Raw genomic sequence first — 1,093,952 nt, 5'->3', positions numbered from 1 at the left:
TTTATAACGTTATACGATACATGGTAGTACTATATAACGTTATACGTCATAACGTAATACTATATAACGTTATACGTTATAACGTAATACTATATAACGTTATACGTTATAACGTAATACTATATAACGTTATACGTTATATGGTAATACCATATAACGTTATACGTTATATGGTAATACTATATAACGTTATACGTTATATGGTAATACTATATAAAGTTATACGTTATAACGTAATACTATATAACGTTATACGTTATAACTTAATACTATATAACGTTATACGTTTTATGGTAATACTATATAACGTTATACGTCATAACGTAATACTATATAACGATATACATTATAACGTAATACTATATAACGTTATACGTTATAACGTAATACTATATAACGTTATACGTTATAACTTAATACTATATAACGTTATACGTTATATGGTAATACTATATAACGTTATACGTCATAACGTTATACTATATAACGTTATACGTTATATGGTAATACTATATAACGTTATACGTTATATGGTAACACTATATAACGTTATACGTTATAACGTAATACTATATAACGTTATACGTTATATGGTAATACTATATAACGTTATACGTCATAACGTAATACTATATAACGTTATACATTATAACGTAATACTATATAACGTTATACGTTATAACGTAATACTATATAACGTTATACGTTATAACGTAATACTATGTAACGTTATACATTATATGGTAATACTATATAACGTTATACGTCATAACGTAATACTATATAGCGTTATACGTTATAACGTAATACTATATAACGTTATACGTTATAACGTAATACTATATGACGTTATACGTTATAACGTAATACTATATAACGTTATACGTTATAACGTAACACCATATAACGTTATACGTTATAACTTAATACTTTATAACGTTATACGTTACATGGTAGTACTATATAACGTTATACGTCATAACGTAATACTATATAGCGTTATACGTTATAACGTAATACTATATAACGTTATACGTTATAACGTAATACTATATAACGTTATACGTTATAACGTAATACTATATAACGTTATACGTTATATGGTAATACTATATAGAGTTTTACGTCATAACGTAATACTATATAACGTTATACGTTATAACGTAATACTATGTAACGTTATCCGTTATAACGTAATACTATATAACGTTATACGTCATAACGTAATACTATATAATGTCATACGTTATAACGTAATACTATATAACGTTATACGTTATAACTTAATACTATATAACGTTATACGTTATATGGTAATACTATATAACGTTATACACCATAACGTGATACTATATAACGTTATACGTTATAACGTAATACTATATAACGTTATACGTCATAACGTAATACTATATAACGTTATACGTTATAACGTAATACTATATAGCGTTATACGTTATAACGTAATACTATATAACGTTATACGTTATATGGTAATACTATATAACGTTATACGTCATAACGTTATACTATATAACGTTACACGTTATATGGTAATACTATATAACGTTATATGTTATAACGTAATACTATGTAACGTTATACATTATATGGTAATACTATATAACGTTATACGTTATAACGTAATACTATGTAACGTTGTACGTTCTAAAATAATACTATATAACGTTATACGTTATATCGTAATACTATATAACGTTATATGTTATAACGTAATACTATGTAACGTTATACATTATATGGTAATACTATATAACGTTATACGTTATAACGTAATACTATGTAACGTTATCCGTTATATGGTAATACCATATAACGTTATACGTTATAACGTAATACTATATAATGTTATACGTTATATGGTAATACTATATAACGTTATACGTTATAACGTAATACTATATAACGTTATACGTTATAACGTAATACTCTATAACGTTATACGTTATAACGTAATACTATATAACGCTATACGTTATAACGTAATACTATATAACGTTATACGTCATAACGTTATACTATATAACGTTATACGTTATATGGTAGTACTATATAACGTTATACGTTATATGGTAACACTATATAACGTTATACGTTATAACGTAATACTATATAACGTTATACGTTATATGGTAATACTATATAACGTTATACGTCATAACGTAATACTATATAACGTTATACGTTATAACGTAATACTATATAACGTTATACGTTATAACGTAATACTATGTAACGTTATACATTATATGGTAATACTATATAACGTTATACGTCATAACGTAATACTATATAGCGTTATACGTTATAACGTAATACTATATAACGTTATACGTTATAACGTAATACTATATGACGTTATACGATATAACGTAATACTATATAACGTTATACGTTATAACGTAGCACCATATAACGTTATACGTTATAACTTAATACTTTATAACGTTATACGTTACATGGTAGTACTATATAACGTTATACGTCATAACGTAATACTATATAGCGTTATACGTTATAACGTAATACTATATAACGTTATACGTTATATGGTAATACTATATAACGTTATACGTCATAACGTTATACTATATAACGTTATACGTTATATGGTAATACTATATAACGTTATACGTTATATGGTAATACTATATAACGTTGTACGTTCTAAAGTAATACTATATAACGTTACACGTTATATGGTAATACTATATAACGTTACACGTTATATGGTAATACTATATAACGTTATATGTTATAACGTAATACTATGTAACGTTATACATTATATGGTAATACTATATAACGTTATACGTTATAACGTAATACTATGTAACGTTGTACGTTCTAAAATAATACTATATAACGTTATACGTTATATCGTAATACTATATAACGTTATATGTTATAACGTAATACTATGTAACGTTATACATTATATGGTAATACTATATAACGTTATACGTTATAACGTAATACTATGTAACGTTATCCGTTATATGGTAATACCATATAACGTTATACGTTATAACGTAATACTATATAATGTTATACGTTATATGGTAATACTATATAACGTTATACGTTATAACGTAATACTATATAACGTTATACGTTATAACGTAATACTATATAACGTTATACGTTATAACGTAATACTATATAACGTTATACGTTATATGGTAATACTATATAGAGTTTTACGTCATAACGTAATACTATATAACGTTATACATTATAACGTAATACTATATAACGTTATACGTTATAACGTAATACTATATAACGTTATACGTTATAGCGTAATACTATATAACGTTGTACGTTCTAAAGTAATACTATATAACGTTATACGTTATATGGTAATACTATATAACGTTATATGTTATAACGTAATACTATGTAACGTTATACATTATATGGTAATACTATATAACGTTATACGATATAACGTAATACTATGTAACGTTATCCGTTATAACGTAATACTATATAACGTTATACGTCATAACGTAATACTATATAATGTCATACGTTATAACGTAATACTATATAACGTTATACGTTATAACTTAATACTATATAACGTTATACGTTATATGGTAATACTATATAACGTTATACACCATAACGTGATACTATATAACGTTATACGTTATAACGTAATACTATATAACGTTATACGTCATAACGTAATACTATATAACGTTATACGTTATAACGTAATACTATATAACGTTATACGTTATAACGTAATACTATATAACGTTATACGTTATAACGTAATACTATATAACGTTATACGTTATAATTTAATACTTTATAACGTTATACGTTACATGGTAATACTAAATAACGTTATACGTCATAACGTAATACTATATAGCGTTATACGTTATAACGTAATACTATATAACGTTATACATTATAACGTAATACTATATAACGTTATACGTTATAACGTAATACTATATAACGTTATACGTTATAACGTAATACTATATAACGTTGTACGTTCTAAAGTAATACTATATAACGTTATACGTTATATGGTAATACTATATAACGTTATACGTCATAACGTAATACTATATAACGTTATACATTATAACGTTATACATTATAACGTAATACTATATAACGTTATACGTTATAACGTAATACTATATAACGTTATACGTTATAACTTAATACTATATAACGTTATACGTTATATGGTAATACTATATAACGTTATACGTCATAACGTTATACTAATTAACGTCATACGTTATATGGTATTACCATATAACGTTATACGTTATATGGTAACACTATATAACGTTATACGTTATATGGTAATACTATATAACGTTATACGTCATAACGTAATACTATATAACGTTATACGTTATAACGTAATACTATATAACGTTATACGTTATAACATAACACTATATAACGTTATACGTTATATGGTAATACTATATAACGTTATACGTCATAACGTTATACTATATAACGTTATACGTTATATGGTAATACTATATAACGTTATACGTTATATGGTAATACTATATAACGTTGTACGTTCTAAAGTAATACTATATAACGTTACACGTTATATGGTAATACTATATAACGTTATATGTTATAACGTAATACTATGTAACGTTATACATTATATGGTAATACTATATAACGTTATACGTTATAACGTAATTCTATGTAACGTTGTACGTTCTAAAATAATACTATATAACGTTATACGTTATATGGTAATACTATATAACGTTATATGTTATAACGTAATACTATGTAACGTTATACATTATATGGTAATACTATATAACGTTATACGTTATAACGTAATACTATGTAACGTTATCCGTTATATGGTGATACCATATAACGTTATACGTTATAACGTAATACTATATAATGTTATACGTTATATGGTAATACTATATAACGTTATACGTTATAACGTAATACTATATAACGTTATACGTTATAACGTAATACTATATAACGTTATACGTTATAACGTAATACTATATAACGTTATACGTTATAACGTAATACTATATAACGTTATACGTTATATGGTAATACTATATAGAGTTTTACGTCATAACGTAATACTATATAACGTTATACATTATAACGTAATACTATATAACGTTATACGTTATAACGTAATACTATATAACGTTATACGTTATAACGTAATACTATATAACGTTGTACGTTCTAAAGTAATACTATATAACGTTATACGTTATATGGTAATACTATATAACGTTATATGTTATAACGTAATACTATGTAACGTTATACATTATATGGTAATACTATATAACGTTATACGTCATAACGTAATACTATATAGCGTTATACGTTATAACGTAATACTATATAACGTTATACGTTATAACGTAATACTATATGACGTTATACGTTATACCGTAATACTATATAACGTTATACGTTATAACGTAACACCATATAACGTTATACGTTATAACTTAATACTTTATAACGTTATACGTTACATGGTAGTACTATATAACGTTATACGTCATAACGTAATACTATATAGCGTTATACGTTATAACGTAATACTATATAACGTTATACGTTATATGGTAATACCATATAACGTTATACGTTATATGGTAATACTATATAACGTTATACGTTATATGGTAATACTATATAAAGTTATACGTTATAACGTAATACTATATAACGTTATACGTTATAACTTAATACTATATAACGTTATACGTTATATGGTAATACTATATAACGTTATACGTCATAACGTAATACTATATAACGTTATACATTATAACGTAATACTATATAACGTTATACGTTATAACGTAATACTATATAACGTTATACGTTATAACTTAATACTATATAACGTTATACGTTATATGGTAATACTATATAACGTTATACGTCATAACGTTATACTATATAACGTTATACGTTATATGGTAATACTATATAACGTTATACGTTATATGGTAACACTATATAACGTTATACGTTATAACGTAATACTATATAACGTTATACGTTATATGGTAATACTATATAACGTTATACGTCATAACGTAATACTATATAACGTTATACATTATAACGTAATACTATATAACGTTATACGTTATAACGTAATACTATATAACGTTATACGTTATAACGTAATACTATATAACGTTATACGTTATAACTTAATACTTTATAACGTTATACGTTACATGGTAATACTAAATAACGTTATACGTCCTAACGTAATACTATATAGCGTTATACGTTATAACGTAATACTATATAACGTTATACGTTAAAACGTAATACTATATAACGTTATACGTTATAACGTAATACTATATAACGTTGTACGTTCTAAAGTAATACTATATAACGTTATCCGTTATATGGTAATACCATATAACGTTATACGTTATAACGTAATACTATATAATGTTATACGTTATATGGTAATACTATATAACGTTATACGTTATAACGTAATACTATATAACGTTATACGTTATAACGTAATACTATATAACGTTATACGTTATAACGTAATACTATATAACGTTATACGTTATATGGTAATACTATATAGAGTTTTACGTCATAACGTAATACTATATAACGTTATACATTATAACGTAATACTATATAACGTTATACGTTATAACGTAATACTATATAACGTTATACGTTATAACGTAATACTATATAACGTTGTACGTTCTAATGTAATACTATATAACGTTATACGTTATATGGTAATACTTTATAACGTTATATGTTATAACGTAATACTATGTAACGTTATACATTATATGGTAATACTATATAACGTTATACGTTATAACGTAATACTATGTAACGTTATCCGTTATAACGTAATACTATATAACGTTATACGTCATAACGTAATACTATATAATGTCATACGTTATAACGTAATACTATATAACGTTATACGTTATAACTTAATACTATATAACGTTATACGTTATATGGTAATACTATATAACGTTATACATCATAACGTGATACTATATAACGTTATACGTTATAACGTAATACTATATAACGTTATACGTCATAACGTAATACTATATAACGTTATACGTTATATGGTAATACTATATAAAGTTATACGTTATAACGTAATACTATATAACGTTATACGTTATAACTTAATACTATATAACGTTATACGTTATATGGTAATACTATATAACGTTATACGTCATAACGTAATACTATATAACGTTATACATTATAACGTAATACTATATAACGTTATACGTTATAACGTAATACTATATAACGTTATACGTTATAACTTAATACTATATAACGTTATACGTTATATGGTAATACTATATAACGTTATACGTCATAACGTTATACTATATAACGTTATACGTTATATGGTAATACTATATAACGTTATACGTTATATGGTAACACTATATAACGTTATACGTTATATGGTAATACTATATAACGTTATACGTCATAACGTAATACTATATAACGTTATACGTTATAACGTAATACTATATAACGTTATACGTCATAACGTAATACTATATAACGTTATACGTTATAACGTAGTACTATATAACGTTATACGTTATATGGTAATACCATATAACGTTACACGTTATAACGTAATACTATATAACGTTATACATTATAACGTAATACTATATAACGTTATACGTTATAACTTAATACTATATAACGTTATACGTTATAACGTAATACTATATAACGTTATACGTTATAACATAACACTATATAACGTTATACGTTATATGGTAATACTATATAACGTTATACGTCATAACGTTATACTATATAACGTTATACGTTATATGGTAATACTATATAACGTTATATGTTATAACGTAATACTATGTAACGTTATACATTATATGGTAATACTATATAACGTTATACGTTATAACGTAATACTATGTAACGTTGTACGTTCTAAAATAATACTATATAACGTTATACGTTATATGGTAATACTATATAATGTTATATGTTATAACGTAATACTTTATAACGTTATACGTTACATGGTAATACTAAATAACGTTATACGTCATAAGGTAATACTATATAGCGTTATACGTTATAACGTAATACTTTATAACGTTATACGTTATAACGTAATACTTTATAACGTTATACGTTACATGGTAATACTAAATAACGTTATACGTCATAACGTAATACTATATAGCGTTATACGTTATAACGTAATACTATATAACGTTATACGTTATAACGTAATACTATATGACGTTATACGTTATAACGTAATACTATATAACGTTATACGTTATAACGTAACACCATATAACGTTATACGTTATAACTTAATACTTTATAACGTTATACGTTACATGGTAGTACTATATAACGTTATACGTCATAACGTAATACTATATAGCGTTATACGTTATAACGTAATACTATATAACATTATACGTTATAACGTAATACTATATAACGTTATACGTTATAACGTAATACTATATAACGTTATACGTTATATGGTAATACCATATAACGGTATACGTTATATGGTAATACTATATAACGTTATACGTTATATGGTAATACTATATAACGTTATACGTCATAACGTTATACTATATAACGTTATACGTTATATGGTAATACTATATAACGTTATACGTTATATGGTAACACTATATAACGTTATACGTTATATGGTAATACTATATAACGTTATACGTCATAACGTAATACTATATAACGTTATACGTTATAACGTAATACTATATAACGTTATACGTCATAACGTAATACTATATAACGTTATACGTTATAACGTAATACAATATAACGTTATACGTTATATGGTAATACCATATAACGTTATACGTTATAACGTAATACTATATATCGTTATACATTATAACGTAATACTATATAACGTTATACGTTATAACTTAATACTATATAACGTTATACGTTATAACGTAATACTATATAACGTTATACGTTATAACATAACACTATATATCGTTATACGTTATATGGTAATACTATATAACGTTATACGTCATAACGTTATACTATATAACGTTGTACGTTCTAAAGTAATACTATATAACGTTATACGTTATATGGTAATACTATATAACGTTATATGTTATAACGTAATACTATGTAACGTTATACATTATATGGTAATACTATATAACGTTATACGTTATAACGTAATACTATGTAACGTTATCCGTTATAACGTAATACTATATAACGTTATACGTCATAACGTAATACTATATAATGTCATACGTTATAACGTAATACTATATAACGTTATACGTTATAACTTAATACTATATAACGTTATACGTTATATGGTAATACTATATAACGTTATACATCATAACGTGATACTATATAACGTTATACGTTATATGGTAATACTATATAACGTTATACGTTATAACGTAATACTATATAACGTTATACGTTATAACGTAATACTATATAACGTTATACGTTATAACGTAATACTATATAACGTTATACGTTATAACGTAATACTATATAACGTTATACGTTATAACGTAATACTATATAACGTTATACGTTATATGGTAATACTATATAGAGTTTTACGTCATAACGTAATACTATATAACGTTATACATTATAACGTAATACTATATAACGTTATACGTTATAACGTAATACTATATAACGTTATACGTTATAACGTAATACTATATAACGTTGTACGTTCTAAAGTAATACTATATAACGTTATACGTTATATGGTAATACTATATAACGTTATATGTTATAACGTAATACTATGTAACGTTATACATTATATGGTAATACTATATAACGTTATACGTTATAACGTAATACTATGTAACGTTATCCGTTATAACGTAATACTATATAACGTTATACGTCATAACGTAATACTATATAATGTCATACGTTATAACGTAATACTATATAACGTTATACGTTATAACTTAATACTATATAACGTTATACGTTATATGGTAATACTATATAACGTTATACATCATAACGTGATACTATATAACGTTATACGTTATAACGTAATACTATATAACGTTATACGTCATAACGTAATACTATATAACGTTATACGTTATATGGTAATACTATATAAAGTTATACGTTATAACGTAATACTATATAACGTTATACGTTATAACTTAATACTATATAACGTTATACGTTATATGGTAATACTATATAACGTTATACGTCATAACGTAATACTATATAACGTTATACATTATAACGTAATACTATATAACGTTATACGTTATAACGTAATACTATATAACGTTATACGTTATAACTTAATACTATATAACGTTATACGTTATATGGTAATACTATATAACGTTATACGTCATAACGTTATACTATATAACGTTATACGTTATATGGTAATACTATATAACGTTATACGTTATATGGTAACACTATATAACGTTATACGTTATATGGTAATACTATATAACGTTATACGTCATAACGTAATACTATATAACGTTATACGTTATAACGTAATACTATATAACGTTATACGTCATAACGTAATACTATATAACGTTATACGTTATAACGTAGTACTATATAACGTTATACGTTATATGGTAATACCATATAACGTTATACGTTATAACGTAATACTATATAACGTTATACATTATAACGTAATACTATATAACGTTATACGTTATAACTTAATACTATATAACGTTATACGTTATAACGTAATACTATATAACGTTATACGTTATAACATAACACTATATAACGTTATACGTTATATGGTAATACTATATAACGTTATACGTCATAACGTTATACTATATAACGTTATACGATATATGGTAATACTATATAACGTTATATGTTATAACGTAATACTATGTAACGTTATACATTATATGGTAATACTATATAACGTTATACGTTATAACGTAATACTATGTAACGTTGTACGTTCTAAAATAATACTATATAACGTTATACGTTATATGGTAATACTATATAATGTTATATGTTATAACGTAATACTTTATAACGTTATACGTTACATGGTAATACTAAATAACGTTATACGTCATAAGGTAATACTATATAGCGTTATACGTTATAACGTAATACTTTATAACGTTATACGTTACATGGTAATACTAAATAACGTTATACGTCATAACGTAATACTATATAGCGTTATACGTTATAACGTAATACTATATAACGTTATACGTTATAACGTAATACTATATGACGTTATACGTTATAACGTAATACTATATAACGTTATACGTTATAACGTAACACCATATAACGTTATACGTTATAACTTAATACTTTATAACGTTATACGTTACATGGTAGTACTATATAACGTTATACGTCATAACGTAATACTATATAGCGTTATACGTTATAACGTAATACTATATAACGTTATACGTTATAACGTAATACTATATAACGTTATACGTTATAACGTAATACTATATAACGTTATACGTTATATGGTAATACCATATAACGGTATACGTTATATGGTAATACTATATAACGTTATACGTTATATGGTAATACTATATAACGTTATACGTCATAACGTTATACTATATAACGTTATACGTTATATGGTAATACTATATAACGTTATACGTTATATGGTAACACTATATAACGTTATACGTTATATGGTAATACTATATAACGTTATACGTCATAACGTAATACTATATAACGTTATACGTTATAACGTAATACTATATAACGTTATACGTCATAACGTAATACTATATAACGTTATACGTTATAACGTAATACTATATAACGTTATACGTTATATGGTAATACCATATAACGTTATACGTTATAACGTAATACTATATATCGTTATACATTATAACGTAATACTATATAACGTTATACGTTATAACTTAATACTATATAACGTTATACGTTATAACGTAATACTATATAACGTTATACGTTATAACATAACACTATATATCGTTATACGTTATATGGTAATACTATATAACGTTATACGTCATAACGTTATACTATATAACGTTATACGTTATATGGTAATACTATATAACGTTATACGTTATAACGTAATACTATATAACGTTATACGTTATAACGTAATACTATATAACGTTATACGTTATAACGTAATACTATGTAACGTTGTACGTTCTAAAATAATACTATATAACGTTATACGTTATATGGTAATACTATATAACGTTATATGTTATAACGTAATACTATGTAACGTTATACATTATATGGTAGTACTATATAACGTTATACGTTATAACGTAATACTATGTAACGTTATCCGTTATATGGTGATACCATATAACGTTATACGTTATAACGTAATACTATATAATGTTATACGTTATATGGTAATACTATATAACGTTATACGTTATAACGTAATACTATATAACGTTATACGTTATAACGTAATACTATATAACGTTATACGTTATAACGTAATACTATATAACGTTATACGTTATATGGTAATACTATATAGAGTTTTACGTCATAACGTAATACTATATAACGTTATACATTATAACGTAATACTATATAACGTTATACGTTATAACGTAATACTATATAACGTTATACGTTATAACGTAATACTATATAACGTTGTACGTTCTAAAGTAATACTATATAACGTTATACGTTATATGGTAATACTATATAACGTTATATGTTATAATGTAATACTATGTAACGTTATACATTATATGGTAATACTATATAACGTTATACGTCATAACGTAATACTATATAACGTTATACGTTATATGGTAATACTATATAAAGTTATACGTTATAACGTAATACTATATAACGTTATACGTTATAACTTAATACTATATAACGTTATACGTTATATGGTAATACTATATATCGTTATACGTCATAACGTAATACTATATAACGTTATACATTATAACGTAATACTATATAACGTTATACGTTATAACGTAATACTATATAACGTTATACGTTATAACTTAATACTATATAACGTTATACGTTACATGGTAATACTAAATAACGTTATACGTCATAACGTAATACTATATAACGTCATACATTATAACGTAATACTATATAACGTTGTACGTTCTAAAGTAATACTATATAACGTTATACGTTATATGGTAATACTATATAAAGTTATATGTTATAACGTAATACTATGTAACGTTATACATTATATGGTAATACTATATAACGTTATACGTTATAACGTAATACTATCTAACGTTATCCGTTATAACGTAATACTATATAACGTTATACGTTATAACGTAATACTATCTAACGTTATCCGTTATAACGTAATACTATATAACGTTATACGTCATAACGTAATACTATATAATGTCATACGTTATAACGTAATACTATATAACGTTATACGTTATAACTTAATACTATATAACGTTATACGTTATATGGTAATACTATATAACGTTATACATCATAACGTGATACTATATAACGTTATACGTTATAACGTAATACTATATAACGTTATACGTCATTACGTAATACTATATAACGTTATACGTTATAACGTAATACTATATAACGTTTTACGTTATATCGTAATACTATATAACGTTATACGTTATAACGTAATACTATATAACGTTATACGTTATAACGTAGTACTATATAACGTTATACGTTATAACGAAATACTATATAACGTTATACGTTACAACGTAATAATATAGAACGTTATACGTCATAGCGTAATACTATATAACGTTATGCGTTATGACGTAATACAGTATAACGTCGTACGTTCTATCGTAATACTATATATAACGTTATACGTCATAACGTAATACTATATAACGTTATACGTTATGACGTAATACTATATAACGTTATACGTTATGACGTAATACTATATAACGGTATACGATATAACGCAATACTATATAACGTTATACGTTATGACGTAATACTATATTTCGTTATACGTTATAACGTAATACTATATAACGTTATACGTTATATGGTAATACTATATAACGTTATACGTTATAACGTAATACCATATAACGTTATACATTATATGGTAATACTATATAACGTTATACGTTATAACGCAATACTATATAACGTTATACGTTATAACGCAATACTATATAACGTTATACGTTATAACGTAATACTATATAACGTTATACGTTATAACGTAATACTATATAACGTTATACGTTATAACGTAATACTATATAACGTTATACGTTATAACGTAATACTATATAACGTTATACGTTATAACGTAATACTATATAACGTTATACGTTATAACGTAATACTATATAACGTTATACGTTATATGGTAATACTATATAACGTTATACGTTATAACGTAATACTATATAACGTTATACGTTATAACGTAATACTATATAACGTTATACGTTATAACGTAATACTATATGACGTTATACGTTATATGGTAATACTATACAACGTCGTACGTTCTAACGTAATACTAAATGACGTTATACGTTATATGGTAATACTGTAATCTCATACGTTATAACGTAATACTATATAACGTTATACGTTATAACGTAATACTATATAACGTTATACGTTATATGGTAATACTATATAACGTTATACGTTATAACGTAATACTATATAACGTTATACATTATAACGTAATACTATATAACGTTATACGTTATATGGTAATACCATATAACGTTATACGTTATAACGTAATACTATATAACGTTATACGTTATATGGTAATACTATATAACGTTATACGTTATATGGTAATACTATATAACGTTATACGTTATAACGTAATACTATATAACGTTATACATTATAACGTAATACTATATAACGTTATACGTTATATGGTAATACCATATAACGTTATACGTTATAACGTAATACTATATAACGTTGTACGTTCTAAAGTAATACTATATAACGTTACACGTTATATGGTAATACTATATAACGTTATATGTTATAACGTAATACTATGTAACGTTATACATTATATGGTAATACTATATAACGTTATACGTTATAACGTAATACTATGTAACGTTGTACGTTCTAAAATAATACTATATAACGTTATACGTTATATGGTAATACTATATAACGTTATATGTTATAACGTAATACTATGTAACGTTATACATTATATGGTAATACTATATAACGTTATACGTTATAACGTAATACTATGTAACGTTATCCGTTATATGGTAATACCATATAACGTTATCCGTTATATGGTAATACCATATAACGTTATACGTTATAACGTAATACTATATAACGTTATACATTATAACGTAATACTATATAACGTTATACGTTATATGGTAATACCATATAACGTTATACGTTATAACGTAATACTATATAATGTTATACGTTATATGGTAATACTATATAACGTTATACGTTATAACGTAATACTATATAACGTTATACGTTATAACGTAATACTATATAACGTTATACGTTATAACGTAGTACTATATAACGTTATACATTATAACGTAATACTATATAACGTTATACGTTATATGGTAATAACATATAACGTTATACGTTTTAACGTAATACTATATAACGTTATACGTTATATGGTAATACTATATAACGTTATACGTTATAACGTAATACTATATAACGTTATACATTATAACGTAATACTATATAACGTTATACGTTATATGGTAATACCATATAACGTTATACGTTATAACGTAATACTATATAATGTTATACGTTATAACGCAATACTATATAACGTTATACGTTGTAACGTAATACTATATAACGTTATACGTTATAACGTAATACTATATAACGTTATACGTTATATGGTAATACTATATAGAGTTTTACGTCATAACGTAATACTATATAACGTTATACATTATAACGTAATACTATATAACGTTATACGTTAAAACGTAATACTATATAACGTTATACGTTATAACGTAATACTATATAACGTTGTACGTTCTAAGGTAATACTATATAACGTTATACGTTATATGGTAATACTATATAACGTTATATGTTATAACGTAATACTATGTAACGTTATACATTATATGGTAATACTATATAACGTTATACGTTATAACGTAATACTATCTAACGTTATCCGTTATAACGTAATACTATATAACGTTATACGTTATAACGTAATACTATCTAACGTTATCCGTTATAACGTAATACTATATAACGTTATACGTCATAACGTAATACTATATAATGTCATACGTTATAACGTAATACTATATAACGTTATACGTTATAACTTAATACTATATAACGTTATACGTTATATGGTAATACTATATAACGTTATACATCATAACGTGATACTATATAACGTTATACGTTATAACGTAATACTATATAACGTTATACGTCATTACGTAATACTATATAACGTTATACGTTATAACGTAATACTATATAGCGTTATACGTTATAACGTAATACTATATAACGTTATACGTTATAACGTAATACTATATAACGTTATACGTTATATGGTAATACTATATAACGTTATACGTTATAACGTAACACTATATAACGTTATACGTTATAACGTAATACTATATAACGTTATACGTTATAACGTAATACTATATAACGTTATATGTTATATGGTAATACTATATAACGTTATACTTTATAACGTAATACTATATGACGTTATTCGTTATATGGTAATACTATAGAACGTTATACGTTATAACGTAATACTATGTAACGTTATACATCATAACGTGATACTATATAACGTTATACCTTATAACGTAATACTATATAACGTTATACGTTATAACGTAATACTATATGACGTTATACGTTATATGGTAATACTGTAATCTCATACGTTATAACGTAATACTATATAACGTTATACGTTATAACGTAATACTATATAACGTTATACGTTATATGGTAATACTATATAACGTTATACGTTATAACGTAATACTATATAACGTTATACCTTATAACGTAATACTATATAACGTTATACGTTATAACGTAATACTATATAACGTTATACGTTATAACGTAATACTATATAACGTTATACGTTATATGGTAAAACTATATAACGTTATACGATATAACGTAATACTATATAACGTTATACGTTATAACGTAACACTATATAACGTTATACGTTATAACGTAATACTATATAACGTTATACGTTATAACGTAATACTATATAACGTTATACGTTATATGGTAATACTATATAACGTTATACATCATAACGTGATACTATATAACGTTATACGATATAACGTAATACTATATTTCGTTATACGATATAACGTAATACTATATAACGTTATACGTTATAACGTAATACTATATAACGTTATACGTTATAACGTAGTACTATATAACGTTATACGTTGTAACGTAATACTATATAACGTTATACGTTGTAACGTAATACTATATAACATTATACGTTATAACGTAATACTATATAACGTTATACGATATAACGTAATACTATATAACGTTATACGTTATAACGTAATGCTATATAACGTTATACGTTATAACGCAATACTATATAACGTTATACGTTATAACGTAATACTATATAACGTTATACGTTATAACGTAATACTACATAACGTTATACGTTATAACGTAATACTACATAACGTAATACGTTATAACGTAATACTATATAACGTTATACGTTATAACGTAATACAATATAACGTTATACGTTATAACGTAATACTATATAACGTTATACGTTATAACGTAATACTATATAACGTTATGCGTTATATGGTAATACTATATAACGTTATACGTTATAACGTAATACTATATAACGTTATACGTTATAAGGTAATACTATATAACGTTATACGTTATAACGTAATACTATATAACGTTATACATTATAACGTAATACTATATAACGTTATACGTTATATGGTAATACCATATAACGTTATACGTTATAACGTAATACTATATAATGTTATACGTTATATGGTAATACTATATAACGTTATACGTTATAACGCAATACTATATAACGTTATACGTTGTAACGTAATACTATATAACGTTATACGTTATAACGTAATACTATATAACGTTATACGTTATATGGTAATACTATATAGAGTTTTACGTCATAACGTAATACTATATAACGTTATACATTATAACGTAATACTATATAACGTTATACGTTAAAACGTAATACTATATAACGTTATACGTTATAACGTAATACTATATAACGTTGTACGTTCTAAGGTAATACTATATAACGTTATACGTTATATGGTAATACTATATAACGTTATATGTTATAACGTAATACTATGTAACGTTATACATTATATGGTAATACTATATAACGTTATACGTTATAACGTAATACTATATAACGTTATACGTTATAACGTAATACTATATAACGTTATACGTTATAACGTAATACTATCTAACGTTATCCGTTATAACGTAATACTATATAACGTTATACGTTATAACGTAATACTATCTAACGTTATCCGTTATAACGTAATACTATATAACGTTATACGTCATAACGTAATACTATATAATGTCATACGTTATAACGTAATACTATATAACGTTATACGTTATAACGTAATAATATAGAACGTTATACGTCATAACGTAATACTATATAACGTTATGCGTTATGACGTAATACAGTATAACGTCGTACGTTCTATCGTAATACTATATATAACGTTATACGTCATAACGTAATACTATATAACGTTATACGTTATGACCTAATACTATATAACGTTATACGTTGTAACGTAATACTATATAACGTTATACGTTATAACGTAATACTATATAACGTTATACGTTATGACGTAATACTATATTTCGTTATACGTTATAACGTAATACTATATAACGTTATACGTTATATGGTAATACTATATAACGTTATACGTTATAACGTAATACTATATAACGTTATACGTTATAACGTAATACTATATAACGTTATACGTTATATGGTAATACTATATAACGTTATACGATATAACGTAATACTATATAACGTTATACGTTATAACGTAACACTATATAACGTTATACGTTATAACGTAATACTATATAACGTTATACGTTATAACGTAATACTATATAACGTTATACGTTATATGGTAATACTATATAACGTTATACGTTATAACGTAATACTATATAACGTTATACGTTATAACGTAATACTATATAACGTTATACGTTATGACGTAATACTATATTTCGTTATACGTTATAACGTAATACTATATAACGTTATACGTTATATGGTAATACTATATAACGTTATACGTTATAACGTAATACTATATGACGTTATACGTTATATGGTAATACTATACAACGTCGTACGTTCTAACGTAATACTATATGACGTTATACGTCATAACGTAATACTATATAATGTTATACGTTATAACGTAATACTATTTAACGTTATACGTTATAACGTAGTACTATATAACGTTATACGTTATAACGTAATACTATATAACGTTATACGTTGTAACGTAATACTATATAACATTATACGTTATAACGTAATACTATATAACGTTATACGATATAACGTAATACTATATAACGTTATACGTTATAACGTAATGCTATATAACGTTATACGTTATAACGTACTACTATATAACGTTATACGTTATAACGCAATACTATATAACGTTATACGTTATAACGCAATACTATATGACGTTATACGTTATAACGTAATACTATATAACGTTATACGTTATAACGTAATACTATATAACGTTATACGTTATAACGTAATACTATATAACGTTATACGTTATAACGTAATACTATATAACGTTATACGTTATAACGTAATACTATATAACGTTATACGTTATAACGTAATACTATATAACGTTATACGTTATATGGTAATACTATATAACGTTATACGTTATAACGTAATACTATATAACGTTATACGTTATAACGTAATACTATATAACGTTATACGTTATAACGTAATACTATATGACGTTATACGTTATATGGTAATACTATACAACGTCGTACGTTCTAACGTAATACTATATGACGTTATACGTTATATGGTAGTACTGTAATCTCATACGTTATAACGTAATACTATATAACGTTATACGTTATAACGTAATATTATATAACGTTATACGTTATATGGTAATACTATATAACGTTATACGTTATAACGTAATACTATATAACGTTATGCGTTATAACGTAATACTATATAACGTTATACGTTATAACGTAATACTATATAACGTTATACGTTATAACGTAATACTATATAACGTTATACGTTATATGGTAATACTATATAACGTTATACGATATAACGTAATACTATATAACGTTATACATTATAACGTAACACTATATAACGTTATACGTTATAACGTAATACTATATAACGTTATACGTTATAACGTAATACTATATAACGTTATATGTTATATGGTAATACTATATAACGTTATACTTTATAACGTAATACTATATGACGTTATTCGTTATATGGTAATACTATAGAACGTTATACGTTATAACGTAATACTATGTAACGTTTTCCGTTATAACGTAATACTATATAACGTTATACGTCATAACGTAATACTATATAATGTTATACGTTATAACGTAATACTATATAACGTTATACGTTATAACGTAATACTATATAACGTTATACGTTATATGGTAATACTATATAACGTTATACATCATAACGTGATACTATATAACGTTATACGATATAACGTAATACTATATTTCGTTATACGATATAACGTAATACTATATAACGTTATACGTTATAACGTAATACTATATAACGTTATACGTTCTAACGTAATACTATATAACGTTATACGTTATAACGTAATACTATATAACGTTATACGTTATAACGTAATACTATATAACGTTATGCGTTATAACGTAATACTATATAACGTTATGCGTTATATGGTAATACTATATAACGTTATACGTTATAACGTAATACTATATAACGTTATACGTTATATGGTAATACTATATAACGTTATACGTTATAACGTCATACTATATAACGTTATACGTTATAGCGTCATACTATATAACGTTATACGTTATAACGTAGTACTATATAACGTTATACGTTGTATGGTAATACCATATAACGTCGTACGTTCTAACGTAATACTATATAACGTTATACGTTATATGCTAATACTACATGACGTTATTCGTTATATGGTAATACTATAGAACGTTATACTTCATAACGTAATACTATATAACGTTATACGTTATAACGTAATACAGTATAACGTCGTACGTTCTAACGTAATACTATATAACGTTATACGATATAACGTAATACTATATAACGTTATACGTTATATGGTAATACTATATAACGTTATACGTTATAACGTAATACTATACTTCGTTATACGTTATAACGTAGTACTATATAACGTTATACGTTATAACGTAGTACTATATAACGTTATACGTTGTATGGTAATACCATATAACGTCGTACGTTCTAACGTAATACTATATAACGTTATACGTTATATGCTAATACTATATGACGTTATTCGTTATATGGTAATACTATATAACGTTATACGTTATAACGTAATACTATATAACGTTATATGTTATATGGTAATACTATATAACGTTATACTTTATAACGTAATACTATATGACGTTATACGTTATATGGTAATACTATATAACGTTATACGTTATAACGTAATACTATATGACGTTATACGTTATATGGTAATACTATACAACGTCGTACGTTCTAACGTAATACTATATGACGTTATACGTCATAACGTAATACTATATAATGTTATACGTTATAACGTAATACTATTTAACGTTATACGTTATAACGTAGTACTATATAACGTTATACGTTATAACGTAATACTATATAACGTTATACGTTGTAACGTAATACTATATAACATTATACGTTATAACGTAATACTATATAACGTTATACGTTATAACGTAATACTATATAACGTTATACGTTATAACGTAATACTATATAACGTTATACGTTATATGGTAATACTATATAACGTTATACGATATAACGTAATACTATATAACGTTATACATTATAACGTAACACTATATAACGTTATACGTTATAACGTAATACTATATAACGTTATACGTTATAACGTAATACTATATAACGTTATATGTTATATGGTAATACTATATAACGTTATACTTTATAACGTAATACTATATGACGTTATTCGTTATATGGTAGTACTATAGAACGTTATACGTTATAACGTAATACTATGTAACGTTATCCGTTATAACGTAATACTATATAACGTTATACGTCATAACGTAATACTATATAATGTTATACGTTATAACGTAATACTATATAACGTTATACGTTATAACGTAATACTATATAACGTTATACGTTATATGGTAATACTATATAACGTTATACATCATAACGTGATACTATATAACGTTATACGATATAACGTAATACTATATTTCGTTATACGATATAACGTAATACTATATAACGTTATACGTTATAACGTAATACTATATAACGTTATACGTTATAACGCAATACTATATAACGTTATACGTTATAACGCAATACTATATAACGTTATACGATATAACGTAATACTATATAACGTTATACGTTATAACGTAATACTATATAACGTTATACGTTATAACGTAATACTATATAACGTTATACGTTATAACGTAATACTATATAACGTTATACGTTATAACGTAATACTATATAACGTTATACGTTATAACGTAATACTATATAACGTTATACGTTATAACGTAATACTATATAACGTTATACGTTATATGGTAATACTATATAACGTTATACGTTATAACGTAATACTATATAACGTTATACGTTATAACGTAATACTATATAACGTTATACGTTATAACGTAATACTATATGACGTTATACGTTATATGTAATACTATACAACGTCGTACGTTCTAACGTAATACTATATGACGTTATACGTTATATGGTAGTACTGTAATCTCATACGTTATAACGTAATACTATATAACGTTATACGTTATAACGTAATACTATATAACGTTATACGTTATAACGTAATACTATATAACGTTATACGTTATAACGTAATACTATATAACGTTATACGTTATATGGTAATACTATATAACGTTATACGATATAACGTAATACTATATAACGTTATACATTATAACGTAACACTATATAACGTTATACGTTATAACGTAATACTATATAACGTTATACGTTATAACGTAATACTATATAACGTTATATGTTATATGGTAATACTATATAACGTTATACTTTATAACGTAATACTATATGACGTTATTCGTTATATGGTAATACTATAGAACGTTATACGTTATAACGTAATACTATGTAACGTTATCCGTTATAACGTAATACTATATAACGTTATACGTCATAACGTAATACTATATAATGTTATACGTTATAACGTAATACTATATAACGTTATACGTTATAACGTAATACTATATAACGTTATACGTTATATGGTAATACTATATAACGTTATACATCATAACGTGATACTATATAACGTTATACGATATAACGTAATACTATATTTCGTTATACGATATAACGTAATACTATATAACGTTATACGTTATAACGTAATACTATATAACGTTATACGTTATAACGTAGTACTATATAACGTTATACGTTGTAACGTAATACTCTATAACATTATACGTTATAACGTAATACTATATAACGTTATACGTTATAACGTAATACTATATAACGTTATACGTTATAACGTAATACTATATAACGTTATACGTTATAACGTAATACTATATAACGTTATACGTTATAACGTAATACTATATAACGTTATACGTTATAACGTAATACTATATAACGTTATACGTTATAACGTAATACTATATAACGTTATACGTTATAACGTAATACTATATAACGTTATGCGTTATAACGTAATACTATATAACGTTATGCGTTATATGGTAATACTATATAACGTTATACGTTATAACGTAATACTATATAACGTTATACGTTATATGGTAATACTATATAACGTTATACGTTATAACGTCATACTATATAACGTTATACGTTATAGCGTCATACTATATAACGTTATACGTTATAACGTAGTACTATATAACGTTATACGTTGTATGGTAATACCATATAACGTCGTACGTTCTAACGTAATACTATATAACGTTATACGTTATATGCTAATACTACATGACGTTATTCGTTATATGGTAATACTATAGAACGTTATACTTCATAACGTAATACTATATAACGTTATACGTTATAACGTAATACAGTATAACGTCGTACGTTCTAACGTAATACTATATAACGTTATACGATATAACGTAATACTATATAACGTTATACGTTATATGGTAATACTATATAACGTTATACGTTATAACGTAATACTATACTTCGTTATACGTTATAACGTAGTACTATATAACGTTATACGTTATAACGTAGTACTATATAACGTTATACGTTGTATGGTAATACCATATAACGTCGTACGTTCTAACGTAATACTATATAACGTTATACGTTATATGCTAATACTATATGACGTTATTCGTTATATGGTAATACTATATAACGTTATACGTTATAACGTAATACTATATAACGTTATATGTTATATGGTAATACTATATAACGTTATACTTTATAACGTAATACTATATGACGTTATTCGTTATATGGTAATACTATAGAACGTTATACGTTATAACGTAATACTATATAACGTTATACGTTATATGGTAATACTATATAACGTTATCCGTTATAACGTAATACTATATAACGTTATACGTCATAACGTAATACTATATAATGTTATACGTTATAACGTAATACTATATAACGTTATACGTTATAACGTAGTACTATATAACGTTATACGTTATAACGTAATACTATATAACGTTATACGATATAACGTAATACTATATAACGTTATACGTTATAACGTAATGCTATATAACGTTATACGTTATAACGTAATACTATATAACGTTATACGTTATAACGTAATACTATATAACGTTATACGATATAACGTAATACTATATAACGTTATACGTTATAACGTAATGCTATATAACGTTATACGTTATAACGTAATACTATATAACGTTATACGTTATAACGTAATACTATATAACGTTATACGTTATATGGTAATACTATATAACGTTATACGTTATAACGTAATACTATATAACGTTATACGTTATAACGTAATACTATATAACGTTATACGTTATAACGTAATACTATATGACGTTATACGTTATATGGTAATACTATACAACGTCGTACGTTCTAACGTAATACTATATGACGTTATACGTTATATGGTAGTACTGTAATCTCATACGTTATAACGTAATACTATATAACGTTATACGTTATAACGTAATACTATATAACGTTATACGTTATATGGTAATACTATATAACGTTATACGTTATAACGTAATACTATATAACGTTATACGTTATAACGTAATACTATATAACGTTATACGTTATAACGTAATACTATATAACGTTATACGTTATAACGTAATACTATATAACGTTATACGTTATATGGTAATACTATATAACGTTATACGATATAACGTAATACTATATAACGTTATACATTATAACGTAACACTATATAACGTTATACGTTATAACGTAATACTATATAACGTTATACGTTATAACGTAATACTATATAACGTTATATGTTATATGGTAATACTATATAACGTTATACTTTATAACGTAATACTATATGACGTTATTCGTTATATGGTAATACTATAGAACGTTATACGTTATAACGTAATACTATGTAACGTTATCCGTTATAACGTAATACTATATAACGTTATACGTCATAACGTAATACTATATAATGTTATACGTTATAACGTAATACTATATAACGTTATACGTTATAACGTAATACTATATAACGTTATACGTTATATGGTTATACTATATAACGTTATACATCATAACGTGATACTATATAACGTTATACGATATAACGTAATACTATATTTCGTTATACGATATAACGTAATACTATATAACGTTATACGTTATAACGTAATACTATATAACGTTATACGTTATAACGTAGTACTATATAACGTTATACGTTGTAACGTAATACTATATAACGTTATACGTTGTAACGTAATACTATATAACATTATACGTTATAACGTAATACTATATAACGTTATACGTTATATGGTAATACTATATAACGTTATACGTTATAACGAAATACTATATAACGTTATACGTTATATGGTAATACTATATAACGTTATACGTTATAACGTAATACTATATAACGTTATGCGTTATATGGTAATACTATATAACGTTATACGTTATAACGTAATACTATATAACGTCATACGTTATATGGTAATACTATATAACGTTATACGTTATAACGTCATACTATGTAACGTTATACGTTGTATGGTAATACCATATAACGTCGTACGTTCTAACGTAATACTATATAACGTTATACGTTATATGCTAATACTATATGACGTTATTCGTTATATGGTAATACTATAGAACGTTATACTTCATAACGTAATACTATATAACGTTATACGTTATAACGTAATACAGTATAACGTCGTACGTTCTAACGTAATACTATATAACGTTATACGATATAACGTAATACTATATAACGTTATACGTTATATGGTAATACTATATAACGTTATACGTTATAACGTAATACTATATAACGTTATACGTTATAACGTAATACTATACTTCGTTATACGTTATAACGTATTACTATATAACGTTATACGTTATAACGTAGTACTATATAACGTTATACGTTGTATGGTAATACCATATAACGTCGTACGTTCTAACGTAATACTATATAACGTTATACGTTATATGCTAATACTATATGACGTTATTCGTTATATGGTAATACTATATAACGTTATACGTTATAACGTAATACTATATATCGTTATACGTTATATGGTAATACCATATAACGTTATACGTTATAACGTAATACTATGTAATGTTAGACGTTATAGGGTAATACCATATAACGTTATACGTTATAACGTAATACTATATAACGTTATACGTTCTATCGTAATACTATATATAACGTTATACGTCATAACGTAATACTATATAACGTTATACGTTATAACGTAGTACTATATAACGTTATACGTTGTAACGTAATACTATATAACGTTATACGTTGTAACGTAATACTATATAACATTATACGTTATAACGTAATACTATATAACGTTATACGATATAACGTAATACTATATAACGTTATACGTTATAACGTAATGCTATATAACGTTATACGTTATAACGTAATACTACATAACGTTATACGTTAAAACGTAATACTATATAACGTTATACGTTATAACGTAATACTATATAACGTTATACGTTATAACGTAATACTATATAACGTTATACGTTATAACGTAATACTATATAACGTTATACGTTATAACGTAATACTATATAACGTTATACGTTATAACGTAATACTATATAACGTTATACGTTATAACGTAATACTATATAACGTTATACGTTATAACGTAATACTATATAACGTTATGCGTTATATGTTAATACTACATAACGTTATACGTTATAACGTAATACTATATAACGTTATACGTTATATGGTAATACTATATAACGTTATACGTTATAACGTAATACTATATAACGTTATACGTTATAACGTAATACTATATAACGTTATACGTTATATGGTAATACTATATAACGTTATACGTTATAACGAAATACTATATAACGTTATACGTTATATGGTAATACTATATAACGTTATACGTTATAACGTAATACTATATAACGTTATGCGTTATATGGTAATACTATATAACGTTATACGTTATAACGTAATACTATATAACGTTATACGTTATATGGTAATACTATATAACGTTATACGTTATAACGTAATACTATATAACGTTATACGTTATAACGTAATACTATATAACGTTATGCGTTATATGGTAATACTATATAACGTTATACGTTATAACGAAATACTATATAACGTTATACGTTATATGGTAATACTATATAACGTTATACGTTATAACGTAATACTATATAACGTTATGCGTTATATGGTAATACTATATAACGTTATACGTTATAACGTAATACTATATAACGTCATACGTTATATGGTAATACTATATAACGTTATACGTTATAACGTCATACTATGTAACGTTATACGTTGTATGGTAATACCATATAACGTCGTACGTTCTAACGTAATACTATATAACGTTATACGTTATATGCTAATACTATATGACGTTATTCGTTATATGGTAATACTATAGAACGTTATACTTCATAACGTAATACTATATAACGTTATACGTTATAACGTAATACAGTATAACGTCGTACGTTCTAACGTAATACTATATAACGTTATACGATATAACGTAATACTATATAACGTTATACGTTATATGGTAATACTATATAACGTTATACGTTATAACGTAATACTATACTTCGTTATACGTTATAACGTAGTACTATATAACGTTATACGTTATAACGTAGTACTATATAACGTCATACGTTGTATGGTAATACCATATAACGTCGTACGTTCTAGCGTAATACTATATAACGTTATACGTTATATGCTAATACTATATGACGTTATTCGTTATATGGTAATACTATATAACGTTATACGTTATAACGTAATACTATATGACGTTATTCGTTATATGGTAATACTATATAACGTTATACGTTATAACGTAATACTATATATCGTTATACGTTATATGGTAATACCATATAACGTTATACGTTATAACGTAGTACTATATAACGTTATACGTTGTAACGTAATACTATATAACGTTATACGTTGTAACGTAATACTATATAACATTATACGTTATAACGTAATACTATATAACGTTATACGTTATAACGTAATGCTATATAACGTTATACGTTATAACGTAATGCTATATAACGTTATACGTTATAACGTAATGCTATATAACGTTATACGTTATAACGCAATACTATATAACGTTATACGTTATATGGTAATACTATATAACGTTATACGTTGTAACGTAATACTATATAACATTATACGTTATAACGTAATACTATATAACGTTATACGATATAACGTAATACTATATAACGTTATACGTTATAACGTAATGCTATATAACGTTATACGTTATAACGCAATACTATATAACGTTATACGTTATAACGTAATACTATATAACGTTATACGTTATAACGTAATACTACATAACGTTATACGTTATAACGTAATACTATATAACGTTATACGTTATAACGTAATACTATATAACGTTATACGTTATAACGTAATACTATATAACGTTATACGTTATAACGTAATACTATATAACGTTATACGTTATAACGTAATACTATATAACGTTATGCGTTATATGGTAATACTATATAACGTTATACGTTATAACGTAATACTATATAACGTTATACGTTATATGGTAATACTATATAACGTTATACGTTATAACGTAATACTATATAACGTTATACGTTATAACGTAATACTATATAACGTTATACGTTATATGGTAATACTATATAACGTTATACGTTATAACGAAATACTATATAACGTTATACGTTATATGGTAATACTATATAACGTTATACGTTATAACGTAATACTATATAACGTTATGCGTTATATGGTAATACTATATAACGTTATACGTTATAACGTAATACTATATAACGTTATGCGTTATATGGTAATACTATATAACGTTATACGTTATAACGTAATACTATATAACGTTATACGTTATATGGTAATACTATATAACGTTATACGTTATATGGTAATACTATATAACGTTATACGTTATAACGTAATACTATATAACGTTATGCGTTATATGGTAATACTATATAACGTTATACGTTATAACGTCATACTATGTAACGTCATACGTTATATGGTAATACTATATAACGTTATACGTTATAACGTCATACTATGTAACGTTATGCGTTGTATGGTAATACCATATAACGTCGTACGTTCTAACGTAATACTATATAACGTTATGCGTTATATGGTAATACTATATAACGTTATACGTTATAACGCAATACTATATAACGTTATACGTTATAACGTAATACTATATAACGTTATACGTTATAACGTAATACTACATAACGTTATACGTTATAACGTAATACTATATAACGTTATACGTTATAACGTAATACTATATAACGTTATACGTTATAACGTAATACTATATAACGTTATACGTTATATGGTAATACTATATAACGTTATACGTTATAACGAAATACTATATAACGTTATACGTTATATGGTAATACTATATAACGTTATACGTTATAACGTAATACTATATAACGTCATACGTTATATGGTAATACTATATAACGTTATACGATATAACGTAATACTATATAACGTTATACGTTATATGGTAATACTATATAACGTTATACGTTATAACGTAATACTATACTTCGTTATACGTTATAACGTAGTACTATATAACGTTATACGTTATAACGTAGTACTATATAACGTTATACGTTGTATGGTAATACCATATAACGTCGTACGTTCTAACGTAATACTATATAACGTTATACGATATAACGTAATACTATATAACGTTATACGTTATAACGTAATACTATACTTCGTTATACGTTATAACGTAGTACTATATAACGTTATACGTTATAACGTAGTACTATATAACGTTATACGTTGTATGGTAATACCATATAACGTCGTACGTTCTAACGTAATACTATATAACGTTATACGTTATATGCTAATACTATATGACGTTATTCGTTATATGGTAATACTATATAACGTTATACGTTATAACGTAATACTATATAACGTTATACGTTATAACGCAATACTATATAACGTTATACGTTATAACGTAATACTATATAACGTTATACGTTATAACGTAATACTACATAACGTTATACGTTATAACGTAATACTATATAACGTTATACGTTATAACGTAATACTATATAACGTTATACGTTATAACGTAATACTATATAACGTTATACGTTATATGGTAATACTATATAACGTTATACGTTATAACGAAATACTATATAACGTTATACGTTATATGGTAATACTATATAACGTTATACGTTATAACGTAATACTATATAACGTCATACGTTATATGGTAATACTATATAACGTTATACGATATAACGTAATACTATATAACGTTATACGTTATATGGTAATACTATATAACGTTATACGTTATAACGTAATACTATACTTCGTTATACGTTATAACGTAGTACTATATAACGTTATACGTTATAACGTAGTACTATATAACGTTATACGTTGTATGGTAATACCATATAACGTCGTACGTTCTAACGTAATACTATATAACGTTATACGATATAACGTAATACTATATAACGTTATACGTTATAACGTAATACTATACTTCGTTATACGTTATAACGTAGTACTATATAACGTTATACGTTATAACGTAGTACTATATAACGTTATACGTTGTATGGTAATACCATATAACGTCGTACGTTCTAACGTAATACTATATAACGTTATACGTTATATGCTAATACTATATGACGTTATTCGTTATATGGTAATACTATATAACGTTATACGTTATAACGTAATACTATATAACGTTATACGTTATATGGTAATACTATATAACGTTATACGTTATAACGTAATACTATACTTCGTTATACGTTATAACGTAATACTATATAACGTTATACGTTATATGGTAATACCATATAACGTTATACGTTATAACGTAATACTATATGATGTTATACGTTATAACGTAATACTATATAACGTTATACGTTATTACGTAGTACTATATAACGTTATACGTTATATGGTAATACTATATAACGTCGTACGTTCTAACTTAATACTATATAACGTTATACGTTATAAGGTAATACTATATAACGTTATACGTTATAACGTAATACTATATAACGTTATGCGTTATATGGTAATACTATATAACGTTATACGTTATAACGTAATACTATATAACGTTATACGTTATATGGTAATACTATATAACGTTATACGTTATAACGTAATACTATACTTCGTTATACGTTATAACGTAGTACTATATAACGTTATACGTTATAACGTAGTACTATATAACGTCATACGTTTAATGGTAATACCATATAACGTCGTACGTTCTAACGTAATACTATATAACGTTATACGTTATATGCTAATACTATATGACGTTATTCGTTATATGGTAATACTATAGAACGTTATACTTCATAACGTAATACTATATAACGTTATACGTTATAACGTAATACAGTATAACGTCGTACGTTCTAACGTAATACTATATAACGTTATACGTTATATGCTAATACTATATGACGTTATTCGTTATATGGTAATACTATATAACGTTATACGTTATAACGTAATACTATATATCGTTATACGTTATATGGTAATACCATATAACGTTATACGTTATAACGTAATACTATATAATGTTATACGTTATATGGTAATACTATATAACGTTATACGTTATAACGTAATACTATATAACGTTATACGTTATAACGTAATACTATATAACGTTATACGTTATATGGTAATACTATATAGAGTTTTACGTCATAACGTAATACTATATAACGTTATACATTATAACGTAATACTATATAACGTTATACGTTATAACGTAATGCTATATAACGTTATACGTTATAACGTAATACTATATAACGTTATACGTTATAACGTAGTACTATATAACGTTATACGTTATAACGTAGTACTATATAACGTTATACGTTATAACGAAATACTATATAACGTTATACGTTATAACGTAATAATATAGAACGTTATACGTCATAACGTAATACTATATAACGTTATGCGTTATGACGTAATACAGTATAACGTCGTACGTTCTATCGTAATACTATATATAACGTTATACGTCATAACGTAATACTATATAATGTTATACGTTATATGGTAGTACTATATAACGTTATACGTTATAACGTAATACTATATAACGTTATATGTTATAACGTAATACTATATAACGTTATACATCATAACGTGATACTATATAACGTTATACGTTATAACGTAATGCTATATAACGTTATACGTCATAACGTAATACTATATAACGTTATACGTTATAACGTAATACTATATAACGTTATACGTTATAACGTAATACTATATAACGTTATACGTTATAACGTAGTACTATATAACGTTATACGTTATAACGTAGTACTATATAACGTTATACGTTATAACGAAATACTATATAACGTTATACGTTATAACGTAATAATATAGAACGTTATACGTCATAACGTAATACTATATAACGTTATGCGTTATGACGTAATACAGTATAACGTCGTACGTTCTATCGTAATACTATATATAACGTTATACGTCATAACGTAATACTATATAACGTTATACGTTATGACGTAATACTATATAACGTTATACGTTATAATGTAATACTATATAACGTTATACGATATAACGTAATACTATATAACGTTATACGTTATATGGTAATACTATATAACGTTATACGTTATAACGTCATACTATATAACGTTATACGTTATAACGTAGTACTATATAACGTTATACGTTATAACGTAGTACTATATAACGTTATGCGTTATATGGTAATACTATATAACGTTATACGTTATAACGTAATACTATATAACGTTATACGTTATAACGTAATACTATATAACGTTATACGTTATAACGTAATACTATATAACGTTATACGTTATATGGTTATACTATATAACGTTATACATCATAACGTGATACTATATAACGTTATACGATATAACGTAATACTATATTTCGTTATACGATATAACGTAATACTATATAACGTTATACGTTATAACGTAATACTATATAACGTTATACGTTATAACGTAGTACTATATAACGTTATACGTTGTAACGTAATACTATATAACGTTATACGTTGTAACGTAATACTATATAACATTATACGTTATAACGTAATACTATATAACGTTATACGTTATATGGTAATACTATATAACGTTATACGTTATAACGAAATACTATATAACGTTATACGTTATATGGTAATACTATATAACGTTATACGTTATAACGTAATACTATATAACGTTATGCGTTATATGGTAATACTATATAACGTTATACGTTATAACGTAATACTATATAACGTCATACGTTATATGGTAATACTATATAACGTTATACGTTATAACGTCATACTATGTAACGTTATACGTTGTATGGTAATACCATATAACGTCGTACGTTCTAACGTAATACTATATAACGTTATACGTTATATGCTAATACTATATGACGTTATTCGTTATATGGTAATACTATAGAACGTTATACTTCATAACGTAATACTATATAACGTTATACGTTATAACGTAATACAGTATAACGTCGTACGTTCTAACGTAATACTATATAACGTTATACGATATAACGTAATACTATATAACGTTATACGTTATATGGTAATACTATATAACGTTATACGTTATAACGTAATACTATATAACGTTATACGTTATAACGTAATACTATACTTCGTTATACGTTATAACGTATTACTATATAACGTTATACGTTATAACGTAGTACTATATAACGTTATACGTTGTATGGTAATACCATATAACGTCGTACGTTCTAACGTAATACTATATAACGTTATACGTTATATGCTAATACTATATGACGTTATTCGTTATATGGTAATACTATATAACGTTATACGTTATAACGTAATACTATATATCGTTATACGTTATATGGTAATACCATATAACGTTATACGTTATAACGTAATACTATGTAATGTTATACGTTATAGGGTAATACCATATAACGTTATACGTTATAACGTAATACTATATAACGTTATACGTTCTATCGTAATACTATATATAACGTTATACGTCATAACGTAATACTATATAACGTTATACGTTATAACGTAGTACTATATAACGTTATACGTTGTAACGTAATACTATATAACGTTATACGTTGTAACGTAATACTATATAACATTATACGTTATAACGTAATACTATATAACGTTATACGATATAACGTAATACTATATAACGTTATACGTTATAACGTAATGCTATATAACGTTATACGTTATAACGTAATACTACATAACGTTATACGTTAAAACGTAATACTATATAACGTTATACGTTATAACGTAATACTATATAACGTTATACGTTATAACGTAATACTATATAACGTTATACGTTATAACGTAATACTATATAACGTTATACGTTATAACGTAATACTATATAACGTTATACGTTATAACGTAATACTATATAACGTTATACGTTATAACGTAATACTATATAACGTTATACGTTATAACGTAATACTATATAACGTTATGCGTTATATGTTAATACTACATAACGTTATACGTTATAACGTAATACTATATAACGTTATACGTTATATGGTAATACTATATAACGTTATACGTTATAACGTAATACTATATAACGTTATACGTTATAACGTAATACTATATAACGTTATACGTTATATGGTAATACTATATAACGTTATACGTTATAACGAAATACTATATAACGTTATACGTTATATGGTAATACTATATAACGTTATACGTTATAACGTAATACTATATAACGTTATGCGTTATATGGTAATACTATATAACGTTATACGTTATAACGTAATACTATATAACGTTATACGTTATATGGTAATACTATATAACGTTATACGTTATAACGTAATACTATATAACGTTATACGTAATAACGTAATACTATATAACGTTATGCGTTATATGGTAATACTATATAACGCTATACGTTATAACGAAATACTATATAACGTTATACGTTATATGGTAATACTATATAACGTTATACGTTATAACGTAATACTATATAACGTTATGCGTTATATGGTAATACTATATAACGTTATACGTTATAACGTAATACTATATAACGTCATACGTTATATGGTAATACTATATAACGTTATACGTTATAACGTCATACTATGTAACGTTATACGTTGTATGGTAATACCATATAACGTCGTACGTTCTAACGTAATACTATATAACGTTATACGTTATATGCTAATACTATATGACGTTATTCGTTATATGGTAATACTATAGAACGTTATACTTCATAACGTAATACTATATAACGTTATACGTTATAACGTAATACAGTATAACGTCGTACGTTCTAACGTAATACTATATAACGTTATACGATATAACGTAATACTATATAACGTTATACGTTATATGGTAATACTATATAACGTTATACGTTATAACGTAATACTATACTTCGTTATACGTTATAACGTAGTACTATATAACGTTATACGTTATAACGTAGTACTATATAACGTCATACGTTGTATGGTAATACCATATAACGTCGTACGTTCTAGCGTAATACTATATAACGTTATACGTTATATGCTAATACTATATGACGTTATTCGTTATATGGTAATACTATATAACGTTATACGTTATAACGTAATACTATATGACGTTATTCGTTATATGGTAATACTATATAACGTTATACGTTATAACGTAATACTATATATCGTTATACGTTATATGGTAATACCATATAACGTTATACGTTATAACGTAGTACTATATAACGTTATACGTTGTAACGTAATACTATATAACGTTATACGTTGTAACGTAATACTATATAACATTATACGTTATAACGTAATACTATATAACGTTATACGTTATAACGTAATGCTATATAACGTTATACGTTATAACGTAATGCTATATAACGTTATACGTTATAACGTAATGCTATATAACGTTATACGTTATAACGCAATACTATATAACGTTATACGTTATATGGTAATACTATATAACGTTATACGTTGTAACGTAATACTATATAACATTATACGTTATAACGTAATACTATATAACGTTATACGATATAACGTAATACTATATAACGTTATACGTTATAACGTAATGCTATATAACGTTATACGTTATAACGCAATACTATATAACGTTATACGTTATAACGTAATACTATATAACGTTATACGTTATAACGTAATACTATATAACGTTATACGTTATAACGTAATACTATATAACGTTATACGTTATAACGTAATACTATATAACGTTATACGTTATAACGTAATACTATATAACGTTATGCGTTATATGGTAATACTATATAACGTTATACGTTATAACGTAATACTATATAACGTTATACGTTATATGGTAATACTATATAACGTTATACGTTATAACGTAATACTATATAACGTTATACGTTATAACGTAATACTATATAACGTTATACGTTATATGGTAATACTATATAACGTTATACGTTATAACGAAATACTATATAACGTTATACGTTATATGGTAATACTATATAACGTTATACGTTATAACGTAATACTATATAACGTTATGCGTTATATGGTAATACTATATAACGTTATACGTTATAACGTAATACTATATAACGTTATACGTTATATGGTAATACTATATAACGTTATACGTTATATGGTAATACTATATAACGTTATACGTTATAACGTAATACTATATAACGTTATGCGTTATATGGTAATACTATATAACGTTATACGTTATAACGTAATACTATATAACGTCATACGTTATATGGTAATACTATATAACGTTATACGTTATAACGTCATACTATGTAACGTTATACGTTGTATGGTAATACCATATAACGTCGTACGTTCTAACGTAATACTATATAACGTTATGCGTTATATGGTAATACTATATAACGTTATACGTTATAACGCAATACTATATAACGTTATACGTTATAACGTAATACTATATAACGTTATACGTTATAACGTAATACTACATAACGTTATACGTTATAACGTAATACTATATAACGTTATACGTTATAACGTAATACTATATAACGTTATACGTTATAACGTAATACTATATAACGTCATACGTTATATGGTAATACTATATAACGTTATACGATATAACGTAATACTATATAACGTTATACGTTATATGGTAATACTATATAACGTTATACGTTATAACGTAATACTATACTTCGTTATACGTTATAACGTAGTACTATATAACGTTATACGTTATAACGTAGTACTATATAACGTTATACGTTGTATGGTAATACCATATAACGTCGTACGTTCTAACGTAATACTATATAACGTTATACGATATAACGTAATACTATATAACGTTATACGTTATAACGTAATACTATACTTCGTTATACGTTATAACGTAGTACTATATAACGTTATACGTTATAACGTAGTACTATATAACGTTATACGTTATAACGTAGTACTATATAACGTTATACGTTGTATGGTAATACCATATAACGTCGTACGTTCTAACGTAATACTATATAACGTTATACGTTATATGCTAATACTATATGACGTTATTCGTTATATGGTAATACTATATAACGTTATACGTTATAACGTAATACTATATAACGTTATACGTTATATGGTAATACTATATAACGTTATACGTTATAACGTAATACTATACTTCGTTATACGTTATAACGTAATACTATATAACGTTATACGTTATATGGTAATACCATATAACGTTATACGTTATAACGTAATACTATATGATGTTATACGTTATAACGTAATACTATATAACGTTATACGTTATTACGTAGTACTATATAACGTTATACGTTATATGGTAATACTATATAACGTCGTACGTTCTAACTTAATACTATATAACGTTATACGTTATAAGGTAATACTATATAACGTTATACGTTATAACGTAATACTATATAACGTTATGCGTTATATGGTATTACTATATAACGTTATACGTTATAACGTAATACTATATAACGTTATACGTTATATGGTAATACTATATAACGTTATACGTTATAACGTAATACTATACTTCGTTATACGTTATAACGTAGTACTATATAACGTTATACGTTATAACGTAGTACTATATAACGTCATACGTTGTATGGTAATACCATATAACGTCGTACGTTCTAACGTAATACTATATAACGTTATACGTTATATGCTAATACTATATGACGTTATTCGTTATATGGTAATACTATAGAACGTTATACTTCATAACGTAATACTATATAACGTTATACGTTATAACGTAATACAGTATAACGTCGTACGTTCTAACGTAATACTATATAACGTTATACGTTATATGCTAATACTATATGACGTTATTCGTTATATGGTAATACTATATAACGTTATACGTTATAACGTAATACTATATATCGTTATACGTTATATGGTAATACCATATAACGTTATACGTTATAACGTAATACTATATAATGTTATACGTTATATGGTAATACTATATAACGTTATACGTTATAACGTAATACTATATAACGTTATACGTTATAACGTAATACTATATAACGTTATACGTTATATGGTAATACTATATAGAGTTTTACGTCATAACGTAATACTATATAACGTTATACATTATAACGTAATACTATATAACGTTATACGTTATAACGTAATGCTATATAACGTTATACGTTATAACGTAATACTATATAACGTTATACGTTATAACGTAGTACTATATAACGTTATACGTTATAACGTAGTACTATATAACGTTATACGTTATAACGAAATACTATATAACGTTATACGTTATAACGTAATAATATAGAACGTTATACGTCATAACGTAATACTATATAACGTTATGCGTTATGACGTAATACAGTATAACGTCGTACGTTCTATCGTAATACTATATATAACGTTATACGTCATAACGTAATACTATATAATGTTATACGTTATATGGTAATACTATATAACGTTATACGTTATAACGTAATACTATATAACGTTATATGTTATAACGTAATACTATATAACGTTATACATCATAACGTGATACTATATAACGTTATACGTTATAACGTAATGCTATATAACGTTATACGTCATAACGTAATACTATATAACGTTATACGTTATAACGTAATACTATATAACGTTATACGTTATAACGTAATACTATATAACGTTATACGTTATAACGTAGTACTATATAACGTTATACGTTATAACGTAGTACTATATAACGTTATACGTTATAACGAAATACTATATAACGTTATACGTTATAACGTAATAATATAGAACGTTATACGTCATAACGTAATACTATATAACGTTATGCGTTATGACGTAATACAGTATAACGTCGTACGTTCTATCGTAATACTATATATAACGTTATACGTCATAACGTAATACTATATAACGTTATACGTTATGACGTAATACTATATAACGTTATACGTTATAATGTAATACTATATAACGTTATACGATATAACGTAATACTATATAACGTTATACGATATAACGTAATACTATATAACGTTATACGTTATAACGTAATACTATATAACGTTATACGTTATATGGTAATACTATATAACGTCGTACGTTATAACGTAGTACTATATAACGTTATACGTTATATGGTAATACTATATAACGTCGTACGTTCTAACTTAATACTATATAACGTTATACGTTATATGGTAATACTATATAACGTCGTACGTTCTAACTTAATACTATATAACGTTATACGTTATATGGTAATACTATATAACGTTATACGTTATAACGTAATACTATATAACGTTATACGATATAACGTAATACTATATAACGTTATACGTTATAACGTAATACTATATAACTTTATACGTTATATGGTAATACAATATAACGTCGTACGTTATAACGTAGTACTATATAACGTTATACGTTATATGGTAATACTATATAACGTCGTACGTTCTAACTTAATACTATATAACGTTATACGTTATATGGTAATACTATATAACGTTATACGTTATAACGTAATACTATATAACGTTATGCGTTATATGGTAATACTATATAACGTTATACGTTATAACGTAATACTATATAACGTTATACGTTATATGGTAATACTATATAACGTTATACGTTATAACGTCATACTATATAACGTTATACGTTATAACGTAGTACTATATAACGTTATGCGTTATATGGTAATACTATATAACGTTATACGTTATAACGTAATACTATATAACGTTATACGTTATAACGTCATACTATATAACGTTATACGTTATAACGTAGTACTATATAACGTTATACTTCATAACGTAATACTATATAACGTTATACGTTATAACGTAATACAGTATAACGTCGTACGTTCTAACGTAATACTATATAACGTTATACGATATAACGTAATACTATATAACGTTATACGTTATTACGTAATTCTATATAACGTTATACGTTATATGGTAATACTATATAACGTTTTACGTTATAACGTAATACTATATAACGTTTTACGTTATAACGTAATACTATATTTCGTTATACGTTATAACGTAATACTATATAACGTTACACGTTATATGGTAATACTATATAACGTCATAAGTTATAACGTAATACTATATAACGTTATACGTTATCACGTAATACTATATAACGTTATACGATATAACGTAATACTATATAACGTTATACGTCATATGGTAATACTATATAACGTTATACGTTATAACGTAATACTATATAACGTTATACGTCATAACGTAATACTATATAACGTTATACGTTATATGGTAATACTATATAACGTTATACGTTATATGGTAATACTATATAACGTTATACGTCATAACGTAATACTATATAACGTTATACGTTATAACGTAATGCTATATAACGTTATACGTTATATGGTAACACTATATAACGTTTTACGTTATAACGTAATACTATATTTCGTTATACGTTATAACGTAATACTATATAACGTTATACGTTATAACTTAATACTATATAACGTTATACGTTATATGGTAATACTATATAACGTTATACGTTATATGGTAATACTATATAGCGTTATACGTCATAACGTAATACTATATAACGTTATACGTTATAACGTAATGCTATATAACGTTATACGTTATATGGTAACACTATATAACGTTTTACGTTATAACGTAACACTATATTTTGTTATACGTTATAACGTAATACTATATAACGTTATACGTTATATGGTAATACTATATAACGTAATACGTCATAACGTAATACTATATAACGTTATACGTTATAACGTAATATTATATAATATTATACGTTATAACGTAATACTATATACCGTTATACGATATAACGTAATACTATATAATGTTATACGTTATATGGTAATACTATATAACGTTATACGTTATAACGTAATACAGTATAACGTCGTACGTTCTAACGTAATACTATATAACGTTATACGTTATAAGGTAATACTATATAACGTTATACGTTATAACTTAATACTATATAACGTTATACGTTATATGGTAATACTATATAACGTTATACGTTATATGGTAATACTATATAACGTTATAGGTTATAACGTAATACTATATTTCGTTATACGTTATATGGTAATACTTTATAACGTTATACGTCATAACGTAATACTATATATCGTTATACGTTATAACGTAATACTATATAATGTTATACGTTATAACGTAATACTATATAACGTTATACGTTATAACGTAATACAGTATAACGTCGTACGTTATAACGTAATACTATATAACGTTATACGATATAACGTAATACTATATAACGTTATACGTTATAACGTAATACTATATGCCGTTATACGTTATAACGTAATACTATATAACGTTATACGTTATAACTTAATACTATATAACGTTATACGTTATTACGTAATTCTATATAACGTTATACGTTATATGGTAATACTATGTAACGTTTTACGTTATAACGTAATACTATATAACGTTTTACGTTATAACGTAATACTATATTTCGTTATACGTTATAACGTAATACTATATAACGTTGCACGTTATATGGTAATACTATATAACGTTATACGTCATAACGTAATACTATATAACGTTATAAGTTATAACGTAATACTATATAACGTTATACGTTATCACGTAATACTATATAACGTTATACGATATAACGTAATACTATATAACGTTATACGTTATATGGTAATACTATATAACGTTATACGTTATAACGTAATACTATATGACGTTATTCGTTATATGGTAATACTATATAACGTTATACGTTATAACTTAATATTATATAACGTTATACGTTATATGGTAATACTATATAACGTTATACGTTATATGGTAATACTATATAGCGTTATACGTCATAACGTAATACTATATAACGTTATACGTTATATCGTAATGCTATATAACGTTATACGTTATATGGTAACACTATATCACGTTTTACGTTATAACGTAATACTATATTTCGTTATACGATATAACGTAATACTATATAACGTTATACGTTATATGGTAATACTATATAACGTTATACGTTATAACGTAATACAGTATAACGTCGTACGTTCTAACGTAATAGTATATAACGATATACGTTTAACGTAATAATATATAACGTTATACGTTATATGGTAATACTATATAACGTTACACGTTATAACGTAATACTATATGACGTTATTCGTTATATGGTAATACTATATAACGTTGTACGTTATAAGGTAATACTATATTTCGTTATACGTTATAACGTAATACTATATAACGTTATACGTTATATGGTAATACTATATAACGTTACACGTTATAACGTAATACTATATAACGTTATACGTTATACGGTAATACTATATAACGTTACACGTTGTAACGTAATACTATATAACGTTATACGTTATATGGTAATACTATATAACGTTACACGTTATAACGTAATACTATATATCGTTATACGTTATAACGTAATACTACATAACGTTATACGTTATATGGTAATACTATATAACGTTATACGTTATAACGTAATACTATATGACGTTATTCGTTATATGGTAATACTATATAACGTTGTACGTTATAAGGTAATACTATATTTCGTTATACGTTATAACGTAACACTATATAACGTTATACGTTATATGGTAATACTATATAACGTTATACGTTATAACGTAATACTATATAACGTTATACGATATAACGTAATACTATATAACGTTATACGTTATATGGTAATACTATATAACGTTATACGTTATAACGTAATACTATATGACGTCATTCGTTATAAGGTAATACTTTATAACGTTATACGTCATAACGTAATACTATATAACGTTATACGTTATAACGTAATGCTATATAACGTTATACGTTATATGGTAACACTATATAACGTTTTACGTTATAACGTAATACTATATTTCGTTATACGTTATAACGTAATACTATATAACGTTATACGTTATAACGTAATACTATATAATGTTATACGTTATAACGTAATACTATATAATATTATACGTTATAACGTAATACTATATACCGTTATACGATATAACGTAATACTATATAACGTTATACGTTATATGGTAATACTATATAACGTTATACGTCATAACGTAATACTATATAACGTTATACGTTATAACGTAATGCTATATAACGTTATACGTTATATGGTAACACTATATAACGTTTTACGTTATAACGTAATACTATATTTCGTTATACGTTTTAACGTAATACAGTATAACGTCGTACGTTCTAACGTAATACTATATAACGATATACGTTTAACGTAATACGATATAACGTTATACCTTATATGGTAATACTATATAACGTTATACGTCATAACGTAATACTATATAACGTTATACGTTATAACGTAATACTATATAATGTTATACGTTATAACGTAATACTATATAATATTATACGTTATAACGTAATACTATATACCGTTATACGATATAACGTAATACTATATAACGTTATACGTTATATGGTAATACTATATAACGTTATACGTTATAACGTAATACTATATGACGTCATTCGTTATATGGTAATACTATATAACGTTATACGTTATAACTTAATACTATATAACGTTATACGTTATATGGTAATACTATATAACGTTATACGTCATAACGTAATACTATATAACGTAATACGTTATAACGTAATACTATATAACGTTATACGATATAACGTAGTACTATATAACGTTATACGTTATATGGTAATACTATATAACGTTATACGGCATAACGTAATACTATATAACGTTATACGTTATAACGTAATACTATATAATATTATACGTTATAACGTAATACTATATACCGTTATACGATATAACGTAATACTATATAACGTTATACGTTATGTGGTAATACTATATAACGTTATACGTCATAACGTAATACTATATAACGTTATACGTTATAACGTAATGCTATATAACGTTATACGTTATATGGTAACACTATATAACGTTTTACGTTATAACGTAATACTATATTTCGTTGTACGTTATAACGTAATACTATATAACGTTATACGTTTTAACTTAATACAGTATAACGTCGTACGTTCTAACGTAATACTATATAACGATATACGTTTAACGTAATACGATATAACGTTATACCTTATATGGTAATACTATATAACGTTATACGTCATAACGTAATACTATATAACGTTATACGTTATAACGTAATACTATATAATGTTATACGTCATAACGTAATACTATATAACGTTATACGTTATAACGTAATGCTATATAACGTTATACGTTATAAGGTAATACTATATAATATTATACGTTATAACGTAATACTATATAACGTTATACGATATAACGTAATACTATATAACGTTATACGTTATAACGTAATACTATATGACGTTATACGTTATAACTTAATACTATATAACGTTATACGTTATATGGTAATACTATATAACGTTATACGTTATATGGTAATACTATATAACGTTATACGTCGTAACGTAATACTAAATAACGTTATACGTTACAACGTAATACTATAAAATGTTATACGTTATAACGTAATACTATATAATACTATACGTTATATCGTAATACTATATACCGTTATACGATATAACGTAATACTATATAACGTTATACGTTATATGGTAATACTATATAACGTTATACGTTATAACGTAATACTATATGACGTTATTCGTTATATGGTAATACTATATAACGTTATACGTTATAACTTAATACTATATAACGTTATACGTTATATGGTAATACTATATAACGTTATACGTTATATGGTAATACTATATAGCGTTATACGTCATAACGTAATACTATATAACGTTATACGTTATAACGTAATACAGTATAACGTCGTACGTTCTAACGTAATACTATATAACGATATACGTTTAACGTAATACTATATAACGTTATACGTTATATGGTAATACTATATAACGTTACACGTTATAACGTAATACTATATAACGTTATACGTTATATGGTAATACTATATAACGTTACACGTTATAACGTAATACTATATATCGTTATACGTTATAACGTAATACTATATAACGTTATACGTTATATGGTAATACTATATAACGTTATACGATATAACGTAATACTATATGACGTTATACGTTATATGGTAATACTATATAACGTTATACGTCATAGCGTAATACTAAATAACGTTATACGTCATAACGTAATACTATATAACGTTATACGTTATAACGTAATACTATATAATATTATACGTTATAACGTAATACTATATAACGTTATACGTTATATGGTAATACTATATAATGTTATACGTTATAACGTAATACTATATAACGATATACGTTTAACGTAATACGATATAACGTTATACCTTATATGGTAATACTATATAACGTTATACGTCATAACGTAATACTATATGACGTCATTCGTTATATGGTAATACTATATAACGTTATACGTTATAACTTGGTACTATATAACGTTATACGTTCTATGGTAATACTATATAACGTTATACGTTCTATGGTAATACTATATAACGTTATACGTCATAACGTAATACTATATAACGTTATACGATATAACGTAGTACTATATAACGTTATACGTTATATGGTAATACTATATAACGTTATACGTCATAACGTAATACTATATAACGTTATACGTTATAACGTAATGCTATATAACGTTATACGTTATATGGTAACACTATATAACGTTTTACGTTATAACGTAATACTATATTTCGTTATACGTTATAACGTAATACTATATAACGTTATACGATTTAACGTAATACAGTATAACGTCGTACGTTCTAACGTAATACTATATAACGATATACGTTTAACGTAATACGATATAACGTTATACTTTATATGGTAATACTATATAACGTTATACGTCATAACGTAATACGATATAACGTTATACGTTATAAGGTAATACTATATAACGTTATACGTTATAACGTAATACGATATAACGTTATACGTTATATGGTAATACTATATAACGTTATACGTTATTACGTAATACTATATGACGTTATTCGTTATATGGTAATACTATATAACGTTATACGTCATAACGTAATACTATATAACGTTATACGTTATAACGTAATACTATATGACGTTATTCGTTATATGGTAATACTATATAACGTTATACGTTATAACTTAATACTATATAACGTTATACGATATAACGTAATACGATATAACGTTATACGTTTTAACGTAATACAGTATAACGTCGTACGTTCTAACGTAATACTATATAACGATATACGTTTAACGTAATACGATATAACGTTATACCTTATATGGTAATAGTATATAACGTTATACGTTATAACGTAACACAGTATAACGTCGTACGTTCTAACGTAATACTATATAACGTTATACGTTATAACGTAATACTATATGACGTTATACGTTATATGGTAATACTATATAACGTTATACGTCATAGCGTAATACTATATAACGTTATACGTCATAACGTAATACTATATAACGTTATACGTTTTAACGTAATACAGTATAACGTCGTACGTTCTAACGTAATACTATATAACGATATACGTTTAACGTAATACGATATAACGTTATACCTTATATGGTAATAGTATATAACGTTATACGTTATAACGTAACACAGTATAACGTCGTACGTTCTAACGTTATACTATATAACGTTATACGTTATAACGTAATGCTATATAACGTTATACGTTATATGGTAATACTATATAACGTTATACGTTTAACGTAATACGATATAACGTTATACCTTATATGGTAATAGTATATAACGTTATACGTTATAACGTAACACAGTATAACGTCGTACGTTCTAACGTAATACTATATAACGTTATACGTTATAACGTAATACGATATAACGTTATACGTTATAACGTAATGCTATATAACGTTATACGTTATATGGTAACACTATATAACGTAATACGTTATAACGTAATACTATATAACGTTATACGGTATAACGTAGTACTATATAACGTTATACGTTATATGGTAATACTATATAACGTTATACGTTATAACGTAATACTATATGACGTCATTCGTTATATAGTAATACTATATAACGTTATACGTTATAACTTAATGCTATATAACGTTATACGTTATATGGTAATACTATATAACGTTATACGTCATAACGTAATACTATATAACGTTATACGTTATAACGTAATGCTATATAACGTTATACGTTATATGGTAACACTATATAACGTAATACGTTATAACGTAATACTATATAACGTTATACGATATAACGTAGTACTATATAACGTTATACGTTATATGGTAATACTATATAACGTTATACGTCATAACGTAATACTATATAACGTTATACGTTATAACGTAATGCTATATAACGTTATACGTTATATGGTAACACTATATAACGTTTTACGTTATAACGTAATACTATATTTCGTTATACGTTATAACGTAATACTATATGACGTCATTCGTTATATGGTAATACTATATAACGCTATACGGTATAACTTAATACTATATAACGTTATACGTTATATGGTAATACTATATAACGTTATACGTTATATGGTAATACTATATAACGTTATACGTCATAACGTAATACTATATAACGTTATACGTTATAACGTAATGCTATATAACGTTATACGTTATAAGGTAATACTATATAATATTATACGTTATAACGTAATACTATATAACGTTATACGATATAACGTAATACTATATAACGTTATACGTTATAACGTAATACTATATGACGTTATACGTTATAACTTAATACTATATAACGTTATACGTTATATGGTAATACTATATAACGTTATACGTTATATGGTAATACTATATAACGTTATACGTCGTAACGTAATACTATATAACGTTATACGTTACAACGTAATACTATAAAATGTTATACGTTATAACGTAATACTATATAATACTATACGTTATATCGTAATACTATATACCGTTATACGATATAACGTAATACTATATAACGTTATACGTTATATGGTAATACTATATAACGTTATACGTTATAACGTAATACTATATGACGTTATTCGTTATATGGTAATACTATATAACGTTATACGTTATAACTTAATACTATATAACGTTATACGTTATATGGTAATACTATATAACGTTATACGTTATATGGTAATACTATATAGCGTTATACGTCATAACGTAATACTATATAACGTTATACGTTATAACGTAATACAGTATAACGTCGTACGTTCTAACGTAATACTATATAACGATATACGTTTAACGTAATACTATATAACGTTATACGTTATATGGTAATACTATATAACGTTACACGTTATAACGTAATACTATATAACGTTATACGTTATATGGTAATACTATATAACGTTACACGTTATAACGTAATACTATATATCGTTATACGTTATAACGTAATACTATATAACGTTATACGTTATATGGTAATACTATATAACGTTATACGATATAACGTAATACTATATAACGTATACGTTATACGGTAATACTATACCACGTTATACGTTATAACGTAATACTATATAACGTTATACGTTATCACGTAATACTATATAACGTTATACGATATAACGTAATACTATATAACGTTATACGTTATATGGTAATACTATATAACGTTATACGTTATAACGTAATACTATATGACGTTATACGTTATATGGTAATACTATATAACGTTATACGTCATAGCGTAATACTAAATAACGTTATACGTCATAACGTAATACTATATAACGTTATACGTTATAACGTAATACTATATAATATTATACGTTATAACGTAATACTATATAACGTTATACGTTATATGGTAATACTATATAATGTTATACGTTATAACGTAATACTATATAACGATATACGTTTAACGTAATACGATATAACGTTATACCTTATATGGTAATACTATATAACGTTATACGTCATAACGTAATACTATATGACGTCATTCGTTATATGGTAATACTATATAACGTTATACGTCATAACGTAATACTATATAACGTTATACGTTATAACGTAATGCTATATAACGTTATACGTTATATGGTAACACTATATAACGTTTTACGTTATAACGTAATACTATATTTCGTTATACGTTATAACGTAATACTATATAACGTTATACGATTTAACGTAATACAGTATAACGTCGTACGTTCTAACGTAATACTATATAACGATATACGTTTAACGTAATACGATATAACGTTATACTTTATATGGTAATACTATATAACGTTATACGTCATAACGTAATACGATATAACGTTATACGTTATAAGGTAATACTATATAACGTTATACGTTATAACGTAATACGATATAACGTTATACGTTATATGGTAATACTATATAACGTTATACGTTATTACGTAATACTATATGACGTTATTCGTTATATGGTAATACTATATAACGTTATACGTCATAACGTAATACTATATAACGTTATACGTTATAACGTAATACTATATGACGTTATTCGTTATATGGTAATACTATATAACGTTATACGTTATAACTTAATACTATATAACGTTATACGATATAACGTAATACGATATAACGTTATACGTTTTAACGTAATACAGTATAACGTCGTACGTTCTAACGTAATACTATATAACGATATACGTTTAACGTAATACGATATAACGTTATACCTTATATGGTAATAGTATATAACGTTATACGTTATAACGTAACACAGTATAACGTCGTACGTTCTAACGTAATACTATATAACGTTATACGTTATAACGTAATACTATATGACGTTATACGTTATATGGTAATACTATATAACGTTATACGTCATAGCGTAATACTATATAACGTTATACGTCATAACGTAATACTATATAACGTTATACGTTTTAACGTAATACAGTATAACGTCGTACGTTCTAACGTAATACTATATAACGATATACGTTTAACGTAATACGATATAACGTTATACCTTATATGGTAATAGTATATAACGTTATACGTTATAACGTAACACAGTATAACGTCGTACGTTCTAACGTTATACTATATAACGTTATACGTTATAACGTAATGCTATATAACGTAATACGTTATATGGTAATACTATATAACGTTATACGTTTAACGTAATACGATATAACGTTATACCTTATATGGTAATAGTATATAACGTTATACGTTATAACGTAACACAGTATAACGTCGTACGTTCTAACGTAATACTATATAACGTTATACGTTATAACGTAATACGATATAACGTTATACGTTATAACGTAATGCTATATAACGTTATACGTTATATGGTAACACTATATAACGTAATACGTTATAACGTAATACTATATAACGTTATACGGTATTACGTAGTACTATATAACGTTATACGTTATATGGTAATACTATATAACGTTATACGTTATAACGTAATACTATATGACGTCATTCGTTATATAGTAATACTATATAACGTTATACGTTATAACTTAATGCTATATAACGTTATACGTTATATGGTAATACTATATAACGTTATACGTCATAACGTAATACTATATAACGTTATACGTTATAACGTAATGCTATATAACGTTATACGTTATATGGTAACACTATATAACGTAATACGTTATAACGTAATACTATATAACGTTATACGATATAACGTAGTACTATATAACGTTATACGTTATATGGTAATACTATATAACGTTATACGTCATAACGTAATACTACATAACGTTATACGTTATAACGTAATGCTATATAACGTTATACGTTATATGGTAACACTATATAACGTTTTACGTTATAACGTAATACTATATTTCGTTATACGTTATAACGTAATACTATATAACGTTATACGTTTTAACGTAATACAGTATAACGTCGTACGTTCTAACGTAATACTATATAACGATATACGTTTAACGTAATACGATATAACGTTATACCTTATATGGTAATACTATATAACGTTATACGTCATAACGTAATACGATATAACGTTATACGTTATAAGGTAATACTATATAACGTTATACGTTATAACGTAATACGATATAACGTTATACGTTATATGGTAATAGTATATAACGTTATACGTTATAACATAACACAGTATAACGTCGTACGTTCTAACGTAATACTATATAACGTTATACGTTATAACGTAATGCTATATAACGTTATACGTTATATGGTAATACTATATAACGTTATACGTTTAACGTAATACGATATAACGTTATACCTTATATGGTAATAGTATATAACGTCATACGTTATAACGTAACACAGTATAACGTCGTACGTTCTAACGTAATACTATATAACGTTATACGTTATAACGTAATACGATAAAACGTTATACGTTATAACGTAATGCTATATAACGTTATACGTTATATGGTAACACTATATAACGTAATACGTTATAACGTAATACTATATAACGTTATACGATATAACGTAGTACTATATAACGTTATACGTTATATGGTAATACTATATAACGTTATACGTTATAACGTAATACTATATGACGTCATTCGTTATATGGTAATACTATATAACGTTATACGTTATAACATAATACTATATAACGTTATACGTTATATGGTAATACTATATAACGTTATACGTCATAACGTAATACTATATAACGTTATACGTTATAACGTAGTGCTATATAACGTTCTACGTTATATGGTAACACTATATAACGTAATACGTTATAACGTAATACTATATAACGTTATACGATATAACGTAGTACTATATAACGTTATACGTTATATGGTAATACTATATAACGTTATACGTCATAACGTAATACTATATAACGTTATACGTTATAACGTAATGCTATATAACGTTATACGTTATATGGTAACACTATATAACGTTTTACGTTATAACGTAATACTATATTTCGTTATACGTTATAACGTAATACTATATAACGTTATACGTTTTAACGTAATACAGTATAACGTCGTACGTTCTAACGTAATACTATATAACGATATACGTTTAACGTAATACGATATAACGTTATACCTTATATGGTAATACTATATAACGTTATACGTCATAACGTAATACGATATAACGTTATACGTTATAAGGTAATACTATATAACGTTATACGTTATAACGTAATACGATATAACGTTATACGTTATATGGTAATACTATATAACGTTATACGTTATAACGTAATACTATATGACGTTATTCGTTATATGGTAATACTATATAACGTTATACGTTATAACGTAATACTATATGACGTCATTCGTTATATGGTAATACTATATAACGCTATACGGTATAACTTAATACTATATAACGTTATACGTTATATGGTAATACTATATAACGTTATACGTTATATGGTAATACTATATAACGTTATACGTCATAACGTAATACTATATAACGTTATACGTTATAACGTAATGCTATATAACGTTATAAGTTATATGGTAACACTATATAACGTTTTACGTTATAACGTAATACTATATTTCGTTATACGTTGTAACGTAATACTATATAACGTTATACGTTATATGGTAATACTATACCACGTTATACGTTATAACGTAATACTATATGACGTTATTCGTTATATGGTAATACTATATAACGTTATACGTTATAACTTAATACTATATAACGTTATACGTTATAACTTAATACTATATAACGTTATACGTTATATGGTAATACTATATAACGTTATACGCTATATGGTAATACTATATAACGTTATACGTTATATGGTAATGCTATATAACGTTATACGTTATATGGTAATACTATATAGCGTTATACGTCATAACGTAATACTATATAACGTTATACGTTATAACGTAACACAGTATAACGTCGTACGTTCTAACGTAATACTATATGACGTTATTCGTTATATGGTAATACTATATAACGTTATACGTTATAACTTAATACTATATAACGTTATACGTTATATGGTAATGCTATATAACGTTATACGTTATATGGTAATACTATATAGCGTTATACGTCATAACGTAATACTATATAACGTTATACGTTATAACGTAATACAGTATAACGTCGTACGTTCTAACGTAATACTATATAACGATATACGTTATAACTTAATACTATATAACGTTATACGTTATATGGTAATACTATATAACGTTATACGTTATATGGTAATACTATATAACGTTATACGTCATAACGTAATACTATATAACGTTATACGTTACAACGTAATACTATAAAATGTTATACGTTATAACGTAATACTATATAATACTATACGTTATATCGTAATACTATATACCGTTATACGATATAACGTAATACTATATAACGTTATACGTTATATGGTAGTACTATATAACGTTATACGTTATAACGTAATACCATATGACGTTATTCGTTATATGGTAATACTATATAACGTTATACGTTATAACGTAATACTATATAACGTTATACGATATAACGTAATACTATATAGCGTTATACGTTATAACGTAATACTATATGACGTTATACGTTATAACTTAATACTATATAACGTTATACGTTATATGGTAATACTATATAACGTTACACGTTATAACGTAATACTATATATCGTTATACGTTATAACGTAATACTATATAACGTTATACGTTATATGGTAATACTATATAACGTTATACGTTATATGGTAATACTATATAACGTTATACGTTATAACGTAATACTATATGACGTTATTCGTTATATGGTAATACTATATAACGTTGTACGTTATAAGGTAATACTATATTTCGTTAAACGTTATAACGTAATACTATGTAACGTTATACGTTATATGGTAATACTATATAACGTTATACGTTATAACGTAATACTATATAACGGAATACGTCATAACGTAATACTATATAACGTTATACGTTATATGGTAATACTATATAACGTTATACGATATAACGTAATACTATATAACGTATACGTTATACGGTAATACTATACCACGTTATACGTTATAACGTAATACTATATAACGTTATACGTTATCACGTAATACTATATAACGTTATACGATATAACGTAATACTATATAACGTTATACGTTATAACGTAATACTATATGACGTCATTCGTTATATGGTAATACTATATAACGCTATACGGTATAACTTAATACTATATAACGTTATACGTTATATGGTAATACTATATAACGTTATACGTTATATGGTAATACTATATAACGTTATACGTCATAACGTAATACTATATAACGTTATACGTTATAACGTAATGCTATATAACGTTATACGTTATAAGGTAATACTATATAATATTATACGTTATAACGTAATACTATATAACGTTATACGATATAACGTAATACTATATAACGTTATACGTTATAACGTAATACTATATGACGTTATACGTTATAACTTAATACTATATAACGTTATACGTTACAACGTAATACTATAAAATGTTATACGTTATAACGTAATACTATATAATACTATACGTTATATCGTAATACTATATACCGTTATACGATATAACGTAATACTATATAACGTTATACGTTATATGGTAATACTATATAACGTTATACGTTATATGGTAATACTATATAACGTTATACGTTATAACGTAATACTATATGACGTTATTCGTTATATGGTAATACTATATAACGTTGTACGTTATAAGGTAATACTATATTTCGTTATACGTTATAACGTAATACTATGTAACGTTATACGTCGTAACGTAATACTATATAACGTTATACGTTACAACGTAATACTATAAAATGTTATACGTTATAACGTAATACTATATAATACTATACGTTATATCGTAATACTATATACCGTTATACGATATAACGTAATACTATATAACGTTATACGTTATATGGTAATACTATATAACGTTATACGTTATAACGTAATACTATATGACGTTATTCGTTATATGGTAATACTATATAACGTTATACGTTATAACTTAATACTATATAACGTTATACGTTATATGGTAATACTATATAACGTTATACGTTATATGGTAATACTATATAGCGTTATACGTCATAACGTAATACTATATAACGTTATACGTTATAACGTAATACAGTATAACGTCGTACGTTCTAACGTAATACTATATAACGATATACGTTTAACGTAATACTATATAACGTTATACGTTATATGGTAATACTATATAACGTTACACGTTATAACGTAATACTATATAACGTTATACGTTATATGGTAATACTATATAACGTTACACGTTATAACGTAATACTATATATCGTTATACGTTATAACGTAATACTATATAACGTTATACGTTATATGGTAATACTATATAACGTTATACGATATAACGTAATACTATATAACGTATACGTTATACGGTAATACTATACCACGTTATACGTTATAACGTAATACTATATAACGTTATACGTTATCACGTAATACTATATAACGTTATACGATATAACGTAATACTATATAACGTTATACGTTATATGGTAATACTATATAACGTTATACGTTATAACGTAATACTATATGACGTTATACGTTATATGGTAATACTATATAACGTTATACGTCATAGCGTAATACTAAATAACGTTATACGTCATAACGTAATACTATATAACGTTATACGTTATAACGTAATACTATATAATATTATACGTTATAACGTAATACTATATAACGTTATACGTTATATGGTAATACTATATAATGTTATACGTTATAACGTAATACTATATAACGATATACGTTTAACGTAATACGATATAACGTTATACCTTATATGGTAATACTATATAACGTTATACGTCATAACGTAATACTATATGACGTCATTCGTTATATGGTAATACTATATAACGTTATACGTTATAACTTGATACTATATAACGTTATACGTTCTATGGTAATACTATATAACGTTATACGTCATAACGTAATACTATATAACGTTATACGATATAACGTAGTACTATATAACGTTATACGTTATATGGTAATACTATATAACGTTATACGTCATAACGTAATACTATATAACGTTATACGTTATAACGTAATGCTATATAACGTTATACGTTATATGGTAACACTATATAACGTTTTACGTTATAACGTAATACTATATTTCGTTATACGTTATAACGTAATACTATATAACGTTATACGATTTAACGTAATACAGTATAACGTCGTACGTTCTAACGTAATACTATATAACGATATACGTTTAACGTAATACGATATAACGTTATACCTTATATGGTAATACTATATAACGTTATACGTCATAACGTAATACGATATAACGTTATACGTTATAAGGTAATACTATATAACGTTATACGTTATAACGTAATACGATATAACGTTATACGTTATATGGTAATACTATATAACGTTATACGTTATTACGTAATACTATATGACGTTATTCGTTATATGGTAATACTATATAACGTTATACGTCATAACGTAATACTATATAACGTTATACGTTATAACGTAATACTATATGACGTTATTCGTTATATGGTAATACTATATAACGTTATATGTTATAACTTAATACTATATAACGTTATACGATATAACGTAATACGATATAACGTTATACGTTTTAACGTAATACAGTATAACGTCGTACGTTCTAACGTAATACTATATAACGATATACGTTTAACGTAATACGATATAACGTTATACCTTATATGGTAATAGTATATAACGTTATACGTTATAACGTAACACAGTATAACGTCGTACGTTCTAACGTAATACTATATAACGTTATACGTTATAACGTAATACTATATGACGTTATACGTTATATGGTAATACTATATAACGTTATACGTCATAGCGTAATACCATATAACGTTATACGTCATAACGTAATACTATATAACGTTATACGTTTTAACGTAATACAGTATAACGTCGTACGTTCTAACGTAATACTATATAACGATATACGTTTAACGTAATACGATATAACGTTATACCTTATATGGTAATAGTATATAACGTTATACGTTATAACGTAACACAGTATAACGTCGTACGTTCTAACGTTATACTATATAACGTTATACGTTATAACGTAATGCTATATAACGTTATACGTTATATGGTAATACTATATAACGTTATACGTTTAACGTAATACGATATAACGTTATACCTTATATGGTAATAGTATATAACGTTATACGTTATAACGTAACACAGTATAACGTCGTACGTTCTAACGTAATACTATATAACGTTATACGTTATAACGTAATACGATATAACGTTATACGTTATAACGTAATGCTATATAACGTTATACGTTATATGGTAACACTATATAACGTAATACGTTATAACGTAATACTATATAACGTTATACGGTATAACGTAGTACTATATAACGTTATACGTTATATGGTAATACTATATAACGTTATACGTTATAACGTAATACTATATGACGTCATTCGTTATATAGTAATACTATATAACGTTATACGTTATAACTTAATGCTATATAACGTTATACGTTATATGGTAATACTATATAACGTTATACGTCATAACGTAATACTATATAACGTTATACGTTATAACGTAATGCTATATAACGTTATACGTTATATGGTAACACTATATAACGTAATACGTTATAACGTAATACTATATAACGTTATACGATATAACGTAGTACTATATAACGTTATACGTTATATGGTAATACTATATAACGTTATACGTCATAACGTAATACTATATAACGTTATACGTTATAACGTAATGCTATATAACGTTATACGTTATATGGTAACACTATATAACGTTTTACGTTATAACGTAATACTATATTTCGTTATACGTTATAACGTAATACTATATAACGTTATACGTTTTAACGTAATACAGTATAACGTCGTACGTTCTAACGCAATACTATATAACGATATACGTTTAACGAAATACGATATAACGTTATACCTTATATGGTAATACTATATAACGTTATACGTCATAACGTAATACGATATAACGTTATACGTTATAAGGTAACACTATATAACGTTATACGTTATAACGTAATACGATATAACGTTATACGTTATATGGTAATAGTATATAACGTTATACGTTATAACGTAACACAGTATAACGTCGTACGTTCTAACGTAATACTATATAACGTTATACGTTATAACGTAATGCTATATAACGTTATACGTTATATGGTAATACTATATAACGTTATACGTTTAACGTAATACGATATAACGTTATACCTTATATGGTAATAGTATATAACGTTATACGTTATAACGTAACACAGTATAACGTCGTACGTTCTAACGTAATACTATATAACGTTATACGTTATAACGTAATACGATATAACGTTATACGTTATAACGTAATGCTATATAACGTTATACGTTATATGGTAACACTATATAACGTAATACGTTATAACGTTATACGATATAACGTAGTACTATATAACGTTATACGTTATATGGTAATACTATATAACGTTATACGTTATAACGTAATACTATATGACGTCATTCGTTATATGGTAATACTATATAACGTTATACGTTATAACTTAATACTATATAACGTTATACGTTATATGGTAATACTATATAACGTTATACGTCATAACGTAATACTATATAACGTTATACGTTATAACGTAATGCTATATAACGTTCTACGTTATATGGTAACACTATATAACGTAATACGTTATAACGTAATACTATATAACGTTATACGATATAACGTAGTACTATATAACGTTATACGTTATATGGTAACACTATATAACGTTTTACGTTATAACGTAATACTATATTTCGTTATACGTTATAACGTAATACTATATAACGTTATACGTTTTAACGTAATACAGTATAACGTCGTACGTTCTAACGTAATACTATATAACGATATACGTTTAACGTAATACGATATAACGTTATACCTTATATGGTAATACTATATAACGTTATACGTCATAACGTAATACGATATAACGTTATACGTTATAAGGTAATACTATAACGTTATACGTTATAACGTAACACGATATAACGTTATACGTTATATGGTAATACTATATAACGTTATACGTTATAACGTAATACTATATGACGTTATTCGTTATATGGTAATACTATATAACGTTATACGTCATAACGTAATACTATATAACGTTATACGTTATAACGTAATACTATATGACGTTATTCGTTATATGGTAATACTATATAACGTTATACGTTATAACGTAATACTATATGACGTTATTCGTTATATGGTAATACTATATAACGTTATACGTTATAACTTAATACTATATAACGTTATACGATATAACGTGATACGATATAACGTTATACGTTTTAACGTAATACAGTATAACGTCGTACGTTCTAACGTAATACTATATAGCGATATACGTTTAACGTAATACGATATAACGTTATACCTTATATGGTAATAGTATATAACGTTATACGTTATAACGTAACACAGTATAACGTCGTACGTTCTAACGTAATACTATATAACGTTATACGTTATAACGTAATGCTATATAACGTTATACGTTATATGGTAATACTATATAACGTTATACGTTTAACGTAATACGATATAACGTTATACCTTATATGGTAATAGTATATAACGTTATACGTTATAACGTAACACAGTATAACGTCGTACGTTCTAACGTAATACGATATAACGTTATACGTTATAACGTAATGCTATATAACGTTATACGTTATATGGTAACACTATATAACGTAATACGTTATAACGTAATACTATATAACGTTATACGATATAACGTAGTACTATATAACGTTATACGTTATATGGTAATACTATATAACGTTATACGTTATAACGTAATACTATATGACGTCATTCGTTATATGGTAATACTATATAACGTTATACGTTATAACTTAATACTATATAACGTTATACGATATAACGTAATACTATATAACGTTATACGTTATAACGTAATACTATATGACGTTATACGTTATATGGTAATACTATACAACGTTATACGTCATAGCGTAATACTATATAACGTTATACGTCATAACGTAATACTATATAACGTTATACGTTTTAACGTAATACAGTATAACGTCGTACGTTCTAACGTAATACTATATAACGATATACGTTTAACGTAATACGATATAACGTTATACCTCATATGGTAATAGTATATAACGTTATACGTTATAACGTAACACAGTATAACGTCGTACGTTCTAACGTAATACTATATAACGTTATACGTTATAACGTAATGCTATATAACGTTATACGTTATATGGTAATACTATATAACGTTATACGTTTAACGTAATACGATATAACGTTATACCTTATATGGTAATAGTATATAACGTTATACGTTATAACGTAACACAGTATAACGTCGTACGTTCTAACGTAATACTATATAACGTTATACGTTATAACGTAATACGATATAACGTTATACGTTATAACGTAATGCTATATAACGTTATACGTTATATGGTAACACTATATAACGTAATACGTTATAACGTAATACTATATAACGTTATACGGTATAACGTAGTACTATATAACGTTATACGTTATATGGTAATACTATATAACGTTATACGTCATAACGTAATACTATATAACGTTATACGTTATAACGTAATGCTATATAACGTTATACGTTATATGGTAACACTATATAACGTTTTACGTTATAACGTAATACTATATTTCGTTATACGTTATAACGTAATACTATATAACATTATACGTTTTAACGTAATACAGTATAACGTCGTACGTTCTAACGTAATACTATATAACGATATACGTTTAACGAAATACGATATAACGTTATACCTTATATGGTAATACTATATAACGTTATACGTCATAACGTAATACGATATAACGTTATACGTTATAAGGTAACACTATATAACGTTATACGTTATAACGTAATACGATATAACGTTATACGTTATATGGTAATAGTATATAACGTTATACGTTATAACGTAACACAGTATAACGTCGTACGTTCTAACGTAATACTATATAACGTTATACGTTATAACGTAATGCTATATAACGTTATACGTTATATGGTAATACTATATAACGTTATACGTTTAACGTAATACGATATAACGTTATACCTTATATGGTAATAGTATATAACGTTATACGTTATAACGTAACACAGTATAACGTCGTACGTTCTAACGTAATACTATATAACGTTATACGTTATAACGTAATACGATATAACGTTATACGTTATAACGTAATGCTATATAACGTTATACGTTATATGGTAACACTATATAACGTAATACGTTATAACGTAATACTATATAACGTTATACGGTATAACGTAGTACTATATAACGTTATACGTTATATGGTAATACTATATAACGTTATACGTTATAACGTAATACTATATGACGTCATTCGTTATATAGTAATACTATATAACGTTATACGTTATAACTTAATGCTATATAACGTTATACGTTATATGGTAATACTATATAACGTTATACGTCATAACGTAATACTATATAACGTTATACGTTATAACGTAATGCTATATAACGTTATACGTTATATGGTAACACTATATAACGTAATACGTTATAACGTAATACTATATAACGTTATACGATATAACGTAGTACTATATAACGTTATACGTTATATGGTAATACTATATAACGTTATACGTCATAACGTAATACTATATAACGTTATACGTTATAACGTAATGCTATATAACGTTATACGTTATATGGTAACACTATATAACGTTTTACGTTATAACGTAATACTATATTTCGTTATACGTTATAACGTAATACTATATAACGTTATACGTTTTAACGTAATACAGTATAACGTCGTACGTTCTAACGTAATACTATATAACGATATACGTTTAACGAAATACGATATAACGTTATACCTTATATGGTAATACTATATAACGTTATACGTCATAACGTAATACGATATAACGTTATACGTTATAAGGTAACACTATATAACGTTATACGTTATAACGTAATACGATATAACGTTATACGTTATATGGTAATAGTATATAACGTTATACGTTATAACGTAACGCAGTATAACGTCGTACGTTCTAACGTAATACTATATAACGTTATACGTTATAACGTAATGCTATATAACGTTATACGTTATATGGTAATACTATATAACGTTATACGTTTAACGTAATACGATATAACGTTATACCATATATGGTAATAGTATATAACGTTATACGTTATAACGTAACACAGTATAACGTCGTACGTTCTAACGTAATACTATATAACGTTATACGTTATAACGTAATACGATATAACGTTATACGTTATAACGTAATGCTATATAACGTTATACGTTATATGGTAACACTATATAACGTAATACGTTATAACGTTATACGATATAACGTAGTACTATATAACGTTATACGTTATATGGTAATACTATATAACGTTATACGTTATAACGTAATACTATATGACGTCATTCGTTATATGGTAATACTATATAACGTTATACGTTATAACTTAATACTATATAACGTTATACGTTATATGGTAATACTATATAACGTTATACGTCATAACGTAATACTATATAACGTTATACGTTATAACGTAATGCTATATAACGTTCTACGTTATATGGTAACACTATATAACGTAATACGTTATAACGTAATACTATATAACGTTATACGATATAACGTAGTACTATATAACGTTATACGTTATATGGTAATACTATATAACGTTATACGTCATAACGTAATACTATATAACGTTATACGTTATAACGTAATGCTATATAACGTTATACGTTATATGGTAACACTATATAACGTTTTACGTTATAACGTAATACTATATTTCGTTATACGTTATAACGTAATACTATATAACGTTATACGTTTTAACGTAATACAGTATAACGTCGTACGTTCTAACGTAATACTATATAACGATATACGTTTAACGTAATACGATATAACGTTATACCTTATATGGTAATACTATATAACGTTATACGTCATAACGTAATACGATATAACGTTATACGTTATAAGGTAATACTATAACGTTATACGTTATAACGTAATACGATATAACGTTATACGTTATATGGTAATACTATATAACGTTATACGTTATAACGTAATACTATATGACGTTATTCGTTATATGGTAATACTATATAACGTTATACGTCATAACGTAATACTATATAACGTTATACGTTATAACGTAATACTATATGACGTTATTCGTTATATGGTAATACTATATAACGTTATACGTCATAACGTAATACTATATAACGTTATACGTTATATGGTAACACTATATAACGTAATACGTTATAACGTAATACTATATAACGTTATACGATATAACGTAGTACTATATAACGTTATACGTTATATGGTAATACTATATAACATTATACGTTATAACGTAATACTATATGACGTCATTCGTTATATGGTAATACGATATAACGTTATACGTTATAACTTAATACTATATAACGTTATACGTTATATGGTAATACTATATAACGTTATACGTTATATGGTAATACTATATAACGTTATACGTCATAACGTAATACTATATAACGTTATACGTTATAACGTAATGCTATATAACGTTATACGTTATATGGTAACACTATATAACGTAATAAGTTATAACGTAATACTATATAACGTTATACGATATAACGTAGTACTATATAACGTTATACGTTATATGGTAATACTATATAACGTTATACGTCATAACGTAATACTATATAACGTTATACGTTATAACGTAATGCTATATAACGTTATACGTTATATGGTAACACTATATAACGTTTTACGTTATAACGTAATACTATATTTCGTTATACGTTATAACGTAATACTATATAACGTTATACGTTTTAACGTAATACAGTATAACGTCGTACGTTCTAACGTAATACTATATAACGATATACGTTTAACGTAATACGATATAACGTTATACCTTATATGGTAATACTATATAACGTTATACGTCATAACGTAATACGATATAACGTTATACGTTATAAGGTAATACTATATAACGTTATACGTTATAACGTAATACGATATAACGTTATACGTTATATGGTAATAGTATATAACGTTATACGTTATATGGTAATAGTATATAACGTTATACGTTATAACGTAACACAGTATAACGTCGTACGTTCTAACGTAATACTATATAACGTTATACGTTATAACGTAATGCTATATAACGTTATACGTTATATGGTAACACTATATAACGTTTTACGTAATAACGTAATACTATATTTCGTTATACGTTATAACGTAATACTATATAACGTTATACGTTTTAACGTAATACAGTATAACGTCGTACGTTCTAACGTAATACTATATAACGATATACGTCATAACGTAATACTATATGACGTCATTCGTTATATGGTAATACTATATAACGTTATACGTTATAACTTGATACTATATAACGTTATACGTTCTATGGTAATACTATAAAACGTTATACGTCATAACGTAATACTATATAACGTTATACGATATAACGTAGTACTATATAACGTTATACGTTATATGGTAATACTATATAACGTTATACGTCATAACGTAATACTATATAACGTTATACGTTATAACGTAATGCTATATAACGTTATACGTTATATGGTAACACTATATAACGTTTTACGTTATAACGTAATACTATATTTCGTTATACGTTATAACGTAATACTATATAACGTTATACGTTTTAACGTAATACAGTATAACGTCGTACGTTCTAACGTAATACTATATAACGATATACGTTTAACGAAATACGATATAACGTTATACCTTATATGGTAATACTATATAACGTTATACGTCATAACGTAATACGATATAACGTTATACGTTATAAGGTAATACTATATAACGTTATACGTTATAACGTAATACGATATAACGTTATACGTTATATGGTAATACTATATAACGTTATACGTTATTACGTAATACTATATGACGTTATTCGTTATATGGTAATACTATATAACGTTATACGTCATAACGTAATACTATATAACGTTATACGTTATAACGTAATACTATATGACGTTATTCGTTATATGGTAATACTATATAACGTTATACGTTATAACTTAATACTATATAACGTTATACGATATAACGTAATACGATATAACGTTATACGTTTTAACGTAATACAGTATAACGTCGTACGTTCTAACGTAATACTATATAACGATATACGTTTAACGTAATACGATATAACGTTATACCTTATATGGTAATAGTATATAACGTTATACGTTATAACGTAACACAGTATAACGTCGTACGTTCTAACGTAATACTATATAACGTTATACGTTATAACGTAATACTATATGACGTTATACGTTATATGGTAATACTATACAACGTTATACGTCATAGCGTAATACTATATAACGTTATACGTCATAACGTAATACTATATAACGTTATACGTTTTAACGTAATACAGTATAACGTCGTACGTTCTAACGTAATACTATATAACGATATACGTTTAACGAAATACGATATAACGTTATACCTTATATGGTAATACTATATAACGTTATACGTCATAACGTAATACGATATAACGTTATACGTTATAAGGTAATACTATATAACGTTATACGTTATTACGTAATACTATATGACGTTATTCGTTATATGGTAATACTATATAACGTTATACGTCATAACGTAATACTATATAACGTTATACGTTATAACGTAATACTATATGACGTTATTCGTTATATGGTAATACTATATAACGTTATACGTTATAACTTAATACTATATAACGTTATACGATATAACGTAATACGATATAACGTTATACGTTTTAACGTAATACAGTATAACGTCGTACGTTCTAACGTAATACTATATAACGATATACGTTTTAACGTAATACAGTATAACGTCGTACGTTCTAACGTAATACTATATAACGATATACGTTTAACGTAATACGATATAACGTTATACCTTATATGGTAATAGTATATAACGTTATACGTTATAACGTAACACAGTATAACGTCGTACGTTCTAACGTAATACTATATAACGTTATACGTCATAACGTAATACTATATAACGTTATACGTTATAACGTAATGCTATATAACGTTCTACGTTATATGGTAACACTATATAACGTAATACGTTATAACGTAATACTATATAACGTTATACGATATAACGTAGTACTATATAACGTTATACGTTATATGGTAATACTATATAACGTTATACGTCATAACGTAATACTATATAACGTTATACGTTATAACGTAATGCTATATAACGTTATACGTTATATGGTAACACTATATAACGTTTTACGTTATAACGTAATACTATATTTCGTTATACGTTATAACGTAATACTATATAACGTTATACGTTTTAACGTAATACAGTATAACGTCGTACGTTCTAACGTAATACTATATAACGATATACGTTTAACGAAATACGATATAACGTTATACCTTATATGGTAATACTATATAACGTTATACGTCATAACGTAATACGATATAACGTTATACGTTATAAGGTAACACTATATAACGTTATACGTTATATGGTAATACTATATAACGTTATACGTTTAACGTAATACGATATAACGTTATACCTTATATGGTAATAGTATATAACGTTATACGTTATAACGTAACACAGTATAACGTCGTACGTTCTAACGTAATACTATATAACGTTATACGTTATAACGTAATACGATATAACGTTATACGTTATAACGTAATGCTATATAACGTTATACGTTATATGGTAACACTATATAACGTAATACGTTATAACGTTATACGATATAACGTAGTACTATATAACGTTATACGTTATATGGTAATACTATATAACGTTATACGTTATAACGTAATACTATATGACGTCATTCGTTATATGGTAATACTATATAACGTTATACGTTATAACTTAATACTATATAACGTTATACGTTATATGGTAATACTATATAACGTTATACGTCATAACGTAATACTATATAACGTTATACGTTATAACGTAATGCTATATAACGTTCTACGTTATATGGTAACACTATATAACGTAATACGTTATAACGTAATACTATATAACGTTATACGATATAACGTAGTACTATATAACGTTATACGTTATATGGTAATACTATATAACGTTATACGTCATAACGTAATACTATATAACGTTATACGTTATAACGTAATGCTATATAACGTTATACGTTATATGGTAACACTATATAACGTTTTACGTTATAACGTAATACTATATTTCGTTATACGTTATAACGTAATACTATATAACGTTATACGTTTTAACGTAATACAGTATAACGTCGTACGTTCTAACGTAATACTATATAACGATATACGTTTAACGTAATACGATATAACGTTATACCTTATATGGTAATACTATATAACGTTATACGTCATAACGTAATACGATATAACGTTATACGTTATAAGGTAATACTATAACGTTATACGTTATAACGTAATACGATATAACGTTATACGTTATATGGTAATACTATATAACGTTATACGTTATAACGTAATACTATATGACGTTATTCGTTATATGGTAATACTATATAACGTTATACGTCATAACGTAATACTACATAACGTTATACGTTATAACGTAATACTATATGACGTTATTCGTTATATGGTAATACTATATAACGTTATACGTTATAACTTAATACTATATAACGTTATACGATATAACGTGATACGATATAACGTTATACGTTTTAACGTAATACAGTATAACGTCGTACGTTCTAACGTAATACTATATAGCGATATACGTTTAACGTAATACGATATAACGTTATACCTTATATGGTAATAGTATATAACGTTATACGTTATAACGTAACATAGTATAACGTCGTACGTTATAACGTAATACTATATAACGTTATACGTTATAACGTAATACTATATGACGTTATACGTTATATGGTAATACTATATAACGTTATACGTCATAGCGTAATACTATATAACGTTACACGTCATAACGTAATACTATATAACGTTATACGTTTTAACGTAATACAGTATAACGTCGTACGTTCTAACGTAATACTATATAACGATATACGTTTAACGTAATACGATATAACGTTATACCTTATATGGTAATAGTATATAACGTTATACGTTATAACGTAACACAGTATAACGTCGTACGTTCTAACGTAATACTATATAACGTTATACGTTATAACGTAATGCTATATAACGTTATACGTTATATGGTAATACTATATAACGTTATACGTTTAACGTAATACGATATAACGTTATACCTTATATGGTAATAGTATATAACGTTATACGTTATAACGTAACACAGTATAACGTCGTACGTTCTAACGTAATACGATATAACGTTATACGTTATAACGTAATGCTATATAACGTTATACGTTATATGGTAACACTATATAACGTAATACGTTATAACGTAATACTATATAACGTTATACGATATAACGTAGTACTATATAACGTTATACGTTATATGGTAATACTATATAACGTTATACGTTATAACGTAATACTATATGACGTCATTCGTTATATGGTAATACTATATAACGTTATACGTTATAACTTAATACTATATAACGTTATACGTTATATGGTAATACTATATAACGTTATACGTCATAACGTAATACTATATAACGTTATACGTTATAACGTAATGCTATATAACGTTATACGTTATATGGTAACACTATATAACGTAATAAGTTATAACGTAATACTATATAACGTTATACGATATAACGTAGTACTATATAACGTTATACGTTATATGGTAATACTATATAACGTTATACGTCATAACGTAATACTATATAACGTTATACGTTATAACGTAATGCTATATAACGTTATACGTTATATGGTAACACTATATAACGTTTTACGTTATAACGTAATACTATATTTCGTTATACGTTATAACGTAATACTATATAACGTTATACGTTTTAACGTAATACAGTATAACGTCGTACGTTCTAACGTAATACTATATAACGATATACGTTTAACGTAATACGATATAACGTTATACCTTATATGGTAATACTATATAACGTTATACGTCATAACGTAATACGATATAACGTTATACGTTATAAGGTAATACTATATAACGTTATACGTTATAACGTAATACGATATAACGTTATACGTTATATGGTAATAGTATATAACGTTATACGTTATATGGTAATAGTATATAACGTTATACGTTATAACGTAACACAGTATAACGTCGTACGTTCTAACGTAATACTATATAACGTTATACGTTATAACGTAATGCTATATAACGTTATACGTTATATGGTAACACTATATAACGTTTTACGTTATAACGTAATACTATATTTCGTTATACGTTATAACGTAATACTATATAACGTTATACGTTTTAACGTAATACAGTATAACGTCGTACGTTCTAACGTAATACTATATAACGATATACGTTTAACGTAATACGATATAACGTTATACCTTATATGGTAATACTATATAACGTTATACGTCATAACGTAATACGATATAACGTTATACGTTATAAGGTAATACTATATAACGTTATACGTTATAACGTAATACGATATAACGTTATACGTTATATGGTAATACTATATAACGTTATACGTTATAACGTAATACTATATGACGTTATTCGTTATATGGTAATACTATATAACGTTATACGTCATAACGTAATACTATATATCGTTATACGTTATAACGTAATACTATATGACGTTATTCGTTATATGGTAATACTATATAACGTTATACGTTATAACTTAATACTATATAACGTTATACGATATAACGTAATACGATATAACGTTATACGTTTTAACGTAATACAGTATAACGTCGTACGTTCTAACGTAATACTATATAACGATATACGTTTAACGTAATACGATATAACGTTATACCTTATATGGTAATAGTATATAACGTTATACGTTATAACGTAACACAGTATAACGTCGTACGTTCTAACGTAATACTATATAACGTTATACGTTATAACGTAATACTATATGACGTTATACGTTATATGGTAATACTATATAACGTTATACGTCATAGCGTAATACTATATAACGTTATACGTCATAACGTAATACTATATAACGTTATACGTTTTAACGTAATACAGTATAACGTCGTACGTTCTAACGTAATACGATATAACGTTATACCTTATATGGTAATAGTATATAACGTTATATGTTATAACGTAACACAGTATAACGTCGTACGTTCTAACGTAATACTATATAACGTTATACGTAATAACGTAATGCTATATAACGTTATACGTTATATGGTAATACTATATAACGTTATACGTTTAACGTAATACGATATAACGTTATACCTTATATGGTAATAGTATATAACGTTATACGTTATAACGTAACACAGTATAACGTCGTACGTTCTAACGTAATACTATATAACGTTATACGTTATAACGAAATACGATATAACGTTATTCGTTATATGGTAATACTATATAACGTTATACGTTATAACGTAATACGATATAACGTTATACGTTATAACGTAATACTATATAATGTTATACGTTATAACGTAACACAGTATAACGTCGTACGTTCTAACGTAATACTATATAACGTTATACGTTATAACGTAATGCTATATAACGTTATACGTTATATGGTAACACTATATAACGTTTTACGTTATAACGTAATACTATATTTCGTTATACTTTATAACGTAATACAGTATAACGTCGTACGTTCTAACGTAATACTATATAACGATATACGTTTAACGTAATACTATATAACGTTTTACGTTATAACGTAATACTATATTTCGTTATACGTTATAACGTAATACTATATAACGTTACACGTTATATGGTAATACTATATAACGTTATACGTGATAACGTAATACTATATAACGTTATACGTTATAACGTAATACTATATAATGTTATACGTTATAACGTAATACTATATAATATCATACGTTATAACGTAATACTATATACCGTTATACGATATAACGTAATACTATATAACGTTTTACGTTATATGGTAATACTATATAACGTTATACGTTGTAACGTAATACTATATGACGTTATTCATTATATTGTAATACTATACAACGTTATACGTTATAACTTAATACTATATAACGTTATACGTTATATGGTAACACTATATAACGTTTTACGTTATAACGTAATACTATACTTCGTTATACTTTATAACGTAATACTATATAACGTTAAACTTTATATGGTAATACTACATAACGTTATACGTTATAACGTAATACTATATGACGTTATTCGTTATAACGTAATACTATATAAAGTTATACGTCATAACGTAATACTATATAACGTTATACGCTATAACGTAAAACTATATAACGTTATACATTATAACGTAATGCTATATAACGTTATACGTTATATGGTGATACTATATAACGTTATACGTTATAACGTAATACTATATTTCGTTATACGTTATATGGTAATACTATATAACGTTATACGTCATAACGTAATACTATATATCGTTATACGTTATAACGTAATACTATATAATGTTATACGTTATAACGTAATACTATATCATATTATACGTTATAACGTAATACTATATAACGTTATACGATATAACGTAATACTATATAACGTTATACGTTATAACGTAATACTATATGACGTTATACGTTATAACTTAATACTATATAACGTTATACGTTATATGGTAATACTATATAACGTTATACGTTATATGGTAATACTATATAACGTTATACGTCATAACGTAATACTATATAACGTTATACGTTATAACGTAATACTATAAAATGTTATACGTTATAACGTAATACTATATAATATTATACGTTATAACGTAATACTATATACCGTTATACGATATAACGTAATACTATATAACGTTATACGTTATATGGTAGTACTATATAACGTTATACGTTATAACGTAATACTATATAATATCATACGTTATAACGTAATACTATATACCGTTATACGATATAACGTAATACTATATAACGTTTTACGTTATATGGTAATACTATATAACGTTATACGTTGTAACGTAATACTATATGACGTTATTCATTATATGGTAATACTATACAAGGTTATACGTTATAACTTAATACTATATAACGTTATACGTTATAACGTAATACTATATAACGTTATACGTTATATGGTAATACTATATAACGTTATACGTTATATGGTATTACTATATAACGTTATACGTCATAACGTAATACTATATAACGTTATACGTTATAACGTAATACTATAAAATGTTATACGTTATAACGTAATACTATATAATATTATACGTTATAACGTAATACTATATACCGTTATACGATATAACGTAATACTATATAACGTTATACGTTATATGGTAGTACTATATAACGTTATACGTTATAACGTAATACCATATGACGTTATTCGTTATATGGTAATACTATATAACGTTATACGTTATAACGTAATACTATATGACGTTATTCGTTATATGGTAATACTATATAACGTTATACGTTATAACTTAATACTATATAACGTTATACGTTATAACTTAATACTATATAACGTTATACGTTATAACGTAATACTATATAACGTTATACGTTATCACGTAATACTATATAACGTTATACGATATAACGTAATACTATATAACGTTATACGTTATATGGTAATACTATATAACGTTATACGTTATAACGTAATACTATATGACGTTATTCGTTATATGGTAATACTATATAACGTTATACGTCATAACGTAATACTATATAACGTTATACGTTATAACTTAATACTATATAACGTTATACGATATAACGTAATACGATATAACGTTATACCTTATATGGTAATAGTATATAACGTTATACGTTATAACGTAACACAGTATAACGTCGTACGTTCTAACGTAATACTATATAACGTTATACGTTATAACGTAATACTATATGACGTTATACGTTATATGGTAATACTATATAACGTTATACGTCATAGCGTAATACTATATAACGTTATACGTCATAACGTAATACTATATAACGTTATACGTTTTAACGTAATACAGTATAACGTCGTACGTTCTAACGTAATACTATATAACGTTATACGTCATAACGTAATGCTATATAACGTTATACGTTATATGGTAACACTATATAACGTTTTACGTTATAACGTAATACTATATTTCGTTATACGTTATAACGTAATACAGTATAACGTCGTACGTTCTAACGTAATACTATATAACGATATACGTTTAACGTAATACTATATAACGTTTTACGTTATAACGTAATACTATATTTCGTTATACGTTATAACGTAATACTATATAACGTTACACGTTATATGGTAATACTATATAACGTTATACGTCATAACGTAATACTATATAACGTTATACGTTATAATGTAATACTATATAACGTTATACGTTATCACGTAATACTATATAACGTTATACGATATAACGTAATAATATATAACGTTATACGTTATATGGTAATACTATATAACGTTATACGTCATAACGTAATACTATATAACGTTATACGATATAACGTAATACGATATAACGTTATACCTTATATGGTAATAGTATATAACGTTATACGTTATAACGTAACACAGTATAACGTCGTACGTTCTAACGTAATACTATATAACGTTATACGTTATAACGTAATACTATATGACGTTATACGTTATATGGTAATACTATATAACGTTATACGTCATAGCGTAATACTATATAACGTTATACGTCATAACGTAATACTATATAACGTTATACGTTTTAACGTAATACAGTATAACGTCGTACGTTCTAACGTAATACTATATAACGTTATACGTCATAACGTAATGCTATATAACGTTATACGTTATATGGTAACACTATATAATGTTTTACGTTATAACGTAATACTATATTTCGTTATACGTTATAACGTAATACAGTATAACGTCGTACGTTCTAACGTAATACTATATAACGATATACGTTTAACGTAATACTATATAACGTTTTACGTTATAACGTAATACTATATTTCGTTATACGTTATAACGTAATACTATATAACGTTACACGTTATATGGTAATACTATATAACGTTATACGTCATAACGTAATACTATATAACGTTATACGTTATAATGTAATACTATATAACGTTATACGTTATCACGTAATACTATATAACGTTATACGATATAACGTAATAATATATAACGTTATACGTTATATGGTAATACTATATAACGTTATACGTCATAACGTAATACTATATAACGTTATACGTTATAACGTAATACTATATAATGTTATACGTTATAACGTAATACTATATAATATCATACGTTATAACGTAATACCATATACCGTTATACGATATAACGTAATACTATATAACGTTTTACGTTATATGGTAATACTATATAACGTTATACGTTGTAACGTAATACTATATGACGTTATTCGTTATATGGTAATACTATACAACGTTATACGTTATAACTTAATACTATATAACGTTATACGTTATATGGTAACACTATATAACGTTTTACGTTATAACGTACTACTATATTTCGTTATACTTTATAACGTAATAATATATAACGTTATACGTTATATGGTAATACTATATAACGTTATACGTCATAACGTAATACTATATAACGTTATACGTTATAACGTAATGCTATATAACGTTATACGTTATATGGTAATACTATATAACGCTACACGTTATAACGTAATACTATAAAACGTTATACGATATAACGTAATACTATATAACGTTAAACTTTATATGGTAATACTACATAACGTTATACGTTATAACGTAATACTATATGACGTTATTCGTTATAACGTAATACTATATAAAGTTATACGTCATAACGTAATACTATATAACGTTATACGCTATAACGTAATACTATATAACGTTATACGTTATAACGTAATGCTATATAACGTTATACGTTATATGGTGATACTATATAACGTTATACGTTATAACGTAATACTATATTTCGTTATACGTTATATGGTAATACTATATAACGTTATACGTCATAACGTAATACTATATATCGTTATACGTTATAACGTAATACTATATAATGTTATACGTTATAACGTAATACCATATAATATTATACGTTATAACGTAATACTATATAACGTTATACGATATAACGTAATACTATATAACGTTATACGTTATAACGTAATACTATATGACGTTATACGTTATAACTTAATACTATATAACGTTATACGTTATATGGTAATACTATATAACGTTATACGTTATATGGTAATACTATATAACGTTATACGTCATAACGTAATACTATATAACGTTATACGTTATAACGTAATACTATAAAATGTTATACGTTATAACGTAATACTATATAATATTATACGTTATAACGTAATACTATATACCGTTATACGATATAACGTAATACTATATAACGTTATACGTTATATGGTAGTACTATATAACGTTATACGTTATAACGTAATACCATATGACGTTATTCGTTATATGGTAATACTATATAACGTTATACGTTATAACGTAATACTATATGACGTTATTCGTTATATGGTAATACTATATAACGTTATACGATATAACGTAATACTATATAACGTTATACGTTATATGGTAATACTATATAACGTTATACGTTATAACGTAATACTATATGACGTTATTCGTTATATGGTAATACTATATAACGTTATACGTCATAACGTAATACTATATAACGTTATACGTTATAACGTAATACTATATGACGTTATTCGTTATATGGTAATAGTATATAACGTTATACGTTATAACTTAATACTATATAACGTTATACGATATAACGTAATACGATATACCGTTATACCTTATATGGTAATAGTATATAACGTTATAAGTTATAACGTAACACAGTATAACGTCGTACGTTCTAACGTAATACTATATAACGTTATACGTTATAACGTAATACTATATGACGTTATACGTTATATGGTAATACTATATAACGTTATACGTCATAGCGTAATACTATATAACGTTATACGTCATAACGTAATACTATATAACGTTATACGTTTTAACGTAATACAGTATAACGTCGTACGTTCTAACGTAATACCATATAACGTTATACGTCATGACGTAATACGATATAACGTTATACGTTATAAGGTAATACTATATAACGTTATACGTTATAACGTAATACGATATAACGATATACGTTATATGGTAATACTATATAACGTTATACGTTATAACGTAACACAGTATAACGTCGTAAGTTCTAACGTAATACTATATAACGTTATACGTTATAACGTAATGCTATATAACGTTATACGTTATATGGTAACACTATATAACGTTTTACGTTATAACGTAATACTATATTTCGTTATACGTTATAACGTAATACTATATAACGTTATACGTTATACCATAATACTATATTTCGTTATACTTTATAACGTAATACTATATGACGTTATTCGTTATATGGTAATACTATATAACGTTATACGTTATAACTTAATACTATATAACGTTATACGTTATATGGTAATACTATATAACGTTATACGTTATAACGTAATACAGTATAACGTCGTACGTTCTAACGTAATACTATATAACGATATACGTTTAACGTAATACTATATAACGTTATACGTTATATGGTAATACTATATAACGTTACACGTTATAACGTAATACTATATAACGTTATACGTTATATGGTAATACTATATAACGTTACACGTTATAACGTAATACTATATAACGTTATACGTTATAACGTAATACTATATTACGTTATACGTTATCACGTAATACTATATAACGTTATACGTCATAGCGTAATACTATATAACGTTATACGTCATAACGTAATACTATATAACGTTATACGTTATAACGTAATACAGTATAACGTCGTACGTTCTAACGTAATACTATATAACGTTTTACGTTATAACGTAATACTATATTTCGTTATACGTTATAACGTAATACTATATAACGTTACACGTTTAACGTAATACGATATAACGTTATACCTTATATGGTAATACTATATAACGTTATACGTCATAACGTAATACGATATAACGTTATACGTTATAAGGTAATACTATATAACGTTATACGTTATAACGTAATACGATATAACGTTATACGTTATATGGTAATACTATATAACGTTATACGTTATAACGTAATACTATATGACGTTATTCGTTATATGGTAATACTATATAACGTTATACGTCATAACGTAATACTATATATCGTTATACGTTATAACGTAATACTATATGACGTTATTCGTTATATGGTAATACTATATAACGTTATACGTTATAACTTAATACTATATAACGTTATACGATATAACGTAATACGATATAACGTTATACGTTTTAACGTAATACAGTATAACGTCGTACGTTCTAACGTAATACTATATAACGATATACGTTTAACGTAATACGATATAACGTTATACCTTATATGGTAATAGTATATAACGTTATACGTTATAACGTAACACAGTATAACGTCGTACGTTCTAACGTAATACTATATAACGTTATACGTTATAACTTAATACTATATAACGTTATACGTTATAACGTAATACTATATAACGTTATACGTTATCACGTAATACTATATAACGTTATACGTTATAACGTAATGCTATATAACGTTATACGTTATATGGTGATACTATATAACGTTATACGTTATAACGTAATACTATATTTCGTTATACGTTATATGGTAATACTATATAACGTTATACGTCATAACGTAATACTATATATCGTTATACGTTATAACGTAATACTATATAATGTTATACGTTATAACGTAATACTATATAATATTATACGTTATAACGTAATACTATATAACGTTATACGATATAACGTAATACTATATAACGTTATACGTTATAACGTAATACTATATGACGTTATACGTTATAACTTAATACTATATAACGTTATACGTTATATGGTAATACTATATAACGTTATACGTTATATGGTAATACTATATAACGTTATACGTCATAACGTAATACTATATAACGTTATACGTTATAACGTAATACTATAAAATGTTATACGTTATAACGTAATACTATATAATATTATACGTTATAACGTAATACTATATACCGTTATACGATATAACGTAATACTATATAACGTTATACTTTATATGGTAGTACTATATAACGTTATACGTCATAACGTAATACTATATAACGTTATACGTTATAACGTAATACTATATGACGTTATTCGTTATATGGTAATAGTATATAACGTTATACGTTATAACTTAATACTATATAACGTTATACGATATATGGTAGTACTATATAACGTTATACGTTATAACGTAATACCATATGACGTTATTCGTTATATGGTAATACTATATAACGTTATACGTTATAACGTAATACTATATGACGTTATTCGTTATATGGCATTACTATATAACGTTATACGTTATAACTTAATACTATATAACGTTATACGTTATAACTTAATACTATATAACGTTATACGTTATAACGTAATACTATATAACGTTATACGTTATCACGTAATACTATATAACGTTATACGATATAACGTAATACTATATAACGTTATACGTTATATGGTAATACTATATAACGTTATACGTTATAACGTAATACTATATGACGTTATTCGTTATATGGTAATACTATATAACGTTATACGTCATAACGTAATACTATATAACGTTATACGTTATAACGTAATACTATATGACGTTATTCGTTATATGGTAATAGTATATAACGTTATACGTTATAACTTAATACTATATAACGTTATACGATATAACGTAATACGATATAACGTTATACCTTATATGGTAATAGTATATAACGTTATACGTTATAACGTAACACAGTATAACGTCGTACGTTCTAACGTAATACTATATAACGTTATACGTTATAACGTAATACTATATGACGTTATACGTTATATGGTAATACTATATAACGTTATACGTCATAGCGTAATACTATATAACGTTATACTTTATAACGTAATAATATATAACGTTATACGTTATATGGTAATACTATATAACGTTATACGTCATAACGTAATACTATATAAAGTTATACGTTATAACGTAATGCTATATAACGTTATACGTTATATGGTAATACTATATAACGCTACACGTTATAACGTAATACTATATAACGTTATACGATATAACGTAATACTATATAACGTTAAACTTTATATGGTAATACTACATAACGTTATACGTTATAACGTAATACTATATAATATTATACGTTATAACGTAATACTATATAACGTTATACGATATAACGTAATACTATATAACGTTATACGTTATAACGTAATACTATATGACGTTATACGTTATAACTTAATACTATATAACGTTATACGTTATATGGTAATACTATATAACGTTATACGTTATATGGTAATACTATATAACGTTATACGTCATAACGTAATACTATATAACGTTATACGTTATAACGTAATACTATAAAATGTTATACGTTATAACGTAATACTATATAATATTATACGTTATAACGTAATACTATATACCGTTATACGATATAACGTAATACTATATAACGTTATACGTTATATGGTAGTACTATATAACGTTATACGTCATAACGTAATACTATATAACGTTATACGTTATAACGTAATACTATATGACGTTATTCGTTATATGGTAATAGTATATAACGTTATACGTTATAACTTAATACTATATAACGTTATACGATATATGGTAGTACTATATAACGTTATACGTTATAACGTAATACCATATGACGTTATTCGTTATATGGTAATACTATATAACGTTATACGTTATAACGTAATACTATATGACGTTATTCGTTATATGGTAATACTATATAACGTTATACGTTATAACTTAATACTATATAACGTTATACGTTATAACTTAATACTATATAACGTTATACGTTATAACGTAATACTATATAACGTTATACGTTATCACGTAATACTATATAACGTTATACGATATAACGTAATACTATATAACGTTATACGTTATATGGTAATACTATATAACGTTATACGTTATAACGTAATACTATATGACGTTATTCGTTATATGGTAATACTATATAACGTTATACGTCATAACGTAATACTATATAACGTTATACGTTATAACGTAATACTATATGACGTTATTCGTTATATGGTAATAGTATATAACGTTATACGTTATAACTTAATACTATATAACGTTATACGATATAACGTAATACGATATAACGTTATACCTTATATGGTAATAGTATATAACGTTATACGTTATAACGTAACACAGTATAACGTCGTACGTTCTAACGTAATACTATATAACGTTATACGTTATAACGTAATACTATATGACGTTATACGTTATATGGTAATACTATATAACGTTATACGTCATAGCGTAATACTATATAACGTTATACGTCATAACGTAATACGATATAACGTTATACGTTATAAGGTAATACTATATAACGTTATACGTTATAACGTAATACGATATAACGTTATACGTTATATGGTAATACTATATAACGTTATACGTTATATGGTAACACTATATAACGTTATACGTTATAACGTAATACGATATAACGTTATACGTTATATGGTAATACTATATAACGTTATACGTTATAACGTAACACAGTATAACGTCGTACGTTCTAACGTAATACCATATAACGTTATACGTCATGACGTAATACGATATAACGTTATACGTTATAAGGTAATACTATATAACGTTATACGTTATAACGTAATACTATATATCGTTATACGTTATAACGTAATACTATATAATGTTATACGTTATAACGTAATACCATATAATATTATACGTTATAACGTAATACTATATAACGTTATACGATATAACGTAATACTATATAACGTTATACGTTATAACGTAATACTATATGACGTTATACGTTATAACTTAATACTATATAACGTTATACGTCATAACGTAATACTATATAACGTTATACGCTATAACGTAATACTATATAACGTTATACGTTATAACGTAATGCTATATAACGTTATACGTTATATGGTGATACTATATAACGTTATACGTTATAACGTAATACTATATTTCGTTATACGTTATATGGTAATACTATATAACGTTATACGTCATAACGTAATACTATATATCGTTATACGTTATAACGTAATACTATATAATGTTATACGTTATAACGTAATACCATATAATATTATACGTTATAACGTAATACTATATAACGTTATACGATATAACGTAATACTATATAACGTTATACGTTATAACGTAATACTATATGACGTTATACGTTATAACTTAATACTATATAACGTTATACGTTATATGGTAATACTATATAACGTTATACGTTATATGGTAATACTATATAACGTTATACGTCATAACGTAATACTATATAACGTTATACGTTATAACGTAATACTATAAAATGTTATACGTTATAACGTAATACTATATAATATTATACGTTATAACGTAATACTATATACCGTTATACGATATAACGTAATACTATATAACGTTATACGTTATATGGTAGTACTATATAACGTTATACGTTATAACGTAATACCATATGACGTTATTCGTTATATGGTAATACTATATAACGTTATACGTTATAACGTAATACTATATGACGTTATTCGTTATATGGTAATACTATATAACGTTATACGATATAACGTAATACTATATAACGTTATACGTTATATGGTAATACTATATAACGTTATACGTTATAACGTAATACTATATGACGTTATTCGTTATATGGTAATACTATATAACGTTATACGTCATAACGTAATACTATATAACGTTATACGTTATAACGTAATACTATATGACGTTATTCGTTATATGGTAATAGTATATAACGTTATACGTTATAACTTAATACTATATAACGTTATACGATATAACGTAATACGATATACCGTTATACCTTATATGGTAATAGTATATAACGTTATAAGTTATAACGTAACACAGTATAACGTCGTACGTTCTAACGTAATACTATATAACGTTATACGTTATAACGTAATACTATATGACGTTATACGTTATATGGTAATACTATATAACGTTATACGTCATAGCGTAATACTATATAACGTTATACGTCATAACGTAATACTATATAACGTTATACGTTTTAACGTAATACAGTATAACGTCGTACGTTCTAACGTAATACCATATAACGTTATACGTCATGACGTAATACGATATAACGTTATACGTTATAAGGTAATACTATATAACGTTATACGTTATAACGTAATACGATATAACGATATACGTTATATGGTAATACTATATAACGTTATACGTTATAACGTAACACAGTATAACGTCGTAAGTTCTAACGTAATACTATATAACGTTATACGTTATAACGTAATGCTATATAACGTTATACGTTATATGGTAACACTATATAACGTTTTACGTTATAACGTAATACTATATTTCGTTATACGTTATAACGTAATACTATATAACGTTATACGTTATACCATAATACTATATTTCGTTATACTTTATAACGTAATACTATATGACGTTATTCGTTATATGGTAATACTATATAACGTTATACGTTATAACTTAATACTATATAACGTTATACGTTATATGGTAATACTATATAACGTTATACGTTATAACGTAATACAGTATAACGTCGTACGTTCTAACGTAATACTATATAACGATATACGTTTAACGTAATACTATATAACGTTATACGTTATATGGTAATACTATATAACGTTACACGTTATAACGTAATACTATATAACGTTATACGTTATATGGTAATACTATATAACGTTACACGTTATAACGTAATACTATATAACGTTATACGTTATAACGTAATACTATATTACGTTATACGTTATCACGTAATACTATATAACGTTATACGTCATAGCGTAATACTATATAACGTTATACGTCATAACGTAATACTATATAACGTTATACGTTATAACGTAATACAGTATAACGTCGTACGTTCTAACGTAATACTATATAACGTTTTACGTTATAACGTAATACTATATTTCGTTATACGTTATAACGTAATACTATATAACGTTACACGTTTAACGTAATACGATATAACGTTATACCTTATATGGTAATACTATATAACGTTATACGTCATAACGTAATACGATATAACGTTATACGTTATAAGGTAATACTATATAACGTTATACGTTATAACGTAATACGATATAACGTTATACGTTATATGGTAATACTATATAACGTTATACGTTATAACGTAATACTATATGACGTTATTCGTTATATGGTAATACTATATAACGTTATACGTCATAACGTAATACTATATATCGTTATACGTTATAACGTAATACTATATGACGTTATTCGTTATATGGTAATACTATATAACGTTATACGTTATAACTTAATACTATATAACGTTATACGATATAACGTAATACGATATAACGTTATACGTTTTAACGTAATACAGTATAACGTCGTACGTTCTAACGTAATACTATATAACGATATACGTTTAACGTAATACGATATAACGTTATACCTTATATGGTAATAGTATATAACGTTATACGTTATAACGTAACACAGTATAACGTCGTACGTTCTAACGTAATACTATATAACGTTATACGTTATAACTTAATACTATATAACGTTATACGTTATAACGTAATACTATATAACGTTATACGTTATCACGTAATACTATATAACGTTATACGTTATAACGTAATGCTATATAACGTTATACGTTATATGGTGATACTATATAACGTTATACGTTATAACGTAATACTATATTTCGTTATACGTTATATGGTAATACTATATAACGTTATACGTCATAACGTAATACTATATATCGTTATACGTTATAACGTAATACTATATAATGTTATACGTTATAACGTAATACTATATAATATTATACGTTATAACGTAATACTATATAACGTTATACGATATAACGTAATACTATATAACGTTATACGTTATAACGTAATACTATATGACGTTATACGTTATAACTTAATACTATATAACGTTATACGTTATATGGTAATACTATATAACGTTATACGTTATATGGTAATACTATATAACGTTATACGTCATAACGTAATACTATATAACGTTATACGTTATAACGTAATACTATAAAATGTTATACGTTATAACGTAATACTATATAATATTATACGTTATAACGTAATACTATATACCGTTATACGATATAACGTAATACTATATAACGTTATACGTTATATGGTAGTACTATATAACGTTATACGTCATAACGTAATACTATATAACGTTATACGTTATAACGTAATACTATATGACGTTATTCGTTATATGGTAATAGTATATAACGTTATACGTTATAACTTAATACTATATAACGTTATACGATATATGGTAGTACTATATAACGTTATACGTTATAACGTAATACCATATGACGTTATTCGTTATATGGTAATACTATATAACGTTATACGTTATAACGTAATACTATATGACGTTATTCGTTATATGGTAATACTATATAACGTTATACGTTATAACTTAATACTATATAACGTTATACGTTATAACTTAATACTATATAACGTTATACGTTATAACGTAATACTATATAACGTTATACGTTATCACGTAATACTATATAACGTTATACGATATAACGTAATACTATATAACGTTATACGTTATATGGTAATACTATATAACGTTATACGTTATAACGTAATACTATATGACGTTATTCGTTATATGGTAATACTATATAACGTTATACGTCATAACGTAATACTATATAACGTTATACGTTATAACGTAATACTATATGACGTTATTCGTTATATGGTAATAGTATATAACGTTATACGTTATAACTTAATACTATATAACGTTATACGATATAACGTAATACGATATAACGTTATACCTTATATGGTAATAGTATATAACGTTATACGTTATAACGTAACACAGTATAACGTCGTACGTTCTAACGTAATACTATATAACGTTATACGTTATAACGTAATACTATATGACGTTATACGTTATATGGTAATACTATATAACGTTATACGTCATAGCGTAATACTATATAACGTTATACTTTATAACGTAATAATATATAACGTTATACGTTATATGGTAATACTATATAACGTTATACGTCATAACGTAATACTATATAAAGTTATACGTTATAACGTAATGCTATATAACGTTATACGTTATATGGTAATACTATATAACGCTACACGTTATAACGTAATACTATATAACGTTATACGATATAACGTAATACTATATAACGTTAAACTTTATATGGTAATACTACATAACGTTATACGTTATAACGTAATACTATATAATATTATACGTTATAACGTAATACTATATAACGTTATACGATATAACGTAATACTATATAACGTTATACGTTATAACGTAATACTATATGACGTTATACGTTATAACTTAATACTATATAACGTTATACGTTATATGGTAATACTATATAACGTTATACGTTATATGGTAATACTATATAACGTTATACGTCATAACGTAATACTATATAACGTTATACGTTATAACGTAATACTATAAAATGTTATACGTTATAACGTAATACTATATAATATTATACGTTATAACGTAATACTATATACCGTTATACGATATAACGTAATACTATATAACGTTATACGTTATATGGTAGTACTATATAACGTTATACGTCATAACGTAATACTATATAACGTTATACGTTATAACGTAATACTATATGACGTTATTCGTTATATGGTAATAGTATATAACGTTATACGTTATAACTTAATACTATATAACGTTATACGATATATGGTAGTACTATATAACGTTATACGTTATAACGTAATACCATATGACGTTATTCGTTATATGGTAATACTATATAACGTTATACGTTATAACGTAATACTATATGACGTTATTCGTTATATGGTAATACTATATAACGTTATACGTTATAACTTAATACTATATAACGTTATACGTTATAACTTAATACTATATAACGTTATACGTTATAACGTAATACTATATAACGTTATACGTTATCACGTAATACTATATAACGTTATACGATATAACGTAATACTATATAACGTTATACGTTATATGGTAATACTATATAACGTTATACGTTATAACGTAATACTATATGACGTTATTCGTTATATGGTAATACTATATAACGTTATACGTCATAACGTAATACTATATAACGTTATACGTTATAACGTAATACTATATGACGTTATTCGTTATATGGTAATAGTATATAACGTTATACGTTATAACTTAATACTATATAACGTTATACGATATAACGTAATACGATATAACGTTATACCTTATATGGTAATAGTATATAACGTTATACGTTATAACGTAACACAGTATAACGTCGTACGTTCTAACGTAATACTATATAACGTTATACGTTATAACGTAATACTATATGACGTTATACGTTATATGGTAATACTATATAACGTTATACGTCATAGCGTAATACTATATAACGTTATACGTCATAACGTAATACGATATAACGTTATACGTTATAAGGTAATACTATATAACGTTATACGTTATAACGTAATACGATATAACGTTATACGTTATATGGTAATACTATATAACGTTATACGTTATATGGTAACACTATATAACGTTATACGTTATAACGTAATACGATATAACGTTATACGTTATATGGTAATACTATATAACGTTATACGTTATAACGTAACACAGTATAACGTCGTACGTTCTAACGTAATACCATATAACGTTATACGTCATGACGTAATACGATATAACGTTATACGTTATAAGGTAATACTATATAACGTTATACGTTATAACGTAATACGATATAACGTTATACGTTATATGGTAATACTATATAACGTTATACGTTATAACGTAACACAGTATAACGTCGTACGTTCTAACGTAATACTATATAACGTTATACGTTATAACGTAATGCTATATAACGTTATACGTTATATGGTAACACTATATAACGTTATACGTTATAACGTAATACGATATAACGTTATACGTTATATGGTAATACTATATAACGTTATACGTTTAACGTAATACGATATAACGTTATACGTTATATGGTAATACTATATAACGTTTTACGTTATAACGTAATACTATATTTCGTTATACGTTATAACGTAATACAGTATAACGTCGTACGTTCTAACGTAATACTATATAACGATATACGTTTAACGTAATACTATATAACGTTTTACGTTATAACGTAATACTATATTTCGTTATACGTTATAACGTAATACTATATAACGTTACACGTTATATGGTAATACTATATAACGTTATACGTCATAACGTAATACTATATAACGTTATACGTTATAACGTAATACTATATAATGTTATACGTTATAACGTAATACTATATAATATCATACGTTATAACGTAATACTATATACCGTTATACGATATAACGTAATACTATATAACGTTTTACGTTATATGGTAATACTATATAACGTTATACGTTGTAACGTAATACTATATGACGTTATTCGTTATATGGTAATACTATGCAAATTTATACGTTATAACTTAATACTATATAACGTTATACGTTATATGGTAACACTATATAACGTTTTACGTTATGACGTAATACTATACTTCGTTATACTTTATAACGTAATAATATATAACGTTATACGTTATATGGTAATACTATATAACGTTATACGTCATAACGTAATACTATATAAAGTTATACGTTATAACGTAATGCTATATAACGTTATACGTTATATGGTAATACGATATAACGCTACACGTTATAACGTAATACTATATAACGTTATACGATATAACGTAATACTATATAACGTTTTACGTTATATGGTAATACTATATAACGTTATACGTTGTAACGTAATACTATATGACGTTATTCGTTATATGGTAATACTATGCAACGTTATACGTTATAACTTAATACTATATAACGTTATACGTTATATGGTAATACTATATAACGTTATACGTCATAGCGTAATACTATATAACGTTATACTTTATAACGTAATAATATATAACGTTATACGTTATATGGTAATACTATATAACGTTATACGTCATAACGTAATACTATATAAAGTTATACGTTATAACGTAATGCTATATAACGTTATACGTTATATGGTAATACTATATAACGCTACACGTTATAACGTAATACTATATAACGTTATACGATATAACGTAATACTATATAACGTTAAACTTTATATGGTAATACTACATAACGTTATACGTTATAACGTAATACTATATAATATTATACGTTATAACGTAATACTATATAACGTTATACGATATAACGTAATACTATATAACGTTATACGTTATAACGTAATACTATATGACGTTATACGTTATAACTTAATACTATATGACGTTATACGTTATAACTTAATACTATATAACGTTATACGTTATATGGTAATACTATATAACGTTATACGTTATATGGTAATACTATATAACGTTATACGTCATAACGTAATACTATATAACGTTATACGTTATAACGTAATACTATAAAATGTTATACGTTATAACGTAATACTATATAATATTATACGTTATAACGTAATACTATATACCGTTATACGATATAACGTAATACTATATAACGTTATACGTTATATGGTAGTACTATATAACGTTATACGTCATAACGTAATACTATATAACGTTATACGTTATAACGTAATACTATATGACGTTATTCGTTATATGGTAATAGTATATAACGTTATACGTTATAACTTAATACTATATAACGTTATACGATATATGGTAGTACTATATAACGTTATACGTTATAACGTAATACCATATGACGTTATTCGTTATATGGTAATACTATATAACGTTATACGTTATAACGTAATACTATATGACGTTATTCGTTATATGGTAATACTATATAACGTTATACGTTATAACTTAATACTATATAACGTTATACGTTATAACTTAATACTATATAACGTTATACGTTATAACGTAATACTATATAACGTTATACGTTATCACGTAATACTATATAACGTTATACGATATAACGTAATACTATATAACGTTATACGTTATATGGTAATACTATATAACGTTATACGTTATAACGTAATACTATATGACGTTATTCGTTATATGGTAATACTATATAACGTTATACGTCATAACGTAATACTATATAACGTTATACGTTATAACGTAATACTATATGACGTTATTCGTTATATGGTAATAGTATATAACGTTATACGTTATAACTTAATACTATATAACGTTATACGATATAACGTAATACGATATAACGTTATACCTTATATGGTAATAGTATATAACGTTATACGTTATAACGTAACACAGTATAACGTCGTACGTTCTAACGTAATACTATATAACGTTATACGTTATAACGTAATACTATATGACGTTATACGTTATATGGTAATACTATATAACGTTATACGTCATAGCGTAATACTATATAACGTTATACGTCATAACGTAATACGATATAACGTTATACGTTATAAGGTAATACTATATAACGTTATACGTTATAACGTAATACGATATAACGTTATACGTTATATGGTAATACTATATAACGTTATACGTTATATGGTAACACTATATAACGTTATACGTTATAACGTAATACGATATAACGTTATACGTTATATGGTAATACTATATAACGTTATACGTTATAACGTAACACAGTATAACGTCGTACGTTCTAACGTAATACCATATAACGTTATACGTCATGACGTAATACGATATAACGTTATACGTTATAAGGTAATACTATATAACGTTATACGTTATAACGTAATACGATATAACGTTATACGTTATATGGTAATACTATATAACGTTATACGTTATAACGTAACACAGTATAACGTCGTACGTTCTAACGTAATATTATATAACGTTATACGTTATAACGTAATGCTATATAACGTTATACGTTATATGGTAACACTATATAACGTTATACGTTATAACGTAATACGATATAACGTTATACGTTATATGGTAATACTATATAACGTTATACGTTTAACGTAATACGATATAACGTTATACGTTATATGGTAATACTATATAACGTTTTACGTTATAACGTAATACTATATTTCGTTATACGTTATAACGTAATACAGTATAACGTCGTACGTTCTAACGTAATACTATATAACGATATACGTTTAACGTAATACTATATAACGTTTTACGTTATAACGTAATACTATATTTCGTTATACGTTATAACGTAATACTATATAACGTTACACGTTATATGGTAATACTATATAACGTTATACGTCATAACGTAATACTATATAACGTTATACGTTATAACGTAATACTATATAATGTTATACGTTATAACGTAATACTATATAATATCATACGTTATAACGTAATACTATATACCGTTATACGATATAACGTAATACTATATAACGTTTTACGTTATATGGTAATACTATATAACGTTATACGTTGTAACGTAATACTATATGACGTTATTCGTTATATGGTAATACTATGCAACGTTATACGTTATAACTTAATACTATATAACGTTATACGTTATATGGTAACACTATATAACGTTTTACGTTATAACGTAATACTATACTTCGTTATACTTTATAACGTAATAATATATAACGTTATACGTTATATGGTAATACTATATAACGTTATACGTCATAACGTAATACTATATAAAGTTATACGTTATAACGTAATGCTATATAACGTTATACGTTATATGGTAATACGATATAACGCTACACGTTATAACGTAATACTATATAACGTTATACGATATAACGTAATACTATATAACGTTAAACTTTATATGGTAATACTACATAACGTTATACGTTATAACGTAATACTATATGACGTTATTCGTTATAACGTAATACTATATAAAGTTATACGTCATAACGTAATACTATATAACGTTATACGCTATAACGTAATACTATATAACGTTATACATTATAACGTAATGCTATATAACGTTATACGTTATATGGTGATACTATATAACGTTATACGTTATAACGTAAGACTATATAACGTTATACGTTATAACGTAATACTATATAATATTATACGTTATAACGTAATACTATATACCGTTATACGATATAACGTAATACTATATAACGTTATACGTTATATGGTAGTACTATATAACGTTATACGTTATAACGTAATACCATATGACGTTATTCGTTATATGGTAATACTATATAACGTTATACGTTATAACGTAATACTATATGATGTTATTCGTTATATGGTAATACTATATAACGTTATACGTTATAACTTAATACTATATAACGTTATACGTTATAACTTAATACTATATAACGTTATACGTTATAACGTAATACTATATAACGTTATACGTTATCACGTAATACTATATAACGTTATACGATATAACGTAATACTATATAACGTTATACGTTATATGGTAATACTATATAACGTTATACGTTATAACGTAATACTATATGACGTTATTCGTTATATGGTAATACTATATAACGTTATACGTCATAACGTAATACTATATAACGTTATACGTTATAACGTAATACTATATGACGTTATTCGTTATATGGTAATACTATATAACGTTATACGTTATAACTTAATACTATATAACGTTATACGTCATAACGTAATATTATATAACGTTATACGTTATAACGTAATACAGTATAACGTCGTACGTTCTAACGTAATACTATATACCGTTATACGATATAACGTAATACTATATAACGTTATACGTTATATGGTAGTACTATATAACGTTATACGTTATAACGTAATACAGTATAACGTCGTACGTTCTAACGTAATACTATATAACGTTTTACGTTATAACGTAATACTATATTTCGTTATACGTTATAACGTAATACTATATAACGTTATACGCTATAACGTAATACTATATAACGTTATACGTCATAGCGTAATACTATATAACGTTATACGTCATAACGTAATACTATATAACGTTATACGTTATAACGTAATACAGTATAACGTCGTACGTTCTAACGTAATACTATATAACGTTTTACGTTATAACGTAATACTATATTTCGTTATACGTTATAACGTAATACTATATAACGTTACACGTTTAACGTAATACGATATAACGTTATACGTTTTAACGTAATACAGTATAACGTCGTACGTTCTAACGTAATACTATATAACGATATACGTTTAACGTAATACGATATAACGTTATACCTTATATGGTAATAGTATATAACGTTATACGTTATAACGTAACACAGTATAACGTCGTACGTTCTAACGTAATACTATATAACGTTATACGTTATAACGTAATACTATATGACGTTATACGTTATATGGTAATACTATATAACGTTATACGTCATAGCGTAATACTATATAACGTTATACGTCATAACGTAATACTATATAACGTTATACGTTTTAACGTAACACAGTATAACGTCGTACGTTCTAACGTAATACTATATAACGTTATACGTCATAACGTAATGCTATATAACGTTATACGTTATATGGTAACACTATATAACGTTTTACGTTATAACGTAATACTATATTTCGTTATACGTTATAACGTAATACAGTATAACGTCGTACGTTCTAACGTAATACTATATAACGATATACGTTTAACGTAATACTATATAACGTTTTACGTTATAACGTAATACTATATTTCGTTATACGTTATAACGTAATACTATATAACGTTACACGTTATATGGTAATACTATATAACGTTATACGTCATAACGTAATACTATATAACGTTATACGTTATAACGTAATACTATATAACGTTATACGTTATCACGTAATACTATATAACGTTATACGATATAACGTAATACTATATAACGTTATACGTTATATGGTAATACTATATAACGTTATACGTCATAACGTAATACTATATAACGTTATACGTCATAGCGTAATACTATATAACGTTATACGTCATAACGTAATACTATATAACGTTATACGTTTTAACGTAATACAGTATAACGTCGTACGTTCTAACGTAATACTATATAACGATATACGTTTAACGTAATACGATATAACGTTATACCTTATATGGTAATAGTATATAACGTTATACGTTATAACGTAACACAGTATAACGTCGTACGTTCTAACGTAATACTATATAACGTTATACGTTATAACGTAATGCTATATAACGTTATACGTTATATGGTAATACTATATAACGTTATACGTTTAACGTAATACGATATAACGTTATACCTTATATGGTAATAGTATATAACGTTATACGATATAACGTAACACAGTATAACGTCGTACGTTCTAACGTAATACTATATAACGTTATACGTTATAACGTAATACGATATAACGTTATACGTTATATGGTAATACTATATAACGTTTTACGTTATAACGTAATACTATATTTCGTTATACGTTATAACGTAATACAGTATAACGTCGTACGTTCTAACGTAATACTATATAACGATATACGTTTAACGTAATACTATATAACGTTTTACGTTATATGGTAATACTATATAACGTTATACGTTGTAACGTAATACTATATGACGTTATTCGTTATATGGTAATACTATACAACGTTATACGTTATAACTTAATACTATATAACGTTATACGTTATATGGTAACACTATATAACGTTTTACGTTATAACGTAATACTATACTTCGTTATACTTTATAACGTAATAATATATAACGTTATACGTTATATGGTAATACTATATAACGTTATACGTTATCACGTAATACTATATAACGTTATACGATATAACGTAATACTATATAACGTTATACGTTATATGGTAATACTATATAACGTTATACGTTATAACGTAATACTATATGACGTTATTCGTTATATGGTAATACTATATAACGTTATACGTCATAACGTAATACTATATAACGTTATACGTTATAACGTAATACTATATGACGTTATTCGTTATATGGTAATACTATATAACGTTATACGTCATAGCGTAATACTATATAACGTTATACGATATAACGTAATACGATATAACGTTATACCTTATATGGTAATAGTATATAACGTTATACGTTATAACGTAATACGATATAACGTTATACCTTATATGGTAATAGTATATAACGTTATACGTTATAACGTAACACAGTATAACGTCGTACGTTCTAACGTAATACTATATAACGTTATACGTTATAACGTAATACTATATGACGTTATACGTTATATGGTAATACTATATAACGTTATACGTCATAGCGTAATACTATATAACGTTATACGTCATAACGTAATACTATATAACGTTATACGTTTTAACGTAATACAGTATAACGTCGTACGTTCTAACGTAATACCATATAACGTTATACGTCATAACGTAATACGATATAACGTTATACGTTATAACGTAATACTATATAACGTTATACGATATAACGTAATACTATATAACGTTAAACTTTATATGGTAATACTACATAACGTTATACGTTATAACGTAATACTATATGACGTTATTCGTTATAACGTAATACTATATAAAGTTATACGTCATAACGTAATACTATATAACGTTATACGCTATAACGTAATACTATATAACGTTATACGTTATAACGTAATGCTATATAACGTCATACGTTATATGGTGATACTATATAACGTTATACGTTATAACGTAATACTATATTTCGTTATACGTTATATGGTAATACTATATAACGTTATACGTCATAACGTAATACTATATATCGTTATACGTTATAACGTAATACTATATAATGTTATACGTTATAACGTAATACTATATAATATTATACCTTATAACGTAATACTATATAACGTTATACGATATAACGTAATACTATATAACGTTATACGTTATAACGTAATACTATATGACGTTATACGTTATAACTTAATACTATATAACGTTATACGTTATATGGTAATACTATATAACGTTATACGTTATATGGTAATACTATATAACGTTATACGTCATAACGTAATACTATATAACGTTATACGTTATAACGTAATACTATAAAATGTTATACGTTATAACGTAATACTATATAATATTATACGTTATAACGTAATACTATATACCGTTATACGATATAACGTAATACTATATAACGTTATACGTTATATGGTAGTACTATATAACGTTATACGTTATAACGTAATACCATATGACGTTATTCGTTATATGGTAATACTATATAACGTTATACGTTATAACGTAATACTATATGACGTTATTCGTTATATGGTAATACTATATAACGTTATACGTTATAACTTAATACTATATAACGTTATACGTTATAACTTAATACTATATAACGTTATACGTTATAACGTAATACTATATAACGTTATACGTTATCACGTAATACTATATAACGTTATACGATATAACGTAATACTATATAACGTTATACGTTATATGGTAATACTATATAACGTTATACGTTATAACGTAATACTATATGACGTTATTCGTTATATGGTAATACTATATAACGTTATACGTCATAACGTAATACTATATAACGTTATACGTTATAACGTAATACTATATGACGTTATTCGTTATATGGTAATACTATATAACGTTATACGTCATAGCGTAATACTATATAACGTTATACGATATAACGTAATACGATATAACGTTATACCTTATATGGTAATAGTATATAACGTTATACGTTATAACGTAACACAGTATAACGTCGTACGTTCTAACGTAATACTATATAACGTTATACGTTATAACGTAATACTATATGACGTTATACGTTATATGGTAATACTATATAACGTTATACGTCATAGCGTAATACTATATAACGTTATACGTCATAACGTAATACTATATAACGTTATACGTTTTAACGTAATACAGTATAACGTCGTACGTTCTAACGTAATACCATATAACGTTATACGTCATAACGTAATACGATATAACGTTATACGTTATAAGGTAATACTATATAACGTTATACGTTATAACGTAATACGATATAACGTTATACGTTATATGGTAATACTATATAACGTTATACGTTATAACGTAACACAGTATAACGTCGTACGTTCTAACGTAATACTATATAACGTTATACGTTATAACGTAATGCTATATAACGTTATACGTTATATGGTAACACTATATAACGTTTTACGTTATAACGTAATACTATATTTCGTTATACGTTATAACGTAATACTATATAACGTTATACGTTATACCATAATACTATATTTCGTTATACTTTATAACGTAATACTATATGACGTTATTCGTTATATGGTAATACTATACAACGTTATACGTTATAACTTAATACTATATAACGTTATACGTTATATGGTAACACTATATAACGTTTTACGTTATAACGTAATACTATATTTCGTTATTCTTTATAACGTAATAATATATAACGTTATACGTTATATGGTAATACTATATAACGTTATACGTCATAACGTAATACTATATAACGTTATACGTTATAACGTAATGCTATATAACGTTATACGTTATATGGTAATACTATATAACGCTACACGTTATAACGTAATACTATATAACGTTATACGATATAACGTAATACTATATAACGTTAAACTTTATATGGTAATACTACATAACGTTATACGTTATAACGTAATACTATATGACGTTATTCGTTATAACGTAATACTATATAAAGTTATACGTCATAACGTAATACTATATAACGTTATACGCTATAACGTAATACTATATAACGTTATACGTTATAACGTAATGCTATATAACGTCATACGTTATATGGTGATACTATATAACGTTATACGTTATAACGTAATACTATATTTCGTTATACGTTATATGGTAATACTATATAACGTTATACGTCATAACGTAATACTATATATCGTTATACGTTATAACGTAATACTATATAATGTTATACGTTATAACGTAATACTATATAATATTATACCTTATAACGTAATACTATATAACGTTATACGATATAACGTAATACTATATAACGTTATACGTTATAACGTAATACTATATGACGTTATACGTTATAACTTAATACTATATAACGTTATACGTTATATGGTAATACTATATAACGTTATACGTTATATGGTAATACTATATAACGTTATACGTCATAACGTAATACTATATAACGTTATACGTTATAACGTAATACTATAAAATGTTATACGTTATAACGTAATACTATATAATATTATACGTTATAACGTAATACTATATACCGTTATACGATATAACGTAATACTATATAACGTTATACGTTATATGGTAGTACTATATAACGTTATACGTTATAACGTAATACCATATGACGTTATTCGTTATATGGTAATACTATATAACGTTATACGTTATAACGTAATACTATATGACGTTATTCGTTATATGGTAATACTATATAACGTTATACGTTATAACTTAATACTATATAACGTTATACGTTATAACTTAATACTATATAACGTTATACGTTATAACGTAATACTATATAACGTTATACGTTATCACGTAATACTATATAACGTTATACGATATAACGTAATACTATATAACGTTATACGTTATAACGTAATACTATATGACGTTATACGTTATAACTTAATACTATATAACGTTATACGTTATATGGTAATACTATATAACGTTATACGTCATAACGTAATACTATATAACGTTATACGTTATAACGTAATACTATAAAATGTTATACGTTATAACGTAATACTATATAATATTATACGTTATAACGTAATACTATATACCGTTATACGATATAACGTAATACTATATAACGTTATACGTTATATGGTAGTACTATATAACGTTATACGTTATAACGTAATACCATATGACGTTATTCGTTATATGGTAATACTATATAACGTTATACGTTATAACGTAATACTATATGACGTTATTCGTTATATGGTAATACTATATAACGTTATACGTTATAACTTAATACTATATAACGTTATACGTTATAACTTAATACTATATAACGTTATACGTTATAACGTAATACTATATAACGTTATACGTTATCACGTAATACTATATAACGTTATACGATATAACGTAATACTATATAACGTTATACGTTATATGGTAATACTATATAACGTTATACGTTATAACGTAATACTATATGACGTTATTCGTTATATGGTAATACTATATAACGTTATACGTCATAACGTAATACTATATAACGTTATACGTTATAACGTAATACTATATGACGTTATTCGTTATATGGTAATACTATATAACGTTATACGTCATAGCGTAATACTATATAACGTTATACGATATAACGTAATACGATATAACGTTATACCTTATATGGTAATAGTATATAACGTTATACGTTATAACGTAACACAGTATAACGTCGTACGTTCTAACGTAATACTATATAACGTTATACGTTATAACGTAATACTATATGACGTTATACGTTATATGGTAATACTATATAACGTTATACGTCATAGCGTAATACTATATAACGTTATACGTCATAACGTAATACTATATAACGTTATACGTTTTAACGTAATACAGTATAACGTCGTACGTTCTAACGTAATACCATATAACGTTATACGTCATAACGTAATACGATATAACGTTATACGTTATAAGGTAATACTATATAACGTTATACGTTATAACGTAATACGATATAACGTTATACGTTATATGGTAATACTATATAACGTTATACGTTATAACGTAACACAGTATAACGTCGTACGTTCTAACGTAATACTATATAACGTTATACGTTATAACGTAATGCTATATAACGTTATACGTTATATGGTAACACTATATAACGTTTTACGTTATAACGTAATACTATATTTCGTTATACGTTATAACGTAATACTATATAACGTTATACGTTATACCATAATACTATATTTCGTTATACTTTATAACGTAATACTATATGACGTTATTCGTTATATGGTAATACTATATAACGTTATACGTTATAACTTAATACTATATAACGTTATACGTTATAACTTAATACTATATAACGTTATACGTTATAACGTAATACTATATAACGTTATACGATATAACGTAATACTATATAACGTTAAACTTTATATGGTAATACTACATAACGTTATACGTTATAACGTAATACTATATGACGTTATTCGTTATAACGTAATACTATATAAAGTTATACGTCATAACGTAATACTATATAACGTTATACGTCATAACGTAATACTATATAACGTTATACGTTATAACGTAATACTATATGACGTTATTCGTTATATGGTAATACTATATAACGTTATACGTTATAACTTAATACTATATAACGTTATACGTCATAACGTAATACTATATAACGTTATACGTTATAACGTAATACAGTATAACGTCGTACGTTCTAACGTAATACTATATACCGTTATACGATATAACGTAATACTATATAACGTTATACGTTATATGGTAGTACTATATAACGTTATACGTTATAACGTAATACCATATGACGTTATTCGTTATATGGTAATACTATATAACGTTATACGTTATAACGTAATACTATATGATGTTATTCGTTATATGGTAATACTATATAACGCTATACGTTATAACTTAATACTATATAACGTTATACGTTATAACTTAATACTATATAACGTTATACGTTTTAACGTAATACAGTATAACGTCGTACGTTCTAACGTAATACCATATAACGTTATACGTCATAACGTAATACGATATAACGTTATACGTTATAAGGTAATACTATATAACGTTATACGTTATAACGTAATACGATATAACGTTATACGTTATATGGTAATACTATATAACGTTATACGTTATAACGTAACACAGTATAACGTCGTACGTTCTAACGTAATACTATATAACGTTATACGTCATAACGTAATGCTATATAACGTTATACGTTATATGGTAACACTATATAACGTTTTACGTTATAACGTAATACTATATTTCGTTATACGTTATAACGTAATACAGTATAACGTCGTACGTTCTAACGTAATACTATATAACGATATACGTTTAACGTAATACTATATAACGTTTTACGTTATAACGTAATACTATATTTCGTTATACGTTATAACGTAATACTATATAACGTTACACGTTATATGGTAATACTATATAACGTTATACGTCATAACGTAATACTATATAACGTTATACGTTATAACGTAATACTATATAACGTTATACGTTATCACGTAATACTATATAACGTTATACGATATAACGTAATACTATATAACGTTATACGTTATATGGTAATACTATATAACGTTATACGTCATAACGTAATACTATATAACGTTATACGTTATAACGTAATACTATATACCGTTATACGATATAACGTAATACTATATAACGTTTTACGTTATATGGTAATACTATATAACGTTATACGTTGTAACGTAATACTATATGACGTTATTCGTTATATGGTAATACTATACAACGTTATACGTTATAACTTAATACTATATAACGTTATACGTTATATGGTAACACTATATAACGTTTTACGTTATAACGTAATACTATATTTCGTTATTCTTTATAACGTAATAATATATAACGTTATACGTTATATGGTAATACTATATAACGTTATACGTCATAACGTAATACTATATAACGTTATACGTTATAACGTAATGCTATATAACGTTATACGTTATATGGTAATACTATATAACGCTACACGTTATAACGTAATACTATATAACGTTATACGATATAACGTAATACTATATAACGTTAAACTTTATATGGTAATACTACATAACGTTATACGTTATAACGTAATACTATATGACGTTATTCGTTATAACGTAATACTATATAAAGTTATACGTCATAACGTAATACTATATAACGTTATACGCTATAACGTAATACTATATAACGTTATACGTTATAACGTAATGCTATATAACGTCATACGTTATATGGTGATACTATATAACGTTATACGTTATAACGTAATACTATATTTCGTTATACGTTATATGGTAATACTATATAACGTTATACGTCATAACGTAATACTATATATCGTTATACGTTATAACGTAATACTATATAATGTTATACGTTATAACGTAATACTATATAATATTATACCTTATAACGTAATACTATATAACGTTATACGATATAACGTAATACTATATAACGTTATACGTTATAACGTAATACTATATGACGTTATACGTTATAACTTAATACTATATAACGTTATACGTTATATGGTAATACTATATAACGTTATACGTTATATGGTAATACTATATAACGTTATACGTCATAACGTAATACTATATAACGTTATACGTTATAACGTAATACTATAAAATGTTATACGTTATAACGTAATACTATATAATATTATACGTTATAACGTAATACTATATACCGTTATACGATATAACGTAATACTATATAACGTTATACGTTATATGGTAGTACTATATAACGTTATACGTTATAACGTAATACCATATGACGTTATTCGTTATATGGTAATACTATATAACGTTATACGTTATAACGTAATACTATATGACGTTATTCGTTATATGGTAATACTATATAACGTTATACGTTATAACTTAATACTATATAACGTTATACGTTATAACTTAATACTATATAACGTTATACGTTATAACGTAATACTATATAACGTTATACGTTATCACGTAATACTATATAACGTTATACGATATAACGTAATACTATATAACGTTATACGTTATATGGTAATACTATATAACGTTATACGTTATAACGTAATACTATATGACGTTATTCGTTATATGGTAATACTATATAACGTTATACGTCATAACGTAATACTATATAACGTTATACGTTATAACGTAATACTATATGACGTTATTCGTTATATGGTAATACTATATAACGTTATACGTCATAGCGTAATACTATATAACGTTATACGATATAACGTAATACGATATAACGTTATACCTTATATGGTAATAGTATATAACGTTATACGTTATAACGTAACACAGTATAACGTCGTACGTTCTAACGTAATACTATATAACGTTATACGTTATAACGTAATACTATATGACGTTATACGTTATATGGTAATACTATATAACGTTATACGTCATAGCGTAATACTATATAACGTTATACGTCATAACGTAATACTATATAACGTTATACGTTTTAACGTAATACAGTATAACGTCGTACGTTCTAACGTAATACCATATAACGTTATACGTCATAACGTAATACGATATAACGTTATACGTTATAAGGTAATACTATATAACGTTATACGTTATAACGTAATACGATTTAACGTTATACGTTATATGGTAATACTATATAACGTTATACGTTATAACGTAACACAGTATAACGTCGTACGTTCTAACGTAATACTATATAACGTTATACGTTATAACGTAATGCTATATAACGTTATACGTTATATGGTAACACTATATAACGTTTTACGTTATAACGTAATACTATATTTCGTTATACGTTATAACGTAATACTATATAACGTTATACGTTATACCATAATACTATATTTCGTTATACTTTATAACGTAATACTATATGACGTTATTCGTTATATGGTAATACTATATAACGTTATACGTTATAACTTAATACTATATAACGTTATACGTTATATGGTAATACTATATAACGTTATACGTTATAACGTAATACAGTATAACGTCGTACGTTCTAACGTAATACTATATAACGATATACGTTTAACGTAATACTATATAACGTTATACGTTATATGGTAATACTATATAACGTTACACGTTATAACGTAATAATATATAACGTTATACGTTATATGGTAATACTATATAACGTTACACGTTATAACGTAATACTATATAACGTTATACGTTATAACGTAATACTATATTACGTTATACGTTATCACGTAATACTATATAACGTTATACGTCATAGCGTAATACTATATAACGTTATACGTCATAACGTAATACTATATAACGTTATACGCTTTAACGTAATACAGTATAACGTCGTACGTTCTAACGTAATACTATATAACGTTTTACGTTATAACGTAATACTATATTTCGTTATACGTTATAACGTAATACTATATAACGTTACACGTTATATGGTAATACTATATAACGTTATACGTCATAACGTAATACTATATAACGTTATACGTTATAACGTAATACTATATAACGTTATACGTTATCACGTAATACTATATAACGTTATACGATATAACGTAATACTATATAACGTTATACGTTTTATGGTAATACTATATAACGTTATACGTCATAACGTAATACTATATAACGTTATACGTTATAACGTAATACTATATGACGTTATTCGTTATATGGTAATACTATACAACGTTATACGTTATAACTTAATACTATATAACGTTATACGTTATATGGTAACACTATATAACGTTTTACGTTATAACGTAATACTATATTTCGTTATACTTTATAACGTAATAATATATAACGTTATACGTTATATGGTAATACTATATAACGTTATACGTCATAACGTAATACTATATAACGTTATACGTTATAACGTAATGCTATATAACGTTATACGTTATATGGTAATACTATATAACGTTACACGTTACAACGTAATACTATATAACGTTATACGTTATAATGTAATGCTATATAACGTTATACGTTATATGGTGATACTATATAACGTTATACGTTATAACGTAATACTATATTTCGTTATACGTTATATGGTAATACTATATAACGTTATACGTTATCACGTAATACTATATAACGTTATACGATATAACGTAATACTATATAACGTTATACGTTATATGGTAATACTATATAACGTTATACGTCATAACGTAATACTATATAACGTTATACGTTATAACGTAATACTATATAACGTTATACGTCATAACGTAATACTATATAACGTTATACGTTATAACGTAATACAGTATAACGTCGTACGTTCTAACGTAATACTATATAACGATATACGTTTAACGTAATACTATATAACGTTATACGTTATATGGTAATACTATATAACGTTACACGTTATAACGTAATACTATATAACGTTATACGTTATATGGTAATACTATATAACGTTACACGTTATAACGTAATACTATATAACGTTATACGTTATAACGTAATACTATATTACGTTATACGTTATCACGTAATACTATATAACGTTATACGTCATAGCGTAATACTATATAACGTTATACGTCATAACGTAATACTATATGACGTTATTCGTTATATGGTAATACTATATAACGTTATACGTCATAGCGTAATACTATATAACGTTATACGATATAACGTAATACGATATAACGTTATACCTTATATGGTAATAGTATATAACGTTATACGTTATAACGTAACACAGTATAACGTCGTACGTTCTAACGTAATACTATATAACGTTATACGTTATAACGTAATACTATATGACGTTATACGTTATATGGTAATACTATATAACGTTATACGTCATAGCGTAATACTATATAACGTTATACGTCATAACGTAATACTATATAACGTTATACGTTTTAACGTAATACAGTATAACGTCGTACGTTCTAACGTAATACCATATAACGTTATACGTCATAACGTAATACGATATAACGTTATACGTTATAAGGTAATACTATATAACGTTATACGTTATAACGTAATACGATATAACGTTATACGTTATATGGTAATACTATATAACGTTATACGTTATAACGTAACACAGTATAACGTCGTACGTTCTAACGTAATACTATATAACGTTATACGTTATAACGTAATGCTATATAACGTTATACGTTATATGGTAACACTATATAACGTTTTACGTTATAACGTAATACTATATTTCGTTATACGTTATAACGTAATACTATATAACGTTATACGTTATACCATAATACTATATTTCGTTATACTTTATAACGTAATACTATATGACGTTATTCGTTATATGGTAATACTATATAACGTTATACGTTATAACTTAATACTATATAACGTTATACGTTATATGGTAATACTATATAACGTTATACGTTATAACGTAATACAGTATAACGTCGTACGTTCTAACGTAATACTATATAACGATATACGTTTAACGTAATACTATATAACGTTATACGTTATATGGTAATACTATATAACGTTACACGTTATAACGTAATAATATATAACGTTATACGTTATATGGTAATACTATATAACGTTACACGTTATAACGTAATACTATATAACGTTATACGTTATAACGTAATACTATATTACGTTATACGTTATCACGTAATACTATATAACGTTATACGTCATAGCGTAATACTATATAACGTTATACGTCATAACGTAATACTATATAACGTTATACGCTTTAACGTAATACAGTATAACGTCGTACGTTCTAACGTAATACTATATAACGTTTTACGTTATAACGTAATACTATATTTCGTTATACGTTATAACGTAATACTATATAACGTTACACGTTATATGGTAATACTATATAACGTTATACGTCATAACGTAATACTATATAACGTTATACGTTATAACGTAATACTATATAACGTTATACGTTATCACGTAATACTATATAACGTTATACGATATAACGTAATACTATATAACGTTATACGTTTTATGGTAATACTATATAACGTTATACGTCATAACGTAATACTATATAACGTTATACGTTATAACGTAATACTATATGACGTTATTCGTTATATGGTAATACTATACAACGTTATACGTTATAACTTAATACTATATAACGTTATACGTTATATGGTAACACTATATAACGTTTTACGTTATAACGTAATACTATATTTCGTTATACTTTATAACGTAATAATATATAACGTTATACGTTATATGGTAATACTATATAACGTTATACGTCATAACGTAATACTATATAACGTTATACGTTATAACGTAATGCTATATAACGTTATACGTTATATGGTAATACTATATAACGTTACACGTTACAACGTAATACTATATAACGTTATACGTTATAATGTAATGCTATATAACGTTATACGTTATATGGTGATACTATATAACGTTATACGTTATAACGTAATACTATATTTCGTTATACGTTATATGGTAATACTATATAACGTTATACGTTATCACGTAATACTATATAACGTTATACGATATAACGTAATACTATATAACGTTATACGTTATATGGTAATACTATATAACGTTATACGTCATAACGTAATACTATATAACGTTATACGTTATAACGTAATACTATATAACGTTATACGTCATAACGTAATACTATATAACGTTATACGTTATAACGTAATACAGTATAACGTCGTACGTTCTAACGTAATACTATATAACGATATACGTTTAACGTAATACTATATAACGTTATACGTTATATGGTAATACTATATAACGTTACACGTTATAACGTAATACTATATAACGTTATACGTTATATGGTAATACTATATAACGTTACACGTTATAACGTAATACTATATAACGTTATACGTTATAACGTAATACTATATTACGTTATACGTTATCACGTAATTATTATATAACGTTATACGTCATAGCGTAATACTATATAACGTTATACGTCATAACGTAATACTATATAACGTTATACGTTATAACGTAATACAGTATAACGTCGTACGTTCTAACGTAATACTATATAACGTTTTACGTTATAACGTAATACTATATTTCGTTATACGTTATAACGTAATACTATATAACGTTACACGTTTAACGTAATACGATATAACGTTATACGTTTTAACGTAATACAGTATAACGTGGTACGTTCTAACGTAATACTATATAACGATATACGTTTAACGTAATACGATATAACGTTATACCTTATATGGTAATAGTATATAACGTTATACGTTATAACGTAACACAGTATAACGTCGTACGTTCTAACGTAATACTATATAACGTTATACGTTATAACGTAATACTATATGACGTTATACGTTATATGGTAATACTATATAACGTTATACGTCATAGCGTAATACTATATAACGTTATAGGTCATAACGTAATACTATATAACGTTATACGTTTTAACGTAATACAGTATAACGTCGTACGTTCTAACGTAATACTATATAACGATATACGTTTAACGTAATACGATATAACGTTATACCTTATATGGTAATAGTATATAACGTTATACGTTATAACGTAACACAGTATAACGTCGTACGTTCTAACGTAATACTATATAACGTTATACGTTATAACGTAATGCTATATAACGTTATACGTTATATGGTAATACTATATAACGTTATACGTTATCACGTAATACTATATAACGTTATACGTCATAGCGTAATACTATATAACGTTATACGTCATAACGTAATACTATATAACGTTATACGTTATAACGTAATACAGTATAACGTCGTACGTTCTAACGTAATACTATATAACGTTTTACGTTATAACGTAATACTATATTTCGTTATACGTTATAACGTAATACTATATAACGTTACACGTTATATGGTAATACTATATAACGTTATACGTCATAACGTAATACTATATAACGTTATACGTTATAACGTAATACTATATAATGTTATACGTTATTACGTAATACTATATAATATCATACGTTATAACGTAATACTATATACCGTTATACGATATAACGTAATACTATATAACGTTTTACGTTATATGGTAATACTATATAACGTTATACGTTGTAACGTAATACTATATGACGTTATTCGTTATATGGTAATACTATACAACGTTATACGTTATAACTTAATACTATATAACGTTATACGTTATATGGTAACACTATATAACGTTTTACGTTATAACGTAATACTATACTTCGTTATACTTTATAACGTAATAATATATAACGTTATACGTTATATGGTAATACTATATAACGTTATACGTCATAACGTAATACTATATAAAGTTATACGTTATAACGTAATGCTATATAACGTTATACGTTATATGGTAATACTATATAACGCTACACGTTATAACGTAATACTATATAACGTTATACGATATAACGTAATACTATATAACGTTAAACTTTATATGGTAATACTACATAACGTTATACGTTATAACGTAATACTATATGACGTTATTCGTTATAACGTAATACTATATAAAGTTATACGTCATAACGTAATACTATATAACGTTATACGCTATAACGTAATACTATATAACGTTATACATTATAACGTAATGCTATATAACGTTATACGTTATATGGTGATACTATATAACGTTATACGTTATAACGTAATACTATATAACGTTATACGTTATAACGTAATACTATATAATATTATACGTTATAACGTAATACTATATACCGTTATACGATATAACGTAATACTATATAACGTTATACGTTATATGGTAGTACTATATAACGTTATACGTTATAACGTAATACCATATGACGTTATTCGTTATATGGTAATACTATATAACGTTATACGTTATAACGTAATACTATATGATGTTATTCGTTATATGGTAATACTATATAACGTTATACGTTATAACTTAATACTATATAACGTTATACGTTATAACTTAATACTATATAACGTTATACGTTATAACGTAATACTATATAACGTTATACGTTATCACGTAATACTATATAACGTTATACGATATAACGTAATACTATATAACGTTATACGTTATATGGTAATACTATATAACGTTATACGTTATAACGTAATACTATATGACGTTATTCGTTATATGGTAATACTATATAACGTTATACGTCATAACGTAATACTATATAACGTTATACGTTATAACGTAATACTATATGACGTTATTCGTTATATGGTAATACTATATAACGTTATACGTTATAACTTAATACTATATAACGTTATACGTCATAACGTAATACTATATAACGTTATACGTTTTAACGTAATACAGTATAACGTCGTACGTTCTAACGTAATACCATATAACGTTATACGTCATAACGTAATACGATATAACGTTATACGTTATAAGGTAATACTATATAACGTTATACGTTATAACGTAATACGATATAACGTTATACGTTATATGGTAATACTATATAACGTTATACGTTATAACGTAACACAGTATAACGTCGTACGTTCTAACGTAATACTATATAACGTTATACGTCATAACGTAATGCTATATAACGTTATACGTTATATGGTAACACTATATAACGTTTTACGTTATAACGTAATACTATATTTCGTTATACGTTATAACGTAATACAGTATAACGTCGTACGTTCTAACGTAATACTATATAACGATATACGTTTAACGTAATACTATATAACGTTTTACGTTATAACGTAATACTATATTTCGTTATACGTTATAACGTAATACTATATAACGTTACACGTTATATGGTAATACTATATAACGTTATACGTCATAACGTAATACTATATAACGTTATACGTTATAACGTAATACTATATAACGTTATACGTTATCACGTAATACTATATAACGTTATACGATATAACGTAATACTATATAACGTTATACGTTATATGGTAATACTATATAACGTTATACGTCATAACGTAATACTATATTTCGTTACTCTTTATAACGTAATAATATATAACGTTATACGTTATATGGTAATACTATATAACGTTATACGTCATAACGTAATACTATATAACGTTATACGATATAACGTAATACTATATAACGTTAAACTTTATATGGTAATACTACATAACGTTATACGTTATAACGTAATACTATATGACGTTATTCGTTATAACGTAATACTATATAAAGTTATACGTCATAACGTAATACTATATAACGTTATACGCTATAACGTAATACTATATTTCGTTATACGTTATATGGTAATACTATATAACGTTATACGTCATAACGTAATACTATATATCGTTATACGTTATAATGTAATACTATATAATGTTATACGTTATAACGTAATACTATATAATATTATACCTTATAACGTAATACTATATAACGTTATACGATATAACGTAATACTATATAACGTTATACGTTATAACGTAATACTATATGACATTATACGTTATAACTTAATACTATATAACGTTATACGTTATATGGTAATACTATATAACGTTATACGTTATATGGTAATACTATATAACGTTATACGTCATAACGTAATACTATATAACGTTATACGTTATAACGTAATACTATAAAATGTTATACGTTATAACGTAATACTATATAATATTATACGTTATAACGTAATACTATATACCGTTATACGATATAACGTAATACTATATAACGTTATACGTTATATGGTAGTACTATATAACGTTATACGTTATAACGTAATACCATATGACGTTATTCGTTATATGGTAATACTATATAACGTTATACGTTATAACGTAATACTATATGACGTTATTCGTTATATGGTAATACTATATAACGTTATACGTTATAACTTAATACTATATAACGTTATACGTTATAACTTAATACTATATAACGTTATACGTTATAACGTAATACTATATAACGTTATACGTTATCACGTAATACTATATAACGTTATACGATATAACGTAATACTATATAACGTTATACGTTATATGGTAATACTATATAACGTTATACGTTATAACGTAATACTATATGACGTTATTCGTTATATGGTAATACTATATAACGTTATACGTCATAACGTAATACTATATAACGTTATACGTTATAACGTAATACTATATGACGTTATTCGTTATATGGTAATACTATATAACGTTATACGTTATAACTTAATACTATATAACGTTATACGATATAACGTAATACGATATAACGTTATACCTTATATGGTAATAGTATATAACGTTATACGTTATAACGTAACACAGTATAACGTCGTACGTTCTAACGTAATACAATATAACGTTATACGTTATAACGTAATACTATATGACGTTATACGTTATATGGTAATACTATATAACGTTATACGTCATAGCGTAATACTATATAACGTTATACGTCATAACGTAATACTATATAACGTTATACGTTTTAACGTAATACAGTATAACGTCGTACGTTCTAACGTAATACCATATAACGTTATACGTCATAACGTAATACGATATAACGTTATACGTTATAAGGTAATACTATATAACGTTATACGTTATAACGTAATACGATATAACGTTATACGTTATATGGTAATACTATATAACGTTATACGTTATAACGTAACACAGTATAACGTCGTACGTTCTAACGTAATACTATATAACGTTATACGTTATAACGTAATGCTATATAACGTTATACGTTATATGGTAACACTATATAACGTTTTACGTTATAACGTAATACTATATTTCGTTATACGTTATAACGTAATACTATATAACGTTACACGTTATATGGTAATACTATATAACGTTATACGTCATAACGTAATACTATATAACGTTATACGTTATAACGTAATACTATATAACGTTATACGTTATAACGTAATACTATAAAATGTTATACGTTATAACGTAATACTATATAATATTATACGTTATAACGTAATACTATATACCGTTATACGATATAACGTAATACTATATAACGTTATACGTTATATGGTAGTACTATATAACGTTATACGTTATAACGTAATACCATATGACGTTATTCGTTATATGGTAATACTATATAACGTTATACGTTATAACGTAATACTATATGACGTTATTCGTTATATGGTAATACTATATAACGTTATACGTTATAACTTAATACTATATGACGTTATTCGTTATAACGTAATACTATATAAAGTTATACGTCATAACGTAATACTATATAACGTTATACGCTATAACGTAATACTATATTTCGTTATACGTTATATGGTAATACTATATAACGTTATACGTCATAACGTAATACTATATATCGTTATACGTTATAATGTAATACTATATAATGTTATACGTTATAACGTAATACTATATAATATTATACATTATAACGTAATACTATATAACGTTATACGATATAACGTAATACTATATAACGTTATACGTTATAACGTAATACTATATGACATTATACGTTATAACTTAATACTATATAACGTTATACGTTATATGGTAATACTATATAACGTTATACGTTATATGGTAATACTATATAACGTTATACGTCATAACGTAATACTATATAACGTTATACGTTATAACGTAATACTATAAAATGTTATACGTTATAACGTAATACTATATAATATTATACGTTATATCGTAATACTATATACCGTTATACGATATAACGTAATACTATATAACGTTATACGTTATATGGTAGTACTATATAACGTTATACGTTATAACGTAATACCATATGACGTTATTCGTTATATGGTAATACTATATAACGTTATACGTTATAACGTAATACTATATGACGTAATCGTTATATGGTAATACTATATAACGTTATACGTTATAACTTAATACTATATAACGTTATACGTTATAACTTAATACTATATAACGTTATACGTTATAACGTAATACTATATAACGTTATACGTTATCACGTAATACTATATAACGTTATACGATATAACGTAATACTATATAACGTTATACGTTATATGGTAATACTATATAACGTTATACGTTATAACGTAATACTATATGACGTTATTCGTTATATGGTAATACTATATAACGTTATACGTCATAACGTAATACTATATAACGTTATACGTTATAACGTAATACTATATGACGTTATTCGTTATATGGTAATACTATATAACGTTATACGTTATAACTTAATACTATATAACGTTATACGATATAACGTAATACGATATAACGTTATACCTTATATGGTAATAGTATATAACGTTATACGTTATAACGTAACACAGTATAACGTCGTACGTTCTAACGTAATACAATATAACGTTATACGTTATAACGTAATACTATATGACGTTATACGTTATATGGTAATACTATATAACGTTATACGTCATAGCGTAATACTATATAACGTTATACGTCATAACGTAATACTATATAACGTTATACGTTTTAACGTAATACAGTATAACGTCGTACGTTCTAACGTAATACCATATAACGTTATACGTCATAACGTAATACGATATAACGTTATACGTTATAAGGTAATACTATATAACGTTATACGTTATAACGTAATACGATATAACGTTATACGTTATATGGTAATACTATATAACGTTATACGTTATAACGTAACACAGTATAACGTCGTACGTTCTAACGTAATACTATATAACGTTATACGTTATAACGTAATGCTATATAACGTTATACGTTATATGGTAACACTATATAACGTTTTACGTTATAACGTAATACTATATTTCGTTATACGTTATAACGTAATACTATATAACGTTACACGTTATATGGTAATACTATATAACGTTATACGTCATAACGTAATACTATATAACGTTATACGTTATAACGTAATACTATATAACGTTATACGTTATCACGTAATACTATATAACGTTATACGATATAACGTAATACTATATAACGTTATACGTTATATGGTAATACTATATAACGTTATACGTCATAACGTAATACTATATAACGTTATACGTTATAACGTAATACTATATGACGTTATTCGTTATATGGTAATACTATACAACGTTATACGTTATAACTTAATACTATATAACGTTATACGTTATATGGTAACACTATATAACGTTTTACGTTATAACGTAATACTATATTTCGTTATACTTTATAACGTAATAATATATAACGTTATACGTTATATGGTAATACTATATAACGTTATACGTCATAACGTAATACTATATAACGTTATACGTTATAACGTAATGCTATATAACGTTATACGTTTTATGGTAATACTATATAACGTTACACGTTACAACGTAATACTATATAACGTTATACGATATAACGTAATACTATATAACGTTAAACGTTATATGGTAATACTATATAACGTTATACGTTATAAGGTAATACTATAAAATGTTATACGTTATAACGTAATACTATATAATATTATACGTTATAACGTAATACTATATACCGTTATACGATATAACGTAATACTATATAACGTTATACGTCATAACGTAATACTATATATCGTTATACGTTATAACGTAATACTATATAATGTTATACGTTATAACGTAATACTATATAATATTATACGTTATAACGTAATACTATATAACGTTATACGATATAACGTAATACTATATAACGTTATACGTTATAACGTAATACTATATGACGTTATACGCTATAACTTAATACTATATAACGTTATACGTTATATGGTAATACTATATAACGTTATACGTTATAAGGTAATACTATAAAATGTTATACGTTATAACGTAATACTATATAATATTATACGTTATAACGTAATACTATATACCGTTATACGATATAACGTAATACTATATAACGTTATACGTTATATGGTAGTACTATATAACGTTATACGTTATAACGTAATACCATATGACGTTATTCGTTATATGGTAATACTATATAACGTTATACGTTATAACGTAATACTATATAACGTTATACGTTATATGGTAATACTATATAACGTTACACGTTATAACGTAATACTATATAACGTTATACGTTATATGGTAATACTATATAACGTTACACGTTATAACGTAATACTATATATCGTCATACGTTATAAGGTAATACAGTATAACGTCGTACGTTCTAACGTAATACTATATAACGATATACGTTTAACGTAATACTATATAACGTCATACGTTATATGGTAATGCTATATAACGTTATACGTCATAACGTAATGCTATATAACGTTATACGTTATATGGTAACACTATATAACGTTTTACGTTATAACGTAATACTATATTTCGTTATACGTTATAACGTAATACAGTATAACGTCGTACGTTCTAACGTAATACTATATAACGATATACGTTTAACGTAATACTATATAACGTTTTACGTTATAACGTAATACTATATTTCGTTATACGTTATAACGTAATACTATATAACGTTACACGTTATATGGTAATACTATATAACGTTATACGTCATAACGTAATACTATATAACGTTATACGTTATAACGTAATACTATATAACGTTATACGTTATCACGTAATACTATATAACGTTATACGATATAACGTAATACTATATAACGTTATACGTTATATGGTAATACTATATAACGTTATACGTCATAACGTAATACTATATAACGTTATACGTTATAACGTAATACTATATACCGTTATACGATATAACGTAATACTATATAACGTTTTACGTTATATGGTAATACTATATAACGTTATACGTTGTAACGTAATACTATATGACGTTATTCGTTATATGGTAATACTATACAACGTTATACGTTATAACTTAATACTATATAACGTTATACGTTATATGGTAACACTATATAACGTTTTACGTTATAACGTAATACTATATTTCGTTACTCTTTATAACGTAATAATATATAACGTTATACGTTATATGGTAATACTATATAACGTTATACGTCATAACGTAATACTATATAACGTTATACGTTATAACGTAATGCTATATAACGTTATACGTTATATGGTAATACTATATAACGCTACACGTTATAACGTAATACTATATAACGTTATACGATATAACGTAATACTATATAACGTTAAACTTTATATGGTAATACTACATAACGTTATACGTTATAACGTAATACTATATGACGTTATTCGTTATAACGTAATACTATATAAAGTTATACGTCATAACGTAATACTATATAACGTTATACGCTATAACGTAATACTATATAACGTTATACGTTATAACGTAATGCTATATAACGTTATACGTTATATGGTGATACTATATAACGTTATACGTTATAACGTAATACTATATTTCGTTATACGTTATATGGTAATACTATATAACGTTATACGTCATAACGTAATACTATATATCGTTATACGTTATAACGTAATACTATATAATGTTATACGTTATAACGTAATACTATATAATATTATACCTTATAACGTAATACTATATAACGTTATACGATATAACGTAATACTATATAACGTTATACGTTATAACGTAATACTATATGACGTTATACGTTATAACTTAATACTATATAACGTTATACGTTATATGGTAATACTATATAACGTTATACGTTATATGGTAATACTATATAACGTTATACGTCATAACGTAATACTATATAACGTTATACGTTATAACGTAATACTATATAATATTATACGTTATAACGTAATACTATATACCGTTATACGATATAACGTAATACTATATAACGTTATACGTTATATGGTAGTACTATATAACGTTATACGTTATAACGTAATACCATATGACGTTATTCGTTATATGGTAATACTATATAACGTTATACGTTATAACGTAATACTATATGACGTTATTCGTTATATGGTAATACTATATAACGTTATACGTTATAGCTTAATACTATATAACGTTATACGTTATAACTTAATACTATATAACGTTATACGTTATAACGTAATACTATATAACGTTATACGTTATCACGTAATACTATATAACGTTATACGATATAACGTAATACTATATAACGTTATACGTTATATGGTAATACCATATAACGTTATACGTTATAACGTAATACTATATGACGTTTTTCGTTATATGGTAATACTATATAACGTTATACGTCATAACGTAATACTATATAACGTTATACGTTATAACGTAATACTATATGACGTTATTCGTTATATGGTAATACTATATAACGTTATACGTTATAACTTAATACTATATAACGTTATACGATATAACGTAATACGATATAACGTTATACCTTATATGGTAATAGTATATAACGTTATACGTTATAACGTAACACAGTATAACGTCGTACGTTCTAACGTAATACTATATAACGTTATACGTTATAACGTAATACTATATGACGTTATACGTTATATGGTAATACTATATAACGTTATACGTCATAGCGTAATACTATATAACGTTATACGTCATAACGTAATACTATATAACGTTATACGTTTTAACGTAATACAGTATAACGTCGTACGTTCTAACGTAATACCATATAACGTTATACGTCATAACGTAATACGATATAACGTTATACGTTATAAGGTAATACTATATAACGTTATACGTTATAACGTAATACGATATAACGTTATACGTTATATGGTAATACTATATAACGTTATACGTTATAACGTAACACAGTATAACGTCGTACGTTCTAACGTAATACTATATAACGTTATACGTTATAACGTAATGCTATATAACGTTACACGTTATATGGTAACACTATATAACGTTTTACGTTATAACGTAATACTATATTTCGTTATACGTTATAACGTAATACTATATAACGTTATACGTTATACCATAATACTATATTTCGTTATACTTTATAACGTAATACTATATGACGTTATTCGTTATATGGTAATACTATATAACGTTATACGTTATAACTTAATACTATATAACGTTATACGTTATATGGTAATACTATATAACGTTATACGTTATAACGTAATACAGTATAACGTCGTACGTTCTAACGTAATACTATATAACGATATACGTTTAACGTAATACTATATAACGTTATACGTTATATGGTAATACTATATAACGTTACACGTTATAACGTAATACTATATAACGTTATACGTTATATGGTAATACTATATAACGTTACACGTTATAACGTAATACTATATAACGTTATACGTTATAACGTAATACTATATTACGTTATACGTTATCACGTAATACTATATAACGTTATACGTCATAGCGTAATACTATATAACGTTATACGTCATAACGTAATACTATATAACGTTATACGTTATAACGTAATACAGTATAACGTCGTACGTTCTAACGTAATACTATATAACGTTTTACGTTATAACGTAATACTATATTTCGTTATACGTTATAACGTAATACTATATAACGTTACACGTTATATGGTAATACTATATAACGTTATACGTCATAACGTAATACTATATAACGTTATACGTTATAACGTAATACTATATAACGTTATACGTTATCACGTAATACTATATAACGTTATACGATATAACGTAATACTATATAACGTTATACGTTATATGGTAATACTATATAACGTTATACGTCATAACGTAATACTATATAACGTTATACGTTATAACGTAATACTATATGACGTTATTCGTTATATGGTAATACTATACAACGTTATACGTTATAACTTAATACTATATAACGTTATACGTTATATGGTAACACTATATAACGTTTTACGTTATAACGTAATACTATATTTCGTTATACTTTATAACGTAATAATATATAACGTTATACGTTATATGGTAATACTATATAACGTTATACGTCATAACGTAATACTATATAACGTTATACGTTATAACGTAATACTATATAACGTTATACGTTATATGGTAATACTATATAACGTTACACGTTACAACGTAATACTATATAACGTTATACGATATAACGTAATACTATATAACGTTAAACGTTATATGGTAATACTACATAGCGTTATACGTTATAACGTAATACTATATGAAGTTATTCGTTATAACGTAATACTATATAAAGTTATACGTCATAACGTAATACTATATAACGTTATACGCTATAACGTAATACTATATAACGTTATACGTTATAATGTAATGCTATATAACGTTATACGTTATATGGTGACACTATATAACGTTATACGTTATAACGTAATACTATATAACGTTATACGTTATCACGTAATACTATATAACGTTATACGATATAACGTAATACTATATAACGTTATACGTTATATGGTAATACCATATAACGTTATACGTTATAACGTAATACTATATGACGTTACACGTTATATGGTAATACTATATAACGTTATACGTCATAACGTAATACTATATAACGTTATACGTTATAACGTAATACTATATAACGTTATACGTTATAGCTTAATACTATATAACGTTATACGTTATATGGTAATACTATATAACGTTACACGTTATAACGTAATACTATATAACGTTATACGTTATATGGTAATACTATATAACGTTACACGTTATAACGTAATACTATATAACGTTATACGTTATAACGTAATACTATATTACGTTATACGTTATCACGTAATACTATATAACGTTATACGTCATAGCGTAATACTATATAACGTTATACGTCATAACGTAATACTATATAACGTTATACGTTATAACGTAATACAGTATAACGTCGTACGTTCTAACGTAATACTATATAACGTTTTACGTTATAACGTAATACTATATTTCGTTATACGTTATAACGTAATACTATATAACGTTACACGTTATATGGTAATACTATATAACGTTATACGTCATAACGTAATACTATATAACGTTATACGTTATAACGTAATACTATATAACGTTATACGTTATAGCTTAATACTATATAACGTTATACGTTATAACTTAATACTATATAACGTTATACGTTATAACGTAATACTATATAACGTTATACGTTATCACGTAATACTATATAACGTTATACGATATAACGTAATACTATATAACGTTATACGTTATATGGTAATACCATATAACGTTATACGTTATAACGTAATACTATATGACGTTTTTCGTTATATGGTAATACTATATAACGTTATACGTCATAACGTAATACTATATAACGTTATACGTTATAACGTAATACTATATGACGTTATTCGTTATATGGTAATACTATATAACGTTATACGTTATAACTTAATACTATATAACGTTATACGATATAACGTAATACGATATAACGTTATACCTTATATGGTAATAGTATATAACGTTATACGTTATAACGTAACACAGTATAACGTCGTACGTTCTAACGTAATACTATATAACGTTATACGTTATAACGTAATACTATATGACGTTATACGTTATATGGTAATACTATATAACGTTATACGTCATAGCGTAATACTATATAACGTTATACGTCATAACGTAATACTATATAACGTTATACGTTTTAACGTAATACAGTATAACGTCGTACGTTCTAACGTAATACCATATAACGTTATACGTCATAACGTAATACGATATAACGTTATACGTTATAAGGTAATACTATATAACGTTATACGTTATAACGTAATACGATATAACGTTATACGTTATATGGTAATACTATATAACGTTATACGTTATAACGTAACACAGTATAACGTCGTACGTTCTAACGTAATACTATATAACGTTATACGTTATAACGTAATGCTATATAACGTTACACGTTATATGGTAACACTATATAACGTTTTACGTTATAACGTAATACTATATTTCGTTATACATTATAACGTAATACTATATAACGTTATACGTTATACCATAATACTATATTTCGTTATACTTTATAACGTAATACTATATGACGTTATTCGTTATATGGTAATACTATATAACGTTATACGTTATAACTTAATACTATATAACGTTATACGTTATATGGTAATACTATATAACGTTATACGTTATAACGTAATACAGTATAACGTCGTACGTTCTAACGTAATACTATATAACGATATACGTTTAACGTAATACTATATAACGTTATACGTTATATGGTAATACTATATAACGTTACACGTTATAACGTAATACTATATAACGTTATACGTTATATGGTAATACTATATAACGTTACACGTTATAACGTAATACTATATAACGTTATACGTTATAACGTAATACTATATTACGTTATACGTTATCACGTAATACTATATAACGTTATACGTCATAGCGTAATACTATATAACGTTATACGTCATAACGTAATACTATATAACGTTATACGTTATAACGTAATACAGTATAACGTCGTACGTTCTAACGTAATACTATATAACGTTTTACGTTATAACGTAATACTATATTTCGTTATACGTTATAACGTAATACTATATAACGTTACACGTTATATGGTAATACTATATAACGTTATACGTCATAACGTAATACTATATAACGTTATACGTTATAACGTAATACTATATAACGTTATACGTTATCACGTAATACTATATAACGTTATACGATATAACGTAATACTATATAACGTTATACGTTATATGGTAATACTATATAACGTTATACGTCATAACGTAATACTATATAACGTTATACGTCATAACGTAATACTATATAACGTTATACGTTATAACGTAATACTATATGACGTTATTCGTTATATGGTAATACTATACAACGTTATACGTTATAACTTAATACTATATAACGTTATACGTTATATGGTAACACTATATAACGTTTTACGTTATAACGTAATACTATATTTCGTTATACTTTATAACGTAATAATATATAACGTTATACGTTATATGGTAATACTATATAACGTTATACGTCATAACGTAATACTATATAACGTTATACGTTATAACGTAATACTATATAACGTTATACGTTATATGGTAATACTATATAACGTTACACGTTACAACGTAATACTATATAACGTTATACGATATAACGTAATACTATATAACGTTAAACGTTATATGGTAATACTACATAGCGTTATACGTTATAACGTAATACTATGTGAAGTTATTCGTTATAACGTAATACTATATAAAGTTATACGTCATAACGTAATACTATATAACGTTATACGCTATAACGTAATACTATATAACGTTATACGTTATAATGTAATGCTATATAACGTTATACGTTATATGGTGATACTATATAACGTTATACGTTATAACGTAATACTATATTTCGTTATACGTTATATGGTAATACTATATAACGTTATACGTCATAACGTAATACTATATATCGTTATACGTTATAACGTAATACTATATAATGTTATACGTTATAACGTAATACTATATAATATTATACGTTATAACGTAATACTATATAACGTTATACGATATAACGTAATACTATATAACGTTATACGTTATAACGTAATACTATATGACGTTATACGTTATAACTTAATACTATATAACGTTATACGTTATATGGTAATACTATACAACGTTATACGTTATAAGGTAATACTATAAAATGTTATACGTTATAACGTAATACTATATAATATTATACGTTATAACGTAATACTATATACCGTTATACGATATAACGTAATACTATATAACGTTATACGTTATATGGTAGTACTATATAACGTTATACGTTATAACGTAATACCATATGACGTTATTCGTTATATGGTAATACTATATAACGTTATACGTTATGACGTAATACTATATAACGTTATACGTTATATGGTAATACTATATAACGTTACACGTTATAACGTAATACTATATAACGTTATACGTTATATGGTAATACTATATAACGTTACACGTTATAACGTAATACTATATATCGTCATACGTTATAAGGTAATACAGTATAACGTCGTACGTTCTAACGTAATACTATATAACGATATACGTTTAACGTAATACTATATAACGTCATACGTTATATGGTAATACTATATAACGTTATACGTTATAAGGTAATACTATATGACGTTATTCGTTATATGGTAATACTATATAACGTTGTACGTTATAAGGTAATACTATATTTCGTTATACGTTATAACGTAATACTATGTAACGTTATACGTTATATGGTAATACTATATAACGTTATACGTTATAACGTAATACTATATAACGTTATACGATATAACGTAATACTATATAACGTTATACGTTATATGGTAATACTATATAACGTTATACGTTATAACGTAATACTATATGACGTCATTCGTTATATGGTAATACTATATAACGCTATACGTTATAACTTAATACTATATAACGTTATACGTTATATGGTAATACTATAGAACGTTATACGTTATATGGTAATACTATAAAACGTTATACGTCATAACGTAATACTATATAACGTTATACGTTATAACGTAATGCTATATAACGTTATACGTTATATGGTAACACTATATAACGTTTTACGTTATAACGTAATACTATATTTCGTTATACGTTGTAACGTAATACTATATAACGTTATACGTTATATGGTAATACTATATAACGTTATACGTCATAACATAATACTATATAACGTTATACGTTATAACGTAACACAGTATAACGTCGTACGTTCTAACGTAATACTATATGACGTTATACGTTATATGGTAATACTATATAACGTTATACGTCATAGCGCAATACTATATAACGGTATACGTCATAACGTAATACTATAATGTTATACGTTATATGGTAATACTATATAACGTTATACGATATAACGTAATACTATATAACGTTATACGTTATATGGTAATACTATACCACGTTATACGTTATAACGTAATACTATATAACGTTATACGTTATCACGTAATACTATATAACGTTATACGATATAACGTAATACTATATAACGTTATACGTTATATGGTAATACTATATAACGTTGTACGTTATAAGGTAATACTATATTTCGTTATACGTTGTAACGTAATACTATATAACGTTATACGTCATAGCGTAATACTATATAACGTTATACGTCATAACGTAATACTATATAACGTTATACGTTATAACGTAACACAGTATAACGTCGTACGTTCTAACGTAATACTATATGACGTTATACGTTATATGGTAATACTATATAACGTTATACGTCATAGCGTAATACTATATAACGGTATACGTCATAACGTAATACTATATAACGTTATACGTTATATGGTAATACTATATAACGTTATACGATATAACGTAATACTATATAACGTTATACGTTATATGGTAATACTATACCACGTTATACGTTATAACGTAATACTATATAACGTTATACGTTATCACGTAATACTATATAACGTTATACGATATAACGTAATACTATATAACGTTATACGTTATATGGTAATACTATATAACGTTATACGTTATAACGTAATACTATATGGCGTTATACGTTTTAACGTAATACAGTATAACGTCGTACGTTCTAACGTAATACTATACAACGATATACGTTTAACGTAATACGATATAACGTTATACCTTATATGATAATAGTATATAACGTTATACGTCATAACGTAATACTGTATAACGTTATACGTTATAACGTAATGCTATATAACGTTATACGTTATATGGTAACACTATATAACGTTTTACGTTATAACGTAATACTATATTTCGTTATACGTTGTAACGTAATACTATATAACGTTATACGTTATATGGTAATACTATATAACGTTATACGTCATAACATAATACTATATAACGTTATACGTTATAACGTAACACAGTATAACGTCGTACGTTCTAACGTAATACTATATGACGTTATACGTTATATGGTAATACTATATAACGTTATACGTCATAGCGTAATACTATATAACGGTATACGTCATAACGTAATACTATAATGTTATACGTTATATGGTAATACTATATAACGTTATACGATATAACGTAATACTATATAACGTTATACGTTATATGGTAATACTATACCACGTTATACGTTATAACGTAATACTATATAACGTTATACGTTATCACGTAATACTATATAACGTTATACGATATAACGTAATACTATATAACGTTATACGTTATATGGTAATACTATATAACGTTATACGTTATAACGTAATACTATATGGCGTTATACGTTTTAACGTAATACAGTATAACGTCGTACGTTCTAACGTAATACTATATAACGATATACGTTTAACGTAATACGATATAACGTTATACCTTATATGATAATAGTATATAACGTTATACGTCATAACGTAATACTATATAACGTTATACGTTATAACGTAATGCTATATAACGTTATACGTTATATGGTAACACTATATAACGTTTTACGTTATAACGTAATACTATATTTCGTTATACGTTGTAACGTAATACTATATAACGTTATACGTTATATGGTAATACTATATAACGTTATACGTCATAACATAATACTATATAACGTTATACGTTATAACGTAACACAGTATAACGTCGTACGTTCTAACGTAATACTATATGACGTTATACGTTATATGGTAATACTATATAACGTTATACGTCATAGCGTAATACTATATAACGGTATACGTCATAACGTAATACTATAATGTTATACGTTATATGGTAATACTATATAACGTTATAAGATATAACGTAATACTATATAACGTTATACGTTATATGGTAATACTATACCACGTTATACGTTATAACGTAATACTATATAACGTTATACGTTATCACGTAATACTATATAACGTTATACGATATAACGTAATACTATATAACGTTATACGTTATATGGTAATACTATATAACGTTATACGTTATAACGTAATACTATATGGCGTTATACGTTTTAACGTAATACAGTATAACGTCGTACGTTCTAACGTAATACTATATAACGATATACGTTTAACGTAATACGATATAACGTTATACCTTATATGATAATAGTATATAACGTTATACGTCATAACGTAATACTATATAACGTTATACGTTATAACGTAATGCTATATAACGTTATACGTTATATGGTAACACTATATAACGTTTTACGTTATAACGTAATACTATATTTCGTTATACGTTGTAACGTAATACTATATAACGTTATACGTTATATGGTAATACTATATAACGTTATACGTCATAACATAATACTATATAACGTTATACGTTATAACGTAACACAGTATAACGTCGTACGTTCTAACGTAATACTATATGACGTTATACGTTATATGGTAATACTATATAACGTTATACGTCATAGCGTAATACTATATAACGGTATACGTCATAACGTAATACTATAATGTTATACGTTATATGGTAATACTATATAACGTTATACGATATAACGTAATACTATATAACGTTATACGTTATATGGTAATACTATATAACGTTATACGTTATAACGTAATGCTATATAACGTTATACGTTATATGGTAACACTATATAACGTTTTACGTTATAACGTAATACTATATTTCGTTATACGTTGTAACGTAATACTATATAACGTTATACGTTATATGGTAATACTATATAACGTTATACGTCATAACATAATACTATATAACGTTATACGTTATAACGTAACACAGTATAACGTCGTACGTTCTAACGTAATACTATATGACGTTATACGTTATATGGTAATACTATATAACGTTATACGTCATAGCGTAATACTATATAACGGTATACGTCATAACGTAATACTATAATGTTATACGTTATATGGTAATACTATATAACGTTATAAGATATAACGTAATACTATATAACGTTATACGTTATATGGTAATACTATACCACGTTATACGTTATAACGTAATACTATATAACGTTATACGTTATCACGTAATACTATATAACGTTATACGATATAACGTAATACTATATAACGTTATACGTTATATGGTAATACTATATAACGTTATACGTTATAACGTAATACTATATGGCGTTATACGTTTTAACGTAATACAGTATAACGTCGTACGTTCTAACGTAATACTATATAACGATATACGTTTAACGTAATACGATATAACGTTATACCTTATATGATAATAGTATATAACGTTATACGTCATAACGTAATACTATATAACGTTATACGTTATAACGTAATGCTATATAACGTTATACGTTATATGGTAACACTATATAACGTTTTACGTTATAACGTAATACTATATTTCGTTATACGTTGTAACGTAATACTATATAACGTTATACGTTATATGGTAATACTATATAACGTTATACGTCATAACATAATACTATATAACGTTATACGTTATAACGTAACACAGTATAACGTCGTACGTTCTAACGTAATACTATATGACGTTATACGTTATATGGTAATACTATATAACGTTATACGTCATAGCGTAATACTATATAACGGTATACGTCATAACGTAATACTATAATGTTATACGTTATATGGTAATACTATATAACGTTATACGATATAACGTAATACTATATAACGTTATACGTTATATGGTAATACTATACCACGTTATACGTTATAACGTAATACTATATAACGTTATACGTTATCACGTAATACTATATAACGTTATACGATATAACGTAATACTATATAACGTTATACGTTATATGGTAATACTATATAACGTTATACGTTATAACGTAATACTATATGACGTTATACGTTATATGGTAATACTATATAACGTTATACGTCATAGCGTAATACTATATAACGTTATACGTCATAACGTAATACTATATAACGTTATACGTTATAACGTAACACAGTATAACGTCGTACGTTCTAACGTAATACTATATGACGTTATACGTTATATGGTAATACTATATAACGTTATACGTCATAGCGCAATACTATATAACGGTATACGTCATAACGTAATACTATATAACGTTATACGTTATATGGTACTACTATATAACGTTATACGATATAACGTAATACTATATAACGTTATACGTTATATGGTAATACTATACCACGTTATACGATATAACGTAATACTATATAACGTTATACGTTATCACGTAATACTACATAACGTTATACGATATAACGTAATACTATATAACGTTATACGTTATATGGTAATACTATATAACGTTATACGTTATAACGTAATACTATATGACGTTATACGTTTTAACGTAATACAGTATAACGTCGTACGTTCTAACGTAATACTATATAACGATATACGTTTAACGTAATACGATATAACGTTATACCTTATATGGTAATAGTTTATAACGTTATACGTTATAACGTAACACAGTATAACGTCGTACGTTCTAACGTAATACTATATAACGATATACGTTATAACGTAATGCTATATGACGTTATACGTTATATGGTAATACTATATAACGTTATACGTCATAGCGTAATACTATATAACGTTATACGTCATAACGTAATTCTATATAACGTTATACGTTTTAACGTAATACAGTATAACGTCGTACGTTCTAACGTAATACTATATAACGATATACGTTTAACGTAATACGATATAACGTTATACCTTATATGGTAATAGTATATAACGTTATACGTTATAACGTAACACAGTATAACGTCGTACGTTCTAACGTAATACTATATAACGTTATACGTTATATGGTAATACTATACCACGTTATACGTTATAACGTAATACTATATAACGTTATACGTTATCACGTAATACTATATAACGTTATACGATATAACGTAATACGATATAACGTTATACGTTATATGGTAATACTATATAACGTTATACGTTATAACGTAACACAGTATAACGTCGTACGTTCTAACGTAATACTATATAACGTTATACGTTATAAGGTAATACTATATAACGTCATACGTTATAACGTAATACTATATAACGTTATACGTTATAACTTAATACTATATAACGTTATACGTTATATGGTAATACTATATAACGTTATACGTTATATGGTAATACTATATAACGTTATACGTTATAACGTAATACTATATTTCGTTATACGTTATATGGTAATAATATATAACGTTATACGTCATAACGTAATACTATATATCGTTATACGTTATAACGTAATACTATATAATGTTATACGTTATAACGTAATACTATATAATATTATACGTTATAACGTAATACTATATAATATTATACGTTATAACGTAATACTATATAACGTTATACGATATAACGTAATACTATATAACGTTATACGTTATAAGGTAATACTATATAACATTATACGTTATAACGTAATACTATATAACATTATACGTTATAACGTAATACTATATAATATTATACGTTATAGCGTAATACTATATAACGTTATACGATATAACGTAATACTATATAACGTTATACGTTATAGCGTAATACTATATAACGTTATACGTTATAACGTAATACTATATGACGTTATACGTTATAACGTAATACTATATAACATTATACGTTATAACGTAATACTATATAACATTATACGTTATAACGTAATACTATATAATATTATACGTTATAGCGTAATACTATATAACGTTATACGATATAACGTAATACTATATAACGTTATACGTTATAACGTAATACTATATGACGTTATACGTTATAACGTAATACTATATAACATTATACGTTATAACTTAATACTATATAACGTTATACGTTAAATGGTAATACTATATTTCGTTATACGTTATATGGTAATACTATATTTCGTTATACGTTATATGGTAATACTATATAACATTATACGTTATAACGTAATACTATATAACATTATACGTTATAACGTAATACTATATAATATTATACGTTATAGCGTAATACTATATAACGTTATACGATATAACGTAATACTATATAACGTTATACGTTATAACGTAATACTATATGACGTTATACGTTATAACGTAATACTATATAACATTATACGTTATAACTTAATACTATATAACGTTATACGTTAAATGGTAATACTATATAACGTTATACGTCATAACGTATTACTATATAACGTTATACGTTATTACGTAATGCTATATAACGTTATACGTTGTATGGTAATACTATATAACGTTTTACGTTATAACGTAATACTATATAACGTTTTACGTTATAACGTAATACTATATTTCGTTATACGTTATAACGTAATACTATATAACGTTACACGTTATATGGTAATACTATATAACGTTATACGTCATAACGTAATACTATATAACGTTATACGTTATAACGTAATACTATATAACGTTATACATTATCACGTAATACTATAAAACGTTATACGATATAACGTAATACTATACAACGTTATACGTTATATGGTAATATTATATAACGTTATACGTTATATGGTAATACTATATAACGTTATACGTTATATGGTAACACTATATAACGTTTTACGTTATAACGTAATACTATATTTCGTTATACGTTATAACGTAATGCTATATAACGTTGTACGTTATATGGTAATACTATATAACGTTTTACGTTATAACGTAATACTATATTTCGTTATATGTTATAGCGTAATACTATATAACGTTATACGTTATATGGTAATACTATATAACGTTATACGTTATATGGTAATATTATATAACGTTATACGTTATATGGTAATACTATATAACGTTATACGTTATATGGTAACACTATATAACGTTTTACGTTATAACGTAATACTATATAACGTTATACGTTATAACTTAATACTATATAACGTTATACGTTATATGGTAATACTATAAAGCGTTATACGTTATAACGTAATACAGTATAACGTCGTACGTTCTAACGTAATACTATATAACGATATACGTTTAACGTAATACTATATAACGTTATACGTTATATGGTAATACTATATAACGTTACACGTTATAACGTAATACTATATAACGTTATACGTTATATGGTAATACTATATAACGTTACACGTTATAACGTAATACTATATAACGTTACACGTTATATGGTAATACTATATAACGTTATACGTCATAACGTAATACTATATAACGTTATACGTTATAACGTAATACTATATAACGTTATACGTTATCACGTAATACTATATAACGTTATACGATATAACGTAATACTATATAACGTTATACGTTATATGGTAATACTATATAACGTTATACGTTATAACTTAATACTATATAACGTTGTACGTTATAACGTAATACTATATAACGTTATACGTTATAACGTAATACTATATAACGTTATACGTTATAACTTAATACTATATTTCGTTATACGTTATAACGTAATACTATATAACGTTATACGTTATATGGTAATACTATATAACGTTACACGTTATAACGTAATACTATATAACGTTATACGTTATATGGTAATACTATATAACGTTACACGTTATAACGTAATACTATATAACGTTACACGTTATATGGTAATACTATATAACGTTATACGTCATAACGTAATACTATATAACGTTATACGTTATAACGTAATACTATATAACGTTATACGTTATCACGTAATACTATATTTCGTTATACGTTATAACGTAATACTATATAACGTTACACGATATATGGTAATACTATATAACGTTATACGTCATAACGTAATACTATATAACGTTATACGTTATAACGTAATGCTATATAACGTTATACGTTATATGGTATTACTATATAACGTTTTACGTTATAACGTAATACTATATTTCGTTATACGTTATAACGTAATACTATATAACGTTACACGATATATGGTAATACTATATAACGTTATACGTCATAACGTAATACTATATAACGTTATAAGTTATAACGTAATACTATATAACGTTATACGTTATAACTTAATACTATACAACGTTATACGTTATATGGTAATACTATATAACGTTATACGTTATAACTTAATGCTATATAACGTTATACGTTATATGGTAATACTATATAACGTTATACGTTATATGGTAATACTATATAACGTTATACGTCATAACGTAATACTATATAACGTTATACGTTATAACGTAATGCTATATAACGTTATACGTTATATGGTAACACGATATAACGTTTTACGTTATAACGTAATACTATATAACGTTATACGTTATATGGTAATACTACATAACGTTATACGTTGTATGTTAATACTATATAACGTTATACGTCATAACGTAATACTATATAACGTTATACGTTATAACGTAATACTATATAATGTTATACGTTATAACGTAATACTATATAATATTATACGTTATAACGTAATACTATATACCGTTATACGATATAACGTAATACTATATAAAGTTACACGATATATGGTAATACTATATAACGTTATACGTCATAACGTAATACTATATAACGTTATACGTTATAACGTAATGCTATATAACGTTATACGTTATATGGTATTACTATATAACGTTTTACGTTATAACGTAATACTATATTTCGTTATACGTTATAACGTAATACTATATAACGTTACACGATATATGGTAATACTATATAACGTTATACGTTATAACGTAATACTATATAACGTTATACGTTATCACGTAATACTATAAAACGTTATACGATATAACGTAATACTATACAACGTTATACGTTATATGGTAATATTATATAACGTTATACGTTATATGGTAATACTATATAACGTTATACGTTATATGGTAACACTATATAACGTTTTACGTTATAACGTAATACTATATTTCGTTATACGTTATAACGTAATGCTATATAACGTTGTACGTTATATGGTAATACTATATAACGTTTTACGTTATAACGTAATACTATATTTCGTTATATGTTATAGCGTAATACTATATAACGTTATACGTTATATGGTAATACTATATAACGTTATACGTTATATGGTAATATTATATAACGTTATACGTTATATGGTAATACTATATAACGTTATACGTTATATGGTAACACTATATAACGTTTTACGTTATAACGTAATACTATATTTCGTTATACGTTATAACGTAATACTATATAACGTTATACGTTATATGGTAATACTATATAACGTTATACGTTATAACTTAATACTATATAACGTTGTACGTTATAACGTAATACTATATTACGTTATACGTTATAACGTAATACTATATAACGTTATACGTTATAACTTAATACTATATAACGTTGTACGTTATAACGTAATACTACATTACGTTATACGTTATAACGTAATACTATATAACGTTATACGATATAACGTAATACTATATAACGTTATACGTTATATGGTAATACTATATAACGTTATACGTTATAACGTAATACTATATAGTGTTGTACGTTATAACGTAATACTATATAATATTATACGTTATAACGTAATACTATATACCGTTATACGATATAACGTAATACTATATAACGTTATACGTTATATGGTAATACTATATAACGTTATACGTTATAACGTAATACTATATAACGTTACACGATATATGGTAATACTATATAACGTTATACGTCATAACGTAATACTATATAACGTTATAAGTTATAACGTAATACTATATAACGTTATACGTTATAACTTAATGCTATATAACGTTATAAGTTATCACGTAATACTATATAACGTTATACGATATAACGTAATACTATACAACGTTATACGTTATATGGTAATACTATATAACGTTATACGTTATAACTTAATGCTATATAACGTTATACGTTATAACGTAATACTATATTTCGTTATACGTTATATGGTAATAATATATAACGTTATACGTCATAACGTAATACTATATATCGTTATACGTTATAACGTAATACTATATAATGTTATACGTTATAACGTAATACTATATAATATTATACGTTATAACGTAATACTATATAATATTATACGTTATAACGTAATACTATATAACGTTATACGATATAACGTAATACTATATAACGTTATACGTTATAAGGTAATACTATATAACATTATACGTTATAACGTAATACTATATAACATTATACGTTATAACGTAATACTATATAATATTATACGTTATAGCGTAATACTATATAACGTTATACGATATAACGTAATACTATATAACGTTATACGTTATAGCGTAATACTATATAACGTTATACGTTATAACGTAATACTATATGACGTTATACGTTATAACGTAATACTATATAACATTATACGTTATAACGTAATACTATATAACATTATACGTTATAACGTAATACTATATAATATTATACGTTATAGCGTAATACTATATAACGTTATACGATATAACGTAATACTATATAACGTTATACGTTATAACGTAATACTATATGACGTTATACGTTATAACGTAATACTATATAACATTATACGTTATAACTTAATACTATATAACGTTATACGTTAAATGGTAATACTATATTTCGTTATACGTTATATGGTAATACTATATTTCGTTATACGTTATATGGTAATACTATATAACATTATACGTTATAACGTAATACTATATAACATTATACGTTATAACGTAATACTATATAATATTATACGTTATAGCGTAATACTATATAACGTTATACGATATAACGTAATACTATATAACGTTATACGTTATAACGTAATACTATATGACGTTATACGTTATAACGTAATACTATATAACATTATACGTTATAACTTAATACTATATAACGTTATACGTTAAATGGTAATACTATATAACGTTATACGTCATAACGTATTACTATATAACGTTATACGTTATTACGTAATGCTATATAACGTTATACGTTGTATGGTAATACTATATAACGTTTTACGTTATAACGTAATACTATATAACGTTTTACGTTATAACGTAATACTATATTTCGTTATACGTTATAACGTAATACTATATAACGTTACACGTTATATGGTAATACTATATAACGTTATACGTCATAACGTAATACTATATAACGTTATACGTTATAACGTAATACTATATAACGTTATACATTATCACGTAATACTATAAAACGTTATACGATATAACGTAATACTATACAACGTTATACGTTATATGGTAATATTATATAACGTTATACGTTATATGGTAATACTATATAACGTTATACGTTATATGGTAACACTATATAACGTTTTACGTTATAACGTAATACTATATTTCGTTATACGTTATAACGTAATGCTATATAACGTTGTACGTTATATGGTAATACTATATAACGTTTTACGTTATAACGTAATACTATATTTCGTTATATGTTATAGCGTAATACTATATAACGTTATACGTTATATGGTAATACTATATAACGTTATACGTTATATGGTAATATTATATAACGTTATACGTTATATGGTAATACTATATAACGTTATACGTTATATGGTAACACTATATAACGTTTTACGTTATAACGTAATACTATATAACGTTATACGTTATAACTTAATACTATATAACGTTATACGTTATATGGTAATACTATAAAGCGTTATACGTTATAACGTAATACAGTATAACGTCGTACGTTCTAACGTAATACTATATAACGATATACGTTTAACGTAATACTATATAACGTTATACGTTATATGGTAATACTATATAACGTTACACGTTATAACGTAATACTATATAACGTTATACGTTATATGGTAATACTATATAACGTTACACGTTATAACGTAATACTATATAACGTTACACGTTATATGGTAATACTATATAACGTTATACGTCATAACGTAATACTATATAACGTTATACGTTATAACGTAATACTATATAACGTTATACGTTATCACGTAATACTATATAACGTTATACGATATAACGTAATACTATATAACGTTATACGTTATATGGTAATACTATATAACGTTATACGTTATAACTTAATACTATATAACGTTGTACGTTATAACGTAATACTATATAACGTTATACGTTATAACGTAATACTATATAACGTTATACGTTATAACTTAATACTATATTTCGTTATACGTTATAACGTAATACTATATAACGTTATACGTTATATGGTAATACTATATAACGTTACACGTTATAACGTAATACTATATAACGTTATACGTTATATGGTAATACTATATAACGTTACACGTTATAACGTAATACTATATAACGTTACACGTTATATGGTAATACTATATAACGTTATACGTCATAACGTAATACTATATAACGTTATACGTTATAACGTAATACTATATAACGTTATACGTTATCACGTAATACTATATTTCGTTATACGTTATAACGTAATACTATATAACGTTACACGATATATGGTAATACTATATAACGTTATACGTCATAACGTAATACTATATAACGTTATACGTTATAACGTAATGCTATATAACGTTATACGTTATATGGTATTACTATATAACGTTTTACGTTATAACGTAATACTATATTTCGTTATACGTTATAACGTAATACTATATAACGTTACACGATATATGGTAATACTATATAACGTTATACGTCATAACGTAATACTATATAACGTTATAAGTTATAACGTAATACTATATAACGTTATACGTTATAACTTAATACTATACAACGTTATACGTTATATGGTAATACTATATAACGTTATACGTTATAACTTAATGCTATATAACGTTATACGTTATATGGTAATACTATATAACGTTATACGTTATATGGTAATACTATATAACGTTATACGTCATAACGTAATACTATATAACGTTATACGTTATAACGTAATGCTATATAACGTTATACGTTATATGGTAACACGATATAACGTTTTACGTTATAACGTAATACTATATAACGTTATACGTTATATGGTAATACTACATAACGTTATACGTTGTATGTTAATACTATATAACGTTATACGTCATAACGTAATACTATATAACGTTATACGTTATAACGTAATACTATATAATGTTATACGTTATAACGTAATACTATATAATATTATACGTTATAACGTAATACTATATACCGTTATACGATATAACGTAATACTATATAAAGTTACACGATATATGGTAATACTATATAACGTTATACGTCATAACGTAATACTATATAACGTTATACGTTATAACGTAATGCTATATAACGTTATACGTTATATGGTATTACTATATAACGTTTTACGTTATAACGTAATACTATATTTCGTTATACGTTATAACGTAATACTATATAACGTTACACGATATATGGTAATACTATATAACGTTATACGTTATAACGTAATACTATATAACGTTATACGTTATCACGTAATACTATAAAACGTTATACGATATAACGTAATACTATACAACGTTATACGTTATATGGTAATATTATATAACGTTATACGTTATATGGTAATACTATATAACGTTATACGTTATATGGTAACACTATATAACGTTTTACGTTATAACGTAATACTATATTTCGTTATACGTTATAACGTAATGCTATATAACGTTGTACGTTATATGGTAATACTATATAACGTTTTACGTTATAACGTAATACTATATTTCGTTATATGTTATAGCGTAATACTATATAACGTTATACGTTATATGGTAATACTATATAACGTTATACGTTATATGGTAATATTATATAACGTTATACGTTATATGGTAATACTATATAACGTTATACGTTATATGGTAACACTATATAACGTTTTACGTTATAACGTAATACTATATTTCGTTATACGTTATAACGTAATACTATATAACGTTATACGTTATATGGTAATACTATATAACGTTATACGTTATAACTTAATACTATATAACGTTGTACGTTATAACGTAATACTATATTACGTTATACGTTATAACGTAATACTATATAACGTTATACGTTATAACTTAATACTATATAACGTTGTACGTTATAACGTAATACTACATTACGTTATACGTTATAACGTAATACTATATAACGTTATACGATATAACGTAATACTATATAACGTTATACGTTATATGGTAATACTATATAACGTTATACGTTATAACGTAATACTATATAGTGTTGTACGTTATAACGTAATACTATATAATATTATACGTTATAACGTAATACTATATACCGTTATACGATATAACGTAATACTATATAACGTTATACGTTATATGGTAATACTATATAACGTTATACGTTATAACGTAATACTATATAACGTTACACGATATATGGTAATACTATATAACGTTATACGTCATAACGTAATACTATATAACGTTATAAGTTATAACGTAATACTATATAACGTTATACGTTATAACTTAATGCTATATAACGTTATAAGTTATCACGTAATACTATATAACGTTATACGATATAACGTAATACTATACAACGTTATACGTTATATGGTAATACTATATAACGTTATACGTTATAACTTAATGCTATATAACGTTATACGTTATATGGTAATACTATATAACGTTATACGTTATATGGTAATACTATATAACGTTATACGTCATAACGTAATACTATATAACGTTATACGTTATAACGTAATGCTATATAACGTTATACGTTATATGGTAACACTATATAACGTTTTACGTTATAACGTAATACTATATAACGTTATACGTTATATGGTAATACTACATAACGTTATACGTTGTATGTTAATACTATATAACGTTATACGTCATAACGTAATACTATATAACGTTATACGTTATAACGTAATACTATATAATGTTATACGTTATAACGTAATACTATATAACGTTATACGTTATATGGTAATACTATATAACGTTATACGTCATAACGTAATACTATATAACGTTATACGTTATAACGTAATGCTATATAACGTTATACGTTATATGGTATTACTATATAACGTTATACGTCATAACGTAATACTATATAACGTTATACGTTATATGGTAATATTATATAACGTTATACGTTATATGGTAATACTATATAACGTTATACGTTATATGGTAATACTATATAACGTTATACGTCATAACGTAATACTATATAACGTTATACGTTATAACGTAATGCTATATAACGTTATACGTTATATGGTATTACTATATAACGTTTTACGTTATAACGTAATACTATATTTCGTTATACGTTATAACGTAATACTATATAACGTTACACGATATATGGTAATACTATATAACGTTATACGTCATAACGTAATACTATATAACGTTATAAGTTATAACGTAATACTATATAACGTTATACGTTATAACTTAATGCTATATAACGTTATAAGTTATCACGTAATACTATATAACGTTATACGATATAACGTAATACTATACAACGTTATACGTTATATGGTAATACTATATAACGTTATACGTTATAACTTAATGCTATATAACGTTATACGTTATATGGTAATACTATATAACGTTATACGTTATATGGTAATACTATATAACGTTATACGTCATAACGTAATACTATATAACGTTATACGTTATAACGTAATGCTATATAACGTTATACGTTATATGGTAACACTATATAACGTTTTACGTTATAACGTAATACTATATAACGTTATACGTTATATGGTAATACTACATAACGTTATACGTTGTATGTTAATACTATATAACGTTATACGTCATAACGTAATACTATATAACGTTATACGTTATAACGTAATACTATATAATGTTATACGTTATAACGTAATACTATATAATATTATACGTTATAACGTAATACTATATACCGTTATACGATATAACGTAATACTATATAACGTTACACGATATATGGTAATACTATATAACGTTATACGTCATAACGTAATACTATATAACGTTATACGTTATAACGTAATGCTATATAACGTTATACGTTATATGGTATTACTATATAACGTTTTACGTTATAACGTAATACTATATTTCGTTATACGTTATAACGTAATACTATATAACGTTACACGATATATGGTAATACTATATAACGTTATACGTTATAACGTAATACTATATAACGTTATACGTTATCACGTAATACTATAAAACGTTATACGATATAACGTAATACTATACAACGTTATACGTTATATGGTAATACTATATAACGTTATACGTTATAACGTAATGCTATATAACGTTTTACGTTATAACGTAATACTATATTTCGTTATACGTTATAACGTAATACTATATAACGTTATACGTTATATGGTAATACTATATAACGTTATACGTTATAACTTAATACTATATAACGTTGTACGTTATAACGTAATACTATATTACGTTATACGTTATAACGTAATACTATATAACGTTATACGTTATAACATAATACTATATAACGTTGTACGTTATAACGTAATACTACATTACGTTATACGTTATAACGTAATACTATATAACGTTATACGATATAACGTAATACTATATAACGTTATACGTTATATGGTAATACTATATAACGTTACACGTTATAACGTAATACTATATTTCGTTATACGTTATAACGTAATACTATATAACGTTATACGTTATATGGTATTACTATATAACGTTATACGTTATATGGTATTACTATATAACGTTATACGTTATATGGTAATACTATATAACGTTATACGTTATATGGTAATACTATATAACGTTATACGTCATAACGTAATGCTATATAACGTTATACGTTATATGGTAACACTATATAACGTTTTACATTATAACGTAATACTATATTTCGTTATACGTTATAACGTAATACTATATAACGTTATACGTTATATGGTAATACTATATAACGTTATACGTCATAACGTAATACTATATAACGTTATACGTTATAACGTAATACTATATAGTGTTGTACGTTATAACGTAATACTATATAATATTATACGTTATAACGTAATACTATATACCGTTATACGATATAACGTAATACTATATAACGTTATACGTTATATGGTAATACTATATAACGTTATACGTTATAACGTAATACTATATAACGTTACACGATATATGGTAATACTATATAACGTTATACGTCATAACGTAATACTATATAACGTTATAAGTTATAACGTAATACTATATAACGTTATACGTTATAACTTAATGCTATATAACGTTATAAGTTATCACGTAATACTATATAACGTTATACGATATAACGTAATACTATACAACGTTATACGTTATATGGTAATACTATATAACGTTATACGTTATAACTTAATGCTATATAACGTTATACGTTATATGGTAATACTATATAACGTTATACGTTATATGGTAATACTATATAACGTTATACGTCATAACGTAATACTATATAACGTTATACGTTATAACGTAATGCTATATAACGTTATACGTTATATGGTAACACTATATAACGTTTTACGTTATAACGTAATACTATATAACGTTATACGTTATATGGTAATACTACATAACGTTATACGTTGTATGTTAATACTATATAACGTTATACGTCATAACGTAATACTATATAACGTTATACGTTATAACGTAATACTATATAATGTTATACGTTATAACGTAATACTATATAATGTTATACGTTATAACGTAATACTATATAATATTATACGTTATAACGTAATACTATATACCGTTATACGATATAACGTAATACTATATAACGTTACACGATATATGGTAATACTATATAACGTTATACGTCATAACGTAATACTATATAACGTTATACGTTATAACGTAATGCTATATAACGTTATACGTTATATGGTATTACTATATAACGTTTTACGTTATAACGTAATACTATATTTCGTTATACGTTATAACGTAATACTATATAACGTTACACGATATATGGTAATACTATATAACGTTATACGTTATAACGTAATACTATATAACGTTATACGTTATCACGTAATACTATAAAACGTTATACGATATAACGTAATACTATACAACGTTATACGTTATATGGTAATACTATATAACGTTATACGTTATAACGTAATGCTATATAACGTTGTACGTTATATGGTAATACTATATAACGTTTTACGTTATAACGTAATACTATATTTCGTTATATGTTATAGCGTAATACTATATAACGTTATACGTTATATGGTAATACTATATAACGTTATACGTTATATGGTAATATTATATAACGTTATACGTTATATGGTAATACTATATAACGTTATACGTTATATGGTAACACTATATAACGTTTTACGTTATAACGTAATACTATATTTCGTTATACGTTATAACGTAATACTATATAACGTTATACGTTATATGGTAATACTATATAACGTTATACGTTATAACTTAATACTATATAACGTTGTACGTTATAACGTAATACTATATTACGTTATACGTTATAACGTAATACTATATAACGTTATACGTTATAACATAATACTATATAACGTTGTACGTTATAACGTAATACTACATTACGTTATACGTTATAACGTAATACTATATAACGTTATACGATATAACGTAATACTATATAACGTTATACGTTATATGGTAATACTATATAACGTTACACGTTATAACGTAATACTATATTTCGTTATACGTTATAACGTAATACTATATAACGTTATACGTTATATGGTATTACTATATAACGTTATACGTTATATGGTATTACTATATAACGTTATACGTTATATGGTAATACTATATAACGTTATACGTTATATGGTAATACTATATAACGTTATACGTCATAACGTAATGCTATATAACGTTATACGTTATATGGTAACACTATATAACGTTTTACATTATAACGTAATACTATATTTCGTTATACGTTATAACGTAATACTATATAACGTTATACGTTATATGGTAATACTATATAACGTTATACGTCATAACGTAATACTATATAACGTTATACGTTATAACGTAATACTATATAGTGTTGTACGTTATAACGTAATACTATATAATATTATACGTTATAACGTAATACTATATACCGTTATACGATATAACGTAATACTATATAACGTTATACGTTATATGGTAATACTATATAACGTTATACGTTATAACGTAATACTATATAACGTTACACGATATATGGTAATACTATATAACGTTATACGTCATAACGTAATACTATATAACGTTATAAGTTATAACGTAATACTATATAACGTTATACGTTATAACTTAATGCTATATAACGTTATAAGTTATCACGTAATACTATATAACGTTATACGATATAACGTAATACTATACAACGTTATACGTTATATGGTAATACTATATAACGTTATACGTTATAACTTAATGCTATATAACGTTATACGTTATATGGTAATACTATATAACGTTATACGTTATATGGTAATACTATATAACGTTATACGTCATAACGTAATACTATATAACGTTATACGTTATAACGTAATGCTATATAACGTTATACGTTATATGGTAACACTATATAACGTTTTACGTTATAACGTAATACTATATAACGTTATACGTTATATGGTAATACTACATAACGTTATACGTTGTATGTTAATACTATATAACGTTATACGTCATAACGTAATACTATATAACGTTATACGTTATAACGTAATACTATATAATGTTATACGTTATAACGTAATACTATATAATATTATACGTTATAACGTAATACTATATACCGTTATACGATATAACGTAATACTATATAACGTTACACGATATATGGTAATACTATATAACGTTATACGTCATAACGTAATACTATATAACGTTATACGTTATAACGTAATGCTATATAACGTTATACGTTATATGGTATTACTATATAACGTTTTACGTTATAACGTAATACTATATTTCGTTATACGTTATAACGTAATACTATATAACGTTACACGATATATGGTAATACTATATAACGTTATACGTTATAACGTAATACTATATAACGTTATACGTTATCACGTAATACTATAAAACGTTATACGATATAACGTAATACTATACAACGTTATACGTTATATGGTAATACTATATAACGTTATACGTTATAACGTAATGCTATATAACGTTGTACGTTATATGGTAATACTATATAACGTTTTACGTTATAACGTAATACTATATTTCGTTATATGTTATAGCGTAATACTATATAACGTTATACGTTATATGGTAATATTATATAACGTTATACGTTATATGGTAATACTATATAACGTTATACGTTATATGGTAACACTATATAACGTTTTACGTTATAACGTAATACTATATTTCGTTATACGTTATAACGTAATACTATATAACGTTATACGTTATATGGTAATACTATATAACGTTATACGTTATAACTTAATACTATATAACGTTGTACGTTATAACGTAATACTATATTACGTTATACGTTATAACGTAATACTATATAACGTTATACGTTATAACTTAATACTATATAACGTTGTACGTTATAACGTAATACTACATTACGTTATACGTTATAACGTAATACTATATAACGTTATACGATATAACGTAATACTATATAACGTTATACGTTATATGGTAATACTATATAACGTTACACGTTATAACGTAATACTATATTTCGTTATACGTTATAACGTAATACTATATAACGTTTTACGTTATATGGTATTACTATATAACGTTATACGTTATATGGTATTACTATATAACGTTATACGTTATATGGTAATACTATATAACGTTATACGTTATATGGTAATACTATGTAACGTTATACGTCATAACGTAATACTATATAACGTTATACGTTATAACGTAATGCTATATAACGTTATACGTTATATGGTAACACTATATAACGTTTTACATTATAACGTAATACTATATTTCGTTATACGTTATAACGTAATACTATATAACGTTATACGTTATATGGTAATACTATATAACGTTATACGTCATAACGTAATACTATATAACGTTATACGTTATAACGTAATACTATATAGTGTTGTACGTTATAACGTAATACTATATAATATTATACGTTATAACGTAATACTATATACCGTTATACGATATAACGTAATACTATATAACGTTATACGTTATATGGTAATACTATATAACGTTATACGTTATAACGTAATACTATATTTCGTTATACGTTATAACGTAATACTATATAACGTTATACGTCATAACGTAATACTATATAACGTTATACGTTATATGGTATTACTATATAACGTTTTACGTTATAACGTAATGCTATATAACGTTATACGATGTAACGTAATACTATATAACGTTATACGTTATAACGTAATACTATATCACGTTATACGTTATAACGTAATACTATATTACGTTATACGTTATAACGTAATACGACATAACGTTATACGATATAACGTAATACTATATAACGTTATACGTTATAACTTAATACTATATAACGTTGTACGTTATAACGTAATACTATATTACGTTATACGTTATAACGTAATACTATATAACGTTATACGATATAACGTAATACTATATAACGTTATACGTTATACGGTAACACTACATAACGTTATACGTTATATGGTAATACTATATAACGATATACGTTATAACGTAATACTATATAACGTTATACGTTATATGGTAATACTATATAACGTTATACGTTATAACGTAATACTATATAACGTTATACGTTATATGGTAATACTATATAACGTTATACGTTATAACGTAATACTATATAACGTTATACGTTATATGGTATTACTATATAACGTTTTACGTTATAACGTAATACTATATTTCGTTATACGTTATAACGTAATACTATATAACGTTACACGATATATGGTAATACTATATAACGTTATACGTTATAACGTAATACTATATAACGTTGTACGATATAACGTAATACTATATAACGTTATACGTTATATGGTAATACTATATAACGTTATACGTTATAACGTAATACTATGTCACGTTATACGTTATAACGTAATACTATATAACGTTATACGTTATAACGTAATACTATATAATGTTATACGTTATAACGTAATACTATATAACGTTATACGATATAACGTAATACTATATAACGTTATGCGTTATATGGTAATACTATATAACGTTACACGTTATAACGTAATACTATATTTCGTTATACGTTATAACGTAATACTATATAACGTTATACGTTATATGGTAATACTATATAACGTTATACGTTATATGGTAATACTATATAACGTTATACGTCATAACGTAATACTATATAACGTTATACGTTATAACGTAATGCTATATAACGTTATACGTTATATGGTAACACTATATAACGTTTTACGTTATAACGTAACACTACATATCGTTATGCGTTATAACGTAATACTATATAACGTTATACGTTATATGGTAATACTATATAACGTTATACGTCATAACGTAATACTATATAACGTTATACGTTATAACGTAATACTATATAATGTTATACGTTATAACGTAATACTATATAATATTATACGTTATAACGTAATACTATATACCGTTATACGATATAACGTAATACTATATAACGTTACACGATATATGGTAATACTATATAACGTTATACGTCATAACGTAATACTATATAACGTTATACGTTATAACGTAATGCTATATAACGTTATACGTTATATGGTATTACTATATAACGTTTTACGTTATAACGTAATACTATATTTCGTTATACGTTATAACGTAACACTATATAACGTTACAGGATATATGGTAATACTATATAACGTTATACGTCATAACGTAATACTATATAACGTTATAAGTTATAACGTAATACTATATAATGTTATACGTTATAACGTAATACTATATAATATTATACGTTATAACGTAATACTATATAACGTTATACGATATAACGTAATACTATATAACGTTATACGTTATATGGTAATACTATATAACGTTGTACGTTATAACGTAATACTATATTTCGTTATACGTTATAACGTAATACTATATAACGTTATACGTTATATGGTAATACTATATAACGTTATACGTTATAACGTAATACTATATAACGTTATACGTTATCACGTAATACTATAAAACGTTATACGATATAACGTAATACTATACAACGTTATACGTTATATGGTAATACTATATAACGTTATACGTTATATGGTATTACTATATAACGTTATACGTTATATGGTAATACTATATAACGTTATACGTCATAACGTAATACTATATTACGTTATACGTTATAACGTAATACTATATAACGTTATACGGTATAACGTAATACTATATAACGTTATACGTTATAACTTAATACTATATAACGTTATACGTTATATGGTAATACTATATAACGTTATACGTTATATGGTAACACTATATAACGTTTTACGTTATAACGTAATACTATATTTCGTTATACGTTATAACGTAATACTATATAACGTTATACGTTATATGGTAATACTATATAACGTTATACGTTATAACTTAATACTATATAACGTTGTACGTTATAACGTAATACTATATTACGTTATACGTTATAACGTAATACTATATAACGTTATACGATATAACGTAATACTATATAACGTTATACGTTATATGGTAATACTATATAACGTTATACGTCATAACGTAATACTATATAACGTTATACGTTATAACGTAATACTATATAGTGTTATACGTTATAACGTAATACTATATAATATTATACGTTATAACGTAATACTATATACCGTTATACGATATAACGTAATACTATATAACGTTATACGTTATATGGTAATACTATATAACGTTATACGTTATAACGTAATACTATATCACGTTATACGTTATAACGTAATACTATATAACGTTATACGTTATAACGTAATACTATATAATGTTATACGTTATAACGTAATACTATATAACGTTATACGATATAACGTAATACTATATAACGTTATACGTTATAACGTAATACTATATCACGTTATACGTTATAAGGTAATACTATATTACGTTATACGTTATAACGTAATACTACATAACGTTATACGATATAACGTAATACTACATAAGGTTATACGTTATAATTTAATACTATATAACGTTGTACGTTATAACTTAATACTATATAACGTTGTACGTTATAACGTAATACTATATTACGTTATACGTTATAACGTAATACTATATAACGTTATACGATATAACGTAATACTATATAACGTTATACGTTATATGGTAATACTACATAACGTTATACGTTATATGGTAATACTATATAACGTTATACGTTATAACGTAATACTATATAACGTTATACGTTATATGGTAATACTATATAACGTTATACGTTATAACGTAATACTATATAACGTTATACGTTATATGGTAATACTATATAACGTTATACGTTATAACGTAATACTATATAACGTTATACGTTATATGGTAATACTATATAACGTTATACGTTATAACGTAATACTATATAACGTTATACGTTATAACGTAATACTATATAACGTTATACGTTATATGGTATTACTATATAACGTTTTACGTTATAACGTAATACTATATTTCGTTATACGTTATAACGTAATACTATATAACGTTACACGATATATGGTAATACTATATAACGTTATACGTTATAACGTAATACTATATAACGTTGTACGATATAACGTAATACTATATAACGTTATACGTTATATGGTAATACTATATAACGTTATACGTTATAACGTAATACTATATTTCGTTATACGTTATCACGTAATACTATATAACGTTATACGTTATATGGTAATACTATATAACGTTATACGTTATAACGTAATATTATATAACGTTATACGTTATCACGTAATACTATATAACGTTATACGATATAACGTAATACTATATAACGTTATACGTTATATGGTAATACTATATAACGTTATACGTTATAACGTAATACTATATGACGTTATACGTTATATGGTAATACTATATAACGTTATACGTTATATGGTAATACTATATAACGTTTTACGTTATAACGTAATACTATATTACGTTATACGTTATAACGTAATACTATATAACGTTACACGTTATATGGTAATACTATATAACGTTACACGTTATAACGTAATACTATATTTCGTTATACGTTATATGGTAATACTATATAACGTTATACGTTATAACGTAATACTATATTTCGTTATACGTTATAACGTAATACTATATAACGTTATACGTCATAACGTAATACTATATAACGTTATACGTTATATGGTATTACTATATAACGTTTTACGTTATAACGTAATACTATATTTCGTTATACGTTATAACGTAATACTATATAACGTTACACGATATATGGTAATACTATATAACGTTATACGTCATAACGTAATACTATATAACGTTATAAGTTATAACGTAATACTATATAATGTTATACGTTATAACGTAATACTATATAATATTATACGTTATAACGTAATACTATATCACGTTATACGTTATAACGTAATACTATATTACGTTATACGTTATAACGTAATACTATATAATGTTATACGTTATAACGTAATACTATATAACGTTATACGATATAACGTAATACTATATAACGTTATACGTTATAACGTAATACTATATCACGTTATACGTTATAAGGTAATACTATATTACGTTATACGTTATAACGTAATACTACATAACGTTATACGATATAACGTAATACTACATAAGGTTATACGTTATATTTTAATACTATATAACGTTGTACGTTATAACTTAATACTATATAACGTTGTACGTTATAACGTAATACTATATTACGTTATACGTTATAACGTAATACTATATAACGTTATACGATATAACGTAATACTATATAACGTTATACGTTATATGGTAATACTACATAACGTTATACGTTATATGGTAATACTATATAACGTTATACGTTATAACGTAATACTATATAACGTTATACGTTATATGGTAATACTATATAACGTTATACGTTATAACGTAATACTATATAACGTTATACGTTATATGGTAATACTATATAACGTTATACGTTATAACGTAATACTATATAACGTTATACGTTATATGGTAATACTATATAACGTTATACGTTATAACGTAATACTATATAACGTTATACGTTATAACGTAATACTATATAACGTTATACGTTATATGGTATTACTATATAACGTTTTACGTTATAACGTAATACTATATTTCGTTATACGTTATAACGTAATACTATATAACGTTACACGATATATGGTAATACTATATAACGTTATACGTTATAACGTAATACTATATAGCGTTGTACGATATAACGTAATACTATATAACGTTATACGTTATATGGTAATACTATATAACGTTATACGTTATAACGTAATACTATATCACGTTATACGTTATAACGTAATACTATATAACGTTATACGTTATAACGTAATACTATATAATGTTATACGTTATAACGTAATACTATATAACGTTATACGATATAACGTAATACTATATAACGTTATGCGTTATATGGTAATACTATATAACGTTACACGTTATAACGTAATTCTATATAACGTTATACGTTATAACGTAATACTATATGACGTTACACGATATATGGTAATACTATATAACGTTATACGTTATAACGTAATACTATATAACGTTGTACGATATAACGTAATACTATATAACGTTATACGTTATATGGTAATACTATATAACGTTATACGTTATAACGTAATACTATATAACGTTATACGTTATAACTTAATACTATATAACGTTATACGTTATATGGTAATACTATATAACGTTATACGTCATAACGTAATACTGTATAACGTTATACGTTATATAGTATTACCATATAACGTATAACGTTATATAGTAATACCATATAACGTTTTACGTTATAACGTAATACTATATTACGTTATACGTTATAACGTAATACTATATAACGTTACACGTTATATGGTAATACTATATAACGTTATACGTTATAACGTAATACTATATAACGTTGTACGATATAACGTAATACTATATAACGTTATACGTTATATGGTAATACTATATAACGTTATACGTTATAACGTAATACTATATCACGTTATACGTTATAACGTAATACTATATAACGTTATACGTTATAACGTAATACTATATAATGTTATACGTTATAACGTAATACTATATAACGTTATACGATATAACGTAATACTATATAACGTTATACGTTATATGGTAATACTATATAACGTTATACGTTATAACGTAATACTATATTTCGTTATACGTTATCACGTAATACTATATAACGTTATACGTTATATGGTAATACTATATAACGTTATACGTTATAACGTAATACTATATAACGTTATACGTTATCACGTAATACTATATAACGTTATACGATATAACGTAATACTATATAACGTTATACGTTATATGGTAATACTATATAACGTTATACGTTATAACGTAATACTATATGACGTTATACGTTATATGGTAATACTATATAACGTTATACGTTATATGGTAATACTATATAACGTTTTACGTTATAACGTAATACTATATTACGTTATACGTTATAACGTAATACTATATAACGTTACACGTTATATGGTAATACTATATAACGTTATACGTCATGACGTAATACTATATAAAGTTATACGTTATAACGTAATACTATATAACGTTACACGTTATATGGTAATACTATATAACGTTATACGTCATAACGTAATACTATATAACGTTATACGTTATAACGTAATACTATATAATGTTATACGTTATAACGTAAAACTATATTTCGTTATACGTTATAACGTAATACTATATAACGTTATACGATATAACGTAATACTATATAACGTTAAACGTTATATGGTAATACTATATAACGTTATACGTTATAACGTAATACTATATGACGTTATTCGTTATAACGTAATACTATACAACGTTATACGTATTAACGTAATACTATATAACGTTATACGTTATATGGTATTACTATATAACGTCATACGTTATAACGTAATACTATATAACGTTATACGTTATAACTTAATACTATATAACGTTATACGTTATATGGTAATACTATATAACGTTATACGTTATATGGTAATACTATATAACGTTATACGTTATAACGTAATACTATATTTCGTTATACGTTATACCGTAATACTATATGACGTTATACGTTATAACGTAATACTATATAACGTTATACGTTATAACGTAATACTATATAATGTTATACGTTATGACGTAATACTATATTTCGTTATACGTTATAACGTAATACTATATTTCGTTATACATTATAACGTAATACTATATAACGTTATACGTTATATGGTAATACTATATAACGTTATACGTCATAACGTAATACTATATAACGTTATACGTTATAACGTAATACTATATAACGTTATACGATATAACGTAATACTATATAACGTTAATCGTTATATGGTAATACTATATAACGTTATACGTTATAACGTAATACTATATGACGTTATTCGTTATAACGTAATACTATACAACGTTATACGTATTAACGTAATACTATATAACGTTATACGTTATATGGTATTACTATATAACGTTATACGTTATATGGCAATACTATATAACGTTTTACGTTATAACGTAATACTATATTACGTTATACGTTATAACGTAATACTATATAACGTTACACGTTATATGGTAATACTATATAACGTTATACGTCATGACGTAATACTATATAAAGTTATACGTTATAACGTAATACTATATAACGTTACACGTTATATGGTAATACTATATAACGTTATACGTCATAACGTAATACTATATAACGTTATACGTTATAACGTAATACTATATAATGTTATACGTTATAACGTAATACTATATTTCGTTATACGTTATAACGTAATACTATATTTCGTTATACATTATAACGTAATACTATATAACGTTATACGTTATATGGTAATACTATATAACGTTATACGTCATAACGTAATACTATATAACGTTATACGTTATATGGTAATACTATATAACGTTATACGTTATATGGTAATACTATATAACGTTATACGTTATAACGTAATACTATATTTCGTTATACGTTATACCGTAATACTATATGACGTTATACGTTATAACGTAATACTATATAACGTTATACGTTATAACTTAATACTATATAACGTTATACGTTATATGGTAATACTATATAACGTTATACGTCATAACGTAATACTGTATAACGTTATACGTTATAACGTAATGCTATATAACGTTATACGTTATATGGTAATACTATATGACGTTTTACGTTATAACGTAATACTATATAACGTTTTACGTTATAACGTAATACTATATTTCGTTATACGTTATAACGTAATACTATATAACGTTATACGTTATAACGTAATACTATATAATGTTATACGTTATAACGTAATACTATATTTCGTTATACGTTATAACGTAATACTATATTTCGTTATACATTATAACGTAATACTATATAACGTTATACGTTATATGGTAATACTATATAACGTTATACGTCATAACGTAATACTATATAACGTTATACGTTATAACGTAATACTATATAGTGTTATACGTTATATCGTAATACCATATAATATTATACGTTATAACGTAATACTATATACCGTTATACGATATAACGTAATACTATATAACGTTATTCGTTATATGATAATACTATATAACGTTATACGTTATAACGTAATACTATATAACGTTATACGTCATAACGTAATACTATATAACGTTATACGTTATATGGTAATACTATATAACGTTATATGTTATAACGTAACACAGTATAACGTCGTACGTTCTAACGTAATACTATATAACGTTATACGTTATAACTTAATACTATATAACGTTATACGTTATATGGTAATACCATATAACGTTATACGTCATAACGTAATACTGTATAACGTTATACGTTATAACGTAATGCTATATAACGTTATACGTTATATGGTAATACTATATAACGTTTTACGTTATAACGTAATACTATATAACGTTTTACGTTATAACGTAATACTATATTACGTTATACGTTATATGGTAATACTATATAACGTTATACGTTATAACGTAATACTATATAACGTTATACGTTATCACGTAATACTATATAACGTTATACGATATAACGTAATACTATATAACGTTAAACGTTATATGGTAATACTATATAACGTTATACGTTATAACGTAATACTATATGACGTTATACGATATAACGTAATACTATATAACGTTAAACGTTATATGGTAATACTATATAACGTTATACGTTATAACGTAATACTATATGACGTTATTCGTTATAACGTAATACTATACAACGTTATACGTATTAACGTACTGCTATATAATGTTATACGTTATATGGTATTACTATATATCGCTATACGTCATAACGTAATGCTATATAACGTTATACGTTATAACGTAATACTATATGACGTTATACGTTATAACGTAATTCTATATAACGTTATACGTTATAACTTAATACTATATAACGTTATACGTTATATGGTAATACTATATAACGTTATACGTTATATGGTAATATTATATAACGTTATACGTTATATGGTAATACTATATAACGTTATACGTCATAACGTAATACTATATAATATTATACGTTATAACGTAATACTATATACCGTTATACGATATAACGTAATACTATATAACGTTATACGTTATATGGTAATACTATATAACGTTATACGTTATATGGTAATACTATAGAACGTTATACGTCATAACGTAATACTATATAACGTTATACGTCATAACGTAATACTATATAACGTTATACGTTTTAACGTATTACTATATAATCTTATACGTTATAACGTAATACTATGTCACGTTATACGATATAACGTAATACTATATAACGTTATACGTTATATGGTAATACTATATAACGTTATACGTTATAACGTAATACTATATAACGTTATACGTTATAACGTAATGCTATATAACGTTTTACGTTATAACGTAATACTATATTACGTTATACGTTATATGGTAATACTATATAACGTTATACGTTATAACGTAATACTATATAACGTTATACGTTATAACGTAATACTATATAACGTTACACGTTATATGGTAATACTATATAACGTTATACGTCATGACGTAATACTATATAAAGTTATACGTTATAACGTAATACTATATAACGTTATACGATATAACGTAATACTATATAACGTTATACGTTATATGGTAATACTATATAACGTTATACGTTATAACGTAATACTATATAACGTTTTACGTTATAACGTAATACTATATTACGTTATACGTTATATGGTAATACTATATAACGTTATACGTTATAACGTAATACTATATAACGTTATACGTTATCACGTAATACTATATAACGTTATACGATATAACGTAATACTATATAACGTTAAACGTTATATGGTAATACTATATAACGTTATACGTTATAACGTAATACTATATGACGTTATACGATATAACGTAATACTATATAACGTTAAACGTTATATGGTAATACTATATAACGTTATACGTTATAACGTAATACTATATGACGTTATTCGTTATAACGTAATACTATACAACGTTATACGTATTAACGTACTGCTATATAATGTTATACGTTATATGGTATTACTATATATCGTTATACGTCATAACGTAATGCTATATAACGTTATACGTTATAACGTAATACTATATGACGTTATACGTTATAACGTAATTCTATATAACGTTATACGTTATAACTTAATACTATATAACGTTATACGTTATATGGTAATACTATATAACGTTATACGTTATATGGTAATATTATATAACGTTATACGTTATATGGTAATACTATATAACGTTATACGTCATAACGTAATACTATATAATATTATACGTTATAACGTAATACTATATACCGTTATACGATATAACGTAATACTATATAACGTTATACGTTATATGGTAATACTATATAACGTTATACGTTATATGGTAATACTATAGAACGTTATACGTCATAACGTAATACTATATAACGTTATACGTTTTAACGTATTACTATATAATCTTATACGTTATAACGTAATACTATGTCACGTTATACGATATAACGTAATACTATATAACGTTATACGTTATATGGTAATACTATATAACGTTATACGTTATAACGTAATACTATATAACGTTATACGTTATAACGTAATGCTATATAACGTTATACGTTATATGGTAATACTATATAACGTTTTACGTTATAACGTAATACTATATTTCGTTATACGTTATAACGTAATACTATATAATATTATACATTATAACGTAATACTATATACCGTTATACGTTATATGGTAATACTATATAACGTTTTACGTTATAACGTAATACTATATTACGTTATACGTTATAACGTAATACTATATAACGTTACACGTTATATGGTAATACTATATAACGTTATACGTCATGACGTAATACTATATAAAGTTATACGTTATAACGTAATACTATATAACGTTATACGATATAACGTAATACTATATAACGTTATACGTTATATGGTAATACTATATAACGTTATACGTTATAACGTAATACTATATGACGTTATACGTTATATGGTAATACTATATAACGTTATACGTTATATGGTAATACTATATAACGTTTTACGTTATAACGTAATACTATATTACGTTATACGTTATAACGTAATACTATATAACGTTACACGTTATATGGTAATACTATATAACGTTATACGTCATGACGTAATACTATATGACGTTATTCGTTATAACGTAATACTATACAACGTTATACGTATTAACGTAATACTATATAACGTTATACGTTATATGGTATTACTATATAACGTCATACGTTATAACGTAATACTATATAACGTTATACGTTATAACTTAATACTATATAACGTTATACGTTATATGGTAATACTATATAACGTTATACGTTATATGGTAATACTATATAACGTTATACGTTATAACGTAATACTATATTTCGTTATACGTTATACCGTAATACTATATGACGTTATACGTTATAACGTAATACTATATAACGTTATACGTTATAACTTAATACTATATAACGTTATACGTTATATGGTAATACTATATAACGTTATACGTCATAACGTAATACTGTATAACGTTATACGTTATAACGTAATGCTATATAACGTTATACGTTATATGGTAATACTATATAACGTTTTATGTTATAACGTAATACTATATAACGTTTTACATTATAACGTAATACTATATTTCGTTATACGTTATAACGTAATACTATATAACGTTACACGTTATATGGTAATACTATATAACGTTATACGTCATAACGTAATACTATATAACGTTATACGTTATAACGTAATACTATATAACGTTATACGCTATATGGTAATACTATATAACGTTATACGTTATAACGTAATACTATATAACGTTATACGTTATCACGTAATACTATATAACGTTATACGATATAACGTAATACTATATAACGTTATACGATATAACGTAATACTATATTTCGTTATACGTTATAACGTAATACTATATAACGTTACACGTTATATGGTAATACTATATAACGTTATACGTCATAACGTAATACTATATAACGTTATACGTTATAACGTAATACTATATAACGTTATACGTTATATGGTAATACTATATAACGTTATACGTTATAACGTAATACTATATAACGTTATACGTTATCACGTAATACTATATAACGTTATACGATATAACGTAATACTATATAACGTTATACGTTATAACGTAATACTATATGACGTTATTCGTTATAACGTAATACTATACAACGTTATACGTATTAACGTAATACTATATAACGTTATACGTTATATGGTATTACTATATAACGTTATACGTTATATGGTAATACTATATAACGTTTTACGTTATAACGTAATACTATATTACGTTATACGTTATAACGTAATACTATATAACGTTACACGTTATATGGTAATACTATATAACGTTATACGTTATAACGTAATACTATATAACGTTATACGTTATCACGTAATACTATATAACGTTATACGATATAACGTAATACTATATAACGTTATACGTTATATGGTAATACTATATAACGTTATACGTTATAACGTAATACTATATGACGTTATACGTTATATGGTAATACTATATAACGTTATACGTTATATGGTAATACTATATAACGTTTTACGTTATAACGTAATACTATATTACGTTATACGTTATAACGTAATACTATATAACGTTACACGTTATATGGTAATACTATATAACGTTATACGTCATGACGTAATACTATATAAAGTTATACGTTATAACGTAATACTATATAACGTTACACGTTATATGGTAATACTATATAACGTTATACGTCATAACGTAATACTATATAACGTTATACGTTATAACGTAATACTATATAATGTTATACGTTATAACGTAAAACTATATTTCGTTATACGTTATAACGTAATACTATATAACGTTATACGATATAACGTAATACTATATAACGTTAAACGTTATATGGTAATACTATATAACGTTATACGTTATAACGTAATACTATATGACGTTATTCGTTATAACGTAATACTATACAACGTTATACGTATTAACGTAATACTATATAACGTTATACGTTATATGGTATTACTATATAACGTCATACGTTATAACGTAATACTATATAACGTTATACGTTATAACTTAATACTATATAACGTTATACGTTATATGGTAATACTATATAACGTTATACGTTATATGGTAATACTATATAACGTTATACGTTATAACGTAATACTATATTTCGTTATACGTTATACCGTAATACTATATGACGTTATACGTTATAACGTAATACTATATAACGTTATACGTTATAACGTAATACTATATAATGTTATACGTTATAACGTAATACTATATTTCGTTATACGTTATAACGTAATACTATATTTCGTTATACATTATAACGTAATACTATATAACGTTATACGTTATATGGTAATACTATATAACGTTATACGTCATAACGTAATACTATATAACGTTATACGTTATAACGTAATACTATATAACGTTATACGATATAACGTAATACTATATAACGTTAATCGTTATATGGTAATACTATATAACGTTATACGTTATAACGTAATACTATATGACGTTATTCGTTATAACGTAATACTATACAACGTTATACGTATTAACGTAATACTATATAACGTTATACGTTATATGGTATTACTATATAACGTTATACGTTATATGGCAATACTATATAACGTTTTACGTTATAACGTAATACTATATTACGTTATACGTTATAACGTAATACTATATAACGTTACACGTTATATGGTAATACTATATAACGTTATACGTCATGACGTAATACTATATAAAGTTATACGTTATAACGTAATACTATATAACGTTACACGTTATATGGTAATACTATATAACGTTATACGTCATAACGTAATACTATATAACGTTATACGTTATAACGTAATACTATATAATGTTATACGTTATAACGTAATACTATATTTCGTTATACGTTATAACGTAATACTATATTTCGTTATACATTATAACGTAATACTATATAACGTTATACGTTATATGGTAATACTATATAACGTTATACGTCATAACGTAATACTATATAACGTTATACGTTATATGGTAATACTATATAACGTTATACGTTATATGGTAATACTATATAACGTTATACGTTATAACGTAATACTATATTTCGTTATACGTTATACCGTAATACTATATGACGTTATACGTTATAACGTAATACTATATAACGTTATACGTTATAACTTAATACTATATAACGTTATACGTTATATGGTAATACTATATAACGTTATACGTCATAACGTAATACTGTATAACGTTATACGTTATAACGTAATGCTATATAACGTTATACGTTATATGGTAATACTATATGACGTTTTACGTTATAACGTAATACTATATAACGTTTTACGTTATAACGTAATACTATATTTCGTTATACGTTATAACGTAATACTATATAACGTTATACGTTATAACGTAATACTATATAATGTTATACGTTATAACGTAATACTATATTTCGTTATACGTTATAACGTAATACTATATTTCGTTATACATTATAACGTAATACTATATAACGTTATACGTTATATGGTAATACTATATAACGTTATACGTCATAACGTAATACTATATAACGTTATACGTTATAACGTAATACTATATAGTGTTATACGTTATATCGTAATACCATATAATATTATACGTTATAACGTAATACTATATACCGTTATACGATATAACGTAATACTATATAACGTTATTCGTTATATGATAATACTATATAACGTTATACGTTATAACGTAATACTATATAACGTTATACGTCATAACGTAATACTATATAACGTTATACGTTATATGGTAATACTATATAACGTTATATGTTATAACGTAACACAGTATAACGTCGTACGTTCTAACGTAATACTATATAACGTTATACGTTATAACTTAATACTATATAACGTTATACGTTATATGGTAATACCATATAACGTTATACGTCATAACGTAATACTGTATAACGTTATACGTTATAACGTAATGCTATATAACGTTATACGTTATATGGTAATACTATATAACGTTTTACGTTATAACGTAATACTATATAACGTTTTACGTTATAACGTAATACTATATTACGTTATACGTTATATGGTAATACTATATAACGTTATACGTTATAACGTAATACTATATAACGTTATACGTTATCACGTAATACTATATAACGTTATACGATATAACGTAATACTATATAACGTTAAACGTTATATGGTAATACTATATAACGTTATACGTTATAACGTAATACTATATGACGTTATACGATATAACGTAATACTATATAACGTTAAACGTTATATGGTAATACTATATAACGTTATACGTTATAACGTAATACTATATGACGTTATTCGTTATAACGTAATACTATACAACGTTATACGTATTAACGTACTGCTATATAATGTTATACGTTATATGGTATTACTATATATCGTTATACGTCATAACGTAATGCTATATAACGTTATACGTTATAACGTAATACTATATGACGTTATACGTTATAACGTAATTCTATATAACGTTATACGTTATAACTTAATACTATATAACGTTATACGTTATATGGTAATACTATATAACGTTATACGTTATATGGTAATATTATATAACGTTATACGTTATATGGTAATACTATATAACGTTATACGTCATAACGTAATACTATATAATATTATACGTTATAACGTAATACTATATACCGTTATACGATATAACGTAATACTATATAACGTTATACGTTATATGGTAATACTATATAACGTTATACGTTATATGGTAATACTATAGAACGTTATACGTCATAACGTAATACTATATAACGTTATACGTCATAACGTAATACTATATAACGTTATACGTTTTAACGTATTACTATATAATCTTATACGTTATAACGTAATACTATGTCACGTTATACGATATAACGTAATACTATATAACGTTATACGTTATATGGTAATACTATATAACGTTATACGTTATAACGTAATACTATATAACGTTATACGTTATAACGTAATGCTATATAACGTTTTACGTTATAACGTAATACTATATTACGTTATACGTTATATGGTAATACTATATAACGTTATACGTTATAACGTAATACTATATAACGTTATACGTTATAACGTAATACTATATAACGTTACACGTTATATGGTAATACTATATAACGTTATACGTCATGACGTAATACTATATAAAGTTATACGTTATAACGTAATACTATATAACGTTATACGATATAACGTAATACTATATAACGTTATACGTTATATGGTAATACTATATAACGTTATACGTTATAACGTAATACTATATAACGTTTTACGTTATAACGTAATACTATATTACGTTATACGTTATATGGTAATACTATATAACGTTATACGTTATAACGTAATACTATATAACGTTATACGTTATCACGTAATACTATATAACGTTATACGATATAACGTAATACTATATAACGTTAAACGTTATATGGTAATACTATATAACGTTATACGTTATAACGTAATACTATATGACGTTATACGATATAACGTAATACTATATAACGTTAAACGTTATATGGTAATACTATATAACGTTATACGTTATAACGTAATACTATATGACGTTATTCGTTATAACGTAATACTATACAACGTTATACGTATTAACGTACTGCTATATAATGTTATACGTTATATGGTATTACTATATATCGTTATACGTCATAACGTAATGCTATATAACGTTATACGTTATAACGTAATACTATATGACGTTATACGTTATAACGTAATTCTATATAACGTTATACGTTATAACTTAATACTATATAACGTTATACGTTATATGGTAATACTATATAACGTTATACGTTATATGGTAATATTATATAACGTTATACGTTATATGGTAATACTATATAACGTTATACGTCATAACGTAATACTATATAATATTATACGTTATAACGTAATACTATATACCGTTATACGATATAACGTAATACTATATAACGTTATACGTTATATGGTAATACTATATAACGTTATACGTTATATGGTAATACTATAGAACGTTATACGTCATAACGTAATACTATATAACGTTATACGTCATAACGTAATACTATATAACGTTATACGTTTTAACGTATTACTATATAATCTTATACGTTATAACGTAATACTATGTCACGTTATACGATATAACGTAATACTATATAACGTTATACGTTATATGGTAATACTATATAACGTTATACGTTATAACGTAATACTATATAACGTTATACGTTATAACGTAATGCTATATAACGTTATACGTTATATGGTAATACTATATAACGTTTTACGTTATAACGTAATACTATATTTCGTTATACGTTATAACGTAATACTATATAATATTATACATTATAACGTAATACTATATACCGTTATACGTTATATGGTAATACTATATAACGTTTTACGTTATAACGTAATACTATATTACGTTATACGTTATAACGTAATACTATATAACGTTACACGTTATATGGTAATACTATATAACGTTATACGTCATAACGTAATACTATATAACGTTATACGTTATAACGTAATACTATATAACGTTATACGTTATAACGTAATACTATATGACGTTATACGTTATATGGTAATACTATATAACGTTATACGTTATATGGTAATACTATATAACGTTTTACGTTATAACGTAATACTATATTACGTTATACGTTATAACGTAATACTATATAACGTTACACGTTATATGGTAATACTATATAACGTTATACGTCATGACGTAATACTATATGACGTTATTCGTTATAACGTAATACTATACAACGTTATACGTATTAACGTAATACTATATAACGTTATACGTTATATGGTATTACTATATAACGTCATACGTTATAACGTAATACTATATAACGTTATACGTTATAACTTAATACTATATAACGTTATACGTTATATGGTAATACTATATAACGTTATACGTTATATGGTAATACTATATAACGTTATACGTTATAACGTAATACTATATTTCGTTATACGTTATACCGTAATACTATATGACGTTATACGTTATAACGTAATACTATATAACGTTATACGTTATAACTTAATACTATATAACGTTATACGTTATATGGTAATACTATATAACGTTATACGTCATAACGTAATACTGTATAACGTTATACGTTATAACGTAATGCTATATAACGTTATACGTTATATGGTAATACTATATAACGTTTTATGTTATAACGTAATACTATATAACGTTTTACATTATAACGTAATACTATATTTCGTTATACGTTATAACGTAATACTATATAACGTTACACGTTATATGGTAATACTATATAACGTTATACGTCATAACGTAATACTATATAACGTTATACGTTATAACGTAATACTATATAACGTTATACGCTATATGGTAATACTATATAACGTTATACGTTATAACGTAATACTATATAACGTTATACGTTATCACGTAATACTATATAACGTTATACGATATAACGTAATACTATATAACGTTATACGATATAACGTAATACTATATTTCGTTATACGTTATAACGTAATACTATATAACGTTACACGTTATATGGTAATACTATATAACGTTATACGTCATAACGTAATACTATATAACGTTATACGTTATAACGTAATACTATATAACGTTATACGTTATATGGTAATACTATATAACGTTATACGTTATAACGTAATACTATATAACGTTATACGTTATCACGTAATACTATATAACGTTATACGATATAACGTAATACTATATAACGTTATACGTTATAACGTAATACTATATGACGTTATTCGTTATAACGTAATACTATACAACGTTATACGTATTAACGTAATACTATATAACGTTATACGTTATATGGTATTACTATATAACGTTATACGTTATATGGTAATACTATATGACGTTTTACGTTATAACGTAATACTATATAACGTTTTACGTTATAACGTAATACTATATTTCGTTATACGTTATAACGTAATACTATATAACGTTATACGTTATAACGTAATACTATATAATGTTATACGTTATAACGTAATACTATATTTCGTTATACGTTATAACGTAATACTATATTTCGTTATACATTATAACGTAATACTATATAACGTTATACGTTATATGGTAATACTATATAACGTTATACGTCATAACGTAATACTATATAACGTTATACGTTATAACGTAATACTATATAGTGTTATACGTTATATCGTAATACCATATAATATTATACGTTATAACGTAATACTATATACCGTTATACGATATAACGTAATACTATATAACGTTATTCGTTATATGATAATACTATATAACGTTATACGTTATAACGTAATACTATATAACGTTATACGTCATAACGTAATACTATATAACGTTATACGTTATATGGTAATACTATATAACGTTATATGTTATAACGTAACACAGTATAACGTCGTACGTTCTAACGTAATACTATATAACGTTATACGTTATAACTTAATACTATATAACGTTATACGTTATATGGTAATACCATATAACGTTATACGTCATAACGTAATACTGTATAACGTTATACGTTATAACGTAATGCTATATAACGTTATACGTTATATGGTAATACTATATAACGTTTTACGTTATAACGTAATACTATATAACGTTTTACGTTATAACGTAATACTATATTACGTTATACGTTATATGGTAATACTATATAACGTTATACGTTATAACGTAATACTATATAACGTTATACGTTATCACGTAATACTATATAACGTTATACGATATAACGTAATACTATATAACGTTAAACGTTATATGGTAATACTATATAACGTTATACGTTATAACGTAATACTATATGACGTTATACGATATAACGTAATACTATATAACGTTAAACGTTATATGGTAATACTATATAACGTTATACGTTATAACGTAATACTATATGACGTTATTCGTTATAACGTAATACTATACAACGTTATACGTATTAACGTACTGCTATATAATGTTATACGTTATATGGTATTACTATATATCGTTATACGTCATAACGTAATGCTATATAACGTTATACGTTATAACGTAATACTATATGACGTTATACGTTATAACGTAATTCTATATAACGTTATACGTTATAACTTAATACTATATAACGTTATACGTTATATGGTAATACTATATAACGTTATACGTTATATGGTAATATTATATAACGTTATACGTTATATGGTAATACTATATAACGTTATACGTCATAACGTAATACTATATAATATTATACGTTATAACGTAATACTATATACCGTTATACGATATAACGTAATACTATATAACGTTATACGTTATATGGTAATACTATATAACGTTATACGTTATATGGTAATACTATAGAACGTTATACGTCATAACGTAATACTATATAACGTTATACGTCATAACGTAATACTATATAACGTTATACGTTTTAACGTATTACTATATAATCTTATACGTTATAACGTAATACTATGTCACGTTATACGATATAACGTAATACTATATAACGTTATACGTTATATGGTAATACTATATAACGTTATACGTTATAACGTAATACTATATAACGTTATACGTTATAACGTAATGCTATATAACGTTTTACGTTATAACGTAATACTATATTACGTTATACGTTATATGGTAATACTATATAACGTTATACGTTATAACGTAATACTATATAACGTTATACGTTATAACGTAATACTATATAACGTTACACGTTATATGGTAATACTATATAACGTTATACGTCATGACGTAATACTATATAAAGTTATACGTTATAACGTAATACTATATAACGTTATACGATATAACGTAATACTATATAACGTTATACGTTATATGGTAATACTATATAACGTTATACGTTATAACGTAATACTATATAACGTTTTACGTTATAACGTAATACTATATTACGTTATACGTTATATGGTAATACTATATAACGTTATACGTTATAACGTAATACTATATAACGTTATACGTTATCACGTAATACTATATAACGTTATACGATATAACGTAATACTATATAACGTTAAACGTTATATGGTAATACTATATAACGTTATACGTTATAACGTAATACTATATGACGTTATACGATATAACGTAATACTATATAACGTTAAACGTTATATGGTAATACTATATAACGTTATACGTTATAACGTAATACTATATGACGTTATTCGTTATAACGTAATACTATACAACGTTATACGTATTAACGTACTGCTATATAATGTTATACGTTATATGGTATTACTATATATCGTTATACGTCATAACGTAATGCTATATAACGTTATACGTTATAACGTAATACTATATGACGTTATACGTTATAACGTAATTCTATATAACGTTATACGTTATAACTTAATACTATATAACGTTATACGTTATATGGTAATACTATATAACGTTATACGTTATATGGTAATATTATATAACGTTATACGTTATATGGTAATACTATATAACGTTATACGTCATAACGTAATACTATATAATATTATACGTTATAACGTAATACTATATACCGTTATACGATATAACGTAATACTATATAACGTTATACGTTATATGGTAATACTATATAACGTTATACGTTATATGGTAATACTATAGAACGTTATACGTCATAACGTAATACTATATAACGTTATACGTCATAACGTAATACTATATAACGTTATACGTTTTAACGTATTACTATATAATCTTATACGTTATAACGTAATACTATGTCACGTTATACGATATAACGTAATACTATATAACGTTATACGTTATATGGTAATACTATATAACGTTATACGTTATAACGTAATACTATATAACGTTATACGTTATAACGTAATGCTATATAACGTTATACGTTATATGGTAATACTATATAACGTTTTACGTTATAACGTAATACTATATTTCGTTATACGTTATAACGTAATACTATATAATATTATACATTATAACGTAATACTATATACCGTTATACGTTATATGGTAATACTATATAACGTTTTACGTTATAACGTAATACTATATTACGTTATACGTTATAACGTAATACTATATAACGTTACACGTTATATGGTAATACTATATAACGTTATACGTCATGACGTAATACTATATAAAGTTATACGTTATAACGTAATACTATATAACGTTATACGATATAACGTAATACTATATAACGTTATACGTTATATGGTAATACTATATAACGTTATACGTTATAACGTAATACTATATGACGTTATACGTTATATGGTAATACTATATAACGTTATACGTTATATGGTAATACTATATAACGTTTTACGTTATAACGTAATACTATATTACGTTATACGTTATAACGTAATACTATATAACGTTACACGTTATATGGTAATACTATATAACGTTATACGTCATGACGTAATACTATATGACGTTATTCGTTATAACGTAATACTATACAACGTTATACGTATTAACGTAATACTATATAACGTTATACGTTATATGGTATTACTATATAACGTCATACGTTATAACGTAATACTATATAACGTTATACGTTATAACTTAATACTATATAACGTTATACGTTATATGGTAATACTATATAACGTTATACGTTATATGGTAATACTATATAACGTTATACGTTATAACGTAATACTATATTTCGTTATACGTTATACCGTAATACTATATGACGTTATACGTTATAACGTAATACTATATAACGTTATACGTTATAACTTAATACTATATAACGTTATACGTTATATGGTAATACTATATAACGTTATACGTCATAACGTAATACTGTATAACGTTATACGTTATAACGTAATGCTATATAACGTTATACGTTATATGGTAATACTATATAACGTTTTATGTTATAACGTAATACTATATAACGTTTTACATTATAACGTAATACTATATTTCGTTATACGTTATAACGTAATACTATATAACGTTACACGTTATATGGTAATACTATATAACGTTATACGTCATAACGTAATACTATATAACGTTATACGTTATAACGTAATACTATATAACGTTATACGCTATATGGTAATACTATATAACGTTATACGTTATAACGTAATACTATATAACGTTATACGTTATCACGTAATACTATATAACGTTATACGATATAACGTAATACTATATAACGTTATACGATATAACGTAATACTATATTTCGTTATACGTTATAACGTAATACTATATAACGTTACACGTTATATGGTAATACTATATAACGTTATACGTCATAACGTAATACTATATAACGTTATACGTTATAACGTAATACTATATAACGTTATACGTTATATGGTAATACTATATAACGTTATACGTTATAACGTAATACTATATAACGTTATACGTTATCACGTAATACTATATAACGTTATACGATATAACGTAATACTATATAACGTTATACGTTATAACGTAATACTATATGACGTTATTCGTTATAACGTAATACTATACAACGTTATACGTATTAACGTAATACTATATAACGTTATACGTTATATGGTATTACTATATAACGTTATACGTTATATGGTAATACTATATAACGTTTTACGTTATAACGTAATACTATATTACGTTATACGTTATAACGTAATACTATATAACGTTACACGTTATATGGTAATACTATATAACGTTATACGTTATAACGTAATACTATATAACGTTGTACGATATAACGTAATACTATATAACGTTATACGTTATATGGTAATACTATATAACGTTATACGTTATAACGTAATACTATATCACGTTATACGTTATAACGTAATACTATATAACGTTATACGTTATAACGTAATACTATATAATGTTATACGTTATAACGTAATACTATATAACGTTATACGATATAACGTAATACTATATAACGTTATACGTTATATGGTAATACTATATAACGTTATACGTTATAACGTAATACTATATTTCGTTATACGTTATCACGTAATACTATATAACGTTATACGTTATATGGTAATACTATATAACGTTATACGTTATATGGTAATACTATATAACGTTATACGTTATAACGTAATACTATATTTCCTTATACGTTATACCGTAATACTATATGACGTTATACGTTATAACGTAATACTATATAACGTTATACGTTATAACTTAATACTATATAACGTTATACGTTATATGGTAATACTATATAACGTTATACGTCATAACGTAATACTGTATAACGTTATACGTTATATAGTAGTGCTATATAACGTTATACGTTATATGGTAATACTATATAACGTTTTACGTTATAACGTAATACTATATAACGTTTTACGTTATAACGTAATACTATATTTCGTTATACGTTATAACGTAATACTATATAACGTTACACGTTATATGGTAATACTATATAACGTTATACGTCATAACGTAATACTATATAACGTTATACGTTATAACGTAATACTATATAACGTTATACGTTATATGGTAATACTATATAACGTTATACGTTATAACGTAATACTATACAACGTTATACGTATTAACGTAATACTATATAATGTTATACGTTATAACGTAATACTATATAACGTTATACGTTATAGCGTAATACTATATAACGTTATACGTTATAACGTAATACTATATAACGTTATACGTTATAACGTAGTACTATATAACGTTATACGTTATATGGTAATACTATAAAGCGTTATACGTTATAACGTAATACTATATGATGTTATACGTTATATGGTAATACTATATAACGTTATACGTCATAGCGTAACACTATATAACGTTATACGTTATAACGTAATACTATATAACGTTATACGTTATAACGTAATACTATATAACGTTATACGTTATAACGTAATACTATATAACGTTATACGTTATAACGTAATACTATATAACGTTATACGTTATATGGTAATACTCTATAACGTTATACGTCATAACGTAATACTATATAACGTTATACGTTATAACGTAACACAGTATAACGTCGTACGTTCTAACGTAATACTATATAACGTTATACGTTTATCGTAATACGATATAACGTTATATGTTTAACGTAATACGATATAACGTTATACGTTATATGGTAATACTATATAACGTTATACGTTATAACGTAACACAGTATAACGTCGTACGTTCTATCGTAATACTATATAACGTTATACGTTGTAACGTAATACTATATAACGTTATACGTTATAACTAAATACTATATAACGTTATACGTTATATGGTAATACTATATAACGTTATACGTTATATGGTAATATTATATAACGTTATACGTTATATGGTAATACTATAGAACGTTATACGTCATAACGTAATACTATATAACGTTATACGTTATAACGTAATACTATATAATGTTATACGTTATAACGTAATACTATATAATATTATACGTTATAACGTAATACTATGTCACGTTATACGTTATAACGTAAAACTATATAACGTTATACGTTAGATGGTAATACTATATAACGTTATACGTTATAAGGTAATACTATATGACGTTATTCGTTATATGGTAATACTATATAACGTAATACGTTATAACGTAATACTATATAACGTTATACGTCATAACGTAATACTATATAACGTTATACGTCATAACGTAATACTATATAACGTTACACGTTATATGGTAATACTATATAACGTTATACGTTATAACGTAATACGATATAACGTTATACGTTATATGGTAATACTATATAACGTTATACGTTATAACGTAACACAGTATAACGTCGTACGTTCTAACGTAATACTATATAACGTTATACGTTATAAGGTAATACTATATAACTTTATACGTTATAACGTAATACTATATAACGTTATACGTTATAACTTAATACTATATAACGTTATACGTTATATGGTAATACTATATAACGTTATACGTTATAACGTAACACAGTATAACGTCGTACGTTCTAACGTAATACTATATAACGTTATACGTTATAACGTAATACTATATCACGTTATACGTTATAACGTAATACTATATAACGTTATACGTTATAACGTAATACTATATAATGTTATACGTTATAACGTAATACTATATAACGTTATACGATATAACGTAATACTATATAACGTTATACGTTATATGGTAATACTATATAACGTTATACGTTATAACGTAATACTATATTTCGTTATACGTTATCACGTAATACTATATAACGTTATACGTTATATGGTAATACTATATAACGTTATACGTTATATGGTAATACTATATAACGTTATACGTTATAACGTAATACTATATTTCCTTATACGTTATACCGTAATACTATATGACGTTATACGTTATAACGTAATACTATATAACGTTATACGTTATAACTTAATACTATATAACGTTATACGTTATATGGTAATACTATATAACGTTATACGTCATAACGTAATACTGTATAACGTTATACGTTATATAGTAGTGCTATATAACGTTATACGTTATATGGTAATACTATATAACGTTTTACGTTATAACGTAATACTATATAACGTTTTACGTTATAACGTAATACTATATTTCGTTATACGTTATAACGTAATACTATATAACGTTACACGTTATATGGTAATACTATATAACGTTATACGTCATAACGTAATACTATATAACGTTATACGTTATAACGTAATACTATATAACGTTATACGTTATATGGTAATACTATATAACGTTATACGTTATAACGTAATACTATACAACGTTATACGTATTAACGTAATACTATATAATGTTATACGTTATAACGTAATACTATATAACGTTATACGTTATAGCGTAATACTATATAACGTTATACGTTATAACGTAATACTATATAACGTTATACGTTATAACGTAGTACTATATAACGTTATACGTTATATGGTAATACTATAAAGCGTTATACGTTATAACGTAATACTATATGATGTTATACGTTATATGGTAATACTATATAACGTTATACGTCATAGCGTAACACTATATAACGTTATACGTTATAACGTAATACTATATAACGTTATACGTTATAACGTAATACTATATAACGTTATACGTTATAACGTAATACTATATAACGTTATACGTTATAACGTAATACTATATAACGTTATACGTTATATGGTAATACTCTATAACGTTATACGTCATAACGTAATACTATATAACGTTATACGTTATAACGTAACACAGTATAACGTCGTACGTTCTAACGTAATACTATATAACGTTATACGTTTATCGTAATACGATATAACGTTATATGTTTAACGTAATACGATATAACGTTATACGTTATATGGTAATACTATATAACGTTATACGTTATAACGTAACACAGTATAACGTCGTACGTTCTATCGTAATACTATATAACGTTATACGTTGTAACGTAATACTATATAACGTTATACGTTATAACTAAATACTATATAACGTTATACGTTATATGGTAATACTATATAACGTTATACGTTATATGGTAATATTATATAACGTTATACGTTATATGGTAATACTATAGAACGTTATACGTCATAACGTAATACTATATAACGTTATACGTTATAACGTAATACTATATAATGTTATACGTTATAACGTAATACTATATAATATTATACGTTATAACGTAATACTATGTCACGTTATACGTTATAACGTAAAACTATATAACGTTATACGTTAGATGGTAATACTATATAACGTTATACGTTATAAGGTAATACTATATGACGTTATTCGTTATATGGTAATACTATATAACGTAATACGTTATAACGTAATACTATATAACGTTATACGTCATAACGTAATACTATATAACGTTATACGTCATAACGTAATACTATATAACGTTACACGTTATATGGTAATACTATATAACGTTATACGTTATAACGTAATACGATATAACGTTATACGTTATATGGTAATACTATATAACGTTATACGTTATAACGTAACACAGTATAACGTCGTACGTTCTAACGTAATACTATATAACGTTATACGTTATAAGGTAATACTATATAACTTTATACGTTATAACGTAATACTATATAACGTTATACGTTATAACTTAATACTATATAACGTTATACGTTATATGGTAATACTATATAACGTTATACGTTATAACGTAACACAGTATAACGTCGTACGTTCTAACGTAATACTATATAACGTTATACGTTATAACGTAATACTATATAACGTTATACGTTATAACTTAATACTATATAACGTTATACGTTATATGGTAATACTATATAACGTTATACGTTATATGGTAATATTATATAACGTTATACGTTATATGGTAATACTATAGAACGTTATACGTCATAACGTAATACTATATAACGTTATACGTTATAACGTAATACTATATAATGTTATACGTTATAACGTAATACTATATAATATTATACGTTATAACGTAATACTATGTAACGTTATACGTTATAACGTAAAACTATATAACGTTATACGTTAGATGGTAGCCACGGTCACGGGATGGATGTTTTATCTAACGGAGGTCTGGAGTAATTCTATAGCTCTCCTTAAAAGAAATATCTCTGGCGACACGTGACAGTAAACATTCCAACGGTCTCTGTCCCGTGGCCACACGCAGTTCCTATTCTTCGAGAAAGATGATTGCCAGATGTCGATGTCTCTCCACAGTACGTGATCAGCTAGCCCGAGGGCCGTTATAAATACTAATATCTAGTTACCTAAAGTCCTTCGAACAGATAAACAGTCTTTGTCCCAACTACGGGAAGATAGGGGAGATCTATTTCTTTCAACGAACGGCGTCTCCCACTAGCAACTTTCCCTCGAGGGCGGCTAGCATCTTTTTCTAACCACCGATATGGAGATTGACCAATTAGCAGCAACGCCAATTTCCCTCACCTTCTAAACGAAGGCTATCCTCGACGAATCCAAGAATCTCGTGTCCTTAGACACACCCCATCATAGTTTTCCTCTGCAGCATAATCGCGAAGGAAAGTCATTCTCTCTGGTGGAGTCGTATTAGCGAGTTACGTAACGTCTGCACGCTCGGTGGATATTCCACGTTTTAACAAAGAGTCCGACTTAGATTTTGTGAGCATGTTCATCCACCATCCCGTCGACCGCGGATTCGTTATTGAGCCTAGGATCATTGTCATTAGTTTCTCGAGTATCTAATTACCACGGTTCCTTGTCCAATCCTATAATAATCGTATCTGCACTAGTCAATGTCTTCTCTATTGCTTATCGACAATGCGTAAACCAAACGACGATTCGTTTCACGCCCCTAATCCTTATTACAATGTAAACCCGACATCAGAAGTGGGATCAGTGCCGGTTATAACAGTGCAAGAGCTTACGACCATCGTGCGCGAGTTAATTCTGTTGCTAGTGCAAAAATCGAGTGTGGAACCTAACAATTTTTCGCCGCCGCGTTTTAACCCTGAAACCGCGGGCTTCGACTCCGCTGCATGATGCGCAGCTGTTAATTTGATTATGGAGGAAAATCCTTACAATGCAGTGCCCTGAATATAATTTCAATAACGAACGTCGAATCGACCTCTACGTAGTGGAAGCACCAACTGGTGGATCAAGTCATCCGGGTGAGTCGTTTCCATTTTACCTCGATTTTGGAGCCGAGTGCTCACTAATTAAAGAATCCGTAGTCTTGAGATTTTCTGGCAAAAGAACGATTGATACAGTAGTAATGCGAGGAATAAGAAATGTTTGTTCTAAACGCACATCTCAAATCTTGTCCGTTGCAGGTGTTAGTGGTTAGAGACAAATTTTTCATGTCCTCGCTTATAGTTATTTAAAAATATGATATCGCGATTGCTCGTTAAATTTCAAGCCAAGGTTTTGACGCAATATTACACAAACTAGTCTCGCTATGTGTAAAACAAAAATAATTAATGCCTGTAATAAAACCGCTGAAAACGAGATCGATGTTAATGAAGTTGACAATGAGGTACATGGTAGCGATAAAATTCGATTAATCTTTCTTTTCGAAAAATCAAAGATTCATTCGTTACGGGTTTCCTACGTACTCGCGTAAATACAGGCCAGTTAGAAATACAATTAATTGATCCTAACATCACCGTACAAAAAAAGTCCTTATAGATTCCGCGAGGAAGAGCGCAGAATAGTACGTGAGAGAATAAGCGAATTAATTGGAGCCAAATATCATAAGGCCTAGTAATTCACCGTTCGCGAGGCCTATGCTACACGTGAAGACGAACGATGGTTCAGATAGATGATTAGTAGATTTTCAAGAACTAAATAAAAATACGGTCGCGGATCGGTATCCTTTACCCCTTATTGCAGATCAAGTCGCGAGATTGCAAATGCGAGATATTTTACTAGTCTGACATGGCCAGCGGATTTCGCCAAATCCCTATTCATCCTAATTCTAGAAAATATACAGCAATGGACGATTTGGACAATAAGTTGTTGTTTTCTTCAAATTCTTTTGTGCCTTTGTTCTGTCCACACGACGTCCTTTTATTTTCATAATCGTTTTTCCGAACGGCGATATTGCGCTGACTCCGTTGAAACAAGGATTTTTGCATTTTTAGACAACCCTAATAATTTTGCAACTAATACTTTTCTAAATATTCTAATTTCTTCCTTGCTGCAATTTTAAAACCATCAAAGCGTTTACCACAGAAGTACCCAGAAGTAGTCGTACCAAGTCTTCGGTACCATTTGATCCCTTTTCTAAGAAGGCATAAGAAACCATTTGGTCAGAATAATTTATACCGCACTTTTCTTCATTGTATTCGACAACAGCTGTTGGTTTTCATGTTGCGAGCGAACGAAATGAGATCGTGCTTGAGATTCCTTTGGAAACACGTATGGCAGCCAACGTGCCATTCGTACATTGTTGTTTATTTGGATGATGTTCTAATTGTTGCCTACTCCATAGATCGAGTTCTAAAAAGACCATACACCGTATTAAATACCCTCGTAAATGCCAGATTTTCATCTAATTCTTCTAAATGCTCTTTCCTAAACATATCGGTACTCTATTTGGAACATGTAATTCATAACGGAGAAGTCCGCCCCAACCCGGGTGGAATGCAAACCTTGAGTTCTTTACCTGAACCAACGACCGTCACACAGCATAGACAGTTCATAGGTTTAGTTTCTTACTTCCGAAAATTCGTCTCTAAATCTTCACAGGTAATGAAACCTCTATGCACACTTACTTTCGGTAACAAAAACATAACTTGGACAGATAAACACGAAAAGAGGAGGCAAAAGGCAACTTCCATCCGGACTGATGCTTTGGCGTTAACGATATTTGACCCTGATTATCCGATAGGATTACATACTGACACTAGTTTGGATGTATATGGGGTTACTTTAACGCATAAGGTTGAAGCTAAAAACAGGGTAGTGAAATATTACAGAAAAGGAACTAACCTTGCGGAATCTAGGTATCATTCATATGGACTAGAGACGTTAGCAGTCGTTATACGCTGTTAAACATTTTCGCCACTATTTACATGATCGAGAATTTCTTGTCGTTACTGATTGTAATTCCTTAAAGTCATCTCTAGAAATGGTGTGAAATTAAATGACAGTGTTTACAGGTGGTGGGCTTGCTTACAAACTTTTACTTTTGACATTATGTATCAAGAAGGTAAACGAGAGGCTCACGTAGATTTCTTCTCGCGGAACCCCGTAGACTTAGATCACCGTACGATCAACAAAGTCGTAGAGAAGGAAATCAATCCGACCGAAATCTCCGAAGATTGGCTATTAGCGGGACAACGTTGCGACTCCCAAATTTCTGAGATCGTCAATAAATTGCAAAACGAGGAGCTCACGGAAAATATAGCGAATATGTATGAATTACGGTCCGGTAATTCCTTCATCGTAAGATACAGAGAAAAGGCAGACCTCTCCGCTTGCCCATTGTCCCAAGAGGTTTTAGGTGGTCCGTTATTAACCATGTGCACCAGTCCATTATGCACTTAGGTTGGGATAAAACGCTTGAGAAACTGTGCGAGTATTACTGGTTCGAAGGAATGACGAAAATATGTTCGTAAATTCGTAGAGAACCGTCATGCTTGTCAAGTTTCGAAGGCAAGTTCAGGTAAAATACAAGCTGAATTACGTCCTATACCTAAGACCAGCATACCCTAGCATACAGTTCACGTGGACATAGCGGGCAAACTAAGCGGTGAAAGTGATTCGAAAGAATATGTCATTGTTTAGGTCGACGTTTTTACTAAATTCGTATATCTGCATCATACTCGTAAAATAGATTCCCTTAGTATCGTTAAAACACTTAAGTATGCTATATTTTTATTCGGGAGTCCTCGCTGGATAATAGCAGACCGAGGAAGATGTTTTACAGGCAAAGAATTTCAAGACTTTGTAGAGATAAACATATTAAACTCCACTTAATGGCAACCGGTGCTAGCAGGGCCAACGGACAGGTAAAGCGTATTATGGGTACGCTAAAAAAATACGTTCACAACAATAGAAACGACCGGGCGGTCCTGGCAAGACGCGATCGGGGAAACACAACTAGCTTTAAATTCTACCCCCAACCGCGTGACTAAGTCGAGCCCATTGGAACTACTAATCGGTAAAACAGCGAGACCCTACGGCTTGTCCGTACCCGACAACATCGAAGAAAGAGAATTAGACATCTCCCATGTAAGACAACAGGCGATAAAGAATATAGAAGCAAGTGCCAAATACGATAAGGATAGGTTCGACAAAAACAAAGCTCAAGTAGTTAGGTTTAACCTTGGTGATTTTGTATTACGCAAAAACGAGGAAAGAAACCAAACGAAGCTAGATCCGAAATTCAGGGGTCCATTCAGGATAGCAGAGATTTTGGAAGGAGATAGGTACACCTTAGAAACTTTAGACGGTAAAAGATCATATAAGGACAGACATGACAGACTGAGAAAAACGCCAGACAGCAGCGTTCCTGCTGAGTTAGACGTCTACGATGATGACAACGACGGTGATAATAACGATGCAAGTTCACGGACCTCAGAGGATCATTAATACCACGTTGCGGCTGTGCATCCAGTGTGGTGCTCTGCGCCTTCGTAATATGCCCAGTGGGACATTCTGCGCCTTTGTAATACGTCCAGTGGGACATTCTGCGCCTTTGTAATACGTCCAGTGGGACATTCTGCGCCTTTGTAATACGTCCAGTGGGACATTCTGCGCCTTTGTAATACGTCCAGTGGGACATTCTGCGCCTTCGTAATACGTCCAGTGGGACACTCTGCGCCTTCGTAATACGTCCAGTGGGACACTCTGCGCCTTCGTAATACGTCCAGTGGGACACTCTGCGCCTTCGTAATACGCCCAACGTAGTAACACGATCCAACAATCTGAGATTCACCCGTGTACGAAATCGAAAATGATCTGTCGTGTCGTTATGGTCTGACTGATAACTCACGGAATGCAACTAGCACTTTGGATACAAATTATAACGCCACTAATTTTAGTTCTTTTTCATTTCCCTGCTTGTCAAACCTCTGAACAGAATCTCGTTATCGAAATGAACCCTCGACTTATTAGGAACATTTAATTGAATGGTAAATAATATCAGTTACGTCGAGTCTAATGTAAAAAAAAAAAAAAAAAAAAAAAAAAAAAAATTTTTGCAATATTTTAGTTACACACGAGGACGTGTGATAGTCAGGATGGCCGTGTCGGAGATGAAAGGACATCGGAGTCCTCCCTTTGGAACCCCGGGAAAATCCCTTAACACCGTAGTCTAGATTCTATCATAGGCGTAATTAAACAATTGTCGTCTTTCGATCCGATTGTATTTGTTCAAGATTTGTGATAATGAGCTTGGGCTCGAGGCGATAGCCAGTCGCCGAACGTAGCCGCGGTCAAGGGATGAACGTTTTGCCTAACAAAGGTATGAAGTAATTCTATAGCTCTCCTTAAAAGAAATATCTCTGGCGACACATGACAGTAAACATTCCAACGGTCTCTGTCCCGTGGCCACACGCAGTTCCTATTCTTCGAGAAAGATGATTGCCAGATGTCGATGTCTCTCCACAGTACGTGATCAGCTAGCCCGAGGGCCGTTATAAACACTAATATCTAGTTACCTAAAGTCCTTCGAACAGATAAACAGTCTTTGTCCCAACTACGGGAAGATAGGGGAGATCTATTTCTTTCAACGAACGGCGTCTCCCACTAGCAACTTTCCCTCGAGGGCGGCTAGCATCTTTTTCTAACCACCGATATGGAGATTGACCAATTAGCAGCAACGCCAATTTCCCTCACCTTCTAAACGAAGGCTATCCTCGACGAATCCAAGAATCTCGTGTCCTTAGACACACCCCATCATAGTTTTCCTCTGCAGCATAATCGCGAAGGAAAGTCATTCTCTCTGGTGGAGTCGTATTAGCGAGTTACGTAACGTCTGCACGCTCGGTGGATATTCCACGTTTTAACAAAGAGTCCGACTTAGATTTTGTGAGCATGTTCATCCACCATCCCGTCGACCGCGGATTCGTTATTGAGCCTAGGATCATTGTCATTAGTTTCTCGAGTATCTAATTACCACGGTTCCTTGTCCAATCCTATAATAATCGTATCTGCACTAGTCAATGTCTTCTCTATTGCTTATCGACAATGCGTAAACCAAACGACGATTCGTTTCACGCCCCTAATCCTTATTACAATGTAAACCCGACATATATATATATATATATATATATATATATATATATATATATATATATATGTCGGGGAGGCGTTGCGGATAGGATTGTGGATGTTTGGTGAGTCTTCATTGAAATTAGCCATCGTTGCGATATAATTTATTTTATTAACTGCCTAACAACGGCGTTTGGAATTTTCTCGATGCTTCCAACGAGTCTGCCTAACAACGGCGTTTGGAACCTTCTCGATGCTTCCAAACGGGTATAGAAAAACAAATGCAATTGTACAGTGAGAAAAATCTCGACGAGGCTGGCATTCGTCTTGCTACTGCTTTGGAGAGTGACACGTCGTGTTTCTGTGCTTAAGATCAGTGTACGCTTAGTAAGGAGTCATCCCGTTGATCGTGGATTCGTTTGAACTCAAAATTATTGTTTATAACGATTATTAACTTATTGTTTGTAAATCATATTATTCATTGAACTTACTATCCGTTAAACGTATTATTCATTAGATTTATTATATGTTAGACTTATTAATCGTTCAACTTATTATTCACTAACTTTATTATTTGTTAAACTTATTATTCGTTCAATTTATTTTCCACTAACTTTATTATTTGTTAAGCTATTATTCACTAGACTTATTATTTGTTAATCTTTGTAGTAGACTTGTGTATACGTGTAAATATAATCTCGGTTGTGTTAAACAATGGATAACTCACGTGAAGAGTTGTTACGCGCCCAAAATTCCAACCATACCCCGACATATATATAGTGTCCGACAAATGCAGTCGGGGGTTTTGGGCATTTCGTAAACGCAACACTACTTAACAAAACGCGATCATTCATTATCGCAACGCTAATTCTTATAGTGAATTTAATGCAAATTACTATTTACTATATGAAAAATCTACTTTAAATATTCTGATATTCCTACTTGCAATACTATAAAATTAATTGAAAACTAACATTATTATATTCTAATTTTAAACAATAGAAAACAGAATAAATTCTGATACGTATAATTCTATGAGAAATTCTAAAAATTTATAATAAAATTTGCAAAAGATAATCGCGATATCGTAATTCGCAACTCTAAAACAAACGCGATTATCATTTTATCGCAACTCTAATTCAAACCGTAATCATTTTCCCGCTACGCTAATAAGAAGCCGCGATGTCATCTCGCAACTCTAATACAACCCGTGATTAATTTATCGCAACACTAATAAGAAAAATCGCGAGTGGGGGGGGGGCTGACATATCGCAGTGCAACCATTTAGGAGGTTGCCGATGAACGATCACACTTGTACAGCTTTTGTAGCTGTACGTGTGATCCAGGAACAGTGTCCGACAAATGCAGCCGGAGGGCTTGGGCATTTTGTAAGCGCAACTCTACTCAACAAAACGCGATCATTCATTATCGCAACGCTAAAAGGAAAAATATGTAGAACTCGAGATGGAACAATATAGCAACGCTAACTCTCATAATGAATTTAATGCAAATTACTATTTACTATATGAAAAAGCTACTTTAAATATTCTGATATTGCAACTTGCAATACTATAAAATTAATTCAAAACCAACATTTTTATAATCTAATTTTAAGCAATAGAAAATAGGATAAATTCTAAAAATTTATAATAAAATTTGCAAAAGACAATCGCGATATCGTAATTCGCAACTCCAAAGCAAACGCGATTATCATTTTATCGCAACTCTAATTCAAACCGTAATCATTTTCTCGCTACACTAATGAAAAGCCGCGATGTTGTTTCGCAACTCTAATACAACCCGTGATTAATTTGTCGCAACACTAATAAGAAAAATCGCGATTTGCCCAATGGGACGATGGACCGATATATACATCGGCCAAAAAAGCAAACTACTACTACTACTACTACTACTACTACAAATACTAAAATCGAGCATAGTGACAAAGTAGTAACAATAATGACTTCCCATGCTCTGGATGACCCAGAGGATGGGTAGCCATTAGTAGTTGCCCTCTTGAGTGGCAGTTTGCCGGGCCTCTTCGGCTTATAGCCTCTTCTTTCTTCGGGCGCAATGCCCGCTGAAACTTAAATCTAAGCTCGAGACTTCTAAATCGCAAACAAAAGAAAAACTTGAAAATAAAAATATAAACCGCGGAAGCTGATCGAAGTGCACATGGACTGGCCAACGATCACTGCTGTGATCGTTGCTCACTCGCATATGCGTGCTCGAGCAATAAACGTTCGTTTCGAGCCCATTCGCGACCGCGACCGCGAAATTCGAAAAATCGAAAGGCAAAACCAGAGACGAGTGCATGCTCTACTCGTGCCAGTTTCACCGTCGCTTTTTCAAATTAGATTTCCAGAAACAGGTTGGTCACACGAAAATGCGCCTACCCGACCAGAGACTGTGCCAACCTGCCCGGCCCTACCTACTTATAATTAACAGACATACCAGAAAGTATACTACCTGTCCTACCTAGCGCTATATTTGAAAATGGCAAAACAGGCACACCAACACATTCGCTCCACGGTTCTCACACAAACGCTCGGGCGCAAAGGTCCTACACTAGAGAGGACGTCCCGGGACGCCTCCGACACCCGAGCTTAACACACATCATGCACACACTAAGGTACGTACCTTTCTCCTGAAATCGACTGACGAAGGCTAATGACCATTGCGTAAAACGCGATAAAACACGTCTGAGGAAATGATATTGTTAAAATAAATGTAAGTAAACTTGGAATTATAATTGTAATTTACGGCAATATTACATGCGTGGTTGCACTTAATCGCGTGAATGATATTATCACAAATTGAGATTGTATCGAGACCTAAATTGAATCGATATATTTCTCGACATTTTTAATATTTGAAGTTTTAACGAATGAGAGAAAGCGACGCAATTCCACGGCCTAACAACACACACACATAATGTGGAAAATACGTCGTGCACGATACACTAACACATCGTCAATCGCTGATCAATTATTACATTACTTAATTCTAGATCATCGTGTCCAATGTCTCTCTCCCATTCAAGTAGCACCTGGGCACGTGAATGAGATCCTGACAATGGGCACGGAAAGGGTTAAACCTGAAAATCCTGATCTAAAAAGATGATTAGTTTGTGTAATTTTTATTTAACGGACTAACGTTCTTTGATTTTATATTTTACTACTTTGTATCTGATTAAATCAACTTTATTAATTTAATAGTAACTAAGTAACTCTACTTTATTAATTTAATAAATTAGAACAAAACTTTAATATTGCAAAAAGGTAGCGTTAATTGAAAAAGACTGAGACTCGATCAAATGGAATAATTGACTCTAAATATTATTAAGAAAGAAATAATCTCAGGCGATCTCTTTATCAAAGCATATACTCGAAAGTGCAGAAGCAGTGTTCAAAATTATTGCTTTGATTCAAAAATCTGCCTGTCGCGAAATGTCTTCTTGCACGTAAAATTTCACACATTCTTGTACGGAAAGAAATGAATTTTAACCCATATTTTAAATTCTAGCCAATGTGAAATAAACGAACGTGACTTGATATTGTCACGATTAATTCATTGCTTAAGATCAAGTATATTTATATCAAACAGGTATATTCGTGTAGATATTTGCCATTTGCAAATATTCATACGGAATATTAACATGCATATTTATAAATAACACGAATATATTCTCAAGTGTATATATTTAAACTAATTATTAAAAGACTAATTATTATAATCGCGCTGTGCAAGAAGACCTATCCTAAACTAATAAATTTAAAGAAAGAATGTTACTACTCACGGGTATAAAAAATACCCGCGGTCACTATGCTCGCAAAAAATTCTACGTAATACAACCAGTCACCCGTGCCGATTCGGACCTTTCGTCCTACGACATGATTGGGTGACCGGAGGAACAGAAATGTACGCGACTCACCGTTCGAAGCGAAGAAACAGAGGACGTACCATGGATGCTGCGCCATCCCAGCGAATATCATCAGGGAGACTAACATCAGTCAGGAACCGTTGAAAGGCCAATGGTGGAAATGGAGGTTGCGAAAAATCTGTTACAAACAAAACACGATGAGTGATTGCTGACTATTAGAAAAGTTGGAGATAGTGAAAAATGAAAGTGTTACGTCGCCTAAAACATCTGCGCTGCAGCTCTCGCGACCGGGCAGCCGATGGCCTGCGTAACGTCATTTCGACCCTCAATAAACCTGAGGACCAACCATAACTTTCTCTTTCATTGTGTACACATGTATCTTCATTCAATCCGTCGTCCTGAAAGCTTTCTTAAGGCTAAAAATATTTGCGACGCACATCTGGTTTTTAGAGAGGTCCTTGGGTTTATTAAGCGCAATTAAAAACACGGAGAAAGCGGGTACGCGCCCATTAGGAAAAATCGAACATCTGTCTAATAGAACAGGCTGGGTTTTCCCATGCACAAGGTCACTCACGAACCACGTTGGTCGGAGGCTTCCTACTCATCACTTCTCCTACGACCATAGGAGAGTCAAGTCGAAGACTTCTCCTACGACTCTAGGAGGGTCAAGTCAACTTATTTCGTCAACATCGCTAGGTCAAGTCAACTTACTTCTTCTACATACTACAACGTCGAAGTCTAGCATCAAAATCTAGTGTCTATCAAGTATCCTCTAGTGCTACGTCCACTAATATACGAAATTCGACTATACGAGCCTTGCTCTACTATTCATATCTATCTCATATTCGTGCGACAAGGTGTTATCGACGATTTGTATCTACTCAACAGTGTAGTCTAAGTGTTGGAAATATATATTTTATAATTCTGTGAATCACAGTGTTATATAAACTTAATCACCCCTATTATCTTAACGGAAATCAGGGGATCGATCAACTTGTGGTGTCGATTAGTATAATCGTAACGGGAATTTACGACTCCCGTTGACGTCTCTCCTCGCGATTGCGTCTCCCCGCGATTGGTCGAATTAACAGAAAGTTTATTAACTTTAGTAACTTTAGTAATGATAAAGATTGAAATTCTAATAAACTTTGATAAGAGTAAAAACTTAAACTCTAATATGAAAGTTTAAAATCTAAAAATTAAGAATCTAATGATTTCTAAAATATGTTAGTCATTTGTTTCATAATTCGGTATTAAGACTTTAATACATATTTTATTTCAATGAAAGAATAACCTCAGAAAATGCTAACCTCATAAATTTTCAATCGAATTGCGTTTCTTAATTGATAGTGATCAAAGAAAAATATACAGAATAGACATAATTGAAGTACGATATGTAAAGTTACTTACATTTTTGGATTTTGAGTCACCATTGGAGCATTCCCAAAGAAGACAAAGAAGTTGAAGCTGTGATACATCTATAACAAGACATAAAATATCACTAATATCGTTAATACATTATAACAAACATGGAACTTTAGATAATGGAACAATAAGATAATACGTTAAAAATTCATTTGAAATAAGAGAATAATTTCATACATCGGAATCTTTCAAAAGAATCAATGGACTCACGTGACGCACTCTTGTGCACAAAATAACTGCAAGATTCAGTGAAAGAGAAAAATAGATTTTTATATCTCGTTCCAAATCAGATAAGTATCATTGTACAGAATGGGCTCAGAATGGATTCGACATATCCCACGGTGTCCCACGGTGTCCAACGGTGTCCAACGGTGTCCAACGGTGTCCAACGGTGTCCAACGGTGCAGTCCAGTCTAGATCATCCAAAATTCTTTTAGAGGCTTTTGGTGATCCAAACTGGACTGTTGCGTAGTTCTTAGCTTCGTTCTTAATCAACTGATTAATTTTTGAAAAACGATGCCAATTACCAGGTCTCACCACGAGGAGGTGACTACGCACGAGACCCGCCCATGGGTTATTTAACACTACACATCGATCTCGACATTCAACCTATTGGCAGAATGTCGAGTTTTGACTCTACTTGATCATGGGCCTGCGTAAAGGGATAGTCATTTCGTAGCCTAACCGCGAAACACCTATCTCCTACGCAGCAGTTACAAGAATCTTTACAAACGTAGAACAAAGCATACGTAACGCAACATCTATCTCCCACACAACGCAACATTCATCTCCCACACAACGATTACATCGATTAGTACAAACATCGTACAATAATTCGCAACCCTATCGGCAACATTCCGTATCAAAGACACATTTGTCGAACTTGGAACGAAAGAAAAAAGATGGGGCTACTATGGAAAAGGAGCCCCAACAAGCAGACGATGAAAGAAAAACCGCGGCGCGCCCGGAACAAAAGAAATCACGATCTCTCGAAAGAACTAGCAAACCTACGCGACGTACTCCCGTGTACCAGATAACCCTAAGGTTCGGCGGAAAGCCCAAGCATTGACCTTCGCTCGATTCCTGTCACGTCGTCTGGATCTTATCACGGTCGATGGCACCGACCGATGATACTAGTGACCTAGCAAACAGGCCTGCAATTTAACACACTCCAACTGACGAAGTGAGAACCCGGGGAGGGACCGCTGAACAGGATTACGAAGGCATTACCCCAACTGAACAGTGGGGTCCCCCCGCCCGCGAGTTTTTCACTTAAACAGGATTAGGAGGACGTGAAATGCAGGTCTCTGCCCGAGTACCGAAGTACCAATCGGACAGTATTGCGGATCGCAGGTATCACCAGTGCGATGACAACTCCCGTGATTCGAGGCAAACGACGGGCAGTTGTCGAGTAGTTACTAACCACAGAGGTGTGCTTGGGGCGACTTACGAATCCAAAGAGTTGTCCAGTGCACGTTGACCCGCACGTACCCGCACGTACGCGCGAGCGAGTACGTCACGCTACGGTTTGAAAGAACTGAGCGGCCGTGAACCGATATATCGTGGGAACAATTTTTCCAGTGTGGTAAGCGAGGGAATCAAGAGAGACGAGATCTTTATTTTTCGTTCCAAGATAGATAAGTATTTTTGTACAGAATGAGCTTACAATGCACATAACATAGGTATCTATCTTATGATTAATTAAGGCTAAAACGCTCGCATCCCACGGTGTCCTGCGATGTCCCACGATGTCCCACGGTGCCCCCGCGGGGGGTATTAGTCCAGTCTAGATCACCAAAACTATTTTGGATGATCAAGACCAGACTATATTCAAGTAGTTTTTAGCTTGATATCGTTTCCAAATAATAATACTAATATTCAAAATAGTACTTGGTGTATTATTATTTGGAAAACGATACCAATTACCGGGACCCACCACGAGGAGGTAACTACGCTCGGGTCCCATTTACATAAAGAGTTTCTAAGCATTGGAAGCAGAGATGTAAAATTATTTTATAATAAAGAAGTGGCGTGTATTGAAATTTATTAATTAGAATAGCTGTAGTACGTGGATCCGCATAATCATACTTGAATATTGAATTTATCATCGAAGAAACGAAACTATGCGAGGTACCAATTGTAGCACGTATGGACAAATGATAAGATGTCGTTGCCTTCGGTTAAATTGCACTTGCTTCCTTGATTCCATGAATATGGTGCTGTGTCCTTGGTTTTGAGCAGAAATGGAAAATTACATTAAATTAAAATTACACTCTGTGTTACCACAGGTTTTATACGAAATAATGAAATGAGAGATTAATTACTGTATTTATAATTAAAAAATAATGCTATATAGAAATAAAATAGCACTTCAAAGACTTGATGGATTCCGTTAATAAAATAAAACAAAATAAATCATTAATTCACTCACTACGAATTGATAGTATTGATTTAAATCAATGGATGTGGAGTTACAAATTAAAGGCTTAAATGTTATAAATTAATAGTTTAAATGTTATTAATTAATGGCTTAAATGTTATAAATTAATGGCTCAAATGTTATAAATTAATAGCTTAAGTGTTGTAAATTAATGGTTTAGACGTTATGAATTACTAGTTACAATGTTGTTATTGTTTTTTTTTTTTTATTTACCTTATATTTAAATTCTTCTTCGATGTTTACTCTCCGGAATTTCAGGCACAAAAGAGCTCGCGCGCGACTTCCGTGTTCCTTATATAACTTGACAAGGCGTCGGTTTGTTAATCAAACGGTAACGATTTTTTGACATAGCAGGAGACGCTTTTTCCATTATAACAAAATCAAATCGAACGATTTCTTAATTTTTATCGTAAATTGGCGCCTTCAACGATTTAATACGATATCCATTTTTATCATTTTAATAGTTCCTACAAACTAAGACTAAATTCACACCTCCTTGATACTAGTTTTCGACTACCAATTAGTTTGAACAAAAAGGGAAAAGAGCCTAAGGGCAATTGAAGTTAATTCATTCATTTATTTCAGCTGGCTGTCGTACATTGTATTCCGCAAACAGGGATCCGTAACCTATATTTGCACATATACATTCTTGTATGAGGATTACTTATTCACAAGGTAGATTTCACTTTCACTATTTTAATCATTCATTGAATTAACACATTTTATATTCAAACAATAATCGGAGCACACATAATAATTTTCCTTTTTTTTTCTTTTTAGGTTTCCGCTATCTATATTATTCGACGAACAGTGTTACACTTCCTTCTGATTTAACCACAATATTGTTATAACATTTAGTAATATTGTATTTTGCATTGAAACAATTGAAGTTAATTCATTCATTTATTTCAACTGGCTGTCGTACATTGTATTCCGCAAACAGGGATCCATAATCTATATTTGCACATATTTCTTGTATGAGGATTACTTGTTCACAAGGTAACTTTCACTTTCACTATTTTAATTATTCATTGAATTAACACGTTTTATATTCAAACAATAATCGGAGCACACGTAATAATTTTTTATTTTCCTTTTTAGGTTTCCACTATCTGTATTATTCGACGAACAGTGTCACACTTCCTTTTCTTCATTTTAGTTTTTATTTTGCGCCAAGACGCAAGTTTACTGACACCGATCCAGTTATCCAATTGCTTGCCAATAGCATTCAAAATACAAATTTTTGAAAATGCCGTAGCTATATTAACCCAAAAATATTTTAGATATAGTATAGTGTGATACCATCTATATTTTCCAAGAGGAATCATAAGATTAGTACTCATGTTATCTACGTCAAATGCTAGATGTAACAACCAATGAAGTATTTTTAATCCAATTATAATCCAATGGCTAGCGTACTTATTCGAGTTTTTATATATATCTTCGACTGGTGATTCCCTATTTTCTCCCTTTTTATTTCTTTGAGCACGTTGAACTTGCGTTTTTTCGGCTTGAAAATGTTTAGAATCCTTTTCCTTAGTTATCCATTCTTCTTTATTTACTTTATTCACAACACGTTGATTTTTCTCTACCTTTTCAGGATAAATAGTTTCACTGGAAGTGCTTATTATAATTAAATTATTATTTATTTGTACGGAACGTTTAGGAATATTTTCGGTAGATTTAGAATTATTCTTTGAATTTTTATTACAAACCTTTCTGCTTATAGATTCTGTTTCGGATATAGGGATAGGTATACTTTTATTCTCTGTAGCCTGATCTTCCTTGCAATTTAATGACTTGGCTTTGAGTCCGATTAAGTTATTTTCTAATGGTTTTATAAAAGTTTTTGAGTGAGATACACTCACTATCTCTTTTCCTATTATGTTTGAAACATTCACGAAATTCGTGGAGCCTTGCTTTTGTATCTTTGCCAAGTCGAACATGGAGAGGCACTTCGCACTTCCCAGCGGGTCCAATATCTCCGTGATATTAGGCAGTGGATAATCGTTGCCTATCGTCTCGTCGTTCAGTTTCCTAGTTTCTGCTTCTTCTGAAAGTCCTTTGGCATTAGTATTGTTTATCTTGTTTGGGAACTCGGAAAATTTCTCACTGATGATCCTGTCTGTGGTGTCGTGCGTCCTGTTACTATTTAAAGTGACGTTATCCCTTATCACAGCAACGGAATGGTGTTTGCGTTGAAAAGTTGATTGATTCAAATGATCGTCATCCCTCTTTTGATTTAGATCTCTATCGAGGTATTTACTTATGCATTTTTCTTCCCAGATTATTGCTCTTGCTCCTTTCCTGGCATCTTCCTCTATTCCCAGATTGTTTAGATATTTCCGCGACGGCGGTACAAATCTCCAGTCCTGGTGGTTGTTTCCGATGTAGTTACTATTGTATGGGGAATGAGCGTTGTTTCGGTTATAATTATTCGGAGGTGTCGGACGCTGGTATCGTATTCTATTGTTTGCTTGTTTTAATTCTCGCGTTGCTTTCACTGCTTGGCGGTACGCGTCATCCAAGGATTGGTATCCTGCTATCTTTACTCGCAAATACACCTCGTTTGGGAGCCCCTTAACGAAAGCTTCCCTCGTGTCTCGATCTATCCTATCTTGAAATACGGTGCCGTACTCGTATCTTTCCCCGTTCATTATCGCCAGTCTAAGATCTCTGACGCGATCTATGTAGTCCAAAATATCTTTTCTCGGTCGTTGGAATACTGTAGCTAATTCCCCTTTATATTCATTAACCGTTTTACCCGAACCGAACATATCTTTTAATTTATTCCCGAAATCGTTTAAACTTATCAGTTCTGTGTCTTCTACGGCGAGAAATAGTTAGTGAAATAGTTAGTAGTTTAATAGTCGTAGCGTTGTTCTTTATGGCTGATTTCATTAAATTCCTAATATTCCTGTTATAATGCTGTATTATATTGCATTAGCTATTATTCATTTCTTGTTATAATGTTCCCTTTGTTTTATTACCATCTTATTAATTATTTATTTCTTCGTTGAAAATACAATTTATTTTGTAACGCATGCACGTGTTGATTATCCAAAATGGCCGCTTGCCTATATCTTCAGTAGGAATATGGTGTTAATTTAATGTCAACAGTAACGTGTCGTCGAAATAACTAATTGTTCGTTAATCATTGTGATTTTATTTACTGGATGCCGAATTGAAGGGGAATAATATTGTTTTGTGTTTATAATAAGGTGCGCCTCGCAGCACATGCGCGAACGATGTTTTGTGTTCGGGGGGAATTTTCAAATGGCTGTTCGTGTGTATCTTTAGTGAAGGTAACGTGTTATGCAGCGTTTTACCAAAATAATTATTTACTTGTGTTAGATTTTATTTAATGAGGTGTGAATAATATTGTTTTATGTTCGTTGTAATGTGTGTATATGTACTGTGTGCGTAAAGATACGTAAAGAAACACCGCATCTGTCGTTCGCTCACTTCACTCATTCGTAAAATCCTAGTCCAACTCAATACCAGTCCCCCGCGTGAACGAAGAAAACGAGTAAGGAACTTTTAAGAAAAAAGTTTTTTAGTCAAAAATTAAACCCCCTTCGCTCGCATGTGGAATTAGTATTGGGTTGGATTGGATTTTCACAAGCGAGTGAACAACGCGTGCAATGTTTTCTTTAAAATAAAAACTCTCACGTGTATGTATTTATGTGTAGACAGAATGCGATGTATATAGTAGTAATATATTTTTGTTAATAACCATTTCAAGAATAACGAGCTGCGACTAAAACCTTTTGGATGTTACTCACGAAAGCGTTCTTGACAACATATGACCAGATCATTGGGTTTTGGTCCCCTTTTGTCAACATTTACCTTAAAAAATTGTGGTATGTTTAATTCGCTATTAAAATAGTGTAACCAGCAAATGCACTAAAAGATAAAAGCCCAAGGCATTACAAATAATAGAGAGTTTTTCAGAGTTCAATATAAGAGTGATACAAAACTATTACAAACTATTGAAAAATCTAAATTAAATCAAAACTCACCAAATCACCATGGAAGGCTTCCAGATTCATCGTCAATTATCACCAACGTCCATCTAAATTTCATAGTGGCTCCTTCTAATGCCTGGAAGTTTCTCTCGTCATAATTTGTACAAGAAATTTTTTTTTCTATTTATTTATTTAAATTTTACAATTTGTCCAATAGGACATTTAGTAAAATGTTATATCTTGGTGTTGTAATAATATAACATGTGGGTGGTTACCCCCAGCGGGGTACCATCTTCGTGTTTGTTAGGTTATGTCCTTTGTGAGATCTGTTGGGTGTTTCCTTTTTAGTCTTCTTTCTATGTTTGATGTGTTGATCGTTTCCGCTGCCAGCCGGTTCGGGTGCGTTGCTATTCTTTCTCTGTACCTTCTTGCGTATCTGCTAATCTCCTCCTTGACCGTTGGTATTCCAAGGTCTTTCCGTATATCTTCGTTTCTGACGTACCATTTTTTTTTTATTTTATTTTATTTATTAAAATTTACAATCAATTCTCGCATTGAGAATTTTCAGTAATTTTTCTGGCGTGGCGCAGTGACATGGCTAATTATTTATAATAGTTAATACTTATTATAGATAAGTATAATTTATAGGTAATTGTTATAAGTAGGTAAATATTACTTAATAGATAAAAAAATATTATTTAGTATAAGTATCTAATTAAATCTAGTGTTTAGGTCTAGCGAGTAGTGTCTCTTCAGCCTGCGGATCTGGTCCGTCGTATCAAGTAGTTCCGTAATTAGGGGGTTTCGGTGTTTGTTGACTCTTTTGCTATATCTGTCGCTATATTTTGCTATTTCCTCTTTGACTGTGGGTATCTGGAGGTCGCGATGTATTGTTTCGTTGGTAACATACCAAGGTGCATCTATTAGGGATCTTAGCGTTTTCGATTGAAAGCGTTGAAGTATTTCAATGTTAGAGTTACTTGCTGTTCCCCATAGTTGGATTCCGTAGGTCCAGACAGGTTTTATTACGGTCTTGTAGAGGGTAATTTTATTCTGTATGTTTAGTTTGGAGTGTCTGCCCGTGGGTCAATAGAATTTTTTTAGTTTGTTCTTCAGTTGCTTCGTTTTGTCTGTGATGTGGTTTCGCCATGTTAGTCTCCTGTCCAGGGTCATGCCCAGGTATCTGACTCAGTTCTTGCTAGGAATTGTTGTATTGTTGATGGTGACCTGGGGGCAGGTTTGTTTCCGGAACATGAAGGCTACATGTGAGGATTTTTTTTTTCATTAATTTGGAAGCCCCATTTATGAAACCACTTTTCCATAGTGTTACGTCGGGCGACACTCTACCTAACCAGGCCACACACCGCGGACAAGATGGTAACCAGATGTCCACTCGCCCTTACTGCGTACCCTCAATATTCTCAAGTACCCTCCATAAATCTCAGCAATTTCCTAGTCGAGGTCCTTCGAACCGAATTTCTCTGCATTGTTTCCTAAACTTTATTGTCCACCACGGGTTGACACGGGAAAGTTGCCTTTTCTCATGTATGCGGCCTCCCACTAGCGACTTTATCTCGAGGGCGGTTAGCATCCTTCCTCACCCACCACCATAGCAAATAACCAATTAACAACGAAGCCTATTTCCCTTACTCTCTTAGCCAAAATCGTCACCAACAAATCCGATGGTCCCGTGCGCTAGACACACCCATCCTTAGCTTTCCTCCGCCACAGCATCATCACCGAACTTCACTGATCTTCCATCTTTCAAGCAGTCAACATTCTTTGACCGGGTTTACACCCGTAGATCAGTCACTTACTTATCTTACACATACGCACCAGCGTAACTATCTTCTTCACAAAATTGTTGAAATAAACTGTGATTTCTAACTTATTATATCAGTGTCATATTCAGTTAAACCACCTCTATTATCCTAATCGAAATAGGGGATCGATCATTTCGTGGCGTCGATTATCTAATCGTGACGGGAACTTACGACTCCCGTTGGCGTGCTCCTCGCGATCGCGTCTCTCCGCGAGTGATCGAACACATAGAGTCGAGGCATCGCTGGAGATTGGATGAGGCAATTGGATGAGGAGAACAGCAGGGGTCCAAGGACACTACCTTGGGGTATGCCAGGTTCTATTGGAAATGTTGAGGAAGTGGCGTCTAAGCATTTGACCATGAATTGTCTATTGGTTAGGTAGGACTTTAGGATGGAGTAGTAGGTGTGTGGTAGGATTTTTTTGAGTTTGTATAGCAGCCCTTCATGCCATACTTTGTCGAATGCCTGTTGAATGTCTAGGAATACCGCTGAGCAATATTTTTTCTTTTCAAGGGTTTGGCGTATCATATGGGTTATTCGATGGATTTGTTCTACTGTTGAATGTTGTTTGCGAAAGCCGAATTGATGATCTGGGAGTGTTTTCAGATTCTCTAGGAGTGGAAGGAGTCGATTCGCTAGCATCTTCTCGAATAGTTTAGACAGTGTCGGTGAGAGACTGATTGGGAGATAGGAGCTAGTTTCATATATCGGTTTTCCGGGTTTAGGGATGAGGGTAATCATTGAGATTTTCCAGGCCTTAGGAAAGTATTCTAGGCGAAGAATACCGTTAAAAATCGAGGTGATGAGTGCAATCCCTTTAATGGGAAGTTCCTTGATTGCTTTATTGCCTATTAGGTCGTGCCCTACTGTGAAGGGTAGAAGCTGTAAGTGAAGGGTTCAATAGGAGGAGACATTTGGAAGGGAGAGTGCAGGTATTCTATAGGGCTATGCGCCCATCCACCTTGCGGACGGCGGATTGGAGGGATTATTTGCGGGGGGCGCGTGAGTTTCCTGGAGGCCTTCCATAGTGAGTAGTTGGAATCAGCTGTGGGGGACACAGCTAGTTGCGTTGTTTAGTTTGCGTTTGTCATCCGGTGTTCTATGGGTTTGCCATACTCTTCTTAGTCTACATTTTTCTGCTATTTTTTTTAGTATGTAATGGGGATATTCGTGTTTACTGGTGGAAGTCTTAGTAGGTGTGGAGGAGCGGATAACGTTTATTATGCTCATGTTTAAGTAATTCGTGGCTGCTTCGATATCTTCATTAGTTTTTAGTGCAGTTAGGGCTGAAGTTGAGTGGTTAAAGACTTCTCTAAAGAGCTGCCAGTTGGTGAGTTGGTTATGAATAAAGCCATTAGGTGTATTCTCGATAATTGTTGTACTGACTGTTGCTATCACGGGGGAATGATCAGAAGAGAGATCAGCCGAGGAGTTGATTTGGACGTATCTTGGCGAGATATTTTTAGTTACGAAGAAGTCAAGTAGGTCGGGTATTTTGTTAGTGTCAGTGGGCCAGTATGTGGGTTCGTATGTGGTGAGGTAACTGAGATTGTTGGTTATTATGCTGTTTAAGAGATTTTTGCCTGTGACCAGTCTGCTGCCCCATTGGGTATGTTTGGCGTTATAGTCTCCTCCAGCTATGAATCTATTGCCCAGGGTGCCAAGGAAGTTATCAAAGTCTTCTTTCGCGATGGAGTGTCTGGGAGGGCAGTATACTGCTGAAGTGGTGATTGTTCCCTGGCAGTCTTCTATTGCTACGTTTGTTGCTTGGAGGTAGTCTTCCTGAAATGATGGAAGTTCGTAGTGCTTAATGCTGGATTTGATTATGATTCCGGTGCCGCCGTGGGCCTTTCCATTGGGATGTTGGGTATGGTAGAAATTATAACCATATATTTTTAGGTAGTTTTTGTCGGTGAAGTGAGACATTCCAGAGAGCTATGCGTCTTGTTTTTATTTTTATTTATATTTTTTATTATTAATACGGGGCGTATTAGTTTATCCATGATGAGTGTTAATAGTGATAGCAAATTATTTATTTGCTCCTATTGTTTTTCTATTAGCTTTTCAAGTCTAGAGACGTTGTCTGTGTTTTGTGAATTGGGGACACTATTTTGAGAATTTTCCCTGTGGCTATTCGGGTTATTTTGGATTCCTTGTACTGCTTGGGCATAGGAGGTTGAAGTAGTGGTGAATTTAGGAGGACTGGCTATTTGATTGGTTAAAGAGCTTGAAGTAGTAGTGAATTTAGGAGGACTGGGTATTTGGTTGGTTATCTCTTTTGCTCTGAGTTTTGAGTACTTATTTGTGTACAGGGTTTTGTAGACTGGGCAGCCTTTGTAGTTAGCAGGATGGTCACCTTGACAGTGGATGCACTTCGCTGGGGTTTCCGGTGATTCAGCGCACTGGTCAGTGGGATGTGTACCTGCACATTTAACACAGCGGAAGGTATGGTTGCAGTATTTCTACGTGTGACCGTACCTTTGGCACCTTTTACACTGCACTATCTCTTTTTTAACAAGCGGTGGTTCGAAATTTACTATAGAATTCATTAACTGGCTGATTTGGTATATTTCCTTGTTATTCGACTTTTGTTTTAAGTCGATAAAGAATAGGGATAACGGGTCTTTCGAGATTCTATGCCTTATGTTACTGACGTTGATTACTTCGTGGCCGTGTTTTAATAGTTCGGATTTGAGTTCATCCACGTCCGCTGAGTGGCGGATGTTGCGTAGAACCACTTGGAAAGGTCTTTCTTGTTTGAGTTGATAATGTATGAAAGTTGGCGTTCATGGTCTTGAGCAGTTTGGTGAGCCTTCTGTATGCGTCAGGATTTGTCGGCAGGATTTTCACTTGATTATTTTTGATTTTAAGGTTATAGTCCTCTTTAGAGATATCTCTCTCTCTATGGACTTAATCATCGTTTGTATGTCGATGCCATCGTCAACAAATAGTGGTGGGGGAGGGGAATTTCTTTGGGTGTATTGGTTTGTTGGCGGATCAGCGATTTCCATGGAGTCGTTTGCGGTTTCCAATATGGTGTACCTGTTGTAGGTGTTGATTGTTGGCTGTTCAAACTGAGTGGCGTTTATGTTTGTTTTTGGTGCTTCTAATTTCCTTTTCTTTAGGTTTTTAGCGCCATTGGTACGGGGGGATCTGTTGCACTTTTGCCACGGAGGAGGTAGCGCGGAGCAATTATGGGTTTGCTCAGGAGAGCCTGGTCGTGAATCCTGGGCCATCATCGAACTAGTTAATTCAAATTGAATAACTAGTCGAGAGGCTATGGGGCTAGTATTCGGGTAGAGGTTCGAAGTGTGGGATTTTTCCTCTAAAGGATAGGGAACACTTGGCTGTGTTCACTTTCGACGAATGGGCGACACGTGTTGTTTTACGAACTTCTCAGAGCACTAGACACACGTCTGCACGCTTCGGCACTCAACAGCAAACTGCCGATTTGGACATTTGGTAGAATTTTTTTTACTGACGTACCATGGTGCGTTTACTATTGTTCTGAGGATTTTAGCTTGTATTATCTCTATTTTGCTTATATGGCTCATTGCTGCTGTTCCCCATTTGTACAAGAAATGACCAAGATATTAAAAGAAATATATAAAAAGAAGAAATTATATAAAAATCAAACGCTAATCAAAGTGAAATTTCGTCTTGAATGTCCATTATATGACCTATCAGTCAATCAAAAAGACGATAAAAAAATCAAAATAATAAATTATAATAAATTATTGAATAAGAACGTACGTTGATTAAACGAAGTTGACAGTAACGTAGGTTTAAGCGGTAAAAGAATGGCTACAAAAAACATCATAGTACGTAATAGAAAGATGGAAACCCGTCTGAGAGTGACACTAAACACATCTAATCGCTCCGATTCTCGACACAAGAATAACACCCCACGTCGCGGCTTGCCTACCACATTACGGTCAGTAAGGAGTGAGCAGAAGGAAGGACCTCGGTAAGTCGAGCGTGCAAAAAAAGTCATCAAATTCTTGGAAAGAATATGATTGTAGTAGTAAGCATATCATTGAGTAAACAACCAATTCGTCGAATTGGAACATGAAGATGCTCGTAGAAAATAAACACTTAGAAGCTAATATGATTTGAACGAATAATATTTATGGATTTGAGACGTGTCATAATTTTTACGTAATCATAATTTTATTTCATTAGATAAAATTGATTAATAGATAGAAAGCAAATAAGTGATAATTTTTAGTTCGACATAAATTCATGTTTTATAATCAGAAGAAATGGGGGGGGGGCGGAGCGAAGAAATGAGGGGGATGAGTGAGAAGTGGGTAGAGGAAAGGGCAAAGGTTATGAAAGGGATACGATGTCATAAATAAAGGGATCTTCACAATCAATCAACGATCTGTACAAAAATATACACGATTACTAATTATATCAAACTCAAATTCTACCTGTGTCAAAAGTTATGGTGCAAACTATTGATGATTTTAACAGTTCAGTAGGAGACCAATGAAACACGAACAAAACGAGTTAAAGAAATTATTTAATTTTGATATAACATTATCTGATGAATTATTAAATAAACGTGTATTAGTTAAACGAACCTGGTTTATGAAAGATGAAGGATTACTACTTTGTGGAGATCATGCACTTCAAACGCGATAACACGTGTAAACGTCATACTTTTCAACACTAAAATGATGCTTCGTTCCGTCCCGCCAAATGTTCACCTAGCTGACTGCTCATTGGCTGAGGCGACGCGGTTTCTTTCCGATTGGAGCCGGCGCGAAAAATTGAAATATTACACTCTAAAAACATTTCCTTAGTGAACAATCTATGACAGTTGTAGGCTAAATATGTATAAGAAATTTTAAATGTTTTGCTTTTTGCTTAACAAAAGGGTCGTGCACTGAACGAACAACTCCTAGAGAAAGGAAAGAAAAGAGAAAGCTAAAAAAAAGAATGAAAGAAAGGAAAAACAAATGAAAGAAAATAAAAAAAGGATTATCTAAAGTATAAAAAGAAATATGATGACAAGAAGGGGAAGGAAGAAGAAAAGTCAAAAGAAGTGATGAGAGAAAGAAAACGAAAAGCAGACAAAATAAAGAGAGACAGACAGATCATACAACCATCTAGAGGTGAATAGGTGAAACTAATTCAATAGTAACTGTATGTTACAAACTCGAGTTCGATTTTCATCGATTTCAGCAATACATTCGATATAGGCCGCTTAAAGTTAGAAGTTCGTTACATTTGGCTCCTTAATCCTTATACAAGGTTAAAGACAAGCGGATCACAAACATTAAACATGGTCTGACTTTAAAGGGAAACACTGCGTCACATACTCGTTACCATTCGTGCAGGCAGAATAATGTTCTACGAAAGATAGAGAAGGCACTATTATAAAATACTAGCAGAAAATACTATTATAGGATAAGACTATAAAATATACTATTATAAGATACTATTCTTCGACAATAGTGCCACGCAATTTGAAGCCGCGGTGGCTGTGATAGAAGTAAGTCATCTAGAATTCCCATTTTAAGTCGGGAGCGTAAAGACATCCTGACTATCATATTTTCGAGCAAATAGATATTCGCGAAATAATAATTTTGTTCCCGCCCATCAAAATACACTGTCCGACGATTTATCACGTTTCGCGGAAAGTCGTCCTTCACCAGTTATGAATAGTAGTGTCTGGAAGTGTGAACTATCTCGAATTATACAAGATTTTCTTGTTGATTCGTACGATACATTTCTGTATTAATTATTAGATTCTCTACTTCCGTTCCACAAAACCATTGTTGCATTTTCTCGTTTGATTTACCCTAAATCAACTCAACTCGGTAAAACTATTAGACCGGCGATTGTTGCTGTCTTTACCGTATTGGATACACCGCCGGAAAATTTAGGTCTTTGATCTTTTTAAGAAACGCGTTCATTTTCTAGCCGTTCTAACATTAATGAAAAAAGAAAAAAATGAAAAGATAGAATTGAGCTTATTAGAGCTTACAAAGGTAAAAGAGAACATGAAAGGAAAACAGTTACAGACGTATGTTACATTCATTTATTATTCATTTATTGATATTAGAGAGCATAATGAAATAAATAGTACAAGAGCTTCTCTTATGATAATATAAATTACCTAACATAATTATATTTATTTTATTGTTTCATATTCCTAAAATTCATCTGAAGTTCAAAACGTCGGTTTGTTCGTACACCCTTCAAAACAGCTCTGCTTTGCTCTTTGTTTCTACAATAAAAAAAAAAGTTTAAGAAATACTGGTATACTATTTTCTAATTTATAATTTTCGTAATTTTAATAACTTTACCTTGTTACTCGTAAAGTATTATTTCTCATGATACAATCGGTAGCTTCCAATTTTCTTATTTTTAATTCAAATCGATTGTAAGAGTTTTTATTTAATGTATTAGATAACTGATTTTCACCCCGTGAGTTAGTCTTTTCATTTCTTCTGGCTAAAAGATAATATTCGCATATTTAAAGGTACATATTTGATATGCATTATAAAGCTTATTTATGAATATGGATATATTACTCAGTTCAGTATATCTGTCTATTACTCGTTTCTTTGCATCAATAATAGACTCTGCTTTGGCGAATATTTTCTTATGGATTTTAGCGAAATTTGGAACTTTCTTCGTTGTAGCAGGCTTTGAATCTACAATAAATACAAATATTTATATTGCTTTGTTTTAGGTTTCAGTTGGTTTATAACTTTGCATAACAATAATGAAATATCTTAAATAAAGAATGTTCTTTATAAAATATTTTCAACGGCAATTGACAGATTACCTGGAATTTGATTGCGGGATGGTGTTGTTACTACAATTTCGGGGATGGAATTTGATTTTTTACTAAAATCTCTAGTCAGCGACTTCATAATATTCTTTTTTGAACTGTTTTTAGATGAATTATTCTTAACATTATTAAGTTTTTTCTGTTTATTGTGATCTGCTAAAGACGAATTATATTTATAATCCAACGAACAGTTTACAAAACATACTTTGGCATCCGTTTTCCGTATCTTTTGATCAAAATTTTCATACTCAGTTCTTTGTTTTTTGTATAGTTTTTTCCGTAAATTTGGAGTCTTAGGTTCAATAAGTTCATAGGTATCATCTTTTTTCTTTACTTCCCCTTGTTTTTCTTCTGTTGTTGATGCAATACTTTTTTGAACGTTTAATGTACTGCATTGTTCGTATAATTCGTAAGTTGTGTCCTCATTATATGATATCTGTTTTGTATTACGTTTATTATTCGTTCTATTAAATATTCCTTCCTCCTTTGGTGTAGAAGACGTAAAGGGTTCCACAAATGCTGTACTTACATTATCAAATGTTCTAATCATTTTATTATGCGGAGATGTTTCGAGAAAATGCGTTTGCGACTTATATGGTACATTTATTTGTTTAAGTTTATCATGACTTATAGTCTGAGAATGATTAAATATGGCATCAAATATCTTCTGCGAAATATTTATATTACTATTGCTAAATTGATCATTTATATGTATGCTTATCCTAGGTAGCGATGAAGATGATGTAACTTTAATAATGTCAGAAAGTCTTTTCAGTAATACTATAGGTTTCTTCAATTTAAATGCATTTTTTCTTAACATTTTGCTCATAAGTATATTTGTACTGTTTTCTAGTTGTGAACTCCTTTTGCTACTAGTGCAATGCAAATCTATAATAGTAGGAATCTTTGATTTTAGTAATATTGGATTTCTAGATTTTAAGCATAATTTTGGAGATTTTAATCCCATCTTTGATTTTGAAACTCTTTTTAATATTGGACTTTTAGATTTTGAGCATAATTTTGGAGATTTTAATCCCATCTTTGATTTTGAAACTCTTTTTAAGGTATACCTCATATCAAACGAGGATATATTATTATGATTTAATAAGCTGCAATTTTCTCTTACAGTATTATCAGATGTGTGTAACTTTGATTGTAATTTCTTACTGTAAAGTAATAATGATACTTTATTATTTTCCTTTGATTTTGTTCAAGTATTTTCTCTGGCAGTCAACTTACTTGGTGGTTTCAATACTTATATTCTGATATTTTTAATACTGCTGTTCTTCTGATTCATTAAATTTTGCAAAAGAGTATATCGATAAAAATGTTAGGGCTCATAAAGAATTTACAAACCTTAAAAATGTTTATAATAGAAATATATAATAATTCTATAACATATGAGTTGTCCTTAGTATCACCTTATCACTGGCTTGATAATTTTATTCTTTTAAAACTTCTTTTTCTATATGAATCGATACAAGAACAATCCATTAATTCATTAAACTCTTCTGCTACCTCTTTTTGTTATCTGTAATAATATTTAAACAAGATATGTTACCACATAACAACTTATCAAACTTCTTTTATTTATTTATAACAGTTTTCAACTCTATAGATCAATGTTTATCATACAATATATAATTTGCATCATAATTGCTATGTTTTGTCTTGTTTTTCTACAAAATCTCTTTTATATCTAATCAACAGTAGTCCTTGTTATTGTTCTTATGTTGTATTGAACATGAATTGATAAACAACTGTACATTGTGTTCTACAAATACATTAATCACTGGACTAATGTTGAATTTACAGTAACAATATAATGATACAAAATAAGACAAATAAAATTAGGACAAAATCATCATATCGTGCACATGTAATATTTGAATAATACAAAATCATTTGATATTCAAGCATACGTTATCAACAGGCATTTTATTTTAAATGTAGTAAGAATGATAATAAGCAACTGATTATCTTCAATATTGTCAATTTTTAATACAGAAATATTAAAAATTAGAAATAAAATAAGGAAAGGAACCTTTAGCAGTGAGATTACAATTTAGTTAGATGCACATAGATCTGTAGGATTTTCAAACTTAATTTTTTTATAACATACAATACCTTACATTTTCAGTTAATTTTTGCATATAAAATCACTGTTTTGATATCCCTCGAAAAAAGTAATCAATGTTATTTAATCCAAACAAAAAGAATTCGTTATATTTTGAACGGTATGCTGTTTATACCTTGTGGCTCCTAGTAGCGCCAATTTTAAGAACTTTATGTACCTTGTGGCTCCTCGTAGCGCTGATTTTAAGAACTTTATGTACCTTGTGGCTCCCCGTAACATTAATTTTAGCGCGATAAATATGAATCATATAACAACGTAGGGGAGAAAATAAGGAAAAGAATTTTGATTTTAATAACAAAATTGGTTAATTATCATTGATAACTATCTATAATCATTCACCAATTTACATATTTCATATGTGTATAAACATTGCTTTACCATATGATGAACACTAGTTAAATCCATTTTTTAACGTTAGTTATTAATAACCTCTTCATTTGGATATTAGATGAACAATACTTTGTCATTTAAAACTGAGTACATATATATGTGTGGAATAACGAAGATTAGATTTAGAACTATCACTGCGCTTGAAAGGACCAGACTTTTCCCAATTAATTAACATAAAACTTTATAATTTTCAAGTTTAATCCGTTTACTACTAAGCTGAAGCCTGTTATCCAATTGATTATCCAATTAAAATGTTGAAAAGTCTAAATTGTAATTTATTGAAGTTTTGTGTTTATTAACTAATTATGAGCTTATTGTCCTCTCGTTTCGTATCACTCTTATATCACTTTTTGAAAGATTATTATTTCTAATAATTTGGAATGGGTTTCATCAGACAGATTCTTCAGTTATCACGATTCTTGCGTCATATTATTTTCATTATATTTATCATTAAATTTCATCATATTATATTATTAAATTTATCTTCCACTGGCGATATTCGCGAAACTCGTGGAAGAATAAGTCCTATAAAGTCTTATACAATATATCATATAACAGAGAGGGATTCTCTCTCTAATGATAATAAGTGGAGAATTCCAGTACCGTTATCTTTCACTCAACTCTAAATGTTCTTGAGGGATCAGTCCAGGACGGCCTTGCTTGCGATCAAGTCGAAAACGTCTACATTGTATATACATAAATATTCGACCAACTGCATACTATTGATGTATGAAAATTAATTCTTTTTCAATTTCCAAACAATCACTTGTGTTTCTTTTTTGCCGTTATTAGAATATAACTTTTTATCTTTTCAACAAATTTTTTCTCTGTTCTATCGTTCTAATTGTTTTTTCCCCATTTTCAATCTTGTCTTTCTAGTTTCGGCTCTTTAATCTGTCAATTGTTACTTAACGAAATTAATAATTTCCGCGTCATTTGACATCGATCATCGGACGAAATCTAGCAAACGCCAGCAGAATGCCGAAGGACGAAGGTATAGTTGTTACATTATTCTGTTTCATAATAATTAGAGTTCGTGGCTCTAAATGTACAAGTATACGCACAGTGGCACAGTTTTGATTTAGATACACGTGAAATAGAGACTTCTGACATTAATTTAACGAACGTTATTATACACACAGGTTGCAAGAGTTGCGACGGTCCTGGCTATAGGTCACCTAGTGCAGCGATGCTCGAAGGACCACATGAGAAATTGATATACGTCACCTGTGTTCATACGGATCAAAATAAATCCGATGTCCTGTGCACCGTTGACGTAGATCCGGATAGTCCCGATTATTGTAAGGTACAATGAGCGTTACATAGAATTTAGTTATACAATTACACTACTTATAATAGCTTAATACAGTAGTCCCGCGAATATACTACCACTCATAAATATGCAAATATTTTAATCGATTTGTAAAAACGCTATTTAAATTTTATTAAGTATTCGATGAATGAAAAGAAACAACTTACTAGCTTTTTATAGAATCATCAATATAAATTTTCATCATAACTATAAATTTATGATCTATTAAAATACACAACAATAAAGTATTTTACTATTTATTACATGTACTACTATATACATTCGCTATTTAAATATCATTGTTTGGATATGGGAATTAAAAAAGCTGAAAATCAAGAGTTGCAAGTAGTTATTTGACTATAACAAAAAAAAAAAGAAATCTGAAAAATTACAGTTTGCAACTGCGAAGAAACGAATTGTAATAATTTTTCAAATATATTCATGTCACGAGATCATAAAGCCAAAGTGGTATCTTATCGAAAGTTACTTCTATTGCAATAACCTTTTAAAATGAAGTATTTACATATGATATGATATGAGTGAGATAGGTACGAGTATGATACGAGGTACGTAATCTTTCGTGTTTGAAAACTCCAATCTTCCCAATTTATTTTTAGAATTTTACTATTTTTTACTTCAGGTTTTTAGCTGTATATTTCTAAATGCAAAAGTATTAAAAGGTCCTTTGTTGTATTAGAAGGATTGAGCGCTTTTTATTTGAAATTGGAATAGGTAAAATAGTCATAATACGAATGATACGAACGATGATATGATTTTACAGTCATTCTATGCGCGTCAAATCTTGTTCACCCAAAATATTCATATTTCATAGATCGTTCACAAATTGCGAATGCCCTATATTGGCGACGAATTGCATCATTCCGGATGGAATATCTGTAGCAGTTGCCACGGTGTACCACGAAAACGGGACACCTTGGTACTTCCTTGTCTGGTGTCTGATCGCGCCTACTTTATCGATACAACCAATGAACGGGCTCCAACAATCAAAAAGGTTTGACTACTTTCTATGTTTATATAGGTATATGTACATATATTATTGTACGTATAAGTATATAATTAACCGAAAATTCCATTTACATACATTAGACTGCAAATCGTTACAAATTTAGTTGGAAATTTTCTAAAGAAGATGACATTATGAATAAAACGAGAATCAAAAAAATAGCGCATAAAATCGCGTTAGAAGCTTGATTTCTTGAGAAAATCAAGTTTGGAAACTTGACGTTCTTTTAATACAGGGCTGAATTATTTTAAGTTATAATACTTTCAAAGTAAATATGTGATATAATGATACGTATTGTTTGTATTCTTCTTGACTAGGTACTGAGTCCAACGGAGGTACACAAATACGGAGTATCGACATTGCACACAAGTCACTGTTCGCCAACCGGAGAAATTTTAATTTCTACGCTAGGCAAATCGAATGGAGACGCTACTGGTGACTTTCTCTGTATCGATTCCGAAACGCTCGAAGTGAAAGCCACATGGACCATGGGAGAAAAAAAAGCAGCGTTCGGTTACGATTTTTGGTATCAACCGTATCACGATACACTTGTTGCAAGTGAATGGAGCGTGCCTAGAATTTTTAAAAAAGGCTTTTCTCCGGATAACAGCTCGAATCCTGGTTAGCTACTGTATTTTACACTTTTTTTTTCTTCTTCTTATGTCTTTTTTTTTTTTTTTTCTTTTGACGTGGAGGAAATCCGCACGGACACCAGGTCGCTTCTGGGGAAAAGCGGCGTGGTAGTGCCGGACTCCAACCGACTAAAACCTCCACGATGACCGTCCCGGCTGCGATCGAGAGGGGCCCGGGAACCGGTGTAAGCGATACACCGGGCCCCCCCTCCGCGCTCAATACGTCACATAATGGAGCGGTGTGCGGCCACGTCACACCGCGCCTCGTCGCCGGGGCCGCCGTGCCAGGCAGTCCGGTTCCCCTACCAGGCTGCTCTGCGGCCCCGGGGGCGCTGAGCTGCCAGCGCCTAAGTTTGTACCCCGCCGGGGGACGCGGCGGACCTAGTGCTTCTCACCGAAGCGCGTCCATAACCCCTGCCGCGCCCTCGCCGGTCGGTCCTCTCAGGGTGAGAGTACCGAACCCTCACCCTCTCCGCAGCCTCTTTTCGAAGCATGACTTGTTCACAGAAGGAGGTCACGGCCCTCCTCCTTCTCTCGCTTGTCAACAATGCCTCGAAGATCACCGGAGGCGAAAGATCCCCTCCGATTTCCACGATGAGGTCGTGGCGCGGCCGCGCCCACGCCGGACAGTATTCCAGCGTGTGCTGCGCCGAATCCACGCTCGCATCGCAGTGGTGGCAGCGAGCGGTCGCCTCCTTCCCGATTCGGTGCAGATACTCACCGAAGCAACCGTGTCCGGTGAGCACCTGCGTCACCCTGTAGGTCAGGGGAGGCCCACCGCCGTCCAACCAAACGTCCCAGTTTGGAAGGACGGCCCCGAGGACCCTTATCCCCGGCGCACCCGCTCTCGTGTCGAGGCTGGCGCGCCATCTGTCGAGCAAAGCTCGCCGAGCCCGAACCCTGACGTCGGCGCCCACCGGGCCCGCCCCGTCCGACAGACCCCGAGTGTGGAGATAAATCTCACGGCACCTCAGGGCCTGCAATTCGAACGGGGGAAACCCGGCGAGCACCGCCGCTGCCGCCGCCGAAATGGTGCGGAAGCCCCTCACTACCCTGATGGCCACCGTCCTGTGCAGCCTCTTGACCGCTAGGAGACTGCGACGATTGGTCATCAGGTCCTCCGCCCAGACCGGAGCCCCGTAGAGGAGCCTTGATCGCACCACGCCGGCGTACAGCCGGCGCACTCCGACGTCGGGCCCGCCCAGCCGAGGCAGCAGACGTCCTAAGGCGTTCGCCGTCGTCTCAACAGACGGCGTCAGGCGCTCAAAGTGAACGCCGAAGGTCCAGTAGCTGTCGAGGGTCAGACCCAGATACTTTATGCTGGTTCCGACCCCGATCTCAGTCCCTTCCAACCTCAGGCGGTAACCCGCTGGGGGCGTCCCGTGATCGGCCTTGCGGCAAAACCACATTGCCTCGGACTTCTCAGGGGACACCCTCAGTCCCAATCGCTTGATTTCGGCGACCACGCAGGCCATCGCCAGCTCTACCAGGCGGACGGTTCTACCCCATGCCGTGCCCCAGACCAGCACCAACGTGTCGTCGGCGTAGCACGCCAGCGCCGAATTCGGAGGCATCGGCGTCCGAAGCACCGCGTCGTACGCGATGTTCCACAGCAACGGGCCCAACACCGAACCTTGCGGGACCCCGCGATGTACAGCCCTCCCGGTCACCCCCCCGCCCCGGACGGTGTAGACGATACTCCGGTCCCGGAGGAAAGCCCGGACCACATCCCGCAGATACGCGGGTACCCGATGAAATTCGAGGGCCCGGCATATTCTGTCCCACGGGATGCTGTTGAAGGCGTTGACCACGTCCAGCGATACGGCCAACGCCACGTAACCACGCCGTTCGGCCCCCTCGACAAGGGAGCGAACACGGGCGACAGCGTCGGTCGTAGACCGCCCCCTCCGGATTTTTTTATGTCTAACAGTATTTTAAGTCATATTATGTATCTACTACTTCCTCATTGTTATAGTATAATCTAAAAGTAATTTTAATTGAAATCTCGTCTTTCCTTGACATTGAAATCTTTCCTTTTTATAGCGTTTTATGGCAGAAGCTTGAATTTCTATTCGTGGAACGAAAGAAAGTTAAAGCAAGTTTTGAATTTGGGCGATGATGGCATCGCGCCACTTGAAATACGATTTCTTCATGACCCAAAAGCTAACGAGGGACTCGTCGGATGTGCGGTTTCTTCAAATGTACATAAGTTTTACAAAACGCCGAACGGCGAATGGGCTGCAAAAAAAATTATTCAAGTTCCTCCGAAAAAAGTGGAAGGATGGACTTTTCCAGAGATGGAAGGTACGCTTAAGTCAACTAGCAGGAGACTCACCTTTAAAGTACAGAATTATTCGTAATATATCGTTCTAATTTATTGTTTTCATATATAGGAATGATAACGGACATTTTGATCAGTCTCGACGACAAGTATCTCTACCTATCGAATTGGTTTCATGGGGATGTTAGACAATATGATATTTCTGACATGGATAATCCGAAGTTAACCGGACAAATATTTCTTGGAGGCTCAATTTTAAGTGATTCGAAAGTTCGTGTAATTGAAGACGAGGAATTAAGTAGCCAACCGAATCCAGTTCATGTCAAAGGCCGGAGACTCGACGGATCACCGCAGATGCTTCAATTAAGTCTCGATGGGACACGTCTATATGTGACTACTTCTATTTTCAAACCATGGGACCAACAATTTTATCCTGAACATGTCAAGTATGTGCATACTTTCCTTAAGTTCCTTCAATCGTTTCTAATTAATTGTATACAAAATATGATATGAAATATAACATACAATATATATATAAAATTTTTCTATTGTAAGTTGAAATACTTTTATGAGTTACCGTATATCTTGCATACATACGTTTATACGATTCTAGAAATGGTTCGACCATGGTCAAGCTAGATGTTGATGTTCAAAATGGAGGCTTGAAACTCGATGAACAATTTTTGGTGGACTTTGGCACAGACAAAAATGACATTTTACTTGCACACGAAATGCGGTTTGAGTCTTATTATATTATTTGACGTTTCCTATTTTTTAATGTAATTTCAAAATAATAATTATAATTTCCGTTTCCAGCTATCCAGGAGGTGACTGTACATCAGATATATGGCTGGCGGAAGATTAATCTACTGGTCCATCGACAATATATATTTTCATTTTAATAAACAATATTTTAGATGCTTAGCAAAGTATCAGTGGTACATGTAATCTTCTAATACACTGAAATACTTTACAAACGTCAAATATGATCGCTTTTTGCGCTGCGTTTTATCTCAATCATGTTTTGTAATCAAATGTTATATAAATATTAACTCTTCTAAGAGTGAATATTTTTTTTAGCCTGTCAGAAAAATTGTTCTTTTTACTAATTATTAATATTAGAAATATATTTTATTGGATAATTTATAGATGATAAAGAAAATTATATAATCCACTAAAATTTTATACTAAAAATAAATACTGTATTTATTTGAACGAAACTTAAGTTAATGTCTGATTCTTACTATATACACGAAAAATTATAGATGGTGCAGAAAGTTATGGATAAAGAAAACAAAGTACATCCATAAATTATGAAATATACTTACGTACGTTGATTTGCTTAAAAGAAAAATAAAGAAATAAGTATCTTGCGACGCAATCCAACGAATGATCGAATTGAATTTGTCTAATAATATTAAACTCTTTTTTACCCCATCAATGAGGATACTTTTTATTTGTAAAAAATATAATAATATAATGCTGACGCTGCTGGCAGTAGCGATATTTTCAACGATGGTAGTGGTGCTGACAACGACGAGAAACGGTACAATAACAGTAACGATTATACAACAATGATGTTTCATGTAATCGCACAGTATGGTAATTAGTATTTATCTTAAATATAATGATAAAGGCGATAAATTAATGCAACAATAACGCGTATAATATGTATATATGTATGTGTGTATGTGTATATAATGACGAAAGTGTGGTAACATCAACAAATACGATCCACGTTTTTTAAAACGATAAACATCATAATAACAGTATAAAAAGAACGTTACAAAAATCGATTGCAACTTATATTCCGATGAATTTGCTTCGAAATTGGCAATGGAATGGTGTACTTTAATCTAAATAGGATAGAGGAGGAGGAGAATGGGTGAATTTCGATTGTCTCGAAGAATTCGGTGCTCTTTGTGTGTCATCGTTATCGTTCAAGTCGACTATGATCATATATGCGTAAAACTGAACAATTGATTCACAGCAGTTCAGTAGCGTAATCAACTTGATCGATTTATATTCAATTTAACCGAAAAGACAAGCAGAGCTCGATAAATATAATACGCGTCGTTTCCCGTTTGTCTTGTTACATGTTCCATGATGTTCATAAACAGCATTGGTAATTGTACAGAATAGAGTACAACTCATTAATTTCAATGATCTTGAGATATGTGTATTGTCGAAGACAATATTTTGAATAATATCTCACCACAACATTTAATCGCTCTATATTTAGCGATAAATTATAATAGTGAAATTATTCAAAATGTTAACCTAACCATATGTTAACCATATTTCAAAATCATTACAGTCCGTGAGATGTAGCATATTCTATATATATAATTACCACATCATTTCCGACAACGTACGTACATGTGAGCACGTACTCGCTTGCTACAGATGTAACGCGTATGCTACTTCACACCCTTGACACAGTGAAGTATCGTTAACCTTGTATCGGTATTCCGCTAATATTCTAAGTTGTTACGATATTAAATGTGATCTAATTAGAGAATTCGAACTATATACAAAAGAACGTAAGTTCTCGTCGATTAATATAATAGCAATTTTATCGATGTTTGGTTTAAGAGTTATTCACTCGAGGTGCGCTCATATGCTAAAAACTTTCTAACTTCGATATATACAATTTTTTATTTGGCATATCCTCGAGGAATAACACGCGTGCGCATCATTTTAAATAGACTTATAACGCACACGTGCAAACATTCGCAGGCACTCTTATTAATATGTATAACGCGAATACATTGTGCAAAAATTACAAGAATATAATCGTAAACTGAACACGAATTAAATCGTCGATGAAGCTGCTTTGTCGAACCTACTTACATATACATGGGTATATTACGTATGCGTAATATGTGTGACCGCAAAAAAAGATCACGTTTCCAATACTTATTTCCTTCCTTTGGTACTTTATGATGATACTACATGTGGGGAAAAAACGCATTTTGGGATTGAAATTATTTTTTCATTCTCTTCCCTCCCTATCTCGCCTTCTCCCTATACACATGTGGATACGCGCACGCGCTACTAAGCAGGTGCAGAGTAAATCATATAAATTGTAAGGAACGAATATCTGTTAAAACGATACAATAATAACCATTCAAAATGCTGTTCATTAACTAACAAATTGTTTTCGATTTGAATGATTTAAAAGATATTCGCTTGCAACAATTATGCGTGCACTGTGGATGAATGGAAATGGAACACTAGCAGAAATTTGCTTCATCTACTGTATTTTATATACAGTATATATACAGTATTTTATATACAGTATATATACTGTATTTACTATATACTGTATTTACGAATATACTATATTTTATATATTTTTGCACTTTATATGAATTCTGCGTACTTTCTACCGTTTAAATTTTCCATAAACCCATAAAAATTTAGAGTCTACCTACAGTCGTATTCAAATTCACTCTGTAGATTTGCAGAAAGAGGCGCGCGCGCGCATACACGCACGTTATACATATAGGTATAGATGTGTGTATACCTAAAATGTTTACCTATCTTATTTACCTATTTAATCAGTCATCCGCCTAATTTGCCATTATTCCTTGCTTCTTGTTCATTGGCATGAATAAAACGAGTGGAGCGATATAATTTCTGTTACAGATTTACGCTCGACGACACGAGTACGAACATTGTTCACTGATAGTGTACTCGCATCGAGATATTGTACAGAAAACAATTAACCCAACATGGAAGAAGAAACGAAAAGAAGAAATTGCGGGTCTGCACTCGTACGTTTACGTTCGCGTTTGTAATTACATTTACGTAATTGTTCGTGTTCGTGTCCGTGACGGTGTCAATAAGGTACATGAATGTCCCTAGAAGTAGCTCGTTGCCGACAAATTTTGCAAACAGTGACCAAGCAAATGAGACCGAGAAGAATGGCAAGAGCAGCGCCTAGACCAGCTCCAGCCCATCCAGCAGAGCCAACGACGCTGGCCAAGCCACCGACACCGTTTCCAGATCCGGCCATGCTACCACGTTCCCCGACAACATCAGTGCCACAAGTTTCGATGGATTCGTCGTTCGGTTCCTCGATTATTCCCAGCAAACCGGTACCGTTGTGCGTTGTTTTGAAGATCGACCGAGGTTCTGGCATAGGGCAATTAACAACACCGTTACAAACAAGTCGCGCGGGGATACAACCAGCGTCGCCCGGACATTGAAATCCACAATACTCCTCGAGCTTCTGCGTATTCAAAGCGCCCGAAGCATCGCGTGGCAAGTGATACAACTCCGTCCAAGCGATTTTAAACGCGGCTCTTGCCGGTGCCATCGAACCAGTGAATTGAACGATCACCGTCGGCCACTCGAATTCTTCTTGCTGTTGATCCGTTGGCAGTGAGGATTGCGACGGCGGCGGCGGCGATACCGGTTGCTGTAAGTGCGTTTGAGTTTGAATAGAATCTACGTTGAAATGTCCAGATTCGTGATCCCCGGACGTACGAATATTTGGGACGATCTGCGCTGCCGATATGATCGGCATTTCTCGTACGTAACTGACATTTTCACCGCATATGCCGAAATGCGGTTCGGCAGATCCGGGCAAGAATATCTCGAGTTTTCCATCCTCGCAGGATCTCGAGGCAAATTTGATCTTGTCGAAATGTAACCAAACGTCTCTGTCTCGATTCACTCGTAGTTCCCAGATACATTTGATCTGTCGAGGCGGCGCAACGTATCCGAGTGCTTCGTAATGAGGGAATTCAATTTCGCCGTCGGTCGTAGCTGGTAAAATCGCTGGGCCACATAATGGACTATGAGCGAACTCGTACCTTGCCTCGAACAACGGTGAGGATTGTTTAAAATAGTTCGCTGCAGCGTGTGCACCATCTACTAGAAGCTTTAACTCAAGTTTTTCCCCTCGTGAGATCACGCGAAGCACCGGTTGCCCGTCGCTGTTTGGTCCATTGGTTATCGTCGATCGACAAATACAATGACCCCTACCGATACTGCTATTTTGTAATTGACGCGATGCGTGCTGCTGATGTTGCTGTTGCTGATATTGTTGATGCTGCTGCTGTTGCGAATACTGGTCATTGTTAACATCTGTGATAGGCGGTTCTCTAACGATCAATCGATCGACTCGACTATCCCAACAGTTACCGCATTGCGCATACGGATGCACCTTGAAAGAGACCGATTCCACGATAAGAATCACTCGTGCGTATAATCGTTTGTCCGTGACGAAGGTATACGTGCAGGAAAGATCCGCCGGTGGATCACCTGGTCGCTTGTAAACCAGGGTATTTAATGGCGATCGAAATTTGCCAGATCGTTCTTTCCAGGAGGCGAACGTTTCGTCGCATTCGGTTCCAGGTACAGGCACGCCGAACCTCGTCGCATTGAAGAAATCATAATGCGCCCAATAATACAACGAACTGCCGGAGTAGCTTCCTGTTTTGCTCTCGAATTTAACGAACAGAGCGTTCGAGCTCGAAACGAAATCGTGCTTCTCCATTGGCTTGCTAAACGTGTCGCAGAAAGTTTTGATAATTTTCGCATCGTCCGGCCAATCGGCATCGTATAGTGTTAAACTTTCACCGCAGTCACCATCGTACGGTTGTATCGGTGACTCGATCCGGTTAACTCGAAAACTAGGGAAATAGAGTCTCGCGATCTCGCCAGCTCGACCTTTCAAAAGATAGGTACAGCTGGTATACGGTGGATACCAGTGCGCGACGGAGAGAAATATTCCTTCGTTACCGCTATGCAAAGATTCGCTATTTAACAACCAATCGCAGCTACCGTTTCGAACGCCAGCGGTCTCTACGTGACCCGGCCAATTACCAACGTTAAAATGAAAACCGGTATTTAACAGAGGTCCCGCTGGTGACGAGACAAATTCCACATAGAGATCCTCGCTGGTACCGATTATGCTATACGGGAATTTTCCCATACCACAAAACGTACCGATCGCCGGGCTATTTTCATCTTTGCCATCGTAAACTCGTATGTAGTCGTACGGACAATGCTCCGAGCCAGAGCTTATCGGTCTCATAGGGCAAGTCATTATATTCTCGCATCTTTGCCCGTCGATATTGAACTCCTCGTTCTCAATGTAGAGCTTTATAAAAGGCAGCCGTGTATTCAGTCGGTACTTACAATGTAACGCGCGCGGATAAATGCCTGGATAAGCAGGGCTCTGTACGTAACACGTTTGTAGCCTGCAATCCTTGAAAACTCGTTCGCAATAGCTACCGGGCACAATTTCGCCTCTTCGATTTGGGTAGAGTTCAGGATGTTGGCCGTATCTCAAGTATACCTCGAACTGTTGTTCCGCGCGGGAGTCGAAGCTGAAGTACGTTTGATCCGTAAAGTTATCCGCGTGGAATATCACACGGACGAAACTTGTCTCGGAAATAAATGTTTGCGGTTGCTCCGACTCACCGCAATAAACCCCAGGATCTTTCCGATTGCTCACTTCTGTTTTCGTGTTTCCATCTACGATCTGCGAATTCCACCATTTACGTTAGTTAAATCGTATTTACCCTTCTCTTCTGTTGGCTCATTTGGCCTATAACATTTGATCGTAAAATTTCATTCGACTCGTCAACGCGGCTTTGTTACTATGATACAAGAAAATTGATTCCAATAATTTGTAACTCGTGATTGCACAATTTCACTAACGATATTAGTTAAATCGTACGAAAGAGCCGAAAGCATAGTATAATAAAATAAACATACCTGTAAATAACCGCCAGAGCAGGTGGTGGCATTTTCTAATACGCCAACTTTAAACTTCTTGAAACGAACTCGCAGGATCCAATCTCGTGGAGTTCCACGAAACGATCGAAAACGATACCAGCAAGATAGTGGTTTTCCCCAATTTGCGGAAGTCACAGCCGGACTCGATACATCCTCGTATAAATCCACTGTCTTGTTGCAATGATCTCGATCCGCTAAGAGGTGAAGCGGTAGTGGAACGACAAAGACAGGAAAGGAGAAGGAAAGGAAAAGAAGAAGACGAAGAAAAAAATAAAGAAAAACGGTTAGACATATCTATTTTCATTCTTCTTTAAATCTTAATATTCAACGTCTTAAAATTTGGCCTTGTATTTACATAGAATAATCAAACTGATCATATGATATGAGACGCTATTAAATTTATATAATTGCAGTTCCTATAATTTTTCGTTCATATCATAAGAGTTCACATCCATATAAATGGATTCGATCAACAGGAATTGAACGTTGAATTGGACATTAACTAAAATTTCGTCCATATAGATGGAATTTTACTTTATATATATCTTTGGATCTTCAAATTTCCGATAAATGCATACACAAACGTCTGCAGTCTACAAGTAACAAAAGAACGTATTACCTCTGCGGATAGCAGCTGGACTGGGGGTGGCAAAAACGAACAGGAAAAGAGCGAAGAATCCCCAGCCCCAAGTGCCCGACACCACCGGTATAAGCATTCCAAGTTAGGCACGCCGTTCCACGATCTCCTTATACTGTCAATCTAATTTCAGGTTTTCGCTTCCTAGCATCGCTTGTCCTCTTTTATTTGACAATATCTACAAATTCAAATGTATATACATGAGCACATCCTACAGCGTATTCCGTGGCGAGTATACCTTTTTATCTTCTTTCACAAGAAAGATCTAAGATTTGTTTGTAATCTATATTTTAACGTCTCTATCCAATACTATAGACTAAGTAATTAAATTAATTATTTATACATTATAAAAGAATCAATTATTTTACAAAGACCACAGGTATAAAAAGTGTTAAAATTAATAAGATTAAGATACCATCGAAATTTTATTTGACAATATAAATTTTGTTCTACGTTTGTGAATTTTCGCGAATCGATCTATAGCACGGTCTTCGCTTAATTCTACATCACAATGTATATCTAACAACGTAAGCCCAATGAATCAATCTATCCACTACTATAGTTGACTCAAACCACGTATCGAGTCTACTTTTTAAAGTAGAAAACGATCTCTCTATACTTGTAGCACTTAAAGGTAGTGTAATTAGAATTCTCAGAAGAACATGTAAAGTAGGATACATACGACAGTCACAGAGTTCGAACGATTTAATTGCTCTATATGAAGAATCCAGTCTTTCTCTGTCCTATTTTACATTCCACAACTCCAACTCAGAGATAATGATCTTCTCTAGCGTATCGATAAGTTTCTTTAAAAAAGTGGAATATTTTTCAACAACTTTCCAAACTGCTTCTTTTAACAAGGTATTATCTTTCAAAGTTGTTGAATTGGGAAATAGAATTGATAAATAATAGAAATCTATACTTTCTTCGGAAAATCGATATTTCGAATCTTTAGTTACACTTTCTCTTATTGAGATGTAAATAAATTGAGTATAATACGCAACAGAATCGTTGAAAGGATAGTTTTATCACAATTCTTCTACGATACCACAAGCTTTCTCGTAAATACTGGAAAACGTTTCCACACACATGTCACGTTTTGTTTTTAAAAGTTTAAAAGTATCCCCAAGTATATTCTGTGTTGATTTAACCCCTTAACCTACAATTACGGGTATAGCCCGTAGTACGATGATCGGGCCAAACGTAAATATTACGGGCATAGCCCGTAGTAAATTATCGAACCAAACGTAAATCGGCCCAAAATTCTCGAACATAAATCGTAGGTTAAGGGGTTAATATCAATGCGAAGCTATCGAGAAAAACATCTTCATTGGACCGTAGAACTTGACAAATCGAGAAGGCAAACAATTGTGACTAAAAATTCACTACCACAAAGTGTTCCACCTCAGTGTTCTAACTTCCGCAGCTTTCTGAATATCTTTACGTGACAATATATAATCCAGCGATTCAACAATTTTTGAAAGTAGCCCTCCAAATTGAAAAATTCCGTCATGTCGTTCAATCCATCGAGTTTCACAAAGTCCGGAAAGTTGATGTTCCATTACATTCTTAAGCGTGTAAATGCGTTTAGACGAAGCGGCAAAACATGTTAAGGTTTCCTTTATCGTACCTACTGCATTTCTAATCGTATTGACAACGATTTGGATATTGATAAATTAAGAATGTGACTGTAAATGTTTTTGTTCTTAAATTAAATCATACGCTGTAGTTCCTACGTAATTTCCGATATCAAGAGCAACAGCATTATTACTCTTTTCATCTGGATTAAACGATGAACAATGTTTAAATCTTTTGGCCTAATTCGTCGCAAACATTAACATTTAAGTTTGTCTGCATATCGGACGTATTTGCTGTTGGTGATTGTGAAATCATCTTCGACATTGGGCAAAAGAAAACTTAAATAGTATTCTTTTCGTTTCTTGCTAATATTTAAACTATTTTTAATTTTCTTATCGAACTTTTCTTTTCAATACTTGTAGAATAATTTTTGTATACAATAATATTAAGTGAGAAAGGAGAGATCTCTTGAATTTTAGCAAAAAATACCGTTGTTTCTTTAGTCCATAGATCAATGGTTTATATTCAATAATAAAAAGGAAAAAGTTATACTTTTTTTGCATCTTAATTCATTCTCATAGGAGGAAATCTATATTTAAAATTAATTCTTTTAATTTTTCTGCTAATTAATCTTTTTAGCGAAATGACAATATAAATTAAGGAGAAAGATCCATCTCTCAATAAATTATTCCTAGCACTTTTTCTTGAAAACAATTCTCATATCAATTTTCATCAACATCAATATAATTGCGAAATTATACAAAGCCATTTATTTAGAAACATATGTACGTTCAAAACTATAAAAGAAAAATATAAAAGATTTTCGCGTGAAAATTTTCTGTTCAAGTTATTTGTCACGTATTTCTATATGTATATACACATTTTTATAAATTCTATAAAATAAAAGATAAATGATTTCGAAAATAACAATTACATGTATAATAAAAATATAAATATAATTATGCTCTGTCGCTAGCTTTTTTAGAATACAAATTTTACAATGCTCATTAATACGAATAGTAAATTATAAGTAGAGAAATATCTGAGTTGCCATTACGTTCTGGAACTGTAATTTATAAGGATAACAGATTAACTGCTAGCTTTTTTAGAATACAAATTTTACAATGCTCATTAATACGAATAGTAAATTATAAGTAGAGAAATATCTGAGTTGCCATTACGTTCTGGAACTGTAATTTATAAGGATAACAGATGAATAAAATAAAAAATATACATACTATTCTTTCTTGTATCTATTCGCTACGCGGCTAAACGTACGGTATCTCAGACTGCTTCGGCTAACAACTGCGAATCTGATCGACTGATCGACATACATTTGTTTCATCAGGGGACAGGAGACCGGTCCTGACGCGACCCCAATGTACACTTGTCATTTCCTCGTACGATTCGTAGTAAAGTTTCTTCTGTGAGATATTTAGAAACATTTTCAAGTGATATTCTGCAAACGTTCTAAAAACGTCCATGCACTAACAAGCACGCTCGCTAAGCATACAAATCGTAAACAATAATATATGTATATATACATTCACAACACATTAAGTATATACCTAACACTTTTCAGAATGTGATACAATATTTTTATATTTTAATACTCTTAGGGAGAATAGGCGGTCGCTCCTATCGTCCCCCTCTGAATCTACCACTAAATGTATTACGATATCTTTTAAGATATATACTGCAAGTGAAAACAACATAACGCGATCTAAATGAAACTGAAAAAAGCTTATCGGTAAAAATACAGTTAAGAAAAATGCGAAACAAATTCTTACTTGGTACCTTTGTTTCTTCATCTTAACACCTACATCGCGAATATAATCTGCAGGCTATGGTCAAAGATTCTTAACAAAAATTCATTTACTCGTTATATGGATTAAGCAAGCCCGGAAATTGCTCGTTCCGTCGTTTGCTCGTTCACTCCAAAACGGGGCTATAATTGATTCAATCCGTGTTAACTCTCCTCTTGTTGACAGTTCAGGACCGAGCAAATTACGTATATTCTCCGACTCCCCCTTTTCTGTACGCACAACTACGTAACTTTCACTCTCAGCTTCATTTTCCTCCTATTTGTTTCTTCCGTTTCGTCCAAGTCGCCGCGCTGATTTCAAAGCTTTTCCGAAATAACGAAACTGCTACACATCGATATAATACAGGCATAAATCACTGTCAAAAGAACAGAAAAAGAGCACGACAAAGTCATAAATAATAAGATAGTAGACAAGATTTAAATGTATAAATTATACGAAAAAAACTCGCGCAAATATGAGACAAAAATATGGTGATAATATAATGAAAATAACTTCCGTTTTAATAACTTTAACTTGCCGTATGAATTACCACTCACTGTATATTTCAGTCTCGATATCGCATCGCCTGTTTAACGCCCGCAACATAATACGAACACGTGGCTCTTGAAGTCATACTACACTTTTTCTTACATGAATGAACAAAAAAAGAAAGGAATTACTTACTTAGCTGAGGTATCTTCAAAACGAGGTCGACGTTATATTTGTCACAATAAAGAGTACTTTTACTACCTGTAGAACGCGAGAATGTGGCACATGTTTAGAATAATAAGACGTAATCGAAGATTTTCGTGTGTTCATAAATAAATCGGTCTTTTATAACTTACTTTAAAAATATAACGAAATTTTGTTGTCTCATATACAATTTCAAAATACAGACTTATATACAGCTAGATATAGAATTTTCGTTGATGAAGTTGCGAAAACGCCACCAACGAGTATCAACGCAATTTTGACAATATTTATCAGTTATACGGAAATAGTCGATACCGATATCATAAAATAATCATATATATATATGATTATATTATATGATTATATATATATATATTGTTCAAGATGAATCACTTTTCAAAAGTTCCTCTCACACAATCATACTGATAAACCGAATACGCGGCAAATACTGCGCGAGCGCAGACAAGGTTTTCACGAGGTAATGGATACCAGGACACTGCATTATCGAAAGATCATTAGCAGAAGCTGATCTTTTCCCTCTAGATATCTCTCTCTCCTTCTCTCTCTTATTCTTCAACCACCGATTATTATATTCTTTCGCATTTTCCCTTTATATTCCTGCTGTTGTTCTGTCTTTATTAGCACATGTTCGATTAAACTCGTAGCTTGATCAATTATTGCCATGTTACACACGTATGAACGCGATCGTGAGTATATCAAAAGGAAACAACAAAAGAACAATTGTCCAAAATAAATTCCCACGAATATGTATACTTGTTACGATTATATAGGAACACAGAGGGAGAACGACAGGGCAGAACTTGCAGTTGGAATGAGGGTCAAACATATAGCGACAAAAGTGACATGAAAAGTAAAAATCAACGCAAGATATGAGAAAACAAGTGAAAGGTAAGAAAAAAAAAGAACAGAAAGAAGATTAAGTAGATGCAGAAACAGCAGGAACAGAAGCTTCCGAGAAAATCAAAATATGAACGACTATTAAACGAAAGGGTAAATCGAATCGCTACTGTACCAATTAAGATATCGAGGTTCCATCAATAGTTGACTCAAAAATTTGGAACGTTGACTGGATGAGGCTTGTTGGCTTCTTGGTTGACTAGCTGACTGGCTGACTAGCTGACTAGCTGTCTGGATAGATGGCTAGATGGCTGGATACCTAGCTGGCTGGCTGGCTGGCTGGCTGGCTGGCTGGCTGGCTGGCTCGCTCGCTGGCTGGCTGGCTGGCTTAACGTCCGATGAGAGATTCGGGTCGAACGTCGCGCAAACTCTCTACACCCTCTTTCTTCTTCGCTTTCCCTCTTGCCCTCTCTCACTTCCCTTTTCTTCCTTCTCGTTTCCTTTCTCTATTTCCCTTTCTCCTATAATCCCTTTTTCCATATATACTTGCTTTTTACAAGTACCCTTTACTTCCCATCATATCTCTCGCAAAGATGTACCTTAACTCATTATAGCGAGCCTGTCTTATTTCTCTTATTACGTTCACTTCTTCCACATTGTATAATAAAGGTGGAAATAAGAGTGTATGAAAATATTTATTTTAATCCTCGTGAAATGGACGTTATTATTCATACCATGCTCCAAGTTTTTCTTCTTTCTTTTACTTATGGTTAGTAGAATTCATTTTTGACTCTCTGTTTTTCAAACTTTATCCGACAACAGCATTCGTAAATAATAAATGATTAAATGAATTTTAGAAAGCAAGAGAGTCGAGAGACCGAGTAAGAAGATGTCAGCAATTAAGGACAATATCTGTGGATAATTGTTACGGGTTACAAAAAATACCTAGAAAAGAAGAAAGAAAGAGAAACAAATATGCATATCCGAAGTCGAAATCGTAAAACAAAAAATGCGGAATTTTTTATACAGAATAAACGTTTTCGATTATTAGTATAACTTTGATGATCCGAATTTAAGGGTAGGAAAGTTATTTTTTGATAGAAAACAGAAACATCTTGTTTCCCTTAAGTTTGATGAAAAGATAAAAAGAGAAATAGAAAACTAATCGATTCAGAGGATCGATTCGTTGGATAGATTATAATTGATATTTCAAGTTATTCAAATAACCGATGCATCGTTCTACCTCGCTTCTGCTCTTCTCGTGAAACGATACCGATATCTCGTTGATATATTACTTGCTCGATGAAAAACAGAATAACATTTATTTAGTTTGATTTTGCAATACAATAATTATCGACAGTGAAAAACTGAATACAACTCTTTCGTTTTGCTATGTCAATCCAAATGTGCAACCGAAATGCGTTCCTGTCAAGTTTGAAAATCGAAAAAAAAATTGAAAAGTCCTGATAGAATTACTCCAGTTTGAGCTAATCGTTACATAATTTTGAATTTTACACTTGATCGTCATTTTAAATTATCATTTCATCTTATTGTTCATCTATCTCGTACCACGAGAGCAAGCAGACATTTCTCGATTTTGTTCAACACAGAGAGAAACAGTTCGAAGCAATGAATGTTCGTTTAAGAGTTTATTTACAAGTGGCAACAAAAATACTATCACCTCTTCCTGTATGATTATAGTATGTTAATATCTTCGTTAGATAAACAGGCACGTCAGAAAGAAATTTCGATCGACGTATTCAGCATAAGATTATTGCTTGTTCTTTTTCTTTTCTCTTCGTTCTTTCATTTCTTTCTTTTTAAATAGAAACTTTGTAAAATCATACGCAGAACTACAATCTAAAGTTTGTCTCTACGATTCGCGAGCATTTTCACTGAACGCGAATTGCGTCATAATCAATTTCATTGATCGATTCATACAACGTGAACAATCAATCGACGAGATCGAAGAATCGGAAAGAACCAGTGAATATTCCTCTTTTTTAGCCAATAGTAACCGAATATTAAACAAAAACAACGTGTACCAGATCAACGTGGTTCATGAGGGGAAAACTTTATAATTCAAACTCATATGAGCTTATTTACGATTGAAAATATGTATAATTTTCAACAAATTTCTCAAACAAGTTCATTTACCAGTATTGGCATCGTCCTAGAACAGGTGACCTTTTCTTTTGCAAAGCACTAAGGCGAACAACGTGAGCTGTTTTAACATAATATTTCCTTCTATTGAGATTCAACATCTTTCGAATATACTACGATATAACTTCACCCAAGATGTTTCTTATATATAATACTCTTCCACGAGTGTTACAAATATTTATTCCCTCTTATAAATACATCAAAGCTCCCGTCGCCTCCTTGTACCTGTATGTCATCAAAGAAAAACATAAAAAATTTACTCAACGAAACACGTGTATGTGCATACTGATGATCATGACGACTGAATAACCCTGGTACTACGTCAGCAGTTGATTCAAGTTCAAAAGTTGGAGAAAAGAAAAGATACAACATCAAAACTAGTTTTCAGAATGTGAGACGAGGGAATAACTTTGTCTGCTCTCGCTTTTCTTACGAATATTCCACTTGTTGCGTAAAACAGTAAACTGTATCGAGTATTTATCATACACAGAAAATAAAGTAACCACTATGTGGTCAAATGAGAAACAGTACAGAACTGAGTGTGTACATGTACGTATTTGTCGGCGCGCGCGCATCAAAGATGAAAATGTATGGAGAGATTTAAACGTGGTATGGATATGGGCATCGATTCGAAATTCTGAACATTAAGCGTGCACGTGTTTACGGACGCACACACGAACAAGTGTGAGGTACACGCGCGTGCAGATATATTTGACAATGAGCGAGTAGCGCGATGTAACAAAAAATGTCCTACGTAACGATAGTCTAGGACAACGATGGTTCAGTGGTCGTCCATATCATGAACACGTTGACGTTTCGTCGATGGAGGTTGGTGTTCAGGTGGTTCAGGACTTTCGACAATGGCGAGCGGGGCTGGTGATCCGGGAGAACTATCCGATTCCTCGTGTGAACGCTTCGCAACTCCGACGCCTGCGTCGGGACCAATAAAGCTTCCACTGAATGTGATGGTACAAAATGACAATCAATTTCAATGAATCGATAGAAGAATACAGCAAGGAAAATATTGAGTACGGACGTACCTATAATTATACGTGGTCTGTACAATAACAGGAGCTGGACTATATTGACCAGCTGGGGAAAGAGAATGCTCTTCTGTAGTATTTCCAGATACGACGTACTTATCTAAAAAAATATCGTATATATTTAAGATGATAGATACTTTTATGATTGATGACGACGGTAAGATATAAACATAAAGCCGTGGACATACAGAAAGTGGAAAGCGGTAAGCAGCAACATCAACATTTGGAGTATTGATGTTGCCTATACCATCACTTATTTTACCGCTTTCTGTATGTCCACGGCCTAAGAAACAACCGGTAAGGGAGCGAATACAACTTGTAGTATCTGAAAAGAGTTTTTTCTCTAAAATAAGAAACATAAAAAGAGCCATAATAAAAACACTATTACCTTCTCTGGTTGTATCACCACTAACACCGTTCGTGACAACAGTAATCTGTTGCATTAGGCGACCTTTGTGAGACGATTGACTCGAGGATGCATAAGGATGACCAGGTGATCCTGGTGCGGACTGACTAGTCAACTGACCAGCCGGAGAAGATACAGTGCTATCTGGATACGATTCTGGTCCTGGCGAAACTTCTCTGCTAAGACATTCTGGTGTCATCAAACCGCTAATTCCAACGTGAGACGGAGAAGCAGGCGCACTTCTATATGATTTGAAATGTTATAAGCATTAGATTAGGATTTTTAATAATTGGTATATATGGAACTGGAAAATAAAGATACTTATAAAATTTATCTACCTGGATGAAAGTCCAAAAGGAGCTCGAAAACATGGAACTCCACGTTGCCTTCTTTGTCTAAATGCTTGTTCTATAAGTTTTGCTTCCGATTGAGGATCTATTCGCCAAAAAGATCCTTTACCTGGTTCTTCTTGGCTCCTTGGTACTTTGATAAAATAACGATTCAACGAAAGATTATGCCTTATTGAATTTTGCCATCCCTTATCTGCAGTTCTATAATATGGGTAATTCTTGGTAATGTAAGAATAAATGCCAGATAATGTAAGCTGTTTATCTGCAGCAGATGCTATTGCCTGAACGATTAATTGCGCGTATGAGTATGGAGGTTTAGAATCATCTTTTGGAGGACTACAATTCGCTGTTGTACCGGGACTTATTTGTCTATTAGAACTTTGTCCACCCTCGTGTCTCTCCATATTAGAATTTTGTGAGTCATTTGCAACAGCAGCTGCATACACAGCCACCATCTGTAGATCTGCTGATATGTTTCTCCTTCCTTGTCCTGCACGTGGACTTGCAGGACATGAATTAGCAGCACTGATTGTTCCAGTAGGAGAAGGGAATGGGCTACTATAGCCTGCATCCGGAATATTAATACGTAAAGGTGGTAATGGTGCTCTATGTTTTGGAGGAGAGCGTACACATACATTACTTTCTTCTTGTTCATCTACTAACGATTGAAATACAAGTCTTATATTTGTACTTGGAAATCTCAATGTACATCTGAAACAGAAGAAACATGCGATTGATCAAAGAGAATAAAGGAAGAAACAAATGAAGTATCTGAGAGAAAGTGCAAAGAACAAGTAAAGCTCTTAAATAAATTCTCTGCTTAAAATTGTTTGCATGGAATATCACAAGACAATTTTTTATTGTTATCACGTATGAAACTATGAGATATAATTTGAAAAAGACAACATCGCCAAATGATGAGGCTATCATAAGTCATGACTGAAAAGAGACTGTATAAAAACCGTATAACAAGTTTGCCAGTGGCATGCGAGAAACGTGCAAGAAAGGTTAAGTCGGCTCGATAAAGCTCCGAAAGATATCTTACGTCTTTGGTAATCGGAACTCAGCCGCACTCTTTCGTTGGAAAATTCCATCAACAAAAACACCATTTTTACCATTGCAAACCATAAAAAAATACGGGTGATCATAGTAGATTTCAAGGTGTCGTCGTGAGATAAAGCTGGAGTGGCCCATGTTGACGTCGACCTCACCCTTGCTGCTGTTACGTCCGATAGTGATACTATGCTGTCTAACCATGTATTCAAACTCGCGACCCTCTAACCGTGCAATCGGTGCACCTTTTGCTTCCGGGTTCCACTGCATCTTCGTCGGGCTGGCCGGTGCCGACTTCAGTGCCAGAAGGGCCCACGCGTCGCTCTCCTGAGTACGGGAGTACGTAGTAGACATAGCACCGAGTAAGCGAACCCTCCTTTGGGATAGAATGAGAGAGGGAGAAAAAGGAGAAGTAGACAGATATAGATAGATAGTCAGATAGATAGATAAATAAACGAATAGATAATTAATCAGATAACTAGATACATAGATGCGGATAGAGAGCGATAAGTTACCGCCAGAGGAGGAAACAATCCTAAAATTACCTTGTATATGCACACCTTGCAAACTATAGGACCGAGGATTAGGAAAATAAACGGATTGATTAGAAGATTACACCAATTAATATCGACGATAACGCGAGGAACCACGTGAAATAGCATATGAAATTCAATTTATTGAAATAATCAGTTGCCGTACAAATTCGACAAGCAGCCAATCGAACAATCAATCGATTAATCGACTGATTAACTGATCGTCTGACAAATTGATTCGATTGATCGATCGGCCGGTCGACTAATCGACCGGCCGATTGATTTTAACGTAACGGTGCAACTGAGCAAACTAATTGAATATCTAATGATTAATGATTAATCGGATTATTAAACAAATATGTATGATAATTATAAAAAACGTAAGAATCGATATATGAACTATTCATTATAATTTCTTATGGAAAAGATAGCATCCATACACAGATGAAATGAATGGATAGAAATATACATACATATGTATGCGGTAGTATACGAAACGAAATTTGTACAATCAACTTATATATATATATATATATAGCTGATATCACACTATTGTTTTTTCTGATTGATCCGTAAAACGATATTTAGTATTAAAAATAAAAATTTTTCTACATTTCCTAGAAATTAATTGATACATATTTGTTTACTATATATCCTCTATGTTCTTTTTATTTAACTTCTCATATTTTTTTCTAGTTCTTTTCTGCTGGTTCACATCGTAAAATCTATTCAAACTAAATATAAGCGTAACTTTTCTTCTAAAAATATTGTATTTTCTGCTTATTCTCAATTCGAAAGATAGGGTCTAAATACCACGTGATGTAACGCGCGTTGTATTCTTCGATTTGAAAATGAAGTAACGTTAGGATATCAAATAAAGCAGTCTTTAATATGGTTGTTGAGGTTAATGACGTATAATTCGAATTTGTCGATTTACTTTGATAGAAATTAGTAACATCTACAAACATTGTTATAGTAGGGTCAAAACATCAATTATGATACAAATGACGTTTTGATGTTAATTTGAATTTAGCTAATGTGCATGTATTGGAAAATATGTTAAATACAACGTATCCGTATGTGCTTATTTGTACTTGTATAACAATAACTAAGAATGAACAAGCAAAAAAACACAATATATGTGAAAAACTATGAATGAGTATTATCGTTGTATTATATCAAACGATTCTCTTTGTTAACCAACAGTGATACAATTATTTGTCTGTGTTATACAATCTGGACGTGCAGTCATGAACGTTCAAGAATACGTTTGTGCCAATGACAAAATCAGTGACCGTTATAACGACGATGTTTATGGTCTCGTAACTCAATTGAGCAGGAACATATTACAGGCATATCGATCCTCCCACCGCAATGTACAGTTTACTTATGATCATGATATCAAAATAATTAAACACCTTCGAATCAAAGCTTTTGAAATATTACTGAAAAAATGTGATCGTTTGATCTCTAGCCAAGGTGATGTTAATACCTGATTATGCTAGATGTGTTTCATATATTTATTTAACTTTCAATTCAGCCTTTCTTCTTCACAGATTATGAAGCACTTCAAAAAGTAGATCCACTTTTAGAACTACAAAAGCATGCTTTTGCATTGAAATTGAAATTAAACCATTCATACAATGCTAATATGTTAGAACATTTGTTGGAAAATCTTGAAGAATTCCCATGCAGTGAACTACCAGTATTTTCTATTTTGCAGCTACTAATGCAATTAAAAAATTGTAACATTAATCCTGAGCCATTAACGGTAGGATTTAAACTTTTGTATTTACAAAGAAGATGGATTTTTAGAATTTCATAAATGTATTAATGCATTTTATTACAATCTGTAGAATATATTTTATTTCGACAAAGCAAATCCTGCTTTTCCTAAAATCACATACAATAATAATAAAATACCGCCATTCCAAATATACCCAATGGAATGTTTCATATCATCGGATAAATTTGAAGCAACACTCGAAAGATATCCAGTTAAAAGAATTGCACCTACAAATATTATGAATGAATTCAATTTTTTGGATAATTCAATAAAGTCCAAAGCCATAGTTGGGGTTGAATCCATTGAGTAAATTATATAAATAATATTTTATCCTTATTTTCAAGTAATCTTGTTGTGTATATATATATATATATATATATATGTGTGTGTGTGTGTGTGTTTTTCAGCATGTCTACTGCATGTGATTTTATGTCCAATCATATATTTGATAAAATATCATCACATATGCTTTTATGCCCAAACCAACAGTATACAATAAATTCAGAGCTTAATATACATATTTTACAAAATAATATGGTAAGATATAGATTTAAACTTTGTATTGAATATATGTTACGCAACAATTTGAGTTAAATATGAATTTTTAGATAAATGATGAATCTGTTTAAAATTTTTCTTCGGATAATTTATTTTGTAGATTGGAAGCAAGTGCAAAAATATATGCAGCTTTCCTTTGGAAAAAGGAGACACAACAAATTATTTGTATCTCCCTTTTATGCAGACAAATACAGATGAAAACGAAAGTATTATAGATACATGGAAAGTTTTAGATCAAAGTGTTAGCAATGAATCAAATAGTACTATGAACATTTGGAGTCATATATGGAATCAAATCAATGTTATTAATACTCTACCAACTGTAAATCATCAAACATGGGAATGCTTTGGAGAAATACAATCTATTAAAGAATTGATGTTTATAACAGATACTCCAATTGCAGCAATACATCTAGAAAAAGTTAAGCAAATGAATGATTTATTTATAATCTCGGAAGAAGTAAGTAAATGTTATTGAATGTAATATAAATTATTTTCAGTATATAAATCCAAATATTCATTTTCTCTTCAATAATTATTTCTTAAGTAAAATATATATTTAAGCATTTTGTTACTAATCATGTATTTCATTATTTACATGTACTTATTTTTTCAATGTAGTTAATGAATTCTTCGCTTCTTTTGGAACAAGTGTCAACCAAAGAATTTATATGTGATGTAAAATCAATGTTGCTGGGAATAGAATCAAATTCCTTCGAGTATAGATGTGCTGTATGTGTTTTTATTAATTTTAATGTGAAGCAACAAAAAATCTTTAAAAAAATTCGTTTTTTAAATTATTTATAAACAATTTTTTAGACAGGATTTATCTTACGAAGAAACATTAGTGTATATGGTATGAGTCCAGAATCAATAAAGAAGATTTGTCAGGAAGCTATTAATTGGGGTAATTGTTTTAAATTCTTGTGGAATCTAATTACGCACAAATCACAAGGTAACAAATTACCACAAGAAGGACTAATATTTAAGGTTTGTAACAAAATTGGATAAAAAATTTAAAAAACAAATAGACTGTTACATTTATACTATTATTATTTTATAGGCTCTATGTACAAATATCAAAGAATTATTGCTTTACTATCAAGCAGCACTAATAAGAATTTTTACACATGAAAAAGAATCAGAGGGAGTATTAAAAATATTTCAAAAAGTACGTTCTGTGGCTAAATTAATCACTAAAGTTGCTAAAGTTTGTGAACCTTACAAAGAAAATCAGTACATGTCCCGAGAAGGAAGTAGCATTCTTACTAGAATTTATAATGAAGCAATTAAAGTGACAGATGCCAAAATTGCTTTGGTATTTTATTCATTATTAAAATCTTGCTGTGAAGTTTATTTTCGGTACGTATTATAGAATGTAATAAAAATGGTGTATCCGCGACACCAGGTGTTTTTCTATCGTCTTTATTTCCATTTATCTGTATATTTTACTTCATTATGTAATCCGTTTACTTTCGAACATGGAATGTTGGATGGTATAATTAAATTGATTGCAACAGATTTTTACAGAAATGGATATTTGAAGGTATATGCGACGATATATATGGAGAATTTATGATAAAAACGCGTCCACAATATTTACGTAATAGAAGTCACAAATTTTGGACGAAAAGTTTTAGCATTTGCAATGATGAGGTGCCAGGTTTTTTGAATGATCTAGCTGAATCAATACTTCAATGTGGCAAAACAGTAAGACTTCTAAGAACTTGCGACTCCAAAGTAAGCATACTTGATATATCATATTGTAGTTAATTCTACTACAGACAGCATATTGTACTGATCTCTGTATCATGAGAATTTAGAATCCAGTATGCCGTGTCTGTGTAACTGAGCAACCAGAAATAAAAGTTTGCTTAAGCATAATGTCGTTACACGAGCAATCATCAAGATATCGAGAATATGAAAAGAAAGGTCAAGCTGCACTTGGTTCGATACTCTCTCTTTCCACGGCTATCTTAAACCAGAAGCAGTTAGAAAAAGAAATGTCAAAAATAACTATACTTTCAGAACGTGATACATTATTGAAACTTCGTGGTAAGTGTACTTTTATTAGTAACTAAATTTACCTATAAGTAGACGCATTGTTACTACGAACGTTAGTTGTTACAAAATTATTAGAAGACAAGGAAGAACCAGGGGACACAGTAACCACAGTAGCACGAGTAAAACAAAATATTTTAACAAGTCCACAAGAACAAGTATTTACAAATAACTTACAATCAAATAAGGCTGAAGAAATTGAGTTATCAAACAAGATACAATTAGAAATCGAACATGATAAAGAAGAAAGTAGAATAAAGGAAACATCAAAATCCTTAGAACGGTATTAAAAATTAATAATTTGCTATATTATTAATATTCAAATCAAATTAAAAGTATAACATTATAATTTTAAACACTTACAGGACAATTGTTTGGAATTATTATGAAGGTTTAGCTAATGATATTAATAAACGATGTATTCGTTCACAATGGCGGAAGAAAAGAATGAAATTGTATAATGAAAGAGTGGATACATTAAGTAGAGCAAACCAAGAATCAAGGAACGAGTTTTTAAAAAAAAATGAAGGACATAATTGTGCAATAACTTCAGATTTTTTTTTAATTGAAACTCCAATCTCACTTGAAGATGAAAATAAGAATTATACGAATACATCTTATCAAACATCAAATGTAATGTCAATACCGTCTACTCAAATTAATCAAGATTCAAGGCAAAGTTCTTCACTTGAAAATTACGCACATAAGAGAATAATAACCAACAATAATGAGAAACACGAATTTCATAATTTCGAACATTTAGAAAGATTAAATACGAATCCGACCTCAAAAGTTTCGTCAAATAAAAATACAACAAATAAGCAAATGAATGAGATTTTAGAATGCCTATTAGTTCATCGCACACAGTCATCAGTAACAGAAAGACCCACTCTTTTAAACGTTATGAAAATCGATAATATTACAGAATCTCAAATTGACGGCGTATGCATGCGACCATTAGATTATAATATGACGCCAAATAACAACGAACTTGATATACGTCAAATCGAATTTACCTCTGTTACGCATGAAACAAATGAAACGGGTACTCCTCGTTGCTCTCAAATTATAGCCATCACAAACAAAGAAAATGACTTAGAAACACCGATGTCATGTACAACGGATAATTTTACTACTTCATCAGTACAGAGCCCCATTTCAACATATAATTTAGAAGACTCATCTCCTTCGGAAATTTCATCTACAATAATATCATCGAGTTCGACTCAGTTAATTACGAAATCATCTCTTGCCATGAAAGGAGATTCAACATTTTCAGATTTATTTGAATTGGCTCGTGATGAAAAAAGTAATAACGCATCGTCAGTAATAGCTCCTTTGAGTATTACCGATGTCGAGATAATTGATCATATTTCTCTTCAGGCCTATTTAGAAAAGTCGATTCGTATTCCTCTCAACGTACAGAGCCGTCTCGTTAACAATGCTATTATCAAATACTTTTTGGAAGAAAACAGCTTGCTCTCACATTTGCATAGTTTACGTAGTTATTTCTTTTTGCTAAATGGGGAATTTGCAAAGAGCTTAACAGATTCCCTGTATTCTCGTTTATATGAAATCTCAATACCTATCGAACTATTTAATTCCGCTACATTGACTAATCTTCTAGAACGAGCACTCGTTAATTCGTTTAACAATGTTTATATTAATTCGGAACTTCTCAATCTCTCAGCAACGGACACACCAGCTCAATTACACGTAAATTTTTTATCTTACGCTGTCCTTCTTGTTATAAAATTATACTTTTTGGATACATATCGCGAAGTTTCATTTTCTTCAACGAAATCAATACATCTTACTTATGATGAAATCTTTACAGATATCAGATCCAGCTGCATTGGATTGTCTTACTCTCAACTATAAGATAAATTGGCCACTTAATATTATACTTGATGAGACAGTCATGCAACAATACAGTAAAGTATTTAAATTTCTAATAACAAGCGGTCGAGTTTCATGGGTGTTGCAAGAGGACTTTAATATTATGAAAAGAGAACGAAAAGCAATTACATCAGAACAGTATCATAAGGTATCATTACATCTTATGATTTTTTTTTTATAAGTTCTAATGCAATTATTAATTTTAATTTGTTTTAGCTGCAGTTATATAGGCATTCAATGACACAATTTATGAATGCGTTGCATAATTATCTAACGTGTAGCGTGTTACACGCAAGTTGGGCTGAATTTGAAAAAGATCTGGAACATTCTTTAACTGTAGATCAAATTTATATGGCACATGTAAATTATATAAAACGCATATTATCAAGGTATTTTCTTTGAATTAAAGCGAAAAATATATACAAATGTAAAATGTATTAATTATTTTTAATGATAATTCTTTCCAGATGTATGCTGAATAGTCGCGGAGAAAAAGTACGCGTATGTTTAACCAATATATTTAAAGTCATTTTGAAATTTCATAACAGAATAAGATCTCAAAACTGGGTAATGAAATCTACAGGATACGTACATCCTAATTTTAAAAAACTGGAACAAATGTATCAAGCATTCTTTGAGTTACGAGCATATATGTCGCACGTTGCGTTTAAGTTAGCCACTAGCGGGTACCAACCGCATTTAATGCATTTTCTAAATGCTCTTAATATAAATCCACTGTATGATTTAACCGCTAAAGGTTGTCGTAACACTATAGGCTCTGCAGAGCCTTAATATAATACTACACAGCTTCTTTCCTTTCATTTCAAATTTAAGAATTTACTATGCCAATATCCTCACTGCTGTAATCTTTACATTTTTTGTTCTTCTCAAAGTTATTGTACATACAAATAATTAACAACAAACAAAAGATTTTTCACAAGTTTTTGAAATATATTCATAAAAGATTAATGATTGCTTTTGTTATCAGAATTGGAAAGAGTAAGGGATAAATCATATAAAACAGCATTTTCGATAAAAATTATTACACAGCCGCAATCAATGGTTTTTAGTAAGTACTTTAACACAACGTGAACATAGATCATCTTTCTGACTTTCAGGATATCTCCTACAACGTTCGCACAACTTCTCCTGAATGTCGTATAGTTGGATTTGTGTTTCATTGATAGTATGATTTTCAATTAATGTAACCGACGACAGTTGTAATATTTCACATAATTCAGACATTGATGGTTTTTGCTGGTCGTGAAGAAGCTACGTAAATAGAGAAAGTATAAGTCAGTGCACACATTCATATAATATCAAGTGTTCACTCAATAATATACAAAACATAACTTTAGTTTCTTTTGTATAAATAATACTCACAGAAAGCAAAACAAAATCATCTTTTGTAGCTTCTATAACGCCATATAATTTCCATGTAGTTTTATCAGCGACTTTTAAAACATTATTTCTCAATCGAATTGCCGTATCTATGTATTGTGCGATTTTTGAATCATTCCATGACTCTGATATTTTATATTGCGTACAGTGCAATGGTATCGACGCTGTACATTATAATTAAGTTTAATTAATAAAAAAGTGTCTTGAAATCTCATATTTCTCATAGAAAAGGGCTATAACATACCGATATTTTCGGGATGATATAGCCATGCTTCTTCTGCTAGATGAGGTAGAATTGGTGCAATGGATCTGATAAGAACATTCAGAATTTCTTTTATAACTTGCACAGCTGCAGTGCGCATCGAAGATGTTACCTCGTCACAATAAAGTCTATCTTTTATTATAGTACAGTAAAGACCTGATACATCATTTGTTATAAAATGCATAGTCGTTTTACCCGCATGATGATACTCATAGTTGTTATAATGTTGCTGCATCTAATGACATATTAGTTTGTAATATAATAATACAGTAATATATTTAATTTCCTAATTGAAGAATAAGATCAAATTACCTGTTTATTATACGAATATAATAAATACAACATGTATTTATCAATAATTCGATATTCAGGTTTGCAATTTATACCCGGATGATGATGTAAAGTACCCAGAAGGAAGCGCAGTATTAAACGAAGTTTGTTAACGCATGTTTTACATTCATCGAGTAAATTTTTTGAAACCGGCACTTTTGTATGTTGGAAACTGTGGTTAGCTACCCACCATCTAGATGAAATGAAATTATTAATATGTTACCATTATACTATAAAATTAAATTTTAATACCTTAAAACATCGACACCATATGCTGGATTTTTCTTCAAATTAGATCCACCTAGCAAAATTTCTTCTGGATTTATTACATTTCCTATTGATTTTGACATTTTTAAGCCTTTTTCATCGACAGCAAATCCATGTACAAATAAATCACTAAACAATAAAAAAATGCGTTTACATTGATACAGCCATTTTTTAAACATTTTCGTTTTATTTACCTATAAGGTGGACATCCCTGTAAAGCTACAGATGTTATTAGGGATGATTGGAACCAACCATTGAATTGATCATATCCTTCTAAATAAAGATTTGCTTTTTTGTCTGGTAAAACCATTGACCATGAAATTCCGCTATCGAACCAAATGTCCATGATATCCTAAGAAGGATTTATGTTAATGAATGATATATTGAAACTTGACTTTCTTCAATCTTGAAAATTTAATGAAATTTACATTTCCTTTTACTATATCGTTCGGATCAATATTCAATTTTTTAATTATGTCTAATCCTATTAAATCTCTTACAGAATATTCCCACCAGCAATCAGGACCATATCGATCTATCGAATCGCATAAACGTTCAACCAATTCTCTAAAATGGAGGAATATAAAGAACAATAAGTAAAAGTGTATACTGTAAAGCCAGTATACTATAAATAACTATATACATATATGTGTACTTACTTATTCGTAAATGCTAAGCCTGTTGTTTTGCTATATATTACAGGTATGGGTGTTCCCCAAGAACGCTGTCGCGAAATACACCAATACGGTCGATTCCTTATTCCAGCAAGTAAAGCATTCATAAAAGATGTACGATTATGTTTAGGATATACATTCACATTCGCAAAGTTCTCCTTATGAAAATAATAAAGAAAACATACTCCTTGTTTTTGCGAAATTTTGTAATAATTTATCATAGAAAAATGTCACAAAATGCTGACTTACAATAATTTTTTCCCTGATAGAATTTATGTTAATGAACCATTGATGACTAGCACGAATAAGAACTGGTTGTTTTGTTCGCCAATCATACGGATAACTGTGTGTTAATGTTTCCACATGCAATATATCTCGAGCCAGGAGATTCATCACTTTATCAACTCCCTCTGTTAATACTTCTAATCCATAAAATTCTGGCCCAGCCTCTTCAGTGTACAGACCTTTAGAGTCTACCATGGATAACTATAGCATACCCCACGGCATTATTAAATATTGATATTATATTTAGAATAATATCTAACATTGATATTATACTAATATTATTCGTTACAAATAAGAAAAAATTAGCTTACAATGGGAATTTTATTTTTGAGTGCAACTAGAAAATCTTCTGGACCATGTGCAGGAGCAGTATGAACTAAACCTGTTCCCGCATTTGTCGTAACGTGACTTGCAGCTAATAAAGGGCATTTTTGTTTAGTGAAGGGATGAAAGTACGTGCTGCCCTCCAATTCTTTGCCTAATAAAACATATATTATCTACTTATCTCTCTAACTCATCTATGTTAAATTTGAAATAAAAAACTTTTCGAATTTACCTTCCAAGGATACTATTGGTTTTAAAGGACCAATCTTTGATTCAGTAGCTCCTAATAGTTCTTTAGCAACAATATATAAGTCTTTTTTATCATCTTCAGCAAGACAATATGTAACATCTGAAGAGAAAGATATAGCTTGGTTAGCCACTAAACTCCATGATGTAGTGGTCCATATTAATGCATATACAGTACGATTTTTAAATGATTTTAACCTTTCTGGAATATCATTAATGCGTAGACGAACAGTCACAGCTTTACTTTGATGCTGTTGATTGTATTCTAATTCAGATTCAGCTAATGCTGTTCTATAATATAAGATATAAAGAGAAAACTGTAAATTTCTAAAAAACTGAAATTAAGTTATTCAGTCTTGAATATTTTACCTTGAAGAAGGAGACCAATAAACTGGCATGAAATCTCTAAATATAATATCTTTCTCATACAATTTTATAAATTGATGAAGTTCATTTTTCATATATGATGAGTGATTGGTAAAATAACATTCAGATTCACTCCAATTGGCTGTCACACCCCATGACTGAAAAGCTTGTTTCTGTCTAGCAATAGCTTCTTCAGCATAATTACGGGCTGAATGTACATAAAAAAAGAAAAAAGTAATAATACAATAAATAGAAAGATTTAATGTTAAATATTGATTATATATCATATCATATGAACTAATAATGAAAGAAATTTATGATCTAAAAACCTATAAATTACACCTTTTTTCCTGATCTCTAAAGGATCATTTTCACTTTCATAACCTTTAATAGCCTTTAACTCAATTGGTAATCCATGACAATCCCAACCGGGTACATAATGAATTCGATTTCCATTCATAATCTTATGTCTTAATGTTACATCCTTTAAAATCTGCAAGAAACCATTAAAACAGCTAGAGAAATGCATAATCTAGAAAAGAAATTATTGCAAAAACACAAAACCTTATTGATAACATGTCCCATATGAGGAATTCCATTTGCATAAGGAGGCCCATCGTGTAAAACAAAATCTGGCCCTGAAAGATTTTTCTTTTGCCACTCGTACAATTCAGAAAAACCACACTTCTATAATGATATAATTAGAAGAATAAATATTTAAATAAACAATAGAATACTTAAGAATATAATGACTTACTTCAGTTAAGCGTTTATCTGCCTCTATTCGTGCTTTCCCATTAAGTTGTACAGGAAATTCGGTTCGCGGAAGCAGAACAGTCTCTGTATATTTTTGTTGCCCTTTTGATGTAATTTTGGTATTTTTCTTAACACTACCGGCTACTTCGTCATTTGTTTTCCTTAGAACTTGATTTGTAACTAATGTTCGGTTAATAAGTAATCTATACATATTTACTGAATTTTATTTTGCAGATACAATCATATATTTCGTTAGATAAATACTGCTTTTCTTGAACATTCAAATCAGATCACTAACTTTCGATGTACATTATTATAAACATTTTTACTTGTAAAGACATGATTTTTCTGATAAAAAATAGGCGAGACACGTAATATTAAACTGAATACCATTTAATTATTCTTATTATTATTACATACCCGGTATCGCCAACATACATAAGGAACGGAATGTATTCTCAGTTATTAAGATTAATACCTGCTCTATTATTTTTCCTTAAGTACTAAAATGACTTTTATTTTATTATTTTTGTTTCTACGTGATTAGAATTTAATATTCGCTAAAAGTAAAGTTTCGGAGAAATTTTCGAAAGAGAAAGTAATATTTTCAAGTGTAGAACGCAAGGGATTTAAGTGTAACATAGGTAGGTTAGTTCGTTCTGGTTTGTCCCCGGCCGATCCAATTTCAATCTTGTGTTTGGTTATTATTAATGGAATATGGCTACGGTTTTCGAAAGTTCGTTCTTATCGAATAGAGCACATCGTGTTGAGGAACGATATGAAGAATCGGCAAACACTTTTGGCAAATGTGACTGCACTAGCTATAGCTATCTTGCATTGAGCGTTATTCTGTTTATGATTGGGACAGCTATTACTATTTTTTCTTTGGACGATATCGTAGGCGGACACATATTTTTTAAACTTGGTCACATGTGGCTTATTGGTCCAATATTCATTTGTTCTGGACTAATGGTAGCTGTCAAATGTATGCTTTACCTGCGACGAAAGTCCGTTATACAGATGATATTTCATCAACGACAATTGTTCAGAGTAAGTAACTGTTCTTTTCCAATTTTGTTGATATTTGAATAGTTTTTGATTAATTAATTTCATACGTCCTTGATTTTTATAACATTCACATAAATTATACGTTATATATTATTAGCTATGTCATAAAGCAATTATTAGAAAAGTACCGATTCTCGAAAAGTATATATTGTGTATGTTTGCACGTTTTGCACAATTTTCGATGTGTGATCAAATAAAGATCATCCGAATATTAAAGTATATACAAAATAGTAAATACATTTGGATTACAAACATAGTTAAGATATACAATCGGTGACAAAAATAAATGGATAAGTAGTGGAGATGGGCACCAATGAAGTTTCGTTAGATACGGTTTCTTTACACGAAAATGTAAATATTAATTTCAATTATTCAATAAATAATGTATATACGTTAAGGATATATAATGAATAAAACTTAAATATATAACACTTATACATTCAATTAAACTTCATTGATACCTATACTTCCATTACCTACCAAATTATTTTTATTTTCAAATGTATTAAATTCAATGAAAATAAACAAATTTATTGGTGAATAGTTCAAAATGATTTAATCGTTGAATATAGCATTTACAGGAATTGAGCGGTGCTCGTGGTATCGAACGTATTGACATACAAACTCCAGGTCCACCCTCTTACGAAGCAATCGCTCAAGAAATTTGCAATGAATTACCTCCGCCTTCTTATGCAGAGGCGGTAGCGCTTGTACGCAAAACTATCGAGAGCAGTAAGAATCTTTCGTTCTCTTATAAAAGTTTACTATTAACACTATAACGTTTGTCTTTCTTTTACACTTTAGATACCAAATCAAATAGTGCAAGTGTTTCTTGCGATAGCATCGCTATTGACCAAAACGTCAGGTGTAAACCTTGAAACGATATCTTTTTTCGATTGAAAGACGGTCGCAACAAAAACTGTAAATTATACTTTTGAATTATGAACTATTGTTCATTTTTATTACATACGTTTATTACATTGAACGTACTTTTTTTTTATTACAAAAGAAATATTATCACACGTTCTACCCGTTAAGGGTTAAAGGGGAAAGAAGGGTGTACTCGATACTCATTGTCTGTTATTTTATCAGAATGTCGGTATTAGCAAAATATCGGATAGCTGTTTGATGAATAAAATGCAATTCGCACAATAATCCAATTGATAAGAGAATATTTCTATAAGTGAAATATTCGAATCATTATATGTAGAAATTTAATTCAATGAGGTCACTATATATACGTTTCTTTTTTTTTTTTGATTATATAAATCTTTTGCAAACATAATACAAATTATATATATAAATTTTTACACTATCTTTTATGTATAATATAACGAATTTTACAAATTGAGAAGAAGTTACAATAGCGTGATAGATATTATTTGTTAAACATATTCATACAATGTTAAAAATATGATGAATAACATGGTCAATAAGTATTATTGAAACCTATAATGGACAATAATAAAATATTGCCGTAATTTGGGGAAGTTGTTTTATCTTACAAATTATTTATTTGAACTTGATACTCGCAGGAAACGAAGAAAAAACTGGCGTATTTTTGTGTATTGAACGGTTATAATAAATAACGAAAACGAGAAGAAGATATAGAATTTTACTGTTATTAACATTTGTAAGAGCTATTTGAATGTACATTTACGATGTATTACTTAATGAAAAAGCGAATAAAAAAAAGATGTTTTATACTTCGTATAATGTTTATTTTACGATCTAGTACACGCGTTAAAAACAGATCGAAAGGAGCTCGTTAAATGCTTTCTTTAGGTCGCACATTCAAACTGTATAATTGTTTATGTGTAGTAGTTTCGTACAAATAATTTTTATAAAGGATTTAGTAAAGAAGAAATTTGAAGAAAATGAGAGTATAGTGTAAAGAGAGGAGGGAAAAAGAGGCAGAGAATAAGGGAGAAAGAGAAAGAAGAAATTCATCTTTCAGGATTGAGCTACGGCCAACATTTCTTCTTGGTGAATAAGATGAGTTGTGTGATTGACAAGACTCATTAATTTTGATAAAGATGCAGCCCAGGCATCCAAAAGAGCAGCTGGTTCTTGGGTTCCTGTGAAACGAACTACACCGGCTGGTCGATCTGTACGAGCATTTATCACGCCAGTTTCTACTAAACTGCATAGACATGCTTCAGTTTCTTCAACTGGTAAATCCAATAATTCTGCCATGCGAGTTAGTGTAATTTTTGTGTAATATTTTGCCATAATCCTAATGTTCTAAAAGTTAAAGGAGATAGAATAAATATTCAATGCAAATACGTCAATATGAAATGAAACGATTCTGAGATTTCAAACTCACATGTTCAACGACGCGATTTCGGAGATCAGCCCATCGCTTACGACCTTCTTCAGTCCAAGTACTAAAAACTTCCGTAGCTTTAAGGTCTTTTTCATAAATTTCACACAGTCCTGACCATTTTATTAGTTCTGGATTTACAAAAAGACGTAACAGTTCTCTAAAAAAAAATTAAGCAAATAAAAACGGACTGTCAGTATAGAAAATAGAAGGTTCTATGCACATATTTAAATATTTTTGTCAAAAGTAAACAAGTAATACTTGTATGTTGGTATTTCATCTAGAAGCTTGTCATTAAGCAACCTATGGGTCAAATCAGCTTGTTCTGGTTCATGTGGTGCAAGTACAAGATAAAGAACAGCACGTGAAAGAGCAGCATGTCTTTTTTCAGGATCATCTCTAACAGCTGGAGTTTCCAACACTGCTCGATTATGTCTACATAATTCTAAATGCCAGCCTTCATGCCGGGCCAATTCCATCATTAGACTGAAATAAACAAAATTTTTTCAGCAATAAGTTTCAGTTTCATACTCGTTTAGAGTTTAATAATAGTATACTTACTCATAATATTTCAATTTGAGAGTCTGAGTTTCTTCATCATTTTCATCACTAAAGAATTTAACATTAATTTTCTTTGCTATTATTTGTGTACGCATAAAATCTTTTTTTGCTAAACATAATCGCATTTGCTCTAGGATAAGAGATGCTTTCTCCAAACGTGACATGGTACCATATGTTTCAACCTAGAACAGGTGGTATAGTATAATACTATTATGTTTCAATGTTTAATTGCCTAATATGTTTCTGAGAAATTGATACCTGTAATTCCAGCATAACAGCTGCTGCACCTGAGATATCTCCATCCTCTTCTTTGATTTTTGCCAAGCGATGGGTAAGCCTTGCTCTTTCAACTTCTACGTATATCTTCAACAACAGAATTACATTGATTTTTCAGAATGTTTAAAAATACAACTTGAAACAATCACAGGGCTCAAATCCTTTACCTTTCCTTCAGTTACAGTGCGCAATGTTTCTATTAACTTTATTTTGGTCTCTTTATCAGGCATTTTATCTACGTAGGTGCAACATTCCTGAACCATTTTTGTAACAGCTCGTTTTAACTGAGAACGTCTTTTGGACAACAACACTATATGTTCATTTAGAACAGCCCAGTTCTTTGCTTCTAAACAAATTTGAACAATAGCCACAAGGATCCGTGATGTAGATGTCATATCTGCACTCTAAAAAATAACATTATTTTCATTATTTGCATACTATAATCAAACATGATTATATAGTTACATATAGTAATATTTTAAAAGCTTAACTGTTCGTGTTAATTTTTCTAATGCTAATAATTGATCCAAAGCATCATGTAGCTTTCCTTCATGTGCTAGTTTTTTACATTCTGGAATTTTTATATCGCAGTTGCTGCTATAATCCACCTCCATTTTCACAATTTTATCACAATTCAAATCTCTCGACCTTTAATCAAAGAGGATCATCAATTAAATAATTTAACATTAGAAGTATAAATATATTAGATATGTAAAAATATTAATCTTACCTTGATTAAAATATCAATTAAAACTTAGGTTAGGAAAACTTCTATTCCAACAAAACCGACACGGTTAATTTTAGCAAATAATCGCTCTTTATTTAAAGTTTTATATATTTTCTTTTTATTTATCTCTCTTTATCCAAATATACTAAAGGGGTATCTTTACATATAATTTTATATGTATAATTCACATAAATCTAATATTTCTCCTATCCCACATGACTCAAAACTGATTGTCATCCACCATTTGTAAAATAGCACTAACAAATGTTAAACTTAAACGAACTCGAACTCATAGGTATATTGCTATAGGGAACTGCTGCTTTAGTCCAAAATAATGATTTCACACTGCTAGTAATTATGGCGCCACGTGTATGGGAAGTCATTCACTCTTTTTCATTTACTGTGAAAATATATTTTTTTCCACAGTAATTATATAGGAAAAATAAAATGATAGCAAGAGTAGTTTAGTATTGATATTATACTTTATTAGGACTAGAAAATAAAATAATTTCTCTAAGCATCAATGTAAATCGCAATTACTTATCATGAGATTCGAATTTCCCTAGATGCAGTACAAATATGACAACATTCAATTTTTGATACCAGCATATTAGCAAATATTAGTGTTCTAATTTGCTGAAATTATTAAGAAAAGACAATACTAAGAAACGATACGTTTGCCTTAATATATTTGTCTTATACACATATTTATTTTGATAAAGAATTAATATATCATGGATCTGAGTCCCTGTGTGGCATACCAAAGTGAATATTTATAAAATCCAATAAAAATTAAGTCTGTGAAACATGTTTTGTGCATGAAAATTATTCATTTCACTGAAATAATTTAAGATAACGTTAAGACATTTACTTTTTACTCAATTGAAGATTGGCTTTATGTAATTTATCTTTTATGGCAATTTTATACTTTATTTCAATCTTGCATAGTTTGGTTAAGTCCCAATGACACAATCTTTCTTTTTTGACAAACGTTTAAAATTGTAATCGAACATACACAATGTCCGAGAAAGAAGGAAATGATGTGACTATAACTGAAAAATCTGAGGAAATGGGAGAAACTTTAACAAATGAAGATACACCTGCTAGTCTTGAAACAATACCTTCGGAAACACCATTAGTACGAAATGGAGTTCAAGTTGCTTCAAAGGATAGAGCAAAAAGTAAAAGACTTGCTATTTGCAGAGGAGATATAATATTAAATTTAAACTTAACAAGCTCAGAGTCAGTGCAAAATAATTATCTTATTGGTATTTGACCAATTTTTCAGTTGATATTTTGTTGAAAGCAACTGGGAACGCACCGATAATGAAACAAAAGAAATGGTCTGTCAGTCAAGATTATTGCATTGGTCGAATTTCCGATTTTATCAGAAGATACCTTAAATTAGATTCAAATGAAAAACTGGTAAGTGTTAAGTAAGGGTTATATCTATTCTAGAATTTGTAATGTTTTTACATATATAAATACATTTTTTTCTTTGCTAGTTTCTTTATGTAAATCAAACATTTGCACCTGCACCAGATCAGGTAGTAAAAAACTTGTATGATTGTTATGGTGCAGATGGAAAATTAATACTTCACTATTGTAAAAGCCAAGCTTGGGGTTAAGTGCTGTTTCGAAATACAATAATTTTATGAATTATCACATAAATATATTACAATCATTTTAATACTTCCATCATCATTTACTTTCTTAGGTATTATATATAAACTCTATTCAATAAGTATTCAATGAGTATTTCAAATTTAATCATGGATAATATAATAGATTTCATGGAATGTCAGAAAATAAGGTGAAGATACTGTAAAATATTGATTATAACTGTTACTATAATTATAGAAAATGATCTATTTTTGTTATTTGCTTCCTAATCCTTTTTGTTTCCTCTTCTTTGTTGAAAAATAATTATACAAAAAAGAAGTAAATATGTTAAATAAGGAATAGATGATTTATTCTTAAAAAAGAACATTTATAAAAAAAATTGTTCTTTCTCTCTATCACCATTTGTATGCATTGAATTGTTTTGTACTAACAGGTATTATGTAAAATACGATTTGGTTTATGGTAGTATAGAACAATTCAATGATATTGTTCACACAAAGAAGTGAAATATCTCGCTTTAAAAATAAGATATAATCGAATCTTTTACGTGATTATGTGAATCTTTCTGTGTGGAATCATAGTCATCGAATCTATCGACAATTAATTTTGATTTATTGTGAGATATTCGAATAATTGGTGAATGTGTATTGCAGTTTATGTAGTGCATTATTTACAATTTTCACACATGTCATCCGTTTTCGATGGGCAAGGTACTGATGTTGGTTCTAGCGTGTGCTGTTTGGTATCGTCTTTAATCGGTGTAATCGATGTTTCCGAAAAGGGGTATTCCCAAAGCATTATAGCACCGTCTGCACTTGCCGTAACAATAAATTTATTGTTTGGAGCAAAGACACAACGAGTAACGGTAGCAGCGTGTGCAAGACCCAAACGAATAGTACTAGCGGTACGATATTCCCATAGTTTTACAATAGAATCTTCTGATCCAGTGAGAAAATATTGTCCGTCATGACTAATACTTATAGTATTTAAGGTCCCCGCCATCGAACCTTCAATTTCCCGAACCAATGAACCATCCAATGTTTCCCAATAAGCTATTTTGCGATCTGTACCACATGTTAAAATTTGAATGCCGGTAGGAACAAAACATGTTGCCATATACATTGTGCTTCCACTCAGCATAAACTTTCTCGTGAAATTTCTAAAGAAAAAATGAGTAAAATCGCGTATTGTATAATAGTTATAAGAGTTATCATAATTTGAATTCTTTGTTAATGTTGAAGTCTTTTGTGTACAGAGTGTATAAAAAGTGTAAAATCTATTGTAGTGTGATTCTACACTCCAGGATCGGCGAAGATTTGTAAAAAAAGTTCGTGCAAAATTGACCTTAAGCATGATTTTTAAGGTCAACATTTTTTTGGTTACACAATGGTATTCCACCTCACCATAGCTGATCGGTATACCAATTTTTAAACAAAATCTTTTGAACAAGACGGATAGGACATAGACCTGTTCTTCACATACGGCCTCCTTGTTCGTAAGATTTGACGGCAACGGATCTTTTTCTTTTAACGGATTATGTCCGTTACAACTTACGTAAACAACTACAACATCCGATTCAATGTGGTTTTTGCCATACAGAATCAATACATAATCGTGGGGAGGAACTGACGGAGATATGGAAATGCAAGTTCGGGGCTATTTAAATAGACAGTAAGAGAAAAAGAAATAAAGGAAGATATAGAATATATAATGGTGAATCTAGAGCATCTACGTGTAACAATAGGTGCTATTTTTTGGTGGTATATCACTGTAGTATGTAAGCACATTATGAATAAAGCTGGTTTAAGAATTTTAAAACTTTAACATTTTTTTCCGGGAGAAGAAGTCATTTGCGACCCATGGTTCCTTTGAAATTTTTGTTGTTTGCGATGAATAGAATGTGCTACAATAAAAAAGGCTTTGACCTTGACAATCATACTCAGTCAATTTTGCATGAACCTTTTTTTACAGATCTATACCAATCCAGAGGTGTACAATCACGCTACGGTGATTTTTACATTTACTTTTTATACACTCTGTACATTAGTTCACAATCTTTTGATTAAATTGTACCAAGTACCCAAATATGCATGATAGTTTAGGTTTATAATTTTTATGGTTGCCGGATTATTACCTTAAATCCCATAATATACATGTACCATCTGTGCTAGAACTGATCAAACTCTTGTTATCAGGTGAAACGTGTAATGACGTTATTGGACCTCTGTGTTCTTTTAGGACTTGCAATAAATGTCGTAATTCAGATTTTGCATTCCATATTCGCACCTAAATGAAGGTGTACGTTTCAATAAACCGAAATTGAAACATTGCTCCAACAAAGAACAACAATGAGCATTCTAATTCGAAAATTTAAGGGGCTATAAAGTTTGTATACCTGTCCATCACAACCACCGCTAATCAGTTTATCGTCATCTTTGGTAATAGTGATTGTTGACACAGATTTTGTGTGAGCGCAATTAATTTCGAATAGTAGTTTTCCGCCATTCAAAGCAAATCCTCTTATCGTACCATCGTTCCAAGCTTCCTCCAATAGATTAATGCAAATTAAATTATGCACGATACGTGGCAACGTACAGTAATGAACAAAAATATTGGCAGAGATCGAATTTTCCTGTGAAATCTTATGAAATCTGAATTTTAATTACCTACTGTATAATCGATACAACAGTCGTTCTAGAACTGTTTTAGAAATAAATAACAACATTTTGCAAATAAATAAAAAGCGATATAACGAATCGTAACCGAAACAGAAATTTTAATTCCTTATAAGAATTATGCTGCTTCTCATATTTTACAAAAAAGTTGAGTAAAGAAAAGTATTTTGTACAAATTCATCTAGAAGTTCACGAAATGAGTTTGTCCGCGTCAATACTTTTGTTCGTCACTGTATGCTATTAACTTACCCGATATTATAGAATCACCATTACTATTGAAACATATACTGGAACAAGTAAAATTTGACACGGTGATTCGGAGTAATTCTTTTTGGGTGGCCAACTTCCATATTCGTATGTCATTTTTACTAGCGGTTGCAAATATCTCTGAACTATTGCTACAAAAATAATAGGATTTTTATGCACTTTGTTTCCTCTTTGTATTTTTTATAAAATACAGATGAGATGATTTAAAACCAAAGAGATGGTTCACTATGGCATTAAAAAATAAGGTCCAAATAATGTAAATAATCCCAAGTTGTATAAAAGTATCGTTTACAGGCTATAAAAATTAACTGCTAAGGGAACTATATAAGTAAATTGAAGGCAAATGGACGCAAGCGATTTTTTCTGCGATATAACTGTAGTATAAATTTAACCTACTGTTAGTGACAAGACACTGTTGTTGTGTGTGCATTATTAGACTTTATTTTTAACTCGTAAAATGTTATAGATTGTTTATCTTCTGCTGTAATGGATCATTGTTGAATATGACAGGTTGTAAAGATAAGCCTAATGCAAATCTAAAACTATCTCAGTTATTTATATCTGCAATAAACACATTTTCTAGCATTAGCACGTTTTTAGAATATGTTGCTTCGCATTTTACGTTGCTTTTTTCTCAGAACGTTGCTTATGAAAAAGTTGTTGATGCTAAAATGGTGTAAGTTGTTTCTCCAAATCTCGATACTCAAACTAAAAGATGAAACTCATTAAAAATTTGTGTATGTGTCAAACAAAGAATGTGATTTAATTTTTATAGGCACCTCACCTGCAACTTTTTAATATTTCTGAATTTTAAATATAATTTACTCGACATAAGGAAAGTATCAGTTACATCCCTGCGGTTTTAAGTACCTCAAATAAAAGTAGTTTGTTAAATGTGGAAACAAATGATTTACCTTGGAAATGTTAAATCATATATCGAACTGGTGTGACAAGTGACGATTAAACGCATCTGAAAGCTTGATAATTCGATCTCATAAATCTCACATAAGGCGGTTCCTACTAATATCATATTGTTTTGATAGCGGATCATGGACGTTACCATGGCACACACATTCGTTGTGCGATACTATGCAACAAAGAAAATTATTTTTTTAAATATTGTTATTTGTTGTGCTCTGTTGTGGTTTCTTGATATAGAGAATTCATATTAGATATTGCGTATGACGTAGACACAATGGTAATGAATGCATTAAGAATAAAATACAATAATATACATGCAGTAGCGGATGTGGAATGATTGAAACGAATATAACCAATAAATAGAATTTAAATATTGAAGTTGCCTTCTTATTGCCGTAAAGCCTTAAATTTTTATTTTACATATGGTACATACATATACACAAGAAAATATAATATACATGTTTGTGAGAAATGTATGTATACTCACTGCTACTATAGCGGGTATGGTTAGTGACTTGTTCGTTTTATTTGCATTAAGTTTTGAGTCTTTCCTTATTTCAATTAATTCGACTGTTCCATCGCCAGTACCTACGATTAACTTGTCCTTCTTTAAAAGCAACAAATTTTTCACACCACCTGGATATACTTTTATGTGAAGTCCATTTGCGTTCCTCATGCGTGCTCCCTTGTTCGTTGGTATCTTCGAGTAACATCCTATCATTATGGGATATTTAGTCCCTTCCTCGGATTCTTCTATGTTTAGCCTATTCGAAAGAAACAAAACTTTTCAATTATTTTATGGGCAAAGGTAAAGAAAGGCAATTAATCATTCTCTAGTTAAAACTTAACACGCCTCTCAGGTGCAAAAGGTTAAAATTATTATCATCGATATCATCAAACGAGTAACCTTGCTTTTATGATATCGCCAGATGTTGTTCCGCAATAAACATTTTCATCGTTCTCATCTATAACTGCACAATTAATCGAACGTTTGATCTTTCCAACTTTTATATCTGTCCCATATAACTTTTGATCCTTTGAGTTGATACGCCATAATTTAAGATTCCTGTCGCCGCCAGTGATAAAACTTGTTTTACAAATGTTAGTTCGTGCAATTATTATAATATTTCCACATGTTTCGTTTCCAGCAGAAGTACCTGTACAATGTGTAACAGTATAATATGAGTACCACTCACAAAACTGACAGACATAAATTATCTCATTAAAGACGTAAGTGCGTTAACGCTTTTTTTCAGTTAATTTAGATACTTCAATTCTGTTTGCAACATTACAGTTATGAAGGATTTTTTCAAAATTTGCTTCATATTTTATTTATCACTATTTCTTCACCTAGAATTATGCTATGAAGCTTAAAGAAATTGGAGTATTTATAAGCATAGTAATGAAAATTATTTTTTTTTATAATTGTAAAAATATTTTTTGTGGCTTTGATTTATGTAATGAACTTTTATACCAATATATTTGTAGTATCTTATTGCTAAGTATCTATTATTCAAATGTATTTTTTACCTTGAGGAAGTAATATAGATATGTACTTTAGTTACGTTTTACGATAATGTTGTATTTATATAACTTTTATCTATTTCTTTGCTGTTTAATCTTTGATGCGTTAAAATACATATATACATATGTAGAAACAGAGGGAGAGAGAGAGAGAGAGAGAGGGAGAGAGGGAGATATCTACCACAAAGAGGAGTTCCATTTTCAATATCCCATATTATGATACGACCATCATCTCTGCCTCCGAGACTAATAAGATACTGTCCATTTTCCGTGAAACACACGTCTTCGACTCTAACTTTGTGCATTTCATAGTTAGATTTCATTTTACGATTTCTATAATCCCATATTATAACCATTGCCTTGAATAAAGTATTCGATCTCTCTTAGTTAATTTTGAAGTTAATGAAATTGATACATTGTAAATTTTTATACTTCTATGGAAAATATAAAGATGTAAAAATAGTATACATATATATAATATGCAAAGTACATAAACTATTACATATATTTCTATCTAGATTTATTATATTTAAAGAAATATATGAATATAAAAAGATACTAATTTACATAAATATCCGCAGTCTGGAAATTAACTATCCAATCCATTTTAAATGAATCTACCTTAAAACCATGATGGTTTATTTGGCCGGAAGCTATCAGATCGCCTGAAGATGAAATACATAAAGCGGAAACGAAATTCTTATGTCCAGTAAGAAAGAATTGTTCACCCGTTTTTACATGTTTGATAGTAATTTTGTTACCCATTGGATACACAAGGTGTTCTCCATCAGGATGTAATCGTAAACCGTTTCTTATTATACCTACAAATAAATATGATATTCAGACTATGTAATCACTGTAATTTTTATGGTAAATGAAAGAATAATATTCGTGATATATTACCAAACACAAACTCTAAACCTTCATACACGATAAATGACACAAAAATATCATAGCAAATAGCAGAAGCAAGCTTAAAACATATACATATACCTATTTCTTTTATATGCATATATACACGTATAAAGTTTTTGGATTACATGACACTGTGACAAATGTGACAATCAGTCAATTTTATTACATATATTGTGTATATGAGTGTATGCGGGTGTGTTTACACATATGCTGTACATACATATATACTATGTGATTATGATAAAGTTCTTTTTATATTGGAAATTTAATGAATTCTCATTATTGCGAAATGATTGTAATTACTAACCGTCAAATGCTATTATTCCGAATATTTCAAGTTCTTTTAGGGACATAATGAAAGATAATATTATAATAACTCGAGTCGACTTTTATTATAATCAACTGATAGCTTGTAATACACGAACTCTTCCTAACAGCATAAGAATTGCGTCGCCATGGCAATCACAACAGGTGTAAGTAATAACGAATATCGAAATAGTTATCGATGAACATAGCTAATACGTACTATACATATAATTACAGTTTATAGTAAAAGAAATAAGACGTAAGAGGTAAAATTAAAAAAAAGATAGATAGAAATTTAAGAAAAAACACGTTTAAAAAGTAGTGAATAAAATTTTCAGTTTTTGATTTTTCATCGCCGTTGTTGTCTTCATGATTGCTTTTTATAATTTGATGATGAATGAAATAATATAATAATAATAATAATAATGAATAATATTAATGAAAATAACAAAAGTTGGTAATATCGAGAACTAGCATGGAAAAATATCGATAATAGAATCACAGATGGACTACTGAACAGACGTGACATCTTACGGCTTGCGGAACTTTGCGTCAGATGTTTTGAAATATATACTAGTCGTTCAAAATTTGAAACAAATCTGAAAATGTACATATTCTCTGCAAACATATATTTAGTAAAAAACTATTACAGTCAGTCAGACCATCTTTTAGAATAATATGTAAAATACTATTTTGTCTTTATTGGTAATAAAATATCGTTTCTGAAGGTAGTATTGTACACTCAATACATCCTTATTTGCCCGTCATTATTATAAGTAGTTTCGTAATTTCTTGGTATTTGATTTTTTCCTTCTTGAAGAAACGTAGTGATGAAATTGCAGTTAATGGTAAGAATATTCCAGAATTATTGCGATATTTATACGATAATGATCCGTGAATTAGAAATATTACCATAGAAGTAAAAATATATAAAACAATTGTTTTTAAAGTATAATACGTTGATTCTGTCATCTATTCCTGCTGAAAGACTCTTTATTTGGTTGGTTTTTTGGTTTTTTTTTTGGTTTTTTTTTAAAGAAAATAAATTTAGTTTGCAAATACTACAGAAATGAAACATTTGATATTACACTGAATTGTAATAATAAAAAATAAACTGCAAAGGGATTGAATTCGATTCACAGGAATAAAAATAAAAATGTATCATAATAATCATACCATTAACAATTTCGAAGATGAAATTATTTATTGGAAAAAAGATCACCCTCTTCGGTACGGCGCTCATCCGCCGCGTAATGGTACTTGACGTAAATATTTTTATTAGTTGCCTCGTATATTTATTATTGACGTTCGTCGATAGACGACCGTGGGGATGTATGTATTCGGTGGTTATCGAGCATAGACAGCGCTCGTACCGAAAAGGTTAAGAACATAGTAATAACATCTACATACTATATACTACATATTATATACTATATACATAATTTCTCATACATAGATTCTCATAGAATCAACGGTTCATTCAAGAAGGAAATATATATCATAGTATTTTATTTATAATAATAATTTGTCATTCTATAATTACATTAGATTTAGACCTATACTAATTGAATCTTATTTATACTGAATCGATGAAATCTCATATGACGTAAAAATAGATTCAAAATCATAAGATACAAAAATGCATATGCAGATTCACAGTACTGATACGACTTGCATACATATTCATGTACTTCGTCTGTACAGGATATCATAGATTATGATGTAAAGAAGGCATAGATCGCAGCACTTATGATGTGTTTATGTGGGCCGCGGTGGATTTTAACGTAACGTATCTTGTTTGAAAATAAAAATTCTCGTATTTTATACAATTATGGATTTACTACCGTAAGCATCATTTTATATTATTTTACTCTCTACTTATAATAATAATTGACGATATTGTTACGATAATCTATATCACTTAATTCTCAGTATAAAGATCAAATATGCAGTATAACCTAAATTAGCTATATGTTCGTCTGTTTAGAGAGCACGATTCAATGTTTTGGAAAATTGGTAGATTAAAGACGTTCGAAGATTGGCCTTTTCAGTCCTCTGATAATTCATGTAATCCTGAGAAAATGGCTGCTGCTGGTTTTTTTGCTGTAGGTGGTAAGGAAGAACCTGACTTGGTCGAATGTTTTATTTGCTCCAAACAACTTGATGGCTGGGATCCTGATGATGATCCATGGTATGTATTGGAATGATTTTATTAATTTAGTATTAATGCCAACTATGTAACTTAATTCCAATTACTTTCAGGAACGAGCATGTAAAACATCATTCAGAATGCTTCTTTATCAGTTTGGGAAAACCTGATGAGACTTCATGGACTGTGTATGAGTTATTTGATTTGTTCAAAAAATATACAGTAAAAGAATGCGTAAGTATTACTTTATGAAATGAATTAATTACTTATAGATATAGTGGAGAATATAGAGGATCTATGTATATAAATTTTATAGACACGTGAGTTGGACAAAGCTATAGCTAAGGTAAAAGAAGAAAGTATTCGGCTAGTACATGAAATACCTCACATTTATAAGGGATTAAGAAAGAACTCTAAATATCAGAGTTAAGATTTTGGTAAAGTAATCCAAGACTGGTTATGTGCATAGTTCTATTTATACAACTATGACTTAATTTTTTTATTCTCTAATAAAATTTGTCACTGAGAAAATAATACTATATCTTCCTTTTGGTGAGATTGTTTACTCCTGTTCCTTTCTTTCTTATTCTCTTGTATGTTTTTGTTTTCTGTTGTAAATTAAATAGTATACATAATACTGTGTATACTCAAGAAAGAAGGAGATAATTCATTTGATAATGATCTAAGATTAGCAAAAGCAATAAAACTGAAGTGTAAAAGACATTGGGAACTTATCTCGTTAAAGCAATTTACAATGTCCATTCTTGTCAAACTTGTATAATTTTATCAGTGACATCTTAATTCCAATTTATTATCTAATTTTTATACAAAATATTGATGTTAAAAAGATAGACAACAACTGTTTAGTATACATATACGGATATTACGATATCGTAATCTCGTCTTTAAATTTAAGTAGTTCTGCCGATGATCCGGTAATACGTCAAGAAAATTTTACGGTTTAGTTACTCGCTTATTAATTAAATTAAAATTAAACCTTTAATTTGTTCGGATTATGGATTCTGTTCAGAAAACTGGAATCTGTTTCAAGGAATTTTAATAAATAGGATAAATCAATCATGTTGTACAAAAAAGTTGTAAAGTAAGTACCTCATCCAATACATATACATCCAATTTTTCAAATGAAAATACGTATTATTAAGTTATAACCGCAAACGAAAGATGTTTTCTGTCTTCTTCTGTTCTACTTTTTCTCTCTTCTTCTGTTTTACTTTTCCTCTCTTCTTCCCTCCTACCCTTATGCTTATAAGTGTGTTTCCTCCTTAATCGAAAGAATGCAATCAATCTATGTACTGGCTAATGCCTCTTACCTTCAACGTTCTTTCGACGAATCAAAGCACTTAATGTGGTTGATATTAAACAAGTAAAGAATATCAAAAATGGGTACATAATACGTTGCGTGTTATCATCCCCCCCCTAACATTAGACATACCTTCGTGTCAACTTTTACTAATACGCTTAGCGTCTTATCCACGTTTCCTTTCCCTTTTTGCGTTTAGTGAGGAGCACGTGTACGAGTATAAAATGAATTCGCACAGAGAGCATTGATTCAGTCAATCGTAACATGTAGTCGGGGTACGCACATATACCTCTTACCGTCTCTGTTCATAAACTTTCGTGATTTTCGTTGGCTAGATTTATCCTTTCGCTGCGCCGAGTATATAGACTAAAATAAGAACGCGATCGTATGTATTTTATTCGCCTTCGAATCGTTCATACAATTTATGTTCGATTTTCAAGCGTGTAATTTTTTATGTGTTTCTCATTCCAATCATAATCAATCGTCACAGAATATATTTTCGTTCGCACGATGCTGTCCACCTGCAAAATATGTTGTAAGTACCACCTGCATTTTGTAAATATGATATTATTTAATTTTCTACAAATCCGATCTCTCGTTGCTAGTAAGACGACCAAGTTTTTGTAGAAAAAATTAAACGCACCGAGTACCACATTGTTATTTAAATGGTACAATAATTCATTATTATTATTTCCCGTGTAATAAATTCATCTATTCGATAATTATTCGTTTCGTGAGATAGAATAAGAATTGAGATAGATTAAGAATGAGATAGAAGGAAAATAATCTTATGTGGGTAAATCAATTACATATGCGATAAAAGTTACGTAAATGATTTGTTGAAAAAAAAAAGTAATATTAATATTTCATGGTATCGTGGTAATAAATTTCTTCCTTAGCTTTGTAGCTTGACAATTAACGATCAACGAAATGTACATAAGCGATGTAGAGTTACCTATCATTACATACCTATCGATGCAGATTTCTTACATTTATGGTAGTTATTGCTTAATCAAATAATTTTTTACGCAGAAAAATGTCAACGTTGTTTAGAAAAACATTGTGAGAAGTTCCGTGATCTGTAGTGTTAGATGAGTGATGAAATCAGTAATAATAGTCTGTCGTTATCTTAGGTAATCTGTAACTAGGTGATGTATTTGAATTTTTATCGAGAATTCTTTGAATTCTTTTGCGCATGGTACAAAAAAGCATTTAAAAAAAACGATTGCTTTGCCTTCAAAAGAAGAACGAAGCAAAGTAACATAACGTGTAAAGTGAAGAGCGGAAAAGAACTAAAAAAATTCATGAATAAAGTTTTTGAATGTGACGTAAAAATAAATGTGAAAAATACGAAAAATACCGTGTTCCGATTAAAGGGAGATTTTATATAACATTGACTGGTTTTATGTAGAACGGCAGCTGAAGAAGGTTGACCGAAGTAAGGAAAATAACTAATTCCGCATATAAGACGGAATTATAGCAATTAAGATCATTTGTATCTACGAAATAAGCCGACAATCGCTTTCTCGTTATCTTTACGGCGAATCAGCGATTCTGTCTGCCGATATGATCATTATTGGTAGTTTTTGGCCTCTTATGTTTGGATTTTCCTTATATCGTGTCAGATAAGATAAACTCGTTGATGCTGCGTCTGGTGATATTTAAACAAAAACCCAAGTGACAAAAATTTATGCGATCGTTTGATTGTATCATGGATCAATAATGAGTGATCATTAATGATTTAGGAGACACGTATCGCATATATATTCTTTCAATTTTATTTTTTTTTCTATTTTTGTCAATTGTACATAATTCGTCATCATCTAAAAAAATGTGATTTTTCCTTTTGATTCAATACATATAGTTACTTGATGTGAAACTGAAAGCTATAAATAGAAAAATTTACGATATGAAGATGTCAATGATGCTTGAATAATGGTAGATACCAGAAAATAAGGAAAAATTCGTCTAACATCCTGATATTGTGACACAGAATACAATTTATTGTATACGTATACAAATATAGATATTCATACTATCCTCTTTAATTTAAAATGTTCTATTTACCATTTCGAGATTGAAGGGAACTGTAGTGTTATATATTATTTTCTTTGCATCGGTTTTGTTTCTCTTCTTAAAATATTTAGTCATTATTTCGTTACAGTCTGTATAATATAACTTTATTTAGAAGGTAAAAAAAATACGGGGACTTCAGATATTTCAACACATCTTGGAAAATGAAAAAATGTTAGACAGAACATTATAAGTAAGGAAAACGATATAGATAAAGTCTACGTAACTATACAAGTAGCACTCTTCTCATGGGTTTCGATATATTGCTGCAATATACAAATATTCTTTATCATCATCTTGTCGCCCAACTTTTTATTAATCTTTTGGTTAGAGTTCTAATCTGACCGTTGATAGAATTTATCCGCCTATTATTTCCTGGTTATGTTTCACTTCTTTTTTTCCTTCTCGACACTTACATTTTGATACATGATATGCTAATAACAGATGACCGCGAATGGAATTTCAATTCCTCTATTTGTAAAACATGTCGTCCGTAATTTTAGTCCTTTCAGATCATAATTACATAATTAAAAACAGATCACGAATTATCGTTACCGGAATCGCTAAATATCGGAGTATGACCTTTTGTTTCAAGGATATGTTCGTTTTCGAATTTCTCTCTCTCTCGCTCGCTCTTTCCTCTTCTTCCATTCCTCTCTTCTACTCCTTGTTGGTTCAACGTTTGCCGTTTACCTTTTCAATAAGCACAACTCGAAATCGAAATTATGCGCTATGCCGAAGTCAGTGATACGTGCAAGGAATCTGACCTTTACCTAGATAAGTTTGTACGGTTCGTTAGACAGCTGCCAATAGGGGAAAGGCTCCGCTACTAATCGTCATTCCTTCCGCGCTGTTAACCTCGGGCTTTCTTCTTTGCGACATGACAGCGTGAGTTTATTTATCGACGCTATTACCAATAAGAGATATGTTTACATGCACACAGGTGGAAGAATACCGCAACGATGGATATTCGCAATAATGGGTTTTTTGGCGCTCTTTAACGCTTACGCGATGAGAGTCTGCTTGTCGATTACGATTACCGAAATGGTAATTCCGATGCATGAGAATACGACACACTTCTATGACAATACTTGCCCGGTCAGGAATGAGAGTGGGAAAGGGGGTAACAATGGCACGCAATCGTACGCAAAACGGTATGAGTGGAGTGAGACGATGCAGGTAAAAACACACACGCGCATACGTGCATATGTACACTGCCTGTCATACGTATAAGTAGACAGACACCTGTTGATATTTAATACAAATTGAATGCTTTTCACTGCTTTTAGTTTCTAATTATATTACTTTTTTTCAATCGCATTCAACTGCCAAGGTAGTACTTCTACTACTACTTCTTTGATAAAAACAATGCACATGTTATTCTCACTTTTGTTAGAGGTTCCAGTACTCTAAGCTTATTAGCAAGGTGTTTTTTGAGACAATCATTGTGGTATGCGCGTCTAAATTATGTTATTTTAAATCTGTTATTTCATTTGCATCAGATGTGCCTTATAACGTAAAATATTAAGTAAATTAAGATATTCTGGAGCTTTCCAATAAATTAAACAAATACTTTAGATTTCTAATACTTACGGCAGGCAGTGTATATGTGTATGTATATATATATATATATATATAAATGATATATACTTACGATATCGAAAAAAAAATATTGTAATAATTACGAATTGTACCTTACAGTACATATGTATTCCTATATGAACTTGTAATACACGTTTTTAATCTTTCTCGTTCAGGGTATTATCTTGTCGTCGTTTTACGTGGGCTATGTGATAACACATCTACCTGGAGGGATGTTGTCTGAAAAATTTGGTGGGAAATATTCCCTCGGTTTGGGTATATTGGCGACCGGCGTTTTCACGCTCATTACACCGCTCGTCGTAGAATATGGAGAAGCAATAGGTCTAATCATCGTACGCGTGTTAATGGGCCTTTGCGAAGGGACAACATTTCCGGCGTTAAACGCAATGCTCGCTCAATGGACACCACCAGAGGAAAGGTCCATGATCGGTTCGTTGGTATTCGCCGGTGCTCAACTCGGCACGGTATTTGCCAACTCCTTGTCCGGTCTCATTATTCATTACTCAGCGATAGGATGGCCGGCTGTGTTTTACGTATTCGGTAGTGTCGGAATTCTTTGGTTTTTGATATGGCTGGTAACGTGCTTCAATAATCCAGACACGCATCCATTTATATCCGAAAGAGAACGAAATTTTCTACAAGAAAGGATGCACGCGCATACGCATAAAAAACCACCTTCGGTTCCATGGAGACACCTTCTTAAATCTGTACCGCTTTGGGCACTAATAGCGGCACAAGTTGGTCATGATTGGGGCTTTTTCACCTTGGTCAATGACCTTCCGAAATATATGAGCAGCGTACTCAAGTATTCGATCAAAGACAATGGATTACTCTCCGCATTACCCTATTTAACTATGTGGATTTGTAGTGTAGTGACATCTTGTTTGGCCGACTGGATGATCACGAAAGGCCTAATGTCACGTACTAATGTACGTAAATTGGGTACTACCATTGCCTCGCTCGGACCAGGAGCATTCATCATAGGTGCATCTTATGCCGAATGTGACAGAACAACTGTTGTTATTATGTTTACCGTTGGCACGACATTAATGGGTATGTATACATATATACAATACGTTGGATAACAACAAAAACGGCTCTTATCAACATTTTTAATTTTTTAAATGATAACATGTTCTAGTAATCAGAATTGAAACTCTCAATATTGTGCAATCGATATTACGGAAATCGAGTTTAAAAACATAATTTGTTCACGATTAGTCTAATTAATCTATGATTAACTAGAAATATGCGTAGAATAATTGAGCCGTTCAGAAACCACATTGATCAATTTTATAAATTGAAAAGTACGGAAAAGTAGTGATTTTATAAATACTGCTTTTTAAATTTACCTCAAAACTTATTATTATTTATGTTATCTTTCAAAATTTGTTTCTTGAGAATTGAATATTAATCGCGTGTTTATGTAGTGAAATTAAGAGATTAGATACTAACAGATGAAATTAATCAGTTTGGTTCTCAAGAAGTTCAATCATACAATACTGTAATATGATGAATATTTCGTTAATAAAAATTCAAATGTATCAAACAGGAATTTAAAATGTTAGAGTCCGCCTTTTTTAGAAAAAGATAAACATAGAAAATGGTCGTTTTTGTTGTGAGCTCTTCAATTTCTCTCTTTCGATTTAATTTGGAAATTTCTATTCCCATTTGATTATAAACTCTATTTCTTTCTTTTTCTTACTCTAGGTACATTTTATCCAGGAATGAAGGTGAATGCTCTAGATCTCAGTCCAAACTATTCTGGCACCTTAATGGCTCTAGTGAACGGAATAGGCGCTTTTACCGGTATTTTGACACCGTATATCGTTAGTGAATTAACTCCGAATCAGACACTTGCCCAATGGAGACTCGTATTTTGGATTGTTTTTGTTGTTTTCATCTTGACTAATCTGATTTTTGTACTGTATGCAAACGGAGAAGTTCAGTACTGGAACGATCCTGAATTTATCAGAAGGGAAAGAGAAGAGAGACGGATGAAAATTGCAAACGAAAAAGGAGAAGTTGGTAAAACTAAAGAGCGATTGAAAATATTTTCGACTTAATGTAATTCGCGTAAAAATCAACACACGTCGATTTTTACAGCTTGAATAGAATATGCATGAGATACATATTAGATACATGCAGATAAGTTTTGTGCATTGTATACATAAGTGATTCGTTAAACTTAAACCATAAAACATGTATCCGTGTCGTTTATATTCATGACTATCTACCTTATTATACTCGCTAGATTTTCTATTAATTTAAAAAAAGTCATTCCGTCTACTCGTTTATGGAATGTATTAGACCTCTAAGTGTAATATAGTTCGTTTCTTTCTATAAACCGATATTTCTTATTAATGTTTTAGGAATGGAAATATTCTTTTCTTAAACAAAATATCTTCCTTAATTATATTTTCTTTTATCACGCTTTATCAGATTATGCAATATTGAGTATAATTTATAACAAAGGGATATTATAAACAGAAAAAGAACAAGAGAAAATATGGTGAGGGAACGAAATTTTGTACAGCCTTAATAGTATTTCAAATTTTTCGATAGTTAATATCTTTCCTTTCTGTTCTTCTGTCTAGTCCTAGTTCGAAACGAATGATAAGTCGAACAACTGTGTAGATACATTTACATCGAACACACGTTAACGAGCGAGAATGAAAGACACATCTGGCTATTATGTTACATTGACGTGTTCTCGCGACTAACGAGATTCAGCGTACCTGAAAAATATTTTGTAACTACGTGTGTTAAAGTAAGTGTGTACATCGTTAAATATTGTTTCTGAAATAAATGAGAAGATGATGAAAAACTATTTTCATACATATAGATACATATAGATATATATATGATTGTCTAAAATAAAACGTGTGCGTATACACTTACACATATATGAATGACAACATATATATTATGAATAGGAGTATAAAACATATGACATGTACGGCAAATATTGGCATAAACTTCTACATTTGTCTCTTTATTGCGACGTGAAAAAATAAATGTATTTTTTGATTGTTATTATTTACTATTCATAATTATGATTCGAAAAATTCTATCACAAATCGCGCATCCCTCATTTGCTGCAACGATGATATGACATAACTTAAAACTAAGATTTACCGTTTTATATAAGCAAGTAGTAATAGCAGGTAGTAATATTCTATCACATATTACACACCACTCGTTTAGTACAGCAATGATACGACGTAACTCAAAAATGAGATTGAACGTTTTATGTAATCAAGAATCTTTCTTTCCATACCAATAAACTAGTAATATTTTATCATATCAGACATTTACTACAGCAATGATACACCACAACTAACAATAAGTAATAAAGTTGAACACTTTCGTAAACAAAAGCCGTTCTTTTTATACCATTGAGGTAATATTTTTTATATCGAAAACAAATTTTGTCCTGTTTTTCTTTTTATAGCAAATGAGCAAATATCACATAAACAGTTGACAAATTTTGTACATATTTAGGTATACTATATATGAACCGTTTATTTTGAAAGTGATGTAAGTTCATTTTGGTAAAAAAATGAGATATCACATAATTTGTGATTAATTTAGTTTAAACTTTTTATTTACAACTAGTTTATATTTAATATCTTAAAAAATGTCAATGCTTTCAAATGCAAATGCGTTCAATTTAAAATTGGCCAATGAAAGAAATTGCATAGCGATTAATTATGAAAGTGGTGTAAGTCCAATTTCCATAGACATAGGTGACGGGGCAGTACGAAAAAAGAATTTTTTGTACGCACCACAGGATTATTATGATGTTATAGAACAATGTAGACAAAATAAAAGATTTATTTTACATGAAATGAAACGAGAATTTCATTTCAACAAAAAATCTACAAAACGCAATTCAAAAACGAGTAAGAAAAAATACTAACGAAAAAAAGATAAACTGACTGAAAATATGTTGGATGAGGTTTTGCAAAAATGCACCGTATACTGTTTTATATAAAACATCGATGGAGGACACAGACTTTAAGACATTAGATTTATCACCTACATGTCAGGGAAGACCGCTAAAATTTGAAAGAACCGCCCTGACGCCTTTGTATAACGATGCCAGACCTATTACATACGAAAAATATAAGGATATGGAGCAGTTATTACCTTATATACCTCCTGTGCATCATGAATATTTCGAAACACTACAATATAAAAAACATAAATAAATAATATCAATATTTTATGTTAAGTTTAACAATATATAAATATAATTAACGTTCAAAATAAAAAATATTACTCCTATTTTATTTCTTGTTATTATTTATGAACAAAATAGGATTAATACAAAATATATTTTAAGTCATATTTAATTTTTCACAATTGAAATTAAATGATTTTTACAATTGACTAATTATGAAAATGGTGTAAGTCCATTTACAGCCTGTAAATAAATATTATTTTAGTTAAATTCGCCTAAAAGAAATTTATATAATCAAATTACATATCGATAAATTAGTAAAAACATTACCAGACTTGACATAATTAATCTATATTTTTGAATTGACTAATATGCTAACCTCTAATTTTCTCGAAACAACCAAAAAATGGACTGCACCACTTTCAAAATAAACGATCCATATTTAACACGATGAATTCTTTCTGTCTTTTTTTATTTTCCTCTTTTTTTACAAATATTCTTTACTAGTATCGCATTATTTACAAATATTTTCAATTTTTTGCACTGCTTAGTGAGTTAGTTGACCTTTTTTAAAAAATCTACTGATAATTGCAGTGTCGTTACTTGAGCGCATTTCTGAAAAGGTACATTCATCTCTTCGCTAATGAAGTACATATATACATCATGTTGATAAAATAACATAAAACCACAACTCATTGATTCTCTAATTCGAAGGTAAGGTCCAAGCAACTGGTATTTCTAGTTTTTTCTTCTCGTGTTTTCTTCGTTGACCACGACATCTTACTCTATTCGGACTCCAATCTATATTATCTTGGACTTTCCAAGGACTTGACGTTATCATGTAATCTATTGGTCGCGTATTTTGTATCTGTAAAGATTCTGTTTCACAAGTATTTGCGAATATGTAATCAGCGTGGTAATATCCCCTTAATGTTGGCTCTTCACGGAAAGCTTGCATAGCACACCATACGTGCGAAAGTAAAGTGGGAAATCTAGAGAGCCAATAATCTGTAAACTTGTCGGGGATATACCCAAGGCTTTCTTGGGCTTGCGGACTCAATTCTCTATAGTGATGTTTCTACAACAAATCATTGGAACCATGAACGAAAAATAAAATTCAAACGTCATTCTCTCAATCTTTACAATTTATGTTTGTATTCGAACCTTGTTTCGTAATGCCCTTAATAAATCTCGAACACTTTCGCCACGATAACTTCTATACTTTCGTAGATCAGTTGCAACTTCTATGTCAATAATTAATCTCCAATCTCCTTGTAACACTCGCGTGCTATTAGATTCCAGTGCAATTAAGGCCGGACTGTCGATCTGCTCTTTTTCCACTCGATCGCTCACATCCTAATTTACAAATTAAAAGGAATTGGAAAGGATGAATTTCATCCTTGATAATAGTTAATAGGAAATAGCTAAAATAATCTAAATACAAGAAGGTATGAAATAATATAAATAGAGCACCTGAAAAAATGCAAGAATTGTAGCAGGTTCCCAAAATATTGGATGATCATGGACCGCCATTACAGGTGGTCTTTCCGATGGATTACTTGCGATCATTGCTTTTATAAGCACTAACGCCAACTCTTTGTCATTCTGGGAAATTCCATCATGAAGTGCCATTAAATCACTTTCTCCGCCTATGATATATCGAATTTGTTCATTGTCAGAAATAGAAATCGGAAAAGAAAAGAGAAAGAATGAAGATGCAGTTTTATCCGCACTCAATAAAATAAACAAAAGTTGGAAATGAGCGAAGTACTATGTATATTCTTACAAAGAATATTAGCTTGCCGCCGTAATGGATCTCCAAATGGATGCTTTCCATCAGAAAGAACATAATAAAACACACAGCCAAGAGAAAAGATATCTACGGCGCAAGTAGTTCTGTTCCCGTTTAACATTTCTGGTGCAATCCAACCATCGGTTCCTGTTACACCTGATCTACGCGAAAAAGACACGCGACCCAATTGAAGTTTCTTACATAAACCAAAATCCGATATCATAGCTCTTACTTCTCCGCGTGGTCCTGGGACCGATAATAACACATTGTGAGGTTTGATGTCTCTGTGTACTGTCGTTCAAAAGGAAACACAAAAAGTTGTTAAAAAGACAATATTGATATAGATATATTTATTGTTTTAACGATCACAGGGAAACCTAAAACTTACCTATGTCAAGAAGATGGAGATGGGCTAATCCTGACGTAGCCTGTCGCAGAATGCTTTTCGCGGATATTTTTCGTTTATCGTACTTTCCCGCCACATAATCTTGCAAAGTCGCTTCAGCTAATTCTAATGCAATATATCTGAACATCCTATCTTGCTCAGTGCAAAAGTATCGCACAACATTTGCATGCGCATCCGATTCTCTGAGAAGTGTTACTTCCCGGTCGGCAAATGTAAAGCAATCTGGTAACAAACGCTTTACAGCTACAGAGCGTCCATCGAAACTACCTCTGAAAATATGTATAAAATTCCAATGTCATATATTTTGTATGTCTTAATTAAAACAGTGAGAAAGCATACTATCTTTCTTCTATATTACCTATATACAAAAGTTCCCTCGCACCCCTTGCCTAAAACTTGTCCAGTATCGAAAGTTATCTTGCCAACTTTGACTACTCCCTCACCTATATCCTCAGGAACTACGAGTGTGTTTAATCGCATTCCATAATAATCATTGGTACTACTATTTTCCCGAGAACCCTGTGATAAAAAATTGTCGATCGTTTAGAAATTCCAATGACGTAAACTAGCTGCTTTTTAGAGATATAGATAGAACTAATACACTAATAGCAAAGGAAAACTAAATATAATGAAAAACAAATGTACATCAATGCAAAGAAAAAACATACCTGAGAAAGTTGTTGAAACTCCTTAAATTGTGCGTTAAAGTACCAGAACATTGCTAGTATACATCCCAGCAATACGACTAACGTTAATTTTAATCCTTTATTTTCTTGCTGACTGAGCCAATTCTTGCCCATTATATAAGTATTCTGCATCAACTCACGCCACGATCCATTATTTCCATTGTTGTTAAATTTATCATCATTTTGTAAACTGAACAATGATTGTTTTGTAGAATTGAAATATTGCAAAGGTAATGTTTCGATGACAGGATCAGACCGACCAGTAATTTGAAGTGGTTGTTGATCCTGCAATTTATATTCAGCTGGTATTTCGTAGTGACCTGTTCTCCAAATAAGTTCACAAAATTCAGTTAGTAAATAATATTAGTATTAATTAACGTAATCAATTATTTTTAATCATTACCATTACCTAGTGTTATGACTGCCTGATATCCAGTCTGAGCAATAAAGTTAGTATTGTCAAAATATGAATCAGACAGAGAAACATTTCCGTTGTCGTTTTTTGTTAATTGTGGAACTGATAACGGACCTTCAAGTAGCAACTGACCAATATTACTTGATATTGTGGCTGTTGTTGAATCTACAAGAGATGGCAAGGCATACAGTCCATGTCTATGTTGGCCAATATATAATGTTGGACTGTGAAAAGAGAACAGGTATTGTGAATTAATTTCACATAAAACAATAACGATGAATACTTGAATCAAGCAATTTACAAAAATATCAATTACTAACAATAATTGAATGTCGCTCGGTTTGCTTGCAAAACGTTTTAGAAGAAGATTCAAAGTTTGATCTGCAACACTAGTAAAAGGAACTGTTAACAAGCCATCTTCCCTTACGATGTACACTGCTATCACTGGACTCTGTACATCCAGCTCCCACAGAATTATTCCTAATCTTCTATCTACAGTAACAATCCGTCCGGTCGAACTCGTCGCGAAATGAACCAGATCTATAAAATAAAATTGCTATTGCGTTCATGGTAATATATTATATAACAAAGCAATATGTAAAAGTTATATATTGGTCGAACCATAATTTTCTATTCCTTCGGGTTCCATTTTTGTAGCAGTATAATCATAAAACGTAACATTCCACTTTCGATTCTTTTGCTTGCTATCCACCATCATGATATTATATTCTGTACGTCCCATAAATACAACGTTCTGCATTTCTAGAGGACAAGTATTTTTAACTTCATCAAATCCTAGTAGTTGCTTCCTTTCACCAGTTCTAGGATCAATGCCAAACCAAGTATCAATCTTTCTACCAGTATATAATATTCCATCGCTGCTACGACAAGGACTATTAGTCACAAGTTGTGGAATGGTGAATGGCAGCTTTTTTAGAGCTTCAGTTTCTGCTCCAAATATATACAAAGAACCATCCTTTGGATCTGGTAAAAACATAGGCCTGAAACAAGCACAGAACTTAATAATAATTGAGTTATGACTACAACAATATTTTCATAAAATAAATTCTAATATACTCACATGGAAGTCCTGCCAAGATCAACTGGTACCTTGACAATTGGTTCTGCAACAAATGCTTAAAAATGGTTATACTAGTTTGGTAAAACCTAGATCCTATGAATTATACCTATTAACAATACCATCGCTTTGTCGCCAGAGCACATTCCCAGAGCGTTGTTTTATACCAACCAAGGAACCATCTAATGTAGAAAATATTAAGAGAGGATCATCTTGCTCTGGTATTAATTCCGTATCCTTCTTTTGTTTATACTACAAAAAGTTCATCTTAAATTTATAGAGGAAACTTTTTAATTATGTACATTAGAAGAACCAAAAAAATCAACATACTTCTCCCTCAGAGGTCTTAAAATAATCCGATTTCTGTGATCTTTCAGTTTGACCACAGACATTCTCAATGAAATGTCCAATGGTCAAAAAGATTAGTACAAGCCCAAATCGCATGATTTGTATTTTATGTAATTAGTTGTTTATATGTTAACCCAAATAAATAGGTGTTTTAAAAGCAATAAACTATATCTATAAAATGGTAAGATATTCTAATTTTACATCCCTCTCTATAACAAACGACGACTTTTTTCGTCATCTCGTCCAAGTGTTTTCGTAATTTTCGAAAATCTCTCCTAAATAGCCATCGTCAAATGTTATTGTTACAAAATACTTTGTCTTCCTTTTGCTTCATATATGCTTAATATTACATACATATTGAGTATCGTGATATAAATTTAATGATTTTTTAAAAAACCGATAGAAGTTTGTTTTCACAGTTAACATTGCTATTCGCGTAGGTACTACTAAGTACGTATACGTTGAAAGATAATCATAAACTAAAATCTCACATGGTATATATTTTAACAAAAATAAAATGCATAATTTTTGTTATACACAGCTTGTTTGCTTTCAAAACTGATGTATTATAGATAGAATTAAATAATTTAATGACTCATCACGATTAATAGGGAATTTTAAGAGTAAGAAGAAAACGTATAATATTAAAATATTTGAGACGCAGCAGATAACTCAGTGATATCGCGCATACATCCAAAGTATACATGATAACGTCATGGACACGTGGCTCATGTGCATCGCGTATGCCAAAGTATTGTATTGTCAATACAATGCACTAATTGTAAGTATGTTTAATAATAAGCACGAAACATTAGTAATTTGTAATTGACTCTCTATTGCATAATCTTAACGCTCGACTCCATAACTCAACTGTCTTAATTTTTTATTAATTTTGACATTTATAGTATATACTGTAAATATTGTATGTAAACGTAGCAAAGCGTATATGGTAGAAATATAGATTTAATAAAATGAGACAAGTAGTAAATATCAGTGGAAAAAATATGAATAATTTTGGACAAAGTATTAACTTTAAGGCAGTGCGTACAAAGTAAAATTTATATACATTTGAGATATTATTATTAAACATTGAAGTTAGTGTGAATACAGTACCTATATGTGCATATATGTACATATATATATATATATATATATATATATATATATATATATATATAAGTACACATATTTGGATCACACGAATCCAAAAGTTGGGTGTTGAAAATAAACGCGCAAATGTTTCTCTGATTATGTTTATCATAAGAAAAGATTAAAGTGATAGTAAGAGATTAATAAGAAATGATAATATGATTATCGTTCTAAGCAATAACGTAGTCGACATTCGTGATGATGTACGTTAAAGGATGTTTATGAATCGGCTGATTATCGAACCAATTCGCTTCGACCATGAGTGCTAAACACAGTCCGAGAAAAATAACACTGGCAATGATAAAAGGTGAGATTAATTTAGATAGATAGGTAAAATCCGATAAATAAGTATCTATTTTACAGAGTTAACGTAATAGCGATATGACAAAAGGTACTTGATCGATCGTTTGTTTCTCTTTCGGCAAGGTAAACCTATTGCAACTTCAGTTCCTGTAATTCATTACCATGCTAGTGACGATGAATTGGAAGAAATATATCCTAGCACAGATGAAGAGAAGCGATTAACACCTGAATGCGAAAAGATCTCGTCCAAAGTAACTTCTACTCCATCGAGATGCATTCACGAGTCGGATATTTCCGAAAACAACTCGGAAACCCGCTCTGTCAGTGCGGAAAATATTTTGCTAGAAGGTACGCCGCCATCCCTGGATCCATGGAAAGTATTCTCCGATATTAAAGGAAAAATAACCAAGACGTTCGAGGAAAAACTGTCTGAAATAAAAAGTGACAAACGGAAACGACGTCATTCCAAAGCAGAAAGCTCAAGTGTCAGTGATTTAGAGGATCAAGGGTGTGTTACACCTAGCGATGAAAAGGTGGATGATATTCGTAAAAGAGGCAATGCAGCCAGATACGTAGGTTTCTCTGGAGTAAAAACTGGTTTAAAAGACAAAAGTTTACAGGATGAGTGTGTTGAGAGTGGCATTGAAGCTTCTGAATTTCCACAAAACATCAGCGAAGATGTTCCTTCCTCTTCAATAAATGATTCATCAAATTCAGAGCCACCTAGTAGTAACAATAATTATAACATTTTCCCACAACAGACCTATACAAGCTCAGTAACATTTTCAAAGAAAATAGATTTCAAAACTGTGTTTTTACAATTGATTAAACAATTAATTTGCCAAGCAACATATAAATCTATTGCTGTTCTCATTGCTATTTCCTGCATTTATTACGTTATTCCATTAGCAGAGTATTTACTGGGATTTATGATGGGTGTTTTTGTAACTGTTACCTTCTATGACATAGTAACAAAACTGAGGAAGATTTTAACCACTTTGCCAGATGAAGAATGCCTTTCTAGTCAGCCAATACATGTTTTAGAGATTCCAGCTGTAGAGGAACATGCTGTGGTTGAAAGATATCAAGGTTGGTTAAATGAATTGCCTTATAATTATGAACCGAATAATTATCACGTGGCACGCACAAAGTCTGTTTTCTTCAGAATGGAGGAAAATATTTTGCGTATTCTGGAAACCAGGATAAAAGTTCCAAAGAAAGCTGTCTGGGATGAGCCTAAACATAAATTAAAATTCGTTAAAAAGAGAGCTTATAATTTAACTGGAGCAAAGATAGAACTTCTTCCCCACGGGCTTGCCAGAAGAAGAAGATGGAGTAAAAAATATCCAATTTGTATAGCCCTTGAAAAGGAAGCATTAATTTGTAATGTAATTTTGAAAAGTACAACCAATGATGAATATTCGATAAATAGTTATCACAAAATGGACCTAAAAGAAAAAGTCAAATGTAAATTTGATAAGAAGTATACAAAAAAATTAGATGGAGAAACACAAGATGAGAATGAAATTTTGTTTGTCAATATGGAGAATGAGGAACCAATAGTAAAACAAGAATTTTGTGAGTTTGTGGAAGTAGAAGATACCGATGAAGACGACGATGACAATAAAAATTATAATTACGATTCAGTTAGTGATTATCTCGACAACGAATACGAAGAATGTTTTGTAGAGAATGAAGAAACAGAAATTTATATGGAAGAGAAGTTGAAAAAGAAGGATGAAGACTACAAGGAACAACAGAAAGAGGAGGATAAAATAAGAAGAGACTTGAAAAAGAGTTACACTAGTACTAATAGAAAAAGAAAGAAACAAAGAGATATATCAAGCGAGATAAAAACTTGTAAGAAATCAATCGTAAAAACATGGAATGAAAAAGAAGAAGAGTGGGAAGAGGAAAAGCAGAATAGAAAAGAAGAACAACTGAAGAGCACACAAAGAAAGGAAATGAGGCAGAATGAGATGAAAGAAGAAGATGATGAAGAGGAGGAAGAGGAAGAGGAAGAGGAAGGGAAGAAAATAACTGTAAAAGTAGGAGGAGAAAGAGATAATGAAAAGAAAGTAAAGAATGGACGGAAAGAAGGACAAGATTTAGAAAAATTAGAAGAAGAAAAAGCACAGATGGTAATTGATGACTATGGTAGTTATTATCATAATAAAGTACACAAGAAAAGAAATAAGAAAAAAGAGGAGGAAGAGGAGGAGGAGGATGAGGAGGAGGAGGAAGAGGAGGAGGAGGAGGAGGAAGAGGAAGAAGAGGAGGAGGAAGATGAAGAGGAGGAAGAGGGGAGGGATGGGAAGGGGGATGAGGGAGGAGAACACCATAATAATGGTGAACGAAAAAATAAATTAAAAATATTTATTTTTGCCAGAACTGATCGTGAAAAAGAAGATTGGTACAGACGTTTAATTTTAGCTGCATCTCGATCCGTTAAAAAAAATGATTCATTACTGTTTGCGATTGATACGTCGTCCACTATACCTAATACTCAATCAACGCAACATAAAATCAACGCAGAATCAAAAAGCTCTGTTTCAGCTAGTAATTCACATGAAACCATACCTGAGCTTAATTATAACGCTTATATGGCAAAATACTTGGATAGTAGTTGTTCGCCCATGTCAGAAGGTGCAATTTCCACATCTGTTGAAAACTCACTTTGGATTAATTGTCTAATAGCTCGTATACTTTTCGACGTACGCAAGTGTCCTGAAACTATACATCTTATACGGGATAAAATACAACGCAAGTTATCCAACATAAAACTACCATATTTTATGGAGTGCCTTTTGGTTTCAGAGGTAGCAATAGGTCAAGGATCTCCTGTTATTCACAATGTAACAAAACCAGTAATTAACGAAAGAGGTCTCTGGCTTAATTTAGATATAACATATAAAGGATCCTTGACTATGACTGTTGAAACAAAATTGAATTTAATGAAATTGACAAGAACTGGATCAGTTCCTGATGATACGATTATTTCAACAAAAAAATCAAACGAAGTGATAACTAGATCACCAATTTTCGATAGTGATGTAGAAGATACGCCAGAAACGTCTACAGAAGACGATTGTGATAATTCTAGAACGCAATCGTACAATATGTCCAAAGAAACAACGTAAGTTATAATAGTAATATCATTTTATCATTCATTTCCTTCTACGTCGATATCTTAATCTATCTGGTTTTTCTTTTCTCTCTTTCTTTTTTCGTTTGTTTTTTGCAGATCTACACAATCATCTGGAAGAAAATTTCTTAGTATGGTGGATAAAATAGCTGCAAATAAATATTTTCAACATGTAAATATGTTTTATTACATTTTCTAAAAATTTATTTAGTAACATTCAGATCAATACCTATTAATATTTGCTTTTTCATGTGTTCCAATTATCAGGCCACCGAACTGTCCTATGTTCGAAGGGCTATGGAAGGTGTTTCGAATACGGAGATTCGGTTGATGGTAACCGTTTCAAGTATTGAAGGTTGTCTATCATTAAACATTCCACCAGCACCGTCCGATCGTTTATGGTACGGTTTTAAGCCTGTACCAAAAGTGAGTCTTACCGTAAAACCCGCGGTTGGTGAGAGAACAGTTAATATCGTTTACATAACAAAATGGATAGAAACTAAGTTACTCAGGGAATTTGAAAAACTGGTTGTTTTGCCAAATATGGACGATCTCATTTTACCATTATGTCCTAATTATCCTTATACAACAATACGGTAATCGCATAATAAATGAAAAATTCTGATTGTCGTATCGTATTGTACATAATCCATTGATAAATGAACTACCGTGTAGTATATCCATATCTGATTCATAATTGCAATGTATATTCGACCGGCAAATGACAAATATATTATCGTTGCAAAATTTCGCGTGTATACGCTTCTCAATAGTATTGCTGTTGCAATATATTCTTCTTATGTGTGCATTATAACTTACAAACAAACTTGACGACAAAAGAATTACAATGAAATAGAAAAGAGATGATGAAACGCTTGTAATTATTCCAAAGCAACGAATACGAATTAAGAACAAATTGAATGAAGAATTAAGAACAGACTAATAACAATTAAAGTTGTATTAAATACGTCCTAGTAAATGGTGATCAATTTTTATTCCTCAAGCATTGTTTCTTGCACACCATATGAAAATATTGATTTGTAATTTTTTAATTTTACATAACTTTTCAATATGTCAATTTTTGATCGTTTCTTTGGGACCATGTATCGTGTATTCCTTCGCTTTGGCAATGTGTAAAACTTACATCGTGTAAAACAAAAAGGGCTTAATACGTATTATTTGTGATAATAATAATAATAATATTAATAACAACAGTGTCTCAACGACATCAATGATTATTTTTGCATCAATGGTATCAATGATTGAGAAGTAATATAACTCAATATAAATCTAACGATAGAGTAATTTGTTTATTATTTATAAACATTACTATAATATAGGATTGTAAATTGATCACTTCACAGTCAGAGTTGCGAAATATGAAATAAACTGAACGCCCATATTTATTAGTTTCGAACATAGCATAATAATTGTAAATTATTTCTACACTGCGACTGATATTTCGTGTGTGTACATATCACAATATGACTGTTAAATTAACGTTTCAATGTGTAATGCAAGTGAACTCATATAGATTGAAATTTTAATCTTGTATAAATATATGAAACAAATAAGAATTAGAAGTGTATTCATAATCGTTTAAATTTCTAAATTGACGATTGGCGATTGATTAGTTTAAAACTCTAAACACATGTTCAAATAATTGCTACTGCTCGGTTAAAATTCGGGGTGCATAATCATAACAGAGATAGATGGAAATTGTTAGTTATATTGCTAAAAAGTCATGTATTTCTCACGATAAAATTTCCACAAAACAATATCACAGTTTAGAGATCGATATTCATACAACGCAGAATAGGAAAATAAATTATTTACAGGCGATTTTTGGAACTTGGGTGTGCTAACTTTGAAGAACACACGGTGCAGTTTCCAATTCGCGGACTGTCTTTGCCCAAGTTTCTATTCTCGGTGCACAGACAAGAACAAGATCACCGAGTCTTCGTTTAGCCATTATCACAAATTCTCCTTGGCCATGACGTGCATCACAGGCAGTTGGCACCCTTACACGAACATTTTTACGGTCATGGGAATCGGTAGGATCTGCATCGTTGTTACTCTGTTTCGAAATGCATCAAAATGAACGTTAATTTACAAACATGTCTATGTATACAATTGTGAACAGATATAGCAAAAGAGACAAGGAAAAGCTGTTACCTCATTCTCTTCGATCCGACGTAAAATTTTTGTTACTCTAAGGACGAGTTCGGCAGCTTCTAAATTTGGTCGTCTCTGGACAGCACTTACGGTACCTCTGGCTATGAAATCGCTTTGACAATACGCCTTAGCTAGTTCATCCATAGTACACGGTCTACAGTCTTCCTCCTCATCATTAAATCGTTGCGATACTCCTTGTCGAATGTCGACATACCGTACTTCTAAATCGTATTGTAATCTCGCATTGTGAAGTTCACCAGACGTAAATTCTTCCGCTTCTATGTAAAGTGCTGCGGGTTGTTTTTTCGCATGAAAACATCTATGTGAAGCTATATCTTTGCCGTCCCTCGGCGAGTATATTGACCGAAGTTTGCCATGAGTTTCCAGATATACTCGTACTGGACCTGAAATCTTGGTACAAGTACGGAAACCGGATAACTGAAACGGGTCATCGTTGTTGTTCCAATAGCTGTCGTTTTTCTTATTGACGTTGCCTTTTCCGTGATTCATTCCGTAATTAGCTTTCGATACGAATCCAGCTAAAACAGGGGGCGAGAGAACAACTCGTAAAGCTCCTCGTGGATACCGCCAAAGTACCGTTCCTCTGGAACATCGCAAATATACTGGTCGAACACCTCGGCCTCCACCTCCGCTGCAACGTAATCAGGCAGAGAAAGAAATTATTTACGTCCTGATTAAATATACATTACTTATTTCTATCTTCTTATATGTATATGATTACAATCATATTATATTTTGGTATATTATACATATTCCAGAGATGAAAGATACTCAGACAATTTCCCTGTATCTTTATATCATCTTGATTTTTTCTTTTTTAAATCTCCAGTTGAAATGGAATTATAACAGCAGAAACGGTTCTTTCGTTTTTTAGGATGATAATGGTTATTATCGACAACTGCACTTGGCCACGTAATCATTCTTCCTTTTTAGCTTATTGTACATTTCTTTCTACTTGTGCATATATACATACATACGTGCATACGTAGAGATACATAAATACATGCACGCAGGCCACTCATTCTCCCTTATAAAGGAGAAAGAGATGATAAATCGAATGCTCTAGTCCAGTCCATGCGATCTTTCTTAGGTTTGCTTGTGTTTGTTCGTTGGACGAGGAAAACCGGTTTCACCGTAAGTCGGGCGACTGGTTTCGCGCTTAATAAAAGTTTATATATATGTATATGTACATATATATACATATATGTTTATTAGATACATACATGGTTTCGTTACCCGTTATCAAGAGGAATTTAAAAAGATATACACGTATGCATAAGCACCTAAATGTAAACGTGGGGATAAAATTGATGAAATTTTTGCGTAACAGATTCACTTGGAGGGAAAATGATAATTGCGCGGGTTTCCGAGTAAATCATTGGAAAGAAATGCGGATAAAAAGACAAGCTTACAAATATTTCATAATATTTCAAACTGAATATGTAAATTTTTTATGGACCGATCGAAATCGAGAATATAACAAGAATAAAGAATACTAACCTTCCAATCCAATCACATTGGTCGGCAGCCTGAAGGGCAACATGTTCATAGGAAGGGGCCGATGACACGATGCTAATGAGTAGCAGTAAAGATAGTAAAAGCACCGAACAGGCCATAAATGTGAGCGGTCTCATTTTTCGTGATTCCGTATCGTCTCGACTAAATTTCAATTAGAATTTGCATTTCTGCAAAAGGAAATCTTCCCAATCCGATGTTTCTTAAATTCCAGATTCGATTTAACTCGTAGTAGTAACAGTGGTAGTATACGTTTTCAACATCGTTGGTTATGATTTTTTACAATTTTACAGGGAAAATATCCATGTATATATGCACGTTTTCCTTACACATATGTATATACACTAGTATAAAGAAAATCGGTACTGTGTTAGCAAAAAAATTGTACACGAATGCGTGTACAGGTATTCGACAGTAAAGTTCTTCTTTCTTCAAAATATTGATATTTCACTCTCCTAATATAATTTCGTCGCTGTTACAAGAAAGCACGATACTTGATTTCAGATTAACCATCATTGTTAGAAATGCGAATGGCATAACGATGTAGTAATAGTCTAGCGTTAAAGAATTCAAAGACAAAATAAATCACGAATGTCCTTAGATTGCGCTCACTAGTGTAAACTACTTGCTCTGGTTTCTACACTGCGTATTCTTCGTCGAACGATCGTGTAATGGTGTACGCACGAGGAACACGACGGAGGAAATTCGAAGGATCATGCTTGTTACCATTGAATGCGTTGAAAGTAGAAAGGTTTAATCACAAGGCGATGTTATAGTACGGTGAAGTTAAACCACACGCAAATCTCGATCGGTTTGATCAGCTACGCGTGCCACACCGTTTACACAACTTGTGCACAACTATTTCGAACTATATCGTTTGGTTGCGCGCTCGCTTGCTCGCGTGCACGCACGCTCACTCACTTTCTCTCTAGCCTGACGTTCTTTACCATGCTCGTTAGAGTCCACTTCGACTCGAGTCGACTCGTTTTACCTCGACTCGCTTCGTCTGTTGACTCTCACCCTTCTCTCCTCTCTCTGGTTGGTTCTTCGAGTGGCTTTGTCATGTTTCTGTTCTCGTCTCGTCTCGTTTTCGTTTCCTTTCGTTTCTATACTTTTTCGACGTGATACAAGAACATATCGTTGATCGTATTTATTACCAAAAGAAATTCATTTTTTTCTACGCATATAAATAAAATTTGCATCGTAATAATACAGTAGCTCACAAAAATATTTGAACATTTACTGTAGAAAACTTTTATGATATGACTATTACTATATTTACATCGGACATTGGAATCAACGTGAAAATACATATAGAAATTGTAAGACATTTACTACAAACATCTTAAACATATAAAGATGGTTCCGCTGAATATCGAGGTTTATTAATATAATGAATATTTGATTGTTTAAACATCTTTGTGACCTTTAAGAAACGTATATTTGCTCTAAACATTTTGTAGTTTGTATACACATTTTTAGATTTGTTTCAAATTTTATCAGTATATAATCATGAGATCGAGTTTCAATACATTACTAATGAAATTTCAAAATGTTTTGTATAATACACATACTATATATAAAAAATTTCTATTAATTAATATATCATAAAAATTTTCCATGATAAGTGTTTGAACATTTTCGTGAACCACTGTATATATTTAATAATAAATAGACATAAAATATATACGCTTTGTGATAAAGTATACAATATGCAAAGGAATTATAAGCTATTCTGCTTCACGCCTATGTACGTCGACTGGTTTCGGTCGCCATATGCAACAATTCATTTTTCATGCTGTTCGATCTGGAAAAGAATACGAACATTCCCATTCTTTTTTGATTTATAAATATTCAAGCGCAATTTGTAAATCCATCTTAGATAATGCAACGAAAGGTTATCTCTTACGCTTCCGTACAAAAAGTTTGCCGATCTACATATCCTCGGACAAGCTGATCTGGACATGGATCGTAAGAACGCACGCCCATCGTTTTCATAGCAGTTTTAAAACCATCCAAAGGTAAAAATTCAGAATCATGGAAGAGAATATTTTCGAATATCGCATTAAGATGCCTGAATAAATGGAATAAGAATGAAATATGCACACATATATTTTCAAACGTGACAGTGGCCACAGTAACGTAACATACCTTTCTGTCCAAAGTAATCGTGGCTCTTTGAGCCCCGATCTAAATAATATAAAATCATCGAGCAATTCATACAAGTATTGGATAGGATCTGCTGGTTGATGAATGATCACATGAGAGAGCAGGAAATGGAATATATTGAAAATATTTCTTTCATTCAAGTAATCTTGTTCCTTACATATCGTATGCATCACGTTACTCTATAAAGTTGATTGCGATTCAAGGAATTGAACAAGTATAATAACCTGGCTAGAAATGTGGTGTATCATATGATATATGTAGCATAACAATGTAAACGAATTTACTTACTTCTTTGATAGACTGACATCGTCCAGATGCTTGCAAAGGGAAAACGTGTGACAATTTTTTATTTTGTTTAACATCATATTGAGAGCATTTTATATCTTCACTCATGTTTCTGTCACTAAAAAATTTCAGTTATTACTAGAAAATAAATGTCAGATACGTAACTAGATTTCATACGACCGTATAGTATATGTTGTCAAAATTTTATTACGACGATTAAAACATGTGAAATCTAACATGAAAGATTCGATATTTTCTTTTGAGAGAATGTGTGTGAGTGTGTGTTACCTAACTGTCCCAATCAACTGTTTATTCTCTCAAATGAGAATTTGTAAAATTGACGTACAAATATTATGTATAAGGAAATGGAATTCTTTCTTTTATTTGTAATTATAAGATCTGTGATGAGTTGATGACTCATTAGATGTTTCCTGTTCTACTATACATCATATTCCTAATTTCACAGAGATTGCTTTAATTCTAACCACTATTAATTTCGCAATGTTATTCTATGATATGTCGGTAATGTAACATGTGACATTAAAATGATAAGGAGATATGTGTGCTAAAAACATAGACGAAATCATCGTTACCGCCTGACAAGAAATTTACCCTGTGTCAATATAACAGGTTTCTGTGAAAGAACGAACGAATGGAAATGTAGATGAAATAGCTTGTCATAGTAAAATGATAGGTGAAGTAAATTTCAATTAATTATAATGGAATAACTTTAAATTGACTAAGCCACTTCTTTAATATTGAATACAATTAATATAGAAATATTTCTATTATCTAGTAACTTCTTTTGCATTATGATTATAACAGTAAAATGCGGAGAAAGTACAAGAGCAAAAGATCTGAATAATTTTGTAAAATATATAGAAACTGACACAAACTTGAGAAACGTTATAGAAGTAAACATAAAAATAAATACTAGTATTACGGATAAAATTTATTGAGCAGTCTAATAGTCTAAAAACTTCTTACATCTTAGTAGTGTAAAATTATTGTTCTGTTATTATTTTCACGATTTTGTGAATTTAAAGATTAATTTTATAATTTCTTTCTTTTTCTCTCGTTTCTCTCTCTCACTCTCTGCCTTTTCCTTTTTCTTCCATCTTAGATTTCGTTAAAATCTATGTGTGATACATTCGATTTCGATTGCAGAGGAATGTAGAACGGTAGAATGATGGAATTCGTTCGGCGTTACGTTCGATCAGGGTAGGGCTAGAAAACGTACTGAGAACGTGTGCGGTCGAGAATAATTTCACAGGAGTAAATGTTCAGAGGAAAAAAGAGAAATGAGCAAGTTGATGATGCTGCGTAATTCCTATAATTTCCACAGGGCTTTGTTTTGACAAAATAACAAGTGGGGGTGGGTGTCGGTTTTCACACCCGTGGCTCGGCGGGACCTCTTTCGGGAATGTAAAAAAAGGGCAGAACACGAAACCGGTTCCGATGGATCTTTGTTATAGGTGCCTGCCCTCGCGCCTCACCTTCATCCATCGCATCTCTGAATAAGGACTAACTAAGTGTATCAGGACCGTAACTAGTATACAACATACCCTTATCTTATCGCTGTGAGCTCTGAAATCAAATAAGTTCCATTCGCAATAGTTATGTTCTACTTTCTACTTCGAATACTGTATCTTCTCTCACAATTTCTTGACTAAGCAACATACAATAACTCGCGAATTCATAGAAATCGTTTATAAATATATTATGTGTATGAAACATTTAAAAATATCATTATAATGATATCAATGAGGTGCGACCATCATAATCGTAATGGTAAAATTTCAAACAAATCTGAAAATGAAGTTTTAAAATGTTTTATGTAATACACACGATATGTACGTAAAAATCTTCCGTGGAAAATGTTCAAATAGCAAGCAGCTACGTATGACCTTCTTGTGGGAATTCGTAACAAAAATTTTATTAAAATGCGATTTATACAAGAGACAGATCAAACATTATTAGCGTGAACTCTGTTGAAAGCAAATTGAACATCAACATTATGACAAGTAGCTAGTTCCAATCGTAACTTTCATCAGTGACCAGCTATTTCCGTAAAAAATTAATAAAATATTGTTTGATAGGTTGCAAAAAATTTTCCTAAATTTACATATAAGAAACTTTTACAAAATTTAATAACAGTAATTAGGCACTGATAGTTAATATACATACAACACCGTCATGGTGTCACCAATGGTCATAGCATCAAGTACGACATTTGATGGTGAGTTACTGTTCCGAAGGCGTTATAATTTCACGTGGAACATGCCTACGAGAAAGAGACGAAAAAGAGAGAGGAGACAGAAATTAATCGACAAGTTTTAAAACATACTTTGTTAAAAAGTATTTTTGAGAAAATAAAACGCGCACACACGTGTGCGAGACGGAAAAAGGTAGTAAGTAGTGAAATAAGAAAGAAAGAGAAAAAGAGTGCTTGTTTGCCTTTCGAATTCTGTTGTCAAGTTGTCGTCGGCAAGCTTACTTTGATCGAGCACTAGATGCCCTGGTACACACCTGACTTTTAGCGATAACACTTTGCTCTAAAGATATCGTTATCCCTAATGGGCACACGAGACTCGTTCGAAGAACGGAAAGCTGTTATCGGGGCAGGTAGTTCGATTTAACGCGTTTAATTGAACAAATTCATTCTCAAGAGGGTAAATCCCCAAGTAATTATAATCTCAAAGTGAGTAATCAGATCAGATCTTTTTATATCGAACATAAATCAAACATCGTTAAATAACATCATTTAGCAAAGTTTATCGTCGATCGAATCGTAACGTATTCTTTCCAATTTGTTGATATTTATCATTACGCTGTGTTCTTTTTATGTAAGTTTACATTTTTACAGATACAATTAAAGAAATAGAACTTAAATAGAAATTCGTCTTATCTATTAAAAATTACAACGAATTTTCGCTTTGATTAAGTTTCGCATAGATACATAAAAATCCACTTATTACTATGAAGAGAACAACTGTCGGTAATATAGTGTAAGTACTATGTATTACTTAAGTCCATATGTGTGTATATGAAGAGAGATGCGTTGTCGGGTCGAAAGATTCAACGAGTCGGTAAATTAATAAATTGATGAATGAAGTGGATACTTTCTGGCTCGGTATAGACAGTATTTCACGATATATGATATTACGATGTCTATGCAGCCTTTTTATCTTATCCCTATATGTAGTTCTTCTTGAGTAAGCACATTTATGGTGCTTTGATCAAACGTCCTCGGTTCGTTGCGCTCGCACGCGATAATATTGCTCGTAACGTGTACCTCTTATTACACGTACAATATCCTCATATTACTACGTTCACGTTTCTCTATCGTCTCTACGCATATGTATATCACCACGATGTTATTAATCTTATCTTCGAATCCATTTGCTTTCGTAGTCGTTACTCTTATTGTTTCGTTCGTTTACGATTTTTACATTCACCTTTTCCTCGCTGGGTTACATCTCAGTGAAACATAAAAGATTATCAGATTTTAAACTATTTTGTAATTTTTTATTTTTCCCTGGTTGGTATTTGAGAATCATTAACATTGAGGTGAATGAAAAAACGAATGAATAAAATAGTATCGGTCGATAATTTTTGTCATTTACTTGTGTTTGAACAGTAATATTTGATAAATATCATTGAGCAAAGAGAATGGTCATAACAATGAACATAGTCTTTCGAAATTCCACAACTTTCAGAAAGTTATTTTTCTCAAATTCAAATATCATTCTCAATGGAAACGTATTACCCATTCACTTGTTAGTTAACTCGATATCCATCCTGAAGAAATAAAAATAGTATACGTATGCGATGTTAAAGATTAAAGGTTGAAAGCTCAGCGTGATGCGCACCCCCATGGTGCGTTCCATTTTGTCCAATCGGCTCGATTATCAAAACGGCGCCGCATAAGTGCGAATGCACCACTTTCAAAACTGTCGGCAAAATATGTATCGCCCTTCTCTCTGATTCCTCTCATTTCGTACGCGTTTTATCATTTTATCTCGTATATCGATGCAGATATATCGATACGTGCTTATGTCAGGATGTACACGACGTAAAGGAATCGGGTTTTCGAAATAAAAGATTTCTTTGTGGACTATATGTATATATTGTATATGTATCACTATAAAATATCGAAATAAAAAAATAGAAAAAATATCAAATACTATCGAAAGAAAAAGAAGCGAATGAGAAACTTAGAGTGTCTTAGAATAAAGTTTAACTAATCGTAATTTTATATTCTGCTGTAGAGCTACATAATATATAGTTGTATAAAATCTCTGTATTCTGGTACGGTTAGTCTGTTAGTCGACAATAAATATGTATGCGGATGGAATGAAAAGATTCAATAAAGCTAAGTTCCAGCTTTGTCTAGGTCCATGCGTCAGTCGCGAGAACCTTCGCACCTTTTTAAAAAAACCATTCTCTCTTGTATTTCCTTATGAGTTTTCTGACTTAGTTCCCTAAAGCATCGGTACTAGGAACATGTAGTCAACGAAGAGGAAAAGAAGAGAGAATAAGAAACATCTCAGAAACCGCATTCGTCGCGGCACGATGGCGCCCTATGGGCGCCGTCGCACACTCCCTACTATATAGCTACGATGACAGACCAGGTACGTAGCTTTAAATGTGAAATCTTTACAGATAAGATGCAAAGGATCTACAATGGCGTTTTAGCGATTTCAAGAATTTAATCGCGTATAAGATGTTAAACAAATTAAGTATGTAATCCACATGTGAATAATGCAGTACAAAAACAAATAAGCTGAGAAACTAAGGAACTAAACGAAACATCTTGTTCGAAAAATCTCTCTCGGATAAAATTTTAATTTCATTTCAAATGATCATTTTAAGTGGACAATTTGATGAATTAGATAATGATTTAAACACGAATATATATCACGAAAACTGAGAATGCTACAAAGATGTATCTGTGCGTAAATGCGATTAAAAAAATAAGAAGTTGACAATATTGAAATTTATAGAAATTTTTATAGACCAATTTTGTTTGAAATTTCATATTTATTTGAAATACCGTTCGATTAGAAAAAATTCGAAATAGTTTGTCCGGGTACCACGAATTAAAGATACACTGCTGATACGTGAATATATCTTTATTTCTCTCTTTTAGATAATCTCAAGCAGTTGTCTTTGTTTAACAGCCGACGTGCTACAAAACCAGCTCTCCAATAAGCTGTCAGTACTTTCCGTAGAAGAACGGAAAGAGCCGAACCTGATCAGCCTGCGCTCTGCGGCCGACGCGTCTCGCCCTACGTCACAGTGAAGTATGTGCTCTCGGATGTAGAAAATGGCTGCGCTCTTCGCCACCCCAGGTCGGCGCGGATGTAAATACGGCCTGTGGATCAGTTTAGGAGTGTTTATCGCGAAATTTGTTTGTGGTGAGTATATTCGTGATCTGTTTTACAATTGTACGTACGAGATGTATTTTATGTAAAGTGGTAAGTGCAACAGTGTACAATGTACCAAAGAATCGATCGGATGCGGATTCTCGACGTGAGAACGATTAATGTATGCTGTTAACCATTGTTCGCCTTTTGCTACACGAATGAACGTTCTGCCGTTCCTGTTTCTATCTTTCTCTCTCTCTCTCTCTCTCTCCCTCCCTCCCCCCCCCCCTCCTTCCCTCCCTCCCACTATGCTATTCTGCTCCCCATCGCCGCTATTTCTCTTTCTCTCTCAATCTTACTCGCTCTCGTTTTGATTAATGATGCTGCAGCACTACTTTTTCCTTCAACATATTGACAACAAACACATGCCTGGTCTTCTAATGTTTTGCGAAAGCGAAAGATCAAAATACGATAAGATTTTAGGGCAATCTTCTTTTTTAACGCGATTTAGAGAATTTCCTTAAGCCTTAAGTGATAATGGTACCGAATAGCGGATTCGATGGTGTTTCCGCAACACTTATTACGATTCCTTTCGGACATCTATATGTGTATCAGTTTTATCGGTACTATTTACAAACTTCAATTTTTCGTAAACAAACGTGAGTTTCGATGTTCGTGAGTGCGCAGACTGTGATTCACTACGCGACGAGTGTATTTTTGCAAAAGGAATTCTTATACCAAAGTAGCGCACGTTCTTTCTTACCCTTGACTCGGAGATGAGAGAAGGAGGAGAAGAAAAGCGAGCGACGAGCAAGAAAGAGGAGGTTCGGCGTTAAGGTTAGGTACTGAAATACCAACAACAGTGTTTCGTTGCTGTTATACACTCTAAAGTTCCCCTCGACTGTGCCTCGACCTTTTCCTACTTTTCTTTCCTTTTTTTCACGTGACTCGCGCCATATTCGAGTGGTCTCATTGGTTTCACGTGTGACTATCCTGTATTTCTGTCTAGTTGTTTGTTTGTCCCCGTAGCTTCAGTTCAGATTAATTTTAGGCGTCGCCGAAATTGCTTTCTCGAGAGAACGACTGACTTCTTAATCTCCAAATTCATTGCTTTCCTCGAACGGATTTTGACAGGTTGGATGTAGGCTTGTGTTGCGTTGTTGCGTTATATTCAGGTTTCACGATCCACACCACTATCTCTAAACACTGTTCAAATTCCATTCCTTTTCCTTACTCTTTACTCATCTCATGCAGTACCATCGTGCTCGTATCAACAATGTCAGATTCGGTAATTATAGTTTAGTAACTTCTCCCAATTTTCACTATTTCATGCCAGTTCCTTTTTTACTTAAAATTATCATCATGAAACGAACAGATTTATCGGAGGAACTTGAGAAATTAATGTACTTTTTATTATTTTATAAAAAAATATCATATTTAGAATTTTTAATTTAATTTATTTAATGTTCAAAATTTAATAAAAAGGATAGGTTGTTTCGTAAAAGGGGACTGAAATTAAATAATCAGAATTAGGAAAAATCACTGAACTGCGCAATTACTTTAGATTTTCGTATCATTGTGTCTACGGAAAAACTATTGTAATATGTATTATATGTACATATATAATAAAGATGTAGAACAGTTCGCATCTCGTTAAACACGATATTCATCGCGCGGCAGATACACTGCGCCATCATGATGTCTGAACTCTGCACATATCAATTGAAACCGTATTATTACATATCATATACATTTTCCTAATTAACAACGAGAATATATATTCGTAATTAAGACATGTAAAAAGTTTTATATACATACGTTATACATCGTTTGTTAATACGCTCTTCTATAGAAGATATAAAAACCGACAAAACCTTGTCGCTTGATACATATATATATTTAATACGATATCTTATTAGTTAATATGTAGCTTAAGATTTAATCTGGGTTTGCACTTTTACTTGCGCCCTTCAATTTTCGTTTTGTACTCTTCAATGCTATAAATGCTACCGGCTTATGTTAAGGTTGCTGTCAAGCAATTTCTAATACGCTTTAACTCTTTGATCTTCGGTAAATGTTAGTCGCACCAAAATAAAATGGCGCAATTCTAGCGAAGAGACCTGAATACCGGTTAAATTGTTGATACTTGATTGGAGTTGAAGATTACAGGGAAATCTTAATATCTGTTTTACATCAATATTATTTTTTGTCACGCGCAGAAGCTAAGATCGTATATGGTTAAAATGCATCGTATTGTTAGTTTTCTCGCTATTCTATATGTACTAATTATTTTGCGAAAGCCGTACAAAAGAATATCTATGTATGGAAACTTATCGAAACTTATTCGTTTGAGCACCTAGGAAGCTATCTGATTCAATTCAACTTAATTTAATTCAACTTTTCGTTCTCCTTTTCTGGATTATATCGAATCTCTCATTGAACAATTCCTATCTTCGAAAAATACATATCAGTTATTGACCATTATGAGACTTTCCTTTGACATTTGCGAAATAAATGAAGGATAAGGAGGTAAAAACAAGGAATGTCTTTTTTTTCATGATTTACCATTTTATAACACATTTTTGTGATAACTAAGACTCTGGAACTATTAAATCATAATGATTATAATATTCAAAATATCTCTATAAGATAGTGTTAAAGATTTAGTACACTAATTAAAAATGAGGAATGTCCACTCTGTACTGGAACGAAATACAGATAAGAATAATTAATATTTTATTAATCATTCTTTTTTGTGATGTCTAAGCAAGATATAAACTTCATTTTGCGAACAATACAGTTAAATTCATTAGATGTTATTTCTTTTCTAGTGGTCTAAAATATTAAAACTTAATTTTCCTAATAAAGCTATTTTGTGACGTTTCTTGTTTTTCTCCTTACTCTTCAAATAAGGATAAAAGAAACACGTGACCGAAACCGCACTAAACATGTTTTACCTCTCTTGGAAATTGTTGGACAATCGTGCATCAGTGATTTCCTTGTACGGTGCGATCGGCACATACGGCATTATTATGCCGCAGGCTAAAAAACTGGTCGGTTATGAACACATGCTTTCAGCAAAATACAATTTAAATTTGAATTATGGATTATTAACAACACATTTCAAACCTGAGAAATTATCCAATTCTTTTTATTTTTTTCTCCTTTTTTATTTTTTGAAATTATTATCACGAAGGAAAAGCTTACATTTAACAAAAATATTAACGCTCGTTATCTTTAACATATACCGTTACCGCATAATTAACTTAAAATGTTACATTATTTTGCAATTTTCTAGTTTACGTATAATTCGTTATTTTTATAAAAATAAATAAGAATTCCGACAGAAGCCGGAAAGGGGAAGAATCAAAGGGATGGAACAAGAGCAGCACACATTCAGAAGATTAATCCTTCATCTAAATATTTGAAGATATAAATAGAGCGGTCACCGTAAAATAGACAAAAGAGTAATTCTGCGACAGAAGATAAGCGATTTACCCGATCCTTCTCATTCTTTTCGACTCTCCTTCTATTTCTTGTAGATATAATTCCTTTTTGTCGGAACTCATGGTCATTTAGATCATACAGACGTCATTTGTTGTTATTTCAAACGTTAATAATGGAATAACGATTCTTAGCGACCATTTTTGTTAATTTCGTTCATTTTTACTATAATATTTATACATAGAATAATTAAAGAATTGAAGTAAAGATTTCAAATAAAAAAGAAAAATACATTCTCGTTAATTTTGCATGTTACGATCATAGTTCTAAAAGCTACAATAGATTATTCTAGTATTCCACATAAATTTACATTATTTACTATTCCAATTCCACGATTGTGTTAATTTCAGCATTAGGAATTACATGTTATTGTGAAGGGCACTGTCCAGATGATCGAGAAAATGGAACTTGCGAGGGAAGACCTGGTGGTCATTGTTTCAGTGCAGTAGAAGAAGTTTGGGATGCAGAATCAGGAGAATATGTGCCTGAATGGTCATTTGGCTGTCTACCACCAGATGAACAAGGTTTCATGCAATGTAAAGGATACCTTGTGCCACACTTACAAGGAAAAAGCATAATATGCTGTAACAAGAGTGCACTATGTAACAAAGATTTATATCCTGATTATAAACCCCGAACTACCACAGTACCTAATCCAATGGCCATAGCATCGACTGCGCCACTTATAATATTGACTAGCATTTTGTCTATATGCTTAATAGTAATTTCAATAGCTATGGTGATCATATATCACAGATACAGAAGAAAAGAAAGGGGCCCTTGCCTAGTGCCTTCTCAGGGAACGCTTAAAGACTTTATCGATCAGAGTAGTGGCTCTGGATCAGGATTACCTCTTTTAGTACAACGAACTATTGCCAAGCAATTAGCCCTGTCTCAGTGTGTTGGGAAGGGACGTTATGGTGAAGTATGGCTTGCGAGATGGAGAGGAGAAAAAGTGGCAGTGAAAGTATTTTTTACATTGGAAGAAGCATCTTGGTTTCGGGAAACTGAGATTTATCAAACAGTGTTAATGAGACATGATAATATTTTGGGTTTTATTGCTGCTGATATCAAAGGCACAGGATCCTGGACACAAATGTTATTAATTACAGATTATCATGAAAGAGGCTCGTTATATGACTATCTCCAAACTACTGTTCTAGATCACCCTAGCCTTTTAGCAATATGTCTTTCAATTGCTTCTGGAATTGCTCATCTTCATACAGAGATCTTTGGCACACGTGGAAAGCCTGCTATAGCTCATAGAGATATCAAAAGTAGAAACATTTTAGTGAAAAAGAATGGTGAATGTGCAATTGCTGACTTTGGTTTGGCAGTAAGATATATAAGGTAAATAATAAATATTGTAATTTGGAAATGTATTATCGTTATCGTGATGATTGCGCAAAACATGCGTGTGCATGTTTGTAGATATCCATATGTATGTATGAAAGAATGAAATAATCATTGTAAGACTTGATTTAGTATTTGCACTATATACACAAAGTTATAGGAGTGTAATGTTTTATTTACAGTGAAAGTGGAGAAATTGATATTGCACCTAATACACGAGTGGGTACTCGTCGATATATGGCTCCAGAAGTTTTGGATGAAACCTTAAACACATCTTCCTTTGACGCTTTCAAAATGGCAGATATGTATTCTGTTGGTCTTGTGCTTTGGGAAGCTTGCAGAAGATGCATTACAGGTAGCAAAAGCTCTATGGTGGAACCATATGCTTTACCATACCATGATGTTGTTCCAAGTGATCCAGACTTCGAAGATATGCGACTAGCAGTTTGCGTAAAACGATTACGTCCAATAATACCAGCGCGGTGGGAAAATGATTCAGTAAGAATAGAATTAATCATATTTTTACATAATAACATCTTAGTAAAACGTTTTTTATATTAAAAAATGTTTTTGCCTTTTGTTACAGATTCTGTTTGCGCTAAGTAAGCTGATAGCCGAATGTTGGCACGCAAATCCAGCCGTTCGTTTAACAGCGCTACGTGTGAAAAAGACAATATCAAAACTACATATTGATAATGCTATTAAAATCGTATAGCGTTCGACGATATTCGTCGGATGTGTTCTATCTTATCGCTAGTAGCCGAAAAATAATTTCTTCCCTTGTAAATAACCCGGTGTACATAGATTTATTGACAGACTGCAAGCCTGAAGACTGAATATTAAGATTTAAAAATACATGAAAATGTATGAATGTGCGAATTTGTATGATCAAATGAATGATCAATTGTGAGTTAAGAAGAAAGAAATTATGAATGAACGTTGTATATGTGTATATCTTTTGTTTTTATGTGAAAGGCGACAAAACATGATACTATCCATGTTTTAACGCGCCTCACTGTGTTGAAATTTATTGAATATGTATTCAACAATGCCTACTACTTAGAAAGAATAATTTTTTTTCCAGCCAAAAAAAAAAAAAACAAGCGCGCATGAACGCTATAAACAGAAACATTTCAAATATATTTAATAGCAAAAATCTATAGAGAAGTGAAAACACCGTTTTGATGATAGCATTTAAATTTATCGTATCTATTCAATGTTACGAATTTATACGTATTAAAATCCCACCTTTAACAGAATCGTGGTAATCTATAATATTCATATGCCTTTGATATGATTGTCATTGAAAAGTGCAATACTACAATGAGTGTACAATTTTATTCAGAAAATGAGATATCTTGCAGGATACATGAAATTTTAAGTCGTTTATAGATATAAAGACGATCTTTATATTAAGAACGTATGAAGTACGTAGCGATTGTAAAATATAAATATTTGAAATATTCTTATATGTCAGAATACCTCAGGATACGAGGTAAATTTTAAATATTCAGTTTCCATACATTTTTTTAATACGCTTATTATTGACTTCTAAGATAGGAAAATTATTTTTTATTAATATGGTTTTCCGTTGTGTTGATTTTGACATTAAATACTGTGTCTCTTTATATGATATTGTATTATCTACATTGTAGTATATAATTTATATTTTTAAGTTAACAAATGTCATATTATTTCGTTTAATTCGTCAATTGTTAAATTTCAAAGCTACGTTTTGGCAATGCAATTTTATTCGTCAAAGTATTTTGTAAGATTTAACATTATTTTGATAGAAATATAGATATATCGATTTGTTCTACAATATTGTTTAGCGGATCGGTAAAATTTACAAGAATTAGAAATTATAAAAATTTTCATCGACAATTCTTAAAAAATTGTCTTTTTAATATTATGTATCCAAATTTTAACTAATTACAGATTGTCGTCACATACAACAAATTACGTGCTCGAAGTCAATCTTTGGTGAGTTCGTAAATTTTCTATGAAAATGGATTGTATCTATGTTAAAGTTATAGCTAATAGTAGGTTGATTGCAAATAATTAAAGTTATATTTTTCACAAGTATTAAATTTAATACTATTCTTTTCCGTACATGTGCAACATTTTTAATACGATTACATAGAATGTTGCAAGTGAGTATTTATATAATTAAGTAACGTTTATGCGCTACAAGGGAATTTTCTTTTCTATAAGTTTTGCTGTAAATATACGAAACAAAAAAATATTGGTCATCAAAATAGAAACAATTTTATAGATAGAAAATCAATACCTACACATTTAGTGTGGTATGATTATATTATGAAGTTATACAGAATTAAATATTGTTACTAGTATGATGGAATAAAAATAATAGAAACCATTTTAACTATCAAATTAACTTTTAGAAGCTTTAAACACAGGCAAAGTAAGAAAAATCTGCATTGTTATAAATAAATTACGGATTTTAAGCATTTATAGGAAATTTAAAAGCGCAAAAATTCCACAGAATGCGTATAATATGAAAAAGTAAATAAACTACCCAAGGTATAGTGCTTTCTATAATATTTGGTAGGTAAGGCAATCTTTCTACGAAAATTTTATATTTTACTAATTTGCATAAAACTCCGCAGTCTAGTTCTAAATTATATAGTTTTATCTTTTACTCTAGTTGTATAAAGCATTTAGATTAAAAATGTAATTCTTTACAATATCTACGAAAAAAATGATCAGGTGATTAAATTAAAATATGTAGCATATTAGTGACATCAAACGCGTATAGACATACCAATAATTTTGAATAGGCATTTGGTTTTTTAATAGAAAATTTTGTTTTCAACAGTTGGCAACTCTGAGTTTTATCTTGAAAGAGACGCCGCGCAGCTTTCCACTTCCCACTCTATTTCGATCCGCCATTTTTTACGTAGGAAAGCGTGTGGTTTGCCGTTGTGTTTTATCGGATTGTTTTACGGAAATACTGACTTGGTAAGTGTTTTAATACCTTCCCCATATTTCATATGTAATTTATTATAAGATTAAAATAACATATAGATATAAATTTATAGTTACGTAGTTGCAACATTGAGATTATGTAGTTATGGTTCGTAGCGTCGACATGAAGATACATGAAGCACGCCATTTCACGTTTATTCAGTTCCCTAATATCATAGTATTTTATATAAATAATTCTCTTTTGTTATTAAAACGTAAAAACTAATTTATATCTAATAGCATGCGATATAGTTATCGTCGAATTGTTTTTGTATATCATGCACAAATAAACTGATGCCAGTTGAACTCCTGATACATACGGTTTGTCGCATGTTGCTCGTTCAGTAAATTTTAATTTTGTTACCCTATAGTAATTTTCTACATAGTACTTGTATATCATATATTTTAGAATCATACAATGAGATATGGATTTTGTATAGATTTAATCTTAAAATTCATCACACGTAAGGATCATACGTAGTTTGAATTGTAGAAATAGTATATATTATCGTACAGAATTGTATGCAAGCATTAATAACATTCGTATATAGCAGTATTAGCAAAATAGTACAAAGCTCTATAATCGTCTTTAATAGTGTAATAATTTATATAATGATTATTATTCATTTACATCTAAATTGTTTACTAAGCTTTTAATAGAACAAGAAGAAATTAAAAAAATAATTTTTAATGTAACTTTTAATGTAATTAAATATGTATAACAAGTAAAACGATTTTAACGTGTGTTGAACGCAGCCTCAATACAGCTTGAATAGTCCTTAATACATGCTTTAATGTTCCAATATTGCATGTGAACAAGCATATATTATATTCCATATATTATGCTCAAAGAATGGAAATTTAACCTATCCCATTCCAAGAGCGATAAAACGTAAGATTAACATTGGTAAGAAGGAAAATAAGTGTAGCGTAGAAATAGTTCCCGCGTTAACTTATTTCTAGTGAACGAAATATAGTTGAAGGTATGTTCGTGATAGGTTTTTGGACACCTCATTCTCACGGTCTGCTGTACTGCAGTTTTCCGATAGGGGTCACTGCTTCAACATCTCGCGCACTAGCGGACGCGGCAAGTGAGACGCCATTGTTAGATTGCGTTCTCGTGTATAAAGTCGTGTGCCTATTATCAGCGTTGGTTAAATCATTCGTTGAAAATAATACACAGTATTCTTCGGTGAGTGTGAGAAAGCGTATGGTGTTTGAACGTAAATTTATACATGATAATTAGAGGGTGATCGTTACCACAGACATTTCCTAGATTTGGTGCGCCATTTCGACAAGGTCGGTACGCTGTCTGTACTACGTATTTTATAACGCACTACTTGTTCGCGGCTTGTGTACCTTTTCATTGCCCTATCGAAGTAAAAATTGAAAAAATTATATTACTCTATATTTAGAAATTACCAAACTGATTGTATCTGCTAATATTCGTATGCGCAAGTGAAATATCTTGGCAAAATTGATGACCTTCGAAATTCGAAATGTTAGATCGTTAGCAAAATGGTGGAAAAAGTGCACTAGAGGGGGAATCTAAACAATCGCGTCACCATTGAATATCATTAATCAATTTTTTGATGCTATGTTTCTTTGTACAAAGTGAAAGCTTGTAAATATTACATTTCAATATACAATGTAATATGTATGAGTCATATTACAGCAAGTTAATTATTCGTTGAAAATACGTGGGATAGAGTAATGTTGACTGGCGTGTGTTGGTTTAATTATGTTAGCAACAAATGCAAATGCAAAAAGTCGTAAATATTCTAAATATACTAGATAGTTTTCTAGTGTTGTTGCTACATAGTATTTATTTTGTATATACTGTATGTTTGGAAAAATTGTACAAGTCAGTAACGACTAATATTTGAAATATTTTTTTTCTTTTGAAATTAGGTTCTACAACGAGCCGAAAATGCCGGGTTTTAGTAGCGTTGGCACATTTAAAATTTTTATCGGTAATTTAGCCGACAAAACATCAAATGCCGATATTAAACCATTGTTTGAAAAATATGGAAAGGTTGTAGAATGTGATGTGGTCAAAAATTACGGATTTGTGGTAAGTTTCCTTTATTCTATGTAACGTATCCGTATCGTAACGTATTGATCTATCGTTTCCTCTTTCCTTACTTTACACGTATAACTCTGTTGGATAGTTGCATCTTGGCCCAAATTCGACGAGCCTTTAATACATTCATACAACAAATATGTTATAATATATTTTTTAACAGCATATGGAGAATGAAGAAGCAGGGAGAAATGCGATACAAAATTTGAATGGACATATAGTTCATGGACAGCCGATCAAATGTGAGGCTGCAAAGAGTCGTAAGGGACCTAATACTCCTACAACCAAAATATTTGTTGGCAATCTCACAGATAATACGAAAGCGCCTCAAGTGCGCGAGTTGTTTGCCAAGTATGGTACCGTTGTAGAATGCGATATCGTGAGAAATTACGGATTCGTCCATCTAGAAGCAACAGGTGATGTCAACGATGCCATCAAGGAACTCAATGGACAAATGGTGGATGGTCAGCCGATGAAGGTTCAAATTTCTACAAGCAGAGTACGACAAAGGCCAGGAATGGGGGATCCTGAACAGTGCTATCGATGCGGTCGCGGCGGCCATTGGTCCAAGGAATGCCCAAAAGGAGGAATGGGAGGAGGACCGGATAGAAACGGATACAGAGACCGAATGTTTGGACGCGACCCGTATCCTCCACCGCCGCCACCACCGTTCCTTCGGGATCGGTTAATGGGTGGTGGCCGCTTTGGAGTAAGTAGTTCTCTTTTTCTTATTTTAGTAACTGTTGAGAATAGAAGTATTTAGTAGGGGGAAGGAAAAAAAACAAAAAGAACAGAAATTTGTTATATAGTTGTGATCGTCCGTAACAATATGTTTCTTTATCTGTGTTGCAGGATTACGAAAGCTACTATGACAGGAGAGGCTTCGAGGACACCAGGGATCTCTACGAGAGGCGGTTTACGGGTATGACAGGGCCCTGTGACATGGGAAGTTCCATGTGCGGGCTTGACTTTCCACCAATGACAATGCCACCTCTACCCCCAAGACGAGACCCAATGCCTCCTATGCCTCCTCTAGGTATGGGATCCATGCGCGACACTGGCTTCTCCCGTGGTAACGAGTATGGCATGTTCAGCCGCCGATCACCCCCTCCAAGTGGCAACAATGGCCGGTTCAGGTGAGTAGAGCCAATTTATTGACTGCCCATTCGTCCGACTTAACATTGTGAACGTTCCAGGCTGGATTGACAGCTCATGCGAATTGGGATTCGGTTATTCGTCGACAAATAAGAGTACTTGCTTTACCGTGTATTTTATTCTTTTCTCTTGTGTATTCTCGATCTCACACATATTTTTCAAATCTCTCTCTCGGGTATATATTATTTTGTGGAAAAATGGCCATTTTTAAATTGCATCGGGCAAATTCAGGTTATTCTTTTGTTCGCGATAAAAAATTTCGAAGCTGCCGTTTCACATTTGATCATTGTTATACAATTTTCGTTAATTTCACATTATTACATCTGTTTCGTTTGTTTCAATTTTTTTTTAAATAAAATCACATGATATGTGTGTACGTATACACGCGAGCGTATATATTCATGATTATGCGTATACGTATACGGTAACGTATAGTCGTATCGTGTATATTACACGTATACTTTTTATTTGTTGCATTACATAGTTGAAACAGCAATCGATATTTTTCCAATCCATGTAGATTGTCGACCCGATGCCCACATGAGTGCAGAGTCTGTGTAATAAAATGCTAATGTGTATCATGACGCTTGGACGTTTCTGTACATTCTAAATTTCAGTGCACCTCAGGCTGCGTACCATCTTTGTCCATGAATGCGGGCAACCCTAGAGAGACAGTCCCGGGCCAGCGTTCAAGTCGTGCAAGAGTAAGTCTTTGACCACTTTTGTTAGCGAGTAGTCATACCTCGTTCTTGTCGCTGGCGCGTTGTACTTCATCAGCTTCTATTTTCCTCGGTGCCAACAAAATCCGAGTCTCGACTGATCGTACCTTGAACATGTCGACTGCTCTTCTAGGGATGTCCCTGTTCATAGACTCTCTTGATCCATGGCGTTAACTGCGAGATTGGCCTGTATGTCTCTCATAAATCCTTTGTGTTTCAAGCGCTCCTTATTACGTACATCACTCAACCGGGAGTGGCGCGGAGGCCTGGGATGAAGAAACGTTCCTAAGGAATGCGAACTAGATTTCTTGATCGCACTACCGCGAGCCAGGATGCGATCCTACAATTCTAACAAACTCTCATACGCTGTAGATAGAAAAGAAAAGAAAAGAAAAAAAAGGGCTGGCGCGATTTTCAGGAACGACGCCTATCGATTGTCTTTGAAATGTCTCGTAAGTAGAAACCAGCTCTCCAGACGCATTGGACAGTAAGTTTGTTTGTATGTCGGCGTTTCTAATAGTTGTTAAGGCCAGTTTCATAGATACGCTTCGGAAACATTCTATTAAACGCGCATCAGTTTCAATGTAGTCTTGGTTCAAAGTAATTTCATCAAATTTTTCAATCGTAATTTTTCGATAGCCAACGGAAGGTAAATCGTAAAGTGTGCATCGCGGAGAAAAAAATTACGAAGAGCGTCATAGATAGTTTCGAGTTGTATGTTAGAAGGGGGAAAAGCAAGTTATGATGCACACGTCGTGTATTTCAATAGATATTTCTGTTTCCAAGTAATCGGGGGAAAGTGTGTAATTCTTTAATTTCTAAGTAATTCGTTTTTACGTTTATTAAAACGAAAAATTTATTTTCTTACGTTATCGACTCTATGATTATATACGTATGATCGTTTTCTTTCAGTTTTTTTTCTTTTTTCTTTTCTCTCTGATTTCAGTTTCATGCGAAGCTTTATCGATCTTAATTTTAGTAAAATTACGTTGTTGCAACGTAAGGATAAAAATTGTATTAATTGATTTATAAAATTGCACTTCGAATTGATTGAAAATGTTAAGTTATCCGTGGAAGTTTCATGAAACCGGCCCCGTGTATTACAATATCGAAGCGAAAAGATATGCAAAGAATTATGAAAACGCGCGTGTACACATTGACACGAGTACATACCTATTCCGCATACGTGCATATGCACACATATACACTTGAACAAATACACAAATTTATGCAGAGAGAGAGAGAGAGAGAGAGCGCACGCGAGGAAAAGAGAGAGAGGGCGAGAAAAAGAGAGATAGATGGATAGGGGGAAGAATTTGCTTCAAAATTACGATCCATAAGTTCTTGAAGCTGACTTCTACTCACGAGGTTCAAAGCTTTTCATGTATGTAAATCCATTCGTAAACTTTCAAATAGAAAACAGAGTTGATTGAATTTCTCAATCTTTCTGAATACTTTGAATTTGTTGTTGCATGTAACCTTATTATCCTACATGATCCCAGCCTGGGCTGCAAATGGCTCGTTACGTTCTGATTATATAAACTGATTTATAATTTGAAAGTCGCATGGGTTAAAAATCCAGTCTAACGCTGCCTGCCTTATATGACTGGCCAAAAAAAAGAAGAGAGAGAGAAAAAGAAAGATCCCATGTTCTTATCATTGCGAATCTTGAATTACGCGTCCATTTATTAATTTGTTTTCCTTCTAGTAAATGTACCTCGTATGAAATAAAGCGGATAGAAATACTTGGTTACTGCTTGCATTCAGATATTTTGGATATAATTTAAGTACGCGTAGCTTAACACATATACAAAACTACACATACACGAACAACATGTATAAGAGAAATAAGTCCGAGTCGAATTTACTATTAGTTTGATTTTGAAGCGATAATAGATTCGTTGTCTTGGGTAGATATCTGGTTAGCATGCGAATGCGCGCCACCTTGTGCAGGTTCAAGTTTTAATCCATATGTACATACGTTTGCACAAGCATTCTTCCGAATAATTACGATTCATTCGGGCAATATATATTCGTCAGTTGATGTTCAAATGTGCATCTGGTTGGATAGGTAGTTAACCGTGGATAAATAGCATCTTCCGTAATTGTACACGAGCATATTTCATGTACGTATTCGTCTGTTTCATAAATACGTTCTTCTCTTCCCTTCTTCAGTGATTGTGCTCGTCGTCATATTTGGTCGATGGTAGCGTCTTCCTTTATTTTGTACATTGTCTAAACGTAAAACTGCCTATGAAAATAGTTTCTTGCCGAACCATTTCCGACCTTTTTTTTTTAACTACTTTTAACAGTCATATTAGGCAGCACGCGACAATTTTTCTTGCATTATCCATTATACAGGGACTAATTCACAAAGTTAAGCCTTGGACAAGGGAGCAAGTATGGTGTATATATTGATCTTTGATCAATCGTAGTTTCGATTATTTATTATACCGCTGTTATAGTAGAGGCATGTACGAGGACTTCAGCCGAGATTCATTTGAAGAGCGTAGGTAAGTAGACGTGTCAATTCGGGTTAAAAATTGATTCACACTGAATTTGTGTGTCGAAATGTGTCCAAATATTCGATTGTCAATTGAATTAATTATGCTCTCTTCTTTGTATGCCACGATGCGCCAAATTGCCTTTTCTTCTTTTATATTCTCTTATTATTCTCGGTTATTGAGAAAGTATTTACTGACAAAATTACAGTTAGTACTAGATTGAGATTAAAGCTTGCTGACACGTGGAAATGTAGAAAACTTTAATTGTAGTGAAAATTCGCTGCAATTACAGTCATACAGCATTACGATCTATTTAATTTACCTTTATCCGCCTGTTTATCTACTGTTTTAACCGGATAAATTGGAACAACAAGAGAACATTGATGAAAAAAGAAGGAAGAAGGGCGATGTGTGGATTTTGCAAAGAAGAGAAAACCGGAGAGTGCTGGTAGAATGTATATATATAACTTGAAAGTTTTAGTAATTTTTGTTGGCATAAAAAGTACACATGATACTAATACACGTTGCCGAAAATAATTAGCGAGAATAACGAGGAAAAAACGTACTCATTACGGTGTTTCCACCAAATTTCTCCCATGAGTAACTATCTTTCCCCCCGTACCTTAAAAAAAATTATATATATATACGGTATATAAATCGTTCTCTCTGTCGGTACGTAGATAGTACGATTTTTCTTTTTTCATATGATATAATACGACGTACCACCCTTGTCTACTTACCTATCCGCCCTTTCTGTATCTCACAAGTTGTTCCTCTCTTAGCTCGTGTGGTTTTTTCCCGATTTCTTTTTTATCGATCTCGTATAACTGACGTAGATTCATTTTGGTTACCAGACCGGGATTACGAGGGCCATCGCCGTCGCGCCGGTTCGCACCATACTAAATCGTCGCGTCGGGCTCGGATCGGTCTCTGTCGGTCTGTCTGTCTCTGTGTGTCGGGTCTGTGTCTGTCGCTAGCAGGAAGCCTCGGGACCGAGATACTCTTGGCCGTCTATGTCTGTCGATCTGCACGCGCGAAGATCTACCATTCGCCCGCTCTATCCGGAAAACATGTACTCTCCTCGTGATGCGCTATTTAGACGAGAATCCCCGCCCATCCTCCTAAAAATAAAAAGAAAGAAGACAAAAAGCAAAAAAATATGATACGGACGATTTAAACAAGCAACAAACAGAATGATAAAGTATTTTATTGAATTTACAGGTTTTTTTTCTATGCCGTCGCCTTTATACCTCCTTTCATCATTATTTTTCTTTTTCTCTGCCACTTCTCCTCCAATTTTCCTTAAAAAAAAAAAAAGAAAAAAATTCCCTTGCACACATTTTATATACATGCATACGTGCGCGCGCGCGAGTGTGTGCGTGCGTGTATATGTGTAAGCGCACACGCATCTCGTCGTGACGTTCGCCCGCTTTCCTTCCGTAAACCTCCCTCATCGGACCTATATGAAGTTTTTTCACGCGTGTCTCGATTCAGTAATATCGAGAATTTTCTCTTTTAATGTAAGAAAAATATATATTTGTCGTAGCATCCTCCTACCGAGACAATCTTTCAACGCGACTCAATTCGTTTTCCTGAATTATATTCAGTTCTTTATCAAAATGCGAGTATTACTAATATTATCGCAAATGCTTAAAAACAATTCCGTATCTTCATGGTCGTGAAAACTGGTGTAATATGTCGAACGCTGTTGGTAGGACGATGCTATTAACCCTATACATACATAGATGCATACGTGTGTATATGTATAAACATGTATGTGTATGTATACATACACGCATGTGTATATGTATATATGTATGTATGTATCTCGCGTCGTGTTCGATGCTGTTTCTGTGACGATGACGCGCACGTAACGTGTATTCTTGTTTCTCGATCGTACGAAACTTCCACGCGCTTCTAAAGCAAAAAGAACTTAATCGCGGCCGCTAATGTGGTAAACGGAGGAAAGCAAGAGTTCTTTCAGTAATACATTGAGTATCGAGATTTGATAGCAAGAATATCGATCGATTTGAAGTTTAATCATAGTATAGAGAGCGCATTAAGCAGAATTGAAAAGTATGAAATTAATAGTCGCAAATATAACATAGAATATACGTCGGGTCCCTTTTTGTAACGTAATTTAGATGGGCGTTTTTTGACAACGTGTCGTAATCACAAAATCGGAGCATCGTTCAAACGTTTATTCGACAATATCTAATTGTTCACTTCTCCCCCATTTCTTTTTCTGTCTTTTCTTATGTTTATATATGTATATATATTTTTATATACTTATATATATAAGAAATGGAGAGAAAAGTGGTCCTGCGTTTAATCGGCATCATGCGCGATATTCCTTTATCGTCGCGCCTCGGATAAAATCTCAGTTTGTTCAAGCAAAAACCGAGTTTCGTGATGCGTGTAAAAAATGTGTTGTAAATGACAAAGAACGGTTGTTCGATATTATGCGATGATAATTTTTGCCGTCTAGCGTATGAAGTAACACCCGAAGATGGCGACGATGTGCGTGCGTGTGTTTTACCGATATCGTCTAAATATTCTTCCGCCGTATAATCATAATGCTTTTCGATACGAGATAATAGGGATACTGTCGTATTTATGTGTAACTTTACTTTCAACGAGAGAAGTGCGTGCGGGTTCGACTGTTCGAATCGGTTCCCGATTACCAAACAATAAAAGTCTTAAAAGATACAATTTCAGAGACCCAGTAGGTTCAAGATGCGCCGATTCTGTATGGGAATCTAAATCTCGGTCGTGCGAATATTATATCGTTAATCTGTAGTAACGTAATATCGTTTTATTAACATATTAGAATTAATTATCGTGAATAATTACCGAAGATTAATACGGCAATTGCAGTTGTGCTCCGTTTAGCTTATAAATGCATACTTACATACACACTAACAACACACGTACATACGCGCGGGTGCGTCCATGATACACCCCTTCATACATACATATACACACAACACACACACACACACAGATATACCAATAACCACCGTTTTTTCGTTTTGAACAGCGTATACACATTAATGACGTGTGTAATATTTCTCTCCCCCTGTTTTTCCTCTGTTCCTTATTTCTTTGATGATACGACCTGTTTTCAAAGGTAATTAGATTAATGATAATCATACTAATAATGGTTTAAAGAAAGGAATGTAATAACAATGTACTTGTGAAGATTCACAAAAAAGGCGTTTCGTGTTCTTTAATCATCATTTGCACCGTTTTTCGTCACTCAAGGTAATGACCACCCTTCCTCCCTTATAACCAGAGCCTTTACTATACCGTCCAGTCCCTATCACCTCCGTAAGGTTTATTATCTAAGAAGACACACGCCCCATATAATCGTTAGTTAAACGGATGTACGCGCTTTTTACTGGCTTCCTGCGTGTCGTGCGTTATAAACGTGCCGTGATCATGAGATACACGATATTGGCGATTCCTGAATAATCGAATATGCGTGTCGTCGACCTCATTTTCGTCGTCGCACCCTCTTTATTAAGTAAATCGGCCAACATACACGTACAGTGTCTCCGCGTAGTTACGCTCCTTATATTCCCTATTTTTTCTTTCGTGATCGCGTAAGAGAAAGATTTAGATTAGTTTTCCCCTTAGAAATCGGTACATTTATATGTTTTTACATGTCTAAGAGAGACACCTAAAATTACATATTTATACAGAATACTGGTATGTAACGTTATAGGCAGAAGGTATTATGGGTAACTAATTTCTTAATAACCATGCTCATTATTCTATTGTATATACAATAGCGTTATTTCTGTATGCGATTCCTTCGCATCTTTCATTATTTCTTTCGTTATTTATTTGGATACAAGTGAACGATCGCTCTCACAAATCGTGAAATAGCAATAAACGTAGTTGAAATATACGCTGAACGATGGTATCAATTTCGTACACACACATACACATGTATATCCATTTTTCGCTGCACAAATGTTAGTATGTATTTTTTTTTCATTATTTTACACATTCTTTTCATTTTTTGGATATCCTGCTGAAAATATTGCAATTTTTACACACCGAACCTTTCCCCTTTTTTATTACTTAACGATTGTGAAAAAGTTGTTGGACTGAGCTTCTAGTAAGCAATCGTAATAATAGTTTCGGTCAGCTTAACGATAGGGCTCGCAATTTACATGTAGAGAAATACTTAAGCATGATCCAAATACCATTTGTAAATAAAATATGAGGAAATTCTATACTATTAAAGATCATATGTATCGTTAAACATGCGTTCTTAGACATGAAACGAATCTTTAGGAAAAATTTTATTAAAAAAGATAGGCAGGCGTATGATACTATTCTACATACGTCTCAGTTAATGTTACGTAATTAAAACATGCGACAGCGACGTTCGACGCGATTAGCATACGCGAGTAAGTCATGGAGCGAGCCAAAAAGAAAAAGCGAAATTTATCGACTGATACGTATAGATACGTATGTACTTATGTTGTGCCATCGTGTTCGGAACTTGAATATGGAAAGCACAATTTCGTCCCATGTTTGACGGCAATTCGATCGATCAAGTCGTCGAAGATTACATTCTACCGGAGTTATCACGTCGATCGGGAACGTCTGCGGTGACCTATGCACGTTATTTCGTAGTCTTACGAACATATCCGCCGTTGAAGCCGTTGCAACCGTTCAAGTTGAAATTCGTCGGGTTGCCGAGATGTGCACAAACTCTCATAAAAAGGTCGACGGTATGAGAATTCCCGAGCCAAGTAGCTATCGGAAATACATACGTACGAGTCCCTCCACGAACTAATGCAAGTATATCAGTCACTCTATGGTAGACGACGCGTGACGCGCGAATTTTGAAAAGTGAAAGATAAAGCAAAAAAAGATATCCACGTATTAAAGGAAAAAAAGCTGTATCTGAAAACGGAAAGTAAGGCGCAATAGAGATATATTACCGGCTGTATAGAAACCGGGACAACGATATACATTTAACATGCGTATGTGAGGACGGAAGTAAAATAGCCAAAAAACCGGGACGTGTTATTCTTCACATGCGCGACAAAAATTATACGTGTCTCGTACCGGGTCGTCGGTTATCAATTATCAAAAAAGTGATAGAGACGCGCCGCAGAGAAATGTAAAAAGACATTATGCATATTGTAATGTGATGTATGATATAGGACACGATAGAGCCCCTGCCTCAAGCGCTTTTGGACATACTTGGAAGGAGCTGGGCTTTGATGATGTCGATTACGAAAGGAAAAAGAAAAAGAAAAAAGATAAATAGAAAAAGTAAAGGAGGGAAAAAGAAAACAATAAGAGAGAGTTAGAGTGAGATAGAGAGAGAAATTAGCACAACAACGTATCCTATGAGGTGAGATGTAATTGTCGACCAGGACAACTTTCTGTACTTCATTGACAGAGGCACGCCATGACTGACAAAAGTGGTGGTGAATGATGATGGTGGATATGGGCACCGCAGATCCCACTTTGGACAAATATGTTGGGTGTAAACCGCAATGTACCAAGGCAAGTTTACTCTGTATCATTCTGATCCGCGTGAAAATGCAAGTAAAACAAAAAAAAACAACCACACGTGTTTTCTTCTCTGAAAATATTAAAAATTCGTACATTTCTTTGTCTGCTGAACTTTTTGAGAGTCATGTTTTCTTTCTTAGGAGATGCAGCAGTGTATGCGCATGTTCATTAAAAACTACGATACGAAGAATATGCGAATATAGGTGTCCAGGCTCTAAGGTAACATCGGATATGGTGATACTGCAAATTTGTTCATCCCCAACACTCTTCTCTATGTTATGTTAACATTGGATTTCTTAATATTTTTCTCGAATGTATGGAAGCACAAGAAGAAGGTATCGTAAGGAAAGTAGAATCTCTATTCCTGCACCTTAATGTTCCTTTTTACGTAACAGAAAATTTTTAATGATCGTAACAGTTAGCGTTTGTAACTGTTTAAATGCGCTGTTTTATTACCATGATTTTTTGCTTATCTTCAGTATGATACGACATAAATTGTTCGAATCTTTATTCTTCTTTATCCTCTTCCCTTTTTTTAATCAAATGTGTTAAAAATGTGAATATATGTATATATCAATACATTTAATAATTAGTGAAAATCAGTTGTACATTAATTATAAAGGCATACGATACCTTACCTGATGCAGGATACTACTATGCATTGTTTTATTTGATCAAAGTTTATATATATCACGGTCTTAGTTTATATTGAAATTTGGTGGTAAGTACAATAACGCTAAGTTTAATAAATAATGCGTACATGAAATATACTATCAGGATATAAAATGAAACAAAAAATTATTCTCTTTCTGAATTTAATAAAGTATAATACATGCGTATTAGTTGAGCAGTTAAGAAAGAGATAGTATATGTGATCTGTATATAAATAATTCTATTAAATTGTTTTCTTAAATGCTAATTACGTTTTGAACATAAAAATATAAATATTAATATGATAAACTTGTAACATGTAAATATTATATATAATATATACCTTTTTTTTTTTAAAGATATTGCATACATTAAAGATAACAGTTACTTCAAATTTTTTTCCCCTATGAATTGCCCAACATAATAAACTAACAAGTAATAATATATTATATGCGCCGATGGAAAACTAATAATATGTTGCATTAAGCAAGTGTTATGTAAGTTTATTCAAGTGATAATAATAGCGTATCATATTTGTATATCTTTAATAATAATGTATTACAACATTTGCGAAAAGAATTATGGTACAGTTGATATTAGTAATATAAAAATATTAGTATCATATATAAATTTTCATCAGTCACTATTCAGTGCAATAAAAATGTTGAGGTAACGTATAAAATGACAGCAATAAAGATAACATTTTAATACAAATAGAGTTAAAAGTGCACGTGATTTCGTTGGACTTTGCAACAGCAAGTGACGAGTAGCTCCGCCACGAATTAGTGGCGTATCGTCGATATTCATGTATGGTAAATTGTTACTTTAAGTACCAAAAATCTTAACAAATGGCGGTGCACTTACGGTATGATAATTTAATATTGTATATATATATATATCTTTTATTCTATTATTTATCATTATCACACTTTAATCTAGCTTAGGGTTGAGGTTATGTTCAAATATTAATAGAAGGTTAGGTTTTACACGCCATTGTATCATGTGCTTGCATGATTGTGATTCATTGAAGATGAAACTTGAAACTATTCGAATTTTTTTTTATAAATACGTATAAAACAGTTTGTATTGTTTTTTTTCTAACATTGTGTGCGTGCGCGTGCGCGCGCGCGCGCGCGCGTGTGTAAAATTTATGTCCTAAATTTGTAACAGGAATATCGTAAAAAATATATTCAGGTTATAATTTGTTGATGCTGTCTTTTTTTTGGAATGTATAAATCCTTATTGGAAGAGAGAGGAAGAGAGAGGAGATATATGTATAATATATTAATTTATTTCGAGCGTAAAATATTTATAATAAATCTCACTGAGAAATGGGTTTATACATGCAATTGAGATAATTTCAAAATATTTCAGGGAGGGCCTCCTATTAGGCGTGGGTAATCCTCTTCTTGATATTTCAGCGACTGTAGATAGGAATTTTTTAGAAAAATATGATTTAAAATCGAACGATGCAATTCTTGCTGAAGAAAAACACAAGCCAATGTATGATGAATTAGTTGAATTGTATAATGCAAATTTTATCGCCGGTGGTTCTGTACAAAATACTATGCGGGTAGCACAAGTAAACTCTTTATATTATTTGATGTATTATATTACATTAAAGGAAATATCAGACATTGACTATCCCATAGTGGTTCCTGGAGAAACCACGAGTTGCAACTTACATGGGTTGCGTTGGAATAGATAAGTATTCCAAAATTCTGGAGGATAAAGCACGTGCAGATGGCTTAAATGTTTGTTATCAATATACAAAGAAAGAACCTACTGGTACCTGTGCTGTTCTTATTACTGGTAATGAACGTTCCTTATGTGCTAATTTGGCTGCAGCCACTTGTTTTTCACCTTCACATATAGAAGAATCTGAAAATAAAAAAATTATAGAAGTGGCAGAATACATTTATATTTCTGTATGTATCAACCTAAATCTATTTAATTTGATTTGGTTAAATTTGAACCTAATATAAAGTATTACACATTAAATTTTAGGGCTTTTTCTTAACTGTAAGCCCAGAAACAATCCTGATGATTGCACAACATGCTTTAGAAAAAAATAAAATGTTCATAATGAATCTGAGTGCACCATTTTTATGCGAATATTATAAAAAACCAATGTTGGAGGCTCTTCCTTATGTAGATATTTTATTTGGTAATGAGGCAGAAGCTGATACATTTGCAAAAGCAAATGATTTTAAAACTACGGATAGGAAAGAAATTGCATTGAAATTGTCACAAATGGAAAAACTGAATAAGAAAAGACAAAGAATTGTTATAATAACACAAGGTCCCGATAATATATTAGTAGTTAAAGATAACACTATAATTGAGATTCCTGCTACAAAACTTCCGAATGATAAGGTTGTGGATACTAATGGAGCTGGTGATGCATTTGTAGGAGGTATAGATTCCTGGTTCTCTAACTGAAAATTAATAACCTGATTAAAAGAACATATAATGTCATTGTTTCAGGTTTTTTGGCTCAACTTGTGCAAGGTAAAAGCATAGAAGTTTGTATAAAATGTGGAATTTGGGCTGCAACTCAAATTGTACAAAGATCTGGATGTACTTACGAGGGAAAACCTGATTTTACTCCTTAATCACACTTAAGTCAGTTAGTAATTGTAAATTCTGTACTTAATAAATGATTTAACAACTTTTTACCTCAATTTCTAGAATCACAGAACAATTTTGTACCTACTTACATTTAAATATATTATTTTTGTATAGCTGCACATTATATTACTTAAAAAAATATTGCATTAGCATATAATAATAAAAATGGTAAGGATCGCAGAAATATTATATAGTAGAATAAAATATATATCATTAATTACTATGCATATACATGAAAAATTTTAGTAGTATTAACTGTGTAGTATATTAATTGAGGAAAGGTAGTAATGTAAACGGACATAATACTAACTAAATGATGTTATTTGCTTATATTTTTAATAATACTAGTATTATTTAAACGAATATCATTTTATTTTTTTAAATTATGTAATACGAACCTTTACATTATTTTATACAAAGATTACAGTATTATTACACTGCGTGTTGATTATATCGTTGTCTTAATTGATACAAGTTCGTACAACATGAAAAGTAGTTGATGTATAATCACCTACGTGCAATAATCTTTTCGCTGATATTGCCAGATGTGAGCGCAGTTGTTGGAATAGTTAAAAAAGCTGCAGAACTTCGCAACACGCTTGCGTCGGTTCATAACACATATATAAGTACATATGTGTAAGGACTTATGAAGCTAGATGAAGATGTAACCATAAATGCACATATATATGCATAAGATATGATTCGTGCAAAAATCAATCGCTTCTTTAAAAAATTATGTGACGTGTATTCTAGACATACAATTAGAGAAACAAAATGGTACATTAGTTAATACCAAAATCATACAAATCTTAAGATATTTTATTCCAATTAGGTGTTTCTTTAAATTTTCCATAACACGTAATACATATTTGAGGTAGGTAAAACGTGAACTAATTACATATATTATTATTTGTTCTATATATAAATTAAAGGGATATTTTAAATAATCAATTCTAGCGAAAGAAAATAAATCACGTTTACGTATTAATGATACAAAGGAAGAAAGAAATAGAAAGAAATATATAAGAAGAGTAACTGTAGCCTAAAAAGCGTGTCGCTAATATCTCCAGGTAGATGGCCCAGAAGGGGGCAGGTACGATCCTGGAAGCTCGTTGACAAAGCTTCTGTACAGCGTCATGTAGCAGACGCGCGCGAGTGGTGTTGAGGAACTGATTGGGAATGGTCAAACTGAGCGCAAAGCAAGCGACGGCCATAGTGAAGGTAGGATATGGAATAGTAGTAGGGAGAAAGAGATAGAATGATATCATACAGATGTATAAATATCTATTTGGTGTAGATATTAGGCTATTTTGAATATTCCGTCATTTTTCATCATACTTTATACACCATGTATTCCCGCGCTTGAAAAGCTTTTATTCGAGATGTAGATCCCATGGGACACGATGTAGATATACAAAAGTGATGCGCATGTGTGCGCGCGCGGTAGAAAACGGACGAAAAGCGACGCACGTGTGACCGGTAATGAGAGTGTCGAGTCAAAGTGGACGGTTTGATTGGTCGAGGAAAACGTGTGCCGCTACAACTGTTTCGTGATTCCGCCGTAACAGTGAGCGCGGTGTGCGCAGTGCGCTCCCCACCGCGTGCGCGCAGTGTGTAACCCCCGCGACCGCCATCTTTGTCAAGTGGGTAACCTTTGTTGATTTGTGTGAAATGTGACGCCGTTGTCGCGAGATAATTGGTGATCGTGATTAAATATCCTGTGTTACGGTATCTAGTGATTCTTGTGTATTTCACGCTGGATTTATACATGGGATTACCTTGATCAGGTAAAAACAATTAGTCTCTCGTTAAATCTCGCAAGAGAACCACGCGAATCATCACCAGACGCATACGGGCCAGCGGGTCGGGCTGCCAGCTTGTGAAAGAGTGAGAGGGAGAGAGAGTGAGTGTGCAATAGAGTGCAAAAGAGAGAGGGAGATAATCTTCTATACGCAGTGTTTCTCCTCGCTTCTTCTTAACATTTTTTCTTATTATGCTCGAACAAGCGGATAACCAAATGCCATCCATTTGCCAGACGTTTATTCAGGAATCTATACAGTACGACGTTGTGGTTGAAACATCGTTCTTAGGCGCGAAAAATTGTGCGAAACAGTCGAGAGTTGGCCGTGCCTACCCAAGATGGCTGCCCGTCGGGTTTCGAGAAACTTGTGTCCTCGCTGTCTACTTGGACACGTAATTCAATCGTTTCACATTTTTCACCCGCCTATCGCGCACCAAGTATTTCACTCAAAATGATGAAAAACTCGGTGTCGTAGTATCATCTAAAGTAGTTAACAGGCGATAGTTGGTAGCGTTTAGCGGTGGTTTCGTGGGCGACGGCCGTCGCGATTACATTCGCTAGCCATACACAGTGTCTTTCTTACGAGGGATGTGACTTGTAACGAATCGTAACGGTTATTCCTGCTTGAGAAACACCAGACGAGTTTCCCGGTTGGCGTGGAAGTATGTGTTTCCGAGTTGAAATTATAAATTGGCTATCATTGAGATTAAAATGGCTACCGACGGTAACCAGTTGGTGATTATTAGCAAATATATCTTTCGGTCCGAATCATTTTCTCTCCATTCTCTTCACTATTCTTTTTCGGAATTGAAAACTCGTTTGAATCGAGCCACGCTCTTTATTCTTATTTTATTTTTCAAGCGTGTGGCATTGAGTAAAGATCTGTTCACGGATGTGTGAGTATTTTTTGTTGAAACAAATACTTAAATGGAAGCGTCTTTGTAGAAAGGAGAATCATCTGTAAAAGCGGGTAACGAGGAGTAAGAAACGCCAAGCCGGCAGTAGTTGAAATCATTCGGTAACCGTCCGTTTTCTCAGTGGCAGCTGCTCTCTCTGTTGCCATCCTCTCTTTTACCTCTCCGTCGGGTGAGAAAGGCCCCAACAAACACAGTCAGCCGGCCTGACTACTGGCCTCCCTTCTTCCTCGTTACTGTCGTGTGCTTAAACGGACGAACGATAAATAAATTAGCTAACAAACGTATTCGTTTACTCGATATTTCGTTTTGGCAATAACAGAACGAGTCAGAAACAACTACATACACCTGTAGAAACGAGCAAGTATAGAACATTGGAGTGTTCTCGGAAAGAGATTTATGCGTATAATATATATACATTGGTTGATTTTCGACGGAAAATTCTGAATGTGTAGTGCGTTCATTCGCTTGCCATTCTCTCTCTTCACTCCCTCCTTTCTTCTCTCCCTCCATATGTTCGTTTTCCTATACACTCCTGTTCTTCGTAATTGTTGCAAACATGCCGATAACTGTCGAATTAATGAAATCGAGTCAAGGCTAATATTTATAATTTAAGCCCTTGAAAAGGCTAAGCTTTCTGTCGATCACTGTTTTGTCATTCACACTCGTTCCCAACTAGTTTTAGTTTCAACGTGTGCGAGACAATTACATATATCGCGAAGCTTCATTCAGTGACACGTACGTCAAACAAAGATTAGTCATATAATAGGATTGCGTTTCTCAGTGATTCACGGACAAAGAATGTTAGGTTTATTTAATTTATTGGTCGACACGAATACCTTTCGCCGTTGACGACCATTGTTTGCCTAATTAACGAATAATAATCATGAAAAAAGACTAATAGTCGAGAAATTAGAATGAAATCGATCAAACGAATCCTACGATACCTTAGCAAATATATCGTCATATTTCATCACCCTTTCAAATTATTTTATATCACTTAACCATTATTAAACGTTTGAAAATTCTCTTTTCTGTATATTTTTCACGTGTAGTACGCTTGATCAGAATTATTATTATCAGAACTTTTCGAATTAGAATATTAAATTTTCTCTTAGAATATTTCCCTTTTCTTTGGAAGAGTATCAATGTTGATAAATAGAAAATTTTATCGGTTGAAGAGTTTAATACTTCGATAGTTTCTTTCTAGATCAGCTCTGGGAAATCTGAATTTACATACAATAGTTTACAAAAGTCTTTGAACACTTCTAGAATTTTTTTGATGAATTTATTATGTGTTGTATGAAATGTAAAACATTTGAAATTTCATTGACATTGTTATGAGAGAATGGATCATCATGATTATATTACTAAAACTTCAAACAAATCTGAAAATGTACATAACAGCTACAAGATTATTTAGTGCAAATATATATATATATGTATTTCGAAGAGTAACGAAAGTATTTAAACATTTAATTCGTTATATTAATAAGCTTCAATATATTGGGTTGATAACTAAGTGATTGCGGATTTTGTTATTAGGTGGTATTGACAAAATGCGCAATCAGTTGCCAACCCAATACAGTGGCGCCATTTTTATTACTTATTATTTGTTTTAGTTTTGTAAGTATTATTATATGTCTATGTTATGTTTACTGAATAGATGTTACCCGAGAATATTTTGTAACTTCTATATACATTTTCAGATTGATTTTAACTATAACTAATATGATCATGACCAGTGTAGTTTCATTGCAGTGTTAATACAATTTCAAAATGTTTTATTCGCCAAACAGGATATGTATGTATATACATGAAAGTTTTCTGTGGTTATTGCCCAAATAGTTTCATGAGCCAATGTATATCCATATATGCATAATTGACTTTATAAATCACGTGTATCTATGTAGTTGTTCAAAATTACGCAATATCAGTACGACCTACAGTCATTTAAAATATTTCTCTCCCTTCCACGTGTACATATACGTACACCTTGTGTTGAGTTTGCTTACGTCGAGGAGAAAGTTTGCCGCTTAGAAGAAAATCGGTCAATCGTTCGTAACGAGATGAAAAATTGAACAGTTTCGGATAGTTTCGAATGATTCTAAACGATTTTTAAATGATGATACGATAGATTCGATATATCGGGTTTAGAATGTAGCAGTAAAAAAATGTAGCATATTTTTTTTTAACTGTTGTTTTATTTCGAGATGATTAGTTCTGTAAAAGAGTACATATGGTTTATATGTGTTTTGTTATGTAACGCTCAAAGAATTCTCACGAATTTATTGAATGAAAACGAAAAACGAGCGGGAAAGATGTATTCGTTCGGACAGCTTGCAACGATTCAAATTCTAGCTAGTTGATACGCATACATATTATCATAGTATATAACCGAATGTCACACAGTTTACCTAATTAATATGGTGCAGAAAACACGTCATGCGTTATGAGTATATTTCGAATATTTATGCATTTGTGGGAAAATTTAAGGGCGCGAAAAATGTATATAATATGTAAAATATTCATTAATTGTGGATATTTATATACATTCATATTTTTATGCGAATAAAAGAGTAGGACCTAGGCGAACATTTGTTTTGTCTATTAAATATTGTAACGAGTATTATACTTTGGATGCTTTATGTACTTTTGTATCTTTAAATTTTTCATACATGCATAGAAATCCGCATTGTTATATATGTATTGCTATATCGATAGTAATCAAAATTATAAAAAATAGTAATATACAGTAAGTGAGTAATAGATAGTGAGTTTGTTATTACTGTTTGTTTACTTAATATACTCACACTTGAATGATACTAATAGATAGTAATTTTGCTATTATTACCTATCTACTTAGCGTACTTGGTAGTAATTTTACATATTACTATATGTGCAAATAGTGCAAATAGTGAATGTAATTTATTTCAAATTAACAAGATTCTAAATGAAAAACATCTGCTGTAACCTATTTTAAATTCATAACAAGATAGCTCTAACTATTAAAATTATGCCTAAACTTCGTTTTAGAGTAGCCTAATTATGTATTTCCCTATCTTTCGATAGAATTCAAGTAGTACAATTTAAAAATGCCAGTATTAAGTTTTAGAAAATCACGTGACCGAAAGCTAGAATAGGCTGTCTGTGAACGAAGTCAATATAATGATGATTTCCTAAACTTAAAACAGATTAGAGACTTTAAACAGATTAGTGCTAAAACGAAGTTTAACCAAAATTAATATCAGTAATGTAGTATCATAGTAGCAAGTTGAAATGAGGAAACAAAAAAGAGAGGAAAACGAGAAAGGCTTATCGATTGATTGGCATATTATGGGTTTTAGGACCAGCATAAGGAGCGTGTGATCTTGACGGATGGAAATGTGAAGCCGCAGTAGCCTGTAGAAAATTCGTGCGAGGCAGAGTCAGGCGCAGAATGTGAGTGAGTCGTAAGGACTGGTTGTAAAAACCGACCCGGAGGCGGTCGAGCATTGTTAATTGGGTGTATATAACCTGGCCTGGTACGTGATCGTCGCCGCCGGTGTCGCCGCCGCCGTTTTCGTCGGCAGACGGCCGACGGAGACGAGAAATGGACGAGCCCGAGTCCGCTGACACATGGTCGGCCTGGTTCCTGGACGCGATCCGAAAAATCCGCAGCCAGAAACAGAGGCCGAGTGTCGAGCGGATATGTCATGCTATTCGTCAACACCATAATTATCACGAGGAGGAAATTGCTGAACATCTGGAGGTTGCTGTGAAGCGCGGCGATGTGCTCAAGATCTTTAATAAAGGACAATCCTCGTACAAAGATCCTGGTGGCTTACAATCGAAACCGCTCAAAGTTGGCAAAGCTTCCGATCTGAGCAAGGTACTGGGTAAGGCTGTTAGAGAATTGGGCGAAAGGGAGGGCTCAAGCCTGAAGAATATCGAGAGATATATCAGACAGAGTCACACGGTCGAAGAAGAAGCGGAGGGCGACTTGAGAACAGCTCTTAGACTGTCTGCTAAAAGGGCAGTCGATCGAGGACTTGTGATCCAGGATGGTAGGCTCTTCCGACAACCGGACAGACCACCTTATCTCAAGAAACATGCGGATACTTCTCATATTACCCAGCCGGAGCCCCCTGTAGCTAAGGTGAGTCATTTTTTTCATTGTTCGTTATTAGAGTACGTATGTTTATGTATTTATGGGAAAGCTAATAAAAGCATAGAAATGTACAGAATACCAAACTTTTCAAATATCCTCGCAGATAAAAAGTGCTGACAGTGCTACAATTGTTTTATTGCAATCAAGAAATAGTTGGAAATATCTCAACTTCAAACTTAAAGTATATTTTTTATCTAGTCAAGACGTGATTAAGTAAACACAGACATTTATGAAAATTCATACTTTTATAACACAGCCAAAAGTGGAAGTTAGACAAATTTGCTCCACTTACTAAATATTAAATAATTTAGATATTTGTTTTATGTACTACTTTTATATTTTGTTAAATATTTTATATATTTCTGTATGTTATATGCATTCGGAACATTTTTGTATCTTTACATTTCCCAGAAGTGCATAAATGTGTCCTTAATTTATTAATAAGTGTGAAAATAAAGATTTGGAAGAATTAAGGATATTTCAAACCGAGTAAATAAAGAAGTTTCAAGTTACTTGAATTAATCTGATGGAGGTTTTAGAGTACATAAAGTATTATACGCGTATGCAACATACTGATTTGTACCTACCGCACTTGTAACTGAATTCGTTCAACTTGCGCGCTCTTCCGTACATCCGTTCATTTACGTTATTATCGTATTCTGGTAGAAATATTTTATTACCAGTGTCGAGTTCAAACAATGTTCACCAAAGTTGATTAGACTTTTCCATCAGCTTGTCTTTGCTTGTGTTCAGAAGTCTGTTCAGAAAGTGTAGTTTCATAGAGCCGTGTTAAACGTGGGTATTCGCTTGCTATTCACTTCCATGCAGTGGATAATATAATTCACAACATGCGATCATATGTGAACTGGCAGCCGTAGTGTCAACGTAAACCTATCGTTAGTATTCCTACTATATAGCGAGACATGCGTCATGCATTGTTTTAGTGTAAAAAGTAAAATAAAGCAAATAAAATTATTTCGCGCGAACAATTGAAAAATATGCATTCTCAGTTGAATTATATTTTTGGAATACTATATGCTTTGTAGAATTATATTTTGTTATTTCCCTTTTTAGCTAGGAATAATTTGGAATTACTGTTTTTGTAAATATAAAAGAAGCGATTAATTCTGTCTTTCTCTCCTTGTTCCGATTTGAATATAGTTACCATACGAAGAATTATTACGTTCTCTTCAACACGTGACATATTTGTAGCTAATGCAAAGCGTTTTCTACGATTAAACCAATCCGCACATGTAGGGTTCCTATACGCATCTATGAAACGACGCTTTAATTTAATTTCATGGTACATACAATCGTAAAACCGCATAAAGAACAATCTAGAAATCTGTCAATGTACCCATCATCCATTAATTCGTATTAAACGCTAGATTAGATTTCGTTGATGTAGTTGGAAAGTTGCGATTCTCTGGCGGAGTCATCTTCGAAAAATCCAAGTTGAGCGAATATTGAATTTGAATTTTCCCGCCGCAATTCCTTGGAAAAATATCAACAACTTCGTAACATATCGCTTCGTTTGTTTCACGATACTTGTTAGTCGATACACAATAAAAATTCAGGTTGAAAGGGGCTTTTTTAAGAAAGAGAATACGCTAAGAGCACCATTTTCAAGAAAAACGTCATGTATTAGTAATAATATCCTAAATAATAAAGCATGTAGAAGACACAGGAATATAATGAGAAAATACTGGGACGTTTTGTATGACAATACATCAAGAAGAGTATGTTATGCATGATCGCATACGGTTCGTGGCTCACTCAGTTCAGGAGTCAACAAGGGAAATATTACGCTCTCGTTACGGTCCCTCGTGTTCGTAGCTGGGGAGTCACGGCGTGTGCCCACGCCTCAAGATGGTTAGTCGCGGCCTCACGCTAGAGGGGAACTTGAACAGAGGGGCGAGACTCAGGACGATATGCTATCGCGGTCAACTTCCGGTGACTCGTTTGTGTATATCGCCTCTCTTATTGATCCTCCGTGCACACGTCCCTCTCTTTCTCTCTCTCTTTCTCATTCACCCCTCTCCTTCCCCTCCTCTATTGCATTCATTTCTCCTCCCTGTTCTCCTACCGACCGCGTTTTATGCGTGTCAGGCCGCAGAGAGCACGGAAAGTTATCCAACGATCACGCCGGCGCGATCCTGACAATCCCTTCCTCCCCGTCGGTTGCTCACTGCCCTTTTATTCCTTGTTCTTCCTTCTCGAATTCTCAAGTGGTTCTTGGTTTCGCTGCCAAGTGTCACTATTTAGTTATTCAGTCCAATGCTGTTCACGGTTGCAACCCTTCATACACCTTTAGTCCTCGTGTATTACATGCCATTGCTATGGGAGAAATAAAATTGAGAAAGAAAGGGCAATATAATATAACTTATTGGTAAATTCAAATATGAAATTTCTTGTATAAAATTCTTCAACTTCACACAGATGATGCTTTTTAGCTTTTATAAACTCGATGTTTATTTATTGATCGATAATGGAACGGTAATACCTAATTAGTTCCTATGAGCTTTTGTACTAGTATTTCATATCGAATTGTTCAGTAAGTTGGCCGGTATGCTCAGTAATTTATGCTCGGAAACAGAACTTCTTAAGACTCCCTAATGTGCTTGATACACAGACACAGGTGCACGCGCGTTTCAGAACAAGAGTAGAAAGGGGAGAATCATTAGTTCTAGATACAGTGGCTCATGAAAGTGTTTGGATACTTATCCAATGAAACTTTTGAAATACAAAAATGTTTGGCTTTCGTACTTTTTAAGGGGGTATTCTGATCTAGAAATTTGAAAAAAATCGAAAATTTTTTTTTTTTTCATATTTCCAAAGTTTAGACATTCAAGAATATGCCCTTAAAAGGATTTTTCAAAATTTCAATTATTTTATGAGTTACAGCCATTTTTGTGACGCAGCATCTGCTCTGGTCCGACCGGGACCAATGTGCAATAAACGGTAAACGCTGCCCGAGTACCTACGTCTCAAAACTTTAAACGCGTTTTTCTCGAAACTACTTTTTTCGAGTTGGCGTGCACGATATCTCAAGTTCTAATGAGCCGATTTATTTTAAATTTGGTCTGAATATTCCTTATATACTCCTCTATCGTCCGAATCACGCTCAGCTCAAAATCTTTAATATTACTATTTTTTAAACGTTCGGAATTGTCAAAAAAACGTGCGAAATAAGAAATTTTTTTTCAAACGGCCGCCATTTTGTGAAAAAATGTTGTATTGACTTTTCCAAATTTCAGACGATAGCGGCATCCATACTAATTAAGAATCCGTTCGCATTTTTTTGTTTCGGATGACCAGAAGGGTTGATATCATGCACGCCACGACACCCCATTTTTTTGGCAGCACCCACTTTGTCAGTTCATAACTCTTTAAATATTGAGTTTGTTTTTTCAGTGAATTTTTTACGTAATCTCGAAATATCAATAAACAAATGCTAAAAAGAAGGACAGCAAAAATATTTTTTGTTTCGCTTGTACAGAGCTTCAAAAATCGCCCGAAATTCATGCCTCTAGACCAGAATACCCCCTTAAGTTTCGCGTTACCTGATCTGATAAATGTTTCGATGGCTAGCTGCTTTTAAGATGAATATTTCAGGTCAGTAGGTCGATTCCTTATCTGCATAAAAATTATTTGTTATACTTTATCTTTTATTATTATTCGAAGTAATCAAATATTTTCGGCCAATAAATTATTTGGAAATTATCTATTTCTCAAACAAAATTTTGGTATTCTTTTGGAAAACAATTTTATTTTAAAGCAAATTTATTTGTTATTTTATTGGAAGTAATTATTTGATTTTTTAATTCATTATTTTCATTCCAAATAAAATGTATCCAATGATTTGTTAAAAGTTATATTAATTTTCTTTTCAATTGCAACGAGAACAAGATTCAAACATAAAAAATTCCAGAAATATAGCAGGATTAATTTCAGAAAATTTGTAAATATAAAAGGTATTCGAGAAACATTCGTCGTATATATGTATCTATGTATGGCTATTAATTGTAGTTTTCGTGGGTATAAAAATCTGTCGATGCATCGACGGAGGATATGTCAAGAAGCCAAGAAGTGCAAGCTTTAGTAATGGATCGTTCAATCCCATAACTATTAGTTATAGCTGGTTCTCTGGTCGCGCAACAGGTCGTTGTTTCGAGACGCGGATCCTGATCACGCGTGTCCTGTATGTGGAAAGTATTCTTTGTGTACTGTACTGCTTCGAACCAAACAAAAATGTCAACTAGTTAGAAATGAAAGATACTAAATACAATGAAATGACAGATTTTAGGTTTCCTTTCTCTTTTGATTGCTAAGAATATACAGGAAATCTTTATAAAATTAATATATTATACTTCTATCGAAATCGAAACATGATTATACATGTACACTTTTTTATTTTTTTATATACTTTTATATACTTTCTTATTTTCATTCCTTTAATTATAATCATTTATACACTGTATATTTAAGTATGAATTACATAAGGGTTGGTTACTTTGGCGTTAATTATTTGATTACGAGTGAATAACTCAGTTATTACTATTTCATTATCATTCGTATATAAAATATTGCTCGTCATAATATTAAAATATTAAATATATTAAAATGTGTATCTCGATAATTATATCTTTGATTTTCACGAAACTCCGTCAACTTCTCAGCATTTAGCTAAACCTAATAACTTCCATTTATGTTGTATTAAAATCACCCTGTTTATAATATTCCCTTTATAACATAATCGTAAAGTGCGTATATTCATATATTATTTGATTTTGTCACAGCTGCCAGCTCCACTACCAATTTGCAAAGAATGCCTTGGTGCGACAATAGCTGGGAACAACAACAACACAAAACGGAATATTACTGAGAAATTAAGCAGGTGTAGCGTGTGTGGTGCAGCTTTGCATAATTCTTGCGCACCACCAGAACTCTCAATCCTTGTCGATAGGGGTATAACGTGGTCTTGTGACGACTGTTCTCCAACGTGTGCTGGGTGCCAGTTGGAAAGGGAATCGCAGAATTACCTGGTAAAATGCGCTGGTTGCGTTAAGTGTTATCATCCTGCCTGTTTGGATCCAGCGCTTGACAAAAAGAACAAAACACCGTGGAGGTGTCGACATTGTCAAACAGCACATACACCAATATCGAAGGATGATAGTAAAAGGAACAAAACACAGGATGCAGCTAGTTCTCTCGAAGGCACGCCGACTAGCGCGAGGAAGAGACCTAGCAAGTTACGTGAAAGTAGAAAGTAAGCGAAAATTTGATGTAAACGAACTTTAGGATTAATGTTAGTTCTCATTTGTGATGACTTGTCGAGTATGTTTGATATGTGCGATACAATTTTAATAGATAATATACGAAACATCAAAGGAAAATATAAACTAAGCTAGCGGTTCTTAATCTTCTGTTTACCACGAACCTCCATTAAATAATTTTTTCTTATCGCGGACCACCAAGCTTAACTCAAAATCTAAATCAGCAATGTGCCAAGTATGTATAATTAAACCATTCATCAACAATCTTTTTGGAGAGAAACGGTTCATTATAAGTAAATAAATACACATACTAAATATTTTTTATTCAAATAATACGACAATAACTTGCGTGTGGGAGCACTTCGCAGGTTAAGGACCGCTGAAGTAAGTTGAACTACATTTCTCTTGAATGTGGGTTTGGGCGCATTATATGCATTATGCATATAATATAGCATTGTGTTAGATAATATGATATAAATATCACACGGAAAAAACATAGTTGCTTTTTTATTTATACTAATTAATATAAACTATTGTTTTTCTCAACATCTACTACTGTATAGGGTTACCTGACATAAGATCAGGGTTTAAAATTAGAATAAAAAGTTAAAACTGAGGGAAAGGGACGACGAGTTATCGATGCGTATGATTTGACCAGATAATATCTGTTTCAGATCGGCAGTATCCAGAAAGAGTTTGGCGATATCGACTCCAGTGAAGAAAAGCGGCGCAGGAGTGGCACAGGTGGACAGCAGCTCGGACGGTAATGCGGGTGTTGTCTCCCCTCGTCAACCACCTTTGATTTCCTCTCCCTTACCACAACCCCCCACCCCACTCGCAGGCCAGGGTAGGCTACTAGAAGAGAAAAACGATCGGATTTCCAAAGAAAAGCAGAAGTTTTTTAGGCTGAGTGCGTTTAATGCGGACCATAATAAGTTGAAGCGGGTGGGGGGCGGTGAGAAATCGAAATGTTCGCAGGACGTTAGTCCTAGGTTAACTCGGGGTAACGCGAACCAGAAACAACAAACCATGCCCGGTAAAAAGGTAGTACCGCCAATGTCTAGCAGTAGCAGCAGCAGCGGCGCGAGCGATAGCGATTCTTCTGACGATTCCAGTGATTCGACTGATGATGATGATGAAGACGACGCGGAAGAGCAGGGAGCTGAAGGGAATGGGCAGGGGGGAGAAGAAGAGGAAGAGGTAGATGGTAATAGCTCTAGCGCGTGCAGCAATACGTCCACTTCGGATGAGGACGACGACGACGATGACGAAGAGGAGGAGGATGACGACGGCGACGATGGTCACGAAAAACGTCGTGCTGTCGTCGTCGGCAGTGGCGATAGTGGTGGTGGTGGTGGTGTTGCCGGTAGCGGTGCCGGTAACTCTACTAAACTAAGAGGTCCGTTCTCTTGTGATCTAAACGAGGACAAACCTTGGGGTTTCGCCGCGGCCGCGGCTAAACTCAATATGGAATCGCCTTTTTTTAGTAACATTACCAATACCTTTGGTGCGCCGTTACCTAAGCTCAATGTAAGCAGTACACCGACATTCGGTTTACATATACAACCAGCCGTTAATACGTTCGACGGGAAGAAGAAACAGAAGAACGATCGGAACGGTGCTGGTATAGCGAGCAGCTTTGCCAATACGGATAACACCAATAAGGTTAAACCTGGTAGTGGTCAATTGAAAGGCCTTTTCGATGGATTGAGTCACTTTTTTTCAGTACCTACCAGCAGCAGAGTAAGATCTAGCGCGTTGACGCCTAATTACGCGCCTGATAGGAGAAAGCGGCCTAACATGGACGACAGTGATAACAAAGCGAGCAAAGTTATGAGAGGGATGCAGAGTAATAAACGTGAAAACGCGTCGTCCGGTCTAGGCAAATCGAAAGAAAAAAAGAAAATGGAGGCAGACAACGATGTAGCGAAAGTACCTCGCCCTGGAATTTTTACACCTTCCGACGAAACGTTATTTAGTTCCCTTAACGAAAAGCTACCAAAAATGACACCGTCAAATTTAGTTAAAACTGCGGTTAATAGTAAAAGGCACGAGCACGAAAGGAGAAAACTGATGAAAGATGATGCGCCGTTAGTGAAGTGTGCAGCGGGCGCGTCGTCACCGTCGTTGCCATTGCCGTTATTATCATCGTTATCGTCGTTGTCATCGTCGTCGTCGTCGTCGTCGTCGTCGTCGTCATCGTCATCTTCGTCGTCGTCGTCGTCGTCGTCGTCGTCGTCATCGTCGTCGTCGTCGTCGTCGTCGTCGTCATCGTCATCCTCATCATCATCGACGACGGCGGCGGCGTCGTCGTCGTTTCCGTTACCGTTACCGTTATCGTCACCCTTATCGTTACCGTTACCGTTGCCATCATCATCATCATCACCGTCTTCGTTACCGGTGTCGTCGCTGTCGTCACCGTCATCGACGTCAATGCCGACATCGACTCTTAGGCCCGATCAGTCCTCGCGAAAGAAAAACATACTCGTGGAAGGGAGCCAAACACGCCACCCTGTGCCCGCTGTTTCGAAGTCCGGCCTGAGTTCTGATTCCGTGAAATCAAATCCCAGCCTAAAGTCCAATCCACGAGCCTGTACTAGCGCCACCACCACCAACACCACCACGACACCCCGCGCGACACCCTGCTCCACCAGGAAGGGTAAGAATCTACCCCACCCGTTCACGAGTCCTAACCTCGATGATGCACCCAAGTCGCAAAGAAGAATTCCCTCTAATCTAATCCTCGCTCACCACCACGTGGATGTGTTGGCGGTGTGGTGTGGTATGATGTATGTGTTCATGTACGTCTGACGTAATCTGTTTCAAGATAACATGATTGTTCTCCACTAACGGCCAACAACTTATTTTTCGTCGTTGAATTTATGAAACTTCACCGATAATTATGATAGGATGATCGAGAATTAAACATTTATCTGTATGTAATAAGAACAATCAGGTTCCTTGATAGGACGTGTTTATTGCTTATTATGTGGTGTGAAACTTATGGAAATCCGAGTTTTCTACTTGCAGAAACATCTGTCATATAGAATGCGAACGAATGCATTCATTTTTCTTTCATCGTTTTCAGATCAAATTTGTAAGCTATATGGATGATATTTCCATTCGTTTTGCACTACGGAAGACTCTTACATGGTTATTGCATGTTACTAATAACGTTATTTGGCTCTGGCATACACTCTTTTTTTCCATATATCATATAGTTATCAAATACATAATTAATGCACGTAGTTCGTAAATAAACGCACTCGACTATGGGACTGTTCACGTGATAATTTCGCTGCTGCACAATTTTTTTCGTTTAACTTCTCACTACTTCTAACTTGATCAATTCTTTACAGTTGTACAGTCGGCGATACTTGTACAAAGATTTTGCCAGATATATAAAATAGAGTATAAACATTTCCTATTCGTCGCCGTTTTTTTATTAAATTGCCATTATTGTTTTACAAAGGACAAGTATTGAAATATTGAATTATTCTATTGAGGAATTTAGAATAGTTGACCTGTGATTACTTCAAATATGAAATAAGTACGAAGCTTCAACGGATATCGGAAAAGTTTTTCTAATCCTTCGGGATTTTATATCGGGATTCTATATACCATCAAAGATTGACGAAAGAAAAAGGAAAAGGAGAAAGTATTAGGGAAGAAAAGATAAAATGACCAATACCGATCAGTTTACAGTTTTACAGGACGAAGAAGTACGACGCTAGGTGGCATATCTCAAACAGTTGCCTGGTATTAATAATATCGGAGTCTACCTGCTGCTGCTGACATTTAGCAGGCTTTATTGTCGTAACTCGCCGTCTTCCACCATAAAGAGAAATATAAAAAATGTATACGTTTTACGAGTAAAGTAAAAAAAGCAAAAGAAAGAAAAGACAGAAAAGCTAAAACGAGAAGTAAAAAGAGAAACGGAAAGAAAGGAACGAGAGGAAAACAATCCGCTTTTGCCATTGAAGAGCCAACTTGATACTCTGCCAACACATCCCACGAAAACCACCTACCCCATAGCTTTGCTTTGGATACTACTCACAATATTAACAGCTAATTAATTGTTGTCGCACTCGATATTACCGAAGATTGTCAATGCACAAGTTAATATTTATGCTTTGCGACTACAATATCCGCTTCTCTAGTGGACAGATTCTTTTTGTTCCTCTTCTTTTCTTTTTTCACGCATCGAATAGAATTATATTTTCATTTCAATTGCATTCTTTAATACCATACACTTCCATATCAATAAATTATCATAATATTCCCGTGGAGTTTTTTGTTTGTCTATTCGCCTTTTTTCAAAAAGTTTTTCACTGTTGGTACCGTATCAAAGCCCTAGTATATGTCGTTTGTGGTACAACGAAAGATTTGTCTGCATTGCAAGTTACCCTTCAGGATTAGTGTTTCTTTTGTGGTAAACAAGTAAGAGAAATCGGACAAATCGACATGGATTCAAATTCAATGGATTAATTGTTACAGCGGATTATAAAGGAATTTCTTTTTCTTGTTCTGTTCACTGCAAAACAGAAAAAAATAAAAGTAGCGAATAAGCACATAAGAACATAAAGAAAACCAATTTGTTATATTTGTTTACAGAGGAACCTGTTCTACCTCAGACCTTGCCACCTGGTGTCACGCAAAAGGATGTTGACCTATTTAAGGAAGCACGGGACAGAGCGGCTCGCTTAACCGCCGTGAATGGTGATGGCGAGGAAGCCGTGACTGTGAATCCAGGGAATAGTTCAGCAAGTACAAGTACAGGAAGTGGTATTAGGAATCCCGCGGCCATAGTTTTCGGTCGATACGAAGTAGAAACGTGGTATTCCAGTCCGTTTCCCCAGGAGTACGCAAGACTACCAAAATTATTCTTCTGTGAATTTTGTTTAAAGTATACGAAAAGTCGGGCTGTACTTGATAGACACATGGACAAATGTCAATGGAGGCACCCTCCGGCTACCGAGATCTATAGGTGTAACGGCTTGTCTGTCTTCGAGGTACGGTTCGCGAACAAAACTTTTTCTTTTCTCTTTAAGCCTTTGACAGTGCAATAAAATAAAGTTCAGAGAAATTACGGAATGATTTGTCTCTGTGAAAGGATTAATACACAGATAATACTCTATATGATATATCTCATAGACTCCAGATGTTCATGCATTTTTGGGAAATTTAAGATTGCAAAAATCTATAGAACACATATAATATGTGAAAATGTAGAGTACTTATTATAATACTTAGTAGATGAAAGAAATTTTTATTTAGATTTTATTAATTAATTACTCATTTAATTATGTTCATAAAAATATAAAATTACTTAAATATCCGCAATCTACTCATAAATCAGACAATAAGAATTTTGATTCTTATGTTTCAGATCGATGGTAACGTGAACAAGATATACTGTCAAAATTTGTGTCTGCTAGCGAAATTGTTCTTGGACCATAAAACGCTCTACTACGACGTAGAACCATTTTTATTTTATGCGGTAACTAAAAACGACAAGTATGGTTGTCATTTGATTGGTTATTTCAGCAAAGAGAAACATTGTCCCGCGCAGAGATATAATGTATCGTGTATCATGACTTTGCCGCAATATCAAAGACAAGGATTTGGTAGGTTCTTGATCGAATTTAGTTATCTTCTGTCCAAAGTGGAGGGCATTCCCGGTACACCAGAGAAACCTCTTTCTGATCTCGGCCGGGTGTCGTACCACTCGTTCTGGAAAAGCGTTGTACTCGAATATCTTGACGCTCATAGAGATTCTACGGATATCAAGTTGGGAGATATAACGAAAGAAACTGGCGTGTCAGCTCATGATATCGCAACTGCTATGCAATTGCTGGGATTTATTAGATCGGTTCATTTGCCCGGTGAAGGGAATTCTAAAGTGGCCGTGGTAGTTGATTGGGCTAAAGTGGACGCTCATATGGCAAAGATACGAAAAAGTTCTCGTATCAAGTTAGATCCTGATTGTCTCAGATGGATACCATTGCTTACGCAGATTCCTAATCCATATCAAAGTCCGGAAGAAAGTGGCGACACTAGCTCCGAATCTTCTCCCGTAGTGGAACCGAAACATGTACCGGCGATTGTTGAAAAAATTCAAAAGGTTAAGATCAAAAAGAAACCAAGGGGTAGAAGGTTGGGACAAAGAAGATCTTCACCATTCAAACAGAAGGCTGCCCAAAAGTCATCCTTGCAGAAGGATTCTATTTCCAAAGACACGAAAGAGTTGAGGGAGACAAAAGCAATAAAAGAGAAGGAAGCAAAGGAGACAAATGAAGCGAAGGACACGAAAGAAACGTTAGAGAAAAGGAGTCGAAACGTGGTTGCTGCGTCGGCAGAAAATGCTAAAGAATCGATGGAAGTAGAACCGAAAAGCGTCACGACAACGTCGAGGAATTCTCGTGCGGTGACTGCTTCAAAAAACGCGAATTCTACAAATCCAACGACTTCATCTACGTCAACGACGACGACGACGACGACGTCAACTACCACGGTAACAACCACCACAACGACAATGTCTAGACGAAGAATTAGAACACCGAAGACACCTGTAACTGGTGTCGTCTCGGTAGCGATTACGACGACAACGTCGTCATCATCGACGACTCCTCTGCGAAAACGAAAACATTCCGAAAAGACTGAAGCAGAAGAAAAGGAGGAAAGGTCCGAGGTTAGTTCCAGAAAAAGAACTCGGGAATCTCTACGCGAGAAAGAGAAGGATAAGGAACGAGAAAGAGAAAAAGAGAAACCTAAAGAACGTGATAAGCCGAAAGAAAGGGACAATTATTCGAAAGATAAGGATAAAGACAATATAAACGAAGTGGAGAAGTCATCTTCTAAAGCGATAGAATCGTCTCCGTCGTCGGTAGTGCAGAAACCTACGAAGAAGCAATGCAAGGTAGATGATATCTTGTTAAAAGTGACCAGTCGACAAACAAAGCACTTGCAAACGAAACAAGGGAAAGAAAAGAAAAATTTGGAGCAGAACCAATGCAACGGAAAAGAAGAGGCGAAGGATGTTAAAACCTTGCCGGTATCGAGACGAGGAAGAGCAAAAGCCGAGAAGGAAGCTTTAAAGATGCCACAATTGAAACCTGAAACTCCTACGAAGGATCGACCCGAAACTCCTGTGATACTCCCTCCATCATTATCTCCGTTGCCGTGCTCTGAAGAGACTGGCTCTTTTATAACTAGTCAGCAACAGTCGTGTTCGGTTACAGAGCAACTACTGGCTACACCTGCCGGGAAAGAAGCTAATAACGCGGCAGAAACGACTAAGAGCAACGAGAGCACTATGGAAGACGTTGATAATGCCAATGGTAGTAATGCTGGCGATATCTGTGGATCAACCGTTCTTCCAGAAGCAGAAGCGACTATATCTGCTAGCCCAGGAGAGTATGAGGGAGGAGACGAGGATGAGGGCGAAGAAGAAGTACCTGCACCGAAGTCGAAACCTGTGACGCATATAAAAAGCGATTCAAACGAACGAACTGAGAAGGCAGAAGGGAATGAACCAGAAAAGAAACTCGAAGATGATTCCTCCGTTTCCTTTTTGCAAAATCCGATATCGGAATCGAAATCGCGTATCCTGCAAGAAGATACACAAAGATCGGAATGTGAAGCTGAGGGAGATTTGGATAAGGGCGAGGCTGAAGGAGAGGACGAAAGCGGTCACGAACGCCAAGATGATGGCGAAACATTAGTGGAAACAGGGGAGGGGAAAGAGGAAGAAAATAAAATTATGAAGGGTGAATCCGACAAAGCTTCGGAGACTGAGAAAGCAATTTGTAGTTTGGAAACGTCTAAATTGGTACCTGACCTTCTTTCGCCTAAGGAAGAAGAAATCGAGAAATTGAAAGCTGTTAATCAAGATGTAGGTAGCTGTAGAGAAAGTGATGGAATTTCCGATCGATTAATGTTAAAGAGTTCGAAAGAGGAGTTGACGAGGCCAAAGATAGAAACTTCTCCCGCAACGCCCACGGAGAGAAAGGAATCATCCTCTGCTGTTTCGAATATCGCGTCGCCTGAAACAGGGCCGCTCACGCCACAAGAGAAAGTTTTGCCCGTTATCGAGCAGCAAGAAACCACTATTCATCTTCAAACACACTCTGAAGAATTGAAACAAAATTCGCCCGAGAGTGGCAAGACAACGCCTCATTTGGACAATCCTGGTTCGGTGAAACGAACACCCCCTTCGCAACCAGATTTGCCGTCTATGGGAGTTTACACTCCTGATTCGACCACAAATTCGGTGCATTCGTTGCATTACGGTCAATGTGATTTGGATGTTAGCCAGTTAGGACTGGAGTCCCCCACGTCCATTGCTAGCGATCTCGCGTCACAGAATAGCGTAGAAAGACCACCAAGTGCATTACCATCGATGCCACCGTCTGTTTCCGTTCCAATTTCGGTATCCATGCAAATAACTACGCCGGTTACGTCTGCCGCCGTAAATATCTCGCCGCAAGTACAGTACGCCGATTGTTCGATGCCCCAGCATACTCCATCGACGCACGTTAATATCCATCCGATGCACCAGCCACATACACCGCAGCCTCTTCAGCAGCCACGTACACCTCAGTCGCACACACCTCAAAGTATACAAACGCAAAGTCCTCAGCCTCTTCCACAGAGCCATACGCCGCAACCGTTACCTCAGTCTCACACACCACAGCCTCTTCCTCAATCTCATACGCCGCAAAGTATTCCGACGCAGAGTCCTCAGCCAATGCGGCAGAGTCATACGCCGCAACCTTTGCCACCGTCTCACACGCCTCAACCGATGCAGTTGTCTCTGGCCCAACAAACGCAGAATCAAAGCATGACGCATGGTCAATCTCAACAACAGTCTCAACAGCAGTCTGCGCATCAACAGCAACAACAGCAGCAATCGCAGACACAATCTCATAGTAACAAAAGAGCCAGTGGTTCGCAAACGACCCATAGGTCGAGATCGACACAGCAAAGTAGCAGATCGCATCGAACCACGCCTCCTACGTCGCATGCTCAAGCCTCATCTCAAGGACACACGACCTCTCACACGAGTCATACGAGTTCCCACACAAGCCATACGACGATAGCGCATACGACGCACGTACCACCGCAGTATCAGCAGTCTTCGTCGATGAGCGTACCACCCGTTCCTCATCCGCATTCCCACACACACGCTGCTCATTCGCACAATATGGCCGTTATCTCGCAAGGGAACTATATGGCTGTCGCTTCGCAGACCTTCCCAACTCAGAACACGTACGTGATTCAACATCGAAGCAGCAGATCCGGTGCACCCACACCATGCACCACAGCGACGAATTTTTACATTCAGACGAGCGCTATGCCGCCGCATTCGCACACACCGGCACCCTCTTTGTCAGCTTCTGGAAATCACCAAACCACGAATTCGTGCAGTCTAGCAAAATTGCAACAACTAACGAATGGGTTGGAGATGATACCTCCAACGCCTCCACCAGCGATGAATTTAACGCCACCACCTCCTATACCGCACACTATGACACCGCCGCAAACATCGAGGCAATTACCGACGCCGCCTCAAGTACCCCTTGGTTACGCGAAAAATTATTATAACGTCAATACGGTTCCGCCTTCTACTCCCGGACCACCCAGTAGATCGACCTCGAGGTCATCAGCGAATGCAAACATGGCGTCTCTGACTCAGCCGTATCCAAGCGAAAGCTTATATCGCCAGACTCTCGATCCTGGAAGTACCTGTCCTCAAATGCAGAGCGCCGCCAGTCGGGTCAGTCCCAACGTGGCGATAAACACGAATCTCATGGCCCAGTATGGTTATCGAGTGGCACAACCTGCTACCGGCTACATGAATCAAGCGGCTCAACTGGGTGGCTTCATGAATCAAGCTAGCCAGTTACCTGTCGGAGTCGTTAATGTACCTGCACCGTATCCTCAGGATCCTCACCAACAAAATCCAGCAGCGGTGTATACGACGTACCACGGTTACATAAATGGCGGTCTTATGCAGCCTCTGAATAGTTCGATGAGGCCACGTTAGCCCCACTCATCTAAGCGCACATTCTCTCACTTACAATAACACGAGGCCGCAAAAGAATGGACTAACAATGATTGCTTCATTTTGGACAAGTTAATGCTCTCTTCTATACGAACTCTGACAACTTTAAAAAACATGTTACCTATCGAGAGACTTTTTGCCTCCTTGCATTCGCTTCCACAGTCACCCTCTGGACGTGCATACTGTTTTTTTTTTTACCTTTCTCCCACCAATATTTTGTTATTTTTTAACGTACGACCACTGACGTATGATTTTTCTTTTATGTTGTGACTATTTCACTTTTTAATACACGTTTTAGCATTTTTGCTCCTTCTTCTTCTACTGTTACTGTTAACACGTAGTCGCGTGCACGCGCTTATATAAAATCCACCAGTCGTCAAACGCTATAAAGAAAAGAATTGTAAATTCAAGACCCACAAATATTAAAGAGTTAACGGAAGCGCTTGCATCGTAAAGATTAAAGAGCTCGTATTAAACGGATTCTTAACTTGTTTTGGAATGCATAAATGAATAAAACCGAGTGTGAATATGCGAATGCGCGCGCGCGGTAAAGGACGGAACATATGTGTATGTACGAATTATAATCATAGTATGGAATAGTACACTACGAAACTTGGATTCGTGTCTTGTGCATTTAAATGCGATTAACTATTCTACCTTGAATGTGATCTGTTGATCAGTGAATATACATATATATACACGTATATACATATATATGTGTGTGTGCACGCGCGCGCGTATCATTTAGGCAAACATGCATGTATGTATATACTGTTTATGGCTCAGTCCACAATCGACAAAACGAATACACCTATTTTTAGTAGGGCATTCCCATCCGAAATTGCAACGGTGTTACGTTTTGTGTATAAATAGTGTATATATATATATATTATACATATATACATATATGTGTGTATATATATGTACTACACATAATATTTGCAAAGAATATTCTGTTTGATATTATCAATTGTTAAACGTTGTTATTTACTTTTTCTTCGAGGCACGCTGTACTTTACTGTATCATAAAAATAATTGTACTACTATTATAATAATTATAATTGTATTATTGCAAATTTATTATTATGATCGCCAACTCGTTCATTACCATTGATCGGTAATCTTCCTTTATCGTCAATGTGAACATAGTGTTTCTCATTAATGATTCTTTATAAGATATCATTCTTGCCGTCGTCAATTGTCTTCGTCGTTGTTATATTTCTTACTACTATTGCTGCTATGATTACTATTATTACAGTTATTACCATTGTCATCGTCATTCTCGTCATTATCGTTATGGTCATGGTTATAATGTCATGATTATGCTCGTCACCATTGTCATCGTTATCATTATTATTATTATTATTATTGTTATCATTATAATTGCTATTCTGCCATTGTCACCATCATCATCATCATCATCATCATCATCATCATCATCATTATCATCATCATCATCATCATTATCATCATCATCATTATCATCATCATCATCATCATCATCATCATCATCATCATCATCATCATCATCATCATCATCACCATCATCATCAACAACAATAACAACAATAACAAGAACAACGTCATCGTCATTTTCATCCCACATCAATACGAATATCATTTTATTCAAACCCGTATGCTCCTTAATTACGTGCACAGATGCAGGAAGAAATACGCGCAAGCGTGCGCGCATACACACACACGTATATTCATTCTTTATTCTCTACTGTATGTAATATTTTTATTTTCTATTATTGAACGAGAGGGCACATACTAGTTTCGGAAAGAATGATACATGCGTAAAAATGCTCTTCCACGGAGCGTCGCAAAAATTATGCTGAAATTATTTTTTGTATCAAATTATAAGAAGAGGCGAGATGTTAATTCGTTCGACCTCTGTATGGGAAATGTAAAATGGTGCTCGTTCATGTACGTTCAATTGTAATTTCCCTCTTATCCACGACGCTTCGGGGAATGGTCGCGAACAAATAATATATTTATAGTATATTACGAATTTAATTTTTTCAGACGAGACTATAAGAGCGAGAGGCAAGGAAATTTGCCTAGTTTTTAGCATAATTCTTGAACGATAAAAAAGATCATTGATAGTGTATAAATACATCAATATTTATTGTACATAGAGTTAAAAAAAAACTACTAACAAATAAAAAGGAATCAAAAATAAAGGCTTCACGATGATATTTTGTACGAATAAAAAACTTGTAAGAACTTGTGTAGAAAGCGCGTGCTTAACTCAGCACTCAGGAAGACGAACTTCGCACTTATATAATTTCGTTTTTATCTTATAACGTTTCATCAACGTGTGTGTTCTATCTTCCTTTCCTTCTTCTAAACAAAAATATATAGTAATTTATCAGGCTATGGATGATAAATCAATCGATATGTAGAGATATACATACTTATAAAGTTTTAAGATTACCTTAACTTTCGTTTCCTTCTTTGCTCTTCTCGTCTTTTTTTCTCGGCGTTTGCCAACTGTACGTATTTCTTTCTCTGTTCCGGAGTCATTTGTGTCCATAATTTTCCAGCTGCACGAGCAATCACGGTTACGTGTTCCTTTGGCTTTTTACTCCGTAACCGTAGAAAGAAGATGATAAAAGGATTAGTCGCACGACATTTTATTATCTCTTTTCCACTGGTTCGGGATTCGGAACCATTTACAAATTTTTTAGTTTTTCGTGGACGATCACCTACGCTACCCAAAGGTAAAACATATAAAGTACGTTTTTATGTATTATCTTTCATAATTGAACAAACCCATGTTGGAAAGAACATCCTTACCTACCACGAATTTGAATAATATGAATTTAAATGAATCGGAAATAAACGCGAGAACAGAATGTGTCGAAAATTGTCTTACCTGTCACCACTTTCTCGTTTTCGCCCTTTTCTTTTCGATGAATGCGCGGACCCGGTGTTTCCCATTGTCTTCGCAACTCTGTCACAATTGTTTAATAAATTCTTGTCGTAGGCCGCATTACTCGACAATTTTTTCCAAAAACTTCTCATAAAAAGTGAAGTTGAAGTGACATTGTCAACTTGAAGCGTACTTTCCCTTGTTTCGGTGGGAAAACAAATGAGCAAAAAAAATTTGTATTTTTGAATTATCTTTTTGTATGGTTACTTCACGGGATATTAATTAAAAGCGCGAAAAACAAGGAGATACCAGTTAGATAGACAGAGAAAAGAAAAGTAGATTGAATAATAATCAGAAAACCAACTTATATTTCTATGTGTATCATTAAGTATATACAATATACGTATATACATATTCGTTTAAAAATATTAATACAATTCTCGATAAAATAATATTTTATAAAAAAAAAAAATAATATTTGTCATGTACGCAATGTAATGGTAAATACAAAACGTATTTATTTACTAGAAATTCACAAATGAGGTATGAGGGTAATTGGCATCTTACAAATGTTAAGTATTCTATACAATTATTTCTACAATTCTCCACCAGCTTGAGCAGCTTTTTTCGGTTTCTTATTCCATTTATCTCCACAGTAGCAAGCATTCTTCTGCGCATCCATGTAACTCTTGCATCCCAAAGCAGTTGTACCGGTAAAAAGCATTTTCGCAGCAGCTTTGCACGTATTTATTATCGCAGCCGATTGATATCCATCGCAATATTTGTACAGACATCTCTTGAATTCTAAATCACATTTCTCCTTATCCAAATTACAAGTGTCATAACAAATGTCATGCGCATCACAACATTTCGTCATTTCCGTAAGAGGTAGGTACTCCTGGTTTATCTAAAATTATTAAGTCGATTAAGATTTCTTTATATATTTTGCATATATAAAAGCATGTATTTTAGAAAATTTGCCTACTTCAATTCCTAAAGAACCACATCCGTTACTTTGAGGTTTATGATTCCAATCTGGTTTCGGTGTAACCCCTGAAATCGTCACAAACTATTTGCTTTACAATCTTTTTAAGCAATAACCAATTAAATTTAGCTACTGTTCGTCCGTGAGAAGAAGGCTAGGTAAAGGAATGTGGGTCTTATTGGTTATCTCTGATAATACCAATAAAATCGTACAGATAAGCACATATATTGGCCAAAAATGTTGCATATCAAATAAGATTATATAGCAACACGTGATTGTAGTGAAGGAGAGAAATAGTCCCTTGCATCTATATTGTCCATTAATCATCTTCTCATGTGTACAGTATATCGCATTAGGTAGTTTTTGGTATAGTTAAATTCCCTTTAATGAGATATGATCGTGAATATATCTCAATACAAATTTGTTGAGGTTGTTTGTAATCAAATTATATAATGTATCAAGATGGATACAAAAATTATATATACATACATATAATACATACAGGATATTATGACGTGTTATCATCGTGTCATAGTTTGACCATTGATATCGTATTTTGAGATCGACTGTTAGCAATTGAGTGTAGAGCGTAAAATGTAAAATTTTAATGTTGGGGACTGAGTTAAAAAGTATAATGAACGAATGATAGGTTAAACATGTACCTCCTGGGCATTGAAAGATACAGTTTTCTTCCACCGCTGCATCGAACACTTCGTGTATATCCTTAATTTTCCTAGCTACGGTAATTGCATTTTCAAATAAATCTTGAAATACCGATTCTGCTGCTAACACAGCATCCTTTAAATTTGATAATAAACCAGCACCGTAGCCTGACCACGCGTAAGCCAGAAAAGTCAAAACGTAAACTAGAACTTTCCGATATTGAGAAAAATCCATTTTTGTATAATCCTAACGCACTTACTGATACACTGTTCCACTCGTTTGTCAGGATATTTTTAGGTAAATTGACTCACATAAAGGTATACTCGATCGCGGACACGTGGTGACAAACGATGAAATAGTTCTCACAATATATGTACTTTCATCTTGTAATGTATATATGTACTTACTACTCTGTTCAATAAGTTCCAGGACTGTTTCGTTTACAAAAAACAGTCAAATGCTACAATGCTAGATATGTCTTTTCGTCCTATTCAGCTACTACTCCTTTTTATAACATAATATGTGTTACCAGCTTCATATTGGTCAAATTTAAATAGTTTGCATACAGCAGTTTCTATTAAATGAGATTTGAGCTCGCTCAAATTTGAAATTTATTGAGTAACACCTGAATCATTGAATTGAGTAACACCATGAATAATGACAATACACCGGGTGATCTACACCTCAAATTTCTATGTTCGCAACATTTTGGCTAAAAATTCAACAAATCTCATTCTGCATACACGGTACTCACGACCAGGATCCCTGCCATATTTCTCAATTTTCCCGATTTAAAACAACGTTACGGAGACGTCGATTTTAATTTATTGAAGTGATAAAACAAAATTTGCAGGAAGAGTTAAATAACATCACGGAAATTGAGTTTTTAGAATGTTTTGGAACATGAAGAAAACGTCGGGAAAAATATATTGTAAGCAATAGGAGTTACTCTGAAGATGACAAAGTAGAATTGATGAATAAACAAGTAGCGTGTGTTTTATCTGGCTTGAGCTAGAATTTTTTGAACAAAGTAGTACATACATGCATATGCTCATTTCAATGAAAATTATAAATGATTTTTTATGTAAGTAAGAAGTGACCATGTATTTTTTAAATTTGATTGATGGCAATTACTTCCAATTACTATTATTGTAGAAATAGAAGGATAATTATAACATTCTTTGCCATGTAAATAATAGTCTTTATTAATTCGAAAAGAAAAATCAACAGTACAGAATTTAAAAAGCAGAATCATAAATATTTCAGGTAATGTAGAATTGGATAGTGTGAGCTAATATATTAAAACATTTTTTGTAATTCTCCATTCTCATACAATTTTTTTACATCTGTTCCACCACCCAAGCACACTCCATTCACAAACACCCTGGGTACTGTTCTAGCTCCAGTCATTTCTCCCAATATAGATTGGATTTCATCTCCATCGTCTCTTTCATTCAATTCAATAGCCAGGTATTTTTTATTCATTTTATCAAAGACCTAGAATAAAGTCACATTAATTGAAGTTAGAATAAAAATAAGAAAATTATTTGCTTAATACCTGTTTAGCCATTTTGCAATATGGACAAGTGGTCTTAGAAAAAATCACAATGCTGTGAGATCCAATGAATTCATGAACTTGATCTTTCGTTGTAGGCATAGCGACTTCCTCTGCTCTGGAAATTGATAGATCCATCATATTAAATTGGTAAAATCGTTATTATAATAATATAACAGTACACTTTGTCTTGTATTCTAACTTCTATTTTGATTACTTATTATACAGAAATTAAATTTATCTCCATGTCATTTTGCTACATTTCTATCAAATTAAAAATCTGCGAATTTTACTACCTGTCTCATAATTTTTTTCGCCGACTATGTAAGTTGTGTTCATTTTAAGAATTATATTTAACATGTCACTAATAAAACCTAAAGAAATTTTATACATGTTCATTTCCAATTTTTAGTTTAAGATGAAATATGCATTTGATAGGTGTGAGAAAAATGATTCACTCTCTCCAGTGCGAAGTTTTCTTTTTTAGCTCATTATTTTGTTACTTAAACAAAATACTGTCACTGAAGAAATCGATTTGTTCCAAAAGAGATCAATTATTTAAATACAAAGTTTACAATTTCTGATACTTACATTTCTTGATTCTACATTAGCTTGTTAAAGAATGATACTATCATAAATTTGATACATGCATACGCATATATTGCAATTTAAAAAATATTGGTGTCGACTTTTCTATTTTAATGTAAAAGGTTTGATATATATATGTGTGTGCATGTATGCATTATATATATATATTTTTTTATTTTTTTAGTGGCTAACAATACTTACAATTATTCTGTAAAACTCGTCTAATGTTCGAACTCGTTGTACATATGGTGAATGATGATATATCTTATCCTATACTTATACTTTATATCTTATGCTATACTTATACTTTATCTTGCATTAAGATAATTATCTTATGTAATTTAATATCTATTTGTTTTTACTACTACTTGATGATATTAAAAATTTATATCCTTTTTTATTCTTCTTCGCTGATTTATATATTTTATAAAAATTTTGTTAATGATGTTTATGAACTGACATTAATAAAATAATTTCCAAACGGGAGCATGGGACTAATTTTTAGAAAGCTGTGAAATTAAAGTACTGTATTTGAAAATTAAGGGTTCCATGAAAATTAGCAAGCAGAATTTAAGTGTCTAAAAAAGTATTAGATAATTTATATTAATATGATTACAAGCATCGATGATTTTTAATTTATTTACTAGGTGGTGTATAGATGGCGCAAATGCGAGTTGTAATGGCACAGTTTTGAACGCCTCTTCAAATTGACAACTCGACGACTATCGTGTTGAGTGTTCCCTTGACACTTGACGTTACAGATTATTGAGTATTTTCTAAGGTTTCTCCGGAGTAAAGATGGTGTAAAGGACAAGTGTTGTAAAAAAGATGGGCAGAATCGTAGAAATGGCCTATCCGGGAGGTGGCTTATACGTTGTCGAGGGTGAGCTCTGCCTCCTGGTAACGGCTATGAGACGAAGCGCTCGATGGTCCTCTCACTCTCATCAGGTTAGAACGATCTTTGTTATCCTAATTCTTTTTATGGGAAAACATATGTTCCATTTCGTACAGTTATAATCTTATGTCTATCAATTGAATTATTAATTATATTTACATATACGTGTGTCATTGTCACGTGGATATATTTTAACCATTATCAAGGCAAACAGGTTGTAGTAAATAGAATAGTAGCAACATATAGTAACGGATCTTAATATATTATAATGTAATTGTTTGAATTGAAATTGTTATACATTTTTGAATTTTAATCTGCATTTTGTGTGGTTATTTTCAAGGATGATGATCAGGATACTCTTATAAAAGGATTATATAGTTTAAAAGAAGCACTAAATGAGGCAAAAGATTTATCTTATTTGGAACCAGGTGTGTTCCTGGCACCATTTCTGGAAATTATAAGATCAGAAGAAACAACTGGACCTGTTACAAGCCTTGCTTTGTCTGCTGTTAATAAAATCATATCTTATGGACTCATAAGTATATATCCCTTATTTTATTCATTAAAGATATTTTCAAAAACATTAGAATATTATTGTTTTCACAGATTCTGATCATCCTGCAATAGCACAATGTGTAGAATCAATTGCAGATGCTGTTACGCATGCAAGATTTGTTGGGACTGATGCATCAGGAGATGGAGTTGTTTTAATGAGAATACTCCAGGTCTTGAGAGCTCTTATGCTATCACCAGCTGGAGATTATCTTTCGAATGAAAGCATTTGTGAAATTATGCTCAGTTGTTTTAGAATATGTTTTGAATCACGCCTAAGTGGTAAGGATTCTCAACATATTAAAATTTTTCCTTAATTTCAACAATGTTTCTTTGGTTACAGAATTATTAAGGAAAGCAGCTGAACATTGTTTGAGAGACATGGTGCAACACCTTTTCACTCGACTACCCCAATTTGTAGATGATACTAGAGTCTTGAATATGAAAGTAAGTTAATAAATACGTCAGTGAAATATAATATTTTGATATGTTATGTGTATCTTTTCAGAAAATGAGAACAAATAATATGGAAAATAGTCGTAGTAAAAATAGAAGAAATAAAAGTCATTCAAAGCAGAAAGCAAGGCAAAATACAGATAGTGCAGGGGATATTGAAAGTCAACATATTGATATTCCAAGTCCAACTGATAGAGTTAGACCAGGTTGTTTGACAACACCGGTTACTTCGGCAGGAAATATCGTTGATATGCAAGGTTCTTTGGATCAAGGTAGTGCTGAAAAAGCCGAAGAAGAAAAGAATGAAAACAAGGATCATAATAAAAAGGATTTAAATAATATAAATAATACCACCAAGCAGGAAGATGGATCGGATGCAAAAAGGGTGAAAGAAGATTTAAAGGATATCAAAGAATGTAAAGAAAATATTAACGAAATAGAGGATAAAACAAACATTGTAAATGATAAAGAACAAGTTTTACAGAAAGTAGATAAAAGCATGGAAAATGCAGAAATAGATGAACACAATCAAACTAAAAAAGTAAATTTATTAAAGGAAGGAAATCAAGGTACTTATATTAATTTTTTTTAATTGCAGTTTTAATTATCACTTTTTTGGTTTTGCAGAAAATCTAAAAAAATCAGTTGACGACGAGAAAAATGTGGAATTAATAAAATCTCCGACAGGAAGTGTAGAGGATTTATTGGTAGATGAAAATTTAAGTAGTGCGAACAAAGTATCTAAAGTCAAAGAATCTGAACAAGTCGAAGAATATATAAATGCGCAAGGAGTTCGTTTTATGCCACATCAACAATTAGCACCGTATGGTGCTCTATGTGTCCGTGAATTATTTAGGTTTCTTGTGTCTTTGTGTAGTCCCCTTGATAAACAAAATAGCGAAGTTATGACACATCTCGGGCTCACTTTACTACAAGTAGTCTTAGAAACAGCTGCCGATTATCTTTCCAATTTTCAGTCATTATTGGTGCTTGTGAAAGATGATCTTTGTAGAAATCTTATCTTGGTAATGATGATGCAGTAATCATTCGTATTTATTTTTGTTAATTTTACTTGGAAATAGGAATATAAAAAGCCGTATAATAATTATAATTGTATTTACCAGCTTCTTGGCACAGATCGATTGTCGATCCTTGCAGTGAATTTGCAAGTATCATTCTTGTTATTTGAATCGCAAAGGGAACATTTGAAATTTCAAATGGAGCATTATATAAGCAAATTGATGGAAATAATAAGTTCAGATTCGAATAGGATATCATATGAACAACGTGAACTAGCTCTCGGTATGGATATTATATATTATTAGTTATAGTTTGTGGAAGTTTACCTGCAATTATGTAATGGAAATTCAACTTTCCTTAATTTTAGAGGCCATTGTACAATTATGGAGAATACCCGGTTTACCAGCAGAATTGTACTTAAACTACGATTGCGGATTATATTCTACTAATTTATATGAAGAATTAATGAAACTTTTGTCAAAGGTATACAATATATTGATTCCAATATGCGAAACAGATATAGATGTTTATTAAATATATCTTTTTTATTAAAAATTGCACTCGATATATTTTGTTATTAGAATGCTTCAGCACTAATAGGTAATATGCAGAATATGCAATTCGTTTCCTTGGATGCCATATTTACATTGATCTCTGGAATGGAAATCAGATGTAAAGGCTACAAAGAATTATGTAAACCGTCTCGGCATAGTGCATCACCAAATCTTCCAACACGAGAGGAACTGCTGGCTATAAAGGCAAATAAGCGGGTTTGTATTTAGTTAATTACGTTTTAAAATAAACCTTGTATTTTTTGTTGTCTTTTTCTCCATTTCGTTCCGTTCTTATTTCATCTTTTTCTATTTCTTTTTTTCTATTGTTAAGAAAAATTTTAAAAGTATGTATTCTTACCATACAGTGGTTGGTACACGGTACGGAAAAATTTAATGAAAATCCGCGAGAGGGAATCGCTAAACTTACAGAACATGGTCTTCTGGGTGGAAGTCCAGGTAATCCTGACCCAGAGAAAGTAGCCAAATTCTTGAAGGAGAACCCTGGGCTTGACAAAAAAGCTATTGGAGAATATATTAGTAAAAAAGAAAATAAAAGCGTTTTAAATTGTTTCGTTCATAATTTTGATTTGAAGGATATGCGAATCGATCAAGCTCTACGACTTTATCTGGAGTCTTTCAGACTTCCTGGCGAAGCTCCACTTATTTCTTTGTTGCTTGAAAAATTTGCAGAACATTGGCATGTAAGTTTGGTATTCCACATATTACGTATATAATGTAGTATAATGAGTTAAAATATAAAGAATCTTCTGTTTGATCTCTAGGACAGTAATGGAAGGCCGTTTGCATCAGCAGATGCTGCATTTACTTTAGCGTATGCTGTAATTATGTTAAACGTTGATCAACATAATTACAATGTAAAGCGACAAAACAATCCTATGACTGTTGACGAATTTAAAAGAAATTTAAAAAAGGTGAACGGCGGTGCTGATTTCGATCAAGGGATGCTTGATGAGATATATGCTTCTATAAAGTAAAATTACTTTTCTTTATGCTCTTTAACAATAATTATTATGGTATTTAGTGTTTATGAATTGTTTGTTAATTATACATCTTTTGTTAGGGGTGAAGAAATCGTGATGCCTGCTGAACAGACTGGGTTGGTCAAAGATAATTACTTGTGGAAAGTTCTATTACGTAGAGGCGTCGGTCTTGAAAGTTTCTACTTAAGGATTGGGAATTGTGGTGAATTTGTGGATAAGGAATTAGCTGAAGAAGCATGGGCTCCTATTATAAGTGCGCTTTGCAGAGCGTATGACAAAGCGCCCGATAGATCGTTACAACGTCGAGTCGCTGAAGCTTTCTACCTGTTTGTTTCATATATCGATTAAATTAAATTAAATTAAACTGAGATTAAAATATCGTAATAAAAAATAGGAATATATTGGCAATAACGATAAAAACGCATGTTTTTATTTATGTTGCAGTTGCGCTTCAATTAGTGCTCATTATGGGATGACCAGTGATTTGGATACTCTTATAGTAAGTTTATGCAAGTTTACGGGTCTGGCGACTGGTGGTGAGCCCGATCAAGTAGTTTTACAACTGGGTGGAAGTAGCAGGTGTCAATTAGCTGCACGTACACTGTTCAAAATTACTCATGTACACGGGGATGCAATAAGAGCGTCGTGGAAAAATATCATCGATTGTCTGCAATCGTTATACAAGGCAAGACTATTGCCAAAGAGTCTGACTGAAGGAGAAGATTTTATCGATCCATCCGGGAAGATATCGTTACTTCGAGAACCTATTACACCTAAACCAGCTCCGGTGGATCAGGGAATATTATCTAGTTTATATTCCTATATAGCAATGGATACCTCACGCATGTCTCATCCAGCGGAAACGACTGCAAGAAAAAGAGCTGCAGAATTTATTGGGACTTGTTATCTTAAACAAATTATCGAGGAAAGCAAATTCTTGCAAGTCGAATCGCTTCGGTCTCTTGTCGGTGCTTTGGTATTGCCAAATTCTCACGATGAAGATGTATCTGTATTTTTGCTGGAATTATTGTTGGAAGTAACTATTCAAAATCGTGATAGAGTAGCGTGCATTTGGCCAGTAGTTCAAGGTTATCTAGATGGACTATTAACAACAGCTGCACGTGAAAATCACCCATACCTTTTGGAACGAGTGGCTGTTGGAATGTTGAGATTAGCGATTAGGTTACTACGAGGAGAAGAATACGCGTGCACCGTTCTGCCTCCTTTGTTACCCTTGGCTCATTTGCCTTCTTCTACGAGTACACCACTCGCGAGACAGATCGCGTACGGTTTGTTCGAGTTGCTTAAAACTGGCGCTGCTAATATTCACAGTACAGAAGATTGGAAAGTAGTGTTCAATTTATTGGAGTGTGCAGGTGCCGGAGCGTTGCTGCCAAAACAATCGAACACCGTACTGGATGAAGCAACCAATTCTAGAACATCGATATTGGATCCTAGACCGATTAGTCCTGTGCCTGAATGGGTACTAGTGTCTCCAACAGGGACGGAAGCACCGTTGCCTGTTGCTGCCGATACGATAGTCTTGGACCGCGATTTACAACCTCACGACCCTGCTGCGTTTGTTAAATGCTGTGAAAGTTTAACGTTTCTAGTCAGAGACGTGGCTCATGTAACTCCATTTAACTTCGAATTGTGTATTCGTTGCGTGAGGACATTCGCCGAAGCAGTCCTTCAGTGTTCGGGAAAAAGGAACAAAGTACTCAGTCCAATTGATGAACCTGTTGCTGCAGCTACCGCTGCTACCTATCAACAGAGTCCTATACAATTGCTGGATCTGATGCACACGCTTCATACCAGGATCGCCCAAGTATTTCGATGGTGGGCAGAAGAAGGGAATGGTACAGAAAATGTTTCATTATGGTTACACGTGTGGAGGCCTTTGTTGCAAGGAATCGCGAGGTTGTGTTGCGATGCTCGCAGACAGGTACGCACGGCAGCTATAACATATCTTCAAAGTACCCTGCTTGCTCACGACTTAGCACAATTATCAGCGGTGGAGTGGTCTCAGTGCTTGGAACAGGTTCTGTTTCCTCTACTGGCTCAGTTACTTGGACCAATAGCATCGAATGATCCTATCGGTGTAGAGGAGACAAGAGTGAGAGCAGCCATGTTATTATCAAAAGTGTTCCTTCATCATTTGAATCCGTTGTTAACCCTTCCTGGATTTTTACCACTCTGGCTTACCGTGTTAAGTTTACTCCGTGCTTATATGCATGCCGATAATAGCGAGCTTCTTTTCGAAGCCATACCGGAATCGTTGAAGAATATGTTACTGGTCATGTCTTCCGCTAATGTATTGGCTCCAACATCGAATCTGTGGACTCCAACTTGGAGGACGATTGATGTATTTTTACCTAATTTGAAGGCAGAATTATTCCCAGAACCACCGGTTATCCCGGTTGTACCATCCTCGTCTGAATTGCTTCAGACACAACAAACTTCACCAGTAATCAGTTTGATCGAGCAACAACAACCATGTTTTCCCGGGTCCATAGCACCACCTCAACCGAAATCCATCGAATCAGCCGATGATACACATCATAATCGACCCTCATCAATCGTTATCGATTCCGAAGATATGTCAGCAATAGTGGCATCGACGATACCAAAAGTATCGAATGAAGAGAATTCTGAATGTTTATCAAAGTCGATTATTTGTGGAAATAAGGATTTAGAGAAGGTTACAACAGTAAATGTGAAGAACGAATACGAAGAACGGAGACAGCAGCTGCAATACCAGCAAGCATTATTACATTCGCAATCTGAACAACATTTACCATATAATCAAGAAATAAAACACGCTGGAGCACTAAATTCTTCTCTCCGTACAGATACATCTCAGGTAAAATCTATTACGTCCTACCTTTCCTTTTTTCTCTCCTTTTATCTTGTTCACAAATCGTTTGCCACGGTATTTGAAATAATTCTGGTAACTTAAGAAAGAAATGTTTCCAACAAAAGTTTATTGGTAATAATGATACTTTAACATTTTTTTTGCGTCAGTATATTCTTCATTTGATATCAGTGAATTTTTGAAACGTGTGGACGTCTGAAACATTTTCCTCTTAATTGATCAGAAAATGGCTACAGTTATACTTAGCAAATGTAACCGAGTATTTTCTTTACAGACGATGACTGTAGATTCCGCAGCAACAACAATGTTCAATTCTGCAGCATACTTTACTGAAGATCCGGCAGCGGATCGATTATTTGCCGTGACTAATCCTTGACCACTGTATATTTATTATGTATATTGTATCATTGCTATTCCAGAAGAGAAATTTTTGGGCGAAATTTTAGCGAAAGGGAGATTAGTACACGTTGCAGTAGATGAACCTTTGGTTTCTTGTATATTTTACATTACGATATATTAATAATAATATATAATGATGCATTTGATATTATTATTAATATATACGTATACATAAACATTGTATACATTATACGTATATATACATAAATAATAATAATATGTGTGATGCGATATCGTATTTCGTGAAATTTCGTTATCTTCATAATCATCTTTATGAACGTTTAGTTCTTTTAACCGATGTATCATTATGTATTGATATACCGGAATACGACGCGAATTACGATATCGTGAATAATATTATTATAAACTGTTTCTAGGCGAACGAGTGGTGGTAAATCAGTTAAAATTCTTACAACTGTACGAAAATAATTACAAATTAATCTACTGCTTGTATCTTGATACCTGGAGGGCTGAGAATCATAGAGGTTTAGATCAATCCACTGCTTTATCCATAGCGTTCTGTGTTTATTATCATAACAATTTCATTACATTTTTCTAATCAAAGTATATTATATTTTAATTAAAATTATTAAAATAAATATTGAAACGTACCCTAACAAAAAAGATTTTTTCTTGAATCTTTTACGATAATTGATGAGATGATACCTTCAAGAGTTTCGATACTTGGCTAAATCCAAATTCCCGAAATCTTGACCTACACTGATATGGTTTTCAGCCCGTCATGTATGCATCGATACGTACAGTTTGCAAGACGAGGATTCATCCTTCTTGATTTACATCTTTTTTTCATTCCTTTACATTTTATGTATGTACATATGAATATGTAAAATCTGAGATATCTGGGGTCAAGGATCGAACCAATTTCGCGTGTCACTATCTGACACGACTGTGATTTCCGTGGTTCGATTACGAATAATCACTTTGTACATACTCGTTATATCTTGATTATGATATATGAATTTCTGTAAGCTTTGTAACATGTTTGAGACACAGTTACAAGAAATATTTTACGAGGTAAACTTATACCGCTATCCCAACGCTTGACTCAAGTAGACAATGTAATTGAGAAACGCGTTAAATAATATTCGAAGCAGCCGTGCTGCTTGACTTTTTAAATATAGGAGAAACCTATATATCCATGTTTCTTATTTCGCAGACTTATAATACGTGTATGTACGCGCACGTTCAGCGTCGAGACAGATTTAGAAACAGTTTCGTAAACGAGGTATAAATCAACATTTTCCTTGGATTTTCTTCCCTTTATCCTTTCAATTTCTTCGACATTAGTGTAGCACACACATGTTTATATGTAGGTCTTTTACTTGAACGTACGCGTTGATGACGCATGTATGCGAGTAAATTATTGTATAATTCTGAACGTGAAGCAGCTATAATTAGTTGGAGACACAATCGTACTAGATTCTAGATTCTAGAATATTCGTAACTGTGGTTGATTTCGGTCCTTTGTTCGCGGATGCCTGTTCACTTTACGTTTTTTTATTCTGCACAAGCAACCTAGATATTCAACTTATTTTTAAATATTTGCCCATTTTTCACATGTCTATGTCTCTCTGTTGTACATGATTGTATAGAAAAATACAAGATCAAAGACATTTTAATGCTTTCATGTTTTTAGTATCATTTATCGTGGCGATGCAATGGTACATAGCTTAGGTTTATTATTTTTCATTAAAAGAGAATTTCGTATAAAATTAGTATTTGGTGTACAGCAGACGTTCGATGTACCAAATGTGGAGATATAGAACGATTATAAAATTAGTGGAAGGCTAAAATTTATACATGGGAATTACACCGCGTAGATCGTGTAAAAAGTCGGATGCAAGTCGTAAGATCGACTAACGATTAAAATTTACAATTTTCGTCGACCGCATAGGTAATTAGAGATAAATAGTCATATTTTTACGCAATTGGTCCGAAATTTGTTAAAATTGTTTAGTCCCAAAGCATTATCGTTAGACTGCGGATATTTATACAAACTTATATTTCTATGAATATAATCAACAAGATGAAATTTAAGTAGAAAATTGTATTACCTACTAGATACTATAGAAAGTATTTTGGATACTTTATATATTTTTGCATATTATACTCATTTCGTGCATTCTTGCGCCTTCGAATTTCTCATAAATGTATAAAAATCCTCAATCTAATTATCACCATAATGTTGTTCTTGGTTTGCTACTGGTCCCTTCGGCAATAGTATCCGAGTGTTTTACATTTCTGACAAAGGTGTTGCGGATGAACTTTACTCTGGTCGGATACGTCCAATCCGTCTGGCTTCTCTAATGGTCTCTGGAAACACGGAAAACGTAATGAGATTACGAAACGTAATTGTGTTGGTGCATAATGAATATATGACGTAGCGCTCAGTGAACGCTTGGTTATTCGATTTACTTGCCAGTTTGGCAGAAGACAGTTTTAGTACGAACTTAATGCATATTACCAGTCGAAACTACATTTATATTTTAACGCTATTGCGTCGTTAGAGTCAACGCATACGGAATTTGTCGGAAAAGAAATGTTACGTTGGCTTCAAAGCAAGTTTTCCCTTGGCGACCGTTCGCAATCTTGAAACTCTATTGCTAGCTTTTGTTTACTTGCACTTACACTTGTTTGCCGAGTATTTATTTTCTCGTTTAAATAGAATCTCGATAAATATGCGTTTACGTTCAGGTCACGGGACACTTTGATAGAATGAATGATTTAGAAAATGATCATCTATTTATTTTCGAGATTTTTTCCACTTCCGATATTAGATACAATAAGCTACAAAAGTTTTATGAATATAATTCTATACATTATACAAAACATTTAGAAATTTCGTTAGCACTTAAAAAAATCGCCAACAGCGTTTTTAAAAATATTTTTATGAGTTTCTTAGTATGCCTTTTCGAATCATATCAAAGAATAGCTACGATTCTGTCCTCAATCGAATAGTTTATTACAAGTGTATTTAAATAAGTGTTCAATGATTTATAATCGGTAGTATACATTCTCACCTGTTTATGAGGATAAACGTTTATATGACATTTGATGCACTCTTGGCCCATATTAGCCCAACTGTTTCCCGACATCCATTTACGCTTGCATTTGGGACATTTGTACTCTCCAAAGCATCGTTTCTTTCCTTGGTACGGTGTCAAACCCTCGCCTTTTGGACGTGCCTGGAATGGGTATTCATTTCGAAGATGATTATTCTATGCTTAGTTATCGATAGTTATCGGGATAGTTGACGGGAGCAAGTGAAACGAAGTGATTCGAGTAATTCATTTTTTGAACGTTTGACTCACGTATAGTAGAACTCTATTTGTTCGAATCCATCTGATAGTCAGATCATATAAGCAAGGTGTTTCAAAATATTCAGGCAAATATTCAGAAGCATTTAATACTCATCAAAACACACAAAAGAATCTTGATAAACATGAGTTCAAATATCATTAGCTTCAGAGTTATAAGACGGAGTTCTCAATTATAAGCCTGTAACAACATAAGAGATTTTATCGCGTAAAGAGGATTTTCCAAACTGTAGCGTAGGCACACAGCCAGTAATATGTTGACAGTGTCATGTACCAACGATTAAGAGATTGAAATAGTGAAATGTAATTTTGGAAATAGTGGAGAATCGAAATCAATTCGTAAAATTAGCTTAGAAGAAAGAGGTGTGCAAAAGGTTGAGGAGAATCTCGTCACAACTTTGCTTACTACTCTTTTATAGGATCACCAAATTAATTGGGCACTAATTAATATTTCGTTCAAATAAAACGTGTTAATAGGTGCAAGCATGAGAAAGTCAGCCTCAAAAGGTTGGAAATACTATATGACACGTTTCATGAAATATTCATGACGGCGTTGTTACTCGGATCTATCCAAGAACATTATATATCTATGCATAGCCAATGAAGTTACGTTGATACGTTTTGATTGTTACGAAGACCACATCTCGTTTTTGATTGAGAAATACGCACATACGAACACACACGAATACACACATACACACACCTGCGGACAGTCTTTGATGTAATGACCTTTCTTGAAGCATAGGTGACAGAGGTAACTAGGTGGTGGCCTCTTGGTTGGTTTTCTATCTAGTAGCCCCATTTCTCTGAAACGATCCGCAAGCTCGCCGATATTATCCGCAAAGTTGCTTCCTACCGCGCAACAAGGATCAAGTGCGCTACGATGCGTATGAGTTTGCGACGTCGCCGTTGAAAAACCACTCCATATCGTCGGGAAAAGTTTGCTCTGGAGTCACAATCGGTCATCGTTCTATCAATTGTCATTAAAAGGTTATTTTGCCAAAGTCAATTTCACGAAGGTGTAAAAGTATTCTGAATTTATAGGGGCTTAGTGAATTATATTTATCGGACGTGAATTTATAGTTTGAAACTATAGTACATGATCGATGTTTCAGTTGTTTTATTATAAAAAGGTAGATTATATTAAGGAATAAGAAACGCGTTAACGTAACATTTCGTTTATGAAAGGTTTCTATAAGTGTTTAAATATTTTCGTGGACCATCGTATCAATGGAAAGGCATTTGATCTTTTTTTTTATCAAAAACAAATGTTCAGTCGGCAAGAGAGAAACACAGAGACAAAAAGAGAGAAATTGTAAAACCTGATCTCGTGTTTGAGCAGAATTCTGATCGGCGATTGCCAGGTACACCCAATTGAGCAAATGGGGCGAGTAGTGTGGTTGGTGGATCGGCTTCTGACCTTGGCTACCGGCAGCGTTCATAGGTCCAAGGCCAAGCTGAGGCGATTCCTGTGGCTGCAAATGTTGAATCGCCGGCGTTGGATGGCAAGCGGCCATGCTTAGGAATTTACCGTTGTTCTACGAGATTCTCGATTCGAATTATCACCTTTTCGAGCATGTTCGAGGAATGTCTAAACGACATTTTCCCAATGCAACGATACTGTTCATTCTTACCGATGCATCTTCGTATCGAACGTCTTCACAAACCACCGACTCGAAGAACTTTTGATACACCACTGGCAACCCTGTGCTGACTATTTCGTTTAAAAATACGAATTCGACGTTTCGTTACATTCTCAGCAGCCAGTTGTTCCTCGAGATTAATTTTACATCAGACACTGAAATCTGCATGTTCTGTCAACGAGTAGTATGTTAGCGAGTAATACTTTTTTTTAGACGATGTCGTAGCGATGCACGTTAGAATTAAATATCAAATATCAACAACTCTGAAGTCTCTCACTTTCGATATATTTTTTCCATTTTCACGAAATACGTCGCGTTATATTGCGTCATACATGTTGGCGAGGAGAGTTCCCATTTAGCCTGATATAGATCGGAGTAACGAGTTTTGCTAAATCATTCAGGCTAAACGAACGCAAATAATTTCACCCAGTTTTGCCTTACGCTCTTGTATAATTTCGCTCTCGTGTAAGTTCATTCTCTCGTCTTATACCTACATGTGTAAGTAGGTATCATGCGGGCGATTTACCTAATATTACGTGTTTTAACGTACGAGGTAAATTATTCTTTTGTTTTCACTAACTCGTGTTCCTTTTTATCCTTGATTTTGGCTTTACTCTCGTTTTGTACAATTACTCTCGATTAAGTTGCAGGGTTTTTCGATTACCTTTCATTAACGAGCATTTATCTCACTACCTGTGCTTCGACATTCGTTGTCGTTACTCGCTGTCGATAGTGGCGATGGTAGATGCCGATGGTGTATACCGATGGTGGATGCCGATGGTGGATGCCGATGGTGGATGCCGATGGTGGATGCCGATGGTTGACGGTGATGGTTGACGGTGATGTTGATGACGCTACTCCTTTCCTATGTTTCTTTTTCTATCTCAATCGATTAGCCGGAAATTATTGAATTTTTGCGGATGTTAAGTCGAGGATAAATGAGACCGCGGTGAGTATTGAAAAAGCTACTTCTAGGAGGCGATTTCACGAAAAGCGTACTTCCGCAGTCGGCGACTATGTTCGTCCACGGAGGGTCTGCCTCTAGTCTGAACATCGACAATGTTCCGCGAGCAGTGTATACGTAAAAACGCATACACATGGATCTAACCAGCATTAAAGAGACCCCCGCCATGTGGTGCAGCTATTTCAGTGCTGGCTATCTATCTAGCAGCTTGCCACCACGAGTACGAGTATTTCTCGGACTTTGCCTCGAAGATCTTTACTTAGCAAAGATTCCCGATTCCAGCGTGTCGCTTGCAACCAGTCCGATGGCGAGCAAGTCGAAACTCGTTGGTGTTTTTAAACACCGATTAAAAGTTGATTTCTCCACTTTGACCGCTCATATACTTTTCTCGTAATTGCGAATATCTTGCAAAAAAATGGAAATTGGATAAATAGGACGTTTTTTTATCGAACTAGGATTTGGATTACGCTCGCGTGTAAGTAAGTACAGCTTAGAAGTATTCGAACACTTTAGCCGATTCGTAGATTAACGAGAAACTAATAACTAAAATCAATACTTATCATCTCTTTTTAGAATTAAGAAATAGTTAATTTCAGTTATTTGCTTGCTTTGTATCGAAATTCAATATGTGATCCATAAATGTATCTATTTGTTTGTGGTATTTATTAATACTTCTTAAATATAATTTCATTATTATTTTAGATGAAACTTCCTTATCCGATCCTTATCGTATCTTAGAGAGTGAAAGTAATGAGTCATTGCGAAATGTTTTTTTAAAAATTTCATTGACTGTTTCATAACTGTTGAATTTTATAAACGGTTGTATTTCAACGCGTATCTATTAGTTTTCCAATAATCAATTTTATCGTTTTAAGTATCATTTAAGTATCCGGATACTTTTGAACGGCAGTGTGCCTATGTACTTTATGTTAGACGATTGAAGTATCTCAGAGTCGTTTTAATGTCGAACCATGTATTTGATATTTTGTACGTACTATTCTGAACATACTGCTCTGAATGTCAAATTTTAACGAGGGTTAATTTCCATATAACGCGTCTGTCTTTATAGGGTTACCTGTGTTAGTAGAATATTTGGGTCAAGCTAAGCAATTTGCCTCATAATTAATCAAATTTGATCATGTACTATTTTTGTGCACTTTACGTTTAAGAATATTTGAGATTATTTGACTCTTCGCGTCGTTAGTAGTGTGATAAACAGTGAGATATGTATATCGTGTACATTGACAGCTCGACGATCATAGTTTCTTACGAGGATATAACTTGTATTCGTCCAAAAACTAAGATGTGTAAATAACCAATGTAAATATTCTCAACGCTATAATTATCATAATTCAGCGTGCTGCAGCGCGTGTATATTACTTTATTTTTGAAGTTACTTTGTTATTTATTTTATTACCTTCTATGCATACCTCCTTGTTACAGGAAACCTGTTATATACCTTACGTATAAATCTTTTCTTTATTATATAAATCTGTTTAAGCAAAATGGAGAAATACGAAATGTTAGAAATCGTAGGAGAAGGCAGCTACGGTGTAGTGATGAAATGCAGACATCGTGAAAGTGGGCAGTTCGTCGCCATTAAGAGATTTTTGGAAACCGAGGAGGACCATCAAGTGCGAGAAATGGCATTTCGTGAAATCAGAATGTTGAAAGTACGTGGTGCATCGAGCGTATAGTTGTATTTGAAGAGATATAATGAGGCTGTATAGTATTAATTAATGATATCGATTGACGTCCAAGTCTAAGATTGTATGTATGAACTGTATATACGCACAACTTTTAAAATAATATCTTTGGATTCTACTTGTCAAACACTATCATAAATCATACCTTATTATTAGTTTTGTGAGTTTGGAAATTGGACTTGGTTGCATTGGTTACAATATATACATATAAATTATGTATATAGCATACAAAAAAATGATAAGTTCGACGTGTATTGAAAAGAAATTCACACAATAGGAATTTGAGACTGATCAACAGTCGACATCGAATTAAATTTCTTTCCGTTAGAGTCAGTAGGAACGAGAATGAGAATGGCGCATGTATTTGCAGCAATTGTGTCACGATAATCTAGTAAATATGATCGAAGTGTTCCGCCAAAGGAAACGATTCTATCTCGTCTTCGAGTATTTGGATCACACCTTGTTGGATGAGCTGGAACGTATCGGAAACGGTCTAGGCTGGGAAGTGTCCAGGCGACATGTTTATCAAATCCTTCGCGGTTTGAGCTTCTGTCATAGCAGAAATGTAAGTGGACGAGAAAGATTGTTGCTATCGCTTAGTTTCGATTTAGTTGATAAGATATTTTTGTAGCACGTGGAATATATATATCTAATGATCTTTTTTTAACTTTATCTTATTCCGTATAAATGCTCTAATACATACTTATCTCTTAGGTGGTAATTCAACTAAATCGAAATTAAAGGATTCTTAATTCGAACACTGATTCTTGTTAGGTAATGCATCGTGATATCAAGCCTGAAAATATTCTCGTATCTCCGAACGGAGTGATCAAACTCTGTGATTTCGGGTTTGCACGTTTCACAAATGGTGTCAACGAGTCCTGCACGGATTACGTAGCAACAAGGTGGTATCGAGCACCGGAGCTTCTTGTTGGTGATGCACGATATGGCAAAGCGGTTGATGTTTGGGCGGTAGGTTGCCTTTACGCGGAGCTGGTTACGGGAGATGCTCTCTTTCCTGGCGAAAGCGACGTAGATCAGCTCTATCGAATAACCAAAGTTTTGGGTAAGTTTTTACCGTCGATGATAACTTTCATAGATATCCATTCGTATTACCAGTTGGCGAAGTAATTACAATGAAATTTTTAGGAAGACTATGTACGAAGCATCAAACGATGATCAGTCCTGGCAGATCTAGTCAAATGTTGCGACACGCAAGTGCGGACGAGCTGGTAGGACCAACTCATTCGAGTGTCGTTTCGATTCGTAAATTATTTCCCACTTGGAACTCAATGACGGTCGACTTCTTATCTCAATGTCTTCGCATGGATCCCGAAACAAGAGCCACGTCTGTAGCGCTCTTGCAACACCCGCTCTTCACGCAAAGTAACTTCGTCGACGAATTCCTCGAACAACTGAGAAATATTATCGCTGACGAAGCTGCTATGAATCCTCTGACGACTAAGAAATTAGAGAAAAGAAGGTCGACTATGTTTAATCTGACATCGAGAAATGTTTTGCATAGGTATAGTTTATTACATGTATTTTATTTTTCTACTGTTATGTGAAATAATTAAATGTTTGGCAAATTAGTTATTTGGAGAAAATTTATTCCTCAAATAAGAATCTGAAATTTATTTACAAATTATCTTATTTTGAAACAAATTAGTTTGCTAGTTTATTTGGAGTAATTATTTGAACTTTTTACGCATTATTTTCGTCTCAAATAAAAAGTGTCTGACCCTGGTATGCAGTTAATATTTCTCCGTTCTTTGAGTTAGGTTTTTTGAAATATTTTACTTTCAGAGCAAAAGTAACCAACATTCAACGAACTGACTAATTCGCTGCCTAGGATATTTGTGAACACAAGATATTCGATGACTGATTTTTTTTAATTTTCCGAGTTTAATTTAGGAAAAATTAATTCCTCTATTTTTGTATGATTAAGCCACATTCAGCTAGCTGAATCATTGTTTTTACAAGCATCGAATATTTTATTTGATAACAATAAAAGGAAGAGCCTTTTCCTTTTCCTTTTTTTTTATTCCCTTTTTCAGTTTTCCTTTTTCCCCTTACTTTCTCCCTTTTCTTTCCTTGTATCTTTTCTTTTGTCCTATTTTAAAAGAACCTATTCTTTTTTCCTGTAGATGGCACATGGAAGTCGTTTCGCAAGATACAAAGTCGAACGGTAGAACTGCAACTGAAACGATCGAAACGACACAATTACACCAAACGCCATTGCTATTGCACGTAGATCACTTACAAAAAGTTCGTCACTTTGATCCTATTTCCGTCTTACCAAATGCAACCTACGTTCGCAAGCTAAATGGATTCGTCTCTACAAACGAGTACACCCATACTTTACCTTCTCCCGATTTCAAACAATTTTGTAGTTATACTAGTATCAACAATAAGGGGGAAAATAGTCGTCAAAGAAAAACAAGGTATTAAGTAAATACGTGTCTGTAAGTTGTTCGGTTTCATCATTTTATTAATAATAAAAAAGCATCTATTCGACGATTTACTTAATTATCTTATTAATTAATAATCACACGAAGTTGCGTGATAAGTTCGTTTGCCTTTAAGAAAAATCTCAGAAAATACGAGTATAAAGTATTTTTTATTTTTCCCACGAACAATTGTCAAGAATTAGTCACGCTTCGCAAACGAAATTAATTTCCCATAAATAACTGTCATTTTCCACAAAACGAGATTCGCCTACCACAGAATGATTCCACAGATCTACAAAAAAATGGTCACGACGAACAAAATTCCTTACCATGACATTTGTTTCCCACAAAGCCCACAAAAAGCCCACAAATATTGAAGATCAATATGTCACGCAATTAATAGTATTAGTCGAAATTAATTAATATTAATCAATTCGGATTAGGAATTACGAAAATCATATTAGTAGAACTTTCAGACTTTTGTAATTTATACATTATAAAAAGATTTTAATAAACGTGCGATTAAAGTTAATCAAGTGTTTAATCATTTAACCGCTTGTCCAGCGGTCCTAGAATGATTAATCTCATTCCTTTAACGATAAGCATGGCTATCCTTGTAAAGTGTTTCCCTTTTTCTCTTTCTTTAACACCGCCCGTATTGTTCATCTTTGTCGCACAGTACTGGCTTTCCGCTGAACACAAGATATAAATTTGTCTTTGTTGCACAACATAGCACATTTTGTCTACGGACGAGTCATATACTGCCATTTACCATGTAGCGAAGAAACGGAAACTTCAAGTGTTTTTGTATAGATGGCAGCACATCCGTAGGCAGGAAAAGCAATTGTGTGCGACAAGGAGCGATGTTAGAAAGAGAGGGCTATATTGTGTAACAAGAACAGACGTATGAACTATATAGGACAAGGAGGGATAGAGAAATTACCTGTCTTTCGTTAGCTTTTTCAAACTTTTTCAAACTTCCGCTCAGCTTCCAAAAACATTCCTTCCGCTTAAAATTTCTTGCGGGAAAACTAAGACATAAGGGTCCCTCACTGCTATGATGTGTGAAACTGTAGAAAAGCTACCTATCCTCTGATTTCAATGATTTTTGGATATGTTGTGAAATTTATTATTTTAGCTGACATTTTTCCACATATGTAAGTGCTGGACACGCTTAGTTTCTAAAATATTTGCGGAGAACTACCGTTACCACTACTGTAAATTCTGCCTGCAGTCTGTGTAAATTGTGGAAGCGCATATGTCAGTATTGATTACCGGCCACTTATCTTCTGTTTATAAACGAGGATTTGACGACCTTAAAGGTCCCGTGCACAACGTGCGTATCTAAGATTGTAAAATATACCTGTTATAGCTCAATTAAACACAATTATTATAAATATATTGGGTTTGAGTTTGGAGTTGTTCTCTCAATCCGTAATGTTTCCATAAAATAATATCAATTATTCATTCTCCTACTACTTTTATAATTAATTTGTTATAAATTTATGCAAGCATTGCCAGCTTCCTGGGGCGGCCGGATTGAAAAATCTAACATAAACCTAAGCCCAATATATTAATGCTATGCACTTTTAATTGAATTATAAGTTGTGACAAACGCTTCTTACAGCTTCGCATATGCAGATTATGCCCGAGGTCTTTAAGCTCGCCTGACTCTCGTTTATAAGCAGAAAATAAGGGGCCAGCGGTCGGTAGCCAATACTGACGCATACCACAGATGCACAACTATAGGTAAAATTAACTGTGAAGTGAAATTAAGTGGCGAGTCCACCACTTATATGTATAGGAAAAAATTATTCAGAATATTGATTTCTATAATATATACAAAATCAATATCGGAGGATAGTTAGCTGTTCTACAGTTTCACTGCTGGAAGATAAGCTGGAAGACTGCGATTTTTCCTTTCTGAGAAAAGCGCCACTTTTGACTCCACCATAGTGTTAGTGACATCACAGCGTAATATTAATGTGCAATTACCAAAAGTACCAAAGATATTTAACCTAAGTTAAGATATATCTATAGTCTCGTGTGAAGATTTGAATATTAAGAACCAATATCAACGAAACTGAATGCGTGTGACAAGGATAGAAGAATTTATATATATATAAATTTCACGTGTAAAATAAAAGTACAGTGTAATTCAAGTATCAAAGGTAACCCATATGTTGGAAATTCACTCCCTTCCTTACCTACGCATGATAAAAGTGAGCGTCGCTTCCGTCTAGATTCCCATATTCCCATCAATTGAACAAATTTTCATTAGCAAAAGAAACTAATTAAAAGGATCAATTTGCCAACTTTTGTGATTGCGTCTACATAATTAGGCTTTCAGTTTTCTTTTTTACTTTTCTTTCAACCTACGAAATGCCTGTATAGAGATTTACGAATTCTATTCAATAGATCGATGCATTAGCTGGAGTAATATTAAATTTCTCGCAAACTATGTTCGAAACTTGGATCAGAATTTGTGCATGGACATATTTAAAAGTATGAACTTTGAAATATGCACGTAGAATGCAAATCAATAGCACGAAAGATTAGAAAATTCATTATACAAACCTACTAGCTAGATCGGAGTGTTCACTCGAGTAATATTTGACTTTTACTTGAACAATTACTTCGATCGATCGTTTAAAAGGATTAACTAATTAAATTTATAGCAAGCAGCATTATTCTATTTATTTATCGAAAAATTGAATTCCGCAGATCCTTTGCACCATATACAGAACTAATCAGACAAGAGATTTATTATATTAATGATGCATGATCCTTATCATTGAATAAACCGTAAATCAATATTATCGAGTGTTTTCAAATGAAAAGTAATTGTCGAATCATTGATTCTACAATTAAAGTCTTAATACATGAAATCTTTAACGCTATCTGTTGAGATAACTGTGTCCGTCTTTCTCAGATTGATCTTATCTGACTTTCTATTATTTCTGGTAACGGTTTCATATTTCCAAACATTTTTCCAATCTAGAAGCCTTGTTAAATGCAACGAACAATATATTTCGTATCACGTAAATGAATCTTGATTGGTTTGCGTAGATACGATGCGATATATAAAAGAGAAGTGACGAGTAGTTTCAATCGAAAGCAGTCATCATGCGTATCTTCTTTATAATCGCGACAATTTTTGTCGCGGCTGTCCTAGCCGTCGGCGAAGAAGTTCTTCCTCCCTTGAATGGGTACGTTTTACTTTTATACGTATATGTATATGTGTATTTTTTCTTTTCTACTTTTATTCGATGATTATTAACGATAATACGTTATTTATGCGATCGTTCATGCAAAAATGTAAGAACGCGAGGAAGTTTTATCGTTTAAGTGCTCTTAAAATTTCATAGGCTTCAAACGGACGATTTATGAAACAATTGATTTCGATGTGCATTCTCGATCAGACTTTCTTGTTAAGACAACGTCTTTCTTTACTTAGAATCTTGGTAGAAAGAGCTTTATACTTAAGTATAAGAGAAACAGATTACTTCGAGAGAAAAGATTCGAATATCTAAATTTCTAATTTAATCTAATCTTTAATACTACTCGGATATCTCGTTTTCGCTAAAAAATTATAAATCAAACGTAAAAACTATACCTTTAAAAAATTAATAGGATGCAGGCGCTCTCTATTTCCTACGAGACAGCCGAACAACTCTCGTTGCTGAAAAATTACGTGGACACACCTGGATTCGATTTTCTAAGAAGCAGTCATGACCTCGTGGACGTTTTTGTGACGGCGGACAAAATCGAAGAGTTCAAAAATCTCCTTAAGCAACATCGTATGAATTATACGGTTCTGATCGACGATGTTCAACGACTGGTCATGCAAGAATACATTGCGCAAGGAATGGAGCGTAAATTAAAGGCACTGACCAAGAACTATGCTGCTTCCGGGAATTTATCTTTTACTTACTATCCTAACTATAAAGAAGTACGTAAGCTCAAAAAATCCACAACGTTACAGATTATAAATATAATTAGATCATAGTTGAAAAAAATATCTTTGCTAATCGAGGTTTAGGAGCTATCAAAATTTGATCTTATTTTTTAATGGAATACATATTATTGAAATTATTTGGAAGAAGGGACGGGCCATGCAACGATAATAAAATAATAATTGTTTAAACTATTCACAGGTAAACGAATATCTAAACTATCTAACGAACACTTACGGCGATGTAGCCTCCTTAATTACCGTAGGTAATTCTTACGAAGGGAGATCGATGAAAGTTTTAAAGTTGTCGACGGGTGGGCAGAGTAAACCGGCTATTTTCATTGATGGCGGAATTCATGCTAGGGAATGGATCGCTCCAGCAACAGTTCTTTACATGGTAGATCTACTATTGACAAGTCACAAAAATCTTTTGACGAATATCGACTGGTACGTTCTACCAGTTTTGAATCCGGATGGCTACGAATTTACGCACAGCAAATCCTCGGTAAGGACATTTCATTGATAACAAGAATTATCCATCCTATCAAACCATTCGAAGAACTTTTAACCGGTACATATTTTACAAAATGTACTTTAGAACCGATTGTGGAGGAAAACAAGATCGAACACGGGATTGACTTGCAAGGGTGTCGATGGGAACCGAAATTACGACATGGAATGGATGGGTAAGTTTCCATTTTTTACTTACAATACAATGTATCTAAGGCAGACGTCTTACGAAATCTTGTGCTCGATGAAGAAACAAATTATTAATAATTAGATTTAATTATTAGCAATTAATCGTCGTGTCGATCGATTAAAAATCTGTCTAAATGTTTGCACGTTCCTCTTTCATCAAATGATAATTCCAATAAATGAGGCTAATTAATATTTCAGTGATAGTGATATTGTAGCGCGTGTAAACGACCAGAATATAGATAGCGTATTATCAATATCGATTCAAACATCGTCCGATTGATCGAAAAAAAGTCCCAATAAGAAAATTATAATATTTACTGCAAAAGAGAAAAGGAGAAATATTTGCTAGAAAACTTTCTATACCTGTGCAAATTCAATCGAGATTCATACGGCCACGACTTTAATATTAAGTTGTCCGAAAAGTGTCTTTCTTTTAGACACACGTCTTTTACAACGATGTATCTTTGCACAAACATGAAACCTAATCTGTCGAACGTTATGATCTTTATTTTGATAGAACAAAATGGATCATACGTAATTCGATAAAATATTATAAAACAGAAAATGTTGTGCATCTATCATTTTCTTATAAAATGAAAGAAACTTTTCGGACGACCTAATAAATACGATTCGTTATGCAAACATGTTTGCAATAGGATCAGAATGTTTTATCGCAGTATTTCGAAATGGTAATAGATACTATATCGCAAATTAATTAGCGAAATCTTGTTTGGATGACGGTATAAACAATTTCTAGCTGGCAAATAACTTCACAAGAATGGGGCCATGCAATTGTTAGCTAATACGTTTCTCTCTTTATCTTTCTCATATATGTATATGCCTCCTACTACGAGACTATGTACTGACGACGAGTACTATGTACTGTGTCACGGTTAACTCAACTATTGCTCTCTCTAACTTTTCTTTGGAGTGCAATTATCTGTCGTTCTCCAGACAAGTTACGATCGGGCGTGATAAAAACTTGCTCGTTATGTCTCTACTTCTTTTCGTTTGATAAGCTGACTTTTGACGGAGTGTATGAGCTATTCGGTGACGTAATTCGGACGTCGATCGTGGATTTCTTTGCGCTCACAATGTCACCTCCTCATTCACGCTCTATCGAAATATTCGATATTCGGAATATCAATCTTATGTGACATTTAGGAAAAGAAGCGGTTTAATAGCTATAAACGTTTTCATCAATTTGAGATGCTGATTCACTCTCGAAATTTTGACTCTAACGATTATTCGAATTTATATTGATCGAGGAAGCGAATTTTAATTGCATCGAGGAAATACTTGTATCGAGAGTTGGGGTAAATTAGAAATTCTTTGTTTCTTCACTTACCACTTATACGGGGAAGTATAGGAAAAAGTATGGAAATTGTATTTAATTTATCCAACGGCATACGTTCGAACGAAATGCGACGTGTATAAAATTTATTCATTTACGCCATTTCTATGATTTAGGTTCACCTTGATATTCCGCATTAACTTTACCGAAAACATTTCTGCCTGTTAATTGAAATAATTTGCAGCATCAAGATTATTTCGAGAGTCATTTCCAGCTTTAATTTTTCTCATTTACTAAATTCCTATCAAATAAAAATAGCACGAGATAAAGGTGATAGCGGAGCAGCAAGTCTCTAAATTCAGATACCTCTAATTTGTCCTACTATTTGAAAGTTGCTTGTTACGAAAAATTCGTGGCACCATTTTTTCGTATTAAAGATCTCGCGAGGAAATTCGACGTGTGTTCTAAACATTTTCGTTAGATTACTTTCAATGCGCTGATAATTGTTTGATTGGAAGATTGTTCATTTTTCACTTGATGCAATTTTAGTTTCCCTTATTATACAAAGTGAAGCACATTTCTGTCAAAAATAATATTTTTTAATTATTAAAGAGACGATAGCTACACAAGGGGAATTATCGTTTGTATTTTGTTATTTTTATTAATTAAAATATAATTATTTGTTTGTAGCAACTGGTGCATCCAACAACCCATGCAGTGATACTTACGCTGGGCCTAGACCATTCTCCGAGCCGGAAAATCAACACTTGAGGGATTTTATTTTGGCACGAAAAGGACAGATCAAGGCCTACCTTACGTTCCATTCCTACGGCCAGGTAACTGATCAAATTTTAATTAAATAGGATCAAGGAATTCTGATTTAATTTTTTGAACATTCCAAACAAATTGAAAAGCGGCATATTTTCATTCCGCTTGCTGGTCACGTATTCGTATACCGTAAACTTTTACTAATCGAAAAATTACTTTCATCATATAAATACAGCGGAATAGTTGCACATTCGAAATTTTATGGACATGTAAATGTGATTTAGAATACTTAAAAATTTAGTGGAATCGGCGCGTTATTTTCTATTAGTAAGCGAATTATCAAACCAACGCTGTACGTAATAAAATATTGGAAATATAACTTTTACAGTACATCTTATACCCTTGGGGCTGGACGTCTAAGGTACCTTCTAACGAACCAGAACTGGTTAGTAAATTTTTCTAACAGGTGTTAATCGCATCTACGAAGTTCTAGATGTTTTGTTATTAAGAATATCTTTATTTTGATTTTTCCAGCGTAAGCTTGCCATCCAGTGTGCAACAGCTATCGCCAAATCTCGTAAAACTCAATACACTTATGGAACTTCTGCCAATCATCTGTGTAAGCAAGTCTTTCGAACTGATCTTACTTGCAAGATAAAAATCGAAATCTATAATCTTCCATAAAATTTTTGTTACAAATAGCACGTCAAGTCAAGTAGCTACTATCTACTCTTCTTATCTGTATTATCGTTGCTTATATAATTTATTTATTTTATACTTTTCTTTCAAAATTATTAGATCCAGCTGCTGGAGGCAGCGATGATTGGGCTATGGGCAAAGCAGGTATCAGCTTGTCATACACTTACGAATTACCCGGTGGAAATTATGGATTCCTGTTGCCAGCATCAGAAATCAAACCTGTTGGTATCGAGACATTCGAGGCTATCAAAGTGATTCATCAATATGTCACGAAGAAATACGTTTCGCATTAGCAAACGCGTAATACCGTAGATCATCACGCTTGTTGTATACAATACAAAGTGTTCTTTACTCTGTTGCATCAACTCTCTATAAGGAAAATAACTGAGAACCTCGAAATAAATTAAACCAAATAAATTAAATCAAATTGCTTTTGTATTGTTCGTCCTTGTTTTGTCAATTGTTTCGAACCATTTTAATACATTGGTAAATAAGTTGATTAAATAAATCAAGTAAATAAATAAATTAGTTAAATGTATTAATAAAGTAAATAAATCAAATGAATTAAAATAGTTGATCTGACTTAATCACGGTGCATGAGAGATCAATTTTTACTAAAATTTTCTTTAAAAAACTAGTAGTTTTCAGAGATCATCTAAACAAGGAAAGTACAGAGCGTAGCCAGCGTTTTCATAATAATTAATCATTAAGGTCCCCTTGTAGTTTCTCGTTGACACAAAAACACGACTGATCTCTGATTGCGTTAAAAGTCCATGAGAAAGAACGGTCGAGACGAAAGGGGACGCGGTATGTTTACGTTTACGTTTAAAGATGAAAAGAACACCGGCAAAAACAGGCATGCATTCACGTGACTGCCTTTTCATCCGTGAAACGAAATAGCTATTGTTCGCTGTGGTATACAACCCTTTTCTACGACGACCACTTTTAGTTTTTCTTGCGTTTTTAGGTAGCTATTGCGCGAAAGCGAGAGTACCCGGGGAAACGGAAATGGTAGGAGAAACTCAAGGATTTGGTCTGGCTGAAGTGGAACACTTAGCACGTAGAGCCGGCCGAGTATCGTGCCCAAGCTCCTTTTCGCTTATTCCTGCCCTTCCTAGCCGTGCTTCGCGTTCGGTCTAATTGGAGAAACAACAGACTCATTATCCGTCGACTGGAGCACAGACGAGAGCTCATTTCGTCTCAGAGGGACTGAGGACACTGAGTCGTAAAATTTTTGTATAACGAGCCACTTCGCTGGTCGCGTACATCGGGCCAGGGCGTTTGTTTCTTCGAATCGGTCACAGAGGCGACAGAGACTGGTCCGTCCGCCTTTGACGATGCTAGAAAGAACATCAACTTATCTTTCACTTGAGGCCGTAATTGGCACGGTTAAGTCGGACACTGTTTCGTAGAGGTCATTTACTTTTTCTTATTTCTTGATTGAAGCACGGTTTTTACTTCTTAACGCAAGTGGAATGTAGAAGATTGTCGTTAAGTACCAATGATCGTCGCAGCCTGTGTCTGATAATTTAAAGCAAAAATCGAATGCACAACCTAAAAGTATTTCGATGATCTCGTGATTTTATTTGATTTTTTCAGTTCATACAGAAAGAGTAAAAAAATCATCATTTTAATAAATCACCGAGCCCAGTAAAAGACAACGTATTTTATTCAGATGATAATGATCCATAAAACATTGTTCATATATATATATATAATATATATATATATGTATTTTTATAGGACTATGAACAAATAACCCTTGTTTCTAAGATCTAGTCGTAACTTAACATAGATAAATGTATCCTTCGTGTTTTTTTATTTCTTTGCGAAGAAAGAACGCAGGAAGAAAAGCGGCAGAAGTTTCGAGTTCTCTTTTGAGGACATTTCGATCGACGTGATTTTTTTGATCTTCTTTTTTCATCGGTTGATGACGATTCTTTCTCTCTCTCTCTCTCTCTTTCTCTCATTCTCTCCCTTTCTCTCTTTTTCTCTCTTGTAGCCATAATTTTATTTTTACAGGTATACTCGCTGCATACAGATAAACTATATAAACCACTCTTTAGTAAATGATTAAGGTAGCTTAATCTACACATCGCTAAGGGTACGGCAACGCATTTTCTCGTGAAGTAAGAATCCAGCTTGTTATTTTATCACGATCAGCGCTTTCTTCGTGGCTCCAATGAGAAATGCTTGCAATATACGATCTGATATGATTCAAATTCGTTGAACTACGGGAGTTTGGTCTCTTATACATATTACTGGAAAATAACTATCGAAGAATTTATAGAAGAAAATTGCTGGGTGGACTTTCTCAATACTTAACGCAACCTTCTCTGCTTAAGAAAATCACAAAACAATGATGGGAGAAAGTTCCAAATTGTTCAACTGTCGTTTCGCCCCCCCCTTTTTTTTAAATCGTCGACGATGCAAACGGAACAGTAATATCTGAAGTTGGTTTATTTATCTGAACCTAGAAGTGTGACGATGAAATGGAAGAACTCTTGTCAACAACCGTATAGGGTGAAGAGACGTACGATTTGATCGATTAAAATTTTCCAATAGTATAGTTTGCGATTTCCTCGTATTCAACGAATCTTTTTCTTAAACTAGACTGTCGCTTTGACACGAGACGTTTCAGAATTTCAATGATCAAATAAACACCGAAAGAAAATATATATAATAAGATTACACCCGTTATGTTGAAAATTTCATTTCTCATGTCGAGGAAGAGACCATTAATTTGATTGCAATCCTCTAGGGCTGTCGAAGTTATCCGCAACTTTCTTCTTGATTATGTTTGCTCAATTACAGAATCACGGAAAAATCTCGTCATTCCTGTCTGATGCAAACAATCGCGCTCTAAAGCCTTATCACTGCTCGGATATTCCAAATATATGCAAATATGTGTACATGATTAAATAATAACAATAATAGTAATAATAATAACAACAACAACAACAACAACAATAATAATAATAATAATAATAATAATAATAATAGTAATAGTAATAATAATGATAAAGATAATGATGATGATGATGATGAAGATGAAGATGATGATGATGATGATGATAATAATAATAATAGTAATAAGGTGTAGAAATGTTACAAATACATATAGTTAATGTTACCTACATCGTATCAATAATTGATATGTAAATATTCTTTGATTATTGATACGGTGCATGTAATGATTCCGATGTGATTTATCATACTTATACCCCATCAGGCTATTTCATTTCGTCTCTATTAAGATAATTACATTACAATATTACAATAATAGATACACGTAATAAATTACGTAAATAATATATATACGCCTACGATAATAAATATTATGCTTAGCGAAATTAGCATAGGCAAAATCCGCGTATTCTTATAAAATATAAAACGTTTAATCTTTACAAGCAAAGTCCTTTAGTACCTTGGAACCACAAAACTTCTAGTGCGACAACTTTGCCGAAAAAATTTCCATAAAAATTTTGATATTTATATTTTCATAAATCCGTTGCGATTCCATTCTTATTGGAACATCAATCAATGTCATTTAGAATTCTTCACAGATTGTTGTTTCAAGGTACACGAATATCGGTCATGCCTTATACGTATTTATTTTCGTTTTGGTAGATGCATTATGTTATAAACCAAAATTCATACATTTCCTTACAGATCCTTTATACATATATGTATACGAGAGAGAAATAGAAATCTGCACAATCTGTCGTACGGATATTCGCAGCCCTAGTCTTTTCTCTCTAATTAAACATCGATCGTTGTGAATCGAGTCGAAGCGTTTTTCGAGGAATAATCATCATTAACGCTTATCATTTCGGCATGTCCAGGATTAGCTGGATATTTAGAGTGATAGAATTTTACGATGTTCAACGATAATGACACCTATAAAGTTAACTCCATCTCCTTGCACGTACGTCATTCATCTTCGACCACTGATCCTTTTTTTCAGTAAAGTGGAAACATTTTATCGATAGTAAAATAAGCTTGTACGACTTTCAAGACTGAAAAGTGTTACACTTATGATTTTTTCTTTGCTGTTAACTATTATATACGTACAATAAAAGGAAGAATCTGTAACTCTAGAATCGATACATGTGATTGCGAGTAACTACAGTCGCAAGAAGACTCATATCATATTCGTAAATTAATTCACAGGGTTGTAGAAAATATACTTAAATATTTAAAAATTGTTCTTTTACGATCACGTAACGGAAAGAGATGCCAAATAATGATTCGATATCTTTATATTCGTATATAGATTTTAATTATAAATAATAGTACACGAAGAACGATAAAATTCTCAAGAAACATACTTGCGAGTTGCGAGTTGCAATCACGAGCACGATATGTCGGATAACATCAAAGATGACCGTATCCAATTCCAAGTTCATGACGCTATTATCTTTTGTACGTCGCGTTTTTCACGACGAAGCCAGTTATTACCAGTAACCGTAAGTAGATTTTCGTTTTCTAATCGATTATACTAAATTGGACGATGCTTGCCTCTGTTCGTTTTCGCTGGAGGAAAAGAAACAGCATTCACACACGTTCTCATCAAAAATACACGTTTGATATGCTAACCGTATTTTTTTCCTCGCGATTAATAAACCCACAATTTGTTCTCTTGTGTGTACTTTTTTCTCTCGCTTTCTCTCTCTCTCCCTCTCTCTCTCTCTCTCTCTCTCTCACACACACACACACACATACTGTCAATTCTATAAAATCAACTTCACATGGCGGATCTTATCTACCGTGGAAATTATAATAGAATTTCTTGTTTTCTATCTTTTTCTTTTCTTTGTTTCTTCTTTCTTTCTTTTACGATCACTCATTGTCACCCATCTATTACCAACCGGATCGAAAAATGTCTTAATCATTATGCATCGTGGCGGTCAGCTCGACGCTAAATCAGCATCAGATTTAGGCTAAATTTATATCAATGCGATCGAAACTGCCCGCGGAGTCAAGAACGTTTCCGGCGATTTAAAACGTTCCGAGGTTCGTTCGAATCTTTCCCCTAATTAATCCTAGGAAACGTAACTGCTACCGTCTTTACGCTAACTTAAGGTTAACACGAATATTTACAACGTCCTAAACGGTAATTAAGCGTTGACGATTAACATGCCCGGCCGAGAACTAATCGACTTTTTATTATCGAGCTACGAGATATACGAAAAACAGTTCAATTTATTTACAAATCGTATTTGTAGATCGGAGATCGCACAGCTGTCTTTCCTCAAAGTATAAAAGGCGTTATCTCAATAATCGATATACAAGAGGCAAACATTATTCTTCTAAATTTAAATGCGTTAAAATTGTTCACTTTATCCAATTGTGGAATGGAAACTCTAGCTAAGCTTTTAAACTAATTGGAAATTAAATGGATTTCGTCCTTATACTACGAAGATACGTAATTCTATATTTCTGCTTTTCAATACATGCATAAATCACTGCATGGAATTAAAGTGCCCATGGGAAGTAATTAAAAAATTAAATGGATGATTGAATTTATCAATAAATATTTCCTCCTTCATAATCTTAACTGTGTCGTATGAGTCTGTATTTATTGGGCGTGATATATTTTTAAAGGTCTCTACAGGAGCAACCGTATTACTCGATTGGAGTTAATCTTGGATTCAGCACGGTGCAATTTAAAGAGTAAAATCCAGACGTAGCTTTCTTCGGAGAATTAAAAAGGAATGCGATTAATTAACTAATTCTCTCAGAGAGCAACGGACGTTCTCGTTACTGTGCGATCTACGCCGGTGCCGGGACTCCGGAAGACTACTTGTAATTTTCATAAAACGCTACCACAAACGGACGGCCTGGTTTTCACCTATTCTCAACGACGCTAGAAAAAGAATCCATTAACGTTGCACCCTACTTAGGAATCCTCCGTGGCGTTTACTCAAAAAATCTTTGCACGTCTCGCGAGACAGATAGCAAGCTGGACAAATCTTAACGAATCTTCTGAAACACGTTTCATGCAACGTTATCCCTACCATACGCGGCCATCATTTTTACGATAAAATCGATAAGAGAGTTAGTACGTCACAGATAACGAATAATACCGTGACTAGAAGAAATTTTCCGAATGTTCGATCGTCAAGTGTAATTTTCATCGAATAGAATTCTCATACTATGTGTTTCACGAATGTTATCGAGTTCGAGTTTGGCTGTAATATTTTATACGCGTCGCGAAAATACGTGTGTAAAGAGCGAAATTTTTAAGGGAAAAGAAGAAAAAGGAGAGAAGAAAGAACGAATAAAGAGATCGACGCTTTATCGATCCATTCTTGAAGACTAGATTTCATAGAGAAGGGAGCACAGGAGAAAAAAGAAAGAGGATTAATCGATGAGATGGACGTAAATGGAAGCGAAACGGTTTAAATCTTTCTCGTTCGTCGAATCCTCGGGGCGATTCGAAATCCATCGATACTAAATTCGCCAAAATAGGTCCCAGATCTGGCATGAGACGACCCTGAATTATTTGTTAGGCATTTAGCTATATACAGAGGGGTGTGTTATCCTTAAAGGAGATCGATATGTCTCATTGGTGGCGTTGGTACAGGAGTCCCTGGACAGGGAAAACCGTGTTGCAATGTCTAATTCTTTTTTCGACTTATTCCTTCGCGGACAAGGATCCATTAGTCAACGCCATGACTGGGCCAGAACTTCCCCTCGAGTTCGTGTCAGAGTTGAGTTCCAAGGACGAGTCCTGCAACGTACAAGGCAAGAGTAACTGTAGTAATAAAGGATACGGTATATTATGAAAATGATTAAAAGTTGTTGGTTCGTAATATGTTTCACGAAAAAGCTAGATAAAACACAAAGCTTGGTGACATGAATTACGTATTAGAGGAACGAATGGAAAGGGTTAAAATTTCTAGAAATATTTGATGAGGAAATTAATTAGGAAGAAATACCTGTATATATCTTAATTTTATATTGATAGTAAGTAAATAATCGCACAACAGTTTTATTTTGAATAAAGAATGCAAAATATTTTCCATCAATTTAATATCGAACTTTGAAATCAGATTAAGAATCAGAAAAGAAAAATTTACTTGGCTGGAACGCGTTAATAGTTAACCGTGAAAGCAATCGTATATCTCAGTGATGCGTGAAGTCGCGGGGAAATCGCAATGAATTTTTCCAAGCGTGTATTACGACGTTGCTGTAAGTGCATCGCGGAGATCTTCGAGCTTGATCGCGAAAGCTATAACACGTTTACGTGCGGTGATTACGCGGATACGACGGTTTCGCAAGACCATTTGCCAATGATTGTCTCGGTGAATGCGAAACCGAAATGGCACAACCGGATACAGAAGCATTCGGTCCCGTTCTGATTTATTGTGGAAAGGAAGCTTTCCTCTCGCGTTACCACGCGCGTGTTGATGTCTTTATGACGATACCGCGATGATACTTGTCATCGAACGGTCGTTACTGCCTGTCATTGTACGGATTCAGATCCATCATTGCGAAAAAGACACTAGGTGGCGAAGAATGACACCGTTTTAATGTTACAACAATTTATTTCGTTCTGAAATCGGAATAATGTCCTGTCAAATTTAATTTGAATAGAACTCTGTTACCTTGTTTTTTCTGCAAAAAGATAAGGAGCTTTGCGATGGAAATTGTATTTTGAATTACAAGATTAAAAAATCAAATTTGTAGCGAGTAAATCTTGATTTTGATTTCAATTTTCTCTAATGGCAGAGTTGAAATAAAAATTAGCAGATCTAAATATCTTCTTTTGATTATTTGATATCGTTAAATCTCAAAGAGAACGAGTTATTATAAAAGGCCGACTGAAACCAATAATATGATATAAAAATGAATGAGTTTGTATTCGATTCAATTATGCACGATTCATACTGTGCTTTGCATGTAAAATTAATAAATGTGACTCAATGAAATAAAGGAATTCAATTGGAATTTAATTTATCCATTTTGGAGCACCTGAATATTATATCTACCAATACAAATGTCGACAATAAACGCTTTGCAAATCAAACTAACATTTCTCTGAAATTCTATTACTTTATATTTGCTTTGCCTTTTGAAGTAGCATGTGATAGAATATTATTTCGATTCCAAAGTAAAATAAATTTTTTAAATATTCCAGCTATGCTAAAGTATGCTGACAAATATGTCCGTAGTTCTCTCTGATTAACGCATTACAAGTCTTACAATTAGGAAAAGACACGTATAATGTTAAAAATTTATTGCCAATTGATGCGAATTCCACGATATGCATATCTCAACATTTATACTAACACCAACGCTAACAAAATCCAATGAATTGATATTTCTAATAGTTAAGGAATCGCGTATCTGTGTGATCCAAACGAATTAAATAAAATTTAAGGAGGAGAAAAATCGAGCAGCACTTACAATGCTGAGGGCATGCATGATACAAGCTTGTGTGGTATTTTCAACGTGAATCAGCTCGTCACATTCTTCATGGTCCAGTCCATTTACATCAGATCGTATCTTAATCGGTGACAAAGCTGCTTCATTGTCCGTTGACTTGCCGCTGTCAGGGGACGGCAATAATTCGTGTCCATCCAGATCTTCTTCCTCTGCGCGTTCTTCACAATCCGATGCTTTGGTTTCCTGTTACAACCATTATAAAATGAAACGACTTTTTATATCATTCTAGATATCTTTTTCAAACGTCAAACGAAAGAATATAAAGCGAAAATAGTTGGGATAAAGATACATATATGTACGAAATAATACGCGAACAAAATTACACAAAAGATATTATATTTAAAAATATCCTTAGAATCGGAAATATGCGATCAATTGAGTGCTCTAGCTCGACCTGCTTCACTCCTCTTTCGTGCTGAGATAGTAATACGACAGGCGATAGCCCTTGCTTGATGCGTATTATACTACTATACTAGTGATAGGATCTACATACCTTTATTCGGTTGGCTGACCAAAGCGCATCTATTCTACTTTGTAAGTTTTTTATTTAATCCTCTCTTATCTGCTATATACTACATTTATTATTATATCGCATGCATCTATTATTAATAGAGTATTGTTTACTACAATGTACTAGAAAATTATTATATATGTACATAATTAATCCTTTTAATGGTTATTTTTATTACAAGAATTAGTATATATTAATTCAATGTGCTACATAAATTCAGAGCGCTCTATTTTAATGTCTTTGACGATGTCACAGAGATTGATCTCGATTGACATTGACTGTATGATTAAACGGAAAAATCATATTACACCACAGGAATGTCGAATAATTAGGGAGCGGGATCACTCTAACAAACGTTTCTAGCACGCAGCGTTAAAGTGCTCCGATTGTTACTATATTAATAATTATTCGCAACTATTCGTACATACTTGCACATCAATTATCTTCAACTATTTTAACAATTCTGGGAAAATCATTTCTGAACAGTTACTCTGAACAAAATAATCATTCGAAAATCCTCTAAACCTTCGAACAGTATATATCACACTAAAGAAAAAAAGTGGAAGAAATAAAACAATTTTAAGTAATAACGAGAACAAAAGTTTTCCTATTGCCAAGAAAGTAGAAAATCACACGCTCGATACAATTAATAAGAGCGACGATAGCAAGAGTGAAAATAATAAGGAGGCTCTCGAGCGCTGAAATCCGAAACAAAAGTTCCAATTGCTTGATAGCTCGATCCGTATACTTCGTCCGTGCTCTGGAGTTGACATATCGACAGAGAAACATATGATGAAGTAATATTTTTCCAAGTCGTTCGTTGTTCCCTACAGCGACAGGATTTCGTTCTTTTGTTACAGAGTTTCATTCCGTCCGTTCATAGCCTTGTCTTAAGCACTGAGAGCTTGCCTCCTGACGATATTACGATTTGCCGCGTTTCCTTCCTTTTCAGCAGAGAACTTATATTCTTTAAATTGACTGCCACTGTTATTATTGCTTCCTGTTGGACGTATTTGAGTTCTGGTTTTACATAGCTCGTAGGAATTTCACCAGCGATACTGTGTCTTTTTCCTCTGTCTAATACAAATCGATGCAACGTCTTTGAAATATCAGCAAAAAGATATTGTGGTTAATTTCGACAGGAAATGCTGGCAATTGCAATAGAGATTTTATTTTTATTTCGAAAGCTTCTTTTATCGAATCCGGCAGAAATTTTCAATCGAACAAAATCCATTATTCCTACCATCATTTTTCTTCACGTTCAGTCGATTGAGCAACACTAAATGAATTCCTTTCGAGAAAGCGAGAAACTCCTTTCAATTGTTCCTTCCAATATCGTATTTACAGTGAGACTTTCGGAGCGGATCCATAAATTCTCGCACGATTTTTAACTTTAAGTATTAAAATAGAGAAAAAGCTAGGGATTAATATGGAATTCCCGCAATTTCAGGAATAAAGAATGAAAATTCAGCTGACGGGATGGACGTTCGCGATTATGATGGTAACTAGGTCAGAAATACTTCCAGAATTAAAGCTACGTGAATAGTCGGTGTCGTATTTTCTTTTCAGTTCCTTCTCATCCAAGCCTGCTCATTCTGATAAGATTGCGCAGTCATCGTTCGCTACTTCACATTTCAGGATGCAACAAAAATAACGGAACGGAAAATCCATCAGAACGAAATTACTTTTCCGTTAGGGAATTTAATTTCCACGTTACATATAAAATATCAGTTAATAGTTGTGCAAGTTTTAGTTTTCATTGCTGTTCTTCAAATATCGCTGTCGAATGATGCGTTTTTTTTTTATTATTCTCGTTATTGAAAACGAAGAGGAAATTTTTACTAGTGCATTTCGCAATTTCGCAATTGCTTTGCCTTTGGGCACTTTTATTTTGATAATATATAATATGTTCAATATTTATTGTATCGGATGCAAGAAAACTAAATTTATCTCAATTTTCATATATACTGTTATATTTCCAAGTCGTTAAGTTCAACTTTTTTTTGACAGAACGAAATGAAATAGAACGAACACGTTTGTTCTGTTCTTGATGAAACAATATCTTTGCAATATGTCGGAAACTCACTTGAAAATCTTGCGGTGACGGCGATGATTCCTTCTGATGTTGGTTTGGACTTTGCGGAGGGCTGGGAGCAGATCTGGGACTCTGGGGTCGAGTTCCCAGCTCGTAAATGTTGATCATGTGAGCTGCCTGAGCGTGAACCATCAATTCCCATGCTGAAGGGAATGATACCTTGCAGAGAACGCAGAGCAGAGCTGTTGTAGAATCTCCTTGGAACATAAACATAAATGCATTGTGTGTGCGTGTGTGTGCGCGTGTTTGGTAATAACTTAAATATATTCTGTTTGCCAAAGCCACGGTAGTTACTAACAATCTGTGGTTTTATTATCTGAGTAAATATTAGCTTGAATTCTGATCAATTTCTTTGAAATTTGAACACAACATACAAATTAATTTGGTAATTGTAATTGTAAGAGAATCTGCACTAAAATTACTATAGGATTTTACTGGAAATTTATTAAAAGTTTTTATACGTTTATTTTAACCTTATCCTTATTACTAGACTGCAAAGAGTTAATATTTTCGCCCTAATTCTAACTTCATTTCCCCCCCAAAAAAACATGTGATTAACCGCTCCACATAGGTATGTCGTATTAGAACACGAATTCGTAATAATACGATGAAAATTCCACTTAGAAGGCAATAATTCAGTTCTTTTAAGTCATAATAATATTAAATAAATATTAAGTTTAATATTAGACAACAATACTAAACTCGGTAAATTCTAAACTCAGTTTTTTTCAGTTTACAAACCAGTGCAACAGCAACAATACTTCCTAGGCTTTCTCGTTCCAATTCTTCTATCCTAAACAAATCGTGGACCATTGTACCGACGCAGCTGCGTTTTCCTCGGTAAAATGCCAAAGTACAATTCCGCTCGCGAGAAGAAAATCGAAGAGACACGAGGAAAGAGGAACCGCTCTCAGGATCTGGTTCGAATTTCATTTTTACAACCGCGCCATTCGAAGTGCGATAAGGATAACAGAGAGAAAAGAGGTGGCAACGAGACGAGGATAAGTATTTCGAAACCGGCTGCGCCCTCGAATTTCGATGAAAGCTGGATCTTTATTGAAAAATTTCTTAAAGGCGGAAACGTAGCTGTGGAATTCGTACAATCCCGTTTGGTAAAGCGCAACTTGATCGCGCACTAACAGACGCGAACGTTTTCGTTCACCCACTACAGAGTACAGAGGAAGCGGAAGGTTCGCCGGGCAAACTTTTCTTTCGAGTAGGTACGTACTTGGGGCTGTTCCATTGAAGGTGTGACATTTACATGTGAACCGTAGTTTGCAGTAATTCCGCTTGTGCTCGAGCAACTCGCCTAGGTCTGTAAACATCTCTCTACAGTTGCCACAGATCAGGATATCCGGGTTGCCTGTAACATAGAAATCACAAACTGATTTCCTTTGATTTCATTTTAGTTTAATCGCACTTTAATTCGTCCCTTTCCTTTTTTTTTTATATATCGATTCCGCGAGAATGGTATATTCAGACGAACCTTGTTTCTGGAATAATTGTTCGCAATCACTTTGAAGTTGGATTAATTTAACTTTTTGAAAGGAAATATGAAAATATATCTTTTCTGTTCGTTTCATTAAGAAAGATAATGGAATGCAATTCCTTTCTTCCTTTGCTGTTTGGCAGTAAAATTGTGGATAGTTGATGCGATTACTGGCGTAAAAGTAAAACTTGCTAAGCACGTTTGAAACTTGAATTAGATTTGGAATATAATTTTCCCGAAGAAGCCCTATTACCCGGAATAAGGGAATGAATAATGGAATGGTAACATTTTTCAAATATCACATCGTACATAGCTTAACGTCCGAGAGTCAGAAGCGTCAAAATCAGAAGTGGTATATTTTTAATTTATAAGATAGTTGCTGTACTAAATTTTTATATGAATTACTGTAAGCTGCACTTAAGCGCAGAAGTAGTACCAATATTTTATGTTGAAATAAGAACTATTTATTAAAGAGCATTAAATATCACGAATAACCAGGTACTATATAAAATGCACAGAACAAACCTGATTAAAATCCTAGCCGTTTAACATTTATTAAAATAACTTTCATCGGAAGGAAGAGCACGCGAATATAATGAAATTTTCATTCCTATGGGATAAATAACTTGTGGAACATTAGCTGTGTGTATATAATTATTCAACTACGAAAACATCCTCTTTTCATGCTTACGACCGATAATTCGAAATTTTCTAAATAAAAACGTAAATGGAAGCTCATTTTCCAACATCACTATCTCGTTTCATGACGAATAATAACGTTCCCCACCGCACCATTTTTCTCCGTTCACTATATTTAACCGATCATCTTCACGCAAGCTTGCTCGTAATTTCCGCGTAATTAAAGTACGTACCGCACAGAGACAAGTGTCGACGACACGCTTCCCTCACGCTAAGCTGTTGCCTAATACGGGAAACGCACGATCAACTTACGAACGAATTAACAAACTGTACTTTCGCGTGGTTTCGAACGACTACTCCTCGAACCATAACATGCTCGAGATGCTCCAATTCCAACCTGTTTCTAGCCAAAACATTCCTTGTTTTTCCTTTCTTTTTCTCCGTTTCCAACTTTGATTACTGTTTCGTTTATATGTCGGAATGTAGAGCGGTGATACTTACTGTAGACTTTCAATTGGTTCAAATCCGGAACGGTGGCCGTGTTCGCAGCTGGTTGCTGTTTCTGTTGTTTGGGATGTTGCGATCGAGCCGGTGGCATCAGACGTGGTCTTTTCAATGGTGGTGCCAAACGGGGTGGAAAAGCAGTCGACGCATAGTAACTGAAAATAAACTTGGATACTGAGTGTCACAAAACATCCCGCTGCTAGGAACGATGAATAATTGTTTCGAAGGCAACGTCATTGCGTGAATATTTAACGGCGGCCCCGGTGGTGTCGGCAAACGACTCATTTTGCGGCGGTTTTTGACGAGTTGGTTTATAGAATAACATTTGCAGTACACGTATTTTAGTAAATGGTAAGGCCGGCGTAGTTTCTCAATCATGTTATAAAAAACGATACGTTTAAACGATGTTCTTATAAATAAAATCTTTGGTATCTTATATGACTGATGAAAAGAGAATTCGGGTGAAACGAAAAGAAATCGACGATGTCACCGAGGTATTAGGGAATAAAAATCGAAGAAGAGGGGAAAAGTCGAAGATTTAGAAACTTTTGCTGATGATTTGGGACGCGAAAATATTGTAAAAGGGATAGAGAAAATAGAAACTCGGTAGATTTCAGAGATGATATATTAAGTAGTACAGAGGACACGAAGAGAGCCATACCTTGAAATGTACACTTAATATATTTCAAATATTGTGATATTTATATACAAATTTTAAATAAAAGACAAGTTAGAAATGAGTTCCATTTGTCTAAAAATAATTTTGTCCCTGCTGCAATATCACGAGCCAAGGTCAGAAATATTCAATTACAACGGTTTATAGCTCGTCTAAATCGTGCGTCCTTTCATTTTTACGAGGAGCACCGTGCACGAAAGGTTTGAGAACGGGTTTCCAGAAGAACGTACAAATTGTACATTTAATCAACTCATTTAGACGCAATAGCACGGCGGAACGTGTTTGCACGCGAGTTGCCTGGGTTTCCCTCTCTTGGACGCCGGTGTCGTTTCGATTAAAAGGCTCGAGCGAACGGTTCGCGTCGAATTTCTAATAAAACGCCGGGCGAACTTGTCTTCGAGACGCTAATTTGCCGAAATTCCATCTACTTCCAGGTTGCTCACAACCGTCGACTATATACACTCCGATAAACACATACACAACTACCGACACCTTCGATAACGATTCAAAACGCGTCCGTCTGCACGTCCACCTAACTGAATTTAATCGGATGTGTTTAGACTTTTGATAAAATCGATGCGACATTGTCGCCGTGCGACAAGCCACTTCAGAAACGGAGAACAGTGCTTGTACGGAGAGTTTTCGCCGCTTTGAGCCAAGTGGAAGGAGGTAGGGAAAGAGGGAAGGAGGAAAAGAAAAAGAGAGGGAGAAAGGGAGAAAGAGAAAAAGAAAGAAAGAAAGGAAGAAAGTCAGGGTGGAAACAAGAGGAGCAGAAAAGAGGAATCGCAACCCCTCGCCGTCGTATTTATCCGGCTATGTATTTCCTCTGTCTGTCCTTGCTGCTTTCGCCTCGCGAAACCTTCGTTGAAATAAAACTTCCTCTTCTTTTCTCCCTCCTTCTTTAGTCTTTTTCAACCTTGTGTAGTCTCCTCTCTCCTTCTGATTCTTTCCTATCTTTTTTTTCTAGTTTCACCTTCCTTTTTCTCGTTCCCTTAGTTCGTTTTCCTTTTTTTTGTTTCTTGAGAAACGGTTGCAGGGCTTCTTCTTTCCTGCTTAACGCGTATTCGTCCCATCTGCTTGTTTACGTCTCGCCATTTTATTCCGTTTTGTCGTTGTACCAGAATGGAATTCGTTTTTGAAGACTAGAGAATCTTTTGATAACGTTTAGTTAGAACAATAAGATAATTTAATTGGCGAGAATTGTTTTTCATTGTCACGCATTTCGGAAGTATCTTCTTCCCGTTATCTTGGTTTGAAATGCTGATTAAAAAACTTTCCGCTTAACTAATGACGTTATTATTAACTTCGGCATTCTTTTGTTCGCCACCCGCTTTTGTCGTTGTTCTTTGTTTGCCGCGAAGTTGCCAGCGTATAGTTTTCATTCCTTTCCTTTCCACAGCCTTTTGCTCTTTTCATTTATTTAACTTCATGTACAAGAGTTTGCAGATTTCCACGATTCCCTTTTCCCGTTCCTTTGTGCCGCTATAAATTTCTATTTCATCGGTCCGTGCACAACTGCCTAAAGCGTGGCCCACTGTTTCGTATAAAATATCGCGTATTGAATTTATTTCCCACTCTTTTAATTTATAAAACAATATCGAGCTAGGAAGCTGTAAAATACTTTTACGATAAATATTACATCAAATACCGTTCTTTCAATATTTATATCGTGCAATGAATAACAATTTCCATGCGACATTCCAAAAAGCCATACGTAATCATGAAACTAACAGTAATTTCCGTCCAACCAGTGACGATAGAAGATTGCGAAACCTGACAGACAGTTCCTTAAATTTCGTACCGAGACCGACCATCCGTTTACTCGATCCCCCTTATTACTCAAACTGTCCGCCATATTAAATCATCCCCCTGATTTCTCTGTTCCCATTTTCATACGTTTTACCAGTCATTATTTTTCGTTCTCCTCGCGTCATTTTCTTCCCTGACATACGTTCCTTTCTCCGTTAAAATCTTCCGTAGATCCGTGCCCAGTTCCCTTTTTCCTCCTCCATCGTGTTCCATCCCCCTTGGCAATAGCGTGACACAAGAGACATCCACGAATTCGTGCCTTCGTGGCGTTGTTAAAAGTTCTCCACGCCGACAGAGTTTCACTCTGTTTCACTTTGAAACTTTCGGATAATAAGCGCGAAACTGGCGCGAAAGAGAGGCGTAGAGAGAGAGAGAGAAGGAGGGCCAGAATGAGAGAGATAGACGAGGAGGACGTAGAGGAGTGAACGGCGGAGCGGAAGGGCTACGTTAAGGGCGGGCGTGCAACAGGGAGGCAGTATCATCTACACCGGCACTTCCTGTCGTCTCGACTATTTTAATTTTTTTTCAAGCCACCGTCCAATTATTGGCGACCGCAAAAGTCGTCCTTTGTCGAGTCGCGACCGCCTTTTGAAGTGGCCCCTTATTTCTTCCTTTCTCCTTCCTAATGTCTGCGACGACTGATAAGGAGAGGCGGAGACGGAAGAGGATGGAACAACAGGCCGCTACTGTTTCGTTGCGCGTCGCATCCCTGCGGAGAGGAGTAACGATCGTCCCTTAGTTTCGGAAGTTCGATGATTACGCGCCGTCTTCTCTAAATCCTTCGGCTGGTAGCGCGGTAATATAACCGGTGATAAACACATCCGTGACGGAACTTTACTCGGTACTTCCTCTGCCGCTTAAAGGTTGTCCACGAGTACTTTTAACTAACGAATCGAATTTTCAACGAAACGTTAGATACAAGCCGCAATCTGTTAAAATTTAGATAAGGTTATTACGGCTAAGTAATTCGATTAAGTACATCTTTCACGACCTTGACGCACGTTCCAAGATATAAGAATTTCAAAAGAATCTTTCTCGATTACATTTACCAGAGTTCATCATTTTACCGCGGAGGATGGGGTAAAAATCAACCGGAAAGTTGCACGTTATATTTTCGATCTAATTTCCAACAAGTCGTGTACCTTTCGGAATCGCGTTTAATTTAACAGAGAACGAACGATTCAATTTAAATCTTACCCGGGCATCGTCCTTTTACTGGGATCAGGAATCTTTTCCCATGGTGGATGAGGAAAAAAAACCGAAGCTACGAGATAAACCTCTATTCGTTTAAATATAAGCCCAGCGCGAGACAGCCGTGGGACAAGGGGCGATGGAATAAATCGACAGATTTTCATCAAGAAGTAACCCTTAGACAGCAACCTCCTCGTGCGGCCAAGGAGATTCGACCAACGAGGTCTGTGATTGGCATCCCTGACAATTATTTGTTTTCCACAAATCACCGGGGAACGTCGTTTTCCCTTCTCCGGGGCTTTTCACTCTTTTTGTTACTCTCGTTTCCTGCACTTTGAGGTGCGCATTTAGTTTGTTTGTGACATTTCCGCGACGTTGTGAAATAGAATTGCAAAAGCTTTCTAAAAATGTAGGATACGGTATCATCATTTGAAATAAGACGAGAAGTTAACGAGCTAGATAAGATAAAAAGTTAATTTGAATCGAGTCCACTCGACTTAACTTGTACATCATACCCAAGATAAACTTGTGAATAATAGACAAGCTTTGAAGCTTTTGAAATAGCGTAAAAACAGGTCGTTGTATAGAAATAAGGCTTCGTTTTATAAAAAAGATCTTACTAAACAGTTAAATTATCAAAATTTTTTTCACATAGCGATATCGTTATCGACGAGTTTACTAATGTGGACGTATACTAATTGATTGATGCACTAATCGATAGTACGAGGAAGGAATTCATATTAAGAAAAGATAAATGGAGGGTAAATCCGTGGATAGCAGTGGCGATTATTTCCTCTCGACGAATCACACGAAACATTACGAAGCCGTGTAAGCAAGGGGTTTCCGTCCCTCCTATTTTTTCCCTAGCCATATACTTTCAGGATCAGCAGGAACCTGGCTGCGACGTTTCGAGTTATATCGCCGCCAACAATGAGTCATTGTCAGAATTTCTGAAATAGAACGCAAGCCACCCTTGTCAACTTTATTTCGAGCAATTTGAGCAAGTTCCGCCGCCAGCTAGCAAAGATTAAAAAGGTTTGTTAAAAGGTGCCTTAATGGACGCTTTATGACCATTTAAGACTGGAATATATCGAACGTGGTAAAAGGACTCGTAGTTGAATGTAAATTCTTTTAAAAAACTTTCCTATTATGTTCCGATGAAATTGAAAAAGAGAAAAGATCATTCATTGTTTCACGCCGATTCTTTTTTAACATAATTACTTTCACGTAGAAAGATTAAACGATTTATAAACTAAGCTATTTAATTATACTTTATATGAGATATGATGGAAATTTAATTATCTCCACGTTTAAATTTATCTTTACGCTTATCCTTAAACAAAATTAAATTAAATTCTAGAACAAATATAACGTGAGTTATAAGAGCGTAAGTTATTTTATAAAATATTCGTAATTTCGTATTTTTATCAGGTTTTTTCAATTTCATATCAATTTTCAGGTATCCTTTATCGTAATATTATAAGCCTATTAGTGTTCCACCCGCGACGCTTAACCTGCACGTGTGACAGCTTGCTCGGCTGAATGAATTTTAATGAAATCCGGTATTAGAGGGTTTGGGTTAGTATTTATCCGACAAATTCAAGTTCCGTTCACGTTGTTCAATCTCTACACATACGTGTCCAGGCTCGGGTTGAACAAAGAATCGATTCCAGTCCATACTCACTTACATTTTACTCAAATTATCAAATAAAATGTTTTACAAATAGAAAGTAGAATTTTAAAAATTATATGGAGGACCTAGGACCTTTTACTTTTCTTTCTCCGCTTTGAGATTATAAAGAAATTGTAATCTTTGCTTCTAAAAGCAATATTTAAAACATTTTGTCGCAAAGGATTTTACATCGTTAAGATAATATTAAAACACTTCTTTCTGACATCTAAAAATATAATAACTGTGTATCATCAATGAAAAATATTTTTTCAGATAGCGACAGTAAAAAGTTTCGTGGAAAATTCATATGTATAATAATTTTATTTAAATTGAAAGTTTCGAGGCACGCGTTTAAGTTTAATTTAATAGATTAAATGTTTATTAAAAACGAATTCGTTAATACAAATCTAAAGTCGATGAACTAAAACATACGAAAATTTCATTATTTATAATCCTCTTTTCGTGCAACTGCGTCAACTAGATCGCTTTATCGTTGTCCCAGGGACACAATCTTTTTGTTTTATTTTGCTTTCTTCCCGTACCATGACAGTAGAGAAACTGCTACAATGTGTATGCGACAAAACCTGCCGTCTATATATTTTACTATCACAAATATTACCACTTGGACGGTTCGTGGTCCAGAACGCACCCCCATGCCTATAAATAATATTTCTGTCGGAGCTCTCAGCGGCGTTTTCCCGCAATTATTGCGTTTCTCATAACTGATGTCATAATTCTATCCGGTAACAGGGCCATTCGTAACTTCTGTCAGTCCAGTTCATTTTAATGTTTCCTTTTTTCACTTGTATACCCTATATTTTGCTTTTTCCAGTCTTATGAGTCTCTGTTAAAAATAAAACAAAAATAAGAAAGGAATTAAAAGGACAGAACCTTGATCTTATATCTCAAACGTTGGCTGAAAAATAATGTCTATGATTCAAAATTATACTTGAATTTCTTATGTTCATTACGTCGAAACACCTATTTATATTCATGGTCCTTTGTTTTCCTCTCCACTGTAAAAGATGGTCATAATTTTTACTTCACGAGAGTTTAAGGTGCACTGCAAGGGGCGTATTAGTTACGTGTATTAAAGCTGCTCTTTTAGCACCATTTTTTTTAATGCTACAACCTTTCAGAAGCAACAGAATTTGCATAACAAAGATGAACAAGTTGCTCGGAGTTACGGAAATTTCATTGTTCTGTTTGTCTGCAAGTAAATCGTATATTATCATCAAAAAGGACATTCGCTATAACTACGGCACGATAACAAAGACTATTTGAAGAGAATGTTTGTACTTACGAGTACACTTTTACATATATATACCTAATATAAATAGAATGTTATTTTGTCGCAATAATACATGATCCATTTAAAAAGATCTCTGTCTGATCGGGTTAAGAAGATAGAAGTACGATGACGTTATACCATTGATCCTTATTGCAATCGTAACCTACATACGTCAGTTCTAAATATCGAATGAGAAACCTTTGGTTAGTGAGAAGGATTATCTTTCGAAGTCCTCATAAAGATTTGATTTTGCTACCTGACATTCACGAGACAGTGGATCTAATAAAATTACTCAATCGATATCAGTAAACCTATAGCATGTTTCCTGTTTATACTTTCTAATATGTAGAAATAAACATTCGAATAAACCATGCACGATAAAAGGAAAAAATTTCTTTTCCTCTTCATGTGTCATTTTATAAAAAACATTCTTATCACGGCGGCAGCTTATCTTGCATAATGTTCAAATTATCACAGTTTCATGAGTATTTATCGTAACGTTAGTGGTACATTAAATATGCATTTGCGCATATATATGCTAATTAGTAAAAAAAGAATAGAATAGAGTTTTAGGGAATTTGCTAAGATTCCACGTGCTGGGCAAAGAATCAGGGGAAATTGCCGCGAGCATTGTGTATGCTCTCTTTTCCCATCTCATTTCCTTTCACGAGGAAACTTTTCACCAGCGTATGATAGTTTTGGGCCTGCCTCGGATTTCTACGAGCAATTAAAGAGTCCTCAGGAAGTTTCACCACCGAAACGATGAAAGGAATTATCGTGGAATCTCGCAGCTACTCTTTCCCTCCTTCTTATATCTCGTTTTCAGAATCGAGATTTCTTATTTGATTACTTGAGTAGGATTGCTAGCAAATCCTTGGATTATCTGTCCACGTGTGCGGGCCGATCTTGCAGAATTTTTGTTAGAATTTTAGAAAAACTACAAAAGAAGTGAAAAGGAGAAGGATAAAGAATCAAACAATTAATAAAGTTACGTGTTAAATGTTATTAGAACGTAATATGTACTATGTTTGAATACCAACTTCACACGGAATCGAAATTTATTTCTTCAAGAGCGGAGATTTTCTTTGTTCGACGTCAACGAAAATCAAATTACGTGTCGCCTGCGAAAGGATTTTTATCCCTTAGCCTTCTTCTAGATCAAAGGATAAGTTACGAGTATTGTATAAATTGTAAATTCCATTCACCATTTCATCATATTATTGTGTTTTACTCAGGAAATTTTCGTCTTTTCTGGTATATATCATTCGGATGATATTGTTAAAATTACGCTTTTAAATAAACTAAACAAAATATATATTTTCTTTACACCAATGAAAGCAAACATGATCCATTAGAAAGCTAAAAAAGATCTCTTAGATTATTCTTAATCCTAATAAAATAATTCATAACAATTCTAGACATATACCTAATGAATGTTTTATACACACTAAATATATTATGACATTTCTGACGAGCCCCCATCCTCTCACATCTCACTCGTATCTAAAAATACACTATTATTTCTGAAACTGCAATGGGTAACTGCAGAAAGGTCAATCATTGACATTTTTCCTTTTATTTAAGCACACGCTATAAACGATACTGTATTACCAAACCGATCTTAAGTATTCACATATATTTACATAATATTGCATGATTGTAATTCAACTGTAGTTTATCCATCCTTAAATATTACCTTCTACAAATCGTCGTCCTAGTTCTTAACTGTTCTAACTCCGTTTTTCAAAAAAATTTAATTAACCAATTCACATATATTTCATTGTTATGAAAAATACAAATTCATGTTTCTACTTAGAAAGTAACGAATATTCATTTCTTTAAGTCCTAACTACACACAACAACATTAAACTTCATGAACTTTAAACTCAGTTTTCTGAGTTTACAAATTAGTGGAGATAGAACATTTAGGAACTAGAGCGACGAAATATCTAATAAAATAAAACTTGCATCAAACGCAAAAATTAGTAACATATTTGCAATTCTAAGTAATTATATAGTTCACAGAATTGTTAATTAATAAAAATTGCACAACTGTACGATAATTAGTATCGTGAATGCGCATCCTGTCAAAGGGTCGAAATTCCACGTCCAAAGGCTCGGCGCGACAAAGAAACCGAGTTATCGGCGAAGAACGACGAGCTTTTTGTTAGGCGGCTTGTATGTATGTACGCTGGTCGCTACAAATTAGACGATAGGCGTGCAACGTAACACCAAGTAGTTTGAAACTGGCTGTTAAACCAATGCAAATTACTGCAAGACAATCCCCGGTGTTGCGGGTGGAGGCGAAAGAGGCGTGGACCAGGCGAGAGTTCGTCCTTTCTAATTACGTATCGCAACCCCCGAGAAAGAGGATGGAAAAGCTTAACCAACTTTTCACGAATTAGTACTGCCCTGACTGTGCCCTGCGAATTTCACGTTTCGTAACGGTGTTAATCTCTAACCAATTTCGTAATTTTCGCCTGTGTCCTTTCAATGAATGCTTCTAGATTTGCGGTTTTGTTGGCAAAAATTCATCACCCCTTTAATCTTTTAAAGTACAAACCGCTCTGAAAATATTTTATTCGACAGATTTTGTGGAAAAAAGGTACAGGTTCATTTTCGTGGTACAGGCAACCACAGTTCTCTTAAGTCAAAGATTTTTGTCAGTTGTATCAATATCTTTTGAAACGTCTCATTTTGTTAAGGGATGGTTAATGTTGAAATAAAGGATAGCTTGGTTAAAAAGGACGTAAGATGAGATATTAATTTACGGGAAAATCGTAAGGATCATCGATAACGTTAAACGTGGTAATTAAATATGACGGGGAATTTTGTTAACAACGTTTCATGTATGACCTGCAATTTTACTACAAATTGGATATAATGTAGGTGTAATACCCTGGTGTATACGCAAGAAAGGATATCGAGTTAATCAGGAATATTCATTCCTCCGGGTATCGTTTCACAGCTACGATTAACCTCTATTTCGTACTCGTGCAACACAGAGATTTATATCACAAGCTTATTGTCCGCAATTTCGCTCTTTACGGTGTACGATATCGTCAGTAATTTAATTATGTAATTCATAATTATTGTCATAATGGACTTAAAAATCTGCACTAATAAAAACGAATCGATACGACGAGAATAAAATCGAGTTGATATCCACAATGTAAAGATAATGGAAATAGATATAGAAACCCATATGATGGTCATAAGAAATTTATGGGCAGATTAAAACACAATTTTCACAATTTCTTTAAATGCCACGTTCGCACCTATGTATACTAATTTACATATACGTCCTCTGGAATGAGAAAGAAAACTAATTTTACCGGAACGCTAGGATCTGAATACTACTAGAATTTTAAGGAATTTTATTAGACATATGCAAACTTAATTTCTGCAAATACGCTTCAACTATTTTCTAATTAAACTTAACAGCTATTTCTGTTCCGCTACATAACAGAAAATCGTTGTATTATATAATTTACGAATGAACATGGATTTGTTAATAGAACCGTAATAAAATGAATGAAATAAAATCATACATCGCATTATTCTTATTAAATACCTATCCATAAAGAGACATCAAAGTTACGCATATATGATATGTTTTTAGCGAGATATGAGTATCTCGAAAGATACTAGTTCCTCAAGATGGAACCCTCCTAAAAGGGTAAGTGGAAAAGGAGGAGATAAATCAGAGTACGAAACATGAAACGACATCAGGGCAAGTGTGCATCTAAGATCTCTATCGCGTATTAACGACGTTCAATTAAGTAAATGGTCCTCTTGTGAATTTTCTCTACCTCGAACCCGGAAGATTAATTACAAATTGAATTGGCTATAGGTATAACGGTGTAACGACTGGCTGCGTTAGGGTGTGCACACATACGCCGAAGGGTGTCAGGTTAATTAGGGACATTCGTCCCTCAAGACATCGCTTTGTGACTAGAAGGCTTAACTGGACACGATGCATCGTGACACCTAACAGCACCCTGGCCTATAAGCTTGATCCCCATCGACATACATTAAGTGCACGGATTTCAGATGTCTATCTGACCTGTGTCAAATTAAGTGTTACCTGCCAGAAACGTCAAATTTAATCGATGCGAGAACGACACTGGTTTCCTGTATCAACCGTGACACGAAGGCAGCTATTAAAACGTAATGCGGAATACCTTCTTCTTATTCAATTATCCTATTATTTTTTTATTCCGTTCTAATTATTGCGTTCGATAGATCAAGGAAATGGTAAACGATATTTTTATAAATTTTATTTTATTTGCGATTTTTTCCTGTTAGTAGAAATTTCTATTTTTGGGTAATTGTAATACAGAGGTATTCCATGGGAAAATTATTTTCCTTTTCATCTGGAGTTAATGATCAGTAAGTTCACTTTGGCGTGAATTCAATCTGTTCAAAGGATTATAACAACCTCTTTTAAGATAAAGAATTCGACACAAAGCAATACAGAGGAGGCAAAGAATTTCGCAACCATAAACAACGCTTTATCTTCGCCTGCAATGGAATAACCAGAAAAATTCGACTAAAAGAAGGGCAAGGCGAAACGCACGGCGATAATTTCCCATTCGAATATTCAGCGCCATTCTCAGCACATAATTTCTAGATGTAATAGTTTTCCGTAAAATGGCTTGAACCGTAAAGCAAAAACGTAGACTCTTAATTCCATTATAAAACTACTACAGACCGGCAATATTTTAAAATGAGATCGAACATATCTGCAGTTAGCTTCCATAAACGGGTGATAAATAAAAATTATTTAATGGAATTGAATACATTGTTCAATTTTGCACAAACCAATATATATAATCCAAAAGATGTACAGTTAATTAAGCAATGTGGCACAATCACTGAATAATAAATGTCTTTGATACAAATTAAACATGATACTAGGAGGATTGGAGGAAAATGATAAGTGTTATATGTATAGGGGGCGAATGAAAGCGTAGAGAGAGAAGGATGAACGAAGAAGGCTTGGAGGGTGAGAGGTAAACATGGGAAATAAGAGAAAAATGTATTTCTGGAAGTTCGTCCTAACAGACGAGGACTATGTATAATAAATACAATAATAAATAAATTAATATGATAGTCCAATTAAAAATTAATAATAGTCTAACCTGCAAATAGTAAAGATCTCGCTTTTTATGATGCTTTTGTTCTCAAGTAAAGATGCTTTGGGTTTTAAGTTAATACGTCAATTAGTCCTTAAGACGTAGAAGTTTAAAGGATACGTATAAAAACATCATAACAGTTACTAAACTTCTATCATTGTGTCCCATTCTTTTTCTAAATACGCTAATCAATAATTATACTAATTATTTATAGAAATTTATCGACGATCAATTTTATTATGCCTGTGTTAGTTTGTAAAAAGTTTTGCTGGCTGTTTAATAATATTAAAGAACTCTTCTACAGGCTTTTACTCGTATAATTCAACGATTGCAATTGGTTGCGAACTGCTAACAATAAATTGAACGTACGACTTTCATGAATATAACTTCAACAATATGCGTTCGCAAAGAACGAACTTTATCGTTGAAAAGAAACAACCTAGCTCGGTAGCTCGATTACATTGGAATGGTTTAATAAATAAAACAAGTCGCTTTGAATATTGGTTCGTCCTTTTTTTATTCCTTCCTGTATATGCAGGTACCGTTTTCCTTTTATAACGATCGACGAAAATAAAATGTGCACAAAATTTATACATACGGCTTTGAACTTTACGATCGGATCACGGTTCCTCTCAATCTGTAATCATTAAATTGGTCAGAAATTCCTACACTGTTTTTAATAGCGCTTTTAACGTTGCTTTCAGCCAGAACTTTTACCGCCGCGCAGATCCTCCATAGTAGTTTTAAACTGAAATGACCATTTTTGTACGCACTAATACATATGAAAAGGTCGGCTTTGTGAGTGACGCACTTGTGAACGCTTAATTTTACGAAGTCGAAATACGGCAATTTCGCTCGGGATTTGAAAAGCATTGTGAGTTATACACTGAGTAAATTCGGCAATATTATTCATTCAGTCGCTCATTTGATTTAAAACCGTTTTGATGAAAGGTAATGTCTTAATGAGCTCTTTTCCGAGAAAAATGATTCCAATTCTATGTATTTTTGCACATTTTTCGTCAATTTCGTCATCCATGGGTAAACTAAGACGTAACCAATAACAATTAGAAAATATCAATTAAAACCATGTAACTAGGATTGTAATCGTGAAACTTACGGGAGAAACTGGAACAACGGGAAGAGCAACTAAACACCCAAGTGATTTCCAAATACAATTTCCCGACCACGGATCGTAACGGTAGCAAGACGGAACCGAGAACAGGATCAAATTGATGACAAGCAAGAAAGTTAATCGAAAGCAGATTTTCAAGGTGTTCCTATCCCGATGAGCTGGTTTTACTCGTGTGTTATTCAGATGGGGAAACCCGTGGCAGTTCATATAAAACGCGCTGCAACGAGTTTCGCTGAAAAAGTTGTCCGGAAATTGGCCGCAGATACACGGTTGGCCAGGAAAAAACAGCCGGGTGCAAAAGTGAACTGGGAAAAATAGGCGGAGTGGGAGGACGAAACAAAATGCAACAACGAAAAGCAGGATCGAAAAAAAAGGCAGAAAGGAAAAATATCAAAAGCAATCAATTCCTTTTTAGTCGACGAACAATGTTGCCCGCGGCTTGTACTGCGTGTCGCTTGTGGCGATTCGGGATGCCTCGTGTGAGTTACACGGGTGTGTGTTTTCTATGGCGGCGCACGTTGCATATTTAAAGCAGGGCGCAAGGATGGAATATAAAGTCTGTCCGAAAACACCGCTCTCTCGACCATCCAAAAAGAAACGAGAGCTCGCGGGGCTCATACACCGTTGCGTCAGAAGAATTAATAAAGCAACGAAAAGCAACGTCACGTGGTTTATCGTTGTTGGTTTGGTTGAAAGAAAAGGGCGCCTGGACCGTGCATGTTTCTCTAGCCCACGGTTATAATTCCGTTCCACGCGGCTGCCCCGGCAACGGCCTCACCTGAGCTTATGATTTTTATTCGGGCCGGCGCGGCGCGTCGTATTCCGCTTTTGCACCCGTGCGCGGCCGTGTCGCTCTTTCTCCAGGCCGGTCACGAACTGTCTCTGAATCGTAACAATTAAAGCAAAAGGACCGGGGTGCCGGTTGCGCGGTCACCGCGCCCGTTTTCCAACCTCTCCCGCTCGACTCGCGACCTCTTTGCCCCTGCTCTCTCTCTCCTCTTCCTCCACTCTTTTTCTCTATCTGTCTCGATCTCTCTTTCCCCTCTATTCGACCGTGGTGAAAGAACGCGATGAATCGTGGCTGCGTTATTGGATGAAAATTACGCGTGAACGGAGCAGAATTATTCGTTTGTCTAGACTGGAAGCTTGCCATTGATTCTTTGTAAGATTAGAATAAAAGGAGTAAAGACAGAAGAATGAAACGAGAGAATAAAAAGAAGAAAGCTTGGAACAGATCCGAATGCATATAGAACTTACAAAGCATTTTATATAGGTATGGTCAAGCATATTTTAGGAAAAATAAGATTAAAGGGTGGTAAATATCTCTCGCTATCGTTTAATTAATTCTCCGCTTGCCATAAAAATTTTTTGTTCAACTATCTAACGATAAAATCGATACGGCCAGAAACCACAGGATTTATCGCGCGATAAATACTCTCCGATGTGTTTTCCTTCTTAACCTGCCTTAGCGCGAACATCACAAGCGGATCCTAAATTACACAGAAATTCAATTGGACGCTAGGTTGCGAACAAATAGGACAAAAATGCCGTTTCAGCCGACTTCCTGCGTGTTGTTACTTGAAATATATACCAGAAGGGCATAGCAAGCACCGTGGTCGGACTCTAATAATTATTATCTACGGTCACGTGAGTATAATAACGTTAGCATGCACCGTGCTTTGATAATCGCACGTGCATTGCCTCTTTAACTTCTCTCCATTCAATCAAGCCCGGTCCTTGTTCGCTCCTTGAGCGACCGAGCAAGCGATTAATTGGAGAAATACCTCGACGGTGGAGAGGGAGAAAAAAAAAGAATGATTGCGTTTACTCAGCGAGTAATTAAGTGTTAATGTATCCTGTTGTCGACGGTGTTTGCTTGCCGACTAATTAGTTTTGCACGCTTCGTTTGCCCCTATACAACAAGGTGGATTCGTGATTTGTTGCGAAGCTCGCTTTCAATATACGATAAGCATTAAAAATCCTGTAGCCAAAAAATTTCAAGTTTAACTGAAAGAATCCTTTACATCGCGTACTCTGACGCAACATCAGCGTCTTGATTTTGTGATGTTTTATTTAACCGAGTTACGTTTCTCGTCTTGGCTTGAAAAACTGCTTTGGCTAGGCGAGACGTTTCGCGGATCGGGAAAATAGCTTTTACTCGCGCAGGAAGTACATACGTCTTAGGAAAGTCGCAGTATTTCGATATTAGAAAGTAATGCTTCTTAGTGTTTTTAAGAATTCCAGCAGAGGGTTTTAAATGGGTGGATAGACCGAAAAGTTCCTTTGACGACTATATACAAGATCTTATCGCAGTTAAATTTTCTGCCGAGTTCATTCGAGTGAGATTTTCTTCCTCAATTATACGGTTAAACCCTTTGGTATTGTCCTTTTCTTGTTACAAGAAAGAAAAAATTATGAAGAAGGGAAATAAATAAAGAAGAAGGGAGAAGAAAACGAATACGCATATGCGGGTTGAATTAAATGGTGCAGGCATAGATATTTTAATTTATACCTATGAATAAAATTCTCTCGTCATTCGGGATTTCAAGGGTTAACGTCCTTCAAACTGGATTTTTCGCTGACGATCGAATTAAATCGGCGTGCCAATTAATTTTGAAAGAATATTGATCACGGTACCCGTGATCTGTTACGTGAATCGTGGAAACAAATTCGTTTTCGCACAAAAATATTCGCTATGAATTAAAAGGTTGCGTTTCTTTTGCGTGGCAATTGTTAAAAGAAAGGAATAAAAATGAAAAAGAATAAATGAATTATAAAAAAACATTGATTATCACCTTCGAAAATTTGAAACGAAATGACAGAACCGAATTCGAATTCTGGCGAGTTTAATCGATGCCAGGAGGTAATAAATGCATTCATGCATCAACGCGAAACGATACGCAAAAATAAATTAATAAACTTCAATATTGTTGCTGATATTCCTCTTGCGTATCGTGTATGCGAGGCAGAAGTAAAACATTCGGGAAACGGGCCGAGATAATAATTATGATTTACGGTCTGGTAGTTATAATTCCAGCATCGACGGCAAATTATATGCCTGCTTTTCAAAATTGCGCGTACACTCGGTGACGGCGCTCTTCATGCACGTGGGCAATGTTGTTCCTACACAAGAACATCAGCTTGGCTTAATCTTCCACCTATAGCCAGCACGATTAGCCGATGGAAAAATCACTTGCAAATAAATTTAATTTATTTATGAGCAAGTATACTCGATTTGTTGGATACGTGTTTTTGGATCAGGTTTGATTAATAGCGATCCGTAAAGTCGTTCCTAGGTATTTGAATTAAACAACAGAAAGATTTCATTTTACATACCCGTCTACCGCACACCACCGTATTTGTAAAACTATGCGAACAGTAATTCAGCGAAATTGTGCATCTCCAATGCAATTCGCACTCACCTATCATAGTAGTAGTCCCTGAAATCAAAAACATAGTAAACGATTAGTTCAGAAATTTTTTCAAGAATTTTTAATGGAAGAAAATATATGTATACCATTTCTAAAGCTATAATAGATTTATATTATTTATCGTAATTTAAAATTTGTATATAGTTTGCTGTAGTTTCACGATAGCAAATAAAAAAAAAGAACCATTCTAAGGTTGTCCAAGTATCTATATTCGTTAACAACAAACGATACAAAATTCAGTGAAATCAATATCTATATTCGTTTGTCATATGTATAGTTCATGCACAAAATAAACTTCAATCGACGGAAACATTTTTACACTTTCAAAAAGTACACCAATATCATGAACAAAGAGAAAAATGGGATCGTGTTTCGCCATACCGAAACAAGAAACCGATGGAATAACGATCAACGTTTGAAATGATGAAACATCAAACGAATTCGAACGAAATAATAAAGAAATGTTGTAAATCACTCGCAACAGATTATTTATAGGTTTATCAAACAGATAGATTCGTGTATGTCACGATTCTGAAGATCGTTACATTGCGATAACGCTTAATTTGCATTAACGATTGAATCGCGTAGTAAAGTCACAGTTCAATCACTGTTTAGTGTTTCCTGAATCCGTCGATGTACGTTAGTGTTCACGTTCCAGTCACGTTTCTGTGTAGTGAATGACACTTCAACGGTGATCGAATCGTGACTAAACCGCCGCGCTGCTGCAAGTCAAATCGAATGTCACGCGACATTCATTTCTTTTCTGTACTTGAAATTCGGTACTTTAAATGCATTCTGCTTGTATCTTTTAAAGTAATACGCTACGAACTAGCGAAAGATTCCTTTCACCCAATTATTTCTTAAGACGTCGAAGATAATCAATTTCAGTTGCTCACAGATCACATACGTATACTGACATTTCATTCTCTGTTATTGTCTATACATTTTTATTGCGTATAGTTTTCTCAGTTTGTTCCTATTGTAGAGCGACAGCTTTTAAGAAAATAATGCAAAGACCGTTAAAATCAATAGAACGAAGGAAAGAAGATTAAAGAGGAAGAAGAGATTTTAATAAAAAAAATATGAGAACTCAACGATAGATATAAAACATCTTTCATCACTAATGTTCTATCACAAGCTATTAAACGAACTGTAGCGTGCAACAGATGTTCTTAAATATCTAGTAAGTTCATTGAGATGGAAAAATCGGAGTTGACCCGTGTCGAATCGACTAAACGATAGATTCAATGATGCGAGTTCATTTCTGTGCTGCTAGGGATATTGATTTGTTCGAAATGGTTTTCGAGGAACTTGCTACGCTTTTACTAAATCGATCGCTTGCATCTTTTACACTAATAGGTGTTGCAGCTTTCATGTCTTTCCAAGAAACGTGTATAGTAGAAATAAAACTATATCTTTCTTCCTTTTTACAATATTCTATACCGAGACAACTGTAATTGTAATTTTCCAGTCGAACGAGTTTTTTTCTTTACGTAGCGAAAGAGGGAAATGCTTACGTGTTCTTAGAAAGCCACGAATAATTGCGTCTATTTATACAAAGCGTAACGTTTCATTCGTTTTGCGATACTTAAGGTTATCGGCCATTACGCGGGGATTACTGCGAATTACACAGTCCTATCCACAGGTGATAAAACTAGAGCGACGCGAAAGAAATGGTTAACGAAGAAAAAGGAATGGAGAAGAAAGGTAAACGGATTCAGTCACAACAAATCAAAAGCAACAGTAGTTTCCTCGTTGCTGTTTTAAGGAAATACGAATGTCGGTAGTAAAACTTTTAATAACGTTTATTAATTATCAGTATATATAAGAAGATAATAGAACTGTGTAGAAACATTGTTTCAGAAATTTCTGTCGAATTCTATTGATTATTATCGTCATAAATAATTTTGTAAAATAATTGGAAGTATCGGGAGCATGTAAAAGGAGCTGTCCTTGAAGTTAATTGAATAAAGAAACCACCTAATTATCGTTTTTCACCGTTTCAAAGGGTTTAATATGTGACAAGTTTACCGGTAAGTGGTATATTATTCACTTAACCGCGGACAGCGGTTCTTTGAGGATGGGTCAGCGATTTAAGAGAAAATTGCCAATTACTTTACTCCCTGTAAGTACTCGAGGCTGATACATTCTGGGCATCGAGGCGTTACTTACACCGATACTTTAAGAGACAAAGTAAGTAAGAAGGTGCAGACTGGACAAGCAGTTAAGGAATTACATGAGAAAAATAAACTTGATGTCGTTGAGCTTGAAATAAAATTACTAATTTTAAAAATTGAACTGAGGTCCGATTAATCAAGACACGTCACTTAACATTAAGGGAAAGAAATATTACAAAGCTTGATCGACGAAACGTATAAAGTTTCTCTGTTCATTCTGTTTATTTCTGTAAAAGAGAAGAATTTGCCTCCTCCAGTTATTCTATTATACTATTACACTATATTATATTATATTATACTTACTATATTATACTATTTTATCGTTGGTAAACATGATGCCGACAAACGCTTTTTCAGGTATTGACAGACACTTATCGAATTAATCGATATAGAAGGAAGAAAATTGCTGATAATGAAGAGGAGAAGGACGATAATCGAATTTGTGCAACGATCGACCGAACGAAAAGTGTTTCGGTCAATAAACGGTCCATTAGTTGCTGTTTAAATACACGATTTCTGCCCTTAAAAGAGAGAAAACGAAGGACGTTGACCATGAAATACCGACGAAAGGATCGACTTCAGAGAAAATTGCCAATTACTTTGATTGCTTTGCTGTGCCGGTAGTTTTGTTTGGCAATGCTGTAGGTAATTCTGTGTCTTCGTACATTAATGTAAAACGCTGAGAGACATCCTACAAGACTTTCAGCTTAAACAGAAGGAAATTTCAAGCTAACGAATTGGCTCTTCGAGATTCACTGAATATTAAATGTGCAATTGATTAGTTTGATAAATCATTGGCTTATTTCCATAATGCCGAGAAGCAAAATGAAAGTAATATTAATATTCTAGTGTCAATTAGCTGGTATAAAAGTAATTTTGCAGATAGAATAAAATTAGTTTAATTGGCAGGTTTGCATTTAAATATTGTTCTTAATTAATTTGTAAAAATATTAGTAATCTAAAAATAAGAATTATAATCATTCAATCGCACAATATTCAATGAAATATGAAAGATATTCTTCTTTAAATATTATTTCCAACTTACTTCCGCGCAAGTTTTTTCCAACAGTTCATTATTTCTACAGAGTGTAGAAAGAAATATCGACCAGATTCAAAGAGCGCGCGTGAAAAAAGAAACGTCAGAAACTGGGAAACGATCGCGAATTCATGACCTAGAATGTCTGAATATTATTCTCTGGTCGAAAGCGTAACTACGACAGTTCTGGCCGTACAGCGATTGGACACGAATAGCAAATCGATTGACGATTACTGAAGCGCATAATTCGAAATACAGGGTTTACCAAAAGATCCGAACTTTATTCGACTATTACTTGATAAATTCAGGCGAAAATGTTGCGAAGGAAACTGCATCGGTTATGAACGAAAGGAAAAAGCAAAAAATATATATCTTTACAGAGCATCGTACAGAGTACTGAATTCACGTTTAAATAAATATTCAACTTACATTACATTTACATTTTTATATAACGATTTTATATTCCTGTTTTTAGTAAAAACATCTACGTATTTCGTACAATTTATGAAACCCGAAAATGTAAAATAAAATGGAGCAAAATATATCTATCTATCTATTGTTTGCCATGTTTTAATTGTGTTTTCATCATTAAAGCGTGGGAGAAACACTGCGGGATTTAACTGAAAAAATGATGTTTCGATGAAGTTTGGAATGATAATCATTTTAGTTTTAGCCATTCTAGTATATAATTGTTAACTGAATATTTCATATTTATTTTGTTTACTGCTGTTTCGATTCCTTTGTAATTATTTCGTAATTTTACGAGTGAATTTGCATCTATCTATTGATAAAATTGCACGATTTAATTAGAAAAACAGAATTTGAAAGATATGAATGCAAAAATCATTAAACAATTAAAAAGTATGAACTGTTAATAGCCTGTCGGCGCCGGGGAAATATTCATATGTCTTAACGTTAGATTGAAAATTGGGAACAGATGCATTCAAAGCGCCACGAGAGGAAAAAAAGATAAAAAAGAGGGAAAGAGGGAGGAAACTGTCGATGTGCAGAACGGTTAGCGTGTATCGAAAAATGACGGTGTAATTATGGGGCCGATTGTTCCCGGCGAATTCTTTGTTATTCAAACTTTCGGTCTTTACTTTGTACAGTTTTTTAGATGAAAAAATATGGCCTGTCCACGATTTTTCATCATAGCTGTTTGAACGTGAAAACGAAGCAGGAGGAGAATATGGTGTATTTAATGGCGCAAATTTTGTTGCACTCTCTTTATGCGCGTGCTTTTTGCATACGGTATGAGTACCTTTTTTTTTATATCTTTTTTATATGAGACCGTGAATAAAGGATATTGTAATCTACATGACACGATTGTATCTTCTGTAGTTTCAAAATATTAAGAATCATTTTTTAACAGTCTTTTTCGATAATAATACAATATTGTTGAAGAGCCTTTTCAAGGAATAAAGGAATTAAATTTTTCAGTGAGAAAATTAACTGTACAGCCGATAATTGATAATCAAACATATTACTCGCGTCAATGAAAGCTTTGCCGGTTATAAAAATTACAAACGTTCACGTCCTAGGGTTATGTTACGCAGCTACGCAAATTCACATGCGGACTCGTATTATTTGTCGAAATGGTCATTTATATGGTCGATTTAAATTCATTGGTTTTATATATTCATTTAGATTCACGCGATCAACATCTGTTGCCAACTCGAGGTCGTCTGTTCAATTTACGTTGGTTTAATTAACGAACGAACTTGAGTACTTTTAGTTTGCTTTAAACAACATGTAAACGGTTTTAAATTTCACTAGAATTGTTTAATTAATCCCATGCGCTGGAAAATGCGTGAAAATTTACGAGGACTTTCCTAAAATTTCATCGCGTTCGCCTAACGTTTATCGTTGCTCGACGACTTCGGTTATGTGCCAGCGCGTTATTTTTTCGCCCCATTTTCAAACAGACTTTTCCCTCCGTCCTCTTGATAATTTCAGTTAACTGCATCAATTTAAAAATACCAAACGACCACTTGGTCGACTGATGAAACGGTTTTATACTGAAATCTCATGCAGAATTTTAGCGTAACTACTGATACCATATTAACGACCCTATATTGGCTCTTTGACGTGACACTAAACGATCGGTAGGATGAAAATATGATGAGGTAGACGCGTGTCATCCATAATATAAGTTAACAGCAGTTGGTGACCTACTAATTTCAACGAATGAAATTAAATGAGGACTACGCGGGTAAGAAAATGAGGTTCGTATCAGTTGGAGCAAGGAAAAAAGGTGAAAACAAACAAACGTTAACGCTTAAAATTCCTCGCTCGGAACAAAAATGAATGTTGACACTGAAATTTTTGTTTTCAAGCGTTTTACGAAAATATTTCCTACATCAATCATAATTATTTATAGACGCTATACGAAATAGAACAAGAGTTATTTATGCGTACAATTTTACCAACTGTGTAATAAAAATATGATCACAATATGTACATAAAATATTTCTTAAATATATCGTATCATATAAATTTCGATTCAATAAAATTTTATAATAATGCAAATGCTGTTGCAGTGAATATTTTGGTCTGATAGGTGTTGTAGTTAACGTTACAACATGGTAATAAGCTATCGACAATTGCCAGGGCTATTACTTATAATAGTCCAATATCAGTAGCTGATGCTGAAGTATCCAAGATCAGGATAACCGATATTATCGACACATACACTGTTTAGGCTGAACAAGACGTGACAGGAAATTTAATAGCGATTAAGTGCTCTCTAAATTCGTTAATGCATGCTGAAGTAGCGAGTTAATTAAATCTGGCCTGAAATCTCATTTCCTTGCAATATTTTAAATCGCTCTATCTTTAATATTTAAAACTGCTATCTATCTTTATGAAGAATATTCATTATTTATTTGCAGAAAGAATATTTTAGTTTGCAATATAGATTGTTCTTCTTCCGAATTAAAATCTAGTAAAGTTTAGATCATTTTTTTAACACCCTTTATCTACCATTTATAAAGAAGCTTTTATAAAATTTTAAATCTCATTTGTTTGATAGCAAATAATATTACGTATTATAAATGTTTAGAAAAGAAAGACAATACGATAATTATCGATGAGTTTTGTACGTACCATTTGGGTCGTTCGCGGCGAGTGTGTGTTAAACCAGGCACATATAAACACGCGCACGCATACAAATCACTATTTTCGACAATTGAATCTCTTAATCAAATCGTGTAACAAATTACGATTCGACTCAATTGCACTCGACGAGCACTTCTTCTGCTTTTGACTGGAACGAGAACTCGTGTGGAACTGATTGCGAATAAACATAAAGTAATTCCACAGCCTTGACCTTGATGTTTCTAATTTCATACTGAATATCGTTCTCACTTACCCTCCTTTTCACAGTCGTTCATACTTAAGCTATATTCAAATTATAAAGTTTTATGGTAATGTCTTTCTGCTCTGTATTTTTTAATGTGAAAACAATCCATCCCCTTTATTCATCGTCACAGTTAACAAGCGAAGACCACATGGGGAAAAACATTTTTGTCGTATACCACTTCGTTTATCATTAGCCAAAATCTCTCGTGTCAATTTATGACGCGACTGAATTTAAATTGGATTAATGGACAACACACTGAACTCTAAACTTGCTCCTCTATAAAAAAAAATGAGAAGTATGAATTATATTTCCCATTGTGGTTTTGCAAACAAAAAACTACTACATGTACCTCTGCAAATGATATGTGTATTTTACATACAATTTGTAATTGTAATCGAGTCACCTGATTCATTGGAAAAATACGAGTCGTTCCAAAAAAAAAAAAGATATTGCCAGGTTGTCTCGGGATATTTTCTTTATGTAACATGGCAAATCTCATTTAAAACGCGAGACCTCTTGCTCTCGGTTAAACCGTGTAAAGAGGACTTTTTGATTTCTCACGTAGAAAAGAGACGGCCACGGTTTCCTGCACCCGAGCATTGACTCGTTATCGTAACATTATCGGTGAATGGTCAAAAGGGGTCGCGGAAAAGGACTCGAACGTGCAAAAGAAGCAAGTGGATGGAAAAAGGAAAACATCGACTCTCGGCGGTCATGGGGGTTTCAGGGAAAAAAAGAAGAGTGTGTCAGTGCGGTAGAAAGTGGAAATAGAATACGAAGCGAGCAAACTTCTACGAATCTGGTTCTTCCTGGAAACCACCGACTGGCCGACGCTGATTTTCAAAAATACTATGCGCGATTGTTACGTAATGAAGGGTAGTTAGGTTTTCGAAAAATCTTGCAGTCGAAGCCGTGGGTCAAGTTCGTCGTCACGAAATATTTTCATTTTACTGACTGCGTGAAAACAATGGTTGTTGGAAATATATTTCGTGGATAAAAATTTGTAGACATTGTGTGAGGTGTATAAATCAACGTTTAAGAGTTATCACAAAATGACGCAGAATTTAGGAAGAATTCTTTCTCGGGGAAATTTCTGAAATTTCTTAAGTCAGGTAAAGAAACGTTGTATGAATTGATACGGCACGAAGTGCTGGAGAAACCGCAAAGAGCGAATGAATTTTTAGGTTCTATCGAAACGACTAACCTATTGCACTATTTCTAGCTGATACCTTTGACTCGTTATGGTGACGTTTTCGTTGAGTGCACGAAAAAGACTACGATGAAACGATACAGCGGAAGCGAAGAAGGTAAATGGTATTTTCGTAAAAAGAAACAGAGACGCGAAAGAATACTGAACAGAGGAAAAACGCGAAAGAAATCTAAACGTGGAATTCGCAGAAGCTTGCTTCCGTGCTTAAAACGCTTCTTTGCAGTGCGTTTATAAATTTAAAATATACAATATTCAACAGTAATTTATAATTTTAACAGAATTCACTGACCATTTCAATTTATCTCTTTGCTCTGTAAACCAAATAATTTTGGTAAATACATCAATTCTAAATAAAATTGCGAAGTTACTAATATCGTTTGACAGAAATTATCACATTTTCCTTCTTATTACTGTTATTGTACAACATGAAGGTACTATGGAAAAATTTCAGTTATATCAGGAAAGAGTTGGTTATTTTATTGACATTTAGGAAGGTCGGAAATTAATAATTTTATAATGTTATTCCAGGGAAATAAGAATAGAATGAGCGTCTATCGAAAAAATATGTCTGGAAATAATCGAAATAATTCATACTTAATGCCCCGCAACAATGCACCTTAACCTCATTCAAGATTCTATTATCGTGTGTAAAATATCCACGCTTGAAAATACTTTAAACTTTTATTTCCGTAGAGTGTAATTCCCTTCCTTGGGGAACTGGTATCTGACTTTCTCCGGAAAACTCGTCTCATTATCTGAATATTACTACGAAATGAACAAAGGAGTTGCAGGGAAAAGTAACGCAGAGCTCAGAAAGTGTAGGATAAAACAAAGAAAAAGAAGCAAGGAAAGATGAAACAGAAAAAAGACAGTGTAATTCAAGTAACAACAAAGAAACTGTGCTCTTCCTGTTCTAGCTCGAAGATGTTCTCTGGCCGGATTTGCATTATCTACACAAAAATAAAGAACTCGCTAACTTCGTGTTTCTAAATTCTTAAACTAGAAAATCATATTCTTACAGGCTTTACGTCACATTAGAATAAATTTTTTGATTTTCTAATGTAGAAAAGGCGGTGATTGTACTGTAACTGGGCAGGCGGCGATTCTACGAGAAAAAAGAAGTCGGAAACATAGAATAAAATTTTTTTGTATGAAGTTTCGTTTTTGAAGAAATCGAGTTTGAAAATTTGTCAACTATACTTTAACTTAGCTAAGTATCGACTAGCTATGAGTAAATAATTTAACAGGAGGTTATTACACATATGAAAATAGGTCAAAAGTATGAAATAAAGTTTTTCCGTTTGAGGCTGCATTTTCAAAGAAATAATGTTTCAACATGTTTAATTAGGAATTGGTATTGTACAGTTCCACGATACATTTTCAAATTTATTTTTCTCGAAAATGAAGCATCTTATGAAAAAATTTTATTCTACATTTCTGACTTATTTTCTACTATTCTTACTATTTCTATACCTATTTCTACTATTTTCTACCAAATGTACGTCGATTATTTACTCTTGTTGAGTCTGGAATTAGCCAAGTTAATGTATGTTCTTCAAATCTTCAAAGTCGATTTTCTCGAAAACGGAGCTTCAGGCTAAATGTATATTAATACATTTAACACAATTAATATAATTAATACCAAATCTTTTTCTTACTCTTCACATAGAATCACTCTACATCGTTGTATAACTAACTTTTTTATATTTAAAATATTGTAAAATTCCGCTCATCCATTCAGTTAACGTCTTGTTTGAAGCAATATCGTTCTTTCGTTCTGATATTTCACTGAACAGCTGAAACTCTCAGATTTCAAAATATAATACTCTAAAAGTCCTACTGCACCACGCATTATCTTACTTTGAAAAAAGATAGAAACTTTTCACGAGATTCCTATAAAATTTCCCATCGACAACTAACTTATTTCCGAAAGAAAACTTCTATATGAATAACCAACACATTCGAACGTTCCTTAAAAGGGCTCGACTGGTTCCAGTGACACATAAAACGTACCCAGAGGTCCTTTAACGGAGGCAACACAAGGAATCCGGCGAAATGTTGAACATAGGAACGCACAGTGAGGGGCCAGAGAGCGGTGACTGAATCAGAATGCGTGAATCGTCGGAGTCTGTTTTCTGGCTGAGTTCAGCGCGAACGTGATTTTCGAGCACTCAAGCGAAGTGGAGAATGGTGTCCACAGCACGTGCCTCTAGGCTAATCCAGCCATCGTCATTCGCGACTGACTCCATTTCGCTGTACGTACTTCTGCATGGTTTGGTATAGGGATGAGGCTACGAAAAAGAACCACTCATCGGTCTGTTCGGTGGTTTAACCGAGGAGACAGATCCTGGGAAGGTCAACTTTTCCCCTGATCATCCTGACGCGATTACTTTGCACGCTATCAGCTAGGTATTCCGTATCTATAGCTTGGAAAATTCGACTTCTGCTCACATCTCGGTGATAATGCGAATTCCAGATTGACTACGGCTATGAAATATCGAGTAAGCAAGTGAAAACTAAGTAGACAAGTGGTGGAATCTTTTTCTAACCTATTTAGAAAATTTAGGAAAGTTAGTGGATAATAAAACGTGGTAAAATTTCATTGACTTTGGATGATCGATGAATAGAAACAACGACGCCATACATTGTCTTTACGATCTTTAGACTTTGGAATTTTTTCGCTCTGTTTAAAATCAACTCTTTTCAAAAGCTTTTTAATCAAACCAACCCTCGTGGAACTTTCAGTTACCTTATTTATTATTAAAACGCCAAGGAGTTCCGAAAATTTTTAGCATTTTACAAGAATTAAAGCCAGAAAGTTTCATGAAGTAAGGAGATTCTTAAAGGTTCGGACAAATGAAAAGCCACTTTAAACTCGTTATGTAGGGGTAATATGCTAGGAAGAATATAATCACACTATTAAATACACCTGTAACGTAATTTCAACATTTTTCAAAACTACACTTATCAACTTATCTATTTCAATAGCAGATAAAAGGTGATAAAATTCGATATCTGAATTTACTTCCTTCTGGAACGTCGAAAGAACTTAAATCATAAATAATTTCGGAAAGAAAATGTATTCTGGGTTGATCACTTTTTAAGAACCTTCATTCTCTCACGCACGTTCTATCCTAGTCTTCGAAATTACGTTATAAGGGTTCCCCTACATTGAACTCATTCCGCAGGCGTGACTTTCGAGATGAGTCGACTGGGTAGAGGAAGGAATTCTTTTCAAGATCGCCTCCAAGAATTTCAATAAAAGCTCCGTAAAGGTGATAGTTCACCATCCAATACATTTTGATATCACTCGTTCAGAAAGTCAGATCGTTTGACCAAGTGCTACTCCCTTTCTAATCTACGACTCCTGCCTTGCTCCGAAAATTCAATCTTCTGAAAACCTGCCATTCTTCCTTTAAAAATTTTATTCGTCAAAAATGAATAATATTTATCGTGGACAATTAACTACGAAAATAAAAGAGAAGCTTTGCTACATAAATTACGTACATAATAAACGTATTCAAATCATTGGGTGTTTGAAAGATTTATAATGAAACCATCAAAGTCTAATTCTGAACCCTCATGAATAATTCTAGTACCGATAATACTTATGAATTTGGAAGAACGAAACTAGTTCGTTGTTAACTACATGTGATTAAAATTTGTACGAAAATTTCATATGCGCATATCAATTAAATAACAATTCGTTTAAGAGAGATACGAAATTCTCAGTGCACTATGGCTTTTATCGATTCGATTGAGCCACGCTCGACCTGTTATCACACGTTAACGATTTATCATTGGCAAATCGTTGCATTGATTAACTCTGACGTCAGCACTGGAAACACGTATTTACAATGCATTGGCCGTGACCGACGTGCTTCTATAATTCTCTGGCAAGTTTTCACCTCCCTCGGTGCCGTCGCGTCGCCCTGTATATGTACGTAACCATCACAATTATTGCAGAGCCGGTCATCAATCTGGTGTTTCCATATCGGAAACCCGTGGGTACATTCCAAGCGAATTTAGAGGAACTAACGCGTGACAGCCAATATTGACAATCACCAGCGAACAAACCAACTGTTTCCTGCAATTAAAATGAAACGCTGTTGCTATTCTAACGCTATCCCTTTTACGTTATTTAAGCTTCTCTTATTTCACTTTGCTTCCTGCAAACGAGAAACTCATACACTGCTTTCGATATTGGTTTGTTCGGAAAGTTTGTAGCGAAACTGAAGAGAGACTTTCTCTTTATGATGTATCGGTTCTAGCTTTGTGATTGTTGTTTTGAAAATTTTACAATTCTTTCGGTGATAAATTCTTTCAATTAAATTTTTGCGGTCTCTCAAAGTATTTCAGATTTTTTTAAAAACAAATGATAATTAAACGATGCTATATTGAATGTTCTATTTTTATCGAATAAAATATCATCGTGTTCTCGATCGAGACTATTTATAATAAATCAGTGAACGACGCGACGCTTGATCGTGCTATGATAATTAGAATGGCGGTCGTATCGATTTGAAGTCAGAATGTCGTGCATAATTGATCATTGAAAACGCTATGCATTCCGGGTAAAATAAATTGCGCCATTATCATGCGATCTCCAATTAAGGAAAGCTACTTTTAGCCAAATATATCACGTCGCGATAAGTCTTGCTTCTTTAGTCAATCTCCGGATTGTCTTGCATACATTTGCATTTAAAACGGTATTTCTTTCCTGTCGCAATTACCGGAAACAACGGCTGGCTCAATATGCAATCCTCGACGAATTGTTGGCCACAAACGATGGCTGAAGGATCGCTGCTGCTCTAAGAAAAACTTCTCGTCTCGATTGTAATAATAAATTGAAATTGCATTTTACAACTGGATTAATGCCAAAACAAGAGACAACTTTGTTTCCTGAAAAATTCAACAGGACGGCTGATAGAATTTATTGAAACACGCACAAAGTTACTGTTTACCAGGAGCAATTAAAATTCAAAATTGTGTAGCATTATCTAGCGATAAAATAGAGTGGAATAATTTAATAATTTCATTCGTTTCATATTTTCTTCTCGTAAAGCCCAGCGCACGAAGACTACTCAACAAAATTGGATTACACTCCTGCTCATTTTAGCCAATTTTAACGCAAACCTTGTACACAGTGTACTACCACTTATCGTGATTCTCTTCGTACGTCATACTTAATTTTAGCCGAGGGAACTAGAGGGACCAGGGATCGTAATATTTTTGGACCTAGATACCAAATGCAATCGATATCTACGACAAATATACTTATCCATATAAGAAATCCAGGGTACTATTTTTGTGCTGGATTATTTGATGATTTTGATTCTTTCCGGCAATTGATATGGTAGAATTGAAACAGTTATTCATTATGAATGTTTTCTTGTCTAATAACGATATATTGAATGTAACATGAATTTAAATACAGCAATTCAAGAGAAAGATCCAGAATTTATCGAACAAGAAGATATCTCCCGACGCTTGTACATTTTTATATTCCGATTAGCACCAGAAGAATAATTGCTAAAATTCTAAGAAATTTTCTAGCGCTGATTATATAACCAAGCTTCTCCATTAAAGTCCGGAAGCAGCGAATTCTGTAATACTTCATTAGCAAAATTTTCGATAGGTTAATGGAGCTTAAAGTGGCTCGAGTCCTCACACATGAGATATTGAAATTTCATTCACACATACATAGGTAGACACTTGGTTCAACGAACTTGGTTGAGGGGCGAAGCAAGCAGTAGCCGGCACTTGAGTTGGCTATTATTTCGAGCTACGGCATTTCACAAAAAGGGACGTGTATCGATCAAAGAAGGCAGGGGCGCACGAATCGGCCAAGACCCTCAATAATCGCGTAATTGAATGCTAACGATGCTGAAATGTTGGTAGAACTCGCCCGACTGATCTGCAAATATACTCATCGGCGTTTCACCACGGCCGGGGAGACGTTGTTTGTGCTCGTGCGGCCTGTGTACCGGGACCACAGAGGGTAGAGAGAACCGAGCACTCGCAGCCAGACGAAGCTTATCGAATACACGACGAACGAACAATCTTCGTTGTATATCCGATGGACAGGGTATACTTGAAATTAACCCTGGTGAACGAAGTGCGGCCGCGAGCAATTACGGGCCAGCCATGTCTGATAGGCTAATGGAGAAACCGAGGGGGTGTGAAGTAACTCACAGGGAAGCCAGCAGTGAATTAACGTTGGGGAGAACTCGAAACCGAACTGCTTTTTTACCTCCAGTTCTGTCGATGCAATATGAAAATTAATCGATCGATGATGTCGTAAGTCGACAATGAACGGGCAACTTAGAGGCTTAATTTATTATTTCTCATTGCGAAGAGCGTAATATTTTGATGTTTAATAGTACCAAAATAAAGTAAAGCAGCAGGGTAAAGTAAAGTAAATTACGCGTCTGTCTACGAATATATGAATATCCATCATCTTGCAAATTGTGTAATGTTAAATTAACAGTGTAACGCATATTGTAGTGCAACAAATATTTTTCGTCATCGACGATACTTCATTCCATGCAGAATGAACATACAATTAAAGTTTATGCGAATGCGCAATTTGAAACAGGACGTTGAAGTGAATGTTCTGCTTTAATAACGCTAGCTTTACGTTTGACAATAACACATTATAGAACAAAATTATTTCAATCACATATTTACCCTCTTTACCTAACTTATATATTGCTTAAATATTTTGTAATAGCTGTAGGAAAATTATACGTGGACTAATTAAAATTGGCTAAATATCGCGATTTATTGACTCTTTCGTGACAACAGCTGCAAAATAATATTTAATGACGCAATTATCACCGGCATTAAACGAGATACGAAAGGGACATTAAATTTATCGGAATATTAACTCTACAGATGTCACTAATCAATGTTGTTTAACACATAGTGGGGGGTTCCGAGTTATGCAGCGGTTTGTGGTAAGCCAAACGTTATCGAGCAACGCATTCAGATACGAATAGCGTAGAAGGAACACGCGCGCGTAATCACCAACATTAACGCAGCATTCGGTAATACACGATACAGCTACGTCACTAATAATGCATGCGTTTCCTAATAAATTACGTATTTACGTTTTACAACAGCCACAAATAATAAGCACCTAAATCAATAATGGAATTTGGTAATATAGAACATGGCAAACCCTTAATGAATTATATTTCGGACAGCTTCAAGTGTCAAATATCTAAATTTTTAATAGACAAAGTACTCGGTGCTTTGTTAACCATGCTATAGTCTAAAACTGGTAAGATGAAAAGTTTAAAGCAGTATTATTATGGTAACATTTCAGAGGGATGAAAATACAAAGATTCCTTCTTATTTCCTAGTTCTAATTTTCAATTCTCAACATCTCGTAACTACTTTTGCAATACCATTTTTAAGCAATTTCGAAACAGGAGATCAATGCAAATATTCTTGTAAATAATATTTTTAAACAATTTAGATGCTATTAACTGTTATTGTAAAAATAATATTTTAAATACTATTACTATATGTAATACTATATGTATTACGATATGTATACTATATGTAATACTATATGTATTACGATATGTATACTATATGTAATACTATATGTAAATACTATTACTTATTATCATAGAAGTACCATTTCTAAAGTACTATTTTTAAGCAATTTCGCTAAAAAGGTCGATCGTAGGCTCAAAGGGGACGAAAGAAATTAGAATGGTAGAAAGGTAGGTAGGGCTTAAAGCAATACTATCGCAACATCTTGGAGGGGTGAAAATGCAAAGATCATTTCTCAAAGCGTTCCATTCACGTGGCGCGTAAACAACGCTATGTAACAGTTCTTGCTTCATCATCCCGAGTCTCGTTATTTATTCTAAAAAAAATGCAATACCACCCGGCGAGATATCAGTCGCGATAAAAGTTGCGGCCGCAAAACGATCTCCGTGACTGCCTTATCCGACGTCGTATGTAAATGCCGACGTGTTTTCTGCTGGATACACGTGCACGGGCCACACAAACGGCCGTATAGCAAAAGGAAAGTCGTGTTATCTCATGTAAATCTTCACGGTGCCACGATAAGCGTGAATTTCACCGCTTGCTTATTAATATTTATGTTCGGTGTTAAGGGCTGGAAGGCCTCTGTTAACTGTACAGGCAAATTCAAAAGTACAAGACCAACGAGAATTTATAGAAAAGCTTGTTTAAACGTTCGGTTCACTCTACGAGAAAATTATTGCACCTAACAGTAATTTTGTAATAATATGGAACATGTAGGTATAAGGTTGCTAGCAGCAATTTCTCAGGAATATCGTTTAATTATTTACAGAGAACGAAATTCACAGTAACATCGAAACATTTATATCGCTTTTCTTGTTTTAGTTAAAATAAATATATACCAGTCATTTGAATATTAATAGTCACATGAATATTAATGTTTCTCAAAATAGCTCTTTTATTATTACTTTTAGAGCGTAAGCATTAAGCGAAGATGAATATTTTCTCACAAGAATTAAAAACTAAGAATATAGTACGAACATACTGGCGATGCTAAATCTCGATGCTAAATATAGGCTTTAATTAGTATCAAATAATCCAATGCAAGGACGTCAAATTTATAATCCATGGAATAGCGAATAAAAACGTTCGTTATCGCGATGAAGTTGAAAATGCGAAAATATCATTAAACCACGGCATCCGGTATTTTTACGCGTGCATCTGCTTATTATGTAAATAATAATAACAATGCTATCCGTGGCTGTCGCAAATTGGTAACAAACGTGGTTTCCGCTTCAATTCGTGCTCAGAGGGAAGTGGACCAATTAGGCGAGTTTTGTCCCAGGAGAGAGAAACTAAGTTTCGAAATACCATTAGCTATATTAATGTGCTTCTCTGCCGTAGGTCATTTCAGGTCAGAAACGTTAAATGCCAACTCGAGTTCTATTCTTTTCTACTCATTAAAATCAGATATAACAACGGGATATCGGTCATTACGTGTAAGTCACCAACTATCTTCTGTTATCACAGTTTAGTTACTGTACTATATGCAACCAATAATTTCGTAATTATATCGTGGCATCACATAGTCCACAGAATTTACTTCGTAACAACATTAATTCCGAAATCGGACTTTCAATTAACTTCAAGCGTTTAGTTTGAAATCCTTCCAATGAGATTGTTATTCCAGGAAACGTCAGTTGCAAGCGTAAATATGCGCAATTTGTTTTCAGACATTTTTTTTGTAAAATGTCTTTTCATTAAGATTGCTTTGGCGAACTGCGTTTATGTGAAATTAATTTTCCGAATAATTAAATTTCATCGAACACGTTCGCGATAACGACAGGCTTACTTGTTTATGAGAAACATGTTTTAAATATCGCGCGTTAACAAGGAGTTCCTTTATACGAGAATTTTTGCGTTAATATCATTTTATAGAAAAATAATATTTTATCGTACTATGCGTTATAAAAATGATTAAGAACGTGTTACTGTACCGCGGTCTAAACAGAAATTATCATTAAATAAACTAAAATATGTCGTTTTTAGATTCTTACAATCATGCTAAGGGCTGGACGTGATCTTTACAAGCAAGTAAATTACGTGCTCTTTGTAACACGAAAAAGACAAAGATGTAGATTACCTTGGAATGTATCAGTTTTCTCTTAAACGAAGCAGAAACGAGCCAATGATAATCTAGAATCTAGAACGTTGTTCCCTTTCATGAGCACCAGCGGTACGTAGATTTCCATCAAAGCAGGAATTCGTCGATGAATATTATTAAAAGAATCAGATATGGAATTTCATTAAAACTTGTCAAGGGAAAATATATAGCCGAGGTGGCCAGCCCTCGTTATTCAAGCTTCTCACTTGTTGCGTTCAAAACCGCCTGCAATTTCCGAAAGTAACGTTGTTTACAGAATGGTTCCTGCTTAAAAAAAAAATACATGGCGTTGATATTTTCAAATAAATTTTCAAATAAAAAATACTCCGATATTTTTATTTGTTGAAAAAATTGCACGATTGTTTTCAAATTTCACAGATTACGGAATGATGAAAAAGTAAAAAAAATTATTTCTCTTCTTTATTAGAATGAGTAGCGACTTAAATGACTATTTGCTCAGCAATGTTTTACATTTTTTAATTTCTATTTAAAAAAACAAAAAAATTGAACATATCACGGAAAAGCAATTATAACAAAGGATTAACAAAAAGAATTAACTTTTTTTACACATTCACGTTCGAAGCGTACTGAAAATTTATAATCCCCATTTTTCCCCACAATGCACTGATCTATCAAGATAATTAAACTACCTAATTATTTACGATATTTTTTAAATTTCTCCGCATCTTTAATCCTCTTAAAAATCATATCCACAGAAATAACGCGATGACAGCGTTTCATGAGTGTTATCAAAGGATCCTCCACAATCGATTTTATCAAATGTTGTTGAAAAATTTCGAACGAACCTGATTTCCCAATCATTAATTTCGAGTCAGTGGTACAAAACGAGATCATTGGATTCGATTTTGTGGTTACCGATCGACGAGTATCGCCACTTCATCATGAAATATCAGCCAGGTATTGGAATGATTGCAACAGACCTGTCGATTCTGCCGGAAGTAGTCTTCATTCGTCACTCAACCGGTGAATCGATGTTCCATGCACGCGAACCAGACGTTCGAGTTGTCCCCTGATCGTTTGTTCGACGAAATAGTTGAATGAACGTATCGTGGATTTGTACTGGTCATGAAATTCGGAATGATAATTGCATATATATATTAATAATAATTCACATTATCAGATGTGGCAGAATTAGATTCATTGAATCACCCCAGACGAAAAGACTTATAGTCATAATTAAATATTCATTACATAGAAAGATTATTCTAGTAAATGCGCGAATATTCTAATAATTACATAATGTTTAAGTCTTGGTCTATCTTCAATTTTCTAAGAGAATTCTGAGATATTTAAATTCATTTCAAAACAATAATAAAATAGGTAGGTTTTCGCTTTTTCCCCAGGTCGTCAATGCTGTTAATTGATATAATGTTAACTTCGTATTAACGATCCTTGAAATTTTAATTCTATAATCAATGGCATTATGTTGCTATGAAACATCAAATATGTATATGCAAATTTACTATAATCAAATATCCTCGGACTGGCGCACAGCCCACAGCAAAACAATTGACGTTCTGATTTTAATTGATACTCAATTAATAACTAATTTGGTATCAATATGACGTAAATGAATAATTAAGCGAATTTAATACTGTGATACAATAGCGAAAGAAGAAAGGGCCTGCCCAAAATAAAATCTATCAGATCAAAGCGCATCGAATTAATTATATTATTGAAATATCTAAATCTGGATGCAATGTGGTTTCAGTGAAACGAAACATTATTTTACAAAGTTTCGCGAAACTGAATTTTCATTGTTTCCTAAATTCATTTCAAACGTTTTATAAATTCTCGCGAAAGTAGCCTTTTGTGGCAGCTTCCATCCAAATTCTAATGCGATAAAGTTTGTAGCGGCACTCGACAACAAAACTTTCCAACGGTTTCGTTGGTACAAGTATATCCGAAGCGTAAGTGCCGACAGGCCTAATGAGCTATTGATATTGCTACGGTCCTTCTGCCGAATATTTGGAAGAAGGCATACGTCACAACGGTCGCAGACGGCCAACGAACGCGTGCATAGTGCGGATATTGAGGGGCGAAAAAAAGAAACGAATCGGATCAAGAAAACAGTTGAGTTGTAACCGAGAAGTTGGAATAGAGAATTGTACGAAAAGAGTCGAAAGCGAGGATCGTCATATACGTCCTATATCCAAAATCACCTCAAGTTCAAACGAAATGACGTGTTATTTTGTACGATTTTACAAAACCAAACTGGTTCGTCGAAGATGCAACTTACAAAATTTCTTAAAAAAGTCATCAGGATCTCGTCGAAACTAAAATGTTCGCAAACGAGATATACACAGAGTACCTTTCCTGTCCTCTCGAAACCGGTTCAAACTTGGCCGTCATCAAGCCTCCATTACGTTAACGAGACAGAGGCAATCGGAAACGAGTAAACAGCGCGTCTCCGCACTACATTTCCCTCCAATCTGATACTGACAAATTACTCCGAACTATCCAGGACAAACTTTCCCGCGACGTGACCGTATTACGTTCGTCGTCTCGAGTGAATCAAAATTCGTCGTTCGGCTAGAGAAAAATGCACGGACGAGGTGAGTCTATCGGCGGTGGTGTGACGCGAACCAACGCGATTTACCTTTCTCGCGTGATTCATCATCCGCGAATTAAAATTCCGGCGTCGTGCGAGTTTCTCTCGTCTCGGGACACTCGAAACGAGTGGTAAATTTTGAACGGCGCGGTAACCGAATGCTACGGAGGAGGACGAGGGCGAAGGCGAGGGCGAGGATGAGGGTGAGGGAGAGTCGACGTCGCTGGATGATGGTGCGTGCCGGTGACGTTAATTATGTTCCCCTGTTTGCAAGTATAATTTTTAAATGTCTCGCTGTTACTGTGGACACGCACGCGTATTAAAATATAGCTTAATATGCAAATTTATTTGGCCGTCCGCCGGACGACCATTTGCATCCTCGGTGGTGCCGCGCGACGAGAATAAAACGGACGATTACGATCGACCCGGAGCAGAGCTTTGATTCGACACGATTTACGAACGCAGACTGCTGGAACGACGACGGTGACGACAGCGGCGACAACAACGAAAACAGGAGAATTCGTGAGAGTTGGTGAAAACGGTGTGGATTGACGGCTACATTAAAGCGCGACAGCGGAAGAACGGGGAGAACATTGGACGTCGACTGACGATATTAAGTGACGCCTTCGAGATATCGCGTTCGCCTCCCTGTTTGTACGTATATTTCCCCTTGTGCCGGGCTACTCTGACTTATTTATTCGTCTAACGGCACTACGGACTGGTTGGTTCCGTTGCCGTCACTTTTGTCACGCGTTGGGAATCTTGTTTCAGTCTCGTTCAATGACATTGTCGAAATTGATTTAAGGTTGCGTGGGCGAAGTGAAGAGATACAAACAGAGGGCAGAGTGATTGGAGCTGTTTCTATCTGCGAGTTTTATCGTGCTGTTGGAGAGGCGTTTGATGCTTCCTTGAATACGACATTTCCAGGTTGAAATAATAAATCGATGAATGTATATTCAATGTGTGGAACATTGTTTGATATATACATACATTTCCCACTTATGGCTTTAATTCAACTATCTTTAAACTCTTCGATCCTTTCTTTAAAGCTTTGTATAATTAAAACAACTTCTTAGAATTTAAAAGATTGTGGAACGGATCGATGTTCTCGTTTCTTGTATATAACTCCCTCGAATACAATCTAATAACCATGAATTCGAATGAAAAACGATCGGTAAATTATGGAAGAGCTCGACGAACGTAATAAAATAAAGAACTGTCCCATTTCAAACTTCGTCAAAGAAGATCTAAGAACCAGGTTCCTTTCAGGAAGGTTCATCGACATCTAGCAATCCCAGACGCAAGTGCTTGCACTGCGAATTTCACTATCGCGATCGTCCTCGGATATTCTTCATCCAACCATATTATTTCCTCGAATCAGTAAACGAATGCTCCCGCGGACAAAACAAAAAGAAGAAATGAAAAAGACGAAGAACGAAAGGACGTCGACGACTACGACGACGACGACGATGACGAAGAAGAAGAAGAAGAAAAAGATGGAGGAAAAGAACTGGCAGAAGAAGAGAGCATCGGGCAAGAATCTTTCCGGGCAACGTACTTCACGAACAATTTCTTTCAACGCGAAACGCCAGCCAGCAGCAGCAGTACGCGCATTTACCTCGAAACTCTCGAAGTCTGGGCATTGTTCACCGTGGAAACTATTATAGTCACTTTTGCGGAGGCTCTTCGCGCTCGTCATTCGTTGCTGGATGACGGAAAATTACGTCGCCGAGGAGTCATCAAAAAAGTGGCGACCGTTCAACGACCACCAGAGGAAAAAAAGTCCCGTTCTGTCTCTCTCAATGGACACGCGAAAATCGTCGCGAAACTGCCTTTTTGCCGGCGCGAATCTTCTGGAAGAGTAGAAAAAAGAAGAGGCGCGAGAAAAGAGGGTAAAATAGGGTGGAAGAAGGAAGGAGAGAGGAGGAAAAAAAAAAGAAAAAGGAAGAACGAGATTGTAAGCGGTGGAAAACGGAAGAAAAAGCCCGAGAATAGACTTCATTCGCGAAAAGGGCTATCGACGTTTTCCCACGACACTATCTGTTGCAGACATCTCACGGATAATGCATCAGCCGGCGCGAAATATGTTTTCCAGCTTTGTCTCCTTCTCTTCCCCTTTCGCTCTTTTTCTTCCTTTCTCTCTCGCTCTTTCTCCCTTGTCACGGCCTCTTTTTACGTTCACGGAAACTGTCAGACCATCCGCGGTATCCCGCGGTGTACAACTATGCAGTTACCTGTGCCTTGACGTTTTCAGATTGGTCTCAACAGAACGTCTGCGGAGATGGAATTTTGGTTGAGTTATGAGGTTGTAAAGAGGGTGGTTTTCTTTTTTAGAGGAAGTTTGAGAACGTAATTCGATTGGCCAAAAGTGAACGATCGTTTAAACTCTGATTTCTATTTTTTTTTTCATCAAAATGACGAAGATGACAGTGCTTACAAAAAATTATATTATTCGATCGCCTTTTTTTCATTTTGTTTGATAAATTAAGGGTACTCGTATAACTTTGGTTTTCGTCTAATTTGTCAAGCTAATATTACTAAAATTATATTAGCGCTTGTAGTTTATTAATTTGTCTGTTATACATAATTTTTTGATTATTTGCAGCAGTCTGCCGCTCCGGATGATTGCCAATTACCAGAAAAGGAATAGAAAGTTACCCCTGAGAAACTCGCTTCGAGAGGGAAGATTAAAACGAACTTATTAAAAGTCTAGTTAAGTTTGTACGTGTCTAATTACTTATTCCTACATTAACAGTACGCTCTTCGTTTAAAATTCTCGACCAGTTCGTGAAATCATATTAATTCGGTTATCCTGTGTGCGAGTAAAAAATTTCTTTTCTCCTTTGACCGAAACCAACCACTGTAATTTATATCAAGGAATGTACAACATGAAAATCAAAACAAGAAAGGCAGGCATGAAACAAATGCTATAGCATATCCCATCTTCAATTTTTTAATACGTACGTTCTGAATTATGTTACATAATATATGTAACATGGAAGTAGCGTAAGTAGGTAAATATGTGCATAACATCAAGATCCTAACTATATTCTATCCGTAGCAACATTTTAGTGAATGTACACTGTTTAGAACGTTAAGGATTAAATACATAATTCATACTGAATATTACCCTGAAACGTATGTATATTGGAGATCTCAAAAATTAATTGATTAATTGTACACGAAAAGCAAGAAGCTTTAAAATATCGTATAGTCTTAACTAACGATGTTTTTCGTTTAAGTTTTGAGTCTCTCATCCCTCGTAAAATTTTCAGCCTTGCATATCATGATGGACACAATGGCTAGGACGGTGATTTTACTGTCTCGCGGCCAGCAGCTGTGTTAGCCAGACAACAACTTCGCCCTGCTCCAAGATGCCTCGACGGTAAATGACGTGACGTTATAAAGCCGACAATTCCGTGAAAACGTCTGACGGACAATGGGTACGTACGGCTGATGAAGAGGACAGCTGCTGCGTGTACAAGCAATTATTTTCATCGGTAGAAGGGCAGACGCGTGAACGAGATCGCCTCTGCGCCCGCCATTATTGTTTTTTCTAAGGGAAATTTATTCATTATCACCCCTTTTCTCTTTGCATGAAATTTGAATTTTAAATTGGACCAAAAAGATTGGAAATTAAATAATTATACAACTCCTATTATTTGGTGAATTGTATTTTTACACGTACGAAATGTAATAATTTATATAAATATAATAATGTTATGCGATAGCGACAAATACCAGAGAAATAAATGAAAGTAGAATATCAAAATGCATTAGGATTGTAGAAACACGAATTAGAAATAAAAGCTGATGCAGGTGTGTAACGTAGCAAGAAAAATTTGTTCGAAAATTTAATAGAACGCCCTATATGAGAAAAGGGACGGTCAGACTAGCAGATTTTTAAATTCTGACAGTATCCAAATATCATGTCCGCGAAATGAGCAACACTCAAACGGTAAGAGTACCAGCTTTAAAAATTTTCCCCATTGGAAACTTTACTGAAATTCAACAACGTGGAACATGGATTTTTTAAAATAATTCAAAACCATTTTCAAGTGGATTTCAATTCAGATAGGATTTCGTTGAAACATTTTACTCGCGTTTAAACGTTTTCACACACCGAAAATAGCGAAAGCGACCATTGTCAATAATATTACGCGCATTTTTTTTACACCTTAATGAAACTCACATTCGAAATTCCCATTTAAAACACACAGTATTTATTAATAATATTTGGACAATAAACCATATTAACGGGGAGAATATCATATTCCAAGATTGTATGCGATTTTACATAATATATGTATGAAATGTCTCGCTTTGTTTCTGAAATTATTGAAAAATCGATAGCACGCTACCATATGCACCTCTCCATCGTCATTTCTTATGTATTGTAGAATATACGAATTTTAATATTGCACGATATGCTCCTGCAAATGTCACGTTTTATAGCTAGGAAGTTCTGAATTTGTATTAATAATATGTTATATACCTGCACATTCCCTACGGAACATTCGATGTGAAAAATAATTTGATAACTTGTAATATTATCTTTGACAAAAAAATTACACGTTAAAATTGCACGTAGTAGTCAATTTATCTTAATAAGCAAACGTAATAATTCACGAAGTACCTACTAGAAATATTTTTCGATGCAATAACCACGAATAAGGACTACAAAAGGAAACAAAAAGAAAAAAAAGAAGAAAGGAAATTTCAAATCGGAATTTACACCAATTAAAGACACTGCATACTAAATCTTATTGAATATTTCCAAACAGGTCAATTCTGCGTTTGTCTATTGGCTTGAAAGAGTAGCGGACAACATGGGGGCGTATTTCAATAGAGCCGTGCTATATTTTTCAAACGACGGGACGAAAATTTTTCGAAGCGACCGTTTCGGCCATCGTCGAAAAATGATCGTCGTTATTCCTTTCAATTTGCTGCGAAGCTAAAAAATAGCGACAACGAGGCAGCAGTCAGACTCAGTAGTCGCACAATCCCGCATTTTGCCGCATGTTTCGGCAAATTTTAAATGTCACGCGAGAACCGCCGGAAAATTCATTCCGTACGCGAGAAATATTGCAGCGAAAAACGGGTGGATCGTTAAATTTTAACAATCACGGTTTACTGCCGTTTTATATTAGCGACTATCGCGCAAGCTGAGGACAGAGACCGTGTTTCGTGCAACCAACCAAACACGCTCTATGTCCCTCCAAAGTTTAGGGTCTAAACAATCGGTGTCCCTCGGTCCACTTTGCTTCGGACCTTAACCAGTTGCCAGAGTTGACTGGCTCGTTTTCTTCGGCCGGCAGATCGTGAAACCAGATGACGCGATACGGGATGTCACGGTTTCCCTACAGAAACCTGCGGAATTCTGCCTTCCCCAGGGACATTGTCCTTAAAGCAACGAACAACCTGTTTTATCTGGTCTCATTGGTGGAAAAGCGTTATCAAAGTAATATTTGCAGTTTCTTGGATTCCGAGAAAGTAATTCAATACCAGAGAATTATAGTGGCATATTAAAACGAACAATGAAGGCGGTAATAAAATTTCCAACGATAACGAATTTTTTGATTCTTCGTGTTAATTCGGTCGTGCTATCTTTCACTTCAAATTAGTCCGCCCCATTAACCATAAATATATCTTTTTAATAAAATACTGCATCAGCGCCATTGATCAACGCTCTTACGTGACCCTCCCCCCAAAAAAGGTATAAAACTTGCAATATCTAATCTTTTATTCCTAAAAGGTGGTAAGTCATGTCATAGTTGCTGCTAAAATATTCACGCTAACATCTCTTTGTTATGTACACTTTTATATTTCACTTTACCGATATAGCTAAAATTCTAGTAAAAATTTAATAAACCGAAGTATATACCTTTCTATATCACTTCCTTTTCACTCACCGTTTGGATATCGAACACGTTTTATCGAGGAATCGAATAATAACAATGTACATACGTTATTTCCCTTCTAGGAAATACGACCGTGGTTCCCCCTATCATCCATCCTTCTCTGTCCTTTCCTCGAACTTCGTTTGATAGAACCTCCCAAACGTTCGGCGAATTTTGCGAAAATCCATCTGTCGATATACAATCGAAATTCTGTCAGAAAACGCGATGGAGAAATAAACAAGTCTAGGAACAAAGCGATTCTAATATATCCAGCGTTTTTCCGGCAAAAAGCGTCAGCTTAATCAGTCTAAACGCTAAACAATCGCGAGTGCAGGCGGATTAGCCGGCGATTATCGTTGTTTCATTTCCGGGTGACGCGTTTCTCGTCGAGCTGAGAGGTTCTCGCAATTTCATGGTCACGTACGTCGCGTAAAACACTGTTTCAGCACGTCGTCAAGCGAGAAGCATGACGCGAAGAGCAGGCCAGTTAGATCGAGTTTAGCATTTGTTTGGCGCTGTTCTTAAGGCGATCTCATGGTTCGAGCCAGCGACGGCGACAGGATCAAGCGGTCGCCCTTCGAATGAAATGCGACTTCTCCGTTTACGTGGAAGATTTATGCGCGACCTGCGACCAACTTCCTCGTCCGTGATGCGATCTGCAGGCTTAGGCTAGCTGCCAAGTCTCGCGCGACATTACAGATTTTTGGAACAGGCCAAAGAAGAACGCCATTTTTCATCCGACAGACCGACACAATCGACACTCTCTAACCCAATTTTCCACTAGAATCTACGAATTTCCTCTTGTGATAACTTTCTACTTATTATTCGCGTTTTCTTTGCACTCCTACGGTGTGTATGTCTTTATTACTCATGTTCACGCAAAATCTGATCTTCAAATTTGGATAAGAAGGACTTTAATGTGATTCTACCTCTTTTCTTTGTAAAGATTATAACCGGTTCTTTTACTAGTTTTTGATAATGTTACTTGTCATTATCAAATGCCAGCAACAGAAATATGTAAACTGGATCTTGTTATGTTTCATATCAATACTGTGTATATTAGCTTACACTGTTTCGAAAATTGAATTTTAATACGCTGACTATCATGGTAGTTCCATCGATGGACGGAATTAACTTGAATAAACAGCATGTTCGATAGAATATTCGATATCTTTAACGTTACAGCGATAATTCAAAATATTTCTTAGATTTACAGTAAACGTGTTAATAATACGTAGTTAGAGAAAGTATGTTCACATACCAATCATTGCCAGTTTTGGTTACATTCTGTCGTTTGCGTCCGGTTTGATGGGGTTTTGGTTCGGCCACCATGTTGACATCTGAAACAAAAATGATAAAAATACATTATAGCATTGTGCAATAATATATTAAATATTTTCGCGGAGAAAAGAAAGAAACAAAAGCATCAAATATTTGCTTAAAACGTGTATATAGGATTTATAATTTCATAAATCTTACATCAGCTTTATTTAAGCTTCAAGTTTAATGTATTAACAATAATCAGAATTCACTTAAAACACTGTGCTAAATACCGTGTGCAGCACGGTCGTTTATCGTAAAAAGAGAAGCAATTGTCGCGCGTGTAACAGCAGAATCGCGATAGGAATCTGTCTCCTGGCTTAATAGCCAGCTTAAATTAATAAAGCGGACGGCTGCAAAGGGGCTTAACGTGTCCGCAAACAGTTATTAATTTCGTCCCTTTGCGGTGCGTTTCTGTATCGTACTAGATACCACTAAGGTGGATAATGGATGCTCGTTCGAGTGATCAGAACAGTTGAGCCGTTGTGTCAGCGAATTATCCATTCTTCCTGTCTTTGCCCGGAAAAAATGAGGAAAGACTATTCTCTGCGTTGTACTGAATAGGCTTCGCGGATTTCGTTCTTGGACACGTTTCCCATTGCGTTCGATATGGAACTGGAAGCAGCTTATGCGAATTACTTCTGAACGAACCGATGATTCATGAAATTATCGAGGATATCTAAAGATCTATCTTAATCCACCTTAAACCTAACATCGTCTGGTCAATATATCGATCGTTGGCTTAATTATAATCCTTACGAGGCGTGCTTCGATTGGAAAATATTTTAAGTTTATCAGAACAACTTTTCAGAGGTTGTTTTACTCTTTTCAAGTATGCAGTTAACTCGAGATTGAATAAAAATAGGAAGTTCCGTGATCATATGATATGATTAAATGTACATGCTTGTATAATGTCTTCAGTTAACTACTATATTTTTTTTGATCAAAAATATGTCCGCGGTATTGTGTAAGCAATTTTTATCGCGGATTCTCGAACATTAACCACAATTTCTGACTACCTCTTTATTATCGAAAATAATGATTTCCTGCTGACAAAGAGCACAAACATAATCTTAGACAGGGTACCAAGCCAGCTGACTCCAGTGGGTGTGTAGCCAGTGCGAAACACGACACAGACCTATCCTTTGTGTAACCTAACCAAACACGTCGTACAGATAGAACCACGAGGGTGTACACATAATCTACCATAGCTAAAAGTCAGCTCGATTATGATGGCTACTTGTACATATAACGGGGAAATTGTTCGCATGCCAGTCAACTTAAATGATTTGTTCACTTTTATGACACTTTGAAACAAAACGACACGTTGACTACAAATCTATCACAAAAATGTACCGATGATTATGTATATGGCTTAGGTGGAGAGTCTAAAAAGGACGAGCTTATCACTTATTTTGCGTCTATTTACATTACGACAATCCGAAACCATCTTAGCAAAGTAGTAGAAATTGAACTGTTGGATCGAGTTAATTGTTGCGTCGTTTAAAGAGAATTCAGTTTGCTCGTTGAAGACAAAACTAAATATTTCGGAACGGAAGATGTATGATTTATAATTAGGCTATTTTCATGTTCATGGTAATAATATCTAATCTCTGTGATACGCAATGTTATGGTTAACAATTTTCCTAAATCTCGAGAGGAAAAGTAATTGGATTTTCAACGTATAGAAAAAATGGCATAATCTAATACTAACATTTGAAGGGATGAATTTTTCAAGAGAATTGTTTATAGTCCCCTAATTATAGTTACGGAGTAGTATTCACAGACGTTCCAACTATGGAATATTAATGTTTGAATAATTTCTGTTTTCTGCGTAGTCGTAAACTAATCTGTATGGTAGCATGTATTTACTTGTGCCGTTGTTTACCGAGTGCATACAACGCCCGAACGTTGCAAATGCAATACACAAATGTGTATTAAATCAGAATATTCGTTAGCAGTTGATGTGGAATTAATGTAAATGAACAAGTTAATATTAGTTGACATACGTTCTACGTAAAATAACGCAATAAACGTATGTATTAATATACTACCTACTGTAAAGGTATTACCTACACTAATTAGACGCGAATGAACTACACGACAACATTTACTTTAACAATACCTAAACTATTTCCTGTCTTTATCTTAACATTAATTTCAACCAATACATTATTACAAATCCCGATCGATTTCGACTTTAGACATATCCAGACACTTTGATGGATTCGATTAATTAACAATTCGCGCATGGTAGTGAAATACACATTTTTCCAAAAAAATAATTCGACTAAAAAGAAAAGGTAAGTTTCGATCAATTCTACGACTAGTTGAATTTTTTTCAGTAACGTTCGTACGGGCGCGTAAACCTTGGCTCTCAACGTGTATCGAGCTCGAAGAAATTAGAATTGGCTAACGTTAAAACAGCCAGACAGCTTGATAAGAATTATCTCAGCGACGTTCTCGGAGTTACCTAAAACAGACCGGCGTCGGCGACCGAGAAAGGCGCTTAACTTCCGCGAATGTTTCTCCAAACGAGCTGCCATAATCTTGGTTAAATATCCAGCCTGTATCCTATTTCCTTCTCCACGTCGTTCCCGAATGCCAGATTTTGCTTCCAGTTGACTTTTCGAACTGTGCAATCTGTGATATGCATAAAAATGCCATTCAGTCGCCAGCTTCCAACTCTGCCCGTATAAATGACCGTTTCATCGAATGAAATTATTTCGACTAGTCCTCTCTATCTCTGGAACTGTCGCGGAATATAAATGTGACGAATAATATAAATCTGTTGAACTTTGCTCTGGAACCGATACGCTATTCGCAGAAATAGAGAATATTTCAAAAAGAAATCAAACGTTTCCATACTAACAATAACGTATGTATATTTGAACTTGCGTGATTTTAGGTTGTAGAACCTGCTCAAAATTATAGAGCGTTCATTGACTCTGAGGAATATGAGAATTTGTTTTTAAACATGGGTTCCGAAGCAACTTTTATCTCAAATACCCTCCAATCACCTAATTAATACAATACCGTACGAACTATCAATAATTCATAACGACACATAGATGTAAAATTTTCAACATTTAAACGTTAAAACACAAAAAGATTCACATAATTGATGCAGAGAAATATTTATTTGATCGTTCCTTCACTGAAAGATGAAATCGTAAAGTGTAAATCGCAATTTTCAAAATATAGAATAACATTACAATCTTTCATCTTTTCTTGATTAAATCAGTCTGGATTACTGCTTTAAAAATATTTTCTATACCGTCTTATTCCAAAGTATCCGAATGAAGGAAAAATATCGTAAAAAAAATTAACAAACATTCGAACGATTTTTCCAAAAGAAAATAAACAGCCGTCAGTGTATCAGTTTTACAATAAATACGGATTACAGACTATCACGAAGAGTTCCGAGAAATCAACACGTGTATTGTTGGTCGCGTACGCGCGTTATCCGCTTCCCAGTCATTTCCATCGTCGTCGTGTTCGTCGTCGTCGTCGTCGTCGTCGTCGTCGTTGTCGTCGAAACACGGTAAAGTTTGCTCGATGGTGAATCGTGCTTGCGATGGAAACCGAGAGGCTACAAACGCCTGGGTGCGGAGGCGGAAGTCGAGTATCGATGTCATCTGCAAGCACGGTTGAAGGGTGATGCCGGCTCCTATATCGCGTTGCGAATTGTTCTTCGAACTAACCGCGGCAGCTGCATCTGTAACCGGCAGCCACGGTAATGGAATATGACAACGCGAGCTGCATAATGATCAGCCGCTTCCCTGCCTCCGAACTTTCTAATAAAACGACCATTGTCGCTGACGTTTGCCCCGTTACGAAGCTGCATGGCCATGAAACGACAACAATCCAGTCAGGGGGAACCACGACAACGAGTGACCGTGGCTCGTCGATGCGTAACTGTTATGTCTTCCTTCGACCAGCCACTCTGTTTTATCCGTCATTTTGACCAATTAAGATTTACGCGCAGTATAATGTGGCTGCTCCTATCAGATAAAAGGAGGACGCTTAAAAAGATCCTTTGTATTCCTTCGGGCATCTAAAACTCTAATAACGCGTCATTCTATGATTTCTAAGGTACGAAAGTAAAACCATTTATTGTAATTGTGATGGAAAAGTCATAAAAAATGCAGACCAAGTCGACGGTTATTAATTAACAATTTGAGCGATATGTTTTTACATACTATAGAAATACTGACTTTCCTTTGCAAAACAGCGCTTGAGTTTTCGCATTTAATACATTCATTTGGAAGTTGTGATCATTCAAAATGAGAAAGTTCCAATTCCCCTTTCGGGGCTTCGCCAACTTTTTATCAATTTTTTCTAACTTTCCCATCATATTTGTCATAAATTTTAACTGACGATACGTTCGTTCTTATAGGATAACGCCTTATTAGGATTTTCGGCGTCCGAAGATACGAATTTGGCACTTTTTGGTCATCCTCCTTTACCTATATTGATGCTTTCTACACAAGGGTATTACAGGTTTCTTCCGCAAAAAGATGGTAGCATACTCTACGAGTAAAAATAAGACTTCATTCATAATCCACGTTGTATCTGGGCTTATTATCTATTCTATATGTTTGGGGAAAATTTCATAGCGAAAGCTGATGCATAATACGTGCTCGTTCTATGGCCAGACAGACAGGCAAAGCTCGAGAGGTTTTGGATCGAATGAAGAGAGAGAAATTTGTAGCAGATATAACTAGCGAGTTTGCCGTCTGAGCGACGGGATATAATGCGATACGGTGTTGGTAAGTTGTCTCGCGGTGTTAATACGTTAATTAGAATTTCGCTAATTAATACTTCCAGAAAGCGATTCAAAGCGGCGCGCCTGACTCGCGCGCCATGTTCTAACCACCGGCAATAAATGCGTGCTACGATGTAATTGGGGGATTGAGATACGATTCACAGTAAGCATTAAAGAGTCTATATTCCGGGTCAAATTGTATCATCGAGGATGATAATATTATCAATGTGATCGGATTGTTTTCTAGAAGACGCTTCTAACGATTCGTTCAGAAAGTTTGTTCAAGATATTGTTTCTTCTCATAAAGTTTCGGAATTAACGTTCTCGCGTTTTTCATAAATTGTCTTACAAATGAAAAGCTACTAGTGTATAATCAGCTGATTTGTATTTTATAAAATTTATGTTTCAGAATTTCAGTTGTTTTATGGAAAAACATTTATTATTGTTGGTATTTCGTAACGACTCGAAAAATTTCCCTAACATTGTTAGTTCAATTGTAGAAGGGAGACCACCGGTAACAATTTTTATTAATAAGCAAACAGCATGACCATTAACGTACGAGATCGTTTCCTGCTCATTTTGAAAAATATCATTCCTGGTGTTTTACGCCGCTTCCCACTACCACTTGACGATTCTTCAGCTATTCAATGGCCGCGATAAAACGAACGAGTGTAATGTAACAAATCGCAACGTTCGTCATGCTGTCCGCTACGTGACGAGAATGAGAATTCGAGGTGAAAATAACTGACAGTTCTCTGACCGATAAATGGCTGGATAAAATTGCACCGCAAATTGCCGAGTTGTTTCGAGTAGATAATCCGGTAATTGGAATGTTGCCAATTAATGCAGCTTCGCAGACGAGAGTAAAATGATGATTCATGCGACGCGTAGCGGATGTGACAAGTCAACTTTTCCAGATAAGAGTAATCCAGGTGCGTGAATTTCACGGGGAAACCGTGATTTCACGCTCGAAATTGACTTTAGGAATAATTTTTTCCCTATTAACATAGAGTGTATTATAGAACGAATATCAATGGAGAGTATTGAGGAACAAAACGCATAAATTTTTATAAAAAAGTTTCCAAGTTTGAAATTAGAAATTTGTATGTATTTCATAAAGAACGGGTCGAATCACTTTATGAATAATGCGCTTCTGTCGCGAAAATGAAAGCCATCTTCCTACGTAGCCGAATATGCATAAGTGAAATCGCATATAACACACTAAAAGTTCGATTCGCGAATAAAATAGTGAAATTTATTCTACTTTATTTTCGATTACTCGAAGCATTAAAGTTTTCAACAACTAGTCAAAGCATTGAACGCATCACAGTTCGGGAAGAAGGAATAGACTCGAAGAAGCTTCGGTAAAATTAGAAATGATTCTTTCAGACAGGCTAACGATGAAGCGTGTGCATTATGCGACAGACGTTAAGGCATGGCGTGAAAAAAAGATGGTAAAGTTGAAGAACGTATGCAAGTTGCGACTGCAAGATTTAACGAGGAAACTGATGCAACTTCTATTAGATCGTAGACTGGTGATGTGCATATGTTTCTTGAAGGTTGGTGAAAATTGAGCTTTGTCCCAACCCTAGTTACATGGTAATTCAGTTTCTTCCATGGTACGTTTCAAAAATATGCGAAGAATTCTAATATACATGAAAGAGGGATGCAAACTTTCGCTATAAGTATTCTTTGCTCCTGCTTGAGGTGGTTGTATTCTTTAGAACTTTCAGCTTGACTAGCGAGAGTTTTCAAAAGACATCTTTGTTTGATTGGAAAACTTTGATAATCGAGATGCGATGAAAAATGTATAAATTTAATTATTGGAGAGAAAATTCGAGCAAGGAAAATAATATATTCTAATAGAAAGCAACCTTCAGAGATTACAATTTTTACAGTACAAAATCTACGAAATAAATAGATCGATATTTAATAGAAACTATTTTAATGAGATTTCCTGTTTTATCCATTTAGTTACGAATTATTTATTTCGAACAAAGAGAAAGATGTTCGTGTCTTAAAATATCAAATGACCTGTTGCTATTACATCTCCTGATATTTCCCGAGGAGTCTACGCGTGAATGCAAATAATACCAGTAAACGACAGATAATCGTCACGTTTTCATAAAGACAAACGGACTGAGTTATAAGCTGCTTATGGTCATTACAGGCAGAAAGGCCAGGAAGAAAAATGAAAGTGAAGTGGAGGAAGCCATTAATGTTTGCTCTGCTTTGAGGGTAGCAAGTGTCACGAGAGTGTGGCGCAATTTAAGCAATTAAGGGGAAAAATCGTGCTTGTTCTTCTTTAAAGTAATACCAATCAACACCGGTCTGAATAAACAGATTGCCAATCTTTTATCGTTATTAAATAAATAATTATTTTACAACGGGAATTCTTCGTTCCACTGTTACACAGATTCCTACGTGAAATTATTATCTGACAAACGGCACGAGGAATTTACGTTATACATTGATAAATAACATTTTCCTACAGCGTCAAAAGCGTGAGGTAATTGATAATAATCCTACAGCGTCATTTTATTAAACAAACATTCCACAAAAACCCTTAATACCGAGCAAGCAGAGCCTATATCATTTGAACGTTTAATATTTATCATTCGTTCATTATGTAGTATTTCACGTTTAATCTGCATCGTTTATCACTCATAATATTTTAATACCACTTTTAGAATTCGTCTATCCACGATATATTTTATAGCCAAAAATTCGAAAGGAGATGAGAACCCTGACTAATCGAATTACCAAACCCTCGAATAACTCAAATATTTCGTTGTATTAATATTTTGTACTCCATTGACAGTAACGGGAAAATTGTTTATCTTCGTTTGTCTTCGCAATAAATGAATTTTATTAAAAAATATGGAGAAAGAAAGAATACTACTGTTGAAATTTACAACTTTTGCCATTTCAAAATAAAACTCTTTGTTTCAAAGCGTTTTATTGCAAAAGCGTGCCTGAGTAAGGGTTAGAAATAATCATTCCGTACTATAAATTGCAAACTTGCAAACAGGTGGAGGAAATAATAAAAAAGAATTCCATTAACTCGCCTGCGTTTATTATTAATTACCACTACCATATTCTTTTCACTATTTTCCATTGTGCCTTTCCATATCGAGAGATTAATATTCGAAATATTAATTACCATTATTTATTACATAGCAAATGACGCATTTCATGCGATATTACTCCAACAACCTCTTCACAATTATAACCCTTCCTGCCACAGAGAGCTCAGGCTCGTTCACGAAATTCATAGAACTGTTCCGGTGTTTCTCTGTGCACGTGCACACAGAAACTCACGGCTGTTCGGAGCGTTTCAACAAAGTTTCGTACCAGCCAGTCCAAGCTTCCTCCCCTGATCAGCTCATCAGACACGCACTACGATATATCTAACCGCGACACGATAGTGTTTCCTTCGTTTCCCTACACTTTTTCCTACGAGGCTTTATCCTTCTGGCCCCTTTAATTGCACCTCATTATTTATAACGGTAGTTAGAAGTTGTTTCGTCTTTTCCGTGAACGGGGCGCGTATGTACGTGGCGGCCATCGTGTTTTATGCCGTGAAACAAAAGCTTCGTTTCGTGATAACCGGATGTTAAAACGTGGATTTATCGTGAACACATGTTAATCCTTCGTCGGTGAAAACTCGCGGCTGTTTTCTCGCGAACGGAAGAAGCCTCGGAACTTTTTACCCTCCTTGCACATCCCTTAACTATGACTATCGTATTTTTAATGATTTTAAATCATGCGATAGATTTTTCTGCAGTAATTTTGTTTACACGCCGATAGAACGTCGCTGAGAGGTGGCTGACTATGTCAGATTTTTTCTACTAGCAGTAGGTCCGAAATTACGTATTATATCGGATTAAACAGAAAATTCGTTTGGCAGCGAGATGGATCTGAATTTAAACAACGGTTATCAACCTCAATTTAATTGGCCTAACCTGGTATTGTTGATTAATTAACCGTCAATAGTACAACTCATTGTAAAGAATAAAACTTGGCCTGGCACAAGTTCAAACGTGGTTAACCAAAACAACGCAAAACCACATGAGTCAATTGTCACACGATAAAAATTTGTGCAACTTGTATGAGATGTTCTACCTCATCTATCATATTCTCCTGATCTTGCACGCTCAAGCTATCACCTATCCCGCTCGTTACAAAACTATCTCAACAATTATTTTCAATTCGAAACTTATCTGTGGAAGATTGCAATTTTATAGAACAGCAGTTGAAATATTTCAAGTCGTCATTTTCGACGATCTGGATTATATAGCAATCGCTAATTTGGCAAATAAATCTGATTAGAAATTAGATCGCAATAGCTAAGTCCTGCTGAATTTTCAATGACATTTCTAAGCGTATCTCTCAAGTTATTGGAAGCATCTAATTTGCAGTTGCTCTTTTAGTAACATTTTCTTTCAGATATTCACGAACATCTACGATATTAATTACAACTAATTTTTAATTCTCAAAATCCAATCTCCTAAGTCTTTTACGATAACAAATTTGCCATTTCTGTATCAGAAAATGATTCTTATACTATATCAGGAAATATTAATTAAACAATTTCGTTAATTAGACAACTCGTCAAGTTCCAACAGACTAATATTATTTAGTCACAACAACAGACTAATATTATTTAGATCAGTGGCAAGAGACGTATATACGGAAGCGAAACCTTGTACGGAAGTCCTGTTGCGGGAACGACGTTTTTGACGTTTGCACGGTTGCGGCTAACACCGGTGCGGTCTTCGTGCACAGTTTGAGAATGACTTGGCGGCTATCATCGCGTAAACTGATGAGCGACATGAATATCCGAGTTGTTAATACTAGAAATGCTAGAAATCCGCGACAGCCCTTTAGCCAGACTGGTAATTAAAATCAAACATGCGAAATTTGGATCGCCTGAAGTAATATGATTGCTTGCTTTAAACGTGATTTTACGTCCGGTAGTCGAATCTTGAAATGGCTAAACCATTTTAAACCAACGTTCAATTAAATTACGAGTCTTTAACCTTATCGAAGTTTCACGTTTACAATATTTAGATTGAACCAACGATTTGCGATATAATTAATTATTAAAAACCAAGGGGAAATATTTTCAAATTTATGAATTTATTTATAATATCTTATATATCCATAATATCTTCAAATAGATTTCAAATAGACAGTAAAATATGGGCAGTAAAATTCAAAGAGAAAGTCCAACTTTATAAACGAAAATGGTTATCCAGTTTTCCAGACCATCGAAGCTTTAGAGACCACCATGCAAGATCAAAGATCTCCGTAAAATGTTCGGATTTCGACGAAGGCACGCAACGAAAACACCTTCCACCCGAAGAACCGTAGCAAACCATGGAACGCAGCTTAATTCTTTCCTTTCCACCTCTTTAGTTCGTCGGTACTTTTTTCTCGCATTTAAGCATCGTCTCGTGATCAGTTCGAGAAGGATACAGGCAGAGTAAGAGAAAAGTAAAGAACAGTTGGAAGAAAGAAGAGGGTTGTAACTGCGTGGTAAGGGCCACTGAAAGCGGCGCATTCAAACGAACTGTATTGAACGGTAGCTACGTTTCTAGCTACTTCAACGGAATAGGGTCCTTTTATATGCGTATCATGCTTGCCTGAATTCGTTGGTCAATCCGTCTGCGCGGATGTACCAGTTTGCCACCCTTATGTCTGAGCTTCTCTCGAGCTTTCCCTGCGCCCTGCATAAAGGTAACCTGTTAAATAAGTATTTCTCTCTTCTCTGTTCCACCATCTGGTGCCTTTTTTCGTTTTATTAAATGCTGGCGACTTGTTAAACAAAGATATTTTGTCGAGAAACATGCCGATAAAAGGAGTTGCGCCGGTCGCCAAAAAAACGGTACTTGGAAGTCGGAAGGGTGCAACTAGTCTTGATTACCGTGGAACGATAACGAGCAAGGAAATTGAGCTCTAAAGGTGTTTACGAAGAACTCTAGAATTCTACGACTGTGCTGTGTCCCAATAGTTTTCAATTTGAAATAGATTCCTGGTATTCTTTCGATATTATTAGCATGTAACTGTTTCGGTGGTTTAGCTTTGATTCATTCAGCAATGTAATAGGGAAAATCTAATATCGTCGGTACCGTTAATATTTCCGTCTTGGTTTGATTAAAAAGGTGGAAAAGTTAGTGGTGAGAGGAATAATTCACGAAAACCAGCGGAAATTACATCGAAGAAAAAGCGGAAACCGGCACTTTCGCCCTATTTACGTTTCATCATTTTGCTTCAAGATTGAACTGACCCGCTCAAATAACTTCCCTTCGCAGCTGTGTTCCGCAGAAGCGCAAGATCTGAGCGTGAAATCCTGTTCAAATTACACGGCATAAACCGCAACGCCGAATCCCTCTAATTTCCACGACAGAAAAACCTGTCGGAACGAGCTACATGCGAACCCTCTTTCTCGTTAATTAATCCCTCCGTGACTTACGAATAATCATACCATCTGCCCCAAGACAGACATCGTTTCTCTGCGTCTCTGCCGCGACCCCGGTTACGCTGTTACTTCATTTCGTACCTAACGCACAGTTACCTATACACTCCGATGTGGCTACCTTTGAATATGCAGATTCCATTTTCACCGGCTTCCCAACGACGACGTCGAGATCCTGCCGAGATCGTTCCGAATGATTTTAATTAGCCGGCTAATATTGTACCAAGCCTATTTCCGTGCTGCTAGAGATTTCTTCTAACAAAGTAGGAGTAAAAGTAAAGGAGGAGAAGAAGAAAATGCATAAAAAGGAAAAAAGAAAAGAACGAAAGAGAAGAGAAACGACCCAGGAGGTAGAGAACAAAGAATGGAAAATGCAGAGAGAAAGGATGAAGAATGGTAAGGAGAGGGTAGAGTGTACGAATAAAGGGATGAAGATAGGAAGAAGGGAAAGGAGATCGTAGTTGTCTGAATGCTGCGGCTAAAGGGCGGTTCTTAGCCTCTTAACCGCTCTAACGTGGAAAAGCACGACTACTTCGGCGCTACAGGCAAAGTTTACCTCGCTAATTCAGCCATAGCCCCGGCGTAGAAAATGTTGAAAGGGAGTAAATTTGACCGTGGATGTAAGGTGTGTGTGTGTGTGTACGCGCTCGTGTGTACTCGTGCGTCCGTCTCGCTGCCTTGAACGCAGCCGGACTCATTGACTGCACCATGTCGACGAAATGTATTTTAGTTTGGCGTATAATTAACGAAGCAAGTGTTATAAGCACCTGTGCGCAACCTACGGAAATTTTCGTGAACAAAACACGTGATTGGGTTCTTTGATGTTGCGTCTGTTGAATAGAGACCCCGTCCCCCTCCCCGCTACGTTCGGACGAGCTTTAAGCGGTAGCAGCCAGCAGCAACGAACCAACGGAGCCAAAAGAATTAAAGGATTTCTACGCTTTTAAATGGCGTATTTAAAACTGATGAAAGCCACCCCCTCCGGGCCCTTGCTCAATGGATATTCACTGTTATCGTGGTAGAACAGTTTTTTTTTCTCCCCGACTTCCCTCTCCTGCTCTCGTAAATCTGATCAAATGGATTGCATATTTTTGTGAAAAAGTATTTAAAATTGAACCGACAACTGCGCTGAATACTGCAAGTATCACTTTTTACGTAACAGAGAACGTCGTGTTTCCGAAACCATTGCTTTATCCTTCCTATTTCCTCTTTCTTCTTGGTTTTTCCTCGTTCCTCCTTACTTCCCAGAGTACGCAGCATTTTCATCCGCACGAACATATCATGAAACACGTGCGTCGCGTCGTTTCGTTACAAAACGCGTTTTCCATCGCTGTACTCTTAATTACCTAGCTTGTTACGTTCTTTACATTCAAAGGGAATATTGTTAATCGGATTACATGTTGAAGCGGGGCAAAGAATAAGCATTTAAACAGCGCTACCGATACGTTTTGAAACAAGTAAATTCCACTTTATTGTAATTCCAGTTCCCTACATTTTATTCGATTTTCGTTCGTTCACCAGAACCTTTAACCCTAACTAAATTTTTTGGCACGTACAAAAACTGTTGGGACTAAGAAATCCAGACCAACGATCGTCTACCCAAAATACCTAACAATCCTAACCATCATGGAACTTGGGGAGGTGCACAATCATGGCAATCTCTTATCAAGTGGACAAGCATCTACACAGGCGAGGCTCGTGCGCGTATAATCGCAGTAGCAGCGCGCGCGACTACCGCCTTTTGTAACTGCCAACGAGCCAATCTAAGTGACGAACGGCTGTGCACGGCCTCGCGACCTCATACCGCACCGCCATAATCATTTCATACACAATAGTCTCGCGTCCTTCGCGAGGGGTGCAAAGAGGGGAACCGGTTGCCTCGTGACGAGAGTAATGGCCGCAATTTGTACCTACTCCCGCATTCCAGGGCAGCCGGTGCACACGTGATCCGTGAATTTACGCACGTGCGTAGCCCGCCTCGATTCTTCGACAACCCGGCGGGGTCGCCACCTTCGATATATCCTGGAAATATCGAGCGCAGATTAATAGGAAACAGGGCGAGAATAGATTACAGAGGAAATACAACGAATTTCAAGGAATTACATTCGTAGGTGGCAACAGTTCTGAAGCGGATATCATAGTAAACCAACCTTCAGTTGCTTTTTAGCAAATTAATTATCCACAGGATTCATACGTGGAGCTAAGATTACTTTGTAACAAAATCTGTAAGACTATGAGCTTTTCTACAAATACGTATCCTAGTCGAAAAGTTATGTAACCAGTGTACATCTTCCATGACAGTAGCAAAGCTGTAAAGCTGTTCGAACTTAAATTTACCATTACTGTCGGCTATTCAACAAGATAGTTACTGGATAAAAAACCATTTACCTGCCAAATGCCATTCCGCCATGGTGAGTGTACGTGAAAAGATTCTCAACAGTCTGCCAAAGATGTCTTGTTCACGCAAGTTCTGGTTACATTCGTTTCCGTTTGAATTTAAATGCGACGAATATTTAAACGCGTGCAATCACTTATTCTTGATTCGTGCTTAAGTTAAGCGCCAAACTCCGCTCAGTCTTCTGACTGAAACCGATGTGACCGAGCATAAATAATTCGACTTCTCCAACTCGGGAAGGGTTTTCGATGGCCTGAATCGATGCCTTGAATCGATGTCTTGAATCGATGCTTCCAATGAGATTCAACTTTTTTGTACAAAAAGGTTTCCGTTTTAATTAGTCCATCGATACATTTCGTATTTCGATGTTAATAAACTGGCGTAAATAATTATTATTAATATAGTATTAATTATGATAAATATCAGTAATTAGCTACTCCAAGAGAAGATACAATAACATTTTTTGAAATTTAACGATCTAGTAATTTTCATAATTACTCTTTTCGCAAAAATTGTGTATAAAATGTGGAATATGCAAAGAATCTACATTTTTATCTTCAAAAGATATCCACGGTCGATTGAAAATTTTTATCGTAGACTCTCGAATTTTTTATTCCTGGAAAATTGATTGGATCGTCGAGTGGGAATCGCAATATAAGATACTCGATATTTCGTGCGATTTTTGCATTCTCTGACAGATGATATAAAACAAATCGGTATGCGAGTTAACGAAACAGGAAAGACCATTCGGAAAGGAAGCAATACACGTTGGAAACGGCAGTGTGAGATATGAGATACGAACCTATAAACCCTTGACGTCGAAAGATAATATTGACATAACTTATGGGTCCGGGTAAATAAATAGAATAATGGAAACCAAGTGAAAAAAGCTGAACTTCGAGTGAATCGGGATGGTTGAGAATGGAGATTGCAAATGGCATGGATGACAATCGAATTCTGTATGAGAAACGATTTTTCTCACATAAGGAAATGAAACCATCTATCCCATCCCTGTGTCTACCTAAGGAAAAACTTCAAAATATGTTTCAATTATTCTTTTGCTTTCACTTTCTTCTTCATCTGCTTGTTTACATTTATACTTTGCTTGTAAGAATACTAAACCTTTATATTTATAAACTATTGCAAGTTAATTGATATACGCAGTTGTACAATGAATTCCCATCAGAAGGTAATTCCAATCAGAAAACAAATCAAAACGAGATGAAATATCCAAATAAATGGGAGCATTGCCTTGCGAGCTCTTTATACGAAGATATTAGTAACCAACGAGTGATATTTGTGCATCGCGGAAAGTTTGGAATCTGAAGCGACTTTCTGGGGCATCAAGCCACTTTCGCGTTATGCAATATTAATGTCGCTGCGTCATTTTAAAATATAAACACTTTGCAACGTCTGAATAATTCATGGACCAACATTTGTTATCTGTTCCGCTTATCATAACGTTTGAGCTGTACTCGATATTACTCCTCTGTCTTTAATTTCTTCGAGCTGGCCAATGGCATCGATCACCGGTACAGTGAAAAATGTCATTCGGATTCAATCCCAATCACAATTTCAAAATATATTTGATTCATCAAATTCTTCTCTACAAACGATATAAAATTAATAATTTCCGATATGAGAAATTGCGTTTGGTACGAGAGGAAACAATTTCGAACTCAACTAACACCAGTCTGATACAATTCACCGCCGTATGCATATATGTATATTGTAACCAAGACTGAAATAATTTGTTTATCGTTATCTTGTAACGGCCAACAAATGAACGAGGATTATATTTAAAAACACAAAGAATTTGCTGTACGTTGTCAAAGGGAGACATTCGTACAAAGGACGTTTAATGTCAGTAACAGGCAATTGTTTTTCTTACCGGCTGGCGCACAATGGCGAACATTGTGCTTTTTTTCGAGTTACTCGACAAGAATTTTCGTGGCGAATTAGATTGCCAGGAATAAAGAAACGTCTGTCCAATGGGCTTTGTTACAGCAAACTTCTATAACGCTGTCCTGTATGGTAGGATACGTGCAAAGGTTTCCCAAACTTTTCGCCCGTTGGTCGCCCTCGAAGCGAAAAGTTATTATTCCAATCAATTTCTCCCGAGCAGTAACACACAAGCTGTTTAAAGTTCGGTGAAACGAGGTGAATCTACAAAGTCGATGGCGCGAGAACGCGTACGGCGTACGGCTAATCTAACTTCAACAAATCTTTCGCACGTAACCAGAAAACCGACTTTCCCTGTCACGCTCTGCGGCTTTTCAAAAATATTTCCACATGTTACCCAACCTTCCTGCTAACCTTCTTCCGCGAGTTTAAGTTTCCCGTCTTTAGAAATTGAAATCGTATTAGTGAACGATGTTAAGAAAATTAGAAACGAGAAGAAGTGGGATATTCCGTAAAATAAATGATCTAACTTTTAAAATACAAATGCTTTGAAATATATAAATCCATATTTAGAAGGCGCAGGGGAAATTTTTAAAATTTCAAAGCGAGAAAAAAGCAACGCGTGCATATTCTGAATGGAAAAGTCTGTTGGTTTGGTTTACATGAAACTTGTACACTAAACTCTTTAATCCGAAGACTAAACTCGGTTGAAATTTCAACAGCGAGGGAGGATCTTTTATGCAAACAAAGCGGAAGTGGCGAAAATTTAGTGGACCAAATGGGAAAATCGCGAGAGATCGAGGAATACGCCAAGTGTAAATCCTTGCACTCTTCTGTAACAAATAGCGTCTCTCTTTTTGTCAACAGGAACTTTTCATTTTTTTTTTATACTAACAAAAAAGGTAGGTTATAAATCATGGATAAGTGGAAATCTTGTAACAAGAGCAGCTAAAATGTACGAAAAAAAGAGAGAAGGTAGGAAAAAATGCGAAAAAGCAGGACAAAAAGTTTTGGATTTACTGTAAAAGTTTCGCTAAGTTGTAGATATATAGTGTATACGGCAAAGGAGAGTAAATAGATACAAAACTTGAAGTTAAAAAATAGGAAAAGAAAATGTGGTTGAATAGGAAGAAGCTTTTAAACAACGAGTAGATTCTGAATTTATATTTTTTCGTTCGTCGAGCATTTTCAGTACCTGCATGTCTTATAAATATAAAAGTTAAAGGTCTTATAGTTTCAAAAGTAATCTTTACAACTAACTCTTACGATAGAGTTCTTTGATAACATTAAGTAATCCATTAATTTTCACTTATAAATTCAAATCTAAATCAGAATGTTGGAATTTAGGGCGGATTTTATCTCTAAAATCACTAGCAGCAGAGTAGTCTCAAATACGAAACACCTCGAGAAACGTTCGAAGGAAGTATCGAACGTGATAGGTTTGCAATTACAGTTTGGAGAAGGAATAGAGGCACGTGTCGCGTTTCGTGGAGACAAAATAAATCAGACGAGGATAGGAACGGCAGGTTCGGCAGGAAAATCGGGCAAAACGATTGGAAAACCGTAACCTGTACACGAGGGAATGCGCAAGCACGGTATATCGGCCACTCATTCCAAAGATGATTTAGCTTCATCGCAGTGACACAGGCCTTCGGAAGGAATAAAAGAAGCGAGTCATGGTAGTGTCATGGCGGCAGGGCCAGGGACTCGAGCGTATGTAGACGTAATTACATGGAAAAAATTCTAGTCAGGCCCTAGTCGAGCGTTCTCGTTGTTGAGTTAGAGTCGCGGTGTATGGCGTGCCTGGACTTAGAAATTGGTCAGGCCAATCAGCCAATCACGTGACCGCATTGCCTTTTCCTTCAGGATCCGTCCTATCGAAATCTCGACGGGACAATCAGGAATCACCAGCACGCTCCTGCCAAATTGCGTGGCACTTTTAAATATTAACCCTGTCTGCTGGCTGATCGAAGAAAACCACCCCTGAATACTATTTCAAGCGGAAGTAACGTATAGCCGAGATACACGTTCGATCTACTGGGACCTCGATCTGCTGAACATTCGAAACATTGTCCCTCCTGAAGATTTATCGTGGCTAGTGCTTGGGTTCGGTGATAGGAGTGGATTTCGCTGTCTTCTCTTTTCCTCGCAGAAGTGAGTTTTCGCGATAAAAAAAATTGTGTACACGCTGGAGGAAGTCCTTGTTCCTTCCCTCGGAGTATACACTCCGGTGATTTAATTTTTAATTTCATTTTTGGATCGGTCAGGTGATTTTTATTGTTAGTCGCGTCTACTCGAAAGGCTCCTATAAAAAAAAAGAGCGCAATGTATTTCATCCCAAAATTTGGAACGTAATGGCTCGGTTTCGAATAATTGTTCCATAAACCTTCATATGTAGAAAACAATAGAACGCCGAGAACAAACGTTTGCCTTCAAAGCACGATTGAATCAATGAATATTCTCTAGTTGTATTAACACAACACACAGGACGACATTATGCAGAACAATTCTGCGTTTTGGGGAACAACAGTAACGAGTAAAATATTACAGGAACGCGACATCAAACGGGACCGTAAGTAATATCAGCGTTTGTTCGCCACATATGTCGCGATTCTCTAAAAGCCAAAAGTCACTTTAAAAATTCCCTCATATATTAGTTATGATTGTCGACTATATCGAAAAAACCTGTCATTAAATGTCCTCATCCACGCGGAACAAAGGGAAGCGCCAGGATCACGTATTAATTCGGGTTGGTAATTTTCTTTGAAATTGTAGGTTTCATTTATTACGTGTAGACGTTGCTTTGAATGCAAAAAACAACGTATGCATTTAAAAGAGATGGTTAATCTTCATTCGACATTCTGTAAAGCGACTAAATTGACCGGAATACGCCAAAAATATGTCTTTGTAACGCAGATCCGGTGTACACGCGTGCAAACGAGTGTGGTTTTTCATCAACGCGGAATGATCTCGCGGGATTTATACTAGATCGAATTCATTAACCTTCGTTGAGGGTAGAATCAAAGTTAGAAACGCGTTCTGTATCGACTGCGAGATTAAACGCGCCATGATGTTCTTTTCTGTGCTTTAGCGATCGGATAAAAGGAATGTACGATTGAAAAGAAGGAATGGAGATTGTGCTTATTACCAAATATCTAAGACTACAATCGAGCTTTTAGATTTATTGAAAAAGAATTTCTTATTAGATATTTTCATTGGGATTTTTATTAAAAACTTCAATGTTTTTTTAACCAATGAAGCTACTAAGAATATTTCGATTTAAATCGGAAGCCGATAAATCAGTTGGTAATATAAAACGACGATGTTGAAAAGTTGGGAATAATATCTCTTCGGTATTAAATAACATTTCCAATCTCTTCGAAATTAATATTATAGATATTACACCGTTCCGGTGTATAATTAAAATTACAGTTTATTATGAAACATCCACGTAATCTATCATTAATATATTCACTTTATACAGAAGTTTCCTTAATTAATCTGAGAAACCGTAACAAATATCGTACAATCGGAAAGAGTTGGACAGTTCTCGGTTATTAATACACAGTCGTAATTTCAGCATTTCGAAATTTTGCCAATTGGAACTCCCGATGAAATTATTAATAGAGAACCAATGTGTTTTTAGTATCAATCAAACAGGGGCACGTATCGTAAATATCGCGAAGAGAAATAGAACCGGGTCTTTGCATGGCAAAGCCCCCCGTTTGAATTCTCCAATTTCAAGAAGTCGACGGCTGCAGTGGAAGAAGTCGTATTTCATGCGACTGCCAACTCGCAACACCTCGAATATCGTCCCGATATAAACTACGTTGGAATGTCTTGCGTGAGGATGATTAGAAAACTTCGATTGCCAGATTACAGTCCCGGAGATTTATGAACTACCGGAGGAGAGCTTTGTTGATGCTGATGTTCTTTCAGTCTTCCAAGCTGGAATTTCAAATTTATTCCGACGTCTGCACCAGGACTTTTTAAGCGTTGCACTTTTATCTGGGGGTTGCTAGACAGATCGAGTTAAGAAAAAATTTCTCTGCCAGCTCTGTGAGAAATGTTCCTTTGATTTCTTAATTACATGCGCGCATATCGTACTGTAATGTTTGAAAACTAATTTTTTAATTTTAATTTTAGTAACTTTAACTATTAACTGAGCAGTAGAGTAGACCATGGTAAAAAATAACAAGTTAAATTAAATATATTTTATGCAGAAGGATAGTTGGCTACCGAGCGTGACTCAAAAATAAAATATACATAAAATTATGCATGACTACGACATTTTCACGAAACCTTAGGGCGTATTTGTAGAATTTCTATCGTATCGTATGGTTAATGAAACATTTTATGTAGTAACTGTTTCACGATAAAGGTTTGATTCCACTCGACAGATTGAGGAAAAAAGAACCGCTTCAAGGTAAAAGGATGAAGAGTGCTTGTAGAGGAGAAAATACAGAAGAGATTTTAAACAGTAAAGAGGAGCGAACACGAAAGTTACAAGATTTACAATACATTTTAGTTCTATGTATACACTTCGACGTTTGAAATATGAAAAAGTGAATAGGTTCGAGCAGACGGAGAGTTTTCGAAAATCCTATGTCGGTGTCTTTATTTCTAAAATTTGTTAAACAAAGAAGACACTACGAGACATTTAAAAACAAAGATTATATCATGTCACATTGCTAATATCCTATCCATTGTTAGTCAATCTATAATATCCAATTAAAAGCAACAACATTTTTATAATATTAAATGAAATTCAAATCAACGATTTTAATACTCAACTATCTGGACTAATTCCCTTTTTACTGGATTACGTTGCATTTTAACAAAGTTTTCTACTTTTGCCTAGATCCGAGGAAAAATTTTTTACTTCAAAATATTATATACCTGGAGAGTCCTACTAAAACTTTACACTCGCTAAGAGCCAAACAAGCGAACTCTAAAAAGCTTGATTTAGGTGATAAAAAGAGCTATAAAAGAGTGATTTAAAATTGGGCGATAAAAAGTAAACATTACCTAAAGGATCGATAAAACCCGTTTCGATCCGATTTGAAGGAACTTTTCTAACAAAAATACCCGATCGAATCAAAAATGTGTCTTTCAAATTACTTTCCAGGAAAATCATTGTAAAATATCATATGGAACACCGTATATAGCTGTTAAAAGTTTCGCACATCTATCAGGGATATAATGCTGACGCAGAAACGTTAAGAATGCACAGATATGGAAACAAATTCTGTTTGTACATATCCAGATTTACATCCTCTGTCAATGCTATCAATTTTTATATAATCCTGTTAATGAACGCATACTAATGGGCTGAAATCGAGGTACTTCACTGTTAACCGCTTTCTATGTAATATAAAACGCATAATGCGAAGAAAAACAGTCGACCGTAATATTGCGTTATCAATAAATGAATACGATTGGAAAATTTGGAGCACATGAAAGAAATAAATGCCATGGTAAATTCGATTTTATGTATATTACACGGCTGATACCGATAAGCTAATCGATAAAAGTATCCGCGTGAACCGCGCGAAATTCGTTCGCGTGCTCCCTTTGAATTTTCTTGAATCACTCGATTCAATTTCAAAATATTTATCTTCGTAATTAAAAGCAGATGCAGTGGGCAGAAAGAATCGCTCTGGAAAACAAAATAAATGTGCTCGACGGGCTTGACGAACATCTGTTCATGAAAAGAGAGAGAGAGAGGGAAACGGAATATAAAAAGGAAATAAAAGCCCAATTCTCATAAACGTCACTGTAGATGTACGTTTTATAGCACTTCTGCAGGTAATGTTCCTGGCTTTCGAAAAGTAGATCTGAATGAACGGACGAAAGTTTTTACAGCTTCATCGAAGTGCAAGAAAAATAAAATTCACCTACTACAGGGACCATCATTTATGTTCTCTCCCAATTCATGTTCAATGAATTTGTCGTATTACGTGCTCCATTGGAATTATAGCCATTGCAGCAATTTCTTAAGCTTTTAATACAATTGGAATTATAAGTTCGTTTAGCTACATTTCGTTTCAGGAGGAACCAGAATTTATCTAGGAAATGATATCAGCGATCCAGAGACCTTGCTGTTGTTCTACGTGAAAATTATTAAAAATACTAAAAGTATCTTTTCCAAGTATCATGATATAAGATAAAATGTTGTTTACGTGGGTGGCACACAATAGGGTGCAACGACATGGATTTCTAGTTGTCGGATAAGGTTGCTTGCGATTTTCTCGGAATATCCAGGACCGAATAAAATACTCCTGAGTCACCTGCACGTTTTCTACGCCGTGACAAGTAATTTCTTTTTACTTCCTCCAGTGAACGCTTGTCAATTGCTCAAGTTCTTTTAATTCAAAGGCTTATGGCTCGAAGAATTGTGAAGTTCTCGTCACACTAAATCGATAAAATTCATTCCTGGCCACTTTCCCAAGTTGTAGGCTCCTCGACGGGATGAATTCCAATCGATTGGCGTGCTCGTTTCGATTTGGCTAAGGTTTCGCATTAACAGAAACTTTTAACTTCTGCTACATCTATCTTTTCAGACGACTGACATTTGAAATTACAAATTCCATAGTTTTACTTTCAAATTATCTTCTTATTTCGAATCCTACTTCAACTACTTACGGTGTCAGTATTCTCGCAAACAGTGAAATGCACGACCCTTGAGAGACCGAGTTAACTTACTAGCATCTCCAACACTGGCGGCGCTTTCCATGATTCAATTAACCAAGGGACGCCATTAAAATGATTGCCGGAAGTTTAGGAAATAATTTCACCGGCACTTTTCCCTTCTGCCATCCTTCTTCCTTCGTTTCGCCTGGCTGACGAGAGAAACGAGAAAAGCTCGAGAAGTCGAAAGACAGATAGATAATGGGAGAGAGAAAGAGAGGGAGAGAGAGAGAGCGAGAGAGAGCGCGCGCGAGAGAGAGAGAGGGAGAATGGTTGGAAAAACGTGTTCTCAGAAACGTCATTACGACCGTGCATTTCCTTGTTAAATACACCGAAATATCCCCGGTGACCTGTCCTTTCCTCAGTTAATTAGTTAAATTCCCCTTTTCCCGGCGGTGATAAGCCAGGAGAATTTCATTCTTAACGACCTCTGCACGGCTTTACGCTGAGATCCTTTAAGGAGACAATGACGGAACATCCGCAGCCTCTTTCTTGTACAGTTGTAACGTGAAACGATCTTGTACGAGCTCTGAGTGCATACCATTGGGATGCATTCACGATGTTCAGGTCATTGTTTCGCATGTAAAGTTCCAGTATCGTCCACGTTCCGTCTTTAACTGTCAGTCCATAGGGGACGAGGGTAAGGATGAGAAACGTCGATGACTACAATAACTCATTGTTTAACGATCTTTCTTAACCGAGAATCCAGATAATTCTTCCTTCTTTAATGGGCGATTAATAAGTCGTACTTGACTAATGTTACGTTTTCCTCTTGGTAATTCTTTCGACGACTGATTGGAAGACGTCACACGTGGCGATACCTTTATATTTGATTCTAATTGGCGACATGATGGATTGCAGATAAAATGTGTCTCCGAGTTCCTCAATTTAGGATTTTTCAATTTATGAACTAAGTTTATCAATTAATCTAAACAATATTGACTTGCGCCACGCTTTCTTTAAATAGAAATCTATAGCAGCTTTTAATTGTAATTTTAAATTTCATATCGTTTATAATGCGAGAAGGAGGAAATAAATGGTGCTTTACGAAGCGTTTTATTATTAAATATCGCCTATTGATATTCCACGAGCACGTTTCATCAGTAGAACGGTGTCAATGTTTTCATTACAAAGGAGACATGGTTCATTACCAACCCATTATCTCCGGAATTTTATTAAAAGCAGCAAACGGTAATTGCTTCTGCTACTAATTACAAAGAGTCACGCCGTTAACGATTTAACTCTTGCTTGCAAGTTAATTGCAAGAGCACGACGTGAACAGCGATTTTTGTGCGACTCGATTTTACAATCAACCTTTGTCGTTAGATATAATCAAGAAGAAAGATAAAGGTATCCTTTGTAGTTACTACCTCTTTGGTACATAAATGAGCATCTCGTGCATACTCCTTTTTCCAAATTTGAAAGCTTACTTTTACATATGTTCAATTATTATTAGTATTTGTCTTTCATTATAATAAATCAAAAATATCACGTATATATAACCTTGACAAATATGCAATAGATTTCATATATGTGTGTCGATTATTAAAGACGCTATAAATTTTTCAAACAACTCAACTTCTTACTTAAACTTATATTCGAACGAATATCAGAATCTGATGATCGATCTCGGGAAACTTCAGAGAATTCGCGACATTATTAACGAGATGCAATAATAAAGGGTAAAATGCTTGGCGGTAAATCTTACGGCGAGCACGTGCGGCTCGCTCGGCTAGTAAATCGTTTCATATAGTACCAGGACGAGATTTCAACGAGCCGCGCTTTTCGAAGGCACGATAATGGCCGCGATACTCAAAAGCGTTTACCATCTACATGTGTCGCTGTGCCTCGATGTTGCACATGGCAAACAATTCCAGCCAAATGTCGTATTCGTCCGTCTACGCACACATATTACGTACGCCACACAGTCGATATCCAAGCTCTGTTTCGTCATCACAGGTGGCGATGCACGAATTCATCGGGTTTCCATTGATCAACGACCGATCGATACCGTATTCCCTACTGATTCGATTGTGTCTCCGTGCAATTATGACCAACACGCGACCGGGCCAAGCTTTCGATTCCAGAGGAAATTTTGGAAAAAGCTCTCTATCTGTTTAGAAAGTAATTTCTGCGCTCTAATGGCTGGAGCGTCCGCGAATTTTCGCGACGAGATTAGGACGGTGATTGAGAAGATTATGGCCGAGAGTTTCTGATGGAACTTTTAATGAGAGGTGTTTGAGGTAGCCACGTATTTCGAACGATTTTTTATTATTTTTCAATGATCGAATATCGATGATGAGACCAAAGTTGCGTTGTATATTTTTACGTTGAAATATTTTCCGATAATGCATCGTTTGGTATCGGTTGTTACGATGATGAGAGATAAGATGAGCTGAAGAGACGTTTTATGAATAAACAATATTTACCAAACAAATTGCATGAAACAAGAAATTCGGCTTTCCTTGGAAGATAATGCAAAGGAGCGATTCTCATGCATATCTCGTTGATTGCGCAGGAAACTCTGATCGCTAAAGCGCTGTAAACTGAAGAAAATCGATCGAATTTCTCACTCCACGTGTCTATAATATCCTTTCCTAATGGAAAAGCTTTCGAGTTTGATTTTCTGCTGGTGCAAAAAGAGCAAACTCGATAGAAAGAATTCGCTGCGCGCTGTTTCATTGAATCCCCTGTTTTCATGGCATTCCTGCATAATTATGCGCTTCGCTAAAAATTGCTTCCCCCGTTCGAACTACGAGCCAGGAGGGATGCATCAAATGTACACGCTTCGAGAGCAATTTCTAGGCATTGAAAAACTATCGCTCGCCGACGCATTACACCTATACACGGGTGCACCCGTAAAACGAGATTCAAACTGCTGGAAATCAAACACTTGGATCTGTTTGCAAGCAAAGAGACGAACGAAAGAGGGCACATATATTTCTCAAAGAATTCCTCAATTTCAAGAATTAATCATGCAAAATTATTAACCTTTTAGGTCTACCTCCGTTATATTACATTTAATGCAATCAGTCCTAAAATTCCGCCTCCGTAATATTCGGTTCGATAAAAATCATAATGTTACCTTTTCTACAATTCGGTCAACCCTTAAGGTATTTACAGCGTAGATTGACTTTCCTACAATTTCTTTGCAATTCTGACGGTACGTTATTTATATATTTCTATTGCTTTTCTTAACAGAATTACAACGTCCCGCTTCCATATACACGTTACACACAATAATCAATACAGTATAACAAAATATCGTAACATATCTAATACATATAAATAAATATACAGGGTGGTTGGCAACTGGTGGTACAAGCGGAAAGGGGGTGATTTTACGCGAAAAAAGAAATCGAAAATATAGAATAAACATTTTTTTTTCATTTTTTTTTTTAATTTTTCCATCGAGATAACGATCTACAGTGAGATCCGTTATAACGTACTGCACGCGTACCGAGCGAAAATTCAAAGTCGATTTTCTTGAAAACAAAGCCTTAAACGAAAAATTTTTATTCTATATTTTCGACTTCTTTTTTCGCGTAGAATCACCCCCCTTCCGCTTGTACCACCAGTTACCAACCACTCTGTACACATATACAAGCATGATCCAAACCTACAAATACATACCGCTATAACTCAAACATGCGTATACACTCATAACCTGAACAGACATATAATATTATCAATACGTTATTTAGTATATTAATTATACATGATTCAATTTTTAAAGAGCCTAATCTTACCGAAATGAAAATATTCATTTTTAAAGTTGATAGTGTTATTCCTATAGTAAGCCACTGCAAAAATGACTTTTTGATTAATTATTAAAAACCGTCCTTAGAAAGTTGCTAAAAAATTTATATGTCGTGTAAAATAGTTAGAAGGATCTTTCTTTTAAAGAGAAATTTAGCTCTCAGCTCACCGTTCTCGAGTGAAAGAAACGTGAAATATATATTAGGTTATCCGAAAAGTTTCTTTCGTTTTATAAGAAAATAATAGACGCACAATGTTTTTTGTTTTATATTAGTTAATTAAATTATGCACGAACATAATAATAGAAATATAACGAAATGGATCATTCCTAATTCAATGAAATAATATAAAACAAAAATTGTTGTTCATTTATTATCATCTTATAAACGAAAGAAACTTTTCGGACAACCTAATAGTATCGGTAATTTCGGCGTCTAAAATGCCGTATTATATGTTTTAACGCCAAGTTGCCGTTATATCCATTTCTGAATTGTTTGTTAATGTTGCACAGAAAATATAGACAGCCAAGAAATGTTTTCCAGAAGAATTTTGCTTCTTAGGGATATTGTCGCGCTACAAATATTTTAAGGGATTAAATTCCCATACATATTATCACTATGAGTCGACCAAAATATTCGGACTTTTACATAAATTAACATATGTAATCGTACAACGTATATAATTGCCGAACCTGTCCGGCTAAATCACCTTATTTTCCTTTCTCATCCATGTCACTCCCCACACAGTTAGTTCCTTTACTCTCGGTTGTTATCAATTTCAAACGGTTGGAACCGTTTGCGCTGGCCGTCAGTTTCAATAAAAACAGAACCGAAATCCACTTTGCGGCGTTATTCGAAGTCGAATTTCGAGATGTCAACGGTACAAGAAACGGTGGCGCAGCAGGCGGGGGACTGCGGGCGCGCAGACAGGTACAATGCACCTTGGCGAACGTTTGAAACGAAGGGAATAGAGAAGGAGAGAAGAAGAAGGCAGGTAATACGAAGTGCATACGTCGGTTCGGTTTAAGCAGGTTTCACAGCGTCGAATTTTCACATGGGCCAGTGTGCGCACTGTCGGGACTCATGCATCGAAGGTGAATGGCAGGGACGCAGAGTCGGTGGGGAGGAAACGTCGGACGGGTTGGCCTCTCGCGGGAAATACGTCGAGTATCTGAATAAATCGAAACAGCCAAAGTGATTCTCCAACTTAAATTAGTTTCTGCCTGGTATGGAGAGAGGCTAGGTACACGAGAACCTCGTACCTCTCTCTTTCTCTTTCTTTCTCTCTTTCCCGGAGCGAGAGGTTTGCTCGCGTCACACAGGACACGCGAATAGCTACCCTTACTTCTTTCCCGCAGTCTGGCCGACCGGCCTCGTTCCATCTGACTTTTTCCACCGTAAACGAATCCCGACTGATTTCCAGCCGCCGTTTGTTCCTTCCACACTTCCTGCACACCCTCAAATACACCACGTTCGTAAACGTTTCATGCTTTTCGTTGCAATCCTTTCGAGCTGACAAATTCGATTTTAGTTCCTACATGTTTCTTATCTAGGATAGTGTACTAATCTCTGAGAATTAAGATAAAGAATGCATTCGAGAAGTCTTTCACATTGGTGGTCGTTATTAATGAGAAGAATCTTTGCTGCAGTACGGGTATTAATTCCGGAAATACCCGATACGATGCTTAACTAACGTCTATTCAGATAGACGTAGCTATGTAAGTTCCTCAAGGAAAAAATTCCATGGAATATTGTGTATTTTCTCAGATCACATTGGTTCGGAAATCTTCAAGACCTGAATAAATATTGGTTCTTTCAACAGCTGGGTGGCACGGATTTAACGCATAAATTTTCGTACGATGAAATCTGCATACAAATGATGGCACGTCTTGACAAGTATTAAAATTACATTTATGAAAATCACTTTTGGTGTTCATCAACGATGACAAGAGAAAGAGATGTATAACGGGGAAAACAGGAGGGGGGAAAAAAAGGAAACAGTCACGCGCGGGAGTACAACAAGCACACTATTTCATTTGCTTAAGCTTAATGGCCTTTTCTACTACACAAAGACGCTTCAGAATGCGAGGCTTAATCTTTCCCATAAAACACTGATTGTGGATTGACTTTTAAATGCCTTAGAAGCACGGGAGAAAATAGCAGGCAGCCCTAGTACCGTCTGGCACGAAACTCCGGCAAGTTTCTTATTTTTCTTCCCGTTTTATTCCTTTTCAGGTAGAAATAATGCTTTTAGTTCTAACTCTGCGTCAATGTGAAATTTGAAGTTATTCAATAAATCAATATAATTTATTTACGAAAAATCTTTTTCGTCTGTTACTAAAAACATTACTTCAACGGAAATGTTTGATGAAAATAGTTTTACATAAAAATTAAAGTTTTATCAAAAGAAAAAAAATTTAGATTTGGATACTACGAAACGATAATGGTAATTAGAAGGCAGTAACAAAACTATTAGTGAAGAATTTAATCAACAAAACAAATAGCTTTAGTTCCCTTTGCGGCAGAAACCACATGCAACACGTTCCTCGTTGTCCTTCATCGATAACAAACAGAACTGTTTGTCAAACAGAAGTGTTTATAAAATAAATCAATTGGCAATTTCAGTCAGCTTGTTCCGCGTTTTCCATTGTACACATACCTTGTGAATCATAAAGAAAGAGGGAATAACAATAAAACGAATTTCTTTTTGTTTTATTTGACGTAGAAAAATTATTTTCCATAGTATTCTTCCCTCGTCTTCAACTAATTTCAACTAATCCCTTGCTTTCCTTTTCCTTGTGAGGAAAATTTTCTTTTAATTCATATTTGTTATTGTTACAAACGAGGCAAAGATCTAGCATTCCATGATCAACAATACGAATGTCTAAGATTCTGTTTTAAAGGAAAAAAAATAATGATAAAATGATTAATTGTGTTCAATCGCACCCAGTTGATTATATTCGCGATTTATAAATTATTAGTCACCAGAGAACGAAGTAGAAGGAATTTGGGATATTAATAATCAATTCCCATAATTAAATCGATAATGCTAAATAATAATAATATTGTTGTTTAATTCAATGCTATTACAATTTGCGTTTCTATTTATTAATACGCAAGCGTAATAAACGCTTAATAAATATTATAATAAATTCCAATGCGAAAGCGTGTCGGTGGGATTACATCGATGCTCTCCCAATAAATCACAGAGCAGTCGATTGTTTGATTAATTAATAAATTTCGTACAATACCATGGAATTGAAAAATTAGCACATTTGTTGATGCGATCGAGAATGAAAGACAAGAAGAAACTAGAAACTCGGAGAATCTATTATTTAAGATTATGCTGTTAAATGTTTCGAGAGCTGAAAAGATTTGAAAACGTCGATATTCGAGTTTTAAGTTTCTTCCCTGAGGTCCATCTTTTATTGATAAAATACCAGTTATATAGTTGACAAAGTAGAAATAATTTTAGAAAATTATAGAGTATGTAACTAATTAAATATTTAATTACAATTACATGTTACCTAAACTCTTGATTAGATTAATTTAGGAAACGTTAAGATGAAAATGACATAGAAGATTGACACTTGTAAAAACTAACTTGGAAAATAATAAATTTTATAAATAAAACGCCTTTAATAAACCAGAGCTGAAACACGAAATTTTAAACGAGATGATAACTGAAGAATAATCAATTAGACGGGCTACTTGGTAAGATATCTATAGATCACTTGACCCCATCTTACTAATTCGGTCTTAAGTGGGTTAAAGCGTTAACTAGACATAGATTATGGCTCTTTTACGAATAACATTTGCATTGGGATTAAAATGGAACGCGTCAGAAATAAAACAAGAGGCTAGTATTCGTTAACAGTAATATGCATTGAACGTTGGAGTTTAGCTCGGCTATAAATCTTACGTCGTGTATGCGAATTCAAGAATACAGTCTAATATGGCAGAGTGGAGTATAGTGAAGCAACATTTCACCGTAAATTTACGCGAGCACGTTCTCTCACAGCGATGCGGGCGATATTCTCTCGAGGATCAAGAAAGTCGAAATTATATACATGAGATGTTACAGGAAGCAACCGAGTACCCTAATTTCTTAACATATTCTCTTACTTCTTTTCAGTTTAAATGAAAATTCAATTATTTGTAGTATTCTCATCGCTTAACAGTAAGCGTTTGAATTTTTATTTTACGTCTCGTAACAGTAGGAATTTTCTTGCATGAACACAGTTACGGAAGAAATATCTGGCAAAAGAGTAATTTTATTACTGTAACTTAACATTATACAATTCTATAATCATAAGGTTGATTTCCCGCATTTTTTTCCATCTTCCATCCAATTAGCCGAATATCTTGTTGTTCATGTCATGTCAAAATATTTCTGAACCAAATATTATATTCGATATTCTATGCAAATTAAACAACAATAACATTAGCTCGCAAACTACACCAAAATTTGTAAACACGCTTCGTACAATTTCCCGCTTCCAGCCCGTAGCATAGTTTTCATACACATGTATATGCACGTATTGTGTAACAATATTATCATTAACAGCATCGACTGAATTGTACTTTTTCGTAACATATTGCTTTCTGTAATGTAAAATCATAAACTACTATAATATTATATCAAGCTTTAATACAAACAGAAAAACCTAATAACAAGGTCCGACCAACACAAGATATTAATAAATGAAACTTAATAAATAAAACTGTGACTTACAATTTGGTCGCAGGATATTCTTACATACTTGATGAACCAATTTAATTCCACACGCGAGTTAAAAAAGTATTTTGGTATATTCGGGACTGTTAACAATTTGAACAAGGATAATTAATTATTAAAATTATTGTAAACACCTTAAATTACGACGAGTTAATAAATAAAAAGATATTCAAAAATATTATTTATAAAAGTTATGCTCGAGATATTCTAACTGATAAGAGGCTACGTGTGGGAATTGAATTGTAAACCGAATTATAAGAGAAATTCTATACACGTCTAACCTTTAGAACGTTTGAACGCCGAATGGCCAAATTTAATATCAACACTGCGTGAAGGTTGTAAGAAAGTGGGGTAGGGGAAATGGATCAAAAAATTCAAGCGTAGAGCATTGGTGCAATGTAATATTTTCAATATTTGGATTTTTCTTTAGACACGGAAAATTAAGAAATAATAGATTATTAACACAATACCGTGTATAAAGAAAGATACGTAACAGTTATTTAACATTAAGAGCCAAAAAGGAAAATTGTATCTCTGACAAATTGTACAGTGTTAATTATTGGCTTTACTGATTAAGATCGACGTACCAACCGAACCGAATTAACAATAGCTCGAAATTAAAATGGAAGATATTATTGAAATTATGTAAACGGTGTCGAATTAATTTTTAACATCATAATTTAAGGCAAAGTAAGGAAGGTAATCTAGAGAGACATATTCGACAAGTAATGACGATACCATTATCCCCAAGAGCGGAACGAATTTAAAATATCGTAAAGAACGATCGGTCGGAAGGGAAGTGGCAAACTTCAAGGCCTAAGAGCAAATGATACTAAAGCAGGATAGTTTTTATATAATATCACAAGAGCGGGCTTCCGCCGTTAGAAGGATCATAGCCTCGCAAAGCCAGGATTATATCCTCAAGAGTTTGCCAGCTTTCGACTCTCATTTAAAGGGCTTAATGGTGCGTACCGGGAGAGTAGGTAAAAAAAGGTCAGCAAGAGTATAAAAAAGGAAACAAAGGGTGAAAAATCAAATGGAAAGAGAAAAACACAGATGGAGAAGAATCTACAGCTGGACACCGTACGATTTCGAAACTTCATCCTTACTACTTCGTTCTTTCCAAAATCCTTAATCCATTCGATTCTCATTGACGGTAACCTAAAACGCTTCGAGGGGGAAGCAGTCAATCTTCGTCGAGTCTCTCGGATTCGCGAATAAAACACGTCTCTCTATGAATACAGAAACCATTTTCCCGCCCCGTGAAACCCTAAAAAAGAAAACCGTATAACTCTTCCCCGTTGTTTTATGTCATACACTTTAGGTACCGGCAAGATAGAGGAGTAGAGGGTAAAAAGACGCGTTCGAGACCAAAAAAAGAGCGGCAGCCGCAGTGGTAAGAGAGGGGGCAGAATCGTAAAACGGGAACGGCACGCGATTCACTGTGCTTGGCCCATCTTCTCCCCATTTAACCACCACCCCCTCCCCATAGCATACGGCCGTTTGATCCAGTTACCCTGCCTGGAAACGCTTCTCCAGACGGATTAAATGCAACTCCTGGCCGCGCACGTGGGCATAAAAATACCCATCATAAAATAAAATAACCATAGGTGGCTGGTATTGTTCGCCTATTGCCAGGAAAAAAGTGATTGGCGCTTTCAGAAAAGAAGAGTGCATGCTTCTCACCCTCTGCGTACATTCGTGGTGTGGCGGATATGGAAGAGAAGCGCGTCCATTATCTGTGATTCTTTCTGAGACTGCATAATCTATCCTGATAGCGGATAGTGGCGTTCAGAATATTCATAACTGGAAAACAATTTCGTTAGTATCAAATGATTTACGATTCTCACCCCATGATTTCGAAAAAATCAGAATTAAAGATTAGAGTAAGGTATTTCTTTGGAATCTGCAAAGGTTGAATCTACTTTATGATTACACAGAAGGCGCTGGTTAATTATGGACTTTCTTTTCTCTCTCGTTTTTGAATTCTTTTGGGGATCTCTTAAACGAGATCGTGTAATTAATCCTCTCTTTAACAGCGGTGTACTTTGAGCTTTTTATGTTTAGAACGAATCCGTAAAGTTCCCAGAACCAACTGAATTACGCCACTTGAAATAGAGTGTTCATTTAGTAATGTACATAAACGTATCTAATTAGCAAGAAAATTACAGATTTAATTCAAAGGGTAACTAAAGTTACTGTGTGATTATAGTTATTATCAGACCTTGATTGCAACCGATGTATTTCACATTGCAGTTTAAAATAATACAATTGACAATTAGATCTTCGTGACATGGAAATTCGCAATATGTTCCTCGAAGCATGTGTACAATCCCTATTTGTTTTTCTCTCTGATCTCGTTATCGACGAATTTAATTAATCTAATTAAACGAAACATAATTCTATACAAAACCACGTTATATCATTCCCCGAAGTTTAGTAACAAACAGAGAATGTGTTTGTCGTACGAATAATTTTCACACGGCGATTACAACGAATCAGGATGAAACGTTTCTCCACTTTTAATGGGAATGCCCTGGCTATCATTCACGTAACAGTTAACAAGCACGTGTTTCGCTCCTGGTAGAGAAGACACATTTTGTTTCAACAAAGTTCTGCTGGATACGAATTTAGGTGCACACGTTTCGAACAATGTTTCGCGTGATCTAAGGACAGATAGACACATTGAATGTTTGGAAACAATTTCGAGATTATTACTAAACGTACTGTTTTGCAATATAGATTTATATTTTAAAAAATGTGATGAAAAATTATTATGGAAATATATAAATTATAGCTAATTTTCGACATTTGATTCGTCGACTTTTTTAATTATTCAGGTACCAAAATTTAGATTTTGAATTAATTTTACTGCATAGCGTTGTAGAGATATTAATCAAATTTGACCCATGTCTTTAATTTAAAACGAAAGAAATTTTGTATTAAATAATATGCATCTCGTGTGACATTTGCTTATACATTTTCACGTATCATGGGAAATGCCGACGATATGTGAAAATTATGACTTTTAATTATGAATTATTCATATAACACAGCGCGCTGTTCAATTATTAATTAATACGTACGCGTGGCAGTTTCTATGGGGTCAAACGTTTGCTGAATGTATGAATACTTCACGCGTCGCGTGTATAACCAAACAAATACATTAACTTTCTTATTTCCTCTTTACGTTCCATAAATTTCTAGGAAGATCGTTGATTTCGTTGTTCACCGCTAATTTCTGCAGTAAATGTTTAATGAAAAGTTTTAGGAATGAAGTGTTCATAATTTATATCTCACAGTATCAAAAATATCTACATGCATTTTAAAACTTCTTTAATTATATATGACTATCCAAACATCATTTGCAGTAACTTTACGTACTATTTCGAATAATTAATTAATTAATATTCTACAGTACTCTCTCGTTTTGTCACAATAGAAATTCGCAATAAAATTATTCATATTGTCCTCTATTGACTCCTACAGTACTAAAATTCATATAGCAAATGAAAGCTTCATAATCTAAAATAATAGAAATATATTATTTCGCGATGCCGTTTTCACTACACCAGAAGAATAAATTATCATAAATCTATTAATAATGTTAGCATCATACCATCTGAAAACTTCCTGTCATATTACTGCAACTCTGCTTTTCTTTATGCACAAAGAAACCGCTATGTAAGCAATATTTTACAGCATTCTTTTCATTCCATTAGTAGACCAGAATTTCGTTATAAAGAATCTCCATTAAACATCAACAATTATGGTTTGATCACATTAAACCACTAATTAATTACGCACAAAAAGTATAACGCCATATATTTTGCGCGGGAACGACGTTGACTACGTCGGATCGTATCAGTTCGTGCGTCTTCGCGTATCTTCGGGCTCCGTCGGTGACTTCCGAAAGACTTAGGTGCAACGCATTCTAGCGCGAACTTTCAAAACGATTTCGTATTATAGAATACGCGAATTAATTTTTCTTGGAGAATTGTAGTACATAGGAGACTCATGAATCACCAATTATTTGACATAAGTTCGTGACAGACACCGTCCTACAGATTAACGAATGAAAAAGAACCGTGTCAGCCGTAAATCAGCACATTAATTTATAATGAGATTATCATAATAAATCACTGTTCTCCGTCCTACCTATTCCGTTTGCTCGCATCCAGTTCGGTCGTATTATAAGTGACCCATATTTCTCATGAATATCCAGCCACTTGATAATTGTCGATACTTTCCAATTTTCTGCTGCTTTCGTATTCGACGGTAGTACGATTTTCGATTAGTTCGGTTTTCAATTGAAACCAACACCAACGGAGGCATAATTGAAATTAACGGTGGAACAGATTTTTTTGAGGGAGAGGATGAGAGGGTAAATGGAATTCAATTTGCGAGGTAATTAATGTTGGTCGTGCACGCATAGGCGCTTGGAATAGTACATTTTTGGGGTGAAAACGTATCGATTTCAATAAAAAGTTCGAAAAATTTATGATGTAATTACTTTGTGAAAGATTTATTTTGGAAAAGTTTAATAATTATCATTAACGACGAATAAAGTCTCTTTTCACATAAAGCAATTTTTTCTACATTGAAATAAAGACAATTAGCTTCTCGCCTAGAGAGCTATTACAAGAATAAATATTAATATTATGTTATATTTCGTGCGGCTGGTAATGAAGATATATTTGGTAAAAATTTGTAGCGGTACCCGACAACACAGAACTTTCCAACGGTTTCGCTGGTACATAGTATACCACCGATGACAGACTGTTTACGAGAGACCGACAAAACACAAGCAAGGTGCCGACAGGTCTAATGAGTCATCGATATCCCTACGGTCTTTCCACCAAATACTCGAAAGAAGTGACCACGGTCGCGGACGCCTGACAAACGCGGGCATAGTGGAGATATTGAGAAGTGACAAAAAGAAACGAAATGAATTAAGAGATCAATTGTGACCGAGAGTCGTGATTGAACAGTCGTATGCAAGAGTCGTGAACAAATTGTCGTTTGTACAAATCGTGAGTCGAGACATGTAATGAAACCGTTAAGCGTGTTAATAAATATACTGTTAAACAAAACGCCGTGTATTTCTTTGGTACCCTACACGTACTACCAATACCTCAAATTTACCATTTATGAGAAAAATGTACATTTTCTGAAAAGTAACTTCGAAATGTTGTTTTATATACTTTTTATAAACCAGCGACGGTTTTGAAGTCATACAGATAATATTTCTGGTATCAGCAAATTCATCGGTTACAGACTACTTTAGGAAATAATTTATTCAGAATTTTCGGGATAAAATGCATCGTCACGAAATATCGGATAACCTTTTGCCATCTTTTAAGGGTAGCAAACGTGACACTTAAATATATCTAGGTTGATGTAAAGTGTGAAGGGTGTCACATAAAATGACAGGAGCGCCAATAAAACTTCTCATACATGATATATTCTAATAAGTACCAATCTAAAATATTCAGTCGCGTGTTTCGTGAAAATATAGGATGCATACAAAATTTTGAAAACTATATGACGCGAAATAAGCGTATACACAATTTTATTATTGCACCATATTTCCGTATAGTGCTAATAGAAACCTTTTACACCGAGCTGTTAACACTTTTCTGCGATAAAAATATCCAATATTGTGTTCCTTTCCACTTTTTAATTTTTCAATTGTTTTAGCTCTTAAAGTCTCGAACATATTACATTTTGCACAATTAATTTGATATTAGTTGCACAATTAAAATACTAGAATATTTTTATCACATGTCTGTATTCATTCTACAGTTTAAGCATCTTCAGAATCTTCTCTCTCACTTCATATGCCAGGAAACATCCGAAATAAATCAACAGGAATTGCTTGACGTGGTGGGTATCTCAAAACTATCAGAAGCGCCGCAGCGAAATTCATTTTTAATAAGATTCTGGTCAAAAGCGAGACGTCCGATCCCTCTTCATCGTAGCGGCTAATATTGCACAGTCTTCCTTTTGATAGCTAATTTCTCAGAGAGCTCAAAGTGCCTCGGACTGTTCGCAAATTCGCCTACCACCCCACATAATTATATCGTTCTACAATCCCGTTGTATACTCCTGTCTGATACTACGAAATATGCAAGATTCCACCATCCGAAAGCGTACCTTTTGTTCACTTAGTCTTTGGACAAAATAGATCAAGCACTGCTTAGCGAATATATTAATGTTCTCCTTTGCGGATAAACAACAAAGCAATTCCTGTTTCTTTTTAGAAGCGTAGCTAATTCAAGAAAATAGAATCATGAAAATAATTCAACCTAATGTCTTTTCATTTGCACAAAAGACGTCCAGCCACAAAAGAATAGAGCTCGAAGCCAAATTAATAGGCAATCCACTATGATTTGGATTTAAACCAGATTCAAGTAGCTCTCTGAGAACTTATCCCTTTGGATCAAAGGGTTTCACAACGTTTCCAATCTAAATCTAAACAAAGTATCCGTATATCATGAATCTTCTGCGCTTCTCAATTTATGGACTAGATCAGTATAGTTACTGAGCAACTTATATCTAAGTATGCACCATCCTTACAAAAGCGACACAACTCGAAAACCGTGCTTTTCATTTTATCACTTTGAGAAAGTTTTCTGGAGCTATAAACCGAAAATGATGAAAGGAACAGTTAATCCTGTTTTATGACGATTTTACTTCTCGATGATAAATTTTACTAAGAAAGTAACGTGTCATCAAGTTTAAGGACAATTCTTCACATTTTTTAAATCTAGATCTGTAAAGATAGCAAACTTCGAAAGTGCACAGCGTTCGAGTGATAAACGACGCAAGTAGCAAAATTAATCATGGCAACCTTTCGATTACAATTTCCATTGAAAAATTTCCCAGTCGTCATCAAAGTTTCACGCAATAAAAAAGCATGAAAAGATTCTAGCAAAAGACGCGGTAGTTCGACTCAGAGAAACGATCGGTTTCCGCACGAATGGCGGACGCAGAAGCGGCCGGTCGTCGGAAAGAGGCGCACGGTTTTATTCGGCTGTTTCTCACCGCTGAACTTTCTCTATGTACACGGAAACGTGTGCAGCGGTGAGAATTATATAGGAAGGCGTACGGCTGGGCGTAGAAGGTTGCCTCGGTCTCCCTGTGGTGAGTTGCACTTGTAAATGCACGTCTCTCACGGTATCCTAGCCCACGTCTACCTACAACCGCTTACCTATAACCCGGCTGAACGTATATGTACAACGGGTATATGGCCGCCGGAAGGTAGGCGGCTGGGAGCTACAGTGGGAACACAGTTCTTGCATTAGCCAAAGAAAGATTTCTGGGGAATGGAGTGAGAGAGCCAGGGCTAACCGAGCGACGGTGCAACGAAGAAAGATACTACCCGTATAGACAGGGCCGCTTCTTACCGGCAGTCTGCCAGCCAGTACTATCGTTGGCCCGTCGTTGATTTTTCCCGCCTGTATCCTGCTGCCGGGATACTCTCAGAGCCCGCAGGGGGAAAGAAACGCGAGAAAAGGGGGCTCGTTTCAAGCGACGATTATCAACGCCGCTCTCGCCCCGTGGCCGCGCAATTTGAATGTCGCCGGCGAACTTATGAAGTTTCTGTCTGTGATTAATGCGCGAGTTTCTTTCGGGAAGGCCGCTTTTCAGCCCTTGAAAGAAACACCAGCACTCCGCGCTGCCTCGATTCGGTCTCCCCTTTTCAACGGGGATTTTATTGACTCTTATTTCGCCAGTAAGTTAACCTTTGATGTGCACGGGAGCTTAGGTTTAAATAGACGGGGGATGAGAAAAGGAAGTTGTGTTTAATGAGATTGAATTATCGTTGCTGTATGAATAGTGGATGAATAGTAAGTCTTCTTCCATCTTCATTTTAAAGAAATTTCCGAATATGTATATCGACCGCTTGCTGAAACGTCGAAATGTTGTACGTGTAAATAAGTCTAGCAAACATACAACCCGGAATTATATTCAAGAAACTACGTACATGTAACCAGATCATAAATAAAGGATAACATCAAGCAAGGATGCTGAGCCCAATTTCACATAGTCTAATAATACATACACACCCGCACGCACACAGCTGGCAATCTTCGACACCTAAGATAGTACCTAGTCAATACCAGGCGATCCTTATTTCTCTTTCCACGTATATTTGTCTTATTGACCGGCGTATTCCTGTAGCAGCTTATTCAAGTTGAACTAGCAGAACGTGGATCTGGTTCTACATTTAATTCTGGTTTGAACTAAACCCCACTTTTGGAAACCATGGATTCCATCTTCCGGGCTGCATGACACGATATACGATAAAAAAGAGAAGAAAGAAAAATAAAAGAAATGTAGGGAGTGTATGTTTCGATCGGTATTTACGAATCGGTTGAAAATCATGCGAATTCGTAATGGTATCGGAAGAAAAGCTGATTCTCCGGGGAGTTTGGTCGAGTCTACTAAATGCTCTCGAGCGAACGCATCCCTGTCTCTAGACAGATCCTCTAGGAAAGTTCGAAACTAATGGCTGGAAATCGATGATACCTCGCTTTTAAGGATCTGTTCGGTTCGTTCCTGACTACGGAGAACCTTCTACTACACGAAGTTAACTTCGCGAGGTAAGCGTCGTTTTCGCAAATGATCGCGCGAACGTTCAATCGCGATCCTCGACTTTAGAATTCCAGCCATCCAACTCTCGACGAGATACTCCGCGAGATGCTGTTAATTCGTTTTCGCGTGTGCATTGTTTCTTCACTCGAGCAGGTATTTTTCTTTAGGATCGTAGAAAAGTTACCTCACGATACTCTTGAGCCAAGATATACAAATATTTTTAAAAAGCGTACATTACACGCATAATATCCTAACATCATGATTTCTGGAAAAATTTAAATTCAACTGCAATAAGTGAATCGCCGAATGCAACGGTTTAACCGAAGCTTAATCAAGTGTACGATTATAGTCACGGTTATTAAGAACTGAAATTTGATTGTTTCCTGATCCTCTTCATTTCCGTTCAGCGAGGAAACCGTAGTAATAGAGAAAAAAATGATGATATTATCGAGTAAGTGGCTAATTGAGGCATTCCCGATGAATACGATGGTAATAAGCGGATTCACAGTACGTTTACGAGCCAGTTTTGAACCGCGGTCATCTAATAACAACGCCGCATTAGTTTCTGCTTATAGTGATAAAAAAGAAACTATAAAAATTGTTGAATTTTCTCAGATATTCTGTAGCTTTAATTACAATTAAGACTATTTAAAGAGGACTTAATTGTTCTACATCAACGATGTTTTAATTTTTATATACGTTCCTCACTCGCTTCTTTTCTTCGCTTTATTTCTCATATCTTTTTGACGCTTTTATTTACGAAAGCCTCTAAAAATCTACAAACAGTATTATCAATGAATTTATTCAATTTCCACAAGACGTTCCACGAGCAATTTTTTACACGACTCAGCGCGAAGATTTAGCAGTTCAAAGAACGATCGAAGTGCATCACCGAATGCACGAATCCTGTTCGAAGTACGAGTTTCCCAAGGAGCCGGGAAAGCCTGGTCATTAAACTTGAAAAAGCAGAAAGCAACGAGCATCAAAGCACCGTGAAGTTGGTCGGTCCTTTAAAGCTGCGAGGACAATTAATTGACGTTCCATGCGGAGAATGTTACCAAATATTGCGGAGGATAATTAATGTTTAAATTCGAGTACGGTTATGTGCGTGTATAAGCGAACGAGAACGAGTTATTAATGTTTCGGCAAGAGAGAAATTACTTACCGAGTATCTGGCTAAGAACGGTGCGGCCATCTTCGCCGAGGCAGGCGCTCCGAGCATCAAAGGGATTTGTGAATTGCACGAATGCATAGCCTTTGTGCATAGATATTCCTGAAACAACAAACGATCATGACGTTCCAATACCAGCCACGGGTCTTTCTTCCAGCCACGCGAATGGAATGAAACAGAAATACCAAGATAATGGGAGGAAATCTTTAATTAAAATTGTTTCCATGAATTTTGATGAGGCATAGAGTCTGACTTGGCCAAACTCGTCATCGTGCCAGATACCAGATGAGGGAAGCTCGGATCGCGATTATTGAAAAGGATTCTTCTTCTTTTATCTTCTATTTTCTTAATTTCTTCTTTTCCTTCCTATCCCTTTGTTCGATTTGTGACGTGTGATGGTGGTGAATAGTAATCGAGCAACGGCAAGGCGATTTGGAAATATTGAAATATAATTCATTCTATACTGATTCCAAAGTCAATTCGATTTGTTTAAACATTTATAGCTAATAAAAAGAGAAGAGACGCTATTTTCGTTTCAGAAATACAATACTTCAATAGAATATTACTTTATAAGAATCGCACTTTATAAAAAGTTCTAGATCCACAATTTTTAGATAATTGTGACAATTGGATTACAGTACATGAAATATCTGTCCGGGTAGATTCGTCTGTCTTTAGAAATGCGATTAAAACTACATTTGAATGTGCTTAATGCACGAGCTTTTCTCTTTCGCCGGCGATTGTCCTAAATAAATTACGCGCTCCACAGAGTTTATTACAATCCATGGGGAGCGAATTGCTTCACCTCCTTTTTCTACATTCATCGGCAATGAATTTTAATAAGATTTTACGTTCGAATCGTATGATCCACCACGAAACGTTCAACCTTATCTTACTAATGCAAAATACTGTTTTCACATATGTTAGTTGCACTTATCGCATCCATCGAGTAACCATAATTTCGTTACTTTTCAGAATTTCAACGTAGAGTTTCTCACACATATCTTTTGAAAGCCTATCCTTTGAGAAAATATAAAAGGACTGAGATGATTACGGTTATCGTACCACCGTATAACAATCGTGGAATAGAAATGTTACAATTTTTATACCACAGCCTCTAAAACGGTAACGTACATAGTAAACGTAGATCGCAACACCGGACAGTTACGGTTTCCGTCGATGTAGAAAACGCGGCACAAAAAGAGCTACTATAAAACAATATATTCAAGGAGAGAACAGCACAAAGTTCCACGAGATTTTCAGTCCCCGACATTATTAACATGTCCTAGGCAACTGGCGTGGCCAGATAAGTTTTTTTTAGCCATCACTGTCCGTTTCGGGAGTGGACACACGTTCAGTACGAAATATATCTGCATCCAGGCCGTGTGTACCCACGGCTATATATATAACCGTGGCAGGAATATATGGAGATTTACATATTTGTTTCAGCATAATGAATTCCATGCATGGTCAGCTGCTAACCACGCAAAAGTTATTACGGGTACACAGATTACAGGCGGCTCCTGCGTTAAAATGAACGTATCTGCCGACTTGCTACGCAGACTGCCCACGGAATCGATGACCCGGCTGTGCCATGTGGTAGCCGATGTAAAATTAAAAAACAAAAAAAAAAAAAAAAAGAGAGGGAAAGAGAAAAAAAGAGGAGAAAGAAATGAAAGAATATCGGTTGAAATTTCGAACGAATATTTTCTAGCCTGGAATTCTGCGGCCTGTAGCCGGCGCATTTCGATTTTTCCCCAATGTTCGAAACGTATCTATATCGTCGATTTTGCAGGGGAACTCTTCTGCAGCAGATGTGAATTGTTATCGACAGACAAGTATTTGTAGGAAGATTTGACGCAATATATTTGTTGAGTATCTTGTTTTGTCGGCATAAAAGATTTCACAGAATGTTGATAAAGCGTTTTATCCATCAGCGAAAAGACAGTTTATTCTCGTTTAAACGATAAGTTCTTTTGAAAAGTTTCCGAAATCTACGAGTACGTTATTCCAATATCTAAGGTAGAGCTCACTGCTCTTTAAATATCCAGCAAAGTATCAAGTATAGAATTCTGTATGAGAATCACGAAAGAGAACAATACGAAAATTTCAAGTACGTGCAAAGATTTGCTAGTTCTCTCGGCTGTCCAATTTTAAAAAACACCTACATCAAGAACTTCGACACGAGATAACCGAATAACGTCTCCCACGAAGAATAAGAACTAATCGATCATATCTCCTTTATAACGGTACGTAAAAACGACAAAAAAGAAAGAACATGCTTTTTCACCGTACCGAAAAAAGGAACAAATTAAGTCTTCTTTGCATCGAATCCGAAAAAAAATATGGCTAGCTAAAAAAGCGACTCGCTCTATCTGGTTCATCGTCTCGACCGGCAACTTCTATAAAAGTTTCAACCTGTGCTCACCGCAACGACAATTCGCAATTTCCCCGACGACGACTGTTTTGCGCTGGTCTTTTCGTCGTACACCGCGCAAGGAACCACCCCGCATCCTTATTGCCGGAGGACTAGAGAGGCCCGAGTCAACGGAGACGTGAAATTGGAAAAGGTTCGGCTTGTCAGATAGAGCACGGCTCCTGGAATGCTAGACCACTGGTGACAGCTGCGCGGAACAGATTGCACGAATCAAGTGGGTCCAACCTCGACGACGACCGCGACACTGACAACGACAATGACTTACGATGGTCCATAAACGAAATTTAGTAGTTCAATGGTTAACAAAAAGAAAAAAAAGGAGAAAAAAAATATATGTATGTATATAAAATACAGAATATGAAAAGGTAACGATTTATTATATTACAAGTTCTTTGGAACTGTTTTCCAAGAAATAATTTGAACGGCGATATGAATAGGAATAGCAATAGGAATAAAGTTTCAAAATCGAATATTTAAAAGTTTGATTATTTTTATATCGCTTTAAAGATTTACAAAGCTGGAGACTATATATTAAAATTTACCACAATGTTTGTGGACTAAAGTTTCCAGCTACTCGAAGTCCTGCGTCACTAAATTTAGATTCTGACCTAGGCAACGACGACCACGGAAACTGTTCCGGTGAAGAATCGAAAATTGTATGAAATCCTGGGCGACGCGTATCATAAACCACGAGGGCCACCGGGGCGAAAGCATTTCGCTTTCGAATTGCGAAACGCAATAATTCGTGACGTTTCATGCGATACCGATTCGAGGATGCAACGAGAAAAAGCGAGCCGAGGTTTCGAGTAACTCGATATTTCTTGTTGCGGACGTTTACGTTGTTTCTCTCGTGGAAATCTACATATCCCGTTTTTTGCCTGACCCGTGGCTAACGAGGAGATGCGGGGAGTGGGAAATCGAATTAAAAGGAAAAATAGATCGAAATAGAAAGCGGTAGGGAAGGGAGAGAGAAAAAAATGAGAAGGAAATGCACGAGCCCGACGAACGTTTCGATTCGAAACGATGGACCGGGTACGGTTCGGTAAACGATTGAATTTTCCGAGTCAGAATAACCAAAGCTGTTTTTGATTCGCCAGAAAAATGAGTACGCGCTCCCGCGTCATTTATGCATATGTCTGTCTCTTTGATTGACGATAAAACAGTCTGCGCTCGGGCTAACATTTCTTTTGGAAGGATAAATTCGAACGTGTATCCAGATGGAAAAGGGAGAGCGCGTGCCAGGTGAAAAAGTTACGAGCACTTACTGCCATTTAGATCACTTTAGGTCGCTGCTCGACGAAATCGAAAAAAGTACAGGTTCGTTCAAAAAAGAAAGAAAAAGAAAAAAAGAAAAAAAAAAAAAGGAGGAAGAGTTGGAAGTCCGAAAACAAAATGTTTCCGCTCTGAAACTTTTTCAGTACGATTCGTTGACCCAATTATTAATAACTACCTCTTTACTTTTTAACAATTAAAATGTTAAAGTTCAGTATTACGAAGGTATTTTGAATCGTAAGCTCTGTCAAATTTAAATCCTTATAACGCTTAGTGGTCCAATTATTCCGCACAAAAATGCAGAAACTTTTCGTTCGATCCAACAAAAACAGTCCAACCAAATTTCATACTGCTCTTTCGTTTCAACCAAAAAGAACTCGAGCTTTTGACGTCCCCACTGTCAAATGCACGAATTAGCACAAGTCCCTGAATACGCTGGGGAGTTGAAGCCTGTACTCCAACTAGGTAGAACTTGGAAATAAAATTAAGCGACGGTCCAGTCGATAGACAACACTCGGGTACAATTCCGAACGTCCACTTGACTCGCGTAATCTGCTCGGTACAGCTGCCACCGTGGCCCTACTGAATAGGGGTAGTTCGGTGGTGTCCGCCGTGTGGTTGTCGTCTTATCTGTCGAATCGAAGCCCCCTTTTAATTCCTCCGACGATTCTCAAGTTCTCTGCCCGGCAAAGTTCGGCGCAGCCGCATTGTAGAAGCGGCGCATTTATTGTCTAGCCGCTTTATCGAGGAAGCTGCTGAAAGTAAGCTGTTTATCGGCAGCTCCCAGACACCACCGTCCTCCGCGGTGTCACTTTCCACGAGATTTCGAGCTTCCTGGCCAGGATTCAAAGAAGAGAGGGCAAGAGGGAGAGAGATAAAGAGAGAGAGAGAGAGAGAGAGAGAGAGAGTTCTGTGTCTCTGCTGGTCCGATTGGACGACTGGCCTGAAACTGGGCTTCCATCCTCGTGATAATGCTTGTGACACTTTGTCGCGTTAAATTGTTTTGAATTAGTAGCCCTAGCTTTCTGCTCGCTCATGAATTCTCGATAAAGCGCCCTGGCTAACTTTGGCCGCGTCTTCTGTTCTTCGGATTCCCGGATTTCTGGGCGTTTTCATATATTTTTGAAGAATATTCTAAGACGATTATGAAGATTCTAAGACGGATTAACGTACTTTTAGTTTGGCTTGCTGCTTGTAATATCGCTTGTAGAATCGACGTACAAGTATGTGGGAAACTGTTAGATAAAACAATAAAATTGCAACTCACAATTTGAAGAAACATAACGTTTTGTAAGAGTGAGACGATAGGAGCGTTCGATCAAGTAGATAAGGTCGGTCTGCTGTCAGACTAGGGTCGTGCAATTGCTCGACGATCTTACGATAACTCCAACGAGTCACAAATTCCAGTAAAACATACTGTAGGTTAGATTCCATGTAATAATCGCAGGTAGTGATATTTTTAGCTTTAACATAATCTATTTCTTGAAATAATTTAACTGCAATATTTCAATGAATTTACGTTAATGAGTTTACTATTAATCTACGTTGGCCAGGAAATTCTTCTTCCTCTTATATTTTGGAAAACTTTTTGTTGTTCTTGAGAGGCCTAGAACCGATTGACTTATTCAAATTTAATGCACCAAGTTTTCATTACGGACGTTGCATGCGACGTATCACGCGAATGCGAAGAAACTACGTCATAGACTGCGCTTTAATTTTCCTTGCTTCAGAGACACCAAACACGGATCGCATCGCGTACCAGTGACAGCTGTACGCAACAGACTCTAGGAAACTCGAAATTCGTATAAGTAAGACCGAGTTTCGCGAAACTTGCGTCAGTAGTAAAAGTGTGATACTTTTACTAACGAAATACGATCCTGTTGCTGTTCGTCAAACGGTAGAACGCGCTTTAGCTTCCCAAGAAATTGAGAATGAAATATCTTTTAATAATACATAATAAATTCCATAAAGTAGTAGAGATACGCAATATCGACGAGAAAATGGTACGAGTTTAATTCTTATCTTTTAGGATAAATCCAAAACTCAACGAGAAATCCAATCTTGTACTTTTAATTTGTTATTGTTTCTTTTTTTTCTCCACAGTGGATTTAGTTGGTAGCAATAAAGTACGTTTCCTAAACGAAGTTAGTGCTATAGTGAAAGCAACAAAGTCATCGGGGTTCGTGCAGCTAGAGACGGATATCCAATCGGGATATCGAAGGTCAAGGAGCTATCACGGCACAAATTGGGTTACCGAGGACGGAGCGTATCGAGAAAATCCTATTTCCAACTCGCTATTTTTCTCTGGCCGAACCGAGCTTCCACGTTTTTATACCGGATAACAGCGCGAGTCTTTCCTGTTATCCGACTCGATCTTTGAATCTTCTCAACTTTGGCCAGTTTGTAACTACCCTGCGCTTTTCCACTCCACCCTGAAACCGATGCTTCCACGCGAATCCCACAAATAAGGCTGCGCGTTATTTTATGCACTGCTTCTTAATTCTAGATAATATAGATTAAATGAGATTTTTTCTATGAAATCGAAATTTAGTATTTTATCTCAAGTTACGATTATTAGGGTATCAAATTTTCTGAAGTAAGCGCGAATTAATTTTTCATTTCCTTGCTAACTTTACCACTGTTATTTAGATTTCACAATTGTAAAGAATGAAAATAACAATTTTCGGCACAGTTCGTTGCTCAATTACAAATCAGCCACGCGTGAATTTCAACGAAGGAAAGATCCTTAAAATCAACAAAAATGAAAGCTCGTTGCGAAAAAAGATTCGTTTTTCTAAGAATAAATATTCATTCTACCATCAAATTGAAAAAATTCTTGCTACAGAAACATAAAAGGATATTTCCTCCCGTAGTTATTTTATAAAATATTCACTTCCACCGTTATTTCGAACGTTATCTAAAATAGTTCAAAGAAATTTGAATCATTTTAAGGAAATCGGACGCTACAATTATTATTATTTGTGACAGTGTATCCCGAGAAAGGAAAAGATTCTTTGTCGTGGAAACATCTGACGTGTGACGGTCTAGCGAAAGAATCTGGAAAATGTCGGGGGTCGAAGCTGATCCGGGCTTTCGTTTATGTGATTCCACCGGAAGGAACCTACCTGCCAGACGGCCGTAACGCTGAAACATTCGCTCCACATCGGTCTTGCTGCACTGAAACGTGTTTAGATTCCCGACGAAAACTCGGGAATTCACCGCCTGTGGGTCCTGCGAATTGGTCTGGTTGCCCACTTTGCTCATCTTCATCGCCTGGAACAGAAGAATGTAACCGGATACCGTTTTATCGTCGGACGTGATTTGAGTGACGATGCAACGAAAAGTGATACAGTCATTTTATTGGCCTTCACCTTAATAGAACGTTCCTACGACCGATACTCGCGTCACCGGCTACACGGACGTTCGTTTATGACATTCGTTCTTGGATTTAGGCCGATTTCACGGGTCTTTTTATCGGCCTTCGCGTGGTCGTTTAATCTTCTTCGTTTCAGATACCATGATACAAGTATTGATACGTAAATCAACATAAAAAATTATTGGTATTAAAGGATGGATCGTAACATTTTTTCGTATATCTGACCTCGGACATTTATTTTATAATCTTGTGCGTACTTTACTTGTATAACAAAATAAAACCAAAGTGTCTGTTCTTCGAAGTTATTTTTGAGAACGGAGGATTTTGAACGGGACCGAGTAGACGTTCAAACGCAATACTTTTATCAGTAAAAGATAAAACTTCACAGATTGCGACAACTTCACAGAGGTTCGACGAAACCATCGTGTTTCCGGGTAACAAATAATGTGCTCAGTACAGTCTGGCGGAGACTTAATGAAATTCGCTGGAACTCTTTAAATTGACGAAAGATGCGCGGTCGTCGACACGTTGGGTCGTATCGTGCGGTGAGAATGCGAGGAATTAATTAACGCGTTTGCGATTCCATTCTAAAAACCACGAAGTTCGACGTGTCTACCTCGTTTCTCATTTTCCATAATATATACCACAAAACTAATGAGGTCGTTAGCCATGTCGACGCTAAATACAACACACGACGCGGATAGATTCTCAGTGGCAGGGCGATGCCGATTTTCATGGAATCTGTTAATCTCGTGGATGATCATGCGTTAATTGGGCGAACGTGTGCTAATTCACTCAGCCGGTCCGAGAAAAAAATTTCCCTGCCCTTTGATCGCATCGAAGCTCGATTTCAGTCTGCTTTCATCGCATAATGTTGTCCGGGGCAATGACTTTTTAATTGATACAAAAGATTTTTCAGCGGATATTCATTGCGCTAATTTTTCTCTGTTATATCTCTCTTACTATACTTCTTATCCTAAATTTTATTCAAGTGTCCGCCATACGAGCAGCTATTATTAGGTTGCCCCAAAAGTTCCTTTTGTTCTATAAGGAAGTAGTAGATGCACAACATTTTTTGTTTTACATTATTTTATTGAATTATGTTTGATCCATTTTATTCTATTACTACAAAATAGATCATAGGTACATAAATCCATAAAATAATGTTAAATAAGAAATGTTGTGCATCTATTATTTCACTTGTGAAACGAAAAAAACTTTTGGCATAACCTGATTCTTAGCTTAAGGATTTGTCAAAATTCGTTATTCTACGCTTTAAGATTATTTCGAAAGTATCGCGTTTCTACGAAAATACTATTTGAAAATATTTATTCTTTTTTCCAATATTCGAATTATGAAATCTTCCTATCGCTACGGCTGCAAACGATACCGTGGATATCGCGTTTCATAATTAAAGCATTCAACTGCGAACAAATTTCGCTAAAAAGCGCGATGATGGTGCAGTATTACCTTTCCACAAATGGCACGGTTGCATTATGAACCATATTAAACAAAAACGTAATGCGCTAAATAAATTAAATCTTCATGAATAAACACAATTTGTCGATCGCCGAATATCTACCCCCGCGTAAATGCGCCTGAAAATGTATAAAATCAAACGAAATGATGTTTTTGCGATCAAAGCTTGTGCAAATCATAAGCAAAGCGGATTTCGTGTAAAAGATCGACAGGCCACGTAATTTGCTGCATCGGTTTTTCCACCTTCCTTCACGTAAAAATCGACGCACACATTTACTTTACAAAATTGCCAGCGATGTGGCGAATTCTTCCTCGATAAAACCTACTTTCATCCGTCGCGTCGCGTCGCTGGCTAATTTCGATCTTCCCTCCAAAATTTACCTGGTATAAGTGTGCATGATTAACGTTCCTGATATTTTAATATATCATGATCTCGCCATTGATCCGCATTTTGGTATCAATGACCGTGGTAGATAATTCGTGGGAAAAGATACTCGCATCTGTTCCAACTTCAAAAATTTTCGAGTTCCTTCTTATGTATTCCTGATATTGAAGTTTCCTATTTTTAGAAAAACATCATTCCGAGAATTCTATGAGAAAATTTAACAAAAATGGTCTGAACGCGAGTATACACGAAGATTGAATTTTTATACGAAAGAATGAAAATATTGTAATATGAAATTATGGTGTTCTTTTATAGAGTATATCGAAGAGCACTAACGATGCGGAAATATGTTGTGTAGTGGGTACATCGAGTAATGATATATATTATGTCGCGGCGCATGTAACCACCCCTTAATATTGGCTTGATTGATGTCGGAGTAATTACTAGCGAACACGTTCAGTCAAGGGAAATTGGAGATGCGTCTAATTAGTCTCGCACTGCGCCCCTTCTGTAATTAGCATAAACAGTAAGAATTTTCGTGGTCATTTGCAAGCGAAAGTTGTCTATCCGGTAATATGAAATGGAATCTTACCGATTTAATTAAATTACAGCGCGTACACATCACGTGTAAACTGAATTAACGCCACTTTCACAAGAAACGATATATTATACTGTCCTCGAATTACTTCCCACAATTTCTTGTAGATTTTTTTATAATTTTTAATTGTAGCCATCTCAGTTTACAAATAAAGAATATCAAATACTAAAGAAAGATCGAAGAATATTCAGGTTATAAAAATTCATCAAGTTTCGAAAAAACGGTAGAGAAAAGTGAAATTAGTTAAATACCCGAAAGATACCCAGCCATTGAGGAATGCCAGGTAACAAAGCAACGCTGAAATTCGAGGTATATTTTATAAAGGTTTCCCTTTTCCTATCTCCATTACAAGCCGGCCCGATTCCAGCCACGAGATTCGTGACGAACGCTCTCGATGCGTTTCACAAACGCTTTCGACGAACGCCAGCATTTTTTGGCCACGTTAGGTTTGATGCTACACTTAACGCGAACGATATTTCCCGTGGAAACGACGAGAATCATCGTTTTGTTAAAAAAAAGAGGAAAAAAGAACAGGCTCGGGTGGAACAAACAGAAATAGGAAATAAAAGAGAAAAGAAATAAAATAGAATAGAATAAATAAATGAATAAATCACTAAATGAGCATAAAAGAGTCGAGAGAGAGAGAGAGAGAGAGAGAGAGAGAGAGAAATATCACGGTTTCTGAGCGTCTGTAGTCGTTCAATTTTATACGTTTCCTGTTGCCAATTTTACGTGAACTCCAAAAAATTCCTACGTAATATTTTCTCGACATCTCGAATCGTCATAGGAAGTTTTATTTTTTAGTTTACGTTCCGTTTCGTTTCGTTCAGGTTGGCCCGCTACTACAGGCTATGTACACTAAATTCCCATTACTTCCGGCTAGACGCATGGAAAACCCGAAAACATTGAATACAAGTGCGTGGGCGTATTGTTGTTGCCGTTGTCGCTGACGTTGCTATTGCTGTTGCTGCTACCGTTTCCCCCACTCTCAATTTTCTTTTCCCCGTGTTAATGTTAACACCATACGCGTGTTTTTAAATCGCTATACGCGAAATAAATCGTGCCTCGCATGCTCGTAACGGTTCTGTAACGAACACGAAGATTTTTATTTCGATTTCGGTGAATTGTCGTGCCGTTGAATTTACCGTACTGGCGATTTCGTACCGACGCATAGTATAAATACGTAGCGTATAAAATATATAATGTTGCGTTTTCCACGGTGATTATTGGAAAATAAAAATGAATCGATCTCTCCTCCATACCCTCTGGCGTTCCCGATATTTCTACTTTTAAATTCAACGATTCCATTCGTTGCAATTATTATGCTACGTTACCCGTAAAATTGTCATGGAAATTACTGGCATTTTTTCATTATTTTCGTATCGCTGTATTCACGCTTTTATTTGCTTCTGAGTGTCTTTTTTAAATGATCTATAAAACTCGTTTGAACGTGTATCTCTCTGCGTAATAATATGCCGGTTTAGTGAGAGAAATATCTAAGAAGCATGAAAGTTAAGTAGCGAGGGTAAATGTGGAATATGAAAGGAGAAACGAATGCTCGTGACGAGTGCAAGATAAGGACTATCATTTCCGCATATTGATTCGCATTTGCGACCGGCTATCGACTCTTTTATGATATCTCTTTCCTTTACTGGTAGCAGAACCTAATGTTTTGATAGTACTTTTAACTTCGAAATTGACGTGCATCGTAACGTCGTCGAAGAAACGTTCACGGAACTGTTAAAAATATTTAACCCTTTTAATATCGAATGTTCTTCTGATTACGAGAATAATTTTCTTAGCAAATACGTTCGCCGTTTAACTAATCTTTCCTCATAGCGCGAAGAGGTTGAAAAATTACTCGAAAGACAAATGAAAAATGCTGCCACGCGTTGCAAGCACGCTAAAATACTTTCTGGAATAAAATCTCTTCGAAAAACTTGATTAACTGAATAGAACGAACGATAATAGTGCGAACAAATGAAGTTACATGGTTTAATAATTTAATATAACCACCTAATGATTCCTAAGTTCACGCGTATTTGGTGTGAAAATATTGCAGTGTGTTTCACCTGTAAATAGTAATTTGGAATTCTTTCACCTATAATTTTAACGAAAACATCTCAAATGGAGCACGCAGTTGGTGTACTTTTCGACGAATTGCAACATAAATAACGGCGACAGTGGTGCGAAATTTGGGTCCATTACAAACAAAAGTGTAATTAGAAATCTGAACGTCGTCGATTCAAGCCGAGGCAAGAATCCGATTCGGAAACTTTGATGGAATTTCTCAACAGTGAGCACCTGCGAATATGTTTCAGCCAATGTATCAAGAGACGTGATACAATTCTCCATGAAATAAAATTCCGGCCAACTTTAAATTGATATGTACACTTTAAGAAAAATTCTGTTTGAAATGGAATCTTAAAAAGTACGTATATCGAAAGAACATAGTTATGCAATATTTAGCCATCAGTTTAATAGTTGCACAACAAATAATGTATCCTACATAACAAATGTTTGTATATTGAATATTTATAGAAATAAATTAACCTGTTCTCATATTCACATCGATATTTTCATTCGATATTTTATTCATGCTTTGTTTTCTGCGAAAATAAGCGAAATATTAAATATTTTAGAGGATTTGACAATATATTGTACATATTTCATTCCTTTTACCATTAAATTTGTTGAGAATATTATAATCGTATCATTGGAATTTACTATTAGATGATGTGTCTGTTCACACATAGTCCAATTCTACTCAATGTCATTTCTACTTTCAGATTTTGAATCACCAAACATTTCTTAATGACTACAAACAAGCGCATAAGTATACGTAAAGTTGAAAATTATAATGTCAACGATTTGTTGCGATTATACTTCATATATTTTCGAATAATAAATACGAATACCGATAGCGAAAAAAAGAAGGGAAAGCGAAAAAAAATACATGACATGAAAATTTAACTTCCTACGTTAACCTGTCTCTGTTAAAATATCCAGATAAACTAGTCTATACACAAATAGCAGGCAAAACAGGCAAATGCGTAACAATCGGTTCGTTCGTTCGGGCAACTATTTTGTGTTCCGCGAGGTGTATAGCCGGACATAGGACCAGAATCGTAGAGACGGAAGTTCTCCAATTTTATAACGTTATTCAGCTGGGCGTTCAAGCTGAATATGAAACGGGGGAATTAAAGCGAAGGGGAATCCGTTTCGAAAATAGTATGAAAATGAGAGCGGCGCGATGAAAACGAAAGAAGTTAAAGATCTCGGTGTTACGAGGAGACGGCGCGCAGGATTCTCGAATTCAAACTTAATCTTTCGCCACGATCATCGGAAGTGGAAGTTCCTCGAGGGAGGCACGAAACTAAGAAGATTATCCATAATTTATGTAGGAAGTAAAACAAAGAGTGGACTGCCGCTGGTGGTGCTGTATAATTTCAGGTATCGTCACGTGGACTATCGTTCTGAGTTTCGGAATCTCGTTAATTTCCCTTCCTACGGTTTCAAGCTGCTCCATTTTCCCCGCCGTCGAACCCCATCATGTATATTTATTCATTTACACCTACAATTTACTCCATTTACGTCTCTCAATACAGCTTTAACAAAGGCATCGCAATAAGGACATATAATGCAACGTATTTGCAACACGCTCGTTCAACGCGCATGCTATTCGCGCTATTTTCAACGAATTGTAATATTGATATTCGTGTTAATGAAACATTCATCGAAGAAAATATTTGGCGAATTTAATGTGGACTTTGTATCGGGTTTATCATCCAGGAAGCATAATTTAGAGAAATATCCTACAATTTATGAACAGAGCAACAACGGAGTATATACAAATTATCGTATATACAAGAGGAATATGAGAGCGTATTGGGAATTAGATCTAATTTTGACCAAGGAACGAAGATACTCTAGGATTTAATAGAAAATAAGTGCGCGTGTAATTTGAAAATTTGACTAGGTCAGAGTCAATAGTTTCAGCAGAGAATAATCTGCCAGTATGTTGACCATTCGTTCAAAATAACAGGCTACAATGCTGGTCAGGCGTCCGGTTAATTATTCGATCGAGAGAAATTACGGTCATACATCGAGGTAGAATGCAACGCGTGTATCTTTGCAAATATTAGATCAAAGAAACATGTGATTATTAATGAAGGCGAAACATGCAATTTCCCTTAATGTACAAGGATGAAAATTAGTCGAAATAACTGTGTTCAAGGGTATCGCACATGCGTGTTTCTTTTCGAAACTTGAACGTCACCGAACACCAGATTTACTGTGCGAACGGTCAGGTGAAAGAAGAATTCAATGTTTTTAGACTGATCCTTCCTCTCGGTTCCATCGTGATATTAACGATCAGTCCTTCCACTGAATAAATTTTTCGAGAAGATACTGCAGATTGTATCCGTCCTGTAGGTTGCAAATAACTTATCAAAAAATGAAAATCGAGAGAATTTAATGGAAATTTAAAAGATTGAATTGAAAATTAAAATGAATTTTCTACCTCTAAAAATGTCTCTATTTAAAAATTCTACTAAATGTATTCGATATAAAAATACATTATATCCATTTTAAAACGTACCTTGTATTTTTTATTCGACTTTTTACCCCTTCTATGCGTAACGTATATTTCAAAATTATTTTAATACCAACGAATTAAAAATATTACGTACTACAAACACTTAAAAACATTGAATACTATAAAAATATGAGTAAGTGTTTGCTAACAAATGTAACGTCAACGCAACGAGTAAAAATTCGCGTCGGTAAGCGACCAGCTTCTTTCTATCCTTTTCCTCCAGCCAGAAAGTTAAAAGAAGAGGGAAAGAAAGAAAGCAGGAGTTCGGTCTAAGAACAAAGGATTGTCCGCGAGACGAGGAAACGATGCATTAACGAATTAAATGGAGCACAAAGGGTTAATATTCGAAATTTCACGCGTCCGACATGAACCTTTCCCTCGGCCGATTGTATCTAAGCATAATGAGCTACTACAATTGCCTTCTCCCGAGCAAAACGGTAATCCAGCGTCGCTTTGAATGCGCTCGTTACGAATCTATATAGCTTGGTCCCTCTCTTAAACACGGAATTTGGTGGCAATTGTACGATACGCGATTTCGAAGTCACTGCCGGATTGTGGCTGGCAATGGCGGGATAGAAATATCGGCAATTTACCCTCGGCCGGCTTTTGAGAATACGAAACTCGATTTACACGGCCATTACGCGGTCACTCGTTTCAACTTTATTCAATGCTCTCGACATGCACCCGTGACTTTCAAGGGATGTCCATGTCCATCCAACAATGACAGTTTTTCATATGAAAGTAATTATCATTAATGAGATAAGGACGAGACGAGGATCGGTAGGAAAAAATCGTTACGAAATACGAGGAAGTCTGAACGTCCTTTCTAGTACTGAGTGATGACCCTAACACGAAGGGAAGAGATTTCTCGATTTATTGTTGGACATAGAATTTTCGTTATACGAATTGTATTTTGCCGGGAATGAGATAAAAATTATATTTCGTGCTGACAATAACGTTCTCGAAGAAAATCGTACTTGAATCTAATTTCGAGGAATGTTCTACTTTCTACTTAATATCTCCTTATAGCATCTCTCGACCGCATGATGGAAAAATCAAATCTAGCCTCTTCTTTGGTATCTTTTGTTTATTTCTTTTCATTGTGCGTAAGCGTCTTTTTAAACAAACTCGTTGTTCAACTTTCGTTCACCAAGTTTTGCTTACAAAAAAATGTTGTTTTGCAACAAAAAAATAGAAGTATCCATTTATAATGAATTAGAAAATAATCAGAAATATTTTCATTGAAACAAATTTATTTTTAATGAGAAATCCAGATCATGAGAATATAATGAAGATATACAAGCGATTCAGTTTGATATAGGAAATTGTTTTTAGAAACTCAATATGTTTTACACTCATTAACGATTTAGGTAGGTTACGATCTTGCATGTTCTGAATTTTTAGAAGAGGAAGCAGAAATTACGGTCGTGAAAGATTCGTAGAAAGATGTATACTAAACAGTCTCACCGTTTTCGGCAAGTTTCAAAGTCTCATGAAATTCTTTTGTACAGTGAACATTCTAAATTGCACAACTTACAAAACTATCTTCAGTACTCTTTCGTTAAGAAGTTTAAAGTCGAAGAAAAGAGCTTCGCAAGCAACTTTCAAACATTCACGAAGAGAAATACTTGTGCAAGAGGAAAAAATTTTAAATTATATAATCATGAGAACTAACTCGCGCACTATTTTCTTTGCAAAGAGGAAAATATCGCAGAAATCTAGCAACTGTTTTTGTTCCCGGAATCCTTAAATCTCAGTATAGAAACGCTACTGTATATTATGTGTATACATAAGTAATAATAAAATCTCCATTGAGGTTTCAAATAGCTAATAAAAAAGAAAGGGAAAAATGTCTATTTTATACGTGAACAAAGAACGCGAGAGAAAGAAAAAGGGAGAGAGAAAGAAGAAGGAAGAAAACCTACATATTATGAAAGACGAAAAGAATGTGAGAGAAGGAATTACAAAATATTTATTCTTTCCGTCTCACCAGACCATCCTTATCCTACAAAAAATATGTCGAAATTTAATCTAAAAGAGATAGGAATTTTCTGATTTTGTGTCCTGTGATAGTGATATAGGATTTCATTAATTTTTCCCACTTACACGTTGTCCAAGCATCAGCGAAATAAAAGCAAGGTGTAAGTGAGAGGTGGGTGAGTACCGAAATCCAATTAACTCTTAATTTAATTAAAAACCGACCGCGATACGTAAAACGCAAAAAAGTTTACGTTAAATATAAAAAATTACTTCTCGGTGAGCGACGTCGTGAATAAAATTTTTGTTTCAACTTTCCGTCGTCCTAGTTCCATGCATTTGTTCGTGAAACGCCCTAATTTAAGAATAACAGAGTGAATAAACCTGCTGGTTTGCAATGACGCAGGCAGACAGGAAAAGGACAGAGCGTGTCGTAAAGTTTGCTTGTTACGATATTTCTCTAACGTCGATGCAGTCATGACCGTGAATGAAATGCGTGCAGAGAGAAAGAGGGAGGTCTGATGCTAATGCGAAGATGAAAACGTCGAATGGAATGCGGATTCTCTAAAACGAAGCACGAACGAATGCATTCGTGCTCGTTGAAAGAAAAACAACGGAGGAGAAACGGAAGATAAAAGTTGTTTATATCGAATCCTTGCTTAGATAAACGCACCGTAAATCTCTTTTCAGTAATTGGCGTCGTATTTGATCTAAACTCCTCCCTTTATGGTTAAAAAATTGAAAGAAGAATCGTAGCGAGTATTCGCTATAAAAATAGACAGCGAAATTTTCGAGAAAATTGTAGTTACGACAAAGAAACGCTGTAATAACATTAAAGTATTATATTCAGGAGAAAAAGATAGAATTTCCTTTACAGCTAATTTCTCGTATCTCTCCGATATTTCGCTTCCTTTCACCATCGAACATTCAATCCCCCGGCAAGCGCGATTACAATTTTCATCGTTGCCATTCTGCATTATAAACGCGCACGCTCATTATCGAGGCATGTGGCTTCGAATCTTGTGAAACATTCAGAGGGCTTGCCCTTCGCGTTTCCGCCGACACATTGGGAAAAGGGAGTGGAGAATTAATTTCTCAGCTAATAGTGCGTACGGTTTAGGTTTGAACGCAAAAATAAAAAAATATGTACGGAGGGTCGCGACGAAATTCACACCCAGGGCGATAACGTTGGATCGAAACGAAGACAGAGAAGCCGTGGAAACGTGGAAAGAAAAGGAAAGGGCGATAAGGGATATGGTATGAGTCACGGTTTGAATCGCGGCAACTCACCAGAATTGGATCAATTGAATTATACTTGTATGATTCATTAGCGCCTCACTCTGTGAAACAATAAGTGAATTACCACCAGAATTGTGCGAGATAGTAGACGACAGTTTCGTGTGTTTTTGTCGTTCGTGAGGCATGATAGAACGGCATAGACACGCATTGTTCTTCGCAAAGTGGATTACTCGTGGACGAGACGAGAACAGAAGCGATGATACTTTCATCGATGAGTTGGTTTTTTCAAAGCGTTCCATTGTTCTAACAAACGTTTATTCGTTCCATGTAGGGGTAAAACGACTTTCGATCGTTTCGTGTCGCGGAGCCACACTATCCATCGAGTTCTTCGCGACGATTTGAAAATTTCGGGAAAGTAATTCGAAAAGGAGGAAGGTTCGTGGCTCTCGTATCTTCCATATAAGGTTAAGCAGTATATTTAAGCGAGTCTATTATCAGCTTTATGGATACCATTGACTAAGTATTACGCGACTCAGGCGCATTATTCTTTTAGGTCTTTGGCTGAGCTTTTAATTATTAGATCCAATAAAAGCATCGTTACGCAAGCATGTACAAAGGCGATTTAAATACGCGACCATTGTCGATGTATCTTGGATCCTTCAAAGGATCAAGTTGAATTCCTCATTAAATGATTACTCGTAGTTCGTAGAATGTAAACCAGTACTTTGTGTAAGAGAACAAAATCGAGTCGTTTCCGACTCGCCCGTTAAAATTCTAACGAAAATGTTAGATATTACGCCGTGATTCGTTCGGATTTATGTACTTTTTTAAACACATGCAGGAAAGCGGATCTTTCCAAGCTCGTGTCGTTCACTGCCAGGTTACAAATGAAACTTATCGCAAATCGATCTTCCTAAATGTAGCAGCGGGTAGACGTGCTCCGCGGCGAATATCATTTAAACATTATCGCGTCTGACGTACCAAGAAAGATCAAGGAAATGTAAATTACAGCGCGCACGTATCGTCCAGCACGCTGTCATTCGATCCGGTGATTATCATTAATCGCTGGAAATTGATGGAACTCCCGGATTGTGTATAGATCGTGTTCCACAGTTGCGAAACGAGGATGGAAAAATACAGGGAGACGGGGGTTTAGTGTACATTCTTCGTAAGTGCAGGGCAAACGATTACGGCCAACTGCTTCACGGGTGAACTATGAACAGCTTCTGGAACGACGTTGAATGGGTGCAAACCGAGTGAAAGTTGTGCAAATGTTTACAGTGGAAGTGAACTGCGGCAAAGAAAACGTGCGGGGGTGGATGGGAGCGGATAGAGGGCAGTGGAGGGAGTACGGAGAAAACCGCGCCGCCATGCCTAAAGTTATTCAAAGGAGGAGAACGTCGAAGGGCCTTTGGTTGAATGGAGCGACCGAACAGAGCTAATTTTATTAGAGAAGTATTCGCTCTCCTCGACTGCGTTTGCTCGATTCGGCTTGAAAAAGCTACGTAAGAGACGATCGAATGTTTTTTAATTCGCTTCTTCATTCGATTAGCGTGAATTTCTTTTACGGTACATTCGTTCAATGTTGAATTCGAAATGTTCTCCTGAAACACGCCTAAGCTTAGTTTACAACTGTATTTTTGATGAGCTAAAAAAAAGAAAAGGATATATCATGTCAATTTCATAGAATATTTATATATTTCTTATGGTTGAACTTACTCACGAAAGGATGCTCGAGGTTTATGGCACAACAACTATGTCTCACTACATACTGACCGCCTCTACTTAAAGCCCACTTCTTTTATAGCTGTAGCTAAGTTTCACTTCTTTCGAGTAATTTATCCAATCTTAAACTTTTACATTCTTCGACGGATTGTGTAAACTTCAATGCAATTACATCTTTAAGCGAGAATCAAAATTATCGAAGCTACGGCCAGCCGTACCTGATAACGACAAACAACCCTAGGAAAAGCTGGTGAACAGTTAAGGAGAATTCTCTGCAGGTACGCGCTTATTATCGATTTTAAAATGTCGTTAGTAAGAAAACTTTCCCTTATAATAAATCCAATTTCCCCGGAACAACCTTGAAATTGGCTCGAAGTTTGACTGGAACTTTCCCTTAGCTGTAACCCTTATAGGATGCAATTCCGTTCCTGAAAACGGTGGTTATTCGTAACCACCGCCGAGTTAATTGCATCAGATGCAACGTTCAATTTCCTAGGGTTGAAAGTTGGTTCGGACATAGCAACCCGGCCCGCCGTAAACTTTATGGTTTAAATTAAGAAAGCTTATGAAGAAACGCTGTCAGTGGCCGTGTCAAAAAAACTTTTTCCTTACTCTTCCAACGAGCTTGTCGCACCTCCGCTCACCGGAAACTTTTACGGCGGGTCGGACATGCGAGCGGACTTTAATCTGTTTCAGTGGCCCGGATCAAAGGCGTGTAACATCGTATCACATCTTTGCTTTATGGTAACTCGCAACTTTCTTCCAACGTGGGGTCCTGTTTATCTTGCGCTGCGGATAATCTACTTCTCTCGGAGTTTAATATCAAATATTACGTACAGGAGGTATCGTGGAAACGAGAGAAATTCGTAAATTTTGAAAAATCCGGAAAATTCGAAAAATCGACCTCCTTCAAAGCTACGCCTGTAATAAAAAAAACATCGTGCCGGGCTTTCGATTTTTCTTTGCATAAGAAATCACTGTATATGGAAAGTCTGGAAACGTCAACGAACTTTCCATGCTATCCGTTTCTTCGTCAAATAAAATTATCACGATCTCCCTCGTATTTGCATAATAACGCGAAATGTGCTTCGATCTGGACAAAAAATTAATCGTCTTAGGCGACGAACTGGGTCGCACGAATCTTTCCAACGGCGCTAATATCATAGACAGAGAGAATAAGCGAAAAGAAAGGAGAAGGGCAAGAAAAAAGAGAAAGAAGAGAAGAGGGTGAAAGGAAAAGAGAAGAAATTCGAGACAGTGATTCGTGAATTTAATTCGTGCAAAAAGGGGTTCGCCGATATCTTGAAATTCACGAGCCATCGCCGCGAGCAAATCTTTGGAATTAGCGGATTAGTCGGGTAATGCCAATCTATCGTTTTACGAGCTGACGTGATCGCAATAAAACTTTTTCATCCACTCGTAACGAGCCGGCGATAAATCGAGGCGACATTAGAATTTTCTCTCCGCCGTTGAAACAATGTTAAACGCTCGATCCTGTGACGTATTACGAACAGCCGACAGTGAATTAACACGGTGTAAAACAATAAAAAGTCGTTCATCTCGCTGGTAGAACGTAGACAGAAGAGGAGCCACTCGTTCGTTCGCTGGGCCGGGAATAATGAACATTAATTGCTCGAGTTTTCGGTAGTCTGCTCGGCTTGTCGACCAGGAGAGGTTAATATACGATTTCTGACGCGCAAAGAAAGCGAATCTGTCGCCTTTGTAATTATAACGAAAGTAATTTGAAAACGGGTTAAACGCGAAATAGTCAAAGATTCTCCGGATTTCTGTTTATCGCGGCACCGCGGAAATGAAACCTGCGAACGAAGAGAAACTCCTGATGGGATTCCAACTTTTTCCTCGTGATGAATAAAGAGGGAACAGGCGCGAAAGTGGCGTTCGAAAAATTCCGAAGTCCGCGGAATCAAAAAGCGGAACCTCATTACAAGTTCAAATGGAATTTCGAGTTCATGCTTCACGGATATACCTTACGCGTGATGCGCGGTGAAATTTTTCTGCGGTTCCAATCCTGCGTTTCGCGCGATCGCGAAGCGAGAGATTTTTTCACTTCGATGTAACAACCGAAGTTGGTGACTCGTTCAGAAAGTTTCGACGAAGAATGTTATCGTAATAATAACGCGGTATTACAAAATTCCAGACATCTTTCCCACAATGTATGCTTCTCTTTTTCGTGTCAAATCACAGTTCTTAAATTTGAATACTTTCAACCATCGATTAATCCCGAAATGCGTACTTTTTCTTTCAAATATTAATAAAACATTTTTAAAATCCATCTTGCCGATGCATTTAACGTAAAAATTCATTTCTCGTTGATAACCTAAGCAAAAACGCGCCTAATCAACGCAGGCACATCAACGAGCGAAATTTGTTGATTCGTTTAATTAGAACACGTAGGATGGATGGGAACCACCGGAACGTAGCTTCCTATCTTCGGAAGGCTTCTTGAATCGTTGCCTATCCCTCGTCATCCCAAGAACAGTTAGCCACAATTTCCCGTGGAGATTGCACGTTCCAGATCCAGCAGCAGCAGCAGCAGCAGCAGCAGCCAACAAGCAACTGCAGTATTCATTTTCAAATCCTGTAGCTCGATCCACGGCAAGATTCTTTCTCTATTCCACCCAACATCTCGCCAGGGGCTGTTCAATTATACACGCTTGAAATATCATTCACACGTATTTTATTCAGAGCCGCGACAGCGCGTAACTCGCTGGGACAAAAGGACGAGGGATTCCATGGTGCATTTTAGACGAGCAAGTATCGGAGACTCTTCTTCCAGCCGTCTAATTTTTTCACGAGACCTGCATGTGCACATAGACGAAGGAGGTTTGGGAATACATCGACAAGGGTAACTTCTCGATTCAGTAAGTTGGTTAAAGGGAGTGGGCAGATAGAATCGAGGTGAATCGAGGATTCAGAGTAGTGCGAGGGACCGTTCGCGATCGCTTTACGAGGCGACGTGATTGTAATCATCCAGCTTTTTGCCCGCCACCGGCCAGCGGAGCTACTTGGAAATCCTCCGGGGTACTTTTAATAATTCAGTCGAATTGGACGCGAGGACATGTCGCCGGAGGCGGCTGCGACGTCGTTGCATCGCCTCCGAAAAATTAAACCTCGAGCTCGTTCCACGCGTGAACGGAATACGGGACGACTGTGAAACAGGCTCGGTCTCGTAATTGTTTCCTGGGATAAGTAATGACCGATGGAAAATCGGGATACGATCGAGCGAGCGTTGTCGCTTCCGAGATTGATTCACCGCCAGCTGAATCGGCGTGATTTTTCGTACCATCGACTTTGATCGATGCTTTGGCTTCGTCTTTTCCTTCGTTTCATTAGCCACTTGGTTTAACTTTCTGATCAAGTCCGCCTATTTCTGCCACTGTCTTAAAAATGTTCTTTTTCACGGGTTTTGTGAGAATGTATTTGCATAGGTACTTATTTTAATGCAGACATCGATTGTCAGAAAGCGAACGAATTTAGTTTCAGTTATACAAAAACATTCGGTGAACAAATTCTCTTGTATCGGGGTTACGAACGCGTGGGAAGTATAAAGGGTGCCTGTGTCGGGGAAAGGGGGATTGGAAATCGACGTTGATCGTAGAGTGGCAATGAAAGGGATCGAAAGAGGTTTGATGGCAATCGAGATCGCAATCACGTAAAATCGCATCGTAAAGCGATCGCTAACATTTCCGCTATCTGGTTAAATTCAGATTCGAGGGGATGGCCCGGGATATGCTTTTGAACGATAATAACGAGACGGATGAAAGTGGCGGTAAAGGAGCAAGCTGAACAAAGTGAATGTCAAATCACCCGACCGATGAATAAATTTCAACTTGGAGCATATTTTGATTCTCCGTCTTCCTTCAATTTGTGTTAGTATTCCGGGCGAGTCGTGCAGATTCGACGAAAAAGTTTCCATGAATGAACAATCCCAACGGTATACTGTTTGGACGATTAAGATTCAAGAGCGTTCACAGCGGAAACTAAATTTAGGGATACTTAGGGTCAGTAATTATAGAGAAAGGTTTAATATTTTAACATGAAAATCTTCAAATATTTCCTGGTTAAGGCGATGAGCTTGTACAAGTGATTAAATTTCAGTTTGCGTGATATATGATATAGAGAAATATATAATAAAAATATATCATGGAACGCTTTCTACCATTTTTCTTTCGTAGATTGTTGCGCAGATATAACGGAAGAGAAAGGGCCAACATTTTCTTGCAACCTTCATTTAAGATGTATTAAAAGATCGTTTTAAGGCTGCATAGAGAAATATGTAAATAGGGGAGGAAATTTTGAATGAACCATAACCCCACAGACGAGCTTAAATGTAATTAATATCGTACTGCTCTTCCTTTCACCCCTTCCCTCTTACTTTATACAACAGCAGGCCTTGCGTCATTTTCCATCCCTATTTCAACGAAGGGCTGGTGGTGCATCAGGGTGGTTTTACTGCGGCGTTAACTCAATATCTTCGCCATCGTACCATGATCTATTCCTTTCATCCCCTTTCTATCCCGGCACCAAGACAAATGCCCGAATAATATCCTTGATAAGGCGAAACTCAGCCCGCACTCCCAAATTCATCGACGTACATTCCATACATATTTATTGGGCCGTGTGCCGAACTGAAAGTAATCAACATCTACTCAATTTGCATTCAAAAATACGGTGAATTCGATTTTTCGTCCCAATGACTTCGTTTAATTGCCAAAAAAAAGTTTTCAACGTGTTGTCGAAAATTGATTTTAAATTTTCAATAGCGTAGCGACAATCGCTTGTAACCTTTTTAGATCGAAAAAAGAAAGTAATTTTCGTTTGATTTTCGAAAAATGTACGTGCCTATAAGTGGCCATTGGGCATTTAGATTAACTATTACGAAAGAATTAAAGGTGAATACTAGTTTTCGAGAGAAAGCATTCGAATGACAAAAGTTTAAACGATATACCATGCTGGGCAGGAATAAACCGCCGCAAAAATCAAATCTCAAAATTACACAACTTATGCAAATAAAAGAATGAAAAGAACATTGCGCAAATTAGCTAACATACTCTGTTCTAATTTTGCAACGCAAATTCCTCTTACCCTGCCCTCAAAAATTCAACGAGAAAAATAGAATGCACCGCTTACTCAGTGATATAACAATAGAGTGACGTAAGCAGCGCAACTAAAACCGCGCTCGTGAACGCAAAAGCAAAATCCACCATAATAATCTCGTTAGAAATCTCGTGGCCGTATTATATAGGATCTGTTTGCGCATGTTGAATACGAGGAATTTTGCGCAACCGCGCACGTGTATTGAAATAAAAACATATGACGCGGTATACGGTCATCTAATTAAGAGCGTTTCACCATAGAAACTGTCTAATTACCAGCCACCATAGCGCGTCCGCGTTATTTTAATACCGACTTTTTTTTAAGGTACCGCATTATCCGCTTTCAGGTGTAAGATACAGGAAAGTCACGAAAATCTTGACTTACTTGCGCAAGTGGCTATTCGAAGTTTCCTTGATCCTTGAAAAATTATATTTTGCGAAGAAATAGGAAAGACAGGACTCTTGATTAGTAGAAAATGTCACGGTAGAATGTTCCATTGAAATGCAAAATTCCACTCAAGATTTTGTAATTCATTAGGAACATTTAGCATGACGATTGGTATATAAGTTTGATTTATGCAATGACTGAACAAGTATTGAAAATGTTAATCCTTTTGCCGAATACGAACTTTACAAGCATGATATTGCTTTTTTGAAGGGAAGAGGTTTGAAATATTACAGATGATCAGTCGGTTTCAAAGCGGAACGATAAGCCTGGAAATTTCACGAAATTATACCACGGATATTGAGCACAAACTCTCCCTCTTTTCGATTAATTCCCGCAAAATTTCACTCGTCCAACGGGAACATTGTTCAATACTAACCATCAACGTTTCGAGAAATTAATGATACTGGTTCCGAGCTATGACAAATATTAATTACCCTTAATGCGCATAATCATACACGCGAAGGGAAGCTTTTGATCTCAACTTTGACACTCGCGAAATACGTCACACACTGATGAAAAATCATATATCCTTGCGAGAACACAATTCTTCCTATAGAAATAGCTGAATGCTATAGGAAAGAAAAAGAGGAGAAAAAACAGTATCGTTCTCTGCCGGGTTTCACGATTTTCAACGATGATCCGACGTTGTTCGAAAAGTTTTACCGAAACGAAATGTCGGTGGGTAATTTCTTCGAGTTCCGGGAAACTGCCCGGAAAACAGGCTCTTTCTCCCTGGCTTTCAACCAGCCAACGATACATGCATTGTGTTTTAAAAGTCGTCGGGGCGCGAGATAAATTTCAGAGATCGCGAAACCAACTTTCTTCGTAGAGTACAATGCTGCATTTCCACGGAAGAATGGCGGCAGACTCGAACAACGAGGATCCTCTTTATGAAGGATTGGAGATCCAGCGCGACGATACAAAGCCTTTTGCCATCGAGCAGATGCGTTATATTCAAGCTGCGTTTCATACGTGACATAAGCTGGAAACGCCGCATCGAGATATTTCCAAGTAGCTGGTCGACCGGGGTAAAAGAGGACAGAAACTTTGTGACATATTGTGCGCTCGTGATCGACAACGATTGCTATTGGCTTTAAGGGGGGGGGGGGCTAAGGTTAATTCGTACAAAAATAAAGCATGTTTTTGTGAATTATTTGTGACGACACAGTTAAAATTTCTTTATTAAAACCAATAGTACATTAAAGTATGACATTCGAAGAATATTGTATAAAATTTTGACGGAGAAATATCAAAAAATACGGCAATGGCAGCAATTATTCGGACGTGTCTCGGAAAAAAGTAGAATTGCTCATAACTTGGTGCTGGATCATCTGAAATCAAAAAATCAAAGTTCATTCGTTAGGTAACAGTTTTCCCCAGGTAACGCTGGTAGGTTTTTTCGAAATTTCAATTTTTCACTTTTTTGGAACACTTTGAAGGGATAAATTAGCCGATTTTGCGAAAATTTGCGGCTAATTTTCCCTTCAAAGTGTTCAAAAAAAGTGAAAAATTGAAATTTCGAAAAAACCTACCAGCGTTACCTGGGGAAAACTGTTACCTAACGAATGAACTTTGATTTTTTAATTTCAGATGATCCAGTACCAAGTTATCAGGGGCACCGCAATTCTACCTTGTTTTCGAGACACGTCCGAATAATTGCTGCTATTCCCATATTTTTTAATATTTCTCCGTGAAAATTTTATACAATATTCTTCGAATGTCATACTTCAATGTACTATTGGTTTCAATAAAGAGATTTTAATTGTGTCGTCACAAATAATTCACAAAAACATGCCTTATTTTTGTATGAATTAACCTTACCCCCCCCCATTAATTAACAGATTAAAAGACGTAAAACATTTTTTAGAATTGGTAATTATTGATATCCCAAAATTTTCAAATAATTTATAATAAAACATAACAGATATCAATGGTTCGGGAAAAATGGTAAAATCGCATGTGCGAAATTTGTTTTTATTTCATTGCGTATAAAGTTCGATACTGGATATTGTTGTAAAATATTTTTGCAGTATAGTCTGGGCGAAAATTTCCAACGTGACATTATAGCATTACGCATGTGCCTGGATGCGAGAAATTCTCACCGGTAGAACGGCTGCAAGCTGTAGCGAAATACAATTACCAGGCAACAGCTGTCCATCAGGGCCAATTTATCTATGAAATCCGCCGATAACTAGTGATTATCATTATTCATCGTTGACGAGCTCTTATACGCTGACGGGCAGTGCTGACGGCATAATCAAGAAAATTATTCAACTTTTCCATCACCGTTCTCGCGAATGGGAATATTTTTTAGAAGAAGCACTATCTTTGCAAAAAATTTCGATTTCTAATTCGTTTGGAGAGCGGACGAGTTAATAAAATATACAGAATATACCAAGTCTAATGTTTTTCGACGTAGATTATAGAATCCTGATACAAAGAAGAACTAGATACGCAAAAGCAATCTTCTTAAGGATATAATCAACCATAATCGTTCTATATATAATCTAATAGCTGTATTCCCATAAATTTCTCCTAACGTCGAAAATTTCGCTTCAAAACCCGGCAATTTCCCTACGTGCTATTTCCAAAAACAATCTGTCCATACAACCCCGTGGAACAATCACGATTAGCCGTAAAGTTATCCTTCAACCCTCGTCACCCCTTTCCACTCATTATTCAGCCAGCCATAAGTCGTGCATCATCGAGCAACAGAAATCATGTTCACCCTCTGACGGGACTCCTCTCTCTCTCTCTCTCTCTCTCTCTCTCTCTTTCGCTTTATCCACGGAACAAATCTTTTCCAGGCCGTTGGTCGACGCCAACTCCGTCGAAATTAAGTTCAGATTTAATTTAATTAGACAGAGAAAGAGGCAAGAGGACCAGTCAAGGACCCGGAGAACAAGAGTAGGCGACACGTTAGAAGAAGGTCGTCTCTTTTTCCCTCGGTCACGAATTTTTTCGTCGGCAGATCCACGTGTGCCACGTCCACCGCGAATATTGGATTCCGAGCGTCCCAATGCGACCGGGCTTTTTCCCTCCTGGTTCCTTAATCAAACGGAAATTACTCGCGGCGAGTTGTCACCGGATGCTCGAGAGCTTGGCCCGGTTCGCAGGAAAAAGTTTCAATCGGAATGCGCTAAATCGAATCACGTTCGACGCTCGAGTGGGAGTGGAGAGGGCCGCATGGCAGACCGGTTGTGTTTCCACCTGAGCACCCTTCATCATGAGCCGTCCACCTGGAAACAAAGTGACGACGACGCCAAGTGCCTGCTACCCCTCGAGTTCGCGTCTCGTCCTCCTCCCACCTTCCCATTTCCTCGTCCCTTTCACGAATCGATTACGCGAGTTTCTCCTTTACACCGTGTTTTCTCTGCTCGCCGTTCCACCCGCTATTAGCATCAATCGATTCACGGAATTAGTTCGGTGTTTTTCGCCAGCGACCGGATTGTAATCCAACTTTCGCCGCATACGAGGGTGGAAACGGATCGTGACGAGGGAGTGGAACTTTATCGGTTAGAAACCGATGAAATTTCAACTGAGAACGTGAGAGAGTCAACTTTTTTTCGCTGAGGTATTAAAGCTTGATTCTCCGGGATGGGACGGGGGTGTTAATTTATTGTAATAGGGAAATTTTCAAGTTCCGGTTTAATGGATCGATAAAGTAGCGTGGGAAGATTAAAGGTTGCCTTCACTCTTCCTATATGAACGTTCGTCGAGGAAATAATATAGTTTCCGAACTTTGTCATCCGCTAGATCGATAGGTACAAAGCCTTAAAATCCTATCGTTCGATTATAACCAGGCGATAGCCTCGCGAGTTAACTAACAGAATTAAGCAGAGTATCCATGAATCGTGAGAAGCGGCAAAATAATTGAACGCCATTTTCCCATCGCTAAGTTTCCGTTTTCCTTTCACCGTTGCGGAGAAGAAAACTTATGATAAATGTATGCCGCAGACAATCGGGCACCAATCAGCTTTTCATTTAATTTGATTGCAACTCAAACAACGAACTCGGCCCTTTCAACTTGAGATTAAAAATCAACATCGACGACGAGAGCAGCGTTGAAACCAGAAACGATGTATCGGTTTGATGATTGCAATTAAACAAATGATATCGAAGGACTCATCGAAAGGATTTATTGCGTTCGATCGTGGAATTTCGAAAAGGTCGTTCGAGTTCCTACGCTCGCGCCAATTGCTTTCCAATAAAATTTATGCTCTCCGTGCCGAGATACACATGGAATCGAACACATCAAAACGCGTGGAAAATCAAATAAACTCGAGGCTCGCGTTGCGTTAAACAAACAAAAATGCGTCCAAGGGTATAATAAATTTTATAAATCAAAGCGTCGTGGCTGGACAGGGCGATTGCGGTTCTTCAAATCCAACAACTTTTTCGCTGCTCCATTTCATTTTATTCGTTTCATTCGTTTCATCTATTCGAGCAAGAAAATTTCTCTTTAATTAAAATAATGACGCTGAGGTATTCTAAGATTACTGCGAAATATCAAATATACATTTTATAATGAACATTTCGTTCGATAAAAAAAGCAGTGGTGTATACGAAGTACATATCGCACGGAAATTGCAATAAAATTGAGAAACAAAAAGCTTTTCCTACCCAGCCAAGATACACTAGGAAACTGCAAACTTTTGTAAAGTGTAAAACTTCTGAAGAAAACATCAACTTCCTTTGTGTAAACGTAGGACAAAAAACATCAGGCTTCCAAAGGATCACTCGGAAGAAGACTGCCAACAAATCGAATTAAAACGATACGAGCAAAACCAACGAAGCGCTTTTCGTAGCTCGAAGTATATCTGCGGGAATTTCGAAAAACAAGAGCGAAGAAAGAGAGAAAAGAATGGAGAAGATAAGAATTGTATCGCGTTCGAAGATCTGGAAGGAGTCCGATAGGTCGATTTGAATTTAATTAAGTCAAGGCAAGGCATAGGCAATTTGGCAAGATGCTCGCATTACAGAAGCTGGGCGTCGTTAATCGGATGAAGTCTGCGGTCTACGTAGGAGCAGCAGATATCGCGCGATACTATGAAATGTCTTGAGATCTCGCGGGGGTTCTTCCTTCTCTCCTTTTCACCCTATCCGGTTGAAACGGCCCTGTGCAACCTTCTACCTTCCACCCCAGCTCCCTTTTCGTCTTCCACGCAAGTATTTGACTTTCAAATGGCGCCTAGGTACAGCCGATATAGCACGTTATAACCAACCACTCCATTTCGAGAAGCAATTCCGCTAGCTGACGAATAGCCATTACCTCGGACTAACGATAACTCGATTCACGGCCGGAACACGCTGGATTTTTCCAGGCTAGAATTTCGTTTCCTTTGTCGGCTGGTATTCGATTCACGTGGCCGGTTATTCGAGACCGCGCTATGAGCCCACGAGTTCGCGATATTATTTTTCTTACCCATCTTTCACGTCACTGGGGATTCTAAGTCGATAGTGGCTCTTCGATATATCGGAGAAAGCTTCAGGTTCTATATATGAAATGTCGCTTTTTCGAATGAAACTTTAAGCGCGAGTAATTTTCTAAAAACGTTTAACAAATAAATATCCAGGGGTACGCTATCGACATCGAATATGTCAGAAGTAGGCAAATATTTAATCCAATCAGTTCTTTGTCGGGGAAAAATAATTCGACACGAGATAATTAAACAGATTTTAAATTTCAGTTAAACGGAATAATTTCGTTAAAGAGATTTAATACAGTCCAGTTCGCTGGAAGAATAAATAATCACTGTAATCGGTTCTGATTGAGCAGTTACCGGAGAGGAGTGCCACCTAAAGACAAGTATCCGAGAAAGATCGGATGATAGATTAAGAGGTTGAATATCAAATCAAATCCTACACTGCTCGTTCGCCATTGGTGACGTTTATATACAAACTACAAAAAATTCCAAAAATTACACAACGATGAAAAATTACCGATCGATCTTTATGCAAACCAATTTTCCGCCAGCTTTGACAATAACACGAAAATCGGTTAAAAAACAAAAACCCGGGAAAAAACGGGCGAATGGTATGCGTGTTCTTCTCGCTTCCTTTCGTCCAAACAATTAACACCGCCATCCATATTTATACGCGCTGTAATTTTTCATTTTCGAACTCGGCACGATTTTTATCACCGCTTATACCTTAATGAATATTCATAATATTCTGCGTATATGCGAGTGTAGCCTGCAGAGTACGTAGAAGCGAAGAGAGGCAGCTCGTTTAATATTTATTCGCATTAAATGCATGATCGATGTCTGATCGGCGATTTCGAATTCATCAGTTACATTTCCACGGAGCAATTTCGCGATGATTGTTGGTCCATATGATCGGTACGACCAGCGGTGCAACGTCTTTCGTTCTAGAAATTTTTCCAAACAGGGCAACGCTTAGCGTATTTGTAATTTTGAAACGCGAATGTTCGTTGAAACGGTTCGTTTGCCAGCAGTTACACTGATACTCGGGAGCTCGCATCGTGAAATTCTCCGAACGAACGCAACAACACGCTTGGCACATTGTACGCGGGCGCGCGACATTAAGAGGCAGAGAATTGCCGTGCCTGTATATATTTTCCATGTGTGTGCACGTATACGTGCATGGTGTGCGGAAACATGGAGGCAGAGAACACTTCGCAAAAGTGTATCAACGTTTCCGTGGCACGCATTTCAACCGCAAGCGACTGCACTTTCCGGAACAGCAGCCGGAATAAGAGAGATGCACGCGTAAAATTTGCACGTAAACAGGAAGCCTTCGCCGCGAATCGCTTTGTGCTCCTCTCTTCTCCGTGGATCGAGACGTTAAGAATTGTACAACTGGAATTGTAGGATATTCTTGCGTCGGATCAAACGAGCAGGAATGGAGCCGCGTGAAATTTTCCACGATAAGCGGAAGCTCTTTTCTATGGAGGATTTGTTGCCTGAATGTTTAAGCGATACGGGCAAGAAAAGAAAAAAAAATGTTTCGTGGAACAGCGAAGGAAGTTTTATGCGATAGTTAACGTTGAAGAAATAGGAGTATCGTGGGCTTGGGCTGATTTTATGACAGACATGCACTTTTCATTTGCATCTTCTCACCTTCAGTTCAAATGTTTCAATGATTATTTTAATAAATTTCAGAAATTATTTCCAATTTTCTTACCTATATAATGAATTATTTGCAGAAATATCAGATATCTAATTCGCCTCATGCCACTGATTTTAGTAAGCTAACGATAGTCTATTTACCATGTTTCAGCGCGATAGCAGGATAAGTTGATATATATATATTCATCTCATAACAATCGCTGCATAAATCTTCGAAGAAAAAAAAAAAAAAAAAACAGTTGGGACAAGAATTCAATGAACACTCACCAAAACTTTCACCATGTATATTCTCCAGCTCTAAAGTCCAGCCCAGTCGAACGGGCAGCCAGGCAGCAGTTTAAAATTCCCACTGCAACGCGGCGTAAGTTCTCTCGCTGAAAGAAAAAAAGAGACAGTTCCACTTTTTTCTCCTTCATTCTCTGTACACCGGTTAATGGGAAACCGTCTGGTCGTGTTTGTCCGTGCAAATATTTTCGGACAACAGGGGGATGAAAGGGACAGCCCCGGCGCTGCTATTTACCATCGCGGAACGCTTCGAAAATTGGGTTATATAAATATCCTTCGGAGGTGTCGAGACCCGGAGGAGTTGTACTCCTGACGAAGAAAAGCAGGCCTCGCGTCTTTTCAATTCGAAACACGAATATACATGGCACATAGTACATACACATATACACCATGGATAGAATCGTAATTAAGAATTCGAATTAAAGCCCCGCGACGCTCTCAATTATTCCGTGCATTCATCCATACCATCTCTAACGAAGCAGCAGGCGAAACCGCCTGTTGCCTGCCGCTATTGCTGGCAAGGTTAACGAAGCTCTGGCACGAGAAAGAACGAAAGGAATAAAGAGAGCAGCGGCCTATTGGACTCTCGTGACACGTGCTCTCGAGCTTACGTAACCTGGATCCTCGCCCTCTCTTTGCATCCAACAACCCTCTTGGGGTATTCTTTCTCTTTTGTCCCCGCCAGCGAAACCAGCTTATGTTTATAATTTCATGTTGACAGGCTATGAGATAATGAGAGCACGTGTTTCAGATTCCACAACAACTTCCATAGATAACTCCTATATATGATAGTAATTTGTGACATTTCGTGCGCTGTGTGTACCTTTCGTATAAATAAGACGAAATTTAGGGCACGACTATTGACTTCTTGGTTTGATGGTTTGATAAGCGGGATGGAGGAGAGAGGGCTCGGAGTTTTGTATTATTGATTGGGAAGAAGTATTTGTCTTTGCTGGTGGATGAACGTTGCTGATTATGACAGATTGTTAATCGCACGAACACATTTAACTCGTGATTGGCAAGAAGAGATCTATTAGACTCCAGCGATATTTACTTTTGCGATAGTTTGGAAAATATTCACCACAACGTATTGTTTCAGTGCTCTACAAACAATGTCTAACACCAACTAACCCTTCGCACTCGGCTGTCCCCTCTGAAGGGCATCGTAAATCTAGTGAACAACGCGGATTCTCCTTTAAGGAGACACAAAGATGGTGATTATATAGCACGAAATTACACAAGCTCAACATTTTTTTAAAAATATGTCTCCTTGAAGTTTTGCCTTCGCGTTGCACGAAAAAAACAGAAAAGAAATGAAAAATCTTCTTGTAACAGAAGGTAGCGATAAAGCGTCGTTCTCCTCCCAGAAAGTTGCATAATTTTCTTATTCTTTTATAATTTGTAAATCAGTGCCAAAACGAAAAGACAGAAGTGAGAGTTACAATATAAGCAGCAGTGTAAATGAGTTAAATTTCGATGTATAAGTATTGATACGAAAGAGAACGAGAATAGAAGTAGCGACATTGTCCCACTTAGAAAAAAAGTGAATAAAACTTCGTTTTTCACGAAGAGTGCTTGAATTAGTGGCAGGAGATCAGAAGAAGGTCACCGAGTGTAAAGGACTAATCGTATGAATTTAATACATGTATAAGTTCAAGTAATTTTTCAACCAACTTAAGTACAACACAGAAGAGCACTGTCATTCTTCTTTAATTATCTGTAAATTTCTGAATATCGTGTAAAATTCCGTGCACCCTGTCGTACCAATTACGGGATAAGGAACGTATTTCGACGAATCATATTTTGCGCGCACACAACGCGAGGGTTGAACGGAGGCTAACGGCGAAATGGATAAAAGCGACGACTAGCAGGATAGTGTTTTGACAACACTACAACCGTTTTGTTTCCGCTTCGTTGCTACGAATTTAAAATTTATGATTCTTTTATCCGGATAAACGTATAATGCACAATAAAATGTGATTCCTCAAAAGAAAATTTTCTGGAGACCTATATCTAAAATGATTTCAATTTTCTTAATTGTTTTCTCCGTTACTAGCTACCTTTTTACCATCGAAGTATTGTAACTTTAATAGTGAACCATTTTCTTATTACATTATATTTGATCACGTTATACTGGAAATTACGAAAATGGCGGAGATGGAGATGAATCATTAGCTTAACCGTGTCGAGCATGTGGTTAAGACAGATTGATACGCCTAACTTTCGACCTATCGGATACCCATTATACACGATCGCTAGCAGAACCGTCATCAACCGCGATTAATCTACTGGCGATCACCAATTAAGTAACAAATGTTTATCGCAATTACCCAATCTCAGACGTTTAAGGAAAAAGTGTCTCACAGAACCAGTTGCGCAAATGAATCAATAGGTTAAAGATGTGTTATAAAGGTAATAAGTAATTGCACTGAGATACCGACCAAACTCCTAAATATTTTACCATTCGCAGGTTTCCTTTTTATTTAATTAAACCGGATCACAAGGCACGCGATCGACAAATCCAGCGAGCTAAAAGGAAGACAACCAAACCAGGTTATACGTAGTATCAAACGTTACACGAAACAAGTGAAAAGCAAAACGACCAACGCTATAATTATCCCGCGTATATACACAGCATTACACGTTCAAACTCTCATCTTTCAAAAGAATTTCCCGGACGTTTGCTAGTTTGCTAGTTTCCCAACGTTCGCCGCTCGTTGATTAGAAATTACCCGGTTTACTCTCTGCTTTATTAATGCCGTAGACCTATCAAAGGCCAGATAATTGCATCGTTTTTCATTTCCTTTTCTTCTTTTTTCTTCGTCGCGTAGACCGCGTCGACAGTTCCTTGTCCGGTTACTAAACGAAGTATTCAATTAATGCGCGTAGTATTAACATAACATTGGCTGTGCTACGAGATACCTGGAATTTTATGCGCCCACAATGCACACGTAAAGGAGAGCGCACTAGGAAAACAGAGAAGGAGAACAAAGGAAAAAGAAAAAGGAAAAATTAAAAAAATGCCGACTCTAGGATGCCGTTACGCTCTCCGTGTTCCACGGTGTTAGCATTTTTGAGTTAATTACTAACGTAGGAGAAAAGGAAATAAAAAAAGAAGAGAGAAAAATGAAAAAAAAAGAAGCGGAAAATTGCAGAATTAGGCAGTACCTACTGAGTGAACAACGAAAGTCTAGAGCTCTAACCTTTGTACCCTGCGCTCTAATGGGTGTACAGCCTCGGAATCGCGATACTTAACGAAATTCTAGTGTTTTCGCGTCGTACACGCGTGGCGAATGAAAATCCTGTAACCCCCTTGAATCTATACCACGAAAGAGAGTCGCACAGAACGATTCGTTTTTCTCTGACAAAAACTAACCCACTCATCTGATCAACTTTTCCCGTAATGGACAAAGGTAAGCAGGTAAAATTTTCGCGACGCATCAAACGAAATTTTCGTATATCGTTGACGAATGGTTCTGATTCGGCCAAAAAATTCTGCATTTAAATGAAGCGACATATCTCGTCTATCGGAGCGAATATTCAAGAAATTATCGAATAAAAAATATGATTTATGTTCAGACGCCTAATTATGTCTTACGTAATGCATTTTATAAATCAATTTCAATTTCATAAGCACGCTCGCAAACGCCAACTAATTATAAAGCTTCCATTAAATTGAACATTAATTAATTACTCGAATCAAAATAATGAATTACACTTTACATTTCCTTCCGTAAGACACGGAACAAATGTTGCGTTGGAAATCCCAATGTTATATAGGAAACGAAATACACTATCACCGTACATTAGCGATACATTTAAAGATATCTAATCTTAGACGTGATAGTTATTATATGTCATTGTTCATCTTTACATTGGTATTATTTCCGACGTCTGTGATCGTAAACGTCAAATAAATCTTAATGAATCCAGCCATATGAAGCCACCGTATCGCGTAATCATTAATTTCTAAGGTGATTAGATGGACAGATAGAAAAAGTGAATAACACGTCGACGGTTTCGCTGTAATTTTAAACATATGCACCGTATTGGATTACATCCAGACCCGAGTTATAGTTGCACCGTGCGTTCGCTCGATTCGAAATAGAATGACTCATAGACAAAGACCTTGTTCTAATTCAAAAACGAAACACGGAAAAGCTACGGACCGTGTCGAGTCACACCGATTTTACGAGACACGTTACGCTCCCGGTTATTTCTGCACGGGCCAAATTTCAGGAAGGTGTTAAATACCGTGAGCAATAATGTAGAAAATCATCTACCACGGCGAAATACGATACTGCCTGCTTTTCTCCAAGTACGAATAATATTATCTGCCAAATAATAAAACGTTATGATAAATCGTAAAGAGTTATCGAAAGGAACGGCGCGTATATTATTTTATAAAACGTCAATTCCATTATGTCCATATAGATACGTCTCCTTTATATTTTTCTCGAGTTTCGCTGCGAACCTTCTAATCGAATGAAACTAAAAGAATCGTATAATCGAGACGGAAGACTCGCAAACGAATTCAAAGGAAGGAACGACGAAAGAAACCGGTATCGCTTCGCTCGGAGTCACCAAAATGACCGCAATAATCAAGGATCATGGTGTAATCGAGGATCATAAGTGGCAAGGGCAATTAGTATTCACGTACAGCTATCGTCAGCAGCCGGCAATTGCCATTCTAAAGAGCCGTTTTGTGACTTTATCTCTGACAATTGCGCTACGCCAGTTGAAACTAATTCGACGAAACCATAAGAACGGACGTTTGGCTACGTCTCGTGGTATTACGGGGCGCGTGCTGCACGCGGATCTCGACGAACAGCTGAGAAGAAACCCGAGAGTACGACGAAGCAAAGTCAGCGTTGCTGCCTGGAAATAGCTTTGGCAACGGCCCCGCCAACGTGCTGTCTTGGTCCATAAAATGGAAAATTACTAGCGTGTTGCTTTTCTACACACGCTTCTTGTCGCGCCTCGTTCCGCCTCTCATCCCGTACCGTGGCTAATATAGATCATACACTAACGATTTCTGCTCGACCTGTCGTTTAGCTCGTAATAACGAAACTTTGTCGAATTTGTTGCACCTTATCCGTGGCAGGAATCGTGCCTGTTGAACCGTGTACACTGTGTACCTTGGTTCGTTGCTGGTTAATTCGTTGATACGTGATCTTTCGTTTTGGAAGGATAGAAATGTGTATTGGATTCTTGGTATTTTGTGTATTTCGTTCGTTAGTCAGTTTCTTGACAAACAGAAGGCTGGTAAAACATTTGATTTTTCTAAGATTACCGCAGTTCAAGAAATCAATTCTACCTAATCGAATAAGAAAACACTGTTCGATGTTCGCTCGTCTGACGATGGAGTGTATTAACAATCGAGATTGGTTGTATAAAATTATTGGCCAAGAGAGAGGAGATCCCTTTAATCAGATCCGATAATAATATTCAAAGAGGACGGTAAACTATTCGCTATCCTCGATAAAATATTTCTTTAGTTTGCAGAGCGCTTTCTTCGAGTCTCGCTCGGCTCTTTCGCCACGTTAATTTTCTACCATTTTAAACACGAACCAAAAGGAATTAATTAAATCAAAGATTCACAAAATTTGTTCTACTGCACAAACCTGGAGCACGGGTAAAGGGAAGGAAGGCGTTCCATCTCTACTCGAACACCGGGTCAAGATTTTAATCTGATAATTGTCACTTTCTGAGGAACTAAAGGCTGTACCCTGCGGACTGTCAAGTTCGCGTTAAAAATTTTCTTCCACTGTTTTGAGAACACTTTAACCCTTTGTAAAGTGGATCCGTATTATAATCATCGATAGTCCTTCTTTCTGCTTTGAAACGTTAATTGGAGAAAGTATATCAAACGAAGCAGATATTGGAATATAATTGTCTGTTCATTCCATTATCACAAATTCTCTTCCTTGTTAGAGAGATTTTTATCTGTCTGCATTGAAAAAGAGTTCCGGATAGATGCTATTTACACCGAACGCGTAAGGCATTCGACACTGTTAACAATCCCTGTACTCCTATCTAAACTTAACGCTCATGGTCTTCGTGCCAATCTTCTTTCTTGGCTTTCTAGCTTTTTAATTATTCCTCATGAGATTCTCGGTAGATGAGATCCTCATCTTGGCCTACTCTTTTTTATCTTGTTTGTTCGCGACATTTCTGACATATTTTTATATATTAAGTCGTCCGAAAAGTTTCTTTCGTTTTAGAAGAAAATAATGGATGCACAACACTTTCCGTTTTATATTATTTTATCGAATTACGTATGATCCATTTTGCTCTATCAAACTAAAGATCACAACGTTCGACAGATTAGCTTTCATGTTTGTATAAAGATGCGTTGTTGTAAAATGCGTGTCTGTAAAAGAAAGACACTTTCCGGACAACCTAATAGTAAATCTCGCCTATGATCTTGAGAGTATGCGCTGAATTGTTACAGGTTGATCTTAACAGACCCACCTATTCGACTAATAAGTTAACGTTTGATATATAAAATATAGCATTGCTATAAGTATGATGTATAAACGCCATATTATCCGTTGTAGTCCTAAGAATAGTACCATTATATATACGTATTCTTTTAACAATATACTATTATTCTCAGTCAATAATATTCGTAATCTTGGTATTGTTTTCTCTGATACTCTGTCCTTTCAATCACACTATATTACCATAACGAACTCTGCTCTTCGAATTCTCTAGAACTCTCGATACCGTACTTCTGAACACTTTTCCACCGTTACCAATCTTTTATTGCTTTATACTCTCAGATATACGTATCTCAAGTCTGACCTAAACACAGTACAGTTCCGTAATATAATGTCCCTATTTTAAAAATCATATCGCATCGATTGGAAGTGTGCAGCACAAATTTCTTAGATTTGCTTCATATTATACCGATTCGCTGTGTTTACCTATTGCCATAATTATGATCTTATTATCGCACACTTTTCTCCGAATATTCTCCACATACCTAACTCTCATATTTCTGCGCGCTGCCTTTTTCCCATACTATTTTTCCCATACTTTCTTCAGGTTCGAGACATACCGAACATTGTACGGTCAAAATAACTGTTTTAATCAGATTTGTTAATCTGCAAACCGTTTTTGCGATGTACTTGACTTCTTTGATAAATCCACTTCGTTATTTAGACGATCTTTTACCTCTGCGTGATTTAACTTGTAATTTAGACTTAACTTTATGTTTTATGTTTGTACGATACTTGGCGCTGAATTTGCTAAGTCGTATTAGACTTTTTAACTTAACGTATTTAACTTCATTCTACGTTTATCATAGCTTTTAACGTTTTTCTGTCTAATCGCCAATTGTAATTTTTCTACTGTGTAACAAAGGGCGTTAAATCGTTGATATTATAATAAATATTATTATTAGATTCTTATTAATATTAGTATTATTATAAATATTATTTTTCTATACGTAGCGATAGCATTTCCTTCTTAATACACCTGTGTAATATATGTGTACATATACGTGTGTGCTAAAAAGATACAACATATTGAATATCGAGTTACGACAAAGGGAATATTGGCTTTTTGTATTCTAAAAATTTGACTTAAAAGGCGTTTCAGAATAATTGGCACGTTATATTCTATCGAGAGCCAGTGTCAGGAATGACGAGCTGATTTCTGATTTCAGTTGCGGTTAGATAAGGGATGCTATAAAGTTTAAGTACTTTTCATTTCCACTGCACAGAAACTGGAGCAGTTTCATTTCGGTAGAATCGTGCAGTTGGGTGTCGTACGCTTGTATTGTATTGCGTGCTTCAACTAAAATAGAATACGTAATTATCTTTTTCGTTTGTTAAAGGTACAACAACACATCCCTCGAGGTGTGACGATTTTTCTGTCCGTAATTATTCCAAAGGTTTACAACACTTTTTAGATAAAATAGAAATACTAGGAATTTTATTCTTATGACTTCGTCGACTTTTCACCATTTCCACCTTTCATTCTTTCTCCGCTATTTATATAGCAAACGGCTAATTTAATTCTATAGAGAATAATATAGTAAGCTATAAAAAATCATCTCAATCATCCTCAAAAAAGAAAAAAAAAATGAGCAAGGTTTCACTTTTATCTAGAAAATTGTTCCATCCCCTTAATCATGGAGAATTTGATTAAGTGGTTTGTTCTTGATAGATTACCCCGCATATACCGCCGCCGTGGCGACGACAATATCGCGGCAGCGCAAGGCCGCGTTGTGGTTCAAGTATCAATAAAAATTTGTCCTCGAGTATGATTAAATTTCGCGGAGAGCTAATGCGTCAAATCTAGCACCTAGCTGCAGCGATGCATCCCTGGACGCTGCGCTGTACTAAATGTAATTCTAATTGCCAGTGACGCTGATAAGGATAATAAAATGACGCGAGACCAGAATTTCGAATGGAACCCGTAGAATTTCTGTACTGTTAACGTCACCGAATTTCGTATAAACTTTGAACGCAAAATGTAAAATGAACGATTAAAATATCAAAGCTTTCACGCGATAATGCGATCTTCTCCATGATATTATTCGCAAGGAAAACACGATAAAGTAAAAACTAAACTGGTGAATAAATAAAGTAACGACTCGAAGAAAGGAGAGTACACAGAAAGTTGTAACGAAACGGGTAGCATCTATCCCTTATCATTTACGAGATTACACATCCAACCTGTAGTATTATAATAATTTAATATTGTCAAACACAAATACGACCAAAAGAGAATTTGCACTTTCCTTCGTAAATTAATTGCAGGACGAAATTGTAATCGCTTAGCCATCCTAAATATACAATTCAAATGAATAATGTAATCTATGTTATTACCGGAAACACGATATGGATACTTCTCTCATTGCTTAATATCCTGAGTTTAACTGCGTTAAACAACTGTTGAAAAAAAGGCGTATTTCTAAAGCTGTACAAATGCGCCAGTTAATTACAAACTTCGCGGTAATTGTTACAACACAGCTCGTGTTCTCCGCGACAAGCACTTTTAATTAGCGGTGATTTCACGGGGAATTAGATAATGAAAATAAAACGTTAATAGCGTGCATTAATAACTCGAGAATGATTAAATCACCCGGGATAATAACGCGTCGAAATTCTCGCGTTCCGCGGCTACAGCAGCTCCCATTGACCAGCGATTGTCATCGACACTGAAGAATAATAAAATAATGCGCCGTGTATTCCCGATTATTTTCGAAAATGACTAGAGAAAATCTGTCATCTCCTTTCGCCTTCTCTTTTCCTTTTTTCAGTTCTAATACATTTGATTTGTCCACTAATTCCGATTCAAAAACCGTTTCCTGAAGAATGTATAAGAATACGAAGATAACCATAAGAGCGCTATATCTAATACTCTTATTAAGACTGAAATAAACTAGTCATTTTATCGATTTTATATCAAGTATAAAATTGCATTCCAAGAGAACCGATTTTGTATTTGAAGCTTTTACAATCTCGTACCACATTTTAGATTCCGGATATATAATTATGGAAAACGGTTCAGCATTGCTTAATTTGTGAGTTCCAACTGTACAGAGAGAAGTGTGAACTTGATCAAACGGTTATGCAATTGCATGCAACACGCGGGCAAGACACGAATAATACCGACTCGCTTCAATTCCAATTTTATATTCGACTCACAGAAATATCGATTACTGCGGCGAACTCGATAGAATTCGGTGCAACGTTATAAGGTTCAGTAACAATCAGTAATCAATCCCTTTCATCGAATAAACGAAACGTTGTTCAAGATTAAAGAAAGTTACCAAAACCAGATTGAATAAATTAAGAAACATATCCAAAGTCCTCTATCGTCACACTTTTTTCTTAGCTCTTTAATCTCAAACGCTCGACCGTTCCACGCACAACATCCTATCGCACGATGCCTACCGCGTCAAGATTGTACGTCTTCTTTGCCAATATCATCTATGAAACGATCTGAAAAGCCATGGAAAATTCACAACGAACGTGCAACTTCAAGTTGATCGTGAGAGAGAGACGAAGACAGCTTGGAAGCGTGGATGGCCAGTGTCGGTGGGACAATGTATCGCCTTTAATACCGCAATCTCCATGAAACCTGTTCCGCATCGTAGTCGAACAAGAGCAACTGGTACTACCCGAAGCGTTCGCGGACGTGTGAAAATCGTAGAGCTCGGCCGTGGATCCGCTTTATTCGCCGGGGGAACTACGCGAAACTCGACACGTCAGTTGCGGATTCCGGCATGTGTCCCGTCGATTTATCTCACACACGTGGCTCAACTTTCGGTTCCGTGGCCAGGCTATGATTTCGGTTCTGTAGAGGGAAGTTTCGCGTGCGAAAACCCGAAGAACCGACGAAACTGCCAGTCGATCGCTGTTGCCCCGAGGATATACGCAACTGGACGAGACAGAGGGACCACACGGCATCGTGCTTTTCCTAGCGAAGAACACTGGGAAAATATCGTCCGGTGTGGAAAACAAAGTGCGACGAACCGTTCGACACGGAGTTCGTTGCCGCGGCAGTGCGCTTTAATGCTCGCTTGGGAACCTCCCGATGTAATATGCAACGACGTGGATGGCGACGCGGCGCGGCCGCGTTCGACCGGAATGCAAACGCGTGCACGCGATAATCGACGCGGTTGTAATTGAATGCGTGGTGTAAATCGACCGATTGATGAATGAAATATGAGCCGTGATTGAAATATGCGGAATGGAGGAGGAGAGTTTCAGTAGTATTTGTCGATATTCACCGATTTCAGGGAGGAAATCTCCTTGTCGAGTGGCGTTGGATTTTCGATATTTTAAGCTCGCGACGAGATTCTTAGTTGAATCGCTTAGAAGATAGAATATTTCTAGGAACGGTATAATGTACAGTAGCTTGATGGGAAAAGGGATGATTTCTACTGAGATTTTGTTTAAATACAGCAAAGATTAAACTACGTATGGAACTCTCGCGTTTGAAAATTAATGCAGCGTAATTGTAAGCGACTTTGTAGGAGTCTGTGAGGAATTATGTAGTTGGAATGAAGTTGAGTTCAAGTTAATTACAAGAGCCAGAGAACTCTGTGAAGTTTTCTTGAATTACGCTGTCTGTGCTCTCTAACTAATATCGTCAATATGTATTTCCAGTAATTAATTTATGAATTACGAAGGAAAGAAAGGGAAAAATATATCGCTCGGAGACGGCGATAAATTTGAGAGACTCGGTCTTTTCGTTACTATTCGAAACGCATACGAGGAGCAATTTTGACACGAAGTCCCACGAGTTACTAAAAAAACGTGCCGCAAGTTTAGTAACTTTGTAACTATATAACATTTTGTACTTTAGGAGCGTGCACCGAAGCTCCAGTAAATTTCAAACACAGCCAGATTCAGTGAGCAAACTCACGCGAATAGTCTAAGCAACGATGCTGATTTATTTGATAGCACTTTGAATGAACCGTAGGTAACCAACGTCATAAAGTACAAAAAGTTTACAATTCAAAAAATACTAACTGAGAACATAACGAAGATATTATGATGAGATGTAACGCTATTTTACTTAAATATTTGTTACTTTCACGTGAATTAATGTAAATCCTTGGAAGAGGAGAGATATTTAATAAGCTTGTTTCTTTGAAAAGTTATTTCATTCCTTAAAATTGCCTCACATAGCTGGATACAAATAGACAAACATCAATTCTAAGATGATAGTATGTAAAAAAAAATGGAAAGAAAAATTGGAAAACGAATTTCATATACTCGGACTAGTTAACCTCGTAAGCATGATTTAATAAATTTCACTGATGCGGTAGCGGAGATATACGAGGCGAATAAACGAAACACTTCGTAAACGCAGGTGCAAATTCGTTATATTCACATGCAGATTATCTCGCGTGCCCATTGCCGGGCATCCGCGAAATTATGATATAAATGGAAATAACTCTGATTAATAGTTGGACTGGCAAAACGGTTAACGTGACCTAGAAGATATTATTAATGGTTACTTTTACAATAGATTCGGAATTGAATGCGACTAAAATGATGAGCTGATTTCGTTTGCGTCACGAGTTGTATAAATTATTCAGCGATCCCGATAAAATGCATTGTGATTCTCTACTTCTAGCGTCAAATGAGAATTCAACCCTACTCACTCAACCCGTTCTCGACCCTCCTACTTCCTGTTGAAATACATTTTCCCAAAACTTCCATCGTTACCATTGTTATCACTTTTCATACTACGAATTATACAGTTTCCATCAATCTCCCGAGTAACTGGAATTACTATACCTGTAATCGAAATTACGGAACAAACCGTGAATTTGCTGGTCCGGAAAGTACTGTAGCCAACAAACTCATAAAACATTCGCTAATGAGCATATATTGTGTTATGGAAATAATATGGAGTTACGTGATTAGTATTACAGTTTTAAAAATTTGAAAATAAAGAACAATTATTCAGTTCCATAGATTATTATGGGTGTAGGGCTATTTCATAAAATTGAAGTCTTCTATTTCTATTTCACTTATTAAAAAAAAAAAAAGAAAAAAGAAAAAAGAAAAGAAAGAAAAATTCTAAAGCGTCCGAAATCCATCGATAAGAAAGAATCCTATTCAGATTTCAAGTCGTGGCTGTGCCCCGAGCATTAATTAACGCGGATCACGTAGAACGCGGATCTTCGAGGGGGAAGAAGTCTCCGTTAACCCTAACAACTTGAATCCTATCGGTATCATTAAAAATAGCGATTTCAATTGAAATGCAAATTACGATTTTCTCCCGTGTTCCGGTCGATATTTGATCGCGGTCTTTTATGTTTTTTCTCACATTCACAGACGAAATTGAGAAGGCGAAAACGACGGACAATACTTTTCGCGCATCTCTCACGAAAAAGGTATAAACTGTGCGGGTAACATACACGAGAAAATCCCGAGGGACTAATATAATTTGCCTCTGTATAAGACATCCCCTAATCCGTGTACTCGCGCGTTCGCACACGAGCTCACGTGCGATTCCAGGTTTTTCTTCTTTCGGAGAAACGCACAGAACGAAGGTTTGTTCCGCGCCGGGAAATTAGATTATGTCTCTGGGAGGTATAAGACGACGGAATAACCCGATAGACGACGTTAATTTTTGCCCAGGGAAGGACTCGGCGAACGTCCGCCCTCAATTGACCAAGATAATTGTCCACAGGGGGCTTGAACGGCGTTTGATGAAATTTATAGATTTCCTTTCTTTTTTCTTTTTCCTTTATGAGACGATCTCTTATTTTTACCGTTAGTTTATTTCTTTAATTTTCGAATGTATGATGTTTCCACTCCAGATGCTCTAAAATCAAAAGAAATTGTTTGACAAATTTATTTGAACATTCTGTCTCTTCGCGATCGCTTATGACGGTAGGAAGAATACTACGAAAAATATCGAAATAATAGGAATTGTACCGTGTCCGTCCTTATAAGGTAAAACGGTATTTTATCGAAGATATTCGTTCCCCGTTGTTCCGCTATAAACAGACGTTCGAAAAAGAAGGAAAATATATATTCGGCAATCTCTCCTGGGAACCATAAGAATTGGTGTCTTCTAATTCGCGTGATCGCCTTCTGCGCACGCTGTTCCTTGAGAAATTCGTTCTATGGGTCTTTCAGAGCGTTGCAGCTTTTCAAAATTTCATCTCGAAAACAAACGGGACAATGCCCATGTCGGCGTCGTCGCGGCGATCCGACACAATGTATTATAAAATATTCCGAAAGCCGCAGTGTACATTTGACATTCACGGAAATCACGTGAAATTCGGCTAACATCTTTCTAATCAGAAGAGTGAAACATTTTCTCGCTTATTCATACATATAAAATGTTTCTCGAGTTCTCCACATTCATTCTGTTGACATTTTCCTTGGCGGATCGGCTTAATTCTAGACTCGATAACGTGGAATTCGTTGTATATAAAATATAAAAACGGCAGACAAAAATAATGACAAACATAATAGGTTTAAGAATAATAGAGGCGAAGCGATCGAAGTAAATTTAGCGAAGCTAATTAAATTATTAGATTTAATACTGTAGAAAACTTGAGAACACGTTTCTTATCAAGTCGTGTATCCAAGCTTTTCACCAATGCTCCATTTAACAAGACCCTTTCAAAAAAATCAAATCTCGGTATCGTTTGACGTGTGACAAACTGAGTTCTTTATCGTTCGAGTTTCTGGCAGAAAGTCCAATTCGCGGACGGATGAGCCGGGCTTGAAGCGACAGACGTGGTATAAATTCGCGTAATTTTCTACGATGGGATTCCACGTGTCGACGTGGAAACGTAGCTTCCTTCTCTCATTTACTCCACCTATATCTGACTTGAAAGCCGTGTACACGTGTATGGAGAATAGTGTGAGCATCGGCGAAGATGAATGGAATGAAATACAGGAAAGCATTGCAAAGAAGAAGACGTAGAAGGATCTACGGGCCAAGTTCCTGATTTGAAGCAACGAAATAGGAACCTGAAAAAAGCCTGAACCCTTAATTCGAAGTCGAATAATTATAAAGAGATAGTCGATAGTTGTAGTCGAATTACAGAAATAACAGGATTTCTAGATCCTTATTTGAAACTACTTGTCGATGTTTTCGAAAATATTTAAAACTTTTAAGAATGTCGACGAGGCAAGATTATTTTCAAAGCTATTTTTTCGCTCAATTGAAGTAAATAGTAATCAAGCAAAGTGAGATCATCCCGATGGGAAAAGGTTGTGCATTACGTTATAACATACGATATTAACATACGATATTAACGAATAACATACGATAAAAATGAAACACGTGTTTCTGCATGTTGAGTAGATGTTCGAGACGAAAGTGGGAAAAGTGGGAATAAATAAATAAGTGCGTCATTCTCGATCTATTGCAATTACAAGCATAATATTAGCACTGGAATGTCTATTCGTGGAAATATTACACATCCTCACATCGACTTCTTTTCTGAGAGAAAATTGAAAGAAAGAAACGAGCGAACGTACAAATAAAACAGGAGACGGGAGAATACAGACGGATGAACATTGCTTGTTTACAGTGAAGTTACAAGCAATTTGCTGGTAATTTCACTGCATCGCGGCAAGTAGTATGAACCGCGCGAGATCAGACATGCTAATATTCCTTCAATTTACAGTTGCCGAGTATTAAGCTGTATTCTTGAGGGAACAAAGAGAAGGAAAAAGATGCGGGAAAAATATCAGGCGTCATAAAGAATAAAGAAAACAGCGGAATACGAGGAAACAACAGATAAAGAAATTTATAACAGTCTAGAACAGCAAATTAGTAGTATACAGCTTCATAAGTCAGACGTTCTCCGACGGTTTCATCGCCGAAATCTTCTCGTGCCCGTGTTACTTGGAAGTTACCATCATCGCCGGTATAAATTACTCGTCAGAAAAGACGGGAAATACGGTAGAGCAAACCCTTCGAAAATCTGTCCAATAAGATTCTATTATAATACGAATACAGTGTATTATCTAAATATATTTTTGATCTTTTTATAAAAATCGGTAGCAAATGCTACGAAAATTAACAAAGATGTATCACGATATAAGTCCGCGAAAAATTAAAAAAGAGACGCACGAGCATTCGCAGATCGAATCAATGGAAGTTTCTTATTTGCACAAAGAATTGATTTTGCTTAACGTACATAGGCATTCGCGGAATCGCAATGGTCGGCCATCCATTTCCATACAAAGTCCGGAAATAAAGAAAAGAAGAGGTAAAAAAGGGGGAAAGAAAGAAACAAAGATCCATCTCGATTTCTCGCGTAGCAGAATCAATTGTGCAATCTTGCAGCGGCCGCGTCAAAATCGACGAGATTCAACGAGCCAATACATTGGTAAGGACGCGCGGCAAAGCTAGTGAAACCAGGTCAAGCAACGAAACGAAACGAAACGAAACGCCCTCGAACACGAAAATCCGACGAATAAAAAAGAAAAACGAAAGAAGCTCAGCCAATAAAGCCCGAAAAAGGAACGACGGACCAATAAATTTTTCCTTCTTCCGTTGGAAAGGGAATATCGACGACAACGCTTGTCGTGGCGACGAAAGGGATGCCTGTCGCCGACGCGAAATGCGAAGAACAAAGGCGAGACACACGTGTATCCCCGACACCTGTACTATACAACTAGGAAACGAGGTTGCAGTGATGCGCGCGCGCACCAAATCGTGGTCGACACAGTGACAATTACCGGTGGCAGCCAGCTAGCCTAGCCCCCCTTCTATCTCATACATTAAAGATGTCGCCGGTTCCCTGACAATACCTGCCAAGATTGCGTCATATGTTACCCCGTGAACAGAGGACGGGAGGGTGAGTCGTTGGAAACGAAGGAACGAGGGCGAAAGAGTATCTTGACGCAGTGGCTGGCCGGGCTGACGGAACGATTTGAATTTTGCATTAAACATCAATGCGTAAATTCCACCCCATGTTTGCCCCCCGCAATTTCACCTTTATTGGATATAACCGTGACCTGTGCCCGCCGACATTTCGACACCCTCCAGACGACCGAGTAGGCGAATGCAGACCAAACTCCGTCAAATCGTGCCACTCAACCTACCCAAGCTGTATCGTTACCATCTCGTTTTCTTCCTTTCTCTCGTTTCGATCGATGATCGAAAGCAGGTCCAAGGTTCCTCGAATGGTTTCTCGTAAAGGTCGTTCGAGAAATTTAAGGAATGGCTATAAGTGTTTTTTTTTTATTTCTGCGTCTGATGATATTGGTGACTGGATTTTTCTATGGATGGATAATGGAAGATTATTGTCATCTTATAATTATCGGGATTAATATCTGGGACGAAGGACACAACAGATCGAAAGGCAGCACGTCAGAGAGCTATTCAACATGGATACTGCATCGTGTGCTTATGGCATCTGAATCGCTATTCAGGGTGGAGGAACAACACGCTAGGAACAGGTCTAAGCCACAACAGCATCAACGGCAAGAAATTTCCGCGAGATCGGATCTCTGGAATCTGTAATAATTACGTGAAATTTCCACAAATATATATTTTCGAGGAAATTATCCTCCGCCATGTTTCTTGGAAAACTAACATTTCTAGATTGTGTCACTTTCGAATGAAGACTGTGTAAGACGGCATACGTACGACGATCCCATTATCTGGAATAATTTTCCGGATGATGTGTGAAGAATGTAAATTAAAACCGTAAAAGAAGGAACAGCAGCGGGAATAGCGTAACGGGAGTTCGTTTAATTTAAGTAATACGAGTTGAGTGAACGATACGACAGATAAAAGTAACAAGTCCACGTTGGCAAAGCTCCAATGCGGCATAACTGCGAGCGATATGCAATTTTACTCCGTTTGGTGCGCATCGGAGAGGCCTGTTAATTAGATCAGAATCTACGCGCGCGAACGAGAAAAATATGTGAATTAAATGAATGTCGAACGGCGCTAATTAAAATGGTTTTTGGAATTTAAGTGCGTCCTCGATGCGGCTGAATACATGGGAATTTATACGTTCAATCGCTTACGGACGGAAATAAAATTGTCCAGTTAATGAATCCGCAAAGGTCTTCATTAAAATCGTATGATTGGTCGAAAAAATGTTTGTTCTATCTCTCATTCCTGTACGACAGTGGTATCGCGAAATCTTTCTGTAATTTCATATCGTGATTATACGTATAATACGTATGATTCAATTTCCTTTCAAAAAGCATCTTATTATGGAGGGAAATTCACGTTAATAAAATTCAGATTCATAGGTATGAGAGAAATTATTGAATCAAAAATTGTAATTATTCGTGGAAATCGTCGACGTTTCTCGATTGACGATTGCAGTTGCGTTATGTTTCAATCAACGTAACTAATTTCAACCGCCAAGTGTTATAAAATATCGCCTCAATTTCTCAGGTGTGATCGATCGACCGTCAAGACGTAAGAATGCGTCGCGATTAGCACAACTGGCGAATTGCCCAGTCGCGTCTAATGCAACGCAAATCCTCTTAGCGCTCTTCCTCACGTTCTTTCTTTCTCCCCCTTTGTCTCCCACTCGACCGATCATTGTCACGCGTAGCATATCGACGACGGATAGCGTTCATTTCCTTGAGAAGGAAATACGCGAACGAGTTAACCACGAACCTGCGATCATCCACCAAAGTATCATCCGTGCATGGTCACTCGATTATTAGGTTGTTGCGTAACAAGTTTCGCTTTCGAAGTCTCATTTCGATCGCTTTAAATAAAGAATCCCAAAGTTTGAATGGATAAAATAAAATACAAGAAGCACAGAAACGTGGTTAAAGGTATAAAGTAGGGTACATTGAAAACAATAAAAATCGACGCCAAGTATATTATTTATTTCTGAGGATTATTTATTTCAAAGAATATGAGATTCCTTTAAATAATTATATTTCTGGAGAGCACAGGAAAAATTGCTTTCTTACGACGAAGGCGAAACAGCCATGAGACACTTTGAGCGAATACAATGCGTTTTGAAGGCGGCCTGCTATATTTAAAGCGTTGGTAGAATCATTCGCGAAGAAATATCGCGCGACATACCAGAGAAGACAAGAGCGAGATACGTAAGAATGCAGTGAATACCGTTGAGCCTATGAAAGCAACTTTCATGTATTTCACCTTTGCCGATACAATACTGAATAGGTTATAGGATACGCGATATAAGTGTCGACATTTTAAACTCATCTTTCTGTAAACCTCAGAGCGAGTACTTAGAATTTAAATGCATTGCTTAAATCACTTTAAGCAGGATCGTTGAACAATCTCAAATAGAACTTTGCAGAATTTTAAAAAGAGCGCTCGGAGGTACACAGATAGATTCGAAAGCAAATAATTTCACTTTGTGCTGGAATGTTTGACGAACTAATTTCAGAAGACTCGACTTCCTTTGATCTTGCAGTTTTTACGATTTACTACTGACTTTTCAAACCCGTGGGAAAACCGTTTTCTTCCCTTCGGTTTCTGTTCGTTTCAGTTTTAGATTAATTTCTCTCGAAATATCCGGAACTTCCCCGATACGCATAAAATATACCGAAAAATTCTTATTTACTGAGGGGGAAAAAATTAGGTCATCCTGCATAAGTGTAGGTTCTATATAGGTTGGTAAAATTATAGCGTTACGATACGATTAATATGCATTATACCTTAATGCATAGTGCTTAATAATTAATACATTTATCGTCGAATGATTTCGAGCAGATAGTCGATAAATTCTTAACGACAGGAAAAATCTGCTTGTAAGCCTCGTAATTCCATACAAAGTTCCGAAATTCACGAGCGGAATATAATCAGAAACTACACAGCCATAATCCAATGAATTATTCTAATCACTATTCAGTTACGATTCGAGTTACATACGATACGCCGCGGGATTTAATCGGAAATAAGCACGCTGCGGCACAATCGTTACCCCGACGTAATACTGTGGTAATGACAATAGTCGTGCAGTTAAACGATATTTAATACTAATTATTTGTTACGTTGTTCAACTTGACATTTATAGCACTCCCTCGCGCTTGCTCCTGATTATACAGATTCTCCCACTAAAATGTTCTTTTCAACTAAATTTCTTTATTTCGTTATTTATGAAACCAACGAATATTTCGAGCGAAACAGAAAGTGACTCCCTGTTGATTAAAAGTTCCGAGTGCTAGATATTTTACCTTCGTTACAAGTGCTTGAAATTAATTGAACAGGTAAAGTGATTTCACAGAATATATTATATTCTGACGATAGCAGCTGTGAGTACGGATTTAGTCATTTTTCTTTTTTATCTAATTAAAGTATAAACTTCGCGTTACGAATTTTGCTAAAATTACGCGTTTTGTCAAATGAACTCTACAACTGAAAAAGAAACCCAATCCGTAAAATGAAAAAAAAAAAAAAAAAACAATTGCGCGTAAATGATGTTACGTATATTTTTACACAATGTACGTATTTCTGATTGCTAACTTGTCTATCCAACTTTAACATCACACTTCCGATCGCGAACATTCGATGCGAACGTCACTCGATTCGTTGAGAAATCTCATTACATTCAATGAATTACATTAATTGAATTATTACGATTTCACGGGTGCATGTACACGCATAGTTTCGCACATGGTTGTTCGTCAGAATTAAAGCCATTAATTAAATCCTATTGGAACGCAAACCATAACGTCAATCCGTCAAATTCGATTCGTAATCGTTCCTCATCAATATCGAATCTAATTCTAATTATCCGTTAGCTGCGTTGAAAAACGTTCTTAAAAATGACGGCAAACATTTTATCTTATCCACTCGAACGCGTTTTGTTCAACGAGAGAATCGATTAAACGGAATCGAATTTAGATTCGTTTCAGGTATCTTTTCGTCCGTTTCAATTTTCCAGCGACCACGAATTTCGAGGCACGATCTTGAAAATAACTCGAGCAAGCCGGAAGGAGTTGGCTGTGTTTCATTACGTTCCGACATTTTTTGCCAGATTTCCAGGGCGATTTTCAATTTAACCACGCCTGCAAATTATAGCCTCGTATATTACATCGATGACGACAGCGGCGAATTGTAACACACGTCGCGTCGCGATGCATTTCTGCTTGTACAGCTTCCCCTTTCTCTCGCTCCCGCTCTCACCCTCTTGCTTCCTCTTTCAGCCACCCTCTCCGAATAATTAGATAATTTTGACATGATAAACGATTCGGTTGTAACGCGTTCCTGCATGCTACAAGCCCTCCAAAAATTCTAGCCGCTTGTCACGTTTAATGCTAGCATAAATGTTTAAATGACCGCGCCATCTGCATCCCTGCATTTTCTCTTAACGATCCTCCAGCCAATAATGTAAATTAAATCGAGCCGTATTTTATTAGAAACGTATGAAAATTCACCATTCCTTTATTAAAGCTAAGTGTATCGGTGCCGATTAATTAGCATCATAAAAATTCTGAATTTTAGTGGAAACTGAAATTTCTGAAAATCTTGAAAAGTTTTTATCGTTATTTATATTTTTATTTCGGACATAATGCCACTTTTAATTGTCCGTTTCCCCGATATTTCGTTTAATTTGTAATCTGTTGGTGTCGACACATCATGCAAATTGCTGGCATAACAACCGTATTCTCGACCGAAATCACGCAATAAGATTGTCGGTGGAACGGTGGTCGGCCTTTCGTGTCTCGCGTTTTCCAACGATGCGTGAGATAGAATTTTCAAGTATCACCGAGTAAAACGCGGTATCGTTGCTTTCTCCGCGATCATAGAACGGAAGAGAGCGTTGCAGCGCGGCGTTAGCCGGCTTTCCAGCCAGGAGACATATATACTTTTGTCGTGTTTCTCGCGGCACGAGAAAAAACACAAGCGAAACAAAGCTTTCAGACAAAACGCGGGAAAACGGTACTTTCCGCTGTTTCGTCCTCGTTTCTCTGGAAATCCCCTTTCTACGACGTATGCATACCGCGTACGCCGTTTTACATGTGAATTTAATAACGATATAAATTTTTTTGCCGTTCGTTCTTCTGTCTTTCGGCGTAAACGCGAACATAGCAACGTGTAAACGTCAAAAAATTCCAACCAGCCTGGATGGCCCGTTTCACAGCGACGGAATTGATTAACGGATGGGAAAACGGAATGGACACTCGTAATCTCGGGATTATGAGTTCCCGTGTTAAGTTTATTACACGAATGTTTCTGTTGTACAATTTATAGTTTTCGTAACATACCTACCGGATGAAATTTCGGATTATAGCGTGAACGTATATCGTTGATTTGTTACTTTCCGTGACAGATTAGAACGAAAGATGAAAAGTGTCATAACTTTTCCCGTCCGAAGTAATGGCTCGAGGATTTTTGCGGACAAAAATGAAAATATTCCAAAATTTGAAATACGAAATGTCTAATGAGAAACATACACACAGAAACTGAAACTTGGAACTTTCTTCCAAATGTCAACGCATTGTGAGACAATTCCGCCAGAAATTTTACACCGATGGCATCTATTAGGTTGTCCGAAAAGTTTTTTTTGTTTTATAAGGAAATAATAGACGCACAATGTTTTTTGTTTTATATCAGTTTATTGAATTGTGTACGAACATAATAATAGAAATAGAATGAAATGAATCATATCTAATTCAATAAAATAATATAAAACAAATTGTTGTTCATCTATTATCATCTTATGAAACGAAAGAAACTTTTCGGACAACTTAATAACAAGCAAACTTTCGGTACGTACGGTTTCGTTGTTTTCCTTGTTCGTTCGTTGGTTTCGTTCGTAAAACGCAAAATTTCTCTCTCTTTTCCCGAACGTATTGTCACCGGATATTTTTCATAAGAACGCTCGTCCGTGACGAATGTTTCGCGTTGCGTGTCCGAGCGATTGTAGCCGACCGGCCATCTCAATTTAGCACACGGTTCGTGACTCATTCCGCGTGGCACACGCGCCGCATTCCAACTTTACACACAGCTGCGCCGCACGCCGCAAATAAGTTTCGAAAGTGCTTTGATCAATTGTCACCGCGTAATCATGCATTCTTCTCGTTAGCCAGATCATGGCCCGAACAATCGAGGCTTTAAACGACAGATTCGTTTTAACTGAATCGTGTTTTTTCTGAATCCGACCAAAACATCGTCCACCTGGCAAGATATACCTATTCATCGTTTGAATCGAAGGAAATTAAAAGAATTTGTAAAAAGGAATTTGATCAATTTTTCATATCTATGGTTCTATGATATAATCATTTTTAATATAATTAAAAATTAATATAATTCATTAAATATTATATTATATTATATAATAAAATTAATATAATTCTATAGTATCTAATAGCACGGGACGACCGAAGGTACGTTTTTCTATTTGCCAATGATACGTAGGTGTTAAAGTAAAAATATTATTCTCTGGAATTTCTATCCATCAAAATTTACTTCTTTCCTTATTTGGAAATATCAAATTATCGCACATATTGCATCAATCTTATTTAAATTTCTCCTCGCTTGAACAACAAAATTTCGAAATTTCAGTCACAAGAAAGCAACTTAAATCTGAATTGATTCTGCTCTATACGTTGCTTTTAAAACCTTATCCTCTATTATTTCTCAATGTTTACGTTCACCGTCCCTTGCGTATCTCCCTTTTGTCCACTATCAAAATTGCTTTTCTCGAGGCACAATATATACATATATATTATATATTCACAGTAGCTGAACTACAAATACGGGAATCGAGTTCGGTAACAACTAACTAATTAATCTCTCGCAGTTTGCGTGATTTAATTAACGTGTACTAACGTGAAATTCGTCTACCCTTAGCTATGTCGCAAGTTACATCGGATTGAATTTCGACAATTTCATATCGGAACGATTAAGAGAAGTAATATTAGTTTCTGGAAAATTCATATTTGTGCGGGACAATCGGATTGATGCACACACCGCTCGACAACAATGCTCAGCTGAATGTCGATTAATAATCGCGTCGATTTTCAGACCAATCCATTCAATCCTGTGTTAATAAGTAAGAAAACTTATTGATTGTATTGTGAAACCGATAATGTCAATGTACATGCTTAACACATCAACAAAATTTATGCCTACAAACGATACAAATATCCGGAAAGTTTTTCGATGGAAATAGAATTATCCCCGTTTTTGTTTTAATCGAGCAAGAATCAGATCTGACAAATGAAAAAAAGGGAAGAATACACAAATTGCAAAAATGAAATTTTTAGTCAACGAAGGAGGGAAGGGCAGAAAAAGGACACAACGTCTTTTCATATTTAACTACCGTCGAGTTTGTATTTTTCGTATTTTTCAATCGACAAGGTAAACGTGTGTCTTTGTTTCTATCTTGGACAAAATTTCGAAAATATCGTACTACAATCCCCTGGACTTTGTTTGAAGGAAAAATTCGCGAGCCGGGAGGCAAATGTTTAAAATACAAGTTAACCGTCTGTTGCGTAATATCCCACAGTTGCACTGTTGGCTCAGTGGTATCAGAGTTTAACTGCAGAATTCCGGAAGCCTTAGAAACTTGAGGAACTCCCGGAGAACCTTAGAAATTACACGTCACTGTCCTAAAATAATTCTAAGGTCCGTTTCAAAATCGTACTGCTGAAAACGATTACGATTTCGTGTAATTTCGTCAATATCAAATTGTGCTCCGTGCCGGTTATTTCACTTCGATTCGCTTAGCTCTAATCCGATAAAAATAAAGTTATTCCTGTTTAATTGAATATCGAATCCTACGATCTTATAATCTTATAACGATCTATTTTAACATTATTACTTTAAGTAATGTACTTCGATGAAGTATCGGTTTTAAAAGGTGATAGATAAGGTGATAGAATAAAATCGTCTGGAATCGCACGAAAATCTTTGACAAGAATTTCGGCGTCGCGATTTACATTCATTACCATCTTACACGTTTCTTATTTTTCGCGCTTTCTTAATATTTCGTTCTCATCGTTCATTCTATTTCAAAATAACTCGCTTAGATATTCACGTTGCTTCAAAACTATTATCCAATAAATATTTCATATGAAATTCTCTTTAACAACGTTGTACTATAATATTTAAATGAGTCATCTATCGAAATCATAATATTTAAAAAAGCGTCATAGGATCCATTTTTCAGCTGCAATTGTGACTCGAATGCAAATAGTTTACCAATATTCGATTAATATTTATGTTACAAATATTATCTACCGCGGAATGTGTATCAGAATCAGAAGTTACAAAATCGATGTTTCATTTTACATTAGCATAAGCAATAACTGATATATTTCAATTAATAATATGATCGATTTTCGTTCGCGATTCATCAAATTACTAATTCACGCATACCGCGAACCACCAAATTCAATTCTTCGCTTTCAATTTATTCCAACAGTGTATATACTCTAATTTTTCCATGAATTTAAATCTATTTTAATAACATTTTAATTTATTATTGTAAATCGTTCAAAACATTTGTCCGATATCGGTTTAGATTGCTAAACGTTAATGGATCGCCGGAATATATTTGATACTCGATATCTTTCGATTTCAACTATCATCTGAATAGATTTTTGGAAATTACCAAATTCGACCAGCTGTATACCTTAGCCCAGTGTTCCATGAATATTTATAAGTTCGTGCAAAGCATAAACACATGTTAATTAATTATACGTGGTCGGGTAGGCGATCTCGATGTTCCGCCGCGGTTGTATTAGCGAAACGCGGAGAAAACACATTATGTGGAAAGTTGGAAAATGTTCGCTTGGAAATTTCTGGCGAGCTTGTATTTGTCGCCGCGAGATTGAAGCGTTTCCGCGACGATTCTTCGGTGTACCGGCTATTTACGAGCGAACTTTCAAGTTCAGAAAAAGCGAAACAACCGTAGCGCACGATCGTACTTTCGGACAAAAAGCTTGCTGCCTCGTTGGAGTGTCGTTTTGATAGCGAAAAGGAATTTATAGGTCAGACAGGATTATTTCACGATAAATCGTTTCGCGATAACGCGATGAAAATATAATGTTTAGCGGTAAATTATTGTGCTACTGCGCTTTATGTGAGTAAGCTATTCAGGATTGCTATCGCATTGCTATTGGCAAATTAAAAAGAATAAAGAATAATGGACTGATGTTTGAAGAATGAAAGACAAATTGCAACATAATTGAGAAGAGTTGCCTCTCTCTTCTTTTCTTTTTTCTGCCTGCGTGAAAAATCCCATCAATTTTAATAGATTAAAGTTTTCAAACTTATTTGCAAGTTATATTAAAAGTTATTTCGTTTACATACATAGATTATTGCGTATCAGTTATAATGAACAGGCGGCGTTCACGCCTGGCGTTAGCATAAAATATCTCTTTTCTCCCTTTCGACACCTTCCATTTGTTTTCTGAAATCTCCCATCGTGTCTAGCCCTCGTACACACATATTGTTTTATGTATTTTTCTTCTTCACATTCTCCAGACGTATTCGCTCATTTATCAAGCGTCATTTGTTATCGCTTAATTACTTTTCATCGACTCGATATAATTTCACTGCGTTGACAATTTCTAAAATCTGACGTAGCGAGATAGAGAGAGATGCATGCTTGATACGTGAAACATGACGAATGAAACGAGGACTGGCAGGAGTAAAACCGTAAAACAAACTCGAAGAAAAAGATAGTGAAAGAACAAGCGAGTATGAATATTTGAAGAGCGATGCGTACCAGTTCGAAGGCGTGAGCGAGAGACCGGAAAAAAATGATACGAAGGAAAAAATGCGCGTATAGGAGATGAGGGGAAATGAAAGAATGCGTGGTTCGTGGGATACTTCCGGTACGATTTACAACCCCATTTCGCTTGCAGGAAGGCACTCGTTTCATTGAATTTGCAACGCGTTAACGCATAGATAAAAACTGCAATGACTTTTAGAAGAATGCACTTCACGATCGATAAAACGATAATAGACGCATGATACGTTTCGTGTGTTTTGTATGATTTAAACAAACGAATTCCATATCCATCCGTTAATTACTATTTTAATCTCTAAGAAGAAAAATTTTTATTTCGTGAATTGAATCTTATTCTTAATTAAAAAGAAACATAGCTTTTTTTTATCTTAGTCTGTATCTGACACACTATTTTACAATTTCCCTTCTTTTCTCTTTGACGGCGGGAATATGAAACGTAAAAAGATTAATTTGTACGTTATTATGTTATATTATATCGTACCTTACAATTTTTGTACAATTTTTATTTAATTTCGACGATAAATTATTTCGTTTATCTTTCTCTCGTTTTTCCTTCTCTAGAACAGTTTCCGTTATCATATTTTAATATTTTTAAATATCGTATTTCTGCTTTTGTAAATAATAGGGCTCACAATATAGCGCCGAATCAAATAACGATTTTTATCACTGTATTGATCAAATATAATGTAACGAAAGGAATTTTTTCATCGTCAGAAAAATAGACACAGCGATACGAACCTATTAAAAACTGATTTCTGGCTGAAAAAAGACCCGCATTTTCACATGAATTCATGATAGTCGACGCGAGCGGTTAGAAATTTACCGAATGGCATAAGTAAAAAATCCAATGATAAAAAGGTCACTGTTACCATCCATTTAGATTTACATATTCGAACTAGAAAGGAAATGGTGGAATAAACCAATTTCATTTTTAAAAAGGTTCGACCGACTTATTTTCGCAACGCTGTGATCTTGTTTATTTCTACGTCGTGCAAACATATGACTCACCGAACTAACGGGCTACTATGTAACCGATTCGTGCTGTTACGAAATCATTTGGCTCGTAATTTGTCACTAAGATACATAAGTATGTACATCAATTAAATTGTTTTGCAATTTTCGATAAACTAGACCATGTTCAGGTAAAAACGTTGATCTAATAATAACTCCTGCGCAATATTAAAACATCTAGATACTTCACTCTACATTTCGAAACTAGTATTCCGTTGAAGATTGAATTCTTCTTCAATTACCGTTTGTAACACAATTTTAATATCCTTATTTCTATCGAAAAACGAAAATTTGCTCTACGATATGCAGATTACATTACAATTGCTTGCGATCGATTACAATTTGAAAATCAATCACGTGCCGTAAGAAAATGGCTCTACAGAGAAAAGATTTAGGAAATGCCTTGAGAGTGCAACGTTTTTACAAGAAGTTTGTATCCTACATATTTTTATCTTGTATTCGCTCTTCCTTCCATCCTTCCCGCAGATATAAAAGTCTACAAGCTCCCTCTGCTGAGAATTCGCATATTGCTCCCGGCGGAGCCACAGTTTTATTTGCATAACCGAAAAATAATATCCGCGCAGAATGCATTGAATGATAATTTCGAAGATAGCGACGTTGCCTCCATTAATTCTCCGCGCAATATAAAACCCTGCAGCGCTAACACTGCATAGATAATATTCAGAGAAGGAAAAAAGATGGTAAAAGGTGGTTGGAAGTTCGAATAACGAGATAAGGATATTCTAGTTCAAGATGTTTTATCATAAGGAACGGAAGAGTTTTATAAACAGGTCAGGAAGACACCTTCTACCAGTAGTGAAAAATCTAGGCTATGATATTTTCAATCTCTGCGTGTATTCTATACATAATATCGTTCAAAATATTGACAAGAGATATCGACAAAGCTAAATGATTTGTCAAATCGATTATTCATGCGTCCATTTCCGTCGACTCTAAACATTTCTGACGCGCGGAATATTTAATAGATTTGGGAAATCCAATCCAATAACAACTGAATTCTGACATTTAGCGCAAAAAAATAGTTTACTTACGATGGATGGATATTGAAATTCTTGTAATCCCATTTAATAATTTTTCTAACCGCATGAAGATATTTTTGGATCGCTGAAAATATAATATAATCCCAATTCAATTATTAAATAATAAATGTTGTAATTACAGTTTGCAAATATTTCCTAATGAATACAGACCAAATACCTTCCGTACTCTAAATTGCCAAGATCGTCACGATCTTATAACGATTTATATAAAATAACCTGGCCATCTTTGGCAAAACCAGTGGAACGAACGCGTAGTCGTCGATGTATCTTCGAAGACGCAGCCCTCGAAAAGCGGCTATTCTCTGTTTGCCACATTCAAGGAGACTACAGAGTGCGGCCTAAAATTACCAACGGACTGAAAGATATTTATGGTCACCGGTACCTAAAATTATTGTGGCTTGGGAAATTCTAACCGATACTAGGTGCAACCAGTGCTGTGGCCTGCGATACACGCGGCCAGGTGTACGCACACAACCTAGCCTGTCTGTGTGTGTAGTTGGACGCGCATTCGCGGACAGACCTGGCCTATGTGAACGTACGCGCATGTTACGTGTGTCGTGAACCGATTTGCTAAATCCATTCGCCAGTTCCGCGTGTAATGGACATTATACAGTCACGTGTGACTGATGAGCCAACATGGGGATCCGGAATCGTCGGGAATCAGAGAACTGGAGGAGTTTCAAAATTTCCGAATCCGCGCATTACATTCAACGCGTTCTGATGAACTTTGTCTATTGTTAACATAAATCGGCTGGATTCCTTACAGCCTCCACGGATGGGGATGACGAGGCAGAAATTATTTGACCGCGTGTTGGGCTTCTTCGGCTGTTGCTATTATTGCGCGATCATCGTCATAAATCATTGCATTCCAAGCGAAACACTTGCCTCTTAATGTACCATTTTCCTTTAATCTTCCCTTTCCTTTTCTCATTTTTGTTTCAAACGTATTCTATTTTTCTTCCTCTTTCTTTTCGAAAAGTAGATCGTTCGAAGATTAAAAATCATCATAGGAAATATGTATGTGTTTCTCTTTTGCAATATCGAGCGTAGCGTATAATATTTCAATTCTGTCGTATGAGAGTGCTCGATTCGAGCGTGATTCTAATTTTCGATAACAGTACTATCTTGACTCGTTTCTATTCAATCGGTAATCGGTTATCTTTTCCCGAATTTTATCACACAATTTATATAATGTTATTGTAGATTTATAACGTAACAGTTCACTTGGCACGAGTTAAAAGAAATTACGTACAATCAGTATTTAAATATATCCATCTAAATTCCATTTAATTATTCCTATTACGTAAAAATATCAATTTGCATAACGAGACAACTAACAACATTGATTTGAAGAACAGATCGCCAAATCTGTCGATTTTACTATTCATATGTTCAAATTAGAGTAAATGTACAAATGCACGAACGCATGAATTAGGTGTCGCCTCGTGCAATTATGCGAGAATGCAGCCGCACGTTGTTGCCTAATATACTTTGCAAGTGATAAGCACGGCAAACGTAGCGAATTCACATTTCTGGCGGTTCTTTGACTGATTAGCGATGGAGCATACAGAAACGAAGCTTACTGCTTCGATGATAGAATGCGATGTTTAATTACCTTATCACCTATCTACGTAAGCTGTGGATCTGCCTTTAACGCATTGCGTGGATTAAATGACGCGTTCAATTTGGCGAGTGGGTGTGTGTTCTGCGATGAAGAACTTGTGATATTTTCATAGATGCCGGCAAAAGGCGTCGCTTCAGAAAATAAGTAATAAAGGAATATTTATCAAACGAAACGCGCTAGATTTTCTACGCGATATTTGGAACGTTACGCGTTCTTCGTTGCTAGCGAATTTGAACTTATCTACCGAATAACAGTGATTCATTATTTATAGAAGGATCAGAATTTATCTCATCGATTAGGAAAATGTTTTGATAGAACGTTGGAAATCCTGTTACGGAATTCGTATAGATGCAAGCGAGAAATCCGCATGAAAGCTGTTAAACACGGTTGAAGTTACTCATTATTAATTCGATGAATATGCCACGGCAATTATTTAAATGACACCGCTCGGACAGTTGACTCGACAACGAGCGACACTGCCAACGTCGCCTGTCACTCAATTAGGTAAATTTCTGATACATTACTACAATTTGAAAAGTATTTAAGTCTCGTTTCCTGTCACCAGAAGCCACGATAATATTCCATCTTATGTAATAGTTTTTAAATAATTATAGTTAACAACGCAGGCGTTGTAACTTAAAAAAAGAGATGCTGGTTCTGGATCTATTTGAAGTTTCGTAGCAAAAATTTCGTTCCCGAAATTTTTCCCCGAGGATTTTTTTCTCCCCAATTGATAAAACAAGAAGAATACGTTTGAATAAAGAATCATTTAAATATCTGAAACGTTCGGATCGTTTCATCAAGCAACGAAGCGCGAGCAAGAATTTTCTATATGACAAACGTGACAAACGACCGCAATTCGAGCGGCCGGCAAACAAAATTATTCGATTTAAACAACCGATTCTCTGTCACCGAATCACACCGAAAATCGTTCCACGGAAGGGCAGAGTGAATTTTTTATTTTTTCAAATCCGTTTTGTTCAGCATCGCTGCTTCGCCATATCCTACGGGTGTAAAATTATATTTGCTCCCGGACCGGGCATCCGGCAAGCCTGGTAAAAATTTCAGTCTGGCTATACCTATCGGCCGCCAAACGCGATAATGTTGCATCGAAATCATGCGTACACTTTGACAAGACCTGTATAATGACGTTACTAGCGATATCGATCGGATGCAAACTGTTAGAGTATCGCATAAGCAACTGAACGAGATTTTGTCACGGTTCGTGAGAAACAAACGTGCTTTGTCTCGCGTTGTATTATCGGTTTGTTCGAAAAGCTAATAACAAAATTGCCTCAAAGATAATGTACCTTCCTGGGATTTATATCTTTCGTGTTTCGTTTTATTTGTTTATCGTTATACCATTTTCAGTATTTCGATAAATATGACCTACTTTTGCAGCAATCGTTACAGTATTTCGTGCAGCAAGTTATATAAGATTCCGTGAAGAGTAATAATTACGAAGAATAGATTGATTCTTACGGAAGAATAATTTTCACGAGATCAAGCTTTCTAACTGTCAACCTCTTAGAAGCTTCGAAAAATCTAATTTCGCCTTTCGTCACGTGAGCAATGTGACAGATTCGGTGAGAGTTACTAAAAAAAATCAGTTTCACCCTACGAGTCTACCAACGAGACGAAACACGTTGCTCATCCAGTGTTGGCAACTTCAACATTGCCCGCTGACGCCTCGAGCGTGAAGAAAAAAAAATAAGGCAAAAGGAGAAGGAAAAAGAAACTACAGAGAAAAGACGAAGATGAGCAAGCAAAGAAGAAACGAGCACGACGCGGCGTCTAACAGCTTCCCAGAGACATTTAAAAGCAAGAGCGAGGCAGCATCTGCAATTCTCACGTGTCGGGAAAGTTGTCAGCCAACCAGTTGCGCACATTCTCACTGCACTTCATCCAGGCCTGCTACGGCTGCTGGGTCAAGGTAAAACTTTACGAAAGGAAACTTAGAGGCGCCTTTGAAAAGGGGTAGGGTAAGTTTGTCAGGGAAGTTGCGCAGAAATGTTCGCAGCTTTTCTTAAGATCCCCGCGGAGAATAAACGGAAATCTTTTCTTCTTTGGCTAAACGCGAAATCTCTCGCGGTTATTTTCTGGATACAATGAAATCCACTTTTCGGATGACCGTTTTCTACTCGCCACTGTTTGCCTCTCGAATTGTTAAAATTTACAATTTATGGGGTCTAAGACATCTCTGATCGTTATTTTTTAAATGATTCTTTCTGACCTGTTCCTTTCCTAAGCGATGGATGAAGTTCGTAAAGAAATTTAAAAAGGTCTGCAAAGTAAGGTATCTCGTCTTGCGTGCTTCGTCCACTTTCTATCGAAATTAATTTAATAATCTTATTTTAAAATAAAAGATTACTTTCGCTGTTCGCGTTATTTTAAACTAACAATTATCTGCCCTTCTATCGAGCATTGTGCAATATTTCATTTTGGAAAAATAAAGATGGAAAAAGGTGGTACTAAATAATACAGAGTTAACATTTTAATACCGAAATTTAAACAGTTCCTCGCACCCGGCATGGGACCAGCGATACCGGTAAAGAGCAGTGCAATTTATGAAATTATTTGTCGTGCCGTACGCGAAACCTATACCGTTATTAAAACTGGAAAACAGCAATTTTCTGCTGGTAACATTTTAAGGGATTTTTACGCGTGAACGGTAAAAAAAAATGTCGGTGGTATTAAACTGACGATCAATGGCAACATAAACCTGCCTTATACTGTTAATTTGCGCTGCCGGTGAACCTTGTATTTTAACCCTCTGCACGAACAGCCTGTCGCGTACCGAAAATAAATCATCGTTCTCTAAATAGATATAATTCACCGGCCCAATCGTCCCTATCCTTATTTACTATGATTTATTAATAGCTCAATTTGTCCAATCTTTCATATACGCGATAATATACCTTGAGTGACTTTTAATCAAAACTGTCGATGTGATTGGTAAGATTTTACAAATCATAGATAGCATAAATAATTACAAATTTGTTAGAAATATTTATCGCTGAAGAAACAATGCACTGATTGCACTAAGAAGAAAGTTACAATTTTTGACAGGTGCCTGGGCAACTCTATGTTTTCTACAGTCATGTGAATATTTAATCGGCCGATAAACTATACGAATTACCATTCGTCTTTCTACTCTTGCTTGCTTTTCGATGAACTAGAGGACAAATTCATGATAACATCAACACGTACATTTACGATTACGTTTGCCTATTTATCTGGACAACCAGGTCTGTTTCGATCGCAGCAAGCGAATATTGCATACGCCGGGAGATTTCATAACGTAATGATCGTCACTTTTTCTAGATTTTTAGACAATTATCGCGGTATCCAAACGCACGATGGGACTGGAGGAGCGAAAATAATTAAATTCGCGCAATACTTGAAACTGTAAAAAGCATGCAAACTAGTCTCGACAAACTGTCTCCTTTGAATCGTAGCGGCACGCCTCGCTAAAGCATGGAGTTGCAAAACAACGAAAGCGTTCATACAACTTCCAACTGCGACGGGTAAACTCTTAACGAGTAAAATATCGTCGTACAACGATAGAAAACTCTAGTGTTGTCCACATTTTTAACGAGTTATGTTATGCGTTAGGTGAGAACCGGATAATTTGAAATGGCTATGAGTTTCGACTTCGACTCTGATCGTCATACGTTTTATAATGAAACGAAACGAAAAATAAAACGACGAATAAAATCATTCACCGATAGAAAAATCATTAAACTCATCTAGCCTTAGAGATGCGATCGATCACAAATTTCAGGTCGCTTGCACCAAAAATTAGCCGAAAGTATTAGCGATAGTCAACGAATAGGGAAAAGGCAGTTCCAGTGGCTGCGATATAAAAACGAGGCAACAATATCGATACGAACGAACGATAAATTCGAGCAATCGAGTCGGCTCAGTATCAACAAGTCACGAACACACGTGGGCGTTTACAAAAGCAAAAATTAAATGAACGAATTATAAAAATTTACGAGTCCACAAGAACGGTCAATCAACGTTCGTTCTTTCCGCGGAAACGCGGCTACCCTCTCGCAAAATGACACACGACGTATTTGTTTTTTCAACGGCGGTGTGGCAATGTTCCCGAGTTGAATAATGGCCAGGGAAAATTCATTGAAGACGAACCGGTGCAATTAGTTTTTCCGCACGCAGAAGAATGCGGCGGTTACCAATCCGTCGTCGGAGAATTTAATTTTGTTACGCATAGAAAGGAATGCTGTCCACCCCCTTTTCCACCGTCGATGCTAGCCATCCTCGTAGATACGGCGAGCAGGGCTCACAGAGAAAACCCAAACGCGACTGCCATTTAAAAATAGAATCTGAAAATTAAATGGGCCGTCGATCGATCGAATCTTCCTTTCTACATATTTCCCTACCGATCCGGCTTCTATCTCAGGCCATATTTTTACAGCGAATTTTTCCTGCCAACGTTGTACCGCGTATCAGCGAATGTTTTCCAAGTTGGAACTTGCAGCGCAAAATATCAAAATATTCCTGTAAAAATGGTAACAACGGACTGGTATCGAAGGTGAAACGATTGTTCGAAACGCGAGCCGTACATAGTGGTTTTCCTGAGGAATATCGGTCGGCCCCGTTCGATCGACGATTAAATTGATATCTTCGATTTTATTTGCGTTTCGTTTGTGATAATAGCGATTTGTATAGATAAGGTGTATATACTCCTCTGGCGGGGTTATTTCACGATCAAACAACGAAGCTTCTACAAAGAAGCAATCGAAAAACTCGTGGAAATATCGATAATCGTGTAAATATAACATGGCGATATCTAATACGGTAAAAACGCAACAACTTCTCCGCTCGATTCAATAAAAGAACGAACGAAGATCGAGTGGTTACTGTACACGACAGCCTGCAGTGATTTTCATAGAATAAAAATAACAGTGGAACGGCTAAACCTGCAATCTGTTCGCCAGAGGGCAAAGGGCCTAAAACTTTATCCTCCAATAATTTCCCCTACTTCCGAACGATCTTTCAAGTGAAAACCCACTTTCCACTCCCTTTTCTTCGACTACCGTGGTACATGGTCCTTCGGGTCTCCCTGCCTACTCAGCTGCGCTGCGGTCAGTTTCAGTCGAAAAGAAGTTGTCCCTCGAAAGAGTCCCGTAGAAAGGAACTCCATTTTCTCCCGGTACGAAGGGAACGAGTGCAAGGAACCTCATGGAACGGCACAAGCCAGGACTCGAGCACCAACGGACGCTATTCAGCCGTAACAAAAGGCAATCACCATAGAAGTGGTGGAACTGGAAGCAGCAGCCGTCATAAGTTATCGGAATCGCGTCGATATTTCGTCGAGAATTTCGAAGGGAACGAGTTGCCGCAGGATGGCCGACCTTCCTGTCCGTATGCTCTTTCTCTCCCTCACTCACTCTCTCACTCTCTCTCTCTCTATCTATCTATTTATCTATCTATCTATTTCTCTCTTTCTCCTTTTTTCTCGTTCCTCTTTCTCTCCCCTTCTAAACACGATCTTAAGGATTCTCGTTCATGAAAGTGATTTCTCGGGTGTCACCGACCCATTCAACCTGGTCGAGGCGTTTTCGATAACTGATACACTTCTGAGCACTTTTTAACGAGACTTTCTCGGGCTCTGAGAGTTGTTCGAGAACAGTTTCACTTCGAACGGGCGAATTTGCGCTCGCCATTTCAGCCGTGCTCGTGTTTCTTCATATTCTTCATTCGTTAACGCTTTAGTCATTAGCGGCGGGTGCAAAGAATCAGCTGATTACGAGTGGGAAATAGTTTTCCAGCGTTCCTCGAAATTGAATTCCGAATCAGTAAGTAATTTCCGAGTTCTTGGGCCGTGGTTCTGTTTTTAATGAACTTTGTTAGGACGGGTAAATATCTTTTTCAGTATATCGTTGCAGGAAAGAGAAGAGAAATGCAGCGAGAACAGGAAGAATTACGGAAGTTTTCTCGGTGCTCATTGATTAAAGAGTCGAAGAGCCAGGAGAAAAGGAGTCTGAGATGAGACTGCGTTTCTGACTTCCTTTTTTTATTAAATATTTAAGCTTCGCTTTTTTCGAATCGTTTCGTACGTTCTTCGTGAATTTCGACTAGAACCTCTGAGTAATTAAACTGTCCCTTTCCTTCCCCTTTCGCTTCTTTCAAAGACATTAATAACAAGCAGCAAACAGTACGAATTTTTCAATTAAAACGAACTTTCTTCGTTATTAAATTATTGTTCTATTATGCAATTAAATCCTATCCTTTACCAATGTCTCGAATGGAGTAATTCAAGTAGAAATGGATGCTTCTGTCAAATACTTAAATTAGATAGCCAAAAGTCTACGAAGAGATAAGACGTGCCTCCGATATTTCGCATCGTTCATATTTCGTTATAAATTTTCTCTCGATAAACGTTACAAACTTTATCAGAGAAAAAATTAATTAATTGTACGCTCTCGAATCTGTCTGGCCTCTTCTGCCTGAGCCAGCCGACTCGAGTTACTCGTTTAAATTCCAAACAAGCTAGACACGGTGTGTCGCAACAGCGTACTCTGTGCTTGCTAATAGCGCGCCTCTTTCGGCGTTCAATCTTCAAAGTCCTCCGTTCGATTTCTTAAAGCACTCGAGAACGCTCGATAAAGCGCTGGCTGTGTCGCGCTATTCCTCCACTAATCGACTATTGCGAATAATAAACGGCATCTTTGACGATCTCACTGAGAGCGTGGCTTAAATCAACATCATCAGACGCGAGTAGATCGGATGTAATTGCTCCGGATACGATTTAATGGTCCACTCGATACTTCCACCCTATAATCGGTCCATCGTACGACCTGGCTGTCTCGATAAAAAGTCATCTTCCCTCCCTCTCCTTCTTTCCAGCCTCCTACACAACTAGATCGTTACAACTTCCAGCTGACTTTTCGCTTTTTAACCCAAGGATGCGCGACGCGACGACCAAATCACTTTGGAAGGAGGACTGGCTCATGAAAATTGAGAATACAATTTGTAAGGCGCTCGACGATGAATATTAAGTCGATCCGATACAAGTCGATCCTCTCTTGCCTAGTTCGATGCGTTAGAATAATCACGGGTTTTCTCGGGGCAGACATCAGATTACGATCGTTTCCACGGCGACGTTCTTCGCGGTCATGGAGAGACGATTCCGCCGATTGAATCGGGAATTACACGTCGCCCAATATAGTTATACGAGGTTTATTAACGTTTATCGGTTACGCGGGCATCGTTGTCGCGCGATCGACGCGAATAATCGCTAATATGCGTATTCAGCCGTGTTGCAATCCATGGCCGAGAGATAAAGTCGAAATTGTTTCGCCGATTAGAGCGAAGATTAGGCTAACGGGGTTTCCACTGTGGCAGATATAGTTACGTTTACGTTATAAAATGGCACAATTGGAATTTACGTTCGTTACATTTCAAATTAGAAAATTTTGGTACGTTTGAATAATTCAAATCTATTCTTTCAAGAAATTCCATGGCTACGGCAATACGTTTTCATCCTATATACGTATTTATGGTTTTCACGTTGAGAGGAATGTCCAAGGAAATACATAATCATAGTATGATTCAAACTTGAAATTACCTGGAAATTCGTTGCGAATTTAGGACGACTAGAACAGATAACTGAAAATTGGGTCCGACAGGAATTCCAAGGCAACATTATGGAATGGAATAGCAACTTTTTAGCGCGATAATGACTTTCCGGTAAATTAGAATCGATAAGCCACATCGGTATACCATTTCTAGATCCCGCTAACGATCTTTTTGCAAGCGTCGGCGTTGAACGGAGGCAAACATACGCGACAAAAACCCGATGGAGGTCACCTAGTCAAACGTCCCTTTTTATCCTCTGGCTTGTACAAAAATCTCCCCATTCGTTTCGCGGCCGGACAATGATTCCATGCGATTATTAATGCGAAAAGTTTTACGCGCGGCAAGGAAATGCGGCAAAAATTTCGTCAATCTCTCGCCGCGTAATTGTTTTAAACGTCCCGCTTTTGTCCAGATTTTTCAGTTAACGACCAACGGTCCGTGTTTGCTTTAAAAAATACACCGGTGAAAATTCTTACCGGCACCTGTCTGTCCTGTAAATTGGGTTATACAAATATTTCCAAAAGCTCGGTAATCCCTAGACGCGAAACTATTTTTTGCTTGCATCTTTCTTTTTCGTGATTTTTTTCTCCTAATTCTTTTATCCGCTCCCCTGAGAGTATTTTCAGTTACGCGATATTTTGTTCGAACATTTTTGTTCGAAGATACCTTTGCCGATTTTAACAATTTTGAAATCGAGAGTTAATCTGTATTCCTATCGATTAATTTTCAACCTGTTAATTGAGACGAGTTCACGCGATAATTTATTCAGCAATCACTATCTTTTTACGCTTTGTTCAATTATATTAAAATTTTTACTAAAATCCAGGACCAACGTAAAATCAATATCATATCTTCATGGAACTTTTAAATAATTAAGGGATAACTCGGCCAACAGGTTGAAGAAACATGAATAAATTTACCTGAATTTCTAGCTGAATAAATTTGAAGTACAGCGTTGAGCTGACAAAAGGAACAACAACTAGGGACAAAACGAAACAAGCGCGAAGCTAGCTGGCACGAATTCATAAAGATAGCATCCAGCACGGATGGACTTTATTAGCTTCTTTATGACGCACTTTGTGGCAATGAGCCGATCGTAAAAGCGTACATTAGCACGAAGCTAAAGGTCTCGTGATTTATAATCTGCCTTTGCTTGATATCCGAGCGTAAGCGGACCGTATAGTGTCAATTATATTTTGGTAGTATATCGTGGCAAACTTACGGGTTGCAGAAGTTGGACGTGGCAGCCGCACTTGCCGATTTCTGAAACAGAAGAAGGAATTAATATCATTATCTCCACGAAACGATTTATTACAAATGAATCATTCTACGTTAATTTGTCATATAGAATTTAAGCACCTTCTTCTATTCATTTAATGCTATATTATAATATAACAATTTTCTTCTATTATTATCTTTCTAAGATAATATTTTAGATTATACTTTTAGGATTACTACTTCACCGATCACTAACCGAGCTATATAGAAACACACAGAATCAAACGTCCATCGAGGTTGATCATTTTGCTTCTGAAAACCAATTGTGTATTTTGGTAAATACTAATAGTATATAACGATAGATAACAATAGATAAAAATAGAGATGACAGGAATTTTTGCTCCTGAGCGACTTCATTACTGTAGTATCGGGAAAAGGGCCTAATAAACATCGAGTTAACCATGAACAATGTCGCGAGAGCCGAGGCGCCGTCGGGTCCATAAATGTGTCATCGGTCTTTTCAAGTGCATAATTTCGTAGAAAAGGCCTACGTGACCCTGGCCACGAGCGTCTGCGGAACACGCGTGTGGTGCCTAGGAAAAGACAAAGGGATGCTAGAACGGCCAGAATGCGAGTGGAGAAGTGCAGTGTGAGTTGAGAGGTCACGGAGTGTGAATCGGGAAGTCAAGGCGTGTGTGATAATAATACGCACGACGATATTGTAATCGGTTTTTGTTACTCAGTATTGCTTATTAAACTACACTAAAGCCTAATTAAATCATCATTACTTGTCCTTACTCTAAGATCCATAAGTTACTACATTACTAACCAAAAGCAATTTAGAAAATAGTACATATAAATATTAATAATTTTATTTAATTTTGGCATAGCTTAATCCTCCGCAGTGACAACGTACGAGAAGCATATTTGCGTAAACGTTCTCTTACAATTTTCTCGCGCACCCCGATGCCATATCGTCGTTGTATAACCACATAGAACTCAAGTGCAACGGTACCAGGCAACGCGTAAACTTTCTACTTTACACTGTCCCCTTATTTTCTTCTGGAAAGCCCATACACCGTTCTACGATCCGATACACTTCGTATATCGATACTTTTACGCGTGTCTATATACCCTAACTTTTCTACGTCCATGACTTTTCGTCAATGGTTATAAATCGCCGGTAAATTGCTGCGGCTGAAATACGACGCACTTCCTTCGATGTCGAAACACGAAGCATTCGACCCATTGGCCTTTCACGATGCGATCGGAAGCGGCAAGATGACGCGAGGCCTTGTCTATGAATTTTAGACGCGCGGGTAAAAGCTTTCCTACGATGGTCAAGTGAATTTAAGAAAATAAATAAATTGCAACGTAAAGAAATAAACTTTCTATATTTCAAATGCTTCTGCTGTAAATTGATATTGTTTAACCACCGAAGAAGCGTGTGATGAAATTAACGTAAACGGCAGCATTGTTTCTTTCGAACGTTTAAAAATCCCGTTGCTTTATTCTCTGGAAAAATTCCTGCCGTACATTCCATCTGTCGAATAAATCACCGAAAGTGTGAAAGGCATATAGAATCGTTGGCGGTATGATCCGTGAAAGGATGGCCAGTTATATAACTGTAAACACGAAAGAATGGCTGACAGTCAAACGTCGAACATGAAGTTTAGTTGAAAAAGCGGAGAAGGGTGATGGTTGCGCGCGGTTAAGATAGCCTCCATTGTCCCGACGGATTTTTTTTCCATGAGTCCGTCACTTGCATTTCAGTTACACGCGCGCACATGCACGCACATGCACGCACACACACACACACACACACACAGCTGCAAGATTTCAACAGAACTGCAGGACAGAGCAATTCAATAGAGGGAAATCAATTTCGTGCCTAGCAATTTGCTTTTCACCGCAGCGATCGCGTCGGGATAATACCGGCGATTCGGTGATTGTTTTGCGATAAGACAAACAACGCGCCAAACGACACCGAAAACCCTCACCTGCCTTCTTTTCAATATTTTATAACATCATCTCTCTGCTTTGTTCCGTTCGTTTGTGCGAACAAGCAATTTCGCATACCGTTTCAATTATTCCACCGTTTCCTTGCCATTCTACTCTCTCTCTCTCTCTCTCTCTCTCTCTCTCGCCCTCTCTCTCTTACCTACACGTACGAAATTCGTGATTAACAATTGGAAACGCCCGTAAAACCTCGATATTTCGGTGTTTCGCTTTTTATTTGATATTCGGTACTCGTTCTTATTTTATTAATCCGAATGTCCAAAAAAGCAGGCAACGCAAATTCGATATTTAAGGACGGAAAATTTTGAGCAAAATTTGTCACAAAATTTGGTCGTTTTCTGGAAAGCTCGTCGACCTTAAGATCACGAGACTGAAAACTATACTTCATCGCGGAGCAGCCGATTTTGTCAGAGCTGGAGCGCATTCGCATGCTGGATGCCTAGCGATAAATCCTGTCTTATCCAAAACGAAAAGTTTCCACTGGTAAATCTCGTTTCGAAAACTGGCGCATTACCATCGGAAAAAAATGCGACTTTTTTCCCCGCGGAAATCTACTTCAGGCTTTCGAGTGAACGAGGGTCAAAGTGCACCGACAATGGTGCCGGTGTAAGTACAAATATCCTCGAGGACGAAGATCGTGGAATATCTGGTAGAAACCCGAGCAGAATCCAAAACGTATATATACCTCAACAATTTAAAAAATAAAACGGATATTTCTTTCTTCTTTTATCGTACAATGAAACGGGAAAAAGTAAAGGAAAGGGGGATTTTAGACGATCGTTTATCGCGAATGATTGAGTTTCAAGTGATCGATACACGCGAATGGGCCGACCGCTTGAATTGGATCACGTTGCGTTGTATCGCGTTGCATTCTACTCTCGCTCATCTAATATATCTAATAAAAATTTTAGTTTGCTTTCAAAGATACTTTCCATCTTCGTAATACTTTCATTCTTGCAGAAGTAAAATGATAGAAATTCTTCGACTAATTAATCAACGCAGCCCAGGTTTGGAGAAATGGTACGAGCATAGACGAGGAAACGTGGTGCAATAGCACGATAGTGCATTATCGTGTAGCAAGTCGTGCTTTTGTCCGTCGAGAGATTTGGTTACAAGTACAATCGATCAGAGAGAGAGTCTATCTAATTGCTGTATGTCTCGTAACGCAGTGTTAATGACGTAGCACAATGATATTCGATTCAGGATGCGCGGCTATGAATCGCAACGGGTGATGTTGCTTGTTCACAGGAATCTATCAGCCCGGTCTGACGTTCTACGTAAACGGTATATTATAGCAGGGAGCATCGCGGGAATAACAATAGCCCCTCTTCCCTCGAAATGTTCCCGTGGAAAATTATTCTAACGCGGTTACACGCTAGACCGTGACAATATTCCGCACGATAAATTTCACAGCTTCGAGATGGAGTGCCTCTCCCTAGTTGGCTAACGATTCGCCAAACTTGCAATTAACGATATTTACTGTCGAGTACAGTTTTGTCTAGACCAGGGGGAAAAAGCAACTTTCGATGAACAGATTGGACATTTTGCAAAGTAACAGTTGTAGCAAATTGGCAGAAAAGTACAGTCTGATATAATACACTCTACGTTGCAAAGGACTTAAGATATTCGTCCCTGAACGCTGGAATTAAGTTGATTGAACATCTTTCGAGTAGTCAACTCGAAAGTCACGAACGTTTTCTTTGCGTTAGCCAGTTCCCAGGGCGAATCTGTTTTCTCCGAATAAGACAATTTTTCCCCAGAGATCGAGCACACGGAACGTACAGATAATGGTGGCTGAGTCGAGGACGCTTCAATTACATCGAATGGTAGTTAAATTCCGTCGGATCAACAGACTTGGAGGCTGGCAGAACGCCATAGAAAGTTAATTCGTCCCGGCGCCGAATTAATTCCTGCGTATAAATATATGGCGCGACTCTAGGAATCCGTGGCCAGGCAGATTTTCCATTTTCAACGCGTCCTGTCCCGTTTTCTTCTCTCTCCTTTCTCTCGCTTCATTATGTAATCATTCTATTATTCCCTCGTCGATGCCAAGCCCAAATTACTAAATTTTCAGAAAATCTTGCAAGTCTTAAACAAGAGCAAAAGTTTCGTAATCAAAGACTATCTCAAGGAGCTCTCTCCAAATTACCGGGACAACTTCTCGCAAACTTTACGTATAAGATTTACATCGTTTATCGTTACGTATTTCGATAATAAATCGCATTAAGCAAGATCGTTTCATTAAGTCGAATGGAAATCGCGTACAATCTCGTTTCCATTTTTCTTTCGGGAAGATCTGTTCACGTAGAAAGGAAAAAATGAAGGGAGCAAAGGTCGAAGGAAGACGAGGAAGCCGAACACGATATATCGTGCAAGATGAGCCGATGAGAGAGAATTTACACTTAACCAATGCTCGTCTACTCTATCAAGTCTTTAATCACCCATCATGTAACGTTGTGCCATCTAAACCGTAACTCCAGACGTGCTAACAATTACGGAGTCTACTAACTGCTAACGAATCTGTCTGCCCATACGTGTGCGTTCCGTGAACACAGGATCTTCCAGACCATCAGGATTTTACCTTGGATCTTGTTAAACAAATACCTTGCGCAGAACAATCGCAACAAAATTCTACTCGGATTACGTGTATCCAATTTCCTTTGTTCCGTCTTAGTTCCCTTGTCCAATACCTTCGCATAAATCAAATTATGATGATCATTATTTTGTTCGTCGTTCGGCTCGGTTAGTCAAGTAATTATAAACAATATCCATTGTTGTTACGCACGTTTATTCAGAAAGTTCATTAAACCTACATGAAATACGATCTAGCGATGGAAAGAATATTAAACAAATCCTTGGAATTCCCTTTCATAATCACGATGATGAAACAAGCATAATTGTTAATGTAAAATCAGTGAAGAAATCGCAAATTAAATGTTAAGGCAAAGTTGGTCCTTCGTGGGTTGAAACTACTCGAACATCAACTAAATAACATTTTAGAGATATTAGTGATTTTTCGATAAAACTAAGACCAACAGTAAAGGTGAAGTTATTCTTTCGTTATGCTTTTAGATCCATGTCGATACGACTTTCGATTCTCGAGATATCGTCGATCAAAGTGCACCGTAATTTTTAAGACTTTACTCTTCTATCCTCGTGGCATATACTCGGGCGCGTCTCCTCTGATCTATCCCACGCTTGTCACATGTGCAATGGTCAGTGACAAATATTGAATCAGCGTTTTTTTTCCTGCTACCACTACTAGGCGATGTATGCATTTCCAGGAGACAATGTAAGTCACGACACTCCGTGACTTCGTTCACTACTTCGCGCGTACATTGGAACGTCGTGCTTGTAAGTTTTATATCCTGGAAACTAATTGAGATATCGACTCGAATGAAATTGCGTTATCAGAGATATACTTTATACTATTCCGAGCAGACTATTGCTACAAGTTTTAAATTGCTTTGAATCGTATAATTTTTGCTCCTTTTAATTTTAATTGTTAACTTTGATACGTTTAAAGATCACTCTTATTTTATCATATTATTATTCTCGCATTGAAACAATGTCCGAATCAAGAAGTTTCGCAATTAGTGACTTTCTCGAGAATCTCTTTTGAAATATCTGTATTTTTGCCAAATAAACGAACGTATAACAAACGTATTAAGAAGCTTGACCTGTTTCCGATCGTTCTCGTCACAAATGTTTTCGCGTAAGTACACTCGTTCGATACGAAACCTATTTAACGAGAAAACTTCGATAGATACTTTCGGTACGCAAGGTAACAAATAACAACGATCTCGATAGCCAACGAAGCAACGTTGATGAAACACCGAGATAATTCTCGGAAAGAGTGCTTTAACTCAGACGAGCGGACGAGTAAGAAGGAGAACCGCAAAAGAAACCCTCGAACGCAGACGTTCCCCTCGATCACCTGCCACGGGCACTCGACATCAAAGAAATCAACCTTCGTATAAGCGTGCCAGCCGGGGCGCTGTGCAAAAGCCAGGTAGCTCGGCAACAACAGCCAGAAGCAGGCAGAGCAAGAGAGAGAATCAGGCCGTGGAAATCGGGGAAAAAGAAGAATGCATCTGTGTGCGAGGTGCTCGCACAACGGCTAATTACGGATCACCCGCGGCGCGAGGCCGTGTATAAATTCTAACGTGAGCGTGGCAAGGACGAGGATGACGCCTCTCACGGTGGTAAAACCGCGTATTAAAATTCCGGACGCCTGCTGAAATACTGATCTGCGTCGAGGGTGCTACCACAAAGGTACATGTTAGATAGGTGGGCGGCGAGGTGCAGAGTGGGAGGGTGTTGGCTCGGTAGGAAGCGAAAAAGAGAGAAGGAGAAGGGCACAAGGCGAGGTAAGAGGGGTTTTGCAGAAAGAGGGTGCTGAAGGTGGTGAGATGCACCGCTGGTACTGCCAGTCCGTACCCCGAGGGATTAATCACGGGGCATTATGGCGGTGTTGGCTCAAAAGCAACCAAGGAACGAGCAGGGCTGAATCATAACTCAACCTCCTCGATCTCCGGCCATATCTGCTAGGACTCGCATTAATAAGGGCATAAACGCTGTATAATTTCAAAGTAGGTACTGTCGGCAGTCAAAGAGCTACCCTTCTCTTCGTTCATTTCTACCCTCTTCTTCCCATTGCCCTCCACCTGCCATCTAAACAGAAACCTGTACCGCACCAGCTTCTCAACAAACGAGAATTCTGATCATCCACCGCTTCTTCACCGAACAACATCGAAACTATGACGTTCAAGGTTATGGGGTGTATTGCGGATACGCCTTAAGCTCTCTCTTCTCCTAGTTTTCCGAGAGGAACCTTTGCTATTGCCTTGACGCACGAATTACGAAATATTTCGAAAACGTGAATGTTAAACCGCGCTATATCACTTTCCACTCTGCCAACGAATCCAATGAATCTTTCCGTATATTCTTTGACTTTTTGACAGCAACTTCTTATCTTGCTTAATGATAGGGCGATTGGTTTATCGCGATGACTAATTTTAAGGATTCGGTGTGCTTCTTAGCTCTGTAGCCGAACGAAAAAATATTGATTTCCAGTAAAAAAGATTGTCGCAGCTTTTCAATTTTAGTAATCTTCTTCCGATTGTCTAAATAAAAATTTAATATCGATAAAGACGATAAAAGATAGCGAGTCGGATTTCGTATTATGCTCGGTATTATTGTTGACTTAGTATTGTAATCCACGTTAACTTAACCATATTAAATTAGTTTCGAATTAATTTAAAGTGAAATTTATGCATCCCCTATTTTCTAGCGTGGCGAAAGCCTTACCGCTTGCCCGTCTACACGCCTGTTGCTGCTTTCATCGAGCAACGTTTGCTCCCAAATAATTGATACACGCGCACGGTCTAATATAAAATTATAATTGAATTTTCAGCTTTGTCTGAATTAATTAACAGCAAAAACTTCAGTTTTATGACCAAGTTAAACATTCATCGACTGATAACCGTGGACACTGCCAGGCAACCGCCACCCATCGCTCGCTAATTAAGCGCAAAGTTGAAACTCTAACCTATAGTACACCGTAATCAGATTATGAATTTGGTCCTGAATGCAACGTTACATGGCTGCTGCGAGAAAATTGATAAGACAATGCTTTGTCCACCGTACCGGTTTCGGTATCGTTTTAGCTGTAAATAGGCGAAAAATTGATTCAATAAATAATCTTGTTGTTATCCGCGTACAAAGCCGTAATTAGCTAAATACGGTTCATCAAGTCGATCTTTCACGAAACTCAATCGTCGTCGTCGTCGTTTCTCGTGGCAAACGGCCGATTCATCGGGACACAGCGTCGTGTCGCTACGAAAGCCCAGAGGAAACGTACAAAGTTTTGACAAATAGAGTCAATTTCGCCTGATAACGCAGAAACGTAATGAATTGTCGTGACGAGACATCGCGGGGGAAGTCGAATGCACCTTAAATTTGACGAGATCAAGGATAGGCCATGGATCTGGAACCTGGTGTATGCAACAAACAAAGTTGAACAATAATTCAATCTTGCCAATCTCCGTTTGAATCCCTTCGTTTCTCGTCGTTCTCTCTTATTATCTCGACTAGCGACTCCTTTCAACCTGGAAACTGCACTTACGATACGTGAGTGTTCGAGTCAGCGTAACGCCGCTATGTACACCTATAACGGAAACTACTGGAATTCTGGCGCAAATACACAATAGGAAAGCTCATATTGCATACAGACTCGTGCACAAGGCACAAGGCATCGGGGGAGAGAAAGAGAGAGAGAGAGAGAGAGAGAGAGTTTGGTAATTTAAGTGAAATCCAGAATCTCATTTCATCGACCTCTCTAATATCGCAAAAAGCCATTGACACTACTGCAAGCGCCATGCGCTCTCCACGATTCTCGATAAAATTTCATTTCGCCGATCTTGCAATTGACATTCTTCAACGAATGGCGCCATTTTTTAATAACGCGATACCGGCTGACAGTCGCGACTGTACTTTTAGTTATATCGAAAGGTGGCTTTTCAAAAGAGGCAGATAAAGTTCTCAAAGGGACAGAAAAATATTTTCTGTAAAGATAGGTGAATCGATTGCGTAAACTGATTTAGCAGTGGTTCACGGTGGTGATTCGATTCGTTGTCAATCCTTTGATACGAGAAGTAAAGAAAACCATTGATACTTTACTTGGAATTTGCGAAATTGAAATGTCCGCTTGTTTGTGAGAATTATGAATTTTTAATTTTTATCTAAATTCTTAGAAATTGCATGCAGGCACGTTCGATATCGGAAAGTGAATAACGAATACCATTTTCCCATCGAAAAAATTTTCGATATAATCAATCAGCCGACTGTGGAATCGTTGAACTCTTATCGACGGTTACCCAGAAGTAGTTACAACTCGCGAACGCGTGTATTAATTTCTGCGAACCAGCATGAAAATTTCAATGATAGTACCTGCATTCTGCCAAAATGGCTATTAGCGATCCATCGGGCGTATCAGCATATGTAATCGCTAATTAAAATGAGCCACAAAGAGAATTTCATACATAGCCAACTACGCGATACCGTATCGGATAGCCTTGTCGTTACATTTCCAAAACCACTCTAATCTAGCCCTCAAACTGATTTAACGAATCCAAAAAAATGTTTCCAGCAAACATAAAAAAAGAGAGAAGAATGAATTCAAAGAATCAAAATGAAACAGAATTTCAACGAAAATTCCTTATGACTATGGTGTTCCGTATCAGAGCGCTCATTAACGCACTTACTGTTCCGCGTAGCTGTAACAAGGGTGGTCGATCGAAGCTGCAAGGCGGAAGGGAAATCAGGTTTCGGGTATCACAGATCGGCCGATCGTCGTGTAAAGACTTGTAAACCAGCCGTGGCACAAGCTTAGTATCCGTGTGTGCAAATAGCTACAGATAAAAGCCAACACGAGCATACATCTCTCGGTAAGGGAGACTACGAAGAAGATCGAGGGAGAGAGAGAGAGAGAGAGAGAGAGAGAGAGAGAGAGAGAGAGAGAGAGAGAGAGAGAGAGAGAGAGAGAGAGAGAGAGAGAGAGGAGAAGGAAGGCGAATGGAAGAAAAGGTATCTAAAGGGTAAAGGGACGCTTGCTCGTACAAGCCTTAGGCTTAATCGAGGCTCAGATGCAGGGGGTTTCTTCTTATCGGGCGAGAAATATATTGGGTTCCGGTTCGCGTTACGTACGATCTGAAACCTCATATAGTAGGCGTGTTCGCGTAATTAAGCCGCAAGAGATTTGCATACGATCTGACAGATACACCGCCGTACAAACCGGCGCCGCGAAGAAGAAACCTTCCACGGATGAGCCAGTTTTATTGCTTCAACCAGACGGCTGTTAAACACTTTTTTGCCAACCGTCCATTCCGTAAAAATTCTTCAGTTTTAATGCAGTTTCGTCTGCCCTCGCTTGTAATTAACGTGGAAACGTCGCCTGGGACAATATGAAGCGTTTAATTGCACAATTATAATTCTAAGGAGCTTCGAGGACAGATGCACCGGTGCCGCGCTCTCTAAAGTAAAAAATAATCCCTATTGTCCAGAATAATTAGTATTTCCCATTTCCCTACTACGTTTCCGCGCCACTGTGCGTGACTGCGAGTGTCTTCGATGTTACTCTGAAAGTTTATTATCTCTGCTATATATTGTTTATTCTTACCTTGTTTTTAACGAGACAATCCCAACGTTGTATACAGAAATTTTTATTTTAAGCGATGGGTATTCGTTCCAATTATTTCACCGTGATATTCGTCGACGTGTGCTACAATCGCTAACAAGGTATATTCGATGATCGATAAAGAAAGTCCCTAAAGAGATTGAAAGTATTGTGATATTGTGAAAATGTGATCCCGAATACACGAGTAAACGACGTGGATCATTTTGGACGCCACGTTTCCATACATACGGTGGTTCCATTAAATCAAATATAAGCTGAAATCAACCACGTTACCACGTTAATTGGGCTGCAATTTGGGATGGGTCCCCGAGCGCGAATGATTAGGATGATTCACGAAACAGGCTCTATCCCCTGACTCTGTGACAGGGCCTGAATCGATTTAGGTCTAAATAAAATTTAGCAGAAAAGCTACGACATCTGCCGCGTCCATTAGATCATGATATCAGGTAATCATTAGCGGACCAACGTGTAGAATATACTACCTCGTTAGTGCGATCCAGTGTACATACATACGTATGTGCACACAGCCAGTGCATATACATGGCCAGAGCCATTTACAAACGCAGTCGTCGCACTGCACCATTCCTCCGAGCGATAAACTTTCTTAATTTATACTTGTCGATACCGTTGACCGGTTAAATCGTTTGGGGAATAGGTTCACAAAAATAAAAACGAGAAGGGAGAAAGGGGTTAGACGATTTCCAATTATTCTTATAACCTTTTATGAAAGATATTTATTTCGACTACTCGGTTGTCCTCTTTGTATTTCAACTTTTGTCAGATCGAAACGGAACGAAATCACCGGGGAACGATTCCAACGTTCCTGAGAATTTCATAAATCTGAACTATAACAGTCGACAAAAATACGTACTCTCGTGGAACATATTGTTTTATGGAATTGGTCTCTTATAGTAGAGAAAATATTCTTTGATTCTACTTTTTATTAAAGAAAGATATTTTTTCAGTACTCGGTGAATTTACCCGGGCTCTGACTCCTTTTTGAAAATACATTTTTCATACTGATACGATAGTTTCATTTTCTCTGCGCGTTGTATAACTGTAGGAATATCGCGTGCGTTCCATTATTTCATCGAGTATAATCTGAACTATCACGACAGAGAAACGTAATCCCATTGATTATGTCATTTTTGCAAATGTAATACATATATATTACATTATATACGTATAACAGTGATATTAAATGTATTAAATATTCTATGTAATACGCAAATAGAATTACCAGAGCCGAAACTCTTGAGCGGAAAGCTTCATTTTTGAAAATTGAAGTAAATTTCCTAATTAAAAGTTTCGTTTCTATTATTTCGAGTTCTTAAATTTAAAAAGAGAATGTGCGCATGTGCGAACGGGGATTAGATCGACTATTGCAGCGTTTGAGTTAATTAATTTTTGCTTAGTTAGTTTAGAAAAATTGTCTAGAAAAATTTTCTCCTATATTTTACTATAAACTAGGGAAACAGAGTTGTTCGATTAAACAAAACAAAAAAGAAAAAATATCGAATCGCGTTCCCCCGAGGTAACTAAAATTAAATTCGACAAAAATATTTTTCGTACCTATAACCTCTTTCCGGCATCGAACCGTTTCCTTTTTTTCTTTTTTTTTTTTTCGCCAAGCGAGCGAGCGAGCGAGTCACTTCGTTTTATAGCGCGATATCTTTCGAAGAAAAATGTTGGAGCAACACAGGAAGACACAGTTCTAAGCAAGAATTTTTCTCGATGTTCTAATTTTACGCGAGAAAAAACAAATAACCATGTTCGCCGATGCGTAGTTTGTTATTCTGTTTCCCGCAATGTTGCGTCACGAAAATGCAAATATTGTTATACCATGAAGTTTAAACACTACTACCCCAAATAGACAGAGCACTCATTGGGGGGTTAGCTGGTTGAACGTTGGAAGAAGATAAATGCACGCCTCGCATGTACATATGTAGTTTGAGCTAGTACGTTACAACAGCAGAGAGAGAAAGAGAGAGAGAGATTGCCATCTGAGAAAAAACTCAATTTGATAAAACGCTGATAAGACCTTTGCGCCTTCTAATTAAGATAGACTGATTAATTGGACAAGCGTTTATCTCGTCGATGCAGAAACGATGAAAGAAACAACGGATTCTGCTGTTTCGATCATTAGTTAACTTTTCCGCGAATACTTTTCGATACTTTTTCATATATCACATATGGCATAAAAGATACATGGAGAGTTATAAAATGAAATTTTACAAAATTCCTATGTGACGAGTACCATTGTTTTATATGTAGGTGCCAAAAATTCACGTAGCTCGTCGAACGATACGATAGAATAGTAGCAATTCCAAAAAATATTCTTCAAGAAAAGTATTTAGTATCAATCATAAAATATTTACCATCACTCCGCTGCACGTCAGGATTTTTAATCTCGCGAATCTATCGTACGCGAGGAATAAAGTATTTTTGCAAACAATAAACGCATCCCGTAAGTGCGCCCGTGTGCACACGTTGCGCTGATATTCAGTTTACCGTGTGAACGAATATTTTTCATTTTATACATCAAAGTGCACTTTTGCGCTCGCCAGAGAACTATACGCATTTCCAAATGCAATTAATGGGAAGAACATTCAGCCCGAAAATAGTTGCAAATTTGCTAAACATTCGCCCCTCTTTAAAAATAAAATGGACAAAAAGCTTTTCAATGCGGTAATGCTGAATCATGTGTAAAAATAGGAAAATTTTGTTCTTTCTTTTTTAAAAGCGTACTTTTTTTGTATTTTTTTTTTTGTTTTTTGTTTTTTTTTTTGTATACTATCAACTGTGTGGAAACTAGGTTGCATTTTCTTTGTATATTTTAAAAATAAATGTACAAAGTCGTATTTCCAAAATTAACGATATTATATTATTATTAACGATGTTATTGGATCAAAGTGAGAATTAACGGCCGATTGATACATAGTTCTTTGGTAAAAAAAAAGAAAGAAAAGTTTTAAAAGGCCCAGGAAACACGTTTTGCAGTGCAATAGCCATCTTCGCCACCGTGAAAACGTAACATCGAAATTGAGCAGGATATTTCGCTTCTCCGTGGAACAGTTTGGCGAGCCTCAAAGATAATCGAACAAGTTAAACTCTTGCGAATTCAACTTGAAGGCTGTAACCAAAGTTGGTGCTATCGCCTAGCGAGTCTAATCGAATTGGCACCCGGGCAAAAGTTCAACGGGAACTACGCAACTTTCGACCCACGCCACACATTTGGAAACAGAAATTCATATCGGACCTTTTTCGCGGGGCTCCATCTGATTTTTACCAAGTCACGAACTAACCTTTGAACTCCGACGTCGCTCCGATTTTCAACCTTTTTATAGTAGCCGTGATTTTATCCCCCACATTTCTATTTCTATTTAAACCTGTCTTTTTATCGTTTCACGTTAACGTTAGAAAAACTAGCTGAATCGTTTTCATCCGCGAGCGAATTCATAAAAGTCGTTATTTCCTAACATCAATATCAAGCGTAATTTTATGTATTTGCAAATTTGTTTCTTCAAAGACAGAAATCTTCTCGTCTTTGCTTAAAATAGTAGATATTATTAGATCGATAAGCCTTTATTGTCTCCATAGTTAAACATTATTCTAAATACATATGTGTATAACTGGTGAAATCGTGGAGCGAAATACGGGCCCGCCTAACTTCACACCCCAACTATCTGCTTAATAATCTAAAATCTAAGAGCTTGACCCCTCTGATAATTTCCTTGCCACGCTGGGCGAGGTCAGATCGTAATCTAATAAACGTACCACGATACCGAGGTCGGTACTTCTCGTAATTATCAAACGCGACACAATACCACGACCATTGTCGAATACACAATTTCCTTCGAAATGTATTACACCTGCTCGATGAACTTTATACACGTAGTATCGTTTCGCATCGTTCGTTGTTAATTTATTGCCGAATATCGTGTGCAGGTGAAGAAAATACTTGGAGAAAATTATGGAAAATTTTCAAACGCTAATAAAATGACTAATTGCAAATAGATTATTGTTATTATCGGTATTATTCGGGACCCTTTTCGTAATTTATCTAATATTGTTTTACATAACAAATTTAACTAACGACGGAACAAGTAATGCGTGTGTACGTGCGTGATTTATGCTGGTATGGTAAAAAATGCATAAGAAGGTTTTATTGTCAGTGAAAACTAACTAGTTAATTTCTAATCGATACTGTTGCAAAATCCAAGAAAACCAGACGAATATATCTAAGTTCTCCAATTAAATGGTGCAACGATGTATGTTTTCAAAAACGAAGTGTACTCGGTGCTCGAGGGTTGTAGCATGGTGACAAAAAATAATAAAGATAATAGGACAATAACTGTGTGCTGTTTGATGGGTAACAGCCTGGGCGAGAAAGAACCACGAGAGGAAGGTCTATAAAACTATCTTCTGACGATTAAACTCGATTCGACCGATAATTTCCTCTTCAAAGCCCACTCGAGTTCATGTCTAAAGCCGGCCACAAAGCAGCCACACGGCCGCGTCATTATATTTTTCGCAATTATCTGTAGGATGGGCACTCGGTCGACTCGTTGAAAATAAAAGAGAAAAAATGGGAGAAGAGAGGGGAAGAAAGAGAGGGAGAGAGAGAGAGAGAGAGAGAGAGAGAGAGAGAGAAAGACAAAAGAGAGAAGGAGAGAGAAAAAATGGAGAAGAACGAAGAAAATAAAACAACCACAGCTTCGGTCGCTTCATCAGTTCGTTAAAAAGTTGCGGGGCCGGCGTTTGGCGGTGATTTCTCGTGTGACGTCGCTTTTCCGCGCCAGCTTCTCATCCCGCGCAATAACAACCGGTGTCCCTGCCATTTAAAGCCCGGAAAATGAACGAATACCTGCATTGGATGGTAACAGAATTCATGACCACTTTTTCGCAATAACTTTTTCGCGTGAAATATCCGCATTTCGTAAGATATTCTACTGATTTTAAAAAGTATCAGACGACAAAGTATTTCCAGTTTCTTTACTCTACGTTCATTATTGGGCGCGACAATCTTCAAATTTATGTTAATTTTTTTATCTCCAAAAAATATCTATTTTACCGTGAACGATAAAATGTTGCGTTCGAACAAGATTGCCGCAGTCTCTTTGATTCTTTTTAATTACCACGAGCTACCCGTAGCGGGGCAAGGTGAATACTAAATACAGTACACGATATTTGAACAAATTCGAACAAACATTTACAAATTGTGATGCTCACTATCATCCGCAAACAGACCGTCCCAGGGAAAAAATAAATAATCTGGAAAAATATTTCCCAATACCGTACACAATTGTATTTAATTCTCCCTTTGGAAAACAGTCGAATTACTCGATCATTCGCAGGAAAAAATGGTACGTTTTCCGAGCGGTGTTATTCGCTCACCACTTTTCACCTGGTGGAATAGCGCCGTTTTCCTACCGGATTCTCATTTTGCGCATCAACAATACACGCAAACAGGCCGATGTATTTCTGCATGGGCCGTTCGATGCGGTTTCGCCAAATCGACATGGGGTTGTTCCTATGCGGCATGAGCTTCTCTATTTATTTCGCCGCTATCCACCAACGCCATTGTCCCCCGGGGGCGGAAAACGCAAAAATGTATTTTTCGAGAACGATTCGCGGTAATCGGAAGTCATCACTGGCTCTCGCGAAAAAGGTCGCTTTTAAATGTTATTCTCTTTTCCACGGATCGCTGCACTTTGCCACACACGCAGCTGGATCATCCAGCTGAATTATTGGCGAGCATGGCGTTCGACGGTCCGCACTGTAAACGCCGCCGTTGCATTTTTCACCGTTCATAACGTGCCCGTAAACAGATTAAATGTTAAAATCCTCCGCCTTCATTATCTTTCAGGTTGTGTATCGTCGAGCGTTTTACACGAGATAAGCGCCGATCCGAGATCCAGCAGGATAGATCGCTTTTGTTGTTCGTCCATTGCTCGAAAAAAGTACCGAGAATTCTCAATGAATACTAAAGTATAGTGAAAAGATTATAGCGGAGTATCGTGGAAGTGATTACCAGCGTTAAAGCGCGTCTCGACTTTATAAAGAGCGAATGTGCACATGCAAAAGGAAATAGTTGAAGCAGTTGAAACAAGAGAAAAGAATTGAGAATGAGAGAAATTACAAAGGAGAAAGTTGAAAAAGAGTTTCTAGAGAAGTGAGAGTGTGAGTTTTAAGCGGCAGTATGGCTAATTCGAATTTAACAAAAGTTACGATATAGCAGCTATCAGTGTATCGTTCTGATTAACTGTAGGTCCAGTCATTTTAATCCACAGCTAGAAATCTATTAAGAAACCTACACCAGATCGTATGATTGCTAGAGACGTTCAATATCTTGAATGCAAGCAAATGCGGCAGATTTTCGAACCGTCGCTACCACGAGAAGAAAACCGCAGAGAAATATTTTTCCCGCCGAGTGCGCGAATTACGAGGTGCGAATGAAACAAAAACGGTAGTAAAGGAAAGTGGAAGGAAGAAAGAGGTACAACCGGAAGGGTCAACCAAGATTGGAATAATTTCGAGCGCGTGGGTCGAGCGGACTGACTGAAAGCCGTTTTATCGCCAAAGGGCTAGCAAACGAGAAATCGGAAAAAAGAATATGTACTTCGTGGCAAGGGCGTGCATAAACTTTACGGTCAGCCTGTAAGACACGGCCTGTCTGCGTCGATGTCTATTTATTTCCATCAAAATCGCGACAGAATGTTTAAAGTGTAGGTATTTTGAATTTCTCACTGAAATAGAGAAGAATTGTTCGCGTATCGCGTAGGATTGGTCTAGAACACTTATGATTAAAACATTCTGTTCGCGATGCAAAGCGTCCTGCTTGACTTGAGAATTCCTGATGCACTGTAAACGAAGGAATTTTTATAGCTGTTCTAGTCGAAGAGGAAACTACCGTCTAACGAGAAAAGTGGTGAGTCTCGGGTGGAAAGTTTCCCCGATACGGGCGACCAGATTTTTCCGCGATTTCGTCAACAATCTTATCGGCGAGAATAAACACCGGGCACGGTGCATATCTAATGGAAGAGAAATAACGCGGAGAGCAGCGCGTTTCGTGACAACTCACTTAAGGCTGTTTGAGTCGATGAATCAATGTTTCAGGTGTAGCGTGTAACTGATAAATTCATCGCTTTTGATTCGTTGCATTCGATATAAGATCAACCGGAAGTGAACAATGAAGCGCAAAGAAGGAGTCTTGATATTCAGATCCGAATTGTTTATAATTTACATATTTTCAAATGTTTGCAGTTTTAAGTTTGAATGAATTTGGACGAGCGAATTCGGACCCTTAAAATCCGAGTTCTTCAAATTCTACCCGAGAAGAAATTGTTTTCAATACCGAATTCTACCCTTAATTAAGGGTTAATAGTTTACGTAAGCACATGATGATTAATGGATCCCTTCTTACGGCGTAACGTTTAATAACGAGCAACGTGTACATCATTAAACTAGCAGATTAAATGTAGAAAGTTCAGAAAGCTTTCATCGTCGGGGCAAACCTTTCGCAACGAGTTGCAGGTAAAGCGAACAACATGGAACAAGGAACGATACGGAGTCGCGGAATAATTGCAAAGACGTGCATTAACCGATATACGATATACATCCTCCTGGTAAAAGGGAAACTTTTGCGTACCTGTAATCATCATGATGCTAGAGGGTTAATACACGTTTAAACGTAGAGGCGACGCATAATAGCAAGGTTGCTCTCTAATTTGCGTGAACTTTACGCGCCGCGCGCAAAGCTACTTTGTTTACTTAATGTCCAACTTTATTCCATCAATTTAGGGCAAGTTTGGAGAAGTCCTGTTAAATTTGCATGTTTCTAGTCGAAGTCAGGAACATCTATCCCGGCTGTAACATCAATCATCATCCCAGCATCTTTGTACATGTTATGTAGTAGTTAATAAACTGAAAATATCGAGTGTTGTTTAAAGCACGCCTTTATCGCGAGAAACTGATTAAGTCTCTGACAAATTTCCACGTTGAAATTTTCTTAAAGCGAGTTGTTACATCGTTATTGCATTATCGAAAAATTACAATCGAAGAACTGAGTAGAAAAATTGTACGAGCGCATCTTTCTCAAAGAACTCTTTCGATAAATCAAATTGACCAGCTGCACTTCCTGTAGATTATTCGGGCGTAAGAAAGGTGAAAAAAAAAAAGAATTTCACTTCAGTCTAATTAATCGAGAGACGTAGCTCGAATTCTAGGATAAAATCGATAAGGTGTTACTTTTATCTCTTACAGGTTTTTCAGTGGAATATATCAATGGATTACGGACACCAATCCCAAGCGTCTGATGGTCACCATTCGGGAAAGAAAGCCAGTCATTGCAAAGAATAGTGAACGTCTCTCACGATAATATATGTCCCTATATCAGCCCGGAAACCACGATGCATTCTCCAGCCGTCATTCAGAAGTTTTCAATCACTCGACATGCAATCCGAGTCTTTGATCCATCGAATTTTTACACGTTCGCCGTGATAACGAGACGCTTAACTTTTGACTCGTGGAGAACATTGTTGATCCGACCCTCGTATTTCTTCTCTTAATCTCGCTATTTTCTTACCTTGTAATATATAAAATGTTCGGATGAAAGTTGTTCGTTGTATCGCCAAGTAGGTATGTAGCAAAAGTAAATTGTTTCCAACAAAACGATATTTTCATTAATGAACTTACAGTAATGAAAAATAAGAGCGTATTTCTTTCCACCGAACAAGACGGACGTTTAATACGTTACAGCTTGATATATCTCTCGTACCTCTAAGACGAAGTAATTACAGCAAGTTAAGAAAAAGTAGTCATCTAGTGACGACGGAGCAAATGCATGGAGCTAAAATCGGGCAGCAATCGCGAACCAACGAAACTCGCGAATCGACAGCGATTAAACGAAATGATCGGTCTGTTCGATAGGAATGGGGAAGGGGAGAGGTTTGAATCCGGAAGCCGGCAGGGATCGAACACGATGTTTCTGTTGAATGGAGGGGTTGACGTAGACATAATCGAACGGGTGCGAAGAACGTCATACGCACTTCGTGTTCACGTGGACGACGTGACCGGATTGCTGGCTCGACCGATTTGAAAGAATTGCGAGTCCATCCACGTAACATAAAATATAGTAAATCGGGCAGAGAGTAATGCCTGGCTCGTAAATAACATGACATATGTTCGTAGGAGGCACGGCTGGCATGCACGCGGTAAATCTCCCTCCCGAACGATCGATATAATGGCGGCCGATTGCAACGTTACGCGCGTGCACCGATCGATCGAACCGGACCGGGTTTAGCCGTGTTACTTCAAAAACTTTCACAGACTTGAAAGCTGCCAAGGGCCCGACCTGCACCGATCAACGTCAAGTTTCCAGGACGTTCCGCGGCAAAACACGGCTTCCGCCGTCCTCACTGCCTTCAGATACCGCCATTGTTACCGGTGGTTACTTACGAACAAGGAGAATACCGACGTGCCCCCTGTTTAAACTTTACTCCGCACGAGGAAAACAATATCCAAACGCGTAATGGTATCTGGATGTCCATATCAATCGCTTCTAGCGTGGATTGTTTCTCACAACAGAAATATTAGTGCTAAAACTTTCACAGAGGGAATTGGCAGGGAATAGATGCAGACAAGGGGCTGTTGTATTTTTCTAAGAATAATAAAAGTATTTCAGAAATTGCGACGTACGTTACTTTACTATCTGTTACTCTATCTTTCTTATTCAGTGAAACCAAAATTAATTCTGAAGCGTGATAATTTTTTGATGGAACTGAATTATTCGTAGCTTAAGAAGGAAAAGGGAATACTTTTCTGTTAATTATTAAGCGCTGGAAAAATTGTCAACGCAACTAGGCTGCCTAACATATTCTGTTATTATCGGCTAAGCAATAGATCGACTTATGTAGAAGCTTCTACGCAGCTTCAGTAACGTTGTAAACAACTTTGCCGCAAGTTTCTCACGACACGATGAATCAACTCAACCATTGAGAGATCAAAGCCAAGTTCGCAGAAAGCTAATGTTCGCCGATTAACTCGATCATTGAACACGTCTCGGCAAACAATCCTCCGTCATGAACAATAGTTTGCTACTTTATATGAACAGTTCGATAAACATTTCTACATATCCTTGCTTTGATAAAAACGATATCTCGTTCATAAAATACCTAATCTTCCAACACTTTATAGTATCTTTCGCGTGTCCACACACATGCACATATGAAACAATACAGTTACTACAATGTTTCCGTAAAATGCATTCGAGGATGGAATTAATCCAGGAAAGACAAGAGAAACGATTACGTAGATCCGGAGAAAACCGCGCGGAGGTAACCGGAAGCACATGGGCAAGCCATGACGCGAAGACCATCGCCGAGAGCATGGTGTTCGTATGCAGAAAAATGCAAATTCCCTCGTCGTTCAGGATTATATACTCGCCAGCTAAGTGTCTAAGAGGAAAATAGAGGAGATCAAGCCCACTACGGAAGCGATACAATCGCTTCCACGGTGATTCAGCCGGAGCTTATTTAATTTTACGTCTTGCCTGTAGCCGGCCATCACGCGAGATTCGGCCGAGATGCGGAACTTTGATTCGACGGGAGATTGATTAAAACTGATTGCTCAATTACTTCCAATGAAATTTGTTTTCGAATCGCAGATTTTCCACCATCTTGACCTCTTACCATTGCGCGAGTTTATTAAATTCGTTAAGGAGAGAAATTAAAAATTCGTTTACGCGGTTATGCCCGGAAGAGTTTTAACGAGCTGAAACATACGACCGCTTCGTTAGGTCGGCGTAAAGAGGAAACTGGCACGCGATAGTTTCGTTTACCTGCAATAATCGAAATGAACTTGCCAATTTTAATGGAATAATTTTAACAGAGTAATATAACGACTTCTTAATTTAAAAAGAAAAAGAATGATGTACTTCTAGTTCCTGCCGCAAGAAATTATCTAAAAGAAAAAAAGAAAAAGAAAAGCAAGAACGTACGATTGCCATTTTATTCGCGCATTCACATTCAAACCTATAAAAAGAAAACCTATAAAAGGAAGAAATATAAATCTTCAATATTTCGCTATACCATACAAGGAATTTCAATTCTATTCCGTGGTCTCTACCGACAAATAACCTACGAACAAATGACCAACGAGTGATTACTATTTATTCTCCTATTTCACACTCCGATCGAAGTAGAAGGAAAAAAAGGAATCGTCTTGCTTTATCGGAAGCAAAGCGTCGCGCCGCGCTTAACGCGAAAATGAAAGAGGCTGATTCGACCTCGGGTTTCAATCTGAAAGTGCTCGACACACGCCCGATTGCTCGGTTTTCCATACAGTGCCGATCGACGATTAATACTCTTCCCTTTTTGATCGCTCCTTTGGTCTATCTAGATGTGTACGCGACCACGGGCACGATTCACACGAACAGAAACAAGCCAAAGTAACTCGATGTTGCGCGTGTATCCAGCCAGTTTCATCAACCGATTTCGCAATTATCGAAGAAATAAGGGGACAATTGCATTTAGCTGCGACAAATCGCCACGCGGAGCTCTGGACAGGCAGTACATCGTCGGAAACGAGAGGCACGGGAGGAAACAAACATGCCCGGAAACGTAATATGAAGTTCCAGGCTACGCGACCCGTTAATCTAACAGCCTGATGATGGTTGAAACCGTTTTACTCATCAAGATTGGCTTGTCGTTAGGGGGTTCCGTTCCCCGAAAATTTACTGACTCTTGATTGCTTTCTCCGGCGTATAACCCGCCCTTTTCAAGACCGCCGCGTCATGCCAACTACGATCACCTCCTATCCTTAAATCGACAAATTAAAGTTACTATTTCATAGCATCGGGATGGAATCGACGACCGATTCACAATTTTATTGAATTTTTCATTGATCTTGGTTTTTTTCAATCTTTCTTTTATATATAAATGAAACGTATATACTTAAATTTGTATACGCAATAAATAATCCTAAAATCGTCTCTGTTCGAAAAATAGTTAAATTATTTATCCCTTCTGTATTGTACCGAGTCAAGCGATCAAACTCCTCTTCCGAAGTTTATAGACTCAAAAACGGGGAATCGTAAATCCATTTGAAACCCACCGGTTGTTCTAATCATTTTGTCGAACACGCTAAAACTGAGGCAACAGCAGCATTATTTGAATAATTGAACGATCGCAACATACGTGTCGGTAGCAGAAGACGTTTTTAGTTCCAAATTTCAAGAACGTACGATCATCTTCTAAAAGTGCCCTCGAATCCTGGCCAAGTACCAGATTTTTAACAGTTTTCCCATGTCCGAGCTTGACGATCCATCGTTTCTATTAAAAGACTTTCATCGCCAGCCAATAACCATTAAATAACGCCGAAAAAATCTATAAGATCAGGCTGACCTCCGCTTCATTCTGTCCCATAAAACAGTGGAACCACCGAAACGTGGAACCGTCGACGCGACGGTTCAACGAATGAGCACAGGCGAGGGTATCGGATAATACAGAGAGACCTGGAAACAGGCGGGGTGAAACGGTGTGGCGGAGGATGGAGAACCGAGCAAGGCAGCCTAAGTGAAACGAATGTCGGTAGTTTCCCGAAGCAGTTTCGGGATGTTGTAACGGTGTCAACTTTGTCCATTAACCATCGATTTCTCTCGGCGCGTTAGCCAACTGGGCTGAAGCGTTTACCCCTTTTCGCTGATAGCAGTAACTTCGCTCCGGCCTGACAACTTTTACAGTTTTACGCTTTCTCACCAACTTTTTTCCTTACACCTGGCTGTCGTGATGCGGTTAATTGCGATCGTTGATGAAATACGTTGTCCAACGAGACTCGAACTTTATTCGCGTAATTCCATCGGGGGCAAATCGGATTTCGTCGTATAAGTTCAGCGAAACGAAGCAATTTCAACGCGAATTTTATAGATCATTTAATAGAAATTTTATCGCAAAAACTCTTAACTCGTGGACGAGTTCGTTTTCCACCAATTGATCTTTACCTCCAATGAACATATAACGTGTACGTACCTCGACGATATTTAAAATTCAACTGTCGCCTATAACAATTTCACGCGCAATTTCCAGGATAGAGGCAAACACTAAAAACCAACGTTCCTCTGTTCCCCGTATAATCTGCCAAAATTCCCAAGCTTTTTGTCGCGACGACGAAGGGAGGGTCGCGTTACTAGTCACCTTTTGCGTGCACTCCCATGTCTCAGGAGATGAATATAAATAAGGGTATTAAAGCAATAATAATACTCGGCTTACATTAAGTCAAGTTACGTTCATGGAGACTTACCGTCGCACTTGAAATTAGGTTTCACGCGTAGAGCTGTCGCTCTTCCCCCTTGACTACGAACGAATGACGGGTGTTCACCGAATGCCGACGAACAAACACCATGAATATTTTAACCGGTGAATTAACGCCAAGGTAACACACATCTTGTTTTATGAAGCAGCCTGACAATAAGACCATAACACGGATTTAGCAAGTTAATCCGTTCGGTCGGAACGCGCGTGGCCTTGTTCCACCCCACTTTTAATTAAGAGCGCAATCATTCCATCGTAATCCAATACTCGATCCCCCTTCCTACCTGTCCATCGCAATTCCCAACCCCCTCCCGACTTACCCGCACTAAAGTTAAATTCGCCATAAAAAAGTTTCCACTTGTTCTTCTTTCATTACTCGTCGACGTTAACTTTCGCGCCAAACTTTTGTCACTTGAAAATGAATTTTTACACCGATGGCGATCGCTATATTAACAAACCGACGCGGCGACTTATCGTTACAACTCGGTTAAATTAATATTTTGCTTTATTTTCTTTTTTTTTTTTTAAACGACGAATTAAAAATATTTTGTACGATCGCAAGTATACAAATGATTGTAAATATTAATTCTTTCGTTGATAATGCCGATTTTACGTCCACTTTACATCTACTTTAGGTGTCGTCGTAGAGGAAATCTGTGCAACACGAATCGCTACAATTGATAAATACGTTACAGCGCTAAATACACATCAACCACGACGCTATGTATCAAATGCAAATAATAAATCGCAGTTACGAGCAGATATAAACGAAATATTCTATGATACGATATTAATGCGTTACGATGTGCGAGATATCACGAGCGTGACCAATTTTCGTAAACTGTTCCCTTTGATGTAGTAATAAAGCGTTTACTATCGCACACGGATGCGTATCTCGAATCATAAAGTCCATTTTATAACCCTAAACTCTTCTGTCGTTTCCCTGATCATCGTTCACGAATCAGTGGGCGCTCAGCTCCCTTGCTTTGTGCTCGGCCGCTTTTACGTTTGAATTTTAAGCAGTGCTTTTTCCTCTCGGCGCTCAACTTTTCCGCTTGTTGATCACGCTCAAGTGGCTAGCGTAAAATCACCGCGTTATTTTCGTACTTTCAATTTCCCCGCTTCTTTGATAATCCTTGAAATTAACCTAAATCTTTATTTGGAGCGTTTCGCAGCTTTACGTAACTTTCTGACACACGTTCACAGCTATAACTTCTAATAATAACATAATTAATAAAAAAAAGTATATATCATTATCGTGGGCAAATGTCGTAAGACGTCGGAAAATTTTAATAAAGTTCAATATCGAAGATTTCCTGCGTGTACTATTCCAAGAATCGATAATAATGTATTAACTGTAATGATAAGCAAACATACGATTCCTTGTTTACGTTTACCAGGCTCAGAGAACTATGTAATGCAGCATCGCGAGCTAAAAACGTACCGACTCCGTACATCGTTTCAGACATTTATTGCGGATCATAAAGTACAAAGGAAGATAACACACACGTCCAAAATTCAATTTAACATCGAATCGATAGGAATTTGTTATCTCAACCTTTTCCTCTTTTTTTCGAAAAATTTCTTCCATTTGTATAAAACGCTTTAACCACGATGACGATTATTCACCGATATAGATATGGAAATAGATCGCAAATACGATTTGAGGGCAGCAAACTCACCAGTGAATTACCAAACTCGGACATGCACAGTTAAGATGCTCGTACAGCTTCAATCGACGTCTTAAAGAGAATCCTTGATGTCGTCAACAGAATCGATTCTGTAATCAGAGAACCATAGAATTAACTCCACATGAAATCACCAGCATCATTTAATTTTAAGTTACAACTGTACGCAAAAAATTTGAAAGCCTTTCGTTTTGTCATTGAAATCGTGCGGAAAATTTTTAAAATACTTAACATCCTTTGCTACGTTGTAGCGATATAAATTTTTAATTGAACAGCTTTTTGGGCAAGATCGTATTAACCGATTAACCGATTAGTCGATTAATCGACGTTGTTAATTTGCTATGAAGCAAAAAATTCGGTGTAACTCGATAACAAGAAAATAAGTGGCAAAGATGGTTGATGGGGTGCAAAAATAACAATGGAATGTTAAAAATGGTGAATCAAAATTCCTGTTTCGCCCGGTTGAAGTATAGTTATAAGGCGAGTACGCCCTATTAGCGCCATAGCTTTGCCGCGATGCGCTGGAAGCTGCTTAAACTTAATAGCACAGAGTAAGCTTAATGTAAGATGTTTTTATATATTTCGCGGTGATATTTTATAGAGAGATCTCATGATGAAAACAGATACCAAGCCAATCCGAAAGTCGGTTGATCAAAGAGCATAACCAGCAATCCCCTCGAAAATGTTGCGAATTATTAGATCGAGTACAATGTTTTATATAAAAAATGATAATTATAAAATATAAATAATTACTTAGTAAGTTATTTAATACGTTATTGAATAAATAATTGATAAATAATTATGATTATAATTATAAAAATATTTTATACAAAAATATTGGTAAAAATACGAAAATACCAATATGCTACAGAGATTAAGGTCTTCTACTTTTAAACCATAATTTTAGAATTTCGTAACATCATAGATCAGTAGTGACAAAGGTAAAAATGATGGAAATATCCTTTTCCACCTAATTACTGTCTTACTGACTAATTATCATAATTATCTTGGATAAGTCAGAGTTTATTCACAACTTTTCCTATTTTCAGATGTCGCATCTGTTGTCGCACCTTAACATATTTTTAAACCGTCACTAGTAATACCGTCTATGATTTATTCAAAGAAATTCTTACGACTATGGGCTCGTATAATAGTCATAATTAACCTCGTTAATAACTCCTTATATAGATTCTTGGAGGATATCCTCCAAATTATAAAATCATTTTATTATCAAGTTGCCAAATCATACCAAATTATCTTCAAATTACCTCAGATCACATTTCCACCTTCGTGACATATTCGGTACTTCTACTTTAGTTTCTGATTAATTTTATAATCTCGTTATATTCTTTCCGCCAACTATATCTAATAAAAGTATTATATTGCCGAATGATAATATATAGTATTAATACTGGAACGATGAAATTTTTTCTACGCTTTGACCGTTAAACGATTCAATTGAACTGATGTAATTTCTGGCGCACGCCTCCTCGTCATTTATAGAGAATGGGAATACTTTGCGCACCAGTAAATCTACGGCGTATTTCTATTCTCGTATCACGAGAGAGTTATTAAGGTCTGTACACCGCGTTGCATTTAGCCGACACCCCATAAAACTGCAAACACGTTGTCAACATTGGTTTTATCGTGTGCTCATCGTGACGTAGCCGATTCGCCCGGATACATACGGTTGCCGGTTATAAACTTCGCCATTGTTGCGTTTGAAACATTTCCAACCTGTTTATTCGATTGACTTTTACCATCGCAACGCGACAATCGCTAAATAGTAATAGCGTAGCTTGATTTTAGGTATCGCGAGTTAATCGAAAAAATAAAATGATATATAATGTACGAAAGAAGAAAGAGAAAGGATAGCATTTTAAAATCAATTTCAATTTCCTTTTGATATTTTTCAAGTCGGGCGATATCGAAACGGATGATCATTGAAGTTCATTTACTCGAGCGTAAGAATATTTTACAAAGGGCGAGTAGCTTCGCGATATTACCTACACGAACAAAAGCGTTTATGATGGTCTCGAAAGTACTGGCACCTAAGGCAAGAAGTTACGCCAAGTTATATGCGCACTTACGATTAAATGAAACGACTCGTAAAAGGATACATACAAATGCTGTCTAGTAAAATCCCGGTTAGAGAATTTATTCGTTCGAAAACTAGCCCTCCTGTTTTACCATCTTCGTATTATTAGACAAAATTCCGTGCCTAAATCCGCGTGGGTGTGCCAGAAAGTAGAACAAAATAGCCGACGCCGCGTTCAATAGGTCGTTACAAGACACGGCGTGTGTTCCTCCGGCTCAAGTTACCGTCCGTTAATTATATTTCAAAGACAAGCATTATTTCGATGCAGCGGAAGCTAAATCCCCATTAACGGATTCTTCGCGAGCAACTATAAATTCCTGTCTGTCAGAAATCGCGCGTTTCACCCATCGTTTACGTGCTCAACGACGTACGCAGAGACACGTTAGAAGTTGAGGAACGTTCAACAGTCGCCCGCATTGTCTTCATCAATCGTCTAATACTCCAACTCGATTAATTCTCATTAAATTCTCCGACTACGACTTACCCCCTGCTCACCCCCTGCAGAGCTTCTCCTTTTCCCAAGCAAATCAGATTAATTCCGACCGCGACGTGTTCTGCGGCAACTATTGTACTTCCGGCTACTCGTTAGCCCACATTCAGAATGGTCTAAGGGTGCAATTAAACGTTGAAGTACAATTTTAACATCACCCCTGTTAACCGCGTTTCTGCTACGGTGGCCCGTCCAAATTGCCCCTCTCCTTTGGATAGTATCGGAAAATTGAGTTAAAACAGCGCCTCGTATCCTTAACACCGTGTTCCGAATACATGGAAAGGCTAAAGAGTGAGAGAGAGAGAGAGAGAGGGGAAGCATTTTCACCGCGGTCGGGAGGCCAATGGCCGCCCGTCGACGTTGGTGTGGCCGCCGCCGCCTGCACCGCAGCCAAGAAATTTCCATAGATCCTTAACGCGTCGGTGGAGCGTACGCAAAGCGGCAGACTTTGCGGCAACGCCGCGTCGTGCATCAGCCACAGGTGCCCTCTCACCGACGCGATGTCTCACCGACGCGAGGCGTTTATGGCTGTTGTAAAAGCGTCATCTCCCCTGCACGGTTCGGTAACGTATCGGCGTCCTTCGGTGTACGTGCACCCCTTTGTAACGTTCTGCTGTCACCGGTTCACACCTATCTCCCCTCTACTTCAGACCACCCTTCGATGGATTAAACGACGGCTATCGCAACATGAGCATTCCGCGTTTCATGTGAGACGCGAGATGAGGGAAGAGAGATTATACGACACGACGATGGTATCCGAATTTTAGCATTCAAAGAGCTTGGACTCTCGATATTTCCGCGTCTATGTCTACTGTTTTAAGATCGGGATGAAAGAAGAGAAGATTTTAATAGGTTTCTCTCTCTCTCTCTCTCTCTCTCTCTCTCCCTCTCTCTCTCTCAGAAGCTTTGAACGCTTTCTCTCTTAGTGGATCTATAAAATTTCTACGAAGCAATTTGACCGCGTTTTTAATTTTAGTGTTAACACTTACGCCGCTGCGTTGGATTACGATCGCGATTCCACTATAAATTTTAACGACCACGTGTCGCTGAAATTTATTCTCCTCCCTTACGAGGATCGATATAGTAGTATTACAATGTTCCTTGGCCTCTATACCTAAAAAGGGGCTAATATCGCCGTACAAAAAGGAAAGAGTCGCATACAGCTCTGTAGATTTTTTTGCAGTCCTTTTTCCTCCGTATCGACAATGTGTATAAAGGACTACACTTTCAGACAATATGGCGAAACACAGTTACATAGATCGTTATCCAGCGTGGTTTTCGCCAGCTCTTCGTGTCTCATAATCGCCTGTACCTTTGTGGCGTAGATATTAAAATCAATACAGTATGCATTTGACTGGTACACCGTAGCCACCGCTATTACCGCACGCGGGAGCCACCAGGTCGTACATACAGTTAGCTGTTATAGCTACCTCTCTATTTCGCCTCTCGCTCTCTCCCCTTCCTTTCATTCTCCCTCTAGCCTCTCCTTACCGATACACACGGGAATTGTAGCTGCAACTGCAGTGCCTTGCATCGGACAAGCAACCGCTACGGTATGCCCGAGCCTGCCAAACAGCTGAGTGAATGGATAGCTCGACTATAGGGTGTGAAACTGTTACGAAGCTAGGACGGAGAGCGATAGAAAGGGATGGAAAGGGGATGGTTTGTTGTTTTGTGGGTAAAGGCAGAAAGGAGTTGGGCCCAGTCGCTGGATAATTTCATACCAAGTTAATCAGACTGCAGCTACAGCCTCCGGAGGATGCATGCGGTGCGGAGAAGAAGCGAAGAACCGGAGATTTTGCACGAGGCTACCAAAGGAGTTAGAAAAGAGAGAAAAGGGAAGAGAGAGGAAGAGGAGAAAAAGGGAGAGTACGAAGGAGAAGAAGAGCACACGAGCATATAAGCCACGACATCAAATACTGTCCAAGACGCGCCGATGTCACGTAACAGCTGCTGCTAATAGCCTGTTTAACCGGCAGCCCGAAACCTCTCGTTCTCACGCCTAGACTAATTATAGTGTAGGTTCTTAAATTCGCGCGTGTTGCGAGCCGACATTCTGCACGCGGATACAAATAGTGCTGGCATTCTTTTAAACCGGCTGTGAGTTCGCGGGAAGGATTAAAGATGCGAAAATTATAGGAGAAATTGGAATGATGGAAATATGTAAAAATATCTAAAATATTCAAATTGAAATAGTCGTTATAATATCCAGTAGCTTCATTGCTTTACTTGTGTCAGCAACGCTTGCAACGCGTCAGTACTAGCAACAAGCGATGAACTACAAAACTGAAAGCATTATTTTTCGTTCGACCTCTGTATTTTTGAAATATTTCATGAAAAAAGCTTTTATAGAAGAGAATAATCGTTCAATTGTTGTTTGATATGCTATCGATACAAAAAAAGCAGGGCTAACACACAATCAAGATTATGGGCTTTCATCGATCGTCTTGCAATTTACAGGAAACACGTTTTCCGTTTATCGGAACGATTTATCGAATTAACCGTGAATAATTGTTACAACATGTCGGCTGTTTGCCCACCGCAGACACCGACTGAAATCTGCGATACACATCCACTGATGTCAAATATTTTTCCACCAAATACTCTTCAAATATTTAAGTTACAATGTGAGTGCGCTCGAAAGACTTTAAATTCCCAGTGGCTATGGATCTCGAATAACAGTATGCAAAACAGGCGACGTGGCAATTTTCGAACGCGAATTCCACGCAAGGATGTTAATTCCCAATGTGTATCTTTGAGCCGTCCTGGAAAAGATCCGATTATTTTTAATTTTCGACTACTTCGGTTCCATCTATATGCTATGCCTCGCGCGATAAGAATCGTCGACAAAATAAACAATCGCGTATATCAAATGTTCAATTACGAATAACTGTAATTACAGAATACAAAATTGCAGAGTTAAGGAAAACAAGGTATAATTAAACAAGTCAAACTATCATGGCCATTCGTGACTCTGCGATGCTGATTACGGGTTAATACAGCGATTAAGGCATCTAATAAACACCTAACATCAAAGTATCCCTATAACTTTGCAATTTCTCTGGAATTGAGTTTACGTGTACACCAACTGCGAACCAGTTAGGATTTTCCGTCTGCGCGCTTAATCACCGGCTGTATCAAATGCCGTGCAGTGTAACAAGCGGTATAGCGGATAGAATACCGTTGCGGAGGGAGTTACATTTGATATTAATTAATTAGCTACTGTCACTTCCCAGCAGCGTGTTCGTCATCCACCAAGGTTGCGGCGTGTATGTCAGTAGCTGGGGGTAGTTGTGCTCGAATCACCGTAGTACCTTGTGCGCCCGACATCCACCGAAAATTAGACGTTTAATTGTCCCGGACTACGAACGCAACCGACTTAACAATTTATACGAGACCCTATAGTAAATCCGACCGCGTGTCAAATGGGACAAAGCGCAATTTCGTTTATATTTCCACTCCTCGATTATTAATCGCTCCCGAAAGATAATTAAGTGCTCTTTCTCTACAATGTATGTAGTTGCAGCCATCCTATCTGATTCCTAATTAAATAATCCTATTAGTGACTTGTGTCACGTCTCTTGAAACGTGCCTGTAAGACACCGTCTAGAGGGCTACAGGTTAAGCTTCCCTATTTAGACGTACATTAGCGATCGTGGGACCACAAACCTAGTTAAGGCCCTAACGACGTCTTACAGGAAAAGATTCAATAATAGTCTACCTTACCCTGTAGATAGACGTCGTGATATTGTAGCGCGAGTCTATTTTTCCTCGTCCAATGTCCGAAAACACGATTTTTAAGCGAATCCATGAAATTGTAGTCCGGCACCGAGTCCAGCGTGGAATTCCGAAAAATTGAAGTCGCTGTGCAGCGTGCGCGGTAAATTCTTTATTAGAAAAAGTTGCGGGCGCAGCCAGTCGTTCGCCTTTCCTGCTGGAGAACGCAGGGAAACGAGCTTAGTGGAAAGTTAGAAAAATTTCACGTCATACGTAGCGTTCTCCGGGTAACTCGGCAAATTGTTATGGGGGCAGCTGTTTTAAGTTCCGGTTCCGTCAGAAAAGTACATTGCGCCTGAGTACACGCGTCGAGGGTCTCTGTTATCGGCCGAGTATCGAGGAAGAACGGGAGGAATGGAAGTTAAAATTTTATGAAGCACACAGCTTGCAACGACGCACGATACGCCACCGAACCGAATTGCAATTGAAGATGTTCTTGCCCCATGGGGTGTAATCAGCCAGTGCAACGAAAACACTCCCGTTTGGAGTGAACATTCAGCATTTAGAGACACGCGCGTTTCCGCATTTCGAAATTGATCTTTCGTACAAACGGAAGCTTTTGGCCTTATAATTTAAGAAATTGCGAGATTTAATTAAGAAGCGTAGTAGAATAGCCGGGAACAAATTTTATCTCGGAATTAATCCTACCTCCAGCCTTCCGGTGTAAAAAGAAACCCGTGGAGACAAAAGGGTTTTCCTTTCTCGTCTGTACACACTGCAAGATATCATGAGAAAATATGAAACTTTGTCGTATCAACTTCCTAAGCAAAAGAAAATACCGGATACCGCTGCTTTTCAGAAAAATTATATTAAAGAGAACAGATTTTTATTTAACATTTCCAAACGAGTATTTAGTTATCTGTTCATGCTTACTTTGTTGCGTATACGAAGCCTTAGGCAAGGAAACAAAATCATCGTTCTTATAATGTATTACAAGTTTCTTGGAGAACAATTTCTATTTCAATCCAACTTTTACAGGTCGGGTGTTTCCGATAATTCATCGATATTTCACCATAAACAAGCGCGGAGAGTGCTTGCTTTTAACCACGATCAATTGTCGTTTATACGTACAAGACATAATCATAATAATTATAACTTCGTTTAGTCCAAAAATTTGGATTGGATTAACGACTGGATTAACGATTGGATTAAATGATTGTCTCGCAAATATGTTCATGTGTCTTAACGTTGCTTATTCGCGTCACGTTGTGATTCGACGTGGGATGAATAACAAACATTCTTGGAATAATAATCTAAATATCGTTGAATCGCTAAGGAAGAAACTATTCGAAACGCATTAGCTCGACGAAAAGACGAATCCCCGGCCGCGATAAAAAAGATCTTTGTTATCACGACCGAAAGAAATTAGACGTCGTTCAAAGCACGTCCAAACTACGTTCCACCCCAATCGCCATCTTCGCCGGAACTGATCCCTCGGTAACTAAGTTTGTACACGGCACGAATACAAAATGCCGGCACGCAATCAGCCCGATTTGAATATCGTAGTTATAATGCGAGCCTGTGTAGATGTATAACAGGAAGATGTATCGCACGCTTATTTCTTTTAATGTTAATGGTGACGGGAGAATTTATTACTGTGCGACGACTAGAACATTTCGAAGCGGCTGGATCATCATAAAACGTTAATGAGAGGTCGCGTATTGTACCCATCCATTGATATGGTAACCGCGAAAATTCTGCTTGCCCAGTAAATACCGAGTCGCTTGAAATACAGGATGGCACTGCATATAGTGGGCGAACGTTGCAAATTTTGTGGCCGTTTCGTAAATGCACGGGAATTGATTCGAATGTTTATTTAATTGCACACCATTGACGACGACGAATCAACAACCTCTCTTTTCTATTAGCGACTATCAATTAATCGATACTCTCCTCGTAACAACCAACGCACTCGATGAAACGATATAACGTTACGGACAACGCTCTAGTTAAGACGATCAGCGAGTAGTTGCGAGTAATTTTAAAATCTTACAGAAACGAAGACGCAGACAGATCTCTGGCGATCTAACGTCGAGTTAGGGCTCGAGCAAAATTCCGCGGTTAACTTGCAGACAAACGATTCCTACGAAACACGGCGAGGACAGAAGCGATTACCTAAACTACTTTCGGATAATCTGGCAACGGACTGCGATAATTGCTCGCTCGGTTTTCCCCTGGAAAACCATTTAAAATCCGTGTCATGCCGTATCAATCCGTCAAGGGATCGAATCGTTAATTAAAACTAACAAGGGAAAAAAATAATGGGAATTTAGCGACAACAAAAAGGAAACTATGAAATGGCGGAGAGTGGGACAGGGTTAGGTGGAAGAAAGAACGAATCGCAATCGTCGAAAACTCGAAATACGTAATCCGGACTAACAATGCATAATACTTCAAACACTATCAAGCTGACGCTCTTTTGCTCGCGATTCGAAAACTCGCATGGGGCAGAGGCCGGTCAAGCTGCCACGAAAAACACGGATCTTAATAAGCCGCGCCATTCAAACGTCCAGTTCAAACGGCCTACCGGGGATTACCGGACGGGGCCGAGAGTGAAATTCTACAGATATTTCCTCTCTCCCGCCGGAACGACGGCAGGTAAGCGTACTTTCTGCTTGTTTAGCTCTCCATGTTGGATTAATCCGTCTGTCGATGAAGAGCAAGGGAGAAAGGAATGGACAAAAAATGATAGAAAGGGAAAAGCAGAGGGGAGGGGAGGGGAGGGGAGGGGAGGGTGGTGAGGATCGTGCGCGAACGAGTCGCGAATATATCCTGAAGGGAGCCACTGGCTCTCCCAACTGACGAAGGCGCGGCAGGATTTGTGGCCTTGATTTATGCCAAAACTGGCGCCGTTTATTATCGGTACTGCTGGATGTGTGCATGCGTGAAATTGGAAACGCAGACAAGCGTCCATGCAAATTTAACCCGTCCGTCTGCCTCCGCACGCTATTCACCGCGCCCATCCGACAAAGAAGGAACTTTACTGTCTAGCCCGTTCGCGCCCTTCTCTCCAACCCTCGCGCCCGAAACCAACCTGCGGCACCCCATCAACCGACTACCGTGTTCCTTCCTCTAGCTAACCCTTTCTACTATCTAGACCGGAGAAATTTCAGGAACCGATCCGACGAAGGGTCGTACCTCTTCAATCGTCGTTTCCTCGTTCAACTTTTTAATCGTCTTGGGGAGAGAAAACTCGCCTCGTTAAACGACCGAAGAGCCACGAGTCGGAGGTCTGAGGTGAGCAAAAATTTTTGGTAAGTGAGCTAAGAGTCGATGAAATGCAGGATGCGCAAGCAACTTTTTCGCAGAGCTTGTTTTAACGCGATAGTTATTTGCTTCGGGACGTTTCAGTTTATAAGGCACGGTGTATGACGATCGACGAAATATCGGCGAAACGTTGAAAATGAATTTTTACAGAAAGTTCATAGACCATGTGGGACCTTCCAAAAAAAAATTCCAACAAAGAGATTCACCGGTACGAAAGAACGCAGCGTGAAATCATCATTCGGAAAACTTCAAAAGTCCAGGGGAATTGGATTGGCCATAAAGAACGGGGAGGAAGCCACAAGCCAATTAGCCCGACACAATCGGACAACAAACCGAGGCTCGTGCGGCACTTGTTCGATACTCAAAAGCCAACGGACTCCAAACTCTTTGGCTATCGACTTTCCGGGTGCCTGGAGTCAGCAGCGCGTCAGGTAGCACGATTGAATTGAATCGCGTCGGTTTAATGCCGCAAGCATCCTTCTGAAAGCGTGTACGCCGTACACCCTCTTAACGCTTACACTCTGCTCGCTTGTCCGTGTGTACAGGTACGGTGGACGAGCGACGAACGAAGGACGAGGACCAGGTCTCCTCGACAATGCCGCGGAATTTATCAATGTCTTGGTAATTGATGGTGGCCATCAGAGAACTGAGTCGTACTAACGTCATCCAACAGCGAGGAAAAGTAATGTCACGCCGGAAGAACAACCGGGCTAGCCGGGGCGCATTTACATAGCCGGCTGGGTGACTGTTTCCAACCGTTATACCGTGTCTCGAGTATTCGAAGACGTCTCTCCTCGAGCGGAAAGGGAATGTCGGGTTGCGTGGTACGATCGAGGCAAGGACGAGGTGTTTGCGTATTGCATATTACAACGGTGGATCCCAACTCCTATTCTCGTGGCCGTCTACAAGCCGTTACTTGCTACTTTTATTTCCACGATAGAGGCTCGGTCTCGTTGCACGGTATCCGTTCTTTCCACCAGATTTCCGTCTTATTGTGCCGCTTCGCAGTATGCTGATAAGGGAACGCCTCAGGGCGCAGAAAGGAAGTGTCGGTGCAGCTTGTAATCTTGAGAATTTTATCGTCCACGTATAGAAACACTTTTACGTGTTCCGAGTAAGATACTGGTTGCTCGCATTTCTCTACCAACGCGCAAGTTATCTCGCGGAAACGCGAATACTTGGTCCTGCCGCTCGTTCGCCGCTTAATTATCGATTCTCGTAACTCGAGAGACAGACACGAATAGAATTGAAAATTCTAGAGTTCAGATTCACAGGTTTCCATGGTAGTAGTATGATTGTGATGCTCGGATGGAAATAGAGTTAATTGCGTTGAAAGGTTATTTAATTTCCGAAGAAACCTGGCGATAAATACGGATATATTTAATTTACGATAACTATATTTTTTTAGCTACACTCTTAATACATGTCGTTTAACTGTGCTCTTACTTATTGTCAAAACGGCTTGATTATTACGAATAAATAGAAACCGTAAGTTACTCCGCGTATATTAAAATAGGTGACTCCGGGTCACACTACTCGAGGTTGTTAATTAATCTACCCTCCAGGGAAGGTAATAAGATTTCAAATAGCGAATCCAAACCCTTTCAGAATTATCTTCCATGAATCTGGATAATTAGACTTGCTTTAACAAGCGTGGGTTATTCAAATATTGAGTCTGTGGACGAAAAATTAAAAAAATTTATTCGAATGTGCAACTATGCCTGAACACGACTGTTATACATTTTCTATTCAAAAGCATATTGCTCTGCATATGTTCTTTTTTCGGCAGCTAGCAAATATGTATACACACGAAAGTGACGCTGTGAACCATTTGGTGCATTCTTATAAATCTTTTAAAGCTGAAAGCTCAGAAACATGAGCTCGCCAGTCAGTCGATCGTTCTGTACGTAAAGTCATAAATCATAAGCGACCGTATTGCTTCGTTGCTCTATTGTACCTCAGTTCAGGCGAAATATTTGAATATTTCATTGACCGTCGGGGATAAATAAAATAGCAGCGAAATTCTCCGCTTCGAAATCATCGCTGCGGTACGATTTTCTCGCGCCGTTACGATCGTAATAAAGATAACAGTTTGTACACGCGATGAAACTTCGCATCGAAACGAGTTGGTTTATATCTGCAGCGAGATTGTGAAGTTAGCAAAAATAGCGATATTTCTCCTAGAACAATAAAAAGTACCTCGAATCTCTTTTGCCCAGCTATGTTTTCCAATACGTTGCATTGAACGTTCGATCATGTTTAATTTTTATCGGAAATCGGTGGTACGAAATATTTTCCACCTCGTGTTTTCCTAAGGTGAAAATATTGTATCGACTCAAATAAAACAATTAAATAAAAAAACTGTAAATAAATGGAGATTAAAGTGTTAAAAATACAAAGCAGCGTGATACGCGCTCACTGTGTAATTTTGTATTACGAACTTTTTAACAGTTTTAATTAATTTCGCTATTTCGTTATAAATTCCAATTACAATTTTTCATAAATCTCACCACGCGTCAATCCGACGGATTTGAATTTTCAACTTATATTTTTTTTTGTTTTTTGTTTTTTTTTTTATCAAAAACTGATAAATTAATCCATCGATTTATTTATATTGGATCTCGGTAGACGTAGGAAGCGACGACGGGGGCCGCGCAGCTTGCTTGTTTGACTTCCATATATCATTGTTTTCGTATTTACTCACGTTCTTTATACTCAGTACGAACTGCCAATATTTATGCAATATTTACTCGTGATAACGAAATATCACGGTGGAACTTTAATGCTTTTGAGTATGCTCTAAAACGTATCAACAGTTTCGTCGATTCGATTCCGGACATTTGGCTCACGCTGAACTCCCCTTCGAAATAATCCTGAATTATTCGCGAAATGCTTCATCGTTCCTTAATTTAACCCTTAGGAGTTCGAAAGCTTCGCAGCGGGAATATTTGCAATTGCAGATCTATTTAATCGTGTCGATATAATTTATCAACGTAGCCTTGCGATTATAATTTTCCGATTCAGGCTAATACAAATATATTTTTCGTTCCTAACTTCGAAGTATTTTCAATATTTTAAGTGTTATAGTATTGTAGTTAGAAAATCGTGGATCGTAAAGAATTACATCGTGACAGATCTGACGGTGAATTCGAAAAGATCAAGTTGGCAACGTAAGTACGTTGATACATACTCGCGAACGAAATGGTACAAGAGAAATCGAATTTTCTGAAAACCACCTGACAACAATTTTTCAGAGAACTACCACGAGAACGGAAACTCATCTTCGTGCGGAAACCTCGACTCGTCACACCGAACGTACACACGCAGATGAGAGTACGTGCTTCACGTTTCGCTTGCCAGCCGATCGAATTTTGCGCTACTTGTGTGTTCGTATCGACGCCCACGGTTGCCTGGTTGAATTTAATTTACCCGCGCGCAAAACAACTTCTCTTCCCCGCTTTCTTCGTCTCCACTTTTCCCAGCGATCGTGGAATGTATTCCACGCCACAGTTGCATATATCTGTTCGGATTATATTACGCGTACACGTACGAGTAGGCGCCTCTATTTCAGCCTGCTTCGGTTATTCCAACAACATACATCGAGATTCCTTACCAACAGCTAATACGATCCAATGATCCTAAAAGTATTCTCGCACGTGACATCTGGATGTTGCTAATCGCAACATAACTTTTTTATTTACTTGACATGGAAGTTGATTCGATTATTATTTCGTTTCTTGAATAAACAAATATTATCTATTAGACGTCCGAAAAGTTTCTTCCCTTTCATAAGGAAATAATGGGTGCATAACGTTTTCCGTTTTATATTATTTTATCGAATTATGTATAATCCATTTTGTTTTATCAAAATGAAAATCACAACGTTTGACAGATTAGGTTTCATGTTTGTATAAAGATGCGTTGCTGTAAAAGACGTGTCTGTAAAAGAAAGACACTTTCCGGACAACCTAATACAATTTTACATCGACTAAAACGATTTTAGCTAATTTTATCAACAGCATGTCTACAATTGAATTTCCCTTAGAATCGCTTAAATCTCCTTTTCTTGTAAATTGCAGCAAACTATAACAGTGCTCTAACTTACGAACCAGATCCCTTCTTACGAATGCTCTGAATCACGTCGAAACCGATATAAGCCGTATCTACAGCAACGAAGAATTTTACCGGAGGATGTACGATCTCAATATTTCCCGTGGCGATCAGAAAAAGGTGGAGATAAAACTCGACACTGGTAGTTTCATTAGTTTCTTTCAAACGAAACCACGTGATCTCGCATCAATTAATCCCGGATTCCAGCCAGTGCCGTAGGCGACGAACGCGAAACGATACTTTTACGAGCGCCCGAGGCGTTTCAACTTTTTGCGAAGAAAATCTGGAACGCCGATATACCGAGAGAAGTATAGAAAGTATAGCGGCGACACGCGTGCGGGCATATAAATTTTTCCGTATGAACGCGAGGGAAACGCAAGCGGAACGCGTAAGAGTGTTGCGCTTTATCGGTGGATACAGGCCGTCATCCGCTTTTCACTGCAAAGTGAAAAAGCAAACTGACCGTATAGTCTGGAATTTTGAGCCTGTGATTAAATGCATGGGGCACCGGTGAATTAGATTAAGTACTCTTGGGCATAGATCGTGCTTCAGGATTTTCAGTTCCCCTTCCGCGATTTCTCGTCTGCCGCTCCGGCCGCACAGCGCAGCGCCGCGTTGCGTCACTCCACATACCGTTTCTCCGTGTCTCTCGCGCTCTTCTTCATCCCTTCTATTCTACTCGTCGCTTCTCCTATCGCGGCTATATGAAATAGAGTGCGTGGGTAGAGAAAATTCATTGACTTGAAAATATCCAGCCGCGAGCTACCGCTTCTGAAGGAAAATGATGACACGTGTACTCGCTGCCAATGGTCCATCTCCACTTTTCTACACGTCACATCTTCGTCGCTTGTTTTATTAAGCACACAATTCGACAGCTGTATCCTCGAACACTCGCGTTTTCTTTCTTATTAAAAAGAAGAGGCGCTTTGATAACTGGAGAAGGCTCGTTCCTTCTCGTTTCTACAACGTGCTTCACTTTACATTAGAATACATCCGATTTGACTAACATAGGTGCAATATTACCATCGATATCGATCTTCGTATATTCTCAATAAATTTCTCACATGACTTTTCTCATGTATGCGGAGGCACGTTCGTTTGTGCTGAAGGAGCTTCCGGTGTGTTTAACATTCCAGAGCAAAGTGAATTTGGTACCTGTTGATTAGATAAAACGTCACGGTGACGCAGTCGAACGTTTAATTCAACTGAACGTTTAATTCGGCCCGGAAAAAAGGAACGGAAGCCAGAAAAATTCCGCTATTCTGATATACGCGACTCTCGAATATTTTAAAAAGGAGGAAAAGAAATATAAGGTGCAGAGCCTACCGTTTCGGACGAGTCTAGCCGCTGCTAAGCGAATTACGATGGAACAATAGAAGCGCTCGGGAGATAAACGGCGCGAACCAATTCTACCTTCGGCGATGACGACACGGCATCTCATAAAATTAACCTAACGATTACGCAAGCATTTTTAATCAAGGAACGAAAAAACGTTTATTAAACCGCGACGCCGAGTGAAATGTAAATTTGGCCGCCGATTTCCAACCGTACAATTGCTCACGCGGGAAATATCATAAACTGATAAGGTGCATATGCAAATACCAATACGACAGCGTTTCAACTTTTTATCGCAGATGTTACGCAATCTGATCGCGAATCAATTTTCATTTTCTGCCTGGTGTTTCTCTCGGGCAACGAGGCCGATTTTGCTACATCGATTAACCAGAAAAACGAGACAACAGAATATTCTGCTTTCCACGGGATTCGTTGCATAATCGAATTTTCCATCGACAATGTTTAACCGAACGATACCTTTTAACGTCGTTAATAACCAAACCTACCCTAAAGGTAACTGAAAACTTTCGGATAAACGAAACCAGTTCTCAAAAATTCGATTAGACTGACAAATCATTTCCCCCCATTCCCAAAAATTCAATGCTCCATCCCTAAAAACACCACTAAATGATATACAGGGTGGTTGGTAACTGGAGGTACAAGCGGAAAGGGGGTGATTATACGCGAAAAAAGAAGTCGAAAATATAGAATAAAAATTTTTCGTTTGAGGCTTTGTTTTCGAGAAAATCGACTTTGAATTTTCGCTCGGTACGCGTGCAGTTTATCACGTCTCGTTATAACGGATCTCACTGTAGATCGTTGTCTCGATGGAAAAGTTTAAAAAAGAAAAAAAAATTTTTTTTAAATTTTTATTCTATATTTTCGACTTCTTTTTTCGCGTAGAATCACCCCCTTTCCGCTTGTACCACCAGTTACCAACCACCCTGTATATATATAACAATCGCTCTAACGAAACAGCGTGACGCTGGTTGACAATAGAACCGGTTAAGAGCGTGAAAATCAGAGAAGCAGAGAAAACAGAGAGCAAAAGGGAATTTCTTAGCCGCTTTTGGAAAACGTTTCATCACGTAGCAGAGGAGCAGTGGCCCGGGCAAAAGGCCTCAAATATGTCGTTGCTGATAAAGCGAGCGCGCGGCTGCTGGCATGTAAACGTTGAAGCTCGAAGCTGAGGGATTACAATCGTTTTCGTAGGTGACTTTGTAAGCAGTGCCATCTCATTTCAGACTCGCGTCCCCGAGTTTAGCAGAAACCTAATAAACAGCCGTTTACCTCCGTCTAACGTTATTTTGCTTTGTATGTAGCCAGAGGCATTCAGTTTGTTACTTGCCCCGGTACACACATACCTGGACCCACTCGAGGGTCCTGTCACATTTCGCGCGAGGTACGATTATAAAGCTTCTACCAGGATTTCCGCCAGTCATTTATTAGGGAAACGGGTTCTCCGTTGGGACGGCTCAGACGGTGAATTTCCGAGCAACGCCATGACGAAACGAGATTTTCGCGATATTTCCATATTTTCCACGCTGGGAAAAAAACGTTGACGCGCGTAACGCTTCGCGTCTCGTCGCAACGCCACGCGTTCTCCCTGTCCACCTATTTTTTTCACGGTGAGTACGCTCGTTCGTCCGTTCGTCTGTCCGTTCGTACACGCGTTCGTTTGTGTCTGTGTGTGTGAGCGCGCGTTTAATATAACGCAAATAAGGACGTTAATTACTTCGTTGAACGCGCGATTCGCAATAAAAAAAGCATCGACCGCGAAAGCTACCTTGAAAGTTACGTGTGTACTTGTGGCTGAATTTTTCGATGTGGGAAACGTGCATAGCACCAGACACAGATATGAACCTGTTGTTTCCTACATCCGGTTTAATCGTTGCAAATAATTAAACAGGAATTCTCGGTAATTATCGTCTGTTTTCTCTCGCGATGATTCGTGATACGAAAGCTCCTACATCTGAAAAAAAGATTTCACTTTTCGGTGAATTAATATTGTGAGAAATATATATATGTATATAATTTATATAAATTTTCCATAATATTATGAGAAATGTGTGTAATTTATATACATTTTCCGTAACATTAACGTATATAAATGTATATAATTGTAATACGTATATAATTTATGATCGAAGACAAGTTATATCAGCACCGCAAATTTTCCGAAACTTTTATGCTTTTTACTTTGTACCCGCAAAGAGGAAGTTTCGTAAACTGTTCAAAATTATCCTGCGACAATCTTTTGTTGTTTCTTTTCAGAGACTAAAATTTTCCCTACTCCCTAACATCAAAGCAAAACATACCGCAATCTCGGCTTCCAAACAATTTAAAAGAACAAAACGGGAGAACGCCGTTCTGAAAGAATAATACGACTGCTACGTTCGGTGGAATAATAGAAGCAGGAACTAAAGAACCCTTTATCTTGATCCAAAGTGACTAAACTTAAGACTGAATCTTTGAAAGACTCAACATATGGTCCATATAACTCTTTTACGATCGTTAAAAAACATTTCAACCGATTCAAATGCGTTTCTAATTCCTCCTGCGGTATAGAGTTACAAAAATTCGGGTAAATTTGGATCAAAGGAAAATGAATCGAGTTTACAAAAATTATCATCGTCAGAAATGATAAGTAGACTGTTGATGTTCACGCGAATTCGTATTTCTGTGAATATAATGTACAAAATTAAATATTATATTAAATATCGCAAGGGCTACTGTACATTGAATATTTTACATATTTCTACACATTATGTGCACTCTGTGCATTTTTACATCTTCAAATTTCGCATAAATGAATAAAAATCCGCAGTCAAATGGTAAGTCACGGAGTATATTTCTGATATCGTAAATATTTTTGGTTGAAAAGCCCATGCGCAGAGCTGCAAAAAATTATCCAGAACAAAAAAAATGCTTGGAAAAAGAGGGATTAACGCGCGAAAGAATGCAGCTGACCGATTAGAAGTCATAAAACGTCCGATGTCGGTGATTAAGCGTAAAAGTTGAAAAAGCACCGGTTGGAAGGGAATTTATGCTCGCATCAAATACACAGCTTCACTTGGTCGGTCATTCGAACGAGAGCAGACGCGAAACACACGACGCATAATATTTGATTCATAAACCCGTTTTTGCCGTCTTGTCGCGGCTTCCACTTCACTCGCCCCGTGGAAGCTATTGTTTGTAAAGCACGTTCAGGCTGTCGTACTCCATGGAATGCGTGATGGCCGCCAGCTGCATTATATTTTCGGCCGTCATTCCGATATCACGTGGCCGTCTTGTCCGCTTTCCAATCCTCTTCGTGTTCGCGGAATCCCGCGATCCGATTATTGTCATTACAGACCTTTAACCTATGATACGTCGTCAATCCGGCTCGCTATTACGGTCGCACGCGTTTGGTAAAATAGAAATTCGAGGCCCGATTTATTAAAACGGTGGCAGACAATTATGAAAAATTATATGAACGGAAGGGAAAATTGATTTGCTTGTAAAAATAGAAATGAAGAAGTTATGAATAAACCGCGGATTTTCGTTCAAATTCATACTTTCGAGAATATAATTAAATAAGTAGAGCCTCGGTGAAAGATTGTTTTTTATTTTTTATTAATTTCATTGATTTTTTATTTGGATATTTTTCTCGTATCGTGTGCGATTCTAATTTGAACATAATTTAATATAACAATCAGGAATCCTGTACGTACTGTCCAGGAATCGAAGAAGTGGAAGGACGTGCGAAATGGTCGCAGAACGAGAAAACGATTCTTCAATAGAAAATTGGTGAAAAGCGAAGGAAAGTGACGGGAGAAATAGCGGATAAACGGGTAAAGAAAGCAGAACAAACGGCGCGTCGCATCGCTGACAAGACAGCAAAAATGAGTTTATGAATCGAATATCACGGGAACATAGCGTTGGTTGGTCGTTTAAACGAATGCCAAAGAGAAACTGCATTCGCTCGGCGTTGCCGTGTGTTCCGGCCGTCATGGATTATCCGACGACGTGCATATAGTTGGACGCAGGAACTTGGAAACGTGGAAACGGCCGTGTGTGTTCTAATAAAGTCTAATGAAACGAATTTACGCTCGATAATGCGTCCCCTAGAATGCTATGGAAATGCTTCATGTCGCATCGCTCCATTAAATTGCCAACGCATCGTTGTCCCGGCCGTGTTTGCACCAAACGTTTCACCGGTATTTTATTGAACAATCGATTGAAAATATTCCCAACAATTGAATCAGATGAAACACACACAACTTCCAAAGTATTACACGGTGTAGCGTTCATTCTTAAACGATCGATGAAAAAAATGTTTGCGAATCTATCTGCTCTATATCGAAGGAAACGTAATTATTTGATTAAAAAATGTCGAACGGACTTAAAACCAGATTTAGTCTAACGAAAGGCTGGCCTTAATTTTGTTGCAGACTTTTACACAAAAAAAATGCTACAAGCGTAAAAACTACTCCGGAAAAAGATAAAACATACAGAAATGTGTAATAACAATTCCATAAACTCAGTACTTTAAATGAGTTTTCGAGTTTACAATACACGGCCTGTTTTATTTTAATTAACCTGTGTGGTACGAAAAAATTTAATATAATATACGGTATGAGCTCTCTTTACAGCGGCGAGGGTAAAAATTTTTCCGGGATAAGTGTCCTGTTACCATTTTTACGTCCGTGATTCTCGGAAACGTGCGAAAGCCAGATGGGAAAATATAAAGTGCTTTATTGCGTGGTAAATCTTCCATGCAATAGATCTGGAGGAGATAGCTCGAAGGATGCGATCTGCATAGACATTAAAAAAACTAATTAAAATCTAACGTGCTCTTCATCCACTGCCTCGTCGATTCAACTATGTGAATTCCTAAGTCTCGTTATTTCGATCCTCAGCGCGGCTCGCGGTTAATTTCGCGCAAAAAAGGTGTAGTTTTGTAAAACGGTGCAACAAGTAGAAAACTTGCTACTCCGAATAATTTTTTTTACTAAAATTTTAACGAAATCTCCGCCAACGAACAGCAAAATCAACTTCGAGTAAATAAAAAAAAATTAACAAGAGATACGATTCAAAAAGTGATTCCAAACTTTCGATCGATAAATGTATGTGAAAAACGAAATATCGTGTATCGTAAACAACTGATAATGCGTTGGCAAATACTTCAAATAATATTCGATCGTGGCTCAGCCTTCTTAACCTTTCTTCTAGTTATCATTTATCCGCTCGATAAATTTGAAACCGGAGAAATTGTTATTGACTATCCAATGAATTCGTTTTCATACTAATTCTATTCCGCTACTTCGATTATCATTCACGCGCTCCGAAATGGCCAGCGGAATCAGATACTAGCAGGACAGTCTGTAAAACGTTTCGCCGTTACTCCAGGAGTTTGAGCGTAAATGTAAATTTCAAGCGATGCTCTTCTTGCATATTCAATGCGAAAGGGGAGAAAAGGTATCATCTCCGTCTGTAACCATAAAGCGTGCAGAAATTGAGGGGTTGTTAGATTACAGCTACGCTCTTCCAGAACACCCTTTACTCTTTCTCTTTCTCTCTCTCTCCTTCCCGTACCCTTCCTCGCGTTCTCCGCCACGGATAGGGAGAAAATTGCACGCTCGATTTGAAAGGTGTAATGTATCCATCGTTTATTTACGATTCCGCGAAGTGCAGAAGCGACTTTCTGAAATTTTGACTGGCTGAATTTTATTGCTCGACTGTTTCACCCAAGATTTCAAAAATATTGGAAAATTTGAGCAACTTGTTACGTGTGATAAATTATCGCTGATAATCGTTTCTCTAATTTCAGTTCGTTTCGATCAAGTTCTCTATTTGTTACTTCGTCGAAACTGCAACTTAGTTGTAATTAAATGAAATTATAACAAAAATAAATAAATTTAGAATTCCGCGAAAGTTAAGTCATTGAAAAATAACAGACAAATTGACTGAAACCTATCTTTTTTATGTGATCATTTTTATAAGTTTCATACCTTTGCTGCGCGAAACGAAGAAGTCTTCCGATATAAGCAGCTTATCTTGCAGTCAGTATTGATTAACACGCTCGACTCGCGATGACTTCTTTTACATTTACGCTTATCCCGATGCATTTAAGCTGATTGAATTTTCCTCCAGACACGCTATACACCATTTCACTTCTCTCACCTTATCGAACATATTTTTTTTTTTTTTTTTTGTTTGATACCACGCTGCTGTTTGCCTCACTTTCGTTATATTAGCATTTGCTGCACAGCTACATTTATTTCAGACTTTTATTTAGAACTAGGTTTTATTTTAATTACCCAGCACTTATAAATAGTTGTCCGCTAAGTTATCCGCTAGTTTGAAAAATTATAATTGGACGATATCATATGTTATAATTTAACATTTTATGTTTCTTTACATCCTGAGAGATAATTTTGAATATTCCGCGGAACGAATCAGGCATTTGATACAATCTACTTTGTTCGCCTCTACACATAATTAATGAGGTCTAGCACTGCGTTTTTCCCCCGATTCTTCTTCTCTTTTTGTATCTTTCGTGTCAGTATACGATCTGCAAACTGTTGGCACGATGCGAGCGGATCTTTCTACTTATCGTCATAAATCATACACTTTCAATTTATCTCGCATGAATTTAATTTTTCTTTTGCTCTGTGCCCGACATTTATACATTTTTACATTTATGTAAAAATCATTTCAGTTTTTCCGAATGACCGTATATCCGCGAATATTCTTCTATTCCTCGGCTAAATAACGATTGAAATTGTTTGTATTAATATTTTTGTCACATCATTTTGTTCTTTAATGCGATGATAATCGATCAATAATAATTCAACCAAATAATAATTTAATCATTTTAATTAACTACATTGCTTAATGTGTTCTAATTGGATTTTAATTATCTGCCGTGCTATATAATAACAAATAATTATCATACGTGAACTGTACCTATATCTCAATTGAACTTTCATTCATCGTTCATCACAAAGTGTCGTAGCAAAATTATCGATACGTGTTACTATAACGAATATCTTAATATAGTCTACCTTCCAATATAAATATTAATTTAATCTAGTATACCAAAGAACGAAAATTCATAGAAGCTACATTGTCTATCTTGTTACCAGTCACATACGTAACTTTCTTTAAATATTACACCGACCGATAAAATGTGCCCCGACCCTTTCGTGTAAGTCATCTCGTTCACTTTTGAAACACTTTAGACGACAAGAAGTGCTAAATACGATCGTGATATCGTAGTTATATATGTTATAGTTACTTGACATAAGGTACAAATCCAATACTCTATCATTGGAGCGAACGTGGTCCACGCTTGTTCATGAGCTATAAAGGATTGTAGTGATAAGGTAAATGATGAAAACCGACACGTACGTGCCTGGTCGACGTGAACCGGTTTTATGAGCTTGGTTAAACGTTTCGTGAATCGTTTTACGCGTTTACGATCTCATATAGTGCATGTAAAATATCATTTTTACGCTTTAGAAGCGTGTAACGGTAAAGTATTCTTGAATATTCCAAAGAGTTTTTATACCTTTGTTGCAGATCCTGAGAAATTTCTCCGAAAGCTAGTATCTCTAAGTCTGACATTCGGCCGAAAAAAAGATAATGAAAAACAGAGAAATCCTTGTATAAAGCAATATACCATGCTGATTTAAAATTTCAAAAATCTTTTTAACGTTCAATTATCGTTGTTTCGAATTTATTTCATTTTCAGCGAGTTTGATCCCATCTCCGACCTCTATTTCAGAAATAATTAATACCCGAGCCACGAGAAGAAATATACCAATCCTTTGCAAATAATTATTTTCCTGTTAGAAACAAGCGTAAAGAAAGATGCGATGTAATATCCTTTCTCGCTATGTATGTCTGTTTCAAGGTAGAAATCCTTTGAATTACACTTGTTTTCAACGAATGATACACGAACAAACTACAACTCTAATACACGAGAAAAGATATCCGCGTTTCCACTGGTTACGAAGGAAACAAAGTTTCAAGCAAATTATCTAGATTAAAATGCACATTTTCCCGAACTTGCGATATACGTTATGCATATTGCAACAATTTGCGATAATCACTATGATACATCAGATTAGATGATACAAGCTTTTACGCGAATTGATTCATGAATATTTCATTTTCCTGTTCGCTTACATCCATTGCTCTCTATGCAAACATAAATTTCACTGCCTTTCAAAATTATTCTATCGAATAAAAGTCAATAAATCACTCGTTACTGTCCATGCTATCATTCGTAAATTGACAGCTTGTTTTTTGGTTATACAATTTAAGGTAGTTGGAATAAAAATCTCGATGATACTTCTTCAAAGAAAAAAAGGAGAAGAAAATGTTAGTCAGTTTAAATTTTCATGCAATTAAGAAGCGAACAATCGCTAAAAATTGTGGAACACATCCTACCCCGAAGGTAGTATTCATAACTTCTCCTCGCACAAAGATTATATTTACTCGAGCAAATTAATTAAATTCACCAAGGAAATCGTATAGATAACCAGATTTTTCCAAAGTTCGGTTGAAAAAGCCAAGACAGCGTGGTGAATACTAAAGAAGACCATCTCAAAGGCAGTCTCTTCTCTCTTATCTGTACTTCAAGAAGCGATAAGTCTTGCACATAATTGAATTCTGTTTTATGCATGACGTCTGCCGGTGAAAGGGCTGGGATTTTTGTGGGCTGAGACACTCGAAAGGCATTAAGTGAACAGTGGTATGCTCGATTAAACATTTACGTTACAAAAATACGTCCGCGGGAGAAACTTGGAAGGACAATAACTAACTTCACCTGAAGAGAAGATATGGAAAAGATAAGATTGGAGAAACCGTCGGAAGTTCTTTCGCTTTTCAAAACTTTTCAATTATCCATCGAGCAATTAAATTACAAGACGAAAAGAAAACGAGTCCGATTCCCAATTCCTTAATCGTCCCGACGGTGAAAGAAAAATAATTTTCAAGCGTAATAATTTTACGATTCCCCGGTGGTCGTTTTATTAATCGAATGTTTCGCCTCGTTGCACGGTAATGCATTTTCCCTTCAAAGACGGGCGAGATGCAAAAACAAATTCAATTACGATTATACGAGAGAAAATACGACATCGTTGTATCTGAAAGTACAAAGGCGGCCAAAGTTACGGGATTTCTTCATTTATGTAAAAGTCCACCAAGAAGTTGTCTCCGAAGCAAGAGCTCGTAAGTACAATTTTCCCTTGCCTCAGCCCTTGCCTCAACCCCGTGAACGAATTGTCGTGCCGTCTTGCTTAGAGGCAATTAAAGTTTTCATTATCCGGCAAATGCAGCTACATCTTCGCGAACGCGCGGCAATTCCGTGTCGTCAGAAAACGCGACCGTTGGATAAATGAAACGATGCCTGGTTCCTGATAATAAACCCAAATAGAGATTTTTTCACCCCTTCACTTACCCTGCCACGAAGAATTCTTTTGAATCGAATATCGCTCGCGTTTAATCAACAGAAATTTCATTTTTCTATTCTTCTCTTCTTTTCTGCGCGTCTATTGCAAGAGAGTTCAGATATTTTTCACTCTTAAAAAAGTGCGCAAATTCCGGACAAACGTGTGCTCACAGATTTATCAGTTGTGAGTAAGAAAAAAATAAAGAAATGTGTATTGTTAATGTTATCTGGCGTTGATAACAATTAAAGATATCAAAGTTTGATATCATCACAGCCAAAAATTGTTAGAAATATCGATTCCTATATTCCTATATTTCTTTGATTCCTAATTGTTAGAATACACGATTTAGTTACGAACATACGTTTCCTTTCGCTCGTGAAATAACTACCACCGCACCGGTGAATTCTATTCTCCTGAAATTAAGTAAAGAAAAGAGCTAACTTTGAGATGTGTAGCCTCGCTGCCTCGTTGCACAATTCCAAAGTCGTTTTTTTACCGTAAGATCAAGGTGGTGCTTCATTAGACATTCTTTGCCGCTCTCTTGCAAGGTGAGCGACAAAAGAACGACATTTAAAAGAAGACTGAGGAAACAAAAGAAAGTGCACTGCTGACGGGTCTTTTGGTTTGTATTACGGCACTGTTGGGTGTCATCAAGATACATGAAATTACACGTCCTAAAACAATGGAGGCCACACCTAGAAAAGTAATTTCGCTGTAACTTCAAAGAAATAACCTCGCAGCAAAAAACGCGTGTGTTGGTGGAAATGTGTTAACCGAAACTCGCCAATCTCTCGATTTATCGCGTAGTAGCCATCGTTTAGTATTAAAATTTAAATTAAAGAACCGTCCCGTTACGATTCAGAGCACGTTAACGTACGCTCGTAAACGAGCGATTTAACAAATTTTCCACCGACTTTCTTCCGACGAATATCCCGTAGAAACTGCGTGACAGTCGGCTGATAGTTCTTCGTTATAAACGACTCCAGAGAGCAGGGAAATAAAGGTGCGCCTGATCCTTCTCCGTTGCACCAAAATAAATGAAATTCAACGTTCGAGGGAAATTTTTATTTCGTTAATCAACGGGCAGCTAAAGTGCCATTTGAATTATGTCTACGAGTGGATGCTGGATATTTAAAAATCCTGCGCGACGGAATTTAAACCAGCGTAAACTACGTTCATTAAAACAAAGAACGGCACCGTTGCGGATACGCGGCAATGCGTGCACACGGCATTCGCATGGAGAACAGGCTTGCGGAGGGGTTGAAAAAAGGAATAAAAAATAAACTCTCAGAAATACAACCTATGTAAAACACCCGGAGACAGCGAACGTAGCGAGTTGCAAGGCGTTTTTGTATTCCGCTAAATCTACAGTAGTTATAAAACGTAATCTCTCACATCGACTTTTGCTTTTTAATCCGTTTTACGATTTACATAAAACTATTTCTACTCAACTTTCTTAACCTCGATACATGTTCCTAGATTAAAATGTCATTAAATTAAATGAAATTATAATTCCAGATCGACGTAACAATCGTACCGTTGATATTTATGTATTTGCAGATACTTATGCAAAAATATATCGAGTGGCCAAAGTAAATGAACATTCTCAATCTGCTAACAATGATTTTTAAAGTTCAAATCAGTTCGACTCGCATCTGGTAATGTATAATCGATATTAGAAACGCATTCTTTCGCAATCGTGGCTAACGATTTAAGATAGAAAGTGACATCGTTGAGACTGACCCTATAAGCAACAGTACTACCGTTAACAGATACCAGCAACATCGGCTGAGTCGATTTTCGCAGTTCTGCCTGTTATTGTAAAATCGATACCCGATGAAGTTTGCATGAACAGAGTGCATTTCAAGAAAGACCCGGCTGGTGCAGCGCGCAGTAATGATTGTAGTCTACAAAATGCACCCGTACAATTTAGCAGGACTCGGTATTAATGTCATTTACACATTCTTCCTTCCAGAAATATCAATTTTCGTTCGACGTATTTCCAGCTGTTTTACCTTCAGCTTTGTACAGAAATGATTTATGCATATGCGTTCGCGTACACGATACACGGCGAGCCAGATAATTGTGTGGTTCTTTAATCCAGTCGCGAGCATGCAATCTCTGTTAAAGACAATAACGATAGTACTGGGAGGAAACGGATTTCCAGATTAATGGTCGATGGGCACGTTACCATCGAGATAATTAACATGGTGAACTCGGAAACGTATCGAACAAATTACTGATTGGATAGATTAAAAATGGATAATACGAACCTAACTCGTTTCGACTATCAATTATACCTCTTCCAACCAAATTACACCCAATGAACGATGAAACGAAAGAAATAAGAAGCTTCTTCATCGAGACATCGTTTTATGAGCATCACGAAATAGCAACGTGCTTCGACGATCTCGAAGAAAATAACCGGCGTAATATCAGGTAGAGGGAAATTTTTTTTTTCACCCGTCTCGGCTAACCCATTCATTAAACGAGACATTACAATAGCGCAATAACAGGATTCGCCTATGGATTACGATAGTTGTGGATTCCGAAAGGAGAGAGAACTTGCGAAAGAAGATAGCCGAGCGATCGCAGCGAAAGGAAACCTTTTTTCTTCCACTCGTTCCAGGCTCGTGTTAGCCCGTTCATTAACTTCTTGAGAGATTCCATACATTATGGACGCGCCTTATCCAGGTGAAACGTATGGACTGTTTGCGTGCATGAGGAAAAGCCTTGGTTTAGGACTGTCGGGAGTGGGAAGGGTGTAAGAGGGTGGCAGGGTAGGAGATGTCTCGGTATCGGGGTGGATCTATAGATCGTGGCGGTTGTCCCCCATGAATCACACCCCTATCTAGTGGAATACGGGCTGTATTTACAACAGCACGCTAGCCCTCCCTTACGAGCGTCAGCCACCCTTCCTGGTGCCTATACGACGTTGAGGCACACCTATATCTTTCTAATCAACTGTTTGTCTAATGTCTATGTAAATACGGTATGTTAATTATCTCGATGGTAACGTGTACGCCAGCTATTAATCTGTGAAACATGTTTCTTCCTAGTAGCTGCACTTCCTGTCCGCTCGAATGCCGGGATGTTACAAATCGGCGCTCGGCAACTTAACGTTCACGATTGATCTCTCCCACTCACGACTCTCCATCTATCTAATATATCGGTGCATAATGAAGCGTTCTTGCAAGGATTTACAGATTTAAAAATTCTCAAATCTGAAATAAAACAAGTTCGTGAAATTTCTATGTAATGATTTTAGCTGGTATAAAGTATGTCTCTATCCGTCGCTAAATAAATTCATATTCTCGATATCCTTCATGATGCTGTTTCAAAATTGAAAGATTTCTCTTATAAGAAGGTTTGTTAAATCGTTAATTCGTTTGAACTTTGTTTGTACGTTTTCTTGCAGCACCAGCTCGCGTAAGAAATATTTTGAATTCACGGACGTTCGTAATTTATGACAAAACGCAAATATTTTATACTTGGGTATCTCTGGTAGCTTCAACGAGCAATATTGTAAGAAAACTCGTAGAAACGACTACGCAGGAGCTGGTTACAAACAGTAATTAACGCGAGTATGTTGGTGTTCATTACCTAAATATCCGCGTGGAGAGCTTACGGAGGTTTCTGCGAGACTAAGATTCTCAGAAATACTACTTAGGCTGCCCACCACTTTCCCATGCGCTACATGCCGGAGTTACATTAGCAAACATAATTATAGAAATTTGTTGACATTACGCGAGCGTCATATCAAGCAAGGTATTATTATATCATATACTTCATGTTGGTGCAGATACGCCCGAGAGCGTTGACTTAACGACAAATTTTACAAATTTCATACATACACGATATATATATATATATATATATATATATATATCAGTTTGGAAGTCAGTATATTTCCTAAAAGCAAATGAAAATGTTGAGAAATACGATACTTTCTGAACGAAGGTTGTTGACCGTTTCTTCGATTCAAATTTATTTTTAGTTCAATAATATAATGACGTTTGCGAATTATCCAATAACATTTGATAGGTAGCATGCAAAGCTCGTTGAATTTCTTTCGGCTCTGTACAGTTAAAGCAAAAAGTTCTTCGCGTACAAACATTGTCCGTCATTTCTCGAAGTCAAACTTTTGCTGTTTAACCTGAATTTCTCCTAAAGGCGAAATCGTCGGTCTGCGAGTGTATGCTTTAAATGAAAGGGGTTAAATTGAAGGGTACCTTGGCGAAACAGCGCTAATACCACATACCACCCTCAAAAAAGAAGTGGCTAGACCGTACCAGGTCGTACCGCTTTTACTCCCGCCTAATATGCAGTAAAGAGACTCGTGGCTTGCAAGCTTCAAGCACTAATTAACCCTGCAGTAACTGCAGTCTTGAAATTACTGATTTCCGACGACACGAGCCTATCCTCGTTTCCTATTAAGCTCTACGATCGTTTACACGATGCGAATTATTTATCATTAAATCGCACAATATCATTAAATTCGCGGTTCACAGTTTCGTTTAGTCTCTCCACGCGCTTCAAATTTAATTATTTTAAATCGATCGCAATTTCCAATAGACGCATTGCGCGATTTTATTTTTATCGACTGCGACAAACAACCGTCGTAGACAGCCTGCGATCTGAAGACGCCGTCTGAGACCAAAGACTTAGCCCAGCAATTTGTTTTTAAAACAGTGATCGTAAATCGACGAAACGCCATTTCTGTGGCCAAATATCGGAATTGAATTACACGCTGGCACGGCTCTCAGAGGTAATTTGCAATTAAGGTGAGATTTTGTTAAGGAGATTAATGTCTCCCTATCGATCGGGCTAGCCGGTGGTAACTAAGGGTAACGAACTGGAGCTTGGCGAGCACAAGCCTGACTTTTTGTTGTAGTGGGAACAACATGGATAATGGGAATCCATAAATCTATGAATTTTTCATTCTTATAAATTATTAGCCCGCTGAAGCGTACCCACTTTCCATTACTTTTCCCGTCCTGATTTTTAATACTAATTTCCGATTTTTCGATGCTAAATTATTAATTATCTTTTATTCCGCGTAACAACAATGTAATCGTTCCGAACGATCAAACGAGCCACGACATATATAATATTTTAGAACAGTACGATATTCTTAGTCGCGTGAAGATACCGAGCAGAAAATACGTCTACTTTATTATACAAGACGGAACTAAATTCACGCAACAAGAATTTACTGCGTCATTTCACTGCATGGAACAGCATAAAAAGTTAGACACCGGAACAAGAACCGAGAAATCCTCAAGTGAAGTATCTACCATACTCTCTGCGGCCGCGCTATAACCCTCTAGCTATATCCAGTGATTATGATGTTCTTACAAAATTAGAAAACTCTTACGAAACGTTATTTACAAAGTGAAAAAGAGTTAGTATTTTTCGATCCAGTAATCAGCGATTAGGAATGCTTACAGGGACGAAACGAATTTTTGTAGTAGGAAATTAAACACTTCAATCTGCCTCGCTTATCGTTCACGCGACTTGTATTATAGATATGTAAACATTTTTCCACTTCAGAAGCTTTTATTATTTTGCTTACACAAATCTATAGCCATCTGCAGGAGTGGCTTATCTCATGTTCCTATTTCATGTTAAAATCTCTATTTTTAAACAGCAGCATACACATTTTAAGCATACATTGCTAGCTTTATTTTAGTACCCTGGTGATTTCATAACTCTTTTTAGCAGTTCCTAAAGCAATTAGATAGAATAGATTTTTAGTTAACCGTGCGATTAAAAAATACTTTATCTCTATGACTAGTTGCGAAAATATCGTGCCACACTGTTATACGAAGACTACGAAACTGTCGATATACTGGAAAAAATCGTTAACCGTTTCTTTTCGTATCCTTGAAAATGGATCATTTTAATTGAACAGCTCAATGCAGGATAATTTATCCAGAATTAGACTACGTCGAAAAGCGGAAGTGAGAAAGATAAGTCTTATAGATGTAGAACGTTTAGTCGGTGCATCAACCGCACCAACAGCCTAAAATTCCCCACTGAATATTTCCTAATTCTGTCGAGTCGATACAGAATGTCGATATAATTCTTCAAGCTCGCTCCCTAACGTTATAAAATTATCTGCTTCCAATGTGAAAAAAATTTCGCGGTACGTGAAACTTTTGCAAAACGAAAAATACGAATCTTGGTCGAAAGTCGGAGAAAAATGTTCTATCGCAAATGTGATTGAAAGTTCCATCGTTAAAATACAATAAATAAAACCTGGGATATATAATATTCGACGCTTTATATATTTCGTGGGAATTGGATTCTGAAGAGCATAAAATCTTTCAGTGGCGGTGGCGCAGACTCGCTGAAAAGTCATAATAAATAAATCGGCGTATAAAGCGTATCCTGACAACATGGTGGAGGTATTGTTGTGCAAGTGATGATACATAACGTTTCAGGTTCTTGTCCGATTGGTAGGTGCGAGAATCATTTGTCAGCCAGGAAAAAATTGAAACCACATTCTTCCTTACGTTTCGTTGATCGCAACCCTCATCGATCATACTTCCAGCAGAAAAGAACGCGAGTTGACCGGCGATTTATGCACATGTTGAAAAATTTTGATACGCAGTTCCTTTTTTATCGGTGACTTATGCAACTCCCGCGTCACCTACGGAGGAGATTTCGTCGTGTAAATAAAAAGTCTTCTCTAAAAACATACAGCCCTGTCATAAATTCTGTCGCACAGCGATAGATACTCTCTGACAAGAAGCTAATCTGTTATTGATATCCCGAGCGGTAATTATTTTGCGACTTACTGATTAGTTACGAATATTACATACTGCTCGGTTAAATGACATTCCGCACAGTTTTTTACAATCACTAGGTGTCTTTGCAATAGAGCTTACGAAGGCGTTAGGTGCATGTTTTCTTCCTATTCCATAAATGTTGCACGAAGGATAAAAATTCTTAGCTCTGTAAGAGTAGCAAGATAATTTCTGTAATTCCAGCGGAATTTTGATTAAGCTAAAACGGAGATAAAACACACTGTTGGCTGTCACGGTGTCCTGAAATATATCGCAAATAGAATTCGCTTTCTGAATTATGTCGCAAACACACGACGACACGATATTTCTAAAATTAAACGTTACAGGGTACTAAGATATCCCAATCTAAATAGCTACAAACCGTACGACTGAAGGTACAAACTTCTTTCCTGTTAGTTATTAGCAATACTCGTTTCAACAAGTCGGTGGACTTGTTATTGATTTTGCCGCCCGCGCAAAGTAAATGTGCATTTGGAAATGTTTCGCAAACCTCAAAGTGGCTCGCAATGTTATTTCGCCGCTGTTTGGATTTTGCAAAGTGCACCGGTAATTCGAAAATCCAACGAAGTATGTTTTAAAGGGGCTGTCTAGCAGACAGCAGTCTGTAAACGATTGTGCACAACATTAATGGCGTGCTATAAACTGTTCGTGTTTATTTTCACGAGTATTCGAAACGCATTTGTTCAGTCGAACAACCGATGCTGTAAATTCTTCATAGGGACACATGGTAGACCGATCAAAGCGCGTATTGAATTCCAAACATATCGGCGAGACGATCAAACGAAAACAGAATAGATTAACTTATTTGTTGCGAGATCCAAACTTTCAGCAATGCCATTCAAATTATGCCGTTTTTCACGTTCGTTTAACCATTGGCGAATCGAGCGTCAAGCGACGAGCATAATCCTAGAATTCCCGAGGGAATGGGAAAGTCTTCGAGAGAGGTCGATCGAGTACGCTTTGTGCATTCTTTAAGCTTTCAGCTTTCTAGAAATAAATAAATAGCCGTAATTGACTAATCGATCATTCGGAAGACGAACGACTGAGATCGTTGGAGGAAATCGTAAGGAACGAACGGAAGGAAAATCTTCGCTGGTTGCTCGACTGCCTCGACAAACTTTCGTCGACGTCATTGGCAGCCGAAGTTACTACGGGGCGACTCGTGTTTGACGTAGCGCACATCGAGGAAATGGAACCGGTGGAAATTTGGTTGCTGAAGGAATGCAAACGGTCGGCCAATTTTCCCTGGAGATTTTCACCGTATAACTTTTCTGGGTTGCACGGAGCTAAGAGAAATAAAGAAAGAAAAGAAAAAAGAGAAAGAACATCGGACTCAGCTTTTTTTGACCCGAAGCAGCCAAAGCTTTATTCGTTCGTTCCTTCATTCGGCTTTTATTCCTTTCCATATCAAAGTCAATTTGTCCTCGGCCGTAGGTTTGAGCGCGAGGGCGAGCGCAGGCGTATCGTCGCGCGTGAGAAAACGTATTTTGCATAGCTATCTGCGCGGCGCAGAGAGCTCGTTAAAGCCGCTTCTGTTTTCGCGTAGCGGAATCATTTGCCATCCTCGTGGCCCCTCCCCCTCTTCTCACCCCAGTGTCCCGTTCATACATCGATATCGATCTGTAATTGTGTGCATTTCGAGCCACCACCGCTCTTTATTCGGCCAGCCATCGTTTCGTTATTCTCTTCCTGTTTTCCCCGTTGATTCATTTGCGTTTAACTATAACATGGCGGCCGTCCGCGCATTCTAATTACATGTCGTTGTTGTTACAAAGCAATCGGCCCAGCGAAACGGTGTTTTGTATCCAGCAGCGATAGTGATGGCCTCTCCGTCCTTTCTCTTCGCTCTTCTCCACCAAACCAGCCCCTCTCCCCCAAAGTCGTTCATTGCGTATCCAACGTTGCCAACAACCTGTTACACAATCCCGGAAGATACACAAAGGGGCAATTTATGCCCCGGCATAGCGACAGCCTGCGAAATTCGAAGCCGGCTACGCAAATCTCCGCGTACAAGGAATGCACAATGCGATGCCGCTTACACCAGATTTCGATTAGCCGAAAGTTTATTACCTATGGACAATACTCGATTCCACCCCCTTCCCCTATATATTCCCGACCGTGTCGATGCGATCGAATAAACGCCAACGCTTGGAAACTGTCGCGATTCGTTTTCGAAATATGCCTTGCCAGATAACGAGGTGTATTGTAGCGTTTCACGAGGGCTGTTCGCGGGAACCGCGAACACTATGGTTTTCCATTTCACCCTCCTACTTCTGGAAAAGATCGGTGAGACGCGGTTCATTTTACCATTTGTTTTACCGTTTGTCCCACCGTTCCGCTATCGGGTTATATGAAGCACGTCGAACACGCTTACTTTATCAACCCGGTTGCATTCCGATCTAATTAATCGCGGGCCGAATTTTATTGCAATTTTCATAGCAACGTTCGCCGATAATTATAATAAAGTTCGCGTACAGCGGATATTCATAAAACAACCGCGGTAACAGCGGGCATTAGTACTATCGAGCCATATAATTCCCCGATGGAATAAATTTTGTTTCGATTACGATTGTTCCGTTTCGCAAATTGGTCTTATGAGATAACGTGAGATCGCTGTAACGAGCCACGTTATAATAGCGTTTACCGCTATCTGAATGCATCGCGCGAAATGTAAGTATAACGAAGCGTTCGTCAGACTCTTTTGCTGGAATTTTCCTCTAACCTTCGCCATTCGTGAAACTTCATTAGCCGTTTCTTTGAAAATTAATTCGTTAAGAATACATGGCTGTTTCGAACGTTCCTATTCTACTTGTATTTTTCGCGTATTTTTCTTCCCCTCCTCCTTCTAATTCTTCCGACTTCGTTTCTATCACCTTGATAAGATAATCGTATTAAAATTACACCATTTGCTTCGACCTCGTCAACGTCCAACCGATGATTGCCATATTTGCGAGCAACCGAAATAATTATCCTAAAAAGGGAAAAAGAAAAAAACGAAGTTTCGCTCCGTCTCTCCGCGCCATTAATAGAATAACAAAGTATAGTGCGGCGTAATTTACATGATGAGCATTTGATCGAAGAGCGGATATAATATGGCCAGGTGAATGTAGGGTCATTCAGCTAACGACGACTCTTTTATGGAGCACTTTTAAGGTGATTACACCCCTTTCTATTCGCCACTCATCATCACAAAGCAATTTATCCTACGTACAGCGAAAAACCTCCAACGTGAAAATGGACGCGAATTCGACCAACTCGGGACGAGAAAATCAATCGAATAATCAACAATCCTCTTGACAAGCCAACGAACTAACGCCATTCTGCAAGAACTGTTCAGAATCTCATTGTCTCGGGTCGAATAATTCACGTGGCGAGTGAAATCAAAGCTTCGAGTGTTTACTTATTATACAAACACGTGTGTGCCCACATACATGATTTAAGCTTGCTGCCGAGGTTCCACCGTTGAAATATTCATAGGATTCTTGGAAGAGCGAAGCAGCCGCGAGAGACAGAGAGGAAAACGCTGAAGAAAAAGGAGTGAAAGGACGAGGAACATCAGCTGGGTAACGGAAGCAAGGGTAAAACAGGCATCGTGTTTTCTTCCTTGTCGCGAGAAGAAAACCCGGTTTAGTCAAGCGTTAAGTTCGGTCCTCGCTTGACGTGTGTACACGCGGGTCCTCTAGCGTGTATCTGTGTGTGTTCACCAGCTCGTTTCTTATTTTCCATCGTCGTTTCTGTACGCCAGAAGCGATGTTATAGCATAGTTGACGATATAGCGAGGTCGTAAAATTGCTGAGGCGTCAAAGTTTACGTGTTCCGGACAAGGGAGTCGGCATAAAATTGAATAGATAAAGATCTGAAACCTCGGGCGTGAATCGCGTGAAATATGACTCACAATTAACTATGATTCAGTGAATCGCGAGACACATTGAAAGAAGTATGTACGTATAAAACAGCGATAGATTAGCGCTTTCAATTTAACGCTTTATTGGATTGCCAAAGCTACCGTGGAACTGTTAGATCGCAGACAGATATCTTTTAACACGTTAACTGTCATATATATTAACAGTGTGACAGTAGTTGATTAAGTATTAAATAGTCTGACAAACTGTCTCGATGAACCCAGCACTCACAGGTTGACTACGGCTCAACTCTTGCGCGTTCCAATTGTAATATATACTCGACGTATCATTCGGTGAAACTTGGTTGGAATAAAAGTTCATTAAGCGTAAAGTCCATTCTACACATCTTTGGCGACCGTGATAGAAGATGCTCGTTAAAAATTTACACGAGTATTAATGACTCTCGGAAGACTAAGTTCGCCAGAGTTTGGCAAACTTTTAAAGCTTTTCGTGGATTTGCCGCGTGCAGAGATTATCGCACAATTCATCCGTATCTAACGCGAAGTTCTGTTTTAAAGCCGGATGTCGAACGAAAAGGCGAACTGAACGTTCGCAGCGAGCGCAAACGATATTTTTACAAAAGAAACGCTCTTCCCGCGGTATCAACGAAAAGAAAACACACATATGTACACACGTTCCTTTCCTGGTATAAAATTAATTAAATTTCGCGAAATCTTCGCCCGAGTATAATACCGTTTGACTTTCCACAGAAGTACCTGAGGTGGGGAAATTGCGATGGGATTTCTAGAGAGAACCAATTTTAAATCTGCTGCAAACTAAGATATGGTCGGCTCAGTCGCCATAACTTTAGATTACGCGACAGTCCACGTTTCATAATCTATCCATTTTCAAAGGCGTGCGTGAAACGAAGGAAAATCATACGAAATACCGCAGGTATAAAGTAACTTTAAAATTAAGGAAGCTTCAACCGTCTTGTCACGCGTAAGCATCGAATTTTCATTAAACCTACGTTTCCCCTTAACTCCCTAAGCGACACGATATAGTTTTTTGTTCCAGTTACTTTCATATCTTCCTGTTCAACATTTAAGAAGTTCAATCTGAAATCCGCAGCTAAATCTGAAGTTTACAAGCGTGTAAAAAGATGCAAGAAACGCTGTTAATCTAAAGGAAGGTAACTTCTTGCGCAAATCTTACAAATGATCATATTCGAATTTATCAGGAAAATAATCTTAAATGCGAAGCTAATAGCATCCGGTGATCACCAAGATACTTTCACAATCTCCGAGAGTATCTACCCATCTGGCAATCCAACTACATCACAAGGTAAAGAAAACCCTGGACCAAGAGAGCGATTTTTCAAAGATAGCGAAGTATATACGAGCAAGCTGCTCTCTGTAAAGTGTAAAGGACCGAAGAATCGTGCGCCAACGACGTGCGCGAATATTATTTATATTCGAAGGTGTATATACACGCAACTGAAAATCCTCGCACCCGTTACAGTTTGAATACCGCGTTAATAAAGCTCCGTGAGAGAAATACAAGCTAGAGAATCTTTGTTTTCCTGAAGAGGACGAGCGAAGACACGTATAGGAATGATAGAGACAACGAAAAAAAAGACCTACAGAGTACAGAATATAGTATAGTGAAAAAGAAGAAGAAGGGGAGTTAGGAGTGGGGAGAAAAACGAATAAAAGAGAGAAAGAGAGAAAAAGAGAGAGCAGTTTATGTCTGACATGGTAATTTTTATTTCGCCGGGCAAAAAGGCGGGCTTTCATGCGGTCGGCGCTTTCATCCTGGTCTCGAATGATAAAGGCTCAAGAGAAACGGAGACGAGAACAGAGGGAAAAGGGAGAGATGGCAGAAAAAAGGGGTAGGGGAAGAGAAGCAGCAAAAACGTTAAAATTATGGGCCTGGCTTTTCAAGAAACCATACACACATGGGAATACAAACAATAGACCCTTAGTCCTTACGTTACGGATACAGCTTAGCTCACGGCCCCGGCGTTCAACTTTGCAACAGTTTGTCGACCTTTCGCAGCTCGCGCACTACGCTTTGCAGGATTATCAAACGTAAAAATGCTCGGGATTGCGGGATCGCGGTTCAAAGCGTATAAACTCGTCGCGACATTTTTTCCGTCATTCGAGTTTTTTTTTACCTACAAAGGCAGCTTATGCTTCGCGAGATTAACTAAATTGATGCTAGACGTACGACGTTAATCTACTTTTCAAAATAACCAAAATACCCTGACATTAGAGTCGTTTTATTTTATTATCGTATCTCCTTTTCCATGGCGTTAGACGTATGTAATTGAAAACATCCTTTTTCCGGAAGTACTGCCATCTTTAATTGAGACGAAACATCGTGAAATAGGATGAATGAAAAGGATCGTTGGAAAATCTGACTATATTTTTATCACGATATCGAAATCGAGAATTTGTAAACGTAAAAAAGCTAGTATATTTGCAATGGTGCGGCCACGAGTGCGCAATGCTTAATTTACGACTTTAATTAACCATAGTATCCCTTGATGCAATCGCTGCGGACGTTTCCCTAGAGAGCCACGAAGAGCACATCAACTAGAAACGCGTAAAAAATTCTTCTCTACAAAATTGAACGCGTTTTACGTGAAAAAATAAATGAGAAGTAAGGTCTCACTCGCAAAGCAAGAATTACTCGTTACGATATTGTCGTAGAGATACAGCGCGATATTCCTGAGAAGCTGCAGACAAGAATTCTCAAATGTAAAGCAGTTTGCTCGGCAGATTGCAAAATTAATACAAAGGAAACGAATGAGAGAGCTTCGCCTGTTCTTTTTTCATATTTCTGCGTTCACGAAATGTCGCGTCTCAAACAGGTTCAGAAGGTAAATCGAAATCTTGATTAATTGACAGACGAATCGCCTGAAACCGAAATAGGATATATCGTTAACGCTTTCTCCTTTGCTGTATTCGCTCCTAATCGTTGGACCAACGATTCGTATTCCCGGCATATCAAGGAATCCTAGAAATTCCCGAAGAAAAATATTCGAACCGGAACGCAAGAGAAACAGGTCTCATATCCAATACGGGAAAAATACAACCGTTAGAGGAGGCGGCGGAGGCGGGAGTGAAAGGAAAGGGAAAGAAATTACGCGAACGAAATTCCAGGAAGGAATGCGGATATACCGAAGCACACACAGAAAAGCACGCGTGATTCTGACTTGACGGAGGAAGAGTGGCTGCCAAGCACAGCCACTTTAAATGCAGATGCACCTTGCACACGTTGGAGACATCTTCTACTCCACAATCACCTTTACTCACTCCAACCCTCTCTACCCACTCCTCGCGTTCCCCCATCCGCCACCCATCGAACACCCAAGTTTATGGTTCTCCGATGCTCTTCTTTTAAGTACCAATAACTGTCCGGTCCTCTGAAGTATCGGAAGCATTCAGCGTACAGCTTGCACTTCTATATACATGTAAAGCAATCGATAGTGTGTACATACCATTTTCGATATCTCAAGAGCGCTTAAGTAAACGGTGTATCTCTTCCAACGAGATGTTCGTCCCTCCTGATCGACTCTTGCGCTTTTCTTACCCTCTCTCTCTCTCTCTCTCTCTCTCTCTCTCTCTCTCTCTCCTTCTTTTTCGGCGACTACCGGTGTCGTTTACAAATGTACTTTTGCACGCGATTCGCCAACAAAATTTCAACGTTATCTACTCGCTGGCAAACCTGCACGAAAATTCGAGTCGGGAGAATCGTAAAAAGGCTATTACGTACGTATATTCTGTTGCGTTCTGTTGTTTCGAGCTTCTTGTTAATGCGCCCAAAAATACGCGCCAGTGTAATCAGAAACGTTCGAATTAGATTTCCACGAAACACACGGTACGAATGAGCCGTGGGTTAATTTACGAAGAGTCTGGCGTTCGTCATGCGTCCATTTTTTTAGAAGAAATACAAGGAAAATAATAGCAGAGGGGAAAGGTCGTATAAAATTTTGGAATGGGATATCAGTGATTGATAGACGACTTTTTTAAACAATTTTGAATTATATTAGGAAGGAGAAGAAATTTGTATCCTTGAGAATATTCATAACCGTACAATACGTTTCGCGAAGAAAATTCGAAGAACCGTGAAATCACGTATTATTGTACCTATGACTAAACCAACCAACACACGTATCCCGCATACATCGATTCACGCTTATTTTTAACGTGAAATGTGCGTACGATGAAATAACTGAGGTGACTGCCTTGTGCATAAATCGTAGGCGATTAAAAGATAACAATCGAGAAAGAGAATAAGATTTCGATGGAGACTTACAACGCAAATATAAATCGATTAAACTCTTTTCTTCTTTTCTTTTTACGAAACATTCTGTAATTATAAAAATTGTTATTCTCTCATCCTATCGTTTCTAGGTTACAAATTGTTCTTGTTATCGTCATTTTACGCTTCCGGTTGACCATAATTTCTTTCCACGTCGTCTTTTCGTCTATTTCTTTCTCTCGATGTTGTAGATAATTTTGCACGTCATCTGTCATCGTAAATGTCGTTCTTGTCGGTGATTCAACGGCCACTACAAGACTACCTTGACACTGATTTATTATCGAGCATAGTTTGAGTAACATCAAAATACAGGCTTTTCGCGGGAATAGATTTCCAACGTTTCCTAAATTTCCCATCGAAAAAAAACCAGTTTATTATGTTTTCTACCCTCGCGTTTTACACTCGCGATTCCACATGCACTAATTTATTACCTAATACAACCACCAGCCTTTCCTATGTAATTACGAAAATACCACCTGTATATTTAACTTACTAAAATGCCTAAAGAACTTTACGAAATTGTTTATTACTGTTTCCTTTAGATACATCGCTGTTTCTGGTATGCCTGTACGTTCTTTCCAAGCTGTAATTGCCAGAGATGTTTATTAAACAAAGGAAAAACTCACGGAAAGTTTGTAAATTGATATCACTTGATAGCTCGTAATATTTTCGAGGCGTTCGTAACCTGATTATTATTCGCTATATGCAGATTCGGAGCTGCACGATGCTAAATTGGATTTCAAAGGGGTCATTCGGACAGATAATTTGTACATGGTGCTATGAATTTAATAATTTCCTCTGTAACACACAGAATATAACAGAAATTATAGATTTTCCGGAATTAAATATACAATCGGAAATTTTGGGAAAATGTTTTGTTACATCTGCCTTATTAGAGAACTATTTAAACTGAAAACTTACAGAATGGAAAAGGCCAATGATACAGCCTGATAGCAGGGTAATATAAACGATAGGATACAAATCTATGACACTGAACACGTTTAGTAATACAAGAAGATTCAGAAACAAGGTACCATATGTATATACGTATTCCTGACAGATTTTCAAAATCATCTTTCTCGAAAACGAGGACCTGTTATTTCCGTTTACTTTACTCGGAAAAATCGTGTCTGGTCCGATAGTTAAATACTACTCACTTTGCAACATATCCTATTTTAAGTTTCCCTTAATTCGAACAAATTTATTTAGACGAGATATAAAGGACACGGAGCAAGAAACATATCGATATTGATACTGGCGTTTAAATAGCGTTGTATTCGAACGTTTAACCTCATTTTACGGACACCTGAAAGCTATCGACTGTCCGTGCTGCCGACTGTACACTGATTATATCGTTCCTATTAATTATTTGTTAATATTTTAACTATTCAAAGAACGTTTAACCATACTACTTCGGCGAATATATAAACACCGAAACTTTCGATTTAATTAAGGACACAGTGAAATGAAATTCTGAGGCGTGCATATTATGGGATTCCACTCGTTATACCGTTAAACGCGCATAATTGGAAATAGATATTTAACTTAGCCAGTATAAAATATCGCGCGTATTTATCGACGAGGATAAGCATTATTACGAACGAACTTTTGCCGTGTCTATCCTTTAAATTACGCTTGAAATCTCTCTATTCAGCGAATTTGTTTTTTGGAGCCGTTTAAAAAAAAAATTGCTGATCGTACTGACCATGCGGAAGAACGAGCTCTGCCTAAATATATAAATCAATGAAAATATTATGAAATATGCTTCCTCCCTGACGATAAAACGAATCATCGGTGCTGTAAATACGTATAACGTATATTTGCTCGCGTGTGGAAACATTTCTATGGAAAAAATGACTCGAGTTTGAACGGAATCGTGGTGCAACATTTCCCTGCCGTCGCATGTATATACATGTGCGTGTCTGTAGTAATAATAGCAGTAGGTAATAGTAACGCAAAACGCAAAGATATCTGTACAATTTCTGCGGTGGTTCAATTATAAAACTACGGTCATTATCGCGGTGTTAAATGTTAAATGCATATAACTGTAAGACGAGTGTTTAACTTTATAAGCACTAAATGCTGAAACAGCACTATATCCGGCGTTATTCGAAAGGCGTTGCAACGAAGCGTTCGTATGCTTAAGAACGGGAGTTTCTCGAAAGAGGAAAGTTCGGTTACGTTCGAATTAAAACGAATTCTCGGATTTTCTTGCGTGTATGAATAATGAACTGGGACCAAGCGCTGGAATGATAAGGCAATCTCGTCGGCCGATCGATCGAAAATTAAGTGGAAGTGTAGTAACTTTCGCAACGCAACATACTTTATATTTACCGAGAAGTAAATTAAAAAACTTTCCACGCCGTCTGTTTTAATAATCATACGAAACAAGACAGGCCAATGGGATTTCTCCCCTGCTCGAACAATTATCACGCGCAACAAGATTTTTCTCCATGCTTTCTAAAGATTTCCGCATTGCCAGCCTTTATTATCGTTTCTTCAAACGTAATTTCGCTACGTAAATTCGAATAGCAAAAATCTATACGGTTCAATTAGAACAACTCCGCCAACAATAAACGAACAATGTACCTTAGTTTCAATGGAAGGTAAGATCCCTACTTTACTACGGAAAGTAACTTGGTATCCCCAAGTTGGATTTTCTTCGGAAACGGAACCGATATCAAATCGAAGTTTGGACCAATAACAAACGTCTGTTCTCTCTCCACTGTCTGTAATTGATTTTAACTACGTATCCATCCACATGCGCCCATGTAACTCCTGCCTATCGGTTTCCGACAGAATTTCGAATCACCGATCACCGGTCCGAAACTTTTCCCTGGAAGATCACTGTCGAGATCCAAGAGACGAGCTGAGAAACTTTCATTCGAGTTTGCAAATCCTCTTTGCACCGAGATATACTCGATTCGCCCAGAGTTTTAAGAATATTATTCGTTTCCCATATACCGCAGTTGCACGCCCACGGAGATGCACAGGGAAATTTTCGAATTGTGCCAATATCCTACGCGATTTCAATGATCGATGGAAATTTGGTATCTCGGAAAACACGAACGATATTCGAATTTGCCGATAATCAGAGATCAAGCTTGCTAGTTTGTTCCATAGCTGCGCTTATTAAATTTAACTATTCGCTTTCAGAACACTGAGTTCGAGTATAATACGATCATAGTTTTTCATAACCGTGACTGAGTATTATAGTGAAAAGGTTTAATTAAAGTCTCCTTTAAGAACATTAGCAGTCGACCAAATACTTTCAACATGTTTTAACCGGTTCCAGTTAATCCTATCGCGAATCCAATAACACACATAACGTATTGATTTGATGATAACCGATATAACATTGACCGACATAATAATATATAATACAATACTGTTTATCACCGAGATAAGCTGCATACGATGTGTCTAATTAAAATACCATCAAATAATGGTATTACGATAATTACATGACCGTTAATTGGAATATACAAATCCCAGTTTTATTAATTTCGTTTCCCTAAACTCCCCGCAACAAACGTCTAATTTCGGATATTTATTAAACCAATAATGCAACCACGGGTTTCGTCCAATCATCGGAAATATAATCGAACGTAATAAGAAGTAATTATGGGGCCGGGCTAGGTTTGCTCTGAATACGGCATGAAAAACGAGCAGAAGCAAATCTGGCTGCACAACGATAGAGCCAAGATGGAACAAAACGGGCATAATTCCAATTAGCATCAAGAAGCTAGATGTGTTTTTGAAACACGCGGAATTACAGCATGCGAACGAACAAGGGAGAACTTGCAATTACACACTTTTAATGGAGGAAACTTTTTAAGAGAGACATCTCGTTAAAACGAAATACCGTGGCACCCGTGCACCGCCAAGAAACTAATGTGACTCCCGAAAAGAAACCTAAAGTAAACCTAATGCGAAACGCGCTTCCAGACACTCATAAATATTAGCTCGTCCCATAAGTAACGCGGCTCTTCTTTCATATGTTTATTTGGTGAAAATAAATGAATGTTACAGATACGTAATACCTACAATTATCCGTTATTCTTCTATCAAATGCTCATAAACTTATTTCTATACGTCTATTTTTATACAATAGATCTATCTCGGATATCCGAATAGGATGAGAGTAGGAAACACGATGAATCTACTAAATTTCGCTTATTTCAAACGATACCTGTGAAACTCGATAAGTTACGAATTCGTACACGATTTATCCCACTAACGATGATACTTGCTAATACAGGCATGGAGATAGTCGGATTTCACTTTGGAACTTTCTCATAATTTTCCGACAACTGTATAAACAGCGGAAATCTTCGGTGTGTCGTTAGCTGACTTAAAGCCGTATCTCGAGATATATTTTCCGCGCTAAATAATCGTTCGGTACTTCCTGGGATTTGTCGAAAAGTCTGATTTATCTTCTTCGAGCGCCGCGATAACGTTTTGTTTGATTTAACGACGGCGACGTGGAATTTTATAGAAAGATCGTGTACGGATCGATAAAAATGCTTCTAGAGGAAAAAGCATTTATAGCGGCCAGCATTGTATCAACGAATAAACGATGCCAACTTTGCTTCGCACTGTTTGCCTTGCTCATTATTTCAATACAGTGTATTTACGGTAAATAACAACAACGATAATTTAATGTGTCATATAAAATGATATTGTAATATAAAATAAATTTGTATATAATATTGAAAATTTGATAAACATAATTCAATCTTGTTGCGTGCCGCAATGAATCGTTATAGGAGGACATTAAAACGAGTGAAACGTTCCATTTGATAAAATCAATGCCACATGACAAACAATACAATTAATCGTAAGATACGTAGATACATCGTTATTAATCCATTTGTGAACCGTACTTTGTTAGAAATCGGTAACGTAATACAATAGGGAACAAAATTTCGAAAACTAAAATATGATTGTTTCATTGTTATCTTCCTCTTCCTTTCTTTCGCCATTCATTCTTTGACAGAAATATAAAATCTCTTTTACGATTCAAATTTAGTAGCTATGCTATATCATGAAACTGAGAATTCGACTGTCTGCTTATACATAGGTTATATCACTGCTCGTGTCACTGATATTCTAGAGCAAGACACGCTTCAAAGTGAATCAAATTTATAGCACGATAAGCGAATAGGTCGTCGAGAAGGCGAATGTCACATTCTGGTGTCGAACTGTAGCAAGAATCGAAGTGTAAAATATGCAGACTTCGCTGCCGGTTTAGTACGTATTTTCATGCCGAATGAGCATAGAAAGATGTTCGACCTACTTATACCATTCTGTGCGGTCATTTTTCTACGAAACGATTGCTCTATTTTAATTACGTTTATAACAATTGTTAATTATTGAAATCTAACGCGAACATATATATAATAGTTTGCTAAGAGAAGATCTCACTTTTTAACAATTACTCCACAGATAAACGATTGTTTTTCATTCATCCTTTTCTACGCGTGTTTCGAATGGTAACATGTTATTTTGATAAATATGGATATGAATCTCGATCGAGATAGACTGTAATATTTTACGGAAGATGAAGAGACATCCACCTCGCGTTTTCGAAATTTATAGCCTGTGATCGAATAACAGTACAATGTAAAAATGCAATTTCTCAAACTGCCAAGGAAAAAAAAACAATAAGAGATGATAGACTAGGTCGAATATTAATAACAGCATGAGTGAGAAATATCAAACATAGTGTATTTTGCTTAATGTAATAATTCGAAATAACGACACCTTATTTCCTTGCTGGATTTTACTTAATTCGCTGCTCATAATTCATTAATAACGTATCGATTTCAAGTCAATCAATGCTATTAAACCTATCTCGAAAATGATTAAACAACCAAAGTTAGTTATTACCGGTTCGGAACTTGTTATGCAAGTGCTAGTTACGTATTACAACAGGGTAATGTTATTAGCACGTAACTACAGTAACGTGGTTATTTCACTCGCAAGTCCAGTAATAGTAATTCTTCATAAATCTGACAGATTTCGGTCGTACTAGCCTTTTTACGCTGATTTCCATTAAAACAACAAGCTTTCGAAAATCATCTTCTTTATAAGAAAATGAGGAATAAACTACTAGAATCTACGATGCTGGAACGATAAAGAGAACTGAACAATTTCTTCGTACAGAAAAAAAGGAAGAAGAGAAGGAAAGGAATGAACACCGTCGAACAGTCTCCATGGAAATTCTCTGCTTACGATTTAGTAAAATTCTCTGCTTACGATTTAGTAAAATTCTTAGGGAGACAAATTTCGAATACAAGCGAAAGATTCTTCACCAACTCCATCCCATTCGCATTCTCCACGATCGACTAAATAGATTTAAATACTTTCGAAGTTGTCGCGAATGCGAGAAGCTAATCGACCGTGAAAATTAAGTATTCCTCTCTATAATAGAAAACGGTTCACGAATAGGAGAAGCGAGAGAACATCCGCCTGACATTCCCGTTGGCTAGAAATGTGTCTACGACGTGCAATGGCCATGGTACAACATACCGTACCGGCTGCGGTCATTTTGAGTACGCTGGGTTACCCAGGAATGTTAATAGAAAATACTCGGTGTCTCCAGACTTTAATTATGAGCAGCGAACGAATATCGTGGCCCGAAGAAGCCTACGATAAGTGTCTACGATCTGCTCTTCTTCAATCTTTTTCAAAAACTCATCGAAACCTTCGAAAGACACGATACAGGAGGAAGCCGAGAAAAATATCGGCCACTTCGAATTACCTATGAAAGAGAAGGAAATAAATAGCGAAGACAGGGTTGGTTTCTTTAAACTTGTTCGTAAAACTTGTCCGATACTTGTAATTGAACTTGGCTGTCAGAAAGTCGTAACGTTTAAACTGGCGATTAAAATGCATCGCGTAAAATCGAGTAGACTCTGTGTAATATCGTCTGGCCGTTTCAGCGACGAGCTTGCAGCCCACGCAATCCTGCTATCACTCTGGCACGGATTTGATGAACAGTACGCGGTGCTTAAATAACTGATGATACAGTTAAGGAAAAGGAATGGAGATAAATGTTACCGCAGCTTGGCGGGATTTGAACGAGGTAGTTAAGATTAGAAGGGGGCGATGTTTGCGGCTGTTCGAGTTAGAACACTGAGAAATGATCCCTGCTTCCCAGTTTTTGCGCTGATTTAGAATTGGAAATATAGCACTCAGTAAATAACGGTAATAACCCAATTGAAAATTACGAACGATATTTCTCTGATATTTCAGAAGATTATCTCTTTGGCGATTGGAAAGAAATGTAATAATAATATTCTACTTAATAATTAGAAATGTAAAGTCAGCAGACATAATTCGTCTTTTACGCGAATCGATATTCTACTGATATTATGGAAATTCAATGGAACGACTAGACGCGACAATCTGTAACCATTTCCTACCTTTTTTATTCATTCACGTTTCCCGATATAACATATGAATGATTAAACCGATATATTCAGCCTTCTCTCTTTTCTTCTGTATGCGTGTACATATGTGTATGCAGTTTTCCGCGTAATGGAAACGAATCTTCTACATCGTTCGCTACAATAAGTTTGCATTTAAGCGTTCTCATGCGACAAAGTCACTGTACAAATTTTGCCAAGAGGATAAAATGTAGAACAGTTCGATACATGGAGAAGTCCGCGTAATCTTTAAATGTAATCGGTACATACAGCGAGATGGAAACTTCGCGATCTGTACCAATACGTAGATTAACGACACAATACCGTAATTTTTTTTTTTTTTAGTATTTGTGTTAACTCTACGTGAAGTAACATGTTTTGTCCAATTGGAACGTTTATCGTACTGATGGACTGCCGAGGTCATCGTTTAAAGGACACGTAAATAAATTACATAATAATAATGACACTTCGTAATTACTCGAATAACTTTTTGTTTTCAAAAGTTAGACGTTATTTTTTGGTTACACTGACGGTTTAGAAGGATGCGCGTTCTATCTCGGCCTCAGAGGAGTCATTAATAACGGCGCTTAACAATTTCGATCATCGGTGCTTGTAATAATCTTGTTTCCGTTTAATGCTGCGTCAAAACGATCATCATAAGGGGATTAAAATTTTACGTGCTCATAATTCACATTCGCCTGGAAATTTATTGCTTCGCAGTTGAAAATCTTCGATGTCCAATTAAATGAACGATATATGAAAGGCTACTTTTCAGTTAATCCATCATCATCGCCTCAACCAGTTAAAAATTAATACAATCCGAATACCAAGCACAATTAGGATGATGTAGAATCGTATTAACAAACAAGGCCTTACAATTTACGTTCAAACGCAACTGGAAATTTCATACTAAGAACAGAAAATCATAAATATAAACGTCTAAAAAACAAACGCTCGAAACTTATAATACATTGCAGCGAGGTTCTATAGCAATTCATTTTTTTTTATTTACTTACGGGTATATACACCGTAGTATGCAATTTAAATGATACAGGCTCGGTAATACAAAACTCGTGTAATTGCTCGAATATCTCGATTTATAAAGAAATAACTTCGTAGCTTCAGAAATCTTCCCCCTCTCAAGTTAAACACGAGAGTTACTACGATCATATGTCATCGGCAAATGATAGTTATGACCCCTAGGGAACGTAGAATGATATCAGGCGCAATATCATTTTGATTCCTTCAATCACTGACGAAACACATAAGTCGCCGGTCACTGCAATTTCCCTACGTTTTTTCCTTTTTCTTTTTTTTCTCTTTTTTCTTCTTCGCATTGACCTATCTCACACCGGAATTTTCCTCGATTATCCTCGACTTTTGCCCACCGTTGTGTTATGCGGGATATGTCGGTAATGTCGCTCGTAACTTGGAAATGGTAAGAGGGCTCCAGAGCCCTATTTTTCGTGGTGCCAGGAACTCCGTTGGGTTTTGGGATCATTCTCTCTTTCTCTTCCCCAATCTCTCTTTATCCTCATCTCCTACTTCTCTATTTCTCTGTCTCTGCCCCTCCTCGCTCCTCAGGTTTTCTATATTTTCTTCCATCTTTATTTCTTTGCGTATACACTTCTCCCGTGCCTCATTCACTCCGCTTCACTATGTTTATTTCTTTCCCGTTTTTAGCCTTCTCCCCACCCTTATTCCCTCTTTACGCATTCCTATTACCTACGTCTGCATATATTTCCTCGCACCCAATATAAATACGCTGCTCTATTTGCTCTTGGTACTTTTAATTATCGTTGCGATTGTGAGATGTTTTCGGGTCAATCTAAAAAAACAAACTTCACCTCCATATCTAAATGTAGTAATAAGCCGTTGATCTCCGATAAAGTTGTCCATACATCAGCAAGCGAACACGCGTTCTGCGTACAAATGCACACGCATAATTTCGTCGTACACGGAAACACGCAGGTGGCTATATAAATATTTAACGCTGAACATGTATTCTGTTACTGTTTTTTTTTTTTCTTTTTTTTTCTGCGATATTACAGGAACGGCACGGGCGCCACACGAAATAGCAGCAATGACACATCATTATTCGCAGTGAAACGAAATTATGTAGGAATGGCAGATATTTGCATTGCGAGGCAGCATTCGCATACAAAGCAATACAATGGATCATTTCAATCCAAACGTATCGCTTTTTGCAGCCGTGGGCGTCGAAACGAGAAACACCATTTGGCAATTTTGCTGCCGAGCTAGTCCTGAAAGATGACTACGTCCCGTGCTGCTTTCAGGTTTATCCAAGCACAAGCTTTCACAAAAGCTTTTTTCAAAGTAAACCATACTAACACGTTGGATTTCAGAGCGTAAGGGCCCACACATCGAAAAGTTGCGATACATCCATCGGACTTACAACGAAGAACAATCAGAATGAAAAATTGTATAATAGCTTTTTGACGAATTAAAACAGAAGCGAATATCCTGAATTGGTATGGTAACCCATGAAATACGTAACGGCGAACAAAACTTCAACGTTTCTGAAATTACGTATTGCGAGTTTATAGATTCAAGCGGCGCGTGAATAACGTTTATTTGCGAACTTATTTATTCTACCTTGATAATTAATGTTTCTTTGTAATAAATTGGCCATCAGTGTATTTGATGCAAGAACGAAATATAAAATAAATAAGTCGATGATAATGGCGAAGGTTTCGTTAATTAATTTCTGTTTGATTAATGCTAATATGTCTGCCATTCTAGAAACAAAGAATAAAATATCGAAATTAATACCGTGAACGATATATGCTCTTACATGTTACTAGATAAAACTAATTAATAGCCGAAATTACCGGAAAAAGAAACAAAATGGTAATTGATTAAACGGAGATGTTTTTAAAAATCTATTAGAATAAAAATAGAGATCCGCTTGCTAACTAAATATCGATCAATCAATGTTTTCCATTAAAATGTACTGACTATGATATTCATAACTATACGTACGAAGAGAAAATCAAAGTATTTCTTTTCATCTTTCAAGGTTATAACACGTAAAATAAAAGTTCTGCTAATGATAAAACCGATACGGCTAATGTTTCCACACGCATGTGACTAATGAGTGCCATAAAGTTCCTACACTATCGAGCAATAGTATCTAATTAGTAAATGGACGTGACCCACGTAACAGATCTTTCATAAATCGTCTACCAATCGTGAAACGCGTTATCATGTATATTGATAGAAATGATTAATTATCCGTAACACTGGACATTACAACAAGTTTGTTGTTCTATAATAGTTTTAAAAACACACGTACAAAAATGTTTGACGATTTTAAAACGATACAATAGAGCTTTTTCGTCAAACGGGAAATGTTTCAGTAGAATATTAAAAAGTACGCAGGCAAGCCGAAAAGATTTTTTTAACAAAATAAATTGCAAACGTCAAGCTTTGTTTTTTAAGAAACATTCGTGTCGAAGATACGCAAGACTCACAAATACGATAATTAACGCGTACGTTTCTTCTTCTGTACGTTAATTAACGTTATTTATTTGGACATAAATTGCATCTAATAATACTTTACAAATTCATCGATATTGCGTGCCTAATCTATTCTCCAATATAAAAGATGTACTTCCGATTAATCTTTTTCGAGGAAAAAAGTATATATAAAATTATAGTGACTTTCGAATAACTTTGTACAAGACATATTTTCAATGGATATATTTTATCGAATGTAACAATAGTTATCGATGTTTTGAACGCAATATCTCAAACAATCGAGATCAAAACGGGAAGCACTTCTCGTTACTGCGTAAACACGCTTTGTGTATAGAATTTACTGCATCGATTGCTCTCATTCGACAGCCGTGTCAACTTTGAAATACTAATACTTACTCCCATCCATAAATGATTTGACCGAAGCAATTGTTCAGCCATTCTGAATAAATCTAATTTGCGGAAGAAAAATTTCATTTGAGGCAATGTCAGTCGACCCGGATAGATAAAAATGATTACTTTCAAATTGTAATAAATATTCTTTGCTATATAACGAGACAATGCTATGCGGATGATAGGCGGAAAAACCTTCTAATACGTATTCGAATATATTAGGTTGTCCGGAAAGTGTCTTTCTTTCGCAAACATGTCTTTTACAACAATGCACTTTCATACAAACGTGAAACCAAGTCTGTGTCGCGATGTTTATCTCAACAGAACAAAATAGATCGTACGTAATTCGACAAAATACTATAAAACAAAAAACGTTGCGCGTCTATTATTTCCTCATAAAACGAAAGAAACTTTTCGGACAATCTAGTAGAATGCAGTAACGATCTGAAAAATTTAGGGCAAATACACTCCGAGCACAGAGAAATACGTATTCCCTTGACAAATATACAGGGTGGTCTAAAGATCAGTCCGCACGATTTCTCAGGCACTTGCGATAGTCGGACAAAAAGTGTCTCGAACAAAAGTTTATCAGCTTTCAATCGAACACGAATAGCAATATTATGAATTTGACAGAAAGTTTAACTTTGATCAGAAGTTAAAGTTACCTTTATTATTTTAAATGGAACAATGCATTTTTTTATATTCCATTCGATGCATTTTTTTAATTCTCTATAAAAAAAATATTGAGTTACTTGGATCGGATAATGATTAATTAAAAAAATATTTCAACTTTAATATTGTAAAACTTATTATATGAAAGAGAAGAAAAAATACCACGGAACTTCTTTGTTTTTATGTTTTCCTTGTTCTTCATGCGATAAGTTTCACAACATCAAAGTTAAAATATCTTTTAAACTAACCACTTTTGTTTAATACTATTTTGTAGGCAATTAAAAAATGTACCGTTCCGTCACAAAAAATAGAGACGACCTTAACTTTTCGTCGAAATAAAACTTTTTTCAAAATTCATAATATTGCAATTTGCAATCGATTGGAAACTGATCAATTTTTATTCGAAACATTCTTTTGCCTGGCTATCGGGAGCGCCTGAAAAATCGTGATGGCTAATGTTTAGGCCACCCTGTATGTTTTCTTTCAATCCGATACGTCAATTGATTCCAGAGAAAACAAGACTTCAAAGAATCGCGTCTATGCAACGTACACGAGGTGCTGAGCGATCACGAAATTTTTTAGAAATGCTACGTTACCAATTTTATTCTTGTCAATGCGTATATCTATGTATGTTGCATAGATTATTCAAAACAAATACCGAAATAAATATAGTACATGGAATTTAGAAATTACCGAACTTATTCTAATTAAAAGTTCTCGAATATACACTCTACACCCTCCTAATTAAACTAGCTAATGCAAATCCTTCCACGTTGCTAACAAGAATAATATTTAGCTAATTTATGAGCTATTTATTTAAGGAATTATTACAATCGATTAGTAGAAAAGATAACGACAAGTGCTTCGTTACGTTCAAACGCAAGAAACATCATTTCAGACAGTATGTTATCACCTTTCGATCGTAATTTTCACTTCGATAAACACCATCGAAGCTTAAATTGATTGCAGAAGTATGTATTCGATTCCTTATCCGATTACTCGAAAAGGTGTTAACATTTTCATCCGGCACACAGTGACATGAACGTTTTTTTATTAACTTACATTTTTCTCGGACGAACAGGATGTCGAAGATCGAAAGAGAAGTCCGTAGGCTTGCCAGCTTGCACTTTTCGTCGCTCGTTTCAGCTCACTTTCACACTAACATATGTACTACGTCGCCCGTCACTTTTCTCTACGCGCTCCAGCTACGTGCCCAACCATGCTCCAGCGTCTACAGCCGAATGAAACAGAAAATGTCGACTGTTTACAATCCAACACGTTTCATGTCGACAAGCTCGATTCCTCAAATACTACGTGCGCAATATTTAGAAACCGAGCTGCTTTGTTTACAAACGCGCTCTCTTATATAAAAGCTACACGTGAAAAATATAGTAAATTTGTTTTTTTTTTTTAGTTTTTGTCCTCTACGTTACTGCGTAATGTGCTTGTAATGCATTCGAGTCGTTCACACATAGCCGAGCAAGCTTTCGTTCTTTTGAATTTCTCTACTGCGAATTTTTACATTCATCGAAGAAAGTTTCAAACGTTCGACGCAATGAATGATCGTATAACGTAACACAGGAGGTGGTAAGCATCACGGAATTTTTCAATTTGCCTATGAATGATTATTTAATTAATTATGCTTTGATGTTACATGTATAAATCAGTAATTAAGGAGATAAATTATCTATTAGGGTAATATGCATTGAACGCGTTGAAAACCAATTCAGTCTGTTGGGCGTTAGTGCAATAGTATCTACTATATTTCACGCAACGGGGCTCGTATACATTCCTCTCCTTGAGGGGAATATATGTGGAATATTTGTTATACATTAATAAGTGATTAATCTAATGTGTTTCCGCAATGGATGCATAAATTTCGAGTACTATTCAGCTTAATATATTCGCGTATGGTTATCGATATCGATGTTTTCGTTCCATTATTAAGCCAATTCAAAATAAGGGATAATCTGTACGATACGTATAATAGAAGATTTTTACACTACGTTTTGATATTTTTTTCGCATCACATTCATATATCGATCGAATGAAAAAAATGTTAAATATTGACAACGGTATCTATTTCGATTCAATGTTTTTCCAGCAATTTTTTAGCTATTCGTAACATTCCCTCGTTTACCATACCGAAGGTTCTCTCTCGTCTTCTTCCTGATCGTATTCTCTATTAATAATTTATATTGTTTCCCTGAATTTATAAACGATTAAGACGTTGTCGATAATATTAATAATTCATGACTCCTTGTTACTGCAATAAGTAACTTCGTCACGGAATTACGTCTAACAATTAGAATCAAGCAGTCTCATAAAAAATTGATAAGGAGATGTAAGAGATAAGAAAATAAAAGTAGTAGGACGGCCTCCTGAAAGCCTGGCACCGCTGTAATCCTGAACAGGCTACAAAACTCCTTTGCTTTTCCCGATAACTTGTAAGTTATGATTGAGGGTAGAAACCCTCTTCGTTATGAACTTACAAGGTAGATATCATTTAGAAACTTTCTCACCTCCTGTCTATTTAGAGTCTGCACTCTGTTGCAGGAAGGAATTCAAACCAAGCGAACCAATCTCCATAAAACTTCGTGCGCGTTTATAAAACCGTAACGAAGCCACTCTTGTTACTCGGATTTATTTGCAAATATCTACTAAAATTATAATGTGTATAGACGCAGTGGGTGAAATCGATGGTACAACCGGGAGATAAAGAAAGGAAACGAATATTTAGAGTAACATTTTCTCATATGAGGTCTAATTTCCGCGAAATTCGACTTTAAACATTTGCTTGGCACGTATTCGCTTAATTACAACTTAGACCTCAATTTTGCTCGATAGCTATAACTTTATCGAAATATATCGTTGATCACTCTCTAATTTTACCACCAACTACAGAACACCCTCTATGCATATGAAATAAAACAACAGACGAGAAAAATTAATCAAACTAATTGCTAAATTTTTATGCAAAGATACTTTGAGGTAATATCGTTAATTTCAACATCTTCATTTTTCCTTTCCATGAGCTGTCCTTCAAATACTTGGACAGTTATTGCAAAAGAGAAACCATCGTATGACGAAGCGAAAAAAGATTAAATTACTACAAAAGTATGGCAGACAAGTTTCACCAGCGTGCACTCTTCATACTTTTAAAATACTTTATCGGTTGCAGCTTCATTTCGAAATACTCCGACTCATCGAAAATTAAAAAGGAAAAGATTGCATCGCACAGAAGCAACGAGGAAATGAAACGTTTGAATGCGCAGGTCGGGTGAAGGAAGGAATAAACACAACGATAAAGAAACGTGAAATAATAATTTTTCATTGACACAAAGAAACTAAACGACCATATGTTACGCTTATTCGTAATTACTTTTCCCATTGATCTTTTTATTTGCTATATCGTAGCCACGATTTTATATTTACGTCAAGGAGATCTTTCCATGTAACGAACTCTTCGATCTTCCGCTCGGGTTTTCCGTTTCATTAATCCGCTTATCAATACATTCGATGTTTCCCAGCACTACGTATCGCGAGTTATATTATATATAAATAAAATTTACTCACTATCCACTTTTGCTATCTTCGTTTCTAGTATCCTTATATTTATGAAAACTATCCTGCTCTTCGTCGCGATACGAATTTCTAAACATCCCATCCACAAAAATCACAGATAATGTACCTTTTATATAGCGCGTGCTGCGAGAAAATTTCGACGATTTATTATTCTAGAACAACGCGTTGTTATCATGATAACAGACACGGACAATGGATCGTGGTGCATTTTTATGAACCCCTTTCTTTCTTTCACGGGAACCGTGTTAAGTATCAACAACGCGCCACCCGGTTGCTAAACATATTCAAGAGCGACGAAAGAAAAAACGGAGAATGTAAATTACGGAAAAATATTTATTACCGTTGCAGGATCAGTTAACAACATTGCGGAAGTAGCACGATCGTCACGAAAATGTACCCTGTTTGGTACGATTAATATACAGGCCGCGTACTAATTTAAATATCATTTGCACGAGACACAAGTGCTTGCGGTGATTAGCATCCAAAGAATTTAATTACAATTGTTTGAATCCAGTAGCATACAGCGTGCCTGTGTGAAAATTAATCTAACACTAGTTATTCTCCTGTAACGATCACGCATTAACTACGCCGAGATTTTCAAGGAACGACGACGCAATTCTCGTATTTTCAACGGTAAGAGTCTATTCTTTTAATCGTGCATCGCAGCAGAGCAATATACCGATACACAGACGAACGAACAAATGGGATTGAAATATTCCGGAAATCGAAACGATTCTGGTATAACGCGAGGGCGATTAAAAAGCATTTCACATCTAAATTTTCATATATTTCCCACGCGAAATATATGAAAATGAGAAAAACGAAAATCCAAATCGTGAAAACAAATTCTTTAACCGCCTACACTGCACTGACGCTGCTTTGGCGATATGCGTCAATAATGTGCAAATTGTTATTTGGTTTTGTTTTCACCGATGGAGGGTGAAAATTAACGTATAAATAGATTTGCATTGATAATATTCACTTCAAAATATAACATTTGGCTTCAGGCAGCTTCACTGCAAAAAATGTTACTATAATATTAGGATAAAGATGTAACCAAAAATGATCTTTTGTAAATGTTGTAAATATTTTTAGCCTTCGTAGAAACAGGAACGGGGAATAATCAATAGCTTGAATAATTCTAGAAACAACGAGAGACTTTAGAATAAAAATCTGGGTAAAATCAAGTTAAACGCTAATCCAGGTTAATGAATCGCAACGCTGAGTCGGTCATACGAGGTATGCGAATGTCTGACTTTTCAAATTACTTACCGAACGATGATTGCCGACAAATATCGAGTTGAATATCAAAGTTGACGATCCATCCAGCGGCGCGCATAGAAACTCGTTCGTGATTCAAGAGGGTGGCGAGAAATAAAAGAGAAAAATCGAAAAGAGGTCCACGAGTAGACTTGAGTTTTCTATTTTTCTCCTTCGGTTCTTTTCCTTCTCGGTTGATGTCACTCTCACCTAGTGTAGTGACAAATCAACGGCTGGCATAGGTACACAGGTGCGAAAAAAGAGGTGAAACAGGGACAAAGAACGAAATACTAGCACAAGGTAACCAAGATCGAATGGCAAATCAGCGGTGTTTTACGATTGAAGCGGAGGATCCGCCAGGGAAACAACCCCCGTGAAAACACTCTTCCGTCGTATATCGATTAATTACGCTCGTGATAATTCGATCAGTGTCCTCGTGGCACTTTACGACGAATCGCGACTAATCGCGATGTTCGCGATTGTTCCGGACAGTCCTGTCTTCTGCTCAAATATATTTTTTAAAAGTACATCCAACCACCCCTCTTTGCACGAAAGTCTATCCTCAGAGAAACGAGTTCCAAAGCAAAATTATTAGTCGCTCCTACTTTTTTCCTTTTCTTTTTTCTTTTTGAATCGTGAGATCGGATCCTCCGAAAATATATTCGATATATGTTCGTATCGAATATAACTCTGGTTCAATGATATCGAATTTGCAGACAGAATATCCTGCAAAGACTTTGGCCGTTGACGTCGGTCCCTCGTTATATGCGATATTCACGTATGAACGAAGAATCGGCGCAAGTCACAGCGATGCGAGGACGTCGCGACGACTGGCGGACGCAGACTGACTCGAACGCCGTCGTCCCTCGGTTTTCACGGCGCGCCGCGACGCTCAACGTCCCAACACCGCTCGTCGAGGGCGCTCACGGTCGTTCGTGCCGTTTCGTTTGCGTAGCTTTCCGCCCCTCGCCTTTTCTTGCGATTCTTCGACGCGCACGGTCTGTCCACCGCGACGCACGACGTCGGGATGTTCCCTTTCTCCCCTCTTTCCCTCTCATTTCCTCTCTCTTTTTCTCTCGTTCGCTAGCACGACGCGTGCTCTCCTCTTTATGGCATTTTTCGCAGAGGGTGAAGAACGAGACGGGGGTAGAAGAACGCGAAACAAGGGTAGAAAAATGAACAAAGACGAATGCAACAGTTGTGAATCTCCTGGCATACTACATAACCGGCAACATCCTAAGAAAAGTTCCTTTTTTATGCTCGACTTCGTCGTCAATTGCTACTTCAACGTTGCGTCGCAGGGTAAAAAAAAAAAGAAAAAAAGAGATCTCAGGTGTGACTGGATCCTCACAGGCGTTTCATTTACATGCACTACCTTTTTAAACGATATTTAGAAAGTTTATGTTTGAAGAATGTTTTATACAGAGTGTTTTATGCAACCGAAAACGTCACATTTCCCTCCTGATTGCAAGTAGAGAAGAATGTTAAGAAGAAATGATGGATGATTTGTAAAAGACAACATTTTCAGGTCGTCAGCAAACGCAACAATTACGCTTGCGTCATTCTTTTCAGTAGACACACGTATTTCGTTTATATGTTCTTTCATTATTCTACGTTAAAAGGGTATTGCGGTAAAATCGTTGAAAAATAATATACGGGATATTACGATGTTACTACACGAAATGTAGCAAACTTTTTGAAAAACTCGGTAGAAAGGTCACTGGCAGAATAATCCAGAAAAACTGCCGCAGAACTGATGTTGCAAAGCTACCTTTTTCGAAAGAAGAAAGCTCGGCACGAAGAAAATACGAACGCACTAGCACGAAACTGGTACAGAAGTAAACGGAGAATGAGCACAACAGTTGTGAATCTTTTAGAAGTTACAAGAATGACGCGGAATTTTCCTACGTATTCGGATTGCTTATGTACTGGCAATTGCCACAGAGAATTTTCTAAAGAGAAACTTTTCACGCGTTTTAACACAAAAATTCATACGATGTAATTAGATTCTTCCTTTTTATGGCGAAAATAAAATTACCCTACGAATAATGAAAGGAGAAAAAGAAAACATTCGGTTTAAGCTTTCTAAATGAAAATGACGCAAAAAATAATTAATCTAATTAACAAGAAGGTAAAAATCGTTGAATACGTCAACCGTAGTACCGAACGTTTTAACAAGCTTTTGTTCCTTCCTCCATAATTCCTCTTGCTTTCGAATAGCGTGAGGAATCGAATGGGAAACAATTGTTTCGTCGATAATGTCAGTGTCAAATAGCGTGCATGTCGAGGGCGTTGACGTGGCGTCGTAACACACGTCCTTGGCCACAACTCTGCCTGGTAAAGAGATGAAAGACAAAGCAGCGAAAGAGAGTGTTTGATTTTCGGTATCACGTACGGAAAAATGGACGGACGGGTGCAACAGTTGTTCATTTTCTACACTTATGCGGAGAGACGAGGAGGGGAGTACTCTAAAAATGCTGGAAACACTGGCAGCGACGACTTCTTCACGGAACTCGTCATCGTACACAAGTGCGGCTTTGTGCTGTTCAAACATTTTTATTACCGCGTGGTAAAGCTGAAAATGGCGCATAAAATTGACGAATACCAAGTGTAAAAGGGCAAACAAAAAGGGAAACAAAACGAACTGCGATACGTATATCCATGTTTCTGTACACGCAGTTATAACGCAACGCGAAATAATAAATTACTAAATAATGCACAAAGCTTTATTTAAATCCGTGATTTCGCTACGCCAGAGACGCATTCGCGATTAATGAGTATCAACAGTCGTTATTAAAATATTTATGACGACACGGTAACATCGCGTATACTATTTTCGGATTGCATTAACATTCCACCGCTCTTAAGCGGGGGAAATTTATCACGATGCAAAACGATTCGCAAATGGCGTTATATACCTCTCATTCTATATTATGTATTACGAATTACTATATACACGCGCAGAAACAACATGTACATGGTTCGTTATACGTTTCGGACACACTTTCACGTTGTTATTCTATCGAATGTCAATCGTTCGAGTACCTACTCTGCTTATCGATAATATTGTATAATGCGCTGGAAAATCATTTGACACCGTTTCTCGATTTTTCAATTTCATTATTCGTATTAATCTGCCTAAGGTATACTTCAAAGCATATTGCTTAAATGCCATCAACGTAGACAATTACACAAAGATCTAGACTTGGTCCAATTTGTTTCAACTTTTCCAGCGAATTTCCCCCGAAAGCCCTTCGAAACGAGCATTTTATTCCCAATTACCGGTATCCTCTGTCGGGCGTTCTCTTCGAGGATACTTGCTATCGTATCCTTACGAGCGCACACGATGCGGAATCGAGCTGCGACACGTTATTGCATTAGCATCGTTTAACCGGCGAATATCCCTAGGCGATTCCGCAGCAATTTTTCTTGGCATGGCGAGAGATGAGGCAAGTAAAAAGAGTGTCGGTACTCGGAATTGAGAGAGTACGCGGATGCAACAGTTGCTCGTATGACGCGTCTCGCGTCGACTTCCTCGGTGTCGTTGCATGTCACCGTGGTGCGTCGTCACTGCAACCGAGCACTGTGACGGAGCACGTAAACGCGGTAGCGCAAGCTCCGCGTCAGGATGCCACCGGAAAGAGGGTGGCGTCGCGTCGGTGCGGCTGTCCACGGCTTTATGTTCCTCCTGGGAATTTCTCTCTCACACCAGGGCCCGCTCAGACATTCACCCGAGCTCTCCTACCACCTTCACCGCGACGAACCCCATACCAACAGTGCCAACCTTGCACACACGTTGGAACACTGCTAAACGTCCAGTAGCTCACAAAGGCACGGCGAGACGCGATGGATAGGAAACTTCTCCGTGATAATTATTATTGTTGCTACGTTACTCGATACCGCCTTCATGGATACACACGTTGGACGCGCGCCTTCGTGCTTTTCCTGTCTAGATTAACGAGAACGCGGGAATTGAGAATAATGGCTTGTGAGAATACCAATAATTGAGAATACCAATCGTTCGTATGTATAATTAACGAGTAGGATTGAACAGAGAGCGGTCGTATCTATCAATGTGGAGGCATTTGCGTATTGACTTTTGGGGAATCGATGCATCAAAACTTTTTCTTTTCGGCAACCAGGTAAGAGTATCTAATATCGCCTACCGTAAATATTCAAGTCGATTGTAGTCAACGGCGTCGTTGGAAACACAATTATTATTTTTGGTATCGATTATTATTTTATTATGCAAATATACTTGCAAGTAAAAAATTAGGTCCAAGAAAAAAGAAGGATTTTTACAGGAACACGAAATCGCACGATTCTTTACTAATCGTCTCGGGAGGTTAACACTGCCTAATGCATACGTTCCAGACAGATAAAATCTACAAGCGAATTATCTAAAAAAATAACTCGGCAAAATGGAGCAACATCTTCCGCCTCCCAAGAGTGCGATTTGTAAATGAGTCGTACTCGTTAATGTAGCGCAATACATCGAGCGGAAAACGCGAATTGCACCTGCGGGCACGATGCACTCGACAAAGAAGAGTCAGTTAGACACACACGTAGGAATACGATGAAAAGGGGATGTGGTAGGACACAGGTTCTCGAACTTGGCGCAATCAACTGATTGTGCGGAAGAACTTACATGGGTGCGAAACCGATCAATATACATAGAGCGAGGAAGCAAAACTAGCGTGTAACAGTAATGAATGCTTTTGTTCTAACTCCATGTCTCTGTTGAGCGCTTCGAAGAATTAGAAAGTTGGATGCGCATTAAACGTGTAGTTTTGCGAACGAATGATTGTTTATCCTGTTATTGGAAACTTTGTTAACTGCTACACCTCGCTTTCACAACCATTTTCTTCGCATTGTAAATAACGCATCTGTCTATTAAACCTGATGCACATTCCATGTTTTCCATACAATACAATTTTCCAATACGACGTCACGATGCGTATATCACGGTCTATCGTACGTACGCTCAGCTCTGTAAGCTCGAGTTTCCTGAAATTTGAATTTTCTTCAACCCAGAGTTTTCTAAAGATTAAATTGGTTCCCAGAACCACAGCACCGACGTTCCCTTGGACCGAAGGAACGTTAGAGCTGCCATTTTCCGAATAAGCGGATGCTTTACGTACCGGGGCATCTAATTTGAATTATTCGATAGTGTCATCGCAGGTCATTCTATAATTATTGCATATTGGAATTTAAGAGAAATGCAAATAGCTTCTTAATGGAACCAAGAAGTCATCGGACATATCCTGGAATGGCACTCTGTTTATTTTGGAATTTCATGTTCGGATAATCGATTGCAATTTGAGTGTTAGAGACCAGCCGCACCCACGTTCGGCTATTCGGTTTTCTATGTGCAAGTTCTCTGTACATGTACGTCTGGTATGTCGTTTAGAAGATTAGGAAGTCTCCGTCGTACCAAGTAAAACGGCAAAACAAATACCATCGCGAACTTGAACTGAATTGAATTCTTCCACACTGACCATTGTGTAGATATGTATCCGTAATCGATATACCTGCACAAATTATTCATTTTATCGAAACGACGAAACCGGTATATTTAGACATCGGACTTTTTAACTACATGAAATATCCATGATGAAATTTTTTAGAAATTTACTAGCTGTTGGATTTATTGATTTGTTAATCGAAAACGAATATAACAGATAAAACAAAGTGAAATATTGTAAGAATTGGTGTAAAATTAAACATCTCAACTATAGATACCTGTTTATTACTTCCATTTCAATTTAGTTATCTTAAGCTAGACGTGATCTTAGAAACACCTCGCAGAAAGCAAAGATCGTTTACATTTATACGTGATTATCAGCTGGTCCGTTGGAAACGTTGGTTAACACCACACGACGCGTGAACACCTTGAATTGGCAGGTGATATATGCAACGTCAATAGCTAATCCAAATTACTGGCTCTCTAGATCGAGCCAGGATTACACGGTCGCAGGTATCTATCCACAAGATATTCACACTACGTAACCGCAGACTGAAGAATAGAGCTGCTATTTCGCGTAGAAACTACCGCCAATTCCTAACCCAAACTACCGGACTGCCTGTACGAGCTGGATTACATTACAGCCGCGTGAATAATCCGCCAGGTAGTTACGCGGATGAAAATAGCGTCAGCGCAAACCTGGAAACAATTCTGCGCATCTGCGAAATTTTCGCTCAAGATTTTCTTAGCGCTATCGAGCCTCCGGGAAGGTTAATTAAGCAAGACAAAATCATCTCCGATAGACCAAGGTATAGTGTATACTTATGTATATACAAGATTTTCTTTGTTTCCTGTTAATTTCAACTTAATTATTGCACTTCGTGTACCCGTTTGAAAATCAAACACTTGGACGTGACGATATTATTGTATCGATCGATATGAAGCGGAAGAAAATGAAGCATTAAACATAAGATTTGTAATAAGTTTGCTACCACAAGGGGAACTGAGTATCAAACGTCGATCACACTCTGCAGCAACTCGATCTTAATTTTACGGTCACCGCTACTCCTCCAACGAAAGTTCTTTGACCACGTTAAACATTAGGTACACCTAAGAGTTCGTGTTTGCTTCGTTAAGTTGCGATCAGTGTCACACACCAAGTGTTTCCAAACTTCATCACGACTAATTGTTGTGAAGGCGGATGCCACGAAGTAGCCCATTGGAAATTTGTCAATTGCAGGTAACTGCGACTCGTTCGTACAGATGCCACGCAGATGTTCCTGAAAGGTCAAAATTACGGCTCACGGTTGAGGAGTAGTTTTCCTCCATAGTTGCACGACCATGCTTCTTCGTTTCCTTTCCTCCGCCAGTTCTACTTCTTCTTTTTTCCACTCAACACCTGATGTCACCATCGTAAAGCTACGCAGTATTTTTCTAATTAGGGAGTTTTATTTTCATACGCGAGAATTCCGTCATCGAGATCGATTATTAAACAGATGTTAAATTATAATTTTAACGTATCTATTCCGAAATGTTGAAACGCGGTTTTACACGTCGTTAGAGGAATTAATGGAAGTTTCTCAAAGTTATCGGAACACGGAATGTTAAAGATTTACAGAGGGAGACGATTGACCCTTATCAAATTATCTTAACAAGGTTACAGATTAGGAGAAGGAGGATTACTCTCAGTGACACAGTCTACCTTGTGGCGTTATCAACAAGCATAAATGAAACCCCTGTGATTTATACATCGTGCAATGTTCTAATCGGGATTAGCAAACCAGATCTGGGTGATTTATGCTCATAGTCTGCCATACAGAACGAAAGAATATACGGACAACTAAAAAGTACCTGCCTATTTTTGCTGATGGACAAGAGCAAATAAACATTAAGGCGATCGATAAAACGAAGAGTTCAGGATGAAAGATTAATAGACATACATTACATAGATCGATATCGCGTCTGTCAAAAGAGAAAAATTATTCAGACCAAGTTTCCGTGTCAAGAAGTATTTCAAGTCTGAAGAGTTAATATAACGATAAATTTCGTTTCATTAAAGGAGACCTAAGGTGTTGAACTTTATCGATTTTGCTTTAACGATCCCATTTCATCCAGTGCAATTTCTCTTATTTATTAATTAAATAAACCGGCGGACAGATCAGAATTTCTATTCCCCGTGCATTTTTTAATGTCGCTGTACGTAAACGCGTGCCGCCGCGCCGGTCGCATCGTTGTGCATTTTATATTTCGCTCTTTACAAGAGCGTTTTTTTATCAGGCTAAGCACTTAAGGGCGGAAAGAGCATACTGTCACGTCTGGTAGGTTAATCAGAATTTTTACGGGCCGCTCCGAAACTCCGTGCAATCAACATTAACCTTTACTGCCAGCTACTAATGCCGGTATTGCGATCCATCAGTATGTGGGTGCATTTTATTAGGCTTCCTATACTCTGATGCGTTTAAGTCGGCTTTAAATGTTCGCCACACCCAACCTATAATCCGGCTGCATTTAATCTACCATTCGAGTCTGATAATTCCTTTGGTCACAAATAGTTCTTACTTTCATTGATCTATACTTGGATTAACGCATGACCAATCTGGAAACGCTTCCTTCCTTCGATAAGGGATACAGACGCGAATTGTCTATTGGTAAAAAAAAACAAAAGAGAGAAAGAAGAAAAAATTAATTTTCATTAGTAATATTTCTATGAACTCGCAGACCTTAGTTTGTCTGTCGAAAGTGATAGTAGAAATAGTAGATCGCTTATCGACTATCGAGCGGAAAGTCATGTCGAGAACACACAGTATACGAGAAGACATGTAGTTTTTCTGATCGGGAAACGTGTATATCAGCCTTAAACGATTTTGCACTTTAAAGTCTCTATCCTCTCGTCACAGAGGATTCTATCGGCAAGTACACAACGTTGGCGTACGCCGTACGGCGCGAGGGAGCGTATAATACATAATGTTCTTGCCGTCCTGTAGAATGTACAAGGTTTCGGTTCGTACATCCATCTCCCGTGTCATAAGCAGGCCAACCTTCCTCCACTTGCTACAGCTAAAACATTGTCGATTTTTCTTGCATAGGTGTTATGCGTTTTTGATAAATGGTCGGTTGGTCGAGCAGCTTAACCAACCAGGAAAGCAGCTAGGCCAAGATGAGTGGTGGCCTCGCCTAGCGGATTAACCTTCTTTGTCTTCGGTTTCTTTTGATTTTCACAGTTTTCCCTAATAATACATTTAGCTTTAATCCCTATTCGTTCAACCGTCGGACGTAAACTAATTTGCGGAAGCTGCGAACCTCTTTAACCCACCGAGCGCATCGCTCTTCCTTAAGTCAACTTTAATTTCGTAGCTCCACACATAGCGCGGTGCATGATATCTTTTACGATTTTGCTGTTAGGACCCAACACGCTTGTACGTGCCGTAGATTTATCATCTGTGCAAACGTCTAGAATTTCTTTTTTTCCGGCTCATCGCGGTCCTCTGTTCCTCGAATAAGTCGTGCAAGTGTATAGGCAGTTAAAATATGGATCACGTTCAAGAAGAACGCCATTTCACAATGTATAAGTATGCGTTTATCGTCGATGTTACGGTATTTGCTCCAACGTAGTACGTTTGTCAAATAATACATTCAGAAATTTTACTTTCTTTACAGAAAAAAAGAACACATCTCGCGACTACGATAGGTATCGTAGATTTATAATATTTTCCTTGTTATTTATCGCACAAGCTTTAGAAAAATATTAAATGTTTACCCTTTCATAAGAATTTAAACGTGTCTGAATGATTTCAAATTAGGTATCTTGCTACCTTAATCGCCACTTCCTCGGTAAGGTGCGGCACATTAATATCGATCAGTTATCTTGAAAGGAATGTCACATCAATATCAATTAATCCAGCGAGTAATAAAGGATTGCGTGCTACGAGAAAGGGAGCTCGTTCTTCCAGCCCATCGATACATCTCACACTTTCCTGGATAGTTAACCCCTGACTGCGATCATCAAGTCATATCATCGTTCCAGTAATCATTGATGTGTTCCATGAAAATTGCCAATAATTGGATGATTGATAATCGATAGTACCCTCAGTGCTATTGCAAATGACGTTCTAAATACTAAAAATAGTTGATATTTGATCATATGTCCTACATTTACAGCAACAAGACGAAAGGTTCCATTGCGAAATTTATAAAATCCATTAATATTCATTTGGTAATAAAACGAATAGTTCCATGTAAATTTTAGAACGTGCTCGTCTCCTAATCAATTTTTGAGATTATATAATATATTATTATGCTCCATTAATATTTATGCCAGCGCTAATGTCATTATTAATTTAATATTCTAATAACGAGTTCCCATTGAATTGAGCATACAGACATTAATATTTCAATTCAATTGCAAATACAAAATTAGAATCTTCAACTATGATACAACTGTACAACAATAAAAACTAATAGAATATTATGAACCTAAATAAAGAAGTAAATTACTCTAATTAGCTTATAATTACAATTTTCGTGATGTAATTTTGAATAATATTTACGAGAAAAAAAACCGGACTACTCTATTATTCAATTACATTATTGTTAATTATACGTCGTATTATCAACATTAAAATTATTTTATATTTATGAAGCATGAAATATATAATCAAAATACAGGCGAAATAATAATTTAAAACTCTATTGTTTCACGAAATTCGCATCGATATTCAAAATTTAATTTTACCGTACCGCAACGACATCAGGAGTCCCTAATTATACGCAGGTGGATTGTATTTCGATGAAATGTAAATCAGTTTAGAATACAACACAAAAGAATTCACCCGAGGAAACGTGAAATTCGTTCCATGAGGAGGAGAAAATAGTCAAAACGCGGAAGTCTTTATGAAAAGTCGACAGGCTCGACGAGAGGAGCATTGCGAACGCAGAGATTTTTATACGAACGGTATCGCTCACGGAAACTTCTTTTTCATCCGGCAAATGGCAGAAGTCCGCTCATTGATATATGTATATGTGCCAAATTTACTACGTACTAAATTTACCTTTCTCCCGGATAAGTGGAGTCATTCACCTATTCGTTCGTTTGACTGTTTAATTAGTCATTGAATACGGGACTGAGATTTAAAAATATGTCGACGTGCGAACATTGAACTCTTTGAAACTGCAGAAAAGGTTTTTCTTCTTTGAATAAATCTTTGATCGATTGAAGAAACCAAAACCGAATGAGCTAAAATTTGTATTCAACGCGTGGCTCTCTTCAAGGTGATTAATACGAATAACTTCAATGATGTTTATGATACACGACAGTTTCATCAGAAAGAAATATGTACAAAAATAGCTGCTTCTCTAGCTACCCTAGCTTTCACTTTTTTAATCTCTTTCGCTTCTTTCAACATCGACGCAAGAAGAAACTGAAGATTTTGTCCACCTCATAACCGAAAATTATTCCAAATTTCCCAGTTTGTTCCGAAGTTATCTTCATTCACAGAATAAATTTCCAACTTGCAAATAGCGGAAAACAAAAGAGAACAATTAATTCGTAAGTGTAGCAATTATTTTCTTGTAGGAAAGCAATCATTAAATACGGTGTTTCGAGTCATTTGAAATCGAGGATAGGGAGAGAGAAATTTATGTATTTTCAAAGTTGTACGGATTTTAGTATCGCAATTATATCGAGGCAGGGGTAGTCGGAGATTGAGTTGAGGCTCATAACTCTTGCCGGTCGTAACGTTCAACTGCAGACTGCTCAGTCGTGCATTTCATAGGCCGCCAGATGTTACGTACCTACATATCAGCAGGTACCACTTCACGTGCGCATACGTATTCATTATTAAATTACGCCCACAACACGGTTGTACAGCATAGAGGCGCGTTTCAACCACGAATCGCCAATAGCGTATAAAACAACGTTGTTCGTTCTCCTTGTTTATTCTGCCATATCGGCTTTCGTGTCTGCAGGCGAAACGCTCTATGCAACATTTAAGAATGCTCACGTTCGCGGCTACAACAATTTCCGCGCGAATACGGTATCTACTTTTCGAACAAGAACATCTACGTTGAGCATATTCCTACAATTTAAATATACGATGTCGTATATTATGAATAACGTAATACGCACCGCTCGTGCCATTTCTAAACTCTTTCGATCAGTAATATAGATAATGCAACGCGTATTCAGGGAAAAATTACACATCACCAAGACTGGTATATATAAAATTGAAAATTTGATGAAACGATTATCATCACGCTTAAGCGGCATTTCTTTACAGCTGTTTTTATCCCAATCTGCAAGAAATTCGTGTCCGTATGCGCGAAGGAGAAAGAAAAGAAGCATCGATAAAGTGAAACGAAGGAAGAGAATTTATGGAAATGACTGCAATGACATCTAATTAAATTCAGCATTATGGTCGAATATCGGACTGCCAGGCATTTCCATTCTAGTTCCTAGTTCAACCTAAAATGCCAGATAAAGCGATATGAAGTTAAGAGTAGAGAATTAGGTGAGTTCCCATGAGGTCCATGTATACGTGTAACGTAACGATATTCTCTACTTTGAATGTACTTCAATTACAACATTCCGACTTCCGGGATTCTACGTTTCTACTTATTCAGGAAATGCACCGTGAAATTGCTATTCCTGTACACACTTCCATAAAATTGAATTCTATGAACATGTAATAAGAAAACGTAATTCGCGGATAACGGTTCAACAATTACAACTTTTTCTCGACGACTTGCATAGAAAATTGTATTTGAATTGTCGCTATGAGACGTGAATTAACGAGAGATACATTGTGCGTGCTTTTCAAATTTCTAGCGTACTCTTCGTAACAGCGGTCCTTCCCATTCGCCATCGAAGTATTCAGAGGGAAAGCCATTTCATAAAAGCAACGAGCATCTCCGAAATATCGTTCCAAGATAAATGAAATTTGATTTGTCGAGAATTTGCAAAAGGATCAAAAAATGGAGGAAGTTGGTAACTAACTGGACACAGTCAGGAAACGACCGAAGGCGAATAGAACTCTTAGTATCCTATCGGAGGTTTCACCGGTCTCTCGAACATCAATATCGGACAAGATCAGAACTTAAGGCAATTGCGCACTGATACAACAAAGGGCATCGTCTAACGCGGTTATACCTCGTAAGCGAAATTCTATTGCTATATCCCATCTCGAGCGTCTATATTGGCCTCTCTCTGAGAACACAACCGTTCTCTCATCCCTCTCTTCTCATCATCTTCCTTCGTTTCGTTCGTCCTCTCTCTCCATCTTCGTTTCGCTCTCTCACTCTTACCCTTTCGCCACTACCTTTCCCTTTCTCTTTCTCTTTCTCTCTATCAATACCAACCTAATCTACTTTACCAGCAAATAGTGTTCACGTTCCCCAGACAATGGTTTTCTCTTAGCTAGATGCCCCCTGCGCCGACACATCCCGCTACCTATTCAATACACCAATATAGCTTTTACTTTCTTATACCTTATAATTTACTTGTACGTACTTCTTAATCCGGACAATCACTGGATGCACGTTACATACGTTTCGCAAAACTCTTTGAAAGGTGGTCAAAATTTGACAAGGTTATCGTGTCCCATGTAAAATTGTAAGAATTACTTTATTATTTAGAATCTGCCACTTGTCAATTCATTGATAATATTAGTTAGGAAATAATGCTGCATAGAGATTCAGGTCTGTCTTCAAATTACGTTAAATCTTTCACAGATGAAACAAAACTAACTGGATTAGCTACGTTAGCTAGTACAAAATTAAATCTGAATATTATCCAGAATTTTGAAATTGATCAACAATGACGTAGACAAAGAGTGAACCCCTAATCGAATCAAATTTCACCTTTTAATCGCATCAAGATTTTCTCTTTCAAGACACCGCGAGAAAATAACTCCAACTTCACCAACACAGATCTACTCCATCGTCGACGATTCTCCACCTAATTGATTTCCACAAGCTTCGTGGAGCCGCCAATTTCGATGAGTGTTAGTAAAATTAAACCGCTGGGTGAGTCGAGCATTGATTATTACGAGGTCAAGTATCAAGTTTCCTTTGAAAGCCACATTACCCCCTGGTTTGATAATCGGGTTCCTCAGACAATAGTACCGTTTCATCGTTTTCCACCCTGACTATGTTCAAACCTCGCTTCCTTTCCTATTCACAGCACCCATGCGAATTTTGCGCTATTGCGACATCTCGTCTTCCTGCTTCTGATTGATAACACGACTTCCTGTCTAACACTGACGTATAGGGACAGAAGTAGCCACCTAAAAACTTAGCTTACCATGAGAGATAGAAATGATGAAATTTGATAAAACGTCACGAGCTGAAGAATGAAATTGAAAGAGCGTAAGTGAAATTTTTATCGATCCTTTCAACCAAATTTCCACGTATCCTTTTCGTGAAATTCAAAGAACGACTCTATCAAATTACCGCTCGTAATTCTGATAATACATTATTTAATACCATGTATTGTTCGGATAATTTAATTCGACATGGAATACAGACAATAGTTAGAAGGTTAAAATTCCTGTGCGAAATGAATATATACGTTAGTGCATTTTCGTCGTCACACACCAATTGTTTACTCAAAAATACGATATAATCGTAATTAATGCATACTATTTCAAGAAAATGGTCTAGAAAGAAATTATTGGAAGTTGCTAGTGGATTATGTAATTATATGAATTATAGTAAGAGTTTCTAAACAAGAGATTCTAAAGATTTATATAAGAAAAGAATGGTTAAAAATTAGATACTTGAGAGAAATAAGTCATTAATAAGTGATTGATATTTGAGATGTAATTAATTTCCGATGCAAACAAATAATATATTACAGTGTTAACTCAGAAACTAATTAAAATAACAAAGCATCAGGGAGCAATCAAATATTTAAAAACGTCTAATTATGGTTGAAGAATTTCCACACGAAACAACTCTACGTACGTGTACAAAGGCATTTAATTAAGTACTATCTATAATGTGATTAAAACTAAATTATTAATCTCTATGAAACTACACTGTACATTTCAAACGATGCTTCTAAATAGCTCTGTTTGAGCGGAAACATTCTTAGGTGTACAAGTTGCATATTCTACTTTCAAATATACATCTGAATGTTTTTAAAAATATATAAAACTGTTATTTTTAAGATATTTATCCTTCCAATGAATTTACTAAATCTATGGAAACGTATACACTAAATAACTACAAATCAGATCAGAAACGTCGTTTTAAATTCAAGTGTAACATAAAGTATATTTGCAGAAAGCGAACGAATGTATGCAAATTTCCTCGTACAACGCGAGGTGAGTAAAAGTAAATTAAAATAATTCTATTCTTGATACATACCTCCGGTTGCAAAAATATATACAAGTTAAATAATAATCGTTACATTTTAATCATTTATTCACAGAACACACTGATTTCGATAAATATTCGCATGAAACAACTTGTCCAAATTGTTTATGTTACATCAGAACGAAAATTTATCATTATAATACTTATGTAACACACATTATGGCTGTAATTTTGCTTCCCATATGGTAAATATATATCAAATAAAAATGTTTAGTATTCTTAAATTAAGTATCCTTTAAAACAGGAATAAATTTCATTCCCATAGTATGTGCATGATACCATACTGTACTAATGTATATAAAAATACCGCACATTATTGCCCCCGATGCAAAATTTATTTAGGGACCAAATTTGCAGAAGGTAGTAATATATTTCATCATTGCATAGCAAGTACTGTTTACTATTAATTGTAACATTTAATACTGCGAATAAAATATTAATACTCCAAGATTACACACGATGTTGGTATTTTAGTACTTAGGAATGTTTCTAAGTATATATATACACACACACTTATATATACTTATTTATATATATATTCCATACATTCATTTCATGAATAAAAGTGAAACAAATCCTATTATCATATATCACTCATATGTACCAATTAAAGATATAACATTATCGTGCCTACGCATTACGTTTGAATTTTCAACGTGGCTTAGAAATATGGCAATTTGAAAATTACGTAGTCAACAGGTATACAATACTTTTTTGACAGAAGTCGTATAAGTTAGGTTGGAAATAATTACAAATTGTTAAAAACGATTTTCCAGTATGAAATATTACTTTCACTCACCAAATTCTTGCAAATTTCAATAAATTCAACAAAAAATCGTACACCTCCTTTCCGTACTTACTAGAAATTCTCCATAGTTGGCGCGTTAACCTGAAGCCGCATTTTGATGTGTATTACAATATAACTGCGTTTCCAATCTATCCAGATTTTTCGCCTTCATGTGTAAACAGTCTTTGCTTGAACCTCCAATCGCGAACCCGAAATATTTTAACGTGAATTAGCCATAAAATTGAACGTATTCGAAAATTCAGTCCTGTATGCTTAAACTGCCAGTCATTCAATATTTCTATAGGAGTTCATGCGTTTTTCCTTTATTCATGTTGGATTAGATCGCTATAAAAATACAATGGGTGCAGTACGTGTAATCAATGACGATGGTCAATTTTATGGGGAAATGGCTAGTGCAGGTGCAAAATTGGTCGTAGTTGACTTTACGGCAACATGGTGAGCTTTTTGGGGTTATATCAAATGAAAGGTTACTAAAACTTCAAGAACTTAATTTCTATATTTGCTATGTACACCGACTTATAACTTTCAAATTTTCGTTCCTTTTACGCTCATACATATTTAGAACATTATTATTATTTTATAACATTACCAACAAAGTTATGTTTAATATTTTTATATATCTATTGTCATTGATATAGTAATAAATAATAATGCGCACGACATTTTAAACACCTGTATTTTACAAAATGTAATTTGTTGAATTTTAATGTAACTACAATTAATCATACTTAATTTTACGTGTTTCTGTAATTGATATAATGATTAATACCAATGCAAACGAAAATATTATACTATTTAAAAATATCTCTTGCTACTAATCTTATAATTCTACAGGTGCGGCCCTTGCCAGAGAATTGCACCAATATTTGAGCAATTATCAATTAAATACCCAAATGCAGTGTTTCTTAAGGTCGATGTAGACAAGTGTGCAGAGACTGCTGCAATGCAAGGAGTTAGTGCAATGCCCACGTTTATATTTTATCGTAACCAAACAAAATTGGGTTTATGTCAAGGAGCTGATCCGGCTGGATTAGAATCAAAAATACAACAATTTTATGGCAGTGGAGATTCAGAGGATTCTGAGAGTCCAGTGTCTGGACATGTACGAAATAGTGATAATGTTTATTACCATATTTTTGGAATGATATTTCTTGCTGCAGTTTTGTACTTCTGGAATAAGTACCAATAAAAAAGTTGTGGTAACCTTCTTTCAGTGGATATTAACATTATTATAACATATTCATTAATAAGAAAAGACCATTAATTGAAATATATAATATACGTTATGTTGCTTCATCAATTGCATGTACTTATAATTTTTTAGTATTTTGTAAATATCATATTCCAAAGTTAAATTTGTCATTAATATACAATATGTTCAAAACAAAACTTGTATTGCATTTAGATGTTTTTACTCTTAATAAAAATTCTTATTTATATATGTATATTTCCCTGGATGTTTGTACCCAACTTTATCGGACATGAAAGTATGAGATGATACTATGTAAATATAAATACTCCAAAAATCCTCAAAGGATACCTTTTGCAGATGGATCTATCTAGTTTCATTACAAAGGCACAATGTGAATGTTTGAATGAATCCGATGATCACAACTTTTTACAATGCTTAAGTTCTGATAATGGGTATTTAGAAAGTGAATGCGATGAACAGCTGATTCTGTCTATTGCATTTTCACAAGCAGTTAAAGTGCATTCTTTGAAGATTAAAGCTCCCAAAGATACGGGACCAAAAAACATAAAACTATTCATTAATCAACCAAGAACTATTGATTTTGACATGGCAGATTCTAATACAAGTGTCCAAGATTTAACGTAATATTGACCTCATTGATTTTTTACATTGCTTATATTATATAGCATTCCAGTAAATCTGTTCTAATTATATCAAATTTTTTTGTGCAGATTATCACCAAAGGATATTGAGGAAGGTAATCCAATTTCCTTGCGTTATGTGAAATTTCAAAATGTACAGAATATACAAATATTTGTAAAAGACAATCAAAGTGGTGGTGAAACAACAAGAATCGATCATCTAGCTATATTTGGCTCACCAATTTCAACAACAAACATGGGAGAATTCAAAAGAGTGAATGGAAAAAAAGGGGAGAGTCATTAACAACCAGTTAACTTGTGAAGGATTGTAAAAGACTATGTTATGTCAGACAAATTTTCCATGGCCATTATATTTCCTAAGAATACTGAAAAGAACTAAATTTTCTCTTCTTTTTTTATACATTATATTGTATAACTGCAATCCAATTATGGAATGATATAATAAAATTCGAAAATTCACACACTCATACATATACATTGAATAATAACACATACATATAAATCAAAAATTATTTGTTTATTAATAAATTATTGAGATTCTGTAAAATAAATTACATTATAGTTACGATACGTGTTTCTCTAATTATACATAATTGTTTATTAAAAAGATATTTAAATAATTTTTAATCAATCAATGATTAGGTGCAAAGTTGCAAAAAATAAAAATTGTTGTGCTCATAATAAATAAATGATAAAAGTTAAGAAATATTCTACCTAATTACCCTTTCTACGCAAATAAGAATATTATTTACAAAAATATTGAATAAAATATATCGTATCTTGAATAAAAATGTTTAATGTGATTTGTTTTATCGTGTATAAAATCTTAATTAGTTGTAATATAAATTTCAGTACATTACTTTCAGTAAATTACTTATTTAGGGACAAGTTTTATGAATTCGCCAAATGCCGCCGCAACGACAAGCTCGAGCCCACCTTTGGTCCCATGCTCTAATTGCAGCTGTCCTTGTCATATTTTGAATTTGTGCTTTTCCAACACACCTGGAATTTTAATTTACAACAACTTTATTCGTCATTTTTTTGTCATTATTTCGTCAATGCACTTATATCTAATACCTTGTACATTGTTTCACAAGAAGTGGTTGCTTCCCAAGATACAAATGCCTAATACCATCTACAATCTGACCACTATGCATACAACCTTCAACTGGATTGAGTTCAGGTACAAATAGCAATTGTTCAGGTTCTATGCCATATTCTAACTATGATTAAAATAAAATGAAAGATTATTACAAATCATTTACTGAATCCATGAGGGAATATTCTGCTCTATTTACCTGCAAAGGAAAGTTTTGATAAAATAGTACAGGTGTAGCTATAGCTGTTATGCTATTGCCCTGATGTAATTGTGGTATCATAATCTGATTAGGTAGTAAGCAACAATCATCTGGAAGAAAGTCATTGTCATAGCACATGCTTTATTACATTTATGATTTTGTTGCCCTCTTTAAAAAGATTACTATGAAGTATTTTCTTATGCCTCCTTAACTATCCTATCATTATGTACTATGCTATGTATATAATATAGCGCAGAAATTTATAACTAGTAGTAAAATGAATGATTTAGATACTTTGTTAAACTACGGAATATCTAATTATATTTCGGATAAAACAACTTAATTTTTGGAATCGTCCTTGGAATCAGCTTGTAAAACAAGGATTGGTTTCTCGTTATTCAAACACACACACCACTTTTTGGCTGACTCTTGATCGGGCTCGATTTCTAAATATACTTCATTTTTTTCCCTTTTCGGACTTTTTACATCCGCGATAAAATACGTTACTTCTTGCTGTTTATTTGTTGGAATATCAGTTGGTTTTTGCTTTTCTCTCTTATCTTCGTTAACATCTTTTCTAGCCAACGAAAAATCACTTGGGAAAAATTGGTTCCCTTCCGTTCCTTGAGGATTACTTGTTCTGTTTTGTTCAGCTTTCTCAGCTTCTCTTATGAGGTCGATAAAAAATAACTCTCTTGGAGAAAGAGATCCTTTCGGACTCTTTGTGTCCAATTCATCTTGCGGCGTAACTGCTACCAATTTTAAGTAATCTTTTATTGATTCTCTTTGGTTTTTTAAAGTATCATTTCCTGACTTGAGTATATCTTCATCTTTATTAACATTTTTCTCCATATTTATAGTTCCAATACGTCCGACCTCATTACCTGAATTACGACGATGAATCACAAGAGGAGGAAGATCTTTATGCTTTTTAACTTTGTTATGCCAAGATTTATCCGAAATATCCATATTTGATTTATCACAGGCAATTCTATCTTTATCAGAAATTGAATCGATCGGAGGTCTATCTTGTTTTATATCTTTCAGTTTTACATTTTGTGAATGATCGAGTTTCGTATTAATCAAGGTCCCCGATTTCAAAGAATCATTTGTACCATAGGATTGCAGTTTAACATCGTCATCATGATGTTTAATTTCAAAACATTTCCAAATTAAAAGCAAGCATAACATAATGAAAAGCCAAATTAAAAATGCGATAATCCAATTCAAAATGTACCACCCATTGGGCCAATTTTTAGCCTTGCCTGAATGATAAGCACTGATTAAAAGAGGAGACAATATGATCCAATAAAGTACAAATATACAGCATGTTATTATACAAAATATGGCTAATCTATGCGGTCTCGAATATGGGCAACAACTTCTCGATTCACTCCTGTTTAACAATAGCTTGTGCTTTTTTAAAGCTACCGAATTTGTGTGTTTTGCCGCAAGTTTCTCACTCATTTTAAAGTGTACAAAAAGAAAACCGAAAAATTATAACACTATCACACTATATATTTCTTATATTTTTGCATTTCATGTATACTCATTAGCATGCATTTACCGCTACTGAATGAAAAAATCTGTAATTCCTTTCAAACGCGCGAGGAAGTGGTGTCTTATCTTACTTCCTACTAACCAACATATTACGATAAAGTTTCAACGGCTAGCTATAAATGTTATGCACGAATTATCAATCATTTCACTACATGTTATTCATATAAATAAGTATAGATACATTTATACTATTTATAATACTACATAACAATGATGAACGAGCTTACCAATTAAACCATCGTCTACCTGCTGAGTCTGGGCATCTCCGTTCGGCTGAACCAACTTTGATAACAAACGGAATAACAAGGCCAATACATCAAGATTATCGGCACTACGAAGAAATACTGGAAGACACGAAGGACGTAATAAACCCCATATACGTATAATTACGAGCAGTTCCCTCAATGTATTTAAGGCCTTGTGGTCCTTTAGGAGTTCATACTGCGTCGATATTACGAAAAAGGAAATATTAGTACGATTATGCTAGTTTAGACAAAGGAATAATTATATTTTTCGAAATTTATTTATAATACTCACACCGCCAGATTTCATTTGCAATCGCTGCTCCGGAAGACGAGCTAAAAGATTCAGAGCTAGATCCGCGACCCATTGAATTAACTGCTGCAACGACTGAAGTGTACTTGGTTCTACGGTAAATTCTTTGGGATCGAGGTGTAAAAGTACCTAGCAATAACATATTAATTATCTACTACAACTATTACATGCAATTACGCATTAATTATCCACTAGGATATAAATGTAGGTAAAATATGTTTCATTTTTACCTTATCTACATCAGTAATAGCATCATTAATTACTGCTGCTAAACTCTCTGCTGGTCCCTTATCATGAGAAATTAAATCTGATGGACGTAATAACGACTTAAATGCTGTTGCTACTGAATGTATCATAAGCAACGACGACAAATCTGCCGCCTTACTTTGTCCCGATACTAGCATCCTGAAAATACATTTTTAGCGGTGATCCTGCGCGAAAACTACACGAAAACTACACGAAGCAGATCCACAGACTTTCATAAGAACAATTTTTAAATATAAAAGTAATACGATACCTGTACAATGATATTTTGATGCAAAGAAATTGGATATAATGATACTGTTGTATTGGCTGTAATTGTCTATTAAAAGAAACATCTAATCTTTCACACAATGGCTCGATCATTGAAGACCTCAAACACAACAGTATATCCAACCAATCTAATCCTGTTACTAAACAATATTCTAATAATGTACAGGCATAACTTAATGTCAATGATGGTCCTGTAAAAGCAATCAGTAATACGGTATACTATATTTTTTAAGGACACTGTTTCTTATATAAATTTATTGTAAACTGAATAACCTCCATCAGGTAGCAATTTATATGCATACAAATTTCCACGTGTGTCACATGCTAAAAGTACACAACCTAGCCAAGATAGATCTATATTCGTTATTGAAACTGAATTTCTAAAGTACTTATTATTTGGCTCTTCAGACCGCCATGCCATATTCAGAGAAGAATAAGCTACTTCTTTCAAGCAATCACGACTTAAACAATGTATTGAAGAATCTGCTAAAGCTACTACAACGTAACTTGGGGGAGGTAATGTGGTGACTATAGATAATTTTGTAGTCGCTATCGCTGTTATTGGTGACTGACAACGATATTGCGATTGATGCTGCCATACCTATAAATTTGTGTCAAAAATATACGATTAAGCAAAAATCGGACAAATTTTATGTATATAATCCTTCCAATTTGAACACATACCACTACAGTTTTAAATGGTTCTAATGTTTTGGGCTGAAACAACTTATGAACAGGTTGCGATTTTTCCCTTAATTCCCATACTTCAACTATACCACCACTATCGCTATTAACAGCAATAACTAAAGAATCTGCATCTTCTCGAACTACAAACTTTAAATGCGTTACACTTGTATCTAAGAAAAAGAAAATTTTTGTATTTTAAAATCTAACAATACATGATCAGTTATAAGTTATCAGTTATAAATTTTTCCACTTTACATGTATTGTCCTTTGGTGTGCCATCCTGTAGGAAAAAACTAGGCAGTGCTTGTGATGTAATGGTACACTTATCATCATTTTTACGTACTAGTACTCTATAACACCTGATTGGCAAACAAATATTTCCACTACTTATGGCTACCAGAATATGGCCATCTAAAAGTTCACAATATTTTATATTGATCTATTAGTTTTTATTGAAGTATCTTAATGTTAATTAAGACATGATTATATATGTACTTTTCCCATAACATAAATCAACTGCTGTTATTCTGTGCCTTGTGCTGCCTAAACTTTCAGTAGAGGAACAAATAGGATTCTGAAAGTCTTTTGTGATCATAACAGCACCAACCATGCCAGTGGTTGAAACTATCAATACACCTTCTGCTGCTCTACCACCAAACTGTCTTACAGAAGGAACAAAGGGTAAATGATTAAATTTCTCACTATAATGAATACTATCTTTTTTCTCTGTCACAAGTCCTGTCTGAAATAATACATTTCCTTTATAAAATAATGGTACTAATGGCTCCTTAAAGTAACTCCTTAACACTATAAATACCTTTTTCCCATTATGAAACCAAGCTGCGCCTAATATATGTTCACCAACAAAACAGGTGGAACCAATTAGTACCCAATCATTAAGAACATGATCTTTAAACATCCATAATTGGACATGTCCAATAGAATCACAAACAACTAATTTATCACCTGGTAAATCCCATTCCAATGCAGTAATAATATTTTTGTTTGATAATACCCTAATATTATATAATAATATTGGTTCATTTTGTAAAATTTGTTGGACAGGTAATTACTTAAAAATGTTTCATACTTGTGAGTATGCCAAGGCATATTTAAGTCGCAAACATAAACATGAGATCCCCATGTCTTTCCACTGTTATCATCTAATTCTGTAGTTGTAGTAAATGCAGCTATGTTACGACTAGATAACGAGCATAAAGATTGTCCCTCATACAGGCTAAAAATTTGATTACTGCATAAACATTAAAGAATTATGTTTTAAAAAGTATATTCTCGGAGTCAAACTTAATTATAATATATGCATAAGATTTATAAAAATAAGTATACCAATTATATCAAACTATTAATAGATATACATATTATGGTAAATGAAATACATGTTATCTTTTAATACTTTATTTGTTTGTAATATATTAGTATGGATAACAAATGCTCAAAATATATTATATCAGTGAAAAGTTACTTTCAATAAAATATTTAATATCTATGAAAAATTAAAAAAACTATAATGATCACATACCTTTCTTGATTTAGAAACGGTTTTGGTGTGACTTTTCTATTTACAGTATACAGTAAATCCATTGTTGTGAGGTTATGTTACATTACAATTTAACGAACACTATGAAACTGAGTGCATGCACTCCAAAATTATTTGTGTACTATACCCATGCATTGCGATGCTTGAAAATTTGAAGTGTATTAATTTCAACTTTTATTAAATCACGCACAAAATTTTACTTGAAAACAACAGAACTACATACACAGCACTGTCGTCAGCATTGCGTCATGTGCTCGGCTATGTGTTTGTGCTCTGACCGATCTGAATATGCATTCTTCGTTCTGATTTAGGTCATTCAAAATTATGCCTTTTTCCATTACCTTTAGTTTACTGATTTACGACCAAATTTTAAAGCAAGAGATTATAAAACCTAAATAGTACAATATCGTTCGTTAATATTAATCGATTTATGCAAGTGTTAATGCATTTTAACCTCATTCCGTTTGTTTTGATTTGCTTCTATCCCTCGAAACTGGCTGTATTAATAAATCATATTTGCATAGTTCTTTCCTTATTTATTTCGACTTCCTCTACCTACTTATGCCGTAATAAAAATTCAAAGTGTTGCTTAAATTTGTTGTCGACTTATGTCTTTGGTTATTCATTTTTTCATGGTGTGGATTAGAATGTAGACAGATTGGTGTTGCTTCAGAGTATTATTAAATTTCGAGATTCAAATGCATGATCTAAAAATTATAGCAAGATTAAAACAATGTTGTTGAAATGGATCATAGACTATTAGAAATCTTGTTTGTCTATATTTTTCTCTTTTGTTTACTCTGCATGTTATATTTACTTTTTAAAGTATATGTATATCTCAAAATGATATATTTATCATTAGTTCATTAAATAGTTATCAGTTCTTATTTCTTATAAATAAAACCTAGTAGTATGTATCAACATAATTATCCTTCCTCTAGCCTATATTATCTTTTCATACATAAAAGTGCTACCACAGTAGATTTTTGTATGCATATTTGTGTTATATATGTGTTATAATTTATGGAATCTGTATATGTGAATTTCAATGCATACCAGATATTAAGGCATACAACAATTTAATGATTTGATTATATAGAAAATGGATGGTGATCGAGCAAAGGATAACACTTCTAAACCAAGTGAAAATGTTAAGAATAAGTCCACAGAACCATTAGGGCTAAGTACAAAAATTGCTCTTGAAACATTACAACGCGATATTAGGAGAGTATTACAAGAGTATGAGGAAGAATATAGGAGAAATAAGTAACTCTATTACTTATTTGCTATTTATGTTGAAGAACGAATTCCATATTTTATACTTTGTATACTGTATATATTATGTGCAGAAAATATAAAGCTTGGCTAAAGGACACTTTACATCATCGTAGTCAGTATACAACTCTTTGTTGGACTTCAGCAATTGCACTTTTGATCAATGCCATTATCCTTGTTATTGCATTCTTCACAACCAACGATACATGGTATGAATTAACTCAACTTTTATTTATGTATCAAACATAATGTCCTATTGTACAGTTAGTTAATGCTTGCTGTTGAAAGTAGCTTGTAACTGTATTTTGTATCAAATGTTAAATACTGTTTCCTTTGATATATAAAGAAATATAATGTGCACAATTTTTTATTGTTATAGGCACCCTACACTGCCTTATGAAGGACTGACCGTTTGTTGTTTGGTAGTATTAAATTTTATTTTAGTCGTATCCGATAATAAATTACGACATGAAGAAATTCCTTATAGAGTACGAGTTCTTCTTGACCAATTGGAAGGTACTTATTCAAATATTATTACTTTATTATATTTTAAATTTTTCTGCAATATTATTTTCCATATTTCAGTGGCAAAGAATAATTCTCAATGGAATCCTGAAAATTATCCACATTTATGCAGTCCATTGTCCCCCTGTCTAACTTTGCAGTGGACTTATCGCGATGGTCATATAGTTAATTTGCCTTGGGCATTATTGGTTGCTGGTGATATAATTGTTATAAAACCTGGACAACAATCACCTGGATATTGTATTCCTTATGATGTAAGTTCGACATTTTGGAGCTTAATACAGTTTATCATATAAAGTAAAGGATAATAATGAGAAATCATTTCAGGATGCTGACGCGCCGATGTTACACGCAAGAGAAGTATATAGTCCGCAGGTCCACAGCGCAAATGAAATTTTTTCAACGCCACAAGCTCGAACGCCATTGAAAAATAAAATCTATAAACTTCAAGAGACACCCTATTTGATGAATCTTAGAATGGCTCTTGACCAAGCTCTTGATAGGCCGGTTACATATCACAATCGCAAACGGCATCTTTTAATGATTTGTTGCATCGAACAACTGGCTTATCCAATTCTTCTGATCATCGTATTACTTGTCAATTTGTTTCGATACTTATACGCGACAGAATATTTCGGTGTCGGTTACTGGAACGAAATGTTTTTACTACAACCGATTGCTGTTAGTATCCCTTTGCTTCCGTTAGTATTTCCGACTTGCTGGATCTTTTTAAATTGTTTCGGGATGGCTCGTTTCAAAGCTCTGTTTAAGCTTTATCAATCTTCGAAGAAACTTCAGGTTAATACATTTTTAACATAAAAGAAATTTTCCGTCGACTATTGACCAAATTATTTGTACAATATTTCCTAAAATACATTGGTTTTAGTTTGTGGATCCTTTCGAAGACGCAGATATTTCTGGGCCTAGCAACCAGGAAGTAGTGTATAATTGGTTGGAATTAAAAGAATACTTTTTCAATATTTTAGTTGGTAAAGAACATATGATGTCGAGATCCGCCAGTATTCTACACGTCTTAGGATCAGTCACGGTACTTTAAATACACGACAATTTAATTTTTAAATAATGTGAAGGAATGAATGAAAGCAAACCAATTTCCAGGCACTATGTTGCGTAGATAAAAAAGGGATTCTTTCGTGGCCTAATCCAACTGCAGAGAAAGTATTTTTTTTGAGGAATGCTAATACTTTATCCCCGTCTTCAAGGTAAATATACTTCTTAAGAACATACGAATTCTTAAGATCATAAATGTGACATGTAGATTATTTTACAGTACTGGTAGTGTAGATAGAACCTCAGAACCTCAATGTCAGGCACAAGCTGAAGACTCCAAACAAGATTCAAATAAGACGTCATATATAACACATGGTAATAAATAAATGCGATAAGTATGTCTTATAAAATATCTATTAAAAAATGAACAAATTTTCAGATTTGTCTCACTCAGCAGCCGAAGTTTTGGACCTGACTCACGATCACGCCTTGCCGTTTCGTCTACAGTTTGACGACCATTCCTGGAGACAACACTTGAACTCATTAAAACCCCTAGGTTTAGCCATCCTCCTCAATACATGTAATATGGATACCCAAGAGCATTACATGCAGTTTTGTTGCCATGTCACGTGTGAAGCTCTGTATAATGAGGATCTTGTACCGGTTACAAACAGACGGTACGTATCCATGTCGCTAGAATCACGTTTTCGTTTATGTCTTTTATCGCACTGTATTTCTTCCCCTCGTTTGTGTGCAATAGTCGAACTAATTCTTCCAAATGTCAAGCTAATTACATCCAGTTTTATCATACACATAATCCCAAGAACAGTCCAATGCAAATGGTAACATGTCCAATTACTAGTAACGTTGATCATACACATTTATCAGCTACCAGGATCACAGTATAGAAGATAAGAGTGGGTATCAAGCAAAAGATACAATGCAAAGTTCAAGACAAGTGTATTTAGTCGACGAATCAGGGAGCCTTGGACATATGTGGTCAGTCCAACCATAGTTATTTTACGTATCCTCCGTATTTGTAGTTAATCCGTTTATATGGGTGAATGTATCTCCGAGCATACATATATTCATAGGAATGCTAGTCATGGAGCAAACTCACATTTTTGTTCTATTTTCCTTTTCATTCGTCGATGTAAATTTCCATTTATTCAAATTTACGTATATGATTCGTATAGGTGTTTATGTGAATTAGCGAAGCAGATAGGTTTCCAAGACCAGGCACAAAATATATTCCAATTGGAGCAACAATTGTCTACGTTTAGACACGTCGTAAGCATTGATCAAACCCCTCTGTTTGCATATCTCTAAATGGGAAAATTACAATTCTCCCTGTTGTAGCAACCAGAAATGGTTCGACGAGATATAAAGTTTGCACGATCTTTAAGTATCGCAACAAAATTGAAGTTTCCGTTTCCACACATGGTCGCCGTGGTAGTTAGAGAAAGGAGTGGCGGTGGTTTGCAACTGCTTACACAGGGTACAGCGGACATAATTTTGGATTCCTGTATCGAATTTTGGGATGGTCATGATTTATGTCCACTTTCAGCATCGGATAGGTACATAGAAATATTAGCCTTTAAGACATCTAGTGCTTTTTTTATTTTTTGATATATTTATCGAACATGTACATTTCAGAAAAAAGGTGCAAGATTTTTATCAAAGAACGAGCTTAACATCATATTGCACTGCATTTGCGTACAGACCACTAACACGTGGTATTTGCGATAGAATGACTAAGATATACTTAGAACTTCCCGCGGATAGCAAACATTTATATGCACCTCACAGAAGTCCTACTCCACTACCTTGGGACTTTCGAAACGTTCTCGATCCCAGAGTAAAAGGAATACTTGGACAATTTCATTCAACCGGTAATTATGATTACTATATATATTTCTCATTAATCTATTTAATTAATCTATTTTTATGCGAATTTTTATAGATTCTTTGCTATGTAGTGAAAACAAAGATGATAATGTTAGCGACATTGATAGTTGCTTTGAAATTCAATGCAATCAAGTCTTTATTGGGATGGTGACTATGCAGTACCAAGCCCAAATCGATATGGTAAGATATTTTAGTAAATTGATGCACATAAGATGAAGTAACGAAAGAAAGTACATAAAATATTTGACAGGTACAATTAATCGAGCAACTCGACAGGGCGTGCATTCGATTCGTTCACTTCAGCAAAGAAAACGAACTAAGATCACGCGTGTTCTCGGAGAAAATGGGGTTGGAAAGCGGATGGAATTGCCACATATCGTTGCTCAGTGAAAGAGCTAGGTACCGTACCTCATTATTCTATCAAATATCATTGTCTCTATAAACTACTTTGCTTTGCTTTCTTTTGCTTTTGGATTAATCTAAAAAGTTTGGGGCATGTCCTCACGTTGGAAAGTATAAATATGTTCTCTATTTTTACGTGTAAAGTCTGTGTACAAAAACATGTTCGACACAAAGTATTACACTAATTGTATGTTTTTCGTGTTACATTTCTTCTTCTTCGTCGATTAATCTGAATATATACATATATAGATATATGTTGTCTCTTAGTGTTTTTTCTCTTCTCTAATCTTGTTGTTAAGTCTAAAATAAATCGTGGCAACTGATATAATAAATTTGTATAACTAGCTATTCGTCATAACTGTGGATGTGAATGTAAAATATGCATGTACGTTACAGGAGACAGCAATGGCTGGAGAGATATCCGCACATGCCCCCATCGTATATGTTTGTCTATACCTCTTTCTTTCATTACTGTTACTAATTTGCATGTTTATTCGTTACGCCCTTTATTAATAATTTCTTTTTCTTATCGGTTTTTACATAGAGTTAAACGTTCTTCGAATGCAATTATATGATTTTCTTGTCCCGTTTGATTTCAAGTCTTGTCAAGTACTCTAGCCGACTTTCACGTTTAAGTACTGTCTCTTACCGATATTTTCCATGTATCCTATTTATGTTAATGATTAGAGTATTAAGTTAAATTGATTGTATTTGCGCTGGTAGTTACTGGTCAATTACGTTCCATAGTTTTTAATGGCTTCTTATTAGCGGATACAACTTTTTAACTACATCGATTCTTATACACTTTCTACAGTTATTCTAATGCACATGTGTTAATATCTCGTAATTTACGTGACATACATGATATACACAAATAAATGTATGTAACTAACACGCCAATATTAGGTCCGAGAGTCCAGTGGGTTGGTGGGTGAGCCAGGCAGCAGCCATGTCCTCACCCACTCCCTCGGCCCAATCTCATCAACATAATTACTCCTGCATGGATGAGGCCAGCCACTTGCTTAATCGTGTCTCTCCTCGGTATGTTACATATTTACCCTCTTATCACACATAATACACTAAAGAAATAATACATTCATCGTTATATCTTATTATATACACGTATCAATTTTCGATTAAAAAATGTGCTTTCGCTTCACGAATACGATAGTCGATTAAAATATCGCTGAATACTTGAACATTAAAAGCATGCATTCAAACATTTCTGCTGCATAAATATGCTGCATCAATGTGTTTGTGTTCTAAGAATTTTATCCTGCATGAACGATACACGAGAAAATCGCTTTTACATAGTATGATCTATTTTACATTGTAGCACTAATCTGGATAATAGTCGTGCGATGAGTATGTCCGCACCAAGCGCTATAAACACCGATTTCTCCACGGTAAAATTCGACGATGAGACCACGGAATGGAACGATACAGGAACATCTCAAGTCAAAAGCGCTATGAGCCATAGGTTCGTCTCTATTCAAACTTGAAACGTTTCTTTGAGATTACCAGTCTTTATGATTATTTCAAGTTATAATATTATAGCTATGATATTATTCTGATTTTGCATGGCAGTCTAAGTCACCTAGTACGAAGGATTACGAGAACGGGATCGTCACACTTTTCGTAATTATTTTTCGTTCTCTCCCACACTTTTTGTATAGTCTCGACTCCTTTTGGTATATATTTCTCACGTTTGGTACTTTCATTACCATTGTACTCATACTTTGATTTTACATACTCGTAGATGATAAAGTCTTCTGTTAATGATTTGAATTTATAACAAAAATAAATATACAAAATATTTAGCAAGTAATCGATTCTCAATAGGGAACAGGATACAGTGCGAAGCGAAGACAGTGTACTCGTACAAAGCGTAGATTTAGGTTCTGGACAAGAAGCATGGCGATCTTTGAGTTGTCTTACAGACAGCACGGAGCAAAGTGCTCCCGTAAATTTTGATTTATCAAACAGGGTAAGTTTCTGTGATAAAATCTTACCCTGGATGTATTTTTATACTTTACGTATTCTTCAGGCAAAACTACCTCGAGGCATCGATAAAATTAGACCGCATATAGAATTAATAGATAATGTTCCCCTTTTGGTATCTCTGTTTACTGATTGCAACACTACTGTTACAAGGGAAATGTTGCACATTATGCAAGATTACGGAGAAGTTGTTTGCGTACTTGGCTCTTCCGCCAATGCAGAGAACATGCCCATCTTTATGCAAGCGGATGCAGGGTAAATATTATTATTACTTTAATAATTAACGAATGATTTTCTAAAAAATTATTAGATATATTACACGCATACAATGTCATTCGCAAACTACATCTTTAGCTACGCAACGACCAGGAACTTGATAACTCGTACTATAAACAGTGTCTTTCTCGATTTGAGCAGATATCACTGGTCGATAGCATACACGAACCCTTTTCGAAGATGGCTCTACGTATTGATACGACAATTGATTCGTAGTGTGATAGTCTGTTTTGAATTTAGTTTGCCAGAATTCTCTCTTTCGTGGTCTTCTAACTATAGGAATACCAAAATCTTGATAAGATTCCTTCGTTACTGTGTTATAATCCACTGGCATTGGATGCCGAGCTTTTCCTTGGTACGGTTTATAAGACATTGTTTTCACGTATCCAGGATCTAAGTAAGATTGCTTGAAAGTAGACGTCATGTCGTGAAAACCACTGATAGATAAACATGATGTTGGAACGAAAGCTCTGTGCAATTTTCCAGTTGCAGCTTGGTACGAAAGTTTATTCACCGTGTCAAAGTCGAACTTTCCAGTTTTACTAGGCACTATCTTTTCGTGTAGCCCGTAATGAAATTTTGGTTTAGAAATACAATCGTATTTCATATATGACAAACCATATGTGGTCTCTGACTCAATTTTCAAGGTTGGTTTCTTGTAAGATTTAGAGTATACCATGGGACGCACTTTACGTGATTGCAGATATACAAAATTCTCATCCTGACATATAGAATTATCTGGTTTCTTTAAAATCGTCGATGTGCGACGAGAAACGTCGGTAATAAACGTCATGTTTATAAAAATTGAATTTTGTTTAAAATAAGGTGGTATAAAATTTAATCGACACGAACAAAAGTAGCAAATATTATTCATACATTCGTACATTCAACTGTTTCATGCAACGTTCAAGCATAAAATAATGATGGAAAATATTTGTGGTTTTAGAGTGGCAGTGGAACCACTTTATCCACAAGTTTGTCAAAGAGTTCCAGCATTGACACCGACTAAAGAAGACCAAGGTCCATCTCCAGTCGATTTGAGTAGAGCACTGAATTCTATTGCCTGTTCGTTAAGTGTTAAACGAGAAGATCCAATTGCGATATTCCATTTAATTATGGAGGTAAATGATGGGTTCCTCAAAATATCTAATTATTAACCCTATTACTTCTTTTGAATCATTTTCTATCCAAAAGTGTTTTCTGATAGTTGAAGTAAGACGGAAATTAGGATATAAAAATTTAAAGATCGTAGTACGATTAATTAAATATTTGTAATCCAGGATTATTTCAGTTACATTTTCAGTTCTAATTCAGTTCTTATTATTGTCATCATAATTACTGGATATTATCTATTACATATTTAGGCTCGACATTATATGACGTGCCTTTGGAATTGCGTGCAATTCTGGCTCTGTTGTACAGTTACTCTCTCCTTCACTCAAGCTCTGTCTGGTTTCTTGTTGCTACCACCTCTATTTTCGGTCGATCAAGTCTTATGGTTGTGTTGCTTAATCATTCCAATGTTATCTATATCCATGATCGCTACGCCTATGGATCCTACCATAATGCAACGTGCAACTGGGAAAAATCAGTGCACTGTAAATGGCGAGGTAAGAAATGCGTCGCTAGTTTTACATTTCTCTACTAAATTCAAAGTGTTTCGAAATACCTTATGTATACTATATAAATTTTTTAATATCTAATAGATAGGTAAATTCTTGACTTTTCAGGTTGCATTGTTCGTTCTATGGTGTTACGGCAGCAAATTTTTACCAACAATCATAACGATAGTACTATCGCAATGTATTTCGTTCTTGACTTTGTGTCCTATTTACACAGCAGACTCCAAGTGCCTGTATGTGTATCCCGATGCGCAGGGAAAAGTTTCATGGGGTGGTTGGGGGGATAAACCAAATATTATTTTAGTGATACAACATTTCGCCTTGTCCCTGTTAGTTTTACATTTAGGTAAATTTTACTATTTTCAAATATTTCGAAACGATCTACTGAGTGAAATTCTATTTGAACATTGAATATTTCTTTTTGTACAGTAACAATATCCGTAGGCTTTGTACATAGGGAATATTCCATTTGGAAGAAACAGCCATTCAACAATTATGTATGGTTCTTCAGTGCATTTATAGCGTGAGTATAAGATTTACGATTACTAAGATATACGCGTAACTTTATCTTCCATAAAAAAAATATCCTATTCGAATTACGTTTTTGTAGATTATGCGCACAAGCAGTATTCTCAGGAACTGTGTTCTGCAAATTTTGGAAAGACGAAGGACAGAATATCGAAGATTTTCCTCTACATCTTCCTCTCTTTTTTTTAGTTTCATTGCCATTAATTTTTGCAATTAACGAATTAATCAAGTGGCAAGAGATTAAGTAAGTATAAAAAAGGCATTAGGAACAACATTTAGTAAGTTTCTAACGTCGAAAATTTTTAGGGTAAACGTGAGATATCAAAAGAGAGCACGACTTGAATTTGGTACAAAACTTGGAATGAATTCACCGTTTTAAAGAATTTTTATTTTAAATATGTCAGAGAAGAGATACGAAGGTAATAGTAGTTAAGTTATGAAAAATGTATTTCCTGAAAATCGAGATCTTTATCTTATTAGAAATCTATTCTGAAAAATGCACTAAAAACTCTATCCAAAACTGTAAATTATAAAAATAACGTTACGATTTAGAGTATAAATTTGTTCAGATAGCTGTATGTTTGACACTTGAAAAGTATTTGAAATCGTCTATTTGAAATTAAACAATGTTACTGGCGATCTTGCAGCCCTGCGAGATAATCGAAATTAGTATTCTAAACAGTGTAGTTTTGAAATGTGTATAATTGTTTTCGTAATTCGATAACTTGATATCAAAGTATTTATATTTTTGTATAATACAAAACGATAACGGTATTTTATATTTTAGAAGTTAACGTGTTGCAAGATAACTGTTTCAGATTTATGCGATATAATATACTTAATTTTCGAATTATAAATATTGTACACTATACACAGAAGAGTTCCGTGCAATATCTTATCTTAATTCGAATTTGATTTGACGCAATTTAACTTGTTGGAATGCATTCTTTTGCGAAGACAAGATCCATGTTTATGGATAAAAATTATTGATAATTTCATATATGTTAGAAAATTCGATCTACAATTCGGCGTGATATGTACAAACAAAAATCAAAATAATTCATTTAATTTTACGAATTTAGTACTTAAATAACAACAAGCATAATGAAAGCATACTACATGAAATAATGAAATACCGCTGCTATTTAGATTTAATAGCTATAGTACGTATTATTTCTAGCAAATATGTATAGATTTAGGATTGTTGTGTTCCTATAGAAAGTAATTTATTTTTTAGCGATAGAGGAATACTGCTTTCAATCGAATTTTTTTGCGTGCCTGGTTTACATGATTACGGTTATATTATTTGCAAACATTTTTTTGTGCGAATGTTTTCAAAAAATGACTTTGCAAAGTATCATAGGTGCAATTAAATAGTAGGAAAAACGAGAAGTTAATATTTGAAATCGATGACTATTATAGTACCCGAGGAATATTGAAATATTTCGATGTACCTTACGATACATTTAAGATGCTAATACCTTGCCCTTCTTTTATTCTAAAAGATATTCTGTTTTCGTAATCATATTGAAGTGAATTTTATATTTTATTTCTTATCTATATATTATACATTGTTACGAATCTATACATAATTAAAATAAAAACGTGTACAGTTCATTTAAAATTCGAGCTTCGTTAGATCAATAGACAATTTCAATTGTAAAAAGGATGTCTAAAGAATATAGTTTATGTATATTACTAGAAACTTTTATATTTTTGATTTTTATAAAAACGATCGAAGTATTTGGTTAAATATAATAACTGTGAAATAATAATTATTAAAAGTAACAGAAACTTTTTCCTTAAATTTAATATATTCCTGTCGTTAATTTCAACATTTTCCAATTTAACGTTTATGATGTTTTGGATAAATAAATCGCATAAGAAACATAAAGTCATCTTTCATAATCATTTATTATTTCTTGAACTGTAGCTAAGATCAGCATAACGAACACGGCCAAACAAATAACAACAGAGTGTACAGCTTCATATAATAATTTCGGCGAAAATACTGACCAAACGAACAAATGATGACGCTGAATACTGATTATTATTGTGTAAATAGCTATTGGCAACAATCTCCATGTAATACATGTTTTGCTAAATCGCGTAATAATTTCACGAGTACTGAAAAATAACATTACCACTATTACATTAGTATTCCATTATTTGAAAAATTAAATCAAAATTACTCACTTATATGGATGTTGTAAGATCGCATGATAAATAAGTAAAAAATAGGCCAAAACCGGTGCTGCATAAGTATTAATTAATAATAACGAACCATTAATAAATGGCATGTATGACTGTACACCTATGTAACCCGCAGCTACATCAATAGTCGCTAAACTATTAGAATTTCCCTGGTAAAAAATCGATTGTTTTGTTTAAAATTCACTTTACGGCAGTAATAACATCAGAAATTATCTAATGTTAGACTATTACCTGATAAAAGTAAAACACGTTGCCGGCCAAAACATATAATACTTGAATATCTTGCATAGTACCGTTCTTATTAATCTCATAAATCACGCTACTAACGATTATTTGAAATGGCAAGAGTATAACACTGTGTGGCTGATGAAGCATTGCTGCGATCATAATCCACATTTGTAGAATAAAATACAATGAAATTCTCAGAAAGGAGCTAGCATTGTATTTTTTTATATGGATAAGATCGTAAATGTAATTTACAAAATTCATTATGAGTAAAAACCAGTAAATTTGTACTTCGAATATTCCTCTGTAACAAACGATCACATTTCAAAGTATGCACAGATTTTTAATGTAAGCAGCAAGCTTACCTAGTTTGAGGGTAAAATGGTATTTTGATAACCATATTATTATGCATATGGCGATGATAAATGCACATACAAGCTATTGAATTCAACAAGAACGATAGATCTTTACGCTTCCTACTCCCGTAAATAAGATCGATCCACATCAAAAGTGCGAGACCTGAGAAAATGGTTTTAAGACTTTACAATATGTTCTAATTTTGTTACATTAAATGGTAAATTATAATTTAATTACCAATGATAAGCACAATCGTCATGCCCATCTTGCTTTCTTGTTTTATTAAAAATCCTGCTATGTCAGGAAGATGAGCATACTTATCTCCGGTACTATTTAATTTTCTGAGAGTTCTGTGTCCTATCAGTAGTAATAAAAGCTTAATACTAATTTGTGCATGTAAATTTTGTTGGTAGTGGCTGAAACGTGATGCTAAAAACTTAATATCCTAAATAATTTAGTACTTTATGTTAATAAAAAAAATTATCTTACGATCGTAAAAATTTTGTGATAAAGTTATAAAGTAGCGATACGAGGACTGTAACCCAATAGAAATACCAAGTTTGATGTTCTTCCTCAACAAAGCTAGTACCAGCAAGGCTAATTGCATGTATTAGGCTCCCAAATGAAAGGAGCCACTTTTCTACTCCTTTGTCAGTTTTCTAATTTTTAAAGAAAGAATCGTATTACAATGTATGCAAGCAAACCTTTTAAGTATTTGGATTTATATAATTTCTTTTACCTTAGACCTAAAAATGTGAAAACCTCTAATATTGGCAAGCAAGTAAGAATTTATTATCAAAACAATCATTATGCATAACGTTATTACAGTGGCAACTAAGTTCTTTGTATCAAGTAGTACAGTGTTTTCATCTTTCCAAACATAACTGACAAATAGCCATGAAAGCACATTTAGAATAATAAAAAACGCAACATTTTTTAATGGTGCTGACTTGGAAGACATTTTCCCCAATAAGATGCAAATAATCTGAAATAGTTAAGTCGTTATATAGAAGAATTAACATAATGGAGAATTGAGCTAACTTTTGATTCTTACATGGCATAAGAAAATTATAGATATTGTTATTATCTGGAAGTCATATTTTATTATGTTATACATAAGGACTTCTTTCATCCCCTTTAATGCAGTCTTATAGCAAAGCACAATATCATCTGTCATACCATCTGGATGATCTTTGATGTTTAACCATGCATTATGAAGCTTTATCGCTTCTAAATATTTGTGATATGCATCTGTAATAATCAATAAATTCATGATATTGTCTCAAAGTTTGTATATAGTTAAATATAATTGATTTACTCACATTCAGACTCATAATTAGCTAACTTTTTGAAATGATTAAATATTTGATTCGAATTATAATAAAGTATAAATAACTTTTTTGAAATAGGTAAGTCATATAAAGAGTCCAAGAAGATAGTTCCTATATTAGAATATGGTATTGGCACTCCCAAGACAACAGATAATGTAGATGCAATATCTATTTGTGATATTTCTATGGGACCTTCAATGTGATTTTTATGACTTTCTCCACCAATTGCAATAAATGGTACAGTTGTTTCTGATATTGTTGAACCACCATGACCACCAGAATCTTTCATCCCATGGTCCCCACAGACAATAAACAAAGTAGAATCATTATTTTGATTCTGAAGATAAGTTTATATTGATTTTATAAATGTATGAAATGAATTGTAATTTCTTGTGAAAAAGATGTTTCATATTATACTTTGGTTAAGCATAATATTTTAGATATTATACCAGACCTACCCATTCTTGAACTTTAATCTGAATTTCTGCTATCACACTATCCATTTCTTTAAGTTTGGTTTTGATCAGTGGACTAAATGGTCCGTGAACATGACCAATATGGTCAAGTCCTAAGTAATGAAGAATCATTATGGACCAGTTATTATTGTTATACAATTCTTTGTGTATATGTCTAGTTACATTATTATCAACCTGAATTGGAGAATTTTATTGTATGTAATTATACATAGTACTGTATAAAGATATAACAAAAACAAAAACAGAAAGTACCTCAGTAAAATCTGTTACAAAGAATGATGTAGTACCATCATAACGATCAAATATAGAGGGAAACAAAGTGATCCAAGTATCATCTCCATAGAATACTGATTTGTAACCAGTTCTTTTTGCTTGAAGGAGCACATTGTCACCAGTAACTGGTTTACTTCCAAAATTTAGAACTACATCAATAAAACTTGGTATCATACCGGTGGTAATTGCCTAAGTTATATAAAATATTATTTTCTTTACATTTCTATAGTTTTCAAGAACAAGATTTACAATGAACTTTATTTAAAACCTGGCACCTTTATTCTAGGCATTGTAACAGTTGGTAGTTGTACTTTAGTTTGTAATAGAGAAGCTGAAGAATTTGATATAAGGCTATTTGTTACAGGCATTGCAATCTTTCCAATTGAGCCCGTTATAAAATCCCACCTCAAAGCATCAATGACCATAATGATCAATCTTTTAGCTATTGGTTGATACAATGTATCTATCTTTACTCTAAAAGATTTGTGGTATAAATTATATAAAATACATTTCCTTTGCCTACCTATATTTTTTACATATTTCTGAAACTCACCTTGTATTTTCAATAAATTCTGGTATATTATCTTGTGTTGCTATAGTGTTATCATAGTACATCAAAGGAAAAAACCCATACAAAAATAATGCAATGGACAAGAATCCAACAAAAATTATATATAATAATATAACAATATTCCTATCCATTTCTTTTTCTGCAATTAAAGAAAAATTTATAGGCATATACAAGTGCTTCATTGATATAATACAATACAAAATAATTTTAAATTGATAACTATACCTCTCATTTTTTACTATAATAATTAATATCACCGTATCAAAAATTTAATTTATTTTATTATAAGTTTATCTATATGTTACTTTCTATTATTTCCATATTATTTCATATAACTTTAAGGTTAAGCTATCAAAGGACCGAGTATGCAACAGTTTCTTAAATACATTTTTGTCAGTCTTCATTTCCTCATTAAGAAAATATTACAACCTATAATTTGCTATCACTTATAGACATAAAATGCCTTTGAACATTATTTTATACTATATAGAACAATTTCATATTTTATACGAAGACTGTAAACTAATCTCTTTTTCTCGCGGTAGCGGTAAATTTTAAGCCAAACAAAACTAGCGACAGATGTATGTTTTCTCCACAATTACTAAAATTTGTCAAACCTATAAGCTATAAATAGTTTAATACATCCAACAATAAGAACAAAAGGATCATTGATGTATAATTTTCTAATTGATCACAAATACATATCTCCCATACGAGTAATTCTAAAATACTCGACAAGGGTTACCAACTAACCGCAGATACCAGACAATTGAATGCAAATATGTTTTCTTTGATAGATAATTAAAATTAAATTCATACCTTTATATCTTTTTTATTAGTTTTTAACATATTAAATATTCTAAAAAGATCAAATATAATGTTTTATACAAACAATGATGATTATAAATCACGCTATATTTCGTTGATAAAACTCGAACACAATCCGATCAATAAATGGAAGCCGACTTTATTTTACCAAGCAGAATTCACTCAGTCAGCAAGCACCCGCAGCGACGCATTATGTTTCGGTAATCAGAATTTCAACGTAGCACAATTTCTTACTTTTCGTCTCTAACAATAAGTTATACTATCACATTGTTTGACTCCTTTGATACACTGTGAGTATGTGGAATTAACGAAGATAATTTATTTCGTTTCCAAACAATTTTCTCTTTCTTATAACAGTTTCTTATACTACTATTCATTTGTATACGAAAACATTTTGTTTCCTTCAAATTTGAAATCGTAGATTTAGTAAAAAATAGTTAATTGAAATTTCTAAGTGAAAATATTTTAAAAAACATCTACAAACAATTTCAGAGGGAAATGGCATCAATAGAAGAAAGCTGGAAAGAAGCAATTGATGGATTAAATAGTGATGTCTGTGACACATGGTTCACAAAACTACAGGAAGCTTATTCAGAAGAAAAACGTACTTATCATAATCTAGATTCTCTTCATGATAAATTGAATTGCTATTATGAAATTAAGAATAACTTGAAGAATCCTCAAGCTGTGCTTCTTGCCTTATTTTTTCAAAAGTAAGTAGCAACATAAACTCAAGTAATGAAATAATATGAATAAATTATAATTTTAATAATTTAAATTTATAGCTTTGAATATGATCCCAAAGCTTTAGATGGTGAAAACAAGAATTTGGAGCATTTTAATGCATTTGCAGATGAAGCTGAAATTCCTGCTGTAATTATCAGTTTATGATATAAGATCGTTATTCTCATCATTAGATAGAAGAATATACATTTTTTACATTGTTTTTTTATGCACGTAGGATGCACAATTAAGAGAAGAAGCTTGTGAACTTCTGAAAGTAGCTGCAACACATAGTACTGATGCACATAAAATTGGTGGTGCCTTTGGTGGTGAAGATGCTCATTACTTTTTAGATTTGGACATGGCTGTGTTAGGATCTTGTCCAGAAAGTTATGCAGAATATAGAGAAAAAATACGTGGAGAATATTCTTTTCTTAGTGAGCCAATGTATACTGCATTACGTTTAAAGGTAACAGTACTATTGAATGTATTATACTTAAATATGTCTATTCCTTCGCATATGTACACATTATTTTCTGATTATTCTTTTTTCATGTTAAAAAAATTAGGTACTGCAGAACTTTGTGCAGATCCCAAATATTTTTGCCACAAAGGAATTTCGAGAAAAATATGAAGAGCAAGCACGACAAAATATTCAAGCTGAAGTTGAATTGTTGTCTTAGGATAATTAATGAATTTTATGCATGGGAAGATGTATCTTTATGAAGTTTTTGTTACCAAATATGTTTATTACTTAATTAATTAAAAAGGAAGAAGTAAGGTTCCAATTGACACATAATTCTTTCAATGTGTCAGTAGACTTTGATCTCCATGTAGAGTAAAGTAGCACAAGCCTATATTTTGTGTATTAGTATTTAAAGTGATGGATGTCAACAGACATCATACAGAAGTGTAATATATTATTAAATAAGAAGTACATTCATGTCCCGCATTTAGTATCAAAATTATATGATAGAGTCTGTTTCATTAAATAAAAATAATTCTCATAATAAAACAAATTATAAAGCTCTCATTTCCAATGCTAAATCTTAGGCATGAATGTATATCTTTCTGTGCTAAAATTATATTCTGAATTTGTTTAAATGTTTCTATGTTTATTTATTTATTTTTATTTTCATTTCTAACACATTTGTTTCAACAATAAAATGCTAAAAGTTATTTACCAATGCTTTTTATACTAACAATACATAAATAAATTTTTAAACATTAAAATATATGTTTGTGTCTTGATGATTGCTTCTAATTAAAGTTACACATGTATAATATTTATAAGTGATATGAAATTTGTATGTATTCAACTAATGAGCAAATTTTAAATATTGTTATATTGAATTACATATGGATTAAACTCACAGTTGTAAAAGTAACATAATGTAAAACGAAGCCAAAGAACTGTCAATCTGTCGTATAATACAATTTATTTTATTTAACTGATTAAATTGATGTAAAACTTTAAATATGTTATTATAAAAAATATATGAATATTTATGTATTATTTAATATCTTGTATGTTATTCCGTAATATCAAAATGAAATTCGATTGTTAACAGAATACCTACACAATTCATTATTGATAAGGACAGTATCGTTTGGAAGTATACTTTACTCTTTTGTTTTTGGTTCAATTAAGTATTACTCCATGGCCATGCTAGGGGGCCAAATAGGAAATATTGGCAAAGTTACTTATGTCACAATAAATAAATTTTTGAAATTGTACATCGATTGTTTAACTATACTTGCGTAATTTTATTTAATTTTATAAAAGATTCAAGATATAATATTTGAATATATTCGACTAACTTTGGTAGGCTGTTGGCTTCAGTTTCGTCACGGTTGAGATTGTGCTCTGCTCCGAAGAGATTGGTTGAATCATTTTATTTAATTCACATCACACACACTACAAGAAATATTTATAAAAAGAAACAATATTTTGCACTAAATAATACAATTTACAATACAATTTCAATTAACTGAATGACGCCGATTGAAATGATGTCAAAAGACCCACGTTCGTAACTCCACGGAAGCGCGCAATATTTCGATAATTCAAATTAGTTCGATATATCGCATAGATTGATACCGAGTTGAATGCTATCTATGCTTACTCTATTCCATATGATGGAAACGATTTTAAAAGTTATTCAAAAATATATTTAAATACTCAAATAACATCTAACAAACATATTTTTAAATAAATAAATATTTAAATAAATTTGAAATATATTTTTATATTCAAAAAAATAATAATATTAATGTCGTGTTCAATACAAGAGGAAAATATTTCGTTTATATTTCCAAATATTCAGTATCGATGGACTATCTTTATTGATCCTGTTTTAGCACAAAATTGATCAATCAACATGTTTAGTTTCGTTTCTAAGTAACCATTCGTGATTGTACTGTATAGATATGAGTGACAAGTATTTCGAGGAAAAATTATTCAATTATTAAGATAGGAGCTAGTTATCAGATGCAACTTGCCAGGTGTATCCATATCTTTAATCATATACTCTATTTATTATATTTTATATATTTTCTTAATTAGACATGGATAACCATTTAACGAACTACGATAACGAACGAGAGGTGAGGATCATTATTTTACTACTTCAAGTAGTACCAGTGTCTTTGGTAATATCTAATTTTTAATAAATCTGATGAATATGGATTTCTATTTGCTTTGATTTGTTACATGTTTGTAGACGCCAAAATATCAGAATACTTATCGTCTGAATGCTTACAATCCTTTTAAAATAGATACAGTGGATAAGATTGTAAAGACGATAATGATAACTAAATTAGAAGATATCTCTTATAATGCTGTGGAGTGTCTGAAGCTTTGTGAGTTAGTAGCCACTGAAATTAGAGAAAAAATTAAAACTTTGAACTTCGATAGGTAATTATTTTCTTATTGTTGATACACTTTATCTTAATAAATCCAGGAATTATTATATATTTTAATGAATTACATTTATATTCAGATATAAAATCGTAGTCAATGTGACCATCATAGAGAAAGCAAATCAATCTATACAATCATCTATAGGCTTTCTTTGGGACGCTAGAAGAGACAATTACTCCACATTTACATACGGAGCTCGAACTTTTCATGCCTACTGTTGTGTATTTGGTCTTTATTGTGAATAAGTTGAACTATCACCTTCTTAGTAATTTTTCGCTCTTATTACCTACCAAACTACGTACAGTCGGTCTCAAAAATATTCGAACACTACCATAACTTTGACTTCTATGTTCTATATCTGAAACAGATGAAGATAAAACAATAAAAATGTTTTACAATATATTGAAGTATAGTATATATATGTCAGAATGAAAAAACTTTTGACTTAAAACAAAAATGAATTGAACCGTAGAATTAATAAAAAGACAACAATAAACACTAAGGAAAAATGATAAATTCAGTTAATAGAATAATAAAATATAGCGTCGGTTACTAATAAAAAATAATCAACATACTAAACTGCTTAAAACATGTTATTGAACAAAAGGGTGAGTTATAAAATGTCCGAATATTTTCGAGACTGATTGTATGTTGATATTTATTCACGACGAAATTAAAATTTAAACAATGATCTCTTGATTTTCATTAGATCATACGTTTTGCATGTGGTATCGACGTTAATGAGTGATAGGTTTTTACCGATAATTGCGAGAAATAGCAAGAACATGTAGTAATAATAAGAATCAACTCGTGTATGCATACACTGATTTAAACACAACTTTGTTTATCTCTACCGATTGCGTACGCAAGAAAATTATTGTCATAATTTATTTAAAGCTAGACACAATATCTTTTCTAATTATCATTCGCAATTGCCAGGTTCAAATCATACAAGTATTTATCGCAACACTATGATCAATAAAATCAAAGATTTTCATTTACCTTGTTGCTGTTATGGTTTTTATGATTCTATAGTTTATTGATATACGTATATCAATAACCAGGTACTTTTTTAACGTTACGTTTATCTCGTGCGTTTCTTATCCAAGGTAATCTAATCTAGTTTGAGTAAAATAAGATCTTTCAGCTTGATATGAATTAGTATACAACAAATTTAACGATTGCAGTTTCTTTTTCAACAAGTATATTCGTTAACATTTAAAAATGCTATAAAAGTGTTCTGCTTCGTTGAAATGCATTTCCTCTTTAGTATTAGAATATTACAGAAATAAAAGTCATTGATCGTAAATTATTAAAACATAATTATAACCGTCGATAATTGATGTAAAAGAAATGCTGTCAATATACGTATGTACTATCATAAATTGTTAATACAAAATACAAAGTTTATACAGATGTTTTTCCATAACATACGCAGACTGAATTGTTTTATTTAAAGTAGGTTTTATAAAACCAGTTGCCAAACCGGTTATCAACCATCAAAACATTTTACCCGTCGAATTTTCTGTACTTTCTGATCGACACAGATATACGAATTACATTATACCTTTTTTTTACATACAGTCTATTAGCAATTTGAATATACACTCGGAAATACTAAGCCTCGTAAAGCATTATAACCTGAGGCTACTGATAGGACGCAGTCGAGGCAGTTCCTTGTTATAAAAGAGAGGAACGCTTAGTTAGTAACATTTGTATCGCACAACTGGAGTAAGTGAATAGCAGAGATTAAACGTGAGTTTGTTTGAACGTACGTACCTATTATACAAAATTTGCATTCCACAGTTGCCTTCGCATGATAATTTTACTTTTAGTTTCAAATACAATACGGTTCCATCTTTTGTGAAATAATGTACATATGCTTTATATAGCGTTTTTAGATAGCGTTCTTCCTAAAATGTGTCGTAACTTATGTAACATATGTTTTAAATTATTCACTGTGTACTTATCCCATTTTAGATTACAGACACAGCATACACAGCATGCAGTTCTTTCGCAAAGGAAGTATGTTGAGAGTAAACATTTTTGCGATATTAATTGCACTTTTTTGTTTGACAAACGAGTTAGTTTTAAGTGATAGTAATTATTGTTATTCCGACGATAAACATCCCTATCTACGCGCTGGTACGAAGACGGCTTATGAAGTCGAACATGGCTTAATTAAAAATACTACTCTTCCAAGTAAGTAATTACAGTGTCACTTTAGAATACATAATGTATTATAACATGTCGAATAGAATAAATAGTGTCGTAACTTCTAATATATTTTGTTCTCCTTTGATTATTTATAACTGCACTAAGCGGTCGCACGATCATTAGTGAGGCAAAAGAATAAGAAAGTTGTGTGATTACAGACTGTTATCATCTGAAATATTTTGAATAACGTAACAACTCTTGCACTGATACTTTTTACTTCTGCTTCTTATTTATACATTATATATTTTTTACTGCTTTTTTCCCTAGATTGCAAGCCAGTCCAAATTTGGATGTTAATTAGGCACGGAACTCGTAATCCTGGAAAGGATCAGATCAAAAGCATGAAACATAATTTGCCAAAACTTCAAAATAGCATCATCGAGAATCATAAAAAATATGGAAGTAAGTAAGATCCTCGAAAGATCTTTTTGTCAGTTCATAATAACTTTCCGTTTTCGTATAACACGATGTATTTGTAGATGGTAGTTTATGCCAGAAGGACTTAGAGAAACTAAAAACGTGGAAGTTAGATCCAAATCTTAAAAAACACCGATCCAAGTATTTGACAACTCAAGGTGAAAAAGATTTATCATCGCTTGGTGCACGGTTTAAAGATTATTTCCCGGAACTTTTGCAATCCTATCCGGTTGATACTTTAAAGCAAATATACAAAGTAAGCCTTTAACGCGTAATGTTTACGTACTTGGATGACAATCGATTCATTTAACTTTGATATATGTATAGTTTAGGTCGACAGATCTGCAACGAACTATAGCTAGTATGGAAAATTTTATTAATGGGCTCTTCGGTAATGTAACCATCGACAACACGGTGGTAGTACCAACTTCTGAGGATACTCTGTTACAGGTTGATAAAAATATTGATACTAATCATCAGTCATTAAAATAGCATTTTCTCGTATGAGAACATACCTACCTCGTTTTTAGTATTATAAAATTTGCAAGGCATGGTTGGAACGAGTGCATAATTCGACGGGCAAATCTGAAGTTGATAAATTTTTAGATAGTCCATCATTCAGAGAAATAATCGGCAATGTTAGTCAGCGACTTGGCTTTTCGAACAGCCTCTCTTTCGGTATAAAATATTATTCCACGAGAATCTGAATAAATTTATTTCTCGTATTAATTATTATCAGCGAAGATTAATTGATCAACTTGATTTAGATGATGTTTTAATTATGTACACCGCATGCACTTTTGAAAATGCTTGGTACGTAAATGAAAGATCTCCCTGGTGTGCCGCTTTTACAAAGCACGAAGATGAACTATTCGAGTACGAAGAGGATCTGTATTATTATTACCACGCCGGTTACGGCGAAGAAATGAGCAGTGCCATTGGATGTCCACCGTTACAGGACATGTTTAATCGTTTTAGGTAAACGTCAGTATTGTTAATATAAATACTACAAATACTGCGTTAAGGTACATTGCTGATATTTTAGAAAATTGGAGAACGAAGACTTAAGCGAAGAACCACAAGGCATTTTCTATTTCACTCATAGTACGGCGCTTCAATTGCTTTTAACAACGATGGGGGTTGCAAAAGACTCGATACCTTTGAAAGCTTCGAACTTTGAAAATATGAGAAACAGAAAGTGGAATAGTTCTCGTCTGGCGCCGTTCGCTGCGAATCTTGCAGCCATTTTCTATAGGTACGTCAAGGATTATTTTGGATTTTGTTCTCATATTTCAGCTACTCTGATCAATTTATTCCTTTCTCGCATTAAAACTGCTTTCAGGTGCGATTCGTCGAATAAAGTTAGGTTTTACTTAAACGAGAAACCTTTAGATTACGAAGGTTGTGAATTGGGCGTGTGCGACTGGGAATATTTGAAGGAGAAAATGGGACCCAACGCGTTTGACTGTAACACAGATTTTTGTAAAGCTGATACAACAAAATAATTATATATTACATGTAACGTAGAATCTTATTTTACTATTTAATGGTATTAATGGTAAGCGTTACGCAAAAGGTAACAATGAAGTAATTTAATAGCAGGAGTAATTCCGTAGTGATTACGTAAATTATCGTATGTGCTTTTGTCAGGAATTGTGTTGAAGAAATTACAGTCTGACAACCTGTACGTATATGTTCGAAGTAACGAAGCTAAACGATCTTATATTACTGTCATACAAGCTGGTGTGATAAGCGATATGCTCATATATGACACCTTCAAATTTAATCACGTTTACTTGATATCATCAGAAAAATCTTTATACATATTTGTTTAACTTCGAAAGAGATAGCGGAGTAATAATATTTATTATCATTTGTTATTGTTGCGTATTATCGACTACAGAGCAACTGGTCAGGTCAAACCGATCGATCGATATCGCGTACCTTGAATGACTTAACGTTCAAGGTGGAGGAGATGGAATAACTCGAGTGTTAGATTTAGACGGCACTTTATTTGTATTCGTTGTAGCACTTAACCGAACTAAGTTGGGACTTTGTCGTCCTGTATCTGTAGTCTTCGTTGCTTGTAGTTGAACTAAGTTGGGACTCTGTCGTCTTGTGTCTGTAGTCTTCGTTGCTTGTAGTTGAACTAAGTTGGGACTCTGTCGTCCTGTGTGTGTAGTCTTCGTTGCTTGTAGTTGAACGAAGTGAGGACTCTGTCGTCTTATGTCTGTACTATCCGATGGTTGAAGCTGAACCCCGTTTCCCCGTTCCTGATTCTCTCCTCCCGCAGTTGGCTATCTTCTCCCCACCGTGCCCTTCCAGCTGGTCCTTTCCTGGGTTTCTCCTGGCCTCGAATCATTACGGTTACTGCCCTGGGAGGACCGGTAATTCGGAATCTCCTAATGAGGGAAATGGGCCTCCTAAATGGGCGCCTAAAATTCCGAACATACCGCCCCCCTTGAACGATCCCGTTCAAAAGTTGCTGGAAGTGGTGTCTGTTTGATTTAGATGACTTTGATAATGTAGGGAAATTTTCGTCTGCAACAGCATGAGGCTGGGGTCTTATGGTACTACGAATTGTCACATTACCTCTCGCTTTACTTTGATTTAAGGTAGGTACAATAGATGCAGTGTTGCCCAGTGTTGGGAATTCTTCTGTACTCTGTACATCAACAGATGGTTGCTGTACAAAAACAGGTTCGTTGTTTGACATAAATACATTTGAAGTATTTGGTGTACCTGTTTGCTGATATTCCCTGAGATTATAATCTCTCTCACTGTAATCTCTTGAATTTCTAGAAGTTGATGGACCTAATATTCCTCTCCTATTCATTCGATTTTCTCCACGTGGAACTAATGTAACTTCTAGTTCTAACATTCTTGCTTGCTTTGCAGCAACTTTGCTCAGTTGTTTACTATGAACACTTGTCTTATGTGCTACAGCAGTACTTACACTCGTTTTCGAACTACTACCACCATTCCCATTAGCAGTATTGTTATTACAATTTTGTTTAACTTTTTTCTTTCTCGTTTTTCCTTTTGTTATATCAGTAGTCGTTTTTGCATTATTACTACTATTAGTTATTACTTACTCTGTGCCTGACTCCAGGAAGGAACTACTGTAATAGTTGATTGTTTCTTTGAAGATAAAATTTTATTTGAGGAGACTTTTTCCACGTTCCAGAATTTGTTCACTTCTTCGTGAAGAGCCTTCAGTGTCGCATTGCAAGTTGCTTTCGATGGTTGCTTCCTTGTGTCTGTATCGCCCGTGACGATCCAACCTAATGCTGTATTTCGCAACTGCATGTTTTTGTCTGCTAAATCGAGTCTTCCTTCGAGAAGGAGGTCCCAAAACAGTTGTGCTCCAATGAGACCGTCTACCTCAGCTGCTCGGTGGAACTGTGGATCGGCTAATGGAACCTTACCTGGTAGATCTAGCTTGTTTCGATCAATGTTTTCTGATGGCACTGCTTGCGTAACGTTGTCGACCAGCAGAAATGTTAAGTCTGCTGTATAGTCGCTAATTCGTGAATGAACCTTGGTTCGAGTCATTCGATTGATGTGCGAAGTCATATGGTTCGCACCACAGAGAGGTATATTGGCTCTTTTAGTAGTTAATCCTAGTCGCTTACATGCATCGGTTGTCAGGAAATGTGCCTGAGAGCCGGAGTCCAACAGGACTCTGAATCTTTGCAGTTTCCCGGTTAGATCATTGATATTTATGTCCGCTGTAGATAAAATGACATCCGGGAACATTCCTGGTGATCGACATGCTAAATTAGTCTGAGTTGGCTGTTGGAAAATTCCGAACAGTTATTCTATTTTATTTGCCATCTGTAATGACTACTGTATTACTACGTAATTACTGTACTGTATTTAAATACATAAATATAATCTACGTGCTGCGTGAAATTAGAATATTAGGATTAATGTATTTATACTTGAATATCCATTTTACACATATCTATCTCCCGAGTTAATTGGTTAATCAATTACGCATTAGTCATTTTAATTCGCTGATTTATGATTATAATTTATTGATTTATGATTTACAATTCACCGTCGATATTTAAATACATTCTACAGTATTAATAAATATTCTCGTAGAACGTAATTACTTCTTCAGTTCCAGTAACTATATAGCTTTAGCAGAGTACAAAATGTATAGACTGCACACATACGAATCAACGAAGCTTGACGACCTTATGTCAGTGGCACCTGGAATACCGTGACCAATGCTGGTCAGCAGGGGTGTGCGTTTAAACGTTGTAACGAATGATAATCTGATGCCTGAAATACTTGAAAAAAATTTCAATCTAGTTTTTTCAGTAGTTTACCTTCAATCTTCTCAGCAGTTTCTCAGAATACGAAAGAAAGATTTTTAACGATACGAACAATTTATTTTCAGAGTCTTGTAAACGTTCGTAATACGTCCATATGTGTCGTGACGAAAAATAAACTGTTATAGCAGGTTATTTTAGCGGAACTTAGGGGACTTGTTTCCCCAGGTTCTTATTGATTGCGCGTGCTCAAAGTGACGGACCTTTACGATTTTATAGAACGCATGAAACGCTACGTTGGGCCAACGAAGGTTCAAAGGCTACGAACCGTAATACACAATTCGCGGGGTCTATCGCTGAAACTATACGACTTTTACACGCTAGGAGCAACGAAGCTCGACGACCTTACGGCAGTGCCACACGAGCTGCCGCCTCGAAAGGTGGTCGCGATCGGCATACAAACAACGACTACGCGCATTTCATGGTATTGTCACAGTTGACTTGTATTTTAAACAGTGATATAGTGCCTCAGTCAGTAATTTATGCGCAAATCCTTGATATTACTAGAGAATCTGTGGAATCTATCGTCGAAGATCGATCGTTCCAAGCGCCGCGTCGAGTCGTGAAGTTCTGAAACTTGGTCGTGCAATCTTCGTATAAAAAATAAAGAAAGAAAAAGAAAGAACACCAAGACTTATTGATAAAAGTTGAATCTGACATAGCTTATCGTACGAATCGCATCGAATAGTTTTCGTGTCGTTTTAGTTCGAAGAATGAGAAGAAAACAATCATAAGTTTCAACGAAAGATCGATTGTGTTGAAGTGTTTATGAAACATTGATACGATCTCATTTGCCCAGAATTGCAGAGGGCAAAGCACTCCGCCGATTGAGGAAAAGTGAACAATACTGTCGGTTGCACTCTCTCTTTTCAGGTCTATAAACCCGTACTCGATTTAATGCGCTTGAGCAGGACGTAAAGAATACGGTAATTTCTTAATGAGTATGAAAAATTGTTTAATTCCTAGTACGAAATAATTCCAATAATACTATAATTTTAGTAATTTTTTGAACAATTCTTTCGACAAATTTTTGTTCTTATAATAAGATTAGTATAATCATTTTGATTTCTGATAATGTTATAATCGTACATTTTCGTAACAAGATTTAAAATACAATATTTTCGCGTTATATCTATGATAAAATAGCCCCTTTACGAAATAAAAATTATGTGAGGCAGGTCGTGAAAGCGGTGCGAATGAAACGCTGCGGCGAAATTCATTTCATTCAACTTTCGATGGAATGTCGCTTACACATCTAGGAGGAATTTCATTTGAATAAATAAGCTCGTCTGTGAATAATTAAATTGTTGAATAGTAGCAGTACGGATCGCCAACCGTGACGCCGACGTCCTACTTTTGTTCTCAATTATCAACAAAAAATTACAGTTCATCGATGTTTATTGAATAAAATCAATCTGTTTTAGTTTGTTTTACTTTCCTTCCGATTCACATTAGACAATTGATTCTCAGTCGGTATCAAGTGCTAATATTCGTTCGTGCGAAAATTCATTTTATCCATTTCATATTTCATGTTGGTATGCTTATATTAATAACGCGAAACAAATATTTCACATTTTAAAATTGAAATTACGGAAAGAAACTGTTCTATCGGAATGTGGCAAAAGAATAAGCGTGTAATGTAATACGTTGAGGCTTTCCGGAAGAATCAAATCGGTACCAGGCTTACACGAGACTTGGCACTTGCGGACACAAGAAATTGACAATAAGTAGGCCAAGTAGACTTATTACACTAAGAGAAGGCTTTGCTAATCAAGCCACTACCAATTTCGTTATCGTCAATCTAACTTACTCTTGAATTACTCTTCCAGCAGCCTCCCGCCTTCATAGGTTCTCCGCGAATCATTGCACATTTTATTTTACAATTTATGTTTCGGAAATTACGTTCCAATATCTATATAGATTATTCAAGAATTATATTCCTAAAAATTTCGTATCTTTGTCTAACTTCATTCGCGGTATTAACATTAATTTTTATTTATATAAGTACAGTCATAATTGTTGTTTATTGAAGTAACATTGAGACATACAAAACGAATTTTAATAAAAGTCGGCGCGTAAAAAATTAACAACTGTCGGTGTAAATTTCGAAGACGAATATCGATAAAAACAGAACAAATGTTACGCTTTAATTACGCAAAAATAGTAACTGTACAGTAAAGACTAGAACTTCACCAGAACCTGTTCTTAGACGCGAATTATGCAATATATGTAGCTGTTCATACGCGTAATGCGTGAACACATCTTAACTTTCACATTCACGTGCACGTTCTACATCTATCCTTAACCTTGGTAGGCAAATATCTATTGCACGTACGTATTACAATTCCTTTCACATCATAGAATCGAAAAATCCAAGACCAGATTAAACATTAAACTCATCGATACCTTGAATCATATGATGCTTTATAAATATTCAAATCAAAGCAAACAGTCTTCGACTTATCTTTAAATCGAAACTTTATTAAATGTAGTGTCTACTAATAAATTTATTGGTATTGTGTATTTATCGATTATATAAACCTTAAGATAACAAGGATAATTCCCTACTTATGTATCTGCATTTAACCATGAAAAATAATAAAAAAGGAAGAGATGAATAAATATCCTGTTGGTTACATAAGATCTATTTTACGTATAGTTGGTCGTAGATAATTCGTAAAGCCGGTAGTAAAGTAACATGTGACATCAGCACAGGAAAATGTAGGTTTATTGCTTGCTGTACTTCAATGAAACAAAGCATTTTATGCATTCCGAGAGTTATAGAACAAGAGTTATTTGTAGCTGCTTTACGTTTCTTCGCGATTAAAGGGATCAAAATTAGTATCATATTATTAGGCTTGTAAATTAATTCGGTGATTACTTAAACAAAATTCAAATTTTATGCACGAACCACGTAATGTAGGTTTAACCAGCAGAATAATTTCCAATCTTCGTGTGAAATTTCATATACATTGGTAGCATCTCTTTAAGATTACTATGAAATATTACAAATATTAAAATTAAAAACAAAATTATGAAAATTTTAGAAACTTGCTAAAAAAAAATATATATATGTATATATAATTACCTTTTCCTTGTTGCAGATCAAAGAGACAAACTTTAAAAATGAATACATACGTACTATTCTTGACTTTCTTAATTAGTCACGTTTACGCGCGTGATGGTGACTCTTGTTTTGCGGACGAAGATGATCCATATTTATATATGGCCACTAAAACTGCCTACCATTTTGTCCACGCCGGTAAAACTCGGTTTCAAGATGTACCCAGTGAGTATTCGTATCATTTTTCCATTAAACTTCTCATTTAGTAAGAAGCTTCTCAATTTTTAATCGACTTATAGACTGTCATGCAGAGCAAATTTGGATGTTTGCTACACACGGTACACGATGCCCGTCTGAAACGGAGGATATCGAAATGCAAAAATTAACAAAATTAAAGGATCAGATAATTAGCAATCACGAAATTGATAACAGTGAGTTTGACATATTTTTTCATTTCAAAATGAGGAAATTAACAGACGATTAGACTAAAATTGGAATAAAAGCAAGTCTCAAATTATCCACCATTTAGATTAAAATATTCATACGTCTTTACGTGTGACCGCGTTTCAGTATTCATTGGAAAAATTCCGAGAGGAGGTGTTCCCGTTAAAGCAAACGCAAGTAAACCAGTTAAACTCTAATTCGGGTCATTGACACTTTTTCGTATCGATCTTCGCCACGCGTCGTTTTACATATTGATCAATAGTCCAGCGGTTAACCCTAGATTTATCGAGTTCATGTATAAATTCGTCTCTTTGAATTGGAACACGTCTGATCTTGAGCTATTAATCCATCGGAAACCTAAAAATTCACTTTCTACATCAGCGGTTCGATCTTTGCTCGTTCAACTTTCGAAATGTACGCTCTTCGACAATTTTCTTTTTCACAGATGGCCGTATGTGCATCAGAGATTTAGAAAATTTAAAGAGATGGAAACCGGACGGGTACCTCGCAATCGAAAGAGCGGAAGTTTTGACACCGCAAGGTGTGGAAGATATGAGATTGCTTGCAAGACGATTGCAAAGCAATTTTCCGCAGCTTCTTCAACCAATCAACGAAAATATAACGGCAGAAAATTATGTGGTATACACTACGATCGATCCTACTAAGAATATGAAAATTTACCTATTTCACTATTCACTAATTTCACTAAGTTGGAAAATATTAATTTTAGTTTAAGACGACCGATGCACGCGAAAGCAGCATGAGTTACTTTATGGAGGGACTGTTTGGTGACAGACAAGCGGTGGATGCAGAAGAAGTTGCCATAAATGATACTCTGCTTACAGTGAGTGTATTATTTTCCATATATAATAAGGAATAATGGTAATATACAAGTTGCAATATATAAACGTTATACGTATTCATAATGATTTGGAAATTTGTGAAGAAAATTTTCTCTAGATATTGCATAGACAGATTCCGATATTTATCTCGTTTCTCCTTTCTCCTTTAAATGCACTTGTACTACTTTTTTAGCGAGCTCTTCAAATTGTACCATTTCAAGAAATCGAAATCTAATTTTAAGTTTAATCTAATTCAATTTTAATTTAACTTTATCTGTATCAGATGTATAAATCCTGTAACATGTGGAATAATGGTCCTAGTAATACTACCATCGAAGAAGTATTTATGTTCGAAGAAGGAGCGCAATTTAAAAATCTGATACAGAATGTCAGTCAGAGTCTTGGGTTTTTGCACAATATTTCCAAAGGTAAGCTCGACAGCTCAGAAACAAAAAAAGGTCTAGTATTTTTCATTCATTTTATCGACGTCTTGTCTCGTTTTTCAGAATCAGTTCTAACGATGTACAATATGTGCCGTTACGAAAAGGCCTGGACAGTGACGAAACTTTCTCCTTGGTGTGCTGTTTTCAGTAAAGAAGAACTTCGTGTGCTAGAGTATCGCGAAGATCTCTACTATTATTACAAGGCCGGATATGGACGTGAAATCAATGCGCAGCTAGGATGTACCCTTTTGCAAGACATGATGAATCACTTTTGGTAATTTCATTTTTTGTCTTTATTTCAATGAAGTTCCTATCAGCTTTCACATAGTGCACAATATCTATTATCGCTTCGTAAGCTGTCATCTTTCGATATCAATAAGCGTGTCAATATTGTAGGAGAGTGGAACAAAATGGAGAGTCTAACGAACCTAAAGGCATATTCTACTTCGGCGATATCATAAGTCTGCAGAACCTCTTGACCACGTTGAATATTAATAAGGATCAAACGCAACTGACGGCTTTTAATTACAAAGATATGGCGAAACGTCACTGGCGAACCTCTTTCATGTCGTCCTTTGCCGCGAATCTTGTCGCTGTATTTTACAGGTAATGACATATTATTGATTTAAATTGAAACATTAATCCCAACAAATGAAACATAATGTAAATTTTCCTTCTAAATTGTTTACGTATTAGACGATATTGCGTTACATCGTTAAATAAGAACAGCGCCTTAAAATCGTAAGATCACAAACGTTTGTGGTAAATTGACTACACTTGATCACAGAGTGTTTCTATTTTTATTCACAGATGCGACATCACTAGTCAACCAAACAAAGTAATGTTTTACTTGGCTGAGAAACTGGTCATGCTCGACGGATGTGATGTTGGTCTCTGCGATTGGGAATATTTCAAGCAGAAGTTCAATCCAATGCTTAAACATTGCGATCTTAATGTTTGCTGGAACGGAAGTGGTGCCACCACTTACGCTACCAATTTCTTCCTCGTCCTTCTTTCATGCTTCTCTCTAGTCTTTATTAGAAAGTAGAAAGGAAACAGGTGTATGCGTGTTGTCGATGTTCGTAATTTAGAGAAGACGCATAATATGTTGAACGTAACGCGTATAAAATTAACTATCATTATGGCTATTAAAATAAGATAATTCCAAGCATTCAACATTGCGACTCGCCAACATTTCACTGCGCTTTCAAATCGCCAAAATGTGGATATTTAATGTCTTTTATTCCTATTCTACCACTCTATATGTAATTTATATGCATTTGTTGTTGTTTATCGTCATCGTCATTTATTTATGTATCGTAAATGTATACTCGTATAAGTGGAATATTATTTAAATTATCTTTCTTCCTAATGATGTCCGTCCGACTCGTGATGACTACGCATAAGTATAAACATAATGCACAATTACCGTCACATTGTTGCTTAGAATTCTCTCTCAGACTTTCTCAAATCTCGCAGCAAAAGTAAGAGCAACGTGTTTCTATACGCTTAATAAATGTAGAAGATTCGAATATCAAAAAGGCCTCTCTTCGTACATTATATTTGCGTACTCGTAATTCGAATTACTTTCTAAATAAATTATGAACAAATAAATTACTGATATATATATACCATAAATGTTCGGGCATAATGCTATTTATTTTCACCTTGGCCCGTATTGCTGGTAATCATATAAGTTCAGATGATGACAAGTTTAATTATTAATAGTTTCTGTTGTCATCTCGAATGAAGGAAGATGATGTCAAGGAAATAATTGACAGATGTTAAAAACTGTTACGTCTTAATTTAACAAGTTTAACTTTTTGCTGTTTCAAGCTTCTTCGCTCGTGACCTTCGATTAATTTTCCATAATTATTAGCAAACACCTTCATAGTATAAAATGCTAAACCGAGGGTTGTCGATTAGTATAATTTGTCGCCGCTATTGAGCTGTTTGAAAGAGTACAATTGTAGTGAATATATCATAACTGCGGGAAATAATGTATCGTCAAGGATAACTTATACGCTTCTAGGCTATGGTCAATAAAATTTGCAATAGGCGGGCAAATTATCAATAAATGGAAGATGTTGTAAGAGTTAATTAAGTACGTCACCGGTCTACTATCTGCGAACGAAATTTGCTAATGAAAAAATCGTATCTTATTAAAATAATTCTCACTTAATCAGCAAATATCATTTAAACGAGAAAGATTTCCTTCCTTCTTTTCATTAATTTGTTTTTTAATTATTTGAAATTGTTGTTTAATTAAACATACATGGAACGGTGCAAATCAACATTGCATAGAGTACTAATGAAATTAATACTAAAATACTTTTCTCCATTTGTATGAATTAATCAAATCGACAACGACATATGTAATAGTGCATAAAAGCATTTGATAAGTATCGTGCCATTAAACGAACTTGTTTTATATATAGTACGAACGTCGTTTATGTACGCTATTGCTGCACTTAAGATAAATGAAATTTTGCGCGAAGGGTTAAGAGGTATAAAGGTGTCTCTTTCAGTCGATTGTAACTCTTCTTCTGCGTTTGTAGCTTTGTAGATGTCTTACCTCTGCGTACTTGATCTATGAGAATTAAAGAATCGTTGTATGACAAATAAAAGATTATATCTAAGAACTTTCATTCTGCGAGTGGCGTCGTTCCAAGACGTAGCCTTCTTACCATTGACAAATTGTAAGTATACGACTTTTTTATTTCTCTAACAACATCAACTTTGATAATTATATCTTTTTAGGACTTCCTTTGTCTCAATTCATGGAACGTTGAGAAAATCACTATGATGCTACCAGTATATCTACTAATGCTTCAACAGATAAATTATTTAAATTATTTGTCAAGCGTCGAACAAACTATTATAGATGTTCTTCAAAGAATCAAATTTTTGGATGTGCAACTCGTCGTTCAAAATCCTTACGGAAACAATCTCGGAATAATCAACGAGATCTATAAAATTGTGACTCAAACTATACCAACGAGTTACATTTCCGTGAACGACTCAGATCCTTTGGAACTGCCATCCTCTCAGGTATCTCAAGCAACGCTGATTTTATACATTTACATCGCAAAAACTTCACCGAATTTTGAACAAACGGAAAATATCATACGCGCGATCGTGTCCAAAAATCGACCAAAAATTCTGTTGATAACTATGATGGAGGAAGCAGATTGCAACTTTGAACCGCTTCTGAAGCAAACGTGGCACAATCATTGGATCGACATAGTGATTTTAGAGTTGTCGAAATTAAATAGACACACAATCGCTGCGAAAGTTCATCGGTATAACCCATTTACGAACGCCTACGATCAACGGCCTTATGTTTCGGGTATAGAATTGTTTCCCAATAAAGTGGACAATCTTTATGGTTACCCGATAAGAATAGGCATGCTGAAACGTGCAGGCTATTTATGGTACACGAAAAATTCACAGGGATACCCTGTAATGTATAGAGGCCCGGACGTAAAAGTTATAAAAACACTTGCTCGGATTATGAACTTCACTATCGCAATATATCCCAGTAAAAACGTATTCGCTGATGTGGTTGATGAAAAAATCGACATGATTATTCCGACGTTGTCGCTTTTCGCGGACGTTAATGCTGTAAAATGTGATTTCACTTTACCTTTTGGCTTCGAGAGTTGGTGTCCAGTAGTGCCGGTTAAATACAAATCCAATCATATCGAGATACGCGGTTTAATCGGAATCGCCACAAATTTCTGTGTTCTCCTTATATTCTGGGGATTATCGGTCGTATTGAAATTTCAATCGGACCTGTGGCAACCATTGAAAATCTTCGGTCTGTTGATAGCTACCACCATCTCATCGAGGCCAAAGAAGACGACGGAAAGAGTTATATTCTTTCTCATTGTACTCGCTTCGTCGATGTATTCGGCGAATCTGTTCATTGATCTGACCAACATAAGCATGGAAGAGCACACCGTGATAGATTATAACAGTTACAATGAGTTGGACGACGCTGGATTGACTCCCGTTATTTTGTCTGGTCTCTTCAACGTAACTTTCCTCAACGAAGACGAATCTTTTTCTCGGTTAAAGAGAAAAGCGATCCAGATGGATAATACAGAGAGTTGTGTGAATTATTTGGAACAACACAACAATATTACCTGCTTCCTAGAGACGAGAAGTGTAAATATGATAATTTATTCGCATGCGCGCAAAGGTAAAAGGGTCCTGAAAAACTGCGAAAAATTGTGTTACGCGAAACCACCGAGTGCGTACTTTTTGAAAAAACATTCGCCGTATAGAGATCAATTTGTAAAGATCATAATACGTTTGGATGCAGCAGGTATTCGCATGAAATGGTTAAACGATTATACTGGTAAATTTCGGTCAAGAAAGACACACATCATGGAAGTTAATAGTTCGTACACATTGCCTCTCGCTTGGAATCTGGCTTACATCACATGCAGTGGATTTTTAATGTCGTTTTTAGCATTTTTTGGTGAAATTATAATACACTATCTCCGCCGTGACAAGGGGACGAAAAGATTTTTGAACAGATCGTGAAGTTACACGTATCCGAAACTGTGCGTAGTTGAAATATAAATAGTGGTTTGGAATTCACGTGACTAGAAATACAAGAATTTTTCTTGGAAAAGGATGGCCGAATTTTTCCATCAAACTCGTTAGCTTTCTCGAACTGTTTATCCTTATTAACTCACGTTGAGCATTTGTTGAACACAAATCTTTACTTAGTAATATTTAAACAATCTAATATTAGGATCAACTTAATGATCCTGTACTTCAAACTGTGTCTTGAAATGCCAACTTATTTTCAGCATGTTTGACCGCGTTGCGTTGCTGTAAGTTTCGTCTATGAAACTGAATAATCCTAACGATTTAAGTAACAAATATCAATAATCTTACCACTAAATGCATTTCAAAAAATATATCTTATAACGAACGCGACAAATATTCACCTAATAAAGTCACGTCTCTACGTGTAAAATAGCTAAACGTTCAAAATCAATATCCATAACCATTTAGATACTATTAATAACCACCAATATCCTATGCAACACATTTTCTCATATGAAATAAAGAACAATTATGATTTTGCCGTCGATAAACCTGACGATGAAGCGTTTGCACGAGTTTTTCGCACTTTTTGATCTTTCAAGGACTGAAACGCACCTACTTAAGAGAAGCAGAGAGAGAGAGACAGAGAGAGAGAGAGAAGGGTCGCAATTTTAGACGTACGATAAATTCTGCAGTTCCATGAAAACCAAATAAATGCATCTGAAAATGCAGTCGGCCGTGAACGCTATACAAACGGAGGGTTGAATATGGCACTCTCTTTTCCTAGAGTCTCTCCATCGCATATTTTCCCTTCTGGCCCTTGGTTCGTCAGTTTCCCCACGTTCCATTTCCTGTCGCTACCCCCACTGGGAGTTCCGCTCACCGCTGCGAAGCCACGCAGCAAGTAGTCGGTGTACGACCAGTGTCGGGCCAACCGGCAACGTGTGTAGGTGGTACGTTTACCCTCGCGGTTTATTTCGAACTCGTTCGAGTTCCACGAGACGAAACCGGATAACTTGCCAGTGGAAGGAATTCTGCGTCGTCTCGGGCATCGAAACACATCGCCAGACGCAAGAAAGATCGAGGTAAAGTCGGCAGTAGAGCTGGAAGTCCGAATCGTGGTACACGGACACGTGTCGACGAGGTGCCTCGTTTAACAGTCACCCACGCTTTCCTTCCACGCTTATTGTTTCTCTTACGCCATGCCGCATGAACCTTGATTTTTTCGCTCTCCGCGCCTCGTAATCTCCGCTTTTTACGCCACGACAACTACGACGCGGCCGCTTTGACTTTATTTTTGATGTTGCCCACCTCGTGGACACCGATCCGTGGCTAAACGTGTGGCCGCCGCGAAATTTCATGTCGGTTCACGTGTCGATCGTTTGTGTTACGAGGTTTGTTTAATCGGAAACGTGCATGGAGAGGAGATTTGTTGGAACACGATTTCAACGGAAACGTAATACCAGCACCGCTGCTACAGTATACAGTACTTATCCCGTTTTAAACCATGTAGTATGCAATTTTAAACCATCTACGTTACTGTTTTTATAGTAGTAATTATATATTGTTTTTATAAAACATTTTCACATGTCCTTATACGTGGATTGTAGTTGCTTATGCATATTCATAATTTTATAATTATTATACTAATGCTGTAACGAGTACTTTATTTTGAATATTTTATACGCTTTTCAATATCATGTATATTCTGTATATTTTTATACAGTTTAAATTTCTCTGAAATGCATAAACAACTGCAGTCTTCTTCTGTTATTTGCTTGTCACCAAACGTAGAAGGAATTATGGAATATTGTTTTCTTTCAATTATATAATGCTATATTTAAACTAATTTAAAGTAACGAAAGAAGGTTTAAGAAAAATTTTATAGCGTCAGTAACTCAGCAGGTCTTATACAATAGTATCTTCTGGACTAGAAGCTTTTTATGTCCAAAGGTACTGTCATAATGAAAAAATAGAAGTCTGCTTTGCAGAAATTTCATTAAAATTTTGTTGGTCGTCACGAAATAAGTGTTTTGCTACTTCCTAAAATTATTCTGTCAACGTCGAGTACTTAAAATGTTACCTTTTTGTCACGCGGGAATTTTATTATTCCAGAGTACATATTTTGTTTGCGAGGATTAACGTCGTCGATCTTTGCGAGGTGGATGCCTTCTCGTTCTATTTACAACTTGGTTTCACACCGCGATTCTTAAAATTCGACGAAATTTTGCGGATACATTGTTTCTGTTTATGTTGTTATTGTTCAGCTACGCCTTTAAATAATTCACGACCAGGGAGCATCGATTGGAACATTGGATATACATAAAGAAGTTTATATGTACTTAGAATGCAAAATATTCTCTCGATATCGCAAACAACGATATTCTAATCGTTTGAGTTTCGATAATCACGCTCATACGTGGAAATCTTTCCACGAAACTTTTTACCTCTTATCACGTGATAAACGGCAGTTTCGCATGTTACGACTAGCTTTCGTAACTTGCAAATTGACTGCGGGTTGAGTTTGGAATTTTCACCCTAACGTAGCTGTGGAGTGTGGGTTCGATATTCGACTGCCCCTGGCTTCCACCCTCTGGCTAAATTTCCTTTGTGCATCTTGCGAACCCCTACTTCGATCCATACACTGAACCACAATAGCAGGAACTTTTCCCTCGAGCTGTTGAAATCAAAACTAGAGATTTAGCTTCGGAGAGTCGCTGTTTTTATTTGCATTTTACAAATTATTTACTTTACTTAAAATCTATGGAACGATTTGCTGTAATTTAAAAAGAAGAAAGATCATATTTATTTCTATGTGTATAATTTATGAATGAATCCAGATGTATATCGCGATACGTTATGGTAGTTGAATATCACGCTTCTTTCCACTTTTGTAAATACGAGACATAGATTCTATTCCCGCGGTGAATCCATTAAAAAGTAATACGATAATAATCACGGTATATGTATAACACATAAATTCTTCTCACAGTGGTTGAGATCGATAATAATCATCGTGGAACGGTATTGACACGCTTTTGTTCACTCGACCAGGACACGTATGAATTTCTCGAACAAATAAAGTGCCATTGAAACGCGTAGTACTAACGTCGATGACTTTCTTGACAACAGGCTTTGTAATGCACCTTGAACTTTTCATTCTATACGCCACCTGCTCTGGCGCAACGAAATCTTTATAACGGCATCCTCGTCGAGGATTTGAGGATTAATGAAGGAAATGCTGATTTTCGCGACCTAATACTAGGTGGAAATTGCTCGTAACTTTGCTACCAATCAGCAGGCTACTGGCAATTAGTATGAAGCGATTGCGTTATTCGATATTGCATTTCTCTTGATTTTCCTTTGATCACGGCCAACAGCAGAAGCTTTTACCACGTTTAAAATCATAACGTGTTAGAGGAACAGTAATTTTATATGTCAGGTGTCAATTTAATTTCTTTTCCGGGCACGTGTATTATTGAAACCTAAAATAATTTACATTTCTAGATCAAAGATCAAATTTCTTTACAAAACAATCGTAAAACTTTTTAAACGTGGAATATATCACATTTTCTACTTATTTTTCTTTTACGTTTAATCGATTTATACTATTTTCACGGTAGGTATCGCTTCGATCGTAATTATACGTAAATATGTACAGTATTAAGCGTGTTCTCTTTACTCTTTGTCCTTCGTTCTTCAAACAGTTCAAGAAGACGGCAGAAGTTATAATCAGTTTTAAACAGTAATCATGCCCTACAGTTAGTGCCATTCACAATAACAACATTCAGGCTACTATTTTTTACATTACTAAAATCCCATTTTACTTTTACAACACAGAACGTCATTAACGTTTTTGTTACCCTCCTTACTTTTTGTCGTATTCCCTGAAGCACAAAGATTTATTTCTTCGCTGTGTCATATAAAAATCTTTACAGCCTTTACAAATCTATACAAATCTTTACGTCTGTCGCGAGATTCTTTTGCAGGCAACGATAGTAAGGTGGTTTTTACTGCTTATAGCAAGGATTCGCAAGGTCACCGAATGTCTTTTGTTCGACGGTTTATGTTCATACGCGAAGATGAAAACTGGCCAAACGCGATAAATCAGTTACAGCTACTAGACGTTCTATGTGGAAATATTCGCAGTTTAGGTGTCACGGTTGGAAGCACAAGTGAGCTTCGTTGCTTATCCACCATCCGAAGGATTCGTAAAAGTTTTACTTTTTCGTTACGTTACTTCGAATATCTCTTGAACAAGCGGTTAACAAAAGTGGCGAAATATAAATAAAATAGAAAAATCACTATCGATAGGTGTAATATAAGTTTTGAATCTATAACAAAAGTAGTGGAAGATTCAGCACAGTTGGAATTACGAAAATGCTTTGAAATTTTTCTCCGGTTTTAATTAATAATGAGTGATAAAGGGATATGTTTATCAATTTCACCCAAGAGAGTGTATCGTATTTGTTATCGTCAAGTTAACGAATATATGAGTGTACAGAGAGTCCTGTGAAAATTGGCTGCGCTTCAACAGCATCAATTATTTCTTCTGCGCTTGCAATATTCGGCGACGAGGCGTAACGCTTTATTTGGTTCGGTAACAGAGCCTCTAGTCCGATTTTAGATCAGAACCATTACTAAACGTTATCAAATGATAAATGTGATTATTTTTATGAATCATTTGTTTAGGAATATTTTTGTCACCGGTTCGTAGCGAATTTTGGCAGACGGTATGTTCCTTTGAACGCGCCCGTTCATGCCCAAAATTTTCACGTATTTTACCCGTTTGAACTTTACGCACGTTATTAGTAATTTATTTACGGTTATCATAAATCACAGAGAGACATTGTCAATATCCTCGAAAGTAAAAATGTATGATCTTATTTCGATGAAATTGATATTGGTATTTCGGTGAAAAGTTTTCGTAATCGGATAAACCGCTCACGGTCAATAATGATGTAATTTGTTATCGTTTCTCGAATTATTAACTGCGATGTAAAAATTCCAAGCTGTTTTCTTTTTTAAAGATCGGATGAATGCGTACACGTCTTACGATGTTTGCAAATCCCGCTGAAGTTATCTCGTGTTTCTTTCTTTACCGATATTTCGCTACTGTCAGCTAGCATCTCTGATGTACTTGCCAAATTATACTGATTTATTAATTTTATCGGAAGATATGTTACGGTATAACGCCGTGTAGAAATTTTGGATTAGCTATTTAACACAGTTACCAGAGCTTGACAAAGATAGTATGCCTATCTATCATTTTCATATCCGTGAAAAATACCACGCTTCCATGTGCTACTTGTCTGCTAAATTTTTTAAAAATATCCCAAGCTAATCATAATGCTACGTGACTAACATTTCTTCTTTTCTGTTCTATATTATGGAGCTGTTACATAAGCACATTAAAGCGCGAGACAGAAGGAGGTCTAGATGACCAAGTAGCAAAAGAGCGTATTAAGACCACCGTTAACAATCCTTCTGCATGTTTAATCTCTGCCTGATAATATCGTTCGTGTTAACGGAATTACCGTTCTCTCTATTAGCTTTACCTCTGTCATCCCATTATCCTATTCATACGTTCATTTATTAGCGTGGTTGGCGATTTTAAATACTATCTCTTCTCGAGAGACGGAATATATAAAATATATTACTGCCGGCAATTTTTCTATTCGACGCGATTGTGGTTCCGCATAGTTAGCAAACAGCCATTAAGAAAATTTCCGAGCGTGCTCTTATCCCCGGGAAAACTCCTCTTATCTTCGTTACATGGCCATTTGAATAAAAAGGATCCAGTCTTTCCTTTGATGGAAATCCTCGTTTCTTACCCTAATCACGTTGTAAATCCTTACGGTCATCTGAAGATACCGCTACTCTGAATTTTCTCACGTATTCTCGTGCCAACCAACGAAGTCGGGAAACGTCTGTGTTTACTCGAAGATAGCTCCCCAGCTTTTGACCATTGTATTTATACCGTCCAACCAAAACAGACGGACTGCATACATCAGCCTTTAAAACACAGCAGTTTGAAAAACAAAAGGAGAGAACAGATTGTAAGGAGTCTGGTCAATGTTACTGGAATTACAAATTAATTCGATACAATGAACCGAATCGACGAAAGACACGAAAGATAGCAACAGAGGAAGCTGGAACTGTCGTGATACATAGATGAAGCGAATTGGCTTTGAACTGTGGATTCTTTCCGTTCGTATTTATCGACCGACATGTGACCGTTTTTCTTCCTCATAGATAATATACGACTGCAACAGTTTGTGCGTCGAAATGAGAAACATTTAGACTTTAGACAACCAGAGTATGTTTGTACTTCGTCCGTGTTTCAAATGATTCAAAGCTGTATGGAAATTTTAAAAGCTTTGAAATTCTACGCGTGGGATTTATTTCGTAGCAATCGGATTCCATCGTTGAGAAATATATTATTCGAAAAAAATTGTTATTTCGTAGAAACGAGACAGAATAAAGCGACAAAAGCCCGTCGTGAAAAGTAACTTCGTTCCTTTTTCAGTCCAGTTTAATTCCGGTTGGCTGTATAAAAATTCCCATTTCTCCGAAGCTATGAAGTGCGAGCGTGTTATTAAGAAGCCACAGAAGGATGAAAAGTTGGCAAAAATATTTCCAGTCTATAGTATATTTATTCTGGATAATAACGAAATTATTTTATCGTCAGTGTTACTTAAAGAAAGATCGCGAGTGATAAGAGCCGCGAGTTTAATCAACAAAAACGTGCTGCGTGCCACGCAATTGTCGTAGGTCGTCGAGAAATTATTTAAAAATATAACTACTGCTAGGGACCTATTTCTGGCGAAGACTGGCTGGCCGATCGTTCCGAGTTCGAGGCTCGTTCGTCGCGTCGCGTCGCGTCGGGTTGGGCTGAGTATACGCACGCGATCTGCACTGACACGTGTCGACGTTCTACTCGGTGTCAATCGCCTATTAACGTTACCCTGTCTTCTCAATTTACCGGGGAGTTACGTGGATCGATTTGTCAGATATGTGAGAGATACCTGTCACGCGCAAATTGATCGATTCGTTTCAGGAGTTTTATTTCAAACGCTCGGTCGGAGTTCTTAGATCTCATACCCTAGACGGTATCGGTGTTTATCTGTGAAATTAATTGAAAGCTTCTGTCGGTTTCGGTTAATTAATCGGAACTACCCAACATGTTTAGTATTTCGGGAAACTGTAATTAATATATTTGGTAATTTCCGACGTGTTTCCAACACCGTGTCTCGCGTAGCACGCGATGCGTTAGTAATTAGTGTTAATCGCATTTAGCGATCCGCGAGGGATTCCACCAAGGGAGTTGGCAGCTTGCTGACATGTGTAAATACGCAATTGAGTATTATCCTTGATTCGCTAAAATTTCCAACGATTAGACATCAACGTAATTACTAATAAAATCTCTACATGTCCGAAAGGAGCAAATATTGAACGAGCACGACGAGGATAATTACGAAACTTCGATTTATAATTATAACGTAGAAAGTTTTGAAGTTCACCGTGACGCCTTCGACGTAAGATTATTATTCTTCCTGCTAATTTTACTTCTTGTCAACAATCGTGCTTCTTAGCTTGTATGTTATTCCCGTATTTATTTTCCTTCGAAGTGTATGAAGTTGACTAAAATGATGTCATAACGTGGAAAGCAACTTTCCTGTCAGATCAACTACCTTGTATAAACCGATATACCAGAACGAAATTCTATTTCATGTACTTTGAAAAATTCTCAGAACTCGGAGAAAAATTCCGTTGCTTATATGCATATAAATGTGTGTATCAATATTTTTGCCGAAGTTTCGAAACCAACTTTACTGAAAAATCTCCTTGCAATTTCCTTACATGTTTACCATTTTGATTTACTTTATTTCTTAAGAATAAAATATCATAGTTTTTGAGCATTCTTCGATTAATTTATCAACATTGGAAGATCCAAAAGAGTAATAAGAATGACAAATTCATTATTATTGATATTAAACCATCGCCGTTATTAATACCGAAATTATACATTTTCCTATTTACAAGACTTCGCACTTTCTAAAAGCTGAATAAGACTCCCGGTATCTTTCGTTTCTGTTATCCTTTCTATCGGTTGATCCGCTTGAAACCGCATTGAAGCACGAATGATTGCTGACTACTCTGGCGGGTGTTGAGTTTTCTATTACAATGAATCGAGAATGTAGGCCAATAATAAATTGACGCGGACGCTTAGATCGATCGATAAGTACGGTGCATTTAGAGAGCAACAATGACGTTCCTGTCAGGTAGTCATCGTGTTCGTTGATTTGAATTTGCTCATGAGCAAACAAACCCCTCAGATCTTTGGCTCTGATTCTATTCTAAGCAGACGTCCGTGTATTTCCGCTTGTCTTCGACGGTTCAGGGCGAGAATAGCATCGACGGAAATTTAGGAACGCTGTAACTTCGTGTTTCGCCGTTATATTCGACGGTAAGTCCCATAAACTCCTCTGCTATCCACAACGATCAATCATCGACGTAGTGGATGAGAAGGAGAGAGAGAGAGAGAGAGAGAGAAAAAGGAAGGAAAGAGGAAAAAAAGGAGACGAAGACGCTACGATGACGATAAATCGACGAACATTTCGTTCGGAACGTCATTGTCTCAGTGGCATTCGTTTCATCATTTTTATTTTGCTCCTTTGGCAAAAGCTGCCCTGTCCGGTAGCTTCTCTTTATCTTTTTAGTTTTCCACTTTTGAAACGAAGATGAAAAAGAAATTGCTGCTTCCAAACGGGGGAATAATCGACCGTTTCACTTCCTTATTTCTCCCTTCTATAACTTATTGAAAAGTATTCCCTTTTCTTCAACATAACGGAGTCGTAAAATTGTTCGTTTTTAACAATTTGGCGAACAACGTGATTGTAAAAGTCATCCTTACAGCACGACATTAAGAAGCTCGTTTGAGAAAGATTTCACAAGCGTAACAATAGACTCTGAATGTGGGCCAAATATTTTTTACGTCGATTCTTATAGTCATTGTTGTGCAAATTTTATTATTCTCGTTGTTCAAGGTACAGGCTTGAAGAAATAGATTTCCTCCACCTCCTTTTATTTATCTAATATTTCCTCGGAACTCGAATACGTACCGATGGGAAACAGATTTACATATGTTTACGTAGATCTATGTTTTATGTACCATTGAAGCAGAAAAACTTGAAGAGAGAAATTCGACAGGTCGAGATAAAAAATCAGACAGCTGTAAAGACTGTTCATGACAGTTTTATCACTCACTTTTAAGGTACTTTGCAGTAGATTAGATAACAGACTCGGAGCAATCAAATTTCTTTTTGAACTTGTAGAAATTTATGGCAGTGCACTTAATAAAAAAAAGAAGAAACATTCAAATTTTCAAAACATCTATGAAAGATTGCGAATTAGTCATTTTAATGAGTCTGGTAATTGTAGTGTTAAGAAGTTCTACATCGATTTGGAGAGTATTTGGTCCGTTCCAGCGAATGAACAGGTGATCCATATATTTCGGTCCATTAAAAGGCGGATAAATGTTAGAAAAGAACGGCGTAGGGCGGAAAAAAGGCGGCGATATTCAAAAATAGCCACTGTGGGTGTCGTGTCTACAGTCTGACAGATCGTTGCACGGTTCGCTTTGTCAGCATTTATAACTCCATGCGCAGTATGCGCAGCTGCAGCTGCGGTTAAATAAACCGGTGTGCAGCGTCGTGCTCTGCGGTTCTGCGCTTGTAAACGAATAAAACAATAGCGAGTGCATTGACGTCATCGTCGCAATGAAAAACGATGAACATCGATAACATCGAACGCTTGACTTTTATGTATCGTTAACACTTTGAGATGAAATGGTTCAGCCACGTGCACTCTGTAATCTTAGGTTGGACTCTGTCGGCACCGACCGTTTTTTAATTTCGTACCGTTTGCCTCTGCGCAAGGAACTTTTTCACTTGGACAGCGACATCGTTGGTAAATTTCACGACGATTATGAATCTATGCCAACTTTAGTTTGTAGTTTATAATGGGACTTTTTTTCCAGCGTCGTCTCTATATTTGGTATGACGGATTCCTAACATAGCCTACTGAATGCTTTGGACGAGTTATCTCATTTACTTGACCGAAATTTTCATTATCGTTCGATTGAATGAATTCGATTATCAAGAGTGCGAATTCCCATCATTTGTACCAAAAAATATAGATACTGTAGAGATCGGTAAATTCCTATTGGGAATCAATTCAATGGACTTGGACAAATAGAGTTTTACCGTAATTCGTGCCAAACTTTGAACGTTCATTCAAGGAGTTAGGATAAAATTCAATCTGTGACACATTTTTTCTGGTGATGTAAAAGGGTCAGCGATGTTGTGAGAGGACCAAATGATGATACTGGCATACCGAGGATGTTATCAAAATTCGTATCATTGTAATATTACAAAATAAGTCAACGAAGTTATTTGAACAAATTGCCACTGAAACCTACTTAACTTGTGTGATTTAATAGTACACCGCGCCAACAGTTTAAAGTTTTGCCATTTGCCACTTGTTTCACAACTAAAAATTGTGCGATCAACTTGAAAGTTAAGTAGTAGTGCATATCGTCACTAAACTAGGACAAAGTGCATAACGAAATGGAGCATGTATGTAATATATAAGTCTATAAGATCCATAAGTAAATAATGTCATTACCCTATTCTTAACTTTAATAACAAGAATCTAAATCACTATTACTTTAGTTCGAATCTGGAATGAAAATTAAATGCCAATCTTCTTCGTCGTTACCCAATGGACTTGTAAATATGATTATACTTTTACGTGCGTGTTTATTTTTTCATTTCCAGAAATATTCGTAATATTTCATTAGGTGCCTTGAAATATGCACTAGGAAAATTATGTAATCGTGCTATTTATACATGTTAGAAATTGTTGGCGACAAATTTTGACGAATAATGCCAAGTCTAATTATTTCACTAATTAATTTCTTGTTAATACTGTATAAATTACCGACCAGAAGTTTGAGACCACCGCGCGTTCCATAGAATCCGGAAGTTAAAAAAGAATTTCGCTCGAAATCCTGTTAATTTACGCTTCGTTACACGTTTCCAACATTATAATTAACGTTCATCGTATATTCGAATAAATTTATGAACAGCATCGAAATGTAATTTTTTGGGAATATCGCGAAAATTATAACTTTAATTTCCTGGTAGCTTCTCCTAGCGAATGTCAGTCAAGCTACAATCTTTTCCTCCGTTGCAAAATTAATGAACGGAACAGAGATTCTAATTTTGTACCGAAAACACAGCTTCTTGTTTCACGAGTGAAAACAACGCTGCCCAATGGAAATAAGGTTAATTCGTTCTAAAATTGTGCGGGAAAATCAAATTATTAGCAACGTTCGCGTAACGGAATTTTTTTCATGTGGAGACAAAAAACCAAGTTCATTAATGCGCCATGAAAGTGAAAAAGGGAACGTGTTTCGTAAAAACTAGGCCAAATGCCGGTAATTCCTCAGCTCGATGGAACCTCCTATGACCCTGTCTTCACTATATTATACCTGTACGATTTGCCGCAATGGCATTATTAATAAAATTATTTATCATTTTTATGAAACACCCGCCCTGAAAGCACAAAGGAATGTTTTGATGTTATTGGAATACTTTGCCCGAGAAATAAAATTACGTCAAATAGCTTCTCTTAAAAAAAAAAATTCAATTTCTGGGAAATATAGGATACGAACGTGTTCTAGGTTTTAAAAAGATTTGAAATAATTCCGCAAAGTTTATTCTCTGATCAGAGATGAAAAAGAAAAAAATATGCGGTTCTGTAGTTTCATATGTCACAAGTTAAACACGCTATACGATACAAAATCAGCAAAACAGCCTGTTTTTTCTCTCCTCCGCTTGGTTCATTTTGTAAGAGAGGTTTTAGGGAAAACTTCCTACAACATTTTTAAACAACAGGGAATATTGGTATATTGATATGATTACTTTGTGTTACGTGACTGTACATGATAATTTATGTCTACAGATAGATCACGAAGATCGTTTTTCACGATTTGCGAGTCTCATAAATTCGTGTCTGCATGTGTGCTATGATAAACACATCCATCGACAAATCGTAGGCTTTAAGATACTTTTGGCGATCGTTCGATTGCCAGTGGTAGTTTCTTTCGCGTGATATTCTGATCGTCTGATCGCTTGATATTAAAACTGAAACACGATATGACAGTTGTAGCATTCATCGAGAATAATAATTCATTACTAAAATATGTTTGCGCGTTTATTATCTTTTCTTAAATGGATTTCTCAGTAGCCTTTTTCTCTATGATCTCGTACGAATTTAATCTTAATATTATTTACAAAAAATTAAAAAAAAATTAAAAAATACAAAGTCCCAGTTTTCTAAATACTGTTGTTGAAATATTGTTTTCGGCATACAAGTAGAATTTTTCTAGTAGTTGAGTAACATTTAATTTGCGATTTCTATAAAAAGAAACATTTTTGTTCCATTTTACCTTACCATTAATGTGGTATATGAAACCTACCCGCGTATTCTTGACATCGATTAAATTTTTGCCCCTTTGCGCGCAGAAGGGGTTCGCGTTAAACCGCCTTTTATTGAAATACGACCAATTTCAGCAAAATGGATGTATTTTGTATCGGACGAGTCAGACTGTGGAACAAACATAATTAAAATTTTAATTAACAGCAAAAGGATTCTATACCGCGTGTATAATAATTGGAAGAAGTCCGGATAACAGATGTAAACCAATTTTCCTACAGATATCAATCACTATTAACAATATGTTGCTTCGTATAATCAATATTTACATTTCTATATATTTAATAATAACATTCATTACCAAAGTTCCTAGAATGGATATTACCAGTATTTACTTATTCTTGTACGATGCGGGCCAACACTCTGCAGGAGAAACAGTCGCCACATGCCAGTAACGCAATACATACTTTGTTTGTGTTTACATATTCCTATCCTGGATTGTTTACTCTGCGTATTCTATGCCAAAAGTGCTACGAATTAATTGTTCGGAAAACTTTAATTAGTAAATAGTCTCATTGAAGCGTAGATTTCATCGAAGAGTACGAAACGATATAGAGTAAATCTTCGATTTACCGATGCCTGCCAGTCGATGTTGTCTTGCCAAAATGTTCCGTTTCTGGTAAACAACTCATGCGACTCATACCTAGTTTCTCAACTCCCGTATTATACCTGCGTTCGTCGTGTCTATTTTCTCTTTGTACGATTCACGCTCAACGAATATAGGCCGATTAACCAGAAAAATATAAAAAGAAATCCATAAATTGTCTACTTTATAATCTGTAAATTCTATTCACGATTTCTAGTTAGAACCGCCTCTTTTCTATTTTCGTTTTATATCGAATTATTCAAACATCACGTCGATAACTTTCATCTCTCGCGCATCTGACGAATTCGAAGGATTTTCTCTAGACATTGTTTTCTAGATCTCTGAATTAAGATTCCTGGATGAAGATGGTTCAATGATCGCGACAAAATCATTAGCATCTGCGCCAGTCACTGACGTAGTAGCTAGTATCTCGCTCTAGACCTTTCAGATCTATAAGCACGCGTTTGTAAATTTATTTTCGTAATAGCCTTCTCACATTTTCCATTTCATATCGGTAAAAACGATATAAGAAAAAATTTTCGCATTGTCAACGTCGTTGTCCGATGAAGTATAAAAGGGCAAAATGATTGCACTCGAGGATCGATGTCTCTTTTTACACAACAATTTTGAAAAATTATAAGCCGAACAGACGGAGGAATTACGTACATTCATCATGTCCGATTAATCCTGTTCTAGTTTATTTACATTTAGACTGGCGCATCGGATTACGATTGGGAAAAAATTATGATTAAAAATGTTTGGATTGTGATTAATACAGTCATTCATAACTGTTCGGATACTTTACGTTCAATCATAATAGCGGCGCGAGAGCTAACAAATGGTTAGATTAACGAAGTTACTTTGTTGGAACAGGTACGATACAAAATTGTGGATTTCGTTGACAAAACAAATAAATTCACACGTGACTATACACGTTGTCTAGGATGATTGTTCACATTTCACGTTTTTTCCATTGAGATTATTCTTCCTAATCCCGCGTTCTCTAAGAACATGACAACAAAATTCTACACTTGGCATGGTGCATTATTTAATTTGGCTGCTTCAAGGAGTTGACGTGCTGTAACCTTGTAGTAAAGGCGAATAGAATGAAATTGATACGTTTCGGCAGAAAGTCCAGCTCTTGCCAAATTATTTCAGGCACGTAGTAGTATAATTTACTTATATATGTTTCTTCGTGTTTTTGCATTGTCGTTTTTCAAACCACAAACTCGTAGTTTCTTTGTCTGCATAGAAGATACTGCGTTTTATTTCACTGTATATCAGAATATTATAAAGATGATATCAATAATTTAATTGTAAGGAGTTCCATTCAATTATTACGCAGTCTGGTCCCTGAATGGCTCACATATCAAAGTTTGCGGCAATAAAACGGGTAAATAATTAAGATGGGAGACATGACAGTAGCTCACAAATTATTCCTGACTACGCTCAACTCTCAGTCATAAACCCTAAAGACACTTAAAGCCAAGGAATTTTAAAATTATACTGGCGTCCGAGCTACTCAACTTCGCTCAACTCAAACTAAAATATTACTGTACAACGTAAGTTAAGTAATCTTAAAAGCATCAGATAAAGAAGATGAATACAAGCTACGTTGTGCAATACAAATCTGTTACCAAGTTAATGAATCTAAAATTCGTCCTTCTAATTTCCATTGTGTTTGTTCATTTCGTGTTTGAATAAACGTGTAATGTACATATTATGTTAAGGTATGTTTGATCAGTTTACAAAGTTAATAACCATATTAGTGTACAGAATAACGGTATACTAATCGGGACGAAGAGAGTCAAGTATCCGTGGAAATTTCAAATTCGTGCCAAATAATTGTAAGTAATTTATGAAAAGATGGATACGTGATTGGAATTGACTGTCAAAGTACTCGAATGTTCTTTGTTATCGTATCGATTGTCTACGCAGCTCCTCTATCATGAATTTTTCTTTTCTCTACTTTTGCAGGTCTTGTCAAACAACATTTCACGAAACTGTGAAACTACGTGAATTCAAAGTGATCGTAAGAAGAAACTTTCTTTCTGAAGAGTTCTAAAGAATTAAAATTATAATCATCGAAATACAGAACAGAAGAAAAGAAATGGAAGCTACTGAGTGGAATATTACTGGGAAAAGTGACACAAATAATCGAAATGAATACCTGAAAGAAATAACGAAGATGTTCGAGAATTAAAGAGAAGGAAAGCAAAGAAGTTGAAACCTTTCAGGAAGCTTCTCATTGATTCCTGTAAAAATTAAATCTCGAACCAATCAGAACAACTACGTAAATGAATTTCTAAAGATTTAATACAAATGTCACTGTAAATTTCATGTCTAATGAAATATCGACAATTTCTTTGTAAGAAAACAGATTCAGTAAATATTAAGAATATTCGGAAAACTGACAAGTACATAATTAGATATTAGTTTTATCAAAACTTTTCTGCGCCATCTGAAAACGTCAGCTCTGAATATATAATGAATGCAATATGGTAGCGTACTAAGCAAAGTGATTAAGTCGGACCACAAAGGAGAAGTAGACCGTTACGTCTGCCAAATAGGAACTTCAGGTATTCAAAGGATTGAACAAAATGGCGAGTCGAATGAAAGCGTTATACAATCAGGTACAATATCATACGTTTTTGCTTTTATTTCTGTCTCGTCTCATGTCATAATTAACCGTTTCATTTCAACTTCCTGTTCACTGCATGTGCGATAAAAGATTCGAACAGAACGGTTCCCTAAATTTTCTGTGCGAACGTAACAAGATTTTGAATGAAAATAAAATATTATAATTAGATATTTGTATATATTTATAAGTGTTCAGTTTTACAAACTAAGGAAACGGGACCGAGATTAAATCTCTAAATATTTCGTGTGCGTTTTGTTGTACAGGTAATCTTCGAGAGGCGAATTCTTCTTGGTTGTACTGTTCTCGTTGGCCTGTCAGTGTGCATATGGTCGATTGCCATTGGAACCGATCACTGGTTCACAGTCGAAGCACCGAATGAAGAAGGTTTACCCCTTGGGGATCCAAGCAAAGGTAGACGATTAATCTACAAGCATATGGGTCTCTGGAGAGGTTGTGTGGAAGGGACCATGCCACAGTCAGAAAACTCCACCGAAATGATCCCCTACAGTAAGTGTATGGAATGTTTGAAAAATGTTATCGAATATTATCCTCCTGTCCCGTATTTTCTCGACACAACGTTGAAATTTGAAAGAACGACCTATTTCATTTTTATATTATTTTCATGTGATATTGGAAAGTTCGGTCTGCTGTGAAACGTGGAAAACTTAATAAAACGAAACTGCTGTTCAATCGGATAGCCATATTTTATCGGTCACCTAAAGTGAGTTTAATGATTCGAAATTTACTGGAGAAACGGAGCCTTGTAACTGATTTACGTTTATGAAGTTTAACTTTGATCAAAGTCATGGTAAAAAGAAGTAAACCCAATACAGCCAAGTTATTCTCTTTGTAGTTGGCTCGAACAACTTTCGTCATGCCTTCCCAATAATTAAACCAGCTATACGTAATTTAGACTCGGGCGAGCTCGTGACAGAAACGATAATACACTCCGTTGGAAACGACCACTGAGAAATTTTACATCTTCATCAAATTAATGGCAAAGAATTCCACACCTGTGGAACGAGGGATAAGAGACGTGCCACGATATGTCGGCTGTCCGAATGACGATGGCGTCGTTTCAAAAAAGGCGGGTTCGATAATCGATATACATAAAGAATAAATGCATTCTGAATCCTCGCTCGTTAGTTTCCCGTGCTTTAAATAGAAACAGTAGAATAAAATTGCATTAGTTGTAACACTATGTTAGGAAAACGACCTTCTACAACATTGATAATTCATTTTCAACAAAGTATACGCATACATACGTTCTTTTAACGTTGAACGATCAGAGTTACTCTCTTTCGCCTACAGTTTCCATCATTTACACCACGTTAAACCAATACGCACCGTTGCCCAACAGACTTTGATTTATCACACTTCTGCTTAAAGAAGGCGGATATTCATCCACTATGTCATCCGGAGATTTACCATACCTCAATAAACCAAGCTCGATTATAAACCTCTCTTGGTACTTAATTTATACGTTTGCTCACACTTTGATGCACTAGCCTGGTAAACTTTAAATAAAAATCTACGAGTATAGATTTCTCTTTTCTTTCACAATTGCAGCAACTCCTCTTATTATCGTAATGTTTTTAAAATACGCCGATGTAAGCCAAATATCGTGGATAGAATTTTTGCTCTTCTCTCTTCGAATTTGTCGTTACAATATCGCAGATTCGAACCAATTAGAGACCTAAAAAAGAAAGAGGAGTAATTCTCTAACCAAAGCAGTTAATTTCACTCCTTGTAGTTAATTATGGCTATGTCAGAATCCGCATCTGTAGCTGTACACTGACTTGTCATACGTCACGTCTACTGTTCCACACCTGTGCTTCATCATGCATATGCCAGAACTGAGTTAGATAACCGTAATATCATCATAAATTGTCCAAGGATCGATCATTTCTGTCATCGTATCTTCATCTCTAACCTGTTTTCAGAATTTATCCTTGTACTAACACGAAACGACACTCCCCATATTTTTAGACGACACGTGTTCACTGAATTTTTATCGTTAAATCGTTTATCTAATTCGACATCTTTACGCGGAAATTCCTAATCATATTCGTTAAGGTATGATGGATTCACGTTTCGTCGACCGTAGCTCGCGTAATCGAAGGATTAAATATCATGTGGTATAAATATTGATCACGGTCTCATTGTCTCTCCAGTTCCGTTTAAAGGCTGCGCGTAAAAATAACTCACCATGACGCGAGACACGAACGAGGCGTTCCAGGCAAAGAAAGATAACCAGGATGAGAAAATAGTAAATGGAAGCTGGGAGAGAAATGAAGATGGATAGGGTGATTACTGTAAACCAGGGATTTAACGCAAACTGATTCGTGCATCACGCTTGCAAACAACGGGCCGAAGTCTACATTAATCAAGCGGTAGTTTAACTTTTAATTTAATATCCAACATTTTCATCTTTTTTCTTTCAGAGGAGTGCAAGAATCAGGACATGTTCCCGACCGAGAAGCAGTTCAAGTTGAACCCAGGATTAAACACTGTAGTCAGTAAGTGAAACTAAATTACCAGCGTACTGTTATCTCTTTTTTTAAATTCTTTTTCGAGGAATCATCTACTTGAAATACGCTTGCTCGAAATACACGGAGACATTTGTTTAAAAAATGCATTATCATTGTGGACCTTATACAAAATGAAACCTACATGTGCTTGACGTAATTGAAAGATAGACGATACTATTAATTATAAAAGAAATTTGTGAAAGCATCGCCACACTTGAATTACCCTCAATCTATCACTTGCAGATTATTCGAGGACACAGGCATCGTTCGCGATAATTAGCCTGTTCGTGATGATAATGGGCTTTTCTTTCTCGATCTACACGTTTCGTAATCCACGATATATGTTCAAACGATTGGCTGGTGGAATACATTTCATTAGTGGTAATTAACACAATTACTAGTTTAATTTAGTAACTGTCATGGATACAGATTTATTATTGGTTTATTGAATCACTGCATTTTTTGTTCTATCTCTCGCTCTATGTTTCATTTTATTAACGCGAAGATCTCATAAACTTCCGATCTAGCGTTTAATTTTTAGTAGCTCTACGTATAATAGATCTCAAAGCTGTGTGTTTTATTATCCTTAACTTACGACGTTTTAACGATCCAATCATCGTTTTTATCTCGTTTCAGCCGCTTGTAACATGGTGGTGATACAAGTGCTTCTGTCCTCGATCGAATTCGAAAGCAAACATGTACATACGACATTTCCAAAGGATGCAAACACGAGGTACGACTTTTCTCTGATTCTGGCCTGGATAGTATTTCTCTGCAACCTGTTCGCGGGTTGTGCCTTTATGGTGTTCTCCAGGAAGCGAAAGAGGGATAAAGCACCGACGGAAGAAATTGCGATGGCTGACGAACCGACCATAATCGGTCGTTGATTCGTCTTCGATTATTTCCTAATAATTGATAAATTTGTCGTACGTTGTTGAAGACTGTCGTCTGTGCGAGAGGAAATTTGTGATTTATGGAGTGAATTTGATGAAAGTAAAAGACGCGAACGTACTACATATCGTGCGTAACGAAATCATGTGGAGACAATCGTTCAAAGATTGCTTGAAACGATAAGCGAACGATAGCAAGCTTGTAGCTGTAAGTGTCTTGAGAAAACGTTTTAAGAAAATGGATAAAGTACTGAATGCATTTTGTGACGAAAAGAAGAAGAAATTGGATATCGGTGCATTTGTATGGTAATTTTAATTCTGATTATCTTTATGGTTAAATAACTAACTTTCGCATACATTTCTCTATCCAGTTCCGCAACATTGTTAACGTTATTGTTAAAAGACAGAACGTAAATACTTCGATATTCAATTTTCCATCTCCCCCAGGTGGTTGGATTAATCGATGCTATTGTATCGATACTCTAAGAGAAAAATATATTGAACATTTTGTAAACAGGATAGAAATAATTTATTGACAACAGATACTATTTTTCTATCATATCGGAATATGGAAGTTCAGAATACTGGGACCATTTAACAGAAATTGAAATATCCCTCGTCGAATATCTGCCAAAACGAGCGTAATAAATTTAACGTAAATAAAAATTCTAAAAGCAACTTGTTTGCAAGGCGTTGATATTAAAACTCGGCCCGAAGCAAAGCTTTCAATGAATGATTACATGCGTATTTGAATAAATGGTAACTGAGTACGAAAATAAGATATTATATACAACAATCAGATTCTGAGATAACCACCAAACTATTTATTTTTTTACACGAAAGTGTATATTTTTCTACCTTCTTCAACAATATACTCATGAACTTTAAAGACTAGAGATATAGTAAACGAGAAAATATTTTGAATCTTCTCGACGTAATTTGCGATATGTATATGTAACAATGTTGAAAAGACAATATTTCTCTATAAATAGATATTCGATATTCTAGGTGAAACTCGGTGTCGAAATTATGCCCAAAGAAGAAGATAGATATTTAGAAATAGGAATGCCGAAACAATTAGTAGTTACCCATATTCTCTGTGCAATCTATCAAGTCTAGAAACTATTTTGGAATAACCTTATACCATAAGTGAAAGCTATTGTATTAATTAAACTCAGAGAACAACGTTCAATTATGAAACTTCACGAACCAGCAATTTTGGGGGAGTTAGGAATGGAATTATTTCGAGATACACGAGAATATTACAAGTTCTTGGATAGAATGGAGTTATTGTTAGTTACGCGAATTAAAACAAGTTTAATTAGCAATTGACTAATTGCTAATAAGCGCGATATATTCGTATGTAATATACATATAATTTTGAAAATCTTGATATTTAACAGAAGGAAGAGTGTTGCTTATTTTTGTCAAGGTCCATAATTTCATTACGTGTCTAAAAAATAATTTATGTACTTAAAAAGCTTACGCTTAAGTTATTTAATTATTATTACATAACATTAGCTATTTAATTAAGGAATAATAATTAAATTATTTTTTATCGAAAGCAAGCAATTAAGATGCGTAAAAGACTTAAGGACCTGAGCAAAGTTACGATGATTATTAGGTAAATTTACGATTCTAGTCATGAAAGATGCTACACCAATTGTACAATGACTAAGCGAATGAAATATTTGCACAAAAGTATGCTTAATATCAAGATATTCCGCTACTTCAAATGATTATTTATTAAGTATCATGATGCTAGTCGGTAGAGATTTAATATTCAATCGTACAACTTTTACATTAAGATTTATCTTAACACTCGTTAAGGGCACGTTAATTAAAGTTCAAAGCATGATTCTTCATGTAAAAGATTATAGAAGATTAACTCTATGTAAATAATATCACGCCCAATCTTTATCTCTCGATAAATTGAGAATGGTGCAAGTGAAATATTATCGAACTGTAAATTGTTTCTCTACTTACTTACTCGTACAAAGTGTTCGTGTTTCAAGTATAAATTTTTCGAAACGAGATATCTGCTTTTTGCACTATTCTCATTTTCAAGCGTTCGATTACAGGAAGTTTCAGCAACTTTCTGGGATCCTGAGAATCGTGATTTTTACGACGATGATTCCTCGTCATCTTATTCATGGCATAAATCCATACGCACATTTGAGAACTCGCGAGTAAGTATTACTTAAACGAGTCTTTTTACGTCTGCATAAAAGGTGAATTTGCGCCATCGGTATCACTTATATTGTTATCTAAGATATATCGCTCTTTGTGGTTGTTTGAATTTTAAGAATTTTATTGTCCTCCGTACAAAAGATTATGTAAATCAAAGTTCGCTAATTAAAATTCTGGTTCTGATTTTATAACAAATATACTAATTGTTCATCATAACAATTAAAAAAGAACGTACAAATACATATATATACATATACATAGTGCCAGTATAACTCGAGAAATGAAATACGAATTATAGTAAATTAATGTAAAATAACGAGTACGTGATTTTACAATTTGTTTTAATTTACAAAACTAGCGCAGTCTCGTTATCGTTTAAAGTTCTTGTACTATTTGAAGAACAGATTGATTGCTCTATATAGATTAGCGAACATTGATTTCAGAATGAACTGCACAAAAGTGTCTGACTGAAAGTTCCTTCGCCTTTTGCTTGTTGAATATAAGCAGCTGCCCACGCGTTCTGATAAAAGACATTTACTTTATACACGTGTACAAGACCATGAAAATAAATGTAATTGCTCTTTTCCACGATCGAAATAAAGGGTATTCACAAGTACGGTAAAATATCAATAATTATCGTTATAGAACGAGAAATGCTCTCACAGATGATTGACTCGTATTATTTGTTACGTAATTACCAATTGTAGCCACATATCACGATGCAATTAGTAATTCTACATCAAATAATAACGATTGTTAATTTGCAATTGATTGTCCATGATTGGTCTATCAAACCAGAATTTCAAACCGGAAGTTCAAACCGCAAGTTCAAACCAGAAGTTCAAACCGGAAGTTCAACCCGGAAGTTCAAACTGGATGTTCAAACCGGAAGTTGCTCTTTAATTTGATTCGAATTTAAATCGAATTAAAAAACGAAAATCGAAAAGGGAGGATAAAGTGCCAACTTCAGTTGGTGTCGTATTCGTCGCATCGAATCACATTGTTCGGATATTTTTAAATTTCTATTTGCTCCGCGATGTTCTCGAGGAAAATATGAAGATGTTTTTGTAATAACAGTAGTTTTGTCAAAGCCATATACTAGTGATCTGGATTCAATATGATATTCTGCCAAGATCGATTGGCTGAAGTGTTTTAATTTAACTCTGTCTTCATATCCTTTGTTTCTAAGTTTATCAACTTTCGTATTAAAATTAGATATACGATAGAATTTCGTTCATTTAAAACCGTTGCGGGATAAGAGGTTCGTATAACTAAAGTTCATATATACGTAGGAGTACACTGATTCTTCTTACTACTTACGATTTCTCGTTCAATAATGGTGATTTACGTTCAGATAAATTAATTCAATCACTAATACTAACACTAACTAAAGTTTTGTTTAAATGAACGGAGCGCGTTTAAACAGACTAATTACATTCGGCACCATATTATAGATTGTAGAGGGCGTAATAAAAACTCTGAATGGTCGGTATTACAGATCATATTTCACATGATTATCACCACAGTTACTTCTGTTTACAGATGGCGCGTGTGAGATCCCGCCATGTGTTCCTATAATAAAAAGTGTTCAGTCTATATATATACTTACTTTCAATTGGATATTTAAGTACAATTTATACTTTATCAACGGTAATATATGGTTTTATAATGAAATTTCGACGTATAATTTGTTTAAGTAGTGAAGTTAAAGTGCAGAATGTAGATACGATTTGCGCGGAGTGATTTTGTTGCTTCCTTATATCGTTGGACAATTTGGAGTTTACAAGACAAGAATTGTGTATGTAAATTTTTTTTCTTACTGATTGATTGGTTAATTGGTTTGTACATTGATAAAAAGAATTCTGATGTACTTTTCTTGAAATTAATATAAATTTATTTTTTGTTAAGTCAAATTGAAATCTTTATGGAATGATACCTTTTATATGCTATAATTTAACAAGTTATATTTCAAAGCTTACTTGAAAATTACATCGAATTCTTATTAATTATCCTAAATGATTTGTATGTTATGGGATATGCATTTAGTTGAATATTTGAATATTAAATTTGAAGAAACTTTATTGTACAAATTGTAAAGTTTGGACAAGCTTATCATAATCCAATACATAAACAATAAACTTCTATTACATGCTAGTGAACATGGATTATTCTATAAACAATGGCAACATTTCAAGAAACAGTTTTCTTCTCTTTCTTTTCAGGGCAAATGTCATATATAATAAGATCAATCGCTTCTTTTCTCAATTTATCAGATGACAGTTGCCCTCTTTTGGTTTATTTTACTTAAAGACTACCAAAAAGTCCTTTAGAGATTGATATATAATGATTTGATTCTGAGCGTTACAAATGTACAATACAAAATGAATTCTCATTTGCAATACATTTTATATCATATATTGCATTGCAAGTATCTGGGCTTATTTACAAGTAGTTTGTGTAGAATTAAAGAAAATTATTGAAGTCTTTATATAGTAACGGTATTAGCGTGTGAACCAATCACATAAAAGGAACATATTATTTTATTGGTATTATAAAAAATTATAGGTTAATATCTTTTTCACTGAATCTTACTCACCAATTAAATTTGCTGATGAATTACTTCTGTATGTTTAAGTTGGGTATGTTATATAAAAAAGTTTTGTTTCATGTTTATATGAGCAGTCTATAAGATGTGTATTTTTATGCGACTGGAAAGTTGTACATGTATAAAAACTTATTTAAAAATTTAGGAACAGGAAAATTTTCATAAATTATGAAAGACGGTTATTGCTAAAGAAGTTATTTGCCAATGTTTTACAATGATCTTCAATGTGATGAATACAAAATTAGAAAAAGGTCATACAGTTTAAGATTTATGTGTATCATTTCATCAGACCTTTAATTTAATTTGTTGTCTTATCTGTTTTGATTGACTAATTATTAATAGGTAATCTTAATAACTTTCATCTTTGTTTAATTGATGAGTCTGCATACAAATTTTGGTGGAAAATTGACTACTGTATAAAAAGTTATTAACTATTTAATTGTGTTAAAAATTTTCAGACGTATTAATGTTGCAACAATATTATATGTTCTGTACAGCACATTTTCCTTAGTTAGGTGGGCTTTTTAACAAGTTTGTGATACAAACAATGAATCACCGTCGTTGTCTGTATCAATTTCTGAAATTCATGGTTGCAATTCCTTGTTTTCCATCTGGGAAAATTCCTTCACGAGTATAATCTATCATGGTTATAATACTTATTTCATTTCCAATAATTCCTCTTCTCAATTTAATCGATTAATATTTTCATTGGCATTGCAGTCTTTGGTATGACTTTATATTCATTTTAATTTTAACACCACGAAGACCTTGTTTTCCAGTTTGAAATTTTAAGTTTAAGTAATTCGTAAGAATCGTTTAATTGTATTAAAAACAGGATAAGAAAATGATTATAATTAGGAAAAACAACTGTTGTTTTTGGTCCCCACAGTATTAAAAGTAAAACCTTGGATATTCCATTACTGTAAACACACTAATGCTTATGTAACTATAGATTTAATCGATTTACAGTTTCGATTGCTTTCCATTATGGTAGATGTATGTAACAGTCTTTTAGGAAACTTTTGCTTAATTCCTTTCCATAAAAATTCTATCTGAGGAAGGAATACAAACAATCCTAACGACTAGAAAATGACAATCCCATTAACAGTCAGAATATAAAACGATGAATGTTTCTTTTTTACGAATTCGAGAGTATTACACAATATTTCTATGTAATATTTACCTGCTAAAAATTCTACACATCACATAAACATATTATCATCAACGACTTCCATACGAATAGAAATTTAACGATCATTAAATTAATAATTATTAAGCTCTTTCCCGTATTCTGGAATTTTTATTTTTCTTTCAACGATGATGGGACGGTTCGTTTCAACGAAGCTATCATATTCATCTCATATGCGATTAATAATGGAAGATCAAGGCTGGCAGTCGTTTTAGCTGATTAAAATTATTAAAAGAAGGATCGAGATTTTGTTCTCGATTCTTTTTCTCCAATCTTAGTCCATAGTTTAAGTTTCACATTCACCGAGTCACTATTTATCATCTTTAAGTGTTCTTCGTGTTCTTCTCAATAGAGAAAAAAAAGAATATGAAATAGAAAAATACACAATAAAATAAATTGAGAAATCGAACATGTTAATTAATAGTTACTGTTTCACTTGATCCTTACTCGTGGATTATGTACTTCATGTTTTTCCCCCCTTCACTTTTTCCCCTGATCACGATCTTGAGCTACAGAGTTACGTTGTGTAAAACAGGAGTTCGGCGAGTTATTAATTCCGAAATTTGATAATCCATCGACCCCCAAGTCTCGTTGCTTCAGTGTCTGCTTTTGTGTGGCTTTCTGCTGGAGTTTGAACGATGAAAGCTATCCGATCCTCGGTTGTAAGGTATCAGGTATCTCATTAAAAAGCGAGTCGATTTGTTTAATCGCCAGCTATGTCGTGGTCTTCCTCGGTTTCCGCTTCGTCCTCCTCGTCGCTTTCAACGCTTTGCACCAGTCTCGCGTATCTATAAAATCACAAACCGTTCGTTTGATTTCATGACACGACCACTTTCATTTCGGACCGTATTCGTGATTTTATCTGTGATGAATTTTGCGTTATATATTCTGTTGTAAAGTTTCTACCCTTTCTTTTAACGTAAGAGAATCCTTTTTCCTCTGTCTTCTCTCTAGACGGTCTTCGAATACCAAAGAAATTTACATCGATTTTAAATAGCAATTTTAACGTGCATGCATATATTTGAAACAAATTTCAAATAAATTTAGTCCTATAGAAACTTCATAATTAGAAACGAAATTAACAATACCTTAAATTTCAAAATAAATTTAAGATACAGTCAATTACATTTCCTTGAATCAAATGTTTCGAATGTAGTATAAAATACTAATTGCCAATTTAACCAAACGTTACATGACTTTTTATATGAGGAATTTTATGAATCATGGGCATGTTACTCGATACGAGTTGCGGAAACTGATATAACGATATAATTAAATGCTCGATAAAAGAGAAATAGTATAACAAATATGATAGGAGAAGGCAAAAAGAGAGACGAATAAATATACCTGACGGTATATCAGACGGGAGTCGTTTTTCTCAATGTGTCGAAGGTCCATTCACCACCCCTAACTGGTGGTGGGGGAGGTAGAGGTTCGTCAAGATCAAACGTCACGAATTCGTGTTGAACACTAGGACTGTATTCTTCTTCCTCTTCCTGCAGGACATCGGCTGTCGTACTGACCTGCGATTAATTAATTTATCGAATTCTAAAGTATTAAAGATTTATGAAATTCGAAAGCTACGAAGTATGAAATTCGTCTGGGAAATGTAATATTTACGGTTAATGCGTAATATTTTTATTTTAATCGCAATATTTCTTTCAATTACATTTTCAGTCTGCCTTTTATTTCAACTTTATTTAAATGTTATATTTTGTAGAGGAAACGTGAAAAAGAAATTAACGTTAAAATGAAAATATTCCGTCTAATTAAACATTTTTGTATTCCATTTTCTCGTTTTCTTTTTTACCGTCTGTGTGGTGAGGTCCCTAGGAAATTGCCTGGAAAAATGGTCGTGATATTCCAAATTCGGAGGCGGCGGTAAGAACTCGTCGAAGTCAACATGATCTACCGAATCCCTGCCGAAGAAGTATCTCTTCTGATGCCTCTCGCAGAGGAAACCACTGTGGCCTATAGTCGCGTGATTTGCATGATGCACGTGGTGATTGTCCAAGTGATACACGCCCTGAAAAGAGACGTTATGAACAAACAAACGGATTTCTGTTCCGCGTAATGACAATTATTTCTTATTATGTTTGAGTAAAACACGTTAAAACAAGAGTTAAATAAAGAGGAAACTGAGTTCAACGCGTATACGAACGATTCTGCATATAAGGTTATTCGTTTAATACCGGAAGCGTTAAGGTTGATTGCTTTAGCTGGGAATTAGGTCAAACGCATAAAAGATACATTAAACCCCAATCTGCGTAATTGTATCGGGCGAAGTTTAGGAAAGAATATTCAGTCCCTTCGATTCAAATATTTCTCGCTGTGTTTCTGTAGAAAATACGTGAGAATCTTTTGTAGCTTGAATTTTGGAGGAGGAAAAAGATCGAAGATACGATTATTCAGAGAAATTACGATGGACGAAAGCGAGGAAGTAAAATAAATGTAACTGCAAAAATTTACAAGGAGAAATAAAATGATATAGGTGTAGATACACGTATAATACATACGTAGAGATATGTGGAAGGGACAAGGTTGATGGTCGATGTATGACTGACCTATTCCACTTGCGTCGGTTTTACTACATGGAAGTATTGCATTTCCACTGACATAAAGGGGATGAATCCAGCTCGATGTTAACAGAGGCCACACGGATCACTATAGGTCGCGAATTGTTCTTTTCCTTTCTCTATTGTGTTTCTTCTTCCTGCTTTTCGACGCACTGCCGGTGTTTATCTTGTTCCCTTTTCGCTCGTTCCTTCTTTTATTATTTGTCCTGACACTTATTTCGTCGCGCGTCTGTTCCTTTTATCCGATTAAAAAAATTGATCTATTACGAGGAATGAAAATAAATCGATTGAAAGTATTTTTAATCCAATGGTGAATCTAAAGAACACCTCCCTCTTTCCCTCTCTTATGAGGTATGTTTACCTTTAATATCTGCATCTCGAAGCACGTGCAAGTGGGGAACTCTACCTGGATTAAAATGGCTTAATAAAGTTCTACGAGTATGCGTTCTAATCTCTGAAATGACTTTCGAGGGTATCTCATTCTATCGGGTCGTAGGTTTAAGTTAGTTGTAAAGCTTTAACTGTGCTAGCTTATGTTACCGCTATAGTATACTAGACTCACAGATACCGCAACAGGTATGTTTTGTACAACTGTGTCGTGTTTAACTGATTGCTTTTTGCGCCACGCGTTAATATTCGATGCGATACTTAGCACTAAAGATACCAAATTCGTCGATATTTGGGACTTCGATTCCCGTTCTTTGACTAAACATGTTGAAATTTTTGACAAAATTGATACACAGACTTATTGAGATTGAAACGTGATTATATTATGTATATATATGAACTTCTTTTATTTTCATCATATTGCTTTAATTATAACCCTTTATTGCCTTTTATCATCTTGCTCTATTTTCAATTCAATTTGGCAGGTTTTATGTATGTTTCACGTATCTTGTCGAGCATCCTCGCAGGGAAAATTTCAAAGCAGTACTATACAAGAGAACCAATGCTTTTAATCTTTACTCTATGCGGTGGAAACTACCTGGGGACGCGAAGTCAAGAGTGTCACTTGTTTCCTGAGTGCGATAGCATTGCGCGAATGAGATCCCAGGTACTTGGAGGCCGAGAGCTAACACTTGCCTCTGCCTCGCGTTTCGCTTCGTTTTCATTCAGGTGTCTATTTACTAGTTAAATGTAATTTAACTCCTAGTCTGCCGGATCGTAATTCAGTTAAAATAAGTCGCTGAATTCGCGCCGAGTTGGTTAATTGACAGCAGGATGGAAGATTTAATCATGCAATGGTGAAAAGCATGCAGAAATATTCGCACATTTTTCAGAAAATTTATATACTTTTTTCTTCCGACATTATTCGCTTTGTAATCATATTAATGTACCATTGTTGGTACTCATAATATTGTCTCAAAGTAGCACAACGTTCGTTAAATTTAAATTAAACTCGTCCCGAAGTGTAATTCACGCGAGCAACGTTCTTGAGTAAAATTTTGCACGAGCACTTATTAAATTGCGTGCAGATGGGGGTTTATGCAGAACATTTCGTACTCTATTATATAGATATTAAACGAGTAATTTAACTTGGACAGAATATATCTTTGTGAATTACGTTTTAGTAAAACCCAGCCTTACAATTATCCGTTAATATTTAAACAGTTATTAATTACATTTGGAAAATATCATCTAAATTTCACCGTAGAAAATATAAGCTTCAAAATATAAGCTTCACGTTCAAATTTTTAGTTGGCATTCAAGAGACTCAACTATCCGTATTCAGCTGGGTCGGAAGTTTATTTGCGCGAGTTTTATTTTATCGTTGAAAGCACAAGATTGTAGCTGAATTTTTTAGAAGAATAACTTATACACCTTGAAAGTTTCAAGAATTCCGAGCACACGCGCGAACCAAGAAAAGAGCACGTTGATTGCGAGTTATCAAAGTGAGAGGCGCAAAGTTTGCGGTATAAGTGATAAAGACTTTCAAGAATTTGTAGAAAATTTATCACGTCCAATCGACGAATGTGCATTAGAATTATATTAAAATTGCAAAATTTTAAAGAAATTCTAATTTGAGTGGAAAGCGATACGCTTGTATTATTTCACCACTTGGTTGTTGATGGACCAGGCAAATAGTTTCGATATTTTGATATTCTGCCAAATGAAGACTAACGACTGCGATTCGTATCACGAAAACTTTTAAGCGGATGTTAATTCGGTCCAAGTTTCCGAACGCGAGCACAGCCCGATCTTACGAAGTCGTAGAAACGAAGCTAATACTACCAACCCCGTAATTTTTTCGCCTGGAATCTCTCCGTAGCAGTTCTTTCTGGTGCCAAGAAATATACAAGAAAATGGCGTAAGTGCCAGCGACCTCGGTCGTGATGAAGCCACTCACGTACAGCAAAAATGAGAATCCGTACCTGTAGGTGAAGGGTGGTCCCTGAAATCGCAAGATTGCGTCCAAGATATTCATTCACACGGGCAATGATACAGATAAGAAGTCATCTAATGGCACCGAAGGAAATATGAGACCGAGAATTTCATCGTTCCGTATGATATTCCACGGTTAGGCTATGATTTCAACTAAAATTCCCCCATTGGAAATTTTTATTCGAGATTTCTACGTTTCAAATGAGACACAAACTTTTATTTTTTCGGAAATTTGTAAAATGTAAAAAATTCCCAGCAGACTGAAACTTGAGATTAAATATATTGAGATTAATATCGATTGAAAATAATATGGCCTTTCCTTTTCTCTTTTCTTTATTTGGGGATGTGAACATCAAACGAGTTTTGGATATTTGACTGACCTGAAACGACGACCTTGGTCTAAGTTTGCTACCAACTTCAGCTTTGAACACAGATATGTACATCACCATTCCTACCAGCATTAACAAACCTGAAAGGGAAACCGATTTAATAACTTGAACGTTATCTCTTTGCAGCAGTTCTGGCGACAATTTCACGGGCTCTGAACAGCTTAGGTAACGCGATTATTTAAACTTTAATCCATCTTCGTGCGTGGTACATTTACGAAGGTGGACATTACATGTAGATTTAACCTACTGATCCGTACATAAACTCGTCTTCGAGAACGGTGCAATATAGCCGAGTTTTGTAACGGTGCTAATGAAATTTCAAAATGTCTCGTATAACACACGTGATATATTCAAAAAAGCTATCTACAACTGTTCGAATACTTTGGTGAGCCTGTGTACATCGAACGCGTAATATTTGAAAAGCGAGGTGGAATTTTCTGTATTTGCACTCGGCAAAACGATTCTACAACGCAGTGCGCGTTTTTCAAAGCGGAATTGCTCCAGAAAGACGCTTTCTTTATGTTCTAATCCTTTGGTAGTTCAATAATTTTTTAGGTTTTTTTATCCATCTTCTGCAAGATCTTTTTTTAAACAATAGTTTCGAAATTTCTTCTAACTCGAATAAAATCTTATAACGATGTTATTTAAATGAGCAAAAAGATAATACTAGGTTCACGAAGTTCATTGAAATTTATTTTACGATCTCCTCTTTTTTATCTTAAAAATTGGTAGTTCTATTATAACACAACGAAGTTTAATTTCATACAATAGTTACCATCTTTCGATTGGCTTGTTTTTCTACAAGATACACTGTGTATTTTTTTATTTTGAACATTATACGAACCAACAAGTTACCGCTTGTTTTTCTGCTTTCTGTATTCATAACCCTTTTTCAGAAAGTTAGTGTGCGCGAAGTATTAGGTGCAATATAAGCTTGGTGTACTTTATTACTCACCGGAAACTATGAAGACTACGCCGGCGACAAAGACGCAAAGTCTGTGTCTCGGGTGAGTAACGTGAGCCGTGAAGTAACAAACTTCGGCTACCACCAGCAGCGATGTTGCAGCGAAGAAGAACATTGCCGACTTGGTAACTGCATCTAGGTAAAAAATATGAGTATGACGGGCTCGACGAATGGGTAAAGTTCCTTGCCGAAATTTTTCTTCCCTTCATTCAACTATCCTTTGATCATTACGCGTAGATACGAGGATACCGATGAGATTTGTAGGAATATATTTCGCTTTGTTCAACGAATAAAGGATTTCAGAATAAAATTGAAACTTATTACGGTAGAAATAATTAGCCTGAGAATCAAGGCGTGATTCAGCTTGCTGTTATTTTTCCTCGCTACTTTTCCCTTCTATTTTTCACTGCCATATTTCACCATACAAAACTCAATACGTATTTCGAGGTTATAAAAGCATTCCTGTCAGGGAAAGAAACAACGAATGTTTGTAATACAATCCCCGTAAAAAATCATAAATTCTATGCATAAAATACCAACAATCACCAGTGCTTTATAACGATAAAATAATAAAAATTATTTCAATTACAGTGAAAAATCCCGTAAAAAATAATTAATGTATGAATAAACGTTGAAAAAAAGGAAGAATGTTCTGAAATTTCGTATTGTTCTTTCTCACGGTTCAGCGAACGATGGAAGAAGAAGAACGAGGTTCCGAAGGACGGGTGAAAATCGGGATGGACAAATTGTCGGATCCAGTTTATCATGGATGGAACATCCTCCCGGTTGAAAGCATTTTCCCGCCGAATATTTTACGGAGCGTGTCACACTCGAGTTCAGTGCCGGACAGAGGACACCTAATCAACCCCCTTCAAAGGCACACGTCCCATATACTCGATCCGCGTCTCATTGGTACTCACATGGTATTGCCATCGTTGAATCGCTGGGATCTGGGCTGTATTCCTCGTTTGGAAAATAGTCGATACTCGAGCATTCGTATTCCATGCGGGAGCCTAGAAAACAAAAGAAAGTGATTCGTATCCTGGCCTGGATTCGTATCTGCGATACGCGCAAGCCTCTGTAGCCTATTTTGACCATATCGAAAAAGTACCAAAATAAATTCGTCGCCTGTTTTTTAGTTACGCGTTTAGTTGGAAGTTCCAGCGCGAGTGTTTCGTTTCTCCGGTTTCTAGCTTTATGGCTCTCGTGTTTTATATTCCATTGTCGCCAGAACACAGGTGGTCGTTAATAACGTTACATCGCATTGTAGCTTTCCGTTTTTTCTCTTTATTACCTGGCACGTTGTGTAGAAAATTCGCGAATTAGACGCTTCCTCATCGTTGAAACCTCGGAGCAATTATACACGGTTGTTTTCAATTTCCGACAAACTTGCTGTTCTGTCATGCGAATCGTACGATTTACATTTACTAATATTACCCGACCATTCATTCTTCTCTATATGGGTTATTTCTTCTTTTCTTTTTTTCAATAATTTCCTTTCCGCTTTGAATTTTATTTATTTTTGATAACAAGAGAAGTGACGCAATAAATTAATACTTGGGCTGCGCACTCGGAATCGTGGAAGTCTTCGGGAGGGAAACGTGATTTTTCTGGATAGACGTTCATTAATACTTTCGTTAAATAAGGTATTATTTCCATCATAATATAAAGCAATTAAATTCAATTGCAGAAATATCGAAATTCGACGTGGACTGTGTATTCAATCATCTCCTCTACTGCTGTATTGGCCAAATATTATTATTTCACCATTGAATCAGATTTAAAGACGATGGTGTCAAACAGAAATTTAACTTCTCGGAGGGAAAACTCGATAATTTGATCTATCGAATCTTAATTTTCGTCTTTTAAACTAAAATTTATGCGTGTGACGATGTATTCGCTGGACTAGTATCGATCTATGGATTGAAAAGGAGGCAGTAAATAGGAGAATTAAAAACATAATTATCTTTTGGTCATCTAACTACGTAAAAAATGGAAATGTTCAAAGGAAGTCGCGAGGGAAAAGTTAGACGAATTCAAAGTGAAAAGGGGAAGCAGCGCATGAATGTAATTTATAAAACTTGGACTAGTAAATCATTTTTCTTCTCGTCGTCGTACTATCTTTCACGTTTCCCTCACAATGTTAGATTTAATTGAAACGAACCGTATGGCAAAGAGTGATAACCCGTGACTTGTGAGTTTCGCACACTTTACTTCGATGTCGCGTTATTAGACCAGTCGTTCGTCACAACGCAATGGTTCTGTTTTATACGATTTGATTTATCGCGATCGATATCTCTCTATGGCAAATCTTACTGCAATGACAGGCTTGCAATAGCTTCACGTAAATAGAACGCGAGATATGTCTCTATTTTAATATCATCTGCAGATGATCGAGGGATGTTTCCGATTGCGTTCGTTTCAAAATGTATGTCATGCAACGAGTTTTCTTTTTAATAAGTGGGACGTATAGTATAAGGATGAAAGACTTTTTCTCTGAGATAAAGCAGTAAAATGTATATTTAGACAAAGCGAGTCAATGTACTTCTCTAGCAATTAGCTAGTTTCAATATTTTTATTTGGCGCTTAAAAACTTATTATTCAAAACGGATTAATTTTAACATCCAAACATTTGTGAAATTCGGTTAATTGTCAGTCAGTAAATTTTGCGTAAACCCCTTCATGTTCATCCAATCGTTATTTACGGTTCATGTGTTTGATGTAAAGTCTAGAAACGGGTGCGAAATCGGATCCTCGTGAAACGTCCAAAAATCAGTGTCCACATTCATGTTGTGAAATCGAAAGGTAAAAAGAAAGGAGTAATATGTACTTGGCCTATCAAATAGTTTAGTTATCGGTTAAAATATGGAAACGGTAAAGCGGAAACATCGTCGGGCAACATTTTTACAGAGCGTACGAAAGGAATACCCTCAATCAAACTTTTGCGAAGTAGATCTTGTCACGATTGAAAGATTGTCGTACGCTATATGCATATGATGTATGGCTACGGTACTGTGACAGAGATTTATAAAACTGCCTTTCAAATATGAATCAAAGAAACGCTATTTCGCATCGTTAAATTCACGAAAACAACAAATGTATGCTTTTATAACGTTCTGAAGTTGAAATGCTCGTTTGTAATTCCGTTCCACTAACAAAGCTACTTTAGTTTTTGCGCGTTTTTCCAATAAACACGTTTTACGAATATTCAACCTATGAATCGATCATTACTTCCATCTAAACAGCTCTACTTTACGCAAACAAGTACGATGATCGTAATTCATCTCAATTTGAAAATCTTTACGAACCAATCTATCGATTTGTTTCGTACCGACAACGTTCCCCATATGTTTTAAAATTAATATAATCGACAAATCGATACGTACAGTTCCAAACGATACAAAACGTTTGCGTAAAGAATATTTTTTAATATCCCTAATAACATTTTCCAAAACAAAACGAAAAATGTATATAAATAAATGACCAAAGCAAAGAAGTTGGATAATTACCGCAAAGATAAGCAGCATAAATCACTTGTTTGTAACATCGTACCCAAATTAAACGGTGAGCCGCGCACTAAATAATTACGTTATGCAAATCATCGAACATTCCGTTACTCGATGCCGAAACTAAGCTGAAACAGGTGGCGAAGCGCGACCGTGTTTCCAGCGTATTTACTTTTGGTAATTGTCATTAAACCGAAACTATTACGCGTTACGGGGCATTAAAAAGTGGGATTCGCGTTCCCGCCGATTACAGGCACGCGCGTATCAAGCGTCAATCGTTAAACATGCTTACCATTCGGTATTTTGGAACAAATGCCAAGGTGGTGCATCCAACTATCAAAGCGTTTCTCGAAATCATTCACAAGCGGACGCAAAGCGTCGGGCTTTTATAGTTACGCAGCTCGCTGCGGCTGTTATGGGTACGAGAAAACGGAGAACGGGGAATTGGGTTGGCAGGCGTGGAACAGTCATTTCCGGCTCGTGCCGGAAGTTGGCCGTATTGCCTACCTTCGACAGTTGAGAATCGATATTCCAGGTTCGCTGCCGGCGTGCCCACTGACAGAGGTATACGTATAACAGAAATAATAACTTGCTCGCGTTCGCGTACACCGCGGTTCGACTATGCACAGCGGTCGAAGTTTAAGCGTAACATGGGAGAATTGGAAACACGCGCCCCTTCGCCAACTTCTCATTTTGGCAATTTCGTTTTTCTTCGAGAGCAGCGCTTCCGCGAGGAATGATAGAGCCTCGTTCACGGGATTGCCGTTTCACGTATTTTCAGTGAGCCGTATTATACCCTCAAATGGCAGGGGATTGCGTAATTTCGATCAGATTCTTATGAAACCATTTCAATGATCGAGATGGCTGTAACTTGGTCGTAATAGTATTATTATGTACTTTGGTTTTTGGTGACAAGTAGAACTTGTCCCAAGCGTGCTCTTACATCCATCTGTATATTTGTGGAAGTCGTTGAAATATGTTTGTCGTAGGGCGCAAGAGTGATTTTAAAGCGTCAGGATCTGGAAGAGGTTTTACGTGTTCAAACCTCTGCTTGCCTCTGACACTGGAAAATTCGCGAAAGTTTTGGTTAGAAAGTTTGTAAAGTATATGCAGATACGTGGTATTTTATGATTTAAGAAGGTCATTTTGGGAATATATTTCGAATATAATAAAAAGTTTCGCTAATGAAGAATTAAAGTTGTTCGTCGGAGAATTTCATTTTTTCAACTCGGCAATTTCTGCTGGGCTCCATATTGTCTAATTTCCGCTGACAGGCTAATGCGGCCATCTATTCTAGAAATTCGCATATTAATTTTGGACATATTAATTATTAGTATAGAGAATACTGCACATAGGAACAGTATTCTTTCTTAATTAAAAATGGAGGTATGTTTCCAAGTTTGTCAAATAATTATGGTTGCACACTATTATGATCTGTAAGTTTACAAATTAAACTCAAAGGGGGGGGGGAGGGAGAGAGAGAGAGAGAGAGAGAGAAAGAGAGAGAGAGAGAAAGAGAGAGAGAGAGAAAGAGAGAGAGAGAGATTATACAAGATCTAAATTTTGTTTATCACGGCTTCATTTAAAATTCTTGTTTCTTTAATTAAATTTACTCACGATGAAAATATAATTCGTTTAGTTTAAATTTTCTGTGTGCCATTCTCATAAATGTAACTTGTTACGATATTACATACTGTACATCACAGTCGTCTGCAGAGAATTCAAAATAAGAGCATAATTAATAGAATGTTTCACGTTGCTTTCAACATTTTCGCGTCCAGAGAAATTAGAAACATTATTTTAGAAAATTATAGAAATTATTCCAACAACTCCGAGTCGCTTGAACTTAAGCAACTTCAATCTGAACAGTGACTTTATCTTCTGTTTTTCGTATTATGTAGCACGAAAATTATCAAATCTCGGTCAAGCGGAGAACGAATTGATGTGCAAAAGTCCCAGATGGAAAGAAACTTTTTCAATCTACGGGTCTAATTGAAAAGCATGTCATAAGCACTTTAATTAAAAAGGACTTTCATTTCTCAAGCCGTTGAAATTTCCGAGAAAAAGGAATACGTGGCAGATATGTATTTTCGTGTTCTAGTCTAATAACGTTTCGATTTTCTGATGGCCATTTAAAGAAGAAACGGGATTCGTAGTGAGCCACGCGAGACTACGGACTGGAGATGAAGTTTACAACGAAATAGGGATCATCCAGCGTACAACTGCAGTGGGAGTAGCCGGCACGTTGTGCGACCGGTTTCCCCGGCGCGGCGTGACATTATTTAACATCAGCGTGGCTAATTGGAACAAACGGGTCTGGCTACCTGGATATGTTACGAAGACACTACCCTGGCACGATTACTCTATTAAATACCTAGAAGCATTTGTCACAGAAACCGAGTTTTAACGTAGCGACCGCGTATATGCGTGCTCCTCGTATTGGATAACAATATCGGATTTGTCTTCGGTGAATTTAATGTCACACGATATTGATACGTTTATGTCTCGTTACCTCTGTGAAAAAATTCTCTTTCACATCTCGCGTGTTACCTTTTTTATATACAAATAATATCAGAGGATCGAAGAATTAAAGAAGTGGATCATCGTATCCGTGAAATACATATATGATATCATGGAATACATACGAGTTACTTGTATTACTGGTACGTTGATATTAAAATTTGCTAAACACTCGAACGATTCGATGTTAAATATATAAAAAGAATTTTAATATCAAGAGTCGCAAGTTTGATAGTTTTCACAGGAAATAATGATAAACGCACTGGCAACTCTGTTAAGTACTGGGGAACAAAAAGGCTTGGCTGACTTTCGCAACAAGTTGCAAAATTGTGTACTGAAGTGCAACGAAGATTCTAAGATTAACAGAATTAACGGGGTGAGATGCATCATAAATCCTTCCTACGGGCTTCCGAAGAAAAGCACGGTTCCATAGTGGTATTAAGCTTCGCATGAAAGCATTAAAGCCACATTAATTTCTCACCGTGGATACTTGCGTAACCAGTTAAAACCTTTGAATAACCTTCATTCTTTGCTAAACGAAATGGTTACGAACGATATATCGCAAAATGTAATTATCATAAAACGAATAATCCTTGGGAGAATACAGACTAGCATAAGAGAGGAGAACATCTGCGAATCAGTAGCCTAAATCGAAAAAGAGAAACAAGCGACCATCGTTTCTGGCTAAATAGATTATGTTTTATACGCAATTTTCTTTCTCGATCTCTTCGTCTTTGCCTCAATCTACAAAATTCGAGTTTCTTCGACCGAGATAAGAAGTTATCCGGTAGTTGGATGAGGACGAAGCTCTCCACCATCGGCTCTTCTATTTCTTTTCCTTCTCGTTCTTGCTTTTTTCGTTCTTTTTTCTTTATCTGCTGACATAGCCAGGGGGCATCGCTCCTGGTAGGCGTGGAAATGCTTGGAGGCCGAGCGATGGCGGCAGCAAAAGGAGAGCGGTTTCCGGTGCCCTCGGTAACGAGTCATTTCCGACCCACTGTACTCGTCTCCTTCAGATCCTCTCCCATTCCATGCCGTCATTCCTATCGAGAGAGCCTGGACCGGAATCACAGAACGCTTCGTGAATATTACCAGTTAAATGCTTTCTGCCCTCGCCCCTGTACTCACTGAAATCTCAGCGGTGCCTGGCGAATGGATAAAGAACAGGATAAGAAGCGTTTATACTGGAAATCAACGATGATTCACCTTTGTTTCGTGGAGATTATTACCCTGTATTGATATAGCTTGATGAGTTTTTACGTTGGATAAATGGAAGAAGAAATTAAAGAGGAATTCTCGGTTTGTGTCTCAGTTATTAATATACGAAGAGTGGAGTGGTAATTGCTCGGGATGTATTTATGAAATTTGTTAATAGGTAGAATAAGACTCGCGAAATTATTTGAATGTTTATATTATACTTGTATTAAAGACGTTGAAGGATATTCGCGTGATAGAATCTGAGAAAAGACCGTAGCTTTATTTTGGGTACGTATTGATTTATCTGTTTACTTTAATTGGATGTATGTAATTGTTAAGTTGATTATTTAAAGTTATGGCAATCGTATAGAACAACAGGATACAATATCAAATCACGATACGGAAATGTATAGCCATGTAGCAGTAAAATTAAAATAAATTGTTCTTATCAAGGAACATAAGGAATGGCATTTCACTGTGTCGCGTGTAGAGTATACGTAATGTATGTACATGTATATCTAAATTCTGTTGTGAGATAGCAAAGTGGAATGGTAAAGGCAAAATGCTTTTCAAGAATTATGAGTTAAATGCCATTCTGTAGTTTTCCTTGGCCGAGGGAAATCTTTTGCTTTTGAGAACAGAAAGATCTTGAGAAGCTTGCAATCAGCCGCCAAAGGTATCTCTGAATACTTTCAACCTATTACGTTCGTCTCATATTCAGCTATGGTTAACGAGATTATCAAGACATTATGCATAGAAATCGTTTTTCCCTTGCCACATTATGATAATAATAGGATGGTAATAACACAGATTGGACCATGTCATAATCAATTAATGGTAGGACAATAATGGATAAAGTTGGTACATTGACAGAACACTGCAAGTTATAGTGGAGGAATATTTCAGCGGTATCTCGGCTCCGTTTAGACATTAATATTCAAAGGTTGAAGCACGTAGACCTACGTGTCTAGCAATGCAGCTAAGGCTGGACCTGCATGTAGCTCGCCAGCAGTGTCGTACCTATGAAAGTTAACAGAGGATGAAACGATTTATAATTTTCATGCATAAGATATGATACTACGTGTTGTGTAGCCGTGAAATTAAAAGTGCTAGAAAAATACATAAAATCCTGGGATTTGTTTACTGTTGGTGAAATGAACGTTCTAATTATTTGTATTAATCTTTTTCGTGTATTTGTTGACTTTATGAAAATATTTTTAACTTTAATATCACTTCGCGATGATACCATGAATATCAAATAGATAATTAAGATAAAAATTTCATGAATACTTGTAAAGCAGAGAGAGGACCGCGACAGACAAATGCCAGGAGAAACAGATGGTACTATCCAGCCTTAAGAATAGTACGCACTAAACTCTAGCTATAACGTTACTCGAGGGATCTCGTAAGTCCTGTTGGTTAAGTATTCAAGAAAAGTTCACAAACGGCTATGCAAAACAGTTGAAACTGTGAAATTGAGGGCGATATCTCGAATCGTCGAAATGAAAAATCTACTTTTTAAGTGCACAAGTTAGTCGTGAAATTTATTCGTAGAACGTCCACGTTCTCTTACGAGTATGGATGAGAATTAATTAAAATAGTTTCGAAAATATTTTAAACTAAAATTAATAGCTTTATTTGTCTTTTAAAATTAGAAATGATTTTAGTTTAATTGTACTATAGAAAAAGACGAATTTATGGTAAAATAATTCCATTAAAAAAGAAAATACTCAGACAGAAACGTTTGGTACTGCGGCATTTATCGCTCTGGAAATAGTGTTGATCGAAAAATAAACTGAATATGAATGAAAAATGAAAAATAAACTGATGGTGTGATGACAAAACGGAAACTCGTATTCATTTGAATTAGATACCTATCTCTAGCAGATGATATCGAAAATTCGTTTTCATTTTATTATCTTTGCACATTCGCTCGGCTATATTTTGAAACTTTTAATTTAGTTCACGATATAATGTGATTAAAACACGATAAAGTCATCCAAACGATGCGTGATATTTCAACACAATTTCGATTTCATATTTATTCGTTTCATCATTATTTGTTTAATTCGATGTATTATCGATATCTGTTGTTGCCAATAATATTAAAGTTGTATTTTATTATTGTAAGCGTGCATGGTGAACAGTCACGCAGAGAAACGTCGAGAAAGCCCACAGGACACTGAGAGTGTTTGTCGACAGGTAGAAAAGTTAGGAATACGTGATACCCAAGAGGGACAGAATCTAGAAGTTAGTTCTCACGTCAAGCAACTGCGGACGTTTGAAGATTAAACAGCTATACATTCTGTTAATTACTTCGATGCTTCACGTCTTTGTATTTAAATTAACATATTTAAATGTATCAATTTTAAAAATATTCCAGACAATCGATTAAAATGAGATTAGATAATGTATTCCATTCTCTCGTTTGTAGATTCTTTAATCATAATAGCATAGCATATCTTGAAAAGAAGATATTATCACTTCTTAAGTAGAAAATCCTTTCACTGAGGTTAACAAGGTTTGTAGAAATACGGGTTAAAAGAAACTGTAGGTCTTCGTGTTATAGGAGTGATTCAATTTTCTTCCGAAGAAGCTAGCTAATTCGCATTGTTCGAGAGAAATTAGTTTCTCCTGAGAACTTAGAATTGAATACTAACCAACATAGTCCAATGTGCAATACAGTGGTCATTTCATTTTATTTTTATTTCAGCGAAGAAAATTAAGTTTCTTTGAAAATCCCCAATTTTATCGTAGATAATAATAATTAATTTCTCTTAAGTTACTATATAATTAATTTTTGCGAACCATTTTCTCAACGAAATTATAATATAAGGTATCTTTTCATAGTTTCAGTGGTATTTTCTGCGTAACGTATAACGCTGTTCCTTGGAAATTTTTTCGCTTTACCTAATAAGCAACTACGGCATATACGTAACTATTTTATTTTCCCCTTTATCCTTTGATACGGTTCAGAGCTTAGGGAAAAGCTCGAACGACGCTGAATTAGATTCTCTTAAATACAATTTTGTTCGTTGGAGTACTTCGGTGTACTTTCAAAGAAGGTCCCAAACAATTTTCCGGTTTCACGGTGCTTCCTTTCATCGGGAGTTTTTTTCAATTTCCGTTATCGTTTCCCACTATCGTATCTATTTCTATATCACTTTTCAAACACGATGCGAATAGTATAAGCGGATCGGTCGTTACAATTCGCTCGCGAATTCTCCAAAGTGTCTGGTAATGCTTTCGCACAGAATTGAGGTTGACTTAAAAAGGCTTTAAGAATAAAAAGACAAACGGAATGGAAAGTATACTGTGGAATACTATGGAAAGAAATTGCGTAATAATAATTTTGAGTATTTTACTCATTTTTATTTTTTCTTTCTCTCTCTCTCTCTTTCTTTTTTTTTTTTTTTTGAACAGATAGCTGAAGCTTTCATTCACACGTACATTTGATATATTCCGAGCTGGTATGTCCGGCTGGTGAATGCAATGGCAAGTGTTGAGTCAACATTTTCTTTAGCGCCTCTGTTACTATCGATGCTATCGCGAATTTTCCAAAATTTCCACTGTCATTCGTCACCTTTCGCATCCTGGATATCGTCCCATGTTATTCTACTCTTGATAATATATTTTTCAAATTCACTATGATTCTATATTGTAATAAGATATTGTCAAGTATATATTCTAAGCGTATGATTTTGAGATTTTTGGCACTATTTTTTTTTTAAAGAAGTAAAATCACATCGCGGCAGTTTTGCCACCGATTTATTTCCAAGTCAATCTTCGTAATTCTGCTGTTTTTCTCAACTTCATAAGCAGATTACGAATTAAGCTGATTCCGGCAATTATAAGGAATGTCGTATCTTGTTTATGGAAGCAATGATGAAGATTAGCATAATATTACCCTCTCAAGTATTACGGATTTTGCTAATGTTGAAATATATTTCTCGACTTATTTCCAAGTTTATATTTGTTCATTGTTTAGCACGCGAATGGGTGCAGCGAGTAATTGAATTATTCAATGATTTATTAGCCTTCGTATATAAAAATAAACGTTAACAAATAAGCACGGAACGTTTCCTCGTTGAAAAGCAAATGTTTCATTACAAAGAAGATAAAAATGGAAAATAATAATTGGCCAGATGGATAAAACAAAGTTACAAATAAATTCCCAATGGATATATAACCATAAGCTTGATCGAAGCTGAGTGTTTACAATTGTATCGTGAGGTATAGAAACTTTGTTAAAGCTACTTACTTATAGCAACGCAGACTCTCCACAGACCACTGTACGTAACTTTGCTGTCAGGCTCCACAGAAGCATTCGATGAAGTTTTCGGTAGTTTCTCTTCCGTCAAAAGCCATTCTCCTGTACTGATAGCGACGGTGACGACTACTAACGACAGCATCGCAGAAAGACCGGAAGCAATACCGAGACCACTACCACCGGCGTTATTGGCGTTAGTACCAACTACAACACTGCCACCAGATGCACCAGTAACAACACCCCCAGCACCAGCACTTGAAGAACCGGCACTGCCGAGGTTGTCGCAACACCAACAACAACAAGACATCACCACGTGCCTCCCTTTTGTCATGGGGGCATCCCAGCACCAGCAATCAAAAGCTTTTTGGTACTTTTCGTTTTGATATTTTAATCTCTTCTTTTCCTTCCTTTTTTGTCTCAAGAATTCCTTTGGATCGGTTTAATGACGACGATGACGATAGAACTTGATGATGTATTTATTTCTAAGATTTTTCTCACTAGATTTTGCCTCCTTGTTCTAATATTTTTCTGTGAGTGTGTGTGTGTGTGTTTTTTTTTAATGTTAAATTTAAAACTCTTGGTTAATAATCATAATCGATATGTCAGAACTTAATGGCGCTTCTGGTCATTTCATTATTACACTTCATAACGCTTTTTTAATGGTATATATCTTTGGAGTAAAAATCTTCTGAGTTGAAGCACTTTAAGTCGCCTCGTGAGTATCTGAAGGACTGTGCTTCGGTTATAAATTCTATTATTAGATATTTACAAGTAATAAAATCACAGTCCTGTTTTTTGACGATTTAACAATCTCATAATGTTTTCGTCATGTTAAGAATTGTCCTTTCGTCACTCGAAGGATTGCCTTTATTTAAAAATATTCCTCAAGAAAATCTGGCTGGAGACCAAGAAACTCGTGCAAATCCGGTTTTGATGGAAAGACAAATTATTGTTCTCTCCTTTATTTCAAGGTTCCCCTTTATACATCGTTATTCTCGAAGTTATGTGCGAAAGTTCGTGACGAAGCCGATATTGGAAATCGGTTGGCACTGGATTCGTCCGTTAACACTTTTCATCGATAATGCAGTGGAAGTAACGGCAATAACTTATTTCCACCCGAGTCTTATCGCGGGTATCTGCAATGGAAAGTTTTCTTCTATCGTCTCTTGTTCTCTCTTCTTTATTCAAAAAAGTCACACACGTTTGCGAAGTTACAGTAATTGCAAAAGATAGCCTAAGCAGTAGCAAATTTTTGATAAAACATTTCCAAAGCGAACTGGTTAAAAAGTCGTCCATCAGACGATGACAAACCACTTTTTGTTCGATAAATTTTTATCGAATAAACATTTTCGCCTACAATTTATGATGAATGGTATAATTTATCGAGAGAGAGAGATATTTGCAACATTTTCATACTGTTTTCCCAAGGCTTTGGAATAAACACTTCATCGTTGAAGGGAAGGCAATGGATGTTGACGCGTAATTTTTCATTCGGTGCTCGAAGGGAGCTCGACGTGATAGTTTCAGCGCTGTGTACGCGTAGTGATGAATAGTTATGGGCTGAATTTGAAGTATTGCATTACACGGCGTCAAGGAGTATTCTTCATTTGTTACAAACACTTTGATCGCTGTATCCTAGATAGATTTAAGGAAGACTCGAAGACTGTTCCGTGGAGGATCGTACCCTTCGGCCGTCGTGCAAACTTAGGAGTTTGCAGTTTGCAGTTCGAAGTTCGTCAAGGTGTCCACCAGTAGTCCTTTCCCAAACTCTGCAACAGAAAGGGTCGGTCTGCAGCTAAGATTTATGAGCTACGTGTGAAGCTGTTGAACGAAACATTTCTAGAATTTGGGGCGTATTACCGAAATTCATAAATCTTCTGAGCTAGCGACAACTACGTACGAACTCTGAAATTTAAGTCAAACTTTTCTGCTTTATTGGATCATATCGAACGCAGAGAAAATACGAGAGACGTAGGCAGCACTGTTAGAACAGAAACGTTTCTACATCTTTAATCCATCATCCGGGTATGCTGAGTTTTCTTTGATATTCCGCGCACGAAACAAGCAGTATAAAAGATTGTTTGACATGTTTCCAATGCTTCGAAGAGTTTGCAGGAAATTCTTGAATCTTCTGGTAGTCAGTAATGAAGTTAACGCGAATATTATTTTCACTATCGTACAATGAAATCTGTTGCATTCTACATTTATGTATCATTAGTATTGAATAAATTACAAATCTATTGACATTTACAGTTTGGTCTACTGCATATATTTGGTCAGTTGCATATATTGATTTCAACTGACTTTAATTGGTGGAAATAATGATTCCTATCGTCCGTGAAAGGACTCGAATCTACCGTATGATATTTCACAGGCGGCGATACAAAAGACATAGATTATAGATGATTAAGCAGAAGCATGGACGAAAATCCACAGCGAAACATGCAAGAACCAGTGATGGAAGCCGCAAGATAGTCAAGTGTCGAAGCCTCGTTGGATTATCATGCCCTCTTGAGTTAGTCGACTCGGCAATGCTCGAGGATCCTCGACGAGCATATCCCAGTTACCAAGCAAGAAAAAGAGGCCGAACGAGAATGAAAAAGAGACGTGAAAAAAGTAACCCGCCACCCTTACGCATCTTGTTAATCCTTTAATCGTAATTGAATCGACGTTTCGGTCTTTTGCCGGGGCCACGAACAGAAATTGAACTTTTAAGCTGCTACTCGTATAAATTTCATGGAGTTCCTATTAGCGTAATCCGTGAACTCGCCACGGCGAGCCTCATCGAAGACCCTTTGGGTCGCGACTTTTCATCGGGCGTAACCCTCCCATCGCCACCCTCTTTTTAACCTGATGCCTTATCCCGTGAGGATTATCGAAGTTCAGACGAGCCCGGGTCTTCCGATCCGACAACGACAGAAAACGATCGAAACAAAAGAAAAGATCCTCGGATTAATGTACATTGAAAACCCAACATCCGAGATAGTTACGATCATTCGATTCGAATCCCTGAAGTCTTGATCCTTTCCTTTGATGAACGATATTTAATCCTCTGATATTATCGAGTGATAGCTCATAAGAGTGACTAAAGTAGATTGGCTTAAACTAATTTAATTGGTTAAATTAATCGAGTTGTTTAACTTTAAGCCAGTTATCTACTCAAGTGTTCATACAAGTCAACGTACTTGGCTCGACTTGCTGTTGTTAGAAAATTTAAGCAACAAACATTTTAAGAAACGATACCGGAGTGTTCGTATCGAGGAGAGAAATTTGGAACGGTTTGATAAAAATTTGAAAAAACGCAACGTCTTTATATTTGTGCAACAATTGTTAAATTCATACAAGACGCACGGACGAGAATTAAAAATCACTGTTTTATTCCCGACGTTTCCCACGTTCGAAGAAGCTGCTGTCACTAGTCGTCGTTCAATACATTTAATTGAAAATGATGGCGCCGCACCTGCTTTACTTCTCGGTTGTTTGAACGTGAGTTCCATGCCTTCCACGAATATAGCGCACAGAGGCGACAAAATTCAGCCATTTAGATGGAAACTCGCGCCTCCCTGTAATTTCGTTTTAGAATTATTTGGTCCCGGGAAAACTTCCAAAGTAGCGTTCGCAGGTGTGGCTCGGGGCGATGTGCAGTTACGCGGGTGTCTGCTCACGGGGTGCGAATGCACGTTGCGGTTTTATCGGGATATCGCGGGCGGAGCAGTAGAAGTTCTGGTCTGGTTGCGCAGTTTCGCATCGTAACATGTGACTTCCAGTTTCTACTTTTCAAGTGGGTGCTCGATAGTTGAGTGGCTCTTCCAACTTAGGAGGGTTGTTGCTCAGAGTCGGTTGCAAAACTTGATTGTGAAGTTCTCGCAAGGAAATATCAAGAGGTTCATCCTCTTACCACTTGAATCTTCTTTCGCCGATTCTCTTCACGCTCTGTGATTCGATTATTGGTTAACCGCACTGTTAATTGCACCGGATTCAGAAACGTAGATTTCATTTCGGGTTAGATTTAGAATTGAACTACCTTCTCTGACCCGATTGAATTATACAGGACGACGATGGATAATGCGCTAGGCAATTTTATGAACTGAAAGTTCGCAGAACAAAAGAGCTAACTTGCATGATTATTTAATTCGTTTTAACAATGAACATTTTTAGACGATTGAATTCGTAATAGTTGAGAAAAAGAGAAAGAATCGTAGATATTTACACGTTATAAATCTTCCGATATGAATAGAGGTAAATGTATCATTAGAGTAACATAATGGAAAACGTGAACCATTAATGAAACTGTTATTGTACCGAGCGAAATGGCGGGACTAGGAAATGGCAGCTCAACAGGTGATTAAAATATTAACGCGATTTTGCAGCTTAGTTACTGGCGCAAAAAGTGCAATTAATTAGCCGCAATAATATAGATTGGAATTTTTCGAGTTGTCTCTATCTGAGCAGCTATGGAAAATTCTAAATGTAATTCTGCGACAAAAAATGATGGAAATTATTTACAAGTAATCGGTTAGACGATGCGCAACGTCGAATTAGAAATTCGTATATCTTCGTGAATCTTCATTTCCTTTTTTATTTGTTATTATTAGAACAGAGTTGGAACAAAAATGCGAGAGCATCGCAGAGAGAACGTAGAACAAGTTTACAATATTGAAGGATTTACGAAGACGAACGTGTTTCTCGAAGATCACGTTGCTTTGTTTTATTTTCGCTACGTGTTTCTGTGAAAAAGAGAAACGTGGCATGTTTCTCTGAAACAACAGAATGTAGGAAACGAGAGAATATCGTGGTACATAAAATATGCTTCCATTTAGTGAGATATTAGAAATGTAAAAGTTGTTCTTGGTTTAATTCAGAAAATATTCTTCGATTAAAATTCCGATTAATAAACGGAGGAGGCAGTAAGCTTTTAAGTAACGTCGTTAAAACCCAATTACCAAGTTGTATCGATAACGTATAATAAATGTGTCTGAAGAAGTTGCTGTTAAAATTTGTCAGGTGTTTCTGGAAAGTTCTTTCTAAACTGAGTATCCTGGACGAGTTTCGCGCAACCTACTTTGCCGAAGAACATTTGGTCATACCGTAAGAAGCTTCTGTACTGTAATGCAACGCGGGAATGATTCAACTTCTTAATCTCAGCCGTTTGAGATGCAAATGCATCTTCTTTGCTCTCGTCACGTACTTTAAAGTGATCTTTCTCGAGCTGTTCTTTCGAGAGGATCACTCGCGAGTTCGAAATTACTAAGAAAAAAAAATCAACTTTCCTTCGGGGCTCGGAGATTTTTATTCGCACGATGAACGGACACATTACGACGTGTGAAAAAATCTACAATCGTACTCTGATTTAAAGAAGATTATATCTATTTACTCTTTTTTAATTCCAAATTTTACATCTATCGTTGCGTAGCTTATCAGCGACGAAATTGGCAGAATTTCGCGATTTTCTTTTGTGTCAGAGGACTTAAATTCCGTGGCAGAGGACAATGGAAGTATAATAATATCCAATATACAATAATTTACCATGTAGCTATTATAAATTGCAGCGGTACAAGAAATAATTGCAAAATAATTTCATTTATTCCGTATCTATGGCAACGTGAATAGGGAATATTTCCTCCCAGCCGCTTGATGGTTTATTTTTCCACAGGAACTGGTTCGAATCGATCGTAGTGCTTTGCAGAAAAGCTTCGTTAAGTACGGATAATGAAGCAACGATGAGGCGGAACTGCGCCAAGCGCAAGCAGGGTTCGCTTACTCGCAAACCATGCGGCTAAAGAACAAGTAATCGTGCAAGCGGTATCATTGCAATCACGTCATTCGAATCTAATCGCAATTGGTTTTCCCATTACTCATTACGGTTACGGAAACAAGGCCACCGTCAGCCAGGAAAACGTTTTAAGGTCGATCGTTCTGCAAAATCTAGTTTTTCCTGTTTTTTTTTTTTTAACCAATCTGCCATGTACTTATGGTTACTTAACTCTGCAACGTAAACGTCGGTAATTTTCGCGATTGATAAAGTTTAACTGACGATAACTTTTAGATGGAAAATTTGCAGGAAATCTGCAGCTAAAACAGTGTTTCCAATGTTGGCTTCCGTATAAGGATTTAAATTTCGTCAAAACTTTAAATCTACGTCCCGTAATATACCCTATTAGCTCATGAATAAGAATGAAAGGTAAAAGTTTCGATGGAAGCGACGACGGTAAAGGACGAACAAGGAAGATAATCAAAGCGAAAATGTAGATAACAAGAATCGAAGATAAACTCAAACGAATGTTCTTTCGTCAAAGCGCGACAGTTTGACTTTAGCATTGAAATTAAATTTCTTTGAACCACTCTCCTAGGGGAGGGAAAGTGAAAGAGAAAGAGAAAGAGAGAGAGAGAGAGAGACAGACAGACAGACAGACAGACAGACAGAGAGAGGCCCGTCGCATTCCGTAAATTTCCGTTGAGAGATAGTTGTGAGCAAGACTGAGCTTGGATTAAATAACGCATGAATGAAACTAAGGGAACGAAATAATTTAGACGAAGCTAAGATGAATCTTGGCTTTAGCGGTAGAATGATTCAAGAAATCTAACTTTTTTCCCTTCAACATGATTATAACTTTAATCAGGAATTCTCGAATACCGTACGTGTAATAATTAAAATGTGAAATGATATATTTACCGGATTATTGAAAATTTTGCGCTGAAATTTGCGTTAAACCTGGGATTTTCACAGAGCTGTCAATAATGTTCTTTAACGTCATGCGTGTGTTTGTCTTTTATCAAATTACGTCTTTTAATCCAATGATGTTAATGTGTTTCTTACACGAGATATTTGTTAGCTTTAGAATTATATTACACAGGGTTCAAGAAACGATTCGATTTGTTTTTTCAGCACGAGTGCACCACAAGACTTGTGTATCGATTTCTCGTGAAATATGCACCCATTTAAACCTTCGGCTAGGAACACGCAATTAAAACGCAATTTTCCGTTCTATACTTTAAAACTTTACGTGATGCGAGAAAGTTCTAACGGTAGATGGATTTTATATCCATTAAAACGCCGCTCGCCCCCGAGGCTAGTGAGAGTAATTCGATCTTTTTATTTCATAATACGCCGTATAATATTTCGTATTTTAGGTTTCAGAACCGTGCGTCCTATCCTTCACGGCTAGGTTTTAATTAATCGGATTATAAGTAGCGTCAGCGAAATTGATTTTTGCTAAAAGAAGCTGAAAGCGCTCATCCACCACGTGCGGCCATTGACTGCCATCCCTTTGCTACTTTTCCCTCAACTGTCACAAAGACTAAAAGCGATTCACACAGTGATCTTTCCATTTCCTCTATTTTCCTTGGACATCTTCCATGTTAACAAAATGTTTTTACGGGAAACGATGAATAAATATATGATGCAAAAAAGAAGAAATAAATAAATGAAAAAAGAATAAGTACATACCAGTATATAATTTTAACGATTACGTTCCATTTATTTCATTAACGCTTCATCTTTCGAAAGATTTAGAATTCATTTGAAATTAACACGAAGCAGGTAGTAAAATCTTGCCGCTAAAAAAGTTGTCGTATAAATTTGTTCCATGCAAAACAAGTAACTTTGATTATTCAGGTCAATGGAAAGTTAATATAGCGATAAAATTTCGTATTTAGTATCGGTATAACTTCTATCTCGACGATTTAATTGACAAGAAAGCTCCGTTTTTCCGCCATTTTACTTCTACTCGGCCAAGTACTTTGCGTTTTCCTTGCCCTTGCTTTTTCTTCTTCCTTTTAATGAAAAATGTCGGGGAATACGGCACGTTGCCAGACTTTTACTTCGCGGTCGATCGTTCGGTACAGCTGAGTTGCGAGGTGCCTCTCAAATATTTTAAGGACGCTTTCCAATATCGCCGGGTCGTTATCGATATTATGATTCCGATATCAATGAAACTAAGGTAGGACTAATTTTCCTCTTAAATTAAAAAAAACATCACAATATCCTTGACTTTTAAATTCGTCGAAAGAAAACTAACAACTTGTCCCGTTAATCTACAGCACAGAATTTTTCCATGTTTTATGACTGTGAATTAAGATCCCAGCGTGTGTTCACAATTCATTTTACGCGAGTTACTTGTATTTATTAAGGATTGGAAAATTATAGGGCACGGTATTTTACGATCACAACATTTTTATGGATCCATATTTTTGGAAAGGCTTTTGTATTCAAGTGATATTTTTGGTCGTCGAAAGATTCTGCAGGTGACCCGACAGGCGTTGAGGTCAACCCCCGAGGGTAGCCGTCCCTACCATTTATAATCATGTGTGTCCCCACATAGGGAATTTCTACGAGAGAGGAAAGGTTGGAAATTTATCGAGATCCCTGTAAGACAAGTAAACGACCTGAGTAAACTCTATTTCGTGTGGAAAATTTATTTAAAAAATACTCCGTCCCAAGAAAACAAAATTTCTGCCAAATACCTCGATATAGAAAAATAATTTCGGAACACGTTCAAATTCAGATTCTTTTAAATCATGCTATTCTAATTTCTTTCCTTTTTGTATCTTTATCTTTCTGTCTCTTTTATCTCTTCTCATATTTTGTTCTTCGTATCACTTACCAGTATCATAAAATTTCTTGATATAGGTAGTCGAAGTATTCAATGGACAATTGGTACAAACGTACTCTTTTCTCTTTTTCGATAGAATGCCACCGATTTTCACAGAAAATGAAAAAAAATTTAGTTCGACTGTTTTTCGTCGACTGCGCTTTATTATGGTTCATAGGAAAATTGTCTGAAATCGGTATTTCACTGTCGCAAGTGCGACAGCTTTGTTGTAAGATGCGCAGCGAAGGGTGAGACAAATGGCGTGGCTCGCACAGAAACGCAATCATCCGTCTTACTATTTTTATCTTCGCAGTAGCTCCTTTTTTGTTACTCCATAAGCAATGCAGCTGAGAAAAACCGTAGACGAGAAGTTGAAAACACGTCTTCTTCGAAGAACAAAGGAAAGATAAAAGAGAATAAATTTGTCACGTCGCGTCGTACATAATTTGCCAAATAACTTTGACAATGAAGAAAAAGAAGAAACTTACGTCATCCTCGGTGTACTTTCTCCGAAACGAGAAAATTACGAATTTCAATTTGAAGAAAATATTCGCGTTTAATTCATTTTCAGTGTTCGTTGAATTAAAGTTGATGGATTCTTAGCTTCGCTTAGAACGTAGCTCGTAATGGTGAAACTCTGTTTGGAAAATTTGCATGGACGGTACAATTACCCAGACGTTTTGCCAATTTATCGTGGGTTCTTTAACGCTGTTTTTGCTTGATGGTCGTTGCACTGAAATGCCGCGATAATTGACAAGAGTTGCTACACGGATGGTGATGTATCATGAGAACACCCTGGGGTCCAATACATTTTTGCCTTCCATAATTGTACACTTTCGTGTGTGAAAAAGTCTAAAGCACGGGGATGATTTCAACGTAAATTGCTTTTTTCCTGAGAACACTATAGCTTTCTGTTTGATGAAAAATATGATTTATAAATATGTAGATCGTTAACATTCGCTGAAACAACAGAAACGGACAGCTACGCTCGATTCGCAACGAGAAAGTCGTATCTTTCGAAATGAAATTATTTACGGTATTGTTTAAAGATGCAAATAATGGAGGAAGAATAGAAAATACAAAGTACGTGTATAAATGTATAAACGTGATGTCTATTTATTATTTATAGATCGTACTGACTTGCTGCACAATTGGGTCGTATCGATAAAATGCGCAACCGGTTTAAAGAAAATATCAGATGTCCACAGCGATATTTCAAAAATCAAGATTCTAACTCGCACCGGGGTTTGTATTCTTCGACGTAGCATTCGACGAAGGTATTCAAGCAGCTCGTTTGGTCGTTGAAAGGTTGCCGAGTTCGAGGCTGGCTACTAAGGGCTAACATTCTCGGCGCTGATAGTCACGCTGCGGCACGTACGGAGTTTTACGCGAAAGCAAAGAAACGAAAAACTTTCTGAATCGTCTGGTTTCGAGGACTTTTGCCAAACAATGTAGCAACTGCAAGTTCTATGGAGCTTAACGAATGCAATTGCATTCACAGAAACATTGCGATCTCCTTGTTTCCATAATAACCAATCCTGATAAGGGAAGCGACGCACTTGAAAAGTTTTATTAGAACAAAGATCTCAATTGAAATTCCACCGAGAGACATTTCGAGCACGTTAAATGTAACATTTTAATTGTCAGAGGTAATTTGGACTTAGGGAGGAATTTCGCAGAAAGAAATTAGTATCAGAAAGTTTGTTTGAATCAAAGTGTTGCGTATTATCGACTAAAGAGCAACCGGTCAGGTCAAACCGATCGGTCGATATCGCGTACCTCGAATGAATTAACGTTCAAGGTGGAGGAGATGAAATAACTCGAGTGTTAGAGGTATACGGCACTTTATGTTTATTCGTTGTATCACTTAACCGCACTAAGTTGGGACTTTGTCGTCCTGTGTCTGTAGTCGTCTTCGTTGTTTGTAGTTGAATTAAGTTGGGACTATGTCGTCCTGTGTATGTAGTCTTCGTTGCTTGTAGTTGAACTAAGTTGGGACTATGTCGTCCTGTGTATGTAGTCTTCGTTGTTTGTAGTTGAATTAAGTTGGGACTATGTCGTCCTGTGTATGTAGTCTTCGTTGCTTGTAGTTGAACTAAGTTGGGACTTTGTCGTCCTGTGTCTGTAGCCTTCGTTGCTTGTATGTGAATGAAGTGAGGACTCTGTCGTCCTATGTCTGTAGTCTCCGTTGCTTGTATGTTAATGAAGTGAGGACTCTGTCGTCCTATGTCTGTAGTCTACGATGGTTGAAGCTGAACTCCTCGTCCCTGATTCTCTCCTCCCGCAGTTGGCTTTCTTCTCCCCACCTTCTGGCTGGCCTGTCCGTGCCATAAACGGACGGCCAACTAAAATTCCGAACACAAAGTATATGCGTTTGGCGTTAGAAGACGCATCCAAATTACATCGTCGCTGAAAGATTGAAAGAGTTCCGCAAATTGCGAGCTCCCGTTAACGAGCCGCATGGCAGATTCTTCAAGTACCTCGCGAATTACAAAATTATCGCGAAGGATAATCGCATGTTTAGTATTTTTTTTACGGGCGGAGGAAAAGAACGCAGGGAGAAGGCAGTGTTTCATTGGTAAAACGAAGAAAACGAAGAAGAGTCGTGGTTCCGTTCATGGGTCATGAATTGTAAAGCGTCGCTGTTTATATTCAGACATTCGAGGCGGCGTGACCACGGTGTTTCGTGCCAGTTTCCGGAAAGCGATATAAAGAGGAAAACGAAGCGACGACGTTAAAAAGGATCACCGAGCCCTGCTCGAGAGAGATCCGGCATTTTAATAAATTGAAATTCAACTGCGAAACGAAAGCGGAAAGCGTGTACCGTGTACCACGATGGGAGCTCAGAAATACCTGGATGTATACGGTAACGTAGAAAAATCTTGGGTCATCTACAATAGCGATCTTGTAATGACGACTAATCGTATTGTTAGGAAATATTTCTTCGACAAATTATCAATAACTTTGGAATAGGACGCTTCGTAAAAGGAGGATTAAAATAAGTTATTGCGTGGCACCGTATGTCGAAAGTGGAGTATGCTGCGCTTATTTTCGCTCTGGTTTATTAGAAATTCATGCGACAACAATAGAGATCCGTAAATTAAAAAATGCGTTTGCCATACATTCGTGATGGGAGATTGTTAAAGAAAATGAAGCCACTATGGGAAATGGTTCCTCTTTTTCCTTCCCGCAAATTATATTTTCGAGTAGAACTCATGAATGCCTTTAATCAACAATGTGCAACTACAGCATTCATTTAATTTGACGGGGGAAGAACATTTTTTACCATGCATATATTCAGTGGACTTTATTATCAACTAAAAACTTAAGAACTGAAAGTTTTATAATGTTGCTAGTTGCTCGTTAGATTATTTTGCATAACAATGCAAGTTAATATCCGTGGTGATCGCGTGACGCTATTCTGTGTGATATTTCCCACGTCCAGTCATATCCTAGTGTTGCATTATCTCATATCTGCTTCGTTAGACGCGATATTATTCCTCTGTTAACTACGTTGAGAAATTTAATACGTAATCAGGTAGGCAGCGATTATTTTCGATCGACTAGACAATTCTATGAATCTATCCTTTTATAATATTATTCATCGCTAAATCGTAATCGTATCACCTTTCATTGAATTAATTACTGCACACTTTGGTCATTACTAGGTAAATAGATCAAGATACTTATGTATATTGATTTTCGCATTGGTCTCATTTTACATGAAGTGATGTTTCTAAAATGCAACGCGTGTTTGCCATATCGAAATATTACCATTTTTAGTTTGATAATTTTGCAGATTATACAATATATTATTTGTATAAGTATATTGATGAACGTAGAGACTGAACTAAATTAGAAATGTAGTACTGTGCATATTAAAAGAACAACAATATGCGAACTGTGTCGCAGAGTGTATAAATGTTAAACACGTCGTAGAATGTACAGCCCCGTAGAATGATGTTTGCGTTAAGTATCGCAGCGTGGAAAATTGTTCACGTGGAACGTTGTAGGGAAAATACTACCAGTTGGAATAACGCGGAACATATTTCATAGCTACCGCAACATTTATTTGGAGTAAGGATTTTTTCCTAGAATTCCGTAACAAACAGAGTAAAGTTTTCTAACCCAAAAATTGCCGATTTGGGAAATACAGAGGTTCATAGAAAAGATCGATTGTCTCTTTATTAGATATTTATTATGATCATCGAATTTCAGTTTGATATTTTTAATTGATGGTAAGAGTGACGCCTTCGTCTTTTGTTTTTTTATTCTATTACAAAGAACAGTGAATCGAAAATAGCACTGTACAATAGCGACAACAGCGAAATTAATTCGGAATTTTGCGTAAGATAATAGCGTTACAAGTAAGAGTCGTTTTGTAAATTCACAGAGTATGCGAGAACAGCAATTACGGTTCCCGGTTACAATTCAAAAGAGAAGCTGGATCTCGTTGCTTTAGCTGCAGTTAAGAAACTACAATGAACAATTAGAAATGAAACATAAATCGAAAAGGAGCATGTGCATTGTGTTGCTCCTGGCGGAACACAGAAGTTCGCGTATGGTGAACTTAAATTAGTTTCGCGCGATATGGTCCAACTTAATCTCGGAGGTGCTGTTACAGTGACCAAGTTAACAAAAATAGAGCAGAGGCCTGTTCCTCCTTTTCTCAATTAAAACTTTTATTCTTTCGCATTGTGATTTCAGTTTTATGCGTACGGCCGTCACCATACCGGTAATAATATTCTTCGCGAGGCGCGTAATTGTTCTCTCCCTTGAATTATACGAATAATTATTAGTTCAGTTAATTTAAAGTAATACCGCCATGAATACTGACAGCGTCGTGCATCCGAAATTACATGGCTCGTGGCGAAGATTACGAAGAGGATGAAAAATACATTTGAAATAAAAATAAACTCGTTAAATCGTAAATTACATGTACAGTGATGTATGTCTCAGTAACTAAAGTTGCGACAAATGTGGAATTCGTCTTTCTCGCAAAAGAGAATTGAAAAAAAAAACATAGCAATCACTTTCGTAAATTTCACAGATCGCACTTTGTAGTTCTTTTGAAGAAATGAGACGGTTTGTTTAAGCTGGTCGATTTGTATGCAGTCGAGGGGCGTGCGAACTCTCCACATTTTTGCTACTTGAACGAAATTGGGAAGTAAAGCTGTGAAATACGAATGATCTGCACTGCGACGTCACGTATCGAAAATCCATTAATGGACATGTCACGAATAGACACGGAGATAAAAACTTCAGCTAGTGTTTCGAACGTGTGGCGTTGATTCGAAAAAGCCAAGGATTTCTCCTTAATGACACAAAAATTTTGACGTTCGCGCGACAATGAAAGCGTGAAGCAATTTTCCACATGCATTGGTAACGTCGGTCACAACCGAGACAAACTCGAAGTTATACCGCGAATGACCATGCGCCCATACGTGAAATTTAAGCGTAAAAAACTGTATAGAATATACATGTCCAAATGGTTCAATTTTTGTTCATCATATTTTTACGATTTTTAAAACACTGTATTAATATTTCTCGACAAAATTCGGTATAAGATTTTATCATCTGCGTTAGGTTGATTATTGACATTGCATTTTTAAGAAAGACAACAATCTGCTTAAAAGAGGAAACATTCTTTGCGTGGCTAGATAATAAGAATTCAACCTATAGTTCGTTGTTAATTGCTTAGAAAAGGAAGGTAATAAATTTGAGCAAAAATGGAAAACCATACGTGCGCTATAAATGAAGGAAATGTTCTGTTTCAAGGACGTTGAGTTTTAAGGCATTGATTCTGCCACGTAGCTAATTTGGGTCTGCTTTTCATGGAGCTGCTATCGTCTGAAAAGGAAGTCGATTCCGCGGGCGCCCCGATGAACTTAACGATGTTGGTGAATGATCTGTTACAAACCTACACTCAACAGAGTCATTTATGAGAATCCTTGGGCTTCTTTCGTAATTAATAATTGAAGCTGAGTAGAATAGCTGAGAAGACTGCGATTCGTGATCATTATATATATATCTTTACATGTTATTTTCTTTCTTCATATGTTCCTTTATTAACTTCATATGTTATTTTCAAACAAACGTGTCTTTCTTTACGATTGGGTTTATTATATATATTAGGTTGTTCGAAAAATGTCGTTCTTTTACAGACACGTCTTTTACAGCGACGCATCTTTGTACAAACATGAAACCTAATCTGTCGAACGTTGTGATCTTTATTTTGATAGAACAAAATGGATCATACATAATTCGATAAAATAATATTAAAAGGAAAATGGTGTGCATCCATTATTTCTTTATAAAACGAAAGAAACTTTTCGGACGACCTAATATATATTATGTATGCGATATATAACGTAATAATAACGTAATAATAATATAACGTAATAATATAAGCGTTATCATCATAACATTAATTATAAAGCATCACAAAGAACCTACATTACGTATTGACAATTTAATCAAGCTTCGCTACTATTTTGTAATTCGATATACGAATATCGTTTATTCCTTTCGCATTAAACAATTAACGCTTCAGATTCTAGTACTTATAGAGTACTGTACAATTTTACCTATACATATGAAAAAATTGATTCTGATTGAATATGTGAATAATACTCTTTCTAAATTAAGAAATCTGGAAGCTTGCCGGCACTACGCCGGTGGTGATCAACATCCTCATATTGTATTCCGTGCAAATTTCTCAAAGCCAGCTACATGCTGATTTTGCGTCGATAAATAATACTGTTGATTATACGAAAGGGTGGAGGTAACGAGAAGTTCCAAGGAAAAGGAGAATTCGATATGCACAAATCTACCTTTGAATTCACAGAGATCGGATAATTCCCTTTGCCTTGGAATTTTACGTCCACTAATGGGAACTCCAAGAATTTCTTGATGAAGCTGAAAGAGTTCTTTCAATTCTCACAACATTTGTTATCTTTTCGCTACTTTCTTGCCAATGAACCGTACAAAATAACGTTTCGAAGAAAAAGAAGTTCCGAAATCTCACGTCATAAGTTTAATAGGATCTGATCTATCTCACAAAGCAGCGGTACATGAATTAATTTACATATAATGTGATAACGATAATGATAATCATCCTCGCTAAATACCACCACGTTTACTTCGACAATTTATCCGAATTTGAAGAATTTCTATGAGAAGGACAGGCTTGTTGATTTTGTATTATTTTTAGTATTCCTATTTCCAAGTTGTTTCTCAGTGGTTTTATTCCTGTGTATTCCTGTGTTCCAACAATCGTCATTCGTGGCGGCAATCGGCGACAAAAAGAGAATGTATTTTATTTTCAGCCACGGTTCTAATTTTGATCGTACAAATAACTTTCAGTCGGCAAATGGAATAATGAGAATTGCGGTTTGCGATTCACCTAGGCTAGAAGCAAGGACTTTTTGGTTGCCATTTGTACGTATACTTACAAATGGTGTGCGCACACGTGCAACATGCTAACATGTACAAGCACATGCATAAGCAATTTGGCGTCCCACGTAAATGTTTCAAACCGATATTACGTTAGGTCTGCAATCTGAAAATACAGACAAACGAAGTACTGTTGCCTTTTTTGTTATTTTTCCTGATTTTTCTCAAAATGCTGCACTCTCAGTGTAAACCACACTCGCAATAGTTTCCTGAAATCTGAAATGTAAACATAGAAATATGCCACAGTTATTATCGCTTTCTGTTTCGAAATTTTTATTCTTTATTCGCGTAATCTTTATATTTTCGATGAATGAATGGCTCACGGTATTTGCTAATTCGTTGTAAAAGTATATATATGCAAAATGCTTCAAACGCTTTCATGACTACAATAAACAGTTCTTGTCCAGTACTGTGAAAATTAATTATAATTATGGAATTGTTATAGCTTGAAAATTTAACAGGGAATACATTGAAAATTCCGCAATGCAGGGTACTTCGCGTATACTATGAAGTTTAACATAAAAGTTTCAAATAAAAGCAAAAACATTCAAAATGGTATTACAGTCATGCAAAATGAAAATTGTTCAATTTCAAAGGGATAATTGTGATCGACGTACATCCGCGGTATCCTCTTCGAATCACGTATGTTGCAAACGAATCAATATAATATAAATATATTCTACAAGGCGCAACTTGTCAATACGAATTTTGTCACTGTACAACCTGAAAATGTACAATTTCAAATTATTTCACTTGTCACGAGTCATATCGAAATTAAATTTATAATTCCGTCAACTAAAGGTAATTGAGAAAATTAACTAAACATCAAACATCTGTTTCGTAATCGTATTCGTCGAATAGATTTTAGGAATAAATTTTCAGTTTGTGTCGAATCATCGAAGAGTTACAGAGTATTATACCATTAGTCTATATAAATAGGAGCTTGAAAATGAGGATATCGTGAAAGATATCATTAAATAGCGTAAACTGAGTTAGTATTTAAAATTTGAAAAAACAGACCCTATAACATGAAAATTGACAATTTGTATGGGACTTTAGTAATTGTATTTTTTTCAATTAAAGAGAATTTAAAGGGACCGATATTTACATATATGTATCTATATAACTGCTGCAATATAAACGTATTCATTCATGGTGCTTGTATTTAAATTCGTTGACCAGCTTGTACAGTACATTAGAGCTTAATTGTGCAGGGGACAATCCGCATGACAGCTGAATAATAAAATACTTGTATTAATATTAATAATAAACACGTGTTGTATAGTTTATAAATGTGAAAAATAAATTCAACTTCCACGAATATTAATTAGGTTTCTCCTTCTAATACATATTAATGAGCCATAGTTTATATAATCGATTGGGCATACAAATTTTATTACTTTATTTATTTTCAGTATGAATTTTATTGCTATATTGCGCGGTAGTCCAAATAGATGATTACGCATATAGTATTATTTAGCTAGTTGAATTTTGTTGAACCATAGACTGAAAACAGCTATATAAAGGAAAATATCTTGTCTCGATTTCATAATTCACTTTCGTGTTTCTTTATGAGTTCGAGAATTTGGAGATCGAACGCGACAAACAAGTAATTTTATCGCTCCGTTTTCTCGGTGATGAATTTGCGATTTATTTCCGCAATTTGTTTCCTTTTTGCAATGCTGTATCGTTATACAGCACGCGTGTTGTAACGCTGCACGTTCCATGCCAGAATTATCGATAAAGCTCCCGGATAAATATTTTTTTCGTTAAAAAGTTCATTTATTTGTTGCATAAAATTGTTTTCAGAAAGAAAATAATAAATTCGTTGAAAATTCAGAGATATTAATAGCCTTTGATTAATTCATTCGACAATATGGGATTACTTACTTGTTCAATTTACTTTTATTACATTATTTTATTTATTAAATTCCATAATATGAATAATTATTTGAAAAGATATTCTGCTCCGAAAAACAGGTCAAATTTTAAAACTGTGGCGCAGAAGAGAAAGAATACCACCTGTATTGAATTTTGAACTAAAGAACTTTCGTCCTGCTTCAAAATTCGTAGAACGAAGGAAGAAACCACCTGCGAGTGACAAGGAAATCCGAACTCCAACAATTTGCCCAGTTTTAAAAATCTGTAACATTTCGATAATACCAATCGGAATATCTCTGCGAAAATTCATTTGCAGTATATCACAGAGATCACATGTCACGCAAAAATTATCGATATATCATTGGCTTGGTTTACTGCACCCTAACGGTAACGGCACTCGAAGTTTTCTCGAGAAATTGTAGGAAACCAATTGAAAAAACTGAGAGCAAATTCCACTGATCATTTACTTTACTTAAACCTTTTCATTGATAACAATTCTTGAATACATCGAAAATGGAACAAGGAAATGAAACAGGAGTTACTTCGAAGAAAGTTTTCCGCGAAAGGGATCAAGCAAGGAAGCCCGAAAGTACTCGCTGAAACACTCGTTCGTACAACGCTAAACCTTCCGTGGAACGTTTACAAGGGAAGCCGTATTTATTCAGTCGGCGTTCGGTGAAGCGGTTTGCGGCAACTAAAAACTCTGCAAGAAAATAAATGATGAAAAGAAAAAAATAAAAAGAAACAAGTACCAAAGAAGTATACTAACACGGGGCAGTAAATTTAATTCTAACCGTCGTTTTAACACCCGTTCACTCGTTACATCTAGTAGTATACAAAGAAACCGTGTTTACCGAGTATACACAGAAAAATCACTTGAGGAAAGAAAAGGAAAGGAACCGGCGCTGGAAGAGATCAACACGTCTATCGTCTGATTGAAAAGATTTGTCTCTCGATTACTAGATGCGATGTTCTTCAAACATACCTGAAGTTCCTCGATGAGTCTGTATACCGATCGGTACAGCGTCCTGTCAGTTCCTTCACCAGCAAGCAGTCTCTTCATGAGGAACCGTAAGATGCTGTCTCGCGCGCGCACCTATGATCATCCCTTTTTTCTTACCCCTTTGGTCTCAGAAGCCTGCACGATCACTGACTGCAGCAGAGTCCACACAGCGCTGCGACACTCGCAGTACCGCGCTTCCTCGATCGTTAACGCGAAACTCGTGCACCACGAATCAACACTGAAAGCTCGTTCGAGAAGAAAACGGGGTGTACTACCCACACTCTTCGGGTCGGCGGTTCTCCTGGAGATTTTAAAGGATTACGGAGGAAAGAGCGTTGGTTTGTGACGCGAGGAACGAGCGCACCTACCTCGAGGAAGCGACGAGTTCGACTACCGGACGACGCCCGTCGACCGCGCAGCACCCTCTCGAAAACGCGGTGCGACGCGCGCGCATACACGCGGGAGAAACGCACCGAAATCTACGAGGAACAAGTGCAAAGGATAAGGGTTGCTTCGGCTGTCACTGATACCTTCGACCGTGTGGTTCTGGCGAGTTAATATCTAAAAGCTTACGAATGGTAGAATGAAAACGTGAAACGGAATAATTTTGAAAATACTGGGTAATAGAAATGAGAAACTAACAGTGGTTGTTTCTTTATATATATAGATGTATATGTGTGGAGGTTCTTGATAAAAGATATGACAAGGAAAGGATTAATAAATTTAGCGCGGGGATTGAAAGTAGTTATAGAGTAAAACACGTGAAATACGGAAAACGGAAGGTAGTCCGGCGCGTGTATAAATTCGCAAGAAAAACGACCCCGAAGATGCAATATAAAGAAAATAAAAAATTTCATGCGGTTTTTAACTAGATGTAGGAAAGAAGGTGAAGTTCGAATGCATGCATAGAAAGGTTGGGAAAAGAGATTCTGAATGTTACTTGCAATTTCTTAGAAAGGATCGACGAGTGAAAAGAAAATATCTCACAGTTTTTATGCAGTCATGCGGATGAGTACAGAAGATAATATGTAGCTAGGTTCGTGATATGAAATCTATTGGATGGGAGGATAGAAAGGGAGAACATGTGCAGTAAACTGGACTGAAAGGAAACAATAAAAAAAGATAGGGAAGATGTATTTTAGTAGCATGCGTGAGATTGTACATGTGGATGGGAAAAGGAAAGGGAAGCGACCTCAGTGCGCGTGATTGTGATAGTAACCCACCACCACTTAGTGTTCATCCTGGAAAAGGGTTCTACGAAAGTTCCCCGGATCCCTCTCATCCAAGGTTTCTCCATCCCCAGTGTCGAACTAGCGAGCACCTTTGCGCAGTCTCCAGATCGAACATCCTGCCATTGAGAGCACGAAAAGCTCGGAACAACGCAGTAAGGTCTTCTGCAAGGATGAAATGTTCCGACACGTGAGGGTTTGACGGAACTCCTTGTTGATGAGATTTCTTAGTAAACGTGACTGCGGATAGTGCATAGGCGAGTTTGGAGATGTAGCGGACAGTGGGATGAAAGCTAGACGTAAATCGTCTTTCACAAGATGTGTTGGCCGAAAAGTTGTGCGATCCTAAGATCCACCATGGAAGATTTATCTAATTGCACTGAAAATATTTTCTTCGACTACCGTTAAACTGGAGACGTAATACGAACGCGAAAGATATCATCGATTAGTGAACTTTTTCAAGTTTTTGGTATCAACCCGCGAGTTATAGTTGGAAAAGAGAAATTGCAAGAAGCGTTAATATTTAATTTTAGGAATATTGTTATCACGTAAAATGTAAAACTCAAACGTGTTAAGTTATATACATCTGATATAAGTAACTTTGATAGTTGTTGCTAATCGTTCGCTTAATAAATCTTTTAACTACACTTCCCAACTCAAAATTTTCCCTTTTATCCGCTAAGAACTTTACTGGTGTAATTATACAAGGAAATATTAATAAAAGTATGCAACGAATTATTAAGAGCGGTAGCTAGGCAAGACATGCAATATAATGGATGATAATCTGGAATCACGGTTTTAATTTCAATGTGCTTTTATTTGCGAAAGATACAAAGTATAAAAAAATAACATAAAGGATAACAGAGATGCTCGAAAATTATCCCTTGAGAGAAACACGTTGTAACGCGTGAGATGTTCGCGAATTCTCGTCTAACATCTAACATCTGAAAGAAAAATAAATAAGGGAATATAAGAATATTTCGTAAAAGGGATGCCAAATAAAAATTATTTACAGCTTAATGTGTTTAAGTAGAATTTTTATTATAGAAACAGAAAATCGTAGAAATTAAGTTAAAAGATGATATTATATGAAATTTAATGTATGTAATTTAATGTAAATTAAGTTAAAAGATGATATCATATGAAATTTAATGTATAGAGTCGCTGAATCGAATATCTAGTGGCAGAATAAATTACAAATATTACGATGGGACTTTGATCCTACTAACTGAGATAAGACAATTTTTAAGATCTTTTTCTATTCCATTCGCATATCGCGTACACAATAAGAACTTTAACATAAGCTGCGATACGCAGAATAAGCGGCATTAAAAAGAGGCATTAAATTGTCATAGGAACGTGTTATACATAGTATAGCATAGTTTATAGACTCTATAAACGCTACAATAATGTGCGATACATTACATGACAAGATCGTTCTATACTGTAGAACGATTTTATATTGAACCAGAGTTCGTTATTATATTGAGCAGAAATTAAGTAATAATTAAGCTATTAAACAGAAGATCGAATTAATGATATAAAAGTCCAAAAAAAAAAATTGAGGAAGAAATGGATTAAAAATATTTTTGTTCGTGGTTCGGATTAGCAAAACTCTGTTCCAACATCATAATTGGATAATGACATCATGGAATTGCAATGTCGAGTTCCATGATTCAACCTCTATCTCGAATTTTCTGTCAATATCTTATTTGCTTGTTAAATTGAAACTCAAACAACATTGTTCAGGAATTTCTCGTTACTGGAATTTGCATGCGTTTCACATTTTACCACTGGACAAAAATGGTAGTCAGAATTTAAGAAATTTTAAATAAATATCTCCAAAGTACCGTGATGATTATAGAAATTCTCGTTATACATTCAACATCATGTTTAAAAATTATTTTCGAAAGTGAATTGAAGCCTCTCTCTTTGAAGATCGTATCTTTTTTACCTTTCTCGTGGTCATTAAAGCGATTATTTACGCTCAACATATTCTATTTCCTTTTACGTCACGTTGACGCTATATCAGTCTCCTTTTCGGAGTTCCTTTCTCTCCTTGTCTCTCGCGCGTAACGTCGTTGTCCATCTTTGTCCGACTCACGCCAACGTCAGGTCAGTAACGATACAGCATTTCACCGAATGTTCAGTGTTATACTGACTACGCGTTGGAGTAGACGTTTGTGCATATAGTGAGTGAGATTTTGTGGTAAGTTTGCGTCATTTCCTCATATAACATTATTGCTTTGTGTCTTTTTAAGAATTTTCGCGTTAATTATGTGATGTAAGTAACTGAGTAGAACGATGTGCCACGTAGAAACGAACGACGCAATTTACGGTTTCTCCATAGCTTGGCAAGGTCAATGGATTAAAAGATTGCAAATTCAATGTTAACAATGTGTTTTCTAGTGTTAAGATCTAAATTGTTGGCAATTTAATTCAATTGTTGTGCATACTCGAGAAGTACGTGTTTCATTTGTACGTTTAGTACATTTGATGCGTTTGAGGTTAGGTATTCCTATACTAAGGAGTACAAGGATAGATATGACGAGTGAGGTTAAAAAGTGAGACTAGTGAGATAAGGTCAGGTGAGGAATAGAACACCTGCTTGAGTTAGGTTATATGTTGCCTGTAATTACCGCTGAAATTGTAAATCTAGTTATTCTTTTGTTTTCATTATTCACTTTTGTGATCTAAAATTAACATTAAACATTGATTCTCAGCTTTGATATGTTTACCACTTGGTGAACATTCTTTATTTAATATTTGTTTAATATAACCTTAATAGAAATCCAAAACATCTTCTATTACTAGAATTAATAGAATAGAATCATTGATAAAATACTTTTGGCGTCCATTATTAATTTTAATGTTGGACACGTCTTCTGGTTTTATAAACTTTTTTTTATTGTTTTTTAATTAATAAAAAGAATAGAGAGAATAGTTATATTATTATAATTCTGCAAAATTCCACGAGATATTTATATTATGATTGCAGTTTATTTGGAATAAATGTTATGTGAATTTCTCTAATTACATTTCTTTATTAAGTCAGTATTAAATATTCGATATTTTGTAAGTATGTACTTGTCTTGAATGTACGTCTGATGACATGGAAATACGTTGTACGTTGCGTGACGTTTATCTATCCCTAGGCGATATATAGTGTAAAGACTCCATAAAATATTACACAATATTACACATAGCATTATTACGTATTAATTTTTAATCAACCCTTTATCAAATAATTTTATTATTATAGTACTTAAAGTAATATAATTTAAAACGACCAAAGAATAATTAAATCTACGTATAAAATTAGGTTGAAAGAAAAACATTTTTTTAATTACAGAAAATGTTGTCCAGTTCTATACTGGGTATCCTTCTGGGGACACTCTTACTTATTACTTCGGTTCCCGATGCAGCCTCATACACTAGTAAGTAAAAATTTAATAAATTTAAGTAGACCATTTTAAAAAACTTTTTCTTAATTCAGATATATATAAATTTCTGTAATGAATAAAATAATATATAAAATATATCGTATTAATAAAATATCGATTAAAATTTAAATATGTATATTTCTACAGTACTTGTTTAAATTGCTAATTTGTTGTAATTGTGGTATTACGAGCCAGCTTAAATCATGGTGTTGCAATTCAATTGCCAATGGCCAATCGTTTCGTTTGATCGGGATTAAGTGGGCTTAATGGAAACAAATGATCGTTTTTAATCTCTAACTCGACCAATGTAATTACATCGACCTTCGTCGTAATCGTCGTCTTTGTCCTTTTCCGCTTCGTAATCTTATTAAATAAGGAAGAAGAAACCGTAGCAGGAACCAAGAGATTTAATGACATGTATATTCGAATCCTAAACTCAACTATTTATTTCTAGTCGTCCATGTTTATATTCTTATTAATGGTCGATCTTTGAAAATACTTATACGAGCAAATTTTTGTTTTGTTATTGGAATTATATTGGATTATATAGGACCCTGTATTGGATTTTCCAAGAATATAACACTTTAACGTTGGCTTGGAAATATATTTCACAATTCCTGTTTATCACATAAGAATAATTTCCTGTTAGAAGCTTTACGTAATCAAGCTTATTTAGAAGCTTATTACAAGCGTCTCGAGAAAAGTCATGCCAATAAACAATTTTCCTAGATATATCCGAATTCGTTTCAGAAACAAAGATATCTCATTAATTGTTTCCGTTGAATTGACAATCTTACTACTCAATCAAATGGCTTAAATAATACATATGTATAGAATATGTATAGAATAGTTAGAAGATTAATAGGTATATTTCTGATTCATTAACTATCCAATAGCAAGTTTCCAAAGTGAATAAACTATTTGTTTTAAAGTTAAAAATTACCATTTCTGTTAAAAGGGATGTTATAACTATTATAACTGGTTGGAGTAATTTTTAAATTGTTCCAGAACTTCTCTCTTAATTTTCCTGTGAAGCTTTTTTGCGAGTTAAATGAGATGTTGAAAATGGAGTTCTCTTAAATGGCTAGAAAAATACCGAGACTAAAACCTTTTTTTTAATATTGATTCGCTATTCAAAATATATTCTGAAATATATTCCTAATATATTTATTGCAATGCAATTATAAAAAAGGTAATCTTATTCATATACATTTCTATTTCTACGTTTATTTCGTTAAACGTAATACATACATTAAATAAGGAGTACCCGTTATCACCAATATGTCATTATTTGATCAGAGCCCCAATGCTCTTGACCAAATTGATATAATTAATTACCGGACCTTAATTGCTACCGTTGAATTGATATTTACGCAAAATGTGACTGTTATAACCGCATATGTACATTTCATTTTCACGGAAGATGAATTGAAACGCTGTTCGCTCCGTCTCAATTTATTTTTCATAATTATTGTTATTTCCACGGTTATCACATAACACCGTGTATCACTTCGAGAATCATTTTGCCGCCTGTATTAACGTATTTCGATTGATTCCTTACAATTACAGTTGTCGGTCTTATCACATAATATCATGCATTGCTTGAGAATTATTTTGCAGCCTATATATATAATACCTCTATTGTTTCTACGATTCTTTCGTTCTCCCTTTTATTCTTGAATATGACAAACGTTTAAGGACAATTAGAGAGAGGATCATTAGCCTAGTTTTAATATTCTCTTTCTAGCTGCCCATCCTTTTATTCCATTTCTTCGTATCTTCCCAACACGTAGGCAGAGGTGGATAACACCAAGCTGGGCGTTAACTCGGCAGCTGCTTCTCTCTTTCTCTCTCTCTCTCTCTCTCTCTCTCCCTTTCTATCCTCTTTCTCCTTCCCTTGCTGCTGGATAATTGAGAATCGATGGGGTTATATGGGGATGACGCTGTGGTGCTTGAATAGAATTACGATTAGCAGCGTTACACCGATGCAAGGCTTGGTTGGATAACGTCAGGTAAATGTGCGCTGGAAGTTGTATTTTCACTGCAAGAAACGTTTCCTCTAGTATTTACTAAATGCGGATGTACGAGCTTTTTCACCGCGTCAAATGAAATTGGCAAAGACACTTATGCTCTTGTGAATATTGATTCAAGTTGCGAGAAAAGAATTCCAAAATTTCTACTTAATTTACATTTCGATTTGTTTATTACAGTTACAGTCTGGAATAATGTCGTCTTATATTGCTTCGTTATTATTATTCGTTATTTGAAAACATTTAATATAAATTTTTAGAACCTAATCGCTCATTTGCAATTCAGCAATTGTCAACAGTCAAGGCTTAAGTCAAGACTTAATTGTCAACCAGCAAAACTTAACAGTTGAGGCTAAATATAAAAAGTAATACAATACCAAGACCATGTACTTTGAATACGTAATCACACAATTATTAATTGTGGCCAAGGACGCTGATATAAAGAAATGACAGAATTGACCGACTATAGATATTTAGTTATTTATCAAGTTATACTTTATTCACTAAGCAGCGGCTTCAGTTACTCAGTTGCTCAGTTTCTATTTGAAGTTTTAGTGGAACTCTGCATAGGATGTGAGATATTGAGTTAAAGTCACTTAAATGTAAATATACTTACTCTGTTTAATAGTTCCACGTTACATGGCCGGGCAACTAGGCATGTATGTCCTTAAAACAAGTTTTAACAGCTATCTATGCAACAAATAATTACTGGCAACTACATTAATGTCATTAGTGATATATCGATATAAAACAATCTGAAGGACTGTGCTTTGCGACCAGCCTCTATCAGATGGTCTGTCTATAGTAAATATTTTATGGTTACATAAATATACATCACTTCGAACATTTAAGTTTCATTTCTTCAGTGTCAGGTGTGTCCTCGAAAATATAAATTTCCATAAATGTTTATACTCTACTGATTACATAGATAAAACATCGCATACATCATATTCAGACGTGTTGCTAATTAGTTTGCTAAAGTCCCTAGATGGTTTAAATAGTACTTAAAAATAAAATCAGTTCTGAAACTTCGTAGACCTATCGTGTATATTTCAGGAACGCTGATGGCATCAAAAAGTTCCAGAAGTATATTTTCTTGTGCTACAGTATAAACCCACAATCCTGTGAATATATAACGGTGGTACTTCTCGGCGAAGTACGCATCGTTTACGTGCACTTTTCGCGCGACCCGAAATTAAAGCTTCCGTACAAGCCATTTGATCAGGAGTATTAGAGTCTCCGGTATAAATTCCATTTATAACACGTCCCTTTCTTCGAGTGAACTTTTAACGAACCATATCCAATTGCGAGATCATGGTATATTACTGGAACTTTCGCCACTAAACGAAAACTCACGGAGGGGTTACTCTCTGGTTTGCAGAGTATGGAAGGACATGCAAGGACATCGGTTGCAGGAGGGATGAGGTCTGCGTGATGGCCGAGGATCCTTGTTCAATTTACCAACGAGATAACTGCGGTCGTTATCCGACTTGTGCAAAAGCTCATCCAGGCGGTAAGAATGTTGTTGACCTATCCATAAATATAGTTTTCCTGTCTCATCTCGATGAGGAATAGACGGGACACGGAAAATGGGAAGAGGAATAAAATTCTGCACGATTGAATCGCGGTTGATGACGGCGGTTCTCGTTAACTTTGCATAAATGATAATCAATGATTTTAATTCGATTACGTTTCTTATCGAACGAAATTCATTTTAATGCAATTTTTGATTCGCGAATGATATATCCTGTAGTGATACAGCATTTTCGAAATGAAGATATTAACGTATCGATATTCCTATCAATTAACGAAGTCGTGTAACGAATACTGCACAATTATTTCGAATTATATATTACGCGAATACACAGTAATGAATACTTGTCGTCGTATCAATGGAAATTAAAGTGTAGAGAATTTAGGATATAATAATGATTCATGCATAGAAGCGTGTTTGGAATATGTTACTAATCAAATATAGTCTGTTGTGTTTTGAATTAGAATGTGTGTAACGCGAACGTTTCAACCCCTTTCGGTGCATAAATTATCGATAGCTCCATTACTCTTCAATCAATTACAAGCTCATTAAATTTTAATCTATTGTATGTAAGTTACTGACCAATCGCATACGAAATTGTTCGCTTTATGATCGATAATACTAATAAATAGTACTTGAATATTTTAATGAATTCAAAATAAATTACACCGGTTAATCGCGTTTATCAGACTTCATAATTATTATACAGTTAGCCATTTCTAACTTCAGTACTATCATATTCGAAACATATATCCGATGAACCTAAATGCATCGTTATCGATCTCGTTGTTTGCTTTTTTTTTAAGGAGAACTATATTTATCATTTTGGTCGCTGTTTCCTATTATCGTTTAAATATCATCCATATTATCAACGCGACTGATCGTGAACTGAAAATGCGAGGGATTCAAAATAAATATGTAATCTCTCTTATTTGTAGGTGCTAGTTGTGCAAGCACTATATGTGGGGAAAATGAATACTGCAAAACCGAAAATGATGCACCGACGTGCGTGAAAAAATCAACGGCAGTTGGTGAGTGTTTAAATTATTTCATCTTTTATTCGTTACTACTGTGATTGATTATGCGTACACGCTTGTTGATTAGCATGAAAACTTAAGTGCATGTCAGAGGTACAATGAGCAAAATGTATGAAATTGAATTACGCAGATGAGAGACGAATACAATATTGGCAAAAATTGTTGCATTTGATTTAAATGGATTGCCAATATTACATTTTATCTAAAACTTTATGAACTTTGTTGAAATTATCAAATATATGCAATTAATCATGTGTTATTATATGCGATTTATTAATTTATAGTTCATTAAGATATATTAATTAAAGAACGCTTTTACTTGTAATACGATATTATATAAGAGTTATGGAATAATTTCATTCTATATTTGCTAATGGAACTTTAAGCTGTTGTAATCCTCTCTCCATTGCGGTAAAAACAAAGCTTTATACCAGGCTTTTTTCCCTATTTTTCATATATGCATATTTTTATAAAATGAATGGAATTATTTCTTTGTTGAAATTTATAACTTTTTAATTGGTTGGAATATTCCATCGAGTTTTATCCATTTGATGGCTTTAAATATCTCAGCTTTAAAATTTTGAAACTAGATTTTGAAACTAATTTTGAAGCAAAACTAAACCTGATTTACATCGTTCTTTATTAACGTATAAGACCGTGAATCGTTTCGAATGCAAATTACAGTCACGCGTGTTGGATTCATTAAAACTTCCGGTGTTCTTGGCCTTAAATATCATACGTAATGTTCCATACGAATCTTCGTTATTAAAATTTATTTTATCTTACGAGTCTAGCTGACTTTTCACAGTATTTATCCTTCTAACAATACACCTTTGTAAGAAGATTTTTTATTGCATATTATAGTTTAAGATATGAAATATCTTAAATGTAAGTGCAACAGTTCGGTAAAATCCATTTCTTATGAAGTAGAATTAAAGTTCTCAAAATAAAATGGCATTTAAAAACATAGAATTTCCATAATTTTTCGACATATTGGTAAGTGTAGAGCGGGATGTAACGTAACGTAGCGAATCCCAAGAACCTGTATGGCAAATTTTTTACTCTTCTTAACTTTTTCGAACACGACCTTTCCATTATCGTCTCTTCCTACACGCAAACGTATAGATGCGCATATACTCACGTAGCGTTATAGGATTTTGAAGAAATTGCTCTCGAACGTATAAACTTTTAACATCCTGTCGAAGAAGGAAAGAAAAAGTATATTATTCTAGTTGCTAGCGAAATTGATTTCGAACGCGTGGTTTATGCAGTTGCGTTAAAATTTCTTCGTTACACAAAAATAAAATGACGTCTGAAACTATTCATTGTATAATCATATTCAATTTTCACTATCTAATAATGAAGTTAATTATTTGTACAAACGAATATTATGAATTACGATATATTTTCAACTTTCTCTACGATAGTTTCAACGCAGGACTGCTTCAGCATGTAGCATGGATCTTTTCAACGTTCACTTCTAACGCTTTCCAATTATCTTTGCATACGTAACAGGGGATGAAAATAACGCAGCACAATTTTCAGAATTCTCGCATAGCACCTTCGTTCGACTAACTCCGTTAAAGCGAGTCACTCTAAAAATCTCCAATTTTTTAGCGAAACGTTTTTAGTCGGAATGCGTTCACGTAGTCGTAACCAAGGTGTCTCCCGTTTTTAGTATGAAGCTCCTATCATATTTTGACAATATTCGTTTCTTTCTGTTTGATGTTCCTATTGATTTTTAAAATTCCTTGATTATAAATGAGGAATACCCTAGAGATAAAATACGACGTAGAAGAGGACGATCTTTTCAGGATACGATTCAGCGGGCGTTTCTTACGTAAACGGACAGCGAACCAACAACGACGAGAATCACGATAAGACCAGCAACAGCGCTAGCAATTCGAACCCATACGCGAATGCTAATGCACCCCCGGCTCCTGCTGATCCAGCAGGAGGATACCATCAAGTGAATTCTGGCAGCAATTTGGGTTATCCAGCATATCCCAGTAACAGCGCTTCTAACAGCGGTTCTAACAGCGGATATCCGCCTTATCCCTCATCGAACCAAGGAAATCGGCAACAAGATTTAGGATATCCGCCGTATCCAACGCACAACAGAATGCCAGTGCCTGGACAAACCTATCCCGCTAGACAACCTGGTCAATCCAATTATCCTACTTATCCAGGACAACCTGCTTATCCAGCGCCGCCAGGATATCCTCAACAATATCCCGGGTACCAGAATTATCCTTATGCGAATTATCCTAATGTGAATTATCCCAGTGCGAATTATCCTAATCAGAATCGTATGTACCACAATAATGTGCATTCTGGTTATCGAAGAAATAACGCCATCATGCAGTCTCCGTCCTTAATGATTATCTATTCAGCAAGTCTTATCATGGTATTGGTGAATAGATTATCATGATTACATGCGCATTGGGTTCTAAGTGTCTGTTAATGCTTTATTCGATATGGTTGAATAATAGACGAATCTTGGGTGGCAAACTTTTGTTTGTCTGATCAACATTGAATTATATATATATAATTATAGAGAAATCTTAGTGGAATTGTATATATTTATAATATGTACACGTAATTATGGAAAGAGATTATAAGTACCTTCACTACTTTCGTCCAGTAGATTTAGAGAAATTTTTTTAGCGTGTACCGTGTATAATTTCTGGATATTTTTGTGTTGAAGTTAGTGAATTCAATGTATATTCTTCCTCTCTCTCTCTCTCTCTCTCTCTCTCTCTCTCTTTATCTGTCTCTTTTTTGCTACTAATTTATTTTTTACATTTCCATAATTTAAAAATACATTATTGTAAATTAATATCTTTAGAAGATTCAATAACAGGTTGTAGTAACGTTATGTTATTTCATTACTTTCTGTTGTTTCTTTTAGAATAATATTTGAGAAAGAGAAAAATATACAAAAATTACAAAATGCTTTACGAAATTACAAGATGCTTTAAGGAATTATTGTTTAAGATATTATCTCTCTATCATTTTTCTTTTTTGCTCAACGTTTTCCTATCTTTATAAAAGATTCATTCTTAAAATTGTAGTTACCCTTTGATATTTTACTATAATGCATTACGTGCCTTCCAACGTGTCTTTCAGCCAGTGATCGCTCTTTTTGTAATGCATATATGATTAATGGAGACGCAGAAAGTATAATTACATTTTCCATAGAGAATAAGATTTTCAAACATGTTGGGTGCTGAAAATGCATTTGACTGATTAAAGTCACGCTGTTTGAGGTGAAAGTTCTTCCATTTGATGCACTCTTTTTATTCGTGTTCTACCTCAGAATTTGATGACCTATTTTTTTCTTTTGATGTACACAATGATTTTGCAACTTGTCAAAATGTATGTTTCCAGCGATAGATTAAAAACAAGAAATATGTCATCAAGTACGTAAGTTGACCAATTCCTCAAGCACGCTGATTGCAATGAGTCGATTAATTTGGTACCTGATATTCTGAGTATGATCGACGAACAAAATTATTCACTTCTCTTTAAACGAACAAACTATCTTCACGTGAATGTTTTATCTTCCCTTTTTTACACAATGCACATAATTAGGTACTGAGATGATACGTTTTCGTTGCGAGCCAGATATTTTTGCCGTCCGAAAAATAATTTCTCTTAGCATTAATAAAATCGATATATCTGCATTGATGTATATTTATAATACGTATACAATTATTTCTATATTGATGAATATATGAAACCAGTGGCTATTGTGCGAACTCGTTGAATCGGAATAAAAATAATACGATTTCTATCAAATTCATAGATTTACTACAACTACCTGTCATCTGCTCTCATTAAGCTGCAGTCGCCTGGGAACAGGCTTTAGGATTAATTTCTCGAAGACGTAGCAAACACCGACTGATCTCGTTATCGTGTCGAACCCTGACACCTCTTATCTACTTCAGCGTGCGACGTAGAAGTACTTTGTAGGTCACAGTTCTTAGCTGGCGGATAGTCATTTTACTTTTATCAGCGTTTCTTTCAGCATTTTTTTTTGCGATGTTTTTATATTGCCCTTTTGTTCAAAAGGAACTACGATTTCCAGATATCTACTTTTAAGATATCTACTTCTGTTCTAATTTTTACTTCGATTTAATTTACTTTTATTTTATTATACATACATTATCTAAAACATTTACTTATTTTTATTTCATCTAATTATAGCTACAGGTTTATTAATATCCATTAAAGGCTTAAGAATTAACTCAGGCAATTGATATTTTTACTTGTCAAAAATAAATTGATGCCCAAAATTGAAGAGTGGAAGTACAAAGTGTAAACGAATTAACAATTATTAGAATGCATGTTTAAGGAGAGATAACTTCATCATAACACTGGTACGCAATAATCGTTATTTCTAACATTAACTAACGGCTTATATATTGTGTGCGTCGAATTTAGTTGACTTTTAAGTACGATATAGCTTTTGACTACCACTCTTCAATGTGACAGTGTATCCAACACCAAGACCAGGAAAGATAAGACCAACTCCACCTACTCCACCACCGAGATCTTCTCCCAGTGGATACGGTGGAAGAGTCAGCGGTAACTCGGGATCCAGAAACACTATTGGAAGTGGTTCTATTTTTAATCGTTTGTTCGGGAATGATCGTTATGGTGTAACTACTCCTAGGAGCCGTACTCAGCAAAGTGGTAACGGCTATTACGATACCCATACCTCTGTGGATGATCAGGGAAACCGAATTTGGAGATTTTTTGGTTAAATGGAGTTCATTGTCAATTTATAACTTACTTACCTTATGTTTAGCTTTCGCTTTAGCATCGCATCTTACTTTCTACACTAGAGGCTGCAGTTATATCGCAAGACATACCATATCTATATAAAGAAAAAATTATATAAAAAAAATGTCCAAATTGTGCCATTTTTTGTATCTAGTGTCGATATACGAGATATCTTGTCGATAAAGAAGTACTTATCTTTAAAATATTTACTCTAAACTCTCTAATATTTAATCTTTTATTCAGTAACCTAAATTATGACGATGAACTAATTTAATTTTATATTATCTCCAGTTTTGTAGGTGTCATATTATCTTATGAATGACTGTGGTTTCTTTCATTATAGTGCCATGTTACGGTTGTGCGATACATTTTTATTACGTTGTTATGACATATAGGTCTATTAAATGTATAGTACTTAACAAGCATTTGAAACATTTTCCCATGTAACGAACAAATGTAATAAATATATGTAATTCTTCAGCATACTATGGATGGTCTTAATTTGAGTAATTCCAGAAATGTAATTCTTTATAAAACAATACAACAATTAGATGCCAATAAAATGAATTATAAATAAGATTATGTAATTGTTTAAAATACTCCACGCATTTAGAAAGTCGAGACACATCTATGTGAATCGTTTATTGCAGTAGCACACTTACAGCCTTCAACACTTTTGACAAACAGAAGTACAAGCACATGTAATTGCATGACTGAATTACTCGTTGCATAGCCTAGCTTTCAAACAGTAACAAAAAACGAATAATCAAGATACAAAAATAATTCAATCACACATACGATATTAAAATACATTTACATTATAGTTAGCTCAATAACATACTAATTCAAATAGTACAGTTGCTCGGGCATTGGCAGCGATATTGACTGTGTCGGCAAGGCTGCTTGTGCAACACAGAAGTGTGATAACATTTAAGTTGGACTCGGCATGGCATGGGGCACAAACCGGAAGAGAATATTTCTAAAAAATTAGGAGATAGATAACGAATTGTTCGCAGAGTTCGATAGTGACAACAAGATAGTCAGAAGACGAGAAAGCGCCAGCGACGTGGACTCTTCTGCGTCTGACGTTCAGACGACAAAGGGATCGCAATCGGGATATCCATCTGGAAGCGGATATCCTAGCTCTGATTCTTCCAAAAATTCCGATTCATTCTCTGCAAGTCAACCAAAATCCGAAAGCCCAACCAGATCATCCGGTTATCCAAGTAACTCTGGTTATCCTTCGAACTCCAATTATCCATCCAGTGGTTCGTCAGGTTATCCTTATAGCTCTGAAGGTTATCCTTCAAGAAGTTCGGGATACCCATCTGAATCAGGAAGCTCATCTGGTTATCCATCGAGAAGCAGTTCTGGTTATCCCTCTGAATCTGGATATCCTTCAAGAAGCTCGTCTGGTTATCCATCAGGATCCGGATATCCTTCGAGAAGTTCTTCCGGTTACCCTTCGGAGTCTGGTTACCCTTCGAGAAGTTCTTCGGGATACCCATCAGGATCTGGTTACCCATCGCGTAGTTCGGCCTATCCATCAGGATCGAGCGGTTATCCTTCCAGTTCCGGAGGATATCCAGCGAGCTCCGGTTACCCTAGTAGCTCCAGGACGAACGAAGAAAGTGTTAAAAGGGTAAATGCCAATTCGGTGAATGCCGCGTATCCTGGATATCCTAGTCAGGCTAGTCGAAGCAATTCTGGATATCCTTCACAGTCAGGATATCCTTCACAATCTGGATACCCATCACAGTCTGGATATCCTAGCCAGTCTAACCCATATGGTAACTACTATCCTGGATATAATCAAGGTTACCCACAGGCATATTCACCCCAAGGAAACTATCCTCAAGGGTACCCACAAGGATATCAGCAAGGTTATCCACAAGGATATCCGCAAGGATATCAGCCTCCTCCTCCTCCTGCCAGTAAAAAGCCTAACTTTGGAGACCAGTTAACTAATATAGCTAAAGATCTTGCTGGGAGAGTTTTAACTCAAGCGATTATAGATAAAGTTAGTGGAAGATCGCATTAGAGTTTTAGAAGATCTTATATATTTTTAAGATATTATTATATATACGATTAATTATGCTTTCTTCAAGATAATCAATGCTTATAGCGATGTTACTCTATGTTAAATAGAATTACTAACAGATTGTAGAAATAAATTCTTCAGTAAGATTTATGATTTACTGATTATATCATTGCATTTTATTGTCTTAACGGGACATTTTTCTTTCAAGTACCTTATAATTTTACAAATGACATAAGTTTTAATGTTTGTAGGGAAAATTGTTAGTTTCTGCGTTCTTTCTTTAGGTTTACTGTTCTCATAATTAAAGAAAAAATCAGCTAAAGTTGAGTCCGTCCACTCGACCAACGCAGACGTTCTTTAAAATAACCTCGTACTCTGTTTAATTATCATACAATTGGTGTGTATGACACGTCGCCTGAGGACTAGACCCTGTTTATTTGACGAAACTATTTTAGGCACGTTTAAAAACTGGTCGATCGTTGCTACGAAACTGCAGGTGTCAAAATTCCTGGATTTAATAACAAAATTCTTGGGTTTAATAACAAAATTCCTGAGTTTAATAACAAAATTCCCGAGTTTAATAGCAAAATTCCTGAGTTTAATAACAAACTTCTTGACTTTAATCACAAAATTTGTGAGCTTAATGGTATTCGTGAAATTTAAACATATTATATCGTATATAATAATTACAATAAAAATTTGTATTATTCTTGCGGAAAGTGAATTTTATCTTTAAATACAAATAAAAAATAAAAAGAATAAACTAGTTAAAAATTTATAACGATAATTTTACATGTGGTATTTTCTTGCTTTCTCAATTTCAGTATCATATCAGTGAACTGATTATTTATAATCAATGTGTCAAAGTTATAAACACGGTAAAATGATTTTTAAACATTTCAATTGTATTATACGTTACTTATCGATTATCGGAACATCAGTATACAAACTTAACAGTTAAGCGACAAATTTCAAAAACGTATTTCTAAAATAATGAAATGTTAATTAATTAAATATTATTATTTTCTAATTTCTAAGAATGTGACAATGCAGGAAAATCAATTGTATATGTGTATTTAATACAAAACGGAAGAAATTCTGATCTACTTATTTTTCAAACTATCTTCAAATTAGATAATGGATTTTAATATATTTTATTTAAGTAATGTAAATTCGTTTCTTCGTTAGTAATATTTAATCTCATTTTGTAAAATGATGGAGGATTACTATATGATGATACAATCGTACCTCGATTTTAGCGGCTGAGGGAACAGATCAATAAATCCGTGCGCTTCGAAGGATGCTAGATGGCTCTTGCACCCTCTCTGCGAGGATAGTCCTGCACCCCTATTTCAGGTAAACTCGACGGCGATATTTCTTCAATCTGCACAGTCGTGCCGCATCCACCGCTGGTTGCGTACCTATCTCGCGGTCTTCAAAATACTTCCTACACGCATCTCTTTCCGATAAAAGTTCTTGAAAGTTGTATTCAAAATTAAATGTGATAGAAACGTGTTACGAATTTTGTCACGTAATCGCTATAAATAAATTAAAGGAAGAAAAGAAACTCTAAAGTAAATTAATAAAAAAAAAAAAAGAAAATGGAAAACGATCGTGTAGATGACAAATAATCGAAGAAATCATTATCAGTGAAGTGTTCCTGAAAACTTTGTCGTGAAATAGGAAATAATTTTATTTTTAGTCGTTTTTATATTTTCTCCCGACTCTGATATTGTCTAAGCACGTGTGTCGTTACGTTTCATAAATTTTTAATTTTTCTGTTACCGCTCGTTTATTTATGGACGACGGTACTTACTAAATCTCGTTAATACGCACAGTTTTCCCACGAGAAACGAAAGAACAACATGATTTTTACGAAATTTAAACGCAAATTAAATATTTCGCAACTTTACAACGAATAACTAGCTTTGAGATTCGTGTGGATTATTTTGTTAAAGTGACGTACGTTTTACGGAGAGTCTTATTACTGGACGATATCATAAAAAGCTATTTGACGAGAATGTGTCAAGAAAGTTTCGTGGGATTTAGGTTGAAAAATATAATTTAAGCCGCGTGAATGGTGATAGCTGTGCGGAAAGTGCGAACAATTTACCCAAAATATCTGAATATTTTACCGACAGTTTCCACGTAATATTTCTTTAAGTATGATATCCATCTTTTGTAACGCAAGAACGATCAAGAAAACGTGACCCAGAAAAGTGTGAGATCGAATGCAAGTTACATGATATTCTGATGTTTAACGTGCCCATTAAATCAAAGTTCCTTACTAACAAAAGAGGAAAGGAAAAAGAGATCGAAGTTGACAGATTTTATTTAACAGGAAGGTCTTCGAAATTTTATATCAACGGTCCATTGAATAATTCTTCACGCGCTGGATTACCGATTAACTAACACGCATATGAGAAAATTACAATAAAGTATTACAAATTCTAATCATCGTTTGAAACATCGTTTATTGTGTGAAGAAATGACGTGATAGAATGTTAAATTTGGATGTGAATGCGCTCGAGTTCGGTACAAGGATATACGCATTTAGGTGTCTTCGTGCTATCATGATATCGAAATCAAAGATGCATCAACTATATTCATCAGGGACATATTTGTCAAACGAGAGTTGCAGCAATTAGTAGCCGTTGGACGACCAATCATGAATCGATCTATCTGCATCAGTTACGCCTTATGAGCCTTAATCCGGTAAAAGGAAGGGCGGGTGATCGTTAAACCCTCTCGATATCAGCGCGTGAGGACCAAGGTAATTAAATGAAGATCGTCATAAATTTCATTAATAGCCACGAGATGCTTGTAACATCCTGTCGTATTCGAAGCCACGTGTTCTATCGATAATCTTTCTGGCTTTCAGACGAGCAAGAAACGTGATTCTTTTCTTTGTGAAATTATTATGTTCGTGGAATACTCAACTGTGACCGTAGCTACGAAATGTTGTTTTATATTCAATGACGTTTCGATGGAAATCTTTTCTTTATTCCCAATTTCTCGTTCTTTAATAAATTGGCTGGAACAAGGGTAAAAAGTACGGGAACAAGATGTATTATAAAAGAATGTATTGCACAATAATAATGTACAAATTGAGAGAGGAAGCCCCTTTGCGTTTCAATCTATATGATATATTACATTTATATATGAAAGATACGTGGTTTTATATCGTTTTGCTGGACGAATGAAATTCTTTTACGATCTAACGTTCTTTTATGGTGGAACTGACATTTTTATTGTTTAAAATAGTATAAAACATAGAGAGGGAGAGAGAGTATCGTAAAAAAAAAAAATAGTGGGCGGTAAAGTGGCATGAATTAAAAATTTTGATTCTTCAGAAATGTAGCGAACAAGGAGGTAAAGAATGTTGGTAGTTGGAACACCATAGTTTTTTATACGTACTGCAGAGTGCAGAAATATAACTTCGAATAATAGGAACATGTAATGCATATGTAATTTTCCCATATTTTACAGTATTATTTAAATTTAATTTAGCCAACTGAAACACAATAGACTTCTTTTGAATGTGATGATTAATTTTCATATTCCATGTTATTTAATGAACTTTATTTGTGAGATTCGTAATTTGAAATATATCGAATTAAAATTACTATATAAATTTGCAAAATTCCAATATCGTAATAGTAGAATTTCGTTATTTCTGTCTATAAATATCAAATGCGAATATATGGGATGGAGACAAAATTTATTGGATAATAACACAATATTTTTTTTATCTTTATACTCCCCCTGGCTGGATAGAATTTCATCTATCTGTTCGCGTATTTTGATGTTATATGTTACTTGTATAAAGCGAGTGGTTTTATCGTAAGTTTCTTGCCACTTTAGACCACTTAGCTTCTCTAATTTAATCTGATAATATTTTGAATATCCACTTATGTTGAATTTACCTATATTATTTATATTTGCCTAAGTGAGAACGGGGGCTAAATAGAACACTCTTTTTACGGAGTCACAAAGAGGGGATCGCACGTGCTCTCAACGTGACCTGAATTTCGATAAGGCATTGCTATCAGTCAAACACGACTCGAAACGGGTCAATTTTTATTATTTCTTCTCTTTTCTTTGTTCGATCTTCATCAGGAGAATTGTCAATTTTTAACTGACAAAGAGAAATTTAAAAGAATATACACGGAAGTCAGAGAGTTGTTGCTTTTAGAATATTTCATAAAAATATCGATTGTAATTTTGTCCATAAATTGTAATTTGTATCGATTTTGTCCATATCGATCATTTTTTAATATGTCGTAGAAATCAAAATTTCAACAACATTTTCTTATACATTTAAGCGTCGCTGGGCCTTAGTTTTCCAGATATTCGCGAAAAGCTGTCGCTATCGGCACAGTGAATTCTGTCTATAATTGTGCTGTCCGTGACAGCGTATGAGCACTGGTTGTGGCCGCCTCACGACGGTCAGATAAAGTGACATCTAACCCAATCTTATATAAATTATAGACAAAAGATAAGAATTAGGCTTGGTTTAGACGTTATTTCATCTGGTTAATACCAACCAATACTAACGCATAAGTTGTCACGGACGCATAATTATAGGCAGAATTCAGTATGGCGATATCGATAATTACCAAAATATGACTTCTCGTCGGGGAAAGAACTGTGAGAAAATGTGACATTGAACGTACATTGCATTTCATATTTTACACTTTAATAGCTTTAAACGACTTTAATTGCGTCATGTCAATAATTTATTGCGTGACGATTATTTTTAATGTGATATTGAAAAATTAGCGTTTGATTACGTAGATCGAGTTATTACTTCCTTTAGTCCATCTCGTGATTGCAAGCAACAGTCTTAAATAATTCGATTCGGATGTGACAGACGGCGAGTAATTTCATCGAATTAAAAGGAACTTCTTAAAGTGTAGATGTGATGAATTAAACTTATTTATCTTCCAAGAAGTGACTTTATTATTTGTGACGTGATATATAGGAGCTCGGTATCAGTCTGAATAAAAGCGATTAAAATCAAACGATTTCATAGAATTGTAGAATATTGTATGTTATGTTTAGCGAAATCTAATTTTAGTTTAGCTTAATGGCTCCGTGTTTAAAGGGAAGAGGAATCTATATCCAACACATTAGTCAAATTTGAAATATGGATACGAAATTTGAATCAGAACGCTTTGCGCCTCGTGTGTAATTTAAGCTCCACGTGTCTGGATAAGTAAACCTGTTAGCCGTTGAGAGATAAAATAATTCGACAGTGCAACTAATATTGCTTACTGATGTATTAACTACTTATTGTATCAAATCAAACGTATTTCGCAGCATAAGAAGTGTTATATTGAATAAAAAATCCGTTTCTTTACAGATCGACAGCTGGTGGAAAGAAAATCATACTTGATCCCTTAAAGACACGACGTAAGAATTTACTAAAATTCCATTAATCGCAAGGAATTTTGGGGGAAATTTGTATATCAGATATACGCCATCGAATAGATTTTTCTACAAGATTCGAGAATGACTTCTAGAAATACAGAGTATTAAGTTTTTTAACTGCAGTGTTTACTGACGTGATACATTTACTGTCATAGGCAAGATAAACAACAGCTTTCATATCGATCTTCTTTTAAACTAAAATGAAACTGAAATATAAGAGAAAATTGAATTAAAACTTGTAACAAGGCCATTTGTTATGATATGAACGAAAGTGATTAGAAACTCCGAGATACAGTTTCAAGATCTGCTACGATATAACTTCAACGATCTGTGGATGTGATACACGATGTTTCAAGAGATGGAGACTTTGGACAGAATAGTCAGAAATTTTTCAAACAGCTCATACAACGAAACTCAGAAACTCTTCGATGACTTTGAATATAATTTCGATCGACATCAAGTGGAGAGAATAGTAGTAGTTGTGGTGCCGATATTTTTTGGTATGATTGGTATCCTTGGACTCGTTGGGAACTCTTTGGTCGTTATCGTGGTTGCCGCGAATCCTGGAATGAGATCAACCACGAATATCCTAATTATTAACCTAGCCGTGGCGGATCTATTATTCGTCATTTTTTGTATACCATTTACCGCGACCGATTTTGTGCTACCCTACTGGCCCTTCGGCAACTTCTGGTGCAAGATGGTTCAATATCTCATCATCGTCACTGCCTACGCCAGTGTTTACACCTTAGTCCTCATGAGCCTCGATAGGTGAGTAAATTAAGAAGAAAGAGAAAAATTAGGTAATTCTCTCAAAATGCTTTCTACGGTATAGTTTCCATAAAGAAAGCGGTACGCAGAGGTAGAGACGATAATTTAGAATCACTCGATCAGGCACGGGTTAACAGAAATAGTCGAAGAAGGATACTGCACGATAAAACTCGATCCTCAACGTAAGATGTAACTCATCCTTCTATAAATATCAGCATTGTTTTCCGTTACATTTCAAGATACCGTATAGTATGCAGTGGTGCAGACTGCTGCATCATGTGCTATGTCTAAAAATGTCATACGTGCGAAAGAATCTTGATTTCCTCTCGAAATATACGATACATCCATTTTGTGTTTCGAAGAAACTTTTTGAGCCACGTTACGTGCTCAGGTTTCTGATTTTATTTCTCAATTCCGTTTTCAATAACCTAGCGGCATCCATCTCCTATATCAAATAGAATTTTCAAAGTCTTCAGTAATTGCAATGTGATCGTGACGGGATTTCGAATAATTTCTATATGATTGATAGCCTTACATGTTTGAAGAATTAATTTATAATCGCTTAAGTTTAGTAATCATTCATTTCTACAGCTGCAAGCGAAGCTATGTGTTTGATTCAGGTTTCCTTGATAGATCGCATAAATCCATTCACCTAGTATCCCTTGATAGGCTGCATAATTTGGCTTATTGGCTTAGTTCCAAGTTAATTAGCATATTGATTTGCTTCAGCATATTATGTATAAGATATCTTCAAAAGAGGCCTATACTGCCTTGATACATATCGGAACTCTATAGTTGTCTTGTAGTAGTAGTAGAGAGTATTTGAATTTGGTGAAAGAGTGTACATTAATAATGAATTAAGAAGCAGCATTTGTTGACGGCGACATAATGTATCTTGATTGTTACAGGTACTTAGCAGTGGTTCATCCCATTTCCTCCATGTCATGGAGGACCGAAAACCACGCAATCGTCGCCATTTGTATCGCCTGGGCGATGATTTTCGCAATATCCACTCCTGCATTCATCGTCCACGGCGAGGTAAGTCACACAATCACTTCCCATAATATAGTCAAATTTATGGATTAACAATTTTCACTTAACTCATAATATTACTAATAGTACAATATATATAACAATAGATCTCTATCAGAGTTTTATGAGATTCTTTTTATTAGTTACCGTCGAACAAATGTTGAAAATTATATCGATCCAGTAACCTTTTTCGATTCATTTCGATTCACTTCGATTCGGTTATTCGTTATCCATTGCATTAATATGTTCAATGGTCAGATTTCAATACTATGAATTGATTGAATATACCCTTTTAATGAACCAACTTGTTTATAACGCACTTCCAATCATTTGTCTATCATTCAAACGGAAACCATGATTTATTTGATATTTAGCGGGTCGGTTTGATTCATAGTCGACAGAGATTTTGAAAGAAGGGAAGCGCGAGATAGCTGGATTAAAATTGACAAAAGGACAGATTAGCTCTTTAAATAATAATCCGGCAATGGTACTGAAAGATTGAAGTGGATGGGAGGAAAGTTCGCTGATGCCCCTCTATTCAGTAATTCACCATTGAGTGTAACCACTCTAATTACTTTCGAATGAAATGGACGCAGCCAACCTTGCAACTTGTAATTATTCATAATAGAACGTTTCTCATAAAGCTTTATAAACGCAAAACCGACGTGATCGGTATCATCGGGATCAAAGTATTATTAGAAGTCGTAGCGATTTGTATCATATATTCTTTTTCAATTCTTTATTGCTGAAATCATATTCGATATATTTTATCTTTTAGCTTAACTTTATCCGCAGTTCTGTAAAATCGAAAATCATTTTTATCTCTGAATAGCTGAATTTTATTTTTCGTCCTGTACTTTCTGCGATCGTATGTCCATATTCTGTTTTTTTTTTTTTTTTTTTTTTTTTTTTGTAAATGTAAACCCTACGAGATCATACGAAGCACTAACTTCGGATAATTTAACGTGATAATCGTATGGATTCATCGTTGAAACATGACGCACCGGTACAGGATCGCGTTATTTGAACATGATAAGCTATGAAATTGCTAGACTAATTTGTCAACAATGTTTACCAATGTGTAATTGCCAGAAGTATTTTTGGATTACACCGCGAACGATAACCGAACACTACACATTCATGGAATACGCATCTAGATTATCGCGATTGTACGCGCTCTGCACAAATTTCTCCAAACACGACTCATTATCGTGCATTATATGATTTTGCCCGACTCTACAAACGGAAATGGGAGAAACAACCATTCTCCTACTTGGCTGTGATTGTTCGACGATTATAGCTGCACAGTATTTTAGGTTTACGTGCATGACACGCGCCATTTGATGTGATGGGGAAATGCAAATCATAATGCGCGTTTCATACACGCGTCAAATGTACATTTCGATTGAATCACACCACAGTTTGACCAGACGAAATTGGTGGACGTGTTAAATTAATCAGAGACAATTATCTCGTTTTGGAGTAATTCAACCTTATTTTCGGATAACTATTAACATTTTCATTTTTCCATCGTTCCATAGAATTAAAAACATGCAGTGAAAAAATGTTTTACCCCTTCATGTCCAAAGTTGAATATTTATTTCATATCACATATATGCAACGATTTCTCACATTTCTACTCCGTGTGCACACAGAGACGCTGGCATATGGCATGTACACGATTTCAATAATAACTATCATAGTGAAAGCGTTCAAACTCATGGCATTAGCCCTTTGAGCACTAAATACTCCGGGTATGAACGTTCTCTATATATGACATGCGATTTGCTATGATCATTACTGCGAGTATGAAATCTTGTGTGCTGTATGAAATATCGATCACGTTTTACATATACGTATACACTTATGTACATTTAAGCGGTCACTTTGACTTTACTATGCAAGCCCACTACTACATACCCCACCCTCGCTGCTAAAACGTATTTTTCCAATTAGCACTATGAAAGATTTCTTTAAAGTTCCATAGATTCGAAGTAACTAAAGAAATTCTTTGTCATAAATTAAAAACGCCCATTCTGCTGAAGTCATGTCATTTTCGATGCGAGCGTGTGGTATACCTTGCCTAAACTTAAAGGAACAAAGACAATTTACTTTTTCGGTGGCGTGGAACGCGTTAAAGAAAATTAAAAAAATTGAGTCGATATTCCATACATTTTATTTCTCTGTACGATTTCGGCCTAGAATTGCTCTGTTATATATGTAGATTTGCTTTACTTTCAGGACATGGATGACTTGTCGTCGGAGAACCTGACGGCTTGTCGAATCCTACCGCAATATAGTTGGCCGTTATTCCAGTTGTCGTTCTTCCTGATGAGCTATCTGCTGCCACTGACGCTGATATGTTTCTTTTACATTTGCATGCTCATCAGACTCTGGCGCACTGATCGCGTCAGCGCCGAAAGTCGACGCGGAAGAAAGCGAGTTACGAGGCTAGTCTTCGTCGTCGTTGGCGTTTTCGCCTTTTGTTGGTGTCCTATACAGGTTAGTAGTGTCACGTTCTTTCGCATAACGAAATGGATGAACATCGATCAGCGTCGAATTTTGTAATATATAACATTTTTACGATCTAACAGAAATTTCGCCGTTAAACGTATTTTCAGTATTTTATTATTAAATAACAGATTTCTATTTTCGATTTCATTTATTCGGTACTATAAAGATATTCGTAACAATATTATTTTTTTGATACTTTAATAATATTTGAAAACATTTCTTGTGGAATGTGCTACGTAACCGCGTGTAAATTTGTTGGGGCTATCGTGCAATGATCTATCCGAAAGATCACGGTTTTCGTATCGTATAATTCGTCGTGATATCAATCGTAAACGGCGGCCAGAGAATTAACCGGCAATTGCGGAGTTTGACTTTTGACGGAAAAAAATTCATGAGCAAGAAGAGCAACATGTAATTAACTGATACGCCATTGACGTTAATTGAGATGGAAGATAAATCGCGAAAGGAAATTATGCGGTGAAATTCGGTAATTCGGTGTATTTCGTGGCCAATACGGAATATCGGCATGAGGTTTATCGGTCGGTCAACAATGCTACTAATTTTTTAATTCTGGCTTTGTGAGATAGTTAAATTACACGAATGATATCGTTACATTTGAAACATGGTACAGTCCATAGAAATTTATCAATCCTTTACGAAATTTCTCTAAATTGAATGAAATAGAAAAATTCGTGAATCGAACGGTGGTTCAAAAAGAATAATGGTTGCATGTTCAGATATTCGTCGTAGGATGTTGCGAATTGAAAATAGCGAGCGAAACAATTCTATGGAACCGCAAAAATATGTTCAGCCACCCGGTTCTATGTCAAGACTATTAAGACCAGTACGATGTTCTGTTCTTTCGCGTTTCGAAATGGAACATAATGATTTTTCATGTATCTTTCGCTTGTTTCCTATTTCATAATGAATGTTTTATGTATTTCTCACGGCACTAAATATATATCGGATATACTGCGTTTATTGAGCTTCCTGTGTAAAATATTCTTCGTTGAAAATGTATCGGCCATGCATTGAAACGCAATAGAAATACGCCGATATGTTGTAGAAGCCAGAACGAAGAGTTTATACGATTTTTATTCGATGAACGAGAAATATTGTTTTCATAGATTGTACAAATGTTTCCTATTGACTCTTATTAACTTGGCTGCTGAATTCATATCACAGAAATTGTACGTTTTTATCTGTTCAAGTAGTAAACGTATATTTCTTTGACAATATTCGCATAATGTCTTTACTTTGGTTTTTTTTAAGTAGGACACGGGATCAGTGAGTTAAGATTCAGTCAAAAAGTTGATAGACTATATATTATCTGTCTTTCCGGCACTTTTAGTGGCATTATCGCCATTACGGAAATGAACTGTCATCAGTGTACCTTCTGTGACACGCAGTTAATACATATTTACACGTGTGATCGTCAATCGTTCGTTATAAAACAGATTTTTTGCTGCATATCCATGGAAAATTTCATCCTTCCGTTACGAGCGAGCATATTTAATCCGAAATAAGTTTGAAATAATCCAAACTCTCCACGCTCGAGGATTATAATAATATCTTTTGCGTGTTTTGTTTTTTTTACAAAAGGTAATCCTAGTGACAAAAGCATTGGATGTGTACCGATTGACATCAGCGACAATAATGGTGCAAATAGCGAGTCATATTCTGGCGTATACGAACAGCTGCGTCAATCCTATTCTTTACGCTTTCCTCAGTGACAGCTTTCGGAAAGCTTTTCGAAAAATTATTTACTGCAGACCTCGACCAGATCAAACCAGACAACTGGGACCATTGACGAAGACTACGAGAGCTGCCAGTACTGGTGACATCCTTTAGGTGAGTTTTATTTTTTCAACGTTGTTTGTTCCAAGATTTTCCTCGCTTAACTTTATTTTACATGCTATATTAAGGAGCTTTCGCTGATATGGTTAAAAAGTGAGGAATGCTTATTCAATGTTTCGTACTATCTATCTTAATAACTTGAAGATCTTTAATTGAACAGACATTGAAAATTAATAATAGAGTTTGTTGAAAGATCGATTCTCTAACTAGTTTTTCAAAATTAATAATCAACAATTTTCTCTAATTAATTTTTCAAAATTGATTAGAGAATCGATTTGCTTTACTAACGCTTCTTGGTTCTCGTCGACTTCTTAGTTCCTAAATAAAGTGGTAATTCAATTTCAATAGTTTCGATATTTGTTCCGAAATTAGCAACGCTATATAGCTCTTCACGCTTTACTTCACAGTAGGATCCATGTTTGTAGAAATTTGCTTAACAATTAAAACTGCGAATAAAATTCTAAGCGGAGTTAAACTCCTAAACAAATAACCGGTTTTTAAACTATAACGCGCATAAGTGCGCGCTTCTCTTTTCACGTTTCTCCTATTCTCGTTTAAAATTGCACGATAGAATTAATTACTTCGTAGGCAATTAGCTCTTCATAATAGTGAGAAAGTGAAATGCATCTTTTACTTTAGTAGCTTTTCGACCTTCCGGAAAGCTTCTTTTGTTTTATGGACGAGTCAGAGGCTTTGAAAACACCCGGCGCTACTTGTATTGCTGTAGGCGTACATCTTCAAGTTGAAAATGCAAGGCCATCGAGACTACTGTGCTCATAGGATGTCTAGGTTACACCGGCCTCGCAGCCTACTTTTCTGTTTATTTTACCCAAAATGTATCTCGGATGAAGCGCGTAATTAGAACTTGCAATCAAATACACAAGTTAGATTTTGTTACGGAGTATTGTTTGAATTTGGGAGTTACTCTTATTGTAGTTGCAGATTGTGATATTATTTGTATGTTAGGTCTCACAGTTTTACTACTTTCTATTATACATAATACACGTCGTGCACATCAAAATTCATTGCAAACATTCCGCTTCAATATCCGAAAAATAAAGTCCGGTGAACTAGTTTCTTCATTCTCCCTCTGCTATTCTCTTCCTGTCTCCTTATTCGTCTCTTGCGGCTCGTATAGAACATTTCATAGAGATATTCAGCAGTAGGGACAATGTTTTCATTTCGCGTGTTACGGATACAAAGCACATTGCGAGACATACCCTCGATAAATAAAACAAACACCGAAAAATATATTTTCACTGTTTTTCTCTCTTTCGCCAGCGCACGAAGTTTCTTCTTAATATCGATTTCTGTAGAAAATTCCCGCGAAGTTACAAGTGGTGGAAGCTTCAATCGACCCGTCGGGACTCAGCAAAACGCGGGAGCTTTGTTTCACCCCGCCAATCATCCAGAAGAAATAAACTCGAACGACTTGGTTCTCATTTCTTTTCACTTACTCTCTACCTCGTTCGCTTACAATCTTTATCCTTAATAATACTGCACGACATAACTTACATTGTAGAGGCTTGAATGACTGGAGGCTGTGGAATAGGTATCGGATGATAAATCACAGAAGCGTGCGCGACATCCACAGAGCGAACTGCTCCCGAAGGTTTTGCAGGATAAAGGAAGGGCACGCGGTATATGGGAGGATGAAATTGCGAGGGTAGGGATTGGCTGAGGCGTTAACGTTCCCCAACGACATCCGAGAACGTTTGTAGAACGCCTGAATGACAGTCTTCTTATTCGACAAATAGTGCTCGTGTTATATCCATTTGCACGTTGCTCTTACTGCCTTTTACCGACGTTCATTCTCGTTGTAGAATTCCCGCTGACTTTAGTTTGAGTCAGCGTATTTTCCCTTTTTGCATTAGATAGACGTCCGTATAATTCGTTGATCGTAAGACGAGCGTCGCTTATGTAGGAATATCGGGTCACACACTGGTTTTCGCTTGTGAAATACCAAATAAAGCAGTGTGAGAGGATTGGGCTGAACGTTTCATCCTCGGTTATTCACATTTTCGTATAAATCGTTTCCATGATTCTGAAATTGATAAATTTGATATCGTCGTTGTAATTATCTGCGTCAGCAGAGCTTACGAATTTATGAAATTTCCAATTGCGCTCGTAAAAATTCTTCGTATAATATTCAGAGCATTTGAGAGAGTTTATAAAAGGGAATGAAGCGAATACGTATTCGTGGAATGTTCGATGCCTATCGTTATCAATGCTAATGCAGCTTCTCCGAATTGAGGAGATTGGAAGAACTTTTTTCATTAGACCACACGACGTCGTTTATGGCGCAGCTAACTTTTCATCGAAAAGGAGGAAATGCCAAATTGTGCTGACTCGATTAAAGTCTCTAAAGCGATAATTAGAATGTGATCCGCATACTGGCCGGACGAAGAGATATGGAAATAAGATTAGTCATAAAAATGAAGAAAAAAATAGCAATTCACGTTTATCGAGAAATCTTTCATTGCTACGTTCATTATCAACCTTCAACCACGTCCCCTTCTTCTTGTTAATTACATGAGACAAATGTTTTTACTAATTTTTGTCATATTTATTATCATAAAATTAACTTGAAATTCAATGGTTGTGTTTACCGCAATTTCCAACATTTTATTACAGTCCGATGTTTACACTGACAGATATTTTTTAAGAGTTGTAAGAGTAGGATAGGAAGAGCTTATCAGAGGATAATATCGGATTGGAATACGTAAGATCGGAGATGCGATGTACTTTCGAACGTATTCCTTCTGGAAAATCGGATTTCACCGGAGATATGCATTTTTCCTCCCCATCCGGTAAAAACATGCAATACTGTCCTTAAATAGGAGTTTTCATATATTTGTACCGCGGACTGCAGATAAAGTGGCAGGAAATTCTTTGGGCGGAAAGTGGAAACGACTGGAAAATCAGATTGCGTTTACCAAAGCGACTAGAAAGCAACGAATCCCTGCTATAAATCAGGATAAGTACAGACACTCGAAATTAGATTTCGCTGGAATCGTGTGAATTGAAAAGTGATTGTTTTAAAATACCGACAACGTTTCATTCGTAGCCTAAAATTTTCTCGTAAAATCCTCCGAAAACGTCTATAGGAGAGTTATGTTCTTTTCCAAGTATTTTCGATCATACTTTCGAGGACTGGCAGACGTCCGATCAATTCACTGAAGTATCTGTCGGGGATAGAGATTTCTTTCGTCGCAAACTTCATGAACAAATGTTTGTAAACGCGCATGTATTTGCTGTTACATTGTATTCTCAAGGAAAATCGTGATGCTTACCTCTATTATTCTGTTAGTAGAGCAAATGAAAAATTGGACGCGAGACATTGGACACATTGTATACTCTAACAACAATCGTTCTGAACAAATGAACGCGAACGAAGCACATTTTTCTCGTTTTATATGTTCATTAAGGAGTTAATGTACCTACAAGGTTCCTTCAATGTTCCTTTATACACCGCGTTCAAAACTTTGCCACGTATTTTATGAGGTTTCCTTCGAAACTATTAGGCAAAAATCAATACCTCTTCGTTTTTCAAAGAAGATCGATGTAAGCGTTAGTGGTATAGTTACCAGTGGATGGTATACTAAATACGTATAAGGGACATTACTCAGACTTCGAAAACGATGAAGTTTTGTGTACAAGCTAATTAAATTCTATATTCTATAGTAACGCAAACGAACGAGTTTGAAGCTTTTTTCCCATCTATTGAAATTTCATGTCGTGAAGTATCTAGAAAAAAATGACAGAAAAATAAATCGATAGAAAATAAATCAATATTTTATGGGATATTTTATAATATTTTTTATTCCTCGTAACTATTATTATAACGTATCTTTTTTTTATAACTATGCTATATCCTCCGACAGAAGTTTTATGAGATACATGTACCTAATACGTACGTATCATTTATCATCGTGAAATATTTAAAAATGATCGTAAGATCGGCGACGGAAAGGTCGGTAAAAAGTGAATAAGTTGGTAATAAGTTGGTTTGTTGAACGATATTTCTATTTCAATTTGTTACATCCACCTGTGAAGATTTCGTTATATCCAACCCGTATCAAAACATCCGTGTGATGTAACAGAATCGAATCGAATTCCCCTTCCCTGTTTTCAACGAGAAAATTTTTCTATTATACAATTTTGTCTTGTGGCGGAGGATGGAGGAAAATATTTACGTATCGTCAGATAGGTAGGATGGAGTAACCCAACGAGTAAAGAAGAAAGAGTAGACGGAAATGAAATACAAAGATGGAACGATACAAGATGACTTTTACGGTGATGAAAAGTTTAGCGTGGAAAGATTGTTAACCCGATTATGCTCGAAAAGTTGCTGCTATCGTTGCTTGAATTAATTTTTCACATGACTTCCCTTTTGTGATTTCTTCGAGTATTTTTTCAGAAGTTTTACCTCGCAACTTTTCTTTATCAGTTTCTCATCAAGCGTCCTGACATTTAATATTTGAAAAGTAGATTTTCTTCATCTTAGGTTGCAACACGTAAAATGTCACTTTAAACAACGCAAAATTATCTACGCAGAATACCTAGGTCGAAATATTTTCCTTCTCAGAATCATTATGTATTCTGTTTGCTACAATATGTCTACGCACGATATCGTTTCGGATGTATTCTCCTCGAAGAGAGGGGAAAGGAAGAAAGAAGATGGTAAAATGGAAATTTCGCGTCATAGATCATTTTGAAACGTTCAAAGCTAAACGCAACCGGTTATAGGAAACGTGTCATTTAGAAAGATTTATCGAACGCGTCCGCATATTATGAATACCTAATTTCTTGATTTCCGAAGCCTAAATCGATTGCTTTCAAGCCTCGATACTAATACGGCTCGTATATCACTTACACCTAAGAAATATTGGTCGAATGGAATATAGTGGTGGAAGCAATATCGTTATTCCTTTATCAGAGCTTATCAATTGCTTTTGATTGATCGTGTGGAATGAACAGAATGGGAAAATTCGAAAGCGTCGGTTCTCATAGATGGTTGAAGGGTACGTTGCGAAATACCAGGTCAACTTTCTGCAATTCTACTTTTGAATCCACGAGTAACAAATAATAAGCCCTGGCGAAGAGGGATAAAACCGGGTGTGAGGAGTGGAGGGAAGAATGGTACTAATTTTAGAAGTGCTGTTCGCCGGTATCTTGGACTTTTCACGAAAGGAACGCGGGAGAATCCACCCATTCGTCTCTTATCTGTTTTGTGCCCGCAGTTCCTTCCGTTCGAATTATCTTTTGACCATTTTCAGTTCATTATTCTCTATTATATATCTTTTAGACGGGAAAGTCAGTTGCTACAAATATACCCCATTACTCATTTATTTATTATAACTTATAATATTTAGAAACTATACGTATAAAATAAAGTCCGCAATTTTCTAATTAAATTACGTTTTGTCAAAAATAAGCGTTGGGTTACCCGATCTTTTACTATTTTATCAACAAATTCTTCATCAATTTTTATTTATGTAGCAAGGTAACTATCGAATGTTACAACGCAATGTGTCGAGGGTTGTATTAGGCCAGGTTTGTGTCACGGTCAAGAACAACCACTGTTTTTGAGAAATACATCTTCAGCGCCACTCAGTGGCAGTACTCAGATGGTACTAGATGACGAGCAATTTAACGGATTTGTAGTAGCATGTATTTTTAACTTCTCCACAGTAACTTTCCATAGCTCAATAGCCGCGACCATATCATAAACCTTGGCGTTTCGAAACGCTCATGCTCACGATTAGCCTAGCGGTTCTTGCGACATAATTCAGACCCATTCGAACATTTCACAGGAGTGTTCGTTCCATCGCTTCGACGCACACCCTCACACAGCACTGGGTCTAGGTCCCCCTTCCAAAGACACAACGTGCAAATTTTTAGACAGTGTCGTACAGAATTTTATTAATCAACGAAATCACATCTATGAGAGTTGGCTCGCCATCTACTGAATTGCACGAGGATCACACCGGAATAAGCAGAATCGGTTTATATTATTCTAATTTACGAGGCTATATATATTTGAATATATATAGTTTCCTAAATTAGGATAAAGTTAGAAAGAGTATAAGCCATATATAGGATTTTCAGAGTGCTAATATCACTGCAAACTATAACATTCGTGAAAATATATTATACGTTGAAATAAAACGTTTAGTGGAAAAGCGGTAAAATCTTCAATTTATTAAACGACTGATCGAAGTCGTAATGCTTCATCATATTTTCATAATTATCAGCCTTTGGAACGCATTTCGTGGTTAGAAATCTGAGTACTGAGACGACGGTAACTTCCGTTTAATCGCACGAATTATTCGCATTTCGCTGGTTTCATCGACTGTTTAAATATTTCCACCGAATAGGTAGCGACTGTTTCCCTTTCATGTTCGAGCAAAATGCAGTCGACGAAGTCGACAAAGAGAGATCGAGTTAAGAAAAGAAATGAAAGAGAAAGAAAAAAAGAAACGGAGCAAACGAAAGGAGGAATAAATAGACTGCTCGGAGTAGACGACATCAGATCCTCGGCCACTTTAATTTCTCTCGAGTTATTTCCACGATTACGGCACCAACTCGATTTACTTATCTGTGAAACAAATTTCAGAGCTCCGCTCAAGCAATATTATGTCGAAGGATCTTGTAATTGTACCGCGTTATCGAGACGTCGTAGTGATCTTCGCAAATTGTCTTTCGAAGATTTTTATTTAAGAATGTATTCTGTATTCTACGTCTCTTCTTCTAAAGGAGTACGTTCGAGGATTTATACTGCTACCAATTCTGATTATTTCTCTCCAAAATAATTTGTGTACGTTACCGCAATACGGACGAACGTATGTGTAAAAACAGGCGAAAAATCTCGTACAGATTTTTCGTAAAATAGCGCCGAAAGAGGCTTTATACACGCGTCCTACGATAGAATACTTTTTCAATTTAAACTTGTTTGGTAAGGTAACGTGTTGGCTTTTCTAAATTTCTTGGCATTCTTGAGATCTACGAGCGCTATTAAGTCTATAAAATACTGTTTCACTTTGGAACTGGAGTCAAGTTGCATGGCGACATTCGGGGCGCACTATCGGTATTTTTAGCTGCTTGGGAGAAATTTGTCACAGAAAGTGATAAGACGGCATGGATTTGGCTGCAAATATCATTGCGTGACACCATAGGGAAATATGTATACGTTGCCTTATTTTCGCTGATTTCCTCTTGAGAAGTGCGAAAGTAGACAAATTTTTATCGTGTCGCGCAACTTTTCGTATAACATCACGGCTCGCGCGCTGATAAAACACTCTGAATATGCTGGATATCGTACCGCGATACATAAACGCGTTTACCCATAAATTTTGTCGAAATGCTATTCCGTCCGCTGATTTGTCTCGTCTCGTTTGAGGATTTAATGATTGTCAGCGATAGCGCGAACTTGTAAAGCTTTAATACACGGCACGTTTAATCCCTTCAGTTTTAAAGCGAGTCTTTTCCTTTGTCGCAAATGAGATTTAGGGAAGATGAAAATGAAATGAGGAAATGAAGGGATTTCTTAATCCATTAAATCTCGCCGCTCTCGATCAAAGACACTATTACTTCCCTTCCGAAGAAGCAGATTCTTTCCATCTACCGTGCATTGTTCAAGTTTATCTTTTGACAGGGACAAAGGAGAATTTAATACAAAAATGTTGTATCGGAAAAACTGATAATCGCGTATCGTGGCCGAAGAAAACATGAAATTAACAGTCAACCATTCTTCGAAATTTTGAAACTCCGTTGATTGTGTTAAAATCGAATTCAAGCTTATCGTTTATTCTAGTCTGTTATATCTTCTCTCTATGTAATCGGAACATTATATCGTGATTTCAGATCGAAATCAACGAATTCAGTAGAGCACATGTCGTAAATCATAGTCCTGCTCGGAACCATAAGCACCAGTACGATTTTTCTCTGCAATCGACAGCTATTATTACGTTTATGACTGAATAACGTCAGTCTGTGATAGCTTTGCGTGGAACGATTCACCAAGCATATCACAGTTTCGACAAATTAATGTGGAAATCCGGCTTAGTTTTTTCGTCCATGCATCCCCTCGTTCTTCGTTCGTGCATTTTTATTCCGATGAAGTTTGAAGGCTGTTGCTGCGAAACATAAACTCGCCGCGTTATGGATCTATCCATCGCCGTGCTTCGACTACCACAGATAACTGGCCTGTTCTATAATCCTGCCCCCCCCCCCGACAAACGACTATAGCTAGCTACTATGCCTCTCAACCGCTTCGTTTTCAGATAAATAATTGCGGAACCTCGTGGAATGTCGGACCAACATTTAGATAATTCCAAACAACAGTTATGGTTGATATTACGTTCGAAACGAATACAAACGTTAAAACCTTGCGTCTATTTTGAATGGTTATATTCGAATGGTTAGTTTAGTCTATAAACCGGGTTGATAAACGATATGCCTTAAACTGAATAAAATATTAGGTCATCCCATACAAGTACAGTTTTTAAATAAAATGAAATTTAGAAGACATACGAACATAAATATCCGATTTACATATTTTAGTTAATATGACGTTTCGAAAGATTAATACTTAGATACTTGGAGATACGCACATAAGTGAATGAACTTATTACACATTTAGTTTTCAAGCGAGAAATATGTTGTAAATCTCTATATCGTAATTACTTTCCTGTTATATCAGTGATTTTCAGTGTTGTTAAGGATATATAAATCGTATAAATCATCGTCGGGCGCTGGAACTTCTACATTCGTATCTCTGTCTACATTTGTTGATCTTATAAATTCTTAAAATAACTTTAACCGTAATAGAACATTCCAACTCGACGCTTGTGTTACACCGTATCCGTTCTTTGGATTGTTGTTATCGCATAGTTCGCCTACCTTGCACTAAAATGTTCAACGTCATTTGCTCGAATGACTGAACCTCCTACAGAGTGTTTAGTCATTTATTTTGGTCATTTACTTGTACAAGCTATCTTTTATTTCGCACGAACATCCCTGTCTACGAGTTCGCTCCTATTTTTCTACTCCGTTTATGAATTTTGTTCACGAAGCAGAAGAAACTGTTATATTAGCCTGTTATATCTTGACTTTCCAGTCATTCTCGATCAAATGTAAATATACAAAGTGAAATATCCGAAGGAAAGTAATCGATATTTAGCGAAAGAAATGAATTTCTACTTAGATTCTACTTATTTGTATTGCGAAATAGACGAATTTATAACTAAGTATCCGCAGTCTGTATGTATATACTAATCCGAGATTTGAATTATTATGCTATCGTAGTTTATATGTCACAGACGATAGTAAGGGATAAAGTTCTCGCGAGAGTTGAGAGACGGAAAGAGATTCGTGTATTGCTATAGCACTTTCAAATTGTCGATAAAGCTATACGATTCGGTCATTCGAATTTTATGAGCTTCACGCCTTTGCCGAAATTACACAGCTAAATAGACAACGCGCTTTAATCAAACCCGCATGGGAGGATCTAAAATACAACATGGGATCGATATTTGAACGCGATGCGATGCGATGCGTCGTGTCGCGCTGCGAAAACTGTGATCTGTTTTCACGGCATCTCATTGCAATCGTGATAAACTCGTATTACGATCAAAATTTTATTAAGCACGAAATGTCAGTACGTTCGGAAGAAATCCCATTTCGCGTTCATAATTTGTTTTATGCACTGATTTATTTACGTTTGACGTAAACTAGTAACATATGGCATATAGTTTACTTCTACGCTTCCGTGCAAAGAACAATATTGTTAGAGGATATCGTTAACGTGTACACAGTATCGATTGCGGTTTATGAAACTATGTACCAACTGACCAGCATTATTTTCTCTTTTCTCGCGGTGCTCATCAATTTTGTGTCAACACGATCCATCAAACTAGCGATCAATGGCAAACGCGATTAGTCTCGATTGAGTTTGCTCGTTTAATTTCATCGTATTTTGTCGCATAGCAGAACTCCACTTATACAAATTGCATTTATCCGAACGAAATTTTAGTTAATGCCCGATTAACTGAAGTTTTGCTGCTTCAATTCATTCGTTCAATTCATCTGAATGCGAGCTCCTATTATGTGAACGAAAAATAATAGGTAGTTGGTGATATATAAACTATTTGTCCCATATAAGCGAAGTTCTATTGTACTAATATTCAACATAGAAACCATAAATTTAGAATTTTATTTCATGTTACTTTTTATAATTAGTAACGCAACATTTTATAATAGTTACTTTAAAAAAGAAAATTCTGTTCATTAATTACAAAGAGTTAAAAATTATGTTCATTAATAGTGAAAAAATGTTAAAAACGTTTTAGGAAGCAACGTGTTTCGTTCTCATTTTCAGTTAGCTTTATATATCTCGCATCTCGATTTTATTCCATCTTACCAAAGTTTCCTAACGAACAGGTGGTCTAGCAATTAAATTAACGCTTTATGACTTACTCTCTGAGTTTTGTAATTACAGGAATTTCACCTGTACATCTCTTAACTTATGTCAAAGTTGCTGTTCAGTCACTGGTATTCAGTTTATTATCAGCTTGGCGACTATTTCGTAATATGATGCGCGTCGTAGAAATTAGAACTAGGAATATCATCGTAAATATCGTAACTCTACAAACTTCTAACACGCTTTTTCACTCAAAGCTTTCAAACAAAAAATGGCAGCGCTAGAGAAAAGATCGCTAATTCCATAAATTTCCCATACTCTACTTCCTTCTTGTCGAGTGAGTCAGCACTTTCTCCCGTTTTTCGTAGCCTTTGTTGTTGATTTCCGTACATTTCGGAAGCACATTGTCCGGAGCGTCGAGTAAAATGCATTAATGAAGAGAAGGGGAAAAATATATTACGGACGCCCTAAATTCCCAAATTCTTGGCGAAGCTTTAACAATAACGTTCCTCATCCTCGTGGATTTGCACACTGAACCAGCAGGTGCCAGCAATCTTTCGCGTTGTTTAATTTTTTCCATGGCATCTATAAAACACCGTTAACATGAAAGTCGTAAAAGAAAATTACGGTGTAATCTCCGCGTTGTGCAAAACGTAGTGAACATATTACGCAGCAATACGAAATCGTTTTCTAAAACAAACGTCCTACTTTTTATGGTTTATTTCTATTACGACCACGAAGCATTTGCTGATTGGAACTGCAATAATAAACCAACTTACGGATGTTCCATTGCATTCTTGGGCTGCGAATTGGTTGTATGTTCTTCGTCGATTTCTAACTTTCGTCGTCTTCTGTTTTGTGTCGGAAAAGAATTCATTTTTGAAGAAGGAAAGGAGCGTTTCTATAAACATTTGTTTCAAAGTTCGTTCTAAATGTTTCGAAGTACTGCGTTTAACATTGCCGAAGAATATCTTCTGATATCTGATATGCAGTATTTTCTAAGATTTTACCTCGCAATGTCGGTTGAAGACACCACATAACTCTTATATGATGAAAGTTTGTTCCAATTTCACGCAGCATTGTCGACATGTTGGAGAAAACCGAGGAGAGCGTTTGTCTTCTAAATTGCAGATATTACGACTCAGCGTAGGAAAATGGTTTGAAATCAATTTCGATCCATTGGATGTTTTCATTAATAAGATCAGAGAACAAAGCGAAGGAGAGAAAGGTACATAGAAGAGATTAAGCGTGATCATATTTTAGCCCTTGGTCATTAATCTCGTGAACAGTGTAAGATCCATTCTTACCTAGTTCCATTTTTTAGAGTGAAATTTCTCGATGTAATAAAACTTACAGTTGATGAAATTGAAGAAGAAAAGGAAAAATGAGAAGAATGTTCATCGCGAAATTGCTTGAGTATAATCACGACGTAAATTTTTCATAAATTTTGTTGCGCATTTGTAGAACATATCCGTTGATAGTCGTAACATCTGTGTGAGTATTATTTTATTTTTTATCGGAAGTTATGCTTTTGTTTCACGAAAAAGCTAAAATATATTCTGTCTCTAATAGTATTATTCTTAATAAATTCTGGAAGCTTACAAAAATTTGCAGTCCTCTCCCATTAATCTTCCCCGAACGTATTATTTGTGAAAAAAACTCCGTCTATTCTTAGCTATTAACATACAATATCAATAAGTTTAGCTACATGCTCGTTCTCCTGTGACGTAACACGAATAAATTAAACCTAGGAACTTGGCTGAACATTCAGAGAGAGAGAGAGAGAGAGAGAGAGAGAGAAAGATTATAAATGTTTCACTTAATGACGTCGTTTTCATTTTATAAAACTTATAAGAAGCTGTAAGCAGAAGGAAGCCAGAAGAAAGTTATATTTCATGCACGTTTTTGCCCGTGCTTTTGCTATGTATGCGTTTAAATTATCGGAGAATATTACGGAGTATGCGCGTACATGCTCTATAAAGCGTATAATTCGCTAACAAGATCCAGGCAAACTCTCTCCTCAACTTACAGTAGTCAAAATGAACAATTTGCAATTTTCCAAAAAGAATTTTATAGATTTACAACGGCGCACTCTTGGCGATCGGAACAAGATTAGCGAATAATGAAAATATTGCAAAGTAGATTAGCCATAGGATTGCGTAGATTTTTGCCTCTTGTTTTAAAATTTCTTTGAAATACTATGCCGATTGGTAATGGTTATTTCGCTATCGAGACAATCTCAATATCTCTGGATGGGACCATTCTCCTTGCATTGATAAGAAAATGTTTCTGTATACGGTTGCGCAATCAGTTGGTGTAATATTACTACGGGGAACTGTTTCGAGAGCTTTCCGGTTGGCAGCCTGAAAATTCGTAACGTGTAGAAGTAATTTGATCGTTGGGAATCAAAACATTCACAAGATGTATAAATAATTCAACCGCGTTTGATTTTATAAGAACGAGCTAAAATATAACAAATATAATACAAGTGGTCTATAATGACCGATGAAAAATATTTCCAGTTCTTGAAAACGAACATTTGTGATATTTTTTCGATCCGTATATGTGGTGTTATAGTAATGTTACGGGAAATACGATATTGGTTTTTTTACAGTTCACTGGTCTGTACGAGTTTTTACCCAACGAAAAATTATTTCCACGCCAGATTTTGCAAGACTGCATGTCGAAATTCGATTGCATTATAGAAGCAATGGACCGTGTATATACTAATGAGGTGGGCATGTACTTATCAATGATAAATCATATTTCCGTAGATGAATGAATGGCCTATAATTCACATACTTGTGGTATCACGCAAATGTCATTTCCTAGTATCAATGCAGTCTGCTACTGTACACTTTTGGCTTTATGTAGATACTGATTTATCTTATAGCTACGTATTATCAGTTTTACCAACCTATGTCGCTGTCAAGCTCCATGGGCATCGTATATCACTCGAATTCAGCTTGCGAATGCGAATTACAAAGCAAAAGGTGTTAAGCGATTCTACCATTTCCTACAATTTCATAATAGAAGTAATTAATATTAAATTAAATTTTTACTAAAATAATTTCCTACAATTTCATCATAGAAATAATTAATATTAAATTACATTTTTATCAAATAATTAATATCAACTAATATATCATATAGAAAAAAGCTTTGTTTCTAAATATTCCAAATTTTTGAAACAATTTATGAGAAAATATTTTGAGAACAAGGCTTAATGAATTTTTGTTTTGATATTTCTTCCTCTACGCAAATAAATCTGTCTTTAGTAAAGACGTAACGAGCAAGTGATAAAAGGTAGCCTCGCTCTCCAGAGTGGAATAGTCTCGAATTACTTATAGTTCCTTCCTGAGCATCATGAGACTTCATCTGTGAAAGCGTCTTTGTTTGGAGCAAATAGAGTCGGTGGGAAGGGAACGCACCGAGGTGGTCGTGATCGTAAAAAGAGTACACGAATTCACATGGAATTAACGTCGAATGGGGAAAACTAGGGTGACGCTTAATGGAAAGTACTTGTACTTAGGTTGCCCATACAATGAGTCATCGACGACACCTAAAAATAGATTAAGACGTTCAACTTGCCTTTCCAATTTCCGGGTAACATTGTTTCTGTATTTAAGTTACTTTCCTGGAGACCTTGATTAAAAGTTTCGCGACAAATAAAATCTCTATTAACCAATTCCTTCTGTAACTTTAAATACTACGATTAGAGAGCTCTAAATGACGACCAACTAAGAATAATTAAAACAGATTACTCGACGGGCAATGTGGAATAAAAATATTTTCCATTTTCTTCATAACCGACAATTTAAAAATCTTTTCATTCCTAAACTACTTTACCGATTAATTCCTTCCAAACATGCGTAAGAAAGTCATCCATAGAAAACTTTATACATTTATCATGGGCAATTAACCTAGACAACATGTCACGAGGATCGTAAAGATACTCCCCTCGTTGGTATTAAGAACCGCTGGACACCTCAGAAACGATTCTTCCCCTATCCGTCTCTACGGACACGTATTTCTTCGAAATTGATATGAAATACGTTATCAAAGTGTCTTAGTTGATGGTCCTACGTCACTCAGAAATCCATCGCCATCCAATATTAATTAAAGAAATGTTTAGAGCTTGGCCGCAAATAACGCGACGTTCTCGTACCATCCGACCGAAATTCTCGCAATGTTTCCACGTTATAATTCTGGGTTAGGAGGCTTACCAAAGTAGGCCGAGCTGTGAAACCGGTGGAAACTTCACTCGTCAAGTAAAAGAGGGCTGCCATTCTCTTTTTGCCTCCTCATCTCTGTCGTATCGTACGCTTGCCTCCACTTTCCTTTTCTCTTTTTTTTTTTTTTTTTTTTCGTATCTTTAGCTCTCCTCTCTCTTGGCTTGTCTTTCTTGCACTTTCCCGTCATCGATCTGTGTACCCTTCATCGAGTCTGCCCACTTTCGTCGTCGCTTACGAACTACTTTACTGAACACGTCTGCGAAGATGGTCGCTTAAAAATTTCACAATCGTTTCCCTTTTCTCATCGAAACTGAAGGTACTGGATATTCGTAGTCCTCGCGGCTCTCCTTCGATCCTTATTCCACGCTAATGGATACATTATGCAGATTAAATTGCTTTATGATATCTTTATGATTTTTATACCAAATGGAATGGACTGCGTCGTGAAACGGAGTAAAAGGCAATCGCTTATACAAAAATTAACGAAGAGTACGGAGTAACAATTTTTAGCAGTGTATATGGCAGAAAATTTGCAAAGTTAACTTTCACGCAGTTAATTTACAAGTGGCAAGACATATTTTCATTTTGAGAAGCAATTACTCTGCTATTAGATTCAACAATACTCGCAGTTGTAGCAATTTTGTTAATTTCCTTGCTTCTTGTTGTTGTATTATTACTGTTTCAGGTCACAAATATTTCGACGCCGGATTCGTCGTTCTGTAACAAGCACTAATTGCGCCGATTTTACATCGAAATTAAAGGATATCGCCGGTATTCGATATTCGATATTACACAGGATAGTTATCATGTGAACTGGAACGTGCATTCGTGTCGTTTAAGCGTGACGTCCGTTTTGCGAAACAATTACAACAGCGACGTATCTTTAATCTTCCTAATTAACAAACTCGATGACTGTGTCGATCGCGTGACGTTGCTCGATTTTTGGAGCAATCCTATCGTATCGAATGTTCCATGGATTCGTAATTAAGCATGTTTTTTTCTCGTGTGCTGATGGTAATAAACGTTTTATATAGACGTAAACAGCGTGCGTAGTTTACGCTTACACTGTGAAGAAACTTTGTACATAGTAACGCTTGTAAGGTAATAACGAGAGTACGAGTATAAATAGTAACATTAAGTGATGAATAGGTTCGACGATAGTTGCTAATCTAGATTTAGAGAACAAAGAAACAGCTTATCGTTTGTTCTGTAAAGAAGAATTAAAAAGAAAGGAACGAAAGAGCTTAACGACGCGGCTGATAGAAAGATGTCGATGTTTAAATTATTATAAAACTTTTAAGTTACGTAATTTCGAGAGGAAGCTTCGCTGAAAATTCGCGGATCGTGGTAGATAAGCCCCTGCCCATCCGCGAGCCAGGCGCGCAAAGAAATATACATTTTGAAAGTAACTTAAACGACGATATGAGATTTTCCTTTCTTTTCCAGCTGATCGTCGTAGATTTTAAGAGTTTTAGGTTTAAGAACACTCGAGATTTCGTGGAGAATTGTCCTGATACAAATTGTAAAATACATATATCAATAAAGGCGCTCATGTAATACAAAGAAGAAATTGGATTTTGTAATCATTTCTCTTGTTCACCTTTTCTAGGCGATGATCTTCCTTTATCCTGTAATTTTCAGATCCTGTTATTCACGAGAATCAAAATTTTATATATGTTTTAGCTGAGCTTTTGCCTAGTTATTAATTTATAACTATAATTTTGTCAGTATTATTTGTTATGACTTTAGAATAAAAAGTTTCTATATCATTTTGTCTGTTTTACATCCATTTTAAGATGATCTATCTTTTAATGATTTTAATGAATATAGTTTCTCGGTACTGCAGATTTCACAACGAAATGTAATTTCATTTTAACTCGAAAGTGTAAGTACCTAAGCGTGAAAGTACCATGTTGATAGGCAATAATTTGATCTTCTTAACAAAGGAAACGTTGTAAATTCCAGAATTTGAGTTGCAAGTTTGGTTTGACGAAAGAGGTGGTGGAATAAAACTTGAGAGGTACGTTTATTACATGCCAACGTTCCACGATTGCAGCCAACGCGATGGACTCTTAAATACGAATGACAGTTCCATTTCTCCGTGGTTTCTGGAATAATGTCGCAATTCTAGCTTAATATTTCACGAGGAATTCCTTTTTACCACTTTCCAAGGGCCACTGTTGAACGAAGAATATACGATGAAATTCTAATCCCCGTAATAAAAAAATGATTCGTAGGAAATTCCTGGTAAATGAAGTAGTACAAGTCAATGATTAACGACACGCGGATCCTTGAACTAATGTTTCATTACTGACTGTCATACTTTATTTCAGACATTTATTTTCATCCTTTATTTAATCTTCAGCGGAAGACAAATTTTAATTAATAGCAATTTGTCGCTTATGATTTTTAAACATTTTCACCTCTTCCGTCCTCTTAATTTAAGTAATAATTAATCAGTTAAACTTAAACGAATTCGTCGTTGTTTCGCTTAATTGAACTCGTAATCGAATTAACAATATTAGCGAAATTTTATAAATTACAAGTTAACAAGGACCGTATTAAATTCTATTCCATATTAATGAAACTTCGTTTCAGGTTACACTTTAAAAATTACACGTTCGCGTATGCCTTATCCTTCTATACTCGTACTTTTTTAATCAAACTCGTGCCCTGATTACTTCGAGTTTCAATATTGCTTCTCCTTCCCCGATCGAAATTGGAAAAAGCACGTTGTTCAAGGATTATGAAGCTGAAATACATGGAGCGTTCAATTTACAAGAAAACTTCAGTTTACGCGTGATTCGGCGATAGTTAGCGCAGCCTATAGAGGCAATTTGTTTGTACATAATCCGGAAGATTCCCAGTGCATCATTGGTTTGCATTCGCTGAAATGATAGACGATCGAACAAGAACGACACATGTTCCATTGCTCTGGGCATCCCGGAGCGATGCATCATTAGCCCAATGTAATATCCATGCGGAAATCCAATAGATGAGCGACTTAACGATACGACGTTCGGGAAAGGGACTAATGATTGGCAAATGTCTGATCGTCAGAGTCAAATCATTTCCTAAGGAAACTAATGTTCTGAAAAGGAGGGCCATGAGATATAGCTATTCTCTGATAGCATTAAGCTAGGCTTTCGATGATCACTTTAATCAAGCTAACTCGCGTATGAAAAAAAAGGAAAGAGAAGAATGGAAGACGTCATTAGTGTTGGTTAACCTACAGTCTTCGAGCTTTCGTCTATTGTTCGCTACACGAACAAAAGTGGTTCAACCGCAGACGAGACAGTCGAGCCGAGTTATTGCAGTTGCTGAGATTAGCCTTGTACAGTTGCGACGAGGAAATATAATATACGATTGAATAAGCATCAGAGCCACTGAATATTAATGTCGCATTTATAGTGCAACAGATTCCCCGGGTCCTTAGAAACAATACGTTTAGTATGTTTGAGGAGGGGAAACTTCATCGCGGGGTCTCGATGCCTGGATTCGTGTGGCTTAAATTAAAATTTTTATCGATTTAAGAATTTTATGTGAAGTCTATAGATTCCACAAGTTCCTGTGCTTTTGTGATTTCAAAAGTAGAACAGATAGCGGCGTCTACTTGTTCAAATTTCTATGTCTTCATATTTAATGAGAAAAGGAGGGCAAAGATTTATAGGATTCGCACAGTATTCTAAAAGGGAGAAATAAACATTTTTCCTGTCAGTCCTGCAAAATTTTAATTATATCTTCCTTCGCATCACGAAATGCTGTCATCATAGAGATAGCTATTCCATAGGAGACTCCAACTTACATCCAATGATAACAACACCCGATCACCGAATATATTTTTAACTAGCAATCTACCTCAATGAATGGAGTTCATTCGCATGGTCACGTCAATATTCCATAGAAATTGGTGTATTCCAAAACCACAAGTTCGAGTAGAGAACTACGCCTCATCGATTACAAGGCTACTATCGAGAGAATTTTGAAGCATTGCGGTAAACCGTATGAGTCGTCCTGAATCGTAGGATCAGCGATATGCTGTTGGCAGACTACTAATCCGGATTCATATATCCCTCAGCACCATCAATAAATAATGACCCGTTCCTCTAGATGTGACTGGTGTCTATGAAAAATTGTAATCTGAAATCAATTTTTCAACGCACGACATCGAACAGTGGGATTTCCATTTTCCATTTTCGTCGTCTGCCCGAAACATCGTAAAACTAGTAGTTACAGTTGTCAGATTTCTTCGTCGTGTACTTTCAGCGAAGAAGAAGAATATAGCAGAATATTTTCCTCCCTTGCATAATATTTAGATATCTCAGTGTTTTTATCCTTACGGTTAAATATTTGCTCTTGCGATGAGGTTATCTTTTCCTTCTATTATACGCCTCGTTACACAACGCATGTCACAGGATTTGTGTGACAATAAAAGATAAATCTAAGTCCTTTGTACTTTGCTACATGTGATAGAAATCTCTCGTAGAACCTATCCGATTATCGATGTGAATGTTGACGGTAGCAAACATGAGCTTTGATTGATCCAAATAAAATGCTGTTGAAATGATCGAGAAGGATTATTCGTTTCCATTGACGAACCAAACATACATTACATTAAGAGGATCAAAAAAGCTTCGTAGTTGAAAAAGTAACGAATTTATATCCTGAATAGTAATAAAGCAATTAATCCGCTATCTACAACTTATAGTATTCTGCAATAGCTTGATTCGCAGTAAATTACGTTGATAACATCATCTTTAAACAACGTTTCGTAGGTGATACTCGAGTACAATAGATCCCCGGCAAAATATATGCATTAACAGCTGATATAGCATCCAATACAGTTCTCGTAGGAATAGAGATATTCCAAAGTACATAATGAAACTATCAGGTAGTTAATGACAGCCGACACTTTCTGAATGAAAAACCAGAGAAATTAGAATCGACACTCGGCTCGATAGATCTCGTATTGCCTGAATCACGACTGATTCACCAAACGTAATTTCTTTATCCGCGTTTAACGCGAAACACATTTGAATGGAAGCAAGTGGTAATTGATATAATATATCGTGATATAATATGAAATATAATAGAATGTAATAGTATATAAGGTAATAAATTATAACGTAATAAAATATAACGTGTAATGATATAATATAACGTAATACTATATAACGTAATACCATATAACGTAACAATACATTACGCAATACAATATAACGCAACACTACATAACACATTACGTTATAACGTAATACTATATAACGTAATAGGTTATAACGTAATCCTATATAACATTATACTATATAACTTAAAACTATGTAACGTAATACTACATAACGTAATTCACTATATCGTAATACATTAAAACATAACAATGTATGGTGTAATACATTATCGAGTAACAATGTAAAACATAATACTATATAAATAATACATTATAAAGTAATAATGTAAAACATAATAGTATATAACGTAATACGTTATAACGACATACTGCATTTCGTAATACTATATACCCTAATACCATACAACGGAATACTAATACCGTAATACGTTGTAATGTTATACCATATAACGCAATACATTATGCGGAAATACTATATACCGTAATACATTATATGGTAATACTATATACCGTGTTACGTTACACGGGAAAAGTATATGAAGTAATGTTATATACCGTAATATGTTGCAGCATAATACCGTTTAGCGTAATACTATATTACGTAATAGTAGATAAGGTAATACGTTGTGCGATAATACTACGTACCGTAATACGTTACACGGAAATACTATATAACGTAATGCTATATACGGTAATACGATATAACGTAATACTGCATATCGTAATACGATATAACGTGAAACAATATAACGTTATACTATAGACCGTAATACGTTATACGGTAATACTATGTACCGTGATACCTTATACGGAAATAGTATATAAAGTAGTACTATATACCGTAGTACGTTACAGCGCAATACTGTATATCGTAATGCTATATTACGTAATAGTAGATATGGTAATACGTTGTGCGGTAATACTATATCGCATAAAACTATATAACGTAGTACTATACAACGTAATACTATATAACGTGATACCATATACCGTAACACTATATAACGTAATACTATATTTTTTCGTAACACGATATAACGTTACACTGTATAACGTAATACTATATGCCGTAAATCGTTATAACGTAATACTATATAATGTAATACGTTATATAGTAATAGTATATACCGTACTACGTTATACGGTAATACCATATACCGTAATACGTTAGAACGTAATACTATATAACGTAATGCTATACACCGTAACACCATACATTGAAATAATTTTTCCCGTAATACGATATACTGTAATATGTTATACGGTAATACTATATACCGTGATACGTTATACGGAAATAGTATATAAAGTAACACTATGTACCGTAATACGTTACAGCGTAATACTGTATAGCATAATACTATATTACGTAATAGTAATACGTTGTGCGGTAACACTATATTACTTAACACTACACACCGTAATACGTTATAAAGTAAAACTATATAACGTAATAGTATATACCGTAATACCATACTCCGTAATGCTATATACCATAGTACGTTATAACGTAATCCTATATACCGTTGTACTTTACAACGTAAAACTATATCAGGTAATACTACATAGAGTAATACGTTATAAGGTAAAACTATATAACATAATACTACATGCCCTAATACGTTATAACGTAAAACTTATATATCGTAATAATATATACCGTATTACATTATGTCGTATAACTGTATAAACTTATACTATATACCGCAATACTATACTCCGTAATACTACTTACCGTAATACTGTATGTCGTCAACGTTACAACGTGTAAGTATATAACGTAATACTATATACCGTAATACTATACTCCGCAAAAATATATACCGTAATTCTATACTCCGTAATACTATATACCGTAATACGTTGTAAAGTAATAACTATATAATGTAATACTATTTAAAGTAATACTATACTCCGTATTACTATGTACCGTTATACGTTATAACGAAAAACTATATAACATAATACATTATACGGTAATACTACATTATGTATTTCTATATACCGTTATGCGTTATAATATGAAACTATGTAACGTAATACCACGTACTGTTACACGTTATAACGTGTAAGTATGTAACGTATTACTACATACCGTAATACGTTCTAACGTAAAACTATATATCGTAATAGTATATACCGTAATACATTACGTCGTATAACTGTATAAAATTCTACTATATACTGTAATACTATACTCCGTAATACTACTTACCGTAATACCGTATGTCATAATACGTTATAACGTTAAATTATATAACGTAATACTATATACCGTTATACGTTATGACATGTAGTGATATAACGTAATACTACATACCGCAATTCTACACTCTGTAATACTTCATACCGTAGTACTATACATCATAATACATTTTAACGTAAATCAATATATAGTAATACTATATACCATTATACGTTATAAAGTAAAACTATATAACGTAATAGTATATACCGTAATACATTATGACGTCTAACTCTGTAACGTTACACTATATACCGCAATACTATACTCCGTAATACCACTTACCGTAATACTATATATCGTAATACGTTATAACGTGTAAGTATATAACGTAATACAAAATACCGTTATACGTTATAACGTAAAAATATATAACGTAATACCTTATACCGTAATACGATATACCGTAATACGTTATGCGGAAAAACTATATAGCGCAATACGTTATACGGAAAAACTACATAATGTAATACTGTATACCGTGATACGTTATAACCGAATGCTCTATAGCGTAATACTATATAACGTCATACAATATGCCGTAATGCTATACTCCGTAATACTATATACCGTAATACGTTTTACCGAAAAACCATTTAACCTAATACTATATACAGTAATACGTTATAACGTTAGAATATATAACATAAAACTATATACCGTAATACTATACTACGTAATAATATATACCGTTATACGTTATGACGTAAAACTATATAACATGATATTATATACCCTAATACGATATAACGTAGAACTATATAACGTATTACGTTATCATGTTAAACTGTATAGCGTAATGGTGTATACAGTAAAACGATATACCGTAATACGTTATAGCATAATACTATATAACGAAACAATATATACCGTATCACGTTATAACGTGATACTATACTCTGTAAAACTATATACCGCAATGCTATACTCCTTTATACTATATAACGTAATACGTTGTAAGGCCAAACTATATAACGTAATACTATATACCGTAATACTATACTCCGTAATACTATATACCGTTATACTATACACTGTAATACTACTTATAGCAATACCATATATTGTAATACGTTATAATATGTAAGTGTATGACGTAATACTATATACCGTAACACTATACTCAGTAATACCATATACCGTAATACTATACTCCGTAAAACTATATACCGTAATGCTATACTCCGTAATACTATATACGGTAATACTATATATCGTAATATGTTATAACGTGTAAGTATATAACGTAATACTATATGTCGTAATACTATACTCCGTAATAGTGTATACAGTAATACGTTATAACGTAGTACTTTATAAAGTAATTCTATATACCGTTGTACTTTATAACGTAAAACTATATCAGGTAATACTACATAGAGTAACACGTTATAAGGTAAAACTATATAGCATAATACTATATGCCCTAATACGTTATAACGTAAAACTTATATATCGTAATAATATATACCGTAATACATTATGTCGTATAACTGTATAAACTTATACTATATACCGTAATACTATACTCCGTAATACTACTTACCGTAATACTGTATGTCGTCAACGTTACAACGTGTAAGTATATAATGTAATACTATATACCGTAATACTAAACTCCGTTATACTATATAGCGTAGTATTATATATCCAGTAATACGTTATAACGTATAACTATATATCGTAATACCACATAACGTAAAACTATATAACGTAATACTATATATCGTAATATTGTATAACGTAATACTGTATGACGTAATACGTTATGCGGTATTACTATATTACGTAATACCATAAAACGTACTACTATATAACGTAATACTATATTGCGTAATACTATATACCGTAATACGTTGTAACGCAAGACTGTGTAACATAATACTTTGTAACGCAATGCTATATAACATTTTACTGTAAAACGTAAAACTATATACCGTAATACTATGTACCGTAATACAGTATTACGCAATGCTATATACCGTAATACGTTATAATGAAACACTATATAACGAAATACTCTATACCGTAATACTGTATATCGTAATACGTTATACTGAAATACTATATAACGTAATAATATGTACCGTAATACGTTATACGGTAAAACCATAATACGTAATACTATATACCGTTATAACGTAATACTGTATAACATAATGCGTCACAAGGTTATACTGTATAACATAATTCGTTATATCGTAATAGTATATAACCTAATACTAGTTATACTGTATAGCGTAATACTATATAACGTAATACTGTATAACGTAATACGTTAGAACATTATGCTGTATATCGTAGTATTATATAACGTAATACGTTAAAATGTAATACTACATAACGTAATACTGTATAACGTAATACTATATACCGTACTACTATATAACGTAATACATTATAACGTAATAGAATACAACGTAATACTATGTAACATTATATGTTGTACTGTTGAGGCTATTTGATGTATAAACAGAGAAACGCGTGGATAAATTGTAAAGTAGAAAATATATTTTAGTACATTAGTGTAGGTACAAGTAGGAACATAATTTGAGCTGGTCCCGAACCGCACGCTAGTGTCACGTAATGTTGAGTTTTGGATCATAAAATAAAATAGGTGAATCGTAACACAACTATCAATTTTGCTTTTATTATACTTTATTATCAATTCAGCAGTTACAATGGAATACACACTGAATTAACACACATAAATCACAATTCACCTCAACAACTTTATGTAAAACCTGGTTACACTGATACGTTAAGTACGCGACTGGTCTAGGGGTAGAAATCGGTAAGGATATGTTGACTATTCTAAGGATACAGAATAAGTGAAGTTTTACTGACGATACTGTGTCCGAGGAAAGCTTTTTTTGTACGTGGAGAAATCCTCATGGACACTCCGCTGTTGCAATAATTGCGTAACAGCAGAATAGTGTCGGACTCCTACCGACTAAAACTCCACGATGACCATCCTATGCGTATGACAGGAGTGCTCCAGGAACCTCTTATAAATTAACTTCTGTTGCACCCCCTTCCCGCGTACTCTTGTTCGAGCCAGTCATAATACTTCCTGACTATTGAATTGGCGTTAGGGGGGGGGGGGCATTGCGCCTAGCACTGTCGCTCCTTCTAGTCGTGGTCCGTTGGGACGGCGATGGAGCGGCTCTAGGTCGCCTGACTGCCATCCTTCTCCATCATCTTACCCTACAAGGGTGAGAGTTTTTCTTTCTCTCCCTATCTGTTCGCTTCATCGCGAGCATAACTCGCTCGCAGAAGAGGCGGACGGCCTCGTATTCCTGTGACCCTCTCAACATCGCTTCTACAATCGCTGAGGGGGTCAATCTTTCTCCTATGGCGTGCCGCAGAGTGTAGCGGGGCAGCTCCCACGCCGGACAGAGCTCCAGTGTGTGCTGCGCTATGTCCGTGCCCTCTCCGCAGTGGTGACAAATGTCTGTCGTCTCCAGTCCGATTTTCCTCAGGAACACGCCGAACACGCCGTGTCCAGTGAGCACCTGGGTCATCCTGAATGTGAGCGGGAGGCCGCGGCGGCTTCTCCACGTCTCCCAGTTTGGGAGAACCGCCTCCGCGCCTCGATGTTCGCCTCCCTCGTTGATCAGCTGGGATCGCCACTGAACCCACGCGTCCTCCTCGGCGGTTCCTAGGTCGTTTGGGGCCGCCTGCTCGGTCAGATCTTCTAACGGATCCCATACTCTCCAGCCGACGTATCTCCTTTTGAGCGCCAGCGCCCGGAGCTCCCACGGGGGGGGGGGGGGGGGGGGATGCGGCTAGAGCGGTCGCCGACGCGTGGGACACCGTCCGGTATCCCCTAACCATTCTGATGGCGGTTACCCTGTGCAGCCTTCTCAGGAGCAGGATGCTGCGACGACTCACCATCAGATCGTCGGCTCATACCGGAGCCTCGTACATCACTTGGGACCGAAGGACGCCCTCGTATAGTCGGCGCACCGCAACTCCCGCCCCGCCGATGTTCGGTAGCAGGCCGCATAAGGTATTGGCTGCCGCCGACACCTTCGAGATCAGGGAGTCGAAGTGCGGCTCGAACATCCACTGGCTGTCGATGACGAAACCCAGATATTTCATCTGCGATCCCACCCCGACGGTTTCGCCTGCCATGTTTATGCATAGGTCGGGCGGTGGAGTCCCTCGCCTCTTCTTGTCGTAAAACCAGATGGCCTCCGACTTCGCAGGAGAGACCCTTAGGCCCAGTCCGCGCACAGCACGGGTCGCGCAGGCCGTTGCGATTTCGCTGATGCGCAGCGTCTCGTGCCAACCACGACCCCCGACCAGGACCAGAGTGTCGTCCGCATTGCACATCATGGCCGCGCCTGGGGGCAGCGGGCATCGTAGTACCTCGTCGTATGCAACGTTTCACAGGATCGGTCCCAACACCGAACCCTGCGTGACACCGCGCTCGACGGGTCGCCTTTCCTCCCCTTCCTTGCTGGCGTAGCATATCCACCTGTCGTCGAGGTAGGCTCGGATCAGCCGGACGAGGTAGCTGGGAACCTCGAAGTGCTCCAGGGCCGCCACTATCCTGTCCCATGGCATGGAGTTGAACGCGTTGACGATGTCCAAAGAAACCGCCAGCGCCACGCTGTTCCGGTAAACCATGTTCTCTGTGAGCGCCCGCACGCGTCTGACCGCGTCAATCGTCGAGCATCCCTTCCGGAACCCGTACTGGCTTTCGTGCCAACCTGGCACCTGTCCCGCCATGTGTCTCTCCAAGCTGGTGGCGATCACCCTCTCGTGGAGTTTACCGACCTCGTCTAGCAGGCATATCGACCGGTACGCCGACGGCGAAGTCGTCGATCGGCCCTCTTTACGGAGCAAGACCAGTCTCGCCATCCGCCATGACCGGGGGTAAACTCTCTCTCTCAGGCATCTTGTATAGAGGCGCCAAAGTCTGGGGGCCATGACCCCCATCACTTCCCTCCAGATCCGGCCCGAGATTCCGTCCGGGCCCGGCGCCACGTCGCGGCAGGCCATTCTTCTGGTCGCCTCCCACATCTCTTCCTCTGTGACTTCCCAGTCGTCCCTCCATTCCATCGACCGTGTCGCTTCACGCGACTATACTGCCGCACTGTCTTCTTGCGGGGGGGGGGGGACGTCCTGATGATACGCAACAGCAGCGCAGGTTCCATCTCCATCGTTGCCAGGGGGCCCTTCGCGCGAAGTTTTCGCGTCACCGTCCTGTATGGCCTTCCCTATGGGTCAGACTCAACTGCTTCAACTAGTTCGGACCAGGCACGGTCCTTCGCGTTCTTGATCTCCTTTTGTAGCGAGCGACGTAGCACGCGGCACGCCTGGTAGCGTAAGGAGACTTCTTCCTCGTCGCGTCGTCGTCAGTGGCGGGCCCTTAGGTACCGTCTTCGGGCCCGGACGCATCTCGTCCTCAGCTCCGCGATGTCGGCGTTCCACCAGTAGACTGCTCTGCTTCGCACCATGCCTGGCGTGGCTCGTGGCATGGATGCGTCGTAGATTGCTGTCATGGCTCGGCGAAGGTTCTCGGCCTCCTCTTCCACGTCTGTTTCGGTCGTCGTCGTCGAGGCCTCCCAGCTTCAAGCTGTTGCTATAGCGGTCGCCCGGAGTAGATCTCTGTTCATCTCCTTTACCTTCCATCTTGGCGGTGGGCGCGCGTGCCCTCTTCTCGGCAGGCCGCGACCATCGCCCGCAGTCGCCGTTCCAGATCCAGGTGTGTCCACCTCCATGAATATGCAGAGGTGGTCCGAAAGTGTCTCGACCCCCTCGGCCACTCTCCAGCCTGAAATCCGCCTGAATGCATCGGGGGAGGCCCATGTAATGTCGACGATGGAGTTCCCTTTCCACGCCACGCAGGTACTGGTCGAGCCCCTGTTCACCAACAGGAGTTCAAGTCCCGCGGCCCAGTCTGACAGCGCGCGGCCGCGCGCATTAGTCCTGGTGCTCCCCCATTCCGTGGAGTGCGCGTTGAAGTCTCCCAGGACGAGCACTTGCCGGGGAAGTCGTCGCCTGACGCAGTCGCCAACCCCGTCCTGGAATATCTCGAACACTGCCCATTAACTGTTGGGTGTCACGTACACACCCACCACTACCATCCCTGTCCACTTGACCGTGACGTATCCGTCGCCGCGCTCCAGCAGGGCTCCGTGGGCGAACGCCCCCGGCGTTGATGTCTAGGTGACAGCAACCATTTCGTCCGTATCTCCGACCCATTCCGGAGCATCGAGAACTCTGTATGGTTCTGCCACCACCGCTAGGGCGACCGTGCTCTCCCGAATGGTTTGGTAGAGCAGGTCTTGCGCTCGTCTTGACCTTCCCAGGTTAGTCTGGAGGATGCGCATTTCAGTCTCCTAGTGTCATCACTTTCATGGCTTCCATGGCGAGTCTTTCTCGTTGTCACTTGCGACTGTGGATCCACGGGTGGCTCCTCTTGTTCCTTTCTTCCGGGGGAGGGGGTGCAGGCCGGTTCACCCATCCTGTGTACAGATGGTGCTCCAAGCGCCTCGCAGAGCAGGCATTTCGGGCTCGCGGCAGTGCTTGCTTTCGTTTGGTGTCCTGGTTTGCCGCATCTATAGAATAGGTGCCCCTTGTCCTCCTTGGAGGTGCAGGTCTTGCTTACGTGCCCAATCTCCAGGCACCTGTAACACTGTAAAGGTCTTCGCTCGATGGCTTCGACCTTCGCTGTCGACCAATCTATGGCGACCTTGCCAGCCTGGGCCAGTTTCCTCACTGTACCGGCTGGACCTCGTATCCACACAGATCCAAGGCCGTTTCGGGCGGGGCGAATTTCTCCCAGTCGGACGTCCTCCGGCTTCTCGTCCGGTGTTCTCGTCGGGAACGACCTCCTTTTCTTTCCTTTTTTCTGTGTCTTGAAGGGATTCTTCCAACCGGTGCAGCGAGGGTCCTATCTCCTCCATCTTGCGTTCGACTGCGGCAAGACGCGCTGTCTCACTGCTCTTCTCTGCGGTGGGGCGCGAGGCCAGCTCTTTTCGGAGCGCCTCGTTCTTCGCCTCTAGTGTCGCTATGCGTCCTTGCATTATAGCGGTGGCGCCAGAGGCGGGGTCTATTCTTCTCACCATCTCTGTTGCGCCAGCAGTAATGGTCCTCGCCGCTTCTTTCAGCGTTTTCCCCTGTGTGCCCTTGAGGTTGCGAGATGTCTCGGCAACCTTGATCACCTCGGAGGCTCGACGGATCAGTTCCGCTCCTATGTCCGCCGTAGTAGATGTTCGCATCTCTTTGGCTAAGTCCGTTGTGAGCTCGGGGGATCCGCCGGCCTTCCTTTTCTTCACGCGGGGCGCTTCGCCGGCGCGGGTTTCCTCTTCCTCCGTCGTTTCTTCCGTCCGTAGGTTCCCCGCGTTCAATGTGGAGTAGGAGAACCCCTCTTTAGCCGGGACCGCCTTCTTCATGCTTCTGGTGCTAACGTGTGTCGACTCAGCAGCCAACTCCGCTTCACCCCTTCCTCTCACGGTTTCCTCTACCTCCTTATCTTTCCCCGCGGTTGCGTCCTTTTTCCCCATTGTACGCAAAAATGGCCACTTGTTCCGCACTTGTCACTCCACCAATCACTGCCTCCTTCGAATGGCCCGCGCGGCGCGCTTTCGGCGCACGTGACAATATCGTGTCTGAGGAAAGCTAGGGGTGGGTGTGTCTAAGGATACGGGACCATCAGATTTGTTGATGACAATTTTGGTTAGGAAAGTAAGGGCAGTGGACACCGTTTCCGATTGGATAATAAGAAGGTTGGTGGACCAGGAAGGGTTTTGCCGCCCTCGAGAGAAAGTTGCTAACGGAAGATACCGAACGTGAGGAAAACCAAATTTCCCGTGTTAACGCGTAGTAAACAATAAATGTAAAAGGAAACCTGAAATAAAAGATACTTGTTTGGTCTGAAGGACCTTAACTATGAAAATGCCAAGACCCATGGTGGGTCCTTAACACGTTCGTCGCCCAGTGTGATTCGGCTAAGTTTCCGACCATCGATACGCAGAACGTAAATAGAGCGACAAGCGGTAATTCATTGTTTATCGCCTTCGATTCATTGTTTATTGCCTTCGATTCATTGTAAAGAAAAGATTATTTAGTCCTAAAATGGAGAAAGCGATAAGCTTTCCAGCTAGAGTATTCCGAGGGATCTCATGGCAGATATCTGAGATCTTTCATTTAGTCGAGAAACATACTTGTGGGACGTACATCAGTGATCTTTTCATCCTCAAAATGTTCAGTAAACAGTGTGAAAATATACAGGGTGGTTGGTGACTGGCGGTACAAGTGGAAAGGGGGTGATACTACGCGAAAAAAGAAGTCGAAAATATAGAATAACAATTTTTCGTTTGAGGCTTTGTTTTCGAGAAAATCGACTTTGAATTTTCGCTCGGTACGCGTACGGTACGTTATAACGGATCCCACTGTAGATCGTTGTCTCGATGGAAAAATTAAAAAAAAAAAAAAAAATTAAAAATATTTTTGTATATTTTCGACTTCTTTTTTCACGTAGAATCGCCCCCTTTCCGCTTGCACCAGCAGTTACCAACCACCCTGTATTTGAAAGTGAGGAAAGTAGTGATGACGGAGTCTACAACTATTGGTCGAAGTGCCCAAAATCACCCCCAAATGTGTTTGGAATGTTTTAACAAATATCATGCGATATAGAATAATATAATATATTATCCAGAATATAAATTAATAAAAGGTATGGTATAATGTATTTTTAATATTTTTATGTTGTATATCCTATATATAATATCGTATATTTAATTAACTCGAACAAGAAGAGCTTCACCATACGTTGGTGACGGGGCCCCCACGGAAGTATACCCGTCGCACCGATATGAGCGACGTGGCGACGAACGTATTAAGACTATTGAGGATACACGCCAAGGATGTGCAGACATCTGGCTGCCATCTTGCCCGCGGTGTGTGGCTTGGTCTCTGATGTGGATTGGCGTTACACTAGCAGTGTTACCCTATAATGCAAAACCCCAAAGTCATCGTCGCCTGTGAACTGTCCATGGTCTGCCTTTGTCCCAATCTTTTGTCTATACACTGTCGATAACTTCACTGTTTGAGGAAACTACAAAGACCAGATGTAGAGTTTTCATAGAAGTGGTGACCACTTCTATTTAACGCGCATTTTTGTTTGTTGTTACTTGAAAATGGCAATTACTTTCCTGCATGACCCTCTTTCGATATCTTTCGCGAGTATATTTTGTGCGTTGTACGTTGGAACGTTTTGAAATTTCTGTAGCAAATGAATTATAAAATACGAATCTACCGATTAAGATATTTCTTCAAAAAAGGGAATCTCTAGAGAGAAGGCGCAGTTTCTTCTTCGCGGAAAAAGATTTTACTACTCGCGAGCGAAAGAACGACGTGGCATAGAGGCCACGAGAGAGGGGAAACAGAGCAATGTAACGAATCGCTGTTGATTCTACGGCCCTTCTTTGACTATAAGGTCCTACTGCGAAAGAATTAGCATCATCAAGATAGTAAAGTCTTCTTACAGTGAATTCAGGCTGGCAATTTAGCTAGCTACATCGTCGAGCATGTCCTCGGAGAATAAATCCCCTCGAGATCCTTCCATAGGATAACTTTCACTCCTTCCCTTATAAGATTTTATAGGATACTTTTGTAAGATAAGTTTAACGAGCTAAATCGTGGCGCTCCTATCGATTTTATGAATGAAATACGCTACGGTTGGTATTAAAAATGAAAATCCTTGCGATAAATGAACGACGAAGAAAGAAAACATTAGACTTGCGCGTGTGAAATGCTACATCGAAGTTTGGAAGGGGAAAGATGGTAGATTCTTCGTGTCTTTTCAATTTATACGTTACTCTGTAATGTCTATAATTTAATTTTTCATCTGATAATTTCTTCTTAATCTTTCTACTGATAAAAATCTACATTCGTAAGAAAATTCCTCTAGTAATGTCTGTTAATAAAATTCAATATTCGTAATAATTGCTGCCAATAATCTTCCTGAATAGTATCCTAATAATAATAATTAATCAAAATAATGTTTTCTAATAATTTTCATTAACAAAATTCCATACTTGCTGTAACTTTAAAAAATAACTTCTGCTAATAAAATTCTATACTCGTAGCAATTGCTACCAATGCTCTTCCTTAATAAAACCCTAATAATAATAATCATGTTAATCTCTTCTAGTAATTCCCGTTACTAGAATTCTATACTTGCATTCATTTCTTAAACCAACTTCTCTTGATAAAATTCTCCTCCGCTTAATAATTATATCGCATATTCTCCACTGCGTATCTCGTGCCTGAATCGCAAGACCGATTTAAACTCTTCGAAACTGCACTATCGTTTGCTTTGAATTCCAGCCGATTATTCAAATTGCCCAAAATCGATGCGATCTTCGTTCTAACAATTTTACGAGGCAGGTTCTAACCTGATAAAGTAAATGATTACGTCGTTATCGCTCTTGCAGTTTCCTCTGGTACAATAAACAGTCTACAAGAATGTACATGAACGAGCTCGTTTTTGTATGATTTAAAAACGAATTTTTAAATGCTTCCTGAATGATGCGTAGTGATGATTCGTAGTGGAGTCTGGGCAAGAGGCGGATGAATTTGGAAGAAGCGGAGGAATTGCAGCAAAGTTTCGCCGAAATTTTCGAATTATTTCGAGCGCGACATTTTCGAGAAGTGATTTCAAATTTCACCCATCTACATCGCTTTCTTTTTTATTTTGGAAGAAATCTACTTTCACTATTTCTCAGGTAAGTGAACTTGAAACAAATAAAAATACCCAACCACCACGTACACCAAAACCTATCAGCCTTATTCGAACCTGTAGGTTACAACGAGATTTTCATATCGACCCGAAGCTCATAGTTAGAGCTCGAACTGGGCTATAAAGTGGCACGAGGAGAAGCAGCACCAACAGCCCGTAAAAATGGAGAACAGGGACAAGTGATGTACCGGTATCGTTTATACGTATAATATTTCGTGGCACGTACGTCACAAGCACGAGCTCGAGCACTCGAACCCGTTCAGGCGGGCTGAGTTACGAGCCGTTATTGCAGGGCCCGTTCAACGAAACGCTTCACACGAGAAACATCGAGACGACTGGAAATAACGTATAGGCAAACCATAACATGTAATATAATCGATGCAGTATATCAATGCCGCTAACACGGCTTCGTTACTTATTTGAACGCTAATTTCCAAGCGCGCAAAGATCAAATTTCAGAATGGCAGAATTTGAAGACCACGGGAATGTTTTTCTTTTATTTAGTTGTTTACATTCACAATTTGTCCAATTACGGGAATGTAACGTCAATTCACATCAGAGACCAGGCCACACACCGCGGGCAGGATGGCACCCAGATGTCTACACATCCTTGGCGGGTACCCTAAAATAGTCTTAAGTACCCACCAGGGATCTTGGAATTTTCATAGTTAAGGTCCTTCAGACCAAGCGAGTATCTCTTGTCTTAGATTTCCTTTTACGTTTATTGTTTGCTACGGGTTAACATGGAAAATTGGTTTTCCTCACGTCTGGTATGTTCCGTTAGCAACTTTCTCACGAGGGCGGCTAAAATCTTTCCTGGTCCACCAACCGTCTTATTATCCAATCGGAGACGGCGTCTACTGCCCTCACTTCCTTAACCGAAATTGTCATCAACAAATCCGATAGTCCCGTGTTCTTAGACACACCCACCCCTAGCTTTCCTCAGACACAGTATCGTCAGTAAAACACACTTATTCTGTATCCTTAGAATAGTCAACATATCTTTACCGGTCTCTACCCTTATAACAGTCGCGTACTTAACAGTATCAGTGTAACTAAAGTTTTACATAACGTGGTTGGAGTGAATTGTGATTTATGTTAATTCATAATAAAGTTTAATTAAAACAAAATAAATAGTTGTGTTAGGACTCAGCTATTTTATTTCATCATCCAACCCTCAAGTTTACGTGACAGGAAGAACGTAATTTGATCTTCGCATTTCCAACGTACGACACGGGACATTCCAATTCACGTGCCAAGTAATGTCCAAAATGCAACAAGATGAACTTGTTATTTGAATTCTATCCTCCTTGAGTAGATCGTTGGATATTAAGAAACAATCGATGTTCGAGGAAATAACGAGCCGCGTTCGTTTTGTCGAATTTATTAAATTACCAATTACGAGAAGTTGAAATTATTGTGTTTAACGCATTTATACAAAGATCTCATTTATTTTTCAAGTATTTAAATCGAGCATTTTTATTATTAAGAATAATTACTCAAAGACGTCAAAGATTAATTGTGCAAAACACAAAACGTGTGAGCCGGAGATGAAACCTGTTACCATGGGACCCAACAAATAGGTGCCGAGACGGTGCAGGGATAATCGGCTGGAGAGTCAACCTGCTGGAACCGAGCTATATGCTGGCAGCTCCGCCTCCTCGTGACCCCCGCTGGTAACGACGCGACACGATGCATGCATAGTCGGCTAAGCGAGCTGCCGCTCGAAAGGGTAGGTTCAACTTGTCCAATGAGCCGCAAGGGGAGGGTAGGGTTTTTCCAAGTCGCGCGCCGCCCATCTATGCGTGTGGTTTCCCAGGTGGAGGGCACAAGAGAGTAGACGAGAGTGAAAACGAACACCTAGAAGACAGCGAAGCCAGTACGAGTTCTTATTAGGGGTATATGGTGCGGTCGACCAAAAGGTCGGGCCCTGAAACGCACACATTACTTGTAACTCTAAGTGAGTTAATTGTGGAGAAATTTCACGGTTGATTTAAAGGAACAAAGCATTGCGATAACCCCGAGTTGCAGTAACCCCTAATAAAACATTTCTGATTTTCTCGTTTCCGTATGAGCGAGTTTGAAACGGCAATTTATGAGGAAGACGCTGACCAGGCTTTTGTTACTCCTGCATTGTTCCTGCTGACCGTTAAGGCAAGCAATCAGGTTCGTCATAAGACTAAAACGTGTCTGCGATCCTTCTAATTAACGCCACCGCCTTCTTCTTATGCCTTCGCGCAACTTCCTTAATTAACTCGCGTGCTCATTTTTCGAGAGGCTGGCTTAATTACATGGAATAAAATTCGAAAATATAATCCACTGACGAATTTATTTACGTCGCGAGTCGTTGCGATCATCAGCCTTTTAGGAAACAAATCTCTGACAGAGTTATTACGCTGCTTTACAGCTCTTACAATATGAGAAATTTTAATTAATTAACTACCTTCTTCTTCTTTACCTTTTTCGTGTCTACGCGTTTAAAATTTCTACATCATCGTAGCAAATATTTCGAATATTCGGGGCTCAAATGAAATTTCCACGGGTTCGCCCGCGAAAATACATATAATATCTCTGTTAATGATGAATTCAGAATGATAATTTCATTGTTTCAGTAAATTGAGACAGTCGTAACGATGTTATCGTGATTACTGAATTTCTCGAGACATCGCGTTCAACTCTCCTCAAATTATTATAAAAGGCAGTTAACGTAACGCAATTGCCTGATTACATTGCGAAGCAACTGAGAAATTTCTCACGTAATTTCAGGATTTCGTTAAATTATCGTAATACAACGTATATCAAATCACAAATCAGTAACCGCCTGTTTGGAGTAAAACATAGAGTAATTGATATCCATCTCGCCATTACGGTAATTTGAAATTAACATTGAATCATTAGAACCAATCTCGATTGTGAGGATAATCAATATTGACTGTATCCCAAATTTTAATATGAAAGATGACTACAGATTCCACCCGACAAATATCAGCGTCTCTTAAATAATTAAAGAAACGCGTCAAAGAAAATTCACAACTTCGACGCTTGTTTCTAAAAAGAAGGTTGCAGCGACATTCGTCGAATCGCGTCGCGAAAATTGCAAGAAGCGGTGAGACGGTGAGGAAAGCGGTTATGATTGCGCGAAAGTCATTATGTGTAAATTTTGCGGCGCGAAAGTTTGGCAGAGGCAACGATACGCGGAAATACGTTGTACGGAATAGACAGTGACACGCCAACGACGTTGTTCGATGCGTTGAAACCGCTTTAATTTGGAGTTTCGTGGACGACTACGGAATAACCGAGCAACCGAGGATTTCGAGGTGTTTCGTCCAAAACCCGTATAACATAAGAAAATTCGCGAAATATGGATGAACACGGAATGAGCAGAGAGAAACAAAAACGATACTTGAAGTTAGTACTTTAAAATATCTTTCTGTCGATGTCCATGCGGAATTATCGCTGATGTGCGGTGAGTTTGTAACTAAAATACAATGAACATTTTTAACCATATTATAATTCTCTCGTGTATCTTTTTATAAACAATCTTGAGCACTATAATGAGATACGATTCATCGTTACGTATTTCGATACTTTTGCATCGTAGTTTGATGATGCCACAAAAAGATAGTAAGTTCCTAATTTCCAATTCGTTGCTCAGGGTGGATTTTCGCGTTACAACAAATACAAGCAAATGACTTTTCTAAACTTTTTTTAAAAATAATCTGTATACCTACAAACATTGATATACGTCGTTTACCATTCTAACCTGCATACCAATTATTATTTCCCTAAAAATCTGTGATTACTCGGAAGCAATCGATTGTTAGTATCGCAGAAACCATCAAAATAGCCGCGAAAACGCGACTTTAAATACGATCGTGACACGCTTAATTATTATAAATCACTGGAAAGAATGGCCAGCGGAGATAAGGTTTCTTTAAATTCACCAAACTGGTCACGCCCTTTAATGGAAATTATCGATCACTCGTGGACTGATACTTTCCCCCCCCCCCCTTCTCCTGAAAGAAAATGTATTTTGAATTACAGAGACGAAGCTGATCGGTATTGTGTATTTATTGAGAAACAGCGCCGTGAAATAGGAAATGGAGAGTAGGTGGTTGATATCGAATAGTTAATATCGAGAAATTCGGACTAACGGTTTGTTAGGGTAACTAGAACTCGGAAACAAACGTTGTAAAATGATATTTTGTTGGTTAACTGTTTATAATAATGCGTGAGTTGGAACTCGCGTGTCCATTTGTTTATATGTTTCAAGGATTACTTCGTCTTTGTGAAAAATTAATTAAGAAGTATATGGTTCTTTATGATTGCAACGGAAAAGAAAGCAAAGTTTGTATGTTTGCATAAGAATTTGGAATAAACAAGACAATGTAAAGTGAAATTAAAATGGCCTAGAAGAAGAATTCGAATTAAAATCGATGTTGGAATAGCAGAAGATCGAGCCAAAGCTGTTAAAAAGATAAAAATCAAGATTTTCAAGTACCGAAATTAAGGTAAAAGCTCAGAAGTGAAAAGCGAGAATTCAGGGTATCGGAGAATCGTAGCTGATAAAACAGTTCGAAGATCAAAGATATCAAGTGGTTATGTATAAAATGCTAAAACGTTGGAAAATTTAAAAAATAGGAAGCATCAAAGTGTCGAAAAGTTAGGATCAGGAAAATTAGGATCATTTTCTAAAATAGAGTGTTATAAGATATATTAATTCAAATTTATTTTTTACAAGTGCTAGAAATTAATATACATACCATTGGTATTAATATATGTACCCGATTTTTATTAAAATTTCCTAAACGTTACTGCTTGAATTAATATAATACTAGTCTTTGTATAAGTATAGAAGAAACTTGTTTATGTAATTCGTTTCTTAGAGGCTACAGAGTCTGGGAATAAAGAATTTTTTCTGACCGTTTTGTTACGACCTTTTTTAAAACCACATCATAGGAATAAGATAATAATATAGATCGTAATCATTATGTATCGGCACATACTATCAATTTGATTGTGGAATTAAATAACATAATATCAAAAGTAACCAAATGTTCGGATACTTTTGAGCGATAGTGTATATATGTCCAACAATCTGCTTCTATAATATAAATTCATTAACAATAAATCAAAAACAATGTTGTATTACTTATTCTAATAAGTAATCCAACCATTTAACTGTAAGATATTTGGAAAGTTCATGTAACAGGCATACAATATGGCGCCAGTAAAGTACCATCTACGTTCCTCTATGAAATTAGTGCAAATGTTTCAAGACTTATATACGATTAACATTTCACGCAACGCTTTTATAAGATATGTTAATCTGTAGAAACGACCCATTGCGGCAAATTTATATATAGAACAGAGTTAGAAAATACAAAAGAACGATATTTTCTCTGAGTATAGGAAGTTAAAATGATGTTGGACGCAAATTAATTGGTTGGAAAGAGGCGCCCCGAAGCGTATTAAAAGAGGTGGCTTACCTCGTTGAAATACCATGGAACGAAACCCCGTTGGACAATGGGCATTCTGCTGCAGCCTGGAATTTCTTTTACTCCCGTATTCTTCTTCTGTTTACCGTGGTTTTTGTTGCAACATTCGTGACATTTTCATTCAAACGAACATACAACAGATAAACGGAGAAAAACAAACGTTGAAAGTTAGGTCGCGTCACGGGGCCCCGTGAAATGTAAACTATCGAACTACGTATAATAGCACACGAAAGTATTTCGACTATTAATGTTCTTTTTACTTCCTGATCAAATTTTATACTATCAAATTAATATCAATTCTTTAGATAATAATAATTGAATTTAACAAAATCGTATACTGAATTTCAATATACATACAATTGCATATATATGTCGGAGATGAAAGGACACTGAATCCTTCCCTTTGGAATTTTGGGAAAATCTTTAATGTAGATTCTACCATAGTAATTAAGCAATTGTCGTCACTCAATCCGAATGTATTTGTTCGAGACTTGTGATGATGAGCTTGGGCTCGAAGCGACAACTAGTTGCCGAATGTAGCCGCGGTTGTGACATCAATCACATCTCAACCTACATCAGAGATAAGACATCGACCCCCGAGCTTCGGAGTCCTTTGGACACATCACCACCTTATCATCATAGCCTACACCAAGGCTCTGACGCACCTTACTCCACATCGAAGATAGGATATCGACCCCCGACCTTCGGATACTTTTCCACATCATAACCTACACCGAGCCCCTCAACATCCTCAAACTAAAACGCATATAAGCCGAGACTTCAGCCAGCTCGGACAGTTCTTGTTCTAGCTCCTGTTCTTGTACAGCCCCTTTTTTCGGTTCAGTGTCATTCTATTCTTGTAAGTGCTAAATTTATAATAAAGTTCGATAAAAGAAAATTAATAGTTAGGTTACGACTCAGCCTTCTTTTCTTTTCCAATCCAAGTGTCAATTTTACGTTACACGGTCAAGGGATGAACGTTTTGTCTAACAGAGGTATGGAGTAATAGTATAGCTCTCCTTAAAGAGAAATAGTTATAGCGGCACTCGACAGTAAACATTCCAATGGTTTCTATCCCGTGGCTCGCCACACGCAGACCCGATTCTTCGGGTAAGATGATTACCAGATGTCGACGCTTCTCCTCAGTACATGTTCAGCTAGCCTGAGAACCCGTTGCAAATTTTAAGATTTCGTTAACTAAAGTCCTTCAAATAGACAAACAGCCTTTGTCACAACTACGAGAAGATAGGGGAAATCTATATTTCTCACGAATGATGCATCCCGCTAGCAACTTTCTCTCAAGAACGGCTAGTATCCTTCTCTAACCACTAACATGGAAATTGACCAATTAACAGCAACGTCAATTTCCCTTACTTTCCGAACGAAGGCTTTCCTCCATGAATCCGAGGATCTGTCCTTACATACACCACATATAGTTTTTCTCTGCAGCATCATCGTGACGGAAAGTCATTCACTCGTGAGTTACATAGCGTCACATTAGCGAGTTACATAGCGTCTTTACGCTCGGTGGATATTCTATGTTTTAACAGAGTTAGTTCAGTAATACTTGTACGGTAGACAAGAAAGTTGGGTACAACTTGGACTTTGGAAGAAAGCGCATTTTGTTATCCCGTTGACCACGGATTCGCTATAGAACCTTCTTTTTTTTTTTTTGTACGTGGAAAAATCATCATGGACACTCCGCTGTTGCAATAATCGCGTAACAGCAGAGTAGTGTCGGACTCCTACCGACTAAAACTCCACGATGACCATCCTACGCATATGACAGAAGTGCTCCAGGAACCAGAAACCTCTTATGAATTGACTTCTGTTGCACCCCTTCCCGCGTTCTCTTGTTCAAGTCAGTCCTAATAATTCCTGCCTATTGAATTGGCGTTAAGGGGGGGGGGCATTGCCCCTAGCGCTGTCGCTCCTTCTAGTCGTGGTCTGCTGGAACGGCGATGGAGCGGCTCTAGGTCGCCTGATTGCCATCCTCCTCCATCGTCTTATACTGCAAGGGTGAGGGTTTTTCTTTCTCTCCCTTTCTGCTCGCTCCTTCGCGATCATAACTCGCTCGCAGAAGAGGCGGACGGCCTCGAATTCCTGTGACACTCTCAACATCGCTTCTACAATGGCTGAGGGGGTCAATCTTTCTCCTATGATTCGTTATAGAACCTAGGATCATTGTCATTAGCGTCTCGAGTATCTAATTACCACGGTTACTTGTCAAAATCTGTATTAATCATATTTGCACTAGTCAATATCTTCCCTATTGCATAACAACAATGTCTAATCAAAATGAATATTCGTTTCACGCCCCTAACCCTAATCTTAATGTGAACTCGACATATATATATCAATCGTATAAATATACACATAGACATGCAATATTTAACGTAATATGACTAAATCATACGTAGTTCTATGGTTCCTCTTAAGAATACTAAGGTGGAACTAGACGTGATTAAACAAAAAATCATTACTTTTAGAGAGAGTTCAAATATCTTCAACGTTTCTTGTATTTCAAATAATTTTTTTCCTCGATCTATATTGCAAAATAGAGTTTTGAACAACTCGATAAAATAATTAATACATTCTCAATTGAAGTTAAAATAAAAATTGAAATATTTCATATAATATAGCCAAGACTGAAGCTCTTACAATTTGACTTTCGATCGGATCTGTTTCTTTTCCCTTTGTCACCCCTCAATATCTCCACTATCCGCGCGTTTGTTAGGCGTTCGCGACGCACGCCTTCTTCTAGAACATTCGGCGGAAGGACCGTTGAGATATCGATGGGTCATTAGGCACTGCGGCGATATACATTGTCGCCGATTGCCGCCATATCTTTATCTCCATCATAGTCCATCGGATTTGAAGTGTGCCGGTCGTGACATACCCCCTGGTTTGATTGATCTTGGTTCTCTAAGATCGTAGTAGAATGGAATTATTTTTAAATGTAAATCAAAGGATATGTTTACACTTTTTTTGTTCGATCCTCATATGGTTATTTCCGTACAATAGATCACATGTTTTGTCTGATCGCGCTAATAAGGGTTTTTGAAGAATTTGCGTGGAAGTTTATTTACTACAAAGTACTGAGATTTCCGTTGGTTTTTTTTTCAGGGATCGTTATGAATTGATTTTTTGCATGTAATGGTACAAAAATTATTTCGTTAATCTTAAATATAAGCAATTTTACAATATTTGATAGTGTTCGAGAAGCTAGTGATTTCAGGAGCGCAACCATGTAGTTTTCAATCGTGAATTGGTTGGGTTTGTTTACAAAACGTAATTCCTATATTCAATAGAAATAATGTAATAAGGAGTTTTCACATCGTTGATTCTGTAGGGTTCTAACCATTCAATGTCCAACTTATCTCTTTTATGATCGTTGTGAATTAAAACAAAGTCTCCTTTCTTAAACACGGTCTGAGTTTTAACAATCTTTCTCTCTTGGTCTCGTTTGTGTCGTTGCTTATTCTAAATAAGTGTTTTGTGAGCTGTTTCCCAATATTTATTCAACTGTTTTTGCTAAAGCGAGTACATATCATCATAGGTAAGTGTGGGGAATTTGGATATTGCGGAATGTAAGTTAGCTTTTCGTCCAAAGGTCAATTCAAAAGGAGAGAATCCTCTTTCTTCATGTTTCGCGGTGTTGTACCCTAAACAAATGAAATTAAGTACTTCGTCCCATTCTTTGTCATTGTCGTGTAATGCAGTACGAATTAAGTCTTTAATTGAGGCATGCGTTCTTTCGAGGGATCCGCTACTCTGTGGGTGAAATGAAGTTGTTTTGATGTGTTTGATTTTAAAGGCTTCTTCAAATTTCGTCATTAAATCGCTAACAAAAGTTTGTCCCTGGTCTGTTAAGATCGTCTTTGGTGCCGAAAATGTAGTGTTCAATGAGCGTGTTAATTATGGATTCAGTTCGTTGCGTTTTAAGCGGAACTAGTATCCGGTATTTCGTAAGTTCATCGTGAATTGAAAGTATGTATTGATTTCCGCATTTGGTTTTCGTCAACGGTCCTATGACGTCCATAGCGATTTTGTCGTTAGGGTTAAGTGGAGATTTGTGGGGATTCTTTGGGTCTGATACGTGTTAGTTTCTCCTTTTGACATGTGTTGCATGTTTACACGAAGTTTTCTACTCTTTCTAAAAGTCCGGAGATTTTGAATTTATCCTTGATCCGTTGATACGTTTTCTGTATCCCTAAATGTCCTACAGTGTCGTTATGGTTTTCCTTTATTGCTTGTAATATTTCGTTTTCGTCTAGTTTTAAGATGGGATTAGGCGCATATGTAATTTTCTTGTATGTGTTGTTAAAATATATTAGCATGAGTTTAATCTGCGTTTTCTCTAATTCAGTGAAATCATTATTTCCTATGCCGATTTTTGTTGTATCTTTAAGAATTTTGTGAAGTCTTTTGATCCAAAGTGTCTCGTCGTAATCTCCTAAATCGTTTTGAGTTAATTGGTAAAATGTTTGGTCATTTGGTTTAATTTCTAAGAGTTTCGGATTCGCTTTGTTGTCTTTCCATGCATTGAATGAGTTAGTGAGATCAATTACATTTTTTTTTTATTAACGTGGAGGAAATCCGAACGGACACCAGGCCGCTTCTGGGGAAAAGCGGCGTGGTTGTGCCGAACTCCAACGGACTAAAACCTCCACGATGACCGTCCCAGCTGCGATCGAGAGGGCCCCGGGAACCAGTGTGAGCGACATACCGGGTCTCCCCCCCCCCCTCGCCGCGCACAATACATCCCTAATGGAGCGGTGTGCGCCCATGTCAAACCGTGCCTCGTCGCCGGAGCAGCCCTGACAGGCAGACCGATTCCCCTACAGGACTGCTTTGCGGCCTCGAGGCGCTGAGCTGCCAGCGCCTAAGTTGGAACCCCACCGAGGGGCGCGGCGGACCAAGCGCGCGTCGCAGAAACGCGGGCAAGGCCTCTGCCTCGCCCTAGACGGTCGATCCTCTCCGCAGCCTCTTTCCGAAGCATAACCTGCTCAAAGAAGGAGGTCACGGCCCTCCTCCCTCTCTCGCTTACCAACAATGCCTCGAGGATCGCCGGCGGCGAGAGGTCCCATCCGATTTCCACGATGATGTCGCGGAGTGGCAGCACCCGCTCCGGGCAGTACTCGAGCGTGTGCTGCGCCGAGTCCACGCTCGCATCGCAGTGGTGGCAACGCGCGGTCGCCTCTTCCCCGATTCGGTGCAGGTACTCATCGAAGCAACCGTGTCCGCTGAGCACCTGCATCACCCTGTAGGTCAGGGGAGACCTGCCGTCGTCCAACCAAACATCCCAATTTGGAAGGACGGCCTCGAAGACCCTTAGTCCCGGCGCACCCGTTCTTATGTCCAGGCTGGCGCGCCATCTGTCGAGCAAGGCCCGCCGAGCTCGAACCCTAACGTCGGCACTCACCGGTTCGACCCCGACAGATCGCCAATGTGGAGATAAATCTCGTTACACCTCAGTACCCTGATGGCCACCGTCCTGTGTAGCCTCCTGACCGCTAGGAGACTGTGACGGTTGGTCATCAGGTCCTCCGCCCAGATCGGAGCTCCGTGGAGGAGCCTCGATCGCACCACGCCGGCGTACAGCCGGTGCACTCCGATGCCGGGCCCGCCCAGCCGAGGCAGCAAACGTCCTAAGGCGATCGCCGTCGCCTCGACAGACGGTGCCAGGCGCTCGAAGTGAGCGCCGAAAGTCCAGTGGCTGTCGAGGGTCAGGCCCAGATACTTCATGCTGGTACAGACCCCGATCTCAGCCTCCTTCAACCTCAGGCGATAACCAGCTGGAGGCGTCCCGTGATCGACCCTGCGGCAAAACCTAAATGCCTCGGACTTCTTAGGGGACACCCTCAGTTCCAATCCCTTGATCTCGGCGATCACACAGGCCACCGCCAGCTCTGCTAGACGGACGGTTCTACCCCACGCCGTGCCCCAGACCAGCACCAACGTGTCGTCGGCGTAGCACGCCAGTGCCGAGTTCGGAGGCATCGGCGTCCGAAGCACCGCGTCGTACGCGATGTTCCACAGCAACGGACCCAACACCGAACCCTGCGGAACCCCGCGGTGTACAGCTCTCCCAGTCATCCCTCCGCCTCGGATGGTGTAGACGATACTCCGGTTCCGGAGGAACGCCCGGACCACACCCCGCAGATATGCGGGTACCCGATGAAAGTCGGGGGCCCGGCATATCCTGTCCCAGGGGATGCTGTTGAAGGCGTTGACCACTTCCAGCGACACGGTCAACGCCACGTAACCACGCCGCTCGGTCCCCTCGACAAGGGAGCGGACACGGGCGACAGCGTCGGCTCCCGGAAGCCGAACTGGCCGTCGTGCAGTTCGGGAACACTCCGGGACAAATGCGACACGAGGCGGGCAGCCACCACTCTCTCCAGCAGCTTGCCAGTCCCGTCCAAAAGGCACACCGGCCGAAAGGCGGAAGGCGAGTCCGGAGAGCGCCCCTCCTTCCACGAAACGGGGAATTCGCCCCGAGACAGGCATCGGTCGAACAGACGCTTTAGTATCGGGTCCAAGACCCCGGCGACGTCCTTCCACAGGCGGGCCGAGACTCCGTCGAGATCCGGAGCTTTCCGCGCTCCGATCCTCCCGACGGCCCCGGCTAATTCTTCCTCGGTGACTCTCGATTCCGGGCTCCAACTTCCCGCAGTGTCACGTGGTTCTTCTTCCGGCGGTTGAGGCTCCTGCTCCTCCTCTTCGGTTAAACTGTCATCTTCCTCGTTCGCCACTCCCGAGAACAGTGTATCGACAACCTCCTCCAGGAACCGAGGGTCCATGTTTTCCGTTACGGGAGGCGCCCATGAACGGAGTTTGTTCAACACCATCTTGTAAGGGCGCCCCCAGGGATCGGGGGCGAGGCTGGCCAGAAGCTCGTCCCAGGCCCGCTTCTTCGTCTCCCTGATGGCTCGCTGCAGGGGCCTCCGTGCTTTGCGGTAGGCCTCGTACAGACGAGCCACCGTGGCTTCGTCCACGCACCGCCTGCGGCGGGATCTGATGTACCGGCGCCGAGCGCGGATGCACGCCTCGCGGAGACGAGCGATCTCCTCGGACCACCAGCACACTCCACCGGCGCGGCGCGGGGCTCCGGACCGCGTCATACACGAATCGCAGATATCGTGCATGTCGCGCCTCAGCCGGGTCGCTCCCGCTTCAGCGTCCTCGTCGATCGGGGATCCTCCCAACCAAGCGACGGCTATAGCTGCCGCCGCCATGAAGTCCTCGTCGCGGTGAGTCACCGCCCACCGCGGGAATCTTCTTCTCCTTCCCGGTGGGCCGATGGGCCCGCGCGCACTCAACGAACTGTCGCCCATCGCGCCACCAACCGCCACCTCTATCAAGTGTAATCAATTACTAGGTCGAGGTTAAATACTTCGTCGCGAATTACCTCGCGAACTCTAGATAAGGCGTCTGCAGCTGTGTTATCTTTACCTTTTGTATATTCGATTTCATAGTCATATTCTTCGAGTTTAAGTCACCAATGAATCAGTCTGCTAGAGGGGTCTTTGCAATTGTGTAGCCACTTAAGATCTTGGTGGTCGGTTCGAATAATGAAGCGTCGTTCTAACAAGTATTGTCTAAGTTTTTTCACGGCCCATATGATGGCTAAAAGTTCTTTTTCTGTCGTGGTGTAGTTTCGTTCGTGTAGATTCAGAGTTCTTGAAATGTAACAACAAGGATGACCGTTTTGTGACAGTATTGCCCCTAGTCCTTCGTTACTTGCGTTGGTATTTAAGGTAAAAATTCTGTTAAAGTCTGGGTAAGCTAATATTGGGAAATTACAGAGTTTGTATTTTAAAGTATCAAACCTAGTCTGGTGTTTGTCAGTCCAATGGAATGGTGTGTCCTTTTTTGTTAAGTCTGTAAGGATTTTCGCGATTTTAGAAAAGTTTCGAATGAATTTGCGGTAATAACCTGCTAAACCTAAGAATGATTTTACGTCCGTGGCATTGCGGGGTAATCGAATGTTCCTTACTGCGTCTAATTTCTTGGGGTTTGTTTTAACTCCTTCGGCTGAAACTACATGGCCTAAGTATTCTAGTTCTGGTTTTACGAATTCACATTTGTCCGGTTGCAATTTAAGTCCTAATTCTCTGAGTCTCTGAAATACCGCGAAATAAATAAATATCGCGAGGTTTTCGTTATGTTCTTGAATCGTTTTTCCGGATATCACTATGTCATCCAAATAAACAAAGCAATATTTTCCTACAAGTCCAGTTAAGGCTCTGTCCATTAATCTTTGAAAGGTAACGGGTGCGTTTTTAAGTCCGAATAGCATTCGATTGAATTGAAAGTGCCCTTGCGGTGTCGAAAAAGCAGTATATTTCTTAGATTTCTCGTTCATTGGAATTTGGTGGAATCCTGAGGATAAATCAAGTGCCGAAAGGAATTTTGCGTTTCCTACTTGTGTTAAAATATCGTCTATATCAGGTAAAGGGTAAGCGTCTTGTTCTGTGAGTTCATTTAGTTTCTTAAAATCAATAACTATCCTCCATTTCTGTTTCCCTGAGGCGTCTAATTTTTTTCGGAACTAGCCATTCCGGAGAGTTATAAGGGGATTCGAATTTTTCTATAATATTTTTCTTCACCATGTCTCCTATTTGTCACGAAATCTCGTCTCGATGACATTCCGGTGGTCTATACGATCGTGTGTTAATAATTTTGTCTTTGGTTAACGAAATTGTGTGCTGAGTTAAATTAGTACAGGACAAACTTTCGGTTTTTAAATTAAAGATGTCAATATAGTAAAGAATAATCTTTTCGATGGATTCACGAATTGATTTTTCAATGTGATCTGTTCTCACTAGGCTTTTTAGTTTTGATACGTTGGATACATCATGAGAATTTTGAATATTGTTAGAAATTTCAATGTTTTGCTCACCAGTGTTGATAAAACATACTTTAGTTGGTTTGCCTCCAGATAGATTGTTTGAACTCTGTTTTCTATAGGAGTCAAGTGTATTGGTTTCTGAAATAAAATGGTTTTGTCGTTTAGTCGGATTTTGTCATTGGATATTGAATAGTTATACTTCTCTAAACATGGCAGTCCAATGATTCCGTCTTCGATAATAGGGAAGTTCGGTACTATGTGAAAAATGTGATTTTGTCCAAAAATTCGTTTCGTTACATATTCGTTCGTTTCGTATTTGTCTTGTCCCATAGAAAATTTTTGTTTAGGCCCTATTTGTATCGCGTTGACAGTTTTATTACGTTTCACTAAGTTTTGTCCCTGCTCCTGTGTCGACCAGAAATACTCGCTCTGCAGTCCGGGTTGACGAAGGTATTGTGAGTAGTCTTCCTGTGGTGATTTTGACTCGTATGTCTCGTACGATTCGTCCATATCCTGGTTCGATGTTGCTTCTTGTATTTCGTCCCTTTCCTGAACTACCTGAATTCTTGCGGGTGGTCGGTCGCGCTAGCTTGGTGGTAGAAAATTTTGACATTTTTTGGCAATATGTTCCAACTTTGTGCCTAACTAGTACAGCTGTGTCATCCGCGAATGTCAGTATTTTGCTATTTTTAGTTGTTGGTATGTCGGTCATGTATAGTGTGTATAGTATTGGTCCTAAGACGCTTCCTTGCGGAACCCCTGCCTTGATGTCTTTAACTTCAGAGTATGTGTCCTTGATTTTTATTACAAAGGTTCTACTGCTTAAGTAAGATTTTATTAATTGGTATATTTACTCCGGGAATTGTTTCCTGATTGTTTGTAGTAGGCTTTCGTGGTTTATTTTGTCAAATGCTTTCTCTACGTCCATAAAGAGGGCTGTACAGTATTGTTTGTTTTCTAATGCTAGTATTATTTCGTTAATGAGCTTGTGCATTTGCTCTATAGTGGAGTGTTTGTTTCTGAATCCAAATTGGTGATCTGGTATTAATTTTTCCTTCTCTATTAATGGTTTTATGCGGTCGTATATTATTTTCTCGAGTATTTTGGAAAACACAGGAAGTAGTGATATTGGTCTGTAAGATGCAGTTTGGTGTGGGTCTTCGCCTGGTTTAGGTAACATTATGATCTGTGCTAGTTTCCATAGTTTAAGAAAGTATTGGATTCTTAGTATTGCATTGAATATTATTGTCATTAGTCTTATCGCTTTTGGCGGAAGGTTTTTCAAGATTTTACCATTAATTAGGCCGATTCCTGGTGCTTTATTATTTTTTGTTTTCTCGATTATGTATCTAATTTCTTATGCTGTTGTTTTAGGTATGGTGTAGTGTTTGTCAGTTGAGGTACTAGTGGTTTGCGCATCCTCGTCCGTATGGCATTTGGGGTTGCTGTTGTTGATGTTATGTGGTGTAAATGTGTTGTAAAGGTGGATGGAAAATTCTTCAGCTTGCTCTTCGTTGCTTCTTGCCCATGTGTTGACTGCTTTTCTGATTGCTGGGACTAGTTTTGTTGACTTCTTTACTTTTTTTCGTGGCTTTCCATAGGGAGTAGTTGGAGTTCTCGTGTGCAGAGAGTGACTCTATGAATTTTGTGAATTCGTTATTGTTGTGCCCTTTTATTTTGTTTTTTCCTTTGCAAGTTTGTTTAGGTGTTTTTTGTTTTCTCGTGTTCTATGTTTTTGCCATTTTGCTTTCGCTTTTCTTTTTTCTCTAATTTTTTCAAGTCTGTCTGGTGGAATTATTTTTGTTTGTCTGTTGGTTGGTTCAGATATAGTGGTTGTCCATGCTGCTTCTTGGACAGTTTCTGTCAATGCTGTTACTGCCTGTTCGATGTGTTCGGGTGTTTTCAATGGGATGTTGCAGTTGGTTTTGCTCTCGATTATTACTTTAAAAGTTTGCCATTTGATGGTTTTGTTGCATAGTGTCTTTGGATTGCTATAAAGTATTGGTCTGTTTCTGTATGTAATTATTATGGGTGTATGATCGGAGCTAAGCTCGAGGCTGGGTGTTATTTTTAGTTTATTTGCGTTTGGTCCCTTTGTAACTGCAAAGTCGAGTAGGTCAAGAATTGTGCTCAGGTCTGTCGGCCAGTATGTCGATCTTCCTGTGGATAATATATTGAGGTCGTTGTTTCTAATGTATTTTTCCAGGGTTCTACCTCGAGGTGTAGCACTTCTTGATCCCCATAGCGTGTGCTTTGCATTGTGGTCTCCCGCTGCGATATACTTGTCACCTAAGTGTTGAAAGTACTCTTCCCACATTTGTGTTGTCATTTTGTATTGCGGTGGTATATATATTGCTGACAACAGGAAGTGGTTGTTGCTAGTTTGTACTATAACGGTGGTTGTTTGGGTATATTCCTTTCTTACTTGGCTGTGTAAGTGATGTTTGATATCGTGCCTTATTATCACTGCGGTCCCTCCGTGTGCTTTCCCTGAGGGGTGTTTGGTACCATATATGGTATAGTATGGTATTTTCATGTAGCTTTTTGGAGTGAAGTATGTTTCTGAAACTAGTATTATGTCTATATTATTGTTATACAGGAATGTTTTAGTTTCTAGGGCTCGTTGTTGTAGGCCGCTTGAGTTCCAGTTCTTGAGTTCCTATTTTCAGCGTGTCCGTTTTTATTTTTTGCTTAGCATGTTTATAAGAAGTTGTAACATGACTGTGATTTGTTGCGTTTGCTGTCTGAAAACTACGTTTTGCTCGCTTATCATTTTTGTTAGCATTTCGGTGTTTCTGATGGATTGTTTGAGCAGTTCCTTGATTTCTGTAGTGTCGTTGTTGCTATTGTTCTGATTTTGGTTGTCTAAGGGTGGCGATTGGTTGACTACTTGCGCGTAGCTTCGGCTACCAACGGTGTTGGTGTTACTGTGGTTATTGTTCATTACGTGCTGTAGATTTGGTGTTGTCACAGTTTCTGTGCTATCCTGTTGCACGTGAAAGTTGTTGTGTGTCCTGTTTCGAAGCGGTGGAAACAGTTTACGTTGCAGTTGTTTTCTGACTACACAGCCTTTGTAGCTAGCTGAGTGGTTTCCATTGCAGTTGTAGCATTTTACTTCATTTATTTTTCCTATGTATGGACAGTTTATTGTTAGGTGGTTTTCTGCGCATTTGACACACGCCGGGATTCTGTTGCAGCAATTTTTTGTGTGTCCATATTGCTGACGCCGTATGCATTGCGGTATGTCTTTTTTATGTCTAGGTGGCTGCACTGTTACTATTGTGTTTAGAATCTTTTTAATTTCAAAAATTTCTTTGTTATTATTTTTAGGTTCGAGTTCTATTAGGAATAGCGGTAATGGTTGTTTAGTATCGTACCTGGTTATGTTGTTTATTGCTCTTACCTGATGTCCGATTTTAGCTAGTTCCTCGCATATGTTATTTGTATTTGTTTTTGGATGTAATCCTCTGATTACTGCTTTGTAACTTTTATCAGTTTTGAGCTGCTAAGTGTGATACCCGGCGTTTTCTTCTTTTAGTGCTTTTGTCACTTTTCTAAAAGTTTCTGGGGTGTTCGTTTGTACTTTTACCTGGTCTTGTTTTAATTGTTTTATACTGTAATTTTCTTTTCTTGCCGTGTTGTTCAGTGGTTCAATGAGGGGGTCTATTATTTGGGCTTCAATGTAAATTGGTGGTGGTTTGGCCATGTGGGTTATTGGTTTTCCGGCTGGGTCTGTTTCTTTCTCTTCTGGCAGTGCGCTGAAGGAGTTCCGGAGTGTAATTTTTTGTAGCCATTGTTGTTTTTCTGCTTCTATAGCTTTCCTAACGTTTGTGTTTGGTGTTATTTTTCGTTTTTTGTTGTAACTTGCCACCTTCCAGCTTTCATCCTGGTGGGTTAGTTCGTTATTGGTTTTATTCTCGTCATTGTTTTGTATTGGTTCCATTTCAATTTCGTTTGTAACTGAGCACTCCTGTTCTTCGTTTAGTGATTGGTTTGGTTTTGATATGTTTGTAGCTTTGTTTATGTAGTATGCTTCATCTTTGCTAATTATTTTTATCGGCGGGATGTGTTGTTGCATTTTAGATTTAATAATAATCTTCGTAGTAGAAGAAGTGGGCGTTGTCGTTCGTAATTTTCTTTTCCCCACCTGCCGCACTTTCTCTGAAGCACTGTTTTACACGTCTGTTTAACTCGGCTGCTCGGGCAGAACTCCCATCGCGATTGTTCTTATTACTTTGATAGCGTTGCGTTAATTAATGATCGCGTTTTTAAGTAGTGTTGCGCTCAAGAAATGCCCCAAATTCTTCCACTAAAGTTGTGGAAGTGTGTCCCTGCACCTGGATCATAGATGTGGTCGTTCATCGCCAACCATCAAAAGGTTTGCACTGGATCTCTTTGACATTAGTGTTGCATATATTTAAACACGAATGAATAGATTAATATTTGTTAGTATTGCGTAAATAATTCTAATTTATTAAACTATCATACTATTGTACTTACTTCCGGGTATTTTATTTTTTCCTTTTTTTTTTTTTTTTTGTTTAATGATAAAATAGTCTTGCAAATATTACAAAACACACATCGCGATTTTCTTTGTGAGTTTTCTATTTTATAATTGAATTTGGTAAATAAAATTAGTGTTACGAAATACAAAGATATCTCACTCTCGGTTTGTTATTCGGGTTTATGTCGAGTAAATGGCCTTTCTGGCAATCGGACTGATTTCCTTTTCAGCTCTCTTAACACTAAACCTACCGACACTTGGTGTATACCTATTTGTGTGCGGTCAAACTGGCCGGTGATTAAAGAAGTAATAGTTTTTATGATTTAACTTAGATAATGGTTAATTTATAACTAAATATATGTAGTATCGTGGAAAAAAGAGCCTGTGGTGGTACTCGATAACAAATACCACCAATCGACACTAACTAGCGTCGGACGACGGTAGCGCAGTGGTTAGCGCCAGTTAACCGTTACCTCCGAACAGGACGGATTTCTCAGCCCAAAAAGGGACATCAGGCTTTGGTCCTGACAGTGTGCGCGTCAAAGTAAACAATCACTCACTAAAGGAAAAGGAAAAAGTGACAAAAAGTGAAAAACATTGCAGTGACATCATCGCCATAAATAAAAATAAAAAATAAAATTATAAAATAAAACAAAGTTAAAGTATATAAAAAAATAGGAGTCATCGATAATGAAGCAAAAAGCAAGGAAACGGAACCCGCCTCAGACTTAATAAAAAAAACCACAAAAAGAAAAATTAACGCGTAAAAAGCAACCATAGAAATCTACAATAGCTTAAGACTTTCTGCGCAAAAGACGCGGAAACTCAACCACAACCAAACCTGGTTGCCAGAACGAAAAGACTAGAAAACACAAACGAAGAATTTCACTCTACCCAAGAAGAACAGGCTATAGAAATCAAAATCATGAGGCCCATAAGAGCTACCTCACCTGCAGCGATCGCAACAAAAAACAGATTCTGGATATTACAACCAGAACCAGAACCTCATTCTCAACAGGGACCATCAAACTACTCAACACCGAGCTCAACGTTAGAACAGATAAAAGAGAAAAACGAGATACTACGAGGCAAAGTAGAGAAACACAGTCCCACCATATCACCAAAACAATCAACGCAGCAGGGGCGGCAGGCCCCATCAAACAACCCAGGAGGCCCAGCGCCACCAACATCGCCACGAGGGGGCCGGGTACCGGTCGGACACCTCGCCAGACACACCACAAAGGAGCGTACGGACTCCCCACCCACTACAAGGAAAATCAAACCGCCTCCTACCAATATAACTCTACAAGACCCAAAAGACACGGTAACGCTTATTGAAAAAATAGCAAAAATTAATCAATTCCATATTAAAACAATACACACAGGTAAACATGCACTTTACCTCCGAAACCTATCCGATTTTCACAAAGCTAAAGAAACTCTCCTCGCAGCAAACTGAGCTGGCAGCTCAGCGCCTCGGGGCCGCAAAGCGGTTGGGGAACTGCCTGGCACGGCGGCTCCGGCGACGAGGGGCGGCGTGACGTGACCGCGCATTGCTCCATTAGGGGACGTATTGTGCGCGGGGGGGGGGGCGCGGTGTGTCGTTCACACCGGTTCCCGGGCCCCTCTCGATCGAAGCCGGGACGGTCATCGTGGAGGTTTTAGTCGGTTGGAGTCTGGCACTACCACGCCGCTTTCCCCCAGATGCGGCCTGGTGTCCGTGCGCATTTCCTCCACGTTAATGGAAAGAAAAAACAGACCATCTGTATATATTCATTGCCCAGAGACAATGCCTGCGAGAAAGGCCCGCGGCGTTGAGGGAATGGAGCGCTCCCGCCCGCTACCAAGATGGCGCCTCAAGTATAGAGAAGAGATGCTCCAGGCAGCAGCCATCGTCGCGGCCTGGAAGTGGAGCACCCATATAGAGGAGACAAGCGTGGACGAGAAGGCGCAGAACCTTCGCCGAGACATAAAAGCGGCATGTGATGCGTCAATGCTGCGTTCCGTACCTGGGGCTAGATAGAACGGGAATGTGTACTGGTGGACCCCGAAGATCGCAGAGCTACGGGCGATGTCGAGCCCCCAGACGGTTCCAGAGAACCTGCCGTCGTCGTCTTCATGACGAGGAAGAGATCTCCACCTGTTACGAGACATATAGAGGATGGTGATGAAGAAACTGCGTCCAAGAGCGCCACCACTGACGACAGATATGGATCCGGCATTGCTGGAGGAGCTCATTCGCACATTTTTCCCGCCACGGGAGGAGAGCCCGGGGCAGTCGCGCACTACCTCGACTTGGACAGTGGTGTGGAGGGAGGAACTAGGGTTTGCGGAGCAGGAGATGCTGGATGCGGCGAAGAAGATGGCGTCCCGCAACATGGCGTCGGGACTGGACGGAGTCCCGGGACGGATATTGGCGGAGACGATGGCGAACATGGCCCCCGGCTACGTCACCTATTTACAAGGTGTCTGAGGGAGGGTGTCTACCCTCAGATATGGCGCATGGCGAGGCTGGTCCTGCCTCGGAAGGAGGGTCGACCGACAGACTCGCTGTCCGCATATCGTCCGGTGTGCCTACTGGATGAAGTGGGCAAGCTCTTTGTAAGAGTAATTGCCGCCCGTTTGGAGGCCCACATGTCAAGGGGAGTGTCCGGTTGGCACGCCAGTACGGCAACTGGTAGGGCCACACGACGATGGATGCGGCGAACCGGGTACGGGAGATGTCACGGGTCATGGTTTTCCGCTGTGGGGTAGCTCTCGCAGTCCCTTTAGACATAGTCAATGCATTCAATACCATACCCTGGGACGGGATATTGGAGGCCCTTGAATTTTTCGAGGTGCCTCCCTACATCATTCGTGTCATACGGGCCTACCTGAGCGATAGATGGGTCAGCTACTCCGGCAAGGATGGAGAAGGGCGGTGGCCCGTTAAGCGCGGGGTTCCGCAGGGCTCGGTTTTGGGTTCGATTCTGTAGATCATCGGATACGACGCGGTGCTTCGTTATCCCATGCCCCGAGACTCAGGCATGGTGTGTTATACGGACGACATGTTGGTCTTGGCCGGAGGACGCTGGTGGCACGAGACGCTGCGCCATGGAGAGCTTGCCGCCGCTTGCGTGATACGGGCAATACTCAGGCTGGGCCTACGGGTGTCCCCAGCCAAGTCGGAGGCCATATGGTTTTATGAGTGCCGACGTAGGGGGACTCCTCCGCCCGGACTGTGTTTGGACATAAGCGGAGAGGAAGTTGAGGTAGGACCTCGAATGAAATACTTGGGCCTCACCGTCGACAGTCAATGGATGTTCGGACCGCATTTCAAGCTTCTGGTTTCCAAAGTGACGACGACAACCAACGCTCTATGTGAACTGCTGCTGAATATCGGTGGCGCAGGAGTCGGAGTGCGCCGACTGTATGAGGGAGTCATTCGTTCTCGGGTCCTGTACGGGGCTCCGGTGTGGGCAGAGGATCTGATGAAAAGTCGACGCAGACTACTCTTGCTGAGGAGGCTTCATAGGACGACTGCCATCAGGATCGTAAGGGGATACCGAACGACATGATATGCGTCGGCAACTGTCCTGGCGGCGTCTCCTCCGTTAGAGCTCCAGGCCTTGGCTCAGGCTCCTTGGGGGGAAGTTAGACGAGAGGTGATCCGGTCCAGAGACCAGATCCGGGACCACCGAGCCGTTAGATCGGTTCTGCCAAACTAGGAGACTTGGAGAGACTGCGGAGGGCTTCCATTATCCTTCCGGATGACGCAGATGCTCGCAGGACATGGAATATTCGGGGAATACCTGAAGAAAATCGGAAGAAAGGTGACGAGCACCTGTTACCACTGCGGCGAGGGCGAGGACACGGCCCAGCACACGTTAGAATTTTGTCCGGCGTGAAAAGCCCCACGTCGCATGCTACAGCTGACGATTGGCGAAAGATTAGACCACTCGTCAGTTGTGAAAGCGATGCTATGGGGGCGACATGAGCTCCTCGCAGTACGCTCATATTGTGGAAGCGTAATGCTCGTAAAGGAACGAACAGACCGGGAGAGGGTAAGAACATCCCACCCTTACAGGGTTCCGCGCCGAAGGACGGCCCTACGTCGTCCTAGGTGGTCATAGAGGCCGATTCGCCGAAGAGAATCTGGGCCTCCTCAGACTTGCATGACGGCCCAGGGGATAGCGTAGAGAGGGGTGGTCTCTCCCGATGCCCGAACTAACCAAGGAACGACTCCCTCAGACAGGAGAAGACGCAGGAGTGCTCAGGCAGTAATCCGAAAATTTTCTGGGTCCCGGGCATTCCAGCTGAGCGTCGGGCAGTCCATCGTAGAGTTTTAGTCGGTATAGTCCGACACTACCCCGCCGCTTCCAAGCGGGGGGGGGGGGATGTCCATGAGGATTTCCCCACGTATAAAAAAAAAAAGGTTTCTTGCTTGGGAAATACGAATTTGATATATTCAGTGAAAGACAACATTGAAAGACGAAAAGAGGTGAATCGTACGAAATATAGTATTTGAGTCTCACCTCCTGGAATTATTTCTCTTATAGATTTTTTACTAAATTTTGGAGAATTTGAGTTTGTTTCAGAATCCATCGCCAGACTCCAGAAGAAGACACGTATCCCATATTATGCCCCATTCTTTCCCCTTTATCATATTTAGATCTTTAGATAGGTGGGGTCCACAAACAAAGTTTTAGATTTTTAGATGGCAGGATTCATCAATAAACCTTTAGCTTGTGAGGCAGATAGAACAATAAATCTTCAAATTTGTATCTAAGTAGTATTCTATAAATAAACATTTAGGTGTCTAATGCTCAGAGTTTACAAAGAAATTGTTCAAGTTGGTTGTAGGTAAAAGTCTATAAAAAGAAATCTTTACTTCTAATAGGTAGAACTTTTACAGAAATCGTATAATTTTTATGTAAGTAGAGACGACAAAAAAATCTAAGGTTTTGATGAAATTAATTTCAATTTACGTTTATTTCACGGACCTCTACAGGACCAATGGAAAGAAGATATTCTCTTATAGTACAATCAACATATTCAACATATTCGAGATCAAGGTATTCAGTTGCGGAAGATATGTTAATCCCATACTTAGACGCAATATTTTCTCTTCAATTTTATTTACTATATTGAGATATTTATGTAGATAGGATTCATGAAAATCTTTGAATGTTTGAGAGGCTGGTTAAATTAGATTTGTAATCAGGTAGGAAATTGAAATTTAATTTTTACTGTTAGATAAGGCATTTGTGAATTAATTTTATAAATGAGATCTATGGTTAGGTTGGTCATTCTCAAATTAAAACCCCAACTCAGAATTAGGTAGATATTTAATAGAAAACCTAATAATGTTAGGAAGCATTGTGTTCCTGTATGTGTATGATAGATAGATAGATAGGTCGTTTTGAAATTAAAGATGGTAATAGAAATGTAAAATTACTGACAAAATAGAAAAAAGAGTCTCACATACAATTATACGATTAGTTTATGATTTAATGTAATTCTTATTTTCATGATTATCTTAAGATTAATTCAATTTTTAGTTTTAGGTGGGTCTCCAATCGCTACAACCTCCACGCAGTGAGACCTGAATAATCATATTAATATTTAATATACAATTTCTAATTGCATCAATACGTAATTAGTAGCCATGATACAATTATGAATTGTGTAGTATGGTAAATGATAATATGAGCTGATTGACTGCGATCGCGATTAGTTTTACATAATTATGTAGTCAAAATTTATTTATTATTACATTTTAAAGGATAGTTAGTAATTGCCACGATTTACATTCCAAATTCGTTCGTAAGTTAATTAACTTTCACTCTGCCCACTGTTCTCAATTACCACGCGTCTAACCGAATTCGTCTTACGAGTGCAGCGTTCAATCTATGGCTCGTTGCAAATTAAGCGAAAATACGACAAATCTAACGAGGTATTTTAGCTAAGTTAACATTAATTGGATCGACCGAACCGGTAGAATTTCAGGAAGAGATTAGGGTGATATAATAGGTCATTGAGGTGATTATAGGAGTTGTGTGACGAGCTCTTAAATAATTCTGCAAATTGACGATATCCGGATAATACAGTTCTTCAAATTCATAATTCTGAAAATATAGTATATACGTCATGGAATGATTACAATAAGGATGAGGATATACCTATTATCATTTTCACTTATTTGGATATTCGATATTGATCAGTATATTAAAAAATGCCCAAAATATTCAAAGTGAAGTATTCGTTGAAAAATTGAGAGGGCGAAACATATCTTTATTTAGATATTATTTCTTTAATTATATTTGTTGAAGTGGTCACCACTTCTAAGAAAATTCTACATCTGGTATTTTTAGTTTTCTCAAGCACTGAAGCCAATGACAGCGCTTAGACAAAAAACTGCGACGAAGGTAGACCATAAACAGTAGACAGGCGACGTTGGCTTCAAGGTTTTCAGTTATAGGGTAACACTGCTAACGTGTGGATCTGGACCAGCTCAAATTGTATTCTTATTTATAATTACACTTCTGTATTAAAATATATTTTCTACCTTACAATTTATCCACGAGTTTCTCTGTTTATATATCAAATAACCTCAACAATATTCGTAAAAATCTTCAACCTATCGATCGCAATTTCCAATTACCATCAATTTTCCTAACTTTTGTTTGGTTTGTTAACAGAAAGCTAAGAATTCGCGAGATGTCAGATAGAATCTTCAGTGTACCGATTACATGGACGCCTCTAGAAATTCATTTGCGTTGCCATTAGTTACAAATAGAACTGCAGTATCTGTGGATGATTGGCTTTTGGTATCGAAGTAAATGGGCGGAATGCTTGTTAAATAACTTTTCACTGATGACCTATCGAAGCCCGAAATTCATAAATTATCCAGGTCTCCAAGGTTCTATATTGAATCTTGATTCTTTATTGAACCATATTCGAAGTGACTTGATTTTCCAAAGTATCGTTGATCTCTCAATTGTTTCGAAATTATCATTCAGACGTTTATTACTATCTACGATTCCATCGTAATCGCGTTTCGATTTCTATTCGGCAAGTAGTACTCAGATAGCGTCAATTTGCCACATCGACTATTTTTACGCTCGCTTGAACTTTACGATCTCCCGACGTCCTTGAATTCTCAATTATACTCGACGCTAATCCTCCCACTTGTTTGACGGACCGATGTTGTCGAATTAGAAAGTTCATTGTCTAGCTGTAACTTCTTAACTTTTGTCTTCCTTCTTCCAGCTATGCGGTATAATGACGAGGCGATGGAAAACGCGTACATAGAGCGTGAAATTCCAAATACTGATGAGAGAAAAGTTACGTTTGTTTATGCAGATGTTGATGCGCATGCGGTTTAAAATTTACTGAGAGTATTCGCGATGCAGTGGTTCGTTGATTGGGGTCAAATCTTGTGAACGAATGACTTTATTAAGTAGTAAAATTATGCCTCATAAATTTTGCTATTTGTTCGAAATAATAATAATGAAATAGCTCTAATGAATTATATATTGTTGGAAATTTAACATTGAAAATTTTCAATTATTAATATGTACACGTTCTTACTAACACGTTGCTAATCTTAATTTATATCTTTATGTGTACTTTTAGTTGGGTGACAATCCACGTCTCCATAATATATAGAATACGACAAACATTTGGACTACGAACTAAGGAATTATTTAGTGAATCAATTAACGAATTATAGATTTCCTTCTCGACAACATGCTTTAACAATGAAGGTAATTCAATAAATACATTCTCTGCATCATTATGAACCTCTTTTTAGTCACCGCAAGTGTGAATACGTGACTAGGCTACGAATTTGATGGCTAAAATGCGGATGTTTATGGCAAATGAACACAAATGCAGGTAAACAAAGAATATTAAAAGTAAATTATGTAACGTAAATAATAAATTATATAAGTAAATAATTAAATAAATAATAAAAGTTACAAAATTTAGAAGATACCACATATCCTGATTCAGGCTTTACTTCCACGTTATTCGTCGTTAAGGCGCTTATCAAAGATCTTACTTCATTTAGTCCAGTGTGATAAAATAATGACACCAAAATGCAGCTTAGAAAATGAATGTGAAACGTCTGTATATATGTACCTATCACAATTGTCAGAACCTTCGTCGTCCGAGGATTAATCCTTTCACTGTGGATTAAGATGATTATGCGTTGTAATAACTGTGTTGTAGAACTTAAGAAAAATTATTTTATATGGATTTGATGTATACTCATTTGGCTATTGATTAGAACAGAAAATACATAATCGCCCATGTGTTGCAACAATTCTAAGCCTTAACAGTTTATATCGTCGTTAAAAAATTTTAAACATCACAGCATAACGTATATATAGAACGATAATTCGAACAAAACCACCGTTCACGATAAAAGCGCCCCGTCGATAAGGCGTTAATCGACTCTTGTAGATCTCTCTCGGGGCTCATTTTCTCCACCATCGTCGTTCAATTTGGCAATCCGTAAGCGTGACCGGCGTCTCCTCCGCAAGATGCAAAGAAAGAATTCGAGAATTCGAGAAGGAAGGGAGTAATTTCTCCAGTGGGATCTCGGCGACGGAATTCGAGAATCGGTCGGTAAGCGAGTCAATCGACATCGACACGAATATCTCGGCGAAGACGAGTCAGACAGCTGGAAGGAGAAACAGACTTAGCTCATGAATGTGTAGGTCCCCCGATCGCCACCTATAATATGAACCTCCCATCTTGAGGGAGTCGTGCCACTATCTTACAGCTTCCTTCAAGAACCGTGCCCGTTTCACTGTTGAGTTCATTCAGTTCAGCCCGGTCAACAGGTGGACCACCTTATTGGGAGACTCGAAGCAAGGCTGACTTTAACGTTCCAAGAGATAGAATCTTGGACGCGTACAGGATATTTCTAAAATCGCGTCGAGCAATTCGTAGGAGATGGGATATTTCTCTGCTTCTTGGGCAGCAAGGTCGTGGGAAGTAGGATGCATCGAAACTTAGGTTTTTTTTATTGGTTTCGACGTTTTTTTTTTCGGATTTTTATTACCACTTTGTTGGTTCAAAAGGAAACTGAGGTTCTTAGTCGGTCGTATATTGGGATTTTGGTGATTCAGAAGGATATTTTAATATTTAAGAAGCGTAGAAAGTAAATTGAGTGATTTTGTTGATGTGAAAAAGATGTTTCGATTTTCGGAAATCTAGACACTTTAAACGATTCGCTTTTGAATCAGTATCAGTAAATAGTTTTTGTAAATACAAATTTCCTTTTTAAATGACACGACGTATTAAAAGATAGAAGATCTTTGAATAAAGAAATTGTTGTATTCAAGAGATTCGAACGATGAGTTAAATGGGATTCCTCGGTAAATATAAGCTTATAATTTATTGGTATTATTTTTGGTTTATTGGTATTATTGAAGAATCTTTAAAAAATGGAGTAACTATTAATCAATTAATATATCATCTACTTTAATGTCTAAGCCAATAGCATTTCTTTTGTAATAAATAGCGTCCCTACGATGATAAAAATGTTGCTATAATATATTAAATATCTTTTCCATTTCTTCGATTAAATATCACAAATGCTTCCTTCGCTATCATTTCTTACTTCAATTTCAAATTCGCTTTTTCAATGAATGTTTATTCACTCGAACAGTTTATAGTGAAATCTTCGACCGAACATTTTACATGAAACTTCGAAAGAGATACCTCATAGGAGGGTCTTCGTTTCGGCATATATTACTTTTCTCTTTTAGAAAAAGTAAATCGAAGATCCATTATTTTTGAAAGTAATTTTGTAAAGAAATATTCATTTATCAAACACTCGTATTCTATAATTACCAGACTTACGAGTATATATACATTTTAAAATTAAAAAATTAATAAGTTGAATATTGTATAAATCAAATAGATAAAATACTTAAACATAATCAACATAGTTCAACCTTCAAATTAGATCTCTGAAAGTACTATTGTCGAAGGAATCAAAACAACTACCATTCATGCTCGTCGCCTATCATTTTCTCAACCATTCAGCAGCAGTTAATGGCGAGCTTGCGGTTTATCGTCACATAAAATGATCAGGAATCGGTTTTTGAAATAGCAAGGCAGAGATTTGACAAGCAAATTAAAGCGAATGTAACAGCTGTACCGACGTATTAAGTCACACTACTGCACCAGCTTGAATTACCACATAACGGGTGGTCCTGTAATACAGCTCGAAAGTGGTGAACTGGATAACGGAACGACTGACTGGAACGACGGGTGAGTCGCGAAAAAGATGAAAAGGAACGAATCTCGCTGCACGAATTAATCGAACAACTTTCTTCCGGAATATTTTCCATAGTACTTAGCTACATGATGCTTAGTCTTTAATCGTACACGGATCTTTTCTGGAATTCTTTTTGATTCTGGTCTTTCGTTAAAAAACTCGTAGAAAATTTTGTACGAGATATCTCTGATTTCTGTGTACTTAAAATTATTCACTTTTCAACGTTATACCATTTCCACATTTTTATAGTTTCCAATTCCATGGCTACTAAGTTTCGATACCAATATTTGTATATTCTTTTAATTACGTTATCTCTGTGTTTTCGCAGTTCCCAATTTTTTCATTGCTCTTGTTCTTATTATTATTTCTTCAATCCACGAAGGCATTAAGGGGGGCTAATGTTAATTCGTACAAAATGAGGCATGTTTTTGTGAATTATTTGTGACGACACAGTTAAAATCTCTTTATTAAACCAATAGTACATTAAAGTATGACATTCGAAGAATATTGTATAAAATTTTCACGGAGAAATATTAAAAAATACGGCAATGGCAGGAATTATTCGGGCGTGTCTCGGAAAAAAGTAGAATTTCAATTTTTCACTTTTTTGGAACACTTTGAAGGGAAAATTAGCCGCAAATTTTCGCAAAATCGGCTAATTTATCCCTTCAAAGTATTCCAAAAAAGCGAAAAATTGAAATTTCGAAAAACCCTCCCAGCGTTGCCTGGGGAAAACTGTTATCTAACGAATGAACTTTGATTTTTTGATTTCAGATGACCCAGCACCAAGTTATGAGCAATTCTACTTTTTTCCGAGACACGTCCGAATAATTGCTGCCATTGCCGTATTTTTTAATATTTCTTCGTGAAAATTTTATACAATATTCTTCGAATGTCATACTTTAATGTACTATTGATTTTAATAAAGAGATTTTAACTGTGCCGTCACAAATAATTCACAAAACCATGCCTTATTTTGTACGAATTAACCTTAGCCCCTCCTTAAGTTGTAATATGAACTTGTCTCGCCTTCTTTGTTCATGTGGTAAATATACTATCATTTACACATTTTTCAACATTTTAATTTGTATACCGAACGCACATTTCTTTAATTATATATCTTCAATTCCCATTTTCGTCGCCCAATAATTACATACTCACATGATACAGATCCTCTCGATTCTCCTTCAAATTCACATCCCCGCCCCCCCCCCATTCTTTCTCCATCCCCAAACTCCTACCTACTTCTACTGTCGTCCTTCCAAGGCAAGGGTACTTCAAAGAGATGGTATGCAAATATACATGCTCACGCGCAATTACAATGACAATAAAAATCTAGCAAAGAGGAAAGTATAATGCGACAAACGATTTTTCTCGCCACGAAGAAGATAACGATAATGAGAATAAAAAAGAACCTGACCCACGGCACATCCGAGAGAATTTTAGTCTAAATAAAAGTATCTCGGAAGTACTTTCGAAAAATAATTTATTGGTTTGGTTGACGACGCCTCCAAATCGTGTGGTTAAATCGTAGATCCACAAATTTCATTCCTGTAAACTCAATTCGAAGAAAAGCTGAATTACGCGCCAAGGATAATATTATCCAAATAATCATTTTCTAAATATTTTATCTAAATGATCCTTATAAAATTCCTACGATCTCATTAGTGGCAGGAAGAAACACACATAATCATGTGTATAATCTACTATTCTTTCATAGAGCTCCTATAGCGACAAATTTTATTCATTCTTATTCAATTTTCACTTATTCAATTCATTCAGAAGTCAAATTACTCAACAAAAGTTAATAACTTACTAAGGTTTAGGTTTCGTAAATATTTCATTTAAATATTACGTTATAATATATTACGTTATAATGTATTACGTTATATGGTATTACGTTATATAGTATAACATTATATTATGCTTCGTTATATTATATTACGTTATATAGTATTACGTTATAACGTATTACGTTGTAAAGTATTGGGTTATATAGTATTACGTTATACAGGATTACGACATATAGTATAATATATAACGTAATGCATTAAACGTAATGCATTATAACGTAATATAATTCCACGTAATATAATATATCGTGTTATGATATAATATTTACGTAATACATTATTACGTAATAGAATATAACGTGATATCATATAACCTAATATAATACCATTATAGAATATAACGGAGTATAATATAACGTAATACAACATAACGTGATATTATATATTTTAGTATAGTATGACGTAATATAATATAACGTTATATATTATTACGTAATATAATATATCGTGATATGATATTACGCAATACAATATAACATCATATTCAAAAGAAATTGGTATATTCCACAACCTCATGTTCGAATAAAGGACATCGCCTCATCGTTTACAAGGCTGCCATCGAGAGAATTTTGAAATATTGCTGTAAACCGTATGAGTCGTCCTCAATCGTAGGATCAGCCATATACTGTTGACAGAATACTAATGCAGATTCTTATATCCCTTAGCACCATCGATAAATAATGACCCCTTCCCCAGGATGTGTCTTGTTTCTATGAAAAATCGCAATCTGGAATCAATCTTTCAACGCATGACATCGAACAATGGGATTTCTATTTTATTCATCGTCTGCCTGAAACATATTAAAGGTAGTATCTGCAATCGTCAGAAGAAGACGAATATAGCAGAATATTTTCCTCCCTTGCATAATATTTAAATATCTTAACGTTCCTGCCGTTATAGTTAAATATTTGCTCTTGCGATGTTGTTATCTTTCCTTTTTGTTAAACGTCTCGTTACGTATCGCATATCAAAGGATTTGCGTGACAATAGTGTGATTGAAATTTCTCGTAGAACGTATCCGATTATCGATGTGAATGTTGACGATAGCAAACATGAGCTCTGATTGATCCAAATGAAATGCTGCTGAAATGATCGAGAAGGATTATTCGTTGCCACAGGTGAATCGAACGTAGATTACGTTAAGATGATCAATAACGTTTCGTAGTTGAAAAAATTACGAATTTATATTCTGAATAGTAATAAAATAATTAATCCGCCATCTATAATTTATAGTACTCTATAATAGTTTGATTCAGGAAATTTCGTTGATAACGTCGTTTTCAAACAATGTTTCGTAAGTGAAACTCGAGTATAATAGATCCCCGGGAAACCATATGCATTAACAATTGATGAAGCATCCAGTACAGTTCTCGTGGGAATAGAGGTATCCCAAAGTGAATAGTGAAACTATTAAGTAGTTAATGCCAGTCGACACTTTTTGAACGAAAAATCAAAGGGACACGCTGTTCGATTGATCTCGCATTGCCTGAATTACGATTGATTCACCAAAAGTAATTCCTTTATTCGCGTTTTACGCTAAACCCGTTTGAATGGAAGCAAGTGGAATACAGGGATCTAGATGCTGTTAGGTTAGTATCAATACGATAATGACTTTGTGCATGCTAAAGTGGAGTTATAAACCGAAAACGCGATCGCAATTAAATCTTCGAACCTGGCTTAACGGTGATCTGTCTGGCCAACTGTTTCTTTTATTTAACAATCGATCGATCTAAAAGATTTAGTCTATCTATTAACACTGGCCTCTACCTTCTTTTCATTAGAAAGCCATCGAAGTCTAAAGAGAAAATTCGCAAACATGGAAAAAGTAAAGATTACTTATTTCCATAAGATTATTTACATTTCGAACGTGACATATGTAATAATAAATTCTAAGGTAAAAAAGAAATAGTGTTTATAATATTGTCATTCTTTACTCTTCGTTTTACAGAACTGATCGATTTCTGAACGGTTCATATAATAGTCTACTGTAATAATGGAACATCTGATTCTCGATCTTTAAGGCATCTTTAAGCTTTAAAGAAATTTTGAGATATTCGATGTTTTTTGTATATCGACACCGTCTAATGTACCGTATCTCAACGATTGTATCGTAATGGCTACACCGTAAAAACACTATCGGATATTAAATCTTAATGACACGCTATCCCATAAACCGGCAGCAGATGACGCAACACACGCGGACCGTCTCCGTAACAGCGACATTATGTCGACGGCGGATATCTCCATCCGGTTTTTCGATCTATCGGAACCTATTGGAACTCATTCCGGTGGGAATAATCAACGAATGAAACGAGATGGAAAAAGGAGGTTACAAGGGGACAATAATAACGCGTGTTTCAGAAGAAGCATAAAAAAGAGGGGGTGCTGGTGGAAAGGACTGAAATACCCGGAAGCGTTTTTCCTGTAGAAGAAAAGAATGCCGCCCGCCATGGTAGGACTTCTCTGCTTGGTTGAAAGATCGATGAACTTTGTTCTTACAGCGGTAACAAAGGGAGAAATAGAGAAGGAGAGCGTTGGCGTTTCGGGGGTGGAAAGCAACAAGCGAGAACTCGGAACCGGAAAAGAAACACAACGAAACTGGCCCATTGAAAGCAATTACTCCCGTGTATCGCGTTTGTGTGAGAACCTGTAATTTATTCGCACACTCACGCGTATACGTTAACGTAAAAAATGCGTAAATATTCGAATATAATCGAGGAATAAAGTAACCTAACTGCATGAAATTTTTTAATGTCTTTCCTACATGAGATATTCCGAGAAGTAATAAGACAACGTAACTTGATGGCATCGTTTGAATCTTTTCTGTCCAAGTAAATGAAAAAGGGTTGATCTAATTTTGTAACAGTTGCTGCAAATTTTTTGCATAGAACAAGTCAAGAATATATCGCGAGAATGAAAGATATTCGGTCTGGATACTCCGCAGTGTTAGAGATGTTGAAGAGAACTATTTGGATTATGATTGAGAACATTTTTGCTAACGGAAGATTCATATCCATCTTTACATCTTTAGAAGTAACAACGTCATACAGATGCCAATGTACTTGGTTGAGCATTAGCGATTGGAAAAATGCATGAGCGAGATAGTTGAAAGTCGTAGCGCAGAGTACACAATTAAAAATAAAAAACTTTGAACGAGGATATGAAAATTTAATTTTTTTGCTGAATTTTAGTCTTTTCCAACGACGAAATAAATTGATGTATTTTTTTAAGGGATGAAAAATAAGAAGAGTAGACAGCAGGACAAAGGGAATAACAATGAAAGCATGTATGAAATATCGAGGCAAAAAATTGGATTGTTTCATGTGCAATAATCGTGAAAGGAAAACGCTTATGATTAAACGCGACAGTTTTCACAAGGTGGCGCGTATACGAGAAAAATGCAAGAGTAGTATTTGCGAAAGATTCTCGTCATTTCGTACGCAACGGTAATTGCAAGCTGTAAAAGGAACGGCTGTAAAACCTTATGGATCAAAGGCGCAGTTTAATATTGGTCACAACCGTACGAGGATTTTCAGTAAAAGAAGGATAACGTATAGTAATAATATTTTATTTATACATACGTTTATTAAAATCCATCGAACGATTAAAATAGCTCTTGTTTTTACATCGTTCATTAACAAATACGATATTCTTTTCACGTTTTAAAATTACATATGTAAACTCCATGTTATTCATAGAGAAATTTAGTGTTTCAAAATCCACGAGTAAATGTTACGTCACAAGAAATATTACAAGATCGCGATACTTAGAATCTCAGAATCGTTTCCCTTAAATTCTCTCGTATTACCGCTATTATTTAGAAGTACATTTCTAGGTTCATACGCGGTAATCCCGACGACAATTTTCCTAATTTCCCACTTAAGTAGTGGTAGGACGGATATGAGACTGGATTTAAGCGCACGCCAATTGAGGCGGCGAGAATGAGGTATCCTCGGCCAACGTAATAAACCTCGAAACCTTACTAATGGAATTTTTAATCGCAATCGGTTGATCGCAACTTTACTCAGATGTGTCTCCTATTACAGCGTCCAATTACAAGGTGCAGTATCACGGTTTTTGTCGAACATTATCTTTGTGCCGGTACGGAAGAAACGCGATACTTCGTAATTGTTATTCGTTTCTTATTGGCATCGACGTTTCGCTCTGCAGTGATACCGTTGAGCTGTATCGCTTGCCAATTATAGATTTATTTCAACGGATTATCGAGTATTTTCGCAAACATCCATTGTTTGTGAGAATATACCGTAGAGGTAAAATGTGTCGTGAATATTTTAAAAAATCAGAAAACGTTTCTGAGTGGTGAAATATCAAATATACGTTTCAGATAAATATACGAGATAGAAAATTGAACAAGCATTTTTTCTTGGATGATTTTCTGTTTTCACTCGCAACGGTAAAAAACAGATCCTTTAATTTTGAATCTCTAATTAACAGCTCTTTGTTTCAATACGCTTTTCCCCTTTATTTTCATGTTCACGAGACAAGCTTTTATAGCAGAGACAATGTGAAACCAGAGGAACGTTTTCAGAGAAAATTTTTTTTAACGCGCGGAGAAAGTATCTATTAACTGTAACGTTGCGAAGAAACAGTTTCTGTTGTTTCTAACGACAAAATATTTTTTCGAAAGCTCTTCACTTGCAATTACAGAACATTCTATCGCAATTATCCGTATTTAGGAATAAAATTATGACGAACACTTTTATAATTGCATTACATTTTGTCAAAAATTAATAAGTGTTTCGAAAATCATTTGCTCGCATATCCTTTACAAACTGGACTGTACGTTAAAGCAGTTATTAACCTATGTAATTATTTTTACTTGAAACAATTTAAAAAATATCATACACCCTGAAGTTCCTGTTACATTGATTACAAAACATGTCCGGCAATAAATTGCCCTCTTCCCCTTACTCCATTAGATATTGCTATTGGCTCGCGCTTTAGTCCTTCGGTTCAATCATAAACCGTTAGCGATATTTTCTCGTTTAGCGTTTTACAGGCCTGAAATTTAGATGGAAATCCATCGTACTGAATTCACGTTTCTCGCGAGAGCCAACTTCACCATCCATTATTCTTCGATAGGTACAAGAATTTCTTAGCGGTGTCACTTTACTGACATTTCGTTCATAGTGAAAAGAACCAAGGACAATTTCATGCTGAAGTTGTGCCACTCGACGGAAGAAGGGAAGAAGGCAAACGGAGCAGCATGTGATTCAGGACGAATTGCCTGTCGGACGATAAATCGTGGATTTCGGGGTTTCATCGGTGAACTAAATCGAAGGAGCGCACGTGAATTTTGACATGGAGCATTTTGTCGATGTACGATTCGACATGCGCGTCGACTGGCCCGGTATATGAGCTCCATATTTGCCAGAGATGAAGAAACGCGGATTGTAAAAAAAGAGAGTAAAACGCTTAAGAGCCAAGCGATGCAGTGAAAGGTTATGGTCGCCCGACTGGTATAATACCGCTTTTACCACGACCTGGTATCATTCGACGAAACGAGACCCACCTGCTTCATATCTGGCGTTTCTCGCGAGAGAAGCACGTCCCTAACGTTTCACAGATTCAGCAAGATTTTCGTTCTAGTCAGAGAACTTTCCGTGGTTTCATTATAGTTACGTGGATTATCCTTGGAATCGTGTGTCGGACTCTCTGTACACACGAAATCGTTATTCTCATGAAGATAAGTGTCGGAACATTTTTCATTTCTCTATTAGTCTTTGTCGGCTCCTTCCACTCGAAGAATTTTCTAATACGATCGGTCAATAACTTTAACATTTACTTACAACGAAATTTTTGAAAATTAATGGGATATCGGCGCTTCAGTTCTTAACCGTTCTATCGCCGTTAGATTGCAAACTCTCTAAGTAAAATTTTCGTTATATTATCACTGATTTCTATGCTTTATATCAATGTGACGTACGTGGTTTGGTTAATTACATTTTCTTGGTAAACACAGTTAAAACAGTAAAAGGTTGGCACGAAGATATGAAATATAAAAGTTTATAGGATCGACAGGGTAAATGAGAGGTTCGGGAGGAATAAAATTTTAATGAATATTAATCATTCGCACTAAGCCACTACTTCGTACCCTCTTTCATCTCCAAGTTCCTATTCAGTCACATTACCTTCCATGAATTTAGTTCACCTTAAATTGAGTACCTTGTAATTATAAAGTTTACATACTTCTCACGAAAGTTTGTAAAAATTTCGAATTAACGAAGTATTAAAGGAGCGAAGATTAAAGAAAATATGTAATAAATGTCATACATGAAAACGCTTTTTGCTAAAAGTTCAGCAGATTATTAACGAGAATTCCGTTGGTCAATGACTTCTTGATAATCCTGACTTTTAAACGAACCCAAGCCAATCTTAATTCGTTTCGAACGTAGTGCACCCTGATCCGACGTTCAAGTACAGGTCCAAGAAGGCATAATTTACGTCACGGCATGCGCAAAGTATTCGATGGGACCCTCAATGTGCGACGAGTCACGCGACCGAAGAGACGCGAACGGCCTTGAAATTTGCGATGCAAATGGAACGTTAGTGGGAAAAAATTACACGAAAGAAAAGTAAATCGCGTAACGATAAAACGACTGTAAAATAATCAATCGTCTAAGGATCGTTACACATGAAATGCATTGTGTGAGTCGCGCCAGTCTATTTGCTTTTCTGATTTTATTCGACTACTGATTGACGCTTCAAAAGGTCTCGCAATGACGCGGCGTTCCTCGATTCATCTACCTCGTCTGCATATTCATCTCAAAGCAAAGAAATAATTATGCATCAGATGCTTAAGAAATTACGTGACGAACGTTTTATGAGTTATTATAAATAGCTACAGTATGTTTCTATGTTATACAGGAATTCTCACTGGCTTCACATTGTTATTAAAAGTAAACAAAAGATGATGAAAGTATTTCCAAAAGGAAGTTACATTATTATTATTATTATTATTATTATTATTATTATTATTATTATTATTATATAATAAATGTGATAATAAATTATTACATATTAATTTTATAAAATTATTATATAATAGAGATTATTTTCTTACCTACAATAACGATGGAAATAATTTGTATGTTCAGTTTAAGAGGGTAATTTAAGAAAAGCATCAATAATTATCTCTATTACATAATGATTTTCAGTTCAGTGACGGCCTCGCTTTACATGACGACGTGACGCTGCATAAGCGGAACTATGATTTAGCGTCATATGATTGCACACTTGCGAATGATATATGTATCTGTTCGTATCAGTTGACTATAAAACGTACTTCATTCGTGAAACCAGAGAGTTAACATGTACGTAGATGCGGAGTAACGCGCAAAAACATAAAAAGTGAGACAATCAACTCGATTACGTTCCATTCCACCAGTCAGTTTATTAATTACATTATTTAATATAGGTACCGATTTGTATACAAAAACGTAGGTGAACATTAACTGAGTAGAGTATACATTACCAGGAAATTAATCCAATCATAAATAATTAAATACTTGCTTTTAATTACCTAATAAGATTGCAATGCTCAAATTGAAATAAAGTTTGTGTCATTTTAATTAGAATAATTACGTGTATTAACTGAAAAATGGAGAACTTGTTTAAATTTGTTATTTCAATTATCACACCAAAAGCATCTTAACGCTAGATGTACAGGGTACTATTTTTTTACGTAATAATAAACTTCACAAATTTTACATGTTAAAACAAGGCAAGTAAAAGCTGTGTCCCCTTGTATTTTCGCAATTATTCGAACGAATTTCAGACTCCGTGCAAACATGAACAGCTAGGTTCAGTGTTAACAAAGGCAGGAAATGAAAGAGAACGATAAAGAGTAAAATCAACAGCGATGAGAATGTTTATAGAACAGAATAGCTATAGTCATGATGGAACGCTCTTACGAGACGTAGTTCTTTTGCTAGATAAATTCGCACGCGTGAGGTTCTTCATTAGGCTTCACCGCCAAATTAAATCAATGAAAATATTCCGTTATTGTCCCGAGCGGATGATAAACAAACACATTGCCGGTCCTATTAATCCATACGATATCGATCTAAAGATATTAAAAGATAATATTTATCTCATGTATAGTCGTTAACGGAAATTTATTGCCATCGTAAAATATCGTAACTACGTGACGAAAGATTGCAGTCGTTTCTTCGATTCTTTACGAATCCGTGATTTGCACAAATTAATTAATTGCCTGTCCACTTTACAGCCATGCTCGCAAAATCACATTTATGGAATTATTTATTCGCGAAACAGGAGAATGAACCATACACCCGCCATGGATCAATGTTATTTTGATGAAAATTTATTTGTCCCGTGGTACAATAATTACGGTGGGCCAAATATTATCTATTAATGGCTGGCTTCGTTAAAAGCAAATAGCGCGCGAAGGCATCAATCCCTGTCAATCGACGTGCTGGCAGTAGCATAGAAAATTTGTGTTACCATAAAATTACGGAGTTATTAATAAGCGACTATATTGTTCGTTATGGTATCAATAATACTGTATAGTCTACATTCGATGTAATCAGTTTACTTCATCGACAAGATTTAAAACGTATGTCGCCCGCAGAATTCAATTCAAAACCTTAATGTTAACTATTGGCTTTTATTAACCATCGATATGAAAGTGAGATAACATTTTCAATCAGTCCCTGTATACTTAACAAATATTGTATTCAAACTTGCGAATAACGAACGATTGTTTATCGATCTTAAATTTTGGCCGCATCCATTAAGTTGTGACATCGTTTCGTTAAATTTATGATGGATAGAGAGGTCGCAAATATTTCATACTAAAGTGCCCGCCGCATAGTGACGTACTATTAATGTGTAATATTAAGGTATAACCGCCTCGCGTATAATGTAATTCCTGATGTTGACTAGTTGATAGCATTGTTTGGTGCCATATTTTCTAGCAAAACGATTATTTAAATCGAAGGAGATATGTACGACATAATGGTGCTGTCCTCGGTACTTACATTATGTTTTTGAGAAACAGAGTTCAAATCTGACATACGATACTAACGTTATAAATACGTAAAATCGCCTTTAGGCGACCCTTATTGTTATTTTCACCGCCAGTCAATCTTTTACAATTACTAAGGGAATATCAATTTTACAAAAACATTGTTCTCGAAGGATACTCTTTAAATTACTTAATTGTGAACAAATTTGAGAGTGGTACAAAATCATTTTTTGTATTTGAAGATTTTCGTTTTTATCGATTCACAAAAGGAATCATGACGTGAAAGGTCATGAAGCGTAGAACGCGTTAATTAGTTTCACACAAAATATATTGTTCGGATAGACAATACGTAACAGATACCCGCTTGAAAAGGGAATTATTCGTTTTGAACCATACGATAGTGAGACGTGACAAAACCGAATATTACTGCGTAGTTGATTTCTTTCTTTTTTTTTTTCTTTTAAGTGAACTGCGAGTGAAACAACTGAAAGCGATTTCTCGGGATTTATTTGGAATAAAATATTTTATAAAAAGATTAAAAGATTAATTAGTAAAAATTTTGCGCAGAGATTGCGATTTGTTCATAGAAGAATACATAAAAGAATAAGGTTATTTCAAAAAAATTCAATTTACTTTCAGATAATATCTATTGTAATTTTACATCTTTTACTACTTCTAACACAAACATACAAGCGGTACAAGTTTTAGTTCTTTAGTGATCAAACGATAATTCTTCACTCTCACCCCACTGCATCCTGTTCGGAGAAATGCATTTCTACGTTCCTTCAAATCCAGTTATATTAAAATCCATTTACTTGTAATGTAACCGAAAACGTACCGAACGTAACTGAAAACTAACTTTTCCACTTTCAGCGTTTAAAATATTCTTACGTTACTCTCGAAGTAACTTTTCTTGCTGCTTACGCGCTCATTTTCAGCGAAAACAATGTAATTCTTATCGCATAGCGTCGAGCGATAATCTTTGAATAAAGGACCCCACCATGTTCATGAAGGCACCGAGGAAAAGTTAGGCTTAAACCTTTGAGAAAATTGAGAGAAATTTGTCTAATCCGCTGCCGCTCCACGATAAGCTTCCTTGAGCTTAGTTGGAACAAAAATTCGATGAATCCAGTTTTCCAGATATTTTGTAATCAGAATACAAGCGTAGAAACATTGTTACTCATCTCGAAATAAAATATCAGAATGTGCAATACGAAATTTGGACAAAATAGGAAAAAGGAAGGTATTTTGCTGAAATGCAAAAATGATTGAATGAATGAATCGACTTGATATGAATATGGAATGAGTAAATTAATATTTTCATCGCGAGGGAGATAGCTCGTGGCGATTGTCCTGTGGAAAGCGACGAAAATCCTGCAATTCTCGGTTTACAAAACGTCACGTAGTAAGAATAATTTTCAAGCTTCGAATAACCCGGATAAATTATAACCTGAATTAACCAGCGAAAATCGTTGTTCCATTGCGAAACGTGTGAATTCGCAGCGCTGAAGCAGTTGCTGATTGTCGTTCGTTATGATCCTGTTGCTGCACGAAGGATGGAATTGAATTACTTATTCGGCTAGTGGAAGTGACATATATTCTTGATCGTGTAATCATTAGTGGGATGATTGAATGACTTCTACCCGATTGAGCTTCGACATCGCTCGGTTGCTGTTTCGAGATCACGGAAGGTATGGTTTGGAATCGAAATAGAACGATGAAAAATGGCAGAGTTGCATAAGCGTTTCGTAGTGACGTATTTAGGATGTTCCGTAACCGGCGGAGCGTGCTTCATTTCCTACCGTAAATTGATCTTTCCGATTTTTTATCTTGAAATTTTTTAATAATGTTGGAGAATCTATTTCACTTACACAGAGGTATGAATTTGTTAGTTTATATATGAATAAATTTCCTATTCCTTGTCATTCTATATGAAAAAGTAACCAGAAAACACAGAATAAATATTTCTCACGCGAGGCTTATTTTCTAGAAAATTGATCTAAATATTTATATTTATATTTGTACAAACTAGGTTGGTACTTATGGAGTTCTATGGTGATAGTAAATAATAATGATTAACAATAGATTGCGTGGTGCAGTGTTAAATAATAAATAATTATAATTACTATGTTGCGTGCGAGATAAAATTATGTAGAATTGAAACAATGTAGCTATCGTATAACGCCAAATACTGAACTATGGAAAACTAAAGTATTAAGAACAGAAATGATTTTTGTTGAACGCGTTTCTTGATGAACACTCATAAGGAAGACAAATTATAAATGTGCTTAGATTATTATTTTTCTAAAAAATGTAAGTACTACATAACCGTAAGATCATGCACTATAAAGTTTCTCGTTATCAAAAGAGGCATATTACTGTTCTGCTGGGAGAAGTGCAATACATGCGCACGAATAACTATGTTTTCCTGCTTAATAAGCAATTATCGTTTCAAGTTTCTTTCAGCTTTGACATTTACGTATGTGGCAGTTTCTTCTTGTTAATGAAACTTGTACGATATATGACATTCAGTTTCGAGGAAGTTTGAAGTAATAACAAACCTTCTCTAATCCTCTGTGCTACTATACATTTTCTCCTCTTGCACTGTATTTATAGTTTAATTTATTCTGGGAGATCAATTCGCAAAAAAGCTGTACCTATCAACTTTTTAATTCGTTACAAACCATACTCTTTATCCATGATTTTACCAAAAAATAATTGGAAATCAATGACAGTTTATGCAAAAATATTTCTAATCAATCTAACGCTATGTTGAAAGTATAAAATTCACTTATGGAAATGTACGAGAAATTTTTAGAAATCAATTTACTATCTTTCGCAATATACAGTTTTAACGCAGATTATCGCGTTTCCTGCATCAGTTAAAATACGTGCTAATTCGCGGTATTATTGAAATTCTATGTCGTTCATAATAAGTAGCCACTAAACTAACCATCGAAAACCTGTAGGATTTCATGTAACGACGTAGCATTACTGTACGTACAGCTTATGAACGCAGCTTACAGCAACATGAGCAAAAATCGCGGAGAAACGTTCTTAAGCGTAATATTTTTCGATATCTGGCAATTTACCTGTATTTCCTGTGAATATCTACTGAGTTTTTATATAACTGTTACTCGCAATATTTTTGAGCGTTTAAATTAGAATTTTTTCTTGCAAAACATCAATTCTTTTTATCGCATTATTAAAACGCTGTAATTATCATTTCATTAAATTTATACGATTGGTGTGTAGTATTTCGGATTACAATACAATTACAATACAATTAAAATGCGGTATCGTTGAAAACTCTTTAACTTATTGTATAAAGATGACAGGTACAGCAGCACATTCACGATACTGTCCTGCCATCTAAATATTTCGATGAAAATCAGAATCTTGCAATAGGAATTTAATACAACAGCGGAAGCATCGCACATTGGAGGAATAGAATACTATACATATATAGAAGGAGAGCCGTGCCACCAGCTTTCGTTATACAATTCTGTTACATGTGCTTTCTTAGTAATAAAGGTAGAGAATAACAACGAATATTGATGAACTGTTTAAGAAAAGGGCATGTTAATATAAACATGGTACAGTAATGAAGACATTAGGCAAAGAAAATAAGCGTTCGTACGAGACAAAGTTATAGGACATTAGTTTCAATTATGTGCCTTTAGTAATTATGCTTTAAAGTTATTGGGATCACAGAATGACAGTAGATATCTTTGTAGAGGAAGAAGAATAATAATTTGAACAGGGTGATTGTACTTTCCCATTTTAAAACGCTCGTTTTCTAAGGAAAGCTTAATGAATTATTAATTATTTTTATATTACATATATTATTAACAATGGATTATTTATTACATATTATGTATGTAAATAGTATAATTTAATTTCTTTCTAAACCTGTTATCCATTTACTTTGTATCTTTATTATTTTTAAATCACAATGAGTTAATTAGAGAAGATTTCCAAGGTGTTAGAATTTCAATTTGGCGCGCGGCGTTGTGTAGAACGCACACTGATCTCTCCGCCAATTAGAAATTCGCAAGGTGATGCATCTGTGGAGGGCTACTATTCCGTCGTCAACCGTCGTCTCGATGAGACGTATTTCTTCGTGTCAGATCTGTAGCGTAACCTAACCTTTCGATGGCGTCGGTTTTTCATTACTATTGTATTACTGTTTATACGTTGTGATTAATATTGTTTAATTAATGCACGTTTACTTTATCGTTTACTAAACATTTTGGTAGTAAAATCAGGTAATCACGAGACTTATTTTGTTCTTTTTTCTTTGATCGTTTATTCGATTGTCAGACTTGCCAGTAGCTTCTCGTATCTCCTTGCAAGATAGTAATCTAGATCGGTTATCGTTTCATTTTATTATAATTGGTATTAATATCATTTGTTTGGTTAATTTCTTGGTTTTTTTAATATACAGATTGTTGGTTGATTGCTGTTAATTACAGAAATGTCATGAAAGAAAATGAAGCATAAAGAATAAACACCCATATCTTTTTCACGCAGATTTGGTAATGCTAAATTTATTAATTAAATAGCAGTTACAGATGTATGTATACTTTTTCATTAGATTATTGATAATATTATATATGTTTATTTCTTGATGTGCTTGTCATGTAATTTACAATATGCATATAATCGCTTTATAACATAATTGAATCATAAATAATTATGTTGTTTATTGAGAACATAAAGATAAAATTAAAAGAGATTGAAGACTTTATATCGATTTAAGTGTCAATATTATTGTAATTACGTTTAATTATTATCAATTTCTTTCTTTTTATTAAATAACTTAAACGTGATATTTCATTGCTTCAATTCATATCATAAAATAGAGTTAGAAAAGATGAAATAATTTATTTTTACATTTTTCTGCGTTTCGAAATCGACACTCTGCGGTAGTACGGATTGTAAATATGTAACATTTTTTCTGCCGGAAGAGTACGAGGTAACTGATACGTTCAAACATGTTTCAGCCAATGCAAGACCACACGCGGATTTTGCGTAGTGCTATTATACCTTGAGGCATGTTTTATTTTGGAATTTTGATTTCTTGCAAACGTTCTTGAATATTGTTAACACGCGACATAGTTTATTATTACTAATCATGCTCTACACTTCGGTAACAAACGTCCAAACTTTATAATTCTTACAAATCAATCGTATTACATTTGTGATATTTCTGAATATTTGCAATAGTAGAAAATACTTTTTAATTCATAAATAATGTTTTACATATATACATATATATATTTTTTTTTATTCATACGTATATTTATGATATATATATGTCGGAGAAGGATTGGACTTGCGGGGCGTTCGATGAACCTTTACTTACTTTACCATCGCGGATGTAGCTAAGGTTTATTGGTACAAATGTGGACACTACAAGAGGCTATGAGTAATAGCGGCGATAGGATGGTCCAAATGATAGTAACCACGGATTCAGGTTCGATAACGAATCCACGGTCCACGGGAGGACGAGTATCAACGTAATACACGATTCGAGTAACTCAATCAGTAATTCGTACCAGGACTAACTAACTCTCTACTTCTCTAGCTCTCGATCCAAATGAAACTGCCCTTATATACTCCTGTCCCCACTTCTCGGGTCAATCTTTGTTCTTAATGAGGGCCATATAATCATTCCATACCTTTGTCAGGTACACGTCCCTCCCGTGACCGTGGCTACGTCTAGTGACCCGCTATGTCACTTCGAGCCCGAACCCATCGTCATAAAGGCCAGATTGAAACATTAGAACTATTTCTTATTTTTATTATTTAAGTGTAGCTATAGTAAACGTCTGGACTATGGTATTGGGGTTTTTCCCAACATTCCAGCCGGGAAATCCCGATGTTCTTTTATCTCCGACATATACATATGTATATGTCGGGGTGGCGTTGTGGTTAGGATTGTGGGTGTTTAGTGAGTCTTTATTGAAATTAGCCATCGTTGCGATATAATAAAGATACAGTTTATTAGCACAGGCACGGATGATACAAATTTGACAATCGACTACGGCGATTAGGCACTCGCGATACTAGTAACAATGGTCTCGGGTTCGATAACGAATCCGCGGTCAACGGGATGATGGATGAACGTGCTCGCGAAGTCTAAGTCTGAACAATAATAATTCGTAAAGACGTTGCTCCTTTAGTCGACGAGATCGCGCGAAAGAATGCCTTTCCCGTCCCGATGATGCCACAGAGGAAAACTATATCGGGGTGTGTCTAAGGGCACGAGATCATCAGATTCGTCGAGGATAGCCTTCGTTCAGAGAGTAAGGGAAATCGGCGTTGCTGCTAATTGGTCAATTTCCATATCGGTGGTTAGAAAAGATGCTAGCCGCCCTCGAGGGAAAGTTGCTAGTGGGAGACGCCGTTCGTTGAAAGAAATAGATCTCCCCTATCTTCCCGTAGTTGAGACAAAGACTGTTTATCTGTTTGAAGGATTTTAGGTAACTAGATCTTAGTGTTTATAACGGCCCTCGGGCTAGCTGATCACGTACTGTGGAGACACATCGACATCTGGCAATCATCTTACTCGAAGAATAGGGACTGCGTGTGGCCACGGGTCAGAGACCGTTGGAATGTTTACTGTCGTGTGTCGCCAGAGATATTTCTTTTAAGGAGAGCTATAGAATTACTTCATACCTTTGTTAGGCAAAGCGTTCATCCCTTGACCGCGGGCACGTTGGCGACCGACTGTCGCCTCGAGCCCAAGCTCACTATCACAAATCTCGCACAATTACAATTAGGTTGAATAACTACAATTGTTTAATTACAGCTATAGTAGACTCCAGGTTACAATGTTGCGGGATTCCCCAGCATTCAGAGGCTCCGGTGTTCTTTCCTCTCCGACATATATATATGTGAGTACACGCACACACACATATTCCATTTTTTAACAATATTTATAATACTTCTATTAATGGAATATGAAAAATAATCACATATTTTTAAAAGGGGGATAGTATTTCCCTAACAAACGCTCAAATACAAATAAGAAGGAAGATATGAAAATATTTTTTTATTTCTTTTTCTATTACACTAATTTACACTAATTCAGTTTTATGTGCAGAGGATTTTTGTGATTGCGCGCAATACAATTGGTAGAATTACTGATTGCTCCGTAATAGATCTTCAAATGTTTTTCAGAGCACACTAGCTCTAATTGATTATCGATTATCACGCTCGAAACTAGTTTTGAAGTTTTATGAAGTAAATAATTTGTATGCGAAATGAGTCATTTGTTCGTAGATTGTAATCTAAATGCGCGTGTTAAAGTCCTTTATTTTTTCTTTTTTTAATACATATTTTTTTATATAAATTCCTTTTTGAAATTAGAATCAGTGCTTCGTGCAAAAGGATTTAGTCTCTCCAATATTAAAGAATACAAGTATCTTGAATATCGTGCTTATTATTAACACTACTTTTTCTAAGAGCAAGTTAAGAAGAAGTAATTTATGTCTTGTTACAGACTTATTATCTGAATATCTACTTATTATTATCTGAGAGGATCTAGCAATGCTTCAAAATTTAAAAGCGTAAATATCTTTATACATTGCATTTGAATTAATTTTATTTTTTTTTATATTCAAAATTTTCTAATAGTTAATACTGTCTTTAGAAATAATTTATAATATTTCATATTTTGTTAAAGATAGTCGACATACTCTACTTCTTCCTATCTTCTGGTGGGAATCTAGCTATGCTCCGCTATGCTAGCAGCCAAAAGTGTAAATATCTTTGTATATCATATTTCAATTAATACTATTTTCCATCTTATCATTAAAATTTTCCAATAATCAACACTATATCTTTAGGGATAAATTGTAATATTCTACATTTTGTTAAAGATGTTTCACACCCTTCTCTGCTTTTTCCTATTCTCTGGGGAGGATCTAATGGTGCTTCAGAAGTCAAAATTATAAGTATCTTCGCATACTATATTATATTTCAGTCAATCTGGCCGAAGTTTTTCTATTGATGTAGAACTCTCTGAAATAATTGACATTGTACATTTAAGAATAACTGTAACGTTCCACATTTTTTTAAAAATTGTTCACAGCCGTCGTCCTCGTCGAATTTGATGGTCCATGCTTGATGACGACCATCGTAATGATTCCTTCTGGGCTACTGCAATATTGATGGTAATATCCTCTGTGTTCAATGGTGAGTCGCATACATTTTTATTCTTCCAGTCATTCAATCATGTCGTAGGATGAAAGATACGAGTCGACACGTGTGATTGGTTGTATTTTTCGTCGAATTTTTTGCGAGCATACTGACCGCTGGTATTTATTGTACCCATAAATAGTAACACATAGTTTTGTGATTTATTTATTAGTTCAGAATAGGTTTTGTTGCACATCGCGGTTTTTGATAGTTAATTCAAACGCATGTATTTGATAATTTATAAAATTAAAACGTCTTCAATATGAATATTTATAAAAACTAAATATTCATGCAAATATACATCTATATAAATGTCGGGTTTACATTAGAATTAGGGTTAGGGGCGTGAAACGAATCTTCGTTTGGATTACACAGTGTCGTTATGCAATAGAGAAGACATTGACTAATGCAAATACGATTATTATAGGATTAGACAAGTAACCGTGGTAATTAGATACTCGAGAAACTAATGACAATGATCCTAGGTTCAATAACGAATCCGCGGTCAACGGGACGATAGATGAACATGTTCACAAAATCTAAGTCGGACTCTTTGTTAAAACGGGGAATATCCACCGAGCGTACAGACGCTAAGTAAGTCGCTAATACGATCTCGCGAGAGAATGACTTTTCGTCGCGATGACTCAACCAATACTCACAATCCTGACCTCAATGTCTCTCCGACATATATATATAAGACAATTCGGATTTATTGTAAATTAAGGATAAATTTATGGTTAGGAAAGATGTTTTTGAGTTAGAAGGCTAGTTATTTTATTGTTAAATGGGAATAAATTTAAAATTAAAAATTGAGATAGGTATTTTTTTTGTTACAGAGTTGCTTAATAGTTACTTTTTAGTGGAGATCTTATATGATATCTATATTGTTAGGGACGGATAAATTTACAGTTAGAAAATCTGTTTTTGAGTTAAGCAGTTAATGAATAGTTATTTTTTAGTGAAGATTTTATACGATATGTGACACGATAACTATTATACTATTACTATCTACTAAATACAATAATTAATTGTGTATTTATTTATGATGTATTAATAGCTAAGTGCATGTGTAATTACTGGTTGGCATATATAGTTAGTAACTAAGTAATAGAGTAATGTAATAATGTAATAAAGTAGTTAATAAATATATAAATCATTTGTAAAACATTTAATTCTGTTTTCCCCATCTTACGCTCGTTAATTGTCAGTTACTCTATAATTTTTTTAACCCTGTATGAAACAGTATCTCATATAGAATTACATAATTAGTTTAAAATTTAATTTTTAGATTAGCTTCCCCTGTCAGTTTTCCTTGAATCTTCTTTTATTGCATGTTTTGCATAACGATCAAAAGACTGAACGTTTTGCAAACACACGCTATGAGGAGAATTTTTTTACATACTAATGTTCCAAATTTAGTTTCGATGTTTGCTCGTAAAAGAAAGGTGGATGGACCAGTATATCGTTATTCCAGTAAGCCCTTCGAGGGTCTCAAATCGCAGTACCTTCACTTGGTGAGACTTGGACAATCGTATTATTTGATATACAATTACTAATTGTGTCATTATATACAACCGCTGCCTCCAAGTTTATTAACTTAATTTTATGAAATAATAGTATTATTTCTCATATTGTCAATTTCGTATCATCGCATTTGATGGGAAGCTTTTTGTTAGAGATTATAGTTAATAGATAATATAATAATAATACAATTATGCATTTTATAGCTACGATTGCAATTATATTTTTATATAATTAGAATTCAGAATTATTTAAATATGTATTAAAAATCGTGAAGATTACATCAGTTGTTAATTAATTTCATTTCTGCAACTTTCGTCGCACTTTCATTCCAATATACTTCCTATCTAGTAAAATGAAAGTCACAGCAGAGATGTAAAATGCGAAAACAACGGTAAATAGGATGACATGTTGCTTCCTAGATAATTTACGATGCTACTCGTGCAAATCGTTATCTCGATTCAAAAGACTAATGAACAAGCTTCGTCAAATTAGTTCCTCCCCATTGTATCCGGATAAACAGAGAAGATATAATTAGTTGGGCCGAAATAATACAGCCTTCGGGCGTGTAAACTTCTATTAGTCTTGCTGTTTTATGTTAATTAGCATTCTGTGTAATTTTACTGTGTGACGTATTCGAAATTATAACGTTTTTCGTTAAATAACTATCGATGTAATCGCTGGAAAATTCTCTACCTTTTCTACGACGTTTCCACGACAAAAGTCTTAGTTCTCTAATTTTCAAAATTTCATTTCGTTCATTTATCACGATTCGTTGAATATCTTTTGAATATCTTTTCTTGTATTAGTTAATTAATATCCTCTTTCGGTATACACGGTAATAATATAAGATGTAGAAGCATAATAGGGGATGTTAATAGGAATAAACAGAAATATAGAAAAAATAGAAGTCCGAAAGAGTTCAATAAGTATCATGGAAACGATACTTCTATTAGACACAGAGAAATGGAAGGTAATATCAGTGTATAAAAGAGGTGTAGCAACAAAATTATCGGAAATATTAGAAGAAATAGGGTAGCAAAAAGATACCGAAGAAAATCTGTTATTCAGAGGCGACTTTAACGCTAAAACGAGAGCCCAATGGGAAGTGCTATGGAACGGTGAGAAGGAGGATAGACCAAGGAACTCCAAAGATAAACACGTGAACAGCCAAGGAGAACAGCTCATAAGATTAATAGACAAGATGGGTTAGAGCATCCTCGGCGGTAATATAGAGGGTAATATTGACCGAGATCACACTTCTGCCGTAATAATGGATACCTCGGCAGTAGATTATGGAATACCGAATGAGGCAACATGGGAAAAGATAACGTGCAGAAGAGTAGCGTGCAGAATAGAATCGTTTTCATTTAGAAATAATTGCGAAGACGTTCATAGAGAAGAAAAGGGTGGAAGAACATTTGTCGGTAAACGGAATCAAGAAATGCAAGGAAAGATCAGAAATATTAAGATTCGAGGAAAGTGAGTTTTACAAGATGAAATAGCCGAACAAGGGGCACATCGATATTTAAATATCGTTGGACAAACAGCGTATAAAATAGTTATTGGTTAATTTCGAATACCTATAAAACTCAATATATCTCCTCTATAGAAAATTGTCTTTCCAACAACTTTTCAAAATATTATAAAGCGATAGAGCTCGTTAAATAACGCTGACCAAGAATCAAGTCCACCATACAAATTTCATGTAAAGAGGAATGAGCAGATAGCACAAAGTGTGCAAGAAACAAATTACATTTTCAGATTTATCCTCAACGAAAGAAGAAGTGCTGTAAACAAATGCGCATCACGAAACTAGAATGATATTTCTGCGGACTCACATCCATTCCCACCCTTCAAAACAATCCCATTCCCGTTGGAAGAAAAAACAATGAGATAGAGAAAACTTAATCTTACACATAAAACTCGACCGCTTGCTCACATATGTACATATATAGAAGGAAAAATTCTCTCACCTCTGTGAGCAGCGGCAAGAAAGCTGCTTTGCATCGAGTAGAAATCCAATTTCGAAGCGGAAAAAACGCCCGGAATCCGATTCTGCGAATAACAGATCGATAACGCGACGCCGGAACCAGTAGCATCTCTCTTTCACTATTACGTATCCCACTGATGGAGGACGAAAGAACCAGTTTTAATCTGGAAGGATCAAGTGTGATCGACAAATGTTCGATGGTGAAAACGTTCACACCAGGTTGGATTAGCGAGATTAGTTAAATTCGGGGTAACATGTGTCCCTCCTATCGAGTCCCTGATCACGGATGGTAGATGTGGAAATCCAAGTTTGAAAGCATATGTAACAAGAGTAAAAGTCAAGCAACCAGAGCAACTATACAAAAAAATTTGGACATAGTATGTAGTAAAAGATTGATTTTTTTCATTCAATAGACAAATTATGAGTACTGGGGAAACTTTGAGTTATCGTTTTCGTAATTTAATAAAAAAGGTCGAATATAGTTAAAGGTTAAGATTCTTTTTATTAAATAAATAAATTAGCATTAAGAGTACTGGAAAACCTTTTAGTAATCATTTTTGTAATTTTATAAAAAAAAGGTCGGTTGTAATTAAATGTTAAGATCTTTTTTATTAAATAAATATTTTATTAAATAAATAAATATTTTAGTAACCGTCTTTGTAATTTAATAGAAAAGGTCCGGCGTAATTAAAGATTAAGATCTTGTTTATTAAATAAACAAATTAGAATTACGAATTTGAGGAAACTTCGAAGACTTCGTCGAAGATACAAGATTCGTCGGGACTTTCAAACGTCATTTCGAAACGTATCAAATTTTTCGCCACATGTGTTCGCATTCGAAACGTTTTAGAGCGATACGTATGTGCATACTGTTATTTCCGATATCGTGTAAATCGGAAATAATGAATGTAGATATGGAAGTTTGGCGAGATACGTGTCAGGGGTGAAAACCGTGAAAACGAGGTTGCAACTGATCCAGATTGCGCCTAGGGACGACATCGAAGCTGGGGTATTTGGACTGAACGCGAATCACGTGTCACCAGTCAATGGCAGAATTCATGAAGTGTATCTGTAAACAGTGGGCGAGGGACTGAGGAGAGCTACCAGGAAGACGGAGAAAGGCGACAAAGGAATTGTAAGATCGGACGAAATAGTAAGGTAGGAAAAAGGAGAGGAGGGAGGCAAAAGAAAATTCGGAGCGATAAGTTTGCGTAGGCAGCTGCTGGAAAAACACGCTCGAATAGCGGAGTCAGGAAGTTCGGAAATTCCAACAGGGTTTAAGTTGCCCGAGATTTGGCCAAGCTTGACGGGAATTTTGATTTCGGCGAGTAAAGGAGGTGGGTTTCTTTTGACTCGATGGAAGCTGCTGGACAGAAGTTTCTCCTATGCCGAGGGTGAAGGATGGGATAGAGGTGGATAAGGAAGGATATCTAGTTAATCAGTAGGATTTTAAGTTCGGGTGGTTGCATGGAAAGATAGGGATTCTGAAAGCTTCTAAAGCAGTAATTGTGTATTCTAGATTCAACATAGAATTTGATAACGTTTTATTGTTTAATTGCCGTTTCGCGTAATGGCACTATTTTTCTTTGGAACTTACAAGTCTCTCAAGATGTAATATTTCATTCAATTAATGAAAAGTATATCGAACCAGAAAAGGATTTTAGTGAAAACTTAAACTCAGGAAAAAGTGAAATCACATGCCAGAGACATAATTATAGTACAAAGTACTAATTGTGAATTTATTGGTTGTCAGTTTGCAATATTATAACATACAGTTTCACCTAATAATTCGGTCTAGTGTGACCGAATAATTGCGGGTTGAAATTACAACTGAAATGTCGGTAATTAATTAATTTAAATGAGGTAACAAGCGGAATAATTCATGTCAAATTGAAATTCATTAACGAAATATCCTTCTTGCCGCAGAAATGGTTAATTTACAAATGTGGATTCGTTTCAAAATTCCCAAAGGTATAGATCCGAATTTGCCTTAAGCCACGAGGCAAAAATCATATGATAATGTGAGGTCCGCGCGGCTTTCTTTGTCGATTAATTTATCGAACTTCTTGGATGCGCTTTAAACTTTAGGAATATGTCGATCTCGGTGATTTCTCCTCAATCCTCGTTTTACAGCTTTCAACACCAGAATCGCGTCTTAGAAATTCTTGAATAATTGCCAGCTGCTTCAATTCCGTATAAGAAATTAGAATTTAAAGGAAGGTGCCGAGAGCCGCGAGTGTCGTAAGTATGTAAACTTCTAATGAAGATCTAGCAATAGTAGGAAATGCTGTATGCGTGTGTATATGCTCTGCTTCGAAACTAAGGAGCAAAAATAGAAGTATGAAGAATCGGATAATGAATATCGGAGTGCAATGCCGAAATTACGATTCTTATAAAAAAAAAAAAATGCTAAAACGCACGCATTTTATTATATGAGTTAACTGAGAAGAAAGGAGTTCAACTAAATGACAAATATTTCTTCGTAGTGTGCAAATTTTAAAGTTTCATGATGGAATATAGTCATAGAAATTTCAGGGGAACGGTGATCGCTTAGATGAGAGCACAAAAGAAATATCTGATTGACAGAAGCTGCTCGTAAAACACGGAATCGAGTTAAAGACCTAAGCTTAGGCTCAAGGCAAGCGTGCCAAGTTAGTTTTACGTTTCTTCCGGAGGTAGTAAAGTGTAGAGAGATACGAAGGTTGTTGTTTGACAAGTTTGATTCTATTGCTATGATTAACATATCATATGAAACGAAGAAAGTAACTCAGAATAAAAAAAGTTCCTTATATTTAGTTCTGAAATTTCATATATATAAATAATTTTTCCAATGAAACTTTCTGTACTTTTAAAAAGTGAACATCTACAGTAAAGTTTTTTAAACTTCATTCTTTCAATTTTAATTAAACGCTTTAAAAGGTCGTATCCTTTTTACATCGAAACTCTTCCACCGAAGTTTTTTCATCTTTCTTTCATCTGACTTTATCGAAATATTCTATGACATTAAAAATCAATCAATCGTTCAGCCATAAGCTTCGTTAAAGAATTTATCGTCAAGAGAACATTCGTTGATGCAGAATCCCATAACACCAATTGCCAACGCCCAGCTCGATCGTCCCATTTTTCTATCAGGTTCTAATTGTACTTCCCATAGATAGAATTCATTGGGAATTTATGAATACGATTCCTTGCAGGCAATAAAGTTCCTGAAGATACCGTTACGACGCGTAGAATATACCATAATACATTTGTCGAAATACTGAAGAAAATACCAATAACTTCTTCAATGTTCTCTTATAACACAGAACTTTTTCAAAAGTGTAGAACGTTGTCAAAATTGACTAAAGGGTGTGCGATATTTTTCAAACTTCTCCCAATAAAATGTTTCTAATCATGTAACTAGTATGAGTAGAAAACTTTTAATCCTTGAAGATATATTAACGAGATATATTTGAACTTTTAATATCAAGTATAATGAATTTTTATTCAAATATTTTACTTCTAAAAAATACGTATAGTATAGTTTATTGAAGGATTAAACTGAATCTCCGAAATTTATATCTCCGAAATTGCCTAAATTTTAGTTTTTCTACAGTTTTAGTTTTCATATCGCATGTTTGTTAGAAAATATAGAAATTTTTTTTATATTGCTTCCTATAAAGTACCACTCGTATTGTTATAACGGCATATTTCCATTTTTCCGCTTCCTCGGGAAATTCCATTTCTTTTTAAAATATTGCATCAATCCCGCTTGTGTTTCAGAAATAGGATTGTAAAATATGGTAATAATAAAATATTTTTACAGAATATTACAGTAACGCAGAATAGACGATTTGGTGAGTACCTGCAATTTTTTTAAAACTGTAATATATTGAAAAGCGCTATTTAAAAGTTAAAATATCATTAAAAGGTGTCATAAATAATTCTAATGACGTGCGTTCAATTTTACTTTAAAACTAAAGCTGAATCTAACTTAAAACTAACTGTATAAACGCAAACTAAGAAAGTAAACAGAGATCCATTAAGAAAGAAGTTCAATTTAATATTTTCTAAAAATCAAAATCCAAAAACCAAAAATAACGAATAAAAGATGAATTAAAAAGGAGGAATTTAGTAATTAACCGGATCGTTGCACGTATCTAACTCATGGTTTGTGCTCGGTAGTTTTTTAATTTCTTTATCATAATTGGAATCTCACTTATGGTTTAAAATATATTATGGATTCTTTTTTGTGGCGTGCTTCCTTGATTGTGATTAGGTTTGCCAGGTTGGCACGAAAGCCAGTACGGCTTCCGGAAGGGATGCTCAACGATTGACGCGGTCAGACGCGCGCGGGCACTCACGGAGGACATGGTTTCCCGGGACGGCGTGGCGCTGGCGGTCTCTCTGGACATCGTCAAGGCGTTCAACTCCATGCCGTGGGACAGGATAGTGGCGGTCCTGGAGCACTTCGAGGTTCCCAGCTACTTCGTTCGGCTGATCCGAGCCTACTTCGACAACAGGTGGGTATGCTACGCCAGCAGGGAAGGGAGGAAAGGCGGCCCATCGAGCGCGGCATTCTGCAGGACTCGGTGTTGGGACCGATCCTGTGGATCATCGCGTACTGGTCGGAGGTCGCGAATGGCACGGGACTTTGCGCATAGGCGAAATCGCAACGGCCTGCGCGACTCGTGCTGTGCGCGGACTGGTTCTGAGGGTCTTCCCTGCGAAGTCGGAGGCCATCTGGTTCTACGACAAGAAAAGGCGAGGGATTCCTCCGCCTGGTCTGAGCATAAATATGGCAGGTGAAACCGTCGGGGTGGGATCGCGGATGAAATACCTGGGTCTCGTCATCGAAAGCCAGTGGACGTTCTTTTTTTTTATTCTTTTTTTTTTTTATTAACGTGGAGGAAATCCGCACGGACACCAGGTCGCTTCTGGGGAAAAGCGGCGTGGTAGTGCCGGACTCCAACCGACTAAAACCTCCACGATGACCGTCTCGGCTGCGATTGAGAGGGGCCCGGGAACCGGTGTAAGCGATACACCGCCCCCCCCCCCGCGCTCAATACGTCCCCTAATGGAGCGATGTGCGGCCACGTCACACCGCGCCTCGTCGCCGGAGCTGCCGTGCCAGGCAGTCCGGTTCCCCCACCGGGTTGTTTTGCGGCCCCGGGGCGCTGAGCTGCCAGCGCCTAAGTTTGCACCCCATCGGGGGACGCGGCGGACCTAGTGCGTCTCACCGAAGCGCGTCCATGACCTCTGCCGCGCCCTCGCCGGTCAGTCCTGTCAGGGTGAGAGTACCGCACCCTCACCCTCTCCGCAGCCTCTTTTCGAAGCATGACTTGCTCACAGAAGGAAGTCACGGCCCTCCTCCTTCTCACGCTTACCAACAATGCCTCGAGGATCGTCGGCGGCTAGAGATCCCAACCGATTTCCACGATGAAGTCGTGGCGCGGCCGCGCCCACGCCGGACAGTATTCCAGCGTGTGCTGCGCCGAATCCACGCTCGCATCGCAGTGGTGGCAGCGCGCGGTCGCCTCCTCCCCGATTCGGTGCAGATACTCACCGAAGCAACCGTGTTCGGTGAGCACCTGCGTCACCCTGTAGGTCAGGGGAGGCCCGCCGCCGTCCAACCAAACGTCCCAGTTTGGAAGGACGGCCCCGAGGATCCTTATCCCCGGCGCACCCGCTCTCGTGTCGAGGCTGGCGCGCCATCTGTCGAGCAAAGCTCGCCGAGCCCGAACCCTGACGTCGGCGCCCACCGGGCCCGCCCCGTCCGACAGACCCCGAGTGTGGAGATAAATCTTACGACACCTCAGGGCCTGCAATTCGAACGGGAGAAACCCGGCGAGCACCGCCGCTGCCGCCGCCGAAATGGTGCGGAAGCCCCTCACTACCCAGCCAGTGGACGTTCTAGCCGCACTTCGACTCCCTGATTCCGAAGGTGTCGGTGGCTGCCAATGCCTTGTGCGGCCTGCTGCCGAACATCGACGGGGCGGGAGTCGCGGTGCGCCGACTATACGAGGGCGTCGTTCGGTCCCGATTGATGTACGGGGCCCCGGTATGGGCGGAAGATCTGATGGTGAGCTGTCGCAGCATCCTGCTCCTCAGGAGGCTGCACGGGGCAACCGCCATCAGAATCGTTAGGTGATACCGAACAGTGTCCCACGCGTCGGCGTCCCCCCCCCCCCTCCTGCCCCGTAGGAGCTTCGGGCACTGGCGCTCAAAAGAAGATACGCCCGCTGGAGTGTATGGGACCCGGGAGAAAACTCGACCGAGCAGGAGGCCCCAAACGTCCTAGGAACTATCGAGGAGGACGCGTGGGTCCAGTGGCGATCCCAGCTGATCAACGAGGGAGGCAAACATCCAGGTGCGGAGGCGGTCCTCCCAAACTTAGGCCTGTCTCGGGTTGTCTTTTCCAACGCTTCCTGCTTGCAAATCACGGATCTTCCGTTTAGATTTATGAATGCTTTAGTAGTCTCAAATAATTAAAGAGGAAAGAAAACCGCGTAAATGGAAAGTTATTGCTCGTGGAATGTTATTACAATCTTTCGCTTTTAAAGTACCTACACGCGGCATGGTTCAGGGATTTCTCACTAACCATTTCGTGTTTTCTGGACTTGTGGATATGCCGCCATTTGTTTATTCTACTCGGCCCAATTCGTTTATTGAAACTAATTGCTGTTTACTTATTACGAAGGGTACGTACGCAAAATCGCGATTAATATTGAATCGTAAATGTCATTAAAAACAGTCTAAATTTTTACTTCAATGCCACAATCTAATGCAGTGTCCAGAAATATTTCAATACATACGAAGAAAGAAATATTCAAAGTAAATTACCCATTACGGTGTAACGGTATTTATAATATGATAACCTATATACGGTATTGTAGTGATGTAGTATTATAAAATTCACATAGTGGAATAAATAAAATTTGAATGAAAGCTTGCGCTTTAAAGTTTGTGAAATTGTATACCGTGAAATGTGGTCGAGCTTTTGCTCTGGAAAAAAAGGACGTTTAAGCGAGGCCTATCATTATCCTTTCTCGCCGAAACACGACGTCCCAAAGCGGTTTAAATGCAAATGTGTTATAAAGCCGACATGGTTTCGACTGCCCCGTTATTTGCACGTGAACATTGTTCCAATTTTAGTTTCAATCACGACACGTTATTTCTATACGTTTTTTAGAGTTACGATGAGAACGTTGAACGTTTACGAACAATGAAATTTTTCACTCTTCGCCTTAATTAATAACGAATATCGAAGAGAAAGGCACGACGGCACGCAGAAATTCACTTGTATTTCAAAGTGCCATATTTGTTTTTTGAGATTTTTAAAAGTGTTATTAAAGAGGTTTCACGATTGTGTTTCTGTGGTTGGAAACTCGGCGATTAAAATTTATACCGTTATTTTAACTTCATTTCCCTATACGAGTTTGTGATTAGTTTATAATTAATCCTTTGAGCTCTTAGTTTATAGGAACGAGTTGAAAAGCGTCAAAGCATTTAGTAGACACATCGTACTGTTAGCCTGAGATGCTTGAAATAAATAATTTACTTTACCAAATTAATTTTATTCAAACGAGGTATATCAGAGTGATGTAGAGATATGTACATAAGAAAACAAAATTACAAAAGGAACACGACATTAGTGGCTCATCTGGAATCGGACGGTTGTTGAATTCGCAACTGCTAACTATAATATTGGCTTACCCAGACGCACGTTTCAAACAACAAACAAACATCCAGCTAATATCCCGAAAGTAATCTAGCGACAACCCTAAAAACGAGAGATTCCTCCCCTGATTAAGCGACGAAACAATCCCTTTAACGCTTTTAATCTTGTGAATCACACCCCCACGGACCAATCCCCTGACATCTGACCATTCCATCTCTCATCGGCTGTTTATATTCGAAGATTAAACGCATTTCTTCTGTGCGAGAGGGTTTCGAGAGAAGGTAGTTTCGATGTCTCAAAGGAAATCTCATTAAACCCGTAATTACAATTTCGCTACCTTTGCTGCTGTAATAATAAAGTACTTGGTTACCGCATAGCGAAACGCGGCTTGGAAATCCGCCTCCGCTTCTCTATTTCCATCCTCGCCTCTTCGTCCGTCGTTTTCTCCGGTTTCGTATCGCCACGCTCCGTCTCTTTTCCTCTCTTCTCCTTTCCTTTCTCTAATCCGGCGTTGTTTTCTTCTTCATCCCCATAGAATAGTTTTTCTCAAGCTTATTTCAACTGGCGACACTGAGACTCGCTTTTGTTACACAAAATGACTCGTACTCCACCGATATTTCAAACTAACGTAAACGATCGTATTTGCCATTAGATGAATAAATTGCAATCCGTATGAATACTAATGGCGCAGCCGCGTGGATCGTGGAAATAAAGAAGCACATTAATACGCAATCAGGCAAACGCCGGATATCTCTAACGCGGTTTGAATAACATTAATTTTGTACGGCGGAAAGTGTCTCAGCAATTTCGTGATTTTTATATGCGAAAAATAGTAGAATTTTATAGGAAAGCTAGGAATTGGTGGAATTTCGTTATGCTGCGGAATTTTGGAAAATGGTAGAAGTTTCATTAGATTTCATTTTTGCAAAGTGAAAAAGCTGTAGGATGGTAGCAATTTTATGACGCTGATGCATGTTCAAAATTGATGGAATTCTGTTGAACTAAAATTTGCTAGAATTTCCGGAATTATTTCTGGACTAATCTAACAAATCGTTGTTAGATTTCAATTGTCAAAAGTTTCATTTTGTATCGCGTTATAGGATTAAAGAAATCGTTGGGTTATTAAATCGTTGCACGTAAGCAGTAGTGACATTTTCGGTTATTCTGCGTTTCTTGGTAAAGGTGGACGATAATAGAATCTAATAATACTGGAATGCGTTAGAAAATGCTTGAATCTTATAGATGAGGATTTAATAATGCGAGAATTTGGAGTGAAAAAATGAATGTTGTCCTGTTTCTGGAGAGGAAATATGACTCGATGTTGTGACGTTGAATTCACATGATTTGCTATTTAATTAGCAGTATGTGAAACTCTAATCTAGATCATCTTCCTCCACTCGGACGACTTTAATCGTCGTTTTAATTACTACGTAGTATCAGACGATATCGAAGCTTATCCATTACCTGAACATTAAATGCGCTTTCTGCCAACGCACAAAAAAAAACCGAAAGAAATAATTTTTCTTCCGATTGAAGATTAATTTCCACTCTTGATTGCTCATAAGCTTCTATTTTGTCCTCGCCCTGAAACTTCTACTCTTGTCCTTGTTCTGACGCTTCTACTTTTGTCCTTATCCTGAAGCTTCTAGTTTTGTCCTCGTCCTGACGTTTTTACCTTTACTTTTGCCAGACTTTTTTTATTATCTGTGTAAACGCGTGCCATTGCATTGCAATTATTACTGTAATTACTATGCCGGTACCAAGAATAATGATTCTTGGAACTATTTTTCAAATCAACAGAAAGATAAGGATAGAAAGAAAAAACGTAATTTATATACATACATAGGATGGGACGACAATCGTAGTACTATCGGCCAGGGAGCGATTCTATATGAAAAGATAAATCGAAAATATATAGATAAAATATTTTCCTACGACGCTCTGTTTCAGAGAAAATCGAGTCTAAAAATTTGTAAAGTATACTTTAACTTGGCTAAATACCAACTAGGTTGAATAAACAATTCACAAAAGATTATTATACATGTGAAAATGAGTAAAAAATGTAAAATAAAATTTTTCTGTTTAAAGACTTATCAAGAAAATAAATTTTAAACGTGTTTAATTACGAACTGGTCTGGTACACGCACATGATACATTTTCATATTTATTTTTCTTAAGAATAAAGCATCTTATGAAAAAATGTTATTCTACATTTGTTACTTATTTTCTAAGTTAGTTTGAATTCTTCTCGACTATTTATTCTTGTTCAGTTCTGAATTAGTCAAATTTTGTCAAGTTGATTTTCTCGAAAACGAAGCATCGAATGAACATATGTTATAGCTAATTTATTTTTTATTTTTCACGTAGAATCACCACAATCTCGGTTGTACTACGATTGCCGCCCCACCCTGTATTTTGTTAAGATCACAATAAAGTTTAACATTTATTAATAGTAATATTAATAATATTCATTTATTATTTATTCATGTTAATTGATGTTTAACAATAAAATTTGCATTAAAAATAAATGGACACATTCACCAGTGAATTCCTTTTGAAGTTTCTAAATTTTCTGGCTCTGATCCTCTGTCAATATTCTTTTCCTACCTATTATTAGATTGAAACAATCGAATGAACCCGAATTTACCAACGTATTTCAAGAGATTTTCACGTCCTATACGAAGTATTTTTTGATTCTGCTTTTCGCAGAAACGTTTGAAAAGCTGGGCTTTCGTTCCACTGTTGATTCAATCTACAAATCGATCTTCGATAATTACTTTCTACCGTATCTGAAGTACGTTTTACGCGTGAGGTGTAATTATTCAAAATTTCTGTACGAACAACTGTTTTGCAACTTTCCAAAACCATTTGCAATTGGTTTGTAACTGGGAATATTTGGCTTTCATAGAAGCGTTCACCGAGAGAGGCGGGATAAATGACACGATCTCTTTGGGTAATTTCCAATTAAAGTCGATCTTTCCCCTTTTAGTGGCGGTTTTTGCGATGATAAATTTAGTTGGCAAGCGGCAGCCGCTGGAATGCGAGCTATGTAGATCGTAAAATTGCAGTGGCTTGGCGAAGGCCACGAAAGGGAAAGGAGAGAGCGATTGTAGGGGTACAAGTGAGCTTTCAGTGACAACATCTGGTCGCGGTATTTAGTCTTTCCGGAAACGCTCCATTTATGAAAGTGAAAATATTTCATCGCGGTTTCTACCATTCACATTTAAGAATAAATAAATCTAGTGGAAGCGCATCTTTTTCATCGTAATTCTAACTTCTTTGACTTGATATTAAATTGTAGTAATTTTTTCTTTCTAATGTCGATTTAAGAAATTCATCCTTTTCAGAATAATGTATTGGGATTTAATCTAGTTTTGCAATTAATCGTAAGAAAGAACTCGTAAGTCGTAAGAAAATAGGAAATGTATATTTCCCCATGAAAATAGTAGAGATATGACCCAATACTGACTGAATTTGAGCGAAAGGATGATTAAGATCAAATAGAGCAGAGGGGTTGTTTTGTTAAGAGACGATTATTCATTTAGTTTATCCCGCTTCCACTACCTATAAAATATTTTCGTGTAAAAGACCACCGGTTGAAGGATATTGATCGGATATTTTCATCTCTGATATTTTCTCACTACTACTCTTATAAAAATGGCTAAGAAACAGAAATAACGCAGCAATCTTTCGAACATTTTAGTATTTTCGTGAATGTACGGCCTTTCTCGACGTCAGTTACGTAAGTAGCAGCGATCCTGAAATATAATACGTGCTACTATATTCCACCCCTACAATATCCAAGGACTATTCTAGGGAGAATCGCTGGAATTTAATTAATAATTCGAGCATACGGGAGGGGGAGGGATTATCCGCAGCGGCATATTCGCGTAAAGATATGAGAAGGTAAGGGGAACAGCAAACCCGCCGGGGGGAGGGAGATGTCTTGTTGACGACCAAACGCGAAAGGAGTACCCTAAGCTTATCAAATTTCCATCAACCAAACGAAGTTTTCTCTGATCCTCATTTTCCTTCGTTCTTGAAATTCCTTTGCCCATCTGAAGTTTATTGAATTATCCTAAAAACACAACCTACCATCGTTTCTAGAGATTGTCTTTAAAGATTCTGAAGTTTTGATGAAAATATATTCTTCGCACATTCTTTCGCACAATTTTTGTATGTCGTGTACACCCTCGTATCGAAATTCCTTTTTCATAAATAGGGAGAAGAAATGGCAACTAACGAAGATATGTAGTGCTCGTTTTTTTTCTTTTTTCTTTTTTTTTTTTTAAGGAGATATTAGGAGGTTTGAGGATCCCGAATGGCTTGCGTTCAATTTAATAAAAATTCTTGTGAAGCGTGGTGTCTTTAAAAGACTCGAGCCCTTAGTTCTTTGACTACCTTTTTACAGAAGAAAAATGTTTTCTTTTTAAGACACATTTAAAGTTCGAAATGTGTGTCTAATTGTAAATTGCTTCATAGAAAGTAAATACACGATAAAGTTAAAGTTATGAAATACAGTCGCTTGCCACGATATGGCAGAGAATGAAGAATCAAATTTACAATTTCATATGTAAACATTATACGTAATACGGCAAAAATTAACAATGATTCCCAACTATCAGCAATCTATAATTCAAAAATAATACTAAATATTTTAAAAATATTTAACGTGGAAAAAATTGCTGTTTATTGGGTGTGGTTGCAGATGAAATGTTCGGTCCGCAACGTGTTAAGCGCTTTATCCTCAATGGTAGCTCGAATGCTTCTGTATCCGTGTGTTTCCGTACACGTACACAATACTAAATTCCGAATTACGGTGACCACAATCTCCTGCAGCGAAGGGACACGAAATGGAGCAGGGCAAAAATCGGCCGTTGTCGACAGAAAAGAAGCAAGATAAGTGAATACCAAGGAAGTAAGAGATCGTGAGTACGCAAAGGGATGAACGGATCGATCCCCTGAAAGTCAAAGAAGGAAAAGGGCGGAAAGTCGAATTTTCACAAACACTAGGCCAAAAAGGCTCGACTTGTGCGTTTATCACGATCCATGGAACTAGGAACACAGGAGATAGATAAGATCGAGAGTAAAAAGAAAAGGAGAGCAGCGACGCACAATTAAGCAAACACAGTTGGAAACCTCGTTTAGATTACTAGAATTCAAGTCGCTATGAATCGTTTCACTTCGGCTAGATAGCTAATGAAAAATTGATAATTGATTTACTTTTAAGAAAGCAATATCAACAAGCGTGTATCTAAAAATGACGTTACATTTACTAAGCAACATTATAATCTTGGAGCCAAGGAATAGTTGAAAGATCTCAATTTTACTTGAAACTTGACAAGTAAAAGTAACAAGTTCACGTTAATAAAATGATTTTAAAATTGTCAAGTATAAACGACTTGAAGTCGGGAGACTCGAATAATGTAAATTAGGTTTAACAAATTAGAAAAGAATGTGGCGAAGCTGAAGGGCCAAATATTCCGTAGCATTGACGAAACAGAGATTTATATTCGGGAGAGAACATTTGGCGTTCGCATGGAAGTCGCACGAACGAGGCTTCATTAGAAGATAATTGAGTTTCGTAATCGAGCTGAAATGACGAAATTTAATTAGCTGTGAACGAGATCGTATTTCGTACTCAATGATTCGGAATCGACCGGGATTTCATACATTTCCACATGACGTACCCTGATAAGGAACTTTTTGTGATTATGGTAATTTGATTCGGAATAAAAGAATAGTTTTCTCCGTTTCTTCTCTTTCTTTTTTCTTTTATCGAACCACTCAATATCCCGTCGCGTCGTTTCATCTAATATCGATCATCTCAGCTAATTAGCCGAGGAAATGTTGCATCGCTTTAATTTTTAGTAAATGGAACTTATCCGAAATTCGTAATCTTTGTTACAAAGACAATGTCAATCGAAAAATGTTTTCTTTCCTTGCGATAAAATTTTATAAATTTTTTACGGTCCCAACCTGAAAATTGCAGAAACGTTACTTGATCTGTTTTTATCAAGTATATTTATAAATTTCTTTTCGTTTGTTTCATAGACGTACTACTACTTAGTGACTTAAACTAGGAAGAAAACATTCGCAAATTATTAAAATCAACAGAATATCTTCGACGGACGTATTAATGGTTATTGTATGCTTTCTAAGCTTCTCTCTTATTACTCTATTCCTAACTTTGGCGGAAATGTACGAGACTTGTTAATTTTGTAACATTATTAACGATCCTCCTGGAGACCTCTTGCCATGTTTGCCAGTTCGTAAAAACTCCAGGGAGCACTAAAAGCTTGTGGTAGTATGTTTGCGGAGTCGTATAATAATTCTCCATACGCAATAAAGGGATCGACCATATACATTACCGTAGAAGAAATATTTTCCCCTGTGAATTAAATATGTCAAATAATGTAAAACTTGTGGAAATAACGTGAATGACAAAAGGATATCCTTCTTCATTTTTATCTGTGCATCGTGTTTTCTCGACAATCACGGACAAATAGGAAATCTCAATCCTTCCCGCCGATTGTGCCATCAGTCAATGTCCATAGAAGAGAATACGACAAAATTGGGAACGTTTTAATCCGTGGATAGATTGAATTCGATTGCACTCACAAGGAAATGAATTGGCGTCGTGAGAAGAATGGCTTAGAAGGAAAACCGCGATTTATACGGATGTGACAAATGAACTGTTGCAAATATATGCGACGAAACAATTCTCTGCGTTATAATAACCAGGTAATAACCAGGAAAATTATTCAAAATCAAACGATCAAGAGTATTTTCTATGCAGAAAACGAATGTTCGTAGGCCGAGACAGATGACCATGGGTTTTATGATTTTTCTGCCTATAAATTCGTGAGTTGAATGGCGCATTTCAGATTCATATCGACACAGTTTTAAAGGATTTGCACCCCTGTTTATTTGCAATAAAGGAAGCTTTACTTTACACAAAAAAAAGGATCATCCTCAATTAGTTTTTGTGTTTCCTGTTCGATGATAGATCACGCTAGTAGGCATATGTCTAGCTTTTTTCGCTTCCAAGCGATTCGAGAAATAGATATTTATCACGTAACGTACGATTTCTTTGATCTCACCTCTTCTTACCGTGTGTGTGGAGTAATGCGGTATCCTGCGGAGTCACTTTGAACACGCAATGCCATTGCTATCAGTTCGTATACTGCTTCTAAAAGCGTGTTGAGGTTTCGACTGTGGCTTGTTTCAAGCATTCAGACACCAGTGAAAAGACATAGGATCCATTTGGTACAAAGCTACGTCGTCAACAGATGTCTCAAGACAAAAATTTCTTAGTAGAAAGTAATATTAACACCGGACGAAGGTACTCAGATTACCCTCGCAGCATTTCTAATTAAAATAATACTTCGAACTTCATAATATTTATATAATGGACTAAGAAGTTCGTAGTGAATTAGTTACTTGAATTTTATTTGCTAAATAATCGGCTCTACCAATTTTGGGAGAGTGAACACAAAGTGTAAATGCATTGGCTGCTGCTTTTTATCAAAAAAACGTTAGCAGTGGATAAGCCTCGACATAATGGAGAGTGGTGGTGACATGAATCAAGAGGCTTTAGCTAATACGCTGGATATTAATCACAATAGAACCTTACTGTTCCTATGAGTAGAAGAATGGAACAGGGTTTGTAATCTCGGATGCTGAGCTGGTGTGACGGTATTTCGGATGTAATTGTTCCTCCTAAGGAAGATTAACTCGAGCTCGTTGGATTTTATCGTGTGACCATGAATTTAGTTACTTATCAGTAGTTTAATATATCCGCTTACACACATCGGCGAGATGTCTTGCGACTGCTTTCCGTTTGACTAACATTGTATAATTACAATTTTCTCATTTATTAATCTATCAAGAACATTATACCTTCATTTCAATTTCATATTGCAACATATTTCAATTACAATATAATCGACAAAACCACAATATAGTCAATTCAAGTTTGAATAATGAAAAACACGTTACAAAGGATGTTATATATGTATAATAAATGATCCTGTAACGAATTAAGAAACTGGATCAACGAATAATATAATTGCAAACATATCGGAACACGTGGATGTATAATGTTGATGCGAATATAAGTACGTCATTTAATTATTAAAATAGCTATCAAGCATTTAATCTGCTTACATGGGAAATTTGTTCCATATTACATAAACTGTTTATCTGTGCCAACGAAGCATGGAACTCAAGCATACTTCGAATAATTATTTGCCTCTTTCTTCATTTTTCTAATCAAACGAATACTGTTTCCAATACTGTGTTTGACAATACTATCGTAATTAGTCAATGTAAAACCTGTTGAATTACACAGTTTATGATCATAATACGATAACATAGTAAGAAGACAAGTTTTCCTGATGGCGAAATATGTAGGACTCTCGAGTTTGAGGTTTTGAGACTGTTATAGGTTGCCTTCCTTCCTAGAGAATAGGAAACTCAGTAATTCCTTGTTTCGGCATGATCAAAGGCTTAGGCTAACAATTGCTTTACAGCAAGACAGTTCCTGGACTTTGATGACGCTCATATCGAAGGGATGTAGGGGGTGTTTGTATTATCAAACCTCTATACGTCAGTGCCCCTGTATATTGCGCGAATTAATCATTGATTTCATTACTAACGCTGGCTAGCTTCGACGAAATCTGCATAAATCTATTAATGTTGCTTGTATGTGACATCTTTATTCAGTGGCTCGCTTTCAGATTCCTGCTTGCTTCAGTTATTAAAATCGAATAAAATGTAATTAAAACCTTATAAAATTACGTGAAATTTATTTCTGGTTAGTTAGAACATAGATTTTTAAATATTCAAGGAATGAAAATGCGAAATGAAAATTTTTAATATCCATTACATGCAATGAAATCAAATTTTAATATAAATCACATGAAAATCTAATATAATAGATTTCAATAAACGTAGAGCTTAAATATTAATTTAATAATATTTAAAAAGAGTTTTATACACGTTCGCTACAATAAAACTCTTTATATCTTTTCAGTGACCATTCACTATTTTCATGATAATTATCGAGCAAGTTAATTGAAAATGTCAACAACTGTGAATTTAAAGCGCAACGAAAAGTTTTTATTGGTTGCGCAATGACACTGGATTTTGACGTCAATCTTTTTATAATTATATTTTATATTTTTAATGACCCCTAGATACCGTTAAACTGCTTGAAACCATTCACGCGAAATATGTAGAGCTTTTCAAAATAATCCTAATATAGATTTTATCAAATTTCTATTTAGATACAGTTCCATTACAAAGTGTTCGTTAATAAATTTACGATTTGCTTCGATTAACTAGAAATTAGTAATAATACCAGTTAGTATGTCTTTTACTACAACTATTTCATGGATGTAGAATAACTATCTACAAAATTTATCAGTTCATACAAGGTATGTGCAATGAAAATTAATATTCTGCATTTCCTTCATTTATACCGGGAAGAGTTGCTTTCGAACAATGCATACCTACCTGCATTTCACCTCTTTATTTCGCATTTCCGCTTTAGTAATTATTATGCTAACAAACACAAGCGGATTTAATCAACTTGGAATTCTTGTATTTTGTTTTCCATCTCGCATTTGTTAAATCCTTTGGTATTTCCTGTCATTTGTGTCACCTAGTGTTTGTTAATCATAACTCTGACTTCGCAAATTTATCGTGCTTACACACGTAATATGCGCAACGATTTCCGAACAGTGATTTACATCAAATTAACGAGGCAAATCTCATCTGTTTGGTACATAAGCAACAAGATGAAGAAGTATCTCAATGGCAAATAACACAGATTCAGTACAACTCATTTGCCAGGATATGATCTGTTTGAATCTGATGATTGGATCTCGTATGACGCTGTTTATAGTTCGTGTTGGATAGAATATGAGTGGACTTCTCTGGTCTATTTACCATGATCAGTGTAGTGGTCGAATTTTGTATTTCTCGGAAAGTGAGACATACTATCGATTAAACTTGAATTAGAGGTAAGGATTCACGATAGCGAGTGATAGACTATAAAGCGATAGTTGATAAATTTATGAAATATGAAGGAGGATCAAAAACATTATAGGCGATTTGTAACCGATACAATTTTTAAGTTGTCCGATCAGTTCGAACTCAAAACTTTTTATCGTTGGTCGATAAATCAGTTAAATATTTTCTGTTGTAAATATTTTCGTGTATCTTTCATTTCGAGTTCTTTGGTTTCAGTTTTACCAATTTTTATACATTGTAAATCGTTAGATCTGACGTTGAAGAACTTATAACTATGAATCACTGTTTTTATATCGGACAACGAGAGAGCACGACAACAGAAGGCTCACGAATTTTATTCCACAAGCTCTGATGATGATCAGTATACATAAATTTGCAACTCTGCTCTGTACGTTAGATTCTCGTAATCCCTGGCAGTAACCTGCGCAACGACCGAATCGCGAACTCTATAACACAAGCTTAAGCTCTCATCTGCAGTAACTTTCGAGGTTCAGAGTCAACAGGAGTTTATCTCTTTTGGTGAACCTTCGTTCACCATTATGAACATACGTTTATGATTGCACTTAGACATAGTATATCTATCCAAACCAAATGGACACAGAAAACATTTGCTTAACACATTTAGAGTTACTTGAGTTGGAATTCCAACAAATGTTCTTGAAATTTTCATCGGATTTCTATGAATATTTTAGTGAATTCGAAATTTTCTTTATAAATTTGTCAAAAGGCTTATGAGTTAGAAGTTAGAAGTTAAACTTCTTTTAGATATCACCTTTCCAATATGACGTTAAATATTTATTGTAATCAGAAACTCATGCACGCCGCTGTTCATACATTTTCTATGTATTCACTTGCAAATGAACTAGTGATATCAACGTCATTCAGCTTTTGTTTCAAGCATTTTTACGTGAAAGAAGTAATTTTCGTATAATTTCCTGCCATTCGCATAGTTATTACTTGCATTTAACGTGCCAAGAAATAATTTCCTGATGCATCGTCAAAAGTAAAATGCTACCTCTTTATTAGAGGCTAAGAGACAAAAAATACTGTAAATAAAGTTTAAAGGCTAAGGGGCATCATTCAATTTTTCAAAAGAACGAAGAATAATATTGGACACGGGGGATGAGTGTGCGATTATATTCCCAATAATCTGCTTCCACTGCTCCCGAGCCCCTGCTTCTTTGCATGAAATGCATTAAGGAGTGTACGATTATATTCCCAATAATCGATTATTGGATTAAAGCATTTCATGAAAAGAAGTAGGAGCTCGGGATCATGGTTTTGAAGAAAATTGATGCAGCAGAAGCTTACCCCTTCAAAATGCAAACAACGAGTGCCGTCGAGTTTCAATCTTGGCAGCGGTTTACAAAAACGGATCGGTTGTCGAACTTTATCAAGTTCTCGAAAAATGAATGGTTCTCTGCGGGTCCAACGACTGATCAATAAATTCAGAGGATGGCGTAAAAACATTCAGCGCCAAGTTTACCAGCGGAGAAAGTTTTAGGCACGTGTAAACGTTGGCCAAATTGCAAATTCTGAATAGTAGTCGAGTGGAACTTTGTCGAAGAATAAAGCATTTCAGCCACACGAGATATGGGATTAGTATTAAAATTGGGAATTAGGACACGTTTCATGAAACTTTAAGAATTTATGTCGTTGTTATTTTAAAAAGACGATTGCTTCCAAAATATCGAAGTAAATATATGTAAATTTCTGAACTTACCTCTTCAAAAGTAGCAAAGCTTTACTTTACCAAGAAGGAGATTTATATCACAGTCGGCAAAAAATGCGTCGTTTGTTTTTTACTTTGATCTACAATTTTCACTTTAATCCGGTAAGAACGTCGAACAGCGTAGATTTAACTGGCATTGGTTCTTCCTTAAAGGTGATAGAACTTTTCACTGTTAACGAAAGTTCCGTTGTATTCCACTCTGTCAGTACTATAAAACACAGATTGTACGCTTTCACGCAAAAATGTCGACAGTTTAAAACATGTGTTACAAGGTAACAATGCCATTTCGTAACGTTCTAGGACGTGGTAGGTTAATAAATTCTCTTGTCACAGATATCAAAACCTTCTCAGTATGAAATAATTAAAATACTTTTTAGTACCATGTAAATGGTGAATATTAATTTTTCTCTTTCTGTCTCTCGTAGTATTTATTCCTTTCAGTATGTTTCACTGTTGACATTTTATCATAAGATAAAACCAAAATTTTAATAAAATGTTTTATATAGGATGGTGTATGCTATGACTGTAACCGTATTTATTTCGAACATTTTTGACGACAAAAATATGTTCCCAACAACAGTTAATCAGTTTTCAGTCAGCTACAAATTGCAATATAAGAAATTTCCAAAAAACTGTTGCGATAAAAAGTCAACATTACATTGGGTTTTTTTATGACGCTGTGTATTTTTGGCTTCACGATGTCAACTTTTGCTTGACATTTTTTTATCAAATTAAAATCAGAAATTATTCGATACACAATTTTCCTTCTTAGTAATTATTCGAAAATTATTGTTTGAACCGTTCATTTCTTCATTCTACTTTTTATTCATTATCGTTCAATTTCACCGTTATTACCCTGACACTACATTTTCCTCGCGACGTAAGCTAGGAAAACGACGTTAAAAGCGGAAACTCTTTCGTTGCGAGAATTTCTTTTTTTCTTTTTTCTTTTTTTCAAGTATGCACACACGTTTGCAGTCAACACGAAAGTGCTCAAAACCCAAATCTTTCTCCTGAAAGCTGAAACGCATCTCCCGTTAATGGTACCGTTCAATTTCGTGCGTCTTGATTCTTTGCTGCTTGCTCAGCTGTAAATTTCTCGTTGCTACTCGGCAGCTGTTGCCAGTTGTTCTTTTTCTCGGGGAACCAATCTTCCTGGCTTGTTTCGACTGTTTACTAGCGAAGAGGTCGAAAAAAAAGGGGGAAGAGAATTTTTGGAGGATTTCCTTGGCACACTGATCTTGGAAAAAATCTGAAAAACAATATGCTATGATCATTTACACTCAAAGGATCGTTTCGTTTCTCATTGATTTGTGGAAAGCGAGATAAACTCAGGCAGCTTCTGACCTTATTTTTTCATTGGGTTTAACTCGGCGAGAATAGTCGTTTTACGAAAAGAGAAGTTTTGTCGAGAATTTTGCAAGCTTCTCTTCTTGGAGGCCAGTTTACTTGATCTTCTTGGAAAAATCCGTAAACTATGATACTGTTTATCACCCTACGAACCAGTTACAAACTGCTTGCTACGGTTGCGCGTATTCCGCTATTAGCTTTCTCTTACGTAGAATGGATAAATGCATTGTCATTAATTTCTATGTAGAACTTTGTGGAACTTTCCAAATCAGATGTGCTTTGTGCAGTTGACGGTGCAGTCTTTAGCTGTTGGTCGGATTGCTTTACTTTTACACTCGTGTTAACGATAATGGCGAAAATGGACGTATTTTACTGAGAAAAGGTAGCTAAACGAAAGTTAATTTCATGCAAATTTGACGATTTCATGGAACGGAACTGGTTCTAAAACATAAGATTTCGAGGTAACGTTATGTAAAAGCGGGTGTTAGGAGATGGAAATATAGATTGAGGTGGTACGGCTATAGCTGTAAATCACTGTTCACGGCAAATAGGAGGCGAATTTATAGCGTTCGATTACGTTTATCCTTGGATAGGAGGGTGCAGCTTTTCCAGGAAAACCGAAATTCGTTTGTAAGGAACGTTCTCCTTTATTCACACGTTAATAATACACGCCAAATTGAATCTATCAGTGTCCCCTACGATTAACCTAGTGCCCTAATTGAGAAGGTAAGCAATGGAACTGGGTTGTTCATGAGCGAATTTCGTTCATAAGATTAATAGCTATTTAATCTGTTATGAAAATTTTCTAGTGGCTTGTGTCCTTGTTACGTCTAAAAAATCAATCTAAATGAAGATGAAAAATAGAGTAAAAGATGGAGTAGACGGATGTGTGAATAGATTTTAATAAAGGGGAGAAATATAACAAGTATGAAAGTGAAGCGTTAAGAGCTCGAACTCGTTCGAAATGTTACAAGTATAAAGTTTCTTCGTGAATAAAACTTCGAGAAAGTAATTTTGTACTCTTTGAATAAGAATTCGATTCATGAGAAATTTATGCTTTTCTTATAAAAAGAAAATGTCAAGATCTGGTTTTTGTTAATCAATAAATATCACCAGTTCTAAATTTACGAAAAAGTATTTATTTTTATGTTACGATGGAAATGTTTCAAAAATTTCACGAAATCATCATTTCGTTTAATACTTAACGATATCAAGCATCATCTTAAAGTGAAGATTAAAAACGTAAATAAATTCCAGTTCAAAGTGTTTGTAATTCTAATATTAATTAAATTATTAATCCAATTATTATTATTAGTTATTAATTCAATGTAACGAATATAGAATAAGCAAGCAGGGCATGCATTAAATGCTGTACAAGCTAACATTCAGGAAAATGTTTTTATTCTTTGAATGCATAAAACGATGTTCCGAGGAGAAATAGGGTAAATTTGGAATTTAAAACAATTAATGCTAAGAAAAGCGTCCGTGTACACATATATAGTTGTCATCATTTTCAGTCTTAAGACGTGAAACAAGTTTTCAGGATTACAGAGATCGGTAAAAAGGTGTCGTTATACTCTTAAATCCTTTTCAATGTGCTCTCAGCTTTCCATAAGTTTCTCCGCTCTTTTAAAGAAATATAAAACCTCCAAACAGTTTCTTAATTTCGACTATCGCGATACATTTTATTAGTACACACCATTGTACTAGCACAAAATGATTTACTTGTTCTCATTAGGCTATTGACATTTATGCAAACTCGTATTTTATTTAATAATTCGTATTTAATATTTTTCTATACATATTTCCATACTTAAGGTTCCTATATTGCAGAATTTATTGTAAGGGACTATACCTTCTTTTTCCTAAACTTCAGTCACAGCTAGTTAAATTTGGGAAAGCCAAAATTCTATGAAATGAAGAAGTATTGCGGAGTTTAATTGAAAGCCTTACATTTGGCAAAAAGAAAAGGGAGAAAATGAGAAGGTTCGTTGTTATTTCTATGAGGATTATGAGATATAAACCAGGATCAGAAGAAAAGTACCGTTTTAATTAAACAAATTGTTTTCCCTTTGTACATGTTATACGGATTTAAATTACAGCGGAATTTCCCGTAGCTTTTCAATGAAACGAAATCATCCTGAGAGTTAACGAAATTAACTCTGCGCTTTTATTCACCTGCATGGGTTTAATCGAACATCGAGCAACGAGGCAGACCGTTTTGATTGCACCTCCATCTGGTCGTATATCCTTTCAAACATCTGCTAGAATTAACTCGGCCGTACGTTCGTCTATTTGATTACTCCAAAAAATTGCGTTACTAATGAGTATAACAGAGGAATTTGAATTTTTCCCAATTTCTCTTCAGTTTTCATGTTGAGTCAGAAAAAATATATTCGTCGGTTAAATTTAGTTTATGACACGATCTACAGTTTATTGTTCGTCGAGTATACAAAGATCCTGACTTTCTCATGTTTAGGATTCCTTCTATTACGTACCACGTGGTTTCTTTCATGGAATGCCGTGGAAAAATTAAGATCAAATAGCGATGAGCAAGGAACGTAAGCCGTTCTTTCTTCTGTCATCCTATTTATTTGCCTGACGCCGAACGAAACGTCACTCAGAAGTTATAAGATCGTAATGAAAATTCCGTACCACCTCTCGACGATCATCGATGCTTCTTCTTTACAGTTTTGGATCTTCGCTTCTAAATCAATGAAATTCTGGGAGACACTCTTTCCATTTTTCGTTTCTTATTTCTTCGTGGAATCCGATGTGGATAGAATACAATCAAGCATATTTCGTTCAAGATGCGATGTGTTTGTGTAAAGAATCGATAAGATAGAATGTTCTTCGGGTTCTTGAAATCTTTTGTCGTCTCGTTAAATTCGATCTGAATAAAAACTTTATAAGTGTCTTTTATAAAGTCGTATTACATATTCTTATCTTTAATATTTTGGTAATTAATTGTCGGTAAATTAGAGAAATTATTTAAGTAGTGAATAATAAAATGTCTCATTTCAAAGTTTCGTCCATCTCCAAAGTAATTTCAGACTGTTTGTTTAACTCTTTCAAATTCTTTGCTAAGAATGGATATTTACATCGTCCTGCATCCGTGATAAATGACGGTATCCTTCTGTGCTCAATGGATAGAGGTTTCCTCCTTCAAGAGAATTTATTGCCCGTTTTGGCCCGTATAATGTTGAACGCGTGCGGTTCTTAACCACACCGAATGATTGAATTTCGTGAAATTCTAGGGAAATAACAGTTGAAATATGAAATAATAGTACATCATGTTCGAAAACATGGAACGGCACAATTTAGCGACATTAGGACTTGTAACTTGTTCTTCGCCTGTTGTAACTTGTTGAATTAGAAAATTGCAAATATTTTTTGTAGAGTTCACAATAATATAACGATTCACTATATAATTTATTCTTGACTTCTCGGCGAGACTTGCAAGTTTTAATTAAGACGAAGAACTCCATTATAACAGAGAATGTTAAGCGCAAGTGAGGATAATGTTGCTTGCGTCATTATGCGCCCTGTAACTGTCACGTCATTCCACTGCATCGAACTTTATATAACTTGCGTTTAATAATTTCCATGACAGAATATTATAATTTAAAAAACGAATATTACATCTAACAGTGATCAATGTTATTTATGTTACTTTAAAAGGATGTATTAACAAAATAGTTGGTAAGAAATGAACTGATTTTCTATAGAATTGTTCATAAAGTACGGATAAAATTATTAGACGTAGAATTATTAACAACATAAGTAGAATTCTAATATATGATGTTTTTAATGAGCGCTGTGTAAAGCATCCGCAACTATTCATGCACCGTTTTTCCTAACTTTTTGACCACGTCTAACGTGAAAAGTAAGCAAATATTTTTAACTACATTAAATGGTTGGCAAGTACGTTGCAATCCTCGGTTTGTACGGTCGAGTGATACTTGAGAAGCAGAGGAGAAACTTTCTTTATTGTATGATACAAATGGACGTATCAACGCCAACGCGCCATAACATGGGGATTCTCGGAAATTTATCTCCACGGAGAGAAACGCAAAACGCAAGGAAAAAGATGCACACAGTTACGCGGATTTTTCGTTCTTTAGAAATGCAGGAAAAAGGTGTTCTAATTTTCCATGGTTTGTGGCATGTAAGATCTTGTCACAAGTTTGTTACTCTTCTTTCTGGTATCATAACGCTGCATAATGCTGCATAATGCAATAACGCAGTTTATTATACGAAGCAATACACATGGTCTCGGGACAATATCATTCTTTTTCCAGAGATATGAAAGGCACGTGAAGCACAGCGACGTTGTGTCTTCGTGGTTTTACGGCCGGCGATAAAAATTTGTAACGCGCGCGACAATGTTGCGAACTCTCAAAAATAAACTAGCCAAACACCTGCAAGCTTCGTAAAAGATCACGGGGAAATTTCTGCAATCGAGGTAAAAAGTTGTTAGAAATTTATCAAAAATGATAAAAACTTCTTTTTATTGTCAGTAAATTCAACGAGCATTGGGTATTTATTAAAAGGAATTATTTCTAAGCTTACGGCTTAACTAGAAAATGTAAATTGATCTTAATTTGATGGAATAACACTTATTAGGGAATAATATTTCATTAATATGCGTTAACAATAAAAATATTTATTAATTAAAGGAACGATAAGCGCGATTCGCTTACACTTTGCAATTATTGAGCAACGATACTGAGCGAATTCATAAATTGAACGTGCATTCATCACGCGTGTATTTTGTCGCGATGTAACGCAGTGGCAAACAGCATACTGATGCAATTTATTTCGTATAAGAGCATCTGTGTGATATACATGTATATGCTCATCGTATATCGATTCCACGAGCAGAACGATGTGGTCATGCTTGAACTGAATATTTTCTCGGAGCTTTAGTCGTGCACGCCACAAAGGTGCATAAAAATTGTCGATCCGTGCAAAGCTTTTAGCACAAACTATGGCCGACGCTACGGGACATTCTTATCCTCGAATGAAAAGAAAAAAGCGAGAAAGATATCGAAGAGAGAAAGGGATCCTCTTGTATTATAAGGGGTTTAATCCATTGTTTTTCTTCAATTCTTCAACAGCATTAAACGAGGGACCGCAGAATGGGCAGGGAGTTTTTCAACCTTAATACTTTCTAACCAGCAAATAGCTTCCACGAAGAACAAGACAGTTTAATTAACTCAAAGCAACCCCATCGTTCGTACACGTACACTTTGAAATTTATAGATTCTGAATGTAGAGAGAAACAAAGCGTTTAGAAAAGTATTTGACTACTTTACAAGAAATAAAGAGATAATTTGGCAGATTTTATTTCTGGAATTCAACGGTGGTTGTTGATAATCGAAGAGAGGAGATAAAAAATGTTTTTAATTTTCATTTCGTGGTTCACCATTTCTCCAATTTCCAAGATATATTTAAGTACAAAACTTCAACAATTCAACGAATATAAATATTTCGATCTCTACTACTTGCAGCAAAATGTTGGGAAAATCTGCCAGCTATTTCCATCAGATTATGGAGCTTGTCGTTTCCTATGTTTATCCGAAAAATTTCAGTTGACAACAAGTCTCACCAATGCGATTTTTGCGTGATTTAAAGAATTAAACGACTCGACAATGAACAAAGCTCGTGATGCAGGAGGAAGGAGAAGCGACGAATGAAAATACAAAGACGTTATGATATTCGCGTTCAGATTTGGAAAAAAAGGAATAAGAATTTCTGAGGCAAGAGCGAAAATTGCTAGAGAAAAAGTATGGCCTGACCGTCGGCTGTCGAACAATAGCTCGCCGCCGTCGCAATTTGACGTCAAAATGGCATCGCTTCTGAAATTGGCAAACCGCCTGGTTCTAATGTATCGCCTTGGCCTATTCTTTCCAGTTCATTACAAATAAACAAAAGTATAGACGCGGACGAATAGAAAATTATGCGAGTTGTTGAATGCAAAGAGGTAAATAATGAATATAAGTTATATACGATAGCTAAAATACGGTATTTAAACTTGCCACGTGTTATACAGTAATTACTCGTTCGAAAATAAGGACAATGTTTGTAAGTCTTTTTCACTAGATTAGCTTTCTGATAAATGTTGCGTTTTGCATAAATAAAATGGAAAAATGGAGAGGTCTTGAAGTAAAATTGCTTTTAATTGCAAAACTAATCTCTTTAGAAGCCTTGAAAGACTAACAATTTTACAGAATTTAAAATATTACTCTTTTCGAGGAATTGTTTTCCTGACTTTTACAATTCTCAAAATTGTAAGAAATTATAGATCGTTTTCGTTCAAGGATATCGTGGAATCTATTCGTTCCTTTTTCTTGTTGCTCGATTTTCTTTTACCTCTTTCGTACACGTGATATTTCGTCTCATTGTACCTGCACTATTATTCCACTGGAATTTTCTTCTACTTTCCTCTCTAGCGTATTTTTCTTTTTAATCTTGTACTGTATTTATGCTGCTGCTGCCTTTGTTCGTTGAACTTTTCGTAATGTTCGTACTTTTTTCTTTTTTGTTACTAGAATATCTTCATTCTTAACATCCCACATCGTGCTATTCTCCCGGTATTTTTGAACAACTTCTTGTAATTTTCGGATAATCCCCTTATCTGGTACCTTGCATCTTGTTCTTAGGATTACTACATTTTTCTTACTTTGGAATCTGATCTCCGTTTTCCTTCCCTCTTTCCCTCCCTAGATTTTTCGTACCTAGCGAGATTGCTTCCTCGACTATGGAAAATTTTCCGAGATCCGAATTTCATCATGATAGAAAGAGGGCAGTAAACCCATGGCCGAAGGGAGGAAAATGTTCGAGAAGTGATAGATTATTTCCCTCCACTGATCCATGTGATGGTCGCTCTTCATGGAACTACTTGGAACCGAAAGTTTCTGTTACTCGTATCAGGGATGATTTTGGAGAGAGTTGGTCGTAGAGATAATAGCGGCTGACCATTGATTGACTGAAGGGTGAAGGTATCGTCAACGATCAATAGCTGGATCAAAGGGTAGTTGATTAGTATAGAAGGGTAGTATAGTTATGGCCTTGAGCACTCGCAGAAATCGAAAACACGGTAATTGGATTGGAACATGATCCGTCAAAAATGTGTGCACCTATCGTTCCGTGAATCTCGACGAACGGCGCTTATCTTGTGATAATTCGTGACTGGCGACACGTACTTTGACAGTCGAGCCGATTTGCCTTTCACAAAGTGTAAGTAGCAGTAGCAGCTTAATTGATTTCGTATCTCGGCTTGCATGCGTAGTATGTGCCGATTACTACAGATCGCTGTATTAGCCAATCGCTTTGACATTGAGAAAATAATTAATAAATCGATAAATGAAGTACACGGAATGAACAGGATATGAGCGATAGAGATACTCGAAACATTATGGTCTTCACAGAGAAGTCATAGGATAATGTAGTTATGTTTCAGTCTTTACTAAAAAGATGACTGTTAATAATAGTAATACTAATATTAGAATAATAGAGTATAAAAATAGTAGAATTATATTATACTGTTAATATAGTAGATATATCTCGTATTACATGCTTCTTAAAAAAGGGAGGAAATACAGAAACGTAAAAAGAATCCAACTGCTAGAAGCGATAAAAGTTTCTTACTTAAAAGTCTCCTTAAGCACAACATCGCGATCCCTGCTTTGCTGAATTCCATGGAGACACGAGGTAAACGACTTCCTTCCCCTTCAAACCTCTGGTCTGCTTTCTTTTTCTCACGATGCAACTTAGCACGAATGCAAAGCTCATATATGCTATTTAAAAAACCTTACAGCTTTACGGAACCTGTAAACAGTTGGAAGAGATTGTCTCGATAGAATAAATTACGACGAGCTTCTCACGCGAGGGTTAAGTCACGTCGATATACTTGCTTGCATCATTCGAGTCACGAATAGAATCCTTATTTTTGTTACACTGCATTCGCGAAGTTGATCGAATCAAAATATTCAACAACGGGAGAAAAATATTCTTAACGGAGAGATTTATGAGATTTATGAGATTTATGAATCGAACTAAATTATTTAAAAAGAGGGACGTTATAGAAGGTGAAATAAAGAGTTTGCCTTAAGGGCCATCAAGGTCGAGCAAGATTTTAAGGTCGAGGCATTACGGATAGAACCTGCCTTAAAATCGCGCTCAAAGCGTTCTTCAGAAGTGGTCTACAGCTGAAGGAGCACTTTAGTTATAATGTACTTAGATTTAGGTGATTTAGTTGTCGGAGACAGACTTGCAGTCTAAATTCTTTAACTTCTTAATAAAGCTCATGCCTTGAGAATAGAACCTGCGTTACATCGAATGTTGAAATACGTGCAATCGATTTTCTACCGAAATCAGTTCACATTGGTAATTTCCGAGAATGGATGATGGCACAGATCGTCGCGATTATGTCGTAATAGAGGTGAGTCAAGGAATTTATCGTGTCATCGAAGCAACGTCGATTTAGCAAGAACCGTGTGTCGCCTAAAAACTTTTCACGGCGCGGCGCACCCGTAAGAGGGACTGATATTTTATCAATAACGGTCTCCAGTGTACACGGCTCTAAAACGAATCCGCCTGTTTTATATTTTTATAAAGTCTACGCGTCGTCGTTGCTATGATTTTTGGAAAATTTTGTAATACTCGATACGTTAAAGTTGATCATTAGCGAAATTACAAGCTTTAAACATCATCAAGCAAAAAGTAAGCGATTGCAGGCGAATAAAAATATTCATCGAGCATTGATCGGAGATTTTGAAATTTCTCTTACTACTTTTAACGAAATTCAAACTCTCTGCGACGTTTCTCTTTTAAAATAGAACATCTTTGGAACATATGATTGTAAGCGTATCGCAAACACATACAAATATCCATTCAACAATGAAACTCTGTGGCGATTTCTATAGAGAATTTTCTATAGAGAATACTTGCAGAAGCTATGAATGCTCTCATTAAACCGGGCAAAACTTTTCTTCACAATACAACCTCAAGATTTCTTGAATTACCTACAGAAACTTAAATACCGTTCAATTGTAGTAACTGTCAGTTCACGTGTTATTGGAGCTAAAGCAAAAGTAAAAATCGTAAACTGACGTATCCTCGTCGGATGGCTGATACAGTCACTTGCATCTGCAGGGCAGTTTCATAATATCCATAAAGAAATCTTAATTTCCATTTGAAAAGGCCTGAAAGCGTCCTGTCGGAAACAGACGCTTCGGTCGCATTGTTTCCATCGTAACGTTGCCTGATTGGTTTCTGTGCCGTCGGAAAAGCCTGATGTGAAGAGTTTCGGTAAAAAGTTTCGTTAAAAACCATTATTTTACCGATTAGATATCTTTAATAACTTCGTCTTTTGACAACTATTCATAGACGGAGTGCATTGAACAATTTTTATATCTTCGTGATCATTTGTATTTAATTCGATTCCTTTCAAAATTTTTCACGTTCCTGATTTTTTTTCGTTACTTTTACTTCTCAATTTGTTAAAAACATATGGATCTCCTCATATACGAATTTCTTCATATTCTTGGACGAAACACATACATAGGTACACGACACAAAATATTGGAATATGGTAATAGTCCCTGGGAAACTGAAAGGTAGAAATGAAACGAGAAGAATAAGTAAAGCAGTTGGGAACTTCGAGATAGATCCCGCACTCATCTTATTTACGCTGTTATTGAACGAGTTCTTGCACTGCATTTCGAAAATCATTATACAACGCGAAATTTCGTGTCAAGTGTTTTCAACATCTCGCGATAAGTGTCGAGTTCATTGGTTGAAAGTAATTCGTACTTTCAGAGCGTAAGGCAATGTCTTTCCGAGCGATGCGAAGCGATAACTCTACCTCGAGTTGAAGGATGACGTAAAGATCTTACAGGACTATTAAATTTAACTCGGTCGTGTTACATCATGTTATTGTGCAATCAACACAGTACCTTGTGAAATACAAAAGAATAGAAGATCATAAATACGTCCTCTAATCGTTCTATATTATTCGAAAAATTAATTAACGTTTTATGAAGCCGTACAAGAAATCAGAATTAAAATGAATCCTTAAGCCGAATGTTCTCTATATTATTTGCAAAACTAATTCAGGCTCCGTGAAATCAATAACTCGGTTCAATTTAAAGTCGAACATCGAAACATATCGAACATACGACATACCGGGCATACGATCTCAATTTTAATGTCATAGTTGGAACAGCACGAATTGTTCGAAAAATGCTACGTACTGTGATCGTACTACTCACAAAATTGCAACTGTACCTCTTTTAGTCTCGTTTGCTCAACTCTTGATTTCAGCAGAGCGATATATTAAAACAGAAGGCAAGAATATCCGTGATGACATAGAAATTTTACAGGGGCGTCTTCGATTTCGTCGCAAACGTAACTCGACTTCGTTTCACTTTATGATGAAACAAAGTTACTAAAACCTCCGATGCTATGCTTAATGATCAGAACGGCTTCCACTTTCTACTAATTGCAAAAGGTTCATATGTCTGCGCGCAGATTGAACGGCCTGCATGGTGGAAAGTCATATGTTTGTTTTCGTAAAAAAACGTAGAGTGTCACTTCGTAAATTGTTGCATTCGCAAAAATAATTGCAATACATTTAGAAGGAGCAAGGCGACGACACGTTCCGATTTCAATAACGAAATTAACGATAATATCGGTAATAATAATAAAACTACCCAGTCACTGATAATGGCTACAATATATAACTACGTACCTTGTCTAATTTACATTATTCGCAAACAAAACACGTTCTGGTGAAGATTAAATGTACTATCTGACCCAAATCACGTGGTATCGTCCGAATACACTAGCACTGATGATACTTACATTAAAATAGCGTTCTACAGATCTTCGTACGTGAGCCTGTCTTCCTAATAATCTTTTGTTTCGCACGATGCAAATGTCGAGTGAAATATACAAGAAGGAAAAAAGAGAAGCGGCAAATTGATTGCTTCGATAGGTAGAATTTTACTCGAAAAAACTAACAATTACGCGGAAACTGGATTGAATTCTAGCTGTGACATTGTACTATAATTTTGAATTTCCTAAAAGCGAACAGTATTTGAAGGGAAGTTCAGTTTATATTCTAATTTCAATTTCAATTCTTCGGAATGAGGATAACTTAGTAAAAGTTATTTATAATATTCCAATCTTTTGCATCTGATGTGATGTTAAAGCAGTTAATAGGTTTTTAAACTACTGAGAAAGTTCATATGCTATGAATAATGCTATAAAGTAAAGGTACATAAATACGATGAAAATTTTTCGATAATTTGTTTTTTTGCGTGATAGATTAATTTAGAAATATAATTGAATTTCTCTTCAACCATCTGCTTAATTAAAAAGATTTAAATGGGAAAGACGGGTGCAATTGAAGTTAAAATTAGCGTAGTAAAGAATGAATTAATATTTAATAAATGAAGTGAAGTTTATTTAAATATCTAATGAATCAATAAATTGTTTCTGTATAGGAGAGCTTCTAGTTATAAAAGGAAACAAAATTGACATTTTATTGAACTTTATTTTTTATTTAATAAAGAGATAGAAGAAACTATCATCGATGCCTGTAGCACTAATTCCGAATTAGTATCAAAAGTCGCAGAAGATTCATATCTATAACTAGGAAAACGATGCCAAATTCAGAACTTCATTAACCGAAACTTTGCGAGGGTTAGATAGTTCACCTGGTTAAGAGTTCTAGCTTAAGTTTCCCGCTATCTATGATTTCTCGTTGGAATACGTCGAATTTTGGATTCAACGTGCATCATTTCGGTTAATCGGGCATTAACTAAAATTTCGTTCGAAATAACTGAATCTCTACTATTCCTGATTGACTGTACGTAAAAAATTAACGCATTCACACCACGTTTGTCATCTGTCACACTTTAGTAAAATTCCAATAATTTTCATACTTTTTATGCGACCGACGTGATACGTATGTTAATACGAAGGAAAAAAGAATTTGTTTCAAAACGCACGAAGGGACAAAAAATGGGAACAATATTTCTAGCTATTCATAGAATGCATAGGTATGATAATTCTCCCAATACTCGTCAGCAATTCACCGGTTCAGTACTTATGTGGTGAAGGGTTGGTTGAGAGCATGCCGCGCCGCAGAACAAGAGAAAATTGTCAGCAACTAATGACAACTATTCAGAGCATAATACTTGGCTCAGTTTCCGTTTACGAAACCGGGTTCCCTTACCGAACACGAAATTTTAACCGCTGAAATCCATATTAGTCAGATCTAGCATACGGATTTATCGGTGTTTGATAATGGCTATGTCACACACGCATCCACACCACAATTTGTAGAATACCACTGGTACTTGCAATCGAGACGCCTGTTAATTACTATGGCTTGTCGTATCCGCCTCCGATGTCGGTTTCCGTTGGAGAGACATTCACCTTGATTGACGAGAGATCTCATTTCCATTCGAGCCACTTCGAGTCGTTTCTGAACCGCCGTAACGGAAAAGCGAAAAGAGTACCACCTACGCGATGTATCCCGGCTTCTAAGAAAATCGCTTCCGTTTCCAACAGCCCACCATCGATTTGCATTACCTTCGTTCACCGTTCTCATCTACACGAACGTAAATTCGCCGTAAAGAGTAACGAAAGTCGCCGAACAACTGGGGAATCGAGACACAGGAGACAGCAATTTTATCGATATTGGAAATTTTTCATGAACATTTTGTTCGAACGTTTAATCTTCAAAGGGACGTTTTATTCGAAATGAGTTGATATTTTGAAAATCAAAGATTTGCATTTAGAAATACCTACCGGGCTTTCATTCTTTCCAAACGTGAAAAGAATTTAGATGATGCCGGCGAAGGTTTTTATCTGTTGATAGCTTCGCACGATCAAAATTTACATGCACGTGTTTCCGGAGGAATTTCATCAAACTCAATCTTCTTGAGAGCAAAGTCTTACGTGAAACAATTCCAGTCCAAATTTCCGATTCATCTTTGCACGTGAAGCGAGTTTAATTTTGATCTTACCACTTCTTGTAGAACATATATTGTTGGTGATCGTACATCATGTAACAAGAAGGAAGAATGTATAAAATACCAGATATAGAATAAATTATGTAAAAACGAAAGTCAGAAAAAATCGTAAAAGTCCACTGAAGTAAATGAGAGTAAAATATCAATGGCTTTTATTAATTTTATCGCGATATCTGTGTTGTAGTAAAAGTGTAAAATATTAGATACAAGATAAGAGATATAAAAGCGAAAGTCAGAAAGAAATCACAAAAGTCCACTGAAGTAAATAAAAGTAACATTTCAAGGGTTATTATTAATTTTGTCGCGACATTTGTGTTGCAGTAAAAATGTAAAATATCGAATATAGAACAATAGATACAAAAACAGAAGTCAGAGAAAATCACAAAAATCCATTGGAGTAAACAAAAGTAATATCTTGAGGACTCTTGTTAATTTTATCGCGACATTTCTATCGTCGTAGGAATGTAAAATATCAGATATATAATAAAAGAAACAAGAACGGAAGTCAGAAAAATCATAAAAATCCACTGAAGCGCACAAAAGTAATATCTCGAGGATCTTCGTTATTTTTATCGCGACATTTGTATTGTAGTAAGAATATAAAATATCTGATATAAGGAAAAAGATATAAAAACGGAAGAAAAGATCATAAAAATTTGCTGCGGTAAACAAGTGATATCTCAAGGATTTTGTTTAATTTGAATTTTTCTTAATTTTGCGACGTATATATTGCAACAAAAAGAACGAGAAAAACATTTTTCTTCGTTCTCCAATTTCTGGAAAGATTTTTTTATCCTATTTCATTATATATTAGAATATTTATTTCATTAGTTGTCATCGACACGCTACTTGGCTTATAATCCACAAAGTGTTTAAATATTGAACAGCTTGTGTAATTTGCTCGCCACACGGCCTTATACTATACAATGGCATTATCGTGCATCTTGTCTATAGCAATAAATCCTCCCTGTCTACCGTGTCATTAAAATAATTTTAGAAATTGCCGATGATAAGACTAATTATTTCGTGGTATTCTTGCACACAATCAACAACCTGTGACTAAATACTAACACACGTATGAAATATAAATATATAAAACATTTAACACTCATAAATGAATGCAGTTTTAAGTCATATCAATTTATCTCGCGTGGAATATTTATAAGCTAGCGGTACACTTGGAAAAATGGTTAGTGATTCTATATCGATAAAAATCATCGTGTTAATTTCTCCAACAATATATTTCTAGTAAACACAAAAATAAAAGATCAACAGCAACTCCAATTTCTACGTACTCGTTTAAAAACAAAAATACTGTACTTGACAAGTGTGAGTCATAATTACCTCGTACGTAAGACACAGGCCAAGTACGAGTAAAATATTCAGACCTTCCGTTCAGCTAGAGGTGCTCTGAATGTCGATTTTTGAGGAAGGCGTCACTTGCAGGAAGGTACTCGAAGGCTATTTACCGTAACATTCGGAACAGGAAGCTGAAAGTCCTTGCCGGATATGTCACGTCCTCGCGTCTCTTCGGCGAACATCTTCCATTTCACGAAAGAAAAAAGGAGCCACGATTACGATCCTGAGTTTTCAATTGAAGTATTTCCTGCTGATGCCAGCATCGGAATAATACATAGTGTTGATGGCCCCGATGATCGTTATACATCAAGTAAAATGTATAAGATGTATGGATTGAAACGAGGATAACGACGAGAGAATGATTAGTAGACATCCAGAGAACGTATTTGTGATGCCATTAATTGACATAATTTCACGTTGTATGTTTTAGCTTTGATTAATATTCCAATTACGTTGCCTTTCAATTAGTACAGATATTCAGAATGGCTGACAATAAGCTTTGAAATAGCAATATCACGAAAAAAATAGAAAAAATATTCGATTTAAATGAAACGTGTTCTATAGTCTGCATTTACATTTCGTTATAACTTCGCATGGTCGTGGAGAATAGTTTGATCTCTGGAACGACAGTTTCACAGGAAAATATAAATTCCTCTGTTTTGAATCGAAAACGGAAGTTAACACGAACAGACTCGCGTGAAACTGTCACGTTGAAGTATAACGTCGTGTCGTTGGTCATAACGATTCGTCCATTTTATAACGAAAATCGTATTCCACTTTGCCAAGCTCGGATTCTCGCGTCTCTCTTTATGGCAAATGTACCGCCTTAGGAGAAATCAAAGCCGGGTTTACGCGGTGAATACGAGACGTGTGTTTTTATCGTACCGAAAGGAGCGCGAAAGCTTTCCCTCGATATTCCATAAAAATCACTCGCGTCTCGCTTCTCGATGCGATTGAATTTTAACTCAGCTGTTCCCTCGACTCGATTCAACAAGCTGCGTACGTGGCCCTTAACAGGCGAAATCGGCTCAACTGTAAAGAAATACGAGGTAGCTGACTCGAATGTGCAAATTCTAATCTTTCGAGAGCAATAACAAGTGTGCACACGTACGAAACTAGAGGAACCAGTATTACAAATTAAATGAAAGAAAATATGTAGAGAATATTTACTATAACTACGAAATTTGTAAATATAAAAATCCTCATGGCTGGTGAAATAAAACGAGGAGTATTTTATGGTGAAATAATTCGTAACAGGCAAATACTTTCCAATTTAAATTAATAATATTAATAATTAATATATAAATATATAAATATATATGTATAATGATAATAAATAAATAATAAACAAGTATATATATAATAATAATTCATATTAAAATAATTACATGTGTTTACTTTGCAACATATGTAATAAAACGCCGTAAAACTGAATTATTTAGCCACTTCATATAGAACTTTTCGTGTACAACGAAATCTTGGTAAACAATCGACATTATAAGGGGGAAAGATACCATAAAGTTTCCAGGAAGGTTAACCACTTTCTACCCCTCTGTTAATATCTTGAATGTTCGTAAATTACATTTCCAGTATCGACGGCTGAGGTTGGACGAGAGGGCACCTCTCAAACACGTCGTAGATTTCGACCCTATACCAATCTTATCAGATTTCGTGTTGCCGGCATACGATAGGTTGAATATATAGGTTGAGCGTGGACATTAGAAGTTGAGAACTTTTTAATAGATTTGCCGCGAATATTTCACTAGCGCTGTAGCTACGCATACCCGAACACCATAGTTTATCGCGAAAGCGTTTTAACGTACGACAAACTCTCGACAACGACCAACTCTCGACCTGAACATCGAAAAATATAAGAGAAAAGCTTCCAATTTTTCCGGATTTATATTGGAAAATTTTGTATTTTTTATCTTGACTTTTTGGTGTACGTGCACATTGAAATGTGACGACTCTAAAATTGCTCGCTATTCTTTTTTTTCAACTTGCTTCTAATCTTTCAAAATTACAACGAAATCACAATTAAATTATAAAAAAGAAAAAATAACATAGGAACGTTGTAACTTTTATCTCAATAAAAAATAAAAATCTGGACATATTGTCGCGACACGAGAAGATTTCGAAATTTGGTTATCTCAAATAAAATTTTGTTATATTCCAGCCTGGTAGTTCAGCATTCAATGTAAACATAAATGACAAGAGAAAACAGAATTTGGAAGGCATCGACTACATGGCAAAGTTGGACAATATTAAAATAAAAATCTAAAGTTATAATCTATAGTATTGTCACGAAACGAGAGGATTTAGAAATTTGATTAGTTCGAATTAAAGGTTTTTATTTGTCAGCTTGATGATTTGTTAAATATAAGCGTAAATGACAAGGAAAATAGAATTTGAAAGCCACCGACTACATGGACAAATCGGAAAATATCAAACACCGTGTGTCTTATATCACGATTGAACATACGTGATTGCAAAAATGATCCGATGTCCTTATGTAAGATTTGAACAGCTATCATGTTATTAAGAGTAATGCATCTTACATAAGATTGGAATTTTAAATGGCAATGCATCAATTTGTACTCGAAACCGCGTTTATAAATTTCAACATCGCCACAATTTATCTACGGCATCGATTAAAAATTAATTACAATCCTCTCGCGAATCAATGGCATAATTGAACGAAGATAAAACCGATGAAATATTGCAACCAATTACGAGTGTCAAACATTAATTTCAACGGCGATTCCAATTCTTCTCGTCACACATTTCACGTTGCATTTTTATTGTTTTTCAAACAAAGCGCACTATTTCACAAGGATGAAGTACAAATTATTCAGCCAGAGTTGAAATATGTTTGCAACACATTGGTGTAATGTTGTTACGTAACTCCGTTATATTATGGTATAACCAAATAATAAATGTAGGACTACAATTCTTAGGAAGTGTTACTCCAAGTGTTGTTCATACTGTGCATAATTTCTCAGACACTGCATTTCTTCGGCAGCTTTATTCCAAACGTTGTTAATACCATGCATAATTTCTCGTAAGCTGCGATGGATCATATTTTGTTTAAGGAAGCTTTAGTTCCGCTGTTTATTTTCAGCCATGATCTTCTTCCGCCAACGGAACTTGGATTAAGTGTGCATTAGAAAAAACTCGTCTCGAGGGATAATAAATAATAAATAGGACAATTATCATCTTACAATAACATCAAATGAGCTAAAAACTACTTAAACCTGTGTGTTTTACTGTAAGAATTCCAAGGTTGCTTCGTCACTTTTTCCTAGGAACTTATACAATATTTGTAGTCAAAAATTCCCACCATATATTTGTCCATGTTACCGTAACATCCGCCTATTTTTCTATAAGAAAAAAATCACAACTGACGGTACTGTAATTCCTTGAATGCGACCACTTAAAAAATGTCATCCTCTGTATTCCCTGAAATAAACTTTTTCTCGTGAATAAAGAAAAGTCCGGTTGCAGAAAGTTGACTTGGACAACTTCGTTCATTTTGATCTCGTGGTTCGTGCTAAGAACGTATTATTCATCGAGTGGCGTTTAGCAACTTAAAACAGATAGCTACAGCCGTCAGCTATATATTAGCTGTGATAAATAGAGTTTCCTATAATAAATTATTCGCAATTTTTTACGTAACACTAAGAACACTAATTGACAGTTCAATTATTCTACAAGCATTCTTCGTATATAAAACAAGATTTATCCGAAGAATCCCGATGATTATCGCAAATTTGCTTATTAATGTCTAAACCGTTACTGTTTTCGTGTGATTTACATAAACGTTGGCTAATTAACAGTGATTCTCCTAAACATAGTGTCAGATGTATCAGGTAAATATCAAATAACGATTTTTTTATAAAAGAAATTATGAATCATCATCGGATAATTGCTTGAACAGATAATTTTCTAAATAAAATAAACATTCGATTTGGGATATTGATTGATAATCGCCTTGTATTCTATTACGACAGCATATAAGATATTATCTGCTTCCCTAAAGGAATAAATCATTTTTTCTTCCTAATCTGAAATTCGTGAGCGATATTTAAGTGATTTACTATTGCAGTAATAATGATTTACAGTAATATTTTACACTCTGACATAACAACAGTGTAAAACGCGGCCACAAATAAACATTCTGAATAACTTTTGTAATTAATGTAATCTAAGGAGGAAATGCTTGAGCTATCTGGAATACGTGAGCTGCTTTACGGTGCGAGGCACATGATAAAAACTAGTAAATGTTCTCAATAACGATGTTGTAACGAAAAAGATCGAACAGAATTTTGAAAAAAGTTTGTCGAAACGAAAGCGCCTTTGGTCTGGGAATGCGATTGTAAAACGTGGAATTAACACAGTTATGAAGAGTATGAGCGAGATATCAACTGCAATACATTTCATTTCACTGTATATTTTCTGACAAAAAGCAAATGACGGAATAAAATTATTATCTATAGAATTATTTATTTTTCTTTAACGAATTTTAAAGAAAAATAAAAAGTTCCTTATTCCATAAAATTATTATGTATCTTTATTTTCCAATCTTTAGTAAAAGTGAGTACTAGAGTAAAAACGAGAGATGATTTAGGTATTTCAGTGCCTTAAGTTGCATCATCGATTCGAATCACGTATGGGAGCTTGTATTAAATCGACCGAAATTCACGGTGCCAAAAGGGAGATGTCGAATAATAAACAATTATTTACGTAATGCGCACACGTTCTCGTTAAGTAATGTTTAGTTTCAATTATGTATATTTCACGGACAAAATTAGAGGAAGACAATATCCGCGACCGTGTATGTAATAATAACAGGAATTAATCATAAAATTTGCCATCCACGAGTACACGGAACATAAACGACGGATGTTTATGCATTAATTGCAAAAATCTAAGATACCCAAGTGGCTAGAACGCACGCGATACGCCAAAATAATTAAATTACTAAAAATATAGTACTTGCAATATTTTGCGAATGAAATAAATTTCTGTTTAAGTTCTACTACTTTAACTAAAACATAAATTTGCATAAATACCAACAAACTGTTTCTTAACTTCCAGCTAAGTGTAATTTGCGATACATAATTACATGTCAACTAAAATATTAGGTTATTCATTTATTCAAAATAGGAAATTTATTCGAAGGGGAATTTTAAAAAAAAGGCGCTTATCAATGGTAATTCCGCACAGAAGACATGTAAAAACTAATATTGCAGATAAGGCATAGAATATTTAGACAAGTATATAAATTGTTGACTATTGAAAATGCTTTGCATGTTTCGCAATACGTCACAACAAATTTGTTTATCTTCTACGTACATCAAAGGAAAATAACTTCTGATTTTGTATTCGTCTCTACTCCTAAATTTAATGAATCCTACTTAGAAAATCATCGAAGAATATTAATTTTGAAGTAAATTTACTGTCAAATCTCTTCCTTTAAAATCACCAGTGAAATTTTCGTGATTATTAAGGTTCTGGCGGCGTGCGAGCGTACTAAAGCAAAACTCTAAATCTGTTCGTAATGAATGGATACAATTAGCACAATTTTCCCATCGTTCCCGTTGAGATTGTCTAGTATCTTCTCGTTGTCACGCTCTGTGGTCACTTGAATTATTCATGGGGATGAAAAAGATATTTTCATGAGGTGAATGCAAGTTGTCGTGGAACGATCGCTTTTAAAGAACAATTTGTTTAAACAGAGTAAATTACGGCACAATGTAACAAACACTCTTTACAAATTACAAAGTACAACAAATACAACAAACGGTAATAAATTTTATACCGTGGGAGATGCGTTCGTTCAAGACTTCTTTTTTTATGGCAACTGAAAAAGAATCTAATTACGTCTAATGAAAAGCTAAATCGCCTGGAATGTCTTCTGTGAGTCTTGTTAGAAGAAATAAACAGTTATACGGCAAGTTACGCGTTAAAATCGTTGCAGTCATAAAAAGACAGAAGAAAGAAGAAAATTATTCATCGTTCGAGAATATTTTTAATAGAAAAGTCGACTCGTTAATTTCTGTTCCCGTAACACAACTTTCCTTGAAGCGGCGTTTCTAACTCATCTGCAACGAAGCGTTAATCAGATGATATGATAATAATTGCAGTTCATCAGCATATAAGAAAACGAAATGATATAGAAGCAGTAATATTACGAGAGAGATCACGGAAAAATTTAATTTCCTTCCGTTCCTTAATAAACGTCCTGTAGCGTTTGAAAAGATTTCTTTTCACAAGAGTCGTTAGTTTTCTACGTTTCATACTTTTTCGCTTTGTACCCGAGTTTTCACGTGTTGGTGAGGAGAATCAGAAAAATGTTAAGATGAACGTGCACGTGACTCTTACGAATCGAATTTAGGTTTCGATAAATGACGAATTTGTTACGACACATTTCTGAAAAACGATGTCTGATGTAGGTAATTCTAAAATCATTATCGGATCTGAAAAATTCTTAAAGCATTCTTAAAGAATATTGGGTCGAGTTCAATCAATAACAGCTACCCATATCTTATCGAATCAAACCAAACAAACTTTCGAGTTTTCAGTTAATATCAATGAACCGATTATTATAATCATCCAACTTTTACCCCGAAAGACAGTAAACATCATAGTATTTCCGGGATGTGCAATAATCACACTGCACGTACCTATAGCAAAATCACTCAGGTCATCTGAATTTGATACTAGAATTCATTTACCTAAAACCTAGAGAGTGATAATTTTGTGCATCATTTGTCAAAGGCTGAAGTAATTGACGTGTTTTAAACAAAATTCCACACATAGTGAACTGTTACGAATAATTACAAAACATGATTAATGATTTTAAGTGGTGACATAAGGGGATAGAAACCATTCATAAAAATCGAAAAAAATTCACCGTTCGCACTAAAGGGCAACAGAAAAGGCGACAACGGTGAAAATGATCGTGTCCAAGATCCAGATATTATCAAGCACAGTAATCATTCCTTGTCTCATCAGGGCCTGATCAAAATTCCCCGAAGGAACATTAAGACAAATTCGGATGAAAGAATCACGGGCGATCCTTACGCGAGATCCTTGCACGATCGATCACAAATCCTTGTCACGTGCTGGCTAGGAAGAACAGGCAAAAAACTCTGCGTGAAGCCTTTCGCCTTGGTCGCTTAGGAAGATAAACGGTTAGTCGTCGCGGTCGCAAAGTTAATCGACAGCCAATCAGGCTGGGGGAGTATTCCGGTGTCAGACCAATGAACAAGCGACTCATTATCAACCGACCAGACTCATATAACCGATCGCGAGTTCCGTCAGTGTGCACAAAGGGTTCGGAAACTGAGGCTCCGTCGCGGGCTTCTTTCTCAGCGTTGTTGACCATCGTCTATTCTTGAACGATAAGAAGTGTAAAGTCGCGTGTCTCCGTTTATACATTGGTTGGTCGCTTTCGACATCAACAGTGTCCGAGCGAGCAGTCGTTTACACCACAGTGTGTCTCGCGTGCTGCAACCGCAAATAGCGAACTGTCAGCGGAAGGCCAAGCGCGATCGCCAGGAGCTGTGTTTGTAAGTGGCGCGCCACGCGTATCAGTCGGTCGGCTGATCGTCGAACGATTCGGCTGCGTGCTCTTGCTACTGGGTGAAAGAGTCTTGGGCTTGCTGGAAATCATCCACAGGCGTCAGAGTTGAACCAAGGGCCGAAGAGGTTCGTCGACTTTTAATCTGAGCTCACCAGCCGTGTGTGACTCCTTCCAGGAAGCACTATGCCAAGTGGACTTTTGATCGCTGTCGGCGTCATCGGTCTGATCGCTGCCTTGACCGATGCCGCCTCGATCGGACATGCCAGCGTCAAGGCCACGGACTGCTATAGGTGAGTGAAAGGGAAACAGCAAGCGTGTGCAAGGTGCCGCTCGAACCGCCTTCTTCCTGCCTGAAAAGCCTGCTTCCCCCATCGCGTAAGACTGCCAGCGCATGGTATACGCTCTTGGCCCATATACGCTTCCTTTCTTCCTACTTTCCCCCGATGAAGACTCGGTTTCTTTGTTCTTCCCTTTTCGTTCCTTTCCTTTTCTTTCTTCAATCTTTTGTCCAGTATCTTTGTTCCACCACGTTTTCTGTTCTTTGCCAATCGGGAATGAGGATTTGGAAAAGGGAACGTGGATTAGGCTCGAAAAATCGCGTTTACTTCTTGATAGATCAGGTAAAAGAAGAATTTGGGGTGGTCGATCATTCGGGCGAGTATTTTTAGATAGAGTAGGCGATTGTCTTGGTAATGGCTCGTGGGTTTTTTATCGGTTTGTAGAATTTCTGGGTATTTAGTTAAGGTGTTTCGTTCGGATTTACAAGGCTTCTGATTTCAAGCGATTTGCTATCACTTTAACAGCTGTTTCTGTCATCACTTTATAAGCTGTTATTTACTTGGATAGAAACACGCTTGTAAGACTTTATCCTTATCCTTATTAATTAGTTGAATTAAGAATAATTATGTGTAGAAATTCATGCATGCTAATAACGATTACGAATTCATAAAAATTGGAATCGGATTTACGCATAATTCTCATTCAAAATGTCGAACGTTCGATTAATTTTCATCAGTAACGTTCGTGTTTGTCAGTAATGTAAATGAGTTGACTGGAGCGAAAATACTACTTGTTCATTTGCATCGACGCAATCAATTATCGATACGAAACGTAAAGTCCCGTTCCTCTTTTATTAAAAAAAATATATATATAGATATTCCATTTTAATTTCACTTGAATCGTATCAATACTGGGTTTAAACAAAGAGAAACGAACAAAGTCAACGTCCCGTAAATACAACGATAATACTTGAAAGCGTATTTAACACTATAATATGTTTACATCAGTTTGTAATGCCGACTGTTTCTATATTTACGAGTGGTACTTTCCTTTCACCTTACTTGGAAAAAATATTTCGGCTGTCTATCGATTTGAATTTTTCTTACTCATGAATGGAAATCCTTTAACATCTACAATAGTATACGATACAAAAGTATAGACAGGGGCAGTCATTGAATTGCAATAAATTGTCAATAAATCATCTATCTACCCCATAAATATACTTGTTCATATAGCAGTGCATAAAATACAATGCTATTAAATCGTTTCTTAGAAAAATTTTGTCGAACGTAGAATTTAAAGTAAAATAAACACAAATATAGTTTTACTGGATACGGTTAGTATATATTGCATGCTTGTACATGCTGGTTTAATTACAAACGATAATATTCGCTTTGCAATTATTATACAAGAACGATGCAAATTTCCATTTTTTCTAGTCTTTTTAGAACGAACAAAAGTTCCAACGCGTAGTACCGTTGAAAATTCATATCTAAACAACTTCACTTTGCATTAGTACGAATTATCGCTATCTTATTCGTGGCCACAGCAGGGAAAGCACTGAAACCTCAGATAAACTTTGTTAATCTACTTTTACGTACGTGCACGAGCCTGATTGGCGATAAAAACAGAAATTCTGATATCATCGAGATATTATGTTTTATAATGATGTGGGAAGTAATAGAATATGGTCAGCACTTGAGTCGATTGCTATAAACACACACCATGTATCCTTGCATTCATATATTTTCGTATTCTTTTTTTTTCTTTTTATTAAGGTAAACGTAGCGATTGCAAATTTGTTACTAATAAATGCACACGTGTTTATATTCCGGAAATATTCTGAAAATTAAACGGATTTATTGTTCCAAAAATTTTCTTGAGTTGTTGGAACTTACAAAAATTTCAAACATGACGGTTCTGGAATCTAGCACAGATTTATAAATTAAAAAGAATTTTCTTTCAAACGTACGTTTCTCTGTCAAATCAATTGTAAGGTGAAAATAAATATCGACTCGATAAAATCAATTTCTCGTAATCTATTCTTACGATTGTAGTTCAACAAAAATAGAACTCCGTTTCAAGATAAGTTTCCTCCTTCGGAAATTTGATGAATGAATTTAATAGATTCCAGTTTTCTTTAGAAAGAGTTAATTTACGATTTATTTATTGCATGCTACGTCGATGCAAGGTTGGCATCCATTCCAATCCCGTAAATGCACGTTCGTTAGGAGCAGCATACTTGGTTATCTTTTTTACGCAATCGTTTCACGCATCCACGAGTATCATTATGCTCGGCTTTTTGCCGACATTAAACTGTATGGGAAAACAACAAAAAATGACGAGATAAGTGGGAACAGTATGAGTAGGCTAGTGCTAATGAGATCGATAAGATTACAATAATTTCTCGCGAAAGTACGCTTTGTACGCACTGCTCGTGATTTTGAAAAGCCGCGATGATTGTTGTTGGACACCTGTATTTGTACCGTATGATAATGCAAAACAGATACACGATTTCGTTTATGCTCGTTCTGAACACGAAAAGTAAATACTGAGAAATTTTTTGTGCGATTTGTAGCTGTAAAAGGAAAAATTAATATTATGATATATTTGAAAAATTTGTATTCAAGTTCTCGTTATTTTATGTATCGCAAATCTGTTCTTGGAAAAAGTATTTTGTTGTGAAACACTGTACATTTCTTGATAATACCGTTATCGGAAAACATACTATAATTGATACAAATATCGACCTTATTTGTTTAATTCACGAGCGATAAATTATGCAATGATGCATTTTTGTAGAGTCATAGACCATTGGTATCTCCGTAGATAAAATGTTAGTAATGACTGCACAAAAGTGGCAGGAATAAAAATTATCATTAATATTTATTTTCCGGTATTATACCGGCAAGATAATATTTTCAACAATAATTTATTCAGTTTTAACTGAACAATACCGTTATAGTTATAAGGAAACAATAATATTTCTTCAAATGTCGTTCCTGATAACAACATATTTTCAGCCTGTTCTAAAACTTTCGGAAACACGTGTCTTTAAAGAACTCCGAATGATAATTTTTCTTTTATGCTGCCGGCGATTACTGTATTGTTAAACTGTTAAATTGTGGCGTTAAACTGTGTTGTTTAGAACTATAATAGTCAATTACTCCGGAATAGATAAGCATACCATCTTCATCAATCAAATATCCCATCAGATCAATCGGTATGAGCGGCTCATTTTAATGTAACGCATTTCGAGCACGTGCATAGTATTTGACCATTCATGCTTGCATGCGACTCGTTGACCAAGGGCATGATATAAGCGTTATCAATTTCCAATGCAGACAAATTATCATTTATCGTACGCCTCTGTTTATCTGTATTATCGCTTTAATGAACACATTGATGTTGCAAATAAAGGAATATTTTTTAATTCGTCCCCTTTTGGTTAATCTCCGCGACTTTATTACAGTGCGAGAGATTTAAAGTAGTATATCACTTTCTTCCTTCTAATTGAATCTACTTTTATTCCTCGTTAATCCCATTCTTAATAAGAGCTCTGCAACAATATATTTACCAAGAGAATTAGGTTACCCTTATCTTCGCAAATAAATCGATAATTATCGACCATCGATGTTGATATGTCGTTTCTTCATTTTTATTTTTAACGATGATACTTCTTAGTCGCACATTCGTTTCGAGAAAAATTATTTCTTCAGTCAAACGATTGCTCCAATTCGATTCAGAATCTGATTTCTCCGATCGATGATCGAGCGAAAGAAACGCGAACGAGAAACGGCATGCGCGAAAGAACCGTAGTAGACTCGTTCACCAATGCAAGCTAAAACAAACGAGAGGCACTGGTACAGCACTTTCGACGCTATTAGATATAATTGAACCGACCTCATTATCGCACTGTGAATTCAGTTCAATGGCTTACCTTCGAGTTTAAGATTAATTCATAATTCGCTACCGACCTGATGCACGGTTTCCATCTTTTTCTTTTTTCACCCATTTTGCAACTTTGTAGCGTAAAGGATACAAATTTCCTACTCTCCTGCGAGCAGTTTTAAGAGAATCATCGTACAATTCTACTTTCTTATATTCGACGAAATAATCGAGAACTGCAATTTAGTCGATATAGACTCTACAATCAGCATTTTTGGGCTAAGATATGACATTGCACTTATTTTTAACATTGACTTAAACCATCCCTATTTTACGTTAAAGCAAATTTACATTCCTCTCTAAATCAATCTACCTTCGAATAGAAGTTTCTCCCAACAAATACTGTACGGAAACATAAGTCCCAAAAGTCAAATGTATTCTCCTTAACATTGATTGTACGTAAGCTCGTTGTATTCTCCTGGAACCAATTTCTATTCCCCTCTGATTATCGATTCGCTCTCGAACAAAATCGTCCTTGTTCCTCGCCAACGAACATAACACGGAGACATATCTATTTCCCATAAATTTAAAAGCAAGTATTGTTCTTAAAACGTTGATTAAGATCACCCATTGAATATTCACGAGAATTTTGATTCCCCTCTGGACATTTGATTCGCCTGAGAATTCGCTGAGCCGTTCAACCGGACCGCGATGATGGTAGAAAGTTGGAATCTCGGATTTCCAGAGATTTCAGAGCGGGAGAATGGCGTAACTTCTCCAAGTCATCGCAGAAGAAAGAAGAGGTAACTTGTTCAAAAAAATTTCGCGTCGTTTCAACGGTTGAATTGGCGGCAGGATTTGAAAGCATCCCGGTTTCTCCTTTCATTTTGGTAGCACGAGACGTCATTTCCAATGGAAGTACAACCATTTCGGTCTGGTATAATGTCGCCATAAAGGGTCAGGTTTACGATCCCGATGAAAGCCGGCTCGTCGATATCCCATAAATTCACGACACAGGTTGTTGCCAAGGCAAAGTGTCCAATGATAACGGCACCGTTCGTCTCGTTACAAGTCGGATTATAATCTAAGAACCTATAGAATTCGTGTTTAATTCCGTCAAATGGATCGTAACACGTAGAAAGAACAATAAATTCGGATGATTCAACGCATGAAAAGGATCGTGACGAATAATAGTTATTAACGATGATAAAATTGAAAGGATTGATTACGATATTATTGATATTGGTACATGGTGATAGATATTGATTCCTTAGAGATGTACGACCCCTTTCGCTAGGATTGGAGCACTGCCATGAATTATTACGTCGTTTGAAATGAAATATTCATTATTTTATGACACTTCGTGTTCATTATCTTTCAACAAAGGGAATTAATTGAGTAGTTAATATTCTCAAGTATTAGTTGTAGTTGCGATATTACGTGCGATATACATGTACATATGTATATATGCTAGTTAAGAAGTATGTAATACTTCGCGTGCAAAGCATTCGAATAAATGGTTATCATCGGTATAGAGAAGGTGTGTGCATTTATATAACCAAGAATAATATTCCTTCTTGAGAAAAATTTACCTCTATTATCGCTTAGATGCGCCGCGTAAATCACGCACTCTTTAAACGAACATATACCTACTTCATAACAGGATTTACTGTATATAACGCAGCTTCTCAAAACTCGATATAAGGGGTATTATTAAAATTCGAGGAACGACGTTCGCGAAACATTCTTTTCTAGGAATACATACTTTAGTAAGGGAAGAATACGTATCAGCTGTATAAACTCTTTACATAATTTTTTGTGCAAACTCGTGATATTTTACATTTATTCGAGGATCTTAGACATTCTTAGATGAAGAAATACCTTGGAAAAATTGAATATTCTTCTTCTTAAATGCTAGAATTCTCAGAATGATTGGAATAATTGTATTTGTAAAAAAAGTACTATTTGTACATTCGTAAATCAGTCTGACAAAATAATCTTTCCTGAACGCTTAGGCAGGTATTTCCTTGTGGCTTGATATACGTTCGCTACGTACTAACGTAGAACAGCAATCATACGTCAAACTTTTCTTCATAAATTCACCGATTTGCTAACATTCAAAGAGATACAGGAAGGAATGTATTCATGTCGTCATGTATTATGGAGGAAAGCGATGAAGAACGGATTGAAGGTTGTTTCAAGAGGTGCACACGAACCGCGGTATTTTCCTCGTAGGATCAAAGATGCGCCAATAAAAAGGACCAAGCACGAGTACATTGAAATTCTTATTACGTGACGAGCTCTTATACGCGAGTACCTTTGTAGGGCGTTAGACTGTTAGAAATATATCGCGCGTCGAAAGAAGAAACGGAATGGACCGATGAAACGTGGGAAATAGAACGGACGAATTTTATTGCTTCGGCATGCTGAAGATATCGGTGGAAATTATTTCGCAGCTGTTCGAGCTCATAAAAACTTGCAGATCTATATGTCTTGAGCAATAAGCCGGTACTAGCAGTAAAATATGGTCCCAGCTGCATAAAGTGTCAAATTTAAATGAGAACACAGGGAAATAAATATTATCGAGAATTTTCTCTTCAAGTTTCAACGTTTCAGTATTTCGTCTATCTTCGAAGTCATCCTGCTCTCCAAGATCTTGGCTGTGTAAAAATGTTTATAATTATGATTGTGAATCGATCAGACATCTAAAGAAGTGAAACTCCAGGCATGTCCTTGTCATGAATTTGTTACGAAACGTTGCTTGTCCTACTCAACATAGGTAAGCAGCCGATAATGGCGTTTTATATTAGATTGTCTCTTAGAACCAGTCCATTGGGACATATAACGGCGTTACCGTTGATATACTTGCACAAAGCTTTGTGTTGCTTTAATTATCCAGGAAATAATCAGAATCTCCCTGTGCTAAAGAATTTTTTCTTGTTTTACTTGATTATTCAGGAATTGCTTGAATCTTAAAATATTCGTGCGATTCGTGGAAGCTGCCAATATCGGAATTCAGAAATTAATTTAGAAGAATAACAGTATTTATATGTACTCACTTTAAGTCGATAATATCAGGATGCCAAAATTCTGTACAATTTGCGAGGAATGTAACTAGGTTCGTCAAACGAATCAGGTTTGTAGATCAGATTTTCTAATAAGAATCTAGCCACGTATTAACACGCTCCAGCAAGATCCATGACAATTCCTGAAAATAGCATTGCTCCAAAACGAGGAACATTTAAAAGGAACGTGATAAGGGTGCACCGAATGCCGGAAAATTGCTAGGACAAAATACAGGCTGCGAAAATGGAACGAAGATAAAAGCGGACGGTTAAAAAAGCAAAAAGATAGAAGTAGTATGAACCGTTGATTCTAGACCAGCAAGGACAGTTACTAATTTCTTGCTGTCTCTGTCGGTACATAAGGAGGCATAGTCGTGCAAATTTTTGCTCCATTACGAAAAGTATCGAGCTTGAAAAATTTTAGGAAGCTTGGTTGACGCTTGGAAATTTCCCTCGACGCTTCATTTCTCTCCGGCTGCTCGTCATAACTGAGCTATCTGCTTTTCGATATACTCTTCGCCTTTTTGTTCCGTTGATAGGAATAGTTTCGAATATTTACACCGCTCGTCTGTCCTTTAATCGAAATATCTTCCATTCAAAAGTCGGTGATCATTTAGATTTATCCGTATCGAATGTTGATTAATTCCAGTAATCAGATGGGAACCAATTTTCTTTTTAATGTTTTCAGCGTGATTTATTTAGATTTATACATTTCATCATTTGCAATTCCTGCTTTCAATTATAATCTTTATGCACTCTGCATACCATTTTCGAAATTCATTTCGTGCTCCGATAGATACGAACGCATGGAATATTAACGATAAAGAAGAGCAACGAAAAAGAGATACGTGGATGAGGAAAGACTCCGTTTGTGGAAGAAATTTTCCATCCCGTGTAGCGGCGAAGATCTTGCTAGATCAATCTGTTGAGACTTTCGTCTGACGGTGGTTGATGAAGACAGAATAAATCGAAGGAAAATCGTCGCAAGAAGGAAAACTGAAGGAGAAATAGACAAGCGCGATCGACTCTTCAATTGACCCGTGAAACCCCGGAATAGTTCAATCTCGTATCGAGAAGGTGATAAGGCAGGGTGAAAAGGTCAAATTACTTCGATCAAGAAATCAATTCGATTTGCTTCTTGCCCGAGTCGATTCATAAAAAGGAAGTTAGTCTCCGGAGAATCTCGCTGACGTTCGATCGACGTTCAATTCGAAATTCGAAAAAAGCATGCGGAAACTCTTTAACGAAATATCACCAACCAAAATATGAAGGACCAAGTTAGAAGGGACTTCTAGAAAAACGATTGCTTCTTTATTGCAGGAATATTTAATTATGCGTATCTGTCTCGTAAATAATAACGCGATAACAATTTAATTACACACAATGATTCTTACCTTGCACGATAACACTCTACCAACGGCAGTAATTCAATAATTTTTATTTTCTCTCTCTAAAAGTTCTGCTACTCACTCTCAGCTCTAACCCGACAGTAGAGAATTTCTCTTTTTGTAAAAAATCGAAAAGGAAGAGCAAAAAGATAATAAAGAGTACTTATATTATGCGATTTTTTACAGTTGTCGCGAATTTTACGGTATATTGATTTGACCTAAAAGCCCCGTGAACTTCTCTCAAAGTAAAATATCATTGGCAGCGAACGTATCGAATTCTATTATCGACTTAAATTTCTCAGCATTTTACCTGTTGCTCCTATAGATCCAGGTTTACCTGTACGATAAAGCACACTCAACTCACGTTACACACGGTGCATCTTTGAAACGAGTCTGGCGACACTCAAGCTCTTAAAGCTGAATACACAACTTTGTCGCGTTTTACTTGTTTTTCTTTTTTTTTTTTTTTTCAACCACCCGATTCCTCAAAGACATCGTATCCGGGAAATCGACGTGCAAACAAAATTACAGAATTCTACCGAGCAAATTTACAACCATCCAATCGGGTCGGGTACTGAATACCGACCGATTACAAACGATAAATTTTTCGCGTGTCGCAAAATTATCCGACGAATGTAATTTCCACATTATCAATAGTATATCTTGTGTCCCTTTTTATTGACGTCAAATTGCAAATCTTGCAAACAGAATTGCTCGAAAATTACTTTTACGTACATGCATAATAGCGAATGAAATCGCTGTGATATAAAGCTTTCGCGAAGAGTATTTGTTAAAATATGATTCGAAAATGCTTTTCCGAATTATGTTCCGTATCGCTGAGAAAATTAACGCATAATCAAATATAAATGAAAATTTCAACGTGTTTCATATAAAGTAATGTTATTTCAACGACGTACAAATTGCGTACCGATTCTCAAAGAGAAACAGCGAGCTGTACGTTTAAAAGGATTTCCGTTACGTGAATGGATAGCTAGCGTCCTAGGACACCGTTTCGAGGATTGTTCTATCAACGCTTTTATTCTCCGATTGAAGATAGGAGAAGATTCTTGACTGTGATCTTGACTGTGTTCGGTAAAATCAGCGAACGATACACCGAATGAATTCTGCGAACGAACGTAATGTATAAAAGCACGCTTACCATAGAACCTTCATTACGGAAATTGAAAAGGATGGCAAAGCTGTTGAAATTAAGTACCATACGACTAAGTTGCGCTAAATAAAAGCATAATTGAATGATTAATATCACGGGTATGGTATTGTGGTATAGGTGTCTCGCAACGGTTTGTGTTGAGTTACTCAATTTTTGTGTAATTTATATTCTATTTGACCTGGTTACCATTTTTCCACTTGTTGCGTGAAAAATATGCAATTCGTGTAAATATCTTGACGTTTGGAAATATGTAGAGGTTGTTTACAAGTAGAATAATACTTTATCTGCAATTCTGTGATTAATACGTACTACTTCATAATTCTAACTATGTAGCCATACGACAATCGTGGAAATTGCCATTACCACAAGTGTACGTTCGATTATATATATATACTTGCGTTTTAAGATTTTTTACAATTGAAGCTATTCAAACGCTGAGATCTTCCATTGCTGTCTCCGTTCAACGTGAGATTAATCGAAACGAATACGAAATATATTGCAACAGAATTCCCGAAAGTGGAATATAACAATATAAAACAATACACCGGTGTTATTTCCCAACGCTTTCTTCCTTATCAATCTGCTGCCACCCTCGAATCACCTTGTTTCTCTGAAATATATTGCCTTCTAGTTAGCAGGTAAGCCACAAAACCATTGTTCTTCGTGCAATTTACTTGGCTTATCAGCCAATTGGTCGCTTTAGAGACTTCCAATTACGTGAACAGTCGCTGTTAACCATCCGACTCGATCCAATTCAGTTCACAGTTTTAATCCTCGCCAATGCTGGATATATTGATCTGTGTACCACCCCAGGATACTCTTAACAATAATCCAGAAATCGGTAATGGTTCCTTAGGCAAAGACCTTAAGCGTGTACGCATTGTCCATAAATACGTATTATCCGTTAAATGAAAATAAATCTCGCTGTTCGTTTCATTGGTTTGTTTTATCATTCTCCATACAACGATGACGATTTACGAAACGTCCCACGAATTCGATATTCGAACGATATTCTGTAATTAATGGTACAATTAATAGCTTGAAGTTATGGAATAAAATTATTTTATAGGAGGTTTTTTTTTCAAGTAAATTCACTTAATGCTTGTCTATGCGCTTCATTATGCCCTAATTTAGAAGTTCTCGTTGTTAAATGCTATCTCTATATACTTCTGCTTGTGTTTATTGCTTTAGATAATGTAGAACAACGCACGATGAATTTTATTAGCTTAGAGATTATTTAAACTGTTCCTATTCCATCGAATACGCGATACTTTCCAGTGCGCACTTTATTTTATCTCGACTTGTACGATCGATGCTTGTACTTTTTTCAGGATATACAACCGATTTTCTATCAAGTCTAGTGATAGCCACGATCGTCCAGATCGTAAAAAATGTTTTTTAGGCTTATATCAACGAGGTAAAGCGAATATTAAAGTTGATTTAAAGAATATTATATAGCCAAAACAATTACAACTTTTGGGATCATGGAAGGAGAAAGTTTAATCCGTTTTAAGACGTGAATCTTGGTAACTTGAAACGTCTATAGACGTTTCTGCAAGCAGAAAATTACGTCGTTTCGTGGATCGTGGATCATTTTACGAGGGAACACGAGATTACTGGAATTCCGGTTTGATCGGAGTTTCTTAACGGTCCTGGATCGAGCTTCGCACTTAATTGACCGGTCGTCTTGTTGCTAATTTACGAGATACTTTACAGAATTTGATGGTCGAATAAGTATGGTTTACACGAGTTGTCTGTGATTCGCGTTTTCATGGCGATTCGCCAAGAGCTTTTGCGTAATTTATGTCCGTGAAATTTACGATATCAGCCAGATTTGGTTTCAAGTTTAATCATTTTGAGCAAACGACTACGATTGACTCGCCGTTTGATACTCTGATTTCGATCAGACCATCGCTTTCTTTCAGTGGTTTCATGGTTTTCCAGATTGGTAGATAATTATCGTGGTAACAGGACTTTCTCTTAACTTTTTATCGTGCGGACTTTTCGTGAGAAATCAACGTCCCAAATTCAACAATTTTTTTGAGGATTCTGTAACGAAATATCTAATATTATAGATATTAAATATTATATATTGTTCTGGTATTTATTATTAAATTCTAAGTAAAATTATTTATTTAAATAAGATTTTATCGTGCTCCCAAAGATAATTTTTAGCTTTGGAATCGATGTAGATCAGAAGGATATTTTTATAAAATGCTTTTCCATTTCTAAGATTTAACATAATTTCCCATCTTTCTCCCAGCTTGTCGTATAATAGCGTCGTGGGAAAATCCACCTTATAATCCCATAATCATAATCACTGTCATTACAAGAATATATAAGAACGTGCGAGGTGTTTAATAAACGGACATAATAGCGTTATTGACCGTTTAAACACGGAAACAACCATAATTCAACCCCTTTGATACTTTTGTTTTATCGCAGTTAGAATTTCAAACGTCTCATAGGTTCATCTCTGGTGTTATATTACTTCGTTTGCATATTATTTACAAAATCATCTATCATCAAATGTGCGTGCTATGCTACTCTTGCTCGAACTTTCCTATCGTCTACTTCCAAGGGATGTAAAAATATACAAAAGTCGTGATACTTGGCAAAGTTACTTGGAGAACTTTGAATATTATTTACGACACTGTATGCATAATATCTTGACACAGCCCGCTGCATAATTCTTTAAACAGGAATATTTATCCCTTCTTGCTGGAAATAAGGTCATCTCTTACTGACGTATGCGCGTAAAATTTATTTTAGTGAGAAAATTTTTCTTTGACTCTTCTTAACTGTTAATCTTATTTTCAACTTTTTAAACGCAGATTTAACTATTTTCAGTCGCAATAAGAATACATGGCTCGACATTTATCTTTTTCAGAATTAATCTTATCAATTCGATTCCAGTGTATCTTTTAATGTTTACTTACTTTTTCAACAGTCAATAATATAATTCAACGATCAACAATATAAAAATCTCTTATGGAATTTGCAATACATACAATCATAGTACGTATAAATACATACAAAAGTACCGCGGTATTACCGCAAACCAGTTTTAACCTTAGTCTTTACCACTTTTAGGTCAAGTTTTCATCATCGCTATCTATCATTCTAGATTCATGAAATATAACTTGGCGACGCGTCTAATAAACATATAACCGAGTTCCTCCCGATCAAGGTAACTGACATAATTTCCTTGGAGGAAGTTAGCTACTCATATTTCAAAGTTTGAATGTAGTTCGTTGTTGAAAAGTATATACCTGCCTGACCTTAAGCGGCGTTTCTCTGACAGAGAGCATCATCCGAAATTCCTCAGAGGCGAAGAGTTAGTCGCAGCGTGGAAATGTTGCGAGGGCGTGTATCTCAAATTACAAGGGAAAGCAGATTTAGTTCAGCGAGCAACCGCGAATCCTCATTCGCTGAAGATGTAACGAAATTTGTTAGACACGCGAAACTTTCCGAGATACTCGATTCAAGTCTACAGATTTGTATCTCGAAATTTGCCTTTAGTTGTTATTTAATAATTGCCTTCCCTCTTTCATATTAATTTTCTTTATTCGTTCTGACCGACGAGTATCGCGAAACTTTATCGATGTATCGTTGATAATAGATTTGTAGAGGCAAAGAGGAAACGATCGAAAGAAAGAACAAGTCAAATACCCTAACGCGAGTAATTTGTCTCTCCAGTTGAAAACCATAATAAAGTGGACTGATAAAATATATCATACACCGTAACAAGCCAATTTTCTTGATAATTGTCATATGATATATGTATAATGGTAATAGTATATCACAAATTCTATGTAATCCCAATTTTGATTAATTTATTTTATACATCTTGTACGATTTAAGTGGTAGAATATTATAAACATACTTCATTTCGAACCTCGCAAGGGACTCGAATTTAAGAGGCAATTTATTCTGGATTATATCCCACGGATCCAGATAAAATATGTGTGTGTGTGTCTGTGTCAGAGAGAGAGAAAGAGAAGTGTTGAATATGTCGATTGAAGGAACCCCGGAGGAATCTTTTTTAAAGCGGAATTCACCATCTTTTCTCTGCTTGAAGCTCGTCTGATGTCGATTTCACGAAATAACCTTAATTAATTAAGGAGAGCTCTCGAAACATTATCAGCCGGTCAAATAGACAAAAAAGAAACAAAGGGCTTGGGGGAAAGACATAATCGAGGCAGGGCTTCGTAATGATGATTCGTCGTTTGCTTTTTATTCAAGAATATCGGTTATCGGTATTGAAGGGCGATGGTTTTACACGAAACCATGCAAAACCTTTAAGAGCTCTCAGAAAATTGAGACAAAACCTGAAGGGAGCTTACTAATCGAACATCTCGCGTTTCCTAAAGTTACTTTATAAATTTTCATTATATGTAAAATATATACGTAGCTTGAGGGTTCATGAAACATGTATAGGAATTTTTATGACGAGATTGCGAAGAAATTTCGATCCCAAACGGGTGCGTAATTCTCTATCGGACATTCACGTACAAGTTTGACGAAGGTACATCCGGCCAAACGATAAAACGATAACAGAGGAAGCAGGTAGCCTCTAAAGAAATTCATGGTTCGGGTGAAACGGCTTGCCTTATCCGAAATATTCTCGAAACGATTGAAGAAGTGGTTCCTCCATAGAGAGGCGACCACCCCGATATGGAAAGTTCGTGATTTGTTTCATCGTCCAGCTTCTCGTAGTATCCTCTATACCATATTTTTATCTTTCTCTCTATAATTTTACATGTTCTACACCGTATAATATTTTCTTACATTTCCCGAAGACTGTCGGCTATTAATAACGAGTTTTAACGCTTTGCTACTTTCAATCAGGAAAAATATAGTACCACGACGATAACGACAAAAGATACAGGAAATCTAGTATTACGTACATTTACTTTTAGGATTAGTACGTCCCATGGGACAAAAACGCTTGGATACACGTATATTTTAACGTGCACGCGTATCTGTCGAACTGTGAAAAAAGAAAAGTGTGTCATCCATTAGGAGTTTTGAAAGCTCGAGCAACAAGATTCCATCAATCAAAAGTAGACTTCCGATAGCTTTCTCTGAACACGCCAAAGATAAAATGCTCGTATACATCCGGTAGAAAGGGAAACTGTAACAGAATGACGAAGGTCGACAACCTCGACAGCTCCGTAATATTTTTTTTTCTTCTTCCCTTTTCCTTTTTTCTTCTTTTGTGGCTCGCGGTGGTTAATATGAAATCTAGGGTGTAGCAACCAGCGGTAGTTACGTTATCGTCGTTGCCCTCTTTTCATCTTTCGAAGGGAAGAGAGAAAAAATGCAATGCAAGATCAAAGAAGATAAAAGGATTTCGAAAGCTGAAAGGGGTGGGGAACACTCGGTTTTTTATTTCTTCTTTCTTTTTCTTTTTTTTCAAACGAAAACGATAACGTCAGGGGAAATCAGGCGATTTTTCTAGATCTCAGCACAGGATTCTATTGTTTTCTTTTCCTTCAAGGAAATATTATATTAAACAAGAAATGTGTCAATTGTAGAATGACAATAAAACGTTCATTGACATGGACCAGACTTCTCTACGAACAGAATTTTATAATCTCGAAATTTACCGTGACTTGTAGAAACAAACCTTTTTATTCTAGTGCGCGTGCATGCGCCGTGAAATTCAACGAATCTCCGGTTGGATGGTCTCGTGTAATTCGATGGAAACAGATAAAAGTTGTTTCTAACGGCAATGTATTCCATAAACACGATTCTCGAGGTTTCGCTCTTTAAACGTCGTGTGATAAAGCTGAGATAAGACCGCAGATCGATAGATAAAACGAGCATATTAGTCGGAGGTAGAAACAATAGTTTTCTACCGAGATTGAATTGATCGCGTCGTAACACGAAAACGTACGTCGTAACACGAAATACTTACATTTCGTGTTTATAGCGCAATTATTTCCCATAGGGCGTCAATTATATGCCATTAAAATGTTAAATCATTGCCTTTTAACTATCAAATAACGTCAGAATCAGAGTCACGAAACACAAATTGATTTATGTTTTATATATGCGTATGTGTTTCGCTAGCCTTTTCGCGTATATACATGCAAGTGTTCATCGGTAACAGCTACCATATATAAATGTCATCGATTTAATGTAATGTGTATACGGTTGTAATAAAATGGAATTTGATTAGGATTTTCTAATAGATTTTGTGTTTATCCCTTGCCGAATGATCTTTCAATACGACCAAAATCGGATCGTGAGTTAATCGGTTTAGCGAACAGTTGATCAACGTAATCAGATTATCGATTCATGCTATTGTCTACGGCTACGGCGATAACTCATTATAATTACGTTTATAATTCTGATATTACGTTTGAGAACACTGTTATCTAAGAAATTATATAAGAATAGTACACAAGACAAATACATTACGATGATTCCAGATCGATAGATTTGTCATTTATTTATTTTTATTTTCCAGCGAAATCTATTGTACCGGAGAACTACTGAAAACTGTGCAGCTATCTAATATCTACAGCGACAGCAAGACATTCGTCGATCTTCAACAGATAAACGACCCTGAAATAACTCTCGCCAAGTAAGTTCAACCAGCGATTTTTTTAACGCAATTAAAACTTGCTGCTATCGAACAGAATTTCTTTCAATATCGTAAACGTTTCATCGAGTGTGTCGTATAATTATTATCAACTCAGCATAAATGAGTAATAACATTTCATTTTTCTGAATAAAAGAATACACACAAACGAGACAATTGCTCGATATTTTGTCATCTTAAATAGTAGAGTGAGCTTCATTTCACTTAAGGTAAAATTCCAATGTTCCTTCTTTCTTTCCGCGTAACATGAATAAGCGGCACAAAGCCGTCTGCAATTTACGATCGCTCCGAAAACGAAATCACGGTGACCAGACGCGTTTTTAAATTGTTCCTACGTTAAATCACTCCGTTTACTGGGACTTTTATAGTATCCAGTTTACGATACTCGGCTACGTTCGCTTTCGTCCACTTCCATCGTAGCGGATTACTCCGTGAACTTATCCTATCGTCGAATGCAGCCCAATTCGATCTTGCGATAACCATATCTATTAAATAACCGCTACTGCAAGCGAATAAAAGTTTTACCCGATAAAATAACAAGTACTTGGAGAAACTATAAATTCCTGCGATTATGAGATAGCTGAAACGTGAAATTTTTAAGATCGTTAAAATTAATTGTCTCGATAAATCTATCAGCAGTCCCCAGTTTTCTAAATATTGTCCTCTTTAACAATTTTCCCTTTCTTAACTCTGCTGCGGTTCTGGAATCTTTGATATTTCAATACCTCTGTTTTAATTCGAACCAAGGAAAGCATTTTTAACATTTTAAGAAAATTATTCACATACGATGGATACAAGTAATCACACGTATCAATGATTCTTTCAAATCTTTCTCAAGTTGAAAGATTTCTCAACAATGGAAGAATACGATTCGGTTGAAAACGACACAAAGGTTGTTGCGGCAATGAATGCACGATCAATCAATCTTTCTTCTCCATTCAACGATGAAACGTTCTCACGACATTGCGTTGCCACGAGAAAAACGTTTGGAAATGCGTAAAATTCTTACAATTCGCTACTTGTAGAATGTGGAAAAACGTTTCGAGAACTATAGAACGTCTGCACCTTTTCGCAATTTTCTCGGTGATCAATTCGTTTTCCGTGGTCAACCCACCAGCATAAAGCGAACATCATTTTGGGCGAATGTCTCGTTCGAGAGATACGGCTGGCAATTTTCGTTGGCTCGAACGAAACGCGAAATTCTCTCTCGTTTTATGGGCATTGTAAAGCGAATTCGGGAAGAACGTAAAGCTCATCGTAAGGTTAGTGTTAACGATCAATGGAACTGATCGTTCCTGTATCAGGGGCAAGGCTAAATTATGAATATATTAGATGTAGATAAAAGTTTTATTTTATGTCTTATGCGTTTCTGCGAACAGAAATATGTAAAATGGAAATTTATAACAACAGCATGGCACTTCAATTACAATCTCATCTATTGCAGGTCAGTAATTATTAGACTGCGGATTTTTATGCGAATTCATACTTTTGAGAAACTCAGTTAAAAGATAGCACTTTGATAGAAAATTGGTTTACCTACTAAGTATTATGGAAACCACTATACTTTGGATGTTTTTTATATTTTTTCATATTATGTGTATTCTGTGTAATTTTCCACATTCCAATTTCTCAAAAGTGCATAAAAAATTTGCGGTTTAATAATTCTGGAGTTAAGGAATGCTATTTTCTCTTGAAGCGATCTTTTAATAAAAAAGAATATTTATCATCAGCATTATACTAATGAATCTTTCTGATAGATTTTCTTTACATCTCATTATTATGATTGCCTAACTGGATGATCGTGTTTCTTTTCACTCCCTACAGCTTCTACGAGTTGATGAAAGAAACGAACAACAAACCGACTAAAAGCCAGCTGATTCAATATGTTAATGAAAATTTCGTCGCGTCGAACGAGCTAGTAAACTGGACACTGTCAGACTGGACGAATAATCCTTCGATCTTGCAACGCATCCAAGAACCTAAGTACTACGAGTGGGCGAAAGATCTGAACGAAATTTGGAAGAAATTGGCGAGGAAGGTGAATCCTGAAGTTGCCAGGCAGCCGGATCGACATAGTCTGATTTACGTGCCCAATGGTTTAATAATTCCTGGTGGTCGTTTCAAAGGTAAAATAAATTTTCCAATTTCTAATACATCATACAGATTCCAGTAACTTTTACCGCTAAAGACCTGCTAAACATTAAATTATTTATTTGTCAAAAAGTTACTTCGTTTAGTAATTAACCGATCATCTCTTTTTATTTGCTTGTAAAATATTACATTTGTAACAAATGTTTGAATTTTAGTTTTTAACTATGCTTATTTTGTAATTGTAATGAAGATAAAACTTGTCGTCCATTGTACTTTGTGCAACTCGATACCATAGGTTCAGCTATATGTTCCACTCTATTGTATTTCATGTTTAACATATAATCCGATTGACTCGAACGATCAGCTGATATACGACCGCCAGCGAATATATTAATAAATCACGAACGGTATGCAAATTAAGTAACGGTACAAAATATGGTATTCCGAAGTGGTCAGTTTTGAAACAAATTACGAAAAATTTGAAATTTTACCAAAATTATACTTGAATAAAAAATATACTTGATTTAACCCCTATAAATCGTAGGATTTTAAACGCGAATCTGTAAAAATGCCAGAAGTACTAAAATATACTTTGACAATGTTCTTTTATCCCGACAGAGTTTTACTATTGGGACAGTTACTGGGTGATTGAAGGGCTACTGTTATCCGACATGTATCAAACTGCCAGGGGAATGATAGACAATTTCTTATACATGGTGCAGAAATATGGGTTCATACCCAACGGTGGTAGAATTTATTACCTCATGAGGAGCCAACCACCCCTAATACATCTCATGGTACGTCATACCTTTCCATATTGACTTTAAACTCGTTTTCCTCTCTCAACCGTGTACATATGTACATAGCATCCCAAATATGTAGGATCTACCAAACCGTAAACAGATTCGTTCTTTTCTTTTCTTTTTCTTTTTTTTTCTTTTTTTTCTTTTTTTTTTGTTTTGGTCCGTTAGCCATCGTTTTCACAATAACAAATATTTCCCATAATAATTTAAGAGAAAAAATCGTGCAAAATGAGATGTACGAATAAACGAACGATACAATACACGTAGTTTGCTTAATTTTGTGATTAATCGTAGCAACGTATGCTTCTTGTATTTTCGAATTTCTGTAAAATTACGTAACAGGTAGCAGCCCCCTCGTTCTTCTCGAAGATTTGTTTTCCTCCCGAAAATTCGCTATAACTACGAATCGACGAAAGGAATTATTTTTTTCACGAAAAATAAATTTGCTCGACCGCCAGATCGAGTGGACGCCACTAAACGATAATGTTGTTTGAAATGTCAATTAGCGTCGGTTCTCTATCTCATCGAGACATATTCCATCGAATTTGAAGGTCATTTGACCTCGGTAGATAATAGCTTGTCCTTCGAAATTTCTACGAGCGACGCGAATGATACAGCATCCGAGAATTATAGTCGTCGAATCCTGCACTCGGTTTGTCGCAGAGACTTCACGGGAACAAGAATTTTAAAGTTGCCTGAAACTCGACTTCCTCGAGGCAACATCGGCTAAAAGTTTTCGTATTTCCTTTCCTGTGGTGTGGCGAGACTAGCACTGGAAGATTTCCACACAATTGAGTTGGGGAAACTCAATAGTCGGAAAATGTCTGTAATTTAAGACCGAGATCGATATAACCGTAGTGGTCCTTTCATAGTGAAATTGTTGAATTTTCCTGTTTCTTTCACTCCTTGGTGCAATGGAATACCGTGAAAAAGATATTAATATCTCGCGGTTGACGAATGTCGGCTCGCTGCTATTATTATCGGTTTTGTTGTAGGTATAACGTTGCAAGGATTGAAATGAAAGAGAAATTAAGTTTGTCGGACTTCTGTTATAGGGAATTCAATAAGCGAACTTGGAGTCGAGTAATCTTAGTCGAACAAAGAATTTTTTAATTTGAAATTCAATTTAATTATGTAAGAATGGCGAAACATTTTTTACAGCTTACCTTGACAAATAAATTTGATATTACAAAAAACAGAGAAATAGAAGTTGTTTGCGCAGAAGCACGTGAACCGAATAACTTGAACAGGTCTTTGCATTTCTAGGAAATAAACGCGGCCTTTTATAAAAATGAGAAAAGGAGGAAAAGAAATATGGTTCGTGGCGAAGAGTCTAACTCGTGAAATTTAGAGTCACTCTCGGTGCACTCGTTTGAATAAACCCAGAAAACCGGCGAGAGCCACGAAAATCATGCTTGTGCAAACTCTTTTAGTTCACGCGGAGAAAATTATTTCCCTCGGCGTATGAAGATTTCAGAATCTGGTAAAAAGATTGCCGTGAATGTATACGGTTCTTCCAACCAACTCTTTGACAAGAAGAAGGGCATTCCTCTTAGAATTGTACTTCGGATATTTCATTTTTTCTTTGCTTTCTTTATTTTCTGAATCTTTGAAACTCGATCGAGATAAAGAGGTTGGTCTGAAATTTTGTAACGCGATTTGTATCTCTGTTGGATGTTTCAATTAAAAATAACGAGTCGTTTTACCAAAAAACGCTAATCAAGTGAGATAAATTCGATAAACTTTAATTTTTATCATTTTAAATGTTAATGATTCTTTGTAAAATTCGAAAAGAAAAATCCAGAGATAAGATAGTTGACGAGTTAATGTATCAAAATAAAAAAGTTCAGGTAACAGTGCTTTTATGGCGGGAAGAAATGTTTAGTGGAATAAATCCGCTAGCCAAGACTATTGTAGTCTATGACGCGCGTTTCGAAACTTTGTTCCGTAGTACCGCACTCGAAAAGTTCGATACGGCAGAATTTCTACTTCCGAATGCCAACCCCTCTAATGTGTTTTCGGTAAGAATAGTCTGATTGCAGCTACGTCTGTTTATTCCAAAGATATCGAAGTTCTGAACAACGATCGGAAATATCGCGGTAGTTTGCTGGACATGGACATATACCAACGTTTATAAATTACGATTTTGCTCGATTTGTACTGGAGGCACCCGAGTAGCGCTCAAATTACTATAGTAACCAGTTCGAATACTTTGATCATTCGTAATTCGAACTCAAGAAATTTTAAATAACTCTAAAATATATATTAATTTATTACATAAATATATTTATTATATAATTTATTATATAAATATATTATAAATATGTATTTTATATATTTTAATATATATTTAAAAAACTTTCGAAATAATTAAATGACCTTATAAAGATTGACATCTGCAAGTGCTAATTTTGTTATTGCATAGTAGGTTCTACAAATGAATTCTACACTACAATTATGTAATTGTATAAATTAATGTAAATGTATTGTATGAATGTAAAAGATATTGTACATATAATAATGTTTGATTTTGACTAATAGGTATCAAAATACTTGGACTTTACTGGGGACTACGATTATCTGCGCAAAGTTATACCGACCTTAGAAAGTGAGTTTGCCTTCTGGCAACAGAAAAGGATGATCGACGTAAAAAAAAACGGGAGAACGTACAAAATGGGACACTATGCCGTCAACAGCACGAGACCTCGACCGGAAAGTTACAGGTTAATTTTTAATTTCATTTGAGATCGTTTTGGATATTTACATTTCGTATATAAGCATGCATGATTCCTAATCTTAGATAACGAAAACCACGACGTTGCCATAGATAAAAATACAGTTTATCTTCCATAAGATCTCGAATGTAAACTTTTCCATTAACGAAGTATTTAATTCGATAAACCGACGTGTTTTTTTTAAATGTATGTCATCTTAAGTTCGATCTACTTTCTTCCAAAGATAACGACATGACTTAGAATGGAGTGATCAATATGAAATAACATCCTACACGTCAATTTTATTGTTTCGATGTCAATGTATAGAAATGAATTAACTTTCGGAATGGATTTGCATAGTGGTAAACGAAATTACATTCAAAGCACGTACACTGGTATATAAGCTTCGAATTTGTTACGACAAATGCACACCCTGAAACTACAATGGAAATTATTCAAATGTTTCAGCTCCTTAGAACTGTTAATATGATGCGGCATAATCAAATGCAAATAACGGATTCACGAGTCATGGCCATATTCATGCTCCTCATACATGAATTTCGAATCCAGTTGCGTTCAAAGTTTGCTAAATTTGTGTTTGTATTTTGCTCACGTGGAAACGATGATCTTATACAACTTAGCATTAGGGAGAGAGTACTCTGAAACTACTATACCTTTGACCTGATTAACATTGATGTTTGGTTTACGTTGTCACGATATATCGCGAATGATCATGATACGCGACGCGTAGCTGTGTTTACAGTGAAAAAATGTTTGATGGAAATCGAGGACTAGCATCTTAATTTTGATCGATTGCTCAAAAGATGGTTTTGTTTTCTCAGTAAAGAATTATTAGCGATTATTTATCAGTTCAAGGAAATTCGTGAATCCGCCAATCCTCCCACCTCGGTATCTCTCGATTCTTCGCGCTGTCGGCATTGGAATTTTTTGCTTTTTCGATCTGTCCATCTGGCAATCCTTTGATTCCTCGTTCTTTAACCTCTTGATCCTTCGATCCCTCGATTCTTCGATTTGTCTATTTTTACTCATATATGCGTGTACTTGTTTTCTTTTTTTGATATCAGGGAAGACTACGAGCAGGCGCAACTACTGCCCGAAAAGTCTCGGGATTTCTTCTACAACAATATAAAAGCAGGCGCCGAAAGTGGCTGGGACTTCTCCAACAGGTGGTGTATAGCGGACAACAATAACAGAACGCTCAGTTTACTGAATATCTCTACGCAGCACATTATACCTGTCGACCTTAATGCGATTCTGCAACAAAACGCCCGGCTCCTCGGCGAATTTCACAGTCTGCTTGGAAACAATGCGGTAAGCCGTGGAGCATTCATTGCGAAACCGAGCATTGTTTAAATTCTCTCCATAAACTCGCCTGCACGATGTTGTTCTAATATATTGGTAGAGTTCGAAGGGCTCCAGAGAAGCCTAATCCAGAGAAACTTACTTGACAAGTGGATAAGCCACCTGTCATAATCTGATTATTTAAAAATTTTATCTCAATGTAAAGAATCTAGAGAAATTACCATCGTTAGAGATGTGATAATCTAAAGACAAATCTAAAGATACATCTAAAGAACCTAAAGAAGTTGAAATATCTACAAAAATCAGCTCTAAAAATGTTCTATTATCCAATAAAATAGGATTATATGCAATACACATACATAGAGGAGATTTTGTTACAAACTAACGTTGTTTGTTTATTATGTGCATACGCAGTAGTTTGTTCTTGAAATATGTAATTAAAAATTCTAACGCCAGCATGTCTAGTATATCACACCTCGTTAAAACCGAGAGTGAAGCGAAGAATGAAAATGATATGCTAATTAAGAAAAATATGTGAAAGGAACGTGGACAAAAATGTTAATGGAAAACGTTAGATAAAGCTGATTTCTATGCAAGTTTATGTAATATTAAATTTCTCGTGGTTGAGGTTGGTCGATATAATTAACATAATATTATAAGATCGTTATCTGAAACTAATTGAAGGGGAATGTGTTCGCACTCGGTTAAGTAAATTTAATCTTCTTTTGCTTCGTACTCTTTTTCTGATTGCAACCAATCTTTCTTGTAGAAGCTGTATCCAATTTCTCGAAATAATTGGATTTATGGGAACTGACCGAAATAAGAAACAATAAGCTTTCTAAAGGTTTCAGTCATCGTAGGTCTTGTTCAACATACAATTGTACATACATTCTTTTTCTAGATATAAAATGTACAGTGCGATGTACATGTAGTATGGTATTTTTTAAATCCGCTTCTTTTATGATACACACGATACAAAAAGACGAAAATAATATATAACGTGGAAGTCAATAAATATTTATATAAATTTTGTATTAGATTTATATTAATATATAACTTGTAATTTTCTAGAAATCCCAGTATTATCATAAAGTAGCGTCGCAACTCCAAATGGCTATCGACAATGTTCTATGGAACGAAGAAGAAGGAACATGGCTGGACTACGACATGAAGAACGAGAAACCTAGGCACGCGTTTTATCCGTCGAATCTTGCGCCACTCTATACTCGAAGTTACAATCGCTTACAACGCGAGCGCTACGCGTTATCCATTGTGAAATATCTCAAGACACAGAATATCGACACTTTCTTGGGTAAGTTTTCGCAATTAAAAAGTCGAAGTCAGTCGCATAGGCTTTTATAAACGTTGGGTACTTCAAAGTGGAAAGAAATTTAACGAGTTTCATTCGTGTTTCAACCTTTTCGATGAATAATGGCACGCATCTTCTGGTGTCTTCCGCTTAAAAGCGTAAGAGAAAAGCGGCGAAGAGAAAAATACGAATGATGCTTTTGAAGGATTTCACGGTTAAAGGTTTAAAAGTTTAAAAGGGAAGCGATGAAAAGGAAAATACAAAGGATGCTTTTCGAGGATTCCGTGGTTAAAGGTTATTTCCTATACGAATGAAATCGAATGGAATTGCGATAAGAGATAAATATTGCATGCTTTTGCGTCTTTGGTTACACAAAAAGGAAAACGTTTATCATTCGTAGAATGCGCAGACAGTATTGTTGAACGTCGGTTTAGTCAGCCGCACACTGCATGCCATGCATCGAATATAGCTCCCTAAATTCTTTCTCTTATTTACTGCGTAAATTTAATTTCTGCGATTTCGTTCGAAACGGGAATATTTCATTTCTCCCTGCTCTACTACAATCATAATGAATTATTCGCTGCAAGAAATGCACGTCGCTCTAAGCTCTGCAAATTATCACAATTAACAATTCAACCCGCGATTTCTGGTTAGTTACACATCACATTCATCCCGACACACCTTCCATTATCCAGCTTAACAGCTTCGGCTTTAAGCTTGAAAGTTCCCCGTTTCCAATTTCCAGTGGAAACGCGTACGAAGGAACTTGAAAATTTTTAGCAAAAACCATTCGGCAAAATAGTAAAAAGTATGCCTTTGATATTGCTTTTTGTTTCACATTGATATTTCAATACCAAGATAGATAAGTTTAAAGCGTTTGCACTTAAGCCACGAGGGATGCTGAATGGATTGGATGCCTAATCATAGCCTAATTTGCAGAAGCGTAATCTACATTTTCTTGCTTGGAGCGTACGTATGTCGGTTTGCGGTGGTAGTAAAAAGATGCTTACATGGCGTCTGTCACTGACCACCCTACAGGTAACACACGTGAGGCAGGTCAGTGATGCGCGTGAAAACGAGAGATCCGTACATGGTGCGAGACAGATACAAAAAGAGAAATGCACAAAATATTGGCTCGCTTTAACGACGATATCTCGGGAAAGAAGAGTCATATCGACATGAAATAGGAACGGTTCTAAAGTGAAAGGTTTGCGTTTTCTTGTGAAGAAGTTTTATCAGAGTCGTGTAAGTACTTTGGAAACAGCGAGTGGTTAAAGTTTCAGTAACTTTAATAGCTTCGATATTGAAGATTCGTTGGATGTTTTTGATGTTTTGAATTCTATTTAATTTACTAGTTATCCTTTTTATTTACTAGTATAGTTATGTTCGGTGAAACATGTATTTCTGGGTACAGTTTTAGTTACGTGTATCGCGCTATAAAGATTTTAATATAACATGGTTAACGATAAAAAGGTACAGAACATTTTGTTCCTTCATATATAGATGTAGCAAATTATTTAGTGGCTAAAGGTAAATAATAGCTTCTGCGAGTTATCGTCATAGAGTTAGGGCAGCTCTATTAAATTGAAATTATTACGTTCATTTAAGTATAAAGGCAAATAAGGTTAATAAGACCGTGTTGATTAAACTTGTTTTCATTTCTTCCCCTACAGGAGGTACACCCACATCATTAAATTACACGGGAGAACAATGGGATTTTCCGAACGCGTGGCCACCGTTACAATCATTTATTGTAATGGGTCTCTACTGGACAGGGGTTGAGGAAGCGGTGAACTTCGCCCACGAATTGGCATTTAGATGGCTTGGCTCTAATTACGCTGGCTACGTAGAATATAAGGAAATGTTTGAGAAGGTAAGATAAATATACATATCGATAGACGATTTTCTTGAAAAATGATGGAAAATATAGGAGCTCAACGTAAAAACAACTCCATAATTCCTAAACAAAACTGAATAGATAATATTTTAAGTTTTTAAACTTCAGAAGGAAATCGGTGCACTTCTTGAAAAAAAATAAAAAGTTATTACAATATTGTCTATTCTCTTGTATTAGCGCCACATTTATTTATCTAGATAAGAACTCTATAGATTTTAGAAAGAACTATTGTTTCCTCGGCTTCCTGTCGGAATTTTAAATCTTAATTGTTAATCCTAGTTCCAACTAAAATCAGGAGGAAAAGAAAAGTAATACACATCAGACCATGACTCAGAATATTGAAAGGGCCCTCGCTAAGAGTGATTTAATCAAAGCACTTTTTCACAATATCTGCGATAAAACACGAAGACATAAAATAAGACAGTCCAATCTTTTCTACTTGAGCATAAAAATGTTATCCCGTAAAGCACACAAGGAGGATTCTCACACGTTGAATATCACCAAAGTTTTCATTACTGTCATAACGATATAGAACATAAAATTAATTTCAATAATTCTTGGCATGGATCTGCTACAATCTTTTCGTTCGCGGTTCGCTTTAAAATAATTCCTGCATCAAACAATTTTCTGGATAAAATAGAGAACATATTCAACCTTCCCAATTGAATTTTACGTCTTGTTTTGATTCTGAATTTATTTTGATTAATAATTGACGGTGAAACAGTGAATGATATTAACATGCCATATTCAAACTTCGGAGGTACAACGTTTGATTTGTCCCAACCAAATACAAATAGACACAACCTGTTCAATTTCGTTTCCATAAACGGAGCTTCGCGTCGTTTTGTTGACTGACATACGTATGTCTGGCTCCAGAAAAGGGACTATCAGATCCGCAAGATAGATGCATAAATTCACGTTCAAGTATTCTCCCTCCCTTCTATCCCTGTGAAAGAAAACACACTGGATACTCGTATACGTTCGAAAACGAAATGAATCACTGTCCATCATTTTTCACCCGTGGCTATGAATTTTCACGTAGTCAGAACCAGTCAAGCCTCGTCTCTTTCTGCCCGTTTTTTCTTCCCCATACGTTTCGCTCCTTCCCTCTTTTTGCCATCCATTTTTATATCACATGATCGCGAAAAAGATACTGAAACCGACCGCAGGAAACATCATAGACTAGAGAACCATGGAACGTCCCATACCTCATTTCGGCCATGATATCGTGACGCAGAGGGAAATTTATGGAGCTTGTTCGCAACGGGCAGCTTACCGATGAAAAATATCGATACGTTTTTTTGCTACGCATTTCTTTTTTGCACGTCGGGCAAGACAGTGCCAAGCTTAAGCCGCTGTGTTTCAAAAGTTTTCCTTCAACGGTTAACCGGTTTATTGATTCGAACATTGTACGCTCGAAAAAATTGCAAATTGTTACTCTCGCCTAGCGAAAAGGATAAAGTGTATTTGCAAACCGGTAGAAATTTTTCATATATATTTTTCCCGAACATAAATCGCTTTTGAAAAAAATATAGGAACACTCAAACTTTGTAAAATTTTCATTCTTCTAAGATTTAGAAAAGGGAAACGAAAAAACCAACTGGTCAAACAAAAAATTCAAACAGTCACATTTAAGAAAAAAGAATGGCTAATTTTTTTCGGAATAATCGACTGTTTTCTACGGAGACTGAAATGCGCGAAATTTCGCAAACTTTTCATCTACGTCAGTTGAGATTCTTTCAGTTTATTTCGGTATTCCACAATTTCCCACTTTGCGCGTAAAGTTTTCAAAGTAGAATATATTTCTCTATACATCTCTGAATCAAACTTCCTAATAGGGAATTCCGAGGTAATTAACTGACATACATTATCGCTAACTATAGGCAGTTAACACTGATAAGTAGAAACGCAAAATTGAATCGCAGTTAACGACCAAGATCGTTACTTATTATCGAGGAGAACGGAGGAACTCTTTCTATATTCAATTCTGTGAACGCATATTGATTTCTTCGTGTGAAGTAGTTCAACGACATTGTCGAACCGTGGGGACAAAAGGAAATAACGAGTGAAGGAGAGAAATTGAGATACACGTAAAAGAGTCAGATTTTCGAACGTGTCAAGGACGGAAAATTAACGATAATTTAAAACATTCGTTGGAAAGATCGAGTGCGCCTCGGGCTATTCCTTATTGTAGCTGACAGAAAGGAATAGAAATAGAGAAGAAGGAGTCGTATGAAAGTAGAGTAGAGTTATATATGCATACTGAGAGAAAGGTCTTTTTTTTTTTTATTGAAATCTAATGATTTCAAAGCCTTTAGAAAACACAATAGCTTGGAAATTTCATCCGATTGAAAATTGAAAATTTTCTAATTGCTGTGAATTATACGAACGGCATGATGATATATAACGAGCGTATAGTATTATGAGTATCATCTTTAAATTGAAAAGCTTTCCGTTGAGTCGAGTTGACGTTCGCGTGGTCTTTGCCGAAGCTATATCGAATCGCAAAAGAAGATTTAAGAGGCCATACTATAATTGCAACGTGCCACGATCGACAATAATTCTGAATTACATTTAAGAAATATCAGGAATGATCATAAACATTAATCTAATTGTACGAAATGAAACTATTAACTTCAGAGAAAATCTATCGAGAAATAATTGGCTATTTTTACCGAAAATTACGCGAGTCACTATCTAAAATCGCTTTTCTTCGACAGAAGCTTATGTCTTTCCGATAATCTGTAAAATATGAAAATCGAAATTAAAATCGGTTAATTTATGCTACTTGTTAAGGATGTTTAATACGCGTTTGAAGTTTTATCTAGAAGACGAAAAAGAAGAAGAAGAAGTATGTAATTAACACATTCTTAGAATATTCATCTTCCCTTTCTCATAAAACTTCCAGTACATTCTTAAGAATTAGATTTGCATCTTAATCCGACTCTGCCTTTCCTAGAACAGCTCTTTCGCGAATTAAACGCACTTATTTACTCTTAAGCTATAACAACTTGGCGTAAAGAAATGCAAATGACATCCGAAGGACTAAAACACTCTTGAGCACCCTCTGTTCTTGAGTAACGCTAATTGAAAAAACATTCACACGTTTTGTAATACTTCGCAATGTCACAAAAATTTAAACATTTATATTCGTTTAAATACCTTATTCTAATATTAACCACTGCTAATTTATTTAATTTTTATCATTCTTTAATCCATTCAATATTCGCCTAGTTTGTTGTAATTCCCAATCTACCTGTTCATTAGAAACTCGAAAGCATTCTTTTAAAATTCTCTTTCCTCCTCGCATTCAAATTTGAAACGTGACTCATCCCACGCTCAAATGATTAATATCACTTTAATCCCGCTCTCTGGTTTCAAATTTATCAAACAATTACTCAGCAACCAGTATAAATACCATCCACAAATCGAAGGCCAGTTTCTGTCTCCTCTAATTATCTAGAATTTCATTAAAGGCGAAGATCGAATCTGCCGAACTGTGAAGTTTGTTAACTTTGCTTAGCTGTTATTCGTGATCCTCTCCACGAAACATTGATTAATATCGTCGACGATTAGAATGTTGTGATAAACTCGTGGCAAGGCATGTTCGAAACTCAACGTTCCTGTAAAATTGACTAAGAGTCTAAGACAGCAAGTAGATCCGGCGCAAGTTAACAAGGAAGATCTCTGTCGATCCCGGTGACTTAATTACCCGACCGAGGGCTGGTCGCTTTGAGAAACGAGAACGTGTGATTACTAGATGTAATTAGCGTTTTAATTGCAGTACGACTCGCTCACGCCGGGGAAAAGTGGCGGCGGAGGGGAGTACGATGTGCAGTCTGGCTTCGGATGGACTAACGGCGTGGTCTTGGAATTCCTTAATACCTTCCCGAACATCAAGGTGAAGGAGATTAGTTACATCAACGACATAAACACAGAAATCAGACAATAGCAGGTGAGTACGGCAAGCTGGTAAATTTATTGTCAGAAGTAAATATTGATATTATAATAAATATTAATTATATAAGTAACATTATGTGCAATTAGTATGTGGATGTTTATGCAAATTCATTCTTGTACGAATAACTTGCTATTTATTAATATTAATATTCATACGACTAAAGACGCAGAACTTAAGCGGAATTTGTTTCCTCCGTTAAATATTGTGTAATAACGAGTACCGTAGCTTTGACATTTTATATTTCTAAGGAGACGCTTTTGAATATAAAATTCTGTGCATTTTTGCACCTTTTAATATCTCGTAAGTACATAGGGCGTTGTTAAATTTTGTTCCAGGTTTCATTGGTGATGGTGCAACGCGTATTTTCCAACGAATCTAGTCTACACGGAAAAACAGGGCAGCGCGTTTTATAAAAACCCACCGTTTGTTCCATGTGAATCAACGTGTATATTTTTTTAAGAAAATTTGTCTTCGCCGTTCACGGATCGTTTCTTTTTCAACTATCATTTTCGTTAATGTTAACGATAGTTACAATAACGACAGTTTTATCCTGGACCAAACCCACAGAAGAAGATTTTACATGAAACGTTTGTACAATACTAGCTGAGATATAATATTATTATACGTGTAACGAAAGAAAACTTAACCGACACTAGTTAAATATTATATTTATTGTTTAGTATTTTTAATCGTTGAAATTTCGTCCATCCAGAGTGTGTTATAGAGTTTAAATAATTGTTAATGATCGAATAGAATAATTTAGAAATGTCATTCATAAGGAATATTAGAGTTTGCTAAATTTATATCAGTCAAATATTCATATAAAATTTGCGAAAATTATTTTTCGGTATAATCCAAGGATATCATGTATCAAGGTAATAAGAATTATCTCAATGTCAACGGCATCGAATGTCAATTATATTTTTAATGGACCTTGATAAATCGTGAACATCGTGTATGCGAAATGTGGGCACAGAAGGTATAGCAATTACGTATGAAACTCGTCAGTATTCTAATTTAGCCCTAGCTTTAACGATAGATTAGTGTGTGTTAGAGAACTATAATTGCATGCATCTTTGGTCGTTTCTCGTGAAGGATGACACTGGCGACAGAACTCCGATACCTTAAGTTTTTCGTATATGTATTCTCACAAAATGTATCGTTTTGTAGACAATCGTGTATAAGCTATTGACCTAATTCAGGATTGATAATTGACCAAAAAAATCAAGGAAGATCGTTTCAGAGAAAATAATATGTATGTCGGAGAGGAAAGAAGACAGGAGCCTCTGGAATGCTGGGGAATCCCGCATCATTTTAACCTGGAGTTTACTATAGCTGAAATTAAACAATTGTAATTATCCAACCTAACTGTAATCGTCCGGGATTAGTAATAGTGAGCTTGGGCTCGAGGCGACCGTCGGTCGCCAACGTACCCGCGGTCAAGGGATGAACGCTTTGTCTAACAAAGGTATTTTATAACCACCATTAAAAGAAGTATCCCTGGTAAGACATGACCGTAAACATTCTAACGGTCTCTGTTCCGTGGCCACTTTCTCTCGAGGGCAATTAGCACCTTTTCTAATCACCGGTATGGAAATTGACCAATTGGCAGCAACGCCAATTTCCCTTACCCTCTGAACGAGGACTATCCTCGACGAATCCGATGATCTCGGGCCCTTAGACACACCCCGAGATAGTTTTCCTCTGTGGCATCACCGGGACGAAAAAGGCATTCTTGCACGAGACCTCATCGACTAAAGTAGTAACGTCTTTACGAATTATTGTTCAGACTTAGACTTCGTGAGCACGTTCATTCGTCATCCCGTTGACCGCGGATTCGTTATCGAACCCGAGACCATTGTTACTAGTATCGCGGGTGCCTAATCACCACAGTCGATTGTTAAACTTGTATCATCCGCGCCTGTGCTAATAAACTGTGTCTTTACTATATCGCAACGATGGATAATTTCAATGAAGACTCACCAAACACCCACAATCCTGACCCCAACGCCACTCCGACATCAGAAGTGGGATCAGAACCGCTTAAAATGATACAAGAACAGATGGCCCTTATGCGCGATTTAATTCAGACGCTAGCGCAAAAACCGAGGGAGCCTGAACCGAGTGTGAAACCCGGAAAATTGGCGTTACCACGCTTTAACCCCGAAGTAGCAGGCGCCGATCCAGCCGCGTGGTGCTTGGCCGTTAGTCGGCTTGTGAAGGACAACCCTCTACGAGACAGTGCGTTATACTCTGCCTTAAGTGAAGCTTTAGAAGGTTCCGCGGCACATTGGCTGACGCAAACGATGATAGACGAAGAGATAACCTGGTCTACTGTTAAGGAACGATTCCTTGCGCATTTCGGTGGCCAAGAGACAACGTCCTCGTCGTTAATGAAAGTATCCAAGGAACCACAGGGAGAGGACGAATCTCTAGGGGCTTATTACTGCCGTCTTTATTCCCTCCTGAAGACAAGGTGGCGACATTCTACGAAGGATGAAATGCTTATCGCCATCATTCTCTTCCTGGCAAGCATGCGTGACCAACGTTTTAAACGACTGGCTCTCACGAGCGACGTCAAGACGGAGGACCAATTTCGAAACGAGATGAGACCCTTCTGTTACGAGGAGGAACCGACATCTTCGTCAAGAAATCCACCGGCGGAACCCGAAGCCAAAAGACGCAAGCTGTCGGCCCACCACGTGAAGTGCCTCTACTGTGGTAAACAAGGACACAGAATAGCGGAGTGCCGCCGTAGGATGCAGAGAGAACAGCGAGGAAATACGCAACGCCCGGAAGGAAGACGACCGGCAACATCGCCCCAGGTGGTTTGCTTCAAGTGTAAGGCGGAGGGCCATATCGCACCAAACTGTCCGCAACAACAAGACGGAAAATCCAGCCCCAAGAACAAACCCCGAGTCGACGTCTGTGTGATGAAGCCGCCAGTTGGTAGTTTGAGCCATCTGGGTGAGTCGTTCCCGTTTTACTTCGATTCCGGAGCCGAGTGCTCATTAGTTAAAGAATCTGTAGCCTCGAAATTTTCCGGTAAGAGAACGACAGATGTAATAGTAATGCAAGGAATCGGAAATACCTGCGTTAAAAGTACGTCCCAGATTTTGTCCGTCGTACGTATTAGCGATTTTACATTGGAGATAGCTTTCCACGTCCTTGACGATAGTCATTTAAAGTACGATATCATGATTGGTCGCGAGATAGTAAGCCAAGGATTCGATGTAATTATTACGCCCAACGGCCTCGATATCCGCAAAACGAAGACAGTCAATGCTTGCCATAAAACCGTCGAAAATGGGATTGACTTTAATAAAGTAGACACCGAAGTATGTGGTAATGATAAGAGCCGATTGATTTCTATTCTCCAAAGTTTTAAAGAGTCATTTATTACGGGCTTCCCGCGTACTCGCGTAAATACGGGCCAGTTAGAGATTCGATTAATTGATCCCAACATCACCGTACAAAGAAGTCCCTACAGACTCAGCGAGGAAGAACGAAGAACAGTGCGAGAGAGAATCAGCGAGTTAGTCGAGGCAAAAATCATAAGGCCCAGTAGTTCGCCGTTCGCGAGCCCCATGATACTCGTGAAGAAAAAGGACGGCTCAGATAGACTGTGTGTAGATTTTCGAGCGCTAAACAAAAACACGGTCGCGGATCGGTATCCCCTACCCCTCATCGCGGATCAGATCGCGAGATTGCAAAAGGCGAGATACTTCATTAGCTTAGACATGGCCAGCGGGTTTCATCAGATTCCTATTCATCCTAATTCGACGGAGTATACGGCGTTCGTTACACCCGACGGACAGTACGAGTACCTAACCATGCCGTTCGGATTGAAAAATGCACCAGCCGTTTTCCAGAGAGCCATTTTCAAGGCCTTAGGCGACCTCGCTTATTCGTATGTCGTTGTTTATTTGGACGACGTTCTAATAATCGCCGACTCAATAGACCAAGCTCTAGAAAGGTTGCACACTGTACTAAACACTCTCGTAAACGCCGGATTTTCTTTCAATTTCGCTAAATGTTCTTTTCTGAAGACGTCGGTACTTTATTTGGGATATGTAATTCGTAACGGAGAAGTTCGTCCAAACCCGGGAAAAATACAAGCTTTGAATTCTTTACCTGCGCCGTCGACCGTCACACAGCTTAGGCAGTTCATAGGTTTGGCCTCTTATTTCCGAAAATTTATCCCTAAATTTTCACAAGTGATGAAACCCTTGTACGCACTCACTTCTAGTAACAAGCACATAACTTGGACGGACAGGCACGAAAAGATAAGACAACAGATAATTTCCGTTCTGACCGACGCGCCGGTGTTAATGATATTCGACCCCAACTACCCGATAGAACTACATACCGACGCTAGTTCTGAAGGATATGGGGCCATTTTGATGCATAAGGTCGAAGGTCAAAATAGAGTAATAGAATATTACAGTAAAAAGACTAGCCCCGCGGAATCCAGATACCATTCCTATGAACTGGAGACGTTGGCGGTCGTAAACGCCGTCAAACATTTCCGTCATTACCTACACGGACGAGAATTCCTCGTTGTCACTGATTGCAATTCCCTGAAGGCATCCAGTAATAAGGTACATTTAAGTGACAGGGTTTACAGATGGTGGGCCTACCTGCAAACTTTCACCTTCGACATTATGTATCGGGAAGGCAAACGAATGGCTCACGCCGACTTCTTTTCGCGGAACCCCGTAGACTCGGATCACCGTAAGATCGACAAAATCGCCGAAAAAGAAATCAATCTGGCCGAAATCTCCGACGATTGGCTCTTAGCGGAACAACGTCGCGACCCCCAAATCACCGAAATTGTTGATAAGTTGCGGAACGACGAGCTTGCGGAAGACATCGCGAACACCTACGAACTACGATCCGGCACCCTGTACCGTAAAATACAAAGAAGGGGCAGAACTCTCTGCTTGCCCATTGTCCCAAGAGGCTTTAGGTGGTCCGTGATCAGCCATGTACACCAGTCAATCATGCACTTAGGATGGGATAAAACGCTCGAGAAACTATACGAGTATTACTGGTTCGAAGGAATGGCGAAATACGTTCGCAAATTCGTTGAGAACTGTCATGCTTGTCGAGTTTCAAAGGCCAGTTCCGGCAAAATACAAGCCGAACTACATCCCATACCTAAGACCAGCATACCTTGGCACACGGTTCACATGGATATCACGGGCAAACTAAGCGGTAAAAGCGACTCGAAGGAATATGTCGTTGTGCTGGTCGACGCCTTCACCAAGTTCGTATATTTGCACCATACCCGTAAGATAGACTCCCTAAATACCATTAAAGCGCTTAAGTCCGCTATATTTTTATTCGGTAACCCCTGCCGGGTAATAGCGGACCAGGGGAGATGCTTTACGGGTAAAGATTTCCAAAGTTTCTGTCAAGATAGGCACATTAAACTCCACCTAATAGCAACCGGTGCTAGTAGGGCCAATGGACAGGTAGAGCGTACTATGAGCACCTTAAAAAATATGTTTTCGACGGTAGAAACGACCGGGCGAACGTGGCAAGACGCGATTGGCGAGATACAGTTAGCCTTGAATTGCACCACCAATCGTGTAACTAAGTCAAGTCCTCTGGAGTTATTAATTGGCAAGGCAGCAAGGCCCTACGGTTTAACGTTGTCTGATAGTGTCGAGGAAAAGGAAGTAGACATCTCCAGTGTGAGACAACAGGCGATACAGAACATGGAGACTTGCGCTAGCTATGATAAAGACAGGTTCGACGAAACGAAAGCCAAGATAGTTAGGTTTAACCTTGGTGAGTTTGTGTTACGTAAAAACGAGGAAAGAAACCAAACGAAGCTCGATCCGAAATTCAGGGGTCCATTTAGGATAGCAGAGATTTTGGAGGGAGATAGGTACACCTTAGAAACCTTGGACGGCAAAAGATCATATAAGGACAGACATGACAGACTGAGGAAGATGCCAGACAGCAGCGTTCCCGCTGAGTTAGACGTCTACGATGATGACAGCGACGGTGATAATAACGATGCAAGTTCACGGACCTCAGAGGATCACTAATACCACGTTGTGGCTGTGCATCCAGTGTGGTGCTCTGCGCTTTCGTAATATGTCCAGTGGGACACTCTGAGCTTTCGTAATATGTCCAGTGGGACATTCTGCGCTTTCGTAATACGTCCAGTGGGACATTCTGTGCCTTTGTAATACGTCCAGTGGGACATTCCGCGCCTTTGTAATACGTCCAGTGGGACACTCTGCGCCTTTGTAATACGTCCAGTGGGACATTCCGCGCCTTTGTAATACGTCCAGTGGGACATTCCGCGCCTTTGTAATACGTCCAGTGGGACACTCTGCGCCTTCGTAATACGCCCAACGTAGTAACATGATCCAACAATCTGAGACTCACCCGTGTACGGAATCGAAAATGATCTGTCGTGTCGTTACGGTCTGACTGATAACTCACGGAATGCAACTAGCACTTTGAATATAAACGCCACTAATTCTAGTTCTCTTTCATCTCCTTGCTTGTCAAACCCCTGAACAGAATCTCGTTGCCGAAATGGACCTTTGACCCATTTGGAACATTTAAGTGAATGGTAAATAACATCAGCTACGTCGAGTCTAATGGAAAAATACAATATTTTAGCTACACACGAGGACGTGTGATAGTCAGGCTGGCCGTGTCGGAGAGGAAAGAAGACAGGAGCCTCTGGAATGCTGGGGAATCCCGCATCATTTTAACCTGGAGTTTACTATAGCTGAAATTAAACAATTGTAATTATCCAACCTAACTGTAATCGTCCGGGATTAGTAATAGTGAGCTTGGGCTCGAGGCGACCGTCGGTCGCCAACGTACCCGCGGTCAAGGGATGAACGCTTTGTCTAACAAAGGTATTTTATAACCACCATTAAAAGAAGTATCCCTGGTAAGACATGACCGTAAACATTCTAACGGTCTCTGTTCCGTGGCCACTTTCTCTCGAGGGCAATTAGCACCTTTTCTAATCACCGGTATGGAAATTGACCAATTGGCAGCAACGCCAATTTCCCTTACCCTCTGAACGAGGACTATCCTCGACGAATCCGATGATCTCGGGCCCTTAGACACACCCCGAGATAGTTTTCCTCTGTGGCATCACCGGGACGAAAAAGGCATTCTTGCACGAGACCTCATCGACTAAAGTAGTAACGTCTTTACGAATTATTGTTCAGACTTAGACTTCGTGAGCACGTTCATTCGTCATCCCGTTGACCGCGGATTCGTTATCGAACCCGAGACCATTGTTACTAGTATCGCGGGTGCCTAATCACCACAGTCGATTGTTAAACTTGTATCATCCGCGCCTGTGCTAATAAACTGTGTCTTTACTATATCGCAACGATGGATAATTTCAATGAAGACTCACCAAACACCCACAATCCTGACCCCAACGCCACTCCGACATGTATATATATATGTATATATATAACATCGATAAGAAGTTGTTTCCAGTGGAACAGAAACAATAAGGAAATTGCATGTGCATAAAAATGTAAAAAAAATAAAAGATCGATAAGAAAGAAGAATCGCATAAAATTGCAACTGAAGGTATTCCTATCCTTTAAATAATTAGAAGAAATTCATAAATAGAATTAAGGAGAAGAAAAAAAATAATTTTTCAAGATAAATCTCAGGCGTCATATTTCTCAAATGGTAAATTATACACGCACGAAGCTATCTGTCCTTTGTTTTAAATTACTCGTTACGTATTAAATTCGAATTTAATTATTTGATATTATATATAGTCAGTCGGTCATACGTGCTAGAATTATTTGACATTAAATATGGTTAGTAGTCATACGTTGTTTTTATTCATATCGAGTTACTTCGGATAAAATCCGATAGTGGAGCATGATATTCATTAAAATTTTCTCTTAAAATGTAGCCGTATCTCATTGTCATTTTCTTCATACGGTGTAACAATAATTCTTTAATGCAACGACTGAATACATATAATTACACATGTATAGTATCTTCCGCTTGGGAATCATTTATCGAATGTCATTCTATGTTACATACATAACAATTAAGATCTACGTCCTTGTTTACAACGGAGAGAAGAACCATATTTCTATGCTCTCCATTTATCTTTAACTCCCTTCGAATGTTTCGACCATTCATTTGCAATATTTCGAGTGCATGAGTCTTTTTGAGACATTTTCCTCTTGTACCAAATTCCTCTTGTTGTGTTTACGAAGAAAAATGGAACGACCGTAATTTTCCATTTATACTCATCTACATCGGACATACTATTCCAAGGACAACTTTACCCGATGCTGATGTTTCCGTCATAGTTGATATTTCATTTTTGTATGGATTAATAACCGTTGTTAATACATATCTCTCTGAACAAATCAAATAACATAATTTTTTGAAACAATTGACATCATAATTTTCATTCTATTATCGAAGTTTAACAAGTACACGTATAGCAAGGTTCTCTACCTTTTTAAAATAATCTAACATTTATTTGATTCAATATATTTTAATAAGCTCGGCAACTTACAGAAATTTGTTCTGAAGTTTTAATTCGGCTTTATGATAATAACCAGCGCCGTATCAAAATAGTAAAACGATGTACCTTCTCGTTCATTATAATCTTCCGCGAATTCCTAATTAGCGTGCAAGAAACATTATCGCATCCTGTCTCCTGGAATTCCTCTTTCCAAATGATGCGTATTTTATAGTTTCATTTTACTTGGAACTTTACAACAATGTCTGCAACGACTTTCACGCGCGCGCGATTGAATTTATGATACATTAAGTATACCGTTGCGCCTGGAGTTTTCCAGGAACATCGTTTTATAATCGTAAATTTTGCGTGCCGGTAATTCAGCGTAGTCTCCTGCGATGGGACAAAGTTGAGAGAACGCAAGATATACACGTTGTTACACAAAAAAAAAAGAATCATGTTATTGAATAACCTTCCAACAATGTAGCCTAAACTCAATTTTTTCCATTAAAAATACCCCGAAGCTTATTTTCACATTCCGATGTAAGGTTAACATTCCCGGATTATGAATCCTTTTCGCATCCTATGTTTCTACTTTCACGTTCAAGTAAGTAAAAGAAATAATCGCCCAGTATATATAAATGTTATTCAATAAATAAACCTCAAGTTCAAAATAAAACAATTACATTAAACTCTGTAGTATACGTTGTATCCTCTGTATATATTGGCTTATTTGATTTGAAATTATAATGAATAATTCAACACACACATATACATATATATGTCGAAACACAAATAAGGTTTTAAGATTTTCATCGGATCCACTGTGACACGTAAATCGTCGCATCCCCTACGAATTGGCGAGGGTGACAAATGCAACTGGATGAAAAAAGTCTCTCGGGGAATTCCATTGAAAAATGACCATCGGGAATACCTTGGCTCGAACGACGTTAAATTACTACAACTTTAACTATTTGGGGGAATTCGTGTTGCACGTTAGCTCCGTGCTTGTCAGCTTTTCGATCGGCATTCCGTAGCACGTGGCGTTCGATGGATTTTCACAGCGAAACGGATAAAACGAAATTGCAAAATGCGTCATTCTTTTCATTTCACTTGCCACGCCTGTGTATGATGTCCTGCTTGCAAGTGAAGCTCGCATTTACGCTTGGCCAGTCTTGTGGACATTTGCTCGCTCTTCCAGAAAGCAATAAATGAGAAGGAAAAGCAACGCGTGCATTACCAATGCACCTTCGGATCGTATGATTAATTCGTTCATGTTGATTCTCGATCCATCATTCGATCAGCCGATTATAGGGAAATTTACGTAGTTACCCGTTAGGTGAAGCGTTTTATTAAATAGTTATCTCTGGTGCAAATTACGTACTCTGATTAATGCACGATGAAAAAATGTTAGAAAGTAGAGAAATCTGGAGACGGAAAGCTATCCAGTAGGAAACTGGAAGATTTCCATAGGAAATGAAAGGAGCTACGTTTAATGTACAATGGCCCGTAAAAGTATTCGTACGCTTACCGAAGAAAACTTTTACGTGTGTATTGTGCACGTTATGTGGAGCATTTTGAAATTTTGTTAGCACTATAATGAGACGCGACTGCCATATATATATTGGCAAAATTTGAGCTCAATATAAAGGTATATACAGATGTTGTAAGATATTTGTTTACTGAAAACTTATAATTAATAAAATATTAATATATATGTGAATAGTTTCCTTAGAAACATATAGTGAGCATTAAAGATGATTACATTGAATATTGTGGATGATTGTCTACTTAAATACTTTTATGATATAAATAATTATGTTAGTTAGGTATCATTACAGTACCAATGAAATTTGAAAATGTTTCATATAATCAAACACATGATATGTTCATAAAACTAATTGACAAGTATATGTGTAATTTCGCCAGCCAATATGCATAGAAATCTTCTGAATTCCTTGATAAAATCTATACCATTACTCATCCAAAATCTAAACCACTTCGTACCAATTTTTGTTTCGCAAAAAAATAATGGGTCGAGCTATAGTTATTAGAATCACATAATCTTATCTGACATTACGAACCTGTTGCTAAAAAATATATAGATCCGCCGTGGGGTTTGCCATAATTGCGACAGCCGTGTAAGGAATTGAGTATTAGCCAGAAGTAGTTGATACGGACGTCCTCGTAAAATCCACAAAACGTTAATACGATATTGGCGGAGGCGATGCCTACCTGTTGAATTTTACACATTTAAATTATTCCCACTTGGGATTATACTTCGTGTTGTTTATTTTTCTTGCGATAATTGCGCGGTTTAATTTAAAGGCATCAGATCTTCTTCAGTCGTTGCTCCTTAATTTACATTTTACTCGTGACATTTTCCTACGGTGTGTACCCGTAGTTTCATTAAAATTATCGCGCTCGTTTTAGCGTGAATAAATTAACAAAATGCAAGTCGAAGCGTCGTCGCGCGAAATGATTTCTTTTCGTTGCCTGGAAATCTCGTTGTCTCAGAAATTACTGAAAAACTACATGATAAATGTCATCGACAATTCTATATTGCTGTTCCTGTCTAGTTTATCTTTTATTTCAGGCAGAGAACAGAAACACAAAGTGATTTGCTGTAGCGATTCACACACTCTGGCAATGGGAGCATAGTGATATCGACAAAGGGTCAAAGAAAAATTGGTAGAGCGACATAGTTCCCTTCTCTTTGTACAATTACGGAAAACGTCGTAAAAACACACAGGTAAAACAAAAATACAATACAAGAGGAATTACTTGTTCGATTGATGATGACATTCATATATATATTTATATATAAAGAGAGCGAAATAGGCGAGAAAAATCCCCAACATATGGAAAAAATACCAAATATATTCCAATATTATTTAGAAGTTACAATTTAAGTTATAAAACGTTAAACATTCTTTCAACCACATTTGGTGTTACGGATCGATGAAAAGGTTAATTCATCGGTCAGTATATACGACACTTTTATGTTACACGAAGACTCGCTCCTCGACAAAATATTACTCGCACTCACAAGTACATGTTCGATTTCTAATTTTAATTAAACATTGCCTTTTCATTTTTCACAAATCTAGTCGTTCGTTTTCAGGTCTGGTAAATAAGATACATCCACGAATATTTACTTGTACTTATTACTACTTATTACTTGTACTATATTACTTTGACACTGTCAAAGAAATATAATGCGAAGAAACATGACACGAGATACGAAGCCACCAACGCGGGAAGCAAAAAGGAAATATTAGTGTCGTAATCGAGGGCGTTTTACGTCGGCCAACAAATCTCATTACTTGTTACGTTGCTCGCCATTGTTGTAGCCCAACTTGAAGAAATCTTTCAGCACCACGTTGAATGTTACGGTAACAATACCCTCCACTCTCATGCGCGTGACTGCAATTATAAAGAAAGTTATTACTCGGGGTCGCCCATGATGCGTCGACTTGCGAAACATCAGGTGCACGTAGCTTTCCAGCACAGTTTATGGCGTCTCAGAGTCGCGGGATTCTCGTGGCGACTGTTTAATTTGAACCACTTTATTCCAGGTCATTCTTAAGAGACGCGAAAATCATAAAATGCCTCTGCAACTGAAAATCGTACGCGATCGTGCCTGCACCTATGAGCGCGTGTCTCGATGCAGTTAGAAGGTAGATCCATATTTCTATCCGAGATATTTAAAAAAAAAAAAAAGAAGAAAAAGAAAACTGTAAATCTCTAATCGTGAAAATGGCACGTTTCCAGTTACTATGAATGCGTCATGCGATTGACGTAACGAGTGATATAATTCTCAGAGTTGAACGTCGAGTTCTCGAAAGTGAAATAAAGCATAGAAAAAGTTTAGAAATAGAAAGGTATAATTAAAAATAATTGGCTAAAACGGTAACGAAACTTTTACCAAGATACACGTACGTATCTCGAACCAGAGATCGTGGAAAGGTAATATACTTAAATTCGCTGAAAATGCTACAACTTGAAATATATAAATAATTTCGAATATTTCCAAAATTCCTGCGATCACCGATAAAAGTTTCGTACCGCAAACTTGCCTCTACCGTCTACATATTTAAAAGCACAGAAAGCAACAAGCATTTTCATCGATAGAAAGCTGAAAAAAGTAGCTATCGTCAGCAGTTTGCGAGAGTAACCGGAAAAAAACAAGAGATCAGCTACATCGCGATAGCAAACTGATATCAGTAAAATTAGACGTATCGATTAAGTCGTATCGGAGGATTCGTGAGACTCTTAATTCCTTTCTATCGACCGATACGAGAATGACGTAAGTTGACACTATCGACGCAACGACTGTCCTTAATACGCGAAGTCTCGGCTGAGCTCGACTAATTTAACGTCAGGAAGAATCGTCATCGAGAGACGTGATATGCTTCAAAATATTGCCTTACGTTCCCTTCCGTCACCAGAAGCCAATATCGCCGGATCAATTAGTTCTGGCCTTCTTCCGGTTAACCAGGCCGCAAATCGTTGCAACGCTGAGGAGGACTCCGGTACGTACACGGATATTCTGCATAATTTCACAGACGTTACAACAAACGTCGTTAACAAACGATTGCGTGCGACTAATTAAATCACGTTTGATGTTGAGCAAATTGCTCGTAAACACTACTACGTTACGGGCTAATGAATTCTCGGAGTAATTATTCACAGCGTGACAAATAATTCGGGGAATTTGAGGGATTCGGTCAGGCAAGAAATTAGACTATGTATCACTGTGATGTTTTATTGTCTTTCTAGGATGTGGGGAAAAGGAGGCTGGATTTTAAGGTACGAAATGTTTCATTTGTTATGTGTAAACTGCGATGAGAAATTGACTTTTGCGTTTTTTTAGGAATGTAATTCTGTACTGTGACTGTATAATGTAACAAAATGACTTGTAATCGTGCTTTAAACTTTACATTTTTAAAATCGTGCGAAAATAAGTACGTTCCATATCTGGAGTTGTTGAAGAGCGTTAAAAAGTAATTTAAATGCAGCACAATCGCAATAACTTAGATTAATCTAACACGGGGCATTATATTTACAGAATCCAACAAAACTTAGGTAAATCTGAAAAATATGCACTAAAGTTCCAAAAATATTGATCGTCGTATTAGTTGATTTTACAATAAAATTCCAATCATAGGAAGAGATCCTAATAAAATTACCATTTTTAGCCATCGAGTAACGTCAGAAATAACAAGATTAAGTACAGATCTATTTATCTATGTAGGGGTTTCCCCTTGCAATCTTCATTTATCTTTTGGTTCGAGATATCCTAATTTGGTGTATTGTAGTATGGTGATAGACAAGATCGTAATTACACGACGTTACATCGCATTGTGAAATATTAAAGAATTTTCTGGTCATAATCTAATATAATACCTTTTCTCGTGTTGACCTGTTTTTAGCGGTAAATGACACACTCCATATCCTCTGATGACGTCGTGGCCGAAGATATCCAAGCCATAAACAGACATTATTAACTGTGGCCCTAAGACACCATTTTACAGAGGGTTGATTATATTTCACGTGTTTAATAATATTTTCTAGTTATTTTAGGAATTTTCAATATTATGAAATCCTTTGATCCTACTATTCGCTATATTTTCTATTCATTATACACTATAAGAAGACAATATATAGTACTTATATAATTTTTTCACTTTTTTAAGAAGAAGAATTCAGCAACAGTCAACATATCGACTAGAAACCAGAAAATAAAATTAAAAAAGTAAAATTTATTGGTTCAATCGTAGCTTCGGGGCTTCGATTTCCTCAAGTACGTAAATCGAGTATCATTGAATCCACTCACATCCATGCGGGTTAGTACTCTTGAACGTGACTTCTAGCGGAAAATTCCAGACTGCCAGATTTCGTGGATCGCTGCTGCATTTGCACATCTGCGTCAAACCTTCCTCGATACCCTAAACGGGATTGCACAAGTCACTAAACGATCGACGATAAAATTTCGCCTTTGAAATCGATAGAACACTGCGTCTAGTCGACGCGACAGCGTGTCAGATAGGTAAGCAGAATAACTCACGGCAACTACGCTCCATTCGGGACCAAAGTGAAATCCGTATTTGCAGTAGGCGTTGTCAACATCGTAAAACTCCGCGTGTTCAATGGATCCTGTGATCGAGAGGAAGAATTCACCTTCGACTGACATGACCAACTTACGTAGGAATCTAATCGAATTAGATTTACAAACTCACAGAAAGGAAAACTAACTTAGATCCACGATATTTGTTTATTCCTAGTATCGTTAAAATATATCGACGCAGTACAATCATTAAAAGGTACTCGAACACTTATCAGAGAAAATGTTTATTTCGATCTCTGATCAATATAATTTCGTTAGGATGCTGATGAAATTTCCAAATCTTTTATACGAAGCACGTAATATTCACAGAAATACTTTTTATAATCAGAGTTCAATTATTTTAGCGAGGAAGGTTCTATGAACGAAAAGTGACTAATGGTAGGCTTATTTGTGCTGATCGGAGCTTTGTGTACGATTAAGCGAATTGGTTGTCCTGGTAACGAAGCATGCGCCTCCATTTTCCATAGCATGTGGTTCATTTCAACGGTCAAAAGACGCGGTTACTAAATATAGATGGGATCTTCCCCTTTAGTATTCAGAAGGCGTCGGCTATGTTATCTAATATCTACAACAACTTGCATTATTCTGGTAAACGTAGCCTTGACATGGTATGAAATATTAGGAGAAATTATAAGGTACTTTAATTCACGGAGAGACGAAGATGCAAATTAATTTGTTGCTGTGTGAGCCTATTTAATTAGAGGAATCAAATTTAATGTCGCCAGGATGCAAGGAGGGTTGATGGGAAATCTGAGAAGACAAATAAGATAAGTCCGATCAGAAATTTGTAATTAAAGTTGAACGTTTGAAATTAAATTGGAACGGAGATCCTGAAATTAATAGAATGTCAAAGAAAAATGTGTTTTCCTTCAAAAGTATTATCCAACTAAATGCTAATCTTTTGTAAAAGAAATTGACTGTACGAATTTAATTAGTAAACCATTTGAATATTTTAATAATATTAGACAATCTTACGTGAGAATCCAATAATTCGTTTATTTTTGACATTTACATATTATACTATAATATAATATTGTAAAATAATGCTCATTGTATATATGTTTTTAAAATATAGAATTGATAAAAACAGAGGAAATGAGTGCTCACGCCCATAGATCTAGTTGTTTCATAGTACAGGTGCTGCACCATGCGGCCAAGTGCCAAAGAGCATGAACGTTAGCATGTACAAGAACCTATGTATTTAAGCTTAATGTTCGGGATCTGCGCTGTTTGGCTGTACATTAGAATAGACAAGAACCTATTGAGTTGTACGTTGCAAGAACTACTTAACCGCACGGTTCTACGGAAAAGTTTATATCTTCTTTTCCATCCGAGATAGACAAGTATGAGAATGACAAAATCGCGCAGTAATGAAAATAATTGTAGATTGTCTAAGAAAGAGAAATTAATTGTTTGCTATATTTCTTTTAGAAAAGAAAAGAAAGTATTCGCTCCCAAACGATAATGGATCAGTGGAATGATGTAATAATTATAATATTTTTCACACACGATTTAACATTAATTCTTAGTACTTGATATGTTAATTGTAGCGACATAAAAATTTTTTTTTCTCAGCCACGTATTCTTTTTCCTCAGCACGTACGATGGTGTTCGTTGAGACGAATTTAACGATCTTTCATATTTGATAAAAATAAGAATTATGGTATCCGAATATTTTTATAATCATGAATATAATTATAGGCTGAGAATTTGCTATTATCACGGCGCATGCTTGAACGTCTGACGATCATCGATCGATCGTTAACGAGAAAATCAGTGATGTAATATATCGTTCATTTTTGTTGACTAATTTCCCTCCCTTATTAGGCCATTGAGATCTATCTCCAGCCTACCTTCATCCTTTTTGTAATAGGGTAAGTGACTTTATGAATATTTAGTATTTTAATTCATATTGGAGATGGAAAGAATGTTGATTTGTGTTAGTTTCGAGGTTAGATGAATTTATTAAACAAGTACACTGAGTCGTGAAAATGTTATACATTGTTTAATACTTACCTTCTAGAGTACTATTTAAAATTTTATTCGTTATTTTAGAATATAAATTGCTAGAATCATTTAATACATGATAAAATGTTATTATCTTAATGCTTAAATGTGTTTATTTCGTCTGCTGTTTTCTTGTTTCGGCAATTTAAACATTGAGTAGGCAATTATTCTAGAATGTTTTTAATGAATTAAAATAGTTTTATCCTCAAATCTTATTGGTCCATCATTAATTATAACGACGATTCTATAAATCTTCTGAAAGAGATCTATCTATATGTAGTTTTCGTCTTTAACAGCAGATGATATTAACACGAATATTTAATTATGATCTTCATAAACATTACTAAATATTTATGTATTTTAAATGTCTGGAACATTAAATGTAGCTTATGAGATCAAACACAAGCTGTCAAAAGTTTCAAATACCAATCTTTCCTGCTATTAAAAATTAAAAGGTAAATATTTGTAATCATTAATTTTTCCATCTAAAACAAACATTAAATGGGAATTATATAAAACAAATTTAATTTTTTTTTATTCAACAAATTAAATATGAATACATGCGACATGAAATAAAGAACCCACAACGTTCGCTGTTCAGTACAACTTTTTATTCCTCGAGTAACAACAGCGAATCTTACATTTGATCGAATCAATCATAAATACCTAGAAAACGGTATAACCACGATGTGTCCTACATTGCGAACAATATATAGTATGTACAGAAGATTCCACCGAGGTAGAATAAATTTCTCGTCCGATAGAAGCATGCAATCTCGACGTGCCATTGACGGCTGTACACGATTTAAAAATGAACACGTTGGCACGTGTGAGTTGCACCGCCGCCTTATCGACTCATGGAAATTTCCTCTTGCACTTTGTACGAAACTCGAGGAATCTCTCGACGCGTGATTTGCATTGCGATACATGTAATGAACAATGGACGATTCGAATAATGTTTACAGAACGATTCGATCCGATTCGCTTCTTCTATGATTTAACTGATGCGTGCTAAAAATTTGTCTAAAATTATTCTTCGTCGTTCAACTTTCACCCGATCATAGTTCATTACCATTGCTTTCTTCCGTTCTTTTCTTCACTACATATAATACAGCGGTATTGTCACGAAAGAAACGTGTGGTGTTCGTTTTTTCCATTTCTTTTATGTCCTTTTTTTCTCTAAATAACCCTCTCTTTAGTTTCGAAACGTCACGTTGCGCAAAGCAACGACGACAAATCTTGCCATCACGATTTTGTTACGCAAATCTACCTGGAAGATTAGTGTGTTATACCGTAACAGTCTCTGTTCGTGTCTTACTAACGATATACACACAACGAACTACGAGGTCGTGGCACGTCTCCTCAAAAAACGATGACGGTTTCGCGATTCTGATAGACAAACGTGTTTTACTTTCCACTAGCGAGCTCCTTCATCCGATTCAGAGCCGACCCTGCTTTGAACCAGGATATTTGTTGCTCGTTCATGGTGTGGTTCAGGGTTATAGCGTCCACTTTGCCATCCTTGTGCTTGATTTCTGCTTTTACTGGCTGCAAATTAAAATGGAAAATTAATCTTCTTCCATTGATTGTATAAGAAACTTTTTCCCTTGGTTGCTAGCCAAATGTTTACCATTTAGGAAGGGTGTAGTTGAAATTAAACATTGTTATTCAGGAATCAAGGGTTACGTGCTCGAATACTTCAATGCTACGCATCAGCAATGATTATAATAGTATACTCGATATGTTGCGCTATCGCAAGTGCTATCTTAGTGCTACCTTTGATCATCTATATTTAGTTGACTTTCAGATTAAAGTAATTATACTATATGTCATAGTGATCTAATAATAGTTAATTAATTCTCAAAATACACTCGACATAATACAATATAGTGCTCGATTAATATTCCATAAAAAAGTTCTACCATTCAGAGATACCAACCAAAAAATCAATCTAAAACTTTAGATTTCCATACAAGATGTCTTATCTAACAACAAAAGAAATAATTAATGTCTTCAACAAAAGTGTACCTTGCCAGGCGCCAGATCGTTCAATCCCAGAAGACTGATTTTATCGGTAGGCTGGATCTTATCGTAATCACTAGGATTGGCGAAAGTCAGAGGCAACAGTCCTTGTTTCTTTAAGTTGGTCTCGTGGATACGGGCAAAGCTCTTGACGATAATGGCACGGCCACCGAGATGTCTTGGTTCGAGAGCTGCGTGTTCTCGAGACGAACCTTCTCCGTAGTTTTCGTCACCAATGGCTACCCATTTGACGTTATTTTTCTTGTAATGTCTGGCAACATCCGGAACTTTTCCCCATTCACCATTTAGCTGATTCTTTACCTTGTTCATCTCGCTATTTTCGGCATTTACAGCTCTAAAAAATGTATGATAATTTTTTAGGCAAAATTTAGAAAATTGTGAATGCTATCACTTTTACGATATTCCAGATTATGAAAAATTTACCCAATGAACATGTTGTTGGAGATATTGTCCAAGTGACCACGATACTTCAACCATGGACCAGCAGCCGAAATGTGATCAGTGGTACATTTTCCTTTGACTTTGATTAAAATAGTCATGTCGGTGAGATCTTTGCCGTCCCATTTGTCGAATGGTTCTAATAACTGTAATCGTTCGCTCGTCGGGCTTACGTCGACCTTGACACTGCTACCGTCAACTGGAGGAGCATCGTACGTCTCCATGCCAGGGTCGAAACCGCGGCTTGGAAGTTCATCACCTAGATAAAATTTTATTTATATTTATTTTAAAATATCAATTAGGCAAGTAATGTACTTCTGTGAAATATAAAACGTCCAAAGTTTGTTACCAGTGTTTGAGAAACATATAAAATGTTTCACAAATTCACTACATCCGAGTTCCGCTCGTAAACAGACTTTATCATCGAAGATTGTCGCATTAGACAGAGATACGGAAGAACTTTGTTCTTTTCATAAAAGACAAAAACATACGGACAGGCGACAGATTCACGAACACTTTATCACTATCTTTGCACGAAGCAGTCTCGCATAGTTGAGTGATAAACTACTCTTAACCTCAATAATCAATTTCAAAGGCGAAAGTCTACGTCCAATATTTCACAATCGGATATCCAATTGGATCTTCGATTTAATCTCTGCATATTATTCTTAACCTTGTAATTATCTAGTACTGGACACGATAAATTATTCGCAGACATCTCTATGAAACAATCTCGTTATGAAACAGATATATACCATATGCTGTGATTCATGTTTAATCGTCTGCAAATTAACTACGATCTTGGTTATCTTTTTTTATGGTTTCATACATAATGGCAGAATATTTGCATTAATGAGATAATTTGATAATCATAAGAAAATTATATTTACCAAATGGATCTTTGAGAAGGAATTCCTTCCCATCCTTGCCCTTGAGTTTATCGGTAACAGGGTTAAAGTCTAATCGGCCGGCAATCGAAAGGGCAGTGACGAGTTCAGGGCTAGTGACGAAAGCATGAGTCGCGGGGTTGGCATCGTTTCTTCCCGTGAAATTTCGATTGTACGAAGTGACGATCGTGTTCTTATCTCCCTTCTTGATGTCTTGACGATCCCATTGACCGATGCAAGGTCCGCAAGCGTTAGCCAATACAGTGCCGCCGAAGTTGCGAAGGATCTCCGCCTAAATCAAGAGGATTTTAATCTTTTTTAATATCTCAGTTACGAGATATATCCACGGGAATACTAGTGAAATTTATAACAACTTAAATATTCTTGGGGACTTAAAACTTTTGTTATATCTTCGCAATATATTCGGGATTTTTAATTTTTAGATATATTTAATAGTTCGCAATATCTGTATCTAATATTTTTGGCATTTCGAGTGTTTACGAAATCTATAGTATTTTTAACACAAAAATCTACAATATATCTGATATGTTTTTTATTTTGAATAATTTCGCGACATTTTTCAAACAATTGCAATATCTCGCTTACTTTTTGATACTTTGAACATTTGCAATATCTGTGATATCAATTTAAAAGGTGAGAATATTCTTTAGTCTCGTTACATTGTCTTACAGTCTTGTTACATTGCTACAATGTTCTAACAATCTTCATCCCTACCTCTAGCGATGTATTGTTCTAGATTGTATTCTAAATCGATTTCATTGTCATCTAATGATCCCGTCATGTAAATCGACAATTTCTATTTTTTCACTGACACTGTCAAAATATCGAAGCCAAATTAAGAATTGGCGTAGGTCGCGTTACTTGTTGCTAAGTAGCATGTACCAATGTTTGGCACGGTTCCAAAGAAACTATGCAACTTTGACTTTGGTACAGGCTTTGAATTCTAATCAGAAACTATTATTCTAGAAATTAACTTACAATTCCATCGCGTTCGATGGTAGCACGGATCTGTTCAGATCCTGGTGTAACGTTGAACGCGGATTTTGCTTTCAAACCGTGATCGAGAGCTTGTTTGGCGATGTTCGCACATCGGCCCATGTCTTCGTAAGAACTGTTTGTGCAGGAACCGATCAGGCCAACCTTGATCTCGTTCGGCCAGCCGTTCTTCTTGGCAGCATCACCTAGTCGGGGTACAAGTAATGAATGTCTCTCGTTCAATTCCTTTGATAAATTTAACACTGAAGTTTTTCTAAACTTTGTACTTTCTTAAAATATGAGATCAGATACAAAGTTAAGAGGATATTTTTTGAGTCGATAAATTTCATGTTCTCAGGAGCTACGTATTGTCTGAAAGTTGATATTATATTTACTATATTTTTCCAATCGAGTAGAAAAATATTTACGTAAAATATTTGGAAATTAGTTGCACATCTTGCAAAAGAATATTCACAATCAAATGCCATCGAATTTTACAAAAATCATATTTACTTTATCTTCTTTTAAAGCTTCTCAGAATAAAAAAAATTAGTATTGTAAAATCTAATCAGGCACGCGTAATACCTTAACTACGTTGATCATTCACCCCACTTACCCAATTTTGAAATGGGATGAGCGAGATCAGGCGTAAACGGTCCATTGACATGTGGTTCCAAGGTAGACAAATCCAATTCGATCAGTTGATCGTATTTAGCATTAGGATCGGCAGTTAAGAGACTTTTTTTATGCATATCCGCGGCAGCAGCGATGTCAGCTCGTCCAGTGGCCTTCAGATAGTCTTGCATACGATAATTGTACGGGAAGATTGAGGTAGTAGCACCAATTTCTGCACCCATGTTGCAAATAGTCGCCATTCCGGTACAGCTAATATTGTCGACACCAGGTCCAAAGTATTCTACGATCGCTCCAGTTCCTCCTTTGACCGTCAAGATACCAGCTACCTTCAAGATTATGTCCTTAGGGCTGGTCCATCCTTTCAAGGTTCCGGTCAGTTTCACTCCGATGACTTTGGGGCATTTTAATTCCCATGGTATGTTAGCCATTACGTCGACGGCATCGGCACCACCGACACCGATGCAAAGACAGCCCAAACCACCGCCATTAGGTGTATGAGAGTCGGTACCGATCATCAATAGACCTGGGAAAGCGTAGTTTTCCAGAATGATTTGATGGATGATACCGGAGCCTGGGTTCCAGAAACCAACGCCATACTTGGCACCAGCTGTCTTCAAGAAATTGTACACTTCCTTGTTGATGTCTTTGGCGCGTTTCAAGTCTTTCTCGCCACCCATTTGGGCTTCGATCAAGTGGTCACAGTGAATAGTGGAAGGTACGGCGACTTTTGGTAGTCCTGTAGAAAATTAGCAACTTTGAGTAAAGGATTAAAAAGTACCATAGATGTGTCTTTATTGTTAAAGTCAACTGGAGATTTTTGTGAAGTTTAATCGTTTCTAATCTGAATTGTTTCTCGTAAGTGAAAAAGACATTTTCTTGTTTGGATATGGAATCCTATAGTCGGGGAGGATTAATGCTAAGTAATTTAATCTTTTCATCTCAAACGACAACTTCATGGTGACATCACATACTATATCATATTTCTTGAAATAATTCCTGCATACTAAAATAGAAAGATATAGTGAGCATCTTATGATTATCATATGGGATCATCTTACAATTAATAGCATTTTGTAAATGCATTTTGTTTTGTGTACATTTATATGATTAATGTAAAAATTGTTTCCGGTCGTATCACATGACTGATTTTTGCCAGACAAGCTTGTAAAAAGCGTTAATACCCTTTGTGTAAGATAATATGAAAAGTTTTCATATCATCATTAATAACGCATTATTGGTTCAGAATGGCCCAATTGGAGAAATTGCACAATTTATAATAAAATTACTACATGAATGCTTATTTTTTACTCAAACGACAGAATATAAGAGAATGTCTTCCTAAAAAGAAAAATAGGAGTCCTTTTTAATTAAATTACAAATGCTTTAAACCATACCAGAGCTAATAAATTGCAACATGGCCATCTGGGCAGTGGCATCTTGCATAGCCACACGATCAGGTCGCAACCTGAGGTAGCTAGTACCACGGACGATTTCCTGTTTGTCGGGTTCATCGAGATGGGAATACAAAACTTTTTCGGACAGTGTCAGCGGTCGGGTCAACCTACAAGTATTTTATCATATGCTCGATTAGGAAACCAAAGATATGCGCTTGATTATGCAGACATCTCATACTCGCCTTTTCTTCACCACTTTAAGTTTTTCCTCTAATTTGTCGTACGGAAGGTAGGTGTCCTTATCGAATTTGGACATTGCCACCTTGTTGGCGGCAAAATTCAACGCGCTCACGCTGAAGCATCTTTGCTGGATGTCTGTCGCAAAGATAGCGAGTTTCTACAAATGAAATTCACTAATTAATCATCGTACCAATCTTCAATATCAAACGAGTAAGAAATTAAATTTAAAAGATATGGAAGTCATGTTTCAGAAAAAGTAAAGAATGAGAAAGTTATATCTGCATATCTTAAATTAAGTCAACTCAGGTATGAATTTCAGAAATAATTTATGATAGCATCTAATTTGTGAATAGTATACACAATTACGCGCTATACCTGAGCCTGATGTATACTAGCGTAATTAATGTTTATTGACGATAGTAACGTTTCGCTTGCAGATAATGCGAGCTTAACATCTTCATAGATATGTTTAAAAGTAATTTTATTGTTAACAGCTCAGTAATATTCCCCGAATACGAGTGGAAAACTTACGCCTATACGACAAAAACACGATAGTTGAGAAGAAGATTAATGATAATGAAATAGTTTAGCTATATCTCTACTTTGCTGTGTCCTTAACTTGTTACGTATAAATATGTACATGTGACGAAATAGTATGAATAGATTCATCTACATACAACAGTTACGTAATTCTTTTATTCGCGAAGACGAAAAATTTGCTTAACTTCTCGCGAAATATTTTGGAAAAAACCATATCCCGGAAAGTATATAAAGCATCCAGTGTAATTATTATTGATTCAACAGCACGCGCTCGTTATTAGTTAGTATATATATTCTTATCATATAAAAATTTATCCGACGTCTCGAAGAAAAACCAACGGATCGAATTACCGATTGATGAATATTTTCCATTCATCTCTGTCTGTCACGCAGCCCTGGCGCAATGGTCGCAAACCTAACCTCGAAATCTCCTAAAAATGTACTCGTTATATGCAATAATTTCGAAAGATATTATGTAACTTATCTGTTTCGTCCTATTCTGTCTATTTTCCTAATCACTCGTACATTGTTATTATCGCGATATATCTTTCTCTACTGCACTGTCTTAAGTGCTCCAAATGCGCTTTGCTCCAAAATACCGATCAAATGATTTCGTCCGATGATCGTCACAAAACCTGGCGATCAAATTATAGAGTACCCTCGAATGTCACAATGAAAATGTAACACGATCATTTTCAGTTAAGATAATCAAATGGGGAACAAAGTGCGGCGAATACTCGTCACTTGAAAGATCATTGCTCTTACAGACCATGGTTAGTTGATTCAAAAAGAAAAAAAAATGGATTTTTGTCAACATTCGAATCAATGATCGATAGTTGGTCACTTCAACATGACACGATCGACCTTGATAATGGGGTCGAGCGGTCAAACTCAAGGCACAGACTGATTTCATATCACTGATTCAATTTGATATTCTTCGACGATGAAATTCTTTTGGTATGCAAAACGTTGAAGAAAATTCAGCATACCTGATCCCGAAGGATTCGGGTGCAATACGACATTCTCGTGATAGGAAACCTCCTGGTGACGTCGCGACTCGTGAAGTGGATTCGTAGGCGAAGAAAAGCGCAGGCGCGAGACGAGGAACACTAAGAAACCGCGTCTTCTCTTGTGGCAGCCCTTCTCAAACCGGCCACTAGAGAACTGAGTGAAATTCAGCTTAGCTTCCTCGTGTCAATGCAGAGGAGTCACGCATGCGCCCCCTTTCTTCGGCCTATTTAGATACGAATTTCGTGGGAATGAAAGACAGGCGCCCTCACTGTTTCGACAACTTTCCGAGCAGACGTTGATACCATTGACGAGCCAATAAGAGTTTTGACAGAGGAAATTTTAACAGCTGTTCATTCAACCTCATGTGGCGCAGTTATCGCTACCGCTGTACAGTTTGATCAATCAGTTCTGGTAATTGCGCGATAGAAAATTGACGAGAGTGGAAAGAAGTCAAAGTTTAACAAACATCATTTGGAATAACAACACGTGAGACTAGATGTTAAAGTATAGAATTTTAAGAATAAAGTATCATTCAATGCTGCTAACCTAAGGAATAACGAATAGAAAAATAATAAATACAGTTTTAGAGTTTATTCCTGAATAACAAATATTGGCACTGTTTAAAGGATTTGTCGTTAGGCACGAATAAATCTGTAATGTTGTTCGTGAGAATATTGTTTGAAAGGATTGTGTGAGGAATAGATATCGCAAATAGGCAGCGTCGTTTAATTGGTATGGAATAAAGAAAAATCTTCCTCGGATAGTATACATTCATACATGTATAGAATGTTTGAATTTACGACGCAGCTAACTAGTAAACTTATTGATTAAACTGTACTGAAACGTAGTACGAGTAGTTTCTGGGAAGCAGCGCGGCTAGCGTTGCTGAATGGAACTGTGAGAACCGGCTTGTCACTGATAATTCAGGGAATATCCTGAAGGGGGCCTCAAGCTTGTTACCGATCGATATTTACCGGCTTAGAGTAGAGCAGATGTGGGAACTTTGAATATTGGACTGACTTTATTTTCAGACTGTAATATATTTATAATGGTATTTTTATAAATAGATTTCCACATTTTATGTCTATCTTGTTTGAGCAACGAATTGAATAACGCAGAATAGAAAAAGGGTGATTTCACATAGATATCTTTTATATCCACTAAAAATGTTATCTCTAATATTCATAGTCATGCCAAGAAGAATGAATTGTAAATTAATGATGAATAACGATGATGAATATTTAAAAAAATACTTGAAGAAACTCGATTGAATTCTCAGGAAATATCAGTACCTAATTCTTTCTTAAGTCAATTAAGTTATCTTTATAAATGACGTCGTAATATCAGTTTATCAGTTACTCCGACGTAAGCATTATTTGCAATATATCTATCAAAGAAATATCTTGAGAGTGATTTCGTTGTTGGATTAAATTTTTAATTTAATTTATCAATAAAATTAACATAAATTGTTATTATGCACTGGGCGATTTCAAAAGCACCGCAATCAGTTTCATCATCGTTACATACGTTTCACGCGTTTGAGAAGTACGTGAAGATAGTACGTAATTTGTGTTCCAGATTATTTTTATGTATCGATTAATTCCATCGTTGTATGAATTCTAGCTAGACTTTCGTGATAGTAATGCGAAGAAAATATTTAATATCTTTGAACAGATGGAACTTATCAGAAATTACGAACAAAGTAACGCAACTCTGTGAAATGAGAAAAAAAGGAATTTTTTCTTTTTTTATCTATAATTTGATCGTCAATTCTCTTACGAAATTAATAGTTACTAATGGCCACCTTTTTTTCTGTAAAATTCTATTTTGCATATAATTTCTTCAATTCTATATATTCTATTAACTATAACGTATATTTACTAACAAAAATAATTCATTTTACGTGATACTCTTTCTGATCCATAAAACGTAATCGCACGGTATCAAACACGCCTCGTCTAATCTAATCAGTCACAATGACAGCAAGTTCGAAATCAGGCCACTTTTGCCTTCACGATCTGCTTATGTCACGAAACGGGTATGGTCATGTTTATTCGGCTTGCAACCGAATGTTGATAACAAAGGAATAAAGAACGAGAGTAGAGTGGCGTGGTTGGAGCATCGGCGATGATCTTACGTTCGAAGAATAGGCTTTGCAAATCGTCACTGTGGAATTTGCAGATGTCGATCGAAATTGATAACTCTTCGATTGCGACTTTAGAACCGTAGTGATCTTATCTGAGCGATGATAATGCGATTATATAGAGTCTATGGAGACTTTATTCGCTTACGTAGCTGATTGAAAAATCTGGTGAGTCTAAGCCAGAAACTTTGACTGAAATTGTCGATTATATCATATATATCATATATAATACATCGAAAGTACCGATTGTTTCAATGTAGAAGTGAATTGCTCCAAGTGCGATCGATATTGAAAGGAAACGCAGTATTTATATAATGGAAAAGGGAGCAAACACGCGGATAAGCTTTGTTGGATACAGTAATTAAACCAGTAATTAAACTAAAAGGCAGCTGATTACTTCAATAGGACTGGATTGCTCGTTCCTCTTCCGAGACATCGCAAATGATTCATCGAAGCTGTCTGGGAAAGATCAATGAGGAATTTAATTGGTGCTCAAAACCAGGAGAATCGATCATAGCAAAGATTGAAGATCGAAACACTATCGTAGATACATTACAATATTGCAAAGTTCGGTCATCGATTATTTCTAAGCCGTCTTATTACGACGTCAGAAATCAGATGACATTCCACTGTTACCATTGTTCTACAAGCCTGGATCAGAGGGTGATCTAAATATCCATCCTAGGAACAGTACGATTGTCTTGCATCAAAGAAGAGGCCGTAATACTTTTTTCTGGGAATGCGTAGGAACAATAAAAAATCAATTTCTGAGTAGTATGAAATCAGTAATCTGGAACACGAGAATTACTTCATGCATGAAGTAAAATAAAATACATAATGAAATAATAAAAATACAACTATATTAGTTATGAAAGTATAGAATAAGAGTGAAATGAATATTTTTCTGACTCTAAATTCTTCCGAAAGATAATACGATTTAATATTATAATATTCAGTTTTCATGTAAAGTTTATCATTTATGTCCGTGTACTTTTATTTTGTCCGAAAAAAATAATAATCGCGATTTAGAAAATGCTAAAATTCAATCCCTGGGATCTTGATGTGTCGTAACGCAATTGCCAATGTTGGCACGCGTCCGAATTCCTTTAAACTCGTTATCATTAAACGGATAATCGAGAGCCGAATAAAATTGATTCACTGGCGCCCGCGCGTAGGGTTAAGAGGGTATTATAACAAGATTATACGAAGCGGAGAGAAGGCTGAATGGGTCCTTGACATGATTAACTCTTGTTGTAGGTGGACCATGTTTCGACACGCTCACGTTGATCCTGCTCGTTGTTCCACAGACGGATCCTTTCGTTTTCATTTTGTAGCAAACAAATTAGCCAGTTTACGGTGTAACACAATTTCGATGTTGATCCTGTTCCTTACACGATACTTGAACACGCATGCTTAATGTTAAAACTCCTTTTAAGATTAAAAGGTTCTTGAAATAACACAATTTTGAAGTGAATATGATTTTTTCCATTTCTTTCTCTGAATTTTATGTTATCTATCTTATTATTATTTTATCTGTCTATGGTGCGTATGACATTTTTCAGAGATATTTGTGTCCATTGTGAAGCACAATTATATGAAGATATAAATAGAAAAAGGAATGAAACCTGTTGTAATAGGTTTGTGTATAGATGCGTCGGTAATATTGATTTTTACAGTTGTACAATCCGCGAAATGACACCTTTGTCATATAACAGATAGGAAGAATTCTTAACAAGCGAAGGACTTTCGCGTGATGGCCAGTTACTCGCGATAGAAAATTACGAAACACTTTGTTTCAAGGGTGGGAATAAACTTCGTTTGTTCTATAGAAGGCACTCGATATGTCTAATGTCGAAACAGAAGTGACACACATACTTCCTGAACATATGCTCCATTCTCACTACGCAAAGCATATGTAACTACTGTAATTTAATATCACTCGCAATTGATTATTCTTCTAATCATCCCGGCAATTTCTTAGAAATTGTACCTCTAATAGAAGAATTATTATTCAGCTATATTTTAACCTTATCTGCTATTCATCTGCCTATCTTACACATACTAGTTTAATAATAAATTTATAGCATTAATATGTAAGTATATTGTTTCTCTTCTTTTGTACGTCTATCTGACTAACCTGTCTTGTAATTTTTATGATTCTTTAGTTTCTAAATTTCTTCGTTCCTTCCCAATACCTTAATCTTAAATTTATTACATTCTTCTATGTCTTCTCTTCCCTCTACAATTATGAATTATTTTCTTTTTGTTTTTAAATAATAGAAATTTTCGGTACCACAACGTAGGAATGTATAAGTTACTCTATTAACGTTTTTCGTTTATCGAATCTTTTTACACAATTTCATCGGCTGGACCTTAACAGATTTAAACGCAAATTGTAATCTAAACGATCCCTCACCCTCAGAACTCGATTTAAAAAATACAGAACTTCACACATATTTCTCAAGGCACACCGTAGATAAAGAATCTCTCGTAACGTGAGTCGAGCAGAGCAGTACTCGTAAACCAAACGAGTTTCAACTTATCTCGCGAAGGTCTGGGTTAGGCGTGCGCCAACAGAGCGCGGCCTTGCCGATTTGACAATGCCGATACTATACGATGGACCAAGTTGCCAAAAATGGGGGCACGTTTAAAAATCTGGCGCCAGGGTGAATTGCATCACCCTTTGTTAAAGTCGTTCCGGCTTTACATGTACTACCTACCTACAACGTTTCAACTGTCGAATAGTGGATCTCTCAGCTAGTCAAAGAGCAATGGGTTAATCTTCGTTTACACGCGACGTAGACGAAGGATTGCTTAATTGTGCCGCGTGAATTATTCAACCAACAATCGAAAGCCTTATGTGCGTCGATCTTAAGCCCAGGCCCAATGAAGCAATTCAGAAGGCACTAAACCTTGCGAACAATGCCGCTTCTCGAATCACTTAACGAGAAATCGTAATTTCCACTGATGAGATTTAACATTATGTAGTTTGAAAATACCGTGACCATTTTGAAGCATTAAATTAGTAGTAAAAATGGTGAAAGTTAAAATGCTTGGCTCTGGCCTTTATATCGTACGGGGTGTCCATGAAAAAGATCCTTCAGAATGGTGATAGAGGGGATGAAACGACAACATGTCCTACTAATATCGTGCCGAATATATGAATATATTGGTTAAGAAGCTGTCAAATCAATTAACGTCATCTAGAGTGCTATGAAGTAATTAATTTATACAAACAAGGCTAAGAATCAGGAAAAGTTGTATAATTCTGCACTATGTACATTGCAAAGAATGATCGATAGATCTAGAGAGAAACGGCAGAGTTATCTAACGAAAATTTTTTGGAAGTTAAAAGATTAGTATTTAAAATTTCGTAGTAATTTTGTTAACAAAATGATGATTCATAAACCTGAATATCTTGACGCAGAGGTGGAATGGCGTTTTCCATGCCCTGGGACGGAATGCTTTCCTTGGAACTGTTGGAGAAAGGAGGAATGCTCTTAGCTACTATTCAACCTGGCTGACTAATCGAACGATTGAATGTTGAAGAAATTTAGAATCGAGTCCATCTCACGGATCAGTAATACAATACGATGTCAATTCCACTTGCTGAGTAAGTATCTTGCGAAGTTGCTTGCATTCGAACTAGGACCTACGTAATGTCATGGAGAATGTGTCATAGTTCTAAAAACAAATGAACATTTGCACGATACTCAGAATTCTATTATATTCCAATCTTCGATCGAATATTTGATGACAAAATTGTCGTAAATAATTTTTTTCTAATTTTTGTTATTTTATATCTATGACAATTATCGATGACGATTCATACTCCATGATAAAACACACATAAGAAACAATTCTCAAACGAAGTGTTCCAATCAGCCGCCTTCTCCTTTCAAACGTCAATTCCCTCGGTCAAACTTTTTTTTTGCCAACTATCGAGACCATTCCCTAAGGCCATCCTATTACAGACATAGCCCGCAGCGTCATCGAACGGCAGCAATTAAGAATTAAAAAAATAAAGATCAACCAGACCAATCTACATACATCAGAGTCTCTGTTGGTTTCACCTGTGCAATTTAAATAATCGCCATCCACGCTCCTGTCTTTTTTATCATATATCTAGAAAGTCGTTCTAAACGCTTCGTTATTGAACTATTTGCACCCACATGCGAGCGAAGGGATGTGCTCATTCTAGTCATAATAAAATACAAATTAATTGTCAGTAAACGCATAGCATACAAGCATATAAGATTAACTTCTTGAATTAACGGCAGATTTGCCATGATCGCTAGATTATTGGACACAATAATAAGATGGTAAACCAGGTAATTGGCAATTTAATGACTGAGTAATTTTGTTGATCGTTGAATTTATCTACGGCTGTAGATCAAGGTGGCTTATTGACAGTGGTGTTCTGTGAAGCATACCGATTGACCGTGGCGGTAGTTCGACCATGACGAACCATTCTACAGGAGTATCAGCGAACTGCGAATGTGTAACGCGATCGTAAATTAGGTAAGTTGTATCATGGAAGGTAAAAATTTTATGGAATATCTGAATGTAGAATAGAAAGTAAATTTGCACATATGATATGCTATTGGATTAAAATGCGAATTCGGTGATCGTCATTAAAAATAACGTAGTACTTTTTAAGAAAAGCTGTGAATTCTTTACAAACTCTATTGATGCTCAATGGATTGATTAATCCGCGAAATACGTGAATGGTATTACAAACGATTGCATACCATAGCATATTTTATCGCGATGGCGACGGTAGGGCCATCATGTACATACCACCTTGAAATTCGAAAAAAAGCCAGCGGATTAATGAAAATCGGATGAAACTCGCGTTACCGCCCTGAATAAAATTCCAAGTTTTTATCTCCTCATATTTCTGTCAATGAGCCGGTCTCAATCTCCGAAACATGTTTGCTTTAACACCCGATTGAATTTACGAGCTCTCTGTATCGTTTACACTCGGTATACAAGCTGGTTACTTGCAACGTGCAATGTAGTTGAATAACACGAAGAATTGCGAGTTTTAATTTTAGTACACATACTGGTTCTCCATGAACGAAATAAAGGACATCGTATGGCATGTAATTTGACAGTGAATGCAACTTTGGGTAAGGAATCTGACGAAAAAATAAATTGCAACTTTTCAACAAAGACAAAGTTGATAAAGTTCATTTTATATATAACAATTCCTACGTTCGAAAAAATTGTGCTTCGAGCTTTAAGAGAATCTCTCCTCTGTGAAAAGCATAAATTATTAATTAAAAAATCGTTATTCGTACGATTCGACGTTCGCAGATGTGAGAATGAAAAGAACGCAAAATATTCTTTGTTACAAATGGACACAAGTGTCCACACATTTTGTCAACTTGAACTTTCGCCATTCATCTGCAGCTATTGTTCCTTAATGGTGCCTACTCCCTTACCAAAACGGTGGATCGATGCTTCACAGTATCGTAACTTCATGAATTATGCAAATGTGCACATCGTACCGCATAACGTTTCGACTAAACGATTTGATTAATGATCCTCCGTCCTATAAAATGTTGGATCAAATTAATTTCGAACCGTATCGCGAATGATCAATCTTAGTTTTCTGGAAAACTGACCTATTCCATTAGATTTCCATCCTAGATTGCTGGAAGATATAAGTTACTAAGAAGCACTTGATTTACTTGGTAACAGTAGACAACGCCGATTGCACTACATTTTGGACGAGTTTACGGATAAGGCCAGCGAATTCTCAGCTGACGCATCGACTTGTAGTTAGTACACGTCTCTATTTAAGTGGCAGTTCTGTCGCAACTGTTTCCAGGAAGAGTTCTATAACATTTATCTCATTTAATAGAGAAAAGATAATAGTTTCAAAAATTTTGGTATATTCTCCGATTGATTACTGAATTATAGCATAGCGATTGCTGCATTTAAAAAGGTTCGAAAATGTCACCTTTGACATCACAAAATGAAATATTTCGTTCGAAAAATTCCACTCAATATGATTTATTACTCTGTTTACTACTTTTTTTACATTCTTATGTGGATAGACTGTTCGTCAAACTGTTACACTTTTACTTCCGTGATCTATAGAAAGTCATAGGGAAGATCGGCATCGTTTTTCGATATCTCGATCGAACGTGGACTTGACGTCACCGTGACTGCTAGTTACAAGTTCACTCTCGTTCCAGACTCCTTTGTGATTTCTAAGCGAACTAAAGACGCAATGTGTGTGTTTCGAGACAACTTTCTTTCCTGTCTACGATGCTCATTGAAAACTGGATTCCTCCCGCGTGGTTTTATTTTCTTTCCTTTTTAGCGTGGGCCGTTAACGCGGGCTGACGCCGATTAAATTCGGAAACGTCACATTTCCCGCTCGAATCTGTTCTGCGTAATCTTTCTGACTAATCGATATTAAAGAAACAAAATGAAATTGGCCCAAGAAAAGAAAGAATCGTGCAGTCTTGTATAATGAAATAACTATGCAGGCTGTTTTTGAGGCTTCTGAGTACAAACTTAGAGAAATAATGAAGCCAAAATCAATTTCTTTAGAATGAAATATCATTTTATAGTTGCAAGAAACTTATCTCGTGATGATGTAAATTATGAAACGATTTCTTGATACAAAGAATTTTGGCAATATTATTCAAATCGCTTAGGTAATTCAAGTATGTCTTTCATCGATAAAACATTATCAGCCAAATGTCATATCGTTCATGAGATCATATCCAACAAAATTTATGACACACAAAGATTTAAAAAGATTGCGTGTTCGCGAGTTACGAATACCCAATGACAGTGAAATTGTTCTTTCTCCTTTCTCGTTCGTCCGATGATCTGAACGAAACGATCACTAGATCACGAACGTAATTTCACGAGAACGATTCAAGGCCCGGTATCCCTCCCAGCGAATAATTCTACAATAGTTCAAATTGCGTGTGACGTAAGACGGGCGCGCGATTACTTTTAAATGACTCTGCGAAAACGAAGCTTTTGTGGCGGCGTTGGTTAAAATAACACGGATTAATACCGATAGCACGATATAGGATGAATAGAACGTGTTGATTAATGGTCAAGTAACAATGATAGAAAGAGAAACTACAATATGGTTTCGTAAAGAAAACCGTAGTGCTCTGTTAAAAGTAACGAGCAAGAAAGATCCCTCGTCACACCGAGTAAAATTGTAAGATACTTCAAATAAGTAACGATTATATCGAACGTGTTCTTCTCAAAATATTTTGACATGTGAAATTTTATGCGATTTATTCTTTGCGAAACGATCTTTCCCGAAAAATACTATAAATAAAATTCGCTCGTGTGGAATATGGCGCCTAAGTTACGCTTTTATTGAAGATTTTATTGAAGAATCAAAGCAATAAAAATAAAGGAACGATATTCCGTGTTCTAAGTGTCAGTAAAATCAAAGCAAATTTGACATTACTACTTTTTAACCTCGCGCATGCAAAAATTTTCATAGGATACCTATTACAAAAAAATCTTACACTTCCATATTCATTTATATTTCCATATTTCTTTCGTCTTTGAAAGAGCACGCGATGTTTCACAGCTTTGGATGTTTAACGACTTCCCTATTGCCGCTAATATTCAACGGATTCGGCTGACGAAAATATTTACTCGATATTTATGCGCGTGCCTGTGGCAGCGCCGAAAGCAACCCGCAGCTGTAGGAATGGGGTGCCATGGGCCAGCAGCGTATGATGTAATTCTGGAGAAAGTGGAGGCAGAGAACATGGGTCTTACGAGCGGACATCTTGGGTGCTACCAACGCTGGAATGCGAAAAAGCGAAATGCGTTCGGAGGTGGATCACGGATCGATTACGTAAACCGATTTCGGCCGTGTGTATAGCAGGCGACGATTTAATAAGGTGAAGTTACGCGAGGACGAGAATGGATCTGTTCCCTTGTAATTGAAGAACCGTGTAAAGGAAACGAAATCTCCGGTGAAATTAGTTCGCTGTCTTTGTTACTCCTTTTTTACTTTTTTCTTTCCGGATTAAGTATCGTTAATGAGTAGGCTGCAGGCGTCTATTCATATTTGTAAATGGTGTAAATTCATATTTTTATGGACAAGAATTTTTTCACTCGTTAAATGATATAACGAGTAATTTATTTTGGATGTTTTATATATTTTTGTTTATTATTGGCACTCTATGCATCTTGTGCATTTATGCAAATTTTAATTATCTAAAAGTCCATCAACACTCATGGTCTACTGATCAGATTGTAACGAGTAGAAAAGATATAAAGAGTGACAAACTTACCAATTCGAAAAGCTTGTGAAAAGTCTGGTGCGATAAATATTTGTTTACTGTAATTATTACTTCCTCGAATATGCACGAATTCTTAAATTTAATGTTTTACATTGTAAACTGTCTAAAGTTTATAAGAAAATTGCAGATTGCAAACATTTCTAATTTATGGAAAGTAGAAATAGTCAGATTGAATTCTAATGCTTTCCTTGACTCGCGTTTTACACGGAAATAACGAAAGAAGAAATTCTTGACGTTGAAAGAAGGTACATTCTGCGACGATGAGACCTAATAATTTCGCAACTCGCGTCCTTCGAGTGCGTAACACCGTTATGAAAAAAAATGACTTATTAAAAAACCTTCGTCCTTCCTCTTCAAATCTAATTGCTTCCTTTAAAGCTACGTCCTTGCACACATGAAATTGCAGCCACCTACGACTCTAATTGCGAAATACGAAAATTGCTTTTAATTGTCCGCTTGTCTGTAAAATTTATCATAATTTATTTGTACGAAATTCTTTCCATTTATTTTTTCATCTTCGTATTTATGGTTTTAATTAAGATACATTCGGTTTGGCGATAAATTTAGTAATAATTCCTTGATGAACGATAAGCGAAAATTATGCCATACGTCACAGCCATTGTAATGAATTTACGTTCAAACGATTCCTCTTCACCTTTCTCTAGCAAACGCAATTAAGGTCTATACACGTTCCTTAATGTGGTACGTAATACGTGACATTTCAGAAAATGCAGAATTTTCCATAATATTCATATATTCGGAGGTCGTGTAAATATAAATCAATCGGTAACCAGTTTGCGTTCATTTTCGATTACCTAATATACTTTAAAGGGTAATCGTAATTTAGTTCCTTTCGAGTCATTTCGAATTGCATTTAATTAAGAATACGATTTTTAAGCTTCTTTTTCAAATCTAAATGTATCGTGATCGACTTATTTATTATAGTTATTTAGTTTATCGTTGATCCGCATTTATGAAATAATTCACTCTTATGTGGAAAATGAAAATTCTCCATTATGATATTGAACATAAGTAGGATCGAATATGGATAATAATCGTCGTGCATTACAAGGCAAGTATACTTATACACTGTAAATTATTCCGTGAAATTCTTGTTTGATTGCGTCATCGAAGGAGTTGTCAGGACCTTGACAATGCAGAATCGTCCACAGTGTTACTAGTTTACTATACTTCATTATTATTATTTCCATTATCAAATAATGGAACTACTTTACCAATTAAATTTTCATCGCTTTCAATTAGAATTATAAAGCCTAATTACTCCTCAATTACAAGTGCCAATTATCAAGTAAAATAATATGGGGAAGCCGAAGTTAAAACTTTTACTTGGTCATTGTAAAGTTTTGCATGCACGAAACCGATAGAAATTGAATCTTCACAGTCGAATAGTCACAGGAGAGTTGCTACATTTGGTCGAAGGTGCGATCCTCTTTTAACCGTTCGTTTCGACTGTTATCGAATGCAAATAAGCTCTCTCCTGTCGAGTAAACTTTCGTGTCACAAAGGAATCGGCTCGTCAAGAATCCACTTACCTAAAACAAGTGGTTCAAAAGCCTGGGGCTTATCTCTGACGTACTTTTGTCGACATCTTAGAACTCACGATCCATCCTTTTCCTGTCAAGATGTAGAAATTGAATTTCATAGCGAACACGCTTGTTATGGTCTCCGACGTTTCGGAAACTTTTTCATCTACGAATTGTTAATTTCATTATTCCAACACCATCGCGTGTTTTTCCCCAAATAGGTATTAAGACAATTTTAATTAAATTTCATAAATATTTGTCAAACGACAAGGTCAAAGGAACTGCGCAAAGATTTAAGAATGGTCGCATCTGTTTCAAAAACAATGGGAATACGTACACGATTTATCTTTATACGTTTATTGTAAAGCCTAAAAGTAGCAACAAGCCCGTTCTCATGTTACTCGTGAATTTGCATACGCTTCTTCTATATCGAATAAATTAATCGTAAATTTGTTGCACAGCGTAATTTGTCGGCGAAGTGTCGTTTTAACAGATGCAAAGATTTCATTATGTGGTCATAAATTCTTTTTACATTAAGCTCTCTATAATCTTACGTAATACTTAATTCCATGCTTATTGGACAACCGTTTTTATTATTAATGAGTACTCTTGGATTTAAAAAAAAGAAAGAATCTTATTTAAATCAACTGCGTCATTGGTATTGTATTATTTATCATCCTCGTAAAATTTTTGCTTTCTTTTCTTTGTTAATGCGAAATATTAAACATTGGCGAAAAAGAAAGGTTTATAGCTGGGATTCGTAAAATTGAACTTGTAAAAGAATGCAAAAGGAGAAAAGCAATAACCTTTTATATTATACACGAGTAGGAGTGTGGTTGAAAATATGGTTTATGGTGGTACCGTGGCTTTGTCACCCCTTACGTAACCGCAGGAACTTTATACCCACCTCGTGAGGCCCTCAGGTACTTGGGTGTGGTCCCTTTTTCCACATAAGCTCCATTTATCGAATGATCGCCGCAGATCGATCAATCCGCACGCTTTGAGAGATATAGACATATTTCTTCCGTGAAACGGAACAGGAACACTTGCCCGTTTCCTTTCGACATTTTAATCTATCGACAACGCGGTGCTACTGAATATTTATGCTATCCCTGATATTTATGCTGCACGTTCAAAATAGATAGCCCGTTTATGTTGCTACGTAACATTTCCTCAGGATTACTCTTACGCTAGCTGCAACTGCGAGGAAAAATTATTACCCAATTATAAATTCTGTAACGTGGAACAAAGAGGTGACCGTTATTTTCACCCTTAATATAAAATTATCTGACGTAACTTCAAACGTCTGTAGTGGATACAGACAGGAATAGATACGAAAACTACGATCAACGCGTGACATGGAAAATGAAATCGATCTTTTCTATCGAAAGTGACATATTTATTTGAAACATTTAGATATACCCGTGTATGCTTCGAAGCAACAACAATTCTTCTGTCTAACATTTCTGGTTCTGTACAATTGATGAAACCTTTTAATCAAAACATAGACATATTAAGATTAAGAAGAAGTAAGAATGTCTAATCTACCAAGAAAGGCAAGGGAACAGAAAGAAAAAAAGGAGACGCCGGTGCGGTATTCAACGTGCATATTCATGTAATTCAGCTAGTCTTACGTCCGCTTTCCTGACCTTGCATGTCCCCGAAGTCCTTTTATTGTCTGGCTTATACGATATTTTGGCAAGCTGCGTGCACGAAGGCCGATTCGCGTGTAAATTACGAAGGAGAGAAAAGGAGTGGTTACCCAATGTGACACGAGCAGACCGATTTCATCCTCGGGCTTTGTGTTTTGACAGATCATTGGTATGATAAGACGAAGGCATTCCCTTTATTTTCAAGTACAAGCTTTTACGTCGTCGCGCCAGATAAATTTGTAAGCGCCTCCTAGAGGTTTTTCCGCAACGTGTGGTGCATATCTGTTTCTGTTCCACTTCAAAATAAAGATTCAGGGATTTTCGGACGTTTTATTACACGATAAATCTCGACTTTTTATTACGTAATAAGTTTAATACAATCGTGGCTTTTTCTTGTTTTTATTTAGCTGATAATAAAAGTAGCAAATATATTATAAATTATAATAATCAAAAGTCAAATAATGGTAAATTAAAATAGAATAATGATAATGTTCTTGTGAGTTTGTTATCGTTATAAAGACCAATTTTATTTATAAATTATTCATACGCCATATACCATGGTATACACATTTCCAGGAAAATTGTTTTCATCGAGCTAACGATACATATTTCGATTGATTTACAACATATCATCCATTCCTTTATAGAACCATCGGCCATTTAATACTATTCTGTCATCTAATACGTTAATACTATTATCCAATGCAATAATAGCTATAATATTACATATCTGTTTAACGCATATTTCTCTAGCAATCGACAAATGAGCAATGATATTCCGCAGCCTATTAAACTCTAATTTCATCTAGCTTCATCTTCGCAAAAAGACACACATTCATCGTCCATAGATAATCAAAAATTACTACAATTATCAGAAGTACTAAGAATAACTCCTACTTATAAAATCAGTATGCGATTTCCGTGAAATTGATTATCGAGCTTGTGTCAAGACAGATCGAAATCGACGGTTCATCGCGTGGAAAAAAAATATTTTCCCTATCGCGTAATGCTACGTTTTGAGTCGCGGAACGTGCTACCAGTGCGTCACGAAGAAACCCGCGGCACAAGCAGAGTTTGTAAAAGGCGGCACGGCCACCTAGACGCCCACAAGGAGGTAGGTGTCTCCTTTTCAAGTTGATCGCGGCCTTTTTACGGTCTCGATAATTTTCTAAAAGGTTCCTTTCCCTGCGTGGTGCACGTCCCAGTGCGTGCATTGTTGCCTGGTTGCACCAGATCGCCCGAAGCGTGTCAGTGATGGACGCGTGCCGCTTTTCTTTCGTCGTCACCGCGGATATACAGCACTGTATAAAAGTTTAAGATCATTTTATGTTATCGGTCTCTTAATGGCTAGTCAAATATACTTGTACGAAGTATTTTTACATGTTTTTTTTTTTTAAGAAAATGCGTTGTATAGAAATGAATCTTTAAATATTCTATTTGTCACGTTGATATTTACGATGTTCTCTGGTTTATACATTTTGAAAAAACGCTGCGATAAATACAATCTTCGTCGTCGTAAGTAATATAAGAAACGGAAAGACATTACAAATGAATTAAAATTTTATTTAGTTAATGATTTGTGATCTTTGCACGGCGCTGTAGAAGCAGTATAAATTCTCGCACAACGATTGATATCTGTCGGACACTGAGATTTTATTGCCGGAGGCGTATACGCAGGACGGTTTTTATCGTAATTTGTTTAGTCAGGACTATTATGCACCACTTGTTTTCCTTTTTTTCTTATTTAAAAGAAATCTAATTAATTCAGTTTCTTCAGAGAGAGATTCTACTTTTCTTCCTTTTATATAAATAATGGAAAAAAAATCTTTTATCCATGTAAAATTAAAGGAACTGTAAATGTTTATTTCTCGTTGAAAGATCGATAAGTTTGAGCGACGTGTTCCTACGGATCGGAGAAGTGAAGGCTCGTAAATAAAGGTAATCACAGGAAACGGATTCTCGTTAAAAATCCGGCGTCGACGAAAATGGCCAAGAGCGCCGAAAGACCATTCTTTCTTTCGACACGACGCAATATTTCATTGAAAATTTATCGCACGCGCAGAGATGTCGATACTATGTGGCAATCATAAAGTCCGGCACGGAAATCGCGACAGTGGGACCGTTCTTCGTCGCTCTTCTGGAAAGTGACGTAATTCGTAGGAAGAAACTGCAATAACGCGATACACGTATGCAGACCTGGATATTCGCGAGACGACCTTATCGATGATGATTCACCTGATCATCCATCTTGTTTTCAGTATGGGCACGCGATATTTTATTGGGAGGAAATCGGTCCTGCTGAAATAACGGCACAGGGAAAAATGAAAAAATTTCCCCTCGATTATAAATATTCCCGAATCCTGCATTAGGAATCGGCGTTCGCCTCTTTACGATATTGAAAAATTGAAAAAAATTTGGAAGTTTGAAAATCTCAGATTTGAAAATGAATAAATTTTAATTTCAGGTGAAAGGTCTTACGATCAGAATCTTCAGAGTTTTTAACATCTACAGAACATTGAAACGTTGATTTTAAGTCTTCGAAAAATTCTTTATTTCTCTAAGTGGATAAAAAAATTCGCGTTTCAAGGAACTCATTGCTATCCGAAGAATTAGGAAACAACTTCGATTGTATTAACTTTTCATTGGTCAATGCAAATATCGGTCTTATCACGAAACCAAACTATCCGCATTGAGTCGCCAATGATTCTCTACACCCTTTCTCGGAACGTAGTTTTCTCACGACTCAATCACTATGTCGATGACGATCTCCTTTCAACGCTCGACCTACAGTCAGATATCGACCCTTTTTTGGTTATCACCTCGATCGATCATGGTTTAGAAAATTTCTGGAACATTACCTTCATAGTTATCCGATCTCAAACGTATCATTGTTCCCATATAACAATGACCATTTATATTTTCTAACAAACTATAAAAAAAACCCGCTCAAACCATGAGAACATATAAAAAAATTCCAAGCTTTACGAGCAAAGAAGTAGTAGGAATGAAGTGTACATAATATAATATACGCAAATGTATCTATTTTGGAATCAATCATCCAATGTAAAAACCAGCGATTTGTTATTAACAACGGTCAATCATGAGCTGGAGAAGGCGCGATGAATGTGACGCGCGTTAATTCGTAATACCTTTCAACGCGAAGTAATACGCGAAACTTTCGATGACGTAACATAGGTACGTACAACGGTGATCATTGTCGATTAGCATACGTCGCTGATTAATCCACCGGGCAACTGAGTTTGTCGTGGATGCTGGATACCGGATAGACCGGTTAACACGTGCAGCATTATGAAAAGGATGATTCGAAATGCTCCAAGTACAGTTGGAGCGAAGCTGTCGTGAAGCGTGCTTCTGGTCAGCTGTGAATCAGGTACAAAGGACATGTTTTTTCCTCTGAAAATAATCCAGATCGCGAAGCGTGAAATAAAACTTTGCAGGCGGCGCGTTGACTCACCGTCACAAGAACGCGTTTCCTCGTCCCTTTCTCGTCATCTCGCGAAAGAATTACGATGTTTCATCGTACGGCGGCATTGTACTCGTTGCAACTATCTTTCGAAAGGTCAAAAAAGATTCTGTAAGGATGCTCAGGCTGTCCCAGATTACAGCAGGAGGATCATCCCTGAGATGACAGCCTAACGAATGACAGTGTAAACAGCGTGTAGACGAAAGTGTTAAAAGCGCTTGGCAGTTCGATTGCAGAAGCGGAATCCTGCTTATCCTAACTCAGTCGTTTAGTAAGACACTAATCTTACGCAGCATGGTGTAAATCGTTAACAATAGTAGGATTATTACTGGAGAAAAATTGATTCGATCTGTAGTCATCGTGAAAAGTGATGCAATTTCTTATTTTTAAAAGGCACTAGCACATATATGTAATTTTTCTATTAAGTTTAACAAGTTTTTCAGACAAAGCAATTTTGTTTGGACGCAAAGGCAAGATCGAATCGTGTATGCTTGGTATAAAATGATATTTCTGGGATAAAAAAGTTGCCTTGGAAAGGGCTAGTCGAAATCTGATACGTTTGTACATCCAGGTTTCACATAGCGGTAGCCCATTGTAACATTCAACCAAGGCCAACGCAGTAACGTCAAAATTTGCATAAAAATCGTTGAATCTTTCCTTTGTTATTTAAAACTCGCCGAAGTCCCGAAATTTAGTCACCCACCGGTTTGTTAGATCAAAAAAACAGGTCCCATCTTCATATATTCAACGAGATTTCGTATTATATATATTTATAAACGCTTATGGTGCATCTTTTCATGTGTATATTACGCAACCACGCTGCTTTGATTCGCCCACACAAGCAAGAAGCATTGCTAAAAATAACACCTTACGAAGTAATCGAAAAACCCATCGTATCCTCTCTAAGTGCTTCAATCACTATTGTCAACAAACTCAGTGTATCCGCGAAAAATTCTTCAGACGAAGTCTCGAAGTTCGTCTATCGAAAATCATTCGAGACTCGCAATGCATTCACCTTGATCAGCTGACACGGAATAGGTTGTATGTGTGTCGATCTACGATGAAATAGAGAGAAGGATCGATCGAAGGATCAGAAGTGGTTCATCTTTGACAGTGATTCGTCATTACGAAGCTCAGCGTACCTATTTTTACGCTTGAAATTAAAATCTGATTTTCTCTCTTACGAAATAATACATTTTTTCATGAGAGAAATACGTGACCTAGCTTTGCTATCAGCTATTATTTAGAGTAACCAAGTACCATAAACGAAGAAGTAATAATATCCAGTAGCTATCATCATAGTATAATATTCTCCTTTTAAGCGTGAAGGCATGAAAGCATTAGTTATTTACTGGATTGCATCAAGACAATTGACTCTGAGCAACGTATATGTCAGTAATAACGAAAGAGCTAAGTTAACTTTTTTCTTGAACCCTCTGCGGTGCCATTTGAAAACTTGCAAATTACATATGCATATAGCCATGCTCTTTAGGCCTTACATTATTAACAATTATTAACTCCTAGTCTTTAGATTCAAATAAGATGATTAAGCAATCCCAAATCTTTTTCTCATAGTTGTACAACATTCTATTTAACTAATTTAACGATCAGTTTGTGACACGTTGACATAAACTTTCGTACCTTACTACACTTACCATATCATGCCTAAAGGCAGTAAATTATTATTGCCAGAGTATTATATTCTACTGACTTTTGCCATTAAATCTCCACAACTTCTGCGGTTTTTACAATACGCACTTGTATTTCAAAAATGTCGGAATTTGATTATTTCGAATTATATATTAAAAGGATAAAACCGTCAAAGCGAGATTTCAGAATTTGAAAAAGGAAAATAAGAAAAATAATTATTCCCTACTGTCTATTCGTTTTATCAGCGTTATGCGTTTAGTAAATAATTTTCGTAAATTTCCAAGTAGTTTCTTATTTTTTCCTGAAAAATTTGTGACTTGTGTTCGCTCTTTAAATACACACAAATTACTATCTCTTTTTTATAATTTGGCACTGTAGAGAAATTAAGAAGCGAACAAAACCTAAAGGTGATCAGCTTGACTTGTGAGTTCCTCATTTTTTACATGTATATATAGGACACGAAAAGGTAGTGAAATTCAAACCGTTGGGCAGTAGTGTACGTGTAACACGGAAAGTGTTCCGATCTGGGCCAGTCCGCGTCACCCCACCCGGCATCCGGTAATCCGGCGGTTCGGTGTTAACCGATCTCTCGTCTCCCCCTCGATCACTATATTCCTGCGGCTCCATCTCCCTCGGTATTTGTTCCTCGGCCGCGCTTCTATCCGATCGGTAGGGTTTACTAAGAGAGCACGAATCCTCCGAAGGTTCAGTGCGAAACGCGCTCTCGAACTCGAAGGATCCTTCGAGCTTCCTTTGATCCCCCACCTCGGACGTCAACCGGACGAAAGACGGAAAGAGAGAGGCTTTCCTTGGCTACGAACAACGCAACACCTCGTAGACGCTGTTTTGTCGTCGCTGCTGTTGACTCTAACGCGGGAAACGTCTTCATCGGCTCCTTCCCCGAAGAGTCCCCTCGATGAGCGACGATCTTGGGGCTCGAGCGTCGATCGTTTGGATTACAGTCGCGGACCGGATCTAACGGATCTCGGACGACACTGAACGCAACAGAGGACTGGGAAGTCAACGGGATGATCAACAGGACGTGCTTGGCGGTCCTCATTGGGCTGCTGGGTCTTGCTTGTGGCTTGCGTAAGTTTGATTTCATGTTATGTTTTTGGGGAAATTCACAGGGGTTGCTGGATACACACGAGATACTTAGAAATCAGACCGATCTACCTTTTTCTATGTTTCTTAGTTTTAATAGCAGGATATGTAATTCGTGTTTAGTTCTTTAGAAATAAAAAGCTTAATATCCATGTAGTTTGATTTTTGTGTGGCTCATACGTGTAAATTCGAAGGGTGTTTTTAGAAATTCGTAGAGTAGGTCCCGGTTGGCTTATTGATTTAAAAATTTGCAATTTCTCTGTGGCATGTTACTACTTTCGTACAAAAATGTTCAATGATTATGGAAACATAAGTAAAAAAGCATTCTTCTATTTGATTTGTGGGCCAAGTAAAGAAATCGGTATTTTCGGCAGTCCTATATTAATTTATTACTAATGTATGGACCGTAACTTGTTTAAATGCTACGATTGATCCTTCACTCATTTCTTACTAAATTCATCGTTCATCTTGTACTAGTTGATTCAATCTAAAGAAAGAAGTATGTGTCTGATGTGCTCCTTTCAAGACGCAGTCACCGTTGTCCGTGATTATGAATGAGAGCGATGAGTGGAGAACACATAATGAAGTGTAACTGAAGTGTACACTGCTCTACGTAAATAACACGTATTTCGTGTTATTCACACTATTCATTAAAATTTGCAGCGATTACTTACAAATTGTCTGTTCATAAAATTAATTGCTCTGCACATTACAAATGCATTTCCGTAGTCCCGATATTTCACGACAAGATTCGTTTCCCGTGTCTTGACATTTCAACTTATTCTCATCTAATTCTCATTCCTATTCTTTCTTTTTCTTTTTTTTTTGTCTTTTTTTGCTTTCCAATAAATTCATAAATTCCAGGTACACATTACCAAAACACTAACAGCATCACTTGATTACGAACATTTAAAGTAATTAAAAGAATCGTATTAAGACACCAAAGTTATGTCGAACGATCATGTTCAGAGCATTTCTTCGTCTCTAACACCTGCAGAACGGCGAGTTACCATTAATTCTCTCGTTAATTACACCGAGCGTCATGTAAGTACCTACAATGATTGTGCGACATCTATCTTCGCTCCCTGATCTTCTTCTCATTTCACGCGATTTCGCGATCGTTTGATATATCGGGAACGCGTTGTCCTCTAAGGTTAGATTGCGCCATTCACAACTGGAGCAACGATCCGTACAAGGACGGTACACCATTTACGCTGTTAAATCCGGTCGATCTTCACTCGTAGCACGTGCAAGAAACTCCGAGGAACAGATTCCTCTGATGGGCGGTGCGTACGTTACCCCATCTTTCAGACAATCGGTAAACATACTTTCGTTTTCGAACGTAGTCGACGATCACGCGATTTGAGAAAATAAAAACGATCCATCGTCCGATCCACCGTACTTTCTCCGTCCGATCACCATCTTATTGAATTGGCGAATTTTGTTAGGCAGTCTAATATAATCTCTGACATTTCGTATCGTGAAATAATCGTAAAATAAAGATTTGCCACCGTTTGTATTCTCCATTTATAAAACCTAAAGAGATTTAAGAAGTGTGTACCAAGTTTAGGTGATCGACACTTTTCTATCCTTCTTCATCGTGAGAATGCTTTCCTCGTAGTCGCTATAACAAACCCGACATTAACTGCAGAATTTATTAATAGTAAATGTCGCTAGCTAATCCGCGAGTTGTTTTCTCGTGCGGAGCATCCTTTGCATGATTCTTCTTTTTCTCGTCGACGAGTCGCAAGGCTGCGTGGCTATGTAAACGACTATTATAGCAACGGTTGCATAGTGTACGCGAAGGATGATGTCAACGGTAACGTCCAATCAATGTACATAACAAACGCATCTTTCGAAGCTATTAATTTTTGGCTCGTTTATATTTTCCTATGCACGGTCACGGAAAATTACGGCTCGATCCCGTTAATTCTAGTTCGTCTTCTTTACAATGTAAGTCACCTCGAGCACGTTCGTTAATGGAATTGCAAACATGATATTAACAGATAGGCTCGTTGGTACTTTATTAGTATAATTTTATGGTTTATCTCATAATGATCCAACACGTATAATTTATACCATTAATGATATAGGTTTATTATATATTAGCGTTATTATAATAATATAAATGATAAATTTAATAAAATAAATAAATAAATAAAATAATGATAAATTTAATATAAATAATATAATAATATAAATGATCAAACTATTATGTTTCTGACACTGGATTCATTAACTAAATTTAGTAGCAATATCGAGGCTCAAAAAATTATATTGCTTCAAAATAATTTACATAAATTAAAGAAGAACATAGTCTCTTCATTTATTTTTCTTATTGCGCTATTTATTTCCTATGTAAAATAAAGCTATATTAATTTTTTATTTAAATATCATTGCACATCAATAATCTTTTGTGTGATTGAATAATTGTTAAAATAGATGCTTAATCAATTTTTAATCAATTTCAGAATGCCCGAAGCAAAAGCTATCACCAGGCAGAGAAGTAGTATGTTACACTTTCGTTTCCGACGTCGATCAGCTAACAGAGTCTGTGTGCAAATGCACCTCTTTGGTACAACAAGGCTACGACGTGCGAAATCTCTCGGTTTCCGGTAAGTCCCAGACATATTTCATTAGCGATATGATCGTCGATAGTCGTATGCAGTTTCAAACTAATGCGTTAATTTTAACGTAAAATCACGGCCGTTTGAAAGACATGTCCCTTGATTCGCGATAATCGCGATGATCGAAGCTAGACGATTATGTCAGACGATTTCTTTGTCGATATGAACAAAACAAAACGTGCAGAAGTCATCGTAGTAACGTACTATATCCGGAAAGGAACATTCTTGGAAATGGATATTTTAAAAGTTTCAAACGATTAAGATTTTTCAAATTGATTAGTTTTAATCGTAAATCATAACGCAAATCGATAAATGTAATAAGATAGAATGTGCATACGATGAATTAGAAATTTACTAATTAAAGAGTACGTGTTATTTTAAACATTTATTCCGATCATATGAAAAGACCGCAATTTCGAAGGTAATTACAATCGTTAAGAGGTTTAACTTGGAAGATTCTGTCGAAGGTAGGAAAAACTTTCTAGAAAGGAAAACGAGGTAGTCTTAATAAAAGTGGCGTGAATGGAAATAAGATTCCCCTTAATGTCATGTCGAAACAGTGAGTAATAATTTTTTAACGTATTTTTCAGATTAAATATTTATCGATAAATACGCGTATCAAGCGTTTAACGGTGCATAATTCAAATGATTATACGTTCTGCGATTGCGTAAATGCATACCATCCATATAAATATATCTGTATCCTTGCACTTGCAACAGGATATCGAAATCCAACCACAACGGGAGGTATATTTTTACGTCTAGTGATATCGTCAGCGTTGAGAAATCAACTCTCGGTTTCCGTCATCAAAACTTGTGTAGATGCGTAATTTATAATAATGATCCTTCTATGAATCTTACTCGTTTCAATATGAAATTCCTCATTTTTCAATCAGGATGACCAATTAACATATATTAGCTTGATTATTCGACGATAAGCAATAAGAATGATTTACATTGTTGTATAATTGACGGTCATCACATCGTTTCCTGTTATTTGAGACGCTAAAAGAGAATAGTTGCATGATTACACGTGCTCGCGTCGGCTATTTTTGGTGGATCTTGCCATCTTTATTATCACGATTAACGATCGCTTGTCATTGTTTTAATAAATGATTTAATACGAGTTCGTTGGCTCTTCGCAGTCGGCTACCACAGATTTCATCGATAACCATAGTGATCGCTGAATATTTAGAAACAATGTTCGTGATATTTATGATATCGAATATGAATTATGAAAATGAACGTATTTTAATTACGACTTATCATAGTTAAAAAAAAATCAGGAATTGATATGCCAAATTTATGTACTCAAGATTTAATAAATTAATGTCAAAGATAGACGCGTTAAAATCGAAAGGAAATTCTAATCGCAAAGGAAACAAAGTCAAAGACTTCCCTTGAACCGCATGGACAAAAGAATCTAGAAGGGAAAATCTGCTTTGTGTCGAAGTGCGTCCAGAATGTATAAAATCGAAGCAGAAACGTGTTTGACACGGGACGTTGCATCGCTAAAATATTCATACGAGACAATGCTCGATGAATATTCAAGCGTGAATAAACGATGTTAATCCTCGACGAGTATCACACATTTTACACCCTTTTATTCGTGTCAAAAGTTAAGTCTCGAAGGTTCTAATATGCCAATTAATTCGCACCTTTGGATCAACAAAATCGCAACGGAACGATTACATTACATAATCTCAACAAGCTTGTCACTTCGAACTTCTACTGTTTTCCAGGGACATTTACTTACTTAACAGAGGTGTCGAAATAGTTGCAACGTTTAATCGATTGCTTATCAATCATATAATTAACGACGCTCGAGGCTTTCAATTAAATCTCTCGAGTTCTTGTAAAAGTATTTTCACTTTTACGTACACCTGCGTTCAAAAGCATGAGGATACTTAAAATTTTCAGTGCAATTATCCAGTATAATTTTTATTTCATATGGAAGGTAAAATATTTATTAGATTATTTATCACATATTTCCTCTGAAGTGATACGAATGAAATATGTAAAATTTAGTAACATTTATTATAGTTAAGCAATTACACCGTAATACTTTTTAACAGGGATATATCTTGTATCTTCGTACCCCTCGATCATCGTTGAATAATTTATATTTTTTCCCAATTAATTTCGCTATTAATTCTGGAATTTTATCAGCAAACATGTTACGTGGCTATATTCAACATTTCATTTAACTACATAGTATGTTATACCATGAAGAAATACATCGGCATGAATTTTCTTTTTCCTTTCGGATATTTATCCATATTCAGTTCGACTTTTCGACTGGCACGCGTAATGAAGTCAATGCCATTGTTATTAAGTGGTTGCGACAGCGTTGTTTGTCCCCATAAATCTCGCCAACTTTTTGCAACCGTTAAACCCGCAAAAATCGGGCGGCGTGCGAAGCACTGTTAAAGCACCATCTGTTGCGCAACACGAAAAACGCCCCGGTGAAAGAAGACGAAGAAGAAAAAAGGAAAGAGACTGGTTTCGAAATTTCACCAAAATCAATTTGTTATGCATAACAGAGTGGTGGTCGGCTGACGACGGTATGTCACGCGTGAAATTCGATATTCGTCGTGCCGACCGCGGATCACGAGATCGAGAACGAGATGTGTAAAAGGTGAAAAAAAGAAAAATAAAGCGAAAAAGGGGAGAAAAGAGGGGGAAAACTGAAAGAAACTCAAAAAGGAACGAAAAGTTCGAGACGTGAGAAAGAGAGACGAGGACAGAAGTGTCTACACGAATCTCACGTTTGTGACATAATCGCGCGAAAACGAGCTGCGTGCTGATCCTTCTTTTTCTCTGGTTGGTGTACCCTTGCCATGAATGGTTGCGGCCGACCCACCTCGTTTCGTGGAAAAAAATATCTTTTTGATAACGACGGAGCCAGTTTCAATTAAACTCGAATGGCAGCAACGAATTGGAACGAGTTTTAATGCGAAACTTCGTTTCTTCGTTTTGTCTTCGGCCAGTGTGCTAATTGGTACGATTGCGTGTTTCGTGACAATATTTTTAGACACCGAAGGATTGACTTCTTGTCGATACAGGGTGTTCAAAAATAAGGATCAAGAATTTTAAGGGTATAACGAGAGGAGCAAAAGTGCTTAATTTACAAGAATTAACAGATTTTAGAACGTAAAGTCAATGTTTCAAGACTTTTGTTTTTTTCTTAACATTGTACGTTCTTAGAAAAATTGAATTGCTTTCACTGACTATGAATATAGATTCGTGTCGCCATGCAAAAAAGAAAAGACTGTTCCTGCTATATGTGTTTGGATAAGTTTCGAAAAACGTCGCATGTCCATACCAAATTCGTGCATGGGTGTGGCTAATGAAACGCGAGGACAGTGGCGTTGAAAGTGGTTCTTATAGATGATCCAGATGTAACAAATATCACTTTCCCTCGAGCGCTGCTGAATCTTATTTTGCGTGTCAGCGTCCATTCTTGTTTCTTTAACATCTAGTCTCTTTCTTGTCTGACAAATATTCCAAAGAATAATAAGATATTTGCGAATCTTTTTTTAATTCAACGCTTTCACTCGTTTGTAAGAATGAATAACATAATCATGATACAATGTTCGTGTATCGATACAATTATCGTGTTTCATACGACTTAACCTGTTATGCGAGTATAATTACATGTTGTTAAAATTACTAAAGGGAATCCATCATCGAACTTGTAATTGATCTGCTTACGTATTACCAAATTTCGACTAAACCAGTTTCCATGTCCTCCATTTTATACGTAATTTCAAAGAAAAAAAAAAAGTTAATTGAAATTATATGTCTCCAAACTCTTACGCGACGTACTTTGGTAATTTTACTTTGGTACTTTGGTCTATTAACATCATTCCTGAATGTAATTTGTTTTTTAAATATTTATTGTACGTAATGTCTGAAGGTATATACGAAGTATTGATATACAAGACATATCGAAGAATGATAGAAAATTTTAACTATAAGGATGCTATACCTTTACATGGGAACAGGTAATAGGAAGTAATTTTTACTGTCATGGCCAATTATAAAAATACGTGAAAGTTCGTGATTAACTATATTATGGAGACAGAGATTTCGTTTCATCTAACAGCATCGTGTCCTGCTGATTGTGCGACGAAATCGACAATCACGTGGAAAGGAAGGCGGAACTTCTAGCGGACAGTTCTTTTTATTTGTAAGCGTTACTATCACAAAATCTGCCTCACAACTAAGCCACTTTTATGAAAGTATACCTTAGGAAATGTGAACTGTGAAATTCAAGGAACATAAGAAGACGACATGGTAGTGGAATTGCAAAGAAACAAAAATCGATAGAAATGTAAAAAAAGTTGCGAAAATAATTACTTGTTACGTTAAAAATTGGTCGTTATATCTTTTATTCTTTTCCCTCTTTTTCTTCTTTACAACCATTTATTCATTTTACGTATTTTTCAGGATTCGAAGACTTTCAGAAGTCGTTGAAGAAGATTATTCCAACACTTCAGTTCGTGATTTCCGTGGACGACCCTGGAAAGACACTAAGCACTTCCGGCACAGTTCGTCAAGAGATCACCGCTCGTTTGATCGGAGTTTTGAAAGAGGCAATTATTTATCCATACTATCCGTCAGTTTAACGATATTCTGCAGTTCCTCTCTAAAGAATTTTGATCGATTTCCACAGGTTGATGGAGTCGAGTTAAATATGACTGCAGGATCAAAGGAACGTTTGGTTCACTTTGTAAAGGGGTTGAAAGACGAATTGGTGAGAAAATCATACGATAAGAGAATATTCCTGGTTCTACCCACAAAATCAGAGGAACTGGCTAAACAATTCGATCTGAAAGAACTGACCAAGTGAGAACTTTTCTATTTCGTTTAATCAATTTGTCTAACATTAACAAATATTTCTAAGAGTAGTAGATACTTAATATTTTACATTAAATTATGGTTTGCTAGGACCAAACAAGAATCGATTTTTTTCAAGATTAGTTTCCCTTCCACGAATTTTAATAATTTCGATACTCTTTCTTTTACGCAAGTAAATTGGTATATAAATAATCAACATATTACCTGTGTGCATAAAATGCTTCATAAAACGTTATAGCGATAGTCCATCAGAAAAAAATCTCATTACGGCAATAAATATACTTAAAGATGTAATCGCTATTCGCTACTTTTCTATAATTAAATATTATGACACTCTTCGACTTTCCATACCTTCTGATCTTCTGTCACAATCATTACCTTTTGTGCGTCAAAACGCATTACAAAATCTCTGTACACGCCTAGGCCAGACCTGAGCTAGACACATTCTACGAATCATGTACCGGGTACATTTAAGTTCATGAATTATTGACCGACAAGTTAAGTGAAAACGGATTTAGTAAAAACTACTCATCCATGTTCGGTGTATCTGCCTAACCTTGTGCCAGTTGCCGGCTGGATAGGTTGTTAGGAATGCAGCGACGAGTCGATGCACCACTTGATTGTACGATTGTCCGCGGATTTTCACGCGCCTTGCAATTAACGGAATGGCCGTCAGACAGTCGTTGTACCGTTCGGTATTTTTTCATTGAATATGGATAAGGGATCAGGTGCAAGGAACGAGACGACCGTGAATGCGAATGAGATCGAAACGACGACGAAAGTCATCCACGTTGAAAAGATCGTGACAAAGTGAACGTCAACGCAGCGAAATGATCCGCTCTTTTGTACGCGTTTTATTGCTAACTAGATTCTGAGACGAAAAGTCTTTTCTGTTTTGAGAAGTATCAAGCAAATGCTTTCTCTGATTTTTATAGACTCTATGGTAATCATTTCTCTGTAATCTTTAACTCGTATAATTTCTTTTCGTATCTCTCGTGAAGTAATAATGAAACTTCGAGAGTTTAAGGGTAGAGCTTCGCACACGTATTTGTATTTGAAACAATATTCCTTAGAAAAGTGCAAAAAGAGAAAGGATCGACCGATTTGTTCATAGACCTATGACAAAATATTCAAATTACAGACCTAAATAAGTAAGCGAGTACATAAATGCTAGACAAACCATGCCCATATTTCACATATAATACACAGGATGTTTCATTGAATATAGATGACTTAAGAGTATCCGAAGCGGTTCTTGAAATATAAATGAGATCGCTCTCAATGTGTTCTCTAGCCAACACTTTGAGGCAATTGTAATCAGCTTATGAGACAAGCAGCACGCTCTATGGGATAATTACGTTGTTTCGAAACACGAATATGATTCATAGAATTTAATAAATCGAGTGGCGATTATTTATCTAATTTTTCCTTCTTACTTTTTTTTCTTTTACATCCGTAAACATATTGATGCAAATGACGATGAGAGTTCCGTGTTTTTCGCTGACAGATACGTGGATCTGTTTACGGTCCCGACGCACTACTTGGTCGAAGATGACGAGGCCAATCACACTTTTCATCCGTCAAGATTGATGGGTCTTTTCGACATGTTTAACGCCGACAGTTTGATCGACTTAATCAGCGGTTTGGGCGCGCCTAAGAGAAAAATTCTGGTATCAGTACCAGCCTCTGCGTACAAGTTTACGCTGAAGGATCAGAACGATAATGCCCCAAGAGCGCCAACTGAGGAGATGCAACCGGTTACCATTGATCAGAAACAGGTGTGACATCAATGATTGTTGCGAACAAATTTTACTAACACTCAACTGATAAATAGAACGTATGGAGATTATAATAATTGCATACGATTAAACTTATCGGCTATTTTTTCAGTTATGCGATTTGATGACCAACGGAGAATGGACGGTGGAAAGGGACGAAGATCTTACTGCTCCTTACGCTTTCAAAGATAAAATGTGGATTGCTTTCGAAGATAGAATATCTCTATCCATAAAAGTAGGGACTTTTCACTTTTATTATTGAGTTTTGGTTTTGAGCATTTTGATAGATAGTTTTGCGACGAATTGTTCTTTTTCTTTTTTAAGGGAAAATATGTACTGCTTCGAGATCTTCCTGGATTGGCTGTGCATGACGTAGAGAATGACTTTAAAACTAATTGCGGAATGCCTCTTACACACGATGTTCATCGATCATTTTCAAATTTCAAGAGGAAGTCGAGAGCCGCTGTTTTGAACGCTTTGGAAGATGATCTACACGTAAATAAATATATTTATAATAATTATACTATATATTATATTATATTTTATGATGTTAGTTAATGTTTATCGATTGAAGAATCAGGATGTTCATCAGTACGCCACCTTTTGGCAAAAGCTCAGATCACAGACTGATCTGTACTGATATGTATCAGTAGATGGTAACGTTGTTTAAATTAATTTCAGTTTAGATCAAATTTAAAAATTAATAGAAGTAAATTGTTATTTCTGTATGCTTTATTAATAGTACACAATTAAGTATCAGTACTTCGTTTCTTTATTAGTACAAATGTTATAAAGTGTTCGATTAATTGTTAAATGATTTTTAATTTCAGCAAAAAGAGCTTGAGTACTCGACTAAAGTCAAGTCATCCGATTTTCGAGTTGTTCGCGTAGTAGACACTGAAGGACACATCAGAGTTGTTCGAGAAAACACGCAAACCGAATTTACTTGCTCTAGACAAGGATACTTTGTCCATCCTAAAAGTTGTAACAGGTACATCACTATCCCCAGCGAATTAATCATTGCTCGAATATGGTTTCGCTTCTTGTTATAATGGAAATGTCCTACTTGCTCCTATAGATTCTATCGATGTGTTAAATTCAACCAAGAAGTGGAAGATTACTCCGTATTCGAATTCGACTGTCCAGCAGGTTTATCATTCGACGAGCGTACAGAAGTTTGTGTTTGGCCAGGCTCCATGCCTGAGGGATCGCCATGTCCTGGAAGTAGCGAAATTGCGCCAGTAACTCGAATAAGATTCGAATGTCCTTCCAAATCTGGCTACTATGCGGATCCCCAAAATCCCCGTTGGTTCTTCGCCTGCATCGACCTAGGTTTATATCTTGCGTTGAATAATTTTTCAATTCTGTTCGAAACATTTCATTAATTAAAAATTTTGATGACAGGAGGTCCTGAAATAATGGCTTACGAATTTCGTTGCCCGTTCGGTCTGATCTTCGACGAGCAAAAATTAATTTGCGAGTGGCCTTGGTTGGTAGCAGGCTACTCTGGTACAGGTTATACAAGATCAGAATATGACGGAGGGTATTATGGCACTGGAACTACTGCAGGTACTGGTGGATACTATACAGGAGCATTACCTCATGGTTACACGGGAACATCAGGAGGAGGAGGGTATACTGTTCCTACTGGATCAGGATTTTCTGGAGCAGCTGGTGTTGGTCACGGATCGTCGTTTGGACAAGGAACAAAATATACTGGAAGTGGGAAAGAAAAGGGATACAGTGGAAGTGGACAAGGAGCAGGATACACTGGATCAGGTGTAGCTGGTCATGGAACCACATATGATGGTCAAGGAGCTGGTGGCTACTCTGGAACAACTGGAAGTGAATATTCCGGAGCAGCAGGAGCTGGTCATGGAACCACATATAGTGGTCAAGGTTCTGGTGGTTACTCTGGAACAACTGGAAGTGAATATTCTGGAGCAGCAGGAGCTGGTCATGGAATATCATATATTGGTCAAGAAGCTGATGGTTACTCCGGAGCGGGAGTAGCTGGTCATGGAACCACATATATTGGTCAGGGTTCTGGTGGTTACTCTGAAACCACTGGAAGTGGGTACTCTGGAACAGGAGGTGCTGGTTATGGCACTAAATATACTGGCCAAGAATTTGGTGGACATTCTGGAACAACTGCAAGCGGATATTCTGGAACAGCAGGAGCTGGTCATGGAACCACATATAGTAATCAAGATTCTGGTGGTTACTCTGGAACCACTGGAAGTGGATACTCTAGAACAGGAGGTGCTGGTTATGGCACTAAATATACTGGCCAAGGATTTGGTGGACATTCTGGAACAACTGTAAGCGGATATTCTGGAACTGCAGGAGTTGGTCATGGGTCTACATATAGCGGTCAAGGGTCTGGTAGACATTCTGGAACAACTGGAGGCGAGTACGCTGGAGCAGCAGAAGCTGACCATGGAACTCCATATACTGGACAAGGATTTACGGGAACAACTGGAAGTGGGTACTCCAGCGCAGGAGCAACTATAACATCTGGTCATGGATATTCAGGAACTGGCACGAGCTATACTGGATCGACTGGTAAGGCAGGTTATGGAGGATCAACTGGCACAGGATATTCAGGAGGATCTGATACGGGTCAAGTATCTACTGGCACTGGATTTACTGGTGCAGGCATCATTGAACAAGCAGAAAAAAGTGGAACAACTGGTACAGGCTATACTGGATCTACGTATTCTGATGCTGGATCTACTGATGGAGGATATTCAGGAACAAAGGAAGGATCTATTAGTGGAGGGTATCCAGGAACAAAGAGTGGGTCTAGTGGTGGAGGATATTCAGGCGCAACTGGAGGAACTACTGGAGGTTATGCAGGGTCAGGTAGTATTCATGGTGGATCTACTAGCGGAGGATTCGCGGGATCTACTGCTGGCGGATATACAGGAGCAGGAACAACTGGTGCTCATGCGGGATCTACTGGAGGATATGCAGGGCCAGGTGGTATTCATGGTGGATCTACTGGCGGGGGATTCGCGGGATCTACTGCTGGCGGATATACAGGAGCAGGAACAACTGGTGCTCATGCGGGATCTACTGGAGGATATGCAGGGCCAGGTGGTATTCATAGCGGATCTACTGGCGGAGGATACGCGGGATCTACTGCTGGCGGATATACAGGAGCAGGAACAACTGGTGCTCATGCGGTATCTACTGGAGGATATACAGGGCCAGGTGGTATTCATGGTGGATCTACTGGCGGAGGATTCGCGGGATCTACTGCTGGCGGATATACAGGAGCAGGAACAACTGATGCTCATGCGGGATCTACTGGAGGATATGCAAGGCCAGGTGGTATTCATGGTGGATCTACTGGCGGAGGATTCGCGGGATCTACTGCTGGCGGATATACAGGAGCAGGAGCAACTGATGCTCATGCGGGATCTACTGGAGGATATGCAAGGCCAGGTGGTATTCATGGTGGATCTACTGGCGGAGGATTCGCGGGATCTACTGCTGGCGGATATACAGGAGCAGGAACAACTGGTGCTCATGCGGGATCTACTGGAGGATATGCAGGGCCAGGTGGTATTCATGGTGGATCTACTGGCGGGGGATTCGCGGGATCTACTGCTGGCGGATATACAAGAGCAGGAACAATTGGTGCCCATGCGGGATCTACTGGAGGATATACAGGAACCTCAGGAGGTTACGGTGGAACTTCAATACCTGGTCAAACTATTACATTTGGTACTGGACAGTCACAAACACCAATTTTTGTTTCTTCTGGCACAACTGGAGCTGGAATAGACCATGGTGCAACCAGTATATATTCACAGACTCGTAAGTTTATTCTATAAAACCATCTTATCTTTACTGGGACGAAATTAAAATATGTATATAATTTATTTTCATTTAACTTATAGCTGGGCCTATTATCGTGGAGAAACCTGAGAAACCAACCTGTCTCACGAACCTGTGTTATGGGTCTTCTCAACCATCAGGTGGTCAGACCCTGGTAACAGACGACTATGTTTCAAGCCACGGAGCTATTTCTGGAACAAATGTTTACCAAGGTACGACTGGATTCCCTGGAAGTTTGAATGTTACTTTTGGAAGCCACGTACCTTCCATTGGAGGCGTTACGTATCATGGAGGCGTCACACCCGCTGGTGGCTATACAGTGACAACAGGTACAGGTGCTATCGTGACAGGACATGGTATTCAAGGATCGATCATCACTGGAGACTCCACTCCAGGGACGTTCGTTACCCATGGAGCTACCCCTGGCACAATCTTCTCAGGTTCTTCTGACCAAGGCACCATAATAAGTGGAGGAAGCCGTCCAGGATATACGAAGACTGGTCTAAGTTCACCTGGCTATGTAATTAGTGGCGGAGTCAAGACCGTATTCCCAGGTTCAATCAGTTCTGGAACGACAGTTTACGGAACACCTTCACCTGGTGTCATAGTAACTGGAACACCTTCACCTGGTGTCGTAGTAACTGGAACACCCTCACCTGGAACTACTATAAAGGGTCAATCGAGTCCTGGAATAATTCTTACAGGACAAACAGCTCCTGGTGTGTCTATTGGGGGATCTATCGTGCCAGGAACAGCCATTGGTTCAGGTTTTTCAACGCATCCAGGGGCTGTTGCTCCAGAATCTCCATTTGGAACTAAGATTGGAACCACACCATCGACTTATGTCACCGGCTACAAAACTAACGAATACCATGACAACGGAGGACGTGGTACCATTAGATTTAACAATGGCGATGTGACCACCAAATACACAGAAAATGATATTCCAGATTATAGACCAACTGGCGGCAATATTTTGCCAGATACTCTCATTCCAGGAAGCAAAGGTATTCCCGGTGTATCGCTATCTAGTGGCTTCACTAAGACTGGACCTACCAAGACAGGCTTTACCACTGCTACTTTAGGTGCTGGTGGTAGTTACGTAATTAGCACTGGAAAAACTAGCCCCCCACCTAATCCTGACCATATTGGCGCCAAAGCTTTCGAAGGCAACGTGGCAGGATATCCAAAATCATCTACCGAGAGCAGTGCCAAGACTTATTCAGGAACATTCTCAACTTATGGTCCAGGCTTCAGTCAGAAACCTTCAAAGGGCACTGGATATTCCTATCCCACACCTAGCATTCCATTTGATACAGGAGTGACGAAGAATTTGCCTATTTCTTCGACAGAGAGTGGCATCTTTAGTGGAACTACTCCAACGCCGTTCTTGAAGGTTGAAGTGCATAATACACCAAAATTCGGTGAGGCCGGATTCACTAGTTCACCTGCAGTTGTGAATACGTATCAGAAACCAAGTGGCTTTACGCGTGCACCATCTCCAACAGGAACACCTGTGCTTTATACCACTGGTCCATTGGAAAATTACAAGACGACTGTCTTTGAAGCGGCTAAAGTCCCAGTTACCATCTCTACTATTCACCCAGTGATCGATACCGGATACCAGACTGTCATATCGTCGACGCCATTGCCTGTAACTATAAGTCAAGATAAATTTAGCATTCAGACCAAACCTCAGTTTGGTTTTGGAACAAAGACTTCTCAACCTGGTATATTCGGAGATCGAGGTTACGTTTCTAGCACGACACCAACGACTGTATTTAAAATATCATCGAAGTATCCTTCTGGAGAACCACAGGTATGATTCTTTACAATTTTCGTACATAAAAATGCAATTCTCTTGTTATATGATTTATTGTAATTCTACGGATGGAATTTTTTAGTATGGTTATGGACCTACCACTCCATCATCTGGTTCTGGATACTTTACAACTTCGAAGAGCGTGTTTGAACATGTGACACCGTCTGGAATCTCAGAGTCACCGAAACCACAAGTGAGATTTTAAGAATAATTATACTAAATCACTGATTACTAATTATCAATATTTACTAAAAAAATATTTCCATTTCAGACTCAGTATATACCTGGCGAATCTATTTCGCCAGCTATTGGAGTAACTTACAGAAAACCATTCCCATTACCTGGCGTCACCTATCGACAAGAATTCACACCAGCATCTGTCAAATCGTACACCACTGCTCCATCGGGCATAGGATCAGGTCTCGGCTACAAAGGATCGCCTACGAACATAGCAATTCCCAGAGATGAAGTCGGAAAGCTCGTTACCAATTACAACAGAGGCACCACGAAATATGTTCCAAACCAATACGACGTTTACACAACAGGATCCGCAGCAGGAGTCGATTACTACCAGTCTCAGTCGAAGTTCAAACAGGGTTACGATTCATCGACACCATCCTCGGTTCCTAGAACACAGTCTCCTCTCACAGTGACGACTTACTCCGGAGGATACTCGAAACCATCTTCAGGTATCACGTATCAGACCACTGCCAAGTCTACAGCCGTAGGTAAACCCAAAGTGATTGTGAAGTGGAGCGATCTGCACCCTCTTCTCCTTGGAAAATTAGGAGCAGAGTGTACCTGCAGAGGAGATCCTTTCGCTAATCTCAGAGGTCCTGGCTCCAAGTTGATCAACTCGTCAAAGGGCAAAGTGGACTTGTCTAATTATGACGAATCGGAGATTTATGTAGATCTTGAGAAGGAAGGATCCTACGAAGATCAAGATTACCAAGTGACCAACTACGAATCGTCTTCGAAACAACCAGTTAAGATCTATAATGAACTTTCGAAAGCACTAGGAGCTACGAGCATTCAAGTTCAAGAAAAGCCATCGTCCACGTACTTACCAAGCGTTACTCCTTCCGTGGGAGTAGGAGGTCGCACTTCGGGCCTTTCAAGTCATGGATTAACTGCCAATTTCAGATCTGGAAAGAGTCTGAGCAACGTTGGATCTCCTATCAACTCGATTGGAGGTGGTAAAGGTTTAGCTTCCACTGTGGATCATTCTGTCACTGGTCCTATCGATGGTTCTGTCAATAGTCCTACTGACGATTCTGTCGATGGTCTAATCGATCGTTCTGGAGAGTATGAGGATAGTGTATCGGAAGAGATCATCGATGGAGCTACCAATTGCGCCAGACCAGGTCTGTTCAGACACCCTAACTTCTGCAACAAGTTCTATGCCTGCCATTGGGACGAGTGGAAGAAGAAGTTCACGCTTCACACATTCAACTGCCCCGTGCATTTAACCTTTGACAATGGCGCGGGTGCTTGCAACTGGCCTAGTATGGGCCCCGCTTGTCAAGACAATAACTTGTTAGTTTAGATGGTTCATTGTTGATGGGGAGGTCTTATGGATCTCGCATACCGCGGACTTCTCGTGACACCTTCATTTTTGAAAAACTGGAGATGGAAATTTGAACGCAGAGAGTTCTTATTATAAAAGTTTCTGAAAGAAGATAATTCTATGAATTTTGTAAAATTTTTTATATAATCTTAGATTAATTTGCTATGTTTGAATTTTATACAATCGTTATATATTTATTAGTCTTCTGATGTAATTCTAGATTTCTATTACGTTTTATACAACAATAATTATTTTATAGAGCATCGTAGATTGCAATTATCAGTGTACACACTTTCAGCGTTATTTGTAGAATATTATTCACACTAAAGTAATAACACGAAGTTTAAAAATATTGTTTTAATGGTTGAACGTTCAAGTTATGTGGCAAAGCATACAGAGCATGTGAGGTAACATTTAATTATAACGTAGTAACGGTATACGCTCAGTTTCTTTTTAAACTGAAAGACGTGAAACGCGCATAAGAGAATGCTTTTCCCGAGGTAACGAGAATGGAGACAAGGAGGAAGAAAGATCCAAGGCGATCGAGGTGCCGCGATGCGAAAGCACACTGTCCAGAGTGAAAGTCAAGCTGCACTCGCCGATTCGAATCGCCCGAAAGAAGTCGATAGTGTGTGCGATTCCATGTCCAAGACGAATTATTGTATATAACGTGCCCCACTCTTCCAAATTTCTAAATAACAACGAATTACCTTTAAAAAGAAGAAGATATGGAAAAAGTTTAAAAAGTTACAGAAAAGAAATTTTGTTTAAATAAGACGAAAGAAAAATGTGAAAATCAAACTGACGAAGCAAAAAATTGGTTCCAAAAAAATGATGAGGAGATATTTCCAATCAATTGATATTATCGTTTCTGTTGATCGTCGTTGACCTGTTGCTTTGATCGAATTTTTTTTCTTTTTTTATAATTGTGTCATTGACGATTTATATTTGTATATATATATATATATATATTTTAGATATCGATAACGCGATTTGCATAATTGACGAATCCCTTGAATTCCTTCACTTTCTTTTCCGGATTTTTCGTGCTTCCTGTTTAATACAGGGAAGTTAATTTTGAATATTCTTTGCGCACTGCTTAAGCTTGCCTTGATTCTGTGTTCATCTCGTTCCTATCTCTATTTACTATTTTTCCGCTTCTTCCCGATGCAATTATTATTTATTTGTCGCTTGTTACTATTGTACTAGAAGTTAAGGGTATATTACGACAAAAATCCTTGAGCGATCAACGATCGCTTCTCTGCGTCGATAGGAATTTCTTTTTATTATCTGTCTTGCACACTTAGATCGGAGCTTCGATAATCGTGCCATTTTATCGTGGTTGTCTAATGTAATATTACGAACTTAGAATAAATATGATAATTGTACAAAATATGATAGAAAATAATTTCAAACTAAATTTTTCCTGGATCCAACCATTTTCCGGATCTATTTTCCTTTTATCTTTTAACTATCGTTGCACCTATATTTTAATTCATTACGTTATTAAATAAGAAAAAGAACGCGTTTGTCATTTGTTGATACGGCCTGAGGTTAAACTTTCGTTTGTTCCGTATACGAGAGGTGTGGTCACCTTCCACTTAAAAATGAAAACGTTCACAATGACCTTTCGAATGAAATTTTCCATAAAAATTAGTTACATGACAACTTTTAAATGAATTGAATTATCATATTATTTACATTCTTCGTGGCTAATTACTTTTGCAATCGACAGTCTCGCCATGATCTTATTACACACTTGTAAAAAATCAGACGCGATAATCCTTGATGATGAAACATTTGCAATAATTAAGCGCAGCAACACTGTATGCTATAACCTAGGTAGATGGAAAATTGTGTCAACCAGACAGCCATAATTCATACTCGACGAAGGGCATTGAATAGATAGATAATAATGAATTCTATGCCGGATTATCCTTTCTCTTTCTCTTTGATTAAATTAAGAAAGTCTTTTAAGGAACGTGGGAGGGCAGTAATCATGGCAGAAGTGGCTTAATTCGTTCACAAAGTTCAACGTGTGACACTAATTGATAGTTTCAATAGATGACTCGTTAGCATAGAAAGCAGTTTGCTAAATGAAAAAAGAATGTGGCCATAAAATCTAGTTTCTCTGCGCTAACCGCAATTGACGCGATGATGAACTACGATCACACCTGCTTGCATGATTTTCACCGATTCGCCTTTTCAGTGTTTAATGGCCAGATCAACATCAAATTTCCAGTTTATGAGAGAAATCAACCACGATGGAAATATCTTGTGATATACACGAACGATATCTATTTTTCTCCACAATTAATCAGAGAGAATAGCGAGAATTGTGTGATGATTCTGATGTGTAAAATTCTACCATTTATTGTGCGGTTGAGAAATTGAAAGTATAAAATAATTGAATTATAATTTTAAGGCAATTATAAGTATCATGCGCGAGCGAATATATCATTCTACGGAATTATACGAATGTAATATTGTTCTCTTCAGAGACTGATATTCGAGTCGATCTTTGTAACTTTAAAGATGTCCCATTTCCCATAAAAAGAAATGGAGAGTTCGTGGAGGAGGAGGAATGAAAATGGAGGTCAGTGGAAGTAAACTCTATCTCAAGTGACCCACTGATACATTTCCATCGGCTTCATAAGTGGGTAACGCGGCATGCAAACACATTAATTTCATTTTATTCCTTATTTGTGATACAATTGTTTAAGAAATGCAAAAAAATATTCGCCTTTCTCCACAGAGAATTTTTTCGTTTATTAATTTCTTCTATTTCGTCGAATTCAAATTCTCAGTAAATTACATTTACGTAATAGTAGTGATAGTAGGTGTCAGATAGCGTGTTTGTTATATAACAAAAGTGTCGTTATGGAGAACAAAAGAAAGAAAGTTTTTGAAAAGGAAGAAGGAGAATTTCCTTTAACAACGAGCTCCCATATGAGCTACTAGCTACGTGATCACCATAATCATAACTTCATGCTTTCGGGTCCTTTCTATGTAATTCATGGATTGCGCAAAACTTGCACATTCTCTCAGAGAAAGAGCAGTTGTTTGACGAGATATGGAGAAGCATAATATTCTTTCGACATATTTGTCAACCACGTAATATTAATGAATTAGCATGACCAATGCTTGATCACTTCACTGTGTCAAGAATTTATAATTTTATTCTTATTTCTGTAAAACTTTAACAGTATAACTGCAGTTCTTTGGTAACATTTGTTAAAATTAAAGCAATTTATTAAAAAAAAAAAAAAAAGGAAAGTTATATGGTTATAAGTAACGTGGTTACAAATTCCTGTATTTCTATATTCCACGTTATATTCTATGTGTTAAGACTTCGAGAATTGAGGAATTTATTAATTTCTGTCATAGAATGTAGTAAGATTATACGTATGTTTAAAAGCGATAATGATCGCGACCAGGTTGTTTTCAAGAATCGGGAGTACTTTCAAAAACATGTAGAACCAGTATACGCAACGTGGAACCGAGGAATACGTAGTTTGAAAGGAATACCTAACTAATAAACCAAATAACGCGAACCGAAAGCCAAAGTGAAAGTTATCTTTAATGACACACAGAAATCGATATATCGTGGGCGCTGGAACTTTATTCTGATGGAAGATTAGCCACGCCAATTCTTGCATAAATTTCCATACGATTTTAAATAGGAAAATGTTTCAAGACTAGTTGTCCAGTGGTATGGAATAAATTATTCGCTAATTGCATAGGCGCATATACAAGAATGGGATTGAATAACCGATGTTCACGGAATTGAAGTACCGATTTACAGTGGCGTCGAGGAAGTGACCGAATTGCTAGAATTCAAACGACGTTACTGTATGTCAGAAGAGAAAATTCATTTCTATTCGCGTTCAGTTTACCTATAGAATTTTCTAAGTAATTAAGAATGAGCAACGAATCTTGTGCATAATTGAGATAATGCATACTAAACAAACGTTACCTCTAAAGTGAAATGTCGCTTGCAAGCCCAGGAACATGGTCGACTGAAGAAGAAATTTACTTATTGATTATGTACACCAGTTTGGAACCAAGACTAGTCGAATAACTATGCACTTTTTTGTATCAAATGTCATCCATTGTATAATGCAGTCCAATAATTTTTATAATAATATAATTATTGTGATAATAGGCGTATGTAAATATTAAAAAATACCGATATTACACTTGATTTAAAAAAAAAAGTTTGGAAATTAAAACGAACTAAAAATTTTAGCATTTCTAATTTTCTAATATTTCTCTCTTTGTATTATTTAATATTTTTTTTAATTAAGGCTAACACCATAGTAATAAACGCCAGATTTCCATCTCCAGGTTTACTTAACTTCGTATCGGAAAGCTTGCCAAACCAGCCTTCCAGTAATCCGATTGTCACTATCTACGCTCGGTTGTCCCTAACTGAAGTTAGCAGAGAGTGAGAAAGAGAGAGGTGGGGACTTAAGATCGAAGCACTTGACACGAGGAAAAGAAAGGAACGAGACGAGAGAGCACAGATATTGGAGGTGGCGTCAAGACCAAACTGTCCGGGCTCCAAGGTAATATAAAGGCGTACGTCGACTTCACCTGGTTCAACTTACCTGGAACATCGAACAGCTGCGTTGCCCAGCACGATTGAGAACGTTCGCCACTGCCACACCACTTTCTACCATCATGTGAGTCCCTTTAAGTGCTCGCTTTTTAAACCGCTTCTATTTCCTTAATATTGTACATTTATTAAATTAAAATTTTGTTGATATTTTTGATCGATTAGCAACGTGGATGTTTTCTGAATAATTTATATTCAGTTATTTATACAATTCTATTTCTAATTGATCGAATAACTGGATAGTAAATTTGTAGTTGTAGAATTTGAATATGTTGATTAATATACTCTTTTTTTTCTTTTTTTTATATTATACTAGTATACCGATGACGAAGGATTTATTAAGAAAACCTAAAAGGGACTTTGAAGAAGCTAATTTTTCGATGCGATAAAATTCCTGTAATTTTTAGTTTGATATTCCTTTAACTGTTCTATAATAAATCTGTTGTTTTAAATGATAAATCTTAGTATTTAATGCTGTTACTTAAATTTGGAATATTTCAAAATTTAAGCCAAGAATCATTCTTTTGAGTTGCTTGAATATTTAAATTAAGAGCAATGACAAGTTTAAAAATGTATTTCAATATTTAAGTACTTATTCATATATAATATCCATTTGTAGTCGATATATAGCATTTTTAATTTAATATAAAGATTCGAATAGTCCCGACTGTCTTTAAAAAAATAGTTTATCAAAGTTATAATGCAATAAGACAGATATTAATAATGACGATGAATATACCTTACTCTAGAAATAAGAATAATTTACATGTCGTTAGCGTATTTGATTTCATGCGTCGAAGTCGTATTTCAACCTTTCAACTAATGAGATGATTGTTAATATTTTTCGTTTTCGTTTATTGGAATGAACACTGACACAAGATGAGTGAAGTACGTCAAGAAGATCGTTCCGCATTCAGCCGTACATACATTATCTCATTAATTTATACTCCGTTATAAATGGATCACGTTGCATATTATATTATGATGTATGCAGATCCGTTACATAAGATGAGCAACATTACGTCCTAACACGATTTCAAGATTTACATAAATCATAGGTCTTCGTATTGCATTGCATTGCATTGCAATTGCAAATACATTTAAACGTTCCATAGAGAACTTGAGAGAAAAAAGAAATAATCAAGTAGTTCACCTATAAAATTATGTAAAATATTAGCGACCTAGAACAAGAGTATAAAATAGTATCTAAAAAAAATTCTTTTGTAGCAAAATTTAAATACCCAAGTAATTATCTCCTCAATTATTCGCACAAGTTTACAGCTGTAGGTATTGTTCAATCATCGTGTTCCCAAACACGTAAAAACCTAAATGGTTTCTACGTAAAGAATTGATCGAAATCGTTTCTGTGAACTACAATAAAATTCCGTAACGTAATATCGATGATCACGTAACAATAGTCTGCCATAATATATTTTCATAAAATGGGCAAAGTTGAGTCAGAGAATTCAATATGCACGAGCAAATTGTCTTTTCATATAAACTTAATATGGAATATATTATTAAATTATTTATACATATAGATTGTTAGTAAACAGATCATTAATTAAATCTTTTATAAAAGTTGAGTTGTGTGAATTGATTTTTCTGGTTTCATACGATTCTTATACATGCAATGTATTAGCGTAGTTGTTAAAATATATCATGAAGTCACGAATTGTCTCGTTTATTGTTATTCCGGTTAACGTGGGCGACAGAAACGTGTCGCACGTGAGATCCTCGCCTTGAAGTCCGTGAAAGTGAAAGGATTTCTGATTTTATCTTGTACAAGTAAATGCGATTCAGGGGTTAAAAGTGCATTGCGATCGTTGTGTACGCTCTAAACCATGCAGTTTATTTTTATCCTTTATCTAGACTTATTATTAACGTGTTCGAGCTAATTGAGAAATACTCCAGCATTACTTTCCAATTATGATAACTTAGATAACGAGTTGTTTTTCTTTGCATACTAATTAATACGAAACATTATTCTTAAAGAATCGTTTTTTTGGTACAATTTTCATGTTTGTTAGTCTTGTGATCTCGGTAACTTAACAAAGTTAAAATGTTACTAATTAAACCTCAGCTATAGACATTTGTATCCGAAAGAAGACTGAATTTATATTTTAGGAATTTTGGAAAAAGGTGCCTTAATAATAAATATTTAATATTAAATTCACTTCTATAATACAGTGACTTAATAATTTAATGAAAGAAATTACCAAATAGTCTGAGATATTATACGTCTATGGTAATAATAAAAATACTGGTGTCTTTAGTTGGACGAAAGATTAAACGAGGATAATAACGTTGGTTTAATTTCGTGCTTAAATGTAGGATAATGAATATTTAAATGATGAATATTTAGAGCAGTCCAGACTATTGAAAATCAAACAAGAAACAGTAGAATAAAAGAAAATTAAAGATAATGTTGATATAACGAAGCTGCAAAACGCGACTTTCTCTCGATACAAAGTAGAAAGTTCAATGCGATTGGCGTGGTAGATTGCGCTTGACAAAATGAATGCTTCTTTTTGCTTTCGTCGCACGAGTTATGCGATTAATAGAGCGAAATCAGAAGCTGTGGCAAATTTTCCGCCCGATTTAATAAATCACCACCATACAAAATTACTATACGCTAACATCGCAATATTCTATTTTCCACTCTCCATTATAATTCTAATAGAAACTACCTAAATAAATTGTGCGCTTAAAAAATTCTGACCTGATTAACATTCTACGGACGTTGCTTTTGTTTCTGATATTATTTAATATCAAGAGTCCAATAAATCCCATTCAACTTTGTTTGCTCCAAATATGAGTTCTCAGAATTTCGCTGGGAATAATATCTGGTGCAAGGCAGAAAGTAACGATTTCACTAAAGAGATAACCGAAACCGGTACGCCCGAAAACGAAAGCAGTCGGAGATAGGGAATGATCAAGTGAAATAAGAATAAAAAAAGAAAAATGAAGAAGGTGAAAAAGGTGAAGCGAGCGGAGAAGTAGCCGTGAGCAGTGAAAGTCACAAATCGGGTTGAACTTTGCCGAGAATGGTCAGGTTGGTTATTTAATGCGAGCCAAACGAAACAAAAAAAAAAAAAAGAAAATAAACGAGACGAAATTATAAAAATCCTCGAACGCCCACTTGAACTCTTACGCAAGAACGAATCGTTGGTTTATTTTTCAACTGTAACGATATTAGCGCGCGACTTCCATAATTACTTTTCAGCTTCCCTTTCTTTTCAACTTGAAAGTTTTCATGAAATATTCCGAATAATTTGACTAGATTCGAAGATGTCAATGTTCAAAGATATTAATTTTTTCAATTTTGTTTGATCTCTTCTTTAATGACTCTATGTCTAATCTAGTTTATGTAACTGGATAATCAATGGAAAATTTTAATAGTCTACATCATTATACATAGCAATTAGCTGTGATGAGTCACTAACATACGTTTTATCAATTAAATAGATCCTTCCATTGCATTGAAATAATTAATTCGTATTTCTTTAACAAACAATGATTTCTTAGTCTACTTATTTTCTTTTACCTTCGAGTTTTTATTATTATCAGCGTTACGCGGTATTGCATTTGTTATAACAAGTGAGTCATAAATAGATAACATTTTTACTGAATTTGTTACGAACTACGAAAGTTCCCATTTGTTTGGTTTGTCTTGGTCGCAATTCCTATCTCATACTTATTGTTAGCCATTACTATATTACATATCATATATCCTCTCCCTTGGTGAGTCATAAATAATTATCTATAATTGCATTGAATGCATTGAAACACGGCGAAGAATTGTTATTAGTCTGCAAGCTGTTCATGGATATGGAAAATAAAATGTAATTGGGTCGCGACGTTAATGTGAACACTTATAATTTTATAAAAAATTCTGTTGTAGGGTGGTGTGGTTGGTGATGTTCCTAGCAGTATCCATCCTGACGGAGGCAGCCATACCGGATCCACCAACTTCCGGTATCACGACCGTCGGCTCGTTAAAAATAGGAACAGCTGCTGATTGTGCTGGTGTTGTTGCTTTCTCGGCTACCCAGGCTTCTGTCGATGTGAGTCTAATTTTTAAACGAGTTTCAAATAAAAATACGATCCGGATATTTCAACGCAATAAATATAGAAGCATTCGTAGAATTTTAAATGACAGCAGAATTAACTGAACTATTTGGAGAACTTCAATGGAATGTTGAAACAACATTCATCTAAATTAAAATGAAATTTCGCAGTTTCTAATTTACGTAATAACTTGTACCTATATACACTTGTCAACTTATCACCGTGTCAACATTTATACTTGAGTTATAGCAATTTGAACGAAAAATTAAAAGCTGTCGCGAATTATTTACAATGTTTATAAAATGATATAACGTTTAAGGACAGTAATTCTTGAAATATTATCTCATCCATTAGCATGCCAAAGTCGTATTCGCCGAGACATTGGTCGACAAAGGCGTGGGTTACGTCGCCCAAACAGGAGTTTTCATCACCCATTGCCCGGGCTTGTATCAGTTCAGCTTCGCCGGATATGGCAGCACCGACCTTCGGCTCACTCTGAAAAAGAAACTGAATAATTCCGATAGCTGGAGACCCGTGGTCAGCACTGGTGCAGGAGGTGGTGCTAATTTGGTCTTATTGGACGTCGAAGCTGGAGATCATCTCGCTGTTTTCGTCGATGCAGGAAAAATATCGGATGGCGTCACGTTCTCCGGATACCGAATAGCCAAAAAATAATCGACCAGAATTCAGATAATTCAACCACGAAACGACAATCGTTTCCTTAAGTAGACAATTTGAAAAGTTCGGAATTATCGATATGAATCCAGTCAAGACGAAACTGGACCAAATTTCTGGCAAATCAGTGGCAGACTACAACGACGACGTGGAACTGTTCATCCAAAAGACGCTGCTTCGACAATCAACAGATAAATTGAAATACTCCGAAGTTAATTATTAATATCTTTGGAAGAATTTGAAATCGATCTGATACTAAAAAGTATAAAATCGAGACTCGTAGATGAATTGGAACTAAAAATATGAATTCATTACGCTTTTCTGAATGATGAAATTTTGGATTTGACGGCGTTCCTAATTGGGAAACGTTCAATCAGAGCGGTTTTAATCTTCTCCACGAACTTAACGCTCTGTGATAGCTTCTTCTCTACATCTCTACTTTTCGAGGTCTCGCAATTTTACTGATCTCCTACTTTAAACATTTAAGATCGCATTGGCATGGATCATTAAAATTGCGAGGCTGACAAACTCAATTGGTACACTATCTTCGACATTCGTTTCTTCTGTATTTTTTTCTTCTATTTCTTATCTTCACCTTTTCTTGAACTTCTCTTCGCTTTGTCTATTATCTCTATCCTATTCTTTAATACGAATTTCTTTTCGAATTGCACACTCTGTTTCTCACTTTAATTAACACTCTTCTTTTCTCTTCTGTAGAAACGATCTTTCTATTCTGACGCTACGATCTGATACTCTATTACTTCCGTTTCATTTTCTTCGTGATTCTGTTTTTGTCTCTTTTCTCTAGCATACTACTGCTCTAAATTTGTAATTTCTTTCTTTCTTTCTTTACTAGACTATTCTATCTTTATTTTCACACTTTTCTCAAATACCTGTCAGTATTAAAATGTCAAAATTTGTTGATCTTGCCATAAATTGCTTTCCATCTATTTCTTACAATATAGATAAAGCTACTTCTTCTTGTTTTCTGTCTCAAATCTATCTTGCCTCGCATATCTCTTCTCGTATATATTTTACTTTCTCTTACAATGCTGCAATTATAAATAGTAGGTTATTATAACTAGTCCCTGCTCTCTTTGAAATTTTTCTCTTTTAATGACGATCTTTCTCTTCAATTTTCATATCTCTTTTCTGTTTCCCTACTGTACTATCCCCACTGTATTTCAGTTAGTAATTTTATCCCTTTTTACGTGAACTCGAGAATACTAAAGTACCTGAAATTTTATACATTATAGCACTTTACCATGTTTCCTAGGTGCTACTTTATCTTTCTCCAATTTCTCTGATAATTTATTTTTGTAAAATACATTTATTTTCGTACTATCGCTATTTTTATCTATTTTATCTCCTTCTGTAATCGTATTGTCTTAAAGTTATTTTTATTCTATCCTTGTAGCCTCGTTCTGCTCTGTTCTTTCTGTATACCTTTACTTTTTTCCGCGTATCTTATTTCGTTGTACTCTAATATAAAAATTGTTTTCCTAATTATATTCTTCCTTTTGTTTTCTACTCTGATCTATTAAGTTTGTGACATATTCTATTTTTATTACATGTTATTTAATATCTTTTTCAATTCCATATCTTTCTAAGTTTTATCAGCTTCCAGCATTGTCTTCTCAGTTTCTTCTGTCTTTTCTCCTCTTTCTGAAATTATTTTCTTATATTGAACACTATTATACTTCACCATATTTCTTTTTTTTCTATTTAAAAGTTTAACTACTTTCTCTTCTTGTCACTCTTTGGAAATATTAGTTTTATCCTTTCTCTTCTTCTATGTCGCTATTTTTTCAGTATCAGCTTGAACTTTTCACAAAATCGTATTTTGTATTTTCTCTGTTTATTATATATTCGATACTTTTCTTTCCTTTTCTGAATTCTGTTTTCTTCTCTACATTTTTTTCAATTTTGTAAATATCTCTTGAAACTTTCGGTCTGCCTATTTTTCGTCTATTTATCTGTTAACTATACTTATACAGCTTCTTTTGGTTTCTTCTGTTTTCTTTTCTTCAAACTTTTCTTTACCCCAAACTATAAATTTTCATACAAATTTAACAATCCTACTGTTTATACGAAAAATCGAATAAAATTCTCTTGTCTTTTTCCTTTTCTTAAAAAAAACTCTACTTTTATCGCAGCTTTTCTTTTCTGTCACTTTCCAATTCTTTATTCTGCTTTCTTTTATTCTTCAATTTCATCTTTTCAATTTCTACCCTCTACTTTCCTATATTTAAACCTTTCTCTATCAAATTTTCACTTTTTCAAGCTTTCCCTTCCTTCCACTTCTCTCTTCTTTCATTTACTTTTATCTACATTCCTCTCTATTCTATCTGTCTGAGAAACTACAGTGAACTTCGTGCTTAAGCTTACACATAGCTGAATATCACAAGTTGAAAGAATAATCTAAGTATCCTACAAAAGCATGACAAAAGAAAAATGAACGCGTAAAAGCGAAAGTGTACAGGCCGTGTCACTTTCGACCAGGAAACCGCGTTTCCTCTTGTCTTCTCTCACTTCTAGTCTAGTCTTCCCACCTATAGTTACCTGGATCTATCATAAAGTAAAAAAAGCTATATACGAGAGAACAGTGCGTAATTCTCCTAATGCTGTGATTCTCAAGTGCTATAGTCGTTTATGCGAAATCCAAGCTATGTAATATACACGTTACCAATGTTGTACTTTCCACTCTGCTACATCTTTTCGCTCTATATTTTGCGATTAAAACAGCCAATTATGTCCCGTTTCAGGGTAAAGCTACTTTTAGCCTCTCTTGTAAAGTATAACAGTTGCTTAGTCGACTTTAATCACCTGCATCTAGTATCCTTTTAGATATGTTATCTGAAGAGAAAGAAATATACATTTTATTAAGATTCTTAAATGTAGATTGGAAAAGTGAATCGGTGATTAAGCAACTGTTATTCACTATGTTTCAACTATCTGTTTACAATAAACGATCGGTCTCTATATTTCTGCCTTTCTTTTTATACTCTACTGTACCTATTCTCTTCACCTGTTTTCGCAACTTTATCTTTCTATCTCTTATTCTGTCCTATTTCTTCCATTTAAATGTAAATATGAAAATTAGTATTTCTTTTAAAAAGTCTGTATTTCCACGTATTTCTTTGATTTGTCTACTCCATCTTCACTTGCTATCACAGCAGTTACGTTGGCGAGAAGTTTCTAATTTTTCATTCGAGTCTCAGAAGCGAAATCGGGTTTTCTTAACGAGAGAAAAACGTTGAACGTGGAAAAAGCGCGCGCGTAGCTGTGAAACAGTGCACTTTACGTTTCTTCTGTTTTATTCAGTTCTAATCTCTGTAAAGTTTACAATACTAACACACGTAAAAATGACAAACGTAAAAATAACAGACAACATTTAACGAAACTTTTTATAAAACATTTATAAAAGATCACGAACTTCTTTAGAAACCTTCCTTCCTTAGAGAATAAAAAATCCTATTTTTGTTGGGTCAAATGTTGAGTTCCACCTTTCCGCCTAAAATCCCTTTGTAATTCTCGAGCACAGGATCGACTTCTTCTTCTAAAAATTCGATAACCTGTTGAGGTGCTCTACCAACGAACGTACGCGGATCCAAAAGATTATCCAATTGATTAAGGATCGGGGCAAAATATGGATCTTTCTTGATCCTGTCCACTAGATCGTTGTTTTTGCCGTGTTGCTTCACCTGTGCACCAGCTTCTTGAGACAGCACTCTTATTTTCTCGTGGCAAACCTGTCACGGAAAAGCAATATTAATTTATTGGATTAAAGAAAATGTTTTTAAAAAAATATTCTCCTTTTTTACTTGTGGTTTCTTGTTTTAGAACTCCACTAAAGTCAGATTTTCCAAGCGTAGAAAGGTAAATGTTTTCATATAAAATACAATTTTGTTTCTGTTATAAGTGTACAATAACATAAATCTTACTTGTCTATCGCCTCCTGCTTTTACCATAGCCATTATTATATTTTCCGCAGTCATGAAAGGCAATTCTTGTGCGATATGGCTGGCGATAACTTTGGGATAAACGATCATGCCTTCCGTAATATTTTGAAGAGTCATTACGATCACATCCGCTGACAAGAAAGCCTCGGACAAAGTAATTCTTCGATTAGCAGAATCATCGAGCGTTCTTTCCATCCATTGATTGGCTGCTGTTTGTAGAGCATTATTGGCCAAAGTCATCAAGTGTCTTGCTATACTACAACACCTCTCTGAACGCATTGGGTTTCTTTTGTATGGCATTGCACTTGATCCAATTTGAGTGCTCTCGAACGGTTCCTCGACTTCTTTCATGTTCGCCAGTAATCGAATATCACTACAGATCTGTGGAACAGAAATTAATAAAGCAAATCTTCAAAGGAAGTCTTGCATTATGTTTTTATTTTATTACTATTTTCCTATTTGCTTCGTTCAATAATTTCATTTGGATTTTTACCAAATAAATAATGGACAGCTTATTTCTTTTTTTAGAGAAGGTAGTTTATTGACCTTGTGGACAGTAGAACCTAAAGAACTTAGAGCATTTAAGCATTCTACGTCGACTTTTCTGCTGTATGTTTGTCCTGTTACAAGATAGTGTTTATCGAATCCAGCCATTTTAGTTACCAGTTGATCTAACTGCTTAACTTTTTTATCATCACCTGTGGAAACGAACCAAAGACGAAAGTAGAATATTTTTAAATATATATTATATTATATAATAATTATATTTTTTGCAATTATTTAAGATACACACTCACCATTAAACAATTGAAGGAACGAAGCTTGAGTGCCAGTTGTGCCTTTCACTCCGCGAAACTTCAAATCATCTCTAGCTCGGCGAAGAGCTCTCTCATCCATCAGAAGATCATGAAGCCACAGCGTAGCTCGTTTACCAACGGTCGTAAGTTGTGCTGGTTGAAGATGAGTGAATCCCAAAGTCGGCAAATCCCGATGTTCCATGGCGAACTTCGCGAGACGGGACAAGACGTTCGCCAATTTCGGCAGAAGAATGTTGAAACCTTGACGAATAATTATTAAATCCTTCGAAAATGAATACAACTACCATGAATAGGATCTCACATGAATGATGCGTATTCATTACAGGAAATGATATTAATATTACCGTGTTGTCACCGACGTAGCAACTAGTTGCACCTAAATGGATTATTGGAGCTGCTTTTGGACATTGGTTTCCAAAAATGTGAACGTGAGCCATTACATCGTGTCTGGTGGCTTTCTCTTCCTCTGCAGCAGCTTTAAAGTCTATATCGTTCACGTGAGCCTCCATTTCCGCGATTTGCTCCGGGGTGATAGCTAGGCCCAGCTCCTAAAATAAATATTGGACATTAGAAATATTTAATAATATTATTCGCAAAAGACTTAACGAAAGACTATATAAATCAGAACTGAAAATTTGTAAATTTCAAGCTTGATACGATGGTGAATGCTAATTAGCGTCTAGTCACTAATTTCTTTTTAGAAAGTACATTCGCATAATGATCTACATATTTTACGATATATCTTTACACTGTTTCTTCAGATAAAATTGAATTTTTAAAACTAAGTTCTATTCAAATCAATTTTGTAATTATGTGCAATGGAGGACTTTTAAGATAATTAGGTCAATGGCATTTAAAAAAATGGTCAGGGATAAGAATATAATAACGTTTCATGATAATTTTATTGAATTAATCGTATGAAAGCAAGCATTAGGAAAATAAAATAACAATGAACGTTATATTTCGAGGTATATTATCGTTCGTTTTCTACTGGTCTTATCCCTCTGTCGACGTACGCTGTATCATCTGATTAGATAAAGAGGGCTTGGTACCGCGTCGAAAACAACCAGCACGCTTTTATTTCAATTAGTTCACCTGTCCCAAGCGTGAAGAGTTCATATAGAAAAAGTAATCATGGTGTCTTTAGAAACTATTGCGGGTATAGCAATAAAAGTGCTTAAACTGGTGAGGAGAACTCTTCTATTGTTCTTTTTATTATCTCATTATATTTTATTATATGCATATTTATATCAAGGTGAAGCGTGCCGAGTCAATAATTCGGAAACATAAAACGGGCAGTGAAACTGTGATTCTAAAAATGAAGTTGTGTGACGAATAATTAAGATGATATACCGATCAAAATTTTGTGATTTTTTGTTCATTCTTTCGTGCGTGCACAAAATTGAAATTCTCCATTTGGTTTACAATTTATTAAAGTTACGACAAAATATGAACAGTATAATACACATATCATATCATATCAATTGCGTGTCGAATCTGATTAATAATGCCTGGTCCATCGATTAATGTTAGGTTCCTACGTTGATAAATCATTGTAACTAGACTCATTCAAGAAACATTTGTACATAATTGTATGATTCATTTCAGTTATCGATGTACGATAAGGATATTTGTAAAGCGATACCATATTACGGTATCGTGGCATCAGAGTACTATTCTTTTACTAGAGTTAATTCCTCATGAACAGCTAATAAAAAGAGACTAAAATATCGAAGAATTAAGAAATTCCGTTATTTTTATACACGTGGACATTACAATTTTCAAATATGTATCACGTTGTATTAAACAGATCTTCACGAATTGTAATTTGTTGTTGCAGGTCAAATCGATCTTAGATATAAAACTATTTTATTTGTTAAAGTATATATGTCTTGTTTAGGCTGTTGATTGTCCTTTCAGGTTATTAATCTCATAATCCTGATCCTGTATCGAACAGGATACCAAGGGGAATTCCTGGGTGTTGGAGGAACATGGAACTTGAACGAAGACAAAAATCCGGACGCAGAAATCGTTGCGTCTGGAGTTTTAGTGGGATTTTTCATATACACCAGCGTTGTTCTAATTACTTATTGCTTTGGCAACTCGTCTCACAAAAAGACACTTGTTGTAAGATCATTTTCGCTCCGATTACAACTTTATACTTAGGTTATTTATTTTAGAACAAAAATCTATTAGACGCGGGATCTATAAATAATTCAGATTAAAATATATAAATAATAATTATTGGAAGATATGAAATTGTTTGACATTAATGGAAAATACTGACTTTTAGGAAATTATAATGAACTTCGTTGGAACCTTCATGTTCATCGCTATAGGTGGCACAGCACTCCATTATTGGCACGGATATCAATCAGAAAATAAATACGATACGATTGTCCAGGAACGACAGGTAACCTTTAATAATCTAATTACTAACTATTAATTAAACAACGATGAACTTTATAAAACATCTCTGTCTTCATCGATTCTTTATTGTAATTTTACACAATAGATATTATTTATTTGATCTAAGTGTTTCAATGTACCTTGTCATTGTATTGACACAGAATAAAAATTTTTTTAGGTCGGCCTAGCTGTTGGATCGTTGTGCGTTATCGAGGGTGCAGCGTATCTCGTCGATCTAATATTAAGCGTTCTACATTTTGCGAAAAGCCACGATGAATATTTAGAATAAAGTCATGTTTCACGTAACATATAGAATAGTAATCTCGTCACATTTTTTTCCAAACGATGTCATAACAGAAAGATAATCAAATCCTCCGACGTTTGAAATAAAAGTTCAGTATGTGTCTGTCATCTGCACAATGTCAAAATAATTTATCTAAGAAAGAAAGAGGATTAAAGTTAAAGGAAATCGTTGTTAAATTAAAAATTAGATTACATTTTTTATAATTACAATTACAATTATAATTACAATTTTGTACTTGAATTATCGACAAGATGTACTACTACATATACAATCTATATTATATCTGTCTATATTATAGATAGTAAAATGTAGAAAACAGTCTTTAATTTTTATATAATGTTGCTACAATCTTGTCAGTAATTTCGTTTCATCATTTATACAACAATTCAATATACCTATTTTAACGAATTTTCCAAATCGGTAGTTTCAAATCTTTTCTCGCAAATATGCGTATATTCCTTACAAATTTAAGAAAAGAATTCTATCCAACGAAAGAGATTAAAAGAACAACTTTCGAAAGTTCCACAATATACGTCCACGGTTTGATAATATGAATAAAGTAACTTATCCGGAGAAAAATTATTCGCAGACAATTCAGTACATATCTCGATATTAAGATCGATTACTTTCATCGAATTTTAAAGCGTCCAATGATTAGTTTATTCTATGCTTTAATAAACATGCCTCTTACTCAAATACATAGACTTTTTAAAGACTTCAGTTTTCTTTTGAAAGTACACGAAATGGTAATACTACTTTTTATCGAAAAAATTGCGAATACAAATCGAAATCGAAACTACATTTTCTTGACCGTTTAGATCATAGCTGGTGTTTGCATCCACGAGCTGTTAAACCGCAAGGAATTCACGACACCAAGATGGTTATGGGTCATTTACTGCATCGATGCGTCCACGTACTTTATCATCTATTTTTCCATCGCGATGACTCACGTTTTTGAAAAACCTCGCAGATTGCCAGTTAGTTATTTGAGTTAGAAATTTGAGAAAGTAAAATATTTAGAATTCTAAGTAATAAGCTGAAGATGTAATTAGACACAGAATCCGATATTAGACGTGTATTTATTTCTCAACGAATATATAACGTCTCGCGTGATCTTTTCTCGTTTATCTTGTCCTATATTTATTTATAGGAATTCACCCTTTTTTCGCTCGGCGTGATATTCCATTTCATAGGTGGCACAGCAGCTCTGGTGAGGTCAAATCACGAAAATTACACGAGGACCGACATTCCACAAAACGAATTAAAAATTGGCTTGCTGTTAATGGGTATATATTCTTTTCGCAATTTTCCTTATCACTATCGGTAGGAAAATCTGTAGAATTTCGTACTTTTCAGGTAATTTCGTCATACTATTTTGCGAAACCGCTTATATAGGCTATACAGAATATACAAAAATGAAACAATCTCCTGGAAATGGTTCTTCTAGGAATGTTGAAACGTAGAACGACAGTTAACGAATAAATATTTTCTATCAACACATAAATTATGTTTCATTCAAAATGAATAAATTTAAACTTAAAATAAGTTCGTCAGTCACATGCTTCGATTTGCAATCGCGCGATTCGGTCGAAAAAGAAAGGTCGATTGTTCGAGCGCTGAAACTTCCGGCACGTTCGATGAGAACATATTTTGAAACAAAATATCGTCGTAAATTTATTATCGATCGTAAGGTTCTGTAAATATCGTGATTTCGATAGAAGAATAATTCTCAAGAAAAATGGGCAACGTACCGGTGCATATTAACAACTTCACAATAAACGCATGGGTTCTCGAAAAGAAGTTGCTGATTTGGAGAACATTGGCCATGGTACGATTTTAAATACAAATTTTACAATGTTTGGTTAAAATGAAAATACAATGGATATTCGAAGGCTCGTTTCTATCAGTAAAAGCCTTCTACTTTTATAGTCTGCCTGTATAATAGGCACCGTAGTGTACTTGCGACCATTGGAGCCATATCTCGAGGTTCCAATTTTCGGGGTTTTAGTACCTACCTTTATAACAGGCTACATGCTCGTGCATTCGTCAGATATCGTACTTCTGGTTATGGACAAAGACTATATATATCTCGTGAGTAAGTGAAAGGCGAAGTATAATCCATTAACTGGTCGAAGACGAGAGTAAAAGTTTGTATAAAAATGTACAACTGTTTAGGAAACGTGGCTCACTGTAATTGGCGCAATCGGAAGTCTAATTTGTGGCATTTACCAGTTTTACAAGTGGGTCGAGTGGATGATCAATCCTTCCCCGAATCCTGACGGAGACTACGAGTACGTTTGAGTTCGCTTTCTATGGAAATTCGTAAGATTAAAAGCATGAATCCACTTCATTCGAATGAGAGATGTTTGAATTTCTCTCTAAATTTCGAAACTGAAGGGTTTGGGACTGTCAAATAAAATTCGAATTATTTCAGTATCCCCGAATTAGTGCTGGCTTTAGCTCTCATTTTCCATTTTATCTGTTTATGTGCCGTGATCGTTCACCGTGTTCTTGAAATATATCCAATTCGTGTGAATCGCAGAGAGCCATAACGTCTTAAAAGAACCCAAATTGCAAGTAATATAAAATTTGTCTCCGCGTTACGTGCAAATAACGTATAAGATAGTAAAATAGTCTTCCAAGAAACAATGAAGAACTTCTCCTACAGCGAATATCAAGAATATTTAAAAACAATGAATGGGTGGCGAGAATAATGAGTCACAAACGAAGACATCGCGGGCTTTTGTATAATGTCACGAATATGTAGCATGCCGAGTGAAGTCAAAGAAGGGTTGCAATAGCGAACATGATATGCATCAATTAGTCTACTTGACCCGGTAATCATCGCGAATGACCGGTACAATCGTACACCCACGGTCCGGATACATAATCGCGTTAATTAACAATGCTTCTGGTAATTTAACTTCTCAAAGCGAAACCCAAGTGATGTTAGAAAATGCGAAACTAAATAGAAATTAAAAAGAAGAAAGAAATTAGAGAAAACCATAACGAAGGATTAAAATAAAATATAGAAAGAATAGACAAAAACACGAAAAAATCAATGTAACAAATTTTTCCTCAATAAAATTAATATCTAAAAATTCTTCCGTCAAATTTTTCAGGAACAAAGGCAGTGAAGCGTGAAATTTTAAATTCTGATCGTCTAACATATAGACAGGATGAAGTAGTATTAACGTTTCGGTAATGTGATTTGCCAAAGCGGAAATCGTAGCGCATAGTTGAAGATCGATAGGAAGATCGCATAATGATTGATGAAGACCAGGCCGCACCTACTGACCTAGTGAACACGTGATCTTCTATCGAGCACGTTTGTGAATGCACACCCTGATATATAATCATATTCACACCTGCATGAATGATTGTATTTAGATACGTCACGTACATGCGCGTAGTATAGTTTTTCTGTAATAGGAGTAACTACGCATTAAGACTATTACGCAATTAGAAAATAATCTGCCGTTGATATAAGTTGAGTCGTACACGATGCTTTAATACTCTTTTTTCTTCGTTATTACATTACGGTCAATTAAAATCGAATTTTCTACGCTTTCTCCGCTTAACATTGACAAAATTAGTTTGCTTCGTTTCTTAAATTAATGCGAGGTTTAATCGATATTAATTGTACAGGCTTGACCTTAGTGTGTTTGTTTGACTGGAATTTATTTCAAGTAGTTTTCTTCTTGTTTAAGTATATTCCTACCACTGGGTTGGAAATTATAGGTCGATATCGGATATAAGAAGACAGTTGACGATAACGTTCCATATTTAGTGTACACATAGATTTAGCAATTCCTTTCTGTTTGTTTTAATATTCGTATTGCACATTTATTGTGTCATGGTCGAAAAAGTTATAACTTTCCATAAGTACGTAGTGCTTTTTATCGGTCATCGTATTACGAAGAAAAATCTTAATTGTCTCTGAAACTTTGAATTATTACAACCTACTTTACTTTGTTTGTTAAGAATATATTACTGCATGGACGCAGGAAGTAATATGATATTCTGTCTTTTTACTTCGTCTCTCCCAACATGAATCTACTTTTCTCAGTTTTATTTCTATAGATATTAAATATTCAATAACAACCTATAATCATACTTAGATATAGTCTTAAAAATTTATTGTAAAAGAAACTACCGGGCAGAAAAAGCAATTCAAATAAACAAGAAATACAGTATTACATCGCCTTAACAAGAGCACAGACGTTTGTTAAATATATTTAAGAAAATGTGTTGCGTAGGAAATGCGATACACCGCATGAAATCAAGGAAAAAGGAGCAGTATAGAAATTATTTCATAACATTACTCAAGAGTAATACGATTCAAGAGGCCGGTGTACGAACCGATTTCAGATCGGTTCAGGAAGGAAATATTCGCCGTGGCTCTTTTATTCTGGCGCTCTCGACCCAATCCTGCTTTCGTTTATACGTGTTTAAACGTGACGTGGAATTGGCCAAAGCTCGATGGTTTTTGTGCACGTGTACACATCCGCAATACGTTCATGCAAATTATACATCGTGAGTCACGTGAAGTCCAGCATGCACCGATGCATACCTTTCGATGTATCAACAACACGTGTTCGTGAATTAAATGCCGCAGTTACTTCGCCCTTCGTCACAGGCTCCGATTACCGGAGTCTTTTTCCAAATCATAACTTGGGCGTCTAGCAGTCGAGGCATTATTTAACTACGTGGCAACATGATCGACAAGAGAAGTTTACAGATACAGTGGAACCTCGATTATCCTCGAATAATACGGGAAGGTCTATTAGCGTTCGTAAATCATATAATAAAATCATAGAAAACATTTTGATAATGTTATGCTACGCGTATTTAGGTTTATTTCATTGCTTTCAAGAGGGTTCGTAGAAAGCATTGTAGATGTCAGAAAACTAATTTTTCAGGGGGAAGAGAAAGATTATTACGTTGTAATGTAGTCCAGATTCATGAAAAAAGAAAAGTGTATCTGTAGAGAACCATGTATGTGGTAACTTTTATTTGTAAACAAAAGCCGAGAAACAATTAGCTGACGTTTATTGCTATATTTTATCTTGCTGTTTTTCTCTAGAGGCGACGTTAGAAGTAACAGTGATACCATTTTCTAGCGTTACTAATAACTATTTAGAATAGGAAATTGCACTTAAATTCTATACTACAGTATTCTGATTAATATGATAAAACATTTTCCACTGAAACAACAACGTTTCTCAATGTGGGCACTTGCAGTATTTTCTACAACCATTCTTCGTGTATTTAATCGTAAATTTGTTGAGTGTTTGATTAACTGCTTTCACGATATCTGACCATTCGCACGTTCATACTCTTTCTGTTAAAATTTCCAAAAATGAAGTTATGGCAAAGTTCAAACTACTTTGGATAATACAGAACTTCGGTTAAGCGGGACTCGGATAAGCGAGACTCCACTATATGTACAATCATGGAAAAAGGAGTTGTTGGTTTTTATTCAGAAATAATTTTATTCCGACTTTATAAGGGTTTAGATTGATTTTTCGCGATTTGTGAATCTTCAAACATAATAATTAGTAATGAGGAAGTCCTGTAATTAGTAATGAGGAAATGCATGGAAGTCCTAATATCTGATCTACTGTACACTGTAATTTTATGGGACATTGGAAATTCAATAAAATAATGTAAGTTTGCAATTACATAGATCTGAAATTCTATTTCTAAAGAAATAAAGAAGAAGAAAAGTCCTAAGTTTCTGTCGATGTTTTTAAACTGATTTTATACTGATATTTACAACGATTACAATACGCCGACACAACGCTTGTTTTTCCAGTATTGACCACATAATGACTGCGACGATCATTCGAGGAACGCATCTAATTGTTAGCAGCCCGTATGTCGCAGACATTCTCTAATTTCTCAAACATACCGTGAAATAAGATAAATATATCAACTAAATCATCACCATAAGACGAATTTCGTCCAAATCGTTCTTCGTCTCGAGCAATTTAACCGAGAAGAAGAAGCCTCGCCCACAAACCCAATTATTCTGCCCTCTACGATAAAATATCCCACCCAAAGCTACTTAACAAAAGCAATGACTAACAACTGCTCAGCATTAAAAGTAACGGTACCATTCTTTCCATAAAGAATTTCCACGGCCAAGAAATAGTAGAACAAACAAGAAATCCACGGTAATTGTTACGTAATTCTAGTTTCTTCGCGGTACTTTCCTCGCCGGAAGTAGAAGTAATAAAATGAGAGGAAGAAAGAAGTTCTTCGTGACGATCAATTTGATGCATCCATTCTGACGGAAATGCGTCAATTAAACGAATTAGAAAGTACACAAGGATCGTTTTCGTGAAATTACACGGCAATGACACGTACAGGAGCAAACGAATGCGACACGGTCATACGGTGAACCTGGTTAACAGAGTCGGCAGACCGCCTGCGCAACTTGCACGTACGACGCGTAGCCTCGCAGTGTGTCACGCTTGACGTTCCAGTTTAAGTTTGTCCGCCACACAGCGTGCAACTGCATGTTTCTCCGACAATACCACACTGTATCGCACGATTAGCGTCGCTGGACTTCTAACAACACGCGTCCACTGCATCGATCGTAACCAATCTCCAGGATCTTCCCGGTTGGGTTAGCCTTGGAATTGTAATTCACTCGAGCGATTTAAATGTGAAGGATTTTGTGATTAAAATTACCAAATAGTTGCGTAGAGAAGAAAGTGCGACTGAAGATAGTGCGCGGTGCAGTGGATTTTTCGGCTGGAAGAAATTTTGAGCATATTAGTTCACGTGGGTGGAAGTGTCCACAAAGAACACGTTGAAAAAGGTATGTATCTATTGTTTGGATATTTATACGGTGCTTTTCAGGAATTTTTAAAACTTGTTTTTCCATTAAACTCTTCGGCTAATTTTCTTAACGATACTTGACAAGTAAGTCTTAGTGAAATAAACATTTCTGTAGATTGGTGTAGAATACTCTATTATTGAGTCATGTGTCTGTCTATGGTTGTGTAATACGTATGAGTCAAGAATGTTAAGAACGCTAATTCTGTGTAAGGATATCAATTCAGGTATAATGAGAGAGATAAACTATTTGCGACGTTCCGCGCGATTTCAAGATGCAATAATATAGTAAACGATTTAAGCTGAAATATCCAACGTCGTCAAGTATCTTGGAAAATCTTTCAGAAATTTTCGAAGTGGAGTAATAATGGAGAATAAACAGAGTATGAATTGAAGTGTACGTGAAAGCAGAAATCATGAAATCTTTATTTAACATGCAAGCTACCTCATGTGTCTGAAACCGCTTTTCGCGTCCATTGGTCTCTAATTCATGTACACGTTCTCCTCAGTAATTCAGATGCTTATCGTGCTATTTGCTACTGCCAAGGTTTGATGTGCTTGAGGGGTGGAAAGAATTGATCGTGAACGAAGGATAAACCCAAAATCTTCCAAACTGGGTGACGGCAGAGGAAAACCCCGTAGAGTCAGAATGGCAGATGATAATCAGCAGGAGAGCCAGCATGTTCATAAGGAGCTGAAAGTGGCGAAGCTTATGCCTCTTGCGATGAAGCTCTTGGAAATTGTAAGTACTTATTTAATCATGACAAAATGACGAATAATTCAGTGAACAAATTTTAGTAATTAATTCGTGCTCTTTAAAAATATCGAAAATGCTTCAAATGAACGAATATTTGTACTTTACGGTTAATAACAATCCAGTTACAAATATTTCTCGATGTGTTGGCATTTGAAATTTGCATTTGACAGGTTTTAGCTGTGTTCGCTATCGGATTAGTCGTCGATCCGTTAAATTCGTTCCAGAAGATCATGATTAGAATGCATTTCAAGCTTGACGATGCCGCGATAATTTACATCACTATCGCTGGCTACCTGATAATCAACACGCTTTTCATCATTTGTCAACTGTTGGGAGATCGAATACCGAAAAGAACCGTAAGTTCTATTCACTTAAAATCGTCAGTATAGTTTAGAAAACGTAACAATAAGCGTGCGTTTCAAAACTAGAAATTCATAAAATAATTCGTACGATGGAATAATCTTTGACTTAATGTAAAGAATAAAATATGTAGACATTCCTGTCGTAAATTATTTAAAAACCGATCGCTTCAATTAATTTAACGCGAGATTCTGCGAACCAGAAAACAGATTACGTGACAGGTCTAGCGATAATAAATGGGCGAAGCGTCGCAATCAAGGGATCGCGTGACGATCACGAAAGGACGAATAGTATCACGTCAATTTCATTTCCCACGTTTAGTATTTTCGACATAAATCTGTCAACAAGGTCAGAGTTTCCGTCGTTTTATTGGTCTCCAGTTAGAACCCTACCCATTTGCTAAATCATCATGCAGAAATTGCATATTTAATAACTAACAAACGTCCTTCGTGTCTCCAGAATACTCTTCGTCCTCGTTTGTAAAATTATTTGCACGTTTTAGTGTAAATCGACAGTCATAATCACGACTGTAATTTATGAATGAGAAATCTATTTTAACAAATTGTATGTTGAGACAATTTTTTAAACAGTACAATAGCTTATTTTTAAAAGTATCGCGTTCATGATTATTATTTGTGAATACATTAAAAACTTTCTCCCATCAAAAAGGACAAGATATTTGTACTATTTTCAGAACGAGATCGTTAAGTATTCAACGTAAGGTAACCAAGATTCGCTTATTTTTCATAGCTCATAAATGACAATGAGACAGCAAGCGGCCTCTAATATCTGTATCGATCTACCTTCGATATTATCTGTAAATTGTAATTTTCTGGGGCACTGGAAATCCATCCAAGAGACACAAAGCTAATTTAATTTTAATACTTAGGTTATTACAATCTACGTTCCTTACGTTACTGTTCCTTTCGTACTAGTCTGTCAAGTATTAAAAATATATCACGATAGCAAGCTTCGACTATTTTCGAGCTGACTAAACTGTTCGAAACCATGCACGTGTTCCGTTCTAGTTTGATTAAAATTCATAACTTATCAACGTCCAAGTCCCCGTACTGTTTATCGACCACCTACTTTACAACGTCTATGTTCACGAAACGATCGGAACTTATAGTATCTAGGACTGGTTGCTTCAAGAAATACGATAATTAGTGTCGTTCGTGTCTCACAACTGTGATAACACGTAGAATAATTGCGATGTTCGGCGCAAAAGTGAACGACTGCGTGACCTCCTTTGAACGATACAAGGAATTTTAGAAATAGGATAATTCGTTTCAAGTTTCGAACGTGTGCTCAGCGTAATCCGTAGAAAATTCTATTTCTAGGCAATTTATTCGTAAACTAAAAATTTTTCTCCAAATATCGTATTACATGACAGGACGCGTTTCTTACTTGGCAAGATCAATGAAACATTTAAGAAATAACTGAAATTAATGTCTCAGAAATCTACGAGTTTGTCATGCTAACTTTTTTCTTCAAATTACTCTTTGAATATTTAAAAAGACACTATGTTTGAAGTTACAAACTGCGCACGTTCTCTATGTTTCTGATTATTATCCTTGAAAAATGGAAGTAAAAGTAGATCGTCGATCTCGATACATTTTTGAGTAACATCGATCTGCTCTGATTGCAGTTGATATTGTTCTCCTCAGTCGGTGGGCTCCTGCACATCGTCGCTGGAAGCATAATTGTCTATAATTGGACAAAGATTCTCGGCCCTTACTACAGCAACAACGAATTGTATCCCAGCAAACAGTACATGGATATGTTCATATCAGGCGCAGTGTTCACATTTGTCAATGCTGCGGCTTTCTTCTTGGAAATATTCTTCATCATTTACTCGTCAAAAAGCATCGAGTGAGAAGGAAAGATACGGCGTAACGGTCTTTAGATTAGGAGAACGAGTATGAAACATTCGTGAGAATTATACTTACAAATGCTTGCTTGATGTAACTAGGAGGATAAGTTGTCAGTAAGTCAGGAAAAATATGAATATTTAATGTTATGTAAATTTTGAAAAAAATGTCGTTTCTATGGAGAAAAAAGAGATTGCTGATGTTAAATATGTCACGTATTTTATAAAATGGCTTATCACAAGAGGTGATGAAAGAAAAGAAACAGGAGAATCGAAAAGATGGTTTCCCACCGAATGTGTTCTACATCATATACCGAAAAATGAAAAATGTAAAAATAATGTACATTGATATAACGCCCAAAAATAATTCACGAGCCAAATATTGAAAGATTAGTTGTAAGTTCTAATTCCGTCCAATCGTCTTAACGACGATCTAGTTAGATGTTATTTGATTATACGCGTAAGTTAGAAGAGTAGATATTTATAGGAAATGTACAAATCAAATAATGCAGTGAATTGTATACTGTAGAAGATAGCTTTAACTGATAGATCAGAATAATATTTTGGATTAATAGTTTCATAAAGTTCTTAGCTTTAGTCCTTCCTTTTAACAACGTAGCAAATTTAGCAATTAACAAAGATTAATCTCCAAAGATTTTCTACATATATGGTATATTTTATGATATATACGGTATATTTTTCATATTTTTAAGAAATCATAAAGATCCATTAAACAATATATATATATATATATACACACACACACACACACACACACACACACACATATATTGAATATTATTTATAATCGAAAGTTTGAATAACTAGAGTAGTGTTCTTATACGTACGTATAGTATAATATACGTATAATAATATAATCTGTAATCTCTGTTTCTTACTTGTTGATATCATACATTATATATATGCTACAAATCTCAGAATTGCCATGAATATTTTTAGATAATTAGTGACAAAAATTATACTTTTTATATTAATAATTGTAACTATGATAAGACTAAAAATTACAATTCGTCTTTATATACATTTATCAATTTATAAATCTATTATATAGATTTGACAAAAATTGACGTGTCTTTATCAAAATACATTCCGTCCATTTTTAATACTAATCGACATCTTGTAATACAAGATGTTTACGAATTAATATTTCATATCGATAATCCTTTGTTATATAATTTTATAAGCCAAATGTAAAACTTATTATAAAAGAGAACGAAAGTATATAAAAAGATGTATTATAATGTACGCCATATAATACAGGTACAAAATAAGCGTTGGAAGAATAACGTGTTTTATTCTTCAATTTTCAGTTCCAAGTCCCATATCCATTGCTTTAATAATAGCGGATTGTAATTCATTACACGACACGTTTTAATCAACAATACTAACAACAATCTCTCTGTTGCCTAATTGACACAACGAGATCACCACACTCTCCTGAATATCGTCGTAGAAGAAAATTTGCAAATCTATCGATACGCAACGTTTCGATGTAACATAACATATATCATAACAATAAACAAAATGTAAAAAGCGATGATAGAGGTTCGCCCGATGACAGGAAGCTGATATAAAACTTCCTAAAGTCAATCGATCATGGAGCATGAAGGTTTAAATTATCTTCCAACCATCCTCCTTCCACGTGTTTTATTTCTCCTTGCAACACAAAATCTTTTTTCCAGACTCAAATAATTTGTATAAAAGTGTATATTCCTCAGAGAGCAAGTCAAATTCTAAATTGGGAACGAAGAAATTAAACAGAATCAGCGCGTGCGTTCGATTAGTAATAAGACCTCTCAGAATATTCCAATTCGTGAGTATTAATTACAAACATGATATTGCGATACACTACTCTAGCTGATATTACACTCGAGGATATTCCATCGAAATTAATTGAATGAAAGTGGTAATTAAACGAGACTTTTTGATTAATTAGCTAGTGGTACTACTGATCTTTGTACTTATCATTTACACGATATCACTGGGTGATTCTACTTTACCATCTATAACGTGTATTTTACTGATCGTGCTTGCTGGAGTGTACGTTTTCGTCTTGTCGATCGATCTAATTAGTCAGTTCATCGGAGGAGAATTGAACACGATGCCGGTAATCACTTGTATGAAGAAAGTTTCCACGAAAAATTAACATTAATTTTTACATCGTATCTATCACAATAAAGGTATAAATGAATTTCGAAGAGAAGCATAAAACATTTTTATTGCAGATGTTTCTTTTCTCCTTATTGGGCACGATATTCTTCGCAATCGCTGGAATCCTTCTATTATTAAGTTACTCTTCACCATGGTACATAATAACAATGGCGTGTCTTTCTCTTTTCGCGTTCATCCTCTTCATAATCGAAGTCTCACTGGTACTCGCGTAAGTCCCGAGTCGAATAAAATTTTCCAATTCCGATTTTCCTATCAGTGAATTATGTGTTCCGTGTCAGATTTTGGAAACGTACCTGCAATCTCTGTCGGCAGTGCTGTTACGCGAAGCCGACTGAAGTATTGTTTCAGAAGGAAACCTGCGGCCCCTTGTCCGCCGAAGTGAGTTGAAACATTGAACATAAAACTTTATAGAAGGATAGAAAAGTAGAAAGATAGAAACTTTGCTTCTGCTGATTTCAGAGTTCAAGCAAGAACGATGCATTCCTAGATAAAATCTATTTAAATAAAATCTAATAAATAGTCATCTAAGACGAATTTTACAAATTATCTACCGGTTGATAGGTCAATTTCATAATAGTATTATAATATTAATAGTAAGTAATCTATGTTCCTGGAGTGTAACGTTTCTTTTAAGGTATCTCTCTACAATCTAGACGGTCAAACATGACCTGATGACCAGCGTCAGCAGCATCAAAGTACCTTTCGGAGAGGAAGACGCAGTCGCTGATCACAGTCACAGAAAGGTTTCATTTGGACGTCGACGACAATACGTCGATTGTCCAACAAGTGCACGGAGCTTGTGCTACGTGGAAGTTGCTGATGTTCAAACGGATCATCAGCAAACATTGAGCAGACAGTGCCAAGTAATGATATAAATACGCGCTATAGAGCGCAGTAATTAAACTATAAAGATATTTTCTCGATGTAAATTTAAATACAATAACATTTTCTTTAAACATATTTATCCCTTAATCTTGTTCGCAATTAGTTATTGTTACGTCAAACTCGATTACTTTGCTAATTACGAAGATTTAATCAGACTCAGCGAGAAGTAAAAGAGATGCCTGTGCAAACTGTGAGCAGATGCGAGCTATGCAATCGCGCTATACAATTTTTCGCAAGCTCTTCAGCTGTGATGCAGCCTACGATTCAACAAGCTCCTTGCGTACCTTGTCCTGCATTTCTACAGCTTCTTAGAGGATCAACGTGTTGTACAGGGTTGGTATCATTATGCTGCATTCATAAATGATTGGCACAATTGACGTTACTTCGATGAACGAATGAAATATATTTTAATAATTTTTGTCGTGATTAGTTGTAGGTGTGTCACAGGTATAATTCAAGTATCGCAGCAAAGTCAACAGCAGCAAACGCAGCGGGTAGAGCAATCGAAGCAAGATAAGGAAACAGTAAAGGAACAAACGGACAAGGTGCAATCGGTGGAGAAGAAATCCTACGATATGTTGACGAGTGAGAAAGCTCGCCTAAATCAGGTTGCGAGTACCAGGAGTTAATTTGACAGCAAACGCGTGATTTTTCTTAGTTCTAACAGTATAATCATCTTCCAATATTATAAAACGTTTTAAATTATGGTAAATATACGGATAAAACGTAGAAAAGTGATTGTTTCTTCGGTAAACGAGAACAAACGAGAATAACGCAACGTTCTATTGTGCCACAGAAAATGCTTCGGCTATATATTGGATGTAGAAAAAATTCCACGTATTTCCTTTTAGTTTTATACTCCTTTCTTATCTTTCTTACATCGGCGTATCTATAGTGCTGCTATTTAATTTCTGAAATTAATCACTAGACGTTACCTTTTTCGAAGGCACCCAACATGAAGCGCAAGATCCGAATTTAAGAGGAGTCTCGGAAACGAAAATCACAAAATTCACTCTCGGTTCTTACTGCGTGACGCCGAAAACTCACATATCGTGCCAAACTGCCTCGAAAGCGACGTAAGCATATTTTATGTACATAGCTTTGCCATGAGAGAAACACAAACTTCTTTTATCTTGAATTATTATTTCATGTATGTGTTAACAGGAAGAAAGGTGAATTAGAAGAAGTGAAGAAGGTAAAGGTAAATGCAGTGAAAAAGGAGAAGGAGGCGAAGAAAAATAAAAATGAGAAAGATGAGAAGAAGAAAGTGAAACTAACGAGTAGGGCGAACAAGTCGAAATCTCCACAGAAGACAAAGTTAAATAAAGATGTGGAACCTTCTACGGACAAACCAAAGAAATCTTTCAAGGAAACAGATTTCATATCTAAAAACCCAACGGTATCCCCCACGTTAGAAACGTCAGATTCTGTTTTGGAAGCTACAGACAGCCAATTGGAAAATATCCATAAGTTGTGTCCTGTAGAATCGAAGGTATTAATTCCCCCACCATGCCAGGTAGCAGAAATGATAAATCGTTTGCAAGAAATCGAGAATCAATCGAGAACGAAATCAGAGAATCCATCGATATTTGAAGGTAATAAAGAAGACGATAAACAACGGAAAATTGATGCTGATCAGGAAGATGAAAAGAAGAGTACTCTTGCTGAAGATTCGATCAGCATGGACGAAGTGTTAAACTATGCAGTATGTCTGAATTTGAAAGAAAATGTAAAAAAGACTAAAGTTACTGATGATCGATTGAAGAACGATAAATCAACTGTAGAACAGGCATTGGAAACTGATTCGGAATCTCAATCTCAAGCGGAAACACAGACGTAAGAAATACTTCCATTTGGATTAAATAATAATATTGTTAGGGACTTTGTTTCCTTTTTTCGTTTTTAAGTACCGATTAGATAATAGGTTTCTACCTGGAAAGAATGTGATAAGGAATGACATTCTCTGAAATGCGAATAACAAGTAGAAGAGAAAAGAGTGGTTTTGAATTTTATTCTGCATTTTAGATACGAATAAGTTATTTTTATTTTTGTATCTTTGCATTAAGGAATTATTCTATCGTAGACCTTTCGAAAAATTAATTTCATCTTGTGTTTCAAACATGAATAAATATACGAGTCAAGAGTGGACGTAGTAGCTCTTCTGCAGATTCTGTTTAACAAAAATACCAAAAAGACGCATCTTACAGTAGCATATACATAAGCTTTAACATCTTTACAAAATACTACCTTAATCTCAATTTTATCAGCACAGTGCAGGGAAATGCTATCAATCTGACTTTAAAGTGAAACGCGTTGCAAAATGCAACTATGACCTGCATATTTCCTATCTTGTTTAGCCGTAATACACAGCTGATAATACACCGGAAATTGTTTGCATTTATTGCTTTAAACCTACTTCTCCCGCATAACTCCATAAATAATCTTTCTTCGTACCTTTATTCCCTAGTACTCATACAGAAATGACCAATTCAGCTACCAGAATGAAAAGAATGTATGGGTTCCGAAAAAACAACAAAGTTGAACCTACTAAACTGTCGTAAGAAAATAACATATCATTTTAAATTCGCTTCTAAAGTAGATACACGATTGTTCTCTAAAAACCATGAATATATTTTTATTCGCATTTCAAACAATATTTTCAGATACACTGAGGTCGATATCCAAACTCCTGATTATAGTGGGAGTTCTAACCCCAGGAAGATAGAAACAGCAGAGGTAATCGTACGACAAATGAATTAAGAAAAATTCTAGAATAATTTTATTTACTGAAAATACAAATCATATGTTAGTCTTTAATAAATAACGCAGCTTTATAAAATATTTTGTAGGAACTTGTCGAAGAGAAACAGATCAATCCTGAACGAAAAGTTATAAATATTTGTCCAGTTTGCAACAAGACACAGGTTAATTCCTGAGACTTTAACATTAAATATATGTGTATTTAATGACATGTTTTATTTTATTATTTGAGTTAACGTTTTCCCAGGTACCTGTATCGCCTAGTTCCTTACAGTATCATACTGCTCATAGAGACAAACAAGGACGATTCTACTGTGAATATTGCGCGACTCCAAATACGATAAAGGTAAAAATCAGAGGAATATTTTATATATTATGCATAGATAGCATAATATCAATAATATATACAATATATATAAAAATATTGTTTTCAATATCCTAGGGATTATGTAAAGGTGAGCAAAAACGTTTAAAATGCACTGGATGTGGCGAGTATCTACGTACGAAGAGCAGTCAGGTAAGAAGTTCAGTTTTGTAGCATGGAACTTATTTAGTAATTTACGTTACGCTTATTTTCATTTTCAGAGCACTCGAAATAAATCTGACAATTGTCCACAATGTGCTTCAATACCAAGACCTGCACAATCAAGTGTGCCAGCATAATTTTCTCAAAAAAAAAGAGTAAAACAGATAAAATGTGTCCTTAGATGATTAAGGAAAAATATTCATGTACATAAATGAAGATTGTATGTCGAACGAATGAGTAGGAAGCAGCAAACAACGTAGACATAGATAAGTTCACTCAATGAAATTTGTCTATATATTGTAAATAATCATTTTATTATTTCTAGACTAGCAGGGCGTAAACATTCTTAAACTTGTCAACAACTAAAAAGTTATTAGCTTATATATAATATTCCAAAACATTATTTATTTCATTAAAAAAGTGTGAGATCGTTGATTACAAGAAAAAAGGTTTTTTTAACAATGTTATACGGTCAGCGACGACTGTAAAATATTATAATGTATCATAAAACAGCATCGTATCTATCTTAACATCATTTCTAGTGTTTAGAATAAATTGTAATTTTCACTTGGAAATTATGCTTTTCTTTGAACATTCATTGTACAATTGCATCGCAACGATATAAAACACTTAATTATATAAACGGGATACAATAAGCAATTATACAGAGATCGTTTAATCTCACATGAAGATCAAGATACAAAGAATCGAAGGTAGAAAGAGTTTAACAATTTGTTCAGCTTCGAAAAAAAGGAGCATCACTACAAGTACGATTAGAAAATAAAATTATATAAAGGTTGATTTAGATTCTTAGAATTACAATAATAAGAAATAACGATTGCCATTAGTATAGATTATTCTTTGGTATAAAACGCGTTTTACTTCACATTATTAGTATAATAGTAAATCTTGAAGTGATAATTAATCATTAAGAATTTCGGCTTATATAAAATACGAAATTTTCCATACTCCATGTTCTGTATTTAAGATATAAGTTTAAAAATGAATGAGTATATATACTTAACAAACAAAACTGTGTCACACGATTCAGGACATAGATTATTAAAAAAGGCGAATCACCAAACTTTCTTTCAAATACTGATTAGCAAAACCTTTCAATTCGGTCATAACACACGCATTATAATGTCATATAACAATCTCGAATGTTAAAAATTGTTAATTAATTTTGATCACAAATTTTTCCTCTTACAAATCTCTATTTACGAAGATTAGACGATTCTGTTTACGAAGACACAAATGAATCTATGAAACTCAAGATACTTTTATGAAATATTAGCATGAATTCAACTTATCTGTGTTTTCTTAACTTTATGTTACATCATAATGGCACCCAACGAAGCAAAGACTACAAAATAATACTTCACAATTATATAACTTCCTGATATGATACTCGATGATCTTTAGTTAATCTCTTGGCAAGATATATCCTCAAAGTCTTCGAAAATGCTCTACAAACTGTGGTTTATCTTCTGCAAACATCGTGCCTTTCGGATATATGGCAGGATTCACAGCGTTTATTGGATTTTCATATACGAATCTCCCATTAAACTGTGATACAGGATTCAAAAAAGATTCGTAATTATACATAATTATATTATGCTGCGAATTGTTGATCATCTAATGATTGTTCAAATACTTGCAATCGTTTACAATTTTGTTAGATACCCCTGAAATGTTTACAGATTCACGACGGTACACTGCCATAGGCAAAAGTTCAGGAGAGAACCAATTAAAATTCTGATTGATCATCATAGGTTTTACATCACTCAATGGAAATTGTTGTGAAAAATGTTCACGATTTGGTTCCTGATGAAATGCAGTTAACTCTTGGACATTTTGTAAATCGGATAACACATTTTGACTTGGAAATTGATCGTAGGTTGTTCCATTAATTTGTTCTGCGGTATTAATCGCAAAATTTTGATAGCAATTACTGTACTGGTGACCATTTGCAAGTTGACGATTAGATTTGTTCAAAGGGTGAGAATGCAAACAATTATTCGATACGTGGCGAACATTAGTTTCTACAGGAATGTGTTCGCTTTTATAAATACTTCTATGCTCTTGTCTGACACATTTTTTACTATCACTTTCGTTTGAAATGTTTAAGGCTTTAGAGAAATCTTTCACGAAACTATCCGTCAAATTCCAGTCATTAACAGACTGGAAATCGTTCGAAGATGACGTTGGTAAATTAAAACTACCGTTACCGTGAAACTGACAATGACAAGAACACTCTAATCTATAATTGTTAATTAGATCAGAAGGAATATTCTTTAGATTTTTAGAAAAATCTTGAATACTACCTAAAGCATCGTTTGAACACCTTTGCATCTCGTTCCATTTAAGATTCTTCAAGCGTTTTCCTTTGTTTAAATACGTTAAATATGTACTAATCGCAGGAAGAACTGCTTTCGAGTGATCCGGTTGAGCGCAATTCTGCTTGGAATGTTCGTGCGGTAAAGAATGATCTAAACTGTTTCTCAGATTTCCATTGATGTCACACGCTCCATTTGATTTGTACCTTTTCCTTGCAAGTTCCACCAACGAACAACAATTGTAACAAACCAAACTTTTTGATCGACATTTTTCAAGTTTGCATTGACTTGTTGGATTATCGAGACTTTTCAACGAATTGGACGATGCAGCTTTTATGGGTCTGCCTTTGTGAACCGACGTATCGATTGATTTTTGCATTCGGTGATTGTTTATTATGTTAGATCGTTTATTGACGGCCTTCTGTTTCGCACGAACCGCGATCTTTTTAGTTTTAACTGGCTCGATAAACGTTTCTGTTATTACTATATTGCCTTCTTCGTCACATGTTCCACTTTCTTCATACTATAGTTTATTAATAATTCAAAGACTTATTTTAAACAAGAAATCTAGAATTTCCGATAATTGAAATTTAACGAAGAGACGTCCTGTGTTTGCAAAATCACAATTTGATCAAGTTAGCATATTTGTGAAACGCACGATGAACTATCGATAACCTTTGAAAAGATATATTTTCGAAACTGCTCCAATTGTAAACATGGTGTTAGCAATAGGATTCAAGAACATAGCAGAGAATAGAAAAATAATGAGTTATCTACATTGATAGCAGAAAATAGTTAAACAATACTGTGATATAAATGTTATTATGAATAATATTTCTCATTACACGAAAATCATTTACGAATAGTTAACTCTAATGCCTAATGGCTACATGTTCGTATATTATTTTCTTAGGAGAATATAAATTCGTTATCTTGTTTTTATCTTAACAAGCAAAGCAAATGAGGTATCTATACATGCAGCTGCCGGTAAAATCGAAAAAAAAACTGATTATTTTCGCATGAGACTACAATACACAGAATAAACTGGTTATGATAATTTTGTTCGACAGTTACGAACCATCTCTGCCTTGGCCAAGTAAATCCATAGTTTCCGCCACGTGCTGAACTTATATTGATCGCTGAAGTTATAGCGCATTTCCTTCGAAGCGTATCTTATTGCCAAGGGACTGCGATAGTCACAATATTCACTATTTTCGATCGGTGACGCACTCATTTTCACCGCCTTTCTTATTCGTCCAGTTAGTAATGCGAATCTCAGAAAATACTTCGTATAACACGAGAACGAGGAAGAACGCGATCAGCTGATTTACTGGGCACGTTTATCGTTGTGCGCTGTGCATTTTCTTTACTGAACGCCAACGCTCACAGTGCCTCTTGTGGAGGAAACATGAACTAGTTGATTTAAATGACCTTACTATAATTTGAAGTAATGTTTATTCATTTTGAATGTAATTTTAGTTTGAAAAAAGGAGTTGTTCAAGATTTTTAGTACGGAAGAAGAATTTGTGTATACTGAAGTCTATTATTTGCACAAGAGTGTATAAAAATAATCGAATCTTGAGTAAACATTTGGATAAATAATTAACAGTACAATTAAATTAAATTCTTCTTTCTTGAATAAATGTAAATAACATTGAAAAATCTATAGCTAACTATAAAAGAATTTATAAAAGATTGAATCACGCTTGGTTACCATGGTTGTTATTCAATAAGCAGGGAATGATTGTCATTTTTTTCTTAAAAGCGGAAACTGAATTACAACACGATATAAATTACAATAAAAGCTCGAATATTGCAAGGTTTTTTATTCTAGTAAATCACAGTACCATTTGCAGAGACAACTTAACAAGGGAAAGTACCCACGTTCCATTTTCTCATGGGACTATAATTGACCGATGTCATTGTTCTTCTTGCGCGAAAGGAAAATCGTATTGTTACTGATGACGATTTGCAAACACTGATCTCTCTTTGCCAAATTCTTATCGTTCTTTTAATTGTCTTATCTCAATAATCATTGCTCAAACGTGATGATAGCTTTCAAAATTAATTAATATCTACATAGCTTTTTAGCTTAATTACAGAAAGCTCATAAATTTAATAATTGTTATACGTACTACGTTAAAAGGTGCCATGTTCGCATTAGCCCATTCTATGTTGACCTCGCAATTTTTAAAAAGCATGGCCGATTCAGGCACCAATCTTCTTCTCGCCATGGCGGCACCTCGATGGGTTTTATACGAAACCAGAACATAGCAAACGAAGCCGTTGAAATTTCTATAAACGGCCACTTTATCGATTTCATCGGTCATCTCGTAAATTTTCTAAAAAAAAAAAAAAAGCAAAAAACAAAAAATAAAAGTAGGAAGATAAAAGGATCCACCTCCGATAGAATAAAAAAATCAATAGAAAGGAAAACATAATAAACCAGAGGACATTAACAACGAACCTTGATAATTGTTTTAGAATCGAGATTTCGAGGCAGCTGATTAATATAAAGCCGACAATTATTTGTGCTTGCAACAACACCGATTCTTTTCCCAGGATAAATTTCATGCTGATCTAATTCTTTAACAGCACGAGCTGCCTCTTCTTCGGTGGTGTACATAATAAAACAGTAACCCCTATTTATGCCAGAAAATTCCATCATCAAGCGTAACTCATAAATCGTTCCTACAGTACTAAATATAGGAACAATTTCCGGTTCGTAATAATCTCGGGGGATACTTCCGACAAAAATCTCGCATTTCGGACCAGGAGGAGGTCCTGTCCAGCCAGGAGGTGGACCGAGCTTCCTCTGACCATTAACTTGAGTTAATGTCAACTGGGAATCGGCTACGAATTTTAATAATTTTAAATTGCTTTCCATTTGTTCCTCCCTCAAGTCCTGTACTTTGCTGTCGGTTCGTGACTGTATGGCCGGCCGTCGATTGTGTAAATATGCTGGATTTGATTAAAAATGATTATTATAATACTTTTTTGACAATGAGAATATTCTGATATGAAATACGTGTGAGTTTGGTATGAAGAAAACATACTTACGTAACATTGAAAAACGTATTTTCTCAAAAAAAGTACTAATGGAAAAAAAAGTAATTATACAATTGATTTGATATTTCTGGCCTCAGACATTATATTTCCAGAACAAATGACAATTGCCAGGAGATGATAGGACTTCCAAAGATAATTTTATCTTTACAATAAATAGAAGAATAAAATAAAACACGACCATAATAAAATAGAATTCATCGCACTGGTTAATCTCTGGATATATACGACTGAATTGAAATGAAATTATCAGACAACCACAGCTGGTTATGTCATTACGGCGAACCAAAATATTCGAAAATCCTGTCGTTTTTTATAAATATCCTTCAATATCACTTACCCAACTGTTGTTTTATACCGTCTTCTATGTTGATTTTATTGAAGGACTCATTTGATTGTTGAATCGTTGATACAGACACCATTGTTCTCTCTTTATTGATTTGAACGTCGTCGTTCCTATTATTAATTGACATGTGTTTTCCTTTGTTATTATTACTACTAATCCGTCATATTGTCGTTAAACCGTCATTTTGGCAAAAATTAATTCTATCTTTAATCATGACAAACACGAAGGGGCAAAATTTGATCTGTTGGATATTTTTCTGAAACAGAAAATAGATACCGGCCAAAGTCGAGGGATCGATGATCAATAAACATACCACCACGGTTTAAAGAAGACTGATGCACGAGCACGCGATGCACTAAACCACGGCTGTGCTATGGGCTATGGGTTAAGTGTATGAGATCAGATGGCGCTTATTTCGGACTGGTTGCCCCCCCATTGGGTAAATTTATTTTTTATTTAATCTTTGGAGGGGAGATGATATTCGTCTCTCCCTTCATTCTGCAAATCCTTTTTCCTCTTGTCACGCGTCAACGCTTTCTTATGTTTTTCCTTTCACGACTTCTTCGATTGCATTCTAGAACATGTGGATATTTGGAGATGAATATCAGTCTACATATGTACATACATATATATAAACTTTTCAAATATTCTTCTCAATGCTTCTATTTAATTGTTTTCTTTATTAGCAATTATTTGAAGTGAAAATCCTTTTTTTTTAATGGATAATTTATTACTAAATCTACTACTTACTATCTACTACTTAAATATATTACTTAAAAATTTAATTACTAAAATCTCTAGAAAATAGTATTTCTCTTAATTTTCGTTTCACAAACTTAATGTTTCTTTCTTATTGCTGTCTATGTGTATATCTTTTTGTAGAAATTTTAGTTCAAATTTAACTAAAAGCAAATGTAATTAATTAAAATATTAAATGATCTGATTAGACTATGTTATATGAATCCCTACTCTTTAAAATATTATTTACCTGCTTGTATTTATCTCTCCTTAGACGGATATGAATTCATGGGAATTTTCCATACGCAGCCCCGATTACTCAAAGTATTTTAGCTTCGTCGATGTTACATTGTCTTCTCGGCAACTTGTTGCCCGCTCGAGGATCGAAATCAATGAACGTCAACAGCTGGCCGTTCGGATAGAATTTCCAATACAATGTATGCGAGTCGGGATTGGGAAGAAAGAGAATGTGATTCGATTAAAACGTTTTGAAAACTTCTAGAACTTTTTATTCCATACGAGTTCCAGAAAAATTTCACTCTTCAAGAATGACTCTATTTCTGGTGAAATAAATCGTAGTTTTACGGATGATTCATAATAATTACACGTGACTCAAGAAGAAAATTATGTTACACAAGATTACAAATGAGTAATTTATCGTATCAAAACGTCGTTGCAATTTGTTTACGGTATCCTAAGCTTCATCAACGTCGCTGTCACGTTACATTAAATGAATCATTTTGCGTTTTTCATGCATGATAATTTAATAATTATATTAATACGTAAAGACCAAACTCAAACCGCCTCGATAACAAATTTTATCCTCTGTAATGAGCTATTTCTTTCCAAACATTGTCCGTTTTATGCATCTCAAACTTTTTAACGTTAGGGACTTTCAAAATCTCTGAACAAAATTCGCGGTTACTTATCAATATTTTTGCTTTGTTACTCATTATAATATTCGTATATTGAAACGAGAATATTTTATTAATTTTATCAATTATAGTAGACAGCAAATAAATAAGGACAGCATTCAAAGAAACGAACGTTCTCTGAAATTTCCCCTATCTTCGCCGGTCGTTGTAACCTTATCGAACCGGTTCAAGGTATTAGCGGTTCGTTAACCATTTCCATGGTATTTATTGCGAAAATTCACACCGTACTGCGCCAATGCACCGTACGATAATAGCATTGTTACCTGCAGTACGCAGACCTTATTACGTGACACTACGTAGCCCGTGCAACTTGAACCACGATCCTCTCTATCTCTTCAGTTGTCGTTCGACGCGCGTCGCGGTTCGTCTTGTAACCCCATCGCTCGAATTTCACTAATGAGTAAGATAACGCGACCCCCCACATGCCCGTTTTACCGATTATTATATTAGTACAGTTGATCACGAACTAACTGCTGTTATAGATTAATCGTTCGCTTCTTTTAAGTTCTGATTCGTACTTTTTTTTTTAATTTTACAGATGCAGGTAGATTTTATATTTAATAATTTTTAATTTATGATTGTGTTCCTTTCCTTGATAGTATACCATTTGTGCAATTCTTCTGAGTCTACTAAATGTGAAATGAACTATTTTTATGCGGGTTGTGATAAGTGAAATTGTATGATGAAGCTTTCTACTCGACGTTGTCCCAAATTCTTGATGACAGTTTGAAAATTTAAATACGTTAACAATGGTTGAATGAACATTATAAAATTGGGAATTGTTGATAAACAAAGTTAAATATGTGGAATCGCAAGGTATTCCTCAGGATTATCGAAGTGGTGCGTAACAATGGAAATATTGTATATTTATTTTTGTACATATATTTGTTTTGATATTACAAGCTACTTCAGTTACATATTCATACATGATAATGAACGTTAATGTTTAAACAAAAATTCTAGCACAATTTGCATTTCAATTATATATTACTAATTGCTCTTATATCAGTGTTCTCACAATACGAGATAAGGATTCCTTTGAATACTCTCACGATCAATTATCTGTAATTGTTCCTGCGAACGGAACTGAACGCTAGATAATTGAATTTTAATTCATTCCTTCTTATTAAATTTTGCAACTATGAACATTCGTGTTGCAGATGCTTTGCCTTGCCTGCGTGGTGGCACTCAGGGTAACTGATGACGAAAGCCGAAGAGTGTTTCATTATTTGAGAAGTCGTAGCAGAGAATGGTCCCTTTTGAATAACGTCACATGGGGCGCCATAGGTTCAAAAATTAATATCTATTACTTTATACTTCTCCTTTTATAAGAGCAAAATTGACCCAAAAAGCCTACTAATTTTTATTACTTTCTTGAAATGTTTATCTCTATAGTTTGTATTACGCCATAAATTAGGTGAAGAATATTTTTGTATTGCTATCAGTTAGTTTTTCTATCTTTCAGAGTTACAATAACAATTCTGCAAGCTGTCTAGCAAACATTTATCAAAAATATTTCATTACATAAATACTTTTAAGATTATGATCGGATAGTGCATTATTCTATGTAGATTAATTTGAATGGAAATTTATTTTATGCTTTATAATAATTGATGTATAAGTACTATAGTATATGTTAGAAAAAGAAATGTAAAACACGCAACAACACACTTTTCTTTTGTTAATCTAGGCGCCGCTCTTGCAACCGCGACTTGTGGTGGTTACATAATAATCACGACGGGTCTTCTTATTGCTGCTGCGACAGGAGAGCTAGATGGTCGAAAGACGGTAATTCTTTCCGTTTTTTTATAACTTTTTTTCTTTAAACAGTATATGTCTATGACACGACGAAAAATTTGATGTATATTTCCCGAACTTTTAATTCACTTCTTCCTTGACAATTGTACAAGTCGACATATTTCCATAATAGTGGTATTGTTTGGAATTTTCAAGGTATTCTTTCTCTTTTACGGAACACTGTCCTTCGACGAGGCTGATTTTATCGTACATTGATGTATCTTTCTTCTTAACAAACACCCTGAATACATAAATTTAAATGTTTCTTAAAAGAAACAATAATTGTAATTGAATTAACTACTGGAAAAATGCGGGATCTTAAATTGCTATTGGATATAGTTAATGATTAGAATCGATGGAAAATCATAGAAATTTTCTTACACTAAGTGCGTAAAAGAATATTCGTTAAAATTTATTTGTAAGGTCAGGAATACCAGGAATTAACTTCGACAAGTTTCACCAGTAAAAGTGAGATGAAACAGATAAAAATTGAAATTACTAGACTCCATGACTGATCCATTATCGAATTACATTAGTAACTGATTGTGGTGTTACCTTTTTCTTATCCTCGTATTACGAAAGTTACACGATTATCAGTACCTCAATGAGTTTTTACAAAAATATAAAACATTTTCCGCATGATTTTCGGTAGCCGTTTTAAATGCACCAAGATAAATACACGAAATACTTTTGCAATTAATACCAACGATGGAGACTATAATAAATTTTCAAAGCAACATATTCAAGACTCCCACGATATTAATCTTCAGCATGAACGCATTTTCAATATCTTTCCTGGTTGCAAATATTTTCCGGCGGACACACCTCGTTCATTAGTCAATCATCATTGCATTCGAAGTTACGATGTACCGATCTGTGTTAGCAGAGCTCTTTTTACAAGGTTGCTTTTTTTTATGTTTCTTTCAAGTTATGCATATTGACCCTTGAAATGACAAATCGGTTAAATATAGAGCACGTGTTTTAACGATAGCGTGAGAACTGTCGTGTCCAGTTAGCACTGTCATTGAGGGGCAAGGTTAAAAGTATCCTTCGTATGAGCAAGCTACAAGAAGGAGCACGTAACAACATCCTTACCTTGGTGTATGGCAATTGAGCACGTAATACGTACGCTACTGTGACTTAGTTCTTAGTTAATGACTCATAACTGAGGCTAGGCAGATCGCAATCATTTCCACATGCGGATCTACGCGTTCATCAAGACAGAAATTTGCATTTAAAATAAATTGTTGATATTCTTAATTCTGAGCTGAAATTCTTAGCTATTTGCTCGTAGATGATATAAACGATGATTTTTATAGAAATATTTCAATGAAAGGCGGTACAATTGCTATTGTAAAGAAATCTTGAAAAGAAATACGAATTATCGAATTGTTAATGGTCGTAAACGTGTGAAGGTTGTTTCACGTTGATACTTGAATTTTATGAGACAATAGGGGATATGAAAGGTCCCGAGGATTTTAGTGAAGATTATGTTAAACAGAGGAAGTCATTAACATTTCATTGTTCTGCTTGATGAGTGTACGAAGATCTTTCTTTTCTATTTAAGGAAATATTCTTCCTTGGACTTGGAGTGATTCTTTTCGGTATCGTCGGCGCTTTATCGTTGGCGTCTATTGAAAACGTCCCTGAGGATTTGATAGACAACGCCGCGGTTTTTGGGGCACTGTGCTTGCTAACAGCGTTAGTTTTCATCGCTGACTTGTTAATGAGCACGCCAAAGAAAAAGGACAAGCATGGCATGACAGAACTTCTGACTGATAAAAGAGGTATCATACATTTTTGTTAAGATATAAAAGGAAGTGTTAAATATAAAATAAGGAGACAATATATAAATTAGCAATATATATAATAATATATAAATATAAATTATGGAGATAATACTTCTTAAAAAATTAAGTTTCCAGAAATGTTATCTTTATTTTTATTCACAATTAAGTTGACTTCCTTTTTTGATTGATATATAACAGCTAAACGACAAATAACGACGATTCTAGCCAGCGAAAAAGAAACAAAATCCCCCAAAATAAGCAGTCCTCAAGTTTCCAAAAACGACGACAGTGGCACTATAAACGATGGTTTCGAGAAATTAGACGAAAGACATCAAAGGAGTTCAGGGCAAGAACAGTCTGAAGATCCGCGAAAATGGGAACAAAATCGTTCCTCCAAGCAGCGTTCGAAAGATTCGTATGAAGATGAAGGAACTGGCGATTTCAATCGAGAATACGGGGAACCAAAAGAATATACGCAGAATTTTGAAAATGGGAGAGCTCTCCGAGACTCGAAAATGTATCGAGATTCTGAGATGCAAAAAGCTATGAGCAGGGACTCTTATAGAACGGATCATGGAATGGAAGCGCCTACTGTGGTTTATAAGGTTCATGATATTTATCAACGTCCAGTAGATGAAATTGACACACCTCGTTTTCCAACCGAAACGAATCATAAAAGTGAACCTATATTCGCGAAGATCGTGAATCCTAGTGTAAAGATTATGAAGGTTGAGCGCGATGTGGACGAAGCTATCGAAGGTTACAGGTAGTTGCACAATGAGCAGTTCATTACTATAATATTAGCTTCGTTAATATAGACGAATTCATTCTTTCACCTTTGCATCAATTCTCATTGGCGCATTAATTCCCTATTATATTATAATTATTATTTTCATAATCTCCTATTACCTGTTATCATTTTATTATTTTCTTAAATTCCTTTATCTTATTTCTTGGTCTTCCAACATTAATAGATATTCTGACACTAGTCAGTACGACAACGTGCCAGTTCGAATGAAAGGAATGTCGCCGAAAAGTCAGAAAAAAAATCGTGATGTTTCTTTTAATATTCCGCCGCCGCCAAAGGGTTATGGAAAAGAATTCGACCAGAGAAAAGACGAAATCGAAATACTGGAAGAATGCTTTACTTCGCTCCGAACAGCGAGCACGGGGACACAGACACTCAACATTCGAACACCTTCGTCACCCACTGATCCTGGATATGTTAAACATACCGCCAGTAATTGGCCTCATGAAACGAAAATGAAAACACCTAGTTCGAGTCCAAGTCGCTCGAAGAATTGACATATAATGCACAAAAAGTTATTAACTTGTTGCTTTATGATTTCTTAATGACTTCGTGTGACTGAATGATTGCTTGAAAAATAAATTTAAAAAACTTTCTCGTAAGGCAACAGGTTATATGATTATAAGTAGATTAGAAAGGCTCTGAGGTAGAATAATTTAGAATGATATGCATATCAAAACACAGAGTGTAAAATCAATTTCTCTTTACTTCTATCAGAGTATTTCTCTGTGTAATTTCCTCATATTTAATAAAGTAATACTAATTTCTTCAATTTCTCTAATTTCAAAAATATGATTTATTAATTTGATCTATTAATACGTCATCATTATTATGTACTGCCTTTTTATATGTTTATATATATATATGTTTTTGAAATGGGAAGGAGAAAAGGTAACTTGAGAAGCATACAACTATTTTCGTATAAGTAGAAATTTTTAATATAAAGTTTTAACATCTCCGTTCACATCAATACGTATACGTACAATTATTAATAATAATGTATCCTTGTGATAAACATGTAACCGCAGTTTGTTAGTCTCCATCAGAACGTACTCGTTAAAGATATTAGCATTTAATTGGATTTACATTAACTTTTACGTGTACCGTATCGTTTCTTTTTCTTACGCTTTTTATATAAATAAATTGATCCTATTCAACGTCGAAAGATGTCATTTATTTTCCTTATTATTCAAGGTGATCGGCAATTTCTTCAATTATTAAAAAAATGAGAAGAAAATTGCCCTCATTGAAACTGAAAGAAAAAGAAATCAACCGGAAGACGCAGCAGCCATCGAGAGTATCGACGTGTTCTGCCATCGAACCCTATTAAAAAGCTACTAGTGAGCCATGTATCGACATATTTCATTTTACAGAACCGTCGTCCTCTCGTTGTAGTTCTCTCTTTCTCTAGCCGTTTCTAAACGCGTATTTACAGAGTTGAGAATAATTGCTTAGACACTTGAGCATTCGTTCCTCTTCTTCTTTTTCCTCTTTTCAACGGTATGTATAAAATTAATTCTCCTTAATGAAGAAGATTATCAGACATTCTCATTCCTAAGATTGTTGTGTAACTAGATAGTCTTATTATTTTATGAAACGATAGTTTGAACATTGCAATATTGTTGAGTTGGTATCTTTATAGTGCGTTTGATCTAACGCGATATTCTTGATCATTTACTTTCCCTTTGCATCGAGGTATGTACTTGACTTATTTTTTAAGTTTGTTACATTTTGGTGTACTCGTCGAAGTTTATAGAAAGGTATTTCTTAAAAGGAGGAAGAAACATGAAAAATGCCTTGTCACGATTTGTCACGATTTATCTGTAATAGTGTTACCAGATGAGCTGTGTTTCAATTCTGTTCGTTTCTCGTTCCTAACTGGACATATTTACAAGTCAAAAGATTCTCAAACTATATTCTTCACTTAATTTGCGTATTATAAAATCTCTTACAAAATCTTAACCAAATCTTCTGCTCTTTGAATAAATAAATAACGAAAGAGTAAACGTAATTTTACTGACAATTCTTTGAAACTTTCGAACTTTATGAGCACTTTACGATATATTGAATTTCTTTTTCTTTGATCAAATTTCCTTCAAAGATGTCTTCCTTTATCATGACGGAATCGTTTCTCTTAAATATGTATTTACAGCGCTTCTTATTCGATTAAACAATACAAAAAAAGATTGTACGTCTCTAAAATGTTGATCTATATGATTACTATAAATTGAAAGTGCAGATAGAGAATTTTATCTCATGCCAAACCCAATGCTAGCACCTTGAGCATTGGTGGCTCGTTGTTCCATGGTGATGTATTGTCTAATTAGTCGTGAAATTTCATGGGCTTGTTCAGTCTGAAGTCGTGTGATGCGTTGTTGCATTAAATTACCGCATTTCATGTCAAGGTACAGAGTTCCTTCTTCGGATTTTACTTTCCTCGTGGATATTACCTCGGAATAAGGGTAGTGGTACAGGGTCTCCTAAAAATTTGGCGTCGGTTTCATTGAATTATTTATTGCTTTTTTACATAGAGGCAGAAAACGGGGATTGAATTACTTACATGTGTAATTAAATCAATAAAATGCACTCCATGCCTGTTGAGCGCCAAAATATGATCACCACCCTTCTCTTTTCCTTCAGGCACCCTCTTCACAGCGAAGAAACTAGACCCGAATAATGGCCACTTCCATAAAATTTCTAAAAATAAAGTTAAACATTATTTTCATGATATAAATACTCGCTAATAAGAACTGAAACACGTACCAAGCACCTGTGCTTTACAAGCAGCAACTGTATTGTGTTGCACATTGTTCCATGCTTGTTGGACCATATTTGACCACTGTTGTGGTCGTGGTTCTCTCAAACTGAGCACTGGTTTTGGTAATAAATATTTAATTTCTTTCGTTGTTGGTTCGTGAGTCATATCTGCTGCCCTATGTAAAAGAGCAGCTATTTGAGCCATATCGAACTAGAAAGAAAAGAGAAAATATATTAATTAAAAACTCCAAACAATGTCAATATATTATTTATATAAAATACCAAAGATAGAAAGACTTACTATGACTTCTTGAGGTAAATGTTCTCCAGGTAAAACTAATAGAAGACCTTCCAAGTAATCTGGAGCAATCTGATTGAACACGACTTCTATATACAATGGAGCATCCAGTCTGAGAGGATAATACCATACAGATCTAAATTGAAAAAGATTGTATTATTTTTGTTCTCTTATTTGCACTGCTTTCATGAGAATCGATAGGTTTCTTTTTAGATAAGTCCTTTTATCAATGGAAAGACATATACCTGCAGAATATTAAGTAGAAGACTTGATGATTTTTATGTAACTCCGTAGTTACGTCTAGTACGTATTCATCCCTGGCTAAAGGCATCGTAAACGCATCACCATCAACAATGCAATATAACGAGAATTCGTCCATTTCATGAGGGTTTCTTACAGATATTATATTGCACATCTCCTCGATAACATCCTGCCAAAAAAGTTAAGTTATTAACAAATTATTAAGAATTAGTCATTACACCTGTATTATCATATATTTAACAATATATTGCAATTTGACATATCTTGACTATTAAAATATAACAGTCCTAAACTCAAAGTGCTATTCAATAAATCAATAACAATTTGTCTTTTGCAATTTATTATTATATATGTTATTACATTATATAGGAGATATTTTCATTGATTTTGTCTTCTCTTCAATGCTATACCATTAATTTTATGTTTCTTATACTAAACAATTTAATTTATATTCAATAAATTTTACGAATATGCATTATAGAATGGTTTACTCAGATTTGAATTTGAAGCTTACCGCGCATTAGCCGGCATACTGAGCGTACTGGCGTCAATGAATTGGGAGTGTTACGAAAAGTGAAAAATTGATAAGAATGTCATTAGAAATTCGGTAAGCTTCCTCATTTAATTTATGTTAACTAACTAATTATGGTTATTATTATTTCTAAGTAAAGTTGTAAAGTATGTTGCATAATTGGTGAAATTTTTACGATTCTGTAATGAGTATGTCAATTCGTGAGGTTACGTGCTACTAAATTGGGTTGCTTGGAGCTTGAAATTAATTATAGTATTATTCTACGCATTAATAATTAATTATTTACGAGTATGTGTACATAATTTTGTACTATAACATTAATATGAAGGTTTTAACCTATATATCATATATATCATACTATGTATATCATACTACATATAATTTTATTCACTCTGATGACTACATATTGGCACAAATACATTTTTTTTTTAATTTTGTACATGATATTGTTTGATTATTAGTAATATTTTTAATAGAACCTATGTCACAACTTAATTTTATAATTTTTGATATTTTTTGTATATTTAGTATATGATATTTACTTGTATATTTAAGCATTGTAGCATACTTCTTATATAATTATTAGTTAATTTTATGAATTTAAATCTGAATATCATAATTTCTATTTTGATTAGAATATCAATTAATAACTTTTTGTTATTTTATTTATATTCTTAAGACAGCCTTCCAAATTGAAGTTTATTGGTATGTAGGTCGTTGTTTGAAATATTGTCATTAGAGTTTTGTTTTATTTAATTGACATGTTCTTGTGTTATAAATTGTTGTTTCTTTGTTATCTTTAAATGTAAATGTTTAAAGAATCTTCTGCAAATTATATTGCAATTATTTTGTTTGTCAGCGCTTAGCTACTAACAGCCTTATAATACAGTAGATAATCCAATAGATTTTCTAATTTGTTTCGTATATTACTTGCATCTATCCTGATCCTTTGTCTAATTAGATAATTTGGAGAAAACTAAACTTACCTGTACAACAGTTGTACATTTGGTGTTGATAACTCTTTCTGTTCCACCTGGTAGTCTGTAAATCTGTCTCTTCGCATTTCTACCTGCACTAATTGCCATAATTTCATCCACGCTTGGTACGTTTTTCCTTCCTCCATATTTAACTGTCTTCCTGAGATTTTGTAAACACACTGTGGCTGTACCATGGTAAGCTCTCCTCTTATCATAAGCTGCAGTTTCCAGATATTTGGTTAAATAAGGCCTCAGACCATCACTGCAAGTGAAGTAAGCAGCAACAATGCTAAAGATCCTCCAACCACGTTGACAACTATCTGGATTTGGGCTCTTATTGTTTGTAGTCTGTTTCATCAATTGACAGTAAACTTCATCACGAAGTAATTCATACTTATGACAATGCTGTAATTAGATTGAAAGTGGTGAGAATAATGTTCTTAGATGTTAAACTAAGATTTTTCTCAGTAGTTTATGGAGAAAGAAAGTGATGATTTCACTCTTTGCAGTTATTTTAGAATATTAAGGCATATTATAAATATCATTTTTTAAATGTAAGACTTTTTAAAAATATATGAAAATAAACTAGTGATATAAAATTTATCTTCTTGCTCTTAATGAATTTATTACTTTAGTGATGAAGGATTGTTAGACATCCTTACAAGATAGTACAATATTTTGATAACAATAAGCCTAAAAAAATGAAATGAAGTTTACATGCATCATTTGATGAAAGTATTTCAAACGTTCTCCTTGGAGAATGCATTATGAAGATGTATTCATCTAGGAGAAATCTTTAATGAAAAGAAGTAGCAAGTAAAAGGAAATTCAAATCCTTCAGCACTAGAAGTAGGTTGTCAAATTATTATCCTTCATCATTAAATCCTTGACCCCAATACAAATTATCTCAGCAAATTTCACCATATTTCTTCATATAATTGTATATAACAACGTCATTGTACAGAATATTTAAAATTTTTATCATTTCAGCTTATTTCATACAAACTAGGAATATAAGAGACATAGGATTGTTTTCTGAGAGATTGTTAGTTCAGAAGAGAAACATCGTCACTTACCATCAGAATGGTGTAAACACATTTTACTTCGCTAGTATCTGGAGGCAAAGGTTGATCACCCATGTACCTCATCAGACACAAAAAGCATTCCACTGCCAAGGCACTTAAATCTGCATCAAGTCTCAAAAGACTCTGTTCTATTGGCACAGGAGAGTATTTTACAAGATCCACTTGTTCTTTCCAAGTCCATTCCGCACCATCCTGTTGGCCTTTATTCTTTTTATTCTTCTTTTTACTCTTCAAAGATTCGATCACTTTAAGAGATCCACTTATAGATCCATCTGCTGTCTTCAACATCTCAAACCTATAAAATTAAATATTTTGTTAAAACTTTTGTTTATTAAAACTCTGCTTGTTATTGTAGGAAGTTGTAACCGCGGGAAGCGACTGTTAGAATTAATTTATCGAAGGAACGGGACTCGGGGGTGACGTAAGTAATAGCCTTCCAAAACGGAAGACATCTCCTTGGAGGTGTACGTGGCCGTAAAGGAGATTTCCATTGCAGGATGTTGCTACAGAGACAGAGGAAAAAGTCCCGTTCAGAGTACTGGCCGGGTGGCCGTCACTTGTCAAAGTCATGTTTAGGAAGTCTACACTCTAGTTAGGCGTTTTAATGATTCCCCTTCGACTTGGTTGAAGGTTGATCCTTCTGTTGGTTATTGTTTTTTCGCCGATTCTTTTCTCGTTTTACTTTGATACCTCGTTACAAATGTGTTTCCTGTGTAAAACCATGGTTGAATATTTCTTTCTAAATCTCTATGAATAATGAATACCGCACAATGAATAGTGAAAACTCCTAATTAATTTTAATTACTTGTACACGTTGGTACAGTTAGTCGGTCACTGAATAGCAAAGACAATTAAGATACATTTGCAATGTCAATTCTCACTTCATTTAGAATTTTATACATTCAATTAGAATTTAATATTGTAACCTTACGTACATAGTTTTTAGAAATCTATTCATTAGCGATTCTATTAAATTCCATCTAGATCTTTCTTCTTCGACATAAGTTTCTTCAGTAAGAACGAATTGGTAGTAACTAGAAAATTTGATAGAAAATTTTATGTGAAACGAATATATCGGAGTTTCCTCGTCAAGTTAGGAAGCACTTTAAAACGGTAACTCGCGAATCACGGAATAATGCCAAAAGAAGACGAGCTGTACTCGTTAGCCGCGCGTTCACCAAGATGGTCGATGTTACTCTGAGAACTGCAGTGCGTTATGCTTTCTCAACACGGCTAGCTCTTGTTTCTTGCGTAAGAGCGACCAATTAGTCCTTAACATTAATTTCTCCTTTATTGCGATGCCTCGTTTTGGTAAAAGTGTTTTTTTTTCAGAGCAAGGATTCGTTTCTTATTGGGAGATATATTTTTTGGTACTTACTGATTCAAGTCTAGAGCGTACAGCGTGCAACATGTTGCGAAAGAAAATACATTACAATCTTCATTTTTAGCATTACTAGTGAAATAGGTTTATCAAAATTTTATTCTGCAAAAATAGAAGTTTTAATGTATTTTCTGAACTCGATTAAAAGTGAGATATTAGAAAAATGAAGTATAATGATGAAAAAGTTTATACTTCTATTAATGTAAGAGTTTTCGAATTTTATATTTGCCATCTATTTGATAAAAATATATTATCGCATAAAACGAACTATAATAAAAATAAATTGTATAACATTATGAATTGGAGTAAGTAGAATACTAACTTCTCTGTGCTTTGTCTAAAGTTGAGCATGGCGTACTGTAACAGAGAGTGTTTTCCGTCGTTGACGACCGGCCCGCTCTCATAGATGCCATCTTCTTGCAATCTGCCGTTGTCTTCCGGTTGACGCCATTCCTGATTCGGGCTAAGTCGCTGGTTCTGCTGGTTTTTCTGGTGATTCGTCTGGTTTGCCGCCGACACGTGGTTCGGCACACGACCGGCAGACACGTGGTTCTCGTGATTCGAGATAACATGATTAGGCTGACCATGGGATTGAACGTGATTCGACGCACTGTGATTCGCCTGTGACTGGATTGATTTCGTGATTTGAGACACGTGATTCTCATGATGGTTCGGCTTATGCAGCGGCTTCTGATCCACCTGTAATCGTAACGTACCATTTTATTTAATTATTATTATCATTCAGTTCTCAATTTACTTGATTTTGGGAGCTTGAGGTTTCCATTATTAGGATATTCTGAATTGAAATATTGAATCTGGAGTCCTCAAGTAATTTAGTAGCGTAAAATTTTATTATATTAATTCATTTATTTTTGTTTAATTTAGTATTGAATACTGAGAGATAATTGTATTATTTATTGACCATAATTCTTTTTGGGATCACTTATAACATCTAGGAACTGTAGAATTTTTGTTCAGAGATTTTAAATCAGAGCGCAACCTAGATCGCGAAAGTCACGAATACCTACTTTGATTATTATTATTCTTAATTATATATTTAATCTACTGCGAAATCTATCAAGCATTTATAGCTGGGAAAGTTGCTCTTTAAGCGAATAGTGACATCATTTATTCTAATACACCAAATTAAACTTTCACATGATTTTCAGGGGGGGGGAATTGTCGATCTAGAGCAGAGGAAATCGTTACACTTTAAATAAAAAAAGAGAAAAAAGACGATAATTACAAACTGGATAGAGTTTCATAAATCACCAATAAAAATTATACAAATATCGTCGATTGAACTACTACTTTTCACTTCCCGTACAAAGGGACCTGTTTTTTATGTACCATGTTGGTCAGAGGTCGGGATTTTGTGTTTCGTGAACGAGTGTCTTCCGTTTTTTTATCACAATCAAAAGATCAAGAAATTACGTTCGGGTGTGTAAACTTCCTGTGTAAAAACCTCGTGGGCGTCACGTCGCCCTGGTTTCGCGAGTGATTTACACGACGGTTTCTCGACCTTTTCTATTATTCATTTTCTCTTTCGGCTTGCATTTCCTGCATTTCACCGACATAGTCGCGGGTATCTCGGATTCATCGATCGATCTTGCGAATGAGAAAACGAGTTTCCTTGCACGCCAGTCAGAATCATGATAAGAATTCGAAGAATGCAGTATGGTGTCTAGGAGTCTCGTAGAATATTTTTCTTTATAATACTCCGTTTTCTCTTTAAAAGAAAAAGAAAAAAAGAAAAGTAGTAGAACGCATATATTGGAAATTTTTTTACTTTCGACTATGAGCAGAGTAATAATATGTATCTGTTTAATTAAATATGACTGATTATACATGACCGCTCCCAAACTTGTGGATCGTAATGTAAGTACATTCAATAAGCTTCTCTTCTAATTTATTTCTTTTTTGTTCAATCGAATGGCAGTTAATCGAATGGATGAATGAAGCATACAAATTAATAATTCGCAAACGATTTACGACCGACTTCTCCCGCGTGTTACATCCGCATGACTGGTTTCTTAGACGATGTAGAAACTAGATTCTGTATAAAGTTATTTAATTACTAAATGCTCATGAATGATAGTTTAGTTGGATTCTGTAGAAGAAAATCGATAGCATCCGCTGTACGCGTTTTACACTTTTCCGACGCTGGTAATGTCGTGAAAGTCGAAGTGTATAGCTCCGTATGATTGCCATTATTATTTCCACAGCTGACATATATTTAGTAAATTGTGATTTCTTTCGTCTGAAACTGTAATTTTTCCACAGTGCCATTGCAGGAATGATATTGCAATAACGTAATTCTCAATTTGCCATAATTTTCAACATAATAAGTGACTATTACCCGAAAAATAATAGAACATATAGTGCATTGTCAATTTTCATGTCTACTGTAATTCTTTCCTCTGAGTGTAAATTGTTCTAGAAAAAGAGTTAATAGTAGTTCAATTTTCTATCAGACTTTTTAAAATGTTAAGTTCATAAAATATTTCTCGTATCTTAATCCCAATTAATTCCGTGTCAATAACAAGATGACTATTGTAACTATGTATTTTGTAATTTTTAGCAGCATTGATCGCATCTAATGATATTCTTTTGTTAGAGGAGGAGACTTTTCTATGTTCAATTTTCTGAACTGGTAGAAAGATATAAATTCCAAATATTTTTGGGTCTTCCTACACATTTTCCTAAGGAAGTCGTAACGTAGCATTCGATATATCGATAGCTGATATCCTGCTGGTAAAACCTGAATGTACCTGAGCGAGTGAGATAAGCAGATGTTGACCCTGACCCACATAATCGTTAATGTATCCAGGTACGATGGTAAACGTGAGCATTCATAGTTACTGTAATGGTATTAATAAGAATAACCATCCACTTGATTCTCTCCGGCCTGTTTATGAAATAAATTGCTTTACAACTCTATTAGAGATTCTCGTGTATAATTTTTCAAACCTATGTAGGTGAGCGTTTCATTTTCCATGCTGAAAAATTATTCTGCATTTCCTCTCGAGATTGATATCAATTTTTCTAGCTCTTCTCGTCTATCTACTAATTCAAATAAGACATCGACCAAATATCAGGCAATATTGAGATGTAAACTTAGAACTCCTGCCACAGAATGAGATATGCACGATGTTTTAGGCGTCATAAAGCCTTGATTCGTTGTTCGTTAACCTTAATTGCTGAACGAAGGATACCTTCTGAGGTGGCACCATTAATTCTCTTTAAACTTTTTAATGATCACGCTCGTTACACTCGACGCAGTCTTCAATTACGGTAACTTCACCACCGGCAGCATTTTACTAATATCTTGGCACAGTATCGATGTAAACAGGGTCGATTATGCGAGTACGCCGCGAATGCAATCTCCTGCATTCCTTTTCGGTACTTTATATCGTCCGCCTAACGGTAAAAGCTTTTTCACCTCTGACAATTTCTCGCCTTTGGAAATTGCTTCGACATCCGAACCACTTCGCATGTCTCCGTTTCGGTAGTGAACAATTTTCATTGAAAATTGATTTTCATACATTATAGAATCATGAAACGAGCCGTTGTCATCAAGGACAACGCTGGTCCCGATTAATAGCAAAAGGAATTCTTTATTGCTCGTAAAACATACAAGGTAACGATCCTGTTCCTCTCGGTGCCTTTTCTCGGCGAGCATAAATCATTTCGAAGGAAAACTGTATTTAATGTCGGATGTCGATCGTTGGCATACTAAATTACGTATTATCAAGCATCGAAGGGTGTTAGCAAAATCGTTTCTCGATCAGTCACCGAGGAAACAATAATTAAGCGCCGCAGTTAAAAGATAATATCGTTAGTTTAACGTTGGTAGTAGTTTTTCATGGATATCTGTTACCCGACTTTTTTCGCTATTTAAATTTTTTCTCTAATAATATTTTCTCTAATTAAAATATGTTACGCATACTTGATAAAAATCGTAGATCTCAGATAACGAATACTTGTGTACGCTTGGTTGATAGGTATTACATAATTAAAATAGTTCTGATCTCTTCCTGTGTTATATAATTTGGTAGAAGTCGTTGTCCGGCTAATAATTGACTCGAAGTATGTTAACTAGTAAGAAAAGCGCCGCGAAACGCTCGTTGTACGCAACATAACAAAAGAGAGCATCATTAAACGAAATACCCAATTTGCAACTAATTAGTTGTGCAGTTCTTGCGCCGCAAAAAGTTGGTAGAGTAGCAAGTGCAATTTTTAAGATATTCTATATAAAGAGTCATCGATTTTATATAAATACCGTGCTCGCCTCGTTTAAATGATTTATCATTTTTATCAGCGCATTTAGTCGTATTAAAATATGCGAAAATGATGAAAGAGTAAAAAGCATACGATCGTTGAAATGCGAGTATTGAATTTCACTGGGAATCGAGTAAGATTTACGGAGTATTTATTAATCGAGGACAAGAATCTTATCGGGATCATGACCTGGTAGCTCTTGACCTTCTCGTCGAGTTTCTTCAAGGTCTCTTGTATCGTGGTGAGGGTCTTGTCACTCGACTTCTCCTCCACTTGCGTCTCGTTCTGCGTCCTCAGCTCTTCGAATCTCTTCAAGATTTCCCTGACACTCAGTTTGCTTCCATCCGCATTTTCTTCCGTGATCGTTTCCATTTTCGAAACCTTCCGTTCCCCGTTCACTCGACCGACAATCTGATCGCTATCGTAGAAATCCTGGATCAGTTCGTTCATCTGAATATCCTCTGCGTTTTGATTCTGTCTAGCCGGAGATTGAGCTCGATATTTCGTCTCAATGTTGTCGTTATTATTTCTCAATGGACCAGACGGACTCGAGTTTCTCGAATTTCTTAACAGGCAACCCTCTTCAAGCCTCAATTGTTCGATCGTCGGTTGAGGACGATCGGTATTGCTCGAGTTTATCGAATTAACCGTTGCTGTTATGGGGTTTAGAAAAGGCTTCTGATCCAGCTTGGACACGTCGATCCTTGGTATATTCTCATACTCGAATTTTTGTTGATTCACTCCTTTGGAATCTTTCTTATTCGATTCTATGATTCTCGAAATCTGCTTAACATTATTCTTGTTCACGTCCAAATGACCAGAGTCTAGAGACGCCTTCTTATCTTCCTGCTTCTTCTTTCTTTTACATTCGTCTTTCGCGAAAAATTTAATGAACCTGTTTCTCTGCTCGCCCTTTGGCCCCTTTTCACGGTTGGAGGCCTTCTCTAAAAACGCCCCGGAGTCGTCCGTTTGTCCGTACTCGTCGCTGCTTAGATCCGACTCCGAGGACTTCACTAAGAGGCTGTCTGGAGAGTTGGTTTTTCGATCTTCGTCGGAGAAATTCTTGTGATCGAACTTCCCGACGAGATTGCTTATACTTTTTCTTCGAGGGCCTAGCTTCGAGTCATGATCCTCGTAGTGTTTCCTATAATCTTCGTCCACGCGGGAAAACGAGTATTCTGACGATTTCTTGTCGATCTTCGCGTCTCGTCGATAATCCACGTTCTTCCCATTTTCGTTCGTTTCCAGTTTACGCAGAAATTCGGATCTTCTCACGATTCTTTGAACGTTATTGAAGGGTTTAGGTTCGATTTTCTTGGTCTCGTTCTCAGAGATTTCTGAAGGATCGACGAACTGAGAGAGAATCTCTGGCCGATGTTTTGGCTTCTTCCTCAGGGTTGTTGGCAGCTCTGCCCAGTTGCTGGACAGTCTTTTAGAGAAGATCCCTTCGGTATCGGAAACCTCTCTCTCCATTTTGGTCAGTTGATGATGGACACTTTGTTCGTTGACTTGGTTGAATACATCTGAATCTGTTTAGTCGACATATGAGTTAACCATCTTCTTTTTTTTTTTAATAATCACGAATTTGTTCAGGAAGATGGTTCCACGAATGTTTAAGCGTTAAGCTGATTATTAAATACGTGGAATTGGTTCTTGAATGTACCGTGCACTGTCTATCGTTTAAAAACTGAGTTGTTCAAAATTTATAGTAAGCCTAGAGTATGTGTTATGTAAATTGAAATACTTTGTAAGACGAAGCCTAAGCTTGCATTCCACCGCTGTTTAAATTAATTATTTTTTACCATAAGGAAATTTATTATTCTTTTATCATAAGGAAATATACTATTTGTTGGAAATCATTTTGGCTAAAAAGATTTAGGATTCAAAGGTTGATGAATTTTCTTAAGTGACAATCCTTCTTTGGTCTTGATGTCACAGAAATAACTGCTGACATAAGCGTCTTTTCTCGTGCCGGTTACAGTGCAATAGAATATCAGACGACACCGCAATTCGAAACATCGTGTTACGAGCAAAGTCAATGAAGGAATACTTTCCAGCTCAGTTTTTGCATAGTACAGGCCATCGAGCACGACGAATGCATAGAAATTACATTTCGTAGAATATAATTGACCTTGATTCCCCGAACCAAAGATCTTTTACGCATGGCGACCGTGAACTTTCTTCGGCCACCACTTGAAAGACCTCTAATACTAATTAACAAGAGAAAAGGAAACCCTGTGAAACGAATACGATATCAAAAATGGAGAAATTCGAGCATAAGATATACATTAAACATCGCTAAGCTTCGGTGATAGCTTTCCTCGTATGAAATTATTAATAACATCAAAAAAAATCACGGCGGTATAGCAATTAAATTTCGAATAGAAAGGGGGAAAAGATCACATTCAAGAAATCTACGTAAATACCCGTAAGATAGAACCGAATAAATTATAATTATAAAATTAAAAATTTTACCACGATTTCGTCAGTGTTTGGTGTTCTTTATGCGTGTTTTTCCTTCGATAACGAAGCCGAATTTGCTTGAAAAAACCGCAGAATTGTCCTCGTTACGGCACGCAATGCCGAATGTGGATCACGGAAGAAGGACCTTCTTCAGGGCCTCGTGAGAAGATCGGCGAAGAAGCTTGTCGTGAGACCAAAGAACAATGTGCACTTTTCATTGTAATTATTTCGCGCTAACAAACTCTCCTTCGCTCCAACAACGAATGAGAAAGGCTTCTGCTTTCTTGGATACCTAACTTCTCCTACCTATTAAAAAGGGTTGTCTTCGCTTTTCATGAAAACTCGCTTTCCCCATTAACGGTGGATAAAGTAAATAGAAATTTAGTAAATAATTCGTAAACATATTCATCTTCTGGAATACTGCATCTCTTTAAGTAGATATTACAAGAAGATTCTTAATTTTCTGTTAACTTAAATAATGTACGTTGGGAGCACAATTGACTACATAAAAATTCAATTTTTATGCTACACGCTACTATGGCCTTGAAATCAGTCGGGATATTTTAAAGAATGTCCACCTGTCCTCTTTATCATCTAAGAATCTCTGTAATGTCGAACCGAGAGGGGAGAGGATGCAGAGATTTAGAACCCAGATTCAAATGGAAGGCTAGTCGGAACTCGATGGTCAAGGAAAAAGTAGGAAACGGAATCCAGTCATTCTTAGTCAGTATGTCACTATACTAATGGAATGAGCATCTTCTGACCTACAAAACGTCTATCGTTTTACTTTAATCCAATCGTGAACGTGCAGATGAAAGAGCATAAATGACGCGATCAAAGTTAATTCATCTTTGCGCTGTAACTTCGTCCTGTATATCTCTAGAGGATTATTTAAAATTATAATTTTAGCCTTGAATGGCACTTGTCATGTACCTGTATCCGTTTTATCGTTCGTGTTTCAACGTTTCGCGATGGTTTTCGAATCATACATCGAAGACAAGGATATTTGTCTCCTGGAATAATTTATTTGCGTTTTATGGAACCTGTTTTCAAAGGAGTAATAATTTTTTAGATTTAAATTCGAGTATCTCTCGCGTAGCAACTATTTTCGTAGATGATCATCGATGAAAAATGTGCTTTCAAGGATATCGAATTAATGAAGTTTTTTTCTCTTTCGGCAACAGAAGAGAATATTTCTGGATAGTCGTTCCGCAAAAGGATACAGAACAATCGGCGAAGAAACAGCTAATTAGCATTGTGTTGTTCTGCTCTGTTGCATGGCTCTAATTAAATGACAAGCACTATGCTTTTACACAGACCATGTTTCAGCTAACAGGCGTTTGTACAAAAATTAAGCTCTCGAAAAGTACTGTCGGATTAAGATATATGATTACTTCGATTAATCGAATATTAATAACAATGATACGATACTATAATACTAATAATACTGATATAATATTTCTTAGATTCTCAAAGATTTAGATCAAAATAATAATATCGTAAGTAAAATTAGTAAGAAATCTAGATTTTATAATAAATATTTTATTAGAATTGCTGTGTAGTTTAATTTTTTCGCAACAGAAATAATTTAATAATGTCCATTAATTTATGTTATTTTTCGGGACGATGCGGTGTTGAAATAAGTTTATGGTTAATCAATGACTATTATTCCCAGCTCGATTAAACATCGATATCTCGGATGGAGGCTGGTTTGGTATGCCGGTAGCGACTACGCAACTATCTACGGAACGCGTAAACTTGCGTATAGGAGGATCGTTAACGATCTCGTATGAGGTTGCTAGGCTTGCGTAAGGAAGATCACGATCACATGCCTATTTTTCTTTTCCCGTGGTCGCTTCTTCATCGAGAAACACCGATAGAAATAGACAATACAGGCAGTCCTTTGTAATCTCGCATATAGACATCGTCTATACTTGGAGGCTAATTCCAGATAATTTTCGAAATGTCTGCTTGTAACAGAGTTGTTATTAATTCACAAAGATTGAACAGACTGGTTTCATGGTTAAAAAACTTAGTTGTAATATGAATGAATTTCATTATCAATTTACGAGAACTGAAAAGATGGGTTTCTTTTTTTTTAAAACTTCGTTAAAAGGTAAGTTGATATTCATCTGCAGATAGAGTCTTATCTATTCTTCAGAATTATAAAAAATAATTGCGTATATCTTTCGATAAATTTCCTCGATTTCTTCGTCGAACTGGATCCACTTTCGCCGCTTAGCGGTGCAAAATAGAGGATCCCTGTGGAGCGATTAAAGCGAACTTTCGATTCCTTGACGAGTCAAGTATGACAGATCGCGAGCAACTTCAACGAAATATCTTCACTTTTTCATCTGTACATATGATCCTACAACTGTTCCCTTAATTTCCTCTTTTTTGCAGTCATTTCAGCAAAACAGTTTCTCGCAGCGAAATCTCAGTCCAATAAAAACAAGCTTACTTATTAATCTCAGATGAAAATTACACGCTACGAAAATACCGAATGATCGCCTGCAAAAACGGCTCCATTAACAGTGCCACAAAAACCACATGTATTATGATGATCTACTTCGAAACATTTCGAATCATCGATCTGATGGATTTTCGAATCAATTTCGAATGGATCTCGACCTCGCCCAGTTGTGATTATCGCAACTATCGCATCATCTCTTGTTTTGCTATCGTGGGATCTAGTCAGGTGAACGCGTGGAATGTTTGCGCGAGGTCGTAACGAATATTTTAAGAAAACACAGGGCCCGCCTCATCCCGCGAGCAAATAATTATCGAAGGTGTGCGATGTATTCTCGGGAACGAGCGGGGAATAATTTCTTAATGGGTAGGAAAGGTATGTTGCGGCTGCGAGTCGAGGTAAACAACGATTGCCAGTCGTAATTGAGCCTTGGCGACACGAATACCGAGATTTCGCCATGACACTGGGGCAAGCGAAACCGATTTATTGCGACACGATGGTGATCGAGATCGAGACCGTTATCTTCGCGGTGCTTGCGAGGCCGAAGCTTCGTCTGACGCGTGACATTGCTCGGAAACAGGGTGTAGCCTTCCTTACCCGCATCGCCATCGATAGTCGTTCGTATCGAATGTTGCAGAATTTCCTTATATTTTATTCTTTCTCTGTGTTTTCGATTATTTTATTTACGATCAAGGAAGATTCGTCGATTATTTTCGTATTTGCTTAATTAATTGTACATATTTGCAAGAATATTCTGTGTCAGTTTCATCAGAGAATTCTGAAAATTGAAGGAGTTATTAACGTCATTAATTCCAGCAATACCATTATAAACATTCATACGTTTCAATATTTTCTAAGCTATGTTTATACGGTGATAATTTACATTCATTTGATGGAAATTGTTATTCCCGGTGGAAGATGTCTCCTTTTTACAAATTAAAGAACAGATGTTCTATACGGTGTTTTGGACCGTATTTTTTTTATTCGAGTCATGCACTATTAATTATAAGACCACCTGCTGATTTCACGCTACCGTACAGTTATACTATTATACAACCGTGTATATGGAGCCTGATTTTGAGGATGATACACAGTATTGTGATAATTCTCTGTAATCGAATGATTACAGCAAAGAGCTGCATTAAACTTGGCTATCTTTAATGAGTTTCACGATTTACGAGCGGAGTGCGACTGTATATAACGAACAATGTCATTTGCTAAGCAGCGTGAAAATGGGACGAATTTAATATTTTGTGGTAAAATAATAACGAGTTCCTCGAAACTGATTAACTTTACAAAAGCAGATAAAAAATATTTAAAAGATTCTCATTTCTACAAAAGCATAACTCTAATCGCTCGAAGAAGGCAAGATACTATTTTTCAGTGAAGACTGACATAAAAGAGAGGTAGAGGTAATTTGAATATTCAGGAAGCGTCGATATTAATGTACTTTTTCTCTGAAACTTGAAAATCGTCGCAACAATTTTAACGTACGCAAGAAACGCGTGTTACGTAAAATACCAGAAGTTGGAATGATTAATGCAAACAAAACTACGCAAATGGAGAAAAAAGTTGCGATGTGCGTTTAAACGGACGTCGTCGGGACAAGAAATGGACTGTGTTGATTTGACAGACTCGATTGGCAAGCGTTTCCTTCTTTCTTTTACCGTCACACTTAACGCGGCACATTCGTAGAATTCTCCTGTTAGTTACGCAACACGTTTCTTCGATACTTTTTCTACTCGGTGTTTTATCGAACGAGTGGAATCAGAAATCCAATAGCAGACGAACCAGCTATAGAACAGACTAATTTCTCCAAAGTTTAATACTCGTTGGTTCCTGATGTAATTAGTGTGAAAGCAATTACTTTGAAATCGTAAATGTCGGTATTACAGGTACTTCCAACAAATGACAGAGGACAACTGTAAATATCCTCATTATACCTCAAAGAAAAGACGGCAGTTGGTCTATGAAGACGAGCAAGCGCATCGTCTCGAGTTTGCACAGTAAACTAACCACAAAATATCACCCAATTACTTTCATTATCCTCGTTATCCATTAAGCGAGTAAACACCCACAATGATTTTTCCATCTTCGTACTCTCGTATTAATATTTTTTAATTATTCCACGAAGTCTGTTAAACTCAGTAGATTAGTGAAATATGTATAAAATTTGTAATTCGATATGTTCTTTAATTATTTCTCAACGTCGAGTAATTATATCGTCGATCATCGTATTCCAATATTATTATTCTCCGATGATTTCCTAAAATTCATCGAACTCTGATCTCTTCTGTAATGCTCGTTATTCACCAAGTAAAAAATTATCTAAAAAAATTCGTCGATCTTGTATTCCAACATAAACTTCATCAAGCTTCATTAATTTCATCATAACTTCCACAATTCTCATCGGTTCCTAAACAAACATGACGATCCTTGAAAAATATTGCAACTTAAAATTTGTCAAAGTGCACGGTACGTTCAAGATAACAAAATAAATCGAAAGAAACGGCGGAAGAAGGGCTCACATGTCACTTTTACCGTTGATTCTCGAAGCTATCTAGGATCGAGTCACTGACACTCACCGGTCACACGGTATCAACGCGATAAGAGTATCCGCGTGCGCGATCGCAAAATTTCTCTCGCCTGAAGGGACGACTAGCGGAAGACGCACGTACGGCGTACACGGAAAGATCACCTTGTGCAGCGTTGCACCAGCGTGCACCGCGCAACGACAGTCGATGAACTGAAGAGCTGTGCGGCTTCCGATAGACAGCGCTGTTCCCTGCTGGCTGCGCTCTGACTAGCCGGCACGTTCGAAACACCGATATCTGGGTCGAGCCTTTCCACACACGGTGTGTACTTGCGTACGTTTCGCGCAGTAATGGGCATTCGACACACGGTTTCGTTTGTGTTTCCAAGTGAATCGCGTGGCGAAAAGATGGAGGGAAGGTGGTGACTTACGCGGGTCTGCTTTTTTCGAGGTGTGAGAGATTCGCGAAAATGACTCGCGTACATGCAAAGAGCGAAATAACGAGAATGTCAATGAACGCATATGGAATTCGGATATGGTCTTTGGGGTAAAGTTTCAGTATATGTGGGTGCGATGGAAGAAACATAATATTGGCTCGGTCTTTGTATAATAGCTATCGCAACTGGATGCGGTGAATTTTGGAAAGGATCATAGCAGAGCGATGGAATGCATTTTCGATATATTTATAACACTTTCATCGGAAAGGAGAGCGGATCATTCGAATAGTATATATGAGAAATGTAGAATTCGCGGTACCGCCATATCATTGTATACACATTACACGATAGGGGTGTTTGTAAATGATTTTTGTAAAGTCTTAGGACTAGAAATGTTGAGTTTAAAGATCAAGAATGTCGTAGACTTGTCGCACCCTATCGACGATGACAAAATCAAGGCGTTAATTGAAATATAAAAAATGTGTGCACACGAACATTTACTTTGAGTATCTAAAAGTTAGCGCAAATTTTGTATAAGACAACCCTATAGTGTTAAGGAAAGAGGACGTGTGTGTGAGAAAGATGGAAGAAGATGAAGAAGATTCCTTGGTGTATATGGAAAAAAAAAAGGAAAAAATTGTACAAAATTCGTAAAACCAAAAAACACGAATGGAAGGAAGTTTATGGTTTGCGGTTTGGTCCACTTTATGTCAAAGATTCTGCATTCTTCGAGGATTCTTTGTTAGAAATCGTTCGATAAAAGATGGAACGTATTGAAATGTATTTCGATCGACTCAACGACCGTCAAAGTATCTCATTCCCACTACTGATTCCATGCATTGAGAACATCCTATCTCTCTCTCTCTCTCCTTTCCATCGTTCCTGTTTTTATTTTTCATTACGCACCGACCAGAATGCGCATAATAAAGTAAGGAATGTAGAGTAAAACTCTTTTTCCTTAATTCTCTTGAAAGAACGAACGGATAACCAATAAGCGGTTTAATGAATAGGAAGATCGAGGTGGGTCAGATCGATTGCGTTATTGCCCGTAATTTCGTAATGGAAATGTAATTGTTACCGTTAGGAACTGTTAGGAAATTCTTGGAGAGTCACGAACAAGTTAAGAGATTCCTACCAGGATACGTATGGATATTTGAAACGATGCTCAGCAACCTATTTATGCACAAAACAGCAACGTTGTCTATATTTTTTATAACTAACTTACACACGTGCAGTTTCTGAGATTTATATGATCAGTTTCTTTTTGTCATTATATTTTCAAGATACATTGATAACTTTGACATTTTTCATTCAGCTATGATTATCATAAATTGTTTACTGGCCACGAGACTCGCGACGCCTCTTTATCTTCCCTGAATTTAATTTTCCTAATTGGTATGACAGTATGGTGTTGGATATACAGTTTTCTTGTTACGAATGCATAGTGCGTGCACGCGAACTAGTAGGGTATTTAGCAGTCAGAGGAAGAACGAGAAACTTAAAGATCAATTAACATAGGTCAGTGCTGTTTATGACATAATAACGAGACTTTCGTTCCTTTGCGTCACAATCCCGGAAAAATTTATCTCTATCTGTTGCTTCGTATTCTGTATACTCGATGAGCTACGATTTCAATTATTCATCGATTCATGAAGTATAATCTCATTGACCATCAATAAGGAATATCCTATATCGATACACGTTATATTATTAAAAATGGGAATTAGAATATAAGAAGGTTCCACTTAGTTGATGCAGGAATGCCTATTTATTTCGTAACTGGCGAGTGAAATTTTCTAGTCGTCCTGTTTCATTAAACACCATCTGTTTTGCTTCGATTCGAAGCAAAGAGTTATGAAGACGTACTTTCATTAATATTCATTAAGTTTCCTTTACACTAGAATTACTAGAATCACCAATTCATAAGCGTCAGCAATTCCAATTCGTAAAAATTTCATAAATTTACAATGGTACATTTTTGGAGATTTGAATAATTTTTGGTAAAAGTATTTAAAATTCATTTCATTTTTGTTTCTCTAGTACAAATTTTCTACTTTAGTCGTCGTTCGTGTTTATTAATTCGATATTTCTAATTTTTATTTGTTACAGAAGAAACCAGCGATATCTGTTAATATTTTTGTTCCAAAATTTATTCGGTATGAGTACTTCGAAGCGTTGAATTACAGTTTATTGGTAATTTTCGTTCCATCGAATCAAGGAGATGCTTTTAATTTCTATCTTGAAAAGTCAGTTACTTGCAATGTAAAATCTTCGTTTGTGTATAAGACGAAGGGTCGCCATAAGTTTTCACCGGAGACAGCCGCTTAATGACTCTTGCTGTCGGTAATAAGCGAACGTTGAGAGAAGAGGAGAAATCGCAAAGAGGAAATAGGAAGCAAATTAAATCTGGTCCGAGAAAAATTAATTGTTTCGGTGTTTCTTTTTCTACCGGATCGATAAGCGATCAAAGATTATTTGTACAATATTGTACGTAATTAATAATCGATCAAGACGTTAATTCTATTAAGTAAGATAATTCACGTTTACTTGTTTTTTTCGTGTACAAAATAAAGTAATAAACGCGACAAACAATTTCATGTAGAAGCCGTGAATAAAATAGAAATCAAAGACGGAAGGGAAAAGTCGGAAGTGATAGTTGGATACCAGGAATGATTGTAATTTCTTCGGTCGATAGATATACATACTCGGCAAAAAAAATTCCTGCTCGGGAAAGTAACTTGCATATCTTTTGATATTTAAATCTACTCTATCTATTGAAATTAATTATTTTTCTATACACTCGATTACAATAATAATAAATTCCTTCGTTTTCTTTCTTCGAGAAAACTGTCCATTGTAAACAGTCTTTTGTAAGAATACAAATTCGTCGAGAGTATGAAAAGACGAAGCCCATCGCTTTAAATTTTCGATCAGAAAAGAAGCTATACAAAAGATATACGTGATTCATGCGTGTCCGTGTAACAGCAGGCGCACCTGTCGTTAACGGAAACGACCGATTACACTTGGGACCCTGGAAGGGTCCCATAATACGTGAGCCCGGTCGAGAAACATCCTGCTCGTTAAACCGTAGCCCTATCCCCATTTCCAAAAGCCACGATATCCTCTTTTTCGTTCTCAGCATTGTGTTTTGTGAGTTTCAGGTATTTATATATCACCTAAGAAATTTTCCTAGAAATTTTAGAATATTTTGGTAAGTATCAAGTCTGATTAGGTCTCCCGAAAATATAACTCGAGCGTCGATTCTCATCCTCCGCCGGAAGGACCAAGGATCTTTATACGTTTCGAATCTGAAGACACGCGTTCCCACGTTTCTACATACGCGACCTTACAACCTCCATCTTTCTCTTTTTCTATGCTATGAAATCATTGATGATTTAGCAACCACGATGAGACAGGGGATTCGTTAACCATTGTACCCTCTTCTAGGGAAGACTATATAGCGAATTAGCGATAAAATGAATTGTAATTGGCGATTTACTTCATGTCTACAGGCTCTTCAAATAAGAAACGTAATTAATAGATCATAGTTGCAGGTCAGTTAGTAAATTATATTTGTTTCATTGAAGCTATTTCGAAGGAATATCCAGAGAAATTATAGACCCTTTTATGAAAGGAGAATTATGAAATTATATACCTAAAAATGAGTAGTTTCTCGTGGCTTCGTTCAACTTTGATGAAACAGCGATTTTAGTGGCTTCCATTTTAAGGAAACTCGATCCAATTTCCGTTCGACTCATCGTGAAACGTTCTCAACGCTTTCTCGCCTACCGTTCCCCCTGTTCACAATTTTCTAACGACTCGCATTTTTCTTGGACTTTTTTTCCCCTGGTGATCTCGCCACGAGACGTTACAATGCGGCGAAAAGTGCGTGATCGAGGCGAAATCTGTTCTCTGAACGCGATCGAACGCTGTAAAAGGCACCCGTCATGACCGGAAAGACTAGTCGACTTAGAAAACTCTCCCCTGTTTCGCGATTCGGAGACACATTTTCCATTTCTAACGTCCGATCTATCGCAATTTCTGTTTCTTAAACGCTGCACGTCTACCTTTTACGAAAATGAAACGCAGCCATCGAACACTTGCGACACCTCTCTCGTCAAGCCTTAGGAAAAAGCCTGACACAGAATGGTAGAAATCTAAAGAAGACAAGTGAAACTGTTCATGAAGATTCGCCTTAAAAAATACAGAGATTCTTTAGCAATGCAACTGTTACGGCTTCTTCGATCTCATACGCGTAAAACACTACATGTTATTAGCTCTCTGAGAAGAGACGTTGCGAGATGCTTAGCTAATGTCTTTTCGTACTTCCGACAAACTTTCCTTTGCTGCATAGATATTCTCTAACATGGTGCCTAGGAAATTTCACCGAAATTATTTCTCGTTAATTTCTTCCTTCGTGCCGTTTCGTCACTTATAGCATGAATTATGGTTTCCATTCAACGAAGGCATTTGCCAGAAAAGGTTAGTTTTAACTCTTCAGACTTGTCGAAGGGACAAACAGTTTATATAATTAGAATTCGTACTACTGAGAATATCTGTTGCTCTCTCTCTCTTTTCACGCAGTATATCTAACGTTGCCAATAATATTGTAAATTTCATAGTAATAAAATAATTTATATTCAAATTTTGATAAGGCAAGAGATTAAAAAGAAAATGTAATGAGCTCTCAAATTTGCTGTGTCTCGAATAGCTTGTACAGGACACGATACAATTTACTGCCACTATTGTCGTTGTACCGTACGCTCGACCCTTTTGCACAGGGTGCAAAGATGATTCACCGACGACACGTGATGGTTCAGGACACCTTGTAGATCTGGAAGGACGTCGCGAGAGAATTTAGGCCAGACCCCGAGTGTCAGTGGGAGATAAAGATCGTTGCCAGGGTCATTAGCAATTCAAACGGCTTCCGGTCTCCAAGCTGGTATCGCGTACGCGAGAAAGAAGGTGTTGCCTCCGGTAAACACGAGTTGCTTGAACTCTGAATCGCTTGAAAGAAGCCTAAGTAGTTGCGCGCCTGAACGTTACGTGGCTTTGACTTCTTCCAGCTGGGGAATATATCCAACGTAGCTGAGCTGCCACGCATGCAACGATGTGCATCCGATCCGCAAAACTGCCTCGAATAAACGAAAAGAGGAAATTCAAGTTTTCTATGATTCGACACGTTTCTTTGAAATTTCACGTGGCGGCTTAATTGTCGACGTGCACGTCGCGGCGATCCAACGATTCCTTCGATACGCTGCTCTGAGCATTCGCCAGGATAGATAGCCTGGGATCGAAATGTTCGTTTCGACATGGTTCTAACTTGGTTTCTATCTTCGTTGTTTGCTAATCAGGAGAGATTCGTACAGAGTACCGCTCTCTGTTCTTGTCTAGTTAGCGGTGCTTACAGTTATGTTTTGGTGATTCTAGTAATTATATCAACTTCCCACTTTTCGTATCAAAGGGAACAATTTATCAACGATTTTCTACTATAGTAATCAAAAGAAGCTCGGAGCTAAACTATTTTCTAAATCAAGTATTTACTCTTTTAATTCCTTGGCATCGAATAATATCTTTGATATGAAACGACTCAGTTAACAGCTAATTATTACAATTCCAGTCTATCAGATGACAACTACACATAAATCAGTGCAAGAATGCAGTTAGATTCATTTATTGAAAGAAATTTATTGCGATAAGAGGCGGCTTGCTCCGTTGCGGAAGGCAAATCACTTGACTCCAACCGGTTCGATGGTACCTTTCTTCGTTGTGTAATTACACAAGCACGTCTGTACAACAGTTGATTTTTTATTGAATGGAGAAACCTATAAACGGAGAGATCGAATTTCTCGTAACGTATGCGCCGCGCACTCGCTCACCAATGCACCTGTACACAGGAATGAGGTGTTTACAATTGGTCGAGGAACTTCTTATTGCGTGGTCGCGCGAATCGAGAGAAAGAGAGAAGGAACGATAGACTCCGGCGCAAGACGAATTGACATTTCCTACGCGCCGACAGGGTCTCCTTTTTTCTTTGCCCTCGCTCGTAACGTGGAATGTAAAGATGTGATTGGTATATAATGCGACTTTGAATTGCATCGTAAATCGTGCAACATGGCATAGCATTCGTAAGTGCTACTTAATTCTTGGAGACTCGCTGAATCCTCAGTTTGGAGTCTTCGAAAATACGCTACTTTGTTGCCTCAGTTACAATTCCTCGAGTTTATTTCACGGAACAGAGTTTTCAAATTGTGACACAAGTGGAACGATGGACATGGGATCGCAGTGAAAGTTTTCCAGTAAACGTAGGCTCATCGAAGGCGGAAAAAACATTGGGAAGGTGCAAAACCGGTAACAAATTGTTGTTTGCCTCTTTTGTCACGAGCGAAGTGACGACATCGTGCATGAACCGCGACGTTGCGTACTTTCTTACAATGGCCTAGCTCTAGCTAGGAAGAAGTCGCCGTCTTAGAAGCCTTTATACCGATGCTTTTTTAAAACACGCATGTTCCGACAATCCCTCACAATAATGGTCAATTATATTCCCATTCTCATCGCCCAACGTGTGACTAGCGAGTTTAATGAATTTAATTATACTCGTCGATCTGTTCTCCTAGCGACAAACGTTAACGACGATTAGTGACAAATGTAGAATTGTGTCCTCCGAATTTCGCAGCCAACTTTGTACGATGCCTTTACCTTTTCTTCGTGTTATCTTCTTTATGAAGAAAATACAATCAGAGTAAGTAGGAAGTATGGTCTACGCCCACTAAATGACTTCAGTATTCAGTAAATCTGATTAATGGACAAATGTAAGTTGTATCTCGGTTCAAATTATACAGCTGTAAATCTTTTCTCTGAATTGCAAATTCTCTTTAGGAATACTTAATGTATCCTGGACCATTCATCACTGGAAGAAAGTTTTCGTTCAATTTCGTGTCTGTCTTTGAATACGAATAATTCGAACGAGATGTTTTATAAACATTCTCGCGCTGCACCTGTTAAACATCAAGGGCAAGTATGTAATTGATGATCGATCTATCATTCGTAATTGAGTGCGATCAATTTTCAACAGTAGCTCTAGAAATCGTGATGTATCGTTAGTACTGTAATCTGTTTCTTTTGGAGCTTTCTATCGCGAATTAAATACGTTACATTCCTTAGTAATGTAATATTTCTTTTAACTCCATTATCTGCAATAATGACTTCCCTTTCGTTGTGACAGTAATTCATCGACGCCTCGATAAATCTTTGATTAATTTTCGAATTATGCGAGGAATTTATATCGCTGTGTAATTTCAACGAAACTTCCACGATTTTTCGTACCATTAAAAATGTGGATCAAATACTGTATTCTGCTTAAAATTCATTTAATCCAAACGGCTAACACGAGCGGTGAAGCCATGTACGGCCAATAAATTCCTATCTTATTCAGGGAGACATTTATGAGGTTGAAATTTATTACAAGTGTATTCCAGATCTCGGGTACTAAAACAGTGCTAAAAAGGTAACAGCCTGTAAAATTGTGCGTCATAGAAACGCGAAATAAATAAATATTATCTGGTATCGTGTGCTTCTTGTGCAACGTTCGTCAAAGGTAAAAGAGAAACGAACAAAGAAGGCGAAGAAAATATGTCACGATGAATTCCATGTGACGTGCATAAGCTTCTTTCACGGTTGAACAGAAACGGAACTGAATCGCACCTTTTTTCTTGAAAGCCTCTTTTCTTTGCTCTTGAAATGGCTACACACAAACGGTCGAACCGCAAGCGATCGCCCAAGACCAATTAACGACGATCGACTTGGAAATTCTAACGGCATGATACTATGTAATGTAACGAGGCAACCTCGGGCAACGCCTAGTGTAAATTACGTTTCCAGTGAGTGGTCATATATGCTGGCCAATGCCTCCTTCTTCTTTTCTTCCTCGCCGCAGAAGAGAAGATATCGACGGTCTATCATCAGCGTAGACAGTTTTCGATCGTCCCTGATAAAATGCCGATGGATAACGACCTCGGTTTTGTAGATATAACTCACAGTCTTTAGAAAAATATAATTTCGTTAAGAATGTTTACAAAAAGGTTTGCTTTTGTTGTAAAATCAATAAGATTTTAATTGGTATATTTTCATAAAATTTACGGCTCAAAAATTTTGTATAAAAAATAATTGCCTGGTCAGTGGTCAAAGAAGGTTTCATCTTCGTTATGGAGTCGTTGAGTCTGTTTCTTAATCATATGTTTTCTTGAATCTTTGCGAGAAGGAAACAATTTCTCTTTATGGAAATGAAGAAAAAATAAAAAAGTGATCTGCATCGAGGAAAAAGGGAAAGTGTAAATCGAAAATAAAGAAATTAAAACTTCCCTCGGAGGCGCTTGATGCCTCATTCTCTTTTGCTCGAGCGACTGCTGTAAGAATATCGCTGCGCCACTGATCGCAGAGGTAAAATGATAGGACTGATCGATTGACTGGACCGACGTTCGCGGTGAGCGTAATAAAATTCGATACTTAGGTACGTGGTCTGTGTCTTCCAATGGATTCGTCTCTATCCGAATCGCTTTGCTACCTTTTTTATGGAGTAAATTATAAATTACAAAAAGGGGGACAAATTGTCAAAGAGTAAAACTATTTTCGTATAAAAATTAACTAATTTTTGCCACTATGTAGAGCCATTCTTTAGCATGAGATAATATCAGTGGACGACGAATAGATGGCGATAGAAGATTTCGGTATAACGGTTATTCGAAGCATCAGACAACGGTTTTTAAAATATCCGACGATAGATGTATGATAATTGTGAGATCCTATTCATAACAGTTGACAAGATTACAAGCTATTGTTGCGCCCCGTTTCGCAACTGTCAGAGTTCTTATCGCGAGCCGTTTCTTTATAACTTTGATAACCTTTATTTAGGAATACTGTTGAGTGTTTCATAACAGGAATGATTTGAATATGACGTACAAAACTCGAGAGGTATACAAATGTTTTGTGTTTTAATTATGCATATTGGTAAAGAATAAGTAAGTTCGCTGAATCGGGAAATTGATTGGATTCGAGGTATTTCGGCAGAAAGCTGCTGCTTAGAACACCGAAACCAGTTGAATTAATACACGGCTCGTTTCATGGCGAATAATGGCTACTTTTATATGGACTCTTTCATTTTATCTCATAAGTCTCGTAAATGTAAGATTTATTCTTCTGTTCGAACCATTCAGGTTTACCATTTAATTGGTTTTAGGTTTACCATTAATTTGCGATTTAAAATTGTATGAAACACACGCGAGTCACACGATTTTTCTATTTCCTTTTTGATCGGCGTTAGGGTTCGTCACTTACTTTCAGTATTAATATTTAAATGATCCTTAATAATGCGAATTAAAGATGCGAAATCATGATTGCGTGATCTAATTTCATGGTTCGATACGATTTAACTTTTTTGTGGTGGTAGAAAATCGTGGTTGAAACATGAATCGAGATGAAGTATTCGTTTGATGCAACGTTACCTGAACCAATTATTAATCTAATCATGCCATCGAAACATTCCTTTCTCCTCGGACCAAATATTTCAGGTAACTGTTGCTCATACATTCCTAATGAGTAATTGGAGTTATTACAAGATTGATTAACCTATTAACCCAATCTAGAAACAGTTCAGTGATTATCAGAAAAGCGCAATACGCGTTTCATCAAGGGATCGTGCGGATTCAAATGTTAGAAAAGAAGGATGCAAAGAAAAAAGAGAAGTAAAGAAAAAGAGGAAACAATTAGAGATAAATAAGACAGACTTCTAACTATCAAAAACCTCGCTAAATTTTGATCAAAGTATAGAACCTTCTCTTATACCTAATGCATATGTACTTCCCAGCTCCTCGATTATTCATATACTCTTTTGATTAACAGCGTCGAGACACAAAGAAATCTAAAAGAATAAATAATATCAGGTTTTTCAAATATCTAGGTTTGCAATTCTAAGATTTCAAAACGAAATTGCATACACCTAATCGCAGCTTGATCGTCGGCAATCCAACCGAAGTAAACGATCGCAGAACCGTCGCGTAAATTATCTCACAAATGAACGTAAAACCAGTAAACGCATCAGTGGACGTAAATGACAGAACGACAAGAAAATAAGAAAATCGTAGGAACATCCAGTTCGTTTCAGAAATGATTGATCAACCCTATACACGTCTTTGCTAGCCGGAATATTAGGCTGAAGGTTAAAACTCATCTTAACGGAGCTATCAGGTATATTATGTCAAGCTCGGGGCTATGATTCCGTTTTTCTACGCTGTAGCGACACGCGTAGACATTTCCCCCGGGACGTCGTTATCCAGGATCGTCTTTTCTCGAGGAAATCGTGGGTTTGCTTTCTGCTACCCACGCATTATCGCGGTGGAATGCGATGTCTGTCGTTGGTGTTGGACGCACGGCCCCAGGCTTGCCTTTCCTCGTCGTTATCCCTCGTGGACCGCTTATTACAGCCGCGTACCGATTTCCACACGTGCGATCGCGTTACTTCACCTAGGCAGTGTGTCTGCGATTAATTGTGCAAGTTCCGAACACAGTCGCCGACCTTCGAGGATCTCGGCAGTTTCGTTCTGCTACCATGCACGGGATAACGAATGTAAAACCTCCTTCATATTAGTCAAATTACTTCGCTTCAAATTTGTTTTCATACAAATCGAGTTACTTGGTCTGAAGAAAAGTATCACGTTGTACATGTAGCAAACATGTGTTAGATTACTCGTCGTCAAGTAGCTTGATGAATGAGGATAAGCATAGAAACCTCGAAGGATTTTTGTTCAAGAATTGATAAAGTTGTCTTTATTTCGAATCGGGTAATTTGAATAATTTCAACGAACCTTAAAGCAATTAGCTCTCCGCGATAGAGCGGGCATAGTGTTGTGAAGATCGTTAATTTATCTGTTGAATGACTGTTCTAATGAATACGATTGAATAATTAAAGCTGTACAGTGACAAGTAACAGCGTGGAAGTGTTTTATGTTTGAACCAGAGGTAAAACGAGAAGATTGGAAGACAGACTTGAATTAGGTTCATTAGATGGATGAAGACGACTTAATGGAGATGTTTAAATATTCCTGAATCTTGTAGTAGTTGAGTTGGGGAACGAATTAGAAGTTTAAAATATATTTTCCATTAATTACGAGATTCGTATACTGTAGAGTTAATCGTTACTTGATCTATTCAAATAAAATTAACCTACATCCATAGAATTCCATGGAATATTGCTGGAACATATATCTATATGTGTTTGAGCATTTATTATAACATATTGAACGCAATGCTTTTGTAGAGTAAAGTAAAAGAACTGAACGAATGGTAATTAGTTCTGTACGAGTTGCTTTTTACTATCTGCATCTACTAAATTACGATCATGGTGCAAAATTACTCGTAAATATGTACAGATCTACACTATATGAGTATTTTAAAACGCAGATTGATGCAACTAACGGTTACAAAACATACTTTCTGTCTGTATACTTTCTGAAAGAAAGATATAATTAAATGATAAAATGGAAGTCGATCAACCGTGATTTACTACACAAATTTTTAATTCTCTCTTATCTTTTTTTTTTATATACAGAATATGCTGCTTTATAGAAAGATCGATTCTAGTAAAAACAATGATTACATTGTTAATTTCGCTACGTTATATGAATTTAATTATATATAAATAATTAGTTATATAATAAACGAAATAGAAAGATAAAAATGTTAGATTAAAAAGATTTTACTCACCATTCTGATGTATGTGCTAATCATCTCCGTCAGTTGTGGTGCTCGATTTGTATGTAACGGTAGCCTGACTCCAGATGCAATTTGCATTATACATACTCCAACCCTGGGAGAACTCACTGACACAATATCTTCTAGAGGTAATGTCTCCAAAATGATCAAATCACCATTCGGGGTACGTTTTATGAGTCGAAGACCATGATGGGACACTGCCACGTGTTGGGTTTCCGGATGTTGAGGTCCGATCTGCATAGAATATCATTGAACTAAATTACTAGCTAATTAAACGGACTGAAATAAATTTCAGTTAACATAGTAGACAAAAATGATACAAATGACTAGAAAACATTCTAATATCTTTCAACGATCATACTATTTCACTCTATAGCACCTCAGACTTCAGCAAACAACGAAACCTTTGTGCTCCAACAATCGGCCGAACGATTCTAATTCAACCGATACATTTTCTTCTCGTGACTTTCCATTCGGGAATGCCACGTGTGATTAGCCATGTATAAACATCATGCAAGATAATTATTCTGTGCAACTAGCCGCAGCTAAAAAGTGCGAAGCGAATGCACCAGACTTTCTGTTCATTCCGGTTCGTAGTAAACCGTGAGAGAAATAGTTTACTCACCGATACTGGGAATATCCTGGCAAAGTACAGTGGCCATTGTTTGGCTATATCAACGACGTTCTTCTTTATGGTAATCTTGTGCTGAGTGCTCTGCAGGTTGTCCAAGTTGATACCATAATTATCCAACATCTTGAGCATATTCTGTCTATCCTCCTTTGTAATTCGAATACTAGATGTAGCAAGAACGTCGTAAGCTACTTGACAAAATACTAGATGAAGTGCCAGAGGGCTGTTTAAGGTTTCGTTAGGGGCGAACACCTCTTTCTTTACCCTTAACGTCCATGTGACTCTGTTGTACGTGAAATGAGCCGTGGACGTTTGAGGATAGAGCTTCGTGTTGACGACTTCTTGAACCTTTTCTATCTCTGGCTTTTCTGCCGGTGGCATTACTGGTCTGAGGAATTCGGGCCATTCCTCGATTTCGATCCTTTCCATTTTATCAGTACGATGAGTCGAGGCGACGCTGGATCTTCTGTCCACGTCACGATCCAATTTTTTGAAACTTTGTCGAACAGCAGCGAAAGATTCCCGCGTATTTGGCATCAGGCCAAAGTCTCGCGACGATGGCATGCCAAAGCTGTCTCTTGACTTTGGAGAGACGTCTCTGGTCATTCCAAAGGGGTCTCTCTTAGAACTCGTGTTTTCGAATATGTCTCTGGCGTATTTGGGATCGAAGATGTCGGAATTCAAGTCGCGACGAGAGTCGAAGTCGGAACTTCTGTCTCTGGCAGAACTGGCTAGGTCAGTGCTATCCTTTCCATAAAAGTCTTTGGACTTCTGATCTTGCGACCTGGACTTGTCAAAGTCGTTTCTGTATTCGTGAGTCTCTCTCAGATGCTGCTGGGATGCGAATATGTCTCTGCTTTGGCTAAACATGTCGCGTTGAGTCTTGGAAAAATGTTCGAAAGCCTCCGAGTCGGGGGATGTTCTGAAGGAATCGCGAGCTTTTGGTTCCACTGGCGCTGGAGGCGATCTGGGCTGTGGTACTCCGGATTGACTGATTCAAGAGAATATTTGAATAAAATTAATTCTGTATATTTTAAAAATTATAAATATTTGAAATTGGATTTAAGAAAATCGTAAAATCTTAACTTGGTGCTGCAAAGGATATTAAATTTTTGTATACTGAAAAGACCAGTCAGAATAAAGGCAGAAATGTTGAGTTTCAAGTGTGAGGCAATATGTTAATAAATACCGTATAGTAAAAAAAAAAAAGAAAAGAATACCTATTGCTATACATGCTTCCACCTCGGGGACTAGGGGGTTGCGGAGGTGTCACCGGAAGCGGAGGTGGGACAGGTCTCTCCATTCTTTCTATTTGCGTCCTGACAACTTGCGCTTGAGTCATCATGTCGGTCGTACCTTTCGAAGTGACGCTTTGCGTGTCATCAGCTGTCGATGCATAATCGTCCCAACGTCCTCCTTTAGCATGTCAAAGAATATTACCAAATCGTGCTTATTCATTTTTCAATCATTAGAAGAATTTAAAAAAAAAATACCTAATTGTTGTTCAAGCAGAAGCTTTCTATTGTCCTCCAAGCGTTTCACTTTACCATCTTCGCGTGGAAGAGCTGGTTTCTCGGTGGTTTTCGTAGATCTCACGCTATGATTAGCTGTCACTTTTTCCAATCTTTGTCTCATCTCCGAGCTGAGCTTCAATTTTCCTATACTTCCTGGCGATGGCCTTTGTGCACCTACTTCTAACGCGGATCTGAAGAAATATCGATTGAACGTCAAGGCTGATTATTAAGTATAATAGAAAATTATATAATCAGGAAAAAGCCATCGTACTTTGACTTTTTCTTTTTCTTTTCTCCTTCTTCTTTGTATCCATTCTCGTGTTTCGTGACTGGAGGTGGTGCGTGATTCATCACAGTCTTCTCATTGTTCTCGACGATATTTTCAATTTCAAATTCTTCCCATTCTACGCCACCCTCTGTGCTTGGCTCACCGTCACCTTGATTGTATTCTTGATACTGTGGTGTAATTTTGCGTTGCTGTTGCTGTTGGCGCATTTTGAACTCTATGAAACTGTCTTGACTTTGATTCTCGTTCGAGTCACTCGGCGGAGGCCATCTAAGATGAACATATAAACGAATAATCAGCAAAACGAACGAGAAGAAAACAAAAATCGAATATTATCTTCGATTATGTAAAATTATTTAAATTATTCACCTCCATTTGCCAATTCGAACTGTCTTAGCTCTTCCGTAAGGATCGAGAAAAGGCCTCGATTCGGAAGGATCATGGGACTCCAAAGGTGGTGGCATAGGTGGCGGGGGTGGCACACCTTTGTTATTACTTGAGCTCGACAAATTACTGTCGACGCTGCTCTTACGATTTTTTAATTCACTCAACACGTTCGTGAAATTACTTTGTACATTGTTCTTGTTGGAATTAGGTCTCTTAGGATCCGTGACACCGGGTGACTTTTTATCACCAATTTTTCTGTCGACGCTAACTTTTCTCACCGCGTATTCCACACTGGTCTTCCTGACGATTTCCGAATTCTTTCGTGGTGGACTTTGAGATCGATGAATTTGAGCTTTCACCGTCATCTCTTGTCGCTGATTGTTCGCCGACGATTGTGGCGTTCCTTGTTTCTCTGTCGACCAAAGTTCGCCATCTTCTGGTTCTCTAAACGATACCTAGCAATTTCAAATGTCACTCTGTAATTCTTCTTTCCTCCATTACTCGAGTAGATCTATGTTACAATTTTTTTTAGACAGTTCCCAATTAAGTTGACGATCATTTATAAAGTATTATACAACGTAATTATAAACATGCTCGAAATGATCTTATTTGTGGTGCTTATGTACAGTGCTGTGAAAAATTGTAGACTCGTACGAATCTCGTGCATTTCCAGTCCAATATTTCTTTGCTGATAATATCTTTCACGTAAGAGAAAGGTGAATGCAACTCGAGAATTGCAAAGGAAAGTGACTCATCATCGGATGGATTTTATCTCCTTTTTAGACCAACGTAATACGACCTTCTAATATGAGTAGCAAGTAATTATAGACTAGTTGCTTCTATTAAACTACGTTGGTCATTAACCACTTGAAGAATAATCAAATATAATAACTATCCTTCGTAATGCGTTATTATTGTACTCGAGCAACGAGAGTTTCTTGAACCCACGTCTTCTCACACCACTGTACCACTCGACTTAATCGAATTTTTCCCACAACCAATTAATTTCTTTTAACATATGTTACAACATTTAGAGATACATTGATCTATCAACAAATCGTTCAACACTATGACGACCGGCTAGTTTCGAGCGTAACTTTCACCAGTGACCGGCTATTTCCACCAAGAATGAACGAAATATGATTTTTTTATTATCTCGAATATGTTGAGAATAGGAAGCTGAAAGTAACAAATAAATAAATAAATCTGTTAACGTCGATTACTTAACTAAAAATGAACGTTTCACGCGTAAAAAGATCGATTTAGTCTAACACGCGGTATAATTCTGAGAAATTGAAATAGTAAACAATGAAAGCGAGAGAAAAGATAAAAAATTACTTTTTTTAGTTGGAAACAATTTTGATATTGGAATGACGCAAATATGACGCACGAATTAGGTATTGATAGCTGAGATTCTCAGAAAGCAAAATAATCATGTTAAATTTCTCAATATATAAGTGACATATTTTCACAAATTCCATAAATTCGAAGGCAAATTTTAGAAAATTTACATTTGTAATATCATTAATTTTTGTTAAATTTTTTAATTTATTGGGTTGATTAGAATTATCAATCACAACGCAATTGTTGTGTCACCGGTCGTCATAGTGTTTAAATATCGTCGAAGTTATCACTGGCGTGAATCGATCGACTGTTTTATTCGTTAGATGAAATCAGTAGGTACCTTGGAGTAGCGTCCAATAGAATCATTAGGCCCCATTTGGGCACCGTTTTGAGGGGCTGGGGGGACAAGATTCATACTGGAGGGGCCTGCGGACAACGCCGTGCCCTGGAAACACACACCCATGCCGCGATGCGGCTCAAAAGCCCACAGGATCGTCCCAGAGGGACATGATTGTCTATTGGTGAGTGATCGCAAACACTGAAGCTGTTTGTGCAGTGTTGCGCAACACCGGTCGTGTTAGTACTTAGTTATGTGATCGTGAAAGTGACGCACGAAAATGACGGCTATCCATTCGCTGTGATGACATTTAACATGCAATTCTCAGCTTATATAGATGTTACGACATCCGTCAGAAATATTGTGCGATAAGGTAACGCTGTGTTGGGCCAAGATTTAAGTAAGTATCAAAGTTTGTCTGTACAGAGAGTGTGTAATCTTGTGTTCGAGATATATTTCATTTCTATTTTCACGATTATTTTCTGGGACAAGTCTACTTGTGGTACCTGAGTATTATACTTAGAGATACACTTATACATGCAGTAAGCATTACAAAATTAATTTTCACGAGGGAATCGTCATTTTTACTACCAAATTAAACCAATAATACTGATTGAATTTCGGTACTATTTTCAACGGAAATCAAGTTTATATAAAATTAACGGTCCCACAGAGATAAGATGTCTATTTACACGCGTAAGAAATACCTTAGAAAATATCCATTCATTGCCCCAGAAAATAATCGAAAAGATCTTTTGTGTCCCAACATGTGTCATTATTAGACAACAGTAATTTATCAGACAATTTCTCACCGGTTGTTGCGACGAATTCTGAGGGCTCTGTACAAGCAGCTGTTGAAGGGCCTGATTTTGTGCCAGCAATTGCTGCTGAATCTGCATATTCTGCGCCATGGCACTCTGCAGGAACGCTCGTTGCAGATTCTGCTGATAAGCCATCATGTCGTTGCTTTGATTAGGCGGTGAATTTGGATACTGAGGAAGACTCAGTCCTTGCATACTGTAAATCGGTATTGGCATGAATCCAGGACCCATGTTCATGTTGGTACTTTGCGCTGGTGGCACTTGTTGAGGTGTACTGAACATTGGCATCATCATAGGCGGCGACATCATTCCTGGTGTAATGGCACCAAAGTTAAAATTCGTGTTCTGATTCGGTATATCCATATTACCCCCGCCTTTGATCTTCCCAGACAATTCTTTCGCTGTGATGACTTCATTTTCATTCCTCTTTATGATCGATTCGATGAAATCTTCCACAGTTTTGAGTTCTTTTACTTGGCTGTCGAGCTTCTTCTCTAAATTCTCAAGGATTATGGCATCACTCTGGGACCTGTCACCCTTTGTGCCTTTAATACTAGCCGCTAAGCTTCTGGCGTCAGACAACTCGTCCAAGTTTCCATCCAGAACTGGCATAAACAGCTCGTCTAAGAACTGATCGACGTCCGACGCTTGACTAGGTACCCTGACTCGTCTCACGTGCGATGCCAAGGAAGGAGCTTCGCTTGTGTCAGACATGGCCGACGATTTTACGCCGTATTCACTCTTCTCGATGTATGCACGACTCGACTGACTGCCGGGCAACGCTCGTTTACCTTTAAAATAGAGGGATACTTTCCTTTACTTGTTCTAAGCAGAAGATATTCTGCTGTTAGGTAAATGTAGCGGCACATGAGTTAGAGGTCAATTCAATTCGCGGAAAATAAATAAGCGGACGCAATCGCGAGGAAATGGGTTACAGTCAGTTGTCGATCAGTTATCAACCAGTTATCAACGAATTATCAGCGATCTAATTAACGAGTCATTACCGATCCTATTTTACGACTTATACACTGTCTTAGCGAATCGGTTAGTACGAACGTCTTTGCGAACATTATTTGTATACTAATTTATTATTTTAAATATATTCGACTGATTCAACAACGAGCAATCTCGTCCTTTAAACCTCACGTACTAACTATCCCCCACATAAGTATAAAGAAATGTAAATGTTGGGCAAGTTTAAAACTAGAATTACTAAAAAATTCAAAATAACCAGTTCGTAATTTTGCATATAATTACAACGTAATATAAATTTGCAACGGTGTATTTTTAAAGATTTGAATTATTTTTGTTAAAGTGTATGGATGAAGGATTTTGCTTTGTTTCATATGGTTTTTCTTATATCTGCCACTCTGATTTCTTTGATACAAGTACCATATTTTAGTTGTCGATAACTGTTAATGCAAATAATTTTTAATGCCTGCACTTACCAGGATATTGAGATTTGATGAACCTAGTTTGCGATCTAATGTAACTGCTTTTATCGTCTTCAGATCTGCCGGTCTGACTAACAGATTGAATATCGGGATACTCGAAGTCGATCGTTAAGTCTTCTTCTTCGATGTTTGGTTCCGTTGTCCTAGTTATTCTACTGTATTTCCTCTCTTGCGTGATTTCACTCCTTGACATATACTCCGCGTTACTGACAGCAGACGTTTCACCAATCCTTTCAAGACTGTGATAGCGTTCGTTCAATTTCGACGAGGATAAACCAAGATTCGCTAGCTTCACTGGAGGAGATACCACTTCGGGCTGGAGTAGATTGTCCAAACTACGGCTACGTTGCTTCTCTTTTTCGAAGTATCTGTCGTTCAAAGCGGACTTTCGCGATAGACCAGTCTCCGTTGTGCTTTCCAACATAGCTTCGTGAGACTGTTTCCTCGCCTAAGCAATAAACGTTAAAAGTTCAGTAACAGAGCTGTAATAGATCGCAGTAATTTCTTTACTTAGAAATTTGAGAGCTATCAATTAATATAAAACGATCGTTTAGTTCTAGTTTAATAGGAGATCATAAAATACTATACTAAGTAAAGTATTATAATAAGTACAGCCATAAACAACTAAACTAAAATCTCATACAACGTAAACGCGTAACTGACTTCATGTTAACTAACATGACTTCGAGTCACGAGCCAATATAGAAGGTTAATAAATATAGTGATTTTTGGTATCTCTTCGAGATTCATATTACTGGTCTTCCATAAATTTCCAATCTATAAAAGATCAGTATCAGATCAGTAAAAAGAATTTCCTTGGCTCGAGGCGATATCGTTCAATAATTTAGAGTAAATCAGGAACGAAATAAAATTTACCGATGGCTTCGTGACAGGAGGCTGTGGCGGAGGAACGGCCGGTCTTCTAGGCGATTGAATTTCTGGTTCGACAGGTTTATCCATAACCTTCGATACTGGTTTCCGCTCAAGGGGCTGGAAGGTTTTTAGAACCGGTGGTTCTATTTCCTGCTCCAGCTCGCGAATTATGTGCGCGTGCTAAATAAACCAGCGAGAATTTTATTATACCATCGAGACCAGGAAACTGATTACTAAAAGCACTCGGTCACTCACTTCGCGCTTCTTGATGGGAGGAAAGCTGTTCTTTCGCTGTTCTAGGAACATGTGTTTAGCAGCAGGGAACGCTGGTGCTAGTTCCATTTCCGAAATTAAGTCCAGAACGTAGTCAAAACCGTTGGTTTCAGTTACAATGGCGTCGGGACCATCCAACTGGTTCCACAGAGTGATAGTCCATCCTGAATTATCGACGCCATGATTGTGAACAGCGAGATTGGCTAATTCTTCACAGGTTGTCCAGGAGTCCACTGCACAGGTCACTGTTTCGCCTGGAAATAATTATTAATCGTTAATTCTAACAGCCTTAAAATATCTTGTAATTTAGTAAATTTCAAGTTTAACTTTACAAATCGAAAACCTTCTTCTGTCTTTCCATGGTAAAACCGTGATACTGAAACTTTATTTTCTATTTTCAAGAGTTGAGAATATAAATAAGTTCAGAAACTTGTTCCTTGCAATTTCTTTCATTCATGGTCAACTTACCATCATAAAATCCTACGCTCAGTGCCATGTTCACGCGATTTCTGTTCGCTCTCCATTCCAACACGCATGGAGGATAATTTCTCGGTACGTGTTGAACGATTTGTTGATTGTTACTCATTATTCTAAATATCGTTCTCTCTCCTTGCAGAAGCTTCCTTTGACAATAAGCTTTGTAGCCGTCATACGCATGATCAGATACATATTTTAGAAAATATTTGAATAGAGTGGGACTGGGTTGAAAGGCTGACAAGCAATTCGATAACAACAGCCAGCCTCTCTCCTTATTAGCATCGTTTTCATTTTTCCACGTCTGATTGGCCAGTTGACATAGGATCTCGTCTCTCAATTTCTCATTGACGATTCCTTTGTTCACGATATAATCACCCAATGCCTGTTCTCTTTTGCCACTCAAGTTATTCTCATTCATGAAACGAAGAATCATTTTAAAGATCATCAATGAATCTGTATAATCTTGGTCTCGAGCTTTCGCCAGGAACGGTGTCTTTATTGGTTCTCGTTTCATACCGAAAATATGGCTCTTGAAATAGATGTTGGTAAATTTGGAAAACTGATGTTGATCGATATCGTTTGGTAGACTATAATTGTGGTGCATGGGTATCACTTGACCGACAACTTTTAAAAGATTCCTTTCTGTATGCGTGGGCTGCCAATCTGTAATAATAGATATTGAAGTTTAATCATTAAAGTAAAATTAAATAAATTTAAATTTCATCAGCTCTTTTTTATTAACACTTGCTATTCATGGAATTGAATTTAAAGCTATAACAGCAAATATAAAAAAGGACGAGCTATCATACAATTATTTTAACTTCTATGTTTAGTCATTTTTATGTTTAATAAAATTAAGTGAATATTTTGATAAATACCGTCGAGTTTGCTATAGATAAAGGCTAGTTCAGCCGGGATTTCTAAATGATTAACACCAGCCACAGCTCTGGAAGTCCTTTCTTGTTCTTCTCTTTGTTGTTTCGCTTTAGCTCGTTCCTTACTGGCACGTTCGATCTCCGCCCTCTTCGCCATTTCCTCTTTCAGCACTCGGAATTTCTCACGCTGTTTCTTCCCCCTGTATATCTTCTGCGCCATAAGTACACCTTTCTTTAACGCCTTGAACTTCTTCCTTTCGTGATAGCCGCGATAAACAGCTTGGATCAACACAGTGCTTCGTGAGATGTTGAGGAATCTTCTTCTCGCGAGGAATCCTCTCGTGTACCTGCGCTCATTATCAGACAATTCATAATTAAACATAATTATACAATATTATATCATCCTGCAACGGCTCACTAATTTTTATGTTCCAATTTCACTCTCGTTCCAGCGAACAAGAAGTCTTTCAATGTTTCATCAACTCGAGCATAAAATTAGCAATGATTCTTTTATATTTTTCTGAAACTTAAGAAACCGTTTTTTAAAAGAGAAAAAAGGGGCATAACGCAGTTAATTAAATTATATTATAAATTTTGAAGCATTCAAAAATTAACTATCAATATTCATCTTTCGTAAAAATTAAATTTTACTGAATACTTTACCTTTGAACGGTTATGGCAGCTCTTTCCAAGATCAGTGCTCTGTTGTATTCCAAAGTTCTTTCCAAGGACTCCCTCAAGAATACCCTGGTGAGTCCAAGTTGATATTGGGATTGTGCATCTTTTGGTGCAGCTTTGTCCAAAATGATGCGACAAAGCTCCTTATTTGGTGCACCTCTAGGCAGGTGCGTGGAAACGAGGTATCTGTATCGGTCCACGAAGTGTCCAAAAAGAAGTCGAACGGGGTAACCAGTTTTCCGAATACGAATCGTCTCGAGCATTCCAGTGTAACGCAATTGTTCGAGCACGCAGGGCATGTCGAATTTCATTGGTGCCTTCTCCGTGTTAGGCTTGATGCATCTAACGAACCATGGATTACATCTGAAACAAACGATCAAACAATTAGAAGAACAACAAAGAGAAAAGTTCAACTCCACCCGGACGTAATTTCCATAAACATACATTTATCTAGAAATTCGAGGAAGTGAAATCTCGTTAAGTTTAATATCTGCTTAACGCCACTAGATTAACTATGGAAATTTTTTCGTGAAAGTCTTGACAATGTAAATCACTTGCATGATATTTCTAATGCTTCATTGCTTATCCGAGAAGTAGAGCATTGAGCAGAGTCGTAACTTCGTTGATGTATAGTGAAATTTTATATATTCTTACTGAGACATGGAATCCAAAAGTTGCTGTAGACTATCGTGAAATCGAGCGGATACGGTTGGTGTCCTTGGTTTCATGGTGACGAATCTACCATTTGGTTTATTCATGGTTTTATTGGCTTCGTGAGCTGTCCTTACATGTTGGAACATCTTGCTGACCATCTAAAACGGAATCAGTCGTTGATTAAAACTTTAACGAGTTTCATAACGAACAGTCGTTTCCCTGGAATGGAGAAAACTTACGGATATTTTGCTGCTTATTAGTAATTCTACTACGTCCGGTCTCAGCGTGTCTCTATTTTTATCCAAGAAACCTTCGACGTTGTACCAAACTTGGCCAGCGTAGTGTTTAATTGCGAACTCTGCGGAACTCATTCTTGGTCTCGAGTACAGTTCGCTCAAAGCATGATTGTAATGGCATTTTTCTAGGAACGAATGATCAGTCGCTTTAGGAAAATTGCTCTCGTCATCAAGGAGATGAAGAATCCCAACTGGTTTCTTCGCTATAAGATGTATGACCGGCAGATTGTCCTGTATAGGTATACAACAAAAGATTCCTTGGTTATGAAAAACAATAAAAAATTCAGTGATTAATCACTGCCTCGTATCGATTTCAAGCGATCCAAGAGTCGTATTTTTCCCGATAGAAATCCATCAGCTTATTTGTCTAAAGATAATCGAACCAATTAATCGACACGTCGAGGCAACTTTCACTCACAGTATAATTAATCGTCGTCCAATCGATTTTTTCCTTGGCGTATTCTTGCTGCTCCAACTTGAATATATGCTTGTTAAAATAGAACTGAAGGTTCTCGTTGGCGTAATTGATGCACAGTTGCTCGAGGCTGTTCTCTGTGAAATTCTCGAACCCGAATATATCGAGTATCGAGATCGCGGCGGTCTGTTTCGTTCCTTTGTAGACGATGTGATTAACACGAGCGACCAACCAGGAAAACAGCGAACTGTACAAAGCCTTGGCGAAGGCATCTCTGGCGTCTAGAGCCTGGTCGATATTCAGCGCCGTGAAAACTCTCTCGTTTCTCGCTTCCTACGAAGGAACTCGATTATCTTGGAGTTAAATAGAAATCCAGAGCAACTATTTTCTTCTTTTCTTATCTTATTTTATTTTCTTACTTACCGTCGTTTTGGTCGTGAGTGCTCTGATGATCCCATCGGAATTGACTTGAAGAAGATGAGCAGCCCAACGAATTTCGGCGTCAGAGCCAACTTCCACGCCTTCTTGGCCATGTCTCATCTGCTTTCGGTGAAAGTACACGTTTCCAAGGTGTAACACGCTGGCGAGGATTTTGAAAATCGTGTCTTGTTCTTCGGACGTGAATCCCAAAACTTGCATGGCGGATAAAAGAGCTTTGAAGTCTTGAGTGTCGCTCTTCCCATCGATCTCGCAATTTCCGCCCTGGTAAATCGACGTTGTCGTTAGATTTATATGTTTCAAAAAAAATGTTAGTTTCGTTTAAGTTGTGATTTTCGATGCTTTAATCACCTGGTTTAAATAGAAGTATTTATCAGGTGTCAGCAATCCGTATTTATCCCTGAGCTGTTGATCGAGACCAGCTAGGAGCTCGTAGAATACGTGGTAGTTCCTTTCTTCTGGCGCTTGCGTGACTATTCTACTTTTTTCTAGGAGATACTGAGTTATTCTTCCCCCTACTATCACTCCGCTGAAAATAATTGGTGAATTAATTGAATTAAATCTTCAGCGGATAATTTCTCTTTACACGTACGATTGTGCGATAAATATCTCTCATTTTCTAACACAGCCGCTTGGATTTTGTTAATATCTTAATTAGGTTGATATTTATGAACTTTTAAATATACGGGGTGTTCAAAAATTATTTATTGCCAATATTTTGCTTTTTTATTTCATTTAAATTATACGCCTTTGAAGTTTGGTTTGTATATTAAATTTCCAACTACTTACTCTCTAAAATAAACTTCTAAATATTTTCCAAATCTGCTGCTGTTATCGTTCCTGGGAGTTTTTGCATTTCCGAAGCTCTCCAACAGGGGCGTCGCCTCGAGAATTTGCTCGGTAACGAGATTGTTTGGCGCACGATTAACAGCGGCTAGATATTGCATTACGAGTTTCGTGGATTCCGTTTTTCCTGAACCGGATTCGCCGGAAATAACGACTACTTGATTCGCGCTAGCATTATTTGCAGCAGTTACTTGACTGTACGCCGACGAACCCACGGCAAACAGATGACTGCAATTACATCGATGTGAAATTTCTTCCATTAATACAGAATATCGTACAGTAGGAGAAAAATGGAAAAAAGATATCGTATAAATAAGACAAGAAATATTATTCCGTAAAATTGAAATTCTGTTGGAGATTGAATTCATTAGAGTGTGAAAAGCCATTACTTTCTTATTACTCGAGTTATAAGTGGAACGTTTGTAACTCACGGAGGCAATGTGCCAAGTATTCGTCCTTCGTAGAGTTTTACTTGGTCCAGGCCATAAATGTCGAACATTTTATAAGGATTCACCGCCACTAAGATGCTCCCCGTGTATGTCTGTTGTTCAGGAAAAATATTCATTGAATTATAATAACGCTTGGTGTTAATGAGAGGAAGGAATGAAAAGAAACATACGTATATTAATTCCTTGTCGTAACGAATCTTGAGATTCCATAATAGAGAAGCTTCGTTTAAGTCGCTGTAATTACAATGGTGCTTCAGAGTAACGCAATTAATTTTACCCGACACAGAGAATTCATATAACAGTGAATGTAATAAAACTCACGTTAATTGAATCATGTCTTCGATTCCATTCTGTCCAAGATCCTGCCTTGGTTTTACTCCACTTAAATTAGTGAGGGTGAAGATTTGAGGCTAAAACATAACAAGACCAATTAACGAATTGTTATTCGCATATTCATAAACGTTCAGTTTTCTTAAATAAAACAGTATACAGCTTATAACGACTTCAACCTCGATCACCAGCAATTTCTAATTTTTTGGCTCTACTTAGTCTTTTCGATGTTAAAGAATTTTGATACAAGAAGAATTTTCTCCTTCGCGTTGTTTCAAACGATCTCGAATATTTTCTCGCACCGCATTACATTTTCGTCGATCACACGGAGGCAGAGATACGTTAAGGTTCCCGGCGTCTTCTTTGTCTTCGGCCTCAAGATTGCTTCGTTGGCCCTCGTTCTTCTCCCCGTGCCTTGTCTTCTCGAAAACCTGCTACTGTCATTGCTTTCGCCATCCTTCGGATAGAACCGTAAAAACTCGCAAGAAAACATGGACGCGGCCGTGAAGAAGTTACTCGAGCCATCGTGAGATTCTTCGAGAAAATCTTCTCTCAGATTCTGACCATCCGCGACTGACTTTAAGTTCTTCAACAACGACTTCGTCATTTTGTAATGTCCCTCAACGAAGCCTTGTCGCGAAGTGCACATGCACACATCGTCGTCCTTACGGCTGGAAACACTTTCCTTCGAGCGTAACCTTGACTTTTGAACAGGAACATCATAACTCGGCGACTCCGTAGCAAATTTCTGACACTGGCATGTAGAATGTTTGACCAGTTCCCCTCTTGAATCGGAACAGAGCTTGTCTGTGCAGTTGCTGTCTGGATTCACTGCGTCTGTATCTCCTGTGTCTGAAGCAGCAGCCACGTACGAAGACGATGATTCCGATTCTTCATAAATTATAGAAACATTAGGATTGTAATCTGCTACTTCGGCCATTAGTAAATTGACGAGAAAACTAGTCGTGAAATAATTCGCAGAAAAACGTTTGTTGACGTATGTTACTTGACGATTGTTTTTCACCATTTGTAGACGTTCGAAAGAGAAGTTCCCCAAAGTTGATTATTTTGATCCATCGGTGCTAGAAGTTTCTCGACAGTGTGTTTCTTCGAGCGACTTTTTGCCTGATTTTCTCGACGGTTGCGACCCGATCTCCGGAGAGAATGCACGATAAAAAAGGAAGATTCGCGCGTATTCACATAAGACGCGAAAGCCACTCACATGAGACTTAACCGGATACCGGGTTGCCTGAGTTTGCAGTTGCAATTCCATTGGCGTCGCCGCGTTACGATTACGAGGGAACGCGATTCAGCGGAAGGATACGGAACGTTCTGCTGGCTTGATACGTCGTAGTAAACAGAAACTAATACCGTTACCAGGTTTTAATGAACTCTCGAATTCTTCATGGTGCTATGAAGATGAATTGAAAGCGTCCTTTCGCATGCTAGTTTAAAAGAACTTCGCTGCAGCAATAGGAAAGATATCAAAATATTTCGTCATTCATTCCAGGATCGACTTTATCCATCGAGATCGTGTTTTTCCTCTTGACATTTTGTGATCTTAATTACAGATGTACCCTAGAATTAATTTTCAAATGGGTGTCGAGTACTAAAGTTTCATACTAATTGTTTCTTTACGAAAAGATAGTAAATCGCGTCAAGAAATTAACAGAAAAAGGAAGTGTATCACATGTTACAGCTTATTTTTACTAGCGTATTTTTTTATTAGCATATCACAGAATTGTGCAATGAATCACTGTTATTAGCAGATGCGAACTGGTAATATTTGCGCAATTAACGAAATACAAATGTGACACTATTACGTAATGTCTATGTAATACAATTATAAATGTCTCATTTCTACGCCTCTGTGCGTCGTTATCTATAATGGGACACCGTTGAACTGGACTCCGCTACCGATGCACGACAATGCATCGAGAAATCGAATACAAGGCACACGAGTGCATAGAAAAATAATCGATACTAAATCCAGCTGCTCGTCTGCGATCTACGTTTGTCGTTTGTTGTGAATAAAATTGCGGAAGATCTTGATTGTCCTATCCTCCTTTTTACAGTCAAGAAATTCGGTACGTTGTGACTTGACGTATCAATTTATCGAAACTTGTAACGTCGAAGTGAAATAATATCTAAGGAGAACAATGGATGAGATTTTCGCTGAAGAAGAAACTTGGCAATTTCTTTGCCGGTAGCAGACAGGGTGTGCAATTAACTCTGTGCGTTGAATACGTCAGACTTAAACGCTTCCCAGAGACGATGCACGATTTACGATTGTTATCACTGACAGCGCACTGTGTAGTTCTATTTTACATTTCAGGGCAAAACACGTTAACGACGAACAAACTTTTCATATGTTGAGCACGATCATAAACGAAAAGTGGACTAAAGTGAAACTGATTATTATCGACACAAAGAAATTAGCGAATCTAACGTTCACAGTATGTGGAAGAGACTACCATCGAGTTACCTCATCGAAACTATCAAATCATTCTTTTAACGATGCTAGTGAAAGAAGAAACGCGAATTCACGAAAGTGAAAGACTGAGACGCGAAAAACTCGGAGACAAGATTGTTGGCAATACGGTGTCCTTGGAGCTTGAAAGTGCAAGAAGGTGTTGCAAGCAGCCGGCATGCTGCCCCTTTTCGTATGCACTTTCACGCGGTGATCGATACATCGTTCTGTTAGCCGGCAGACTTAATTTTCCGAGATACTGTAGGCCACTTTCGCGGAAGTATTTCGCGGTATTTCACCAAGTATGCACGGCATTCGACGCTTGATTCGACTTTCTAGCCGAGACCCGACGTATTTGACTACTGCATCGGGTGTCCACCATGGAAACTCTCGTTTCTCCTCGAACACGTTTCATTTCTCTTCCTGCGACACGTTTACGAATGTGGTACAACGCTGTCTGCAACTGTGTCTATTGTTTGTAACATTCTTGAGAGTTGTTGATCAACTTAATTGGAATTTATGAACGAGTTTGTGGAATATATTCTTCTATGACTAAGCGATGAAATATTGTACCTGTTACGTTTCATTATTTAACAACGTTGTTCACATTTTCGTTAGTTATATTAATGATGATAGACTTATTTACTCTTCATCGAGCACTATATTTTCTTTGTTTGTTATAAAGGTAGATCCAATATTCAAATTGCGTTTATTAGAAATGAAAAAGAGTTATAGCTTTGTGGTATCCAATGAAAAAGTTCGTCCTTTATCTGAAATTGATTAACTATGAATTTATCTAGATACGTTAAATAATATTCTTTGACTCATTTACATCGCCTGAAAGTCGTGTCAGCTCATAACCGCAATTCATTCGATTCCATAAATTCAACTATTTTCAACCACCCACGCTGGAACCCGAGTCAGCGCAGTTCGCAGTCACCGTTTGCCATTGTTACTGCGCCAAATTACACTAGCAAAAAGTCAATGGAACATAGTAAGAATGTCGACCGACCGCCCGAAGCAAGGCTCGCTTTAAGGAAATGCAGAATAACCGGTTGTTCCTTGGCCTCGAAGTGGCCAACTAGTATTGTTGACTAGCGTATACTCTCTAACACACGTCTATGGGGTTTCTCTGGCCCTTGGTGATAATAACATGGAGCGTAGTTTCATTGTTAACCCGTCTACAGGACAAACGGTAAATATCTGATATTTCTATTCAGTCATGAAAGAAAGGAGCGAAGTCAATCACCGAAGTTGAACGTCGACGCAAGGAACGCGTCTCTGCTTCATGCATCATAATCGAGGTTGTGTCACAGATCTTGCATAACTTATCCGGTCGATCGTTTGAATCGCGAATAATTTACGCTTCGAGCTTGTCCTGCTTCCAGTCATCATCGCGCTCGAAGAACGGCTCATTCAGGTAGTAACGTACTTTTTACAAGAGTAAATTGAGTAAATTGAGTAAATTGATTTCGTACCTTGCCGGCTATTACTGCCTGCACGGAGAGGACGTTGGCAGCCCTGTGGTATTCTAAAACCTCTCCTGGCAACACGTGGCCGACACCCGGGTCGAACCACACCAACTCACCCTGAAAAAAAGATAATTTTGTATGAAACCAGTTGAGATAGAAAATATATGATCTCGAAACACAGTTTGTTAATAAAAGTCGCGTGAAAAGACGTAGGAGAAACTGAACGTTAGAAAATGTATTCCAAGAACAATATTGTAATTTTATAATTCACTTTTTTGCTATGACTGCATTTCATAACATTTCTCAGTAAAATTTTAGCCATCCAGGTATAAATAGGAACCAAATAATCCCGAATATTTAAAGAATTTCTTCGAGGAAGGAAATAGAAACATTAACAATTTCTTCACAAATACCACGGAGAAATTCCATCGATACAATCACGTAGATATTATTCAGTGTAATAAAATGCCAAGAATCGTGCTTAGAATCTCAGGAATTCTCCGTACCGCAATCTCGGAGGAGGGATCAAAAGAAATACGTAATTATTGTCACAGATATTTTTATCAAAACATTTCTAAGTGATGCTAACCGTTCCCACGTTCCACGTTGGACACGTCGAAACACTTTCAACCTTCGTTATGTTCGACGAAGATTGAACTTTCCTTTTGCCGGTGCAAAATCCAAAAATCGAGGATGTAGTGACCGGTGAGTTTGATCGACCGCTGTTTGCGTCGCTGTAAGTCCTAACATGACTGCTCGCGGACTTTTTCACGTAGTTTGATCTCTCTTTGCTCTGTTTCGACGAGATACCCGTTTCCTTGGGCAATTTTTTGTGACAGTCGATCTCTGGCGGGCTTTCGGTCGAACACTTTCTCGAACTTTTCACATAACTTGGAAGAGTAGTCGCCAACCTGGTCGCTGCACCGATCTCTCGTTGCGTTGAGCGAAAGTTTTCGGTCGGTCTGCCTTGAGACTTGGATCTGTTCTTGGTCGCGTCCTTAGACTTCGTCCAATTGCCTTCTGCTCGAGAATCGCGTCTATCGACTCCACTTTCTCCACTTACACCCGCGTTTGTTTCTTTCGATCGATCGACGTGGATCTCATCCGATTCTTTCTTTCCACGCACGTCGAAGTTCTTGTTCTGATACGACTGACTTTCTGATTGAAATTCTGCTTGAATTTCGACAGAGTCTTCGGTCTTCGAGCTGCTACGCTCTCCGTAGGTGTCCTTCGTATTCTCGATGATCCTCTTGCGCGACATGGTCCTATGACCGATGTCTACTTCACCCTCGATCCTACCATCAACACCATCTTTCGAATCAGTCTTGTTATCGTTATTCTGAAGGCTCTTCGACGTTTTTCGAGACACTTTGGCATAAATCGCATTTCGCTGGGAATTCGTTTTCATGTCAACGAGAGGCAGCGTCGCTGAATAATATGGCGTGTCAGGAACTGGATCGCGAAGATGTCTCGTAGTCGTTCGAAACTCCACGTCCACGGCTCTTTCTCTCACGTGTACGCTGCCAGGTTTGGGATACCTGGACAGGGTGTTCAAAGACGCGATTGAACCCCTTAGAGTGCCAGTGTTAGATGGCAAAGAGGTTTTTCTTCTTCGTATTCTCCCGTAGACTGGCGGCTCTTTTCTCACCGCATCCTTGGCCAGCCTAGGGCTGGCCCAATCTTCTCCGATTCTAACAGATCTCGACGTGTGAATTATCTTGGGCAAGGTCGATGGTCTCGGCACAAGGCCGCGGGTAATGTCCTGCAGCTTACTAGTGACTGCCAGGAAATCACAGACTGACCTGGACTCTCTCTCGTCCTCTTTGCCCCACCCAGGGTTTCTCGGCCTCGGGACATTCTTTAGGAAACTGGAGGAGGATTTCGCTGTGGCACCTTTCACCTCTGAACTTTCTACCTTCTCCTCACCGTGGCTTCTTCCTCGAGAAATGCCTACTGGTACATCCACGCTCGCTCTTCTACGTAATATATCCTGCCTGGAGATCTTTTTGAATCCCTGCGTCGCTTGAGCCGTCTTGGTTGCGTCTTTGTGTGATCTTTTAGCGATCGAAGGTAGCGTTCTTGGTCTTTCTTCTTGATCCTTATCGAGATCCACGGTACGTTTCCAACGATGACGCAAGACTTCGGAAATTTTTGAAGGATTTTCGTGTTCCTTGCTGTACCTTCGCAAAATCTCTTTTCGAGACACCGCAACGTCTCGTGGAATGGTGTGACACGCCTCTTGTCCGGGCGATTTGCCAACTTTGAGGGCGGATTCCGGCGTGGTACCTAAGTCCAGATTCTTTGGACGACCGGAAGTTGGATGCCTCTTAACGCGTTCCGTCGATCCGCTGGAATTTGGAGCGGAATTTGTATCTGGGTCTGGGCCGGTGGAATTATGCAATGCGCGTCGAACGGATAACGGTTCCACGTCGGCGTAGAAAGCTTCCGAGCGCGTGTTTCGTGACGAAAACCGATTCTTCGAGGTCGACGATCGCGTAGACCTGCGCTCGGCTTTCTTGTTGCACGCTATCGCGGGCTCCATGTTGCGCGTATACCGGTCAGCGTTCGATTTTAATCGACATTATCGACTTTCTTCGATGCTGACCGCGCAAAATCCCAATGAAGGCGAATCGGAAGCGAGTCCAATCGTTCAGGGATCATTCAACCGGCAATTTTCGTCGACATCTTCGAATTTTCTTCGCTCCAACGATCCGCGCGATGAACTCCAAGTACTAACAAGTTACGCGGAGGCTTGTTAGAAGTCATTTGATAGCATGGAAAGCTCTCGTGAGTCATCCAGTTTGCCACTTTCTATCCCGAGGAGTGGTAACTGCTCGTAAAACACTGGAAATGGACGATCGACCCGTTTCGACTCGCGGTTAGAAACATTCCAGAGACGACGGTATGCTCTGTTGAAGACATTTTTAAGGACTACGCTAATGGGAACGCCAATTAAATCACAAACAGGCCACGAAGCACGTAATTCACCAACAGGGGTTTCAACGCGTGCTAGTTTCATTTAACGCCGACTAACAGCCGGCTACTGGGAATTCGCCTGAATAAACCTGACCTTCTTATCAGATTCGATCGTACGAGTTTTGTTAACAGTTTCTCGTCTGACCGGAAACTAAGCACCAGCTCCTAATATCGTGTAGTATGTATGTAGTTGTAAATCGTCCATATTTTTATCGTGTAAATATTTTTCTATTGCAAATCAAATAGCAGGTTAGTTGCTCGAGGTAAAGATTAATATAAAAATTCGCAAGTTCGGTTCGCTTCGTTCATTTTATTTGAGTTTATATTATATGTATTTTCTTCGCGTCCTGTCTCTCTTTACCGCAAGTAAATGCAAACTGCTACAGGGTTCAAGGTTGGCAAACAGTTAAGATCCCTGTAGAGTATTCTTTCTATTTGCAGAAAGCTTGTGCAAGCATGACCTGGCTCGTAAAGTCGTCCCTGTAGAATACCTTCTAGTCAAAAGTAGACGTCAGTGACCTTGCTTCCATTCTGTGTCAGTATCATCACGATGATTCGAGTATCTTCTCGAGACAGACTTCCTTAGGAATTACCATAAATCCTTGTTATTTATTTTTGTTGTCAGAAATCATATGCTATTTTTCCAATAGAAGAGACGAGCTATCTGTAAATGATGCTTGAGACAAGCATTGTAAGAGACTATTTATCATTGAATGCACCGTTTGAGCGACAAAGTGATTATTGAAAGACACGAGTAGTCTGAAGTTGGAGTTGTTGGAGAATCTACACACGTACGGTCAAGATTTGAGACAATCGCCGGGCACAATACCGTCACGCATTTTCAATTCAGTGTAAAGAAGTCAGCAGGCCACTGAGACGATTACTATTGGGCACATTGGGTCATCAGTCTCGAAAAATCTGTGCTGTTGCTTACATAGAATGCGTTAACGGTCTTCCAATGGGACGTTTTGGGAATACGTGCACGTAGATGTTGTCAGCCTCAGAAATCTTTTATACACTTGTCACTCGAGATTTAAATAGCTATGAATCTATTTAGTTCCTCGATAGTTCTTCTTAGATCGTTCTTCTTTGTCCTTTTTATTACATACGACATCGTAATTAAATACTTTCCAACACGTGTCTTTCAAATCACGTTTTAAACACGTCTGACATAGATACTTCAATCCTACACCCTCATCGGAAACAAAAGAACAAAAGAATGGAGCTATGCACTCTGCTATTGACAGTTCGTGAAATTTTCTATTTGCAAGCGCAACTCCTCCGCGACAGTCGTCTCCACGCGTCCCTCCTCTTCTCGATCCCGCTGTCCTTCGACTCGTTTCACAAGCTAGTTTCACGTACAAACACGTTCCACCATATTCGTCGATAAACATCGCAAACTATACCCTTCTCGCTGTCACACATCCACCGTGAACGGAACCCGAAAACCTTTTGAAAAACTTTTACTCTAGGTCGGGGATTTCCTCGATCCGCGCTACTATTTCTCGATGAAAAACCTATCATCGAAACGGGGCCAAATGGAAACTTTACAAAACCACTGTCTTGAAACACAAATTACATGTTGACGAACGATAAAATAAAGTGGTAGCGACGGCCTAAATTTTATTCACCCTTCGGTACGCCAGAGGGAGATAAGGGAAAACTTGTTGGTTTAAACGAAAAGGTATCGAGTTCCGCGATCCGGACGCGAGGATGTTCGATGCAACACTGGAAGTTATACACCTCTTCTCCGCAACAATTGCTGTGTATGCACAGTGGCGTATACTTGTTTTTAATTAAGCCACCGGATAATTGGCCAATCGTGGCTACGTGTCTCCGCGAAACCGTTCCTCCGGTTTCCCTTTCGACGAACGGTCTAAGACGATCTAACAGGCAGCTACGCGGATAAGCTGAAATATTGCGAAACCATGACGGTTCGAGCGAACATTTTTCGTCCACTTTCCATGGAAACAGAGGCGAAAGAAGAGGTGCTGGCGCCAGTGGATCGAAGTGCTTTGGGGTGGAACCAAGCGTGCCTCTCTTCTTATATAAATTACGCGCTAAATACGCCTACGCCTACGTGGAGCTAGGCTACTTGGATATAGGCTTTGCCCGCCGCGAACGGGAAGCGATTCTCTAACTAGCCACCGTGGCGAGTTGCAGAAGCGGCTTCGCCTGTCGATGGTAAAAACCGATTGTGTTCGCAGAACCGTTCAAACCGCGTTCATACGAGTTTATCGTAGAGAAAACCGATCGAGATCGCTCTGAAGTTGTTTCACCGCGATTCTTTTCTTTCTTTTTTTTCTTTTTTCTTTTTTTTTTAATATTCGTCTAGCAAAGTGTCTACTCGAAAGATTTTTGTGGTTGTTTATTTCTTGTATTTGATGTGTTGGCTCTGTTGCTGACTTGTTGTTCCGTTAGTCACGTGTGCCTCATTCAGTTAGAATATTTCGGTGTTGGAAGAAACAGTGTTAGTAATTACGATGAGTAAGTGAAACTACGTATGTGAAGTTTTTTTTATTGTATAATTTAGATTTTAAAAGGTTTCGAGTTGAATATGTGATGCGAGTCATGAATAATTTGCAATGGAAAAGAATTTTTTAAAATTGTTCTCCTCTTCCTTGATAGCAAAAGTGAGGTAAAGTTAGGTAAACTGTCGGAGAGACGAAGCTTGTTGGAAAGTTTCACCGATCGCGATGGATGAAGTTAATGGAGAAGCGAGGCTGTTACAAATATTCGAAATAATTTTCTCCGGGCAGATTCACCCGCGTTCTCACTTTTATTCGAGTCAGTATTACACGGGTCCAATCATGAGTAATGAGCCCGAGAATAATTGAGGAAGGCATCGTCGTCGACTAGCGTAACCAATATCATAGGAAATTGAAGTAACGTAACAGATAGGAGAGACTCATCGGTTCAGCCTCGATAATTAATACGCCACATTTCCTTTTCTAATTATTGAATATTATACTGTGGACTTTGTTTTATCTTGTCTCTTCTCTAGATGGTATATCGATCAGAAAATTCCTAGTCCCTAATGATCGATATATTCTGTCGTATATTTCGTGGGACTTGAATATGAATATTTACCACGAACTTTCTTAAAATAATGGAAGCATGTATTTGATCCAAAGTCGATAAAAGATATTCGACCTTAGTTTGAAAGTTCGGTCTTATTCAGTTTAGAGGTAACCTAATTCCAATTATTTAATTCTAGTCTTTACACAATGTTTTTAATAGTTTAATATAACATATAATAATATTTTATAATAATAATATATAAATATTACGAAGGAATTCGTTGCTGACAAAATTTTAGACAGTTTTCGAAGAGAGACTTGTCATATTTTTGGTAAATGAAGAAAGTTATTGAAAGCACTGATACGTAGATCATTTCATAAAGTATCCATTCCATTGACATACATTACCTTCACGTTTTTCTTATATTTGGTTACAAACTTTCCGATTAATTCAATACTTTCTAATAAATTCCTTCTTTCGAAACGAACGCTTGTGTTACTCTTCAACAATCAATTCAAAGAATAAGAACGAAAACTGCTTTTATCGTGTTACAGCGGAGCATTGTGCTCGATTATATCTCACGAGCGATTTGAGCATGCAGAATTCTTCATTAAACAATCGAGCTCCATTTGTTCTCCGGCTGAAAGATATAAGTTACACAAGCTGTATAGTTTCACGTGAGAACCATTTCTCTACTATACGATCCGCGAAATGTTGCATGTTGGTAATTTCGTGGAACGTTTCGTTTTTCATATTTTCGTATTGTCCGTAGAGCAGCGAAGCGAGAAGCAAATTATATCGTAGTAAAACGTATCCGAATAGGAGCTGCGAATAGAGCGCGACTAGGTCGCTGGACGAGGCAACGCGAAGCGCAAAGGCATTCGAAAGTGGCTGGCTTGCACGGCGACGCAATTGCGTGTGCACAGATCATTGACTCCAACCACGCAACAATCCTCGCTACGATCCTGACCACGTAAACATTGTGCAACCACGCAACAAACAGTATACACCGCTTCTTTCTAATGAAAAAATCTTCGTGCATTTTTTAATCGCGTTCTATTCGGTAATTGTATTTTAAATAGGTTTGACCACACAGATTAGCGGTTCTAAGCACGCAAAGATGATTATGTAAATATCTTGCAACATACAAACGGAATACGAGACGGTGGTTTAAAAGAAAAGTATCTCGTTTTTTTTGTGACTCGGGAAATGTGTTTTAAGACTATCGGATTAAAAGATGATTCTGTAATCGTTTTGCATTGAGTTTGTGATTCAAAGAACGACAGAAAAAACGGTATGCTGAAATTAGACAGGCAAGGTGTAGTATATAAAATGTGACTCACCTTTTGCCACTCGGCGTACATCTTGAGATAATGTTAAAGAACTGTCCAAAAAGAATAAGCTACCCTCATTTTGCAACGTTGCAGGTGAGGTTGTTGGTCTCTGCCTGCTGTAAACAAAAAAAAACGAGTTCTGTTATTATTGTAGTGCGATCAAGAAGATAAGAATTATAAAGAAACTAAAGAAGATACATAATTAATGTTTGCAGCTGATTGAACGAAACCGATATAATCGTTGTTTCATAGAAGGTAATTGCAGTACTTCATTTTAAATTATACTTAACCAAATAGATAAAATGTAATCAACTGTAAAATGTTTGTAACAAAACGATCTCTTGCAACTGCTAGAAAAGAATTAAAGACTTTACTGTTTTAATTGCGAAGAAATAGGATCGACTAAAGCGTAATTGCTCGTGGTACATCATTCTTCGCTCGAGTCCTTTTAAAACTACAATCATCCGGTGTCTTGTAATATATATTCCATTTTTGTACAAATTCTATTTATCCTCTGTTCACTCAACTGTGTAAATTGCTAAAGTTCTAAAAGTCGTCCAAGTCGAATAGACATGAATACAAATGGACAAATACTATTAACACTAATTTTATGTGCATGAATGGTTGGAAATCCAAATTTACGAAGCAAAGGAAACTAGACAAAGCTTCGAAAGCATGGATTATCTAAATTTTATTGGAAAGAAGAACGCGTTCTTCGCGCAACGACATTTTCCTGCCGATCAGTTATATCAGAATACGAGAATCACAGAATTGAAGCACAAGACGAATCGTAAACGAGCCGATCGACGTCATAAGCTCTGCAAACGCGTGATCGGAAAGAGTAATACGTTTTTACGAACCGGAAGCACCTTGCAGCGGTTGATTATTATTCGAGTTCCGGTGTCAATGGCAGTCAACGCTCGAAGCAGCGGTTTAAGAAGAAAAATTCGATCGGAGTTCGAACTCTTCCATCTTCCGCTTCAACATATCGAAGAGCGATTAGGTACACGGCTCGTGTCTTTAGATTTTAGGACGTGGAGGGAATATAAAATGATCGCACGTTTGACATCGTATTTACTACGGAGAAGAATCGACGAATTCTACCATGGTCGCTGGTCAGCTCACGTCGACCTTGAATTATGTTCAACCAATTGGAATGCGGATTTTTTGAGTCTGTGAAATCTGTTGGCACACCGAAAAAAGCGGTTGGCAGATTCATCGCGCGTTTATTATTTTGGAAGCAGCGTTGGACAATATCTAACTTTCAATTACTACGATAAAATGGAAGGAAATCCAGTTTTAAATAATATATTACGTATTCATATACATAAAATAACACATTAATTGCATTTGAATCAAAAATTAATAATTGGTGACGATCGGTATTTTCAATTAGCGGATGATTGATGGCCAGATAATATTTCTAATCACCGGTTGATGACTAACGTCATCGATCGATTAAATGAATCGAGATGCTTTATAATTAATTTCTTTCACATCGTACTCCATTAATCAATCGACCAATCGATCAAATTAAAAATTTCATCACGCTGCTGAAGAATTTGACATTTTGAAATTTTTCTAAATTTTGCGACATTGATGCAGCTCTTCAGAAAATATCGTTCGCGTGGTAAGTCATTGATATCCATCGCGTGGCGTTTCAGAAACACCGGAAATGTCGCAAAGTGTTTTGTATTTGCGTGAAGAAACGGTAGCTCGATTCAGAAAATTGAGATATCACGTTACGTTTGTATGAATCATAATTTCTGCTGGAAGAAGGAAAAAGGTTCCTGTTTTCCCCTATGCATTTGGAAAGCGATCACCGCTGAAATCGATTGAGTCGCGTTCCTGGAATACCGGAACTGTCGCAAGAAAATGATCTCCACCGCGAATGACGAAGAAACGACAATCGGTTCTGCCTTTTTTCCTCTCAGTCTGTCGATCATAAACGAGAACGATAGCGGCTGAAATACTCTATGCTGTTTATTGTTAAGGAGAAAGTGGAAGAAAAGTTTAATCCACGATGCGTAAAATTTCCGTACGCTGATAGAATATTTCAGCATCGCAAATTGAAACGTCCGAGTTGCCTCACAGATTTAGTACATCCGTGAATGGAATGAATGAATTTTGGAAACGTTACGAATTGGTAAACTACCGAAATCTCTTTTCACATCAACGCCAGAATACAAAAAGTTGTTGAATATTTTAGAAAACCAGATATCAAATTTTAAATTACCAAGTGACAAGTCTGAACGCGGGAAATTCAATGTTTCACGAGTGCAAATTCTGTTTTCAATGTTGTATTGAATACGAAGTACAGTAGTACTTCAAACCGAGATATTTCACCGCCTCGTACCATTGACATTTTATTCTCGAAGGATCGTGTCTACCATTCGTTTATCATTTAGTTTGCTATATAACTCAGAAAACGATTGTGAATACAATGGCAGCCGATAAAGCCTTCGCGGTGTATTTTAATACCAAAGATATACTGAAGTTGCTGTCCTTCTTATCGATACCGTAGCATGACGAAGATAACACGAAAATTATTGGAGAAAAGATTTCAGAAATCACAGCCACATACCAGTGTTTCGAAAAATACACCTAAATTACGAACAGCTTTTGGAAGTAATTTATCGCATTTAAATCAATTGGTATAAAATGCACTGTCTACAAAAATACAGGATTCTGTCTGTCGCCCGAAAAAAAATCTGTTTTGCCAACTACTATTCATCTAGAATCTTCCATTCTACGCTTCTCGTCTTGATCCAACTTGTGCCACCCACGATCGCATGAAAATGTCTTTCGTTGCAGCACTGATTATATTCATCAATAACTAACTCTCTATTGCGACACAGACTGGCAGCTGGTTTACGTTACCGATAAAACGGATTGTTACCACCTACTACTTCTCGTCGTTCATCCAACGATCGGTCATAAACATTTCAATGTCAGTGTAAAAAGATATTTGCACGTAACGATCTTCGCCATTTTCTTCGTCCCAGTCAATGGGACGCGTTTAAGGATAGAAGAAAGGACAATGAACAATCGATAGTGTCGAAAGGCCAAATTGCCGCCGCTATTGTTCCATCGTTTCGTCTCGGCTACGCCTCCTTCTATTCCATTCTCGGTTGTATACCATACGCGACGAATCTTGGTAGACACGAATCTCGAAGAGAACCGAGTGACCGCCAGGCTGACTAACGAAATTAGCATAAGATTGCAAAATACATTCCAGCGTGAGTATCGCAGAAGGACACCAGGAGGTGGTACTTTTACTCGACGATTTGTTCGCATGATCGATGCTCGCGACCGTGTGCACACGCATCTGCAGTATCTGCACCTCTGGCTAGCTGCTAGAGTTAACGACACGTTATGAATCACCCGTATCAGAATCGTCGATTCGACTGTTTTCTATGTTTGCGGAGCGAATATACGAGCCTCTCTGAATTATTAATGAGACGAGTCGTGTAAAGAGATTGTTTGGACAGGTGCAAAGAGGAGAAAAAGTTTTGTTCCTTTCTTTTCGTAAAAATTGTCCAAGGTTTAAGCGGGAAGTGAGATGTGTGATATTTGTCAAAGTTGTTACCGATCGTCGAACTCTAACAGGATCGAAATGTGCATTTTGTTGACAGGGGAGAAAATTTTAAGATATAGTTTTGGTTAGACTGAGGAAAATTTGGTTTACAAATATCCGTAATATAGTGCAAACACATATCAGCTAATTTAAATATTTTATAAGTGTCTGAGAAATTATGATTGTATAAAACAATGTGACATACATCGATATGGAGTATTATCTCTGATAAAACTGATGGAGTTGGGAAATTTCTAAGAGTGAATCGTGTGCCTCATATTGTCAGATATATCGCGGCGAAATGAGTTTCTAAATTTAGTACTAGCAGTTTAGTAGGTGTATCTAGTTACTGTATACTCGGTAGTAACCGTTATGTGCGGTAAATAGCAGGGACGATATTGCAAATGTAACAGGTATTATATCAAATTTAAATTTTATGATCCAGCTTAATATTTTCTATAACATCGAGTCGATGCAATCGACATTTTTAGGAAGATTACAACTATACCTTTTTCTAACCTAGTGACTTTTCAATCTGCAACTTGCAAAGTCTTTATCAACTAATATTAGATACTAAATTTATCATTTCACTGTTTACAGTAGACATCCCATTAGAAATCATTATGAGTTATGGAAAATTCTTTTTTGAGAATGATGACCACGCGATATTAGAATCAGAAGGTCTTTACGTACAACGGTAGACCCGTCCCAGAAAATGATACGAAATTACAGCGACAAATCGTCATTGCAGCTACGATACGGTGAAATAAGTTTTCAGGGCACCGAATAAATTGCCTTCCATTTCGTTGAAATGGATAATTTGCTCCTGTCAAATCGTTCAGCAAGACAAATTGTGCGTCGCAAAACGCGAACGTTGCGGAACAAAAGCAAAAAAAAAAAAATGTTTTGTCGTTCGTTACAATATTGTTCCATGGTAGCGTCTCGTTATTCATTGTTTCGTGCGCTGTACTTTTCTTCTCCTCAGTTGAAAAATTTATACGATTCTGAGAAAACATAGACAAGTAGGATAGGTATCTTTCTTCCGAAACAATGAGTCGATCTTTAGAAAATCGTCGTGGAAAAATATAAAATCCTTTATCATTTTCCTTTCGCCGATTTCTTGTGCAGTGCTAACGACATTCCTACGCAACTCTCGTGTTTCGTAGCTCATAGCATTATTCTTGATACAGTTATTAACGACCAATTACATACAGCATGATCGTGATGAAGGTAGATCGGCGGTGTATTGTCTTTTGTTTGCTTTTGACGTACGCTTCGATAGCTTGAGAAATATTCGAACCTTAAATTACTCATTGATTTCTTCGCCGATATAACGTCTCGCGTTGTGCGGGAATTGTTGAAAACTTCACATGGTATTCCCGGTTCATGTGTCAAACGTATTTAATCGCATCTGGTCGCGTACTGTATATTCAAATTTCATACTGATGAATATTCATTGTCGAAACTAGCGCGCTGACATTATCGTGTTTAGACGAAAAATAAAAGATCAGAACACACCTTTGATTTCAGCTTTGGCAATAAAGGTGAGACCGATCTTATTTATCTTGTCAAGCCGTGAAAGATTTCTTGCAAAGGTGGAGGTTGAGGCACGTTGTTGAATCAAGCATTCAAGAGTATCGAACGGCAGATTTTTTTCTGAGGTGGAGGCACGAAGCCGAATCTAACATCGAAAAGAATCGAGGTCAGACAGAGAAAGCAGCAGCTCGACTACGGTGATACAAGGATCTTATGTAATTCATAATCGCGCCTCTCCTTTATCGAAATAAAAGACACGCAAGAGATTACTTATCTCCGTCGGTATCGTTGTAAATTACAAGTAGAATTTGAAGCAATTTTATTGAAACAGAAAAAGAGGAATATTTAAGCATTCCTTGCATGAAATAAAACGTGACATTTGTATTCAGAAGTTCGAAGGATTTAGTTATCAGAATGTTAAATGTATCATGAATATCGTCATATCGTGTTGATTGATGAAATTCGTTAACGAAAGAACGTCTATCACATTCCACAGAAAAATTGTTTTCGAATTTTTATTTTTATTTTCATCGGGTTACACCTTCGACTAGATCAATGTTTCATTGAACAAATCAAAACACCGTTGAATTGGATTCCTAGGAAATTAAACCAAAGGCTGAATTAGTTGAATAGTAGTTTAATATTGGCTGAAATGTTCGAACGGTTTAGTTAGGTACTCGGTATTACTTCCAATTAATTCGTGCAAGATTTTCCAATGCCGCGGGATTATTTCGCAAATATCGTCGACGGTTGTGCAAATATTTGCAGTTATCCGTAATTGGGAGAAGTTGGTATGCCCGTTCGTTGAAAGTTCGATTGCGAGTGATATGAAACGAGTTAAAATTCACGGTGAAAGTACTTCCTAAAGCCTTACTTTCTTATCGATGCACTGATTGGAAGTTTTAAGAGCGACAAGCGTAACAAGCGTAATTAACATCCACTCGGAATTTCCTAATTCACTGAATATCGCTATTGGATTGAAACAATATGTTCTACGAATAACACTTCTTCGAGTGTTTGATTTATTTACAATTATCTGTTATCTATGCATCTGTTATCGCTGCTGCGTTGATTTCTTCATTTATATAAACAGCGTGATCATATTCCTGAGCGCTGAGAATAAATAAAATTCATCAGAGACAGGCAAGTACAGTGTCTAATTATACTGGATCGATCGAATATCAGCAGGTTCAGAAGAAAAGATCGTAAAAGCAAACTGTGTATATTTTATCGGATTCTCTTAACATTCTGAATAAATAGGGAGGGAGAACTTTGCGCTGCATCGAATAGCAGTTCATTAATTAACTACTACTCCGTTTGCTAACATCTTTTCAACGCGTTCGAACTTCTGCGTGACATGAATGAATGTTAATAACGGGACACTATCTTTCTTCAGCAACAGCGGGAGGTCACACGATTCACTGTCCTTGAATACTTTCGCCTAATCTGGCATCTACCTCAAACTGTATCTTGATCATGTTTCGAAAAAATTAATCGGAAATATACCAAATCCGATTGGTTGATTTACGAGACAGAACTTGAATATTCCTGCTCGACTGTGTTCAAGTTTTCGGAAAATAAAATGTTACTCCCGATGTTTCCAGCAGAAATATTCAATTTAATTCAATGGGAAGTCTAAACTATATTCGGAAACATTGAAATGTTTAAATCCTGTAACTGAAAAAATTTCTCGCCCCAAAAAACATTAGAATTCATTATCCAGCTTCAATTCCATTATCCAGCTAGCATCATTATAAATAACTGTGATCACAGCGTGAGCATTAGCTATGACTCAGAAGACAGTCGGATAAACAATATAACGAGGATAGCTTCTTCGATAATCACCAGCTATCGCCATGGTAATTTACTTGTACGCTTCCTATACCTGAATTCCATAAAATCTACGTATTCTGTCTACTATCGTATCCTGTGTACTACTACATCTTTATTCATCGACGCCCGATTCCAACAAACCGTTCGTTCCCTTTCCCCCAGCAACCATTTTACAACAACCTCCACTCGTAAAACGAATAATCTATCGTAGCATGGTGTGCGTGGTGTACGCGAGATCGTGAGAATTCCGTTGTCTCCGGACGAGGAACTGGTCTGCCTCGATCGGCAACGTGACACAGGGAGCGTGCTCGAAACTCCATGTTTATGGCAGCGAAAGGATACGGGCCTGGAAGGCACGTCCAATGGCATTCGGACTGGCTCACAGCATCCGGACGACCGAGGAATACCTGGCGTAGCTCGAGTGTCACGGGTGTACCGCGCCATTTTAAAATCGATCAGCCAGTACACTGGTCTCCATACGAATATACATCCGCAAATATAGAAACGGGGAAGACGTAAATGAGAGAAAGAACGCGTAGAAAAGTCCCACGCGGTAAAGAAGGCGTTGCGGACAAGGGCGCATGTCTCGACCGCGCATCGATGTCTCCAAGCGGCATACCCGTGTAAACGATGTTTCTACTCACTTTGCTAGCTTCCTCGGTGGTCCAGGTCTCCCTGATCCGACTTATCGACGCAATCCCTTCGATACAGAACGATGTCACGAGAATCGTTTAAAGCACAGGGAGACAGAGTAGTTGGTTCACCGATGATGACGTGCATGCGATCACGAAGCAAAGCCACGAGGATCCCTCGGAGGATGGTACGGGAGCGGTTAACAAAGGAGAGGAAGGTGGAAAGGAGAAGTGATACAGAGAGGAAAACGAAGGCGCGACCGGTGCGAATACCGAGGAGGATCGATGGAATCCTCGGATCAATTAGGATCACACGTTTATTTTCACGAGTATGTCACTTGAACTTGCCGCTGAAAGCGGTGGACGTCGTCCTTTCAGGACACCTCGAACGTCTCGTTTCTCTTAGCAATTCGAGCGTTCCCGGACGACCGGACACCGACTGCGTTCTCAACGCGATTCCGGATCGTGGTATGCGGTCGCTCGACCTCGCCTAAGAAGACTTTTAGTTCGCGTCGCCAACGATCGGCGCCACCGTACACTCCTCCTGTACCGTTACACACATTACAGGTGGCTCGTGGCACTGTCGACGCGTGGATTCGTCGGTCCCCTCTCGTTCTCCATAGGTGGCTATGTTTTACCTGTTCCTCGGGTGTCGTTGGGTTCACCGACGAGACGATCGTTACAGGTGTGTGCAGGTGCATACTTGGGACTACCTGCGTTTCCCAAATATATACGCCAGTTCTCTCGCAAAAGGAACACCCCAAAGAGGTCGTCTAATCGGCGGCCATTGTCCCCGTATGGGACTCCTGAGGCCGTGCTCGGTTTCCAGGCTGCTTTTCACTTTTGCTCGAACCGGGTCTCTCACGAGCACGTGTTAACGAAACGGTGTGGGGTCGAGCTCGAGAATCGGGGAAATGGGTAATGCTAATACGACGCGTCGATGAAATCTTCTGTTCCTCTTTTTTTTTTTCTTTTTGATCTCTGGAGAAAAGTAGCTGCAGGATTGTTTGTATAGGATAATGACGAAATAACTGTATTTGTTTGCGCAGAACTTGGCAATTTATCAATTTCACTGTTGACGTTAGAACTTGAAATTTGACGAATGGTTCGTACTTTTGATCCGTGTAAATATAGATAAGCAAATTGATAGTTAACGGGCAATGGAATTTCATAATTGATTCCACGGATTCCTGTGTTTTTAGTAGATGTATAACCTACATACTTTGTTTTCTAAAGAGGTCAATAATGTACGTTATTATTAGGTTATTCTATGTTAATACGGGTATACCCTTCGTGCGTCTATTTGTAGCTCAGAAATGCGAACACCTGCAACACCTTAGCGTTGATATGTGACTAATGTACCTTGGACTTCCACTCACGTCCTTCCAGTTCCATCCGTATGATTTATTGAACGAAACATTTTATATGCTCGTAGATTTATTTTCCATTAATAAAAAAATCTGATACAAATTCTGTAATAAAATATTTCGTCATTATAAATTATATCCTAGTTTATCGTTGGAAATCGTACTATTTCATACACAGTTAGCTGATAAGTTTGTTTTGGAATTTTCCTTGAATCCGTTGTTGATATTGGTAAATTATTCTGGACTGTTTTATTCACGATTAAGTATACAGTAACCTGTAAAAAGCTATTATAACTACAGAGGATATAAGTTAGCCGTATTGGTTGCTAACAAAGACGGACGTTTGGTCGTTTAGTTCTCATAACGTTTGTTGGTAAGGTAGAAGTCTAAAATCCCATACTATTGGAAAACTGTTGAATTCTTCATAGAAATTATTAAATATAAAAGTTATTGCACAGCATTAAATATTTAAGCCTGAAGTATTTGCTTTAATAGTAGTTTAATTAAAAGAAGATAAACTATAAATTACAATAAAGAAATAATTGAATTTCAATAAAGGAACAGCAGTGTAAGAATCAAGTAAATGTAGATGACGCCCGTATGAACTATCTAAAATTCCTATCATACATCATTCGAATATATTTACATATATAAAACATTAAATTTTCTCCACTGTTTAAACAAATTAAAGATACCAAGACACATCGCGATTCATTGCAGTTTGACAAAAACAAATCTTTTCAAATACCATCCAAAAGTTTCCTTTTTCTGATAAGATTATCAACCCGTTTATCAGGGACTTTTCAAATATTGAGTGATTCTTCAGTGAAAATCCATGCACGTGGGTGAGCAAGATAAAATTAACATTGAATTACACTAACCCACCAAGTGGCCTTGTCTATTTTAATATCCTCAAGGATAATACGTATTATTCACTTTTTCATTTATCTACCCATTCTGCAATAATTTCTTCATTTAAAACTGTCTTGAGACACTATTCTCAAATGTTTATATTTGTATTTCGTCGATGATTTCTTCGGTCGGTAAATCGGCTGTACCGTACTTCTGTCAGAAATGGATTTACTTATGGAAATAAGTCGAAGGGAAAGCTACAGAGTTGCCAGGGTGCGTGTGTATTTCATGTAGCCTGACAATTTTTCTATAGATTCAAAGAATTATTGTAATTCAGCTACACGAAGCGCGATACCCTTCTTCGATTGATATGGATGAGACGGCCCGACTTTTGATATACGCTCGATTTGAAATGGAAAATCATGCCTGGATTGGATTTGCACGTGAGCTGAAATAAAGTTACATCGGCAGGTTTAAGCCCCGCTA

The 1,093,952-nt window shown here is 34.9% G+C and overlaps 54 protein-coding genes and 6 long non-coding RNA genes across 144 annotated transcripts; 34 read left to right on the top strand and 26 right to left on the bottom strand.

The window, feature by feature from the left end:
• Positions 1–203,644: 203,644 nt before the first annotated feature.
• On the top strand, positions 203,645–214,059 carry LOC138187248 (methanethiol oxidase). Of its 2 annotated transcripts, none has more exons than XM_069127822.1 (9): positions 203,645–203,914; positions 208,629–208,743; positions 208,892–209,055; positions 209,894–210,073; positions 210,403–210,706; positions 212,761–213,021; positions 213,111–213,444; positions 213,612–213,734; positions 213,815–214,059. In XM_069127822.1, exons 2-9 carry the CDS (start codon positions 208,728–208,730, stop codon positions 213,861–213,863), a joined length of 1,431 nt encoding a protein of 476 aa, XP_068983923.1. In that variant the 5' UTR covers positions 203,645–203,914; positions 208,629–208,727; the 3' UTR covers positions 213,864–214,059. The 2 variants fall into 2 exon arrangements, with proteins under 2 accessions (XP_068983923.1, XP_068983921.1); XM_069127820.1 differs by lacking the exon at positions 203,645–203,914 and adding an exon at positions 208,320–208,476.
• On the bottom strand, positions 204,357–207,700 carry LOC138187247 (putative leucine-rich repeat-containing protein DDB_G0290503). Of its 2 annotated transcripts, none has more exons than XM_069127818.1 (6): positions 207,350–207,700; positions 206,462–206,753; positions 205,217–206,388; positions 204,960–205,082; positions 204,732–204,879; positions 204,357–204,652 (listed from the first exon to the last, which is right to left on the bottom strand). In XM_069127818.1, exons 3-6 carry the CDS (start codon positions 206,295–206,297, stop codon positions 204,562–204,564), a joined length of 1,443 nt encoding a protein of 480 aa, XP_068983919.1. In that variant the 5' UTR covers positions 206,298–206,388; positions 206,462–206,753; positions 207,350–207,700; the 3' UTR covers positions 204,357–204,561. The 2 variants fall into 2 exon arrangements, with proteins under 2 accessions (XP_068983919.1, XP_068983920.1); XM_069127819.1 differs by having other exon boundaries at positions 207,355–207,700.
• Positions 214,060–214,424: 365 nt separating the features above from the next.
• Positions 214,425–220,514, bottom strand: LOC138187245 (uncharacterized). The gene is made up of 3 exons (XM_069127816.1): positions 220,374–220,514; positions 219,734–219,948; positions 214,425–219,497 (listed from the first exon to the last, which is right to left on the bottom strand). Exons 1-3 carry the CDS (start codon positions 220,468–220,470, stop codon positions 216,843–216,845), a joined length of 2,967 nt encoding a protein of 988 aa, XP_068983917.1. The 5' UTR covers positions 220,471–220,514; the 3' UTR covers positions 214,425–216,842.
• Positions 217,287–220,417, top strand: LOC138187249 (uncharacterized). The gene is made up of 3 exons (XR_011175136.1): positions 217,287–217,426; positions 219,809–220,037; positions 220,277–220,417. It is a non-coding gene; the product is annotated as an uncharacterized LOC138187249 (long non-coding RNA).
• A 6,114-nt stretch (positions 220,515–226,628) lies between the features above and the next one.
• Positions 226,629–231,050, bottom strand: FoxK (forkhead box K). The gene is made up of 6 exons (XM_069127817.1): positions 230,886–231,050; positions 230,333–230,716; positions 229,276–229,998; positions 228,920–229,179; positions 228,529–228,631; positions 226,629–228,444 (listed from the first exon to the last, which is right to left on the bottom strand). Exons 2-6 carry the CDS (start codon positions 230,692–230,694, stop codon positions 228,270–228,272), a joined length of 1,623 nt encoding a protein of 540 aa, XP_068983918.1. The 5' UTR covers positions 230,695–230,716; positions 230,886–231,050; the 3' UTR covers positions 226,629–228,269.
• Positions 231,051–231,597: 547 nt separating this feature from the next.
• Grip163 (gamma-tubulin complex component 6) lies at positions 231,598–239,396 on the top strand. 3 transcript variants are annotated; one of them, XM_069127270.1, is made up of 15 exons: positions 231,598–232,352; positions 232,430–232,644; positions 232,730–232,965; positions 233,067–233,196; positions 233,318–233,677; positions 233,839–233,949; positions 234,037–234,207; positions 234,281–234,579; positions 234,738–234,957; positions 235,041–235,272; positions 235,360–235,561; positions 235,644–236,994; positions 237,116–237,325; positions 237,394–237,566; positions 237,645–239,396. In XM_069127270.1, exons 1-15 carry the CDS (start codon positions 232,124–232,126, stop codon positions 237,967–237,969), a joined length of 4,464 nt encoding a protein of 1,487 aa, XP_068983371.1. In that variant the 5' UTR covers positions 231,598–232,123; the 3' UTR covers positions 237,970–239,396. The 3 variants fall into 3 exon arrangements, with proteins under 3 accessions (XP_068983371.1, XP_068983372.1, XP_068983370.1); XM_069127271.1 differs by having other exon boundaries at positions 231,600–232,352; positions 233,318–233,638; positions 235,357–235,561; XM_069127269.1 differs by having other exon boundaries at positions 231,600–232,352; positions 235,357–235,561.
• On the bottom strand, positions 238,204–242,622 carry IleRS-m (Isoleucyl-tRNA synthetase, mitochondrial). The gene is made up of 16 exons (XM_069127276.1): positions 242,509–242,622; positions 242,090–242,436; positions 241,897–242,019; positions 241,675–241,825; positions 241,336–241,540; positions 240,953–241,257; positions 240,708–240,874; positions 240,361–240,597; positions 240,097–240,269; positions 239,866–240,004; positions 239,632–239,789; positions 239,423–239,566; positions 239,153–239,363; positions 238,823–239,075; positions 238,561–238,742; positions 238,204–238,449 (listed from the first exon to the last, which is right to left on the bottom strand). The coding sequence occupies exons 2-16, from the start codon at positions 242,297–242,299 to the stop codon at positions 238,234–238,236; spliced, it is 2,874 nt and encodes a 957-aa protein (XP_068983377.1). The 5' UTR covers positions 242,300–242,436; positions 242,509–242,622; the 3' UTR covers positions 238,204–238,233.
• A 183-nt stretch (positions 242,623–242,805) lies between these two features.
• Positions 242,806–244,862, top strand: LOC138186949 (uncharacterized). The gene is made up of 3 exons (XM_069127289.1): positions 242,806–243,138; positions 243,729–243,888; positions 243,961–244,862. The coding sequence occupies exons 1-3, from the start codon at positions 242,806–242,808 to the stop codon at positions 244,032–244,034; spliced, it is 567 nt and encodes a 188-aa protein (XP_068983390.1). The 3' UTR covers positions 244,035–244,862.
• On the bottom strand, positions 244,856–246,992 carry Rpn5 (regulatory particle non-ATPase 5). Its single transcript, XM_069127287.1, has 7 exons — positions 246,808–246,992; positions 246,484–246,720; positions 246,299–246,403; positions 246,041–246,222; positions 245,741–245,965; positions 245,483–245,639; positions 244,856–245,400 (listed from the first exon to the last, which is right to left on the bottom strand). Exons 1-7 carry the CDS (start codon positions 246,928–246,930, stop codon positions 245,110–245,112), a joined length of 1,320 nt encoding a protein of 439 aa, XP_068983388.1. The 5' UTR covers positions 246,931–246,992; the 3' UTR covers positions 244,856–245,109.
• Positions 246,993–247,590: 598 nt separating this feature from the next.
• Positions 247,591–248,733, top strand: Atg12 (Autophagy-related 12). Its single transcript, XM_069127291.1, has 3 exons — positions 247,591–248,224; positions 248,332–248,468; positions 248,549–248,733. The coding sequence occupies exons 1-3, from the start codon at positions 248,062–248,064 to the stop codon at positions 248,669–248,671; spliced, it is 423 nt and encodes a 140-aa protein (XP_068983392.1). The 5' UTR covers positions 247,591–248,061; the 3' UTR covers positions 248,672–248,733.
• A 260-nt stretch (positions 248,734–248,993) lies between these two features.
• LOC138186945 (cilia- and flagella-associated protein 52) lies at positions 248,994–255,651 on the bottom strand. Of its 4 annotated transcripts, none has more exons than XM_069127278.1 (10): positions 255,276–255,651; positions 254,675–254,874; positions 254,235–254,412; positions 253,437–253,686; positions 253,017–253,293; positions 252,523–252,695; positions 251,591–251,739; positions 251,062–251,207; positions 250,801–250,952; positions 248,994–249,825 (listed from the first exon to the last, which is right to left on the bottom strand). In XM_069127278.1, exons 1-10 carry the CDS (start codon positions 255,319–255,321, stop codon positions 249,333–249,335), a joined length of 2,064 nt encoding a protein of 687 aa, XP_068983379.1. In that variant the 5' UTR covers positions 255,322–255,651; the 3' UTR covers positions 248,994–249,332. The 4 variants fall into 4 exon arrangements, with proteins under 4 accessions (XP_068983379.1, XP_068983378.1, XP_068983380.1 ...); XM_069127277.1 differs by lacking the exon at positions 255,276–255,651 and adding an exon at positions 254,957–255,194; XM_069127279.1 differs by lacking the exon at positions 255,276–255,651 and adding an exon at positions 255,047–255,191.
• Positions 255,652–256,844: 1,193 nt separating this feature from the next.
• Det (baculoviral IAP repeat containing deterin) lies at positions 256,845–257,962 on the top strand. Its single transcript, XM_069127290.1, has 4 exons — positions 256,845–257,119; positions 257,262–257,465; positions 257,537–257,657; positions 257,740–257,962. Exons 1-4 carry the CDS (start codon positions 257,106–257,108, stop codon positions 257,851–257,853), a joined length of 453 nt encoding a protein of 150 aa, XP_068983391.1. The 5' UTR covers positions 256,845–257,105; the 3' UTR covers positions 257,854–257,962.
• LOC138186946 (putative inorganic phosphate cotransporter) lies at positions 257,740–265,723 on the top strand. 6 transcript variants are annotated; one of them, XR_011175046.1, is made up of 6 exons: positions 259,002–259,279; positions 261,761–261,996; positions 262,575–263,472; positions 264,130–264,447; positions 264,792–264,931; positions 265,017–265,723. XR_011175046.1 is itself a non-coding variant. In XM_069127282.1 (5 exons), the coding sequence occupies exons 1-5, from the start codon at positions 259,255–259,257 to the stop codon at positions 264,812–264,814; spliced, it is 1,500 nt and encodes a 499-aa protein (XP_068983383.1). In that variant the 5' UTR covers positions 259,002–259,254; the 3' UTR covers positions 264,815–265,723. The 6 variants fall into 6 exon arrangements, 5 of the variants coding, with proteins under 5 accessions (XP_068983386.1, XP_068983385.1, XP_068983383.1 ...); XM_069127282.1 differs by having other exon boundaries at positions 264,792–265,723; XM_069127285.1 differs by lacking the exons at positions 259,002–259,279; positions 264,792–264,931; positions 265,017–265,723 and adding an exon at positions 257,740–257,860 and having other exon boundaries at positions 264,130–264,785.
• A 1,103-nt stretch (positions 265,724–266,826) lies between these two features.
• Positions 266,827–271,931, bottom strand: Ire1 (serine/threonine-protein kinase/endoribonuclease Ire1). Of its 2 annotated transcripts, none has more exons than XM_069127275.1 (13): positions 271,313–271,931; positions 271,092–271,234; positions 270,986–271,028; positions 270,526–270,905; positions 270,225–270,444; positions 269,899–270,128; positions 269,472–269,809; positions 269,162–269,322; positions 268,786–269,072; positions 268,392–268,688; positions 268,079–268,254; positions 267,770–267,961; positions 266,827–267,683 (listed from the first exon to the last, which is right to left on the bottom strand). In XM_069127275.1, the coding sequence occupies exons 2-13, from the start codon at positions 271,126–271,128 to the stop codon at positions 267,309–267,311; spliced, it is 2,736 nt and encodes a 911-aa protein (XP_068983376.1). In that variant the 5' UTR covers positions 271,129–271,234; positions 271,313–271,931; the 3' UTR covers positions 266,827–267,308. The 2 variants fall into 2 exon arrangements, with proteins under 2 accessions (XP_068983376.1, XP_068983374.1); XM_069127273.1 differs by having other exon boundaries at positions 271,105–271,234.
• A 46-nt stretch (positions 271,932–271,977) lies between these two features.
• Positions 271,978–277,139, top strand: LOC138186942 (uncharacterized). The gene is made up of 5 exons (XM_069127272.1): positions 271,978–272,111; positions 272,655–272,786; positions 272,906–275,918; positions 276,027–276,099; positions 276,195–277,139. The coding sequence occupies exons 2-5, from the start codon at positions 272,738–272,740 to the stop codon at positions 276,525–276,527; spliced, it is 3,468 nt and encodes a 1,155-aa protein (XP_068983373.1). The 5' UTR covers positions 271,978–272,111; positions 272,655–272,737; the 3' UTR covers positions 276,528–277,139.
• Positions 277,140–277,646: 507 nt separating this feature from the next.
• On the bottom strand, positions 277,647–280,607 carry Metrn (meteorin). The gene is made up of 3 exons (XM_069127288.1): positions 279,624–280,607; positions 278,103–278,754; positions 277,647–278,004 (listed from the first exon to the last, which is right to left on the bottom strand). Exons 1-3 carry the CDS (start codon positions 279,755–279,757, stop codon positions 277,789–277,791), a joined length of 1,002 nt encoding a protein of 333 aa, XP_068983389.1. The 5' UTR covers positions 279,758–280,607; the 3' UTR covers positions 277,647–277,788.
• Positions 280,608–287,348: 6,741 nt separating this feature from the next.
• Positions 287,349–293,577, top strand: tkv (serine/threonine receptor kinase thickveins). Of its 5 annotated transcripts, none has more exons than XM_069126683.1 (4): positions 287,349–287,512; positions 291,316–292,315; positions 292,501–292,816; positions 292,905–293,577. In XM_069126683.1, the coding sequence occupies exons 1-4, from the start codon at positions 287,422–287,424 to the stop codon at positions 293,031–293,033; spliced, it is 1,536 nt and encodes a 511-aa protein (XP_068982784.1). In that variant the 5' UTR covers positions 287,349–287,421; the 3' UTR covers positions 293,034–293,577. The 5 variants fall into 5 exon arrangements, with proteins under 5 accessions (XP_068982784.1, XP_068982786.1, XP_068982787.1 ...); XM_069126685.1 differs by lacking the exon at positions 287,349–287,512 and adding an exon at positions 287,762–288,298; XM_069126686.1 differs by lacking the exon at positions 287,349–287,512 and adding an exon at positions 287,762–288,303.
• Positions 293,578–295,157: 1,580 nt separating this feature from the next.
• lark (RNA-binding protein lark) lies at positions 295,158–307,910 on the top strand. Of its 15 annotated transcripts, none has more exons than XR_011174953.1 (9): positions 295,158–295,300; positions 296,305–296,498; positions 297,218–297,380; positions 297,553–298,098; positions 298,242–298,311; positions 298,426–298,525; positions 301,732–301,776; positions 306,954–307,302; positions 307,452–307,910. XR_011174953.1 is itself a non-coding variant. In XM_069126701.1 (8 exons), the coding sequence occupies exons 3-8, from the start codon at positions 297,237–297,239 to the stop codon at positions 302,668–302,670; spliced, it is 954 nt and encodes a 317-aa protein (XP_068982802.1). In that variant the 5' UTR covers positions 295,158–295,300; positions 296,305–296,498; positions 297,218–297,236; the 3' UTR covers positions 302,671–302,985. The 15 variants fall into 15 exon arrangements, 9 of the variants coding, with proteins under 9 accessions (XP_068982802.1, XP_068982801.1, XP_068982800.1 ...); XR_011174955.1 differs by lacking the exon at positions 301,732–301,776 and adding an exon at positions 299,162–299,248; XR_011174952.1 differs by having other exon boundaries at positions 298,242–298,525; positions 301,729–301,776.
• Positions 307,911–308,471: 561 nt separating this feature from the next.
• Positions 308,472–310,646, top strand: Adk2 (Adenosine kinase 2). 3 transcript variants are annotated; one of them, XM_069126693.1, is made up of 5 exons: positions 308,472–308,631; positions 309,337–309,544; positions 309,615–309,890; positions 309,970–310,378; positions 310,450–310,646. In XM_069126693.1, the coding sequence occupies exons 1-5, from the start codon at positions 308,516–308,518 to the stop codon at positions 310,575–310,577; spliced, it is 1,137 nt and encodes a 378-aa protein (XP_068982794.1). In that variant the 5' UTR covers positions 308,472–308,515; the 3' UTR covers positions 310,578–310,646. The 3 variants fall into 3 exon arrangements, with proteins under 3 accessions (XP_068982794.1, XP_068982796.1, XP_068982795.1); XM_069126695.1 differs by lacking the exon at positions 308,472–308,631 and adding an exon at positions 308,671–308,827; XM_069126694.1 differs by lacking the exon at positions 308,472–308,631 and adding an exon at positions 309,069–309,236.
• Positions 310,647–311,676: 1,030 nt separating this feature from the next.
• Positions 311,677–334,260, top strand: enok (histone acetyltransferase enoki mushroom). 6 transcript variants are annotated; one of them, XM_069126676.1, is made up of 6 exons: positions 311,677–311,814; positions 316,656–317,446; positions 322,258–322,727; positions 323,409–325,393; positions 327,349–327,746; positions 328,124–334,260. In XM_069126676.1, exons 2-6 carry the CDS (start codon positions 316,901–316,903, stop codon positions 332,780–332,782), a joined length of 8,058 nt encoding a protein of 2,685 aa, XP_068982777.1. In that variant the 5' UTR covers positions 311,677–311,814; positions 316,656–316,900; the 3' UTR covers positions 332,783–334,260. The 6 variants fall into 6 exon arrangements, with proteins under 6 accessions (XP_068982777.1, XP_068982776.1, XP_068982782.1 ...); XM_069126675.1 differs by lacking the exon at positions 311,677–311,814 and adding an exon at positions 311,890–312,380; XM_069126681.1 differs by lacking the exon at positions 311,677–311,814 and adding an exon at positions 311,897–312,380 and having other exon boundaries at positions 323,409–323,497.
• A 733-nt stretch (positions 334,261–334,993) lies between these two features.
• On the bottom strand, positions 334,994–335,930 carry LOC138186644 (uncharacterized). Its single transcript, XM_069126713.1, has 3 exons — positions 335,682–335,930; positions 335,241–335,516; positions 334,994–335,149 (listed from the first exon to the last, which is right to left on the bottom strand). The coding sequence occupies exons 1-3, from the start codon at positions 335,828–335,830 to the stop codon at positions 335,131–335,133; spliced, it is 444 nt and encodes a 147-aa protein (XP_068982814.1). The 5' UTR covers positions 335,831–335,930; the 3' UTR covers positions 334,994–335,130.
• Positions 335,931–336,173: 243 nt separating this feature from the next.
• On the bottom strand, positions 336,174–337,716 carry GXIVsPLA2 (phospholipase A2 group XII). Its single transcript, XM_069126706.1, has 3 exons — positions 337,326–337,716; positions 336,664–336,731; positions 336,174–336,585 (listed from the first exon to the last, which is right to left on the bottom strand). Exons 1-3 carry the CDS (start codon positions 337,558–337,560, stop codon positions 336,274–336,276), a joined length of 615 nt encoding a protein of 204 aa, XP_068982807.1. The 5' UTR covers positions 337,561–337,716; the 3' UTR covers positions 336,174–336,273.
• Positions 337,717–338,503: 787 nt separating this feature from the next.
• On the bottom strand, positions 338,504–436,715 carry LOC138186642 (uncharacterized). Of its 6 annotated transcripts, none has more exons than XM_069126712.1 (3): positions 436,705–436,715; positions 338,885–338,999; positions 338,504–338,823 (listed from the first exon to the last, which is right to left on the bottom strand). In XM_069126712.1, the coding sequence occupies exons 2-3, from the start codon at positions 338,981–338,983 to the stop codon at positions 338,626–338,628; spliced, it is 297 nt and encodes a 98-aa protein (XP_068982813.1). In that variant the 5' UTR covers positions 338,984–338,999; positions 436,705–436,715; the 3' UTR covers positions 338,504–338,625. The 6 variants fall into 6 exon arrangements, with proteins under 6 accessions (XP_068982813.1, XP_068982811.1, XP_068982809.1 ...); XM_069126710.1 differs by lacking the exon at positions 436,705–436,715 and adding an exon at positions 339,750–339,906; XM_069126708.1 differs by lacking the exon at positions 436,705–436,715 and adding an exon at positions 339,671–339,898.
• garz (Sec7 domain-containing protein garz) lies at positions 340,163–348,377 on the top strand. Its single transcript, XM_069126682.1, has 14 exons — positions 340,163–340,417; positions 340,705–340,903; positions 340,971–341,198; positions 341,260–341,363; positions 341,425–341,941; positions 342,000–342,397; positions 342,497–342,674; positions 342,760–342,875; positions 342,974–343,162; positions 343,312–343,647; positions 343,729–343,937; positions 344,028–344,273; positions 344,392–346,810; positions 347,097–348,377. The coding sequence occupies exons 1-14, from the start codon at positions 340,298–340,300 to the stop codon at positions 347,196–347,198; spliced, it is 5,361 nt and encodes a 1,786-aa protein (XP_068982783.1). The 5' UTR covers positions 340,163–340,297; the 3' UTR covers positions 347,199–348,377.
• LOC138186640 (zinc finger CCHC domain-containing protein 24) lies at positions 346,698–353,248 on the bottom strand. Its single transcript, XM_069126705.1, has 4 exons — positions 351,882–353,248; positions 351,263–351,505; positions 350,263–350,427; positions 346,698–349,555 (listed from the first exon to the last, which is right to left on the bottom strand). Exons 1-4 carry the CDS (start codon positions 352,074–352,076, stop codon positions 349,442–349,444), a joined length of 717 nt encoding a protein of 238 aa, XP_068982806.1. The 5' UTR covers positions 352,077–353,248; the 3' UTR covers positions 346,698–349,441.
• Positions 353,347–357,323, top strand: LOC138187108 (cyclin-dependent kinase-like 4). The gene is made up of 6 exons (XM_069127589.1): positions 353,347–353,649; positions 354,610–354,839; positions 355,243–355,437; positions 355,647–355,938; positions 356,022–356,397; positions 357,020–357,323. The coding sequence occupies exons 2-6, from the start codon at positions 354,672–354,674 to the stop codon at positions 357,321–357,323; spliced, it is 1,335 nt and encodes a 444-aa protein (XP_068983690.1). The 5' UTR covers positions 353,347–353,649; positions 354,610–354,671.
• LOC138186856 (carboxypeptidase B) lies at positions 360,416–365,164 on the top strand. Its single transcript, XM_069127105.1, has 8 exons — positions 360,416–360,531; positions 360,956–361,274; positions 361,480–361,782; positions 361,876–361,963; positions 363,961–364,106; positions 364,427–364,483; positions 364,573–364,657; positions 364,837–365,164. Exons 1-8 carry the CDS (start codon positions 360,449–360,451, stop codon positions 365,028–365,030), a joined length of 1,275 nt encoding a protein of 424 aa, XP_068983206.1. The 5' UTR covers positions 360,416–360,448; the 3' UTR covers positions 365,031–365,164.
• On the bottom strand, positions 369,415–615,642 carry LOC138186635 (uncharacterized). 5 transcript variants are annotated; one of them, XM_069126690.1, is made up of 15 exons: positions 614,799–615,642; positions 611,004–611,172; positions 558,437–558,534; positions 533,233–533,273; positions 497,194–497,401; positions 494,525–494,625; positions 469,351–469,498; positions 462,511–462,618; positions 421,954–422,032; positions 394,761–394,778; positions 378,427–378,584; positions 377,026–377,160; positions 375,789–375,994; positions 373,153–373,374; positions 369,415–371,473 (listed from the first exon to the last, which is right to left on the bottom strand). In XM_069126690.1, exons 6-15 carry the CDS (start codon positions 494,537–494,539, stop codon positions 371,378–371,380), a joined length of 1,185 nt encoding a protein of 394 aa, XP_068982791.1. In that variant the 5' UTR covers positions 494,540–494,625; positions 497,194–497,401; positions 533,233–533,273; positions 558,437–558,534; positions 611,004–611,172; positions 614,799–615,642; the 3' UTR covers positions 369,415–371,377. The 5 variants fall into 5 exon arrangements, with proteins under 5 accessions (XP_068982791.1, XP_068982789.1, XP_068982793.1 ...); XM_069126688.1 differs by lacking the exon at positions 497,194–497,401 and having other exon boundaries at positions 494,525–494,631; XM_069126692.1 differs by lacking the exons at positions 494,525–494,625; positions 497,194–497,401.
• LOC138186645 (uncharacterized) lies at positions 455,902–456,576 on the bottom strand. The gene is made up of 3 exons (XR_011174958.1): positions 456,364–456,576; positions 456,129–456,269; positions 455,902–455,985 (listed from the first exon to the last, which is right to left on the bottom strand). It is a non-coding gene; the product is annotated as an uncharacterized LOC138186645 (long non-coding RNA).
• Positions 615,643–630,616: 14,974 nt separating the features above from the next.
• Positions 630,617–632,753, top strand: Txl (Thioredoxin-like). The gene is made up of 4 exons (XM_069127874.1): positions 630,617–630,865; positions 631,265–631,532; positions 631,980–632,263; positions 632,354–632,753. Exons 1-4 carry the CDS (start codon positions 630,720–630,722, stop codon positions 632,565–632,567), a joined length of 912 nt encoding a protein of 303 aa, XP_068983975.1. The 5' UTR covers positions 630,617–630,719; the 3' UTR covers positions 632,568–632,753.
• A 311-nt stretch (positions 632,754–633,064) lies between these two features.
• Positions 633,065–638,697, bottom strand: MED16 (mediator complex subunit 16). 2 transcript variants are annotated; one of them, XM_069127871.1, is made up of 14 exons: positions 638,459–638,697; positions 638,009–638,170; positions 637,736–637,934; positions 637,414–637,660; positions 637,174–637,329; positions 636,916–637,088; positions 636,505–636,832; positions 636,215–636,422; positions 635,928–636,102; positions 635,680–635,826; positions 635,370–635,583; positions 633,583–633,692; positions 633,362–633,507; positions 633,065–633,286 (listed from the first exon to the last, which is right to left on the bottom strand). In XM_069127871.1, exons 1-14 carry the CDS (start codon positions 638,518–638,520, stop codon positions 633,163–633,165), a joined length of 2,451 nt encoding a protein of 816 aa, XP_068983972.1. In that variant the 5' UTR covers positions 638,521–638,697; the 3' UTR covers positions 633,065–633,162. The 2 variants fall into 2 exon arrangements, with proteins under 2 accessions (XP_068983972.1, XP_068983973.1); XM_069127872.1 differs by having other exon boundaries at positions 638,009–638,155.
• LOC138187270 (uncharacterized) lies at positions 633,699–635,363 on the bottom strand. The gene has a single exon (XM_069127873.1). The coding sequence runs from the start codon at positions 635,047–635,049 to the stop codon at positions 633,922–633,924; it is 1,128 nt and encodes a 375-aa protein (XP_068983974.1). The 5' UTR covers positions 635,050–635,363; the 3' UTR covers positions 633,699–633,921.
• l(2)k05819 (transmembrane protein 94-like protein l(2)k05819) lies at positions 638,691–651,813 on the top strand. Of its 10 annotated transcripts, none has more exons than XM_069127860.1 (27): positions 638,691–638,787; positions 639,576–639,742; positions 639,826–639,960; positions 640,131–640,267; positions 640,337–640,530; positions 640,604–641,074; positions 641,163–641,324; positions 641,396–641,499; positions 641,568–641,662; positions 641,727–641,964; positions 642,176–642,286; positions 642,484–642,577; positions 642,647–642,864; positions 642,944–643,179; positions 643,251–643,375; positions 643,446–643,594; positions 643,994–644,041; positions 644,504–644,638; positions 644,934–645,077; positions 645,440–645,584; positions 645,645–645,853; positions 646,821–646,995; positions 647,239–647,484; positions 647,605–647,842; positions 647,926–648,019; positions 648,107–648,268; positions 648,331–651,813. In XM_069127860.1, the coding sequence occupies exons 2-27, from the start codon at positions 639,579–639,581 to the stop codon at positions 648,401–648,403; spliced, it is 4,302 nt and encodes a 1,433-aa protein (XP_068983961.1). In that variant the 5' UTR covers positions 638,691–638,787; positions 639,576–639,578; the 3' UTR covers positions 648,404–651,813. The 10 variants fall into 10 exon arrangements, 9 of the variants coding, with proteins under 9 accessions (XP_068983961.1, XP_068983968.1, XP_068983967.1 ...); XM_069127862.1 differs by having other exon boundaries at positions 638,739–638,874; XM_069127861.1 differs by having other exon boundaries at positions 638,752–638,908.
• On the bottom strand, positions 645,904–646,667 carry LOC138187095 (uncharacterized). The gene has a single exon (XM_069127574.1). The coding sequence runs from the start codon at positions 646,665–646,667 to the stop codon at positions 645,930–645,932; it is 738 nt and encodes a 245-aa protein (XP_068983675.1). The 3' UTR covers positions 645,904–645,929.
• Positions 649,915–654,166, bottom strand: PIG-G (phosphatidylinositol glycan anchor biosynthesis class G). Its single transcript, XM_069127870.1, has 14 exons — positions 653,697–654,166; positions 653,454–653,610; positions 653,176–653,374; positions 652,880–653,089; positions 652,610–652,801; positions 652,143–652,488; positions 651,875–652,071; positions 651,560–651,805; positions 651,310–651,479; positions 651,058–651,236; positions 650,829–650,982; positions 650,470–650,767; positions 650,221–650,387; positions 649,915–650,151 (listed from the first exon to the last, which is right to left on the bottom strand). The coding sequence occupies exons 1-14, from the start codon at positions 653,701–653,703 to the stop codon at positions 649,920–649,922; spliced, it is 2,754 nt and encodes a 917-aa protein (XP_068983971.1). The 5' UTR covers positions 653,704–654,166; the 3' UTR covers positions 649,915–649,919.
• A 195-nt stretch (positions 654,167–654,361) lies between these two features.
• Positions 654,362–656,543, top strand: LOC138187273 (uncharacterized). 2 transcript variants are annotated; one of them, XM_069127876.1, is made up of 5 exons: positions 654,362–654,499; positions 654,792–655,012; positions 655,085–655,172; positions 655,261–655,491; positions 655,592–656,543. In XM_069127876.1, exons 2-5 carry the CDS (start codon positions 654,798–654,800, stop codon positions 655,703–655,705), a joined length of 648 nt encoding a protein of 215 aa, XP_068983977.1. In that variant the 5' UTR covers positions 654,362–654,499; positions 654,792–654,797; the 3' UTR covers positions 655,706–656,543. The 2 variants fall into 2 exon arrangements, with proteins under 2 accessions (XP_068983977.1, XP_068983976.1); XM_069127875.1 differs by having other exon boundaries at positions 654,437–654,589.
• A 983-nt stretch (positions 656,544–657,526) lies between these two features.
• Positions 657,527–658,190, top strand: LOC138187341 (dynein light chain Tctex-type 5). The gene is made up of 3 exons (XM_069128017.1): positions 657,527–657,629; positions 657,746–657,939; positions 658,025–658,190. Exons 1-3 carry the CDS (start codon positions 657,591–657,593, stop codon positions 658,188–658,190), a joined length of 399 nt encoding a protein of 132 aa, XP_068984118.1. The 5' UTR covers positions 657,527–657,590.
• On the bottom strand, positions 657,810–661,156 carry LOC138187342 (uncharacterized). The gene is made up of 4 exons (XR_011175152.1): positions 661,099–661,156; positions 658,948–659,064; positions 658,013–658,303; positions 657,810–657,899 (listed from the first exon to the last, which is right to left on the bottom strand). It is a non-coding gene; the product is annotated as an uncharacterized LOC138187342 (long non-coding RNA).
• LOC138187340 (multiple inositol polyphosphate phosphatase 1) lies at positions 659,593–662,455 on the top strand. 4 transcript variants are annotated; one of them, XM_069128015.1, is made up of 10 exons: positions 659,630–659,716; positions 659,926–660,147; positions 660,430–660,564; positions 660,642–660,835; positions 660,907–661,029; positions 661,110–661,257; positions 661,347–661,557; positions 661,625–661,834; positions 661,922–662,097; positions 662,230–662,455. In XM_069128015.1, the coding sequence occupies exons 2-9, from the start codon at positions 659,949–659,951 to the stop codon at positions 662,082–662,084; spliced, it is 1,383 nt and encodes a 460-aa protein (XP_068984116.1). In that variant the 5' UTR covers positions 659,630–659,716; positions 659,926–659,948; the 3' UTR covers positions 662,085–662,097; positions 662,230–662,455. The 4 variants fall into 4 exon arrangements, with proteins under 4 accessions (XP_068984114.1, XP_068984116.1, XP_068984113.1 ...); XM_069128013.1 differs by having other exon boundaries at positions 659,593–659,700; positions 661,922–662,455; XM_069128012.1 differs by having other exon boundaries at positions 661,922–662,455.
• Positions 662,456–665,218: 2,763 nt separating this feature from the next.
• LOC138187338 (multiple inositol polyphosphate phosphatase 1) lies at positions 665,219–671,164 on the top strand. Of its 4 annotated transcripts, none has more exons than XM_069128008.1 (10): positions 665,219–665,346; positions 665,430–665,848; positions 668,027–668,211; positions 668,286–668,417; positions 668,876–669,069; positions 669,161–669,274; positions 669,556–669,700; positions 669,779–669,989; positions 670,112–670,321; positions 670,526–671,164. In XM_069128008.1, the coding sequence occupies exons 3-10, from the start codon at positions 668,049–668,051 to the stop codon at positions 670,761–670,763; spliced, it is 1,407 nt and encodes a 468-aa protein (XP_068984109.1). In that variant the 5' UTR covers positions 665,219–665,346; positions 665,430–665,848; positions 668,027–668,048; the 3' UTR covers positions 670,764–671,164. The 4 variants fall into 4 exon arrangements, with proteins under 4 accessions (XP_068984109.1, XP_068984112.1, XP_068984110.1 ...); XM_069128009.1 differs by having other exon boundaries at positions 665,277–665,346; positions 665,628–665,848; XM_069128011.1 differs by lacking the exon at positions 665,430–665,848 and having other exon boundaries at positions 665,234–665,346.
• A 319-nt stretch (positions 671,165–671,483) lies between these two features.
• LOC138187337 (transmembrane protein 114) lies at positions 671,484–696,503 on the top strand. Of its 4 annotated transcripts, none has more exons than XM_069128006.1 (6): positions 675,178–675,363; positions 689,406–690,061; positions 690,333–690,576; positions 692,514–692,588; positions 692,844–692,981; positions 693,237–696,503. In XM_069128006.1, exons 2-6 carry the CDS (start codon positions 690,029–690,031, stop codon positions 693,485–693,487), a joined length of 741 nt encoding a protein of 246 aa, XP_068984107.1. In that variant the 5' UTR covers positions 675,178–675,363; positions 689,406–690,028; the 3' UTR covers positions 693,488–696,503. The 4 variants fall into 4 exon arrangements, 2 of the variants coding, with proteins under 2 accessions (XP_068984107.1, XP_068984108.1); XM_069128007.1 differs by lacking the exon at positions 675,178–675,363 and adding an exon at positions 682,564–682,748; XR_011175150.1 differs by lacking the exons at positions 690,333–690,576; positions 692,514–692,588; positions 692,844–692,981; positions 693,237–696,503 and adding an exon at positions 671,484–672,414 and having other exon boundaries at positions 672,476–675,363; positions 689,406–690,031.
• A 1,280-nt stretch (positions 696,504–697,783) lies between these two features.
• Positions 697,784–736,580, bottom strand: Stg-1 (stargazin related protein STG-1). Of its 2 annotated transcripts, none has more exons than XM_069126977.1 (9): positions 736,191–736,580; positions 717,270–719,047; positions 706,706–706,798; positions 705,777–705,920; positions 704,813–704,901; positions 704,287–704,442; positions 701,285–701,500; positions 700,822–700,997; positions 697,784–700,262 (listed from the first exon to the last, which is right to left on the bottom strand). In XM_069126977.1, exons 2-8 carry the CDS (start codon positions 717,607–717,609, stop codon positions 700,833–700,835), a joined length of 1,203 nt encoding a protein of 400 aa, XP_068983078.1. In that variant the 5' UTR covers positions 717,610–719,047; positions 736,191–736,580; the 3' UTR covers positions 697,784–700,262; positions 700,822–700,832. The 2 variants fall into 2 exon arrangements, with proteins under 2 accessions (XP_068983078.1, XP_068983079.1); XM_069126978.1 differs by lacking the exon at positions 736,191–736,580 and adding an exon at positions 719,139–720,656.
• Positions 736,581–739,495: 2,915 nt separating this feature from the next.
• Positions 739,496–752,484, top strand: LOC138187107 (uncharacterized). Its single transcript, XM_069127588.1, has 8 exons — positions 739,496–739,646; positions 740,790–740,874; positions 744,292–744,423; positions 745,383–745,475; positions 747,296–747,910; positions 749,979–750,245; positions 751,128–751,189; positions 751,261–752,484. Exons 2-8 carry the CDS (start codon positions 740,793–740,795, stop codon positions 752,308–752,310), a joined length of 2,301 nt encoding a protein of 766 aa, XP_068983689.1. The 5' UTR covers positions 739,496–739,646; positions 740,790–740,792; the 3' UTR covers positions 752,311–752,484.
• A 132-nt stretch (positions 752,485–752,616) lies between these two features.
• Positions 752,617–780,145, top strand: AstA-R1 (allatostatin A receptor 1). The gene is made up of 6 exons (XM_069127845.1): positions 752,617–755,083; positions 757,676–758,514; positions 759,423–759,552; positions 761,788–762,048; positions 763,663–763,911; positions 779,261–780,145. The coding sequence occupies exons 2-5, from the start codon at positions 758,090–758,092 to the stop codon at positions 763,909–763,911; spliced, it is 1,065 nt and encodes a 354-aa protein (XP_068983946.1). The 5' UTR covers positions 752,617–755,083; positions 757,676–758,089; the 3' UTR covers positions 779,261–780,145.
• Positions 780,146–789,857: 9,712 nt separating this feature from the next.
• LOC138187106 (uncharacterized) lies at positions 789,858–790,286 on the bottom strand. Its single transcript, XM_069127587.1, has one exon. The coding sequence runs from the start codon at positions 790,284–790,286 to the stop codon at positions 789,858–789,860; it is 429 nt and encodes a 142-aa protein (XP_068983688.1).
• Positions 790,287–840,805: 50,519 nt separating this feature from the next.
• LOC138187176 (uncharacterized) lies at positions 840,806–844,453 on the top strand. The gene is made up of 4 exons (XR_011175118.1): positions 840,806–840,973; positions 841,153–841,281; positions 844,216–844,282; positions 844,399–844,453. It is a non-coding gene; the product is annotated as an uncharacterized LOC138187176 (long non-coding RNA).
• Positions 844,454–890,932: 46,479 nt separating this feature from the next.
• On the top strand, positions 890,933–922,346 carry LOC138186650 (trehalase). The gene is made up of 10 exons (XM_069126718.1): positions 890,933–891,493; positions 907,473–907,589; positions 909,432–909,733; positions 910,317–910,495; positions 913,043–913,224; positions 914,301–914,547; positions 915,610–915,850; positions 917,521–917,720; positions 921,529–921,699; positions 922,041–922,346. The coding sequence occupies exons 1-9, from the start codon at positions 891,387–891,389 to the stop codon at positions 921,694–921,696; spliced, it is 1,743 nt and encodes a 580-aa protein (XP_068982819.1). The 5' UTR covers positions 890,933–891,386; the 3' UTR covers positions 921,697–921,699; positions 922,041–922,346.
• An 11,056-nt stretch (positions 922,347–933,402) lies between these two features.
• LOC138186888 (B9 domain-containing protein 1) lies at positions 933,403–938,092 on the bottom strand. The gene is made up of 5 exons (XM_069127160.1): positions 936,267–938,092; positions 936,036–936,147; positions 935,606–935,714; positions 934,630–934,748; positions 933,403–933,622 (listed from the first exon to the last, which is right to left on the bottom strand). The coding sequence occupies exons 1-5, from the start codon at positions 936,390–936,392 to the stop codon at positions 933,519–933,521; spliced, it is 570 nt and encodes a 189-aa protein (XP_068983261.1). The 5' UTR covers positions 936,393–938,092; the 3' UTR covers positions 933,403–933,518.
• Positions 934,729–936,302, top strand: LOC138186893 (uncharacterized). Its single transcript, XR_011175031.1, has 4 exons — positions 934,729–935,008; positions 935,073–935,284; positions 935,632–936,002; positions 936,086–936,302. It is a non-coding gene; the product is annotated as an uncharacterized LOC138186893 (long non-coding RNA).
• LOC138186883 (mucin-19) lies at positions 938,077–984,297 on the top strand. 6 transcript variants are annotated; one of them, XM_069127153.1, is made up of 16 exons: positions 938,077–938,200; positions 952,089–953,182; positions 966,002–966,386; positions 968,873–969,016; positions 973,481–973,626; positions 973,707–973,879; positions 975,399–975,669; positions 975,782–975,904; positions 975,994–976,164; positions 976,500–976,660; positions 976,748–977,001; positions 977,074–979,494; positions 979,578–981,334; positions 981,420–981,530; positions 981,609–982,061; positions 982,129–982,257. In XM_069127153.1, exons 3-16 carry the CDS (start codon positions 966,326–966,328, stop codon positions 982,186–982,188), a joined length of 6,306 nt encoding a protein of 2,101 aa, XP_068983254.1. In that variant the 5' UTR covers positions 938,077–938,200; positions 952,089–953,182; positions 966,002–966,325; the 3' UTR covers positions 982,189–982,257. The 6 variants fall into 6 exon arrangements, with proteins under 6 accessions (XP_068983254.1, XP_068983252.1, XP_068983249.1 ...); XM_069127151.1 differs by having other exon boundaries at positions 966,136–966,386; positions 981,609–984,297; XM_069127148.1 differs by having other exon boundaries at positions 981,609–984,297.
• Positions 938,923–946,690, bottom strand: LOC138186885 (aconitate hydratase, mitochondrial). Its single transcript, XM_069127154.1, has 9 exons — positions 946,497–946,690; positions 944,970–945,124; positions 944,728–944,894; positions 943,314–944,069; positions 942,701–942,903; positions 941,705–941,993; positions 940,800–941,073; positions 940,362–940,710; positions 938,923–939,881 (listed from the first exon to the last, which is right to left on the bottom strand). The coding sequence occupies exons 1-9, from the start codon at positions 946,527–946,529 to the stop codon at positions 939,741–939,743; spliced, it is 2,367 nt and encodes a 788-aa protein (XP_068983255.1). The 5' UTR covers positions 946,530–946,690; the 3' UTR covers positions 938,923–939,740.
• Positions 984,298–987,383: 3,086 nt separating the features above from the next.
• C1q-VP (C1q-like venom protein) lies at positions 987,384–995,252 on the top strand. 2 transcript variants are annotated; one of them, XM_069127164.1, is made up of 3 exons: positions 987,384–987,589; positions 991,427–991,589; positions 991,948–995,252. In XM_069127164.1, coding segments are annotated over exons 1-3 (486 nt in total). In that variant the 5' UTR covers positions 987,384–987,587; the 3' UTR covers positions 992,269–995,252. The 2 variants fall into 2 exon arrangements, with proteins under 2 accessions (XP_068983265.1, XP_068983264.1); XM_069127163.1 differs by lacking the exon at positions 987,384–987,589 and adding an exon at positions 991,270–991,367.
• On the bottom strand, positions 993,732–1,019,670 carry Adsl (adenylosuccinate lyase). Its single transcript, XM_069127159.1, has 6 exons — positions 1,019,376–1,019,670; positions 997,393–997,596; positions 997,028–997,310; positions 996,777–996,928; positions 996,213–996,611; positions 993,732–996,020 (listed from the first exon to the last, which is right to left on the bottom strand). The coding sequence occupies exons 1-6, from the start codon at positions 1,019,529–1,019,531 to the stop codon at positions 995,757–995,759; spliced, it is 1,458 nt and encodes a 485-aa protein (XP_068983260.1). The 5' UTR covers positions 1,019,532–1,019,670; the 3' UTR covers positions 993,732–995,756.
• Ssk (smooth septate junction protein snakeskin) lies at positions 998,085–999,778 on the top strand. Its single transcript, XM_069127165.1, has 4 exons — positions 998,085–998,233; positions 998,969–999,175; positions 999,342–999,461; positions 999,636–999,778. Exons 1-4 carry the CDS (start codon positions 998,183–998,185, stop codon positions 999,744–999,746), a joined length of 489 nt encoding a protein of 162 aa, XP_068983266.1. The 5' UTR covers positions 998,085–998,182; the 3' UTR covers positions 999,747–999,778.
• Positions 1,006,265–1,010,285, top strand: LOC138186889 (uncharacterized). Of its 2 annotated transcripts, XM_069127161.1 has the most exons (4): positions 1,006,265–1,006,590; positions 1,007,155–1,007,349; positions 1,007,535–1,007,720; positions 1,009,373–1,010,283. In XM_069127161.1, the coding sequence occupies exons 2-4, from the start codon at positions 1,007,257–1,007,259 to the stop codon at positions 1,009,598–1,009,600; spliced, it is 507 nt and encodes a 168-aa protein (XP_068983262.1). In that variant the 5' UTR covers positions 1,006,265–1,006,590; positions 1,007,155–1,007,256; the 3' UTR covers positions 1,009,601–1,010,283. The 2 variants fall into 2 exon arrangements, with proteins under 2 accessions (XP_068983262.1, XP_068983263.1); XM_069127162.1 differs by lacking the exon at positions 1,006,265–1,006,590 and having other exon boundaries at positions 1,007,148–1,007,349; positions 1,009,373–1,010,285.
• Positions 1,012,444–1,016,119, top strand: LOC138187094 (general transcriptional corepressor trfA). The gene is made up of 11 exons (XM_069127573.1): positions 1,012,444–1,012,650; positions 1,012,827–1,012,998; positions 1,013,060–1,013,257; positions 1,013,619–1,013,748; positions 1,013,837–1,014,508; positions 1,015,140–1,015,229; positions 1,015,336–1,015,408; positions 1,015,522–1,015,596; positions 1,015,680–1,015,778; positions 1,015,875–1,015,949; positions 1,016,018–1,016,119. Exons 1-11 carry the CDS (start codon positions 1,012,459–1,012,461, stop codon positions 1,016,093–1,016,095), a joined length of 1,854 nt encoding a protein of 617 aa, XP_068983674.1. The 5' UTR covers positions 1,012,444–1,012,458; the 3' UTR covers positions 1,016,096–1,016,119.
• Positions 1,016,266–1,022,247, bottom strand: LOC138186886 (uncharacterized). Of its 3 annotated transcripts, XM_069127158.1 has the most exons (5): positions 1,021,704–1,022,246; positions 1,021,358–1,021,508; positions 1,020,765–1,021,258; positions 1,020,433–1,020,639; positions 1,016,266–1,018,820 (listed from the first exon to the last, which is right to left on the bottom strand). In XM_069127158.1, exons 2-5 carry the CDS (start codon positions 1,021,362–1,021,364, stop codon positions 1,017,597–1,017,599), a joined length of 1,932 nt encoding a protein of 643 aa, XP_068983259.1. In that variant the 5' UTR covers positions 1,021,365–1,021,508; positions 1,021,704–1,022,246; the 3' UTR covers positions 1,016,266–1,017,596. The 3 variants fall into 3 exon arrangements, with proteins under 3 accessions (XP_068983259.1, XP_068983257.1, XP_068983258.1); XM_069127156.1 differs by lacking the exon at positions 1,021,358–1,021,508 and having other exon boundaries at positions 1,021,704–1,022,247; XM_069127157.1 differs by having other exon boundaries at positions 1,021,358–1,022,246.
• A 1,434-nt stretch (positions 1,022,248–1,023,681) lies between these two features.
• Positions 1,023,682–1,028,549, top strand: LOC138187290 (uncharacterized). The gene is made up of 7 exons (XM_069127915.1): positions 1,023,682–1,023,782; positions 1,023,982–1,024,222; positions 1,024,543–1,024,669; positions 1,025,073–1,025,170; positions 1,026,747–1,026,966; positions 1,027,168–1,027,735; positions 1,027,944–1,028,549. Exons 2-7 carry the CDS (start codon positions 1,024,184–1,024,186, stop codon positions 1,028,272–1,028,274), a joined length of 1,383 nt encoding a protein of 460 aa, XP_068984016.1. The 5' UTR covers positions 1,023,682–1,023,782; positions 1,023,982–1,024,183; the 3' UTR covers positions 1,028,275–1,028,549.
• Positions 1,028,550–1,028,659: 110 nt separating this feature from the next.
• On the bottom strand, positions 1,028,660–1,091,718 carry Myo10A (unconventional myosin 10A). Of its 6 annotated transcripts, none has more exons than XM_069127911.1 (34): positions 1,091,260–1,091,718; positions 1,083,679–1,083,785; positions 1,076,345–1,076,455; positions 1,072,388–1,072,476; positions 1,072,237–1,072,300; positions 1,072,049–1,072,158; positions 1,071,561–1,071,845; positions 1,071,123–1,071,300; positions 1,070,757–1,071,035; positions 1,070,337–1,070,666; positions 1,069,862–1,070,149; positions 1,069,623–1,069,780; positions 1,068,954–1,069,331; positions 1,068,294–1,068,637; positions 1,067,407–1,068,078; positions 1,066,921–1,067,192; positions 1,066,669–1,066,845; positions 1,065,787–1,066,240; positions 1,064,330–1,065,129; positions 1,063,521–1,063,625; positions 1,061,819–1,062,291; positions 1,061,435–1,061,719; positions 1,061,143–1,061,354; positions 1,060,870–1,061,065; positions 1,059,644–1,060,640; positions 1,059,010–1,059,252; positions 1,035,391–1,035,767; positions 1,033,679–1,033,982; positions 1,032,612–1,033,007; positions 1,031,078–1,031,262; positions 1,030,836–1,030,968; positions 1,030,541–1,030,745; positions 1,030,338–1,030,474; positions 1,028,660–1,030,257 (listed from the first exon to the last, which is right to left on the bottom strand). In XM_069127911.1, the coding sequence occupies exons 2-34, from the start codon at positions 1,083,697–1,083,699 to the stop codon at positions 1,030,027–1,030,029; spliced, it is 9,489 nt and encodes a 3,162-aa protein (XP_068984012.1). In that variant the 5' UTR covers positions 1,083,700–1,083,785; positions 1,091,260–1,091,718; the 3' UTR covers positions 1,028,660–1,030,026. The 6 variants fall into 6 exon arrangements, with proteins under 6 accessions (XP_068984012.1, XP_068984013.1, XP_068984015.1 ...); XM_069127912.1 differs by having other exon boundaries at positions 1,083,679–1,083,782; XM_069127914.1 differs by lacking the exon at positions 1,063,521–1,063,625.
• Positions 1,080,426–1,083,684, top strand: LOC138187291 (uncharacterized). 3 transcript variants are annotated; one of them, XR_011175145.1, is made up of 5 exons: positions 1,080,426–1,081,498; positions 1,082,319–1,082,502; positions 1,082,890–1,083,012; positions 1,083,113–1,083,337; positions 1,083,418–1,083,684. It is a non-coding gene; the product is annotated as an uncharacterized LOC138187291 (long non-coding RNA). The 3 variants fall into 3 exon arrangements; XR_011175144.1 differs by having other exon boundaries at positions 1,080,426–1,082,502; positions 1,083,108–1,083,337; XR_011175143.1 differs by having other exon boundaries at positions 1,080,428–1,082,502.
• Positions 1,091,719–1,093,952: the final 2,234 nt, after the last annotated feature.

This window comes from Bombus flavifrons, chromosome 14, assembly GCF_040668555.2.
Source record: "Bombus flavifrons isolate JBK064 chromosome 14, iyBomFlav1_principal, whole genome shotgun sequence".
Taxonomy (NCBI): domain Eukaryota; kingdom Metazoa; phylum Arthropoda; class Insecta; order Hymenoptera; family Apidae; genus Bombus; species Bombus flavifrons.
Note: the sequence above shows the minus strand (reverse complement) of the source record. Positions and strands in the feature narration are given on the sequence as shown.

Bases quoted from the DNA above. Each gene is read 5' to 3' on its own strand.
- Myo10A (XM_069127909.1), bottom strand. From the start codon at position 1,078,880: ATGGAGCCCGCGATAGCGTGCAACAAGAAAGCCGAGCGCAGGTCTACG. The intron at 1,071,846-1,072,048 runs GTGAGTTACAAA...ATGTAATTGCAG, and splicing joins ATACTTGGCACATTGCCTCC to TCATCTGTTTGCCGTGGGTT. The intron at 1,070,667-1,070,756 runs GTAAGTAAGAAA...GTTCCTTCGTAG, and splicing joins CACTCACGACCAAAACGACG to GAAGCGAGAAACGAGAGAGT.
- LOC138186888 (XM_069127160.1), bottom strand. From the start codon at position 936,392: ATGTCAGTCGAAGGTGAATTCTTCCTCTCGATCACAGGATCCATTGAA. The intron at 936,148-936,266 runs GTGAGTTATTCT...AATCCCGTTTAG, and splicing joins CCGAATGGAGCGTAGTTGCC to GGTATCGAGGAAGGTTTGAC. The intron at 934,749-935,605 runs GTATTATATTAG...GAAATTATGCAG, and splicing joins ACAGGTCAACACGAGAAAAG to AATATCCGTGTACGTACCGG.
- Stg-1 (XM_069126977.1), bottom strand. From the start codon at position 717,609: ATGACAAAAGGGAGGCACGTGGTGATGTCTTGTTGTTGTTGGTGTTGC. The intron at 704,443-704,812 runs GTCAGTCAAATA...TTGCGATTTCAG, and splicing joins GACCAAGGTCGTCGTTTCAG to GGACCACCCTTCACCTACAG. The intron at 701,501-704,286 runs GTTGGTAGTATT...GTCTCTTTTCAG, and splicing joins CCAGGCGAAAAAATTACGGG to GGCGTGTATCACTTGGACAA.
- Rpn5 (XM_069127287.1), bottom strand. From the start codon at position 246,930: ATGGAGGTGGATTATAGCAGCAACTGCGATATAAAAATTCCAGAATGT. The intron at 246,404-246,483 runs GTAAAGGATTTG...CTGTTGTTGAAG, and splicing joins GCACTGTAACTGAAGGAAAG to ATATACGTAGAAGTTGAAAG. The intron at 245,401-245,482 runs GTGAGTTTGAAA...TTTAACTTTTAG, and splicing joins GAAATCGCGTCGTTGAACAT to AACATTAGGATTATGGCAAA.
- Adk2 (XM_069126693.1), top strand. From the start codon at position 308,516: ATGTATTACAACATTTGCGAAAAGAATTATGGTACAGTTGATATTAGT. The intron at 308,632-309,336 runs GTAACGTATAAA...AAAATATTTCAG, and splicing joins AGTGCAATAAAAATGTTGAG to GGAGGGCCTCCTATTAGGCG. The intron at 309,891-309,969 runs GTATGTATCAAC...ATTAAATTTTAG, and splicing joins CAGAATACATTTATATTTCT to GGCTTTTTCTTAACTGTAAG.
- LOC138186949 (XM_069127289.1), top strand. From the start codon at position 242,806: ATGGCTACGGTTTTCGAAAGTTCGTTCTTATCGAATAGAGCACATCGT. The intron at 243,139-243,728 runs GTAAGTAACTGT...CGTTGAATATAG, and splicing joins ATCAACGACAATTGTTCAGA to CATTTACAGGAATTGAGCGG. The intron at 243,889-243,960 runs GTAAGAATCTTT...TTTACACTTTAG, and splicing joins ACGCAAAACTATCGAGAGCA to ATACCAAATCAAATAGTGCA.
- LOC138186942 (XM_069127272.1), top strand. From the start codon at position 272,738: ATGAGTGCTAAACACAGTCCGAGAAAAATAACACTGGCAATGATAAAA. The intron at 272,787-272,905 runs GTGAGATTAATT...TCTTTCGGCAAG, and splicing joins AACACTGGCAATGATAAAAG to GTAAACCTATTGCAACTTCA. The intron at 276,100-276,194 runs GTAAATATGTTT...TCCAATTATCAG, and splicing joins CAAATAAATATTTTCAACAT to GCCACCGAACTGTCCTATGT.
- LOC138187338 (XM_069128008.1), top strand. From the start codon at position 668,049: ATGAATACATACGTACTATTCTTGACTTTCTTAATTAGTCACGTTTAC. The intron at 669,701-669,778 runs GTAAGCTCGACA...CTCGTTTTTCAG, and splicing joins TTTGCACAATATTTCCAAAG to AATCAGTTCTAACGATGTAC. The intron at 669,990-670,111 runs GTAATTTCATTT...TCAATATTGTAG, and splicing joins GACATGATGAATCACTTTTG to GAGAGTGGAACAAAATGGAG.
- AstA-R1 (XM_069127845.1), top strand. From the start codon at position 758,090: ATGTTTCAAGAGATGGAGACTTTGGACAGAATAGTCAGAAATTTTTCA. The intron at 758,515-759,422 runs GTGAGTAAATTA...TGATTGTTACAG, and splicing joins GTCCTCATGAGCCTCGATAG to GTACTTAGCAGTGGTTCATC. The intron at 759,553-761,787 runs GTAAGTCACACA...CTTTACTTTCAG, and splicing joins CATTCATCGTCCACGGCGAG to GACATGGATGACTTGTCGTC.
- LOC138187107 (XM_069127588.1), top strand. From the start codon at position 740,793: ATGTTGTCCAGTTCTATACTGGGTATCCTTCTGGGGACACTCTTACTT. The intron at 740,875-744,291 runs GTAAGTAAAAAT...TCTGGTTTGCAG, and splicing joins CGATGCAGCCTCATACACTA to AGTATGGAAGGACATGCAAG. The intron at 751,190-751,260 runs GTGATAACATTT...CTAAAAAATTAG, and splicing joins TGCTTGTGCAACACAGAAGT to GAGATAGATAACGAATTGTT.
- Ire1 (XM_069127273.1), bottom strand. From the start codon at position 271,426: ATGCGATTTGGGCTTGTACTAATCTTTTTGACCATTGGACATTTCATT. The intron at 271,029-271,104 runs GTATTGTTAATA...CATTTGTTGCAG, and splicing joins GCTCTGGCGACAAAGCGATG to AACCAATTGTCAAGGTACCA. The intron at 270,129-270,224 runs GTTAGTAATTGA...CTCTTTTCACAG, and splicing joins CCGAGCGACATTCAATTATT to TCCAACATTATATATTGGCC.
- garz (XM_069126682.1), top strand. From the start codon at position 340,298: ATGGGCAGAATCGTAGAAATGGCCTATCCGGGAGGTGGCTTATACGTT. The intron at 340,904-340,970 runs GTATATATCCCT...TTGTTTTCACAG, and splicing joins CATATCTTATGGACTCATAA to ATTCTGATCATCCTGCAATA. The intron at 343,938-344,027 runs GTAAAATTACTT...ATCTTTTGTTAG, and splicing joins GAGATATATGCTTCTATAAA to GGGTGAAGAAATCGTGATGC.
- LOC138187273 (XM_069127876.1), top strand. From the start codon at position 654,798: ATGGCATCAATAGAAGAAAGCTGGAAAGAAGCAATTGATGGATTAAAT. The intron at 655,173-655,260 runs GTAATTATCAGT...TTATGCACGTAG, and splicing joins ATGAAGCTGAAATTCCTGCT to GATGCACAATTAAGAGAAGA. The intron at 655,492-655,591 runs GTAACAGTACTA...TAAAAAAATTAG, and splicing joins ATACTGCATTACGTTTAAAG to GTACTGCAGAACTTTGTGCA.
- LOC138187290 (XM_069127915.1), top strand. From the start codon at position 1,024,184: ATGTGGAATCGCAAGGTATTCCTCAGGATTATCGAAGTG. The intron at 1,025,171-1,026,746 runs GTAATTCTTTCC...TTTCTATTTAAG, and splicing joins AGCTAGATGGTCGAAAGACG to GAAATATTCTTCCTTGGACT. The intron at 1,027,736-1,027,943 runs GTAGTTGCACAA...CAACATTAATAG, and splicing joins GAAGCTATCGAAGGTTACAG to ATATTCTGACACTAGTCAGT.
- LOC138187245 (XM_069127816.1), bottom strand. From the start codon at position 220,470: ATGCTTATACCGGTGGTGTCGGGCACTTGGGGCTGGGGATTCTTCGCT. The intron at 219,949-220,373 runs GTAATACGTTCT...TTCACCTCTTAG, and splicing joins TCCAGCTGCTATCCGCAGAG to CGGATCGAGATCATTGCAAC. The intron at 219,498-219,733 runs GTATGTTTATTT...TGGAATTCGCAG, and splicing joins GCTCTGGCGGTTATTTACAG to ATCGTAGATGGAAACACGAA.
- LOC138187094 (XM_069127573.1), top strand. From the start codon at position 1,012,459: ATGACCAGCGTCAGCAGCATCAAAGTACCTTTCGGAGAGGAAGACGCA. The intron at 1,015,597-1,015,679 runs GTTAATTCCTGA...ACGTTTTCCCAG, and splicing joins CAGTTTGCAACAAGACACAG to GTACCTGTATCGCCTAGTTC. The intron at 1,015,950-1,016,017 runs GTAAGAAGTTCA...TTTCATTTTCAG, and splicing joins TACGTACGAAGAGCAGTCAG to AGCACTCGAAATAAATCTGA.
- PIG-G (XM_069127870.1), bottom strand. The intron at 653,375-653,453 runs GTGAGTTTCAGA...CAAATCTTTTAG, and splicing joins GAATTTATTGAAAATACAAG to AGTAAAGATAGATACATTGT. The intron at 653,090-653,175 runs GTGCCAGGTTTT...TATATAACTTAG, and splicing joins TTACAATGCCTAGAATAAAG to GCAATTACCACCGGTATGAT.
- LOC138187108 (XM_069127589.1), top strand. From the start codon at position 354,672: ATGGAGAAATACGAAATGTTAGAAATCGTAGGAGAAGGCAGCTACGGT. The intron at 354,840-355,242 runs GTACGTGGTGCA...ATGTATTTGCAG, and splicing joins GTGAAATCAGAATGTTGAAA to CAATTGTGTCACGATAATCT. The intron at 355,438-355,646 runs GTAAGTGGACGA...GATTCTTGTTAG, and splicing joins GCTTCTGTCATAGCAGAAAT to GTAATGCATCGTGATATCAA.
- LOC138186635 (XM_069126690.1), bottom strand. The intron at 462,619-469,350 runs GTAGGTTCCTTC...TTGTTGTTTCAG, and splicing joins GCGTTACGGCCGTCTGGCAG to GAATATCTATGCACAAAGGC. The intron at 371,474-373,152 runs GTAAGTGCTGCT...TGTACGTTGCAG, and splicing joins TCATGCATGCCCTCAGCATT to GACTCGTCCTTGGAACTCAA.
- lark (XM_069126696.1), top strand. From the start codon at position 297,237: ATGCCGGGTTTTAGTAGCGTTGGCACATTTAAAATTTTTATCGGTAAT. The intron at 297,381-297,552 runs GTAAGTTTCCTT...ATTTTTTAACAG, and splicing joins TCAAAAATTACGGATTTGTG to CATATGGAGAATGAAGAAGC. The intron at 298,526-301,728 runs GTGAGTAGAGCC...CCGCTGTTATAG, and splicing joins GGCAACAATGGCCGGTTCAG to TAGAGGCATGTACGAGGACT.
- Atg12 (XM_069127291.1), top strand. From the start codon at position 248,062: ATGTCCGAGAAAGAAGGAAATGATGTGACTATAACTGAAAAATCTGAG. The intron at 248,225-248,331 runs GTAAAAGACTTG...CCAATTTTTCAG, and splicing joins TTCAAAGGATAGAGCAAAAA to TTGATATTTTGTTGAAAGCA. The intron at 248,469-248,548 runs GTAAGTGTTAAG...TTTCTTTGCTAG, and splicing joins TAGATTCAAATGAAAAACTG to TTTCTTTATGTAAATCAAAC.
- LOC138186885 (XM_069127154.1), bottom strand. From the start codon at position 946,529: ATGTCGTATTGCACCCGAATCCTTCGGGATCAG. The intron at 942,904-943,313 runs GTAAGTGGGGTG...TACCCCGACTAG, and splicing joins TCATCCCATTTCAAAATTGG to GTGATGCTGCCAAGAAGAAC. The intron at 939,882-940,361 runs GTACACTTTTGT...TTTAATTTGCAG, and splicing joins ACGATCTGGCGCCTGGCAAG to CCAGTAAAAGCAGAAATCAA.
- enok (XM_069126676.1), top strand. From the start codon at position 316,901: ATGGACGAGCCCGAGTCCGCTGACACATGGTCGGCCTGGTTCCTGGAC. The intron at 317,447-322,257 runs GTGAGTCATTTT...ATTTTGTCACAG, and splicing joins CGGAGCCCCCTGTAGCTAAG to CTGCCAGCTCCACTACCAAT. The intron at 325,394-327,348 runs GTAAGAATCTAC...ATTTGTTTACAG, and splicing joins ACCCTGCTCCACCAGGAAGG to AGGAACCTGTTCTACCTCAG.
- LOC138186886 (XM_069127156.1), bottom strand. From the start codon at position 1,021,836: ATGTCAATTAATAATAGGAACGACGACGTTCAAATCAATAAAGAGAGA. The intron at 1,021,259-1,021,703 runs GTAAGTGATATT...AATCAAATCCAG, and splicing joins CGGTATAAAACAACAGTTGG to CATATTTACACAATCGACGG. The intron at 1,020,640-1,020,764 runs GTTCGTTGTTAA...TTTTTTTTTTAG, and splicing joins ATTCTAAAACAATTATCAAG to AAAATTTACGAGATGACCGA.
- tkv (XM_069126683.1), top strand. From the start codon at position 287,422: ATGGCTGCGCTCTTCGCCACCCCAGGTCGGCGCGGATGTAAATACGGC. The intron at 287,513-291,315 runs GTGAGTATATTC...TGTTAATTTCAG, and splicing joins TATCGCGAAATTTGTTTGTG to CATTAGGAATTACATGTTAT. The intron at 292,316-292,500 runs GTAAATAATAAA...TTTTATTTACAG, and splicing joins TTGGCAGTAAGATATATAAG to TGAAAGTGGAGAAATTGATA.
- C1q-VP (XM_069127163.1), top strand. From the start codon at position 991,348: ATGGATATGGAAAATAAAAT. The intron at 991,368-991,426 runs GTAATTGGGTCG...ATTCTGTTGTAG, and splicing joins ATGGATATGGAAAATAAAAT to GGTGGTGTGGTTGGTGATGT. The intron at 991,590-991,947 runs GTGAGTCTAATT...CTCATCCATTAG, and splicing joins CTACCCAGGCTTCTGTCGAT to CATGCCAAAGTCGTATTCGC.
- Ssk (XM_069127165.1), top strand. From the start codon at position 998,183: ATGGTGTCTTTAGAAACTATTGCGGGTATAGCAATAAAAGTGCTTAAA. The intron at 998,234-998,968 runs GTGAGGAGAACT...TTGTCCTTTCAG, and splicing joins CAATAAAAGTGCTTAAACTG to GTTATTAATCTCATAATCCT. The intron at 999,462-999,635 runs GTAACCTTTAAT...AAATTTTTTTAG, and splicing joins CGATTGTCCAGGAACGACAG to GTCGGCCTAGCTGTTGGATC.
- FoxK (XM_069127817.1), bottom strand. From the start codon at position 230,694: ATGTCTACTACGTACTCCCGTACTCAGGAGAGCGACGCGTGGGCCCTT. The intron at 229,180-229,275 runs GTAGATAAATTT...CAAATCATATAG, and splicing joins CCTTTTGGACTTTCATCCAG to AAGTGCGCCTGCTTCTCCGT. The intron at 228,632-228,919 runs GTAATAGTGTTT...ATATTTTTTTAG, and splicing joins TGGTGATACAACCAGAGAAG to ATAAGTACGTCGTATCTGGA.
- Det (XM_069127290.1), top strand. The intron at 257,466-257,536 runs GTATGTATTGGA...AATTACTTTCAG, and splicing joins GATCCTGATGATGATCCATG to GAACGAGCATGTAAAACATC. The intron at 257,658-257,739 runs GTAAGTATTACT...TAAATTTTATAG, and splicing joins AATATACAGTAAAAGAATGC to ACACGTGAGTTGGACAAAGC.
- LOC138187270 (XM_069127873.1), bottom strand. From the start codon at position 635,049: ATGAGTGAGAAACTTGCGGCAAAACACACAAATTCGGTAGCTTTAAAA.
- LOC138187247 (XM_069127818.1), bottom strand. From the start codon at position 206,297: ATGAGGTATACCTTAAAAAGAGTTTCAAAATCAAAGATGGGATTAAAA. The intron at 204,880-204,959 runs GTAATATATCCA...ATTATCTTTTAG, and splicing joins AGACAGATATACTGAACTGA to CCAGAAGAAATGAAAAGACT. The intron at 204,653-204,731 runs GTAAAGTTATTA...TTTTTATTGTAG, and splicing joins AATACTTTACGAGTAACAAG to AAACAAAGAGCAAAGCAGAG.
- LOC138186945 (XM_069127277.1), bottom strand. From the start codon at position 255,065: ATGCATATAAAAGAAATAGGTATATGTATATGTTTTAAGCTTGCTTCT. The intron at 254,413-254,674 runs GTAGATTCATTT...ACTTTATTCAAG, and splicing joins TAAACCATCATGGTTTTAAG to GCAATGGTTATAATATGGGA. The intron at 253,294-253,436 runs GTTACTCGTTTG...TCTTTCGAATAG, and splicing joins GGCGATATCATAAAAGCAAG to GCTAAACATAGAAGAATCCG.
- MED16 (XM_069127871.1), bottom strand. From the start codon at position 638,520: ATGGATTTACTGTATACTGTAAATAGAAAAGTCACACCAAAACCGTTT. The intron at 637,935-638,008 runs GTATGAAACATT...ATATAATATTAG, and splicing joins ATGCCTTGGCATACTCACAA to GGTATTATCAAACAAAAATA. The intron at 636,423-636,504 runs GTTATTCAGTTT...TTGCTTTTACAG, and splicing joins TAAATTGCTACCTGATGGAG to GACCATCATTGACATTAAGT.
- LOC138187341 (XM_069128017.1), top strand. From the start codon at position 657,591: ATGGATAACCATTTAACGAACTACGATAACGAACGAGAG. The intron at 657,630-657,745 runs GTGAGGATCATT...ACATGTTTGTAG, and splicing joins ACTACGATAACGAACGAGAG to ACGCCAAAATATCAGAATAC. The intron at 657,940-658,024 runs GTAATTATTTTC...ATTTATATTCAG, and splicing joins AAAACTTTGAACTTCGATAG to ATATAAAATCGTAGTCAATG.
- LOC138186889 (XM_069127162.1), top strand. From the start codon at position 1,007,257: ATGGCAGATGATAATCAGCAGGAGAGCCAGCATGTTCATAAGGAGCTG. The intron at 1,007,350-1,007,534 runs GTAAGTACTTAT...TGCATTTGACAG, and splicing joins CGATGAAGCTCTTGGAAATT to GTTTTAGCTGTGTTCGCTAT. The intron at 1,007,721-1,009,372 runs GTAAGTTCTATT...CTCTGATTGCAG, and splicing joins ATCGAATACCGAAAAGAACC to TTGATATTGTTCTCCTCAGT.
- LOC138186642 (XM_069126707.1), bottom strand. The intron at 338,824-338,884 runs GTATTAAGCAAA...ACTTTATTCTAG, and splicing joins ATTGCAAAATGGCTAAACAG to GTCTTTGATAAAATGAATAA.
- LOC138187095 (XM_069127574.1), bottom strand. From the start codon at position 646,667: ATGACGTTTATTACCGACGTTTCTCGTCGCACATCGACGATTTTAAAG.
- Txl (XM_069127874.1), top strand. From the start codon at position 630,720: ATGCGTTTTTCCTTTATTCATGTTGGATTAGATCGCTATAAAAATACA. The intron at 630,866-631,264 runs GTGAGCTTTTTG...ATAATTCTACAG, and splicing joins GTTGACTTTACGGCAACATG to GTGCGGCCCTTGCCAGAGAA. The intron at 632,264-632,353 runs GTAATATTGACC...TTTTTTGTGCAG, and splicing joins ACAAGTGTCCAAGATTTAAC to ATTATCACCAAAGGATATTG.
- LOC138186644 (XM_069126713.1), bottom strand. From the start codon at position 335,830: ATGAGAAGTTTTTGGAAAAAATTGTCGAGTAATGCGGCCTACGACAAG. The intron at 335,517-335,681 runs GTAAGACAATTT...ACCTTTGGGTAG, and splicing joins AAACGAGAAAGTGGTGACAG to CGTAGGTGATCGTCCACGAA.
- Grip163 (XM_069127269.1), top strand. From the start codon at position 232,124: ATGAACGTTCAAGAATACGTTTGTGCCAATGACAAAATCAGTGACCGT. The intron at 235,273-235,356 runs GTAAGTGTACTT...CAAAATTATTAG, and splicing joins TACATTATTGAAACTTCGTG to AAGACAAGGAAGAACCAGGG. The intron at 236,995-237,115 runs GTAAATTTTTTA...AAATCTTTACAG, and splicing joins ACACACCAGCTCAATTACAC to ATATCAGATCCAGCTGCATT.
- LOC138187340 (XM_069128013.1), top strand. From the start codon at position 659,949: ATGCAGTTCTTTCGCAAAGGAAGTATGTTGAGAGTAAACATTTTTGCG. The intron at 660,836-660,906 runs GTAAGCCTTTAA...ATATATGTATAG, and splicing joins CTTTAAAGCAAATATACAAA to TTTAGGTCGACAGATCTGCA. The intron at 661,835-661,921 runs GTACGTCAAGGA...AACTGCTTTCAG, and splicing joins CTTGCAGCCATTTTCTATAG to GTGCGATTCGTCGAATAAAG.
- Adsl (XM_069127159.1), bottom strand. From the start codon at position 1,019,531: ATGAGTGCGTCACCGATCGAAAATAGTGAATATTGTGACTATCGCAGT. The intron at 997,597-1,019,375 runs GTTCGTAACTGT...TATTTATTTTAG, and splicing joins ACTTGGCCAAGGCAGAGATG to GAGCTGGGCCTAGCTATCAC. The intron at 997,311-997,392 runs GTAATATTAATA...TCATTTTCGAAG, and splicing joins GCTACGTCGGTGACAACACG to GATTTAATAATTATTCGTCA.
- GXIVsPLA2 (XM_069126706.1), bottom strand. From the start codon at position 337,560: ATGGATTTTTCTCAATATCGGAAAGTTCTAGTTTACGTTTTGACTTTT. The intron at 336,732-337,325 runs GTACATGTTTAA...TGACGATTTCAG, and splicing joins TATCTTTCAATGCCCAGGAG to GGGTTACACCGAAACCAGAT. The intron at 336,586-336,663 runs GTAGGCAAATTT...TAATAATTTTAG, and splicing joins GTGGTTCTTTAGGAATTGAA to ATAAACCAGGAGTACCTACC.
- LOC138186856 (XM_069127105.1), top strand. From the start codon at position 360,449: ATGCGTATCTTCTTTATAATCGCGACAATTTTTGTCGCGGCTGTCCTA. The intron at 360,532-360,955 runs GTACGTTTTACT...AAAAATTAATAG, and splicing joins GTTCTTCCTCCCTTGAATGG to GATGCAGGCGCTCTCTATTT. The intron at 361,964-363,960 runs GTAAGTTTCCAT...ATTTGTTTGTAG, and splicing joins TTACGACATGGAATGGATGG to CAACTGGTGCATCCAACAAC.
- LOC138186946 (XM_069127281.1), top strand. From the start codon at position 259,255: ATGCTGTCCACCTGCAAAATATGTT. The intron at 259,280-261,760 runs GTAAGTACCACC...ACATGCACACAG, and splicing joins GTCCACCTGCAAAATATGTT to GTGGAAGAATACCGCAACGA. The intron at 261,997-262,574 runs GTAAAAACACAC...TTTCTCGTTCAG, and splicing joins AGTGGAGTGAGACGATGCAG to GGTATTATCTTGTCGTCGTT.
- LOC138187248 (XM_069127822.1), top strand. The intron at 209,056-209,893 runs GTACAATGAGCG...CATATTTCATAG, and splicing joins ATAGTCCCGATTATTGTAAG to ATCGTTCACAAATTGCGAAT. The intron at 213,445-213,611 runs GTATGTGCATAC...ATACGATTCTAG, and splicing joins TTTTATCCTGAACATGTCAA to AAATGGTTCGACCATGGTCA.
- LOC138187337 (XM_069128006.1), top strand. From the start codon at position 690,029: ATGGCGAGTCGAATGAAAGCGTTATACAATCAG. The intron at 692,589-692,843 runs GTAAGTGAAACT...TATCACTTGCAG, and splicing joins AGGATTAAACACTGTAGTCA to ATTATTCGAGGACACAGGCA. The intron at 692,982-693,236 runs GTAATTAACACA...ATCTCGTTTCAG, and splicing joins TGGAATACATTTCATTAGTG to CCGCTTGTAACATGGTGGTG.
- Metrn (XM_069127288.1), bottom strand. From the start codon at position 279,757: ATGAGACCGCTCACATTTATGGCCTGTTCGGTGCTTTTACTATCTTTA. The intron at 278,755-279,623 runs GTTAGTATTCTT...ATTACGTTGCAG, and splicing joins CAATGTGATTGGATTGGAAG to CGGAGGTGGAGGCCGAGGTG. The intron at 278,005-278,102 runs GTAACAGCTTTT...ATTTCGAAACAG, and splicing joins GTCGGATCGAAGAGAATGAG to AGTAACAACGATGCAGATCC.
- IleRS-m (XM_069127276.1), bottom strand. From the start codon at position 242,299: ATGTATAGATTACTTATTAACCGAACATTAGTTACAAATCAAGTTCTA. The intron at 242,020-242,089 runs GTAAGTCATTAT...ATATCATTATAG, and splicing joins CAGATAAACGCTTAACTGAA to AAGTGTGGTTTTTCTGAATT. The intron at 239,567-239,631 runs GTAAATAAAACG...TTTATTGTTTAG, and splicing joins CAGGGATGTCCACCTTATAG to TGATTTATTTGTACATGGAT.
- LOC138186883 (XM_069127151.1), top strand. From the start codon at position 966,326: ATGATCAACAGGACGTGCTTGGCGGTCCTCATTGGGCTGCTGGGTCTT. The intron at 966,387-968,872 runs GTAAGTTTGATT...AATCAATTTCAG, and splicing joins GGGTCTTGCTTGTGGCTTGC to AATGCCCGAAGCAAAAGCTA. The intron at 981,531-981,608 runs GTGAGATTTTAA...TTTCCATTTCAG, and splicing joins CAGAGTCACCGAAACCACAA to ACTCAGTATATACCTGGCGA.
- LOC138187106 (XM_069127587.1), bottom strand. From the start codon at position 790,286: ATGTGCAATGCGGACGACACTCTGGTCCTGGTCGGGGGTCGTGGTTGG.
- LOC138186650 (XM_069126718.1), top strand. From the start codon at position 891,387: ATGCCAAGTGGACTTTTGATCGCTGTCGGCGTCATCGGTCTGATCGCT. The intron at 891,494-907,472 runs GTGAGTGAAAGG...TTTATTTTCCAG, and splicing joins AAGGCCACGGACTGCTATAG to CGAAATCTATTGTACCGGAG. The intron at 915,851-917,520 runs GTAAGTTTTCGC...CTTCCCCTACAG, and splicing joins GAATATCGACACTTTCTTGG to GAGGTACACCCACATCATTA.
- LOC138186640 (XM_069126705.1), bottom strand. From the start codon at position 352,076: ATGGCCGCTTGCCATCCAACGCCGGCGATTCAACATTTGCAGCCACAG. The intron at 351,506-351,881 runs GTTTTACAATTT...TTGTGACTCCAG, and splicing joins CTGCTCAAACACGAGATCAG to AGCAAACTTTTCCCGACGAT. The intron at 350,428-351,262 runs GTGTGTGTATGT...TACCCATTCCAG, and splicing joins ACATCAAAGACTGTCCGCAG to GCACGTCCAAAAGGCGAGGG.